The sequence below is a fragment of the Leucopleurus acutus genome (genome assembly GCF_964270905.1).
Source record: "Leucopleurus acutus genome assembly, chromosome: 15".
Taxonomy (NCBI): domain Eukaryota; kingdom Metazoa; phylum Chordata; class Mammalia; order Artiodactyla; family Delphinidae; genus Leucopleurus; species Leucopleurus acutus.
Window position 1 is genome coordinate 20,061,412 of NC_139157.1, and position 1,153,433 is coordinate 21,214,844.

Here is a 1,153,433-nt window from a genome sequence, read left to right on the forward strand (position 1 = left end):
ATCCTGCTGACATAAGTCTATTATAGTTGTGTGTTGGAAAGATAAAGTATAAAAGTTAAAAAATTAGTAACATTCCTTGAAAATAGGATCATAGTGAAAAAAGGGCACTGATAAAAGATGATCCTGGTGAATAAAAGGTCTCTCAATTTATACCCTTACAGGTCCTGTCTCGTTATCTCTACTGAGAGCCAGAAGAGTGCTTCTAAGATATTTAACTGTTAACCATGAAGTTTCTGCTTAAACTCTCAGTAGTATAACCTTCAACCACAAAGCATATAAATATCACAAAGCTCATAAAAAATTCTGATTTATGAAATAAAATTCATTCCCATAATTTACAGAAGAGCACTCCAAGCGTTGTTCTTATTAACGCTTTTTATTTGAATATCGTTCCCTACCTTCTGCTAATCAGATACATCTTTGCATCTAATTTTCTCTGCAGATTCTAATCTAAGTGCACAACCAGAAGGCCGTTTTCTTCCACATTCCTTAAAACTAGTCTGCAGTTTCACTGGTCTGCATATTCATTAAGCAAATAATTATCGAACACCTATTTTGTGCCAGGTAAACACAGTCAGCTCTTTTCCCCAACACTAAATTTATTTAAATTTATAGACTATCTATCCTGATATTATGTTCTTCCTCCTGTTTAGGGATTGAAATATGGTGATACAAAATTAAATTGCCTCTTTTTAACATCCTTACTCGGCAAAATAAAATGCTAACAACCCAGTGCCACTCTCCAAATTTGTATTTGCAATATTATTGCTCCATGAAATCCAAAACAGCTACACGACTGATCTCGCTGCTTCCCATCATCCCCAGACTATGTCAATTTATTGCTATATTTTCAGCATCTAAACCTGTGACTTCCAATTTATGTTTATTGAATACATGATTACTGGATGGAAGGATGGACGTATCCATCTCTTTGAGCCAGACAAATTACTGATTGAAAAGACCCAAAGTTGGACTAAACCAGGGAACCAAGATGTGCCAGATGTGTCTAAATGGACCACCATCCATTAATAATAATAATAATAGTTATCATCATTATTATTAACTGCTTAGCATATGCTGTACTGCTCTCAGTACTTTGTGTATGCTAACTCATTTAGACTCCAAAATGAATCTAAAGAAAATAGTTTTATAACCCCATTTCACAGAGAAGAAATTGAATTCAAGGAGAAGATAAGAAACATGTTTAAGTGGAGGAGTCCCAGATTCCACTCTTAATGGCTACACTATGCTGCCTCCCTTTAACAAGAAAACAGTAAGAAAATAAAACAGAAAAGAGTACAGAAAATTCACCAGCGACCTCCATCCAGTCCTCATCAAGCTCACTCTCATGTGGCATGAGCTGCAAATTCTAACTCATGGCAATGCTACTCTATATTAATCATAACATCAAGCAGCATTTTTATTTATTTGCAAATGTTATGAGTCATAACATGAAGCAACACTTATTTCCAAATTTTCTGCTGTGTTTTTTTAGATACATCCCTCAGAATCCATTCTATCCTTCACAGGGCCTAGCATTATGTCATGTTCATAGTAGGCACTCAAAAATCCTTTTTGGATTTGACTAAATTATTTTGGAGTTGCTAAGGTTCGAATCTCACAGGTGCATTCTGCAAACCCACACAACTGAAGGAATAAGATTAAAGCACAAAGAAGCAGAGGGACAATTCCTGACATAATGGAACAACTTGAGGGATTAAAACAAACATGTATAGAAATCACCTGAGGCTCTGAAAACTTGATTAATTATTTCAGGAAAATACACCAACCCCGACAAAGCTTTGAGCAAAAGCTTCATTATGCGGTACTTGGCACATTGAAAGTACACCATTAACAGTACTTCTTAACCAACGGCTGCTCCATGTTACATAAATTATTGTCATGACAACTATTCCTTCAACAATAAAACTATGAAAACCACAAGACAGATTAACAAAGCCTTATCATTTGCTATTCACAATGAGTTTAATGTTTACCCCTCAGCAGTCATCACAGACAAGGCATCTGTGTAGCAGTGCAGACGCTCCCCAACTTAGAAACGAGGTGCTCCAAAAGAACACGGGAAGTGGGCTGTTTGAACTCCAGGAGGCTTTGTCCCCTAGAGGCAAACAAATAAATGTGGGCTGGAGTTCTACACGTGTCCACAAACACCTAAATTACTCATGATTTGGTTAAAATGCACAATATTGGGAGAGGGGGAGAAAATATCATGTCTGTATTCCTAAGTAAACAACAGGAAAGGTAATAAGACTGAGGAAAGAAACTCAGTCTGAAAAAGAACCCGTGGACAGTGTCAAGGGCTTCAAGGCTGAACACACTGCTTTCTTACTTCACTCTGTTAATGAACTTCATTTCCAGCCCTCTCTGCTCCTGTCTCACAGACTTTTCTCTCTTCCTCAATCTTTCCAGGCTCCTCTGAGCCCAGGATCTCTGACCTGCTGCTGCTTCTGTCTCTGAAGCTCTTCTCCTCCACCCACCTTCCCCACATCACCTGACTACCCCTTACTCATCTTCAGATCTCAGACTAAGGGGCCATCCAGCTGAGATCTGACCCTTCTAAGAACACAGCATAGCATCCTGGGCTGAGAATTCATGCATTTAATCTCTATCATAATTATTAGGAATTAGTACAGTTACTTATTCTGAGTATTTCTTTAACCCTGTCTCCCCAACTAGAGACAAGCTCCATGATATCAGGGACACTGCCTGTCCTTGTCACCTCTATGCCCACATTACATAGCACAGGCCATGCTCAATAAATATTATTTGTTGTGTTCATGTATTTTTTAAAGCAATCCTCCCTTTTCTTGATAAAAATGTAATATTCACATGATTCTTACACCATGATATAGTGTGAGGATTTTGTCTTAGAAATGCAACACAGGAAGAGAAAAGGAATCTTCCTTAGAGGGCTGCAAGGAAGGAAGATTAGATTTTTTTTACAGTGAAATAAACATTGGAGAAAACAGTCAAAAGAAATCAGCTAATATATCCTCTGAATGCTCTCATTTCAGAGAGAGGAAGCAATCGGTAGGGAAGAAATCATTGCATTATACAGTTTCTAGAACTGACCAGAAGAAGTATCATGCAGATAGGCTAAGGATGTCTGAATCAGGGAGAGGGTTTACAGGGTAGAATGAAGGCAAGACACATCTGGCAATTCTTGTGTTTAGTACAAACACAAATTAAAGGTTTGTAGCTCAGGAAATGGCTTTTCAGGGAAGTATTCTTTTGACTTGGAAAATATAGTTTAGCTTAACTTTTTTTCTTTTTTTTAACATCTTCACTGGAGTATAATTTCTTTACATTGTTGTGTTAGTATCTGCTGTATAACAAAGTGAATCAGCTATATGTATACCTATATCCCCATATCCCCTCCCTCTGCGTCTCCCTCCCACCCTCCTTATCCCACCCCTCTAGGTGGTCACAAAGCACCGAGCTGATCTCCCTGTGCTATGCGGCTGCTTCCCACTAGCTATCTATTTTACATTTGGTAGTGTATATATGTCAAGGCTACCCTCTCACTTTGTCCCAGCTTACCCTTCCCCCTCCTCGTGTCCTCAAGTCCATTCTCTATATCTGTGTCTTTATTCCTGTCCTGCCCCTAGGTTCATCAGAACCTTTTTTTAGACTCCATATATATGTGTTAGCATACGGTATTGGTTTTTCTCCTTCTGACTTACTTCACTCTGTATGACAGACTCTAGGTCCATCCACCTCAACACAAATAACTCAATTTCGTTCCTTTTTATGGCTGAGTAATATTCCATTGTATATATGTGCCACATCTTCTTTATCCATTCATCTGTCGATGGACACCTAGGTTGCTTCCATATCCTGCCTATTGTAAATAGTGCTGCAATAAACATTGTGGTACATGACTCCTTTTGAATTATGGTTTTCTCAGGGTATATGCCCAGTAGTGGGATTCCTGGGTCATATGGTAATTCTATTTTGTTTTTTTTGTTTTTTTGGACAAATTTTTTTAATTATTTATTACCTGACATTTTATTTTTCGCCAACTTTTTACTATGGGAAAATTTCAAGCACATAGAGAAGGGGAGCCCATTGTACAACTCCCCCCGTCCACCCCTGAAATCCCATAACCGCTAACATTTTGTCATATCAGCTTTATGTGTGCATACTGTTTTGGCTGAATTATTTATTTTATTTTATTTTTTTTAACATCTTTATTGGGGTATAATTGCTTTACAATGGTGTGTTAGTTTCTGCTTTATAACAAAGTGAATCAGTCATACATAAACATATGTTCCCATATATCTTCCCTGTTGCGTCTACCTCCCTCCCACCCTCCCTATCCCACCCCTCCAGGCTGTCACAAAGCACCGAGCTGATCTCCCTGTGCTATGCCGCTGCTTCCCACTAGCTATCTACCTTACTACGTTTGTTAGTGTGTATATGCCCATGACTCTCTCTCGCCCTGTCACAGCTCACCCTTCCCCCTCCCCATAACCTCAAGTCCGTTCTCTAGGTCTGCGTCTTTATTCCTGCTTTACCCCTAGGTTCTTCATGACATTTTTTTTCTTAAATTCCATATATATGTGTTAGCATACGGTATTTGTCTTTTTCTTTCTGACTTACTTCACTCTGTATGACAGACTCTAGGTCTATCCACCTCATTACAAATAGCTCAATTTCGTTTCTTTTTATGGCTGAGTAATATTCCATTGTATATATGTGCCACATCTTCTTTATCCATTCATCCGATGATGGGCACTTAGGTTGTTTCCATCTCCGGGCTATTGTAAATAGAGCTGCAATGAACATTTTGGTACATGACTCTTTTTGAATTTTGGTTTTCTCAGGGTATATGCCCAGTAGTGGGATTGCTGGGTCATATGGTAGTTCTATTTGTAGTTTTTTAAGGAACCTCCATACTGTTCTCCATAGTGGCTGTATCAATTTACATTCCCACCAACAGTGCAAGAGGGTTCCCTTTTCTCCACACCCTCTCCAGTCTTTATTGTTTGTAGATATTTTGATGATGGCCATTCTGACCAGTGTGAGGTGATACCTCATTGTAGTTTTGATTTGCATTTGTCTAATGATTAGTGATGTTGAGCATCCTTTCATGTGTTTGTTGGCGATCTGCAAATCTTCTTTGGAGAAACGTCTACTTAGATCTTCTGCCAATTTTTGGATTGGTTTTTTTTTTTTTTGATAGTGAGCTTTAACTTATTTTTTAACTTTTCTTCATTCATTTAATAATTTTTTTTCCCGAGCACCTGCTATATTACCAAATCCTGAGTTAGGTCTCAAAGGTACAAGATTTCGGGCTTCCCTGGTGGCGCAGTGGTTGAGAGTCCGCCTGCCGATGCAGGGGACACGGGTTCGTGCCCCGGTCCGGGAAGATCCCACGTGCCGCGGAGCGGCTGGGCCCGTGAGCCATGGCCACTGAGCCTGCCCGTCCGGAGCCTGTGCTCTGCAACGGGAGAGGCCACAACAGTGGGAGCCCCGCGTACCACAAAAAAAAAAAAAAAGGTACAAGATTTCCCTTGCCAGAAAGAAAGGGAAAATGTGAACCAGGTCAAGAGAGCTGCCACTGGGCAGAGGTGACTTTTAAGCTGAGGCTGAGTGAAAGGAGTTTGTCTCTCCAACAGAGAAGGAAAGGTGTTCCTGGATGAGGGAGAGAAGAGCGCATGCAAGGCACGGAGAGAGCCTTTGGCATGTTTGAGAAAAGAGCAGCGGTTCTCCGTGGCTGGAATAGAGAATGCATATTGTGGGGAAGCAATGAGCTTAGACAAGAAGGGCTAGATCTCGAGGAGTCTTGTAAGTCATGAGCTTAAAATTCCCTCACGACTAATGATATTCAAAATCCTTCTAAACACAGACATATTCTTTGAGAAAATCTTATACCAAAGTCCAACCTATAAAGTAGAAAAGAACATAGCTGTCCTGGGCTGCTGAGCGGCCACCTGACCCCTCACCTCCAACCTCCACACACAGCCTAAGGTCCTTCCTTGAAGACCCCAGACCTCTGAACACTCCTGCTGTGGACAGTGCAGAGTTGTTTGGGCAGGGCAGGTGCTCAATAAATAAATCAGCTAGAGTCACATGATCAAATGAGGCTTTCACTTGTCACTCTAATTTTTGCTTTTGAGATTACTCTGACTGCAGTGGGGAATGAACAGGAGATGAGAGCCTGGCACAGCAAGGGGCAGGCATGTCAATTAGCAATCCAAGTGTGGCAGGATAAGAGACGGCAGTAGAGTCTTGTTTCAGCCTCACAATATTTTCCCCACCCTCCCTGACATTACCCCTCTCTGTGGGGCTCTAGGGTTGCAAGGGAGAAATATGTGATTGCTCCTACAGCAGAAGATGCCTTCTGACTTCCTCAGCTAAAGTGTAAACCACAGCTGGTTCCAGGAAGAAGAGAGGTCTGAAGAGGCAGAAAGAAGAGACCTTCCCAAACTGGAAGGAAGCCTAAGGTGAGTATAGACCAAAGGTTTCATGGGTCTGAAGCTTAAACAATTGGAGAGATCTTCTAAAAAAATGAAGTTATGAATACAAACTTAGATTTTAAAATAAATTAAGGAGAAATCACACAAATTACAGATTTTAAAGGCATTTAAAAACAGAAAACATCACAAATCCATTAATATAATACTTTTATTGATGAACTGCCCTACACACCCATTTGACACTGCTTTTGCTTACACTTCCCAGCTGCATACTCTTCAATGATTTCTTCATATAACAATTGTGTCTTTTCTACAGAAAAGGTAGATAATTCAGCATTTCTTCTAGCATGGTCAGTTGCCTTTTGGTGTATTATTATCTTTGGTTATTTATTTAAATTTTAGAAAATTTTCTTTCCGTTTACTCTTTTTGGTAATACCATGTAAATTTTGAGAATTGTTGTCAAATTCAGGAAACCTCTATCAAGTCTTATGCGTGAGCTGGAAGACTTCAGGTCATTTCAAGGTTTCTTTTGCTGTGACAAATCTTACTCTTTTGATTGATGACACCCAGTGACCAGTTTGTCATGCTGCTGTCTTCATTGTAGTGCTGCATTATGCATTTATAATATGATCAATGAAGTCACTATTTTATGTCAAAACAGCAAGAAATTTAGATTGTTTTCCAGTGTGTTCGTATGAGTCACTCCTCTTCATTAACTGGATTATTAAGCAATCCAAAGGCATATTCATTATCTCTGTGTATCACTTCCTCTCACACAGAAAATTTTTGGCTGGCAATAGAATTAAAAGTTATTCATAGGGTTTCAGTGTGAAGAGTAGCATACATAATAGCCAACCAATAACATCTGGTGAAGACATGACAATAAAGAAGTAATATTTGGCATCTGTTTTACTTACCTAATGCTTCATTTTTACACATTTTCCCATTATTTGATTCTGAGAAAATGATTTGGGATAATTGAGTCACATTTACTTTTTCATTTTGACTTTTTTCAATGTGCTCATACAAAACTGAATCAAATCTAGTGATCTGTTCAATAATTCTCATGATTTCAGTAATTATCATTATTTAAAGAACACCACTTTTCATTGTACCCTCTAAAGAGCAAATCCCATTCACTTAAACATTAATAGGCATAAGTACTCTTCTAAATGCTTAAAAATAATACTAAACATTGTCAATAAAACGGTTCTCTCTTCTCGGTTCTTCAAGGTGTTCATCTACTGCACTTGTATTTGACTGACGTGTAATTCAAGTACCTTCTTGTCTGTCGAGTCCTCCTGCCTTTCAGGAAGTTAAGTCTAACTTATTGGAAACACTTCATAAATTATACAATATATTCAATGTCTTACCTTGGACTCACTAGCTGGAATCTTATAACAGTTGGAATATTGTTCTTGTTGTTGTTGTTCATAATATCTACTTGAAAAATATTTCTAGTGTCTGTTGTATGTTCTGTTTAATTCTCTGTAAATATTACCGGCATCATGATTTTGGGAAAAACAACAACAACAGCTTTCTTTTATTAAACAGTGCTATCAGGACAAACATGATACATATCAAAGTCAATGAACTTTCCCAATAAAGATGTTATTGAAAACCCTGCATGCTCCGGTGATCATACAAATTTTTAGTTTCAGTTGCAATAAGAGTGTTTTTGGCGTGCCAAATTTTGTCTTTTTGTGTCAAATTATCTTTTGCCAAAACAGTCCGTTACATTTTTTGGCTTCCACTAGAATACTCTCTTCCCATAGTACCTGAATTTATGTGTAATTAATAATTCTGAGTAACAATGTATTTAATTTATCTGAAATTAAGGCATATAAAAAATTCAAATTTATCTTTAGTCTGCTGCCACACTGTAGGGACCTATGTCGTTGTATAATATTTCTCTAATATAAAATATATTAACATATCAATGAATACGTGTAGGAGCTCTGTCACTGGACCACTTGTTTCCTGAGGATGTTTGGCTATGTTGGTGGCAATTTTGCAAGCCAATTCATCTGCAACCCCCAGATGACTTCAGGGCAACATGCCTCAAATACACTAAGATATGAGCTAATGTGTTGGGATGAAAACAACGTGATTTCACACGTAGAATACTTAATATTTAAAGTACTGCTATAGATTTATGTTCTACAAATATAGAAATTTTGACAAATAATGTTTTTTATGATTTTCATTTTAAAAAGAAAATGAACGTCACATTTATAATGGTATATAATGTATCAACAAGTATATTTCCTTATGGAGAATTCTAACTAGGCATTAGTAGGAATTGCTTCAACACTAGCATCTGATGACTGGGAGAATTTCCCATAAAATAACTGCTGGTTCCCAACTTTTCAAACCTCGTCTCTTCTCCACTGCCCACATATTTCCAGTGCCTTAGGATATATTTATATCCCAACCAACCTGTGGTCCTGCACCATTGTTTCACGAAGCTGAATGAGTCCTGGGAGGATTCCTGGAAGCCAGTCCTATACTACACCTACCGCTAGCAACAACATAATCACACACAGAAGGCCCTAAACATGATCTAAACAAATTAAACATTTCCTCCACTCAACTTCCATATAGTGTGATTTCCAAAATGCCAGTAAACACCAAAGCCACCGAACATGAGATGGAATCAGAGTGGAGACAGTAGTCCTCACTGATCATGGTTAAAATACATGATCATATGAATACACTGCCTGGGTCCTTCTGATAACCTCAGAAGGGCCCCTTGAGAGTGAGGCTCCTTGAAGCAAGTTTTAATTAGCTTTATAGTAAATCCACCTCCTGCCACAGGAATAGAACATCAGGGTCAGAAAGCAAAGGGAGCGTGCCCTTGAACACCTCCAAGGAGAAGGACTAAGAAGTGTTCCTGACGAGGCTGCATTCTTGGCATCAAAACATTCCCTTGCCAAAATGAGACATGGAAGCCACACAGTCACTGACTTTTAAGGACCTCAGAAGCTTGAAGAGCTGCATTCTCACAAAAAACCAGAGGGGACACTTCGAAGTTAGGTTTTTTGCTGTTGTTATTCTTGTCATCTCTATTGCCACTGTTGCTGTTTTCTAATAAACTGGAAACTCCCTAGTCCCCAGTAATGACCAGCTTCTCACCAGCCTAACAGGACAGGGGCTCAGAATATACTTTATTTGACAATAAAGAAATATAACACATCTTGCATGCCCAAGTTGAGATTATGGTTGCAAATCCATGCCCATTATTGTCTCATTATTTCATGTGAGATACTTATTATTTCTACCATCTCAGTAATCAGAGAGGTTAAAACAAACGTGTATCATTATAGATAGAGGTATGACACTAGCTGAGGAAAGTATTAAGGCATTATTTTCATTGACAATAATTTCAAAGGACAGTCCATGACACCCTAAAGATATTTATTCATATTCTCATTTTCAGAAGCAGTGTAAAAAGTGACTGCCTTTCAATTCCGTAGTTATATATTTTCTTAATTGTTTAGGACAAAAATTAAGGTAAAAATATTTCACTGAAAACAAACAGTGTTCCGCCTTGCACCTGGGTTTTTCCACAATCCCCTGCTGCACGGTAATCAGAGACCCTAATGTGGTCTTGCACCTCCATGAAAATTTCTGGATAGAATCGCCATGTATACAAAGCTCCCCTGGTTTCCAACCAACATTCAGAAAACAGTGAGCACTGCATGCATGGCTTCTGCAAAGAATACTGTGAACTACTGTTACAGAAACTGATGCCTGACAAATAATCAGTTCCCTGAAAATGACCTAATTTAGTTGAGTTCCTAGCACTGAATAAAATGAGATTATGTGTTTGCTGGCCAATCTGAAATGTGAAATATGTTGAGTTATTCCCGCGTGTGACATGCAAAATCCTTTCAATCTGTGACTGGTATGATGCTGTGAATGTGTAAGATTGGGTGAGAACTCAGAGAAGGAAAAAGGGGGCGACATAGACACTGCCACTCCAACTTCCTGGAGGGAAAATAAATTGCAAGTGTCAGAATCAAAATAAACTGGGCATAGAACAGGACGTCAGATATGTTTATTTTGAAATATAAGTCCCAGTTCTATTCTGCCACAGGGTACAAATGTGTTGATTTTTCATTCAAATTAAAAGGAATTGAGCACCACTTCTGTGCCAAGTGCTATCCTGGGCACTGGGGATGCAGCAATGGGCAAGAAAGACACAGCCCTCGCTCTCTGTCCTGCCACGAAGAGCCAACTCAGGGCTTGTCTGAGAAGGACAAGCTCTTGACGTGGTGTGTGTTCTTCTCCTAGTCACAGAGAAATCCGCAGGGAGACCAAAACGGCAATCATCAGAAACAAAGCATCCACCTGAAATTATTTAGAACCAAATAGAGCAAACAGCTCTATGGATTTTTTAACACTGAAACCCATAATTCAAATAAATAAATAAATTCGGCTTCTGAGGTCTTGAGACATTTCTTCAGGAGTCCGCATTACAAGGTAAGGTCCCTGTGTCCACGTACTCCTCTCCCACACACTTCAGAAGCCCCGCTAACATGCGTCAGACCAGGATGCCTTTAAACATCCCGTTCATTAAAACTCCAGATTCTGGGTCCATGCTCTTCATTGTCGCTCACTTTCCCACGAGGCTTCGCTACAGATGGAGAATTCACTCCTCACACAGACCTGAATGTGGCGGGCAGCACAATCAAAAGAAATTTCTCATCCCAAATTAATAAATTACCATTTTATTTCTTAAATGTGGACATCACTCCCTCATTCAACAAATTTTACTGAGTTCCTACAATGTACCAGGTGATGCTGTAGATGTTGAAGCTGTGAGAGTGAACAAAGCAGATGAATTTTAAGTCCTCTAACAGCCTACATTTTCAGCTTCAGAAATAGCAGTTTCTCCGCTCTTCAAGGCATTATGGGACTCAGACAATGGTATGAAAAAATCCACACTGGAACAATGAATTGTCCTATTTCATCAATTCTAAGATGCACATGTTTTCACCTGTTAACATCTCTGAAACCAAAGTGCATCCTACAGTGAGCAGATTCTCAGTCACTGCCATTATGGTGACATAGTTTGTGAGGGAATAAAAAGATCCCTTGATTATTCTGATAAGATCAAGAAAGCACCAGTACACAAACAATAACTAATAATAATAGTAGGCAAACCTCACATTTCACTGACTAAAGATAATAAAAGATTACTTCTCTCTCAGTGCAATGCTAGCATCCCATTTTGGATAGCTCTCCTCCAAGCACTAATTTAGAAACCAGATTCACAGTGAGCGCTCTCCAGTCCAGGACTCTCAGTGTTTCCCTGTGGGTCTTTACCATCTGGCCGGGCAGAAGGGAAAGAGTATGGAAGACCACATGTGGGAGATCATGTGTGGGCCAGGAAACAGCCTGTGTCACATCTGCCAGTATTCCATTGGGCAGAACCCAATCACATGGACTCGCTAACCTGCCTTCTCACTGAGTCGCCTGGGCCCTGATAGAAAGTACAGTGACCGCGCCCAAGAGCAAAAATCAGACTCAGCCATGGGAATCTACAGATCCTGGATCCTGCTAACCCCAGGGCAGAAGTACGAAAAACAAGAAGCTCATCAAATATGTTTCACTTGCTTAGAATACTGAGTTTGTAAAAGCTCTTTCGTGTTTTCACTCTCACTCCTCAAAATAAATTTTTGGGATTGGTATTTTTAGGCAAATGAAGGATGAAGACACAAAAGAGTTACTTATTTGCCTGATTCTACATGGTATAAGTAGAGTGAACATATCATTTATCTTTTAAACCAGGACACTTTTGAGAAGGAAAGGGAACACTCTTAATAACTGCACTGGAGAGCAGATATAAATTGGGACAATCCCGGGCAAACTGAGATGTATTGTCCTCTACTTACCAGGGGCAGAGTAAGGACTTAAGCATAGAGCTCCAGACCCTGAGTCTGATGTTCTTTCCTCTACACTCTATCTGGTCTTTCAGTCTAATTGAATCGAAGAAATTCTTATGGAAAACAGTACGTAGTCCATTCTAGGGAACTATGTTATAATTGAGCCTTTAATGATTGCAAATAATATGTTTGCAAGATTTAAACCAAGCCCGAAAGGTGCAGTAAAAGTCACAGGTGTTTAATCCATACAAATTAAACAAACTGGGCTTTAATTGGTTTTACAGTAAAAACCAAGGGGAATATAGATTTAATGGATTCTGTTTTATGCATGATGAAAGAAATTGGACACAGGATTCCATGCTGTGGCCAGTGATTCACGTGCACAAAGGGAATCTGCCAGCAAGTGTACGTGTGTGTGGTAGAAACATTTTCCCCTGGACTTGTGAGCAGAGTGATCATATAATTTATCATCCAAATCACAACACTTTTAAGAGTGAAATGGGATTCTAATAATAATTATGTCAGGGGAACAGACATAAATTTGGGCTGGCCAGGGCAAACCGGGATACATGGTCATCCCGTAAAAGAGGAGGGGGCTTTCTCCTCTCAGGGATTTTCTCCCTCATCCAGCCTGGACAGGTTCTAAATGGGGCTGCAGGGGAGACACTAAAAGTCATGGCTACTTCACCGGTCCACCTTTCTTTTTAGAAAAAAAAACTGTAGTTAATGAGGGTTTCCCCAGAAAATGCAATATTTCCTTTTCCTTAATTAACATACTGACCAGAAACCTCTCTGATTTCTGTAATTATAGGAAGAACTCTAGATGGTAAGGCAATCACAATTCCTGAAAATGCTTTTGCTTGCAGATAGTGCTTATTTATTGTTTAATGTTTACTTGTACTATTAATAATATGTCTGCACTAAATTATAACAATGTTACATAAAAATAACTATTTCATCCAATAACGGTGCCTGAATGATTCTTAGGAAATAAGCTACCAAATATTGAGGGAAATGACCAATTGTTGGATTGAACACGTAGGCCTATTTAACCCAAAGATTAATCCAAACAACTTACTTGCATATAACAATGCCCAGATCAGTACCTACTTTCTTTGCCTTTTAGTTCTTAAATAAGTAATATTTCACCCAGAAGCCATTCAATGAAATATCAATAGGAAATTTTATGTAAAAAAGACAATTAATCTTGATATTGATACAACTGCAGAAACTGGGCATTCTTTCCACATTTTTTTTCAATGTGCAGCTCACTTGGAAGTCTGTAAATAGAAGCCCCCTACGCCCAGAACAATTTTCAGTCATAGCTTGCCTGGGTCTGATCATGCCAGGAACCAGAGCAAGGGTCCTTGGGGTCTTACCAACTGTACTCCTAGCGGCCTCTGGGGAGAAACCAGAGATGTGAGCCATTTGAGCCTGTATTTGATTTGGGCCAGGGTACGATCATCACCTGTGCTTCATGCTGCCACTGGGCACACAGATGCTACTCTGAATTCTTGCAACCATTATGCACCCAAAACACTCATGGACTCAAGTGTAAATAGAATAAGATATAGAAACAGCCCCCAAACACTATGTACCCAAAACACTCAAAGATTCTAATGCAAACAGAATAGGATATGCACTGCAGTGAAAACAGATGTCTAACATCATTATTATAGGGATTACAATAATAATAGGGACCGTCCTTATTCCTCCGTTGTGCTGATGTTTCTTCTATCAACTTTAACTTTAAATGTTAGGCCACTGCTGGTTCCTTAGAAGCTAATGAAAGGACTTGCACTCATGGAACCTCCACTTCTCCAGGAGCCAACGACCTAGGGAACTCTTCCCTCTGAATGCACACAGCAGCGATGTGACAGTGATTTTTGCATGTGCCAGAGCACACTAAAGTTTATGTTTATGTTTGTGGAGATGCTTCTTTGGTATGTGTTCCAGTTATCCTTGCAGTGAAACAGACGGTCATTAATTTAGTAACATAAAACAATGACCATTTTATTATGCTTACAGATTCTGTAGGTCAAGAATTAGGAAAGGGCACAGTTGGGACAGTTTTTCTCTGCCCAACAATGTCTGGGGACTCAATCTGAAAGACCTGCATGGCTGAAGGGAGGCATCACTGGGGCAAGAGGATGCTTCCAAGGTGGATTCTTCACTCACATGTTTGGTGCCTGGGCTGAGCTGACTTAAAGACTGGTTCAACTAGAACTGTTGAACAGAGCATCTACAAGTCGTTCTCCATATGGTTTGAGCTTCTGGTAGCACGGAGAATGGGTTCTGAGTGGAATTTCCTAGAAAGAGAGAGTTCTAAGCCCAGGCAGAAACTCCACCAGCCTCAGATATCACCACCAAACCTGTAACTGTTGTGATAAATGCACCCAAATTTACATGGAAAGGACCCAGACTACACCTCAGAATTTAGAGACCATGTTTTAAAACTGCAATGTATGATACAGCAAGTGTGTCCCTTTTTCCTTCATTATTATGAGACTTGCATCTGGGGCTAGCCAATAAAACCACTGCAGTAACAGCTACAAATTAAGCTTTATTTTTAAATATTAAGCAAGCTAAGAGATGACTCGTGTAGTAGAAAAAATATTGTTGCCAGTAGTTTTGCCGCTTTGAAGATGGTAAGTAGAGCTGAGTATACACAGAGTCGAGAAAATACTGAATCCAAATCACCCACTCAGGACAATGACGGGGCAGGACTCACGCAAGACCTGCCATGGGCCATTGTTAGACGAATGTTTTGCCCACTTTCTCCTGTCTACTCCACTAATAGCAGAAATTCACTTGCAGCCCAGCCCAGTGAGACATGACTCCATAACCAAAGATGGATACCACCACTGCTTCTTAATTAACCCCTACCCCAATCTTCAGTCTGACAGTCTCAGCACTCATTGGCCTCTGTTCTTAGACTAGTTTTGGGGTAAAAATAACGTTCTATGATGACAAATAGTTAAGTGGTAACAGGAGCTTAAAATGAGGGAACTATTATTACAGTCTTCATTCTTGGTGTCTAGGATGCTGGAATTTGATAATCCTTTGGTTTTTCATAGTACTTTATTATTACTGGTGGTGGTGATGGTGGTATTTGACCGGGGTTTTAATGGTGACCGAAATAACTGGGTTGGTCCCCTTTTTCATTCTGGTCATAGAAAAGTATTCCAGAGAACAGAGAACAGCACTCTTCCTCTCCTCTCCCTTGCTTTTCTATCCCATCTAACAAGTAAAACGCAACCCTGTTCTTCTTGGTCCCAATCCATGGGAAACTGATGGAGAAATTCAAAGGACTGTGAACGTTCGTGATTCAAAGGTTTGTGTTTTCTGTGAGTTCCAGCTCTGCCCTTTACTATCTGTATCACCTTATGCAACTATCTCAACCAGTTTCCCCGTCTGAAAAAACAATGAGAAAAGTAATATGTACTTTATATGGTTGTGGTGAGGTTATGCATGTAAAGCGCTTAGCATATCATAAATGTGCAGTAACCCAGGCAGTGTAACTGTTCTTAGCTACTATGTCTCTAGTCCCAGCTGGAGCTGATGATTCTGTTTCCTCCTCCAGTCTGCATGATCACAACTTTGAAACTTCATTTCTCTCTAAAACTTTATCATTTCCATGCTTACTCTCAGCTAATTACTTCTGAATGTACAGAGGAAATCTTCCTCCTGGGGGGACTCAGATATTCCCAAAGGCCCAGGCTGCCCTAGGGTTTAGAGTCCTAGGTGGGAGATGCAAATTCCTAACATCTCCCTTTTTCTCTGCCCCGCCTTCCCCACACACACATGTACATGACACGGAGTATGGCAAAGAGACACAGAAGTTGGCCTGGCCCTCGTCAAGAGCTGCCATTCCCCTGCCAAGCTTCCCCTTGAAAAGGGCCAGCTTATGCTAGAGATGCTTTCAGTGATTCAAACTGCCAGGAATGTGGGAACCAGATCAGAACTTATTCTGCTGATAGTTTCCTACACAAACCACAACATGTCTGAGTTCACACTTACCAGGGACAATGGACAGGCTGCATTCCAGCTCTAATTTCCCATCATTATAATGTTTTAATACTTCTGAGCTGTGGCCAGGGGTGTTTTGGAGCTCACTTATGCCAGCTCACAAGCTCTGATTAATAACTTTTCAGGAATTTTGTGAGCAGCTGTCATACATAGGCATTATTGAAAATTACTTTATGTAAACTTACATATTAAAGGAGTCATATTAAAAATAAAGACAACAAATACTCAAAATGCATCACATCCTAATTATTAAACTACATTTTTCTATTATCTATGCCTTTGAGGTTATTTATGCCTATTCTATCTGTATGTTAGGAAAAATTTATGATGCTGTGCTAGTGCATATCATTTGTAGCTTTAAATTGATCATGGTGGCTACCAATCAGAGCTTGATATTTTTTGGTGTTGTTGATTGTCTTGACATGAGAAGTAATGGAGAAAATGTTAATAATGCAGATTAAACTCATAAGTGTCTGTAGCCATTACAATGTGAGTAGCACAAAAAATTGAGGACTATTGTCCCAGTATTTGGAGCAAAGAAGTTGCTCAATCACTGACACACTAATGAAGTTCTGATAAACAACTTCACTGTTTCACTTTCATTTCAGTCTTACTTATTAATATAAATAAAAATATCATTCATATCAGAACTGTACTCATTCATCAATTACAACCTTAGGTTGGCTATATACAAATAGAGTTCAGCAAAAATCAACTACAGCACTCCGAACTGGCTATATGGCATTAACAATAAAGAGTATTTTATATTTTATTATTATTTGTCAATTGTGTGCTACACATCCTTTATATCAGTAAAATTTATAATGCACTTATGTACATATATATGTACAAATATTTTTTTTCCAAAAGACTGTTGTTAAACATTTACTAGCACACTACTGGTGCTGTGACTGTTTCTATTAATTCCTTATAGAAGGGTCAGACAGAGCTCAGAGAATTTGAATCTGTTTTCACATGCCACATTTAGGGGTTTCCAGGATTCTCACAGTATTGATCTTTATTTCTTCAAATATTCAGGATGGCATCTTTGCCTTATTCACAGCATGAGGAACTTTCAAGATGAATGATGCTTTCACATGAGTATGTTTATTATAATTTTATACCAATAGATTATATAAATATGTAGGCTAATATTGAAACTTTAACTTTCTTTCATAGATTTATTGCATCTGTGATCATATTTTTCCTAAGAAGTTTGCTTGCATAACAGTAATAGAAACTTGCATTTCTCTGCTTTATATTTCTCATGATAACAAGCTCATCATGTATGATTTCACTAAGTCACTTAACTGGGAGTACAGATTACATTTCACTATAGTTGTTTGAGTTACAGAGTGTTAGGTTTTTACCTACTAACCACACAACTTAATAGGAACACCCTATTTAATGACACTCCAGGGGAATCTGAAAAGGGCATGCCTCTCTCTTAGCTTTTTTTTTGCACATAGGTCCGTTGTTCCCAAATGGAAATGAGCAAAATGTTTGATGGTTTTTAAATAGTTGGTTATAAATAAGTCTCTTGATTTTAATTTTGAATGTCAAAGTTATCATAAAATTCTTTAGGAAAAGGAGTTCAGTTTGAAAACATTTAAACCTAGGATCTAATTTAAATTAAAGTGAAAGATTTGTCTGATGCTCTGGAATCCCACAAGTGGAAGGCAAAGTAAGAGGAGGCCAGCACTTCCCAGACATCTGTACACCCCAAATTGAAATGTTTGGTGAAATATGGGAATACTGGGAATACAGTTAAGAGTGCTGAATGGATTTCTAGAGCCCAGTCATTTTCCCTCTGTGACATATATCCCAACATCAAAATCGGGGTACTGCCTTTGCTATATAACTAGTCCAAGAGACTCCACACTCTCAGCAGTCCTTATTTAAATGTTTTATTTGGTCCAATCTAAATTTTAGGTGCTACATATATTTTATACTTAATCTTTTGGCTTTACCCATATGAGATATGAAAAGAAAGAAGACACAAATTCCCTTTCACTTACACTTTTCTTCCTATATTTGGAGATCACCAATCTAATCTCTTCTGGAGAGGAAAATCATCTAATTCTTGGCAATTGCATGGGATAAGCCTAATATTCTCAGAGTGTGCACTTCATGACATTTCCATTGGTTTTACAGAGGTCCTAAGGTTTCACTGCTTGGGGGCTTAATTTAGCACACGTGTAAATACATTATGTCTCTATAGGCTAGAGCTATGGACCATCTGAGAACCAGCCCCCAGACAGCAAATACCAAAATTCTTTTATAACTGTAAGAAACTGAATATCCATCCCCAGGAAATTATTCAACTCATCACAGTAAATTTTTCTCTATGCCCATGTGTATTACCTGCACTCGGGCACATGGCCAGGTCAAAGTTTAGCTAGCTTAAGAGACCACTGCACATGATCTAAGGTAACGCTTGAAATAAATAGTTCTCCTGAATTCCTGTTCAAAGGAAGATAATGAACTTCTTCATAGTTCCCAATAAGGCATAATAGTACATAAAGTACGATTCTAGCAAGGACCAAGGCCGTGAGCCAAGATCTAAATTGCTCCAAGCTATACTTCCAGTCTCAGAGAGCATTTGTATTTGAAATACTGCCTAACCAAAAGGAGCTCATGAACATCTTGAGCAAATGCTAGAAAAGCTTGTAGTGGGTTTTCAAATCTTTATTATACAACAATCCCTTCCCACCCAAGTCATTTAGAATCCCTTTTGTTCATTTTAGCTTAATGTGCTAAAGGGAGTCTGGCCACAGGGGCTTCTCATCAGAAGGGAAATAAATCGATGTCGAGTTTTGCCAAACATTTATTGATAGAACATATAACTGATCTATTGAACAAGTCGGGCACAGTAGAGTATGAAGATAAAGAAAGAAATCTTTATTTTTTCTCATGTATACCTTTGCTTTTCTTCTCTGGGCAATTTCTTACACCTCATAGCTTCTCCAGTGCCTTTCAGATAATAATAAACGGTACCATCTTTAGGTATAAAAAAGTCTAGCCCTGTCTAATATCAAGTTTCACTCTCGCAACTGATTTAAAGTTTTTCTGACTCCTCTGACCTGAGCCTAACTCAGGCTCAAAACCTAAAGAAGGGCAGGAGCAGGCTCTGCCTGGTCCCTATTTCTTCATCTTCCTCGTTCACTCTTCCTCCCTCTCACTGTTCTGCACTTGATTTGGGGAAGTGCAGTGGCAGAGGGGCTTCAGAAGGGAAAGGGTAAAACGGCTCCTGACTGAGAGTGGCAATCTGTCACCTCAGTCCTCTCTTCTAATGCTGCTTCGTTCTTTCACGGGGCAGCTCTGAAGAACCTTTCTCCCCCTTCCCCACAGAGATTACCCCCGCAAACAGTCCCTTTTCTGGCCTATGAAATCTCTGGCTGGACACTGAGAACCACCCCTCGGTCTCGCCCGCAGTGCTGCTGTCTCTGTTGGGTTCTTTCTGGTGACAGGCAGCCCTCCGGAGTGGGACCCTTTTCAAGATGAAAAGCCTGGCCCTTGCTTCCTGCTTGTTCTGGCTCTCAGCAAAATACTCAGCACCTTTCCCTGCCAAACCTGGAAGTGTAGGTGGCCCTTCCTCTTTGTGTTGCCATCAGGGCAACGTCAGCCAGCTTCTTGCCTTTGGACCTTCCAGCTGAGGACCAGACGCTGTCTCTGAAACTCTAAAGCCTAGGGGGCACAGGTCAAGTTCTCCAAGAACTTGCTGTCCATCTTTGCTCCCATCCAGGGTCGTCCCTCAACGACACGGGACCACAAATTTCCTTAATGTACATGTCACGAGAACGGGATTGAAATGGCAGTCTCCTTCCTGACAGACATCCCTGCCAACTTCGGGTTCTCCTTGATATACTGGGAAGTAATCCTCTCCTCTCCCCAGCAGAAAGAGAAGGCTCCTGCACAGCCATCCATTTATTTACCTCAAGGAAACCCTCATCTTCTGGGAATGATAGAGCATCCTTTTCAGAATGTGGGGAACTTGCCACCGACTGTTCTTAGCTCTGAGGTCTCAGCTATGAGTAAAACAGCAAGAATCTTACCTAACATCCTGTTACACACATATGCTCTATTCAGGACCCATTCTATAAAGGTCTCTGTGGGCTTATCTGCCTTCCCTTGTCCAACCCATCCAGGTATCTACTCAGGGTCTGCATTCTTGCAATGCTGCTCACCTTGCTCTACAATTACTTGGACTGAAACTAATACCTCTGAATGCCAGTCTCTCGTGGCTACTGGAAAGACCACGTGTCATACCCAGCCTGCGGCACACCCACCAATCTTTAAAAAGGAGCCCATTACGCTTCATGTGAAAACAGGGCTTCTTTCCTTGAAAATCTGGAAATATGTCCCAGGGATGCTTAGGCTGCTAGCAGAGGTGAGAAAACAAATTCCCAGCACATAAAATGGTTGTTAAGACAAATATAATCAGCATTTACCACGGGAAAGTCCACTTTCTGTGGGTGTATATTAAATACAGGAGAGAGATATCGAGAGAGGGCCCAATTTGTCGGGGGACTGCGGTGTGGCAGACTGTGTAATGGTGAAATGAGAGGGAGGGAGGTAAAGTGAGGAAGAGTTTGTTTTGGTTCGGTTTGGTTTTGGGGGTTGTTTGTTTTTGAAACTCAGTGGTCTTTAGGATTGACCAGAACAGCTGAGTGAGGAAGGGAGATGTACATCTCCTCAGACGAGGCACTGCTTAGAAAATAATGAGCCAGAATTTTTTTCTGCCACGATTGGAACTCCTCAAAAGTAAAGAGGAAAATAGGGGTTTCCCTGGTGGTCCAGCAGTTAAGACTCCACACTTCCACTTCAGGGGGTGCGGGTTGCATCCCTGGTTGGGGAACTAAGATCCCACATGCCGTACGGTGCAGCCAAAAAAATAAAGAGAAAAATGTTTTCTAGACCTTTCCATTTTGGTAAACACATTAACTTTCACATAATTTTATTTAAAAAAATAATAATCTCAATGGCAGAGCAGAATTGGTTGGTAGAGAAGTCACCCAGCATGAATATTACTGGCAAGGGTCCAGCTTCTGGGATGATGTTATTTCAACATTCTCAATAATATCATACTTAGAATTTTAACAGAGATTTTGTTGAATTCCTACTATGTGCAAGGCATAGTGTTGGTAGAAGAGATAATCATATAGAATATATATGCTATGAGCATTCACTCTGGGGGAGCTATAAAGAAGTAATTGCATAAAGAAAACTTACCCTTTACCTTAGTATCTTCAGAAATTTCCACTTTGCCAACTTAAGAGACAAAACTTTACCTCTTGATCACTCTAAATCAAGAGTTTTGAATATATTTAACACTTTTTTTTAAGAGGGTGCTGGAAAGGAAAAGAAGGAAATGTAGAAAAGGAGATCAACAAATAGATTCAATAATTTACCACCAGAAGTTTCCTCAGAGCCACCAGTAAATCTCTTACAGAGTACATGATCAATATTTATGAGTGAGACACTGTAGGGCCTACATCTGCCATTGCTTGGTAATTCACTTAATTTCTCTAAGGTTCCATTTTCTTAGCACTGTGGTAGAATCAACTGACCCCAGTCCCTTGGGCAAGAGGGACTGGGTTTGGTGTGGAAGAAGAAAAAATTTGAAACTTTAGAAAATTAATCAGAGGCGGGTCACCTTTCTTGGATGGCAAAACGCAACAGGTTTGTACCTAGTAGAAGCTCTGGTAACTTGATCCAAGTCCAGGAAAGAGTCAAAGGCCCTCACAATAATGCCAGAGTTTATTGTTCTCAAGAGGCAGGGTGACTGTTTTTTCTGCCTCAGATATTTGACTGTATTATCGCAGAGAAAGTAATCTGGACTGTGATAACATGTGCCAGCATCCCAGGTAAACTTGTGAGGAAATTTACTTGGTTCATCTCTGGTGAGGAGACTGAAGTGATCTGAAGTTCCTATCTCCATCAGCACTGGCAGGACCACGGCCCACAGTCTTGCCTCTGAATAATTCATGACTGTGCAGACAAGAGCCTCTTGAATTAATAATTGGGCTAAGGTTTAGGAAGGTCGTAAAGGTGGTGGAGGGTAATGGAGATTCTCAAGGAAAGGTGTAGGAGACTGGAGAAACGACTGATGGGGGGAGGCAACAGAGATGAAAGAGATCAGGAAAGACAGAGCTTTGCATGGTTCACCCTTCTTTTGAAGGCCAAGTCCTTAGACAGAGATACACTCTCCTCTGTTAGAAATCTTCAACCTCCATGAGAGCTGGGTGTGTGATGGGTTGGAGAAGACTGGTGCGGGTTGCACCAGTCAGGATGGTGGCAAGAAGGAGGGTGATGCCCAGGGGGAAATGACCACCTGCCCCCTCATTTGCAAAGGCTTGATCACAGATGGAACTGAGGAGGAACTCCTCCATCCCCACCCAATCCCACCCACATCCTGGCGTTTTCTAAGCAGGGCCACCAGTGACCCACAGAGTGGAGAGTCCCACGGAACTGCAGCAGCAGAGAAGGTACGACTGGCCCACGTGGCTGCCTGCCACAGTTTAGTAAGGAGCACTCTTCAAGACCAGAATAATAAATTGTTGAAGGTATACTGTGAGTATCAAGTGAGACCATTTAGGTGAAAACACTTGTCACTCCATAAAGTGCTACACAAAGATATTATTTTTCAATTATGTACTAGTCACTCAATCACATACATCTTGCTACAAAGTTACTGGTTTGACCTTCTGTCTCTAATTCCAAAGGAATCTTTTTTAGTGCCTACGTATTATGATTTTGAGTTGAAAGCCACCTGGATTAGGTACATATTCTTTTTCTTTTCTTCCTTTTTTCTTAGGTATATATTCTTTATTAACCAGTTGGTTTGTGCCCAAGATAGACTAGGACAGACATCTGAAGCCCAGAGCATAAATAAGAAGGAACTATGTTCCTTTACGGAGCTGTTCTGGAGCATGTACTTTGTCCCAGACAGCGTGAGAAGTACCAGAGACAAAAAAATAAATGACCAATTTGTACTCTCAGGAGACCTCAGTCTGGGGGAGGAGACACAACAATTCAGCTGGGCTTAGGACAGGCTGTGTTAGGACAGAGGATCACTTTTCTTAGGAACAGGCCACAGACAAACACTGTATTCCAAGGAGGTGGCCTGCTTATGTGGACAGCAGGGTCAGCATAACACCCATGCCTATGAAAAGGGAATGAAAACTGGTTGCCTAGTGATTGAGACTGGCAGGTCTGCTGTTGCCAAGAACTAGATTACATAATTAGGAACTCTGGGTTCAAGAAACAGAAACCTTGTGTAGAATACGGTGTGTGGGGAGTGAGCAGCAAAATATTAATAAACATGAGAATAAAGAAAACAAATCTCAACCATGCAGAGTGGTACTGTGTGGTCGATTCGAGTTTGGGCTTTAAATCAGGCCGCCGACATTTGAATTCCAAGTTCTGCTCCTACTCACTGTGTGACGTTGGGCAAGCTATTTAACCTTTCCAGCCTCGCTTTTCTCATGTTTAAAATGGGGTTAACGAAAGTACCTACTTCAAAGAATTGTTTTGTGGATTAAAGAGAAAATCCTTGAAAAAGTTTTAAAACAGTTTGGGCAAAAAGTGGGAGCTCAGTAAATGTTATCATTCAGCAGCGTTATGTTTCTATGCTTCAGGGAAAGCTGAATGGTAAGAATTCTTGGGAAGGAAAATCAATCTCAGGCAAGCAGGCCTCATGCAGTTTGGAATATTATGAACCGGTAGGTCACGGAGAACCTGAGTAGTGCTAAAGACCAAGTTACTTTGTTTCCCCCCCACCTAACCCCACCTCAGCTATGGATCTATCTGTTTTCACCTGTCTTCACCACTAACATGACTCAACTTTCCTCCCTGAACCTGCAGCTACTGCTTCTTTCCTTGACTTTATTGCTCCTGCCTTACCAGCTTCTGCTTGTTTATGACGTCCCCATGCTGCTTTCTCTCTGTGTGACACTTCTGCGCCCAATACCCACTCCCAGTTCTCTCTGTATTTTACGTTCAGATTTCCTAAGAGAGGGTCAAATTAGTCACTAATATCCCTGTCAGGCAAGACAGTCCTATGAGCCACTTAATAGGTGTCTGGCAAGTCAAATGGGCTCACGTGAGTTGGGCATATGCTCCTGGTGCATTCAGTAGTGGCCAGGATGAGGGCACTGGGTAGAGCAGAGTATGTTCACCTCAGTATAAGGATACACTTAGGTCTGCTTCCCACTGGACGGCTTATGCCAGAACCTCCCAGAAGTGGGCACTGGCTCCCTTAAGGAATGTGAGGCTGAACTCTAGTTCACCAGTACCTCCAACCACCGTCTGTCAGGAAAACGTAACCAAACACTTTTTTAAGTGCACAAAACACAAAATAAAACACCAGTATCTTCTGAATTTCAAACACAATAATTAATACGGTTGAAGTCATTCTTAGCCATCATATCTCCTGTATTATAGAACCTGTGTCCTCTTTTATCCAAGAATCCAAAACGCTGTTAAATTTTTGTCTAAATTTTAGTCTCTAAAGGGTGTAATTTTCCTTCTCTGTAAAATGAGATGATTGCACAATATTGATCTTGACAATGACGCTCTGACATTCTATAATCTATGACTCTCTGTAACATGTCCTGCGCTGCAGCCTGCATCTGACATCTGTGGGGTCCAGAGCGAGAGTACAAATGGAATTCCACATGCATAACACAGCGTAATATCATAGCACAAAAGTTCTATAAATAAAGGGAAAAAAGCAGCTAAATGAAATATGTTTGATAACATACCTTTAAAAGACCTGGGAGGCTAAATTTGAATTTAGAATTCCTGGACTGCTTAGAGTCCCAGAATGTGGCAGCACTGGGAGAGCCAGCCCCTCCCTGCCCAGGCGCCCAGCTTACAGCCTGCTTCCCAGGCTCTATCCTGCATGATGAGGGGTCTGGTGCACACACGTAGACCCCATTAATCCATATATGCAGCTCCCTCACCCCATCCCCCATCCCCCAAACCACTGCTCCTTGGCCATGCCTGAGGCCTAGAGGTATACACGTTGTCAGTGGTCTGGTTAAAATGGACAGACATGGGGGCTTGGCTCTAGGCCATTTGAGCAGAGAATTTGGGGATCCTAGGGATTTCACATGTAGTATAGAAAGGAAGGCGGGGGCTCTAGGCAGGTACATCCTCTTGGCCTCCCAAACTCCTCTGGCTTAACCAGAGCAGGGCCAGAGCAGGACCCTCTAAAGGATGGCTCCCCAAGCAAGGGCCACTCTTACCTATGTCTCAGAGGGGTACTACACTGCCCACGACTCCCTGGCCCACACTTATCAAATTAAGCTACCAGGTAACTGTTTTGTCCCTAATTCATTTTTCTGACCATGAAATTCTATGCAACTAACCTAATAAAGGGATAAATAGAAACATTTTAGGGAATAATGGGTTTATTTGGTAAACTTCTGTTTGCATTCTACTGTGTTCAAAGCTGCCAGAAAGAAACTTCCTTTGTCTCTACAGTGATAAGGGCTCTTCCCAATTCAATTCCCCTGAAGTGTGACCTTCTAGATTTCATGAGGAATCCTGATTTTATAAATTTCTGAATTACAAATTTCAGAAATTCAGAACAATGAGACAAAAAGAGGTGACATGGTTTGACCACAGTAGTTTAGAAGTGCTCACACAGGATTCAAGCCAACTCTGACCAACTCCAAAGTCCAGATCCATAACTATTCTCAATTCTCATGAGATGAAATATGTTCAAACGACCCCTGGCCACATTTCACCTTACCGGCATAAGTCAAATCATCTGAAAACATTTTGATTTTGCAAAGTAATATGTTTTATGCACAACTGAATTCCTGTGTCATGCATGAATGCAAAATGAAAAGAAGTATGTCTTTAAATTCAAATCAGTGGGTTTTCTGCAGTGACAGCAACCAAAACAAGATTATGGAGTAGACTGGACATAAGCAACACACTTCGGGTGTCACTGTCTCCTGTCACCCCCAGATGGGACCATCTAGTTTCAGGAAAACAAGCTCAGGGCTCCCCCTGATTCTGCATTATGGTGAGTTGTATAATTATTTCATTATATATTACAATGTAATAATAATAGAAATAAAGTTCACAATAAATGTAATGTGCTTGAATCATCCTGAAACCATCCCCCCCCACCAGTTCATGGAAAAATTGTCTTCCATGAAACCAGTCCCTGGTGCCAAAAATGTTGGGGACCGCTGTTCTGAGATACTGCGGGTTAGGACTGCAACATAAGAATTTGAAGAGGTGGAAGACACAATTCAGTCCAACTTGTCTCACTCTTTCTTTCTCTCTTTTTTCCTCCTTACATCTCTTCTTTCAAATCTTTTTTTTTCCCTTCATTTCTCACTCCTATTTATTCTCTCTACTAGTTTGCAAATTATACTCTCTATACACTAGGTCTTTTAACATGACTACTCACTACTTTTAAGGTCAAGGTTTTCCAGTTTCCTGGAGAATACCAGGTTCTTTGAACACTTGAACTCTAGTCATCTCTTCCCAATTTATATGTTGTTTCTGTCCAACATTTTAGTTTCATCTTGTTTTATAACCCCAATTAGAAGCTATTAACATTGTTTCTTGAAGTCAGAGTTTGTTAGACTCACTCTATATTTACTACTTTCATGTATAGAGTCAGACCTCCCATCTGGGATTATTTGGTTTCTACCTAAAGTACATCCTTTAGAAATGCCCTCAGTGAAAGTCTACTGTAATTAACACTTTCAATTTTCAACTTGACTGAAAACATCTGTATTACTCCCTTGTTATTGAAAGGTAGTTTCTTTGAGTGTAGAATTCTAAGTTTACAGGGTTTGGTTTTTTTATTGTCAGCATGTTGAAGATAATATTCCTCTGTATTTTAACCTTTTTATTGCTACTGAGATATTAACCTTCTGTCTAACTGTTTTCATATGCGGTGATTGATCTTTTCTCTCTCCATGTATTTAAGAACTAGAGTATCATTGATACTCTCCACTATGATGTGTCTTTTTCTTTGCCCCACTGGTAATTATGGATTTGAGGTTTGAGGTCTTTTAACAGTTCTTAAAATTCTCAGTCATCATCCCTTCAAATATTTCTTCTTCTTTATTCCTCTCTATTTATTCCTCTCTATTATCTCCTTCTGCGATTAGGTACATAATAGAAATTCTCACTGTATGTTCCAAATTCATTAACTGCTTTTGTTTTCTCTCTGGGTTGACATATGGAAAATTTCTTCAAGACCACATTCTATTTTCTTGATTCTATCTTTAGCTGTTTCTAAACTTCTAATTAACTCACCAACTCTTTAAGTTCAGTTATAATGTTTTTAATTTGTAGAAATTTGTTGTTTGACAAAACTTTTTAGTCATTTTTATAGTTTCTTGATACTTGCTGATATTTTAAGAGTATATTTTAAATCTTAAATAATGTTAAATATATTTAATTTGTGTTATCAGTCTGATAATTGCAATACCTGAAATTTTCATGTTTGTTCTACTGTTGGTTGTCCTTGTTCTCACTGATGGTGAATTGCTTCTTTGTATATTTTGTGATTTTTTTAAAGTTTATTTACTTATTTATTTTTGTCTAAGGGTCAAATCTAAGACTACTTTAAATAAAATTTTTGGTTTGAGGTTTACAAAGACATCTATGGGCAGACTTGTGATTATGAATTCTCAGGAGGGGGTTATATTTTGTTCTTCACCCTGAATCAAGATTTAGGCAGGCACTTTCCCTTGCTGTTTTATGCCTGAATATACTCAAAATCTAATTATTTTTATGTGATGTGTGATGATTACCATAGGAAGATCATAAATTTGGAGTGTGAGAGATCTGATGTGAATTACCTACTAATTAGGTATGCTGTGACTAGTAACCTAACATCTATGAATGTGGATAATAACATTTACCTCACAAGTCTACTTTAAAGACTGAATGAAGTACATGTGTGTGTAATATCAGGCATAGAGTAGACCCACAATGTTAGCTTTCTTATTTAGGGAATGTTCATGTTTCACACATGTCATTATTTTTGCAAATGTCACCTGCAAACAAATCTTCCTTTGCCAGTTGGGAAACAGGAAAAACAATCTCAGTCCGTCTTCTCTTTTTCAATCTTTATACATGCAACTTCCCATCTGCTGACAATGCTCTAGTTACAAGCTACAATAGAACAGTTTTATCTTCCTAGAAGTACGATTCCTACATCAGGGTAGGTAGCCAATAAAAGTAAAGTATTACTAAAATAAAAGTTATTCTTCCATAGGGAGCTGTTTGAGATGAGAGAATAACACACACACACACACACACACACACACACACACACACACACACATCTATTTCAACTTGCCTCTCAAACTCTGTAAAAACTCTTGATTCCTAGACATCAAAAAATCAGGTGAATTTAGTTTGGGGGTTTTTGTCTCCTATCTAAGTTTACACCAAACAAACTTCATCTCTGTGGAATACTGTAGGAGACATGGTTAAAGATTTAGAAATTATTACATCTCTTAAATTTATGACAAGTATTCCAACAAATAGAACTCCTCAAATTGGATAACTTACTCAGTTGGAATTTTTTTGGCATTTAACTTTAGAGGGAAGATACAAGAGAAAATTAACTCATACTAGTAATTAAGGGTAAAAAAACCCCAAAATTTTCAGATAATGTCCTTGGGTTTGTAAAACTTTATTCCAGTCTTTCACAGTTTTTGTATTTGTGACTATAATTCTAGAAAATAAGAACTAATATTCATGGCATAAAGGCATGGGAAAATCCCCCAATGTTTAAAGGAAATAGGATTAATGTTTACACAGTATTAAATTTACTAAATATGTAGAATGTACATGTTCACATTAGAAAGAGCTCACCTAACGTTGATACATTAACAAACACCAATATGTATATATTTATAAGCATATATCATAATCTGTATCATGTCTCTTCATTCAAACTCCAGTCTAAGAAGACCTATTCTTAAATATTGTAGAGGTCCTGAATTCTAAGATGGTAAGAGTTCTCTCCCTCTTGATTAAAAGGAACCTTGAATCTCTGAGCAGTGAGATAGCCAAACATCTCTGAGACCTTCTCTTTCTGGAGTTGGAACAGTTCTGTCTTTATTGAATTTAGTAACAGATGCCCTTCTACTCAGAATTCTAAAAGGCTAGGCAACCATAGCACTAGGTATGAACCTAAACGAATTAACCTTGCCACAAGCATCCTTCAACTATCAGGAGTACTAGGCCCAAACCTTTGAGAAAGTGGTACCTCTTAGACATTTGTCTTTCATACTGTATTGTGGACACAGAACAGCCCTGCTTTGGGAATATTCTGATGCTCTGCCCTTTGTAGTGTCACTGAGCAACGTACCAGACCACATCCAAGATCATTCAGAGGAAGAAAAGTGAAATCATAAAGAAGTCTGCCAACTGCAATACTCTGATGGATAAGGCAAGAGGGAAACATCTTTCAACTTACCCTGAAATGGTGATTGGTTTACTCTCTGAAGCATGAGGACTGAATTCCTTACAATATTATTTCCGCTAGAATTCTGCTGTTGCCTTTTTACATCAAAAAAAAAAAAAGTTCCCTTTGTTAAGCTTAAAATATTTGTCTTAAAAGAGTCTTCCAGCAATGCAGGTTCATTATACAAGAATCCCAGCGTGAGGCTAAAATGATTAAGGTCATGGTTATAAATTATTCAATCTTCAGAAAGTATTTCTTGACCACTTACTTTGTGCCAGACCCTGCACAAGGAACTGAATACAGCAGTGTCTGGGGTGGAAACAGCTCCTAATGTCATGGAGTCTGCAGTCTAATAAAGAGGGAGATAGCTGAATAATTACAACTAAAATGATGGTTATAAAAAAACGTATAAGGTACAATAATAACAAAATCTCAGGCACCCTGTCTTTGGAGATATCAGGCAAGATGTTTACTCCCAAAGTGACATTTAAGCTGAAATCTGAAGAAGGAGTGGAAACTGGTCACATGAGTATGCAGGGAGGGGTGTTTCAGGGAGAGAAATTCCAGAAAGACGGATGACTAGCTTGTGCAATTCAAAGACCATTGAGAAGGTCACTGTGCCTGGAGCACTATGAGCAAAGTGTGGTGGCAGAAAATGACGAGTGAACATAAGTCAGACTCTTTATGACCTTGGAGGCTCTTAAAATGTTGATCATTACTTTAGGGGCACTGTGAAGCTTTGAAGGTTTTAAGCAGGAGAATTAAATGACCAGATTTTAAAAGAGTGCTCTGTGTTCAGTCTGAGGTTTGTCCTCAATGTGTAGAAAGAACACACAAGTCTCTTCTCTGGGCAGAAAATGCAGGACAAATGCCAGCCTACGAGGATAGATTGGGCAAATGTGCTTATCGCAGGGCAACCCATCCTCACTATTAGGAACAACATCCAAACATGTTCTTCTATGACCGCACACAGACTCATAGCCTGCCACATCTCAGTTTCTCACAAGAACAGAAATATTACTTGCCCTTCATTGACACTGACCAGCACTATGATATAATAATAGTCTCCTTGGAGGTTTTAATGGCCTGTTCTGTAACTCAGGTCATAGCCCAACCTGCAGATAACTTTCTGTCAAAAATCAGACACCAATATATCATCAAAGAGACTGTATTCCTCTGCCTCAATACTTTTGCCTGGAAATCAGTTGATCTTTGGTTTATAGCCCAATCTAGGGTTGCTGATTTCTTCCAACTTCAGAGGTTGGTATTTGGTTCCCACATTAATTACAAAGTGTATTTGGGAAGATCATGTTGGGCTACTTAGTACACTATCTAATGAAGGAGATGATATTCTTTTCCTTCTTTTGACCCCCAGCATCCTCTCTCACCCTTTCTTCTGGATTCAGTAGTTTAGGAAACGGTCTCAGGCTATTCCAGGTTTGGTAGCTATCCCCATGCTCAATCACAATCATCAGTCTCAAATGTGTGGCTGTCAATTTACATTGGCCACATTTGAGCATCTTGGATTCCATCTACAGCCAACCAGCACATCTTCCAAAACACCTGAGAACAAAGGGCTGTGCTGTGTCTTCAGAAGCATAAATGTCCTAAAAGAGTTGTTCACCAAGCATGAGTTCTATGTGTTCTCTTGGATCCTGAGATCAGGATGATGAGACAGAGGTTGGCTGAGCTCTGAGTTCAAGGAGTCTGCCTCTGTATTATCAAGGCCCATCAGGAGACCAAGTCTAAAGTCTTTTCTTGCTCCAGGATTCAGCTAGCCTCCTACTTAATACATTTTTATGTTATCAGATAAGAGAGAACTTTGAGTGGTTGGTTTTCGAGACATCAGAGCTTCCAAACTGATCTTCATCAGAGTTTCACATGTTTGAACAGTGAGAAGGCCAAAGCATGTGAAGAGGAGTGATCATAGAGAAGAATAGTAGGATTTGAAGAGAAATTTAGTGAGAAGCCAGATTATCCAGACCTTGGAGGCCACTGTAAGGACTTCAGCTATTACTGGAAATACAATAAGGAGTCATTGCAGGCACTTGAGCAAAGGAGGGACATGATCAGGATTATGTTAAAATCTGCCACTTGTGGAGGATAGACTGAAAGGGGCAAAGGAAAGAGGTAAAAACCAATTAGAAACAATTGAAATAATCATGGCGAGAATGGATGGTGACATAGCTCAGAGAAATGGTTGTGAAGGTAATGAGAAATGGCTGATTACTTTTCAGTAATTCTGTGTCTGTCAATCCAGTGTAGCTATTACCTCATGTTAACAAATAATAAAATTATAAAATAAAATAAAACAAAATAAAATAGAATACCAAAAAATTTTCTGATAGCCCTAGGCCATGATGATGTACAAATTCTGGATAACATAGTCAAAGGCTCACTTCAGAGGGTATCTAAGATTCCAAACTCAATAGCGTGATCACCTGACAGATCCTTTGACCCTCTCAGTTGGGGAAGCAAGAGTTTGGGGAGATTGGGTTTGACCTCAAACGGCAACAGAGAAAGAGAGAGACGGATATACAAACAGACAGGCAGGCACAAAGACTGTGGAAATTGTGAGACTTCAGTGCAAGCATGTATATGGCCATTTGCTTCCCACAATTTGATTGTCTTTTGGGGTCACCAGAGCTCTCTTGCTCCACAGTGATGTTATTGCTCTACATGTAAGTCAGAGACAGGCAAAGAATAGAGACACAATGTAGGTACCATTAATTTGGACCTAGACATCCTCCACATGGGGTCTGGAATCCTGGGAGAAAACGTAAGATTGGGAAAACTCAGCACCTTATTCTACTCCCTAGAAGAGTACATTCTCTGGCTCCCTAGAAGAGCCAGGCACATTGTTTTTCAATTCTTTCTCCTTAGTATGACAAAGGCCTCTGCTCTCTGTGGAGTCAATTTTCTGTATGCTTCATTTTCCTGGAAAACATAATGCTTTAATCATTCCCCCTTTCAAAATGTCTCTTCTAAAAGTCAAAAGGGTGTTTTTCTTGTCTAGCTCAGACACAGAGTTTACACACTGCAGCTCTGACAAGATGGGAGGACTTTCTCCCATGTGCTGGGTCACCGAACACCCTCCCTGGTGGACCTAATCTAAACCAGTCCACCGAGGCCCCTAAACTGGCCAATTGGTTGTCATCACTAATTAAAGAGAACATTTTAAAGTCATTTCATGAACGATTCACAGACATATCTCAGTGTCCTTTGTATTTGCGATGGCATTCACAGAAGTGAATGTACTTGAAAAATGTCCCACAGCTCCCAGGAACTACTTCAATCAATATTTGCTTTTTTTGCTTGTCCTTGGCCCTATCAGGTCACCTTATCCTTGAATTCTGGAAGATTTTTGCTCTCATTTCTCACGATTTACTTCTAAGTTAATTCTCTCTTCACCAGTTTTCCCCTAAATCCCATGATTTCTGTTATATTATTTTTATGTTCCTGAGCCCTATGGCACATCATTCTAAACCATTTACCTGAGGTAACCATGTCATAACTCGCCATCATCAATGCCTTTTACAAAATGATCTCCAAAAGTATTTTTAAATTCCCATCACCAACTCTAATGGCAATGAACCAAGCCCATGAGAAGTTATTAAGCAACTGAAGAGACATTCCTGAAAACCATTACCAACTGGGGTCCCACAAATTTTTCATAGCCATAGTTCAGAAGGCAAAACATTTGGCATCATTTGGCATCTAGATTAACATTTTATTACCGCACTTTGTCCTAAGGATTGTCTCAAGATTCCAGGCCGCTCATTTTAGATGCTAGAAGACAGTAGCTGTTAGAAAGAAGCTTGCATTGCTTGCTTAGCACGCCTCCCAGTAGGCAGCTCTACAATGTGAAGAGTGCCATCAGCTCCTTTTGTGATATTTCCTCTTGACTCACCCCTGCTTAGGCTGACAGTGCCTTTTTCACTGACCTGGTTTTCCCTGCTGCTGCAAAGAAACAGCACAGGGCTTTGGTACCCCAACTGTACCTCAACTAAAGGGAAATATGTGCTTCAAGAATTAAGTCTTTCTGGTTTGCCCCTTGATGTCTGGGGTAGATGCCAAGGCCCAGTACAGAACAGTCCATGCAAGGGAAGCTCAAATACTTTGCTAAGCAGCCGTACCTTATCAGCATCATGTGTGTTGTGGTTATAGAATGTGTGTCTTGACAGTTTCAAAAGCATGGTGGGACAAGCAAGAAAGGAATGAACACATGGACAGGACTTTAGCTTTAGAAGGCTGTTTTATTAATGTGTATTAAATACAGAAACTGTCTTGAATTGTCTGTTCTTAAACAGAGTATCTGACATCCCTACTTTAGGTTATACTTATGACAAATGTACAAAGTCAGTAAGATAGAACAGAATAATAATAAATGGCTTTTTCCCTGTGTCAGCCAGGGATTTTCTGTCCCAGAATTAGATCTTTAGAATTCTAGAGCTTTGGGCTATGGCTTTATCAACGATACCAATGAGATTTCCAGGTTCTAAAGAAGGAGCAGGTAGAAAATAAGCCTACTAATAGTTTGTGAAAAATAGGCACCAGATAAAAGGCATGGGTTACAGGAGGACAGCCACTAGAGAAAGAGGCAATGGAGGCAAACAAGTGAAGATGGGAAGAATGTAATTAAGGAAGGCAACTTCTTCTTCCACCACTGAGCCAAGAAGACACTTCAAGTTTATTTAAAAAAAAAAAAAGAAAATCAATGGATCCTTGTCCACAAGTTACACATCTTTTGGCCTTGCTCACCATTCTGGCCAACCCCTTTTCCTGCACTCTACTTCATGTGGAACTGAAGTCTGGAAACTATTTCTTTATGCTGTGGCACCACTGGTCTATGGATTACAGTGCACATGTGTCCAGTTAAAGAACGAATCTTTAGGGCAAGAATCAATCATCTCTCCCTCCAGGTGCATTCTACTGCTGAGAAACTTAAGGGGGTTTAGTAATTGGTCCAAGATCACACAGCTGCTAGGCAAAAGGGTGAGATGTAAGACCAGCTCTAGATGGTTGCAAGTCTCAAATGCAGCACCATGTCTCATGTAAAAGGTGATCAGCCAGTATCCTTTGATGGACTGCATGGTTAGAGAGTAAATAAAGTTAAAAAAAGAAAAAAAGAATTTGGGGGGACCTCCCTCGTGGTGCAGTGGATACAAACCCACCTGCCAATGCAGGGAACACGGGTTTGATCCCTGGTCTGCCAAGATCCCATATGCCACGGAGCAACTAAGCCCATGCGCCACAACTACTGAGCCTGCGCTCTAGAGCCCACGAGCCACAACTACTGAAGCCCACGTGCCTAGAGCCCATCCTCCGCAAGAAGAGAAGCCACCGCAATGAGAAGTCCGCACACGGCAACCAAGAGTAGCCCCCGCTCACCACAACTAGAGAAAGCCCGTGCACAGCAACAAAGACACAATGCAGCCAAAAAAATTAAAATTAAATTTAAAAATAAAGAATTTAAATCTAAAACACTAGCAATTTGAGAAGAATATTTCCGTAACATCCAATTTCATTTTCTAGTTTCCTTAAAAGGACATAGGAAGGGGTCCAGGACTGGATATAAGAGGAGCATTTCTTTCTAATTCATCAAAAACTTAGAAATCTCCTTTAGTAAGTCATTGAAACTCACATGCTTTTGTTTCTCTGAAAAAAATGAAGATACAATACTAAACATTAGTTTACGTTTCCCAATTAGTTTAGAACCTTAGATGATTACACTGTACCAAACATGAGAATAGTAACTAGAATTTTAGGGCATGTATTCCAAAATTCTTGATTATTTATTTTAAAAATCGACAAATAAATAGGAAAAACAATCATGGCTGTAACCCCTCCCACCTGACCTGACTGCCTTGGGATTCACTGAAGGGTCTCAGCACAAAGATCCAGAGAAAAATTTAAGAGCCCACCTACAGCCTGCTTCTCCCTCAGTTTCCTCAAGAGATGACATCAGGGCTTATTTAAGTGTGAGTTGACAATCCTGACCCCCACACAAAACCTGAAAGACTAAGGCTGGTAAAAGGAAGAAGTGTGCTCTCTAGACACCGGGCAATTTATTATCGTTAAGTCAATTATACTGAAGAAACACTGATTGATTGCCAACTATGTTCCAGGCACTCTGCTCTGTGTTGTGTATACAATCATGAAAACGATGAGGTTCTGTCCTCAAGAACCTTTCAGAAATCCTAACTGAATCCCAAGCTGACACAATGGTGTTTTTATAGAATAGAGTGAGGGCAGAAATAAGGGAGGAATCAATGCTACTAGAGAAAAAGAGAGAGTTCTGAGACTTGAAAGGTGAGTAGCAAGTAGGAAAAAGGCATAGAAGCAGTGGGGAGAGCATGCACCAAAGAACAGTGGCATGAAACACACAGTAATGTGAATAAGAACAAATAATTTAGGGAAGATAAAAGAGCTGGGTAGTGCTGGGGAGGAAGGGAACATGGTAGTGTCTGGGAAGGAGGCAGAGGTTATATCATAAGAGACCTATAAACCTGATAAGAAATTTAGGTTTTAACTTGAAAGCTATGGGGATTAAAGAGAGTTAAGCAGGAAAGTGCATTTTAAAACACTTAGTCTGGTGGAGCTGTAGAAACAAAGAGAGTATAGGAATAATCCATGAGAGTTTTGAGGGCCTAGACTGAGACTTTAACAGAAGAGGTTGAAAAGTATAGGGTAGATATCACGGTGGCAAAATCTACATGATTTGAAAATCAATTCAATGTTTGTAGATAGGGACTTCCCTGGTGGTCCAGTGGTTAAGACTCTGCACTTCCAAGCAGGGATGCAGGGGACGCAGGTTTGATCCCTGGTCGGGGAATTAAATCCCATGCAGCGTGGCCAAAAAATATATCTATCTATGTGTGTGTGTGTGTGTGTGTGTGTGTGTGTGTGTGTGTGTAGACAGAAGTAAATTAAATAGGTGAGAATTTAACTCAGATGTCTCGTTTGGATAGCAAAATGATAGGTGATGCCATTCACCATGGTAGGCAAGACATGTGTGCTGGGATAAGGTTAATAAAATGAGTGTTCCATACGTTAAGTTTATGGTATCTGGGGAATGGAAATCTGAGCGAAGTTGTCCAAGGTCTTGAATAGACAGAGATTCAAACCAGGGATCCAGATTATCATGGGTACACAGTTAAAACTTTGAGATCAGATGTCATCATTTAGGGACGAAAGTATAAAGTAAAAGAATAAGAATCTGAGGACAGAACTCTCAGAAATAGAGAAGGAAAGGGCAGAGGGAATGAAGCATCAGCGAGGAAGGAAGATAACCATGGGAGAGTGATGTCCTAGAAGTCAAGGAAGGAGAGGGGTCTGCAGGAGGAGGGGGGGTCATCGACAGTATCAAATCTCACAGGGCAGATGAGAAAATAGCATTATATTTGTCAGACAGAAGATATAAATACCCATTTCTAGGAGCAGAGTGAATGGGTTCTGAAAAAGTGAAGATAGAAAATAGAGACTACTTTTCAGTATGCCTGGTTGTAAAGGGTGCCCTGATATAGGGCTCTAAGAAAAGGAATACAAGGGGCTGACAGTGGGGTTAATTTCTAAGTGAGAATAACTTTAGCATGTTTCCAAGTTGTTGAGAAGCTAGTGAAGAGGATAAGTTTAAAAATACAGAAGAGGGGTAAATATAGAAGAGATGAGAGAGGATGAATGAGCTTAAGATCAGCTGTAAATAGAAGCTTCTTTCCGTAAGGCTGGAGGGGAAGAAGTGAAGATGTGAGTGAGCATGAAGTTTATCCCACTTCAACTTCAATTATCTTTCGGATGCAGACAGCAGCTTTACCAGCTAGAAGGGAAAAGGGCAAGTGCAGAAAAAGGGGCTTGAGAGTAGTTAAAATCTGTGATAAACATGTGGTGACTGGGAGAGGAAACTGACCAGAGGCAGACAAAAATTTTGATGAGTAGTATAAATGGTCCATCTGAGGCTGGAGACCATTAAATGATCCTGGTACCAAGAACTCAGATGTGTGATTTTCTCTAAAGGTTAGAATGATTACAAGATTTGTATGATGGAAAAACAGAGGTAATCATTAAACACACGGGGAAGAATTTGGTTAAAGCAACAAATTGTGGGGTCTGTTCAGAATTGATAAGAATGCTAAATCATAAGAATGAACAGGGAGGAAAAAACTGAAAGGGCTGAGGGACTAGAAATCTCAGTGCTGGTAAAGAACAAGCAAGCGGGGACTTCCCTGGTGGTGCAGTGGTTAAGAATCCACCTGCCAATGCAGGGGACACGGGTTCGAGCCCTGGTCCAGGAAGATCCCACATGCCATGGAGCAACTAAGCCCGTGCGCCACAGCTACTGAGCCCACGTGCCACAACTATTGAAGCCCGTGCATCTAGAGCCTGTGCTCTGCAAAAAGAGAAGCCACCACAATGAGAAGCCCGTGCACCGCAACAAAGAGTAGCCCCTGCTCTTCACAACTAGAGAAAGCCCGCGTGCAGCAACGAAGACCCAAAGCAGCCAAAAATAAATAAATTTATATTAAAAAAAAAGAACAAGCAAGTGTACTAGATACTTAACATGCAGGAAGGATGGGATGAATTCATAAAGGAATGTTACTTTTGGCCTCCACTTCTCCTTTAAACCTGTCAGGTAGGGGTATGGGGTAGAATGTCCTCTGCTCCTAGAAAAGCAGGCTCTCAACTCTACTGGCCTCTCTTAGGTAGTGAAAAGTTCTACAGATCCTTTAATTCACAAACATTCCAGTAATCAAAAATGTCCATTTCAATATCAATCCACAATTTAATTCTCATTGAAAGATGAGGCTTATCCCCTTCCTCACCTTGAATTAGGGTTAGTTATAGGTGAGCTGTCTACCACTTGGGAAGGTAAGTTTGTGGTCGGTTTCTTCTCTCTTTCTCCCCACTGGCTAAGCTATTTCAACTCTTGCCAGAATGGAAGCAGAGCCAGGCTGAGGGTGAGTAAGGGGGACTGGAAAGACCTTATTTGACTATGTCTGTTTAAAGAAAGCTTCATGCTCTCTGAATCCAGCAAGTATTTAAAGCTTATTCTTCTCCCAAGTCATGTTTGTGCCTTCACAGATGTCCCTCCTGGGCCTCCCTGACAGCAATTATCAACATGGACATAATCCTCTCCTTCAGCCAACTACTTCTGATTCCCTCTGAATTTCTGTCCTGGCTTTTAACTGCTTGATGCCTCACCTGGCAAGGCAACATCTTTATAGAAGAAGAGAGGGAGAAATAAATAAATAAATAACACACACACACACACACACACACACACACACACACACACACACACACACAATCTTATATATACTCACATATTTATTTCATTTCTTCCTGTGAATTTAAATTACTGTCTGATGTTATTTCATTTCAACCTGAAGGAGCTCCTTTAGTATTTCTAGCAGGACAGGTCTGCCAGCAACAAATTCCCCCAGTTTTTGTTTATCTGGGAATATCTTTATTTCATCTTCACTTTTGAAAGAGAAGTTCACTGTATATAAGACTCTTGATGAACAGTTATTTCTTTTTTTGTGTGCTTTCTACAAATGTAATTTTTTTAATTTATTAGTTTTTTAATACACAAAATCAGTTGGAATGGTAAATTTTCACAAACTATGTAAATTAATTATAATCATCAATAATTAAAATAACACAAGTTCACAGACATATACATGGACACTCACACTTGTTCTAGATTGGATTCCTCAATACATAGGGTTCTCCTGAACCCAAACTTTTCTTGCCAAATTCCAGGTTGAGAGTTCACCTTTTCCAATTTCACATTTTCTCAATTCTTCTTGGAATCCTGTGGGTATTATTTTCCCCTTAGACCAGGATTGTGGGGTCTTTAAAAACTAGAAACCCTAAGAGATTTCTTACTGCTGAAGCACCAGCAGATTGTGTGGTGTGATGTGATGGACACAGAAGAAACCCAGGAGGGTTCTTGATAATGTAGATAGACTGGAAAAGTTTTTTAAAAAAGATGAGAAATAAGAGACCTGTTTCTTCTCACCTTCCTCCCTGAGTGGAAACCAAGAGCCAGGAATAAGCGCATTTGAGGCTTTTTTAAAATTAATTTTTATTAGAGTATAGTTGATTTACAATGTTGTGTTAGTTTCAGGTATACAGCAAAGTGAATCAGTTATACATATATGTATATCCACTCTTTTTTAGATTGTATTCCCACATAGGTCATTACAGAGTATTGAGTAGAGTTCTCTGTGCTATACAGTAGGTTCTTATTAGTTATCTACTTTATATATAGTAGTATGTATATGTCAATCCCAATCTCCAATTTATCCCTGCTAGCCCCCCCTCTTCTCCCTTGGTAACCATAAATTTTTGTTTTCTACACCTGTGACTCTATTTCTGTTTTGTAAATAGGTTCATTTGTACCATTTTTTTAAAATGATGGAGAGTTATTTCTTTCTTTCAACACTTTGAGTATATCATTCCAGTGCCTTCTGGACTCCACTGTTTTGGGTGAGAAGTCAACCATTCATTGTACTGACATTCCCCTATTGTAAATCAGTCACTTTTTTCCTGCTGCCTTCAATATTTTCTCTTTGTTTTTGGATTTCATCAGTTTCACTATGATGGCCTAGAAGGGTGTCTTTTATTTTTATCATAATTGGTGTCTATTGAGCTTCTTGGATTTGTAAATTAATGTTTTCATCAAATTTGGGAATTTTTCAGCCATTATTTTCTTAAGCACTTTTTCTGCCCTTTTCCCTCTTTCCTCTCCTTCTGGGAGTTCCATTACATGTATATTGTTACATTGATGTTATCCCACAGGACTCTGAGACTCTGCTTATTTTTCTTCTATCTTTTTTCTCTATGTTCTTAAGACTTCTCTAACGTCAAGTTCACTGATTATTTCTTTTGCCATCTCAAATCTGTTTTGAGCCCATCTATAGAATTTCTCATTACAGTTTTGGAATTTTTAATTCAAGAATTTTATTTGGTTCTTTCTTAGGGTCTATTCTCTCTTAAGTTTCCCTATTTGTTGAGTCATTGTCATAATATTTTTCTTTACTTTTTTGAACACATTTATAACAGCTACTTTAAGTCTTAGTCTACTAAAGCCTACACTTGAACCTACTCAGAGTCAGTTTCTATTAATTGGTTTCTCCCTTGAGTATAGTGTCATACTTTCCTATTTTTGTGCATGTCTCATAATTTTTAGTTGAAAAACTGACATTTTAGATAACTTATTATAGCAACTATGAATTCTGTTTTATTTTTCTGAGAGTTGCTTTCATTTGCCTGGACATAAACTGCAATGCTTATCTGCCCACAATGTGCACTGAACAGAACAGACGTCTCTGTTCAGTTTTCTTATTCTTATTATTATATTATAGTCTGTCTTTTTAGGGGTCATCCTTGTGGCTACATAGCTTTGTGGTCAGTCAATAATTTGTGTTGAGACCTTCTGCCTATTGATCTGTACTTACCAGGAAGTACATTCCAAGTTGCAGCAAATTCTCAAGTCTCCCTTGACTTATAATTTATGCTGCAAAAAAAACTGGGATAAATGTAGTTTCCCAGTAGGCCAAGGGTTATGGAGAGCTTATCTACTCAGCCTTTTTAGAGTTCTCTCTTTTCCAGGACCACCTCCTCATTAAATTTCTTGCTAGTCCACTGCTCACCCTAACCAGGACCACAAACTTGGGCAAGCAAAACTACAAGTTTTCCCCATTTATTTCCTACCAAGTTCTTCATTTTATTTGACAGGGTTATAGATTTTTGCCTCCTTCCCCAAATTGATTCTGCCCACTCTGACAATAATGCTACTAAATTTTGCAGCCAGCTCTAAGCTGGTAAAACTATACTTCTTTCCAGTTGTGCTGGGGTGGGAGAGAGGCTGAGAGCAGTCTAAGCAAAAAGGTGTTAGACTCCTGCTGTTCTTACCCAAAGCACTCCAGTTTTTTAAAGAATATATGCTTCTCCAAACGTAAGGTAGATAGCTAGTGGGAAGCAGCCACATAGCACAGGGATATCAGCTCGGTGCTTTGTGACCGTCTGGAGGAGTGGGATAGGGAGGGTGGGAGGGAGGGAGACGCAAGAGGGAAGAGATATGGGAACATATGTATATGTATAACTGATTCACTTTGTTATAAAGCAGAAACTAACACACCATTGTAAAGCAATTATACCCCAATAAAGATGTTAAAAAAAAAAAAGAAAAGAAAAAAATATTATAGCATTTACAGCAATGGATGTTAGCTAGACTTATTGTGATTACCAATTCACAAATATATGCATATATCAGATTATTATTTTGTACACCTGAAAGTAATATTATATGTCAGTTGTATCTCAATTTTTAAAATAACATAAAGTAAATAAATAAATAATAAATAATTTTTATTTATAAAATATATATATAAATATTATATTTATTTGTAAATATTATATTTTATAAATATTATATTTATTTATTTATAAATATTATAAATATTTTATTTATAAAATATATATAAATAACAAAATATTATAATTCAGAATCAAAAACTGCTAGTCTATGGCTAACAATAAGAAGAATAAAAGGTAAAGAACTTATGCTTTATAACATGATATTGAATCAATTATGATAAGTAAAGGCAATATAATGGGATGGATAATTCTATACTCTTGCCTCTTAAGAACACTGAAGATTAATGAGATGATAACACAGTGCCATTCGACACAAAAGGTGATGAAGCTTCAACGAAAATGTGTCTTTATTAATGAGGAAACATGTTTTGTTTGGACATTAAAAATTCTAAGCTTGGAATTCCCAAAAAAAAAAAAAAGAATATATGCTTCTCAAATTGTGGTCTACACAATATGGACTCTGTGGTCCAGAGTCCTGAAATATTTTTTCATTTTAAAATTTTGCCAGTTTGTCAGAAGATTCACCAACTTCTTCATACTACCCTAATGGAAGTCACTCTAGGCTGGTCTCTTAAAATTACATCAAGCTGACATTACCTGTTTGGTTATGACATTTGTTCCCTACAGTTTATGCCCTGTGATCTGCAGCTGGAAGGGAGGCAGTACTTTTCCAGATACAGCCCACTTCCATGCCCCAAGATGCTTTAGCTTTCTCAAGCATGAATCAAGTCTCACTAATCTGTGTTCTATATCTGTAGAGATTCCATAGCAAGCTCTTAATGTGGTCTCATTGGAGTTCCTCTTATTTGACTTGGAATTAGGAAGCACTTTCCTCCTGTAAATACACACTTCTCTCTTTTGATGGGGTGGACTCAATAGGGTAGCTTTCTCCAAAGAAATCCTCTCCTAAATTCTCTTTAGGCCCAACAACTGAATACTTTTTAGACCTTTAACGTGGTTTATGTGTGAATTAAACTATGGTGACTTGACTTAGAATTCACTTTAGAAGGAAGCCTCTACTGTATATGGCCTCAACTAAAGTTGAGATAGGAAGAGTCCCATCTTAACATCCTGTGTCAAGAATAATCTGATGAAAGATTTGCAAATTCATAGGTGAGGTTAGATGGCACAAAAAAAATACTGTAACATGGGGGCTTGTGTGTTGAGGGCTTACTCAAAACCCCAAAAGTGATTATTTTTCTAATTTAGGAACCTTCAGTTTAGTCCATCTTTAGAAATGGATGACATTCCCTTTTTTGTGGAAGGAGGCAACTCTCTTCATGTACTGCTCATGCAGACAACTAATTAAATGAAACAAAATGGTCCACAAACACAGAAAGTCTCATCAAGAGGTCCCTGTGGATGGTTCAAGTAATTATGCCTGTCAAGGGAAGATACTGTAGGAAGGATATTATGTTCAGAGAGCACACAGTGTTTTTAGTGTTAAATTTTGGCAGCCTGAGACATGATAGCATCCCTTAATGTATCACTGCCCTTAAGAAGATCAAAGGAGAAGAAACCTCTCTGCCTGCCTTTTCCAGAAGTTAAAAGAGATTTAAGAATGGAAGAGCTCAGTTGTAATGCAGTAAGTTAACAATGGATTACAAGGATCTAATAATTCTTGTCTTACTTTTATTTTACTCAATTAAGTAGGCAAAAGGCAAGAGTCCTATCTCTTAGAAAGCAGTCTTCAATACTGCTAATGTTGGTCCAGAAAGATTTGTTGAATGAATGACATCTCCAGCTTCCCTAGGGATATCTTCAATCAGAAAAGAAGACTTCAAATGAACAGTCATCTATATCGGGGGAGTAGGCGGATGTTGAGGATATGGCACGCACATTCATAATAAGCACACTTATTTTACACGTATAGGAATACAGCGCTCTGCTTAGATAGTTTTGGCATCTACTAAAAACATTAAGCACACTGTTAGACTAATTTTCAGGTCTCAGTTTCTCCATCTGTATAATGAGAGGATTTAACTAAAATCACAGATAGGGAATAAAATTTGTCCACTAAAACGGAGTAGTAGTTGTTATATGATTACCATAAAGAAAAGGATTTTTGAGCTCTACAAAGGCCTAGGGGAAAAGTACACTATGATGGATAAGAAATGTTTTCCACGGTCAAAGGATAGAAGAGTAGTGATTTAAGTTGCAATTCTGCCATCCTTGGAAATATATCTAAGGACTCTTACTTTAACATCCTATGATTTTATAACTGTATGATATAGCTGTATTATACCTTCTAGAACAAGGCAGTCTGCTTTGTAAACAGAAATAGATCCATTCCACAGAGAACTGAGGATGAAACTGGTTTCATTTGTAGGTAGATCAGTTACTCATTTATCTGATGAGATTTGGGGAAGAAGAGTGGACACAAGTCCTCTTGCATCATTAATTCCAGACATGTTTTTCATGGGTCAAATTTTCCTTTTCTACAGGTTATATGTAATCACCCATAGGAAATTAACTTGCCACACTAAAACGTAACTGAATAATACCCATGAACCCATATACTTTAATTGAAATTTTAACTTTATAAAATGCTTTCACATGTATTTTTATCCTGCATCATTGTTACTTCACAGCAATCCTCTAAGACAAATATCCTTACTCTTAGTTCAGGGGAGGAGCCTGATGCCAAGGGAGGTTAAGTGAATTGGTGGCCAAGCCTCCCTGGCTAGAGATGGTAAGTGTTAGAGATGGCATATGAATGCAGCGTATTTAACACCATGCCCAGAGATTTTTATACCACAGCTAATCCTTTTCAGAAAGTAGTTTTCAGTAGGAAGATGAGAAATGGCATAAAAGCAGGAGGTACTGGAGAAGGCGGGAAGGGAGGCTGGTGGTGACGGTGGTCAGATGTTTAGGGAAGAAAAAGGAAATCAAAATCTCTGAGCCACACATTACTGACTCCCACATTTGTATCTCAACATCCTTTACTATATACCAACCACCACCTCCACATCTCCATGAAGAGAACTCTTGATTTTCAGCCCACCCTTCCACCCCATCAAATCTACTCCTTCCACAGTTTTCTATATACCATTATATGGTGTATTAGCCTGTTCAGGCTGCCATAACAGAATACCAGACTGAGAGGCTTAAACAACAGAGATTTATATGCTTACAGTTCCGGAGGCCAGAGTCATGATCAAGGAGCCAGCAGGGTTGGTTTTGGTGAGAGTTCTCTTCTCAGCTTGCAAACGGTGGCCTCCTTGCTGTGCCTTCTCATGGCCTTTCCCCTGTGGGTGCAGAAAGAGATCTCAGGTGAACACCAGTCCTATCAGATTAGGTCCCTGCTTTTATGGCCTCATTTAACTTTAATTACCACCCCAAAGGCACTGTCTCCAAATACAGTCACATTGGGAGTAAGGACTTCAACATATGAATTTTGGGGGAACACAATTCAGACTATAGCAACAGCATACAACATTTCATCTACTGCTCAAGTCAAAAATACTAGGAGTTATTCTTAATCCCTCTTTTTCTCTCACATCCCACATCCAATCAATGTACCTTTTTTTTTAACATCTTTATTGGAGTATAATTGCTTTACATTGTTGTGTTAGTTTCTGCATATAACAAAGTGAATCAGCTATACGTATACATATATCCCCATATCCCCTCCCTCTTGCGTCAATCTACCTTTAAAACATACCTCTACATCAGTGACATCTCAACACCTCCACAGCTACTACTGAAGACCAAGCCCCTCGATCTCTCACCTGGACCACTGCAATAGCTTCCTAACTAGTCTCCCTGCAAAGCTGTCCTTTAACCCTATAAATCAGATTATTCCTCTTTCGAAAACCATTAATGCTTCCCATATCACTTAGAATTCAATCCAACCCCTTCCTTAGTGTTAGGAAGCTCCTCAACAACCTGGCTCCTGACTATATCTCCAAAGTTACTTCCCCCTTGTTCACTAGGCTCCCCAGCCACCCTGGTTCTCTTGCTGGCCCTTGAACACTCAAAATTATTCCCATCCCAGGGGCTTGGCCCTTTCTCTTCCTCCTACCTGGAATGCTCTTTTCCAGAACTGCCAGTGACTCGCCCTTCATATCAGTCAGGTCTTACTCAACGGTCATCAACTAGGGAGGCCTTCCCTGACCAAACTGTTAAAACCATATAGCTCACTGTTCGCAGTAACAGGACTCCACCATCCTAGGAAACTCCTGCCCAGGAAAATTGATTTGCAGACAATATTATTGTTTATTTCAGGAATTTCTCAATATTCATTTATCCAAACACCACTAGACTTCATTCAAGTAAATTAGCTGGGCTCATCAAACAGTTTCCTCTTAAATTCCAAATCCAAGCCTCTGGTGTGTTCAACAATCCCAATCTGGACTGACAATGAAAAGCCTGCCTTAAACTAGACTTCCCAAAACTCATCAATATCCCACCTTTTCCCTCCCTATCCAAGGCACATCTAAGACTGTCCTGGCAGTGCTCTTCCTTTCAGCACTGAAATCACAGTAGTGACTCATCTTTGCTTTATCAGCAGGTTATTTTGATGATTCGGGAGAGGAGCTGGCACTTGACTCTGCCCACCTTCCTTCTCCTTATCCTGTTTCATTTGTATTCATATCATTTATTACTAACAGGTACATATACAATCATTTATTTGTTGCTGATTTATTACCTTTTTCCTGGAATAGAACATAAGATCCATAATGGCAGGGATATTTTTTGCCTTATCCTTGGCAAAATTCCTGGAAACTAGGACACTGCCTGGCACATAGTAGGTTCTCATTAAAGTTGTTAATAAATGAGTGAGCTCTGTAGGTTGGCAGAGTCAGGATTAAGAAGACAAGGCAGATACAGAAGCCTCTTCATATTCAGTGAGATGAACTGCATTTCTGGTCCCCTGGAAAGATCATAGAGGCTAGAGACTCTCCCTTTGATCCTGCACAGCACTGAATCACCAGGGCACAGATGCCATGGGTTCCACAAGGCTGGTCTCCTGGGGATTCTGTCCATTCTAGTACCCCTGCCCCACCTGAGAAAATACAATCATCACCATTGTTCTGCTCTGCTTTCCTCTATTATCTTTATTCTAACTCCTTCCTTCCATCCAAGGAAAGAGGGACATGACAAAATAGAATATCTAGAAATATTTCTGGTGCTCTTTCTCCTGAAGTTTGAGCCCTATATAAAGCCTGGCCAGAGTGAGGCTGTGTAAGAAACATATTTACATATTGGGAGAAGCATATATACGAGGACTGCTGGATAAAATTCAGGATGCCAACTTGATTTTGAATTTCAGGTAAACAAGGAATCACATTTTAGCATATGAAAACCAATATTGCATGGGATATACTTACACAAAATTTAATTTGTTGGACTTCCCTGGTGGCACAGTGGTTAAGAATCCGCCTGCCAATGCAGGGCACATGGGTTCAAGCCCTGGTCCGGGAAGATCCCACATGCCGCGGAGCAACTAAGCCTGTGTGCCACAACTACTGAGCCTGTGCTCTAGAGCTCGCGAGCCACGTCTACTGAGTCTGCATGCCACAACTACTGAGCCCGCGTGCCCAGAGCCCGTGCTCCACCACAAGAGAAGCCACCGCAATGAGAAGTCTGCGTACCACAACGAAGAGTAGCCCCTGCTTGCCGCAACTAGAGAAAGCCCACGTGCAGCAACGAAGACCCAATGTAGCCAAAAATAAATAAATAAATAAATTTATTAGAAAAAAAATTAATTTGTTGTTTATCCGAAATTCAAATTTAACTGGCTGTCCTATGTTTTTGTTTGCTAACTCTGGCAACCCTAATCTATTCACTTATAAATGGGCACAGGTAATAAATATAAGCGGACAATTGAATGCATGTCCCCATATGCTAAGGATGATTGGGGCTTTTGTCAATTATTTTGTAAAATATAAATCCCTATGAAGCAGTGATCTCCCATTAAAATACCATGTAAGTATAGCACTAAGGAACACAGGCCAAGCCAATTAAGGCATGGTTGTCTCTAACCCTTTAGCTTTTCTTGATGTTCATACAGGAATAAATTAAGACACATAAATAAATGCTATGGAGAAATAAAGACCACCAAATGAGAACAAGGAAAGCCTATATTCAGAGTTTCTATAGCACAGGAGTCAGCCGCCATCACTTACATTTTGGCAGAGACTCAAACGCAGGCAGCGGAGTGGGAAAGCTTTATAGTGGAAGAAAGGGAAGGCTTCGGGTATGCCCTGATTGTAGGCTGTTGGCACAAAGAAGCTGTAGGAGGCTAACCAGAAGCCGGGCATCCTACGTGATTAGCTAGGAATATATGTTTGGCTTTCTCCGGTTGGTCCTTAGTTGGAGACAGGGACAAAGGTTAGCGAAGCTCTCAGTTATTAATCAAGTCCTGGCCATTTGAGGCTGAATGTTAGGGGTGATTGTTTGGCTTCCTAGTTGTTACCAGACATAGTAGTCTGGCTTCCTACAACTCTGAGGTATAGTAGGCTGGCCTCCTGGGTTGGTTTCCTGGGCAGCTTACTGCAGGTTGGGGGTTAAGAGTTCTGTTTTTGTGTGTGTGGTATGGCCATTGTCTGTTTGTATATTCAGTCTCTCAGTATGAGGCTGCACTATGCAATATGGCAGCCACTAGCCACATGTGGCTATTTAAATTTAAATTAATTAAAACATAAAATTTTAAATTCAGTTGCTCAGTCACATTAGCTACATTCCAAGCTTTCCATAGCATATGTGGCTGATGGACTACCAAATTGGACTGTGCAGATATAGAACGTTTCTGTCACTGCAGAAAGTTTAACAGAATAGATGACAAAACACTTTTATAACTTTGTTCATTAGACTTCCAAACCCCTCTAGGAAAATGCAAGCACCATTATCATCCTACTGGAAAATTTCCACCTTCTCCTTTCTCCCTCTGAGTCTCATTTATTCTGGCTTTCCACAATTTCACACTCTCCATTCTGTTTCTTAATTACCAGACTGTGCCTCTGCCCTCTTTTATGCTTTCCCAGTTTGCTGGGTTGATGCTTTCCTTTATTCACAAATCGTTTTGAAAAGTTACTCTAGTGAGTACTTACTGAATTACCTCACTAACTCTACTTTTCTAGAAATTTATCTCCTTCACTAGCCACAAGGTTATTCCAGAAGCTGACACGTTCCTACAGCATGTCACCCCACAGCCATAGCCTCTGGTCTCATTGATTGGGTACCTGACACAGCTGGGCAATCAGTCTCTTCCCTGGGAATTGGAAAGCAATTCCTTAGCCAGAGCGAGCAAGAGATCTGTTTTCTACTGGGTTATCAGTCTGCAATAAGTAACTGTTACTTGGGAGCAGGCGGTACCAGCCATTTTCTACCAGGCCATGCAGCTAATAAGAAAACAGTGAGAGACAGTAATGAAACAGATGTACACAGAGAGCGAGGCAGAAAGGAGAGACGGAGAGAGGGCTTTCTGGGTTCCCTGCAGCATGGCAATCTATTGTTCCTAAGGTTCGGCTGCTTCATTGCCCTCAAATTCAATGACATAGTCCATTATCCCTCCAACAAATTTTCTTTTTTGCTTAGAGTAGTCTGGATTGATTTTCTGTTATTTGCAAGCAAAGAGTCCTAATCAATATAAACTGTAATCAAGGGAATTTGGAACTTGCCTATTTAGAGTCTTTTTCCTTCTCAAAGCATCACACATGATCATCAAGCCCTCCTTTACTGCAAGCTGGTACAGGATGTGTATGGCTAATCTCTTGAGAAGAAATAAAGGAACACAGGCCCTAAAGTGCAAAGTAGGATAGGTTTATTTTTAGAATAAAGTAGCTCAATTAATAATGCTTACTTTACAAGTCCTACCAGTAAAAAAAGGGAAAAGGGAAGGAAGAGATAGGCATTTTCTATAATTTTATTTAAATCATTAAAATTCCATAATCATTTTTTGAAAATAGAAAGAAATTAAATTCTTACCTTTTATTAATTTATTATTTATTTATTCAATAAATATTTATTGAATATCTTTTATGGAGTGGGTACTATGAATGACACTGGGATTCCTAAAGTATAATTTTCAAAAAGCTAAAGTTCTTACTTTGTATAATTATAAAATGAATGCATGTCAAAGATTTTACTCAACTCATTAATGAAGGAACTGTTGGAAGGCAATCCTTCCTCTATTACTCTGTATTCCTACACAGGGTGTGCCGCTGGAGCACTGAAACTGACTCGCTAGGATGATAGGCAATGTCTCCTTGCCCCCCAGGACCATCTGCTCTTCACATTTAAGGGTATTCCACATGAAGCTGCTTGCCTCCTTCATGGCAGAGGCATCTGCCCCCGTTCAATGATTAATAATATCATTCCTCTCTCTCCCAGAACCAAATGTGTAACTTTCCAGGGTAGAGATCTTCCCCTCCTTCCAGAGAGGATTTGTTTACATTCTGAGTAAAAAATAATCTCTCTTTCCCTGAAAGGGGGAGGGGCGGGTGTTCCAGCTCCTATGTCAGTTCTGAGATTCATAATTTGGGGTTTCTCTCCTGCGGTACAGCCTCCTATATGCACAGGTGTAACCATCTGGCTCTCATCACATCACCTAGTAAGGTGTTGGGCTTGAGGAACCAGTGCTACACTGTGATTGCCGTGAATAATAAAGGTGTAATATCCTATTCAGAGTCTGGTGTTTCTGCAAGCAAAGGAATATCTCAGATACTTCACAGTTTCTGAATTAATAGGAAGTAGTAAAATGTTAAAAATGGTTCAAAGAAGAATTTGAAGAATGAATATATATTCATTGGGTATATTATTATTCATTGTATGTATACAATAAGAATCAAGAATGCTGAAATTAATTGACTAATAGATGTAAAACTGGTTAATATCCTATATGGCAATAAAACGTAATGTCTGAGGTATTATCATTTCAATAAGGCATAAGCTATCAGACAAATTCTTTGCATTCCTATAGATGAGAATCATTTGCATAACTATCAGTCATCTGTAACTTCTACATACAGAGTTCTAAAACAACTTAGTCAATAGAAAGATGAAGATGTAGACCCTTAGAGAGTCAGATAATCTTTGGAGGGTCCATCTAGACAACAAAAGGACATCCAGCAACCTCTTTGCCCATGTTTAAGTCTTAGACAATTTTCCCGATCGTTTAAAAGAGCAAAAACAGAAATGGTCCTCACTTTCTGAAGCTTAGTCTTGTGAAAGATTGACATTAATCAACTAATGACAAAACAGTTGAATAACTGAAAATTGATGAATAAATTAAAGATATAGAGTGACATGAGAACATATCATGGGGAACCTGAGATGGTTGAGGGTCAGAAAATGGACCTTAGTAAAAAATACTGTCATGGACCAAGGTTTTATAGAAAACAATTACTTTTTAATTGTGGTTAAATTCAGGTGGCACAAATCAAATGTACTGGGGATATAAGATGAAGAATAATTCTCTCTCACTCCTAATCCCCAGTCACCCTGTCTCTCTCTGGAAAGAACTAGTGTCAACAGTTTCTGGTGCATTCTTCCACTGTACTCTAAACATATACATATATATAAATGTATGCAAGTATATTTACATACATTTTTACACTAAAAACTATATACCAGATGTTCTGTCTTGCTTTTTTTTACTTAACAATTAAGTTATTTTTTATCAGTACATATAGAGTGTCTTATTCTTTTTAACAACTGTAAAACTGTCCATTGAAAGGCTGCACCATCATTTGTTTAACCAATTGGACAAGTTTTTAGTTGAAGAAAAATATTTATGAGTATGATCATTTTGACTAAAATGTATGCAGTGTAACTCATTTCATATGTAAGTTTCATTTTTTGCCAGGTTTTAATTGCCCACCACGTTTGTGAAAAGACTACTGCGTTCCTTTGAATAGATATCCCCAGTCTTGGCTGTTAATTGCTAGGTGCAAGATCTTGGGCAAATTGCTTAAATTCATTTACCCAGAAAATGTGAATTAAAAACGCCTGCGCAAAATCTGGTTTGAAGCGTTGAGGTAACAATATGCGCCAGTGGTTCTGAAATTTGACCCTTGCAGCCCTAGAGGGCAGAAATCTTCTTACTCTGAGACACACCTTCCCTCCCACGCCCTCCACCACACATGCGTTAACCAGAGCATCTGAGCCGTTTAATCTGTTTATTTATTTTAAGCTTCTAAGTAAGATTTTATTTGAAGACAGAAGGGAAAAAAATTTTTTTTAATTTGAAAAAACCCTGGAAAATTATTAAATATAAAACAATGCATAAACATAAGGTATTATTGTTATTATCTTTTCAGGATTGAAAAGGAATCTTAAAGGAAATGGGCAATGCAATTAGGACACCAGCAAATCCACAGGTGCCGCAGGGATAGGGCAAGTGGTGCAGCAAAACCAGCTCTCCCGCAGTATCCCTCCCTGAGATTAAGTCAGCCTGTCAAAGGCAATCTTCCGAAAATGATAATTTACGGAAGAAAGCAGGAGTAGGAAACTCAATGCTGGCTTGATTACTTGAGAACAAAAGCTTGAGAGCAGAAGGCTCCAAATGAGTAAGTACGCAATTCACGACCAAAGTGTTGAGGGCCTACAGAATCCTGAATGGATGTATTTTCAGTAGCTTGGGGGCCTGATGTTATTTTGAAGTACCACCCTACTCAGCCTTTTCCTGAGAAAAGCGCATTTCATCACAAACATGAACACAGTGTGCTTGGCTTAAAGCTTCTGTAGTCTCTTTTGAGCGCTATAAATTATCTTATTTTTAAGATACAATGTTATTATGTGCTATAAATATTATAATATCAACCTTCCATATATGTTTCCATCACACACACACACCACTTTCAATCTTTAGTGTCAGGTGACCAAGGACATTAAAAAATTATATAAAAACATATACATGGCAAGTCTTTCTCTTCCAAGTGGCAGCCATTCAACACAGAAAGATGTGCTGTGCCCTCTCCTTCATGGCAAACACTGCATTAGGCACCAAAGATACAGAGGTGAATAAGACACAGACCTGAAGGGAGCTCAGTGTTCGGCAGAGTAACCCAGCAGATGACTAGGAAGGGCATTCCAATCAGAAGGATCTTCCGGTGAGAATTATTAGAATTAACAGGACTAAACTGCTTCAAAAGCAAGAGTCTAGAACATAGACTAACAGCTAAATAAGTAATTGAAAACATTACAGTGTTTGACTCCACTCTCTTCTGGTTCCACTCTCCTCTTATGGTGAAGTTCATCTTTTTAAATGCTCAGCCTAGCCAATACTTTAGCTCCTGAAAAGGACTTACATATTTTTTATAGTTTTAAAACAGTGTTACTTTTCCTCATACATTTTTCATTTATTAATGGTGTAGTGAAACGTTATTGAATTTTGTATAATGTTGAGCTCTCTTTTAGCCTAAAGAGTTTGCCCATTTAGCCTCTCAATCTGTTTAAGAGATGATAATATTCTCAAGCAATGACAGTTCTACCTTTTTCTTTCTGATCTTTATACCTTTCATTTCTTTTTCTTATTAGAAGGACCAGGACCTATACTTTGATGGTAATCAATAGTAGGAAGAGCAGGCATCCTGTTTTATTCATGAATTTAACGGGAAAACATTCTAACAGCTGATCATTAAACATCATGTCTACTTCTGATATATCCTTTACTGAGTTAAGAAGTCCCTTCTGCTCTTAGTTTGCTAAGAGTTTTTATTGCTAAGATTTATCATTAGTTGATGTTGAATTTTATCAAATGATTTTTTTCTGCATATGGTTCTTCTTTATTAATCTCCAAGTAATGTGGAGCTTTATATTGGTAGATATTCTAATGTTGAACTGTCATTTCATCCTGCAATAGACCAACTTGGTTATTATGGTTATTTGTAATATGCTCTTAGATTCAATTTCCTGGCCTACGATTTTATTTTCTTGTACTGTCTTTTTCCAGTTTTTATATCAAGGTAATAAAAATGAGTCAGATAGCTTTAGCTCTTTTTATATTTTCAGATATATTTTTTATAAGATATTGCTTAACTACTCTTAGAAAATTTGCAAAACTTTGCCTATAAACTTGGCCTCGTGTATTTTTTGGTTGAATAGGTAAGAAAAGAATTTTTATTAGAATTTTATTGCTCTAATGGTTATTAGTTTATGCAAGTTTTTTGTTTCTTTTAAGTGTGCTAATTTCTCATTTTCCTTAAAAGATGTCCAGTCATTTCATCTGTTTTCAATTTTTTTCATAAACAACATTCTTCCTCTTGACCATAATAAATCTGATGCTTTCTTAATGTTTTGCTCTCAAGCTCTTAGCAGATATTAAACTTTGACAACTAACCTGTCCAGTTTTCTCCTTGCCTAGGCCCAATATTAATCAGTCTGTGTTTACTGCCCCCCACGGGTGGTATGACACACTGGCTCCTTCCAAGACTATCAGTGAATGTTGCATGACCCAACTGTTGTCCCGTGACTTGTGACTATAAAACAGAGCTTCTTTAAGGAGATTGTTAGTGTCCCAACTACTTAAAGAAGTAATGCAGCTTCAGCCCAAAGAAAAAATTATTTCTCCCTACTTCAACGTTTTGCATTTGCAATGGCTTATTCATTCTTACGAAGCAGGTCAAAGTCACACACTTTACAAATAACAGAAAGATATGCAGCTAGACTATGCCATATATGCCTTATTTTGAATTTCAGTTTGAATTTTATGAAGAACAGGGAGCTCTTAACTACTTTTCAGGAGCTATTTGGGTCACAAGAAGAGCACTCCTTTGTATGACACAGTTAAAAGAATTGTGACCCTAAAGAAAATGTAATCAACAAGGAGACAGTGTAAAAGTTCTAAATGGACCCAGAGAGATGCATTTCATTTATTTATTTTTTAATTGAGGTATAGTTGTTTTACAATGTTGTGTTAGTTTCTACTCTACTGCGAAGTGGAGTACCCTGAGATGCATTTCATTTACAATGTTTAGTTCATGGAAGCATTCGACCAAGAACAAACAATAAATGTTTGTTGTCTAGATGTTTTCAGGCAACAATTTCTTTTTTCTTCTTGGAAACAAAAAACAAAATACAAAACTCCACCTGCTTCCTTGAACAGCATGTCAACTGACTTCAAAATCCTTGATTACTCCCATTTGCTTCAAATATGGTCCCTTAATCATTCTCCCTTACTCACCAATGGCTTCAGCAACTGCTTTGCTGTCTAACTGTCCACCATACGCCCTGACATAATTTATTGTGATTTCAACATCCACTTTTGACACTTCTCAGGTTCTTGATGTTTTTAGCTCCAATTATTCTTAAGCTCTCAACCCCACCTGAGCCATGCAATTGATGGCCATACCTGTCAAGATGAAAGACCGCACTGAACTACTGAAACAGGAGGGAAGGGGGCAGGGCACAACTTTTTTTTTTTTTTTTGGCGGTACACGGGCCTCTCACTGCTGCGGCCTCTCCCGCTGCGGAGCACAGGCTCCAGACGCGCAGGCCCAGCGGCCACGGCTCACGGGCCCAGCCGCTCCACTGTATGTGGGATCTTCCCAGACCGGGGCACGAACCCGCGTCCCCTGCATCGGCAGGCGGACTCCCAACCACTGCGCCACCAGGGAAGCCCCAGGACACAACTTTTGAAAGAATGACATAGCCTGAGGACATGACATAAACTGAGTAGAACCAAATGGGTCCAAGATGGCAGACAACTCAACTTCCACTAGACCTTGAGCTTCAGTATACGCTCACTGTAACACATCAGCAAGATAAATGACACACCCACAGGTGCCATGACAGTTCTAAGACAGACCATAAGGATCAAAGAGTGGGTGGTGGCCCAATTCCTGGAAACCCCCCCCCCGCCCCTTCCCAAAATAGCTAGAATACTCCTCCCACTCATTAGCCTCGAAATTACCCACCCCTATAAAAACTGACAACCCCCATACCCTGGTACATTTCTCACCTTCTGAGACGGCCCACACTCTGTCTGTGGAGTGTGTTTCTCCTAAGGCCGTTCTCGCCTTCTGAGACAGCCCACAATCTGTCTGTGGAGCATGTTTCTCTCAAAATAAATCCACTTCTTACCTATCACTTTGTCTCTCACTGAATTCTTTCTGCGATGAGACATCAAGAACCTGAGCTTCATTAAGTCCTGAAACCAGGTATGTGATCTCAGTTGGAAGACCGTGGGTTTTGGCTGGGTTCGAGTCCCAGCTGCGTGGGTTTGAGTCCCAGCCACGTGAGTTCGAGTCACAATCTGAGTTTTGGCTGGGTTCGAAAGTCCCAATCTGGGTTTAGGCTGGGTTCCAGTCCTGGCACGTGGGCTCAAGTCCAAATCTGAGGTGCATGGTTTCACTATCATTTTTTAACTTCCCTCTTTCTGATTCTCAGGTTTTGTGTTCCAGTGTACTCTAAAAACTCCATTCCAGTAATATTCTGACCCTTGCTGAGACCTCCAATAATACTACGTTTTCAGTAAATAATATGACATTAATGTCCTCACTTCTCCTTGTATCTGTTTAGGATTCAATGTAGAGCAAACACTTTTAATGTCCTTTCCTCTCCCTCCCTCCACTGAATTCCTTCAGCAACACCTAACTCTGGTAGTTCGCCTTACTCCTCACCTGCACCAAATCAGCTGAATGAGCCTGGCAAAAACCCCACAGCTGTGCTGAATGGACTCACCTTAATTAGGTGAGTTAATTTAATTTAAATTTAAAATAATTTTAAGTTTAATTTAATTTTGTTTATTTTACTACAATTTACAAGTGGACAATTAATTTGGCAAAATAGTGCTACTATATATCCTTAGTAAACTTTCTCTCCCCAACTTTAAAATAATTAGAAAGACCCTGTGGGGCCTTCCCAGGTACAAATCCTTTCCATGTCCCCCATTTCTTGTTCATAGGAAACAGGCTTCATTTAGCCTCCTTGACCTTCCCTGAGGTCCTAAGGACAGAGTCAAACAGCTGCTTATCAGGGAAGGGAGGGAATGCAGAAACTAAGGAGGAGCAGTCAAGAAACAGTAGTGCAGCAATGGGGCAGGGTCCTGGTTCCTCCTCAAGGAATACACAGAAGCATACTTTTGAGTTCTGTAGAAATTAAGGCCCCACCCAGGTGGAGGATGGTAACTTCAGACTGAGCACAAGATTCCTGGAACACTTCCTTGTTACCTCACCACCAACCAGTCAGAAGAAAGTCTGCACAGAGTGGAAGATAATGAAGACTCTGCCCCCCTCTCCAAATGATTCTCCCTTTGAAGCATTTCATGGTCAAGCAGAATCTTTGCTGTTGGATTTTGGACACAATTCTGACTTCTCCCAAGGTTGCTGGCCTTCTGGCCTCTATTTTGAGAGAATTACCCCTCCTCTAGCTAACACTATCCCTCCACTTAGCGTATACACTCACACCTTCTCAGGGATGTCACTTGTCAATTTACTTTTTTCCTTTATTGTTAATATTCAGTATATTCTTCTCCACTGTATTATTCCAATTGACATATAAACACACTTTAATATCACCCAATTTAAAAAAAAAGAATACCTCCATGACTTGAGGTCCCCCTCCAGCTACTATTTATCTCTCTGCTCCTCTTCATGGCAAAATTCTCAAAAGGGTTTCTGACCTCACTGTTTCCAACTCCTCCTTTTCACTCTTCCATCTACTCCAGCAAAGGCTTCTATCTTCATCACTGTCCTCAAGCAGCCCTTCTTAAAGTCAGCCATGACTTACCTCTTGCCAAGCCAAGGCAAGGTCTGCACTTTGTTCCCACTGAAGTGTCATCCATCAAAACATAAATTTCTGTTTTGCATATTATTCTGTTCTGTGGCCAGTTGGGGCTTGCCATAGCAACAATGCTTCATCAATATTTACATTTGAAAAATGAAACAGAAATTAGGGAATGAATTTAATGTCCTTTATTAAGAATGGCATATGGAATATTATAAAATTTCTTGAGTGTGATAAAAGTTATGTTACTGAACTGAGGTTTGGCTGCTCACCATTCAAAAGCCAATACTTGAGAGACAAGTGTTGGCTGGAAAGGAAAGTTTGCTTTATTCAGGAGGCCAGCAATCTGGGGAAAAGGTGGACTTGTGTCCAAAACCCAACTGCAAAGATTCTGCTTGATCAAGAAAGTTTTTAAAGGGTGAATCATTTGGAGATGGGGGCAGTGTCTTCTCATCTTCCACTGTGTGCAGACCTTCTTCCGATTGGTTGGTGGTGAGGTTAACAGGGTGGTGTTCCAGGAATCCTGTGCTAAGCCTGAAGTTACCATCCTCCACTTGGGTGGGGGCCTTAGTTCCTGCAGAAGAACTCAAAACTATTGTTTGGTACATTCCTTGAGGAGGAATCAGGACCCTGCTCCACTGCTGCACTGTTGTTTCTTGACTGCTCTTTCTTAGTTTCTGTATTTTTCTCTGATAAGCAGCTGTTTGAATCTGCCCTTAGGAACTCAGGGAAGGTCAAGGAGGCTGAATGAAGCCTATTTCCTGTAAACAAGACACAGAGGACATGGAAAAGACTTGTACCTGGGAGGGCCCCACAGGCTCCTGTTCTGTTTCAGTTATATCAGAGAATATTCCTTTTTTTAGGAGATACGTGCTAAAGTATTTAGAAATTACTTTCAAATAGCTCATTAAAATACACCCTGTGTGTGTGTGTGTGTGTGTGTGTGTGTGTGTGTGTAGGGGAGAGAAAAAAATCTTTTGCCTCTTCTATGAAATAATAGAAAATAAATATATATGGGTCTCTACCCCAGTTCCTGGCACAAAGGTCCTAAACCTCTTGGAATTTTCGAAGTGATAAGAGCACCAGGAACATCTTTTGTCTAAAATTTGGTCTTTGACCCTGGTTCCTGACACAAGCTCCTTAAGTCCCTTGGAATTTCCTGGGTAATAGAGTGTCTTTTGTTCTAATGAGGTGACTCTTGGTGGGCTCCTTGATAAAGGCTGGTCACCAGAAAGACCAAGCCATGATTAGAAGCTTGGAACTTTCAGCCCCACCCCACTCTCCTATTCTCCAGAGAAAAGAGAAGAGCTAGAAAAGGAGTTAATGGTTGATCACGCCCATGTGATGAAGCCTCCATAAGAATCCCAAATACAGTGTTCAGAGAGCTTCTGATAGGGATAGAATAGGATAGTTATACAGGTAGTTGTAGCAGTCCCAGTAGGGGATTATAGATAGAGATGGAAACCCAGGGAACTTTGGGAGACCACTTCAAGTTAATGATCACTCAAGAAACGTGGAATGAAGCAGGCTTGCTTAACTATAAAGCATGAGATATGCCCCAGGTCATTAAGTGAAAGAAAAATGTTACCACCGTTCTGTTGATTTGAATAAGCGCTATGACAGTCCTAGTTTGACCTCATTCGGTCAGACACTCTCCTGCCAGATACGAAGGAGAAGCTAGTGATGTAAGCCTGAGGACTACTCGAAGAATGAGGTCTTTTCTCTCTCCCCCACTTTCCTTTGATTTTAAAAATGTAGCCCACTTAATCCTCAGGGCAGAGCCCCCTTGCCTGCCTGCCTGCATCTCTCACAAGGGTCCTATGTTAATAAATCTACTTGTTGCCTATCACTTTGCCTCTCGCTGAATTCCTTCTGCACTGAGACACAAAGAACCTGAGCCTCAGTAAGTGCAGACACAAGGTGAGTGATTCTAATTAAAAGAGCATGGGTTCAAGTTGCAATCTGGGTTTAGGCCGGGTTCGAGTCCAGGCACATGGGTTTAAGTCCCAATCAGAGGTGAGCGGTTTCACTTGCAGGTTGCTGAACATGGGAGATGCTGGGAGAGTGGGGCACCCACAGAGAACGCAGGAGTTCCATGCCCCTTCCCACATACCTTGCCTATGCATCTCTTCCATCTGGATGTTCATCTGTACTCTCTATCATATCCTTTCATTTTTATTATTATATAAATTTCAGGTGTACAGCATTATAGTCCAACATCTGTATATATCACATCCTTTTATAATAAATTGGTTCACTGTAAGTAAACTGTTTTCCTGAGTTCTGTGAGCCACTCTCGCAAATTAATTGTATCTGAGAAAGCGGGTTGTGGAACCTCCTATTTATAACCCATTGGTCAGAAGCACAGGTAACAACCTGGACTAACAACTGGCAACTGAAGTGGGGGATTGGAGGCAGTCTTGTGGGACTGAGCCCTTAACCTCTGAGGTCAGAATTGAGTTAAATTGTAGGACACCCAGTGTTACAGAATTACTTGCTGTTGGAAAAAACCCTACACATCTAGTGTCAGAAGTGTTGTGACTCCCGTGAGTGTGAGAGTAAAAGAGAAACACACAGGAGAAGTGTAGGTTTTCTTTAAGGTAAGTTTTCTTTAAACCTACCCATCTTGTGTTCTCTGGCTAGGGCCTTGTGAATCAAACTAACAAACTAAAGATTAACAAGAGAAAAACAAACAGAAGTTTATTAACATGTGCATCATCAATGCACATAGGAGCCCTCAGCAATGAGTAACTCAAAGGGGTGGTTAGAACTTGGGCTTATATAGCATCTTAACAAAAGAACAATAAATTTTTAAAAAAATGACGAGACAAAGGAAAAGGACTCTGGGCTTCTAGCAGTGGCAAATTGTAGGATGGCAAATATATGAGGAAACTAACAGTAGATAAGGGCTATGTGATATTGTGATTTATAATAAGGAATATATATTTGGTCTTTGTCCACCTTTCTGGAAAAGTGCGCCCAAAACCCTTGGAATTTCCTTAGCAATAAGAGCAATGGGAGCATTTTTTGTTATATTGTTTGGTTTCTTGTCCTCAGTTCCTGAAATCACTTCAGAGCCATAAAGGTAAAATGGGTGTCTTGTTATTCATTACAAGTCCCTTCCAAACACAACTCAGTTTATATTGAGGTAACTTTTGGAAATTCCCTAAAGATGGAGGTGGGTTTTGGGAAGTGTGGCGCGGGGGGGCGGGGGTGGGGGGAGAGGGGGGAATGCTGGTTGCCAGGGGAGCCAACCATGTGACTAGAGGGTTGGGACTTTTAGTTTCCCCTCCCAATTCCAGGGAGGGGAAGGGGCTGGAAGTTGAATCAATCAGCAATGGCCAATGATTTAATCAATCCTGGCTATGTAATGAAGCCTCCATAAAAACCCAAAAGAAAAGGTTCAGAAAGCTTTCAGGTTGGTGAACACATGGAAATTGGGGGAGAATGGCATGCTTGAAGATGGCATGGAAGACCTATGCCCTTTCCCCATATCTTACCCTATGCATTTCTTCCATCTGACTGCTCCTGAGTTACATTCTTTTATAATAAGCCAAAGATGTAGTAAGTAAAATGCTTCTCTAAGTTTTGTGAACTGCTCTAACAAATTAATGGAACCCAAAGTGAAGGTGATTGGAATCTTGAATCTATAGCCAGTTGGTCAGAAGTACAGGTGATAACCTGGGCTTGCAAATGGTGTCTGAAGTTGGGGGAGGAGGGGGAGGTCAGCCTTGCAGGGTTGAATCCTTAACCTGTGGGATCTGATGCCATCTCCAGGTAGACAGTGTCAGAATTGAGTTAAATTGTAGGACACCCAGCTAGTGTCTACAGCATTGCTTTGTGGCGCTGGGAAAACCCAGCTCCCCACATGCTGGAATTGGGTACCCAGAACCCTTAGGCTAGTTTAAGAAAGGTTTGTTATGTCGATTCCTCTGGTGCTCTCTCTGGACTAATCAGAGTCTAGAATTATCTCCAGTGATTAACTTCTCTCTTTCCTAATAGACAGAGGAGAGGGAACCACCTTTAAAATTCTATGTCTTGCTTGTAGGCAAATAGGAAGAAGGGCAGAAAGCTTTCCTTGAATCTGCTTATTCTCAAATGCCTTCAGCTCAAAATAATCCTATGCTAAAGTACAGTATTTGGGGATGACATACTCTGCTACCCATCACTCGTGCATGTATGGGTCTGTGTGTCTGTGTGTGTGCACAAAGGGAAATGTACAGACATCAAATATGGCAAAAAGTTAACAAATGTGGTTGGAAGATATATGGTTGCTCACTGAACTATTTCCTTTTACTAGAAGGTTTAAAATTTTTCAGAATAAAAAGTTGGGGGAATATATCATGACCGGTTTAGATGTATCCCAGAAATAAAAATATAGTTCAACTTCAGAAAAACTGTCAACGTGAGTCCCAAAATCCAGAGATTAATGGAGGAAAAAAAATAATGATTTTACCACATGCAGGAAGAGCAAGTAATAAATTCAAATCCGTTTATGAGTAAAATCAAAAAACTCTTAAGAAATTGGTGTTAGAAGAGAACTTTCTTCATTTGATTAAAGATCTCTACTTGAAATCTATAGCCAGTATCATTCTGAATATTGAAATTACCAAGACTGAAGGTCCTGGCAAATTAAACAAGGAGAAAAAAAATACATATTCTTAAAAGGAAGAAATAAAATGGTCACTTGATGCAGAATATGACTATCTACATAGAAAACCCAATAGACATATCAGTTTCTGGCAATGCAGTGTGCTACCAATAACTAGAAACACTCTCTTCTTTAAAAAAAAAAACTAGAAATTCTTGAAAATATAATAAATATCTCTCAAGAACTATAAATTCCTAAGGGTCAAAACAAAGAGGAGAATTAAAGACAAGCAACAGCAGAAGTTGATGCGGTAGCTGTATGGAGTGGAGGTGCATTTCCTGACTATCAAGCAGCTTGGGTTCTAACAGGGAAAAGATTCGAGGCCTTGAGCTCACATGAGGGAAAAGGTTAGAACTAACAACCTTCTCTTACTGAGCTATAACCTCCATAAAAGGGAGAATTAGAAAAACATCATCGATCACCCCAGGGAGACGACAGGTCTCTTGTCTTCCTAAGTCTAGCATCTAGGTGAAAAAATAATTCTCCCCAGAGAGCTCAGGTCTGTGTTCACACAAGTATGGTGTTTGAAGTTACATTATCTATGTCATCTGAGAACCACTAGGGTGAGAAACCAACATAAAAATTGTCCCAAGATGGTGGTAGTCCTTACATAAAGAAATGCATATATTGTCTGGAAGAAAATACCTTCTTCAAAATACACAGGGTTCTACAAATCATGCCCCACCAAACAGGAGCTCACCCACAGGAAAAGAATTCTTCATAAGAAGAAGCCAGCAGGCACAACCGAAATCAAACTTAATGCCCTAAAAACTTGAGATAATAGAATTATCAAATATAGGTTCAAAATTAAAATGATTAAATACTTATAGGAGGAATTTATATTGATTTATAAAATTAAAATCTCAGTTGACAAATTAACAGTAATTAGGCACCAATAAAGAGATCATTAATAAAACAGAAGATTTAGCTCAAGAAATTAACCCAAATTCATCAAAAGAATTAAGTAGTTAGAAAAGAAAGAGAAGTAATGAGACAGAAAAGATAGAACAAGAAGATGCAACATACATCTTTTTCATTTAAACATTGTTTTGAAAAGGCAGATCAGAGTGACCGGGAAGAGCTGAGAATTTTCCAGAATTGATAAAAGATATGAGTCACCAGAATATAGATCTTTGGATTCATCAATCCAAGGCAAGATAAGTAAAAAGAAATCCACAACTAGCATAATAAATATGTGGAATACCAAAAACCTTAAAAGAAAACAGAAGGAAAATACTGTGTTTTAACACAGAATTAGAGTAACTACAGATATATCAATGTCAACAATTGAAAGCAGAAAAGAATTGAATAGTATCTTCAGATCCAGCAAAAAATGAAGGTGAACAAAAAATCATTCAGATAGACATAATCTAAATGAGTTTACTATTAACACTCCAGGAAAAAATAAATAAAAAGCAAACCTAGGAGCAAGTCTGGAGATACACAAAAGAATTATGAGCAAAATCTCAGACAGGGCTTCCCTGGTGGCGCAGTGGTTGAGAGTCCACCTGCCGATGCAGGGGACACGAGTTCGTGCCCCGGTCCGGGAAGACCCCACATGCCACAGAGTGGCTAGGCCTGTGAGCCTGTGTGTCCGGAGCCTGTGCTCCCCAACGGGAGAGGCCACAACAGTGAGAGGCCTGCGTACCGCAAAAAAAAAAAAAAAAAAAACTCAGGCAAATGCAGACAAATCTACATAAAGATTAACTACATAAACTAATAGTATTAATTATTTTGGCAATGATGAATTTTAATGGTAGACTTAAAATTGTGAAAAATGACATGTAAGACAGAAAAGAAAATTATCAGAATTAAAAAGCTCTATCACTTATAATTCACAGGAGAGTTAATAATATTAACTTTAGACTCAGTAAATATACACATAAAATTTTTGAAGGAAACATCAAAAATAACTTCTAGTAAACCGATTTCTGAAGCACATTTTTTTAATGGTTTTAGCCTAAGAGTGTAATGATGGTTCAACATTAGAAAAAATTATTTTTATAGCTCTCCATCTTAGCAGATTTAAGGAAAACAATGTCATTTCAATAGATGCAAAAATAATTCACTAGCCGCTCATCATTTTTTAAAAAACAGAACAAATTATACCTTTCAGTAAATTTAGGAGTTCCTCAAGCACCTAAAAGGGTATCTACCAAAAACCTGCATAAACATAATTAATGGTGAGATGACATAAGAATTCTTATTAAAGTCAAGAAAAAAATAAATAATTTCTACTATTACTGCTTCATTCAACATCGGCCTAAAAATTCTAATCAGCTCAGGAAGGCAATTTTTTAAAAAAGCAAATACAGAGTAAAAAGGACACAAAAGTATCATTATTCATAGATAATGTAAATAAATCTCAAGATAAGGATAATTAAAATACAGAAAACACAATGAAAGAAAAAGTTAATGAAATAAACACATCAAAATTTAAAACTTTTATACAGTAAAAATGTAAAAGGAAGGAAGGAAGGCAGGAAGGGAGGAAGGGGAAGGGGAAGGGGGAGGGAGGGAGGGAGGAAGGAAAGAAGGAAGAGAGAAAGTTAAAAGGCAAGTGGGAGAAGCTTCTTCAAACATATACATCAAATAATTAAGACTCAGAATACATAAATCCTACAACCACTCTACCAATCTAATTTTTAAAATGAGTAAAAACTGTGATCAAATTACAATAGAATAATTTCAAACAGATCATAAACAAAAGAAATGATGCTGAATTTCATTAGTCATCAAAGGAATTCAGATGAAAACAACAAGATTCCGTTTCAGAGTCACCAGAATACAAAATTTCAACAGTCTGACACTTTCAAAGGTGGGAAAGACATGGAGATAAAGGAAATATTTGGAAAGCAACTTACTAGTATGTAATAAAATAGAAAATGAACATAACCTGTGATGAGCAATTCTACTTCTGGTATATAATCGGGAGAAACTTTTATGAATGTGCACAAGGATAGCTGCAAGGGTGTATAGTATAGAATTGCTTGTACAAGCCAAAATTTGAAAACAACACAAATGAGAATGGTGTTGGAACTCCATACAATGGAGAACTATAGAGACACTAATTAGATAGCAATAGACATGTGACATATTCTCACAGATAAATCTCAGAATACTATGTTGAGTAATAAAATCAACATATGGGTCAACACATAGCATATTATGGCATTTATCCAAATTAAAATAAAGAAAAATTTAAAACAACCAGAGAAAAAGGAATTAGTAAAGACCTCATGTCAGAAAAAGGAAGGAAGCTAGAAAATAATGTATAAACTTTTCAATTTCTGAAAGAAAACACTGCCAATCTAGAATACTATATTCAAAAAATATCCTTCAAAAGTGACGGTGAATTATGTGGGATTTATCTCAGAAATGCAAGAGTGGTTCCGTATACAAAATCAATCAATGTAATACGTTACACATTAACAAAATGAAGGGGGATAAAACCACATGATCATCTCAAGTGATGCACAAAAAGCACTGACACATGATAAAAACACTAAACAAACTGAGAATAAAAGGGAACCTCCTCAACTTGATAAAAGACATCTGGGGAAAACCCATAGGTGACGTCACACCCAATGTTGAAAAACTGAAAGCTTTCTTCCTAAGATCAGGAACAGGACAAGCATGCCCGCTTTCACCACTCATGTTCAACATTTTACTAGAAGTTTTATAAAACTACAAAAATTTTTGAAAGAAATTAAGGAATACCTAGGTAAATGGAAAGACGTCTGGATTGAAATACTTAATACTGTTAAGATGACAATACTCCCCAAAGCGATCTATAGATTTAATCAGTGCAATCCCCATCAAAATGCCAGTGGCTTTTTTTAGCCATTTTAAGTACAAATCAAAAATACAATGAGATACCACTTCATACCCACTAGAATGGCTATAATTTTTTTAAAAAAAGGAAACAGGTAGCAAGGCTACGGAAAAATTAGAACCCTTCTGCATTCCTAGTGGGAATATAAAATTGTGCAACCACTATGGAAAACAGTTTGGTGGTCCCTCAAAAGATTAAACATAGTATTAGCATACGATCCAGCAATTCACTCATAGGTATATATTCAAAAGAATTGAAAATAGGGACTCAGTCAAATACTTGGACATGAATGTTCATAGCAGCACTATTTACAGTAGCCAAAAGGTGGAAACAACCCAAGTTTCCATCAATGGATGCATGAATAAATAAATTGATATATCCATACAATAGAATAGTATTCAGCTATAAAAAAGAATGATGTACTGATGTTTGCCACACATGATTAGCCTCAAAAATGTCATGCTAAGTGGAAGAAGTCAAATACAGAAGGTCACATGTTATATGATTCCATTTATATGAAGTATCCAGAATAGGTAAGTCTGTGGACACAGACTAGTGGTTGCTAGGGGCTAGGGCAATAGGGAATGAGGAGTTACTGCTTAATGGGTACAGAGTCTCCTCTGGGGGAGATGAAAATGTTTTGGAACCAGACAGAGGAGATGGTTGGATAACACTGTGACTATACTAAATGCTACTGAACTGTATACTTTTAAACAGTTAATTTTATGTTATGTGAGTTTTACCTCAATAAAGACAAATAAATAAAACTGATTCTCTCCAGTTGCAAAAAAAGGTGAGGATTTTATCAAACAAAAGCTGAGAGAATTTACATCATAAAAACTCGAAGTAACTAGTAATGGAAAACCTGCTCAACCTGATGAAGAGTGTGTGTTTGTGTGTGTGTGTGTGTGTGTGTGTGTGTGTGTGTGTGTGTCAAAAAACCCTACAACTAGTGTCACACTTAAGAGAAAAAGCTTAAACCCTTTCCACTTAAAATCAGGAATGAAGTAAGGCTTCTACTCTCCCCACTTTTAATTCAACATAGTTCTGAAGGGCCTACTAAGTGGAATAAGATAAAAACAATAAGTATATAAAAGAAATAAAAAGCATATGCATTGGAAAAAGAAACTGTCTTTATTTGCAGATATGTAATCATGTATGTAGAAAATCTTAAAGAAACCACAAGTTACAAAAACTAGTAAGTGAATTGAGGAAGGTCCTAGGATATAGGATAAATCAACTATATTTATAAATACTAACAAACTACAAAAAATTAATTATATTTCTAAATACTAACAAAAAACAACTGGGAAATGAAACTTTTTAAATATCAAAGTTTATTTCAGAAAAGCATCAGTAACATGAAATAGTTGTGAATAAATTTAACCAACTATGTGCAAGTCCTGTACAATAAAATATCAGAACACTGCTGAGAAAAAAATAATGAAAAACAGAGAGATATACCATGCTTGTGAATTGGAAGACTCAATATTAAGATATCCATTCTCCCCAAATTAATCTTCAGTATATCACAACCTCATTCAAAACCCCAGCAACCTTTTTGTAGAAATTGAAAAATGTATTCTAAAGTTTTATAGAAATGTAAAAGGATTAAGCAAAATAATTCTAAAATGTAAGAATAAAGTTATAGGATTTACCCTACTTGGTTTTTAAGACATTGTAATACAAAAGTCAGCAAGACAATATTGGTGTAAGGATAGAAATATAAATCAAAGTAATTACAGAGAGCAGATTCGTTTCTTGAGGCTACTGCTGGGTATGGAGATTAATTACAAAGGCCAAGAAGAAATCTGGGAGATAACGGAAGGACTACCTAATTTTACTTTCATGAAGGTTACACAGGTCTACACATTTGTTGAAACTCATTAAACTCTTCCCTTAAAATTGTGTATTTTACCTTATGTAAAGTATGCTTCCACAAAGTTGTTTATAGAAAATAAGAAAAACAAAAGGACATACATATTCAACACTATTTATGGAGTTAGGGCCCCCAAGAATGAGTGAGTACTTAACAAAACTGTAGGGGATTTTTTTTTTCCATCCAGTTTTTGCCATTTCAGAAAATCCAGGGCACACTTCCTCCTGACAGACAATCAGGAGCAAGAGGCAGGGTGGCATTCCTTGTCATAAAACCTGACATCACCTGACTCCCAATTACCTCATGGATTAGGAGGAACTTTCAGGAAACCCCCAAGAGCAGAGATCAAAATCAAATCCAAGCGAAACTCCTAATGCATCATGAAAGAAAACCTCAAAATCGATTTGGCTGTGAACAAAACAAGGTGCACAGGGCCCTACAGCTTTTAATAATCAGACATACTCAGGGTATCTTTCTTGAACATTACAAATCAAAGGCGAGGGCTGTGGCATTTCAGAAAGAAAACCTCTGAATCACCTGTGGAAATGAGACTCTTACAACAAGCTTTGACTTTTACCAAGCCTCAGAAACCTCAATGACTGAACCCCAAGGGGCTTAAAGGACACCACTGGGTCAACAGAATCATAACTATATCAGGATAAAAAAAGAATTCCTCCCTTCCACTTCTTCTTGAAGGAGGTGAGGAGTTTTTGTCACCAGAAAAATTAGAAATTATTCGGTCACCAATTGACAAATTAGTTGATTTAACAGACTTAGGGTAATGCGCCTACTTATTTAGAGTATGTTTTTTAAGGTCTGATGAAAGTTTTGAGGATTCTAAATAGAGATGCCAGTCATTTCAATTGGTTCCACTCACTGACTGGGGTCCGCATGGGGTGAAAAAGGGCAGGACTGGGCTTGGGTCAGAGGTCAATGATGGCTCTGTTGCTGGAGCATGACCTTGAGGGAGGCGCTTGACCTCCTGTATTTCATTTTTCTCATTTGCGAAGCAAGTCTTATTGGACCAGGATCTGTAGAAAAGGAACTAGAACCTGCAGGCCTCAGAATGCACAGCATATAGGAGGGTTGGGTGTGTGGAACCTGAGGTCACGGATGAAAGTTAGAGCTGCAGTACCCGAGGGGAGAAGTAAGGGGTGTAGCTCAGAAACAAAGTCCATTGCCAGGAAATTTCCATAGACAATCCTGTGAGTAATCTATAGATGGGTGTGGCTGGCTTAAAGGATCTGACCAGGTAGACAATCAATACAACTATTCAAGATCATGGTGGGGATTAAACAAGAGCATAAGTGCCTACCACAGTGGCTGGCACAAAAGAGCACTCAGAAAAAAACCTTAGGTGTTTGTTACGGGTCGAACTGTGTCCTTCCACCCTCACTCCCAGAATTCATACGTTGAAGCCCTAACCCTCGTACCTCAGAATATGACTGCTTTTGGCGATTAGGCCTTTAAAGGGGTATTTAAGTTAAAATGAGACCATTAGGGTCTAATTAGGTCTCTAAATCTAATCTGAATGTGTCCTGATAAGAAAAGAGAATTTGGACACACAGAAACACCAAGGATTTGCATCCACAAAGGAAAGGCCACATAAGGACACCAGGAGAAGGCAGCTGTACACAAGCCAAGGAGAGAGGCTTCAGAAGAACCAAACCTGCTGAAACCTTGATCTTGGACTTCTCAGCCTCTAGAACTATGAGAAAGTTAATTTCTTTGTTTAAGCCATCCAGTTTGTGGTATTTTGTTATGAGAGCTCTAGCAAACTAATGCAGTATTCAATACGAATTGAGTCATAAAAGATGAGCTACATGTTCAAGTAATGGGGAATATGTATTTGGAAGAAATGTGAGGCACCAAAAAAGCCACCTTGTCATTGGCATTGTGGATTCTGTAACAACAACCAAAAAAAAAGTATGCTTGCTGATTTTCCTATCAATAATATGCTAAATGACACATAAAATATCATTCTTTAGAGTGTTTAAAATAATACTTTAAAGTTTGCCTTCTAGGGAGTAGTCTAAGGCACAGAAGAATGGAGGATGAAATCCAAATATTTCTTCATGAAAAACTCATGATGTTCTAGAACTCTCTAGGAGTCAGGGTGCGAGCACATCCCAAGCCAAACCCCTATGTCCCCCCACTGTGCCCCCACTGCTCTGAGCAGGTTTGTCTAGTAGCCCACAGATACATGCTAGATGGCTTTAGGGGGTAATCTGAATGTCCTTTTCAGCTTAATCAATGGAACAATGAATACAGGCTGTTCTGCCTGACAAATCAAGAAAAAAGAAGGTGGTATCAGAAGAACACAAACCAGAGAATGTCCTGCTTTTATTTAGAAGAAAAAGGTGAATTTTGGAATTCAAAAGTGGGTAGATTTCATGTTGGCAGCATCCTAAACAGAATTCTTTCTGCTTTGAATGACAGGCTTTTAAAAGGGAACAGGAAAAGAAAATGGGACAATTAGGCAGAGAAAGACCCTGCTGAGAAAAGTGAAGATAGCCAGCTGGCAGCCTCCTTGCTCCAAGGTTGCAACTCCATCAGGTTTCTCTCCAGGGAGGGTGGGGAGTGGAAAGGACGTCACAGACTGTCCCAGTGCAGTGGCAGTCCTGGGTCGCCTGAGACGGCTCTCCTGGGGGAGGAATGTCCGCTTCTCGTGCTCCTGCTCTGACTGTGGCCCGGCTCTCTAATCATGCGCATCAATAGCACAGGCGGAACAGCAAAGGCATCTGGCATTTTCCAAACCGAGTGGGGCCAGTGAAGAAGCCACCTATCCATCATCCGTCCAGCCTGCGGGATAACTAATTTCTGTGAACCTAAGGGATGTTACTTCAGAGTAACGCAGGTGACAGAAGAATACAAATGACCTGTTTACAGATGTCAGTGCCAAGCCGAGCAGCCGGCTCAGTGGACAGCAAGAAACGTTGGCGGATTTTAATATCTTGCTGTCTAGCCATGGGAGTGGCTAGACTCACAGACTCACCCACGACCTTGGAGGGGTATCTTCTTTGTTTCTCAGTCTTTAAACAAAATAAACTTTAGTCTAGCTATGTAGAATAGCATTTATCTATCATTTATTTTTGCATTCTTCCCTTCAATAAATGTTTGTGGAGAGGCAACCGTGCCAAGCACTGGGCTAGGTGCAAAGGAGTCAATCATGAATAATTCCAGCTACTCCCCTTACTCTCCCCCTTGAGGTGGCTAAGAAACAAGGCAACATACTTGATGACCATAGGGTCTTAGAGATACAGTAGGAGCATCTTCCCTTGTCTAGGAGGAGAGTGGGGCAGGTTTAATGGATGAGACATTCTAGAAAGGGAGAAATTGTATAATCTTTAAGAATACTACAAAAGTCACATCGTCTGGGAGGAGTAATACATTTCCTTTCATTGTCTTTTCAGTGGAGCAATCCTCAGATTCAAAAACATCCTGTCATTTCTTGTACCTTGTAACGGTCCCTTACTGGTAAACCAATGCATCTTTCTTCTCACCTCATCCACCAGAATAGTCCCCGGGCAAGGAGGAGCCCAAGGGCGGGGGATCAGGCTGATATAGGGGGAGGCTCATCATTTCTAGCCCTACAGGACAGCATGGGGACAGTGGTGAAACAGAAGAATGTCCCTGCTCCAGGCTCTGTCCGAGAGAGTAGAAGTTGGTACAGATAAACTGAGGGGAATGATGTGAGCCATAGGCTTTTGCATTGGTTCACATTTGGATTCTGGAACAGACCATTTTGGGGCTGCCCTCACCTCATGGACAGGTAGCAGATATTCCCCCCCCCCAGCTTTACTGAAGTATAATTGACAAATAAAATTGTATATAGTTAAAGTGTAATACATGGTGATTCGACATATATATCTTTTATGAAATGATTGCTACAAGCTGGTTAATTAACACATCTATTACCTCACATAGTTGTCTCTATAGGGGAGCGAGAATGCTTAAGATCTACTCTCTTAGAAAATTTGAAGTATACAATATTATTAAATATAGTCACCATGCTGTATTAGATCCCCAGAACTTATTGCTGTCTTCACGTGGCCTATGAAAATAGCTCAACTGGGTATCAATGGGCCTGCCACAGGCAGGGAGCAAGGGACACAAACAGAGGATATGCCAGAGGCTCAGAGGGGTCCACAGTCCCCGCAGGAGCTGCGGTGAAACCAGTTAAAGCAAGGGCCCCGACCAAACCATGGAAGATGGAGCCATGAATTACATCAGCCTCCAACTTCAAACTACAAATGGCAGCAGAGACTGTGGGCAAAAAATAGTGCTATAGAGACCAGAGGAGCCAGAAATAAAGAGCCTTTCACTCTGCTGGTGGGAAGTTACAGGGAGCCTCTTACCCAGATGCCATCCTGGGAAAGAGGAGGGAAGCGAGGAGATCTGAAACACCAAGCACCCAACCCAAAGGGACTGCTTAAATTACTGAATCAGCAAAAGGATGGTCACCAACATGTTTAGGGTTGGCAGAATTTCAAGATTTTCCCTTCCTTCTTTACTTTTATATTCTGTTTGGATTTTCTACAATGGGCTTGAATTAATTATCTAATCAGAAAAATGTGCTCTGTTTATCATCCTAAAATTACTGGGCTGGACTAATCAATTCTCTCCCCTCACACATACACACAGCTTATCTCTCCTGCTATCTCAAAATGATCAGTAACACAGGGAGAATAAAAGTTACATTTTCCTTGAAGTCTCAATTTAGGGTGAATAACTTTGCCACCACCGTCTGCATCCCAGAGCCACACCTGGAACTCCAGACCCTGTGCTGTTTCTTTGCTGAGTCACCACACCCTTTGTCCCTCAGAGACAAACTAAAGAGGTGGAGCAAATTAAACAAAGAGGGTCCAATTTAACGGTCTCTCCATAGACGCAATGGCAGTAAGTCAATCCCCTAAATTGAGTGAAATTATCAGGAGAAAGGAACAAAAATTAAATAGATCAAAGAGAGTTCTCAAAGTACAAGTAACAAAAGAAGAAATGGAAGAAAAAGATGAACTTCTCCCCGGGGGAGGCGTGGTGGAGTGGGGGGATTAGCTCCTGAAAGCTAATCTTCATTCTTCAGGCAGACTTCTGAATTATATTTTTGAATTATTTGATGTCTATATCTTCCTATACTATAGAAAACACTATTGTTATCCCTTGTATACCTTCATTTAATTGTGTATTACCTTCCAAAGCAACATTTCCACTGGACTGATTCTTGCACGCTAAGACATCCAGCGAGGTGGTGTTAGCACCGTACTTTGAGCTTCAGTTCTGGAGTGACACAAATTTGGATTCAGCATTTTGCCAGTCAATCTCTTCAGTTGTGGTGATAGAAACTCAGACTATCTTAAACCTAAAAAGGGAATTGTCTGGCTTCTTTATTTGGGAAGTCCAAGATTATTACTGGCTTCCGAAATGGCTGGATCTGAGGATTCAAACAATGTCTCCGTTTATTTTCCCTTTCCCTGCTTTCTTCTGTGGACTTTGTTTAGACCAAGACTCTCTCTCCATGTGGCAAAGACGACCCTCCAAACCTCTGCACCAGGCAGTCGTGGTCCATACCTGTGGCCTCTTTGTTCCAGCATCAGAAACACTAGGAAGGTCTCTATTTAGCCTCAGCTGGCAGAGGAGCTGGGTGCTCCGTCATGTCATTCGTTAGGCTTTTCACAATCACATGGAGTGGGGAAAGGGGAACTTAACCAAAGGAAGCATTCGGAAGCAGAGCAAATATTAACAATCCATCCAATTGGATAAGTTTTGACATACATGTCTCTATTTATATTTACACACACACACACACACACACACACACATATACAGTGAAACTATCACTACAATCAAGATAATGAACATATCCTTTCTCTCCAAAAAAGTTTCCTGGTGTCCCTTTGTAACCGCCTGTCTCACCTCTTCCCATTTGACTTCATCCCTCTCCCCAGGCAAGAAATAATCAGATTTCTGTCACTATAGCTTAGTTCCCAATTTCTAAATTTTAAATAAATTGAATTATACAGTATGCCTTCTCTTCTGTCTGGCTTCTTTCATTCAGCATAACTATTTTGAAATGCATCCGTATCACGGTGTGCATGAATAGTTCATTCCTTTTTATAACTAAGTGGTATTCCACTGTAAGGATATCCTATGTTTTGTTTATCCATTCCCTTTTGATAGAAAATTTGTCTTTGTTTTTTTTAGTTTGGGGCTGTAGTGAATTGTGACCCCCCCAAAGGTATGCTCAGGTCCTAAGCCCCAGTACATGTGAATGTGACCTTATTTGGAAATAGGGTCTTTGCAGATGTAATCAAGCTAAGGATTCTGGAATGTCATCTTCCTGAATTTAGAGTGGATCGTAAATCCAATGACCAGTGTCGTAAGAGAAAAGATATTTGAGATATACAGAAATACAGGGAAGAAGGTCATATAAAGACAGAAGTAGAGAACGGAGTTATGCAGCTACCAGTCAAGGAATGTCAGGAGCCACCAGAAGCTGGAAGAGGCAAGAAAGGATTCTCCTCTAGAGCCTTTAGGGGAAGTGCAGCACTGCTGACACCTTGATTTCAGACTTCTGGCCTCCAGGACTGCGAGATAATGCATTTCCGTTGTTTTTAGCCACGAAGTTTGTTGTAATTTGTTGTGGCAGCCCTAGGAAACTAATATGGGGCTATTACAAAGAAAGCTGCTAAAACTCTTGTACAATTTTTTGTCATTACATGCTTTCATTTCTCTTGGATAAACACCTAGGAGTTGAATGCTAGGCGATATGGTAAGTCTATGTTTAATATTCTAGGAAACGGCCAAGCTCTTTTCCAAAGTGGGTGTATCATTCTACATTGTCCTCAACAGCATGTTAGAGTTTCAGTTGCTCCATAGCCCTAAAGATACTTGGTATGGTTAGTCTTCTTAATTTTAGTCATTTGAATAGGTTCATAATGTTATTGTGGTTTTGATTTGCATTGCCCTAATAATTAATGATATCTAGTGTCTTCTCACAGACTTTTATCCATGCCACACTTTTTTTGATGAAGCGCTGTTTCAAATCTGCCCATTTTTATTGGGAGTTTTTATGTTCTTAGGGTTCTTTATATATCTATGTACAAGTCCTTTACCAGATAGGTGACTTACAAATATTGTGTTCCACTTTGTGGCTACTCTTTTTATCCTCCACAGTGTGTTTATATGAGCAGTAGGTCCTAAATTTGATAAACTTTAAATTCCTAATATTTTCTTTTATGAATTGTGTTATTGGTCATGTCTAAAAGAAATTTCCCTAACTCAATGTTGCAAATATTCCTTTCTTGCATGCTTTCTTCTAGAAGTTTTCTAGTTTCTGGTTTTAGATTCAGAACTATAACTCATTACGTGCTAATTTTTTAATACAGTTCAGGGTTCATTTGTTTTGCATATGTATATCCAATTTTTCCCACACCAGGTATTGCAAAGCCTATCCTTTCACCAGTGAATTTTAAATTGACCACATACGTAGGAGTCTATTTCTAGATTCTATACAGTTTCATTGATCTATTGGTCTATCATTACGTAATAGCACACTGTCTTGATTATTATACATTTTAATAAGATTTGGAGTCAAGAAGAAGCTCTCTTTCTTTTTCATAGTGAGTTTTACAATAGAATCAGCTTGTCAATTTCTACAGAAAAATTGTGCTGATATTGTGATTGAGATTGCACTGAGCCTATAGATTAATTTAAGGAGGATGGCCACCTAAAATATTTGCATCTTTTGATTCACAAACATGGTATATCTCCCAATTTGTTTAGATCTTCTTTAGTTTCTCTCAGTGACGTCTTGTAGTTTCCCATGCACAGATCTTACACAACCTTAGTCAATTTGATCCCTAAGCATTTTATATTTGTTATGCAATGTTGAATGGTAATTTTTAAATTTTAATTTCCAATTTTTTGTTATTTAGTGATAGAAATACAATTGATTTCTGTAAACTGATCTTAGATTGTACAACCTTGCTAAACTCACTATTTCTAGTAGCTTTTTTGTAGATTTCATATTTTCCTTATAGAAGATCATGCCAGCTGTGAATAAAGACAGTTCTCATCTGGTGGTTCAACTGGGAAAGAATTTGTTTTCAAGCACACTCAGGCTGTTGGAAGAACTCATTGAGAGGTCACCTTCAGCTGCAAGAGATCCCTTCTAATTCTTTACTTCATGGGCTTCCTCAACATGGTTTCTCACTTCACCAGTCCCAAAACGAGAACATCTAGAGTGAGTCTTCTTGGAAAAGAGGCTTATATAATGTAACATAACCACAAGAGTGACATCCTGCAACCTCTGTTAAAGTCAGGTAGTTAGAAACAAGTCACAGGTCCTGCCACACTCAGGGGGAGAAGATTACACAAAAATGTAAATACTAGAAAGTGGGGATCATTGAGGATCACTTAGGGTCCATCTACCACAGATTGTGACATGGGGCAGTAGTTTCCTGGCTTCTAAGTGTTTTGTGCTTAGGCATAGGAGCAGGTGTGTGTGTTTCTGTGTATATTTGTTCCTTTCTTTCTTAAGTATAGGGAGAATGATCAGGTCCTCTGGGCTATAGTCATTTCCTTTACAATTTTCCCCTCCCTGCTTCGTCAGTCAACATATGCAACGGTCAGTTTTATGGGTCAACTTGGCTAGGCTATCATACTCAGTTATTTAATCAAACACTAGTCTCAGTGATGCTGAGAAAGTACTTTGTAGATGTGGTTAACATCTACAAATCAGTTGACTTTAAATAAATGAGATTACCCTCCATAACATGGGTGAACTTCATCCAAGCAGTAGTAGGGCTTGAGAACAAAAACATATTTCCCAAAGGAGAAACTCTGCCTCAAAACGGCAGCATCAACTCCTGCCTGATTTGCAGCCTGCTGCTCTTCTCTATAGATTTCAAACCTGCCAGACCCCACAATTACATAAACCAATCCATTAAAATAATCTCTTTTTTTTTTTCCTGCTGTACGCGGGCCTCTCACTGCTGTGGCCTCTCCCATTGCGGAGCACAGGCTCCGGACACACAGACTCAGCGGCCATGGCTCAAGGGCCCAGCCGCTCTGCGGCATGTGGGATCTTCCCAGACCGGGACACGAACCCGTGTCCTCTGTATCAGCAGGCGGACTCTCAACTACTGCGCCACCAGGGAAGCCCTAAAATAATCTCTTAATATATACATATATACGCTATTGGTTGTTTCTCTGGAGAACTCTAATACACCATACATTGGTTGACAATTTTCATCTACTGTTAGCTTCCTTTTCATTCTTTTCACTTTTGTGGGTCTGTAACTCCCCTTTAGTAAAAGGGGTTTGTAATACCCCTTTACTATTATTTTAATGGAGTCTTTCAAGGAAAACTATAATACAACTCTGTGCTCAACTTTAAAGTGGATGTCAAAGGGCTTCCCTGGTGGCACAGTGATTAAGAATCCACTTGCCAATGCAGGGGACACGGGTTCGAGCCCTGGTCCAGGAAGATCCCACATGCCGTGGAGCAACTAAGCCCGTGCACCACAACTACTGAGCCTGCGCTCTAGAGACCACAAGCCACAACTACTGAAGCCCGTGTGGCTAGAGCCCGTGCTCTGCAACAAGAGAAGCCACCACAATGAGAAACCCACATGCTGCAACAAAGAGTAACCCTCGCTCACTGCAACTAGAGAAAGTCCGCACGCAGTAACAAAGACCCAACGTAGCCAAACATAAGTAAAATTAATTAATTAATTTAAAAAATAATAATAAATAAAGTGGATGTCAAGATATATTTTACTTCATTAGGTAAGATTTGAACCTCTAATGCAATATTTCATAAGTCTCTTTAGAATTTTCTTAAAATAATGCTATTTATATGGAAAACGTAAAAGAAAAAGGAAAAGGAAAAGATTCATACAAGATATGGTATTCCAATTTCCAAATGAATTTCTTTAATATTTATGAAGGAAAACTGAGAGAGACACACGTAGTTCTTAGGTACCATAATTCATTCAGAGTGGTCAGCTATAGTCAGGCAGAAGCAGATGGCAGCTTTGGTCTGTTCTGAAGGGATGCCCTCAGGAAATTTCATTTTCTTAGCTTTTTATACAAAAAGCCAAGAAATGTGCAGCAGTTCTTCTACATACACAATGCATTCATAAGTGAGCATAAAAGTGTTAAAAACCAAGGCATCAACTAGACTAGGCAATTAACCCAGCCACTGCTGCTAGTGAGCAAGCCGGGACAGGAAAGCATTTGATGGTCCACATAGAAAAGTGAACATTCCTGAATAATGGCAAGATGACTTTAATATTTTACGCAGGTACGGTTTTTCTCTACCTGTTGAAACATAAAAATTAATATATATAAGCACTTTCACTGCATTAACACAGAAAAAAGAAAGCTGGGCATCTATGACAGCTGTGACAGGCATGTTTCAGGCATAGAAGAAAGTCACACATCTGTCTATTTCAGTATTACATGGATCTGGGTAGTAACCAATAGGAAAAGAAGCAGCTACCTAAGTACATGGGTATACATTTATAAAAATTTAAAGTCTGAAAATCCAGCAATTACTGAGATACTGACAATTTTGAGCAATACGGATAACACTAATATTAAGTTCTTCCAATATAGAAGGCATGGTTCTAAGTGATTTTCATGTACTATCATGACACCTTATCATCTGTAATCTCTCTTGCTGCAGACTCTTCGGAGCCACGGAGGAGAGTGCAGCAACTGGGCTGCAGAGGGCAAAGCGGAGAGACTCCTGCACAGAGGATCAGTGCCCACCAGCACTCACCAGCCCGAGAGGCTTGTCTCCTCACCCGTTGGGGTGGGTGGAGGCTGGGAGCTGAGGCTCAGGCTTCAGAGGTCAGATCCAAGGGAGAGAACTGGAGTTGGCTGCATGAACACAGCCTGAAGCGGGCTAGTGCGCCACAGCTAGCCAGGAGGGAGTCTGGGAAAAGGTCTGGACCTGCTTAAGAGGAAGAGACCATTGTTTCAGGGTGCACAAGGAGAGGGGATTCAGAGCACTACCTAAACGACCTCCAGAGATGGGCGCGAGCCGCGGCTATCAGCGCGGACCCCAGAGACGGGAATGAGACGCTAAGGCTGCTGCTGCAGCCACCAAGAAGCCTGTGTGCAAGCACAGGTCACTATCCACACCTCCCCTCCCGGGAGCCTGTGCAGCCCGCCACTGCCAGGGTCCCGTGATCCAGGGACAACTTCCGTGGGAGAACACACGGCGTGCCTCAGGCTGGTGCAACGTCACACTGGCCTCTGCCGCCGCAGGCTCACCCTGCATTCCTTAACCCTCCTTCCCCCTGGCCTGAGTGAGCCAGAGCTCCCTAATCAGCTGCTATTACCCCATCCTCTCTGGGCTAAGAACAGATGCCCTCAGGTGACCTACATGCAGAGGCGGGGTCAGATCAGAAGCTGAACCCCAGGAGCTGTGTAAACAAAGAAGAGAAAGGGAAATCTCTCTCTGCAGCCTCAGGAGCAGCAGATTAAATCTGCACAATCAACTTGATGTAGGCTGCTTCTCTGGAATACCTGAATAGACAACAAATCATCCCAAATTTGAGGCAGTGGACTCTGGGAGCAACTGTAGACTTGGGGTTTGCTTTCTGCATCTAATTTGTTTCTGGTTTTATGTTTATCTTAGTTTAGTATTTAGAGATTATTATCATTGGTAGATCTGTTTATTGATTTGGTTGCTCTGTTCCTTTTTTTAATGTATATAGATATATATATTTTTCCACTTTCTCTTTTTGTGAGTGTGTGTGTGTATGCTTCTTTCTGTGATTCTGTCTGTATAGCTTTACGTTTACCATTTGTCCTAGGGTTCTACCAGTCCGTTCTTTTGTTTTTTTGTTTAGTATAGGTTTTAGCACTTGTTATCATTGGTGGATTTGTTTGTTGGTTTGGTTGCTCTCTTCTTTCTTTCTCTTTTTTATGGCTTTTTAATTTTTTCAATTTTAGTAATATTTTATTTTATTTTAATAACTTTATTTTATTGTATTTTATTTTATTTTTCTTTCTTTCTTTCTTTTCTTCTCTTTTCTTCTGAGCTGTGTGATTGACAGGGTCTTGGTGCTCCAGCCTGTGCCTCTGAGGTGGGAGAGGCGATTTCAGGACGTTGGTCCACCAGAGATGTCCCGGCTCCATGTAGTACCAAACAGCGACAGCTCTCCCAGAGATCTCCATCTCGACGCTAAGACCCAGCTCCACTCAACGAATAGCAAGTTACAGTGCTGTACACCTTATGCCAAACAACTAGCAAGACAGGAACATAACCCCACCCATTAGCAGAGAGGCTGCCTAAAATCATAATAAGGTCACAGACACCCCAAAACACACCATCAGACACAGTCCTGCCCACCAGAAAGACAAGATTCAGCCTCATCAACCATAACACAGGCACCAGTCCCCTCCACCAGGAAGCCTACACAACCCACTGAACCAAACTTAGCCACTGGGGGCAGACACCAAAAACAACGGGAACTATGAACCTGCAGCCTGCAAAAAGGAGACCCAAAACACAGTAAGTTAAGCAAAATGAGAAGACAAAAACCCACCAGACCAAATAAATGAAGAGGAAATAGACCGTCCACCTGAAAAAGAATTCAAAGTAATGATAGTAAAGATGATCCAAAATACTGGAAACAAAATGGAGAAAATACAAGAAATGTTTAACAAGGACTAGAAGAACTAAAGAGCAAACAAACGATGAACAACACAATAAATGAAATTTAAAATTCTCTAGAAGGGATCAATAGGAGAATAACTGAGGCAGAAGAACAGATAAGTGACCTGGAAGATAAAATAGTGGAAATAACTACTACAAAGCATAATAAAGAAAAAAGAATGAAAAGAATTGAGGACACTCTCAGAGACCTCTGGGACAACATTAAACGCACCAACATTCGAATTATAGAGGTCCCAGAAGAAGAAGAGAAAAAGAAAGCATCTGAAAAAATATTTGAAGGAATTACAGTTGAAAGCTTCCCTGATATGGGAAAGGAAATAGTCAATCAAGTCCTGAAAGCGCAGAGAGTCCCACAGAGGATAAATCTAAGGAGAAAAACGCCAAGGCACATATTAATCAAACTATCAAAAATTAAATTCAAAGAAAAAAATATTAAAAGAAGCAAGGGAAAAGCAGCAAATAACATACAAGGGAATCCCCATAAGGTTAACAGCTGATCTTTCAGCAGAAACTCTGCAAGCCAGAAGGGAGTGGCAGGACATATTTAAAGTGATGAAAGGGAAAAACCTACAACCAAAATTACTCTACCCAGCAAGGATCTCATTCAGATTCGATGGAGAAATTAAAATATTTACAGAGAAGCAAAAGGTGAGAGAATTCAGCACCACCAAACCAGCTTTACAACAAATGCTAAAGGAACTTCTCTAGGCAGGAAACTGAAGAGAAGGAAAAGACCTACAATAACAAACCCAAAACAATTAAGAAAATGGTAATAGGAACATATATATTGATAATTAACTTAAATGTAAATGGATTAAATGCTCCAACCACAAGACACAGACTGGCTGAAGGGATACAAAAACAAGACCTGTACATATTCTGTCTATAAGAGACCCACTTCAGACCTAGGGACACATACAGACACAAAGTGAAGGGATGGAAAAAGATATTCCATGCAAACAGAAATCAAAAGAAAGCTAGAGTAGCAATTCTCATATCAGACAAAATAGACTTTAAAATAAAGACTACTATAACAGACAAAGAAGGACACTACATAATGATCAAGGGATCAATCCAAGAAGATATAACAACTGTGTAAATATTTATCACCCAACATGGGAGCACCTCAATACATAAGGCAAATGCTAACAGCCATAAAAGGGAAAACTGACAGTATGACAATCATACTAAGGGACTTTAACACCCCACTTTCACCAATGGACAGATCATCCAAAATGATAATAAATAAGGAAACACAAGCTTTAAATGATACATTAAACAACAGGGACTTAATTGATATTTATAGGACATTCCATCCAAAAACAACAGAATACACTTTTTTCTCAAGTGCTCATGGAACATTCTCTAGGATAGATCATATCATGGGTCACAAATCAAGCCTTGGTATATTTAAGAAAACTGAAATCGTATCAAGTATTTTTTCCAACCACAATGCTATGAGACTAGATATCAATTTCAGGAAAAAAACTGTAAAAAATACAAACATATGGAGGCTACACAATACACTACTAAATAACCAAGAGATCATTGAAGAAATCAAAGAGGAAATCAAAAAATACCTAGAAACAAATGACAATGAAAACATGATGATCGAAAAACTTTTGGGACACAGCAGAAGTGGTTCTAAGATGGAAGTTTATAGCAATACAATCCTACCTCAAGAAACAAGAAACATCTCAAATAAACAACCTGACCTTACACCTAAAGCAATTAGAGAAAGAGGAACAAAAGACCCCCAGTTAACAGAAGGAAAGAAATCATAAAGATTAGATCAGAAATAAATGAAAAAGAAATGAAGGACACAATAGCAAAGATCAATAAAACTAAAAGCTGGTTCTTTGAGAAGATAAGCAAAACTGATAAACCATTAGCCAGACTCATCAAGAAAAAAAGGGAGAAGATTCAAATCAACAGAATTAGAAATGAAAAAGGAGAAGTAAGAACTGACACTGCAGAAATACAAAGGAACATGAGAGATTACTACAAGCAACTCTATGTCAGTAAAATGGACAACCTGGAAGAAATGGACAAATTCTTAGAAAAGCACAACCTTCTGAGACTGAACCAGGAAGAAATAGAAAACATAAATAGACCAATCACAAGCACTGAAATGGAGACTGGAATTAAAAATCTTCCAAGAAACAAAAGCCCAGGACTAGATGGCTTCACAGGCGAATTCTATCAAACATTTAGAGAAGAGCTAATACCTGTCCTTCTCAAACTCTCCCAAAATATAGCAGAGGGAGGAACACTCCCAAACTCATTCTAGGAGGCCACCATCAACCCGATACCACAACCAGATAAAGATGTCACAAAGAAAAATACAGGCCAATATCACTGATGAACATTGATGCAAAAATCCTCAACAAAATACTAGCAAACAGAATCCAACAGCACATTAAACGGATCATACACCATGATCAAGTGGGGTTTATCCCAGGAATACAAGGATTCTTCAATATACACAAATCAATCAATGTGATAAACCACATTAACAAATGGAAGGAGAAAAACCATATGATCATCTCAATAGATGCAGAAAAAGCTTTCGACAAAATTCAACACCGATTTATGATAAAAGCCCTCCAGAAAGTAGGCATAGAGAGAACTTAACATAATAAAGGCCATATATGACAAACCCACCGCAAACATCATTCTCAATGGTGAAAAACTGAAACCATTTCCTCTAAGATCAGGAACAGGACAAGGTTGTCCACTCTCACCACTATTATTCAACATAGTTTTGGAAGTTTTAGCCACCGCAGTCAGAGAAGAAAAAGAAATAAAAGGAATCCAAATCAGAAAAGAAGAAGTAAAGAGTCACTGTTTGCAGATGACATGATACTATACAAAGAGAATCCTAAAAATGCTACCAAAAACTTCCAGAGCTAATCAATGAACTTGGTAAAGTAGCAGGATACAAACTTAATGCACAGAAATCTCATGCATTCTTATACACAATGATGAAAAATCTGAACGAGAAACTAAGAAAACGCTCCCATTTACCACTGCAACAGAAAGAATAAAATACCTAGGAATAAACCTACCTAAGGAGACAAAAGACCTGTATGCAGAAAACTATAAGACACTGATGAAAGAAATTAAAGATACAAACAGATGGAGAGATATACCATGTTCTTGGATTGGAAGAATCAACCCTCTGAAAATGACTATACTACCCAAAGCAATCTACAGATTCAATGCAATCCCTATCAAACTAACAATAGCATTTTTCACAGAACTAGAACAAAAAATTTCACAATTTGTATGGAAACACAAAAGACCCCGAATAGCCAAAGTAATCTTGAGAAAGAAAAACGGAGCTGGAGGAATCAGGCTCCCTGACTTCAGACTATACTACAAAGCTATAGTAATTAAGAAAATATGGTACTGGCACAAAAACAGAAATATAGATCAGTGGAATAGGATAGAAATCCCAGAGATAAACCCACACACATATGGTCACCTTATCTTTGACAAAGGAGGCAAGAATATACAATAGAAAAAAGACAGCCTCTTCAATAAGTGGTGTTGGGAAAACTGGACAGCTACATGTAAAAGAATGAAATTAGAACACTTCCTAACACCATACACAAAAATAAACTCAAAATGGATTAAAGACCTAAATGTAAGGCCAGACACTATAAAATTCTTAGAGGAAAACATAGGCAGAACACTCTATGACATATATCACAGCAAGATCCTTTTTGACCCCCCCCCCGCTAGAGAAATGGAAATAAAAACAAAAATAAACAAATAGGACCTAATGAAACTTAAAAGCTTTTGAGGAAACCATAAACAAGACGAAAAGACAACCCTCAGAATGGGAGAAAATATTTGCAAATGACGCAACTGACAAAGAATTAATCTCCAAAATTTACAAGCAGCTCATGCAGCTCAGTATCAAAAAAACAAAACAACCCAATCCAAAAATGGGCAGAAGACCTACATAGATATTTCTCCAAAGAAGATATACAGATTACCAACAAACACATGAAAGGATGCTCAACATCACTAATCATTAGAGAAATGCAAATCAAAACTACAATGAGGTATCACCTCACACCAGTCAGAATGGCCATCATCAAAAAATCTACAAACCTGGTGGTGCAGTGGTTGAGAATCTGTCTGCCAATGCAGGGGACGTGGGTTCGATCCCTGATCCGGGAAGATCCCACATGCCGTGGAGCAAATAAGCCCGTGAGCCACAACTACTAAACCCACGTGCCGCAACTACTGAAGCCCACGCACCTAAAGCCTGTGCTCCGCAATGAGAAACCACTGCAATGAGAAGCCCACACATTGCAACGAAGGGTAGCCCCCGCTTGCCGCAACTAAAGCCCACGTGCAGCAGCAAAGACCCAACGCAGCCAAAAATAAATAAATAAATACATTTATTTAAAAAAAAATCTGCAAACAATAAATGCTGGAGAGGGTGTGGAGAAAAGGGAACCCTCTTGCACTGTTGGTGGGAATGCAAATTGAGACAGCCACTATAGAGAACAGTATGGAGAGTCCTTAAAAAACTAAAAATAGAACTGCCATACGACCCAGCAATCCCACTACTGGGCATATACCCTGAGAAAACCATAATTCAAAAAGAGTCATGTACCACAATGTTCATTGCAGCTCTATTTACAATAGCCAGGACATGGAAGCAACCTAAGTGTCCATCGACAGATGAATGGGTAAAGAAGATGTGGCACATATATACAATGGAATATTACTCATCCATAAAAAGAAACAAAATTGAGTTATTTGTATTGAGGTGGATGGACCTAGAGTCTGTCACACAGAGTGAAGTAAGTCAGAAAGAGAAAAACAAATACCCTAGGCTAACACATATATATGGAATGTAAGGGGAAAAAAATGGTTCTGAAGAACCTACGGGCAGGACAGGAATAAAGGTGCAGACGTAGAGAATGGACTTGAGGAAACGGGGAGGTGGAAGGGTAAGCTGGCACGAAGTGAGAGAGTGGCATGGACATATATACACTACCAAACGTAAAACAGATAGCTAGTGGGAAGCAGCCACATAGCACAGGGAGATCAGCTCCGTGCTTTGTGACCACCTAGATGGGTGGGATAGGGAGGGTGGGAGGGAGAGGCAAGAGGGAAGGGATATGGGGTTATATATCAGCTATATATGTATAGCTGATTCACTTTGTTATAAAGCAGAAACTAACCCACCATTGTAAAGCAATTATACTCCAATAAAGATGTTAAAAAAAATAGATGTTAATAAATAAATAAAAATAATAGCAAACTTCCAGGTAGTTGTAAGGATTGAAAGAAAAAACAAAAGATTATGACATTCGACTTTTATTTGGACCATAACATCCTTTTCTCTTTTGGTGTTACCACATTTAAGAAAATTTAAATACAGACCTGCTCTTGGAGTTTAAAAGAGAAAGGTGCGATGACTACACTGAATATGGCAATATTCCTGCTCTGTCTCAAGATCTCTGGTGATGGAAGCAAAGATAGACCCGGCCTAAGAGCAACCTGGTTGTAGGCTAGGCATGCCCAGGACAGCTGTCAAGAGCAAAAGGTTCTGCCGGGCAGGCCACACAAACTGTCTCTGAATGGAATCTGGACAGGGAAATAAGAAAGAGAGCCAGTGGGTAGGTACTGAACAGAATAGAAATAAAATATAAAAAGACAAGCGGAGGGGCTTCCCTGGTGGCTCAGTGCTTGAGAGTCCGCCTGCCGATGCAGGGGACGCGGGTTCATGCCCCGGTCCGGGAGGATCCCGCATGCCGCGGAGGGGCTGGGCCCGTGGGCCATGGCCGCTGAGCCTGCGCGTCCGGAGCCTGTGCTCCGCGGCAGGAGAGGCCACAGCGGTGAGGGGCCCGCGTACCGCAAAAAAAAAAAAAAGCAGAGACCAAAATAAGTAGCATAGTCACAGGGGTTAGCTGGGTTATGGAGCGGCTGTGAATCTTCAAGCACAGCTGTTCTGTGTTCCTTGGATAGTTCAATCTCTCTTCATGCCACTGATCTCATCATAGCTCCACTGCTGGAGGTGGCTGTAATATCCTGATCAGCACAGAGCTTACACCAATACACCCGGTCTATTACCATTCATTGTGCTTGACTCTCAGTCTGATAAAAACTTAGAAGCAGAGTGCAGTGCAGTGGATATTGTTAGTCACTACTTGACATCTATTCCCACTTGCAGCCTTCTTTATTTATAGAAAACCAAAATTTGAAAGGAAATTGTCCAGGGAGGCTCCTGAGGAGTTTTCTGGTTCCTAAGAAAAAGCTAAAGGAAAATACACTCTTCTTTTTCTTCTGGTTGCTGGCATGTCTGAGAATGAAGTTGACGCTGAGGGAAGTAAAGAGAGCGGGAGGACAGACTGGGTCCCTGGTGACACACCTAAGCCATTAAATCAACGTGAAGCCAACTCTCCTCCTGGACTTGCCAATACTCAAGACAAGGAAGTCTTTTATGTTTAAAACCCTTTTGAGTTGGGTTCCTATTACCATATAAAACCTGTAGCTGGAGTTTGGCATTTCTCCTTTTCAGTTGAAGATTTCTTAAAAATAAGATGATGGGAAAATTGACGGGGGGGCAAGGAGGGCAAAACTGGAGTTTTCCTATGATGGGGGAAAATTTCCCACAGGGACCCTGGCATCCTACCTCTGGGCCTGGCACTTTATCCCCACTGTGCCAAGAAACAAAAGTCAGCTTTCTGGTCCATATCTTGTCCTGTGGCCTGAGGCTCCAGGGCAAGCACCAGAGTTGGAAGCCTAATGCACAGGGACCCCTCAGGGAGGACCAATGTACACCCACATCCCTCCTGGTACCTGGCCATCTACCTAGATCTCCAATCCTGAGACTTACGGTAGGGACCATGTTAAATTCAAATGACATGAGAGCCCAGAGAAAGGGAACATTTCAAGGTCTCTTTGTCATTTACACTTTAGTTTGAATGATTTTGAGATGTCTCCTTTAAATTGAGCTTTCATATGGGAGAGAGAAAAATCAAAAGGGAGAAGGGCAAGGAAACAGTTTCTGATAAAGGGAATGTATTAGTCTACTAGGGCTGCCATAACAAAATACCCAGATTGAGCGGCTTAAACATCTTAAATTTAATTTCTCACAGTTCTAGAGGCCAGAAGTCCAAGATCAAGGTTCTGTCAGGGTTGGTTTCTGGTGAGCCCTCTCTTCCCAGCTTCTCTCTCTATCCTTACATGGCCTCTTCTCTGTGCATGCGTGGGGAAAGAGAGCTCTCTAGTGTCTCTTACTCTTCTTATGAGGACAGGAGTCCTAGCGGATTGAAGCCCCACCCTCATGACCTCATTTAATTTTATTATCTTCTTATAGGCCCTATCTCCAAATATAGTCACATTGGAAGTTAGGGCTTCAACATATGAATTTTGAGAGAACACAGTTCCATCCATAACAGCTTGGAATCAGATTTCTCCTACATGAGGCAACTTCAAAAAGTGGCCTTATCAAAACAGCCACAACTTTTCATAGCACAGATGATTTCTGAGATAAAACCATACATGTGAGCTTTATAGCTTAAAAATGTCTTTAGAATCATTATCTTATTAGGTTCCTAAAACCCTGAGAAAGAGGTAAGTCAGGTAGCCTCATCCTCACTTTGAGCTGAAGGAACAGGCTCGCAGAGAAGAGCTGGCCTTGGAAATGTCTTTGGCTGGGGAGGGGCAGAGTTGGGACTGGAGTCTGCAGTCTCTGCCTTAGTGGTAGGGGGAGTAGAAAGGGGGGTGGATAACGGTGATAAAAGGGAATAATCAGATAGATAAAAACAGGAGAGGGATCTGGCACCAAGCAGGGCAACAGTGTGACTTGAACTAGAGGCTATGATTAGCTCAGCCCTCTGCACCTGTCAAACAAAAGAAAGAAGTGGCTCAAGGCCCAGAATATCTCTGATGTAAGGGAGATGCGGACAGCACTAGAAACACCCAACCTGGCTTATCTAAGGTATCACCTTGTAATACACATGAAGGAAAACTTGGAGTTCTACTAAAAAAAAGTTGTCATTCCCAAACCTTACTTCATGACATTCTTTTTTTTTTTTTTTTTTTTTTTTTGCAGTACGCGGGCCTCTCACTGCTGTGGCCTCTCCTGTTGCGGGGCACACAGGCTCCGGACGCGCAGGCTCAGCGGCCATGGCTCACGGGCCCAGCCGCTCCAGGGCATGCGGGATCTTCCCGTACCGGGGCACGAACCCGCGTCCCCTGCATCGGCAGGCGGACTCTCAACCACTGCGCCACCAGGGAAGCCCCTTCATGACATTCTTGCCTCACTGGAGGCAAGAACACCCTCTGAAACGGAGATCCCATCTTAAAGAAAAGTTACATGTCTCCGTTGCTACTCTATGCTTCATGTTGTATTTCTCGTCCCCTTTTACAGTTACACTTCTTAAATGAGTTAATACAGATCATTTCCGACGATCCCCTTATTCAGTTAGTCATAATTGGATGACCCCCCTGTGATTTGCATATACCTTCAGTACCCTACTAAAAATGTACTCTTAAAGTTTCTAATGATCTCCTAATCAACTGTCACATCTTTTCTTGATCTATAAGTTCTTTAAATGTACTGGATATCTACTCTTTCATATCTATACTTTCTCCTTCAAAAAATTTGTGTACTGGGCTTCCCTGGTGGCGCAGTGGTTGAGAGTCCGCCTGCCGATGCAGGGGACACGGGTTCGTGCCCCGGTCCGGGAAGATCCCACATGCCGCGGAGCGGCTGGGCCCGTGAGCCATGGCCGCTGAGCCTGCGCGTCCGGAGCCTGTGCTCCGCAACGGGAGAGGCCACAACAGTGACAGGCCCGCGTACCACCAAAAAAAAAAAAAAAAAAAAAAAAATTTGTGTACCCACGTATTTCTCAACTACAAATCCCTAGTCTTAACCTTGTTGCTTTTGCTTCAGTTTGAAATATTCAACTGCATGGTTTTAATATCTTTGGTTCTCTTGTTGATTTAGTGAGTTACATAGAATTTTTGAAATGTGTTCATTTTATTTTTGTATGAGAGTCATGATTTTAACTTTTTAATAAAATTAAAACAATTGTTTTCTAACTCTATGGGCCCTCAGAGAGCTCTAAAAACATCTATAAACTATAACTTGTTAATATTACTATATTTGTTATAATTTGTTAATATAACTCTCACAGCCTCAGTTGACTTTCCTAAAGAAGTTCCAAGTAGTATCTGGGGCCCCAAACGTTCAGAAGAAACGTGGTGATCTGTGTTTCAGTGCAATTTGAATCTCTCCTACAGTAGGGGCTGTCAAACTGGAACCTGTATCAGAATCATTATTAGGGCTTGTTGAAACAAGATTTCCAGGCCCAATCCCAGAGCTTTGAGTCATTAGGTCTGAAGTGGGGCCCAAGAATTTGTGTTCTAACAAGTTCCCAGGGACAGTGATGCTGACGGTCCGGGGACAACACCTGGAGAACCACTATCTGAAAGCAAGCCTAAATTTATTGATTGCATTGCTTAGAAAGAAGATCTAATATTGGTCTAAAGAGTCCGCTTAATCAATAATAGCTCTTTTCTTTCCCATAAATTTCACAACCATTTTCTCCTTTAATTAAAGTTTACTGGGACTTCTCTTAAATATCCCACCTGCTTCACTAAAATTTTTTATATCCAAAAGTAAGTCAAACATATTTGTGCATTTTGTTTTTAGTTTGATTTGGTAAAATAAGACTACCCTTCCTACCCCCCACCCCACCTCTCACCCCATCTCAGAGATGGCAAAATAAATTACCTGGCAAAATAAATTACCTATTCTGTTCCTTTCCCTTAACATGAGGCTTTCTTGGACTCAAAATATAAAAATCACAGCATAATTTTCAATAAATGTTTGTATGATGTGTAAGATAAAGATAGAATGAAGATGTTTACTTAAACCCGATGAACTGTATGCTTACTGGTTGATTTTAATATTGATATTGCTAAGTATGCAGTCCATTTTTACCAATAATATGACAATTGCATATGCAATTGGGGTACTGACATTTTGTGTATATGCAATATTCTGAGAAGTATGAAAATATATCTACATAATCTATGCCTGCACAGCTGTTTCTGTTAATGTTATTTTACTGTTAGGCCATCTTCACTAACATAACTTTAGCATTTCACTGTCTTTATCAACATGGTTTTGCTATTCTAAGAATCTCTTGCCCAGGAAGATAAAAGTTGCAAATAACTTCATTGTTTATTCCAGGAACTTCCCAAACACCATTTAAATGAATATCAAACCGTTCAACTCTTCAATAAATAGCATCAAACATCTGTTTACTCCTCACAGCTCTTTAAAACCCTTGCCTAAAAATCCTTTTCTTGCTGGGTCTACAAATCCTAAACTATTATATCATGATATTGATACTTATCCAATCCTAATCAAACACCTGTATTAAAAGATCTACCTTAAACTTGACTCCAAACGCTCATATATATCCCCATCCAAGACTCTAAGTGCTCTCTTAGAGTCCATCCAAGCAGTGCTCTCTTTCACCATAGTAAAAATAAACTCAGCTTTGTCTTATCAGTAGATTATTTTAGTGTTTGTTTGTTTTTTCCAGGGAGCCAGTGTTTGACAGTCTTGGAGTTCCTACCAACAGCCATGCTAGTTCTCCTTACTGTAGTAGCTCAAGACCCTTGACTAGGGCACTGCTACTCTGAGTCCCCTTGACCTCCTGCCAGGGAAACTTGTTAGCAATGCACATTCTTAACCCTGCCCCACCCCCAAAACTACTCAGTCAAAACACTCTGGTGGTCAGCTTCCAAAATGCTGAGATTAACTTCTAGGAAAAAGGAACCCATTTTAGGAATTCTTTACTGTCTGCTCATATTTGAAAAATATATATATATTCTTGGCGCAAACTGCCTTATTACAACTACTTGTTTCTATCTGTCCTTGTAATTTTGGTTGTACATCTATAAGAGGAAAGTTCATAGAAAAAAGGAGGAACATACGGTATTTGTCTTTCTCTTTCTGACTTACTTCACTCTGTATGACAGACTCTAGGTCCATCCACCTCATTACAAATAGCTCAATTTCATTCCTTTTTATGGCTGAGTAATATTCCATTGTATATATGTGCCACATCTTCTTTATCCATTTAAGAAAAAAAAATGTCATGAAGAACCTAGGGGTAAGACAGGAATAAGACACAGACCTACTAGAGAATGGACTTGAGGATATGGGGAGGGGGAAGGGTAAGCTGTGACAAAGTGAGAGAGTGGCATGGACATATATACACTACCAAACATAAAATAGATAGCTAGTGGGAAGCAGCCGCATAGCACAGGGAGATCAGCTCGGTGCTTTGTGACCGCCTGGAGGAGTGGGATAGGGAGGGTGGGAGGGAGGGAGACGCAAGAGGGAAGAGATATGGGAACATATGTATATGTATAACTGATTCACTTTGTTATAAAGCAGAAACTAACACACCATTGTAAAGCAATTATACTCCAATAAAGATGTAAAAAAAAAAGGAGGAACAGAGGTCCCAATAACTCCCTTCATCAAACTGGCCCTAAGAAACTGAGAATTTCAGTGGTTTCTTACCAGAACTCATCCTTTGAACAAAGTGTCCTGGTTCCTTACCAAATCTAGGAGGACTTTCCTCAGTCTTCACTTGTTTTGCCCATGGGAGTCCAGTTTGGGAAAGATTTCCCCAAGCTCTTCCACCCTCTGTGATTAATCAGAGATGGCCTGGCCATTAGGCTGTGGGGCTAGAGTCATGAGGTTCACAAACCACCCTCTCTGACTAACCGTTCCCAGACTCCTATGGGTTTATCTCCATCCATATATATAACTGCATTCCCTCTGGGTCAGTTATCTAGTTCTCATATTTTTACCACTACAACTGCAAATCATGAGCTTAGCTTTCTAAATGACATAATTCACCAAGGATAATTTAGAATTACAGTAATCACTCCAGAGAAACTTTCTGATATAATCGAAAGCGTTCATTTGAGAGTCACCTTCGAACCAAAAAGGGAACAAAATTTCAAATATTCAATTTTTGCAAATTTTGATTAGCATAAGGAAGTGGTTAAAAGAAATTCAGATCCAAAGTTGTTTCCTTAAAAAAATTCTCCACCAGGGTTTCCCTGGTGGCGCAGTGGTTAAAGAGTCCGCCTGCTGATGCAGGGGACACGGGTTCGTGCCCCGGTCCGGGAGGATCCCACATATCACAGAGTGGATGGGCCCGTGAGCCACGGCCGCTGAGCCTGCACGTCCGGAGCCTGTGCTCCGCAACGGGAGAGGCCACAACAGTGCGAGGCCTGCGTACCGCAAAAAAAAAAAAAAAAAATTCTCCACCAAAGCAAATGTGAAAAACATAAAACTATCTCCCTTTTTGATTCCCTCAAATTACAAAATGAACCTATTAGTCTTTATCCTATGATTCTTTCCTACCATACTATACACCTTCACTTCTCTCTACTCCTGCTCGCTCTCTGGCACTCTCCCCTTCCGGCCTAGCTGGACAGAAACCCCCAAAGCTCAATTAACTCTTTAAACTGCCCTCAGAACAGGAAAAACCTCTTGTGGTTGGTTTTAAGCTAAGGTCTCACTATGAGTTGAAAGCCACTGTCAAATAGTTTCCAAAGTCTATATAAGATAGAACCAAATTTGCAGAGAAATGTAGGATAACTTTAGAAACCAATAATCCAGGGCTTCCAGATATACAACAATTAATTAATACATTATGGAAACTCAGGTGCAGAAAATTAAGAGAATGAGGCAGAATGGGAAGATCACAAGGGTAACTGAATAGAGTTCTAATTAAAAAGGGATCTAGAGAGGTTTAGAAGAGCTTGAAATATTGAGCACAGTCTTTTGGTGGCTAACCCCACAGACTTTCCTATGAAAATAGAATGGACTATGATATAGTCCTGTAGCAAAGCACGGATAAGTTCATTTGATATTTCAAGCACAGGCTCTCTACTATTTAAGCAGAATTTAGGAGTAGATCCTGAGGCAGATGTGACCCCAGCTTTCTTCTCACCTTTTATCAATAGTCTTAAGCTACAAAGAGGGAATTTAATATGAAAGCAAAAACTAGAATGGGAAATAGCCTTTTACCAGGCCTCAAATACCTTGCTGAATATTTTGAAAAAGGCTTGAAACAGAAACAGAGTAAGCCTCAGGATACATTTATTCTTTTACAGAAAACAAAACAAAAAAAAAACCCAGCTAGATACTTCTGCCTCAGTCATTCTATATGGGAAAAGCCCGTCTTCTGATGAACTCATGAGTAGTTACTGTAAACAAAACTGCATTGGAAAAAAAATTATCTTGTGTTAGCCAAGAAACTACAGGAACAAAATGAAGTGAAAAGTCAGTAAAGGTGCTCCAAGGGGGAACTAAGCACCCAATTTCCTGCTTTACTTCTAAACTTACAAGTAGAAATTTCTCTAAATATTACCCACATTTTTTTTTTTTTTTTAAAGATTGGGTTTTTTTTTTGTATTTTTTTTTGCAGTACGTGGGCCTCTCACTGTCGTGGTCTCTCCCATTGCAGAGCACAGGCTCCGGACGTGCAGGCTCAATGGCCATGGCTCACAGGCCCAGCCACTCCGCGGCATGTGGGATCTTCCCGGACCGGGGCACAAACCTGTTTCGCCTGCATCGGCAGGCGGATTCTCAACCACTGTGCCACCAGGGAAGCCCCTTCTCTAAATATTAAAGGGAAAACTTGCAAAATTTTTATTGATACAGGTAATGCAATATCCACCTGAAATCCTACCACTGTTATACAACCTCACTTCCGGAGTGAACTTTTAGAATATATTAAAACGCAGCACAGAACTATTAGAATACTCAGTGGTGGGTGTCTCTAACAATCCTGGCACGCCTTGTGTCCCAGCCATAACCATCACCCTCGGGTCTTTAACCGAGTAACATGTTTTCCTCCTTAATGATCACACACCTGGTAACTGATATGCAGTGGTTTACTGTGCAAATTGAATTGCCAAACTAAATATGCTAATAGTTCCTTTCTTGAAGTCCCTGAGGGCCTTCTATTCATCATAATGGCATAGCTAATTTGGACAGTGACTTACCAATGTCAGTATACCTAAACCAAGCTCACACTGCAAATCTCAGAGGCGCCAGACTTCTCGTGGGCAACATATTCTAGTAAGCTTACCGGGGCTGGGCCCATCAAGGTTAACACTGCCCCACCTAACCGTCAATTCAAATTTTCACAACAGCCTCTGAGAGTTAAAGGCGGACTACAAACAACAGCCAAAATAGAGAAAGGACTCATCTTACCTTGCAGCACGCCGAAGAACACTCGTATCGTTCCTGTTAATGATCCACCGGAAACGATGCGGGTCCCGCCTAGGCCAGTTCCGCCTAGCTCGGCTCCGCCAAGCGCGGGTTCCGCCTAGCCAAGGTTCCGCCTAGCCCTGGTCAAAAATATTTTGAAAAAACAAAGTCCATAAAGCTCCAAAATCTGAAACTTGAATTTATCACGTACTGGCAACTATTTATACAGCATTTACATTGCGTTAAGTATTGTCATAATCTAAAGATGATTTAAAGTATACAGGAATATAGTATTTGCAAGCACTATACCATTTTGTGTAAGACACTTGAGCATCCCTGGATTTTGGTATCCATGGGGTCCCGCAGGATTACCCAGTGACAACTGTACGTACTTGTCCAGGACACGAGGATAGCTATTCCCTGCTTCCCTGTAGTGCCAAGGCCAAATATTATTTTCTTTTTGGTGGCTCCTGAAGTAAAATTCTACAGTAGTAAATCCGTGTTCTGCTTCTTTTAGTGGTCCTTTAGGTCAAAATAATCAATATTTGTTTACGTTCTCCTGGAAAAATCAAAAATATACTTGGACTACTATGGCCAAAAGTGTTATTGAAGTACCCTCCTATTCTTCATAAGTTTTCAACCACAACCTCAAGGATCTAAACTTCCTTGTGATTCTATTCTTATCTAGTATGTGGATGACCTTTTGTTGTGTTCTTAAGATGGGGCATACACCCTGAGAAAACCATAATTCAAAAAGAGACATGTAACATAATGTTCATTGCAGCACTATGGACAATAGCCAGGACATGGAAGCAAGCTAAATGTCCATCGACAGATGAATGGATAAAGAAGATGTGGCACATATATACAATGGAATATTACTCATCCATAAAAAGAAACAAAATTGAGTTATTTGTAGTGAGGTGGATGGACCTAGAGTCTGCCATACAGAGTGAAGTAAGAAAGAGAAAAACAAATATGATATGCTAACGCATATATATGGAATCTAAAAAAAGAAAATGGTACTGATGAACCTAGTGGCAGGGCAGGAATAAAGACATAGACATAGAGAATGGACTTGAGGACATGGAGAGGGAGGGGGAAGTTGGGGCGAAGTGAGAGAGTGGCATCGACATATATACACTACCAAATGTAAAATGGATAGCTAGTGGAAACAGCAGCATAGCACAGGGAGATCAGCTCAGTGCTTTGCAAAGACCTAGAGGGGTGGGAGGGAGCTTCAAGAGGGAGGGGATATGGGGCCATATGTATGCATATGGCTGATTCACTTTGTCATACAACAGAAACTAACCGAGTATTATGATGCAATTATATACCAATAAAGATCCATAAAAAAAAAAAGATGGGGTGAGCTCTAAGATTGATTCCATCTATCTGCTTACTGTTTTAGCTCAGAGAGGGCACGAGGTCTTCAAGAAGTTACAATTTTGTCAAAGTAACAAACTAGGTTTCATGTAGATAACAAACCTAGAACATGACTTATCCCAAGGAGGTAAATTTCTTTCACTTATCAGATTTGGCTTTTCAAAACTTTATCAGGCCATTAGTTGAGAGACATATAAGAGAATTCCTGGATCTGACTAGCACTGCAGTTCCTACTTTTTCGCAGTCTCCATGTCACTGTACGACTGTGCTCTACAGCAGGTTCCCACTAGCTATCTCTTTTACACGTGGTAGTGTAGTGTATGTCAATCTCAATCTCCCAATTCACCCCACCTCCCCTCCCCCCACGGTGTCCACATGTCCATTCTCTATGTCTGCATCTCTATTCCTGCCCTGCAAATAGGTTCATCTGTACCATTTTTCTAGATTCCACGTATATGCGTTAATATACAATATTTGTTTTTCTCTTTCTGACTTACTTCACTCTGTATGACAGACTCTAGGTCCATCCACGTCTCTACAAATGACCCAATTTCGTTCCTTTTATGGTAGAGTAATATTCCATTGTATATATGTACCACAACTTCTTTATCCATTCCTCTGTTAATGGACACTTAGGCTGCTTCCATGTCTTGGCTATTGTAAATAGTGCTGCAATGCACATTGAGGTGCATGTATCTTTTTGAATTATGGTTTTCTCTGGGTTAACTTGTTTTTTAGGGTCTCATTTAAACTTGACAGTCCCTCATGTTGCACATTCTTTGTTTTGAAAACAAAAAGTACCTCTCTGCAAGTAGACTTACCTTCTAGGAAATCCTATATTGTTCTCTCTCACATATTTCTGTACATCACTGTAATGCTTTGAATACCACTACTCTTCTTCCATCATCTTTAAGAAGGAGGCACTTATGACTGTCTAACCTTTGTAAACTATCTAGGCTCTTCAATAGATAGGCTAGAAACTAGTTTAGAAAATCAAGACTTAGTTTTGATTGTTGATACTACATATCTTAACACTGAAACAGGAAAATATCAGGTGGTTCAAAATAGAGCTGCCATGTAATATGGTCCTCTAAAAGGAACAGGGGCTATTTTAGAAAAAGGGTGCTGCAATTACATCTCTCTAGACCTCTCTGGTATCTAAAATATTACTGAGATCCAGTATGCAAAGAAATTATGAATGTGAAGACTTTTGCTAATAACCCCATAGCTAATTCTGCAGGCTCTTCAAATGGGTGATTGTATTTATTCTCTCGGCTTAGTTTGGGTACTTGTGGCTCCTGAGAAGTGGAATGCAGACTCTGATTTGTCTGCGTTGCGGTGTTCAGATCTGTGATCCCCAGAGTTTTGCATACTGTGTGTAGCTGCTGTCACATTTAATGATCCAACAAATGTCTCCAACAAAAAGAACAGGAAAGCCTGACACTCATGGCAGTTGAAAAACCACCCCAGAAACCTGATACTTGATTGTAATAAATTGATGTGAAGTTGTGGCTTGATCATGCTTCCAGATATTAATGGTCTATCCTTCAGCTCAGGCTGAAGAAGCTGAGAACAGAGAGCATATACACTCACTCAACTTTGTCTACAATGTCATGAATTGAGACTTCTATTGTCCTCACTAACATAGCTTTGGTATTCCTCTGTCTTCATCATCATCACTTTATTATAACTTCATTGTTCCAGAAACTTCCTGAAAAACCCATGTATATGCACATCATACTGTTCAGTTCTTTCTTCAACAGATCGTATCAGACAACTCCCATTCACATTCACCGTGCTCATTTCCAAAAATTGCTATCTACAACTCCTTTGTTTGTTATCAATAGTATGTGGGAAATGAATTTAATAATCAGTACATGTCTCAAAGCACTGAAGAAATAGATTAGAGAATAAGTCAAACAGATTGTGACAATCTAGAACATTGTTCTGCTACTTAAAAAAATATGAATAGGGCTTCCCTGGTGGCGCAGTGGTTGGGAGTCCACCTGCCGATGCAGAGGACACGGGTTCGTGCCCCGGTCCGGGAGGATCCCACGTGCCGCCGAGCGGCTGGGCCCGTGAGCCATGGCCGCTGAGCCTGCGCGTCCGGAGCCTGTGCTCTGCAACGGGAGAGGCCACAGCAGTGAGAGGCCCGCGTAGCGAAAAAAAAAAAAAAAAAAGAATAGATCTGGAGGAAAATATGACAGAATTTTTACCTGCGTGCAAAAGAGCCAGATTGCAAAAGAAAGGGGCTTTTGGAAGAGAGAAAATATATGGTATTTATAGCTCCATTTAACATGGCAATCATATTGTTTTGTTTTTGGTCACGTGGCATGTGGGATCTTAGTTCCCCAACCAGGGATTGAACCCGTGCCCCCTGCAATGGAAGCACGGAGTCTTAACCACTGGACCACCAGGGAAGTTCCAGCAATCATATTATGATTGTGTAATGTTTGGGTCAGTTTTAGCAGACACCAGGAATTCCCATTATTAATTAAGCAAAGAAATAAACAAAAAATGGGATCTCAGGAACAATTTTTGGATACCCCAGCCATTCCTAGGTCCTGTGGTTTTGTAATACATGCCTGGTTTAGTAATGCCTGCTATGCATGGCTTGTTTAGGAAGACACGGATTTTAGAAATAGAAATTACTTTCCTCCGGAAATATAAATGTTTCCTGAATGGAGAACAGAGGGCAAACTGTCTTGACTCTTACCCATGCTTTAGCATATCTCTTTAACGATAGAAATATATTGGTTGTCACATAAGATTACTTCCTGTTTTAAAATCCTGAATTAATACTGATAATTGTTTTACTTTTCACTTGTCACTTTTCTAGACTTCCTGGGCTCACCACCTATATATATTTGCAAGATTAAAACCAATGACTAATTCAGCACCTCAAGTGTACATTACAGAATGTTTACAGGTAAGTGGCAAAAGAGTTCTGTTGCTAAATGCTTTAGAAATGCAGAGTGATACACAGGTAGGTTTCTTTACTTCAGGATTTCTCAAAGCTTTTATTATGTTCATGTGCATTGCGAATCTCCAAAGGGCCTCAGAGCCTGCACTGTTTCTCAAAATTATTTAGTCAGGGAATCCTTTTAGTGGCGAAATCCTGCTACATCCATTGCATTTTTAGTGATCATCATGATGTCTTCTTTGGATTCTGACATCACAAACAAGCACATTGAAACATCACAGTGAAATTATTGGGATATGGTTCTATAGGTGGTGGTTAATTCTCACATTTTTTTCCTTGAGCTGTATCCCTATATTTGGATACACATCCTGTGGGGATCTAGAGCGCACTACAAGTTCTTTTTTTAATAAATTTATTTATTTGTTTATTTATTTATTTTTGGTTGCATTGGGTCTTCGTTACTGCGCTTGGGCTTTTCTCTAGTTGCAGCGAGCGGCGGCTACTCTTCGTTGCGGTACACGGGCTTATTGCTGTGGCTTCTCTTGTTGCAGAGCATGGGCTCTAGGCGGATGGACTTCAGTACTTGAGGCACGTGGGCTCAGTAGTTGTGGCCTGTGGGCTCAAGAGCGCAGGCTCAGTACTTGTGGCGCACAGGCTTAGTTGCTCTGCAGCATGTGGGATCTTCCTGGACCAGGGCTCGAACCCGTGTCTCCTGCATTGGCAGGCAGATTCTTAACCACTGCGCCACCAGGGAAGCCCTACAAGTTCTTATAAGGACCTGCTAATCTTCCTTCCAGCTCCCATTACTATTATCATACCCTCTTGCTTATCATTGTGCTGAACCGTTAGATTAGGCAGGTAGGGATTTGTTCCCTAACTAACTCTGTTTTCTGCAACTTGAACAATACCTTGCCTGCCACTTGGATATTTTGTTTCCAATTCAGTTATAGCCACTAAATTTCAAGTCAAGGCAGAATTTTGATCTGTGGTTAACATCCTCCAGTTAATCACAAGATTCCTATTTACTTTAAAAAATTTATTATTTCATTAATGACATTTTGGGGATATAGTATCCAGCATGCATTTTGTTTTGTACTAAGCAGCCTCTTATATCGGACCTCATTACCAATATTAACCTGCATGGTCGGGGTGGGAGTGGGGAGAGAACAGGATACATTAGGATTATTTGGGGAAGGGTTGAGCTTTTGAAACTGCCCTCGCAGACATCCCAAGCAGCATAAATAGTTGTCCTCAGTTTGCTAAGGGGTAAACATGGCTCGTGAGATTCGTGGAGTGTAATGAACAAGACTATTCTAGATTTTGAAACGTTCACTGGGGTCAGATTTATGCTAGAATGGCTAAATTCTTTCCAAAAGTTATATGATGTCATTTTATTTTACTTTATCTAAATTAAAAGAAAAAAATTGATTCGAAGTAAAAAGTTAAAAATCAGTATTTTAATACTTTCAAAAAAATGTTTCTTAAGAAAGTATTATCAGGAACGAATTGTAATTACATCCCATGGCAGCCTGGGACCTCTTCTCATTTAATCACAAATTCAACATTTGTGGTTTCTGGACTGACAACAGAGCAAGATGTGGGCAAATTGTCAATTAACTTTTTCTAATTACTCACGTACAAAATTCAAAACAGTACCAAAAAAGTAAGCTATCTGTAAAGGAATAGCTGAATCCAAGCATACACTGCAAATATTCCCAAATTATGAAAACTATGTCACCAACTGGAATGCCTTCAAAATGCAAGATTAGTGCCAAGTTGGTAAGTTTAAACAAAGTGCAAATAAATTGCGTGTTTCTAGACAAATGCTTGCCAGGGTATGATATCACATGAATCTACTCATTTGGTCAATGTGAAGAACCTCCTGTGTATTGTGTATTCTTCCAGCTAACAATTTAAACAAAACTTCTGAGCCATTTATAATAATATCCCTTTTATTGTATTTCTCACCTATGCTTTTTTCTTTCTTTATTCTTTGTTTTTATTTTTTCTAATTTTTATTGTTTTATTTTAATAATTGTTTTATTTCTTCTAATTTTAGTACCAGTCCTTTTCTATCAGGAGGTCTTCTGCTTCTCCTAGGATTTGGGGCAAAGACATGCTGAGTTTTCCTACTTGTGTTTCCTTCTGAAATTGGATTGATAGCCTGGGGAGGAGGGGCTGACCTTCTTGATCTTTGTTTTAAAAGAAGGCCTCGTAAAAAGGCTGCTTCCTTCCCATTCCATTGAGGCAGTGGACATCGCCAAGGAAATGGACATGTTAGTATTCTGGCCCACGTCCTCTGCTTTGCCTCCCTCTAAGTTTATAAGGTGAAATCTGATGACTTCTCCCCTTAGCTACACCCTTTGTCCTGTGACTCCGCAGTCTGTCTCACAAAAGAGGTGGAATCTACTCCCCATTCCTAGCCTTATAACTTGCTTTGACCAACAGAATTCAGTAGAAGCGATGATGCACCAGTTCTCAGCAAAGCCCATCTGCAGTCCCACAAGTCTGTCATTGCACAAAAACACACCCAGTTAGTTGGGTTGCTAGTGGATGAAAGAACCCCGCCTAGGTGCCACAGTCATCTGAGTCTAGCCATCCCAACAGCCGGTCAACTCCAGACATGTGAGCAAGTCCAGCTGGGATCAGAAGAGTCCTGCCCAGATCAGCTGAACCTCACATCCCATGAGCTACATAAATGATTACGAGGTTTTATGGCTGCTGTGTCACATTATAGTGGCAATAACTAATACCACAGGTAGTGAATGTAACGTGATTGTGATTGGCTCCTGGCCTCCATCAAAGTCTCACTCTTGTTACTTAATTAACCTCACAAAAACACAAGCTGGTATCATATATCAATGAGGTGTGGGGAGCCTACTTACAGTGTTAGGTGGTGTGGTATTAGTGGTTTCAACAAATTCTCAACGAGTGAACAAATTCTCAATAAGTTGGTCTACTGAAACAGTTGAATGGTGGCGGTCCAGAGGGGTGGGGGAATATCCAAAAGCAAACTACATTGTTTAAATATATATATATATATACACACACACATTCTCAATGATACTTAGAAGTAACAAGCTGAAGGCTTACGCTTAGTATAAAAACAAAACTTTTTCATTTGTTCTCAGCTCCATTTTCAATTACCTACTCAACAGGTTTGCTGGAAACCAACAATTGGTTCTTTAGGAATGTGTAATGTGGATATTACTTTGAGGTAGACAGGATGTTTTAAATGTATGTTTATTGAAATGGATGGATTTTAAAAAAATTTTATTTATTTACTTTGGCTGCATTGGGCCTTCGTTGCTGCGCGGGGGTCCTTCTCAAGTTGAGGCCAGAGGGGGTTACTCTTCGTTGCGGTGCACGGGCTTCTCATTGCGGTGGCTTCTTTTGCTGTGCAGCACGGGCTCTAGGCAGGCGGGCTTCAGTAGTCGTGGCGCACAAGCTCAGTAGTTGTGGCTCACGGGCTCTAGAGCACAGGTTTAATAGTTGCAGCGCACAGGTTTAGTTGTTCCGCGGCACGTGGGATCCTTCCGGACCAGGGCTCGAACCCAAGTCCCCTGCATTGGCAGGCGACTCTTAACCACTGCACCACCAGGGAAGCCCGATCGATTTTCTTTAACAAATTATATGTTTGGGGTTTTTTCTGTTTCCCAGATAGCTTTGACTTTTAGAATCAAGTAACACGATTCTCAATGCTATTTCCCCTGGGGTAGCTTCCGAAATGCACTAAATCTCCTACCAGAGTGGTAAAATCCAGTGCATATACAAAAAGTGCATTATTTAAGAGCATGACGCTAAAAGTGGATTTGGAAGGGTAACCAACTAAATACCAATAGCACCTAAGCTATTAAAACGAAAGCTCAGACAGTCCTTGCGGAGAGTCACCGCGGTTTCCTGCTTCAACAGTGCTGGGACGGAAGCAGCGCTCACCCGCCGCTCCGGCCGCCCCAAGGTCTCCGCCGCCTCTCCTCCGCCGGCCGCCATGACGACCGTGTCCCCCTCCCAGGTGCGCCAGCACTACCACCAGGGCTTGGAGGCCGCCATCAGCCGCCAGATCGACCTGGAGCTCTACGCCTCCTGCGTTCACCTGTCCGTGTCACACTATTTGGACCGCGATGATGTGGCTTTGAAGAACTTTGCCAAATACTTTCTTCACCAATCTCGTGAGGAGAGGGAACATGCTGAGAAACTGATGAAGCTGCAGAACCAACGGGGTGGCCAAATCTTCCTTCGGGATATCAAGAAGCCAGACCGTGATGACTGGGAGAATGGGCTGAATGCAATGGAATGTGTGCTACACTTGGAAAAAAGTGTGAATCCGTCACTACTGGAACTGCACAAATTGGCCACTGACAAAAATGACCCCTATTTGTGTAACTTCATTGAGACTCATTACCTGAATGAGCCGGTGAAATCCACTAAAGAATTGGGTGGCCACGTAAACCAACCTGCGCACGATGGGGGCCCCCGAATCTGGCATGGCAGAGTAACCCTTTGAAAAGCACACCCTGGGAAACAGTGATACTGAGAGCTAAGCCTTAGGCTGGCTTCCCGTAGCCACAGGGATGACTTCCCTGCATCAAGGCAGTGCACGCGTGTTTGGGTTACCTTTACCTTTTCTGTAAGTTGTACCAAAACATCTACAAGTTCTTTCCTTAGTACCATTCCTTCAAATAAAGTAATTTGGTACCCCCCCAAAAAATGAAAAACAAAAGCTCAATAGGTTTCGTGTACATGTTTTTAACATCCAACATTATTTATTCCCTATCAATAAGCCTTCTATCTGTAAAGGAAATTGAGAATTATATATATGAGGCAAGAGAGGAACACAGAGAAAGAGAGAGACAGTGAGAGTAAGAAAGAGAATGTATTAGTGTGTATGAGAGAAACTTCAGGAACACATGTAGATTTATCAGGATATAGGCTCTCTTTATATTTTATTTTCATAAATGTACATTCGAAGTTCAGAGTCTACCAGTGAACACTGCTGAAGAATATCAAAGTCATCTTGTGTTAAAATTACTTTTATTCAGGATGAAAAATACAGATATAACCAGATTAGATGATAGTCTATGATTAGTTCTTTACCACATATTTCAAAAGAACTACATACTTATTTCCCCTTGTTGTTACTGCAATATATTTCTTTATATTTATTATTCCTTAGAAGGTTACAATGTAGTGTTTTATGTAGCTTTTCCTTAATAGCAGATAGAGAACATGTTGCACACAATTACAGGCAGAAAAAAATTAATACGTAACTTTTCAAAGTAAGGACAAGGAAGACACCAAATCTACAACTTGTAGTTCAGAGTTCAGGGAATTCTTTTTCTTTAAATAGGTGCTTTTACTGGGTATGATGTGGTCTGATAAAAGCTTTAGATTTTCCACACTGCAGTAGCATAAAGCTATTTCCAACACGATGGATGAAGATGGATCTGAGGTAGAAAGGTGGTCATGGCTTTCCTCTTATATAAAACAATTTTCTTCTTCTCAAAATATCTCTGCTGCAAATAGACACCCTTGCCCCCCAACCCACCCAACCTATTCTAAAAGAGTAGGAATTTCTAACTTTAAGCCTCATTCTGGCCAGATCCCAGTTAAAGAGAACTCAAAGTTAAAATGTCCTGATGTTTTAAAAGCATATATGCTTGAATCAAAACACATTATTTTCACTTTTTTTGGTTTCTCTACATTTGGTAAATCACATAACATGTTTAAACTGAATCAAATACATGTTAAATCGGAAGCCGAACCAAATACCCAACTGAACGCACTCAAAGGTATAAGCCAGGGTGCCAGCACCTAAGCATTAATTTCATTCTTCTATAGAAGCAGTGATGTAGGCTTTTGATGAACATTGTTCCCAAATGTACTGATCAAATGAAGGGTAATTAAATGGCTGTTCATTCACTCAAAAGGTTAAAATGAGACATTCATTAAACTTGTGTCTGCTTTCAGAAGGAAAATAACCGGGGGCTTCAAGAGTCATAGAGGGTTTGAGTATACATAAACAACTGTAAAACTTTCTTCAAAGGGAACCAAAGACAGCCATGTGTTTTGGTATCACAATTAGGTAAATGTCTGCTGTGTACTGAATGATGAAAACCAAGACCTGGGAACTAGGAAAAGTGGGACCAAGTTTTGTTTCTGCGTCAAAATGAAAATATGCTTAAATGGGCAACCTTTGGTAAAATGATCTTTGAGATTATTATAATCCTGTCATATAGATTGGAACATGAAATAAATAAAGAAATCAAGACCAACTGATACAGAGCAGGGAAATAAAATGCAGGAAAAAAAATCCCAATAGAAATGCCATTTAGGCCCACAGGATTTTTATTGTGGTCATCCAAGTGATCGCTAAAGAAATAAGTGTACGACGTCAAATAAAGTTAAACGGTATACACAGAGCTGTAGTCTAATCCATAAACATATAATATTTGATTGAAATATATGAACTTATTAATTTGGCCATATCATGGAAACAAATGAAGAAAATCTATTTGGTCATGTGGTTGATGAATTATAAATAACCAAAACATAATGGTAAAAGAGTCAAAGAAACAAATGAAGTTATTGTACAAGGTTAATATGAAGGAATGTAAAAATGTAAAATTGTCTTCTAATTCTTATGCAATTTTTATGGTTATTAAAAAGAAGGTATCATATTAGAAAGCTCCCACCCACTTTCCCAATACTGTATACAGTATACAAATCAGTGACAAGTGTATTACCACTTCCAAATACCACTCTGTTCATTAATTTACAGTTGCATAGAAAGGGAAGAAGAAAACAATAATATATGATTATTATAAAAACAAAATATCCTTTTCTCTTTGGATAGTCAGTGCTTTACTCCTTCAGTAGAACACACAGTCAGCGCTCAACAGCACGATTCAAAGAGCCATGGAGCTTCTGATTAAATGGAACTTGAAATTGGCATTTGCTGAAAAGGGCAATACTGTAAGTTAAGAAATGTTGGTTGGCTAGATGAATACTTCACATTGCCTGTGGGAAGGGAAAACAGCACTGTCAGAACAACATTTACTGAAAACATTACAGGTAGCAGAGATGTCAACTCTTAAAAAACAATTAAAGTGCTTTTTTTCAGAACTAGACAAGCCCTAGTGTGCTTTGTTCAATGGGGACTCTTTACTCCCATGTGACTTTTGTTCCTGGGATGAGGTCCTTTGCTCTCATCCTGAAGTTACTTAGTCTGCTTTTTTATCCACTCAGCTGATATAGGGGAAGTCTGGAAGACTTTTATTTTGCCCAGGCTGGAAACCAAGTTAAAACTGAGAGGACTTGTCTTTGTTTTTGCAGGAAGGTACCAGTGTTCAGTGAATTAGGCTAGTGTAAGCACCCTGTCACTCCCTGAGGGTCTGTGGGAGGTCTCCTGCAGAGGCGGTACCCTTGACAATTCCAACTGGTCTCAGTCCCCAGCTGGGGTCCCGACAAGAACTCAAGACAGGAATTACAGTCCAAGGGTGTGCAGTGGTTCCAGTTAAAGGCTCAGGGCCAATGTACATAGGCAAGGGAGGAGAGAAATCCAGGCCACACTCAGGGTAGTGGCATCAACCTTTCGAAGAGAAGTCAAACAGTTTGGTCCATCGTCCTTAAAACCCACGTCCTCAAATTCTTCTCTGAATGCATCTTTCACTTGCGTGCTCTCATGGATATCTGGATCTGCCCTGAAGACACAGCTTCAACCCAGGACTGTGTTTCACCCCTCACACTCCTCAGATACTGGATAGGTCCATACTGCGTTCTCCACAGCACTTTCTCCCTCTCCTCCCTAAAAATACCCAGCTTTGACCTTCTTGTCATCAGACTATACCACCCACTATGCAGTCATCTTCTGGTCCCTTGGTTCACGTCCCCTTACCTCTTGAAGAAAAAATGGCTCACTGTCCTCTCACTATTTTTAAATGTTCATGATTTCAGTGCTCACATAGATGATGCTTCCAAAATTCTGGCCTCTTAGTTCCTTGAGCTCCTCTCCTCTGAGAATCCGTCCTCACCCTTCTCAGCCACTCATTCAAAGTTGCAAATCTGGACCATCACCAATACCTGTGTCCCCTCCAACATTTCAATTTCAATCATCCCACTTTCTGACAACCCACCTGTACCTTTCCAGCTGACTTCCACTAGGACCCCAACTTCACCCATCCTTTGGTGCTACAACCCATTGATATTTGGTCTCCCATACCTAACGCATCCTCACTTCTCTTCCTACCAAACTCAGGTGCTTGTTCAATCATTATCGTCAACCCTTTGCCTCTTCCCTTGAACTGCTGTACTCTCTTGGCCAAACCACAACTTCAACTTTGGTTAAATGCAATACTTGGCCTACTCTGGTACTGTGCTCATGAACTTGAATGTTGCTGAAGGGCCACACATAGCCCTGCAGACAGGCCTCAGGTTAAATTCATGAGCGAGAAAGTGGTGGCCATTAATGCTGCCTGGCAGTCAGTCTATTTCTCTATCCATGTGCTCTCCTGAGCTCCAAGCAGCTACTACACATCCTCCAGTCTCTCCTCACACCTCCGATGCTTCCTCGCCGTCCGCACTCTCTGCTGAAGCCCCTGCTTCTGACTCACTAAGACAACAGAAGCAGTCAGAAGGCTTTTACTCTCTGGGATGAGGTTCTTCCTTCTCACGAGCTCTCACACCGCATCCAGTAATCTACTTCATATGCCTTTGTTGTCCCTCCAGTTACTGAAGATGAACCACCTGTGCTTCTCCTTAAGCTCTCAGCCCCTCTTGCCATTAAGGCGGTAACACAATCAGAGGGTTCACTGTTTTGAAAAGATTCATAAACAAGTTCATGAGAGAAAGTGTTCTCCAAAGATTTACTGTGGTCTTGGGACACCTTGTTTCTAAGAGCACCTGGTAAAGAACATACTGACAGGCGCATGGCTATAGCTGCCAACAGTTCTCAGCAGAATTTTAAATGAAAAATCAAAACCTTTTCCCCTCAAAGTAACAAAACCACCTTTGTGTACCGCTCCAGTCATTGCTTTTAAGTCTGTGATAGCTACCTTAAGTAGATACCTGGGACAACAATGTCAGTCAAATCTATCCAGGGTAACTTTATATAGTACACATGAGGCCTTTAAAAAGCTGTTTGAATGCAAAAGGTCAAGCACTTGGCATTTTGGGCATTTGGAAGGACTGGCTTGGGAGGGGTCCCCCTCCCTGGACTGACAAACTGTTGTATTCAATCAACGAACATGTCAAGCAAGTTTACTTATTTACATGGGGAATAAAGTAGCACTAAAATCGATGGTAGCTCATCACTTACTCTAGGTTATAATCTCTAACACCTAAACCAACCAACCCATTAACTCTTACCTGTGGCCTGCTGGGGAGATTTGCTGAAAGAGAAAACAAAAGTAATCAGCTGAAGTTGGTACTGTGGTTCCCCCTTTCAGGCATGCAAAAGTGTGGACTGTACCATTCCCAGCTGTTAAGTGGATGTTAATAAGAAAAGAAGAACAGGTTTGGGGATTTTTTTTTTTTTCTTTTTTTGCCTAGATGCTTTAACAGGGCTAGTTTCCCTAGTTAGCTTCTCATATCTCATGTGCTGTAAGATACAAAAATTCCACCCAAATATGCAAAAGATATGCCAGCTCTCTCAAATAAGTACACATTAAAGCATTCAGTGAGTAATTAGTTTTGCAAAAGAAATCTTAAAATTTCCTGCTGAAATCATGCCACATATTTAGTTTATGTATTAGAACAGAGCAAATTCTGTACATTCTACTGAACAGTACAGGTTCTGACCAAGAGGTCATTGGGGAAATGAAGGCGCGCAAGTCTTTAGTTTCCGCCACCCTTACCCCAAAGGCTAGGAAGATGGTGGCGATGTGTTTGCAGGAAAGGTCTGGCCTAGTCCTCAGCACTCAGAAGTCTTCTAGGAACTTGGGCTAATTGTGCCTTCCATGCGCTCAGTTAAGAGCATCAGAGAACTTAGAATATGGTGTCTAGTTTGCCTTTGCATCTGAGCAGCTCAATTCCTTCTCGGTTACAGAGGCCATGGGACAGTGTAGCTGATCCGGTGGGACCTGGGAGGGCAGGCACTAGCGAGTCTCTTCTTTAACACCTCTGCTTTTTCATCTCTCCCTTTTACTGTGCCATCTCAAAATTACTGGACTGGTACTCAACCCTGGGGGACAGAGGGAGCTCCACCCCCGGTGATGGTAACATCTTTTCTGGGTCAAATAAGAATTGTCCCTAATCAAACAGCATGTTACTCCTTTCATCTCTCATTTTTCTTTGCTGAGGGAAAAAAAAGACATCTGTGACCACATACTGGGTGCTCTTTGAGAAAGAAAGCAAGAAGGGCAACTTTCTTATGATGCCTTGAGGGAAAGTGTGAGCCCCAGCAGTATTGGGGGGAATGATCAGGTTAAAAAAGCCTAGTCCTACCAGGTATGTAAATTATATCAGGAGAAAAAGAGTGGATCTCCTTACACATATGGGAACTACACCTGTATGGGAACCACACCATCCTGAGGGGAAGCTTAGTGGCATTAGCATGAAGTACTCCATAGGCAGAGTTACGCGTCTCTTCTAAGTAACGAATACCCAAATCCAAACAGAAATGAAATCCATTTTGCTCCAAATCAACATTTTAACCCTATAGTCTTATAAATCATACTGAAAAAAATCATACAAGTATATTTTTTAAAGAAATCAGGAAAACATTGCATTGTAGTAGGTCTTCAGATTTTGATGAACATCAGTCAAGCTCAATACAGACAGAAGGAGACCTTCAAGATAGCAGAGGAGTAAGACGTGGAGATCACCATCCTCCACACAAATACATCAGAAATACATCTACATGTGGAACAGCTCCTAGAGAACACCTACTGAATGCTGGCAGAAGACCTCAGACTTCCCAAAAGGCTTTTTTCTTTTGCCCTACTCTCCACGCACCTGGGTAGGGCAAAAGAGAAGAGATAAAACAAAGACAAAAGAATAGGGACAGGACTTGCACCGCTGGGAGGGAGCTGTGAAGGAGGAAAAGTTTCCACACACTAGGAAGCCCCTTCACTGGCAGAGAACGGGGTGGGCTCGGGGGAAGCTTTGGAGCCATGGAGGAGAGCACAGCAACAGGGGTGCGGAGGGCAAAGCAGAGAGATTCCCGCACAGAGGATCAGTGCCAACCAGCACTCACCAGCCCGAGAGGCTTGTCTGCTCACCCGCCGGGGTGTGCGGGGGCTGGGAGCTGAGGCTCAGGCTTTGGAGGTCGGATCCCCCGGAGAGGACTGGGGTTGGCTGTGTGAACACAGCTTGAAGGGGGCTAGGGTGCCACAGCCAGCCGGGAGGGAGTCCGGGAAAAAGTCTGGAGCTGCCGAAGAGGCAAGAGACCTTCGTTTCGGGGTGTGCGAGGAGAGGGGATTCCTTCCCAGTGTGCCCACAGAAGACAGAGCACTGCCTAAGTGAGCTCCAGAGACGGGTGCGAGCCACGGCTATCAGCTCGGAACACAGAGACGGGCATGAACGGCTAATGCTGCTGCCGCTGCCACCAAGAATCCTGTGTGCGAGCACAGGTCACTCTCCACACCTCCCCTCCCGGGAGCCGGTGCAGCCCACCACTGCCAGGGTCCTGTGATCCAAGGACAACTTCCCTGGGAGAACACATGGTGCGCCTCAGGCTGCTGCAACGTCACACTGGCCTCTGCTGCTGCAGGCTCGCCCTGCATTCCAGTTATGACTATCATACCCCCCTCCCCCTCCCCCCGCCCCTGCCCCGGCCTGAGTATGGAAGAGAGCCCTAATCAGCTGCTGCTTTAACCCCCTCCTGTCTGGGCAGGTAACAGACTCCTGAGGGCAGCCTACACACAGAGGCGGGGCCAAAAGCAAAGCTGAACCCTAGGAGCTGTGGGAACAAGAAAAGAAAGGAAAATTTCTCTGTGCAGTCTCAGGAGCAGCTGATCAAATCCTCACAGTCAACTTGATGTACCCTGCAACTGTGGAATACCTGAAGAGACAGCAAATGTTCCCAAAACTGAGGCGGTGGACTTTGGGAGCAACTGTAGACTTGGGGTTGGTTTTCTGTGTCTGATTTGATGTTTATCTTAGTTTAGTATTTACTGCTTATTATCATTGGTGGATTTGATTATTGGTTTGGTTGCTCTCTTCCTTTTATATATATATATATTTTTTTTTTTTCCTTTTTCTCTTTTTGTGAGTGTGTATGTCTATGCTTCTTTGTGTGATTTTCTCTGTATAGGTTTGCTTTTACCATTTCTCCTGGGGTTCTGTCTGTTGGTTTTTTTGTTTTTGTTTTTGCTTTTCTCTCAACCTTTTCTTCTGAGCCGTGTGGCTGACAGGGTCATGGTGCTCCGGCCGGGTGTCAGGCCTGAGCCTCCGAGATGGGAGGGCCGAGGCCAGGACATTGGACTACCAGAAACCTCCCAGCCGCACTTAAGAGATCTCCCAGAGATCTTCGTCTCAACCCAGCTCCACCTAACGGCCAGCATGCTCCAGCGCAGCACACCCCATGCCAAATGACTAGCAAGACAGGAACACAACCCCACCCATTAGCAGAGAGGCTGCCTAAAGTCATACTAAGTTCGCAGACACTCCAAAACACTCCACCAGACACAGCCCTGCCCACCAGAAGGACAAGATACAGCCCCACCTACCAGAATACAGGCACCAGTCCCTGCCACCAGGAGGCCTACACAAGCCACTGAAACAACTGCACCCACTGGGGGCAGACACCAAAAAAACCTGGGAACTACGAACCTGTAGCCTGCAAAAAGGAGACCCCAAACACAGTAAGTTAAACAAAATGAGAAGACAGAGAAATATGCAGCAGATGAAAGAGCAAGGTAAAAACCCACCAGACCAAACAAATGAAGAGGAAATAGGCAGTCTACCTGAAAAAGAATGCAGAGTAATGATAGTAAAGATGTTTCAAAGTCTCGGAAATAGAATGGAGAAAATACAAGAAATGTTTAATAAGGACCTAGAACTAAAGAGCAAACAAACAATGATGAACAACACAATAAATGAAATTAAAAATATTCTAGAAGGAATCAATAGCAGAATAACTGAGGCAGAAGAACAGACAAGTGACCTGGAATATAAAATAGTGGAAATGACTACCACAGAGCAGAATAAAGAAAAAAGAATGAAAAGAATTGAGGACACTCTCAGAGACCTCTGGGACAGCATTAAATTCATCAACATTCGAATTATAGGGGTCCCAGAAGAAGAAGAGAAAAAGAAGAGTCTGAGAAAATATGTGAAGAGATTATAGTTGAAAACTTCCATAACATGGGAAAGGAAATAGTTAATAAAGTCCAGGAAGCACAGAGAGTCCCATACATTATTTACAGGATAAATCCAAGTAGAAACACTCCAAGACACATATTAATCAAACTATCAAAAATTAAATACAAAGAAAAAAATATTAAAAGCAGCAAGGGAAAAGCAACAAATAACATACAAGGGAATCCCCATAAGGTTAACAGCTGATCTTTCAGCAGAAACTCTGCAAGCCAGAAGGGAGTGGCAGGACATATTTAAAGTGATGAAAGGGAAAAACCTACAACCAAAATTACTCTACCCAGTAAGGATCTCATCTAGATTTGACAGAGAAATTAAAACCTTTACAGACAAGCAAAAGGTAAGAGAATTCAGCACCACCAAACCAGCTTTACAACAAATGCTAAAGGAACTTCTCTAGGCAGGAAACACAAGAGAAGGAAAAGACCTACAATAACAAACCCAAAACAATTAATAAAATGGTAATAGGAATGTACATATGGTTAATTACCTTAAAAGTAAATGGATTAAATGCTCCAACCAAAAGACACAGACTGGCTGAAGGGATACAAAGACAAGACCCATACATATGCTGTCTACAAGAGACCCACTTCAGACCTAGGGACATATACAGACACAAAGTGAGGGGATGGAAAAAGATATTCCATGCAAATGGAAATCAAAAGAAAGCTGGATTAGCAATACTCCTATCAGAAAAAATAGACTTTAAAATAAAGACTATTAGAAGAGACAAAGAATGACACTATATAATGATCAAGGGATCAATCCAAGAAGAAGATATAACAATTGTAATTATTTATGCACCCAACATAGGAGCACATCAATATATAAGACAAGTGCTAACAGCTATAAAAGGGGAAATCAACGGTAACACAATCATAGTAGGGGGCTTTTACACCCCACTTTCACCAATGCACAGATCATCCAAAAAGAAAATAAATAAGGAAACACAAGCTTTAAAAGACACATTAGACCAGACAGACTTAATTGATATTTATAGAACATTCCATCCAAAAATAACAGAATAAACTTTCTTCTCAAGTGCTCATGGAACATTCTCCAGGATAGATCATATCTTGGGTCACAAATCAAGCCTCGGTAAGTTTAAGAAAACTGAAATCATATCAAGTATCTTTTCCAACCACAATGCTATGAGACTAGATATCAATTACAGGAAAAAAAATGTAAAAAATACAAACACATAGAGGCTAAACAATATGCTACTAAATGATCAAGAGATCACTGAAGATATCAAAGACAAAATCAAAAAATACCTAGAAACAAATGACAGTGAAAACACGATGACCCAAAACCTATGGGATGCAGCAAAAACAGTTCTAAGAGGGAAGTTTACTGCCATACAATCCTACCTCAAGAAACAAGAAACATCTCAAATAAACAACCTAACCTTGTACCTAAAGCGATAAGAGAAAGAAAAACAAAGGAACCTCCAAGGTTAGCAGAACCATAAAGATCAGATCAGAAATAAATGAAACTGAAAGAGAAATTGAGGAAGCAATCCCACTTACCATAGCAACAAAAAGAATAAAATACCTAGGAGTAAAGCTTCCTAAGGAGACAAAAGACCTGTATGCAGAAGACTATAAGACACTGATGAAAGAAATTAAAGATGACACAAACAGATGGAGAGATATAACATGTCCTTGGATTGGAAGAATCAACATTGTGAAAATGACTATACTACCCAAAGCAATCTACAGATTCAATGCAATCCCTATCAAATTATCAAAGGCATTTTTTACAGAACTAGAATGAAAAATTTTACAATTTATATGGAAACGCAAAAGACCCTGAATAGCCAAAGCAACCTTGAGAAAGAAAAACGGAGTTGGAGAAATCAGGATCCCAGACTTCAGACTATACTACAAAGCTACAGTAATCAAGACAATATGGTACTGGCACAAAAACAGAAATATAGATCAATGGAACAGGATAGAAAGCCCAGAGATAAACCCATGCACATATGGTCACCTTATCTTTGACAAAGGAGGCAAGAATATACAATGGAGAAAAGGCAGCCTCTTCAATAAATTGTGCTGGGAAACTGGACAGCTACATGTAAAAGAACGAAATTAGGGGCTTCCCTGGTGGTGCTGTGGTTGAGAGTCCACCTGCTGATGCAGGGGACACGGGTTCGTGCCCCAGTCCGGGAAGATCCCACATGCTGCGGAGCGGCTGGGCCTGTGAGCCATGGCCGCTGAGCCTGCGCGTCCGGAGCCTGTGCTCCGCAACAGGAGAGGCCACAACAGTGAGAGGCCCGCGTATCGCAAAAAAAAAAAAAAAAAGGAACGAAATTAGAACATTTCTTAACACCATACACAAAAATAAACTCAAAATGCATTAAAGATCTAAATGTAAGGCCATACACTATAAAACTCTTAGAGGAAAACATAGGCAGAACACTTTATGACATAAATCACAGCAAGATCCTTTTTGACCCACCTCCCAGAGGAATGGAAAAAAAACCAAAAATAAACAAATGGGACCTAATGAAGTTTAAACGCTTTTGCACAGCAAAGGAAACCATAAACAAGACGAAAAGACAACCCTCAGAATGGGATAAAATATTTGCAAATGAAGAAACTGACAAAGCATTCATCTCCAAAACATACAAACAGCTCATGCAGCTCAATATCAAAAAAACAAACAACCCAATCCAAAAATGGGCAGAAGACCTAAATAGACACTTCTCCAAAGAAGACATACAGATGGCCAAGAGGCACATGAAAAGTTGTTCAACATCACTAATTGTTAGAGAAATGCAAATCAAAACTACAATGAGGTATCACCTCACACCAGTTAGAATGGGCATCATCAGAAAATCTACAAACAACAAATCCTGGAGAGGGTGTGGAGAAAAGGGAACCCCCTTGCACTGTTGGTGGGAATGTAAATTGATACAGCCACTATGGAGAACAGTATGGAGGTTCCTTAAAAAACTAAAACTAGAGCTACCACATGACCCAGCAATCCCACTACTGGGTATATACTGTGCGAAAACCATAATTCAAAAAGAGTCATGTACCACAATGTTCATTGCAGCACTATTTACAATAGCCAGGACATGGAAGCAGCCTAAGTGTCCGTCGACAGTTGAATAGATAAAGAAGACGTGGCACATATATATAATGGAATATTACTCAGCCATAAAAAGAAACGAAATTGAGTTATTTGTGGTGAGGTGGATGGACCTAGAGTCTGCCATACAGAGTGAAGTAAGTCAGAAAGAGAAAAACAAATATTGTATATTAACGCATATATGTGGAATCTAAAAAAAAATAAATAAATGGTTATGAAGAACCTAGGCGCAGGACAGGAATAAAGATGCAGACGTAGAGAATGGACTTGAGGACACAGGGTGGGAGAAGGGTAAGCTGGGATGAAGTGAGAGAGTGGCATGGACATATATACACTACCAAATGTAAAACAGATAGTTAGTGGGAAGCAGCCACATAGCACAGGGATATCAGCTTGGTGCTTTGTGACCAGCTAGAGGGGTGGGATAGGGAGGGTGAGAGGGAGGGAGACACAAGAGGGAGGGGATATGGGGATATATGTATACATATAGCTTATTCACTTTGTTATACAGCAGAAACTAACACAACATGGTAAAGCAATTATACTCCAATAAAGATGTTAAAAATAAATAAAAATTAAAAAAATAAAAGCCATTAAGCACTATAAAAAAAACATAGCTAGTGGGAAGTAGCTGCATAGCACAGGGAGATCAGCTCGGTGCTTTGTGACCACCTCAAGGGGTGGCCTAGGGAGGTTGGGAGGGAGGCACAAGAGGGAGTGGATATGGGGATATATGTATACATATAGCTGATTCACTTTGTTATACAGCAGAAACTAACACAACATGGTAAAGCAATTATACTCTAATAAAGATGTTATAAATAAATAAATAAATATAGGCAATTCACAGTGAAAGTATGCTTGTAGATAAAAAAAATGAAAAAGTATTTATTGGTCTATTAGTAAAAAAAAATATTCAGCTTACTACTAGTATCGTATATATTTGGATGATACAAATGAAAAAAACCAACAAAAGATTTTACACTAAAAAAATTAGTTACAGCAGTCAGTGGAAAGTTTAGTATGTTGGATATAGGCAACAGAATTAAATTCCCTTCATTAACTCCTTGCCAGGAAGAGACGGAAATGCTTGCCTCTCTGCTCTGAAATTCAATGTAAATAATTAAAAGAAAATTTTAAAAGGCCATAATTCAAGGATGCTATCAGGACCAAGTGGGATATTAATCCAAGATAGAGGAATTCTAAAGTGTTATGTGCAACAATATACAGACACAGTAAGAAAGAAAAAGTCATGTTTAAGTAGGCAATTCATGCAATTAGGATTTAAGAATACAATTTCATTTTAATTCCTAGACTTCCAGGAGTGGAAATTCACTTGTGACCATGCTAATTTTTAATTCACAAAGGATCAAAAGTCAAGGTTAACATGCAGATCTCAATTCATTGTGTGCTGGTGACAAGCAATTTTAAAGTTCTTGTTAGTTACAGGGGCTCAAGGGATTGGTTTGCCATTAGGAGGATGCCAATCTGATTTGCTTTCAAAAAATCCTCCAAAGGTGGTCAGTAAGTTTCAGGAATGCGAAGCCTTATTAAAATATTTGCTAGCTTGAGCAACTTAAAAGGGGCAACAAAGCTAAGGAATCCTACAGAATCTTCTAAGTACTATCTGGGGGAAACTTCCAACAACTAAACCTTCCTTCTCAGTGGGAATATGTAATCATTCATTCATTCATTCATTCACTCATTCCATTCAGAAATGTATTGAGCACCAAATCTATGGCAGGTGCTTATTTCTATTCTGCATCCATTTTCTTAAAGAGTTTAATAACTTTAGGCAGAACTTTAAAAATATATATCTATTTTACCAATAAATCAGTTACACCTTTATTTTTCTGGAAAGCTGTCCCTATCTTGGAGATTTTTATATTATCAAAGCAAAGTACAATATATAAAGACCAAGAAGAGCAATCTAAACCCAAATTAATAGAAGAAACTCGGAAACAAAAAATAATAAGATCTAACTTTAAAAGGATTTTTAAAATAATACTATCGTCATTTCCTATATGGGATGTACTTGAGCTCTTCAAAATAACATATGACTAGTAATACTCATCCACAGAAAACTATAAATATTACAAATATTTGTGAATGTGCAAACTTTGACTGTAAGAACACAGAGCCACATCCTGTTAAGGAATCTTGGGTTTCTGCAACTCACCCTCACAACAGAGAATTGCACAGGTGAGAAGGCACCAATGCAACGTGGGAGTTTAACCTGTCACGTGGATCCCATTGAAGATATATACTGTTCTCAGGAACCCATAATAGCAATTAATGGCTAATAAGATACCAACCAATGGGAATTTTACACTTGCCTTTACGGGAAGCCAAAAAATGAAATGAATGCACCCCTCTCTTAAGATTTATTTTTGCCCTATAGTTATGTTACCATTTATTTTTAATTATATTCTCTTGTAAAATATGACATAGATCAGCCTTATACAATATCTCCATATAAGAATATACTGTGAAAAAGATTTAGGAGTAACTGCTTAAAAAAAATTAAACTTTTAAAACATATCATGAATTCTTGTATAAAAATTTTAATATGGAAATTATACATTTTATATCCACTAGAAAGAATATATTTAAATATATTTCCCATGCTAGCTCTCACTGCCAATTGACTTTTAACTTGAAAATATCCATTATGATAGTTGAATAAAAACTTCTAAACAGGTTTGACTTACAGAATTTGTTCTTAACTAATTATTAACGTATTTGGATTTAAGCTGAACTAAAAAGTAATTTAATTTTGAAACTCTGGTTTATAAAGACTATGATGAGGTTTCATGTAGCCATTAAGTAAAATATAATGTGGAACCAACATCTCTATTAAATTTAACCTTGAATTATAATTAATACAAAGATTTAATCTGTTCATCTATTATGGCTGTTATAGAGCCTAGTAAATAAGTAACAATCTGATAGCATATGGGCTTCACCTGACCCTCTGAAGCTTCTGTGATACTCTACAGGGCCAAAAACCTCTGCGCACGTGCATGTGTGTGTGTGTCTGTGTGTGTGTGTGTGTGTGTGTGTGTGTGTAAGCACATGCTTTTTGGGGTGGGAGCACGAAGATTGATATATGGTACATAGGATTCTGCAAACTTTGAGAAATGAAATTACAAATAATAACCTGGGAAATTATATGCTCCCAAGTATAAATATATTTATGGACTTGTGGAAACTGCCATATGTCCTTTAGGCAATTACTTCTGAAAATTCAGAAGAGATTATATTTCAAATAGCTGTTTCCACTTCCCACTAAGGCTGGCATTTTGTAAACTGTAGAGTGGTATAAATTGAAGCATACTTTTTAAACGAAGTCAATATATCATGTTTACCTACACTCCTGATAATGTCTTTTCCCTCATTTAAAATGATATTTTCTGAGAGGATGGAAAAGGGTGCGATGAGAAGCTGTTTTATATATATATACACACTACATATACAGGATATATGATATATAACAGTATATGTATATACTAAAATCTTAGTCTAACAGCTGACTAGATTTAATCACCCTGAAAATTATAAATGTATTTATAAATAATCATATTTATTTAAAAGATTATTTAAAATATAATTGTAGCACTATATACTATGGATATACAGTAAACTGTTTGAAACAGCAGAAGTGTTTTCTGTGAGAGCTCGGCAGAAACTGCAAGGCGGCAAGGTACTGAAAACAAAATGTTTGGGGAAAAAATCAATAAATAGCAATCATTATATAATTTCCTCTGGGATTTGAACTGTTTTTATTTGGTTATTTTCTGGCTCTTAGTTTCCATATGGAAAATTCACAGGGTCATAGTCTGTGATGCCTTAAATAGTTTGGCCTTTATACAGTGACTATTTTCTTCCATGAGAAAAGAACTCCAAAACCAAAAAAAAACCCAAACCAAAACAAAAAAAAAGGAAAATTGAAAATAATCCCTTTCTACACCTGGATTTGATGACATCAGAAGACAAGGTCTGAAGAGAAGAGAGGGAATTACATTAGAAAAGGCCATTTTCAGACCTTGCTCGGTATGTCACTAAAAGCTCTCTTTTGAAGTAATACATATTTCTTACTATAGCCTGCATTGAAGAGGATAATTTCTCCTTAAAGAGAGGCTTGTTTTATTTGCCTCATGTTATCACTCCGAAGGAAGACCAAAGAATCCCAAAGAGCAGTTCTCACTGGCACTGCACCCAGTGATGTGATGGTACCTAGGCTGGGCTTCATTTGCTTTGCCAACACACGGAATGTTTGATTTGTCTTCAAATAAGTTACAGTCTTGTTTCTAATATTGGTTTTTGTTATCTCACCAAAGAAGACAAAGGGCCCCACTCAGGAAAAAAGAAATGGAAGGAAAAAGCGTAGCAGTCGCGTTATGATCTTTCATACTCACAGCAGCAAGATGGAAATGTACTGTTGATCTGCTCCATAACCTCTGTGAGGTCTGTGCTGGTGTCATGAGGTGGGGCCAGCAGGTCCTCTGCCGCTGTGACAGCAGATAGAAAGAACAAGAGACACTCTGAAATTAATGTCTGGTCTTCCACCAAAACACAACTTCAGGGAGAAAATACTAGCACTGCCTCTAAATATCAAGGTGAAAATAGTTCCCCTTATAAAGGATAATTTTAGGGGAAAATTCCAAAACCATTTTTGTATTTTTTTGTGGTAACAGAATTTTACATAATTAAAACTTATTAGATGTTTCTAAAGGAAGAATCCACATGTCAGGGGAAAATTCACGAGTGACAAATAATAGTCATATTATTGCAATTTATTAGTCAGAATTCCACTATTGGGCATTACAAGTATTTTTTCATATGAGAAAGATATTCCATTAATTTCTTTTTCCTTCCTTCCTTTTGGAGACGTCAGCATAGGCTAGCTTATACTGCCACAAAACTACAGGTAGTTTTTTTTTTTTTGGCCATGCTGCGGGGCATGTGGGATCTTAGTTCCCCGACCAGGGATTGAACCCATGCCCGCTGCAGTGGAAGTGCAGAGTCCTAACCACTGGACCGCCAGGGAACTCCCACTAGAGGTATTTTATAAGATACTTTTTACTTTGATGTTTTTTAGTCTGTAATCGATAGCAAAATAGTCCTCTTATTTAAAAATTAAAATAATATTAATATTTTAGATTTTCTACAGATTAATGCAGCAAAAGATAAACAAATTAATTTGCTTAAAGTATGTGGTCCTCAGTAGAATTTTAGAACTTAAGTTCATCAGTAACAAAATGTCATTCCAGAATGCCTGGTTGACAGGGCCCTTCCTAGCAGCAGTGACAGGCTGGGTGGGACTCCAGCCTCAGATGGGGGTGGGAGGGGTGGAAATGTGTGTAGGAGCTAGGATGGAGAAAGCAGAACGCTGAGCCTCCAGCCCTAGGCAAAGAAAACTGTGTTTGGTGTAATATTCTTTAGTATGTTATTCTGAATGTGTACAGGTATGAAATTTTAGAGACGGGAAATTTACTGAAAAAAAGGATTGTTCCTAAGGCAAAGAAAAAAATAAATTGTGCTCATCCCAAAAGGAAAGAGCTCCTTTTCATCTTTCATCAGAATTCAGTCCACTACTACACCTTATATAAACAAGCGTATTACAGTCTACTATTCTAAAATGTTTGCTTTTTTGGTATAGTTAAAATGGCTTTGTACTCAGTTGAGACCACAGAGGATACAAATTCCTTTATGCCCTAAGGCACCCATGTGTGAGAATGTTATTTAAAATGAAAAGCAAACAAATGGCAAAGCCCAGAGTAGACCGGGGAGGGAGTAGCCAAGTCTTGGGGACACGGACCTGCTTGATGGAACTGTGGGCCGGGGTCCGGATCCAGCGAGTAGTTCAGTGCGGATTGCTGAGGTGAAGCCCAGGGGGAGACGCCATTGATTTGGGAATCAGATTCAGGCTGGAATCACATTCAGAGGTTAGAACGGAGGAAAGATTCAAATAACGATTAAAGAAAACATTTCTGTTTCTAACTTCCCCTCCCCAATGACAGATAATTAAATCACATAACATTCTTCACCCTCAGTCATTTTCAAATACATTTCAGCATCAGTTGGTGGGCTCACCAGTATTCACCTGAGGACCAAGTGGCCCTTCCCTTTTGATTTGGGCACCTTGAAGAACTCACTTGGTTATATGGCAAGATTTACCTATCACTGTCAGTGTCATTCCTCAATTGTTCCATTATTTTTATGTCAACCAAGTGAATTTGGAAACATGTTTCATTCATCTTTTAAAAAATTAACACTGTTTCTCACACAGTAAATTTATCTAATTTCAAAATTAGCTCATTTTTTATTCAATCAACATTTAACAGCAATATTGGAGAGTGGTGAAGAGCACGATTTTGGATTTAGCTGCTTGGATACAAACTCAGTCACTCAGAGCTGAGTAATTCTGAGGAAATTTTTTTTTCTTTTTTTTTTTTTTTGTGCTGCACTGCACTGTGGCATGTGGGATCTTTGTTCCCCAACTAGGGATAGGACCCACACCCCAAGCAGTGGAAGCATGGAGTCTTCCCCACCAGGGAAGTCCCTCTGAGGAAATTTTATAATCGTCTGCTTTTTATTTATAAAAACTGGATTTTTTATTTATAAACTAGTGGTAAGAGTGCCTGTGTCAGAGGGTTTTGTGAAGGAGGTGATCAATTAGTATTTCTAAAGCAATTAGAACAGAATCTGACACCTAATAAATACTTCACAAAGGCAGAAAGTTTGAAATTGACAAGTACATGGTCAAACTAGAAAAGTATGATCCACTCTAAAGGGAATGCAGAAGTTACAATGTTTTTGTTTTGTTTTTTTAAAATATATTTTTAATAAATTTATTTATTCATTTATTTATGGCTGCATAGGGTCTTCATCGTTGGGTCTTCATTGCTGTGTGCTCTCTAGTTGTGGTGAGCGGGGGCTACTCTTCGTTGCGGTGCGTGGGCTTCTCATTGCAGTGGCGTCTCTTGTTTCAGAGCTCGGGCTCTAGGCACGTGGGCTTCAGTACTTGCGGCACACGGGCTCAGTAGTTGTGGCACACAGGCTTAGTTGCTCCATGGCATGTGGGATCTTCCCGGACCAGGGCTTGAACCCATGTCCCCTGCATTGGCAGGCACCAGGGAAGTCCCAGTTACAGGGTTTTTGATGCTGATTTTTCCATTACATCTATATAAGCTGAAGTCTGGTAGTTTCGCTAGTTTTTACTATCAGAGTTGAATTTTCCATCAACTTTTGGCATTCATGCTAAGTCATTAAGAAGGGATGAGAGCTCCACAGTCTGGAATATGCAGAGCCATTTAGATATCCGATTTCTCGAAAAGCATTACTGTGCAATTCTGAAGGCTCATGAGCCATTAGGCAGCTCTGTCTAACAGGAGGAAGCTAGTAGGGGGAGGTGACGGTGAGCAGAAGAGCCTTCGGCTCTCTTAAGAGCATCAACAGACTACAGCAAACAAAGCTTTCAAGCACAGCTTCCTTCTACAACAATTCTACCTATGCAGTAAGTCCTTAATACTCACACTTCATATTCTAAAAGAGTTCCAGAGAAAAGTCATCCCTTACCCAGGCGCCATTCAGAAACATCAAATTCACATTACTAACAATGTAGCTTTTCCAATGTACAGGAGTGGCACCAAGATAAGCTTCAAACATCTCAAAGTACTTAGAGAAAACCAGCCAGGCCTTGGGGAAGGTCTAATGATGCACAATTCCGAAGTAAACCTTCCCCCAAACAGTCTCACAAAAAGTCTGGAACAGTGACAGACATTCAGAAAGTATAAGGGGTATTCTGTGGCCCACTGTGCAGGTAATGCAAAAATTACACTGTTTTGAATGATTCTGACATGTTAAAAGATACTGATAGCAACTGTGAAAAGATGGTTTTCTAAAACTTGAGAAAGTCACTGGAGAGAGAGTTGTTTCTGCCTTTGACTCAATAAATCATTTCTGGAGAAAGTCATTCCTATTCACTGTGTAGGGGCCCCGTACTGCATAGGCCAGAGAAAGAGGCAAAAGATGACATGAATTCTCATGTCAGGGATTCTTCAAGAGAGAAAAGTTCCAGGTCCATTTGCTGGGATTCTATACAACAGACACCTGCTGCAAAGACATCTTCACTACCAGTTCTGTGACATGATGCCTATGCTTTAACTGCTAGATGTAATCAGGTACTTAATTCTCTATAGTGTGTTGTGTCTTTATAGATGATACTGCCTTATATATCATACTATTTTGTTATGGTCTCTAACAAGATTGAAGGTAAAAAGGCAGAAGCTGTATCTGATGCTTCTTTTATATCCCAAAGAACAGTGTTTTTCAAAATTGCAGGCTATTACCCGTTGATGAGTTATAAAACCAGCACTAAGAAAGAAAGACAGAAGAAAAATAAGAGGGAGGGAGGGAAGAAGGAAGGAACGAAGGGAAGAAGGAAAGAAGGAAGGAAAAAAATAGCAAGTAAGAGACAGCATTTTTTAGTAACAGCAATTAGCATTCTGTATTCATCATGCATGCATGCATTCATCATAATGCAAGTTGTATTTTTTATTGTCAAGAAAGTCTGCAAACAACCGCCATAAAACACGTTATGGCGGGAAATAGTGGCTATGTTAGGAAATAAAAACTGCAAATTAATAAACATGTTACCTAATTTCTTGAAAATAGCTCATTGGAAGGAGGTTTCACCATGAAGAGTTCCTTTCCCTTAATGCCCACAGATGTTTCTTTCCCAAATGTAATTTATGCAGATATATGTTATAGGATCTTTTGCCTTAAACTATTCAGAGCTGAGACAGATTTCAGTGTTAAAGAAGAACGGGCAATTCCATCTTAAGCTGGGAAAACGCATTTTTTGGTGCCAGTGAGCCTTTAATGCTTATGTTTGAAGAGGGATTTCTAAGCCAGTCTAAATCCACTATGGAGAGGAGAAACCGGAAGTGAACCTCTCTACCAACTCTGGGACTGAGTCCCATGGGACATGGGACTGGGGCAGATGGGGTGGGGACAGGTGACATCAAGTTCTGCACACTCTACCTGCTCTAGCAGCTGCCGAAGTCGGTGGAGCTGAGACTCCAGCTGCTTGTTGTGATTTTCCAAAATTTGCATCCTAGCCTCCAGCCGACCTTTATGCTGCCTGAGGAGTTTTGCTTCTGCTATAAGTTCTGAATCCTCCGACGTGTGATGAGGAGACACAACAGAGTCTGGAGGGGAGCCAACAGGGAGGCCCCTTCTCAAGTGTTGCTCCTTCAGCTGCTCGTATTCCACTTGCAGATTTCTAGTGCAGAGAAGGGAAAATTGGCATTAGTATTGTATACCTCACCTTCTCACCAAAATCGTCTATGAGCTCGTGCCCGTGCTACTTACTTCCTCATAGGTAAAAACACGTACAACCATGATATAAGCAAGCATGAATAAAACTGTGCTTTTAAATAAACAAGTGTTCTAACAGACACCATCCCTGAACCCTGAAATGCAGCTGTAATCTGCAGCCAGCTGCCCAGTGTGTTAATGTCCTCTTAAAAGTTTGCCTCCACTGTACTTCCTGGACAATAGTCCTGAAAAAAGAATGGGTAAGGGTCATGTTGAAGTGAACATGAAAGAATTTCCCATCAGAAGTTTTCCCAGGGTGACACATCTTCTCCTCCCAGGTCTAGCACACCTTTGTTCTTCCTCAAGGTCAGCAATGATCCGCTCCAGTTCTCCGCGTTCTTCCCTCTCTACCGACTTCAGGATCTGAGCGGGACTCTGGGGCTGGCTCACAGGGGACTCCCCTCCGAGCGTCTGGCAGTACTGCTGGATGAGGGCATGCTCGTCCTCCCTATGGAGACAAAGGAGACACACACAAAGGCTCACAGCTGGACATGGATGTTTCTGGAGGTAAAGGAAGGAGAAACGACGATGGTCAGGATGGCTACTGACCCATGGCTGCCTTAAAGCTCAGTGTCCCAATGACCTCATTTTAAAACTCTGGGAAGATATTTTACCTAATAGTGTATGTACACTATACACACACACACCAACATTCCATGCTTTGCCTTTGGTCTAACATGTACCTTAGAAGAGATCTTGCCTTTGGTCTAACATGTAACCTTAGAAGAGATATTTTACTCAGCAGAGGATATAAAGTGCAACACTTAAATAGTTAATGTAAAAGACTTTACAGGGAAAATCAATAACTGAATGCCAGAAGAGTAGGTTAAAAGACTGCTAATTAAAAATAAACTGCTATAGACTGTTTCCCCTCCCCGAAATGATGTTGAAACCTAACCCCCAGTGTAAAGGTGTGTGGCGGTAGGGTCTTTGGGAGGTGATTAGGTCATGAGGGTGGGGCCTCTAAGATTAGGATTAGTATCCTTATGAAAGAGACCCCAGAGAGCTCCCTTCCTGCTTCTGCCATGTGAGGGAACTACAAAATGACAGCTATGAACCAGGAAGGGGGTCCTCATCAGGTACTAAGTCCGCTGGCTCCTTGATCTTGGACTTCCCCGTCTCCAGAACTATGAGAAAAAAATGTTAGTCATTTATAAGCCACCCAGTTTGTAGTCTTTTGCTGTAGCAGTCCCAATCAACTAGTTGATTTCACTGTCTTTAGCATGTGGTTAAAAGCAATTTTATAATGCTTTGTAACCCAAAGCGTGGGAGAAGCAAATCCCTATATTCTTTCATTTAAATAACTTAGCATAAATTATAATTGTAGATATTTATAAAATAGCTACAGATATCTTCCTTGATATTATCAGCATGTCACTTCTAGGATCAATCATTCTGCATTAAACAAGGAACTCCATTTAACTGACTTGGGTTCTCCCACTTTTCTAACTACTTGTCTAATGAACTAGACATATTAATAATGTGGTCAAATCTAATGATTGACAGAAACAGAAGTATAACAAAGTAGACAAAGTTGATATGTTTATGTGAAGGAAATGCTTATCAGCAAGACTGGAATCCTTCCCTTCTTTTACCAGAGATCCAGTCAGATCTCCTTGTAAATGTGCGAATGACAGACTTCCTGGCTAATACTAGCAGGAGAGTCCTGCTATAGAATACCTTTGGCAGATTGTACCTGATCTGTTTTGATGGCTTTTGGTAAACAAATCCTGGAATTTATGGATTTATAGGATAGGGCTTCAGAAAAACATCTTGCAAGTTATGTAGCTATCAGAGTATAAAATGGAGCTATTCCATGACTGAACCAGCTCCCTACTGTGTAAGTGATGTGACTGCAAATATCCCTTAAAGACCTCATCTGTTACCCTGCGGTCAGAGCACATCCTAACACAGCCAGAAGTAACCTGGTGAGTGGCACGGGCAGTCCTGGACCTTTTGCTTATGAGTACTGCTTGATACTAGGTGAGATCTTTGATTCTGTGAGTCTAATTTGAAAATCCAACCCTGTGTTATCACACTTTACTCTGATAAAGAAGGGACATGAAATTGCATCTGAGGTAGTGAGTTCTTAGAAAAGGTATCTCCTGAGCACTGAGATCAGAGCGATATAAAGAAGGAACTGAAAATAATGACTGTTAGGCCTGCAAAACCACCAAAGCACAGGTTCAAATGAGCCACTTGCTGATTTACTTTGCTTCCTTTATCAGTAAACCTCCCTAATCTCACCACCTTTCTACTATCAAATGAATGAAAAAGGAGTGGGGGGCCTCCCTGGTGGCGCAGTGGTTGAGAGTCCGCCTGCCGATGCGGGGGATGCGGGTTAATGCCCCGGTCCGGGAAGATCCCACATGCCGCAGAGCGGCTGGACCCGTGAGCCATGGCCGCTGAGCCTGCGTGTCCGGAGCCTGTGCTCCGTGACTGGAGAGGCCACAGCAGTGAGAGGCCCGCGTACCACAAAAAAAAAAAAAAAAAAAGGAGTGGGACTCTTTCAACACAGTTAGAAACTGGAAATAAGAAACATAGATGGGAAGGACTGAAATAAGCTATGGCATCGTCCTTTGATTACCTGTCCTGCGAAAACACCATATGGCTGTGAAATCAATAAGGGAGCCTCTCAGAAGAATCTCATGCTTGCTTCTAAATTTAGAAGGGTGAGGATAAGACAAGAGAATGGGTTCTGCACCAATGCAGAGCAGCAGTGTTTGAAAGCAGAATCCAGGGACTTCCCTGGAGGGACAGTGGTTAAGACTCCGCACGTGCATTGCAGGGGGCGTGGGTTGGATCCCTGGTCTGGGAACTAAGATCCCACAAGCTATGCAGTGATGTCAAAAAAATAAATGAAAAAAGAAAGAAAGAAAGCAGAACCCAAAGCTCCTAGGATGCCCATGTAGCAAAATCAAACAGAAACCTGGCAAGGAGGTATGTGCGTGTGTGTTTGGAGGTGGGGGAGGGTATTTTCCTGAGAGGGAGTAAATGGGTAATTTATTATTATACCCTAAACATAACTGTATTATGGAGGAGCAGAGAAGGCTGTGAGGCTAATGTATCAACACCACAGGGATACCAATTAGCTGCTAAGGATAACAAGACTCTAAGTCAGTGATGCTTGGAGGCACTACACTCAATTTAAGTGAAGAGAGAGGCCATAAGAGAGGATTGAAAAGTACAGATCTAATAAATGGACAGGACAAATGGACAAAGCATAAAAATACAGTGCATATAAACTAAATAATAAAATGAAATAATAAAGCAATAAAAAAGTAAGAGGAGAACATTTGTAAATATTTCTCAGGCGAAAAAGAGTATAGAAACTAAAAAGACTGAGTATGCAAAAAAGAAATAATAACAAAAGAAAAATGATCATATATATCCCAGTGAAAATGTTATCTATTCAGGATAAAGCATCTCAAGAAATCAGCCAGAAATCAAAACAAAACAGGAAATCATTTGTAAAGAAAGAAAAATGTTTAGCTTCCAACTCTCATAATATTCAATGTCCAAAGTCAATGGACAAGGTCTAGAGTCCTAACCTAGCCATTCATATGACCAACCAGGTCAAGCAAATGTACAGCAAAGCGCTTTGTCCGCAATTTCCTTCCTTTAAAGATTTTTTCTGTTCCAGGCTTCAGAGTTGCAAACAGCAATGTCAGTGCCAATCAGGCCAGCCCCCCAATTTGATCCTTCCACATACAACAGTGTCGCTCAAGGGCAGATGGCAGATGGAGTGAGACATCCTGATGGCAATGGCCTAAGGAGATGTCCTTAAGTTCCAGCTACTCAGATTCCCCAGGACTATCCTGAGTCCTGTCTCTTTTTGAGACATGGTTGCTCAATTCCTCCTTGAAAGAAAATTAGTATCCTTAAAATTAATGCCTTTAAATTGTCCACAGTCAGACTTTCAGGAGAAAAGGGAATATTGGGAATTGGGTTTATGTGGGCCCATATAAACCACGAGATTGATTCAGATCTAGGCTGGGGAGGTAGCAACCCATGATGCATGGAGGTACAACGACTAATTAACCAGCTTCACAGAAGATGAACATTGTTAGGAGCCAGGGAGCTGGTTTCATTGACCAGTTGGAAGGACAGAGAAAGGCTCAAACTGCAGATACAAATGACTAAAGGGCCTTGGGTAACTTAGAAAGAATTACAAGTTCAAGTCTCAAAATTCACATCTCAAAGGCATAGGGCTTTCTTTTATTGCCTATGGCTGAGATCACCCAAAACCAAATTTGGGAGAGTGGGCCCAGCAGATGTTGAATTACAAATTTATTATTGTAATACTTATTCATCTTGTCAAGTCAATAGTACTGATTGGGGCTTCCCTGGTGGCGCAGTGGTTGAGAGTCCGCCTGCCGATGCAGGGGACACGGGTTCGTGCCCCGGTCCGGGAAGATCCCATGTGCTGCAGAGCGGCTGGGCCCGTGAGCCATGGCCGCTGAGCCTGCGCATCCGGAGCCTGTGCTCCACAACGGGAGAGGCCACGACAGTGAGAGGCCCGTGTACCGCAAAAAAAAAAAAAAAAAAAGTACTGATTAAAATGAAAATATTTTAAAGGTAAATATTATACATTTAAGGGAGAAAGAATGACCATTCTATGTCAAACCACTGGATTTTAGGTCCAGAGTAGGGTTTCGCGGGTTAAGTCCTTGTTAGCGTTCTCACTTGATGGAACCCCTGCATGTTCACAGGAAAAGAATCCCAGAATACTCAGTAGTTCAAACTGTGAAGGAGCAAAGAAATTCCAGATTGGCTTTATCAAAGTAAGATTTATTAACATATTCATTAAGAAAATATTAATGTACCAGTAACTGGAAAACAATTTCTCTTTAGTGATTTATACATTCTTACACTATTAATTTAATCTCCCATAGAAGGGAGAATTTGGTTCCTTGCCTTTTCCAGCACCTGTAGGCCACCACATTCCTCCATTTTCAAAGCCAGCAGTGTAGCACCTGTAAAATCTCTGTATCTTACCTCTGCTTCTACGGTTACCTCCCCTTCCCTGACTCTCCTCCATCTTTCAAAGACCCCTGCAACTACACTGGTCCCACCTAGATAATCCAGGATAATCTTCCCATCTCAAGATCCTTAATTTAATCTCTTGTGCAAAGTCCCTTTTGCCATGTAAAGTGACACATTCATAGGTTTCAGGGATTAGGATGTCGACTTCTTTGGGGGCCCATTATTTTGTCTACTTCAAATGCCCTCACCATGTTCCTCCCCTGTGGGAACACTTATCCATCTCCCCTCTAGTCTGTAAGATTCCTGAAGACAGATCGACCTTTATCTATACAGTATTGTACACATGGCAATGGTGTGCTGTTAAGTGTTTACCAGCAGGTTCTCTACAAGATAAATATATAAAAAGGCCCTGATTTGTAGCGTTTTTAATTCTATGGTTTAAATACCTTCCTCACGGCCAATTTAAGCTAATGACTTCACAGAATGTAGAGCTGCGAAAAGATACACAGTTGCAGCACACCACCTGACACCCCAAGAGCATAGATCATAGTAAAGTGAAGTAAAATAATTAGGATGTGATGAGTTTTGAGTATTACTTTTGTTTTTATTTTAACCTAATCTATTGAACTGCAGGTGTATACAAATGAACTTGAATAATGGCTCTGTTTAACAAGAAGCTTACAAACTTCTTGAAAATTTAACAACCAGCTCTCACAATTGCCTCCAGCACGCTACTGCAAGGTAGGGTTACAATAAATATTTGCTGGATGGAAGAATGAGTTAAGATATCTGCTGATAGTATATTAAAATGTATTCAGCTGTTAGTCATCTGATTACCGTCTTTTCTCAGGCACTGGTGCTAAATTTAAAAATAAATAGTGCTTATTCTAATTTGAAAATAAGAGAAACTAAATTTGAGCATTGCTTTTACTCTGTTCATAAGATGCAAAAAACACATTTTAAAGAATTTAAGTTTGGTTTTAATTATTTTGGTTTTAATGATTATTTTTAAATTTTGTTTAATTCTTTAGCTATTTGTCAAACATGGTGGAAGTCATGTGGATTTAGGATATTCAAGATACTAACTACTTTATGAGAAATACATACTAGGAGGTTAAATATGAAACAAGCATTATGAATATGCTATTATCTTGCTTTGGGAATTGTTCCAAACTCACAGTACATTAATAATAAGGTAAATCACTACTGCATTATTATATAGTATTAACTTGCTAATCTTTGAAATTTAAAATTGAACAATCTCCTGAGAGCTTTTATGTATAAGCTTAATGACAGTAAAACAATTTTTTAAAAATACTGACAAGAAGACATTCCATGTTAAGAGTGCCCTAAGGTATTTCACCTTGGCTCTCTCCATGATCTTTTTTAGTATGAAACACCTAAGAACCATGTTCTACAACTTTCCTGGTTACCTTACAGCTTCCCACCAGATCCAGACCACAATGAATCTGTGCGAGTCAAGTAGACTTGACACTCTTGAAATCTTTTAGACATCACTCAGAATTTAAAATGTTAATTCCAAGGCGGTGGAGGGTGGGAAAAGTTCTAAAAGCAAGATGGCACACAACAGTGGGATAAGCAGAGGGAAAATATCTGTCTAGAAAGGTTTTTGAAAAGTATTCTTAAGTTAAGGAGGCTTTTCCTAGTTGCTAATAAAATCAGATATTGGCAGAGGAGTTAACACTTTTCAATCAAGAGTGGGGAAGAGATGTCCAAGCCTGTGTGGGTTATAATTATTAAATGGCAGAGACTATGGAGAAAATGTGAGCACACAGAAGGAAGAGAATTTTACAGAATAGCACATATTCTGTAGAATTACATTTGTAAAATTAACAAGAAATATCAGACAAATGGAATGAATATCTATACCTGTATTTATAAATAAAACAATTTGATTTTCCTGAGACAGATGAGTGGCCAAATGTAGGATTTTTTTCAGTACCTTATACGAAACTAACTAAATAAACATATCCAATTTATACTATCATGGCTTGAAAGCATAAAATCTATGTAGACATTTTTATAACCACACTTATCAATTTTGATTGGGATCAAAATTCAGGGCTGCAATCAATGAAGATTATATCCGACAGCCATAATACAAGAACTAGCCTTCCCAGGCAGCACTAATTTCATGATTTACTTACACACTTCCTGTGGTAGAGCTGCTATCAGTGAGGAAAGACCCATTAGTCCTTTCCATCTGGGCCAGTCTGAAAAATGAAAATAAGGAGGTTAGAGAATGTGGCCATATAGGGCATAGTCGACTGGTACATCCTCAGTGTTCCTTCAACTGTCCTAATTCTCACAAAATACAGAACGGCCCAAATCCCCCAGCAAGACTTTGAAATTAAAACATCTAATGTTGAGCTATATTTCTATCACCACTGCCTTAAGGCCTGGAGACCTTTATTTTATACCATGTTACTTAGTCTCCTAATAGACCTAGTCTCAGAATTGACCTCCGAGACCCTTAGGTCAGTCTTCATTCTCACACAAATCTGATTATGTTCCTCTCGTGTTTAAAGACTCTCCATGACTCCCCTTTACCAAAGGACAGAATCCTACTCCTTAGCAGGTGGGCCCCCCATTATTGGACTTCAGCTCTGTCCCTTCATTCCTTCTCATCCTTTCCCCTTTCTCTACCTGCAATCCTTTAAATAAACCATGTTCTTTCCTAGCTCAATGCTTTTGAGTATGTCTTTCCAATGGTCCAAGCCTGACTTTCTACCTAAATTTCTACTTGGCCTAGACTCAGTTCAAATGTTACTATTTTATGGTGCTTGAACTAACCTTTTAAGGCATAGGGAGTAACTAGCACTGCCGATGCTTAGTGTATATTTCTTTCCTGAAAGTTTGTACATACCATCAAGACCAGCCTATACTCTATATTGTTTGGGGACTCTAAAATAAACCCCTATAATAAAGCTTTAGCATACATTTAATTACATATTTTAATTCATATGTGCACCCTCTCCTGAGAACACTTTCAATCCCTACTTTCATTCACTGAAAACTGGGTTACATTATCTAAACCCTGCTTGTATGGTGTTTGGATTCTCATGAGCTCAGTAATCACATCCCATGGAGATTTAGTCCACAGAATGTATAGCAGGTGTTTGGTAAAGTGCAAATTACAACATGGAGAGATGAAAGCCCAGCTTTCAAATATAATGGAATCACGACTTCTGCCAAACTACCTCCCTTAAATCAAAGCACGTTAATGATATAAGATTAATACAGAAAGAGATACATTCTGGGTGGCAGTGCAGTGGAGGGCTCCTATCAGAGTTTCTTACCGTGTAGCATACTGTTCTATTCTTGAATGGGTATCATCATGAAACAGCTGAGGAGACTGTGAAGGGCTATAAGAGAGAAAGCAAATAAACAGTTTTACACACAAATGTTGACAGATGTTACTTTAGGAATGTTAGCTTAGTTAAATGATGAATTTGACATGCAAACAAACCACTAGGATTGTTACCCAGGGGGCAGAAGTATTATTTTAGAACAAGAGCTTAGTAATCACCCCATGCTGAGAAAGCTGATCAGAACATCAGTCTTGTGCATACGGAGCTGTGAATACTCACTCATAGTGCTCTGGCCACATACTGATGAGTGTGATAGGACTGCAAAGAGGGCAGAGGGAGACAAAAGTCATAGAACAAACACTTTAAAGCAATTTAAGACAAAAGCAGTGGGCGTAGGGGTGGGGGACATTCTCAACTGTCTTCCACTCCCATGTTTGGTTGCCCTGAGGTCCACTGTGGCAAAATCAAAACTAACAGAAATGACTGTTTATTCTATAAAAGATACTGTGTATTCAGGTGCCTGCAGGGGCCTTTTCACAGATATTACAGGATATTTGTTATAGACGGCAAACACATCTTTAAGTAATCTGATTGAAAAAAGAAACAGAATGCTCTAAAATACCTCAAAGTTATATAAACAATAATGTTCCATAACACACCGAAGGGAGATGCAATCATATTTTTGTTTTTCCTGGAGAAGAAACTTGATCAGAATGGTAAAGTTAAATACCAAAGACTACATTGCATATTGATGGCAGAGTTGCGATAAGATGAGAATGTTCTGAATCTTTGCTCAATTTTAAACGTAAAAATCCAAATCCAGGTGTACACAAAGTATCTCAACCTCACAGATTCACTGAAAAAAGGTGCGACGCTTTCCTCTACACCCGGCCAAAAGTCTCAATTATCCATAAAACTGAAAGCAACTTTTCTAGATCATGATACACTCACTGTTTTCAAACAAAATTTTATCCAGAAGTTCTATCTGAGAAACTGACAAAAGGAACATTGCTTGAATCAGGGCTTGAGACTGCAACTTGATTATTCAGTATCCCTCCTAGCCCCAGGGGTACACTCCAACCTCCCAGCACTGCCTAGAAATCCCGAAATCTCCATGTATCCTTTGAAAACAAATGATCCTAATTAAAAGCTAGTTCAAACCCTAACCCTTTTTTACTGGAGGGGAAGGAAGAGGAGGGAATACTGATGAATGTGGAAATTTAAAATTCTAAAGAAAATTAGTTTTCTAATTAAGTAAAATCTCCTGCAAAAGCTAATGCTGATTGAAACAAAGAGGAAGGAAAGTTTAAATTATTCTAGATCTACTTGATTCTCCTATTTCTATTACAGATACATACTCAAGAAAAAGTTAATGATCTCATTATCTCCTACTGGGAAGCAAGAGTTGATGTCTGCATAGCAAAGGTTAAAAGAAGATGGAAGGTCATCTTATTGGGATGGAAAACTGAGACTCTTTGGACCTACTTTCAGAAACAGGCATTTATTCAGTCTGTGTTTGTCAGAACATCTATACTGTAAATAGACTTAATTACCCATGTATAAAATAGATACAACAACAACAAAACAGTATTATTCAATAGTCTTTTTACATCACTTTTCATTAACTCTGAAATATGTATGGTAAGTGTCAGGTAAATGATTTGCTATACACTTTCTAAAAAATAGGAACTGCTTGAGAGACCATTTCTAAAATTCAAGTGTACTACAACATTCGCTGTGAGCTTTAAATGTAAGAAACATATGTACTTTTTGATCTTAATTGAACTCAGAAAAGCTTGGTGAAACTGCTTGACTGGTTCCTGTAAGGTTAATTCAGTTAGCACAATAGTGATTCACTGAACTAAGATAAGAATGGCAGAGGCAGAAAGCTGAATTGAAGTTTCTCAAGAGAAAGTTTTTTATATATTGTGAAAATTTCTAAGAAAAGAAATAAAGATTAAAAAAACCCAAAAGTTTAGGCTTTATTGACTTCAAAGTACCTTGATTTGCAGAAAAAAATGTTAAGTGATAAGCTTTTTCATTTAATTCTAGAAGAGGAAAACTGGGCAATATTCTCCCTGCATTGTTAGAATCTATGATTAAAGGGGGTTAAAAATAAGACCAATCTATGTGTTAGCCAGGACTTCATAATGCGGCCTATCCCTGCTTTCCAGAGTAGTGTTTGAACAGAGTTTGGTTAATCACACACTAATATGGAAGGAATCTGACTCTACTACTGTTATATGAAATATAACCCAGACTTTCTTTGAAGAACTTCGTGACTCCTTTGGTGCCTTAAATTCTCAGCAGACTGTTCCTCATGCTTCCAACATTTTTGCCTTCTGAAGTCCATTTCTCCCCAGGCAGAGTAAGTGCAGTCCCAGTGTGCTCTAACATACAAATCTTCAATGGCTCCCCACGGCTCTCAGGTAACCTACAAACACCGTGGCATGGCCTACAAGGTCCTTCATTATCTGGTTCTTGCTTTTCTCTCCATTTTCATTACTTCCCATCCCAGTTTCTGAAACAATCTTGTCTTCAGGCTTTTGAAAATGTTTGCCTTGGCTTGAAACTCTCCCTCTCCTCCCCAGGCACCAAACACTGAGCGTTTGGCCCTATTACTCTTTCAGTTCTCCAGGTTAGCTGTCACTTCCTGCCAGTGCAATGCCCCCACAACCATAATTCTACTTACTATGAATTGGTTCTTGCTACAGTAAGAACTTAAAAAAACATGAAACTCATCTACTCCACCTTAACCAATACCAGGGAGAGGTGTCTATTTTACTCCTTTTAATCTTCAGGGAAACCTTTTTGGCCAGTAAATCTCACTCAATTCTCAAATTTCTTTGTCACTCTTTGAGCCTGTTTCTCAGGTTTATTTTCAACGGTAACTCTTTCATCAAGCTCTACTCATTTATTTAGATTTACTTTTTGAAAAAAAAATCATGCATAGTTATAAAATTAATCGAACAAGCCTAATCATGGATTTGTTTACCTTCTTTTACTAATTTTCCCATAAATCCCCTCCACGCACGCATGTATAATTACTGGATAGGGGATAAGACCTTACATTTTGCAGAGATGAAAGAGAAAGAAGCAAAAGAAAATTCTAATCAGCTTCATATATAACTTCAACACATTTACCACTTTGCTGGTTTTTCTCCAATGTTCTCTTCCCACAAATAGGAGAATAAGTGAAATCAAATTTTTTACTACCCACTCATGTAAATTGTTACACCAGAAGATTAAGTGGCCCTGTACTGGAAAGGGCTCAGTAGAAAAATGAACTATACTGACTCCAAGAACGCATCCTAGGAGTGAAAAAAGAAGAAAACCTACCCAATGTATCCAGTAGCTCATAAATCTTTTTCAAAAACGATCTTGTGACATCTGACTTAATCTTACACTCCTTCTTTTCTTTCTCTTGTTTTCCTCTCACTGACAATGCTGGTAAATTTATGTTAGCTAAAATGAAGCATCTTCAGAGTTACAGCCAAAAATCATAGCACAAAATTATTTGGCACACTTTTCTGTTCTTTTTTACTTTCACTGAGTCACCCAGAATAGAATGATTGATGTCAGTGATTACTTTGACAGTGAAAGGCAAATTATCAAAATTGCTTAAAAGGAGTTTAAAAGATCTATCTATCTGTATGATTCATATGAAGGATGCAGATATCTGGGACATAAATGGTCCCAAATGGTTTATCCAAAGAGTGAAAGGCACATCACTATTTCAAACCTATCAAAGTATCCTATAAATAAAAGCACTGTGTGATAATTCTATGCTTCAGGCAACTACTCCAAAGGTTATTTAGATCTGATACCAAGATAAGTAAAATTTTGTCTTTATTAGAAGGTGTTCAGCATAGTTAAGCTATATATTGGATACTAAAACAAATAAGAATGTATTATCATACACTTTTGAAAAAAAAGAAAAAAAATCTACCCACAAAACAGAGGACCAAAAATATACCTTTCCTTATGGATTTTAAGTATTTGAGTAGTGTCCTTTAAATTGAAATTGTTTCAATAAAATTTCTTCTAAAATGTACTGTGGAAAAAATGACTGGGAGGCATATATCCTAATTGTACAGAATTTGAAATCAAGCAAGGTTATCAAAAAGTTTGAATTTCTTGGTAGGCTTTAAATGAGTATGTGGTATTTTTATCTACATATACAGCTGCTTTGTATTTCTTTCTGTTACACACCCATAATGTTACCTATAGAGGGATAAAAATACCTACTATGCTTTGGCTGTGGTCTTTCTTCTACTTCTTAGCAGTTCAACAAATTAAAAAAAAAAACCTGCACATAAATGTAGCAAACCCCTGGTCTATAGGGTTTTATATGGAAAAAAAAATTGGACTAAATAGTCTATCCCTCTATTTTGACATCTTTGAGACATGGACTGTCATAATACACTGGACGATTACTATTCTCTGATTATCTCTCATATACACAATAAAATGAATTATGAGTTTTGAAGGTTAAATGTCAACACATTTTTATACTTCTTATTACAATTTTCTCTACTATATAATGTAGGAAACTCCATACTTCACACTTTGGAGCTTCTCTTCTGTAGTTATTTGAGAGGGCATATTTCTGTAACTAGAACTTCACTATTCTTTACGACTAGGCACTCTGCTATGATTAGCAATAAAAGTTAATTCCCCCCAAGATTCAAGCACAAGAAAATTGCCTTGGCAGGCATATTTATGCTGATATTTTTAAAAAGTGATTCAAAGATTTAAAATCATATTTACTTTGATCTTGATGTATAATTGTTTAGTAATTTAAAATTTGCTCTTGCATTTCTTCTGGCTCACTTTAAAATTTCTTTTTCTTTTCATTTCAGGCTATAAATTGCTATTCTCTGCTTTATAATCCCAAAGTAATTTTGTTACTTGAAGCTTTGTTTCATTTATGTTTGTAAACTCAAATTATACACTTTTAAGAAATTTTGTCTATTTCATGTTTAGGAACACAGGCAAAATTAAACCTGGAAGTTTTGCTGTACCATCAAAAGCAAACAGTCAAAATTCATGTTGTGAAGACTGATTCCAAGTTTATTTTACCTCTTTTAAAATGAAACATTATACCAAAACACAAATTCTTTTTTGGTATCAGATTTCTCTTTTGTCACTAACATAAAAGTAGCAGATATAAGAGCATATACAAATACAAGTTTTACTAGTAAAATTAAACTTACGTCTCTAAGTTGTCACCTTCAAGAACTGTCTGGACAGGCAGGTAGCCAAGCCGAGGATGTTTGGCAAAGTATTTCTTCGATCGGAACTTATTCTTCAGCACCTTTGTGAAGTCCCGTACATCTTCCCCAGATGTTGTCTATGAGGTTGAGAAAATTACACTTTTCTCATTAAAATGGAAGGAAGGAGACAACTATCTACAATCAAATTAGAGTAGATGTAAACTGATGCAATTACATGACCACAGTTTCAGTAGCTTTATGTATTTTTGGAATAGCGCACAAGGTCATAACACATGGCACTCAGGACTCATCATTAAATATATCCAGCAATTAGTTTACAATTTTAAATTTTCTGTTGAGCATAAACCATAAGTAGATAATTTCCCCAATATGTTAAAAATCGGGTCTAAAAGTAAAATTAGTTTTGGCAATCTTATTGGTTGATTCCTTTCACTAAAAAAGCTGCAATATGTTACTAAACATTTGGTGATGATGAAGTATTCTGGATATTATATGGTTTTAACTAAGGTGAATAAATCAGGCTGAGCTATATATACAGCCTGTACAAGTCAACATACATTGTAATCTAGAAAAGAGAAATACACAAGAGAGAAAGTGCAGGGCCACACTGGTTCTCTGTATTGCAAGAAATACTGTCAGATTCTTGTTCTTTTCCAACCATACAAATATATAATTATTCGACATGGACTAAATTACTAATGGCCATATAAAATGTGACTTTTTAAAGAAGCATTTCAAGATGACTAGTTACTAATCATTTAGGGTGAGGTGGGCTGAAATCTATCCCAACTCCCAAGCCCTCATCCACTCAATGAACTGTTTTCTGAGCCCCAGTTTTCTACTCTGTATCATCAATTCTAGTTTTTTTTTGGAATATGTTAAACAGACATCAACTTTAGTCCTTCTGAAAGTGTATTTAAAATATTGATGTGTGCAGAACTGAACTGAAACCTTGGTCATCTGACTCCTAGCTGGCTATCCCTTCTACAGCTAGACAGACCTCACGCCAACCTCTTTACAAAGCGAAACCAGAGGACTTTTCTATGATAACAAACTGAGTACTAAATATATTGACTTACCTGCCACCTGCTTCCCTCCAGGCCTTGCACCCTCCCCAGTCTGTCTTTTCCCTCATGACAAGCATGCCCAAGACTCAGGCAAACTTGTTTTGCAAATAGAAGTTTAGCAAAATGTAATTATTTTTTAAAACAACTGAATTGAGTCAACGCTTATATGGTTTTGTTACTTTCTATTTGCTCCCATTCCACCTAAATATGTCTTCTTCTAGAAAACAGTTAAGGAAACTTTTGATTCTCTAAGCTTGCAGAGCAGAGAGGAAACATAAATCAGCCCAAGCTATTTATACATCAATCTTTGCTTTATTTAAAAGGATATGTATAGCAAGCAAAGCCCACATTATCAGTAGGCCTTGCTATCAGACCCACAATGTCAAATCTTTTCCTGAATAACAAAGAAAAAACTATATAATACCTGCAGTTATATAGATACAGACCCTCCCAAATATAAAGTGTAGAAAATGAGCTATTAACGGGGGGAAAAAAAAAATCCAAGGCACTCTGTAGAGGAAAAAGGGTTGCTATAAGAGGATGGTTTGGGGGTATTAAAATCTAACCAGGCAGAACAGGAGAAAGAAGCAGAACACAGTTGGGAGTAAAGAAGGCAATATTTAGAGACACAATGCCTGCTACAGAGAATAAAGCCAAAAGGATATATCACTACTATAAAGGACATTTGGACTTTTAGCAATGGGTATCACAACCACAGATCATTAAGTTTATACATATGTTTATCCTGAATGTTTTGGTAAAGAGACAAAAAAAGGAAGAAGCTTTCCATGATAGAAATACAAAAAGAAGGCCCCATGCAATAATAAGCATTTATGACCCAATTTATTTCTATGTGTGTCCTTAACACACTGATAATATACAAGGAGATAAAGAAGTAACGGCCTCCAGCTTTTACTTGGTCCATTTCCATCTGGCAATAAGCAAGTTTTTATTGCTCGGGCCAGTGATTTTCAAGCCATATCCAGGTCTTTAACTCAGGCAGCCCTGAGTGGGGTGGGTGGGAGAAAAGGCCAGGTGGGCAAGGCACCGGGCCAGTCTGCCTCAGCCAGGACAGCGTACAATACAGTGGCCTTTAGTATATTCATGGCGCTGTGCAACCATCACCACAATCTAATTCTAGAACATCATCATCACCTCAAAAAGAAAGAAAGCCTGTACCGATTAGCAATCATTCCCACCCCTCTCCCCACCCCCATCTCCTCCCCTCAGCCTCTGGCAACCACTCATCTACTTTCTGTTTCTGTGGATTTGTCCATTCTGGACATTTCTTATAAATGGAATCAAATAACATGTGGTCTTTTGTGACTGGCTTCTTTTACTTAGTATAATGTTCTTCTAGCTTATCTCTATTTTGGTTTCAATGTGAACTCTTGCTTGGGAAAAAAATGACACATCATTAAAAGTACAAGTCCAATTCCGCATCACACATTCTTTAGCTAAATACATTCAGGACATGGAAGAAAAAAGCAAAACCAACCGACCAACAAAAAAACAAACAAAAAACACCTACCTGCCCCCCAGAAAGTTATAGCAGGGGTTTCAGATAATGCTCAAATTTGATATTCAGAAAAAATGAGTGCATTCTCATATACAGTGCTAATGAGGAAAAAAAACTACCACCAGCAGTTGTAATCTAAGGGCACTAAATTCACTAATGCCATAAACTTTATGCAATATTAAAAGGAAAAGTGAAAAGTAATTCAGCCCACAGGAATGTGATTCTTTAGCTGGGATAGAGCCAAGAAAGTGAATTATGCCTATTTTCTCACCAAAAAAGGTTAAAATAGGGTATTCCCTGGCAGTCCAGCGGTGAGGACACTGCACTTCCAATGTTGGAGGGGCAGGTTCAATCCCTGGTCAGGGAACTAAGATCCTGCATGCCGCGTGGCGTGGCCAAAAAAAAAGGCTTAAATATATTTGTACATATTTGATCTAATTTCCTATCTAATAACAGTACCTAATATTTCTCTGTTTGAAGGTGCTAGAGCAACAGTTTGGTAAAAAGCTGAACAGAGGACCACCCACCTAGCATAATGAATATCATCAAACTCAACTCTGGCTCCATGCTAGTATGGAGACAGAGTTATTCTTGTTCTTTTTAAAGCAAACAACTATTGATATTATGATATGAAGATGAAATCGAAAGGATCATTCGTTACTACAAAAATTATCCAGCATGTTAAGCTATCCATGCATTTCTCAAAAGACTAGGTTTTCACTTATTGCTGTAAGAAAAGAAATAAAAAGAACAAAAGACTTTGTAGATCTCATTAGATGTAACGAGGGTAATATATTAGCACAGAAGTCTCACCTTATAAATAGCTTTCCTTCAATCTTTTTTTTTTACTATCAAGGGCAGTGAGAGTATCATCACTATTTTGACCCAAAAGGAAACTGACACTAAGGCTTTCAGGGATTCAGACTGACAAGGTCAGTAAGGCAAGAGCTGCTCTTGCAAACCTGGGTCTTTTCACCATACCAGAGCTATATCACCTCTCCATGAAAAACGGAACAGTCTTAAGTTTTGTAAGAAAAAGAAGCCATAGCCATTGACTAAACTATTATTATAGTCTGAATTTTGCCTTTATTTTAAATAAAGTACTACTAAGATACCCTGTGGCTGAGTTTTACAAAATTTATATTGAAATGTCATTTTATAACTTTCAAATTGCATATATAAGACATGTTCAGTGCAAGTACAATTTGAAAAAAAAATACACATGGAAGAGAAAAAGGAGAAAAATTAAAATTGCCAGCTCTTCTGTCACCCAGAGATAACCACTCTTCAAATGGTTGTAATTGGACTGTTTTATTTTTTAATCCTTTTTATTGCAAAATAAAACACAGATATATAAAACTATATACAACAGGCACCTGGTTTAATAAAATAAATTATATGGTGAATACCATCCAGTCAGGAAATTGAACTTTTCTTTTTGCGGTACGCGGGCCTCTCACTGCTGTGGCCTCTCCCATTGCGGAGCACAGGCTCCGGACATGCAGGCTCAGCGGCCATGGCTCATGGGCCCAGCTGCTCCGCGGCATGTGGGATCTTCCTGGACCGGGGCACGAACCCATGTCCCCTGCATTGGCAGGCAGACTCCCAACCACTGTACCACCAGGGAAGCCCAGGAAATTGAACTTTGTTGGACATTTCAGAAGCCTCATTCCAGTCATAACTGCTTCCCACCTCTCTAAAACCAGCATCCTCATTTTTACAATAACTTCCTTGTGTTTTAAAAATAGTTTCATCACTCCAATGTTTGTCTCTAGATACTATAGTTTAGTCTAGCTCATTTTTAAAAATCTGATATATTTTAAGTCACTTTTAGTCTACCAGATTTCTTCTTCATACTTGCCATTTCATTACAATTTTTCTGTTGGAAACTCGGGCAATTCAACCTGTGAAGTTTTCAAGAGTAGGATTTTGCTGGCTGCATATTTTTGGTGCAGTTTAGCATGTTCCTTTGGATATCCTGCAAATTGGCAGCTGGATCCAGAGAATGCATGAGACTCAGTGAGACTCAGGTTTGCTCTTCTGGCAAGATTATCAGTGGTGTTTGGTAGGATTATAGGAGACACATGATGTGTGGTCATCTCTCTTACATAATCCTAGTAGCTTTCATGCTAAATGCCTATATCCATCCAATGAGGGCTTTAAAATGGTGATATTCTAATTCTACCATTCATTTTTAGTTGAAAAAAAATTTTAAGGACATCCCCCTCATCCATTTAGTCACTCAATAGTAAAGTTGATTCAGGAAATTCAGGATTACATGTTTGATTTTTCTCTTTTATTGACCAATTTTCCCTGTAATGAATTGGTTTCCTACCATCTTCCAAAGAAGACCAATTTTAAATTATTTTAAAATATCATTATGAATTCATACATTAACATATTTGATGAGTTTTGATCTATTGCAATTACTGTTGACCCTTGAACAACACGGGTTTGAATGACGCGGGTCCACTCATACACAGATGGTTTTCACTAAATATGTACTATAGCACTACACAAACCGTGGATGTGGAGGGCCCACTGTAAAGGTTACGTGGATTTTCCACTCTCCAGGAGGTTGCTGCGTTCAAGGGTCAACTATATTATCATTATTGAAGCTCAAACTGTCCCATCTTTGGCCAGTAGGAGCCTCTTCCTTGTTGTCCCATTTAGTTTAAGTTCTACTGGTAACAATATAGTTAATGCTCTCCGTCAGTCAGTCCTCCAACATCTCCAACATCAGTCCATAGGATGTTATGTCTAGTTACTTTGGTCTCTAACTAATTCCCAAAGAAGTGCTCATAGGACCAATATTACCTGAGCTCTTACATGTTGATGATGCATTTCCTGTGTCCTTTGCTAGTTACTAGAAAGTTGGTTTTTCTGGATATGAAATCCTTAGCTCATATATTTTTCCCTTGAGTTTCTTAAGTATGTTCCTCCATTTTCTTTTGGTATAAAGTATTGCAGTTGAAAAGTCTGATGGTTATTTAATTTTCTTTCCTTTTTAAGTCATTTTTTCCTTTTGTTTAAATGACCAAAGGATTTTTTTTTATTTTAAAGTCCATTAATTTTACCAGAATATGTCATAGTGTTGATCATTATGAGTTAGTGTTCTCAGGCATAATATACTCTTTCAGTATACAGATTCACTTTTTCTTGTTCTTCTGGTTTTTTTTTTTTTTTTTTTTTTGAGGGAGGAAAGATTTTCTTCAAAAAGATTTTTTTGGAAGTAGAATTGATTAGTTTTCCTTGTTTTTAAATTTTATTTTATTGTTTTATTTTTTATCTTTGGCCCCCCCATGAGGCATGCAGGATCTTAGTTCCCCAGCCAGAGATCAAACCCACGCCCCCTGCAGTGGAAGCATGGAGTCTTAGCCACTGGACCGCCAGGGAAGTCCCTTTAATTTTTATTTTTAGTATTTGTTCTACCTTATCTTGGGATTCTTCTTCAGGGACTCATATTATCCATACTTCCAGTCCTTTTTTTTTGGCCTATCTTCAGTATTTGTCATTTTCTCTTGAATCCCTTATATTGCTTTCTTCACTTCTTTTTAAGTTTTAAGGTTTGCCTCTTATTCACCTTCTATTTCTTTTATGGTATTTATCTGCTCTGTTTATTAAGACTAAAATTAATTAGTCTTAATTTCTGAAATTATTTTTCTTTTATTTCTAACTCTTTCCTATGTTCTGTTACCCCAAAATATGCCAAAGGGGGCATATTGATTAGTTTAAATTAATTGAGAAACAGCCAGGGCAAGAACAGTCTGACCCTACTCTTTGTCCCCCTGAAAGCAGGAAATAATCTCCCACGTAAAAGGTACCCTCCCTGCGCCAGGACACAGAGAAACATCCTTATGGCTAGAAATAGGGAATTCAAGGCTGAGAAACCTGTGGGAACCATCTGCTTAGATTCTTCCGTAATTGGTAGCCAAGCCTAAGTTTCTTTGTCTTGTCGGTTCTTCACAAAGTTATTGGGTTTTTTTGCCTAAAAGGTACAAAACTGCCTGCTTTGGTCACTTCTTTGAGTCTCTCGTATGCACAAAATTAAACTTTGATTTTCTCTTGTTAGTCTGTCTCACGTCAATTTAATTATTAGACCAGTCAGAAGAACCTAGACGGGTAGAGGTAAATTTTTTCCTCCCCAATAATATGTAGCAAGTTTTGTGACTGGTGGTGGTTTGTTACCACCCAGATTTATTTGGGGGATATCCCATTACCTAGTTTTGTTGTAAATATTATCCAGAGGTTTGGTTTTGCTGTCTAGATCTCTGTCTCTTTTTATGTAACTACTTTACAAATGGGAAGAAAATGGCAAAGGCAAGAGAGATTGAAAACTCTGAAGCCACTGCTACCACCATCTCCCCCAAATCCTTCTGGACTCATTTTTAACAAGCACATAAGAACTCTCACATCCAAATGAGGACTGTCCTTCAAATTGTCATTTTTGGAAATCTAATGAAGGTGACTCACTGTGAAAAACATTTGAAAACTGAACCTACACAGACAAGTGGGTATGTGAATACTTTAAAATATACTTTCCTCTGTTATGCTGCTATTAAGAAGCAGTGAGATAATAAAGAAAACTTATCTGGATAATGCTAAGTAGTTAGTTCTTGACTGGCTCCCCACCAACTTAGTACAAATCAATTATTTAAAAAGTGTTGCTGAATTATAAAATGTAGCCTGGCGTAAGTCTGTCCATGTAACTCTCTACCCAAATCCCAAAATATCCTGTGTAAGCTGGTATGAGATGATTTTTCACTCTTGAGTTCTATTTTGCCAACCAAAGCTGGGGGTATTTTAAATTTTCCTCTGTTTTACTCCTTGATTGGGAACAAATATAGACTTCATATAGAGCAAAATTTAGAGTTAGAGGACTACAAATAAAAAAACAAAACCGTATTCATTTTAAATCTCCTCAAAATTTCTTTGGTCAATTCATGACTTGGGATGGCACTGTTAACTAATTCCTTAACAAATACTCCCAACATTAGAGTTTTAACTTAACTACAAATATGCATAAATTATAGACAGAGGAAAACAAGGAAGAACAAGGAGGAAAACCAAGATTACATAAGAAACACCACAGTCTTTGGCACATGAGTAGAATAATTATTATTTGTATCATGCACAAATACAAAAATCATTGTTGAACAATACCCTCATTAGCAGGAATTACGTCTTACATATAGAAGTCAATAGTCCCAAACGATAGATGCATACTTCTAAAGAGAACATTTCATTATCATAGGGCTTATCTTAAAGACGTTCCGATAGTTTTTTAAAAATTGCAAAACAACCTCTCAGTTTTGCTTTAAGTTTCCTAGATTTCAACAAGTTGAAATTCAGACACACTGAATTCTATAGGTAGGATGAAATTAGTAAGATAAGCTCAGAGTCTTACCAGTTCTAATGGAAAAATATGAAACTAAAAAATTAGCATTAACAGAATCATCAAAGGGTCAAGAATAAGTAGTGAGTCATCCAAAGTAAAATGGATTTTGCTCAAATGTCACCTTAAAAGCTAACAACAGGGTTTCCCTGGTGGCATAGTGGTTAAGAATCCACCTGCCAATGCCGGGGACACGGGTTCGAGCCCTGGTCTGGGAAGATCCCGCATGCCACAGAGCAACTAGGCCCGTGCACCACAACTACTGAGCCTGCACTCTAGAGCCCGTGAGCCACGACTACTGAGCCTGTGTGCCACAACTACTAATGCCCAGAGCCATGCTCCACAACAAGAGAAGCCACCGCTATGAGAAGCCTGCGCACCGCAATGAAGAGTAGCCCCCACTCGCCGCAACCAGAGGAAAAAGACCCCATGCAGCATCGAAGACCCAATACAGCCAAAAATAATAAAGTAAAATAAAAAGATTTAAAAAAAAGCTAACAACAATGTAAATGCATTCAACTTACTGGGAAAATAATGTAAGTGGGCAAGAACCGAAAACCCACCTTAGGATGCTGAGATCAGAGAAAGAGCAATGAGGTTGCGCTTTCAGCATATTGGCAAACATCTCAAGTCTCATCTGAAGAAGTAAGACTGCCAGAAACAAACTACACTAACTCAATGGAGAGCTTTCCAAAGAATGAATCAGCATTTTCTATATTTGATGTTTATAGTCTTATTAATACATTGAGGCTGGCAGGAGTGGAGAGGGGTGGACAAAACAACTATCTCTAGTATTTTCTTTTTGTTTTTGTTTGTTTCTTGCCAACCATATACAGTTGTAAAGAAAAGATGCTATTTCACTTTTAACTTTAAAAAGAAAACTTTTTCTATTTTTCCAGTAGAAAAATGATTTTTCTACATTTTCTAAAAATACTGAAAGTATTAAATCTTGGGGTTTTTCTATTTTATTTCTTTTTTTATACAGCAGGTTCTTATTCGTTATCTACTTTATACATATTAGTGGATATATACCAATCCCAATCTCCCAGTTCATCCTACCACCCCCCGCCCCAGCTTTCCCACATTGGTGTCCATATGTTTGTTCTCTACAACTGTGTCTCTCTTTCTGTGTTACAAACCGGTTCATCTGTACCATTTTTCTAAATTCCACATACATGCTTTAATGTACGACATTTGTTTTTCTCTTTCTGGCTTACTTCACTCTGTGTGACAGTCTCTAGGTCCATCCACATCTCTGCAAATGACCTAATTTCGTTCCTTTTTATGGCTGAGTAATATTCCATTGGGTATATGTATGTATGTATGTGTGTGTATATATATATATATATATATATATATATACATATATATATACACACACACACACAACCCACATCTTCTTTATCCATTTGTCTCTCGACGGGCATTTAGGTTGCTTCCATGACCTGGCTATTGTAAATAGTGCTGCAATGAACATTGGGGTACATGTGTCTTTGAATTATGGTTTTCTCAGGGTATATGCCCAATAGTGGGATTGCTGGGTCATGCGGTAATTCTATTTTTAGTTTTTTAAGGAACCTCCATACTGTTCTCCATAGTGGCTGTATCAATTTACATTCCCACCAACAGTGCAAGAGGGTTCCCTTTTCTCCACACCCTCTCCAGGATTTGTTGTTTGTAGATTTTCTGATGATGCCCATTCTAACTGCTGTGAGGTGATACCTCACTGTAATTTTGATTTGCATTTCTCTAATGATTAGTGATGTTGAGCAGCTTTTCAGGTGCCTCTTGGCCATCTGTAAGTCTTCTTTGCAGAAATGTCTGTTTAGGTCTTCTGCCCATTTTTTGATTGGGTTGTTTGTTTCTTTAATATTGAGCTGCATGAGTTGTTTATATATTTTGGAGATTAATCCTTTGTCCATTGATTCGTATGCAAATATTTTCTCCCATTCTGAGGGTTGTATTTTCATCTTGTTTATAGTTTCCTCTGCTGTGCAAAAGCTTTTAAGTTTCATTAGGTCTCATTTGTTTATTTTTGTTTTTATTTCCATTACTCTAGGAGGTGGCTCAGAAAAGATCTTGCTGTGATTTATGTCACAGAGTGTTCTTCCTATGTTTTCCTCTAAGAGTTTTATAGTGTCTGGCCTTACATTTAGGTCTTTAATACATTCTGAGTTTACTTTTGTGTATGGTGTAGGGAGTGTTCTAATTTCATTCTTTTACATGTAGCTTCCCAGTTTTCCCAGCACCACTTATTGAAGAGACTGTCTTTTCTCCATATATCCTCTCCTCCTTTGTCACAGATTAGTTGACCATAGGTGTGTGGGTTTATCTCTGGGCTTTCTATCCTGTTCCATTGATCTATATTTCTGTGTTTGTGCCAGTACCATATTGTCTTGATTATTGTAGCTTTGTAGTATAGTCTGAAGTCAGGGAGTTTGATTCCTCCAGCTCCATTTTTTTCCCTCAATATTGCTTTGGCTATTCGGGGTCTTTTGTTTCTCTGTACAAATTAAAAAATTTTTTGTTCTAGTTCTGTAAAAAATGCCTTTGGTAATTTGATAGGGATTGCATTGAATCTGTAGATTGCTTTGGGTAGTATAGCCATTTTCACAATATTGATTGTTCCAATCCAAGAGCATGGTATATCTCCCCATCTGTTTGTGTCGTCTTTGATTTCTTTCATCCATGTCTTACAGTTTTCTGGTCTTTTACCTCCTTAGGTAGGTTTATTCCTAGGTATTTTATTCTTTTTGTCGCAATGGTGAATGGGATTGTTTCCTTAATTTCTCCTTCTGATCTTTCGTTGTTAGTGTAGAGGAATGCAAGAGATTTCTGTGCATTAATTCTGTATCCTGCAACTTTACCAAATTCACTGATTAGCTCTAGTAGTTTTCTGGTGGCATCTTTAGGATTATCTATGTATAGTATCATGTCATCCACAAACAGTGAGTTTTACTTCTTCTTTTCCAATCTGTATTCCTTTTATCTCTTTTCCTTCTCTTATTGCTGTGGCTAGGACTTCCAAAACTATGTTGAATAACAGTGGTGAGAGTGGACACCCTTGTTGTGCTCCTGATTTTAGAGGAAATGCTTTCAGTTTTTCACCACTGAGAATGTTGTTTGCTGTGGTTTGTCATATATGGCCTTTATTATGTTGAGGTAGGTTCCCTCTATGCCCACTTTCTGGAGAGTTTTTATCATAAGTCGGTGTTGAATTTTGTCAAAAGACTTTTCTGCATCTATTGAGATGATCATATGGTTTTTATTCTTTAATTTGTTAATATGATGTATCACATTGATTGACTTGTATATATTCAAGAATCCTTGCATCCCTGGGATAAATCCCACTTGATCATGGTGTATGATCCTTTTAATGTGTTGTTGGATTGTGTTTGCTAATATTTTCTTGAGGATTTTTGCATCTATATTCATCAGTGATATTGGTCTGTAATTTTCCTTTTTTGTAGTATCTTTGGTTTTGTATCAGGGTGATTGTGGCCTCGTAGAATGAGTTTGGGAGTGTTCCTTCCTCTGCAATTTTTTGGAAGAGTTTGAGAAGGATGGGTGTTAGCTCTTCTCTAAATGTTTGATAATTCAACTGTGAAGCCATCTGGTCCTGGACTTTTGTTTGTTGGAAGATATTTAATCAGTTTCAATTTCATTACTTGTGATTGGTCTGTTCATATTTTCTATTTCTTCCTGGTTCAGTCTTGGAAAGTTATACCTTTCTACGAATTCGTCCATTTCTTCCAGGTTGTCCATTTTTTTGGCACAGAGCTGCTTGTAGTAGTCTCTTATGATGTTTTGTATTTCTGCGGTATCCATTGTAACTTCTCCTTTTTTATTTTTAATTTTAGTTTTATTGCTCTTTGCTATTGTTTTGTTTCTGTTTCATTTATTTCTGCTCTGATCTTTATGATTTCTTTCCTTCTACTATGGGTTTTGTTTATTCTTCTTTCTCTAGTTCCTTTAGGTGTAAGGTTAGATTGTTTGAGATTTTTCTTGCTTCTTGAGGGAGGATTGTACTGGTATAAACCTCCCTCCTAAAACTGCTTTTGCTGCATCCCATAGGTTTTGGATTATCGTGTTTCTGTTGTCATTTGACTGTAGGTATTTTCTGATTTCCTTTTTGATTTCTTCAGTGATCTCTTGGTTATTTAGTAATGTATTGTTTGCGTCCATGTGTTTATGTTTTTTACATTTTTTTCCTTGTAATTGATTTCTAATCTCATGTTGTGGTCAGAAAAGATGCTTGATATGATTTCAATTTTCTTAAATTTACTGAGGCTTGATTTGTGACCCAAGGTGTGATCTATCCCGGAGAGTGTTCCATGTGCACTTGAGAAGAAAGTGTAATCTCCTGTTTTAGGATGGAATGTCCTATAAATATCAATTAAATCTATCTGGTCTATTGTGTCATTTAAAGTTTGTGTTTCCTTATTAATTTTCTGTCTGGATGATCTGTCCATTGGTGTAAGTGAGGTGTTAAAGTCTCCCACTATTATTGTGTTACTGTTGATTTTCTCTTTTATAGCTGTTAGCAGTTGCCTTATGTATTGAGGTGCTCCTATGTTGGGTGCACGTATATTTATAATTGTTATATCTTCTTCTAGAATTGACCCCTTGATCATTATGTAGTGTCCTTCCTTGTCTCTTGTAACATTATTTTAAAGTCTATTTTATCTGATATGAGTATTGCTAGTCCAGCTTTCTTTTGATTTCCATTTGCATGGAATATCTTTTTCCATCCCCTCACTTTCAGTCTGTATGTGTCCCTAGGTCTGAAGTGGGGCTCTTGTAGACAGCATATATATGGGTGTTGTTTTTGTATCCATTCAGCAAGCCTGTGTCTTTCGGATGGAGCATTTAATCCATTCATATTTAAGGTAGTTATCGATATGTATGTTCCTACGACCATTTTCTTAATTGTTTTGGTTTGTTTTTGTGGGTCCTTTTCTTCTCTTGTGTTTCCCACTTAGAGAAGTTCCTTTAGCGTTTGTTGTAGAGCTGGTTTGGTGGTGCTGAATTCTCTTAGCTTTTGCTTGTCTGTAAAGCTTTTGGTTTCTCCGTCGAATCTGAATGAGATCCTTGCCAGGTAGAGTAATCTGGGTTGTAGGTTCTTCCCTTTCATCACTTTAAGTATATCATGCCACTCCCTTCTGGCTTGTAGAGTTTCTGCTGAGAAATCAGCTGTTAACCTTATGGGAGTTCCCTTGTAAGATATTTGTTGTTTTTCCCTTGTTGTTTTTAATAATTTTTCTTTGTCTTTAATTTTTGTCAATTTGATTACTATGTGTCTTGACGTGTTTCTCCTTGTGTTTATCCTGTATGGGACTCTCTGCGTTTCCTGGACTTGGGTGGCTATTTCCTTTCCCATGTTAGGGAAGTTTTCAACTATAATCTCTTCAAATATTTTCTTGGGTCCTTTCTCTCTCTCTTCTCCTTCTGGGACCCCTATAATGCGAATGTTTATGCATTTAATTTCCCAGAAGTTGAAATTTTGTTTTATATCCCTATATATTAACCAATATTGACAAGAACATACTTGAACCTGATACTTTAAAAGTAACATGTGGGCTTCCCTGGTGGCGCAGTGGTTGGGGGTCCGCCTGCCGATGCAGGGCGCATGGCTTCGTGCCCCGGTCCGGGAGGATCCCACATGCCGCGGAGTGGCTGGGCCTGTGAGTCATGGCCACTGGGCCTGCGTGTCCGGAGCCTGTGCTCCGCAACGGGAGGGGCCACAACAGTGAGAGGCCCGTGTACCGCAAAAAAAAAAAAAAAAAAAAAAAAGTAACATGCACTTGTTTAAAAACTGCAAAAATGCAATACAATCTGTTTTAAGTGTTGTTAACTTTTAATAAGCTTTTCCCGTCCTCCTCTCTTCTCACCAAAATCTCAACGAAACTCTCAGAACAAACTAGTCCTGTCCAAACTCAGTTCATAAGCAGAGAATTTTGCAATGATTCCATCCCTAACAATTTGAATGCTGGGAGTAGCTGACGTTGCTGACCTTTCTAGCAATAAAATTTTACAAATATCTCATCCCTTCTACCTGAGCTAACATGACTCTCAAACCATCTTCTTATCTGGACTAATGCTTCAGTTCCTGATAGCTATATTTACCAATGGGTAAGTATTCTCTCTATTGACTTTCCCCACTTCCCCACTTTTCCTACATGGATTGGGCCACTGCCCCTCAGCAGATGCATACAGCCTCTAATTACTTTTCTTTCCTGTTAGCTGTTAGCATGACTCTGTGCCTACTTATGAACACATTCCCCTACATGTTGTTCATAACTGCAATTTCATATTGCAGTTATGAACGAGATGAGTACTGTTACTCCCATGATAACACTATCTCCCCTACAATCCTCTCCATCATGGGCTGTAAAATCAAAGGCCAAGAATAAAGGAGGTTTACACTATTTCCCCCTTAGCCTCAGCTTTAACATCTACTAAAATCGATATGCCTATCCGTTCCCCTTTGACAGCACTTGGCCAGAGGCCGCTATCATCTGTCACTTCTAAAGACAAACTGATGATCTTCTAAACACCATCTCATCTCCAAAACCTCCTATGTCCCACTTCTATCACATACCGGGGTCTGCCCACACGTCAGGCTTCATCATAACTCAAAACATCTTTCAATCCCAAATCTTTAACTTGGAAAAAACTTTCACTAACTCAAACCTTCTGCCTCTTACTCCTAATTCTTGCCCCCATCATCTTGATCTCTAGCCCCTCAACCCCCTTTGGTTTCTTCAACATGAGGATAGCCCAAATAAATCCCAGTACCATTAACACCTTTGAATTGTGAAGCCCGTGGCCTTCAATCGTACCTACCATCTTTTAATTTCAAAGCCATTGAGCAATGATGGAGTCACGGATTGCAAATCCTTGCCAACCAACCTCAGCTGCACTCTTGTGGCAATGGAGCAGTCAATTTACTCACCTCTTGGTGACTCATGCCTCCCCCCAGTAGCATTCCCTTTTCATGCATATTTAACCCTATCCAGCTCTCTCTCACTGTCAGCAATTGCATGAACTCTTATAAGTCATATGTGAAATTCATCACCCTCGCTCTCTAATTTAAAGAACTATCTACTTTATGCCCTACCATATAAAAACGCTTCTAATTTGAATTAAATTTGGTTATTTAAAACAGAGAATATAGACTTAAAAAAAAAAGATCCAATTATGGTAATTTTCACTGTGAAATTAAATGATCATAAACTCTTATTCCAATAAAAAGGAAACTTACATATCTTTAATATAAAATGTAACTATTTTTAGAATAAATGTTAATCCCAGAATTCAAACATACAGTGCACAGGTAACAAGAAAAAAATTTAAATATTATCTTGCTCCATAAGCTTACTTATTCTTCAAAAAAAAATATATAGTCCTGTTGAATCTGTCCACATAAAGACCTCTTTTTCTCTTTCATTATATGTTTTCTGTATCTCTAGTCCCCAGCAAAATGTCTGGTATATAACAGGTACTCAACAAATATAATATTCCCGCAAGCATACAGAAAATTCCCCAAATGGAGTTAAACCACTAAATCCAAGACACTAACTTTGAGCAAATCCTTACCTTCTCTAAGACTTAGTCTTTTTTTAAAAAAATAAGGATGAGTTAATTTCTTAGACTCTTTCCAGCTTTAATATTCTATAAATAGTATTTATAATGTCAGATATGAGCACATTATGTACCAGAATTAACTAAGCATAGTAAGAAAAGTATGAGTCATCCTTGTCCCAAGGAATTAAAAAGATAGTTGAGGAGGCAAAAACACCAACACAGAAAACAATACAAGATCACACGGAATCAAGTACTAACTGGTAAAGTAGGGGCTACTGTTAGAGGCCACAGAATGATGTGTTTTGGTGAGGGGAAGCTAGAAGAATTTGGGAAGATTTCACACACAAAGTTAGAGTTAAGCTGTTTTTGTGAAAAAGTGGGATTTGGGGCTTCCCTGGTGGCGCAGTGGTTGAGCGTCCGCCTGCCGATGCAGGGGACGCGGGTTCGTGCCCCGGTCTGGGAAGATCCCACATGCCGCGGAGCGGCTGGGCCCGTGAGCCACGGCCGCTGAGCCTGCGCGCCCGGAGCCTGTGCTCCGCAACGGGAGAGGCCACGACAGTGAGAGGCCCGCGTACCACAAGAGTTTGCTACCAAGAATGCTACGTTTAATATTAAAACACAGATGAAAATAAAATTTAATAAATTAATTTTTCTGAAAGAAGTATAGTTGTCTGTGCTAACAAATTCAACATAATGTATTTGCTTAAAAGAAAACAAAGCAACAAAAAATATATGGTTAAGTGATCTTGAAAGGGATTCTTTTCCAAATAAAGTTAAGTCTAAATAAACTGAATACTTTTAGACACTAGCTAATTCAAAAGCAATATGTTAAAGCAAAACCAAATAAACAAACACTGGCTCAGTACTCACAGGTATACAATATTCCACCATTGGGTAATGTAATTTGTGACCTTTTGCTGTTCGACCCGAAAAAAAGCAACTCTGGCAGACATCATAGTTAAAATGCTTTAGGCTTCTATACCTAGAGAGAAGAAAGGAAAATTCATTGGCTTGAAAGCCTATTATATAGTCCAAAACACTCACTTGTGGTAAGGAATTTCATTCATCCAAATCACCATCAAAATAAAAGTTATATTGGCTACAAATGTGGAATTTGCTTATTTAGTATTTTAGCTCCAAATCAGAACAAAGAGAATCTTAAATTTCACAAAGGAAATTAAGGAAACCACCTCCCAAGTGAGAAAAAAAGCAAATTTTTGTAGTTGAAGTCTCTAAAACATGTTTTCATCTGTTTCAACATAATGAGAAGACAAATATCCATGTTAGAAGATTTTCTGTAATGTTTGAATGTGAATGCAAAATGAAAGAAGAAAAAAGAGTTATGTTTATTAGCTTGACATCAAAATTTAAATTTTGACATCAAAATTTAAAATATCACTTATAACATCAATAAAAAATGAGTTTCAAAATTCCCTGACAAAGGCTTCTTGTGTGAAAGTCGGGTTAATGTACTTCACGCCAAACTTGGCCGAAGAAACAGGAAGTCATTTGATTACTTCTCAGTTAGTATTTAAATGCTAAACTCCTGCTTACCAAGTTTGACCCCAAAGTCTTAGAAAATCACCAAATTCCATCAGGGTCATATATGTATAATGAGTCATGCAATTATTATGCATGAACACTTCTGTAACCTATGTAAATAGAAACTCAGAAAGATCTCTGGTTCTGGAGCAAAACAGTATAAATAGCAATAATAAAGTAAGCTTCACGTATTGGCTTTTTGAGGGAATGCCATTTTCAGATGGACTGAATGTGCTAAAAGCATCCCATTTCTTCAGGAGGCAAACCCCCAAATGGGTATAAGTGGGAAGGAATGATGGGCATACACTGAAACTATACAAACAGAAAATAGCCTCCTACCACCACTGGTAGTAAATCAGCCTACCTGAATCCAACAATTGGACATTCTTTACAGATGTTGCATTTGGCCTGATGCTTTGCAGTCTCAGCTGCTGCCACTCGATGTAGAACCGGCAGCCAAACCATGGACTGTGGTTCCAGATGCATCCAGTCTACAAACTCTTTCACACTTATCTCTGGCTTGTTGTTATTCTGGTGAAGAAACAAAAATGTTAAAAGTGAAGAAAATGTCTTCATTTAAATTGCAACAGGTGTTGTTGCTTCAAAATCGTCTGAAAATCTGTATAAAAGTAAAAACAGAGTTTATATAACTCTTTCTAGGTCAGTTAACTCACTAAATATTTAAGGTTCTTCAAGGGAAAAAAAATTCTAAAAAAAGAGAAAAAGAAGAAATTGTCATTACGAAGAAGAAAAATAATCCCAATACCTTAATAGACTTAGATTTAAAAAACAAAACCAAAACCCACACAGCTCTAGGTACTCTTCACATAGATATTTTAAAACTATAAAACTCATTCATCTAAAACAGTAAACATCTGAGAAAGTAAAGACTCACTAAAAAAAAAAAAGACTCACTGATAACTTCCTAAACTTGAAGGCCATTATAAATGCCAATAAAAACTGTTATCTCTTTGTCCTGCTCCAGTCCTGTTACATCCTAGCAGGAGCACATTACAATGAATATACTTTGCAGGATTTCCAAATGTATCAATGATAAATTGTATGAAATGTCTTGGTCTCTCTCTAAATCTTAATACTAAGTAATTTTCACTTGTGCAAAGTTAAATTCATACCAATGTCCTTCTCCTGCTGTTGTCAAGGTCATTCTATGAACCAGAACATATGAGAATCATATTTAGAATTTTCACTTGGTATTTTTGTATCTCTAAAACAAGAAAAAGGGCCATTATAAAATGTAATAAACCATAACATCAATTCTTCTTAAAGAGATGGTGTGTGTGAGCATTTTTCTCCTCAGCAATGATAAATCACTAGACATGCCTTGGCAAAATATCTGTAGGCTTGTACTTTATGCATACTTATAACATCGGTAGAAGCATTTCTAAAATGCTTTTCTATATGGTAAGCATCAAAAAAGAAACTAACGTGCTTTTCCAGTTTAATATCAGTAACTTAGATCAGTATAAAACTTGTGTACATCATTCTCCTTTTGTACATATGTTCTCAAAGAAAAGAGTACAATTTCAATAACATCTTTAATTTACATTTTAAAAAAATCTTGCCTACAAGGAGGTCAGGGCATTTTTATTCATTTATTTAGCAAACATCTATTAAGTAGCTATGATGTCCAAGGCACTGTACATAGGGATACAATAGTAAAAAGAAAGAAACAGCCCTTGTTCATGGAGCTTAGGTTTATATAAAAGAAAAAAACCACTAAACAAGTAATTATATAATTCAGTATGTTTTTATTATCAATTTTAATGAGCATGATAAGAAGGCAGAGGAGATTCAGGTGAATATAGTAGGGACACATAACCTCATCTGAAGGAGTCAGTGAAGGATTTTCAGCGGATGTGAGATTTAAGGGAAGATCTAAAGAATGAATAAGGATTAGCAATGTCAAGGGAGTTTGTGGGTGGAGGGTAAGAAAGAACATTCTAAACAGAGGGCACATGTCCAAAGGCACTAGGGCCGGAATGAAGGAACAGCACGGCTGGAAAGCTCAAGGGGACCAGTGGTACAAGATGAGGCTGCGGCAAAAGTAGGGCCAAATCATAGCAATCTAATGGCACATGTTAAAGATTTGAGGTTTTAACCCTTGAGGAACAGTAAGTCTCCTTGAGGTGGTTGCTGTTCCTTGAATCAAATGTGCCTTAAGAAATAAAATAAACTTACTGGGATGGTACCAGCGTCTTCCACCACCTGGTTCCAGCCCAAGTCCCCTGTTCCATTTCTCAGAATATCCTCAATACCATTCCCCACACATTCTATACACCAGTGAGCCTTCATGAACGTTTACCTGTTGGAAGCAGCTGCGAACACTGGGTTCAATATTACTGCCCCCAAAAGCTGCTACTTCCCCCAGTTGCCGAGGGATCTGGATGGCATCATGAAGTAACAGGCCAAGCTGTCTCTGGTCACACATTTCTGTGGGCCCAGCCACTTCCTGAAAGAGATCTACAAGGAGGAGAGGCAAGAGGTTAACTTCCATCTGCCTATTCTGGAATTTTAAGTAAAATATACCTTTGGTTATGTGGAATGAACGACGTAGATTTAAAAAAAAACTTATGGGGACGTGAATTACATTAGTTGTCGCCTGAATTCTGACAACCTTAACATTCTGCATATTTGTAATCAGGAACTGGTTAACTACATGTTTCCTAAAACGATCTACTGCAGTATGTAAATACATATAAACAGACCAATAAATACAAATTTCCTTTTTAAATGGTCCAGTGTATGCATGTGGGTTCATTCAGTGGTCTCTATAAGGTTTCCCTTCTGATTGAAAAAGACAGACAGCTAAAAAGAAGCTTTCTTTATGACTTGTTAAAGGAATGAATGTATCTTAAGTAGCAAATTTTAAAAGATTTGTTTATCAACTTTTTGTATTCACTCCTAAATTCAATATTCATTGAACATATATATTTTAATTTCTTTTAAAGATTTCTATACTCAAATCTATTTTGCATAAGAAACATTAAACAGTATAAGGAGGTGTCTTTAATTTTAGGGGTTATTTTTTTAGGCCCAATCAGTCTCTTGTTCCTTATTAGCGATAAAAATTATTTTTTTACATCATTTCATGTAATAAAATACATTAATTCAAATGTAAAGGACTTAATGAAAACTCATGCATACTTTCACACAGTTCTTAGGCTTTTCTATTCATTAAAAAAAAAGATGTTTTAAAAGTTTTTTGATTCAGTAAAATAAAAACTCTTTTCTTCCTTCTAGAATTGGCTTATCTTCTTTTCATCACTTGCAGTATTTTGAAGATGAAAATTATTACCATATTTCCAGCAACAAAGCTAATATATTCAAATAAGTTACTTTTGGAGTAGGGAGAAATTTCATGTAAAAACAATTCACTTCATTATAGAAACTAATACTTTTTGGAAAGAAATTTCCAAGTTCTAAAAATTCAAAATCACACGAATTCTAAATGGTTTTCATGTGAAGTTTTCCAAGAAAAAAAGAATGGGGAGTAAATATTTATTGGATACTAAAAACCATTTTCAAACAATACCTGATAAATGAATATCAGATCAAAAGGTATCATTCCCTTTTTTTTTAAGGAAATAAGGCTAGATCTAACACTGTCAACTTTCAAACGACTAAACCAAGCTCAGTGATACTGACACAGTAATTATAATGAAATATGACTTTAATTATAAGCATACATTGGGAAAGCAAATTCAATAAAAATACATTTAATTTTTATTATCATTTGTTCTCTAAGATGGTTAGAGTTCTACTTGCTTCTTTTCATTTGTCAAAAATAAGACTATCATAGCCAGAAAGTATTTATCCAGGATTCTTATTATGATTCTCATTGTAAACCCGTTCCTGAGAAGAGGCCTCCTAAGTCAATACAAAGTTGATGCATATGAATAATAATAATCTGTAGAGAGAAGTGCACATATTCAGCAACATCAATCATGCCCAGCTTTCCTCTTTTGAGGAAGACAGCTATACTACTATGCCACTATTTACGTAAAACTACACACGAAACGTAAGAGAAAAGACTCCTTAACATGCTGACATATTTCTGAATTCTTATGAAAGTTCACATGTTGATGTTACAGTCAGATACGAAAAGGAGTATCATGATGTGTGGATGGATCAGAGGAATGTTCCAATCTAAACCCAAGTTCCAATAAGTAATCACAGAAGAGATGCAAAAGGCCATTCAAAAGGATCTTTGTAAATGTGTTGCTGATGAGGCAAGGAAGCCACTGAGTTACCAGCAGGAAGGCCAGCGTGTTGTTAGAACCTAATCAAGGGACATTCTCAAAAAGGCACGAAGAGAAAAGAAGGTGTCACCGGGGTAAAGACACTGACGTAAGCCATTGCAAAATCAGCGTTCAGTTGGATACCAACTGACCCAGAATAGCACCTCTGCCATTGAGTTTGGAGAGTAAAGTGTCTTGAATATTAATTCCGACAAAGAAAGTAATAATGAGGAAGTGTTCTGATACCATTAGGGAAATCAAAACTGGAATCAGAGTTGCTAAGGACCTCAAAGTAAAAAGAAAAACAAAACCCCAGAATATTTCCAGAGTCTCAGTACTCTGAGGAAAGATTTAAAGATTTCAACCCAAAGATTTCTTATTTAATTAAGTTCTAAATGGCATACTTCATAGATTAAATTAAATATCAGAAATTTTCATTGCAGGGCTTCTGCTTCCCCTGCTATAATCTGAAAGTTCGATGTGGAATTATACAGAGTATTGTTTCCCGACATTTGTAGAAAGAGTGTCCACCGTAGTACGAGTGTATGAGTACATGTATGCTGAAATACCTCTTCATTTGAAAAATTATATGCCTCAGAAATACGTGTGAAGGTATGTGTGTAGATAAAAGACATTTTTTTGTATATTGCATAGAATTTGGTTTTTGCTCTAAAACTATAGCCATCATGTTGTAACTCTTTCTTCTGGCCTCAGATTACTCCAATAATCAGCTTGAAAAACACAGGCAGGAGGTATCGTTGATCTAGAAAAACAGATCACCCTTGCATTTTAATAAGATTCATGATAAACTTTGAGGTTGGCTTTGCACTCTTTTCAGAGTAAGCTGAGCAGCGTAACATAATTGTTACTTTCAGAGAACCCTAAATTCTTTTAGGAACACATGAAAACCCCAAATCACAGTTGATTTTTTTTAAAGTCCTTTTCTAATTTGAAACACTGATGTTTTCATTAACATTTTTCTTTCCCACTCATTATAGAAATAACTTTTTTGCTTTGAAAATTATATCTTTTGACAATTATAATGCTGAAGACAATTTAAATTCTAGATAAAGTGCCACCAGGCAGAAGCCTGTGCAAAGCTTTTTTCTACATATGGCTTACTAGGTTCTGACTCCATCAAGGCACCTCGCCTTCTGATCCTACAATCAGCTTTTCGTTTCATTTTCGCTGACATTCTTGTCAAACTATCTAAAAAAAACAAGCCGCCACGATCTAGCCCTGGAATTCAAAAACAAATTGCTTCACAGTCATCCCAGAAAATAAAAGTATTTTAAAATATATGTATGTTCACAGAAGATGAAGAACCTAAAATTTATAGGACCTGGGATCAAATATTTTCCTGGTTTTGGTATCTCTCTATTCATGAAATATCCCTCTCCCTCTCCCTCGAAGGTATGGATATATCTGTACAGAATCATATGAGGCTATGCATGGCAGGATCAATTTACTCACATTTTATGGATAAAATTAAATCAAAAAAATTTACAGTGGGGCTTCCCTGGTGGCGCAGTGGTTGGGAGTCCACCTGCGGATGCAGGGGACGCGGGTTTGTGTCCCGGTGCGGGAGGATCCCACGTGCTGCCGAGCGGCTTGGCCCGTGAGCCATGGCTGCTGAGCCTGCGCGTCCGGAGCCTGTGCTCCGCAGGGAGAGAGGCCACAGCAGTGAGGGGCCCGCGTATAGCAAAAAAAAAAAAAAAAAAAAAAAAAAAAAATTTACAGTAATTAAGAGTTTGGAGACATAGCAGCAATTGCTACCATTTATTCAACAACTGCTATCTCTAGGTATTTTTCACATAATGATCTCTAGTTGCTTTCAAAGCAAGAATTAGTAGCTTCATTCTTTGTTGAAGAAAATTCACTAAATTTCAGCTCCCTGGAATGTGAAATGGGAATCTTATTACTACCTCTTAGCTGTCGGTATTCAGTGGAATCGTGTAACCTGCCCAGAGTCATCCAGCAGCCACTAAGTGGTAGAGCTGAGATTCGAAGGCAGGTCTCCCTGGCTCCCGAACCTGTCCCTTTCCAAATGTCAAGATGCCCTTCATTAACTGACAGCTAAAAGGTCACCACTGATTTATTTGGTGAATAAGAACAAATATAACGAGACTAAAAAATATATCACTTTATTTTCTTATACTATAAAATATAATTATTTGTCTCACTGTTTGACTATAACAGTTCTAGTCCATGCTGATTTTCTTAAGCATTGGAAATATACGGAAATAGAAAAGGTTTGGGCTTTAGAGTCAGAAATATCTACGATCTAATTCTAGCCCCACGATTCACTGTCTCTACAGCCTTGACGAGATTTCTAACCTATCCCAAGAATTATTTTTTTCAGCTGGAAAATGGAAATCACAATGCCTACATTATGGGGCAATTATGAATTAAATGAGATACAATCTGCAGTCAGTTCTTACTCCATCAATGCACCTCACATCTTGATCCTATAATCAGCTTTCCATTTCACACAAATTCACATCACTTTGCACTGACACCCTTTGTCTAGCCTCGTGCATGTATAATCGAGGTTAAAAAAAAAAAAGGAGCTATTATTACTAGCAAATCATATAAAGTAAGTCTCTAATAAGTTGTTATTATCATTATTATTACTAAAAACATTATTGGTATAAGAAAGGTCTTACATACATCTGTATTTTTCTTCTAAGAGACCTTTGGAGAGAGAGATCAACCCAATCTTCAGACTCTGCACTCTTATTTTTCCAGTCCGACCCCTAAAATTATAAGAATCTCAGTGTGTTAGATGCATTTAAAACTGTATACAGTATGCTAATTATTTCTGAATATCTATTTCCTTGAGGCTAAATGGAAAAAAAATTGCATCTTAAAAATGCAACTTTCTTTTCACTTTTATTAATTAATGTTAAACCCATATCATAAGTTCATGACATATTTTAATAGTATATTTGACTTAGTCTGGAAGAATATACAGCCTGAAGTCACTTTATGTACAACATATGAACTTGGAAGAACAAAAGAAAGTAAAATGAAAATGCTAATTATAAAGCTAAAATATTTCATTTTTATAAACACTATGAATTAAAATCTGTTAATAATTATAAATGCAAGATTCAAACTAATAGCTAGAGATATATATAATACACATGTGACAATACAGCAAGAAAGGTATAATGATATATCTAAAAACAGATGTAAGAAAACTGACTGGAAAATTAACTATATGTTGAGGGCTATAACTTGTTGAATACTTAAAAACTTCTCGTCTTCACTGATTTTGATCTCTGTCAATGCAGTTTCTATAAATTACTACTGCAATTATAATAGTCAATGATCTTAAATACACAGGTGTGCAATATTTATTTGGGGAAGTATCAAATTATAATTAAATACAAAATTTATTAATTAATTAACACTAGGAAATAGCTTCATATTATGCCAATGAGAGACCATTTCAATTTCACTTATAATTTGACTGGAAGAATAATTTTATCTTTAAAAGCATAGAGTTATATTTACTCTGTCTTTTATCAAAGAATAAATTAGTTGTTTACCAAATGTCACACTGTACTAGATTGTGGGGCTGGGGAAAGAGAAATGCAGAAGCTACAAAAATTAATCCATGATCCTTGCTATGAAATAACACAGTCCAGAAAAAAGTCAAGATATAAAGATTTCTACCTTTATTATTTCATATAAACAGGATCAGTTTTCAGTTTGTTTTTACTGTTAATTTTCTTATGATATGTTTTCAATACACACAACACATTCAAAACCTATAACTAAATGTTTACATAATTACATGAATACTTAAAATTTAGTAATTCATACTATTTAAAAACATATAAATATTTGTACCATGTAACTTTAATTTTAAGCATCCTTATTGTCAAACTGTATTTAAGTCTGGCTCGTTGATATTTTTACTATTACTACTAATTGATATCTTTCATTCTCAAATTATAAATACTCAAGTTTCTGTAAACATACAATGACATATAAAGTATGAAATAAATAAAAAAGGAAAACATGCTTAGGGATTGGTAAAATGTATTTTCAAAATAGTCCCTCAGGGCTTCCCTGGTGGCGCAGTGGTTGACAGTCCGCCTGCCTATGCAGGGGACGCGGGTTCGTGCCCCAGTCCGGGAAAATCCCACATGCCGCGGAGCGGCTGGGCCCGTGAGCCATGGCCGCTGAGCCTGCGCGTCCGGAGCCTGTGCTCCGCAACGGGAGAGGCCACAACAGTGAGAGGCCCGCGTACCGCAAAAAAAAAAAAAAAAAAAAGTCCCTCAATAGCCTAGAGTTTATAATCTATACTAAATCATACCCAACAAACATATTGAACCCTTGCTATGTATGTGTACAACATTCAGAACTGACCTATAAAATAACTAATACTTAAATTTTAAAATAAATATAGCCATTATAAGCAGAAACCTAAAGTTTATATACTCATTTCAGTTTCCCACAATTATAGAAATACTAGTTCCAAATTAACCTTAAACTGAGCCATGCTATGAAGTGTGTTTCTATTTCATATTTTTTAGGTGTTTCCTAATTATCACACGAAAATAGACTATGTCTGTTTTCTTCCCTCCAAAAATCAGGAAATTTTATTCTCTGTACACAATCAGACAATAGACTTGAAGAAAATAACAAAAGGCTGTGCAAATAGACTAGTACATGACTGTGGCTAAGGACAAAGTAATCCCTTAAAGGAAAAAAAGATCAAACTGGTACGTTTTGGAGGCTGATCTCCAGTCTTTGGTGACAACACCAGAAGGGAACATCATCAGGAAGACTACTGAAAATGTCAACCGTCCATTCATGGCATCACCAATGATGATAAAGGCTTACTGTGATCCCAGCATTGTTCTATGTTCCACAGGACCAAGAGAAAAGTGTTAGGACATGATTCCTACCCATGACTAGCTGGAGAGGTGAGATAAGGAAACAACTAGAGAATCGTAAGAAAATATTAGACCAATCTTACGCATGGAAATAAACGAGATAATTGTGGCTGACTAGTCATTAATGATTGGTGGTTCGTCTGAGTAGTTATTAGTCTCACAACATTTGATAGAGAAGGTAAGTCTAAAACCAGACACTGAAGGCACGACACAGCTGGACTGTCCTGACGAGGAGAAAGTAGATTATCATAGGAAAAGCCCGGACAAGGGGACAGAGGAAGCGGATGTGAGCACCAGAGGCAGGATTCATCAGGTACAGCGAGAACTTGCATCAAGAGTAAACGGTTGATAAAGTTGTCCAGGTTATATGGAGCCAGAGGATAGAGGGCTTTGACGTTAAATAAGATATCAGAATTTGAAAGGTAACAGGGAGTCAATGAAATTTACTGTGAGTGACATAACACAATATTTAAGTATTTGATTCCCTGATAGTTTTCATAAGTAACTCCTGAAATTAATTCAACCAGAAAGATAGGTACCTTATAAATAAAATTATATCCACCTTGGAATAGTGGGAAAAATGACTTAACACTGCATCAAATGAGGTTAATATTCTCTGCAGGGACAAAAATATTTAAACCAAGAAATCCAGACTACTGATTTAAATCTTGATTTAAACAAATTTAATTTCCACTAAATTTAGAAGGAAGATTGTGGAATTAAGACTTTTTAGCCCAGGAAGATGAAGACTGAGAGAGGCTGTGAACTCATAAATGGAATCAGTTTTATCTTTATAGTTTATAAAATCCTTTCTCTATATATATTAGTTCATTTGCCCTTCACAATCACTTGTGTACGTGAAGCAGAGCAGATATTTTTATCTCAGTTTTTCAGATGAGAAACTGAGATGCCAAAAGTTAGGCAGCTGTCAAGTTTTAAAGCAAACCAGAACCAAAAATTTGGATTCCTGTCCTCTACAACAGAAGAAAATAGACTCTTTTTTCAGACAATTCAGAATATTAGGAGTTGGGTACATGTTAAAAGCTGAAAGAAACAGTAAACAATATAATTTATAAAGTACTATCTTTCTTAGATATGGCAGTATGGTAGGAATAATCAAGTGATTATCAAAAAAGCTGAATATAGTTCCATATCTACTACCAATATGCAGTAGGTGGCTATGGATAAACTGTCTTATCTCACTTGGTCAGTTTCTCAATCAGTAAAATGAGGAGGGCAGAATGGAAGATCCTCAAAGTCCTTCTGCTTCTAGAATTCTAGGATCTCCTGTGTGTGCATCACTCATTATTTCAAGAGCTGGCTGAATATATTTCAAGGGCTGAAAATACCAGGTCTGGCTGCAACCAAAGCAGTGTAGTAAAAAATACTGCACAAAGCAATGCAGTAAAAAATATATGGTTAATAGATGAATGTCAGATTAACTGAATGAATGGACGGGTTAGATCATGGTACCATTTCCAAGGTTCAGAGACTTCTTAGGGGTCCATAACGTCCTGGTGCATTGGATGGAGTAGATCAAAATTCCATCAGATTCTCAAAGGAAACTAATGACTTGAAAACAGTTAATAACTCTTGTTTGGATAAAGGAATAAGTCTTAGTTGCTAGAGAAATTTAGGTAATCAACTCTGGCCATCTGAGACTACCATCATATGAGTAACTATACTTTTTCCTTAGGTTAATTCATGATATTCCTCTCCAAGGTGGAAAACTCGACTGAATGGACACTGTTCTAACCTAGCATGGTCTTTGCTATATTTCTTTGGCATGGAAGGGAGATAAATCCTAAAAGCTTTTTGTCCTTTGAAAAGGAAAATTTCAAGATACTGTCTTCCTAAAAATAAGAAACAATATCTCTGTGTTGCGTTTCTCATGTGTTCACATTTGACGGTAGAAAGTGAAAATATGCCAACATTTAACTCCCTAGAATACGACTTAACGATGTTTCACATACTGCTTCCTTCCCAACTAAGTGGCACTATTCCCTTTGGGCTGTCCAGTGAAAACAGCATACATATGCGTTATGGGCTGAGTTACATCCACCTAAAATTCATGTGTTGAAGTCCTAACTCCCAGTACCTCAGGATGCAACTATATGTGGAGAAAGTCTTTAAATAGGTAATTAAGTTGAAATGAAGTCATGAGGGTGGCAACTAATCCAATATGACTGGTGTTCTTATAGAACATTAGGACACAGACACACACAGAAGAAAGACCATGGGGGAACACAGGGAGAGGACAGCCATCTGTAAGCCAAGGAGAGAGGCCTCAGAAGAAACCAACCCTGCTGACATCTTGACTTTGGACTTCCAGTCTCCAGGACTATGAGAAATAAATTTCTGTTGTTTAAGCCAACTAGTCTGTGATACTTTGTTAAGGCAGCCCAAGTAGAGTGTTAGAGCCACAGATAATGCCGAAGCAGGGTGATTTAACATCTTCTCCAGTTCTTCCCTAAAACATGTCTCAAAATACACACCTCTGGCTCCACCATACTCCATAGAGCTTAATGAAGTCCTTAACTAAGTATCCCATGACTTTGGCATTCTTCCTGGGACATAAAATTAAGTTATAGGCTTTGTAGTTAAAACACCTAATTGACTAGTTATTTTAGTGAATTTACTACAGAAAATGTCTCTTAGAGGTTTAAAAAATTGAAGATCAACTTAACAGTGAATTAATGTTAACAGTCATATTTTACCCTAGGAGTATAAAAATTTGCGTTAAAATGAAATGTACTGAAAGATATCACACAGGGAGGTAGTAAAGCCCACATTCATCATGGTAACAAAGATCCATGCTATCTGTTCTTCAGTGAGTTTATTAAGTGCCTCAAGCACACAATGGCTATTTGATTATTTTTAAAAAAGACATTGTTATGATATTTGTCAGTATTGAAAGATAAAAGATTTTTCTAATCAAAAGAATAAATGAAATTTTAATTAACTGAAAGCTCTTGAAAGTTCTTGCATCTATCATTTACTTCTTATACAGAATCAATCAGCTGCTAAACCATGCGTGCATTTATGAACTATCATCTATCTTCTTTCTCTCTAAATCAAATAAAAAACTGATAAGCACAAATTTTCATACAGCTAATTAACAGAAAATAAAATTTAGAGTTCTAATTTTCTTATTTCATCTTTGCATACTTTAACCCCCTACCAGAAGAATGAATAATTCTTAATGTTTCAGAAATATCAGCCCACAGCAGGTCTTTCTAGAATTGATTATTTTACAAACGCATTGTCACATTTCAAAAAGCCAAATTAATGGCAAATGAGTTATGCTGAAAGCTGGGAGTGAGCATCTAATTAAATTACAGATATTGGAGTGTCCTACAGTATAAATTATTTAAAACACCATATATACACATAACCACCACTGCAATTAAAAAAGCTAATACCAAAAGAGAAATTAAATCCTTTTAATTGCCAAATTGCTCTTAAGTTGTCATACAAGAAATGCAGAGTGGATTATTATGAGCCAACAAATTTTAAAATTCATAACAATAACTGCAAAATTTTGTCTTTTGAAAAAAGAAATACTATAAAACATTATGGAGGAAGGAAATCGGACTTCTTTCCATTAGGTTTCCCCTAGCATGGTGATTAAAAAGACTACAAATTTGACAGCCTTTATAAATTGAAGCAAAATCTTAAATATCATAGATGGACATTCTTTTTTGTTCTATTGTTCGTTAAGAGCTCAATTTTTGGAAAGTCGTTCCTTTTCAACAGTTAACATAAATATTTCCACTGGGAAAAGGACTTTGAAAGAAAGTATTTTCTTAAAAATTCACTTAAAAAATGTAGACATTTTGCACTATCAACATATTTCACCCAATGACTGTATTTTAATGGGAAAAAATGCACTTACGTATCATATACATTGAGTAGCCAGTTGAGACACATATCCACACAGAGAGGAACGTTGACCAGATTTTTATGCATTTGTTCAAGGCCATCATAAATTGTTGTCAGACAGTTGATGACATCTGGAACACTAAGAAGCTGATCGTTTTGGTTCAGCTTGTGCTGTTTGAAAACTTCATTTGTTGTATTCAACTCTAAGAGATCCACTAATCAGGTGAGAAAAAGGAATATGCACAGTCATTACATTATAGAACAACACTGAAACAAAACCACTGCCAGTCTTGAGTTTTTAGCTTGATTCTTCAATTTAAGAATCTATCCTTTTTAGCTAATTTCAATTTTTAAAGAAATAAACAGCATTTCCGTTCTTACATCTCTAAACTCTTCTTTTATCCACATCTCTTATGTTTGTGCTTTTGAACCTAAACTCTGCCACTTTTCAATATGACCTCGCTTTTCACTCTTTGGAATGTAAATTTTTCCACCTTTACTTTTGTGGCTTTCCTCTCTTCAGCTTCTTTGTACTTTTAAATGCAGGAAAGCATAAATCTCTAAGTCTAATCCTAACGGTAGAACAGCTAAAATACGACACTGCTCTTTCTCCTCACTTTTGAGAACAGCCAGCTCACCTCTCATTCATCCTTTATATCACTGTGTAACTGATCATTCTTAAACAGTTTCTCCACATGCACATCATGAGATACAAAGTTCACTGAAGATATTCTGTTAATAAAACAGGTTTGGAGAAAAATAATAGTTCTCCGCCACCTACTGAATCAAGCCTGATCTGTAAGGTCCTCAAAATCTGGCTCTAACCTGGGTTGCTTCCCATGATCCTTTGGCACATAGGCAACTTGTAGCTAGGTAGGATTAGAGGAGGTTCACAGTACAGGTCCACCCATCCACGGCTCTTCGTGTATTTGCTCCCATTCCTTGCCCTTCATGGACAGAACCTCTACAATGGGCATAGGGTGGGCACATAAGGATAAAGTGGAGCCCTGCTCTCGAAGATGGCCAGTCTGAGAAGGAGGATAAGCACACTGATAACTTCACTAAAAGGGGTGGAAATGCCCTAAAAGAAGAAGACGTAAGTTTCTATGAGAGCTATTACCACTAGTGGAGTGGAAGCAGCCTAGAAAAAGCTCCCTGGAAAGGTGGGATTTGAAATGGACCTTAAAAAATAGCTAAGATAGGGCTTCCCTGGTGGCGCAGTGGTTGAGAGTCCACCTGCCGATGCAGGGACACGGGTTCCTGCCCCAGTCCGGGAAGATCCCACATGCCGCGGAGCGGCTGGGCCCATGAGCCATGGTCACTGAGCCTGCGCGTCCGGAGCCTGTGCTCTGCAACGGGAGAGGCCACAGCAGTGAGAGGCCCGCGTACCGCAAAAAAAAAAAAAAAAAAAAAAAAAAGCTAAGATACAAGAGATCCATATAAAGCAAGGAAAGAATTCCAGGAAGAGAGAACTGCTCGAAAAAAGACAAGAATTCAAGGAAGTCTGGGCAGCTCTGGGAACCGATGATGGCAGTGTGGATGGTGTGTGGTCACACATGAGTGGCACATAGCTACCGTGAGATAGACGCACCGAGCTCAGGGGGCAGGCCATGTTGGCCTAGGGGGCGCCCTCCAAGGCCAGGAGGAAGAGTTTAGACAAAGAGAAGAACATTACATAATCTTTCCCTTCAATCAACTTTGAGTCATTCATTAGCCAACTGAAAACAGGAAAACATACTAGATTATCAAACTGCCATGTATCTATACATTTACTGAGTGTGGAGATGACTCTTCTAAATCTAAACATGTAGGTTTGGAAAATTACAGAACCACATGAACTTTAGGTCTGCTCATGGAAATTACTGCTTTATAAAATTCTTCCCCATCTTCATACTTAACTTTTTAACGTTAAAAAAATAAACTTGGGAAAACATTTTTTTATATATAAACAACTACTTTCTCTTTGCATGATACACAAATGTTCCCTCAAAAGCATGACATATTTTGACAGTTAAGTAAAATGAACAAACAGTTTACTTTGTATTTTTCTATTTTTAACCATTGAATAACCACTAATTTTGAATTTTTTTTTAAAATAAATTTATTTATTTATTTTTGACTGCATTGGGTCTTTGTTGTGTGCGGGCTTTCTCTAGTTGCAGTGCGCGGGCTTCTCATTGCAGTGGCTTCTCTTGTTGAGGAGCATGGGCTCTAGTCGTGTGCGCTTCAGTAGTTGTGGCACGCAGGCTCAGTAGTTGTGGCTTGCGGGCTCTAGAGCACAGGCTCAGTAGTTGTGGTGCACGGGCTTAGTTGCTCCGTGGCATGTGGGATATTCCCGGACCAGGGCTTGAACCTGTGTCCCTTGCATTGGCAGGCAGATTCTTAACCACTGTGCCACCAGGGAAGCCCTAATTTTGAATTTTTTAAAGACATTTATGAAATGTGTCTACTCTAGCTGCTTAAATACCATAGAATGATTTTTTTTCCCCAAATTATCTACAATGGAAAAGAACTGCTTTAAAATTATGCAGATTAAAATTATTTTTAAAACAACTCAACAGAGAGGTCATTTTTTTTAAAAGAGAGAAAGACACAAATATAGAACACACACGTCTGGACAAAAGATCAGTCCGTTTCCTCTAGATGTCAAATACATCACTGGTAAAATTTCAGCTAATTACAAAAGTAACCTGTGTACGTTTCACATGAGTTCGAGATGGTGTCAGGAAAAAAAAAAAAAGAACCATCTGGAATTTTCATTGTCATTTTTACCTCATTTCTTGGCACTGTACACTATTTTCAATTATAAACTTCCAGAGGGCAGGAGTAAAATTCAAATTCATTCTTCACAGTACTTGACAAAGAGAAGTGCTTAATGAATGACAGTGGCCACAGAGCTATAATTCCTCACAGATATAAAGAAACATATTCAAATACTGCCAAAATGCTCTAAGTTTTCTGAATTTCAACACTAATTATGCCAGCAACACAGCACTGCTATTACACCCCTACATGGCCTAAAGGTGACAAAAGACCAAATTCCAAAAAGACCACTTCCTGAATCAGGCTGTCCTTGTATTTCTTCTGGAAAAGCCTCCTTTGTGATACACTTTGTAGCTGTGACAGTAATTTGCCACATCCCACAGACTATTATGTCTTCAATTTTTAGTGATTTACTCTGACACTTTGCCTTCGTGCTTAAGCCAGGAATACATCTCCCTGAAGTGTGTCACATTTAGGTACCTTTAAAGACTGACTACATTTAAGTCACAGAAAATTATGATTATCTCTTTTCAAAGGGAGACAAATGACAGCTCAGTCATGCAGCAAATGAAACAAATAGCAGAATCACTTTCTACCAACTTTCAGGCTTTTCTTTAAGCCCACAATGAGGCAAAGGGGGTTGAATGGAATTGGATCTTCATTCTCCTGTTCTGCAAAAACACACACTGTTTAGCATCCGACCTTGGGCTTCTATGACTCTCCTCCTCTCTGTTTGACTGTCCCTTCTTAGCACCTTTCCTATCTCCTCTTCCCCGGACAGCTCAGAAATGTCAGTGGCACTCAAGGTCTCATGTCTGCCCTTTCCCTCTATAAACCTGATGCTCTCATTCACTTTCATTACTACAGTTATTACTTCTCTCTGGATGACTCCAGGTTCTGTTTTCTCATCCTGATCTCCTGCTTGAATACCTGATCCACATTCCCGCTGCTTTGTTCCCAACCAGAGCTATAGTATTGTCTTCCAGGAATCTCCACCTTAATATGTCCAAATAAAGGTCTTGCCTTTTTGTTATGCAGAAATCCAGTAATGCTGTTACTACACAGACCATGAGTCTGCAAATCCCAAGATATCCTACCACTCTCCTTCTTGCACACACTGCAATCTATCAAGTACCAAATCCTCCCAATTATTAGCTCTCCTTCCTCCTTACAAATCCATGCCCTCATCTCCCCTCCTATGCTCAGCCTCCATCACCTTTCACTTGAACTCTACTTGTCCTCTCTTCCCTTGGTCCTTTGATCTTAGATATTGTCTAACGCATTACATCCACGACTGGCCCTATGTCCTAACTTACACAAAACAGAAAACTGTTCTATAGCACCCCAATCTGTAAAGAAAATAGCCAAACATTAAACACAACATTGTGAGAGCTTGAGGAACAAAAAACTAAGGGAATCAGAGAAGATTTCGTTAAAAATGACCTTGAAACTGGACCTAAACTGATTTTAAGGACATTTCAGAATACTGGACAAACTAGCTCATAAGCTACTCCATTTAGACTCCATTATTACATGATGTTCCCTGAACTCCATCCAAGCCTTTGAGTCTTATGAATATAACTCCCTTCCTTCTTACCCTTGATTACAGCCATGTGCCTAAATCCTGTGCCTAAATCCTACGTGGCTTTTAGATCCTGGCTGATATACTTCCTACTCAAGGAAGTTTTGCCTTACTCTTCACAATGAAGGGAATCTCTGTCAGTATTTCCCTTTGGCTTCTCTGTTGCTGCCTAGCACATAAAGTTTTTAAATCAAAACACAAAAGAATATGTGTAAGTGTGGTCTAAACAAAAATAATAGAACAGGCTCCCATTAATTCATTACACAGCTACAGAAATAGGCTATCACTGTATGTTGGAAGCTCGTTGGAAAAATCTCCTTAATTACATCCCCTCACAATCACAGGGAGAACCTCTAATCATTGTATTTCACTTTAAATTTCTGAAAGTATATATGTGTCCCTAAATAACAGAGCACTTAGTTCTGCCTGGTTTTGAACTATATAAATAAATGGAATCAAACTGTACAAATTTCTTCTGCTACTTGATTTTTTTCACGCAACTTTAAAATTCTAAGATTCAACCATGTTGATGCTGATTACTAGTTTATTTTTGCTGCTGTATATCATATTTATGAATATGCCAAAATGAAACAAATGTTACTATTAATAAGTGCTGCTATAAATCCTATACATATTTCCTGGAGTACTCCGATAATTTTCAAACTCAAAGCATTCACCCATGGGGACTTCCCTGGTGGCGCAGTGGTTAAGAATCCGCCTGCCAATGCAAGGGACATGGGTTTGATCCCTGGTCCGGAAGGATCCCACATGCTGCAGGGCAACTAAGCCCGTGAGCCACAACTATTGAGCCTGTGCTCTAAAGGCCGCGAGCCACAACTACTGAGCCTGTGTGCCACAACTACTGAAGCCCGTGAGCCTAGAGCCCATGCTCCACAACAAAGAGAAGCCACCGTAATGAGAAGCCCGTGCACTGCAACAAAGAGTAGCCCCCGCTTGCTGCAACTAGAAAGAGCCCGCATGTAGCAACGAGACCCAACGCAGCCAAAAAATAAATAAATGAATCAATAAATTTATTAAAAAAAAATCATTCACTTGTATCCTAGGAGACTGCTCTGTGCCAGAGATTGTATGAGGCCTGAAGTGGAGAAGAAAGCAGACTCACTCCTCACATAAAAGATTAGTTCATTTGGAGAGACAGATGGTAAGTAAGTAAATACATAGAATATCAAATATTATGACAAGTGCCACATAAGAAAAGAACGGAACCTATGACATGGAAAATCAGGAGTGACCTAGTTTGGAGTAGAGTAGCCAAGAAAGACTCATTAGAGACGGGTGAGTTAAACTAGGACCTAAAAAGGAAAAGAACGCACCAGCCACAAAGAGCTAAGACAGGAGCTCTTCAGGCAAGAGGAACAAAATACAGAGGTCACCATTTCAATGTCCACTAGAACTGTGAGAGCTCGCCGTGGGCCGTGGTGAATGAGGCGAATGGAGAGACCGGCCAAGGCAAAGGCCGTTCTGTGCTGAGGGCAGCAGGATCTGTTGTAAGCAGGGGGGTTGTGTCCACGTGTAACGTGCTATCTCCAAATTTACCTTCCTTGAGTGTGGGAACCAAGTCTTTTTATGTTGTTTTATCTCTTGCACAGTCTTGGAGGCCGATAAATGAATGAACAATGACAGTAACAACAGTGTGCCCTCTTTGTTAGGACACTGTGCTGGGTGGAGAGTCACGTGAAATGAGAGGCAACCGTTGACCTAAAGCAGGTGTCGACACAGATGGGGCAATTTTCCTCACATTATCTGTCACACAAAGCCACGCAAGAGGTGCTGATGGGAGAAAAAGTCATTACAGGCCATCATAAAGTTCTGAAAAAACTGGAGGCAGGTGGGATTAGCTTGTAAATGTTTCCAAAAGAAGTAAATTTTTAACAGAATTTGGAAGGACTAAAGGGTTACAGACGATTGCAGAGGAAGAAGGGTCAGGGCATTTCGAGTAAACAGAAAGGATGGGAGAGGAAGAAGCAGATTAATCATAAACAGGTAGCTGGGTCAGTGGTGCCAAGGCCCCACTAGGAGAGCACTGGGGTCAGGAGGCAGCGGGGAAAGTGGCAGCCAGGTGGCCCTAAGGACATCACCTCGAACGTTTACAATCGAACACAACCCAGCATGTTTCTAAGTGTGCATTACTAAATGTCGTTTAGTTTAGAGGTGGGAGGCATCTCTCTTCTGCTCCTCTCTGGTTTGGAGGGATGAGCTGAAGGATGGAGTTTTTTCTTTAGGACTCAGAAGAACCCACAAAAGAAAACAGCAAATGCGTTAATATGTTTATCTGCCCAGAAGTATTACTGAAAACTGGGCCCATGTTCACAGTGACACAAAGCAGTCTCCCATCAATGGAGATATTGCGGCTGAGTCATTTGTCCTCATTTTTAGCTCATCAGGCCTGAGAAGCCCTTCCAGGTCTGTCAGCTAGATTCTGGACATGCAGCTGAGCCTCTTTCAAAACTGCTGTCACCCTGGCCCGACTGAGCTCACTGCAATCCCTTCTGAGTGCTCCTAATTCACTTCCTATTCCCTTACGGCTCAACGTACAGACCACGAGCCAGAGTGTGCTGGCTTTGTATTTTGAGACTGGTCATTCCGCCATACTTGCTGTGACCACTACAACCTGCCAATGATTTCTGGGGCTCCAAGGATTACGGGCTTCCACGCCATCTCAGCCTCTCGTCCATCGCCTCATCTGGAGGTGTTTTTCAGCCCTTCAGACAGCTCTTCCACACGTAGCTTGTTTCTCTTATTCTAAAGCTTTGCGTTACTATATTTTCTCGGAATGATTCTACGCTTCTCTTTCCTCAGCTCTCCTCATGTAACCAGCTTAAAATGTATTTCTAATTTCTACTGACTTACAGAGCAGGTTTTTAACCTTAATATATCATTTTTCTAAGGGTATTCTGCAAAGCTTCACTGAAGAGCCTAGACGTACAACAACTGTTAACAAGAGGCAGCAAACAGAATTCCTAACCTGGAATTATTCAAATGATGCTGTTGTAAACGTATAGGCAAATGTTACTTTCCATATTAACTACCTGACAAAGCCTAAATGTTCTTTGAGTAGACTCAATCATTAAAACTGCAAGCACAAATAGAATCCAGACAGCTGAAATCTATACTCTATTACAAGCATTCATATATATACTTAAATTTAGGTTATGGGGAAAGGAATAATCCTTTAGTAAAACTATCACAGACTATCACTCTGAACATACTCTCTACAGGTTAAAGTTCATGTTGATAACATTAAATGTCTCAAGACATGTTTAAATGAACACAGAGCCCTTTATCTAATATTCTAGGTACCAGTTCAAATTTGGGTCAGGAATGCCATTTTTCAGTGTTCCTTTATTATATGATTGCACTGAATCAAACTGTTTGGAATCCTACACTTGCAAATGAATCCAAAGTACGAAAAAGGCAATGATCTACTACTTTGATTCCTTGATTTAATCCTTTTAAATTGGGCGGCAGCATAATTTTTGAAAAAGCTTTTCATGTGACTCCTGTATTTTGGTTAATTTCGTTCTCCAACTGAGAATGGCATCTGCTCATTGGTTTTACTACTGCACGCATGCTGATGGTGCGAATAATGAAGCATGCACAGAAACACCGCCAACTCCTTGAGCGAGGTACACTGAAAAGCAGATTAACTCCACACACACATCACCCTCTTCATTTATCTTGGTCTTAAAACAAAACAAAACAAAACAAGAAAGGCAATCCAAATAACAGAGTGATTAACTTTGGCAGGATAAACTCACAACATAGTGCTTTTTGTAGTCTTCGGATTTTGATGGCTGTGCGGTAGGCAGAGAAACGTACATTATTCAGGTCAGCTGAAATGGGAAACAGAACACATTCAAAACATGCTTATGATTTAACTTACATTGAATGGCAAGAATATATTTGTTTACTTCAGTGATGGAAAAGTATTATGTCTGTTCACATGAAAAGGTCTATTCCTAAAATCTACAACATTTAAGAAAATAATGAAATGTTCATTAGCACCACGGTGAGATACTTTCCAAAGCAGTGCTACACAGATTTCAAGAAAGCATTTTCAAAAAGGAAATGGAGGGAAATGAGGAAAAGGAAACACAGCCTGTTGACTTTCCATGGCCTAATAAATACATCCCACCGTAGGGCCCTGCCTTCTCTACTGCTAAGAGGGATCCTCCTCCAGGGCATCTTCCCCAAGGACAATCAGTTTTCTGTCAACTAGGCTGTCCATCTCACCACTCACAAAGCTAGTCTTATTTCTATGCTCCTTCTGTCCTGATCGATTTGCTTCCTCTGCCCTTTTATCAATCTGGTTAAAATTATACTATAATCAATACTCAAATCTTTAGAAACAATAGATTAACTCCAGTTGATAATGTTGTATTGTATATATAAAAGTTGCTAAAAGAGTAGATCTTAAAAGTTCTCATCACAAGAAAAAAAACTATGTAACTATGTTTGATGATGGATGTTAATTAGACTTAACTGTGGTGATCATTTCACATATATACAAATATCGAATAATTACGTTGTACACCTGGAACTAATATATTGTTATATGTCAATTTTATCCTAATTTTAAAAAAATCTTAAAGATTTAGCATCAAGTTGAGAAAGAGAAGACACTGGAATTTCTTTCTCTGTCCCCTTAAAGACAGAGTATCCGTATGAGAGCCTAGAAGAGTTAGAAGAAAACTCAGAAATCATCAACATTGGCCTCTTCGTTTTACCAACTAAACAATCCAGTGGCTTTTCTCTTGCTTGATCAACCTTTGCAGCTGTCCTCACCTACCCAAACAGAAGCTCACACAGAAGCCTGATATTTAAAGAGATAAAAAGGAGTGCCCCCTCCTTGCTGAAATGGGAGTGGGCATGAGAGCTTTGGGGTGCCACTCTCCCTCTCCAGCAGCACCTTAGCTCCCCCCAAAAGAAAACTCTTTCAAAGCCACTGGAATGACCTAAGGGAAGCAGCTAAATAATCAGTTCAAAGTCACATGCTACTAGAAATCTACAAGGTCATAATTCTCATCTCACGTGTTTTCATGCATTTTTATATTAAAACGAATTTAGCTTTTAATGACAACTTAGACAAAATGAAACTAGGCAAGCTAATTTAATAGTATTTACTAAATAAAAAGTGAGTGAAAAGCAAATTTAAAGCACTGGATTAGAGGCTGCTGCACTCTAATTGTTTTTGTTTTCACTCAAAGCTGAAGTTTAAGATGACTCGATATGAGAGAGGTAAAACAATTACACTCCTTTTAAAATCAACCTTCTTTGGCTCACACCATTTCAAACCCTGCATTCTCTTAAGAAGAAAGGTAAAATCTGGTTATTGCATTGCCCTTAGAAATTCAACGGCTTTCACATGCCCATGACATGATCCTTTAAACATAACATGCCATGTAAGGAAAGATGGTGACTAGTGTCCATTTAAGAATATACAACTCTCAGTTGTTTAGGTTAATTCATTACTATTAACTAAAATAACACTCACCAAGAGATTGGAAGAGTTCAGTCATTTTAGGATGATCCCAAGAGGTTGTCTGTGTTTGATGACTGGAGAAAAATAGTAATATATTTAAATAAAAGAATGTATAAAATAATAACTGTCACACAGAAAATATGCAAATAGGATTTTTATTCAAATTTTTAAGAATACATGCAAAATTATCCCCCGATGGATCACTCAGAAACCTGATGCCCAGTTATTACTTAATACATGAAACAACAGATTTTTCTTTGAGCAATTATATCATGAAACTATGCATGAAATAATTTGCTTTATCTATTTCAAAAAGCATTACAACTAAACATTAAAACCTAGATATAAAATGTGACTGTCATGGACCCTGGCGCCTCAGCCTTGATGTAGCCAGATCAGCGTAGGCTCCAGAATAATTCTACTCATGTTCGGTAGATACAGATTCTCATTCAGAATAAATCCTCTGAGAGCAGGAGTGCTCTGAAGACTTGCTAAACTTTAGAAGTCCTAATCAGATTTCTAAAGAACAGAGAAATAGTTTAACCGTGAGTAACGTCTCCACCTCACAATCTACTGAGTCTTCCCCCTCTTTAACCTTGAGTCCTTCTTTCTTCAGTGTAAATGTGCCCTTTTTCCCTGTGGTGACTCACTCAGAAACCTAGAGTTGGTACAAAGCTTATCTTAAGTGAGTCAACAAATGCAGAAAGAAGCCTTGTCAGAGCTTCCTTTATCTGACTTAAAAGTAGCATCTTCTTGGAAATGAGGCTACCGTAAAAATCCCCTCAGGAGAGTTTCAGGGCTATGAAGAAGACAAAAAACCACTAGCACCTGCACAAACACACATGATCACAAACTTTCTTATCTCATGTTTGTTCTCCTAAAGAAACACATATCTTTCCTAAAGAAACCTACTGGTTCTTCTCATAGGAGCCTTTTCTCCCCAATTCCTTTCCCCTACTATATTGAATATATAAGCCCCAAATTCCAACCTCCTTTTTGAGTTACTCTTCGCTGTATGCAGATTGCACCCATAAATAAACTCTTTTCTCTTGCTAATTTGCCTTTTGTCAGTTTAATTCAGAGGTCACCAGAAATTGAACCTAAGAGGGTAGAGAAGAAAAATTGTTTCTCCTCCCTGATATGCTCTTCGTGAGTATCTGGATTCTCCACTCCCCTTACATATGTATTTCTCTTTTGTCATTTTAACTTCACACTCCTCTCTCAGCTCTCAGACTCCCCTGGTTAACCAGTATTCTTTATAGGTATTGGAACAGTTTTCTTCATGATCCTTACTCTTCACTTTAGAAGCAAGATTTTATACTTTCTCTTTTTCTGTAAATTCCAAAACTAATTAGAAGTTTTGGGGAATAAGGTAAGGGTAATAATACAGATGAATGTAGTGCTTACATTAGGTTCCTTCTTTGTGTGTGTGTGTGTGTGTGTGTGTGTGTGTGTGTGTGTGTGAGAACAGCTCTTCAGTGGGTCAGTGGCCTTATTTAAAAATAGTTTACTGTCCATTATCTAGGTCAGAATAGAGTAATAACATTTACTAGTACTCCAAAGACTTCTTGGATGACACTCAGTTTTTATAAAACTGTTTAGTAAGCTAAGTGAAATTGCACAGTACACAAGAGAAAGTGATATTAAAATATTCATACAATCAAATTTCAGGGAAATTAATGTTTAAAACCTATGCAATATATCAAGAAGTGGGGCATGTAACTGCGAAAAGAACATAATCGATGTTATTGTACACAGGTAACAGAACCTCCAAACAACTCATAATTTGCCTTGAAAAATACTTCAAGTTTAGATTTGAAATTAGGTATGTAAAATGTCCTGGAAATTCCAAAATCTCAAACAAAATAACATATGGTCAATGTGAAGGTCTGTCTCTGCAAGAGTTGGAAAGTTGTCTGATTCCTCTACCGGGTTCCTGACACCAATGCGAAGGCAAATATTTCCAAATATTTTGCTACCAAACACCAACCAAGTCATCATTCTACCCTTTGACTAAATATCTAAATTGCTCCAAAGACCACAGAGAAAGCACCAAAGCTGTGTGCCCTGATATTTTGACTGTTCATAGTGTGGCCCAAAGCTTGACAGAAATGCAGAATCTCAGACCCCTAACTGTATGGAACCAGAATCTTCATCTCATCAAAATCTCAAGTGATTCATATGCACATTCAAGTTTGAGAAGTACTGACGTAAAGGGCTCCTAATACATGAACGAAAGTACAAAATAAAAATAGAAAAGACATCTCCAAATTTTGCTAATAAAACAACCTCCTCCCTACTATTAATAAGAATTAAAGAAGAAAAAAAAGAATTAAAGAAGGGTTTGCTGAAAATACAGTATAATCGAAAGAAATTCATCACAGGCTCCCAGTTTTAAGAGAGCCTACCAGTATTCACTTGATCTCTTGTCTCTTCTCTGGAGTAATTTCAATCCCCATAGCAACACTACTGCTCAGAGATAGACATCCCATCGTGAAGGACCAAACCAGGCTCGAGGACCAAACCAAGGCTCAAGAACCAAACTAAAACTAGGAGTAACGCAGAGCCAACTTTATACTGAAACAACAAATATAAGTACACTTTCTCTAGAATCGCAAGTGTTGTGCTTTGGCAAACAACCTCTATGGTACCACAAGGGACAAACACCACGAAGCAGTCAGACAGAGGACTGAGAATTCACTGAGAACACCCTCTTGCTAATGGCTCTTTTTACTGAAACCACCACTAGGAGCTGAGGGAACACACACATTTGGCAAACAGATGGAAGGAGGGAAACGGCACCTCCCTTTGTGAATTCAATACCAGTTGATTCATTAGGCAGAACTGCCAACGCTGAAAATAAACACAGCCTCTCGTTAGGAAAGTACAACTACAGCTTACCAAACAGCAGTTAAAAGAAAAAAAAAGTAGTAGATGCAGTTGGCAGTTGGATTTTCTTTCTTTCATTCTTTCTCTTTTGTAAGTTGTGGGGAGGGTTTTAAAGCAAAATCCACACTCAAGCCAAAGGCTCAAAGTATTTGAACAGCTGCAGATCGGTCAGCTCATCCTGCCAAAATGCTTCCACTCCTCCCAGAGGAGGCAACCAAAACAGAATAAAAGAAGCATTTTCCCCCCAAAATAACAACAGCTTAGGTTCTGGCCAATCTCAAATATACTCAAAGAGGAGTAGAACTTAATACTGTACAGCTTGATAAGCTATAAAGTAAAGTTGCAATTTTGTTCCTAAAGATCCTCTTGGTCAGAGGGAACAGACACAGGAATCTGTCCAAGAATAAAACGAAAAATTAAACATCTAACCAAGCATCAATTAGGAGTTAAGTCCAAATCATATGAGGCAAACAACAGAGAGAATATGTAACATATAACTAACTAGGGTGCCCAGCCAGACCAGTTTTGCTTGCGTGGGGAAAAATGGTGACGCCTTTGATGTGGGCCAGAAATTAGTGAGTGATACACCTGTGTAGCTGAGATTATCTTTGGGCTATTTTAAACTCTGCAAAATGAAGAAAACTGATAGTAATGCAAATGGTATTTTGTCCACAAAAAATGCAAATTATGTCCACTCAAATGCAATTGATTACTGTCCTGATGGATACTGACCAATTTGTCAGCTTTGCATCCATCCTTAATTCATTTTAGCATCCCTAACTTGACTATGAAGACTAGTACTTAGTATTCTCCTTGGAACCTGTTACAACTTCTTACCCATACCCTGATTAATTAGTGAGTTGAATGAAATCTTTGACACATGCTCTTTTTATATTTGTACAAATCCAGATTTTACCTACTTTAAATTTTATTAAAATTAAAAAAATATTTATTTTTAATTGAGATACAATTGGCATATAACATTGTGTAAGTTTAAGGCGTACAACATGTTGGTTTGATATATTTGTATATTGCAATACGATCACTACTGTAGCATTAGCTAACACCTCTATCACATCACATAATCATCATTTCCTTTTTTATGGTAAGAACATTTAAGGTCTAGTCTCTTAGCAACTTTGAAGTTTATCATACAGCACTGGTGTCTATAAATCACTGTGCTGTGCATTAGATCTCCATTACCTAATTTTTAAAATTATCCTTCAACACCTAGGACAGTTCTGGTTTATACCTGCTGTCACATATGATTATTAAAGTGCCCCTGTACTCTTAAGTGTCCCAGTTGGGATAACACATGTCCCTAGAGTGTATGGACTTCGAGGAAATATTAAACCAGTAAGGTTAATAAGTAGCCTATGCTTCTACCTATTATTATTCATAATGTATTCTCACAAGCCACAGAAAGTTAAACACAAATAAGATTGTACACCAATGAATAGAACACAAAGAATGTTGTGTCACAACACTGCCCAGTCTATAAGACAATGAGCCAACAGCAATTTACATGTAATGTTGATAAGATACTAATGTCTGGGCAAAGACTGCTCTGGGGAAGGTACTTTTTAAACGCATTTGTTCTCATTAGAGTGGTCTCATTTTTTCCATTAAAAGATTTTGAGATGGGATCCTGGTTATCCAAAAACGGACACTTTGCCAAACACACTTACTTGTTACTTATCGATCCAATTTTATGTTTGAAACTGGATTTTGTGGGTTTTTCCACTTATCATTCCATTCCAATTTTAAAGGTGTATAAGAGAAAAAAATTGTAGGTGAGTGAGTCAATTAAAAATACAGGTGTGAGAAAAAGAATAGGTATAATGCTCTGGATGAGAAAATTACAGAAAGAGAAATATTTCTTCTTTGCTGTACATAGTGAAAGAGAACACACTAGGTGAGGATGTATAACATTAATTACAGTAATAGTCTCTTATTTGAGTGCTCAATTTGCACCAGGTACTCTTCTAAACTCTTTCCATGTGTAACCTCAAATCCAAACAATAATTCTGAGTTTGGTGCCAATATTATCCCCACTTTACAAATGAAGGAAACTAGGACAAACTTAGATAACCTGCTCAAGGTCACAGTTAGTAAACAGTGGAAATGGAATCTGAACACAGATGGTCTGATTTAAAGCCTGAGTTCTTAATATGGAAGTGTACTTGCACGATTGGGGTTTTAAAATATTTCTCATCAATCTGTCTAAATTTGAGTCTGAGGTCCATCATTATAATCATTACAAACAACCTCATCTTTCTTGCTTCTCTCACTCATGGCAAAACCCAAGCATGGATCAGCTCAATTACTTGCCTTCTCTGGACGGGAGCAGCTGTGCATGAATACAGCTGGAGAAAATCACTCAACAGACAGACTGATTCTACTTTAAGTATTTGACTTCAAACCTCAAATGTCCAAGTGCTGGCAAATGAACTACATTCCCTAATAAATGTGCCTCTAGAGACCAAAACAACAATCTACTACAGCCATTTCTTTCCCCAAACCTAAGTACGTTTCCCGGCCTAAGTATCATTTAACTGGATCTCACACTTCATTGTAAAAACTAAAAACCATCAGACTAGAATTCCTTCATCTTCCCACCACTAAATCAATAAACTTCCCTCCATCTGCCAGATTGTCTTTTTTCCCCCTTTTAAAAATGAGGAGTGATCCCCTCTCCTAGGAAAGGTTCTTCCCAAAGATTTCTAAACAACTCTTGTGCAGTTAATCCACTAGTCTCAATAAGACTAGTCTCAGAATGTAAATGTTGAAGGGTCTGCCATCCTTAATATCTCTCTCTCTCTCTCTCTCCCCCCACCCCCCGACAACAACATACCCCCTATCTTGCATCTATATTTCCTGCTAGCTAGCACCCCTTTTCTCTTCTTTGCAGACAAAATTCTCAAATGAAGAGTCCACATCCTCATGTCCCATTTAGGACTCAACCCACTTCTATTTGATTTCTAACCTCATTCCTCCACCCAAACTGGTCCTGTCAAAATTATCAGTAAACTCCATGTTGTCAAGTGGAATGCCTGCTTTTCTGTCTTCAGCTCGCTAGACCTCTCCTCACAAGTCAGGGGGAATAAGGAAGAGACAATAAACTTCACAAGTAAGTTACACAGTATAGTAGAAGCTGAGAGGTGCTGTGTAAAAAACAGAATCTCCGGAATGAAGTTGACACAGGCGAAATGTAGGCTCTTCGAACACCGTCTTTACATATACTTATACAAGTTATATATAGGAATCAAGCAGGGCTCCCAAGTAATCAAATTTGCATTCAGGTGACTAAAGCGTAAAGACAGAAAACACATTCTGGCAACCTGATGTGATGTCATTTATCTGAGTAATATCTTTTTAAAGACCTAAGAGGTAACATTTTGGAATTTTTAATCCCCTCAATCTTGGTTTCATCATGCATGAATATACAAAGAATATGGAATACTCCTATCAGTAGTATTGATTCTTTCTCTGTGTGTGTGCTTGTGTGTTTGTGTGTGCTTGTGTGTGTGACTAGGGTTGAGGGGCCTCCGGGGAGGGGACAGGGGTAGCACATGAGAATGCTGTGTGAGGGTAAACGTATATGTTCCTCAGGTTATATGTAACTTCTTGAACCCTCACAAACACTTCCTACCATTCTCTAGTCTTTTAAAGGCAGAAAATCCAAGGTTATACTTTTGGAAACATAAGAATAAATCTAAGGGAAAACTTAAAGTTTGACTGTCAACACTTCAAGAAAAAAAAAAACCTTCTGTTCAAGATCCAAATAAGATAGATGATCCCACTTGGCAACGGATATCATAAAAGCACAACATCTTCCTTAAGAAAATGCCATTGGTTTGTCATCAAAATGAAGACACAAATCAGGAAGACTAAATTGTAAACAATGGATAATTCCAAATCTGTTGGATTCAATTATAAAACTGCTGTTAAAAAGAAACAATAAGCCCAAAATGGAGTCACTTGTGCTACACCCCACCGAGACTTAATACCTAACCTCACTGCAGTTTCAGCCTCTCCCAGGAGTGGAATAAACCAATCAGTGAGGAATGTCCTGGTCAGCACTAGTGAGGGAATCTATACAATAAGACTATTGCATTCCCTTTCCCACAAAAGAAGATGTCCTGGCCTGAACCAGTCCTTTCTTTTATTTTGCTAATAACTTTCTTGTTATCAGCCTCAGCCCCCCAGTTTCTACAAGAGCCTTCCATTCTGTACAATTCCTGGAAGCTCCTTGCTCTTTACTAGATGAGCTTCTGTCCTATTCATAGATCGTTGAATAAAGCCAATGAGATCTTTAAATTTACTCAGTTGAATTTTGCTTTTTAACAATGTGCTTAAAAGTATTTCACATGTAGGATACAAAATAGAAATTGTATCTATTTCAAAGATACAATCATGTAAAGGGCTATAAAGAAACACAGGCTACAGCACACCCCAAAATACAAGTGTCAATACCCCAGGCATGAATGATAGAACAAGACAAGGTTTGAGTTTGTTTTTAAGTAGAGTAGTAGGATTAACGACCAAAATGGATACGCCTGGGTGTGAGAGGAGATTCAGGTGACACTTGTTTTGAAGGCACTGGAAGACTGTCTGGAAGAATAAACACTTAATAAATGCTGGGGAGCCTCTCATCTGGTAATATCTCTACATGGACCCAGAACTCAGAGGGAGTCCCAATCCCACCCAACTCTATCCTCTTGTCTCTTTAAACCCTCAAACTAGGGAGAATCAGACCATCAACCAACAGTCCTGCAGGTAGTCTGTTGTTGCACTGGGGAGCCCTGTACACTCCTGCTTGGGGGTGTTAACCGCAGAATTATGTTCCCACCAGAGTTCAGTTTATCATTGTATCCTTAGAGTTTGTTTTCAAAGCTGAATTTATATCATTTAGTTTTTTTAAATTTAACTGCTTTATCTCTTTCACATATATTTTTAAATGAGAAATTAATTCTAATTTTTTCTATACAGTTGTATTGAATCTTCTACTGTATCATTTCAGCTAATAATCAGTACAGAAAAAGATATTCTATTTATTTCACAATTTTCATATTATTACTTCTGTACTGTTGCTAACTGTAATGACTATTTAAAAATTTAATCAGTACAAATTCAAGTACAGATATCTTTTATTTTTCCTTCCCTTAATGACCCCTCAGTGATCTTCCCTGTACCGTATGGTAGACCTTTATTAATTGCATCCCTGACTCTAAAAATCACACTGTGTAGTAAGGCTGATGGTGCTGTTATAATTCAATGTAACTGAGTAATCTAGAAGATTCCAAGCCAAAACTCCACTTCATAGTTATAATAACTCCGGCACCAGCAACGTATGGATGAATGGCAGGAAAGATGGTATCTTCTTAAGTCCTGAACTAGTCAATGTGTTTCTAAGACAGTGTCAACTCCACCTAAATTACCTCAACAAACTAGGACACTGGTAGATAATCTAGTAGTTGCCCATTTGGGGCTGCTGTGCAGCAGGCGGTCTCCTGCTAAGTTTTCTAGTTAGCCAAGGTATGCTCCTCGTTTGTCTGAAGCTGCCTCCAGCTCCAGAAGGTTGAGCGATCCCAAGGTGCTTACATTCTTTCATAAAGCAATTTTATTCTTACCTCCTCATCAGCGGAGTTGGCCCAGTGAGGTTTTTTTTTTTGCGGTACGCGGGCCTTTCACTGTTGTGGCCTCTCCCGTTGCAGAGCACAGGCTCCGGACGCACAGGCTCAGCGGCCACAGCTCACGGGCCCAGCCGCTCCATGGTATGTGGGATCTTCCCGGACCGGGGCACGAACCCGTGTCCCCTGCATTGGCAGGTGGACTCTCAACCACTGCACCACCAGGTGAAGCCCAAGGCCCAGTGAGTTTTAAACATTTATTTTCAAGAAAAATAAAGTCACAGACCATTTCTTGGAAAAACAGACTCTCCAGTACATTCTCTTATATTTCTATTTCATTTATTTATTTATCACTAAACCAAAAACACAAGCCCCATTTCTGGAAAGAGACTCAAAGTGTGTCCCAAGACTTCTCCACTTAAAATTCTGGAACCGAAAAAGATGCCCTCTCCCATCATGATTAAGGAAGAGGAGAGGGATGAAGGCTGCTCTAGGAAGCCTTTCAGAGAGAACTAGCTTCCATTATTAGAAATATCTTTGTTATGGATTTATTTTGTTCTGGGATGAGTTTCCTTAACATTTAAAGATAAAATGTTTTATGTTAATTTCTCTTTTTCTGTTGTTATACCTATACATTTGTTAGCTTTGATTTTCCAGTGAGGCTGGATATTTGAATTTCCCATTGCTGCCACTCCTCTCTGCTCTTATTTAGGGAAGAAATATTTCACCTACATCATCTAAGCAGGGTTCGCAATTCCTCTAAAGAAATAAGCATTAATTCTCTCCTTTAGACTGTGCATACATGAGACAAGTATATGCAGTTTATGCAAATAAATTGCATGACTGCTATAAAGAACAACTACTTGCTCTCCACGATTTCATTTGTAACTATAAACTACATTTTTTTTTCTAGCAACTGATGGATTAGGGCAATAGAGGGTACCCTTGGGAGGCAAGACAGGGGTCTAAAACAGTACTGCAGGATTATCCATAATGAACACAAGGACAGAAAAGAAAATATAAAAGAGATGTAATAAATTGAGGGAAATCTTGATTTAGACCTATTCATAAGGGGGAGTTAGAACAAGGTAGAGACTGCAAGGTAGCGGTATTTGTAGATACAGATTAGTTTATTCTGGTTAATACATTGTAATATTGAGGAATGTCAGTTGTAGAGAATGTGAGAGGTATTATCTATATAAACAGAGATGACGAAAGTGTTCATGTTAAAGCTGGGTGTGTGTGACTGCATTATAAAGAATTAAGCTTTGTACTTCAGATTCTAGTGGGAAAAACAAAGCTATAGAACTGGTGAGCTGTGAGCGAGACCAGAATCATCATTTGTACCAAGACAAAGTCACGCACTTGGGGTTTAGAGGAGACGCTGTAGAGGGAGAGAGGAAAACCATATTTCCTCATTATCCTTTACTAAATTCTATGAAGCAGGATGGCTTACTAACAGGCTGAATAAGGTAGAGAGTCACCTATGCTAAAAGCCCCTATAAGGGGACCTATAAGAAGGCTTTGTTGGCCAGGCTTCTCTCAGATGGAAATCTCCCCAGTGCCAGAAAACTCCAGACCTTGTGAATGAGCAAAGGTAGAGGAGGACCAGACAGTTTGCTCTCCCACCCCAGAACGCCTGTCATGATCCCACTGGCAGGACTGTGGAGAATGACATTTGCTATCGATAGAAAAGCACCTTTGTCCATCATCAGACCACAGTGTGAACCTTCCTTAATCATATATTTGGCCTACAGGAATTAGCTTATCGTGAATCCTACAGAAAAGGCAGTGTGCAGCGTTGGAGAAAGCATGGTCTTGCTCTTAGACAGCTCTGCACTTAAGTGTTGGCACATAGCAGATGCACAGTAAATGGTAACCAGTCTAGAGTGTGAAAGAAAGGATGTCTGCTCATACTTTCTCCACCTGACTGCACTTCCCTAAATATAATCCTTTACCCCACCCAAATTTTCCATGGGACTAAAAATTTCTGTCCTCTCCCTCCTCTAACACAGAGAACAGGAGGCAGCAGGTGCATAGTGGTCAAGGGCTCAGGCACTGGAGTCGGTCCCTGGGTTTGAATGCCAGCTCTTAGATTTCCTGGCTGTGTAATCTCAAGCAAGCTGTGTGTGTTCTTATTACCTAAGCCTTGCCTATAAATGGGGGTAATGATAGTACCTATACTTCACTGGGCTACTGTGAGAATTAAAAGAGATAACCCCTGCACAGGATTAGCACAGTGGCTGGCAAATGAATATTCAAAACATATAATTTATGACAATGACCATTATTATCACCCACTATGACTATTTATTAGTATTTTTTATTATTATTATTTTTGGATCAAAAAGAGAAGCAATGAGTTTTATATGACTAATATGACATGTTAAGAAAATTCAGCCTGACTTCCCTGGTGGCACAGTGGTTAAGAATCCACCTGCCAATGCAGGGGACACGGATTCAAGCCCTGGTCCGGGAAGATCCCACATGCCGCGGAGCAACTAAGCCTGTGAGCCACAACTACTGAGCCTGTGCTCTAGAGCCCACGTGCCACAACCACTGAGCCTGCGCTCTAGAGCCCGTGTGCCACAACTACTGCAGCCCACGCGCCTAGAGCCTGTGCTCCGCAACAAGAGAAGCCACCGCAATGAGAAACCCACGCACCACAACAAAGAGTAGCCCCCGCTCGCCGCAACTAGAAAGCCCGCGCGCAGCAATGAAGACCCACACAGCCAAAAAATAAATGAAATTTTAAAAAAAGAAAAGAAAAGAAAAGAAAATTCAACCCAAGGCTTTTACTCATCATACCCTTTACACCTGAAACTCGCTGGATGTTAAGTTTTAGTTGAGGAAACGAACAACCTGTAGAAAGCACAACGCATGACCCAAAATGTACAGAGAAAGAGATCGTGCTTTTACTGTAGATCTTTGTACATTGTGAGGGCAGCAAGAGCCATTTCAAATTTTCTTAAATTGATGGAACAATGAGCTGTCATTAGACTATACTAGAAAAGAAAAATAATTAGATCAGCTTTGGAAAGTCTACCTTAGACGCAGCAAATATCATTTAAAGATATGAGTTTCAACTTAAGATATTAACATAGAGGGATTTACACTACATAGACCCTTAACGGTTCAGATCTATATTGTATCATTTTCTAGAAACAAATGAGTCATGGAGCCACGGCTGTACACCTCAAAATATTAATAATGAATTACCTAGAGAGAAAGAAGTACATTGGGGAGCCATCCAAGTATGTTTTAACTATCCTATAAAATTAAAATACAAAATAAAAACAATTTGTCCTTCCCATTCTCTGCCATCTTTCTTGCTATATTCTGGCATTAGAGTATATAAAACTATATATTTAAATATTGAAAATATCTAATATTTCTACCTGAAGATTATTTTTTTGTTGGCCAAATTAATACATCCTAATATGCTCCAGGAAACTCTAGCTGCATGACAATCATGCGATATTTGTTTCTAACATTTTTCTTCTACTTACTTGTGCAGCCATGCAAAGGGAAGTGTATATTTAAAGCCTTTTCATTCATCATTTACTTGCTTATTATTTGGGAATTAAATTTTGTTTTCATAATGATTTTTCATCTGGAAATACTGGCCTGTATAATCTTATCTCTAGTGACTGATGTTCCTTCTTTATAAGGAAATAAACTGTTAGGTTACACAACAGAGCAAATAATGAAAGAATCTGGTTAAACAAGTTTCCTAAAAATAAGAGAATTCACTCTATATACATGGGCAGATTTCTAAATATTTGACAATCCTAAGGCACTTAACACTAAAATTTTAGAATATTTAAGAAAATCCAATCTTTCACTAATGATGCTGAAAATATTTCAGGATGCTACAATCCTATAAGTCACATTAAAAATATTGGTCATCAATGTATTAAATATATTTTGAAATGCTGATTATAGTGCTCTAGCCAATAAGATGCCCGATAAACCAGCTTTCACTCTACCTGTCTGCCCCATAAGAACCTTGTAGACCGAGCAAGGATACAATTCTGCTAGATCCTCTCAAAATTATAAAAACACTGAATTGGTGAAATTCGAACTTAGACAATGTAATTCTCAGTCACGTATAACCGACCTGGACATATAGAAATTCCTTTTAATAGTAATGTTGAAATGACAAATGGATTTTTTAAAGTGCCAAATCAAATAGATAACCATTGCATTAACATAAACAAGCAACAGATATAAAATTTGTTTTTCTTTTAGTTTGGCCGTATCACACAGCTTGTGGGATTTTAGTTCCCCAACCAGGGATCAAACCCGCACCCTCCACAGTGATGGCAAGGAGTCCTAAGCGCTGGAACGCCAGGGAATTCCCGAATTTAGTATTTTCTTTACCTAGTAAGGACAAAAATATGCCTCCTGGATCCAATTTACATTTTTTAAAAATCAGATGATACAGAAGTCTAGGTCAATTCAGTAAATTAATTAACTTGATTAATTTGCATGGACTTCTAGATTTTGTGTAATACATATATCAGTTTTCTATTGCTGCTGTAACAAATTACCACAAAATAAATGTCTCCCTGAGCTAAAAACAAGGTTTTCAAGGGCTGTGTTTCTTTCTGGAGATTCCAAGAGCACATCCCTTTTCCTTGCTTTCTCCAGCTTCTAGAGGCTGTCTGCATTCCCTGGCTCATATCCCCACCTACAACTTCATATAACCTAACCTATCCATATCCAAGGGTCAGGATATGGGCATCTTTGTATGGCCAGATTCTGCCTATTGCAGCACATCAGATTTATACTAAAACCTGTAATATTCAAGTCAATATTCACCCAGCAAATTGAAACTCTCTAATACTATAAATATTATTATTATGTAGAATATAAATTAGAATGTTTTAAATTTGGATCAGATGATCGCAACTTTTCTTAATAAAGACGTCAATTTGCTGAGCCTTTGAGTTCTTTCCCTTCATGCCTGCACGAATTTGATACTAATCAACTGCTTTCCTACCTTATACCTAAATTTATCACAACTCAGTACATGGTAGATTATACACTGATAAAAGTATTAAATTCTCTTAAGACAATGTAACATATATTGCTTATTATATTTATTATGTATTATGGAAAAATTATTATTATTTTTTTAATCTGAAGATACATTTCAGACCACAATAAAACCTTCATAGGAAAATACTATTTCTAAACATTTTGATTTCACACACAAAGAGGGATACTGGAAGAGCAGATTATTAGCGTTGGCATGGATTTTGGAGATACCACATGCCATTTTAGGAAGGACATAAAGGAAACTTGGCCCAGAGATCTTCATTTGACTCGTGTGAGGTCACAGGACTAATCTGAAACAGCGCTGACTCCTCATAACAGTGAACATTCTTCTCATAACTAGGCCACCGTTCAACTTATACATAAAATAGATCCAACTACAACTCTTATCACCTTTATCACATTGTAAATCAATAATTTACATCTTGGGCTTCCCTGGTGGCACAGTGGTTGAGAGTCCGCCTGCCGATGCAGGGGACACAGGTTCGTGCCCCGGTCCGGGAAGATCCCACATGCCGCGGAGCGGCTGGGCCCGTGAGCCATGGCCGCTGAGCCTGCGCGTCCGGAGCCCGTGCTCCACAACGGGAGAGGCCACAACAGTGAGAGGCCCGCGTACCGCAAAAAAAAAAAAAAAAAAAATTTACATCTCAAGGGATTTCACAAGATGAATTTTATCATTCTGCCAGTGACAACACACAGATAAGCCAAGGATCAAATCCTATGCAGACCTTATGTACATTATACAAAATTTATAAAATGTTACATAATAAGGAGAAACTTACTATGTAAAAAGGAGAAACTATCAAGGTGACAACAAAAATGCTGGATAATAAACCTAATGTTGCAGGTAATTTCCATAAGTCTAAAAGAAGTTGAAAATACTGAACTTTTTAATGATAAAATACTTTCTTTTTGGTGAAATAAAATGAGAAGAGTCCAAGTACTTTTTAAATGCATTTTCTGGGAGACACAAAAATGGCTTAGAATCAATACAGCTTGATAAACATCATTATGTCAAGAATATTTAGGAATTTTGTCATTTTCCCCAAATATTTTAATACCTGCTTTATAAAAATATCAGCTAAATATACCTATAGCCTCATCTAATGAATTACAAATATCACTCCGAGTTTTAAACTAATTTCTTTCAAATATTAAATATATATTCTCTATATCTTTATAAACATAGATATATAATTCCCTTCATATAATAGGACTGAAATCCATTTTTTAAAGTTACTTCATAACTTTGATACTTAACAACTGTTGATAACTTAAAGCCTCTTAAGTTATCAACATAACTTTATTTTCTTGGTATCGTAAAGGAGAATTAAAATCAACTTACTTTATGTAATAGGGCACTTTATTTTGTGAAATGGATCTTTGCCATGGCAGCTGGACTGAAGCTGAGGAAACAAAGGGAGGTTATTGGAAACACTGCTAACCCAAAAGCCTTATGCCTTAATGCAAAACAACTGAACACTTTTTGCAGCAAATTCAATGAGAACTGCTGGATTCCTATAATTATGAAATCTGCTAGGCCAAACAAAGAGTGGCTTTAAAGATTCATTTGAAGCAAGGAAAGAAACAATACAGTCTCAATTTCTAATGTCAACTCTAATTGAACCTGTTGATACAAATATTTTTAAATATCAAGTTTTATTGTTTACAACAATCAAAAATTAAAATTTAGTGCTATCTGGAAACTGTACTCTGTATATACTTTGATTAAGCTAAAACCAAAATTAATTTTACCTGGTATACCCAGATTGTAAACTAGATTTCTTAAGACTGAATTTTCCAGATCATTAATAGCACTCTTCACTTTGCTTCATAGTCACAGGAATAACTATTTAGGACAAATAGCATTTAAAGAAACTCAATTATATGAATTTTAAAAAGGGAAAATTAAACATAGCCAAAGCACTGTAAAGAACCAAGGCAATTATCTAGATAGAAGAATTCCAAATACTTATTTTCACCTGAAATGCACAGAAAATATAGTTCCCTACTTTTACACTAGACATCACTATGATTGAGATTTTATGTTTTGTTTTATTGAAGTACTAACTTTCTACAAATCCATTTACTCCTTTTTTATAAAAATATTCTTTTCCTACATTAAACCAATTATTTTAAGACTTATTAAGAAGAATTGTACATATGTATCTAGAACTATTAAGGAATTTTGGTAAATGAAATAATAAACAAGCAAATTCAAATAAAACTTTGCAAATATCACTAGATTCCCATGTAACCAGTTGTCACCAATTTTTCTTTTCTGAATATGGTATCATTATACTATCTTACTAATGTGCAGCATTCTAAACTTTGCAAAGCATCTTCAAATACATCTATTGATAAGGAAGTCAACTATGAGGAACTAAATATTAGAGGTGAAATTACTTGCCCAATAAATGAATGGCTGAGCCAAGACATGATTTCAGGATTTCTGAGCACTAGTTCAGCAATATTTCTATTCAACAATTCTTCCTCTCTTTATAAAGTATGAGCATTCCCTTCTCGAACTATGTCCATGAAAGTATAAAAGACGGATGAAAATGGGGAACTAGGTATATTAAATTTCTCATTAGAGCCAACCTCGTTTCAGCACTGGCACCAGGCTAATAGGTCAGTTTTTATTTTGTGCCTAACTAAACAGCCTCCTTTTATAACCATGGCTAAAATCCAAGAAATATAATAAAGCCAAAGATTCTGAGCAGCAATGGATAACAATTATTAAATTTATTAATTGGGATTTTGTTTACACTTCTCCATTCATTTTAATAATTGTTTTGATTTGAATAACTTTGACCTCCTTGGACTGCCAGTGCTAGGCAATGAAAGGCAATGTGCTTGAGTTTTACAATTTTTACAAGTTTCATTTCCTAATGAACAAGAGTTTGATTTTTATTATGAAAGAATGGTTGTTAGGTGAAAGTGTTCAGTTTCATCAATACTAATAAATACATATGCCTCAGAACTATAGAATCTCAATTATTTGTTAAATTTCTCTTTAATTTGGTCTTAGCATATAGCTTTACATTCTATAAAATTAAGTGTAAGCAGTCTGGAGTTAATTCATACCTAATGAGTATTCTGCAAGCCCATTTATTTCATCAACATTGATAGTATCCAAATGGAAATGCATCCTGGCACCCAGGTAGACAGTACATTCCAGGAAGGACTAAACATCACTCAAAGATAGGCTACCTAAGAGCTCAGGGTTGTGAAACAGGTGTGTGTGTGTGTGTGTGAGCGGGACGGGGTGGGGGGGGCGCAGGTGGGGTGGCAGGTGGAGTAAGGGAGGGTGGAGGGGAGAGAGAGACAGAGAGACAGAGAGAGAGAGAAACACTAATGGGAGCTAGTTTGAGCACTAGAGAGGCATAGGACAGAAAAGTCAGGAAATGACTGATTAGGCTTCTTGAAATTGTGAGAGTAAGAAAAGCCTGACCTTGAATTGAGGGAAAGCAGATTACCAACCATGACAAAGGTTAAGAGAAAATATAAATGTAAGCAATTTAGTTAGAAGACACAATATTATTACTTCAGTTTTCTCTATGGCTATAGATACAAAGGTACCTAATTGGAAAAATAAGCTTTGCATTAAGTTTCAACCTTCACTTAAATCGAATTAAACAAAGTGCTTGTTTACATATGTTTGCCAGAGAAAAGGAAAGGAAAGGAATTAACATTTAGTGAAAGCATTTGTGCGAAGAACTGTGTCAGGTGCTTTGTGTAACTTGATCTGTTTTCTTATTTAAACCTCAAGGCAATCAGAGAAAATAAGTATTATTATAGTAATTTTAAGATAAAGAAATTAACTTTCAGGGATTCACAGGCCTGGTAAAAGGCAGAATTAATATTTTAATCTTGGGCTTCCCTGGGGGCGCAGTGATTGAGAGTCCGCCTCCCGATGCAGGGGACACGGGTTCGTGCCCTGGTCCAGGAAGATCCCACATGCCGCGGAGAGGCTGGGCCCGTGAGCCACGGCCACTGAGCCTGCGCGTCCAGAGCCTGTACTCCGCAACGGGAGAGGCCACAGCAGTGAGAGGCCCGCGTACCGCAAAAAAAAAAAAAAAAAAAAACAGCAATATTTTAATCTCAATCTGGGTGACTCTGAATTTTACATTCTTTAGTTTCCTTAGCAGTGAGTGATAAACAAAGTAGGAGCTCAAATTACTTATTTAAGATCTCATGAACAGTCCATAAAATGAAACATTTCAGTTGGAGACTACTGCCTAAAGCTCTACATATGTGGGTTTGGCTAAATCTGCAATACCTCGCCAGAAGAAAGGCCAAGTATGACTGCAGTGAGCCTAATAAACCAAAACCTTCTCAAAGATTTGTGGGAAGTAATTTTTTTTCTTTTTTTTTTTTTACTTTTTAAAGCTCCAGGTGCATTTTAAACAAATATACACTTTTTAAGGAGGAAAATTAATTTTAAAATATAAAAATGATTACTGTGAAAAAGTTCATAATCTTTGCATATGGCATAGCAATGATATGATACTATATTAGTTATTATAACAGATGGTCCAGTGAAAAACCCTAGCTAAGATGAGTTAATTTTTTTTTTTTTTTTCTTGTGGTACGCGGGCCTCTCACTGCTGTGGCCTCTCCCGTTGCGGAGCACAGGCTCCAGACGCGCAGGCTCAGTGGCCGTGGCTCACGGGCCCAGCCACTCCGCGGCATGTGGGATCCTCCCGGACCGGGGCACGAACCCGCGTCCATTGCATTGGCAGGCGGACTCCCAACCACTGCGCCACCAGGGAAGCCCAGATGAGTTAATTTCTGCTTCACTTCAAAGACTTACCACGACCAGATTATAGAAACAATAACCAATAAGCAATCTTGTCATTGACATTGATATCTTCTTTTATATACTCATCTGATAAATATATTTATAGCAAAGAATATCGCTTCTTGAGTGAGAGTGAAATAATATGCTGATTCATTCAATTAATGAGATCAGTCAAATTTATTGGTACTTACTAGAGAGAAAATGCTGGGAGGATGGTCCAAAATCCCTATGGGCTTCCTGAAGCTGTTTAAGGCGATCGTCCACAGAAACCTGCACATACACACACAAGAAATAATTTGATTTCAAAACAATAACCTTAATAACATCATTGATTTAAGTATTATAATAAATGATGCTACTACCCAAGATATGATTGCTGGTACAGACTCCTTTGTATCTGGAATCAAAATATTGTATGAAAATAGACTCCTTCTGACATCAAGTAACAGTAAATAGTGCCAGGTACTCTTCCAAGTAGTTTAAATGAATTAATTCTTTTAACCCTCACAAAAATCATATTGGGTATTACTCATTATCATCATTGTTTTATAGATGAAGATATTGAGATAGAAAGAGGTGTCCAAGGACATAAAGTTAGTATGTGGCAATGCTAGTATTCATACCCAGCCCATCTGATGCCAGAATCTATGCCTTAGTCAAGGCATAGGTTGTTATTAGTCAAGGCAAGTTAAGTTATTCTACACTTAACTCAAAAGCAGTAACATTCTAAAGCATCTAAAGTCAGGATGTGGTCATGGGGTCAGTGGCTACTCACCTCTCTTTTGTAAGGAAGGTGGTAAAAAAGGGTTATGGGGAGCAAATGAAAAAGAAGTCTAAAATATTCCAAGGGAGAAAACAGACAGATGAATAGATAGATGATGATGATGATGATGATGAAGATAGATAGATAGATAAATAGATAGAGATGGAAAGTGAAAGGATATATGAATATGGAATGTCTTATTTTCCTCCAAATTCATGTCCATCATCTTGATTTGGAAGTATTCAAGGAGACACCAGCTGAATAATATGCTCTATATATTTTTTAACCACATTCTTAGCTCTCTATATTTTGAAAATGCAGAGTTGGTACCCTGAGAAACTAATTGCAAATCAATAACAATTGCACACAGCCTTACTGACATTTCCGTTTCCTTTTCCTGGTCTCTGTCTAGTAATGCTAGTCAGGTGTTTCACTTAGATTGTCAATCTTATTTTCAGCTGCCTTTAAATGGAACGTGTGTCTCTGGCTCACTGGCCACCTCTAGTTTCTCCTGGTTAGCTATTTAAATGACATTAGCAGGTACTTTGTTTGTTATGGCCAAAAAGCATTCAAACACCACACTTTTACATTCCAGAGGAGAACACAAGATGCTGCTCTTGAAATTTAACACTGCTGTCTGCCAGCATAAATTGTGCTCCTCTTGTTCAATCAGCAGCTAACATCTGAGCTCGAGCGGTTACCAGGCTCAGAGATCAGGATGAAAGAATACACATCCTTTTTCATGCATAACGTATTCCCTGACTTCCAATCTTTGCAGATAGTAGTAACAGAAGCAGAGTGGGAAGGGAATCAAGATGGACCACAGGCATACGTACATGAAGATAATGAATTAGAGAAAGGGAGCAGAAGAAATAAGGAGTACAAACCAAATGCTTTTGGTTCTACTCACTAGAAGAGCATGTATGAGTTTAACAGATCCTGCTTTACTAATCCCAGATTATTAATATTCTTTTCAAAGACAGAAAAGACTGTCTAATACCATACACTCATTTATTACCTCTTCAATTTCATGAAGAAAATATATAAACCATTGGGTGTTTCAACATTTGAATTAATTCAGGACCTATCAGGCTATAAAATATTATACCTTTAAAATAAAATGATTTTATGTGCTACCTCAAAATTACATATTTATCTTGTTATATATCACATCATTTTAGGTACAAAATATAGAGAAAGATTAGTAAGAATTATTTTTTCAATCTTCCACTTAAACTATCCCACTACTTTTCAGGGGGGAAAAAATTATTATTATGACTCCTAGAAACTGGCCACTAAATGTGACAAAGCTCCACAAAGACTGAGCCAAAAACTACTGACTGGCACATGTGGTGACTTGCAAGTGCTGATACTTAGTAACACTCAGGAGGACTCTTCTTGGTTTGGCTTTTTTAAAATCTGAGATGCACAAGTCAGGCCTAGTCATCAGAACAACTGCATTAGAGCAACTAAGATCTGAGGGCTAAAGGAAAATACCCCTACAGTAAAGTATGCTAGCTGGAAAAAATGAGCAAGATACCTAAATAGCAGGCAGAGGAAGAAGAAGGATGGGGACTTCCTTAACTTTTCAAAAGAAAAAAAAAAAAATACATGATTAAAGTAAGAAAAATGACTCCTTTATGAGCCATTATGGAAAAAATGTTTCTGTGACCTACTATAGGTTTCAATTACTGTGATTTATTTGACCTTTTGCAATTTTCTAAAAATATCATATGAAGAAAACATCATAAAATTACATTAAAGTCTATATTCATAAATAAATGAGGCCTTTGGGTTCAAGATACTGAAAGACAACTGATGTCATCACAGGCTAGAAATCCATTATCAAATACAACCCATAAAGAAAGAGAAAAGGACCACAGGTGGTAGAACAGAGAGGTAGGGCTTAAAGACCAAAGTGTAAGCCTGCATTATGAAGAGGAATCAGCTGACACCTGCAAAAGTTTCCATCTCATATTAAGGTCATCCAACTGGCGAGACATCTTTAGAGATGGGTGCAGGTCAAGTGGAGACAACTGACTGGATAAATCATTCACTGTTTTAACTTTTAAGTTGATTGGTGCAATTTCTTCTCTAAATGCCTGGAAGAAAAGGACAGGAATAATGTCATCAGAAAAGAATATAACAAAAGCTAGTATTCCATATTTCCTTAAAAAAAAACACAAAAAACACCAAGATCAGCTAAGAGGCCATCAACTATAGCTGCCCACTCAATAACAGCTGACTCAACTCAGGTCTTGAGCAACCAGGACCACCAGCCAAAGAATCACCCTTTATAAGCTAGAGAATCTAAATAGATGCACGAAGAGAAAAATTATAATGCCAACTCATTTAAATGATTATGTATTTCCTTCAAATTTTTCATGATATGCAATTTAATCTGGAAAATGTATGCCACTTTTATCCATTTTACTAATTTCTAGTCTTGATTTTATCTTTAATTTTCTATTTTCCTTTTTTAATATGGATACCTTAATATTTTTTCACCTGATGCAACAACTTGATTTGAACTCTTTCCATTTAAAATTAAGTTAGAAAGTGGCCAGTAAAACAAACCTTTCCTAACAACAAAATCTATGCACATTATATACTCATAGATTTATATATTTATATATCTCTTTCAAAGTCATTTATGACCTCTCTTTGCAGTTAAAGGTAGGCCAGGAAGAGCAGGGTCTATCAGAAAAGAGGTAAATGAAGCTTAGAACTGACAAATTACGGTTCTGAGCACAGTAAGAGAGCTGTTATAAGTGGGGATTGAAGGGGTATATGTGAAGAGGGGGAAAAAAACAAAAAATATTTCAGGTCAATGACAGTGATATGACCTGTGAGAATGAACAACAAAATAATGAAAACACTAAGTTTTCTCCTTTCTCCACATAATTCCAACCCCCTCTATTTTCATGTATCCTTTTCCCCACAAAGTCTTTGCTTAGATCCGACCCATCCCTTAAAAAACTCACTGGAGTGCCCGACCCATTGGGAAGATTTCCCAGAGGTCTTTCCCTCCCCAGCCCTAGCTGCAGGCCCCGCCCATGTGTTCCCCAGCATTCCACCTGCCATCTCCAACCTAGCCAGGATTTCCAGGCTGTACATCTCTGGACACACAAATCAGGTTTTACGGTGGGAGACATTCTTGATTGTTTGGTGCCATATGAACCACTTGTTATAGATTTTAAACATCATTTCTTATCAGAGCTCTTAGTTCTTGGTATTGTAAGCATTCATATTTTAATGCCCCCCCATCCCCCATAGAATGGAAGCTTCTTGAGAATGGACAGTCTCCAGTACTAAGCACAAAGTTTGCTATACAAGAGGGGCAGAGTTCATTTCTAATGATGAAGGCTCAAAAAATGGTACTTGAGGCAAGATTAAGCCAATATGGAATTGGGAATAGAACTGGGATATTAAAAGAGAACAGCATAGTTTTAACTCTTTGGTGTGTCAAAAATTAATCATGTACCATACTTACAGGTATTAGGTGTTATCAACATACTATTAGCATCAGCTCTCAAATTTCATCATTTCTATAATCTCCACCCCTTAAGAGACTAGGCCTATGTCTATGAGCTCCCTTTCTTCTCCTCTTTCATCACTCCAAGTTTAGCTAATGAATAATAGGTATCAAAGTGCTTTGAAGGCTATAAAGTTTCATTAAAACACTACAATATTAATTTGACTTCCTCCTTATGCTTATAAAAAGAAAACCTCTCTAACCACTTCCCAGTTCCCCCTTTTATAACACGTAAAGGCTAGAAATAAGCATTATGGTTGGTAAACATCAAAATAATATTAAGAATATGACCTTATTTTTAAAAAGAAAATTAATTTTAGGTAAATCTGAGAATACGTTTCAGCATTTCAAAATTCTTGAATATGTCCAAAAACCACGAGGAAGGTCAAGCTGGAGAGTCAGAAGAACAGATCTGGAGCCCAGGGACAGAGTGAAAGATACGGACTTTGAGGGTAACTGTGTAAATGACACCCAAAACACTGAGCATGGAAGTCAATGTACAGAAAGAAATATCACTAGAACCCTGAAGACAGCAGCATTTCAAAGTCAGGCCTGGAGATGGACATTTGGGATTCAGCTGTAAATAAATGATGCCTGAGGTTGCAGGGTTAGGTAAATGACTCTGTAATATAGCATAAAGAAAAAAGAAATTAAGAATCAGGTAGAAGAAGGGAAGCCCATGAAGACGTGAAAATTGCTGCAGCATGGAAGGAATTCAGAGCTGTGACAGTTTTCCTCCATGACTGCAGATGCTGGTCTTTCATGGATGACAGAATGTGTACAAATAAACGGATTCACAAATACAGTTCAATGAGAAAAGCAGATATATGATAACAGAGGCATTATAGGTCTAAAGAATTCATAATTAACATAGAAGCATGGGACAGAGAGAGGGATGGGAAAAGAGAATTTTCCAGTCTGGACTTTGAAAAGACCTGAACGCCCTCAGATTCAGTTTGAGGACAATTACAGAACTCAAATCTTTCAAGGTTTCTTCAGTTATGACTTTACATCATACACTAATAATCAGCTTTTAAAATCAATATATTTGTATTTTGAAGGTATTAACGATTAAAAATGAAATGCTAGGGGCTTCCCTGGTGGCGCAGTGGTTGAGAGTCCACCTGCTGATGCAGGGGACACGGGTTCGTGCCCTGGTCCGGGAAGATCCCACATGCCGCGGAGCAGCTGGGCCCATGAGCCATGGCTGCTGAGCCTACGCGTCCAGAGCCTATGCTCCGCAACGGGAGACGCCACAACAGTGAGAGGCCCGTGTACCGCAAAAATAAATAAATTTTAAAAAATGAAATGCTAGAAAATACTCTCAGATTTATATAATTTTAAATAATAACCAGTTTTATTTCAAAATATGGTGACAGTTTTTTAAAAATTATAACTTCAAGACAGATTTTTTTTTAATCTTATAGAAGAAACTTTTTTTTCCCTCTATAAAAATAATACTTTTTCTCTTACAAGCCACAGGTAAAACCGTTAAACGTCCTTAGACAGGGCTTCCCTGGTGGTTCAGTGGTTAAGAATCTGCCTGCCAATGCAGGGGGCACGGGATAGAGCCCTGGTCCGGGAAGATCCCACATGCCGCGGAGCAACTAAGCCCGTGCGCCACAACTACTGAGCCTGTGCTCTAGAGCCCAAGAGCCACAACTACTGAAGCCCGCACGCCCAGCGCCCGTGCTCCGCAACAAGAGAAGCCACCACCATGAGAAGCCCACGCACGGCAACGAAGAGCAGCCCTCGCTCACTGCAACCAGAGAAAAGCCCGTGCGCAGCAACGAAGACCCAACGCAGGCAAAAATAAAATAAATAATAAAATAAAAGTCCTCAGACAAACAATGCATTTTAGGTTTAATTTTGTTTTTGTGGTCCAGTGTTTTATGGCAACAAGGAATCTTTCTATGAAGAAAGTTTATCTTTTGGTTTTTAAGAGCTCCAAATTAAGGGGCTTTCTAAAATAAAGCAAATTTTTAAATGGTTTCAGATCTGCTGTATGTTCTTCTATAAAGAACCAATTTATCATGTTTTGGCTGTACTTTCCTATAAGAGAATAAAAATATATGTGGTTTTCTTTGCTATAGAAACAGAAGCATCTGTTAGTGTTAAAGGTGCTGACTGGCAGCCCGTTGGCAGATGTGAATCCCAGCCCTTCTCCTGTCAGAGGTGTGTATTCTGCAAATAAGAATGATTAAGGATAATTTTAGGAAGTTAAAATTATTCGATTACCCTAAAAGATTTTGTTTTCCAGTTGCTTTGGCATATTTAATAATATTTGGCAATAATCAGAACTTATTTTTACCTACCTATAGCTTCACTGGGATTGGGGTGTACTTTAGAGCACATGCAAAACACCCCGGAGTTTGCATCAATTTTACTTGGTTTAAAGAGACTTGGGTTTTATTTTCTTTTTTCCTAATAAGATGTTAAAATATCTTAATCCACAGCTTATTACTTTGTCTTAAATATTGGCTGTATTTTTCCTAGCTTTCCCACATAAGCAGAAATTTAAACAGAAGGATTTGGATGCAGAGACGGGTAATTTCTTCAATCAAATGGGATTAACAACTCTCAAATTTTTAGTCCAGATATAACTTCATTTTTCCCTCAACAGTAGTCATCCTGTATTAAAAACTGATGCTTTCAAATTCAAATGGGTAAATTCGTGCTCCAACCAAGAGGTTTTGCAAACCAATAGAACATACTTTTTGTAAACCATTGGCTTAAGGATTTTCAGTGTTTAAAAATCATCTTTTAAAATACAAGAAGTGTGCAACTTCCAAAGAACCTATCCTAAAAGGTTTTGTTTTTAGTTTGTTATTTTAACTCAGATTCAATTATGGAAAAGTGTTTTGGATACTACAGTCAAGGAGGAAGACCACTTCATTCACAGGGTCATTGGAAACATGTATATTTGCAGTGAAAGATGGCACCCCAATACTCTTTCAGTAATAAAAATTTTGGGTTGAAAATTTAATACGTAGTTTTTAAAGAGTCAACTTCAAGTTGCTGATCAAAGTTAAGTTTAATTACATTATTATGAATGAGGTCTCTACAATGAAAGAGAAGAGCAAGAAAGAAATCAAGAAAACACCACTTCCTAGCTGTGTGGGCTTGAGCAATATCTGCAATGTCATCATTTGTAAAATGGACATAATAATAATACTTATCTTGTTCTCGGTACATAGTAAGCATCAGTAAATGCTATCTATTATTATTATTCCTATGTCTACACATATATTTACTCATGTAATTTGCCTGAGTAGGATTCAGTTAATTTCCTAGACCTTGCTTCTCTTTCCTATTCAGCCACATGCGAAACAAAGGGATAGTATTATCCAATATCTGTGCACAAAAGATGTATATCTTTTGCAATAAAAATTCCATTCATGATATTGTCAGTCTGATTTTTCATCCGTTTATCCTTTGATTTGATTCATGACTACCTAGTACATAGTTTACTATGCTACTAAAAACCTAATACACTCTAAATCTGTTATTCGTGTCTTTTATTGCCTAAATTCCATTAACTGCTTTTCTGGATATGTTCTACAATACGGGAGCCAAAGGGAATCTAGACCAGAGGTCTAACATCCTTAACTTTGGGCAGTACTTGATTACAAACAGAATTTAGAGCTAAACAAATTCTTCATTACATACTCAGACAATAAGATATAATTAGGAGATAAGAACTCCCAGGAAAACAGTGTACTTTTGATTAAACTTCTAAATCCAACCACCGATTTAAAAAGGAGCCTGCTAGACTACACCATGTGGATGCCATTCTGTAAGATCCAGACTGTGAGAAACACTGTCAAAGAAACAATTCAGTTTCTTCAACAAATACATTGCAAAGAAAACAAACAAAAGATAAATGGGAAATCTGGAGATTAAAAGGGACTTTAAAATATTCTTACAGGGACTTCCCTGGCGGCGCAGTGATTAAGAATCTGCCTGCCAGGGCTTCCCGGGTGGCGCACTGGTTGAGAGTCCGCCTGCCGATGCAGGGGACACAGGTTCATGACCCGGTCTGGGAAGATCTCACATGCCGCGGAGCGGCTGGGCCCGTGAGCCATGGCCGCTGAGCCTGCACGTCCGGAGCCTGTGCTCCGCAACGGGAGAGGCCACAACAGTGAGAGGCCCACGTACCGCAAAAAAAAAAAAAAAAAAAAGAAAATAAAAGTGAAGAATCTGCCTCCCAATGCAGGGGACACGGGTTCAAGCCCTGGTCCAGAAGATCCCACATGCCGTGGAGCAACTAAGCCCCTGTGCAACAACTACTGGGCCTGCGTTCTAGAGCCCACGAGCCACAACTACTGAGCCCATGCGCCACACCTACTGAAGCCCACGCTCCCAGAGCCCGTGCTCCACAGCAAGAGAAGCCATTGCAACGAGAAGTACGCACACCGCAAGGAAGAGTAGCCCCCCCCCCCGCCACAACTAGAGAAAGCCCGCAAGCAGCAACAAAAAAACCAACGCAGCCAAAAAAAAAAAAAGACCCAACCTCAGTAATATAATTAAAGGTCCTCTGCTGTATTATTAAAAAAACAAAAAATACTCAACAAAAACAGGTAAAACTAACCTATATTGTTTAGGGATGCACAGCTGGGTGAAAACGTATAAAGAAAAGTAAAAGTAAATTATTGTAAAAGTCACCTTAGTCATTATTTTGGCAGGGAGGGGGGTTCTGATGGTGAGGGGCATATGGAAAACATCTATTATGTCTGGAAAAGTTCTATATTCTAATGCCAACAGTGTTGACATTATAACAATCCCTCATAACAGTTTATATATGTGGCTCTCCTTATTTGTGTTATATTTAACAATAAAGTATTTCTTAAATCCTTTATCTGAGGCAGGGACGCTGACCATGGTTTTCTCAATGTGGTCTTGCAGTGAGTCGATGAGCAAGTCTCCCACAGGCTTCCAGCCATTCCGCACGGCCTCCGCCTCCTTCAGGTCAGCATCCAGGTCATCCATCGCTCCCTGCAGGTCTCTGAGCTTCTCCAACGCCTTGTCCACTTGCTTTTGCCAATTGCTAGTAACAGCGTTTAGACTTTCCCACTTCTCTTTGACTTCAGAAGACTGCTTACGCATGGCTTTGGCAATCTTTTGGGCTCTCTCCTCAGGAGTCAGTTCTGTGATTTAAAAAAAAAGAAAGAATATTTGGATGCTTGATCAACTCTACATTATTAGAGCCAAGTGTGAATCACCTTTGGAAGGGTTGCTACCAGTGTACACTAGCCAGGGTAAGGAAAACTGTTTCCATACTTCCTCCACTAATCCCTAACTACTTCTCCAAAGAAGAAAAGAGCTACTCAGAGTAAAAGTAGCCCAGTGGTTTTGGTGACTTCTGAATTTTAATGTATTTGCAAACCTTGAAATGTAACAAGATAACTCAAGAAATAAAACAATTTTTCTTTAACATAAATTAATTACATAAAATCCAAAGACAGCTTTTCATTAGTTTTTCTTTGTCCTCAGAGAAATGGGAATGATAATTGGGAGAGAAATAGCTTTAAGTCGTGAGGAAAAACTCTGAAAAAGTAAGATTAATTTATCGTGTCAAAAAAAAATACAACTGAAGACAAATAACATATCTTAGATACTTCATCATCGCTGAATCTTTAATACAAGGCATTCTTTGTAGCCCATAAGTGTAGCACATCCACAAATATTTCAACAAGAAGACAGCAAGGCTTCAAAGACCACCCTAAATATTTAATAGAGCAAGACGGCTTCCAGAATGTCTGAAATAAGGTAGACTTTTCAGACAGGAAAGGGCAGGTATAATGCAAGATGCTGCCACAGCACAGGGGCAGGAAGAAAGAGTAAGAGTCTAGAAAACAAGCAAAGGGAACAGTCAGAAGTCAAAGTCAAGTTGAAAGCCAAGGGTCAGAAATATAGTGATGAGAAGCTGGCAAGTCAAGGGCAGGGGAACTTGATGGTCACAGAGCAGACACTCTCAAAACAGCTTAAATGGATCCCCAGCGAAATACTCCTGGGCCTCACTACCCTCAACACCCCAGGATGCCTCCTTTCCTCTCTAGCTGGTTTGATGGTTGTCCTAAGTGTCCCCTGGACAACAGAGAGGCAACTCAGAAACATACAATCGAGGTAAACTGTACATTAATTTAAGACAGAAGTGCATATTCTTCTTTGAGATAACATCCCATCTTTCAGTATCAATCACATTAGCAACATCCACTTCCCCTCAAAATATTCCAAACCATTCATAAAATGCACTGAAGTTCATCAAACCTCTGGTAAGATGAACCGAAGCAAGCTCTCCTAAGCTGTAACTTTCCTACGCAACATAAATTTGTCTGCCTGTCTTTATTTAAATATTATTTATCAGTCAAAGGGACAGAACATTTATTTTTATCTAAGTTTCCAGAAATTTCGAGACCTCAATATTTAGATGAAAGCAGCTATAATAAATCCCTGGGAACTACATGGATGATGGAGAGTTTAGCAACCACAGAACTCTGAGTGTGCTGCTGAAAGGCTGTGAGGCTACACAGAAACACGACCAGTCTCCTGTCAGCTGAACTGATTACACGAAGAGACAATGTTATGATAAGTAGATAGGTTGAGCATACCAGTAAAAGATAAATAAGGAAAATAAGTGAGTTAGAGACCCAGCTTCAAGGAATGTTTAGGCTCAGATACAGTCCAGTACAACGGTGATGGGAGGCAGTCGGGAATCCTGGAAAAAAGCCCTAAAACTTACACTATGTCAGGATTTCAAGTTTAGGAAACTTAGAAAAAGCTTTGTAAGGAAAGGTACATCATCAAAAGGGCAACTTTATTTAAATCCTTAAGCCTTCAAGGTATTTTTATAAAATGAAAAATATGTAATATTAATACGATCCATATTTTATATACATATACCATGCTCTGTGTAAGGTGAAAAAAATCATTCTTAACCTGCTGAGAAAGGGATAATTTTTATGACGGTAACACCTGTGTTTGTTAATAAGTCACTTCGGCTTTTTCAAAGATATATTTTGAGCACTCATGTTTTACTGACTTCTGTAAAAAAAAAATACAGTGCCAATTTCAGAAGAGACAACTTAATTATGATGATTTTCCTCTGGATAAAGTAAAAATTGTTTCTAAGTCAGTCACTGAATAACCTGGCAGGGAGACATACGGCTTCTTTGTCCTGTGATAAAATACCCAACACTGGCTGTGACTTTTTGTCTTTACTTAATGTAAAATCTTTTGATTGAGCAGTCTTTTTGTACTATTTATAATATAATCCCCACTCAAGCAGCTACTCAGAAGAAAAGTTCTACGTTCAATTCGCCATCTGTTTGCCAGAAAGGAAGCATATTAACTAATCACTGAGTCAGAATAAAAGTGCTTCCTGTTGCAGCAGCAATCTCAGTTTAATGCATACTTTAAACCAAGAACAGAGCGAAGTAAAAAGCCAAACAAAAACTTTCCAGGATGTTTGTGAAACAGGTAATAAGAAACAACATGTGAAATCCCAAGTTATGACAGTTTGGGGTAAGAAAATAGAAAAAAACAAATTAAAACAGCAAGACTGCATGAAAAATGAAAATAATAAAGGGATATCCCAACATTAAAAAAAAATCCTCGTGTTACTTGAAAATCAAAGGACAAAGTTTGCTTCAAATTTTCTGAATGGATACTTTGCAGTAAATTTTAAGACCCTCATGCAAGAGTGGAGAATCTTCTGGACCAGTGGTTCTGAATTCTGGTGACATATTAGAAACCATCTTGACAGTTTGTCTGTTTGCTTGCTTGTTTGTTTTTAAACGCTGATCCCCAAGGACGAAGTATTAAAAGATTCTGATTTAGTTGGTCAAGGGTGAAGGGCGGCATGGATAAATTTTAAAAAGCTCCCCAGGTGACTGTAACGTGTTGCCAGAACAGAACACCGTCAGCCTACTGGCTTATAAATTGATTTCTCTGGTCACTGCTGTTGAAGCTGTACAGAGTGTTTCCAATCCAGTGAGCTGCTCTGTCATTCTCACGCAGAGCAGGGCACTAACTACTGAAGGTGGGAGAGCAAATGAAGCTCAGTGATAAGAGGGTAATCTAATTTGCCTTTGAAAAGGCAGTAATAGAGGCTAATCAGGAGATGGAGAAAACAGCAGGATAAAACCAAGTAAATTTAGTGACAGTTCACAGACCAGAAGCACTTTTCCTAGGTCACTTTCCTACTCCCTGGGTGTGTGTGTGTGTGTGTGTGTGTGTGTGTGTGTGTGTGTGTGTGTGTGTGTGTGTGTGTGTGTGTGTGTGTGTGTGTGTCTGGGGATGTTTTTGAGAGAGAGTACTTTGTTTCACTCTTCATTCTCCCATTCTTCTCCCTTCACACCTTCTCATTTATCTGGACAAAATCTGAGGATGGAATTGTATTTAATTTTTATATTTATATTACATAGTATATATAGTATAATGTGGTATGATGTATTATAAATATTAACATATTTACTTTATATTTATATAATTAAAATAGCATTTGTTTTATTGTGTTACAAAACATGAAGGAAGAGTAGATAATTATCTTTAGGAAGAAGGAAGAAGAGAGAGGAAAAAGGAATGACCAATCCTGAAGTTTTCTTTCTTGTCCAGTGGTTTTTATTCTTCAAATATGCAAATTAACTGCACGGCATTTACACCACTCTCTCCTTTCTACCCTGGGGAGAAAGACTCACATGCTTCACTGGAATACAGGTGGAACATGAACCTGGACCAGAAGCAGAGACTAAGACTTGCAATCAGCACTGCTCCCATCCTGCCCTTGGCTCCTAGGTGAGCTAGATGACCTGCTCATCGCAGCTTTATCAAGTGGGAACCCTATTTTCTCATCTGGGGAAACATTTTACACTAAGGGCCTCTTTAACCTCTGAAATTCAATTATATAAGAAAGGCAAAGCCGCTGTATGTCTCCAAGAAATCTTACAGTAGAGAGAAAAAAAACCCTCCTTTTGTGTGCCTATAATTTTTTTTTACATTTAAAAACGTTAAAGTATATGTTCCTCCTATGAAATAATGTACAAATCGATTTTGAATCAGCCCAGTTATTTTAACTAAAGATTTTCCATATTTATCGTATTTCCTTTATCAATTACAGAATAGACACCTAATCTCCATACTGACTTCTTAGAGTCTAAAGCCTTATGTCATGCATGTTTGTTCTTTTCATCTTGGTTTTGCAGTACTCAGTCTAGAGACTAGTATGTCCTCAATATATATAATTACTGAATTGAAAATTTCAATTTTCTGAATGGAATTTCCAGCTTTAATCTTTATTGAGAATATTCAATTTCATAATTTTAAGTGGAAATCTTCCCACTTATTTTTTCTTCCTCCTTCCCAAACCCATGACAGCATTTATATTTTAAAAAAAGAAAAAAAACACAACCATTTTTTTTTTTACTGTGAAAGAAAAGGATAAACCTTACAAAGTCATTTCAAGTATGGTAATTCCATCTTATTTGTACTGTTTGCTTATTTTTTACATGTATCTATAATCTTATTGTATTTCACCAAGAGAGGAAGAGGAGATATTAAGACAAACAAGTATAGGAAAAAATTCTCCAGAGTAGCATTTTCACCCCATGGACAACTTGGTGCAAGGAAAGGTTTGTTCATAGGCCAATTTCAATACTAACTAATTATATAATCATAGATATATTGCTTATCTCCTTGAACTTCAGTTAAACCTATAAAGCTACCGATACATGCCTGGCACACAGAAAAGCTTCAACAGAGGTTAAGTTCTTTCATTTTTAAAATGATTCTGTTACTAAGTCTGGGAAGTTTAGATATCTCTAGAGATTTTCACATAAGCAAACCAAGTTGATTAGCCAACAAGAATTCACAGAAAAAAACAAAGCGTTCCTGTAGATCTAGAGACTAGACCTGACTTACTCTCACTCTCTGTCTTCATCCCCGCTCCATTTCTCTCTCTCTTCTTCATGACCAAAAGATGCTCCTGATTCAGACAATGCAAAACATATTCTCCTCAAATTTTCTGATTACATGGTTGAGATCAACTTAATCTGTCCGAAATGATCAGTGTTGAAGAGGACCCTGCCCACTTCCTATACTGTAAGATAACTGGTGACAATTCATTAGGAACCAGATTAAAAGTACACCATCAAGTGCCATCAGCTGATTACTACAATATTTCTAATTATTTTCATCTAATAAATTATAAAGATGACAATAGTAACAGGCTACCCAAAGTAGATTAACCTGATAATGTGATAATGTGAGCCTAAATCTTTCAGTAGGAATATGATAAAGACGATAAGGATCCAGCCATGCTGCCAAAGAACTTGTCAAACCCTTAAGGGAAAAAAAAACATCGTGGACAGATACATTTAGGGAAAAGCAAGAACTCCAAAGTAAAGAGATTTAGGGAACATCTTCCACAAATACCAAAATATACGGTATTAATGGGGGTTATGGGTGGAGGTGGGACGGATGGAGAGAACAGGAATATACACCACACCATGGAGAGAGATAACCAGCACTTCTGACCAGAAGTCAATCAAGGTTGAGCTAGAGTCTGAATCCTTTAAAGTTTTACTCTTCCTATAAAGTGGGCCAAAGTAAATAAACCCAGCATTGAGCTAAGGATGAAGCATGAAGAGACCATGAAGAAGGTCAACCTCCAAGGAAAAAGGGAGGAACAGCAGAAAGGCCATGGAACAGAACTAGCTAAGCCACATGAGATCCATTTTCTGTAATGGAATATTCCCTGAATTTCCTCACACTAATGGCAGTTTTATAATTTATTCAAGTCAGTTTTGAGTTGAAGCAGCAGACAGGTCACTGGTGGTTCTGAGAGGGGAGAATAGAAGTTGGGAATGTAAGTGCCAGGTGGGCAAGGATACGTTTTGTTCACTGCTGTCTCCCCATATCTAGAATACTACCTGGCACATGGTAGGCATTCAATAAGTACTGGTCAAATGAATAAATAGATCTATGTTCAATATCTTTGTTTTGATAAAAAAGAATTCACCTTTAAGATCAAAGGACAGGGCTCTTCAATTAAAAGTCTCACATTTCTGGCCACACCACTGCCCATCCCTCCCCAGTCTGCTTCCCTGAGGAACATAGCCGCTAATGATCCATCAACGTACAAAAGAAGTCCTGGGGGCTTCCCTGGTGGCGCAGTGGTTGAGAGTCCGCCTGCCGATGCAGGGGACACGGGTTCGTGCCCCGGTCCGGGAAGATCCCACATGCCGCGGAGCGACTGGGCCTGTGAGCCATGGCCGCTGAGCCTGCGCATCCGGAGCCTGTGCTCCGCAACGAGAGAGGCCACAACAGTGAGAGGCCCGCGTACCGCAAAAAAAAAAAAAGAAGTCCTGGGCTTTCTATTCAAGCTTAGCCATTCTTACGAAAGAAGTTAGGCATGTCTTAGGTTTATGTACTGCCAAAATAAGTGAGAAGTTTAAAGTGGAGAATTTATGCCTTGGCTAGGATTATACTTTTTAAAAGATAGCAAACCCTCCAATTCACTCGTGAAGACTCCAGCTCTCAAGAGGAAAAGCAACAACAGGAAAAGAGGAACACATCACACTGAAAGCGTTTAGTCTCCTCCTGTGCTTTATGTTTAAATCAGAGTGACACTCCAGATGTTGATTTCAATAAAATACATACATGTAAATTATTGTCATCTTTTCTTATGAGGCACATGTGATTTATGGATGGCTGTAATGGTGATTAGAGACCATAACAGATGGTAAACAATTAATTTAAAATGCTGTGTCCATCAAACTAACTTTTATTATCATATAATTCTTCATCAAGAATGTTGATTTGTTTAAATTGAATTTCACTATGATGGTATTCATTAGCATGCAAACAAGTTTTTGAAATTTTTATCCAATCAATACGCTTACTCAGCCGGCTCATTATACTTTAGGAAAGTTGAAGTCTGGATTCATTACATCCATTCATACATTATGGAACCTTAAAATGGGAAGGATCACACTGGATCTCTGTAGTTAACACTGGAAATGAAAATAACATATTTTTCTGTGTCTTTTCATGCATTATAACTTTACTAATCTAATTTGGACTTACGAAGCTAATTAAATTATTGCCTTGGTCTATAGGCCTGAAAGCAATTATTATTCCTTCAAGTATTTTTATGAAAATTAAAAAGACAAAGTCTAATATTGCCTAAACACCTTCTCCCTTGGTGCTAGGAAATCAGTGAACTGGTATGTCATTCTATTAAGCAGCCTAATATTTCAGAAGAGGAAAAGTAAGAATGAAGGGAAAAGCATATTAATTATTGCATGGAATTTTTATAAGTAGAAGAATATAGAAAGCAAAATCTTATTTTTACTGATTATCTAGAAGTTTTTTGATTATTGGTGTAGTTAAGATAGTATGCTATGATGGTTCAGGGCATCAAGGGTTGTGACAAGCCTGAGTTGGTGTTTCAGCTCTGTCACATGGGTGACAGTAGGCATCCAAACATCTCAAAGTCTCAGTTTCTTCATCTGTCAAATGGGTGGTAACAGTACTCATAACTCAAAGAGTTGTTATGAGAATTAAAGGAAACGGTGCCTGGAACACTGTAGGACCCTGATAAATGTTGATTTGTTGTGAACATCTATGTTGACTAACATTTCTCTCTTCTCCCTTCCTTTTTGGGCATTGATTCCTCCTCCATCTAACATGATGCTTATAAAGGGGGTCTGCCAATCCCAGAAGACCCTGAGCTCCATGTTACTCAAGCTGAGTGAGTTGTTGCTCTCTTTTGGAATGTGCTGGATCTAAAGAAGGGTTTTCCCTCCCTGGTATGTGGTTGTGAGGTATAAGGTCATAGGAAAGCAAAGAAAATGAAAACTTGTGGAGAGGGGCAGAAAGGAAGACATGGAGAAAGTCTCTGACTGCCATTTAGACTCCTGTGGCCAGCTGTGTCCTTGCCCTCACTGTAATTTGGTTATGGGCGCCAGTACATTCGCCCATGTGCCTACACTTATGGAAGCTGGCTGTCTGTCATTTACAATGAATGGGGTTCTAATTAATAAAGCAGTTATTAGGAAAACAAAAAATGCCCTGGGGGAAAACACCCATGAGTTTTACTACCTAATTACTTAGGTTAGGTTATGTGTAATTTGGCCTCATTTTATGAGATGCAAGGAAATAATTATTGCCATCTTTTTTATGTAACCTTACGTTATACTGAGAATCAATATAAAAGTAACTTCTAAAGTCTATGATAATTTCACCTTTTCACTCATTTAATGATCATGAAATTTTATTTGCACAAGTTTGCTAATACTGGCACAAAATGGACTGACATAGTAGACTGAAAAATGTCATTTATTACTTCTTTGTTGTATCATAAAATATATGAGATTTCACATAGGTGAAAAATACTACCTGGCTTTCTAAAATATTATGAAGCATTTAATAATTAAAAGAAAACAGTATATTCTGAGTTAAAATATTAACTACCACTAAATACACACACAGCTGTCAAAGACCAAAGAGGAAGAACACTAATCCATACATACTTTTTTATCTGAAATGTTTATTATTAGCCATTAATCACAGGTACAATCGTATACAACCATAAAAAGCTGTGTATGAATAAACAATACACATACACAACTATAGACACTACACACAACTATGAACACACTAAAGCGATAGCTGCTTTATTTTTCCTCTGTCATTTAAATGAAACAAAATAAATTAAGTAACTTCACCAGGCTGAAAAAGAAATAATGTTCAGACAGCCTGCAGTAAAATAATAGTTGTAGTAATAGTAATGCCTTGACTGGAATAAATTTTAAAGAAGACTCAAGAGGAAATTTATGAACAAAAAAAATGCAATCTTTTTTTGTCTTAAAATTAAAACCTGAGCAGAGGAAAATAGCTTTTCTATACCCACATATACAATCATTTGTATAATTTTCTAAACACTGTTAGAGGTGAAATGTCTTATTAAAGTGTTAAGTTAGTAATCGATACCATAGCCTCAACTCATAAAATGTGTGTGTGCATGCACATCTGCATACACACCTGCCTGCATCTGTGTGTGTAGTAGAGAGGGGGACGTAGACATAAGGCTCTAACTCCCCCGTGCAATTTTGACTTTTAACCTAAGCTGCAGGTAACGAACATGTGAGAAGGCACATGTATTCCCTGACTACCTCAAGAGGTGTTCGGGCTGTCTTGCACATCTACTTTCACTACGCAGCTGTGTGGTTTTCAAAGGAATTCAAATCTGGGACTGAGAACAGCAGGGAGGTTGGGTGAACAAGGAAGAAGCCAAGAAACATTTGTGCAGGGTTAAGAGGCTCTAGACACTGAAAGTCAAGAAGGAGCTAGGAGGTCAGTGGCCAGTGAGCAGAGAGAAAGAGAGAGGAGATAAAAATGAAGGGATGAGTTGAAAGCCAGCCAAAAAACCAGGGGTTAAGGAGAGTCACCACCATAGAAGCTTAGTGCTCTGTCCCTTGATCTACCCTGCATTAGCTGATAACCTTGGTCGGCACCACAATATTTTCTTAGCCTTTGTATTTTTATTTAAATTTTTTTTAAAAAGGCACACTGTATGATCTGCTCAACTCATTGAGATAGTTAGGAGAATACAAAAGTGGTTTGAGAAGTACAAATACAAAGAACAATGTGAATAATGATGAGACATTTGTTGTTCCACTATTCTACTTTTTAACAGATATAAACCACGCGGTTAAAATCAAATGAGAAACAATTCAACTTCACTAAGAGGAAAATTTTTTTTTTTTGCGGTACGCGGGCCTCTCACTGTTGTGGCCTCTCCCATTGCGGAGCACAGGCTCCGGACGCGCAGGCTCAGCAGCCATGGCTCACGGGCCCAGCCGCTCCGCGGCATGTGGGATCTTCCCAGACCGGGGCACGAACCCGCGTCCCCTGCATTGGCAGGCGGACTCTCAACCACTGCGCCACCAGGGAAGCCCAAGAGGAAATATTATACACTGACATGACACAATTGAAATCCAATTAAGTAGTTCCATATCACTCAAGATAAGGGAACTACTGACAAAGTTGTGAACTTTGTAAAATTTCTGTAATGATTCAGGTAATTTTAGTCCGATTAAAAATTATACTGACTTAATAACCATTTATAAGCAGAGTGAGTAATTCTGGGTAGCTGAGTGGTCCATACAGCTACATTTATTCATTTAACCTGATTTTTTTTTTTTATGGTTGCCATTTTGGAAGGGAATTCACTAAAATATAGTATAAACTCCTACGCCTTCTCTTAACTGAATTATATTGTCTTCAAAAATAAACAAACTACAATTCATAGCTTCAGCTTTTCTTTTATTGTAAAAGGCCCCAAAGACTATTCTGCTTTATTTTAGAATCTCCAAGTATCCTTTTTATAATTTTCTTTCTCCTCATTGCTGTCAGACTTCTTGAAGTCATTTCTCACTGTCATCCTTTTCCCCTGTCCTGTCATTGCCATCTTGCTACATACCCATAATTCACTGGAAAACAAGTTAAACTACTTACAACAGTATCTAAAGTAAGAGTTAATACCTCGGAGAGGGTGGTTTTTCTAAGAGCTAATAAGATCTTCACTATATTTTCTACATAATATCTATCTTGGCTGCTCAGATAATTGTTCACATTCTTTCAGATTCTCAGTAACTGAGAAAGGTCAGTAAGCAAGGGCAGGGCTGAGCTTCAGATACAGACATTAATAATATAGTCAGAGAGATGACAGGGTACCAGGGAGGCAAGCAGGAGAGCTGGGAGAGGAATCGGTCCAGGAAGAAACAAAGCCTGCAGTGAGTGGGACAGAATGAGCAGGGGCTGGGCAGGCAAAGGAGGAAGGAGTTGGAGATCAGGTAGGAGGGACCTATGGGCAGAAAAAAACCAGAAAAGACAACAGAATAAAGTTAAGAAGACCATTACCTGCAGAACATCACGAGAAGCTGGTGGGTGTCAAACGGACATTAGTTTGGAGCAGAGAGAAGCATGAGATGCTGCCGCACTGGAAAACTGAGGCCAAAGCACTGTGCAGCCTTGTATGACAGGTAAAGGAGCTCAGATCCCATTCCAGTGACTACCAGTGGTTTTCAGATGCCAGTTTTGTGTTTTAGATGTATCACTGTAGCATCTATTTATGTTGATGCAGGGATACCAATTAAGAAAGTACTGCGAAGCAACCTAAATACCCATCGACAGATGAATGGATAAAGAAGATGTGGCACATATATGCAATGGAATATTACTCAGCCATAACAAGGAATGAAATTGGGTCATTTGTAGAGACGTGGATGGATCTAGAGACTGTCATACAGAGTGAAGTAAGTCAGAAAGAGAAAAACAAATATCGTATATTAACGCATATATGTGGAACCTAAAAAGATGGTACAGATGAACCGGTTTGCAGGGCAGAAATAGAGACACAAATGTAGAGAACAAACGTATGGACACCAAGGGGGGAAAGTCGGGGGGATGAATTGGGAGATTGGGATTGACATGTATACATTACTATGTATAAAATGGATAACTAATAACCTGCTGTATAAAAAAATAAAATAAAATTCAATTTAAAAAGATGTACACACACACACACACACACACACACACACACACACACACAAAAGTACTGAGGGAATTCCCTGACGGTCCAGTGGTTAGGACTCCACACTTTCACTGCCAAGGGCGTGAGTTCAATCATTAGTCAGGGAAGTAAGACCCCACAAGTCACACGGAGTGGCCAAAAAAAAAAAAGAAAGTACTGAAAAGTCCTAGCAAAAGATGGTAAGGGGCTGAAATAGGGCAGTTAATATTAGTAATGATTTTTAAATGTTTAAAATATACATACTTGAAAGTTGCTAGGAGAGTAGATCTTAAAAGTTCTCATCACAAGGGAAAAGAATTGTAATTATGTGAGGTGATAGATGTTAACTAGACTTACTGTGGTGATCATTTCACAATATATACAAGTATCAAATTATTATGTTGTACACCTTAAACTTGTACAATGTTATGTCAATTATATCTCAATAAAACTGGGGGGAAAAAAGAAAATATCTAGCAGAGCATACCTGATAAAATTCTTTGTCAGCAACTGATCACTTGGTTGAAATAATTAGTTTGCTTGTTTTCAACAGCATTTATCAATTAAAAGATGCCTGAGAGCAACTCATCCTGTGCTATGCAGTAATAAAATAAAACTCCATAAGCTATCATAAAATGCATATATACACATATGACACTATAAGATAATTGATAACAGAAAAAAAAAGGAGCCAGGAGAAAAGGCTTTGGGAGAGAAAAATCATGGCAAGAAGTATTTTCTGGAACAGTTACTTAAAAACAAAGATGGATTCACCTTGGTGTGTCCTTTGGCACATTACGCATAGCATACTCAATAAATGCTTATTAAATAGAACCAAAAAATCATTATACAATTTCTCCCTGCTCTAGTCCCTCCAACACTGAGTACTTTGAGTAGCATCACACAAGATAACTAATGTTCAAACACTATTACTGATAGCAGTTGTTCGTAAGTCATGGTAAACAACAAAGTATAAAAGCTATTACAGATAATTTTCTTTTATTTACTTTTAACAACAGCTAAAGTCAGCCAACATTACACAAAATAATATCAGGAAAGGAGAAAGTGTGAAAATGGCTGATTGTAAAAAAAACAAACAAACAAAAAACACTCCAAAACAAAAAAATCATAAAGTTAAACTGACGTGACTTTTTTTCTTGCCTCACAAATATAGTATGTGAAAATAGGTCTTAAAAATGTCCTGATGTAACAGCAAAATAAGGACTCAAAAGCCATATGTTTTTACCCCTTAAACTGACTAACCACTAAGGAAGAAAATTTATAGCAAAGTGAAACTCTAGTGATATAACACTTTTTTACTGCTATGAAATAGCTTACGTTTCCTCTATTCTCTGAAAAGCAAGGACATGAGACAAGCAGATTTAAAGTAGACTTTAAATTGGATAAGGCGAGACAAGTGAACTTATTTTTCTTCCAAGCTTAAAAGAAAAAAAACCCAGTGAAATAGCGCCTTTTTCTTGCTGTATTTAAGTCGAAATGCTCTGTCCAACTTTCCAGGGCCTTGTAATCTGCACCAGACAGCGCGTACAAGCCCCTCACTCCTACCCCCTGTCCAGGCACAGCCCCTGCCCCCAGCTCTGCTGACTTCCCCTGACACACAGCCGTTCTGCCCCTCTCTCTGGGCTGCTGCTTCCAGTGATCCTGTCCCAGCTAATGACCTCCTACCCACACCCGAGTGTGCCCAGCGTACAAGTCATTCAACAACTTACTATGTAGCTGTGTGCATGTTGTGTGCATACGTATGTCCGTGTGTGTATATAATACATGTATAATTCAGGAGGCATAAGTCTCCAAAGATAGAAGTAACAATCATGAGTGATTTGCAGACTGAGAGGGGCGGAGACTCAACAATGACTTAGGTCCCCGGAAGGCTGACTAGAAAAACAGTGATACTGCCAGCAGAAAATAAAAACCAATGCTGGAAGAGATGATAAGTATGCTGTGTCTCTGTATACACACACACACACACACAAAGGGTCAAGAAAATCATGATCCTGATGGGAAATTTACTCCGATTGAAGTAGAGCTTCCCTGAGAAAGGTTGAGGAGGAAAATGGCTACTTTCCAAATGTCTGATCCACTTCCAGCTACAGTCAAAGCATTTTCCAACCGTACTTCCCTTACAAGTAATAAATGCTCATGAATTACACTGCTGGACATAGCATGAGGCAGTCTTTCAGGTCTGGTTTTACTATGGAAAGTGAATGATGAGAAAATATTTTGAATGGCATGTTTATTTTTTAAAATGCATCAGAATGCTTTTATGCCATAAGTGAAAAATCAAAATAAAGATATATGTTGGCCCCCAAATTCATCTCTTAAATCTACCATGTGATTTATTGCTATCTGCTAGTAAGGTAGATACTGTTTCAGCTTTAAGCCAAAGTACATAAATATTATAGGTTGTTATGTTTAAATTAAAGAAATTCTGTTGTCTGCTTGTAAAAGAAAGGGGCTTTGGTGTCTTATTTAAAAAAGTAATCTTGAAAAAGAGAAGTTAAATAATCTTACCTTCTAGATATTTAAATAATTTATGTTTACTCTTGTATTTTAAATATCATTCTTCTACTTACAATTATTTATCATGTAGTTTAAATATAAGAAATATAAATTTTTATTTCTTAAAGAAATTATTTTTAGTTACACAATGCTTTTTAACAAAGTATTTTTCTGCAGGTAATTCCCCTTTAAAGTAATGATACTGAAGTATACAGCCATTTTATTTTTTAATTTAAGAATCTAAATATTTGTTCAAAATGACATATTTGACTAAAGTAATACTTAGAAGAAAAATTTTAATACTAGATCCTGAAATTCTGTAAGACATTTTAAAATATCAGGTCCTGATATGCTGTAAGAAAATTCTCTTGTGGATTCTGGTGTTTTGTTCTCCTCACATGTGTTTTTATGATGTAGAAAGAAATCAGTCTCACCTGTTTTTGATTGTAGGTTTCTTCTTGGTTCTTCAGGGGCCTCAATCGGTTGATCAGCCAGGAAAACTCGAGCTTGGTCTATAGCGTTCAGGACAGAATACTCTTTCTCCTTTAACTCACGTCTCAGTGCCTTTGCAAAGAGAAGCAAAAGTTGAATTTGTAACCTAATGTGTTCAAGTCATGGAACATCTTCAGTTAGACCACTTCTGATCACATTTGTCAAGGGAATGTCTCATCACCAGCATGTTAGCGAGGTTAGCAGTAAAAATGTAAATTTTACACGTATGAATGATGAAACATGAATAAAAGCAAAAAGATGATTCCTGTAGAACTTATACGGAAAAAAAACATCAGAACCTCCAAAATTTACAATATTCACCTAAGGGAAATTGCTACAGTATATTTGATCTTACACAAAATGTACTTTTAGGGTTATCACTACCGTCAGACTGCTAAATCTAAGATACTTTTTTCTTATAAGACTGACCAAAAAAATTACATCCAGTGGTAGAGCTAGAGGCGATTTCACAAGTAGTAATGAGATCCTCAGAAGTGTTTTACATTCTTTGGAATATATTAAGAAAAAAATTAAGAGATAGAAACAAATTAAAGTACATGAAATCAAAACTAAACCAAAGAGAACACTTAAAAGACAGTCTCCAATTATCTTAAAATATATTCCATCTCTCATGCTGAGGCAATTACAGTTTTCCCCTTGTGACTTTTTCATGCAAATCTATAAGTCTCAGAATAGTTTGTCTTTAGTACTTCTGTGGTTTTAAGTAGGGTCAAACTTTCACCTCTGCTCCTATAAAATGTTTGGTGATTAAGACCTAATTGACTAGGGTTTAAAAACAACAAAACTCGTCTAGTGACTACTGCAAGGTAAGAGTAAATGAAGACTTTCTCATGTGCTATTTTAATACTGTAGCTAAATCAAAATTGCTCTTAATATTGTTACCTCTTAAATTATGTACATAAACACCTACTGGCTCTAATATTTTGCTTTTAATACAGTTCCTCGGCAATGCATTATGAAAACTCAACTTTTCATTTTCTAAAATATTACACTCTGATAGTATTTTAGAATCAACAAAGTCCTTCTGAACATAAGTACTTTTTTAACAGTATTTGATATATGTTGGGATGACGGGGTATTTGGAGGCTATATCTCATCTTCCACAGTAAATAAAAAGCAAAAATGTTTAATTTCTAGAAATATCAGAATAATCTTACATAAAAAAACTGAAACTGAACAACAGAAAAACACTGGTAATGAAGTTGAAAGAGACCATCACAGGTGGGGAGGGATGAGAAGAGCAGGCAAGGAGTAGAGAGAAATGGCATGACAGTGACTGTGTCCTGCGCACCTGAGACTTAACAAATACTGGGTGCTGGAAAGTCACTGAAGAGCTGGACAAGACGGTGGTGATGGGGGCTGTCAGACATATATTTTTGTTTGTTTATAGTATCATTGGCAGGTCTCTGATAGTCATTAAAAAACAAGTCTGGGGACTTCCCCAGCGGTCCACTGATTGGAACTCAGAGTGTCCACTGCAGGGGTCACGGGTTCGAACCCTGGTCAGGGAACTAAGATCCTGCATGCCACGTGGCATGGCCACAAAAAAAGTCTGAGTCTGAGAGAAAGCCCCACAGGTCTGGAGAACCTGTTTTCCTTCCTGACCACACTGAACCCCAGCGCTTCATAAAACAATCCTCTCTGCACAGCGTGTTGGCGGGGGAATGTCTCCTAAACTCCTTGGAGACGCTGAGGTAGGGAAGTAGAGGAGGCAAGTGTGGGCAGGTGGGAACTACGCAGAGGAAGTAAAAATATGGGGCTCGAGCTCTAATGCCAACTCACCACCCAAATATCCCAGAGGACAGCATGCATTTAATATCTGTTCATACTCTACTTTGCAAATTTAATTTTGTTATTCAATTTGTTCTATTTAAATTATATTTAATTGCATGTCAGAAATGGGTTTAACTTTCAACAGCACTACACATATAATCATTTCACTGTCCTTTACCTCTCAATTAGATATAAAAGAAAATCAGCATTTCCTAACCACCTGGTGAACATTAATGATAAGATAATTAGACTCCAACAGAGTTGTTTTGTACACAGAGCTACAAAGTGTCATTCAGATTTAGGTTCTAATATCACATGACTTATATCTGGGCGGTCTTAAATGAGTATAACATGATCTAATTGGAATTTTTTCTATTTTAGTGACTTTATATTTTCATTCAAGACAATTCTGTTCTCAGGCAATAACAAGTATTGGCAAGGATGTGAAGAAGTTGGAACCTTCATACACCGTTGTTGGAATGCTTAAAATGGTGCATCCACTTTGAAAAACAATTTGGAAATGCCTAAAAATGTTAAACATAGTTATCGTATTACCCAGCAATACCACTCTTAGGTATATACCTAAGAGAACTAAAAGCATATGTTCACATAAAAACTTGTACATGAATGTTCATAGCAATATTATTCATAACAGCCAAAATGTGGACACAACCCAAACACATCCATCAGCTGGTCAACGGGGACTTCCCGGGTGGTCCAGTGGTTAAGACTCCACACTTCCGTTGCTGGGGACATGGGTTCCATCCCTGATCAGGGAACTAAGATCCCGCATGTCACACGGTGCGGCCAAAAAAAAAAAAAGTCACCATCAACTGGTGAATGGATAAACAAAATGTTGTATATCCACACAATGGGATCTTACTCAGCAACAAAAATGAATGAAATAGTGATACATGTTACAACATGGTTGAATCTTGAAAACATTATGCTAAGTGAAAGAAGCCACACACAAAAACCCACTACTATGAAATGTCCAAATAGGTGAGTGTCTAGAGACAGAAAGTAGATTGGTGACTGCTCAGGGATGGGAGGCTGAGGGAAGAATGGGTACGTGCTCATGGGTCAGGCTCCTCTGGGGGGTCATGAAAATGTTCCAAAACTATCATAGATAGTGATGATGGTGGTACAACTCTGAATATACTAAAAGTCACTGGACTGATCATTTTAATAGGGTGAATTTCATGTTATGTGAATAATATCTCAATAAAGTTATTAAAATAAAATAATTCTGCTCTTTTTCCCAAAAATGTCCTCTAGGCACTCTGTTTATTTACTAACCTCTATCCCCCCTCACCTGCAAGGTAAAAGCTCATCTTGTATGTTTAGTATGTTCCCACCTCAGTGTTCCCAGAGCACATCCTATTTCTTTAACACAGCTCATCCTAATATATTTTGAGACCATGCCTCTGTCCCCTCCATTATACTGTCAGTTCTTCCAGGGGAGGCTCACCTCTTAATCATTCAAAATTCTCAGTGCCTGTCTAGACATATACAGAAAGTACTCAATAAACGCTTGAGGAACAGTGAATAAAAGAAGACATGCTTTCAGAATTAAATACTATTTATGATTTTAAATTATAACCAAGCAAAATATACCAAAGTCCCCCAAATCTGATTATCCTAAAGTGGAATAATTATTGGATTCCAGTTAGCTCTGGATTATTTGAACTAGTTTGAAAATTATTGGTAAATAATTTTTGATGCAAAGTTAATTTTCTCCTATCATCTAATTCAGCTAGTAAGTACTAAGTATTTCAGTTTGCTGTGGGTCATTATTTTATTAATAGCAAATATCCTTTTCTCTCCCTAAACAAGGAACTGATCTCACTGAAAGGGGTGATACTTCATCTTCCCTCATTTTTCCATATCCTAATTCATGAGGTAACTGCATAGGGCATAGTTTCAAAATGAATGCAGTCATTAGACTGAAGGTGGTAACTGTTATTACTATTGTGTCAAATCCATCTAAAACATATTGGCTTAAAACAATGGCAATTTATTTTCCATGATTCTGTGGCCTGGCAATTTGACCAGCTCTTCTGCCACTGCCATGGGGGATTACTCCTAAGGCTGTAATCATCTGTGACTTGAATGGGAATAGAAGTCCAAGATGGTCTCACTCACATGTCTGGAAATTACTGCTGGCTATTAGCTAGAGCACCTCGGTTTCCCTCTATATGGTCTCAAATTGTCCAATAGGCTGGACTGGGCTTCTTCAACATGATGATTGGTGTTCTCAGAGGGCAGAGTGAAAACTGCAAGATCTTTTAAGGCATTAGCTCTACAACAGCTCTGTCCAAAAAAAACTTTCTAACGATGGAAATGTTCTACAGCTATGCAGGTCAATATGGCAACACTAGTTGTGTGTGGCTGTTTGGTATGTACCTGAAATATGACTGGTACAACTAAGGAACTGAATTTTAAATTTTATCTAATTGTAACTGATTAAGTAGAAATGGTCACATGTGGCAAGGGTTCCCGTATTAGACAGCACAGCTCTAGAATCTGCACATCACTTCCATCACATTCCATCATTTGAAGCAAGTCATAAGGCCAGCACAGATTCAAGAGAATGGAAAAATATAGTTCATCTCTTGATGAAGGGAACCACAATGTCCCTTTGCATTGAGTTTTGGGCACAGAGAGCAAGTTTCATTATTTTAGCAATCGGCCACACAGGATACGTGGGAAAGGGAGGGTTGGGTGGGTAATATTGCCCCATGGACTTAGTAATATTTTAGGTAAGTTCTCATGAAGACATCTCAAAACAGTGATCTTTGAAGAAAGATCTGAAGGAAGTGAGGGAGCCAGCCATAAGAGGGAGGTTGGCAAAAGAGCAATCCAGGCAAAGGGAGCTATAATTGCAAAGGTTCTGACGGAAGTGTTTGCCAGGCTTAGCAGGCTGGCACTGTCGAGCTGAATGAGTGGATGATAAGGGTAACCACTTCTGTAAAAATATTTTATATCATGGAAGTCAGAGGGGAAAAAGCGCTTTATGGTTGTTAGGAGAGGTACCTGGTAACCACATACTTCTTCATACAGCAGATATCTGGCTATCTTGCTGACTCAAGCTTGGCCATCAACCTAAAAGTTCTCCGTGTGGCAACCTGTCACAAAGCTTATGCACTTTCTATTCTACTACATAGGTGGAAAGATCCTAATGCCCCTCCCAGACAAACACACATAAATGTGTTTGGGCCGAAAAGACCCATGATCAGCTGTAACAAGAAACAGATACAGAATAATTTCAAAAAATAAAATTGAAAATTGTACTTTAAAACTTGCGTGCTCTAAGGTGTTTAATATAAAGGGACAGAGACTCAGCTACCTCAAGAGTCAAGAATAATAAATGGAGGGAACAATGACTGTCCCATGGCCATAATATTCGACTTCCCTGCCATCCCAAGGTGGCATGAGAGTGTATAATATAATTTTCCAACAAACGTTTCCACCAAAATGAGAATTTCAAAACTCATATTAAATCCATACAGTCTATAAAGAAATACGCCAGGCACAAAAGAAGACAGCAATTAATAAGCCTATGATTCGAACTCTTAAGGAACTTCTAAAGAGAGAGAATAGTGCTAGTGAGAACGTGGTGCCACCCGTCTTTGAGAGCCGTATAAATAGGGCACTGAGGAAACACACGGAGGAGGGACGGAGGTGGAGGGGACAGCAAGCAACCCTCTCAAAAATGTGTAAAGTGTGTTTTGAAAAAGAACTTGGAATCAGATTAAAGGTAATTAGGGGAAGAGCAATTCAAGAAAACAGAATAACAGGTAAGGTAATTTAGTCCCTCATTGTTTTCCCTATTAGGTAGCTTCTGCATGCTCTTTTTTTTTTTTTTTTTTGGCTGTACGTGGGCCTCTCACTGTTGTGGCCTCTCCCGTTGCGGAGCACAGGCTCCGGACGCACAGGCTCAGCGGCCATGGCTCACGGGCCCAGCCGCTCCGCGGCATGTGGGATCCTCCCGGACCGGGGCACGAACCCATGTCCCCCGCATCGGCAGGTGGACTCTGAACCACTGCGCCACCAGGGAAGCCCTGCATGCTCATTTAAATGAAATGAAGCCCCGGAATGTCAGACTGATGAAGACCTGATGTGCATATCAGAATTTAACTAGTAAAATCACAGAGTTCTCATTCTCAATCGTTTCTAGGAACCCAACAAGCCCTTCAGCAGAGCCCGCCTTCCCTCCACTTCTCTTCAGTGGCTCCTGATTTCCCATGAGTGCCAGGCAGCAGAGTAAATTGCTTCTTAGTCAACTTCAAATGCCTAAAGGGAGATTCTCAGTGATCCTCCTGAACAGTCGGGGAACATTTCTCCCCACCCGCTATTAGTTCATGGGAAGGCAGGGGATTAAGGGATGAGGCGGTATAAAGAAGTGACCGGCATGGCTTAAGTAAGAAAGTCTTACAAGTCAGTCAGCTCCCCTTCATTTGCATCATGAACGTGACGTCGCTCACTGTGACGGCTGAATTGCTGGTCGCTCACTGTGACGGCTGAATTGCTGCCAAGGAGACAGCAGGACGACTGGCTGCTCCTCGCAGCACTGACATGGAGACGCACAGGATCCTGCAAGCCCCTTAGTATGAACACAGGGTCTGAGAGAACCTGGAGGGAGCGGGGGAATCCCTGCCGTCCCCTCTGTCCTCAGCTGGCAACCTGTCACACTGGACTGAGATAGGGGGAGAAGAACGACCAACACGTGGGTGTCATCCCCTCTTCTTTAAATCACAACTGTCCCCTCTCCTCTCTTTAATCTAAAGCCATTATCCGCATTGTCTGTACCTCAAGTGGCAAAGGTCAGTGGGATGCACTTTTCTTTAAACTTTCTAGATCATATTAAAATTATATGATCTTTTTGTTAAATTAGATCTTTTTGCTCTTCTGCTAAAAACCCTCCAATGGCTTCCTGCTGCACTTAGAAAAAATTCTCAACTTCCTACCAAGATCCAGAGCTTCCCTACTCTCTGAACCTCAACTACTAATACACCCTAATTTCCAGTCTCAAAGTCTTTATTTCTTTTCCTAGAATATGTCAAGCTTTTCCTGCCTCGTGGCCTTTGCAATCCAGAAAGCTTTTGCTTCACATCTCCAAAGACTGGCTCCTTCTCATTATTTAGTCTCCGCATTCGGTATGTCTGTTGGGTGAATGAATAAAGAAATGAGTAAACTGACATGAAAGAAAATGTGGGATTCAAGGAAGGGAAACTCCTGGGAAATGGGAGTAGCGCATACAAAGGTGGTCTGCAGAAATAAAAAGCAGAGCAGTGGGGGAGGAAAGTAGTCATCTCCTTAGAGCTCTTCACAGAAAAAGTTATTTCTCAAGACATAATATCTGTGGGCTTTCTTAGCAGTCTCACTGATCCTCACTGGTCAAAGTCAAAGAGATCCACAAGGGTCACCCTTCCTGACCCTTTAGGGACCCAGCTCTAATACCAAACTCACCATCAGTATAAGCACCATCTGCCCAGCAGAGCCAGCCCACTTTCTTCTTTGCCACTACAGTGCTTGGCATCCATCACCATGCATTTCTGTCCTGACTTCTTTGCAGACCTGACTTCTACACCAGAATGTTCTGAAGGTTCATCTATGTCCCAGAGGACAGAGTAGAAACTCAATGAATTTGTGCATGAAAGAAGCAGGAGGCATTTTTAATAAGTGTTTTGTGGTGTAGTAAAACCAGATAGAGATTTGCAGCCAACAGCCTTGTGTCAACAGTCCAGTGCACACCATCTAGGCACACCTTTACCCACCACGAGCCCTTGAATTTGTCCCGTAACTTCTCTGCAGGTTAATAACAAAATCATTCTACTAACTTCACAGGTGAGATACTGAATGCAAACATACCTTGAAACTATTCAGTGCTGTAGAATAACTAGTTACTACAAAAATGATGCTAATCAAAAGTCTTACCATCAGTCTCAGCTCTTCTCCGAGACCGAGTTTCTTTCCTCGGACTTTATTCACTGTTATTTGTGGGGGAAAGTTCTAGCTGTTTTATCTACAGCTTTGGATGAACAAAACCAGTACCCAAACCTCCATTAGCAGGAACAATTGAATTTAACTTTTCTAAGGGGTAAATTATTTAATTATGAGCAAAGCAGAATTATGCGGTCCTCCAAGATTAAGTCAAAATGTTTGGTAAGCATAAAACTGTGTTGTAAGACTATTAAGTCACTTCAGATTCTTAGAAGGCAAACAAATAAATGTAGTGTCTTTTCGTGAACCACTTTGTTCCAGAATAAAACGTCAATGTAAACCTCTGTGGTGGCAAAAATGGTTAGCCAGATTACATCACTCACAGTAATTTGGTATAAATATCAAATTTCTTCAACTGATCAGTCCAACAAACAGTGGACTTTTTTCCAATCCTTCTAGGCACAACTAAATCAAACACAGCCACCCGTTTTCCCTCTTTCTTCTTTTTGGGAGAGAACTTAAACTGGGCATCCTAAAACTGTTTTCTAAACTCCCATGCTGACATGGAATACTGACATTTTAATGCTAACAATACAAGGTCCACAGGAAAAAGGGACAAAAATGAGAAATCGTAAGCAAGGTTACAGTGAAACTTTACTTTCATGCGTTGGTGGAAGCAGAAAACTGGTTCAATCATTTGGGAAAGTAAGTTGGCAATATACCAAGAGTCATTACTATGTTCATATTGTATGAAACAAGAATTTCGCCTTTGGGATTATGTCCTAAGAAAGTGATCCAAAAAGAGCTACAAACACAAAAGTTTTCATTATAACATTACTTATGATTAAAAAAATGAAAGCAACTTAAACATCTAACACCTGGAAAATATTTAGGTTCACTACAATACAGTTACACTAGGGATCATTAAATAACCTTGAAAAATTATTGTGAAAATGACTGCATAGCAACATGAAGAAATAGATATGACATGTATCTAAGTGGAAAAGACAGGAAAAAAACTATGTACCCTATTAAAACTGTGTGAAAGGTGAATATGCAAAAAGAAAATAACCCAAAATGAAAATGGATGTTTTAGAGTGGTAAAATTATGGCTAATATTTTGCTCTTTTATAAAATCTGTAATAAATTATGTTCACAATTAAAAATTATGCTTTTAAGAAAAGAATGCCAAATGGAATCAAGTTCATTTATAATTGAACAAGTTACTACTTTTAAAGAACAGCATTATTAAGAATTACAAATGTGTTTTAGAAGCATACTTTTTATAACAATCATAAAACTTTTGCATTATGTTTTACTTCAATGACCTCTCTGAAGTTAGATTTATTTATAAATGTAATACATGACAACGTAGTTACTAGATGAGAGACTCCATATGTTTAAGTCACTCCCCATGTTTGTTAGGGATCTTAACTCATCTAGCTTTTAAGGTGTCAAATTTAGACACAAGAGGGAATCTCAAACACTGGGAGAATCTGGTGATACTCAGCACAAGAGGGTAAAATAATAAGCTATATTTTAAAACCTACCTCAACAATAAAAAATATGCCAATTCTTTTCCCCCATAAAAAAATCCTTCCAAATCTAGTTTTGAATAATTTAGGCAGTATTAAGACAGGAAAAAGGTAACCTCTTGGGTAACCTCTTACCTGACTACAATATTAAGGCATAAAGTATAATGGTGTTGATAAATTTTCTTACAACTTCAAGTACGTTATTTCTAGCTCTTGGGGAAAGATTGTTGCTTACATTTCTGCCAGCTATTATCTTTATTAAAGATTCAGCTATTTAAAAGTAGAAATATTTTCAAAATGTAATATGTTTTCGTACAAATAAAAAAGGATTATAGAGAGACAAAGAGGAAAAAGGAACATTCATACAAAAGGACCTGTTGTCTCTGGGTGTATTTCATTCACTCAATGTTCAACAAATATTAACTGAGCATCCAGAATGCCAGAAGTAGACAAAGATACGATAGAAAACAATTAGCTTAGATGATGATAAATGCTATGGAAGAAAGAGAACAGCAGAAGAAAATAAGAGAGCTTAGGAGTACTGGGCTGGGAATTACAATTCAAGTAGAGAAGTCTAGGTAGGCTTCACTAGGAAGGTATCACAGAGCAAACATTTGAAAGCAATGGATAGTTACCCATGTGGATACCAGGGAAAGAGCATTCCAGGCATAGAAGACAGCACGGTACTGTGACTGAAGGCACAGTGTGGCTGAAACCAGCATGTAAGAGAGAAAATAGTAAGAATAAGATGAGCAAGGTGTCAGTGGGAGGTAGGTCAGATGATGTAGGTTTTGCAGACCCTTGTGAGAACTGTAACCTTTATTCTGAATTACACAGGAAGTCAGTACAGGCTTCTGATTTATCTGAATAGGAACACTCTGGCTGTTGTGCCGAGAATAATAGAGATGTAACTGTAGCTCTGAACATCTGGTAAGAGGTAGACAGATTCAAATTCTATGTTCTGAATGTAGAACCAACAAGATATCCTAACAGACTGAATACGCAAGAAAGACAAGAGTGAAGGTGATTATCTTTTACCCAGCAATCAGAATAGGATTCTATCAGTTGAAATGAGAGAGACTGGGGAGAATAAGTTTTGAGGGGCAGGTTCAGGAATTTAGTTCAGACATATACTAAGCTGGAGATTCCCAGGTGGAGATCGTATGTAAACATATAAATTTGGGAGTGATTGATATTTAGATGACATGTAAAACTCATCAGGAGGTCAGATGAGTTCAGGAAGGAATAAGTACAATATAGAGAATTTGGCATGGCCTGACCCCTGAGGCATCCCAATTTCAGGAGGCTGAGGAAAGAAGGAGGAACTAACAAAGGACACCGAGAAGGAGCTACCAGTGAGGTGAGAAGAAAATTGGGATGGAGCAGTATCCCAGAAGTCAGGCAAAAAGACAGAGCAGAAGTACACTTAGTGAGTCAACAGGAAAGGGAGGACAAATAATGGTCACAACTCAGCCAACATCAACAAACAGAGACATGACAAGTTACAATGAGGGACATATAACTCAGAGTGGGGACTCAGGACAGCTTACTTACTTGAGGAGAAAAGAGATGTTTGCAGTAAGTTTTAAGAGGCTTTTGCTATTGTAAAAGTGTTGCTTTATGTATGTCAAAACATATATTAATGTTTTTCTTTTTGATGCAAGCAGCTCTGGCTATATAATTTGCAGAACGCTGTGCAAAGTGAAATTGCAGGGCCCCTTGTCCAAATATTACTAAGAATTTCAAGATGGCGGCAGTAGAGCATTAAATCAAGTGCAGGGCCCTTCAAAGAACAGAACCTTGTGCGATCGTGACTGCATGGGACGCACACCCATTATGCAAGGCATCTGAACTGTAACAAATAGGTATTGCTGGTACGGCAGGATTTCTTAGCTTCTGGTTTCAAAAAGGCACTTATCTGATTATTGGAGAATGCAAGCAGAAAAAAAAATGATACAAACATGTATCATAAAAAATGATACATGTCAGAATGTAATTTACTTTTTTTCCCAACTTGCCTGTAAGGCTAAATCAGCATATACAGATCTGAAGTCATTACAGTATGACAGCAAAAAAGGGCAGCAGAGTCGTTAAATTTGATAGCACTAATAAAGCTACATGTAAAAAGGGAAAGAAAACAGGCTTACTTTTCATTGGTATGCAGACAAAATTTTTTAAATCTCCATAGTGTTTTAAAAGTTTTGGTTAATGCCCCTGAATGAACATTTAATATATAAATTCATTTTGGTTCCACCCCATTGACATAAAAAATGATGCCTGAATCAGAATACTAAGTATGAATGCTAAAACTAAGATAGGAATCCTCTAGCTTTTCACAGTAATAAAATGGTATTCTTCCCTACACTTTAAAAAATATGTGCACACATAAATGTATTCCTTCATCTAGCAAATATATTCAGTGTTTACTATCATCAGGCACTGTATTAGCTCCTGAACTTGTATTTTCTTTCTCTTTCAGCCTTGTTCTACATATAAACAAAGAGGGAGGGAAGAAACATCTCTTGCTCTACTGCATACTCCAAGTCACGCCATGGCTAATTTGGAGTATTTTCCCTCCAGGAGTTTTTTTTTTTTTTTTTTTTTTTTTTTTGCGGTACGCGGGCCTCTCACTGCTGTGGCCTCTCTTGTTGCGGAGCACAGGCTCCGGACGCGAAGGCTCAGCGGCCATGGCTCACGGGCCCAGCCGCTCCGCGGCATGTGGGATCCTCCCGGACCGGGGCACGAACCCGTGTTCCCTGCATCGGCAGGCGGGCTCTCAACCACTGCGCCACCAGGGAAGCCCCCTCCAGGAGTTTTGATAACACTCTTTAGTCAATTCTTATTCCAAGGTCTCTTCCCAGCTAGAAGGCTACATTCTTGCACTATGGAGCTTTTCTAACCTTCCCAAGTACAAACAATCATGATTTATCTGTGTCTCCCTGGCTGTGTGTTCATACTCACATTACAGTGCTCTTGATATCTACTTTAGTCACTTGTTTTCAAGCCTGTCTCTGCCATTAGATGGTGAAATCTGTGACAACAAAAACAATCTTAGGAACTGATGTATGCTCAGCCCCTAGCAAAGTATGTAGCAAACATCAGGTGCAACTCAAAAGTTTCCTGAATGAATAAATAAACTGTTAGATAAATGAAACTGTCTCTGGGCTAAATATGTCCAGAGGCAGTCCATTAGCAAGGGGCTGTATTGCTTGGTTTTACAGACCTCTACTTGCCTACATCTGTTGTCTACTCTTTAATTTCACCACTAGGGACCGACAATTATTAGGATGCCTTGCCTCTCCCTCTAAACTCGGATATTCTATGACCCTTTGGGGTTAGGTTCCAGTTACCCACATCAGGCTTGGGAGACAAATGCAGTTAACTGAATGAGGTGTGGCAGGTAGGTGCAGGCTCACATAGAGAACTGCTGCTTCAGGTCTTCACACAGACTTTGCTAACAGACCTTAGGGGGCTGTGCTTTTAGTAAGAAGGCAGTCAACATAGGTGGCAGAGGCTGAAGGGGAACTTGGGAAATAATTTAATCAATTTTAGAAGAAGGCCAATTTTTCATTAGGTAATTTCATAACACAGCAAGACATTGAAATTTCAGGTTTGCAGACAGAGTGTCAGATTACTTTAGTAGGGAGAAAAACCACACACACACACACACACACACACACACACACACACAGAAACTAAATTTAATGGTGGAGTGTTGCTGTTTTAAAGACAATGTTATTCTAATGAGTAAGCTTGCAAATGTATCTTGGCAATTCAGTTTAAGGCCCAAATGTCCTGATTCTTATATAATGAGGTTTGAATATAGGAATTAACTTGGGCTTAATTTAAAGCAAAGGACAGAATAGCCATGAAGGAATGGAAAAGCCCCTAAGATATTGTACCTCAATCATACACTTTCAATTATTCTTGGTGATTTCCTTTTCTAAAGTCAAACATGTATTATACAGCAGAAAGAGTGTTAGAGCTCTGATAACTGCTCCTACCTAAGTTAATAGGTACATTGTTATGAAAATGAAGTGCAAATTGAATAGCAAAAACTGAATCTGCAATTTTATACAATCTACAAGTATCTGACAAGTAAATTCATAACATTACAAATGAACGTTACATGCATTATAGGTGCTTTCTAAGTAATCGTTGATTGAATGATAATCTCACACTTTTGAAAGTGAAGCTACATATAAGTGACCTCAATTTCCAAAACACTTTAAATGATACTACAAATTTAAGTCATTAAGTGGGAAAATTCAACTATCAATTTATTCTAGAAGTCATTAGAAATATTATATATTTTAAAGTAGTAATTTATTTTGACATTTGACGGGATGAAATTTGTACCTACATGAGAAAAAAAAATATGATTGTGTTGTTTACCAGATACCTAAAAAGTTTGGAAGGTGATTCCTGTTTAATTTAACAGGTTGATCCTAGATTGTAATGGGGGGGCTAGTTTTGCTGGACAGTAAATAGCAGATATTAATATGGTTTTGTTTAATTAAAACAACCCATATAGCCTAGACAGTTTTAAACAAAACAAAAATGATCAAAACTGTCAAGACAAATTCTCAGCAATTATGTGAGATGAGATTAGCCACCATTTACTGAGTATTTACTGTGGACCAGGTCTCACGCCAAACAACCATCAAGGCACTTTGACTTATGATTATGATTATGTTTTAACAAGTCTGCCTATGTGATGGGTTGTTAAAACATTGAACAAAGTATTCATTATGGTTGTTGCTGAAAATCTATTAATGTTCTGAGTCACTGGTTTAAACATCCAAGAAAGTAGAGGTATTTAATTAAGGGTCCAAAACATATTGATGTTTCATAATATCAGTTCCTGGAACATTTACATAACAGAAGGGAAAGATGCCAATCCGTGAGTCACCCACTTCACTGTATGAGGTTGATTTTTGAGCTGAGCCTTTGCTGTGGGGCTTTCTGCGTGCTCATTGCCTAGGACTGCTACATTTTTCAAGAAGCATCAACCCTACTAACTACTTAGCTTTTCTGATTTGTTTCTGGTCTATGGAATGTTTGTTGTATTTTGGAGCCCAATTTTGCCATGCTTGATTTTCTGTTTTTTACATTTTATCTATAATTATTAGGTGTTTGAGCAGATGAGGTGCTTTGAAGTATGACCTTACAGTACCTCTGACCTTGAAGTCTCAGAGCCATCACCTAAACATTTAAATGTATAATATTCCTTCTAGATACAGTCACAAGCATAGAGCGTTTAGGTATAGGACTGACTAAAATATGTCACTGGAGTAGAGGCTGTGCCTTATTGCCCTCTGTATATTCAGCATCAATGCAACATATACGTCATTCCATGAATGGTGGGGGTGGATGGATGGATGGATGATGAAGTGACTTGCACTGCCATTATCAAAGAAAGGTTGTGAAAAGTGTCATTAAATCACTGATGTACATATAAAGGACTAGAGTATAGAAATATATGTGGGACTCAGAAAATTTTGAGAATATATGAGTTCCCATAAACCAACTCCTTTGTATCTGAGGTGACTGAACACCGATATCTGAGATACCAGAGTCTCTTAACCATCTGCAGATGGTGCAAGCAGACTGGATCCAGGGTAAAGAGATGCAGATGTAAGATAATGTATACTATTTGTGTTCTTTTACTTATAAACACTCAAATATTGCCTTTCAAGGTAATTAGATTCATGGTTAAACGTATATAATTTGCCTATTAGCCATTAATAAGTTAACTAAAGGCAGTGCATGCAGAAGTGTCTCATGGGTTTGGCCTTTCCATGATAAGCTGTTTTCTTTTATTAAGAACAAGAAATAAATCACCTTCCAGTCTCTAGGCTCATATCTTATCCCATATAAATTCTCAAAAACATTGTTGCTTCAATGGCTTCATCCAAGTATTTGAGGAGTCTAAGTTTTTTTAAGGCACCAATAGGCTAACACAACAAGTGTATGTTATGATGTCAAAACTTATAGTGCCCAAACATAGTGAATCTAAGGAAAAATACAAACTGCAGACACTGAGCAACTAAAATTTAAAATATACTATAAAATAAGTCCTAGTTTAAAGAATAACCCCAAACAGCTATTGCTTATTGAACACTTACTATTTGTACTCTGATAAGTGGTTTATACATAGTGATGGTCAGAAACAGGATAGCAGAGATTGGAGAATATGCCCCAACGCCTAGTTTATAGGGCTAGTGTGTGGAGGGGGGGTGGGAATTGAAATCAGATCTACCTAAGCCCATGTGCTAGGTTCAATCACTCTGTACAGACAAGGCCAACATAAGGTGCCTAGAATAGAGAATAATACACCCCTATCCAAGTGAGAAGAGCCAAAGAAAAGTTTTCAGTGAACTTGAAAACAAACACTGCTGAGGATATGCGTTAAGTAGTCAGATGTCTACTTATAAATATTTTCTTCAAAGTCTTCATATGACTCCTTGACAACAGATTTTGATATCACTGGAAGCAACTTTTGAGTCGCCTAACAGTTTTCCAGCATGTAGTAACCCCACATCCACCTAAGGTTCTGAGACATAGACTTGTTTTTTAGTTTGTATATAACAACATCACTGAAAATTTTAATGTAAAACTTAAGTGTTAATTAAGTGTAACATCAGCACAGGTGGTTTTCAGATGTATCTGGTAGATGTGTATTTGTCTTGTCCATAGCAGAAGAACATATGGTATCTCTTTCTAAATTGATCTTTACAAGACTTGTGTACAACGATATTCAAGACTTGCATTTATGTGATCATATCTCCTGGAATAATTAACAAATCAGAGTTAAACTTCTTTGCCTCATATTTAAAAAGAAATCCATCTAGTAATCTCAAGATATTCTAATTGCGCTTGGAGAGATTATGTCAAATTAATTCAACTTCCCTAAATAGTAGTGTGTGGTTCAAAATAAAGTAAGTCAGACAGCCACCTGTAAAATGAGAGAATGAGTTTGAAATCGAATACAAGGTCCCCTCTTTCTATGGGAAAATTTTAGAGAACAAAATATCTTGCCTAATATCAGTATCAAACCACTTAAGGGTTGATTTTGATTGTTCTAACTACGTATATACTTTGAAGTCATAAGGCAAGCGTTATTTGAAGTTAAAAAGATTTTTTAAAATTTATTATGACAGAGACTTAAATACCAAGAAGTCAGAAAAAAATTACAAAGTTTGTAATAAAAGAAAAAATGAAAAGAAAAAGACTAAATGATACATTTAATGCTAAACATATCTGTGAAAAAATTAGTTTAAAATTATTTTATGTTCGTTTAAAGCTACAACATAATGTTATAATTGAAGAGAATTCTACAATCCCTTAAGGAAAAAAGATTGGTAATAAATGTGCACACGAACTGAAAACATGCCTGAATTATAACCAAGGGACCAAAGTAGGGGATTAGAGAAATGGGTGGTTAGGCAGACAACCAGAGATTTGGGACAGCAATGTGCAGTTCACAGCTCAGCCACAAACCTTGTTGGCAATGATTCCTCATAGCACAGAGAAGACATAGGAACTGTAAGTTTGAGAGCTACAAACATAGGCTCTCCCTGACTGGAAGCTCCATGCGGACAGGGACTGTGTCTGTTTTCTGTACCTGTGTCCTTCTGGTGTCTTAGAAACTGCCAGACACTAAGTAAATGATAAGTATTTGCTGGAAGTGAAGGAAGGAGGAAGGAAAACTCAGATATCATTAAATCATATGCCTCTCATTTGCTTCCACTATAAATAAGGGGATTGGACTGAATTATTTCTTGGGTTCCTTTCAATCCTAATAATTGACAATTCTAAGTTGTACACACTCATTTGCACACACACAGACACACATAAGATTTTCCCTGATAAAAAAAATCAGAAGACCAGGGGAAAAGATATCTCTAAGGACATGGGAAAGAAAAATCTTGCCTGAAACATAGAGCTACCACATGTACACCCAAATGGATTTTGATTTTAAGAAAAGATTGAGGATAAATTAGAGAATTAGGTTAGAACATAAGCAAGGCTGAGGTTCCACTACAGTTAGACTATACAATGCCTATAGCTGGCAAAGTTCAGTAAGAAAGGTAAACTACTACAGGTAGGTGTCACATCTTTAAATATTACCCTGATTGTACTAACTATAGTGATTTGCCCTCCTTGTAATAATTTGTAGCAATTAGAAACATTACTCTTGGCAGTTGGGAAAGAAGGTTACTTATGACAGAATGTGACTGTATTTGGAGGTAGGGTTTTTCAAGAGGTAATCAAGTTAAAAGAAGGACATTCATTAGGGTGGGCCCTAATCCGATATGACTGGGGTCCTAATAAAAAGAGGGTATTTTGAGCAGTTTTAAGACTTCACCATGTGAAGACTCAGGGAGAAGACGGCCATCTACAAGCCAAGGAGAGGGCCCTTATAGGAAACCAGCTCTGCTTACATCTTGATTTCAAACTTCTAGCCTCCAGAATTATGAGAAAATAAATTTCTGTTGTTTGAACCACCTGTTTATGAGCTTTATTATGGTGGCCTTAGGAAACTATAACACACGTCTCCACAAACTTACTCTGAACACTATTCCATAATTCGTATCTCCTAGCATCTTAGCCTGCTTAGTTCTCAGAGTTAAATATGAAGCTTTTGACAAACGTTAATAATATATAATATTAAGAACACTTATAGTTTTGGATCATTGATAAATTGGAAGGCAGACTATGATAAAATATGTTCTAGAATCTAGAATCAACACAAACCTCTACAAAGGACTATTTCCAGTGAGGATACAACAGTGAGTGAGAACACATACTCAGAAAATCTGGGCTATTCCCATAAATCATCTAATACATAACTCAGAAAGTTAAAGAAGTACAGACTGTTAAATGGAAACTCTTGACTTACTGATAAGAAAAATCCCTCAACGGTAGTCTGGATCATGCACAATGTGCTAAATGATAGCTATTGTGATAAAGAAGTAACCCGAGAAAGTCTAGAACGAGGCGCCAAGAAATCTAGAAAGCAGGGACAATCTATATCCAACTTACACTGCTCCCCTCCTCCATCCCCAACCAAGGGGATTTTGAGTAGTTTTAAGACTCAAAGGATTAATGGAATATGAAAACATCATCTTTATATTAGAATTCTAAACTATATCACCATTACCCTTCCTTCTTTCATCATCATTTTGACATCTGGCTCTCTCTCATGGTCATGGTGATTTTATTATCCACACAGACAATCCTTCCACTACCCAGCCTCTCAGCTCCTCAACCTGCTCTCCTCTAAGACCTTATTCTCCACCCAACTCGCACAGCTCATTTTAGCAAAAAGACACTGGATGTTGTCATAAACCATAAATGCACCCCTCCATAAATTCGACTTTAGCGTCCCTTCTCTGACCACCACCTGTTTTCTTTATAGAACGTGCTCCCAGTTTCCCAATTTGAACAATTCTTCAGCCCCCCGAAGCGCTGACTTTGAACACTGCTTTACTGCCCCTCACATCTCCCATATCCTCACATCTCCCCTTAGCCAGCCTCAATCCCACGAGCACCCCTTATACAACTCCCTTGTATTTCTGTAACTCCCTGGCCCCTCTCTTACTCCATCACATTTGCTTGCTCCAGTTCAGCTCTCCAATTAATTCCTCACCTTCACTGGAGCAACTAAACATGGATGAAGAAAAACATTCACACTGGCTGTTCTCACCTTAAGTTCATGAGCACTGACTCCACGTCGGCCTGTTATGCTGCCCTGCGGTCTTGGTATATTTCCTAGTTTATTGATGCACCCACTTTTACACTACATTTTCTACCTCCCCTCTCCTCAGATGTCCACATCTTCTTCCCTCTTCTTATATTCAGTTGTTGACCTTTCATCTTATTTCACTGAGAAAACAGAGACAATAGAAAGAGAACATCTATATGTTCCCACACCCACATGTACCAATCTACCTTCATCTGTACCCATATATTCCACATTTCTTCCTGTTAGACTGGATGAGCTCTTCTACCTAATACAAATGGTTCCACTTGTGCACTAGATCCCACCCTATCACTGTTCCTATGTGGTACCCTCCCTCCTGCGTCACTGATTTTTCCTGCTTTACAGGATCATTCCCATCGTCATAGAAACATGTTGAATTATTCTCCATCTTTACAAAACCATTACTTGACCTCACGTTCTCCCTCCAGCTACTGTTTCATTTCTTTGTTTCCTTTGTTGTAAAAATCCTTGAAAGGGCTCTCTATACTTCTTCTGCTCATATTCTTTCTTGAATCTACACCAGTCAGGTTTCCAACTTCGCCACACCATTGAAATGACTCTTGTCAAGGTCAACAAGAATGTCTACAGATGGTCACTTTTCTGTTCTCATCTTATTCTGCCTCTCAGCAATCTTTGATCCCCGTGATTACACCCTCCTTTATAAAACACTTTCTGCCTCTGGTGTCCTAGACTCTGTTCTCTCTTGACTCTTCTACCCTCTGGCTCTGCCTTCTCAGTCTCCTCATCTTCCCAACCTTTAAAGGCAGGGTGTCTCAGGGCTCATGTCTTGGAATTCTTGACTCCCTGGATCATCTCACCCAATTCCACGGCTAATATATATGCTGATAATTTTGATTTGTTGACCTTTCCCTCAATATCAGACTTGTATATCTAACTGCCTAATAAGCATCTTAAGCTTAAAATGTCAAAACACAAACTCTTAAATTTCCTCCTCAGACTGCTCATCCAGCAGTTTCCCACATCTCTCTGAATGATACTTCCATTCTTCCATTTGCTTTGCCCAAAAATCTTTGACTCCTGACACTACATCTCTTCTCTTTTTCTCCCAGCCCATGCATCTAATCCATAAGCAAATCCTGTTGTTATTTCCAAATATATTCAGGAACCAGTTACTTCTTACTATCTCCACTGGGATATCCTTGTCCAAGTCATTGCCATCCCCCACTTGGATTACTGAAATACATTCCTGAACTCCTGAACTTCAGGTCTCTATTTGAAAATCACCCCACTCATGGCACTTTCCTAAGCTTCTCCACATAAAATAACACTTCTGCTGCCTATACTATCCCCTCCTGCTCTCTCTCCTTGACCTTGCTTTACTTTTTTCATGGCACTTACCACCATGGGATATATTATATATTTATTGCTTATTGGTCTGATGTCTGTATCACTCAGAACCAGGCAAGAACTTAAGTTCATTTGTTGATTCACCAGTGCCTAGAATAGTGCCTGATGCATATTAGGCACTCAGATACTTGCTGAATGAACGAACTGACATTATCATCAGCATCATTATCAATATTATCTTTATTATCTAACTGCCTGGGTCCAGAGGGTTGAAGCAGAGCAACTGCACCCTGAGACAGAACAAAACACAATCTAAAACAGGGTAACCTTGGTGGGAGCAGGAGGTAGAACATGGCCAGCACATGCTGGAAATGTCGACGCGCACTTCACTTGTTAAAGCTAGAAGTGGACGATCATTTCCTACCTCAAGATTTCAGTTTTAATCAAAATGGTAGCATATGGTCACAAGCACATTTTATTCCTTAACAAAGCACTTCTATTAGAAGAGCTTTGTATTATTCTACTTCATCACTAATATCTGAATCCTCAAAAAGGGTATATAATAATTAATAGAAGGGAAAACTGTAAAAAGTAAGGAGAAATTGATTTTCTTAAATCAGTAATTTTAAATCTTCTATCATCATTATTATTTTTTGCATATTACATACCAACAGTGTCTTCCTTTTTTATTTTAATCTTAGAGCTATTTCTCTATCATATTCTCTTTTCAAGTACAAAGAGAAAATTTACCCAAATGGTAACTTGAATAACCTGGTCACAAGCCTTAAAAATAAGATAAATTTCAAGGTCTTATCATTCTGTATTGAAGGAACTTATAATATAGAGGATGTCTTCCTTTAGAAGAAGCATGTGTTAGCATTTGTCATTTTTTAAATGAGAACAGAGTTCTAACAACACATTAAAATGTACAGATTTAGAATAAGAACTTGCATTGCACGTGAAGAGGAAAAAATATAACAAAATAAGGTGATATATGAGAAAATGGGTATGAAGATATATTATATAAATGAATGCAAAGTTAATGAGGCAAAGAATTTAAATACTACAAGGCTATAAGAATTAACATGTCAGTTGATAACTTCAGTATATCTGCTTTTCAGAGTAAAAGTACAAATTTGCATAGAGATAGATATTTGAGCAGAATAAAAATGTGACAAAAAAGGGTCTAAGTTCAGACAAAACCCCCCCAAAACCCATAGAATGATCTTAAATACAACGGTCTTCATTTGCTTTCAGATTAATATCTATTCTATTTTCTTACTACTACAAGTCCTTATTTTTTCTACTTTCATTTAATAAAACAAGATAGTATATAATTCTTTATGACTCTATAACTTCTGAATTTAAGATTAACTTACAGTAAAATTTCCCCCAATACATTATTTTAAAATCTATTAGAAATAGATAAATTTCATGATCAGCTAAAAGCAATATAGTGCTTTAGATACCTGCAACGTTTGAAAAAACCTTCAGTTAAATATGAAGAGAAAACTTAATTTGAAAAAAAAGGGAGCGATGCATGCAATTTGAATAAAATGCCTAAATACTGATAATTAGGAACAGAGGAGGAAAAAAACCTGTCATAATTGGTTCCACTCACATATTTATTTTATTTTGAGTACTTACTTCACCAAAATCAAAATGAATGAAAAAAAGGAACCCACCGTATGTGATCAACTTACTTTACAATGATCATACTGGAGTTGTAAGGCTGGGACATCCCCTCCAATAGGCATTTGTTTTCTAAGCTCTTCATCTTTCATATTCAGCCATTTGATCAGTTCTTCTAAAGACGTCAGCAACCTGTTCCACTTCTCAGCACTGGCCTCCAAATGAGCCCTGTGAAAAGATAATGCTGACCACATTTAGACATTTGAAACGGATCCAAAAAACTATGTACCTTCCTTTAGCCTAATAATCATGTACAACCAACTAATGCTCACGTCTAAGGAGGCTGAAACTTTGTAAAAAGAATATATACTTCCTGTAAGAAACAGTTATTTCGAATAAGCTAGAATATTAAGGATATGTTGGTAATATCTGTCAAAAGTTAAAACATACACCTCCACACCACAAAGGCATCAATATGAGGCTCTCAAGAAGAATGTCCATGATATAATGTAAACTTATTTAAGCAAGTTTCAGTAGTTTATGTATAGTATATATGCACATTCAAATGTAACTTTTTTCTCATTTCATCTATATATACAAAGAGACAGACAGAAGAAATCATATGCATATAAAATTTTTAGAAAGATACACACCAGATGCAGTTACTACTGAGAACACCATAAACGCTTAATTTTTATATATTTTTGTACTAATTGAGTATATGCAAGAGGCTCGTATGATTTTTCCTTCCAAAAAAAGCTAATTTGAGGGGGGAAAATTACTAATGTCTTGATTTCTCTTGTATTCAAATAAATTACTGAAAGCAGAACATCACCAACATTTATCTCAAAAAGTTGAAAAACAATAAAGGATTACTTGGACAGAACACTATTTGGCTTATGGCTGACTGATGTCCAGTGACAAATGTTATGAATAGAAAACAACTGAGCAGAAATCACTGCAGTACTTTATACTCTGATTCAAAGATGAGGTCTTTGTTTCAATAATAATTTCTGTTTTTAGCACAGAAAAGTATCTTCAGGTTCTTAAGTTATGAACTTCATAATTAGGGAACTATGTTTAGGAAAAATATTTTTTAGGTGATGAAGCCTTCAATAAGAATAAAGCCTTTGAAAATAGAAAAGTAAATAAGAGACAAATTTGCTAGTTGCTCCTGCTAGATCCTTGGAGAAAGCCCTGCCTCAAGCCCACACCACATGAGTTGGATTTAAAAAGATAAGTAAGTCAAAAACAACTCGAGAGACTCAAGGAATCAGTGTTTCCTCAATCTTGCATCACCCCAGTGGACACACCATAAATGTGGACTTACATGCTTAAACTGCATGAAATGGAATTGTCTTGACTGTCCATAACCTTTCAGAATGAAAGGGGCAAGGCTGATGGAGACAGACATAAGCCTTGTTACACAACAGCTTCCAAAGACTAAAGATTTATGACAGCAAAAGATGACTCACTTGGGGCAACCCCAGGTACAAGAAATCTCTGTTGACCATGTTTCACATCCTCTCATACCACAACGTTCACCTTAACATTGGCTTATGATCCCCACTTCCACAAAATTGCTCCTTTACTGAGTGATATGAAACAAATCAACCAAGCACAGCAACTACTGCCCCTCAGACCTATCAGTAATTTCCTTTTTGGACATCTGACCTACTTGAATCTTTGTCTCAAAGCTAATAGCTCTGCTATAGTTCATTCAAACAAATATTTCCCCACTGATCACATTAGGTGGTATTCCCAGCAGTGGATATTCAACAATATCATAAGTCTTGTTTAAAAGTTCATAATGTTTCCCAGAAGAACAACTATGTATCTCTGATCTTTAGTTCATCTCTAATTCCTAAAACAATGACCATAGTCTATCAGCCAATATTCCTGGCTAAAAGAAAAAAATGGGAGTTCTGCATATCTCTAAAATACCATGTGGGCTTCCCTGGTGGCGCGGTGGTTGAGAGTCCGCCTGCCGATGCAGGGGTTACGGGTTCGTGCCCTGGTTCGGGAAGATCCCACATGCCGCAGAGTGGCTGGGCCCGTGAGCCATGGCCGCTGAGCCTGAGCGTCCGGAGCCTGTGCTCCGCAACAGGAGAGGCCACAACAGTGAGAGGCCCGCGTACCGCAAATAAAAAAAGTTAGGAGTACAGGGGCTTTCCTGGTGGCGCAGTGGTTGAGAGTCTGCCTGCCGATGCAGGCAACGCGGGTTCGTGCCCCGGTCCGGGAAGATCCCACGTGCCGCGGAGTGGCTGGGCCCATGAGCCTTGGCCGCTGAGCCTGCGCTCCGCAACGGGAGAAGCCACAACAGTGAGAGGCCCGCGTACCACAAGAAAATAAAAGAAAAAAAAAAAAAAAAAGGAGTACAGAAAAAAGTTTGAGGTATCATAATTATAATTTGAAATTCTATTTTATTCTCTTGCACTTACAGTCTTTTCTGTTCATTCTACAGGTGCTATGATTAACCTCACATTACAAATGCTTTAATGAGATCCTGATTCTGTTTGAGGGCCAGCTTTTCTGTGTTCATACTGATTAATTTTAGGCCAAATATGTCCCTGATAAACAATACTTTTACTTGGCAAAGAACAGAACTAAATAATTTCAAGTATATTAACTGAAAATTCTCTCTTCCAGTTACAAAGCATTTTGTCCTCAGTATATTTGACTGAGTTGGTGCAATTTCTTTCCAGTATTTTTAAATCCAAAAAATAAATACTGGACTTCCCAGGTGGCGCAGTGGTTAAGAATCCACCTGCCAATGCAGGGGACATGGGTTCGACCCCTGGTCTGGGAAGATCCCACATGCCGTGCAGCAACTAAGCCTGTGCACCACAACTACTGAGCCTGTGGTCTGGAGCCCGCGAGCACAACTACTGAGCCCGTGCGCCACAACTACTGAAGCCTGCACCCCTAGAGCCTGTGCTCTGCAACAAGAGAAGCCACCACAATGAAAAGCCTGCACATCGCAATGAAGAGTAGACCCCACTTGCCGCAACTAGAGAAAAGTACACACGCAGCAACAAAGACCCAATGCAGCCAATAAATAAATAAATAAAATATTTAAAAATAATGAATATTGATAAATAAATAACAGCTAGAAATCAGAAGTCTTTAGTCAATCAAGAAGTGCTTGAGTGTCTTTGTGTGCAAAACACTTATGCACACACCCTGACCTCTTATTTCAGATTATTTGATCCTGCATCTTCAATGTCTATAGTTTAACTCTTTAATCAATGACCAAACCAGACATTACATTCCTATGACATCTATTTACACACTCATTGTATTGAAGAACATGATAATGTCTTTTCCAATGCAGTTTACTTTTTGACTGCACAGAAATAATGAAATTGATCATTGAAATCTATGGCATTCAGCATTGAAGAACTATTTATAAAGATGAAGGCAATACTCTTTTCAGCGAGATACTAAAGGGACTTCGAAATAAAAAAGATAACATTGGTCTATGTGCTTCTCTATATCTTTCTTTTTCCATAGTAAAAAGCAAACTGATGTGACAGAATCTCTGCCGGGAAAATCTGTTCTGGTTATTCTCTGATAGATCATAAATATGTGTTTGGTGGATTACTACCATATGCCCAAATAAAAGCATGCTTCTGTAGTAGCCTTCAGTGTCCTAGTTTCAATTTAATTCTTTCATCTTTCAAGATGAAAGCCTTTTCTTGGGCACTGGGTTGAATGCTTTGCAAAAAGAAACCTTACATTTGTGTTTGGTATAGTTGTACTTTTTCAGTTTTACTTGAAACATTCTGAGGCTTATATTTCCCCAAGATTACAGTTAAGCAGTCATCAATCATGCTTTCAGAATCTTCACTTAAAACGTGTCTTTATCTAACACATATCTGTGGGCACTCACATTTTGGATAAGAGACTTTATTATCCTCTCATCTGCTTCAGTTCATTCTTTGGGTACCTGACATGTGCAAAGCAATAGATACTTTCATTGCATGTATTAGCAACTCAGGGTGATGTCTACTTCAGAAAATGCTTCACACAAGTTAATTCTTTTTAGATTGAGTCATCTATTTTACAACTCTCTAAACATTTTTAAATGACCAGTTATTTTTAAAACTATAATATGAAAACTTTTTGAACATAAACATCCATAAAAATGGCACCTCATCATTTAAATATTGTAGAAAAGCAACTAAGGAGAAAACTATGTATTAATATTAATATCTGTTTTAAATCACCAAAAGCCTCTACCTTTCATGTTTCTTCAAAGAAGTTTTTATCCCTTCTCCCAAAGTACAGATACAAAAAAAGAGAGCAAACAGTGTGAGTGAGTAAGAGGAGCACTTATTAAAATAAAATACAGTTTTTCAGTTTTTCAATAAAGTCAAACATCGATGGAGCACCCACTCTGGTATCAGGCACTACACTGGTTCAGAAACAGACGGCTCTAGGGTCAAGTTAGGAGGAAGACAAGTAAACCAAATATACTCTGAGATAGGAAACCTCACAACAACTCTCTGAGGCAACTACAGCTCAGAGAAGGAAGAACTTGCTCAGGAAGCCATGGTGAGAATCTGGAATCCACACTGAATTCTAATCTCTTTCCACTATGTTGCTCTCATCATGGACAGCACATAAGAGGGCAGATAGAAACTGCCAAGGTATATTTGTAGACAAGTAAAGATACATTTGAAAAGTGGTAGGTCTGCCAAAGAATTTGATGACTCAAATTAAGAGGAGTAAAGATATACTATCCCCTATTGTGTAAGGAAGAAATGCACAGAATTAAATACCCATGTTGGCCTTCTTACTACAAAGAAACTTTTATTTTATGGTAATACCCATAGGTTACAAATTGAGTTATAGTGAAAGAAAATACCTTCATTAGTGCAAGAATAACCAGTAACATTAAAAGGGGATTATTTCTGCTCCCAGAAAAGGAATTAAGACTGACTAGGAGAAAAAAGTAGAGTCCTCAGAATTCAGTCTGTTCTGAAAAGAACACCAAAGCTGTGCTTCCAATATTGTAGCCACCAGCAATATGTGCCTATTTCAATTTAAAGCTTCAGTTAACTAAAATAAGTAAAATAGGAAATTCAGTTCACCAGTTGCACTAGCCACATTTCAACTGCTCAACATGCCACATATGGCTAGTGGTTACTGTGCCGAACAGTGCAGATACAGAACATTTCCATCATTGTAGAAAGTTCTACCGAAAAGCACTGAGCCAGAGGAAAACAAGAAGGAAAGCTGCAGAATTTTCCTCTATGAGATCTGAGAAAAAAAATTTTAGAAGTTTTACAATATGGTTAGCAAAATCAACTACCTAAAGTTAAAAGTGGTGTCAATGACATTGTAACAGTGTGATAACGTTAGATGTAATGATGATGTTAAAGGTTAATCTCCTCTAAGGGCCTCTAAAAAGGTGCTCTGAATCTTTCAGAGGCTCATAAAAGAAAGGGAAGCTAGAATTTTATCTTTGAACCCTGTTTTCATTAGATTTGAGAATTTCACTGGCCTTTGAAACCGTAAGTTAATAAGGATCCATATTAAACATTAACATATTAAACATTAAGCTGATAAGTAGATATTTAATTAACATAATCCTAAATTATACAAATTTAACATATAAGTTTAAGCCATGGCCTTCACATTACTGAATTTATTAGTAATTTCCAATTCACATTTTTCCAGGGAGTAAAAAACATTGTTAAAAGTTCCTAAGAGCCTATCTTCTAGCTCAGGTTTCAAATCACTATCTTTGCTTATATCGATCTAAGTGGAATACAGACTTGTATGTATTGTTTTTTGATTGCAAAAGAATAGTTGGTAAATTAGATTTCCGTATTTTAAAAGTGTGATCAAAGTTATCCAAAAAGGGACTTCCCTGGTGGTCCAGCAGTAAAGAATCGGCCTTCCAATGCAGGGGACACAGGTTCGATCCCTGGTCAGGGAACTGGGATCCCACATGCCGCGGGGCAACTAAGCCCGTGCACCACAGCTACTGAGCTCACGCACCTTAACGAGACAGCCTGTGTGCTCTGGAACCCTTGCGCCACAACTACAGAGCCTGCACGCCACAACTAGAGAGGAGCCCACGTGCCACAGCGAAAGATCCCACAAGCCGCAACGAAAATCCTGCGTGCTGCAGCTAAGACCCAACACACCCCAAAATATAGATAAATAAAAAATAAAAAAGGTAACCGAAAAGACTGGAAAATAGTACTTAAGATATTAACCCCAGGCTCTGAGTCACGTGTAATTCCGTAGTTCCAATGATCACGCCGTGGTCAATGGAGGTAACGTCAAGCATTTCACGTAGACACAGTGAATGTTCAATAAATATTAGCTGTTATTATGATCTTTGACAGATAGTCTCTTTTCTAAAAATGATGATAAATTGCAGCAAATATTCCCGGCCATGACCATACTGATTTTAGCACAATGAAAGCACAATTTGAAATACAGAATGCACAGAAGGGACATCTATCTGATGGCCTTATTCTCAGAAAAGAATGAAGCAAGGCTGCACGCAGAGAGGGAGATTTTGAGAGGTTTTGGGAGCCAATGAGGAATCGAAATCTTTAAAAATTAGGGATAGTGGTGATTATGATAGAAAATCATTCAGAATTGCAATAGCAATTCTAAGTAGAAACTGTCAAGTCTCAGTTGAAGAAATGTTATCATTTTTCACTTTCCAGTGCTACACTAGGAAGCCCAGAATTTAGATCAGGGGATAGGGAGGGTATGATTATCAGAGCATCAGCGATTGGAAAAGCAGACAGGAATTTCAAGGGGGAGAGGAATTTCAAGGTCCTGACATTACTGAAATGGTTTATAATGAAATCCAAGCTGGGTAGATGGGGTTGATGAAGTCTGAAAAGTGGAAGGGTTTAAGCAACTAAAGATAAGGAGAAAGGTGTGTAGGTTCAGGAAGATGAAGGAAAAATAAAAAGAAAGCTAGGAATTCCTCAGTTGAAAATATTAGAGAATGTGCATTTTTAAACAATCTAGTTAGAATATTGTAGACAAATTATATATACAGAGTTATATAACTGCAAATATATATATATATTTATATATATATATATAAAAATATATATATAACTGCAAAGTTAGGGGATAGTATATAGGTGGTCCTGGTACATATGAAGCTAATGAAAGAAGGTCCTCTTCATAAAATACATAACTTTAATGTGAAGGAGAGTTGTTTTACTGATGATGTTCTAAACAATCCTGATTTGCTACAACAGAGGGCTCTTCTCCAACTAACATGGCAAAATCAATGGCACTCAGATGTGCATGGCCAGGTGGGATGTAAAAAAATAAAAGGTGTGCTCTGAAAACAATCTGCCCCTGGTCTCCTGAGATTGCTCATCCCAGGGATGCCAAGATAACATGGGATGTCAACTAAGTCCTAGGCCTGGGCAGATCTATCGGGCTTAGAAACAAAATAGGGATAAAAGCATTTAGAGATAAAGTAAGAAGAAACTGAGAAGTCAAAATATACAGAGTTATCAGTAGAGATGTCGACACCAAGGATGATAAGTGAGGAAAAGATGCAGAGTAAAAAGGAAGTCAGAAGCTCAAATCAATGAGTAAAGTAGAAGAGTGTCCTATACATCAGGAGGAAGCAGGGATAAGATGATGAGAGGGTAAAATAATAGATGCATCCACTTCTAACGACAAGATGTTGAGAGATGGAGAAGCAATGCTTAAGAAATAGCAGTGAGGCTGCCAACTTTCCCTCTTATCCCTGTGCGCAGGGCTGCTGTTCAGCGTGTCTGCTGGCGCCATACTGGGAGTTTATGGCTAGCGTTCTACTTGGTGTCCATAGTAGGTGTTAAATATTCAGAATGTTCCTGTTGACTGCCAGGTGAGGAAAATGGGAAAACTGAACTCTATTAAAGAGTGTTTCAAGTAAAGCAGGCAATTAAGGGGACAGTCAACTTTCAATTATAGAGAAGAGTGATGGGAGAGTTTAAACAAATATTAAAGACATAGGAGAATTTGTTCACAATAGAAGCCAGTGCAAGTGTAGACTATACTTTAAAGGAATGAGAGGAAAGAACAGAGGAACAGGAATTCATAGTGCACTCAGCAAGCAACATTTTCAGTAAGGACTGAAGGAGGCAGCTGGCTGTGGGGGAAGTTACTTCACGTTTTGTTAATGAGAACACCTCCACATCCCAGCTCCTTGGGAAGGGGTTTTCTCACTAAGTACATTCCTGGCCTCTTCTCCACCCTTTCACTCTCTCTGTCCCTGTAGAGGTAGAGTGAGGAATCTGATTTGTAGATTTGGGGAATAACTTGATCTACTTAGCTCAGCTCACTCTTGCCTTTTGAGAACAAGTCTGCAGAGACTGAGTTCTTTTCTACTCTTCCATGCAGGGTTTCCCACATGGGAGGCCACATTGTCCAGTGACTGCTGGGAATTCTGCCTACTTCTGGAGTCCGGTTAACAGCCCCATTTAGCTCTTACTCTAAGCACCTCCTCCAGCCTAGCCTCTGTCAGTAATTAACATGACACTGTTGTTCTCACTTGTCCTTACTTTTGTTTCCTATTTCTTCTGAATCCAGCCAAGAAAGAGGGATGCTACTTGTTGGGGACCTTCTCAGAAATTCCCAATATTAGTGACTAAGAAACAAGACGGGGTAGGGAGAATTTCTATGTCTTCTGAACTAATTAGTTCCAAACATAATGGTAATCAATGAGAGTAATAATAATAGTTAACAATTATTTAGTGCTTACCATGTGCCACTGTTTTAGGTACTTTATAAAGGCTAATTAAATCAACTATTCATGATGACTCTATGAGGAAGTTACTCCTATTATCCCTATTTTGCACAGGAGGAAATACATATTGGCCAAGTAACCTCCCCGCAGTGTCACAGCTGCCAAGGAACAAAACTAGTGTTTAAACTTACTAGGCAGTCTAGCTCCAGAGTATTAAATGCATCCTGTACCACTTCTCTCTGAGGTGTGCTTACTATATGAGGGCCCATTACTAAGAATAATAAACCGTTTTATCATTTTTTTAATTGCGATATGATTGACATATAACATCAGTGTCAGGTGTACAACATAGTGATTCAGTATTTTTATTGATTACACTCCATACAGTTATTATAAAATACTGACTATATTCCCTGTTCTGTACATTGCATCCTTGAAACTTATTTGTTTTATACCTTAATTCCCTTCACTTATGTTGCCCCTCCCCCACTCCCCTCTGGTAACCGCTAGTTTGTTCTCTGTATCTGTGAGTCTGTTTCTGTTTTGTTATATTTGTTCAATTGTTTAATTTTCTAGATTCCACATGTAAGTGAAAACATACAGTATTTGTCTTTGTCTTACTTATTTCAGTAAGTATAATACCCTCCAGGTCCATCCATGCTGTCACAAATGGTAAAATGTCATTCTTTTTTTTATGGCTAATATGTGTATATATATATATACACACACACACATATATACAAACACATATATATACATATATATGCATATATATATTCCATTGTATGTGTGTATATATATATATATATATATATAAAAAATCTTCTTTATGCATTCAACTGTTGATGAGCAGTTGCAAACTGTTTCCATGTCATGGCTATTGTAAATAATGGTGCTATGAACAATGGGGTGCATATATCTTTTCAAAGCAGTGTTTTCATTTTCTTTGTCTCAATACCCAAAGCGACTGTAATCAAAATAGTATGGTACTGGCACAGAAACAGAAGCACAGATCAATGGAACAGAATAGGCAGCCCAGAAATAAGCCCATGCACATATGGTCAATTAAATCTACAACAAAAGAGGGAAGACTACACAATGGGGAAAAGACAGTCTCTTCAATAAGTAGTGTTGGGAAAACTGGACAGCTACAAGTGAAAAAATGAAACTAGACCATTTTCTCACACCATATACAAAAATAAACTCAAAATGGATTAAAGACTTAACTGTAAGACCTGAAAACATAAAACTCCTAGAAGAAAACATCTATGCGGTACACTCTTTGTTGGTCTTAGCAATATATATATATATATATTTTTTGCATTTGTCTCCTTAGGCAAAGGCAACAAAAGCAAAAATAAAGGAATGGGATCTAATCAAACTAAAAAATTTTTGCACAGAGAAGGAAACCATCAACAAAATGGAAAGGTAATCTACCGAATGGGAAAAGATATTTGCCTATGATATGTCCCATAAGGGGTTAATACCCCAAATATATAAAGAACTCACACAACTCAATACAAAAACAATCTGATTTAAAAATGGGCAGAGAACCTGATAGGCATTTTTCGAAAGAAGACATACAGATGTCCAACAGACACATGAAAATATGTTCAACGTAGAGGAAAATCATCAGGAAAATGCAAATCAAATCCACAATGAGATATCACCTCACAACTTTCAGAATAGCTATGGTCAAAAAGACAAGAAATAACAAGTGTTGGTGAGGACATGGAGAAAAGGGAACCCTTGTGCACTCTTGGTGGGAATGTAAAATGGTGCAGCGACTATGGAAAACAGTTTAACGGTACTTCAAAAAATTAAAAATAGAACTATCATACGATCCAGCAATTCCACTCTTGGGTATTTCTCTGAAAGGGTCTCTTCACAGCTCTCCTTGTCTTTAGAACTTTTCTCATCTAATAATGCACTCTCCATAATTGTGTGGGAGGGATATTTCCAAAGCTTAAGTCTAATCATGCCACCTAAAAATTTTCAAATTCCATTACCAGTGGAATGGAGCATGGTACACACAGGTGTTCCATGATTTGTGTCTTACCTCCCTCCTCACCTTTTTCTCTAGTCACAGTCTTTCCCCTCTACATCATCAGCAAATTCTATTCTCAGTCAGACTGAACTTCTTAACTGCTCCATGAAAACACAGTGTTATTTCTGGCCTCCTGCTTAGATATCTTTCTCCAATCCTCATCCAGTCCATCTGGGGAAAACTATACACCTTTCAAGGCTCAGCTTAGTTATCATCTCTTTCATGAAGCCTTTGATGATCATCTGAAGTGAAAGTTACCACTTCCTCCTTTGGACCCATCTTAGCCTGAAGAGAACTGTGAACCCCTTGGGGGTAGGGGCCATATCTTATTTATGATTCACAATGCCTTAAACCTAGAAGTAAGTTCTTATTAAATGCTTGAATCTCCAGAAATGAGTAATGAGGCTAAAAATTATTTTAATTTATTATCACATTACTAACACATTTTGCTGGAATGTATGATTTGTCTTGATCCAGAAGCCCACTGGCAAAAGCTTATTCCCCCATCTTCTAAAAATAACATTATTTATTAGATAATATTCCAACTATAGCTTATGAGTTCTTTCTTTCCAGGTTAGAAAAAAAAAAATGTGACTTGACAGGCTTAGGCAATAAAGGCCAGGAAAGGTCAAAGATTTTTTTTGTCTTCATTAAATTCTCCTTCCTGAGGAACTCATCCTCCAAACTCTCAAAATTCCAGCACCATCTACACAGTCTTCACCAGGGCCAGGCCTGTGGCTTTTAGCTTGTTACACTAGTTGGGTTTGTTAGAACCTCAGTGAATGTTTTCTACTATGTTAACACTTTAAATCTTTTTATCTATTTATATTTATGGGGAACAGAAAGGTGAAACCCAATGGGGTCTGGCCAGTTGAAAATTCAATTTTAAGCAATCACAAGTATATTCTCTCACTATACAATACTCCCTAATTTTCCTCTCTAACTAAAAAAGAGGAGTTGGTTGATAATGTCCAACAGGATCTTTACACAGAGGTTTCCATAGTCATGCTACATTACCCCCTTCTTTAAGTGTAAAAAGAAGTGCAAATATCCCTTTATGAGCCCCAGAAGAATAAAAGCCTTTCAGGATTTCTCTTCAGAAGGAAAATTTTTTTAAAATTCATTCACAGTAAATAATCCGCAAAAGATTTCTGCTCTCCATGAAGTAGTCTATAAAATGCAGAAACCAGTTGAAGCAGATCCACTGAACCCCTTTATGTAAGATAAAATAAACTAGATGCTACATTAGACAGAAATTACATAGACTAAGGAACTATCAGATTACCCCATTCAATCTTCACAGCAATCGTGTGGGTTAAATATTTATATTTTGATTTTGTAAATGAGAAAACCAAGGCTCAGAGAGACTAAGTGACTTGCCCAAGTCAAATTCAAGTCAAATTCAAGACCATTTGGTTTAAGGCTGTACATTTTTCAATACATCATACTGTTTCTGAACTTTAAGATTTAAGAAACTGACCTAGGTGCAAGATCCAAGTCTTTCTACCAACATTCATGTTCTTAGTCAGTTTCCACTAAACTCATATCCATTACGTATTATCCACCATCTAGTAAACATAATTCTAAAATGTTCTTAACTCCCAGTAATAATATTAATAGCTGTCACAGTAGGTCTTTTTTCAATGTCCTTTCTTAGTCAAATTCTGGTCCTCAAATTCATCCTTATTTACTTTTTACTTTCTCCAAATGGAGACATGAGTCATCAGTTATCCATTTTAGTGTCTATAAGTGATATCTAATTTCTAAAAGTACATCTTCAGATTGGACATACAAATTGCTTGACGAAGCAAAACACGTTCATTGCCAAGAGTCAGAAAGATCTAGATTCAAATCCTCGTGTGGCACTTGTTAGCTCAATATCTTGTCAAGTTCTTTATATTCATTAAGCCTCTGTCACCTCATGTAAGAAAGGATTTTACTATTCACCTCACTAGGATTTTCTGAATACTAAATAAAGAAATGTTTGTAAAGATCCTAACACAATACTTAGTTAAGGTAAACACTCGACAACTAGCAGGTATTGGTAAAATCATTAGTATTATTAGGTTTAAAATATGATATGCAAATTTGTGACTAGTCAGGAACAGTTGACAGAGGGCACTGCACATAAATGGAGCTAAAACTGTAACTTTAAAAAAAAGTATCTTTGCATTTAAATCTTAAACTATTTCTGAAGAAGTAGCATGCTGGTAAGGCTTCCTGTTCTCTTCCTGATATACAAAAATCATGAAAATCCTCCTCCCCCATTATTTTTATTTTGATACTGACAATGCTGACCTGATACTGGCAGATTTTGCTTTTAAGTCGTTCCATCTTTGGTTCATATCATCCAGTCGATGCTGAAGCATAGTAGCCTCTTCAGAATTTCCCAAAGCTTTTACCATCTTCTGCCTGTTTCCATCAAGGCTTTTAAATATGTCACTGTGGGCATCAATTTCTGCCTGGATGTCCTGAACAGAAAAAGGCAAAGAGATAATGCAAATATTAGGTATTAGTGTCAACATTACTTGGGATTGCTATACAAACTTTACTTTTTTCATAGCCCACAAATGAGTTTTTTAAAAGCAAAATAGTTAATTTTAGCTTAAATGAGAACAAATTTAAGTGTTTTCACAATTTCTACATTGAAAATAATAGTTTTTAAATCTTTAATAAGACACTGATTTCCCCCATTCTTAAAAACAGAAGGTATCAATATTATAATCTAAATTTCATGTATCAGCTAGTTAGATGTTCAAATTCAATGAGAAATTTTTGAAATTTTGTACGACTGTGGCTGCCAGATCACTCAACTTTGCTTAATACCCAAATAAATCCTTTCTCCTCTTTCCACATAGGCAAAACTTCCCTCAAAATATGAAGTTTTACAGAGGTCACTAAGATAGTACATAATTAAACTTCCTTTTTACATTTAGACAAACTTACTAATAGTTCGGCCTTTTAATCTAATAAAATTTATTTCTAAAATTTAAAAAAGCATTCTCATAAAAATGTTTATCCTCATTAACAAATAAAAAACAATGACAAAATAATATTTCTCCTGTTGAAAAGGAAAATATTTTGTTCACTTCTATAAAGTAAATTTGAGGGCTTCCCTGGCGGCACAGTGGTTGAGAGTCCGCCTGTCGATACAGGGCACATGGGTTCGTGCCCCACTCTAGGAAGATCCCACATGCCGCGGAGCGGCTGGGCCCGTGAGCCACGGCCGCTGAGCCTGCGCGTCCGGAGCCTGTGCTCCGCAACGGGAGAGGCCACAACAGTGAGAGGCCTGCGTACCGCCAAAAAAAAAAAAAAAAAAAAGAAAAGTAAATTTGAGTGTAGTTTAAGTAAAATAAGAATTAATATAAATTAATAATAAAAATTGGTTCAGACTTTGAGGAAGCATTTTGGCAATTTGTATCAAAAGCCTTAAAACTGTTGAAATTACCTATCCCACGAAGATTTATGTATAAACACATTTATCACATTGATTGTTTTTAAAATAAAAAAGTAAAAACTTTTCATAATATACATTAATGCTAGTTTATTATTAGGTTTTAAAATGGAGGATAAAAAACTATATATTGTGATGTTAATTTAATTTTTAAAGTAGGTGTTTAAATTAGCCTATGTATTTGTAAATCATTGCACACACATATATTAGAAGACTATAAGAAATAAATCAAAATAGTGCAATCTCCGTATAAGAGGATTAAAGGTGATTTTAGTTTTCTTCTTTACACTTCTCTGAGTTTCCAAGTTTCTATAAAAAACAGGGTCTCTTTTCGTAATTAAACAAATACAACAAATTTAAACTTTAAAATACAGAGGGTCTTATCAATTGTTTAGTTCTCTCCTGTTATAAGGTTGTCAACACAACTTTCTATATTAATTTGGCAATCACCTTTTCTTCATGAATAAATGGGATGTGTAGCTAACTCTAGTGTGACAGCCACTACCATCCAACAACTGAGTATGAACTTACAGAAAAGCAGACACCAGAAGGGGCCATGAAGGTGTCGGGTGAGTCTCCACGGCATTAATTGGTAAGGAATATTAAGGCAACATATTGCAGAAATAAAAATTATATTTCTGGTAATGAATCAGAATTAGTAAAAGAAGAGCAAACCCAAACACTATAATTTTGTTACACTTCTCATCTTCAATTTTCCTTTATAATCATCATTCTTCTTTAGTTTCTCCAACTCTAAATGGGCATGGTAAAAATTTAAACAGAAATTCTTCGAATACTCAGAATGCTATTATTAATTTAGAACTTACTCCTGATAAGCAATCCATGTATTCCATTAAGAACCAAGGCTTAGTGGCCAGCGTTGAAGTGACTGTTCTTCAAGTATCTACAGACCTACACAACCACGACACATGGAAAAGCCTTGTACAACTCACTACTCCAATCAGCACGGTAAAAAGGTATCACACGAGGTTATGGGGCAGAACTGCTGTATTATCATTTCTGGGAAGATTTGTGACATCTAAGATGACATTAATAGGGTCATATTTGAGAGATGGGGAGGTGAACACAAAGTTTGATGGACGGCTTCTGCAAAATTTATGCTCTAAATTTGCAAGCCCATTGGTCTCTAGGTTATCTAACAACAAAGCCAAATCAGGTCTCCCTGCAAAGTGTAATCTGAGTACACCCAGAATTAGGGTTAACCACTGAACAAAAACTCAACATTGTTGACTCTTCTGCACTTTACTAGCACCTCCATCTCAGAGAGTACACAGCAGACACTGATGGGGAAGCAGGGAAACACAGCCAGATACCAATTCAAGGTTCTCAGGCTGGGGAACAGTAGGCATGTAAATGGCAATCTGGTTATAAATTGAACTTGCGAGGTTTCAAATAGAAATTCTCAGTAAAAAAGAAAAAGAAAAGGAAACTTTTGTTGAAAGATTCTTTGATGACATCTCCTGAACAACACAGTCCTATTCTTTAGAATAGAACTGTTTTATTTCTGTGTCCTGAGATGCATTTTAAGACCTCCAAAGACATATATCAAAAGCCCAGTTTTAAACTTCGGCTGTAAAGATGTATGATAGCCATCTTTCTCAAAAAGCTCAGTGACAGAGTAAATAAGCAAGGCCTCCCTTTGCTCTGTATTGTCAAGGAGAATCTGGTCTCTAATTTCCTGTGCAGGTTCCTAAACATCATTACCAGTGGACCACACCTAAAATCACAAGGCAACTTCAAACCACAACTTCCTGTAGCAGCCTGACGTATTTGCTTCTTTTCATATTCAAGAGACACAGAAAGACAGATGCACATCAAGATTCATAAATAGTTTCCTCAGTTTCACAGAAGCATTCCACAGCATGAAGAAATTTGGATACCAAAAGCACGAAGCACATTTGCCTCTTCACTTCAGATCAGGTGATGCCTGTTCCAATCCGGCCACAATGACAGATGGAGTAAAACAGAACTGTATCACTGGCCCAGTCAATGATCGTAAGTACTTCCATAACATTTTGGTTAAGAGCACCACCAGGGATCATATATTCATGTTGCAACATAAGTTTCAATGTGTGGAAAACCCTTCCACACAGGAGCCTCATCAAAAATTAGGAAGAAAATCAACAACCAGAAAACGATCAAAGAAAAGGAAATCAGGGCTTCCCTGGTGGCGCAGTGGTTGAGAGTCCACCTGCCGATGCAGGGGACGCGGGTTCATGTCCCAGTCCGGGAAGATCCCACATGCCGCGGAGCGGCTGGGCCTGTGGGCCATGGCTGCTGAGCCTGTGCATCCAGAGCCTGTGCTCCGCAACGGGAGAGGCCACAACAGTGAGAGGCCCACATAACGCAAAAAAAAAAAAAAAAAAGAAAAGGAAATCAGCATACATTGTTCTTTTAATTTAACATTTGGTGGCATATTTATTTGGCCAAATATATCAAGAGCTCCTAAAGACAGAAAATCATCTTAATATTTCTTCTGTATCCTTCAGAGTCTCTGTTACATAGAGTAAGTCTAATGAAAAATAGATGTATACGGATAGACAGATACATAGATAGATAGATGGATGCAAAATTGCATAAATGAGTGTATGAATAAGTTCATCTTGACAGACTGGCATATTAGCCACTGTAATGCCAAGAGAAATCAGACAAATAATTAGAAGGAAATGTAGTAATCATTTTGTTTAATCTCTTCGTTCAAAAAATTTAACAGGGAGAAATTATTATTTAGAAGCCTGCACTGCAAAGCCTTGCCTAAGCTCTTTGCTGGAAATTTAGAATTACCCGCAGTTAATGAATCATGCTCCTTCATAGATCCCTGTGGAATGACGCACTGGTTTTAAAATCAAGATGCCAGCATGGAAGTCTGTCAGATCCTGACCCTGATGTAACATCAAATGCTAAAATAAATTAAAGTTCTATGAAAGAGGGTTAACTCCCATTGCACAGCTGGGAGACTTGCCCTACTAATGCTTACCTCTGTCACCTGGAAGCCTTTCTGACCATTAAATAAACATTAAAGCACAAAACGCTTATTGATAATTAGTTATGGGAATGTAATCCATCTAGAAGCACAAAGCAATGCTCTTCCAACCATTTAACATAAGGCAGTCATGTGCAAAGAGGGATCCCAGCAAAGTATTCAAGCAGCTAAACTAACATTTGAAAACAGAAGAAATACTTTAAGAATTCACTCGAAAGCCTTGCAGTGTACTTTCAAACAATGTAAGCATAATGTAGAAGGTTAAGAAAAGCTAGGGGTTAGAATAAAGAGACTACGTATTTTTCTCTAAGTAAAATACCATCAAAAGCCTAAGATGCACACTTTCAGAAGAACCTTGCAGAAGACAGCTACAAAAGCTCACAGAGGTTCACTGATCAACAATTAGTCTTTTTTTATACAACGCCCACTACCCAGGTCAAAATAAACTGCACAAATAAAGCAAAACATTTATTCATTTACTAATTTAAAAATTGATATTTTAATACCAGTTTTGCCCTAACTGGACATTTCTTCAATGATATAACCCATAGAGATATTATATGCAAACGCTTTATAATGTAAATCACATACATTTTATTTCTTTATAATGTTCTATAATCAAGTAGTGGCTGCAGCTGTGTAAGCAAAAATATTTCCTTAGGGCTTCCCTGGTGGTGCAGTGGTTGAGAGTCCGCCTGCCGATGCAGGGGACACGGGTTCGTGCCCCAGTCCGGGAGGATCCCACATGCCGCGGAGCAGCTGGGCCCGTGAGCCATGGCCGCTGAGCCTGCGCGTCCGGAGCCTGTGCTCCGCAACGGGAGAGGCCACAACAGTGAGAGGCCCGCGAACCATCCCCCCAAAAAAAATTTCCTTAGATTATTATAAACAGAACTGTTTGAACCCTCCTATAAGAAACAGAGATTTAGAATAGTACCACTAAGAAGTCTTCAACAACTAAGTTGGTATTAGAATAGATTCATCCTCTTTGGGCCTTGCTGACATCATTTTGGTTTATTTTTGCACGGCATATTTACCTAACCCTACACGGCCACAGAAGTGTTTTCTCTGAAGGAATCCTGACCCCTTTTCTGAAGGTGAAGAAGTGAGGTTAGCAACAACTTCCCAACTATATCCCAAGGCTCAGGCTAAATCAACAAAGTTAACCATTAGGGGAAAAGAAATCCACTGTTCCTTTCAAAAGTGAGACCGGAATTCAGAGACAGTTTAGGATTGATTGTCAAGAGCTCAGTAGGATCACTGCCTGAGTTTCAGGTTTAGAAAATGAGGGATCATACCTTTTAAAAAAGAGTTAGGTATCACCTAAAAAAAAATACAACCTAATAATATCCTCAAAGGTCATTACATGCTATGTAAATATGCTTTGAGACAGTTTGTGAGACTTCTGGGACAGTGAGTGATTGCAATTAACTAATCAATTATTACAATTAACTTGCTGATGTCAACAAATTATTCAATTAATTATTTATAAATGATATTTTCTTTCAACAACTAATCTCATAAATTTTAACCACTCTATTAATAATTATGGAATCACATTTTGACAGATAAAAGAGTGGTATCACCTGGTGGACAGCAGCATTTAAAAAGTAAGAAATCGGACTTCCCTGGTGGTGCAGTGGTTAAGAATCCTCCTGCCAATGCAGGGAACACGGGTTCGAGCCCTGGTCCGGGAAGATCCCACATGCTCCAGAGTAACTAAGCCCGTGCGCCACAACTACTGATTCTGTGCTCTAGAGCCCACGAGCCACAACTACTGAGCCCGCATGCCACAACTACTGAAGCTCACGTGCCTAGAGCCTGTGCTCTGCAACAAGAGAAGCCACTGCAATGAGAAGCCCGCGCACCGCAACGAAGAGTAGCTCCCGCTCGCTGCAACTAGAGAAAGCCCGTGCGCAGCAACCAAGACTCAACGCAGCCAAAAAAAAACACAAAAAAACATAAAAAAGTAAGAAATCAATGCCAGTAATGTTCTTTTCCCATTATCTGTGATTATAAATATATGTTAGACAGTAGAGTAGAAAAAAAGTTAAATTACTAAGTGGAACAAATTTACAATTAACTGCACTTTCAAGATAATTTGAACAAGCCAACTTGAAATGATAAAAAATAAAGAAACAAAGTACATTTTAAATTCCAACATAGCAAACACTGCTATTAAGAAAAATATTTTTCACAACAAAGTAAAATGTTCAAAATCCTTGACTCTATACCAATTGTTACTAAAACATACTAACATCCTAGTGAGTTAAAATACAGTGGCTTTCCTTCTGAGGTGCACTTTATATAAGCAGGTTTGATCTGCACATGAACATGAGTTTAAGAACAGTTATTAACAAATATTTTCAAGTTATCAAACTATTGCCCCACCCTAATTCCTAAAATCAGATTGTATAAATGAAACTGAACAAGTTTGAAACCCCAGTCAAAGGTTTTTGTATTTTAAATGTTTTAAACAACAGTTCTGGGGCACCCAACTCTTCAAATTCTGACCTGTGAAAAAGCAGTTCCTATTGCCCAGAAAGCTCTCATTTTCTTCCCCAACGCACATCTCCCACATGTAAGCCCACAATCTCAGTTCCTTCCTTAATTTTAAAGTCATCTTAAGTCCCAGTTTAAATATCATTTCTCCAGGAGAAACTTCACTGCACTCAGGTTAGATTATGTCTACCTGTCGCTCTTACAGCTACCTCCTTTTGCTCAGTCACAGGCTTACAGAATACAGACTTGTTTAAGGTCTGTATCCTCCTACTAGGCTGTAAACTCAAAGAGTGGAGGTCTACCCTGTTATCCATGCCATCCTTGAATTCAGCCCAGTGTCTGGTACATACTGTGTACTTCATAAATATTTACTAAATATTAAAGCAAGAGTAGACCTTGAAATTGGAAGTTGACTGTGTCTTTCCAGGATAAAATTTTTAAAAATTAGATATTGCAAATTGAGCAGCAAAATATAGCTTCAAATTATAATTTTAAATATTGGTCATCCTAAAGGATGTCAATATCATAAAGGAAATTTAGCATTGAGCAGTTTCTCTCTGTGTTGTCACTATGGGAAGCATCTTTCCCAAAGGATTCACCAAGAGAGTGGTGCTACTCAGACTCCGTCTTTCTCTCTCTCTCTGTCTCTCTGTCTCTGTCTCTCTCTCTCTCTCTCTCTCACACACACACACACACACCCTTAGAGAACTACCATTACCATTAATCATCTAGTAGCAGAACTGCATAAATTAATAAAAGGCAACAGTCACTCAAAATGTCACTAAGCTAAAATTGTCCATTATTCTATCCTCCATGACTACTAAATAAATGGAACAGACAGTACACAGTGCAGATGGCCAAGTATACCAATATATTAACAGCCACTGAGTCCATCAGATACTTCCATTATGAAGTACTTTCAAGGAGAAAATCAATTCATTAAAATCAGGTGGCATTAAAACCAACTCATAGGCTGCATTTCAGAAAGGTATTTTGGTGGCAGCTTTCTGTGTCAAGTCAACTGTGAGTCTGAAGTCGCTGTAGAGTCACCCTGGTCACAACTGCTCTCCCCTCATCACCTGGTTGGGTAACTAGGATCTGCTTGCTGCCTGGCACCTTTTGCCATAAGGTCATCCTCTCTTGGCGAGAAGTTTCTGTTTCAATCTCCTCTTTAAGACCACTCTGGGGAACACGTGGTTCCCTTCAGTCAGGGCTTCCTGATCTGTGGTGAGCTGTCACCTTGAGGAAACAGTAGAGAATGTTTCCGGCCCCCTGGATCCCCAGGAACTCTGAGTCCCAGGTGCAATTTGCCCATCCTGCTAATGCTGGAAAACCACAACTCTAGCATCACACATGTTGGGACTAGATAACCAGATTACAGACCCCAACGATATGCCAAACATCCCTGTATGAACAGATACCCAAATATAAGTCACAAACCACTAGATTTCTTTAAAATTCAAAAACTATCAACTACATATCCCCTTTCAATTTATCTCACAAACAAACTGCTGTCTTGAAGTTATGCTGAAGGTCTGCTGTCATCTGGAAATTTCAGTTATCTGACCAGTCTTCAACTTTTCAGATTAACATTATTGGAAGACCCACGACTATCCCAACCTTGTACTCTAGTTTTCTTAAGGCCTGAAATGGTTTCAGGAATCCAGCAAAACACCTTTTGCTCTGGGAACTTAAACATCAGCTTGAACTATTATAATTACTGATGAGAAAAGTGTTAAATCACCAAGTGTTAAATCGCCGTGTGATCTGCTCTAGAAGCAGATCACTAATATTGAGGAAAAGATAAGACTAAGGAAACTGAAAATAAAGGGACTATGGGAAGACCGTTAGCTTCCAAAGGTATCATGTGGCTTTTGCACTGGAGCAGTAAGCCTTGGTCATTCCCTAGAACCGGCATTTTTACTTTCAGAGTTGGGGGAAGGTCGTTGTATTTGAGGTGTGAGGTAGTGGTACCTTTCCATAATACAGTTTTCCTGGCAATGAATCAATGTAGCATAGGCTAAATATATGAGACAGCTTTTGTGAAAATACACAAAGCATTTTTTTTAAAATTGAGTTGGAGAAAAATACATTCATGTATGACAACTTCCTACAAATGAAATATGGCAAGGAGATTAACTTTCACATTGATTTTTATAAAGGCGTCTAACACAAAAATAAACATGTATGGAGAACTTCAGACTGTGAATGGCAGCAAGATTGTTTCTCTGAATTTGCCCTTTGTCTCAAAAAAAAAAAAAATCCCAAATCAAGCTTTTGACAGGACTAGGCCTGTAGGCTTCTTTTACTGTCAATTTAACTACTAAAAGAAAAAATAAGAAGTATGCAGATACTAAGGTTTAGGAATTAAAGGAGGAAACTAATATGACCAGAACTGGTAACTTTGTCAAGAAAATAGCCAAAAAGCTGAGGCAGGTTACTAACCTCTGGTATCTGACCTAAGCTTTCAAGACTAATAGCAGCAATTACAATACAAAAGGCCAGCTATTGACCACAATTACGGCCTCTCAGGGGGTCTAAGTAATGAATTATTCATGTAACGTATGCCCTATATACCTTTTTAGGAAGAAACAGACAAATCTATACAAACCAAGCTAACAGACCGGTCATAAAATTTGTCACCTGCTGTTACCAGCTGCCATAAAGAAAGTTTCTCTAACCGCCTCCACCCCTTCTAAACGGTGAACAAGTTGACCAGGAACCACCCTTTACCCTCAGGAATGTAGGTGCTTAATAACATATTAAAGGGAGAGGCCAAAGTGAACCCTGGGTTACAGTCCTTACTATGACAGTTGGGGTGCGGGGAGAGAGCCGGGGAGGAGGGAGCATTCAACCAGGAGAAGCGAATTCTTTCTCCACCCTCTTCCCACTGCACTGTTTCTACCATCAGGAGGCAAGCAATGACTGCAATTGTTTTGGAAAAGCTTTCAAACTTTTCAAGTGACACGGTTTACGCCTTTTTCCCCGGGCAATTGTGGTTTTGTAAGAAAAAGCGCATTATTCTGTAAATGACTCAGTACAGTCTTGCTTATATTTATACTTGCAATGAACCACAGGGTATTCGTGGTGACAGCCACAGAGTACATCTTTAACAATAATGATCAGTAACTGATTTATGCGCGGAGAGTACTTCATCCCTTTCCTTTTCTTTAAAGATGGGAAGTTGAAAGAATATAGGTGTTTGGCATCCAAAGGCTATGGAAGGCAGAAGCCCATGAGCAGCACATGGAGGTTTTGTTTTGTTTAACTGTAAATGTAAGGTAGCCTTTGGCGGGCTAGACTCAGTCCTGGAGTGTGCCAAGAACTTTCCCATGGAAAAAAGAACTAAATGCAAAAATAATGATCCAAGCATTAAAGCTCCACAGTGCACACAAGCACTCTACATCTAAGACAGACAGAACCAGAAAGAAAGAGGAGAAGTCTGAGGTCAGATGTGCCATTGTCACTATGAGGCATCCTCTCCTGACTCTCAGAACTGAATCTTCAGAAAGGAGGCTGGGAGAGTCAGTGCTCGGCCACTGCAGGGAGATAAACCTGAGGGGTATGGAAAACAGAACCCAGGCCTGATGAAGTCAGACTTTGGCATGAAAACCCAGTGTTGTTGCTGGTTGTTTTTATGTTTTTTGTTTTTTTCCAAAATAACTTTCAATTAAATTACCAGCCGACTTGAGTACAAAGGATCTCTTCTGATGTGAAATTCTAAAACTGACAGGCATCATGAGAAGCCCTCCTGACCAAAGGAAAGATTGCTAACTTGATCTTTAGTTGAAACAAAATTTTTTTAAGAGGATATCAAATCAAATGCCTTAAAAGTTATATTAAATAATCAGAATCAATAGACTATCCGCCATCTAAATGCATAGTAAAAAAAAAAAGACAAGAAAAGGAAGAAAGAAAAAAGTACATTGATGAAGTCTGCTTTCTGCATACCTTTTCAAATTTTGTCAGCAATTCCCGTAAGCTGAAGTTCAGACCAATCATCGTCCAGTAGCCCTTGAAGCCTACATCTTTCCGGCAAACTTCCTTCAGACAACAGCGTTTAACTTCTAAAAACCGTATCTTTTCTGGCTATACTTTAAAATCCTTTGTAAAATCCTTTACAAGCCTTGCCCTTGAGCTATGGTCCATGAGCAGCAGCAGCTTGTGCTGGGACATTTTAGCCACCCCACCGTGGGTCCAGGATTTCATGGACTTCAGAGTTCGCAAGGAATAGACCTGCTTGTATGTTCTCTGGTAGCCGCGTTCCACGAGGCTGGCATGGTCTCCTTTTTCTCTGGAAAGCCCAGGATTCCCTTCTGTTCACCTCACTAATGACCTGCAGCCCACAACTGTTCTCTCCTGGGCCCCAAGCTTAGAGTTTGTTCTCAATTACACAAAGCAAAAAAGAAGCTATATCCTGGAAACTTGCATGAGAGAAGGCAAAAAAAAAAAAAAAAGAAGAAAAAAAAAGAGCCAAGTATTACCAACTTCCTCCATTCAGACTAGTTTCCAGAAGAAAAAGAAAAAAAAAATCCTGGGTAAGGAGCCAGTTTTCAAAAAGCATGACTTATGCAGAGTTCGAACAGCAAGGAGGGCACTCTTGTCTGAAGAAACACCCAAACATGGGACAAGAGACCACCGGCTTGCACTCTCCCAGACACTGGCAGCCTGTGTTGCTATGGTAACCACCAAGCTAGTTTCAATCCATTTCCCTAAATCAAGCTATGCCTGAGGGATGCTGTGTCAGTGCAACAGAGCTAAGTTATTTAAAAAGCTGTTCTAGCCACCGGGAGAAAAGTTTAAGCAGCAGGTCTCATGGTCCCCTTTGCAGAGTTTGCGGCAGGGAGGGCGCCTCATCAGCTTTGGCTCGCCGATCTGACAGGAGTGTGGTAATCCACTTCTCTTTCCAGCAGTTGTTTATTATTTTAATCAGCATCCTCCCTTCCACCACCCCTCACACACAGTTTAAAGTGAAGCTCACTCCCACTTCCTGGAGGCCTCCCCGCCCCAAACTGCAGTACAGTATCTCTCAAATTATCTCAATCCTGAATGATCACAGGATCCATATTCCACTTTGGAGCCCACCCAAGAAAATAAAAAGGGCTGGGTCCACAGAACAATACAAATCATCAAACAAAACATGTGTGGTCAATTGTATTATTTCTAAAAAGGTTTTGACAGTAAAGTGGATGGGGAAAATCCTTTTAAAGGAAAGTTGTTTTTTTTTAATCTCATTGACTGTTTTCATGTGGGGAATATACTTGTTTCCAAAATAAAACTTAATAAGAGAAACTACTCAAAATGTGAGTAATAACCAGTTATTTTTAAATGTGCCCTCCATTTTGATATTAAATTATTACTGGCACCGAGAGAAACACTATCTTCTACGAAGTGTTAAGAGCTTAAATGCTTTCAAAGAAAATGTTGAATCCACTGCTATTATGGACATTTGCACTGCTACTATGGACATCATTCCAAGGCAAAAATGTGATTTTCTTTTTGCATTATATAGTTATTTAGTATAACAATAAAAGTATGACAGATATGTTCATATGAAACATATTTCTCTAGTTGTGTGCAGAATTTCATCATAAATATGTAATGCTCATAAAAGTGACACTCTCACAAATGGAATGATGTTAATCTTAATATAACTAAGTTTGTTTTTTGCATCAGGGTATAGAGGAAAGGAAAAAATAACCCTGATATTAGAATGTGTATCTCCTAAAAGGCTATTTGAATTACTTAAATATCAAAATTGTTAGCACTCATAAGGAGAAAGAGATTCTATTAACAACAGAAAAAAACAAAATGCTATCAGGTAACAGTATACAATGTAGTTACTAGTTTTTGGATTTGCAAACCATTTTTCTTTCTATGTCATTCTCAACTTATTCATATCAGTATTTAAATAGCATGTGTTTTACATATGCGGATCTGTACAAAATTTAACAAGCTTTCATAAATATTTTCATCATTTATTCATAAAAACCAAGATGTCTCCAGAGGCAAGCTGGCTTTATGAGATTTTTACCAGAATGTGTTTCACCTCTAAGTGCCCAATTCAGATTTATAGATAGACACTACTAATTTCAAAAACAAGTTTGGTAAACTGATTGTCCAGAAATTTATAAATAAAATTAATCTGTGCAGTTTGTATCCAGAAAGAAAGCACTGACATCAGCATGACGACAAATCATCAGAAACAGAGAGAAGAAACTATACAGAAATTGACCAGGCCAACCCAGATCTGTGAAGGCTCTGGGGCCACATGCTGAGATCTTTCAGCAGCAACAAATAAACTTTTTACATAAATACAAGACAAAAGGAACCACCAGCACCAATACCACCTCCAGCACCACCATCACAAAAAAATAAATAAAGGAGAGAGAGAAAAAGAACAATCTTTCTCAGCTGGGCAAACTTCCAACTACCACCCAGGGTGCTGGATGACTGTGATCAGAGACATGTGCAAACATGCCACCCCCCATGCACATATCAGAAGAGTGAATTAAATAAGAACTCTCTGTAACAACAGAGAATACCACAGTCTTTCTCTTAAAAACAGTCTTATGTTTAGAGGGTTTTTATACCAAGACAAGAAGGATATCATTAGAGCCCCGGATATCTTGTATCCTTAGACAAGGCGAATCTATCAGAGAAAAGAAGCAGTGTATTAGGGAATCTTCCCAAAAGACAAGAGCAGGGGAAACTTTATCAGCATGATTGGCACTTCAGTCTTAGAAGAGATCAAGACAGCATAAGGAAAGAGAGGAAAAGCATGTTCTCACATGAATTCTAGAGTGGAGTGTCCAGAAGCCAGAGCCTCTGCCAGCCACTCGCCCTCCCTGCAAATGCTCGATACCCATTCTCAGAACTGACATCCTCTGCTTGGGGAGAAAAGGGAATACTTAAATAAAGCTCCCTACTCACAGTTATAAAATATCAAACACTAGGAAGATACAGATGAACCTAGCTATGATGATGCCCTTTTCAGGAGGAAAATACTCAGTGGATCCACATGGAACCATTCCAAAGAAAAAATTTTTAAATACTCACCTAATTTTAATAAGAGGGTAACTATATCCTCACTAAAACACTGGAAAGCAACTAAAAGTGTTATTTTTTAAAATTGAGGTATAACTGACATTAACAATAGACAACTTATTTATGTAAAAGTCCAAAGATATTCCATAAAATTCAAATAGCTAAACATTTAATATATTATTCAAAAGTACTGTGCTCTTTGATAACTGAGTGACACATTAGAAGAAAGATTTGTAAAATGTAAATTGTTTTGATAACTGTGAGCACATTTTATTATGTATTTGTGTTTGCTATCTATAACTAGGAATACTTTCTCAGTTTAAACTCTGTATACAAAATAACCTCTTGGTAATATTCCTTACATCTCCATAGCCCTTTCTTTTTCTTAAACCAAGTACCTCTTCGATAAATTATCTCCTGTAATCCTGTAATCATTAAAACAAAAAATACAGGCCCCCAATGAAAGCAGTGCATCACTAGAGAGACTTAGTAAATTGGATGATGAAATTTGAAGTAGTTGACATTTTGCCAGTCTAAACTAGTGTGCAAATAAATTGTGCACTAAACCTTCGAGAAGTGGAATAAACATAATATAATACTATCAATCTGTTTGTAGCAGATCAACAAACACTGACTATCCTAAGATTCTCCAGTTAAATAAGCCATGCCTCAAACATAGACAACACAGTTCCATGAGAAAGAGGTTACCGAACCAGAGAGAAGCACAGGAAAACTCAATAAAGGAATCAGTAAAATCTAAACCTAAATTACTTAATAAAAACCACATTCCACTGCCAAAATGAAGAGACCTAAATGTACATACGGCTTTGGCAAAAACTTTCAAAGGCTAGGCTAATTTAAAATCTTTTTACACTTAAAAACTATATTTCATTTAATTTGTTAAAAGATGACTTACTATTTAGCAATTTCGTCAAGGCAAGAAGACATTCTTTAGGGTTCAGTCAAATATAAGCAAAAAGAGAAGTCTAAATGCTTTGCTGGAAAACAATGTATGCCTTACCCATATAGTGGATCCTAAAGTACCCTTCTCACTAAACATAAACTTCACATTTATAAACACTGTAACGACAAAGTATGTTTTCTATGCAAAACCTAACAGGTTTCTCTTTATATTGGTCAAGATAAAGAACAAAAAGAAAAGAAAAGAAAAGCTTCTTGGGAGCCTCTAAAACAAAGCATATGGAGGTCAATAGGTGACTACAAATAAATCAGTACATCATGGCTTCATTCAAAATGAAGAGCTTCAGGCATGGGTAGAAAAGTTTACTTATTATAAACCCATTCAGACTTAAGGAAAGATCCATATTATAACGGCTTTGAAAGGAATATACACAATTATCTTTTTCATAACTTTCCTAACTTGGGGTTTATTTTCAAACCAACATAGACTCTACACCCCAATCATGATCTGAGATTTCAATTCATTGTCTACTGCCACTGTGGTTCTATTAAGGGGAGACTACATTACAGCTTTCTAGTTAACATCAGCCAGCAACCAAGTCTGTCAGCTGGTAGCTATTTAAAGTAATATACAGCCCTAAAGGGCAGAAGGTTCAATCTAAAATGGAGGCCTGAGCCCCCTGATGAAAGGCGGAACTCTTCCTTTTATCCCAGGAAGTTCAGGCAATATGCTTTGTACCCAAGGAGTTATTTTTAATGTTCATCTCTTCAATAATGTCATCTCTTCTGATAATTATGCAGCTAGCAATTGGGAAATAAAAATTATAACTCATAAGAAAAAGATTCTATAAGTATTTCCATAACCTACAGCCAGAAGACTCTACTAGACATTTTTAAAGGCACAAAGAGCTTTTTTTTCTTAAGGGGAGTGGATGGGTGCAGTGGGGATTGAGGAAGAAAAATGCCAGCTGATCTGCTTCTGAATTAGCCAAGCAGGTGCAGGGGTCAGCCTTGAGCAACCTTCTAAATATTTAATGATTCAGACAGCACTTTATTAGGTGACTAAAAATAATGCCAAGATATGTTAATGTTTCAAAACCATATCCTTCCTAAAAATATGCAGCATCAGACAAGACTGAAACCATCTCATACAGCCGAACCTCACAATTCCAGATGTGTACTGACAGCACAAGCCTGTGGGATATGCAACCAAATTGCACAGGGCTTTGGAGAACATCCTTAAAGATTTTCTAAGGGTTTTCCAACTTTCCTCAGCTCCCCAGATTGAGAAAATTAAAGCCAAAATTGAAATACAAATTTTATTAATAACAACGAATGTGTCAAGATAAATCAAAATTGAAGGTGCTGTTTTCACTCCTAAGTAACACATTGGTACTCTTCCCAGGAGGGAGTGTTTCTACAATCTGAATATGTATTTAAAAAACTGGACATTCAGTGAACCCCGAAGAAGTTCAGACTTACTCAGTGAGGTCAGCTACGCTTATGTGTATAATAAAAGAAGCAGGGCTTTTGTGATGCTTGCAGGCCAATCCATTCAGAGCTGAGTTACTGCTTCAACTCTGATCCATGTTCCTGCCATCTTCCCGCTTAGCATCCCATTTGGAATTCTCTGCAAAATCACACCCCAAACCTACTTCGACTCCTTAACCATGATTCACCCTCACTAGTCTCAACAATAACCAGTCAATACACTTATCACATGAACCATTTATACTTACAAATATGGCTCCCCTCAAAGTCATAGAGTATAATCATCCTTTGTTCCCCCCCGAGAATCTTTAATTTTATTTACTTTCTGTACCTTTATCTCCATTCCCTCATATATTTACACTAAGCAACAGAGTTCTCCATTATGTCTTTGTTTCTGTCCCAAGAAGTTTCAAAAAAGTACTCTATAGACAGTGAACCCAGACAATGCATTATGTAGCTCATAATAAAATCTGTAGGCTGACTAGAGAATGAGGAATTCCTATGTTTGATAGCATTAACTTAAGCCATTACATTTCCTGGAGATTATTAACAGCAGCAGAGTTGACTTTTAAAAATCCGCCTAACTTGGGGCTGGGGATCATTTAGCAATATTCATCAAACAGTAAAATGCATATAAACTTTGAGTCAGAAATTCTATCTCTAGGAATTTAATTTGCAAGCATGCGTACACACATATGTACAAGGATGCTCAGTATGTCATATCTGACGTAGCAAAAAGTTGAAAACAATCTAAATGTCCATCAGTAGGTAACCATGTAAATAAATTATGATGGAGTCCCACAAAGGAATGCTGTACAGCTATGGGAAAGAGGGTGATGGTAGTTACGTGCTGATAAGAAGTAATCTCTAATATATGTGTGTGTGTGTGTGTGTGTGTGTGTGTGTGTGTGTGTGTGTATACATATACATATAGAGAGAGATTGATGTAGTTATGTAAAGGTACAATATATGACATACAGACAATATTTCTGGACTGAGATAAGAAAATAGCAATGACAGTTACCTCTGAGAGAAGGATTGGAAATACCAGTGCCTAGAATGGGACCCTTTCTTTTGTCTTTTCTACTGTGTGAACATTTTACCATGGGCACATGGTACGTTTTCCACACAAAAATAAGTCAAGAAATAGACGGAAAATTCCCAAGGAAAACACATTTATCTTTCTAGGTAGATAGCTATTAAAAAATGGTGGCCTCATTAGATCTGAAAGTAAATGCCACCGGAGACAATCATTTTTGTCTCTGAAAGCTTCAGAAGCTTTGAGGTGCCAGATGGTCTGACATTCTAGCAAATCAGCCCTCAATAGAAACAAGCCTTCAGCAGCAGTGGGCTGGTCAATGGTAAACTTTTCTAAAAGAGACAGAGACAAAGCCTTTTTGTTCTCATAAGTTACTCTATAACTAGTAACTCCAGCTTATTTAAGTAATAACTTTGTGTCTAAATAAGCATTACACAATTCAAGCTATTCTCTTCCTAAGGAAACCAGTACTCCTATTGTCATCTAATACTGTGATATTCTAATGGTACAAAAAATTGGGGAAGGCTTATAAAACCCATTGATATACACCCAAAAAAGATCTAGCCTGATTTGTTCAAGGCAATTGAAGTATGGCTTCATCTTTCAAACTGGGCTAAGTGATCCTACCTAGTAGGTTGGCAGAGAGATTTGAGTATCAGGGTTCACTAATGGTTTAAGAGATGCTGCAACTACAAACAGCAATTTCTTTCATGGATCTAAGTCACAGTAGTGAGAGAGAAAAGACCGTGGACCCTGCCCTGCTTATTGTGTCTGGAGAAGGCAACCTTGATGTTCTAACAAAACACTGCAGGAAATGGACCAGTACAGGTGAAGCAACATTGGGACACCAAGCTCTGGCAACTTCTTGTTTAAGGCTATATCAAATAGTTGAAGGAGGTTTATAAGCTCTAGCTCCATATTAAATATTGTCAAACCAAGGGTTTAGAGCACAATTTAAACCCAAAATTTGATCTGGCAGGTGTTTTAACTTTAAAACTACGAGGCGATTGTAGTAATAGAGCCTTTGAAAGCACAACACCGAATCAAGTATTTATGCTTATAAAAGGAGTCCTGGCATCAAAATTATAACCTTGGGAGGCTAAACAAATACCCAAGTGATGTTGCTACTGCACAAAACCTTTTTGGAATATTGCTTCCGAGATGCCTTTATAATTAACAAGAAAGCCAAATAATAAGATTGATCTCATTTTTTAAAAACATACTGCCACTTTTACCAAAAGTTCTTGATACTATCATAGCAGCCCTTCTATCTTTATTTAATGGCTCTCCAAATCCCAACCCCAAAATATCTAAACTGTAATGTAGCCCTGTTCAACAGAACTTTCTGCAATGGTGGAAACATTCTCTATCTTTGATGTCCAAAAGAGTAGTATGGCTATCGAATACTTGAAATGTGGCTAGTGTGACTGAGGAACTACATTTTGATTTTGTTTAATTTTAGTTAATTTTGATTTAACTGTAAATAGTCACATGTGGCTAGTGGCCTTGCTATACATTCCAGGTGTTATTTCCTCACAATATTCTCAAGGATGTGCTTTTCTAACTTTCTCTAATACATACTTGCCTTTTTCTCTGTTGATAGGATTCTTTTCTCTTAAATAATAGCCTCCTTTTTTTCTATCTGTCCAAATTTTATTCAGCCATCAAGTTCCAATTCAATTTCCACCCTCTACTCAAAGGCCTGTACTATAGTTTTAACTCAATAACTTCCTTTCCACATTGGCTATCTCCATTATGCTGCACTATTATCCTGTACTTTACTTACACATAACTTGTTTTGTTTAGAGGTTATTTTGTGAATTTGTTTTACCTTTCCTTTCACCTCATTAGGGAGTAAGCTCTTTGAGAGAAGGAGAAAAAGTTAATTTGTGCCTCAAGTGACCTGTAGACTGCTTAACATACCACCATTGTTCAATAAATAGTTTTTAATTGACAAGAGTAAAACAATTAGAATCTACTAAAATGATACACCCTTAATGTGATTTTATAATTGAAGAGAAAGTCATGATCTTGGTAGACTCTTATACAATTACAAAGTTACTAAAGGGGTTCATCTAATTCAACTTTCAAGTAAAAAATTCTAGGGGTTGCTTTAATCCCTCTTTCCATTTTCAGAAAGGATCCGAAGTTACTCCAAAATTCTGTACTTATCTGACTCATAAATTTACCCAAAGAAAGAGAGGTGCTAGTCCTTCTGTAAACCACTCAAGTTTAACTTCAAGATAGAAAAAGTTAATTTGACTTTATTTCTTAAGTCATACTTTAAATTTTAAAAGAAAGTGCTGCCCTCTTGTGAAATGAGGTAGAAGATTTATCATTTTACTGACAGTTGAGTAAATACTGCAACGGGATAAAAAGTTAAATTTTAACATTAAAACAAAATAGAGCTTATCTCTAAATTGTATGTATTTGCCCCTCTGAAGTCTCTCCCTCCTGGTCTTGGTGAATTTTCCAAACAAATGAGAAATGGATCGTCATAGTGAACTACTTACACTTGTACTATAACTGCAAAATAATGAATGAATGAATGACTAGTATAGTTTCACAATAATCAGAATAAAAGACTGTAGTTTTTAAATTTGTATTACTGAGGGGAGAATGGGAGGAAGAGCCAGTGAATGGTACATGAGTCAATGACTACATGGCAAGTCTAAAGTCAACTCACCGTATGACACTGGGCAACAGTTGTCTTCAAGTCCACTTATTTCCATATAAGGTGAGTATTCTAATAATAACCCAACTGCATAGATTTGTGTTGAGATTAAGTGAAAGAGCAGAGGTAAAATAAAGTCTAACAACTGCAATATATTTTGTCCTTTATTCAGGCAACTATCATGTGGTACTAGGTACAAGGTACCAGGTACAGGTAACAGGTACCATTAAAAAAAAAATCCATGGAAGTATTACTTTGAAGGAGCTCACATTCAGAGCTATCCATGAAAATACATGGAAAATCCTTCCACAATTTCACGAAAAACAAATGTGAGCAGATTCACAATTCACAGAAATGACTGCTATGAATCCTATGGGCTTTAAGGATCCAATTAAATAGACCAATTTACTAAAAACTTCCTTGAGTGACAAAAATAGATTATTTCAATCTAAGGGTACTAAGAACTAGAATAGGAAGAAAAAAAAAACAAATTTAGTGTTATTTAATAGTCTCCTCTCTTTCCAGAGTATGCTTCTTAGAGTGAGATTTCACTTCCCATCCCACCCACTCCTCTGGGAGTGAGATGAAAGGATGAGAGGTTAGCTGCACAAAGAGTAAAATAGTATATAGCAGGAATAGACTAAACCATCTTGACTATTTTTCCAACATTAGCAATTCACCAGTTTTCACTTACCCCTCACACTGGGACACACATGTAAATAGCTTCCATTTACACATGAATATTAGGAACAGGTGTGCCCATAAAAGAACATGTTTAAAACTTGGAACATTCTTTGATTTGATTCTCAGCACTCCAAGCGAGTTGTCTATTTAACATAATCTTCAGGAAATTCTTTTGTAATGTAGAAGATCTTCTGTCAAATTAAAAGCCACCCCCTGATATATTTGTTTTAGCAGTTTGAATTTTATGCATGAGTTTTTTCTTTTAACTTGGTAAAACTTCTTGACTCGTATTATGATAGAGAATGAAGGAGTGTCTAGATAACGAGGTGAAAAAGTGCCTTAAGGAAGAGTATGGATCTTATATATAGTAATGTAATACATTTTTGGCACAGATTCCTTTAAAAAATCCCTTTAAAAAAACCTATAAAAATGCAGGAATGACAATCATGCTGTTCTATTATTTTAATTAGTTGCCTCTCTGTTCAAATACCAGAGAGCCACAGAGGAACCTAGAAACATTTTGGTGAGCTAACTGAGAAAAAAGATCTCCAGTTAAATGTTAAGAAGAGAACATTAACATGCACATGATTTATAACATTTTAAATTAAATAATGCTTTGATTTTACTGGACTTAGGCCAAAAAAAAAAAAATGTTGACTCATCATACACTTCAGGGAATGCTTCTAACAAATAAATGATGGTTAAGAAGGTGGGAAAATATATGCCTCAGTAACTTTTCAAGCTGAATAAATTACATTTCACTAATTTTCTTAATCTTGTAGAGGGGGTAGAAATTTGACAAAGTGAACTGTTAAGTATGTATGGTAAAACAGAGGTGGACCTAAGTCTTGTTACCATTTATTTAATCAGGTAAAACAGAATCTGTTCAATGAGCCATATTAAAGATCAACAAGAAAAGGTTTTCAAGTTCAAAGAATAAGAGAAATGTGCCCCCCTAGCGTGTGCTAAATAATGTTTTCAATAAAGGTGTGTTGATTCAATGTGATGGACCAATGAACACCAGTTTGACATACATTTTTTTAAAGAGGTGCTTTCTCCCTCCTCCCCTCTCTAGCAGTCAACCTATGGGCATCTCCCACTTGCTGCCAGTCAGGACCATGCTCCCAGCAGCTCAGAACACTGACCAACACAGCTTTCTACATGTCTCCCTCCCCCCCATTTTTTTCCCCTTAATCCCCAACATCCCCTCTATTCAGCACGAATTTGTTAATTACCAATTTTAAGGCTGCTTTCTCTGGTTCATTTTATTTTCTTCAGATTCATACTTATTTGCTCTAACCCTTAATATTTTGTCTCCTGTTATTAATCAAAGAGCGAGGGTCAACCTACCTTGTTGACTTGTATTAACTACCTTGTTAATACTGCCAAGCACCATCTACCACGTGGATCATATTTGCGTCATGTACATAAATCCTTGTGTTTTCTCTATTTTCAAATTGAACTAGGTGCAAGGTCGAAGTTGGAATACAAAAGTTGTCTTTGGAGCCATTAAATTTAAACACATCTTCAAACCAAATGCTTTATAATTAAACAGTATCTAAGTTCTATAACTACTTATTTAAGTTAAACTACAATTCTATTGCACTAGATGAACAAAATTATGCATAATAATTAGGACAAACAAAATGATTCTTTATAGTGTCCTCAAGAAAAAAAATTACATGAGAATAAGCATTCAGTTTAATCACTGGTATGGATATATTTCCAAGACTTCAGAGAATCTATGCCAACTAGATTTGAATTCATTATCACTATTTACTAGAAATGAGATAAGACTGTTTTGTCTGATAAACTAAGAGTTATGAAACGCTAGTTATTTTTTTAAAAAACACTATGGAAAAATATAACTAAAAAACTGCTAGGGAAAAAAATAAATTAGGCCTCTAAAAATAAATGTATGATCAAATATATAATTAAACATATACCTAGCTATCTTAATTTTCTCTTTATTTTAAAGCTCTTAGAATTATTATTAGGATATTAACAGTTTATAAAACTAAATCATATCACATGTGTTATGAATTTTCTTCTTTTAATTCTTAATCACTCAGATGAGTGGTCATTATACCCTGAATACTCTGGTATTTTATACCAAAAGCCTAATTCAGTTTAGAACATTATTGTACCTATGTATGAAACTCTGTATTTTGGATCTCTGGATCAAAAATGACATAAACATCAGCCATTGGAACTAGTCAGAGAGACTATTTCAATACTAATTTTAGAGTTCATTTAGAACAGCATAAGAGGATGATAGAGATAATACGTATATTGGGACCCGCAAAATGGAGGCCACTCCAGTGGCCCTACCCAGGTCACAAATCTGAACCTAAGTCAGCCTGCACTTACGGGAAACACCTCATGTAAAGGAAACAGCATACACCAATCACCATCAGCCACAGCTAGCTTACCTTACTCTAGAAAACGGGACCTTTTAGGCTTATAAGAAAATCCCGTCCTCCTAGCTAACCATGCCCTTGTTTCCACACTGCCTCTTCTAAATGCAGTACAACTCACTTTTGCCACAAATCCCTGAGGAAGAGCGCCCCATTGCTTGTGAGGCACTGTACTCCCCTAATCCATGGACTGCTTCCCTTGAATAAAGGACATCAAACTTACTAAATGGTGTTATTTTTGTCATTTGACAAGGATGAAGATTAGGAATTTTTTCTTAATAAACGCTGAGTTTTGTACATGGTTCTATAGGGTTTTGCTTTTCCTACATGGGACTGATTTACTTCAGCAATTATGGAGCCGTGCATTTATTCACATATATCCCTCTTATGCAAATGTAAAAGTAAATTACAGTCATATGTGACACCATATTAAAGAGAAAAGTTTCCTACTGATTTTTCTCTTTTCAGGAAGATGATGAAAATAATTAACTAAACCACAAACACGGCAAGCCATAGATACTAGAAACTCAACGGGACATGCAAAACGTAATTTTGAAAAGTGTACACATGCATGTATGTATAAGTATACAGCAGTACAATTTCTGATCCAGTCTCAGGACAGCTTCAGCAAAATTAACATAAATCTTTAATAAAACCCAGTTATTTATACAATAAATGGAAACTTGTATATTTCCAAGAAAACGATCCAATTCAACCTACTCGTCACTGGACAAAGTTAAAAACTCATTTTCTTCCTGTTTTTCCTGCATGCAATACTTTAACTTGAACCTAGACCTTGGGTAGTTCCCTTAAAACACATTATTTTCCAGTTCTTTCTGATAAATCAAAATTTAAACTTCCACTTTTAAAGTCCCCTCCCCATTTCTTCCACGAAACTCTCTAATTCTAAAATGGTGACAACTCGTTTTACTTTCTAGACCTCATCATTCTCTGAGAGAAACAAGAGTCTTTGATGACACAGTACCTTTAACTTCTGCCTTATACTTTACCTCCATGCATCAACAAATTTTCCAGGACAATGTGCTATGATCTTCACTAAAGCTGTATGATTATGTTGGATGGAAGAGCTACTGAAAAAGAGTGCTTTGGGTTCTGACAGACTCCATGGGGAAATCAAAAGTTAGTCTGTGTAAATTGAGGAGCAAAAATTATCAAATTAGGCTCAGAGTCAAAATTTTCTTGATTACAGAACATCTATTTAAGAAGCACATCCCATAATACATCACACAGTTGTCAATGTAATTTATGCAGGGAAGTCAGTATCATAAAATCATACCAATATTTATTCCCCTAATTCTAAAGGTGACTACCCTTTATACTCAGAATAAACAACTGCCCTATCAAAATAAGATCTCCTTCTTTATGGGTTGGGGATATTGTATCAGTGTCTTTAAATTTTTCTAAAAACAAAGAAATAATTTCCAGTTAAAAGATAAGAAAATGGGAAGTTCTGGAGTTCCTTGAGGGGGTGGAGGAAATGGGTAGATTTGTGACATTTTATCTCTAAACTGACCTTCTGTCACTACTTCATAAAACAGTTGGGATTGAGCCATAAGCACTGCAACTTGTCTGAGAGGGAGGAAAGCAAACACAGAACACAGAAATTTAAAACCATTCCTCCCACATACCTCAAAATATATTTTACCTCCTGGGATTAGGGTTAAAAAAACAAAAGATCGCATGAAAAAAAGAAATTGATTATGGCGAAAATGATATCAGATTAGCAGGAAGTTAAAGAGAAATGACTAGAAGGAAGCTCTAAACATGACTAGGCCAACTAAGAAAAAAAAAAACTGAAGCTTTATACAATATTTAAACCTCTGTGGACCCACACTACAAATTAAATCCACACCTGTGAAATTTCCTGGCTCCTAATACAGGGTATTTGTACAAGTAGTATAAATTTAAAGGAAAATTAGCTGTGATTAAAAAAGGAGTTCAAACCATGCTTTTGCAGGTTTTTAACTAAGTCAAAATTGGCTAACCCACACACAGACACTCATTAAGAAAATATCATCTTTTCAAAAAGGGACATACACTCCATGCCTTGTTTGAGATCTCATTAACTTGGAATAAGTTCCAGTCAAAGGCAAACAGGTTTTACATACCGTACTAGATTTTAATTACAGCTAAGTACAGTTGCTAATTTTGTATTCATGTAAACACCTGCATTGCCTGTGTCAAGATTCCTGAGCAATAAGATTTCTGTGAACCTAAAAGCATAAAATGGACCAATCACAAATTAATTATCTTATTCATGGAAATATTATTCAGATCTTGAGTATTTTTTCCTTATGAACTGAGTTCTGCTTAACTGAATTTACTGAAGGCAAGACAAACTCAAACTCTAAAATTAGTATTTTGTTATATCACTTAGTATAATATCCAGAAGCTAGGACTACCTTAGGACCAAAGAATAATTTCAATAATGCATTATTATCATTGGTGAGAATGTGTTAGGATCACTAAGATACTAACATTTAAGGATGTAATTTTTATTAATTCACCCTCCTCTGTTCCAGAAAAAAAATTCTCTTATTTTACTTTACTTACTTATTAGTCTGAAATAGAAAGTCTTTGTCCAAGAACTTTTGTTCTTTAAATAAAAAAGGGGAAAAAAACCTGGCAATACAAACTACTTCAACTGCATTAAATGAAAATAACTCCTGTACATTTTGGATTGCAAAAACAACAAAGATCACAGTTGAGAAGCAGCTCTTTTAAAAACATTTTGATCTATAATATAAATATTGGGACCATGTTGGCAGACTTTCATACAAACCCCTAATAATAACAGTTGTTAAAACAAGTATTCATATAGCAATTTTCATGAGACCAGAGCTTTGAACAAATAAATATAAACTGTGCTCATGATTATATGTCTCCCTGCCTCAAATCTGGATGTTGCAAGATGCTCTTTAAGGAATATAAAAATAAAGTAAGTCATTCTTTTTCTGGCAATTTCTCAGGAAATCGTAAGCTAATCATCTTAGTTGAGAATAAATATATAAATTTCATTTATGATACCTGTTCAGAAAATAGGTGTAAAAGAAAGTTTAGACTTTGTCTATTAAGTAGTCTATTCTTGCAAATACTTTCAAGCTTAACAGTAAACCATAAAGTTTCTGAGGTTCTTTAGTAATATAGCAAAGGATGTTTGCAGTGGACTTCAGAGGGCTCTCTCATCTACGTTTATACAATGATTCAGTTCATACAATGATTTACCATAATTATATTATTAGTAGTGTGATCGTTATAATAATCAGTATTATGATTCCACCTAAAATAAACTTGATAAGTATTTCCCAATTTCTATACGAACCTCTGACACAATGAAGAACTGCCTCTCAATGTGTCAGATTCCAAAATTTCTTCTTTACATTAAAGAGGGGAAAAAAAGGTGCCTCGTGATATGTCTTACCTTTCCCTTCTGCTGATATCACAGAACAGACTCACATTTTCAAAAGATGATCCTTCCTCTATTTGAATGTAATGATCATGACTCTTTTAGTTTTCTCTTCTTTTTTTTTAACCTAAAATAGTTTCTTTGCTAAACCGCTTTTCCTAAACTCCTTTTTAGTGTTAGATTTTATAGCTTTATCTTAATGTTGCCCACATAATTTCTGGCTCATGCTGGAGTCTTTCCTGGAAATAGCCCCTCTTTCTCATTCCCCTGATAATGCCTCATGCCACTTTGGCCAGGTTAATGCCAATACATTTTTCTTTCTACAGATGGTAACTTCTAGAAAGTATGCTTTGACATCTCAAGACTTGGTTAAGTGCCCCCTCCCTCTACCTAGCAACTCCCATAGCGGCTTCCTGCAGACAGCCCTAATACAACACCTGCCACCATACCTTGCCTGTTTATATGGCTTTGGGATTCAAGAAATACTGGCAGTAAAAGCAATAAGACAAGAAAAAAAAAAAAAGTAAGAAGCAATAGGACTTGGTATTGGATTGCCTGCATGTGGCAAATGATGGAGAGGAAGTCTTCAAGAAGGATGCCTAAATTTCTGTCTTGGGTAACCGGGCAAGATTAAGCAAACAAAGGAATACAGTAAGAGACATGCATCTGGGTTTTTAAAGGGTCTGTGAAATTACCAACTGAAATATCTAGTAAGCAGTTAGACATAAGAATTTAGAGCTAAAGAAAGACAAATGCTGGAGATAAAGATTTGGGAGTCATCAGCAAACGGACAGTTATAGAGGCCAGGAAAGAGTGCATCAAGTGAAAATGAAGTAAGTTTGAGGACAGAACTCTGAAAAATTAGCTCAATACTGAACAAAGGAAAGAAAGCCATCAAAGATTAAAGAGAAGAGACAGCCAAATACAGTAATAAAATTAAGAATATGTGAAATGGGGGCTTCCCTGGTAGCACAGGGGTTAAGAGTCCGCCTGCCGATGCAGGGGACACGGGTTCGTGCCCCGGTCTGGGAGGATCCCATATGCCGCGGAGCAGCTGAGCCCGTGAGCCATGGCCGCTGGGCCTGCGCTCTGCAACAGGAGAGGCCACAGCAGTGAGAGGCCCGTGTACCGCAAAAAAAAAAAAAAAAAAAAGAAGAATATGTGATACGCCAAGAGATGAGAACACTTGGAGACTACCGTCAGTATAAAATGGTACAGAAAGACAAAATTAGGTAAGACCTGGGAAGATGTAAGCAAAAAAGTCATTAATGATCCTGGCAACGGCAACACTGTGCTTGAAGTGAAAGCTAGATTGCATTATATTGAGGGCAAATGGAAATGAAGATGTCAAAACAATGTGAGTCAAAACTGTTTTAAGATGTCTGACTGTGAAAGAAATGATGAATGAATGAATGTTAGAGAACAGCTTACCCTGACGATTCATTAAACACTGAAAAACAAGGTTGGCTGAACTAACCACTAACAGATGCAAGAATGTATGAAGAGTAATAAGTCTAGTCCTAGTTCTTTCAATTAAATAACTGGAATCCTAGCACTAAAGTCACTTGATAGTGATTGTCCAGTTCATCTCACTGCCCTCTAGAAAGGGATCACAACCAACAGCCACAGTTTAATACATGGACATTCAATCAGACAAGAAAAAGACAATAAACAACATACACACAACTTCCAAAAATAATTTTTAATACTATTGTTAATCCGAAGCATGAATTAGTAACTCTGATTAATTGAAAATCAATTATAATCTAATTTTCCAAACATATATCCTAGGCCTAATTTCCTTGCTAAGAAAATGGATACTGTGTTACTAAGAATTCTACATACAAAGGCAAACAAGGATAGACCTATGTGAAATGACTTCTCTCATTGCTAAGCAAAAATTCTAGTGATTTACCACCTGTGAATCCATGCTCAAGGGCAGCATCTAGGGTCCAGAGATAAGTAGTCCCAAAGGGTATAAAATCAATATTTACCACATTCAAAATATAACACTGCAGACTCAGAGAACAGCAAAAGTCCATGAAATATATTTTCTATTTAAATATGTTGCCAAAGAATAAAAACAGTGTAACTATATCAACAAGGATGATAACAGATGCACAAGAGCTTATCTTAAGCTTTCATCTGAAGGATGAAATGGTCACTACGTTTAAAAAAAATTACCCTGCATTTCAAATTTGTTTAAAATGTTTCAACTAGAAAATCATTAGTGTTTTTAAAATAGTGCTCTCATTTGATGAAAAGCTTTCCTGAGTTTGTGAACGACATTAACCATGTGGAGTACTTCAGCACCAACATCTATATTAAAAAAGCAATTTCCTGAACGTTTTCTTGATGCTTAGAGCTTCCAAAGTCCTAAAATTATACAGAGTGGCATCTAACAATAACTGGTGCATAAGGTCAAATAGATCTCTTTTATTAATAATAATTTTCCAAATCTCCTAATTTACTAAAGTTGTTTAAATGGCTCATGTAAAGAAGACATAATAACTCTCCCCCCTCAAAAAAAGATTTTAAAAAGAGAGAAGACAAATTAAACCAGAAAACTGGGGCTATAGTAGGCAACTGTACTTGAACAGAGGGCTCCTGGCAATTGTAAGTGAGTCCAGAGCTCCCTGACTGCCAAGGCAAACATAAGAGCAGAGATCAGTTATATCACTCCCCAATATGAATTATAGATGGGGGGGGGAAGCAAGATGTTGAAACATATGTAATGTATAGAATAACACCATTTCTTTTTCAGAAAAACATGTATGTGAATATAAGTGCGTGTATGTATATTAACATTTTCTAGAAGGCCACGTACAAAACTGGTTGTTCTGGTTTTGTAGTACTTGGGAGATAAAAAATCACAGTGTGGGAGATATTTATAATTTATATGCTACTATATTCATGTTTTTCTTAAAAGAAATGCATTATTTTATAATTTCAAAATCTAATATAAATAAATGCAAAATAATAAAGAAGATAGTGGATATCAGTATAACCTAAGGACCAATGACTGCTTTAGATTCTAAACATGAGAATATGATAAAAATAAAGAAGTATGATTTCAACCACATGATTACAAAACAATTACCAATAAAAAACTCAATGTTATTCTATTACAGTGTGGAATCAAATTTAAAGATAGCTCAAAGCAGAAATCCAATCATGTTATTTCACAAGACCAGTGAGAGATGGAGTGAAAGGGAGTATGAGAGAGGAAGAGAGAGAATGAATAAATAGAAAAAAAAAGCAAGGAAGAGTTATTCTCAGAATGACTCACAAGAAAAAAATAAAAATTCAGATACATAAAATTCTATACTGTAGAGGGCTTCCCTGGTGGCGCAGTGGTTGAGAGTCCACCTGCCGATGCAGGGGACACGGGTTCGTGCCCTGGTCCGGGAAGATCCCACATGCCACGGAGCGGCTGGGCCCATGAGCCATGGCCGCTGAGCCTGCGTGTCCGGAGCCTGTGCTCCACAACGGAAGAGGCCACGACAGTGAGAGGCCCACATACCGCAAAAAAAAAAAAAAAAAAAAAAAAATTCTATACTGTAAACAACTATAATCCCAAGTTATGGTCCTGGAGTAAACTATAAAGGTGACTATGAAAATGTCTGGAAAAACTGAGAAAAGAATATTTCTGTTGCTCTAGTCTATCTTTATTGTCCTCATCATTAAAGGAAAACTTTGCTGGAGCATCCAGTTAAAAATGACTAATCTCATTACAAGCATAATGAAGTCACAAATCAAATCATGAAAATTTACATTTCAATGCAAGGGAACTATTTATTAACAACTTGCAACGTATTATATCTTAGAATTTTCTATTTTAAAAATACCATCATACATATATTATCATTTTTAAGATACTTAAAATTCATACATGTAAATTATAAGCAAGAACCCCTATATGGTGCCAAAAGTCATCACATTCTTATAACAAAGTAACAAAATAATTGTCTAAGAGATCACAAGCCAAAGAAATTGAGAATAAGCTTAAATAGTTTAAAAATTTGGATAGAAAAGAAGGGCTGGCTACTGTCAATTCAGAAAACACGATTGTACTAAAAGGAAAATATAAAAAGCTTTTTAATGGCAACCACGAATAACTGGAGGTTTTATGTTGTTGATAAAACATTTCACACTAGCTTATAATGGCCCCAAATACATATAAAAAATTAAAAACATATTAAGCAGACTAGCAATTCTACTCATACATGGAATGCTCAAAATAAATTAAAACATATGTTCACACAAAAAAAATAGTGCAGGAATGTTCACAGCAGCATTGTCCATAATAACCAAAAAGAGGAAATAATGCAAATATCCATCAGCTGATTAATGAATGAATAAGATGTGGTATATGCATACATGGGAATATTATTTCGCAATAAAAAGGAAAATACAGATAATAGCTACGCCATGGACAATTCTTGAAAATATGATGCTTAGTGAAAAAAGCCAGTTGTAAAGTTTCACAAATTGTATGATTCCATTTGTATGAAATATGCAGAATGGCAAATCTATAGAAATGGAAAGTAGATTTGAGATTGCCAGGGGCTGGTGAAATGTGGAGATTAGAAAATACTGGCAAGGGGGTATGGGATTTCCTTTTGGAGTGATAAAAATGGTTTAAAATAGACTGTGGTGATGGGTGTGCAACTTCATGAATACACTAAATACCACTGAATTGCATAATTTAAAAGGGTTAAGATACATTGTATGAGAATTACATCTCAATAAAGGTGTTAAAATTTTTTTTTAAAAACCTCCCCCATTGTATTCATTGATCTCAACCGTATAAACCCTATTTCTGAGACAACACTGCCAGAGGCAGAAAGAATCTAAACCATCCCTGCCATGCATCTGTGCAGAATTACTGTAAAGCCTTCTAGTTGTCACCCACGTGGTAGCTCTAACCAAGGATGACCAGCAGACCCCTTCAATGGACACTCAGAAATTGAAAGCACCTGTTATCAGGCTCCCAATGTATAACAGGACTTCTATGCCCAAATTCCTCAAACTTCCTGGTGCCCTAGCTGTCAGGATTTTTCTAAACCCTAGTTCTCACCGCCTATTTACCCTACTTAAGAGCTCTAAATTCCAGAGTTCTTGATCACTGGAAAGACAGCACATCCACAACTCCCATGCCTGGATCTGTCCTCCTTGTGCTTCACTCACCAGCTTGCACACTGGGCTACTGGAGCATGATCCTATCTGGATGTGGCTGACAGTGAGAATTCCCTTGTGCAGCCTGATCTGACTGCCAGGTTGTACAGCTGGACATCCATGGCTAACAGAATACCTATCACTGCTCATCAAACCCCAGAACCTTACACCTCCTAAGCAGGTACTATACAGACAACATGTGAGATTACAAGGAAGTCAAGGAATGATGAAACGTTTTCTGAGAAAGTGCAAAATAAGATTTTTTTCATTTATTTTCAGTTTCCTGGGGTTGAATAAAACCATTTGGAAAGAATGTATCATACTGAAGGGAAGAAAAAGAGTGAAAATTATCCTAACAGATCACTAAAAATATCGTCTATTTCTCAAACGGAACTCAATAGAATATTTGTGTAGTACAGCACATTAAATGGTATGGCTTTTCCTTTTGATAATTATTCCGGTGACTATCTGAAAGAAATTGTGTGTTCACTGAGATAATGTCCTCACTACAAAACAATGGATAATTCAATACCACACTTCTGAGGAAAAAATATTTTTGTTTTCAAAATGGAGAACCAGGAGATAGTATTTCAAGTTTCTTTACTCCTTAAGAAATACATTATCTGACTGAATAGGTGGAAGAATTATAAATATACACTCCCAATTCATTCTGTCAAATGCCTCTTTTTTTTTTTACATCTTTATTGGAGTAAAATTGCATTACAAGGTTGTGTTACTTTCTGCTGTATAACAAAGTGAATCAGCTATACGTATACATATATCCCCATATTCCCTCCCTCTTGCATATCCCTCCCTCCCTCCCTATCCCACCCCTCCAGGCGGTCACAAAGCACCGAGCTGATCTCCCTGTGCTACGTGGCTGCTTCGCACTAGCTATCTATTTTATATTTGGTAGTATATATATGTCCATGCCACTCTCTCACTTTGTCCCAGCTTACTCTTCCCCCTCCCCATGTGCTCAAGTCCATTCTCTATGTCTGCGTCTTTATTCCTGTCCTGCCCCTAGGTTCTTCAGAACCATTTTTTTTTAACATTCCATATATATGTGTTAGCATACGGTATTTGTTTTTCCCTTTCTGACATACTTCACTCTGTATGACAGACTCTGGGTCCATCCAACTCAATACAAATAACTCAATTTCGTTTCTTTTTATGGCTGAGTAATATTCCATTGTATATATGTGCCACATCTTCTTTACTCATTCATCTGTTGACAGACACTTAGGTTGCTTCCATATACTGGCTATTGTAAATAGTGCTGCAATGAACATTGTGGTACATGACTCGTCTTGAATTATGGTTTTCTCCAGGTATATGCCCAACAGTGGGATTGCTAGGTCGTATGGTAGTTCTATTTTTAGTTTTTTAAGGAACCTCCATACTGTTCTCCATAATGGCTGTATCAATTTACATTCCCACCAACAGTGCAAGAGGGTTCCCTTTTCTCCACACCCTCTCCAGCACTTATTGTATGTAGACATTTAATGATGGCCATTCTGAACAGTGTGAGGTGATAGCTCATTGTAGTTTTGATTTGCATTTCTCTAATGATCAGTGATCTTGAGTTTCCTTCCATGTGGTTGTTGGCAATCTGTATATATTCTTTGGAGAAACGTGAATTTAGGTCTTCTTCCCATGTTTGGATTGGGTTGCTTGGTTTTTTGATATTGAGCTGCATGAGCTGCTTGTATATTTTGCAGATTAATCTTCTGTCAGTTGCTTTGTTTGCAAATATCTTCTCCCATTTCATAGGGTTGTCTTTTCATCCTGTTTATGGTTTCCTTTGCTATGCAAAAGCTTTTAAGTTTCATTAGGTCTCATTTGTTTGTTTTTGTTTTTATTTCCATTTCTCTAGGAGGTGGGTAGAAAAAGATCTTGCTATGATTTATGTCATGGAGTGTTCTGCCTATGTTTTCCTCTAAGAGTTTTCTAGTGTCCGGTCTTATATTTAGGTCTTTAATGCATTTTGAGTTTACGTTTGTGTATGGTGTTAGGGAGTGTTCTAATTTAATTCTGTTACATGTAGCTGTCCAGTTTTCCCAGCACAACTTATTGAAGAGGCTGTCTTTTCTCCATTGTACATTCTTGCCTCCTTTATAGAAGATAAGGTGACTATATGTGCATGGGTTTATCTCTGGGCTTTCTATCCTGTTCCATTGATCTATATTTATGTTTTTGTGCTAGGACTATAGTCTCTTGATTACTGTAGCTTTGTAGTATAGTCTGAAGTCAGGGAGCCTGATTCCTCCAGCTCTGTTTTTCTTTCTCAAGATTGCTTTGGCTATATGGGGTCTTTTGTGTTTCTATACAAATTGTAAAATTTTTTGTTTTAGTCTGTGAAAAATGCTATTGGTAGTTTGACAGAGATTGCACTGAATCTGTAGATTGCTTTGGGTAGTAGAGTCATTTTCACAATGTTGATTCTTCCAATCCAAGAATATGGTATATCTCTCCAACTGTTTGTATCATCTTTAATTTCTTTCAGCAGTGTCTTATAGTTTTTTGCATACAGATCTTTTGTCTCCTTAGGTAGGCTTATTCCTAGGTATTTTATTCTTTTTGTTGCAATGGTAAGTGCAAGTGTTTCCTTAATTTCTCTTTCAGATTTTTCATCATTAGTGAATAGAAATGCAAGAGATTCCTTTGCATTAATTTTGTACCCTGCTACTTTACCAAATTCACTGATTAGCTCTAGAAGTTTTCTGGTAGCATCTTTAGGATTCTCTATGTAGAGTATCATGTCATCTGCAAACAGTGACAGTTTTACTTCTTCTTTTCCAAGTTGGATTCCTTTTATTTCTTTTTCTTCTCTTATTGCTGTGGCTAAAACTTCCAAAAATATGTTGAATAATAGTGGTGAGAGGGGGAAACCTTGTCTTTTTCCTGATCTTAGTGGAAATGGTTTCAGTTTTTCACTATTGAGAACAATGTTGGCTGTGGGTTTGTCATATATGGCCTTTATTATGTTGAGGTAAGTTTCCTCTATGCCTACTTTCTGGAGGGTTTTTATCATAAATGGGTGTTGAAATCTGTTAAAAGCTTTTTCTGAATGCATTGAGATGATCATATGGTCTTTCTCCTTCAATTTGTTAATATGGTTTATCACATTGATTGATTTGCGTATATTGAAGAACGCTTGCATTCCTGGGATAAACCCCACTTGATCATGGTGTGTGATGCTTTTAATGTGCTGTTGGAGTCTATTTGCTAGTATTTTGTTGAGGATTTTTGCATCTATGTTCATCAGTAATACTGGCCGGTAGTTTTCTTTTTTTGTGACATCTTTGTCTGGTTTTGGTATCACGGTGACGGTGGCCTCATAGAATGAGCTTGGGAGTGTTCTTCCCTCTGCTATATTTTGGAAGAATTTGAGGATAGGTGTTAGCTCTTCTCTAAATGTTTGATAGAACTCGCCTGTGAAGCCATCTGGTCCTGGGCTTTTGTTTGTTGGAAGATTTTTAATCACAGTTTCAATTTCAGTGCTTGTGATTGGTCTGTTTATATTTTCTGTTTCTTCCTGGTTCAGTCTCAGGAGGTTGTGCTTTTCTAAGAATTCGTCCATTTCTTCCAGGTTGTCCATTTTATTGGCATAGAGTTGCTTGTAGTAATATCTCATGATCCTTTGTATTTCTGCAGTGTCAGTTGTTACTTTTCCTTTTGCATTTCTAATTCTATTGATTTGAGTCTTTTCCCTTTTTTTCTTGATGAGTCTGGCTAATGGTTTATCTATTTTGTTTATCTTCTCAAAGAACCAGCTTTTAGTTTTATTGATCTTTGCTATTGTGTCCTTCATTTCTTTTTCATTTATTTCTGATCTGATTTTTATGATTTCTTTCCTTCTGCTAACTTTGTGGTTTTTTTGTTCTTCTTTCTCTAATTGCTTTAGGTGCAAGGTTAGGTTGTTTATTTGAGATTTTTCTTGTTTCTTGACGTAGGGTTGTATTGCTATAAACTGCCCTCTTAGAACCGGTTTTGCTGCATCGCACAGGTTTTGGGTTGTCAGGTTTTCATTGTCATTTGTTTCTAGGTATTTTTTGATTTCCTCTTTGAGTTCTTAAGTGATCTCTTGGTTATTTAGTAGTGTATTGTTTATCCTACCTGTGCTTGGATTTTTTTACAGTTTTTTTCCCCTGTAATTGATATCTAGTCTCATAGCACTGTGGTCAGAAAAGATACTTGATACGATTTCAGTTTTCTTAAATTTACCAAGGCTTGATTTGTGACCCAAGATATGATCTATTCTGGAGAATGTTCCATGAGCACTTGAGAAGAAAGTGTATTCTGTTGTTTTTGGATGGAATGTCCTATAAATATAAACTAATCTATCTTGTTTAATGTGTCATTTAAAGCTTGTGTTTTCTTGTTTATTTTCATTTTGGATGATCTGTCCATTGGTGAAAGTGAGGTGTTAAAATCCCCTACTATGACTGTATTACTGTCAATTTTCCCTTTTACGGCTGTTAGCATTTGCCTTATGTATTGAGGTGCTCCTATGTTGGGTGCATAAATATTTACAATTGTTATATCTTCTTCTTGGATTGATCCCTTGATCATTATGTATTGTCCTTCTGTGCCTCTTGTAATAGTCTTATTTTAAAGTCTGTTTTGTCTGATATAAGAATTGCTACTCCAGGGCTTCCCTGGTGTCGCAGTGGTTGAGAGTCCGCCTGCCGATGCAGGGGACATGGGTTCGTGCCCCGGAGCGGCTGGGCCCGTGAGCCATGGCCGCTGAGCCTGTGTGTCCAGAGCCTGTACTCCACAACGGGAGAGGCCACAACAGTGAGAGGCCCGTGTACTGCAAAAAAAAAAAAAAAAAAAAAGGAATTGCTACTCCAGCTTTCTTTTGATTTCCATTTGCATGGAATATCTTTTTCCATCCCCTTGCTTTCAGTCTGTATGTGTCCCTAGGTCTGAAGTGGGTCTCCTGTATACAGCATATATATGGGTCTTGTTTTTGTATCCATTTAGCGAGCCTGTGTCTTTTGGTTGGAGCACTTAATCCATTTATATTTAAGGTAATTATCCATATGTACGTTCCTATTACCATTTTATTAATTGTTTTGGGTTTGTTATTGTAGGTCTTTTCCTTCTCTTGTGTTTCCTGCCTAGAGAAGTTCCTTTAGCATGTGTTGTAAAGCTTGTTTGGTGGTTTGGAATTCTCTTAACTTTTGCTTGTCTGTAAAGGTTTTAATTTTTCTGTCAAATCTGAATGAGATTCTTGCTGGGTAAAGTAATCATGGTTGTAGGTTCTTCCCTTTCATCACTTTAAATATGTCTTGCCACACCCTTCTGCCTTGCAGCATTTCTGCTGAAAGATCACCTGTTAACCTTATGGGGATTCCCTTGTATGTTATTTGTTGCTTTTCCTTTGCTGCTTTTAATATTTTTTCTTTGTATTTAATTCTTGATAGTTTGATTGATATGTGTCTTGGTGTGTTTCTCCTTGGATTTATCCTGTATGCGACTCTCTGTGCTTCCTGGACTTGATTGACTATTTCCTTTCCCATATTAGGGAAGTTTTCAACTATAATCTCTTCAAATATTTCCTCAGTCCCTTTCTTTTTCTCTTCTTCTTCTGGGATCCCTATAATTTGAATGTTGGTGCGTTTAATGTTGTCCCAGAGGTCTCTGAGACTGTCCTCAATTCTTTTCTTTCTTTTTTCTTTATTCTGCTCTGCAGTAGTTATTTCCACTATTTTATCTCCCAGGTCACTTATCTGTTCCTCTGCCTCAGTTATTCTGCTATTGATTCCTTCTAGAGAATTTTTAATTTCATGTATTGTGTTGTTTGTCATTGTTTGTTTGCTCTTTAATTCTTCTAGGTCCTTGTTAAATGTTTCTTGTATTTTCTTCAATCCATTTCCAAGATTTTGGATCATCTTTACCATCATTACTCTGAATTCTTTTTCAGGTAGACTGCCTATTTCCTCTTCATTTGTTTGGTCTGGTGGGTTTTTACCTTGCTCCTTCATCTGCTGTGTATTTCTATGTCTTCTCATTTTGCTTAACTTACTGTGTTTGGGGTCTCCTTTTCACAGGCTGCAGGTTCATAGTTCCTGTTGTTTTTGGTGTCTACCCCCAGTGGGTAAGGTTGGTTCAGTGGATTGTGAAGGCTTCCTGGTGGAGGCGGCTGGTGCCTGTGTTCTGGTGGATGAGGCTGGATTTTGTCTTTCTGGTGGGCAGGACCGTGTCTGGTGGTATATTTTGGAGTGTCTGTGAACTTATGATTTTAGGCAGCCTCTCTGCTAATGGGTGGGGCTGTGTTCCTGTCTTGCTAGTTGTTTGGCATGGGGTTTCCAGCACTGGAGCTTGCTGGTCGTTGAGTGGAGTTGGGTCTTAGTGTTGAGATGGAGATCTCTGGGAAATCTCTCACTGATTGATATTACGAGGGGCCGAAAGGTCTCTGGTGGACCAATGTCCTGGACTCGGCTCTCCCACCTCAGAGGCTCAGGCCTGACACCCGGCTGGAGCACCAAGACCCTGTCAGCCACACGGTTCTGTTAGAGGGCTTCCTTGGCAGCAGTTGGATGAGGGAGGCTCATGGTGAGAGGAGAAGCAGGAGAAGCGATAAGAAGGCAGTTTCAGCAGTTCCCAGAGAAGCGACGGATGCATGTTCTACGGTAAAGGCAATGGCTCCAATGGCATAGCTGCTTAGAAATGAGCTTTAAAGGAATTCGTCTTTGCACCTCCAGGCTACCTGACGATCCAGAACTCTGAGTGCGTGGTAGCCCATTGTCATCATCATTGGGATCCGTGTTTGGCTATCTCAAATGCCTCTTTGCAAATATGCAATGAAGTATTGACAAAGTACTATATTATGCCATATATTGTTTAAAAGCACACTGTAAAACGGAAAAGTTTAGAATATAAAATGATGTATATTCTTACACAGCATCTCAAACATTTGTGAAAGCTAATCATTGGTATGTTCTCATTATTATCATAGGGTGAAAATAAACACGTAAATCCAAATATTAGCTACCATTAGAGAAGTGCATTTCTGTGGCTCAATACTGAAAACAATATTTTATAAAACTGCATATCCCTGCTGTTAAGAAAGACCATTTAAAGGTCGGAGGACATGGAAGCCATGTCTTCTATTATTTCAGTCCTCATATTTCTGGAATTTCCCAGGGAAAAAGTAGTTAAGATAAAAACCATACCTTAAAATGTCTATAAGTCTCTCTTACAGTCAGCCCTCCATATCCGTGGGTTCTGCATCCTCAGATTCAACCAACCTCAAATCAAAAATACTAAAAAAAAAAAAAAATTCCACAAAGCATTTACATGGTATTAGGTATTATAAGTAATCTAGAGTTGACTTAATGTATACAGGAGGATGTGCATAGGTCATATGCAAATATTAAGCTATTTTATATATAAGCATCCTTGGGTTTTGGTATTTACAGGAAGTCCTGGAGACAGTCCTCTGCAGACACCTAGGGACAACTGTACTTCCTGGATCTTATATTTGCGGAGATGTCCATCTCTTACTGAGACTCTGTAACTGTATCCATAAATGTTTCTCAACTCGATTTCCCTTTCTGTTTCAGTATATTTAGAAAAGATTTCTTTAACTGATGGATACAGCTGTCATGTAGAATACAGGTAGCATGAATAACCAAAAAACCAAATTAAAAAGAAAAAAAGATTTTTCATATCCTTTAGAGAGGCTGAGACTTAAGTTTTCTGACAGGACTGAGTTAAGAGGAAATTGAAATTTCTCACTACAACTTTCTCTCTCAAGATACTCTGAAGGCTGGATGATCCTCAGGGAACTCAGAAAGCTTACAAAGATACAGGTTCTAATAAATTTATTTTCGTTTTGATGTACCCTGTAGCTTCCTCAGGTCCCTCAGAAGCCAAGGCATCTGAAAGACTTTTCCTTTAACATCTGAATGTCAGTCCTCCAGGATTACTCAGAAAAGTTCAGAATTACTTCACCATGGAAAATTTAGCTTTTGTTCCTTCTAAATTCTTTTCCTTCCTTTTCTTTCTTTTCAAAGTATTAGTATGCCATAGTGAAGCACAAGACATTATTGCCTTCCCAATGACAACTGGAATATAATTTTCAACAAAATAAATGACTTTTTTATAAAAGGAAAAAAGATAGAGCTCAAAGCTCTCACCAACAAGAAATGGGAGAGGAAGCAAACTGGAGAACTGACCCACAGTCGACAAAATGAAAGAAAATATTCTATATTTCCTTGAAATCATTACAAGCACTGATCTCAACATCTTTGATTACCTGCTAAATTACCATGGATTTCCAATACCTACGCCAAGCTCTCTGTTCTGCCTGCTCCTCCTTTCCATCACAAAACCTTTTTTTCCTTAATTACTTGTTTCCACAAATTACCCTGTCATTTCTGAAACTTAAAGAATGACGAATCGTGAACCACGAATATTTTACAAGTTCTGTGAAAGGAAAGTTTTTTACAAGCTTCCTCTCTTTGCTCCAACCTTTGGAATACGAGCTGTGTGGTAAAATATCCAAGCATCCGCATAGCTGGAGTTTGCCAGTGAAATGAGTCAATTCTAGACAGGAAGTTACTCAGGAATAGTTCCTGGACATCTTAAAATGAATAGGTATAAATGCACAAATACACTTTGGTTTTTACTTCTAGTAAAGCAATGTTGAAAACGTGCCCTAAGGCTTCCCTGGTGGTGCAGTGGTTGAGAGTCCGCCTGCCGATGCAGGGGATACGGGTTCATGCCCCGGTCTGGGAAGATCCCACATGCCGCAGAGCGGCTGGGCCCGTGAGCCATGGCCGCTGAGCCTGCACGTCCGGAGCCTGTGCTCCGCAACGGGAGAGGCCGCAACAGTGAGAGGCCCGCGCACCGCAAACAAAACAAAACAAAAAAGCGCCCTACATTCTCATCTTGGGAGAGGGTGTTAGTTATCAGGCTCAGCAACAGACCAGGATTGAGAAGAGTCTTTTCGGTGTAGCTGATCTGACAGCCTCTGCTCCATCACAACCAGTGTCAGGGGACATCACTGCTAATACAACTACAAAGGGAAGAGAGAACCAAAGTTGAAATAATAAAAGTATCTTCTTTTCTTCTTTCTTTTCTCACTCAGATCAAAAGAAACCTGAAAATTCTCCTTAGGATGTTTATTGTAAAAGATGGGGAGCTGAGTGAGGGCCAAGGAAGGGTGACAACTGCAGCACAGGACAGAGTCAGGTAGATAAATACTGACCTCGAGCCATCAAACCGAGGAAGAAGTATTAGTGGAATGCAGAAAGACTTAGGAATACATACGACAAATGAACAGTTCAGGTCAGTACTATTCAATAAACATTTATTAATAAGCTGTTATGTATAAGCACCCTGAAGGTCATCAAAATGAACAAGACTCAGCTCTCTTTTTGAATGTTAATCCTTCCCACAATACAAATTTACTAATTCCCGGATGTCAGTTTTGAATACTCTAAAATTTTAAAAATTATCTTCCATTTTCCAAATCTCCATTCTGCATTAGCCGGTGTGCAATATGCCTAAAATAACGTGAATATATTAAATCTTGAAGTGCTCTTATAGGTGGAATTACTTTTCAAATATCTAAATCGTCATGGCTAAAGGAACAGCAGAGTTTCAGCTCAGATGAGGAACACTGCGATTACATGGAAACATCTGCAATTTAGTTTAAAAATATGATGAAGAATTCATCAGTGCTTTAAAGACTCAGTCTCTACATTTAAATGATGTATGTAACAAGGGCATTTATGATTCAGTGTCCCTGCTTCCTTGCTGGACACAGAGAATGGTTATCATGAAAGTCAGAATTATGGTTACTTCTTGAGAGAAGAGAGGAGGGTCCAACCACGGAGGCACACAGACAGCTTTGAAGAACCAGCAACAACTTTTTCCTAAGGGCTTTTATTCTAATTCTTTATACTGTACATATATGTTTTATATACCATTCTGTATATATGCTGTATTGTACAATAAAAGGACTACATCAAGTATCCCTAGAACACACTAGAACACACAAGAAACGGGAGGAAAATGTTCACTACACATCCTTTCCACTTTGTAAAAAAACTAAATATATGCAGCACTTTTTGAAAAATTAGTAAAAGCCAACAAATAAGTAAATATGTTAAAACTTCACCTATACAGGGCTTCCCTGGTGGTGCAGTGGTTGAGAGTCTGCCTGCCGACGCAGGGGACGCGGGTTCATGCCCCGGTCCGGGAAGATCCCACATGCCGCGGAGCGGCTGGGCCCGTGAGCCATGGCCGCTGAGCCTGCACGTCCAGAGCCTGTGCTCCGCAACGGGAGAGGCCACAACAGTGAGAGGCCCGTGTACCGCAAAAAAAAACAAAAAAAACCCCAAACCAAAATAACTTCACCTATACATCATAATAAAATTGAGGGTAGGTAATGAAGATTTGCCCTCACAGTTAAAGGGAAAGATCTCAAATATAGGAGTAAGTGTTCCTAGTGCCCACACTCAGCATAAAAGAAAATTTCAAAAAAAAAAAAAAAAGAGCTGCAAATGTAGTAACCAATTTTCGATACACATGGTAATCATTCATCAAATTTAACAGTTGTAGAGCCTTATTTCTACAGCCCCCAAATTCATGATATATTACAGGTACAGGTTAAGTGGCCTGATTAGTTAAACCAGTCTTACCCCAGATCCTCCTGTCTCCCAGGGCAGGTTGCTCTTCTCTACAATGACAGCTGATGTATCCCAAGAAGGTAAGTATTGTGAATTATCCAATCTATAACCCTTGGCCTCAGAGTGCTCAAAGTGGGAAATTAGATTCATAGAATTAGAAACCCTCTGTCTCAACACACCAACAAAAATAAAATCAACTGAATGTTTCCATGTCCTCTAATTAGATGACTCAATTTAGATAATGAGTAAGCTAGAAAATCCAGTTCAGACAGCAATCAATAAATGAATGAGCTTAACCTAAGGAACATCTACTAGAGAAAAAGTCAAAGAAAAGCTACAAATATTAGAAGTTCTAAAGAAGCATGGTTTCAGCAGAGCTTCCAAAGAGCAGAGCTTCAGTGCAATTCCTGTGGGATAGGAACCAATGGTTTCAGATGGAAGTTTCAAGCACTGGAGTTCTGTACACATTTCAAAGAAAGGGGCTAGCACACACCTCCCAGGAATACAATAATGAAAGAATAGTATATGCATTTAGATATCAACGGAAATATACATTGGGACAAGAACTATGAGAGATGAATAAAATGCCTGATTAAAAAGTCATGTTTATATATACCCAAAAGAATTGAAAATAGGGACTCAAGTACTGTACACCCATGTTCACAGCAGCATTATTCATAAAACCAAATGCTGGAAGCAACCCAAGTGTTGACCACCAGAAAAACGGATAAGCAAAATGTGTTATCCAACATACAATGGAATAGGATTCACCCTTAAAGAGGAAGGAAACTCTGACACATGCTACAGCATGGATGAATCTTGAGGACATTATGCTAAGCAAAATAAGTCAGTCATCAAAATAAATATACAGTATGATTCTACTTTTATGAGGAACCCAGAATATTCAAAATCAGAGACACAAAGTAGAACAGTGGTTGCCAGGGTCTGAGGGCAAGAGGGACTGAAAGTTATTGCCTAATAGGTAGAGTTTCAGTTTTGCAAAAAGGAAAAGAGTTCTGGAGATGGATGGCGATTATGATTGCACAATTATGGAAATGTACTTAACATTGAACTGTATACTTAAAAACCGTTAAGATGGTATTACATGTATTATACCACAACTTTTAAAAAAGAAAAAAATCAGTAAATATGTTGCCAAGACAATTATTGTATAGCATACCTGTTACTAAAATTATATCTGTATATAATTTCATATATTTATATACATATAAAATCTATAATGGTTCAAAATAGGCTTATTTTCTCTGGTGGCTATGTGCAAAATAAATATTAATATACACTGTGTTTATGTAAAAAAAAGGAATGAAATTTTGATGCATGATAAAACATTGATGAGCCTTGAAAACGTTATGCTAAGTGAAATAAGTCAGACAGAGAGACAAGCATTGTATAATTCCATTTATAGGAGTTGCCTAGAGAGTCAAATTCACAGAGACAAGAGTAGAACTATCAGGGTGCAGGGAATGGGGAGTAATTGATTCATGGCACCGAGATTCAGCTTGAGATAGTGCAAGGGTTCTGGAGATGGATAATGGTGATGGTTGCACGACACTGTGAATGTACTTAATGCTAGTGAGCTGTACACTTGAAAATGGTTACAATGGTACCAAAAGAGGCCTGATCTGCTCAGACATAAGCTATTCACCAGAGCTGCAAACTGAAATACAGGTACCGTAAATGCACGAAGTGAACTGTGTGTAAGGAAAATGACGGCACAAACTTGACGTCAGACAGGTGACAACCTCAACGTTGGAGAAAACACAGCGGCGGTAGGGCTACTGGGTAGAAACAGAGCAGGGGAACATCTGCTCACTTCCAGACAGTTGCTGTCTTGTACAAGTCCACTGCTATCACAACGACCAATTCTCCAAGAGAAATTATTTTGAACTAATGGAAGTGAAGCTTCTCATAAATTATAGCTCTGGGATTGTGTCTTGAAGGTGGAGTAGAATTGTAAAATGAGAGCCAATGACATGTTTGAGGGGAAACCATATCAGGTATTTATAAAACCTGGTCCTTAACCTAGTAGAAGATCTAGCGTTCGAAAAAAGGTACTTTAAACTCACTGTGCAATTTTTGCAACTTGTCTGTAAGTCTAAAATCATCTCAAAATAAAAAGTTTTTTTAAATTTTAAAAAAAAAGGAAAGGAAAAGAGGTACTTTGTGAACAGAAAATCTGCAGATGTTTCTGAAAGCCATGCTAAGAATTATGGACTGTTTATTACTGATGCATAAGCAAGAGTTTTTCAGATTTATTGAAATAATTTTTGTAGTAACATGGAAAACAAATGGAAAAGGCGAGAGATAATAGGAAGACTGGTTTAAAAATGTAAATCAGGGGTCTCACTAATTCTCTAAATAAACACCCATCACTTAAAATATTTTTTTCATTGAGGTATAGCTGATTTACAACATTGTATTAGTTTCAGGTGTACAGCATACTAATTTGTTTTTGGTTTTTTGCAGATTATACTCCACAGTCGGTTATTACAAGATATTGGATCTAATCCCCTGTGCTATACAGTAAATTCTTGTTGCTTATCTACACATATTTTAATCAAGATCTTTCCAAATCCGCATTTGCAGAGACAAAAGTAGAACTATCAGGGTGCAGGGAATGAATTATTTGCTGGCCACTGTCAGGCTTTAATATCTGTGAAGCAGCTACTGAAATATTGTCTCAAAAGAAAACTATTTACTTGACCCAGGGTCAACAGAAAGATTTTTAGCTGGAAATTGATTTTTTCCCCATTTCAGTTTCAGAACTAAGCTTTATAAGTCTCTAATTTTGTTTCTACTTTCAAAATAATTAAGCATCATTCAATGTTTCCCAATCATTTTTGTCATATATACATGCATAAAAGGAAGGTGAAATATATTCAACTGATCCAAAGAAATAATTTATGTTTTGCTCCATGTTGCATAGAATTGATTCTAGTAAGTAACAGAAGACTAAAGGGCTCTAGGGAAAATATTCAGAGCAAGTCATTTCATAAGCATTTTTATTATTACATTTCCTCATAAATTTGGTAGCTTTTGACTGAACAAAGTACACCAATTTTTTCTCTTGAATCCTCAAGCTTTTCAACCACCTCCTTTGAAAAATCTAAGTGAATTCTAATGATAGTGACTTTATGTCAGGTATTATTTACAAGCCAAAAATAGACAAAATGCTTTCATAACAAAATTCAAGTTTTTAATTCTGAAAACTAACGAAGTTGATAAGTCACAGGTATCAAATATACACAGGAATTAAATATACAAACAAACACCTTACCAACAAATGATCCTATCAAATTTCTCCATGGAAAGCAAACACCATAAAAACACAACTCAAAATGGGTAAGAACATAGTTTTTCATACTCCAGGTAGCCTGTATGGGTATCAAATATTTGATGAAAGCAGAAGAGAAATTTTGGTAAGAAATCTATCCGGTATTAATTAATTCATCGTTGACCTAGTATTATGGAAGTTCACTGTGTCTGCTCTGCATCTGAAACTCAGTCTGCTTGAGCGCTCAAGCTGAGTTATATCCACTGGCTTCTTTCCAGTAGCATCTCATCAATTCTTCCATGTTTATCATCTAACTGCATACAAACCTCTCAGCCCCATTACTCCCTCAACCTAACTGATGGCATTTGGCTTATTTCCACTGCCAAAAAAATAACTATACTCATTGCCTCATGAAGCATATACTTCTAACCTAAGTTCCTAGAGCTACTTACTCAAATGCTTTCCTAAAGGTCTGACTTCCTACAGTAAATTAGTACTGTATGGCCAGCAGCCTGCTGGACATCTCTAGCTGGAGAGCTGAAATGTATGTCAAAATCTCAATGAATTTAGAGCCTAACTCTTCATCCCTTCCCATTGTCCCCTCTGCCCAGCCTCAATCAACCTTAGCCTCGCTTCACTCTTCCTGGTAATGGTCCTACCAACCACGCCTTCTGGTCCTCTCAGCTGAAATCTTGGGAAACATCTCCAACTCTCCTCTCCCTCTCTCATACACCCCTGATAACCAGATACTGGTGACTACTTCCTACTAATTCTAACTGCCCAAATCAACTATTGCTTGTTGATTTTCACTGACATTTCTATTCTTCAGTTGTTATTGTTTTGCTAAAGTATTAATAACATCAACATACCTGGTTCTCCCCTTTCCTTCCATCTATTACCTCTCTATGTTATACACTGTAGCCAGATTAATCTTTCTAACACACACTGATGCACTCCCTTGTTCAAAAACCTTTAATAACTTCCTTGAATCTAGAAAGCATCAAGTTCAAAATTTTTACAAGAAATCCAAATTCTCTGTAATCTGACCTAATTCTACCTTTCCCCTTTTAGTAAGTACTACTTGGTAATACTGGCTTAATCCTATTCCCAAACTGCTACTCAAACTGTCTCTTCTGCCCCCAGGGCCCTTGTCCCCTTTTCCACCACTCTCACCTTGAGAAACATTGACCAGTTTGCCAGTTTTCCCAACTAGAAGTAATGTCTCCCAAGTCTGAATTACTGTAACACTTTATGCCTCTCTTTCAACAATAACTTCATTCTACTTGTTTTCTTTTATTGCTACAGTGATATAGTTTTATCTGCCCTCCAAAATTCCGGAGTTTTTTTTTAAAGGCATCGCTACCTTTCATCTTTATATCTTGCCTTCCCCTACCAATGTAGGTTAATTTCCCTAAGATGTGCACTGTAACCAGTTGTTGAATGAAGGGAACAAATTTCATAAATATTCATTAAAAAAGAAAAAAGCCTTGAAATCTGTAAAGCACTGACATAGCAAAGAATGAATTGGGAATATTGAAGCAAATGTATTTCCTGTTTCTATAGCTTGCAGGGCCCTAGGACCTTTTACACCAAGAATTTCAAACAGCTGACTTAGTAATCTACCCCAAAGGGGGCTATCCTTTTTCTTCACTAAATTCTGTGTGCCATAATGAAATTAAAAGAAAACTTCCGCAGTGTCCTAAACGGGATCCATTTCCATTTATGAATGAAATAAAAATACAACACTCCGTAAGGAATTTCAAAGGTGCATTTTATATCTAAGTTCCTTAAATGACTGAAATGACTTCATAGGCTCAAGCTTTACTGATGTCACTAGTGTTTCTATTAAGATTGATAAAATGTAGTGCTAAGTCAGTTATTTCAACCCTTCTCATCTTACAGACAAAGAAACAGAAGGTCAGAGAATTTAAATGACTCAACTCATGCCGCTAATAAAGTTGCAGAGTCAGGACCCACACTGCGTTCAGACCTCAAGTCAACAGAGCTACTCCTTTGAGTGATAAAATACGACCAGTAAGAAAGTAAGTTTATATGAGAGATTCTTCTATAATTTTCTGGGAAAAAAAACCTGGTCGACTGTCATGGCATTTCTTTATAATGTCTCTCATACAGTCAGCTCTCTGCAGCCACAGTTGCCATATCCACTGATTCAACCAACCTCAGATCAAAAGTATTCAAGAAAAAGAAAATTCCAGAAAGTTCCAAAAAGCAAAACTTGAATTTGCCACACACCCAACAATTATTTACATAGCATTTACACTGTATTTACAATGATTTACATAGTATTTACATGTATTGGGTATTATAATTAATCTAGAGATGATTTAAAGTATACTGGAGGATGTGCGTCGGTTGCTATATGCAAATACTAAGCCATTTTATATGGGACCTGAGCAGCTTCAGATTTTGGTATCCTGGGGGGGGGCGGGGGAGGGCAGATTTGAAACCCATCCCCCATGGATACCAGGGGACAACTCTTACTTTGTGTTCCAAACATAACTCACCAGTACTGTCTTTATACTAGTATTTATGAAGTTGCTAATAATCTCACCCTTATATTAATTAGTCTTCTCTAATTTTTAAACAGAAGTGATTCAGAATGAAATAGATATCATTTGCAACAATCATTCACCCAATATGAGAAGAAAAGGCACTTTCCAAAGCAGATGGGAGTTTCTACAATCCTTTCCTGTTTTCTAGAGTGAAATTTCCTCTTTGTGAGGAAACATATTTAAAAGATGCATTTATAAATAAAATCCTATAAATGTTCATGCTTTATTTCCCCTTGGATTAGATGATACAGCATTATAATACAGATGATTTCTAAAATAACTGTAAAGATATCAGAACAAAACACCTATTATTAATCCATTTAAGAATAATAAACCAGTATATCTCTCTTATCAGCTGATCCCACAAATTTGTAGATGGCTATTGTTCTTAAATTTGGTGTCATAATTGTACTATTTTTTTCTTAATTATAGAACACCACCTGTTGTAAGATAAAACAATTAACAGATTGGGGGTGGATATTGTGTTTATATAAATAGTTTATACACAGAAAATATTCAACTGGTTATTAATTAAAATTTCATGAAAATGTGATAAAATACTTCATAAATATGATGAAAATCTATTCATACCAAGACTAAGTAAATCTCTAAATGGAGGAGCAAAAATAAACAGGAGCTTTAAATAAATTAACTGTACCCATAAAAAGAAGTAGGGGTAAAGAAGGACGAGGAAAAAGGGGGAAAAAGAAAAGAAGATGGAAACGGAGAAAAGGAGGAGGAAGAAACAAAATGAACATTTCTTTTCCATAACCATCCAGATCAGCTTACCAGTTCCCTTGAGCATTTCCTGGGAAATGAAGCAGATGTTTATTACACTCTCAAAATGGGATCTCATATGCAGGGTAAAAGGCATGGCAGTGTCTCAGGTATGAAGAGACCTTCACACAGGTATGAAGTGTTACCTGTGAACACTAGAAGACTCTTATATCTTTCCTAATCAAGTAGCAGTGACATCCACCTGTTTCATATACACAGACTGTACATGTTGATTATTAAAATTATTAAAATTATAAGACTGCTGTTTCATATACACAGACTGTACATGTTGATTATTAAAAAATTATTAAAAAATTATTAAAATTATTAAAATTATAAGACTGCATTTTCCAGTAAGAAGGGAACACACAAATGTACGAAGATAGCCTCATTATAATAAGTGCCATATTAAAGATATTAAATTTATAGGCACCATGGGAGCCCCTGGGAGGAGGTAAACTAATTCTCCCTGAAGGCATTCAGAGAGAATTCCCTGAGAAGATGGCATCTGAGATGAGCCCTGAATGATCAGTAAATGTTTCTAGAAAGAAGGCACTGCAGACAAAAGGAGAGGCACAAAATCAGAAAAATGCATGATTCCTTTGAAGACCCATGAAAAATTTGATGTACAGTATGGTCTATCCATATTTGCAATAAAAAAACTATTTCTCTCTAAAATGGAACTCAGATTGCTATTCCCACTCCTACTACTAATAATTATTAAATAAGACTATTACAATTAAATAAGCATTTTCTATGCACTTTGTCTATAATAGCTCATTTAATCCTTACAACAACCCTAAGAGGAAAACACTACTATTACTATCCCCATTTTACAGATGAAGATACTGAGGCCCAGAGAGGTTAACTAATTTGCTCAAAGCCACACAGTATGACTTCAGGATGACCTTAGAGCCATGCTCTAACCCATGTACTGAAACATCAACCCTAATTATAATGCACCACGGCAGCCCTAACTATACAAGCGTCTCGTCAGGCCGGTCTCATTTAATATACTCTGTACAAAAAGCAGGGCGATCCCAGACCTCAGACTCACCTCCTGCCTCTAGTTAGAATCCTTTTCCACTCCTCTCCTCTTCCTTCTTTCCTCTCCTTGCTTCAGACCGCAAAACTGCCATTTCACTCTCTGTGAATCCCTTATTCCCTCTTCATTCTCATGGTAATGTCACCAACAGGGCAGTAGGATTAAAAGAAGAGTACAGAGTCTGTGTGAGACAGACAGGGAAATCCCCAGAGCTGTTTGTCCCCAGCTCACCAAGCCTCTACTAGAGAAGGCAGATTTTCATGAAATACAGAAACAAGGATGCACAATGGATGAAAAAAAGTAGTGAAAAAAAATAGGGAAATATTGTTTTGGATGCAATTTCTCATTCATTACAATTCAGCAGATCAACAGCAGAAACTGAATATCTCCCAAATATTACATTTCAAAGTGTCATGGTTCTTCTTGCCCTTTACAAACTATGCTTTTTCAAGTCGATTTTTAAAATAAGAAAGGGCTATATGTCTACCAATTAAGCAGATAGTACCTTTATTAGAACAAGAACAGAAGTTAAAAGGGCAACAGCACAGACACCCAGATTAATTTACCTACATATAAGAGTTAAAGGAACCCAAATTGGACCAAAAACATATTAGCCAATAAAATTCAAATGGAGAGTTTAGCAGCACAGGTGGGTACTTAAAAATGATTTAAATGAACTGGCACGTACGTAGTAGTGACATTTTCCATTCTGCAGTCATGGCCATCACAATGTGTTATGATCTCATTAAATTCACAAGCTAACCCCAAATAAGCCAGGCTCAAGAGAAGCAGACGGTAAGCAAAGTAAACTAATGATACAAAAGGAATACAATATATTACATTCCTTTTGCCTTCTCAGCAAAAAGGAGAAAGAAAGGGAGACAGACAGACAAGACGCATTCTTATGTGCATACAGGATATCTGGCTTGGGGTGCTGGCTCAAGAGAAGTCCACACTTAAACAATACATATTGTGAGATATTCCAGGGTTAAAGACTTTTTTTTTTTGTTTTAAGACACCAAGTGCCCTTTCTGGGTCGTCTAGGCTTTAATCACCCACATGGTTTTAAAATACTTATTACTAACTCAATTGTAATATAAACATTAATTCACAAAAATCACACGCTCAGAATTGGGAGAGATATTAAGAGGTCACTTAAATTCTCTTCTTTCCTATGGAGTCAGTCTAACTTTGTCTTCTCCTGATTATGTGCTACAAGTCATAGAGGTAGGATACTTTATGTTTTCGGTACACTGACAAACTCAACCAAATTCCAGGGCAACTTCACACAGATTAAAGGAACTCTCCAGAAATAAATCATGTAGAACAACAAATGTATTCACCATGGTGTACTTCTTGAAAAATTTCATGAGGCACATTAACACCTTCTTCCATGCAGACACCAAAAGGTTTTAAGAGTAAACTAGACTTCTTTCATATTCGGGTTTAAGAGGTTGTAAAGCTGTATTCTGCTTCATTAGCTAATTATTCTACTTCATCCCATAATGGGTTGCATTTCTAGACTGGCCAAATTGATAGGCAGAGTTCTCAAATGATAACAGCATCATTTAAATTAGAAAGCACTGCTTAAGTGCCAAATATTCCTAATGGCTTAAAAAGCAGTTGTGCTTGACTAATGAATATGAAATAGTGGTCATACTTCTACTTACTGATTGAAAAAATTAATAATAACTTAAAAGCCAACTAGTCTACGGGCACAATAATAAAACATGTATTGACCAATTTGATATGAATTTGCTGTGCTCATTTAGTCACACAGATAGCAAATTCATAATATGCTACTAAAACTTTGAGGGGTCATTTATGATTTTAAACTTACTATGACCACAAAGCAATTATATCTAATATAATGGGCTATTTGCTAAGTGTCACAATGAAATGGTTCCGTTTTAAAAGACTAAATAGTTTAATTTCATCAAGAATTACATGTGGTCAACTTAATTCTCCTCTTACAAATAGTTCTTCTTGAAAAAATACAAATTCTGATGCAACATGAAACTTATTAAACATTTCATCCAAATATGTCCTATTACATCTTTGAGTACAAATAAAACATATTTGGTGCATCCTGACTGTTTTTGGCTGTTATTATTGTGTTTGGTGACACAGCATCATGCAGAGCTCTAACTAATAAAGCATGTAACCATAAAGTATCTTAACCTCCAAAAATTAATTATGACAAAGAAAAAGAAGTGAGCAAATGTTTTCATAGTGCCAGGTACATAGTAAGCACAAATAAACATTTGTCAAACAAATGAATGAATAGCTGGACAGATAAATAAAATTGGAATGGACTTCATTTTTTAAAATTTCATGGTTAACTACTGAGTACTAAAATTATTTGAAGCAAATACATTTTGAAAATCAACTCTAACATTTTTGAGTCTGTAACTAAAATGAAGTTATCAACTTCCTATTTTGTACTTACCTAATTTATACTGAGGTATAAATTCAAATTTCAAATAGAAGATTGCCTGTGGCAGAGTATTCATATAAATTGAAGAAATATTTATTAAGGAATATCATATTCAAGAAGACATTGTGCCCAGGAGCATCAAGAATTAAAAAATAAGTGTAAATTAAAAAGAAATTTAACCAAATATATTTTCAAATTTTGAAGTAGTGTGACATTACAGAGAAGGGGGGAGGAGCTCAAATTTATGCCCCAACACTTCTTTTCCAACATATGACAGTGACATTAAAATTATTATCCTAATTATAACTTTCAAATAGTGACAGATGACTTCTCTGAATGGTTGCTATACCTTTTAATTTAGTTTGCAAAAAAATCCATCTTCTGAATTACAACGTAAGTGCATTAACACTCACATGTATTCTCTTTTTAAAACACCAAGGTGCAACTTAATCAAAGCAAGCTTTTAGAGAACCAACACAATACAAAGTAAGGGACTTCCCAAAGGCCTGCTAAATCTGGGGATAGATTTTGATGATCTGGAGGAATGACTGGACAGCATATTTCAGGTAATCCTTCCTAAATTCTCAGGCAAGTGCTGAATGATACTGAGTGGGTGGCAATAAATTTGAGATTATGCTCCCTGCAAGTATACTTCCCAGTAGAATAGTAACTCTATCTATGTAGCTTATTAAATGCAAAGTTATTATGGTTCAACAATCTGGCCATGTAGAGCAGGGCTGATGGACATTTATAAGGAGCCAAATAAAAAGAACACATTTCTAAAGAGAAGTCCAACTCAACTCTCCTAAGATGACCTGAAGAAATGCAGGGCGCTAAGATCACTCTAATGCAAACCCAAGGGCAATCAACTCCTACAGTTCATCCCCAGAGAATGGTCACAGTGACTTTAAACTGGAGTATGTTCAAAGCAAATATTACTCAACACTCACAGCCTTAGCCTTCATAAACATAACTTCAGCAGGTCTTGCTTTAAAACATGTGCTCTCCTGATGCTGTTAGAAGGAATTAGTTGCCAAATACAAGCCTGGGTACCAAATTGATGCAACTTGCTTTTTCAGACTTCCAATCATACTATTTTAAATTCAGGGAATATCAAATGAGAACACAATGATGGTTTTAGAATAATGACCTGATGGAAAGGATTAGATAGCTGAATCAATGGGTGATTTAAAATATTCTTAGTTCCTGTTACTAAACACGTTATCTGCATTCTAGAGAATGCTTCTCTTTCTATTCACCAGAGTAAGGTTGTAGTGAATCTAACTCATCCAAAACTGGTATTAAATCATTAAGAACTTAAAATGTGTGGACAGATGGAAGACAAGAACACGCTCCTAATATCAATGAAAACTGCCCTCTGATTTCTCAAGAGATCATTTCTATTGACCCTGAATGTAACCAACAGCATAACAATATTATGACACTAGTTTTGCTTGAAAATCAATAATGCAGGGTCTGAACTGAATTCATGGTGCTTTATTCAATAGTGGATTTCTGCTCACAGATTCAAAGGCAAAGGAATAGTCAATAAAAGTCACAAACAGTCCTCTAATACTCCTGACAGATTTCTTCACCAGGTGGTAGAGTGCCATGGCAGGTTGCCTGTGTTGCAGCCCACCTGCGCCTGGAGCACAACCTGGCACAAAAAATGAAGGCTCGCAATTCACAAGAGAACTGGCACAGATTTCAGAGAGACCATCCAATGAACCAGTGGGTATATGATTTGGGGAGACGAAAGAATTCTTTTCAAACACTGGAAAAACATTCTGGGTCTTTTTAGAAAATACTAAGTAACTGTAGTAATATAGAAGAAAAGCAGTGTTTAAAGTCTATCAAAGATGTTCACTTTGGTCAATTTTATGTTATGTAAAATTCACCTCAATTTTTCAAATCCAAAAATAAAAAGGCTATCAAAGAAAAATCTGTTAGAGAAAATGCAAAGTTCCAAAGCAACCACTGATCCATGACTGAATAAAAACAAATACAACTGATTCACAATTGTGATCAGTATCACAAGGCTTGCTCCTGCAAATTATTATGGCTTGTGGTTTAATCCAAAGAGATTTGCTAACAGCTATTTCCTCTCATCTGTGTGAGTCATTTTTATTATTTGAAGATAACTAATAAATTCTCTTCAAATTCCGACCACAAGCCTCGCTTTATTAAGTAGTTCTTAAGTAACCAGGCTAATTATAGTTAACTGTGAGAATTATTTAAGTGATAGTCCAGAGTCAGTAATTTCTTAAATGGTTCAAGATTTCACCTTGATATGCTGTATGGTCCACTATTTATCTATTTCAGAATAACTGAATGCAACACAGGATTAAATGGTGTATATCCTTAGGGCCAAATGCTGCTACTAATGAGGAATTACCACATGGAGATCCATGAAAACTGTTTCAGGATAGGGGAACAGTGGTGCAAAGGTCTTGTGGTAGGAATGAGTTTGGTGTGCAAGAAAAGAGGTCAATGTGGCTCAAATGTATTGGGTTGGCCAGGGGGACAGGAGTGATTTTTTTAAAAAAAATAATAAGGCCAGAAAGACAAATGGAAGCCTGATCATGCAGGACCTCGTAGGGCAGGTTAAAGGGTTTGAATTTTACTCCAAGTGTGATGGGTAGCCTTTAGTGTTTTAAGCAGAGACCTGACATGACTTGATTTATATTGCTAAAAGATCACTGGGGCTGCTTATGTTACTGCAGGAGAGTATGACAGAAGCAGAAAGAACACTTAGATGGCCACTACATTCGTCCAGTTAAAATGGCGTGGCTTTGACTGATTAACTGCGAAGATGGAGAGAAATGGTCTGATTGAGAATATGCTTTGGAGACAGACAAATGTGCTCCCTGATGTGGACCAGATAGGGATGGAGCATGAGACAGGTGAAAAATGAGCAATTAAGCATTATTTACAGGGTTTTATTTTGAGCTAAAAAATTCAGAAACTAATCAGGATGAAGATAACAAGGTGGGAAAGGGTACCACATGAGTACAGAGAAACTCCTAGGCCAGGTGTCTGAAAGGGGAAGCAGTCGGATGGGCTTTCCAGAAGTAATATCTGATTCAACACCGGAAGGAATTCAACACCGGAAGGAAGAAGTAATATCTGATTCAACACCGGAAGGAATATCTGATTCAACACCGGAAGGAGACTCCTAAAGAGAATACGCTACATAGTCAGAAAGAATAATACTTATGAAGGCTCAGAATGAAAAGATTAGGTCCATACATTTCAGAAACTGAATAACAGACCAATAATAAAGGAAAGGACTTTTGGAAGTGAGCCGTTGAGAAGTGTGCAATTTTATATGATATACATACTGATTCTGCCCTGAAACTATAGATATACCAGTTTGGGACATTGTGTCGATAAAAGTATTTCTGAACAATCATAAGTTTTTCATACACTAAAACACTATGATCGATTTGTAACAATATTTTAAACAATGTAGTACATTTTTTCTGATCTTCAATTCTCTATCAATATTTTAACACCCTGTAAATGAACACCAGGAAAGAGGCACCTCCTATGTATACTACCCAAGGTGAAGCTTCTGATAAAGGAAATGAAGTGCTCTAATTTGGAACGCCTTTGGAATACTTAGGGTTTCTTAGAGACTCATACATTGAAAGATAGAAGTCATTTTTGTTTAATATCAGAATTGCTTCTAAACTCTTGTAATTATCATGTAAATTCGTCACCGGGAAGGAAACAATTTAGCAAAAGGTTATATTTCTAACCTCATACAGAATCCATAGCTCAAAGTATGAAAGGAATTTATCCTTCCTCACATTTCACACCACTGTGCACAACATTCAACTACTTCTTTTACAAGTTAAATGTAACTAACTAACTAACTTGCTGCTGGTAACGGAAGCACCACAGGTCAAAGGAAGCTGATGACCAGGCTCCTTTTAGTCAGTCATTTGTTCATTCTGCTTGCAGAATATGCAACTGACAGAGAATTCATATTATATATCTGAGAAAATAATATAATGTTTCTTACGTAATTTGTATTTTTTCACTCATTCTTCTCCTTCAGCTGCTCTTCCTAGAATCTGCTGAATCTTTCCTCTGTGCTTTACTGTTTTTGTTTTAAGGTAACATTTGAATTTATGTTCTTGTTTACCACCAAGAATCTCACTCGACACATTTGAAAACAGCACGTTTTGGAAGCAGGCAGAAAGTATTAAACACCAGCATTGTACTGCATAATCTATTATATATATTCTATTCCATTAAAAAATTAATGATGGACAAACCAGATTGCCGAGAGCACTTCTAGTGCTAAGAAGTTATTGAAAATTCGGAAAAAAAGAAAAAGGCTATATGGTTCCTAATAAGAGAATCCATCCATTCCTTCCTACAGTAACGAGGTGAGGGAAAGGCAGGAGAAGCTAGTAACAGTCTGACAGATGCTTTTAATAGCAGTGGTCAGAATAAAGAAAACAGTATTTTTAAAAAATATATATGTATGTATATACATACATTTTAATATGTATGTATATATATTTTATATTTTACAAAATATAGTTAAATTTTAGCACAATTTTTTAAAGTTCCTTTCTCAGTTTTCTGCCTCTTATGCTCCATCAAGGACCCCAAAGCTCATAAGTAACCCACAAACTCAAACGCACTATCATATCAACATATACAACGTTTAGGTGAAAAAACATAGCTATGTTTAACTGTGGAAAATATGTTATCCTCATTTATTCTTTAAACATTTCAAAAGCGTCACTAATGGTGGTGTTACTCTGTTATTTTTTTTAGCTTAAATTTACTCTCTATGCTTTCCATAGAGACCTTTCAATCCATTTACTGCCCACTAGGGAAAAGGATAGTATATAAAGCAGAAGGAAGTCAATCTTGGTACTATTTTGACTACGAAAATGTCATTTCTAAACATTCAAGACTGCCCTCACAACTTTAAAGGAGCTCTCATCTTATGAATTTTTTTGGTAAGGTTCCAATGATACTTTGATGAAAATTCTCTTCAAACCTACATCCTTTATTCAGTATTCATAATACATGGGGAACTGATGTGGCTGTAGCCCATATGGAGGGCAAAGATAGTTCCCAAAGCAGTTGTTGCTCTTTTTGCAAACATAGCTGAGGTTAACCAGAATGAACTAATGGTGAACAACGCAAGAATGAAAGATCTGTCCTCCCAGGACTCATGAATGGAGCTCCCCTGCCCATCACAGCCCTAACTTCCTCACTAGAATGTGAGGACAAGAAGGGCAGGTTGAATTGTCCATTGCCATATCCCCAGCCACAAAACGTTGCCTGCCCATAGCAGGTACCTGATCGATGGTTTGCGAATGAGTCTGGGAATGGATGAATAAATAATTGAAAGAAAAAATGCATCTGCCACCCTCATGTGGATCAACCCAGAGACACCTTAATAGATTAGGGCTGTTTACTAATATTAACTTTTCAAAACCATTTTTATTTTCTTTTCCTACAAATAGCCCAGCCTAATTGCCCTGCAGTGCTGTTATGAAACACAAAAGAGAGTCATGTCAAGGGCCACCCTAGTAACAACATTCTCAAATTCTTCTCTCCCTCAAAAAATGTGTATATGTCTGTCTGTTTACCGACCTGTCTTTCCTAGAGGGCGAGGAAACCCAAATTTTGACCTTTAGAAATACAGTAATATTCCTCTCCTTGGATGTGGGGAGGGAAGAGAAAAGGATGAGGCTCCACTGAAAAGGCAGCATCGTCTTCATTTCCCCTCAATAAAGGCAAAATAGAAAAAGTTAAATATTTTCTCAAAACTTCTGTATTACAGTATGTTCTATGGTCATTTCAATTTCAAATGAAATGACCAACAATGAATGAGTTTCTACTATCCCATAATTCTGCACTTCATTTTTTTTTTTTAAAGAGTGCAGGAATTTACTTAAATCTTTGCTGACCTGAATCTCATTGGGATTGAATAAGATTTGGAATTCCAGCAGACCACTGCTATCTTTGACTGTTGTCTTCCGCATGCAATGTAATTAATTGCCCTTTTCAGCTTCATGTCCTTCGGAACTGAAATAGCTTGGATATTTGGGCTTATTAGTTACAAAAGAAAAAGAGATCTTTAAGCAAAAAAATAATGAGTTCAATTACAAGATGGCTTGGATTCTGACAAAGAAAATATTTGAGAGTAAAATTGATTAAACACCAGGACAGGATGTCAAACAGAGCTGCAGAATCATTCTCCCTGAACATTGTTTTAAAAAAAACAAAATAAAACTTTAAAAGTTACTGTCTTCCTTCTTTGTGAGACCCTGACCTTGTAGGATGTCTCCTAAAGCTAGAGTCTATAACAACATTATTGAGTATCATGATGGATAACAATTAAACATCACAAATCCTTCTCTGTAGGCAAAATCTGGTTACTTTCACTGTTGTGGACTTTCAGTATTAAAAAACTGGTACACATTTGTGACAAAAGAGATTGTTCCCAGGAAAACTGCCCTCAAAGTAAAATTAATTAAATTGGTACCGTAATAAGAAGAAAGTGAGTCCCTGTCCTTAGGTCTGGTGGAAGTGAGGGTAGCTTAATCAAGTTTACTAATATGTCTAAGAAAACAAAATGTCTCAGGAAAAAAATGGTGGACAACATAGAAAAGCACAGAGCAGAAGAACAAAATCTGGTAATGTAACAAATCCTTAACAAGGTTCTCCAGAAAAAACAGAAATATATATACACACATCAAGAGAGAGAGATGATTGAGAGGCTTAGCAGGTCAAAAATCCACAGGGTAGGGCTTCCCTGGTGGCGCAGTGGTTGGGAGTCCGCCTGCCAATGCGGGGCATGCGGGTTCGTGCCCCGGTCTGGGAGGATCCCCCATGCCGCGGAGCGGCTGGACCCGTGAACCATGGCCGCTGGGCTTGCGCGTCTGGAGCCTGTGGTCTGCAATGGGGGAGGCTGCAACAGTGAGAGGCCCGCGTACCGCAAAAAAAAAATAAAATAAAAAATAAATTAAAAAATCCACAGGGTAAGCCATCAGGCTGGAACCCAGGGAAGTGTTGCTGTTCAAGTCTGAAGGCAGTCTGCTGGACTTCAACTGATTAAATGAGGCCCACCCACATTATGGAAGGTAATCTGCTTTACTAAAAGTCTACTGTTAAATGGTAATCTCATTTTAAAAAGAATACTTCATAGAAACATATAGAATAATGTTTGACCAAATATCTGGGCACTATGGCCTAGCCAACTTGACACATAAAATTAACCATCACAACTTGTGAGAGAAGAGAAAAATGAACTGTGGGGAAAACAAGAAGCCACTGCAAATGTGTTTTGGGCTACAAATCATCCTTGTTTGTCAGAGACTGACAGGTATATTGGGCAAACGGACTTCAGTGCTAAAACTGGGAAAGTCCAAAGCAAGACCAGACAAGGTCATCCTACAGGGAAAGATATTTCATCAGCCTTTATCCTCATCTAAATCTTACCAATAATTCTTCCAGGCTCTGACCTTCTACGTTACATTTATATAGGTTCATGGGCGCACCAGTCCTTGGAAAAGACTTCCTCCAATATAAATAAATAAATTCATTGTGGTTTATACAGCTGCTTCTTGTGAATTTTGATATTGAGTATTCATCTCTAAGTGTATGGATAAAATCCAGGAGCCAATCCAGCCATGAAAATGTTATCAGAATCACAAACAGCCAAAAAGCCTGTTAGAAGTCAGACAACAGCCTTTACCTAGAAGCACTTTCTGCAACCTTCAACAAACATGAATGGCAGTGAAACTCTGGAATGACTGAAACAGTATTTCCTAAACTGGTTTCCATGATAAGAACTGGCTCAAGGGGGGAAAAAATGTTTGAAAAACACTGAGATGAACAAAATAAAATATGTTCTTTACTACAGGACTTTTCATTGCCTTGAATATATAATGTGCATTGCATGGCACCAAAGGAAGACATAATTTGCAGAATTTTCCAAACTAATTGGACCACAGAAAGCACGTTCATGGTAGACATTTTAATATCTTCCAGAACAGGGTTTAACAGATAGTTTGTTAAACACAGGCCTAACAAGATATATCAATACATGGGAAACACTTCAGTACATCAAAATATTTCCAGAAACATAACTTCTGGGTCTTCTTCTGCTTATTAATGTTCATAAGCAATTACATAGACTCCAAATTTGTTTTGTATCTTAGTATATGATTCAAATGTTGATTCACTGATGAGTTTCACCTTTAAAGAGAGCATAGATTACTTTTCTTTTTTCACTTTGCCATACTCCCAAACCAGCAAACAAGTATTCAGCAAAGACTGTACAAGGAGATCAAGGACACCATGTGCTGCAGCAGAAGCCCCTCACTTTCTGCTTCCTTAAGGGGCTCACCTGAGGCTTGGTGGGCAACACATCCCTCTACCAGTCAAAATTCACAGGTCGGGAGTCAGTGGGATACCTGTCAAATTAATCTGATTGACTTAATCAGCTCCACTAAATTTTTAAAGTTTATATTGACACTTAAACCTCAAATAGGAAGGAACTGAAGGATGAAGTATCAAGGTAAGAGAATAAGATTTGGGGGAAATTGTGTGTTGCAGGTTTGCGGGGGGGATTTCTAACTGGATCTAGAGTAGATCCTACTCTAAATCGAGTAGGATCAAACACACAGAGGTCGAATTCAAGGATGCTGGATAACATATGTTTATGACAATTTGGATCGATGCTAGTTTGACCCACTGGATATACAAGCTTTAGCACCAGATCAATTTGGAGAGAAGGTCTGAAGACTACTTTAAATATAATACAAGGTATTCATACAAACTCAAAAACACATATTTACTGAAATGAGAAAATAGAAAACTAGTAAAAATATTGAAAATGTCACTACATTGCATGGCACTTAAACTGAGCATTAGCTAATTTTAAATGATTGCTTTCTCCTCCAATGCTGCCAATATTGCCAGCAACAGATGTTGTTACTGCAAATGCTAATTATTATATGCCCTAGCCACCATCTAGCTCTTGCGCGCGCTCTCTCTCTCTCTCTCTCTCTCTCTCTCTCTCTCTTTTGGTTTGTATTAGCAACTACATCTGTGCATGTATAAACTGCATATGATTTGAAATTGTGTTTTGTGTAGGATGATGTCACCATACCAAAATAACAAAGAGATCACTTATTTTATTCCCCAATGTTAAACACTGTTTTATAAATAGTACTGAATAAAATGAAGTTCATCTATGATCTCTGACCATTGTCACATTCAGGTTGATGGGGTACAATCAGAATTTATTTCCGTTAGGTTCTAATAAACAAATACCCTCAAAATAAAATGTTAAGACATGGAGAAAAGTCACAGAATATATTCCATGTTAACTTTCCAAGAAAGAGTCACTGCAGTGTGAACTTAAATACTATTAAAACAGGTATACAACTTGAAAATTATTCTTTTTAGCAACTCACACAGGTAAACATTTACAAAGAAAAGGGAGATCCAAAAGAACAGAAAGCTATCTGAAATCCTCAAAATAATTTCTTCTGATTAATTTCTAAATATCGTAGATATCAGAAAACTTACTTTACCTCCATTTATACTAATGAAATCTGAAAATAAAAATTTATTACTTCATACCTAGTATTAAGTTCAGTTATCAGATATAGAAGATGAAGGTTAAAAAAAAAATGGTGCACACACTAAAGTTAAAGAATTCTGAGATTAGTTGCAAGAAACATGGGCCTGTAGCCTTTTAAAGTAGACGTGACACAATAAATAGAATATTCATTTCTAAGTAACTTTCTACAAGTAATTGACAGGTCATCTCTTGCCGAAGTTATGCTAAGGCAAAAGTTATTCAGTCATAATGAAAGAAGAGTGGGAACAGATCTGGAATTGAAGTTTAACAATGAAATTGCAGGGGAAGTTCTATTATTAATGCCCTGCCTAGCAACTGATATTCTACCCTAATTCATTTCATCAAATGCTTTTGAACATCTGTTATGTGTCAATGCTGGATATCAAGGCTGTGTTTTCATTATATAGCAAACCTTTGACAGATGTGATACAGAATTTTGACACATAGAAAAATCTATTTTTGTTACAAATTTTGTACCTTGCTGTTTTGAATATAACTGTCAGAAATAAGTGATGAATTGAGTAGGTCCTGTGAGGTGGTACAAAGGCAATACAATCAAGTCTAAGACCCAAGAGGTAATATCAAGCTAGTGCCAGAGAGAGATCTTGTGTTCACTGGGAACCTGGAAAAACTTTTTCAGGGCAGTAGAATTTTACTCAATAGCAACAGAGCTGTAGGGGAGCCAAGGATAGACAATGATGAGTGTATGCTTCCATAAACACTACAAGAGACTAGGCTCAGATCAAATATTGGCAGACTTTTTTTTTTTTTTGCTGCACTGTGCGGCTTGTGGGATCTTAGTTTCCTGACCAGCGACTGAACCTGGGCCCTCAGCAGTGAAAGCACGGAGTCCTAACCACTGGATCTCCAGGGAATTCCCCAGTTTTCATTTTTTAAAGCCTTCAAACATCCTACCAAACTGTAATATTTAGAATCAAGCAACAATTACAAAATGTCCTATCCCTTATACTAAGGAGACAGATGATGGAAGAAGGACGGGTCCTTATAAAGAACCTATCTTTAGTGGAATAATAAGTCACTTGTAATACAGTATGATCTCACTTATCTGTGGAATCTAAAAATACTGAGCTCTTAGAAACAGAAAGTACAGTGGTGGTTGCCAGGGGCTAAGGAGTACGGGTATGGGGAGATGTTGGTCAGAGGGTGTAAGCTTTCAGTCACAAGAGGAATAAATTCCAGGATCCACGGTACAGCACAGTGACTAAAGTTAACAATACCTTATTAATGTTATATGTCAATCATACCTGCACATCAGCCTATAATTTTATGAAGTGTTAAAATAACATTCAATTTTTAATTATTTAAACCTTAAAATCAGGTCATTGATTTCTTAAGACTAGATCATTCATATTTAGGTAGAAGTTACACCTACTTCCCAGTCTTTTTTTCTCTCATAATCCCGTTTGGCCTTTCTGAAGACCATTAGGGGAGGTACAGCTACAACATTTTTGGGAGACGTGCTACATTTGTGTGTTATGTAGGTCCTTGCCATGCAGAGTCTGTCTCATGGACAACTCTCAGAGATATGAATTACCACAACTACCACATAGATGTGGAAACAGAGTTCATACAGCTTGAAAGTGACAAAACAGTGTGATCAAAAATCAAAGGCTCTGGAATTATATGGAAACAGAACTAGAGATAAAGATGCAGGGGTAGACATAATTCATACTCTGGAAGGTTTTACATTTCAACTATATCTAAAATCATTTAATTCAAACATTTTATTTATTTAAATCTTAGGAGAATATGAATATTGATACACTACTCCTGTGTCAGGAGTGGACTAGACCCTTTTAGAATTAATTAAAAATATAGGTGGGGCTTCCCTGGTGGCGCAGTGGTTAAGAGTCCGCCTGCCGATGCAGGGTACACGGGTTCGTGCCCCGGTCCGGGAAGGTCCCACATGCAGCGGAGTGGCTGGGCCCGTGAGCCATGGCCGCTGGGCCTGCGCGTCCGGAGCCTGTGCTCCGCAATGGGAGAGGCCACAGCAGTGAGAGGCCTGCGTACCACAAAAAAAAAAAAAAAAAAGTATATATATATATATATATATATATATATATATATATATATATATATGTGAATTCCCAAGAAAATATTAATTGTTTAAATAATGCTACCACTATGCTCACAACTTCTACTTTTATTTTGAGGACTAACAGATATATCTGTGAATCCACATCTTTTAGAAATCACTGGAATATCTGATTTTTTCATAAGATGTCAGAACCTTTTACTGTAGGAACTGAGATTTGCTATTTTGCTCTCAAATACTTAGGAAACTATTTACTTCATAACTTCAGTGATGGAACTGCTTCCTGAGAAACTTGAATTCTGTAACATCAAATAGATGTTGACCAAGTGTGGAAATATCAAACAGTTGTGAAACAGCTCAAAGGAAATTGAAATTTTGTCATAGACAAAGGGCCAATAAATATAAGGAAAAATTGTTACAAGTAATCAGTGATTGCAGTGTAAAACTATTTATCAAATTGGCAAATATTTAAAAATTATAAAAGTCTTGGCTAACAACAGTATGATGAAACCAATATTCTCATACACTATAGGAGTATATTTGGGGACAGCCACCTGACAGTGTACAGCTTTTGATCCAGCAGAGCCACTTATATGAACTCATCCTAACAAAATAATCACAATCCATTACAGTCAAAGGTTTATACAGAAAGAATCCATTGCAGCATTGTAAGGTCAAAATTAGAAAAAAGTCATTTGTCCAGTTCACATAGTACAATGGAATATCTAACACTACCATTAAAAAAAATCATGATTTTTCAATATAAAGAAATATAAAAATGCTTATAAAATACTATTATGAAAGGAAAAATCAATATTCAAAAAGGCAAAAGCCATGATATAAATATGATTCCAAATTTGTATAAATATGCTTTATACAAATACATTTATACAAAGAAAAGAAAAGTAAAATGAAATAGAGGAAGATGTTAATAACATTCCCTCCTGAGCAGCTGAATTAACTGGTAAGTTTTATTTTCTTCCTCCTTTCTTTCTGCATTTTACAAGAAGAACACTTTCTTTTTAATATATCCAGGAGTAAAAATATAAATGCTATCTTTAAAACTAATGAAATCTTCTTCAATTTGCCAAACAAAATTAAAGGTGGTTTGCTATACGTGCACATGCATGTTTAAAAGCTGACTACCATTACTGTCTTTGACAACAGTATAATTCACAGCTTTTTCTAAAAAACAATTTTTATATCAACTTCAAGATGAAAAACCAAGGCTCAGCAAGGTAAGTGACATACCCATTTCATTCAATACAGCTTTTATGTACAGAAAGATAACTCCCTCACTCCCCCTCCAGGGTTCCCTCCACTATCCCTCACTGTTTCAGAAGTAAAGTCGTTGCTCAGTACCGGAAGGGTGATTGGTTCCAGGACCATCAGAGATAGCAAAATCCATGGATGCTCAAGTCCCTTATATAAAATAGCATAGTATTTGCATATAACCTATGCACATTCTCCCATCATCCCGCATACTTCAAATCATCTCTAGATTACTTATAATATCTAATACCATGTAAATGCTATGTAAATACTTGTAAATACACTCTAAGTACTATGTCAATAGTTGCTGTGTGCACCACAAATTCAAGTTTTGCTTTCTGGAAATTTCTGGAATTTCTCTTTTCAAAGATTTTTGAGCTTTGGCTACATGGATACAGAACCCGTGGGTAATGAGGGTCAACTGTATCTTAATTCTTTATTTAATCGCCCAAAAGATAATATAACATGGAGAAATATTTAAATGAGTCCCCTTCCTCAATTCCTTCCAGCCCTAGCCTACCACCCCATTTCCTGATACACACTTGTCCTGCATAGGTATATATCAGGAAATGGGGTGGTGGCTTCCCAGTCTTCAATTCTTGGCTTTTATTAAAGGAAACATTCTACCGTTTTACACAGTGCTTTGAGCCTCAAATGAGGTTTCTCCCAGATTGCAATAAATATTTGTTAATTTTGATTTAATTTAAAGAGGAGGGAAGTTAATCAAGAGCAATTAAGAGCACAAACATGTTATAAATAAATAAATACATTTTGAAATCTCCCAACTCTTCCAGTTATTTATAGTCTCAGAATATGCCATTCCAATTCAGACTTACAACACAGTATAAAATGTGTTCCACACAATTTTCAGTAAATAAGGAGCAACTCTAGGTTTCAAATATTACAATTTCTATCATTCTTTCACCAGATGAGAAACTTCAGTTATCTGGCAATGGGAAAAGTGTTATGTATATTGACGTATCAAAGACAAAAAACTTAAAGATAATAGCATGTGTTCTGAAAGAACCACACCACGTGTGATTAAGTCAAATTATAAAGCAGCACCTTTAAACAGCAACTCAGAAGAAATGCGAAAATTAAAACAAAACGATGCAAATATGAATGGTCTTTGTCATAACCTGTTAGGAGTAAATCACTTTTGTGATAAAAGTTTATGCGTCTTTCCCAAGCAGGATTAAGAAATTAAGAATTTTGTCTTCATAAACTTCTACCAACCTTGACAAATGTGAAAGTCAAAGACATTATGTCAACACCCAAAATGAAAAGGCCCCGTTCATTTCAACAAAAGTTACCAGTTCCAAATAGGATTTGGAAAATCTTGTTAAATAGGGGTGCAAACCAAACTCTCCTATTAGACTGAATTTTAAAGAATGAATGCTTTCATAGAGGACAATTTTCTTTCTAATCTCTACAGGAATTAGTAAACTGTAAAAAATGAGGGTATCAAGACTACATATTTCCCGCCTTGTGAAGTCACAAACTTTTGCAGTAGGCATGTGCAGCTTTTGTAAAAGGAAAAATGAGAGTTTTAAAATGCCTTTCATTCAAATTGAAATGAGCTAAAAGAATGAAAAGCTACAGAGCAAATATTTATCATCAGGTAAATCAAGACACTTTTAAGCTATTTTGTATTTGTCACAGTCTTAAGTTAACAAAATGTGAAAAATGCACAGAGAGCAACTGATTTTTTTAAAAGCTCAACAGTTAAGTCTGCAGAGCTTCAAGTAATCTTTTCAACCATTATCATAGTAGAGCTGCTGCTGCTTTTGAAACATTTTATCATGATATATTAAAGCACAGATGATAGCTGAAAGAATAGTAAGTAAAATAAACACTCATATACTGACTACCAGATTTAGTAACTGGTTAGATGTTACCATATGTGTTTTACCTAAAGAGATATATTTTTATTTATTTATTTATTGGGAATCATCTTCAGGTAAATCATTCATACCAGCTACTTGATTCATTTGCTGTCAGTCCATCTCAAGAACCTATAAAATATACTTTTATAATATAGGCCCATAAAATCCAAAAATAGAATATACCCTTATCAAAACAATTCAACCATCGCCACTATTAGTAGGTCCTAAGACAAATCACTTAACCTCTCTAAGCCTGTCTTCTCACCTTTAAAAAATGAGGGCACTCAACTTGAAAATATCCACTGTCACCATTGGTTACAAGGCTTTATCATTTCAATACCCACAAGAAAACTTCTCTCACTGGCTTATTCAATCTGCATATGAAATTCAGAGAAACCTTAAAGCCCCTAAAAGGTGCAAGACAACTGGTCAGAAGCAGCCCTCTACCCCAACGCTCAGTCCTAAGGATGCACTTCTAGAAATCACTCCAAATTTAAAGCGAGGGTGACATTTGGCACAAGTAAATTATTGAACTATTTAATTGTCATAAAGTGTTGATCCTCAACCACATGAGACTTCCTGAGATTTTGGTTTACATTATAATTTCTCCAATCTTTCAATAGCTTCCTATCAAGATTTGCTGCTCAGCTTTTATAAATAAGCATAATAGGTCATTAGGCTTCCATTAGAAACAATTACTTCAAAAAGAGCAAATGTTGCCCTTTGTTTACCACCACACCACGTATCTCCCACAATGACAGGCTATGTAATGAAGCAACCCAAGATTTGCTTCAAATATTAATGCAAAATAGCACTCAGTCATTAATTCAAGTTATTCAGTACCTATCAAAACCTCACTCTCAAAACAGAGATTAGGCAAAAATCATCTGAGAATCATCAGAAAGTTTAATTATTGAAATTGAAGAAAGAGCTTCCTCAAGGCTCCCCAAATCTTCCCTGTGCCCACCAGCATCTGAGATAATGTGTAGATTATAAAAATTATGGCTGCCCTAATTCTGGATTAAATAGAAAATTCAGAATATTTCTTATGACTAGATAACTACTGCCTCAGGGGCCACTAGGCCTGCTCAGAAGACATGGTCCCTTTCATGTAGCTCCAATGTGAATCTAAGTTGTTTGGAAATTGTATGATTTTGCTGGCAGAGAATGTAGCTTAATATGGAAGCTGGCTTGGTGCCCTAGAAAGGAAGAAGAATGAAACGACCCTGCGGTGCAGAAAGATACGTGGTGGTTGGTATTCAACATTCTGCCACCTGAGTTGAGACTAACGGAAGCTTTTTTTTTTTTTTTTTTTTACATGTTACCAAGATTTTATGTAATGCAGAAAAGTACAAAAATGAAAGTGAAAAACAATCATCAGATTCTTTCATTAAGAAATAACACAGTAGTAAACATTACTAAAAACATTTTTCAGTTAAAATAAGGAGGAAGAGTGAAAGATAAACTTCTCTACAAGTGAGGTAATATAACCCTATTTCTAAATACAATTTTTTTTAACATCTTAATTGGAGTAAAATTGCTTTACAATGGTGTGTTAGTTTCTGCTCTATAGCAAAGCGAATCAGTTATACATATATATATGTTCCCATATCTTTTCCCTCTTGCATCTCCCTCCCTCCCACCCTCCCTATCCCACCCCTCTAGGTGGTCACAAAGCACCGAGCTGATCTCCCTGTGCTATGCGGCTGCTTCCCACTAGCTATTTTACGTTTGGTAGTGTATATATGTCCACGCCACTCTCTCACTTTGTCACAGCTTACCCTTTCCCCTCCCCACATCCTTAAGTCCATTCTCTAGTAGGTCTGTGTCTTTATTCCCGTCTTACTCCTAGGTTCTTCATGACCTTTTTTTTTTTTCTTAGATTCCATATATATGTGTTAGCATACGGTATTTGTTTTTCTCTTTCTGACTTACTTCACTCTGTATGACAGACTATAGGTTCATCCACCTCACTACAAATATCTCAATTTCGTTTCTTTTTATGGCTGAGTAATATTCCATTGTATATATGTGCCACATCTTCTTTATCCATTCATCCGATGATGGACACTTAGGTTGCTTCCATGTCCTTGCTATTGTAAATAGAGCTGCAATGAACATTTTGGTACATGACTCTTCTTGAATGATGGTTTTCTCAGGGTATATGCCCAGTAGTGGGATTGCTGGGTCATATGGTAGTTCTATTTGTAGTTTTTCAAGGAACCTCCATACTGTTCTCCATAGTGGCTGTATCAATTTACATTCCCACCAACAGTGCAAGAGGGTTCCCTTTTCTCCACACCCTCTCCAGCATTTATTGTTTCCAGATTTTTTGATGATGGCCATTCTGACTGGTGTGAGGTGATACCTCATTGTAGTTTTGATTTGCATTTCTCTAATGATTAATGATGTTGAGCATCCTTTCATGTGTTTGTTGGCAATCTGTATATCTTCTTTGGAGAAATGTCTATTTAGGTCTTCGGCCCATTTTTTGATTGGGTTGTTTGTTTATTTGTTATTGAGCTGCATGAGCTGCTTGTAAATCTTGGAGATTAATCCTTTGTCAGTTGCTTCATTAGCAAATGTTTTCTCCCATTCTGAGGGTTGTCTTTTGGTCTTGTTTATGGTTACCTTTGTGTGCAAAAGCTTTTAAGTTTCATTAGGTCCCATTTGTTTTTATTTCCATTTCTCTAGAAGGTGGGTCAAAAAGGATCTTGCTGTGATTTATGTCATAGAATGTTCTGCCTATGTTTTCTTCTAAGAGTTTGATAGTGTCTGGTCTTACATTTAGGTCTTTAATCCATTTTGAGCTTATTTTTGTGTATGGTGTTAGGGAGTGTTCTAATTTCATACTTTTACATGTACCTGTCCAGTTTTCCCAGCACCACTTATTGAAGAGGCTGTCTTTTCTCCACTGTATATTCTTGCCTCCCTTATCAAAGATAAGGTGACCATATGTGCGTGGGTTTATCTCTGGGCTTTCTATCCTGTTGCATTGATCTATATTTCTGTTTTTGTGCCAGTATCATACTGCCTTGATTACTGTAGCTTTGTAGTATAGTCTGAAGTCAGGGAACCTGATTCCTCCAGCTCCGTTTTTCGTTCTCAAGATTGCTCTGGCTATTCGGGGTCTCTTGTGTTTCCATACAAATTGTAAAATTTTTTGTTCTAGTTCTGTGAAAAATGCCAGTGGTAGTTTGATAGGGATTGCATTGAACCTGTAGATTGCTTTGGGTAGTAGAGTCATTTTCACAATGTTGATTTTTCCAATCCAAGATCTTGGTATATCTCTCCATCTATTTGTATCATCTTTAATTTCTTACATCAGTGTGTTATAATTTTCTGCATACAGGTCTTTTGTCTCCTTAGGTAGGTTTATTCCTAGATATTTTATTCTTTTTGTTGCAATGGTAAATGGGAGTGTTTTCTTAATTTCACTTTCACATTTTTCTTCATTAGTGTATAGGAATGCCAGAGATTTCTGTGCATGAATTTTGTATCCTGCTACGTTACCAAATTCATTGATTAGCTCTAGTAGTTTTCTGGCAGCATCTTTAGGATTCTCTATGTAGAGTATCATGTCATCTACAAACAGTGACAGATTTACTTCTTCTTTTCTGATTTGGATTCCTTTTATTTCTTTTTCTTCTCTGATTGCTGTAGCTAAAACTTGCAAAACTATGTTAAATAATAGTGGTGAGAGTGGGCAACCTTGTCTTGTTCCTGATCTTAGTGGAAATGCTTTCAGTTTTTCACCATTGAGGACGATGTTGGCTGTGGGTTTGTCATATATGGACTTTATTATGTTGAGGAAAGTTCCCTCTATGCCTACTTTCTGCAGGGTTTTTATCATAAATGGGTTTTGAATTTTGTCAAAAGCTTTCTCTGCACCTATTGAGATGATCATATGGTTTTTCTCTTTCAGTTTGTTAATATGGTATATCACGTTGATTGATTTGCATATATTAAAGAATCCTTGCATTCCTGGAATAAACCCCACTTGATCATGGTGGATGATCCTTTTAATGTGCTGTTGGATTCTGTTTGCTAGTATTTTGTTCAGGATTTTTGCATCTATTTTCATCAGTGATATTGGCCTGTAGTTTTCTTTCTTTGTGACATCTTTGTCTGCTTTGGTATCAGGGTGATGGTGGCCTCGTAGAATGAGTTTGTGAGTGCTCCTCCCTCTGCTATATTTTGGAAGAGTTCGAGAAGGATAGGTGTTAGCTCTTCTCTAAGTGTTTCATAGAATTCACCTGTGAAGCCATCTGGTCCTGGGCTTTTGTTTGTTGGAAGATTTTTAATCACAGTTTCAATTTCAGTGCTTGTGATTGGTCTGTTCATATTTTCTATTTCTTCCTGGTTCAGTCTGGGCAGGTTGTGCATTTCTAAGAATTTGTCCATTTCTTCCAGGTTGTCCATTTTATTGGCATAGAGTTGTTTGTAGTAATCTATCATGATCCTTTGTATTTCTGCAGTGTCAGTTGTTACTTCTTTTTCATTTCTAATTTTATTGATTTGAGTCTTCTCCCTTTTTTTCTTGATGAGTCTGGCTAATGGTTTATCTATTTTGTTTATCTTCTAAAGAACCGGCTTTTAGTTTTATTGATCTTTACTATCATTTCCTTCATTTCTTTTTCATTTATTTCTGATCTGATCTTTATAATTTCTTTCCTTCTGCTAACTTTGGGGTTTTTTGTTTTTCTTTCTCTAATTGCTTTAGGTGCAAGGTCAGGATGTTTATTTGAGATGTTTCCTGTTTCTTAAGGTAGGATTGTATTGCTATAAACTTCCCTCTTAGAACTGCTTTTGCTGCATCCCACTGGTTTTGGGTCGTCGTGTCTCCATTGCCATTTGTTTCTAGGTATTTTTTGATTTCCTCTTTGATTTCTTCAGTGAGCACTTGCTTATTAAGTAGTGTATTGTTTAGCCTCCATGTGTTTGTATTTTTTACAGATCTTCTCCTGTAATTGATATCTAGTCTCATAGCATTGTGGTTGGAAAAGATACTTGATATGATTTCAATTTTCTTAAATTTACCAAGGCTTGATTTGTGACCCAAGATATGATCTATCCTGGAAAATGTTCCATCAGCACTTGAGAAAAATGTGTATTCTGTTGTTCTTGGATGGAATGTCCTATAAATATCAATTAAGTCCATCCTGTTTAATGTATCATTTAAAGCTTCTGTTTCCTTATTTATTTTCATTTTGTATGATCTGTCCATTGGTGAAAGTGGGGTGTTAAAGTCCCCTACTATGGGAGCTTCCCTGGTGGTGCAGTGGTTGAGAGTCCACCTGCTGATGCAGGGGACACGGGTTCGTGCCCTGCTCTGGGAAGATCCCACATGCCGTGGAGCGGCTGGGCCCATAAGCCATGGCCGCTGAGCCTGCGCGTCCAGAGCCTGTGCTCTGCAACGGGAGAGGCCACAACAGTGAGAGGCCCGCATAACACAAAAAAAAAAAAAGAAAAAAAAAAAAAGCTATTTAAAATGCAATCCTGTAGAATGGTTTCAATTTTTTTTAGTTAATTGGAAAACCATTACATCATATCTGATGATACTGCTTTTAGCTAAAAGTCATTGATAGCATAAGTTTTCTGATTAACAAAATGTTAATTTGATAACTTTTAAAAAATAATTTTAAGATACACATTGACTTGGGGAGCTGTGGCAAAACAGAGATCAGGGAGTCATGTAAAGAGTGGTGCTGCTTTTGGAAGCCACAGGAAAACATCTGATGACAAGTAGGGATGTAGGTACTGTCTCTCTTGACCTGCCTCACTTTCAGCTGTAATCTCAACCCGTTGAAAAAGCACAGAAACAGAGCGAAAGTACGGGAAGTAATCTGCCCAGGTGTCCATACAGCCCTGAGGCAACATACCCAGGACATCGATGGAGGTGGATGAGATGTAGGCAAATCCTTCCACATTTGGCACTTTTTTCCCTAAATACCTCAGGCTTCACAAAATGTTTTGAACTAACCAAACCGTGTTTCTCACACAACCGAGAAGAGACAGTGCTCATGTGATCAACTGGAGTTCTACCTCCAGGCGAGAGACCTCTGACCTTTCCTATGGTTCAAACAATATGTGTGTGATTTGAGTACGGAAAGAAACTGAGGGAATCTGAGAGTTGACCTTCAAATATATATATCTCAATACTCAGAACATGACAAAGTAAAGTTCCATTGCCCTAGAACACTCGAGGATTGAATTATTCAAGGAATGCAGAATCTTCCAAGAAAAAAAAAAGGGAGGGAAAGGCGGGGAGGAAGCATAAAATTTAACTACATGGGGTATAAATCATTTGAAGAACACCATTCCACTCTGTGTCTTCTTTAAAAACACATAATCAACCTTAACTACCTCTAAATAAAGGGGACCCCCACACGTAGATGAAAAGTGGTATGTAAACATACTTCTTCAGTGAATCTGAAAATCTGTTCAGAGATGATTTGCCTTTGTCATCATATACCTTTGCTTTTCGGCACCATAAGCCTCCACATAGCTCTCTGTTGTCTACATGCGAACATGAACACACACACACACACACACACACACAGCAAGACTTTTGTAGACATCACCCATCAATCAGATTGCTAGGTAGAATCTTCTGGTCTCTGTTCACAGAGTGCTCAGAGGCAGCTGCTCTGATACCACAGGAGACATGGTTTTTCGGGGATGACTTTGAGATCAGCACTGCTCTGAAAGCCTGAGTGCTCCAGAAGACTAGGTTAAGAATAGTCAGAGTTTCACTGTACGGATGAATCAGTAGCACCAAAATGTGTGTATATACCACATAGAGAGAAAAAGACTACCAACTAGGGTGCAAGACGAGAACAGCAGAAAATAAGAACAAAATTACACTTTACTAATATTTAACGTGGAATCTTACCATGGCATATACGTATAATTTTTATATGAATATATATATAATATATATATATACACACACACATATATTTAAAGTATTTTTTCTGATAGGACTACTTGATCAAAAGGTTTGGAGGTGATCAAAACCATGTAAGCTAAAGTGAGTTATGTATATATATATGCAGGCAAATAGAAGTTATATTATTTAAATCAAAAAATTTTAAATGCTTAAATAATGAGGAATTCAATTTATAACACTAGTTTTAGATTTTTATTATTTTTCTATAATGGCTCATATCTCAATCTACTTTACAAAAAGCTGCTTTAACCACGTCCTCAATTAATAAATATTTTATGAAAATTGGCACTAAGGAAAAGAATGGTACTTATAAAACAAATTTATTCAGCTTTTACTGCAAAGATTTAGTGATGAAATAGCCCAAAATAATCAGGTAACAGTGAAAACAAATTAAAAGTCAACTTTATTTTTTAATCATTTACATTCACCTTTGCTTTTACTGTGCTCTAGTAGAAGAAAAATTATTTTTATAGAATTAATGTTTTAAAGGAACTAAGCAATCAACACCATATCTGGAAAAATTAGCATCCAACATAAGGTGATTTTAGGTCATCAGGGCAATTTCAATGCTGCTAATTATATCTTCAAGTAAGCAGGACTTATGTTTCAGTACCCTGTCAAATTTTATGGGATGTATGACCAGGAAGAAATAGTTTTAAACGTAAAAAATACAAGTGAAAGTGTAAGTAGGTTAAGAGAAGGGGAAAAGGATATTTTAACTCCAAGAGCTATAAATTCCAAGTGTCTCTTTTCATTCCTCCCTAATCTTCAAAACGTACAGGAAAAAAACACAAAATGAGAATATTCAACACAGATTTCCAAATGTGTCATACATAAGCTATTTTCCTATAGACGAAAGATGCATGAACATAAGCAAAGAAAGATAAGGTATCACAGAGGAAAAAGTCTGATGAAAGACTGAATTTCCATATAATATGTAAAAGCAGAGATCCTATAAGAGGAATAAAAAAGGGGATAAAGTATTAACAGACACTGGATTTCAAAACACAAATATGAATTTAAAATAGTCATGTCTCCTAACACTTTTCCCCATTCATTTCAGTCTGTAAATGTATTATTTACAATAGACTGCCTCTACCTTTTTATGAAGAAACACTGAACCTTTAGCATTTCCTTTCTAAGAAACTAAATTTAGAGAATGTAGAAGGTATAGGAAGAGATAGTCATGATAGCATTTAAAATTTAAGGGGAAAAGAATTTATAGTGTCTTAAAGGAAATGAATAGCAAACTTATCTAAACTTTTAAGTATTACACATAGACTACTGATAATTAAAATACAGTTAAATACTTTCAATTGGTATACTTTACCCATGTCAGTATTTGAGATGGCAACTGTTAATTAATATGCAATTCTGCAACTAAAACTTTTATTCATGTTATATGACCTAATATAGTTCAGTAATTAAGATCAGTTTTCAAAATATAACCAATCAAATAAAATATATTTATTTCATAGTAATTTTGCCACTTCCTATTTTAAATTTCTGGTTCTTGAGCCAAATTTCATGTATCACTGCCTTATATTGACACCTGCTGGAAAGTACTGGAATTGTAGATCTCTCATTTCGTTATCTGTATAGTTGTAAATCTTGCTTTTGAGAAAAGAAATGTGAAAGATAACATCTTAACTGAGAATAATACAAATTTTAATATTCTAAGAAAAAAAAGTAACACTTAATTCCAACATTTAAATTTAATGGTTTCTGTAGAAAATTATAAATCTCAAGAAGTCTGCCCAAAGAGTATTTCTGTTGGGAATTAACTTATCCAATGACTTCATTAACTTAACTTGTGCTAATTTGGGGTATGATTATGAAACTAATTAAGCAACCTTCTCCAGTATCTGAACTTCCACTTTTCACCTTAAACTATCTTAATACCTTGGTCACATGACTTGAGGAAAATACCTAATTTTGTGAAAGTATGCATACAAATGGATCAGAAAAATGATCCAGCTAATAAAACAATATTCATACCTGTAGAGTAAAAGGATAAAATAACATGCATTAGTGAATGAGCTCTTCTTCTCTATTTTCAAAACTGCTTGTTCATGAACTACATAAACATTTTACCAGAATAAATTTATTCTCTGAAGTGCACCAAAACACAACATATTAAAATAAATAATTTATGAATTCTTACAAATGAATAAATTAAGTTGTATTAAGTTTTAATTAACTTCTTATGCAAATGAAAACACTTCTAAGTATCTCTGCAAAGAATGCTCACTACCTTAATCTGTCTCCTAAAACTTTTCAGAAAAAAAAAGATTCCAGACAGAAATACATTTAATTGACCAAACTGTTAGAAATAAGAATATATGATAGAGTTAATAAAATTCTGCTTTTCCCCTCTAATCCACTACCATATAATAAGCAGGACCTAGGTGCTCAGACATGTCCTATTTTATAACATCAGAAAAATAACATTGTCCTAGAGACAGTTGTTACAATTACAAATGAGTTTGGGCAGCTAATAGGGCAACAAGATACATTCTTGCGAATGGCACTAAGAACATGAAATAAAGGAAGAATATTGTACTGCAGTGCTGGATAAATTGCTTTAGCATTCCGGTTATAATTCCTCCCTTCCTTTCTTAAATCACTCCAATTTCTAACAAAGTAATGAGCTAGTATGAACCTAGTTTAAATAAAACAAAACAATGATCAAAAATATAATAGCTAACTTTTTAAAAAAATATAGGAGCTCATTCAATGTTTTATGTTTAGGATGACGTAGTATTTGAAATTTGAAACTGTCAAATAAGTTGCCTTCTGAAAGTGTACTTAATCCACCTGTCCAAATAAAATTCAGTTCTTCACGTTTAACTATAGTATATGAAGATTCAAGAATATGGGGAATAAATATTTTACCATAAGATGAAGTCCAGTAGTTCCTAAAATGTGTTTTAATTTTTTTAAATTGATAAACAATTAACTATAGAGAGAGGAACAGTTTTTAAGTAACCTACTCAAAGATTATTTTAAACTTTTTAAAAATTTACTGACATTTACTTAAGATTAATTTGCCATTTACTATTAAGACCATAAGTATCTCAGAGGTAACAGGTCTTAATGAATGTAGTTTTGCTGTATTTTCTCTAAACAGTTCACTAGCCCTTCTCAAAAAAACAAGATTTTGTCAATTGCAAAATAAAATATGCACTGAAATAGTACTTGTTCCTGATTCTTAAACAAAATTTAATTAAGCAATTCACTTTAATGGCTTTCACAGTCAGTCACTAAGAAAAGGAATCTTTCCCTGGTAAGAACCCTGAAAGATTAGATTTTAGATCCTGAGAAGCAGTAGAATTGTCTGACACCAGAGATCCTCATTTTCAATCACTCGGTTACCTTACAGAGCTTCTGATATCGAGGAGAAGAAACTGCCATCCTTTGTAAACGATGTAACAAAACCACAACTTTCTGCAGAGACGTTCTCACCACAGCCATCATTTTAAGTTTACCACACTTCTGCAGACACCTCACAATTTGCATTATAAATGAAGAGCAATGATCATTTCCTCCCGGTCACTGGACAATGATTTGCCAGTTCTCTGAGCATGCTCGTTTCCAGGAAAGCATTTGAAAAATACAGGGGACTTAGGTGCTAGGCAAATGAAGGCTGGTATTCCTTCAACTTCTTCTCAATTTAAAAAACATACACAAACGCCACCCAGAAAGCCCCCAGTAGATGCTCACAGCCAGTACTTGCTCAGCCCGGCACGGCCAGACAATGAAGCAAGTTGTTGGGCAGCCAAAACGCTGCCTGCTGCGGGCGAGGAGTGTGCTCAGTAGCCAAAAAGGATATTAAGTGAAACATTAAAGCTGCAGATACAAAGCAGACATCCCCTGGGAGCAGAGATTCAACACATCACCAAGATGCATGCCTTGTAGCGGGCTTATATTAAGCGATCGAGTGGCACTCACTCTCTCTAAAGAGGGATGCGTTCGCTCCCCGACTAAATGCAGCTCTGGCTGTGTTCTGTGGGATGAGTGAATAGAGCCCATTACAAATCTTGAGCAGAACAGAAGGGTACTGGACTCTAATATCAGCCCAGATGCTGAGTGCTAATAAATCACCTCCACACAGGTCTCAGAACAAGATCATGTAAAACAAAACAAAAAATACCTGCAGGGGGTGTGTGGCTTTACCTAAGATACCCTAAAAGCAGAGTCATCTACAGGCTCTCAGATGCTTGCTTAGGAGGAAAGCCATAAGAAATCGAATTTCCAGTGTTAGGTTAAGACTCCTCTAATTAAACAGTAAGGTTAAAAAAAATCAACAAAGTCTGTAATTGCCTACTAACATTCCAAATTATCACATTTCCCCTTAGACAGAATCTTCATCTCATTTTATTTGCCATAAAGCTGTTTTACTTTTATGAGTAAGAAATAAAAGACAGTATATATATATATATATATATATATATATAGAGAGAGAGAGAGAGAGAGAGAGAGAGAGAGAGAGAGAGAGAGAGGGAGATAGATATAGATATATATCATATAGATAGAAAAACGCAGTACAGAATTTTGGGGTTTTCTGTTTATATGTATACATTTCAGATAATATTTTCTACTTCAGCTTGAGTACCATTATAAATATCAATTGGGGTAAAGCACTGTTAGGAAATAAGCAAAATAACCCAGAATGATTAAATGACTGGGCCAAAGGGCACAGCCAGAAATAGAACCCAGAGGTTTCCCATTATCAGTGTCCTGCTCAAATTAATAACCTGGGTAAGTCTGCATTTTCACCTTTCTCTACTATTGTCATGATTCTTTAAAAGAAATGAAGCATTTAAAAATACTTGTTTCTCTTCTTTACTTTTCCTGCCTTCTCAGTCCTTCAATTTTAGAATGACTTAAAGCCCTAAATTGGGTCTTACCGGGTTGTGTTTATCAAACAGTGTTTTTGTGGGCTTCTGCTTGTCTACTTTTTCCCTGCAGCTCTATACTGAGAACCTATACTGCCTCCCTCTGGATAGGCTAACGATGTCAAAATATCTACATAAAGCCAAAATCGGAAGAGGTCATCAACGAATGATGTAATTAAAAATAGCAATTTATTCGGCAAATGTATAGAAACAGGAAGTAGATCAGTGATTATTTAGGGGTTGGAGAACTGGCAATAGGGGACTGGTAGCCAAGAGGTACAGGGTTTCTTTTTGAGGTGACAAAAATGTTCTAATTTGATTATGGTGATGGTTGCACTACTTTGAGAATACAGTAAAAACAACTCAATTGTACAACTTAAATGGATGGATTGTATGGTATGAGAAATTCCAATAAAGCTGTTATCAAAAAAAAAAAAAAAAAGAAGTTGTAATTCCTGTCCCTAAACCAGCAGGTGAAGTTTCCACAGTACAGGTAATACCCCCCAAACACTATGCTGGGTATGGAGCTGGGTATGGGGGAAAATCTGAAACGATCTAAATAATTAAAGTCTGCACCTATGGAAAAGAGGATAAAAATTAGGCTGAAAGAGAACACAGGAGATGAAAACACAATAATCCCAAAGCAGAGAGCAAAAACACCAACCCCAGAAAGGCAACAGGGCAACAGAATTTTACCCAGGAAAGAATCGAAGTATGTTAATTAACTGGCACTGATAAAATGTAAAGCTTGTATTTTGAAATATAATTAAAATGATAATAATATCTTAGAATATGGGCATGAAAATTCAGGATAAATGCATTTGAATTAATAGATAAACTGACCAGGAAGTCAATAATAGACTTTCATTCAAAAGCAAAAAAAAAAAAAAAAAAAAAAAATGTTTCTGCATCTTTGGCCAAATTCTCTCATCTGAATCAGATCCACAGTGACAACTGCATAGCAGGCATCTCCTCCTGGATGTTACTCAGATGCCTCATTTCATCATAGTCAAAATGGAATTTACCATCACATCACACTCCGCACTAACTTGCACTGCTGCCCTGACTTCTTTCCCTATATTCCCAATGTCAGATTCTAACACCACCTGGCAATCTTCTTTGTTAGTACCCCTTCCCCCGCTCTTAGTCTACCCATACTATCAAGTCATTAGGTGTATTCCCCCTGTCACTGCCTCATTTCTAGTCATTATCACCTCTGACCAGATGGCTAGAGTATCCTAACGGACTGCTCGGCTGTCAGTCTTGCCCAGTTCAAACCCAATCTCCATAAAGCCATTGGCTAGATTCCTATAAAATACAAATCCCCCTGCAACACTCCCTTGCTTAATATGCTTTAAGGACTTTTCCCCATTGCCACCAGGTTAAAATATGAAATACTTAGCAAGTCATACAAGATCCTCTATGATCTGGACCGCTCAGCTTTCCAGGAGCTTTTGTCTCCAAAAGATCAGGTTTTCTCTTGCCAATAGTCCTCTGCTGAGGAGAAAAATCTAACTGCCTTGCAGCAGGGCAGTGAAACATAAATCCGTAAATCCAAGCGATCATCGTTCTTACCAGAAATGGCATGCATCATAGCATACTCTCAGAAATTAATCTTCATCTTCCATTGTGCTTCCAAACTATGATTTATCAAAATGTACCCAAATTCACCTTAAACCAAATACAGAATAAACTTCTTCACCTACATGAAATATTACCACGGCCCTGCATCCAGCTGTGTTGAGACACAAAGCAAGTACAACCAGAGAACGTGTCGTGTAAGCAGTTCTACATACACCCCTTGCACACAGAGCACATACTTGCCAGGGTCCTTATTCCATCGTTCTTACGCACACATGTCTACCACCACCGCCGTGCCACCAGAACATTTATTTTGTAATTGCAGGTGCTTTTCCACATTCATTTTCTTCAACAAATATCTTTCCATTTCCAAATAAGTTTTCATTTTAACTGTCCACTCACACAAAAGGAGAGTCATTAATACACAAACCCAAAGGAAAATTAAAATTCTTTTGCCTCAGAAATACTCAACAAATGGTACTAAGTCTCTAAAAATCATCTACCTATATGGTGCCCAAAACAAAGCCACGGATTTTTTTTTAACAAAGCGAAGAGAACGTTTTAAAATTAACAGCATGTAACAAAGGAGCAAGGGAGTGAAAAATCATGCAAACTACCATAATGTGAAACATCCAAAACATAAACAAATGCATGTGTTTATCTTTAGATAGATTTTAATAGGCTCTTAATAAATGCCCTCTTTAACATTTCTTATGAGACAAAATGGATTATTTTAGCAACGTTAAATTAGTTCTGAGAAGCATTTATCATTCGTGTTATAATGTATTTTAGTCAGCAACCTTTCTTTCTTGATGCTGGTTGCCATAAGACAAGTAATCCTGTGCTTAGTTATTTTTATTCAGAAAGATTTTAAACATCTCTATGTACATGTATTTCTTCCACAATTTGAATATTCATTAAATATTGAGAAGAGTTTTTTGGCTATGTAAGAATATATCCCAGAATAAAATGTATTGGAAGACATTATTAAACTCTAAAACAGGTCTGTTTTAGACCTGCTAAAACAAGGCTCATTTCAAGCCTCCTTTGCTCTTTGTCTAAAACTGTTACCTTCTCGAGTGCATAGCCTGGCTATGTTTTGAGTTTTAACATCATTACATAAATTGAGTATCTGTGAGCATTAATAGGTCAGGCTTATCGTTGTTTAAGTCATAAAAAATAATATATTCTAGCACATACCCCCATTTAGAATCCTCTACAGCCCTCTAAAAATGAGATGATAGCTAAATATTTTATCAATTAACATTTACGGTGACCTCATAAGACGCCAGAGGGTAAGAGAAAAAAGACAAAAAAGAGCAGATTTATCTTTGATACCTGCCTGCTCACTCTCATTATCAAGTCACAAGTGTATTATGCAATGAATCAATGAATAAGATATAAGAAGTAATGTATAAGTAAACATAGATTTTTGTTAAATTAATCTTGAGAATTCAACCATAAAACACCCTAATAGTCTTTATGCATGGGAATAAATTATTAATAAGTCTATTCCAAAAGGGTCTTTCTTTAAAATTCGTAACTTTTTAAGGATAATAATTTCAAACTTAAGAGAAAATTGGTAAGAATAATTCCAAGAAAGCTTCTGTACCCTTCAACCAGACCCACACACACATTTGTGAACATTCTGATGTTTCAAGGGAAAAGATTTCCTAAGAAAGGATTCAGAAAAGGTCATCATACTGAATTTCATAATGGTGAAGTTTTAGGGTCCAAGGGCAGTGGTCTGTATTTTAGAATTTCCACACAGAGCTCTGCGTAGGCAACAACATGGAATAATGCAATCTCTGCCCTTGAAGAACCATGTGATCAACTAGAGGAGGAGATGGGCATCAGATGACAATGGATCATGAGTTCACAAGCATATCAGAAATAATAACTGTCAAAATGCTGTGAGAATGGCACAGCATAAAGAAGTAACCAGATGTAAAACTGTGGTAAACCAGGAGTCTTCTCCATTGAAATAGGTTTAAAACCAAGTTCTAAGTGAGAAGGCCTGTGATGGGCAAGAGTAGGTTATTCTGCACAAAGAAAATGGGAAATTCAAGGGCACCGAAGCAGGTGTACTTGGGGGCAGAAAAAAGATTCAGATATGCTTCATTAGATTCCTCAAATTTTTTTTTAAAGGAAAGATTTTGTGTTATCACATTTCATGTAGAAGAAAATGTGAACCTCAGACTGCATTCACAATCATAGCTATCAAGCTAAAGACATAGAAGTAACACCCTCAAGTCTAATACTCTTGGTTGTATACTAAGCCACAGAGCCTTTGCAGCTTTTATATTAAGTATTTATAATAAATGGAGAAAGAAATAACTTCCTGTTAAGAGGAAATGCCCTTATCATTTAGGCTTCAATAAGGCTAACTGTAATAGGGCTTAAAATGACAGAAAAATACAATAGTTATGAGCCTGTAAGTCTAAATAAAAAACTATTACTCCCATAAAACAAGGTGTTTTTTCCCTCCATTATTAAGTAAAAGTACTTTACAGATCTTATTTCCAGAAACCAATTATTCATAGGGGAGCATGGATTTCATACCAAAATAAGGCGACAACCTCACCTTTGAACGGTAATAAATTTTGCATGTAGATGGATCAAAAGAGCACAGCAAAAATTAAAATACAAGGCGCAGTTTCCCGTGCACTTGCCTGCATCTGCTGTGTGAGTTCCCTGGCCAGGACGGTGTCCTGAAGAGCATTCTCCCGCTGAGAGGCATCTGCAAGCACATTAACTGTGGTTTCTGCTTCTTGTATCCACTTTAGGAAGTTCTCCAGATCCCTGCGAGAGGCCTGCACTGTCCTCAGCTCACCCTCCAAGGCACTCTGTCTGTCAGCAATGCTGCAAGGAACAACACGACAGGCACGTCTCCATTACTTACAGTGTGACAGTCCACATCATGCACGCCCTAAAGAAAAATTAACAGATGGCCTCCAAGCAACCTTTATTTGTTTCAGTACCTAATGTAACTGGGAGATTTGTTTATATGTGTGTCCTGAATAATCCTTAATGGAGGGGTAATGTGAATTTTGAGAGGAAGGAGAGGGAGAGAGATATAAATATTAACAAAATCACATCCGTATCATAAAATAATTATAACATTTTACAGTTTGTAACTGTATGCTGTTATTCCCCATACATTTTATTTCAGTACCTTAGTATCATTCCTGACACTCAAAAGGCAACATCAATAAATATTCATACAAGTGACTAAATGAATTCTAGGAAGAAGTAAAATCTGAAGAAGTGTTTAAGATACAATCAAATAATTTAAAGGACTTCTTTTATATATTTTAAACACTTCAGATCAATGCAAACTGGTTCTTCAAGCTGATATAATAATATTCTATTCGGAAGACACTGGACAATCAAGTTTTTATAAAGCTTTCATTAAATCTACATCAAAATTAAAGCATATAACTACCCTGGAGTTGCATGATTTAACAGACACACACACCTGTAAATCCAACCTTTCAAATTTCATATATCTCAAAGCTCCATATAAAGAAAACAAACAACTTAATTTGCGAATGGGCACCAACAATTTCACTCCTAGGTATTTAAACCCAAGAGAACTAAAAACATATGTCCACACAAAAACTTATACAAAAATGTTTATAGCAGCATTATTTAGAAGAGCCAAACAGCAGAATCACCCCAAATATCCATCAATTGGGAGGGGAATTACTAAACAAAATGTAGTATATTCACCCACGAAATATTGCTCAGCCATAAAAAGGAATGAAGTACTGATACATGCTCAGCATGGATGGACCTTGAAAACATTACGCCAAGTAAAAGAAACCAGACACAAAAGGCCACATATTGTGTGATTCCATTTATATGAACTACTTAAAAGAAGTAAATCTATAGAAGGAGAAAGTAGATTAGTTGCTGACTAGGACTGGAAGGTAGAGGGAAACGGGGACGGACTGCTAATGGGTGGTGGGTTTCTTCTCAGGGTGATAAACTGTTCTGAAATTAAGAGTGTGGTAATGGCTGCACAACAGAGAAAATATACTAAAAACCATTAAGCTGTACACTTTCAAAGGGTGAATTTCATGGTATATGAACTGTTATCACAATTTAAAAATCAACACATGTAATATGATCTTATTTATATATTTTTTCTATCTGCCCATCCACTCATCCATCCATTTATCATCATCCATCCGTCTTTCTATCTGTATATACAGATAGAGGGAGAAATGTCTGGAACACTAACCTAATATTAAAATAGTTCCAGGTGCTGGGATTTGATGTGGTTTACTTTCCTATTTGTACTTTTCTGCATTCTTTGAATTTATAATAAACAAGTATCTTTTTTACATATCAATAAACACATTCCTTTTAAAAAATGGGTAAAAGATGTAAACAGACATATCATCATAGAAGATGTATGGATAGCAAGAAGCACATGAAAAGCTACTCAACATCAGTAACTATCAGAAAAATGTAAATCCAATCCACAATGAGATATCACTACATATTAGAATGGCTTTAAGAAAATGACCAAACCAAGTGCTGATAAGAATGTAAAGTAATTGCAACTCTCATACACTGCAGGTAGGAGTGTAAAATGGTATGGCCATATTGAAAAACAGTTTGGCAGTTTTTTATAAAGTTAACCATGCACTTAAGATACAAGCCAGCAATCCTATTCCTAAGTATTTACCCAAGAGAAATGAAAACATATGTCTACACAAAACCTGTACGCAAATGATCATAGCAGCTTTATTCATAATGGTCCAAAACTCATAATAACCCAAATGTCATCAGCTAGTAAATAGATAAACTGGGGTACATGCATATAATGGAATACTACTGAGCAATAAAAATCCAAAAACTAATGATGGATACATCAACATGAATGGAACCTCAAATGCATTTTGCTAAGTGAAAGAAGCCAGACATAAAAGCTACATACTACGATCCCATTTATATGATATTCTGGAATGTCATCAACTTCAACTCAGCATTTACTTACTGAAAAACCGCCAGCAGTGTTTGCCTGCCTACAGAACAAATTCAAATTGCTTCTGCTGGAACTCAATGTCCTCCATAATCTATCACTAACTTACTTTTCCAGCTTTACACCCCTAGTTCTTTTAAATAGTTCAGATCAAAGTGGTATGTTCATTTTTCTCTAGAATATTCTTAATACTATGTCTACATAATTTTATACCCACATAAAAAATGTCCTTCTGACAATCTTCACCTATCAAAGTCTTTCCAATCCTTTAAGGGTTAAAGCTACCTCCTTCAGAACATCTCAGCCCAATTAGGTTTCCTTGTCCTGAGTTCATAAAAGGTCAAAACTCTGCTTCATTCAGAAATTCATGATATGTATCCTGGAAAAGCCCTTAGATTGTGATCTTTTTTCACCCTTAAATTTTACTTTATCTATATCATAGAGATTTCTTGTCTGTCTCCCTGTTCCATAAACTCACTATGGGCAGAAGCAGTCTTTTGTATCTCCATATTCCTCAGAGTCTTTATTATCGCATTATGATAGTTTTATAGAATAATGAAAATCTTTTTACAATATGCCTTTAAAATTACCTCCCAAACTCCACTTTTCAAGAAGCTACTGACAGAAGTCCTCTACAATACCTAGTTCGTAAATCCAGAAAGAAGACAATATAAAAAGCTGAAAAACAAGAAATCCAACAGGCTCTTACGCTAATGGTGAAAGGAGATCTCAGAAAAGAGGGCAATGCACCAAACTGGATCAGATGAGGGCTGTCTTCACCATTCCAGCTGTTATGTTTCTTGTTTTAATTTGACAAAATTAACAAAGGAGACACTCTGACAAAACAATAAACCAAAAGAGGACAAAAACAAACAAACTCCATGAGATCCTAGGAGGAAAGCACAGAAAATCCCCAGGATAATGGTTGTGCAGCAGGCCTGGAAAGCTGTCTCCAGAAGAAATGTCTACAAGAAAAAATCTTAGAAGTGATAGACTGCTTAATGTGATTGACCTTGTCAATCACTGACAGGCCACTGGAAAATGTGGGAAGAATTAGCAATAGGTGCAAAGAAAACTAAGCGTATAAAAACAAGGCAATTATTAATTTCAGGAAAAATAAACAGAGAAGAAGCAAAATCATAGTAAACTTTAGTGCCTGGCTATTAATGATGTTTAGACAGGCATAATAATGTCAACACTGAATATCTGCTTCTCTAAAAATTCAATGATAAGATGGTACAGCCACTATGGAAAACAATATGGCAGTTCCTCAAAAACATAAAAATAGAACTAACATGATCAAGCAAGGGGAAGAAAAAAGCTGCCGCTACGGAGAGGGACTGTAGTGAGTAGTGAGAGTACCACTATACTCTATTATAAATCTTACAGCATTTTAAATATTTTTGTAATCATGTTCATATATTTAATTTTTTATATTTAGAAGTTATCCACCAGAATTTGGGTGGTTGGTGGTGATGGTGTTTTATCTTCCACCTAACCCTGCCCATATTTTCAACTATTAAAATATCAGCTGAAGAAAATATTAAGAATAGCCAGGGCTTCCCTGGTGGTGCAGTGGTTGAGAGTCCGCCTGCTGATGCAGGGGACAGGGGTTCGTGCCCCGGTCCGGGAAGATCCCACATGCCACGGAGCGGCTAGGCTCGTGAGCCATGGCCGCTGAGCCTGCGCGTCTGGAGCCTGTGCTCTGCAATGGGAGAGACCACAACAGTGAGAGGCCCGCATACAGCAAAAAAAAAAAAAAAAACCCAAATAAAGATTGTGCCAAAAAAGTACTAAAATTAAAGGAGTATACAGGCACAATTAATCAACCATGAAAAGACGATTCTAATTTTAAGAACACTCATATAAAATTTAGTAATTATAAAATTTAGTAAAGTAGACTATTCTTATTTTAAGAACACATATAACATTTAGTAATTATAAAATTTAGCAAAGTCAAACACGTTCAGCTTACATAATCAATATCCTTTATTCTTAAAAATATTCACACGTACATAACAGGTTATGTGGCAAACAGCTAATGTAGAAACACATCATTATGAATTAGCTCTATTAAACCCTAAGAATGCCCAGACTAGGGAAAAGGATGCAAATGTCTAAGACCCTCATTGGTGAAGGCAGAGATTCCCTCTATTTGAGAGACACTTACTTACAAACTTAACAAGCATGAAGGAAGGACCAGGCTAGCAGGGGAGGTGGAAAGCCTAAAGTGATGCTTCAGAGGAAAAGGGAGCTAAGAGAATCATGAGCGCTTGACCTTAGACACTGTTGGTTCCACTGGCTTGGGTAATACCAGCAGCATATTTTGGTGACCAGTGGAACATTCTGAATCCAGAAGCTAGGGCATTTATTGTAAAACTGTCAAATCATCTACTAGTCATCAGTGGGAAAACAGATTCTCCTTTAAAAGTATTCACTTTGCAGGAAGCTGCTAAAAAATAACTTTTAGACAATGGTTAAGAGATGTCTACTTTATTGGTTACTAAAGCAAAAGAATACAGGTTTCGGATCAAGGCAGACATGGCTCCACCACTGACTAGCTGTGAAACCTGGGGCAGTCGCCCACCTCCTCATGCATCATTTTCATCATCCACTTGCCACACAAGGTTCTCCATGGTCTGAGTCTTGCTTACCTTTCCAAGTACCATCTCATTACTCCAAGCCTCATGCTACCTACAAAAACGAACCAATTACTAACCCTCAAAGTGGTCACTGTTTCATATCCAGAGCTTTACTTTTTATTTCTTTTACTTTAAATATCCTTCCTCACCCCTCCATCCCCCCACTAAACTTTTCCCTTTCCACCTGATTAATTTCTACTTACCCTACAGAACTTGGTGCAGATACTTTCCAAACCTATAGTATCTCATTCCATAGCATCCCATAATTTCTCTTATGGTGCCTATTAGCAGGCCATTACTGCTGTAACAACAAATTACCACAAACATAGTGGCTTATAACATTTTTCCCTAACCTTGTATATGAATTTGGTGAAATACTGGGAAAGTAATTTTATTTATAGGATGCAAATGTGCAATTTAATAATAAATGTCCTAGGGAATTTTTTAAAATTCACAAATATCTGGTGTCATAGTTTTTTTATCATGATCATAATCAACAACTAAAAATAATGAACATATTGAAAACTAAACTCTATTTACAGCAGTCTGAATTGTCTTCATGTTATTATAATAAATATACATTTTAAAATGCATAACCATAGTATTTATACTTATAATCTGATTTTTGAAATTAATATAATTTCATATGAAATCTGTAACAGAATATAGCTAAAAGGTATCAGCTCTCCACATCATTCATTTTATTCTTTTTTTAAAAGGCTAGAGTATGGTATACTGGACACGACAAGACACTACAAGAATCTTTTATTTATTTTCAAGGAATTTCACATGATTTATCATAATACCATAAGGCAAAAAAATCACTAAAATTAGATGCTCAGAAGTATGTACACACACTTTATGACACAGGCTAATAAATTACTTTTAATGCCATTTATACACTGCTCTCAGAAGGAAACCACCTAATTTTACTTACCACCTCTGCCATTTACTAGCTATATGCCTTGCAGTAAACCACTTCAAATCTCCAATTTTCTTTTTCCATCCTTAAAATAAAGAGCTTGGACTAGTTGAGTAAAGGGCCCGTGTCAGAATCTCTAGGGGTCCTTTTAAAACGACATATTCCATCATAGAGATTATAAGACCTACTGGAAGAGTTCCTCCATTCTCACTCCATCCCTAGCTTCAAATTCAGCTTCATTAAGAATCACTGCATGTAGGGACTTGCCTCGTGGTCCAGTGGGTAAGACTCTGCGCTCCCAATGCAGGGGGTCCAAGTTCAATCCCTGGCTGGGGAACTAGATCCCGCATCCATGCCGCAACTAAAGTCTGCATGCCGCAGCTAAGAAGTACACATGCCACAGTAAAGATCCTGCATGCCGCAGGATTTTAAGTTCAGGAAATTATGGCTACTAGACAAAGGCAGAGAAGATTTTTTTTTTTTTTAAATCTTGTAAAACCCACAAATCATAAAGAATAAAGATAGGCTGAAAACCTAAAAGAACTTTTGAAGTTTAGAAGGATAATTTTAGCAAAAAAATTTTTTTACTTCAAACAGAAGTAGCAGACTATATAATTCTTTAATGCAAGAAATGGTGCAGACTGAAAGTATAAATAACTTCTCATAAAAGATTTAAAGAATGTATGTGTGGCAGATTTATAATAGTTTATATTAAAGGGAACTTGGATTTTTTAAATGTAAACTCAGCTTTTAAAGAGATGTCTGTTATAAAAGCAACTATGATAGGCTACAAAATAGCTTGTAGTCATTTTGTAGCATTACAAACCATGGCCACCCATATAACTGAATTTTTAAAATGTTATTTTAAATGTTAAATAATGCTTCATTTTTAAGCTACAAGATATAATATTGTTTAATCAAATGTGCATGTGCATATAATTGGTCAAAAGAGTGTCTGAACACAAGCAGATATGTCTTTTTTTTTTAAGACTTCAATGGAAAAGAGTGTCTTAGCAAACCCACAGATATGTGTTGCTAAATTTTGGTATACTTTAAAGGTGACGTTTACAGTTACATGAGATTTAAATATATTTACCTCTTCTAGAGTGGAAAATAGTAGCATCAGTAGTGTGAGTGGCATGTAAAAAACTTACAATGAAACAATTCTTTAAGCTTCCCATTGAGTACCTTCACAAGGTAATTTGTCCTTTGGTGTATAAAGTTATCATTTAGCTAGGAAATATATTAAAGCACACTTTAATGCAGTGGATTTAATGAAGAATTAGTCACTGGAGATATCCCCAACCATCTATGGTACTTTGTGACCAGTCTCTGTTGCATAGAGATTGGGTCATCATCAGGCACTTAAAAATTCACTCCATGGAACTCAAGGGGACTGTTCTAAGCTGCTAATACCACACCACTTGGGAAGCTTAAGAGAGGTACCCGCAACCCCGCTATTCAAGTCAGAACTTGTGTGAGGATTTATCACACCACATCCTATTTCCCTTTTAACTAAGTCACTACCAGATATTTGGTCTTAGCCAACCAATACCGGACCATAACCCCAATACTGCTCCATACCTTTCCCAATCTACCCCCAAAACCCTTCTTCCATTAAGCCTGGAAACCTATTCTACGATTGGGAGATTCCTCAGATCCTTTTACCCTGTCTTAAGTGAAATTGGTTTCCCTAGTGCCATCAATTTGTCTGCAGACTTCTAACGAAGTCTTTTTCTTTTTTCTCTCAGACCCTATATGCCTCGTGATGCACAACTGTTGGAGTGAGGGTCCGGCTCCTTCAAATTGCTACTTCCAAGCCACTGTTCTCCCATCTTCCAGGCAAAATCCTACTCCTTCAAAGCAGAAGACATTTTCCATTATGCTCATATACTGACCTCCAGGTCCATGGTAACTGCACATAGGCTGCTCACTGCCTCAACAGGTAAGTGGAGTCTGAAATCCAACTCAAGATCTGCTTGCCAAGCCATAGGCTCCAGTGAGGGACTGCACCTCCCAGGGAAAGGGACATGATAGACACCATTATGCACTAGTGCATCCCGGTCTCCACTACCTTACAAATACCTTCCTCTCCCCTGCTCCCTCTCCGTCTGACTTTTCGTCTGCATTCTTTCTACTTGCCTCCGAGTAGATACACATTGCTAAAGAACACCACAACAGGGCTATCTTTCCTTTACATTATTATAATAAATCACAAATAGGCACCCATCACTAAAGTTCCCCTAGGAAGCTCTCTGTCCCACCCACCTAGATTCTACAACTGATCCTCTTTCTTCAAACTTCTCTCAGTCACACTTCCAGCCTCACTGAGAGCACGCCTCATGGATCATAAAGAAAGCAGAAGTCATTGCACTGAGAATATGTCATCTTCCCCCTACTAAGGCTCCAATCCACATGCATCTATACTCATCTTCTCACTGTCCTTCCTGTCATAATGGAAAAAGCATCCCAGCTCTTACCAAACTCAATTCTACAGATCTCACCTTATCAACAGAAGGACTTCTTTCCTCTTCCTTTGTCACCTCAGTCCGACATCACTCTACTAGATCATTCCCATGAGCATACACACAGGCTTTATTTCTCATGTCCCATTTTAAAGAAAAGTCATTCACCTCTCTTTAACCTTCATTGCTTTCCAGGTACTACCTAATCTCTCTGCCTCTGTTTACAACAAACTTCTCTGGTGATCTTTCCACAAATCATTTCTATCTCCCCAACTTGATCTCATTCTCTACTTTCTACCCCATTACTCCCTTGAAATTGCTCTTTTCAAAATCACCAGAATCTCCAAAATGTGGAATTCCAGGAATGGTGTTGTGTCATCTTTTCGAATTTCTCAGCCTAATTAAACACAATGGATCATTCCCTTTTAGAAATATTATCCTCTCTCCATTCCCTCTTAAAAATATTTTCTTCCCTATATTTCTGAACACCTGGATTTTGTTTCTACTTCATTCGAAGATTTTTCTGAGTATTTTCTGTTCTCTTTTCCTTTTTTTGCTCCATCACTAGAGTGGGACATCACTAGTCTAGGACTAGAGTCCTAGACTCTATGGACTCAATCCATCTCCCTCTTCTCCATCTTTATTCTTTTCCCAGTGATCTCATCCAGTCCCACAGATTTAACCTCCACTGTAGATGCTAAGAACTTCCCAATTCCTATCTGAGCTCTGGAATGTTTGAGTTCCAGATTCACATATCCAATTATCTATTTTACCTATACACCTGGATATCTAATAGGCATCTCAAATGAGCATGTCAACATCCAGTTCTTGAATTTTTTCTCCCAGAAACTCCTACTGCCTTTTCCAGTGAACGGTACTACCACTCATCCTTTCACAAAGTGCCATCTTAGATTGTTTCCACTCCCCCAAATTACATATCTAATCCATCAAACATCTTTTCTACTTCTGAAGTACATCTCAAAGCCATGACCTTCTTTCCACCATTGCTGGTACACAATATCCCAGGATACCCACCATCTCTCACCTGGACCACAATAATCACTTCTTTACTGGCTGTCCCAATTATTCTCTTACACCCCTAAAATATATTCTCCTCATAAGACTAAGCAAGATTCGATTGAATATTATAAATTAGATAGTGTCATCCCTTGTTTACTGATTCCAATAGCTTTCCATTGTACTTAATATCCAAACCCTTTCCCATGTCTTATAAAGTTCAGCATGATGTTGCCTCTGCCTCCCTCTTCTACCGCTTCTTAAGCCCCCTTATTCATTTTATTTCAACCACATTCTATGCTGTTTCCTGCCTCATGACTTTTACCTTTGCTGTTGACCCTAGAATTTTTTTCAGATGGTTCTTCTTAACCTGAATCAGCTCAAATGCTGCCTTCTGCGTTATGCTTTCTAAATTTAGCCGAGCTAAATAATTCCCTCTCTTACGTAGCACCTCTTTAGTTTCTTTTGCCTCCAAAATCATCATCTATAATTATGTATTTTCTTTTTACTACCTGGATCTTCCTATGAAAGGTAAGCTTCCTGGGGGGTAGGCACAGAGCACTGTTTATGGCTGAAGCTTCAGGGCTGATCACAGAGCTTGACAAAGATAAGGTTAAATAAATAAACATTTAATGAACTAACTCATGGGAAAAAAGAACAAATGAAAGCAAAGACAAAGGCTACAGGCACTGGTCCTTTAGGTTGTTTATTATGGAGTTAAATGCATTAAGAAAATAACTGCTTGCTTGAGCTTGTTATATACAAAATGAAAACATTAGTATTGTTAGGTATGTACCACAAAGACATTATTAGTAAATTTTTTTCGAAGGCAATAAAACAGTAATTGAAATATTAAAACAATATAACAGAAAAGGAAAATAAAGAAGAGTATAATTTTCACACTTTTCTTCTTTACCAGTTTCCTTCCCAGCTCAGAAGGGAAAACTAAAAACGAAATGCTAGCAATGAAAATAAAAGAAACAGGTTGGAAAATAAAGGTAACATTCAGGGAAAGAAGTAAGCTTCGGAGAGGATAAATCATATTGACTGACCCAAATCTCATACCAGCATACAGGCTCAAAGGATATGGCTACCAGTACTTTTCACCTAAGCTCATTAATTTGGGAGTGACAGCTGCTACAACACTCATTTTAAGAGTGCAAAGGATGGGCCAGGTTGATGTCACGCCATAGGACACAATCCCCATATGAGTATCTCCACTGACCACAGTTCAAAGAAACTGGCCAAATCAAACAATGAATAAATGCTGAAGAAGAACATTTCGTTTTTATTAGTCAGTTGGGACAATAAACAATCACTGCTGAAAAAGTAATAACAGAAATAATGAAAGTTTCAAAATATACAATAAAAGTAACTGGGAAAGCAGTCAAAGGCAAATTCAAATTTTTGGAATGTAATGTTTTCAAAATAATCAAGGGCTTCACAAATTCAGTCTTTAGTATACACAATATTTATATAACCCCTTGTAAACTATGTGCATTCCACATGTCCAGCAGGACGTTATTAACAAGTTAATGAACATTAATTAGAAAGACAGTGTCATTTCTAAAGAGGAAAGTTCCTTCACTAGATAAATCTGTATTTGTGGCTCCCACATGAAATAAACTTTAAAAAATACTACACCCTTTCTTTCCAGGACGGTTACACTTCTGCTTAGGCAGAAAACACTTAAATGCAATGTAAATTCAGCAACTGTGATGATTTTACTAACTGCTATGGTCTGAATGTATCTGTCCTCCTCAAATTCCTATGTTGAAATCTTAATGCCCAATGCGATGTTATTAGGAGGTCGGTCAGCCTTTGGGAGATGATTAGGTCTTGAGGGCAAAGCCACCATGAATGAGGTTAATGACCTTATAAAAGAAGCCTGAGAAAGCTCTCTTACCCCTTCTGCCACATAGGGAAAGGAGAAGTCTGCTACCCGGAAAAGGGTCTTCACCCGACCATGCTGGCATCCTGATCTTGGACTTCCAGCCTCCAGAAATTTGAGAAGTACATTTCTGTAGTTTCTAAGCCACCCAGTCTGTGGAGTTTGTTACAGAAGACTGAACAGACTAAGACACTAACAAGAAAATTGCATTTTCTAAAAGTTTCATCTGGTAATAAACATTTAGAATATCTATACCGCACTCAGTAAATCAGATAACCAATTATTTTCTCATTAATGTAAATCGAGACTATTCAAAATGACTACAGACAAACAATTGATGATGACTAAACCTTCCGCTAATTTAACCATAGACAGTACTGTACAACAGACCAAAGGGCAATGGATTTATAAGGAACACATAATATGACAGAGCAGATGATAATAATTTGGGGTAAACTTTTGTTGAGCACATACCATGTATGAGGAACTTTTATACCTAATTCTTGACCCTAACAATAATCTTACCCATTAGATATGTTCTCTGCTTTACAACCAAGAAATTGAGATTCAGTGAGTTGAAATAACTTGGTCAAAGTTCACACAGATGGTAAGCGAATAAGCTGGGATGGTAATCAAGGACTGCCAGATACCACAGCCAGCGTGCTTTTCGTCCTGCCTGTACAAACCGAGAAATGCCTTAAAGTAGGCAGCAAAAGATGGCTTCCGGGGGATGGAGGGCAAAGAGAAAAATACATAATAATTAATGATCTATAGGATATTCTTTATAACATAAAGTTCTATTGTCTCGTTTCCTTCATAATGTTTCAGCATAAATAACTATGTGTGTGTATATGTATGTGTGCAGGTATGTGTGTATGTGTACATACATACACATATACATGAACACATGCACTCCAGGGTTAAAATAACATTTCAGACCCACATGAGGCATCTACACTCTGAAAGTTACTATAAGCCCATTTCAATTATCGTTATCTCAATTTGCACTACAAAATTTGTTAACTGGCATTAAGAGATGTAAGGAAAAAATTTCACCAGCAAAAAGAATAGTGGTCAAGATATGTCAATTAGTTTAAAATGTTAGAGACAGACCTGTTGTTTACAGAATCCAAAATATCGGGAGCCAGTTATTAATCCAGAATTAATCATTTTTTGTATATTAGAAAACTATTATTATGAATGTATCTAAACGACATGTTAGCCCCAACTACGCCCTGAAGGAGCAAACACATTAATATTTCTGCAGCTAGGAACAAGGCTATTCACACTAAGCGGGATAAAGATCATAATAAATAGCCTCACGTCAATTCAAAGCTTTCTGTTATCAGTGAGCATTGGATTTCGGGTGGTAGATAAGGGATCGTGAATGGCCAAATGACTTAGTCCAACTGCAATTCAGACAAAACATTTCCTTTGAATGCTGATATTAAATTTCATATATTATACCGCAATAATAGTGTTCCATGTGCAATATAATAACCCTTCACCCCTCCAGAATTTGGCTGATACAATGTACATTCAGAACACAGCTGGGAGATGAGAGAAAAGCCATGGTGTAAAGGTGCTCCAGGGCCACTACAGCAGGCACAATGGCCATGTACTAGAGAGAGTTACATTTATTCGTAGCAGAGGCCCCCATATCTTTAATCAGATCTGGTTTCTAAACTCAACACAGATAAGAACCAGTAAGTAGAATCACAAAGGTCCGAGAGGTGGGTACTCAGAACCGTCATCAGCAATAGCTGAAGTTCTGACAGCAAAGAAGAAAAATAAAGGGATTTTTTAAGAAAGATAAAAGCCCAACTGCACAGTCAAAAAAGGCTTGGGTTCCAATCTCAGCTCTGCCCGTATGAGCTCTGTGATCTCCGGTATTCCTTAACTTCTCTCTACTTCAGTTTGTTCATCGATATAATGTTGATGAAAATTCTTCCTATCTCCTATGGGTATTCAGAGGATTAAATAAAATAATGCAAGTGAAGAGCTTAGCACAGAGCCCGACAATTAGGAGATGCCCAATAAAATTTATACGCTAAAAACGAAGCACAAAATCTCACAAAGCACAGCAGCCTGAAAATATTCACCACCAATTCTTCAGAGCGTGGAGAGCATCGTCATAATTTAATAAAGAAAAATATCATCTTGGCTCTGCCATGTACCTTTGAACGTGTCATTTAACTTGTCTGAGGGAGCATTAGAGTAAGCATTCTCGATGGAAGAAAGTAGGGTTCTTGGTGGTGCAAGGTGGCGGAGGGGAGTGGGAAAGATCTACTCTTTTTACGTATAAAGCATAACTATAAAGTACAGAAACAGATACACAGGATACCCACGGTATTAAAATGTCCTGTGGGCAAGTATCTGAAAAGGCTCCTTAGGCGGGGTGGATAATGTAAAAAAGGTTGAGAAACACTTGTTTAAATGAACTGTAAGGTCAGGTACAGCTCTTACAGTTCCTTAATTCTCTCTTCATAACAATAATGCCAAGAATTCAAAGAATGTTTAATATAGGTTCATGTATTTTACTAAAGAAGGCAAGGAAAGATCTGTATATTTCAGGAAGATCTTCAATTAAACAGTTAGAAATTGTAAATATCATTGTGTTTAAAAGAGAAAATCCTGGCAATACATAGAAAACCCAGCTATCACTATGATGGGATCCCGTGAGCCACAATTTTGTTGTATTTTCTCTGCTTTATAGATAATAACATACCTAAACCATATCTAAATATTAACATGTTTACTTATTTCCCCTAAAACGCAGAAAGAAAATAGAATAAAGACAATGACTTGTAACTACCATAAAACTGGAACACTGTGGTTGTCTTAGCTATCATAAATGAAAGATCACCCTGGAATATAATTCATCTTTAATTGCCTCTTCCATCTAATCTAACCACTGCTGTAGGCTGTATTAAAATATTTACAAAGTAAAAGCAAAAAAAGAACTGGAGTTGCTAAATAAAGCTGGCCACACATTCCTAAGTGATCAATTTTTCTGGTATTGTTTAAAATAAAAACAAAGTCATAATTCTTACAGTAGACGGAATTTGTGGAAACACATAGATAAAGTATGCTTAAGGACGATCTCTCTTAATGTTAAGGCTGGGTTTTTTAACTGAGATATAATTGACATACAACACTGTATTAGCCTTAGGTGTACAACAATGATTTGATATATATATATATATATTGCAAAATGACTAGCACAGTAAATTTAGTTAACATCCATCACTACACATGGTTACACATTTTTCTTGTGATAACTTTTAAGATTTAGTGACTTTCAAATACACAATACAGTACTGTTAACTATAATCACCATGCTGTATCTTACATCCCCAGAAATTATCTTGTAACTAGAAATTTGTACTTTAAAGCTGTTTTTAATTCCTCCTCTTCCCTGCCTTAGTTTTGGGATTCTTACTATATCCAAATTACCTGTTACAACAAGAGAAAAGCAGTTGTACTAAAATGCTAGAAAGACCAATATTATAACTATATTCTGCTTTAAACACTTTGAAGTTTTGTATTTGCTATCCTTGTCTTTATATTCTCCAGAATCCTAGGGATATGCAGCAACACATTCATGTTCACATACTGACTCATAATTCTTTTCTTTGAGTTTCCCCAAATTTACATTAGAGACTCTAACTAAAAATGACATTCTAAAAATGTACAAAATACCTCCATATCAAACCATTACTACATGCTTGTCTATACTTTATTACCAGTAATATATATCATAAAGTGTTCTGATATTATCCATTTTATTCACTGCAAAATAAATGTGGTTCTGATATCAAGTTAGCTTTCAGGCAGTTGCATCTGAATATTCACGATGTGTGAAACCATAATTTCATTCAGACACAGGTATTCACGGTACTATGCAGGAAGCAAACAGTGTTTTACGGATGATGAATATAGATATGCAGTCTTAAAGGATGCTAACCATTGTTTACAGTGCCTCAAATTCTAGATGCTCAAGTGACAGGAAAATTTCTCTTATAAACACGTATGCTATTTTAGACTGTTCCAAATTTACTGACGAGATAGAGTAATGAAAAGAAAAGACAGTAAGTTAGTTGAAGCCCAACATACACTTAGTATACTTCAGGAGCTAGTGTGGATCCATGTGTTCTCAGACAAAACCGAGGACGACCTGACCAAATAGCACACTGCTTTAATTACCGTTAGGGATAACATTACCCTGCTGCCTCTGTAATACCTAAGTGTTCCTTACCATCAGAGTACTACAAAATGTACTCAAGAGGCATAAGAAAATCAGAACACACAAAATGATCACGGGCAAGGTTTAGACTCATTCAAGGAAAAATTCCATTGCAGAAATTCAAGTACCCAATGTATAAATATACACTCTCTACTAAGTGTGATAATACTAACTCAGTACAGCATGAAAATTTAAAAATAATAATAAAATATGTGACCTGTTCCACACGCTTCCATGAGAAAGCCAGAGCAATCAAATTCTCAGCTTGGGCTTCCCTGGTGGCGCAGTGGTTGAGAGTCCACCTGCCGATGCAGGGGACACGGGTTCGTGCCCCGGTCTGGGAAGATCCCACATGCCGCGGAGCGGCTGGGCCTGTGAGCCACGGCCGCTGGGCCTGCGCGTCCGGAGCCTGTGCTCCGCAACGGGAGAGGCCACAACAGTGAGAGGCCCGCATACCGCAAAAAAAAAAAAAATTATCAACTTGACAACATACATACATACAGCTGCCAGGGCCTTAGCATTACCTTTGTTTTAGATTGATCCATGATGTTTTTAAGTACTCCGTGGTTTCTTTCACATTCCTCGTGTCATCACTGCCATATTCCTCCAGCAGTTTCTGCAGGACATTATCGAATGCCATTACGATACCAGCACCAGGAGCCAGTTCTTGAAGCAACATCTAAGGTGTAATTTCAGATGTAATTGTTAGACCGGATCACTCAATAACAAGTATGACCAAAACACTGGTCCTTCCAGTAGGTTTTAATATGTGTTAGACACAGATATCAAAAGAAGGAAGCAAATTATAAAACAAACTCTTGCATGTAAGCTCAAACAAAAATAATTCTGGAAGTGAAAGTGATCAGGTACATAGCAGATAACATTAAAAGATTACTGTCTTTTCTCCTTTGATATGTTTTACTTCCTCAAACCAGTTGTCTTCTTTCATTCCTACTGCTATATCTGATCCTTACAGGAACATGTATCTTATAGGAATGAGCTTACTATAGAGTTAGTTCCTCTATATGTGCTTGAAGATATGGAAAGGGCAACAACATGGAAGTCTTCTTATCCCTGGATCACTGTGTATCACTGTTTACAAAGTTAACTGCTTGGCTGGATCCAGTAGCTAAGCAAGGTTTACTGAGAGTTGCTTGAATAAACTAAATTGATGCTGTATGTCCATAGGCATTGGTTCCTTGATAAATTTTTTTCCACCTCTGAGAGCTCTTGTATCAAGATACTCCCCATGAAATCTAAATGACAAACGAATGTTCTTAAAATGATTTTTGTAGCGACTAGCAGAAAAATCCACCCTAAAGTTCCAGAATAGAACTACATTGCTGATTAGAAAAGAATATTCTTTTTTGAATTATGGTTTTCTCCAGGTATATGCCCAGTAATGGGATTGCTGGGTCATATGGTAGCTCTATTTTTAGTTTTTTAAGGAACCTCCATACTGTTCTCCATAGTGGTTGTATCAATTTACATTCCCACCAACAGTGCAGGAGGGTTCCCTTTTCACCACACACCCTTTCCAGCATTTATTGTTTCTAGATTTTTTGATAATGGCCATTCTGACCCATGTGAGGTGATACCTCAGATGAATGGATAAAGAAAATGCGGCACATATATACAATGGAATATTACTCAGCCATAGAAAGAAATGAAATTGAGTTATTTGTAGTGAGGTGGATGGACCTAGAGTCTGTCATACAGAGTGAAGTAAGTCAGAAAGAGAAAAACAAATACCGTATGCTAATGCATACATATGAAATCTTAAAAAAAAAAAAAAAAAAAAGGTACAGGGCTTCCCTGGTGGCGCAGTGGTTAAGATTCCGCCTGCCAATGCAGGAGACATGGGTTCGAGCCCTGGTCCGGGAAGATCCAACATGCCACGGAGCAACTAAGCCGGTGCGCCACAACTACTGAGCCTGCACTCTAGAGCCCTTGAGCCACAACTACTGAAGCCTGTGCGCCTAGAGCCCGTGCTCTGCAACAAGAGAAGCCACCGCAATGAAGAGTAGCCCCCGCTCACCGCAACTAGAGAAAGCATGCGCGCAGCAACGAAGACCCAATGCAACCCAAAGTTAATTAATTAATTAATTTTTAAAAAATGGTACTGATGAACCTAGTGGCAGGGCAGGAATAAAGACGTAGACATAGAGAATGGACTTGAGGACACGGGGGGGAGGGGGAAGCTGGGGTGAAGTAAGAGTAGCATCGACATGTATACACTACCAAGTGTAAAATAGATAGCTACTGGAAAGCAGCCGCATAGCACAGGGAGATCAGCTCGGTGCTTTGTGACCGCCTGGAGGGGTGGGATAGGGAGGGTGTGAGGGAGGCTCAAGAGGGAGGGGATATGGGGATATATGTATGCATATGGCTGATTCACTTTGTTATACAACAGAAACTAACACAGTATGGCGAAGCAATTATACTCCAATTAGGATGTATTAAAAAAAAAGAAAAGAATATTCTGAATATGATGATTGAAACACTGATATCACTTTTAACTGTATTCCTCTGGTTAAGTGTCCAGGAGCTTTGCTGATTATTACTTTTGAGTCTTTTGGTGAAGACAAATCAGCGGACAGCATAAACACAGAGAATGATCCAGGAAACCAGGATACTTGGCCACTTGCTTTTTAAGTTGTGACCATGGAAAGCCTACATGTCTGAAGAATAAAAACATACTCTCATGTCTGAGATTTTTCCCATACATCCTTTATTATATTCTTCACAAGTGTACACTTTCATTTAGGCTATCTGAAGGGTAAATAAATGTTACACAAAAGTATAACCTAACAGCCATAACCTCCAACTCAAGAATATTTTCTATGACTGTAGAGATTTAAAATAGCACTTTAAAAATACCATAAGTGTTCAATATCATCAACTCTATAATCCAACTAATCACAAAAAAGGTACCTGCTGTGATGATATTGATAAAACGGTTTGGTTATAAAGGTATTAGAAGAAACTAAACTTACTTAATACTTGATTTGTTCACTACAGTAGCCCTCAAATGAAAGTCTCAGGAGATTTCATAAATAAAAAAATACCTTCAGGGTAGATATGGAAGGGAACAAAAGGAGGGTTCCTGGGATCCTGAAAATGTTTTCTTTCTAGATGCTGGTTTATGGGTAAGTTCCATTTGCAAAGAGTCAGTGAGCTATAAATCTAGGATACACGTACATTTCTATTTGTTATGCCTCCAGAAATTTTTCAAAAACCTTCCTGGTCAAATTCTTTATATAAATTTCAGTGTACATTCTAAGCACTTGGGAAAACATTATGACAAGGGTCCTAAAAATTACAGTTAGCAACAGAACAAAAAAAGCACATCCCACAAATTGATAATGCCAGAAAGTATCTAATGAGTCTTACTTGATTATCAGAAATTTGTTTGATAAGTGGATCCCTTCGAGCTTGTTGAAGAATATAGAGGCGAGCCTCATACTTTCTCATGAGCTCCTCCGTCTCTTCCCTGTGGTCATCCCACTGAAGGCTGTCAATAATCATGTCCTCCAGCTGCTGCTGTCTTAACTCCACACCATGCTGGGTGCTATCCCACTGGTTCTTGACCTTTTCCACTGGAGGAGGCATTATATATATTTTTAAAAATCCCAGAAAGTAACTATCAGGAAAGGGAAAAAATACCTGATACCAAATTCATCACAAATAAGGTTATATACAGAAAAGAGAAAGGAGGCAAAATGGTACATACATTTGAAAGGAATTTTATTATGTCTGCCACACTGTATGACTGATATATTTCTGAAACCATCCTTGAAGAAAAAATCTTGAATTAAACTCTATTTTAAATGCATTAAAATATCTCACAATAAAGATACTGACTATTATAAACTGACAAACTAAAAATTATAAAGAAAATAAATTCCTACCTAATTTATATTTACAGAACCTGGTTTGAAGAAGGCAGATTTTAACAGTACATTATGATAGAACTTTATGACCAAAGATACAGTCATTTGTCATCCTCTAAGGAAGTATTGATTTTAAAAGAAAATAAAATACTTAAGAATACTTTTCACATTTGTTTTACTGTAGCATGAAACCTCTCTAAAAGGAAGTGTTTTTATATATTCAAGAGAAGTGCTAAAAGTAAATTAGATTCAAGTTCTAGGTACTCAGCAGTTTTTTATTATAAAAAAATCCATATTGGCTCTTTTCCTCTCTCTTTTTTATTGTTTCTATTTCTCTTTCTTTCATTCTCTCTTTCTGTCTCTTTCTCTTTTCCTTTTCTCTCCCCTACTTTCTTTCCTCTTGTATTTTTAACATGTGTCAAGGAAAAAGAAATCTAAGGAAACTTAAACTTTTGATTAATTACTTCAGGGGCAATTCATGATTTGAACTGAAGTACTAGTAAGCAATAACTTTAAATATCTTCAACAACCCATTCGTAATAAGTAGGTAGAAAGTTAGAAACAAATTTCTAGAAGATGCCTTGTATGCCAGAAAGACTGAAGGGCTATAGTTAAGTACCAGGCCAAGAAGAATTTAACTAAAAAATAACATTGCAGGGCTTCCCTGGTGGCGCAGTGGTTGAGAGTCCGCCTTCCGATGCAGGGGACGCGGGTTCGTGCCCCGGTCCGGGAGGATCCCACATGCCGCGGACCGGTTGGGCCGGTGAGTCATGACCACTGAGCCTGCGCGTCCGGAGCCTGTGCTCCGCAACGGGAGAGGCCACAGCAGTGAGAGGCCCGTGTACCGCAAAAACAAAAAAAACATTGCAGCTAGGTCATAATGAGACCTTTCGGTAAAATTCTTCAAACAATACTGGGTTATAGTAAACCATAAGAGCTATCAGTTTAAGACTGTTCAGAAAAATGTAAATTATACTTATGTATAATAATTCTAAAAAATTGTTCAGTGAGATTATTTTATGCTGTCTTATCCAACAGTTTAAATAAATTGCTTACGTTTTAACTTAGGGAGAGGGAAAATTTATTGTAATGGTTTACTTGTCAGTTACAAAGTTACATAAACTATAACTAACAGAATCCTTTAATACTGAACAAATAAAACTAAAGATATCAAGTGACAGCAAGTATCAGAGGTTTACCATAAAAGATAAGCAAATTATCCTATTCATTGGAAATAAGTGCAAAAAGCAAGTTACTATTGGTAGTACCCTCTGGCTGAGGGTGGTTTTTCATATAACGAATAATGATATGGACCATGAAGCCTCTATACCAGAAAAAATTGAGAGGAAAAAAAAAAAGAGGGAGTTAAATTGAAAAAGGAAGATATTCGGGAGAAGAAAACCTTAAAGCAAACTTTGGACAGAGAGGAGGGGTGGAGGAAAAAACAAAAGATGGTAGAAAAAGCAAAGTGGAGAAGCTTTTGTAAATAGTTTGGTGTCACCAAAGCTGAGACGCTCCTTTGCCATGTGATGGGAAACAGGGTCACTCCAAAGTTCGATAGGCAGAAGCAATCCACCAGTTAATAAAAAAATAAAAATAAAATAAAAATTATAAAAACGGGGGAAAGAAAGAAAATGGCTTACTTAGTAAAAATAAACCAATATTGTGACACACTAAAAGTTCTCTGCTAACTCATCTCTTATAATAACCTTGTTGCTGCAACATTTATTTTGAAATCAAAACAGTTTTTATAGGGGGAATAGTTGACTTTCCTTCAGAAATATTAGACTAGGTAATAAAATACCTTCCAGTTTATATTCTGCCACAAATAAATATTTATTAAGGAACTAATTGGTACTGGGCCCTGGGGGAGGCCTCAGGGCCAAAAAGGGGAGTATTTACAGTCTATGGAGGGGAGAGAGAATTAACTGTGAGATCTACAACGAAATTATGGGGGAAAAGGTCACAGCAGGAACTAAAGACAGAAAATATAGTTCACCAGAGACTAAAAGAGGGTGGGAGAGACTTCACAAAGGAGGTGATATTTTAGCTGCTTAGTAGAATTTCACCTGGGGAGAGGCCAAGAAGAAAAAAATGTGAATAAAGGTAAGGAGACTAAGAAATGTCAGGGCATTTTAAAGAATATATACAATACAGAACAGTTAAAGACAGTGCTGAGGGCTAAAGAGAGAAAGGGAGTGATGAAAGCAGACAGTGATTGCCCCTATGTGTCATTCTTGAGAATTTTGACTTTGTTTGGTATGTCATACAGATTTAACGGATGCCTTTAAGCCAGAAAGCAAATTTGAAACAGGGAACTTTGTTGTTGCTGTTTTGTATTTACTTTTTGTTTTGTTTTACTTTGTATTTAACTAAAGTATTCCCAACTTCGTGCCAGGCACACAGGTGTATAGTAACTGCTCAATAAATATTTTTGGAATGACTTTTGAGAAGATGAGTTAAGAGACACGGTAAGATTTGGTTTCAGTGAATATAACAGAAGAATTGATTTGCATTCCTATGGGTTTCTCTAACTTTTGTATTTTTTGGTTCCTTTAAAAGAAACTCTAACTTAAAAGAAAAAAGCTTCAATGTATCAGTAATTACTTAAAAGTAATGATATTAATACTTTAAGGAACTCATAAAGGAATTATGACAATGTTCACAAAAAATAAAAAACAAGGGAAAGCTATTTTATTAATAGAGTATCAAATATCAAATTATCAAATAATATTAATTTCTGGTTGAAAAATCTTCAAAAATGTATGTGTGTGGGGGTATGTGTTACCATTTTCAGGGAAGGTGAATGATGATATATAATTTTTTTAAAAACCTACATTTTTCTGTGATTGCTGTTCTCACATCTGAACTGGAAGCTTTATTTTTCAAATTCTGTGCCAATGTAAAAACATAATCAAGCTGAGGATGGCGCTGTTCTAAGTCCGCCTTTGTGATCTGTTAAGACAAAATGATTGTTAAAATAGATTAATAAGCCATATGATAAAATAGTAACAAAGCAAAATTGGTGTGTTGACATCAAACTTGTTGTTTTCCTCCTACAAGAGATAGTGATGCATCAGTGATGTAGTGGAGAAAGTGCAGGAATTGAAGTCAGAGGTCCTAGGTTCAAGTCTCAGCTCTCCCACTTATCGCCTGGATCACCAGGCAAGGCACTTTACCTCTCTGTGTTTTTATTTTCACAAAAAGAAATAATAAAATGCTTGCAGTTCAGCTATATCAACTCTGAGGAAATTAAACGAAGAAAATCTCTTTGAAAACTAAACAGTGCTTTCAAAACATCAGTAGTGATTTCTTCAGCTGATGCTTTGCATATCTGTCCTACATCAGATATGAACATAAATTAACGGCATCTACAGGGATGGAGGTAAAGTATTAGAAAAATCCTAATTGGAATAACTGCAAATTAAATAATCTTAGACATGAAAAACTGCTGCTCTAGAAAGTTTGTGTCTCTTGGTACTAATAAATATGGGAGAAAAGTTAGCAATATCAGAAAAATGGTGTGTTTTAAGTATAGAACTAATAGCCTTAAAGATTAGAAAACACAATTTCCAAAGATTCTCTCCCAGCTCTTCCTCTGCGAATTCACTAATTTTTCAGATTTCAATTATTCCTACAGTGTCAAATATTATCTCTAAATGGCTTATTCACAACTTCTAATCCTGAATCGCAAAGAGACAGTTCAATGAATGCTGATCATTTCCTTCTAAGTGGCAAAAGGGCCTCTCAACACAACATATTTGAAACTAAATCAATCAAACCCTCATCCACATTCCATTTCTTCTGTTCCTGATTTCTGCTAATTGCAATAGCATCATCTCAGCCCCTCAGCAAAGGCTTTTCTCCTTGTTTTAAGCATCTCTTGCACAGTTCCCAGTCTTCTTACTCAAGCAGAGCATTGTTATCATCAGTCTCCAGCCACAATTTACAAAAGAAAAAGGGAAAAACAAGATGCTTGGCAACTGCTTACAGACTAAACGTCCGAAGAGCTTTGCGTGGTCTACAAGCTCCTTCACAATGTGAACTTGAGCTGCCTTTGCTCTCTTACTTCCTACTACACCTCTTTCCTGCACAATTCTTGACCCAATATCCTTCATGCTCCCCACCTCATGTCTTTATTCACCCTGGTCCCTATACAAGGAATGCCATTTATTTTGTCTCTAAATGTCAAAATCCCATGTAGTCTGCCTTCGTTCACTGTGGATGTAATCCCTTTCCTCATTCTGGCTCCCCCTTACAGGTGGCGTGTACCTGTCCCGCAGCTTTTATTAGACTGTGCCTGGCCACACATGTTTTTAATATGGGAATAAAACTGATACCTACCTCACAAGATTATTAAAGTGAATGAAATAATACATGTAAAATACTCAGAAAAATACCTAGCATACATTAAGCACTTAGTAAGTGTTTAGCAAGAGCTGTTATTATTTCATGGTTCATTCCCAGTTTCTATCTGGTATATTCTTTTCAATATCCCTAGACAGCACACAGCCCAGTACCAAAAACAGTACCAAAAACACACTGAATGTGGAAAAAAGAACTTTACAAATTGATAGTAGATGGCATATGTATAGAAATAAAACTATAGTCAGGAGATTCTCACTTAACGATGTCAGCAATTAAACAAATAAGCTCATTATGAAATATAAGTTGAAAAGGCACTTCAACAAATTATTCTCCATGACACTAGGCATTAAATGTAACACCAGTTTACAATTACACTGATGTGGCTGGATTTATGATACCAGTTTTAGATCATAAAAATACAGTGACTCTACAGCTCACATGGTTAAACCTGTTCTTACGAAAACAGCACAAATGCAAGAAAAGCTTTACTCATCAGAGCTAGCCCAGGATGGCTGTTTGACAGGTCAAGAATTTTTTAAAGCTCATTCTCCCAGAGTTTAAGATAAACAAAAGTGATCCGAACAGATCTTGGTGTTTCCATGACAAGCCTTTACACTAGGTACCTACTTTCATTCGGGAGATTGTCTTATTGATCTCTTCTACATCCCCGACAGTGACAATGTTGGACTTCAGCATCTGGTCGATCAACACCAGCCAGTCGGCCAGTTCTGTTATCGTTTTATCCAGATCAGCAGGAACTGAAATTTCTGAAGTACGAGGAGACTGAACAGGAATATCTGATGCAGATGATGCTAGCACCACCTTTTGGACACTGGGATGAGCTGAAATAAAAAACGTAGCAAAGTATCAATAACACAGCAGGATAATCTGACTGTGGTGATGTAATGGTGACATGTATGTGTATTTATGTAAAATTTAGTTTAAGTAAAACAATTGAAAGAGGTTTTTATTTTATTTTATTTTTTTGCGGTACGCGGGCCTCTCACCGCTGCAGCCTCTCCCGTTGCAGAGCACAGGCTCCAGACGCGCAGGCCCAGCGGCCATGGCTCACGGGCCCAACCGGTCCGCGGCATGTGGGATCCTCCCAGACCGGGGCACGAATTCGTGTCCCCTACATCGGCAGGCGGACTCTCAACCACTGCGCCACCAGGGAAGCCCGGTTTTTATTTTTTAATATTGAAATAGCAATGGCATTTCCTGAATTATCTATATGTTTTTGGTTGCCATAATGGCAATTAAACACACCGTCTCACCATATTCTAGGGCAGCAATAACTCAAAAGTAACTAATGCTGATATCAAGAGAAAATAAAATAAAAACTACATCAACCATGAGAAAATTAGGAATGTTATTTTATTTTGTCAAGATGTTTTTGCTTTAATTGTAAAGCCATCTTATTTGTAATTTTCTGTTCTTTTTCACTTCCCTTTACAACATGAGCATTTGTCCCTTTTAATAAACATCACTGTGAATACCTATGTAACAATCTATGTTATATAGTCTCTTTTAGTTACCTCTTTTCCTACAGCTGGATACTTAGACTACTCCTGAACTTTTTTACTTTAAAAAAGAGCTTTCATATATGGTCAACTAATATTTGACAAGAATATACAATGGAGAAAAGATAGTCTTTTCAGTAAATGGTGCTAAGATAATTGAACATTCACACATGAAACAGTAAATTTGGACCCATGTCTTACACCACTCACAAAAAACTAACTCAAAATGGATTAAAGACTTAAATGTAAGACCCGAAACCATGAAACTCCTAGAGGAAAACAGGAATAAAGCTCCTTGACCTGGGTCATGGTGTTCACTCTTTGAATACGCAACAAAATCAAAACTGAACAAGTGGGACTACATCAAACTAAAAAGCTGCTACACAGCAAAGCCATCAACACAACAAAGTGAAAAGACAACCTACACAGAATAGGGAAAAAAATATGTGTAAACCGTATATCTGATAAGGGGTTAGTATTGAAATGTATACATATAATTCAGACATAAGAAATGAGAAAATCCTATCATTTTAGACACCATGGATGGACCTTGAAGGCATTATGCTAAGTAAAGTAAGTCAGACAGAGAAAGACAAATACATATGATCTCATATATGGTATCTAAAAAGAAAAAAAATTCATAGGAAAAGAGGTCAATCAGACCTGTGGTTACCAGAGGTGAAGGGTGGGGGGAGAGGAAATTGGAGAAAGGTGGTCAAAAGGTACGAACTTCCAGTTACAAGATAAACAAGTACCAAGGATGTAATGTACAACATGAAGACTATAGTTAACACTGCTGTATGATATATAGGACAGTTGTTGAGAGTAAATCCTATGAGTTCTCATCATAAGGAGAATTTTTTTTCCTTTTATCTTTTTTCAACTTTATCTATATGAGAAGATGATCCATTTACGGTAATCACTTCCCAATACATGTAAATCAAACCATCATGCTGTTTGCCTTAAACTTATACAGTGATGTATGTCAATTATTTCTCAATAAAACTGGAAAAAAACTGGGTGTAAAGAAGCATAGAACTTAACACAGGTGCAGCTATAGCCATCTGTCAAGGATATTTAAATTCCTATCACAACACTGCATCAGAGAACATAAAGAATAATATTAAGGAAATTCAACAAAAGTGTTTTTGCTCTTAGGCTTTGCCTACTTATCATCTTCTAAATGAGGTCTCTTGATATTCTTTTTAAAATTTCAATATCCTCTCAGCACACCTGATTTCCTCATGTGCTCCACGGCCAACCTCAGTGGTACAGTCTCTCTTACACTTCCTCTATTTTTCTTCCAATATAGATGTATTTCACTTATTTATTACGTGTATTTATTGATGAATCCCTGACACCTAGAACTACACCTGGCACATAGTAGGTGCTCAATAATATTTGTTGAATTAAAAAAAAAACGTGCAAAAAAAAAACCCAACAAAAACCAGAAAAAAAAAGATCTTGCAACAAGTATCTTTTTGTATATTCTTTACAGTTCTGATTGCCACCTTAGTAGAAATTTCCCGAAACAGAAATACTAGGTTAAAAAATATGAAAAAATTTAATGTATCTACTACTGATTGCCAAATTGTTTTCCTTAAAAGTTGGAAATTTAGACTTCCGGCAGTGTGTGGAACTTATGAGCATCCTGCATCCACACAAAATTCTATCTCTACGGATAAACACACACCTTTCACCATTGCTTCATTTCACGTCCTTTTGGTTACCAGTGAGGATAAATATTCTTCATGTTTGGTAATCAAATATGGTATAATTTATAACTGTATGTGTTCTTTACCTGCTTCCTTATCAATTTGGATGAACTCCTTATGCAAGAAAGATAAACCCCGTCACATTGCTGAAAACAATCTTTCTATTTTAGGATTTAATTTGTTTTCTTTTTATCATATAGATGTTAACGAAGTTCAGTTGAGCAAATCCATAAATCTGTCTTGGGGGACTGTTTTCTCAGAACTTACTCTTGTCTTCTCCAAAGATTTGATATATATTTTCTCTATATTTTTTGTTTGTATGTTTTTGTCTTATTTTGAACAGTGGGAGACTGGTAATTGTTTTTCTTTAGTTTTTATACAAGAGGTGGTTGAATTCATTATTAGATCTATCTAGACCCACTTTAGCATAAGGTATATTAAATGAGGCTTAAATAATTTTCTAAAAAATGTAGTCAATCTGTAAATTCAGCACAATATAAAAAAAAATCCCAACAGGTTTGTGTGTAACTTGACCAAATTATACATTCAAATTTTGATTTTAAAATTAACATAGGAAAGAAAAGGGCCAAGAACAGTCAAAACATTTTATTTTTGATGGAGGGTCATGCCTTACCAGATATTTAGTTGTATTACTCAGCTAATGATGAATGATTAACCTCGTGTATTACAGATCCAGACATTCAAACAGACCACTAGAAGAGAACAGCCACAGTGCGTAGGTGGCAGAGAAGCCTGACCTTGGCAGAGACTACATTATAGATCAATGAGGAGGAATTTACTGGTCAATAAATGATGCTGGGAAAAGTGGTGACCCATGGCTGCAGCGGGAAGATGATGGGACAGATTTTGACCTCACACGTACCTTAGGAAAATTAATTTTCAGTGGAATTAAGGACCTGCATATGAAAACTAAAATTGTAAAATATAGAAGAATATCTTTATGACTTCAGAGTAATAGAGGATTTCTAAAATAAATCACAAAAAGGAAAGCTATTAATAGATTATTAATGTTTAAGAATTCTGAAAATAGTACCACAAATACAAATTTTAAAAGCCACAGATTAAGGGAGAAGGTATTTGCAATGCACATTCCAGACAAGGAATTAGTAACAAAGTAGTTTTTTCAAACTCAAAAAAAAACATCAACCAGGCTTCCCTGGTGGCGCAGTGGTTGAGAATTTGCCTGCCAATGCAGGGAACACGGGTTCGAGCCCTGGTCTGGGAAGATCCCACATGCCATGGAGCAACTAGGCCCGTGAGCCACAACTACTGAGCCTGCGCGTCTGGAGCCTGTGCCCTGCAACAAGAGAGGCCGCGACAGTGAAAGGCCCAAGCACCGCGATGAAGAGTGGCCCCCACCTGCCGCAACTAGAGAAAGCCCTTGCACAGAAACGAAGACCCATCCCTGGTGGCGCAGTGGTTGAGAGTCCGCCTGCCGATGCAGGGGACACGGGTTCGTGCCGCGGTCCAGGAAGATCCCACATGCAGCAGAGCGGCTGGGCCCGTGAGCCATGGCCGCTGAGCCTGCGCGTCCGGAGCCTGTGCTCCGCAACGGGAGAGGCCACAACAGTGAGAGGCCCACGTAACGCAAAAAAAAGAAGACCCAACACAGCCATAAATAAATAAATAAATAAATAAATAAATAGCAGTTTCTTAAAAAAAAAAAAAAAATCAACCAACAATCCACAGAAGAGGAAATAAGAAAGACAATAAACATATTTTTAAAAGGTTCAAGCACACAGGTAATTGAGGAAACACAAATTAAAATGAAGTGTCCTATCTCCACAGGTCACAGGTTCCAAATGTGATGTCTGGGGAGCTCTGGGTCCCTAGAGACCCTTCCAAGGGGTGTGGATGCCAAAACTACGATCATCATCATCATAAGTTATTTGCCTCTTCCTGCTCATTCCTTCTCAAATGTAGACTGGCGTTTTACTCAAGGCTACATGACGTATGATATCACAATAGAGCGAATGAAGAAGCAGATACAAGAATCCAGGTGTCTTCTCTTATGGCAGAAATTTAAAGATTTTCAAAAATGTAATGTCATATCACTTTTCTAATTTTTTTTTGTTTTGGAAAATATACTTTCTTATGTTAATATCTTATAAAATATATTTTATTAACAGAATGTTTTTATTATTGTTATTTTAACAAGTTAACAAACAAATAACTTTTGAAATCTCTCGGTTTTACTTTCTAATTAGGTAAATATTGATAGACAGAACTCACACAAACAAAAGGTCTTTGGGGGTAATCAATAATTTTAAAAGGCATACAGCAGTCCTGGGAATAAAATGTTGGCGCGCTGGAAACAACGTAGAACAATGAGAAGCCTCACATTCAGCTGGTGGAAGGGTAACCTGGAACAACTAGTCTAGGCAGCAGCTAGCAAAGCAAAGTTGCCTGTATTCACCACGATCACCCCAGGGAGTCACCACCACATACCCTAGAGAATAGCTCATACATCATTCTGCCCAATCCTCACTGTCACTTTTTGTGCTTTTAAAAAACTGAAAACAACCTAAATATTCATTCACTGTTTCATCAAATATCTATTAAGAACCTACAATGTGCAAAGCACTTGACTAGATGCTACAGGTATGGGAATGTGTAAGACAAAGCCCTTGACCTCGCAGAGTTTGCATTCTGGTGGGGGTGAATGGATATACGCCACGAAGTAAAACCAATGCAAGAAGCTGGAGAGAGACAGGATGTATCTTGGAGAGAGACAGGATGTATCTGACATAGCGTGGTCAGATCAAGAAAGGCCCATTTAAAAAGGGAATATTTGAGAAGAGAACAAACGAAGTGAGTGTGTGAAACATGCAATATCTGAGGGAAGGACATTTGGGTAAGAAAGAAAGAAGAAACAGCAAGCACAAAGACCATAAATGGAAATGTTCTTGGCATGTTAGAAACAGCAAGAAGACCAGTGTGTTTGAGGCAGAATGAACAAAGGAAAAAGTGATAAGAAATGGGATTACAGAGACAGGGAGCAGACAGATCATGCATGGTCTTCTGGACCATGGTAAGACTGTAGAACTCACTTGTGTATGATGGAAGTGATTAAAAGATTGAAATCAAAGGAGTGACATCAAACCTGTTTCTAAAGCATCACTCAGCTGCTATCAGAAGAACAGATTATCGAGGAGTGGTAAGATAAGAACAGAATCAGGACAGCGAGTTAGGAGAACTGTTCACTTCAAAATGTCCCTGGAAAACTATTTTCCAGTGTCCTCACCTTGCCTCTTCCCTTGCCTCCAGCAGCATCTGGTTCTACTCTGGTCCCAGGAAAGGCTAAAAGTCTCACCTCCCATGAGAGGGAATGCCTTGCACACACTGGGCAGTGAAATATGTCTTGTGTTTAGAGAAGATATTCTTTTCAAATGATTGAAAGCAGAATAAGAAATCTCAAGTGCATTGTGTTTTTAAATAAGTTTTTCTAATTCATACACAATGCTCGTAATCATAAAATTTTGTTATGTATAAAAAATTTTGTAAAGAAATAAACTGTATCTTACCAGCAATTCTTGTCTGAGCAACAGAACAGGGTTCCTGGATGCGTTCCTTCAGCGCACTAGGCACTTCTCTGCAAATCTAGAGCATCAGGCCAAACAGAAAGAGAAGGATAGTATATAAATAAAGACGATTATATATTCTGAAGAGGAAGCGTTCTTCTAAATGATAATGCCACCGCTTTCCTCCTCCTCAGTGCCTAAGCTTCTGTGTCCACTTTCACTAACCACTATCCACTGCAGTCTTGCTTGACCCCCAGCTCCACCAGCATCAAGAATGTCATCCAGTCCTTAACTGCCTTGCCCCTTTGCAACATTTAATGCTGCCACTCCCTCTCCCTTGAATTTTGTTAGTATTCTACAGTCTTGATTTTACTCCCACCTCTCTGACTGATCTTCTAAGTGTCCTTCCCCAGCTCATTTTCCTCTGCCCACCCACCAAATACCAACATTCTACAGGGTAGGATTTTTGGTCTTCTAACCCTCGATACTGGCCTCTCTCCCTGGGTCCTGGTTTCTAATGGTTTCACTTATCACGCGGAGTTTTAAGAGGCTGAAGACTCCCCCAAACCTATCTTCAGTCCAGCTTTCCCTGTCAACTGTACATTCAGACGTGTCCAAATATGGATTCATCACCTGCCTCCTTGACACTCTCTTCACAAAGTTGTCTAATGACTCTAACTATTTTTCCAGATCAGTTACCCTGATCTGGATGGTGGGCTTTGCTCAGAGGAGTTACTTGATGTCCTGATGTCCTAAGCATATCCATCCTTGGGTTCGCTCCATCCATCTCTGTGGTGCAGCTATAGTGATCTTTCAAAATGTAACTTGTTTAAAACCCATCAACAGTTTCCCACTGCTTTCAAGGTGGTGAAATAGCTTCAAGACGGAACTTGAATTCCTTGTGATGCATGGTGAGGCCCCCAGGTCTCTGCAAGCATCTCTTGTCCTTCCAATTCATATTGAGCTACTTCCAGGACCCAGATTCACTCTCTGTCCCCTCTAGACCCCTTTCACTTACTGCTTCTTTTACCTGCAATGCCTTTTCCTCCATTCTCCATCTGACCAATACTCATTCATCTTTTATCATCTTAGCTTGGATATGATCTCCACAAAATCTTCCACGGTTATCACCCAAAGCCAGGTAGGTGCCCTACCTTTATGTGCCCATGGATACCTCTTTCTTATAACTGTTTATCTACTTGTCTCACCCACAATAAGCTCTTTGGGTTAGAAGCATTTTCATGCTCTTTACTGTATTCCTAGCTCTTAAAATGGTGCCTGGCATAAAATGAGAGTCTGGTAGAAACCTATTAAGTGAATGAATAAAAGCATGAATGAATGAAATATCTCAGATTAGTATCTCTTAAAATGTGTTTGTTGAAATTCTCTACAGAGTAAGCATTGCTTCGTCTTAGACATTCGCAATTCACATAATTAGTGTAAAATCTATGTGAAGTCCTGTGATAAAGGAAGGTTTGGCTCTATCTAACATCGTGCTCCCAAAGTGACCACCATACCCTATTTTACACAATCCCCATTGACATCCTCTGTGTTAAATAAATACATGTGCTCTGACTGAATATGCACATGCTGAGTCTGGCATGTTTGACACGGGGCCAACAAGTCTGGAAAGCAGCACAGGGAGAGAAGAGTAGCAGATGAAGTCAGAGAGATAACAGGAAGCCAGAACATGATGAACCTAATAGTCAGAGTGAGGACTTCGGCCTTTACTCTGAATGTGATGGATACCATTAGTGGGCTTTGTTCAGGGGAATTACTTAAACTGAGTTATGGGGGGTTTTTTGGGTTTTTTTTTTTTGCGGTACGCGGGCCTCTCACTGTTGTGGCCTCTCCCGTTGCGGAGCACAGGCTCCAGATGCGCAGGCCCAGCGGCCATGGCTCACAGGCCCAGCCGCTCCGCGGCACATGGGATCTTCCCAGACCGGGGCACGAACCTGCATCCCCTGCATCAGCAGGCGGACTCCCAACCACTGTGCCACCAGGGAAGCCCCTGAGTTATGTTTTAACAAATACTTTGGGTGCTTTCTTGAGAAGAGACTGACAAAGGGAAAAGGAGGAAACAGGAAGAGCAGTGAAGTGGCCATTGTAGGAATCATACAACAAGAGATGACGGTGGCTTGAAACAACTTAGTGGCCACGGGGTAGTGAGAAATGGTCAAATTTATGAAATTTCGCAAACCTAAGAAAAGCTGAAAGAATTGCCCGAGGAACACCCATGTGCCACTCAATATGCACAATTGTTAAAATTTTGCTGCATTTGCCTTATGTATCTAGTCATCTAGCCATCCATTCAAACCGTCCATCAAAGAGACAGGTATTTTGAAGGAGAAGCTGATGATAGTGACTCCAAGGTTTACGTGTTTGTTTTTAATTGAGATATAATTCACATGTCATAAGACTGAGTCCAGGGTTTTTGGCATAAAACACAATAAGGATGTAATTACCAGTAACTGAGGTGGGAGGAGTATACTAAGGCACAGGAGGGAGGTGGAGATCAGGAGTCTGACTTTGTATGTTAGTCTGAGATACCTATTAGACACTGAAGTGGAGATGCTGAGCAGGCAGCTGTGATGAAGTCTAGATAATGAGAGAGTCCAGGCCAGAGATACAGATGTGTGAGTCATCAGTAACAGTAACTCATCAAGACGGTAAGTCTCAAGCAGAGAGGCTAGATCAATAAAGCACCTAAACCATTAGATATAGAATGAGTGCTATCATTTTAAAAGGATAGAGAGGGAGGAAAATGACTGATATGGGACCTATCCAAACCAGGGCAGAAACATATCCATTCAATGTCCCAGACAGACCTCACACTCTGTTATGGTATGTACCCAAGCCAAAATATATAGAAATCTATTACTTTATCTACCTCTGTTTCAACCGCAAAAAAATTAACAGTATGAGAGAAAGGACTTTATCTTAGTCATATTTGTAGCCACATACCGTTACATCCCACGTGGAACCTAGTAAATACGTGTTGAATGAATAAAATCATTAAAAATAAATCTACGTATGTGAAAAGTCACATTGAACATCACAAAGTTATTTTAATGCTTTCATTTTCAGAGTATAGTTATTAGCACTTTATTGCCTAATTCTAATATATACTCATTATTTAATATAGTATATAATGTATAAATCTCCTAGGCCAAAAAAATTCCATGTAAAATAAGTATTCTTTGAGAACATATGCTTCCATCCATGACAGATGAAAAAAATATAATTATCAATATTAGTAAGCATTAATAAAATGTGCGCATATTTGGGTATACGTAAAAGTAAAACAGTTGCCTGGTTCCACTTCTTTAACAACAAAATCAGTAAACATGAGGAAGGCGTCGCAGTAATTCTTAACACACACCTTATTCCATGTCAAATTTACAGTTCCCAAGCTTTCTGAAATTTTTTCTCTTTCATGTAAACTCAGACTTTTATCTGAAAGCATTTCTAATTCAGTTCTATTCAGCCATTTGAGTTTTTCAGCTTGATCATCCATCTCCTGGATTAAGTCCTGAAGGAGTCAGAAGAGGGGTATGGTTAAAAGGTTGTCATACCAGGAAAAGATCAAGAACTGTATTAGGAATCTCTTTGGGAAATACAGCAAGTTCCATAAACCTTCAAGTTGTGAACTTTCAAAGATGCGAACATGCGTGCCAGCCCCTGTATGCCAGCTGTTGTACTGTACTACCGTACTTTTCAAGGTACTGTACTATAAAGATTAAAAATGTTTTCTTTATTTTTTGTGTTTGTTTTTTATGTACATATTATCTGTGTGAAAAGTATTATAAACCTATTTCAGTACAATATTATATAGCCAACTGTGTTAGTTGGGTACCTAGGCTAACTTTGTTGGACTTACAAACAAATTGGACTTACAAATGAGCTCTCGGAACAGAACTCCTTCGTATGTCAGCAACTTATTGTACCCCTATAAATGTGGACCTTTAATTTCTTAAATGGAAATAAACTTCTAAGAAGCCTGAACTTATCTTAACAAACTGTAACTAATTTGGGAATGACCTCCCACCTTCAGTGTGCATTGTGTGTACATGAACTACTACCCCTGACCCCCTGTCTCTTAACAGGGTCATATTATATCATATTTACATCGACAACTTAACATTCTGTTCTTTGCTAATAAAATTATATCTATTCTAATGAAAGGCAAAAAAAAACCCAGAAACAACAGGAGCATTTTATGCACGCATCTCTATCTTATCTCTACCTACCCTAATATACTGTCCCATCCCCTGTGACTGCCCCCAAATTGTTTACAAAAGGCATATTCCAAGAAAACTATTGAAATTTTTAGATAAGACAGGAGCAAGTTTGTTAGGTATTTGTCACATTTTGAAAAGAAAACTTAATAATTGTTTGCCATGTATTTTTCTTCAGTATTAAAAGTTTCTTTCCCACAATACCTCAGTCATACTCCTTTAGAAAAAAATCTCTTATCAGATTAGTGGGTATCCTTTTAGGTATACTTTGTTGCACACAGATGTGTGTATCCACACTCACACACAATTTCTTTTTGTTTAGTAAAAATGTGAGCACATTATGCTTATTGTTCTACTACAAGTACTTTAATTCTTAGCACAAAAATATAAAATTTGTGGATATAAAAATGTATGGATATTTGGGTATATTAACATATCTATATATTTTTATGTATTTCTATATGTTGTATACCTATACAACTATAAACAATTCTTGTTGGTTGCAGATCAACAAAGAAAATTTGATTAATACAACCGTGATGCTAAGTCCATAGTAAGCTGCAGTGAGTTACTCTCAACTCACTTTGAGTCTTCTTGTAGGACTCAGTTTTATAGATAGTAATCAGTAATTATCTTCTAAGTCCCAAAGCAAAAACCTATACTTCCCAGCATTATTATATTCTAAAATGATGATGTCTGTTTAAAATATTCCAAAAACCTTTGGTCCAATACTGAGACCACATGACTTATTACTTTTATGTGTGTGAAGCCTTACCACTGCAAGAATAAAATGACAGCTGCTCTTTAAAATTAAAATTAAAAAAAAAAAGATATTCCTCTTTAAAGTTCACCACATTTACCACAAAGGACAAAGTTTCTTCCCCTTTCCTTCTTCAGTCATGCAGTATCTTATTTGCAGTGAAAATATTCGTGCATCAAAAAGCACTGGCAAATATAGAGACAAATAAACCACTTACTGTTAATTCTTGCAGGTTTTCTTCCAGCTCAGTGGTTGATCTTTTTTGCACAGCATTCTCGGCCTTTGTTAACCAACAGATAATCTCATCTAGTCTGTTTCTATAATCCATCACCTGCTTACTTTCTCCTTTTAACCTAAAAGATTATATTATTGAAAAATACTGAGAAAAAATATCCAGTTAACTAGAACATTATATATTTGCATTAGATATTCTGACTAAATATGTGATACACACAAAATAATTATTTTAATATGTATTAATTATTTTAATATGTATTCGTAAATGAGTGTTAATAGTAATACATATGTTCCGCAATACCAAAGATTATTTGCAAACATAAGAATAAGATTTCTTCCTTCATTAAATTAAAAAACATTAAAACTAAATAATGTTGTCTTCTCTCATAGTGAAAACCTATATAGAAATTTAATACAAAGGACTTATTTTAAGCTAGATACCACTGTACAACATAATGGAGGTTTTAAAAAGAAAACATGAAAAATGTCTTTATCTAAAATAATTAAAGAAAAATACATAATTCTTTATGAGTATTCCATGGATATAGAAAAGTATCATTATATGACATATTATTCACATTAGGTTGCAACTATTACTCTACTTTATTCATAGGAAAGAAAGAACAAGAACAAGGCAAGATACTGAGAATGGGAAACTTTTACAAATTTTCTTTTCTTTTACAAGAAAGACAAGAAAAAACAGAAATTTGATTAGCTCATTAAAATAAGTATTATATTTGAATAAAGCACCAAGTTCTAAAAAAAAATCTAGAAAAAACAAAGTCAAAGTTTTAAAGGCTATAAGGAAACAAATAGTCATATGAATATAAAAAAAACTGCCTCAATTATATCTTTTTAATGTTATAAGAATAACATTTATAATTATATAAACCATCTGTCAAAAGATGAGAATATGACTACAACTCATATGACAAACAAGATTATGTATTTTTAAGAAAGATTTTGAAAGCTATTTAGAGCTTGGTGGTGGTATCATTTTTATAGCTGCTGCTATTAGCTGCTGGTTTAAAAATAGAAAGCAATTTTTTAAATGAATTACATTATGTCATCCCTAATAAGAATTTACATTTTTTATGGCTGACTTTTTCTTTTTAATCACAAATAAACTATTTTAATGTTTAAAAAACTGATAAGGGAAAGGGGGGAGGAATAAATTAGGAGTTTGGGATTAACATATACATAATACTATATACAAAATAGATAACCAACAAGGACCTATTGTATAGCACAGGGAACTATGCTCAATATTTTGTAATAACCTATAAGGGAAAAGAATCTATCGATAAAAAAAGAATATATATATATATATATATATATATATATATATAAACTGAGTCACTTTGTGGCACACCTGAGACTCACAAAATACAACATTATAAATAAACTATTCTTCAATTAAAAAAAATTAATGACAATCACTACAAAATCACAAGTTTTCATTTTTAAGTATCCATCAGGAGAAAACACTGCTTCAAGATTTAAAAAAATAAATAAATAAAGCAATAGTACAAATTGTTTAGACTACCAGTACCAAAACAGGTAATTTACCCTCTGTATGGAAGAGTCTTTAAATAACAACTTTGGAAACAACTCAAATACTACTATAGACCTTGTGTTTCAAAAAAAAAAGTTGTAATTTAAATTTCCAATGTTTCATAATCATGACTAATTTAGTATTTTGAAAATATATCTATGAAGAAAACTAACATTACCAAGTAATTTCAATAAGACATATTTGAGTCACACAAAATTTTCATCTGCAAACTAGCTAAATATAATCTACATTTTAAATGTTATCACTAAGTAAAAACAAGTTATAAATTCATGTTCAAACAGTAGGTAACAATTGCTCATTAAGGAATAACACCATAAGTTGCTGAACTGTGTAAATATTTAATGACTGGCACTCAAAACAAAAATAAATTGAGCTGTGTGTTGTTTCTCAATAACTGATAACAGTACACATAATAAGCCCATAAAATTGCAAGGTAGCCCCAAGTTGAGATAAATTACAACCTGAAGTAAAGTTAAACATGAATTTATGAAAACAAATATTGTTTTAGTTAAAATACAAGATGCTGGAGATTCATTATTCTTTCATTATTCTTTCCTCTTCCAAAAATTGAGCAAAACATGTATTAGCTTCACCTTGTTAGTCCCAGGAGCAATAATTACCACATTCCACAGAGAGCCATTTGAAATTGATCAGGGGAATTCCTGCAGTTATTGTTAATACTATGCCAGCAGGTACATCTTTTTCCTTAAGACCTGAGAGACAGATCATTTTCAAGCTAGAAGGACTCTCCCTGCCGACTCACTACCATGGCACATAAATCGTATGGGACCTCAGCTTCCAATCCTGCCCCTGGTCCCCTGAAGCCTCCTCACCATCCAACCTTCACAGATTTCTTACCTGGCCAGACTATTTAATGCCTCCCACCTTGTCTGTTCTGTGCCTTTTCCCTACAAGACCATCCGTAAGGGGAATTTATGGAAATTTGCTGTAAATGCTTCAAAACCAGCTTCAGGATCCCTCCCCTGCGATGCCTCAATTCCACAATCCATCACCCCTGTGTCTGTGACAACACTCTATCTTCTTAATAATGTGTCATTTAATCACATCAGATCATTTTTTCCTTTAAACATTTTCTTCATCTTAGTCTCTCTGAGGTCCTTAGTCGTTCGTGTTTACTACGAATAGTCAGAGAATAATACTTTTACAAACACCGTCTCCTTTAGTCTTCATGACACTCCTCTAAGAAGATATCCTAGTTTTCATTCACAGGGGAGGAAACTTGGCCAGCGAACTCTGAGGTCTTCCCAAGTTTTACAGGCGAAGTATTTAAGAGCATAAGTTAGCACTGTCACTAATTTTCTGTGAGACCCTAGACAAGTTACTTAACCTCTCCTCTCTGAGCCTCAGTTTCCAAAGCTGTACAATGGGTCTAAACAGTCCCCTCAGAGAGTAGTGACGATTAAATGAGGCCAAACCCTGTCTCTTCCACGTGGCAACCTCTCAACCAAGACACACAAACTATGATTTGACTCCTACCAAAACACAAAAAATAACAGATGATGTTATTTTATAAAAAGCAGCCATAAGCCAAATATTCAAAGTTCAGTATTTTATGTCATACTATATACTTGATAAAGTATTAGATTAGCCTTTAACATAACAATAGCTTATCACTAAAATAATACATCATCTACAGAGTTAAAATTAGCAGGAAAAAAATTACCTGGGACTTTTTAACCCAAAACTATCATTAACCCGCTCCCCCCAAAAAAGGCCATTAATGAGATGAAATGTATTAAGTAGGAATCATCCATTAAAAATTGATTGTCTCAAAACATAACTTCAAATAACTGTACAGTAATATATAAAATAATATGTGTAATGTTGAGTACTATATTCACTGGTAATCAAACGTGTTTGTAATCAGAAGACACCCTAATAAAATCTGGGGCATTGTAACATAATCTGACATAAAAATGCACAATAATACATTATATTTATTATGTCACATAAATGAGGAACTGTACTATGTACTCAGCACTGACACATAAGGATACAGGACACCCTTAGACACCAAGAACTACCGAGTGAGAGGGATTACTCATGAAGACCCGGAGGCCTAGTCAGGAAACGAGTGAGGGAGAGGCCTGACCCTGAATCCAGATCTTCAGACTGGGAGTCCAGAGTGTTCCTCCACCTACTTCAAGTTTCTGCCACATAGTCGCCATGTCATAATAAACAGGAAAAAGAGAAACAAAGATTTTTTTGACATGCATGATATCTGAGTAGAAAAGTAAGACTACAGACAGCCTAAAGACACAGAAAGAGACAATGTCCTAAAAATACAGAACACGGACATTGGAGGTCTTAAATGTCAATGAAACTCCTATTGTATTAACATCAGACAATAAAAGAACCTGGAACTCATTGGGTCGTATCTCAAAAGGCTCTGCCCAAATACCTTCACCCCGTGCCCTCGAATTATCACGGCTAAATCACCTTGGCCGCCGATCCTTCACTTCTGCAGCGATCGCACCCCAGCGTTGGTTTAAACCTGCCAGCTTGTCCTTCAAGAAGCTTCCATCTGTTGGGGAGAGTTTCTGTACAATCCCATCCCCAGTTCTGTTTAGTGCTGCAAAACTGGGCTGGTGGCTGCCGATGCCCTCCTCGAGCTCCTGTGACAGAGAACAACTCAAGATTAACTCCACTTCTAAACTAAACTGTTCTGAGGTAATGAATCCACCCAGGAACCATTGGTGTGGTGTCAATTTAAGTGTTAGAGAAACAAAGCCCTGGAAGGATATTTTACATATATGAAAAAGGCATTTTTAACACTTCAATTACATTTCATTGAACACATTCAATGAAATCTATTTTGAAATCTAACCCACTCTCATGAATGTCATCAGGCAAAATAGAGTGGAAGAGGACAGCCTAATAACATAAATCACTGCTGTTTACATTGACGCATAAGCATCAATCATGTTTGATTGAAGTGAATTGCCTATCTTCTATACACGTGCTGGAAAGTGTCTCTTAAAAAAATTTTAAACCCTCTACCCCTATATACCATTACATCCTACCATATATAAGTAACCCTCAATGTGCATTTTACTGAGACATTGCTTCACTGGTCTGTAAATTTTTAAGCAATGGATTAAGAAAGGATATTTTAAAGTCAAATTTAAGCACTTCTCTATAACTCTAAAAATAAGAAAAAATGCATTAACATATTTATGAGAAAAATAAAAGCATTTTCTAACTCCTCAGAAGCCTTCTACATAAAATATATTTTAAAAATTTAATAGAAGAGAAAATATTTTCAACAATGGTAAATTGAAATGTTGCTTGCTTTCAACCATTATTTTTAACGACCCATTATTATCAGCAGAACTGATTTAGCTATTGTGTTATATTTTTCCCAAGACTGAATTAGACTTACATGAGCAGCTGTCCTGATATAGCTCAAGAATAATTTACTTTTATCACAATGATCAATGATACAAAGAAACATAAGATGCCTAAGTGTTTAAGTATAGAAAATAGAGGTGAGGTATGCAGATATCGTTCTGGCCTTGATGCAGTCTTGAGTACAAAATTTTACAAGTGTTATTCTAAACATAAAATTTTAAAAATAAAATTGTTTTTTACATATTCCACTAAAGAGTATTTTTTTATTTAAATTTCTTTAAAATCCTAATTAAAAATTGAAATAACCATTTTTCTTAAACCTTTAAAACTGGAAACTAGAACTGGAACAAAAATTACAGATTGTCTATATACTCCCGAAAAATTAATATAGTGAGCCCCTACTTTCGAAATCTGTCTTAAATGGCATATACTAAATAAATATGCCACCTTTTTTAGCAGATCCTCATCCTCTGACAGAAAGCACTCACCTGCTGATGTATCCTGGCTTTCTCTAAGTCCAGGCCACCATCTGGAGCAAAAGTATCAGCCAGCAACTCTTCAGCTTCCGTTATCCACTGTGTGAGGTCATTGAGGTCACAATGGAACTGTCTCCATTCTTCCACAGCCCTATCGAAATAACTAGAGGACAACAAACAAAATAAAATAGGTTTCCCAACTTTCCAGGACCGTCTAGAAGCAATTTTCTAAAATGAAAATTCAAACCTCATTTAAACTGAAAGCCTCAAAATGAGTGAATTCACAGCTCACTGCTCTTTAAGACCAGTTTCCGTAGTGGATTACAGTTAATGATTCCTCTTAGAGAAACATGCATCATACCAAGAGCAAAGCAATCTGCATACACCACCCCGCCCCCCATATTCATGCACACATACACATACACTAGGCAGCGTTTTAACTGAAAAGACAGCCTTCTCTGGCTTGGAAAATCAAGATAGATTAGCTGCAGGCATGCTAACCCACCCAGCTTTAAACACTTAATATTTCAAACACCATGAAGTGTAAAATATGATTAATTACTCTATTCTCTTAGGAAAAAAATAGCATGTTTTACTTCCAGAACACTTAGTTCCCAGCTAGAACAAAACCCAAAAGGCCAAAACACTTCAAAATTTCCTTGCAGTATACTGTTGGTGGGAATGTAAATTGATACAGCCTCTATGGAGAACAGTATGGAGGGTCCTTAAAAAACTAAAAATAGAACTACCATACGACCCAGCAATCTCACTACTGGGCATATACCCTGAGAAAACCACAATTCAAAAAGAGTCATGTACCACTATGTTCATTGCAGCTCTATTTACAATAGCCAGGACATGGAAGCAAACTAAGTGTCCATTGACAGATGAATGGATAAAGAAGATGTGGCACATATGTACAATGGAATATTACTCAGCCATAAAAAATTGAGTTATTTGTAGTGAGGTGGATGGACCTAGAGTCTGTCACACAGAGTGAAGTAAGTCAGAAAGAGAAAAATACCATATGCTAACACATATACATGGAATCTAAAAAAAAAAAAAAAAAGGTTCTGAAGAACCTAGGGGCAGGACAGGAATAAAGATGCAGACGTAGAGAATGGATTTGCGGATATGGGGAGGGGGAAGGGTAAGCTGGGACGAAGTGAGAGAGTGGCACTGACATATATACACTACCAAATGTAAAATAGCTAGCTAGTGGGAAGCAGCCACATAGCACAGGGATATCAGCTTGGTGCTTTGTGACCACCTAGAGGGGTGGGATAGGGAGGGTGGGAGGGAGGGAGACGCAAGAGGGAAGGGATATGGGGATATATGTATATGTATAGCTGATTCACTTTGTTATAAAGCAGAAACACACCATTGTAAAGCAATTTTATTCCAATAAAGATGTTAAAAAAAAATTTCCTTGCAGTCTATTATCTCTGTGTTATGGACTGAATTGCATCCCCTCTAATTCATATGTTGAAGCCCTAACCCCCAACATGACTATATTGGAGACAGGGTGTTTAGGGAGGTAATTAAGGTTAAATGAGGTCAGGTGGGTCATTAATCCCATAGGACTGCTGTCCTAATAAGAGGGAGAGACACCAGAGATATCTCTATGTCTGCCTCTTTCTGCCTCTCTGTCTCTCTCTCTCTTTGCAAGAGCACAGAGGAAAGGCCATGTAAGGTAAGGATACAGTGAGACGGTGGCCATCTGCAAGCCAGTAAGAGAAGCCTCACCGAAAACTAACTCTTCTGGTACCAGCCTCCAGAACTGACAGAAAATAAACGTCTGTTGTTTAAGCCACCTTGTCTGTGGTATCTTATTATGGTTGCCCTAGCAGACTAACATACTCTGTGCAGGGACTAATCCAGTGTGTCCCATTGACCTGAACACAGCACAGGATGGGAGTGCCTGCAAAGCTCAGGTTAGGCAATGAAACAAAGACTATCAAGACTTCTATTCAAACATAACTCCTTTAGAAATGAGATAAAGCCAAACTCCAGTGCTTGTCATATTTGGAACATATAAGTGTAAAAAAGAAAAGCTCTGTTGGATTGGGATCCTAAAGGATTTCCCTCTGCCTCTTTGTTTAGAGTAGTGGTACCAGGAGAAGTTTAGAAGAGATCTCTGAAATTTTAATGGTTCTACTAAAATGTTTATATAATAAAAAGGTAATATTATTATTTTAAAAAATAATAAAATGGTCCCTGACATCGCTAACTCCTAAATAATCTTTATGTTTCCTTCTTCCATGAAAATCACTGAATAAAAATTCCATTAATATTTGTTGAGTGCCCACAGGGAAGCAATGTTCTATTGGGCATAATGAAAATAAGAGCACTTCAAACAAAACACTCAGAGAATATATTAAGACAATCTTCATTAGTTGGCACTCAATAAATATTCATTAAATGAATGGTTCACGGATAGATAGGTATAGGTATACATAGGTAGGTGGATGGGTGAAGTCGTCTATGATGAAACTGAGTTTTAAACACTTTTTAAATGATGGAAAAAGAATGACTGATTAAATTAAGAAGGAAAACTATTCCTGGTAAAAGATGGAATTCTGAGTAAGAATCAGAAAGCTAGGAAGGTAAAGAAGTAAAGGAAATTTTAATCAAGTTTATGTGAAATGAGTGAAGAAAACTTGTTTTTGAGCAGTACGTATAAGGTATTAGAAATTAGGCCAACTGGAGAACACTGTTAAAAAGCTTCTAAGGTCAAGATAAGAAGTCTGAACTTTGTCCACACAGCAGTGAGAGGCACAAAGAAGATACAGAGGATAAATATCTGGGAAGACATTCTTAGGAGAGAAGATACACAAAGATCCAAGGATCTAAGATGAGAAGGAAGACATAACTGGCTTATTTCTCCACTGTTCCACTGTTCGTCTAAGATGGTTCTAAAATTACTTATTAAGGAAAAATATGAAAGCTAATGCCATGAACCATTACAAAGGAGGCATAAGGGACTTCTCAAAGAAAGATACCTGTTTATTTTCATGGTATTTATCTTTTACCACAGGCCAACAATCCTTTAAAAATTTTATAAGCAAAACAGCACAGAGACCTGGCATAGACAAATGACTTGGTGGTCACCCAGGTGTCATTATGACCGATAACAGTTATGAAAGCACAGGATATTTGCCATTGCCTCGATGTTCTATGAAAAGAAAAGAATAGAAAGGAGTGCTCACTTGTTGCTTGTAAAAGTGGGCACATAGGAATGAGGAAAAATAAACATTTTAGGATAGGTTACCAAGGTTGGAAGAGAAAAACTAAATAAAAATTAGGAATAAGAATAAGAACATAATCAACTAATACATCCAAGTGCTGGGCTAAAGAAAATAAGAGAGACAACCTCCTAGCAAATGAAATCTAGTAAACACAGAAAACAAAATAATAAAATAAAAATGTGATAGAGAAGACTTTTCTAACATAAGAGAATACTGCTCTGTGCTCAATTAAAAAAAACTATGGAATAAAGTATTTTCTACAAGGTTAAAATTTTTATAATCAAGTAAATGGCATGAATATCTGCAATCAACATTACTAATCATAACGTTCTTGAAATTCTGCCACATTAGCCAGATGCATATATGCAAATAGGATAATTGACAAAAAGAAGAAAAGTTATCATTATATACAAATGATGTGTCAGTATACTAAGAAAGGCCAAGAAAATCAAATTTATACCCATACTCACAGGCATACACTCACACGCGCACGCGCGCACACACATACACACACACACAAACACATGCAGTGCAGAAAATGCAGAAATAAGCTACCATACATCAACTCTACACTAACCAACAATAAGAAAAGCACAAAACTACCAAGTAATAGTCCTGGGGAGAAAGATGCAGACAAATCTTCAAAACCTTACTGAGGACACAGAAAAGGACCCAAATGAGTGAAAGACTACATTTCAAATTCATCATTTTTTCAAAAATTGATTGAGATGACTAAAATTTTACTGGAATAATAAATACAGAAAAAGAATATGAATTTTAATGTTAGAATAATTAGAGAAAATTTACTGTGCTGAATGAAAAAATTAATAATGCTTTAAAAATGAAAATGTTATGGTATTAGACTAAAACTAATGGTGTGAGAAGGCAGAATTAGCAAAATTAAATAAATATGAAGTTGAAATGCCTTTAAGTTTATGGTAAAGAAGTATCACCAACAATAATGGAGAGTTAAATTGTTCAGCAAAAAATATAGAGAAAATTGGTTGTTTATTTAAGAAAAACACAGCAAAATAGAACAGATTAGTGTTTCTTAACTCAGGCTGCATAAAAAAGTGAGCTGGGGAGTGTTTAAAAAGTAGGGATGCATGGCCCCTACTCTTGCTACTAAAGAGTTGCTATTTACAGACATAGAGAACAGACTTGTAGTTGTCAAGGGGGAGGCGGGGAGGGACGGATTGAGACTTTGGGATTAGCAGATGCAAACAATTATATATAGAATTAATAAACAACAAGGTACTACTTTATAGCACAGGGAACTATATTGCTAATGGAAAAGAATTTTTAAAAAAGAGTTGGTGTATAGACCCACCAAACTGGAGACTTAAAACAAAATACATATCAAAATAAAATTCAGATGGTTTAGTTTTTACATGTAAATTTTAAATCAAGCAAAATTGTTTTAAATATATATAAATATTTAATTACTCTCACAATGAAAAGGTAATTTATATGCATATAAACAAAATGAAATTACAAAGGAAAAGACATGATATAATTATAGAAAATTAAAATTTCTATATGTCAAAAAACACCATTAACAAAGATAAAGGGTACATGGAAATCTGTGAATAATTAAGCAATGAACAAAAAATATGAATGGTTAATATTCTTAATATAGAAAAAAGCTTTTGCAAATTAAGAAGTAAATAATAATACTATGATAGAAAAATAAGCACAGAACATGACCTACCCATTAACAGAAGAAATAACACTGGTGCCAATAAACATATGTAAAAATATTGAAATTTTGCTGATAATCAAAGAAACGAAAATCATATTGAGATGCAATCCATCACTATACAACTGGCAAAGGTCTAAAAGAAAATCTGTCAGTGTTAACAAGGGTTCAGTAAGAAGGAAACTTTCACATATGCTGTTGGCAGAGTTATAACGACCAATACTGTGATGCAATCTAGAGCCTTAAAATGTTATTATTTTTTAACAAATTAGTCTTCATCTAATAATCTAATTAAAGTCAGAATTATGCATAAAGCTGTATGTAAGAGGATATTCTCTAAATGTACAGAGTTTTTAAAAATCCATACAAAGAAATACACCAAAAGATTATTAAATGTTACCTTTCCAAGGATTGTATAATCACGTGAAATATGTAAGCTAAAACAAAAAAAAGAAGATGAAGAGCACCATGCCTATTTTTGTGTGTATGTCTCTAAGGTTTTCCGGTATATTTTTCTGTGTTAACATTACTCTTACACGGTAATTTATATTGAGCTATTTCACATCATACTTGACTTTCCATACATACACAGCTACCATCAAAATTCTTACCAATTTTTGTTTCTACCTGTTAATAGGCCTGGTCAAAAACTAGAAAGAAGGAGGCTCAAAAACATTCTATTAAACAGAAGGTTATTTTTTTTAAAAAGGCTTTGGGGTTATATATGGATTCCAGTTATCTGTAGCTGTCTCTGCTCTTCACTCACATTAATCATCAAGTGTGTGGAGAAATTGAACATTACTGAAAATCCTTTTCAAGACTTTTAAAGAAAATGGACACTATTCATACTAAAAATTAAAGGTGCTTCCTTTTCTCCATTGTATATGTTTGCTTTCTTTGTCGTAGATTAATTGTATGTGCGTGGGTTTACTTCTGGGCTCTCTATTCCATACCACTGATCTAAATGTCTTTTTCTGCCAGTACCATACTGTAATGATTACTATAGCTCTGTAATATAGTTTGAAGTCAGAGACCATGATACCTCCAGCTTTGTTCTTCTTTCACAAGACTGCTTTGGCTATTTGGGGTCTTTTGTGGTTCCATATAAATATTAGCATTATGTGTTCTAGTTCTTTGAAAAATAACATGGGTGTTTTGACAGTGATTGCACCGAATCTGTAGGTTGCTATGGGTAGTATGGACATTTAACAGTATTAATTCTTCCAATCCGTGAACACAGTATATCTTTCCATTTATTTGTGTTGTCTTCACTTTCTTTTATCAATGTCATATAGTTTCCAGAGTACAGGTCTTTCACCTCCTTGATTAAATTTATTCTGAGGTATTTCATTCTTTTAGATGCAAAAGGATTGCAAATGGGATTTTTTTTCTTAAAGTTCTCTTTCTGATAGTTTGTTATTAGGGTATAGAAATGCAACCGATTTCTGTACATTAATTTTGTATACTGCAACTTTATTAAATTCATTTATTAGTTCTAGTAGTTTTTGGTGGAGTCTTTAGAATTTTCTATATATACTATCAATCTCTTCAATAAGCACTGTTGTGGAAACTGGACAGGTACATGTAAAAAAATGAAGCTAGACCATTTTCTCACACCATATATGAAAGTAAATTCAAAATGGATTAAAGACTTAAGTGTAAGACCTGAAGCCATAAAACTCCTAGAAGAAAATACAAGCAGTATGCTTTTTGACATAGGTCTTAGCAATATTTTGGGGGATATATCTCCTCAGGCAAGGGCAACAAAAGCAAAAATATACAAATGGGACTACATCAAACTAAGAAGCTTTTGCACAGCAAAGGAAACCATCAATAAAATAAAAAGGCAACCTACCAAATGGGAGGAGATACTTGCAAACAATATGTCTGACAAGGGGTTAATATCAAAAAATATATAAAGAACTCACACAACTCAATATCAAAAAATCAAATAATCCAATTAAAAAATGGGCAGAGGACCTGAAAAGACATTTCTCCAAAGAACGTATACGAAAGGCCAATGGGCACATGAAAAGAGGCTCAACATCACTAGTCATTAGGGAAATGAAAATTAAAACCACAATGAAACATTACCTCATACCTGTTACAATGACCATCATCAAAAAGGCAAGAGATAACAAGTGCTGGTGTGGATGTGGAGAAAAGGGAACCCTTGTACACTGCTGGGGGGGGAATGTAAATTGGTATTACCACTATGGAAAACAGTATAAAAGATCCTCAAAAAATTAAAAATATAACAACCCTCTGATCCAATAATTCCACCTCTGGGAATAGATCCAAAGGAAACAAAAACACTAACTTGAAAAGATATCTGCACCCTCATTTTCACAGCAGCTTTCTTTACAATAGCCAAGATATGGAAGCAACTTAAATGTCCATTGACACATGAATGGATAAAGAAGATATATATAAGAATATTACTCAGGCATAAAAAGAATGAAACCTTGCCATTTGCAACAGCATGGATAGACCAAGAGGGTATATGCTAAGTGAAATAGGTCAGACAGAGAAAGACAAATACTGTATGTTTTCACTTATATGCAGAGCCTAAAAAACAAAAGAAACAAATATAACAAAACAGAAAAATACTCACAGATACAGAGAACAAACTAGTGATTGCCAGAGGGGAGGCGGTAGGGGGAATGGGCGACATATGTGAAGAAGGATTAAGGGGTACAAACTACTTGTATATAATAAATATGTCACAGGGTTGTAATGTACAGTACAGGGAATATAGTCAATAATATTGTAATAACTTCGTATGGTGCATAAAATGTAAAAATATTGAATCACTATACTGTTTACCTGAAACCAATATTGTAAGTCAACTATACTTCAATAAAAACAAATAAATAAAAGTGCTTCCTTAATTGTTAAAATATTATATATTACATTGCAAATGATCATGTATATGTGAGCTGATTCTTTTTTAAGGAACTACATCACAATTTATTAAACAGGGCCTATTACAAGGGTTTGAAACATATCCTCACTAATCTTAATGAACTTATAGACCTTTTGAAAAAATTAAATATTCATTTAAACATACCCTTTACGATCATTGTACATTCTATTAATTCTGTCCCATTTTGCATTCAACTGAGTAAGTGTATCCCGGATCTGAATGGCTTCAGGTCCAGAAGCTTCCAGGATAACATCTGGTTGTTTTTCATGAATGATTGCAATCTGCTCTCCAAGTTTGTCCAGTTGGTCTTTGATAGTCTATGAATATATTGTCATTCATTAACAAAATCCAGCAAAGAGATAAAAGAATGGATTCACAGGAGGCTAAAAATTTATATTGAATAAGTTACTTAAAAATAATGAGACATCATAATTGTTGCTTATCAAAACTGGAAACTTTTTAAAAAAATAATACCCTGTATTGGCCAAACCATGAGGAATGTTACATAATATCCTAATGGTGGGAAAAAAATCCTCACAGATGTTCAAAGTGGCATTTGTACAGGACATATAAAAAGCTTCAATAACATTCTGTAAAGGTAATGAAGTGTTTGAAGCTAGAAATTATTTATATTTTCAAATACCTAATAATACTAATTTAAATGACAGAAATGAGCTATCAAACCTATCAACTCTATCAGCAATTTTATTGTGACTTGATACATAAATGCAATCAAATTATATGAAAGTCTTGATATTAGTTTTGTCAATTAACTGAAAACTTTCAGATCCCTAGTTAACTTAAAATCAACATGTCATTCCATACCCAACCACTAGCCAATCTTAAATCGTTATAGGTGGCAAGATAAATGTCAACATTTTACATCAAATGACAATCAAGTTTACAAGAAAGGAATATGGTTTGTGCACGTGTTTGATTTTTAAAAGTCTCTGATGTTGTAAAGCATTAATAACTGTGCACTTAAAAATCCATATCTACTTTTAATAAATTAAAATTTTTGACAGTATTTCATTGGTGGATACAGGAAAAATTTATTTTTCATACATATTATTAATTCCTTGGCACAAATGTAAAAGGTTATGGATAATCTAAATAGGCACAATGACAAATTCCTTGCTTTATTTCTACATCAACTGCAGCTATTCAAATGCAGTGTCTGGATATTTACCTTCAGAGAATCTTCCTGAAAAGAGAAGTCTTCATAGACAACAGAGCTTAGTTCTGGAGTATTAAGTGATAATTCAACATCATCCATGGAAAGTAAAACTTTGTTAATTTCAACCAGATAATCTGTGGGGAGAGGTGGTGAACTAATTCCAGAAGCGAGCTGACCTGTTCTCTGTTGAATAGGGATTGCCTGTAAAGACATGAATAATAATAACACACATCTTTTAAATTATTCCCACAATGAATCATAGCAAATTGAAAAAACAAAGAAAAAAATACTATTTTGTGGAGAAATTCAATACCATGAGCAAAAATTTAAAAACTTGTTTTAATTTTTTAAAATTTGCCCTGCACTGCTATAGAAACCATTAACAATCTCTATTTTAATTTTCATCTGTAGCCTGTTGTTAAAAGGTTTAAATAAGCTGTTAATGCTTGAAAGGTTTTTTTTAAGACTTAAGCCACCTAAATTCATTTAGCAAACAGGAAAACATAACGACTCCTTTCCTAAGTTACTGAAGAAATGAGAATATGCTGCAAATCATAAAATTCTGTATGAAATAAAAATTTTAATACCATTATTATTACACCTTTTTAAAAAAAAATCTCACAATTAGATTAAACACTTCTGGGCCTCACTGGTGAAAAAGTAAATAAGTGAAACATGTATTTGTAACGTAACATAACAAATGCAGTAGGGGGTTTAATTAAAATAATATCCAGGCAATTCAGTATATAATCTTAACCTTTGAGAACAATATTACAAAACATGAATATCCTACATAAGATGATAGATTCTACCATGCTAAATTCAGGCAGATTCTAAACTGAGTGGATAACTTATTTACCCTAGCATAGTATCTCCTGTATCCTCTAATCAGAGCTTTCTAAACAATAAAGTGCTCTCTGGGATAGGCCACTCATCCCTGGGTTCACGTCCTTTACGCCTTGATGGCTACCATTTAATAACTGCTGCCTACTGCTTGCAAATGGCCAAAGTACATCCACTCATGAATTAAGTGGATTTCCTTGACACTTTCACCATATTCCTATATTGAACTTTTGAAAAATGATATTCCTCTGTAAACTCAGATGACAGTGAAAATGATCACAAGTACATGTTCACTGAGTTAGTGATCCTGAAAATGGTTACAATTCCTAAATGAAACCAATACCCAAGATTAACAACACTGAGTGAATAATATGTTGTTGAATCTTGAGGTTTGCATTTCTTTGTCTCCTAGAATTTGATAAACTATGACTTTTACCAAATGATGGGCAGTCCTGGATAGCCAGGTGAGAAGCAAGCCTATTGATTTCCTGACTTTATCCACAGGCTTGTTTATACTTGACACTAAAAATAATTATATTATCCTAATGCCACACATTCAAATTTTAGTCAGAAAACATTTTTAGGTATTTAACTATACATCTAAGAAGGCAAACTATATGCTATATTTTAAGCAAATATAAAAGGATGCTGAAATAAATGTGTTCACCCAGAAACCAGTTTTAATAAAAAGATATGAAGTATTCCTTAATAAAAAATTTTTTTTATTTTTTCAGATTTTAATTTTAAATAGCCCAATTTTTTGGCAGATCACAAAGGGAAGCTCAATTGTTCCTCTTCTTAACTTTAAGGAAAAAGAAAAAGACACAAAGAGAGTATTCACAGGTTGAGAATTCATGTCAAAGGAGTAAAAGAACTGGGACCTATTCCGCTATTTGGCTTTCTCATCTATCAGCCAGGGTCTTGCTCAGACAGCCTCTGTTTTTCCAAGACCAAAAAGGACTCTAGGCCTCCAGCTATTTGATATGTGCCTGTAGGACATTCAACTTTATAGTACTTTCCTCATTAGCATCACTAAACATCATACACCAGGTTTGTTTTTTTTTTTAATCTGCTCTGCCTGCTTACTGGTGAGAGCCACTTCTATACCATAACAACCACTACAAGGCCAGGAATTTTGTGCTGCTTCTTCAGTTACACAACAGAGTGTCATTCTGCAAGGTCACATGTATCTGAGTCTTTAGGGTGAACTGGGGAGGTCAGTAGGTATTGTAAGTAGAAAGTTCCAATGTTTTTTTTTAAAAAATCATGTTCATTAATACTGTATTTTTCTATTAATACTATACACATAATCTAGGCTTCCTGAGCCTCCATACTCTTGCTGAAGCAGCAAGTCCATTCAAGATTCAAATATGTGCTTTCTATATTCCCAAAACAGATTTTATCCCAAGACAGTGATCAATCAAAATGCCCTAGGAGAAAAAAAAAAAAAAAGTCCTCAAGATCTGACCCAGACTTTACTTCTGGATAATTTTATTTTTAAAGAATTCAGCTAGGACACAAAGATACAGATATACTACAAGGTAGCATTAAATGGTACATGGTGCACCTCATGTCATACAGCAACCTAAATTCCAGATAGATTAAAAAATTGATTTTAAATGACACTTTACAAAAATGTTCTAAGTTTTGTTTTTATCAAACCATAGGGAAAACTTGGAACAAAACTGAGTTGAACATCGCCAACTCTCTGGAGGATGAGGACTTTTTAAGAAAATCACAAAGGAAAAACCTAGCCATATGTGGCTAAACAAAAATTTTAAATGGCTGTATATTAAAGGTAAAATAATTAGAAGATAAAAATCAATAAGATGATACTTTTTATAGCAAATATGACAAGAGGTTAATATCTTTATTTATGAAGAGCTTGCGCATATTTTAAAATAGTAATACCCTAGTAAACAAATGAGAAAGGGTCATTCAATATATATTTCAAATAAGACAGAGTCCTTTTTTCAGTTTAAATAAATTCATAATTTTTAAAAAGCCACCTATATCACTTTGTAGGAGAAACCATGTGAAAGGCAGTCAATGAAAAGGAAAATGATATGCATGAGCCCCTCTGTACCCTCAGGGGAGGCTCTGGAGGTACTTGACCTGAGGAACTATTTACATCAGCGGTCCACAACCTTTTTGGCACCAGGGACCAGTTTCATGGAAGACAATTTTTCCACGGAATCGGGGGGGGGGGGGGCGGGGGATGGCTCAGGCGGTAAGGCGAGTGATGGGGAGCGATGGGGAGCAGCAGATGAAGCTTTGCTCACTCGCCCGACGCACACCTCCTGCCGTGCGGCCCGGTTCCTAACAGGCCAAGGACCACTACAGGTCTGCAGCCTGGAGGTTGGGGACCCCTGATTTACATGATAAATATAGAACTGAAGAGAAGGAGGCACTGAGGATGGATGTGATTTTGACTGAAACAAATTTAACGTCCCTGCCCTAACATAAACTAGGGACTTTATGATGTGCCAATGTAGGCTCATCAGTTGTAACAAATATATCTCTCTGGTGCAGGGCACTGATATCATGGAGGAGGCTATGTGTGTATTGGGGGTGAGGGGACAAGGGGTATGTGGGAACTCTTTGCTGTGAACCTAAAGCTGCTCTAAAAAATAAAGTCTGTTTTTAAAGAACAAAAACAAACAAGAAATTTCATGTTCCTTCTCAATAGTCTTTGGTTACCCACTGCCTGTCACCACCTTCTATTTTCTCTCTCTTCACCAATCTCCACCATTTCTCCTCTCTCACTCCTTTGCTCATTTCTAACCTGAATTCATAAGGAGGTTAATCCAAATGAAAACTAACTGAGGGGCTTGTGAAAGAATTTTTTCAGCTAAAAACCTTCTCATGCTTCTTGTCAGTGCACACACCACCCAATCCTTCCTATGCCCTTCCCCATCTCCTCTCGGACATATAAATTTTCTCAAATCATTCAACAGGGATAAAATATTGCTCATAGCATGCAGTAGTTCATTGCTCACCTAAAAGAGAAGAAAAGAAAGGAAAGGGAAGGGAAGGGAAGGGAGGGGAGGGGAGGGGAGGGGAGGGGAGGGGAGGGGAGGGGAGGGGAGGGGGGAGGGAGGGGGAGGGAGGGAGGGGGAGGGGAGGGGAGGGGAGGGGAGGAGTTCCATAAACTGCTGGTCCTCAATGCTGACCGCACATTAGAATCTTCTACAAAGTTTTTTTTTCAAGCGCCCACACCTAGGCACAACCTGAGAGATTTTGATTTAACTGGTTTGATGCTCGATTTCTTTTTAAGCTCTTCGAGGGATTCTAATGTTCACAGTTAAAAAAAACAGTTTTAAAAACTACAGATTTGAAGAAGTATATGTGTTAATGAAATAAGGACAAAAAATTTTTTAATGTTTTAAAATAATTTTAATTACAATAACTAATGCTAGTGAAACCCAAATGAAACAAGTCTGTAATAGTATATGTTAGTACTTCTGAAAAACAAATTTGTTTATCTATTAAAAATTTAAAAATTATTTCTATTTTGTGACCATTAATGATTTCTGATTTGGGACCCAAAGGTGAAGAAGTTCCAGAGAAGAAAGATACTTTTAAAAGTAACAATTAAACAAAGAACTGTAATATAATCTGAAAGATGTTAGAAAGAAAAAAGGAACCCAGTCTTAAAAGACAACACATTTTTCAGGTAAAATAAGAAGATAAAACCCACACCAGGGAATTAGCAAGATTCTAGAGGTGCTAAGGCACCAGTATGCTGGCATAAGGTAGAGAAAACCAGTATAGCTATACTACATGGTGAATGACAGTGAATCAAAGAGGTAGCCAGAGGTCAAACCAAAGCCTCTATATACCGTAATTGTGACAAACCTCGCACTTAAAGCTTTTCCTGCATTTTGCAATCTTTTCCTAAACAAGTTCTTAGGGAAAGGAATCATATGATCAGCCATGACTTGGGGGAATAATGCTGGGAAAAACATGCTGAGAAGATGGGCCAGAGTTAAGAAAAACTGGACTTAAAAACCAACTTGGGGGCTTCCCTGGTGGCGCAGTCGTTGAGAGTCCGCCTGCCGATGCAGAGGACACGGGTTCGTGCCCCGGTCTGGGAAGATTCCGTATGCCGCGGAGCGGCTGGGCCCGTGAGCCATGGCCGCTGAGCCTGCGCGTCCGGAGCCTGTGCTCCACAACCGGAGAGGCCACAACAGTGAGAGGCCCGCGTACCGCAAAAAAAAAAAAAAAAAAAACCAACTTGAGGAATAACTAATGGGTGAAAATCATAAGAATCTGAATTATGGAAATGTTAGTAGACTGAGGAAGTTAAGTTACTCTCTCAGGGTCATATACAAGTAACTGGTAGAGCCGTATCTAACTTCAGGTTCAGACCTGTATCTACTTCATTCGGACCTAATGGTTCTAATCTTTCCTCAGTGTGGTGTGAGGAACAAGGTGTGAGGAACAGGAAATGACTGATAAGATTGTGAAGTTTCTACCTTGAGAACTGGGTAGTTTTTATAAGTAATAACTAAGATAGGGAATAAAGCAGGAAACAGGTTGGAGGAGGCGAGAGAGGGCTAGTTCAGCTTGGGACCTGTTACAAGGCTGCAGTACAAACAGAGACAGCCAACAGGCACCAAGCCAAGAAACCTGAATCTTCTAGTAGATTCCAACATCATCAACTAAAACTGGTTCTAGAAGGATTACCTACGTACAGACCTCTGGGGAACACCAGCATATTTACAATGCAGCTGCAAAGATGGTTATTGAAAAGGGAGCTGGTGGTGAATCTTTTCCTACAATATAAATCATATTTTATCAACTTCACAAATTTAGTTATTTGTAAACTAGAAATTTTTTTTAATGTGGTCAACACCTCCACACATAAAATACAGAACTGAAGGAGAAAGTCACTCCCCAAAGGTTTAAAACATTATCAGAAATCCAAAAGAGATGTCAATAATAAGGTTTTATGTTTCTATTTTCTGTGAGTCTCGCCTCATCCAAAAATATAAACATATCTAGCAATACACACGAGAAACGAGGAGATACCATTTCAACTGGTTTTTGAGATGTCATTGAATGCAACATCACATTTCTCAATGGCAAGAGCTGAAAAAGTTATTTACGTGGAACAGAGACTCCCCCATGACAATACCTTAGTTTTGTTGTATCTTGTGTGCAAAAGTAGTAACTGCAAACGGATCTTTTCTTTTTTATTATCCTCCATAGGTTGATGTAACATTTGTTCTCCTCTTTGTAGAACTTCCTCAATCTGGGCTCTCTCCTCATCCATCTGAATGTTTAAAAGATAAAAATTACTCAAAAGAAAAATGCACAGGGTCACTTACTATCAGTTCCCAAGCAGCAGAACTAACCTACAAAGTATAGTATAAGTCAACACATGTTTATCTGAATGATATACAACAAAGGTTTATGTTTTTCTTAAAATATTTCATATATGAAGTTAAAATAACTCATAAAGAATGCTAGTTTAGCAGAAGTTAAATAGAACTAAGATAACACTACCTTTATAGTCAGAAAGTATGTCATTTTTTTAAGCATTATGTAAATCACGTGACAAACCTTACATTGACACTCACCAGAAAGTCACATTTAAATCTGTTCTATCATGTTTGGCAGATATGTGGGTAAACATCATTAATGTAAAAATATAATTAACAGAGAAGAAAAGTGAGAACACCACGGTTTTGAAAATCTGCTTGAGCCAACCTTTTCATCTTCATCACTGGATTCCAAGCGCTTTTCTGTAACTTTTAACATATTTTCTATATCATTTTCTAATTTTTCCAAGTCAGAGAAAGGCACACCAGCTTCAAATGCTTCAGTGGTGACCAGATATTGGTATGATAATGGTTCCTGGCCAATCAGCAACTGTAGAAGGAAAAATGTTCTTTGAAAAGATATTCTTGTTTGTAGATTTTTGCTGGAGAGGGTGTGGAGAAAAGGGAATCCTCTTGCACTGTTGGTGGGAATTTAAATTGATACAGCCACTGTGGAGAACAGTACGGAGGTTCCTTAAAAAACTAAAAATAGAACTACCATACGACCCAGCAATCCCACTACTGAGCATATACCCTGAGAAAACCATAACTCAAAAAGAGTCATGTAACACAATGTTCATTGCAGCACTAGTTACAATAGCCAGGACATGGAAGCAACCTACGTGTCCATCGACAGATGAATGGATAAAGAAGATGTGGCACATATATACAATGGAATATTACTCAGCCATAAAAAGAAACGAAATTGAGTTATTTGTATTGAGGTGGATGGACCTAGAGTCTGTCATACAGAGTGAAGTAAGTCAGAAAGAGAAAAACAAATACCGTATGCTAACACATATATATGAAATCCAAAAAAAAAAATGGTTCTGAAGAACCTAGGGGCAGGACAGGAATAAAGACGCAGATGTACAGAATGGACTTGAGGACACAGGGAGGGGGAAGGGTAAGCTGGGACAAAGTGAGAGAGTGGCATGGACATATATATACACTACCAAATGTAAAATAGATAGCTAGTGGGAAGCAGCCACATGGCACAAGGAGATCAGCTAGGTGCTTTGTGACCACCTAGAGGGGTGGGATAGGGAGGGTGGGAGGGAGACACAAGAGGGAGGAGATACGGGGATATATGTATGCATATAGCTGATTCACTTTGTTACAAAGCAGCAACTAACACACCATTGTAAAGCAATTATACTCCAATAAAGATGTTTAAAAAAAAGAAAAGATATTCTTAACTTGACCTTTCACCATTTAATCAGTGTCAAGAAAGAACTCACATTTATTTGAATTGACTTTAATTTCATTCATTCCCACAGCAATAATTTTACCAACTTGGGCTTCTCTGATTACCCATGTTTTCCGAATTCCAGCGAGGGATGCAAACTGGTGTGCAAGTGAGCGTGGCTGCCTGGAGTGGGAGGAGGGTTCCGGGACCGCAGGCGAGCACAGCAGGAAACAGTGCCATGATCCGGAAGCCATCCCTGCCATGGCCACAGAGAGGAAGAAAGGCCACTACCCAGTATAGGGACATCCCAAAGAATGCCTCCCAGTTAACTTTCCCCAGCACAATGCCCCTTCGATTTTGATACTGAAACTTCGAAAAAGTACGTTTCTCAATGCAGTATTTTCAGACAGTATCTATATAGAAAGCCTTTACATCAATATTTATGTGCCTAAAATCAATGTAACAAATTCAATAAAACTAAAGGCAGGAAAATAACATGCAGTGTTGGCTGAGCATGGGGAAGCTAGCAATCTCACACTCTGGTTATGAATGTATAAATTGGCACAAACTTACGGTAGGAATCTTTGGAACAATCTATTTAACAGCATTTATAGGTACAACTTTCACAACAATATCAAGGAATTCTAAGAAGTGATCCTAAGGGCATACTAAGAAATGAACAAAAAGACATGCATAAAAGAATTTTAACAATACAATATTTATAAAAGCACAATAAAAGTGGAAAATTGACTTAGAATATTGTAACAGATCATTTAATTGAATAGCTGTTAAAAACCTTGTCTGAAGAGAATATACAAAACAATATAAAATTTTTGATATTTTAATATCACATACACATGAGTAAGAGTGGATATGTATGCCAAAACATTAACAGAAATTATTTATGGGGACAACAATAATTTTCTTTGCACTTTCTCTCACTCCATCTCCTATGTTTCCTGCATTACTCTTTAACATATGTAGGAAAAATCTCCCATAGATCTATTGAAAAGAATAAGTGAGCTTAGGTCAGAAGGTAAGGAAGTAGGGTCAAGGCTAAGGAAGACAAAAGTTAAAGCAACATTTTTGTTGTTTTCTTTAAGTTGCAAATAATCTAAGTATATTCGTAGGCTATGAAAGATTGTTTGGCCTATTATATCAAGTATTTCAAAACAAAGCAAAGTTAGAAAATATTTACTTCCTGCAAAAAAGATGATCCTTCCTCTCATAATTTCAATACTTTGAAACCTTTTCTCTAATGGGTTATTTTCTTTAATATTAATTTCTTATATTCTCTCCTTCATGTGCATAATCAAAATAAATAAGAACAAATGCTCCAAAGTGGTAAAATCATTTTAATTAAAAAACTCTTGATATATATACCATATAATTATCTATCACGTAGCTACATATCTATAAGAAAACCAGTTTTATATACAAACATAATTGCTTACTTTGGCACTTTTGATGTGTTGAGAAACCTTTTCAAAGTTTCTATTCAATTCAGCTAATTTCGGTTCTACAAGCTCCTTGCTTGAGCCCCCACGTGCATTCATCAAAACAACAGCTTGATCACGGACATTTTCTACTTGGAGGTTAGCATCATCCAGCTCAGACAGTAAACGCTAATTGTAAGAAAAACAAAATTAGCACGTGGGAAAAATCAAAACCAAACATGGGTGTAATGCTAACTCGAAAGTAAAGGTAGTTTAAATAAATGTCTGAGATTCCTAGTAAGAGATTTCAGCACCATCAATTTGAATAAGAGCTTTTCGTACATTAGGACTCATTCATGTTACCTGGGAAGCATTTTCGATCACTACCAGATTGGATAAAACTTTATTTTATGATTGAATAGTCTATAAGATTTATGGTGTCATTTCTTCAACCGTTTTATTCTAAGAGTTGCAAAGCCTCTTGAGGCTGGATAAAGGAATAAGTGGCAAGGAGTAGACTGACTTCTTTTCCCCCTAGAAATACTATTTACCATCATCCGCCTTTCCTTGGTGAAGGTGAACTCATTTGGAAATTAGTCGAATATTATCATTTAGTTTTTAACTAAAATATGCAACAACATTATGCAGTTTCCTCAAGCTAATTTCCCAACTGTCATTAAATTCCTTCTCAGGGCTAAGAAAGGAATGCACATACCTGCCTCAATTTCTACTTCATTGGTAAGTTTTTGAAGAGTGTTGGAATTCTCTCAAGAGTATGTATGGCTGTAAGTAGATTTTGAATGAAGTCTTAAAAATAAGCTAGCTAATCTGTACGCATCTATAAATTCTGCAGATGTTTTCTTGGTGATTTACGAGAATGAATGATCCAGCAATGCACACAATCAGCTAATACATGGAGCTTAACCCACTGTTGTGAAGAATTTGTGCTTACTTGTTATGGTGGCTGAGAGAAAATAAGTAGTTTGAGGAACTGTTTTTAAATCAGTGTATATAGATAGAAACAGGAGAACATCAGCTTAACTATGGAATTTTTAGGACATGTTCTCTCACATCTAAATCTGATTGTAATGAAAAAAAAAAACAGCCGTTCTTGTCTCAAATTTTGCTATCTGTATAGTGATCCTTGAAATTCTCTTTAAGAAAAATCAAGTGGAAAGAAATAAACACTTTGTAAATAAGGCTTGGCTTTCATGAAAAACTGTTTAAAGGTTATGTTAAAAGGATTTAATAAGTTCACTAAAAGTGTAATCGTGGAAATGTGGAAAATGTGGTGAGTAAAGGAAACTACCTCATTCTTCGAAGGTTTTATAGAAGCACAATTAAACACTCTAAAATGGCTTTGTTACATATGAACCATCTGCTGTGAAGGAACTCTTATTTGTAACGTCTAAAGGACCTGGAATAATTGTATTTTGCTGGCAACAGACACATGCTTTATTGTTTGCAGGTTCCTCATCAAATCTTTAATTATGCACTGTTTCTGTCATCAATAAACAACTTAAAGGGAAAAAAAAGATTCATTCAAGGATGTCTGCAGAATGTTGAGAAAGTACATTTGTAACCTAGAATTCAATTGTTCATCCATGCCTGACATGACAAAGGGTTCAAAGGAAGGACTGGTGGGGCCTGAGTGGTAAAAAGAAAAGATTCTCGAAGAGGAATTCTTAAAAGCTACGTTTGACCTTCAACTTTGAAACTAAATGTAGAAACACAGGAATGAATAAGGGGTACTCTGGGCACTTTTCTGAGACTCTGGAGCCCCCGAGACAACAATTTCTTCTTTGCTTAACACCACTGAGTAAGGGTATCAAGAGGCTGAGCAAAGTGAAGAGAGAAGTCTGCCAGACTTTGTGCTTCTGAAAAAGTATACTATCTTTTTCATACAGCTGATTCCTCTGCAAAGCTGGGTCAGGGGGCAATATGCAGCAAGAAATGAAAGCCAAATACTCATTGTGAAGTCAGTTTTGCTTTGACTTTCTATACTGCCACCAAATTTTGCAAGTCATTAAAAAAATAACTAAGAATGACCTTTTGTGGTGAACTAATGACCCAGCATTCAAACTACCTTGTATGACAAAATGCAGTTTTTTTTTGTAGCTTATTAAATTGCAATGGAAAAATTTTATTAACAATCACATAATGTGGTATTTTTAGTGCTAATTCTTACAAGAAAGGAACGGAACAAAAAATAAGCTAAGACAAAATACAAAGAACAAACAAGAAAGACTCAGTTTATCCCACCAACATAAAAGCTAATGAATCCACTGCACGGGAAGCATGTGTGCACAAGTAACTTGGAGCACTCCTCGAGAGAAAGAGAACAGCAAAACCTTCCATTCCCAGAAGTGTTACTGATCCTCTACATTTGCTACCTTCACAATTTCTTCCCGTTTACTTGCTGGCTTTTTTTCTATCTCATCCAATAGCGCTTCAGCTTGATAAAGCCAGGTGCTTATGTGAGCAACATTTCCATCAAATATTTCCAACTGGTTTTGGTGGTTCTAGAAAGGAATTAATAAAATGCTGATACAATCATATGAAATATTTAAGACAATGATCTTAGAAGACATTTAAAAGACCTTCAAAGTGCTAACTGTATGCTGAATTTCAAGAAGAATTTCCACCTTCCTACAAAGCTCTTCCCCAATGGATAAATCTCATTCCTAAAAATGCACACTGTGACTGAGCACTTTTTAATATTAATTTAGATCTCAATACGATGAAAAGTTGAAGAAGAATAAAAGGTGAAAGTTTCTTTTTTAATTTCATTTTGTTTTAATCCCTATCCGTCATTCTTATGTTACAAATAATCTCACCGGCCCCTCCTTGATCATATTTGTTAAAAACTCATTTAAGGAAGTAATAATATTAAAAAGTGATTCAAATTTTGCCTGCTCAATGGACTGTAAGTACTTAGAGGCAGGGCCCCTGTTGCTTCACCTCAGTACCGACAGCACTTAACATTACACCTGGAACAGATCTCAGTGATACTTCCTGAAGCAAGGTATAACGTGATTGAGAGAATACATTTGAAAACAGTTAAGTCAGTTAAAACTAGGCAAAACTGCTGAAGCTAAGGCAAGAATGTAGAACATGATGAAAAAGAGTGGGGGAGCCTTATGATGAAACCAAAACCTTTTAGGAATTGTATTTTATAGGATGAAGGAAACTAAGAAGAAACTTCGAAGAAAAGTGTTTAAAAACAAGGAAACAAATTATTAATCTGTAATATGGAAAAATCATTGAAAAAATAAAATGAGAACCAATAAATCATATGAGCAAAGTTTTGACAGTGGTCTGGATTCTAAGTAAGAAGAATTTATAAACACCAGACTTATTTACCTTGATAAGAGCAGATAAATCAAATGTTCTAATAGGTATAGAAAGATATTATTTGAAAGGAGAATTTAGAAGGTACAGACTGCATAAGGCAGAAGTAAGGGCCATGAGCATGTGGAATAAAACTAGTTATAATAAAAATGAATATATAAAATATTTAATGAACATATTTTATGAGCCAAGAATTTCACATTTGTTATTCAACATTTAACAACTCTGTTAGATATGTTCTTTTAATCCCATTTTATATATAGGGAAATTAAAGCTAAGTGACATTAAGTAATTTACCCAAGGTTATGAAGGTAGTAAGTCGCAGATGAACTCTGGATATGAATCTGACAGATCAAGATGTAAACCCACCAGCTTCAGTGCCCTACACATTCTGGTTGATTTCAATAAATATCCAAACACACAATAATTTATTTTTCTCTGCTCATATCCATTACCCAGTAATCCTATGAATTTGGAAAGAGTCTTATCTCAGATATAGCAGAACAAATAATAATTTATAGATGAGAACTTTTTTTAAGGGAAGAGAAGGTACGGTTGCCATATATTCATTGTTATTATAAAAGGGACGGAAAAACACTATGAAATTAAATGGTCACGATTTCCATGAAATACTGGTTAACAGCGTAGTAGTGTTGTTATAACCAAAGACTAAAAACATATAGCATTTAACAATTACCATAATCATCATAACAATATCTAAAATTGGTTGTTTTAAATATAGTTTTATAAGAGCCCTACATGTTTTACGTCATAATCACAAAAACTGTATGAGGTAGAAATTATAATGATGTCCATTTTACAAATGAGAAACCTGAGACTTAGAGAGCATTTAAGTATTGGGTTGGCCAAAAAAGTTTGTTTGGGTTTTTCCATAAGATGCTATGGAAAAACCCAAACTAACTTTTTGGCCAACCCATAACTTGACCAATGTCAATCAGTTTGTAGTCAAAACTTTAACTTAGGCCATCAGACACTAGAACTGGTGCCCTTAACTAGTACACCAATATTAGAACATTACAAATATTATATATATAGTTTATAATAGTATGAAAATTAAATACAATATTGTCATTAAAATGTAGCAAATAAGGTGTATTTACTAAGATATTAAAGTACACATTTCTATGTATATCACAAATGGTTTACTACTTAACAGAGACATGTGAACTCTTTCTAGTCATTATCTTTTCAAAGGAAAAGATAAAATGTAGTCTAATGAAATTAATTCACAAGCAAAACATTATTGTGACAAACAGAAAATACGATTTGGAATCCTAATCAAAACAGTATTCGTTTATACATAATTAAAGGAGAGAAGATTTCACCATGAAATTCTTCCTGAAACATACCAACAAGGTGTTGCACCAATCCTCGGTCCAGGTGCGAACCCGGCTCCACCCGGCATTAAGGACACAGAGCTTCTCTTCTAAAACAGGCTCACTGCCCTCAATCAAGTTCTGCAGGGCAGCACTACTCTCTGTGATGGTATTTAAATCAGCTTTTCTCTTTTCCAGATCTTTCAGAATATTCTAGAAAATAAAAGTTCCCAGACCTACTTGATCTTTCAGAACATTATAAAAGTTTATACAACCTTCATTTTTAAAAAACTTTTTTTTCACGTATACATGACTCCCTAGATAACTTACACATGTCAAAAGTTCACAAGATTCCACAATTTACTAACATGATGAGAGTTTTAAAGTTTCAAATAAAAATTAAATATTTAATTATGCAAACACCAAAGAATGTAACAAATTTAGATGTGGAAAGGTAATTATTTCATTTATTTTAAGTATAAATTCCATTCCTTACACAACAACAATTATCTTCATCAAAACTCTAGAAATAATGAATCAGTTCCATTTTCAGTAACTACATGTGGGCAAAGCAGGACTATCCCAGAACTCAAAATTCTAAGATGACTTAACATATTGTTTGTTTATAAGCATTACAAAAAACATTTCATCTTGTACTATACATCATAGGAGAACTAGCATGTCTAAGCTTTGGTTTTACACTTGTCTTAATATGTAAAGCTAATACTCTAGATGGTATTATGATTACTTGATTTTCACATTCATAGGTTTGACCAGGCAAGGTGTGCAGTCAGAGAATTATAAAGAGAATGTTGGGTTCCAAAATTAAAACTATAAAATTCTTTCAATCAAAAAGTAACATGCATATATCTACCCTACTTCTGTTGTACCTTCTTAGAAAAATATTTAAACAAATCATTTCAAGAAGTTCAAATCTATATTTAATCTCACATCATTAAATCACATTTTGAAAGGCATAAAAACTACAAATTCACAAGTGAGTCAAGGTATAAGGACTCATTTGGCCACATCAATTACTGGTATTTTTATAAAGACACTGAAATATTTCTCTCAAGTGTTCTCCAGCAGGGAGGGGAAAAAACAAAAACAAAACAGAATACCCACAGCCATGCTCTCTGCAGTTATTAAGTTTCTGCATTCCTTCAGTGGCTATGCACTGATTGACTACAGTAGTCTTTAAAAACTATAAGAAATAATTAACTACAAGCGATTAAATGTAAACAGTACACACACTATGTTAATAGATTTTATTGTAAAGAAAATGGCTACGTTGAAAATAATGATTTTTAAGCTATGGAATAAAAACACTAAGTTCTAGAATGCAGATGCTATTTAAATTTTGCATTGAAAATAATTTTACATAATATTATAGTGGAAATTCATTAAAATGTTTTGAAATATGCATGTTTCTTAAATCTGACAACACAACATTGAAAAAATGGGTGATTATGTTACATACTAATGTTTCATTTGGTTTACTCTAGTGAAGAGAATGTGCTATGAATTCATGATTTGTATATACCATCTTCATTATTTCAAATCTGAAATAAGATTAAATGGGAATTTAAGAGTGAAGAGTTCCAGAAGAAACAAACTTATCATATTTACTGTCTTTACCTTAAAAATGATGAGAATCAACTGAAAAACTAATTGAATTTATGTGAGTGTACAGATTGATGATTAAAAATTAAATATGCAAAAATTGGTATCGCTTATGTACCAGCCATAAGAAATTAGTAAAAAAAAAAAAGAAAGAAAAGCATACTTCATACATACCAATAAAATAAAATAAATATGTAGGTATAAACTTTTTTGCATACATGATAAAGTTTACAAAGAAAAACACCAAAGCATTATGTAGGAATGTAAGGGAATTTGGAGGGGGAAATGAGACATTCCATGTTACTAAAAAGACAAATATAACAAAGATGTCAATTCCCCTCAAAACAAATTTATAAATTCAAGGCAATTCAAATCGAAATTTCTAACAATTTTTCTAAGAATTTGAGAGTAATAATTCTAAAATTCATATGAGTATATACAAAAGAAGAAGCATAAAGTGAGGAAATCCTGTCTTTAACTACATGTTAAAATATAAAGCCACGTAGTTAAACAGTTGAAGAACATTTCAGAGGGTCAGATCAGTGAAGCAGAAAACAAAGCAAAGTAACAGGTAAAAAGAATATATGAATTGAGCTTGTCAAATCAGTGGGGAAAGGATAATTACACAATAAATAGTGCTGAGATAACTGGTAAACTATTTGGAATAAAAGGTTAGAGCCTTACCTCATTATATACACCAAACTAAATTCCAGAAGGATTAAAGCATTAAAGGTAAAAAGATGAAACTATAAAAGAGCTAGAAGAAAATATAAGTAAATAATTATATAACTTTTGAGTAGAGTTGGCCTTTCTAAGCACTAAAGGCAGAAATAATTTTTTAAAAAAGCATTGTATTATTTAAAAATATATATAATAAGTTTTAAAAAAACATACGAAACAGAAAGGAAACTACAGTGGCAAAAAACAAAACAAAATAATTTTGTACCAATACACAACACACTAAGCATTAAGAACTGTAACAGGTAAAGAGCTCTAAATTAAAAGACCAAGCTGTGACAGCAGCTACAAATGGCCTATGAACTAATGGAAAATGTTCTAATTAAATAACCAAAACATGTTATTTGCCTACCGTTGTCAAAAGTGTAGTTAAAACAAGTAAGTAGGAATTCTCACTCATAGCTGCTGGGTACATTTCTGAAGGACAATTTCATAACAGGTATAAGATGTTAAAATGGATATATCCCTTGACCCAATATTTTTAGAGCTAGGAATTTATCCTCAGGAAGTAATTAAGAATGTATGCTATGATTCAGCCACAAGTATTTTTATTCAACACAGCACTTTTTACAATAGTGAAAATTGGTAATAATTTAAATGGACATGAATGGAGGAATGGGACAATAAAAAATAAAATATACAATGAAATACTATTCCTATCTCCAATGTGTGACACAAAAACACTTGTAGGTAAAGGAAAATGTTAAAGATATAAGGCTTTTCAAGAAGGTCATGAAACACTAGATACAATTCTCTTTTAAATATATGCTTGTGCCTGCATGTCTATATGTGCCTATAAAAAACTGAAATGATAACAGGGTATTCTTTGATCAGAGATGATTTTTGCTCCTGTCTTTTTTTTTGTACTACACTATGCAAATGTTATTCAATTTGCTTATGTGACTTACGGTGCTATAAGAAAATAATGGCTTTCAAAGTGTATTGTAGAAAGAAGATAATATTTCCTTGAAAAACTTAAATTTAACAAAAGTAAAGTTTGGTGCCTTTGGTTGGCATTCATCCACCATAACTCATGAATTCCAGTGTTTTTCACTTCCTTTATACATTTCTTTTCGCTTCACACAGCCCATGGCAATTACACTTTTCATGAGCTATTTTCTAAACTGAGAACATTCTTCCTAGTGATTAATATCTTGACTTTCTTACAACAATTATCTCCAAAGAAGCATTCAAATTAAGGAGCTGTATTATCCCACGACCTCATAGCACCTCCTCTTCACTCCCCATAAACTGACACCTGTAGGGAATGTTAAAACTGATACCTGCAGCTTTATATAAAGTTCTGTCACAGGATTAATCATTTATTTTCAGCACTTATCTCTAGTATCCGTGCTTCTTTCTTAGAAAATCAATTCAGGAAAAGAATGCTTCAGTCAAAAGAAAAACTATCAATATTTTGCGCTTCATTCAAGTCTTTTTCCACGTCAAAAGACAGAACTAGCAAATCAACTCTCTGATCTCTGTGATTTCTAAGGAACTACAGGGCTAGAGAAAACTCTTGGATCTTTTATTGATTTTTTTGAAAATTCCGTTCCTATGCTCTTTACACCGGTTAGTTTGCAATAGAAAGATTAGTTACTGGTACAAAAGTTACTACAGAAGAACTAATAAATGAATTCAGCACAATACTTTGTGAAGAATGAATACTCAAAAAATGTCACTGCTTTTGAAGGTGATAATTGTAATATTTTCAAGTACCACCTAAGCATAATGACTACAAAGCCCTCGGTGATGAGCCATGTGAGTTTAACGCTTTCAGAATCAAGATAAAAATATCTTCTGAAGATAGTTGTTTTTAAAATATTCTTATTCATTCTTAGGACAGAGACATGGAAGAAAGATAAGACTATATTTTATATGAAATGGAGAGAAATGACATCTACCCAGATTTCCCTGATCAAAATTATGCCACAAATTACACGGGCATAATATTGGTGGTTCACCTGAACTACAACTTACTTTAGCCCAGGAAATTTCTGTATCCAAGTCACCAAGCAAACTTTCTGAAGTGGATTTCTGTACCAATTCAGTTTCAGTAACAGAAAGCCATTCAGAGAGAGAAGCAGCCTCTTTCTTCATTTTCCGAGCCAACTGTGATGCTCTTTCTAGATCCTGTTTTCCCTCTGTCACCTTAGAAAAGAAAAAAAAGAGCACAAGAGAGATCAACATAGTGGGAATGAATCAGAGCACTAACTAAAGACCCAAACAGATTCATATTTAACCCCCAAGACAGACCTAACCTTTATCTCTGGCACCTAGAATCACACTATTCTTACTTTTCTGCAGGGGGGACAATATACTGTAGTAGTTACATGTCAGGCAGCCCTGAGTTTTCACCTTAGCTCTCCACTTACTTCCTAAGAGACCTTGGTGGAGGTTCAGCCCTCAAAAGGTTGCTATGAGTTTTCAGTGAAAAAAAATACATACACGAAGGGCTTGACCCAGTCCCTGCAGCAAAGTTAAGAAATCAATGAATAGTTCCTTTTATTATTTTGAACAGAAGATGCCTTAAAGTCCTCTCAATGAGGGATTCTGTTTAAAAAACACACAGATATTCTAGCAATGTGAGGGGGAAATAGCAAGATTTTTTACAATCATATGTTTTACAATTAACCACTTAATGTAAAATACAGTAAATGGCTATGCAACATAAACTTTTATTATTATTTTGCTCTTACTGCTGTTGACGGAAAGCAAAATGAACTGAACTGACACTTACCAGGCTCTTGATACAGCTCTCGTATTCTGCTAACAAATCTACACGTTACACAATAAAACCCTGTGAAAGGCACTATGTTTTCCATTTAACAGAACAGGACAGTGAAGCTTAAAAAGGTTAAGGCCATAACCAGGGTGGCATGACCATCAGATTGAGGCTGGTCCGACCCTTTGCATTACATCATGGTACTCTCAAACTAAAGTCATTCACAACCTAACACTGAGTTGACACTTTAAAGGATGTCACAACACAATACATACAAAAAACATGTTCTTCCTTTCATGTGCACAGATGTATAGGTGATAACATTACCTAAGTAGTACAGTGATAAGTCATGTATGGGAAGAAATTTTTTTAGATGATACAAAATTTCTTAGATATAAAAACCAAATTTTCTTAATAAGTAAAATGGGATTACATTTCTTTTTTACTGGTCCCATAGGTTCAGTTTTACTCTTTGATGTCTCAAGGATTGATTATTATTAAATTCCTTCTTAAAAGTGAAATATTTTTCTATGGAGTTTAATTAAAATTCATGACTCTAAATTAATAGTACTTCAATGCAGACTTCAGGAGACAAATACTTGAATTCTTTTAAAAGATGATATGATACTTATCTGACTTTGACATGCCCAGGCAGCTACACAATTACCATAAAACAATGCTACCAAAGATTTCTGTAAACCAGGAAGAAGATAATTTAAGTTTCAACTTATAACAATTTACACTCTTCTCAGCCTAATCAATACATTTTAAGATGTACTGCATATTGAATTAGGCCATACCAAGTTGTAAATCTTTTTTTTTTGGCCACAGGGCATGTGGGATCCTAGCTTCCTGATCAGGAATCAGGGATCAAACCCATGCCCCCTGCAGTGGAAGTGCAGTCTTAACCTCTGGACCACCATGGAAGTCCCTCAAGCTGTAAATCTTCTACATAACCATTTATCCCTTCTCCCTCTTGAATATGCAACCATTCCCTCTCAATAGGATCATTCCCACCAGGTCTGAAACATACTCAAATGTCTGTCTCTCCGTTTCTCTCTCTCTCTCTCTCTCTCTCTCTCTCTCTCTCTCTCTCTCTCTCTCTCTCACACACACACACACACACACACACACACATTTCCTACTTTGGTCCCACCTTCCTAACGACTTCCCTCTCTCCTACCTTCCCCATACAAGTTCTCAAAACCATCTCTCACCTCCCACACATACTTCAAGCCATGACATTCTGGCTTCTATCCCCATCACTCCACAGAAATTGTCTTTCCTAAGTTCAGTAATGACCCCAATGGCAACAGATCTAATGGACATTTTTAAGTGGATGTCATATTTAACTTTCAATAATATTCAAAACAGCAGCCTACACTCATTCTCATAATACCCTCCTTCCTTTGGCTTCCCAGACCTAGCACTTTCCTGGTGTGCTACCACTTCTTGCTACTTACTGTGGTTCTGTATATACATAAAATATATGGTTGCACAATGTGAATTTTTAAGGTGCATAATATGATAATTTGATACACATACATTGTGAAATGAGCACCACAGTCAAGTTAATTAACACATCCACCATCTCACAGAGTTATCTTTTTTTTTGTGGTGAGAACACTTAAGATCTACTTTCTTAGCAGATGTCAAGTTTACAATTACGGAAAACAGCATGGCAGTCCCTCAGAAAAATTAATAAAGAACTACCATATGATCCAGCAATTCTACTTCTGGGTATATAACAAAGGAAATGAAATCGTTATTTTAAGAGATATCTGCACTCCCATATTCGCTGCAGCATTATTCACAATAGCCATTGATAAGTGAATGGATAAAGAAAATGTGGTATACATATGTATATAAATATATATGTGTGTGTGTATACACACACACACACACACACACACACACACACACACATATACACACACATACATATATACTTAAGTTTCTTTTACAAGCTCTTCTTCCTCAAATTCCCTTCTAAATGAGGTAATCCCTCAAGACTGAATTCAGGCCCTTTTCTTTTTTCACTATATCCTCTCCCTAAACAATTTCATCATCACTGAAAACTTAACCACCTCTATGCAGATGACTCATAAAATTTATATCTTCAGCGAGCCCAGATATATTCTCCAGACTTGAATAACTTTGTGAATATCTGACATTTGCAATTAACTCTCTCAAAGGCACTTAAAATGTCAACATGTCCAGTACTTGCTTATGATTTCTCCACACGTCTGCCTTTCCTTCCAGTGCCCCGTCCCAGTGATGGCACCATGATTTTCCACATGATCAAGCCAGAAACCCACGAGTCATCCTTCATCTCTCGCTCCCGCATCCCCACATCAAATCCTTTACCAAGTCCTGCTCATTTCACTTCCTAAATATGTCTTTAAAAAATCGGCTCATACCATCTCCACTGCTCCAAACTAGTTCAAACACCATCATCTCTCACAAAGAGCGTAACTATGACTTCCACACGGGTCTTCTCACATCCATTCTTGCCTCTCTGCAATCCACCCTCCAAACTGCAGTGGGTGATCTTTTAAAAAACATATATCTGAGCATGTTTTCTCCCTGCTAAAACCCTGCCATAATTGCTCATTGCTCTTAACACAGAGATTAAAACCTTTACCACAAATTCTAAGACACTGGTCGGATCTGGTCTCATCCCATCTCTCCAACACCGTGTTCCCACACTTGCTGTCTCTGCTTTAACCACACAAAAGTACCATGCTGCCTCCTGCCACAGGGCCTTTACACATGCTGTTCCATCAGCCTCGGAAGCTTCTCCACTGGTTTCACCTAGGCTACTCCTATTCATCCTTCAGATCTCAGCTCATGCACCACTTCCTCTAACCCAGACTGGACCAAATCCCCCTTTACATATACTCCTAAAGCACTACATACATTCCTTCATTACACTTCGGGCTGATAATCTGACATTACTTTGCATGGCTACTTGATTAAAGTTTTCTTCTTTTATTTCTCTCAGTTCCATTAGGCAGAGAGATAATATGTTTTTGCTTATCACTGTATCTCTAACTGCCTGTATAACTCCTCACACACAGTAAAGTCCCAATTGTGTTGAATGAGAAAATGACCTAACTCCAAAACCATAATTACAGTTAGAGATTTGTTGTAAAACCAACCACACCATTCCCATTTATAAAATGCCCAATTAATAAATACAATAATATTTCACAAATAACTTCAGTTGTGTAATATACAAAGAAGTTCTAACATATGTGTTTCAGATGTGCAGTGTATCAAAATGATACACAATGTATCACACCAGTAATCTAATCTTGCAGAAGTGTGGTCCAAATTGCCCAGGAAATGTAGGACTGTTCTTTCTTACAAATCTGAAAGTGATCACAAAATTTCAGCTAGTATTCGCTGGGCTTATGTAGAAACTTCGTTAATATTTAATAACCAAAGAAGGGTCTAATGTATTACCTAATACAGCTTTTCAATATTGATGAGAAGGTTTCACTTCCACACATTTTTTATTTGTTTCTTTTTTTGTTTTATTTTGTTTTTGCTTCTCTGGTTTCAGGGCAGAGAGTCTCAATAAGAGAAGATGTTAAGCCTACTGGATCCAGTTGGTCACTCACAGTAAAGGGCCTAACAACTTCCCCATGAATTCACTAAAATGCCCGAATTACAGATGTTTCTTGAAAGGATTTTAAATCCTGATAGATTAATGTGAACTTCCTATCACTATTTATTAAGAGTCCTAATGTTTTTAACATTTCTCAGTAGATTATTCAATCTAGAAATCCAAGGACCAATAACTTGAGTTTATACAGAGACTATTATTTGTAGAGTTTCCTTAGAAGAACTTATGAAAAGTCAGTAGCCATTGAAAACACAGAAATTAACCTGGATTAAATATTAAAAATACATTTCTGTGTAACTATTCATCATTGTAATAGTAACACATACATTTAAAGAAATATAATAAAAATTATTGTCATAAATGAAAACATATATTATTAATGCCATAAAATTCAAATATGCTTTCTCCCAGAAGTGAAATGTTAAGAGGCGGGCAGTGCACCTGCTCTGCTCACCTGGGCACCCAGGTCATTGTAGAGAACCTTCAGAGAAGTCAGCTGCTCATCCATCCCCTTGGGGTTGTCAGTTTGCTGCTTCTGGACAATGTGCCTTCCTGTTTTGATTACCGTCTCCACCTCAAGCTTGACTTCACTCAAAATTTTATAGAGTTTCTTAAAAATAAAGATGACAAATTTTACATATTAGGGAAAACATGCCAGCTGGAACCATTTCAAAACATGGCTTACAAAGATTGACAGCTAAGAACTAACTATGGAGATCAAAGGGCTTTATCTTTCCCAGATCTGGTTCAAAGGATGAGTAAAATGAAATCAAGGCTGTAATGACTTTTTAAAATCAGATAAGAAAACACACTCACAGAGGTTATACTTGTTTTATTAAAAAAGAAAAAAACTCAAACATGTATCTTAAAGGTTTATGAAAGTACTTGATAATACGAACATATTTCCTACATAAAATGGGAAAATGTTAGGACTAAAACCTGAATGTCTAACACTTTTTAAATTACATTTTTTAAAATCCTAAATGCTATTACAAGAAAAAAGGCAACACTGGCTATTTCTGGCTGTTGGCATTTGGAAGTATTAAGATTCATTTTTTTTCTTACAATTCTCTGAAGTACCAAGTCTACCACAATGAGTACATATTGATTATACAATGAAAAGACATATAAAAACTAAATACATCATGATGTATATAACCACAGGAAGTCGAAGTTATGTAGGTCAAATTCAGAGCTGCCCTCATCCTTGTTACTTTAAAACTAAAAAGCTGTATTCTGGGCAGGTTCTCTTATCTCTATGCATCATAATCTTGACGTGAAACACCTCATGTGGCACTGTCACATAATAACAGACCATTGGACTAAGTTACACAAAGTCAAGGACAGTGCTTGCTCTGTTGATCTCTATATCTCAGTAAATAAATGTTTACATTCATACGTGCGCAGGTATTATATATAAAAATTCATCCTATCTTTTCATTCTTCCACCCATTCAAGCTTTCAAGTAATCAAACAACCTTCAGTATGCAACAGACATGTGGAGACTGCAATTTTGAAAAGCACAAAGAACTCTTCCCAGACTTTTCTTAGCTTAACTTGTGTCATTTTCAGTTTTTTCATGATTCTTTCCAAGCAGAACACTAGTTCTACGATTGAACATGCTTGGCCACATTATTTTTAAATTTCTATGCAATTGAATTTTAAAGTTCAAGACTAAAACAGTAATAAGGCCTTTTAAATAATTTCTTCTTTTACATTCTAGGTTTAAACTTTGATTTAAAATTTTATTTTCCTAGAGAATGATTTTTTATGCTATAATATTCCTGACATCCATTCTAAGTATAATTTCTTCTTTCACACTTTAGGTTTAAACTTTATAATTTAAAATTTTACTTTCCTTGCAAACACATTTGTCGTACATTGCAATATTCCTGACATCCATTCTAAGTATGGTTCGTCTAGCTAACTCAAATCTGTCCTTTAAAATTTAGCCTATTAGTCACATTCTGCCAAAGCCCTCCCTAACTTCATCCTGTGATTAAGATGTATTTTCTTCATTTTTTTGTAGCCATGTTATACACTTATTTATTCTAGTTTCCTTATCTCATTACACTGTACTAATTGATTTTACTCTCTGCAGGCTATCTCTCTCCTATCTCTTCTAAATTCCTGGGAGGAAAGGACCACACTTCTAATTTTTTAACCTGTTTTTCATCATTTATTCCTATTCTTAGCACACTTTAGACTGACAATTATTGAACAAACCATGTACATAAGCGCTAGATGAAGCCATATCACTGACGGGAAAACCCACTGGACACATTAACCACCCAATGGCCTCACCATACACTTGTCCAGGTGGGTCTGTATGACATCAGGGTCCACATCCTTCACATCCAGAACATGAAGTTCTGCTTTCACACCATCCAACACACGCTTGCAGTCAAGCATGCGCTGTTCAAAGTTAGCAGGTTTCTGGAAAAGCTGGAACTTTGTGGACACCTCTCGAAGTTTCCTCTGTTTGCAGAAATGAAAATAATAAGCAATTCACATCAGAATGATAATCTTTCTCAGCAGACAATATTAGCATAACACATACTGCTAGAAGGCTGTAAAATAAAGTAACAATAAAAACATTCTTTAAAGGAACTTAGTGAGGTTGCCCAGTCACCTTGGGGGACTGCACAGCCCAGTGTCCTGAATTACTTGACACTCAGTGTCTCAGTCTGAGATAAAATGAAAGGCTAAGCTAGCCTTGCTGGAATTAAAACTGCATTAATTTTCTTACCTGTTTTTAAAACACAATTCAAGAACCTAGAACTCACAATGCCCTTCATCACAAGGTCAGAGTGAAGGTCAGTCTGCATCCCCCATTGAGGGGCTAAGTGGTACTGCATCCCATGCACTCAGCCTGCCCAGTGTACCAGCCATACCAGTACAGATGGAGGCTCTGCGTCAAGGGAAAAACCTATACAAAGCAAACATCTAAATCTAGGTTGCTCTCTCTTCTCAACTCAACTAGAAAACTCAGATCCAATAGTCTCCAGTGCACCTTCAACACATCACTCCCATCCAACTCTTTACATCACAGAGAAGACCAAAGGCATCCAAGTCGTCAGCTCTTTCTCATTTTCTTTTTATGCCCAACAGGCTGAAAAGTAAAAGGAAGCTGCCCTCCCCCTTCACCTGCAGCACATCCATCTGACTTCCTCCTCTGGCAGTCCGGCCTTCTGGGGAGGTCGGAGGCTGAGAACGTGTGTTTCTTCTCAGCTCCTCTAGGGTTAGCTCGTGGGCTGAGATCTCCGCTTGGATTTTCTACAAAGAGATTAGAAAAGGGAGAGAATGTCTGTTTTTTTTTTTTTTTTAAGTTTCATAGAGTCATACAACAGATAAGAATATATTGACCCCTATCCATGCTTTAATAAGTGTGCGTATAATAATAATATGGGCCACCTGTATCGTAGGACTGCTGTGTGCTGTGCACAAAGGTCTTTGTATTTGTCACTTCAAATGTTCGCCACTTGTTTATAAAGAGGGAATTTCCCCAGTTTCATAGCTAAGAAAATTATAATTTTTAAATGGTGATCATTTGCCATTATCTCACATAAAAACCCTGAGAACCCCCAAACCCACATGCTGCCCTGTAAGTAAGGCCGGCCTTTCTCACTGACTCTCGGTTGGGATGGCAGAAGGAGCTGGTGCCCTTGCAGGTGAGGAAACGATTACATATGCTCTCTTTACGACCTTATTGCCCTCACATCCATGGCAATACCTGGGCTTCCTGAGGAACTTGGAAGGCATCTATCCTGTCGGTCAAGTACGTTGTGAGCTGCTTGTCCAACTCCCCTAAGCTCTCCTGCAAGACCTGAAGCATGTGGTCAGTTTCACGCAGGACCTGGAGTTGCTTTTCCAAAGAAATCTGCTTGCTCTCTGCCTACAGGGGGAAAAATTTACCCATTAGTCGCTCAGCACAAATATAAACAGCTGAATATAAGAAAACCCTTATGTTCTAACCACCAAGAAAAGCAACATACTATAAGAGCACTACTTTAAGACTTTGTCCTGCATTATCAATAAATAATAATTAGCAATGATAAAAGTGAAAAGGTCCTTCTAGTATCTTACGCATCTTGCAGGAAATTACTAATTTTTACTTCTTTCTATATAAAATGACAAAATACAAAAATACCCTTAAGGGCACTATTTTAAGTGAAATAAGAGAGAAGGACAAATGCTGTATGACCTCACTTATATGTGGAATCTAAAAAAAATCACAAAAACAGAATGTTATATTACATATAACATATAATATAATGTTATATTTCAATTATACTTCAATAAAAAGGGAAAAATGTAAAGATTTCCTATGTACCATATTAAAATAAAGGAGAGAATAAAAAGATGCCATTTATTACAAATTTAGGGTATTTTTAGGACTCAGCAATAAACCTATAAAGAAGAATATAAAATATAACAGAAACATCTATGAGTAGAGTGAACATGGAAATCTCTCTTTTTGCAAAGTTTAAAGAAGTTCCACAGATGTGCATAGTGTTGAGCCACTACTTATTGAACTTTTGGGCTAAGTTTGATGCTATTCATGATCTAAACATCAATAGTTATTTTTTAATATGTGTTCGAAAGCTTCTAATATCCACCCAACTCTCCTATAAAAACAATCTCCTTTCTCTACTTACTGATATGGACATGCATGTTGTGATACATTCTGAGTATGTATCTAAGAGACTATGGTATTTTATAATAGCAGCTTATATCAAACTCTGATGGCTCTAATATTTACTAGGATAATATGAGTCATTATTCTTATACACACCTATAATATGTTCCTTAAAGGAAATTAAATAGTTCATAAGTAGAAACAATCTCAAAGACAAATTTTTAAATCATCGAGTTCTGCCTGCATTATAATATAAGTGTAAGGTCTGCTCTTCCCCACCTAGTATTTCAATGCCCTCAACACCCTTGTTGGTTACCAACTTTTCCCCTCGGTATAAGTTCCTGAGGTCCGCTCCATATCATAAATATCTAATTGACACTCACGCATGGCTCGGTTCTTACCAGGTGACTCAGCTCTTCATATCGACTGTTGAACACCTCCAGTTTCTCACTGATGATATCATCGAGGATCCCTCCATCGATCAGAGTCTGGCCAAGTTCCCGAATCTGGGTGCGATTGTCCGCTGGATGTCGCAAAACAGATTCTAGAGACTGAACAGGGACAGGGGCAAAAAATAATGCATTTACCAAGGCAAAGTGAATCAAGGATTCTAAAAATGTTCGTTTTATTTAAAACCAGTAATTCCATTTTCTAGAAATCTACTTAAGGAACAAGATTAAAAATGATTAATTCAGGGACTTCCCTTGGTGGCGCAGTGGTTAAGAATCTGCCTGCCAATGCAGGGGACACAGGTTTGAGCCCTGGTCCAGGAAGATCCCACATGCCGCAGAGCAACTAAGCCTGTGCGCCACAACTACTGAGCCCTCATGCCACAACTACTGAAGCCCGCGTGCCTAGAGCCCATGCTCTGCAACAAGAGAAGCCACCAAAATGAGAAGCCCACGCACTGCAACGAAGAGTAGCTCCACTCGCTGCAACTAGAGAAAGCCCGCACACAGCAACGAAGACCCAACACAGCCAATAAATAAATAAATTAAATTAAATAAATTTATTTTAAAAAAGATTATTTCACAAAAATGCCCCTCATGGTATTAATAAACACATAAAATTGAGAACTCAGCATGAATGATAATATATGACAATTCCATAAAAATAATTTCAATAATTATTAATTACATGGGAAAATGTTCATGGTATGATACAAAGTTTAAAAGCAAAAAACAATACTATACAAATAAAAGAATTTCAAACTGTTATTGATTATATTACTAAAAAGTTTCTATAGCATATATAAAATTCAAGGCACTGTTTTATATACACACTTTATATAAATTTAACCATATGGCTACATATTATTCCCATATTACAGACAGGAAAACTGAAGCTCAGAGAAGGTAAGTAATTTGCCAACACACACACAGTAAAAAGAAGAGCTAAGATTCTAACTTGGCTCCAAAGACTTGGTGATTCCAAAGCCTTTGATCCAGTTACTATAAAGTACTACCTCCCAGCATATATACATAAAAATAGTAATTCGGAAGAAGAACAATAAAATGTTTTAAAGTGTTATCTTACACTTTATACTTTTCTCCATTTTCCATATTTCTAGAATGTACATGTATTAACTCTCATGTTAGGAAAGTATGTGTTTTTAAAATAATCTTTCAAAACATTTTTTAATACTCTGAATCTCTCACTCTGCTATTTTATTTGAGAAATGACATCTTTTCTCCAGAAGAGCATCTGGCTCCTGGAATTTAGGTACCACATTTGACTTATTTCTGACCTTTAATCCAGTCATCTACTTAATTACTACATCCTATTCTTACAGTTTTAAAAGCACAGCTACCATCTTCCTCTTTTTTTTTTTTAAGAAAATCTATTCTTTTCACACTTTAATCCACTTAAGAAACAGTTATTAAGTTATCATGTGCCACAGGCTGTGCTGGGGAACTAACTGGGGAACAACAAAAAATTCAGGCACATTTCCTGGCCTCAAGGAACTCAAGTTCAGGCTTGGGGACAGGATTCCAGGCCTCCAACACTGCCTTCTCCAGCCTGTCCTCCAATTTTCACATCTGAAGACAACAGAATAGAAGCCACTGTAAACACAGTCGTTGCCGTGTCTAATGAGCAAAAGTAACTTTATGAAGAAACAAGAGAGCATTGTCCTAATAACATAAGGCAGAGTTTTATCCAGGGACTGGTAAAAACAATCTGGAAAATCACTAGAGCGCTTTATGAAGTCTAAAATGTACTAATTAGCAAACAACTGACCACCTCATAAGGCTGAGTTTAGTGGGTCACCAATAACCCCAATATACATGATGTTATAAACACTTCAGGCAATGGAAGAAAACACAAGTTACGCTGAAAACTACCAACGAAGCGAAAGTATTTGCTGGCATAAGGCATTATGTTCCTTGTTTGAATACTCATTCAGCCTCATTGCAACAAAAATAACCACCCAGAACGCGGGCTCCCACCTCCAGGGCTTCGCTGACAGCATCTGTCTTCTCAGGCAGGGCCTCTGTGCTCTTCATCCGCTCTTCCAAAGTGTTTAGCCAGGTAGTCTCAAGATCCAAATAGTGAAGCAGTTCAATCCAACAAGACCAGACCTCCTAAACAGGCAGGGAAAAGTTAGACAAGATAAGAAGCCATTTAGAGACACAATGCATTTCTACTGCTGCACATTCTGTCTAGTCAAGAATAATTTCGTTTAGGTACAAGTATAAATGGGCTTTTAGAAACTGATGAAGCTGGTATTTCAAATAAGTGAAATCAAATCGAATTCTTCGATTAACTGTATTAGACCAACTGGAGGGAGGTAGCAGACTGCTTCACTAAGATAAATTCCAAGGCTCTGTTTAAATGCCGAAAATAAAACTATATAATTAGTAGAAGAAACCAGGAGGGAAACATTATTAGTTTGCTTTTAAATAGAAAGGTTAAAAAAATACTCCGACTTGCAACACTTTTTAACAGCTATATACGAAATTGGTTCCCTGGGTCCACCCTATTCCAGCTCAGAGCTAATGGGTGTAACCATTTGATGCAGACTCTTTCCAACTTTTTTCTAAATTCATATGAACACGTCTATATACGAACAGAGCAACTTTTTACCAAATTGGAATTTTACTATAATTGCTGCATTGGTTGTAGTCACTTATTTCTCATTCCTGTGGGGAGTTGGGGGGCTGGGGTATGATTCATCCTCCAATGCCTAAGAGCAAAATTATGGGAGAAACAAACCCCATGGGAGGAGCCTATTTGACGGATAAATTTAGAAGACAGAGTTCAGCATGGAGCCTACTGGGTTGGTCCTCTTTCAGATCCACTGACTCAGAGGACACATTCTAGTAGCATACACCCCATATGAGGAATACTTACCAGGTCAGGGGTCAGCAATTTTTTCTATAAAAGGCCAGAGAGTAAATATTTTAGGTTTTACAGGCCACATCTGGTCTCTGTCACAGATTCTTCTTTATTTTTTCTGTGTGTGTGTGTGTGTTGCTTTGTTTTTAACAACTCTTTAAAAATTAAAAATATACAAACAATTTTTAGCTCCTGGGCCATACAGAAACAGGCCACAAAACAGATTTGACCCACAGGCTGTAATTTGCCGACCCCTGGCTAAGACTAAAAGGGAAAAGAGGTGTCTGGTCCCCCAAATTTCTATAGGCAGAAAGCAGGCTGAGAAATCTACTCAGCTGCAAGCAGAGCTCCATTTCTTATGGGAAGGAAGGGATGGCTTACAGAGAAGCTCTCACAAGAAGCAGGACTGGCCCCTAATCAAGCAACAGTCCCTGGCCCGAGAGTAGGAGCCCTGACTACACGTGTCTGGCTAGATTTCAGAACTACTAGCATTAGATTTCAGAGTCACTAATGCCAGTGCCTGCTCTTTTTACCTTCCACTGCCCCAACTCTTTTGAATGGGAGTGTCCACTGAGGTTTTCCTGTACCTATCTCACCACTGTGTTGGGTATATGAGGTTCAGATAACTTATCTTTTTAGTGCCCAGGTCGCCAGATGGAGAGGTGTCACACCCACACACCTGCACCTGAAGAAAACTGTTCCAAGGAACCACATTTGCATTTGCACCTGATGTAGATTGCATGATACTGGATTTTGAGCTTGATGCTGTACTGAATAAGACCTTAGGAGTCCCTGGGAGAGTGTAAGAGTATTTTGCATGTGGAAGGACTGTAACTAACTTATGACCAGAGAGTGAACTATGCTGGATTAACAATAGCCACAAATTTATTACAGCTACTCCCATGAAGTGGTGAAATTGTCTTCTCCTCCCCTGAATGTGGGCTGGCCTTGTGACTTGCTTAGAGCAAACGAAGGCTACAGAGATGATGCTGTGTCAAAGTGCAGACCTAGCCTTTAAGAGAACTGGCAGCTTCTGCTTTCTCCCTCTTAAAAGCCAGCTGCCATGCTGTAGAGAAGCCATAAACCTGAGAGGCCACGTGGAAGGGGGCCTGGTGGATGAGAGTGGACCTGAGTGGAATATCCATAAGCCACACGGAGCAGAAGAACCATGCAGCTAAGCCAAATCAACCCATAGAATCATGAAAAATAATAAATGGTTGTCTTTGTAAGCCATTACATTTCGGCAAGGTTTGTTACACAGCAATTAATAACTGAGACATAAGTGATTATATTAAAAATATACAAACATGTTTGGGAAGATTATACATCACTTTCTAGATAATGATTACTTTAAGAGAGGGATCAAGAGATGGTATGAGATGGGGAAAAAGGGAACGGGTTCTGTAATGCCAATTAATTTTATTTGAAAAAAGAAGATCTGGAAAAATATGGCAAAATGTAACATTAGTTATAGCTGAGGGATATGTATATGGGTGTTAGTAATATCATCTGTACTCTTCTATAAGTTTTAAATATTTCATGATTTAAAACATTTTAAAGGAATCTAGAAATAATCAAGGTAATAAAGTTGGACTCTTTGGAAGAAAGGCATCCTTACTCTAATTTAGAAATTTGGACTGTTTCTACCCAAGATCTCTTGGTAATCCCTCACATAATTTTAAGAATGCTTCCCTTGTGAAATCTTTTTTCTTCTTATCACTTCCCCTTTCAAAGGCATCAAGGTGTCATATTTTCTCTTTTATCTACTTTGTTTTCTTACACTTTTCCTTTTCTTCTCTCAAACTAATTCCAAAATAATTCTAAAAGTAATTCTGCAAGAATACTAAAACCTTGAAATATTTCATTCCTCATTCTCAAACTGTCACCTCTGGGTCATAAAGACAGTGTGAAGAAATGACACAGAATTCATGGTGGTCTCTTGTTAGCTTGGGATAACCTGGGGACTCCATTATTTAAACATATTGTGAGTAGTTACTTTGGCTAATAATAGACAGGAAAATAAACAAACCAAAAAACAGCAAAATCATGGGTGATTAAGGCAGAGAAGAAAACATGGACAAGACTGTAGTAGAATTCACTTCCAGGATCATCTACTGGGACTTAAGATTAGCCATACATAATGTTACATGTTATGTTCACAGAATGGTAAATTCGCAAATGAGTAACCTCAGGTGTTTTAAGTTAGGCAATATCTTAATATTAAAGAATGAGGCTTTGTTGACTTGTAGCTTTCTTATTAACTAATCCAAATTACACTTATTTTATAGATTCAGAACAAATGAGTAATGAGTGAATTTAGTTTAAATACTGCAGTTGTGATTACCATTTTAGGATTCATCACAATGCCATCATTTGTTTTAGGGTGAACTGAATTTAAATTGCTATCAACTGAAGGGCTTCTTAAGTCTTTTCAATAAGATGTGACAAATGTCACACTAATATAAAAGCAAACAATCAAAAACTTAATTTTATTTAAAAAAAAACTCATAGAATCACCTACATCTTAAATCCAATGGCCAGGGTAGGGGAAATGGTCCAGCAAAATACCAGCAAATTCAAGTTAGTCTTTCTTTCACTAAATAAAACCTATAATTTTAGACAGCGCTCTAAAACAGAAACCTCAATTCATCTCTGTGCACTAACCAGGCAAAAAAAAAAAAAAGGAGGTACTCACAGTATATGTCTTAGAATTTTAGGACTGGAACAGACTCTACAGATCATCTGTAATATAAAAACCTTGATTTCACGCGTAATAAATGTCTAAAGCTAAGAAACTACTTTTCCAAGAAAGTTCCACTAACTGAAGGCAGATCTTGCTCTCCAGTTTTCTTTTCTCTGTTTCATTTTTATCAACCTATTACCTAAATTATTATCTAATAATTACTACTACTGTTATTATTATTATCTCAATCATGAAAGAACTACATTTCTTTTATGATCTAGTATTTGAAAAGAAAAATGGAGGTTTTTTCCCAAGATATGGAAGCAGCCAGTACATTACCGAGTGTGAACCTCAGAAATGCATCAGTGAAAAAACACCATACCTCCAGTGTGTGGCACTTTCCGCGAATTCTATTACAGAGAAGTTGGTAATTCTCCAGCACAACATTCAGCTCAGACGTCAATTCCTGGCCACCAGAGGGCACTTTTGCAGCTAATAACTTGATGTTGTCCTTGAGAATCTTCACTCTCACCTCCTTCTGCAACACATCCTCTTTCGCCCTCTGTTCCAAGACAGAATGAACTTGAAAACTGGCTCCCTGTCTCAGGAACCAATTTCTTTCTTTTTCAAAAAATAACTGAGCCAAAATTAAAACATCCAGATGATTCTAACTACCTAATCTGAACATTATGAGGTAATCCCTACGGAGAGTGCTTGCGAAATAAGAATGCTAACTACAAAATTTCACTCATTATATATCCCAATGTACACAGTCCCCATGCAGACATTTTCATTTAATAACAGCACTGTTAACACCTAAGTTATCCCAAATTATGTTTACTGACAGAAAGTACTTTCAAAGTCTGGGTCCATAATAAGAATTAAGTGAATTAATTTTAATTGATCACTGGAAGTCGAGCAAAAATGGAAGTGCACCATGGTAGAAGTATTCTTTAAAAATAATATAAACATATTTTCTTCTGATAATTAACAGCATTTCAAAGATGACAAAGTTATACTGGGAAGCTCTGATCTAAAAGTAGCTTCCTGCCTGACTCTCCTTCCGTGCTTGATGAAGTCTCATACTCAGGAAAATCAACCTCAAACAGCCTTTCACTTTCTCTTGTAGCTTTCTTTACTACTTAATGATTTTAAATTTCTCTAGGTTGGGATAAAATAATTAAGTGTAGTGGTTTTCTTAAAATCCTAATGGTTGTTTGGCAGAATAAAAATAAAATGTTGCCCAATCAAGAGTTTTAATCTCATTTTTCTTAATTCTCATTCCTAGTGACCTTAAAAAAAAACCAAGAACAACAACAAAAAAACCCCACAGAACTACAATGTCAATAGTGCAAATAAGACGGTTCTTAACATGGTAGGCTACCTTTAAAATACCTTATATACTGAATATTTTTAAAGTTTCAAGGAAAGCTACACTAAAACAAAGTGTTTCTGTGAAAATACTACAATAAAAGTCCTTTTTATTTATTTTGACTCATACACAATAATGTATTGGTGAAAAACAATCCTTTTAAAAAATATCTGCACAGATGTTTGCTTTTGTTATACTTGTAGGCAAGTTGCAACTCTTTATTTTTTTTAAAGTAGCTTTTAAGACACTATCTCCTTTGGCTTCGACACTGAAGGACACTTGAAGCAGTGTTGGAAAAGTGGGAATGATGTCCAGTTCTTTTATTATATAAAAAAAGAGAGTGTGCAAGACTACTGACACAGAAATGTAAGTTTACAGCAAATACATCCTGTGGACCCAACTGATATTAAATCCCTTGACGACATTCCTAATGCTCCTCTCACCTGCTCCAACAAAATTTTGGTATTCGTGTGTGCCCCATGTATTAGCTGGAAGAATACAGCTGGTGAAATAAAGATAAACCCCAACCTAATTGGGAAGTCTCTCTTGTTCTTTACAAAAAATAATTCTTCCTGAAAATTTCTGGAAATAGATAGTGGTGATGGTTGCACAACATTGTGAATATAACTGCTGCCACAAAATTTCTGAGTCACTCACTGTGGCTCACCAAGGTCCTAATGTAAGACGTTTTCGCAGGGGCCCTCAAGACTCAACTCATGGGCCAAGTTAGCACGTGGACTCTCAGCTTCCTAGCCCTACCAAAATCATGGCAGCTGACCCTCCTTTTTTTGTTGTTGTTCTTTTTGTAACTTGAAATCTTGCTGTGAAAGATTATATGTACATTATCAGGCCTTACAGCTAGGTAGATGATTGACTGATGGATTGCTTTTAAAGGGAGGAGGGGAGATAGAAAGCCTCTTGACCCTGACTGTCCAGCCTCACCTTCATTTCCTCCACAGCACTCCCAAGTTCTTCTGGTGACTTGTATTCAAAATCCCTCTCCAGGTAGTCTTCTTCTGCTTGGGCCATCCATTCCTGCATCTCTGCCAAGTCTTTTTTCAGGTTCACCACTTTTTCCTGACTTTCAGACAACCTATTTTTTTGAATAGTAATCTAGGAAGGAAAAGCCATTCACTCGAATAAACAAATCCCGATACGTTAAATGTCAGCTTCTAGTTTCTAATATCAAAAGACACAGTAATAACTTTCCACAAACAGTCTTAAGGTTTAAAATTCAGATGAAACTCTGTATACATTTTGTGCTGATGCTGTGGAATATAAGCAATAATGAAAACAATAATTATAACTGGGATTTGGTATCACATTTTGGACATTAATCTGGAAATACCTATTATAATTCTGAAAATGCATAACTGTTGACAGAGTAATACTCAACTGAAGGACTCTAACCTACATCCATAAAAGCATATATTTCAAGGAAATCTACTATAACCTTATTTATGGGAAAAAACACCCTGAAGCAACCAAAATGTCCATTTTTTCCTTTTTAACAGGATTCCCCATTAAGACTGCACTTTTTAAAAGCAGAGAAGATTGCTATCAAAGATGTTGATACAACACCGCTTTACAAAATTTTGGTTTTGATAATCTACTGTACTTGTATATTCCACACAGATACAAAAAAAGTTACATTAGAAAATAGGTATTTGTCTGAATCTGGTTCAATAGCTTTTTTAACTATTTTAAGAAGCCTAAAAATATCTTTCAGAAAGATCCCTCTAACCACACACTGACTTCTGTGGGAGAAGATATCATACCACACAGATCATCCAGGGCTCACTTCACTCTTCAACCTCCCACTCAAATGAGATCTCGCAGTAGTGGTCACCCTGCCAGGGCTTGCTTGGCTGTGACACTGATGGTGACAAAAGGGCAGTTCAGGAATAGGATGGCTCTCTCGAGAGTAAGGGGGAACACTTAGTGGCCTTCCTGTTTCACTCTCCAAACAGGATCACAGTCATAAAAATAGACAGGCACTAAATAAATAGGAGCTTGGATTTCACTGTCCCACATGGCACTCAGAAAGTCTACTCTCTGAGTAGCCAGCAATATACACAGCTCTGCTTCCCAAGTCTTGTTGATCTAGTGGACTTTTTAAAAAAATACAGATTTCAGGGCCCCACTTCCCCAAAATTCTTTTTACTAGTAGTTTCCAAACACTAGTCAGTTATATAATATTCATGGATCCACAGAGAAGTGAGAAGAATAAAGACACTGTAGCAAACTTTTCAAAAAAAGAAAAGCTGAAAATTATCATTAATTATCTGAGATTATATACTTTCTACATTTTGGCATTAAGATGTTTTTCCTTTCATGATATCATGCATATAATAGACTGTTTTTATTTGTTGATTTTATATATCTATCCTTTCTTAGAAAAATAAAAATTTGGCAACACTATGTTTGTCCAAAATTTCTTCAACCTTTTACTACTCAATGATATACAATAGTCTAGAACTGCTTTAGATAATTACATAGCAGGTGGCTGCCTCCTTGCTGAAGACACTTAAAAATTCCCCATGTATTTATTCCCATACTTTGAAACAATAATAATCCAAAATTAATTCTATGTTGTCATATGTGTATGTATGTATATATGTAGATAAACAGATACACAGATCTAAATATCTACATGTACCTAAGCATCTATCTATCTACCCATCTAGCTATTGTCTTTCTTGCTCTTCAATGTCACTTCCAAACCAGTTTCCTTATTTACTTCCTAAAAACACCCCAGCTCCTTCAAGCACATGTCATCAAATTATAGCACACTTAAAGGAGTTTGAATTTGGCTAGAATATAAGATGACATTATGAAAGTATTTTCTTAAGTGTGACAATGATACTGCAGTTTTGTAGAAGATTGTCCTCATTCATGGAAGAAGCAAGTTGAAGTATTTAGGAGTGAAATGTCATAATATTTTCGACTTCCTATCAAAACTACATATATAACAAAAAAAAGGTATGCGTGTGTGTGCCTGTGTGTGTGTGTATGTATGTAAAGAGAGAAGGAGGAGAGAGAGAAAAGGCAAATGGGGCAAAACATTAACAACTGGCAAATTTAGGAATGGCTTATGGCCGTTCTCTCAACCATTATTTCAACTTTTCTTTAAATTTGAACTTGTTCAAAATAAGGAATTTGGGGGCAAACAAAATAAAATACTCGGGGATGCAAATATAAAATTTTCGTGTATCAACATTAAACAAAAAACATTGTATTAAGAGCTATGTACTATCTACACAACTGTCTGTGGGGTATTCCTGCATTTCACATTTTCTCCTCTTGTTTTTTACCCCTTTCTCACTCACTTCAGCTGTACACAACCTCACTATTACTTCACTAACAAAACAGAAGCAATCAGAAGACAACTACGTCATATTCCCACTGTACACATAGTTGCCTTCCCTTCATTACCACAGAGGGACTACCTAATAGCAATTCTTTCACTTAGAGGGTGGACCTCATCCCCTCTTGCCTAATCACAGACTTTGCTTCAGCAATTATCTTCTCTCAATCTCTCCTGCATCATTTTCTCTTTCTAAGTGAAGTCCTTTTCGGCATGCAAACTTCCAGTAATACCCCTTATTTTTAAAAATTACAAAAACAGCTCTTTGGATCCCCATGTCCCTTCCAGCACCTACCCCATTTCTCGGCTCCCTTGAATAAGAGAAATTCTCAAGGTTGGTTACACTTGCCCCAGTACTTCATTTGCTTTCCTCTCCTCAACATTCTCCAATGTGACTTTCTTTCCCACCACTCCACTGGAACCACTTTTCTCGAAGTCCATAAAAGCGATCATCTTGTCAAGTCTAAAGCTTGCTTTCCAGTTCTGATTAGTCTCAGCAGTCCTCGGCATTGAGCACTGTGAAAAGCTCTCTCCACTTGGCCACTGGGGCCTCACACTCTCCTGGCATTTCCCCTCTGGCTGACCTTTCCTTCTTAGCATCCTTGGCCAGCGGTAAGTGCTAGAGACCCCATTTGCATGTCTCGTAATCTTGAATTTAATCCTTCCAGTATGGAAAGCATCACTTCACCTGCTCCCACAAAAGCCTCTCCTTGAGTCTTCACCATTTCAGTAAATAGCACCACAATTCACACAAAGTGGAAGCTTTGCAAAAGTCCTGAGCTGTCATTAACTATTCACTTTTCCTCGTATCACATATCTAATCCATTACTAGACTCCCAGCTCCACTTTCAAAATATAGTGCAACCCAACATTTCTCATGACTTCCACCACTATCTCCCTAGTCCAAGGGGCCATCCTCTCTCTCCAAGGCTGCAATAACCTTTAAGTATTCTCCCCGTTTTTATTCTTGCTTTCCCAGAGCAAATTATCCACATGGAAGCCAGGGTGATCTTAAAAGATCTATCATGTATCAATTCCTTGCTCAAATCACTCTGCCTTCTATGTAAAATCATACTTGAAATAAAAGTCAAAATCTATGCTTCAAAGGCCATATACAGTCCATCTCTACCTACCTTCTGACCTCGAATCTTCCCATTCTCCAACCTGCTAACTCCTTCCTTCATTCTATTCCAGCTACAACAACTTTCTTGTTCTTTATTGAATATGTCAAGCTCATTCCCACCCAGGGGCCAAAGGTACAAGAGCACCCTCCCTTCATTAAAAAAACATGACCCAATTCTGGCCCCAGCCTGCCACCCATGCTGTAGTTATTCTAGACCACAGTTTTTCAAACTGGATGGGCTATAACATCAGTTTACTCTGTCAAGAGAAGCCACTATCTACCTCTTGAAAACCACAGGCAGTGAAGTTTAAAAACTCACCTCTTTGCTACATTTCTCCAGTTGTGTTTGGTAGTCAGCTAGTTTTGTTTGCATCCAGGTTTTGATTCCAGCAACTGGAGAGCTTCGAAGGTTAGCTTCTATTTCTTTCATGTCTTTCAGAGATGATTCAATTGTTTCTATTTCATTAACAAATGCCTGAAAACATAACATAAGCCCTTGTTGGGTTCATGCCTATATAAGTAGATGCCATTATTACAGTTTGTCTGCCTGTATCCCTGCAAATATTTTAAGAACAGACTGCTTGGGAGTCAGGACTTTTAACTACTTAAGAAATATTGTCTTAAGAAATTCATTTCACCTGGATGTTTCACATAGCCATCTGCCAAATTAGATTGGAAATACTTGACTCTCAGCAGGGAATAGTGCTTTTAATTAATTTAGAGAAGCCTAATGATTTCAACAAATATAAAATGCAAGAAGTATTACTGGCAAACTTCATTTGTAAAATATGTTTTTCTTAAAGCCTCACCATGTGGCACAATAAGAGCGATATACAACTGGTAATTATGACACTAAGATTGTCACCGTACATAAAACAGCAGCTACTGGGCCTCCCTGGTGGCGCAGTGGTTGAGAGTCTGCCTGCCGATTCAGGAGACACGGGTTTGTGCCCCGGTCTGGGAAGATCCCACATGCCGCGGAGCGGCTGGGCCATGGCCGCTGAGCCTGCGCGTCCGGAGCCTGTGCTCCGCAAGGGGAGAGGCCATAACAGTGAGAGGCCCACATGCCGCAAAAGAAAAAAAAAAACAGCAGCTACTAATGAACTAAAATTGCTCTTATGTTCTACACCCAAAATTTAATGTGAAAAAGAACAGATACATGTATATGTATAACTGAATCGCTTTGATGTACACCTGAAACTAACACAATATTGTTAATCAACTATGCTCCAATATGAAATAAAAATTTTTTAAAATCCTATAACCATGGCCAAAAACAGAAATATGAAAAGTCAGTCATTTGTTGACTAGCTATAAAGTCAAAAAAAAGTTTATGATGAAAGATATTTTATCTAGGTTTATTGTCATGTCATATTCTTACAATTTTAATAAGAGCAGCAAATAATAAAGAAGAAGAAGAAAATGTTATTTAGTACAGCAGGTTCCCTAGATCAGCAGAACTCACAGAGCACTCGTCAAGCTGTCTTTGTAGCCCTTCGGCATCTCCTTGGACAGCCTGCTCTTTCATTAAGAAGTCTTTCACACCATCCATCCACTTCTCAATGACTTTTGAATCAGCCTAAATGAAACACAATAACAAAGGGGGATATTACTCAGTGGCATTCAACCTACTACATCTCAAGATCTATTGCTACTGGGAAAAAGGCAACTTTTCAAAACTCTGATAGCATCATTTTCATTTATTTTATTTCTTTCTTTTTTAAACTTCCAACATTGAAAATAATTATTTTCTTCATTGTTGCCTAAAATCCTCATGAGATGATATCTTGCTGATCATTCTAAAAATTTCAAAACACTCTCCAGTGAACAAAGTTATTTTGCTTAATGTGAGCAATATCTATGATTAAACATTCAAATTAAAGGCAAAAAATGCTTTTCTGGGTATAATCAGCCTAACAATCTTTCATTCTCATATAATTTAGAACAATTCTCTCCTTAAGTTGGCTACTCAAAGCAGGAGTAAATACATAGCACAGTGGAGGGAATACAATAGATTTTTCTTAGTTCTGCGGTTCGATGCCCTGTTATCTAAGAACCCAGTATGGTCCACCACCCAGCTCCATTCTTTCATTCAACATTTACTAAGCACCCACTGTAATCCAGTTACTGTGTGTGGTACTGGGGGGAATGAGAAAGGGAACATTTTGCAGAAAGAATGAGACTTCAGACGGGTAGTAACACTGGAACTGGACCTTGAAGAATGCAAATAATTAGGTCCAACTTGAGCTCCAAAACTAGAGTAAAGTGATGGTCATTTCTTTCCAAGGTCCCCCATCCATCACTGGTTAGTCTGATTTGTTATTTTCCCTTGCATTGAGCTGAATTTGTTTACTTGTACTTTCCTCAATTATTTGCTTCTCATTCCTCCCTAGGAATGGAAATAAATTAACTATCTTATTCAAAAATAACCTTCAGATTGGAAGGCAGCCACTATGTCTTCCCTTAGTCTTTTAGTGATTAAACACTCCCATTTCTTTCCATGATGCTCTAGTACATGATACCCAGATACTGCAGTCAACACTGTGATCAACATGCTCTGCAAATTACATCAACTTTTTAATGTACTTAAAATATGCCACCGAGAACCAAGTACTCTTATCCTTAAAATGTTGCAATGAATGACGAAGATGGAACCTAACTGGTATTTCACATATCGATATTACATTCAGAAAACGCCATCTAAATTTTTTTCAGTTTTATTTTTCTTATTGTAGAGTTGGGTTTTGTTTCCTTCATTTTTTAAAATTTGTTTAGATATATATTATTCATAATATTATGGTTAGCTAAAACTCCAAAATTCACACAACTACCTCAAAAGTACATTTTCCCTATCTCATATTGTTTAACTGACTTCTGTAATAAATTCAGAACTTGATATTTATAAATATTAAATTTTGCCTTGTTATGTTAACGATACTAGTTAACACTACAATAAAAAGCCAACAGAATGATTTGAATTTTTAGTCTCTCCACTTTCTTATCTGCTGTGCCTCCCAGCTTTCTCTTATCTGCAAATCTGACAGTGAGCTATCCATTTTCTGTTGGGTTTTTTTGGGTTGGGTTTAGGGTTTTTTTCCAGATGAAAAATAAGGCCAATTACAGTGCCTATCTGAGCATTCCCCCATGACGACACCATCTCATTCATTAACCCACAAACTTTTAGCTTCGTTTTCAAAACATGGGAATCAACATAATTCTAGCATCTAAGTAGCTTTCCACTTCCTTCTGATAAGGTTATAAGAGATTTTCTCAAATACTTTGCTGATATCAAGATTTACCCAAAATGATAGTTTGACAGCATTATTTGAACTAAATGAGCACACATGAAATGTGAGACTATGAATCTGTATTATCTAATAATCTAGTAACGCTCCTCCAAAAAATAAAAAAAAGCAAGCAGTACTTAGGAAATGAGTTCGGACAAGGCTTATGAGTTGTATCCATGCTGACTCCTGGTGACCACCACATTCTTTTCTAAGCACATATAAGATCTCTGGTTGATCATTCATTTACAGCTTTGCCAGGAACTGACATCAAGCTTACTTCAGGTCTTTAGCTTCTAGAAAATAATGTTCCCCCTTATTTAGGACATTCACCCATCGTCATTTTTTTCTAGTAATTTCCTCACAAGTTGCATAATCGGACCTTGAGATCATGGGTAAAATCCCACGCTACTCAGGATGTAGACTTAGGCATCTGAAGGACTGCGTCGTTTTTCCATCTAACTCATAATTCAGGCTCTAATGCACCCTCAATAATGACCATTCTCCACTTTCTAATTTGCAGGGTCATTCTCTGATGAACATGGGAAGCAAAAAGTGCTTATATAGCTGGGCCTTTCTGTCTACTCTTTTCATGTTATACCACCCTGTGCAAGCACTTCCTCGTTCCCCTTCTCCCAAGCAAGCTTTGAAAGCCCTTTCAGTCACACTGTGCACTTTCCCCAAGCTTCCTTTCCCTCTGTTCTTCAGCTTGTCTGTCACTATTCTCACACACCCACACTACTCTTACATATTTTCAACTGGTGACATATCTCTTCTTCTGGGTTTGCTCCAGCATTCTCAGACCTTATCCTAGAAGACTGCTTGGGAAGACATGATCAGGGCAGGGTGGAGTGAGGTGTGTAAAAGATAAAAGTGCAAAAACAGAGAAAGTACGAATGTATCTGTAGAGTTCATAAAGGGCCTTTTTAACTGTCCATTTAACTCGTTACCACTTTGTGCACTGTTCATCTCCAGCCTGAACTTTTTAAGAATGCAAGGCAGCATTACTGCCGTGTAACTGGGCAATTCATTAAATCTAGTTTGGAATAAGGAAAATGGATAGTCTGCTGGGCCAAGAATTTTTGAAGTTTATACGGAAGCATTATATTCCAAGAAGGTTTTAACCACAATCAGCCTTGACTGAAGCAAGAAGCCTCAGTGATCCCCACCATTGGCACAGGAGAGGAAATTCTATGGCATCGATCCCCTTCCTCCCTCCTTCAGACACATACAGACCCTTGTGAGCAACACACATTTCACACACACCTGCCCCTCCTCTTACAGTGAAACATGAGAAGAAAGAAAGAGGGAAGCAACAGACACAGACAAACCACGTAGACCAACTGATCATCTCAATAGGAACAAAGGGAACAGAGAGGAATCTGCAAAGTGTTTTCATGACTAAAAATCCCGCAGGTAATCCTGACCACACTGAGTTCTAAGACAGGCAGTGCGCTCCATGAAAGGAAAGGCCAAGGTCTGAATACGTAGTCCAGCACCTTACCGGCCAGGAGAGCTTGAGAAACTCATTTCTCTATTTCTCTTCAGGGAGCTCACCTATAAAACAGGAATAACAACAACTGCCTCACCTGATTGTTTTGAAAAACAGAGATGGTACAGAGCAGGTATGCAGTAAATGGTAGCTAGTATTACTCAGATCTACAAAATCAAGTGCTTTACTACCGAGATTAACCCCATGAAAGAATTACCACTTCAGGTTCTGGTGTCTATTCCTAACAGACACTTCATAGGAATGAGTAGCCAGGGTGAGTACATATTTGCATAAGCATCCGTTTAATGTGTTTAAATGCTGCCAACATTAATGCTTGTTCCATCACATAACTGTTCAAAAGTGGCTGTTTGAAAGAACTACTGCTTATGACAGTTCTGACTAGACCCGGCTAAATTCAGCTCAGCAGAAGGAAGCCAAGTACATGAGGAAAGGCCCAGACTCTAGAAATGCCTGATAACAGAAGCTTCACAAGGCATCCCTACCCTGTGGCTACAGAGTGCGGGAAAGGTTTTTAGATCACTAAGATCACTACTAGCAGCCATTTGTGTGCAGGTAAATGCAGGAGACAGACAGCTCTGCTCTGCCCTCTAGTATCTCCTCTTTCCCTAGAAGGAAAATATTATCTCAATCCACTTGCAGCAGACGTTTCCTGTGCTTTTTTAAAAAAACAGAATGTGCTCATCTTTAGGTCAATTGTACAGCAAGGAGGTTACAAAGAAAGTGAAGGTGCTCACATGAAGAGTGCTCCTCTGCCCATTTAAAACTCACTCAGCTGGTGCACTTAGGAGGCTCTAATGCACAATAATGAGTATTTAATTTTTTCACCATCTACATCAACTTGCAGAATGAATACAGGAATAGAGATATATGGAGATATTTAAACTGGGTAATTTCTAACCTTCTATCTTCTCTGGGGAGACTTCAGTTCTTTTAGAGCAATACGAAAAACTTTAAAATACTAGTAAATTTCTAAAATAAATGTCTCTTATTATTTCACATGCAACAACAAACTGTAAGTACTAATCTAGGGTAAGCAGTTCTCATTCCTATTTATACTCATAAATTCTCAAAGAAATATAAAATGACTAATATGGTAGTTTTGAAAACCAAAGTATGGAACACTCTTGTTTGGAGGGGTCAAAATGCTACATTGACCATCACTGCTCAAAAGCGCTGATTTGTAAGCACTTTGGAGGAGCAACACCTGCTGCTGGGTCACAGAAAAGGAATGTGAGGTCATTAAAACAATTCCTTTAACCCCACATACCCCATCTCCTAGCCCCCAGCCCCTGAGCCAGGGATAGAGGAAATCTGAAGCCTGGTAACTCTGCATTCAATACAATAAGATTCCAAGGTACACAACTTCCTCCCAGGATTTTATTTACAGCTAAATTCTTGGCATTTTATTTTGCTCCTCCCCCATCTGTTGGAATGTCCACAGCTTTTTAAGCAGCCAATATCTAACCCAAGATATAGGCAAACGAATTAAAACAGTATTTTAAGGCAGTAAGGTTTTCTGTTTGTTTTATAATGTTCATTAACCTCAAAACACTCTAAAAAGTGTTCCCTTGCTTAGTAAGGAAGGCCAACAGTGACTTTGCTACTACATTTATTTAGCAGAAACCACCAGAGTTCTTAAATTTAAGGTTCAGGAAGCACCAATATTCCCTTTATTAAAGTAAAATGCATTCAGAATGAGGAAAAAAACCTCTTATGAGATCATTCTATCAGTTACATGTTACCTGGAAAGAATTAAATCAGCTATACTGCATATTTTTGTTAGAAAATATTTACCATTGGGTTTTTACCCTGAAATGTGTTCCAAAGTAATTTCTACACCTGGTTCTGCATGTCTCAGAGCTCCAGCATGTCCCCTTCCCCACTCTGCGTGAGAACACAGAGTGTTCAGTGTGTGTCTTTGCTCAGCAACCGAAGGAAGAGGTATGACTACATGGGTGTCCTGCCAAGGACAACTGGGCATTTAGATTTTATAGGTCCAACCTCATTAGACAGGACGCGTGCGTATCATGTCTGTAGGCACCTGCAAGGCAGAGCCTTTCACATCCGCTTACCTGCAGTACACCAGACAAGGTTCCTGTGCTCAAAGAGCTCATGCCCTGGGGGAGGATAGACAGGCAGGTCTCGCCATAATAAAAGCTGGCCTGAGACGGGGTTCTTGTGAAGGTGTAAACAACGTGTAGAAGAAAAGGGAATAATTAGCTGCAGGTGTGATGGTGAGTAAGACCAAAGACTGCTTGTAGAAGCAGCTTACACTTAAAGGATGAGCCGAGGAGGCTGTGAATTCCTAGCAAGTAAATGACATTTCCGGAGAAAGGCAATTGTCCAATGTATTCTTTGTGACCCACCACACTGTCTCCCCACCTGAAGCAGTGCACAGGAGAACATGCAGACAGGGCTCCAGGGCAAGGAAAGGGCAGGAGCTATGAGATGTTCATGAGAGCACTTTGTACTATTATGGCAAAGACAACCAGATCCTTTCCAGAAATACAACTGGCATCAGTGTAGACAGTGAATGCAAGAGAGGAGAGGTTGCAAGCAGGAGTCAGATTTAAAGGGTGATGGGATTATCAGGGCAAGAGATGACACGAAAGTCTGCAAACAGAAGAAGGGGCTAAAGAGGTGATCCAAAGAGGAGGGAGCATTGGTAAATACCAATATAAGGGAGTTTTGTGCGGGCCTTGAGGACAGTTTCACAATTTCATGGTTATACGACCCTGCAGGGGACACTGAATACAGGAAAGGAAATAATATGAAATACCCTACCCTTGCAGCCCCTGAATTCAAAAATATTATTGCTGGTGATAAATAGCGTCTTAGGATTTTATAATATTTAATCCCCATAATTCATAAGAAAGTAATGTCAGTAAAATCAACAGTGAAAATATTACCTTTTTTGTGTATTTTTAAATATTTTGCTTCCTGGAAGGAGTGGTAGGTCTTTCCATGAGAGTTTTTAAAAGCACCAATTAACATTTTAATTCTTAAGTACAGGAAGTGAGGTCATTAATTTGGCATGGAATAGATAAAAAAAGAAGAATTTAAGAACATATTTGAGCATGACACTGTGAATAACAATGCTGGCCCAACCTCTACCTGTACAAAAGAAATCAGCCATGTAGATAAAGGAAATGCAGGCACATAAGGAAAACACTATTTGTCAACAAATAACAGAAAACTAAAACTTGCACATAAACAGATAACAAGATAACCTGACATATATTGTAGGATGGTAGGAAAAAAGTAACTGCATAGCTATGAAAATACTTTCAAAGTTTAAATGTGCTGTGTCAATGAAAAGAATTATTATTTTGAGTAGTGGGATTGATACTCCAATACATACTCATGCATTTGTGTACCGTCTATTTACATATCCCTCATGGAGTTCCAGTATCATCTGGTTCTGTCAGTGTGGAAAAAATGATTCGAATTAGTAATACTCAGGAACTTTTCTTCCTGACTTTGAGTATGTTAACCTCGGCAAGGATCACTGTTAATGTTAGCTGCCTCCAGGAAAGGAAATGGTATTGGGGAAGAAAGAGAACTCTAAATGCTCACTCTCAACACTTCTCGATTATTCAATGTCTTCAGTGAGCAGTATTTATGTATTTCTTATATAATTTAAAATGTACTTTAAAAATAAACTTTGTTCCTAAGAAACATCATCATAAATTGGCACTGAATCAAAAACCTACTGTACTTCATGCCTTAAAGACAAGTAGAACTTGAATGCCTAAAAAAAAAGATACCAGGTCGTTGAAAAAGGAAAAACAATTTTAACCTGTAAATGAATATTTACTGCCATTATCTCTAGGGGAAAAAGTAAAAGTTTTTCTAAGTGAATTGTGAGTAATTAAGTAACAAGCAATTCCTTCAAAGCAAATAAAGGAGCAAAAATGTTCTTTAGAAATAACTATTTCAATAAAGAAGTTGAATTAGGGAATACTGACATCATCAACAATCTTGTAGTTAGGAAACAAAAAATAAATTAAAAATTTGTAATTCACATTCCAAATCTGTTACTGTAATAAAAGCAATCAAAAAAAAATATCCAGACACAGGTGCTTAAAGTGAGATATTTTTAATGGAAATAAATGTGGCATATGCTCCAACTGGCCACTTTAAGTGCCTGGATTTGCTACATTAGTAACAACCCAGTAAAGCCTAAATCTGGATTACTATCACCACAGGACTCTATTTTGTGTTTTGGAGGAATGTTTATTCTCTTTAATTTCCATATTAAAATACTGGCATGCATTTAGCTAACCCTAAAATAAATACACTTTTAAGAGTCAAAGGAGATTAACCATTAGATTAATCTTCACCTGTAAATTTCCCAAACTACATTTCAGATTTAAATATGAAAACAAAGCAATGATCTTTGAATTTGATCAAAAAAGAACTGTGAAAAACTCATGAAAAAAGAGTAAGTATAATCCAAAAAGTCACAGCTACATGAGCTGTGTGGGAAATACTTAATCCAGCATTGCTCAACCTTGGCACTACTGACATTTGGGCCAGAAAATTCCTCCATTGTGGCAGTTTTCCTGTGCATTCGCTGTAACCTTGGCCTCTACCCACTAAGGTGCCAATAGCACCCTCCCTTCCCCACAGGTGTGACAACCAAAAATGTCTCCAAACATTAATAAATGTCCTTCCGGGAGGAAAATGACCCCTGGTTGAGAACCACTGACAATCCAATGCTTGGATCATAACCAAAAATTTTAAATTATGAATAAGGGTAATTTGGGTTTATAAAGTTGGAAAGAATTGCAATTGAAGACAGACAAGGGGAAGTGAATCCACTCACAAAATTAAATGAGCCAAAAATACTGAACCACAAAAAAACACCCTCCTCTTCAAAATTAATGGATTGTTCTAATGAGATCTCACTGTAAAACTGCAGCTTAAACTTAGAGAAAACCACTTCCTTCCACTACCACCACACACACACACACACACACACACACACACACACACACACACACACACACAGAGATCTTGCCATCTTTATTCTCCTGGTCATGAATTGGAATTGCCCATTGACTCCTGTGTCAAAGAGCTTCCCTCAAAGTTCAGTGATCACCACACTTGCTGGTCTTTCTGGATCTCTTCACACTGATCTGTATGGTCTACCAGCTTCTACCACATGTTCTCTGATTTTGATTTTTAAAACATAATTTTCATAAATTTTGTCTCATATATATTCATAAATTTAATCTCATATATATTCTCTTGGGATCTAAATCCAAATATATATATATATATATATATATATATATATATGTAAAATCTTCAAATCCAAATATATAATATATACATATACACACACATATATATATCCCCAAATCTAAATCTCCTATTACTAACCTCATTTTATTCACTGAAAAATATTATTGAGTGCCTTCTCTGTGCCAGGCACTGTACGAGAAGTATACCCTGGGATACATCAGTGGAGGAAAAAAACCCACAAAAGACCAAGGTAAAAGGCACTGGGGGGGGGGGGCGGTAGGGAAGAGGGTGCGATTGGTTCATTCTTCATCCAGACCTTTTCTATTAGAAAACCAGGTGATTTGGAAACTTCACTACTTCACTTCTCCATCTTCCTCACAGGTGAAATGTTAAAATTCTGACTATCCCATCTGACATGGACTTTGACCGCTTTCTCCTACATCCTCACATTCATCCTTTCCTCTGGAACTCTCCATCCAGTTGACCTCTACCAAGAAGCCTTTTTGCAAGGCCAAAGGAGATAAATGTGTTCTACAGCACATTAAAAGTATGTCTTTGGTTGGGATTTACACATGCCAACTTAAGTACGAAATAAACTTAAGTTTATTTATAAATGGGGCCAGAAAGAATGCAAAATATTCAAATAATAGTTAGTTACTGATAGTTACTATTTTACTCTGTAATAAACTTAAACTCCTAAACACCTTTAGATTTACCTCAAAAGTTCTGAGTTTGGGGGTAATTTCTTCAAGCAAATGCAGATCTTTGGAAACCTTGACCTTTAGTCTGTTCCACTTTCCTTGAACATCATCAAATTCTTGCTTATACAGTTCTTCTACATCTGGAGAAACATTTTTCTCCAAAGCCTTTGTTTCTTCTGCAAGTTTATGCAGTATAGGTTTTTGATTCTCTAGGATTTCATCAACGGCCTGGAAAACAGTTTTCAAGATTAAAAATACACACAATAATTTGTCTGTGCAGATGTAATAATACTGGCTATAAACAGTCAAAGTCACTTTTTTAAAAGAATTTGATCAAAAAAGAATTGTGAAAAACTCATGAAAAAAGAATAAGTGTAATCAAAAAAGTCACAGCTACATAAGTTGTGTGTCGTTTAGACACAATGTATCCTCTGCACTAAAAACCAGCAGAACAACAGGCCCAGTGAGGGCCCAGTGTGCTGGGCTCCATGGTGGAGCTGTTGCTTCTGATGAAATAGTGCAGAGGCACATATCTTAAATGACCAGGGAAGCATTTTCACTCAATACAGTAAAAGAACAACACAATCGATTGTCTTCATTTCATTAAAGATACTTTATATGGTTGAGAATTTTAAGCTAGTCACAACAGAAGGAGAAAAGATGCTTTTATTCTATTAAAAATATTTAATAACTATCTTTTAGCTGAGGTCCTACGTTATAGTGATTAACCTTCAAATTATAAGAAATGTTTGACTAATTTTGACCAAAACTGATATATTTTTTAAATAGCTGAAAAAATATTTCAAAATATGTGATATGAGATATTAGAAATGAGCCTAAACTTCTTAGGTCTATAGGTCTTAGGACCTATAATATATACTACCTTTTCTTCCTGCAGGGCCTTCTCCACCTTTACAAGATCATTCAAGACATTCAAAGACATCTGGGCCTTATTTTCGGAATTATTTAGCAGATCTGTCAGCGTTTTCAATGTTTCCAAATACACACGTCCAGGTCGGCTCTTCAGTTCTGTTTATTGAAAAATACTTACTTTGAGAAAATAATGGCAGGAAACTAATATTGTTATACATACTGTTAATCTTCCTATTTAATAAGTGAATTCTAATACATAAGAAGTTAAACTCTGTAATTAAGATTAAAAAGGGTCTCTGTTAGAGACACAATAAATCACTGCATTGGCATTTCTGAGAGTCATATAGTGACTTCATTCCTGCGGATGTTGATGTTTGAAATATTAAGTAACCCACCATCATTTTTCTTCATTTCATCATGATGAAATGACTCTCTGCAGATGGTACTACAATGTTCCTTTTGTCTCATATAATCTCCTTTTCCCCCAGTAGCTACACAAAGAATAAAAGGAGACAAAGATCCCCTCAACCAGTCTTCCTCTAAGTTCAGGCGTGTAGACAAACTGCTACCCACAGAGGGGTGGACGTTACGCTGAACACCACAGCCAGGTCGCACAGGTACCCTGAGAAATAACGGCTGCACAAGGCAGCTGGAGTGATGTCTACTTCAGCCACTGATGTCAAATTTACAGACAAGCAACACTTGTGTGGAGAGGAAGCCAGCTCATTTGAAGCACAAAGAGGTGAAACCAAGTAGCAGCAAAAGTCACAACAGCCAAAGGGTGGAAACAACCCAAATGCCCATCTACAAATGAATGGACAAACAAAATATGGTGTATACATACAATGGAATACTACTCAGCCTTAAAAAGGAAGGAAATTCTGACACATGCAACCCACACAAAAGAACTTTGAGGATAAGTGAAAAAAGCCAGTCACAAAAAAACAAAAAATGTATGATCCCACTTAGGTGAGGTATACAGACTAGTCAAACTCATAGAAACAGAAAGTAGAATGGTGGTTGCCAGGGGCTGGAGGGAGGAAGGAATGAAGAGCTGCTGTTTAACGGGTACAGAGTTTCGGTTTTACAAGACAAAAAAGTTCTGGGGATGGGTTGTACAACGATATGAATATATTTTCCACTACTGAACTCTACACTTTAAAATGGTTAAAATGGTAAATTTTATGTTATGTATATTTTACCACAATTAAAAACAAAAAATAAATAAATAAATTTACCAATTGTTTTAAAGTTAAGAAACTGAACATTTAAACTGCCTTGTCAAAAATGAAAGCATATTTTGTAACAGCAAATTGAAAAGGAGGTACTCTCAAACGCTTCACAGTCTAAGTTAACTGAATTCAATAAACAAAGAGTATGGTGGCCAAATGCCTTTCCAGAAGAAAGGAAACATGATACATTTGCTTACCATGCACATACAGAGTCTTACAAGTCATTACATAACCTACGATTGCTGCAAGGAAGGGTATGGTTAAGTGTGTAGCTGTTTAGCATGTACTCCCCATAATGTTACATAATACAGCACAATTCCTGACTTAAAAGCCAAGGAGAAAAAAATATAATATATGAGGGATGAGCTTTCAAAACCTTGAACAGGTAACTTTCCCAAACCAGGCTTATTTCAGAAGTAAAAACTCTTGAAAATTTTTCAGACTTTGAAAGAGGAACACGATTTCTTTGAAAAGAGGAGATGGCATTGCTAAAACTTTAACCATTTTGAGCAAACAGAAGCAAGTGATCATTCTTTTTAGGCCTGCTAGTAATGATTATCAGCTGGCCTCCTTCAGTGAAAAGGAGAAACAACATCCCTAAAAAAACTCTTTAAAAATCATCATGTCCTATTAACCCAATTTTAACAGCACATGAAAGCTGTCTGCATTTTTACAAACAAGGGTGAATCTAGGAAATAGTCTGAGCATACTTTAAGAACTGGAACAGGACCAGGCACAGAGGAAAACAGAGTGAGGCTGGTGCAAAACAAGCAAGTGTACTGAAGGTCTAAATATTGGGAGTAATTTTTAAGCTAAGGCAAACTGAGAAAGGAGATGGCGGACTTGTCTAATAAAAAAACGCAACAGAATGGGTCTACCGTTCTCGAGCTGTTGGTGACGCTCCTCTAAATCCTGTTGCACAGCTTGGTAACGGCCCACAAAGCTCTCAAAATCCCGCTGAACAAAATCCGGGGCAGAAGGCTGAGACTTCAGGGCTGAGCAGTTTGCACGCAGCATTTCAATTTTGGGGTGGTGGCTACGGAGGTCTGTTAATTCTTGCTATGAAGAGAAAATAGGACCACATGATTCGCTGAAGATGAACATCCTCACAGAAAGTTAATCAGAGCAGAATTAACCGAAAGTTCATGATACAAGGAGCATCCTCTTTAAATACAGGACTGGACATAGAAATCTGTCATGTTCTGGATGGTTGTGTCGTTACCTGACAGGAATCCTTCAAGCTCGGCAAGGACCGCTGGGGACATTCTGAAAAGGGCGTGTGTTTTCCCCACTCCTCCTTTGTCTTTATGGTCTTTTCAAGCTCATCAAGGTGCTTAAAAAAAGCATTTATATCTTCCTGTAGCCGAATCTTTCTTGCTAGATCTTCCAAATGCTGGGATATATTCTTCCATTCTGATAATATCTTCTCCAGAACGATTTTTATTTCTTCAGTAGGAAGACCTTCTACGCAGACATGAAAAATAAGCAGACACTTCATAAATTATTACAAAACTTGTTTTGGATTTGTTACAAACATTCTAACCTATTCAAAATAATGAGGCAACGTCATACATAATGATCACTCCCCTAAGTCCCTTTTAACACAACAACATTGTAATGATGCACTTAAAAATAACTATGTTTAATTCCTTGATAAAAACGGGAGAGGGGGAGCTTAATTAAAATAGCAGGTCAGGAGGGGGATGGCCAACACAAAAAGCACATCAGTCGAGTGTCAGCCACTGCCTTTGCTACAGAACATGTGTCTCCATCCTTGGCAACCTACTGTTCTACTAGTTTCCAGTCTGAGCACGAGAAATAAAATGAACTGTCTGGACTTGTCTGGGGCTCTGACGTCAGAAGGTAGACCCTCTGTCATCAAGAAAAACAGCTTGGCTAGAAAAAGGAGGACGCAGCTTGAGACTTGTGATCAAACCACAGGTCATAGGAATTGCAAAACGAATGGCTGGGACTCCTAGTGCTGGGAGCAATCTGGTGAGTGCAGGAATACTACACCGGTAGCCAGGCCCAAGAAGAATCAGCAAGCCTACTGGGAATGCTACACACAGACCAGTAAATGCCAAAAGATCAATGCAGTGCTAAGATTATCTACTTTAGAAACACATCAGGAAACAAAATGCCATTATGTTTATTACTGTCATCTCATAATTTTGTCTCATATTTTTGAGAGGCAGAGAATGTTCATAGAAATAAGTTACATATAATAATAGGTTTTATCATAGTCCTTCTCTTAATATAAAATACCATTGAATCATTGAAAATTACTATGAAAAGGTATGGGAAATCTACAAAGGAATCGACGTCCTGAGGAAAGCATGCACATTGAAAAAATGGGTTTAACATCTTTATTATTAGAGCAGAAGCAATAAAACCTTGTAAATATATGTAATCAAAATCCAGGGTAACGAGAGCTCTAAAGGGAAAAAAAAGGCATGTAAAACAAAAGGTCACTTAGGATCCACAGATGATGCAAATTTTGAAAATTTCTGTAACACACCGTATCCACTGAAAATTAGAAATGCAAACGTGACATTACATAATCTGAATATATCACCCATGTCAATTGCTGAAGTAAACTGTCCACCATCACACAAGTAATAGAATATTACACCTAGACAAAACATTCACACCACAGTCCAAGTTCAATTATCCCTGTTAATGGAGGTCATAAACTAACTAAATTATCACTTTCCTTTTTTTTTTAATTAACTAATTTATTTATTTATTTATTTTTGGCTGCGTTGGGTCTTTGCTGCTGCACATGGGCTTTCTCTAGTTGTGGCGGGCGGGGGCTACTCTTCATTGCAGTGCGCAGGCTTCTCATTGCGGTGGCTTCTCTTGTTGCACAGCACGGGCTCTAGACGCGTGGGCTTCAGTAGCTGTGGCACGCAGGCTCAGTAGTTGTGGTGCATGGGCTCTAGAGCACAGGCTCAGTAGTTGCGGCGCCCGGGCTTAGTTGCTCCGCAGCATGTGGGATCTTCCCGGACCAGGGCTCGAACCTGTGTCCCCTGCATTGGCAGGCAGATTCTTAACCACTGCACCACCAGGGAAGTCCTAAATTACCACTTTTCTGACAATCTGAGCAATGGAGATCTAGGCTGTGCGCCTGCCAGGTCATTTCTATTTTAAGTGGGCAAAGGAATAGTATCAGCCACTTCATTTACATGTCAGGACAATTTATGATTAACAAGAAAGAAAATTAAGCTGGCAAATAAAATTTTGAGATGGAAAATTATCACCACTAATCCAGAAAATCGGTAAGAGGTACTCATTTTAGGTACTAGGGAAGCTGAAGAAACTTCTTCCATAGTTTTTTTTTAATTCACTGACAATATTTCAGTATCCATTTACCCTTTCAAACCAATTCTCAAAATTTAAATCTCCCTCCTCTAAGCTTGATATAGTTTGGACCAGTGGCAAGTAATAAATAAAGCACAATTTACATCTTAAAAAAGGAAAACTGTATATTGTCTTTTAAAATAATTGTTTTATTCCCAGAGATCCAAAGTTGTAGCTGTTTCTACAGGACATCCAACTCTTAGATGACTAATCAAAAGCCAAAATCAATATCCCATCCTTTTATTAATTTTCTAGAAGGGATAACGTATAACATATTCCTGTCACTCTCACTTGACTTTAGCTTTTCAATCTATCACTATTAAAATCAAGGGAAATGTTTACAAAACATAGGATCATCATCAAATTCCATAGGCTTATATGTTGATATACTGGGAATTCTTTTTGGAGGGAGGTGGTAAAAGAAAATTTTACTTCGGCAGCATTGGGGAAAGGGAGTTACCTTAAGGTAAATTCATTGAGATTATTTGAATTTTTTTTTTTTTTTTTTTTTGCGGTACGCGGGCCTCTCACTGTTGTGGCCTATCCCGTTGTGGACGCGCAGGCTCAGCGGCCATGGCTCACGGGCCCAGCCGCTCCACGGCATGTGGGATCTTCCCGGACCGGGGCATGAACCCGTGTCCCCTGAATCGGCAGGTGGACTCTCAACCACTGCGCCACCAGGAAAGCCCGATAAGGTGTTATTTATATTTGAAATTTTTACCTGCATTAAAGAACTTTTTTTCCCCCACAGACCCAGTGGCTCAGGGGAATGTAAAGATTAATATTTTTGCCAAGCAGTTTTACATATGATTCTTTTTCTCGCCTTGCTTTGAAAGGCTTTTCTTATAAACCTTATTCCTTACTCCAACAATAAGTGCTTTGGAGGTCTGCTGAAACTCTCCTTGACAAAAGCCACAGACACCCACGGCAGAATTAGGAATATTAGTTTGACGAGAATCTTCTAAAATGTAGCTTTTAATCTTTATATATTTAGACTTTTTATTATAGAAAATGGAAATATATACAAATAAATAGAACAGTAGCATGAACGTCCTGTACCAATTACCCAGCTTCAGTAATTAATGACATTCTACCATTCTTGAATTATCTATATACCCCTACTCACTCCTCACCCATTTAATCATTATTATTATTTTCACATTTCTTAAAGTAAAATTTACTTACATTGAAATACATGAACTGTGCTGTTCTGAGAAACCTACACACACTTATCAATACATAGAATATTTCCACCTCTCCAGAAAGTTTCCTAGAGTCCCTAATGGATCAATCACCCTCCTCCAACCCAGAAAACCACATTTTAAAAAAAGCTTGGATTATTTTTCCCTCTGCCTTTTGAAAAATATGTTGATTTATTTTGTATATATACTGAGGTCACACACACATACATACACAAAAGTATGTATATGCCCAGTATATGTTCATTTATTTAGAAATTATGGAAATGTACCACTGTCATAGATCAATGTACCACTGTCATAGATCATTTGTACAGCTTAATTTCTTCCTTCCTTCCTCCCTCTCTCCCTCCCACCCTTTCTTCCCTTCCTCCTTCTTTCCTTCCAAACAGAATAGTATTTTCATTCAAACTCCATCCTAGCTAGGTGTCTTACTACTGGGTGTGGACACCCCATTTGGAGATTACTTTTTCAAGTATTTATTTGAAGGCACCTAGAGACAGAGCGAGAATATAATTTCCCTTGAGATACTTCAATAATTACAATAAATTGTGTGTTAAATTTATGTTAGTTACAATCATAGATTCTTCACTTCTACATCGACACTGTAGCTTGGAAACCAGACTTTATCTGGGTGATGTGGGGTAATTTCATGAGTCTATGAACTGAATTAAATTCATGTCTGTGTCAGCTTTTAGTGGGTGTGGCAGAATCAGAGTGCAGAGATTCATTTATTTTAAAAAATCTGTTATTAAAAATTTTTAGGATGAGGTGGGAAGCTTAGAATTTGGGACACTGGTTTGAATAGGGTCTGTATGTTCAGTTTAATTTTCTCATTTTTGGGGAGTGTCTGCCTTTTGTTAATGAGAGTAAAAGTGGTTTTTAACATTTCCCACTGTCATTCTACTTTATCCATTATTCTAATTTTACAGTACTGTATTTTACTTCTCTACATGTGGTTAGCAGTAATCCTACTGCTGCTTTAAAACCAGAAATGTTAAACCGAAATGAAAGCACAATTGGGTGATTCTCCCGGCCTTTCCTTCTTTTCAATACATTTGAAATAAATCCTAGGCCATGGATAATTAATGTAGAAGAAGTTTCTTTACAGAGTGTAATTTGCCCAGAGTCTGCTTATGTAAGGATGCAGATATATGATTCAGTTCAGTTAGAAAAGCACATCAAATACTTCAGTAAAACAGATGTTTGAATAATTACATCACTGGTTTTCTCAAACTAGTTTCATCAAAAAATTCCAGCACGGTGAAGTCTGGTAGGACCTTTCTACCTAATGCATGTGAATTAAGTTCTGTGACTTCTCTTGTAGCACAGAAATGTTTATAAAAAATGAAATTATCTGTTTTCATTTGACTTTCACGACTGCTGTACCAAACCGGTTTTCCTTGGTTTAGCTTATTTTGTTCCTAAAGATCATCAACTACTGTAACAGAGTAATGGGTCACTTGGATGATGTAGCTTTAAGAATTGACTCCCACATGTCTGGCAAAGTATTGATATAAAAAAAAAAAAAACCAAGGTTCTCACCTTTTCCCATTTGCTCCAAAAGGATTTGTCCGGTTTGGTTTAATTCATCGAGTCTGGAACTTCTTTCCATCTGTTCCTTTTCTAATCCCTGAAAATAAAGTCCCAATATAAGAATAGTACAGACTTTCTTCTCAATATAGTATTAATGCTTACTGAAGTTTTTATATTTAATGTCCCTCCCACACTCTCTTAGGTGGGAGTTACAGTCCAAGTTTACCTAAGAAAATACCAAGATAAAGCTATGCCATTTCAAGCTACCCTCCAGAATGCTAGAGATGATTAAATTTCAAAAGGTAAATTCAAACAAACAATATAAAATTTTGGTTTCCTTAAAAATGCTCTACATCAAAACAAAAATCTTTAAAAGTCTTTACTGAATTTGTTACAATACCGCCCCTGTTTTATGTTTCGGTTTTTTGGCCGCAAGGCATGTGGGATCTTACCTCCCCGACCAGGGATCGAACCCACACCTTCTGCATTGGAAGGCAAAGTCCTAACCACTGGACTGCCAGGGAAGTCCCTGGTTTCTTTTATAAGAAGAAAAAATTTTACACTACATACATGAGTTCCTATCAGGAGGAGGTAATTAAAATTAGTATTTTAGATCCAGAATATTTATTCACATACATGGCCTCAGTATACTCCACACCATAAAAATAACAGTTTGACTGAAATGAACTGAATGCACTATGAAGACAGAGATCACCAAACAAAAATAAATTAATTAATATGAAAGACAGAAATAATTTGAGCCCAATATCATTTGTTGGTGTTACACTAAGCATAGGGTCTAACACAAACTTCAACTACCAGCATAATTCATACATAAATTTTTAACAATAACAATATGCTTTAGGACCCAAAACAAAGTATTTTATCCTTTATATTCAAAGAATGGCTCTTAATTTTAATATTTATGTCTCTAAGATTTTATATTCTCAATGTGCCTATATCTGAGAGACAGGGGAAGACAAGATCTTCTAGAATTAGTTAGAAAGGGCTGAGCAAAACCATGGACACACATACACACACATGTGTTGTATACACAGTCACTATTTGAAATTTCTGCATTTGATAATTATCTAGCCACTCAAATAGTGTCCAAAATAGCATAATCAAAGCATCCAGGCAACCCACATTACTTCAACCAGACAACCTAGAGAAGAATCCCACTTCTAGGGTCTACGAATGTAAGCACTATCAAATAAATTTAACTCTCCTATTTTGATCCACACAAACCTTAATGTGACCAAGTAAAACAACCATTTTTATAGTCAAAGATCAAGAAAGAACAAGAGATTCTACAAAACACCACTAATCTTTGTTAAACTAACTATCAATGTAAAAAGTCACTGTCAAACTGGAGAAAAATTATTACCTGCTTTATACAAACTGATTTTTGGCTACTTTTTTTATGATGGTGGTCGATTAGACTAGGGATTCTCCACCCAGGTATTGCATCAGTTGGAACAAGTTATTCTTTCACTAAAATAAAATTAAGTTGATACTTCCCAAATTTGCAAGAAAAATTAGCGATTAAAGCAATGGTTAAATTTTCTTTATTGTACATTTTTCTCAGATCTTTGGCATCTACTACTTCTTGTCTAAAACAACAAAATAAACGAACTTATAAATAAAGGTAAAACACAGGAACTGCCAATCATGCCTTACATAAACATACACAATTGTTACTTTTATCCCCTCAAATATTATAGTAACAATTTCTGGAAGTAAAATTGTTCCTAGATCACAGGATGGAATTTAATTTATCAGTGTTTTGTGGGACTTGTTCCATAAAGATCACTGTAGCTTCCAAATTCTCTGCCACTTTACTGCCTTTGAGAATTGGGTTGTTGAATGATCATTAATATCATCTACCAGTCTTTCAGAAGGATATGAAATGATAGAACATAGTCCTCATGCCTGGCTCTCTTGATCCCCTGGGCAGGGGGCTCTGATAACAGTGCTTCCACATTCCCCCTGTCCAGAGCCATCATGGTCTCCTTCCATAAGCCAAGAACTTTATAGAGTGCTGAAAATACAGGTTTCAAGGGAAAATCGTCCACACTTTCTAAGCAGTGGCAGCAGGCATATAAACAAATAATGACATAAATGCAATAAGGGCTTTCACAGAGGTATGGCCAAAGCAATATGGAATCTGCCTAATGAGGCTAAAGGAGGCTTTCTGAAGTAGGAGGCATTTCAGCCACACAGCAAAGGCTTAATAAAGGGCTATTCGGAGCCCGGAAAGCCACACATGGGGAAGGCAGGATATTGAGAAAAGCATAGGAGTCAGGAGGGCTGGAGCTCTGACGAGTGAATGAGAGGTGCTGAGTTTCTGCTTAGAGGTAGGGAAGAGAGCTGTCTGGAAGTGCCTTGTAAGGGCACTGTGGCCTTTACATTTTATCCCCACAGCAATGGCAAGTCATTAATTAATTGCAAGCGCTGGAGCTGTATAATCAAATTTATATCTTAGAACTCATCAAGAGTGAGATGATATTATTAGTAACAATAACATTAAATAATAACAGTAATTTCATAAATGTGTGTTTTAATGAGAATTATTTTAATTGTTCACCGTTAAGTAAAATGTTGGCTGATGGTTTGAACTGGACATCTTAAAGCTATGTTAAGAAGATGTACTACTATTGAGATGATTATCTTTTAAAATTTATTTGATTTGAATTTAAACCTACTAATGCTGTATATTAATAGATTTTCTAATTTTAGACTATTTGTGGATTCCTATAAAAAACATACTGTTTGGTTATAGGTAAACGATTGCCTTTTCCTATATTATTGAGTTCTAGTTGCTAGCATTTTAAGTTTAGAACAATATCCTTTTTAAATGACATGTAAAAAGGGAAGGTAAACAGTGGCAAATGCTGCAAAGAAAGGAAGTCTGATGAGAATAGAAATCTATCCTTTGGATTTTGAAAGCAGTCGTCAATGGTGACGCCTAAATAAGAACAGTTACAGTGGAATGATAAGGCAAACATCAGTCTCAGCTTCTCACCCAAACATTCAAAGTCGGCCAGGGTCTGGTCCTAAACCACCTCTCCAGCCTTAACTCTCTACTGCTTTTACACATATGCCTAGCACAAAGCAAAACGAATTATTTGTTCCAAGAATCACAACATGCTTGCCCCCCTCTGAGCCTCTGCTCATGGGCGCCACCTGCCTGGTGTGCCCTTCTGACCAGCTCCAAGCCCCCTCCTTCAGTGTCACTTTGCCTTCTGGACTTCACCAGTGTATAGAGACAGCTGCAAGCCTGGCCTCCTCTCAATTCCCTCAGTACCTACCACTTTCTAACTCACATCACTGATATCTACACATACGTCTTATTTTTAAACATTCTCCAAACTCTTTATAAACGCCATTGCTGATGTAGATGGTGATACGGACTTGCTCTAGGTGCCTAAATAATTCATGCAAGGATGTACAGAGACTTAATGAACCCCAAAGACATAAATAACTGCAATCTCCTGTTGCAATTTACAGTAACACACATGCGGTACAAAGTAGCAGAGCTACAATCCCATACATTTTATAGTGTTTATTTGTTTTAAATACGTCTCTCCTCTAAAAAGAATGTTTATAGAAGAAATCTTGGGATTTGAAACAGTTTCTTGCATTCGGAAGGCAAAACATTTTCAGCATACACACATGTACTATTAGGTACCAGATTAAGATAGATCTAATGAAGCTAAAATTAGTAATGACAACTGGATCACCTTAGCAAGTGTCCCTTCCTGCACATCTCAATTAACCGGTTAAGGAAGGAGGAAAAAAAACTTCTCCTCGACGGACGACGGGAAGATGGCAGAAGAGTAAGACGCGGAGATCACCTTCCTCCCCACAGATACACCAGAAATACATCTACACGTGTAACAACTCCTACAGAACACCGACTGAACGCTGGCAGAAGACCTCAGACCACCCAAAAGGCAAGAAACCCCCCACGTACCTGGGTAGGGCAAAAGAAAAATAGAAAGAACAGCGACAAAAGGAGAGGGACGGTACCTGCACCAGTGGGAGGGAGCTGTGAAGGAGGAAAGGCTTCCACACACTGGGAAGCCCCTTCGCGGGCGGAGACTGCAGGTGGCGGAGGCGGGGAGCTTCGGAGCCGCGGAGGAGAGCGCAGCAACAGGTGTGCGGAAGGCAAAGCGGAGAGATTCCAGCACAGAGGATCAGTGCCGACCGGCACTCACCAGCCCAAGAGGCTTGTCTGCTAACCCGCCGGGGCAATAGGGGCTGGGAGCTGAGGCTCGGGCTTCGGTCAGAGCGCAGGGAGAGGACTGGGGTTGGCGGCGTGAACACAGCCTGCAGGGGGTTAGTGCACCACGGCTGGCCGGAAGGGAATCTGGGGAAAAGTCTGGACCCGCCGAAAAGGCAAGAGGCTTTTTCTTCCCTCTTTTTTTCCTGGTGCGCAAGGAGAGGGGATTAAGAGCGCCGCTTAAAGGAGCTCCAGAGACGGGCGCGAACCGCGGCTAAAAGCACGGACCCCAGAGACGGGCATGAGACGCTAAGGCTGCTGCTGCCGCCACCAAGAAGCCTGTGTGCGAGCACAGGTCACTATCCACACCGCCCTTCCTGGTAGGCTGTGCAGCCCGCCACTGCCAGGGTCCCGGGATCTAGGGACAACTTCCCCGGGAGAACGCACGGCGCACCTCAGGCTGGTGCAACGTCAGGCCGGCCTCTGCCGCCGCCGGCCCGCCCCGCATCCGTGCCCCTCGCTCCCCCCCCCCCCCCGGCCTGAGTGAGCCACAGCCCCCGAAGCAGCGATTCCTTTAACCCCGTCCTGTCTGAGCGAAGAACAGACGCCTTTGGCAGAGGCGGGGCCAAATCCAAAGCTGAGCCCGGGGAGCTGTGAGAACAAAGAAGAGAAAGGGAAATCCCTCCCAGCAGCCTCAGAAGCAGCGGATTAAAGCTCCACAATCAACTTGATGTACCTGTATTTGTGGAATACATGAAAAGACAACGAATTATCCCAAACTGAGGAAGTAGACTTTGGAGAGCAAGGTTTATGATTTTTTTCCCCTTTTCCTCTTTTTGTGAGTGTGTATGTCTATGCTTCTGTGTGAGATTTTGTCCGTATAGCTTTGCTTCCACCATTTGTCCTAGGGTTCTATCCGTCCGTTTTTTTTGTTGGTTTTTCTTTTTAAAAAAAATTTTTTTCTTAATAATTACTTTTTATTTTAATAACTATTTTATTTTATCTTACTTTATTTTATCTTCTTTCCTTCTTTCTTTCTTTCCTTCCTTCCCTCCTTCCTTCCTTCCTCCCTCCCTCCCTCCCACCCTCCCTCTGTTCGTTCTTTCTTTCTTTCTTTCTTTCTTTCCTTCCTACTTCTTCTCCCTTTTATTCTGAGCCGTGTGGATGAAAGGCTCTTGGTGCTACAGCCAGGAGTCAATGCTGTGCCTCTGAGGTGGGAGACCCAACTTCAGGACACTGGTCCACAAGAGACCTCCCAGCTCCACATAATATCAAACAGCAAAAATCTCCTACAGATCTCCATCTCAACACCAGCACCCAGCTTCACTCAACGACCAGCAAGCTACACGGCTGGACATCCTATGCCAAACAACTAGCAATACAGGAACACAACCCCACCCATTAGCAGAGAGGCTACCTAAAATCATAATAAGTCCACAGATACCCAAAAACACACCACCAGACGTGGACCTACCCACCAGAAAGACAAGATCCAGCCTCATCCACCAGAACACAGGCACTAGTTGCCTCCACCAGGAAGCCTACACAACCCACTGAAACAACTTCAGCCACTGGGGACAGACACCAAAAACAATGGGAACTACGAACCTGCAGCCTGCAAAAAGGAGACCCCAAACACAGTAAGATAAGCAAAATTAGAAGACAGAAAAACACACAGCAGATGAAGGAGCAAGATAAAAACCCACCAGACCTAACAAATGAAGAGGAAATAGGCAGTCTACCTGAAAAATAATTCAGACTAATGATAGTAAAGATGATCCAAAATCTCGGAAATAGAATAGAAAAAATGCAAGAAACATTTAACAAGGACCTAGAAGAACTAAAGATGAAACAAGCAACGATGAACAACACAATAAATGAAATTAAAAATACTCCAGATGGGATCAATGGCAGAATAACTGAGGGAGAAGAACGGATAAGTGACCTGGAAGATAAAATAGTGGAAATAACTACTGCAGAGCAGAGTAAAGAAAAAAGAATGAAAAGAACTGAGGACAGTCTCACAGACCTCTGGGACAACATTAAATGCACCAACATTCGAATTATACGGGTTCCAGAAGAGGAAGAGAAAAAGAGAGGGACTGAGAAAATATTTGAAGAGATTATAGTTGAAAACTTCCCTAATATGGGAAAGGAGATAGTCAATCAAGTCCAGGAAGCACAGAGAGTCCCATATAGGATAAATCCAAGGAGAAATACGCCAAAACACATATTAATCAAACTGTCAAAAATGAAATACAAAGAAAACATATTAAAAGCAGCAAGGGAAAAACAACAAATAACACACAAGGGAATCCCCATTAGGTTAACAGCTGATCTTTCAGCACAAACTCTGCAAGCCAGAAGGGACTGGCAAGACATATTTAAAGTGATGAAGGAGAAAAACCTGCAACCAAGATTACTCTACCCAGCAAGAATCTCATTCAGATTTGATGGAGAAATTAAAACCTTTACAGACAAGCAAAAGCTGAGACAGTTCAGCACCACCAAACCAGCTTTACATCAATGCTAAAGGAACTTCTCTAGGCAAGAAACACAAGAGAAGGAAAGGCCTACAATAACGAACCCAAAACAATTAAGAAAATGGGAATAGGAACATACATATCGATAATTACCTTAAATGTAAATGGACTAAGTGCTCCCACCAAAAGACACAGATTGGCTGAATGGATACAAAAAAAAGACCCATATATACGCTGTCTACAAGAGACCCACTTCAGACCTAGAGACACATACAGACTGAAAGTGAGGGGATGGAAAAGGATATTCCATGCAAATGGAAACCAAAAGAAAGCTGGAGTAGCAATTCTCATATCAGACAAAATAGACTTTAAAATAAAGACTATTAGAAGAGACAAAGAAGGACACTACATAATGATCAAGGGATCGATCCAAGAAGAAGATATAACAATTGTAAATATTTATGCACCCAACATAGGAGCACCTCAATACATAAGGCAAATACTAACAGCCATAAAAGGGGAAATCGACAGTAACACAATCATAGTAGGGGACTTTAACACCCCACTTTCACCAATGGACAGATCATACAAAATGAAAATAAATAAGGAAACACAAGCTTTAAATGATACATTAAACAAGATGGACTTAATTGATATTTAGGACATTCCATCCAAAAACAACAGAATACACATTTTTCTCAAGTGCTGATGGAACATTCTCCAGGATGGATCATGTCTTGGGTCACAAATCAAGCCTTGGTAAATTTAAGAAAATTGAAATTGTATCAAGTATCTTTTCCGACCACAACGCTATGAGACTAGATATCAATTACAGGAAAAGAGCTGTAAAAAATACAAACACATGGAGGCTAAACAATACACTGCTTAATAACGAAGTGATAACTGAAGAAATAAAAGAGGAAATTAAAAAATACCTAGAAACAAATGACAATGGAGACACGATGACCCAAAACCAATGGGATGCAGAAAAAGCAGTTCTAAGAGGGAAGTTCATAGCAATACAATCCTACCTTAAGAAACAGGAAACATCTCGAATAAACAACCTAACCTTGCACCTAAAGCAATTAGAGAAAGAAGAACAAAAAAACCCCAAAGTTAGCAGAAGGAAAGAAATCATAAAAATCAGATCAGAAATAAATGAAAAAGAAATGAAGGAAATGATAGCAAAGATCAATAAAACTAAAACCTGGTTCTTTGAGAAGATAAACAAAATTGATAAACCATTAGCCAGACTCATCAAGAATAAAAGGGAGAAGACTCAAATCAATAGAATTAGAAATGAAAAAGGAGAAGTAACAACTGACACTGCAGAAATACAAAAGATCATGAGAGATTACTACAAGCAACTCTATGCCAATAAAATAGACAACCTGGAAGAAATGGACAAATTCTTAGAAATGGACAACGTGCCAAGACTGAATCAGGAAGAAATGGAAAATATGAACAGACCAATCACAAGCACTGAAATTGAAACTGTGATTAAAAATCTTTCAACAAACAAAAGCCCAGGACCAGATGGCTTCACAGGCGACTTCTATCAAACATTTAGAGAAGAGCTAACACCTATCCTTCTCAAACTCTTCTAAAATATAGCAGAGGGAGGAACACTCCCAAACTCATTCTACGAGGCCACCATCACCTTGATACCAAAACCAGACAAGGATGTCACAAAGAAAGAAAACTACAGGCCAATATCACTGATGAACATAGATGCAAAAATCCTCAACAAAACACTAGCAAACAGAATGCAACAGCACATTAAAAGGATCATACAAATAATCAAGTGGGGTTTATTCCAGGAATGCAAGGATTCTTTAATATATGCAAATCAATCAATGTGATAAACCATATTAACAAATTGAAGGAGAAAAACCATATGATCATCTCAATAGATGCAGAGAAAGCTTCTGACAAAATTCAACACCCATTTATGATAAAAACCCTGCAGAAAGTAGGCACAGAGGGAACTTTCCTCAACATAATAAAGGCCATATATGACAAACCCACAGCCAACGTCGTCCTCAATGGTGAAAAACCAAAAGCATTTCCACTAAGATCCAGACCAAGACAACGTTGCCCACTCTCACCACTCTTATTCAACATAGTTTTGGAAGTTTTAGCCACAGCAATCAGAGAAGAAAAGGAAATAAAAGGAATCCAAATCGGAAAAGAAGAAGTAAAGCTGTCACTGTTTGCAGATGACATGATACTATACATAGAGAATCCTAAAGATGCTACCAGAAAACTACTACAGCTAATCAATGAATTTAGTAAAGTAGCAGGATACAAAATTAATGCACAGAAATCTCTGGCATTCCTACACACTAATGATGAAACATCTGAAAGTGAAATCAAGAAAACACTCCCATTTACCATTGCAAAAAAAAGAATAAAATACCTAGGAATAAACCTACCTAAGGAGACAAAAGACCTGTATGCAGAAAATTATAAGACACTGATGAAAGAAATTAAAGATGATACAAACAGATGGAGAGGTATACCATGTTCTTGTATTGGAAGAATCAACATTACGAAAATGACTCTACTACCCAAAGCAATCTACAGATTCAATGCAATCCCTATCAAACAACTACTGGCATTTTTCACAGAACTAGAACAAAAAATTTCACAATTTGTATGGAAACACAAAAGACCCCGAATAGCCAAAGCAATCTTGAGAACGAAAAACAGAGCTGGAGGAATCAGGCTCCCTGACTTCAGACTATACTACAAAGCTACAGTAATCAAGACAGTATGGTACTGGCACAAAAACAGAAATATAGATCAATGCAACAGGATAGAAAGCCCAGAGATAAACCCATGCACATATGGTCACCATATCTTTGATAAAGGAGGCAGGAATGTACAATGGAGAAAGGACAGCCTCTTCAGTAAGTGGTGCTGGGAAAACTGGACAGGCACATGTAAAAGTATGAGATTAGATCACTCCCTAACACCACACACAAAAATAAGCTCAAAATGGATTAAAGACCTAAATGTAAGGCCAGAAACTATCAAACTCTTAGAGGAAAACATAGGCAGAACACTCTACGACATAAATCACAGCAAGATACTTTTTGACCCACCTCCTAGAGAAATGGAAATAAGAACAAAAACAAATGGGACCTAATGAAACTTCAAAGCTTTTGGACAGCAAAGGAAACCATAAACAAGACCAAAAGACAACCCTCAGAATGAGAGAAAATATTTGCAAATGAAGCAACTGACAAAGGATTAATCTCCAAAATTTATAAGCAGTTCACACAGCTCAATAACAAAAAAACAAACAACCCAATCCAAAAATGGGCAGAAGACCTAAATAGACATTTCTCCAAAGAAGATATACAGACTGCCAACAAACACATGAAAGAATGCTCAACATCACTAATCATTAGAGAAATTCAAATCAAAACTACAATGAGATACCATCTCACACCAGTCAGAATGGTCATCATCAAAAAATCTAGAAACAATAAATGCTGGAGAGGGTGTGGAGAAAAGGGAACACTCTTGCACTGCTGGTGGGAATGTGAATTGGTACAGCCACTATGGAGAACAGTATGGAGGTTCCTTAAAAAACTACAAATAGAACAACCATATGACCCAGCAATCCCACTACTGGGCATATACCCTGAGAAAACCATCATTCAAAAAGAGTCATGTACCAAAATGTTCATTGCAGCTCTATTTACAATAGCCTGGAGATGGAAGCAACCTAAGTGTCCATCATCGGATGAATGGATAAAGAAGATGTGGCACATATGTACAATGGAATAATACTCAGCCATCAAAAGAAAGGAAATTGAGTTATTTGTAATGAGGTGGATGGACCTAGAGTCTGTCATATAGAGTGAAGTAAGTCAGAAAGAGAAAGACAAATACTGTATGCTAACACATATATATGGAATTTAAGAACAGAAAAATGTCATGAAGAACCTAGGGGTAAGACAGCAATATAGACACAGACCTACTAGAGAATGGACTTGAGGATATGGCGAGGGGGAAGGGTAAGCTGTGACAAGCGAGAGAGTGGCGTGGACACATATACACTACCAAACGTAAAATAGATAGCTAGTGGGAAGCAGCCGCATAGCACAGGGAGATCAGCTCGGTGCTTTGTGACCACCTAGAGGGGTGGGATAGGGAGGGTGGGAGGGAGGGCGACGCAAGAGGGAAGAGATATGGGAACATATGTTTATGTATGACTGATTCACTTTGTTATAAAGCAGAAACTAACACACCATTGTAAAGCAATTATACTCCAATAAAGATGTAAAAAAAAAAAAAGATTTAAGCTACAAGGATATATTGGACAGCAGAGGGAAGTATAGCCATTATTTTATAACAACTTTAAATAGAGTATAATCTATAAAAATATTGAATCACGATGCTATACACCTGTAACTAATAAAATATTGTATATCAACTATCCTTCAAATTAAAAAAACAAAAACAAAACTCCTCCTCCACACAGGGATCTGATGCCAGCCAGCTTGCATAGATTCAAAATGTACTACGGGCTTTCCTGGTGGCGTAGTGGTTGAGAGTCCGCCTGCCGATGCATGAGACACAGGTTAATGCGCCGGTCCAAGAAGATCCCTCATGCCGCAGAGCAGCTAGGCCCGTGAGCCATGGCCACTGAGCCTGCGTGTCCGGAGCCTGTGCTCCGCAACGGGAGAGGCCACAACGGTGAGAGGCCCGTGTACCGCAAAAAAAAAACCAAAACAGAAAAATAACAAAATGTACTACAGCATTCTAAAAGGTATCTTACGGCTACATTTTGGAAGACTTTGGATCCCATCACATCTTTATGCCAACAGCAAATCCATCCTGATGAAATATTTTATTCACTGCAATATTTTTGTTTTATGTTTTACCTTCAACTTCTTTTTCATTTCTGATGTTTCTTGCATCTTCTTATACTCTTTTATCTCTGTGGCCTGAATGGCAGTCTTTGATTTCAAGATCCAGTTCAACAGCTCAGCACTTATAGCATCAAACCTGATTTGAAATTCAGATGTTACCAAATGTCAGTCATTTTCTTCTATTGTTTCACTTGGCTCAAGAAAGAGGTATGTGTTTTTAAGCACTCATCAAAAATAAAGGCAACCGAGAAATACAGTAACTATACAAAATAAGATCATACATTTACAATTAAAAGTATGAAAAACAGGAACAAAATCGTAGTGTCAATGAATAAAGAAAATAATTAAATAAAAATTTTAAACATTACAAGAAACCACTTATACTTTCGTAAACCCTTTGTAGATCATGAAAAACATATTTGGTTAGATAACAGCAGAAAAGAACAAGTACAGACATTCCTAAGTTAATGCCTTGTTTAATTCAACATGTAGTTACTGAGTCTCCTATATGCCAGGCACTGGACTGGGCTCTTAATATGAAGGTAAACCAACACAATCCCAGGAATTCACAGGATGCCTCATAAGCCAATGGGGAGGGAATGGCTTCCTGGGGAACAACAGCATTGTGCCCGGGAGTTTTCCGCATAAAAGGAGAACAAAGAAAGGGAGGAACACACTTTGCACACTATAAGTAGTTAGGTGTGGCTGGAATAGCAAGCACTTGTCGAGGGGAACAATTGACAGTGTGGCAGGGAGCCACAGGGACCAGTGACTGGAAAGCCCTGCAGGATAGATTAAGGAGTTGGACCTTACCCAAAAGACAGCTGAGAGCCAGTGAGGGGCTTAAAGCATGGGACGGACATGATTATATTTACCCTTTTGTGTTCACTGAGGAGAAAGAATAAAGAGAGGCAAGTCCAGAGAACAGGCTGTGGTAGTATTGGAAGCCGAACCAAATGACAGTGGAAAGGAGAAAAGGGGACAGACTTTAGAGGTGCTGAGAAAGTCGGTCAAAACCAGTGAGGAGGAACAAGAAGAGGAACAGTCAGTGGTTGCTGGCCATATGCCAGGCCCTTCTCTAAATGGTTTATGTGCATTATTAAGTCAAGGAAGCCTCACAACAACCCTGTGAGTCTACACTGTTATTATCCTTTCTAGTGATGCAGGAATTGAGCTCGCAGAGGTTTCAAATAACTACTCCAGGCAGCAAAGCTAACAAAAGGTAGAGCTGGGATTCAAGCTGAGGCGTCTGTCCTCTTATCCAGGGCTTTGCCCCAGGGTTTCTCAAAGCAAGATCTGGGTATTTTCAGAGACTTTCAGGTAAGCACAGGTTGTCCTTGCTGATTCTTTTGGGAAACTTGGCTCAACGTGTTTCTAGTGAATTATGAATATTTGTCTTCGCATCAAGATAAATTTTTCTGGTACTTTGAATGGGATGTTGTGACACTCTAGGTAAATAACCAGGGGTCACAGTAACACTCCAACAATGGTACACGCCTCCTGTCATCTCAAGAGCCGGTTTCTATTTAATCTTTCAGAGAAGAGGAGCAGAAACCAAAGATCATATGTTTTAAATGGCCTTTTGGAGACCTACTCCACCTCTGCCCTCAGTATGAGAAGGCGCAATGTGAACGCCTTGGAGGCCCAGTGAGCTCAGCTCATGTTAACAGAAATGTATCTAGATTATAGGAAATGACTGTCCCTGTGGTGACTGAAAAAACAAACAAAAAAAAACCAGCCACTAGCAGCACCAGGAGAAGAGAAGGGGAAATAAACCATCATTTTTGAGGCATGTATTATAAGCTGTGCTAAGCAGTTATTCAAGGTTCACATCTGCTCGGACAGCCCATTTTAAGACAAGCTAATAGTGGTTTCTCCATCAGACTAAAAACATTAAAGGATCTGGAAACCATGTCACATTAGGATGCTTAAGAATACTTAGACTTTAGGACAATGTAAATTAGAATATGAAACCTATCCTTAAATTCTGAAGAGGTACCATATTGAAGGGGGGTGATGTAGCTCTATATCACTCCAAGATGCAAAACTAGCACACATGAATAGACTTAGAGGGGCAAACTTTGGGCAAAATTTCTAATAATGAAACTTCACTGCCGTCTATTATAAGGAACTGGATGTACTCAAGCCTCCATTTGTCCAGGAATGAACTGAAGGCATTTCTGCATCAATCAAATCATGGATAAAAGACTGTGGAGTTCACAACTAGTTGCCCACCCAAGAGACACCTCCCTCCCCACACTTCTTCCTTGCTGCCCCAGTACCCCAGAACACAACCATAGAGACTGAAAAGGCAGGACAGTGTCAACCTCCCAGGAACCCAGGGTGTGGGCAAGTGACTGAGTCCTGGCCACTGAGACCAGGGTGCAGGAGTTAGCTGATATCTTCCAGGAAAGGTTTTTCTCCAAATAAGGAAAAACTGCTCTACCTGCCTATAAAGCAGATTATACAAGGATGTTATGCCCAGTGCTACAGCAGCATCTTGGGACCATGAGAAAACAAGGGAAAAGCCAATATGCTGAGGAGGGCAGAGACAAGGTGCCAGGATGCTGACCCACACCATCCCATTAAAACTGCCCCACCTCCGGACTTCCTGTAACGTGAGATAATCAATGACCTCATCGTTTAAGTCACTTTGGGTACAGTATTCTGTTTCTTGCAGCAGAATTCACCCTATATAACATGGTCGTGTTTAAGATCTTATAGTTATGCACTGTGATATTGTAATTTAAAGTAAGAAATGTATATTTGGTCTTTGTCCATATTTCTGGCATCGTGTTCCCCAAACCCTTGGAATTTCCAGTGATGAGAGCAACAAAGGTATCCTTTGTTATGTTAGTGAGATGACTTTGGGATCCCACCTAAAAAGGTGGGCTGGTTGTCAGGAGACCCAACCCTGTGATTAGAGGGTTGGAACTTTCGGTCTCACCCCCCTGACTTCAGGGGAGAGGAGAGGGGATGGAGGTTGAATCAATCACCAAAGGTCAATGATTTAATCAATCATGACTATGTAATGAAGCCTCCCTAAAAACCCAAAAGGATGGGGTTCAGAGAGCTTCGGGTTGGTGAACACATGGATATTCAGAGAGAGTGGGGCACCTGGAGAGGGCATGGGAGCTCCGCACCCTTTCCCTATGACTTGCCCTGTGCATCTCTTCAGTCTGGCTGTTCCTGGGTGGCATTCCTTTTATAATAAACAGATAATCTATTAAGTAAAAGGCTTCTCTGAGTTCTATAAGCTGCTCTAGCAAATTAACTGAACCAGAGGAGGTGGTGTTAGAAACCTCTGAATTATAACCAGTTGGTCAGAATATAGGTAACAACCTGGATTTGCGACTAGCGTCTCAAGTCCAAGGAGGAGGCCGTGGAAACCTCCAACCTGTAGCCACTAGGTGAGAAACACAGGTAACCTGGGATTGTAAGTGGCATCTGGTCTGGGGCAGGGGAGGAGGAAGAGAAAGCAGTCTTGTAGGACTAAACCTGTGAGTCAGAATTGGTACCAGAACCTATTTATGCGCCCTAGTCTTTTACAACCTTCCCAGCTTCCAATGCACAGTCAGCACTGGAGAGACACCCTGCCAGATACACTGACAGAATATAAACACTCAGGAAATGAAAGGTCTATGGTGATACCAACATCAGAAGCATCTCCCTCATCTGCTACCTTGGCTCCAGAAGTAAAAGTTCCACAGCCGCTGCTTGCTACTCAGAGGTCCAGTGGTCCTGCAAGGAGATGCTCTTAGGAGGCAGGAACACAGCCTTATTATCAAAATGAAGGTCATCAGATAAAATTACAATCCTGCTTTGTCTAACAAAAGCTAAACTGGGGAAATCATATCATTTTTATTCAGGCAAAAATAACAGTCCATTTACCCAAGCACTGGGATTCTACTGTCAAAGGGCAAGAATGATAGCACTACTCAAGGGCTGCTCTGAGACTACCTGCTCCAGTGCCTGTGAGGAACAGTACCTCGCCCACAGGAGAGCTCTACAGAGGATCTGACACTAGTAAAAGCTCACTATACGCCAGCCATGGTTATTCCTCCTATAAGGATCCTGAGTTTCTTTTGAGTCAGAAATGAAAAGATATTTTACCAAAGACGGATTTTAAAGCAAAACACGAAGAATCTATTAATAAATATGACAAAGGAATTAACAAAAAAAGAAGACATGAAAAAAGAAAAGAAGGGGGAAAAGGAAGAAAAGGAGACTAAAAATGAATTACTTCCCTGAAGTACGTTTTTTTAAAGGTGAGAAGAGGAAGGAGAGTCACAAAGAATAAGGAGATGGATCTAAAGCAAAACTGTAGGAACTGTGATAGAGAAAGAAAGAATAAATGAGGGATCATGGACAATCATATCCACCCAAGGTAACTGATGGGAAAGGAAGAGGGGTTCTGTCACACAGTTCTCCCAATTGAACCCAAGATAAATAAAATCATCCAGATGATTTAGATGCTTAGCAGTGTAAAGTGAAATACTCAGAAGACTCAGAGGTAGTGAGTGGTTCGGTAGTTGAATTTCCATTACAATAATTATGTCTAAATTTGCATATGATTAGTGATCAGTACAAAATACATTATGTGCAGGATTGGGTTTGGAAAATAGTCTCTATCTGTTCTCACCTTTTCTTAGTTTCCAGATCCACAGGGATCTGTCTCTTCTTTGGGGGAGGAGGAGGAGGCAGCTCTTGCTTAGACCTTTTTGTAGTTACTTGTTCTCTTAGGCGAACCGTCTCTAAAAGATCCTTCTGAGGAATCTGGGACATTCCCAGCTTTGCGACAGCCTGAGTCACCTGAAATAAAAATCATCCAGTTTTAATGTTTTATAACAGCTTTATTGGGATATAATTCACATGCCATAAAATTCTCCCCTTGGAAATGTACGGTCCAATGGTTATTAATATATTCAGAGTTGTGCAACCATGCCCACTTTCTAATTCCAGAATAGTTTTATCATTTCAAAACGAAACCCTAAAGTCTCTGTCACAATTACTCAACTCTGTTATTGTGGCAGGAAAAAAGCCATAGACAATACGTATTGATAAATTAATGGGCATGACTGTGTTCCAATAAAACTTTATTCACAAATACAAGGAGCTGATTAGATTTAGTCCACAAGACCTGTAGTTTGCACACCCCTGCTCCAGACCTCAGGAACGACTACTTATCAATAACGTACAGCAATATATTCAAATGTATATACTGATCTTGTATCCTGCAAGCTTGTTGCATGTTTATCAGTCTAATAGTTGTGTGTGTGTGTGTGTGTGTGTGTGTGTGTGTGTGTGTGTGTGTGTGTGTGTATGGATTCCTTAGGATTTTCTATATAAAAGGTTATATCATGTGAGTACATAGATAGTTTTATTTTTTTCCAATTCACATGAGTTTTATTTCTTTTTAATGCCTAATCATCCTGTCTAGAAACTCTAGTACAAGGACATCTTTGTCCTGTTCCTTGCATGAGGGAGAAAGTATTCAGTCTCTCATCACTGAGTGTGATGTTGGTCTTTGGTTTTTATGTAGAAGCTCTTTATTAGGTTGAGAAAGCTCCCATCTATTTCCAGTTTGGTGTGTGTTTTTATCATAAAAGGGTGTTGAATTCTGTCAAATGCCTTTTTTATATTTAGATGATCACGTGTTTTTGTCTTTTATTCTATTGATATGGTGTAATGCATTGATTGATATTTCAATCTTCCCTTCTAGGGATAACTCCCACTTGGTCACAACATATTATTCTTTTTATATGTTATTGGATTTGATTTTCTAGTATTTACTTGGGAATTTTCACATCTACATTCATAAGAGATATTTATACAAAATTTTCTTTGCTTGTGATATCTTTGTTTTGGCATAGGAGAATACACATTTCCTAAATATTATTTGGGAAATGTCCTCCCCACCTCTACTTTCTGGAAAAATACGTAAAAGATGATGGTGATGATGACAATGATTTTATTCCAATAAGGTTGGTAGTGATATCATCTCATATTTCTGATTTGAGAAATTTGAGTCCTCTCTTTTGTGCTTAGTTGGTGTGGCTAAAGTTTTGTCAATTTTGTTCATTTTCCCAATGAATCAAATTTTGGTTTTATTTAATTTCTCAATTGTTTTTCCATTCGTTAGATATTTGTTAGATATTTGTTAGAATATTTGTACTCTAATATTTGTTATTTGTATTTGTACAATAACATTTGTACTCTAATATTTGTTATTCTCTTTCTTCTACTTGGTTTAATTTACTCTTTTTTCTAGTTCTTAATGGAGAGTTTAGGATGTTGATATAACTTTTTTAACATAGGCATGTAAAGCTATCAATTTCATTCTGAACACTACTTTCACTGAATTCATGAGTTTTGGTATGTTTTGGTTTTGTTTTTATTAATCTCAAATAATTTTCTAATTGTCCTTTTGATTTCTTCTTTTACTTCTTGGTTCTTTATAAGTGTGGTTCCTAAATCTTCCTTTTTTTTTTTTTTTTTTTTTGTGGTACCCGGCTTCTCACTGCTGTGGCCTCTCCTGTTGCGGAGCGCAGGCTCAGCGGCCATGGCTCACAGGCCCAGCCACTCCACAGTATGTGGGATCTTCCTGGACCGGGGCACAAACCCGTGTCCCCTGCATCGGCAGGCGGACTCTCAACCACCGCGCCACCAGGGAAGCCCTCTAAATCTCCTTCCTTTATTGATATCTAAATAAATTATATTATCTTCAGAGAACGAAAAAAAAAGAAACCCTGTGCCCAAAACAGTCACTCCCCATCTTCCTCTCCCTCTTGGCCCCTGTCTCTCTGGGTTTGCCTATTCTGGATACGTCATATAGATAGAATTATAGTGCATTAAGCTTGTGACTGGCTACTTTTACTCAGCACAGTGTTTTCAGGGTTCATCCATGCTGTATCATGTATCAGTACTTCACTTTATTATTGCCTAATAATTGCATGGATATACCACATTTTGTTTATCCATCCATCTATTGATGGATATTATCAGTTGTTTCACTTTTTAGCTATTATGAATAATGCTGCTATGAACATTCATGTAAAAACCAAAGTGTTAATTTTGTTCAATTTGTTAAAATATTCTTTAAATTAATAAGATTATTTAAGATTTAAAGATCATTTAATGGATTCATGTCTAAGTGTTATCAGTTACTCAGGGTTGAATGACTGGATCTCAGTAAGTTTTTTGAAGGTCTACTAAAATTTACTTTAGAAAACCAAAGAAGATATTCACATGTCAATTTTTCAATTTTATAGTAAACCAGGTATAAAAAACCAACTTTTTAGTTCAGCTACCACTTTTATTTCACAAAAACTAAAACAAACCTGAACATATAATTTCCACTTAATGGCACAACACATTACCCAAAGCAAAAGGTACCTGGTTGGAGGAATCTTCTAGTCTCTGAACCAAGGAATCCCATCTCTGAGTCAGTTCCTCTGAGTCACTGTTGATCTTCTTGGATGCCTTAGGATTATCAAGTAACTGACCCACATCCTGGCCAATCTCACTCAGTTGATCCAACGCTTGACGCTTCATTTCCATGTCTTCCTTCAAAATCTAGTATTTCAGATACTTATTAGATGACTCCCTTTTAACAGGACTTTATCTTCCTGTTCCCCAGTCAGGAAATGTAAACATGTATATTTTATTATAAAATTCACCTGCCTTGCAATTAATTCCCTAAAGCTAAAAGATAAGACTCCTGGTTCTAGATCATTACATGGCAGCATTCCAGAGTTAGGTAATGAGTCTATTCACTAAATTGTATTAACCGTCGATATAAAACAGTAAGATATCACAGGCTTAAAAGACAGATGCTGACAGTGACATCACTTACAGCCAGTCGTCGAACACTGACACTGAGTTCCTTTTGGTCTTTGAAGTTGCTCGTCTGGACTTTATTTAAAGCCTCTCCTTTTTCAGTTAACCATGCTTTCAACAAGCACTACAAAGAATAATAAAAGTTAGAAATATACTTAGGGAATCATTTGGTAATTCAACTCAATCAAGTTCCAGAATCTCCAATTTTTATGTTACTAGAAGCTTATCCACATCTGGGATAAGAAGGACTTCAAACACCTAAGCCTGAGGCATAAATGACCCAGGAAGGCATCTTTGAGATATTACCCTTCTCAGATCTGCAACAGATCGACCTGAAATTAGCCCCACTCCTGGATAACTAAACCTAATTCTCAGGGAAGTAGGTGGGTCTAAAAGGCTAAATCCAGCTATCCAAGTCTCCAAAAGAATCACTTTATAACTCTCTAGATGCAGAGGGAAGGTCAGAGATTTTCTTGTCTCAGCCCCTCATTTTAAGGAAGAAACAGAGAGAAGCCAAATTATATGTCCAAGATCTCTTGGCTTGTTAACTGCAGAGACAGGTCAAAGACCCACACTCCGAAGCCAATGGTTTTTTCATGCATCTTGCAGGACAACCACACTAATGCTCCAGATTTGACAGCAATTACGACTAGAGGACGAAGTTTGAGGATAGTCCAAAGTCAATGTAAAGATCTTTAAACTTCATTGGCCAGTGATGCATGTCTTTTAGGCAGAAGATATTTAGTAAAGTAGGGAGATAAACATGAAGGAGGAGTCAAAACAACAAAAATGGCTGCATTGGGATAATTTTTCCCAAAATGTAGTATTTACCACAGAAACCTTTTTCTAGAGTTGAGGGGGGAAATTCTTGGTTCTGTGTTTGGAATCAACTCTTTCTCTAGTTGTTTTATTTATCAGTTTATTTAACAACCATTCTCTGCCTTTATATTCCACCAAAAAAAGGAGAAAGATTAGAAAATACAAGACAAACATGGATCCTGTCCTCAATGTAGTAAGAGTGATAAGATACGCACAAAAATAACTGTGCCACCAGTTAGAAAGTGCAGACACCACAAAGAGATTGCTTACAGTTCTGAAACAGTGGGGAGGGGGAGGGAGTTTATAGGGGACTTCATGGTCCTAGATGAATGTCACTGGCAAAGCCCACTGGGATACCGGGAAAAAAAAGGCGGAATCTAGGTGATAAGTTCTAACCTCCTCTTTTGTGCTTAGTCTAGTTTCACTTGCCTGTAGGCGGCCATGTGCAGAGTCCTTGCACCTAACAAGGTGGACTGGTTCCCAGAGGAGACCCACCATGCCCAACATCTCAGCTCGGCAGCCGGTGCCGGGCATGACACCTCAGTCCAAGATGGCGGCAGCAGGCCGTGTGCAGAGAGGCTGCGCCCAGCACTGTAATCTGGAGCCATGAGCAACACACCTGCACCAGACCTGCGAGAACTCCACCCCCTCCCCGCCAAGAAGAACCCTCTAAAGAAGCCCCGCCGATGACTGCTGGGGAGAGCATGGACTCTAGGGCGCAAGCTCACTCCTCTCCATTCTTTCCTCGAAGAATAAAACTTTCGGACTTCCCTGGTGGCGCAGTGGTTAAGAATCCGCCTGCCAATGCAGGGGACACGGGTTCGAGCCCTGGTCCGGGAAGACCCTACATGCCGCGGAGCAGCTAAGCCCGTGCACCACAACTACTGAGCCTGCGCTCTAGAGCCCGCGAGCCACAACTATGGAGACCACGTGCCATAACTACTGAAGCCCGCATGCCTAGAGCCCGTGCCCCGCAACGAGAAGCCACTGCAATGAGAAGCCTGCGCACTGCAACAAAGAGTAGCCCCCGCTCGCCGCAACTAGAGAAAGCCTGCATGCAGCAACGAAGACCCAACGCAGCCAAAAATAAATAAAATTTAAAAAAAAGAATAAAACTTTCCTTTGCTTCTGAACCAAACTAGGTTTCATTCTATTGGCTCGAGCATCACTGGGCAAGAGGGCCCTTGTAGGAGCCGGACTCGAAACGGTTGGTAACAGGTGGGGAGAACTTAAAACTAAAGAGATGAGTAAAAAGGCATTCCGAGGAAGATGCCACACTTAAAAACACAGAGGCTAGAAAACCAGTTCACTCTTCCAAAACCATGAAAACAATACAACACAACCCATAAGCAACCTATCATGCACTATGCATTGGGAATAGAGAAGTGAAAAAGAACCAGCACTACTCTCGTGGCCTTGACAGTCTAGGAATGGGCTACAAACTGGGAATTCAGGATTTGAGCACTAGGTACATGGAAGCACTGAGGGAAAGTTAAGTTTGGAAAGGTAGGTTAAAGTCAATCACAGAATACCTTGCTTGCCACACTTGGCTTATGCTGCAGAAATTTTGAACTAATTCTCAGAGCCCATTTCTATCTTAAAGCCTCTGCAACCGAGTGAACAATAATCCCTTGAAAGATTTTCTAATTCAGACACAGTTGATTGGTCTCATTCTCTTTAACAGCAAATTATCAATTAAGTACCAGTGTTGGCTTCAGTTCTACATTTTAACACGATTTCTCCTTCCATATCACTAACAGAAGGCCATTCAAAGGTCATTTTTAAACCTACGGTAATAAATGGCCAAAATCCCAGCCACCCTCTATTTTTAAATACTTTTAATTACCAAATTTTGATTCTTTCCAAATTTTAAATTATTTTACTTAGATGAGTAACATAGTGGTTCCCTAGCAATCAATGTCTCCCACAATCATTAATGAAGTAAGATTTTAATTATTCTACGTGACTCATTGGCCTGAATAAAAGGGACTAAGTAAATTTAAATCTTTGTAAAGCGAAATGTAAATATTTCAGAAATCAGAATCAGGTCCATTATGTGATTCTTAATAGGACAATTCTGGTCTTGGGGGCAGGTGGCAGTAACTTACAACTTCACTGGGACAAATTCTGCAACCTGCTTTTTAAGATGTTCTCTCTGCCACCGTATTTAGTAAATCACAAAACATCATATATCTGTTTTTATTCCGTGAAAAGAATATAGCCGCTTTTTGTGGATGGAAATGAAATGCATTTAAAAGACTCACAATGGACACTGAGAAGTGGGAACAGAGTATCTGCTTATTTTCTACACCACAATTCTTTGGCACTTTGAGGAAAAGTCTTGCTTATTTGTATTCTGTTTTGACGGTTGCTTTTCTGGAAGGATGAAGATGGGCAAAGGGCCACCACTCAGACTGAAAACTTGAAGTGGCAGCTTTGCTCAAAAGGTTCATTTTCTATGTTAATCCTTAGTGAAAAAAAAATTAACTAAGTGTTCAATCAATGGTGTTGCTAAATAATATTTTCTTATTAATTTCAGTAGTTATCCTGATTAAAACTCACGAAAAATTCTTGTGGTTTAAAGTTCACAAAGTATTGAATGGATTCATTTATCATTATGTACTGAGCACAAACCATATGCTAGGCTGTATGGATACAAGTTCAAATACATTACCCAACACAAATGCAGTAAAAATTATGTCAAGTAAATCCTAAAAGTAGCATATCTAAATACTAATATTCTCAGTAATAAACAAAGTCAAATTATTATTACAATGGGGCTAATATATAATGCAATCTCTATGAATAAACTGCACGATAAAATGGATACAAAGCTGACTTTTAACATAATAAATAATTATTTATAAATTTTCCTTTTGAAGAAAAATAAACAAGACTTTATTCTAATGCCGTAATTAATGATGGGTTTACTTTTCACCACTTATTTTGCCCATTATGGATAACAGCTTCATACCTGTTCTTCCAGTAATTCCTGCCACAGAATGTTGATTTCCTGTAACCTGTTCCAACGTTCTTCAGTCCATCGGCACACGGCTGTCCAACGTTCACCAAGTTTCTAGAAAAGGAAGAAACCATCCTTTGTCAACAAAGCCTTAAGAGATAATTAACACAATCCTTAAAGAAATTCTTGACATCCGTCGTTCTCCATTACGAAGTAGCAATTTATGAAAAATATTTTTATGAAAGTTCCTTTAAGTAATACAGATGAATCCTATAAATTTATAGATGAGAAAAACTAATTTCCATAGAATTTAATTATTTCACACTACATAGCTAGAAAGTGGCACAATTAGAACTCCATCCTGTAACTTTTGACCCCAAATTCCCGCTCTTTTCCATTTTATTGTGGTTTTTATATGAGAATTTGACAGTTTCACATATACCTTCGAAATAAAGCAAACATCTATTTTCGGTGCTTCCATTTTCTTCAGGCTATAATTATCTTTAAGACAAAATTCAGTGCGTCAATTGTTTCTTAACCACCTTTTACATGCCAAGACAATTTTCATCTGTAGTACCAAAATTATGAAAAAAAAATTTAATTTATAAAAACTATGTTTTGAATGAGAGAATTTCTGTGAAAAAATACTTAATTGATTTGTTCTGTTTACACTGCATGATCCATAGAAAATTCCACAAAACTTAGCAACAGAATATTACAAGTATTAGCAAAACTAACTAAATAAATTTGATTAGTTTAAAAAATAATCGATCTTCATGATGACTTTCCCAAAAAATTATTTCATTACCGCTTTATAAATAATGATTAACAAACTATAAATTTTATTTCTTCATTACTTACTTGGGAGCAATAATTATTTAATTAATATTATCTTATTTCAATACTTAATACCAGAGTAAGCTTTGCATAGCTCAAAGCGTAGAGAACGCAGAGCCAGAAGACAGGTCTGTTGTCTCAGCATGAAAACTCATTGCCTACTTAAACCTCTGAATTTCCTCACTATTAAATAGGCAAGACATAAATGCCTACCTCTCAGATTACTATAATAACTAAATACTACTGCAACAAAGGCTCAAAACCACTGGCTAATTTTAAATGATACAAAAGAAAAAGAATTTCATATGATAATTTATAGTCTGAAAGTTACTGAAAATCATCAGCTGGCAACATTATATCAGATAATCCAAGTATTGTTTAAGTAAAATACCCTTGAACAACAGGGGTTTGAGCTGCGGGTCCACTCATACTTGGATTGTTTTCAATAAATACACTGGAAAAAATTTTGGAGATTTGTGACAATTTGAAATAAAGACAAAGCACATAACCTAGGGATATCGAAAAAATTAAGAAAAAGTTAGGTATTCATGAATGCATAAAACATCTGTAGATATGCATATAACACAAAATATTGGGTTGGCCGAAAAGTTCGTTCGGTTGATAAATACGTTGTTCAATAAAGTTCTTGGTGAAAATGAAAAGTGTGTCTTTTAGTTTTCCTTAAAACTGAACGAACTTTTTGGCCAACCCAAATATGTCCTAATGGACTGTTTGTTACCAGTAACACCTCCAGTCAACAATAGGCTATTGGTAGTTAAGTTTTGGGGAAGTAAAAAGTTATACTTGGATTTTCAACCACTTGAGAGGTCAGTGCCCCTAACCCCAAGTTTTCAAGGGTTAACTGTCAACCAAAAACTCTCTTTATAAAGACTTGTAAAGATACACTATAGTCACTGAGCAAAAAGAAGCAAGGTTCGCAGAACTGGGGTTGACATTCACACATTGATCTACCAAAGAAACAGGGAAATTAAATCCCACATGGCTGAAATTCTCAAACTTTACATTTCTTTACATATTCACTGGGCCCCACTCCCAGGGACTTAGGTCTGCGTAGAGCCCAGAAATATGCATCTTAACAAGTTCGTCAAGTGATTCTGAGCAAGAAGTCTGTGGACCACTTGTTGAGATCAGTTCTTATGCTTCCACAACTTATTCATATGCCCAAGGCAGCTGTGGACCACAAGCGGCCCCAACCATTCCCCAAGGGCTGAAGTAAAGGAATGATACGTAGGTTCTCCTGTAAACCCGCATGCTGTGGAATCCCAACTGGGAAGTACAACCTAAAGAAGATTGTTCTACGATTCTAAATAAACAGTGAGACTGAACAGGAAGAATAGGGGCAATGTGCAATTGGGGCTCAGACCACAGGTCCCTTGGGACGATCCTACTTTACAGGGTCTTACCTGTAATTGATCTTCCAGAATAGCTGTAGCACTCTCGCCACTGTTTTCATCAACAATCACCACCATGTGAGTTAGGGAATTTACCTTCACCTGTTCAGCCTCAAGATCATTTTGCAAACTCTAGAGAAAAAATTAAGATAAACCATTAGGTCTACTCTTTCCCATTTACCTATTTAAAATCCACTCAGTTGTCAATAGTAATTAAGGACATTTAATGAGGCATTGTGTTTAAATCTCCAATCATTAGCCTAAGTGTTCTACTAATGAAACAAACCCATTATACATCTTTACATTTCATTATGAACCAAAGCAGTTTGAAAATGCAATGTCATAACAGATTGCAAATGGGATGTCATCACTTTTATTATTTTTATTCCAAGTTTTGGCCAAAAGAAAAAAGGTGTCCCATAAACAAGTTAAGCGCCTATAGTAGGAATTAAGAATATAGAATCATTAAGTCAATAAAGTCCCAAACTTGAATACACATAGTCAGATATCATTTTATCTAGTGCAACATGGTATAAAGTGACAGATAAGTCGAATGCTATTTGATAGTCAGAAGCTGTTCTGTTACCCAGGAAGGCAATTAGGGGTATACAGACAATTTCTCTTCCCACTTCTTCCATGGGAAGAGCATTGCAGGTCACAACACATATGTATATAGGTAATTTATTCAAACACTACCAATAGTGTCGTCAGATGCCTTGAGTTTTTGTGTTTAATGTATCCCTAAAGCTTTATTTATCAGTTATCTAGATATTTCATTGAAAAATAAAATTCTTCAGTTCACAGAGAGCCTATTTTACTCTACCTTTCCTTGACTATGAAAAGTTATCTCTTAAATTTGTAACCAAATTAAATCTCCCACCAAATTTTGAATCTTCACCTAGGAGAAGAAGCAATAGCTTTCCTGAAAGGATTAGGTACAGATCCATCTGAGGGTTTCCTTATTTCCCCACACACTGCATTCATGCAACACCCTAGGGTTCTTAACCACTCATAGGTCCAAAAAAAAAAAAACAAACCCTGAGAATCTTATGAACACTATGTACTTTCATAAGAAAACTACACATACCCACATAAAATTTTACCTGTGCTTTCATCCCTGGCTCAGAAAAGTCACATCCCCATGCACTCTACCCTACAGGCTGCTGAATAAAAGAGCACACTGAAGAAGTGTCCCATCTCCGCACTAATGATAGAAGCCATCGGCTCCTGAGAATGCTAAGTGCTGCTTTTTCATATTTGATAAGGTATAAAAGAAATATGAGCCAGATTTACTTTATGATCTTCTAGCAGCTTTTGTAGGGATGTTAAGTCATCATCTAGGGGGCAAGTTTCCATTTTCTGAATGCGTTCTTCTGTGAGTGTTAACCAGGCGGAGAGCTGCTGTAGTTGCTTCCTCTGCAGTTCCATGAGCACATCGTGCAGCCTGTCCAAGGGGAACACAGCATTATTCCCACTCCTTCTGCCCTTTGCAACAGCAAACACACACTCCAGGCAGCCAAGAAATGGGGCAGGGAACGCATTCTTGTCTAACCGTTAAAAGTAGCATTTGCTCTTTAAATACAGAAACCAGCAAAAAAAAAAAAATTATTTTCTTCCTAAATGGAGTCAATTAAATGCAGTCAAAGAATGCAAGTAACAGCACCCTCTATTTGTATCAGAATCATTGTTTCTTCAATCAGGAATTCCTGCCTATTAAATAGGTGGAAATTGCCATGGAATGCAGTTCGCTCCTTAACACACAATACACGCAACAAAACGAACCATGGTGAAAAAACATATTTAAAAAAATGTTGCATGGCACGAAGTGAGAGAGTGGCATGGACATATATACACTACCAAATGTAAAATAGCGAGCTAGTGGGAAGCAGCCACATAGCACAGGGAGATCAGCTCAGTGCTTTGTGACCACCTAGAGGGGTGGGATAGGGAGGGTGGGAGGGAGACCCAAGAGGGAAGAGATATGGGGATATATGTATATGTATAACTGATTCACTTTGTTATAAAGCAGAAACTAACACACCATTGTAAAGCAATTATACTCCAATAAAGATGTTTAAAAAAAAGTTACAAAATAGAACTGGGGATAAATATAACATAGTCCTGTCTTCATATCAGAATTAATGGTTAGCCAATTTTAATACTGCAAAGTCCATATTAAATGTCTTTGCTAATTTCTGTATTGCATCTTTTACCTTTTCATTTGGTTAACATATCAAAGGGGACATAAAGATCATACAAAATTCCAGCAACACTACATGAAGAAAAGAGTCAAAATTTTACAAGGCAAGTTCTCTGGTTATCTTGTTCTCACAGACATGCAGACTTTTCCTTGTGCTAAACTGGGCAACGCAGTCTATGGAATAGGGTTTCTTCCTGAGCTTCCACTCACCGGGACTGTCTGTCCATACTTGCCACCCTTAGTGCCTCCCATCTGGCATTCAGCAGGGTCATTTGTTCCTGAATCTCAAACTCCTCTTCATCTGACAGAGTTCCTTGTGTTATCAGCTGGTGTCCTGCCTGCAGGACATTGCCCACGCTGCTCTGGTGCGCCGTCAGCTCCATCATAAAAGCCTGACAAGGTACATCATTATGATTTGGGAGCTGCTCAGTGAAGAAGAAAAATCTTTATAAATTGTTAATGTCTAAATGTTAATGCCGTGAGAAAAAGTAACCATGTAGAGTGCAAACAAAAAGACTTTGATCCAATTTTTTCAGCTCTGAAGATAGGGAATAAGCAGCTGCCTGAAGCAAAAAGAATAGATCAAAGAGGACAATGTTACACGTGATGACACCAGCTATTTTTAAGTAAATGCTGATTATGCTGCTGTTAGGTCGTGAACATGGAATTATGAGAAGATATACTAAATAAACCACCATGCTCACCCAAGAGAAACTGCTTAAAGAAAATGACCATTTCTGTTACTTTGAAACCAAAACAGCAAATCAGACCTGCCAACTAATATATCAACACCAAGAAACTACTTAATCAAAAGAATTCTTCACATAATCCAATCACTACACTGCAATATATCCCTGAAATAGTAGGAAATTTTCAATATATAAAATTACACAGGAATAGTGGATATGAGTTTTCTTAATCATACAATAAATAAAAATAATCACTTCCTGGGGAACATTCAAATCTAAAGATGTGGTGTATTAATTAGCCATTTTGTGTTTTGACTATAACAATACACTTCAGAAACGAGCTGTACTAGGCACTGATTTTTTCGTCAGTGGCTTCACAGAATCTACAAATTACGGTAAGATTAAAATCCGGAATCTAATTCCAGTGCACAGTTAAATCACCCACACCAATTCTGTAACAAAGCCCTATTTAAATATCACAAGTCTTAAAATATGCCATGACCTTTCTGTGGAGCAGAATTCAGTAAACAACAAGCATCAGGGTTCAGCCCCTGATTGAGGCACAGGCACCATGGCACATACATCCTGCTCATCAGCTAGAGATTATTTACTTCGTGGGTTGCAAACTGGTCTTTGACTTCTTCAACATCATCGGAAATGTCATCCTGCTCCTGGAAAGTGTCCTCGGCAGAAAGCAACCAGGTCAGCACTTCCTCCAGTGCTATCTGATAGCTGTCCAGATCCATGTCAACCTCGGTGACAGTGCTGGGGGTTTCAGCTCGGGGACCTTCTTGCTCCTCCTCTGGCGCTGAGCTCTATAAAAACAAAGCCAAGAAAACTCACAAACGCTGTGAAGACCAGAAGGTGTTCAACAAAGACACACTGGATGGAGAAACCAAGGTAGGCACCACTGTGTCTTAGGCATCCACCTGCTTCTCAGGAGCTGGGTGAGCAACGCCGTGACACAGAATGCATTTTTAAATGCTAGGATGGCAAAGAGTACAAAAGCTGCATCACTCATGGATTCTGTACTCGGGGACATTCTAATATAGCTGGGAAGAGACAAATAACCCACATGAATCACTTCTGAACAAAAATAAAAAGGCTATTAACAAAGTTATAAATTCCACGGGTGCAACAAGGAATGCTATTTGAATTCGCCGAGGGCTAAAATAGGAAAGTTTCATAGAGGATCTGGAACCTGCTGGGCCTTGAAGGATGGATGTCATTTAAAGAGACAGAGATTAGAATCCTGCTTTGACCCTAGTTAAATTGCTTTTACTGAATTGCATTTTAGACACTGAAAGACAGACACACATACAGGTTGTCGTACTGGTGATATTTTTTTGAGGCAGCTGCCCTCTAGGTTACTAGCTGGTCTTTTTTCGAAGAGCCCGCGGAATAAGTTATTCCAAGCTCCTTCTAGGCAATGGAGTATTTTCTTATATACTTTAGAGTCATATATCCAAACCTACCACCTCTCTCATTCATTTGTTCCCTTCCAGAGCAAAAATTCTCTAAAATTTGCCTACAGCCTGTCTCTACTTTATCACCTCTCATCCACAGTTTTTATGTACTATCTCAAACATACACAAACGTATAGAGAACAATATAAGAAATGCTCATGTGTTTAACAGCTACATTTGTTAACACTCCCTTTCATGCTGATTAGGCACTGGTCCCCACCACACACCTGGAAAAGCTTTTGCCAGTGTTACCAATAACCTTCTCATTGATAAATCCACTTTTCTAGCATCATCTTTAGGATGGCCATGTAATTAACAAAAAACCAACATTTTTGATAATCAACAGTACTAGAACAACACACATAAACCAGAACTGTTCCAAGCAAACCCGGAGGTCCGGTCACCTTATGTTCCCTAAGCTTTCAGTGGCATTCCCTACCTCTGACCAGTCCCCACCCTCCTGAAGCTCTCCTTTCCCTGCTTCAATAACACCATCTTGGCTTTCCTCCTAGTTCAACAGCATTTGCCAACATGCAAGTAATGAAGCTCCTCAAAATTAACTCCAGGGCCCTTTTTTCTTCTATGTACTCTGCCTGCATGGTTTCATCCATTCCCATTGGATTTAAAGAACCATCTACATCCTGCAAACATTTACCTTTATATTTCTGGCCCCAAACTCCAAACTCCTATGTCCTACTTCCTTAACATCTCCACTTCAATGTCTCATAGGCATATCAGACATTGTCAGTATTTAAACCCTAGTTTTTCCCCCCAAAGCTCTTCAAGCTTCCCATTTCAGTAAATGCCTCCTCCATGCACTTGACCCCTCCAGCTAAAAATCAGGGAGCCACCTTGGTCTCTAGCTTTTACCGCCCACATTTAATGCGTACGTTTAAGCAATTCCTACCTTCAAAATTCATCTCAAATCCATCCAGGCCTTTCCATCTTCACAACAACCGTTTGTCCTCAGCACTGCAACAGCCTGCTACCAGTGTCTCTGCTTCCCCGCTGCTCCCCAGACTGCTACGTCCACCACCCACTTCTCACAGAGCAGCCAGAATGATGTTTGGAAAATGTAACCACATCATAAGACTTCCCTGCTTAAAATCTTTCACTGCTTTCTCAATGCTCTTAAGATACAATTTAAAATTCTTAACATAGTTTACAAAAATACTGTGACAGCAAGAAACAGAGTGAGTGTGTGAGTGTGTGTGTGTGTGTGTGTGTGTGTGTGTGTGTGTGTGTGTGTGTCTGTGTAGGGTTGGGTTTCAATTAGGTTAATCAGGGAAGTCTTCTCTGAAAAAGTTCCATTGAAATTGAGGAAAGATGGGAAGCTTGCCATGCAAACAGTGGGTAGAGGAGCGTTTCACAGAGAGCAACCCACACGTACAAGAATCTTGGGGAAGGAGAGGAAGAAGTCCACCACGACTGGCGTGCAGTGGCCTGAGATGAGTTGGGGCGGTGGGCTGGGCCTTGTAAACCACAAGAGGAGATGAGGTGTTTAATTAGTATGAGGGCTGGAACAGAAAGAAAACACACACCAAAGATATTCTGGAGGAAGAATCCAAATGGACCCGGTAAGCAACATGCAGGAGTTAAAAACAATGAATCAGTGAGCCCACAGATGAAATGACAGACGATTAGGAGAGGGATGGTGCCAAAGACAAAGAAGGGAAAATGAGTTAAGTTCCGGACCTAAAACCCCAAAACTGGAAAGCCACAATAATCCTGGAGGTCATTTAGTATCAAACCTCGATATTCTAATGAGGAATTCTGAGAACTAGGAAAGTTAGTGACCAGCCAAAGGTCATTTAGACAGGGACTAGGAACTATGAGGTGGGAAGTGGAAGGCATTATCTAAATGCAGGTGTTCAGAAGGTATTCATTCACATACAAGAGGAGACCTTCAACTGAGAGACTAAAGAGAAATTCAGGAATTATTTGCTGACCACCTAATGCTCTACAGCACATGTTTGTAGAAACAGCAAGAGAGGAAGTCGGGCTATTAGTGTTCTCAGGAAAGTAGAGGATGGCAAGATATGTCAAACAGTAGATGATTACAACTTGACCATGTTTCATCTCTCCAATTAACTTAATTCAACCTCTAAGACATTAATGAAAGCATTAATGAAAAGGTTAATATTATTACACCTGCTCTTTTCTTTTTTTAATAAATGTATTTATTTATTTTTGGCTGTGTTGGGTCTTCGTTGCTGCATGCGGGCCTTCTTTAGTTGTGGTGCGCAGGCTTCTCATTACGGTGGCCTCCCTTGGTGCAGAGCACAGGCCCCAGGCGCACAGGCTTCAGTAGTTGTGGCATGCGGGCTCAGTAATTGTGGCTTGTGGGCTCCAAAGTGCAGGCTCAGTAGTGGTGGCACACAGGGCTTAGTTGCTCTGCGGCATGTGGGATCTTCCCGGACCAGGGCTCGAACCCGCATCCCCTGCATTGGCTGGCAGATTCCCACCCGCTGCGCCACCAGGCAAGTCCCAATACACTTGCTCTTAATCAAACAGCAAATGGCTTCTGCAATTCTTATCATGTCACCCCGAGCCCTAAACAGAAGTGATTATTTTATCTACACACCATGAAAGGCAAATGAAATCTCCCTTCTTTCTAAAAGAGAACAGCCTTCACTATAAGAAGTAGAATATTCCATCTTTCTAACAAAAGGAACCCCGATCCAATGAAGAAATGATTCTAAAACCAAAAGGCAAACTCCGAAGATTATTTGAGCCCTGAAAAGGATGCGTCATTAATGCAGCATAATAACTACACTACTAGAGACAAATGCTTCTCAGCAAACATTCAATGGTAAAACATTAGGGCTTTTCCTCAATATCACTTGATCCTCAAAACTACTAAAAAGAGCCCTTGGTTCACAATCTAGCCCCATCTCTTGCCTTCTTTTCCTCTAAGTTTTTTTCTTTTTCTGTAAATCATAGTTTGTTGAAATGGACAAAATAAAAGAAGTGGTACCTACTACCCAAAGAAAACCTGAAATAATAAGTCCTTTGAACCTTGGAGAAGAAAAAAAAAAATGCTATGCCAATTCAAGACCATTATCATTATCACTAACATTTGAAAAAAAATCTTGTTGAATAAAAATGAATGATAATACCTAAACAAAATGAGAAGGAAAAATTGTAATATCCGCTGCTTGCTGAGTGCTTATTAACATCATTTTAGATACTTCAAACTTATTAACTTTATAAAGTGGGTGGTTTTACCCAGATTTTGCAATAAAACTGAGGATGAGAGGGTAAGTAACCAACCCAAAACAAGAAGTAACAGGGATGAAATTTAAGCTTCAAAGCCCATGCTTTCTGCCTCTCTAAAATGTATTTCTTATCACTTTGAAATCCATGTGTATCTTTTGATTGTTTTGTTGATAAATGTTAGACCAAATACCTTTTAAGGTCTCATCCCACTGTTAAGATTCTCTCATTTTATGAATTATGAGAACTGGTTAGACTAAAACAGAATAAGGTAAAATATGGATTGATTCAAGGCAGAATTATTCAGGAAGAAAATTTCATGACTTTATTTATATCTCCTGAAAAAAAAGGATCCTCATTTATATCCTGATGAATAAAACCACTGTCAGCCCTTAAGTGAAAAACTCACCAAGTAACATATTATCAATTATTCCTCCTAGGGCTTCCCTGGTGGCGCAGTGGTTGAGAGTCCGCCTACCAATGCAGGGGACACGGGTTCGTGCCCCGGTCCGGGAAGATCCCACATGCCGCCAAGTGGCTGGGCCCATGAGCCATGGCCACTGAGCCTGCGCGTCTGGAGCCTGTGCTCCGCAACGGGAGAGGCCACAACAGTGAGAGGCCCGCGTACCACAAAAAAAAAAAAAAAAAAAAAAAATTATTCCTCCTAAAAGAAAGGGAAAAGCTTACATTTTGATGGCCCTTGTGAGAATATAATGGTACAAATCCATTTTTTAATGGCAAAAAAAGAAAAAAACTTAGTACTTAGAACAGAACTAAGCTGACATGAGAAAAACCACCTTCAGTACAGGACAAGAGTGATAAAAGATGACCAGATGATAGAAGAACATAGGTCCTTAAGCATGTTATGCAGAAGCATGATCACAATCCTAGACTCTATAACTCTAGCCTTGCTGTATGAAATAATATATTTTCCTTCTTAAAAAGTAAAATCAGTAAAGTTATGGTTCTCCATTACATGCATGTGATGTGTGACAGCATGCCAACTGATAAACTGAACTTCTGATGCTGAGAAACCAAGACATTCTCAGTCAACAAAAAAAAATGCTCTGAAAGTGTTTTTATCTAGTACCTAAGAGAAAACAAATATGGCAAGTCAAACACATTAATAAAAATTTACCTGTACCTGTATGTTAATTTCTCCTTCTTCACATTCTTTCTTATATTTCCTTGGAAGTGTCTCTACTTCACGGATGGCATCTATAGTGACTTGCTGAGGTAGCACCTCAAACAAAGATGTTAAATACATAATTATGGATTTCTTGTCAGGAAGCTGAACAGCAACATCTAAAAGTGGAAGAAAATAAGAACTAGCTTAAATTAGATGTCCAAAGTATGTGAATTGCTCAATATTGGATATAAAATAACTGTCTTAGTACCCATAAACAATGCTAGTATATTATCTTTGCAATACCACAGCTCAGTAAATTTCTATTTCATATAATATATGAGCCAAAGGTAAAGATGATTACCTACTTTTTTTGTTCCATATCCCATTTCTTAAAAATCTTCCCTAAAAGCTTCCCCCATAAGGCTCAAAGATAAGCTATCATCTAAGATAACATCATAGATTTCATTCATAGTATGAAAATAAGTCTAGAATTCAATCCTGCAACATTTGTAACTGAAGTTTCATATAATATACAAGCTCATACAAAAACACATTTTAATGAAATAAATAAAATACTAAGTTGTTTATCTAATAATTCTGTTTTCCTAAAACTTTAAATCTTATGCTCGTATTGATTAACTATTCTACAGTGATGTAATTAAATTTCCTCCTGAAGGATCCTAGAAACTGTTAAGCACAGAAATATCATGTCTGTAATAAAATGGCTTGTACCACATTTCAAAAGGAAAAACACCTCCTCAATTCTCACAATTCTTTCAAAAAAGCGGGGGGCGGGGGAAGCACTACTTTTCAAGTATTCAAAACTGTAAAGAAAAATCAAGGTTGTAATTAAACACTGAACAATACCTTCAGGATCTAACAGCTTTTCAATTCCTAAGTAAGTTTGAGCCTTGCTGAAGGCATGTTCAAGTCTCTCAATTGGGGACATTTTGACAACTCTATCCCAGCTGAAGAGATCGGGTCTGAAATCAGGATGCAAATAAAATTCAGTGAAGATGAAATATGTGGAAACAAAGCTGTTATTGTTATAATCGAATACATTTCAGTTTTAGATTTTTTTATTTGTGAATATAAATTTAAAAGTTTATCTTTTATATCCCAAAGTTTTGTCAAATATATAATATTTTAAGGTAATCTATAAATATGAAAACAGCAGGTAAGACATTCTAAGGTTTTTGTATTGGTTAAACATGCCTGTTAAAATTCTGGAGTAGCCACTGAAAGACTAGAAATGGTATATTTCCCAAATAGTGAAAGGAAAAAAAGGGAAGAAGAACCTACCAGTATAAAACAAGAAACAAAAGAAGATATAGAAAAAAGTAAGAAAAATGAAAAGCTCAAAACAAGCGGTAAGAATGAACTTAAATACATCAATTATCACAATAATGTTAATGGACTAAATTCTCCGATTAAAGACCAACTTTAGCAGAATAGAAAATCCAGCTCTAATCTCTTCACAGGACACTCCTAAAGAAAAGACCCTGAGAGAATTTCCGTCCACCCCTCTCCATATAGCTACTGTTTAGTATTTCATTTCTATCTTGATTTTCATTTAATCCCACAAACTGGACATTATTGTTGCTCTGACTTACTCAAAAGTTGATCATTTTCTCTGTGCTCTATCTGCTCTTGCATCTTGGACCCACCTACACTCCTGGGATTTGTCTCCCTCGTCCCCACCCTCCCAGTTCCCTCTCTGACTCCACCTCTTATTATTCCCCTTATTCACACCACTGCACCCAGTGGCCTCCCACATGCCAGGTGCCTCCTCCCCTCTTGCCTGACATATTTTTCTTCAGCAATATTTACCATTTCTATATGCTACACAACTAACATTTTCATTTTTAAAAAACTGTCTGCCTCCCTCTATATGAACATTAATTCCAAGAAGGAGGACTGGGAATTTTGCTTGTTTTGTTCTCTGCTCTACATCCTGTGTTCAGCACATAGAAGGCACGCCACACACACTTGTTAAACCAATTAAGTAACAGATGGAAAAATGTTTAAGCTAAAATTCAAGTTTTCGGGCTTCCCTGGTGGCGCAGTGGTTGAGAGTCCGCCTGCCGATGCAGGGGATACGGGTTCGTGCCCCGGTCCGGGAAGATCCCACATGCCGCGGAGCGGCTAGGCCGGTGAGCCATGGCCACTGAGCCTGCGCATCCAGAACCTGTGCTCCACAACAGGAGAGGCCGCAGCAGTGAGAGGCCCACGTACCGCAAAAAAAAAAAAAAAAAAAATTCAAGTTTTATGATAGTGTCTCTTAACTGACTAGAAACAGTGGGCAACCCGCTTAAACTGATAAAGGAGAAGTAGAAGAAGATGGGGTGTGTGGGGTTTTTTTAAACCAGATAAAAGGTATATGAAAAAAAAAGCTAAAGCAGATAGCAGTCTTATGGTAAAACATTAAAACCACTCCCTTTGTTACCAAGAACAAAACATTCTGCGCACTACCACCAATGCAAACTGATATTGTATTGAAGGACAAGGCATAAATGAAGGGGAAAGGGGAGAGGAGAGGAGGGAAAGGGAGGGGAGGGGAGGGAAGGGGAGGAAAAAAACTATTATAATTCATGGTCATCTATCAAAAAAAAAAAAACTTTCAGTAACAAATTTTGGTAAGAATTTAACAAGTTTCCAGATACAAGATGTAGAAAAGTCAACTGCATTTTCATATATCAGCAAAGAACATATAGGAAATAAAACTTGAGACAATAAATAATTTACAAGAAGAATAAAACACATAACAAATTTTGCCTTTCACTTTTAAACCTTTGATGCATCTGGAGTTTATTCAGGGTATGGTGAGGCAGGGATCCAATTCACTCATTTCCATTTGTTCCAACCATCTATTAATCTGCAACATCGGCTCAGTTGTAGATCAGGATGGAGCTATTTCTGAGCTCTTTATCCCATAGGTTGAACTATATGAAACTGCCATTTATATCAAAAACAGTCAAATATTGGCAATTTCATATGCTTCAGCCTATTATTATATTAGTGTTTTCTTTATAGTACTATATAGTCTCAATTAATATAGCTTCATAATTAGTTTTGGTTTCTGTTTATGAAGTACTTCAGCCTGTCTCTTCTTCAGAAGAGTAGTGGCTCTTTTTGGTCCTTTGGTATTTTATTATATAATTAGAATCTGTTCAGAAGTTTCATAAAAAGAATCATTGATCTATTTTTAATTGGGAGTTTTATAGAGTTTTCCTATAAAACTAAAGTAGGAGGCTGAAAACTGTCACAATTCTTTGTGTATATTACTGGTTAGTGCTGAATGAGTTAGTTCACATTGAACTATGTGAATTATTTTACATTTTTTAACTTACAAATATGTAGAAGAAACCATGGACACTGCACTGTGGCATTTAAGTCCTATGGAAACAAAGATGTGATGGGTAGTTTTTTTTCCATGATATTTCTATTCTTTATGTTTTCTTAGAGCATGTACAGGGGAGAGAGGCGATAGTGGTAAGGGCCTTTAGGGAGTAGTAAGTAAGGGAGGGACAGAGAGGAGGTACAAATCTGTACAAATCTGCACATCCAAGAAGAGTCACATCTCACTTATGTCGGTGGAGCACGGCATTGAAGGCAAGCCCATCTGTCCAGCTGGTGGTGAAGTTGAGGACGTTGACCTGGCTGTACGGCCTGGTGGACTGGCGCACCCAGCTCAGCAGGATCTTCTCACTGTTGGTCTGCTGCAGGTCTGACATGATATCCTTCATGACATCTTTCACCTGTTCAAAAGAAACCATGGTTGCCAATAACCTCAAGTAGTCATTGGAATCCAGTCCTTGAATAAGGAATATTATATTCATGAACCATTGGATCAGGCCACTGGTATTCATTTTATTTCAAAACTTTCCTTTAAACACTGGAAGGATAAATACATTTTAACAGTAATGATTTCAATTTAGAGGTGATTTTAACCTCACCTTTATATATTATGGCATTTTCTATATCTTAGCAATACTTATATTACACTTGGCTACAGTGAACATTACTTTCATAGCCACAAAAAGTAATATTTTAAAACTATACTTTAAACATCTTTTAATAGGAAGAAAACTCAATTTTTATTTTCTACACAAATGTGGAAGAAGGTAAGAACTTTTGGCTGACTATAAAATCCAAGAATGAAGTGCATTTCCTGATGGCAATAACAATTATAATCTAGAACTAATATTTTATATTATTATTCTAAATCAGTACATATATTTTAAGGAAGTGTTCAAAGAATGATGTGGACATATCAAAAAAAAACCCACAAGAGCCAACTTAAGGGGGCTTGAGAAATAATTAACAATAGTGAAAGATCAGAACCTACTAAATAAGTAAAAATCCATAAAATAAGTAAAAATCCACACAGATATATAAATGAGTGGATAGATAGATAGATAGAATAGATAGATAGATACAGAGAAACAAGAGACAAGGAAAAGCTCTTCCTCATAAGTGGAAAGACAATTAACAAATGTAGAAGAAATGATGAAATTAGAAAATCACTTTGCCACACATTATATTAATAACTGATCAGGTAAGAACTATGAATGGATCTTAAAATTAACAGATAAAAGTTTAATAAGTAGCTGAATATTTATACAGTCTCAAAGTATATCTCCACAAGATACTTTTTAATAACAACGGGCAGTCACATTACAGTGGGGACACCTGCAGATTCCACCTCACCCAAATGATGAGAGTTAATACTGCCAGAAAAAAACTAATGGACAGCATATGCTTCCTGATGTGGTGTATTAAGAAAAACTCAATATTGGGACTTCCCTGGTGGCACAGTGGTTAAGACTCCGCACTCCCAATGCAGGGGGCCCGGGTTCCATCCCTGGCCAGGGAACTAAATCCCACCTGCATGACACACTAAGAGTTCGCATGCCACAACGGAGGAGCCCTTGAGCCGTAACTAAGGAGCACACCTGCTGCAACCAAGACCCAGAGCAACCAAATAAATATTTTTTTAAAAAAAGAAAAACTCAACATCATTTTTCTGACATTCCTCCCAAAAATGAATAACCTGAATCCAATCATGAGAAAATATTAGCCAAATCCACATGGAAGAACATTCTACAAGATAACTATTCAGTACTCTTCAAAAATGACAATATCATGAAATACAAAGAAAGACTCAGAAATTATGCCAGATTAAAAGATGACTAAAAAAACAGGACAAATGAATGTAATAAATGATCTTGTATTTTCTTTTTCTATAAAGGATATTATTGGGGCAGTTGACAAAATCTCCATAAGAGCTATAGATTACATAACTGTATTGTTTCAATATTATTTTCCTGATTTTAATAATTACATGCTAATTGCTAGTGCATGATATAATAATTACCATATGTATAATAATTAATACTAGCATTGTAAATATTAATATTATGTATTAGACATTTTATATTATATTAACATAATAATAATGTTGTAGTTACGTAAGAGAACTCCTTGTTTTTAGAAAAATGATTTGTTTTTACAAAATACTCACAGATCTATTTAGTCAAAGAGAACAGAAGGGGAGAGAGAGAGAGAAAACACAGAAATACAGACAGCTGTATTCTCCAAATACATTTGGAGAATCTGAGGGAAAGGTATCCAGGAATTCTTCGGGATATTTTTACAATTTTTTTATAAGTATGATATTTTTTAAATCTAATGTTTTAAAAACAGATACTTTTTTTTCTATGCCAGGAAAATAGAGCAGTTTGTCAGGCTCTTTCACTCCAAATTATTATAAGTTGAATTGTGTCCCCTCCCCAAATTCATAGGTTGAAGTGCTAACCCCCAGCACCTCATCATATGAATATATTTAGAAATAGGGTCCTTAAAGAAGTAGTTTAGGTAAAATGAGATCATATGGGTTGGCCCTAATCCAATATGACTGGTGTCTTGGAATAAGCAAAGGAGAGTAGGACACAAACACACACACACACACACACACACACACACACACACACACACACACGCACACACAAGACCACATGAGGACACAGGAAGAAGGCAGCCATCTACAAACAAAGGAGAAGAAACCAACCTTGCTGACACCTCGATCTCAGATTTCCAGCCTCCAAAATTGTTAGAAAATAAATTTCTATTGTTGAAGCCACTCAGTTTGTGGTACGCTGTGGCAGCTCTAAGAAACTAACACACAAATGATACATTTCCAATTCCTATTAAGAAGTGATTGAAAATTTTCCCACCTGCCAGTGCAAAATGATGCTCCAAAGTAATCCTAAAGTCAGTTTGTGATTTCCATCTACAATGTCCGTTCCTCCTATATTCACTAAATCCACCTAGTAAAATGAAAAAAATAACTTTTAAGACAATTTTTCTATGGAAACCCAGGTTTTTGTTCTAGCTCGTTTGGACAGCAATATAAGTAAATGACAAGAAAAATTTCACTTTAGAGAATCAGGTGAACCTAAATCTCAAAAATATATTACTTATACAATAGATCAATAAAGTAATCACAAAAAGCACAACTACTGCTTCACTCATAGAACAGGTTCAATACGTCTCATAAGAAAAATATTTCTAAAAATCAGTTGATGCCAATGTCCAGAGCAGGTGGTTGGTTTCAAAATAAATCATCCCGATGGCATCAAAGGACCCCCCTAACGTCATATTACAAACTTACATTGTTCTGATGTAAAACCTGCAGCACTCTGTTAACATTATTTAAAGCGTGTAACCTTGTGGAGCCACGTTCCTTCGGCTGGAAAACAGAACACAAAATCGAATAAGACAGAGAGTCCCTCCATGTTGCTGTCAAACACTGACATTGAGATGCACGTGGAACAGCAGCTCAGCACACAAGAGCCCCTCTGTACCAGGAGCTCTGGCTGGGTTGGTTCTCAAGCCACCAAGAAGGCTGGTGTTGACAGAATGCAAATTCTCCCACTAACAGCACCTTAAGATAGTAGTTCCTTAGCTTGCCTGAACACTGGAATCTCCTAGGGAGCTTCCAAGAATACCAGTGCCTGTGTTCAACAAGGACTGTGACTTAATGAGTCTGGAGTATAGTCTGGGTTTGGAATTTATAAAAGATTTCCCTGGTGATTCTAAGATGCAAACAAGTTTGGGAACCAATGCTCCACCAGGGACAAAGCTTCTTCTATCTTAGTTGGGCAGAATGAAGAAAGATTTAGAAGATTTGTCCCCTCCACCCTGCACTAGTGTAGACAGAGCAGAGAGGATTCAGAGGTGCTATCCCAGGTTCCAGGTAGGATTACAAGGGCCCACTGGGAAGACTGGAATTGCCACCCAGGGAAAGGTGATCTGGGAGGCTTCTTTCTGCCTCATTGGCCACGGAATCTTATCTGACAAAGGGATCAATCTCTCCAATAGGTGCCTACCCACCATCTGGAAGGCAAAAGGTAGACTGTAACACGGCACACTTCGGCAAGAAAGAAATTCATCTTCAGGAGTGCATCTCTCTATACCTTTTATAGTCATTCTACCTCTTGTGTTAAAGGTTGTACCCATAAAATACATCGTCTTCATTGGCAGAGTTATTTCTGTGTGAGTATTGGGTACCTCACACATAAAGCAATAGAGTTGGATTTGATGACGGAACAAACATGAAGATAATACTGAAAATCTGAATAAAAATAAATGCCATCAGTTTTTGTAACTTCTTTTTTACTATTTGTTAAATAACATTTAAATGTATTTGTCTCTACTTTCTACTATTCAAAACATTATGCCCTCTTTACATATCCACTCTTCTTTGTAATTCTCTACTGTCTGAGAGCAATAAACACATAAAGTATTTTTTTGATAAAAACAGAGCCCTCAATAAAGCCTAAATATCGCTCAATCAAAAAATTCATTTAAACCCCTTTTTAACGTTCCTATTTCAGCCTTTACATTGTAAGGACCCCCAAGAGGGTCTTCAAGTATCAGTAATGATGAGAGATATGCCGTTAGCCTGGTTCTTGAACATGGCATCCCTCACCAGTGAGGTTCCTGTGAGGCCTTCTAGAAGATCCAGTAGCTTCCTTCCATCTTTGAGGTCTGTGAACATATCACTGATGGGTGGTTTTCCACTCTATAAAAGAAAAAGTACAATTTTAGCAGCAGAAATTTCATACATAAGTGGAAAATAATGAATAGTTTCATTTCTTCCAACTAAAAGTCTGGATGATCAGCAGACTATACAAGTTTGCCTTGTATGGAAAGAAGTACAAAGAACTTTGAAATCTATAACAAATGTTTTGAGCTGAAATATATAAATTGCATTATTTCTTAGAAAGGGAGCAAATAAAACTGTGATTAATGTCAATATGACTTGTATGTACAGCTGACCCTTGAACAACATGGGTTTGAACAACATGGGTTTGAACAACATGGGTTTGAACAGGTCCACTTACAGATGGATTTTTTTTCAGTAGTAAACACTAGAGTATTACATGATCCGTGGTTGGTTGAAACCGCGGAGGTGGAACTGGGATAGGAGGGAGCTGACTAAATTATTCATAGATTTTCAGTTCTAGAGTCAGCACCCCTAATCCCCCATGTTGTTCGAGGGTCCATTGTATTCCTGAGAGAGAAGATGTGTTAAAAATATACATGAGCATACAGCACCTGGAGGCCAAAGAGGCCTCCAGAGGCCAAAGAAAAGTGTGCAGATTCTTATTCCAGCTCTGCACTTTACATTCACAGTATAAGCATGGCTTTTGCTATTTCCATTATGGAAGCAGGTCACGTCATCATCAATTTCATCTCTCCACTTCAATTTCAGCTCTCAGGCACTAGGTCTGTATTTCTAGGTCCCAATTTCTGAATGATTAGGACACTTTTGGCTCTGTGTCTAAATCCAGTATCCATCCTGTATTTTGAATGACAAAACCTATAAACTTTCTAAACTCTTGCTTCTGACTAATAAACAGCATCAACTTCCCCTGATAAACATATTCTAGCATCCATGCCAGAAAATCCTACCCCATTCACAGGTAGACCTTGCCTGTCTGTGTGTGATATCATGGTTGTATGCAAAGGACAATTACTGCACAGAAAATCAGGACGCCTCAGTTTTAATCTGTCTGACCATTAACTAACTGGTGAACCTAAATCAGCTACTTACTACTGTTTACCTTTTTCTAAATCACAGGTATTGTAAAGATCAAATAAAGAATATTACGTGAAAATGTCCAGATAGCTATAAAGCACAGTGTAATAAATGTTGTACGATTATGTTGAATCAAATTATTCCCTTCTAATATGAAATGCCCAGAGATTAACAGTTTTACTTCCTGTCAATAATAAAGATATTTTATAACCAATAATTATTGTATATTCTTTATTCTTCACTTTAAAGCATATATATAAAGTCACACGAAACCAAATTTTACTCTGAGCTTGAAATAGGTGAGAGGGAGGAAGGAAGCCATCCTAAAGTTTCCTAAAACTTGGCATTTTCCCTTTTTTCCTCTCTTCCTGATTTCTTACATTTTTAATTATGTGTAATGTATAGTAAACTAGTGATTTCTATCATGTGGCTTTTCCATAGTTCATATACTCTAAATGAGAGGAAGTATGGTAAAGTCTTCACCTTAGAATCAGTAAAGAATAAACTATGACTTATTTATATCTGAAACAAAGCTGCTTTTCTATTTCCAGCTGCCACTGTGTGAGCAGTGACGATGTCAGAGATACATGGATTATCTCCATCGATCACAATGATAAACAGATTTGAGTGATGCAGGAGACCAGATCCAGAGGCAATACTTCAAGAGGCAGAGAAGGGAAGTTTTTTGCACATTAAAGATTTCCTACCTGCTCTCAGTAAAAGCAAAGGGCAGAAGTAGCCCTGGTCATCTGCTACCTCTTACCTTCCTCCTCTCAAAACCCACCCAAGTACACTTCAGCAAATAGCCACCAAATACCCAGATTCCCTTTCAGGAAGACGTGAACAACTCTGATCTCAGAGCAAAGAGACAAAAACATAGGTAAAGTTCATGGGAGAAACAAATAGGGATATCTAGGCACAGAAAGGACCTTAGGAATTACTGATGACAAGGGCAGCTAAATAATGTCTGGGCGGCATTTAACCCTTCTCAAATCCACTACAGTATCCGTTTTCCAAAAAAGAAACAAAGTAACACAAATCAGCATAGACTAAAATAAAGTAAATATAAATATTAGTCCATATTACAAATAGTTATGAACGCCCACTGATGACCTCATTGTAGACAAGCCTCCTACCAGCCATGTAACTTTAGAAAAGTGGCCTTTCTACATCTATTGGCTCATCTGTTAAACACTAAGATGACAGATGTTCAGTAAGTGGTTGATATTATCATTCAGTACATTATCATATCATTACAGTAGTAATGTTTCCTACTGTCATAAAAGTGCCATAAAATTTCAACAGTAGATGAAAGAATGGGTAAGACAAATAAGCACTTCATCTTAGGCAGGAACGTCAAAGCAGACTCTGAACCTGAGTACATGTAAGTGTCACTGCATAGAGAAAGTTCTTCCAAGTCCCGAATTCACTAATATGATGACCTGGAGGGATATACCCCATTCGAAACTAATGAACATGATGATACAAGAGCACACCTGTGCTTTAGGTATGCACTGTGAGACCAGCATAACTCAACAGTAAACCCAATGGATTCTTCCCTAGGCTCCACTGCTGCTCAGTGGTAAAGTGGGAGGCATTCATTTAAGAGGCAGCATTAGTTTTTCCACATGAGACACTCTTTTCCTCTCTCTTGTCCAGGTCATTCATCTGTTTATTGAGGAACAAATCTTGAGAAAGACTCCGTGTGAAGCATTCTCTTGAAACAAAGGTAACTGAGACACAGTTCTGTCCTTCTAGAAGTCAATCACTTATACTAGGGAAACCAATGCCTTTATATTCTTTAAAAAAAAAAAAAGAAACGACAGTAACAGCAATGCAATTTCTTTATTCTTTTTCCAAATTTCAGACAAATATTGATGGCGATCAGTAAGAAATAAGTTTTGTGCTGTGTGCCTATTCTCCTAACACTCCGCCACCCCACCCCCAGTGATGGTATGGTTGGCATGTACTCCCATCTGGTACCTTCAGAAGAGCCACGTACACCTGCAGGAGGGAATATACAGCCCATGGATCTCTTCACTGGACAATGAAGGAATGTACCAGAGCTCTTTCAAATCCAAAACTGTGGTTCAAAACTTACATATAAAACACACACCCACACTCGCCACACACATAGCCAATCACTACAAAATACTACCTATTCCTGACAAATGCAATTTAGGAACGTCCCATAGGCAGATGGAAAGAACCAAACTATACCAAAGAGCCCGTTCCACCTACCACCTAGGAGAGTAACACCTATAAGTATGGTGATTCAGTGCTTTGTGCCTTACAACGGAGGTCAGAAAATGTCTTTCGTAAAGTTCCAGATAGTACTTAGTTTAGGCTTTGCTGGCCAGGTGGTCTCTATCGAAACTTCTCAACCCTGTTGTCAAGATGTGAAAGCAGCCCAGACAATGTATAAACGGATGAGCCGATGGGAATGGTGACTGTGTTCCAACAAAACATGACTTGTAGACGTGGAAATCTGAATTTCATATAATGTCCACATGTCATGAAATATTCTTCTTTTTTTGACTTTTTGCAACCACCTAAAAATGTGAAAACCATTCTTAGCTCGTGGGCCATACAAAAACAGACAACGGAAACATGAAATGTCCCTAGACATAATAATAGCATGACTTACTATGTATCAGATATGCTCTAAGAGATTTAGATGCATTCTTTGTTTCTTTATGATAGAACTTTAAGGTAAGAAAACTGAGACACAGAGGTGACATGACGAGCGAGAGGCAGAACTAGGATGTGATACCACAAGATCTGACTCCAAATCCAGGTTCTCAAAGTCCACACTAAACTGCTACTAAAACTATGAGGTCACAGGGTCATGACATATAGGGAAGGAAACAGTTAATCAGTGGTGCGGCAGAGGAGGTATATTTAATGACTTCCCAAAGAGGGCAGCAAGATATATACCACATTTAAATGAACTCAGAATGAAATTTTTTTCCAAGCTTATGGCTTTAAAGCATCTCTGGTACTTCTGAATCACAGGCTCTAAACATAGGATCCACCCTGGGAAACAGTTGGGAAATGTCAGAAGTCATCGTTTAATAAAAATAAGACCTGATTCAGCCTGACGGTTAAAGTCTTATTTAGATTTTTGATTCTTTGTGAAGACTTATTTGCAGAAACTTCTCTGACAGACAGAATACAGTTTAATAATTCAACTGGACAAATATTTGGTGAATACCTCCTTTGTGCCTGGCCCTGCAGAAACACCAAGTTCAGGTCACCCTCCCCATTTACAAGCAAGGGTTTCCACAGTTTTCCAATAAACACAAAATAGTACAAATGAATAATCTTGAACTTGGAAGACAGATAAGCCTTGCGTCGCATTTAACCTTAAAAAAAAAGTTAAAAGACCACATGGTAGGAATCCAAACGACAGATGTCACAGGTGACTCGCTTTGGCTGCCTCCTCTCATCCCCTGGTCCCCTGTACTTCTTTGAACTCTCTTAACACCAGTTCTAACACCATTTTGACTCCAACAGGGACCAGCGTTAATACCTACAGCTGAGACACTGAAGCTCCTGAATCGAAAATGTCAGAGCACAGAAGCAAACTGTCATCACAATGCAGGAGGGATAAGCCGGGGTCTGAGGGAAGGCAAGGGCTGCAGATACAGTCATGGATACGTGATGGTTCAGTTGAATGCGGCCAATCCGATGGGTCCATCAGACCTGGTGAATCAGCCAGCCCTAAAGGCTGAAAGAGCCAGTGCTCAGTTTCAGCCAGCAGCGGCCATTTGAGAATCCCAGCCCACTGTTGGTAGGACTTCTGGTTTCTCAAAAGAGCTGGAAATCTGAATTTATGTGTATAATCTCCTGATATTTGTAATGTCCTAAAACACTGTGCCGGATCAACAAATCTTGTCTACAGGCATACTGGATCCTAGGATGACTGGTAATCTCTCTCATAGGGCGTAACTACATACAGGGAAATACAAGATCAGTCAACAGTGAGTCCTCTGAGGAACTGAGAAACTCTGTGGAAAGGACAGACACACACCACCACCACCACCACCACCACCACCCCCACCACCACCACCACCACCACCCACAGACTAGGGAATATGATTGATTGCAAAATACCAGCAGAGTCATTATACTTGCGCAGACCAAAAAAACAAAGGAGTCACACCAGATTCTTCTCCTTTCACTCATTCCTCATGTCTAATCCATACCAATCCTGTCATTTCTACCTCCGAAAATACATTCCAAAGGTGACCACTACTCCTTAGTGGCCCCACTCTCATGCACATCTCCAATACCAGGCCAACCAACCTCTTTACTTCTGCATAAGAGTCAGAATAACTCTAATTTTAAGGTGCAGATCACATCGTGTCATGTCTCTGCTTTAACCTAATGGACTCCCATCACGGGGAAATACAATTCAAACTCCAAATAAGAGATCCCATGTGATCTGCTCTCCGCCCTCTCTCTAATCTAATAATCTAATACTGAATTATTCTCCCCTTTCTTCAATACTCGCAAATCATAATTATTTCCATCGTAGGTCAAGTTTTTCAGCAGTAGTAGTAGTAATGGAAAAAAAAAGTCTATGAAAGATTGAATAAGAAAGCAAAATTTAGGAAGTGCAGTTCGCAGTCCTTAAAAGGGTGAAATGTTAACGCTTTGTAGAGACAACAAACAAACCAGAAGTAGAAGTGGGACTTGGATTTTGGGTTCAGAAGACGGCCTCCTTTATGTGGTGTGCCCTGCTGACACTAACCAAGTGAGGGATGACAAGCGCAGTCTGTGCCTTCGTGGCACTCAGAATCTAAACAGAGTAAACAAAATCTGTACCAACAAGCATGGGGAGCACAGCAAAAGGGATTTATGAGCTAGCTTGATTCTGCCAAATTTGCACCAAATAAGAAATATAGTACAGAGTCTATCCTGTGATTTACCTAATCCCATTATAAATAATGAAGTTATTAACTGTGTATAATATGGATAAGAGTGAAAAGATAACAGTTTTTAGATGCTTTCACCACTACCATGTCTGATGATGGTATCTTACAAATAATAAATTTGAGCCCTTTCACACTGATTACTCTGTCATTTATTTATACTCTTCCTATTTTCAAAACAGGATTTGAGGCAGTCTATTCAATTCAGTTAATATCCCCACTCTTTACAGCATGTGTGGGTATGTATGTGTCTGTGTGTGTGTCTAATTCTGTATCATACACATGGATTTATACGGCATACATATATATATATATATATATATATATACACACACACACACACATACATAGTGTTTATACCATAATGTTTTTGCATTCTTCTCAAGTCAATCTGACACCCCAATCAATTTTAAAATGATGCTCCAGCATGTGATAACATATTGTAAGTTTTATAGTCTCTCTCTTTTTTTTTTGAGTGATTTTTTTTGCAAGGAGTTGGTTATTTTAAAAACTCAAAAAGAAGTGAATGATTTAATTTAATATTTCTTTTAATATTTTAAAAACCAGAATCTTTAATTTATGAATCCCAAATCTCAGCACTAATAAAAATGTAGCTCTTGTAATTTTTCATTTTCTTAAAAACCAATAATGTATCAGTGAGCACTAGGTACAATGTCATTTCGGTTATGTTTATGTGTAAATGGATTTCTTTTAAGTATTTTACAACAGAAATGTACTTTTTCTCTTGATGATGGAATTACAAGTGGTTTTAAAAAGTCTCTTTGGGGCTTCCCTGGTGGCGCAGTGGTCGAGAGTCCGCCTGCTGATGGACGGGACACAGGTTCGTGCCCCGGTCCGGGAAGATCCCACATGCCGCGGAGCGGCTGGGCCTGTAAGCCATGGCCGCTGAGCCTGGGCGTCCAGAGCCTGTGCTCCGCAACAGGAGAGGCCACAACAGTGAGAGGCCCGCGTACCACAAAAAAAAAAAAAAAAAAAAAAAAAGTCTCTTTGGATTTCTTCTGTTATCTAATTTTTGTAATGTGTATTACTGTATAAAATAAATATAGATTGTTTAAAAAGTGGTATCTCTAGTTAAAATTAAGCAAACTGATGAAATTAGGTTCATCACAGTTAAGACACATATAGCTTAATGGATGAAATGAAGAATGCATAATCTTCAATGTCTACTTTATGATTCAGCCCCATGGTGAAAGAGTGAAAGCAGCATTGCTTTCGACTGAAAAGCAAAATGAGTGCAATAAAATGCCCAAGGAGGTCGTTAAGCACCTTGACAGCAAAATGTGCCACAGTCGCTTAAAGAATTCGTAAGTGCATGGCTCTCAGCCATTCTCTTTATGAATTCATGGTGCTCAGCACAAGTTCTTAAGAACCGAACAAGATTCCGCTTAGAAGCTTGTTTGGAAAGAGGGGGGAAAAGAAGAAAAGGGAGAGAGAGACTGGAGAAACAGATGGCTCAGGTAATCCTACTCGTGTCATAGTAACTACACAGCAGTGATCTATGCAGTGCTTACAATGGAATCAAAGCAATGAAGGTGCATTTACCTTAGAAATTACAAAAAGCTATAAAACACAAGCTAAATCAAACATCTTTCAGAGAATCAAAAGTCAAACAGCATGTAACAGAATTTTTACCTTGATTTTGGTAAGCAAAGTAACCGAGATAGTGCTGAGAAAACTGGGATGATAAGGAACCACGTGTGGGCTCCCACGCCTGGCGGCCAGGGGCAGGGCCACTTGCACACTCCATGGGCAAATAACCAGGCGAGGTCTGCAGGCTGAATAAACCCCAACTCCATATGCCCATCAGGCAAGGTCTGCAGGCCGACTCAACAAACAGTACAGCTCATTCCATACATGTACAACCGGCAAAGCACTGGAAATATTTGTTTGAAGAATGCAGCTCCTCAAAAGATAGGCTTCCATGGGACCAGGGTGTGGCACTAGTTAGGGCATTGATAAGGATAATGTAAAGGAAGAGAGAACATTTCCTTTGTTTAATAAAGGAGAGGCAGCTGCCTTGTCCCTTCCTTCTCCTTAGGGTGTCTCCTTAAAAACATAATAGGCCCAATTTTTTGGTCAGGAAGTAGATAAACCCATCTCCAACTTTCCAAAACAAAATAACAAAGACCTCAAAATTAACTCAAAAGTCTCTCTGGAGGTTGACAGGAGACCAGCACGAAGACAATCCATTTGTCTCTCCAGGAGGTACACACTTGTTCTTTTTTTTTTTTTGCGGTACGCGGGCCTCTCACCGTTGTGGTCTCTCCCGTTGCGGAGCACAGGCTCCGGACGCGCAGGCTCAGCGGCCATGGCTCACGGGCCCAGCCGCTCCGCGGCATGTGGGATCTTCTCGGACCGGGGCACGAACCCGTGTCCCCTATATCGGCAGGTGGACTCTCAACCACTGCGCCACCAGGGAAGCCCCCTCTCGTTGTTCTTTATTCTACTTTACTGTATGTTTGTGTGAAATTCTGTCCAGACTTTCTGGTCTTCTACCAACTGCCTGCATGCACCTCATCTGATATGAGTATTCAATAACAAAGTGTTTTCTCTGTATTCTACGTTGAATAAAGATCTTTTGTGAGAGGATTTTTTTATTTTCCCAACAGATTATAAAAATAAAAATAACAGTGTCAAATACCTCCACTTCCCACCCAGTCTGGCTCCCCTCATGATAAGCCATGCTTGGAGGGTGCCTACCAGTAGCCCTTGGAGCTAAAAGCTTCCTAAGGCAAAAGTACAGTTGAAAATGGTCCCAGGGTCTCCTAGTCCTCTTTAACAGAAAGAGCTTCTTTCCCCCAAAACTGCCACCTCTTCAACAATCCTCTCTTTATAACTCACTGGCCCACGGTGACCTAGACCTACTCATCCACGCACCAATCAGAGCCCACCTCTGAAGGTGGAGATGGTGGGGTCACATGGGCTGAAGGCAAAAGCACAAGGTAGGTGGCTCTGCTCTCCCCTCTCTAGGTGAAGGGTGAAAAGGAATTTCTTCTCAGCAGATCAATACCAAAACTGATCATCAATTACAAAGACACAGCATACACTACCAAATTCCCAAATTTGTTTTAACGATTACAGATACTAATAGGCTCAATCAAAATCATTTATTAAGTCCTCAATATGTACAAACACAGCATGTTAAATAATATTTATGTATAGTTTCTTTAACCACAGTAACTAGGTGAAAGTCACTCTACAAGTATAATGTTTGGAAGCAAAACAATCAAACTGAATGAAAACAAACAACAGCAAAAAAAAAAACCCAAACATATTTACATAATATAGCTAAAACATGTCTGGAAGCTGTTTAGGAATATGAAATGCATTTTATTCTTTGCTTTAGGGGTACTGGTGAAGAGACATAAACTGAAACTTAAGGAACCGCTTTAATATTTATGGCCCCCTAAAACAATGAGCTGAGTCGTCATACACATATTCATGAAAATAAATCAATAGTAGACCCAGTGTGTAACTCCAGCTCAAATCTCTACTATAGCTGTTATTTATCATCACACAAGGAAGCCTGTACAGTCTCCTTCACGATACTAAAAAGAGGACTAAACATCTACAGACTGCTTTTGTTGCACCCACCTACACATCCTTTCCCACGTCTATTTTTGTGGCCAACCACTTCCCACGTGAACAAAGTTGCAAACAACCGGACACCGAAAGCAATGCCCCACTGTCTCAAATGGAACACACTGGAATCGCTCTTCACGCCGAAACGTGTAAAACATGCTTCACAGATGTCCTCTTAAGTCCTATCAATTTAAAGTTCAAGTGTGGAATAGTAACTAAATGAAAACTTGGCTCATCTTTGTCTTCGAAAAAGAAAAAGCAGAAATCTGCCCGAAGTGAAGTTCAGCATTTTTAATTTGGCCTGTTCTCTACCTAACCTTTATTTTCAAACTTCCTTTGAGAACCACCTCAGCAAACTGATAAAAGTGCTTCTGCAATGTGTACGTCTCTGCTCTGACAGATGAGCAGCTCTGCAAGTCAGCCAGAGAAAATGCAGGCTCAAAGTCAGAACAAATTTCCCAACACTGGGACCGTGAGGCCTTCACTGCCTCCCTTGGGAAAACAGCTCACTAACAAATGAGGCTCTTAGACTCAGAGTGAACAGAACCCTCAACCTTTACCCACCAGACAGTGGAATAAAGTGGGCTTAATGAGCCAATGCTTTTTTCTGCTTCTGGTTTAAAATATATGAATAGCACGGATCAGGGATTACCACAGGTTTGGGAGGGGGTCGTCCCTGATAGAGTTTTAATTTAGCATTCCTAAGTAATTATAATCTCCTATAATGTTTCACAATAATGCCTCAATATTTCTTAGCAACATGAGGCAAGCTATTACGCTCAAGTGTGTTTTATAGCTAAAGGAATAAAAATCAAGTGACCTGAAAAAAATCGGCTAGTAATTTGCCCAAGGTCACAAATAAATGAGCAGCATATCCAGGAATAAGTATTTAATTTCCTAATTCTGATCTCCTTTAGATAATCATTTTCTCCCCAGCTCTTCATAACTTCTCAAAACCCAACAGTCATAAGTTATTCTACACTGTGTTACTTCTCAGGATACCCAGACTCCAAAGTGGTGTGTATTCTGTGACATAGTAACAAGGACTTGCAGCAAAAAAGAATATATATTTATAGTGAATGCTATCTTAGCTATCAAAATATTATTCAGTATTCTCAAGCTGTTTACCAAATCCCTTATCGAGAAATGAATTGAGCTGGTTTTAAATCTCATTTTTCATCACCATGAATTGAGTAGATGGATCCTATTCGAAGAATCCTATCCCATAAATAAGAGAATCATATGTATTAAATCCAAATGATGATTTAACAATCTCTCCAGCACATCTCCAAGACACCAGGTAAATGCAGAAACTTTGCATCGCTGGATTTGTTTTTGTGAATAAATGGAGCAAAAGCCCCGATGCATTCGTTTCCATGAAATAACACAATTTATGCCATTTTGCACTCAATTCCACACTCTACTCCCATCTAATTCCAATACAACCACTTCCAACCGGTCTATGGATATATACAGTATTAGGTATTTAAATGTATGTTTCTGTCACTGCCATTCATTTATTTATTAAGCCTACAAACACTCACTGGGTGCTTACTAAATGCCAGAAGCCCTGCCACCCATGGAGCATACCACTGTCTAGGAAAGGAGAGACAAATATTTTGAGATGCAATTATTTAAAGGACAATTATGATAAGTGCTTCAAAAGCTAACACTTTAAGAATATAGAGCATCGGGCTTCCCTGGTAGCACAGTGGTTGACAGTCTGCCTGCCAATGCAGGGGACATGGGTTCATGCCCTGGTCCGTGAGGATCCCACATGCCGCGGAGCGGCTGGGCCTGTGAGCCATGGCCGCTGAGCCTGCGCGTCCGGAGCCTGTTCTCCGCAACGGGAGAGGCCACAACAGTGAGAGGCCCACGTACCGCCAAAAAACAAAAAAAAACCCACATGTTTGTATGCAATAAAGGAAAGTTGAAATAAATTTACAACAGATGCAAAAACAAGTCTATCCAAGGGGAAATAATCAATTGCATTCCAGCTACTTTGCATTTTTATGGATAAAGAATCATTTGCATTACTATCTTTTTCTACAACTCACTGAGTTGTACAGTAGCTCAAAGATGATGGAAAGCAGATAACCCAGATGGCTGAGCTGACAGGACTCCCACTAATTTTTCTGCTCATTGTAAAGTCTTTCGCAGTTATTCCTAACTCAGATAATAATGACTTGGCAAAGGGGGGTGTCAGAAAAGATGGAGAAAAATGGACAGTGTTAATGTTGAATGTATATGGCTCTAGAATCAACAAGATTTGGCACTTGAGACTTTGGCTGGGGGTGGGGGGTGGGGGGTGGGGTGCCTCAAGAAGGAGATGTCCAGGGCAGGAATTTAAAACAAATTCCTAAATGGCAGAAGATGCCATCAGGGGCTGTTTGGATTTCTCAGCACAGGGGCACTATTGCTCTGTAGAGGGACTCATACTGCACAGCAGAAGCGGACGCAGTCAATAATTATATTTTAAAGTCCATCAAAATATACCAAAGGCCATGGATAAAAAAGAAATGAAATAAAATCTGTTCCCCTCAATAGGATTTTTTTTTCTCTTGCTAGCCTCTGGATTACTTACTGACACCATGCCCAGATACAACCTTATCCCAACTCAGGAAGAGTCTGTGGGGAGTTTATGGAAATCTCCCAGTTTTAGAACTATTATTCCCTTTCCCAATCACCAGCATGGAAACAGCCAGACTTACGGAATTAAAACAGCCGGAGGAAAGGAAAAAAGTGGCTGAACTTTAGTGTGACTGCTATGAGCTCTCCTTTTTTTATATATCCAAATAGTCCTAATTCCTTTGATAAATGTGTTCTAGACCCATCCTACTTTCCTTCTAGACTTTGATTTCTTACTAGAAGTAATCTGAAAGGAAATGTTTCCAGGGTCAGCTCTACTTTGACATTTTTCTCCAAACAAAACAAGCTTTTAACAGTGGCCTTAATAAAAAATTGTTCTTGAAAAAAAATCTAATAGTGGCCTTAATAAAAATTGTTCTTGAAAAACAACAACAACAAGCTTTTAGCTTCCATGTCAGTTTATATAACTGGACCTGTTACTAAAAATGATAACATTACCTGGTCTTTTCATTGTCTTGGTAATAATTACAAGCTTCCTGGGGCAAAGAATTTACATGGGACTTAAAGACCTCATTTAATATTACAAAATAACATATACATTATAAATGTATAAATGTAAATATCAAGTTCACTAAATAAACTATTCTAGTACTACTGGACTTTGTGTTCAGGTCTTTTTAAAGATATCAATGACCCGTGACAAATATTGAGATACTTCTTGAGAGAATTCGGCTGGGTACAGGACCCAAATGGTCAACAGATACTGAGAACCGTTCGGTGGAAAAGAAGTCACAGGACAATAACTGCAGTGAGGATATTTTTAAAGCTCAGAGTGAAGGAGCACCTGGGCAGCACTGAGTTCAAGGTTCTAACTTTGCATGTATCAATAATGGCTGTGGACCTGGAAATGACGTGGATCTGCTGGGCGATGCCCCAGTTCAAAAGTCTATCACGTGCTGTCAAGGTAATGTCTTGTCTGAGCCAAATTCATGGCAATAATGATAAGGTTAAACATTTTCAATTATTCTTTCTCAATTGTCTAAAATCTCAATTGTCTAAAAATCTCTATTCTCCTACTTTCCCCCTTTTTGTGTTCTATCATACTGTCTACCTTTCTCTTGTCTCACAGAACAGGAACAAAAGTAATTCACCTAGTTTCAAATGTTCCCTAAATGTAGGTCTACCAAGACTATGAAGCTTTCAAATCGGTCTTCAAAATCAGTTCTAAGGTAATTCTTCCCCAATGACTCAAATAAGCTCTAAAAACTAGGTCTGCTTAACTTGCTCTACCTAGAAAATGACCATATTATCCTCAGTAATAGTCAGGATGGATAATCTTACACAACTGAGCACCCATGAAACCCTTGGGATAAAATATCTCATGTCCAGACCCTTCTAGTTCCTAAAATTATGTTGCCCATAATCTGGTCACACGAAGATAGATACTTCAAAAAGTTTTCAATAATGTTGAATCTAAAGCACCCAGATGTTACCGGTGCCTCTTGAACAAAACAAATAAAAATTTACCAAAAAACACCTATGTCTGCTTTGGAATAATCCTACACATAAAACCACCAATTAAGAGAGTAATTCTTCTTCTTGACCCTCTGTCAAAGTCAGGCAGTTTTCACATTCCTTACATTCTCAGAAGCAAGATAAAATAGCCCTCAACAAAAACTTGCAAAACCTAAAAATACATTGCAATCAGATAACCAATTGTAAATAGTGGGATGTGGAACAATTTTTAAACTGCACTGTTACTCAAAGCAATCCTAAAACATTCTCATTTTGCCTCAAAGAAATACCAATGTTTATTTTCCTGGCCTCTGCAACCTTCTCAAATAGAAAAATATGAAATGTTTGAATTTAAAGCCCCATAATGGGTCTCTCTTTATTTTATCTTGCTATAGGGTAGTTCTATAATCCATTAACCTGAAAATTCTCCTCCCGTCTCAGATTTAGAGGACAAAATTCCAACTCCAATAACCAGTGGATAATTATATTAGAACAAGTTTAAAAATAGCACTATCAATTTCTCTCTTCAGGATTCTCTGTCCCTAAAAAATATTGATCAAAACATTGATTATGTTCCAGGTGGGTTAGAAATGCTGAGATAGAACAGATTTGGGGGAAATAAGTGAGGAAGTTCACAAAAAAAGAAACACAGGGCAGATAAGCATTATGAGCCATAACCATGAGTATGACAATCCCTAAACATTCCTACATGAGGCAGAAAGGCCACCTGAATGATACCAACTTGCTTTTAACCAGGCACAATATGAAATCATCATCTTTTTAGCTCAGTTAACACGAAATTTCCCCCATGAGATATTATTTCCTAGATGTACCAAGAATTCAGAGTCCAAAGCAGCACACTGTCACCTTGGTATCTAGAGAATGGTAGGTAAAAATAAAGAGCTGTTTACACCATGAATGTTTGTACCATGAACTGTTTACACCAGAATTCCCATGTAAACATATTATAGAGAGAATAAAGGAAAAATAAATGTATCTGCACACTCAGAAGATTTCTGTTAGGTCAACATTTCATGGGGAAAACTCACTGCACGTCCAACCAAACTCCATCAACCAGAATGAGACATCTGAATCATCAAAGTTTTTGAAATACTCTGTTACCTTTGAAAATCGAGCATTTATCCATTTGGTAAAAGTTTTCTTCTGCACGTCATTGTGTTCATCTGTGGGAGGGAAAAGGAGAGAGAGGGAAATGTATGAGAGTTTGTACCTTTACTCAGGGTGCTAAATAAGATTATCTCCATCCTGGAGAGTTTTAAATTGTCTATTAGTAGAGTTCATGAGGCACAATGATCCACAGCTAATGAAGAAGGGATGGCTGACGAGTTCAGCATGTATGGAGCCTGCTAACGAATGCCTGTAGCAGAGGGAGACCCGGGCACCTTCCCAGGAAGCTGGCCTTCTCACTCCACACCTCGGCATATTACCACCGGCCATTAAACCCACATCCGTGAGGAAAGAATCAGGACTTTAGTTTCAAAGTATTATACGCGATACTTTCTGTTGCATTTTGTTTAAGTGCAGTTTCAGCATGATAAAAACGTTGTAGAACATTCAACACAAAAATCAAAGCTATGCTTTAGCAACTAAGAAACTCATGATTTCCCTCCTTTTCATACAAGTCCTACACCCTCCAAAACAAACACTACTATAAGGTTTATAGCCAATTCCATAACCCGTTTTCCTGTAGTAAGACTGACAGGACAAAGTTTTAACGATCTATAAAAGCAATCTACACATTTTACAAGCCGAGAAATCAGAGTCGTTTTTTTTAAAAAAATGACCAACTTTGGTCTGGATTACAAATTCATTTTCCAGGCCACACAAATAAAAACTGACCTTACGAAACTAAAGCATCCTGAACGTCTTGGAGATGGGCAGAGTGACTTAGTTAGGTATAAGGAAGCCATGTAAAATGGGAATAAGTAACACTTACAAGGGCATTGCGGGGATTTGCGGATGTAAGTGGAAAACACTTGGGAAGGAGCTGGCATTGAGCTCTTTGTTGTTGTTCTAGTCATAATTATTATTATAGTATATATGTGAACAAGGCAGATAAATATCCATATTACCCTTTCTGTTACTTCTAATCATATCCTCTTCAACTGCTCCCCAATTCTCTGTTAAAACTAGCAGAGTCACTGTTGGCTTAAATCCTACAAAGCAGCCTGTTAACAGTCCCTGAGTAGTTCTGAAAGCTACGTAAGGCATATTTGGAATGGCGCAGAAAGCTGTGGTTCTGTCTGTATATATACACACTGCTCGTTCCACTACCGTGCATACTGCCAAGCTGCTTCCCACGTGATAACAGCAAAATAATAAGAGAGAAGGCTCAAGTGTGTTCTGCCCTCAACGCATCAGTTTCAAAGGGCTGCCTTCAACCCAGACCTCCTCACTCATCCCTAATAGCATGATTAGACGTTGACCCACTACTTCACTAAGTTCGTGGTATCTTTGGGCCTTACTCTGTTCGGGAAGGAGAGTTTGTAATTAAAAGGTCACTCCTGGAATAAATATAGCAGCAGCGCCAGAAAAGAGTACACTTCTACAGATCCATAAAGGTAACTGGAGACTGACTCTGAGAAACAAAGGGGGCAAGTGGATGAAAAACAAAACGGCTCTCTAAGAAAATTCATGTTGCTAATTGTGCTAAGAGGTGGCCTTCCTTCCAGAAAGGACAAGACAGTCAGCATCAGCCTCGATTTCAGGCTTTCTACCATCTGATCAATGCCACATATAAGCCATTTATTAACCAAGAGGATTTGTTGACACGCTGAATGTCTCAGCCTCGACCATCACACCCGAGAGAGACAGAGCTGAGATTATACGCAGTATATAAAGCAGGAAGACACATCAACCTGCAGAGTGCTATAGTAGCCCCACCAATATGAATTTAATACTAAATATCAGTCTTCAGAGTACTTGGAAAATCCAATAATTTTGCTATGAACAAAAATATATATAAAGGTCATAAATATTAAATTCTCTTAATTCTGTAAAATTCATACAATTTAATAAGTTTTACCATAAAATGGGGGAAATTTTGAAAAATAAATTTTATTTTACATTTTATATTCATTTTTCTACATTTCTGCATTTTATTTTTTCTTAACCTCTTTTCCAAGCATTTAACCTTCTTATTTTCAAAAACATATTAAAATATCTAATACTGGGTTCCTCTCTAGAGATAGTGTGAACCAAGAAATGAGTACCTGTCACCTTAGCAAATGATAACTAAGAACCTTCAATTGTATCACATATAGAATGAGATCAAATTTTAAAAATAGGTTCCCATCATACAGAGATGTTTATAAAAATTAAAAGGTAATGTTTCTATGATAGTCTTTATCTTCGGGTCAAAGTCTGAATATGAGCCTAAGTAAATGATATGAAATAAAGTGTTGGCTTGTAAAAGATAAATTGTCTTGCATTCAAACTTTTCAAAAGTACTCCAAAATATATAAACACTCTGCTTTATTCATTTTCCTGGTACAGTTAAAGGGGGAAAAAGGGATTTATATCTCAATAAGCCTTTAGTTCACATTTCCCTTTTCTCAGACAGACACACACACCCCTCCTATCTTCTACCAGACAGGAATTCAGTAAAAGACAGGAATTAGCCTGCAGCTTTTCAATTATGAGATTTTTAAAATGTAACAAATCTGAACACTTACTGGGATAGAACTGCCCTCTACACCACAAAAAATTATGCTAACAACCTTGGTCCAGGTCTGTTTCAGGGAGGCAAAAATTTGCTAGCAAAGTGATAGCAGGACTTAAAATCCTAAATCCCACTATTCTGATTGATCATTTTGCCCTCCTAGAAATTTATACCAAATTTCAAGTCTCAAATTTGTTCAACTCTCCATTATCAAATCAATTAGTTATTTTGATGTTTCCAAAATAAAAATGTGTAAGCAGACAACACAAATTTATATATAACTGGATTATTTATATATGCATTAAGTAAGTGTAATTTACATGCTAAATATATTCTTTCAGGATTCCAAACAAGTGTTTTCTTTAGATTTGGATTTTTTAAAAAAAACATTCCATTTCTAAAAGCCTTTCTTGGCTTAGTAAATCTTACCCATAAATGACCTTTCTCTATTAGGGGGACAAACACGGGACTGAACTAGGAGAAGAAAAATGTGTTAAGTCCCTTAAGGCTGATTTTCCAAATTCTTCCTCTAAATATTTTGCTCTTCTTAAAACGCTTCTGACAAGCTCACACAGATCCAAGGGCCGCTGCCCAGCTTGGAATTTTATTTCTGTGATAGGTAAGAGAAGTGAAGCAAGAAACATCAACAATACCGCCTGATAAAATCTTCAAGGAAACTAGTTTAAATTGTTTTTTCACTTCACCAGCTCAAATGCACATCAAAAATTCTTTTAGCAGAACCTAGCAACAAATGTCAATTTAAATCTTAATCTGGAAATGTGGCAGGGAAATTAGGAGTCGTTTCCCCTATGAAAACACACAAGTCTCAGGAACATGTATACCACCATTAAAACTCTACTACAGGGCTTCCCTGGTAGCACAGTGGTTGAGAGTCTGCCTGCCAATGCAGGGGACACGGGTTCGTGCCCTGGTCTGGGAAGATCCCACATGCCGCGGAACGGCTGGGCCCATAAGCCACGGCCGCTGAGCCTGCGCATCCGGAGCCTGTGCTCCGCAACGGGAGAGGCCACAACAGTGAGAGGCCCGCGTACCGCAAAAAAAAAAAAAAGATGTAACTCCCAGCACATTGTTAAGCAGCTGCAAATCTAGATCATTCGATTAATAGAAAATGTCTCCTCTATTCCCTAAATGGCAAAACTAGTCCTCACTGTCAAACTAATCAGCTAAATTAGACATAATTTCTGACATGGGAAGTCTGACTTTAGTTTTCTATTTAAAAACCGAGTTCAGATTTTAAATATTCCATAATAAAGAAACTACAATTTAAAAAATTAAAATAAAATAAAAACCATGTTCAGGGAATTCCCTGGCGGTCCAGTGGTTAGAAGGTTAGGGCTCGGCGCTTTCACTGCCAAGGCCTAGGTTCAATCCCTAGTCAGGGAACTACGATCCTGCAAGCAGCAAGGTACAGCCAAATAAATTAATTAATTAAAATTTTAAAAATTAAAAAAAATTAAAACCACATTCATAGGTACTCCAGGGCAAAAGCTCACTTTACAATTCTCATTCTAAGGTAGGTGGGTGGATAGATGGTTGGATGGATGGTCGGATGGAAGGGGGACACAAAGCCTTGCCTCAGATGTAGTAAGGCACTGACTTTTTTTTTTTTTTTTTTTTGCGGTACACGGGCCTCTCATTGCTGTGGCCTCTCCCGTTGCGGAGCACAGGCTCCGGACGTGCAGGCTCAGCGGCCATGGCTCACGGGCCCAGCCGCTCTGCATCATGTGGGATCTTCCCGGACCGGGGCACAAACCCGTGTCCCCTGCATTGGCAGGTGGACTCTCAACCACTGTGCCACCAGGGAAGCCCCGGCACTGACTATTTTAATAATTCTTAAGGAAGTGTTCTTTGCTTTACATTTTGAAACTGCCCCCTTGTTTGGTGCCTCAAAGTAATGCAGCACAGTAAGATTTGGGGAGGGTGAGAGGTGTGTCTTTCTCTTGTAAACTGCAGGAGGGGAATCCTGAAAGGAAAGGTGGGAAAGCAGAAGGCCGGTACCTAAGATGCCTCCTCAAGTTGCTTAAACAACCTGGAAAAGCTGGCCACAAGGGGACACACATATTCCAGTGTGCAAACCACTCTAGGGGCTCATAGTTGTCCCAACCCAAGAAAACACTCCAGAGATGGTGAGCTGTAATTTAATTAGAAAGGCTAAACTCCAGAGGTGGCCACTAAAAAGGCATCAATTATCTGTGCCGCCATTAACACCAGAGCCTTTGCTAATTAATTTAATGAATGTGAGAAATGTGCTTTTACTGAGGCTTGAGAACTGGCATAATTAGAAGATTAGAAACCATCTCCCACTGGTGAATTTAGTGTTATTCAATGCATGTGAATTGGCCAAAATATTTTATAGACATGTCCCAGCATCGATTAAACAATAAGATCTAGCAAGTCTAGGAGGCTAGATCCCTTAAGGCCCTGTGTTCAGCCATTAGCTGGGAGGATTCTAGTTACCCGATGCTGTCTATAAGTCTAACTAAATCTTTTCTCTAAAACAGCATTGTCCAGTAGAAATATACATAATTTTAAATTTTCTCGTAGCCACTTTAAAATAAGAGGTAAAAATAATTTTAGTAATATTTAACCCAATACATCAAAATATTGCCATTTCAACATATACTCAATTTACTTTAAACTACTGGTATCTTATATTCTTTTTTTCTTACTGTCTTTGAAATTCAGTGTGTATTTCACACTTATAGCACATCTTAGCTTGGACTAGTCACAGCAGCCTTCACACTGCATTGTACAGCTCCAGAATATTGCTGCATTTCCTGCAACTAAAACCTTCATGTCCTTCAAAAGGACAGAGAGCCTTGGCTTTCCAAGCTCATGAAACAGGCTGCATGAAATTTTTTTTCAGCCTGCTTGCTAATATGCACAGCAGGTTTGGTCCGAAAGTTGCCTTCATTATAACCCTGATGGTAGGACAATGGATACCCTTCACACCCCACTTTTAAGCACAGGGGGCTAATGTTACTGAGCAAAACTATAGCAAAAATTAATGGTTGTGCATAACCAAATTGGTTTTGTCCATTTTATAAGACTTTCGCCTGGAGGGGTGGGATAGGGAGGGTGGGAGGGAGGGAGACGCAAGAGGGAGGAGATATGGGAACATATGTATATGTATAACTGATTCACTTTGTTATAAAGCAGAAACTAACACACCATTGTAAAGCAATTATACCCCAATAAAGATGTTAAAAAAATTTTTTTAATTTTAAAAAAAGAATAGGAAATATTTCTAAGTCTTTCTTATATTCATCATTTAAAGTTTTGTATTTCCTACTCTTTTAATGAAAATTAGTTGTTCACCTATTTTGTAGAAAACACTGTGCAAACAGATGGTGACATTTACTGAGCATCAGACCAACTATATTGGTCCCAAAAGAGATCCAAGTGCTGCCTTCAGAAAGCTATCAAGGGGAGGTGTGTGAAGAGTTTTGGGAGAAGGGTGTGAGACAAGTACATAAATAACAGATGGACAACTATAGCTAATATATTAGGTACAGCTACACTTAAAAATTCAGAGGAAAAATGTTTCTTCTCGATGGAAGTGAAGAGGAGGTCAGAGAAGAATTCAAGGAATAAATTGCATTTGAATTAGGCCTTGAATTGATATGTTAAAGGCATATAAAAATTGTTAAAAGGGGCATTTATGGAAGAGAACAGCTGAAGCAAAGTCCTAAAGGCATGAAAAGAACAGGACAGGCAGACAAAAATGTGAGTTGTTTCTCTGGCTGGATGGCTTTAGACCAGAGTTGCAATGCCACTGAATTTTGGAAATAGACTGCAGCTAGACTGTGGAGGATTTTGAATATCAAGCTGAGGGTTTAAACAAGCAAGCAATGTTGGCCACTGACTTTTACTGAGCCAAGGAGTGACACAATCAGAAGTGTCCTGTAGTTGAGTTTAACATGAAAACTAGATTTAGTAGGAAAGGAGACTGGGAGAAAGGAAGCTAGTTTGAGGTATATTATAATCTCCCATACTAGATATCTGAAAGCCTGAAGTAGTGGAGCAGCAATGAGATTAGAAAAAAAGGGATGGATGCAAGAAGTACAGAGTTTTAGAGGTAAGGTTGCCAGGACTTGACTACCAAATTAGCACAAGGGTAATGAAGGAGAAAGAGAGTCCAAAAAATTCCCAGGCTTTTAGGTTAACTTGAAGGATGACAGTGCTTCTCTACTTAAAAAAAAACAAAAAACAAAAAAAACATAAGAACAGCACAGGAAAAGAAATGGATTAGGAAAGGAAGTTCTCCTTTGCACCTAATGAATTAGAGATTAGCAGGATATTTGGGTGAAGATACCAAGCAGAACCAGAGCAAATGAGAGAAGGTCTTCACGTGGAGGAGACCACCCCAGAAGCTCAAGTTTTCAGAAGAAAGACATAGTCCACAGCGTTAAAGCAAGCTACCGGAGGATCTGGGGCAAAATGAGGCCTGAAAATAGAAAAGTGAACTTAACCCCTAAGACCCAGATGGCATGCGATGTTGTGAGGGAACAGGGAAGCTGGCTTTGGGCTGGCAGACATGTAAATTATTACAAGTTTCCTGGGACAATATAACTACACTGATATTAACATACTTTTAAATTTTATAACCATTGACCCAGAAATTCTGGAAATTTATCTTAAGGAAATCATTAGATACACAAATATTTAGATATCTTCAAAAGGATGTTCTTCAAAGCACACTTGATAATTGAAAAAAATTGTTAATCTAAATGTCCATCCTTGGGGATTATTTAAAAGCATATTTTCATACATAAATACAACCGTCAAAAATGATACTAGAGAAGAAAATAAAGATATGGAAGGATTTTTCATAATATATTAAGGAATAAAAATGCAGGTCATCAAAGCACACGGTGCTTCATTTATACAATGTATACATATATGACCAGAAAGGTAAGAGCCAAAATATTAGCACTGTTTATTTCTCAGAAGGTCCTGAGAGATTCTTATATTCTATTTTTATTAGCTATATTTGCTAATTTCTGAAATGAGTGTATAACACTCTGTACCATTCTTTTCTTTAAAGCACCCATCCTGCAAAAGTTGTAGTTTTCTCCACTTTAATGTGGACAAGTAGGAAGGTTAGAGAATTGGGCAGCTATAAAAATAAACTGAGCTGAGAGGAGGTCTGTCTGCCTGTCTTGTCTGCCTCGGAGCGGGGTGGTGAAAATAGGAGACTTCCATGTATCTGTAATTACATGCAGACAGGAAGGATCTAGGAGGGAGGGAGAGATGTTAGATGCCAACACTGAGTACCCAAGAAGGGCTCCCTTATGGAGCCAAACCCCAGAGGATGAGTGAGAGAAATGTATCAGGATCCATACTCCTAAATGAGATGCAGTTAAGGGCACGTATTTCTAAAAATGAAACTCTCCAGGTTAAGCTGCTTTTACTTATATCTGTCTTTCCAGTGAATTTTCCACTTCAGCCTGAAGAGATAATTGGCTATATGTAAAATAACTGTGCCAAGTCGGCCGATCTCTCCCCGTCTTCTAGTCCATTCACTATGGAAACACTGGTGAAGAGGGAGTTGCATCACTTAAAATACACCTTTTGCAATAAAGTGTTCCTAGGCAAAATGATCAGCGCACTGATCAGTTATTAAGACGAGAAGACAGAAGAGAAGATTAATGCAAAACATAAAGTTATTGACAGATTACACAAGCTACCTAGACTTTCTCAAAACCTCGTATTTTACTGACTTTCAGAAAAGAACACATATCTGGGAGAAAAATGAGGAGTATTTGTCCTTTGTTCATATACTTTAATACCATGCCGTATAAATGCAATTTTTAAATAAGAAAAATAGAGTATTTCAGAAGTAGTTTTTTAAACTTTTTTCTCTATTTTAGAATGTTTTAACATTGAGCCACAACAAGTTAAAACCAAGACGTAAGATAATTTTTAAAAAATGAAGTCATTTTAATAAATTTTCAAAATTGCAAGTCCATTAAAATGCAATCCTTTGCCCAAGATAGTCATAATAAGCAGGAAGAACATGAGAGAAAGGAACACTGTTTCCCCTTAAAAACTCAGGGGTAGGACTTCCCTGGTGGCGCAGTGGTTAGGAATCTGCCTGCCAATGCAGGGGACACAGGTTCAATCCCTGGTCTGGGAAGATCCCACATGCCGCGGAGCAACTGAGCCCGTGCACCACAACTACTGAGCCTGTGCTCTAGAGTCCGTGAGCCACAACTACTGAGCCCGCATGCCACAACTACTGAAGCCCGGGCACCTAGAGCCCATGCTCTGCAACAAGAGAAGCCACCGTAGTAAGAAGCTCACACACTGCAACAAAGACTAGCCCCCACTTGCCGCAACTAGAGAAAGCCCACGCGCAGCAACGAAGATCTAATGCAGCCAAAAATAAATAAATAAAAAGTAAATTTATTAAAAAAAAAACAAAAAACTCAGGGGTAAAGATTTTTCCCACGAAACTCACAGTTAAGAAATCAGCCCATGGGGACTTCCCTGGTGGCATAGTGGTTAAGAATCCGCCTGCCAATTCAGGGGACATGGGTTCAAGCCCTAGTCCAGGAAGATTCCACATGCCGCGAAGCAACTAAGCCCGTACACCACAACTATTGGGCCTGCGCTCTAGAACCCGCGAGCCACAACTACTGAGCCTGCGTGCCACAACTACTGAAGCCCGCGTACCTAGAGCCTGTGCTCCACAACAAGAGAGGCCACTGCGATGAGAAGCCCAGGCACTGCAACGAAGAGTAGCCCCCACTTCCTGCAACTAGAGAAAGCCCGCGCATAGCAACAAAGACTCAACACAGCCAAAAATAAATTAATTAATTAAAAAAAGAAAAGAAGAAATCAGCCCATGAAGCACAGCACTGTTTGCTTCAAAGTGTACAAACTGAAAGTTAATGAGTAAAATAATTTAAATATAGCCTTATATTGAAAAATGCATACTCCCTCATTTTCAACTTACATAACTATATAAAAAGTTCACAAGAGTTCTTAATAATTTTTATTGAAAAGCTTATTCAGGTAGGGTTGGATAAGGGAGATAAAAGATGAAATCCACAGCATGAACAAAAATGCAAGAAATCACTCCCCCAGCACACTAATGTTATCCTCTATGATCATTTATCCTCTAAGTCACTTTTTTTTTTTTTTAAATTTTTGGCCACACTGTGCAGGATGTGGGATCTTAGTTCCCCGACCAGGGATCAAACTCACACCCCCTGCATTGGAAGCACAGAGACTTAACCACTGGACCGCCTGGAAAGTCCCTATGTCACTGTTGAAAATTAGGATCCTGCCTCAAATCAGCACTATCTTTATTTAATAGTCTCTACCGTGGGTCTGATATTTACTTGTCTTTTTTTTTGAAAATTTGTAAATTCAATCTATACCATCTCTGGGAATAGCGAAACTCGGTAATTCTTTTCTATATATAATAGATCTTCCTTTCCTTCATCTTAAATGTACCTCATTAAAGCATCAAAAAGTCTAGATTAATTAAACTTAGTTGAAGATTAATTAATTTAGTTGAAGATTAGAACAACAATTCTTGTTTGCTCTTCTGAAACAAATGATTTTATAGCCAGTGATTACATCTTCTCTCCACATTCATGATTTTAGACTGAAGAGTCTTAATCATTTTAGTCAGTTTTATAAAAACACCAAAAGCATTTGCTCCAAGACTTAGGTTTCCTTACTAGACTTCTCTCACTGTAAAATCATTTAAGTAGGAGACTAGAATCTTAGACAGTAATCCATGTGCACAGTCAACACAGCTTTGCATAGAAAGGATATGTTCTCTGTTTTGTTTCATATTTCCTTTCTAATGACACCCTAAAAACTAGAGTTCTTTTACATTGCAGCAACCCAATGGCCAGTGTCTTCTGAGAAACTACAGTTGCCCCTTCTCTTCCATCATCCTAGACATAAAATATAATTCATGATGACAAAGTTTTCTTGAAGTGAGCAAGAGAGTGAATCAAACAAAAAGATTTGGACAGGGCTTCCCTGGTGGCGCAGTGGTTGAGAGTCCGCCTGCCGATGCAGGGGACACGGGTTCGTGCCCCGGTCCGGGAAGATCCCACATGCCGCGGAGCGGCTGGGCCCGTGAGCCATGGCCGCTGAGCCTGCGCATCCGGAGCCTGTGCTCCGCAACGGGAGAGGCCACAAGAGTGAGAGGCCCGCGTACCGCAAAAAAAAAAAAAAGATTTGGACAGATAATCTTTCTTCAAAGCATTAGCACTTCCCTCAGGACAAGGGTAAACTAGCAAACCTGACTGAAACTGAGTTAAAAGCACACGCAATAATATGCCCCAAAGAATTGAAAGCAGGATCTTGAAGAAACATCTGCACACCCATATTCATAGCAGTATTATTCACAATAGCTAAAAAGTGGAAGCAACCCCAGTGTCCACCTATGGATGAATGGACAAACAAAATATGGCATATACTGACAATGGAATAATATTAGCCTTTTAAAACGGAAGAAAATTCTGATACACTGTACAACATGGATAAACCTTGAGGACATTTTGCCAAATGAAATAAGCCAATCACAAAAAGAGAAATACTGCATGATTCCATTTATATGAGGTGCCTACAGTAGTCAGATTTATAAAGACAGAAAGTAGAATGGTGGTTTCCAGAAACTGGGGGGAGACTGGAATTGGGAGTCATTGTTTAATAGGTACAGACTTTCCATTCTGCAAGATAAAATGAGTTATGGAGGTAGATGGTGGTCATAGCTACACAACAATGTAAATGTACTTAATACCACTGTTTACTTAGAAATGGTTACGATGGTAAATTTTACGTTATATGTATTGCACCACAAAAAAAAAAATTAGGGATAAAAAGCACATGCAATAAACATTTTTCGTTTCCGTTTCAACCCGATTTTCAAAGAAGAAATATTTAGTATGTCTCAACTCATACATTCCCCAATAAGACGAAGGAGGAAATTTCACTTGGTTCCAATTTCATCTTTTTTTTTTAACAACTTTATTGGAGTATAAATGCTCTACAATGGTGTGTTAGTTTCTGCTTTAAAACAAAGTGAATCAGCCATACATATAAAAACTATGGAACGCTTCATGAATTTTCATGTCATCCTTGCACAGGGGCCGTGCTAGTCTTCTCTGTATCATTCCAATTTTAGTATATGTGCTGACAAAGCGAGCACCCAATTTCATCTTTTAAAACTCTTTTTTTTTTTTTTTTTTTTTTGTGGTACGCGGCCCTCTCACTGTTGTGGCCTCTCCCGTTGCGGAGCACAGGCTCCGAACACGCAGCCTCAGCGGCCATGGCTCACGGGCCCAGCCGCTCCGCGGCATGTGGGATCTTCCCGGTCCGGGGCACAAACCCATGTCCCCTGCATCGGCAGGCGGACTCTCAACCACTGCACCACCAGGGAAGCCCTAAAACTCATATTTTTAACATATTCCTTTGGAATATAAAGTCAGATATTCTGAATTCTAGAATCAGAATTTTCACTATGACCATGCCTCTAGTTATCTCACTCCAGAGGAAAGCATTTGTTCAAACTCACTGTGGTAGATACTGCTGTTTACCTACTCAATCATCCTTTTCCCCTTTCTTGCTTACAAATCTAACCTCATTTTTTTTTCCCCCTTGAAGCAAGACAGCCAGTTATAATACTCACCTCCTCTTGAAACTAAGGATAACCATATGGCCCAGTTGGGGCCGATGGTGAGCCAAAGCCATGTGCATAACTCATTCTGGGATCAGATCCTCCAGCCTCAGTCAAGCCTGCAGCCCTGGTCAACAACTTGACTGCAGCCTCATGAGAGTCCCTTGGCCAGAATCATCTGGCAAAGCCACTCCCAAACTCCTGACCCAGAAAACCTCATGAGACAGTAAATATTTGTTGTTTTAAGCTGCTAACGCTTGGGGTAATTTGTTATACAGCAATGGATAACTAATACAGATCTGATGCTAAGTTTCAGAGCAATTTGTTATGCAGCAAGAGATAAATAACACAGCACGTATCCAACCGTCAATCTGACACCTGCACTGAGATATCTCACAGACTCATTTCAAACTTAACACATCTGAAACTGAACTGTTGGTCTTCTGTCAAATCAATTCTGTCTCCAGTCTTTCTTAACTCAGTACACAACACCGTAAACTACCCTCTTGTTCATGCCAGGACCCTGAAACCAGTCCTTAGCATTCCACAATCTATCTACTACCACAATCTATCACCAATTTCTGTTGGTCCCAAATTCCTAAATATACTTTAACTCCGCCCACAACTCTTCATCTCCCAGTCATCCCCCAGTCTGAGCTACTGTTATCTCCTGCTTGGAATCCACTAACGTAATGCCAATAACCTGACACCATCTCCTAATGTCTGCTCTTGTTCCTTTTCAATCCACTTTCTAAATGCTGGCCAGCTTGACAATGAACTCTGGAACAATTAAATTAACACGGTTTACAAAGCTCTGAATCATCTGACCCCTACCTATGCCAAGTCTAATCTTGCAATTCTCTCCCCTCCTCTCAGTAGCTCCAGCCACACTGGCCTTTGTGTTACTCAGATGCACCCAGCCCTTTCCTGCCCCAGGATATTTGCTCATGCTGCTCTGCCTGCTTATAGCCCATTGTCAACCTGCTTAACTCCTATGGCTATTTCAGATCTAATTTTAAACATCTTTTCTTCTGGACCTCCCCAATCTCTCAAAGTACCCTGTTTTCTTTTCCTTTGCACCCTATACCTATCTCAATTTGATTACCTATTGATTTGTGTAAGTCCATGAGGGCAAGAAAAGTCTACTTTGATTGCCATAGTATATGCAGCTCCCAATACATGTTGTCGATTTTAAAAATTATTGAATGAATGTATTTTAATATGTTCATTAAGTCCAAACAAACTGTATATTGACTATAATTCAATCTAGACTTATAAATTGTCCACTTCAATAAAAGAACATGATTCTATTATATCTATGGCCTTTTCATCCCTCTGCAAAATTCTAAAACCACGATCACTGAGATAACCCAGATTTTCTTTCTCATTTCCTCTTTTCCACGTGTCTAAAGATCATTTTATTATGAGCAGAGAGTGAAAATATAACTTCTAGAAACATTGAAAAGAAGAAAAGCCAGAATTAAAAGAGTGCCTAAAGGCAGACAAGAAAAGCAATTCTAAAGCTCATTAGAAAATTAAATTGACCCCTGATTCATCTAAATAAGAACATTTTATCCCAGTGTTTAGAGTTTTGATGAACAATCACTTCCCTTTCCAAAGCCTGGCTGATTTGTAAAGGCAGAAGGATCATGACTGCACAAGATTGTTTTTTGATGAAGAAATCAGAGACCTGCTGATGGGAGAACCAAGAAACACTAATAAGGGCAAGTTGGAGCACACGTAAAGCAACCATACCCACTTACTCTCTTCCAGTAAATATTATACTACGCTGACTTGCAACAGGAGAAGAAGTAGGTCTGGAAGCAGACAGCGTGGGTTCTGAGGCCAAGCCACATGCAGGGAGCAGCCCTACAATCATGTCGGCAGCAGCTAACCAGAAAAGAAACTGTGCAGGGCCCTCACGGTGGAAAGAAATAGAAACCACACACGAGTCGTTCTCCCTACATTCATACACACAGACCGTCAGCCCAGCCCCAAGACTACATTCCAAGATCGCATGGGTTTATGTACAAACACGTAATTGTGCCAAACTTTGATAAACGGCACATATTTTAACCTAATAGATTTATGTGAATACATACTAGTAAACTACAATCTCAATTATACATATAAATACATGTTATAATATATTACACACGTACACAGAAATTACGGTAAGGTTTTTACTTCATTAAAAGTGCAATTTTAATAAAAGAATTTAACCAAAGACACCTATGGCAGTTGTACACATAATTCCTTAATGTATAAATTACCAGAACTCACCGTTTATTTTTTTTCTAAATAAGAATATAAATAATATAAATATTTAGGACATAATTACTATGGAAATTTTCAAATCAAAACAGTAACCATATATAATGTATTCATATATACATAAATAAGATTTTAGTATTAATACTCATGTTAAACATACAATTTAAAAAAAGGCTGCTACCCCTTGTGTGGCATGAAAAAAAAGTCATGCCATAAAACTGCCATGCAGAAGGTGGCAACTGTCAGAGACAAGCCTGTGCTCTAGAACAGAAAAGAGGTACCGCACACAGCACCCAGGCAGGAACTAGGAAACAAGAATACCAGTTTTTTTTTCTCCTCTCCTTTTTTTTTTAACATCTTTATTGGAGTATAATTGCTTTACAATGCTGTGTTAGTTGCTGCTGTATAACAAAGTGAATCAGCTATATGCATACATATATCCCCATATCCCCTCCCTCTTGTGTCTCCCTCCCACCCTCCCTATCCCACCCCTCTAGGTGGTCACAAAGCACGGAGCTGATCTCCCTGTGCCATGCAGCTGCTTCCCACTAGCTATCTAGTTTACATTTGGTAGTGTATATATGTCCATGCCACTCTCTCACTTCGTCCCAGCTTACCCTTTCCCCTCCCTGTGTCCTCAAGTCCATTCTCTATGTCTGCGTCTTTATTCCTGTCCTGCCCCTAGGTTCTTCAGAACTTTTTTTTTTTTTAAAGATTCCATATATATGTGTTAGCATACAAAGAATACCAGCTTTAAGGCCATCAAGGGACACACTCCAACCAGCAAGCAAGACCAAAGCATCTAATTGGCAGGGCAACCAGGTGGGTCCCCACTAGGAAAGAGTCAGTGTAACAGCTTTATCAAAGGTCAAAGTGAAGTAGTAAAGCAACAGCCAGGCAAATCAGACTAAGTAGAGATATATAATAATCAAAGACAAGCCAAACAAGGTCACACATTCAAAGAAAGAGCCTGGCCGAAAAAAAAGTCACCATGACACCCAGCTACAAGGAAACTGAAATGATCTTCTGTTGATATTGATAGTAACAAAATCAGAACACCCTTTAAGCTTGAGGGAGTAAATCTAGAAACACAGCTCAGATCAATTTTAGATCCTAAAATAGGCAGATAATGTGCAATTCCCTAGCCATAATCAAATATTCTAACATGTTATAAACTAGAATGTACTAAAGTTTGTATACTTGCATAAATACCATTTAATCCTGAAAACCATGAAATGCTCCCAAGTCTCATCTATTAATAGTTCTAAAAGGATCAGTGTTGAGAATACCATAGACATATTTAGCAAAGTCCAAATGTTATTTCAGATAACTGACTACGTAAAGACTCGATTTTGACATATATTTTACATAAAATGTTGTCAAAAAACATCCAAGTGTGTTTATGTTAACATGTTGTGCTACTGTAAGTCCCATACTATGTAGCTATTGCCCAGAAGGAGAAAAATTACTAGTTTAACAGTGGGAAGAAAAATATTAAAAGGAGATTTCATCAAGATTGAGGAATTCCTCTAGATTATCCTATTCTTGGTTTCTCTGCTTTCTCTTCATCATAAGAGTTGAGTGTGGCCAATCAGATAAATTAAATGAAAGAGAGTAAAAAGAAAAAAAAATCTATAAATGCCATATGACCTGCCAAGAAGTACTTTATTTTATACTAAGAAGATGCAGTGCAAGCAAATGGAAAAAACACACTCACAATAATTCAAAGGCTTTCCATCACAGAACCTGTTCACAACTGCAGATCTTGAAAAACATTTTACAAGCACCAAACTGCTAACATTTGTATAATGTGAAGAAAAGAACTAGAAATAATATAAGCACATTACAAGAAATTATCCTTTTATAATAATAATGAAAATAATGATAGCAGTAGAAGTAGTTAATAGGTGCAGAGTTCTTACCATATGAAGGCATGGTACCACTCCCCCTGCATTATCTCATTTTTTTGTCAATTGAGATGTAGTTCACATGCCACAAAATCCATACATTTGAAGTGTACAATTCAGCAGTTTTTAGTATATTTGCAAAGTTATGCAACAATCATCGCTATCTAATTCCAGGACATTTTCATTATCCCCCATACCCTGTACCCATTATCAGTCATTCCCCATTCCCTCCCCTCCCCGAGCCCTAGGCAACCACTCATCTACTTTCTACGGATTTTCCTATTCTAGACATTTCACATAAATAGATTATATGATATGTGGCCTTTTGTGCCAGGCTTCCTTCACTTAGCATTATGTTTCCAAGGTTCGTGCTTTTATCAATACTACATTGCTTTTTATGGCTAAGTAATGTTCCCTTGTATGGAGAGACCACATTTTGTTGATCCATTCATCAGCTGATGGGCATTCTGGTTGTTTCCACCTTTTGCCTATTACGAAGAATGCTGCTATGAACATCTGTGAACAAGTTTTTGCATGGACATATGTTTTCAATTCTCTTGGGGATGTAACTTAGAGTGGAATTGCTGAGTTAGATAATGCAACACTTAACTTTTTGAGGAACCAGCAAACTGTTTTCCAAAGATACTGTACCCATTTGACATTTCCACCAGCAGTGCATGAGGGTCCACATCCTCATCAACACTTCTTTCCCATATTTTTTATTATACTCATCCTAGTAGAATCTCATTGTGATTTTGATTTGCCTTTCCCTAAAGACTAATGATGTTGAACATATTTTTCACAAGCTTATTGGCCACTTGTATATCTTTGGAGAAATGTCTATTCAAAAATTAGCCCACTTTTCTACTGGGCTATTTGTCTTTTTATTGTTGAGTTATAAGAATTCTTTATATATTCTGGATCCTAGATCCTTACCAGAAATACAATTTGCAAATATTTTCTCCCATTCCCTGGATTGTCTTTTCACTTGCGTTATCTTATTTAATCCTCGTAACAACCATGAGTTTGTCCTATGAGTATCCGCCGTTTTATTGATGAGGAAACAGTTACTAAACTTACCCGAGGCTTCATAGCTAATAAGAGTTGAAGAAGAGATTCCAACCCAGGCAGTCTGCCTCCACTCATTAGTAGGATGTACTGTCACAAACACTGAGCTCATTAGGTGCTATAGCGTTAGGCACTAAATAAATAAGCAGGATTAAAAATAATTAAATTAAAAAGAAACAGTATTACTGATGCTTTGCATAGAAATTACCAGAGGGCCCTCCTCTTGTTTATACCAGTCTTCTTGAGAAGAAAGAGTAGCTTAAAATAAAGCACATTCAGCCTTACAAGGCAAAACTTGGCCTCTAAACAGTGCCTATTCTTTTCAATTGTAGGAAGCTTTCTTATTGAGTTATGTAGTTGAAACAAAGGAATTCAGAATACAAGTGGTATTTTTGCTGAGACTGAAACACTGTAAATCATCACAGTGGGTATTGTGTTAGGGGGAGGCCTATTTCTTGGCCAACAACCTCCTCTGTTCAAAATGTATGCCTTCTCCAGCTCTACACAACCACTCTCTGAGAAGATGAACAAAGCAGAGTTTGAGCAACGACGATGTCATTCCGACCAGTCGCTCCTTCTCTCCTCTTATTTCTGCCACCAACCATGTTCAATATAAAAGTCAATCTACAAATAATTTTAGTATGTCTGTAGAATTATGCTCATGCTAAATAAAGGGTGAAGTAGTGCTTTTAAAGGAATATGCTAGATCTACCAATACTGGCATAGAAAGGGATTCAATATGTACAGCTAAAGCAGAAACAAAAAACAAAACAGCTGTAAAACAATATGATTTTATATTTATTAAAAATAGGCATTATGACTATATATTATAATACATCTGCTAGCATATACACACAAACCAAAAAAAAAAAAAAAAATCATCTAATGATGGAGATTTCCCTCCCTGGGAGTAGGGCATAATTTTTATGTGATGAAATGGTTGACTTTTTAAACATATATACATAATATTTTGTTTTTTAAAAAAAGGGTAGCATTCTCTCCAAAAATCCTACAAACCTTAAAAGCCATGGAAATGAATGAACACATATGAATAAAATGAACAAATAAACAAAAGGTTATACTTTGTTCTATATCTGGAGAAGTTTTAGTGACTTTACAAACTTCTTAAAGTTGTGAGAAAAACTGTGTACTTGCAAATGTGATTTGGAGTGGTGGCAGAAATTCCATAGTTCCTAACAATTTTTAAATGACTCCCAGACCCAGAAAAAAGTTTAAGAACTTTATCTCAAAAGATTATTATAAGGTCTCATTTTATAAAAGGTCAAGACAGATAACAAATCTTTGTTTTATCAGATAACAAAGCAAAATCCCTTAAGCCAAATACAGTAGAGACATCTTCTAAATCATGAAAACATAGTCACTAGATCTCTCTTAGGTCCTCCTCTGCAATTCTTAGGATGACCCTAAGCCAATCGTATTTGTAAGCTTAGAATTTACAGTTCTTTCTAAACGCTAAAAAAATGTGTCTCTTTCCTTTGGATACAACAGAAACACCTTTCCCAAAGCAAAAAGAGAGGGAGGGAGAGACAGAGACAAAGTCCACCCTATGAAAACTAACTTTAACCACATATACAAACAAATTATTTGGTTCCTTCCTTTAAATATTGTTTATTGAGCATCTACTACAAGTCAGACCCACTGTTCTCTAGTTAATGTCATTCTTATTTGTTACAGCCCAAGGTTTTTCCTTCTTTCTTCTACTTGATGCAAAATACAAAAACTGAAGGAATGAATGTCCAGCGCCAGGCCATCTTAAATGTCCATGTGATCATTCTCAACTGCCTGTACAAAGGCTCTTTATGGGAAATGAAAAGGAAGAGCAGTGATAAACTTACAGGACTTCAATCCTTAGATCACTAAGGATTATCAGTAATAAAAGAAACACAAACTTCCTCTTATAAGGGGGCTTAACATTCCTAGACTTCTTCTCTTGGCCTTCATCCAGCAAATAATTATCTCCTTGAAGATAAGTTTCTCCTTCTAAGTAAAGGGTAATCAAATTTATCATAGGAAAACAAAAGACTTAGGCAGTGTCTAAGATAGTAGGTTATTAAACTGACATCTACTTGTCTACGACAAAACCCTTCTTCCATTCTAACAGTAAACTGAGTATTTCTGAAACGTATACTTTCTAAAAATTATTCTAAATATTATTATTCTAAAAGTTCTAAATATTATTCAATGACAATTGCCTTATCTATATAATGATGACTGGGATGGAGGTCAGAAAAAAATCATATGTATAAAATTATCAAGGAAAGGGCTTCCCTGGTGGCGCAGTGGTTGAGAGTCTGCCTGCCGATGCAGAGGACACGGGTTCGTGCCCCGGTCCGGGAAGATCCCACATGCCGCGGAGCGGCTGGGCCCGTGAGCCATGGCCGCTGAGGCTGCGTGTTCGGAGCCTGTGCTCCGCAACGGGAGAGGCCACAACAGTGAGAGGTCCGCGTACCAAAAAAAAAAAAAAATTATCAAGGAAGAAGTGATGTGTCTAAGTGACATCTATTATTGTCTTGGAAGTATTTTCTTAATAAATCCTTGACTCATATGTAAGTCCTTAAGAACATAAGTAGAGATTTCTTGGAAGTGATATCTCCCATAGGTATGTTCCTTAGTTCAAACTAAATTAACATAAATTTTACTACTATAGCACATCAACTTTTATATTCATATGATAATTATAATGTCCAAGTTCTTATGCCAACAGTAGAATACAATGAACATAAAATCTCTAGCACCTGCCTTAATAATACTGATTGACCTAAAATAAATTTCTCCCAAAGGTCAAACTATCACTGGATTCGCAGATGAACAAAGAAGCACCCTGTTAACTAACCTCTGACCTTCTTCCCTTTTCGTAAAATGAGTCATTTAATTTGGCTACTCATTTTGTTCCCAAATACACTTCAACATCATGTTTCTCCTTAGTAACATCCTGCCAAATGACACTTTGAGAGAAAACCATTAAATCACATTAACTGAAGTATATGGCTTCAGAATAAAGTGTAAAAAGTGGAGAATCATGAGTGGTTTACATGTTTTTGTCACAGCAAAGTTAAGTCTACACTTTATGATCCATTCCAGAATTGCAATCCCATGCTGTCTTTCCAGCTGAAAGCACATGGGTCATTCCCTCCCTTTTCCCCATCATCAGATAAACATACAGATCATAATATAACACACACACACACACTTCTTCCAGCGTTTTTAAAAATTAATTATCAGTCAGCTGCCAAAAGAAAGTGACATTTATTTCGGACAAGCAGGAATGACTGGGGAATTAACCACCACGCCAAATTCTTTGCGCAGAGGTTCTTTTCTTTAAAAAAAAAGAAAAGAAAAGAAAATGCAAATCAAGAGTTATCCACCACAACGTGAGAAGGACTTGACCCACCATTGCTGGTTTTGAAGACGGAAGGAGACTGTGAGCCAGGGAACATGGGCAGCCTCTTGTAGCTGGAAAAGACAAGGAAACTGATTCTCCCCTAGGGCTTCCAGGAGGAATACAGGCCTGCCAACACCCTGATTTTGGTACAGTGAGATCAGTATCTAACTTCTGACCTCCAGAGCTGTAAGATAATAAATTTGTATTGGTTTAAGCCATCAAATTCATACTAATTTGCTACAGCAGCAATAGGAAACAAACACACCCACTCGTCTGCAATATTTCTCAGTCATTCACCCTTGCCTGTGAATCACAAACTTGGAAATATAAAATCAGAAGTAGTACCACAAAGCAGGGAGAGCAAAGCTGTAGATATCCAAGCTTCTATACAGATCAGCACCTACTGACAAAGCCTACACAGGGTGTAATCCCACATGAGCTAAACCAAAAGAATGAAATTTGGCCTAAGAGCCTCCTTTTATCTTTCAAGGGAAAAATAACTAGGGGAAAAAAAAAAAAAAAACACAAAAGAGACAGCAAGGGAGACGCAGGTCACAATCAGAAGCAATTTCTGCAGGTATCAGCTGAGCTCCGAAACTAGAAACCGACACTGCAAATGCAACAACAGGGAAGAATCATTCACGCACAGGTTCTCTCAATCACAGCTACACCCAGGGAGAAGAGTTAGCTCAGCTTTTGGCAGCAGAATCCTAAATATTGAAAACCATGAAGTGAGCTTTGCCATAACTCAAGTTAATTCTTCAACAGAACCAAGATATTCCCAAGCTACCAACCCCAATGCCCAGGTCCTCAATCCTTCCCTTGATGTACTACAATAACCTTCTATACTATCCACCCTCCTATTTGCATCCTAAAGACCTGTGAAAGATTAACTTCTTATGATCACAAAGTTCTGCATGCACAAAATCTCCAAACATCCCCCAATGCCTTCAAAATCATGTATAGCTATCTATATGATACAGTGTGAAGTAGCCTACTTAGAATGGCATTCAGCACGCTTTCCTATAGTCATCCCCTACTAATCTGTGCCCTCTGCCTGGAATTCTCTTCCAGCCCCAATACCCCCATCAGTTTCCATATCAAATGGTACCCTCTCTTTCAAGAAGTCTTTAGATAGATGTACTCCCCCGATCCAACTCTAAATACCCACTCCACCCCCAACTTTTAAATTCACATCATATTTTGTTCCTTACTTATAACAAAATATTTGGGGGATTTTTAAAGTTAATAATATTATATCAGTATGTCTCCATGCCCATGTTGATCTCCCCTCCTAATGAGATTCTTAATTCCCTGAAGGAAGAAACTGTCTTACTCCTTGGCCTCTTTCACATAGTTCCTTACACACCATAAGTATACAATAAATATTTCCTGAATTACCAAAGAAATAACCCAACATACCCTTAGGGAAAAGAGAAAAATCCTGATCCTTACGAAGAAATTAAGAATTAGCCATGTAAGAAAACTTCTTTAACAGGGGTAATTCAACTCCAACAAAATTATAATGTTTGGGGCAGGGGGGTGTTTTGTTTTGTTTTGTTTGCTTGCTTTAAGCAGGGGGAAATTGTTACGGGAACTGTTGAGTAAGTAGTTTCTGTCTCTCCCCACCTGCAGTTATTCCTACCACACAAAATCAAATTCCTACCAGCTGACTTAGGGCCTAGAAGCTGTCCTGAAAGAGGAGATTTAAGACCCAGCTGGAAAGCAAGCAAGTAACAACAGGAGGAACAAGATGCAACTAAGTCCACTCACCTCTCAACCATTTTACATCACACCAGTCCCGGGAAAACCAGGCTCTCAGTGCATTGCTTTCTAAACGAATCTATCCTTAGAATATAAGTTATAGCTACTAGAACTTGTGGCAATTCACCATACCAATGGACATGTGTACATAAATATATAACTAGGAGCTGGGGCACTTCCATCCCCAATGGGACAAGTAAAGATGGGCAGACTAGAAGTCAATCTTTTCCTAACTTCTGACTCAAAAGCCTAGAAAACAAATAGAAAAGAACATAAGCACAAAATATAGTTCTGGAAGATACTGGGTTTCATATCATAATATTTTGTCTCTCTATTTGTCTCTCTGTTTTTAAATTTAAGTAGTAAATTATTACGTGCTACTCTTAAATCATTATGTGTTATTCTTAAATTCTTCTGAAAACATGAAATTCAAAGTGCTAAGTACTAAGAAACTTAATTCAAAAGCATATTTCAAATAGCAAACCAATACGATATCAAACTTAAAAATCAAGCTATTAACAAAGTAGACATACCTATAACTAACTCTTCACCACATTTCTATTCTGGACAAAGGTCCTCAAATACACCTTTATTTGAAAGTATTACTCACAGTGCAAACTCAGCCTCATAGGTCATCATTTATCCTGAGGATCCAATGATCATTTCACCCAATTGAACTCAACACTCACATCATATGAAGAATGATATTTAATGTTTTTTTCCTTTTTGCTCTGCCTTGCTTCAAAAACTATCCAGGTGTTAATGCAGACCTCTTCTCCATATCTTGGCAAAGTTTACTTTGAACAGGCAGTTTCTCATGACCTTCAAGTCTGTGTTCAACAATGAAATCATTTGGCCCTATATCCTATTCAGCAATTAATCACAAACAACAAAGGAAGAACTTTCACACGAAAAATGTAAAACCTATGTGGGCCAGCATTCACTGTGGGTCACTCTGGGTCATGTTCACAGCTAACGTCATTGAGGCTCTTGGAATGACCTCCGCTTTTTAGAACCTACATTTAACATTTTGCTGGCGAGGAAACATCACAGCTCTGTGACTTTTAGATAAGTGCTCCTGGAGGTTTGTACTCAGAAGAGGGTATACTGACAGACAGCAGCTGGGTGATGGGGAGATGGGAGGGTGTCGGGAGGGGCAGGGATACAGGTGCCTCTGTATGTGCTGATCACCTCCCTTCCTTGGGTGGGCTCTTTCAGTGAGTGCCTCAGGGGGAAATTTCTACCCTGTCTAGGGTGACCACACCAGGACCTCAGCATTTTGACTCCACCCATTTAAAGAAATGTAGCTGTTACATTCTAGCCAAATTTTACTTTTTAAAAATCAGCTCCAATGAGTTGATTTTTTTAAGTAGCAAGGCAAATATTTTACTCATTTTCTTTGTTTCCATTACTATTATTATAACTATTATTAATGTGGCCTTTGTTTTTATTCTTTAAATTTTAGTAAGGCAGTGGCAGCATAATGAAAAAATCGCTGGAATCAACGTGTGTCTCCAATTTAAAAGGCACTTCTTTCCTCATCAGCCATCCCTTTTAGGATCCAGAAATAAACCCATCTTGTCCCCCCCCCTCAATTCCTGGATGCTTTTAACTCAAACACAGCCTTCTAGACTAAGCCCAAAATTGAAATATTTTACAATATTATAAGTAGTTTATTTTGGAGGTGATCCCAGGAAACACGGGTGGGGAGTGAAACATTGAGACAGGAAAGAAAAGGTAGCCAGCAAAAGGGTCATTTTCAGTTCATTTATCACTGAATCTTAATTCAACAGGGAACTTGGGAGAACCAGTGTAAAATGCTCATCTCGAAGGTATCTTACCTGAGATGCAAGAGAGCTGGGGATTTATACTATAGCAGTCACTGGCAGTGGGTTGCCGGGGGCTGGTACTTCCTGCCAAGCCTGGGTGTGAGCTTTTCCAGCCAAGCAAAAGAATGCAGGAGCCTGAATTAAAGCAGGGGTTACGGTTAGGGCACCAACAGCCTTTGCTAACAGCTAGGATCGGGATTATTTCCAAAAGGATAAACCAGAAGCAACCACGTTAGATGACACATATAACAGTGCTTTTCCACAAAAATATCCTTCAAAAAAAGAGGATGCCACCTTATATTTAAATCCTGAAAGGTTTAATATTATGGGGCACTGTCAATTACTGTGTCTTAATCTGAAACAGCAAAGGAGTGTTTGCGGAAAACCCAGTAATCTGAAGGGACCTCAACCATGTTCAACTTGGATGCTATTAAAGGTCAAGCAAAGAGATTTAATACAGACTTGGTTATTGAGGGTATGACTTTTCAACTTCAAGTGGTAGATGGCACAGCAGCTCAAAAAAAAAAGTGTGTGGGAGGTGGATAAGCCAGAATCCTCAGATATGACAATACAAATAAAGAAACATAGGAAATGCTTGTCTTGACTAGTAATTATGGGGAGTGAAACTAAAACAACATGTGGTACTCACAATTGGATATTGCCTGGAGCTCAGAGATATTGACATATTTATATACAACTGATGGCATTAAACTTAACACAGTCCTTCTGGAGAACATTTAGTCATACATTAAAGAAACCCTAAAACTAAACCCCTTGTCCCAGAAATTCTATTTCTAGGAAGATATCAGAAATAAGTAACTGAAATGAAAAATGGTAGCAAACATCAATAATAGTAATAACAAATATTTATATAGCACACACTAGAGCAGTGCCTGGCTGCTCTAAATGTTTTATATCAGAGTTCCCGACTGAGAGCAAGTCTGACTTCTAGGAGACACTTGGCGATGTCTGGAGACATTTTTGTATATCGAAACTGGTGGGCAGCGAGGGATGCTGTTAAACGTCTACAATGTATAGGACAGCTCCCCCAGCAAAGATTTATCTAGCCCAAAATGGCAACAGTGTCATGGTTGAGAAGCCCTGCTTTACATCCATTCACTTAAATAATCCTTGACAAACCTATGGTATTTTTATTATCTCCATTTTACAGATCAATAAAGATAATTTTTCCATGCACTGTTATACATAATTTTGAAAAACTAGGAATAAACTAAATACCAAAAAACAAGGAGTTAATAAATTATATAAAGCTACCCAATGCAAGCATGAAAATTACTTATTTGAAATATAATAAAACTAAAATACCAGAACAAAGAATTGTAAGTTTTATATAATTACAATTATTTTAAGATATGAATATAAAGACTAAATGGGAAAATAAGACATGAAAGTTACTATTCTGTTAAGATGACAGAAATTGTAATGGATATCTTTTCCTTTCTAACATTCATATTACTGTGATTTTTAAAAGAAAAAACACTCAACAATGGAGATAAGAAATTTGGAATTTTCCTTAAAGAATTTAAGTTCTTATGAAATAAGGAATATCTTATTTTAACAACACAAGAGTTAACAAGCTAAGAAGACAGTTAATATCAAGACATTTAGGAAAAAGGATTTCCATGGAATAGCACCAAATGTTAGTGTTTTAAATTCTGAAGTCATGGTATTCCTGTTCAGGGTAAGAATGAATTAGCTAGATTTTATATCTACTTCTCTATTGTTTACTTATTTCATGGTTCACTATCACCTAAAGATAATGGGCAAAAAAAATCAAATTTCAATTCAGTTAAGTTTGATTCACAATAGCATCTCTATTACATAAGTTAATTTAAACTGTTATTTTAAATGTATTAATAATAGTAATAATATCAGTATTAGTAACATTATTATTGTTGCTATTATTAGCAACATGTATTGAATGCTTCCTACGTGGCTACTGTGTAATCTAATCCCCACAACATCCATATGAGGTAAATGCTTTTATGGACCCCATTTTTCAGCAAAGCTCACAGACATTTAAAATTAAGGAATTTGGGGCTTCCCTGGTGGCTCAGTGGTTAAGAATCAGACTGCCAATGCAGGCGACATGGGTTCAAGCCCTGGTCCGGGATGATCCCACATGCTGTGGGGCAACTAAGCCCGTGCGCCACAACTACAGAGCCTGCGCTCTAGAGCCAGCGAGCCACAACTACTGAGCCTGCACTCTAGAGCCTGCGAGCCACAACTACTGAGCCCGTGTGCCACAACTAATGAAGCCCGCGCACCTAGAGCCCGTGCTCCGCAACAAGAGAAGCCACCACAATGAGAAGCCCGTGCACCGCAACAAAGAGTAGCTCCCGCTCGCCACAACTAGAGAAAGCCCGTGCACAGCAACGAAGACCCAATGCAGTCAAAAATAAATAATTTTTTTAAAAAAATAAATACATAATTAAATTAAGGCATTTGCCAAGGGTGTACAGTAAATGGAGGCACCTGCGTTGAAATTCAGGCAGTCTGACTCCAAAGCCCAACTGCCCCAATCAAATACAAGTGTGCTGGGGACAAGGTGGGGTGAGGGGAAGACAGCCTCTGTCCTTGCTCCTCTCCCTACAGCAATGAACTGACAGCATCGGATATGTAGGATGTAAAACCTGCCTTTTGAAATATGTTTCCTAATTTTTCTGAGTAGACCTAACAATGAATTAACCAACAGGATCTCATATTTTAAATAATTTTAAATTACTAAAATTAATTTTTATTATTTCAGATTTAAATATTGTAAATAATTATTTTAATAATCAATCAATATTGACAAATAAATACTTGCCAAAAACAGCTGAGTGAATTCAAAGGAGAAAAAAATTAAGGCTGTCAGGGTTTCCACACGAAGTCCTACAATCTATGATTCTAACATGAGGGGATTTCCGTCTGATCCTCATATCCTATTGGATATTCTGTTCTCATAGATCTGAGGATTAAAAAAATAAGTCTGGGCTTCCCTGGTGGCGCAGTGGTTGAGAGTCCGCCTGCCGATGCAGGGGACACAGGTTCATGCTCCGGTCCGGGAGGATCCCACATGCCGCGGAGCGGCTGGGCCCGTGAGCCATGGCTGCTGAGCCTGCGCATCCGGAGCCAGTGCTCCGCAACGGGAGAGGCCACAGCAGTGAGAGGCCCGCGTACCGCAAAAAAAATTAAAATAAAAAAAAATTTAAAAATAAGTCTATCTCCTGTCAATAGGAAAATGGATACCTAAGACTAAGGAATAGGGGACTGTCTGTTTAAACAATTTAAGCATCTGTTTCTAGAATGCTGAAGAGGATCGAACAGGAAGGTTAAATATAAAACACTGTTTGTAGATATCATATTATCGGGCTTACATGTCTCTAGTCTAGTCTCACCTCCCCAGAGTATATATTACGAAATGAAGTCACTAAAAACAAAATGCTGTGATCTTCTGAGATCCCTGAAGCAAAGATTAACTTAACAAATAACAGGGATCAGGACACGAATAACATATCGTCATGCAGAAAGGAGGGGAATTTGGCATGAACCAAAGTACAAGCTCCTACCCAGGCTGAGCCACTATCAGCTCAAAGCAGGCTACAGGCTGGTGTGAGGGGGAAAGAGGAACAACTGGTCTCCACATTCCACACCTACAAAAACCTCCAAACTCCACACCTGTGAGCTGTCTCAGTCATGGGCTACAAGGTCAGAAAGGAAGATGGCAGGTAAGGAAAGTGGAAAACCTCCTTTGTGCATGGAGCTTAGATTTCTTCCCACCATATATATGTATGTGTCCGACAAACTGTGAGTAAATCTTATCAAAAATACAGCCCTCTTTATATGTGGAGATTTCAATGTATAAAGAATCCTGGTGTGTCTTTCTTAGCTGTATGTTTTTAAACACCAGCAATAACTGAAATGAAGGAAGATACCAACAAGAACAACAATAGCAAATATTTATTTATACAGCACTTACAAAAGCAGTAATAGGCTGATCGAAATGCTTTCTATCAGGGGTTTTCGACCAAGAGCAATTGTGCCCCTGAGGAGACATTTGACAATGTCAGGAGATATTTTTAGGGGATTTTAGACATTAGTAGGACTGACAGACACATTCACCACCATTATCCCTTCTGATTATTTGGACATCAATCTGATTGGTGGGGTCCTGTGCCATACCAGTTGTTAAGTATTTTTAATAGTATACCTCTGCCTGAATATACTATAAATAGTTAAAACAAATATCATACCTAACACCACCTGAGAGGTCAACAAATATTTTCAATAATATGGAGTACTTCAGATATATTAACCGAATGTCAGCCTTTGAAAATAACTTTCCCCTTTTCCAGGTCCCAGAAGGCCAATGACACCTGAAAAATCTTTTCCTTAATCTAGTTATCACAGGAATTGGCACACTTGCTTTGTGAATATATTTGCAACTGTGACTGCGTGTAAGAATTCAAATGCAAAGCCCTAACTTAAAGAAAAACTTGGTACAAGTTATAAATATTATTTCATCTGTAAATCTACGAACTTTTAACAATAACGCTTAAGGAGGTCTTTGGTTAATGTTATTAATAATAACTTAATGAATAATAATGTTATCAGTGTTGGTTCATTAATTGTGACATAGTAAATGTCACATAGTAATGTAAGACATCAACAACAGGGGGAAGGGGATGCAATAAATGTCACATAGTAATGTAAGACATCAACAACAGAGGGAAGGGGACGCAGTGAGGGGTATATGGGAACTCCCTGTACCATTTTTGCATTTAATTTCTATAAATGTATAACTATCCTAAAATAAAAGTTCCTTCACACAAAGTAAAAATACACATAATAAAATTACAGTATATTTTTCTGTACAAGAAAATAAGAAAAGCTAATTCTGGTTCATCCATATTACATTTTCAGTCTCACACACTGTTGACTTACAAAACAATAAAGAAAAATGGTCAAGAATCATCCAGGTGACTTTTGACTGAGCTGCTGGATTCCACATGCATGCCTGCTTTCCATACTTTTCTGACTGGAATTCTATCTCATTCACAGAACAAAAAAAAAGACAACTGAGCAACTAAAATGTGCCAGGAGCTGGGGTAGGTCTGAGGATTCAACGACAAGAATGGGCCCTGTCTCCAAGCTCACAGACTAGAGCTCGGTTTCTCAAACAGGCAAAATGACCACTTGGGGAGATTGTTAAAATGCAGCAATAGACCACACTTTCAAAAACACTGATCTATAACGCCTATCATAAATGCTGGGACAGACGAACACTTCTAGGGACCACTGCCTTTGATCCTGGCAGGGAAGCTATGGGAGGAGCAGAGGAGAGGGCACCCAACCCCCACCTGGAAGGCAGGGAAGAATTCCTAGAAAAGGTTTACTTGACCAACCATTGGAGTGAGTTGGTTTTAATCCAATAGTAGAATGAACTTGAGGACACATCCTGCTTAGAGTGGGGAAGGCTCAGTACCAAGAACATTGACAGCTTCCGAAAGTAACTGAACACTGGGTACCAAGTACCAACCCCAGCAGCTGGAAACGAGCAGCACAGATGAGTCTAACTCGGGCCACTCCAGGACAGAGAAGGGGGCTTTGTTCATTGGAATTCAGTTACTGACGAAATATGCAAACAGGATTCTAGGCCTTGATTGTATGCTGCAGGAAGCCATCCGGCCTCTGCTCACTCGCATAGTCATCTCCCTGGAAGAGGTTTTTCATGTGCTAATGGGTTTCTCAATTTTTGCCTACTTCAGTAGCAAAATATCATGTCATATTGATTCAGGTTGTTTGGCTTTGAGATTTCTTTGCTCTTTATGTTTTTGTCTCCTCTACATTCAGCCTGCCAAGAGGTGCATCTCATGATTAAGGAAACAGTCACTAAAATGAGGGCCTAAGGCACTTCACTGATGTCCCCACACTGCACACATGTGCAAACGTCCCTTGTCATCTATGTGCAGCCTGCAGACCACACAGTGGTCCTGAGCTGCTGGTGACCAGAATCATTTAGTTTAAAACCTGATTGAAAACATCCCAGCAACTACAACAGGACCCAGAAAATAGCAGGTATTCTCTGAATCATTTATTTTGGGCTCTTTTTTTTTTCTTACTTCTCATTCTTAACCATGTGTGGCTGGGTTGAGGTTGACAGAAAACTGACCACTACTCCATGTAAGAAACAAAGATGAGAAATTTTAGAAAATTACAGGGAAATCAATGCCTACTTTCTTCCTAATGCAAACCCAATAGGATAAGAATGGTTCGTCGTAAAACACCAGGCAAATATTACCTACTGGGTGACTTCCAAATTATGGGAAGTAAATGTCAATTCTTTATTACAGTAATCAAGAGGGAGATTTACCTTCAGCACCACTCATTTTTATTTAGATTTTGTTACTTAGAGAAATTCTGCAGCATAAGGCCTAGCAACAAATTCAGTAAATACACAGAATGCAAATCTCAAGCACTTTTTAAAAATGGTGCTCTGTTCATTTAGCCACAGACAAATTCTCATCATAAAACATAGGATTCTTCTTGTAACAGCAAAAGAAGTGGGTAGGAAGGAGGTGGATGGATAAGGATCTAGTGAGAAAATGAGAACTGCTTCCTCAACCCATTTGCAAAATATCCGTAATTTCCCAGCTTAAAAATCCATCACTATGAAATCCACCATGATTTTTTAAATGCATAGGAGCAAAGAGAGAATGTAATCATTATTTTAAAGAATTCACATGGTCAGAGATAAAACATAGTAAGAATTTCATTTCATGATTTCTTTTCTCCTCCAAATGTCCCATAAATCACTGGCCCCGCCAAAACTCACAAACTATCCTTTTCCTTTGCCTGCTGTAACACTAGTTATTCAGAGTTGGACAATAAATATTTGTTAACAACTAACTAAACAGTTTTCAGAGTAGTGTCAGATACCAGACTGCATGGGTGGGTCAGAGTTATGTAGGGAGAAAATGCATCTGCTGGGAAAAACTGTCAAATTTCTTCTGTCAAACACAGTCCAGGCGCTTCTAACACCATAAAGGGAGTTCTTGCCTAAGAGTTGAAGCAGAAGGTAAACGCACAGAATCCAGGAGTCGAACAAGAAAACAGGCCAGGTCAAAAGCCTGGAGATTCATTCTGGCAGCAGGTTCCTAGCTAGGGGCAGGCTGGCTGGGACAGAAGAAAAGGGTCAGTGTTGGTATGACAGGAGGAGCTGTTTCTCAGAAGGCCAAGTGCATGGCTATCAGATGAGGCATTCCCATTGACGATATGCAAGTGACCTAGAAGAATCTGTGCAAGATGCCTATCTTACAACTGCTGTGTAGCCCAGCCTCTAACAGTATCTGGATCAATGGCGTTAAACTGAAATCTATCGTGTTTCCAGACCATTATGACAGTTTTCCTCTATTTGGAGAAATAGTCCTCTCTGCAGACTAAATAAAGCTTTTTACATAAGGCACCAAAAGGCAAACAGGTCACACAGTACAGAATCATATGGGAGGCTGTGTGCCCTTTCCCTTTGCTTGCTTTGCTTGCTTGCAAACAATAAAAACCTTTCTGAACAAATGAAAGTGAACTTTGAAACCAGCAAAACATTTCAGGCACCCTGCCACAAAGATATTCTCCAAACAACTGCAGCCTGTATAGCTCTAAATTTCTTGCCACTTACAGGATGTGTGGTTAAATGAGCCCAGCAGAGAATTACAGCTTTGATGGTTTGATGTCAAAAATCACTAACAGATCTCGATCAAAGGGTGAGAAAAAACTGGCAAATTTTCGCTATGATGGTGCACGTGGGGCCTCATTCAAGCCAATGTTTTATCTTCATTTAATATCTACACTGTATTTTTTTTCTGTTATTAACTTAAAAACTCTTCTAACAGAAACAGCCAGCATTTATTGTAATCCTTCCTGCAATCTGCAAAGCACTGCGCAAGGGATTTTACACCTTTAAAGACTTAGAACAGCCCCATTATCTCCATTTTACAAGAGAGGAAACTGAGACTCAGGACGCAGAAGAGCGGGGACTCCACCGTGTAAGTCTAAGTCCAGAGCCTTTCTGCTAACGCTAACATGTTCCACAAATTACACAGAAAATGGGTTATTCTAAAAATAATACTGGGGGGGGGGAGGAACTTTCCTGGTGGCGCGGTGGTTGAGAGTCCGCCTGCCGATGTAGGGGACACGGGTTCGTGCCCCGGTCCGGGAAGATCCCACATGCCACGGAGCGGCTGGGCCTGTGAGCCATGGCCGCTGAGGCTGCGTGTTCGGAGCCTGTGCTCCGGGAGAGGCCACAACAGTGAGAGGCCTGCGTACCACAAAAAATAATAAAAATAATAATAATAATACTGGGGGACTTCCCTGGTGGCGCACTGGTTAAGAATCCGCCTGCCAATGCAGGCAACACAGATTCGAGCCCTGGTCCGGGCAGATTCCACGGGAGCAACTAAGCCCGTGTGCCACATCTACTGAGCCCGCGCTCTGGACCCCGTAAGCCACAACTAGTGAGCCCATGCGCCTAGAGCCCGTGCTCCTCAACAAGAGAAGCCACCGCAATGAGAAGCCCGTGCAACGCAACGAAGAGTAGCCCCCGCTCGCGGCAACTAGAGAAAGCCCGTGTGCAGAAACGAAGACCCAACGCAGCCATAAATAAATAAATATTTTAAAAACTAATACTGGGAATCACCATCCCTATGAACATAAGTTATCGGGACATGAAAATGTAATAAAACAGTGAAGGCACCTAAGTAATTACCTGTCTTGAGGGCACCTAAATAATTACCAGCCTCAGCACAGTTTGGGATGATGACAGCTTCCACAGCCAAAAGAGAAAGTGAATATATAGAGTCCAAATCCAAAGACTCAACCTTCTGTCCCAGAGATCCAGAAATCAGGCCTGTCTTTTAAGTTGGAAGTTAACCATCTTAAAACTCAAAATTCAAGTAAGTCATTCAAAATCTGCCGTTTTGCATGAATTCCCTTCAGAATCAGTAGGGGTTTACAAGTCAGAGATCCAAACAACAGGGGGGAAAAGAAAAAAGGGCAATGTATGAAAAGGCAATCTATTGAAGAATTTGTCCAAAAGCCAAAAAACATATGCAGAGAAGTTCAATTTCACACACACACATACAAAAATGCAAGTTCAGACCATTATTTACTACTTTTCATCTCTCTGCCCTTTTTGGATAGCAGTTTAACAGTAAAAACATATTGGCCCCAGAAGTTACCCAAATGAACTAAAATATATGTACACAGGTTATTATTTTTAATATTTTTTAAATGGGATGCACTATGACAGGATGGTTTCATCTTTCGTTTAAAAAGAAAAACTGTGCATGTGGGAATTTAGATGTAAAGCTGTACATTTATATATTCATAGAAGAAAGTGTGGCAGGACAAACAAAACTAGTAACAATGATCATAGAGGGGGAGAGGAACTGACAATTTGCCACTTTGTATAATTTTAATTTTGCATTAAAATTTTTAAGAAGGAGGCTGATTATTTAAATATATTACTCAAAATTTAGCATCAAAATGTAATGCAATAAAATGCTTCATTAACTTGAGAACAACCCCACAGAGAGGGCCCCACTAATTCCCACCTAGCTCACAATCCAAGTTTCAATACTTTGCGGTTTAGACAGAAAGTTTTTGACCTGGGTTCCTTTAGCCCTGGCCTAAAATTTCACTTTGTCACAATGGTAGGACTGGGCTATGACTCATCTTCCTCTGCCAAACAATTAAAGTTCTAGTTCAGCGGGAAAAAACTACTTGAGCTGCCAGTTCACTGAACTGTTCAAATCAAGGTCAAAATATTGGGGCAGGGGCAAAGGGAGTCACTGAGTCCAGATCCTATCTCATTCTCACACCAGTCCTTTCGGTGGCCCTCCAACCAAACCCTGAATTTGCAAATGATCAGAATAGAAAGCACCTGGTGCCCTCTAACTAGGGTCAAAGAACCCAAGTGAAACATGAAACCAGGATCCGTGTCACAATCATACCTTTCAAGTAATGCCAAGGAAAAACACAAGTAAAAAGATGACAGAGTGCACAGCTTCAGTTTAAATATATTTTAAGTACCACACAAACATAATATTTAATTACCCCTTCCTGCACTGCAGGTAGCAGGCAAACCTCTTTATCAACTGACTATATTTTTATAATTTTTACAGAACTTATTATTCCTTTTATTTACCTGGAACTCTTATTATTGCTTGCAAGGTGCTTTAAAATATGTTACATCATTAATCCTGACCACAATCCCCTCAGGGGTACGACTGGTTGGGAGACCAGTCTCAGAAGTTCAGTGTCTTACACAGTCGATAGTAGGGGGAACTGGGACCCAGGTCCCCCCCACCCAAACACTTCTTCAGTACCATGTTAATCACACTTCTCATTTCCCTCGCCCAAAATTCTTGTTTCAAACAAGTCACTCTGTCTACCCTTCGCCCAACTGAACAATTTTTTTTTTCTCTCAAGCCTCTGCAAATTACATTCCACCTGGTCTGCCTAAGCACCAACTCCTTTTCTTTATAAACATTAAGATCAGCTAAAAATTCACAAGCCCTGAGAAATTCTCCCAGACAAACCTCCCTGCACTCTGATACTCTAAATGACGTGTTCCTTTATTCTCATACAGTCAACAGGCGGGTGAGGCAGCCACTAATATCTGGCAAAGATAATCACACCCCTTCCTTTCAAACTAACTTTGGCACCAAGAACCTTTGGAGCAACCTCTCTGTAGTGTCCCCAACTGACCCCACCTCCACATTCACACACAGAGACACCTCAGCCCCTGATGAAATTCTTATTCCGACGTTCTCCACCTGCCTTGCTTCATGAAGACGCCAGCAACCCGGAGCCCTGTCTCTTCAGAGAGGTCTGCTCAGCGTGCCCTGAGCCAGCCTACTCCCCTGTGATCCCTTCCAGGAGCTTCTTCCTGATGACAGCTCATCTTCAGACGGGCCACCGTCTCATATAACGCACGCCCCTCCGGCAGCGCAAACCGGAAACGAGCAGGTCCAGCCCTCATCCAGCCTCGTGCTGCTCAGAGGAACCTGCTCGTCCAACCATTCCGCAAGCGGAGACGGAGACTCCGCTGCTAACAGGCATATGGGTTCGGTGCTGACGTACAGCACTGCCAAAGCTTCCTTCTTGCCCCTCTTCTGGAGCTTTCGGTCTGGTAGGGAACCAATAACTCTCCCCTGTGCACCTCCATCTTGAATCCATGTCACAATCACTTCGATAGTTTCTTTAACAGCTACAAAGTCAAGGCCTCGGTTTATTTATGTCAGGCTTCTGAGTGTGGGGCCCCAGCACACTGGTGATGCTAACGTGGAACCAAGGTTGAGAATATTTGAACCCGTTTATCTAAAAAGGAAACAGCTGCCACAGAGTCCTGTCAGCCCGACAAGAAAGCAGGAAAGATGGCAAGAAAAGCAAGGCCTCCCAGATGTGGCTTCCTGAGCAGGGCAATTTCTAGACCTAAATCATCTGTGCATTAGTAGATGCCTACAACTCCAAATAACTTTTTATTTCAAACTTGCAAGCCTTTTTTTTTTTTTAAACTTTGTTCCCCTTCAATTCGATTATTTGTAACATTTGGTCATTTGTACACAGATATCAAGATTAAGCAAAGGAAAAGTAAATATTTTAAAATATAAAGATTCTATATCAAAGATAGATAGATATAGATACTCAGATTTCAGCTTACTCAGTTTTCCCTTGTTATATCTCAACGGATAGCTGAGAGGCAAATGTGCTAAATTAGAGTTCCACATTTTAGAAGACAGCAAAGAGCAAAAGGATGGTCAATTTCAAAAAATAACACTGAAAGGCTAATTTTGAACAAATATGTACTTTAATTTATTCCATTTTATTACTTGTTGTAGTATTCCCCTTAGGTTCTGCAACAGTCATTTGAAACACCAACCCCTGTATGGTCAAGAGTTTAATGCAAAACACTTATGGTTTCACTCTTTCCAGCTTACTTGAGGTGTGTAAATAAAGGATTCACCCCAAAGTTTAATCTATTATGGAGACTGCTTTGAAGACCAAAAAAGGCCACTGTGGTAATGGAATATGCCATCCATAAATGTGTACTCTTTTTTATATCTTTATAACAAGATCACTAAAGAGAGCTGCCCTGCAGATACAAGAAAATAGTAAATTAATAACAGCCAATAAGAAGAGCGTCTAGGCCCTTGTAGAATCTGAAATCATGTAATACTGATTTTCGATTTTTATTAAAATAGAATGCCCTGAAATATTTATTTTTAAAAAAAATGCTTTCTATTTTCTTAAAGACTTTGGACTGATCACAGGGCAGGAAAGAATGCTATCTGAATGAACCAGAATTCATATTTAAAGCTGCAGTCTACTCATTTAAAAGTTTGCTTAATATTTAAAGGTTTGTTTGTTTGTTTTTCTTCTAATTATCTTCTGATTTCAACCACTATAGTTACCTGAGACCCTCTGTAGCAGGACAGTAACACGCAGACTAGCAGACGAAGAAGACTATTCATGCCGGGGAAAGAAAGAGGATTGAGAGTCAAGAGATAACTTTGAAAGGCCACAGGCTGCAATGCTACTCCTGCACGTGGGGTTTTAATTCAGTTCCTGATAGGTATTTTAATTCTCTGTTGAGACCACACTGATCTTTAAATAAGAGAGAAAAGTAACAGCCAAAAAAGAGAATTATAGCACACTGATTTCCTATTACACTTGGCCAAGAAACCAGATTTGTTAAGAAAATATGGGCTGCTCCAAGCATTCTAGTTGAAATGTGCTCCAGAGAGAGGATGCCTACCAGCATTTACCACATCATTCATATGGAGTTAGGAAGGAAAACATTAAGAGGGAAAGAGTAATTCCAAAGGAAAGAAAACCATTTTTAAAAAATTCTAACCAGCCTAAAAGTTGTCCCATAGTAACAATATTCAAGCATGATACGTAAGGTGAAATATTATACATCACTTGAGTTTTTTTTTTCTTCAGAAAACTTACGTGACCAGTACACAAATATACAGATTAAACAAGATATGGACATCTGAACCCATTAGAAAAACTAGGTCACCCTGGAAGTAAACTCCAGTGACAGTGACCAATCCAACGTGAAGTTCTGTGTCTGCACTTCTTCTGAACAAGACTGCCTTAAAGCAAAACTCCTCCATTTACAGCCCCCTCAAAAGTACAAATGTCTGATCCTCCCCTTAATCAGCTCCGAACTATTCTTAAAAGTAAAATACATTTTTAGTCAGCACAGTAAGTCAAGCTAGTAAGCTATCATCATACAACAGCATAAAGGAAACTCTCTCTACAGGACAGTAAACAGTCAATACATAATAAACTAGTTTGAAAATACATGAAGTACATTTGTCTCAACAAAGGTATGGCCCCTTGAGTGCTTTTTCCTAAGAAGCCAAGAACTGGAAAACAATCGCATGCTGAAGCGAAGGATGAAACCCACAGCGCTGGTCTCGACTATTCAGAGTCTACAACAGATGTGGCGTCAGGAAGGACAGGCCGGGCTGTTCCCATCACCGGCTGGCCGTTACTTAACACACTGGGTTCAGTAAGTGACTGAGAGAGCCCTGTCTTTGCTGATATCCTCTTTTCATAACCTCACGGGCGGGAGGGCTGGGAGTCATGCAAGTTGACAAACTTACCTGGTAAATGTTTGCTGGCCTGGCGAGCTACCTGCCATGGCAAATCAAATCTGCACTTTTTCCAACGAAATGCGGTGGCCGCCGGGCCACTCATCACCTACATTTGCTTAAGTGAGGAGGAAAAAGATGCAGAGGAAGTGGATTTTAACAAAAGCAGCCTGCGAACTGCACACTGGGATGTCCTGTTTTGGGGTGGCTTTTATTTTTCCCATGAGAGGATCTGACTAAACCTAACTGAATCTCCTCTAAATACCAGACAGGAAGTCACACTTCGCAGTTAGTGAAAATTCCTTACATCATTTTTTGTTGTTGTTTTTTTAATTGTCACAGCTAAGAGCCTTTGAATGTTTCTGATCTACTACAAAGAGATTATAACTTTGCTTCCTGTTTTTGACAGTGTCAGCTGGTAAAGGGCACCTCCACCCACCTCCTTACCCCACTATGAATATAAACAGAGGCGTTTGCCCTGAGTATACAACTGGGCTGAAGAGTTTCGTTACATATTAACTACACTTCAAAGAATAAATCAGACTTGTTATTTCACTTTAATATGCATATATACCTTGGGAAAAGTGAAACTCAAAAGGATTTCTTCTTCATTCCTTAGAGATTGCTATTATGGAAAAAATAAACTCAACCACACAGAATACTAAGATGAGAGGTAACAGTTTTGATCCATATTTTCCAGCCTATTCTATCTTGTGTATTTGCCTTGCTCTTTTGCTATATCATTTATGCAGATGTCATCCACACAGCTACATAGCACAGGGAGATCGGCTCGGTGCTTTGTGACCACCTAGAGGGGCGGGATAGGGAGGGTGGAAGGGAGATGCAAGAGGGTGGGGATATGGGGATATATGTATATGCATAGCTGATTCACTTTTTTATACAGCAGAAACTAACACACCAGTTTAAAGCAATTATACTCGAATAAAGACATTGAAAAATAACTTTTTGCCTTATTTTTCAATATAAGGCCTGAGGCCTTACAAGATGTATTAATAATGATCATTCATCTTCTAAGAAATTTTCCATGTCCCAAGGCTGCACTGTATAATCCATTGTTTTCGTTATTTCTTGGCATACAGCTGACTATGAAACTGACCGCTGAACCTTCCTATGTCAAAGAGAACTTTCCACTGTGGGAAATTTCTAAAACATTCATATTAAGCTAAGTGGAAATGTCATCATAGTTCAGGAGCAAATACGGTCTGTATCACCCAGTACAATTTCTAAACTAGATTCTACACAGGAAAGGCAAACCACGGAACAAAAACAAGTACCAAGCCTACAATGGAGTTTCTGCAAACACTGGACTTGAAGAAAATCAGAAGCAACAATCAGTTTATCAAAGTTATCTGAAAGTTCTTCCAAAAAGATCTAAAAGAAGCGCACTTTTAAAAACTACTCTGTAACGTCTATCCACTGACCCCTTCTTCTGCTAGATTACACGGTGGCCTCATTTCTAGTTCTTGTGAAATCAATAGACCATTTAAGTTGCAAGTATCTGTCTAGGGTATGCACTTTCTTATTCAATCTGGTGTTGACAGCAGTAATCAAATTTTGTACATACCACTAGCTCTATTATAGCTCAATAGCAACTGGCTGCCAGCCTAGGTTTACTCTCATCCAAAAGGAAAGAAAGGAGTGGACTGCAGAATTACAGAACAAATCAGCTGAAACTACAGGAGGTGGTGTGGAAGTGAGCGAGTGAAGCAGAGGCATTGAAGACTAATCCTCCTTCCACTGGGGAGACATACACCGGGCACATCAGCACGGCCAAGCCCAGGTCAGCCAACCTTGACCATTAAAGGCAGACATTTTCTTCATTCCCTCTATTATCTGCAAACCCTCTGGGCTTTGAACATCTTATTACAACTGTCCGTCCTAACTACTGAACCTACACCTAAACCTGCAGAGCAGCAGACAAAAGCCAGAGATAAACCACACCCTCCAACACCAGAGAAACCAAATGTGAGGGAATACAAGTTACAACACTTCCCATGAACCGTCCAGACACAACTGGCTTCATGTTGTAACTCTTCTGTATGCACATAAGCTAGGATCAAGCCTTTTTCTCGGATCAAAATTGTTCTCAATTCATCTTCTGTAAAAACAAGGTCGGCCTTAAAAAAAATTGGGAAGGGGGTAGAGACCTGACTTTGAAAGTCTACTCAACTTGCATTTTTAGAGTTCAAAATCTCTAAGAAAACCGTATTCCTGCTAACAGATATTCTCTACTTAAAGGGAGCATGGATGATACGATTTCTTGGTTTGACAAGCAACTTTCTCCCTCATTTTTTAAAACTTGAAATAATTTTAGACTCACCCAAAAAGTTGTAAAAGTAGTACACAGAGTTTTCATATTCCCTTCACCCAGCTTCCCCAAATGTTATCATCTTACATAACCAGAGTACCATTATCAAAACCAAAAAATTAGCACCGATGCAGTACAATGAACTACTCTAGAGATCTTATTCAAATTTCTCCAATTGTTCCCTTTTTCTGGTTCATGATTCAGTCTCAGATCCTGCACACAAGCAACACTTCAAAAATGCATCCTTTCATTCACTATCTAATGCATGTTTCTGATCCCCCCCAAAAGACCTGTTTTCTTTCATGTTGATGAGGTAGTTTCATCATCAACCATTGAGTCTTCCAGGCGATAAATGTTTATCTCCTCCACAATGCTCTTCATACCTAATCTGTGAGTCTTATCTTGTAAGCACAGGTCAAATAGAGTTTCACAGTCCCTTGTCCAAAACCCTTAGACCAGATGTGTTGCCAAATCAGAACTTTTCCCATTTGAGAAAAGTTACACTGCACATAGGCTATACATTACATTAAAACAAAAACAGCGAGATCCAGGACAATTTCCCCTAGTCAAACACACTAATACTTCTGCAGTAAATATGTGTATTTTATGAGGTAAGTGGGATAAGTAAAGATTTTAAAAGCATCCCAACACTTCAGGTCCAATTTTGCCACCAAATGAGCTCGGGTCAAGCTCGGGTTTTACTATCAAATGAATTACAAAGAAAATACCTTTCAGTTTTTACAGCTCTTTTTAGCTATTACAACTGCAAATGAGGGAGTGTAGATCTGTACCTATGAAATCCGTGGCCTCATGCATCTCCCACCCACCTTCACACCACATCCTCTTTCACCTCCAATGTTGCCTCTGCCTCCAGGCTCTCTTTACTCCAATCCACCCTCCCACAGAGCCTCCAGATAGATCTTTCTAAAGTACTTGCAACTCTCTAGCTTCAAAATCCTTAAAGATTTCCCATGCAAGGAAGGAGGTTGGAGTCTAATCTTCTTCATGAAGTTCACAAGGCTTCCACCAACTGAGCCAACTCCTCTGACTGTAACAGTGCTACACCCAGGAAGAATACAAAAATGAAAAAGGCATAGTCTCTGTCCTCAAGAAGCTGCCATTTAATTCAATCTCTTGAATATTTTCACCTAAGTAAAAATATAGAATATAGCTTCTCCAATCATCCAAGAACGTATTGGGATTTTTTTTTAACTCATTCTTTTCTAGCTAAGAAGTTCTACCTTAGTTCTTGATCACATTAAAGATTACTAACAAAATCCGACATGTTGGCATGAAAAAGATTTTTCACATGATTCTAACAACACATGTCTAAAAATACTTGCTATGCTACTGTTGCAATTACAAAGAGCAAAAGCCAGGAAAACTTTTCTAAAAACAAGCAAACCCAAAAAAGTAACATCAAAGATGTTATTTAATGGGCTGAATGATTTCTCATGAGATTGTTTTTCCAAAGCACAAAGATATAAATAAAGTCTGAAACCATGCCTTTGTTTCCATATTAGTATACTAATGGAATCGAATGACATTATAACCAAGAAAATTATGTTAGAGAGAGCTACACAAAAATCCCCACCATCAAAGAGTTTAGAATTTATCCCAACCACACAAAGGCTGATCTCCAATGCAGACATTAAGGAACATGCCAGTGAAAGAGGAAAGAAATCATATTTTCAGTATTTTAGTTTTGTTTTCTAAGGTGCAAAGACACTTACTTGGAATGATGAATTAAAAGAAAAGTTCCTAGACATTGTATTTCAAGATAAAATTATAACCTTTCTTACAATTATCTCAGGAAAAGTGCACAAAAGCAGTGAGAGTAAGAGTTAAAGAACACCACCACCAAATCCCATAATGATGGGGGTAGAGAGAGGTAGTAGGTATACCCGTGCTCTTCCTACACCAAGAGAGGGGAGGAGGGTTCCCTCCCAGGGTGGCCCTCCTCTCACAACAGAGTGTGTGAGTGTGTGTGTGTGTGTGCGCGTGCGCGCGCGTGCACACATGGCAGGTTTCTCACTGGCAGTGTTGCTTCCAAACAGAAGTGACAACTGCCTGGAACCGAAAGAGGTGAGGTATCCGGTGGCGGACAGCGATCGTGGTAGAACAGGCCAACACTGCACGGATGCCGATTGATGCCACTGCTCTGTAAAAGCCAGGATCCAATCTGCCAGGGCCCTGGAACCCTGCAGTGCCGACTGCTTAAGACAGGGGTCCCTGGGACAGCCACTCAGGTAGCAAACACCTCACTCTAGCAGAAGGAAGGAAGGTTATCACCATGGTTCTTCAGGGAGCAGGAATAGTTGTTTAAGGAGACATCAAAAGAGATGAATAAAACTCAGATGCTTTACAAAGAAAGAGAATTTTTAAAACATTACAAAAAAGGAAAGAGAAAGGGAGTAATTTTCCTGAATTTTCTAAATGTTCTGTTTTTATCAATCAGGTGAAAAATAAGTGTTGTCATTTCTCATTTACCTTTGTATTGTCATCCCTTAGCATGGAGCCTGGAACATTGCAAGGATTTAATGAGCATTTACTGAAAGAAGAGACAGGAGCTGATGTGGAAGACATCAGAGTGAAAGTAAGAGTGGACCAGGACAGTGAGAGGAACCCTGGGCGTCTCTCACACCCAAAGAGCTTACACAAGTCCGCCTGATGCAGAAAGGAGGTGCCACGGTCTATGTTACAAGCAAAATCAAAACTAGCAGCTCTGGGGACTTCCCTGGTGGCGCAGTGGTTAAGAACCCGCCTGCCAATGCAGGGGACACAGGTTCAAGCCCTGGTCTGGGAAGATCCCACATGCCGCGGAGCAACTAAGCCTACGTGCCACAACTACTGAGCCCGCGCTCTAGAGCCCAAGAGCCACAACTACTGAGCCCGCATGCCACAACTACTGAAGCCCATGCACCTAGAGCCCGTGCTCCGCAACAAAGAGCAGCCACTGCAATGAGAAGCCCAAGCACCGCAATGAAGAGTAGCCCATGCTCGCCGCAACTAGAGAAAGCCCACGCGCAGCAACAAAAACCCAGCGCAGCCAAAAATAAATGAATTAATTAGATTAAAAAATAGGAATTCTGGGGCAGACCGCAGCATTGCAGAAAGGGACTAGAGAGCTGTGACCAAGCGAGAAGGGTGCTTGTGGGAATGTAAAAGAAGGATTAATTTGGAAATGGAAGTGCTGTAAAAGTAGAGGCAATCTCATTGGCAAACTGCAGGGCTGTGGAGCAAAGATCAGCCAGTGAGTTTTCTTGAAGTACATCTGCTGCCATTGTGAGAGAAACTTCTCTGGTTCCTAGAGGGTTCCAGAACACTCAAGCTTCATGGGAAGGTGTGAAGAAAAGAAACATGGGGACTATTCTTTGCTGTTAGCAGTAAAAACATCTAGTGGGAGAACTGACCTAAGAGTCCCATAGGGCACAACAGCCTATGAATCCAGATGTGCCATCCATAACACTTCGTTCCTGGGTCCCCGGCAGTTACAATCTCAATTCAATGTTTCCTGTGGAGCTCTTAAGCCCTTATGCAGATCTGAAGATGTTGGCCACTCATTAGATACGGGTATTAACTTGCATGAGTCATCTGTATATTCAGCCTGCAGCTGAAACTACACAAAGATGGTCCTGCCTACTAACGGGCACACCCACCCCACTCCCATGTGTCATATCTCTGGCCATGGGAGTGAGACATAATCATCTACTTGTGACAGCTGAGGGCTGGGAATGGGGAGAAAATGAAGGATCCAGGCAATAGTGAGGCAGAACCAATGCCAAGGAGATGACCTCGAGTATTTCAGTTCCAGGATTTCTAGGATGAAACAGTTTCCAAGCAATAACCAGGTGAGGAACAGAGAATGCAAGTAAGGGTTATCGGTCAAGAATTTATGAGCCATGCAACTTAGGAACAAGATTCCTGGGCTTTGGGTCTGTGGGAGCCAGTCAGCTAACTGATCTGTTTACTGAGCACCTACTCTGTTCCATGCAGTGCAGACGAGAACCAGTTCCCAGGCCAGCAGAGTGTGGCAACACCAGTGCTGCAGAGGGCGTGTGTGGTGCTCAATGTCACTGCCTCGGGGATCAGCCCCTGAGATAGGCCTGGGCCTGCAAAAGGGGAAAGGAGGGGGCAGGAGCTACCAAACAAGGGGGGACCGAACACCGCAAAGGCAAGAAATGCACAAACGGTGTGTTATTAACATATTCTAAGAAGTGACAGAGAACAGGGAGGAAGATGGGAGGGTGGAACTTGGAAACAGTACCAGAAGGTACAAAAGTGGAAACCACGGTGATCCAGAAAGAAGAGGAGAAGAAAGTCAGGCCCTTATTCCAGGGCCGTCCCTGATGGTAAGCAAGCTATTCCACAGTTCGCAGGTCGGGACCATTTATGTACCATTTCACACAAAGCTCCGCTTTCCATAAAATCTTTCTCCTCCAGAGAACGTCCATGAGTAAATCTGTCTATCTATAAAAGATTTATAAACAGAGCCAATAGAACAAACTTGGTTTTAAATTAGGAATACTGCACTAAAAATGACTTCCCAGAGGTTGCCAAGTTCCAGCAGAGGGCTGGAACTACCAGTTTCTATTGGAACCTCAGTATGTAATTTGGTCAGTAAAAACTGACCAATTTTAGGGACCTCTGAACTTTAAAGTTCTTTCACATTTATTTTTATGGATGCCTGCAAAAGTCTTACAAGTTAAGCTGTGTCAATACCTCAAGTCCTGTTTGAAACATGAGGTAACTAAGGACTCATGACACCGAGTAAAACACCATATTCATGCCGTGGGTGTTCTGAACCTCTGAACCAACTCCCTGCCCCAAAGTCTTTCCTCCCATCCCCTTGTGGGCCCTCTAGAAGCAGCTTGCTGGCTGTCAACAGCACTGCCTGAACCAACGTGAAGCCCAGAGGTTTCAAAGTTATTTTTCTGAGAGAAAACAATACTATATAATACTTCCTCTCTTCCTCAAAGTCATAGCCAAAAACCATATGAAAGCAAGAGGAAGTACATGTTCCTCAACAGCAATCAGCTTCCAGGTATCAAGTAGCCATAACAGCTGCACCCCACCCCAGTCCCAACCTCTGGCACAAACACAAGCGTCAGGATCTTGAGGCCACTCAGATATGTCTTTCCACAACAGAATGACAAAAGGCCCTGACACTTCCACTCCCGAGGGCACTAAAACCATAGCCCCGAAGGAACAAGGTGGTTACTTTTCATATGAGTTACTAAACTGAGCCCCTCTACACCGGAAAGAGGGGGCAGGAAAAGGAAATGAAAGCAAGTGACTCTAGGTTCTGGATTTCATATGCAAGACTAGCCAGCAACAGGTGCAGCGTTCCGGTGAAATTAAGACTCCCCAAACGCCTCTCGCCTCCGCAGCACAAAGGGCGCAAGCACAGCAAGCCAACATTAGCAGTGCTGTAAGAAGTGGAAGCCATCATCATTTCCTAGCCAGCAGCAATTCTGAAAAAACAAGAAATTTACCAGACAGTACACAAAATATTTCTCTGCTGACATGAGACTTCTTTCACACTGTCCTTTCCTTAAAACACTTTACTCGAAAATAATTTAAATGTTGGTCATAATAAAATATTTTTTAGTGCTAGTGACTAGCATAGTGCCTCGTGTGGAGTAGGTGGGCAATAAACATTTATTGGATGAATGAATGAAACAAGCATAAAGATAACCAAAATCTTACCCTCAAAAGAGTATGTAAGTGTATTTTTCCCCGTTTCTCCAAGAAGGGAACAAAAGGCTGGAATCAGAAGCCAAGAGCAAGAGATATCGCAAATAGAAACATATCAGGATTGTGAAAACGACTATACTACCCAAAGCAATCTACAGTTTCAAAGCAATCCCTATCAAATTACCAGTGGCATTTTTTTACAGAACTAGAACAAAAAATCTTAAAATTTGTATGGAGACACAAAGGATCCCGAATAGCCAAAGCAGTCTTGAGGGAAAAAAACGGAGCTGGAGGAATCAGACTCCCTGACTTCAGATTATACTACAAAGCTACAGTAATCAAGACAATATGGTATTGGCACAAAAACAGAAATATACATCAATGGAAGAGGATAGAAAGCCCAGAGATAAACCCACCCACCTATGGTCAACTAATCTATGACAAAGGAGGCAAGGATATACAATGGAGAAAAAACAGTCTCTTCAATAAGTGGTGCTGGGAAAACTGGACAGCTACAGGTAAAGGAATGAAATTAGAACACTCCCTAACACCATACACAAAAATAAACTCAAAATGGATTAAACGCCTAAATATAAGGCCAGACACTACAAAACTCTTAGAGGAAAACACAGGTAGAACTCTGTATGACATAAATCACAACAAGATTCTTTCCATTACTCCTAGAGTAATGGAAATAAAAACAAAAATAAACAAATGGGACCTAATGAAACTTCAAAGCTTTTGCACAGCAAAGGAAACCATAAACAAGACCAAAAGACAACCCTCAGAATGGGAGAAAATATTTGCAAATGAATCAATGGACAAAGGATTAATCTCCAAAATATATAAACAGCTCATGCAGCTCAATATTAAAAAAAACAAGCAACCCAATCCAAAAATGGGCAGAAGACCTAGACGGACATTTCTCCAAAGAAGACATGCAGATGGTCAAGAAGCACATGAAAAGCTGCTCAACATCACTAATTATTAGAGAAATGCAAATCAAAACTACAATGAGGTATCACCTCACATCAGTTAGAATGGGCATCATCAGAAAATCTACAAACAACAAATGCTGGAGAGGGTGTGGAGAAAAGGGAACCCTCTTGCACTGTTGGTGGGAATGTAAACTGATACAGCCACTATGGAGAACAGTATGGAGGTCCCTTAAAAAACTAAAAATAGAATTACCATATGACCCAGCAATCCCACTACCGGGCATAATCCCAGAGAAAACCATAATTCAGAAAGACACATGCACCCCAATGTTCAGTGCAGCACTATTTACAATAGCCAGGTCATAGAAGCAATCTAAATGCCCACCGACAGATGAATGGATAAAGATGTGGTACATGTATACAAAAAGGAACGAAATTGGGTCATTTGTAGAGACACGGATGGACCGAGAGACTGTCATACAGAGTGAAGTAAGTCAGAAAGAGAAAAACAAATATCGTATATTAACGCATATATGTGGAACCTAGAAAAATGGTACAGATGAACCGGTTTGCAGGGCAGAAATAGAGACACAGATGTAGAGAACAAATGTATGGACACAAGGGGGGAAAGTGGTGGCGGGTGTTGGTGGTGGTGTGATGAACTGGGAGATTGGGATTGACATGTATATACTAATATGTATAAAACAGATAACTAATAAGAACCTGCTGTATAAAAAATAAATTTTAAAAAAAAAGAAAGAAACATATCAGGAAGTGCCCACCACCCATCCCCTGGCTAAAGCTGAGAAACCCTGTCTGCCATCCCTTGGGATTAACAGATCTATGCAGGGAATTCTCATTTGGAGAAGACCAAATGGGAAAAACAATCATAATCATTTGAGCAATCAACTTTTGGATTTTCCTTTCATTGAATATGCCATCTCGCCTAACAGTTTCCACCTGCCATCATTACAGAATTTACAAAATAAATTTTGTTGTATAATGTTTCAACACGATGAAAATAATCTGCTGACAATATGTTATTGAAAATATCTTGTGCTATATGTGACCTGTATAAGAAAAATATGAATGTGGGTAAGATGAACCAGAAGTGAAGCCATTTTATGAGCAATAAAAACTGACAGGGGCTTCCCTGGTGGCGCAGTGGTTGAGAGACCGCCTGCCAATGCAGGGGACACGGGTTCGTGCCCCAGTCTGGGAAGATCCCACATGCTGCGGAGCGGCTGGGCCCATAAGCCATGGCCGCTGAGCCTGCGTGTCCAGAGCCTGTGCTCTGCAACAGGAGAGGCCACAACAGTGAGAGGCCAGCGTACCGCAAAAAAAAAAAAAAAAAAAAAACTGACAGAAAATGTAGAGGAAAATGGCAATGAAATTGAGTCCACAGATGGAGAACATTATATGAATACTGTATTAAATAAAAAGAATAATTATCAGTATAAGAACATCACTGATTTATATAAGGGGCTTAAACAATGATAATGATATTAATTATAAAAATAAGGTTTCAGAGAACAGATAAGAATAAATCATCAAAATTATCAGGACATATCAGAGAACAAAGCAATACAAATAAAAATGTAGTGTAATAAATAATTTTATAAAATGACTATAAAGTATGACTTGATTTAATGACACATTTCATTCAATTCTCTTTAAATTCATGAATTTCTCTTTTGTTTACAGCTTAAGTATTCTGAGCAGAATTTCTCTCATCCCTGTATATTCAATTTAAAGAATCCTTAGATTTTTCAAGTCACTCCTTCCAAGATCCAGAGTAAACACCCGTTTTCTTTTACCTCAAGGTAAGAAACACCCAAAGGTCTTGAATGAAATTCTTCGCTGAGATCCTAAGTGCCTAGTTAAGAATTACCTCAAACTTAAGGAATAAACTGGAATAGGAAGTCCATTACAAATATCATTGGTTTTCAAGTGAGGCCTTTTCAGTCATTCATTCATCCATTCATTCATCTGCAAGGATCTATCATCCCTAGAGGTCAGGTGTTGTGCAAAGCACTATGGGCACACTGGTGAAAATCTTGGTCCCTGCCCTGAGTCTGGGGACCTCTTAGCAACAAATTAAACAAAGCAATTAGCATTGTAACAAGTGTGCTGAAGCAAGCAACAGGACGGCTGGTAGGAATAACAGGATGAATCTACTTCAGATTGGTAGTCAGGGCAGACACCTCAGAAGATGTGCAATTTAATCCGATGCCCAATTATAGTAGACGGGGCCAGCCAAGAGCTAGGGGAGGTATTCCAGGCAGAGGAAGAGTCTGTGAAGAGGTGGTCTGCGGAGCAGCACGCTGGCCAGTGCCGAGGCGATGGGCAGCGATAGAGGAGGCTAATTTATAAACACGGAAGCGAAGCGGCATCTCACCAAGCAATTCGCCCAACATGCCTTTTCCCTGACACACACTTTCCCCTCGGCCTGGAATCCCTCCCTTCCACACTCTCCTCTGCCATCTGGCAGGTTCCTCCTCTGGGAAACATCCCTTGACTCTCCAGGGAAGAATGAAACTCCAGAAACGAATCCCTCCTAATCCGTGATCCCACCGCACCTAGTGCTTGCCACTATTACACCCCCTAACACCCGGCACTGAATCACTTGTTCAAAAGCCGCTAAGCAGAGGTCTTGCTTTATTTGTCTCTGTTTCCCAATAGTCTATCCTGGAATTCGGCACCAGCAGACATGCAATAAATAACAAGTGAGTGAGGGAACAAACCGAGACAGAAATGGACAAATGAACGCAGAAGGGCCACCAATGCCAACTCATTACTCAGCCTAGGAGGTTTGGAACAGCACCACAGTTACAGCTGATTAACCCATTTATAGTCTGGGGGGGAGGGCAAGATGATTTCTATCCCCATATGATTTCCATACAACAAACACTTTGGGACAAATCTTCTGGCATCACAGAGAAATGATGGAATAATTTTCAGAGTGCCATTAGATATGGGCCCCAATCCATTCACAATCTACAAGCATGCGTGAAGTGCCAGGCCAGGTATTAGACTCAAAGGCTGACAGTGGCTCTGTCCTGTTCCGGAAGACCTACAACTAGCAAGCAGAGCAGATCCTATTTCCAAAATATCGCTAATGACTCACATTGTAAGATTCTTTATACGGAACTAACTTCTTTCATAATATTTTTACAAGAAAATGTTTTGTTAAAAAATTCCAAGGTCACCCATAGGACAAAATTATTTAGAATCTGCTGCTCAGTAATTTTCACACTAATTCTTGGCTCACTGAGTCATTCCGAGGTTTCCTTTCTACGACCAATGCACAAAAGTTTAAGGAACCATAACATTCTAAGTGAGCCTTCTTTACCTGCCTGTGACCCTTTGCCGTCCCCATGTGTAGACATGGTAGTCACTTCCATTTCTTGCTGGCTCAGCACATCCTCCAAAGGTAGTTCAGGTTCACAAACCAACCGTGCATGCCTTCTGAAGTCGCAAAGATATGTGTACCCCTCGGCTGGAGAGTGTGCTTTGCTGGAGTCAGATTTTAAAACAGCGCCAAACAGTGTGGGAATCATGGGGAGAGGAGTCCCTCCCCAACTGGCCTGACCAGAATGGTTGCATTCCTGCCCCGTAACACAGCCCAATCCCCTTCTGAGCCTCTGCCAGGCTGTGGAGCCTGTCGCCTTAAAATCCAGACGTGCGAGGACACTTACCTACTTAGGAATAGCCAGGTAAGGATATATGTATTTCTACAAACACAGAAGAGCCTAGCGCTTCCTCAGTTCTCCTTAGTTTTTACTTACATTTGTGCCAAACGAAAACGTGGGTGAGGAATAATGTTTAGGAATTAAACGATAAAAAATGTTCTCAAGTGTCCAGCTCTTGCAAGAGAGCTTGTTCTCATAAATTTTACAATTTTTCAACCTATATACTCTAAACTAATCTCTAAAGCTTTTAGAGATCTAGCCATTAATACACTAAATAATACATGCTGTCAAGCTAAAAGGTAAACTCTGCCTCTTCAATCAGGAGTAAAAACACTACCAAGTGAAATACAAACTGCGTCTTTTTGCCAACCTCAACGCACAGCCCTCTGCTCATTTCATTCCCAATCACTGCCCTCATTCAGGTTTTCCGTGGGCCAAGCTCCACCCTCAGCCAACACCCGAGCGTTGACTTAAATCTGGCTTCCTTAAGGAGGCCTTCCCTCACCACTCGAGCCCAGCCCAGGCCCCGGGAAGCCCCCTCATGACGCACTATCACAGCACTGCAGGACATTTATCCCCTAAGCTATGAAACAACTCTTTGTATATTCTGCAGTTTGGTATCTGTTTCTTCTACTAGTCTACACACTGCAGAGGCCGGCCACCAACACTGAGTGTTCATCAGTTTTGTTGACCATGCCCAGTACAGTGCCTGGCCTGGGGGGGGCCACGCAACAAGGAGTTATTTCCACTTCATGTTGTCATCTCTGTAAAATTACTCTTAACACAAATATCATATCATATCACTTATATGTGGAATCTAAAAAAATTGTACAAATGAACTTATTTACAAAACAGAAACAGAGTCACAGATGTAGAAAACAAACTTACGGTTACCGGGGGGGAAATAGGGGACGGAATAAACTGGGAGATTGGGATTGATATATACACACTATTATATATAAAATAGATAACTAATAAGGACCTACTGTATAGCATAGGGAACTCCTCTGAATACTCTGTAATGGCCTATATGGGAAAAGAATCTAAAACAGAGTGGATATATGTATATGTATAACTGATTTACTTTGCTGTTCACCTGAAACTAACACAACATTGTAAATCAACTATATTCCAATAGGGACTTCCCTGATGGTGCAGTGGTTAAGAATCCACCTGCCAGTGCAGGGGACACAGGTTCGAGCCCTGGTCCAAAAGATCCCACATGTCGCGGAGCAACTAAGCCCAATGCACCACAACTACTGGGCCTGCACTCTAGAGCCCGCGAGCCACAACTACTGAGCCCACGTGTGGCAACTACTGAAGCCCACGGGCCTAGAGCTCGTGCTCCGCGACAAAGAGAAGCCACCGCAATGAGAAGTCCGCGCACCACAAAGAGTAGCCCCCACTCGCCGCAACTAGAGAAAGCCCGCACGTAGCAATGAAGACCCAACGCAGCCAAAAATTAATTAATTAATTAATTTAAAAAAGAAATATAACGTGAAACCCATATGTGCTTTAAAAAGGAAAAAACTATACTCCAATAAAAAAAATTCCCAAAATTAAAAAAAAAAAAAAATTTGTCTGGATTCACCAAACTACCAAAGGGGGTCCATGGGCAAAAAAGGAAGGGATGTAATGATAAAGAATAAAAACCCTAATCTACACCCTCATCATAAGATATAAACATTTCATGAATCGAGGAACACTTATATTCTGTTTTTAATGAGTTGAACTTATCTTTACTCACTGGGAAAATAAATAAAACACTTCTAAAGGAGAGATGATTTAAAATAAACAGAATTGGGCTTCCCTGGTGGCGCAGTGGTTGAGAGTCCACCTGCCGATGCAGAGGACACGGGTTCGTGCCGCGGTCCGGGAAGATCCCACATGCCGCGGAGCGGCTGCGCCCGTGAGCCATGGCCGCTGAGCCTGCGCGTCCGGAGCCTGTGCTCCGCAATGGGAGAGGCCACAACAGTGAGAGGCCCGCGTACCACCAAAAAAAATAATAATAATAAAATATAAAAAACAAACAGAATTATTAAATTACGAAGTTGTTTTTTATAATAAATAAAAATATGTATTTCAGTAGTTTTAGTATAAAACAACTTTTAAAGAAGAAATTCTCAAGGGACGTTCACAAGTTTAATAGTTACTGTACAGTTCAACTAACAGATATCCTTGACATATTCTTTTTTTTGAGATATAATCGACATATAACATTACAGTAGTTTTAAGTGTACAGCACAAATAATTGATATATGTACAATAAAAAGTTCAGTTACCATCCATCACCACACACACTTACAATTATTTTTCTTGTGATAAGAATTTCAAGATCTACTCTCTTATCAACTTCCAAATACACAATACAGTATTGTTAACTAGAGTCACCATGCTGTGCGTTAAATCTCCAGGATTTATTTTTGTAGCTTTTGACCACCTTCATCCATCTACCCCACCCCCAACACCCTGCCCCTATAATCACCAATCTGTTCTCTGTATCTTTGAGTTCAGGTGGGGGTTTTTTTCTTTCTTTTTTTTTTAGATTCCACATATAAGTGAGATCACACAGGATTTGTCCCCCTCTGTCTGACTTATTTCAGTTAGCATAATGCCCTCAAGGTTTACCCATGTTGTCACAAATGGCAGGATTTCCTTCCTTTTTATGGATGAATAATACTCATATATATATATAAAATCTCCCATCTTCTTTATTTATGTGTCAGTAGACATTTAGGTTGTTTCTGTGTCTTGGCTATTGTCAAAACTGCTACAGGGCTTCCCTGGTGGCGCAGTGGTTGAGAGTCCGCCTGCCGATGCAGAGGACACGGGTTCGTGCCCTGGTCCGGGAAGATCCCACATGCCGCGGAGCAGCTGGGCCCATGAGCCATGGCCGTTGGGCCTGCATGTCCGGAGCCTGTGCTCCGCAACAGGAGAGGCCACAACAGTGAGAGGCCCGCGTAGCGTAAAAAAAAAAAAAAATGCTACAAAGAACATGGGGGTGCAGATATCTCTTGGAGATACTGATTTAATTTCCTTTGGATGTATTCTCATGCGTGGAATTGCTAGATCATATGGCAGTTCTGTTTTTAATTGTGGGGGGAACCTCCATACTGTTTTCCATAGTGGCTGCATCAATTTACATTCCCACCAACAGTGGACAAGGGTTCTCTTTTCTCCACATCGTCACCAACAGTTATTATTTCTTGTCTTTATGATAACAGCCATTCTAACAGGTTTGAGATGATATCTTACTGTGGTTCTGATCTGCATTTCCCTGATAATTAGTGATGGTGAGCACCATTTCAACGTATTCTCGATAATGATGAAACTTCTCCAACTTTCTTCCAGAAAGATTCATCTTTGAGCCACTAAGCCCCTGGGGTTTGCAAAGTAAGGACACTAGGCAGGTAGGATTACAAAACATATCGCTCTCCAACTTCTACCAGGTATTTCCATAGTTACAACCTACGAGTTGAAGGTTCACCTCATCTTATTTCTATAACAGCTCTGTGAGAATATGCACATACCCTCCAGAAGAAGTAACAGAGTAATCATTAACAGACTTACGGTGAGTTGCTTTAATCAGCCAACCATTAATACCCACAGCACTCCAATCAAAAAAGGACTTCTGGGAAAGGGCAGGCCTGGATGGAGTCAGAAGGCCCGTGAACAACATCTAAGGGCTGGGTCAGTGGAAAAAGGTTCAGAGAAGGTACAAAAATCCAATTTTGCATGAACCTTAATGGTAGCCAGCAGGTCCCAGCTGCACTGTAAAGATTGCTCTGGAAGACTGAACACCACAGCTTTTCTTTCACACAAATTACTTCTTAGTCTCCCCCACCGAAAGGAAAATAATGGGAAAGAACCGTCCTTGCACCCCTGCTCTGCTGTTCCTTCTCCTGTTTCCCCTCTCTCTCACCCTCTCCCTGTTTAGGCTAAAACTGAAGACTTCAAGCCCAAGATCTGCCTGTTTTAATCCACAAGCACATGTCACATCTCTTTCAGGAAATTAACAAAACCCCCTAACACAGTAAATATAAACCTAAAATCCTTCAGGAAGTCCACACACACCACCCTGCCCACCAGAATATTTCCTGGAAACCTGTCTCTTTTCAGACACAAATCCATCAGACAACCATCAACAACGAAATGAGATTTGAAGGAAAGTGAGTAAGACATTTCCCTGAAGTCCAGGTAGCCCAGAGAAGCAGAAAGAACACTGAGTCTGGGGCCATTGTGTAATCCTGGGAAAGTCATTTCCCACCCCCCACTCCTTGAATGAATTTTGTCAATTATCAGGCAACAGAAGTGGACTAAATGGTCCCTCAAAGCATCTTCCAGCTCTAAAATTCTGTAAAGGTCCATGTTACCACAACAGCCATCCACGGTTATAAGGGAGAGGGAAGGGCCGAAGGAGGCCACTTACCTCTAAAAATGATTTCTAAGTCAGGACATGCTGCAAAGAGACCATTTCAGCTTGAAGGTCTGCATGCTCTCAGTGTTCATTTAAAACATCCCGTTCCTTACATTTGTGTTCCATTACAACCACAACCTGTGCAATGTCTAACAGAAAATCTTCCCATAATCACTAGCAACATGGAAAGTATGTGGTTGTAATGTGAGGAGTTTGTCTCAAAATAATCTGGATATTTGCAACGCACGATAAATGATTTCGAAAGCCACGAAGCTTGTCAGGCCTGGCAGAAGCTATAGAAAATGTTAGGATAACCATACCTAACTGCAGCAAGAAATCGGGTGCTGAGAAAAGACAGCTACTAAAAAAATTTAGGGGACCATACTACTTCTGGGATTGCCAAAGAGTAATATTGTGTCGCATCTTCTAACCTGTCAATAAATTTTTTCAACAAAATGATTTCCAAAGTAAATCTCTCGTTACGTATTTATCAATTTTTACCAAAGTAACAAATGCACATCGTTTTTTAAATCAGATAGGACTACAACAAAATGCAGGAGTCCTGCTTCAGTCTTGCTTTCAAGAGGCTGTCCCCTTTCAACTGTTATCTATGTATTCTGACATTCATTTATACATTTCTAAATACTAAGTTTACACTGCTCTTTTCTGATTGTCAGACATTATTTACAGAATGTTTTTTATAGTGAATAAGGACTTAACTCTCTTATATTCAATCTCTCAGTTTCTGATATCATACTTTTAATTTCCAAGATGATCTCTTATTCTCTGAATCTGATTTTTTATAGCATTTTCTTGTTTCAAAGATGCAATTATTTTCCCACATCTCTGATAGATATAATATTATGTATCATTTTTCTCTGTTTCCCCTAAGTTCCTTTTTCCTGTTGTTTGGGTGTGGCTTTAATGACAGAGGCTCTCCCCCAACATCTGACTCCTGGCAGCCCCTCACATTTCAAAATGAGGCAGTCAAATACTCAATTTCTATGAGCTTGGGTATCTATCACCTGCCAACTGCTGAACTCAAAGTAGGTCATCAAATTCCGTGCTGTGACTATATTATACGCCCCAAGAAAAGCATCCTCTAATTGGGGCTGGGGTAAGCTTCAGGAATTCTGATGTCCCTTCATCTTCCTGCTGTCAAACCAGAACCTCACCATCCTCCCTGGGACAGGGATCCCAAGGCAGAGTTCAATTTGTCCAGAGAATGTATACATCTCTGTTCTCCTGTGCAGGAGGGGATGAAGGGGAAAGATCTGGGAGTCAAAGTACACAGTTTACAGTTTTTAGCTCCAAACTTATTCCACTTCCCCTGACCCAACCTCAGACAGTGCTGGTGACTCTAAGTCAGGCTGCTTTCCAAGCCTGGTAGGTGCATCAGGAGGCCTCTGGCTGCCACCCCCTGCTCTGGTCCCCTCAGCAGTCACCACTCTACCATCATTCTCCAACATGTGATACCTCAACCACACACAGCTACCTTGTCTCCACTTCCCCTTGGCCACGTAAGTTTATTCATTTTTTGTCTTTTGTGGTAACTCTAGTGCTATTACTGCAGTAGCAATGATAAATACATATGTACTCTTTCACTTCTAACTACAAGTTCTGCTCTCTTCAATTTATCCTTAGGAAGACTCCTAAAATGGTCTTGTTACCATGAGCTGGGCACTGGTTGCACATGGCAGTAGGGTGCAGGAAAGACCTGTCTCTTGCAATCTCGAATTCCAAAATACAATCTTGCTGAATATTTTAAAATCAAACCACACTTTGTACAGTAGTATCTGTAACATCAGATGTAACTGTCAGTTAATTATTCTCTTCATGACTGGGCCCAATTTGGAATTGGAATTCAATATTTACAATACAATACAGTAACTTCATATGTAATGAAATTTTATAGTTATAGTATAAAATTACTTTTTACTTAATCTTCAAATGTGAAATTTTACTTTACACATAGTAATTCAATCCAGCCAGATTACAGCTGCTATTTGGGGACCTCAGTGCAGACTGACTGTATGTATTGAAAATACTAAATTGCCTTAAAACTTCTTTTAAAATTCAAATGAGGGCTTCCCTGGTGGCGCAGTGGTTGAGAGTCCGCCTGCCGATGCAGGGGACGCGGGTTCGTGCCCCGGTCTGGGAAGATCCCACATGCCGCGGAGCGGCTGGGCCCGTGAGCCATGGCCGCTGAGCCTGCGCGTCCAGAGCCCGTGCTCTGCAACGGGAGAGGCCACAACAGTGAGAGGCCCACGTACCGCAAAAAAAAAAAAAAAAAGAAAACCTCAAATGAATCTCTGAAAATATATGCTAAAATAAACACAGAAACTCAAAGTTCATATTTATTAAAGAAAAAAATCTGTAACTGTACTAAGTATATCATTAATTATGAAAGAAAAAACACCCAATGTAGATGTTCCTATAACCCAAATGCTCAGGGCCTCACAGAACTGCAAATATGCTTTAAAACACAGAAGGCAATTCCCATAATGGTAACATGCTGAAATACAGAAATAAGTACTCAGTACTTTGCTTTGGACTAGAAAGAACTTCTCAGCCGGATGTCGATATTTCCCTACAAAACCCAGTGAAACTGACTGTGGCTACCTAAGGAGGATAGAAACTTCTCAAGCTAAGAAAGGTAAGGTTTTCCAGCATATTCATAAAATTGCAAACTTTTGCCTAAAACACTTGGTTTAGAAGCTCACGTACAGCCAGTCTGATTAAGCCACTGGAAGTCACGGAAGCTCGTAGAAAGTATTTTACGAACGTTGTGAAATATCTCTGATGTATCACAAAAAGATACTAAGTGATGAAAGAAAGCAAGAAATGTAATAACATGTTCTTTCCTTTATTTCCTTTAAACCTTTATGTTTCTGAGATAGCAGAAGTTAAAAATTAAAGTAACTGTTATTGACTTCAAACTTTAAAGCAAAGTAAGTATTAATGTTGTGCTCCATGGATTCTGATCCAGGAATATTTAATAGCCCCTAACATTCAAAACACTGTATCTCAAAAATGTATTTCCTTGTTCTTTTCTATCACATCATTAGAGTGGGAGGATCCTTCTGCTCTCATTCAAACGATAATAATTGTGTCAATTATAATAATCAACTACTCTTGATAAGAGGAATGGAGGTGAATGATACTAAAATATTTACAAATAATATTTACAGTATTTAATCCACAATTTACCTGGTGGTTATGACAATTTAATGGCCTACTGAAGTAAGTATAATCAACCCAATCACCAAATTTAAAAATTACTAAGGTTCCTTCTTTCCATCTTTGTTCTGTAAATGTGGGAATTAGTCCTTGAGCTCCTAGGCAAGCCAAAATAGTGCCACTCTCTACATCTTAGCAGAATTTACCTTCTAAAAAAGTCAGAATCAAATACTCCCTACACATTTTCCTACATCCTAAACCTCAGGTATTCTACTTGTTAATCCTTTATACGGGTATTCAGTCCCTATGTGTCAAGCATCCTTCAAGGCAGTGACGTAAAGTGGTCCATGAAATCCTGTTTCTTTTTCTTCAGCACCAAGATATCAGTCTCATTTAATGAGTTCCTGTGTGGAAAATATTTCCAAGTTAGTTTCTTTAATTTCCAATACCGAATAAGGAAAGATAAAAGCCCTACATGATGAGTCACAACCGTGAGTTTGGTGGTTGAAATAAATTCCTGGACCACAAAGTTACTTGCAGGGCCACTGTGAAAGGCCACTCACAGACTTTGGGGGATTAGCTGATACAGGTTCCCAGATGAGGAACAGTAAATGCAGTGGACACACTTGCTGGATGCTCACTAATGCAGGACGAAATGCAGGGAGTCACAAAGATGTCTGTCACATAAACATCCAGACAACTAAACTCTCTACTTAACAAACAGAAACGGTCAGATCCCAAACAAAGGCCCATATATGCTATGAAACACAAACCAGGCTCCATTTTTTAAAGTACAGGTGACCCCTGAACAAGGTAGGGGTAAATCCAAGTATAATCTATAGCTGCCCTGCCATGTCCGTGGTTCCTCCGCATCTGGGGAGTCAACCAACCACCAAGTCGTGTAGCATTGCAGTATTTTCTATTAGAGATATCCACGTATAAGTAACCCCACGCAGTTCAAACCAGCACTGTCCAAATGTCAACTGTATATTGTTCTTAGATTTTCTTGTAATAAGACAATTTTGGACTTCTTTACTATGATTATCATTTGTTTGGCGTTAAGGACTAAGCACTGAGAAGCACTACGGAGTAGTGATCTAGACTGTGGCACAGCTACTTGGGTTTAGATCCTAGCTCTGCCACTTACTACCTGTGCTATGTTGGGTAAATTACCTATCCTCTCTGTGCCTTGGTTTCCTCACTGTAAAACGGGAATGATAACAGAAGTGCCACTTTCATAGTGCTGTTTTGAGAATTAAATAAATTCATGTGTGTGTGTCCATATGTATATACACATATGTGTGTACAAACACATATACACACATATGGGTGTTTGCGTAAATAAATAATATTAAAACAGTTAAACAGTAGCTGGCATAGGAAGCAGGCAAAAACCATTACGCTACTCTCCTTGTTACTGCAATGCTTCTTACACACGAAACTTTTTCACATGGTATTTCAGATTAAAGTTAGGCAAACACTAAACATGTGCAAATGTATTTAATACGACGAGACAGAGATTATTTAAAATTATCAGCTGACTCCAAACATCTGTGCCCATACCGCCGTCCATACACGGTAAGCTTATTGGAGTGCTTTCAACCAGCACCTTCCCCCGCTTCACCCGCATCAGCAGAAAAAGGCCATAAGAGAATACGGTAAACAAAGCACAAGGAGCATCTCGGAGTTGAGAAAGTACTCAACAGATTTTAAAAAGCTGACTCGGGTGAATGTTCCAAGTAGTAAATGAGGCTTATGCGAGTCCATCATCAATCTGAATGCTAATATTTCACACCCGGACTGAAAGGAAGGGCTGAAAAACAGAGTGAGTGGCACTAATTGTTTTGATTAATGTTTTTACACTAACTCGTTTTGATTAATATTTTTGTCTCAGTAATCCTACCTATGAGAAACTGTCCTTGGCTCCAGAAAGCCCCCTCTCGCCTTAGTTTATATACTTCCTTGCCCTGCTTCTCCCCTTACTGCCTACATTGTGAAACCCAACCAGAATGTCACACTGTGTGAGCATCAGGCATGTGCCAACCAATATAGCGGCAATATAGCGGCCGGAAACTTGGGTGGGAGTCCATTCAGCCAGACCTGGTAACTTGGACCAAGAGAGGTAGCTGCTGTCTCACTCAACAGCCTGCAGCACATCAAGAGCATCGATGCAAAGGTGAAAAGGAGGATGGGAATGAAGGCAGAAAATAACAAGTATAATAATCACAACAGGAAAAGCAAGAGCCTCCAACAGTATTCACTGAACACCCTTAACTCATTTAATCCTCACGGCAACTCTACAAAACGATTAAAATTTAGTAGAATCATTCTTTCCCTTCTACTTAGTCCCCAGATTTCACATTTTTTAAATGTAAAATTTTACATAACTTGGGACAAAAATTGAAGGCAAATACAATGCCTCAAATAAATCTCATGGAAAATAAAATTCTACAGAAAAACCTACCAGACTCCCTTATTTACAGAAATGATGACGAGAAAACAGGAAGCAGAAGGATACTAGGGACCCAAGTTACTCTTGAGAACAATCATCTTAATCTCAAGGACCAAGTGAATGTCTCATAAAACAAACAACTGAAAGCATTTTATCAACAAATCCTTAAGTATCAAGGAAGAGAACACGTAGGTACAGAAACTCTGGCATACCCAAAACCAGCACTCCCAAGGAAAAGACCTTATGGACAGAAACACTACCTTGGGCCATGACATTATATGGGTGAAAGGCATGTGGCTTAATTTAGAAAACTACAAAAGAATAATGAGAAAAAAAGCCTAATTAAATATTATACAAATCCACTTTAATTCAAAAAACTATCAAGCAAGTTTGTCTTTTTTACTATTTTTTCAATAGAGGTGATACAGGAATTAAGCTGAGCCACCATGTAGTTCTTGCTATCTTCTAAATAAACCTAAAGGAGTAAGAAAGAAGGAATACACTGAAGGAAGATTATTCCTCAAAGAACTGGGAGTGCGCGCCACAGAAGTCCAGGGCACAGCACCATTAGCAGAACTATTGTGCAGCCTCACGACAGTTGCCAAGCGTTTTCAGTATATATCACAGAGTAATAAAATTCTAAAAGCAGAGTACCTAAGCCAAAAGTGAAACTTAGAAAAAAAGATAATAGGTCAAAAAAATGGTAAAACGTAAGGACTTGAGGTTTGGGAAAAAAAAAAAAAAAATCCCATCTGGAAGCTATTTCCAGGAAAGGAAGAAAGAACAAAACCCAGAAAGAAAGCTTATGTTAAGAATTACTGACTTTCAGAGCAGAAATGTACACATAACTATGGGAAAAGTACCATGAGATATGATCAAATATCACAGGGCTTCTTGACAGGAAAGTCTGAGGACCACTTTTTAAAAATTAATTTACAAAAAGAAAGGTAAGAGTAGGTGTTATCCTCATATTACAATTTGATAACTGACCAAGACAACAGGATCTTGTACATTTGTTGCTGATTTAAGGCAAATCACCAGAGAACTTCTTCCCATATCTACTTTTTTAACTGACTTTATAAATCTGTACCTGGTTTACAATAATAAAGGATATCACAAGTCAGAGCCTATTAGTCTAGATACCACAAAAAGCTGAGGAGATAGCTTTCTCCGTATCATTCACTGTCCCATTATAAGGTACCGGGGAAAACGTTTTTGGGGGCTCAGGGCTATGGAAGAAAACTGTTTCACATTAGTAAATGTCTTCTTGAAAATTTATGGGTAATATCAACTAACCATTTCTCCTTTTGCATTGCCTAAGAGACACTCAAACAAATGTGCATCCGAAGTTTAATAATGGGACAGGGCATTTTATGTAAAGCAAGTAGAATGCCTGTGTACTAACTCCTCTTGGCCTTAGCTTACTAATCAACTCATTTGTTCTCCTCTCTGCACTTTTGTTGATTTCTTTTTTTCCATATTCTACTTCATATGTGACTTTCTGTAGGAATCTGGAATCAGATGGGGTATAAGTCTTTTAAATATTACATAAAACTTACTGTAAGACCCAACTAATAACTCAGATGCATCCTGGTCTACAAAACAAACAATTATATCTTCCCCACAGAATCAATGCAGGGAGCAAATGAAATAATGTATGTGAAAAGTCCCAGCACATAAGCTGACCTCTCTGCCTCCTTCTCTCTTAGGAAACACTTTCTCAACTTAAAATTAATTTTCCTCATGTTCTCTGGATTTAGCAAGCAATCAATTAGGTCACACATTGCTAGCTTTTACGGTGTAACTAACCAGTTACAATTCTAAAAGGTTAATGTATATCCAGATACTTCCCGTAAAAAAAAAACTGACTTTGGCTAAGACTCCTGGACCCATACATTACATGAAGTAAAAGTTTAACAAATTAGGTGGAATTTTAAATGAGGGTCATGTAAATGAAGACACTGTAACAAAGGGATCAGTATATTAATGTATTTTTGCAGACCTTCTAATTTTTGACGTTTTCTTTTAACATAACTGCATTTCCCCACTCAGTGGCACACCAATGAGCCCACTGTAACCCAACCTACAGGAATGAGAGCTATGAGGTCTGTCAAAGCCAACAATTGACACTTTCTCCAAATAATAATCAATGTCGGTCTACCGTTTTTAATACAATAATGAAAGAGTAACGAAAGATGACACATTGGGGAAAACAGATGCTGTAATCCCAAAGCTGCATCTTCCATTTGGGAGGAGGGAGTGGGCAGAAAATAACCCTGACCAGGATGCCAGGGAGCCAGGAGTCACAAACTCGTAAGCAGCGCCCAGGGCCACGGCACTCTCATCTGTCAAGTGGTAGTCGCATCTGTTCTCCGGATCATCATAAAACAATGGACAACGTGCTAGGATTCTAACATGGACAAAGTGCTTTTCAGGCAGATCCCTACTAATGCCAAGCTGCCACATTCAGGTATGAAGTCTGTACACTGCATGAAGACCCCGGGCCAGGGGCAGAGAGGCTGAAACCCAGCCAGCACAGGGACTCTGAGAAGGAACACCGTTTTCTTTGCGCAAAGGCACAGCCCACTAAGTAAGTGTGTCCAGAAGACTGTGTGCATCTCTCCAGAGGGGATGCCTTTGTCCGGCTGCCCACCTAGAGGGACTGCTTTGACCTAACATTCATAAAGACAAAACATCGCCAAGCAGCAGCGCAAACAGACCCACAGAACTCACCGCCTCTCCAATACCTCCTTCTGCAGCGCCCATGGCAACCGCTATGGGAACAGGAACAAGAGTCTGGATCTGGGCCCTGACCAAGTAGTGTCAATCTCAGCCCACTTCCCCTTCCCTGACCTCTTCTATCACACCAAACACCCAAACCCTCCCCTCTCTGCCCTGCATTTTACCCACGTCCCGCCCACACTCCCATCAGCCCTGGAAGAGTGCCCTGACCCACTGCCCCTGCCAGGCTTGGAGAAGGAGCCATGACGATCAGCTACAGACAAGCCCAGTCCCCCGACCCTGCTCCCTGCCCTGCTGGGTGAGCTAAGAGGCATTTTATCAAGAAACAATGTTATAAAGGATGATTGCCTCTAATGGCACGGTTAGTGCTGTCCTGTCTTTCAGCTACCCTTAAATGTGACATAAGATTCTGCGGGCCAACTTGTAGTTTAGAGTTTCAAACAAGCAAATCAGAAACTTTTCACAGCACAGTAAGTGCCCAGACCAGGGATCCGAGCCCCTCCTCTTGATCTCAAGCAAGTCACTCAGCCTCACTAAACCTCAGTTTCCTTATCTGTAAAAAGAAAGAAAGAATGAGAGACGGAGACAGAGGAAGGAGGGAGGGGGCAGGGGAAAGAAAGAGAGAGAGAGAGGGAGAAAGAGAAAGAAGAAAGGCTAATAAAATACCTTCCTCCCAGCTCTGTTGTGAGCACTACAAAACGCAATACGTGGGAGTGTCTGACACAGAGTAAACACAGAAAATAGTGACCATCAGAGGTGCCCAATCCCTCACCCACGAGGCCAGCATCCAAAACGCTCTGAAAACCAAAGGTTTTCTCATAACCCATCTGGCAGCAAAACACAACCTGAACTGACCTGAGGCTATTTACAACCTTGTTTGTGTTCCATCTGTGTGAATATTCATACATGTTAATGCAGAAATATTAATTTATTTAATTACGGGGTGCTGTCCCAAACTCCCCCAGAGACGTTACATCATATATGGTATATGTCCCAGAAGCTCTCTGAAACCAAAAAAAATCATTAATTCTGAAACACATCTGGTTCCAAGGGTTTTGGATAAGGGATTGAGGGTGTATCATAACCCATCCCCAAACGGAAGGAGATGGTGGCTTGTTGAATCAACCCAAGAGCAGTTTCATATGCTGGATTTCAACTACGTTTCCCATCAGCAAGTTGTCACGCTGTCAGCACAGCAGGGGCTCAGCCCTGGGGCAGGGCAGGATCCATGTCCTGGGTCTAAGCTGGCCAGGCACAGGGTCAGAGGCTGAAAAGTTGAAGGGGTGAGCAGAGAGGGGATTTGGAAATCAAACCTGCTGCAGTACCTCACTTGCTCTCAGAGGACACAAGCCATCAAGCACATTCTTATAACTTGTTTAGTCACTTTTTTTTCTAAATTTTCAAAGTGAATCTAGTTTTCATTCCCAACACTGGCTCCCTCGAGTCTGGGCAAACTGCCACGGAATCACAAGGGCCACTCAAAGGGGGTTTTTTTTAAGCTGTTGAAAACATTAAGCTAAATAAGTGAATATTCTCCAGCCTCCTTCACTGGGTCCTTCCCCGCACTTACCATCCATTAAAATGACACTCCATTCATTCCAAAGATACTCCACTCTTAGTGGATTAAATATATAATATGCATACTATAAATGATAAATACGAGTAAAATGAAGCATAAAAATGAGCAGTAGACGGGGAAAGTGGAGAACTTTAAGAACGGAATCAAGTTAATGTTTCCCTTTATGGTACCGCCCTCTGACCTAGACAAGAAGGCCCTGCCGTCAACACTGCCCTTTGCAGGGGCTCTATTCTGGCCTCTTCCTGCCCCATTCCTCCCCATGGGATGGAGAGAGCACAGGGCCAAGGGGACATGTGCACCCATAGCCCATGCAACCTCTTCTGCCCAAATAAGCCTTCAGCTCACTTCCCAGGGGTGAGCCACACCACAGTTTGCAAGTGGGAGAAAGACCATGGAGGTCTGGCCAGGGTGACCACCAAGGTGTGCACAAGGCCCTTCTCAGTGCAGAATGAAACAGACATGGGAAAATAGGGGGAAAGGCTAGCTCTCCCGGCCACCACGTTCTGGCATAGAACTATTAGGAGGTAGAGAACTCTAAATTCAAAACTAGCCCACCAAGTTGTTATAAAAGTATACTTGGGGCTTCCCTGGTGGCGCAGTGGTTGAGGGTCCGCCTCCCGATGCAGAGGACATGGGTTCGTGCCCCGGTCCGGGAAGATCCCACATGCCGCGGAGCGGCTGGGCCCGTGAGCCATGGCCGCTGAGCCTGCGCGTCCGGAGCCTGTGCTCTACAACGGGAGAGGCCACAACAGTGAGAGGCCCGCGTACCGCAAAAAAAAAAAAAAAAAGAAAGAAAGTATACTTGGCATTATCCAGTTCTCCCCTTCTTCTTTTTGATATCAGACACCCAGCCCTCTCCCTGTTCTCCTGCAATTTTTAGCTCAGCACATGGCCACGCACCACAAATCACACTTTTCAGCCTCCCCTACCACTGGAAGAGACCACATGACCAAGCAGCCAATAGGACAGCAAAAGGAATCTTGGATGTGATCTCTGGGTCACATCCTTCAAAAAGGAAATTGCTTATTTTTTACTCCTTCTCTTTCCGCTTTCCTTGGACTAGAACTTGGACAGAGTGTTGAGGGGCAGCCACAACCAAGAAGATGAGGCAGCACTGCAGGATGACAGAACAACAAGAAAGAAGGAACCAGGATCCCTGAGAGACCAAATGGAGCAGAGCCACCAAGGCACCTACCAACTCTGAGCTGTAAGGTGAGGGGGAAAAAAGCTTTGCTCTTGTTTCAGCCACTGAATTTGGGGTTTCTTTGGTTTAGCCTCTTTCTAAGTAACATATCTGCAAATGATCTAAATAAAACTGGTTATAAATTAGAGACTTGTCAGTATGCTAAGGCATTCAATATAAGTCAACTATAGTGATCCCAGACAAAAGACTATAGGACCAAGCCTTAGCAAGAAAAAAAAAAAAATGCAGAAAGGGAGGAGGGATTTTGTATACATGCAGAATTATTTTTTTCAAAAATCCTACCAGAAAAATGTATAAAATATAAAGTTAAACACACAAGAAAAAATAAATAAAAGAGCTCCAAATGAGAATTAATCATAGCACATCAAAAAGTCTATAGAATGACCTGAAAATGCTCAGTCTATCCTAGAATGTTTTCTTATTGAATATAAAAATGCAAAATTTTAGATATACTTAAAAAATAAAGACACAGATTTTGCTCACGTGATATGATTAAAGCTATTATTACATGCTTATTTAAAAAGATTGGAAAGAATACAACCACAACTATAATAAGTACTCATATGGTAGTAATAACTAACATTTATTGAGTGCTTCTATGTATCAAAGTACTTTTACATATATTAATTTAATTTTTACAACAAAAGGAGGAAGGATACTATGCCCACTTTTTTGATAAGGAAACTGAGGCACAGAGCAGCTAAGCAATATCTTTTGATATGGTTTTGAACCACTCCCTATAGTATCACTACAAGAGAGTGCTGATAAAATGTTTAAATACTGTAGGATTTTCTTATTCTGCTTTTCAAATGTTGTACGAAATAATATCATGCTATACTTGATCCCTAACCCAATTGAGAGATAAAATGCTTATCCCAAATGCTATCATATAATCCTTTCTATAATCCTAACAACAATATTGCTTGTACGAATCTACGTGTATAGAATATTTGGGACAGTCACAAGATCAATGCAAACAAAACTGAAATTATAGCAATGAGGAAGAAGGTAACAAAACACAACCCTTCCCTAACACAGCTTTGACAATTAAATGCTAACAATCTGGTTCTCTGGAGCTTCTAAAGCCATCAGGCTTAGATCATCTAGCCCACACTCCTTACCCTACAAACAAATCAATTAACTGCACAGAGAAACTAATTATTTCAAGGTCACAAACCTGGTTATTTGAAGAACAAAAATAGAACCTAACTCTCTGAGACTCAGGTAAGTTCTTTCTTTTTAATAGGGTGTCCAGGTTTTCCATAATTGATCAACTAAAGCAGTGATTTTAATTTAGGTTCCAAAAACCATGAAGGACCCTCAGGGGCCTGAGGTGGGCTTCCTGCCGCTCCCATCCCTTAAAACCTACCCCATTTGTCAGCCTGTGTTAAGGAGAACAGCAATGCATTGTCGCATTCCTAAAACGGGCCTCCAGCGAAGACTTGTTTTCAGAAAGACTTCTAAGGCAAAAGAAAGGAAAGAAGGAATAAAGAAAGAAAAGAAAGAAGAAGGGAGGGAGGGAAGGAGGAAGAAAAGCAGGGAGGAAGGAAAGAAAGGGAAGGAGGAAGGAAGAGAGAGAGGGAGGAAAGACAGCAAAGCAAAGTATTAGCATCCTTACTGTCAAGAACCCTATACCTGGGTCCTTTTGGAGTGCTTCATCTAAAGATAGCTTCCTACTGCCAGAATTCATCTCATAGAAGAATTATCACCATCATTTCATTAAATGGTCATTTTTGTGCCAAATAAAAAGATAACATAGTCTCTGAATAAAGGACAATCTTGGAAAACGAAAGGCAGTTGACAGCCTTACACTGACATGTATCTACATTATATTGACCTTAGTCTTCTCATTTCATGTCTGAGTGTTGAAAAGATCAAGTGGTCTGTCAACCAGCATTTGGGAAACGGTCATAGGCTAACACGGAGCTAATCGATCAGTACAATAAAGATGTAATAAAGATGAAACTGGTATTTGTTTCAGGGATTACACGTTTATTGAAAGCAACAAAAAACATATATTTATTGAACACATACCATGTGCCAGGTACTGTTCTAGATACTAGCAATTCAATTCATACAAAAGACCTGCCCTCATGGAGTTTACATTCTAGTGGAAAGAGGCAAATGTCAGCAACCAAAGAAGTAAACTGTAGAGTATGCTAGTGGGTGAGAAGTGTTATGGGAAAAAATTAAGCCGGGTAAAGTGGGTAGAGAGTGCTGAAGAAAGGAGGGTTTACACTTTTAATCAGGTGGTCACCTGTACGATTACCTGAGGGAAGAGTGCTCTAGGCAGGGGCCACCAGGGCGAAGGCCCTGAACTGGGAGGGAGGGATGGCTGTGTACAAGGAGCAATAGGGCAAGGGGAGATAAAGCCAGACCACCCAGGGCCTGTGGGCCACTGTCAGGTCTTTAGTTTCTACTATAAGTAAAATGGGAAGCGGCTGCAGAATTGTGGACCTAGAATGACAAAATCTACTTCTGTTTTTAGTAGGCTCACTCTGCTGCTGGTTCAGACCAGCCTTCGTGGGACAAGGCAGAAAGTGGGGAGACCAGTGAGGAGTGACTGCAGAAATTCAGGCAAGTGTATGGCGGCCTAGACCACGGCAGTGGCAGTGGAGATGGTAAAATACGGCGAGATTCTGTATAAACAGTATTTGGAAAATAGAGCCGACAGGATTTGCTGAGGGACTGGATGTGGTTATAAGAGAAAGAAAGCACTACAAGGATGACTCCAAAATTTTCATCCTTCAACCTGAGCAACTGGAAGAATCAGACTGCCTTTAGGAGAGATGGGCAAGACTGTGGGATCAGGTTTGGCCTGGGGGGGAGATCAGGAGTTCAGATTTTAAGATACAAGTAGAGATGCCAAGCGGGCAGTTGGATATACAAGTATGCAGCTCAGGGGGAGAGGTCTGGGCCAGAGATAGAAATGTGAGTGCTGTGTTCAGATGGCACTTAAGACCATGAAACTGGGGAGATGACAAAGAGAGCAAGTGGTGATAACTAAGAGGTCCAAGGACTACACCCTGGATCCTCCAATGTTGGGAAGAAGAATCAGCAAAGGAGAATGAGAGGGAAACTGGGAGAGTGTAGTATATCCCGGAAGCCAAGTAAAGGAAGTGTTTCATGGAGGTATGAATGATGGACTGTGTTGATACTACTGAGAGATCAAGCAAAATGGGGAGTGGGAACTGACCCCTGGATTTAACAACAGGGAAGTCTCTAGTAACTTTGCTAAGAGCAGTTTTAGTTGAATGGTAGGGGCTATGCCCTTAAGTGCCATTAAAATGGTTTCAAGAGAGAATGAAAGGAGAGGAATTTCAACTATGTATATAAAACTCTTCTGAGGAAGTCTTTCAAAAAGGGGAACAGAGAAATGAGGTGACATTTGGAAAGAGGTGGGAGAATAAAAATAATAGTTGGTATGCTGATGGAAAAAATCCACTAGAGAAGAAAATAGTAGGGATACAGAAGGGAGAGGGAAGATGTCCTCGAGTGAGCAAGAGAGAACGGGATACCATGACATGGTTGGGGTGGCCTTGGGTGGGTGCCGGTTAGAGATAGATGTGGTGTCAGACCTTGTGGATTCCTCTTCAGTTGACTTCAATTTTCTTAGGACAAGAGAAGGCAAAGTCATGAGCTAAGAGTCAGAATAGGGAGGAAGCGGTGAATGTTTCAGGAAAGAGAAGATGGTATGAAATAATCATGTAGAACAGTGGGAGATGGTCACCAAGTAGCATTAAGGTCTCACATGCGATCACAAATTACACTGAGGCAAGGAAGGAAGGATGTGTTTTTCTCCAGTCATGTTCCTCTGCATGGGGGCTGGTACAGAATAGCTGTAGAGTTAGATTTAACCAGGGGTGGAGTCTGACAGAGATGTGATGAAGCAAGGACAGCAAGGGAATTGAAGGCATGAGAAAGGAGTGATTTCGATAGACCATGTAATCTCAGTAAAGGGCAGAGAGAGGACACGAAGGGATGGGGAAGAGCATAATGGTAATGGGATTGACAGATTACAGGCCCTGCTGGAGCAGAGACTGCTAAACTTATGATAACAGAGAAAGTGAGCTAGGGAATTCCCTAGTGGTCCAGTGGTTAGGACTCTGCGCTTCCACTGCAGGGGTCCTGGGTTCAATCCCTGGTCCGGGAACTAAGATGCTACAAGCCATGTGGCACAGCAAAAAAAAAAGAGGGAGTGAGCTAGAAATATAAGATGCTTTGGGCAGAAAGTGTGACACTTGAAATCCAGTTTATGGAGGAGTTACAGTCCTAAATGATGATATGGTTTGTCCAGGACATAGGCACTGAAGTGGATGACAAGATCACTAGAAAGAGAAGCTCAAAAACTGGGAGAGTAGAGTGTTGGAAGAATCATCTATGTTTACATTGAAATCACTAAAACAAGAGTCACTTTTTTTTAACTGAAGTATAGTTGATTTACAATATCATGTTAGTTTCAGGTACACAGCACAGTGATTCAGTTATACGTGTGTGTGTGTGTGTGTGTCTCTGTGTGTGTCTGTGTGTGTGTATATACACACACACACACATATATATATTCTTTTTCTGGTTCTTTTCCCTTACAGGTTATTACAAAATATTGCGTATAGTTCCCTGTGCTATATAGTAGGTCCTTGTTGGTCATCTATTTTATATATAGTAGTGTATATATGTTAATCCTAACCTTCTAATTTATCCCTCCCCCCCTCCCCCTTTGGTAACCAAAAGTTTGTGGGGTTTTTTGTTTTGTTTTTGTTTTTTTGCGGCACGCGGGCCTCTCACTGCTGTGGCCTCTCCCGTTGCGGAGCACAGGCTCTGGACGCGCAGGCTCAGCGGCCATGGCTCACAGGCCCAGCCACTCCGCGGCATGTGGGATCTTCCTGGACCGGGGCACGAACCCGTGTCCCCTGCATCGGCAGGCGGGCTCTCAACCACTGCGCCACCAGGTAAGCCCTAAAAGTTTGTTTTAAAAGAGTAACTTTTAAAGAGAGTGACAGTGAATCAAGATCTAAAATCACCGAGAAATGAGAGGGAGTGATGGGTGCCCTCCCAACAATGAGCTTTAGTGGGTGATGCAATTCAATGACATGAGACTTAAGCTGGGAGGTCTGGTCAGGATGTGACATGGAAGCAAAGGGAACATGACCTGACCTCTCCAGGAATAAGAGAGGGTGGGAGAAAGGAGGTACCAGAAAGATCATCAGGAAGTGGGGTCCCCTGGTGAGGACCACTACTCTTACTCCACGATTGGGAGAGACTGTTTGGCTTGTTTTCAAATGACAAATGTATCAACATTTTTGAAAAATGTTTGATGTTAGAAAAAATAAAGCACTGTGATCCCACTCCACCTGAGCTTGAGTACACACAAGTTTCACTAATTAAAAAAAAAATTCTGAACCAGATAATTAGTCATTTATGTCGGATTATCTGCCACTTTTAGCCACAAAAGGGAAAGATTCATCAACAAATACAAATTCATTATATGCAACACTGGGTCAAACATTATAAGAAATTTTGCCCTTCAAACTTTGTGTCTACTCACCCTAATTCTGACAATCAGGTCTTTTGTTTGAATGGCTCTGAGACAACAGAAGCAACATAAGGCCCAGAATTTGAGCTGTGGCAATAGTGTGGGTCCCCAAACTCATGCCAGAATGTCAGATCACCGATTTAATTTCCATCAGAAAAGACTGAAACCCCACAAGAGGAAACTCTAATAAGATGCAACTTTTTGGTGACTCGTAGGCCTCCTTTGAGAAAAAAATGAAAACTGTGGTAATTTTTCCCTGAAAATGTGCAGAGGCACATTTGTAAAAATTTTGTACACATTACAAGCATTTCTTAATAACCCTTTCCACTCCCTCCCCAAGCTAACCAAGTCAGCTAGAATAACATCTGCAAGTCGGTTTCCTACGACTCTGGGAGATAAATGCAGTCAATTCCCAAGGGGGAAACTACCAATATCTGCTAAAAATATTAAAAATCAAAAACCACTTCTTATTCCTCAACTTCCACTGCCATAATCTACCATCTCTTGCATTTCCCTTTCTCCAGATGCTCATTCTAGGGTCAGTCAAAAATCTCAGAAAACACAGGGTTAGCCAGAAAGTTCATTTGGGTTTTTCTGTAAAAAACCGGAACGAACTTTTTGGCCAATCCAATATGAAGAGAAATAAAAGAGTTCTTGATGAAATTTTGAGAAATTTTAAGGATATATTTACGAGAGTTCTACAGATACTGAAGAAAACGGTCAAGATTCCAGCTGCCAGTTTTCAAGGATGTGATCCCAGTCCAGGCCACTCTCTTGGGAGATACAGATAACAGGTAGGTAGGTAGGTAGGTAGATACATGATAGATAGACAGACAGATAGATAGACAGATAGATATAAAGAAAGAATACATCCCCTTACTCATCTCCGTCCCCCCAAAACCTTAACTGGAAGGCTTCACCTGCCAGGTGTTGAAGGCACATAGCAGAGTTCTTCCCTACCACTCTGTCCCATCAAGGCTCTCTCCTACCTAAAGCTTTCCAACTCTCCCCTCTTCTCCATCCCAACCACCACTCCGTAGTTCAGGCCAACAATACCCCTCCCACTTCAACTGTGATGGTCACACAGTGGTCCTCCAGGCCTCTAGCTTTGCCCCATCCACTGCCCCAACCCAAGTCATCTGTTCTCCTAAAGAGTAAATCTGATCAGGTCAGCCATCTGTTTAAAACCTCTCAGAGGCAAAACCTTCTAAAACCAGGAGTGAGAGAGAGGAGGGCATCTCCAATTGCCAGAGAAAAACAAATAGTAAGTATGTGACCAGATATTTGAATTGGGGTTTATGTTATGGGGCATGTGTGTGGGTGTGTGTGTGTGTGTGTGTGTGTGTGTGCTGGAGGAGTAGTTTGAGAAGTACCTAGAAATTGGAGGATTTTTTTTTTAATGCTGAGGTTTGAAAAATTATGAAATATTTCAAACCTGCAAACAGACAACAGTAAGATGGCACAACGTATATCATTGTAAGGGATTCTATGGTGCACTACATAGAAGGCAATGCATACACTCGTTCCGCCAGCAGCTGAAAATGCTGGCAGCTGAGGGCTCATAGCTGCGCATCACTCCAGGAATGGCAATTGGCTGAAGGTAGTTGGCTTGGCCAAACTTTCACCTCATCTCCTTCCCAGGGTCAGCCTAAAGTCAGTATACAGGTCAAAACATGAGTCCCAAGACGGAACACCATGGTCTCACTTGGGGAAACCTCTGAAGAACCATCCCAGCTCCAGGGCTCCCTATGAAATCAGATGGTGCCCCTGTTGTAACTGAATTGCAGTTCAGTTTATCCCTCCACCCAAACCTTCTTCCCTTGTTTCTTTTAGGAACTGTTCTCAAGGGCACACAAATCTCTGTCTCAAATTTTACTTCCAAGCAACTGAAGTTAAGGCAGTCATCACTCAGCTTTACAAATTAGCATTATTGCATATTTGCTTCAGATATTATTTTTATTTTCATTGAGGAATTATAGACACAATTGAAGACCCTCCTCTCCCATTATCTCTAGAGAAGTCCACAATCTTTAATTCAGTGTTTATAATTTCCATGAACATTTTTGTATTTTTGAAAGTATTTATGAATACATAAACATTATATCATAATTTCTGAGGATATTTGGACTTTATATATGGTACCATTCAATACATTCTGCAGCTTGTTTATACTTAAAATTATTTTTAAGATTTATCAATGTTGATATAATTAGGTCTTTAACATATGCTCTAAAGCAAATGTGTCAAAATAATAGCTGACACATTTCAAATGAGGGCACACATATCTGGTATATCATTTCCTCTACGTCAATATTTACTTATACTGACTGCTTCAATATGTTTTTAAATAATGTTAAATTTTAAATTTTAAAAAATCCTTTCAGGGTTACTTTTAGAATACAATCCAAACTCCTAACCGTGGCTTACAAGACTCTTCATTAATTGGTCTTAGCTTAACTTTCCAGCCTTTATCTTTGCTACTCACATCCCACTTCAGCCACACTGAGCGATTTGCAGTTCTTACCTCCAAACCTCTGACATGTCATTGATTCCCTCGATCTTAATAGCCCTCCTCACCTCCACCTCCCAACTTCTTCTCTCACTTGTATTCATTCTTCTGATCTTAGTTTAGATATCCATTCTCCCTAGGTGGCTCTCCTGAGGCCCATAGACATCAGCTAACCCTCCCAGCAGCTCGCACAGCGTCCTGTGCTGTTTCACTTTTTAAAATTCTAACTGCCTGTTCAGTCTGTTTACTTAAAAGCTTGTGCAACTGCCCTCTCTAGGTGAAAGATAACTGACCCCTGGAACTGTGTCTTAGTCACCCTGTGCCAGTCCAAGTGCTTGCCATATAGTAGGAGCAAGGCAACAACATGCTATTCAAAATGTCTTTTACGGATAGGATGGATGGATGGACGGATGGATGGATGGATGGATAGACAGACAGACAGATACATAGGTAGATACAGACAAATAAGTCCTTCCCTAACAATCTCCATAACATAAAATAAAGCTGAATCTTAAAGCCATATTCACAGCCTAGAGACACAATTAAATTGGCCAAATCAAAACCTTAGGAACCACAATGCACAACCCAACAATGCAGAATTTTCAAATAAGCCCTTCTGTTTTTCCTTAAAGGTCAAGGGAACCACCATTCTGAAATACCAGCTTCTATATTGGAATTTAAAGTTAGCCCACTGAATACAGTAAGTCCCTACATACGAACAAGTTCCGTTCCGAGGGTGCATTCGTAAGTCCAATTTGTTTGTAAGTCCAACAAAGTTAGGCTAGGTACCCAACTAACACAATTGGCTACATAGTACTGTACTGTAATAGGTTTATAATACTTTTCACACAAATAATACATAAAAAACAAACAAAAAATATAGAAAACATTTTAAATCTTACTGTACAGTACCTTGAAAAGTACCATAGTACAGTACAACAGCTGGCATACAGGGGCTGGCATCAAGTGAATCTCCTGGGCTTGAAATAAAGATACTGTACTACTGTACTCTATACAGTACTGTACAGTAAAGTACACAAAAGCACAACCACTTGTAGAGGATGCACACGTGACAATGTACACCAGGCACGTGAACTAACTTACATGATTGGACATGTGAACACACATTCGCATCTTTGAAAGTTCACAACTTGAAGGTTCGTATGTAGGGGACTTACTGTATTAGGATTTGAAAGATAGAACTCAAAAGAAAAACAACATGACAATAATAACCTCTTCTTTTTTCTACTCCTCAAACCTCCACGGCAGAGCGTCACATTAAGAAAAGCATTTGTTACCTGAATAATCATGATTTCTGAGCATCTCAGCTTTATTGACTGAACTCCAATCACCTTTCCACCACTTAATTATTCCCTAAATGGAAGGTATTTCTCAACATCTGTTCTTAATTTATTTTCAATTTTCATTTACTCTATCCTATCTGTTGAAGCTGAAATTAGTATTACAGGATGACATTATCCTCGCATGAAACATCCTATTCTTCAATTCAAGTTCCTCTGAAATAGTTTTCCAGGCTCTTTTCACATGTAGATTTTCTTTTAGCTGTCCAAGATTATTATTTTCCCTTTAAGATGAGATTAATATTACCTTTCTTTGCTACCTTTTCAAAGAACTTTTACATTATACTAAATAAATATGAATAAACTTTTTTCTCATTTTAATTAACCTACTTTTTCTCTGCAGCATGACCTTTCTTTCAGAATATACATACGGAAAAAATTACAAATGCTATTGAAACAATTCAATTCAGTTACCTAAATAAACTGACCAAGAGGCAATACTTTAGGAAAACAGCAGTAGTCAATGTAACTAAGGAGTAAAAAACGACCTTTAAAATGTAGAAATTAATCAAGTCAAGAATATTAATTCTGGGGACTTCCCTAGATTTCCAGTGGTTAAGACTCCATGCTCCCAATGCAGGGGGCATGGGTTCGATCCCTAGTCAGCGAACTAAGATCCTGCATGCTGCACAGTGCGGCAAAAAAAAGAAAAGAATATTAATTCTGGAGGAAGAGCTAATACCGAAAGGGCTATAACATGACTTATAATTTTTTTTTTTTTTTTACGGTAACAGTGAGGCCACAACAGTGAGACGCCCGCGTACCGCAAAAAAAAAAAAAAAGCTTTCAAAATCTGGTCCCATCATCTGAGACACGTGTCCCAGCCACTCACCTACCAGCTGCAGACTTAAAATGCATTGTTCTTATCCATCAGCTTGGAATGATGCCCTTCCTCCATGATCCACACGGCTACTTCCTATGCATCCTTCAAGGCACACCTCAACTGCTTTCCTCTTAAGGCTGTCTCTTTCCAGCCCCACCCTCCTGCCCAACAAGGTAAGACTTTGTCCTTCCTCCTCCCATTGTTCCCACAGCCTTGTGTACATGGCGCCGGGTTTTGTGCAGGGATGTCTCTTTACGCCTCTCTTCCCAGCCAGCCTGAGAGCACCTGAAGAAGAGATACACGTCTTGCTCACCTCTGGGATCATCATCTAGCAACACGGATTGAACAACAAGCATTTGCTGAATGAATAAGGTATGTATATAAGCAAGTCTGATTCATTAAACCATTAAAATGCACAGTAAGCTTTTATTGAGCACTTACTGTGTGTGGCAACTAAGCTAAGGGCTGGCTATCAGAAGGTCAAATTAGGAATCATGTACCCAAACAAGAACAGCCGTAAATAGAAATAAAGAGTGAACAAGAGGGAAGGACATGGATTGTGGCTCTGTGATCCATCGAAGAATAGAATGCTTTGTGGCATTTATGCCGATGTTTGAAGATGGGGGTTTCAAAACTAAGGGGTGGGGAGGGAAGAACAATCAAGCACAGAAAACAAAGCAAGCCATGTCCCAAAGGCAAGAAAAGGACGATTGGCCTCCCTCACAGGGTATTTTGCAGGCCTTATGGAGTTGGGGGCGGCTAGAAATATAGGTCAGCATCAGACTTCCCTAAATGTTTCATTGAAACATACATGCAAATGAGTTCCCCTCTCTGAGCAATGTGCCTTGATGCCAGGTCCCTAGAATAAGATCTGTGCTACACCAAATTCTCAGTAAGGCCAGCCCCAGACAGAGGGCAAGCATGTGTATGCATTCTCCAAATACCAACACTCTTCTAACAGGCTACATCTCTAGAAAAAGCACACGTAAGTTAAAATAATTCAAGTCACTCTGATAATTTTTTACAGACAAAGCATTAAAATGGGATTTAACATATGAGGAAGGGTCTGTTATATTATAGAACTGGCCACTGATACCACATGTAAAACTACAAAAATAAATATCTTTACATCCTTCAGTATAACATTTTCTAAACACCTATGAAGGGACTATATACGGTAACAAAGTAAACTACAGCATACATGGCGTTTTATCTCAGAGCCCCCCCCGCGCCCAGAAGGTGGCTTTTGGATAAGGCCAGGAGCCTTCAACACCAAATTAGATGCAGATTCACTCTCCCAGCTCTGAGTCATACTTGTACTTTAAATTTTAAAAGACAGTAAAATGCAAATCATATACCTGATAAGGGGTCATGTTGGTTGCAACCTTTAGAGCTCCCTGAGTAAAATCTGAAACTGGCCCCCATACACAAAGGGCAAGGAGAGATGGAAGAAAGAGGCAGACCACTCCTCATTGGTAGGTGACAGGTTTAATAAGCAAGGGAACTTACATATGAGGCTTGTCTTTGGTGAAAGCAAGACGAGTAGATCTCTGCCTGGCCAAATTCTTAAGAGTTTATAGAGAGTCCTTAAGGGATTTAGTAATATATATGATCCAGATGGTCTCAATAACACATTACTCTCTCAAGGCTACATCCCTGAAGTAGCTCCTAGTGTAGGAAGAGTGAGTGGAACATATATTCCAAGGATGGGGAGGGGGTGAGGAGCCTCTGATTGCCTGGATCCTCCTTGCAGCCCAACCAGCAGCCACATCCCCTCGATGACCTCCTCCAACAGGTTAATATCCAAAATATATAAAGAACTAATACAATTCAATAGCAAAAACAAACAATCTAATTTAAAAATGGGCAAGGGGCTTCCCTGGTGGTGCAGTGGTTGAAAGTCTGCCTGCCGATGCAGGGGACATGGGTTCGAGCCCCGGTCTGGGAGGATCCCACATGCCGCAGAGCGGCTGGGCCCATGAGCCACGGCCACTGAGCCTGCGCATCCGGAGCCTGTGCTCCGCAACGGGAGAGGCCACGACAGTGAGAGGCCCGCGTGCCGCAAAAAAAAAAAAAAAAAAAGACAAAACCACAATGAGGTATCACCAGACACCTGTTAGAATAGCTGTTATCAAAAAGACAAGAAATAACAAGGTAACTCTTGTGCACTGCTGGTGGGATTATAAATTGGTGTAGCCACTGTGGAAAACAGTATAGAAGTTCCCCCAAAAAATAAAAACAGAACTACCATATGATCCAGGAATTCTACTTGTGGGTATTTACACAAAGAAAATGAAAACACTAAGTCGAAAAGATTTATGCCCCCCCAGGTTCACTGCACCATTATTTACAATAGCCAAGATACGGAAGTAACCTAAGTGTCCATCAACGGATGAATAAAGAAAATGTACATTGGAATATTTTTCAACCATAACAAAGATAGAATTCTTGCCCCTTGCAACAACATGAATAAACCTTGAGGGCATTATGCTAAGTGAAATAAGTCAACAGAAAAAGACAAATAACCTCATGATCTCACTTATAGGTGGAATCTTAAAAAAAACATCTCAAAGACACAGAGAACAGATTGGTGGTTACCAGAGGCAGGGGTTGGGGATGGGCATGAGTGAGGAGGGGGTCAAAAGGTACAAACCTCCAGTTACAAAATAAATAAGTCCTGGGGCTATAAAATACAGCATGGTGACTATAGTTAATAATACTGTACTGCATATTTAGAAGTTGTTAAGAGTAGATTTTAAAAGCTCTCATCACAAGAAAATAAAATGCTACAACTATGGTGCTAGAACATATGTTAACTAGACTCATTGTGGTGAGTATGTTTCACAATATACACAAATATTGAATCATTATGTTGTATACTTGAGGCTCATATAATATTATTTGTCAATTATATCTCAATTTTAAAAAGTATAATTTTTAAACTGGCAATATAACAATTCACTTTGAGAAATGGATCATGTACGACCTAGAACCAAATTTGGTTTTTAAGTCTGTCTGTTTTGGGGTGGATTTTGGTTTTATTTTCTGGTCTATTTGTTTCAAATATATCTGAAAAGCCTTCCTCCTAAGGATGACAGGGGCCAGGGACTGAGGGAGGGGGAAGAGGAGTTAGTATTTAATGAGGACAGAGTTTGTTTGGGAAGACGAAAAAATTCTGGAAATGGATGGTGATCATGACTGCACAACAATATGAATGTACCTTAATGCCACTGAACTGTATTCTTGAGAATGTTTTAAAAGGTAAATTTTGTGTTATGTATATTTTGCCATAAAAAAAATTATCCAAAAAAAAAAATCACACACAAAAAATTTACCCACACTTTAGTTAAAAGGGACAAACTTCCAGTTACAAGATAAAGTACTAGGGATGTAATGTACAACATGATAAATGTAATTAACAATGCTGTATGTTATATATGAAAGTTGTGAAGAGAGTGAATCCTGAGTTCTCATAATAGAAAAAAAATATTTTTCTACTTTTTAAATTTTGATTTTATATGAGATGATGTATGTTCACTAAACTTACTATGATAATCATTTCATGGTGTATGTAAGTCAAATCATTATCCCTTAGGTATATACTGGATGCTTTAAACTTACACAGTGCTGTATGTCAATTATATCTCAGTAAAACTGAAGGAAAAAATATTTATTCACACTTGCACAAAAGTCTCTGTTCAAATAGAAATCATCAGTCCCACTCAAGCCTCACCAGGTAGTCTCATTGTAAGCCTCAATCTTAAAACTGCCTCAGGAATAGATCTCATCAAATTCTGAGACTGATCTCAAATTCCACACAATGACTTACAGAAAAGCAATTATGTATCTCAAACCACCCTGGAGGTTATTTAATCAATGAAGAAATGAATATTCCCTTCTGTATTTTCAAAGAGGTTAAAGATCAGAGCTCAAAGACTTTACTGCAAATAACTCAAGGACTATAAGAGATTGGGGGTTTGGTGTTTGGTTAGGTTTGGTTAAATGAATATAAGAACATCCCAAGACCTCTGGGGTGTATTTATAGATCCTTAGGGAACTTGCTGTGGTGGTCCACACATCACTTAACTCCTAATTCATCACTGAAAAAAAATCATTATTCATCTTTTAAAATTCACTCATTTTTAAATTACTTTATAGCAAAAAGAAAGTATAGTTATATTAAATGTAAGTACTAGATTTCACCTATTTAAAATTACAAAAACAAGGAGGCAAATACATATGTAACACCTTAATCTTAAAGATAAAACTAGCATAGGCTTCCCTGGTGGCACAGTGGTCGAGAGTCCACCTGCCGATGCAAGGGACACGGGTTCGTGCCCCGGTCTGGGAAGATCCCACATTTTGCGGAGCAGCTGGGCCCGTGAGCCATGGCCACTGAGCCTGCGCTTCTGGAGCCTGTGCTCCGCAACGGGAGAGACCACAACAGTGAGAGGCCCGCGTACCACAAAAAAAAAAAAAAAAAAAAAAAGATAAAACTAGCATAATGTTATTATGTTTTTACACTTTATATCATATCTTAGAAATCATCCCATATCAATACAGAATGTGTGATTTTTCACTGCAAATCATTCCATTGTAATGAATAAATTATAACTTAACTAAAAAGAAAAAAAACGAAAGAAAACCAACATAGAGGATGGATGTGAGGACTTTTCCTCACGAGTCAAAACCACATCTGTCTTGGAAATTTTTGTTAGAAAAGACGGACAGTAAATTTTTATGATAAGTTCAGATGACTCCACAAAAGAACTCAGGATTCGACATTAAGCTTGCAGCAGGAAGAGGTTCAATGCACCAAGGTGAAGACCAAGGTGCTCCGTGAAGAAATATTTCAGGGCTGAATATTTTGGTACGATCCTCTGGTTCAACAGACCACAATAAGAAATGCACCAAGTTTCATCACTCTCCTGACTCACTTTACACAGTTTTACCTTTGCTCAACATGACCAAAACCCTTCAGAATACAAGGCAAAAGAAAAAAATGTCCAATACCAAGAAATCCATTACCTCTTAAAGTTATTTAAAAAGAAGATTTTGTAAGTAGAAATAATCTTCAACATTTGACTGTAGTTCTCCCTGCTCCTTTGAAATGCACAGACCACTTTCACTTTGGTTCCAAGAGTCTTAAGCCTGCCTCCTTTGTCCATAAATCAATGGCACTAAACAGAACGAGAACCCGCCGAGCTTGTTAAAACTCCAGATGCCGGGACCCCACCCCACTAACTGAATCGGAATCCCCAGGGGTCAATCTGACATGCAGCCTGAGTTAGGAAGCGGATAGAGGCTGAACCCAAAACCGGACTTTCAAAATAAAAGCATATGTTTACATCTATGTAATTACTGAACTAATATTAAATCACAAGACTCACATAGCTGATGAGTAGCAAGAGAAGCAATCAATCAGTATTAACCTCAAAATGCTATTCTCCATCCCCAGGTCTTCTTCACGAAAATGTCCTACACCAAAATCTTAATTAGAACATGGCATGGAAGAAATGTGCAAATATTAAAACTATGGAATTAGAGAAGATGATCTAAGCAGAGATTTTTTCAAACACGGCATTTTTCAAAGTTGTGCCACTTTCGAGACATAGTCATATTTTTTGTTGGATTTCTCTGCTACATCAGAAATGCCATTATGTGCTTTCTTCTCCTCTTTGGAAAAAAAAAATGTTACATAATTCAATGCTAAGATTATTGAACTGGACAGAAATCATAATTAGCCAACCACTCACCTACCAAAAAAAGTTCATTTGAAAATATCCACCTATGAAACGTTATTCTCCTGCTCTATATCACGAGCTCAATGGCTGTGCCAAAACTGATTTTTCTTTTTTTTTTTTTTAGTAAATTGAGTTTTCAAAACCAATGTGAGGTTGTACCACTCCAAACCTTAATCTTAGCTGCCAGATGAGCCCACGCACAAACAGCTCCCCTTATTAGCTGGGCTAGGAGACCAAGCTTCTGACAGAGAAGGCCCACGGAATATAAAGAAATCTCAGGTGTTTGGTTGTGAAAAGGCATCAGCACCAAGGCCGGAGAGCTACGGGGGAGCCGGGCCCACCTGCCTCCCACGCTTGACAGGTGTTAATCGAGGAGCAGAGGAAAGAAAAGTGAAAGGACTAGATCTGGCTCAGATTCTTCAGTCCACAGCCATCATTTTGAAGGTAAATATATATTAAAAACTCACACTGACTCACCTTTCAAATACTAAACTGACTGTATTCATTATTAAACACTTACGGCATACAAAAAAATAGAGAGAGTAATACAGGAAACACCTCTGCCTCCACAGAAACAGCTTAAGGAGAAAAAAAAATCTAACCAATACATGTGAAAGCCCCTGAGTAATCTTTCGCAATAAAATTTTAAGTAATTTTTACAACCATCAACGATCTTGCATGTTCCCTTGTTCCCAGAAAATCAACGATCTTGCATGTTCCCTTGTTCCCAGAAAATCATCCTATTGGCATCTAGCTCAAATCTGGACTCAAATAAGGCTCAATAAAACTGAGTTTTCCGTTCTGTCTACATAATAAAGTACTTCCACTGTTTAGAACATTCTCCATTTCTCCATTTCTCCATTCTCCATTTCTCTCAGGAACAGATCACCGACACAGATTTCACAGCCCTAGTAACAGGTCATGAGAATCACATGAATACAGGAATCTTTTCTATGATGGCACTACTTCAGCATAATGAGGTACCAACACAGAGAATATTTTTATGCGCATGACAAGAATAGCTGCTCTCCTCTGCCGGAGTTGAATTTCCACCAGGGTCACTGTCCCTCAACACAAATCCCCAGGGCTCATGGAAAAAAACCAAATCTGCTCAAAGACTCCCTTCAAAGCACAGGTATTCCAGCCAAGTAAAGCTTCAGAAAAAAAAAAAAAAAAGAAGAACAAGAACAAGAACAAGAACAAGAACTATTTTTCACAGTCCCTTAAACTCTTCAGGAAAATCCCCTCACAGATATTTCTTTAAATGAAAGAGAAAGAGGTAGACCAATGGGAAATACAACGTAACCACTGTCTTTCCTAAAGAAAGGCCTCTAAAAGATAAACAAATAAGGTAACTTTCCTCATAGTTTCATAAAACCCCACCTTGTTAAGCAAGTTTACTTTATTGCAAACATAGCATCTTTTTAGGCCTGCTATAAATGCAACCTGGTATATATAATATTCCATATTAAATAATTTATTTTATTTTTATTTCACTGGCCTCTCTTTTCTTCTCTCTCCCTCCCCCTACCCCTACCAGCTCTTTCAACGCCAGATACCCATCTGGGCATCAGACCAGGACTTAAAACTGTGCCATATCGCAGTGCATCTGAAATCCACTACCTTTTTTTCACCAGTCAGTTAAAAGCCTTGAGCAGCAGGCAGGGGAAAAGAGAAAAGGGAATTCATGTCAGAAACAGATTATCAATTTTTCTACCTTCCACCCAGAGGACTGCTAACTCTTATTTTCCCCTTCGCTAACTCTTAACAGAGAACGACAGAGACAATCATCAGGGCCAGGAGCAGCACGCTGTCTCCTGCAATCGGCCCTCCTTTAGCAGGGCTGTGATGGCAGCCGGAAGCAGCTCGGTCTCACAGCCCAGGGTCCCAATCTTGTAACTACAAAGGAAGAGGATATATAAATACAACTGATACTCTGCAAATTTTCTAAGAGATAGATTTAGGTACAAAATAAAAAAGAACATTCCAGCAGCAACAGAATAAACTACCTGGTAAATTAGGAAACTGGGCACTCTACAGAGGTCAAATGAGGGTTTCTAGAGTCGGATCACCTGAGTTCTCACCCCAGCTCTGGTACTTTCTAGTTCTGTAGCCTTTTTCATTGAATAGACATTCACTGCTCACCTACTGTGAGCCAGACACTGGGCTTGGTCCCAGGGATATATGGATCCCTACTCTTGTAGAATTAAATTTTAGTAGGAAGGACATTAACAAGCACAAAAAACAAGAAAAGTACCAGATAGTGATAGAGCATATGGGGAACTTATATATAGTGATACAGTCAAGAATGACTGGGAGAGCTACTTTCTAAAGTCAGCAGGGAAGTTCTCTCAGAGGTGACACTGAAGCCCAGCTCTAAATGACAAGAAAGAGCCCATCAGGCAAAGGCAGGGGAAGAGGGGTATGCAAAGGCCCTGAGGTAGGCATGACTGGGCCTTTGGAGAAATAGAAAGAAGGCCAGTGTGGCAAATTATTATACTTCTGTGTGGCTCATGTCTGTCATCTGTGAAGCAGTGGTTGTGAGGATTAAACTCTGAGCACCACATCTGCACACTGTATGTGTTCAGTAAACGTAAGTTGCTAGAATTATCATCATTATCATCATCATCATCAGTGAGATCCCATCACTGGAGGTGTGCAAGCAGAGGTTGGGTAACCACCGCACAGGCATGGCCAGGTGATAGGGCCTCTAAGGTTCCCTCAACAATTAGATCCCAGGATTACACAAGAATAGAAAAGGTGAAGAAAGAAATGATAACACTGTTCCACTCAGGCTTCCTGCCTAAAGGCTTTGAAAGAATGCTTTCAATCATACAACGATGTGGAGTTTACCGACTAATTCATTCAACAAATGTTCCCATCTGAGAATCTCTGCTTCTAATCCCTAAACAGTCAAAATCCCCACTTGGAGCTAGTTGGCACAGTCTTTAGCCCTGAAGTCTACCCTCTTTAGGGGGCTTTGAGCTAAAACTTACCACACCAGCACTGAGAAGAACAGAAGAGGTTGACTTATTCTATGTTACTGGCATTAGTGTCAGCTACTGACAGAATAAAATAGCGGAGAGGATGTTCTTTGATTTTATACATATCTCAAGCCATTTTATTATTTCATGTTTAAAATGTTCCAAGCAGAAGTTTATGCATCACAGACTCCATTGACAACATATTTCACTTAAAAACAATTCTTACTCTTGGCCTACTCTCAAAATACTTAATAAATTGTTAACTTTCTGAAGCCCACTAACTCAGGCTATCAAAGATGCACTCGATGGATGAATTTGACTTGCGTGTTTTAAGTCAGGGAAAGATCTACTTTTACCCAAGCCCAGGCCCTGAATCATTAAAGGTCATATTCTTTCAAGTTCTTTTCTAAAAGTCACTCAAATCCAAGGCAAATGTATTACAACCATAAAGAAATGTATGACTTTTATATTCATGAAACTATTTCCTCACCTACTCTTGATAGTTCAGATTTCTGCTTAGATGGTGAAAATGACTTTAAAAATTATTAAACCTCATACACTGCATAAAGCAAATTAATATTGAATATGGTCAATATAAACAATCCTAATACCTTAACATAAAATGGACCAATATTTTTATGATGCCAGGCTTTTAGACTGTCCAAACTCAAGGATTTGGAGAGGAAGAGGAATCGTCATAAACCAAGAGATAAATTTACCAGTATAATCTCAACATCACTTCTCTTTTCCACCCTAATCTCTATGCCCTCCCCCATAGCTAGTCCCTCAAAAGGAAGAAACATATAGGAACAGATTTGAATCAAAATTCTCCTGTAGGACAACATTCCCTTAAAAAAATGAAAAAGCAAAACTTCAGCATAGAACGCATCCAAGGAGGATCTTTAAAAATATGCATTATAGCTGAGTAATATTCCATTGTATATATGTGCCACATCTTCTTTATCCATTCATCTGTCGATGGACACTTAGGTTGCTTCCATGTCCTGGCTATTGTAAATAGTGCTGCAATGAACATTGTGGTACATGACTCTTTTTGAATTATGGGATGGACCTAGAGTCTGTCATACAGAGTGAAGTAAGTCAGAAAGAGAAAAATAAATACTGTACGCTAACACATATATATGGAGTCTAAAAAAATAAAATGATGAACCCAGGCTCAGGACAGGAATAAAGACACAGATGTACAGAATGGACTTGACACAGGGAGGGGGAAGGGTAAGCTGGGACGAAGTGAGAGAGTAGCATTGACACATATACACTACCAAATGTAAAATAGAGAGCTAGTGGGAAGCAGCTGCATAGCACAGGGAGATCAGCTCGGTGCTTTGCGACCACCTAGAGGGGTGGGATAAGGAGGGTGGGAGGGAGACACAAGAAGGAGGGGATATGGGGATATACGTATGCATATAGCTGATTCAATCTGTTGTACAAGAGAAACTAGTACAACACTGTAAAGCAATTATACTCCAATAAAGATGTTAAAAAAATATATGCATCATATGTAGATGAGTCCTTTGACTTAATCTGAACTAAAGATCCCTGTTCAACATGTAAATTTTAGAGTACCATGAGAACTGACCACTGAGTTAATATTTACCTTAAAAGAATCAAAAAAGTGCCTTCCAGAAAGCAAGGTTGGAACTAATAGGCCCATTCATATCCAAATTTATCTACTGCTTTTTGCAACATAATCCAGCCAAAAGAATGTGATTCAGATCTCAGCTATGCAACTGCTAACTTTCCAATGTTTTTTGAAGTAGGAGCCATCAAGAAAAAAAAAAAAAGTAATAGTCATCACCTTGGCGTTAAAACACTCGAAGCAATTTGAGATTTTTAAGAATACTTTAAAAATACTTTAAAGATATAAGAAGTAATACAGGCTCATTGAAAAGCTTTAGAAAGTACATATGAGCAAAAAGAGAAAAATTATAATCCCCAAACGCCAAGATGACCACTATTAACATTTTAGTATACACTCTGCTAAACTTTTTTGAAAAAAAAGTATTTTTCACATAAATGACTTCATATTGCACATATTTTTTATGTAATATCAAGAATATATTTCTATGGTCATATACATACACACACATTTTCATGAATGTATAATCTTCTACTTTATGAATACATGCTAATTTAATTAGCTCCACTGAGTTTCTATATGATTTATTCAAGTGCCCTACACTAAAAGGAACAGAGTAGGTTAACCATTGTTTCCTAAAATTATTTTGCCTATGACATCCTTATTTGAATTACACATTAGAACTTATGCTGCTTTCAAAATACTTTGGGAAATTATGATCTCACCAATCCTCAATATTGGATTTTTATGGGTTTATCATTTTTTTCTGTGATCAAATTTTTACTTGTATATTTCTGTGTGTTCCCTAGGAACAAAACTCCAAAAATGGAGTTACTGGGCCAACTGGTATGCATATGTTAAAAACATGTAATAGGGCTTCCCTGGTGGCGCACTGGTTGGGAGTCCGCCTGCCAATGCAGGGGACATGGGTTCGAGCCCTGGTCCGGGAAGATCCCACATGCCGTGGAGCAACAAAGCCTGTGTGCCACAACTACTGAGCCTGCACTCTAGAGCCCACGAGCCACAACTACTGAAGCCCAGGCGCCTAGAGCCCGTGCTCTGCAACAAGAGAAGCCACTGCAATGAGAAGCCCCCACTCGCCACAACTAGAGAAAACCCGTGTGCAGCAGTGAAGACCCAAGGCAGCTAAAAAATTAAATAAATGAATAAATAAAATTTTTTTTAAAAAACGTAATAATTTTTGCCCAACTATCTCCCAATAGTGTATGAGAATAGTCAGTCTTTTGAAATAATCATTTTTTTTTGAAATAATCATTTTTAATTTAAAGAATAGTTTGAAAGTTATGGGTACTCATCATATATACCCAGTATTTTTAAACTTATATAATTACTTTTTATGAACATGGCTAAAGTACATAGTTATAAATATCAAAGGTCTTACTTTAATGGAGGTCAGGAAACTAGTTAAGAACATAACATAACTCCTCACAATCTATAGAACATGACAAGCATGGATATATTAAATTGTCTCACGTTCATTTTCCTCCTTGTTACATTTATATATTTGTGGATATACATTCTATACTCTTTAAGAAGATATTAGTAATCCCTTATATCAACATAGTACTCTATACTACTAAAGCATTTAAATCAAAAATAATGTGGGGGCAATAAAACATTCTCAGAGCATACTTTAAAATAAGATATTAAGCTGTACCCCCCAAAATATCCTTCAAGCTACACAATAGCACCTACATATTTAGAGCCAAGACTGTAATACCCAAAATCTTTACCAATCAACCAACAATAGTGTCATAGAGGGAAATGTATCTTAAATGTATATCTCTATTAATTTGGAGCTTATTTTCAGTGCATATTTCTCCAGATTCATACAATAAGAAATAATTTCCTAACATAAATAAAGATGGTGCACACAGCAAAAACAGACTTTAGGTTCCTTTTATGGTTTTAAAGTGACACTGGATGTAAGTTTATAGCCCAAAGTAACTCTCAAAGTTACTTAAGTATAGTGTTCACACCCAGGGTGGAGTTCTGTGCAATTTTCAAAACTCAGAAAGGTCCTGCCTGCTCAAAAATATCTCCCCATAGAGTCTAGCTCAGAATTGTATTTGAAGCTTTTTAAAAATACACAAATTTTTATTCAATAGTTCTGTAGTGGAGACAATGCATCTGCATTTTTTAAAAAAAAAACTCCCCAGTCGATTCATTTGTACAGCCAGAGTCAAAAAGCACTCGGTTATATAAAAAAAATTGGGGGAGGGAGTGGTATCCTTAAGTCCCCAATTTAAATGTTCACAGAAAACCATTAATCTGTCTTAGTCTAGTTTATTATATTACCTAAATGGAAACTGTGCCTCGAGAAGGTTCATAAGACGTTTCAAAATGGGAAGAACAGGTAGGAAGACACCTGTTGGCCTAGAAATGGTCACCAAATGGGATGGAGGAAAGGCAGTATGGAAGCAAAATTCAAGAGGACCATCCCAGCAGAAACCACAGTACTTCCTACTTTAAGCATCATTTTTTTTAAGCTGCATTTTGTGTTCAAGGGGTTTCTTATAAATGAACAGCAATCAACTAAAAGGTGGCAGTTTCACCAAGCAATGTCAAGCAACATACCAGGAGACCAAGTCGGGTTGAGAAATTAAGATAGGATACAGAGATATTATATTACCATTTACAATGTAATAGTCATCTGTCAGAATTATGTTTCTCAAAAGAAGTTTGTCTCACAAGAATAGTACAAAACAAGCCAATAAAAACCTGTGTCTTCTAAGTAGTTTATGCATAAAAATCATTCATTTTCTTAAGCTTCCATTACTTACCAGATCTGGACTTAATGATGTCACTGAACTCGTTCTGCCCATCGTCAGCCCTGGCCTCGTGTTCTCCATACTTGGCCATCTTAGCTGAGTTTCAATATAATCCAAAGACTTTACAAGGTCCTCTTTTTAAGACTTTCAGTTTTCTATAATGATCAACATCAATACCTAAAGAGAAATGGGAAAGTATTGATTTGAAAAATATATATATATGACTATAACATATATGTTGACATATATATTAACATATAGAACATATCACATATATTGCTATAATATACAACTATAATATGTATAATGACTATATAATATATATGACTATAAATATCAAACTATACATATACATTATATATATAGTCATATACAGTTATATAAAGTTATATATGGTAACCATTCATTCGGCAAATATTCAATCACAGACTATGTGTAAGGCACTGATCTGGGCAATGGAAATATGACTATCAAAAAGAGACACAGCCTGTACTATCTTGAAATTCATAGACACCAAGCAATTAATTATATAATGAATTATTTCATTATAATACTAACATGTTACAAATGTATAAACGAGAAGCATATAGTATGAGCATACAGAAGAATCTGATTTGCTCTGGGCAATTAAAGAAGGCTTTCTTGAAGAGGTGACATTTGAGCCAAGCCTTCAAGGATGAGATGAATTTAATTAGCCAAAAAGAGAGGTGGGAAGAGAATTTCCCATGTTAAGTGGCAGGAAGAATCATGGAGCATTCATGAATCTGAGCAAAGGCCAGTGCTTTTGGAGAGAACAGCCAAGAGGAGAGAGACCTGTTGAACTAGGTGAGGTAGATAGGACCAGGGACAGGGCCTTAGAGACCATGTCAAGGCTTTCCTAAAGAGCAGTGGGTGGACTTTCCTGGTGGCACAGTGGTTAAGAATCCGCCTGCCATTGCAGGGGAACACAGGTTCAATTCCTGGTCCAGGAAGATCCCACATGCTGTGGAACAACTAAGCCTGTGCACCATAACTACTGAAGCCCGCACGCCCTAAAGCCCATGCTCCGCAACAAGAGAAGCCACTGCAATGAGAAGCCCACGCACCGCAATGAAGAGTAGAAGAGCAGACCCTGCTCTCGGCAACTAGAGAAGGCCTGCGCGCAGCAACGAAGACCCAACGCAGCCAAAAAATAAAAAGAGCAGTGGGAATCCAGTAGATGGTTTTAAGCTGGGAAGCAACATGATTGTGGCCTAAATAAGGGAAGATGGAAAGAAGTGCGTGGACTTGTGGTATATTAGATATTAAGTAAAGGTCAATAGGATTTGGAAACTGATTGGATATGAGACGCTCAGGATACTGAGGTGCAAAATGACTGCCCAATTTTGGCTTGGGCAATTGAGTCATTCACTGAGCTGGGGAACACTGGAGGATGAGCCTCTAAAGGAAGAAATAATGAGTGTGATTTGGATTTACTGAGTTTGAGATGCCTCTGAGATATACAAGTGGAGATAACAAAAAAGTCTGATCTCAGGAATGGTCTGGATTATATATAAATCTGAACGGTTACACGTTATATCCATTGACACAGATTTTATTCTGGAAAATACATCATGAAAATTCTGCTGAGAATACATATCACTCAAAATAATTTTAATCTTTAGCAATTAATTAGTCAGAGGCACCTTTAAAATTTAAAGAATTGAGGATTCTATCCTTCAGTACCACTTTTCTTTAAGAATGTCAATAATAATAGCCCTAGTACTTTCTGGAACACAATGCCCAAACAATCCAAACAGAATCAGAATTCAAGTTTAAGTTCAGCAACTTGGCTATATCCTAACATCCCCTATGAGCACCCCAAATGCTAGTTAAATAAATTAATCATTTAATTGGGAATATAACACTCAACACATCCAAATATTAATCTACAAGCAACAGACATTAATTCACATATTACAATAGGTATCACAAGCAGAGTTTATGGCTAACTAGGATAGACAACTCAGTTCTTTATTTCAAGGATACACCATGTGGCATTATTATTTTGTAATATATTTCATTTCACATATTTATGAAATAATTAGAAGTTTTACATATTACAATGTTTTATGACATTCAAGGAAACACCATATTATTTTATAATATATAAATATATAAAATATATTATTTTTTTCCTTACCAGTTAGGAAAAAGGTGGGTTCTAATAATAAAGAGATTAAAATTACCTTAGAAAAATGTTTTAAGTGTTAAAGTGTTTGACGCACATGAAAACTGTGGCGGATTGCTAAAGCTTTAGGAACAATTTCCTCTCTAGTAGGGAGGAATACATGGATTGGACCATCAGCCTGCCAGATTTTGTGAGGGTATAAAAAACATTTTTCATTTTTTATATCGTCCGCTACTGTTATACTTTATGGATTATTATGTAATTAAGTTCTTTTGGGAGGTACATAACTGCAAAAGATTTGCTGAATTCTTAAGTGTATTTTATTATATTCAAGAACCAAAAACTTTGTTCAGAAGAATGCACATAAAATTTCATTATGGAAAATCAGTTTGCCCCCCAAAAATTCTCTTTACTAGAAATGAACTAATTATTCCCTTTGAAAGATATTTCTAATGCTCTCCTTCCTAAGTGATCTTAGCCAAGGGTCTTCTTCAACACTTTCCAAAGACTTTTCCCAGTCCCTAAAAGATAAGTAAACTGTTCACACAGAACTTTATTTCATTGGCACATTAATATTCCTTCATCATAATATTTTATTTTGCCACTACTTAAGATAAACTCTCAAATTTTCTCTTCTTTATATGCTACAAAGATACAGCAGTAAGGGGGATCAGAGGACAAGGAAAGAATGGGAAGGTGGGAGAAGCACATAAGACCATTTTAACAGTAACAGATACCCACTGACTGACACTTGGTGCCACTAATGGGCAGGGGTCTCCAAGCTGAGTAACACATGGCAGCAATTCATTATTGGTTGTCAGAAGACAGATCAAACTTTCATCACCCACAATGTGCCTCCGTGTGAGCCTCCACTTCTACATCAATAGTATGGAAGCAAGGCCATTTTCCACACCAAGCTAGGCGAGAAACAGAATAAATGAATGGGGTATCGCTTTACAAGCTTTAAGCCCTCTGCAGTTGTAATTTATTGCTACCTCTGCTCTAAGTTCTGTTGCCTCATAATGATGTTCTGCACTGTTTAGCCAGCTCTTTCTCACTGAGACCAGTACACTCTATACTCACCAGCTTTCTTCAGAACGTCTCTGGCTGTCATATGGACCAGAAGCCGTGAGTATGTGGCAATAAACCCGGGTTGAAAGTATGGGGGTTGGCCTTATGGGCAAATCTAATGTTTTACTTTTTTTTTTAATTTGGAAATTACAAAATGTAAGAATACAAACATGTTTAACAATGTGCAGTTACGATGGAAATATGGTGTGGGTCCTTAGGCAAAAACTATTCATTCATTTCCACCGGGAACCAAAACCTAAGAATGCTAGAGAGAGTGGAAAAGGAAGCCCAGAGGGCCAGAGTTTGTGGCTCCGCTTGAAACTTGGTAAAAGACACCGCCCAGTGCCAAGAATTGCCATTCATTCTCGGAAGCGCTCCAAGGGAAGGTTCATACTGTTGTGGTTAATGCTGTTTACAGGGGCAATCAATTTTAGGTAAACACCTTAAGGAGAGTTAAAGAGCTGTCTCTTCGGTCCCATAAATGCGGGTCCAGGGGGCGGGAATGACTCCGCGTAAACCTTGGCCCTCGCCGCCTGGCCCTCTGGAAGCCAATGCACCCAGGAGCTTCGCATTCCAGCAGCTCTCGCCTGACTCGCGGCGCTATCGGCAAGCTGCGTGCCCCGGGCCCACCAGCAACCAGCCCGGAGGGGCCCACGCGACTTCCTGAGGCCCATGCAAGTTACAAAGGAATGGATGAGGCTACTGCCGGTGGTCCCTGAGGCCGCGAGCTCCCGCCCGAACCCCGGGAATCGAGGCTTCCCCGAACTCGGTTCACGCCCGCTACGGCAACTGACCGTCCCAAGGGGAGTTCCATGAAGAACCGACCCGCGAGGCCCTGGTGACCCAGGTGATCTGGAGGTTGGTAAAGAGGAGGCTCTCCCCGGGGCATCCCTGTGAGAGAGGCTGTTAAACCCAGGTTAGACCCGGGCTCCCCAGTTAAGCGTGAAACAAAGTGAGAGCTCCCTGGCTCTTGGAAGTCGGACACGTTTTCTCCTCCCCTTGAAACAACCCTGGCACGAGCCCCTTTGGTAATCTGGGGCTTGGCGAAAAAATTCACTTTTAACAGCGTGCCTTCTAAAAGTTGCACGGCCTAAAATTAGTGCTGTCTTGGTTTTTAAAGGGGCCTTGGGCAACCAGAGCCTCGGACCCGGAGCCACAAAGGGACATGAATTACCTTACCACTTGCAGCAAGAGATGCCAAGGGTCCGGGAAACCAGAAGAGGCGACCGCGCTGGACTACGCACCGACCGAGCGCCCCTCGTCACCTCTCCAAAGCCCCACCCTCGGGAGCAGCAACGGCCCGGAGGTCGAGCACGTTTCCTGCCAGGCGGAGAGCTGGGAACCTCTCCCCTCCCTGTCCTTGCGGACACCTCCGGGGCCCCGCCTTCCCGGGGCTGGGGTATGTGTGACAGGCCCTCTAGGAAGCCACGTCCCCTCTTGGAGATCACTGGCCCGGCGCGCACGGAGGCGCGACCCTCTCACCCTAGCCGGGAGGAAGACTGGGGGAGTCAAGACGGAGTCCGGAACCAGTCGGAGGAGTTTGGGTCGTCGCTACTACACGGATTCCGAGGACCTTCTCGCCCGAACTCTCTCCACGTTTCTGGCATTCTCTGTCCCGCCGCGGGGAGCTGAACTGGGGTTCCAAGGAAAGTGCAAGCAAAAGTTGGTTACGTCTTAGGCTCAGCCTTGAGAAGGAGCTCGGAACGCTGATCCTGGGCGCGTGAGCCGCAGGAAAGTCCATCCTTCCCGCAGCCTACGCCCCGTTTCCCCGGGGCTGTGGTCACATTACCCGGCCCGAGGCTCAATAATGCATGGGCTTACCTGCTCCCGTGACCCGCGGGCCCGCCTCGCCTGCCCGCCGCCGCCGCGTCCCGAGCGGGCCGAGGGCTCCTCTGCTGTGTCTGAGGCGTAGTAATCGCGGGGGTGTGTGCGAACGTGAGCTCTGTGATGCGGTGGTTTTTCAAAAGGAACTATGGAAAACCAGACAAGATCCGAAAGAAAAAAAAAATTTTTTTGACACCCGACTGAAAACGCCCCTAACTTGTGCAATCTTCCTGCCTCGTAGTTCCGCCAAAAACAAAAACAAAACAGTCCAAGTGCAAACCTGGAACGGGCGCGCAGGCACCAAGTTTGCCAAACACTAGAGAGTTTTCCGTCTGCTGAAATGACCCGCAAGGAGGGAGGCACCGCTCCCCGAGATTCCCCAATCGGCTTCGGGAGCCGGAGGCTCCTCCTCGCCCCTCGGCGGGAGAAAGCCCGCTGCAGGCTGCGGCTGCCCGCTCCCCTCCTCTGAGGAAAGGCGACTCCACAACTTTGTGCGCGAGCGGCTCTCTCCTCCGGCTCCGCCTCCTCCCTCCCCCCCCACCCCCGCGGGCCTGCCCCTTTGTTGGCGAAGGGAGAGGAGCGCCGGAGGCCCAGGAGGCAGGGGAGGGCACAGGACCGCCGGGGTGCGCGTGGCCGCCCTCCTGGGAACTGGCTCTTGTCCGGTTACTCGGGGTTCGCTCTCCCGAGGAGGAGGGGGCCGAGCAGGTCCGGCCAGCCGCTCCCCTCCCCCTCGGCTCTCCAGCCCCACTGCCGCAGGGCCGGCAGCTTTGTTCCGGGAGATCAGCTCCTCTCGGCTCCGGGTTCGGGCCCGGCGCAGGCGGCCACCGCAGGCTGGGCTCCGGGAACGTGGCGCCCGGGGTCACCTGACCGCGCGCCCCGTCAATCAGCGCCCGCCGCGCGCGCCCTCCCGGGCTGCAGCAGCCGGGCTGGCGCTCGGCTGGCCTGGGGCGGCGCACCCGGAGTGGACTGTGAGTGCCGAGAGCCCAGAGCTAGCATGGATGCCTCGTGCTGACACGATCCCCTTTATTCAGATTATCCGAAAATGTGAGTCACACCCACCCCACGCAAACCTGGTCTTTGGTCAGGGTGGTTTTCTTTCTCCCATCTCAGTGTGCTGATGTTGCTGAATTTGGGGTCCTAGTTCCAAGGGTATATTTATTTTATATAGTTTTCTTGGTGTCATTTTTAATGTTAAGAAAAACTTGAAATTTTGTTTTACATTCGTTCATACGTACAAATACTGTTTGCGCTGACCTTGTTTTTCTATTTTTCCAATATACATACGCACAAACATCTATTACAGAGCCTGTTGCAAGGTTGAGGTGACGGCATAATATGAGTTTGTGCTGTGTGTGAATTTTTCTTACATATGTCATTCCCAATGTGTTCCTCTGATTCTTTTACATGATCATCACACTTGGGAGGGGAAAAAAAAAAACAGCAACCTAAATTCCTAGTTGGTATAAACAATGAGGAAAGGATGATTGATAAGGGAGCTCTGGTTTATTGCTGGTTTAATATTTGAGAGTTAACAATTTACGAGGTAGTAAAGATAAACCACTAGGGGCCTTAAACAAATTTTTCAGAAAGAACTCACTAGTCTTTTATTAGTTATAAAGTACAAGTTTCCTCAGTCCATTGGGGGGTGGGGGGAGGTTCTGAAAGATAGTATTCCTTATAAAGTCTCTAGCTTAGCCTCCTTCCTTTGGGGGGATTTTCTTCACATAAGCCAAATAAAATCCAGAAGATTAATAGGAAGTGGGTATAATTTATTCATCCACTTTCATTCATTCATTCATTTTACAAACACCAGTTTGTGGCCTTCCAGTTCCACTGGCACTGTGAATAATGCAAAGATAAATCTGAGATGTTGCCTTAAAGAACTTCAAATCTAGTAAGTGAGATAAGGCAAGTAAGTAAGTAAGGAAATGCAAGATCGGCGATAAGTGCTGTAAGAAAAGGACAGATCAAGTGCTTTTTGAGTCTGGCTGTATCAAGGGAGACTGAGGTTTCTTTTAACTGATAATTCTACAGACCCTTAAAGCTGCTCATCATGCTCTGTATCCCGGTGGAGTTAATGGAAACTCAGATTGCTTCCTTTAAAATAAAACCACATTGGAGCGTCTGAGGATTTCATTACTGAAAATTATGTAAGTGAAGAGCACTTTGTAAATTGCAAAGTGATACACAAATATTTATTTAACCCAAAATTTTGGAAAAACACAGTCGTTTGGGGACATAGAATTTCTGAGTTTTCAAGCTCTGAGGGGATGTTTAGCTAAGCTTCCTGGAAAACCCTAAGGAAAGGGACACGTGGGACAACAGCCTCCGTCTCTATGATACTGACTCCAGCCACGCCCAGCTTCAGGGCCTTATGGGTGCCTTACCTGTTTCTAGCCTTTCTCCGCTCACTCAGAGACTGATATACCCTGTAAACCATGAGCAAAAGGAGCCAAAGAACTTCCTACTGGTGGGACAACCAAGCGTCCCACTCGTCCTGCTCCCTGTTTGCTTTGTAAGTAAGGAAACAACACTTAATGGGAGATTTTGACTTCAGAGGACTACGTTTCCATAGAACAGACAGTGCGACCTTCCTTCACAGCCTGAGAATGGAGCTCAGGGGAAAGTGGAGACAGGCCATGAGGATGTGGGTAGCAGTTACTGCCCCTGCGACCAACATTCCAGCTGCAGTCCATGTGCCTGTGATGAGGTTTTGTCTGCCCACCCCGAAGATGGATGTAGAACATTCAGAGAAAGTGATAGGAATGTGGCCTGGATCTGCCATTAATCCAAACTCTGAATTGCCTCACAGTCACCAGAGAACAGTGAAAATTCAAGAAAACTGAACTGATAATCTCTGGGATAAAGCCCTTGACATAGGAGAAAATATGATGATATGAGTATAGATTTCTATATAAAGGTATAGCCATGTGTAGGTATATATAATATACAGAGACGTGGTTCTACATAGATATGGTTCGTATACAGGAAACTGCATCCTAACATAAGAGCCAAAAAGAAAACTTTGCGACTAAACTTTTATGCAAAATTATAAAAGCAGTTTCTCTCTAAACGATAGAAAAATGGGGAAATGCACAATGTATAAAAAGCAAGGCACTTCCTCAGCTTTACCATTGGTGTTGACTGTGAATAAATACCCCACATGGAAGCATTTAAAAGAGGGACATAAACTGGAGAATTTACCTCATCTTTTTCAGGTCAAGAAAGTATAGCTCTGTGGCTTATATATAATAAAACTATAATATTTGCTGAATATTGTTGCTAAATTCTTCAGTCAAATGTCTAATACTTGTGCAAGTTGAAGAAACCTATAAATAAAATTCATTGATATAATTAAAGAAGCAAAGAGATAATAATATATGAAATTATTAGCACAAAGGCAGAGTTTCTTACAATTTAGTGAACTTAAGAAAAACCAAGGAGCATATTTTAAATTCAGATTGCCTGCCAGCTCCAAGAAATTCTGATTTACTAGGTCTGGTGAGGCCCAGGAAGCTGCAGTTTTAACAAGCAACCCATGAGGTTAGATCAGGATGGTTGGGGAATTGCACTCTGAGCCACTGTTCCCTAAGGGGCTGGCCTCAAATAGGCCACTTTGGTTGATTGGATGGGTCTAGAAATTGCCCTAGGAGAAAAAAAAAATCCATACTGGATCCATCATACTTTCAAAATACCCACGATTAGCCTTAGCTCTTTGCATTCAAGTGTTTCATTCAGTTGTGGATCGCCCTTGAGATTACCAGAGGTCATTCACATCTAAGGAGCCTTCTGGGCAATTCAGCCTGCTAAGCTCGCCCGGATGCTCTGCAGGGAAGGTCTGATGGCAGGAGGCCAAGGAGGAGAGGACTGTGGAGGGTATGGGAGCTGAAATGCAGGGTCCAGAGAAGCTAAGGACAAAGTACAAGGACTAAGCTGTTGGGGAGAAAAGAGCAACTGATACAAAAGGATACAATAAAGGAGGCTCTGAAACAGAAGAACGAGGAGCAGAGAGTAGAGGGTGTAAACACAGAACAACTCCTTCAGGTGTGCCTGCCCACTGGCAACCAGAAAACTGGCGTTAGCATCCGTGTTACTTTTACTTGGTTTCATTTACTTTGCATAATTTTATCATGTTGGCACTCGCAGGGATTTTACAGAGTCTCTCCTTCAACCCTCTAATTTTGTGGGTAAAGAAACAAATGAAAGATGCAAAACTGACTAAGGAGTGCATTTAGGTAAAAAACAACCTATTGGCAGAAAATGTCCAGATTACTAAGAAGGGAAAAGAGCATCGCTGTGTTATGTAAGTTCATTCTTAACCTGAAGAAGGAGGAGGGCAGAAGATAATGTAGCTGAAAGATAACAGGCTGGATTTAAGTTACCTAAGTGCTAATTATTATATTGATGGTTCTCAGCTATATGACCTTGTGGACCTTAACCTTCAACTTCCTGTCTGTGAAACAGAAAGAATATCTCCCTCGAATGCTGTTGTGAAAATCAAATGAATTACTTAATAAAAACTATTTATCACAGAGTTTCGTACTTTTAAACTTTTATTTTGTTCCTATCTCTTTCTCTTAATTTAAGAGGATTTGGTGCCATTTGTAATCATCTTCATTTCTTTTTTTTTTGAAAACATTCCTGGAGCTCCCATTATCTGCTGAGGGGCTGGGTGTACCAATGGGAATAAGCCACAGTAGCTCTCTTCAGAAAGCTCCTGTCTAGTGAGAGAGACCAACACTTAGATGGACAACTATAAATTAATATGGGTGCACCAGTACAGCCAAGATGTAACATGAGCCTGGAGAGGAACATGTAACCCAATAGGAGGAGACAGGGACAGAGGGGTATCAAGAAGTGACACCTGAGCTGAGCCTTAAGAGATCACAGGGATCATAAAGGACATCTATTGTCTTGCCTCTGCCCAGCATCTTTTCTATTCTTTTGGAAGGAATGTTACCTCTTCCTTTAGGTAATTGCTCTTCTCCTGCGCCAATCCAATTTTGTGGGGCTGTCAATCACTTCTCCATCTGGCCTTGGGGTGGGCTTATGACTTGGAAACAGCCAATCATAGGCCTCAACCCCAGTGATAGTGATTAACCGGAAGAAAGGATGGGAGATCCGGGCTAGGCCCATCTGAGTCCTTCCAGAGGCGTTTTCACAGTGACACAGAAAGGGAAACTTCTCTTTTTTCTCTTTGGATTAGTGAACTGGAGTAGCATAAGATGGAATCCCTCCACACCCATCTCCTGCTCCTACGGCTAGCTAGAGTTCTGTACCTACAGAGGAGAAAATGAAAGCATCACACCAGGAGCTGAATAAATACGGAAAAAGAGACTTGAGGATGTAAGAGTCCCTGGAAGGCAGTGCCCTTTTTATAGCTCCCTTTTTTCTGAATGTTAACCTATGTTGGAATTCTATCACCTATGACTGAACGAGCCCAGTGTAATATAAAAATCAACCAGGTAGGGCTTCCCTGGTGGTGCAGTGGTTGAGAATCTGCCTGCCAATGCAGGGGACACGGGTTCGAGCCCTGGTCTGGGAGGATCCCACATGCCGCGGAGCAACTAGGCCCGTGAGCCACAACTACTGAGCCTGCGCGTCTGGAGCCTGTGCTCCGCAACAAGAGAGGCCGCGATAGTGAGAGGCCCGCATACCGCGATGAAGAGTGGGCCCCGCTTGCCACAACTAGAGAAAGCCCTCGCACAGAAACGAAGACGCAACACAGCAAAAATTAATTAATTAATTAATTAACTCCTACCCCCAACATCTTCTTTAAAAAAAAAAAAAGGGGGCTTCCCTGGTGGCGCAGTGGTTGAGAGTCCGCCTGCCGGTGCAGGGAACACAGGTTTGTGCCCCCGTCCGGGAGGATCCCACATGCCGCGGAACGGCTAGGCCCGTGAGCCATGGCCGCTGAGCCTGCGCGTCCGGAGCCTGTGCTCCGCAACGGGAGAAGCCACAACAGTGAGAGACCCTCGTACCACAAAAAAAAAAACCAACAAAATTTAACCAGGTAAAGAGGAGACCTAAGTGAAGGCCTGAGGGTAAGAAAGCGTAGGATGTGTGTGTGTGGTGGTAGGTTGCAGGAGGAACGCTTCCTTTTGTTGAAGTCCTGCTTAACCCCCTCAGTTGTCTGTGGACAACGCTAGACATGCCAAACCAGATACATCCACTGCCTTAGCCTGGTAAGGATGGGGATCACCATCTAGATTTCCAGGCCGTGGTCATACATTTTATATGCCTACATTGTGCATTTGTTCCCCCACCTTAAACTCCAGTTGGATATTGCAGCTGGAATGTGTCCTAAATCAGCCTGTCTGGCAAGAGCCGTAACCCTCAGCCTAGCTCTGCCTGCTTCCTTGCCCAGGGCCAGAGTTCAGGTTCCTGGATGTACCCTTGGGTCCACTTACAAATAGATACACCCCTCTGGCATTGAGAATCCAGCCTGGGCTGTGCTCCTCCGGTTCCAACGCAACAGGAAGGCTTGACGAGGTGAGGTCCGTGTTCCTGATGCCCCTCTCGGGGGCAAACGTTAAAGTGCACAGCTGACTGATTCAAAAGGGACCTGCTTCACAGCCCAAGCTGTCTCCACGGCCCTTCTTTCCAAGACTCCTTCCTCTGGGCAACGGCCTCTCTGTATTGTGGGAAGACTTAAACCCGAGCCTGACCAAGTTATGATGTTAACCAACTGGCCCTCCTTTAGTAACCATTTTTTTGCATCTTGAAAACTCTCTTAAAGTTTTCAAGCGGTTACCAAATTCTTCCGTGTTCTCACCCTGCTTTTAAAAGACATATTACTGCATCAGTTTCCCCATCCTGTGTTGTGTGTGCCCGGAAGTCAGCGGACTTCTCAGGTACGCACTGTGCCCCTGCTTTGACACAGTAGTCACCTCCACCAAGGAGGCATCCCAGAGATCTAAGGACCTCAAGGGGTCATTGGTCAACTCACATGTGCAGGCAGAGCCTTCTTTAGAGAATGCTTCTAAATTAAAATAAGGGCCAAGTTTTTGTTCACATTTATGATCCACTTGGCATCATGAAGTACTATTTTATTTGTTAGAGACTAATATAAAAAGAACAGATGCAGGCTCAATAGGTCAAGGTTACATTCTTGCTAAATGATGCCTATATGATAACGAATCTTGCTATCTGAAAAAAAGATTTCCCTGTATTTCAAATTAAGAGAAATGGGCAAATTTGTTTCTCACACAATACATAGTAGTATGTGGATGGTGGACATAGAGATAAGTACCGTATTTATATTTAGAGTTGCAATTTATTTCCACTAAAATGACCGTACATTACATTTATGTCGTTAATTTGAATTAAATATGTGACTTTCTTGTATTAAGTTAGGGGTGGTGTTTTTTGTTTGTTTGTTTGGTTTTGCTTAAATAAATGCACAAGAGCTGTAAGCATAAATTGTCTATATTTACATTTAAATACACATTTAAGTAATATTATAATTAAAATAATGTAACTCAGTCAGAGTCTATAGATTGTATTTTTCCTTAAATAGGGTTAGAACATTACTCAAGTTTGAAAAACTCTGGACTAACACATAATTGTGTTGACTGCTAAGTACAATCGTAGATTTTTTTTTTTTTTTTTTCCTGCGGTACGCAGACCTCTCACTGTTGTGGCCTTTCCCGTTGCGGAGCACAGGCTCCAGACGCGCAAGCTCAGCAGCCATGGCTCACGGGCCCAGCCGCTCGCAGCGGGCACAAACCCACGTCCCCTCCATCAGCAGGCGGACTCTCAACCACTGCGCCACCAGGGAAGCCCTAATCATAGATCTTTATAAAGTGTTATCAGAAACATCATATGTCACTGTGTTTGTATAATGCTGAATACTTCAATCTCTATATAGTCAAAAACTCAAGTTTCAGTGGCTTCCAGATAAAGATGCAGATTAAAAACATCATCTAATCTTGCTTCTTCCAAAACTCCACTGAAACTAAACCTAAGAGACATATTTTAAGGCATAAGACTACAAGATAGGGCTTCCCTGGTGGCGCAGTGGTTGAAAGTCCGCCTGCCGATGCAGGGGACACGGGTTCGTGCCCCGGTCTGGGAAGATCCCACATGCCGCGGAGCGGCTGGGCCCGTGAGCCATGGCCGCTGAGCCTGCGCATCCGGAGCCTGTGTTCCGCAACGGGAGAGGCCACAACAGTGAGAGGCCATCGTACCGCAAAAAAAAAAAAAAAAAAAAAGACTACAAGATAAAGATGACTATGACGACAACAATTTTGAAGCAAGAAAGTAGATGGTCAAGTGGAAACTGACTTTGCAGACCTGAAAAAGACTAATTAAGTCAGCAGTGGAGGGAGGCTGAGAATAAATCTAATTTCCACTGAAATGTCAGCCCCACACCCAGGAAGTGATGGCACCAGGAACCCTAAAAGAGGAGAGTGATGGGGGAGAAAATAAAAAGGATTGGTTGTAGGAAAAAGTTAGATCCCTCAGTTCCTCAGCCCTCCCTAAACAGCTGGGCAACTGCCTCTCCCCAACCCCAGCAGAAGATCAGAATGTTTTCTCTGGATCAGGGAAACCAAGCCAAAGGTAAGGGAACTATGCTCAACGAAGGGAGGATTGAGTATGCATATTCGAAGCTTATATTTCCAGCCTCTGCTCCCAGTGCAGCTCTCAGAATACAGGCAGTGGGTCTATATTCTCCACATGGGGATATAGATAATGTAAGTACATTCAATGGGGAATCTGAACACCCAAGAAGAATCACTTAAAAGCAGACAATAGAAGTTGCAAAACAAACAGATGACCCACATCACCTACCTACAGAAAAAAAATGAAAGTCATCCATGAACTGGGAGTTTCACTCAGCTTTTTATTAGAACACCCTTAATCATGCACTAACAAACAATTTAGAATTATCAGACATCTGAGGATAACCTCTCACATAAATATCGGAATAAAATATATAAATAGATAAAGGCAACTTAAAGTAAACAATGATTAGGCTGGCAAGGAAAAAAATTTTTTTATTACTATTAATATCTACAGAAGAGAGTAGAAGCTTCTGAACTAACGAAACAAGAATAGGAAGCTCCGGGCTTCCCTGGTGGTGCAGTGGTTGAGGGTCCGCCTGCCGATGCGGGGGACACGGGTTCGTGCCCTGGTCCGGGAGGATCCCACATGCCGCGGAGCGGCTGGGCCCGTGAGCCATGGCCGCTGGGCCTGCGTGTCCGGAGCCTGTGCTCCGCAGCGGGAGAGGCCACAGCGGTGAGAGGCCCGCGTACCGCAAAAAATAAAAATAAAAAACAGGTTTTTTAAAAAAAAAAAAAAAAGAATAGGAAGCTCCAAAAAAACAGAGTTACAGAGAACAACAACAAAAAAATGTAAACGTTCTAAAAATGAAAACTCAATAGGTATATTGGAATAGAATACAGAAGAAATCTTGCAATAAGAAAACAAAAATTAAAAAAACTTGAAAAATAGGAGGGAAAACATAAGCAAATTAAAGGACAAGTCCAGAAGTTCCTCGAAGAGAGACTAGAGAAAACAATTATTTCATCAATGAAATAATTTAAGGTTTCTGAAAATGGCTGGATATATATTTCTAGTGTGAAAGGGCTTACTGAGTGTCCAGCAATGAAAATAGGCCCCCACCAAGATACATCATAGAGATATTTCAGAGCACAGAAGACAGAGAGAAGATCCTACAAGTTTCCAGAGAGAAGGGAGTGGGGGCAAAGTCACATACAAAGTAACAGGAACCAAAATGACTCTGAACTCTCAACAGCAACACAGGACATTAGAAGAAAATGTAGCAATGCATTCCAAATTCCAAAGGGAAATGATTTTTAGCTAATATTAAATGTCTGGCCAGCTTTACAACTAAGTTGTGAGGAGAAAAATCTTTCACTGAAAAACTTTACCTTCATTCCACACACACATACTTTTTCTCAGAGAGTTACTGAAGGATATGTACAACCCAAACAATGGAGTAGATCAAGAAAAAAGAAGACATGCTTTTCAGAATAAATGAGATCCAACACAGGATGAATGCAAAGGAATTCTCATATTTACCCAGAATCATGCACCAAGCATGGGGGCAACCCATCTGGACTCATACAGCCCAAATGCTCCAGAAGAAACTTAAGGAAATAAAATTGATATAATACTCAACCCAAAGAAATATACTGAGAAGATATTTAAACATCTGGTAGACAAGTATACCAAGAAATGGTAAGCATGTACCTAGAAAACTAGGTAAATGAGAAAACAACAATTCTTAACTGAGGGAAAACTACAAGTTGTGCAGTAAAGGAAAAGTAATCATAGATGTTTACTAGATGACTCAATACTGAATAGCCTCCAGAGTCATAATAAGGTTAATCCTGAACATTGAGTGAATTAAAATTACAGTAAATCTCAATCAGGAAGATGAACAGCAGAGAAGTGTTTATGACTGGGTTCGGGAAGAGGGGAGGAGACAAGATATTTAAGTCTTCATCTTCATGACAGGAAGTCCATAGATAATATCTAAACCTGAAAAAAACAAGAAGGAATATTACAAGTGTGTGACAGAGATTTGGAGGTAATATCAGAAGAGTAGCTTCAAAAGTTCAAAGTAGATGCTTCTGAGAAAGGGGATATGGAGAAAAGCAGTTGGAGACTGACATCTGTCTTTGCAAACTTTGTAGAACTAACTGATTCTTTAAATTATGGACATATTTAACTTTAATAAAAAGAAAATAACAGGCTGACAGAATTCATAAGTACGTGCAGAATAGTATGAAAAGCAATGGTTTATGAGACCCAGATCTAAGTACAGCAGGCAGGCCACAGTATGATTTTCGTGGGCCCTAGGCACTTTTGACTTTGTGGGCCCCTTCCACTATAATATCAATATTTTAAATTATTTTCGATGTAATTTATATACATTGACTTTTTTCTTTCTTAGACAAAATTTAATAAAATTTCATGAGCTTTTTACAAATATCATGGGCCCTAAGCACTGTGCCTACTGGTTAAATCCACCCTGCAGAAGAAAGAAAGGAGAAAAATACAGGTTTCTGTTTACTCTGTAGTTAGCAATGCTCTCTGTGCTAGGGATCAAAATTTCTAGGTCAGAATGATGGCAAATTAAATAATTTTATAAACAATAAAAACTTTTTTTGCTCTGATCCAAGCACTGTTAGTACAAAACTGTTTTACACAGTATTTTCTCTTGATTTTTCTAAATTTATTTCACAGCAGTAACATCATGTTGAAATGCTTGAACCTAGCTGCTTAATGTAAACGAATATTAAAGTTTTTGGATGTATTTTCAATTTTCCATAGGGTTATTCTCAACTGAATACAATATTAAAAGGCTTTTCTGTCTCCAGTTCTTTCTCAATTATTATAAAGTGAACCTGACATTTGCTGTTACAGTCTTTACACGTCTGTATGAAGATTATATCATACATTGTGATCAGCTTAATCATTCCCATTTCAGTTGGTTAAGTTGAAGAGATCAAGACTTTGTACCCAAAGATGCAGGTGAAAATTTAAAGAATTTCTTTAAAATTTGTTTGAATAATAGTATCTTGCAAGTGTGCAACTCTATACATTTGTCTCAGTACTTTCTCTTTTCTACTTGGATGTCTTTCTATTGTTTCCATTTCAGCATATCTAAAACTGAACTTCCCTTTAAGGTTATCTCCCTCTCTTGACTTACTCAATCCATTCAACTGGTAACACAATTCTGGTCACTCTAGCTTGAACCTAGGATTCTTGCCTCTCATCTCCATGTTCAATATCTAACTGATTAACAAGCTCTGTTGATTCTTCCTTTGCAATATTTCACATATCTATGGTACCAGATCCCAACCTTACCACTCCTTCTCTTCTCTGTACTTGAACTTTTTTAATGGCCTCCTAATTGGCCTCACTCATCCAGCTCTTTCTCCTTCAGTCTATCCTACGCTTTTCATTACATAGTGCTGTTATAATCATGTTGTTCAAGAGTCTTCAACGGCTCCCAATTGCCTCCTGGATAAAATTGGCCATTTGAGGCTGGTAGCAAACTACTCTTTGCTATTCTCAGACCTTTTAATTCACTTTTCGTCAAAAAATCTTTTACAGCACACCCCCGTACCTTTGGTCCCTCTGTTCTTTCTTCTGGAGTGTCTCCTTGTGACTTCTCCCTTTTTATTAATGTGGCTCAAGTCCATCTTCTCTTTGAAGCTTTTCTTGACTACTCATCCCATAATGATTCGGGTTCTTTGGATTCTAAACTCTTATTGTCAGTACCATTCATTTAAAATGTATCATAATGCCTTTTGGAGTTCCCTGGTGGTCTAGTGGTTAGGATTCAGCACTTTCACTGCCATGGCCTGGGTTCAATTCCTGGTCAGGAGACTGAGATCCCACAATATATGCAGCCAAAAAAAAAAAAAAGCATCACACTGCCTTTTATGTTTTGTTATAGCCTCTTATTTATGCATCTTGTTGCCTAAATAAATTTTAAGCTCCTGAGGACCCAGAGTGTGTCTGATACTAACACGGTATTTGTCGCATAGTATGTGTCCATTCAATAATTGATTGATAAAGGAAAAATATTTTTGACTGAGCTTTTCCATTTCCATGTAGATACCTGGCATTATAATATATATATATGAATGTGAATGTACTTAATACCATTGAACTGTACAGTTAAAATGGTTAAGATAAAAATTTTGTTATTTATATTTTATGACAATTAAAATTATTATATATATACTATACCAAAGTCCATGTTTTATATATCTTCAAATTATATCTGACAATTTTGATGTATTGATACTATCTACTTGGTTTATCAAATACGAATGAGTTGGAAGAAAACACTGGGTTCGAGTCCTTGCTCTATCAGAGAACAACTATATGATGACCTTGGACAAATTGCTTAACATTTTGCGCCTCCATTGCCCGTTCTGTAAAATGAGTGGACGGATTCACTGGATGACCTCCAAAGGCCCAGTTGTATGAGTCTGAAACTTCGCGTCTCTGGAGAGCACACATCATCTCCAGCATCATGGGAGAAAGCTCTTATCTGGCTCCCTTCCCAGATTTGCAAACCAAACCGTACTGAGCATAACTATTCCACTCCCAGCCCTGTGGATTCTAAAAACTGTTTGGGAAACTGATAGCAGCTATGAATTTGGAGACCTATGCTTCTGCCCCACCCTGGCTGTGCCTCTTTTTTGGGAATTCCAGCCAGGCTTGCACTCAACCGGCATGCTGTCCCAGTAGCACTCATTGTACCCAGGCCCACTGGGAAGGGATAAACCCCTCCCTTTGGTGGCCTCTCACCAGGCCTCTTGCTCCAGTTCAGGGTGTGGGAGGGGTGGGGAAAGGCACTTCTTCTTCCCTCAACTACAACAGGAAGCGCTCGGGAAACAGGTCTCATTCATTAGTTTAGCAAGATTTCTGGAGTTTATTAACCTCACATTTTAAATTTATTTATTTATTTAGGCTGCGTTGGGTCTTTGTTGCTGCGTGCGGGCTTTCTCTAGTTGTGGCGAGCGGGGGCTACTCTTCATTGTGGTGCATGGGCTTCTCCCTGCGGTGGCTTCTCTTGTTGCGGAGCACGGGCTCTAGGTACGCAGGCTTCAGTAGTTGTGGCACACGGGCTCTAGAGCACAGGCTCAGTAGTTGTGGCGCACGGGCTTAGTTGCTCTGCAGCATCGGGTATCTTCCCAGACCAGGGCTCAAACCCCGTGTCCCCTGCATTGGCAGGCGGATTCTTAATCACTGGGCCACCAGGGAAGACCTCACCTCACATTTTAAGTGGAGGGACTTTTGTCTGTTTTGCGGTTGCAAAATCCTTTAAAATATATATTTTTTAAAATTTCCCACTTTGGGGGAAAGAATATTGTTCTGATGGTTGTCCTTTGAAAGTAATTATGGAAACTGAGTTGTTTGCTTTTTTTTTTTTCAAAATAATACTAGGTTTTGTTTGAATTTGCACAAATCTCTACTTCATCTTTTAGCTCAGATTAGTTACAGTAACTACAAATCCGTCAACCAAAACGGCAGTTATATTAACAGTTTTTTAGAGTGCTGGCACATTGTAAAATCCCAAAGGTTCAGTTCCTACATGCAAAGCGTGGGGCAAAAGAGGAGGGAGGGGGAATTGTCATCTTAATTGTAGATCAATAGCGCACCCCAGCTTTCCAGGAGCCCTGAACAAAGGGTAAAGCCAAATACTTTAGGTCTGAGACCACTGGACTCTCAAACAATTTTTGTTTAAAAACGAGAGGAGAGTGGGCTTCCCTGGTGGCGCAGGGGTTGAGAGTCCGCCTGCCGATGCAGGGAACACGGGTTCGTGCCCCGGTCCGGGAGGATCTCACATGCCGCGGAGCGGCTGGGCCCGTGAGCCATGGACGCTGAGCCTGCGCGTCTGGAGCCTGTGCTCCGCAATGGGAGAGGCCACAACAGTGAGAGGCCCGCATAACGCAAGAAAAAAAAAAAAAAAAGAGAGGAGAGAGAGAGAAATTTCTTGCTGTCATTGTCTTAATAAGTATTTAATTAATTAGTGATCTGCTGATTCTCAATGGGATTTAAGGTTATTTATATAACGATTAAATAAAATTGAAACTAAATGGCCAAGGAAAGCTGGACCAAATTAAAGTTATAGATTGGAAAGATAAGATAAGGTCAGGAGCAAGGTTAAGACACAAAACCACATGGATACATTTTTGATTACTTCTTGGTGTTGTGCCACAATTATTGTGAATAACAATGCTTGTTTAATTATCACAAAATGTTAATACCAGGCCGTTACTCGTGGACCCTTCTCCAAGAGCTATTCCCTTAAGTGGCTCAGTGCAGCTGTGCCAGAGCCCTACATATTTTGCTTATCTCCCTTCAGATAATGGTATGGTCTGTCCAATATTAACTTGAGGGGTCGTTCCATCAACAGAGCCAGGATTCCTGGGGTTAACTTCTTTAAATTCTAGAGTCTCATTGTTCATTTTTCTGTCTTTGTGATTGATTAACTGTCTTGCGCCGGCTGGATGAATAGTGTGGTTTTTCTGTGGCACCTCCTTGGACTTGACCTCCAGCCTCTCCAGTGGTTACCTTAAGTAGCCGGGTGTTTGGATTCTGTCAAATACAGATTCAGTGGTTATATCCATTTTTCTGGTTATGTTGGAAAAGAGGCTTTTCTGTCAGTACTTTTGTTTCTAATACCAGTTGTGTGGTTTTGTGATTACAATGCAGTTTCTTCAGAAACTTTCAATACTATATATTTTTTTCCAAAACTTTCACAACCAACACATTTTAAAAATATTAAAATAATACCACTTTCTTTTTTTAATCCAGAAAATCTTTCCTAAAAAGGAAACTCAATCCCAGTTTGTTTATCATCTCCTCTGAAAACGAAGCTTTTCTATCTTTAACCGAGATGTTCAGCCTACAGGCTGGGCTGGAGGTGAAAAGGTCACAGAAGAATTATTCCAAAGGAGAGAGTATTAAATGTTTCTGCACTCCACTGGTGAATCAGAAACAGAGAACTAAGGGCTGGATGACAGCTCATACACTAAAGAATTCTAGAGCTAGAAAAGAATGTTGCCCTTAGGCTAATGATTTCAGAGCTATATTTTCTCCCTTTGAAGTTGGCCTTGGTAATAGATGTCAAGAGTAGACTGTGGGACAGGGCCAAAGCGGAGACTATGGCCCCCAAGTTCTTTTTTAGCCATTTTGCTCCACTGTAAGATCATGTCTCTTGATTGGGGAGGGGCGGGGGGAGGTACGATTGACACACAAAAAAGCTGTACATATTTAATGCACACATTTTTGTGAGTTTGAAATAAAGTGTATACAATGAGACTGTCGCTGTAAACAATGCCGAAACCATAACCATCACCTCTGAGCTTCCTTCCTCCCTCTTTTTTTTTTAAAGAACATTTAACATAAGATCTCCTCTCTTAACAAAGTTTTAAGTACATAGTATATTATTATCACCTATATGCACTATACTGTGCAATAGATCTCTAGGATTTACTCATCTTGTGAAACTGAAACTGTGTATTCTTTGACCAATATCTCCCTGATTCCCCCTCCCCATGTATCCTGATTTTCAGTCTGCAAATGAGGTCATCATAAAGAAGAAAGAACTGAATTCTCTCCTTCTGAGGCTCATTGTAAACATTTCTTGTAACCTCAGAACTCTTAGGTCCTAAAAATATCCATTTAGATTTATTTCACGAAAATTTTAAATAAGGAATTTCACATATTTCTGTCTAAACAGAAGAGGCACTCAGAGCACACCCTGTGGTTATATTCCCCGCTCTGCCACTCACGAGCTGTGACTTCAGGAAAATGTTTTACCTCTCAGTTTCTTCATCTATAAAATAGTGATAATAACACTTACCTCATAAGGGTGTTATGAAGGATTCAATGAGTACAATGCATAAATGCAGTTTAGAAAACATGGTATACAATAAATGGTAATTACTCTCTAGATTTTAGTCAACAGAGCCTGATACGTAGTCAATAAAATTTTTGAAAGTTTTACTTTGGTTTTATTATGAGAGTGAGCTATGGCCTTATAAAAATTTTATTTCATTTTATTTTCAAAACTTACAAATAGCTGTGATATATATTTTGCAGATTAAAAAATTTGAAACTTCGTGCTATGGACTGAATGTTGTGTCTTCTCAAAGTCCTATGTTGAAGCTTTAACCCCCAATGTGATAGTATTTGAAGGGGGTACTTTTGGGAGATAATTAGGTTTGGATGAAGTCATGAGGGTGGAGCCCCCATGATGGGATTAGTGCCCATATAAGAAGAGGGAAAGACCAGAGCCCTCTCTCTCTGAGCCATGTGAGGGTACAGCAAGAAGATGGCCTTCTGCAAACCAGGAAGAGGCCTCTCAAATTGGCTGGCACCTGGATCTCAGATTTCCTAGTCTTTAGATCTGTGAGAAATAAATGTCTGTTGTTGAAGCCACCCAGCCTATGGTATTTTAGTGCCTATGGTATTTTAGTAAGGTCACTCGAGACCACACAAGCAATGAGTAATTGCACCAGAATTTGAATAAGTGCTTGACACCAAAGCCTTGGCTTTTTCCATAAAACCATGCTGCCCCCAAATGTTACAGGGAAGCTACTTGGGTTTCTTCAGACAGAAAGTTCCTCTGAGCCAGCCTGAATCCAACTGGTCCATTTTGCTATCTGTGTTACCATAAGTAAGTTACTTGACTTCTCTGTGCCTTGGCTTCTTCAGTTGTCAAATGGGGATAATAGTAATACTCTATCTCACAGCATTGTTGAGATAATTGTATGAAGACCTATGAAGTATTTAGGACAGTGTCTGGCATGCAATAAGTTTTAATATTACTATTACTCTTATTGTTACTACTACTACTACTTATAACTTTGGGGTCAACTCAGATTAGTCTTTGTGAGATGGGAGGAAAGAGCACCAAATATTGTCTTTCAGCACAGACTGTAATACTTTACATCGTACAATACTAGTGTGTTCCTTGTGGAATATTAACTTTGTGGTTTTCTGAAATCATCCCTGAAAAATTTACAACAGAATTTGACTGGCCACCCAGCAGAATTACCAGCAGAGTTTTTAGAAAACAGATTTCAATCCACACTCCCATCCCTAGCCCAACTCCTATCTCCCACCCCCATCCTCATGCAAGACCACTTATCAGAATCTGCAAGGATGGGCCAGAAATACCTACATTTAACAAGTATCCCGAGTGAGTCAGATGTGCAGGCTTCTAATCTAGCCCATTTTAAAACAAGGAAAAAATGAGACCCAGAGAGGTTACGTGATTTTCCCAAGGTTCAGGGCTCTTTCCACCATAAGGTGCTAATATTCACGCAGATGTGCTGCCTGATTATTCTAGGTCTATTGCCAGCACAGTTTTTTGTCCTTGTCAGCCAGAAGAATTATAGACTCAATCAAAATGCTGAACTAGTCTCACAGATCCACCCCTGCGCACCAGGGACGTTAGGAAGCTGAGGGCTGGGGGAAGACTTGAGTGGCAGGTACCCAAACTCCTCTCCCCTCCTCTGTGAACTGGGATGTGGGGTGACAAACATGGAGAGAAAGCAACTCACTTAAGCAGGCCTGGACTCTGGGTCTGCATGAATACGATAGGGCTCTGCATGCAAACATGTAATTTATCTTCTATTTGGTTTAGCCCTGGTTGAAAGATAATCCTAGGTTAGCCTTTTTGAAAAGCATCTTATCTCTCTTTTGTATTTTTAACCAGGTGTGACTCTCTTTTTCTGTTGTTTCGGCTGCTGTTGACATTGGGGTTGAATTTGGACCCACTGATCTTTCAGAAGATGCCTAAGTTGTTCACTTACTTACTCTCTGACAAGCTTACCTGTGCTTGTAGAGCCACCAAATGGTTTTCATAGCAAAAATATTTCTGAGCTGTTGACTTGTAAACATAGCCTTAAAGTCAATAAAGTCTTTTCTCTGAGAGCTCCCAGGTATGTCAAGAAATCTAAGACAAAAGAAAACAAAAACTCTCCTTAAGGCTCTCATGAAACCAATTTGTAGATATGGTCTAACAACTCTCTGAACTATTGTTTAAAAACATCGGAACGGGATCTTTTGTTGAGGGTGTTTCTAGGTATCTCCCAGACAGGGATAGCTTATAAAATATGGGGGACAGCTGTAGCCACCAAGAGAAAACTAGGAGAATTGTTATAAATACCTAGTCTTGCTCAGCCAGCAGCTAAGCCGGAAGAATGCCTCTTGTTAGGAAGCATGCTTCTACTTTCCTAAAAAGGAAAAAAAAAAATTAGTCATAGGGGCTTGTTTCTACTTCTTGACACGATATTCCCTATGTGGAATCTTTTCTGTGGGTTGCCAGGAGCAGGGAGTTGGAAGGAATACATGCTCATTTTTAACCTAGTGGTTTTGCCCCCTGAAGCCCAGAGGAAAAAGGAATGTTCCCATAGCAAACATTCTGTACTTCCTTTATACTTACACTCATTAATCTTATAATTGCTTGTTCAATATCTGTCTTCCAATTAGACTATAAATTCCATGAGAGTGATTATGTTTTTCCTTATTCACTACCATGTATCTGGTATAGAGCCCTGGCATGTAGTTTGATGTTCAATAAATATCTTTTGAATAAAATGCTGAATAAATTACGTTGAAGCCATAGCCTTCAACAGGGATGATTGGAGCCAGTAGATTTAAATTGGAGATGAAACCACTAGGTGAATTTGGAGTTGCTGTAGGTGTACAAGGTGGTGGAGTATATAATGAAATCAGTTAGATGAAAAAGTGGGAATTTCTAGTTTTGAAGGCAAAAACAGGGAAGAATCTTGTGATTAAATTGAACCTGGTATCATTACATTGGTAATAATTAAGAATCAAAGAGAAAAATGCCAAATTGCCCATAGGTCTGCCTGTCGTAAAACATCTTTCATATATTATAGAGCACATATTAGTATTTTAGGTTCAGTTGCTTTAACAAAGAGGGGTTGTAGATTTTTCAAAGTACTAGTGTAAAAGTAGTCACATCTGTGACAAACTGTACAGTTTCAGCAACACAGCATCTTAAAGCCATCTGGGGTAGTGTAACATCATTGCTGGCTTTATTGTTGATAAATAAAGCTCTTGAAAAATAAATCTCCAAAGTTAAACATATGAAGTGTCTGCAATAGTGTCATAAACACTATCTGCTTTTAAAAATTAAGAGAAAAAGATCATTTCATAGATACAAGCTTCTTTGATGGAATGAATATCTATCGAAAATATGATGATGAAAGAGTCTAATTGAAAAATGGTTGCGAGCATGTCTCTGTTGAACTTCAGTCCCTTGTAGTGCTGCCTCTACCAAAGGAAACTGAGAGTGACGGGCTCAGAATTGAATAGCAGATCAGGATCAAAACTGGAGAACCAGGAACACACAAAGTGCAAGAGACAAATACTATCAAATATTGACTTTTAAGTGAAGGAATTTTGAATAGATTACACTTAGAAAAAACATCGTTTGGAATAACGTATGCCTGCAAATTTAAATATTTGACTTGTTTTTAGAAATCTGCAACTTGATAGCTTTATTAAGGTATAATTACATACAATAAACTATACATATGTAAAATGTACAATTTGATGAGTTTTGACATATGTTTATATTTGTGAAACCATCACCACAATCAAGAAAATCGATCAATCTCCAAGTTTTCTCAGTACCCTTCTCCTCACTCTTGTTCCTTCCCCTAGGGAAATTCATCTCTTTTTTAAAAAATGTTTAAAATTTTTAAAATTATGATAAAAAACATAACATAAAATTACTATCTTATGGATACAACAAAGATTAGAGCAGAAATTAATGAAATTGAAAATAGAAAAAAATAGAAAAAGTCAATAAAGCTAAGGGTTGCTTTTTTTTTAAAGATCAGTAAAATTGAGAAACGCTTAAAGAAAAAATTTAACTAAAGTCAGAAATGATTTCAACCAATGCTACCGAAATAAAAAGGATTATGAAAGAATAGTATGAACAATTGTATGCCAACAAATTGGGTAACCTAGAAGAAATGGAAAAATTCCTAGAAACACACAACCTGCCAAAACTAAATCACGAAGAAAAGGAAAATCTGAACAGACCAATAACCAGTAAGGAGATTGAATCAGTAAACAAAAACCTCCCAACAGATCTCCCAGCTCTCTGATGTCAGGTCTAGAGCATCAGGAAAGACTAAAGATTGTAAGAAACAAATAGAAGCCATGTTTCAAAAACCTGTATTACAGGTATTTCATCAGTTTAAGATGAGTCTCAAATAGCTAGCAGTTTGGTTCTCAAAAGATCTCTGAATTGTGTTCCCTTACTAGGGCAAGTGCGTCAGGACTCTGTCATGAGACAGGTGGAAAGGAAAAATCCAGCAACAGTATTTTCTCTAGCAGTAAATGAGATGTGGTGATCAGGGGAAAGTAAGGTATACCAAATGGGCAATGTCAGTCAAGACAACATGGCACAGAATATCTGTATTCTGGCCAGGTCACAGAGACTTGGCATAATAGTATGTGAAAAAAGGGTCTCGAATTTATATGGAAGGGAAAGTAGATGCAAGTGAATGCACAAGTAAAAAATAATTTGAAGAGACAAGCAACAAACACTATAGCCAATAATATATCGAAAAATCTACAAACAATACATTCTGGAGAGGGTGTGGAGAAAAGGGAACCCTCTTGCACTGTTGGTGGGAATGTAAATTGATACAGCCACTATGGAGAACAGTATGGAGGTTCCTTAAAAAACTAAAAATAGAACTACCATACGACCCAGCAATCCCACTACTGGGCATATACCCTGAGAAAACCATAATTCAAAAAGAGTCATGTACCAAAATGTTCATTGCAGCTCTATTTACAATAGCCAGGACATGGAAGCAACCTAAGTGTCCATCAACAGATGAATGGATAAAGAAGATGTGGCACATATATACAATGGAATATTACTCAGCCATAAAAAGAAATGAAATTGAGTTATTTGTAGTGAGGTGGATGGACCTAGAGTGTGTCATACAGAGTGAAGTAAGTCAGAAAGAGAAAAACAAATACCGTATGCTAACACATATATATGGAATCTAAAAAAAAAAAAAAAGGTCATGAAGGACCTAGGGGCAAGACTGGAATAAATACGCAGAGCTACTAGAGAATGGACTTGAGGATACGGGGAGGGGGAAGGGTAAGCTGGGACAAAATGAGAGAGTGTCATGGACATATATACACTACCAAACGTAAAATAGATAGCTAGTGGGAAGCAGCCGCATGGCACAGGGAGATCAGCTCAGTGCTTTGTGACCACCTAGAGGTGTGGGATAGGGAGGGTGGGAGGGAGGGAGACCCAAGAGTGAAGAGATATGGGGACATATGTATATGTATAACTGATTCACTTTGTTATAAGGCAGAAACTAACACACCATTGTAAAGCAATTATACTCCAATAAAGATGTTAAAAAAATTTTTTTAAAAAGAGAAGGCATAAAATGGATGATTCTTCTTTGGCCATTGTTTGGTACAGTCTGATTTCCAAATCATGTATATTCTTTATAGTTTCTAATGACAAGGAGATATATACAGAGAAAGATAGATGGATATATCTCTCCTAACAAAGAAAAGCTCAAGACCAGCTGATATTACTGAAGTCTACCAAACATTTAAAGAAGAATTAACTCTTATTCTTCTCAAACTCTTGCATAAAGTTGAGCAGAAAGGAACACATCCAAATTCATTCTATGAGGATAGCATTACCCTGATACCAAAGCCAAATAAAGACACTATAAGAAAACTACGGACTAATATCCCTGATGACTATTAATGCAAAAATCCTCAACAAAATGATAGCAAACTAAATTCGACAGCACATTAAAAGGATTATACATCATGACCAAGCCAGATTTATTTCTGGAAGGCAAGTATGTTTCAACATATGAAAATCAATCAATATAATAGACCAAATTCACAGACTGAAGGACAAAAAGCACATAATCATCTCAACTGATGCAGAAAACGTATTTGACAAGATCTAACACACTTTAATGTAAAAACACTTAACCAAATAGGAACTGAAGGAAATTACCTTCATAATAAACCACCAACATAATAAAGCCAATATACAAAAAGCCTATAGCTAATACCATACTCAATGGTGAAAGACTGAAAACTTTTCCTCTAAGATCAAGAATAAGATAAGGATGCCCACTTTCACCACTTCTATTCAACATAGTATTGTCAGTACTACCCAGTGCAATCAAGCAAGAAAAAGAAGGAATAAAAGCCATCCAAGTTGGAAGAGAAAAAGTGAAATTATCTGTTTGCAGATGACATGATCTTTTATGTAGAAAACCCTAAAGATTACACATGCGCACACACACAAACCTGTTAGAACTAATAAATTCAGCAAAGTTGCAGGATATAAAATCAACTCACCAAAATCAGTTGCATTTCTATATACTAACAATTACCAATTGGAAAAGGAAATTAAGAAAACAATTGCATTTGCAATAACATCAAAAAGTACTTAGGAATATACTTAAGGAAATGAAATGCAAGTACACTGAAAGCTATAGAACATTGTTGAAAGAAATTTAAAAAGAAACAAATAAATGGAAATACATTTCATGTTTGTGGATTGGAAGACTTAATAATGCTAAAATGTCCATACCACCCAAAGTGATCTACAGATTCAACGCAATCCCTATCAAAATCTCAATGGAAGTTTTTGCAGAAATAGAAAAAAATCATCCTAAAATTCATATGGAATCACAAAGGACCCTGAATAGCCAAAATAATTTTGAAAAATAACAAAGTTGGAGGACTCACACTTACTGCCTTAAAAACATATTATGAGATGGTAATCAAAACAGTGTTGATAGGCCAATGAAATAGAATCGGGAGCCTGGAAATAAACCCTTGAGTATGTGCTCAAATGATCTTTGACAAGTGTGACAAGACCACTCAATGGTAAAAGGGCAGTTTCTTCAACAAATAGTGCCAGGAAACCTGGATATTCACATACAAATAATGAAGTTGGGTGCTTAATTGGCTCATAATGGAATAAAGACCTAAACATAAGACTTAAAACTGCAAAACTCCTAGGAGAAAATATAGGGGGAAATTTTTCATGCATTAAATTTGGTCATCAGTTCTTGTATATGAAACCAAAAGCACAGGCAACAAAAGCAAAAAGTAGACAAATGGGACTACATCAAACTTAAAGACATTTTTAATCAAAAGACATGATCAATAGAGTGAAAAGGCAACTTACGGGATGCAAGAAAATATTTGAAAATCTTATAGCTAATAAGGTATTAATATCCTGAATATATAAAGAACTCCTACAATTCAACAACAAAAAAATCAGTTAACCCAATTTTAAAAATGGACAAAGGACTTGAATAGATATTTCTCCAAAGACAACTGACCAACAAGTGTATGAAAAAATGCTCAACATCACTAATCATCAAAGAAATGCAAATCAAAACCACAATGAGATAACCTCATATTCATTGAGAAGGCTACTGTGAAATAAAGAAAGAGAGAAAGAAAGACAAAAAGAAAGAAATGAACAAGTGCTGACAGTGATGTGGAGAAGTTGATGCATTGTTGGTGGGATTTTTAAATGGTGCAAGCACCTTGGAAAACAGTTTGGCAGCTCTTCATACTATTTTTGATTGCTACTTTAATTAATTACTTACCTTAAATTAATTACTAATTTAATTACTCATACAATTTTAATTGAAATAGAACTACTATATAATCCAGAAATCTTACTTCTGGATATATATCCAAAAAAATTGAAAGCATAGTCTAGGAGATGTTTGCACATCCATGTGCATAGCAGCACTATTCACAATAGCCAAAAGGTAGAAGCAACAAAAATGTCCATCAACAGACAAATGGACAAACAAAATGAATATACATACAATGGAATACTATGCCACCTTAAAAAGCAAGGAAATCTTGTCACATGCTACAACATGGATGAATCTTGGGGACATTAGGTTATGTGAAATTATCCAGTCACAAAAGGACAAATGCTGTATGATTTCACTTATATGAGGTATCTAAAGTAGTCAAATTCATAGAGACAGAAAGTAGAATAGTTGTTGCTAAGGGCTGGGGAGAAGGGGCAAAGGGGAGTCATTTAATGGGTATAGATTTTCAGTTTGGCAAGATTAAAAGGTTCTGAAGATGTTTCACAACAATGTAAATATACTTAACACTAATGAACTGTATGCTAAAAAATAGTTAAGATGGTCAATTCATGATTTTTTACTACACACACACACACACACACAAATTCTATAAATAAATAAATAAATAAAAAAAACTGACATACCAAGTGTTGATAAGAATGTAGAGGAACTGGAACTCTCATACACTGCTAGTGGGAATATCAAATGGTACAACCACGTTGGAAAACACTTTGTCAATTTCATAAAAACTAAGACTATATCTCCTCTTCCACTCTAGGAATTTATCCAAGAGAAATTAAAGCATAAGTCCATACAAAGACTTGTATAAGAATGTTCCTAGTAGCTTTATTTGTAATAGTCAATAGTAACAACCCAAATACGTATCAACAGTGAATAAACAAGTTGTGTAAATTCATACAATGACATATTACTCGCAAAATAAGTATACTTTGTAGATATCATTTATTGAGTTTTTATTATGTACCAAGAACTGCGTTAAATGCTTTAAACATGAAATCACAACTCTATGAGGTAGAAATGATTAGCCTTATCTTACAGATGATGAAACTGAGTTTGGAAAAGTTGGTAGCACAATATGCCAAAGCCAAAATTTGAACCTAGGTATAGAGTAATGCCAGAGGTGGAATGCATAATCCCTACAGTGTATTTCTTGAGCTCAACAGGAGCAATACACTGCTAATCTGACAGCAAACCTCTCAGTTGAAGAATTCCTTAGGGAAAAGGAAGCTCTGGATCTCTGGCGATTCACCAGTGTTTTTAACTGACATACAGCACAATGCTGAGAATGTGGACTGTAATGGTTTTTGTTTTTGTTTCTTTTTTAATAAATTTATTTATTTTTGGCTGTGCTGGGTCTTCATTGCTGCACGCGGGCTTTCTCTAGTTGCGACAAGCAGAGGCTACTGTTCGTTGCGGTATGCAGGCTTCTCATTGCGGTGGCTTCTCTTGTTGTGAAGCATGGCTCTAGGCACTCAGGCTCAGTAGTTGTGGCACACGGGCTTAGTTGCTCTGCCACATGTGGGCTCTTCCCAGACCAGGGCTCGAACCTGTGTCTCCTGCATTGGCAGGTGGATTCTTAACCACTGAGCCACCAGGGAAGCCCTGTAATGGTTTTAAATGTAAACTCCCTAGGTGTGAATTCCCACAGTTATTATTCCCTAGTTGTGTGAGCTACTTAATCTCTCTGTTCCTTTATCTTTAGCATGGAGATAATAGAGTCTACTTCAGTCTCTGTAGTTAGAACAGTTCCTGGCAAGTAGAGTTTTACTTTTTTTACTTCTTAAATGTAACTTTGAATTCTTCCTATCTCTGTTAAGGAGATAAGCCACATTTTTAAAAACTTCATTCAATTTAATGTATCAAAATCTGTTCTGTGCAATGCCCTGAGCTAGGCATTGTTGGGGATCAAAGCTGAGTCAGATGACAGAATCTCTCTCCTCAGGAATTCTGTAGTCTATTAAGCAAAATGCCCTATTGGCCTAGTCAGTATTGTTAACATTTACATGCCCTGTGCTTTGTGATTGATTGGACTTTAAAAATTTGACTTTGCAACATTCTAACCTATTTTGCATTATGACGTACTGTGTATAGGCCATGTCCCATTTAGGGCTTCCTAAATTACCAGCAGCACTTCTTTCTTGATTAGCAATATTTCTTGATATTAATATTGTTACTGAATGCAAGTTTGTGTGCCTGACACACAGTGAGACCAAACAAAGTAAAACGTCGGAGTTTGGAGCAGAGAAAGGTTTACTGCAGGGCCAAGCAAGGAAAACAGGTGGTTTGTGCTCAGAAACCCTGAACTCCCCAGTGGTTTGGGGGAAGAATTTTTATTTTTTTATTTTTTAGATATTTACTTGTTTATTTATTAGCTGCATTGGATCATAGCTGCAGCACCTGGGATCCTTCACTGTAGCACGCAGGCTCTTCGTTGTGGCATGCGGACTTCTCTCTAGTGGCACACAGGCTTCTCTCTAGTTGCAGTGTGTGGGCTTCTCTCTAGTTTCGGTGTGCAGGCTTGGTTGCCCTGTGGCACGTGAGATCTTAGTTCCCCAACCAGGGATCAAACCTGCATCCCCTGCATTGGAAGGCGGATTCTTAACCACTGGACCACCAGGGAAGTCCCCTTTGGGAGAGAAGTTTTTAATAAGCAAAATTTGGTGTGAGGGCTAAGAGTGTGTGACTTTCTTCTGATTGGTTGGTGGTGAGGTAACAGGGCTGTGTTCCAGGAATCTTGAGCTCAACCTGCAGTTACTGTCCTCTACCTGGGCAGGGGCTTTAGTTCGTGTAGAAGAACTCGAAGATAATACTGTGTATATCCCTTGAGGAGGAACCAGGACCCTGCTTTATAGCTGCACTATCGTTTCTTGACAGTTCTTCTTTTGTTTCTGCATTACTTCTCCTCCCTATTTAGTAACTGTTTGAATCTGCTCTTTGGAACTTAGGGAAGGTCTAGGAGGATGAAGCTTTTTTCCTACTGACAAGAAATGACGGACACGAAAAGGTTTATGCCCAGTTTAACTTACTAAGTTAAACCGATTTTGAAATAAGGGTTTAAGTATTTTAAGCATCGTCAAACATAACTGCTAGATATTGTAATGTTATACACAGAAATCAACACACCCCTTTAGTGAGGGGCAGAAGGAATCACAAGTTATCACAGCTTAAGGCAGACCAACTTTTTGGTGTTATGTAGGTGACCTCTTTTGCTTATGTGAAAACTCAATAACATTGGAGCTGGAGTGACTGTAGGACAACTACATCTATTAGAGATCGAAGCTAGAAATAGGTTCAATTTTGGCACAGTGAAACTTGTCTAAATTGATCATTTGACCCCTCTGCAGTGTTGGCTTTGGGAAAGGACAAATAGGAGAACTACATCAGGTTCTCTAGGTTAGGGATCAGCATTAAAGCTATGAAGTAGAAACATGTTATGGGTTGTGTTGACCTAAAAAACTTCACAACCTAAAAGGTGAGAATTATGTTTTATTCAGCAGGCATACTGAGGACTTAAGCCTGGCAGACACCCTCTCAGATAGCTCTAAGGGGCTGTTCGGAAGAGGTAAGGGAGGAATCAGGATATATAGGAGTTCTTGCAAAAAGAAAAAAAAAAAGCCCACATAGTTGGAACATCAAAAGATTACTGTTAATTAAAGAAAAAACAGACATCTCAAGTTAATGAATTTAGCACTTTTCTATGTATAGGAAGATGCAAGAGTCTGGGCTCATTGAAATCATTCCTTTGATATGCACCTTATCTATCTAGGGCCAGTGTCCAGTTTTCTTCATCCCGAATCCCTCAGTGTGCACTGCAGAGGAGTGGCTGCAGTGGCTGATGCCTTGATGCTTGATGACAAGGCAGGCAGTGACACTTCGTCCACAGTTGAACTGTATCCCCTAAAAGTTCATATGTGAAGTCTTAACCATAGTAGCTCAGAATGTGACCTTATTTGGAAATGGGATTTTTACATACATAATTAGTTAAGTTAAGGTGAGGTCAGTAGGATGGGCTCCTAATCCAATGTGACTGGTGTCCTCATAAAAAGGGAGAAAAAAAAAAAGGGAAATTTGGGCACAGAGATTCACACACGGGAGAACACCATGGAAGAGCAGAGTTATGCTGCCTTAAACCAAGGAACTACCAGAAACCAGGAGGGAGACCCAGAACAATACTTCCCTGCACCTTCAGAAGGAGTATGGTCCTGCTGACACCTTGATCTCAGACTTTTAGCCTCTAGGGCTGTGAGACAATAAATTTCTCTTGTTCACCCTGAGAATGAGAGAAAATACTTGCAAATGAAGCAACTGACAGAGGATTAATCTCCAAAATGTACAAGCAGCTCATGCAGCTCAATATCAAAAAAACAAACAACCCAATCCAAAAATGGGCAGAAGACCTAAATAGACATTTCTCCAAAGAAGATATACAGATCGCCAACAAACACATGAAAGGATGCTCAACATCACTAATCATTAGAGAAAGGCAAATCAAAACTACAATGAGGTATCACCTCACACCAGTCAGAACGGCCATCATCAAAAAATCTACAAACAGTAAATGCTGGAGAGGGTGTGGAGAAAAGGGAACCCTCTTGCACTGTTGGTGGGAATGCAAATTGATACAGCCACTATGGAGAACAGTATGGAGGTTCCTTAAGAAACTAAAAATAGAACTCCCATACGACCCAGCAATCCCACTACTGGGTATATACCCTGAGAAAACCATAATTCCAAAAGAGTCATGTACCACAATGTTCATTGCAGCTCTATTTACAATAGCCAGGACATGGAAGCAACCTAAGTGTCCATCGACAGGTGAATGGATAAAGAAGATGTGGCACATATATACAATGGAATATTACTCAGCCATAAAAAGAAATGAAATTGAGTTATTTGTCGTGAGGTGGATGGACCCAGAGTCTGTCATACAGAGTGAAGTAAGTCAGAAAGAGAAAGACAAATACCATATGCTAACACATATATATGGAATCTAAAAAAAAAAATGGTTATGAAGAACCTAGGGGCAGGACAGGAATAAAGACGCAGACGTAGAGAATGGACTTGAGGACACGGGGAGGGGGAAGGGTAAGCTAGGACGAAGTGAGAGAGTGGCATGGACATATATACACTACCAAATGTAAACTAGATAGCTAGTGGGAAGCAGCTGCATAGCACAGGGAGATCAGCTCGGTGCTTTGTGTCCACCTAGAGGGGAGGGATAGGGAGGGTGGGAGGGAGATGCAAGAGGGAGGAGATATGGAGACATATGTATATGTAAAGCTGATTCACTTTGTTATAAAGCAGAAACTAACACACCATTGTAAAGCAATTATACTCCAATAAAGACGTTAAAAAAAAATTTCTCTTGTTCAAGCCACTCAAAATGTGCACTTTGTTATAGCGCCTTAGCAAACTAATATAAGATGGAAAGGGAATTCTGTTCTCTTTTAATTTTTTTTCTCTTTAGTGTTACACTAATGTTAGGACTCTTCTGCAACTTGATTTTTTTTTAAATTTAAAGATACAGGGAGGGACTTCCCTGGTGGTCCAGTGGTAAAGAATCCACCTTACAATGCAGGGGACGCAGGTTCAATCCCTTAGTTCCCTTAGTCAGGGAAATAAGATCCCACATGCTGCGGGGCAACTAAGCCTGCGTGCCACAACTACTGAGCTCGCATGCCTCAGCTAGAGCCCACGTGCCGCAAAGTACAGAGCCTATGCACCCTGGAGCCTGCATACCACAACTAGAGAGAGAAAAGCCGCACGCCACAACTAGATAGAAGCCCATGCACCACAACCAAGAGCCCACGTGCCTCAATGAAAGATCCCACATGCCTCAACAAAGATCATGCATGCCACAAGTAAGACCTGAAGCAGCCAAAAATAAATAAAATAAATAAATAAATAAATAATAAATCTTTTAAAATAAATAAATAAATAAAGATACAGGGAATTCCCCGGCTGTCCAGTGGTTAGGACTTCATGTTCTCACTGCTGAGGGCCCCGAGTTATATCCCTGGTCAGGGAACTAAGATTCCACAAGCCATGAGGCACAGCAAAAAAAAAAAAAATACAGAGATAAAATAGTCATTTCCTTCATGGTGCTTAAGATCTGCTACAGGAGATAAAACAGACCAACTGGGAGGGCATACTTTGAATCTCACCTCTGTCGCTTATTTGTTGTGTGACTTTGGGCAAATTACTTAGCTTCTCCAAGTCTCAGTTTCCTTACCTGTAATATGGAAATAACAAGATCACCCGCCAGTGTTGTTGAGTAATTTGAGATAATGTATGCAATCTAATAAAGCACTCTCACGAAATACAGCTATTATTATCTCAAAACAACTACAATTTAAGGCAGAATATGAAGACAAGATCAGAAGTATAATTGGTGCTTTAGGAGCTCAGAGGGGTGAGGTATCACATATGGCTGGGGGAACCTGGATAAAGGCAGTGGCATTTAGATTGCTCTTTAATTAATTGGCAGATGGGATTAGTGAGATGACACTCATGGTGAAAAAAACAGCATGAACAAAGGCAATGTGTCTGCAAAAAACAGGTACATTCAGCAAGCAGTGAGGTGTAGGCTGGAGGGTTCAATAAGAATATTAGCTTAACTGTCTTCTTTAGAGAACACCCCTGACAACTTTGGCTTAAATGGTTTCCCACCTCTGCCCCATACCTCTGCATCTCATCACCCTATGTACTTCCTTCTTAGCGTGTATCACAAATTGTAATTCTCCTGTTTATTTATCTGTTTACTTGTCTATTATCTGTAAGGGTAGAGTCTGTCTCTCTTATTCAGATATAAATCCCAAGGACATGTTAAACAAATATTTGTTGGGAAGAAGGAAGGGAGAGAAAGAGAGAGATTGAAAGGAAGGAAGGGTGGGAGGAAAATGAACGAATGGAGAGTAGAGGAGTATCAGTAGGTCAGGTCAAGAAGTAGCTTGGAACCAGAGCATGAAGAAGTTCTTGAAACAGGGGACTAAAGTCCCAAAGCAGACCTCTGAATCACTGTTCCCAGGGAAAGATTTGGTATTTTGTCTATACAACAGCCACTTCTGATGAGCCTTAACTTCAGGCCAATATGGGAAATACTATACACCAATGGTTCTCAAACTATGGTGCCTAGACCAGCAGCATCGGCGTCATCTAGGAATTTGTTAGAAAGACAATTTCTCAGTCCCTACTCCAGACCTACTGACTCAAAATCTGCATTTTAACAAGGTCCTCAGATGATTGCAAAGCACTGAGAATCAAAATCCTGTCTCTTGCTGTAACATCCAGTCTTAATCCATTTGGGCTACTACAACAAAAATACCATGAACTGGGTGGCTAAACAGCAAGCATTTATTTCTTATAGTTCTGGAGGCTGGAAAGTCTAAGATCACAGCGCCAGCAAATTTGATGTCTGGTTTATAAACAGTTGTCTTTTAGCTGTGTCTTCACAGGGCAGAAGGGGAAGGGAGTTCTCTGGGGTCTTTGTTATAAGGGCACTAATCCCATTCATAAGGGCTCCACCCTCATGACCTAATTAACTCCCAATGACCCCACCTCCAAATACCATCACACTGGGGATTAGGTTTCAACATATGAATTTGGGGGGACATAAAACATTCAGTCTCTAGGTGTCCATTTATTGCTTTGCATCTTCCAGGCCTGAGAAGAGAATTGGGCTAAATGTACTTTGAAGTAGTGGGACTCTTATTGCAGAAATCAGAGGTATAAGTATTCCCACTCTATTAGGTGCCTGTAGGTAGATCTCAGCCTCAATCATAAGAGTTCCTTAAAACTGCAATACACAAGTAGTCTTTTAAACAGCAGTTATTCCGGGACATTCCAGTCTGAAGCCAAAAATGATCTCCCACCCAAGAAAGGAACTCAAAAGAAAAATACCAGTGACAGTAAACCACCACAATTAGAAAAAAAAAAAAGACAATGCAAAAACAAAACAAAACCCCACACAAATATACTCAGAGAAATAATCTGTCCATTTAGGAAAATGCTGAAGTCTGTTTGTGGGGAAATATTTAGGATAAAGACAGGGGACTAAAGGAGTAGAAACAGACCAAAATCCTTTAGCGAATCATGGAATCTGTAAACTGGTATCAGATGTTCGCCAGTCATAGAGCCACAGGGAGCCTTAGCAACATTTCAAATTCTTCCAAATAAGGTAACCCCAGCCAAAAGCTATGCTCTTAAAGACAGCGATTTCCTCTTACCTGCTCATCTACTTGGTTTAGAATGAACCAATTGTTTTCAGAACTATAGTGCATTTATACATGTAAGATTAGAGGGATTGTAAAAAAGGTTTCTTTACACACTCACACCACATTTTTACTGAGTCAGACTTTCCAAGGTATCAGTTGGAGAAAAGGATTTATAATCCTATTTATAGCCCAAGAAGAGAAGCTGTCTGTGGTTTCATTTGGTGGTTAGGGAGTAAGGAGGATTTGTTTTCCCATTGTAACATAGCAACTTGATTTCACTGCTGCTCCTCTGTCATATGTACAAAGGGAGATGCCAAATCCTCCAAGAGAGAATATTCCAGAAGGTGCAGAGATGGGCTGTAGTCAGCCTATGAGTTCACAGACATCCATACAAAAAGTAACTACTTCAAGCTGAAGGTTTGAATTCCAGAAACTTAGAGAGTGAGTTGTATAGAATTATAGGCTTCTAACAAAAACTGGAAGAAGTAGTTGTGTGTCAATATATCCATATTCTCTGCCCCAGGTGGGCTGGGAGTGGGGTGCTGCCTGGGCTGGAGTCTGCTCCCTTGGGCCCATTGTCTCTGCCAAGCGATAAGCAGCTGCCTTCGTCTACCCCAGTGTGCCACACGGTAGCGTTCTCTGTGTGTGACAAGTTGTAAAAAGATTGGAAAACACTGGTATGAATTACACCCACGCTGTAGGCTTTCCAAACGTGTGAATAGATTCATGATTTTAAGTGGCACACAGGTATGACATTAAAAACACTGAATTGCTTAGTGAGAAAAAAGTTTTCCCATTCAATTTTCTTTCAATCCTTCTAACAGGAGGAAGAGAAATGATCAGTTGGGTGTTACCATATCTCCAACCAATTAATTTTCCTTTTAACAAACAGAGACCAGATCACAGGCACAGAGCTTTTTTCTTTTGTAGTGATTTAAAGTTTCATTTAAAAATAAACGTATTTAGGGCTTCCCTGGTGGCGCAGTGGTTGAAAGTCCGCCTGCCGATGCAGGGGACACGGGTTCGTGCCCCAGTCCGGGAAGATCCCACATGCCGCGGAGCGGCTGGGCCCGTGAGCCATGGCCGCTGGGCCTGCGCGTCCAGAGCCTGTGCTCCGCAACGGGAGAGGCCGCAACAGTGAGAGACCCGCATACCACAAAAAAAAAAAAAAAAAAAATTAAAAAACTAAATGTATTTAGACAAAAAAGGAGTTGATGCAAAGAAAACATTGAGCAAAAAATGGTACAAATTGCACCTTCCCATATGGCAAAATTGTGAAGACTATATTCAAATGACTGAAGTTCAGAAAACACCATCTATTGAATTTACTCCACAATATCTCTGATAAGTGATTTAAAATGCTTCTAGACTTAGCAAGCATGTTATCAACACAATTTATTTAATTTTCAGACACATTAAATTGTTAACACTTGGCATCGAAATTTGTTTCCCAGGTTCTTCCTATCATGAATTCTAATTAAATATTTGAAGATATTTCTCTTTCTTTAGTATCCTCTCCCGTACTTTTAACATCCTTCTTTTCCTGGGACACATACACACCAGGCCATCTTTCCTCAAGCCAAACTCTCTTCGGTTTCTCCCCCTTTGACTTGGTTCCGGTCACACTCACCCCCTGGCAATTCTTCTCTGGGCTTAGTCTAATTTATCAGTGTCTCTCTCTTTTTTTTTTTTTTTTTTTTTTTCCTGCTGTACGCGGGCCTCTCACTGCTGTGGCCTCTCCCGTTGCGGAGCACAGGCTCCGGACGCGCAGGCTCAGCGGCCATGGCTCACAGGCCCACTCGCTCCGCGGCACGTGGGATCCTCCCAGACCGGTGCACGAACCCGTGTCCCTTGCATCGGCAGGCGGACTCCCAACCACTGCGCCACCAGGGAAGCCCTATCAGTATCTCTTTTAAAATGAATTAGTAAGAACTATTTTGGTTGCATATGGCAGAAAACCCAGTTTAACCTATAGCTTAGGCAAAAAGGAGATTTTACTGGCTCACATAATTTAAAACTCCAGAATAAGTTTCATTAAAGACATGGTTTGAAACAGGCTCATAGAAGATCCCCAGAATAAGGATTCGCTGCTTCTCTCATCTCCCAGCTCCATTTCTCTAAGAAAAAAATTCAATCAGGCTTTTCCCTCAGGATAGCAAGACGGTTAAAGAATTCCAGTCTTACCTTCTTACAATCTCACATCTAGTAGAGAAGAGTGGGAATCTTTCAGGAATTCCAGAAAAAGTCTCCTTGCATATTAATAGCTATGAATGTATCGAATGCTTTCCCTTGAGCTAACCCCTGTCACCAAAAGAACGCAATATGCTGACTGGTCATGAGTTAGGAATAAATGGAAATGCATGGCCTTAGGTGGGGACACAGTTGGTGTCCCAGAGGGAAAGCAAGCTGTGTTTACTAGAAGAGCTTGTGATGTCCAGATATGAACTCGGTACCCTGGGTGAGGTAAGACCAGAGAATACAGCAGGACTATCACCTCCTTTATAATGAACTTTATATATCAATATAGGAGTGATTGAGAACATGTTCTCCATTCTGAAACTATACCAGGGGTTGTTATTTTCCAGTCCTCTCTCTATGTTGGTAACTCATGCATGATGTGAGAAATAAAAAGCATTACATCAACATAAGACAGTGTTCTTTGGTTTCCAGACCTAAGTATATGATTAAGATGAGCTGGTGGGGCTTCCCTGGTGGCGCAGTGGTTGAGAGTCCACCTGCCGATGCAGGGGACACGGGTTCGTGCCCCGGTCTGGGAAGATCCCACATTTTGCGGAGCAGCTGGGCCCGTGAGCCATGGCCGCTGAGCCTGCGCGTCCGGAGCCTGTGCTCCGCAATGGGAGAGGCCACAACAGTGGGAGGCCCGCGTACCGAAAAAAAAAAAAAAAAAAAAAAACTGGGATGTGTAAAGTGCAGAGCCCAAGATGTAAGAACAATTGCACGGCACCTCCCAACGCAAACTCATCTGCTCTGTGCTATGTTGTTGGAATCGCGGTATGACCAACCATCTGTCTCTTAGAGTTTTCAAAAGATAACTAAACGTTTACCCTTAGCCCTCTTTGATTCTAAACCAGAAGCTGCTACTAAAAGGACTCCTTGAAACCAGGGAAATCATGCTCATTCTCCATACTCCCTATAGGGCCTGGCATTGCTCTCAGAATACAATAGGAATGCAATGCATGTTTGTAAGGCACAACTAAACTAAGATGAGCTGGTGAAAAAAAGAAGGAAGAAGAGGAGGAGGAGGACGAGGAGAAGAGGGAGAAGGAGAAGAAAAGAAAAAGGGGGTCCTAGTATTGGATACCCTGATAGCCACCGGGTATGGGAACTGATAGCAAGAAAGGAAATAGAAAAAACATACCAAGTGGTGACTACTGTTCAAAAAGCAGAGTAGAACTGCCAAAAAGAAAAACAAAGTTACCAGTTTCAAAACTCCATATAAAACTACAGCAATCAAGACAGCGTGGTATTGATATTCAAGAAAAAATACATATAAATCAATAGAACAGCATTTGTAGCTCAGAAGCATTTATGGTCATTAGATTTTTGAAAAGGGGGCCAAGACAATTCAATGTGACTTGTCTTTTCAACAAGTGATATTAGAATAATTAAATACCCACATGCACAAAGATGAATTTAGATCCTTATCTCATATTATACTTCAGAAAAATTCAAAATAGATCGTAGAGCAAGGTATAAATCATGCTAAATTAGACTTCATCAAAATTAAAACATTTTGTGCTTCAAAGGACACCATCAAGAAAATGAAAAGATAAGTTGTAGAAAAAGAAAAAAATTTACAAATTATATGTCTGATTAATTACTAGTATCTAGAATATATAAAGAATTCTTTCAAATCAATAATAAGAAAACAACTGGATTTTAGAAATAGACAAAAGGCTTGATGCACATGTCACTAAAGACTATATACAAGTGGCTAATAAGCACATGAAATCATGTCCAACATCACTAGTTATTAGAAAAATACAAGTTAAAACCATAATGAGATACTGCTTCACACCCACTAGAATAACTACAACCAAAAAATCAGGCAGTACCAAGTGTTGGCAATGATATGAAAAAACTGGAAACTTCATACATGGCTGGCCAGAATTTAAAACGGTGCAACCACTTTAGAAAAGATTTTGACAGTTTCTTAAAATGTTAAACATAAATTTACCACATAGTGCAGCAATTTCACTTCTAGGTATCTACCCAAGAGGAAGGAAAACATTAAGTCCACATCAAGACTCGCATATAAATCTTCACAGCATCATTATTTATAATAGCCAAAAAGTGGAAACCATCTAAACTTCTATCAAGTAGTGAATGGTTAAATAAAATGTGCTATAAACATAATGGAAGACTATTCTGCAATAAAAAAAAGGAACAGTACATGCTACAACACGGATGAACCTCAAAAATATTACGCTAAGTGGAAGAGGCCCGTAACAAAAGATCAAATATTATATGACCCATTGCTATGAAATGTCCAGATAGGCAAATCTATAGACGGAAGTGGATTAGTGGTTGCTGGAGCTGGAGGTATGAATGGGGCTCCAGCAATTGGGCATGAGGGATCAATTCGAGCAGATGGAAATGTTCTAAAGTTGGATCGTGATGGTGGTTGCACAGCTCCATATATTTACTAACAATCATTGAACTTTACACTTAAAATGAGTGAATTTTATATGTAAATTTTATATCAATAGAGCTGTTTTTTTTTAAAAAAAGAATACTCACAGTAATGCAGAAACAAACTTTGTAAGTAAAAAAAAATTATGTTTCAACCAGATGGTGGAATTATGAGTTATTTTTATATATTTCTGAATTTTCCAATGAAAAGTGCATTTTTAAATCAGAAGAAAACAATAAAGGTAATTTTAAAAAATTATCCTCTGAGAGTCAAAATAAAATCACTGCGTGATGGACCAGAGGAGAGTTAGGTAAAGTCACCTTGATAAAGAGACAGAGTGGCTCTCAGGCCTGCAAGGTTTGACAGTAACCTGACTAAAGTTAACAACACATTTAAAGAAAGAAGAATCAATCAGCAGAGAACACTGATCAATAAAGAAAGCAAAGAAAAGGGACAGTCATAGAGGCAAGTATTGCAGGGCCTTACCTGTGCCACGCAGAGAGCCTGAAGGCTGGTCACAGAGCAGGTGTGCACAGCCCCATGGTAGAGATGGATGCCGTACATCTCATAGAGCTTTGGGCCATTAGGCACTCTAAATACACTGCATGCTCACCATAAAACATTTTTCTAACCTTTTTTTCCCAAGCAGCTTTATGTATAGAGAAATCCTAGTCATATTGTTGTATTAGGAGTTAACACATATTCTGGTTTATATACTTCAGACACCTGATGTTTACACAGTGTGAGTTGGCTTGTCCAAGTTGGATCAACTCTACAGTGGTGGCAAGATGGAAATTATGCATCTGGACAGCTAAGAGAGACTGTGGAATGTGATAAATGCATTAAGGTAAATGTCTCCCTGTGAGACCACTTGGAAGCCAGCCAGTCAGTTCACCTTTCTCAGTGACAACCCAACCTTGACAAGAGCTTCTCATTCAGACTTCAAATATCAAGAAATCCAAGACACCAAGACATATTGAAATGATCGTATGCTCAGCATACTTTTTTTTCTGGCCACGTGGCGCGACATGCAGGAGCTTTGATCCCTGAAGCATACTTTTTTAAGAAGCCACTTATGGGAAGGATTTTAATTATTTAAATTGTGTACTTACTGACTCTCGATCCATCCAGCCATAGCAATGATAACTCCATCACGTGCTAGGTCAATTCCACCCTAGTCATAAAATGAGTCCTGTTTAAATGGAGAGCTTCCTTCCAGTAACTTCTGGGGGTGGTGATGTTGGAAAGAGCCTGTGGTTTTGTACCCTCTGCCTCTGGGGACGATGGAGCTCATGTTTTTGAGCACTAAGCTACAACCTATGGGCACTTTGCAACACTGACCTTTTGTCCTGGTTCATAATATCTACTCTCATTCCCATAAGGGACTTTAAGGCCAAGCCCTTGTATCTCATTCCTGCCTGCCCTCTACCTCTTCCATACTCACACTCTCATCCTAGTTGGACCCTGATAGTGCCCCTGCCTTGACCTGGATGGATGATTTGATTCTGGCACTCAATGCTCTGAACCACCATTTCCTGGAAGAGGGGTTCTCAGCGTGGTTGCCGCCATGCTACCGTTCAATTCTGATGTTAAGCACCTATAGTTAGCATGAGACTCTGTAGGTTTAAGGGAAGTCCCCAACAAGACTGCCTTTACTTCAGGCACCAGCTGCAAGTCTGGGGGTCTCCAGGCTACCTGCCCTTCTGATCAACTGGTTGCAAATTTCGGGAGTTTCTACTACCCCTTCAGGTTTGATAATTTGCTAGAATGACTTAGAGAAGTCAGGAAAGTGCTATACTTAGGATTACAGTTTTATTGTAAAGGATACAAATCCTTTGTATCCAAAGACCAGCCAAATGAAGAATACATAGGGGGAGATCTGGGAGGGTCTACATGCCCTCTTGCCATGGAATCAGGACACGTCCCCCTCCCAGCACATCAATGTGTTCACCGACCAGGAAGCTCCCCCAAGCCTCAGTGTCCAGAGTTTAATTGAGGTTTCATTATATAGGCATAATTGATTGAATCACTGGCCACATGACTGAACTCAATCTCCAGCCCTCCTCGCTTCCTGGAGGTTGAAAGCGTGTACTAATATCATTGTGCCTCAAAGACTCAACTCTCTGACCCCATGGTTGGCCTTTTGGGCCTGAGCAGCCCCCATTCTGAGTCATCTCCTGAGTATGAACAGAGGTGTGGGGTCTTCTCTGGCAGTCCAGTGATTAAGACTCCCCATTTCCACTGCAGGGGGGGCATGGGTTCAATCCCTGGTCGGGGAAATAAGATCCCGCATGCCATGCGGTACAGCCAAAAAATAAATAAATAAATAACAACCAACCGCTTCTTAAAAAACAAAAGCAAACAACAAAAAAAAACCACAGGTGTGATCCAAGGGCCCACCATGAATAACAAAGACACTCCTGTCACTGGGGGAATTCCAAGAATTTAGAGTGTCCCCTCCAGGAACTAGGCACAGATGCCAGTCAAATTCTTTACTATACAACAGTTGCATATTGCAATTGCCTAATAACCTTTTTGAAAATTGTCCATTCCTGGATCCCACCAAGAGATTCTCATTTAATTGGTCTGGGGTACAACCTGGATATAAGCATTTTAAAAATCTCTGCCAGACGATTCTATCATATCCTACAAGTTGTGCTAATGGCCCTGCTTTATCCCCTTAGTTTGAACTTCCAGGACATGTATGCTCCTCCAAATTAGACTGGAATTGCTGGTTTGTTTCATGGAGCTCCCAACATGCCACTTGGCTGGGACCAGACCACTTAGGACCTAGCTCAGATCTGGAGTCTCCGTGTTCCACAACTCTAAGTGGCCCCATTCACTTCATAGCCTATGTGAATCGTGCCCTGGATTTATGCAGTGTACACACTACACAGGGTGGCCATGTCTTGATCTAGTCACCACACATCAAGTTTTCATCAAAATTTGCCAAATGACCAACTTATCAGGTTTATTGATTTTACATATTTATCAGCTTGAATAGGACTATGTTCACATTTCTAACAGCTTTAACTTTTAATTTCAAATGTAAAACTGTCTAAAATAAATCAGAATTTATCTAAAACAAACTTGTATATTAAGAAAAAAGTAAGAGGGCTTCCCTGGTAGCGCAGTGGTTGAGAATCTGCCTGCTAATGCAGGGGACACGGGTTTGAGCCTTGGTCTGGGAGGATCCCACATGCCGCGGAGCAACTAGGCCCGTGAGCCACAACTACTGAGCCTGCGCGTCTGGAGCCTGTGCTCCGCAACAAGAGAGGCCGCGATAGTGAGAGGCCCGCGCACCGCGATGAAGAGTGGCCCCCCCTTGCCACAACTAGAGAAAGCCCTCGCACAGAAACGAAGACGCAACACAGCAAAAATAAATTAATTAATTTAGAAAAAAAGAAAAAAGTAAGAGCTGAAAGATTCCCATATGAAATGCTGACATTTTGCTAAATTGAACATTCTGTAAAAGAAAATAGTGAATTTTGTAAATTCATATAAATTTGACATGTTAGTCTACAAATTAGCTTCTAAAAAACTGACCTTCAATGAATTGGAAGCTGCATATTATTTTCTTGGCTTCTGCTATGATAATCTGCTATGATTAGCTTTCATCATCTAAAAAATTTGCTTATATGAAAATGGGTTAAACCCATTTTCCACTAAGATTTCTTTGGGCAGCATGTGATTAAGAGATTACATTTTTAAAGTGTTTAAAATAAAAAGGCAAGAGTAGGGAAAAGGAAAACATGAACCACTTCTGACCCACCACGGTTTTTCCCAAAGGCCTGGCAAGTACTCTTCAGCAATGAACCAAGAAATTTTTGCAGCAGAAAATTATATTTTTTTAAGCAGCACTTGGCAACTGTGTTGGGATAAGAGGTTGTATTTGACATTAAGGCCCTGACACTGGTACATTTCCTGAAGAAAACAGTGATCACCTTTATGCATGTTATCCTTACAAAGCCAGTTCAAGGTACTTATGTGGGCCATTTTTCTGACCATCCATCTAAAGAAAAAATTGTCCGGAAAACTTCTCTTTCTGCCTCAGACTGGAATAGGAAATAATTTTTAATAAACTTCTTTTTCTGCCACCAGGAAGGGAAGGGGATCCGAGTTGGTGATTATGATTGCATTTTAAGTTATCTAAGAAAATGGCTAGTGAGAAAAAAAATTGCCTTCTAAAAAATAAACAAAGCAACCAAAGAAAAACTTCCCTAGTCCTAGCTTTGAAAGCTTATCCTGAATTCCAGACCTCTAGTTTTCAGTTTATTTCTGTGTTTTTGATGAATTTACCAGTCCTAACAGCTGACACTGTAGGACTCCATAAAAATCCCGATAAATATGTAGCTGTGGTTGGTAGTCTTTGAAAAAGAAGTAAAACTTCCCAACTTGGTCCACAAACCTCAATTATCTCAGACTGTTAGAGCATCTGGAACTAGGGAGCCAAAAGTTAAGGGTTCAGAGCAGTGGGGCTCCAGAGCTTCATTTGGGTGGGCAAAGGTGCATATTAGTTTCGCTTTTCCACCTTCTGCTCCTTCTCAAGAGGATAAATAATTACAGTGATTTATCTTTGAAATGCGCAGCTTGGAGTTGGATGTGGAGAAGTCACATATGGTGTCAGCACTTCAGCCCGAAGTAAATAAAATGGTGAAATATATTTAGCGCACGATAAGTCTAGGCACTGAGAAAGAGAAATAAAAAGAAGAAACTGGCTCTACATGATTAGAGAACTTTACAAAATACCAAGCTTTTGCAAAAAGAAAATAATTATAAAAAAATACAAACAGTGGGAAAAAAGACAGAAAGTCTTCCAAGTTCCAAATTTCCATCCTAATTCTAGCTCCCAAAAGGCCAGTCAGTTTCTCAGGCTCTCGGCCTGGCTTCTTCTCTTCCAGGTTTCAGCCTCCCTCCCTGTGGTAATTGCCCGATTTTGGGTACAGCGGAGCAGTTGCTCAGATCTCTAATGCCTTTCAAGGCTGACGTGAAGATTCAACCTAGTGGTGGCCCTTAGTGCTTCCCTGCCTTTCCCAGAAGCCCCAGCCAGGCACTTTGGCAGCACTGTGGTGCCTGCCATAAAAAAGATCTGCCCTCCAGAAAAGCTGCCTTCCACTTCTCTTTTTCCTCCAACAAAGGTTGAGTCTGCACACAAATTTTAATTTGCTTTCAAGTACTTGAAAAGTCCAATAAATCAAGCAACTGACTGGGACTTCCCTGGTGGTCCAGCGGTTAAGACTCCACGTTCCCAATGCAGGGGTCCCAGGTTCCATCCCTGGTCAGGGAACTAGATAGATCCCACATGCTGCAACTGAAGATCCCACATGCCGCAACTAAGACCTGGCGCAGCCAAATAAATAAATATTTTTTTAAAAAATCAAACAACTGACTTTGCCATTGAGCACAATAGTTTGTGTGTTGGATGTAGCCTTCGATATGTCTATGCACAGAATCTCATCCCCCTTCTGCCTGAACCTCTCTCCACCCCCATTCCTGCCACCTGAAACTGCTCTTTCCATCAGTCCTCACTGATGCCCTCCTAGTTGCTACATCCAAGTAACCATCTATCCATTCATATCTTATTTCCCAGATCACAAGAAGCTGACACTGTTCACCAGTTAATCAACAAAAGACATGGATAATGTCCTTTCTGTTTTGTTTTTTTTTCCTTCAGAATCTCTGACCACTTCTTCATGGTCTTCATTGTAGCGTTCCCTTTCTCTACCCATTATTTAAATGTGAATTTTCTGCAGAACTTCATCAGAGACCCTCTTTTCACTTATCTCTTTATTCTTGAATAATTGGATTCAGCCCTTTGCTTTCATTGTCACCTATATGTTGATGACTCTCATCTAATATCTCTAGCCTGCCTCTCTCCTGAGTTCTGATCTCATATGTCTGAGGGTCCTTGGGGAGGCAGAGAATGGGAGGATCCAGAGAGGAGGGACACATTAATGGGACCAGAGCTTTCACTTTCAGAGACTCTTCTACTCCTTTAGTGTCCTAAAGAAACTTAAAATATGCAAAGGATGCCGTCTGCTTTGCCTGGCACCTTAATATTAGCATATCGTAATTTTACTTAGAAGTCAAAAAAAAATTAAGCATGTATTTCTCTTCTAAGTCAATACTCAGGTAGACAAGTTGAAAATTTAACAATTCCTTTAGACTGTATGTCATTATTTCAGAACAGGATTAAGAGGAGATGTGATAAAAAGAAAAAGCTAGAGTGTTATTATGGGGAGATGGTCAGTAACGTCTTTCTTATATTTCTTATACTAATATTAATATTTATACTAATTTGTACTAATACCAGGTAGGACTAGCATTGGCTACAGATGAAAGAAACCTTCTCCAAATAACAGCTTATGTCAGTCTTCATGGGTGTCTGAAGGTTCGTCGTCCAGAGTTGGGATGGAGACTCTGCTAAGCCTTCAGGAAAAAAGCTCTAGCTGACCTCTCTTCCAATCCTGGGCTGTGACCTCCATCTTCATGGTCCAATATGATGGTTGAAGCATCAAATTAATGTTCCCAGGAGCAGGCAGAGGTCATGCTTACACAATCTTTTAAGTATGTTTTCCTGGAAGCTTTCCAGTAACACTTCTAATTGTAAGTCACTGGCCAATTATTCACATTGCTGCTTGCAGTTAAGAGAAGCTAGACAATGTGGTCTTTATTCCAGGCAGTTCTGTTTCCATCAAACACTGCGCTTCAATTACTGTGGATGATGTGAAGAATATGTGTGGGGAGGGGTACAACAAGCGGCGTCAGCGATATTGTTTTCTGAACAGTGAATAAAACCTTGAGAAAATACCTAGATTTATTAGATCATGACAGGGAATGGAAATGTTCCTTTGTATAAAGATTTTGTGTAGAAAAAAGATATTTGTATGGATAAAATCAATGAGCTCATAGGATTCTTTTCAAGGGTCCTCATGCTGGCTCAGTTTCAGGTGCAACACAGCATTGTGAGAATCCCTTGCACTAGAAGGACTTAGGGGCCCACAGGCCATTTTCCTGAGAGGCAGTAGGCAGGGACCCATTACACAGAAGCTGAGAGAGCCATAGAGCCTTAAGTGCCTCTGGTCCTGGTGGGTAGACTTGTCTGAGAAGCTGCCAGCTTGGGATGGTTCCCCACAGAAGGGTCTCTGTTATTTTGTGCAGTTCATATCTGAGTATCCCAGTGAGGACTCCCACCATTTCTCTTGAATTTACAGCCTCCACTGTGGGGATTTTTCTCCCCGCTAGTCAAGTTAAATCTTCCTTTGTTCAGAATTCTTCTTCTTCCTCTGTTCTTACCCCTTCAACACAACCACAACCTCAAGAATGTGATCTTTGCACACAACATTCTACCATATCCAGCAAAAAGCCTCAATAGATCACTCCTAGTACTTAAGGAGATTTTTGTTTGTTACTCTTTTCTTATTTTGTCAGGCAAAGCCACCTTCTTCAAGTACATGGGTAGGGGTATGTCTGTGGCTTTTGTGGCATTTCTAAGCTGTAGTGAGCTTTTCTAAGCTGTGAGCCTTAGATTAAAGGTGTTATAAAGGAAGTAAACAACAACCAAAAAATTCTTAACTTTCTTGAACTAAAAAGCTACATAGAGACCTATATCTGAAATACTGATATTCTGAGAGAGAAAATAATGTCGAGTAAATATTTCACATGTACAAATAATTCAGTTTCACAACTGTGTTTTAGAAATTCTTGGCTTTTAATCAAAGAGACACACACCTGCTTTTCTAAGTTAGGTTTCAATCTATACATCAAATGGGAAGTTCAGTAGGACATCTTGGTAAGGGATTCAAAAAACTGTAAATAATAGCTGCCTGTATACTTACCAGGGACCTGAGACAGTGGTAACTCCTGGGTCCTACATTAACCCTTGTCTTGCCACTGGGCATGCCTATGGGCCAAGACTTGTACCCTGGCAATCTCATTAAAGTAGCATAATGTAAAAGCAGAAATAGGAAGTCCTTTCTCCATCTCCACGTAAACTGATGGAGATGCTGTGAAAAGAGCAAGGCTTGAGAGATACACCAGCCTGGATTCAAATTCCAGGACTTCATTTAGTAGCAATACTTTCAGCAAGTTACTTAACCCCTCTGATAAGAAAGCAATGAGCAGTAGAAGCCAGCATGGGTTCATTAATAACATCTTACGTCAAACTAACATAATTTTTATCTTTTATGAGGTCACTACTATGCATAGACAGAGTGCATTTTAATGTTGGCACACCATTAGAAAAAAATGTCTCAAGATATTCTTGTGGTCACAATGAATAAATGTAAACTGGATAATCATTAAAAGTAAGTTTGGAGCTGGTTGAACAATGACATACACAGATGTGTATTAATGTATCAATTCCCCCTGGAAAGGATATCTCTAATAGCAGGAAAGTCTCGCTCTGTTATGTTCAAGATCTTATCAACAACTTGAATATAAAATGTATTAAATGCTTAGGTGGCTCAAAAGTAGGAGGGACAGTGAATGCACTGGATGACAGAATCAAAATTCAATATGATCTCAATAACCTAAAAAAAATAGCTGAAATAAAGGTTATTAAAAGAGCTGTGCCAAGCTCATCATTTAGATTCATAGCTGCTTGGGAGATGGATATGGGCCAGGTTTGGCAAGGGTGTCAGGTCAACGTGACCAGAGCAAGCAGACTGAGTCCACTTGGCTGGCAGGTATGGAGAGAGTCAGGGAGAAGAGACCAACAGGATGGGGCTCCCACTGGCCAAATCTTTAAAAATTTGAACAGTGAAATTTTAGTATTGATTGTATGGATTATAACTAATTGAATACAATAGGAATCCATGAGCCCATACTGATAATAAATAAATAAATTAATTAATATGTGAGGGAGAAAAGAAAAGTCTATCTTATAGTAGAATGCCAACTAAGAAATATAGAAGGACTGATGGACATAGGAAAAGATCATAGTAATAGTTTTTTCAAACAAAGTCATCAATGGAGGCTAATACTAGTGGACGAAAGTATAAAATACTTAGTAATTAATTTTACAGTGAAGAACCTGTCCAAAACCATCTTATCCAAGTTGTAAAAGTGAACATCACCAGAAAGGCCTATCTTGATGACTGAGAAGGTTAAAGACTTCTCGTTCTAAATTACACCTCAATATGTAAGGGCTAGAGTGTGACTAAAGAAGACAGAGCCCATTGAATCATGAGGAGCACAACAGCTACAAACACATGCTGATGCAGGTGTGCTGAATCAGTGACTCAAATACCATCAGTGCTTTTGCTGTGAGTCATGTGAGTTTTCCGAAAGGGAAACTAACTCTTGAAGAAATTCTGAATAAAACAAAATACAATGTTCCCTTGATTTACATGTAATTGTGTACTTGGAAAATGCACTGTATATTGAAAGCTTGCAAAAACATTTTATGTTTAATATGAAAAATGGATTTAGGTTGTGGGTTCAGGTAAACAGCCTTTTAACCTACAGGGAGAGCCTGCTGGACATTCCAAAATCTTGCAGGATGAAGGATAATTCTTTACTGTGTGGAACACCCATACATTGCAGCATGCCCAACCCCCCGGTCCCTCCCTAATGGCAGTAGACCCCACAAAATTATTATGACAACCCACAAGTGCCCTACTTTCTTCCAGAATGTCCTCCAGGACCACTGTTATCAGTGTTAAGGACCACTGGTTTAGAGACAAGTTTACATCTGCCAGGAGTGGTCAGTGGGTTATTTCTGCCTCATTGAAGCTTTGTCTAAGTAAATCCCTTCGAACTCTAATATTCAACAAGTCCACAATTAAATCTCATGAAGCCATTACTTGTTCACCTTCTGAAATATTATAATTTTTTGCTTCTTTGATATTCAAAAAGATACTCAATTTATACCAATACTTAAAAGTTATGTTAGTCAGAAATCTTTTAGCTTCAAATAACAAGAAACCAACACAAACTTGTGTACATCCATACGCAAAAGAGGAATTTACTGTCTTAACTTGGAAACACGAGTGTGGAGCTGATTCCAAAACAACTGGATGCAAGAATTCAAGTGAGGTCTTGGGTACCTTTATCCTTCCTCCTTTCTTCCTTTCCCCTTTTCCCTTCCTTCCTTTCTCTCCGCTCCCCCCCCCCCCCGGGTTCTTTTCCCTCGCTCTCTCCCTCTTTTCTGTCTCTTTCTTTTTCTCTTTCTTTCTGTGAGCTGAATCCAGGCTCTCTCCTGGTGATGGGCAGATGGCTATGGGCCATCCTCCATTCACATTCTATCTGCTCTCTGAAAGGTCTCTGCTTCTCCTCTCCTACTCTGAACTGTGCCCCACAGTTCAAGAAGGAAACTGTGACTGTGAAAAAAATCAATGTTGTAATTAGTTGTTTAATGCCTGTGTTTCCTAATAAAATGTAAGCTCTATGAGGACAGGACCTTGTCTTTCTTATTCATTGCTGTATCCCAGCAGCCAGCATAGCATTGCTCATTCTAGTCATTTAAAAAATACTTATAGAATGAATGAATTGTTCTGTTGGAACTAGAGGTTGCCCTGCTTCCAGTGCTGATATTTCTCCACAAGAATTTCCTAGACATTTTGAAAATATGTGCAAAAGGCAGCAGTAGCTGTGTATTCTATAAGCAGGCATTGGGATGGCTTACGGTACTGAGATGTAGAAGCAGAATAGAGAAATCCAATGGGAGGGATCCTCTTCACCCCAGATTCACCTAAAGGGCTTCTCCATCCAGAATTATCCAAGTTCATCCCCATCTCATTTTTGTCTGAGAATTACTCACAGGAGACTAAAATCAGCATGAAAGAAATTGACTAATTGATTCAATTAGTACATTACTGAGGTAATTTCAATTCATTAGGCCACTTTAAAATTTCATTCTATGTATGATTTTACATATTTTCTTTGTAATGCACCAATAAAATTAGGCATTACACTGAATCACTGTAAAAGAGTTCTCCTGCATAGTCATAGACTTGAATGCCAGGCTATACTGTATGAAGCACTTTTCCACACTTAAAAGCATTACATTATATATTATTTTGCATATGTTCCAAGTGACAGGGGCTTCTTATTTTTCTTATGTGGAATAAAAAAAATTTTTGTCAGGTTGCTCTTAAAATTGTAGCTGAACTGGGTGGGTCAGCATTGCTAGTGTTTAAACAATGCGAACAACATCCTTAATATAGCTATTTGTGACTAATCCAGTGGGTGTGACACTCAAGGGAAAACAATAACTTCACTTAGCATGAATTTGAAAACTTAGAGTTTAGAACTTTGTGCTTTTTTTTTTTTTTTTTTTTTTTTTTGGCGGTACGCGGGCCTCTCACCGCTGCGGCCCCTCCCATTGCGGAGCACAGACTCCGGACGCGCAGGCTCAGCGGCGACGGCTCACGGGCCCAGCCGCTCCGCGGCACGCGGGATCCTCCCGGACCAGGGCATGAACCTGCGTACCCCGCATCGGCAGGCGGACTCTCAACCACTGTGCCACCAGGGAAGCCCCCTCTGTGCTATTTTTTAACATACAAATTATTAAAGGAATTTTGGGAATTTTGTTTGTAAAGAGATGCTGATGATGGAAAATTAGGCATTTGAAGATTTTAAATGGAAAAATGAAGTTTAATGAACAAATCAGAAGAATGCAATCTAAGCCCTTCTCCAAAATTTCATGTCTTTTAAAAATTGTGTCTTTTGCTGTAATTTCTATGTCAAATACAATGTATTTCCTACAGCAGAATCAATTCCATAAACAACTTTTACCTTTTTAACAAAACTGGTCTCATAGTCAATCCATAAGTACATTTTGTAAGAATCACTTAAGTATAACAATGGATTAATCTCTTGATCATTCTACATGCCATGTACTTCCTAAGCACTTTATCAACATCACACTTAATTCTCACAACAAATCATTTGATAGGTACTTTTTGTTATCACCCCATTTTATAGGTGAGAAAACAAAGACTTGGAGATGCTAAATAACCAGTCCAAAGTCACACAGCTAATAAGGTTTGGAGCTGGGATTAATACTTGGAATGGCCATGGCCAGGCCCTGCAGCCAGTCCAGGGTCCAGCCCAGTCCATCAGCATGCCACAGCAATAGCCACACCCCAACACAACAGGAGGGTGTATGCAGCCCATATAGGGGACACCCCTTGAGCACCTGGCTCTTGTGGCCAGGTGGGATTGTGCCTCTGAGCCCCACAGAACATCTCCTAAATAAGGCTACTCCTTTGAGACTGGGAGAACTGATTTACCTAATATATAGAAACAAACACAGAAAATTAGGCAAAATAAGGACACAAAAGAATATGTTCCAATCAAAAGAACAAGACAAAAAACTCAGAAAAAGAACTAAATGAAACAGAGATAAGCAAACTACATGATAAAGAGTTCAAAGTAGTGGTCATAAAAATGCTCACTGAACTCAGGAGAAGAATGGATGAACACAGTGAGAACGTCAACAAAGAGATAAAAAAACATAAGAAAGTACCAAACAAAAGTTACAATTGAACTGAAAAATACATTAGAGGGGTTCAGTAGCAGACTGGATGAGGTAGAAGAACAAATCAATGAGCTGGAAGACAAAGCAATAGAACTCACCCAGACAGAGCAGCAAAATTTAAAACGAATTAAGAAAAGTAAATATACTTTAAGGGACCTTTGGGACAACATGAAGAAGAATAACATTCACATTACAGGGGGTGAAAGATAAAGCTTTGGAATGTGTTCAAATTAGAGTCACTACCAACTTAAAACAGGCTACTATTTGCATAGTATGTTATATGTGAACCTCACGGTAACCACAAGGAGAAAACCTATAGTAAATAACCAAAAGAAAATGAGAAAGGAATAGAAACATAACACTAAAGAAAACCACCAAAACATAAAGGAAGAGAGAAAGAGAAGAAAGGTACAGAGAGGAACTACAAAAACAGTCAGAAAACTACTAATGAAATTAACATACATGTCAATAAGAACTTTATGAAAATGGACTAAATTTGACAATCAAAAGACATAGTGGCTGAATGGATTAAAAAAAAACAAGACCCATCTATGTGCTGCATACAAGAGACTCACTTCAGAAGAAAGGACACACACAGACTGAAAGTGAAGGGATGGAGAAATATATTCATGTGTATGAAAATGAAAAGAAAGCTGGAGTAGCTATAGTCATATCAGACAAAGTAAACTTTAAAACAAAGATTAATAAAAGATGAATAAGGGCATTATATAATAATAAACAGGTCAATCAAGCAAGAAGATATAACATTTATAAATGTACATGCACCCAACAGCGGAGGCCAACATATATAAAGCAAATATTAATGGACTTAAAGGGAAAAAAATGAAAGCAATACAACAAAGGTATGTAACTTTAACACTCCACTTACATCAATGGATAGTTCAACCAGACAGAAAATCAATAAGGAAAGCTCAGACTTAAATAACACATTAGATCAGAAGAACTTAATAGATATGTACAGAACATTCCATCCGAAAGCAGCAGATATACATTCTTCTCAAGTGCATGTGGAACATTCTCCAGGATAGATCATATGTTAGGTCAAAAAATAAATCTCAATAAATTCAAGAAGACTGAAATCATATCAAGCATCTTCTCCAACCACTATGGTACAAAAGTAGAAGTCAATCACAAGAAAAAAATGGGAAAAACCACGAAAACATGGATATTAAACAACATGCTACTGAACATCTAATGGGTCATTGAAGAAATCAAAGGAGAAATTTAAAAATAGCTGGAGACAAATGAAAACAGAAAAATGACATACCAAAATCTATAGGATGCAGCAAAAACAGTTCTAAAAGGGAAGTTCATAGCAATATAGGCTTACCTCAAGAAACAATAAAAACTCCAAATAAACAATCTAACTTTACACCTAAAGAAACTAGAAAAAGAAGAACAAACAAAGCCCAAAATTAGTAGAAGGAAGGAAATAGTAAAGATGAGAGCGGAAATAAATTAGAGACTAAGAAAACAACAGGAAAGATCAATGAAACTGAGAGGTAGTTCTTTGAAAAGATAAACAAAATTGACAAACCTTTAGCTAGACTTACCAAGAAAGAAAGAGAGGACTCAGATAAATAAAATCAGAAATGAAAGAGAAGTTACAATTGATACAACAGAAATACAAAGGATCATAAGAGACTGCTATGAACAACTCTACAGCAGCAAATTGAACAACCTAGAAGACGTGGATAAATTCCTAGAGATATACAATCTTCTAAGACTGAATTATGAAGAAATAGAAAATCTGAAGTGACCAATTACTAGTAAGGAGAATGAAACAGTAATAAAACATCTGGATCCGATTCCAAAGGCAAGGGAATCAAAAGCAAAAATAAACAGATGGGACTACATCAAACTAAAATGCTTCTGCACAGCAAAGGAAACCATTATCAAAATGAAAAGGCAACCTACTGAATAGGAGAAAGTATTTGCAAATCATAGATCCAGTAAGGGGTTAATATCCAAAATATATAAAGAACTCATATAACTCAACAACAACAACAACAAAAACCTTGATTTTAAAATGGGCAGAGGATCTGAATAGACATTTTTCCCAAAGAAGACATACAGATGGCCAACAGGCACATGAAAAGATGCTCAACATCACTAATTGCTAGGGAAATGAAAATCAAAACCACATTGAGAAATCACCTCACACCTGTTAGAATGGCTATACTAGAAAAGATAAGAAATAGCAAATGTGGGAGAGGATGTGGAGAAAAGAGAACCCTCGTTCACTGTTGGTGGAACTGTAAATTGCTTCAGGCACTATGGAAAACAGCATGGAGATTCCTCAAAAAATTAAAAATAGAACTATCATATGACCCAACAATTCCACATCTGGGTATTTATCCAAAGAACACAAAAATACTAATTCAAAAAGATATATGCAAAAAAAAAAAGAAAAAGATATATGCAACCGTATGTTCATTGTAGCAATTTTTACAATAGCCAAGATATGGAAACAACCTAAGTTTCCAATGATGGATGAATTAAAAAGCTATGGTATCTATATCTTTATCTACATCTATATATACAATGGAATATTATTCAGCCATTAAAAAAGAACAAAATTCTACCCTTTGCAACAACATGGATGGACCTTGGAGGCATTATGCTAAATGAACTGTCAGAAGAAAGACAAATACTGTATGATTTCACATATATGTGGAATCAAAAAACAAAACAAACAAAATAAAACAAAGACAAACTCATAGATACAGAGATCAGATTAGGGTTACCAGAGAGGAAGGGGCATGGCGGGTGGTGGGCAAAACGGATGAAGGGGGTCAACTGTATGGTGATGGATGGTAACTACACATGTGGTGGGGATCACTTCATAGTGCATACATATGTCAAATTACAATGGTGTACGCCTGAAACTTATATATTAAAAAAAAACACTTGGGCCATCTGACTCCTAATCGCAGTTCTATGTTGCCACTTAGGACCTACACTGCATATTTTACAAATACACATACTCCTATGTTTATATTTAAAGGAGATTGTGGAATTGAGATGAATAGGCAACACTCTTTTTAGTAATCCATCTTTCCAATGCAATTTTAAAAGTTAACCTTATTCAGAACTGCTAGCCTCATTACACTGTAGTAATGAATAAAATGACGGAAAATACAACCTAAACCAAAAGATAAATTTGAGACTTGAATTGCACAGGTATATTATATAGTTTATCCAGATAGAAGTGATTCAAAAACTACTTAAGTGTTTGTCTCTTTGGGCTTCTGAATCTTGATTCTCCTAATGAGTAAGGTCTACCTTAGCTGAAGAAGGAGGAAGAGAAGGGAAAAAAAAGTGTGAGCATGCCTGAACCCATACCATACTAACTATACTTTCTTACTTTCTGTATTCTTGGTGCTCTGACATCTGGGGCCTTGCTGACCAGGGAGGGACTGCTTCTCCCAGGGTTAGATAATTCCTAGGAATACCAGAATACTCAGGGCAGCCCTTACACTCCAGAGCCCGCTGAAATTATTCAAAGTAGCCAATCCTAAGACTGTTTACCCTGCTTTGCCCATTCCTTCCTGTGAAAACCACAATAAAAGTTCTTGCCCATGCTTTCTCCTTGCTCCCTCTGCCTCCTGACTGACCCTAATTCTTCCCTATGTGGCCCTGCATGGTGTGCCGTGGCTCGTTTCCAGGGAATCTGTGAGTATAAAAAAATTCTTCCTTCATGACAGTCATTTCTGTATCTGAGTGTCTTACCATACCTGATTAAAACAAATCCTGAGTACATTTTAAAACACATATCCTAAATGAAGATTAACGTGTATACAATAAATAGAATGAACTGTGAACTATACTCAGTGGACTTCAACGTTGTTCATTTATTCAACAAGTATTTATATAGTGCGTACAATGTATAGAGACACTCTGCTAGGCAGTTTCCATCTCACTTCAGTAAGGACCCAGTGCAATCATTGCTTCTCTGCCAAGCACTCTGATAAGTTGTTCAGAGACATCAAAACCTGTGTGGATAAAAATGAAACCAGGTGGTTCACAAATGAACCGGGTGGTTCACAATGCATCTCTATCCAGTAATAGAGTGGATGCAAGGGACCTGGAATTATGTTCCTGATTCTTACATGGCATCTTTGTAACTGAACACACTCATTAAAACTTGGGGCATTATCATTTATATCATTTGAACAATTAGCAAATGTGTGACATGCAATTAATGTGTTCATTAAATAGCTGCAATTGTATTTAAAAGCAAAATGTGAAACAAAGGGAATAATTAAGATCCCCAAATTCCAACTTGCTACTAAGGACAAAGAAAGCTTCTTGTTCAAGATTTCTAAAATTGGACATGACTTCTGTAAAGCTGATGACTAATCCAAATCCCTATTTCTCTTCAACTTCATAGTGAGTTTTGGAGTTTGAATAAACTATATTATATTGAAAGAAACAAAGATGATGGCTATGAGATAAAAGCCCTATGCATACAATTAAAATAACAGCTCACGCAAGTGCTGTCAGTGATTTGAGATTCTTTTCAATGGCAGATTTATCATTAATGACTGAAAGAGAGAAAACAAAGGTCAATTTACTGGCTGGATTACACATAGCCTTAATGTGCTCCTAAACACAGTAACTGTGGAAGAGCCATCAGGATTTTACAGTCAGAATAAGGCAGACAGAATTTAGCAAACAAATTTGCCTCAATTTAACCAGTAGGTGTCACTATTTATATGTATTGGCAATACTTTTCCTACAGAGTTCGGCATGAAATCCAACAGAAAAAATCCATTTTGAATAACTTAAAATAAGCTTATAAATCCACACTCTTATTTATAGATCAATTTAGGGACTTAATTTATTATTGTTAAAATAATCATTGGAAAATCATTCTAAGCTTAGCGGTGGTATACCTACAAATGATTCAAATTTAAATTCAAAATATTTTAAGAATGAAAAAAAAAAGGGTCTAATATAACAGGTCTACTTCTCAAGGAAAAGAAAAAATTCTGCTACATTTTAGGACAGGGTTTCCATTTTTAAGAACTACTGATATCCTCTGGCTCTATCTATGTAATTTTGGATGAAAGAAAACATTACTCTTTAAATTTATTAAGGAAAATTGTGCCTAATTGTATCTACCACCTAGGTACAATGGGTTTGGGTGTATGATATTGTCTGTCAAAGGAGGATACGAATGTCTAAGTGTTTTGGAAAACTGCAAAGTGGTCTATACATGCAAGGTAAGATTTCTTCCTACTTGCACAGTGTAGTTCTACTGTACTTCCCACAAACGATGGCTCCTGAAAAGGGAAGCAAACTCAGTTACGAAACACTCACCTTTGTGAGAAGAGTATTACAGCCTCACAACCACTTTGTGGAAGTAAATTTTATTTTCCTATTTGCAAATGAAGAAAGAAGGCTGATAACCTGGGAAAGTTGATAAGTCTGTCTGACCCCAAAGCCTGGGTTCTTCCTACTGAGTGACCTTGTGATATGTACTTTGTAAACTGAATCATATTTTTAAAGTTTGCAGCACTAAATTGAAATTAACTTAAAGAATCCTGCTAGTCAGAGGAAATCAATGATAGAACATTTTATAGAGTAGGATATAGTAAAGCAAAAGATTCCATCTAAATTGGCATGTGAAGATTGCAGTTAAATAGTCCATACATATTGATCAATCAAAAACTTGTGATTCAGTGCCCTAGGATCCATCTGATAGATTTTCTTGTTTCCAGACCAGCAGCTTTCAGACGTCATTTCACCCCTCTTTATGGCATCTCAGTGATCTGTGTGTCAGAATTTTAACAAGCACAAGAATATTAGCTGGTCTTTTACCATGTCTGTTATAGCACAGTAGCTGGTTATTACTGACTAGAAGCTTGATTTACAATATAGTTTTAAAGGAACAAAGTAAAAATCTAACTACTCTGCCTATTCTTGGAAGTATTGTTCTGTATTTGCACTTGCAACATATTAATACAAATAAATTAGCAAGAGTCCCTGCATTCAGACTGGGAAAGCTTCAATGTTGTTGAAATCAATGTTGTTCTTGTATTGGCAATATTTTTCCTACAGAGTTCTGCATGAAGTTCAGCAGAAAAAATCCATTTTGAATAACTTAAAACATGCTTATAAATCCACACGCTTATTTATAGATCAATTTAGGGACTTAATTTATTATTGTTAAGTCAATATTTTTCTTCCCCTTGCTCAGCTTTTAAGGAGGAAGAGAGACACAGACTGTGCTCAGTCTAACTGGCTGTTGACTGAATTAAATAATTTTCCCCTAAAAAATATTTTCTGCCAATTCAACATGCCCCCCTGTCCTGAGCATATGCGGACCGACCGAGTTTCTACATCAATAGATATACTTTCAAATGTAACACTAATCACGTTGCTTCTTGTTTTGGATCCTTCAGTGGACTCCAGGCACCATACTTAGCATGGTTTCAAGATGTTTTCCCCCACCTGTATCCCTCTCCCTCTCTTCCCTGCCTCTCCCTGAACCCTACCCCTCTTCCTTCAGTTCTCAACTAAAGCTGACTCTCTGGGAAAGAGTTAGGGCTTTTGGAACTTCTCCTTTAGCACCTTGGGCATAATCTATATTTCCTCATTATACATGTGGTTTACTAAAATCTCTGTCTCTCACCATCTAAGCTCCTTGAAGGAGAGGCTGGCTTATTTATCTGCACATCTCAAATGTCTAACAGCGACTGACGCATAGCCAGTTCTCAGTGCTGGCAGGATGCTTATTTCTAAACGGTTTAGACACTCTTTCTTTTCCTCTTCCCTTCTTCTTGAACAATTTAATTCTAAATCCATTAGATGGGCCCAAGCAAGGTAGATGTTACACTGGGGCAGGGGATGGGGGCAATTTTGAGAATTACAAATATGGATAGAAAAACTAGAACAAAATTTACAGTGTTGGATCAGAATTAGAGTATTGGTAGGAACTCCCAAATCTAAATAGATATATATATATAGATAAATATAGGTGTGGACACACACACAGACACATATACTCCCTGATTCTCTCTACTGAGAGGGCCTGGGAACAGTAACACATCAAAAGCAATGAGCACACCTAGTACTGAGATCTTGCTTCCTAACTAGCATTCTCCACTAAAGGAAACTGGGGTTCTTTTCAAAATGTCTGATTCTACATTGTCTGGGTCAGGAGGCGTACAAGGTAAGCATGGAATATCTTGGACTAGGAAGTAAGGACTGCTAAAAAATGATGAAGACATGTCAAAGGTCAGCCTTGAATAGACTCCCACTGACTGAATCTGGGACACTTTCAGCATGAAAAGTAATAATTATAAAATGGATTGTAACCATTAATTAAAATAGGACACCATGGGTGCATACTTACATGCCTTATTCCATAATAATTGAATAAAATGGAAAGTTTGATGAGTAATGGGATATTTACATAACTTCAGAGCACTTCCCCTCAAAATATGCATTAATCACAAAGGGTGAACTATAGTGGAGAAAACTGGCAGAAAAGCCTTATCAAGTGAACTAAGTTAAGATTAGTAACAGGACAGACCAAAACCATGCCACCTGAGAGACTACAATGCAAACACAGTGTCACTTCCAGGATAGCCCTGCTTTATTTATAAGCATAACCTGAATCTAATCAAGAGGAAACATTAGACAAACCCAAACTGACAAACAGATGTTCTACAAAAAGACGGGCCTGTCATCTTCAGAAGTTTCAAGATCATGAAAGTCAGGAGAGACTGAGGAATCGTGCTAGATCGCAGAAGCTTAAGGCAATGTGACAAGTCAATGCAATGCATTATTCTGAACAGGAGACTTTTACTTTAAAGGACCGCTGGTGATTAAATGGGGCCTGGGGATTAGATGGTAGTAAATTATCAACGTTAATTCCCTGATTTTAACGGTTGTACTGGAGTATCTATTTGGTACCTTACTCTCAAATGATTTGAAAAAAAATCTTTCCACTGTACTTGCAACGTCCCCCCCCCCCTAGATTTTAGATTATTTTCACTTTTTAAAAGTATTTAAAAAACAAAAAGCAGACCGCGCCATTCGTATTTTAAAATTCTTAGCCGATTACCAGTTAGAGTCCATTTTGTAGCTATGATGCATACTGTCTCCGCCTTCATGGATTTAACAGAAGAATTGTGTGCATACAATTAATTTTGGCGAAAAACTAGGAAAAGGTAGAGATGAACTTTTGACTTTTCTGCACAGGCACTTTTCTAACTATGATGCTGTATCACAAGCGCCCTTCCTGCCCAGCTGGCTGCCTCCCTGCAAGCGAGAGAACTGATCCCCGCGGCGCGGGCTGCCGCCGGAGTCCCAACCCCACCTGAGCCCCGCGAAGCCGTTGACCGGCAGCGACGCCCACCCCACCGCCCGTCCTGGCCCGGGGAACAGCGCCCGCGCCCCCGCTCGCTGAGTCGCCTCTGGTCTGTGGGAGGCGGGGCCGCGTCTTGTCGGGCTTCCGCCTCTCTCAGCCAGGAGACAGAATTCCTGAGTACAAGACATGGTTTGCTCGGTGAAATTTACATTTTAAAAATAAATTAATTTTTTAATGAGAGAAGAGGAAAACTATCTACCAGGAGTGGGGTTCGAACCCACGCGGACATATGTCCATTGGATCTTAAGTCCAACGCCTTAACCACTCGGCCATCCTGGTGCAGGCGCACGATTTTCTCTTCGCTCTTCCTACAAGTCGTACTGCACCGTCCTCCTCGCGCCCGCCCTTAAGAAGGCCGGGGGCCCTTCGCCGCCGCTCCCTTAGTTTTCCCAGCCCGAAATGGAGCTGCCTGCCAGCCGGAGCCTCCTTTTGACGCCACCGCAGCTCACTGTTGCCCTTGGCCCGCCGCGGCCGCCAGGGCAACTGCAGCCGAGCTCGGCGCGCTTTCGGCGGCGGCGGCGGCGGCGGCGGCGGCGACCCCCCGGTCGCTTAGGCGGAACTCGGGCCCAGCCGCTCTACTTTCGGTTTCGAGGTGCGCGGGCGCGGGAAACAAACACGCTCGTAAACCTCTGGATTCCTAGCAGCACGTTTTAGGAGGCGCCCGGGAGTGGTGGCGGTGCTGGGACGGAGCCCAGAGAGTGGCGTTTAGTTTGTTTTTTGGTTTGTTTCATTCCAGGTAGAATAAACTTCAAGGAATGAGTTGCATGGGCAGCAGCAGAGTTCTTGGACGCCCGTCCCTATGGGCCGCTTTTCTTCTTAACAAGTCACACGGGCAGGGAGTGTTGTAGCGACCCGTGTCTATACTGCGGCGCCACGTGCAGGGAGCGCGGCACAATTCGCCCTCCCGACTGGCTTCGGGCACGCTTCAGACGCAGGGCCGGGGACCTCCTCTCTGTTCCCGGACCCTCCCTTGCACCTAGATGTTTATGTTCTCGTATCTTAACTGTTCTGCAGCGCCCTCCTTCCTGCCTGTGCACAAGAGATTTCAGTTCGTCCTCTCAGTTGACTTCCTTTTCCAGGGCTTTCGCTCCATTCTCCACCACACAGGACCCGGAAGCCACCACAGAGCCAAGGCTTCTGTGTTCTGGAGCGTCAGGGAGCCTGGGGACTGAGCCACCGTCCGGCAGCCACGCCCTTGTTGAGACAGTGCAGGCAGCTTTGACCGAGAATTTACGTCATCCAGGAGACTGTACGCATTCACGTCACCAACTGGCTCCTCACCCACTGGGTCACACTGTGAGAAACCCATTGCCCTGCCGCCTCCTGGACGCCTGTGATCCCTGGGAATACTGCCCTGACCTGTGGAGGCCTTCGCCCAGCCTGCTGCCCTGGTTCTCTGAGTTCCAGCCAAGAACATGACCGCCCCTGAGGGAGCTCCCCCGGATAGTAGTGGATGGAATTGTCCCCTACCCGCTTTGCCACTTAACATAGTGAGGGAACAGTGGCCTGCATCTACATCCCGGCCTCAACACTATCCCTCCCGCTGAACATGAGGCCAGGCCCTCCAGGAGCGTGCGGTCAAGAACAGTGATCGAGCATTTCCTCCGGCCTGGCCCTGCCCTGCTGAGAGAAGAAGGGGAACTTGGACTCTTGCCAGGGTCTAGAGACATTGGTGTGATGATGACACAGGATCACCACCCACTAACTCACCATCTCCATCTCGGAGGCTAAGTTCTGGCTTGTGCCTTAGGAAGCAGGCCTCAAAATGGAGGAAATTCCCCAAACGTCAGAAGAGTGTTCAAAAGACGCTGGCAACTGCAAGGCATGACAAATATCCACTTGAATGTTAGAACAAAATGTGAAAGGCAGGGTGCAATGACACTTGTAATAACTGACAATATTAGAGAGCAAATGACAATATTAAGATAGATTTTATAACATTGGAATTTCAGGAAATCGCATTTGACATCTTCTTATGGGGAAATGTTTCCCTCTACTTAAACTATTTTTCACTGTGTGTGTGTTTATTTAAGCCATGATATTCTTTATGCATTCTATAGTGGTTTAAAAAATAGGTCTAGGGCTTCCCTGGTGGCGCAGTGGTTGAGAGTCTGCCTGCCGATGCAGGGGACACGGGTTCGTGCCCCGGTCCGGGAAGATCCCACATGCCGCGGAGCGGCTGGGCCCGTGAGCCATGGCCGCTGAGCCTGTGTGTCCGGAGCCTGTGCTCCGCAACGGGAGAGGCCACAACAAGTGAGAGGCCCGCGTACCACAAAAAAAAAAAAAAAAATTCTAGAACTGCTTTGATACTCCTCCCTTCAAAACATAGAGCCTAGTTCCCTTCTCCTTCAGTGTGGGCTGGATCTTGTTTCTAAGGAGTAGAATAAAACAGAAGAGACAGTATGCAACCTCGGAGAGTAGGTCATCAAAAGACACTGCTGCTATCAACTTGGTTTCTCTCTGTTGGATGATTCCCTCTGGAGGAAACCAGCTGCCATGTCCGGAGCAACCTTTTGAGAGGCCCATGTGGGGAAGAGCAGCCAGCAAGGAACTGAGGCCTCAGCCCAGTCAAGCCTTCGGATGACTATGGCCCTGGCCAATATCTTGACTACAACCTCTTGAGAGACCCTGAATCAGAACCACCTAGCGAAACCTTGATTTCCTGACCCTTAGAAACTACATAAGGTAAATATTTGTGTGTTATTTTTATGCAGCTATAGATAACTAATAGACAAACTAGCCAGAGGTGGTAACTCTAGCTTTGACAATGTATTCACAGGCATATACTTTGTTTCCATACATGTATCTTAAAAGACCCTGCTGATGGCAACACCAATTGCCTAAGATAATGGGGGACAAACTAGATCACTTTTACATGATCGGTAGGAGTATAAAATGGTATGACCACTCTGCACAAAATTTGGCATTTCTTAAAAGAAACAAACATACAACTACCATAGGACCCAGCAATTGCACTCATGAGCATTTATCCCAGAGAAATGAAAACTTACACACACACACACACACAAGATATTTGTTGCACTTTAATCAATTAATGATAGCCCAAAACAAAGACCCTGCTGACCCTTTGCTAACATTGAACTTTCCTTCTTCGATTTGTTTCCAAACTCTTGAATGGAGTTGCCCAAACTTTCCAAGTCCACTCATTTACTTTCACTTTTTCCCAGAAACCTCTGCTGTGTGGCTTCTACTTTTCTCTCTCTTTATCTTTTCACAGTGAAAATATCTTTACTAAAAGACATTCAAACTGTGAAAGTTGTATGAAGTTCAAACAATATAGAAGTGAATAAAGTAGAATGCATAACCCCTTTCCAGAACCCCTGTCATTCCAGTTATACTGAATTGGGACCCCTTGTCCCTTAGAGATGCTAAGCCATTTTCTGTCTCTCTCCTCCTGATTCTTTCTGCCCAACTCTCCTCCAAGGCCCAGCATAAACCCTACCTTCCCACCACACATAGAATTGTAAAGTGAAATGAGTATTAAGTTACACTTACCTGCAAATATGAGTGTACAAAACTTAGGAAGGGGCTTCCCTGGTGGCGCAGTGGTTGAGAGTCCGCCTGACGATGCAGGGGGCGCGGGTTCGTGCCCCGATCCCACGTGCCGCAGAGCGGCTAGGCCCGTGAGCCATGGCCGCTGAGCCTGCGCATCCGGAGCCTGTGCTCCACAGCCGGAGGGGCCACAACAGTGAGAGGCCCGCGCACCGGAAAAAAAAAAAAAAAAAAAAAAGTCTTGGGAAGTGAAAGCTTGTGCTATTCCTTCCCTTTGTCTTCCTGCCTTCAATGAGCTGGTGTGAAATGAAGTTCCTGGAGCTGTGTTAGCATCCTGTGACTACAAGGGGACAAGCCAATGGATAAGGAGCTAACACCCAAAGATGCCAGAAGGATGGGCTTGAAGGAAACTGCCCTTACAGACCGTTATGAGCCAGAGCTAGCCAGAGACTATCTACCTCCCATCTGCCTGAGGTATGGGATAATTAACACATCTTGAAATATATACCAGTGGTTCTCAAAGCATCCGGATCACCTGGGAACTTGTTGGAAATGCAAATTCTCAGGCCCTACCCCAACTTCCTGAATGTGTGTCTCAGAACTGGGTGATGGTGAGACATGCTCGGGTTTTAATGGCCCTGTTTTCACGGTAGGTTTCTGAGGAAACATTTCCTAAGGGCTCAGACGGTATGTGTAGAGTGGGTGAAGGGTTCTGCAGTATTCCAGAAAGGTTGCTTCCTTGACTGAGTCCCCATTACTGGCTTGATTTCTTATCATTTACCTTTTTTTCCCCTAAGTGAGCTTATCTCCTGAGGGTGCACTTGCTGTCTTTCTGTATTTAAATAAATATACAAATGATTGCGTGGAACCCTGAAGCTGCCTTCTCTTCAGGTGTGTCTCGTCTTTGATAGACTCTTCACTTTCACTTTACTAGAAATCTCTCACTTGCTAATTTCATCCTAACACCCTTTTATTTCAACATCAGTTAAACTCTTCAACTTCCAGGTTACTTTTAAACCCCCTCCTTATCTCAACAGTGAAGAAATATGGCCGTATCATAGATTTTCAGAGTATCATTGAGACAGGCTGGGACCTGGGACCCTTTGCTGCAGTGGTTGCACCTGGACAAACATCTCCTTGAGGAACAGGATACAAAGAAACTATAAGGGACTTAAAATAGCTGCGTACATGCGCAGCTGGGGCAAATTATGAACAACAAGATAGAAAAGACCAAAAACCCAGCTGCCACTTCTGAGGTGTCAGGAGCAAAAGCAGGGTATTGCGCACGATCCCTGCACACAGCACCGCCAAGGGGGTGGGCAGACCACCTAAGTCATCCCTCCACCTAACCGCGGGGCCCACCCCTATCCTCCCATATAAGGAACCAGCTCACCACGCCCCCTCAGCGAGTGGGCAAGGGAAACTTACTTGTTTTCTCTCCCTCCTGCTGCAGCATGAGTCCCAGTAAAACCTTGCCTGAATTTCTTGTCTGGCCTCTTACCAGTTTCTATTGATTAAAGAGTCCAAGGTCAGTAACATTATCACTAAGAAGCATCAACACTAGGACGTATTTTCTCATCTGAAGGTGAAAACGAGAAGCATCCTGTTGCTTACATTGGGGATTATGAAATACTTTCCAGGCACTTTCAGATGCCTGAGTGTGCAATTCTTCTGGGTTCCAAAGAACAGAGTTGATGGCTGAGCGAGTGTGAGGTCAACCAACCCTGACTGCTGAAATTGTGGTGAGGCTCTTTCAGACAGCTCTGGGCCGGAGATACCACAAAGGGAAGCAGGGTTGCTGGGACATGGGACAAGGGTCGGGAGACGGAGGTTTGTATTGCCTGGTGCCTTCCATCTCCCAGCAATTCAGGGCTCAACTACAGAGAAGTCCAGTGGGAATTTTGCAAAGGACTCCTAGCCTGCTTTCAAAAGGGCTCTTTACTCTCTCCTCCCTTCCCCCTCATCTTTTGTTTTCCAATTTCACTAAAGACAAATTTTGTTTTATAGAGCAGTGTGTTAGCATCACTTTACCATGAGAAGCACTTTACATGTTACCTCATTTTACCTAATTTTCCCCATTTCTGTTTTAGTTCTTTATTCTTAATTTTTTAATAATTGCTTTACAATGGTGTGTTAGTTTCTGCTTTATAACAGAGTGAATCAGCTATACATATACATATATCCCCATATCTCCTCCCTCTTGCGTCTCCCTCCCACCCTCCCTATCCCACCCCTCCAGGCCGTCACAAAGCACCGAGCTGATCTCCCTGTGCTATGCGGCTGCTTCCCACTAGCTATCTACCTTACGTTTGGTAGTGTATATGTGTCCATGTCTCTCTCACTTTGTCACAGCTTACCCTTCCTCCTCCCCATATCCTCAAGTCCATTCTCTAGTAGGTCTGTGTCTTTATTCCTGTCTTACCCCTATAGTTCTTTATTCTTTAAGTGTTCTGCCTCTATCTTATTTTCCTTACTTTGTCTTTATTTGCATTGCCTTTAAAAGTATTATTACATAACATCCAACTGAAGTTATATTTATTCCTTAAGTTTAGATTTTTTCTTAATCTGTGTGTTTTGATTTTATTTTACATATTGTCGCTTTTAATTTTTATTTTATAATTAAATCTGGTTATTTTATCTTGTAATAGTTCACTTTTCATGACATTTCTATTTTAACCCTTATGTTTAAATTTTAACCGTTTAGTTTTTCTTAATTTTCTCTCTTCCGTGTGTTATTATACTTAATTCTTTTTCAGGGATATTTATTTTACTTTGGGTTTTTTTGTTTGTTTGTTTGTTTTTTGCGTTATGCGGGCCTCTCACTGTTGTGGCCTCTCCCATTGCGGAGCACAGGCTCCGGATGGGCAGGCTCAGCGGCCCAGCCGCTCCCCTACTGATGAGTCCCAGCATTGGAAGAACAGGCACTTTCTTTCATTTCCCAGACAGATTTACCTTCTCCTGGGTCTGTGCATGTTTTAACATCTTGCCACTCAGTAACATTTCTTGTTTGACAGGTTTCTTCCATGAACCAGGTTACCAAGTGCGATGAAGATCGTGAAGAGAGGCTGTTGCCTCATCTATGCCCTTTTAAGGGTGCTTTAGACCAGGGAAAACCGCAGGGCAGGGCAAAAGAATAAACTAGTTAAACATTCCTAGCCGCAAAAGAAATTCCTGTTTCGTCACATGCAGGCTAAATAATTTCTTTTTATCTAAGGGTGACATTCGTTGTATGTCCTCTCTACCCCCTGGAGATTCTCTTCTTGATTTGGTCCAAAACCGTCTTTTGAAAGACTTGGTGCACCAGCTGCTGGCAGCTGGGAGGCACATAACAGTAGGTCTGCCAGGACGGCTTCAACAGGGAGAGAGTGAGGCCTTGCAGCCCAGCCGAGCTCAGAGCTCAAAGAAAGGGCAGTTTGGGGTCCTCCAATCTCTCCTTGATCTTCAACTCCTGCAGCAGAAGGAATGGCCTTGCCAGTTATTTCTCTGCACAGTATACCTGCAGTTGAACACTTTTTTTTTTTTTAATGCGGTACGCAGGCCTCTCACTGTTGTGGCCTCTCCCGTTGCGGGGCACAGGCTCCGGACGCGCAGGCTCAGCAGCCATGGCTCACGGGCCCAGCCGCTCCGCGACACGTGGGATCCTCCCGGACCGGGGCACGAACCCGTGTCCCCTGCATCGGCAGGCGGACTCTCAACCACTGCGCCACCAGGGAAGCCCAGTTGAACATTTTTGTATTGAGTGAGTATTATGGATCCCTAAGGAGTCTGTATGTGTGTGTGGGATGAGGGGATGCCCCGACCTACTCAGGAAAATGGACTGAGGCATCTCAGGGGAGCCTCATAAAAAGAGACCTCAGTGATTGAGGACAGTTTAGGACTGTTGCTCAAAGCCAGCACCCTGAAACACAGCCTTTTATGACTAGAAGCAGGGAGCTAAGTATTTTGCATAAATTACCCCACTAGATGCCGCGTGAGAGAGGAATACGTACAGCTGAAACCCAAGCCAACACATTTTGTCCACAATTTTTAAAATAATCTGTCTTATTTGAATGGAAGAATAAAAAGGAAAAAAAAATCCCTTCTTAAAAAGTTTTACAACTTTCTTTGCATCCCACCTTGGTCTGTACCTTTAATAAGGTACAGAGTCTTCCTGGCCCTACCTCATGGCAGCCAATCCTGGTCTCGATTTGCCTCCAGTTCTGCCCACTTCAGTCCCTATGACTCAGATCTTCATTCTCTCTCTGTGCAACCTTTTCAGACTGACCATTCCCTTGGATGATCTGCTTCTCCCCAAGTAGCTTTTTCTCCAATCCCAGTTCTCTTCCTCTCACCAAGACGTTACCCTGCTCCCAGGACGCTGCCCCCTACTCTGGGCCCAGCACCCAGCACAGCACTGCATTCTTAGCTTCCACTTCTTAGAAAAAAATAAGATGGTAATATTACTTCACAGAATTGTCATAAAAATATGAAATCAAAGCATCTCGTAGGGGAGTTCCCTGGTGGGCTAGTGGTTAGGATTCCAGGCTTTCACTGCCAGGTCCGGGTTTGATCCCTGGTTGGGGAACTGAGATCCCACCAGCTGGTGGCGAGGCCAAAAAAAAAGAAAAGTGTTATGCCAACAGGTATTGTTATGTTGGTTGAACATGTTTGCTGTGGGAAGACTATTGAGCAAAGTGTGGTCAGATCCAGATTGGTGCCCACACAGTAAACAAACGAAGAAACACAGGGGGCATGAATGTAGAACAGATATGAGGTATCTATCTCCAAGAAAACTTAGAAAACTGAGGCACTGCTCAGTGTCAGCCAGTGAGCTTTGGTATGTGTGGATATGTATTCGTTCCCTCTTTCGTTCTTTTCCTACCTTGTTCCATAATAGATTTATGGTGGCTTAGAACAAATCTCCAAGTGTGGGTACCCTACGCAGGTAAAAGGGGCATATAAGTGGAGACCACATTGATGGGGAAGTATAAAGATCCTGACATAGAAACACATTCAGTCCATGCATGTTCCTGTTAAATGGCTTTAGGTGCATCTCTGTTTGGGATAGCGAGACTGAGCACATGCAAATAGCTGGGCCTATCTGAAAATAGAGAGATAAGGATATATATTATTAATATATATACATGTGTTTATATATATGTATGTATATGTGTAATTTGCATGCTTTGTTCTTTTTACCCACTATAGAATATTATGGGATGCTGGGAAACTGAGAGAGGGTTATGTCTAAAGAGTTTGCTATAGGACCATGAAAATGTATCTATATATCTATAGATTAGGAAAAACAGAAAAGGTCCAAGAAGTGGCTAGGGATGTTGCAATTAAATTGGGGTATAAAATACTGAAAAAATAAATATCAAGAATTAAAAAATGACAGTTTTGGGGACTTGTCTCTCACTCCTCATTTTTTAGGATATCACTAGTATTAAAGCATCCTATGCAGTCCCACTCAGATCATCCGTTCAGAAAGTCTTCTTTCTCACCAGTATATATATATATATATATATATATAATCTTTACAACAAAGCTGCTAGTGTATGAGGACATCTTGTCCATTCTTTATAACACATGTAGATAATAAAGATGCTCAATATTTATATGAGGGTGAAGTTATTACACTCTAGATCCAGTTCATTTTCCATTTCTAATAGTCCTATTTTATTAATTCCAGTGATTTTCAATTCTGCTATCAAAAGCAAGTCAACTGTTACTCTGATTACAAATGGATGTTTCAAACTATTACAAATGAGTGACTTGCATGCTGCAGTTCGAGATACCTTGCATATTTTGAAGAGAGGAGTATGATGGTAGAAAACAGAATGGCAGGATTTATACAGAGAATCCAAGACTACCATTACCCTATTTTATTATTTTTAAGCTATGCATAATATTCAGTAGTTTCCTGTCAAGATAGGAAGTTTATACTTGTAGAGCCTGACAAATATTTGCATATGACATTTAATTATAAAGCATTGGTACAAGGACCCTGTTCTCTTTACAAGTTGTTATCTTGAAAGGCCACAAACTTACTCTTGTGATGTCACAGTTCAAACATTTTCATATTATTGATCGGCTTTTTATTTATTTCTTTATTTATTTATGGCTGAGTTGCATCTGTTGCTGTGCGCGGGCTTTCCCTAGTTGCAGTGAGCAGGGGCCACTCTTCGTTGTGGTGCGCGGGCTTCTCATTGCGGTGGCTTCTCTTGTTGCGGAGCACGGGCTCTAGGCGCATGGGCTTCAGTAGCTGTGGCACGTGGGCTCAGTAGTTGTGGCTCGTGGGCTCTAGAGAGCAGGCTCAGTAGTTGTGGCAAATGGGCATAGTTGCTCCGCGCGGCCTGTGGGATCTTCCTGGCCCAGGGCTCGAACCCGGGTCCCCTGCATTGGCAGGCGGATTCTTAACCACTGCGCCCATGGAAGTCCCCGATCAGCTTTTTATAAATTCTAACTCTTATTATCCTGGATAACAATGCATCCTAGGTGAGCATCTTTCCTATTTTGGATATTTCTGGAGTTGTCACCACCTGTAGTCTGCGGCTGTGACTGCAGGGGTTGGCATTTGGCTAGTTAGGAGTCACTGCATATGTTAAAATAGCTTTAAAAGATTTCCACCTTCAGCCCCTGAAAGATCTGTTGTTCTCTGTGATTGGTTCTTTCATTTTGTACATAAGTGACATTAGTGTATGAAATTTGCACATTTGCCACAGTCTTCTTACCCAGAGTCAACTTGCAGAGTTTGCCAAATGAGCGTCACAGGATCAGGTGAACCCAACTCTACAACACCTCTTGGTGGCACTGGAGCACCCTTTCCTAAGGAAAAAGCCAGCATTTCACCCGCTTCTTGGCACCACAGTCAGAGCTAGGAAGGGCTTCTGGGAAACAGGGCAGGATATGGGAAAAGCCAACTGATCCCTTTCCTTTAATCTATTGTGACCTGGCCTCCACAGCTGAACTTCTTCTGGGACTTTTTGACTCATAGCTTAGAAAGAATTAGGGGAAAACACTTGCCAAATTGAGCAGAACAGCTGCTTCCTGATTAACTATTTTTTGAGTGGAACATCCAATTTCATCTTCATAACACGCTTGGTTATAAGGAATGAAATGCCACTGTGAAAACAATTCTTTCATTGTAAAAAAATTTTAAAACCCTAATATTCAAAGAAGATAGGGTCTTGGGTTTTTAAATTCTATTTTATTAAAGACTATTAACAGAAGAGTATTTACTTTTCCTCAGAAGTTAATAACTATTAATTTAATTACTAGCAGCTCTCTCAGTCTACAAGAAAGTTATGCAATAATGAACATAGCACTTAGCATGTGCCAGGCACTGTCCTAAGTCCTTTTACATATTTAGTCATTTACTTCTTCCAACAACTCTATGAGGTAGGTCCTATTATATCCATTTTACAGATGAGGAAACTGAGGCACAGGGAGGTTAAGTAATGTGCCCAAATTATATAGTTGGTATATGGCAAAGTCATGTTTTGAACCCAGAGAGTAGGGTCCTGAATATGTGTTCTTAACCACTATGCCACACCCAGACAATTACTAAAAACCAGGAAGAAAAATTCTTGCCTTTTCAATAAGCAACAGTACACTAATCTCTTAGTATACTAAAGTGAAGTTTTTACCTAATTCTCCAATGTGAAATGTGGAGAATTAAAAAATACATAGAGCCAGCAAACTCCTTGACTTTTATGAATGATTCCAAACGAAGAAACTGCTTTATGGGTTGAATTCATGAACTATTCTCTCTTACGGAAACTAGCTGGTGGCCTGTATTTCCAATATCTCTTCCCTACCATGAAAGACATAGCAATGGAGCTGTGTGAAGACTTTTTTTTTTAGAGAGAAAGTTAATTAGGTCATAGGTGAAACCTATCCCTGGAGTTAGCTGAGAAAGAATTGGGAGAAATCTGAGAAGAGCCCAGTGGGACTTGGTTTCCACGATTCTCATATTTAACCATGAAATTAAAATTAGGAGCAGGGCTAGATGTCATGGTCATAAGCAGATTAGTCAGTGAGTTCCAAAGAGTTCACATACTCTTCTTTTTACTCCTTTTAAAAGTTCACTGTCTGAAGGACGCGAGAATAATGACCACTGAATAAACTCTCTCTTTTATTAAATAAGTAGAAAGAGTTAATAGTTGACTCAAAAGAAAGACAGGAAACATGGTAAGTGCGGGTAAGGGCATTACAAAGCTTGCAAATGAAACCAGATCTCCAAAACATGATGATTTTGCTAAACTATTATAAATAACTCAGGAGAGAAAGCAACATACCCCATGTGAATTATTTTTCACCCCCCGCCATTCAGAGTTCCATCCAGTTGTTGAAGCCTCAAGCAGGTAGTAGAAAAATTTTTAAAAGAGTAATTGAAAACGCAGACTAAGATTTAAATGGTCAACACACAAATGCATAAACGGGATGTTTATAATGTAATGTATATTAAACTAATGTGACCAGAATTATTTTATTTTAAATTACTACATTGCCATGCATGAAAAGAATGGGCCACAGTAAAACAAAAGTAATTATTTCTAAGACCGTTTTTTAATATTTCTAGTTCCGTATGCATTTTCAGCATTTGACACCTGTTCTTTACCATTGTAACCAACACAGAGTTGTTCAAAGTAAAGTTTTGACCCAAACTGGACTATGGAGATGCAGATCAGAGTGAGATAAACTCATAACAAGCAAACCAACACCAACAACCAGTAAAAATGTTTCACGGATGTTTATATACCATATTTACAAAAGTAAAGTTAAACCAACTGGTCATTATGTACATGCATTAGTAAATACTGGTAGTTTACATTTACATATATGTGCATTGGTAATAATCAAGTACAAAGATAAATTTTAAATTATTTTTATTTATGAAAAATATATATAATGTGACAAACATACTTCAATTTGAGTGCCTGTTCAATACTCAGTGCTTAAAAATCTTTGGAAAAAAAAAATCCCAAATTACATTCTGATGGAAGATATTAAAAGTAAGAGGTAAGGAAATAATAGTAAGTGTTAAATGTAATTTTAATAAGTAGAGGAGGTGAGCAGAAAGAAGATATACATCCAGGTGGGAATCACATAGCGTAAACCAGATGAAGAATCAGAAATGGCAGATGTGCAGTTTTTCCCAAGATCGGTTCACTCAAAAATGAACACAACAGAGGGACTTTCAGGATAGGGTAAATGAAGCCTTGATAAGGAGTTCATACTGTGAGCCGATGCAGGACTGACTTCCTCCTAGAGGTCCATGTACAAACATGCCTTGGACATCTACCGTAGAGTACGTTACCACGTCAGTTCCTTATTTGGCTTCCTTTAAGAGGCAAGGGTGCTATGTGCCATACAATGACCTCACAAAACTTCAGTAGGCATCTGTCCTTACAGATGAAACAGCGGGTGGGATCAACTCTCTTTCCAAGTACGAGCTGGACTGGAATTCTGGGACCGAGCTTTTTCCTTCTCTAAAGACTGAGGTCCCTAGGGATTAGGGCAACTCACCCCAGTGCAGACAGCCTCAAAATCTTTCCCAGTGTGCTTCCCCTCCCATTCCTGCCGGGGATGGGGTGTGGCGGCCTGGGCCTTCTGCTAGTTGAGGCAGGGGCAGCAGAAGCAGCAGACGGTCCGGCAGGGGTTCTTCTTCTTGTACTGCACGGCCTTGCTCACCTGCACCTTGGCCTGGCCGGTGTAGTCGAGGGTCTTCTGCACGTTGAACTCGATGACGTCCAGGGTGTCAGCCTGCTGCTCCACCAGCATGGCCATCTGCAGGAAGAGGTCGTGCAGGTCGCGGATGCGGTTCTCCAGCTGCAGCATCTCGCGGTGGCGGCTCTCGATCTCGTTGAGGGCCGCCCGCGCGCCCTTCACGTCAGCCAGCAGGTTCTCTGAGAACACGTCCCACTTGTCTTGTTCGAACATGTCCTCGATCTGGTCGCCCGACACGTCCTTGCCCATGATCTCCAGTTGGCGCTGGATGCGGATCTTGCAGTTTTCGCGCTGCTTCATCTCGGCCTGGTTGTACTCGAGCATGGCGGCCTGGAACGGGAGGGTGAGAGCGCTGTACTGTGCGCGCGCGATGCGCGCCACGGCCGAGTGCGCGCCGTGCTGGGCCTCGGCGACCTCGCTCAGCGCCTTCATGGCGCTCAGCTTGCGGTGGATGCTCTCGCCCCGGGCCTTGATGTCCTTGGCAATCGAGTTGGTGTCCCGCTTGATGCTGCTGAGGCGCCTCATGGACGTGAGGAAGCGGGTGTTCTGCTTTCCCAGCCGCTTCACGTCGTAAGTTAGCTGCTGGTTTTCATCCTGAAGGTCCTGGATGTCTCGGTACAAGGATTCAAGGATGTGGTCCGTCTCGAACACGATATCCTCGGGGGGCGAGTCAAATTCATTGTCCTTGTCTGGGAACTGCTGTTCATACCGCTTGGTTAACTCCACAAGTTCTACTAGCCGGTCCTTCATTATGCCTGTAAATAGAGATACTGAGGTTAAATTCCTCAGAACTTAATTAATTGAGAGTCAGATATTTGCATTGAGGGAATTAAAGATTGAAATAAAGAAACCTTCTGCTCACTGCTCAGCACTCCCAATTCTTTACTCCTGGGTGTAGGTAAGAAATGCACTAAAGGAGCTAAATGTTTCATAACATTTTGCTTATGAGTAAAGGACTAATATGACTGAGAGTCACGAATACACTTGTATTTTATAGCTTGTAGTATCTCAGTGCAATAGCGGAGGTGCCCGGAACTCAATCAGCAATTTCAAATTTTAGATTGCATTGGGAATCCATCTCTTTTTCTTGCTTTACAGTTCTCCAATAATCGCAAATCAAAGCACACCAGAGAAAAGAAAAATAAGAAAAGACTTGCAAGGATAATGATTGTTAATTAAGGCCAGTCAAGGCTTTGGGGCCTACTCTAAGTGTTGTCTATCCTGTGTCTATTTCAGCAGTGGTGAGCATCCTGTACATCATAAGACTTTTTTTTTTTTTTTTTTTTTTTTTTGCGGTACGCGGGCCTCACTGCTATGGCCTCTCCCGTTGCGGAGCACACGCTCCGGACGCGCAGGCTCAACGGCCATGACTCACGGGCCCAGCCGCTCCGCGGCATGTAGGATCTTCCCGGACCGGGGTGCGAACCCGTGTCCCCTGCATCGGCAGGCGGACTCTCAACCACTGTGCCACCAAGGAAGCCCAAGAATATTTTTTTAATGATAGAAATCATGGTTTAATTTTTTATCTTAAAAATGTTATAAGAATAAAACATGCTTAAAGTAAAACAACAACAAAATGAACAAAGACAAAAATCTAAAAAGGAAGTATAAAATTTGGTGGAAGCTGAAATCTCCTTGCTCTTCTGCCTAATATCACCTGTACATACTTCAGAGTTTGAATGTCTGTTTGATACTCAGTGCTTAAAAATATTTGGGGGAAAACCCCCAAAATATATTCTACTGGAAGGTATTAAGAGTAAAAGAGATAGAGAAATAGTTAAGTGTTTTATGTGATTTTAGCAAGTAGGAGAGGTGAGCAGAAAGAAGATATTTATCTAGGTGGGAATCACATAGCACAAGCCAGATGAAGAATCAGAAGTGAAAGATGTTCAGCTTTTCCCGAGGTCCCTAGTGGTGTATCATTAACAAAACTTAAAAAAAAAAAAAAGTTTTATATGGAAAATTTCAATCGTACACAAGCCCTGTAGCAGTAATATAACTCCCATTTATCCATCACAGAGCAGCAATATTTGCCCACTTTTAATGGCTTCTTGAAACAAGTTGGCAGCTCAAACAGAATTTCCATGTTTTTGTAAGAGTGGTTCTGATCAGTTCCCTGCTTAGCAAGGCACAACCGTGTTCTCTATGTCCATATTTTTTCCAATGAAGTAAAAACTTTCATTTTTAATAGCATGTATAGATGCCAAAATAATAAACATTTTGCCCTTTTATATAAGATTTCGTGGCTAGAAAGATTTCTTTCTACTATATAATTTGCAGAAAAGAGAGGGAAAATGTCAATAGCAGCATTTAATGGCTACTCAATCTATCAGGGATCTTGCTCTCAAATTAGAAGCTTCTCTCAAGTTGAAGTAATTAATTTTACCGCCCCACTAATGGAATGCTGACAAGTTGGATTTAATGATAAATGGAAAATGGTGAAATACTAACCACAGGTTCTTGTCTGCCATGGTCATTATTTACATAAATTAAGCAAGGTTTTATTCCATAGTGGTGTTTTTGAATACAAGTTATCCTGCTTAAAATGCCATTTCTGCTTTCTAGTGACAAAAATCAATACTGGACTTTCTCAGTGATGGGGAAGGTGACTCCTAGAAGCACAACTGAGAGGCAGAAAAAAGACCCAGGCTGGACCAAAACTATGCCTTCCCTGGCCTGAACTGCCTGATATCCAAATATTTCCTCATTTTGAACAAAATTTAAAGACACACCACAAGTTGGGGGGGGGAGGATTTCAATATATGGCACATAATGGGTTAACTTACTTAATGTATCAATATTAAAAACTCCTGCCTCCCCAAAACAAAAAAACCACTTGCCCAAACAAAGACGATGAAAAGGCAATTCATATAAGAAGAACTATAAATGCCGGCGAACACAGGGATAGTTAATATGTATCAGGTACTTACTGTAATGCCAGTAAACATGTTCTAAGCCCTTTTCATGTGCTACCCTCTTTAGTCTTCATACGGACTTCATGAAGTAGGTGTTGTCATCATCAGAGTTGGTAAGTGAGTTTAAGGAGGTTAAGGAACGTACCCAAGGTCCCCTGTAAGTGAAGAGTCCGGCTCTAGAGTAGCCCCACTTAACCACTACAGTCAACTATCTCCAGCAGGTGTATAAAGGTGAGCATGAGGGACTTCACTATCAAAACAAGGCAATGCAAATTAAACCACTGAGATTTCTTTTTGCCCCCTAAGCTGGCAGGAATTTTTTTAGATAATGATTTAAAAGAGAATTCTGTGAACGCTGAAAAAAATGCTTATAGGAGGGCAAATTGATAGAACCTTTTTGAGGGCAGCTTAATAGTATGTATAAAAGCTTTTAAAATGTGTATTTGTTTTGTCTTAAGTACATTTATTCTAAGGATATATGCAGGGGTATGTGAAGCTCACTGCTGTAAATATTTTCATCACGACAGTTTTCACAGAAATTCAAAAATGATTTAAAGGCGCAAAAATGAGGTATTGACTGCCACATAATCACAGAGTTTAGAAGGCTATAATGGGATGAAAAGTGTAAATACCATTTTGGGTAGAAAAACTATGTAAAGGGAAGAGAATGAGCAGTGCTACCGTGCATACATCCTGAAATAAAGACTTGAATAATACACATCAAGATGTAGTTTTCTTCAAATTGTGGAATTATAAATGGTTTTAATTACTTCCTTGTGCTTTTCTGTATTTTCCAACATTTTTGTAATTTCCATGTAGATTTATTAATTAAATGAAGCCCCAGAAAACTATATTTGTTTAAAGGACTAACTTCTTTTTTTATTGAAAAATGTGAAAGTGAAATATTTGTTGCATTATTTTTTTAACATCATTATTGGAGTGTAATTGCTTTACAATGTTGTGTTAGTTTCTGCTGTATAACAAAGTGAATCAGCTATACATGTACATATATCCCCATATCCCCTCCCTCTTGCATCTCCCTCCCACCCTCCCTGTCCCACCCCTCTAGGTGGTCACAAAGCACCAAGCTGACCTCCCTGTGCTATGCGGCTGCTTCTCACTAGCTATCTATTCTACATTTGGTAGTGTATATATGTAAAGGACTAACTTTTTAAAGTCCTTCTTTAAGGTGCATGCATTGCAATCAGGTTATCACCTTATATGACATGGGGAAAATACATTAGTTGACTAGCATCAAGTTGAGCTGTATTTATCTGCTTATGTTAGTATCCAATATATTCTACTCTGAAACAAGTGGATAGGACAGAGAATGGATAAATTTTGATGAACAAGGCAAGAAACGGTGATGGATGCAAGGAAGGCTTAGGAGGAACTATCATGGAAGGTAAGGGTGGCTAAGGGGCAGCATCACACACCAGAACATTAGGAGCCTGCTTGTTGGTCTCCCACTACTCCTAGACAGGTCCCAGGCTCTGTATTACTCTCCCAAAGCCCTGAAAAAGCTATTTGGGAGAATCATTTCATTCATAATATGAAGAGCAAAGTGCACTGCAATCATATAGAAAATGGCCTTGGAAGAATACAGTCAGAGGCAGTCACTCCTTCTCAAGACCTAACAACATGAAGCCATGGGTCCTAAATCAGGTGAAGGTCTAAGCTCACGTGAAGGCTCAAGTCCATAATCTGGTAAGGAGAGAGTCAGGAAGGGTGTGGGGAACTCAAGATTCTCTCTGCAGGTGTAGACAAGAAAGTAGCCTTTACCTTGCCTTCCGGCCCACCTTTTCTGGCCCAGCCCAGCCCCAAATGAGTTGGTCCCACTGATCTAGAAGGTTTCCTGGTTGCCAAGGAGGAAACATTAGGAAAACTACAACAGAAAAAAGTCAACCAAGAGGCTTCTAAAAATGTTCCCCAAAAGGTTAAAATGGGGGAGACCTTCAAGATGGCAGAGGAGTAAGACGTGGAGATCACCTTCCTCCCCACAAATACATCAGAAATACACCTACACGTGGAACAACTCCTACAGAACACCTACTGAACGCTGGGAGAAGACCTCAGACCTCCCAAAAGGTAAGAAATCCCCCACGTACCTGGGTAGGGGAAAAGAAAAAAGGAAAAACAGAGACAAAAGAATAGGGATGGGACCTGCACCAGTGGGAGGGAGCTGTGAAGGAGGAAAGGTGTCCACACACTAGCAAGACGCTTCGCGGGCAGAGACTGAGGGTGGCGGAGGGGCGGAAGCTTCGGGGCCGCGGAGAACAGCGCAGCAACAGGGGTGCGGAGGGCAAAGCGGAGAGATTCCCTCACAGAGGATCAGGGCCAACCGGCACTCACCAGCCCGAGAGGCTTGTCTGCTCACCCGCCGGGGCGGGCGGGGGCGCGAGCTGAGGCTCGGGCTTTGGTCTGAGCGCAGGGAGAGGACTGGGGTTGGCGGCGTGAACACAGCCTGCAGGGTTTAGTGCACCACGGCTGGCCGGGAGGGAGTCCGGGAGAAAGTCTGGACCTGCTGAAGAGGCAAGAGACCATTGTTTTGGGGTGAGCGAGGAGAGGGGATTCAGAGCACCACCTAAACGAGCTCCAGGGACGGGCGCGAGCCGCGGCTATCAGCGCGGACCCCAGAGACGGGCATGAGACGCTAGGGCTGTTGCTGCCGCCACCAAGAAGCCTGTGTGCGAGCACAGGTCACTCTCCACACCTCCCCTCCCGGGAGCCTGTGCAGCCCGCCACTGCCAAGGTCCCGTGATCCAGGGACAACTTCCCCAGGAGAATGCACGGCGCACCTCGGGCTGGTGCAACGTCACGCCGGCCTCTGCCGCTGCAGGTGCGCCCTGCCTCCGTACCCCTCCCTCCCCCCAGCCTGAGTGAGCCAGAGCCCCTGAATCAGCTGTTCCTTTAACCCCGTCCTGTCTGAGCGAAGAACAGATGTCCTCAGGCGACCTACACGCAGAGGCGGGTCCAAATCCAAAGCTGAACCCCGGGAGCTGTGCGAACGAAGAAGAGAAAGGGAAATCACTCCCAGCAGCCTCAGGAGCAGCGGATTAAATCTCCACAATCAACTTGATGTACCTGCATCTGTGGAATACGTGAATAGACAAAATTGCAAAATTGGGGCGATGGACTTTGGGAGCAACTGTAGACTTGGGGTTTGCTGTATGCGACTGACTGGTTTTTGGGTTTATGTTTATCTTAGTTTAGTATTTAGAGTTTATTATCATTGGTAGATTTGCTTATTGATTTGGTTGCTGTCTTCCTTTTTCTTTCATATATGTATATATATTTTTTCTTTTTCTCTTTTTGTGAGTGTGTATGTGTATGCTTCTTTGTGTGATTTTGTCTGTATAGCTTTTTTTTTTTTTTTTTGCAGTACGTGGGCCTCTCCCATTTCATTGCAGAGCACAGGCTCCGGACGCGCAGGCTCAGTGGCCATGGCTCACGGGCCCAGCCCCTCCACGGCATGCAGGATCCTCCTAGTCCAGGGCACGAACCCGTGTCCCCTGCATCGGCAGGTGGACTCTCAACCACTGCACCACCAGGGAAGCTCTGTCTGTATAGCTTTGCTTTTACCATTTGTCCTAGGGTTCTGTCTGTCCATTATTATTTTGTTTTTTTTTTAAATATAGTTTTTAGCACTTGTTATCATTGATGGATCTGTTTCTTGGTTTGGGTGCCCTCTTCTTCCTTTTTTCTTTTTTCTTTTACTTTAAATTTTTTTTTATTTTTAATAATTAAAATTTTTTTTATTTTAAAAACTTAATTTCTTTATATTTTCTCTTTTCTTTCCTTTTTTCTCCCTTTTCTTCTGAGCCATGTGGCTGACAGGCTCTTGGTGCTCCAGCCGGGTGTCAGGCCTGCACCTCTGAGGTGGGAGAGCCGAGTTCAGGACACTGGTCCACCAGAGACCTCCCGGCTCCATGTAATATCAATTGGCGAAAGCTCTCCCAGAGATCTCCATCTCAACGCTAAGACCCAGCTCAACTCAACGACCAGCAAGCTACAGTGCTCGACACCCTATGCCAAACAACTAGCAAGACAGGAACACAACCCCACCCATTAGCAGAGAGGCTGCCTAAAATCATAAGAAGGTCACAGACACCCTGAAACACACCACCGTATGCGGTCCTGCCCACCAGAAAGACAAGATCCAGCCTCATCCACCAGAACACAGGCACTAGTTGCCTCCACCAGGAAGCCTACACAACCCACTGAACCAACCTTAGCCACTGGGGACAGACACCAAAAACAACGGGAACTACGAACCTGCAACCTGCGAAAAGGAGACCCCAAACACAGTTAAGTTAAGCAAAATGAGAACACAGAGAAACACACAGCAGATGAAGAAGCAAAGTAAAAACCCACCAGACCAAACAAATGAAGAGGAAATAGGCAGTCTACCTGAAAAAGAATTCAGAGTAATGACAGTAAAGATGATCCAAAATCTTGGAAATAGAATGGAGAAAATACAAGAAACGTTTCACAAGGACCTAGAAGAACTAAAGAGCAAACAAACAATGATGAACAACACAGTAAATGAAATTAAAAGTTCTCTAGAAGGAATCAATAGCAGAATAACTGAGGCAGAAGAACGGATAAGTGACCTGGAAGATAAAATAGTGGAAATAACCACTTCAGAGCAGAATACAGAAAAAAGAATGAGAAGAATTGAGGAACGTCTCAGAGACCTCTGGGACAATATTAAATGCACCAACATTCAAATTATAGGGGTCCCAGAAGAAGAAGAGAAAAAGAAAGGGACTGAGAAAATATTTGAAGAGATTATAGTTGGAAACTTCCCTAATATGGGAAAGGGAATAGTCAATCAAGTCCAGGAAGCACAGAGAGTCCCATACAGGATAAATCCAAGGAGAAATACGCCAAGACACATATTAATCAAACTATCAAAAATTAAATACAAAGAAAAAATATTAAAAGCAGTAAGGGAAAAACAACAAATAACATACAAGAGAATCCCCATAAGGTTAACAGCTGATCTTTCAGCAGAAACTCTGCAAGCCAGAAGGGAGTGGCAAGACATATTTAAAATGATGAAACGGAAAAACCTACAACCAAGATTACTCTACCCAGCAAGGATCTCACTGAGATTCAATGGAGAAATTAAAACCTTTAGAGACAAGCAAAAGCTAAGAGGATTCAGCACCACCATATCAGCTTTAAAACAAATGCTAAAGGAACTTCTCTAGGCAGGAAACACAAGAGAAGGAAAAGACCTACAATAACAAACCCAAAACAATTAAGAAAATGGTAATAGGAACATACATATCGGTAATTACCTTAAATGTAAATGGATTAAATGCTCCCACCAAAAGACACAGACTGGCTCAATGGATACAAAAACAAGACCCGTATATATGCTGTCTACAAGAGACCCACTTCAGACCTAGGTATACACACAGACTGAAAGTGAGGGGATGTAAAGAGGTATTCCATGCAAATGGAAATCAAAAGAAAGCTGGAGTAGCAATTCTCATATCAGACAAAATAGACTTTAAAACAAAGACTATTACAAGAGACAAAGAAGGACACTACATAATGATCAAGGGATCAATCCAAGAAGAAGCTATAACAGTTATAAATATTTATGCACTCAACACAGGAGCACCTCAATACATAAGGCAAATGCTAACAGCCATAAAAGGGGAAATCGACAGAGAATCATAGTAGGGGACTTTAACACACCCCACTTTTACCAATGGACAGATCATCCAAAATGAAAATACATAAGGAAACACAAGCTTTAAATGATACATTAAACAAGATGGACTTAATTGATATTTATAGGACATTCTATCCAAAAGCAACAGAATACACTTTCTTCTCAAGTTCTCATGGAACATTCTCCAGGATAGATCATATCTTGGGTCACAAATCAAGCCTTGGTAAATTTAAGAAAATTGAAATCGTATCAAGTATCTTTTCCGACAACAACGCTATGAGACTAGATATCAATTACAGGAAAAAATCTGTAAAAAATACAAACACACGGAGGCTAAACAATACACTACTAAATAACCAAAAGCTCACTGAAGAAATCAAAGAGGAAATCAAAAAATACCTACAAACAAATGACAATGAAAACACGATGACCCAAAACCTATGGGATGCAGCAAAAGCAGTTCTAAGAGGGAATTTTATAGCAATACAATCCTACTTCAAGAAACCAGAAACATCTCAAATAAACAACCTAACCTTACACCTAAAGCAATTAGAAAAAGAAGAACAAAAAAACCCCAAAGTTAGTAGAAGGAAAGAAATCATAAAGATCAGAGCAGAAATAAATGAAAAAGAAATGAAGGAAATGATAGCCAAGATCAGTAAAACTAAAAGCTGGTTCTTTGAGAAGATAAACAAAATTGATAAACCATTAGCCAGACTCACCAAGAAAAAAAGGGAGAAGCCTCAAATCAGTAGAATCAGAAATAAAAAAGAAGTAACAACTGACACTGCAGAAATACAAAGGATCATGAGAGATTACTACAAGCAACTATATGCCAATAAAATGGACAACCTGAAAAAAATGGACAAATTCTTAGAAAAGCACAACTTCCCAAGACTGAACCAGGAAGAAATAGAAAACATAAACAGACCAATCACAAGCACTGAAATTGAGACTGTGATTAAAAATCTTCCAAGAAACAAAAGCCCAGAACCAGATGGCTTCACAGGTGAATTCTACCAAACATTTAGAGAAGAGCTAACACCTATCCTTCTCAAACTTTTCCAAAATATAGCAGAGGGAGGAACACACCCAAACTCATTCTACGAGGCCACCATCACCCTGATACCAAAACCAGACAAAGATGTCACAAAGAAAGAAAACTACAGGCCAATATCACTGATGAACATAGATGCAAAAATCCTCAGCAAAATACTAGCAAACAGAATCCAAGAGCACATTAAAAGGATAATACACCATGATCAAGTGGGGTTTATCCCAGGAATGCAAGGATTTTTCAATATATGTAAATCAATCAATGTGATAAACCATATCAACAAATTGAAGGAGAAAAACCATATGATCATCTCAATAGACGAAGAAAAAGCTTTTGACAAAATTCAACACCCATTTATGGTAAAAACCCTCCAGAAAGTAGGCATAGAGGGAACTTACCTCCACATAATAAAGGCCATATATGACAAATCCACAGCCAACATCGTTCTCAATGGTGAAAAACTGAAACCATTTCCTCTAAGATCAGGAACAAGACAAGGTTGTCCACTCTCACCACTATTATTCAACATAGTTTTGGAATTTTTAGCCACAGCAGTCAGAGAAAAAAAAGAAATAAAAGGAATCCAAATTGGAAAAGAAGTAAAGCTGTCACTGTTTGCATATGACATGATACTATACATAGAGAATCCTAAAGATACTACCAGAAAACTACTAGAGCTAATCAATGAATTGGGTAAAGTAACAGGATACAAAATTAATGCACAGAAATCTCTTGCATTCCTATATACTAATGCTGAAAAATTTGAAAGAAAAATTAAGGAAACACTCCCATTTACCACTGTGACAAAAAGAATAAAATACCTAAGAATAAACCTACCTAAGGAGACAAAAGACCTGTATGCAGAAAACTATAAGACACTGCTGAAAGAAATTAAAGATGATACAAACGGAGAGATATACCATGTTCATGCATCAGAAGAATCAACATTGTGAAAATGACTCTACTACCCAAAGCAATCTACAGATTCAATGCAATCCCTATCAAATCACCAATGGCATTTTTCACAGAACTAGAAAAAAAAATTCACAATTTGTATGGAAACACAAAAGACCCCGAATAGCCAAAGCAATCTTGAGAACGAAAAACGGAGCTGGAGGAATCAGGCTCCCCGATTTCAGACTATGCTACAATGCTACAGTAATCAAGACAGTATGGTACTGGCACAAAAACAGAAATATAGATCAATGGAACAGGATAGAAAACCCAGAGATAAGCCCATGCACATATGGTCACCTTATTTTTGATAAAGGAGGCAAGAATATACAATGGAGAAAAGACAGCCTCTTCAATAAGTGGTGCTGGGAAAACTGGACAGCTACATGTGAAAGAATGAAATTAGAACACTCCGTAACACCATACACAAAAATAAACTCAAAATGGATTAAAGACCTAAATGTAAGGTCAGACACTATCAAACTCTTAGAGGAAAACATAGGCAGAACACTCTATGACATAAATCACAGCAAGATACATTTTGACCCACCTCCTAGAGAAATGGAAATAAAAACAAAAATAAACAAATGGGACCTAATGAAACTTAAAAGCTTTTGCACAGCAAAGAAAACCATAAAGAAGACCAAATGTCCACACTCAGAATGGGAGAAAATATTTGCAAATGAAGCAATTGACAAAGGATTAGTCACCAAAATTTACAAGCAGCTCGTGCAGCTCAATAACAAAAAAAAACAAACAATGCAATCCAAAAATGGGCAGAAGACCTAAATAGACATTTCTCCAAAGAAGATATACAGACTGCCAACAAACACATGAAAGAATGCTCAACATCATTAATCATTAGAGAAATGCAAATCAAAACTGTAATGAGGTATCACCTCACACCAGTCAGAATGGCCATCAAAAAATCTAGAAACAAAAAATGCTGGAGAGGGTGTGGAGAAAAGGGAACCCTCTTGCACTGTTGGTGGGAATGTAAATTGATACAGCCACTATGGAGAACAGTATGGAGGTTCCTTAAAAAACTAAAAATAGAACTCCCATACGACCCAGCAATCCCAATACTGGGCATATCCCTGAGAAAACCATAGTTCAAAAAGAGTCATGTACCACAATGTTCATTGCAGTTCTATTTACAGTAGCCAGGACATGGAAGCAACCTAAGTGTTCATCAACTGATGAAAGGATAAAGAAGATGTGGCACATATATACAATGGAATATTACTCAGCCATAAAAGGAAACAAAATTGAGTTATTTGTAGTGAGGTGGATGGCCCTAGAGACTTTCATATAAAGTGAAATAAGTCAGAAGGAGAAAAATAAACACTGTATGCTAACATATACATATGGAATCTAAAAAAAACAAAAATGGTTATGAAGAACCTAGGGGCAGGACAGGAATAAAGACGCAGACGTAGAGAATGGACTTGAGGATACGGGGAGGGGGAAGGTTAAGCTGGGACGAAGTGAGAGAGCAGCATTGACATATATACACTACCAAACGTAAAACAGATAGCTAGTGGGAAGCCGCCACATAGCACAAGGAGATCAGCTCGGTGCTTTGTGACCACCTAGTGAGGTGGGATACGGAGGGTGGGAGGGAGACGCAAGAGGGAGGAGATATGGGGATATATGTATATGTATAGCTGATTCACTTTGTTATAAAGCAGAAACTAACACACCATTGTAAAGCAATTATACTCCAATAAAGATGTTAAAACAAAAAAAAGGTTAAAATGTACTCCTTACTGTAGTTATACCAAAATATAGAAGTAGGCATAGAAAGAACATCAAAATAAGCTACACACTCAAGAGCCTAGTTCTATACGGTGATATCTGAAAAAGGGAACTATGGCAAATGGGAAAGAAAAGTCAAACAATTCTGTTGACTTTCCTATCTCATTATGATAAAGGATAATGTAATAAACTTTGGTAAATTGTATTCATAAAGTTGTTAAAATAAACCCTGCTTTGATTCACATGGAGATGAAGAATTTAAAAGAAAATTTACAACCAGCTACCAGAAATCTGCTTCTGTTTTCTAATTTTCTTTTCAGGCACGCATGTCATCTGTCCTGAGACCTGAATCCCATAGGGAAGTTGGGGAAATTATGTACGCCTTCTTTCGTTGGGCAATATGATTTGATGTAAGAGAAAATAAAGACAGATGATGGTAGCTCAGTGACTCTCAGACTTAAGGAGGCAACAGCAACTTTTGGAGAGCCACAAACATTACAGATGCCTGAGACCATGGAGGTTCTGATTCAGAGGGTCTAGGATGACCTATGGGTGATTTTAATGCACATTCAAATTTGTGACCCATTCCATAGATACTTAGCATAGCAGCTTTTTATTCATAAACATCATGCAATACTGAATGATAACAGTCCCCAGGTTGGGGCAGTTTTGATAAGCAAACAACTGATACGGAAGGATTCAGAAAGATAGGGAAAGGAAGATTCAGAAAATAGGTTTCTACCTACCTCAGAAGATCAATGAGTGGGAGTTATGACTACCTAAACAATGCAACATGCTGGGTGCTACAAGGAATAACCAATGAAAGCATTATTCCTTACTTGCTTCTAAGGGAACCAGTTATAAACAACAACACATAGTCATATCTCTGATCATAAAAGAGAGGCTTTGTGCTGACTTATTTTAAGGAGAACAAGAAAAAAACTGTTCGTACATAGTTTCGGGCTAAGTTGCCCCCAGCCCACTCCTGTCCACCAGAAATTCATATGTTGAAGCCCTAATCCCAGTACTTCAGAATGTAATTCTATTTGGAGATAAGGTCTTTAAAGAGAGAATTAATTTTAAAAGAGATCTTTATATAATACATACATTATAATACCTTAAGCAATACCTATACTGAGTAAATTTTGCCTACTACCAGGAAAAAATAAAAACCTATCTCTGTTTCACAGCAATATGTGAGAAACTTCAGACACAGGAAGATACAATGTGGAGCAGCAGATATACAAATCATATGAGGTTTATTATGGAGATCAACTTATAGATTACAGGAGGGGAAGGAATCCAAAAGCATGGAAGAGCTTTCCTTTCTGTATTTACAATGAAGAGATGTTTTAGAGACTACTCGTATGTAATGTGAGTCCAGAAAGTTTAGGATTCTTGTTTCAACAGAAACTAAAGTACACATTTAGACACACACATACACACACATATAAACACACAGAGGATTCAATTACAGGTAAAACTAAAAAGATCCTGCCCCCAGACATATGCTCCAAATGAGCACTTTCAAGCAGTGACTTGAAACATAGCACCCAGGGACTTCCCTGGCGGTCCAGTGATTAAGGCTCCGTGCTTCCCCTGCAGGGGGCACAGGTTCAATCCCTGGTCGGGGAACTAAGATCCTGCGTGCCTCAGGGTGTGGCCAAAAAAAAAAAATCCCACAAAAAAAAATGTAGCACCCACATTTTGATTTTCAGATTTTATAATCTCTATCTCCTATATCCTGATTTTATACGAATTTTTAAAATCTTGTTAAAAGAAAATGATGACTACAAATCAGAATGTGTCTTTATGCCTAGGTCCGCCACTGGTCCATATGGTGCCTTGATGAGCCCTTGTGTAGGGACCATATGACATCTGCCATATGACATCTCTGGGTGGATGCAGCCCTGCTCCAGGGCACAGGAACTGATAATCTGGGCATGGGACAGGTTTCCAGCCCCCCTCATCCCTGTGCTGAACACAACTTGCACAGCCCTATGGGATCACCCTGAAAACACCTTTCTCGACCACCTTGCCCAGTCCCTCCTACCCATCACCACCACAGACCTGCAGTAGGGGCCAGGAAATCCCATAGGTCCTGTGTCACAGTAATTTAGCGGTTACTTTTTAGGACACACCATAGTAACACGACCCTTAAAGGGCAAGGAGTGTACTTTCCCAGCCAGGTTGATTCAGATCCATAAATAATAATTTCACTCAAATAAGTAAAACCTGGTGTTTTAAGCAACTTGCCTAAAGTCACACAGTTAATAAATATGGAACTGAGATCTGAATCCAGAAAATCTGACTTGAGAGATTCTGTAAACCACAAAGCTACACTAGCGTCTTTTTCCTGAGCCTCGCCCTAAAAAGGTTTCTGAAATCGTTAATCTTATAGAGAACTTACTCCCTGTCTTAGTCCATCTGAGTTGCTGTAACAACATACTACATACTGGATGGCTTATAAGCAACAGAAATTTGCTTATAAACAACGGAAATTTATTTCTCACAGTTCTGGAGGCTGGAAGTCTGAAATCAGGGTGCCAGCATGGTCAGGTTCTGTGTCTGGTAAAGGCCTGCTTCCTCGTTCATAAAGGCCTGCTTCCTCGGCCTTCTTCTCATGGTAACCTCACATGGCAGAAGTGGCAAGCAAGCTCTCTGGGGTCTCTTTTATGGGGCCACTAATCCCATTCATGAGGGCTCCACCCTCATGACCTAGTCACTTCCCAAAGACCTCACCTCCCAATACCATCACCTTGGGGGTTAGGATTTCAACACATCAATTTTGGGGGGAACACAAGCATCCAGATCGTAGCATTCCCTAATTGAGGTTTTATATTTGGAGCAATTATTAGCTTCTAATAACATAGATCTGGATGAACACATGAAAACCTTTTCACTATTACAACCATTACCTTCTCGCCCACAATAATCTCTTCATATCAGTTTCCCCAACACTGTAATGTTTCAGTTATTAGAGCACTCAATCAGGTAGTCACTCATCACAACTGTCCAAAAGCCCACAAAATTATTAGCCACAGGTAATTCTCTTCTAACAAAGATTCACTGTGGTTATGACTGACCCAAGACTTTTGAAATACCAAAGCACTGATACTTGGAGGTAGAAGGTTTACAGTCAGGGGCATAGAATTGACAATTGAGGGAATGCTAGCAGATGGCCTTGCTAAGGGAGAAAGTAAAGAGAGGAGTGCTCCAGGTTCAAGGGTCAAATCATCCATACGAGTTTTTCTACTGTTATCTGTATCAGCATTTACAAACAAACACAGTTGTTGCTGTATCTTACATCTGATTTGGCTTTGGCCTTGGAATGTGAAGCAAACTTTTGTCTGGAAAATACAGAGGAAATCTATGTAGAAAGAAAAAATGATGGAGAATAAATCATTGAGTCTAGTTTAATTAAACTTTATATTTCATAAAAATATAAAGTTTTTTTATGGAGTATTTTAAAAAAGAGAAGTCAATAGAGTTTTCAGGATCATTAATGACTTTTCTTTTCCAACTCATAATACTAGCTAAGGACAATCCCACAGAATTTTTACATTTCTTTTTCTGTTCCTCTTCCTCTTAAAGTCCTATAAGCCACTGATCCTAATCCTGTTGGCTGGTTACTCCTCTTTAATCCTCCAAGGAAACAAATTATTATTTTCAGCTGGCATTTTTTACACGACTGCAGAAAAATCTCAGTTATCCAACATCATCAGTGCATGAGGTTTTCTTGTGTAAGCGACTTTTACCTAACCAAAGTTTCTCCCTTCAAACTTGAAAAGTATTCACTCCTTTTTGTTGGAAATCCTCTTCTAAACTGCATTGACATATTTCATTGCTTCCTTAAAGAGAGAACATTGGACACAATTTATTCGTGACTCAGATTATCATTACTAACATCTTTGAACTGTGTGATGATACACTTTTATTTTGAAATGTTTCTCTTTCCTCATGGTTACAAGGTCAAACCTTACCACAGTCATCTCCATATACTGCTGTTGACATTCCTCTCTCTCCCCATACAGGTTGTATCAGACCAAGAAATTATATAAAAACCAAGCATTTAACAATGGTAAGCTATAAGTGGGTCAGCAACACTCTAGAGTCGAAACTAAGTAAAGCAAGGAAAGAAAAACTAACTCAGTCAGTGGCAAACTGAGTGTCCAATGTGAGCCTGCCTTTTTACTGGACAACCCAGTAAACAATATATAACCAACCCAGTAAACAATATATAACCCAGTAAACATATAACCAACCCATCAACAATCTTCACAATAACTATGAAAGAACCAAATTGTTAGATTATTTCCATGATGTGATGACTATCAATTCATAACCTACTTTCTTGACCTGACTTCCTACGTGGCCCATTTTTTTCCCCCCCAAATATGTACATACACTTTGTGAACAGTTGAAAAAAACTTTTCAACCAACATTCTTTCCATGTCCTCCAATCAAGAGGTATAGACTATTTCTCAACTTCTTGAATTTGGAGTGTGGCCATTAGACTGGAACTTGCTTTGGCTAATGAGATGTTAGTAAATATAATGCAAGCAGAGGCTTGAAAAGCACTTGTGCAAAAGAGCTTATTACTCTTGTAACAGACCCCTGATACAAGCATATGAAGAAGCCTGGGCTAGCCTGCAGGAGGATGAGACCCAGGGGTTTTAGTAATCCCAGCTGAACCCAGCCCACAGCTAACCCACCGACTGACTGTAGCCACATGAATGAGCCAGGAGACACCAACAGAAGATGGATCAACCAATCGAAAGAACTGTGAGAAATAATTAATCATTGCTGTTGAAGCCATTAAGATTTGTAGCAGTTTCTTAAGCCACAAAAACTAACATACAGAAATTGGTACCTAGAAGTAGCATGCTGCCATAACAAAAACCTAAAATATTCAGTATCAGCTTTGGGACCAGACAGCAGGTGAAAAGTAGTGAGATAACTATTAGCAAAACCCAGAAAAATAGCATGCAAACTGTTTGTGGAGACTGGAGAAGCGATGAGGAAACTGTACAGCAGTCAGGGAAAAAGGCAACCCACATTCTGCTGCAGCAAAACAACTGGCAAAAATGATGTCTGTGGCAGCATGAAAGATACACAATGAACTTTGAAGTTAGCTGCAAAGACCTCCAGGAAGAATGTTGCAAGAGTTCACTGAGTGTTTCTAGCCGCATATAAGGTTCTGCAAAAGAGGGATGAGCTGAAAAATGAATTATCTGGTTAATAAGCATTATTTAGAGAAAATAGAGAAGAACCAGAACTCACGTGACTGGAAAAGAAAATCTTTTCTCTCTCCAGTCTCTTCAGCTAGAGGACAAGAATTTTAGAGCAAGAAATGGCCTCAGAGTGAAGACCTTTGTAAAATTTAACGTGGTGCCTCATAGCGCTTCTCAGCTGGACAAAAGGGCCTCTAAGACTCCCTGAGGCACTGTCTCATAGCAACTTGATGCTCAACCCACAGGAGAGACAGATATGTGTGACCAGAAAAAAGATTCTGGCTGTGGGTTTCAGGGGCCTGAACCCTACTGGAGTCTTAGGAAATGCACAACGTTTTTAAGAGAGTTTTACTGACAAGCACAAAAGTATGACCTAAAAGAGACAGAGACCATTCAAAGAAAAAGAGGCCTCTGGATGCTCGAGTTTTTACAGTAAGAACTAGGCTAAGGAAGTTATTTAGAAGCAAAAATAAGCCATTTCTTATGGAAAAGGAAGAATGTTTCAGAGGGTAGAGCCAAGAGCAGTAGAGAAATAGACACCAGTGACCCATTCCCGAGGAAGAGAACTGGGTCCTAATCAAGGGACCTCCCCTTGCTCAGGAGTGGGGGGACACCTGGCAGCACGGACCTGGATAGAGCTGCTGTGGAGTGCTGATGCTGTTTATATTGTTTCTGTAGTTTTGGGGGGGTTATCTTTTCCCTATTTCACCATGATACGTTGGGTGTGTATGGGGAAGTAACTTGTTTATGATAACTAAAAACTATGATAACTAGATAACTAAAATATATGATAGTTGTGTTATATACAGAGTATATATATCTATATGCTATATAGATATATGATAGTTATCTATGATAACTAGATAACTAAAAAGTTCATTGTCTCAGGATCAGGAGGATCCACATCTGAAGGGCTGTATCTGAGGGGTCTCATCTGTATCCAGAAGTGATGCAGATCATGGATAAGCCTCTGGACTTAGAGGCTGATGCCTTAATGGGATGAGGCTTCTGAAAATCCTACGATGGGGGGAGCGTTTCTTTCTTGCAGGAGAAATGTGAGTCATTTTTACCAAAGGCAGACTATATTTGATTGCCAAAAAACAAACAAACAAACCAGCCACAAATTCTTAGCAGTACCCCTGATCAACAAGTGGTGTTGATGGAAAAGACATGCCCTGTGAATAAAAGCTCTTAACCTTGGGCATTTTGGGAGAGTGAGGCGAAGCTTCATTGGCAGTAATCTGCTGCCTTCTTAGCAGTCAGTGTGTGGCAACCCACAGGGAGGGCAAAGGGCTAGGAAAGTCAGAGCCCTGGAAATAAGTGGGGTACCCCTAGAAGAGAAGGTGCAACAGAACCTGGGGAGCACATGGAAGAAAAGGAGACCAGTCTGTGTTGAGCAGTGGTCAACATATTCACTGGTTCTGTCTGGCAAAGTGTTTTTCGTTGTTGTTTTTCTTTTTCGGTACGCGGGTCTCTCACTGTTGTGGCCTCTCCCGTTGCAGAGCACAGGCTCTGGACGCGCAGGCTCAGCAGCCATGGCTCACGGGCCCAGCCGCTCCGTGGCATGTGGGATCCTCCCGGACCGGGGCACGAACCCACGTCCCCTGCATCGGCAGGCGGACCCTCAACCACTGTGCCACCAGGGAAGCCCTGGCAAAGTGTTTTTAATAGTTCTTTAGTTGAGGGGAAAAAGCTAACTGTCAATCTATATACTTATATGAATGCATGCTTACATTATTTGTATTAAAACAAAAAGTATAATTCTCAAAAAAAAAAAAGTAGCATCAATTTCTCTACTCTTCCAATCTGGGTTTGGCCGTGAGACTTTCTTTGACCGAGAGGACAACAGAAAACATGCTGCAAGCAGAGGCTTGAATAGCACTAGCATACTGGGGTTTGTCCCCTCTTACTACTAAGAGCACTGAAAGCTCTATGTGTGGAAGCTCAGGCTAGCCTCCTGGAGGATGATGATCATATGCAAAGAGAGGCCAGCCCCCAGGTGACCCACCGCTCCATCTGCATGACTGAGCCCAAGTGAGGCCATTGGAAGAAGCACTCAGTATTTACTTTCTGCCAGCTACTGTGGTAGAAGTTTTACATAGATTATCTCATTTAACCCTCATAACCATAAGAGATAACAAGTCGTGATTTGGTGATGGTTTGTTACCCTGACAAAGCTAACTGATACACCCCTCTTTAGCTTTCTCTATACCCCAAGATGTGTGTTCTTCTTAAACAGGACCTAGGAGGACGATGAGACTCATGGATCAATCATAATTTTTGGAAAGTAAATGCTGCTGCATTCATTGCAATGAACAGAGTTCACTGCTACAATTAAAAAACACAAACATGGGCTTCCCTGGTGGCGCAGTGGTTGAGAGTCCGCCTGCCGATGCAGTTCGTGCCCCGGTCTGGGAAGATCCCACATGCCGCGGAGCGGCTGGGCCCGTGAGCCATGGCCGCTGAGCCTGCGCGTCCGGAGCCTGTGCTCCGCAACGGGAGAGGCCACAGCAGTGAGAGGCCCGCGTACCGGAAAAAAAAAAACAAAACACACAAACATAATAATTGTCCTGTTGATATATGACACCTACTTGATGATCATGGCCTAAGTACACACCTGGATTTTGATTCAGTATACATTTACAATTTTCTATTCATATTGTATACAAACGTTAATGTAAAGCATACACATAAAAGGAGCATGTGTTTCTTAACACGTCTGAGGACAGTCTTCCTCTCCTTTTGAGGAATATGGTCATAAGCATGGTGAGGAGAAAAAAAAAAGATGCTAAAAAAAGATTATCTCATACACAAGCAGCCTCCACAAGCAAGATTCTGCAGAAGCTGTTTGATAATGCAGTATGCTAAATCGGGGTTCTTGAGCAGTGGGGGCAGGACAGCACAGAGATACTAGGCAGTTCTAACCTTGGCTGAGTTTCAGTGTGATAAGAGGTTCTGAAAACTTGAAAAGCCAGTTTTGAAATGGAGGTAGATAGTTAAGTGTATCACAAATCTATTGTTCAGATCACTAAAGTAAAGAACACCAGTTAGGCAAAATACAACTTCCAAACACGACTCTCCTGCCATATTCCAAACCTCCCTTTGTCATCCAAGACTGAACCAGAGACAATTCTTGCTAACAAATGAAAAAGAATAAAAATTAGTGTAATGTGTACCAGGTTCCTAAGGAACATTAGAAGTGGATTAAGACCCTACTAGTCTTTCAGAGTGTTTAAGGTAATCAGGATACTGCTTCTCAGTTGTAGAATCTGGTTAGAATTCCACATCCACTCAGGGCAGTGGAAGAAAGTGGCTAAGTGTCCAGCCTAAGAAGACAAACTCTGCCACCCCTGGGACTAACCTGGGCTCTCTCACTGGCTTCAGGGTTCCCAGCAGTAAGAGAGGGCGATTCCTAATAGATAAGTGCTTTTCAAATGTCTGCTGATGTCACATTTCCTTGCAGTCACCTTCTCTCTGCCTTATCTTCCACATGTATAAATACCAACTGCGTAAGATGAGGAAGAGAATTAAATGAGATAATCCAGGTAAAGCTCTTAGAAGAGTGCCCAGCAGACAGTAAGCACTCTGTATATGCGCCCGATTATCGTCTATTCTGTGATTTTAATTTACTCAAAAAATGAATGCAGATTCAGTAACTATTAGTATAAATAGTGCATTTGTTGATATACTGCTAACAGTTTATCACTAACAGTTTGTTACTCATCTCATAATCGTAAGTGAACACTAATACCTGTGGGTCACCAGATTGTTTAAGGTTTTCAATAACTTTTTTTTCCAACTCTTTTTTGTAAAAATTCCTTTTTTTCTGAGTATGAATGCAACCCTTGCTCTTTGAAAAGAAGAAATAATCCAATGACAGAATTGTTTTACATGGAAAGTAAACATGTCTCATCGTTTAATACCACTATATAAAATGACTATAAAATAACCAATGATAAAAGGCTAATACATATTCTTCCAGACTCTTTTCTAATCTAGAAAGTTGTGAATTCTTAAGAGACAGCATCCAGAAGAACTGACCCTGATACTGTGAACTATGGAACATTTTCCTCGTAAACTGCAAGAGTTCTCTGGGTTTCCTCCTGCCAGGGGACCCCTCAGGGATGCAGGGCTATAGGGCAGGTAGCACCATACTTTCCACCACCAACATTTTCGTGCAGGTGGTATCAGGTAAAAAGGAACACCGAGGGCAACCTGGAAAGGGAAAGGAAATTCTTTAAAAAAGAGAGAGAATCCTCATGTTTTACTTTCACACTTAAGAATCCCAAAGCGGTTACTCCAATTCCACACACTTGGGAGACTGAGTCTTGAAGTGCCTAAGCCAGTCTGAGGACTGCTATGTTCAGGACTCAGGGTTTGTAAAGTCAGTGGCTAGGTTTTCTTGTGGGAACAGATGAACAATTTTAATTCAGTAAACATCCTTCGAACATCTCCCTCATAAACGTCTCACAGAGGTAAGCCCCATTCCCCACCCCATGAGGTTTTGTTGCTCGTGGGGGAGCGGTGTTTGTTTTGCTTTCCAGGAACATACTGGGAAGAAGTCTTGCTCATCAGCTAACTGGCTTGAGTCCTGAAAACAAATGTGGCGCGTGCAAGAAAAAGCACTCCCCTGGGTGTCAGAGGACTGCTCCCCGTTTCCTTCTCTAGCTGTATAAAGTAGAGCGAGACATTTCATATCTCTGAGTGTCAGTTTCTCCATCTGTAAATTGGCAATGACACTATCTCATAAGGGTTTCTTTTTTGATCAGTAAATGAGGTAGATAATGTATATAAAAGCACTCTGTAAATTTAAACGTCGTTTACAAACATGGTGTTAGGAGTTATTATTTTGCACAGTTGCCACTCATAATCAGTTTATTTCACCAGGTAGTTCATTTAAAATACTACAAGTACTACTCCTTAAGAAACATGTGCAGACCAAGTGATTTTAAATGATACTGTAAAACCCAACAACTATTCTAATATCAGTTTCTATATTATTCCTAACTCAAGTGACAGAATATTAATGCCCTATATTCACTCAGAACCTCAGCAAAGTATGAGTTAAATGCCTTGCATTTACTGTATACAAGATGTCCAAGGAAACAAACTCATTTATCATAATGAAATTTGAAGGGAATATCTCACATTACACTTATCAAAGAAGACAAATAACAACTTTTTGAAAACAAAACTGACAAACTAAAAAGCAGAAGCTGACCAAATTTCTTATACATTTACCCCAATATAAACTGTTCCACATAGCAGTTGTGTTGCTTATTACTAATATAGAATCAACACCAAAAATATAATCTTACAGATTTTTTAATATTAACAGAATTTTAAATTTCCCTTATATCTGAGCTTCTATTTTGTATTAAAGAGATGCTGCATCATTGCAGTGGTAATTGGTAACTTTCATAATTGGAATCAGGGGATAACCTCCTATCCGACCAAAACTGCAGAAAATTCTATAGCTAAAGAATAACTTTACTGGGGCTTCCCTGGTGGCACAGTGGTTGAGAATCCGCCTGCCGATGCAGGGGACACGGGTTCGTGCCCTGGACCAGGAAGATCCCACGTGCCACGGAGCAGCTGGGCCCGTGAGCCATGCCCGCTGGGCCTGCGCGTCCGGAGCCTGTGCTCCTTAACGGAAGAGGCCACAGCAGTGAGAGGCCCGTGTACCGCAAAAAAAAAAAAAAAAAAAAAGAATAACTTTATTTGTTCTCTCATGAAGAAACTATCAATATCCATGTAGAATAATTACCAGCAACCATGAAACACATACAATTTTTTTTTTTTTTTTGCGGTACGCGGGCCTCTGTCGCGGCCTCTCCCGTTGCAGAGCACAGGCTCCGGACGCCCAGGCTCAGCAGCCATGGCTCACAGGTCCAGCCGCTCCGCGGCATGTGGGATCCTCCCGGACTGGGGCACGAAGCCATGTCCCCTGCATCGGCAGGTGGACTCCCAAACACTGCGCCACCAGGGAAGCCCAACACATACAATTTTAAATATCATACCTTTCACTTTTCTGTTGAGCATTCATTATACTGTAATAAGATTTTAACATTATATTTTTTAAAAATCTCAATTGTATTAACTAAAATATATTCAAGAGTATAGAAATCATGGCATCTTGTTAGATAAACCAAGTTGGGCACTGTGTTAACTAGCTTCTAAGTAATATTCATGAAATAGACTATGTGATTTAATGTTCTTGTGCACATCTTCAGGACACATATGCCTGCACAAGCTACTGGGACAGACACTTTCATGTGTTTATTCAACAGGTATTTTGTGAGTATCTATTGTACTATGTGCCAGGAAATAAGAGGGGATGAGGTTAACTCAGTGGGCAAAAGAGTCATGGTCTCAGTCCTTTAAAAATATATAATTTAGGGCTTCCCTGGCGGCGCAGTGGTTGAGCGTCTGCCTGCCGATGCAGAGGACACGGGTTCGTGCCCCGGTCTGGGAAGATCCCACATGCCGCGGAGCGGCTGGGCCCGTGAGCCATGGCCGCTGAGCCTGCGCGTCCAGAGCCTGTGCTCCGCAACGGGAGAGGCCACAACAGTGAGAGGTCCGCGTACCGCAAAAAGAAAAGAAAAGAAAAATATATATATAAATATATATATATATATATTTTAGATAAGCAAAAAATGTTTATAGAAAGCTTTTTTTTAAAAAATTTATTTATTAATGGCTGTGTTGGGTCTTCGTTTCTGTGCGAGGGCTTTCTCCTGTTGTGGCAAGCGGGGGCCACTCTTCATCGCGGTGCGTGGGCCTCTCACTATCGCGGCCTCTCTTGTTGCGGAGCACAGGCTCCAGACGCGCAGGCTCAGTAGTTGTGGCTCACGGGCCTAGTTGCTCCGCGGCATGTGGGATCTTCCCAGACCAAGGCTCGAACCCGTGTCCCCTGAATTGGCAAGCAGATTCTCAACCACTGCGCCACCAGGGAAGCCCAGAAAGCATTTTTAAAGACATAAATGAAAATTTCAAAAATGTGAAATAAGACTTTTGAAATATTTAAAATACAGGTATAGCTGAAACTAAACTTATGCAACTTGCTCATTCTCAACAATTTAAAGACATAACTATGAAGACAATGAGGGAAATACATCTTCAATTGTCTGTGTAATTACAAAATTTTTCTGAATTTCAATAACTGGTGTCATCTATGACATGAAGATATAACAGCTTAGAATTTAAATCATGCTGCAAAGTCGAATAAACCTGCAGTGGATTCCCAGCTCTCAGCAAATTGGAAAAACACTATCAGTCTCCAGGGGTGCTCAGTAAGGTGCCTGAGACACAGTGAGTGAGTTCTCAACAAAGGCAAGTATTTTCTCACATGATACTTATGGTTTTACTCATGTTGGTAAACATACACACTCTCCGTAACTATCAACAGGAAAATCTGTAAATGAGAGCTACTCACTTTTAACTTCACTGCCCTTAGTCTGTCCTGGCCCAAAGAAACTCCACTATGGCCACGTCATCCTGCCCTGCAACCAGAGATATCTCACCCCTCCCAATCCCTATCCAAATTCAAAACTTGCCCACTTAGGGACTTCCCTGGTGGTCCAGTGGCTCAGAATCCAAGCTCCCAATGCAGGGCACCCGGGTTCGATCCCTGGTCAGGGAACTAGATCCTGCATGCCGCAACTGAAAGATTCCGCATGCTGCAACTAAGACCCAGCGCAGCCAAATAAATAAATACATATTAAAATAAAAAAAAAAGACAAAAAACTTGGGACTTCCCTGGTGGCGCAGTGGTTAAGAATCCGCCTGCCAGTGCAGGGGACAAAGGCTCGAGCCCTGGTCCGGGAAGATCTCACATGCTGCAGAGTAACTAAGCCCACGAGCCACAACTACTGAGCCTGCGCTCCGCAACAAGAGAAGCCACTGTAATGAGAAGCCCACGCACCACGACGAACAGTAGCCCCTGCTCGACGCAACTAGAGAAAGCCTGTGTGCAGCAATGAAGACCTAACACAGCCAAAAAATTAATTAATTAAAAAAAAAAAGAAAAAGCTTGCCCACTTAAACATCCCAATCCTATGTTCCATCCTCTACTTTTTTAAGGCAGTAAATAGCTATTTTGATGAATGTATCTGTTCTTATGTGCTAGTAGCTTAACATACTACTCAATCCAGAAAACACACTTGTATGTTTAAAGAAGACCTATATTGTGGGTAAAATGGCAAATTAAACATTACTTTTGTTCCCTTCCAAAATTCCACTAAAGGAACTTTTGAAAAGGCATACACCAATGAGGTAAAAAACAAGATAGAAGGGAGCAGCAACAAAATTTTGGAAGTCGTAAAGCAAATGGGCAGTGACAACTAGCCCAGCAGATACAAGAAAGTTGAATCCTAAGCAAAGAGTGGAGAAGGCCAAGAAATGATTACACCATAAATAAGTACTCAAAGGTTCAGGAACCAGAATTGAAGGCAGAGTACTTATGGAAAACGAGGTGATGGTGGCGGGGTAACAACAAATACGTTTGGTGAGAAGCCTTGTTAACAAGTGAGTGTATCCACCATCCCCTGTCCTACCCTGGCAGGAGAGGAGCAAGTCTAGACTCTGAATGTAGACTGGGTTAGAGATACCCACCTGGAGAGAGGAGGATTAAGTGAATGTTTTTATAGGGAATGTTGGACCTCCAAGCCCTCTGTTCACCTACCATCCAGCACACTGACCTATGTCCTATAGGCAGAAGAATGGAAGACCATTTTCCATAAAGTAGAAAGAAAGAAAAAGAAGTAAAAAATAACAGAAAAGATGAGGAATTTAGGGGTCCAATCCTTTAAGTTCAAATTCCAAATAATAGGAATTGCAGAGAGAGGACATTATACAAGGAGAGAGAAAGAGAGAGAGAGAAACAGATCACCTACAAAACATTAAAGGTCAAAACACTTAAAACTAATGGAACATGGGACTTCCCTGGTTGCACTGTGGTTAAGAATCCGCCTGCCAATTCAGGGCACACAGGTTCGAGCCCTGGTCCGGGAGGATCCCACATGCCACGGAGCAGCTGGGCCCGTGTGCCACAACTACTGAGCCTGCACTCTAGAGCCCACAAGTCACAGCTGCTGAGCCTGCGAGCCACAACTACTGAAGCCTGCATGCCTAGAGCCCGTGCTCCGCAACAAGAGAAGCCACTGCAATAAGTCCAAGCACCATGACGAAGAGTAGCCCCCGCTTGCCGCAACTAGAGAAAGCCCGCGCTCAGCAATGAAGACCCAACACAGCCAAAAATAAAAATAAATAAAAATTTATTTTAAAAAAAGCTAATGGAACAATGCCTTTTAAACTTTTGAGGAAGATGTATTTTCAACCCAGAATTCAATCAAACCATCAATCAAATGTGAGAGTAGAATAAAGACTCTCAGATTTACAAAGTCTCAAAATTTTTTATATCCTATGTTCTCTTTCTCAGGAAATAAGGAAGTGAAGCAGAAAATATACAAAATAAAGAATTCTAACATGAGTTCTAACAGAGGAAAGAGGCAAAGGCATTCCAGGATGATGGCAAAGGGAAACTGTAAGATAATAACTATGAACCTGGCTGAAAAGATATCTGTCTAGATTAGGTGAGTAGGCGGCAGGAGAGATTTCTTCAGAAAAATGAAACTGATAGAATGCCTTATGGGTCAAAATTGCTGGAGCAGAGATTTAGACAATTTGGGGTTGAGTAGGTTGTGAGTGTAAATGAAACTAACAACAACAATAAAAACCAATTAACTTCCAGAAAAAACATTATGTAGTTGCAGGAAAGTAATCATGATATAATACATGGCTCAGCTGTGACTAGCATTTTCATAATCATAAAAATAAAATCATGGAATACTGATCTAACAAGTTAGAATGGAATTGTGTTGGGAGGATGGGAGGAGGGGACAGAAAGGGTGCGTGTCTGGGGAAAAGGTGTGAAAATGAGCTAAAACACCATCTTCCATACAGAGCAGTCAATAGGTCATGCCTAAAACAAAACAAAAAACAATCAAGAAATAGTAACAGAAGAGTGTTATTTAGAGACATGAATATAAATACTAAAAGAAACAGCAAAAATAGTCGAAAGTAGTTGCCTTTCGGAAGGGGGAAATTAAACAGACTTTTTGTCATTAGACTTTTATTTTTCATTAAATGTTTTATGGAACTAGTTGACTCTAATTATGTATGAGTAAGTTTGATGAAACTAAAAACTAGAGAGAGAAAGAGGAAAGAAGGAGGGCAGGAAGGGACTCAGAAAAGAAGGGTGGGAGGGAAGAAAGCAGAAAGGAAGAAAAAAGGCTTTCTAGATATCCAAAACACTAATCCAAAGGGCAATGGTGTGAATTTATGAGTTTGGCTTGGCGCTAAGCAGAAACTCTTTAGGAATCCTCCGTCTTGTCTGCTCACTTCTTTCTCTCTCTTTTTCTCATGTAAACATCTCTTTACAGGTTCTGCTTTAGAATTAACACTTATACACATTTATAAGTGGAATCTGAAACTCTCCTCAAGTTAATATTTTGACTGAACTAAATCCAAAATTCCTGCCAGGGTTTAAAAAAAAAATCTGAAAAAGAAAGTGATCCTAAAATAAAGCTCAAATAATAAATAATTAATTTTTTTAGAAATTGAAAAGAACACAGCACTGGTGAAGCGGGGGAAGCCCTAGCAGATATTAACACCTATTATAAGACAATAATTAAAAGCGTGATACTTTTGCCAACCTGAAAATTAGATAAATGGACACAAATAAAACATGGAGAAATATACCAATTATATATAAAATGTTAGTTTACGAAGAAGCAGCCATCAAAAAATAATAGGGGAGGAAAAAATTTAAGCAACTAGAGTGATGTAATTGACTAGCAAGAATGTATTTCTCTCTAATCCTTACCAAAGACCCCATAATATACCTCAAGAACATCAAAGAATTAAAAATGCAAACATCAGTAACAGAAGTATTACTAGAAAATAAAGTGGAATATTTATCAGTACTCTGGGATAATAACTTTCTATGGGATTTGAGGTTGTGGAAGAACTCTCAAAGAAAAAGACAACCAAATCTGATTATATAAAATTTGAAATCTCTATGCAATAAAAAAGAATGATAAATACTAAAAATTAAAGCACGAGATTGGAAGAAAATATTTGCACAAAACATAATAGACATTAGGTAGGTGCACAAAATTATGTGAATAGACAACCTCAACTGATAAGACGATATACAGAAAGACAATCACAGGAGATAAAATATTCTCAATAAAAATATGAAATGATAGTATCTGCCCTTTAGCAAATAAATACAAATTAAAAATAAGATACTAATTTAGACTTATTAACGTAGACAAAAATGGGGGGGGAATCACAATACAATGTTTATCGATGCTTTAGTTACTAGATGGAAAGAATAAAATTGAAAATACTATTGTGTATTTATGCTGCTGTCGGTGGTAGGTGTAGGTATCTAGATGTCAACAGAAAGGAGAAAATGTTCGTGGCACTCTAAGTTTCAGCAAAGGGCAATTAATACCTTGAGAAGTTTTCTAATTAAACAACAACAAAATTATGCTGACTACATGGAATTTTCTTCTACAAACTGTTAAGCTGTTCAGATGAGTTGACACTACTATAGTTTTGACTCTTTAAGGGATAAGCTTCATCCTCTAAAGAGTTCTACATTTCCAAAAGGAGAAAAATATTACAGTTCACCACCATAGCTTTTTATTAAAAAATTCTCATTCTCAATGAAAACATAAAAGTTGACATAATTTACAAAAGTATTCAATTGGATTCACAGTGGTTAAACTCATTACCCACCTACACTGCAGCAATAAACCAAGCTCGAACTATGCAAAATAGAAAGTGTAAGAACAAATGTTTAGAATTATTTCCTCACCATTCATATACTCCCTATATATAATATTTATAGTAAAAGCAAGAAAAAAATTAGAACATAAATTGAGTATTACTTGCAATACCAAGGAATATGCCAAAGCATGGAAGTAAAGATGTGAGAAAACATTGCAAATGGTCATCATAGGACATCACATGTCCATTCACTTAAAAATCACACTTCCAGTCTGAGTTATATTTCACTTGCACTATAGTCTTTAATTCCAGTTTTTAGTATCAACGTTGTTTTGAGATGCTGGATGGTGCAGATATGTTTATGTTGACTTAAATGAGATACAGCAGAGCATTCTACACCTCCGTCTACATCTAGTAAATGCTGCCCCATGATGACTTAATCCTCCCTTCTCTGCAATCAGCCAAATGGATGGTATCCTTTTTTTCTTTTTGTGAACCAGGGACTGAACCTGGGCTTTGGCAGTGAACGTGCCAAGTCCTAACCACTGGACTGCCAGGGAATTCCCCAATGGATGGTATTAGCATCCATTGGGGAATTAGCATGAGTTGAGCTGCTAAACCAGGTAGAGGCTACCAACTGCAATACAAGTGCTGCAACCTCTCTCAGCAGAGCTGAGAAAGTGAAGTGGAAAGATGAGAAGTCAGAGCAGACACTGACCTCTAAGCAAAGGTTCTGCAACCTTGGTCTATAATAAGACCCAAAGGCAAATCTGTCAAGAGCCCTCCTAGGCCATAATCATCAGATTCTTAAAATTAACTCTTAAAAAGCTGTAATATAATCTCATGATTTTCAGAGCTTTAAGTTTACATCATTTTACTGTATATTACATATTAAAATATTAACAAATTAGCTTCTAGCAATGGCACATTGAAAGAGACACACAGAAACTTCCTTCCCTGTTCCTTAGCATCTATTTTATTCAATAAATGAAAGAGTCATTTTCTTCTTCTCTCTTTGCCAGTGTGTGCACTCACATACTATAAACACACACCATGCACACACACACACATGCATGTGAAGGATTGGTCAATTTTGAACTACAGAGACCAAAAGATCTTCCTTTGTTTAAAAAGAGGTCCCTTGTCTTATAACCAAAGCCAGGCTCATAGCTTCTATTTTTATATAAATTGTGTTTCATAAGAGTGGGACACTTTCTCTGACCTTAGATTAAGCTGCGTTCCTGACTCCATGATCTCACACTTTCTTATACCTCCTCTTTCCTAATATTCATCATATTCCATTGTTAATTGTTTCATTGCTTGTCTTCTTTGCTTGCCAATAAGCTCCATGGGGTCAAGGGCTGTACTTAACTGTGTTTGCCATGCACCCCAAAATGTCCAGCTAATAGAAGAGCCTCAATAAATATCTGTTGAATAACTATGCTTGCTAGACTGATTATGTCTTTCAATCTTTTTGATGAGGCTAGGTGTCTTGTACACCAAGATGAAGAAGACAGTCATTGCCCTCAAGGTGCTCACAGGCTGGTAGGGAGGATAATGATAAAAAAATGTAATAACAGGGGGACATATGGGTTTACTTTCTGAGCTCAGTAGAAAATGGTGAACTCAACTGGATAAGGGGAAGGGAAGGCTTCCTAGAGAAGGTGATGTCTGAGCTGATTCTAAACGGTTTAACAGGGGTTAGCTGGGCAAGGAGAAGGGGAAGGGACCAGGCAGAGACAACCTGAGCAAAGGCATAAAGCATTGAAGGTATAGGAACTAGAGCAATTTGGTGCTGCAGGAGTGAACCAAACATATCAATATGTGCTAGGAGCTTTACCAGATTATTCTTTAGGTGACTAACATTTCCGACAATGACCGGACTCAAATTCAGTGCTTTTCCTTTTGAAGAAAAATAATTATTCCCCATTTCAATGAATCAGATAATATATTTTCCTGACATAGTTAATCTGTCTCATCCTATTAGATAGTCATTTAAAGCTTTAAGACAGCACCTCAAAGTTTCATCTGGCATAAGATTTTTCTGGAAAATCTTATTCTCCTAGGAAGTTTACTGATTCTTATAAATTCACTGATTCCCCCCCGCAACTTTTATCTACAACTATTCCAGGAATTTGGCATCCCTCCCCCAGTTATCAAGATAGTAAAAAGCCAAGCCAGAAACATCTGCCTCTCTCCAGCAATCCTGGTCAGAAGCCAGCCAAGGAATTTGGGCCAGGCTCCCCATTGGCCACACCAGGAATATGCTATGAAAGACAAGGGGTGAATATCACTATATCAAGCCTGCTGGGATTAAGGCTCAGGTGCTCCTCTGTTCCACAGTTCCCATGGCTTCTTGCTAATCTGAAAAATTCCAATAGGCTTGGTCACCCTCAAGGGCATAATGGTTCAGGGCAACGGGTCTTAAACCATAGCATGGATCAAAATCATCTGGGGAAAATGTGTTGAAAATGTCGATTCATGGGCTCCACTTTTAAAGATTCTGTTCTAGTAGATCTTGAAAGTTGGCCTGGACTTCCCTTTCTGTTTTCTTTTTGTTGTTGTTCCTTGGTTCATAGAGGATGTTTTAAAATATCTCAGGCAATTCTGATCTTATAACCTACAGGCTACATACTGAGATTCACTGGAACAGTTTGGGGCCTGTCAAAGTCTTATAAAAAAGGGAAAGGGGAGGATGGAAAGAAGAGAGAGAAAATGTAGCTTAATATCACAAAATTGTTTACCATTTAACAAGGGTAAAGCCTTGAATTGCAGCAAAGACCAGCACTTCTGTTGGTGGTCTGGACAGCCTGGGTGTTTGGTTAGCTTTCTCTACTGTGCACCCCACTCCACTTACCCTAGCCAAGCCTCACCTGGCTCTTCTGCGACTAATCTTCCCAGGACTAAGGCTACTGTCTTCTTGCTCTCTGGTTGGCTATCTGAAATCCTTAAGGGCCTTAATGCCAGCTTTCTGGGCTTCACTCATCAGGGCAATGATCTGGGTTAGAAAGAAACGGCAAGGCCCTCGCAGAGAACGCTGTCTTCCAGAGAAACGTAGTGGATGATGTGATACTCAGATCCCTTCACGACCAAGGCCCCTGTTCCCCAGCTGCCAGGAACATTGGTTGTGGAAGGTTCACAGCTCCAGGAATTGCCCTTGACTAAAGGGAGTTGCTTTGTCCAAGATTACACTTTCTGCCTGAATGCAGGCCACGTGATGTTGGCGATACAGTGACCAGCTCCCTTGCTTCATGGTGGCAGAACGATTCTGAAGGGCCATCCCACCTCCAAAGCTCCCCACTGTTGAGACCACCATTGTACATGCACTGCAGTTAATTCTTCCCTCTGCATAATCCTGCTGCCCTCCCTCCCTGTCAAGTGTTATTCCCAGGGCACCTCCTCATAAATTTCTTGTGTGCAAATCTCAGAGTTTGTTTCCAGGAAACCTGACCTAAGGTACTGGACTTGCCTCTTTTAGTCAAGTAGTGAGAGCACAGCATACTGGGCCTCTGCACCTTACTTCTTGGGTAACGTTGGGTGGTCCCCTAATCTCTCCCAGGGTCTCTTTCCTCATCTATAGAATTCGAATACAGACAACAATAGTAATAATACTTATTATATCTGTTTTGCCAGGCTTTTATGAGAATTAAAGGAGAAAATATCCATGAGAGTACTTCATAAGTAATGAAGAACTGTACAGTCTTGTCAGCTGACATCACTATATGTTGGTTTACCATGTGATAATCAGGGAAGAGGAGAGGAAGAAGTGGGATATCTACTAATATTATACAATTCATCTTACACACTGTGCCTGACTTTATCTGAAATTAAAAGATCTGTGTCACTAGTCAATACACCCAGGCACATAACAGAAAATTAAAAAAAAAAAACAACCCAGGAGGTGAGACATGCATTGCTGCAACCCTGAAACTGAAACAGAAGTGACAACAATCCTTTTTCACTATTTTTCCATATGAAGATAGCAGGAGAGTTATTTCCACTACTCTGAAAAGTCAGAATTCACATGATTACCCAAAAAGTTATGCAATGAGCAATGAAATGTCATTTTATATCTCTGAACAGAGAAACAAGTAAAACAATTGGGTATACAAAATGGGGAACACTTTCCTAAGCAACTTGTTATTTCTGGATTACCTTGATACCGTATCCACTAAAAAGAAAAAAAAAGTACATTAACTGAAAACATTTAATTAGCTCAAGAAAGATAACTGGAAATTACCAATCCTAAAACATCTCCCTACTAAAAATTACCAAATTATTGAGCCTTACAAAGAACTTGAATGAGATGCACAGATAATGTCTGGTATCCACAGACTCAGAAGGAGTGACCAGCAAATGACTTACCCTGACAGACGGTTTCATTATCAGCAAAAGTCACAGAATGGTTAGCACTCGGAGGCTTAGAGACCTACCAGAGCCCCTAACTCTCGCAATTCTCCGCTCTCAGGGAAACCACAGTCAAAATGAGGAGGCCAGACAAACCCACATGAAATATTAACCAAAACCCTTCCCTGTATTGTTCTCTGAGCACTGAATGAATTACAGGCAGGCATAGAGGAATTTAGACCAAGGGGTAAACATGTGGGCTGCATCACCCCGGAAGGCTTCATGTCAAGTCTCATATAATGAGAAACTATAAATATCTAGATTTCCTGGTAAAGCTAAAGAAATGCTGAATGAAACATTTTGTTTGTACGTGGAGAAAACATTTCAAAACTTCTAGTTTTAGATATTTGAACATTTTCAAACTTCCAGTGAGTTTGCTGATTCATTTAGGTACAACATTAATTCAACGTCTATAATCCTTACATGGTCCAACGTAGAGGCCCCTGAGGAAAAAGAGAATTAGACCGTGTTTGCTGAAGAAAACTCAGAGAATTATTCAATGCCAAGGTAGGCTGAGTCATGAAATGATGAGAATAGTGAAGAGTTGGGGTCAGATTTTTTTTTGCGGGGGGGGGGGGAGGTGGGGTTGTTAGTCAAAAATATCTTTGTCGGGACCAAAGGAATCGACCTGAAAATAGAAATGAGGGCCCGAACCAAGAAACCTGAATCATTTTGCTCAGCAAAAATCAAGAAAACAGGGGACCCAGCAGGGCCAGCTTCACTTACCAAGATTCTGGAAGTTAGAAGCAGGAGGGGCTGGTAAGTACCTGCTTTGGGGTAAAACCAGAACAAAATGGCCCCAGAAGGCAGATTCTAAACCAGGAGTATAAGATCTGGAGTTGTTATGGACCTGCCTGCATCTGTTAGTAAATCTTCTACCACCAGACTCTGCTCTGTAGATTAATACCCCCTGGCCAGCCTTTCTGCTTCCCCGTGGGAGCGATACTACAGATATTAGCAACAAAATATTGAGTGCATCTAAGAGACACGAAGTGCTAAACTGAGGCACTGTGAGGACAGTTGTGTGGAAGCTGTGGGAACCTTCGGTCACTCCATTAAAATGTTTTAAATTCCCAGGAGAAATGTTCTGATTATTCTAGGTTTATTCCTAGACCAACCAGGTATTTCTTGGGGTGAAGGTGGGGGGGTGGGAGGGGTGCCACAGCACAATAGGACCAGAGGGAGCCCCATCTCATGTATTGGTTGGGCTATTCCTGGTTGAGGGAGAATTGTCAGGATCAGGAGAGTGACTCTACTTTGAGTTCACCACAGTGTCTAAAACATCATTCATTCATTCATTCATTCATTCACTCGTTCATTCATAAAGATACCGTATCAGAGCAGAGTGGTTAAGAATGCAAGGTCTGCAAAGGGGAAAGGTGAGGAGGAAGGATAAATTGGGAGTTTGGGATTAACATATACATACTACTATATATAAAATAGATAATCAACAAGGGCCTACTGTATAGTACAGGGAACTCTACTCAATATTATGTAATAACCTATGTGGGAAAAGAATCTGAAAAAGAATCGATATATGTATAACTGAATCACTCTGCTGTATACCTGAAACTAACACAAAATTGTAAATCAACTCTAATATAAAATAAAAATCATATCAAAAAAATTTTTAAAAGCAAGCAAGGTCTGGAGCCTGATGCTTGGGATCAATTTCCTGGCTCTGACAATTACTAACACTGCACTTCCTTCACCAGTGAAAAGTAGTTAACTATAGTACCTACCTCACAGAATTGCAATAAGGAGTAAAAGACTTGATTCACGTAATGAGCCTAGAATAGTGCCTAGAACATAATACGCACTCAATAAACTTTAGTTATTGTTAGTATTCATTCAAAAATGTTTCACGAGTACTGACTATATGCCAAACGCTGTGTGAGATCCTCATCAACCTTGAAACCAAACCAACTCTTCCATTTATGTTCCTACCTTAGTCATTAACTAGAAACGCGGGAGTCATCCTAACCTCCTCCCTCTCCCTCATTGCCCACTTCTGGGTTCTGTGGCCAGGTTCCACCTACTGAACATCTGGCAGCTCCTTCCCTCTTTTCCATTCCTCACTGTCACTACTTGACTCGAGCCTTCTTTAATTTCTCATCTTGAATATTACAACAATCTCCTCTGTGTCTCCCTAAGGCCAGTGCCACTCTCATTCAATCTATTCTCTCTCTTGACTCTAAGTTGTCTTTTTAAAACAGGTATCTGACAATATCATTCGATTGACTAAAGTCCTTTACAGGATAAACTCTGAGCTCCTACATGACACACGGACCTTCGTGACCTGGCCCAGCCTGTCTCTCCAGGCCCCTCCCCAGCTGGTGTCCACCCCCAAACAGGCTGATCCTTCTGCTGGGTGGTCTAGTCCTCCATCCGCTGATGACTCCTCCTCTTACATTAAGGTTCATTATTTAATGAATACTTACTGTCTAACACTTCTCATGACTGAAGCCTGTGCCAAGTTCAGGGAGTACAATGATGAAGATCACACTCAACCCTTTCTCATAGAAAAAGTAATTTTGACGCTCTTGAGAGAGAAATAAAGTATGGAAATTAAGGTAAAGTTGTCTCCAATTTACCACTGTTTCCGTCACTAGTTGGATATCTTACGGAATTGGAGAAATTGAATATATTCTGGTATCAGGTCCAAAAGCACCTCAGCATGATTCCAGTCCCAACAGTGGATTTACTCATTTTGAGTCATACAGCTATAATGCGTTAGAAAAGGTTGATTTGAACTATAAAAAACAGTGATCAGAAAGTTGCTTCAATATAGAGTTATAACGTTTTTATGCCATTAATCAGTCACTTAAAAATGCCTGTGACCGTCTAGGGGTAATAACAGGCTAGACTTATTTTTACATGGTTATTAGATAACATGAAATATAGTCAATTCAGAATCTCTAAAAATCATGCCTTTCTAATTAATATATTTTTAAATCACGTATTGAATGAAACACTGACGAATAAGCTCAACAGGCTGCCTACAAAGACAAGTAGATGATTAAACCCAAAACCTTCCTCGTTCTTCCAGAAATGATGACGCACTTCATTGAAAATCCCAGATCTGCAAGAACTTCAGTCATATTGGGACAGAGGCTCTACTGTGGGCATAGATCTGTCATTGCACTTACCTCCTTCTATTAGATTTTGCAGTGGATTTGCCAGGCTTCTACACCAGTCTTTAGGGCTCTTGTCAGCAAGATCCTGTCTTATTCTCAACTGTATAACCAGAGCTCGGTAAAGAGACTGGCACAGAGAAGGTGCCCAATGACTGTCTGCTGGGCTGAATTCAGCTCAACTCAGCTCCAACAGTGATGCTGTCCACTTCTCTATTGTGTCCCTTCCTAAGAGCTGCTAACCTGCTGCAACAGACCTATCAGCTTCAACATTTTAATTTCTTAGCTCCAATTGGTATCCACCATCTTCACAACTTTTCATGTGGCACTAACTTACTAAAGACAAACTGTCCAAAATATGATTCAGAGTGACATACAATCACCAGGTAATGTGACATACTTCTACAACACCATCTCAATGAAAGTAATAACAAACCAGTTATTGAAGAGTGAAATTAATTTTCTCTTGGGCCTCTGTGGCAAAGCACATGATTTTAATGGTTATCTTACATCAGTCTAGTGACCCTAGCTGGTATGCTGTACCATCAGGTGCTCTTGGAAACAAAACTTTAAACTGTTACTTCCTATACCACCAGCCCCAGTTTAGCAGCGCCTGCATTTCACATCTTAATCTTATTTTAAATACAGCCAGAGCAAACCTCACTTTTCAAAAGTTCATTAACAAAGTCTCACAATTAAGAGAGTAGCGCTATGACTCATTTTTGGATACCCGTGTGGAAATAACAACTCCTCCCTTTGCTGAGAAACGGCTTAAACAAGTGCATGAGAACCACAGGAAGTAATACAGATCTTGGCTACTATGAGCCGAGTCTAGATAGAATTCCCTCTCGGGACGGTGTGGTGCTTCTACGCGCTGCCACTACCTGTTGTCCCCATTCTTCTAAAAAGAAAACAGTCTTATGTGGACTTGGAAGGAACTATTTCAAGGCAGTATCAACTTCTCCGTATTTCTTGGCTCCTGAGTCATACTGCCAAGTTCAAGTCAAGAAGTCCCCATTCTGGTATTTTTGAGAAAGTGCAACCTAATAGGAAGTGAAGAGATGATCAAACCGAAGTAATGCCTCAACTAATTTTTTTTTTAAAAAAATCAGCCTTTCGACTCAAAAACAAAAGTAGTCTTGGCTGGATACTGTATAAGGGAAGCCTACAACTGGTTACCTCTGAAATCATTTCTATGAAGCCCTAAATGCGCAGTCCCTTGTCCACTGGGAGAAAAAGCAATCACTCCGCTCGGTATTAGGAACCCAAATGCCGTGTTCCCCGACGTGCCGAGAGGCGGCAAGAGACCCGACATCCCCCCAAAGGCATCCCTCGTGTCCCCGACCAAGCGAGTCGCCCCACAGCTCTCAGCGCACAGCCTAGCGGGGCGCGTCCTCGTTCCTAGGGGCGGTGAACGAGAGAAAAAGAGACCCAAGGGGAGAAACACAAACCAGGAACGGGACCGCGCGTGCGAACCGAGAAGCCCTCTCCAGTGGGAGCCCGTGCCACGCTGGGCGCCAGGCGGGGATGGAAACCCGTGGCGCGACTCCTGGCGGATGGGCTCCCGGCGCCTCCAGCAGCTCCACTGCGACCGCCCCAGCTCCGCGCCGCTGCCACCGCCGCATCTGGGCGCCAGCCCGGCACCCCGGGCGTCGGAAGTTCCCACAGTACGGGACCAGGCCCCGCCCCCGGACGGCGGCGCCGGATCCCCGCGCGCCCCGCCCCGCCCCGCCCCACCCTGCCCTACCCCGCCCCGCCAGCAGCCAGGGTGCTCCGAACCACTGGGACCCCTCCCGCTCTCGCTTCCGCTTCCTCCCACTCTTGTGCGCTCCCGGATGCTCTGGGCGGAGGAGCTGAGAGCCGCGGAGTGCGCCGCCCGAGGCACGTAACCCCTTTTCCTAGCCACCTCCTCCTTGGCCGCCCCCCAGCGCCGGGGCCGTGGCCCAAAGGCGCGGGACTTTTCGCCGGGATCCCCCTGCGCTGGTGACGTTTGCTGGCCGTGCCGGTGCGTTTCCCGCGCGGTTCTGAGTGCTGGGGTGACTGAGAGGGGCTGCGGCCGGCTCTGCACCTGCCGCGCGACCCTGTCGGAGGCCGGCGAGGAGGCTGCGGGTCCCCCCGAGGCTGAGCACCGCCTTCCCAGAACCCACCCGGATTCAGCCCTTTTCAGTGAGCTTTAAACGCCAGCCCGGTTCATTCATTCATTCGTTCGTTCGCTACTAACCTAGCGTCCACACAAGTGCTGAGGATACTGCGTGGCCAAAAGCACCGCCAAGACATTGCCCTCAAGGACCCGGCATTCCAGTGAGGAAACATGAACAGATAAAGTGTTTATCATGTGAGGTTAGTGGTATCTTGAAAAATAAGGCTGAGGCTTAAAAAGTTAGAAAGTGCTCAAAAAGGGGGGTGAAAAAAAGACCTACATTGATGGGGAATGTCAAAGAAATGCAGGAGCCAACAGAAAGAGCTCCCAAAGCCAAAGGAGGAGCAACTTGAACAACAAAATGAAGTAGTATTAGATTACAACCTGAAGTAAGAACAAACAAAAAACCCCAAAACAACCTCCCCCGCCATGAGTCCATAGCAATAAATGGTTGGATAGAGAAGTGGTAAAGAGATAGGCTCTCCTTCAGAAGAATTCCTAGTAACTTGTGCGGATACTCCACCCTCAAGGAGTAGAAGCCTAACTTCCCACTCCTTAAGTACAAGGGGCTCATAGTGACTTTCTCCCCAGAAATACAATATGGAAAAGGCGGGAAAAGAGTAGCTTTACAATGGGAACATCTGAAAAACACTACCTCAGCCAGGTGATCAAGGGGGACGTTAACGGTCATAAATCATATTGATAGTATGTGCTCCTGATATGATGTGATGAAAGTGGCACTTTATCTCTGTGATCTTCCTCCCAGAAACCCATAACCCCAGTCTTGTCATAAGAAAAACAGGCAAATTCCAGGACATCCTACAAAATACCTGACCGATATTTCTCAAAGCTGTGAATGTCATAACAAAACAAGGAGCCTAGAGGATCCTAAGGAAACCTGACAACTAAATGTATGTGGTGTCCTGGATGGGATCCTGGAACAGAAACAGGCCTCTAAGTAAAAACTAAGGAAATCTCAATAAAGTATGGGCTTTCGTTCGTAATTAAGTATCAAGACTGGTTCATGAGTTGTGATGATGTACCATACTAATTGTACAATGGTGATAATAGGGAAAAATGGGAATGAGGGTTATGGAAACTCCCTATATTATCTTTGTAATTTTTCTGTAAATCTAAAAGCGTTCTAAAAAAATAAAGTTTAGTTTCAAAGTAAAGCAAAGTAAGAGAGATGAAGGGGTACTATAATAAACTGAAGAAAATAGGTTTATTGCAAAGGCCTCTAAGATAAAACTGTTGAGGGGGGGAAGCAGTGTGGATATTTGGGTTAAGACCATTTCAAGCCAAGGGATCTGCAGATGTAAAGGCCTTGAGGCAGGAGCATGCTTGGCTTCTTGGAGTAATATCAGTGTGGGTGGAACAGAATGAATGAGGGAAGAGTGATAGGTGGTGGAACTGGGGTGGGCAATAGAGCATGTAAGGCCTTGGTGGTCATGATAGTTTTTAAATTTTACTTTTATTGAGAAGGGAAGACATTGAAAAAATTTTAACAGAGGTATGACCTGATGTGGCTTTTTTTTTTCAACCCACTGTTGTGTTGAGGATAGATTAAGGGACAAGAATGGAAGTAGGCCAGCCAGTTAGGAAGCTGTGATGGTTAATTTTACATGTCACCTTGACTAGGCCTGCGTTGCCCAGGTATTTGGTTAAACATTATTCTGGGTATGTTTGTGAGGGTGTTTCTAGATGAGATTAGCATTTGAATCCATAGACTGAGTAAAGCAGATTGTCCTCCCCTGTGTGGGTGGGCCTCATGTCATCTGTTGAAGGCCTGAATAGAACAAAAGGCAGGATAAGGGGGAATTTGTTCTCCCTAGGCCTGACTGTCTTCGAGCTAGGACATCAGTTTTCTCCTGACTTCAGACTTGACCTCAAACTGGAACTCAGGTCATTCACTCTCCTGCTTCTCAGGCCCTCAGACTCAGGCTGGACTTATACCACCACCTTTTCTGGGTCTCCAGCTTGCCACCTGCAGACCCTGGGACTTCTCAGACTCCATAATTACATGAGCCAGTTCCTTATAATACAGTCCAATCTCTCAGTATAGATATAGATATATCCCCTATTTGTTCTCTTTCTCTGGGAAACCCTGACTGACACAATGCCATGGCAGTGGAGCTGGTGAGAATGGGCAGGCTCCGGATCTGTTCCCAAGGAGGGGCTGACAGGACTGGCTGACTAATTGGGTGGGGTGAGAGAGGAGTCAAGGATGAGTCCAGGTTTTTCCTTGGAGCAACCAGAAGAAAAGAGGTTCTTTATGCAGAGGTGGGGAAGACTAACTGGGAAGTAAGTTGTGGAGGTTGAGGGAGGGGAGGGGAGGTTTGTGGGGAACTAAAGAGTTCCATTTTGGGGCTTCCCTGGTGGCGCAGTGGTTGAGAGTCTGCCTGCCGATGCGGGGGACACGGGTTCGTGCCCCGGTCCGGGAAGATCCCACATGCCGCAGAGCGGCTGGGCCCGTGAGCCATGGCCACTGAGCCTGTGCATCTGGAGCCTGTGCTCCGCAACCGGAGAGGCCACAGCAGTGAAGGCCCGCGTACCGCAAAAAAAAAAAAAAAAAAAAAAGAGTTCCATTTTGGACACTTGAAGTTTGGAGTTGTTAAGCTGTCAAGAAGGCAGTTGGATCGGTGATTTTGGGATGATGGGTTCAATCTGGAAGTCTTCAGCACGTACATGATGTGCAGACAGAATTTAGATGTCTGAAGTCTGAGTCCTGGGGCACTCCAAAGTTCAGAGGCCAGGAAGATGAAGAACAAGAAAGGAGAATGAGAAGGTATAATCAGTGAGATAAGAGGTAAACTGACAAAGAATGTTCCAGAAGCCAAATGAAAAAATGTTTCAAGAATGGTCAAGTCTATCAAATGGTGCTAAAATGCGTAAAACTAGGATCAAAAACTAAATACGGAGGTCAGTGGTGAACTTAATGAGAAGAGTTTGGTGGTGTGTGGTGACCAAAGACTCCTTGGAGCCCAGAGAAAATAAAAGAGTAAGTGGAGACAGAGGAATGAGGCAGTAGCTGGAAGGAAATGTACAGTCAAGGGAGAATTTTTTTTTTAATTAGAAGATATACATACTTGTATGCTCATGGGTGTGAGCCAGAAAAGGGAAGGAAAAAGTGACAATGCAGAAGAGAAAAGAGATAATTGCCAGAGCAATGCTCTTGAGTAGATGAGCAGATGGGATCCAGTGCACAGATGGAAAGCTGGGGTTTATTGGGGAAGATAGGGTTCTTCCCTGATGGCAGAGGGGAAGGCAGAATGTATGGGCACAGAAGCTGGTAAATGTGGAGACAGGAATATGTATCATCAATGAAGAAGCAAGACCATCGGCTGAGAGTGAAGAGTAAGAGGAAGTTTGAGAAGAGAGGAGAAAGTAGGAAGTAGCATCTCGGGACAGGGAGAGAGTAAATGGACTTTGAAAATGTAGTCAGATTGTAGAATAGTACTAAGGGTTCATTTGAAGTCCGGGATCATGAATATAAAGGGAGACCAGTTGGTATAGTTGCGTGTTTTCACGAGCCTCATTTGCCTGCTTGGGTGCATAAAACTAGACAGAGACATAACCAGATATAACCAGAGTTTGGAGCTGCCAGGTGAGTGTGATAGAGGAGACAGGGACAGGAGTGTTGAGTGTCTATGCAAGGGAATGATTATAATGAAGGACCTTGGCATCTAAACCGACTGACGAGAGAAGAGAGGACATGAATGATAGTGATGAGGCCAAATAAAAAGATATTAGGTTAATGGATTGGAAGTTCCAGGGTGTCAAGAAATTGCAGCAGTTAGCAGGTTAGAGAGATTCAGTTGGAAAAAATACAAGTTGGGTTTGAGACAGTGGACTACGCAGGGGTGCAGATATGGATAATGGCACATTCTAGGGGTTCTCTGCAATTGACCTGACCACCCAGCCAGGCCCCCCGCTAGGTCTTCTGTGTTTTAGATATTTTTCTGGAGATGTTGGCTCTCACCTCCAGTCTAGATTTTTTGAGTCGTGAGTACTTTAGGGCAAAGCCCAGATAAAGCAGGGCCAGCGCTTGAAGAGGGACATAGCTGCCACATAAAGGCTCATCCCCTGTATACTGTGGACATCATCTTGTGTACTACTGCCATCCCTCATTTGAAGGGCTTATAAACGCATTGAATCTTGGGGTTGGAAGGGCATCTATAAATAGTCATTTTATATCCCTACACCATGTTTTCATCACCACCTGCCATTTCTCTTTTCTGTGCTAGTTTTCAAATTACTTGAGGATCTGTGTTTAACCTATCTTTTAAAAATTGTGATTAAAATACATGCGACATAAAATTTACCATTGTAGCCAATTTAAAATGTGAAGTTCAGTTGCGTTAAGTACATTCACATCGTTGTGCAACCGTCACCATCCATTTCCAGAACTTTTTCATCTTCCCAACTGACAATTCTGTACCCATTAAACACTAACTCCTCATTCCCTCTCTCCCCAGCCCCTGGCAACCACCATTCTACTTTCTGTCTCTGTAAATTTGACTACTCTAGATAGCTCAAATAAGTAGAATCATACAATATTTGTCCATTTATAACTGGCTTACTTCCCTCAGCGTAATGGCTTCAAAGTTTATTCACGTTATAGCATGTGTCAGAATCTTCTTCCTTTTTAAGACCAAATAATAGTCCTATTTCAGGGTCTGCTCTCTTTTTCTTGGGGTATATACCCAGAAATGGAATTGCTGGATTGTATGGTAATTCTGTTTTTTTTGTGGGATCGTTATACTATTTTTCACAGCAACTGCGCTGCTTTACATTCATACAGCAATGCACAGGGGTTCCAAATTTTCCACTTCTTTGTTAACACTTGCTATTTTCATATAAGCTCTTTTTTATTCCCTCTCTATTTGATACCCTGCTGGGCACATGAGGCTGTATGAGTAAATAAAGAACTGTTATTAACCCTGTAGAAAAGGGAAATGAGATTAAACGAATCAATTTGTACTCAGCAAGCCCCACCTCACACACCTTGTTGTCTTACTGTACCCACATGTGGCTAATTAAATTTAAATTAATTAAAATTAAGCACATTTTAAAATTCGGTTCATCAGCTCATTAGTGACATTTCACCATAATAACTAGTGCTTATTAGTATCCAATATATTGGACAGTGCAGGATAGAACATTTCCATTATTGCAGACAGTTCTTTGGCTACTATATTGGACAACACTTCCTTTTTTTTTTTTCTTTTTGGACAGCACTTTCTAGATCCTGGTAGCCACTTCTTTGTCTCACAAATCATATTTGGATAAGCTTTTCCAGAACTGGACAGCAAAATTTAAGATAAAAATCCTTCTTTTAGAAGGGAGGAAATATGCTGCCTAAAATGTCTATGGCTCTTTGGCACATAAATGACTGCTCTGGGAATTCTCAAAAGTTTTATGTTTGAATATTAACTCGGACTTTTAGTGATCATGTGTTTCTGTTGCACTTGATAATTACCTTTATGAACACAGACTTATAAACTATTTAAACCTTTCTTTACGTCCTTTGAAACACTTACCTACTAAACCATAAGTTTTGAAAAACATTCTCAGAATCACAGTGGAGGCTGTGTCTATTCTACTTACTACTGTTTACTCAAAGCCTAGCACAATACCTCAGACATTGGAGACTCTCAATAAATATTTGTTAGATGATGAGTGAGTGAATGACCAAAGTAAGCCCCGAGCAGAACTTGGGGAAGCTCAGGGTACTGAGAGAGCATTTTTAGAGGGTGGCAGGCAGGCATAACAAAATTTAGAAATATGTCTCTAGGACTGATATAGCTTAAAAAGACTTTCTTTTTTTAAACAGAACATGGAATTTAAGTTATGTTCTTTTATCCCACTGTTGAAAAAGTAGCTTTAAAATTCCTATAAGGTTCTTGTCTATTGCATGTTTATAAAACTTCAACTCTATTTCATGAATACTTGCCACCAATGAATATAACAAGAAAAAATGAATTCTAGATTTTATAATGTCAGCATGTGTGCAGATATCTTCTGTTTGCCCCTTCAGATCCACTTCCTACTACCCTCTATCCTGCTCTCAACCCTGGGAGGTTGATCTGAAAGGATTATTCTAACAGGCTCTTGTGCTCTTTGCTTCCCTTGGGTTTGGCTAATAGGAAACTCTTGCAGGAGAGCAGAAGCAGGGGATGAGGTCAGGGAATTTATTCGAAACAGAAGGGATCTCTGTGTCCCTCAGCATAAGCTCACCGTTCCTCTAAGGTGATCTGTTCTATGTGATTCCCTCTCCCTTCGTTCCAGATACCACTCTCTACTCAGGATTCTCAGGGCTGGGTTATGACAGCCCAGAGGTCCCTACAGTTCCCACTGTGCCTACACCTTTATAATAGTACCTTTATTTATAAACCTTCCTTGAATTGCGGGCCTCTCACTGTTGTGGCCTCTTCCGTTGCGGAGCACAGGCTCCGGACGCACAGGCTCAGCGGCCATGGCTCATGGGCCCAGCTGCTCTGCGGCATGTGGGATCCTCCTGGACCGGGGCACGAACCCATGTCCCCTGCATCAGCAGGCGGACTCTCAACCTCTGCGCCACTAGGGAAGCCCTGATACAGCATTCTTAAATGGTAGCTAGAACGTAGTGTCCAAATCCCTGCTTTGTTATGTTTATACCTACAGTCTACGAAAATGTTCCCTGATGATATTTTCATCTTCTTATTTAAATCCACTGGTTAGCTTTTTGAAGAAACAATGTTGTATGTCATATGATATAAATTTTTCTCTAGTACACTCAGACTAGAAAAATATTCTCAGATTCACAGACAGATCTTTTTGCATATAGCAAAAGGTATCCCAATATCTAATAAGCTCTTTTAAAGGTATGTGAGGAAATCGTACCTCAGTACTTCAAACAAGCCATCGTTACTCAATATACACAGCTTACCAGAGAACACAGTTTCTAACCCTTTCTATACACTGAATGTTTCCCTGAAATTCATATGTTAAAACCTAATCCCAATGTGATGGTGTTGGGAGGTGGAGCCTTGGAGGTGATTCAGTCATGAAGATGGAGCCCTCAAGAATGGGATTCGTGGCCTCATAAAAGAAGCCCCAGAGAGCTCTCTCGCCCCTTCTGCTGTGTGAGGACATAGAAAGAAGATAGCCGTCTATGCACCAGGAAGTGGGCTCTCACCAAATACCAAATTTGTCGGTACCGTGATCTTAGACTTCCCAGCCTCCAAAACTGTGATAAATAAATTTCTGTTGCTTATAAGCCACCTAGCCTATTTTTGTATAGCATATAGCCCGAACAGATTGACACCTTCTTTTTTTTTTTCAGTACGCGGGCTTCTCACTGTTGTGGCCTCTCCCGTTGCGGAGCACAGGCTCCGGATGCGCAGGCTCAGTGGCCATGGCTCACAGGCCCAGCCGCTCCGCGGCATGTGGGATCTTCCCAGACCGGGGCACGAACCCGTGTCCCCTGCATCGGCAGGCGGAGTCTCAACCACTGAGCCACCAGGGAAGCCCCTAGACTGACACCTTTGAAGCTCGAGATTTAAATGTACAATTAATTGTTAGCAAATAACAGATCATTAAAAATAATAAACTCCATAATGCTAATACCTATATCAAAGATAACCAACACTTATCATCTGCATCACAAACGTATGAGGTACGCACAACTCAACCCCATTTGACAGGGGAGGAAATGAGCCTTCAAATCTGCTGTCCAGGGCTTCCCTGGTGGCACAGTAGTTAAGAATGCGCCTGCCAATGCAGGGGACACGGGTTCGCGCCCTGGTCTGGGAAGATCCCACATGCTACAAAGCAACTAAGCCCGTGCGCCACAACTAGTGAGCCTGCGCTCTAGAGCCCACGAGCCACAACTACTGAAGCCCACGTGCCTAGAGACTGTGCTCCGCAACAAGAGGAGCCACCGCGATAAGCCCGCGCACCGCAACGAAGAGTAGACTCCGCTCGCCACAATTAGAGAAAACCCACGCAGCAACGAAGACCCAACGCAGCCAAAAGTAAGTAAGTAAATAAATGTATATCTATGTATATATATATATATATATATATATATATAAAAAGACTCTCCTGTCCACTGTCCCAGCACCAGCAAGCAAAGGACCCTAGATTCAAATCCTAGTGTCCAACACAAAAGTCTATGTTTACTGCCGCGGCCTCTCCCATTGCGGAGCACAGGCTGCGGACGCGCAGGCTCAGCGGCCATGGCTCACGGGCCCAGCCGCTCCGCGGCATGTGGGACCCTCGCGGACCGGAGCATGAACCCGTGTCCCCTGCATCCGCAGGCGGACTCTCAACCAGTGCGCCACCAGGGAAGCCCAAGTCTATGTTCTTAACTACCAGTAAAGCATCCAAGAGCAACTCAAAGACCACAGAAAAAACAAAAAATAAGAACTTTCCAAAGCAAATAATTTATTTCATCGTGTTTCCTGCATTCAAAGAGCAATGTCAAAATCTAAGTAAGCTTAGAAAAATTACTAAAAAAAAAAAAGAAAAGAAAAAAAAATGCAACAGGTAGCTCTCATAGAAAAGCAAATCTCTTGTTTAGTAAAGCTTGTTTTTCTGTGCAAGGTACACAAGAGGGGATAGAAAATGAGGGTGGAAATTGTACTGTTTTGGTATTAGTTAAATTTTACAGTTCCTGAAATGACACCATTGTATTTCTATTTTAATGCAAATTAAATGAAAACTTTCCTCTGCTATATTGGCATACTTGTTGTAAGAGGCCTGACATTTAGCATGTATTGGCTACTCTATGCATACAAATAGAACATTCTCTGTGAAAGAGAACAGGCTAAACAAATCTCGACTACAGATAGCATAATTGATCTGTTTAATAGCTCAATAATTTTTCTGCAACTGATTTTGCATAACAACTTGCAAAAGTATTTTAAGATGAGACTGTTGCTCAATACTCACTTCTGGTAAACCCTTTTTTGCACCATAGTCCTGTCTGCAGAACTGATAAGAGTGAAACAAAAAAAGCGTAAGCAGAATGTAACAAATAAGCCATGCCTTTTACAGATAATATTTAGTCATAAGCCTTTAAATACTGGTTTTGAATTTGAGTAATTAAATTAGTTCTCAAAAGTGTAGCTTTCACAGACTAAGTATTTTTACATCCATATTTTGTTCATTTAGAAGAATTTGTGCTATCCATTTAGAAACTACGTTTCTACAGCAAAAAGCCTTACTTAAGTTGTGCTATCCATTTAGAAACTACATGTTTCTACAGCAAAAATATGTGGTTTTCTTCTCTTTTTCCTCTTCATCCATTTTGTCCCCTTGCTGCGGCTCCATGTCTTTATTTGTCTTATTTTTCCCTTTAACACACTCTTCAGATGGACTGATTCTTTCCTCAAAGATGGTTTATAATTTCTGTGAGTTCATGGACCACAACTAGCATTCTTTCATGACCCTAAAGAAAATGTAAAAATACAATATTGGTACCACAAAAAAAAAAGTGTTTCAAAAGATGAGTATTTTTAAGATGAACTTAGTAAAAAGTGATACAGTGAAAATAGCTTGAAGTCTGAGCAGTGAACTCATAGATTCAATGCACAGTCTTTCCTTGAGGATACCTGCTCTTGGGATGGTGATCTTGTTGAGAAGACTTTGGAGAAGCTGGCAGATGTTCCCCTCAGGTCCACAGCTCCTTACCTTACTTACTTGTCCCAGTGTGAGCAGGAATCCTTGGTAGGAGCTGACCTGGTCCTGCATCACTAGCTCTGGGTGTTGAAAGCAGGCCACTCCATCTGACTTCTTGAAACCCTATTTTCTATAAGTTGATGGTGGCAAAGGTCAATTATGAAACAGGAACTTTTGACACAACTCAACATCCCTAGTCACAAAGAAACATTTAAAACACATGCCCCCATGCAAATCAAAATTCATAATTGATTACAATGCAGATATGAGTGCTGGACATAATCTATTCACGCCTTATTTCTTTCATGGTCATAGTACATCATTTCTCCAGCCTAAGTAATGAGTACACTCCTCTTCAAGGAAGAATATATGGCACCCAGTGTTGACAAATTACCCAAACATAATATAAATGCAAGGTAACATATAAACATGGTACAAATTCCTTATGACTACAGACTCTTTAAAAAAACTATAAAACCCAAACCAACCCACACATTACAAGTATAAAGTTAATAATATTAAAATAAACAGCATTGATTTAATGTACTTTTTTGTATTTTTTTAAATATTTGGCTGCGTTGGGTCTTCGTTGCTGCACATGGGCTTTCTCTAGTTGCTGCAAGCGGGGGTTGCTCTTCATTGCGGTGCACGGGCTTCTCATTGCGGTGGCTTCTCTTGTTGCAGAGCACGGGCTCTAGGCACACGGGCTTCAGTAGTTGTGGCATGTGTGCTCAGTAGTTGTGGCTCGCGGGTTCTAGAGCGCAGGCTCAGTTGTTGTGGTGTACAGGCTCAGCCACTCTGCGGCCTGAGGGATCTTCCCAGACCAGGGCTCAAATCTGTGTCCACTGCATTGGCAGGCAGATTGTTAACCACTGTGCCACCAGGGAAGCCCTTGATGTTTTTTTTTGATGAAGCAAAACCACAAAAGTTTGTTCCAAAAGTAGAAAAGGGCATTGGGGTTTTTTGTATTTCACTTATCTATATGGCTGTCTTTATTTTGAAGACAATGCTCATTTGAATGATCCTCCTTATCATGGCTATTATTTTTCCTTTTATTTCATTTTTTTAGTATTTATTTATTTGGCTGTGCTGGGTCTTAGTTGCAGCACGCAGGATCTTCGTTGCCGCGTTCGGGTCTTGCAGCATGTGGGCTCCTTTAGTTGCGGTATGTGCGATCTAGTTCCTGACCAGGTATGGAACCCAGGCCCCCTGCATTGGGAGTGCAGTCTTAACCACTGAACCACCAGGGAAGTCCCTGATTTTTCCTTTTAAACTATACATTCATCTTGAATCATTAAGCCAGCTTGATGATTTTTTTCAGCTTTATTGAGGTATAATTGACAAATAAAATTATAAGCAATTTAAAGTATACATGGTGGTGATTTGATATATGTATACATTGTGAAAGGATTCCCACCATCTAGTTAATTAACACATCCATCACCTCACATATTTATCCTTTTTTTTTTTTTTGGTGAGAACATTTAAGTTCTATTCTCTTAGCAAATTTCAATTATATAATGCAGTTGACCCTTGAAAAATATGGTGGCTAGGGGTGTCAACCTCCCACACAGTAGAAAATCGGAGTATAACTTTATAGTCAGGCTTCTGTAACCGCAGTTTCACATCCAAGTATTCAACAAACCACAGACCGTGTAGTATGCATTTAATTGAAAAAAAAATATGTGTGTAAGTGGAACCATGCAGTTCAACCCATGCTGTACAAGGGTCAACTGTACAGTGTTATCAGCTGTGGTCACCATGTTTTACATTAAATCCTCAGATCTTATTCATCTCATAGCTGAAAGTCTGTAACCTTTTACCAAACTTTCCTTATTTCCCCCAACCTGCAGGTTCTGACAACCACTTTTCTAATCTCTGTTTCTATGTTCGACTTTTCTTTTTTTAAATTAAAAAAAATTTATTTTGGCTGTGCTGGGTCTTAGTTGCTGTGCGTGGGCTTTCTCTAGTTGCAGTGAGCGGGGGCTACTCTTCATTGCGGTGCGCAGGCTTCTCATTGCGGTGGCTTCTCCTGTTGCGGAGCACGGGCTCTAGGCATGCAGGTTTCAGTAGTTGCAGCACATGGGCTCAGTAGTTGCGGCGCGGGCTCTAGGGTACGCAGGCTGCGGTAGTTGCGGCACACAGGCTCAGTTGCTCCGCAGCATGTGGGATCTTCCCAGACCAGGGATAGAACCCGTGTCCCTTGCATTGGCAGGTGGATTCTTAACCACTGTGCCACCAGGGAAGTCCCATATGTTTGATTTATTTTAAAGGTTCCATGTATAAGTGATATGATGAAGTAATTGCCTTTCTGTGTCTGGCTTACTTCACTTAGCATAATGCCCTCAAGGTCCATCCATGTTGTTGCAAATGGCAGGATTTCTTTCTTTCTCATGGCTAAATCATATTACATATGTACTTTATGTATTGTTTATATTTATTTTATATATATATAGATAGATAGATAGGTAGATAGATAGGTATTTATGTATAACATATATTCCTTACCCATTTATCTGTTGATGGGCACTTAGGTTGTTTCCATATCCTGATCATTGTGAGTAATACTGCAGTGAACATGGGAGTGAAGATATATCTTTGATATCTTGTTTTCATTTCCTTTGGATTTATACCCAGAATTGGGATTGCTGGGTCATACAGTAGTTCTGTTTAATTTGGGGTGGAACTTCCATACTGTCTTCCATAGTGGCTGCACCAATTTACATTCCCACCAACAGTTCACAAAAGTACTCTTTTCTCCTCATTCTCACCAACAGTTTTTATCTCTTGTCTTTTTGATGATAGCCATTCTAACAGGTGAGGTGATAACTCATTTTGGTTTTGATTTGCATTTCCCTGATGATTAGTGATGCTGAGCACTTTTTCATGTCCTGTTGACCATTTGTATGTCTTCTTTGGAGAAATGTCTATTCAGTTCCTCTGCCCATTTAAAAATCTGATTGGTTTTTTGCTTTTGAGTTATATGAGTCCTTTACATATTTTGGATATTAACCCCTTATCAAGATGTATGATTTGCAAATATATTCTCTTATTCGGTAAATTAACTTTTCATTTTGATGATGGGTTCCTTTGCTGTGCAGAAGCTTTTTATTTGATGTAGTCTCATTGGTTTATTTCTGCCTTTGTTGCCTTTGCTTTGGTGTCCAATCCAAAAAGTCATTGCCAATGTCAAGGAGTTTATCCCTATGTTTTCTTCTAGGACTCGTATTGTTTCAGGTCTTATGATCAAGTGTTTAATCCACTTTGAGTTGATTTTTGTGTATGGTGTAGGATAGAGGTCTAGTTTCATTCTTTTGCATTTGGCTGTCCAGTTTTCCTAACACCATTTATTAAGGAGACTGTCCTTTTCCCATTGTATATTCTTGACTCCTTTGTGGAAAATTAATTGACCATATTTGCTGAGTTTATTTCTGGGCTCTCTATTCTATTCCATTGATCTATGTGTCTGTATTTATGTCCAATACCATACTGTTTCTGTGAAAATGCCATTGGAATTTTGATAGACATTGCATTGAATACCTATCAAACTGCTTTGGGTGTATGGATATTTTAACAACATTGATTCTTCTAGTTCATGAGCACAGAATACCTTTTCATTTATTTATGTCTTCTTCAATTTCTTTCAATTTTCAATTGATTGAAAATCAATCAGTCAGAACGGGCAAAAGTGTTAGGATTGGCCGACAAGTATATTCACCTCCTTGGTTAAATTTTTTCCTAGGTATATTATTCTTTCTGATGCAATTGTAAATAGGATTATTTTCCTAATTTCTCTTTTTAATAGTTTGTTCCTAGTGTATAGGAACACAACTGATTTTTGTGTATTAATTTTGTATCCTCTACCTTTACTGAATTCATTTGTTAAAACTCTAACAGTTTTTTTGATGGAGTATTTATAGTTTTCTATTTATAACGTATCATCCACAAGTAGAGAAAATTTTTCTTCTTCCTTTCTGATTTGGATGATTTTATTTCTTTTTCTTGCCCAGTTTCTCTGGCTAGGGCTTCCAGTAGTAAATCAAATAAAAGTGACAAGAGTGGGCATCTTTGTCCTGTTCCTGATCTTAGAGGAAGAGCTTTCAGCTTTTCACCATTGAGCATGATGTCAGCTGTCGGCTTGTTGTATGTGGTTTTTATTATGTTGAGGTACATTTCCTCTGTACCCAGTTTGTTGAGAGATTTTATCATGAATGGATGTTGAATTTTGTCAAATGCTTTTTCTGCATCTACTGAAATGATTATATGATTTTTATCCTTCATTTTGTTATTGTGATGTATCGCATTGATTGATTTACAGATGTTGAACGATCCTTGCATCCCTGGAATAAATCCCACTTGATTGTGTACGATCCTTTTACTGTATTAGTGAATTTGGTTTGCTAATATTCGTTGAGGATTTTTGCATGTATGTTTATCAGGAATATTGGCCTGTAATTTTCTTTTCTTGTAGTGCTCTTGCCTGTATTTCGTATTAGGGTAATGCTGGCCTCATAAGATGAGTTTGGAAGTGTTCCCTCTCTTCTAGTTTTTGGAAGAGTTAGAGAGGACTGGTATTAATTCTTCTTTAAATATTTGGTAGAACTCACCGGTGAAGCCATCTGGGCCTGGGCTTTTGTTTGTTGGGAGGTTTTTAAATTACTGATCCAATCTCCTTATTAGTAATGGAACAGTTCAGATTTTCTATTTCTTCATGATTCAGTCTTAGTAAGTTGTATGTTTCTAGGAATTTTCCATTTCTCCTAGGTTGTCCAATTTGTTCATATATAATAGTTCCTAGTGACCTCTTATAATCTTTTGTATTTCTATGGTATCAGTTGTAATGTCTCCTCTTTCAATTCTAGTTTTATTTATTTGAGTCCTCTCTCTTTTTTTTTTTTCTCGGTGGGTTTGGATAAAAGTTTGTCAGTTTTGTTTCTCTTTATTAAAAAAGAAAAAAAAATAGCTCTTAGATTCACTGATTTTTTTCTACTGTCATTATTCTCTATTTCTTTTATTTCCATTCTGTTATTTCATATTTCCTTCTGGTAACTTTGGGCTTATTTTATTCTTCTTTTTTATTTCCTTGATGTGTACAGGAAGGTTGTTTATTTGAGTCTTTATTTATTCTTAATATAGTCATTTATTGCTGTGGACTTCCCTGTTAGAACTGCTTTGCTGTATTATATAAGTTTGGGGATGTTGTGCTTCCATTTTCATTTATCTCAAGATATTTTAAATTTTCTCTTTTGATTTCTTCTTTGACCCATTAGTTGTTCAGTGGCATTGTTCAATCTCCACATATTTGTGGATTTTCCAGTTTTCTTCTTGTAGTCAATTTCTAGTTTCATACCATTGTAGTAAAAAAATATGCTTGATATGATCTCAATCTTCTTAAATTTATTAAGGGGTGTTTTGTGGCCTAATATATGATCTATCCTGGAGAAAGTTCCATGTGTACTGGAGAAAGGGTTTATTCTGCTGTTGAATGGAATGTTCTATAAATATCTGTTAAGCCCATCTGGTCTAACATGCAGACTAACTCCAATTTTTCCTTATTGATTTTCTGCCTGGGTGAATCTATTCATTGTTGAAAGTGTCAAAGGAAGCTCTGCTTTGCATTTATAGTCATCTGGAAGAGAAGAATATGTAGATTTATAACAAACACTGTATAAAGCTCCATTTTGGATTAGAAATAAATGTTTCAAGATAGTTCTGTTTGATATTACCTATTTTATTGCTGCTGCTGCCATAAAGAATCAAGATGCTTATCAGATGGAGTGGAAAAAATGTTGATAGAGACTGCCTTTACAATCTGCTTCTAGTCACACCAATTTTCATCCCCTGACAGCTCCTCATTGAAAGCCTGCCATCTTGTCTCAATCTGGGTCTTACCTCTGTCTAAATGTGACCCAAGATGTGGGGAGGAAAAAAATCCCCCCTGAGAATTTGCATAAAGTTGATAGTCATAGAAATTTGAAGTCTGAATTCACATTACCTGTGTGGGACAAAGAGCCTCAAGGAGACAGTTTAATTTATAGTGGAACTGGTTTGGTTATGCCACCAGACTGGCTGAAGCAAAGTCACACCCTCTCTGAAATTGTATGCCATTTTACCTTCCCTAGTGCAGTCTTGAGACTGTCATCCTCTCTCCTCTTCCTTCAGACTCCTCCAGCGGCTTCCAATTCTTTATGCAGCAATCCCTCCAGCCTGCCATTTAAAACATTCAACAAACTAGCCTCAACTTACCTGATCATACCTCCCCCTGCATTCCCCTCGTGCAGCCCAAGACTAAGTCGCTGCCAGTTTATGCAACTTGCTGTTCTCTGAATGCATCTTCAGGCTTTCCAAGTTCTTTATGTAATTTCCAATTTCTTTATATAATTATTTATATAACTGTCCACCTAAATTCCCTTTTCTTTATCTTTGCTTATTGAAATTCAAGACTCCTTGATGTAACCTGTTCTTCTTACTCCACCTACTCTAAAAGAATCCTTCTTTTTCTGACCTTTCTGAACCCGTTTGTATATTCTTTCACCCTTCTTTCCTTCCTTCCTTCCTACCTTCCTTCCTTCCTGTCATTCATCAATCACTCAATAAAGTTTGCCAAGCGGTTATAGTACTGAGCACTCTACTAGAACAGATGGCTCCTGTTCTGGAAGACGGTCACAGGTGGATGGGAGTACATCTAAGTGGGACCTGATGAAGGCCTGGGCTGGAGGGCAGTAAGATGCAGAGTATAAGAGTCAGACCACCTGGGCTCTGCCAGTACTAGCTGGACCAAGTTACTCACATCCCTCTGCTTGCTTCTTTATTTGTAAAATCAAGATTATAAGGGCACCTACCTCACAGGATCCATATGATGATTAAGTGAGTTTACTATGTAAAGATCTGAGAAGAATGTTTGGCAAGAAGTAAGTACTCAATAAATACTATTAGTATTATATTGTGAATGGAGAGAAAGTGGTGAATGAGAGTAGATTTTCCTGAAAATATGTGTCTGAGAAACCCTACCCTCTACCCTGCATTCTCCACTACTTGTTGAAGATTAAATAGACAAACAGACTTTTGGCAAGACACCTCTTTCGGGTTGATTTAGGAGCTGGTTATGTATGTTTCAGGTGCATTTGATGACTTCTGTTCCTACAGCGAAGTTATTATCTCTTGACCTAGAGTGGCTTTTAAAGGTCACTATTCACGCTTGAATTTTTTTAAGAAAGTCACTGTAGAACTGATAAATTTACAAAGAGGTTTAAAAAAATTTTTTTAAGCTTTTCTGTGAGGCTATATTAACACAGCCCTCTAGCAAAGCAGGGCGATCATAAGAGTGAAGCTAGAAGACTGATTTTTAAGATGACAGGTCACAGAAAGTATAGGTTACAGAGTCAGCAGGCAGGTAAATGGTGTTTTAAAATATTACAAAGTATTTTAATTAAAGTAGGGAATTTTGGAAGCAGATTATCTGCTTTCAATTTTGGGTTGTACCTTCCCTAGCTAGATACAGTGGGCAAGTTATTCCAAGTTCCTGGGCTTCAGTTTTATCATCTACATTATGGGATAATACCTCTATTCGGGATTAAATAAGACAGTGTACATAAAAGTGCTTGAAAATAGAGACAGAAGGGAAGAGAGGGAAGAAGGGAAGAAAGGAGGAAGGGAGGAAGGAAGAAAGGGTGAGTGCCAATCATATTCCAAAGAAAGAGCCAGAGAGTAATGCTTGACTTTTTAAACTTATACTCAAGGTTAGAGTGTACTTGAGAGGGGTTTTGTTACGGCATTGACTTTATGAGTTAAATCCACCACTTTTCAAACTAAGTGCATAGAGTGCTTTGACTTTATTGAGCTGCTTGCTTTCTTATGTTATTCCTTGAATGATGTATTAACCCATCATACACTTTCATCTTTGTAATAGTTGAATTGCATTTCAATGCCTGACCATGAGTTACTGTGGCTCAGAACACTTAAGAAAGTTGACTGCATGGAGAAAATTTGAGTAGCCGAGTGAGAACATGGCAGATTTCCATAAATCACTTTCATTGAGAGTTGAGTCCGTCTTTCCTATGAAAATTATTTTTAGGGCAATGTTCCATTTGAGGGAAAATGAAAATTAATGGCATTTGTCAAGATGATGATGAATATGTTTCAACACCAGTGGAAAAGAACAAGTTTCACAGAAAATGTAAACTCTGTACTATATATTTACCATTATAACTATTTCAGGCTCTTTGGTAAAATGTTAGGAAGTTTGGCTGAATTAGATATCGTTCACTGTGCTAGCTATTCTCTGTGTGTCCTCCCAGGTTCATTTTCAGCCATTCTATCTGCTTCTTTGATCCCCAGGAGTTCCAAAGGCAGGATGAGACCAGACAGAATATTTCTTCTCCACTCCCTTCCAGGTGACACCGAGGTTCTGGCAGTAACAGTGTCCCTGATCACTGTGGCTCCCGTGGAGCCTGGGGCCTGCTTGCAGCTCCGGAGAAGGAAAGCCTTCCTGCCGGTTCTGGATGCCTCAAGTTTCCTTCCTGGTTCTCGTCACCTGTCTTCACTTATGTAAACGTAATAGATTCTCATCTAAATCCTGCCTGGAAGGAAGTTGTTTTCTGCTGGGGCCTAGCTGGATATATTCTCCATTAAACAAAGTGTTTAAAACCCTTCTGGGGTACTTGCTCTTACTCTCCCTCACTTTATGCCCATATTTCTTTCCTGTCTGCCTATCTGGACTTCAGGCTCCAGTATCAGCCTTGCAGAGTCTGCTTAACCAGCAATCCAACTGTGAAAGGTCGACCCCCTGTGTGTATATGTATACACACATATTCATATATATATTCATGAAATTAAAATATCAATAATTCCTTTTGTACCTTCTCTTTCAGCACTTTAAAGTCTATATTTAATGTACGTTTTTTCTAAGTTCCTTTTAAGGTTTTCCTCTATATCACTAACTTTCAATAGGTTGATTATTATGTGCTTTTTGTTTTTGTGTATTCTTTGGAGCAGGGCTAGCTAGGCAAGTTCTTAGACATAACACCAGAAGTATGATCATTAAGGAGGACATAATAAATTTCCAGAATTTAAAACTTTTGGGGCTTCCGTGGGCACAGTGGTTGAGAATCTGCCTGCCAATGCAGGGTACAAGGGTTCGATCCCTGGTCCGGGAAGATCCCACATGCCGCGGAGCAACTAAGCCCATGCGCCACAACTACTGAGCCTGTGCTTTAGAGCCTACGAGCCACAACTACTGAGCCTGCATGCTGTGACTACTGAAGCCCGTGCGCCTAGAGCCTGTGCTTCGCGACAAGAGAAGCCACCACAGTAAGAAGCCGCACACCGCAACGAAGAGTAGCTCCGCTCGCCACAACTAGAGAAAGCCCGTGTGCAGCAACGAAGACCAAACACAGCCAAAAATAAAATAAATAAATTTAAAAAAAGAAGAAAAACTTTTGTGCTATGGAAGACCTTGCAAAGAGGATGAAAAGACAAACTGCAAACTTGGAGAAGATTTGCAAGCCATATACAGTATCTAACAAAGGCCTTATACCTAGAATATCTAAAAAACTCTCAAAACTCAATAGTAAATAATCCAGTTATAGAGCAAACAAAAGGCATGAAAAAAATATTTCACCAAAAAGAAATAAGGATGGCCGATAAGCACGTGAAAAGATGTTCAACATCATTAACCATTAAGGAAATACAAATTAAAACTACAATTAGAACTACTAAATTCTTACAAATTAAAACTACTATTAGAACTACTAAAATTAAAAATAGTGTTACCACAAAAGACCACATATTGATTCCATTTATATGAAGTGTCTAGAATAGGCAAGTCTATAGAGACACAAAGTAGACTGGTGGTTGCCAGGGGCTGGGGGGAGGGGTGGGGAGTGGGTAATAACTGCTAATGGATGGGCACAGGGGTTCTTTCAGGTATGATTAAAATGTTCTGGCATTAGATAGTGGTGATGGTGCATATGTGAAAACCCACTGAATTGTATGCTTTAAAAGGGTGATTTTTATGGTATGTGAATTGTATCACAATTTTTCAAAAAACGGAAAAAATAGTGATAATGCTAAATGCTAGCAAGGATACAGAGAAACTGACTTTCTCATACATTGCTGGTGGGAATGTAAAATGGTATAGGTACTCTGGAAAAGCATTTGGCAATGTTTTACAAAACAAAATATGCACTTACCATATAATCGAGCAGTCACACTCTTTTATCCCAGAGAAATGAAAACTTACAGTCATACAGAAATCTATATGTGGGTGTTCATAGCAGCTTTATTCATAATATAACAAAATACTACAAACCACCCAAATGTTCTTCAACGGATGAATGGTTGAACAAACTTACATCCATACAATGTAATACTACTTGGTAATAAAAAGAAATGAACTGTTGATACAGGCAGCCACCTGTATAGACCTCAAGGGCATTATGCTCAGTGGAAAATGGGACTGCTAAAAAGTTACATACGGTGTGATTCCATTTATAAGGCATTCTCAAAACGATAAGATGATAGAGATGGAGACATTAGTGGTTGCTAGGGGACAGGGATGAGAATGGTGGGGTGGGGGAAGGTGAGAGGTGGGTGCAAATACCAAGAGTTTGTTCATGGAATCACTCTGTATCTTGATTGTGGTGGTGGTAGCATGAATCTATATATGAAATAAAATTGCATAGAACTATAGACACACACATATCAGCAGTGCCTGAAATTTTTTTAAATGGTGAAAACTCAAATAAGTATAGTTAACAGCAAGTTACCAACATCAATTTCCTGGTGTTGATGTTGTGCAGTTATGTAAGATGTCACCAAAGTGGGGAGGGTACATGGAACTCTGTGCTATCTGTGCAACTTCCTGTGAGTCTATAATTATTTCAAAACAAAAAGCTAAAAGAAAAACACAATTACAAGGTCATCCCCAGGAATAAATACTAAATTTGAGTGTGCAAAGTCCAGATAAACACACACATATATGAAATTCTTTTACGAGGAATTTTTTTAATGTGCTATTTCAGATCAGAGAGGGAAATATATACCTCAGCAAGTGTTATTAGAATAACTGACTAGTCTATGGTAAAATAATATGAAATTAAACTGTGTTGTTTTTTATTTCCTTCACCAAAATAAACTGTAGAATATAAATTCCAAAGTAGGTACTCAGTAAATGTTGAGTCACTGGATCAGTGGGCATAGAGTTTATTTGTTGTTGAGGAATTGTAGCTAATACAGAAAGCAGAAGACAATAGGTGTTGACCACTCTGACATTCTCTTTTCTGGGAGCTTCCATCTCTAGGGACAGCCATCTCCCCAGAGGCCTCCTGAAAAGCTCCAGGGCAGAAACAACACATCCCCTTGTGTATGTAGGATAACCAGGAGAGAGAGGTTGCTTTGCGGGGAATCTTGGAGTGTTCTTAGAGACAGGCTATTCTACTCATAGAGATGTACTGAGGATTCACTGAAATCACGCATATAAAGGGCTTAATACACTGCCTGGCACATAGTAAATACTCCATGATTGCTAGCTCCTGGAGAGCCTTGTCTGCAAGGCAAAGGAGTTTCAACAAGAAAGAGTTTGAAAGAGCACTATTAGCATGAACAAATAAATAAGCAGGCAAACTGTTATGGAAAAACAAAACTCTACTTGAGAATGTTGAAGACAATGTCATGGGACTAGGTCTTGAAGGTGAAGTCTTTCTAATCCGAAGGCATAGCAAGAGCAAAAATGTGGGAGCTGTGAGAGGGCTGTGGGTATATTCAGGGAATGACATCACATTTAGCCTTTCATTCCCGCTAACCCACTGCTGTCCAGGTCCATCTCAAACCAGATTTGCTGACGTAGCCTTCCAAGGTGTGTCTCTGCCCGGAGTTTTTCATCTCTCCAGTTCTTTCAAGATATGGTGAGCAATCTTCTACAGTAGATTATATTCATAATTTCATTCCTCTGCTTAAAACTTTTTGTGGCTCTTCACAGCTCATGGATGGGGTGCTGTATGTAGGATTATGGCCAGCTATGAATGACAGAAAGCCCCAATAACGATGGCTAAAACAAGACAGAAGTTTATTTCTCTCATATGAAGTTCTAGAGATAAGTATTCCAGTTCTCATATGTAGAGCCAGGACGTCAGGGACTCAGGTTCCTTCTACCTTGTTGCTCTACCATGCTTGGCTTCCATGTTTGAGCTTACCTCATGGCCCAAGAGCATGACTGCTCCAGTTCTAGTCATTATGTTCCTATGTCTTATTCTGTTCAGGCTGCTATAACAAAAGTACCATAGGGCTTCCCTGGTGGTGCAGTGGTTGAGAGTCCGCCTGCCGATGCAGGGGACACGGGTTCGTGCCCCGGTCCAGGAAGATCCCACATGCCACGGAGCGGCGAGGCCCGTGAGCCATGGCCGCTGAGCCTGTGCGTCCGGAGCCTGTGCTCTGCGGCGGGAGAGGCCGCAGCAAGTGAGAGGCCCGCGTACCACAAGAAAAAATTAAAAAATAAAACAAAGATTTAATTAAATTATTATCTTGTCCCATAATCTTCATTGGGTCCCTATTACTTACATATTAGGTCCAAACGCTTTTACTGAACACAGTATTAAAATCCTTCATAATACCATTTCAACTTGTTCTCCCTCTTCTTCCCTACCCTACTTTATCCCTTTCAACTGGCCATTCTCTGAATATACCATGACCTTTCCATTCTCCATGGTTTTTCCCATGACAGACCTTCCACCAGAATGATCTCCTAAAAGCCCAGCACCAACTTTTGAAATGCTGCACAGACATCCAAACCTCTTCCAAATTATATTTCTTTATAAAGTCATTTTCCACCATTCTACTAAAAATAACCTACCAGTTCTCTGAATAGTTGCCGTTTTTATGCTGCATTCCTTTATAATAAATTGTAAAATGTTCATATTCATAGCAACAATTATATTGTAAATTACATAGTACCCACTACATGTTCCTCACCTTTGTAGTACTGGGAACACCTAAGCTCTGAATTTTTACCTAAGAGCTGCATAATACATATTCATTAAATGAGATTGGTATATAAGCACTAAATTTATAGAAAGAAGGAGAAAAACCTCAAGCCAGCTCACTTTGGATGAGGCACTCATTCAAATTGGATTAAAGGCTTTATCAACAATCTAGTTAATTCTGTCTAAGTCTATATGTGCTCATTTGGAATTGTTTTGAGTGATTTGTGTTAATAATACAAAGCTGAATATGGATTTGCATCGGGAAGAACAACTAGTAAGAGCTATTTTCAGCTCTAACAGGGAAGTGACAGTTTTTCAATTTTTAGCATAAGTGTTATAACTTATCTCAGTCAAACACTTGCTAGGTCATTTAGTAGGTCACTTATGTTACTTAACTTTCTATTTTAATCTCTTAGGCCTATTCAGAAATAGGAAGAAAAGAAAATTATAGTTTTGAGTGCTACTAATTTTTTTGTGACAGAGAGTTGAAATGAAAATAGTTTCAACATTGAATTGTCTGTATGTTAAAATAAGACTACAAATTCCATTTCATATTAATCATTTGTCCGTGTTGGCTCTTTAATAGGTTAAGACAGGAAAAATATGGCTATATTTGTTAAAATAAACAAACTCCAAATTTAAGATTAATAAATTATTTGAAAATAAACCCCACATTGGCTTTATAAGGACACCTCTTCCTAAGAAATGGGATTTCATATTAACCCTTTTGTAATTTTATGTTATTTGTCCCTCTGTCTATCCCACATCTGACTTCTTTTTGTGGCCATAGTTCTTGTTTCTGATCTGATTAAAACTGTTTCATGCACTTGTATTACCTTGGTTTTAAGGGAGGACTGGGACACCCGTCAGAGCTCAGGATTACACATCACTCCAGCAGAATCCTAAGCTAGAAAAGAAGGCTTAGGTAAGTATATGGATGGAATGAAAATAAACCATAAGGCTGATATTTTTAGCTCTAATTCTATCCAATGTTGAGTCATTTTTTGATACAAGGAAAGTCAGTTATCTTTCTAGGGCAGGGGAAAACAAAAGAAAAGACAAATCATTCAGCCAGTGACTCATGGAATCATCTAGGTACACAACAAAGCATAACAAAAACAACAAACCAGTATCTTTTCACAAAGGTTAGTTTTCACACTAGATACTCTAGGTTTTTGGTTCCTCTACTCACTTGGAATAAATAGTTGCCATTTTGGAATTTAATTAAAAAAAACAGATTTTGACAGAGAGTTTATCATTAAATGAAAGAATGGGAGGGTGTGTCTGGGAGCTAGAGTGTTCCTTAAAATGACAGTAATTAAAATGTGTATTTAGGGTGCCTCCTTGGTGACATAGGGGCTCGAGTTTACGACACTGAATTGGGGAGGATGAATGGAATAATGGGTGGAATAATGGGAGTAAAGCTTTGCACACCCAGCTGAATGTTCTCGACAGGCTAGAGCTGTAACCAAGCTTCCCCAGGCTTCATCAACCTGAAGCTGAGGAGGGGGCCTGGAGAATTTCTGAGAGTTCCCAGAGGATTCACACATGTACTCACGCATGTGCACACCTGTCACCTGCTGCCACAGTCCTGCAGAGTCACAGTGCTATCTATTGACAAGTCTTCCCAGCACAGTTGTCTACCATCACACTGGAGGCAGTGAAGCCCTTAAGATGACAAAGCTGTTGATGTTCTGCTGTGAAGTGGGAAGTAGCTGCCCTGATCCCCACCCCCATTCACATGCAAGACTTCGTTAGATGAGTCCCTAAGTTGTGCTCCTTGTTTCCAGTATATTAGAGATTTTAGTAAAATACCCATTTGTTTTTCCTTATTGCCCCCAGTCTTTGCAGGTCTCCGACTTGGGCAGGCTCATCATGCCTGATTCATGTCCCAGGGCTTCTCAGCTCCAAGACAGAGAGGAAAGGACTTCCGATAGGTCACGTCCCCATCTTCCACACATTGAAACCAGTCAGAACATCCACAGCCTAGCAGAGTGCTGACACGTGAATGAAGAGCCCTAAATGTTTGTCAGGGAGTAAATGACCAAATGAATCTTAATAACAATCACAATTTGAATCTTCTCCCACAATGCTTTTTAATCTACATGCAAACAGGCTACTGGCAGACTTTGTCAACCCTTTTCCCCAGACATCCTGGCTTGTCCAAATTCCACTTAGATTCAAGCTGCCTGTCATTTAATTTCATTTTATTTCCCAAATAAATCCGTGAACTAAGTATTGATATCCCTATTTTATAGATAAAGGAAACTAATGCGCAGAAGTTTCAGGATCTGCTCCCCCCCATCACTTTTATCACATCCTTGTATCCATCCCCCAGCTGCTCTAGGCATTGGCTGCTATCAACTTTTGAAGAAGTGCTTTCTTCTCCAGGGAATTGCCCCATATTGAATAGGAGCCGCCTTGCCCTTGGTGCAGACCACAGCTAGTGACTAACACTGGGATACTAAATACTGAGCTCCTTGTCTCAAGAAGGGACCAACTCTGAGGTGCAATTAATGCTCCAGAGTTCCCACTGAATCAATGTCATTAAGAAGTTCAGTGGTGGCTCTCTTCTGTAGGCTGGAATTGATGAAAGGTTCTGTTATAGAACTAGGATCCCTAATAGCCATGGAGATGATAGGATTCCCAGAAGAGAAGCCATATGGTAGCCCTTTACCACCAAAATCAACATGGGTATAATGTTCTTAATGGGCAGCAAGTTTGGAATGGAGTGGAGAGGGGGCTGATCTCTAGGAATCTATGGGGATATTTAATAGAAGAAGGTGTTCTAAGGAGTGAGATAGATGTGCATCCACCAAGGATATCGCTTAATATATATAATCAAAAGAGACCAAGAATAGATGAGCAGAAGCCTATGATCAGCTGCCTCAATGGAAAGTCATGATCCCTTGCCCATTTTTCAAGCCTGAGCCAATTTTCAAACCCACCAGAGAACGTCTCCATTGTCTGAAAAAGAGGCTAGATCCACATGAAGAAGGACCCTGCAACACCGTGGCAAGTGTATATAGTACTCATTCTCCCAGTTCTTCCCCAAAGGGTCTTATGGCTGTGCACTAGGGTAGCCATGCACTAGAGACGGGAATACATGGCTCTTTTAAGGACTATTAGATACAGAGTCTGAGTTGATGTTAATATCCAGAGACCCAAAGCACCTTCTGACACCCTTGTTAGAGTAGGAGTATGTGAGGGTCAAGGTATTAATAGAGACCTAGCCAGGTATACATGTCTACTCATCCACAGATCTACACAGAGATCATTTCCCCAGTGTTTGAAAGTATAATTGGAACAGACATTAGGATTTTACAGAACCTTCATATTAGTTCCTTGACTTGTAGAATAAGAGTTATTGTACTAGGAAAGGCAAGTAGAAGTCCCTGAAACTACACCCTCACCTCTCAGCCAAGACTGTAAATCAAAAACAATATTACATGTCAAGAGTGGAGTGGCAGAGTTTAGTGTCACCCTCAAGAATCCAAAGGATGCAGGGGGGATGGGTCTCATTATATCCTCCATTTAATTCATCATTCTGGCCGAACTAAACCAGGTGAATTGTCTTTTTTCTCTGCATATGACCTTGATTTTTAATAATAAAATAAAGGCTCTCATGTATGAATAAACGTCAAATGCTCCTACTTTACCCCCTCAATGACATTTCTGCATTCCTTCTCCAGTCTTCAACAAAGGAGCACCTCTTTTCTCCTCAAATAACACCCTCCCATTTAGATTTTATCTGACCTTCAACTTATTCCATCAAATTATTCTCCTTTCTTTTAACTTCATCTTTTCCCTTGACTTGTTCTCAATCCTCAGTATATAAAGATGCTTCAGTTAGTCCGAAGTTAAAAATGAATTTACCATTCTACTAGTATTGGACATTTGGGTTGTTTCCATTTGGGAATCTGCTATGAACTTTCCGTTTATGTGTTGTTCTGTATACATGTACAGAATAATCTCTAAGTCAGTGGTTCTCAAATTTAGTTTTCATCAGAATCAGCTAGAGGACATGTTAAAACAGATTTCTGGGCCCCATTTCCCAAGTTTTTGATTCAGTAGATCTGATTAGGGCCCAAGAATTTGCATTGCTAACATGTTCCCAGGTGATGCTGATGCTGCTTGATCCAGGGACCCTACTTTGAAAACCACTTCTATACATCCAGTAGTGGAACTGCTTGAACATAGGGTATGGATATCCTCAATTTAAATAATACCAAACTGTTTTCCAAAGTGGCTGTACAATTTACAGTACATTTCCACCAAAAATTAGAATTCCTCACCAATATGTTGTATTATAAAACATTTGATAGTTTGCTAATAATGGTGGGCATATAGTGGTATCTCATTGTTCTAATTAACATATCTCTGTTTACTAATTATGTTAAAAACACTTTTTAATGTTTATTATCCATTTGGATTTCCTCTATTGTGTGTTGCATAATCAAATGATTTATTTTTCTATTGGATTTTCTACCTTTTCAAAAAATCAAATTGTAGGGCTTCCCTGGTGGCGCAGTGGTTGAGAGTCCACCTGCCGATGCAGGGGACATGGGTTCGTGCCCCAGTTCAGGAGGATCCCACATGCCGCGGAGCGGCTGGGCCCGTGAGCCATGGCCGCTGAGCCTGCGCATCCGGAGCCTGTGCTCCGTAACGGGAGAGGCCACAACAGTGAGAGGCCCGCATACCGCAAAAAAAAAAAAAAAAAAAAATCAAATTGTAAAAGTTCTTTATATATTTGGAAACAAATTTTTTATTGTTGTTATTGATTGGTTACATAGGCTGCAAATATCTTCTCCCAGTCTATGGCTTGTATTTTTATTTTTTAATGGTATATTTTGTTAAGCAGAAGTGCTTTCTTTTAATGTAATTAATGTACTAATCTTTGCTTTAAAAAAAAATACATGATTGCTAAGTTTAATTTAACTGCTCTACCCAATCCTGCCTTATGAAAATAACAAAATGTTCCTATCAAAATTACATTGTGGGCTTCCCTGGTGGCGCAGTGATTAAGAATCCACCTGCCAATACAGGGGACATGGGTTTGAGCCCTAGTCCGGGAAGATCCCACATCCCGCGGAGCAACAAAGCCCATGTGCCACAACTACTGAAGCCCGCGCGCCTAGAGCCCATGCTCTGTAACAAGAGAAGCCACTGCAATGAGAAGCCCGCGCACTGCAACGAAGAGTAGCCCCCGCTGGCCGCAACTAGAGAATGCCCACACGCAGCAACGAAGACCCAATACAGCCAAAAGTAAATAAAATAAATAAATAAAATTACATTGCAATGTTAGTACAGGTTTGATGTTTTGTTTTTGATACAACTCTACTAAAGTTTGGCACCAAATACACTTTTAGAAAGTTTTAAGGCTTAATAGAGACTAATAATTTCTCAATGCAGCCTAGAAGTTGAGAAAAGAATACTAAGAATTCTTGAATCTTCCAAATACAGGCAGTCCCCAATGCATAGAATTTCTTCTAAATACAAATGACCACCCCCATCAGGCTCACATGTATAGAAACGCCTCTTCTGCTTCTCCCAGTGACCAGACTACCCAGGCATTGTAAACCCATGCTGACGGCCTCACAGAGGAAAAGAAGGGGGGAAAGATGAGAAGAAAGTAAGGCAGAGAGCTCTGTCACTGCCGCCAAGAGGCTTTTGCTATAGTTCACGTTTTACTCTTTCCCCCAGGCCTATATTCCCACCTCCTGTTTCCCCCATCTCCATTCCAGAAATCCCTGCCTTTGGGTAGAGCTAAGAGATTTTCCTATCATTTGGCCGACAGCAGTGAGTGGCTTGAGAGGGGTGGACCACAAGGGCCAGCGCTGCAACTTCAGGTTTCTTCTTGACAGTCCAATTTGGAATTCACAAACAATTTTCTTCTGTATTAAAAACAAAAGCAAAACCACAGTTATAAATGGTAGCTCATTTCTACAACTAGAATATTACACTCTAAGTTAAACAAGTTAGTATGTTTGGGCTTAAAAAGCTAATCACCATTTATGACATTTTTTTAATGGGAGAAAAAATGCTCTGAATTCCACACAACTTTCTTATAATGACTTTCGAACCACAAGCCACTTAAAGGATGGAGACAGGAAGTACTCAATAGAGTCACATGGAATGAGTTTCTTGGCTCCAAAGTCAGCGGGGCAATTGAAAGAGGGAAAACTATCTGGTTGACAAAGCCGCGTGCAAATCCCTGCAACGTGCCAAGTATAAGAAGTGGAGTTTGGCAGGTAGCTCTTGCAGGCACTTAAGCAGCTAGACTGATGGGAATATGACTAAATACAGTTACTGCTTTCCTAAATTTTTATAATGATGAAGGTATTTCTAGCACCTGGCCTCACCTTTGTAGGCACTCATACCAATAGCTCCACCACCCTCTCTCCTTTGTTAACAGTTGGTCCAACAGGAATGAAGGGTGGGAATTGAGACTGTAGCCCTTTAGGCACTCACTGGGAGAAACTTTTCACCTGACAGATTAAAGCAACATGACTCTTGCCATTACCTTTGGGCAAATATCATGGATTTGGCAGGCTGAAACTTTGCTGCCAAACTGCTTAACTTCCTGGCCTAAGGTCTCCAAGTCTCTTCTGGAAATTGTTTGTAAATATGGTCCAGAGGTTCTGCAAAACTTTATAAAGTGGTCTAAGCGAAATCTTCTTCCCCTTTGGTGTACCTGAAGAGCTGACTTTTTTCTGGAAAAGTATCAGAAACAGACCAGAGTCAGTAGTCATTTATGTGAAGCATAAATTGCTTTTTAGATACTATTAAAGAATTCAAATCTCAGAGCCCAAGGTTCTTGAGCATCTTCTTCCCACCAGTAACAGGAAGAAAGACCTATGAAGGTTTTAAATAACGCATTGCCTGAATATATCTGGATAGATTTAAAATCTTGCAGAAGTCAGTGGGCCCAGAGAGAGGAAGAACAGTAGCTTTGGAAGGGAAATGTCCATGTCATTGGGAAAGAATAAAGGCCAAGACTTAAGGCTGGTGAGAGAATCAAAGGAACAATTCACAAGCAAAACCGCCTGTAAAGAGACCAAAATCAGTCCCTTGTGAACGAAAGGCAGGCATTCCTATGTAAGACCTGGGGAAGGTTTTCCATGGCAGAAATAGGGCACCTCAGAAGATCAGGGTACAAAATCTTTCCATAATGCATAAGACCAAGAGCAACTTTTTGGTTTTTCTTGACAGCTACCGAGGAAAAGCAATCAAGATGTTCCAAGAAAAGACCGCAGAACAATAGGGGGGGATAAGATAGAAAGGATGCGTTGGGGTTTAGCAGTGGCAGTCTCAGGAGTGGAGACAGAATGGCATTCGGACTTAAATGCAGTATCCAGAGACTCCTCACAACCTTTAGTGTTACTGCTTATACCTTCCTTCTCTATCCCACAGCAATGGACAGATTGTTTCTTTGTTTTTTTTCAATGGCTTTAAACTCTGCTACTATTTTAGTCATTTCTAGATACCCAGTTAGCTGACAGATCGCTGGTGCAACAAGGATGCGGAAGGTCCCACTTCATCAAGCCTCACTGTGGCCTTGCACCCTACACCCCCCTCCCCAGCCCTTCTTACACTTCCCCTCGTAGGGAATTACAAATGAGCATCGCTAGGGAGTCACGCTGGGCAGTCTGGAAGGCAGAGCCCTCTGTGCAGCTCTCAGGAGACTTCAAATACACAAGCCCTCTTCCCACTCCACTCCTTTGGGCTAAGAGACACATTCATATTTGACAGCCTATCCCTCGAGTTTCTTGCTTGGCTACAGGGAAGCAAGTTGCTTCTCTTAATGGAAGGAGTTGAGGCCCGTACCACAAAAATACAAAAAAAAACAAAACAAAACAAATAAATCAATTACATGTTTTAAATAAATAGAACCGTATTTATCTATCATATAGTCTAAAAGGCAAAAGTCTCTTAAGTATTACAAATACTTTTTTTTGTTTTGTTTTGTTTTTTTGGCGGTACGCGGGCCTCTCACTGTTGTGGCCTCTCCCGTTGTGGAGCACAGGCTCCCGACGCGCAGGCTCAGCGGCCATGGCTCACGGGCCCAGCCGCTCCGCGGCACGTGGGATCCTCCTGGACCGGGGCACGAACCCGCGTCCCCTGCATCGGCAGGCGGACTCCCAACCACTGCTCCACCAGGGAAGCCCACAAATACTTTTTTTATTATTATTATTTTTTTCATGTTTCTCACTGCCTCTTTGATCAGGTCTTTATTCAAAATTAGCTGTCCAAAATGATTTGACCTTTACTGAATAAACAAATTTAAGCTTATGCAGCAGCCTTCTTTTCCTCTGTGCTGGGTTTCTTTTCTGTGGGCTTCTTTTTTAGCAGGCTTCTTTTCAGCTGCTGGTTTCTTGGTCACTGCAGCCTTTTTTTCCACCAAAGCCTTCTTTGGCTTCTTCAGCTTCTTAACGCAGACAGGCTCCTTTCCCTTCCTTCCCACCACAGGCTTCTTGCCTGGAATCCCCTTCTCATCTGATCTGGCTTCTAGTGCTGCTGCTGCCCTATCCATCCAGATTTTGTGGTTCTTGGCCTGGCAAAGAATGGTGTTCCGGCGCATGGTCTTTGCATATGGGTTTAGCTTCAACATGATTCTCAGGTTTTTCAGTGGATTCTTCTTCAAGACGGCGATGAATCTTCTTGCGTGGTGCTCGGAGGGCTCTTTGGATCTCTGGGCTTTTCAAGATTCTGCTAAGGTCGGGCTTCCCTGGTGGTGCAGTGGTTGAGAGTCCGCCTGCCGATGCAGGGGATGCGGGTTCGTGCCCCGGTCCGGGAAGATCCCACATGCCGGCGGAGCGGCTGGGCCCGTGAGCCATGGCCGCTGAGCCTGCGCGTCCGGAGCCTGTGCTCCGCAACGGGAGAGGCCACAGCAGTGAGAGGCCTGCGTACCACAAAAAAAAAAAAAAAAAAAAGATTCTGCTAAGGTCTGTATTGAGCATCTTGTGCGTGGGGAGGTTGTAGTTACTCTTGAGGGAGGCAGCTTTACGCCAAGTGCCATGCAGCTCCTCTAACTTGCGGAAAAGCACTTTCAGTCCAAATGCAGAAACGCCCCACATGCCCACCAGGAGCCAGTTTCAAAATGTTCAGTTTGCTTACATTAAGCAGAGTAATTCCAGGGATGTTTCTGAAGGCCTTGATGATACCGTTGTCCTCATTACAGATGATGCAGGGTCCCCTGCGCTGGATACGGTGACAGTTTCTCATTTTGCCTTTGCCAGCTCTCATTCACTGCGAGGCGTAGACCTTTTTGATATCATTCCAGGCTTTAAGTTTCTTCAAAAGCAAAACAGCCTCCTTGGTCTTCTTGTAGCCTTCAACTTTACCTTCAACCACCGAAGGAAGTTCAGGAACTTCCTCTATACGATGACCTTTAGACATGACTGGCGCTGGTAAAGCCGAGGCAGCCAACGCAGAGCAGATGGCATATCGCTTCTGCGTTGTATTCACTCTGCGGTGCCAACGTCGCCAGGTCTTGGTTGGCGCAAACATGAGGGCCCCATGACACATAATTCCAAAAGCATCCTGACCAGAACAGTGAGTGCCACCACCTCGAACCCTGGGAATTCGAGCCACAGCTCTGCCAGTTCCCCAAGACTCAGCACTGGTTTGATGACCTGCTAATCCACTGACAGCATAGGGCTGTCTGTTGTTTTTGCTCAAGTTGGCGTGCGCAAAGTTCACAATATCTGGTCGAATGGGAGGCCTGAACACAGCAGGCAAAGTGACATTTTTGCCAGATGACTCCCCATTTTCAGAGTACACTGATATCAGTGGACGAGCACACGCCATGGCGGGAGAGGAGAAGGCCACGCTCCCCTCAACCTGGCGGCTACCACAGGAAAAGCTACAAATACTTTAAATAACATACATAAACAGATTATTCCTAAACCTAACATGAAAGTATTAATACTAATGGTATGATTTAATTTATCACCTTTGCATTTAATTATAAATCTTCCTCTGGTTAAAAAGTCATTCATCTACTAAATGAAGCAGCAGTTTTAACATTGAAGATGATCAGAGAGGTTCTGTTTCAGGAGAACTGAGGTTACCACCTGGAGCAAGTCATTGTTACTAATTATGCAATTTATAACCAGAAGATTACTTACCAGTAAGAAATTTGAGACTGGGAAGAGGACCTGCGGGAAATTTAGGTACAGGATAAACTTTTCTGAACTACAGGTGGACACGTGGGTCCTAAAAACCATCTCTAAGAGTGGCTTCCAAGCCCAAACCCCTTAAGTGGAATTTCTCAACCTGCCTCTTTGAGTTCATAAAGTAAATAACCCAGCCGATAGCCATTCCTTGAGCCCTCTGCAGGCCCAGGGGTGTGCACACAGCAGCAAGTGAGCCTTTGGGAGGACAGGCCAGGGAAGAAGACTGCACAAGCCCTGTGATTCTTGGAATTTGTGTTTCGAAGCTTGGTCTGTGTGTGTTTGAGCCAGGGGTTCAGGGAGTATCAGAAAGGATTGGGTACATCCCCTTGACTCATGGACTTTTCAGCTCATGGGAGGATGCAGCTAGAGGGGAGCCATAGCAGGACCTTCTAAAGTGATGGGGGCCCAACACCAGGTCCACTCTTGCCTTGATCTAGGGGCAGAACTGCACCTAAACTAGGACGAAACTTCAGGTGCTTTTCTGACTTTTTAAAGTAAAGCTATTAAGCCAAATATAAAGATTATCCTAACAAATCAAGGGACTCAAAAGTAGAGACGAAAGCCTATACCAACAGCATTTTGCTCTCTCGAGGGCCCCATAGAATAAGATGGTGACTGGACATATTTTTGTATTTCTATAGAACAAATCAGTTCCTCAGACAACTGAAACTGTTAACTCACTAAAACTTTATTATTAGAGCAGTCCTCAGGAGCTGTAATGCAAGAATTCCTTTATAAGAGAGGGTTAGAGGCAGATACCTAGTTGGAAGTGGGGAGACTTGAAACTGCATTTGCAGAGTGGTTTACATAAGCTGAAGAAAATGTGAAAGGAACAGGTGGGGAAAGGGCACCATTGGTACTTTGCCATGACTGTGTGTGCCAGTCTGTTCCATCCCCCAAATTCCTTTTTGACTTTAAGCTACCATAAATAAATTAACAGCATTAAAAGTATTGGGCTTGCTTCTGTGTCATTTTCTTTTTGGGCCACTGTACACAGCATATTAACACAGATCCTTTGGGGAATGCTAAGTTAAACACTCATAGGTGACAAATGAAGGAGAAACAATACAATTGAATAAAATCACAAAAATACACATACAGATTTTGAACTATGTTTCTGTTTTATGAAAATAAGTGGAACTTGTGAAAAGTGAACTAAACCATACTTTGATAAGCCCAAAGGCTTCTCTTCTATGCACATACTTGTTCTAAAAATTCAAGATGAAACAACTTCCCTGTGTTGAATCAAAACTACCAGGCATTAAACCTCCCCTAGGAACTAGACAAATCTTATACTTTCTCAATTCAAATCAGAAACGGTATAAACTCAGCTCCTATCCTCCAGGTTAACCTATGACTTTTACTCTATGCAGACCATAATGAATCACATGTTTAATTGGATACCTGAAATGTTGCATAGAAGGTCATTCCTATCCAATTCACTTTTTTTTAACAGTAGGTCCTTGTTGGTTATCTATATTAATATAGCAGTGTATACAGGTCAATCCCCAATTCCCAATCTATCCCTCCTCCCCAATCCATTTCACTTCTTGTTCTCAGATTCCGTATGCTAATTTTTGATTACTGATGTTCAAGGACCTCAGCTGAACTGACTCAGCTATGAAAAATTATTCCTTGCACTCTATATAGATAACCGATTGAAGCAACTCTAAAACAGTTAAAATTTAATATATTCATAATTTTGTAAAGCCTTGTCATGGGTCTTTTTTACTGACATTAACTCCATAGAAAAAGTTGTTCCCCCCAAATCCACATATTTTAGGCTTAAAGTAAAGGACGGTCATGACTTTGAGGTGGAGAGTCCCAACTCCTGGGGAATTCTTTGAGATTTGGGGGCATATCCATGCTTAATCCAGTGTGTTAATCGAATTCAATGAGTATTTATTGAGTGCCGACAATGGGTAAATCACTATGCTAATATAATGGAGAAAAGAGTTACATATTTCAAAGGAACTTATGTTCAAATGAGATATGCCAGTTTACAGCATGATTTATGTAATTATGCCTTTACTGTTGTCACCAAAATTGTTTCCAATCTTTTGTTGTCATTTAAGATGCTATCGTGAACATTCATCATTCATTCATTTTTTCACTGAATATTGATTCAGTACCTATGATATGTCAATCATTAATCTTAGTGCTGCAAGATTTCATATCACTGCAACAAATGGAACATGTACATAATACTTCAAAGTTCCTTTGAGAAATTTCTCCTGTGAGAAATTTTTGTTCAGCAATTACACCAGCTTGTGATTGAATGTTATCACTAAACAGAGAAGGACCAGCTATAAAATCTCAAGTGAAAAGTTATTGAATACATGCCCATGGCAATCATATCTGCTCTAGGAGAATTTTAAAAGTACAGAACACTTTATCCTTTTGAAGTATATGCCCAATTAGAGATAAAACCCTCCAAAAATTGAGGGTTCTAGGTCTGCTCAGATATATGAAACCCATGGTAGCTGGCAAAAGAAAAGCTGAAGCTAAAGACATTTTTGACCACAGCAAAATAGGATCATGTCCAGCAAACTTCTTTTTAAAAATTCCCTAGATTCCATATCACCTAAATTCCACATCATCACTTAATCCAGCTAAACATAAAACCCCAAAGTAAAATAAGTATGATGATAAGGGAAAGATTGCTTGCTTTTCTCCTAAATTATCAGTATAGTTGCCTTTGAAAACATAGCACAAAGTTTTGTCTTCAGCATTTCAGTCACAATGTAACTTTCCTGCTTACCATGGTTGAGAAGCTCAAGGTTCCTAATTATAAAATGTTCTCTGTCACTGGTCTGTTTGTTGGCCTTAAATACTGTTTTGGCGACCCCTAGTGTGAAACATGATATCAACACCTGTACGTACAGAAAATCCTTTTATAACTTTAAAACTTGCTTACAGAAAAAGGGTATCTAAAATAATTTTTCACCAAATGAGATGTGATTTTTGTTCATTTCAATTTGAACTTTGTATTTTTCTGCAATAGTAATAAAATTTAAATATAATTTCTGGATACACAAGATCTTTGACAATCAATAAGAGGGTAGTTATTTAGAGTATAATATACCCATACAGTGGAATAGTATGCAGCTTTCAAACAAGACAAAAAAACCAAAAAGAATAAGGAAGATTTTTATGTACTCATATGAGATGATCACCATGATATGTCAAAGAAAATAAAACAAAAAGCAAACAAAAAAGTCAAAGTAGAGAACTATGGTGAGCATTTTGCTACCATCTAAATTTTAAAAGGGGTAAAATATCATATATATCTGTATATACTTAAATAAATATATCATATATAATTGTGTTTTCATTTTTAAAATCTCCGGAAGGATAAATAAGATATGCATGGCAATGGTTACTTACTGTGGATGGGCATGGGAAGTGAGCACATGTTGGGAACTGCATTCCTTTGTATACATTTTTGGTTTTGAACAATGCCTTGACCATTCAAAATATTAAGTGACTTTAAAAAAATTTTAAAGCCCACAGCTTTAAAGATAGACCAAGAAAAGATGAAAAGAGAAGACTCTTACCTCACATTTGCAGACTTAAAAAATAGACTAGACAAAATGTAATTTTCTATCTAAAAACATATATTTTTTCTTTTCCTTATACATTCTTTTATTCTATATCCTTTCCACTGGCATCTTGTCTTGCTTATTTTCCTTACTCAAATGCCAAATTGTACGATGGCATTTGATAGTTACATTGAAACAACCTAACAGGCAGGATCCACTTGAGGTAGTATCTTGGGACTGGAAATAGTAACAGCTCTCCTGGCATGTCTTGCCAACAAGGCCACTGGTTCCAAACCAAAAGTCTTTATTTACAAGAAGTGTAAGAAAATGTGATATTCTTTACTAGGTGACAATTTAAGACTCATAAGGAACATCTTTAAATATATATAGCAGATACCCAGGAATAAATCTAATAGACGATGTGAAAGATCCATATGGAGAAAATTATATAAGCTTTATTTAAAGTCAAAAAAGTAGACTTACATAAATGGAAATATTTACTATGTGCATAGATGAGAAAACTCAATATAGTTAAGATGACAATTCTCCCCAAATAAATCTATAAATTCAATGTAACTACAATTAAATGTGAAGCAGGGTTTCTGTGTTATCTGTAAGCTGATCTTGATACATGGAAGAGGTTTTTTTGATGTCTTTGAGAGTCATTTGGGGCACTAAGAGTACAAAATACTATTCAGAGATTTATTTAGATTTTAAAAGTTAATGTTCAATTTATTAAAGTTATAAATTGAAAATCTCTTTCCTTAAGCATTTAAGCTCAGCAAAAAATCCTAAACTATTTATTAGCTTAGTAAATTTTCACAATCACTTTTAAGAGGCTTTTGGATAAAATTTAGTTTCACTCCAAATTTTTACTCTTAAACATTTTATACCATACCTTTTAATGTAATATTTCAATTTTCCTTTCAAGTATTGCAATTGTCTGACCTAACAAATCAAACCTTCTCATGTACTTAAATTATTTTCACAAATCTAATTAATTAAATTTACAAATATGTTTTTTAAAGTTCTCATATATTCCACATCACTGTATAAAACAGTAATGAATTGTGCCCCAGCCCCGCCAAATGGTGGGGTTAAAGTCCCCAACAAACATTTAACTGCTAACCCTTAGTAACTCAGAATGTGACTGCATTTGGAGATAGGACCTTAATGTGAAATGAGGTCATATGGGTGGACTCTAATCCAATATGACTTGTGTCTTTCTAAGAAGAGGAGATTAGAACACAGACACACAGAGGGAAAACCCTGTGAAGACACAAAGAGAAGATGGCCATCTGCAAGACAAGGAGACAGTCCTCAGAATGAAACCAAGCCTGCCGACACCTTGATCTTGGACTTCTAGCCCCCAGAACTGTGAGGAAATAATTTTTTATTATTTAAGACACTCAGTTCTTGGTACTTTGTTTTGGCAGCCCTAGGTAACTAATATACCTTGGCTCTTAATTAATACATGTAAATGTATTTCCCATCTAGCTCCAAAGGTCTTTGAATTTGAGGTTTTTCCTCTCATATCCTTAGAATCATTCTTAATGATATAGAAATAATATTAATTTTCATGACTTTATTTGATTACTCAATCACAATTTCCATGAGGATTTTACTGACAATTCTAAATTCATGTGGAAGAGCAAAGGATCAAGAATAGTTAAGACAGGGCTTCCCTGCTGGCGCAGTGGTTGAGAGTCCGCCTGCCGATGCAGGGGACATGGGTTCGTGCCCCGGTCCGGGAGGATCCCACGTGCCGCCCCGTGAGCCACGGCCGCTGGGCCTGCGCGTCCGGAGCCTGTGCTCCGCAGCAGGAGAGGCCACAACAGTGAGAGGCCCGCGTACCGCAAAAGGAAAAAAAAAAAACAACAAAGAATAGTTAAGACATTTATGAAAGAAGGTACAGGATTTTACCGTGTCAGATATCAAGACTTACTGTAAGGCTACAATAATTAAGATCTTGTGTTACTGGTATGGGTACAGACAAAGAGCCTAATAGAATAGAATGCCCAGAAACAGACCTACACATGTACAACAGAAGCATTAAAGATGAGTAGGGAAAGAATGTATAATGAGTGATTGGTTATCACTGGGAACTAGTTAGCCATATATAGATCCGTAAAGCAAAACAAAACAAAAACTTCCAGGTGGATTAAGTTCCTAAACATGAAAAAGCAAAATTCTAAAACTTTTTAAAGAAAATGAAGGAAACTATTTTTTATGGTCCCAGAGTAGAAGAGAGTTTTGTTTATTTTCATTTTTTTAAACCCAATGCAAAAAGCACAAACCATAAAGGAAGGCTGATACATCTGACTACTTTAAACTTAACTTCAGTGTAACAAGAGATACCCTCTCTTTCCATAAAGAAAGGGTAAAGATGAGCCCCAGACTGGAAAAAAATATTTTCATTGCAAATAACTGGCAAGCAAAGTATCCTGATTATTTAAAGATCTCCTTAAAAATTAGTAAGACAAACATCCCAATAAGAAAATGAGCAAAGGATATGAATATGCAATTCACAGAAGCAGGAATATAACAGGCCAATAAACATTTTTTAAAAAGCTAGATAAAACACATAGCTAAGGCTACATATATCAACAGGGATATTGACGAGGAAAAAAACAACTTTCATAACAATACATACATAGTGTCGTTTATATGATGCTTTTAAACATGCATAACAAAAACATCTATTGTTTATGGATATACAAACTTTCAACAATCAAAAACACAGGATCAGGATAATTAATTCTAGATTCAAGACAGGATCCTGAAGTGAATAAATTAGGGAGGGGAATACAAAGAAATTTTCAAGTTCATTTGTACAGTTTTATTTCTTTAAAAAACAAAACCAAAACAAAATAACAAAGTTGGGAACAAAAATGGCAAAATGGCAAGGTTTGGTATATCTGGATGGTAAATCCACAGGCATGCCTTATAATAGTCTCTACGTTTTAGGAATGATACATTTGTTATAACAGAGTTTAAATTGAAGGGGCAACATTTTTTTTTCATTTTTGATACTGGCATTTATCTGATCCCATAAGGAATATTTTTGTAATTTAAAAAAATTTAAAAAAAAATAAAGTTGAGGGCTTCCCTGGTGGCGCAGTGGTTGAGGGTCCGCCTGCCGATGCAGGGGACACGGGTTCGTGCCCCGGTCTGGGAAGATCCCACATGCCGCGGGGCGTCTGGGCCCGTGAGCCATGGCCACTGAGCCTGCGCGTCGGGAGCCTGTGCTCCACAACAAGAGAGGCCACAGCAGTGAGAGGCCTGTGTACCACAAAAACAAAAAGCAAACAAAAAAATAAAGTTGAATGTATTTAAATCATCATGCTGTACATTAGATCTCTAGACTTACTGGTCCAACATAACTGCAACTTTGTACCAGAATAAAAATATTTTAAAGTTATCTTTCACCTAGTAAAGAGTTCTATTTGGCTGTCATGCAGTTGTTTATCCATTCATCAAACGTTTTTTGAGAAACAATCTCTGCCAGGCTATGAGGATATCATAAAAGAAGCTTATGATACAAGACATCATCGAAGAAAGTAAACAATTTTTCAAGTAGTTTGTATTCGCGTGAGGAAGTTCTTAAACCAAATATTGGTTATAAAGTGATAATAACAAAGAGACGTACAGGATAAAAAGAGGAAGAATTTACATCTGTCTGGAGTAGCCAAAGGCAATTTCAAGGAGATACTTTCGAGCTGACTTAAAGGGAGAAATGTTTGCCAGGGGAACAAAAGCATTCCAAGCGGTGGGAACAGTTCCTACGGAGAAATGGAGAGGCGAGCCGCACGGAAAGATGAGAAGGAAGTATAGGCTGAGGGCGTGTAGGGTGGGGTGAGAAGTTGGAGGGAGGATAACAAAATGAGAAGCTCAAGAGGAAGGAGGGGCTTGATGTGGGCGCCGGAACGTGTCGGAACTGGTGCTGTACTTTTGTCACCAGGCAGGAAACGGCGGCCCTGCAAGCGTTGAAATAACTTTCCACACAACTTGTAAGATACTTGGTTGGCACCAGAACTCGCGTCTCCTGACTTCAGCGTGGTCCACCCCTGGTTGTGAAGGGGCTACTGTGCCTCGTTAGCTTCGAAAGCGGAATTACAGCAAGAGTTCATTTGCCCAGGTGCTTATAGCCCTGTCCTATTAGAGTTTCTCATTTCCACTCAGCCCCAAACCGCCGGAGGATGCTTCACACCTCCCAGACACCGTGCTCCCTTAGGCCGCCCACCGTCGTTTAAACATCCCTCAGGGGTCCCAAGAAGCCTGCGCTCACCACCTCTCGGAGACCACAAGTCCCAGCATGCAAAGCTCCTGTTAGAAAAGGGCCACTAACTAGACCAGGATGCAACGCTCTGCGAAGGGGGCGGGGCTCTCTATAGGGGCGGCCCAGTGGTAGCGTCGCCTGGGCAACTCCAATTCGGTGACAGAATACACTTCCGCTTCCGCCTCTGAGCCCTGGGACCGGGAGTTTGCACTACTTCGTAGATGTGACGCCATCCGTCTGCGACAGCGCGGCTCCGGAGGTTACGCCGGGTGGCCCCTCTCCGGTTTGAAGCCCCAGAGCAGTTCCTTGTCGTCTGCGGCCTCTGACCTGGGAGCAAAGGGAAGAGCGGCGAGATGACGGACCGCTACACCATCCACAGCCAGCTAGAGCATCTGCAGTCCAAGTACATCGGCACCGGCCACGCCGACACCACCAAGTGGGAGTGGCTGGTGAACCAGCACCGCGACTCCTACTGCTCCTACATGGGCCACTTCGACCTTCTCAACTACTTCGCCATTGCCGAGAATGAGAGCAAAGCGCGAGTCCGCTTCAACTTGATGGAGAAGATGCTGCAGCCTTGCGGCCCGCCAGCCGACAAGCCGGAGGAGAACTGAGACCCCGCCGTGTCACCGCTGTACGTGAGCACCTCTCCCTGAGTTCCGCCGGTTTGCCGTCGTTCCCGCGTGTTCCTCCCCCAAGGGGACTGATTTTCCATGCCTCTGCTTCTCGTGTTTTACTTGTGCAGAGGTGCTTACTCGGGGCGTCCCGCCTGACCTGCCTTCCTGTGGACCCTGTTTTCTTGTGGAACACAGCGTTGGGAGACCGTCAGTACCCCTGAAAACTGTTACCGGACGGTGGAGAGAGTCTAAAGCCAGCAAACGTTAGAGAAGACGGCACTGGAGTGAGACGGGATTTAGAGGCTCGTTTTCGGCTAGTTGATTGTTGTTGTTGTTTTTTCCATAAAGTTTGGAAATGTTTCAGTCTCTTGGTGTGGACTACTTGTGTTTTGGTGGAGGGGTCCAGGGACGGCTCTGGAACTGTGGTTTCAGGGGAGGCGGGAGGATGGTGGGGGGATAAATAAGGGGAGGGTTACGGAGGGGTTGGGCGGTAGTGCAGGACCAACGTTCATTGCCGGACACTTAAATGCGTCCTGCACAACCTTTAGAATGTTCCCCATCCCCGACTTTTCCCAAGAGCTTTTTTCAGGCCCATAACGCTTTCAGTATTGAGGTTTGTGATCATTATATCCCTTCTTTTTCTTTCATTCAAAAATATCTTTGCTGGCATTGCCCTCTCTCTGTAAATTGCATCCTCTCTTTCTTTTGGGACTTTGTGGACGTGTCTCGAGAATTGACAAGCTGTCAAAACGAGTTCTTTCATTAATTCACCATTCAACAAATATCTGTTGAGCGCTCTGTGGCAGGCATTTCCCAAGCTTTAGGGGCTTGTATTACACTAGTTGGGGGAGCAGGAGGCCCCACGAACTGTAGACATAAGTAAGCAAATGTTAGAAGGTGCTGTGGAGAATGGGAGTAGCAGTAGGGTTGCAGTTTTAAACAGGACGCTCATGTTAGACTATTGAGAAGGTGACATTTGAGCAGAAACTTTAAGGAAGTGAGGGAAATAGCCATGCAAAAACTAGGGATATTACTTTCCAGGCAGAGGGAACTTCAGTGCAACGTTCCTAACACAGGATTGTGTCTGACTTGTTGGAGGAACAGCAAAGAAACAAGTATGGCTGAAGGGAGTGAGCAAGGGAAAGAGTACAGGGATAGATTATGGAGAGGAAACAGATAAGAGTAGAGCCCGGTAGTCCAGTGTAGACTTGTGGCTTTTACCCTGAAAAGGTCGGGAGCCATTGGAAGCTTATTAAATGATACGATCTGACATATTTCAGATAAGTGGGTCTCAAACATTTTGGCCTTGGAACACCATTACATTCTTAAAAATTCTCGAAGACCCCACAGAGCTTTTGTTTTAGAAGGTTATAGCTGTTGCTGGTCACCAAATTAGAAATCAAAACTGAGAAAAATTTTAAATACCTGTAATTCATTTTTAAATAATAATAAAACCATTACATGTTAACAAAAACATTTTTTATGAAAAATAACTATTTTCCAAAACAAATAATTTCGTGAGAAAAATGGTGCTTTTTTTTTTTTTTAAACAATTTTGCAGATGTCTTCAATGTCTGGCTTAGGATAAGACAGCTGGATTCTTGTATCTGCTTCTGCATTCAAACTATTGGGATATGAAGTTTCGGTTGAAGTATTTAAAAAAAGCCACTTCATGTAAATATATAGTAAGGGAAAAATCTTTTTTAAATGTATTTATTTATTTTTGGCTGCGTTGGGTCTTTGTTGCTGCATGTGGGCTTTTCTCTAGTTGCAGAGAGCAGAGATTACTCTTCATTGTGGTGTGCAGGCTTCTCATTGCAGTGGCTTCTCTTGTCGTGGAGCATGGGCTCTGTGTGTGGGCTTCAGTAGTTGTGGCACGCGGGCTCAGTAGTTGTGGCAGTCTCAGTAGTATCTTCGAGGGATGTGGGATCTTCCCAGATCAGGGCTCAAGCCCGGGTCCCCTACACTGGCAGGCGGATTCTTAACCACTGCGCCACCGGGGAAGCCCCAGGGAGAAATATTTTAATAGCCTTTTCGAATAATTGTGGATATTCTTTGACACTCTAGCAAAACCCAACAAGTGTTAATTTCTTAGAAATTAGTTACAACATGGGGTCCGGTCAATCAACTTTTCATTCTCTATTACATTAAAATGCATTCGTCTATCTTGAACTTTGTGGATCTTTTACTCATACGTGATTTTGAAATATCTTGCATTGCTCATTTGGAAAGTGTTGGCTCACTGAGTTACACAGGCCCTCTAAGTGTTGACACATGTCATTGTGTCAACATACCACAATATGTACTTCGTACATATTATTAGTATCACCACTGATCTCATCAGGAAAGTCTTATAGTATTTGAAAGCTGAAAAACTAACAGCGGTGGTATAAGTTTTCCACAATTTGGAGTTTTTCTTGATAGCTTAAATTTGGTCACTGATAGCAAATACTGTCTGCTGTTTTCCTTGAAGTGACAGGCCCATTTGGTTCATTTTCAAGAAAATATCTGTCAAATACCCTGAGGAACTGCAGTTCGTCAATCTAATATAATCTAATAATAAGTAAAAATGATGTTCTTTAAGGAAAAAAAGCCAGTTGAGTTTGTAACTCAATAGCAAGTGCTTTTTCTTGAGAAAACCGTTGTGCTTTGGTGGCAGCAGAAATGCCTTATGCATACTACCAATTTTGTCATGAAAAATATTTTAAAAGATGTGTCCTCATGGGCTGAGTTCATAAAATCAGTACGTTTTATTGCTTCATCAAGGACACTCTGAAGTGAAACTGAGTTGATTTTTTTATTTTATTTTTATTGAGAGTACATGGCAGTGGAGAATACAAGTAGTTCGGTGCCACTATCTTGATTGATGCTAAGTGCTAGTAGTTTTACTCACTGTTGCTTTTGTACCATCTGTACAAATGTTAACACAGTGAAAATGGCGAATAAAATCTTAGTATTATTAAGAAAATAGTGTTGACTTCACAGATCTCTGAAGTTCCTTTCCTACTATTTTCACTTGAAAATAAAACTGAGAGACTGACAGATTAAACTATAGTTATTTAGACTTGAGTATTTAGCAGATATTTTCTCCATAAATGAATGAGATGGGCCATCACTTCAAGGAAAACAACTGAACTGCTGTTTCAGAGGATCTTTCTGGCTGCTGTGTTGAGAACAGATATAGGTAATGTAATAGAGAACAGATTGTAATTGTCAGCAATTAAATAAAAGTATCAATATAAATGCTTTTCCCCCCATAAAGAGTAGGAGAGGGTCAAACTGTAAATCCCCATCCTTACAAAATTGGCATGAGAGTGAGCCCTTGTCCCTCATTGGAGTCTATAGCAGTAGACCAAGAGAGATGACAACCTGAATTGGAAGTAGAAAAGAAGGCACTGGATATTTAGTATGGGGTATCTTATATAAAGAATCAAATGAGGACTTCCCTGGTGGCACAGTGGTTAAAAATCCGCCTGCCAATGCAGGGGACACGGGTTCGATCCCTGGTCCGGGAAGATCCCACATGCCATGGAGCAGCCAAGCCCATGGGCCTCAACTACTGAGCCTGCATTCCAGAGTCCACGAGCCACAACTACTGAGCCCACGAGCTGCAACTACTGAAGCCCACGTGCCTAGAGCCCGCACTCTGCAAGAGAAGCCACTGCAACGAGAAGCCCGCGCACCACAACGAGGAGTAGCCCCTGCTCACTGCAACTAGAGAGAGCCTGTGCACAGCAACGAAGACCCAATGCAGCCAAAAATAAATAAATAAGAATCAAATGAGTAATGTGGAAAATAAAGAACTGCAAGAATTTAGAAGAAAGTAACCTAAAGACCACCATGAACTGGCTTGGTTTATATTGTTAGGATTCATAGGGACAAGGATTTTGGTCTGTTTTATTACCTGATATAGCTCAAGTGTCTAGAATTGTGCCGGCACATCACAAGTGTTCAATAAATGTTGAGTGTTGAATGTGGAAAGATAGGGCTTAATCTAGACAATACTCTAATTTATGTTTTAGGCAGTCTTCAAGTTCACCAGAGTAGGTCAGACCAAAGAAAAGAGATATTTGAAAACATGCTTCTTAGATAGTAATAATAGCTAACATATTGATAGCTTTTATGGTGTACTAAGTGTTCTATCTTATGTGATCTCTGGGAGGTATTATCTTTGTTTTACAGATGAAACAGCTTCAGAAAAGCTATTTGCCCAAGGTCACACAATTACTATGTGGCTAAGCCAGGATTTAAACCAAGTCTTTCTAGTTGCAAAGTACAAAGTCTTAAATATACTGTTGCCCAAGCAGGTCTAGTATATGAAAATCATATTAGAATAATTTGAAATAAGTTACTGTCTCAGATGAAAAATGGAAATATTAAAAGTTTAGTAGGTTCTAATGAAGGAATATCAGACCAGTGTGCAAGTTCTTATATAACTCTAAGTAAAAAAATGTAATTTGAAATATATTGCATAAAGATAATTTTAATGGGTATAATAATTTATGTGGAAAAACTCCATTGGAAAATTTGAAAGTAAACAAAATGCAGTTCAAATAAATTTACTTGAACCTGTTACTCTTTTTCTGTACTGGTATAGAATAATATTTGTATCAAACACAGGAGGGCAGCAGATGATACTCTGGTAGAAATTGCTTTTGGAAAGAGCTCTAAACTTGTAGATTTCTGCTAATGGGAGAAAATCAATTCTTTTTATATTTATTTTCAGTGATGTCATTAGAAAGCCACTTTATGAACTATAAAGTGATAAACATGTTTATCTTTGACAAATATGTAGTGAATACTACAGATCACGGTATTATACTTACAAGGATGGGACAAGGTAAGGACCCTACCCTTAAAAGGATACTAGTTAGGGAAATGAATACAGCACCACATAAATAACTCTGATCTGTAATGGCAAGAGGTGAGTGCTAAAGAAAGATATAGAAAAAAGGTGATAGAGTTTACAAGAAGAATTTTTGAACTGCCTGTGCGGGAGTGAGTGGATGAAGACATTGTTGAGAAAGAGGCTTTTAAGCAGGACCTTGAGTGATAAGTAAGATTTATTTTATTTTTATTTTTTTATAAATTTATTCATTTTATTTTTGGCTGCTTTCGGTCTTTGTTGCTGCACGCAGGCTTTCTCTAGTTGTGGCGAGCGGGGGCTACTCTTCGTTGCAGTGTGCGGGCTTCTCATTGCAGTGGCTTCTCCTGTTTTGGAGCACGGGCTTCAGTAGTTGGGGCACACGGGCTCAGTAGTTGTGGCTCACGGGGCTCAGTTGCTCTGTGGCATGTGGGATCCTCCTGGACCAGGGCTCGAACTCATGTCCCCTGCATTGGCAGGTGGACTCCCAACAACTGCACCACCAGGGAAGTCCCGATAAGTAGGATTTATATTTGCTAAAATAAGGGCAAGGCATGAGGAGCCTCTGGAGATAAGACCAAGCTGCCCTAGCAAGGCCAGGAGAATTCAAACTGCTTATTCCTATTTAAAACCCTTCCATTACTTCCAATAACTTACGGCTTATAGGGCCCTTCACTCTTTGGTTCCCGCTCTCTTCAGAAGGCTGGAAAAGCAAGTTAAGGTCTAAATCCTAGGATAACAATGTTATCTCAATTAATCTTCACAACAACGCTGGAAAGGTTATTATCCCATTCTACAATAAGCAAACAGAAATAGGAAAAATTAAGTTGTTTGCATAATATCACTCAGTTAGTAAGCAGTTGATCAGGGACTTATACCCAGGTCTGATTTTCATAGGGTAGGTCAAGGTTTTCAAACTATGTCTCACAGAATTCTAATTGCATGAAAAGTTACAGATGGTTTTTTTTTCTTGGGAGAGGGCTGGTGGATAAGGAGAAGGGAGTATTTTGGTTAAATAAGTTTCAGAATTGTTCCACACGATGGAGGTTCATGCTTCAGATTAATTTTTTAAAGTTCTGCAGTTAGAAATTTTGTTTATCATTTCCTAAAATTTGAACTTGGAGTTCCTTTTCTTAAGAAATACCAAGATAATTTTGAGCAATTTTTGGGAGGGATACTGCTTTTGTCAACGAAAGAAATTTGAATAGAGAAATGATGTATTCAACCCTGGGCTTGAGAAAAATGAATTTGCTGGCAGTGTGTGGGTGGAACTCATAACCACAGATAACTTTCCTTTCCTTCTTAGATTATTCTAATTCCTTCAGCTGAAAATAAGTACATTTGTGAGTGAAGAGTTCTTTGTTCTCAGCTCTGATGCTTTTCATGTCTCCAAAACTAGTAACTTAAAGACATTAGAAACAAAAAAGACTTAATTATATTGCACAAATTAGTTATGAAGCTATCTAGGGTCCATTCTTTTCCATGGCAAGGATGTGAAAAAAGCAATGTTATTGAGGAATTTGGACATTTTTGTTTACTCATTTTATTAGTGTCTGGAAGATGTATACTGAACAAAGCATCGGCAGTGAATGATCTGACAGCCAACAGTTGGTCTACTTCAGAGTGATGACAATTTGTTCTTATTTTTTTAATTTATTTATTTTATTATTTTTTAAATTTATTTTTGGCTGCATTGGGTCTTTGCTGTGCATAGGCTTTGTCTAGTTGCGGCGAGCAGGGACTACTCTTTGTTACAGTGCGCGGGCTTCTTATTGCAGTGGCTTCTCTTGTTGTGGAGCAGAGGCTCTAGGTGCGCAGGCTTCAGTAGTTGTGGCACGCAGGCTCAGTAGTTGTGGCTCGCGGGCTCTAGAGCGCAGGCTCAGTAGTGTGACGCACAGGCTTAGCTGCTCCGTGGCATGTGGGATCTTCCTGGACCAGGACTCGAACCCGTGTCGCCTGCATTGGCAGGCAGATTCTTAATCACTGCACCACCAGGGAAGTCTGACAATTTGTTCTTAATTTAACTGGCTTTTTATCTCACATCCCACATTCCTTCCAGGCTCCCCATGTCCTTCATTTTCCTTACCTGCAATACACACATCACACATACCTGCCCACTCAATCACTTAGCACGGAAATAGTGATTAATTAATAGTGATTAATAGTGGGAAGGGGTAAAGGTGCTAGGAGGAAATCAAGACATGGAAGAATCCATCTCATCTTTCACTGGGTGCAAATGGCCTGCTACAAATGGCCATTTACTTCCAGATCCTCCCTTTCCTCCATTTCCCTCATTTCCTATCCACTGTTCTCAGTTTTTATCTTGTCCCCCAGCCTTGCCTCTCATCACTCTATCCTCCTGCTTTAGTGAACCTTATCCTTTCTTCCTCCATGTTGCCTCACGAAAGCAGTAGACTTCAAAACAGAAAAGTCTTCATACCATTAAAAATGGGGAACAAATGAAGTAGGCAGTTTTAGGGGTTGTGGCACACAGCATTGAAGTGTGTTCACCTTCTCAGCCTCCCTTTCCAATCCAAGCCCTCTACTAAGCAGACCAGAGCACTAGTCCTGGTTCTGGTCTACCACTGTCTATTTCAGAATTCTACCCTTTATAATGAGGATAATATCATGGTCCTATCTCTACCAATTTTGATATGGATCCAGTGATATTGTACTTTTTAGAAAAATTTGTCTTTTCCTAATTAATAAGAAAGGTATAAAGAACAGTATAACATGGATATACCTTCTTCCTCAAATTGACAACTGTTGATGTTCTGTCAAATTTACTTCTCTCTTTCCTATTTTTAAAATAATTTTGCAAATTATGTAAATGTGGCCCTTCTAAAAAATGAAAGGAAGCACTACAGATAAAACTAATGTTTTCTTTGACCACTCCTAGCCTAGTTTTTTCTCTCTCCTCATATCAATCCCTACCACCAAAATGATCTCTATGAGTATATTTTCAGTATATCCATTAGACCAAACATATGTCTCTATCTATCTATCTATCTATCTATCTATCTGGTATAGAAGTATTTTGTGTTTTAAAAAATACACAAATGAAACTATTTGTCAGTTCCTTAAAAAAGCTAAACATATAATTACCATACAATTCAGCAACTCCATTCCTAGATACATACCCAAAGAAATTGAAAGCAAGGACTCGAACAGTTATTTGCATGCCAATGTTCAGTGCAGCATTATAGCCAAAAGTGGAAACAAGCCAAGTGCCCATCAACAGATGAATGAATAAACAAAATATGGTATATACATATAATAGAATATCATTCAGCCATAAAAATTATTGAAGTTCTGATAAAAGATTCATAGATGAATCTGGAAGACATTATATTACATGAAATAAGCAAGACACAAAAAGACAGATATTGTATGATTCTATTTATATGAGGTACATAGAATAGGTAAAGTCACAGAGACTGGAAGTTGCTTAGTGATTATTAGGGGTTGTGGGGAGGCACAGGGGTAATTATTACTTAATAGTTATAGAATTTTTGTTTAGGGAGCAAAAAAGTTTTGGAAAAGATAGTGGTGATGGGTGCACATTGTGAAAATAATTAATGGCATTGAATTTTGTAATAACCTATATGGGAAATGAATCTGAAAAAGAATGGATATATATATATGTATGTGTTTAACTGAATCACTTTGCCCTACACCTGAAACTAACACAACATTGTAAATCAACTATACCCCAATATAAAATAATAAGTTAAATTAAAAAAAATTAATGCCATTGAATTTTACACTTAAAAATTATTAAAATGGTAAATTTTATGTTACATGTATTTTACCACAATTCTTTAAAATTAATAAGATAATATATCAAAACCATTAAATAGTATACTTTAAATGAATTGTATGGTGTGTGAATTGTCTCAATAAAGCTGTGTTTATATATATAGTATATATAGTATATTGTACATGTAATTTTATGCTTTTTTCACATATTATATATATATTATTGAATTATAATTGACATACAATATTATATTAATTTCAGGTGTTCAACATAGTGATTCCATATTTTTATACATTACGAAATGATCACACACATTATATTTTTAAGATCTGTCCTGTTTGAGAGATATGGACATGTAGTTTATTTCTTTTAATGCTACACCGTGAGAATATACCACAATTTATATATCCATTCCCTAATTAAGGGCACAGAGATTGCTCCCAACATTTCACTGTTTCAAACAGCGATGTACTAAACAGCCTCATACATGTCTCCTTAGGTGTGGGCAAGGTGTTCTATCAGGATACAGATGTGTGTCGTGTTTTGAAAGGTGTAAAGCATTGTATAAATGTAGGGTTCTTACTTTCAGAACCTTTACTCTTGGCCATTCATTTAATGAATGTTTATTGAACCTGCACCAAGGCAAACAGGGTCACGGGCTTTGTGGATCTACAGGCTGTGGGGAAGAAGACGAGTAATCAATTGATTAGAATCAGAGGTGACAAACTCGTGAACACTTCGGTCTCTCCAAGGCAGTTCCTTCTGCTCTGTAGTTTTCATCTGGACCCACCTCAGCTTCTCACTCTTCCTTCCCTCCACTTGCCCCCTTTCCCTCCCACTGTTTCCATTTGTTATTTAACCCCCTAGGCAGCATTTTAATCATCCCAACCTCTTTTCCAAGAGTCCTTCCTTTATCCTTACTTACTTGCAAAACAAGTAGAAGCCTTGGAAGAAATTTTTCAGAAAATGAGTTTAAAAGGGCACAATGGACATTTTCCCATGAAATTTAGGGCTTAAACATCTCTTATCTTGTCTTTCTGCTAGGTTAACTCTAGCATTAGATGGTAAAGAATTATTAAGCAACGACAATGATTTTAGCTGATACTATTCATCATGTAGCTTAGCATTCAACACACCACAGATGCTTTAAAAATATTTATTGACCAACAACACTAGTAGATTCTGTTATCAGACCATGTAAAGCACAGTCCTAGGCACTGAAGAGATACAAAGATGATAAAAATAAGGAAATAGTTAATGGGGAAAACAGTACACAAATGCATCTCCTGATTCTAGAATAGTGGACACTCATTAACTTCATTTGTTGAATTGTGAATAAGTGAATGAACAAATGAATAAACAAATACATAAGAAGCAATGGGAACTGGGTAAAGTTGAGATGGGTATTGAAAATGCTGAACATAGGGGCTTCCCTGGTGGCGCAGTGGTTAAGAATCTGCCTGCCAATGCAGGGGGCACAGATTCAAGCCCTGGTGCGGGAAGATCCCACATGCCACGGAGCAACTAAGCCCGTGCGCCACAACTACTGAGCCTGTGCTGTAGAGCCCGCGAGCCACAACTACTGAAGCCCACGTGCCACAACTACAGAAGTCTGCGCACCTAGAGCCCACGCTCCGCAACAAGAGAAGCCACTGCAATGAGAAGCCTGCACACTGCAACGAAGAGTAGCCCCTGCTCACTGCAACTAGAGAAAGCCCGCATGCAGCGACGAAGACCCACACAGCCAAAAAATAAATGAGATTTTTAAAAAAAAGAAAGAAAAGAAAATACTGAACATAGATTGCCTATCACTTGGCATATGAATAAGCAATGTGAAAAATATCAAATACCCAAACAACTTGACAACTGCACATAAATGAAAACCTTAAGCTAAGTAAATCTCAAAATATATTTTTGATTTAATAAGCAATTTCACAATATCCATTTTTATAGGATCACATGAGAATTCTTTTTCTTAATTTCTTGGGGAAAGGATATTTTGCTGAACACAGACATCTCCCATAGGTGGTAGAAAATAATTATCAATTTATGGAAAATAAAATCTGGGATACATACATCTCAGTAAGGACCCACTTTGGGGACGATGAGTATAATATGGCAGCACAGGACTAAATATGTACCTTGTTTTCCAGTTAATTTAAATGGACCTGTAATTATTAGAGTCTGAATTGTGAAAATATATTTATACTCGTAAGGTTGTCAGCTGATTAGGCATTCATTTTTTTCTCTGCTTTTAGTATTCCCTCTGGTTTTTGTTTTATCTTCCTCCTCACTTATCTCCTCTTGATTCTCGTTGTTCTGTCATAAGAAACTTAACAGATAATTAGTAATGGTACAATACATCTTTAACCTTTTCTCTCAGCCCTAAAACTTCTTTAGGATTCATATATTAAGACGTGTAGTGCTAACTAATTTCACATACTCTGAAGTTCATGTCATAGAGACATGAAATTCTAAGGTAGCAAATAAGACATATTTGTGTAAAAGATTCCATAGTTTGTTAGCACACATTTATTTTTATAAATGAGCATTGTTAATGGGAGATTGAATGCTAAATAATACTTATATATCTTTAAGAGTGGGTACACTAGAAGGAAGTTGTCAGGGTTATTCATTTGTATTAGGAGCACTTGAGTATGTTTAATGTACTAATTATATTTGAGCTGGTTGTTCATGCTTCTGTATCAAACCTCTTTAAAAAATTTAAGGGTGATGAATTTAACAGAAGTATTTTTTGAATAAGACCATAAACGTGGGTTTATTCACTATTTAAGCCAATAGTTTTGCTCACTACAAACTCTATGATGAGATAAAAACTACAACCCTACCTAGGCCAGGACTCTTGGAAATGTTTCTAGTGAGAAGGTAGAGGAAGCTGCCTGGATGCTGTTACCTGAGAGCCAACCAAAGGGCATGTCTTGCCCAGAGCGTCATGTGTGCTGTAAAAGGCCAGGGTTGCCTCCTAATAGTGCTCTTTAAAGAGTCAGAGTTTGGACAGTGGTTATTGATTTTGTATTCATGGAAGGATTATTTTAATTTTTAGAAAAAAAAATATATATTTCTAGATATATAGAAAGAAATAGATATAGATATATAGAAATAGATATCACCATACAGAAAATTTCTTTGATATTCAAAGCCTGTAAAATTACTCATACTTGTTCTTTGTCAGATTAGGGCTGCCTCATGCCTTTATGAAAATCATATTTGTATGTATTCAATTGACTCTTCCTCTATAAATGAGGAGTTTGCCCTACATCTAGGTAATTTTACAGATCATTAAGGTCCCTATCCATTCTAATGTATCATTACTAATTTATATGAAAGCCCACTTTTGCCTCTGACACAAGGTCCTGGGCAATTAACAGGGTAAAATTTGGCTCTCACTGTGTGTGATGTCCTTTTTTAAGTTTTAGATAATAATGTCATACATGTACAGATTTCTACTGAAACCCTGTGTTTACGCTTAGCCTTTGATTTTTAAAATTCCAATTAGTATTAATAATAACTGGCTCATTTTTTCAAGTATGCATGTAATAAAACTGATTTTTATGAGCTTTATGACTAGGTCTAATTTGCTGAAATCTTTCATTGTCAGACTATTTGTGGGAATGCTAAAGTGCAATTTTATATGCCCAGCATGTTAATAGTCAGCATCAGTTGGCTTATCTGTCATATTAAGCATTGAAGTGAAGACGGCATTGATTTGTACACCAAGTACTGTACCCAGGATGGCACCTCTTTTCTTTGTTCTTCTGCCTAATCTGCCGAATATTTTCTGTTCCAGATTTCCACCAAGTAACTGAACCTTAAATATCAGAAGTGCACAGCACATAAACCTAAAAAGGATTGAATTCAAGCGACCCTCTAATTTCTATGTGGTGTATTTAGTAACAGCTTCCTTGAAAGAGCACTGCTGCTTTTAAGAGATAATGTTAAATCTACGTTCTAAATTGGTGTCATGGCTTAATTTTTTGTAATGAGAGATTATAGTTTTCTAAAAGGATAGAGTTTACCACAAATATGTGGTTAATAAAAGTCCAAACTGTATCCGTTATAGTACTACTTCTAGAAATTCCTCCCAATGCAGCCACTTACATGAAGTTTGTATTTATCCCGTTCAGGGTGTACAGAGGAGTTGAGGTAGAATGCCAAACTGACCTGGGAAAATCTGGTGAAGGATTTGTCCTTTCTACCTAAAAGGAACTTGAATGGAGAGACAATTTTACTCATTTTTATATACTCATTAACTATATACAGTGCTGGGATATAGTAGGCACACAATAAATATTTGTTGAATGTGTCTTTATGCCTAGGGATTTGTCTTCTCTATTCTAAATCAGGATTATTTTAGTTGCAAAAAAGAGTATTGAGAGCCACACTGCCTGAAGTAAAAAGGGAACTTAGGGGCTCACGTTACTAACCAGTCCAAGTGCTTCTGTCTTGGGGCATCATGATCCAGGATTCAAACATATTACATGGTCAGAACTTTGTTTTTCTCTGTCTTAATTTCTTATTTCTGATTCCTCAGTGCTGCCTCCATTTCCTGAAAGTTGCCAGTAGCTCCAGGGACTATATACTTCCAGGGTCAAGCCCCAGACTTTTCCTGAACCAATCATTTTGGTCAGGGGTATTAATATATTGACTAATTTAGCCTTGGGCATGTGTTTCACCCCTGGATTCCAAGTGGAGTCAATGCCTCCAGAGGTGCCTGACCCCACAGTAGGCAAGGGTGTAGACCCATTGAGAGAAATAGGGCAACAGTTATCAGAAGAAGATTGAATGGACACTAGAAAAAAATAAACCATAGTTGTCCTCTGTAAATACGTACACTTTGTCAAATATTTAGTCAGCTACATGCTACATATTTCATTTCACTTATTTGAAAATGCATATCCCCCCCCCCATTTTTATATCTCTGAAATTGGGTTGCATCGTGTAAGCAGGGACTCTCTTCTGAAAGAAGTGGGTATTGAACTTGGCATTTTATCAATAGTAGGCATGTGACTCAGATAAACAAAAATGAAGATGAGAGAGGTGTTCTAGAAGGAATAGAACAGGTGGTAAGAAAAAAGTGGAGGTACAAATATGTACCTTGGGAAGAAAGATGCCCCTGGCCAGAATGAGTGGTTCAGGGAAAGTCAGGAGTGGAAGGTTTTTAAGGAAATCTATGTTGGAGGCCAGATTGTGAAAGATCTCCAAATGCCCAATGAAGGAGAATGAAGGAGTCTGGACTCAATGTTATGAGTCTTGGGGTAATGGGGATATCCAAGCAGAAATTTACTTGTTCAAAATTATGCTGTTAGAAGATTAACCTGGAATCAATATGAAGAAAGTATTAGAGATGGAAGAGTGAAGGAGGTAGAAGGGGCAGGGTACAGAATGGAGAAGAAGAAAGTTCTGTCATCTGTCACTGAAGAATGAAGGCAGAGCAAATAATCTGAGAAAGAAATAGAAATGAAAATAATAGAAGGCGAGCAGATCCATTCTAATACGCGATTCAGGAGGGTTCTGAGCTCATGGCCTCCCACAGACACACCAAATCTACAGCTACATATGGAACAGTTTCCTCTGGAAAAAACCCAGAAACTAGCTGAGCAACTCCTGCAGATTGGGTGAATGAGAAAAAAGCCACATTGAAGCAGGTAGGAGAGGCTGAGAATCAATTTTACCATTAACCCCAACCCCAATGCACCAACCACAATAAGAAGGAAACTCAGACCCCATGGCTTCTCTTTGAGGAGTGAAGGATTTGGCCAATATCTGGTACCCCGACTTTTAAGACCTGCCCCGGAGAGTGAGCCCCCAAAACATCTAGCTTTGAAAGCCAATGGGGCTTGCATTCATGAGATCCATAAGACTATAGTGAACTGATAAACAGTTCTTTAAGGGCTCTCACAGACTCACCCAGGCCGGGGCTCAGCACAGAAGCAGCAGACTGAAAAGCAGCCAGACTTTCTCTGAGAGAGGCTTATTTGCTTATCTTAAAGCACCCGCCTGAGGCGGAGGCATCTAATTGAACACACATCTAGGGTTCCACTGAAATATTCTTCAAAGATGGAGGCCAGTGAGTGCCATCTTTCTCTGCCTCACTGCAACTCACTGGTATCTACTAAAAACAAGCTTATGTACTCATCTGGTACCCTGATTTTTGCAGCTGTCTCCCCGAAGATACCTCTAGATCGCTGGGCTCTAGTGGCGGGCAGGGTTTATGCTCACAGATCCCCCAGGACTGTAAAAAAAAAAACTGAGAAAGAGTTCTTAGCTACCAACCCTAGGACACAGCAGAGGCAACAGACGTAGGTACCCAGTCTTTCTGTGAAAGAAGCCCATTAACTTATCTTCATAGCTGTGGCCTGAAGGGCAGGCTTCTAATTCAGCCCACACCTAGTACTGATTACAATCCAATCCAGAGGACAGGGAGGCTGGTGGGGGCCATCATCATGCTATCTGTCTGCTGCTCCAGGTCATTGTTGTCCCAAAGAAAGAGCTTGTATACATCCAGCACCCTGAGTTTTGTGTCTGCCACCCAGAGGACACATCCCGTGATATCCTGGCTCTGGTGCAAGTGGGACTTGTGATCAGTAGCAAAGAAAGAAACACTTCTTAACTGGCTGTTACCCCAGGGCTCAGTGCAGAGGGAGCAGGCAGAAACACTATTCTCCCAGTCTTCCCCTGAAAGATGAATATTCACATACTTTAAAAGCTGCTGGCTGAGGGTCCGGATTCCAGTCATCCTGAATCTACGTACTGAGTGAGATCCTCACTTTTGAAACACTGACAGTTCTTGGCATGCCCTTAACTACTGGGAACCACTAAAAAATAAAGTAGGCTGCTTCAACAATCACAAAGATTTGAAAGACAACCAAGAACTAGGGCAGGGTTAAATGAAAAGTTTCAACTCCTACATGAGGCCACTCCTTCAAGACTGTGAAAGGTGGCTGCTTTATCTAATGCATAGAAACCAAGAAATAGAGTCAAAGAAAATGAAGAAACAGAGGAACATGTTCCAAATGAAAGAACAAGATAAAACTCCAGAAAAAAACCTGATAGTTCAAATAACAGTCATAAACACGTTCACCAAGCTAAGGAGAAGAGCGGATGAACAAAGTGAGAATTTCAACAAAGAGATAGAAAATATAAGAAAGTACCAAATAGAAGTCACAGATTTGAAGAATATAATAACTGAACTGAAAAAATACAATAGAGGGAATCAACATTCTTCAAGTGGAAGAAACAATTAGTAAACTCAAAGATAGAACAGTGGAAATCACCCAATCAGAGCAGCAAAATGAAAAAAGAATGAAAGACAGTGAAGATAGCTTCAGCAACTTATGGGATAACATCAAGCAGACCAACATTCTCATTATAGGGGTGCCAGAAAGAGAAGAAAGAGAGGGGCAAGCCGAAAATTTATTTAAAGAAATAATGGCTGAGAACTTCCCTAACCTGGGGAAGGAAACAGACATCCAGACCTAGGAAATCCAGAGAGTTCTAAATAAGATGAACCCAAAGAGACTCACACCAAGGCACATTATAATTAACGTGTCAAAAGTTAAAGACAAGGAGAGAATCTCAAAAGCAGCAAGAGAAAAACAACTTGTTTTGTACAGGGGAACCTTCTTCATAAGACCAACAGCAGACTTTTCACCACAAATGTTGCTGGCCAGCAGGAAGTGGCATGATGCATTCAAAGTGTTGATAAGAAAAACAAAACAAAAAACAAACAAACAAAAAAAACCCTGCCAAACAAAAATAATCTATCTGGCAAAGTTGTCATTCAAACTGAAAGAGAGATAGAGAGTTTTCCAGACAAGTAAAAGCTAAAGGAGTTCATCACCACTAGATTGGCCTCACAAGAAATGTTAAAGGGACTTCTATATGCTGAAATGAAAGGACAGTGATTAATAAGAGGAAAAGATGAATTATAAATCTCACTGGTAAAAGTAAATATACAGTAAAATTCAGAATAGTCTCATTTTGTAAAGGTGGTGGGCTAATCACTTATAAAGCTAGTATGAAGTTTAAAAGACAAAAATTGTTTTAAAAAAACCTGTAACTACAATAATTTGTTAAGGGATACACAAGATAAAAATATATAAATCATGACATCAGAAACATAAAACATGGGGGAGGGAATGAAAATATAAAGCTTTAGAACATATTCAAACTTAAGTTGTTATCAACTTTTTAAAAACTGTTATAAATATAAGTTGTTTTATGTAAGCTTCATGGTGACCACAAAGCAAAAGCCTGTAGTAGATATACAAAAGGGAAAGCAAAAGGAATCTAAGCAGACTACTACAGAAAATCATCAAATCACAAAGGAGGAGAGCAAGAGAGAAAAATCAACCAAGGAATTACAAACAGCCAGAAAACAATTAACGAGCTGGCAATAAGCACACACCAGTCAATAATAGCTTTAGGGAAACTGACTAAATTCTCCAATTAAAAGACATAGAGTGGCTGAATGGGTAAAAAAGTCAAAAGACACTCTATTTGCTGCCTACAAGAGACTCACTTCAGCTTTAAGGACACACACAGACCGCAAGTGAAGGGATGGAAAAAGATATTCCAAGCAAATGGAAGCTAAAACAAAGTTGGGGTAGTTATATCAGACAAAATAGACGTTAAAACAAAGACTGTAATAAGAGACAAATAAGGTCATTATATAATACTAATAGCATCAATCCAACAAGAGTATATAATATATGTGAATAGGAACACCTAAATATGTAAAGCAAATATTAACAGATCTAAAGAAAGAAATAGAAAGCAATACAATAGTGGTAGAGGTTCTATCAACAGACTGATCATTGAGACAGAAAATCAATAAGGAAATATTGAAAACATAATAAGGAAACATTGGCCTTAAATGAAATATTAGACAGATAGACTCAAGAGACATATGCAGAACATTCCAACCAAAAGCAACAGGATACTCATTTTTCTCAAGTGCGTAAGGAACATTCTCCAGGATAGATCATATGTTAAGCTACAAAACAAGTTTTAATAAATTTAAGAAGATTGAATCATATCAAGCATCTTTTCTAACCACAATGGTATGACACTAGAAATCAATTACAAGAAGAAAACTGTGAAATTCACAAATATGTGGAGATTAAACAATGCTACTGAGCAATCAGTGAGTCAAAAAATAAATCAAAAGAGAGATTTTAAAAATATCTTGAGATAAATGAAAATGGAAGCACAACATCCCCAAATGTATGTAGTACAGCAAAAGCAGTTCTAAGAGGGAATTCCATAGCAATAAATGCCTACAGTAAGAAAAAAGAAAGACTCAAAACACAACATTACTCTACACCTCAAAGAACCAGAAAAAAAAAAAAGAGCAAATGAAGTGCAAAGTTAGTAAGAGGAAGGAAATAACAAAAATCAGAGAGAAAATGAATGTCTTAGAGACTAAAAAGACAATAGAAAAGGTAAGTGAAACTAAGAGCTAATTTTTTTGGGGGGGGTGGGGGCTGTATCACAGCATGTGGGATCTTAGTTCACTGACCAGGGATTGAACCCATGCCCACTGCAGTGGAAGCATGGATTCCTAACCACTGAACCACCAGGGAATTCCCAGGAGCTGATTTTTTTTCTGAAAAAATAAACAAAAATTGACAAACCTTTAGCTATACTTACCAAGAAAAAAGAGTATATGAAATCAAACATATGAAATCAAAAGTGAAAGAGGAGACATTATAACTGATACCACAGAAGTGCAAAGGAGCATAAGAAACTACGATGAATAATTATACACCAAAAAAGTTGAACAACCTAGAAGAAATAGAAAATTCCTAGAAACATACAACCTACCAAGACTGACTCATGAAGAAACAGAAAATCTGAACAGAGCCATTATTACTAAGGAGATTGAATCCATAATTAAAAACTTCCCAACAACAACAAAAAAGTCTAGGACCAGATGGCTTCACTGGTGGATTCTACCAAACATTTAAAGAAGAATTAATACCAATCCTTCTCAAATTCTTCCAAAAAATAGAAGAGGAGGGAACACTTCTAAAATCATTTTATGATGCCAGCATTGCCCTCATACCAAATCCAGACAAGGACATGACAAGAAAAGAAAATTTCAGACCAATATATCTGATGAATATAGATGGCAATATCCTCAATGAAATATTAGCTGGTGGAATTCAAAAATAAATTAGAAGAATCATTTACCATGATCAAGTGGGATTTATTCCAGGGATACAAAGATGGTTCAACATCTGCAAGCTAGTCAATGTGATTCATCAACAAAATGAAGGATAAAAGTCATATGATCAACTTAATGATGTGGAAAAAGCATTTGACAAAATTCAATATTTGTTTTTGATAAACACTCTCAAAAAAGTGGATATAGAGAGAACATGCCTCAACATAATAAAGACCATATATGAGGCTTCCCTGGTGGCGCAGTGGTTGAGAGTCCGCCTGCCGATGCAGGGGACACAGATTGGTGCCCCGGTCCGGGAAGACCCCACATGCTGCGGAGCGGCTGGGTCTGTGAGCCATGGCCGCTGAGCCTGCACGTCCGGAGCCTGTGCTCCACAACGGGAGAGGCCACAACAGTGAGAGGCCTGCGTACCGCCAAAAAAAAAAAAAAAAAAGGCCATATATGACAATCCCACAGCTAACATCACACTCAACAGTAAAAAGCTGAAAGTTTTTTCCTCTAAGATCAGAAACAAGACAATGATCGCCACTTTTATCAACATAGTATTGGAAGTCCTACCCACAGCAATTAGGCAAGGAATAGAAAGAAAATATGTGTACAAGTTAAAAAGGAAGAAGTAAAACTGTCACTATTTGCAGATGACATGATATTTTATATCTAGAAAACCCTAAAGACTCTACCAGAAACTGTTAGAATATATGAAGTCAGTAAATTGTTGGTTACAAAATCAATATACAGAAATCTGTTGCATTTTTATACACTAATAACGAACTACCAGAATGAGAAATTAAGAAAATAATGCCATTTCCAACTGCATCAAAAAGAATAAAATACCTAGGAATAAATTTGACCAAAGAAGTGAAAGACTTGTACACTGAAAACTGTACGACATTGATGAGAGAAATTGAAGACTCAAATAAATAGAAAGCTATTCCATGCTCATGTATTGGAAGAATTAATATTGTTAAAATGTCCATATTATCCAAAGCAATCTACAGATTCAATGCAATCCCTATCAAAATCCTAATGGCATTTTTCACAGAAATAGAACAAACAATTCTAAAATTTTTATGAACCACAATAAACCCCAAACAGCCAAAGTAATCTTGAGAAAGAAGAAAGGTGGTGCTATCACAATTCCTGATTTCCAACCACACTACAAAACTTTAGTAATCAAAACAGTATGGTATTAACATAAAAACAGACACATAGGTCAATAAACCAGAATGGAGAGCCCAGGAAAAAATCCACATGGATATAGTCAGCTAATTTATGATAAAGGAGCCAAAAAAATACAATGGAAAAAGAACAGTCTCTTCAAAAAATGATGTTGGGGAAACTGAACAGCCACATGCAAAAGAATAAAACTGGACCACTATCTTATACCTTACACGTGGATTAAAGACTTGAACATAAGACCTGAAACCATAAAATTCAAAATCCTAGAAAAAAACATAGGTGGTAAGCTCCTTGACATTTGTCTTTTCAAGGACTTTTTCAATTTGACACCAAGGCAAAGGCAACAAAAGCAAAAATAAACTAGTGAGACTATTATCAGATAAAAAGCTTCTGCACAGCAAAGTAAACCATCGACAAAATGAAAAGGCAACCTGCAGAATGGGAGAAAAGATTTGCAAATCATATATATGATACAGGATTAATATTCAAAATATATAAAGAACTCATAAAACTCAATAGCAAAAAACTAAGCAATCTGTTTTAAACATGGGCAGAGGGTCTAAATAGACATTTCTCCAAAGACATACAGATAGCAAGCAGGTACATGAAAAGATGGTCAACATCATTAATCATCAGGGAAATGCAAATCACAATCACAATAAGATACCTCACACCTGTTAGAACAGCTGTTATCAAAAAGACAAGAAATAACAAGTGTTGGTAAGGATGTGGAGAAAAGAGAACGCTTGTGCCTTGTTGGTGGGAATGTAAATTTGTACAGCCACTATGGAAAACATTATGGCAATTCTTCAAAAAATTAAGAATAGAAAAATTTTTGTTGTGTAAGCTACCCAGTTTGTGGTACTTTGTTACAGCAGCCCTAAGAAACGAATACATATAGTTTTAACAGCAATTTTCCCGGTGGTACAATTAGTTTCAGATACACAGAGGGGTTTTTACAATAAAACAAAACAAAGCCCAACCAGACCAATTGCAACCTTAACACAATGTCTTTTGATTGTAGACAGGCTTTCTTTGCAGTAGTCTTTGAAGATCTAAAGTCAAGTATTCAGCACGAAGGATAAAAAGGCATGTGTGACAAGCAACTTGTCACCAAGTCAGTTCCCTCAGAACTAACCTTCAAAACGAAAACTCCACTGTCTGTCCTCAGTGTTCTTGGAAGGCATGGTGGGTCTAGGCAGTGCAGCCTTACACAGACTAGATCCACACTCCTCCAAAGGCACTTACATCCACTTCTTTCCTGACCTGCTGCAGTCTCTATAAACTAACTTTGACTAGTTCTGTCAGAAGAGACAGGAAAGGAAATAGCTAGATTCTTAGAGGTCTCTCAATGGCTGGGGCTTTCCACTGCTCTTCAGCACTATTCTCAGATCCATCCCACACTGCCTTATTTGGATGGGGATTCCCTGAATCCCCTTTGAAACTGGAGAAGTCCCCTGGAGCCACGGGGGAAGTGGGCACTGGCCTGCACAGGCTGAGAACTAATTAGTGACTTCCGCCTGCCTCCCTGCTTAGACCACTTTAATACAGGCTTTGCACAGCATAGAAATTAAGGATCTAAGGCTCAGGATCAGGCCTCTAAGGATCAGGGGGTTAAGCTGCCTAGATTCAAATCTTGTCTCTGCTACTTACCGGCTGTAAGAAAAAACGTGGAACCTAATTGGTTTGTGACTCTAATTCCTCACCCATTAAATAGGAATAATTCTAGAACCTATTTTTAGGTATGTTACGAAGTTTAAATTCTTTATTACATATAAAGAGTGTAAACTAATACCTGCAACATTGTAGGTACCTAATAAATGTAAGTAATTATAATTGTGCCATATCCTTTATGAAATTCCCATACCATGGAGAAATTATCAAGTCTAAAGAAGATATTTAGAAACTACATCCTTATGAGAAATTTATATATATATGATAAAATATATAACTATAATATCTATATATACTTGGGAAAGACACTTCATCTTATCAAGTTCCAGTTTTTAACCTGTAAACACAAGATTCTGCACGTACACTGCCAAGAATAGCGTGTCTGCACACACATAAGCTAAATCCCTCTAGTTATTTAAAAATAATTGCCTCTATACATCTAAAAGCTTCAAAATCCAGCCCTCATAATCAAGAAAGGTAATTGGTGTGTGGGAGTATTTTATTTCTTTTTAAATGGGTAAATTTTTAAAGAGAGAATATTCTTACAGTAGAGCATACTGAATCAAAGAACATAGTCATATAAAACAATGATAATCATTTCCTGAATTTCTTCTAGAATAATTTTCACTCATGTTTATGTGTCTTCAGATCCTACACTATGTCATCATTCTACTCTTAGGGAAACCATTAGAATATGACTAATTCATTACAGTTGGTACCTGTTAAAAGATTAAGAACCAACTGAGATGAATTCAGGAAAAAAAAGGCATCACTGAAAGACATGTTTTTATGAGTGACCCATAAGGTAGAGGAAAAAAAACAAAATGTAAAAAAAAAACCAGGTAGCATAAGTTTACAGGAAATATGGGGCTAGAGAAACAAGTACCACAGGAATGAAGTAAACAGACAAATGCAGAATGTGGGACATTAAGACATTATGGACCTGGTTTCTTTCATAAATCAATGGCATAGAAAATAAAAAAACATTAAAAAGAACTTAGGAGACATAGCAATCAAATGCACTGGGAGGAACTAGTGTGGATCTTGATTGAAACAAAACAAAACAATACAAAAAACAGTTGTAAAAACACATTTTTAGACAATTGAGAGTTTGAATATGGACTAGGTTTTATACAATTCCAAGTTATTGTTAATTTTGTTAGTGTGATAATGGCTTTGATGTTGTATAAGAGGTACAGCGTGAAGGAGGGGTGAAATAAGCTGATGTCTGGGGTTTGCTTTAAATACTTCAGCAAAGGAAGAAAAAATATATATACATGTGGCAAAATCTTGGTATAGTTGTCCCTCAGTATCCATAGGGGGTTTGTTCTAGGACCCCTCAGATACCAAAATCCTTGGATGCTCAAAAACCTTATATGAAATGGCATAATATTTGCATATAACCTACGTATATCCTCCCATATCCTTTAAATCATCTCTAAGTTACTTATAACACCTAATACAATGTAAATGGTATGTAAATAGTTATGAATACAATGTAAATGGTATGTAAATAGCTGTCCACACTTGGCAAATTTCAAGTTTTGCTTTTTGGAACTTTCTGGAATTTAAAAAATGTATATTTTTTCAAACCAAGGATACAGAAACTGCAGATATGGAGGGTCGATTGTAATTATTAAATTTGAGCAGTGGTTATATAGGGGCTCATTTTACTATTTTTTCTTCTTTGTATATTTAGATTTTTCATAATGTATCAGTCTGCTAGGGCTGCCATAACAAAAAAATCACAGACAGGGTCGCTTAAACAACAGAAATTTATTTTCTCACTGTTCTGGAGGCTGGCAATCTAAGATCAAGGTGTCAACAGGATGGTTTTCTGGTGAGGATCTCTTCCTGGCTTGCAGATGGTTGCTTCTTCCCTTCCCTGTGTCATCACATGGCCTTTTCTCTGTGCATGTGCATCTCTGGTATCTCCTCCTCTTTTTATAAGGACACCAGCCATATTGGGTTAGGGCCCCATCCTTATTACTTCATTTTACTTTACTTACTTTTTTAAAGGCCCTATCTCCAAATACAGTCATTTTGAGGGTTAAGGCCTCAGCATGTGAATGTGCGGGGAATGTAATTCCATCCATAACACATAATAAAATTTAAATTACTTTTGCAAAATGTACAGTTTTAAAATATTACTAGTTTTTTTCTAGTAGGTAAAAATATAACTGCATGTAATTTTAGCCTATTAAAATTTAAAGGTAGAGGTTGAGTTTTACATCTCGTCCTTGCCATAAATAACATTTTTACAGAGTGAATAATAATATTAAGTATCTAAATAGAACTATTTAAGTTTCCTTTACAGATTGTTTTCTCTTAACATTGTCACATATTGTAATTCAAGACAAGGTAAGACAGGTATCATAAGAATATACATGCCAAGCATATTCCCAGCACACTTGTGATAAAATTTGGGAAGTAGTATATGGGAGAAAAGGGACAGAAAAAAAAACCCAAAAAGGCACTAAGTTTTCAAGTTGGGTGTCTAGGAGAATGGCGGAGCTGGTGGAATTATGTAAACTGAAATACGAAGCTAGTTATAGTGACAAGATACTGAGTTCAGGCTGGAATATTGAGTTAATAGGTCAGGTAGGAAGCCCAGGGGAAAATGACTCACAATCTCTCAGGGCTAGAGATTCACAAGTTGTGTGCCTGCAAGTGATTCAGAATAAGCTTATTAAGGACATGAGTAGAGAGAAGAATGAGAGAAGACAGAAGAGGGAGAAGGTTTGAAGCTGGAACACTGAAGAATCACCCACATTTAGGAAAGGGGAAGAGGAAAGTATGGAGATAGAAAGCGCTTGAGTGTTGTAAGAACCAGGAGATACAGAGTCACAGAAGCTAAGTGAGGAATTGTTTACTGCCAGAGCTGACATTATTTCCTCAATTCAGAGATAATAGCTTTGAATGGACAGATAATTTCATGTAGGATTTCCTTTAGCTTCTTGATAATTGCTTTGCCTCTGCTTAGAGATGTTAGATATTTCCTTGAGGCTCTTTCCAATCCTTTCTCCCTCTCCCCAGCAAGTGTACAGGTGGAAAATATTGAAAGACTATATAAAATGTAGGTATGTGAAATCTACATAATTTTGGATTATTGATGTATGACATGGGATGCCCAGGAATCTGGCTTGTTTTGAAGTGTTCAAACTGATGGATTACCAAAGGAACTTCTAATTAGGGTACTATCAGGTAGATGTCATGTAGCCAATTTTTAAAAATCCATTAATTTTCCTTTAAAAAAAGAAAAAGCCCTGGGAGGAGAGTGCGAAGGAGGGGCAGGTCAACCTGGTAAATGGTTCAGAGAAGTCAACGATGCTGAAGACTGAGCCCAGTGTATCAGCAATTAGGACATGAGTATTGATTGCGAAGGAAGGAGGTAAACTAGAATGGTGGGGAAGCCCAGATTCCAAAGGGGTGGATTCTAAGATGCTCTGCAGAGAGTAAGGGCCAGAATTTGAGGCAATGGCGATAGATACTGACAAAGTTTGATGGTAAAGGAACATTAGCTATAGGTAAATAGTTGGAGGGAATGGCAGAGCTGTTAGACAATTTTATATTAATATTAATAATTTTTTATTTAAAGAATAATAGAGGCCTTAGCTTGAAGGTAGAAACCCAAGAGCCAACAAAGGGGAGGACTTTGAAAACACAAATAAGAGGTGACAATTGATAAGAGTCTAATCCTGGAGCAGTTGGAGGTTTGAGGTTTAAGGCACAAGGATTAGCTTTTGCTGGGAGGAGCAGTTTCTCAGAGAGGAGAAGGAAGAAAGATAGATAATGGGAAGATGAAAAGATATTTGTGGAGACTCCAGGGGGAAGGAAGTACTTCTACTGGAAGTAGAAGGCACCTCCATCCATTGAGAGTGAGGAGGGGCATCAGTGGAGGTCTTGGATGGAAAAGGTTTAGAACTGTGGAGATAGAACATGCAATGGAGAGAGGATGAAAAGGATACTAAAAAGTGGTAAATGCTCTTCTGAGATTATATGAATTCACAGTGGATCCAATTAACATATTCCTCTGGTGTTCCAGCAACACGAAACAATTTGGGAAAGTAACAGTAAAAGTGGATGGGGGGAGATTCCTGACCCCGACTGGAGGGAGGTCTAGGGAATGAAGAGTTTCATGGTGGTAAGGAAATACGTGCATTAGAAAAAAAAAACAAAAAACCTATACTGGGTAGGGAGATAAGGGAAGTCAGAATGGAGGTAATGGACTGAGAAAATAGGAAGGAGTTCTAGGGATTAAAGGTCATAGAGACATTTTTTTTAGAATAGGAAGCAAGACAAACCAGGGCAGAACGAGAGGCTGCCGTGTGAGATGAGAATTCTATAATCTTGGAGTAATATATTCACTAAGTCAGTCCCTTACATGGGTAACTAATGAGTTCCTGGAAATGTGTTCAAAAGGCAAATGTATAAGGAAAGAAAACCCATAAATGTTATAAATGGTTCTCATTACTACAACAAAGAAATGATTACAAAATTCCTCATTATGGTTTCTGCCAGCTCTGGCTCCTTCAGGCTTGAGCCAACTGGGGAGCAAGTAAGAGTTATAGCCTCCCTGCCCCCACCCTTGAACCCCAAGCAGGAAGATAGACAGTGGCTGGCATCAAGCCACCCCTGACCCAGGCACTTAGAGAGATTAAACCTGGCTTCCAGGGTCAGGCCAGGCTGTCTAGTTGGAACAGGGGAGGGGACAGGGATTGAAGCTGTCATTAAGGGGTAGAGGCTGTCTGCCAGAACCATCATGAACTACCCCACCACCCACTGGGTGGAGCACGGTCTAGACTCTGGGACGTGACCCCCCCAGCCTCCTTCCAGATGCCATCTGTGGGGCAGCAGAGGTTGAAGAACACTGTCATTCGGTCTGGAGCACTGGGTATTGGGGCCATAAGCCACCAGCACTACTCAGGCTCCCCTAGGAGCCTGACCTGTTGGTGAGCAGCTGATAGCAGCACTCATTACTCAGCAGCTCGTGTCATCTCTCAGCAGATGATGACCCAGGTGGAATTTGGTGTATGAAAGGTAGCTGGGCTATGGGGGTGGGTATTAATGTAGAGTGTACAACTGTACAGTCTGTTCACAACTAAGATACTGCATTTGCAAGTTGAGGTCCGCTGGATTTGCCAGTGAAATTTGTATATGAGGGTTGTCCTAACTAGATATGTAACTAAGGAGAACTGTATTCTCAATCTGGGATTGGGGGATGAATTTGCTTTATTTTATTTTTATGTATGTCTGGTAGATCAAGCTTGTTATTTATGTTTTTCAAACTTCCTATATCCTTACTATTTTTGTCTGCTGAACCCAACAGTAATGTAGAGAGATTCTGTTGAAATATCCTGCTATAGTAGTTTTGGTTCTTAAACTGGCCCCTGTACACAGAGGGCAAGGACAGACTTAAGAGGTAGACCACTCTAGATTGGTAGGTGGCAGGTTTAATAAGCAAGGGAACTTACACATGAGGCTTGTCTGGGGCGGCTAAAAGGTGAGTAGAACTCTGCACCTACCAATCTTAAAAGTTTATATAGAGGCCTTAACTGGGTTCAGTCACGTACACAGTCCAGATGGTCTCAGCAACACCTTTCTCTCTCAAGGCTATGTCCTTGAACATGGCTTGCACTGTGGGAAGGGTGGGTAGAGCAAATATTCCAAGGACGGGGGTGTGGTGGGGGGTTAAGGACCTCTGATTGCCCAGGTCCAGCTCTCAAGTTTACCAGTGGTCACGTCCTCTCGATGACCTCCTCCAACAAGTAGTGGATTTGTCAACGTTTCCTTGCATTTCCACCATTTTTTGCATTTTATATTTTGATGTAATTTTAATAGAGTTGTTCCATAGCTTTGCTGCAACAAAACAGTTATAATACTTCAGGATATACTGTCTTATAACCTTACTCTTGAAATCTGTGAGTAGAGACAAGTATCCCTTTTAATCATTGTATATTTTTTTATTGGTAATACATTTATTGTTTGGTCTTGTTAGAGAATTATACCATAAGTGATTTGCTATTCATCTATTAAAAATACAGAAGGGGGGCTTCCCTGGTGGCGCAGTGGTTCAGAGTCCGCCTGCCGATGCAGGGGACGTGGGTTCGTGCCTCGGTCCGGGAAGATCCCACGTGCCGCGGAGCGGCTGGGCCCGTGAGCCATGGCCGCTGAGCCTGCGCATCCGGAGCCTGTGCTCCGCAACGGGAGAGGCCATAACAGTGAGAGGCCCGCGTACTGCAAAAAAAAAAAAAAAAAAAAAAATTATATTTCAATTGCTGAGCATCAAAGCTGACCTTGTGCGCAATGAAAAAATGCAGAGTGGAAGTTATTTTGTCTCAATATGCTTAACTTTATGTTTATTCGTTCATGAGCTATATGTATACATTGTGATAAAAAATACAAGGCTAAAAATACTAAATATTTATTGAATGAAAGTTGAATGAGTAAAGTCAATTCTGTGTTCTTGTTTTTTATAAGAGGTGACTCAGATTGCAGTTTGGCCAACATATTCATTCATTTAACACATGTGTTTTTGTTTTTGACCTTTTGATCCCCTTCACCCATTTCTTTAAACTTTGCTTTAAATTTAGGCTCAAGAACCTCACATCTTCTGCAGGTCATTTAAGAAAGCACCTAGAGTTCCTTTCCCCCTCCTTTTCTACTCTCCAGCCTGCTGTATCTACATCAGATGGTCTAACGTGCTCTACTTGGAAGTGCTTAACTGCATGGGCTAAAGAGCACGGACTCTGAGTCAGCTTGCCTGGGTAAACATTAAAATGTTAACTGTGATTCCCTTCATTAGAGCCACCATTTCATCCCCTCCTCAGAATTTCTGAAAAATCACCTATTCCTTGAAAGTTGCATGTATGCCCCCTCTCTCACTTCCTTTATTGAATTTGTTTTTGAAAGTCTTTGAAAGTTCACTTCCTGCATGAATGCTTCCCTGCCTGAGGGAGAGGTAGTGAACTTGCCTTTTTTATCTAAACCTGTACCTCCCATCCCCCAGCCCATCCAAAGCCACAAGGTGACTGACTAGTTGCGGGGGGGGAGGCACCAACGGATTGCTTAGAGGCAGGTATTTTATTTTCTGTCTTAACAAAATATTGTGGGTTTTTTTGCACAAATACAATAAAAACAAAACTATGGCTTCGACCTCACAATTTACAGGATTTGACGTCCTTTTGAATTTTTTTTCCATATTTCTTAGATATAAAATCTTTTCCCTCTGAGAAACAGGCAAGAAAAAGGATGTCCCTCCTCATTCTTCCCCCACTCTTGCTTATGGTCCTTTTATTCTTTGTTCTCTCCTTTTTCCTTTTGCTCCCTCTTAATTTGATTTGCACATTTTATTGGCCAATAGTGACTCAAGAGTGGAGACAGCGAGAAAAAATAGAGGGGAAAGAAAAAGCTCTTTGCTATGGTGTCATTTTACAAGAATCAACACCCATTGACTTAATAAGCACCACTGGGCTTCCCTGGTGGCGCAGTAGTTGAGAGTCCGCCTGCCGGTGCAGGGGACACGGGTTTGTGCCCCGGTCCGGGAAGATCCCACATGCCGCGGAGCGGCTGGGCCCGTGAGCCCTGGCCACTGAGCCTGCGCGTCCGGAGCCTGTGCTCCGCAACGGGAGAGGCCACAACAGTGAGAAGCCCGCATACCGCAAAAAAAAAAAAAACCACCACCAAGTACCACTTCATGAATTCTTTTATGAATTCATTCATTCAACAAATATACTGTTATGTGCCTGGCACTACACTAGGCACTTTTTCTCGTTCTACAAAAGCAAGTTGTGGGTCTAAGCTTTACGTTTTGTTCTTCTGCTATAGAAACTTAAGAAAATAACTACTAGAATTGATATCTTCTTTTCTCCCACTTTGCAAGACATGTGACTTTGTGTATTTTTGTTAGTTTCTTCTCTTCTCACTGAAGTGTAGGAAAGAGAGCCAAGGTTTAGAATTCAAGCAAAACTGGGTTCAAATCCCAGCTATCTGTGTGAAAAGAGACATTTACACAGTTTTGAGATTTCAGCTGTTAATGGAGGGTAACTACAACTAGAAACAAAGAGATGTAGAGATTCAGAGAGATTCAAAAGTATGTAATTTTTTATACTCTAAGTGCCTTATACAAGGAGACTTCCTTTCATTATGCTATTGTTTGTCTTAGTTTATTAGCCCTTTGGGGATAGTTTATAAACCCATTAATCTGAATTGCAGTAGTATTAATAATCGATAGAAAAAGTAAACACATAATGCTAGCCGAGCAAGCAAATGTGTAACCTGAACACATTTAAGTAAAGCCATTTATTGATTTTGCAGCAGGGTACTTCACATGCAGGCCGTGTAGTTTCAAGGGCAATCCATTTGCTGCTGTACTTAGCTGGGGAAATTCTGCAGTGAAAATTCAGAAATACAGGTATTTCTGAGGCACTTCGTTCCCTCATGGGGGGAATTTCTTCTTTTCTTGCTCAAACAATAAAGTTATAGTGATATATTTACACATTAACATTTGTGAGGTGGAACTGTGGAAAAACCGGGTAGTTGCAATGTGACAGAATTGGGTTGTGTGTGACCATGGGCCACGAGCAAGTTACATGGCTTCTCTGCGCCTGAGATTTTTGAGCTGTAAAATTGGCGTAACGTTTGTGCATGAATTATCTGTACTTAAAACATCTGTCACATAATTGACAATCAGTGTCATTTCCTCCCCTCTCAGGTCCACCTGACCGGTTACAGGGAAATCATCCCGATAAACAACACCTGTTGAGTGTGCCAGGCCCCATTCCAGACGTTTCTCGCCGTTCGCCTCATTTAATTCTCGCAACAACCTGACGGAGAGCATTTGACACATAAAGCTAATGAGGCTTCAGCAGCAGGCCCCCTTACTTACACGAGTCCCCCCCGACGTCCTGCATCTAATTTCCTATCTTCCCTTGAAGAACACCCCTCCCCCCATTGTTTACGTTTCAGGCCCCACAAAATCTCAATTCGTCCCGGATGGGTACTATTCTTTTCCTAATTTTGCAAAGACGGGTGAAGTAAATTGCGTAATATAACACACTTGTTAAGCAGTGGAGCAAGATTTGAACCGAAGCAGCCTGACCCCAGAGCCCGAACTCTTGGCAGCTGGAGGTGATGCCAACGGTGTCGCTGGGAGAGAGGCAGAGCGGCCAACGCCGGGGCGGAAAACCAGCACACGAGTCCCCCGGAGCAGCTACGGCGGGCAGGCTGGGGTCGGAGGGGATCACCCCGCCGAGGCTCCCCGCCCCTTCCTCCCCTTCCCCTTCTCCTTTTCCGCGCCGCCGAGCCGGAGCCGCGCCGCTCGCCCCGCGGCCGCCCGGCCCGGCCCGCTTCCCTCCGACTACCGGCGCCAGGCCGCGGGGTCCGGCTCTGGAACTTTGCAGGGAAGAGAAACTCGGCGGCGAGTCGGAAGGACGAGAAAGTGAGGCGCGCGGCGGGGCGGGGCGGCCGCCGGAGCCGGGCGCGGGGGGCGCGGCGCTCAGGTGGGCGCGAGGGGCCGGGTGGGCGCGCAGGCGGCCGCGGGGCGGCAGGTGCCCCGTGCGTGGCGGCCGCAGGGTGCAGGCCGCCCGGCGAGGCCGCTCGGGCGTGCTGCGGGGCGTCCGGGCCGCGGGCGGCCGCCTTTGTGCGGCCTGGGGCGTGCTTCCCCTTTCTCTCCAGCCCGCGGCTGCTCGCTCCTGCGCGGGGCGGGGCGGGTGACGGTGACGAGGGAGCGGAGGCGCTGCCACCTCCCGCTCGCCCCGCCGTCTCCCGCGGGGGGCGTGTTTTGCCTGATCCAAGTTCAGGGCGCACAGAGGCTGAGGGGGCGGAGGGGGCTGGAGGTCTGCGTTACCAAAGGGTAATCATTTCTGAACCACCCCAAACGTGAGAATCTCAAGTTCAAGCGTAGCTCGTCCCCAGAGAGACTGAGTTGATGGGAAGAAAATGACAGAGTGGAGGCGAGGGAAGTCCCCATAGACTTAAGGAGAAAAGGGACCGGGGGCCGTGGCACCCCGGGCACCCTAGGCGACGCACAGCAGAATCACGGGGGCAGGGTGTCCTTGTTGGGTGAAGGTAGTCGGGGTAGCGTTTGCAGGTGCGCAGCTGTGTTGTTTTGGTATCAGCGAAGGCGCCCGTGCGTGCGTGTGTCTGTGTGTGTTGGTGGGGGAGGGTTGCCGAGGGAAAAGACCCCCGGTACTAGTTTCATTTACCAAGTGTGAAGGAGGTCCACAGGAGCCCCTTGTTCTATTGAGAAAAATGAGTCAAGTGACAACTATTGCAGCTACCTCAATATCGTAGTCTTGAGCATCTTTGAAAGAAAGAAGAAATGACTCCGAGGTGTTCATGGAGTACATAATGACACACAAGATTTATGTTGTCTGGTGCGGGGCTGCCTAACCTGAGGCACCTCTCGTAAGCACCTGGAGAGTTTTTCAAATTAGCCCTATTGGGGCCACCCCAAAGGTCCTGAATCACAGGTGGTGGGGCTGAAACCCTGACATGGGCATTTTTGTAAAAGTTTCCCTGGGGATTTTGCTGGGGGTTGCCTGGTTAGGAAGCAGGAGGTAGGAGAACTTGGATTCTACTGCGTGGCATTGAGCAAATTTTAAGCACAGTGTTTCCTCATCTGTAAAGTGGCCCCTAAGAATTTGTTCTCAAGATAAGATAGTATGGGATGTGTGGTAGTGTGCTGAAAAGGGAGAAATCGGAATAATAATACAAAATTCTGGTGCAGTGGCAACAAAGGACGCATGCATTTGTTCTGCAAGTGATGTGTAGACTAAGGGGAGGGGAGAGGAAGAATCACCATGCCTGGAAAGGAAAGCAGGGGGGTTGTTTTCAGGTGATCAGATCTGTAACAGTGTTGGTGTAAACTGTAACTCAGAAAATCAGTCTCGTCCAGATGAAAAGCAGGCAAGCTCCAGCCTGCCCCATCTGCGGATGGCGGTTCGAAAAATGCACCGTGTATATTTCCTCTTCCCCAAAACCAAAGGCTTTATATTATTTTCATTTAGGCACATCAAGCGCCAGTAATCACCAATGTGTCCTGCCTTGTGATAACCCCAGTCTGTCTGAGGTTGCATGTTTTTCTACTGCATGTGAGTTTTTGTTCCATTTATTCAACAAATTTGTGCCGAGGACCTTGATTGTAAGCATGCTCAAAATACAAAGATAAGGAAAATGCTGGTTTTTGCCCTAGCCATGTCTGTCTAGTGGAGGCGACTGATGTGAAGATGCCAGTCAGAACCCGGTTATGATGATAATACAGGTAGAGGATGAACAAAGTGCCGTGTGGCCCAGAGGAAAGAGAAGCTCCATCAGCTTTGGGGGAAGGGCATCAATCAGAGGCAGCACTGGAATGGGAAAATAACGCCCTTCTGCAAAAGCTCTGAGAATTTAGGATTCTGTGCGTAGTCAAATCTGTGTTCTTATTTTTCAATCTGATGACATTCTCGTGTACTTATATGCTGACAGTCTAAAGTAGAAATGACTTTGGTTTCATGATGACTCTTTTAAAAATTTACTAGGCTTTCTGTCATTTTACCTTTGTAAAAGTCTCAGCTCTGTCTAAAGTTAATCCAAGAAAGGTTGTTAAGCAAACAGAAAGAAAAAATGTAAATGTGTCCTACATTCTTTTTTTTTCCTACATTCTTCCTAAATATTTAGTTCACTTAATAATATTTAGGTAAATTCTTTTAATTACCTGCACTTTTAAAGGTTATACTTTTTTTGGGTGGTTCTCATAGTGTTAATTAGGAAAACTTAAAATGATTTAATAGAGGAGAGGGACATAAAAGGAAAACTGTAAGAGGAATACAAAGGGAATAACTAGAAGAAAGAGTTCAGGAGGAGAAAGGAGTTTGACAAAATCGGTGGAAGAAAAAGAAAATTGGTGGAAGAAAGGGGCGGAAGTAAGCACTTACTGGGAAAAGAGTCAAAAAGAAATGGGTGAATCAAATATGGCTGCCAGCTTCTTTGGGGATCTGTTGTCTTACATTTTGATTGAACATGTTTATAGACTCTTAGTTTTCAATGTTATTTCAAAAACAGAGAGAGGCAGTATAATGTGGTACTTAAAGCATAGGCTAAAGAGCCCCGAGTTTGAATAATTTACTACCTAGTGACCTTGGGCAAGGGCCTTAACTAGCTGTGTCTGCTCATTTGTAAAATGAAGATGTTAATGTGAGCTACAGGAGGCTTGTGAGGATTAACAGCTATGATGCTGTAATTCTGGACACCTGGCTGTGATAAAGCCTCAATCAGGAGTGGCTCTGCTCTTGTTTTTCTTCTCTAACCTAACTGGATCCCAGTGAAAGCACTGGTAAACTGGGCAGGTAGCATTGTTCTTCTTTCCAGATGAAGAAACTGGAATTGGGAGAGGCTGACTTGCTAAACTTTAGCAGCTAAAGTCATACAAGCTAATGGGTAGATGAACTGAAGTGAGAAGCTTTGTCTTCTGCAATTTAGCCCTGTGCCTTTCTCCTGCTTCATGCTGTTGCTGATTCGACCATGGCTGAGGTTGACTCTCCCTGGAGCTTAAAGGCGCAGAGTCTGTAATCATGGGCATCTGTCACAACTGTCTACACACACTGTCACCCAGTGACTTTCCACTTATTGTTGATTTCTACATAAATTACATTTTTCTTTGAGGTTTTTTAGGTGGGAGTCAGTTCCTACAGGGGGTAGGGGAAGACTGGGGAAGCCATAAGGAAGTCACACATGGAAGAGCTTTCAAAGGGGGAACCCCTCTCTCCAACTTCCAGTAATGTGTTGTAATATTACTAGAAAAAATCGTCAGCTTTATTGCTCAGCGACTTAACTGCTTTCATCTGCAGCTGGTGGTTCTGGTGCAGAAATAATATTTCCTAGCATATCCCCTTTCACATACATGTGTCTGGTCCCTGAAGAGGTGGGGGGCGAAGGGATCATGGCTCCGTACAGAGAGCTCCTAGATGTGGGTCAGATTTTAATTAGGATGTTAATTGGTAATTTGCAGTGGAAAAGTATGACCAAGAATCTCTTTATTGTACAAGATACAGAAATATATAAAGGAAGAATGTTTTTGAGTAGCCCCTCATCGTTGGTTCATTTTTTCTCATGAAGAAGTATACTTAATCTTCATAGATGACCTTTCTACTTTCAGGTGCAGATGGCCCCCAATTTCATATCTTTCAATTGATCATTTTTGACCTTCTCAATCAAGCAATTAAAAATGTATGTGCCCAGGATAGTGTTGGATGCTATAGGTGATACTGGAAGGTAGGAAGTCAGCATTTAGCCTAGGGTGCAATTAATGTAAATGCTAAATAGGTGTGGCACGGTCTCCTGAAAAGAAGAGATCAGAGGGCTCTCAAGGAGTTTGAGAAAGCTTCCTGGAGGGGGAGAAGGGATGTGTCCTTGCTGCAGGGTGAGAATGGCCTTTCAAATCCCCATCACCTGGGGATGCAGGAACAGTGGGTGGCATTAGGGATAGAGAGATGAAAGAGTAAAGGTACAAATAACTGAGGCCTCGAGGCTGATGCCCCAGAACCACCCCAGGTATCCACAAAGACTAAAGCACGTTTACTTGCTGGGAAGCCTTCAGAATGGAAGAATATTAGTGGCAAGACAAAGCTTCCTCTGACGGGCTCCCAGAAATTCACAAGACATGAGAGAAGATTTCTTGAGTGACTATGATAGGCAGAATCTATTTGTTGAATACATTTGCTGAATATATTAAAAATATCTGGGAAACTTAGGGTTAGAATTAGGGCTAGGGGTGTGAATAGTTTTATCAAAGTGTAAGTGATTCTTCTTTATTATTGGGAACAGGGGTTAGAGATGAGGAAATCACAGGATCTCTGGGAAAGGGAACTGGAGGGGAGGTATCGGGAGAGGACTTTGATTGGGACCTTCATTGTTAGACACAAAGGCTCTTGAGTCTCGCCCAGATGTTGGATGCACCTTAGCAGGACCTGTGGGTTTGGGTCGTACTAAGTTAACTCATAAGAATCTAACACATCCCATTTTCAGATTATTAAGTTATATCTGAAAGATGAAAGTGCCTAGCAGACCCATTTACTTTTTCTCAGCCAGGTTTAGGCATTTTCCTCACGGCAGGGGTAACCAGCTAAAGGCTGGAGGGCTACTTGCTGAGAAAAGAGAACAAAAGAGTTGACTGATTCAGTGCCAGTGTCGCAAAGCCATGGACGCCTATGATATGCCCTTCACCTGTTCATGAACAAGGACTTCTTTGCTGGCGGGCTGGCCGGCCAGCCTCCCCCTTGCACGTGATTGCACGTGGTAGAGACGCCTCGCCGGATGAAACGCTCTTCTTCAAGTCTCCTTTCCTAGACTCCCAGATATCACCACCAGCCTTTACTTATATTTGTCAGCCACATGTCAGATGTTTATGATTTTGATTTATTTAGTTACGATCATCTCGCCCAAATTGGAGGTCATTTCTCTTTGGAGAAAGTCTAGTACTTTTGAGTACTATTTTGGCAACTACACCAATTTTAGCTTCAGTAGAGGTGTGTGAACTTGGAGTCACTCTTATCAGAGATAATCAAATATTGGCTCGGCCTCAACTTGGATCAACATCTGGCTGAAGGTCCAACTGCAATAATAATGGGTTCCTCAAGCATCAGTTTGTGTGAGTCCACGAACCTGAGGACTTGGAGCTGAGGAAGAGAGAAGAAGCATCTAGAGGTAAGAGAGATGGAGGGGAGTGGTGTGGGGGGGGGATGGGATAGGATGGTATTTGGCAACTGCCCAGCCCTAACAACCCCTTACCCCAGGAGCACAATTACCTAGCCTGGGATTTTGGGGAGAGGGGCTAAAAGCATGAGCTGATAAGGCTCATTTTTTGTGGGGTTTTCTTGGAGGAGGATCAAAGGGAATATAGTGTCTTTAGCAGTTTGAAGGTTTGGAATTTTGGGGGTGTGTGGGAGATGGCACCTGAGGCACGGAAGGGTACGGTTCTCTGAGCAGCATGCCTGAGCAACTGGTGCTGGGGCATATGCCCTCCTCCTGCCATGGATGAAATAGTCCTTGGCCAGGGATACATGTGGGGTGCATCTGTGATCAGAAAAAAATGGCTTTTAATATACATATTATCCAATACAGAAGAAGGTATTTATAAATAGTTCATTAATGTGTGGGGAAAATAAGAGCATGAAGTTTTTAGCCACCAGATAAATAGAACACTTTCCATTATTGTCAATTTACAGTGTTTTCACACACGTCATTTACCCTGTCTTATATAGGTGTTGACATTGCTTAATAAAGGTGAATATGTCAAAATATATAAAGTAGTGGTTCTCAAACTTGTTCTCTGGAACTGTAGATTCCTCAGGAGTGCTCAAAGGTGGGTGTGGATTGGGAGAAGAGACGAGGGAAAAGTAAAGCAAATCGTCTTTTACCTTGTTGCTCCTTCAACTCATCTGTTGAATTTTTATCTGTTTTCTATGTTGAGCTTCTGATGTGATATCGTTATGAAAAAGGGTGTATCTGTTTTCAAAAGTAAGAGCGCCACTATTATGTGAGGTTTCAAAGGTTAAATTTTATCCCGAATTATAGGGCTGCCCTGTATTTGGAAAGTAAATCTCCCTGTGAATATCGTACTCGCGTCAGGACATTGGCTGTGTAATTGTTTGTGGGGATCAGATTCTCTCTCCCAGGCCTGGTTATCATTAATAATAGAAATGTACCTTTGGCTTTCCTAAAGCCACCTTGACTTCCGATTTATCTCTCTGACAGTTGTGGCTCCCAATCTGGAGATGAGCACATCCACATTTCCCATTTTTGAGCCTCCAGACTTTGCTAAGGATGAATGTAGGGCAGGGTTCTGGGCAGAGGGGAGATGAACCGACAGGAGGGTTGCTAATGGAAGAGAGTGGAGAATCCAGCTTGGAGCAGAGGAGAAAGAATTGCAGGCTTGGGGGTGGCTAGGGGTCCTGAGATAGAGGCATCCAGGATGCTAAGAAGTGAGATTTGGAAACAAAGGCAATTGTGTTTAAACCATACATATATTTTAAGAAAAGCCTCATCTATATAATACAATTCCTCACGTTAAAGAATGCCGAGGCAGTACGGTTTTGTACAGCAAGCACAGCAAGAGACCGTGGGTTGCGGTTCTGGTGCTGCCTCTGTTCTTGGCTTTGTGACCTTTGAGTCTGCTTCCTTATATATAAAATGAAAGTGTTAAAGTAAGCGCTCAGCAAGCTTCCTTCTCTGCTGAACAACCTGTGCTTTAGGGCAAGTGTTTTCATGAATATCTATGGATGTGCCTCTCCGTGCACATTTCTCATGTTTCACATTTCTCATATAAACACAAATTAGATATTTCTTTTTCAATCTATGTGGTACCACCATCTGTTCAGGATGTTTTTCAGTTGAAAGTTCCATTTTTTTGAGCTTTAACAAGATTTGGGTGGAATCTTTCATTATGAAATATGAAACATGTATTTGGAACATCTTTCATGTTGAAAAAGCACCAGGTTAATGCATTTTTCCCGTGTTTCATTTTGACACTAAGCTGTGTTAGATATAAAATAAAATGGCATTACAATAAAATTAAATGGCTTTAAAATTTGCATTATCAGTCATCTATTATTTAAATACTGTATTTCATTTACAAATTTTAAATTTGCCAGAAATATTTTTGGTAAACTAGTATAGCTCACACATGAATACACACACACACATTTTATTTTTCCTTTTGTAAATATAAAAGAAGTTTGAAGGATATATACCAAATTTAACTGTGGCCACCTCTGGGGAATGGACTATTAGAAGGGCCAGTAAACTTGGAATTTTCTATTTTACGTGCTTTTGTATTGTTTGTTACAGTGAACACATTAGTTTTTATAATTTCATTCATGTGATTTGTTATGGAATGAGCCTTTATGATAAAGTATTTTATTGGATTTATAGATACAGTCACCATTTGACATAAGTAATTTAAGACCTAAAGTAAACTAGTATCATTTTGTTAGACCATGTAGAGAAATGAATACCTCTTCTTTGATGGATTTAGGAGTTGATGGTGTTCTTTTGGGTGTGTACTTGGACAGGGTTCATGTGTTAGATAATGTAAGCGAAGACTTTTCTCCAACCCTTACAAGGCTTGAGCCCAGAGATGAAAAATAAATTTCATCATACTTGATTGTGGCTACAGTGATGTGTTGAGAAAGATTCTGAGATCATATCTAAGTTCCAATAACTGGCCTGACATGGATAGTAGAGGATGAAGAAAATGGCTAATCATTTGCCATTTTTGGCCGTCCCCGAAGTCAGGACTTTTAGGTGATAAGTTTCTTTACGAAGGTAAACATTTCTTTCTGTCCAAATCTCTTAAGGACTCTAGTATATAGATTATACTTAATCAGATAATATTTTATGTAGTTAGTGGACAGTTTCATGATAAATCATGTTAAGACTGCAAAGACTGGCATCTTTTGTATTCCTCATAGAAGCTGGCATGATACTGTACTTAAAAGAACTCAAGAATTAATGACTAATGAAATAAATGACTGATTTGTTTGGGCAATGTGAGGTTATCGATAATAAGGATAATCCAATCTGATTGAGCATCAATTAAAATAAATAATTTCATCCTCCTTTATAGAAATATTTACCAGATTGATGTTAAGTTGAAAAAGTGAGTACTGTGACTTATAATTTCTTTCTGTGACCCTCCTCAATCATCTCAATTTTTGACACCAAGAGAGAGTTAAATGGCTTACATGCATGAAGGTGGGTAGCTCAATTTTTACATTTGTGGTTTAAAAGGGCACCAATGTTACACATATACTGGATGTAGAGAGAGGGTTACTCATACTGTTTACATTCATAAGGAGTAGCTGGTGGAGAAGGAAAAATACAGAAAGAAAGTCCTGTCCCCCCCAACCCACCCCCACCTTTTTTTCTTGGAAAAAATAGAAGAAAGCACTTAATCAATCACAGAGTAATGTGAAGCTGCCAGCATACTGTTTCTCCAATTATTTCAGACTGAATTTTAGAAACAAAATCCCATATTTGGATGACATCCTGCTTACAACCATATGAACAAGATACTTACTCATCCATCCATTCATTTAACAGTATCTATTGAGCACCTACTACCTGGCCAAGCACTGTTCTAGACTCTGGGAATAGGGTCGTGAGCACAAGACTGCATCCCTGCTCCATGTTATTCATTACAGATGAGAAAATTGAAGCTCTCCAAAGTGTCTGGCCCAACGTGGTAGAATTGGGACTCGATCCTCAGTTCAGTGTTCTAACCTCTACACCACACCATCTCACGTAATTTTGGAGGACGCTGGTTGATCAGCAGGACGGTTCTGTCTGCCTTTTCTTTACTTTCCCCTTGTTTGTGGTCCACTCTTTTCCATCCTATGCAGAATTGTATGGTTGCAGAGAGATACGCTGTCTGTGAGAGTGTCCTAGGGCAAATCATATTCAGTTTCTGAATAGTAACCTAAGATCATGCTATTAAAAATGATATGTGAGTAAAATAAAGAAATTGGAACAGTATTTTTCCAAAATCTTGAGTTTTAATTTGGTAGAAAGGAACCAGCATTAAAAAAAAAAAGAATTTAAAAAATCTTAGAGTGCATCAAAGCTAGTAAGGTAAATATTATGTAACACTTTTATTCCATGATTATATGTTTATATTAGGTTGCAACATGAAATTTTTTCTTTACTATTGGTCGTGGTCAAAAACATTTGAAACACATTGGTTTAAAGGGCATCAGGTAAGATAGTGTTTGTGACAAAAATAGAGGTGTATGATTATCCTTAGCTATCATTTGAGTGTGTGTGTGTTGTTTACCTAAAGCATTCGTAGCAATAAAGTAGAATTTGTGTAATGAATACTGGTAGAAGTTATCTGGCGTCTGAATATACGCCTGAACAGATTTTTTTTTTCTTTAAACACACACGTTGCAGTTACTGGTTTCCCTGTGTCCTATACTTTTATTGCGGTTTCCTGTATTGAGTGGTTTCGTTATTTTTTGAAACATTTATTTTGTAATTTAATTGCATGGCATATAGAGAAACTTGGGGAAATAAAGTAACTAATTGAGGCAATGTCCTATACATTATCTGATTATGATAAAGTCTACAGCTGATTATAATAGAGTTGTTAAATATTACATACTAACTTATTTTAAAACTGATTTAATATTTTTCTCAATTTCTAAATGTTAGTGGATTTTGCCTGAAGATATTTATATTAAAAAGAGTAACAGATACAGTTCCCTAAATTGGGGTTTTTCATAAATTATAGGAAAAATCACTAATTTGGAATTTGTGATAATTTGGGCAGGGATTGGACTGACTGATACTTCAGAAAGATAAGAGCTTGATGCTTAAAAAACCTGTGTAAATAGATTTTTAGAGTTTTAAATATGTGCCTAAATACATCTTTGGAAGCACATAAGGAAAAAACTCTACTTTTCTATGTTGTGATTTATTTCAGAGAGATGTGTAGAGTGTCAGTTATTGAGATGACCAGGACAGAGATGGCTTTAAATATTACGTACTTATTCTTTGTAAGGCATGAACTTATTCCCTAGAGTAAGCCTATAATCTAATTAAGGAGACAGAAACATAGAAGAAATGCTAACCTTAAAAGGGTGTAGAGATGTTTTTCTCTCCTCAGGCAGAGGACAGGAGAACAACATACAAAAGAAAATTTCCTTGAGAAGGGTCTGGGCAGGAAAGCTGACTGAGCTCTGGTTGCTGGTATCAAATACCTTCCAGTGGGATTGCGTTATGGGCACGTTTACTGTACTTGAGTTCAACTAGTCAAGGTCAAGAGAAAGAAAGAGAAGAACTAACTAATAATTAGTGCAGGAGGTTGTACCTAGCGTTTCACACAGTGGGTTTATATTCTGGAATAGTATATCATGGGATGTGAATCTCTTCGTCCTTTAGATGGTCTTAATTCTGTTCAGCTCTTACCATATACATAAATATTTTTCGTTCAGCACAACTATACCCCACTTACTCTCAGCAAACAACCTGACATCCTACCTCATTTTAAAAAAAAAGAGGCTATAAATTGTGAACTGCTTCCTTCCCATTCATCCTTCCCCACCCCTGCTGTTTATTGTTCTCTTCTCCAGCCTCAGATGTATCTCTCTTAGTTAAGACCCGTCTTCTCTCCTCCGGGACTTTGCTCCCTCAGTTATACCCTCTCCTTCATAATCAAAGGCTGAACATACAGAGGTTAAAAATCCTGGCTCTGGAGCCAAAGTATGCCAGGTTGGAATACGGTTTTGTACTTTCTAAATGTGTGACCATGGGCATATTGCTTAACCTCTTTGTGCGTCAATTTTTCCATTTGAAAAATGGGACTAGAAATAGTGCTTACCTTATAGTGCTGTGAGCACACCATGAGCTAAGGCAGGCTAAGGGGCTTGGAACAGTCTCTAGCACAAGCTCTCAGTGAATTGTTTCCACCATTCCTCTTCCTCCTACCACCATTATATAAAAACGGTGGTAATCTCTAAATCTCTATGGTTTTCACCCCTTAGCCCATGTTTGCTGAACCATTTCCTATTCTGGAAAAGAATAAGGCCAAACATTCTCTTGACCCCGGTCCCTTTTTAACTACTATATTCTCTTTCCTCTTCCTTCCCAAGCGTTTTACAGGCTATTCAAGGTTAGCTGTCTCTACTTCTCCCTCTTTTATTAGATTTTATTTTCTTTGTAGAGATTGTTTTTTAAAATGGGGTATTGACTAAATACAAACATTATAAACTATTTTCTGTTTTGACTACTCTGAAACCCTATGTATTTAGTACTTTTAACTTGAGTTCCCTGGGTCCCTCCCTAAATCCTTCCTTCCCCATTTCTGAGTGTTTTACTTTCTTCATAGATTTACTTAATATTTGTGCATATTTATGAATACTTTTGTATATTGTTGAACTTTATAAGTGGAGTTATACAATATAAATTATCCTGAGGCTTTTTTTGGAACAAAACTATAATTTCATCTATTTTTATTGGCATAAAGAATGTCATATGCCAAAATTTATTCATTTTCCTGTTGATGGACATTTGGACCTTTTGCTCTTCTAAATGGGTTTGCTATGAACATTCTTGTATGTGTATCCTGGCGTACATATACACAAGTTTTTCTAGGATTCATGCCTAGGAATGGAATTTCTGGGACATTTAGTATATACCTCTTTGTATCATTGAATATTACAAATTGTTGGTAAAGTGGTTATGCTATTTGATAAACCCATCACAAGTGTAAACGTTCTTGTTAGACTTTTAAATTTGGGGATGTGAAATGGTATCTGACATTTGATTTGATTTGATTTCTATTTATTTATTGGTGCTGCACAGCTTGTGGGACCTTAATTCCCTGACCAGGAATTGAACCTGGGCCACTACAGTGAAAGCACTGAGTCCTAATCACTGGACCACCGGGGAGTTCCCAGCATCTGATATTTTAAGTTACGTTATCAGATTACTGATGAAGTCAACCATCTTTTCATTTGTTTCTTGACCATTCTGGTTTATTTCTCAGTGAAATGCCCATTTAATGTTTTGCCCAGTTTTCGTTTGGATTGTTTATCTCATTTATTTATAGTAGTCCTTTATAATTCTGAGATAATAAGCCTATCTCCAAATTTGTGGTTTGTCTTTTCACTTTCTTTATGTCCTTTCCTCCTCCTCTAGCTGCTTTTGAAAAATTTTTGTCACTGATTTCCAGCAATTTGATTATGATGTGTCTTAATGTGGTTTTCTTTTTCTCTTTTTTTTTAAAAAAAACAACTTAGATATAATTTATATGCCGTACAATTCACTCATTTAAGGTGTACATTTTTCGACTTTCAGTATTTTCATAGGGTTGTACATCTATCACCATAATCAATTCTAAAACATTTCAGTACCTAAAAAAGAAACCTCATACCCCTTAGTCATCACCTTCAACCCTTCCATCCCCCAGCCCTAGGCAATTACTAATCTGCTTTCTGTCTCTCTATACTTGCCTATTCTAGGAATTTCATATAAATGGAGCGATCCAAGATGTAGGTTTTGTGACTGATTTTTTTTCACACAGCATAATGTTTTCAAAGGTCATCCATGCTGTAGCATGTATCAGTACTTCATTTTTTTTATTGCCAAATAAAATTTCTTTGCATGGGTATATTATATTTTATTTATCCATTTGTTGAAAAGACTCATTTTTTCCCCATTGAATTGACTTGGCACTCTTGTAACAAATCAACTGGCCGTAGACATATGGGTTTATTTTTGGACCTTCAGTTCTGTTCCGTTGATCTGTATCTAGTCTTCTGCAAGTACCACATTTTCTTGATTATTGTAGCTTTATAGTAAGTTTTGAAATTGGGAAGGGTGAGCCCTCCAACTTTGATCTTGTTTTGCAAGATTGTTTTGATAATTCTGGTTCCCTGGAATTTCCATATGAATTTTAGGAACTGCTTCTCAGTTTCTACATAGAAGTTAGCTGGGATTTTGATAGATTGTGTTGTACTTATAGATCAATTTCAGGTGTTGCTTTCTTTATTTCTAGTAACGTGTTCCTCATTTCCTTCCGAGTCCTCACTGGTAGCACCATTAATGCCCATGTTCTTACTAACAGTCTAAGGCTATCTAGGCTTTTTCTATCATGTTTCTCAAAATTCTTCCAGCTTCCACCCACTGCCCGATTCCAGGGCTATTCCACATTTTTAGGTATTTGATGTAACAGCGTACCACTTCCAGGCACAAAAGTGTATATTAGTTTTCTATTGCTGCCATAACAAATTCACATAAACCTAGTGGCTTAAAACACTTATTACCTCACAGTTCTATAGGTCACAAGTCTGGGCTGGCCCTTCAATAGCTCTTTAGCATTATCTCTCACCAGTCTTTGTGTATTTTAGGCTTTAGTGATAACAAGCTGCTGGTAGTTCCCTGTAGATATCATGTCATTTACATATCTCTGCACTTCTTATGGTGTTCCCTTTACCTAATGTATTAGTGTGGGCTGTTGTAACAGATTACCATAGACTGGGTGGCTTAAACAGTAAACATTTATTTTTCACAGTTCTAGAGGCTGGAGGTCCAAGGTCAAAGTGCCAGCATGGTTGTGTTTTTGATGAGGACCCTCTTGTTGGTTATGTCCTCACATAGCCTCTCCTTAGTATTTGTACCCAGAGTGTGAGTTGTGGTCTCATTATCCCCTTATAATTTTTTGATAATCCCATCATAAGTACTCTACCCTCATGACCCCATTGAAACCTAATTATCTCCCCAAAACCCCACCTCCAAATATCACATTTGGGGGTTAGGCCTTCAACATACGAATTTTGGGAGGACACAGACATTCAGTCCATAGCATTCTGCCCCTACCCACCTCAAATTCGTATCCTTCTCACATGCAAAATACATTTATTCAATCCCAACAGCTTCAAAAGTCTTAACCTATTTTTGCATCAACTCTAAAGTCCAGAATCTCATCTAAATATCATCTAGATCAGCTATGGGTGAGATCTGAAGTATGATTCAGCCTGAGGCAAAATTCTTTTCCAGCTATGAGCCGATGAAACCAACTAGTTATGTGCCCCCAAACTACCATGGTGGGACAGATATAAGATATACTTTCCTATCCCAAAAGGGAGAAGTAAGAAAGAAGGAAGGAATGGTGGGTCTCAAGTAAGTCCATAACCTAGCGAAGCATATGCCATTAGACCTTAAGGTTTGAGAATAATCTTCTTTGGCTGGATCTTGTTATCTTCTGGACCTACTGGGGCAATAGTCCTGACTCTGCAGCTGTGCCAGGCTGGGGTCGTGTCCCTACCACTCTGGGTGGGCCTCACCCACACAGCTCTGTTAGGCAGTGGTCCCACCCTTTGAACCCTAGGTTGGGGCAGCCTTGCCCTCTCTGGGCCCATGTACTCTGGGTCTGTGGTGGGAATGGCAGCCTGATAATCCCTGAATCTTCTTGAAGTGTCGTTCTTTCTCTTGTCTTGAAGAATAGTGTATGATCACAACCGAATAACTCTATGGTCAGGTCCCGTAGGATCTGAGAAGTCTGACAGCCTGCCTTCATCTTGTCCCATCTCTTCCCCCTTCAGTTCAAACTGGCAGTGTTCCTGCTGGGGTGGCTGATTAGGTCAGGTCCATGGTTCACACCCATACTAATCTCCTTATCAAACAGTCAGTCAGCCACAGTGTTCTCTCTAAACATATTTCTCATTTTTTTGCAATATGGATAAGCTGAGACTCTTCCCAATCTTTAAGTTCTTGGTTCCTTTTTGCTTAACAATTTTTTCTTCAATTCCTTTTTCTCTTTTCACGTTTTACTATAAGCCATCAGGAGTAACCAATCAGCTCCTTCAAAACTTTGCTTAGAAATCTTTTCAGCTAAATATCCAGTTTCATCACTTGCAAATTCTACCTTCTGCAAAACACAGAAACGTGAACACAATTCAGCCAAGTTCTTTGTCACTTTATAACAAGGATTGCCTTTCTCCATGGCCCAATAGTGAGTTCTTCATCTGCATCTGAGATCTCATCAGAAAGGCTTTTACCATCTATATTTCTACCAGCATCCGTACATGATTACTTATGTGTTTTCTAAGAAGCTAGATGCTTTCTCTACAGCTCTTCTCTTTGCTTTCTGAGTTCTCACCAGAATCTTCTTTAAAAGTCTCTTCACAGCAAGCAATGTTGGCTTTTTCTAGCATGCACCTCAGAACTTTTCCAGCCTCTGTCCATTACCCAGTTCCAAAGCCCCTTCCATATTTTTAGGTATCTGTTATAACAGCACCCCACTTCTCGGTACCAGTTTCCACCTTAGCTGGTTTGGGCTGCTTTTACAGATTACTATAGACTGGGTGGCCTAAACAACAAACAGTTGTTTCTCACAGTTCTGGAGACTGGAAGTCTAAGATCAGGGTGCCAGAATGGTTGGCTTATTGGTGAGGGCCCTCTTCCTGGTTTTATCCTCACATAGCCTTTCCTTAGTGTGTGCGTGCAGAGAGAGCGAGCTCTGGTCTCACCATCCTCTTATAAGAGCCCATCATTGGGAGGTCTACCTTCATGACCTCATCTAAACCTAATTCTGTCCCCAAAGCCCCACCTCCAAATACCATCATAGTGGGGGTTAGGATTTCAACGTGTGAATTTGGGGTGGGGACACAAACATTCAGTCCATAGCACCTATCATGCTCATCCCACTGTATTAGCTGATGTCTTTATTTTCTACGTTAATCTATAGAGTAATCTCTTCTAGAAAATTGGATTCTGCTGCTGAGTGGAGCTAAGTGGCTCAACCCTGTGTTCCCGTAATAGCATGAGGTTCTTCAGCTTCACTTACTATGTTGTATCAGAATTGTCTTTCACATGTTGGTCATTCATGGATGTGTGGAAATTTATATCTTGTATTATCGGACTTTTGCTATTGTAAACATTGCTTTATTGCCTAACCTTGTTCGTATGTCATATAGCACATTAGTCCAGCTGCAGGATATATTCTTAAAACTGGAATTGTGAGATCAAAGGGTACACACATTTATACTTTTGATAGATATTGTCCAGTTGCTGGGATATACCAATTTATACTCTCACCAGCAATACACGAGGAATGACAGTGCCTTTCTCCAAACCCTTGACAACACCGTATGTGTTAAAAATCTTGGAATCTTTACCAATCTGATAAGTGAAAAATCTCAGCATAGTTTTAATTTACATTTCTCTTGTGATGAGCATCTTTTAATAGATTTAAGAGCTACTCTGTATTCTTCGCTAAATGAACTGTGTCTGTTCATATGTTTTGCTCATTTTTCTATTGAGTTGTTGGTCTTTTCCTTACTGATCTGTAGAAGCTCTCTCTATATTAAGGAAATCAGCCCTTTGTCATGAGTCACAGAACCCTCCCTCCCCCCACACCCCGCTCCAGCTTGTTGTCTTTTAACTCTGCTTATAGTGTGTTTTGTCATGCAGAAAATTTGATTTTGTTACATGGTTGAATTTATCAATTTCTTTTTCATGGCTTTAGGAGTTTGTGTCACACTTAGGAAGGCTTTCCTTACCACAGGAAGTAATTTCAAGTATGTTGAAAGCTTACATTTATTGCATTCTTTGTAATTTAAAAAGTTGATAACAATATAGAAGTTCAATAACTGGAGAATGATTGCTTTAATTGTGATATCGCTATATAATGGATTATTATGCAACCTGTATAAATAAGGTTTAGAGGAAGTTGCTCACATGTTTACAAATGAATGTCATGGGAAGACGTTTGTGTTCAGGTTGAGACCAGAATCAAGACCGTTTCTATTCCAGATCATCTCCATGACATAAAAAAATGGAAAGGAATAAGTGGAAGGCAAATTAATAATTGTAATTGGGTGGTGAGATTATTTTATTATTATTATTTAAAATGTCTTCTGGTTCTTTGTCAGCTTCTCAAAGAGCGTGTCTTTTTATAGTGAGGAAAAATACCACATGGATGGCCCTGCAGTTCTGTGTGCATCGTATACTGTGTGCTTTGTAGGATCCACTTGCTTCAGCTACTTGACATTCTCCACACCCTCAGCAGCCCAGCAATGGGACAAAGAAAACCGATAATTGTTTGTCCAGAATAGAGCTAGTTTATCCAGATTTTCTTCTTTTCTTTTTCTATTGTCAGATATCAGGATCTCAGGGAACATTCTCCTTTATGTATTTCACTGTAGAATAAGTGCAGCTCAAATTACAATGGTACCCTAAAGTCAGTGTGTAATAGTGATTTTTTAAAAAAATTCTCTTTGAAATTCTTAATAGTAGTCTGTCTTTTAAAATTAAGCCTTTTTTCCCCTTTTTTGCTCTCTACACCCTCATAATACTTGGTAGAGTGTTTCTTCTGGGCTCTGTTGAGTTATAATTTCCAAACAATGAAATGCAGCCAATCTCAATGCTTGAATTTTGACAAATGTGTTTATCCTTAGAGCTGCCACCACAATTAAGATAGAACATTTGCATCAGGAGACTACAGAAGCCTGACTTTAAAATATATATAATTTAAAAGATATAATTATTTTATACTAATATACTCTGGAACACCTACAAGGGTGACAGTTAGTTTTAGGTAGAGTTTTCAAAAGAGGTATAAATGTTTGAAAAGTTAATGGCTTATACAGTAACTGTATATAGTTAAATAATTAACTTCACAAAGGAACTCTGCTTTGGTTATAGCATAAAATTGTAATAAGTAAACACGATAAAGAGCCGTATGAGCCATTAGTTGAATTCTTTGAGGTGCTGAGACTTCAAAGGGACAGTCATGCATTTTGGGTGTTTTGATTTCTTTACATTTCCTAGTCATCTTTTTTTCTTAATCCTGCAAGGCATTTGTTTATGCTCATATCAAAATGAATGATACTCTGAGGCAACTGGGGAGCATTAGCAAAATCCCTTCTTTAGGATCTTATATGTGAGTCTGTAAACATATTAGCAAGACTGGAGAAATTGAGATAATTAGGATAGATATATAATAGCAAGTTTGGCAAACATGATTAAGATTTCCCCACAGAGCAGAGTGTTTCCCGGTAAAGAGATTATTTTAAATATCAAACCTCATTTCAAAAGAGAAACACTTAAAGAAGCTTTCATCTGTTGGAGCAAGAGCCTATGTTTGTGTAAATCAAACCATTGCACAATCTCAGAATCTGAATGTGGAAATTTCATAGATTCTTTTCAGTGTGGTACAGTTAATGCTGGAGGTGGGTGGGAGTGGGGATCAGTGCTGTTATTTTGGCTGTTTTGGTTTTATTCCCTCACATTTGAGGGCTTGGGCACCCTCCTGTTCATTCTGCCCATCAGCTACTTCTCCCCTACTCTTCTTTTGTCCTGTTTTCTCTTCCTCCTTAGCCTCTTTTCTTGGAATTGTAAAAGAAACAAAAAGAAGGCTCTCACTTGCAATTTCACTTTTTATTCTGACTACTACAGATTTAACGTCTTAAAAACTGTGTACTTCAGATAAAACAATGTAAATACTAAGTTTTATTAATATGCTCTGCATTTAAGAATCCTCAGGTGAATTGATCCAACCTGGAAATCTAAATTGAAAGTTACTTTTTCAGTCTTTAGGTACTTTCTTTCCATCTGTTTACCAGTAGTTACAATGGTTTGCAGGGCATCCAAAGGATTATATACTAATTTATCTTAAGCATCGTTGTGTGCTTATGGAATTGATCTAGAGATTAGAAATGAATGTATATCCCAACTCAAAATAACAGCTAAATAGATTTAGTAAACAATTCAGAGGCTTGGATAATGTTATTGGAAAATCATGGCTATAAGGATTTCTATAAAAATATACTATCAGAAATTTGTTGGGCCATTTATCGAGAAAATTTGTACAGCAAATGAGCGCCAGGTCTCTAAGTTTCATAGCCTGGCTGACTATCTTAGCTAGTTAGCTGCCTTAAATTCCTTTGGGGGTATAGTAGTGTATTTGTCTGCTAGGGCTGCCCTAAGAAAATACCACAGACTGGGTGGCTTAAGCAACAGAGATTTATTTTCTCATAATTCTCGAGGCTAGACGTCCAAGATCAAGGTGCCATCAGGGTTGACGTCTGGTGAGACCCCTTTTCTTGGTTCATAGACGGTTGACTTCTCTGTCTTCACATGGCCTCTTCTCTGTGGGTGTGGAGAGAGAGATCTCCAGTGTCTCTTCCTCTTCCTATAAGGATACCAGATCTATCAGATTTGAGTCCCACCACAGGACCTCATTTAACCATCATTACCTCTCTAAAGGCCCTATTTCCAAATATAGTCATATTTAGGGTTAAGGCTTCAGCATATGAATTTGGATGGGGGGCATAATTCAGTCTTTAACAGGTAGAATAAATTATAAGTAAATAATTATAAGTATGCAGTGATACTACTTGGGCTAAGATTATGTGAACTAGTTAGCGTTGTACCATTTTTTTTTGTATGAATCATAGAAAATAGTTCATTATGTTATAGTTAATTTTTTTTTTTTCTTCAAGATTTACTTGGTTCTCTTCTCCTGCTACACTTAAGCTCCTTGAGGCCAGGGACATACCTTATTGCAGTAGCTTTCAAGTTCTTTTGCCTTTAATCTAAGTTAAATGCATTTTACATCATAATACAGGACAAACACACACATACTCAAAATAATTTCTCAAAGCAAAATCTTATTATGGAAATTGTGATTTTTTTTTTATCTTTTCATTTCAATAGGGAAAAAATGCTGGTTGTGACCCACTAGATTGATTTCATGACCCACTAGTAATTTGTGACCCACTGTTTCGAAAACGGTGGCTTATTACGTTTTGGTTGATAATACTTTACAGAGCTCCTGGCACATAGTAGGCCTTCTGTAAATGTTTATCAGTATATGAATGATTGAGTTGAATGAGTAATAAGGAGCTAGAGTAAACTAGAGAAATTCTTTAGAGGCAGATTTTGTCCATTACTTGTTGTCCTTTATTACTTAGTATTCCTGTTGGCTTCTATTCGTGGCAGTGTTCCCAGACTGACTGAATTCAAATCTCTTTAGGTGGCAAGTGGTGTTTTCTTTTTTTAATACTTTTTATTTTAGAGTAGTTTTAGATTTACAAAAAAAGTTGCAAATGTAGTCAAGAGAGCTCCCAGATACCCAGCACCCAGTTTCCCCCATTATTAACGTCTTTCATTTCTATGGTATATTTGTCATGATTTGCGAAGTGAGCCAATAATGAGATGCTATTATTAACTAAACTCCATACTTTATTCAGATTTCATTAGTTTTTCCCTAATGTCCTCTTTCTGTCCCAGGATCGCATCCAGGATAGCACATACATTCAGTCCTCTTATCTCCCTAGGGACCTCTTGGTGGGGACAATACCTCACATTTTCCTCTTTTGATGACTTTTCAGAAGTACTGGTCAGGAATTTTGTGCAAAGTCCCTCAATTTGGGTTTGCCTGGGTTTGTTTTCTTCACAGTTAACTGGGGTTTTGGGGAAGGAGACCATAAAGGTAAAGGAAGAGGATACGTGCTGTGAATATGACTTACTACTGTCAATGTTGACCTTGATCACCTGGCTGGGATGGTGTTTTTGTCAGGTTTCTCCACTGCAGTGTTCCCTTCTTCCCCTTTCCATACTGTACGTTTTGGAAGGGAGTCACTGTGTGCAGCTTACCCAGGCAGTGGGGGTTACACTACCTCCTCGAGGGCAGAATGGCTACACAAATTATTAGGAATTCTCCTACACAGGATTTGTCTATTCTCCCTCCCTTATTTATTTATTTATTTATTTATATCAGTGTGGGCTCATACTGATATAAATGGATGTTTTATTTTATACTTTGGCTTGTAATTCAACTCTGCATGAATTATTTTGTTGCTCAAATAGTTCCAGTTTTGGTCATTGGGAACTCTTTCAGGTTGGTTCCTGTGTCCCTTTGAGATACTGCCATCATCATTTTGTTTTTGAGCACTTCCCTGCTTACTGGCTTTACAAGATGCTCTAGGTTTATCTTGTGTACTCCGTGTCCCAGCCGTAGAATCAGCAGTTTCTCCAAGGGGGCCAATTTCTTTTATCGGAGGATGTTATTAGAAAGAAAGATCTGAGCACTGGGTGTGCTCTTTGCTATGGTATGTCATTGCATCTGGGTCTTCTCAGACAGAGATAGGAAATATGAACCTGTGTATTACACATATCTCTAACTATTTCTATATCCATCGGTATCTTCGTTAGCTAAACATGAGCTCATAATGATATCTCTGACTCTAATCCAGTATGACATGGCTTATTCTAGCCTTCCGCTCTTTATCATCTGTAACCTTCCTCTCCAACAGTGAGAGAAACTTGGCTCTCAGCATCTGCCATCTATTTACTAATTTTTCATTCCAGTATGTGGTTTCAGAACTGTTAATTTGTACCCCCATGGGAAACAACTTTACCAGCTAGAGTGCAGCCCTTATGTACAGTTCCTCTTGTCTTTAGTCCTTTCCAAAGTAACGTAGGTCGTCACCCTTTTTCTTCAACCCACTTCAGTGAATTTATGCCATACATTAGCAGTGGATTCTTTTATCACAATCTGCATTTCATTCTGGGATCCCTTGACCTCCTGGTTGATTTTTCTTAAGTTTGCATACATTAAGGTTTACTTTTTATGCTGTATAATTCTGTGGGTTTTGTCAAATGCATGGTGTTATGTGTCCATTACTATATTACCATACAGAATAGCTTCACTGTCCTAAAACATCTCCTGTGCTTCACCTAGTCAGTACTCTTCCCTACCCAACCTCCTGGTGAGTTCAATCTGGTTTTCATCTTTACAGTGTTCCCTTTTCTAAAATGTTATATGAATGGAAACGTACAGTACGTAGTCTTTTGAAACTGGATCCTTTTACTTAGCAATACAATTTAAGATTCTTCCATGTCATTGCATGAATTAGTAGCTCATTCCTTTTGATTGCTGAATAATATTCTGTAGTATGGATGTGTCATAGTTTGTTGATCCATTCATCTGCTGAAGGATATCTTGCTTGCTACCAGTTTTTGGTGATTATGAATGAAGTTGCTGTAAACTTTCATGTACATGTTTTTTGGGCAGATATAAGTTTTCCGATCAGTTGAGTAAATACCAAGGAGGGTGGTGGCTGGATGGTGTGGTATGTTTATGTTTAGCTTTGTAATAAACTGTCAAACTGTCTCCCAGAGTGGCTCTACCATCTTGCATTCCCACCAGCATGGTGGATTGTTGCTCTGCATACTTGGCAGAACTTGGTATTGTCAGATTTTTTGATTTTAGCTGTTCTAATAAATGTGTAGTTGTATCTTGTCTTAATTTGCATTTCCCTAATGACAAATGATGTTGAGCATCTTTTCATATGCTTTTATGTCATCTGTATATCTCCTTCAGTGAAGGGTCTATTCAGATCTTTTGCCCATCTTTTTAATTGACTCGTGCTCTTATTGTTTAGTTTTAGGTACCCTTTGTATATGTGCTTATAAGTCCTTTATCAGATACGTGATTTGCAGATATTTTTCTCCCAGTCTGTGTCTGGTCATGGGCATGTGGGTTTTAAAAAAGTTTTTTGGGTGATTCTGAACTTCTAGTTCAAAGTCCCAGACCTGATTGAAATAGGAGACTTGGATCACCTCTTCAGCTACCTTCTCCACTCCCTTTCCATTTCTTACTAGTTAGCCTCTCTGGGTCTTGATGGCCTCATCTGTAAAATGAGGAATATTAATTTACCTTCCAGAGAGCGGGTATCTTTCAATTTTCAGTTCTATGATTCCGTGACCACTTGACCTTTTGAAACCCTCCTGGAATGCTACCAGTATACAGTTAAATCTCCTTACCTTTCTAATTGCTTTCACAAAGGAAAAGAACTGCATGATCCCGACATCGAGAGCCTTTTATTTCTTTGTGGAATTTTATTACTCCCACTGCCTAAAACTCAACTGTTATGATGGCATGCCAGAGTGAAATAAATCTGTCAGTATCTTTAAAATGACAGTAGGACAGAAATCTACTGGATCATGTCTCAGAGGTACTGCTCATAGAAATGAACTCCATGTTTACCATGTATTATAAACTTTGTACCCTTGTAGGTAGGTGAGAAAACAATTTGGCAGTTTAGAGTTTCTATCCTTCCTCTATGTAGTTACTCCATCATTAAAAAGCAGATTCCATTTCTGTAAAACTCGGGGTTTTTTTCCCTGCAAAAGTGTCCCCTGAAGGGCAGAACAGGAAAACTACACGTTATTAGACTCACAAAGAGTAAGGGTAGAGTACCTTGAAGGTTATCTACAGATGGAATAATTTTAGATATTAATTAAACCTTAGAACAGTAACACAAAAAGTACAAAAATAATTGCTAAAATTTCCTGACAAAATTGAACTTGTGGAAGCTCTTACACCATCCCGTGGTGTTGTCAAATAAATGCGGGACGTGGAGACCCTTTTCAACTTCAATTTTAGTGCAATGCATTATAAACTCAAACCTCATAGTCAGAAAGTCCTATTACCCATTTAGTTTCTGTTTCTGGCTTCTGCCATTATGCCCATGTTGTCTTATCTTAATGATTTTGTGGGAGTAGCATAGCACAGATTCTGGAATCAGAAAGAGAGAGTTTAGAACTTCATTACTTATTAGCTGAGAGATTTTTGGCAAGTTCCTTAACCTCCCTAAACTTTGTTTCCTCATGTGTACCATGTAGATAATAATAGTACCTACTTGGATTGCTGTGTCAAAGAAACTAATATAACTTAAAGGGTGCTTGGTGCAGTGCCTGGCATAAATTTGTTGCTGCTGCTGCTACTACTACTGGTTTAGATGAGGTCACCTAGGTGTTGTATTTTGAGTGAGAATATCAGAGGACCAAAGACATTTCAGGAGCCTATGAAAGAGACTATTGTTGAAATTCCCTGGCAAAATCGTCCTTGTAGAAACTCTTACCCTTCCCAAGAGGCTCAGAAATAATGGTCAGAGAAGTAAGAGAAAAACCCAGAGAGAAGGGTACCATTGACACTGAGAGAGGGTTATTCCAAGCAGGAAGGAGTGGGGAATAGCACCGGAGGCTGCAGAGACACCCCAGACAAAAGACTTTCCATTGGCTTACCGAGTACAGAAGGGCATCCATGGAGTAGTGATGGAGACAGGATAGCTGACAGCTGGGGGTTCAAGACTGAGGCATGAAGGATGCTGAAAAAGTAGAAAGCCCAAGTGGAGGTTGCTCTCAAGAAGCTTGGAGGGGAAGCAGGATTATAAAATGTAGCTGGAGGTGATCTGGGATTTGGGTTTTAATTTTTTTTTTTAATTTGGGAGAAACTTTAATATGTTTGTTTATAGAGGAGGAAGAGCCAATGGAGAGTTAAAGATGGGAGTTTGAGGAGATACAGGGGTGCTGACTGATGGAATAAGGCTTTTGAAGAGTTGAGAGGGCATGAGAATTTACAGGACACACGGAGGAAGGAGCTCTGGACAAAAGAAGGGGCAGGATGGGTGATATAGACAAGCTCATAGGTAGTAGGAAGGTGGTGAGAGTTTGTTCTCAATAACCTCAGCTTTCCAGGAAGTAGGAAGGTGGTGAGGGTGTTGGAGATAGTTTGAAGAGAGGGATGAAAGTTTAGAAAAGCTACCCATCAAATGGGATTGAGCTGACCTGGCGATATCAGGCAATATCCGTCTTCATGAATGTCTTCATTTGTGGGAGTTTTCCCAGTGTTTCTCAACAGAATATGGGAGCATCATAATCAGATGGTTAAATCTGACCTTGTGTTTTTAATAATTTTTTGTGGTTTTGAAGCTTTTCAAGATAAAAAAATGGAAAGAATGAGCTCCCCTGTACCCTTGGCATGGATTCACCAATTGTTAACATTTTGCCACGTTTGCCTTATAACACTTTCCTATATAATAATTATGTTGTTGAACTGTTTGAGAGTAAGTCAGACTTTATGATTGTTTAATCTTCAATACCCCAGCATTTATCTCCTAGGAACAATGACATTCTTCATAACCACATCACAATGATAATACTCAAGAAATTTAACATGGTCACGATACAATTATTAAGTGGAGAGTCCATATTCAAGTTTCTCCAAATGCCTTTATAGCTTAAAAAAAATCCATGATGTTTAGAATCAAGCATTGCATTTCAGTGTAGTGTTTTTCGTCTCATTTAATCCAGAAGAGTTTTTAAGCCTTACTTTGTCTTTCATAACACTGATGTTTTTGAAGCATACAGTCTAGTCATTTTTTGTGACGATCCATCAATTTCGGTTTGTCTGTTTCCTCATTGTAAAACTTGGATTTTGGGTTTTTAGCAGGACTACTACAGACGTTATGTCGTATTCTTATCAGTGTATTGCATCGAGGCGCACTCAATTTGTTCCATCATTGGCGATACTAAGTTTGATAACTTGGCTGAGGTGGTATCTGGTAGGTTTCTTTACTGTAAAGTTACTGTTTTCACCCTTGAAATTAAGAAGTAATTTGTGGGGAGATAGATGCTTGGGAACTATGTAGACTGTGTAAATATCCTATTCTTCCATTTTTACCCTCTAGGGTAAAGGTGTAGGAGTTTATGTGTTAAAGCAAAAGCTTAAGAGTCACTGGGGACATTTTGGGAGGAGGAGGAAAATATATCTTCTGATAATCACGTGTAATTATTGGTGAAGTTCATGGACTAAGAGTTCAAGCTATCAGCCGGCTAACTCCAAAAAGGAAAGGAAAATTTTAAATAAGATGAACAGTAAAGAATAGGATGAAGCAGTTATGTAATTAGTGCAAGGCAGTTCATTGTTGTTTTAATTTTTAAGTGTTTTTTAAAAAGTTTTAATGAAAAGTGTATGATAGATTGAAAGCAAAATAATATATGGTGCCCCCGTTCAGTCTTTAGATGTTCAGTAATTCTCCTCTTTTAATCCTCTTCCTTTATGGCTCTCGGAGTCGTCATCTTTCTCAGTTCAGTTTATCCAGATAAGAACTCTCTGGTTTCCTCTGGGGGTCGGGGTGGCATGTTTACTTGACTACAGGAGGGACCCGGTCACCCAGTTGTTCTGTATGCAAAGTAAAAACTTGCAACCAATGCTTTTCTGACAGCCTCATACCTCGACTTCTTTCTCTCTGGCACTGCTGAGTGTCCAGCCCCTGGCGAGGGGGGGGGAGGCCTCTTCTCCATTCCTAAGTCAGTTACTGCTCTTGCATTTGCTTTTCGTCTTTCAAAATTCATTGAACTCTCTCCAAGACAGCTCATGTCTCTCCTCTGATGTCCTTGTTTTGGCGGAGGTCTGGAAGAGAGATAAGATAAATAGATACAGTCAGCCTCCCATATCCTTTTACTTTAAAATGAGTGGCTAGTACTCCTAAGTTATGAACAGCCTCTACCACCTTCCCTATTTCTTGTATCATCTTGCTTATTGCAGTTGAATTTTATGATGAAATTTTAATTATAGTAGAGAGAAAACTAGAATAACTATCAATATTTGGCATTTGTGTACTGCTTTTATTTCTTTGCTCCAAAGGCCAGCCTTTGGTCAATCATTGTCAGCTTAGTTTTTTTCATGCCACATGAAACAGGAATGAAAATTGATGCCATTGATTCTATTTTAAATCACTTCTGACTGGTCCTGGTTGCTTATTAATAAAAGGTGAAAGTTTGGGGTTGTTTTTTTCACTTTTAATGTGGTATTTTCATTTCAAGCTAGACACTGAATTTTCCTACTTAAAACTTGAAAATTCATATCCACACTTTGTATAATTTGAATCACATCAGTACATTTTACTATAGAAACAGAAAACACATAGCTGCTTAAATCAGTGGGCCAGCCTTACTAACTTCTTTGAGAGCCACAAGTGGCTGTGTTCTTCCATCTCATGTACCATCCCGGTCTTTGATATATGGCTAAGCAACATGATTATTTTGTTGCACTTTCCAACATGCATGTAACAGAAAATCTTTGCCACATAGTGTAAAAAATGTTGACATATATCAAACGTCACCTGGTGAGCTTACTGCGTTCACCAAATATCAGTCGGTTGAAGAAAGAAATGGACGTTAGTCAGTGTTGCTTTGGGAAATATAAAAAGATGTTCTCATGGAGGGCTGTTTGAGGAAGTGATGCCTGGCCGAAGAAGTCACTGCAAACAGCGACAAGAGCAGGGAATGGGGAAGAAATCCCGTGAGCCGAGAGTTACAGTCTCTCAAAAAGGAGAAGTGACTTGAAGGTTGAGAGGCTAGCCTATGGCCAGTGAGAGGTAGTTTGGCCAGAAGCCACGGGCCTTAGAAGAACTGTACGTTTATACGTATTTGAAAGTGTTATGTTTCGGTTGGAGAAAATTAAATCTAGAGGCACCTATTGAATATTTATTGAGCTGAGTTTACTAGAAGATAAAGTTGTTATGGTTTAAATTTGTTAAACATAATGCACACTGTGTAATGAAAGAACACTGGATTAGGAGTCAGAGGATTTGTGTTTCATCTCTGCCGCCTAAATCCTCCAGGTGAGAAAATGAATTGATAAAGTACAAGGCAGTACTAATGAAAAAGTCAACAAAAGCAGAAGGTGTTTCTAATTCAAACTGCTGTGGATGAAGAGAAAAACAGTCTCCCGTAATTTCTTTCTCCCCATTCCATGCAAGGAAGAATAGAAAATTTTTAATAAACTTCATTGACGTTTAATGTCCATAAATAACAAGAGGCACCTATTTTAAGTGTATCATTCAGGGAGGTATGACATATATATATATGTGTATCTCCATGTAATCATCTCACTGATCAAGATACAGAACATTTCTGTTACCCTGCAAGGTTCCCTCATGCTCCCCTCCATCCACCCTGGGAAACCATTGATCTGCTTTTTGTCACTCTGTAGATTAGATTCCCCCCCCCAAATTTCATATATGGAATCACATAGTACATATGTCTTCTTTTATGTGTAGCTTTTTTTACTCAGCATGTTTGTTAGATTTATCTATGAGATGATCATCAGTTTGCTCATTTCATTGCTGCCCTTGGGGTTGTTTTCAGTTTGGGGCTAATAGGAATATTTGTGTATAAGTCTTTTTTTTTTCATAAATTTATTTATTTATTTTTGGCTGTGTTGGGTCTTTGTTGCTGCGCGTGGGCTTTCTCTGGTTGCCGCGAGCTGGGGGCTTCTCTTCATTGCAGTGCACGGGCTTCTCATTGCGGTGGCTTCTCTTGACGTGGAGCACGGGCTCTAGGCGTGCGGGTTTCAGTAGTTGTGGCACATGGGCTCAGTAGTTGTGGCTCGCGGTCTCTAGAGCGTGGGCTCCGTAGTTGTGGCGCAAGGGCTTCGTTGCTCTGCGGCATGTGGGATCTTCCCAGACCAGGGCTCGAACCCGTGTCCCCTGCATTGGCAGGCGGGTTCTCAACCACTGCTCCACTAGAGGAGTCCATGTATAAGTCTTTGTGTAGACGTGTTATTCTCTTGGATGAATACCTAGGAGTAGAATTGCAGGGTCTTGCAGTAAGTGTATGTTTAACGTTATATGAAGCTTTCAATCAGTCTTCCGGAGTGGTTGTACTGTGTTATGTTCCCACCAACAGTGTCTGAGAGTTCTCGTTTTCTCCCTTGTTGGCAACACTTGGAATTGTCAGTCTTTTAAGCTTTAGTCATTCCAGTTGGTATGGATGGTATTTCACTATAATTTTAATTTCTGTTAGTCATTGAGGAAATGATGTTGAGAGTCAGTTATGTGCTTATCGGCCGTAGATATGTCTTCTTTGGTGAAGTGTCTTTTCCAGTCTTTATACATTTTCATTGCGTTGTTTATCATTGAGTTGTATGAGTTCTTCAAATACTCTAACAAGTTCTATGTTAATACTTTTTTTTTAAAGATTTTTTTTTGATGTGGACCATTTTTAAAGTCTTTATTGAATTTGTTACAGTATGCTTCTGTTTTATGTTTTGGTTTTTTGGCCATGAGGCATGTGGGGTCTTAGCTCCCCGACCAGGGATCAAACCCACACCCCCTGCATTGGAAAGTGAAGTCTCAGCCACTGGACCGCCAGGGAAGTCCCACAAGTTCTATGTTAGAGATATCCATTGTGAATATTTTTCTCCCAGTATGTGGCTTGACTTTTCAATTCCTTAATGCTTTCTTTTGAAGAACAGAAGGTTTTATTTTTTGGTAAAATCCAATTACCAATTTATTCTTTTGTGGTCATTGCTTTTTGCATCCTAACCAAACAATCTTTGCCTGTTCCTATGTTTTCTTCTGGAATGGTGCTGTCGAACAGAAATTATGTGAGCCACACATGTAACTTTTTCTAGTAGCCCCATTAGAAAACTAAAAAACAATTGGAGTTAATTTAAATCATATATTCTATTGAAACCAGTACATCCAAAATACTTTCATTTCAACGTGTAATCAGTATAAAAATTATTAATGAAATAGTTTACATTCTTTTTTATCCTAAGTCTTTGAAAGCTGGAGTACAGTTTATCCTTACAGCACATTTCAGTTTGGACCAGCCACATTTCAAGTGCTCAATAATATGGCTAGTGGCTACCATATTGGACAGGGCAGTAACAGAAGCTCCTGCTTATTTTTTTAGGTCTGTGATCTAATTTTTGTGTATGATGTTAAGTGTAAGTTTTTTTTTTCTCCATACAGATAACCAGTTCCCATACGATTTATCTTTTTCCCACGGAATTATGTTGTTTCTTTGCCCAAAATCAATAGATCATATTTGTGGGTCTATTTCTGGACTTAATATATGTTTCCATTTATCCTTAAGCCAGTATGATCCAGACTTGATTATTGTAGCTTTGTAGTAGGCCTTAAAATCCGTTAGTGTAAGTCTTCCAACTTTGTTTCTCTTTTTCATTTTCACTCTTCTACGTTCTTTTCATCTCCATGTAAAGTTTAAAGTCAGCTTGTCAATTTCCACAACAAAGCTGACTGTGAATTTGCCTATTATAAGAGGGTTGAAAGATGGATCCCCAAGAGATATATCCACATACTAATCCCTGAAACTGTGAATGTTACCTTATTTGGAAAAAAGGGGTCTTTGCATATGTAATTAAGTTAAAGATCTTGAGATGAAGAGAGATCATCCTGAGTTATTCAGGTGCATCCTAAATCCAATGACAAGTATCCTTATAAGATAGACACACATGGGAGAAAACACACGACACTCATAGAGGAGAAGGCGATGTGAAAATAGAAGAAGGCAGTGTGAAAATAGAGGCAGAGATTGGAGTGATGTGGCCAGAAGCCAAGGAAGCCAAGGAAGCCAAAGAATGCCAACAGCCACCGAAAGCTGGAAGAGGCGAGGAAGGATTCACCTCTAGAGCCACTAGAGGGAGTGAAGCCTCGCTGACACCTTGATTTCGGACTTCTGGCCTCCAGGACTGTGAGAGAATACATTTCTCGTTTTAGCCACAAATTTATGGTAGTTTATTGTAGCAACCATAGGAAACAAATACATCCAGTATCAGGTTGAGGAAGTTCCATTCTTTTCCTAGGGTTGTTTTTTTTTTTTCCCCAAGAATGGGTGTTGGATTTTGTCAAATGCCTTTTCTGCATCAACTGAAAAATCTTTTTTCCTGCTATTTTGTTAACATGGTCATAATCTATATAGACTCTCTGCTTTCATTGTATTAATATTAGTATGATCATAGCTGTTACTCCAGTGACACCTATTTGTGAAAGTGTTGGGTCCTAACACATTGTTTCAAATGGTAAATATGTCAGCATGGATCTTCTTGCTTTATATTTGCTAAAGACATTTTAGGAAGTCATTGAAGAGTCGGGAGAACAAAACTGTATCTCAGAATACTTGGAAGAGAAAAACCATGATCGTAAAATTTATCCTGAATGGTTCTCTATAACAGGGACCACGCTGGTAACTCACTGGTCCAATTTGGCCTTGAGAGATACTTCAGTTGGCTTCCATAGTGCTTCCAAAATTAAGGAATTTTATATTGAAACACTATATACCATGCTTTTCCTGAAAATTATATACACTTGGCAATGCTGGCCTGAGCTGTATAGAATCTGCCCCTTACACAAAGAATGATCTTTTCACTTTACTATAATCCTGCTCTTTTTTGTTTTAAACTCCATAGAGCTTTGAGTTTACAACCTTTGCTCTAGAACCTTTGTTGGGGCACATTGTAATGCCAAGGCATGTGTCACTGAGGGAAGGCCTGGAGAAAAGGAGGGTGTCACAGTTGCCAGGTCAAAATATTCATGTTCCAAGAGAACTTTGTGGAAATAACCTAAAGGTAAAAAAGGATTTTCATATAATTCATTACCAACAGGAGAGACAGTCTGACTGATGACTTGTGGATAAAGATGGGACAAAGAAGCACTAAAAAAAAAAAATCAAAATCAAACCCCTAAACCACACAGAGAAAACAGCAAAAAACTAACAAACAAAATCCTCACCTACCGCAACCAAAGAAGTACAACCTTATGATGTAAAATGTGAGAAGTGATGGCAAAGCAAAGGTGCCAAAGAGTCTGCAGGTGTGTGGTGTCTATATTCCTCCACCCCGCTGCAAGACATACTGAGGAAAAAGATGATCAGACCAAATCCTGAGAATTTTCACAGATGTCCTCCAACTGGGAAAGAAGTCAGTGACATCCTTGTGAAACATCATGGAACCTTTACATACCACTGTTGGATCTTGACCAAAGCAGGACAGTTTGCCACCTTCTGGGGTACTGTGCTGAACTGGGCAAATGAACTGACGCTTATAGGCATGGAATATTCCCTTGGCTGGCTTGAAGGTGGACTGGTGAGGACTTAAAGGAACCTCAGAAGTGATGGCTGATTTTCCCCAGCAAGCTCTGTATTCAGCTTCAATCAGAGTTCTGCAATCCCCCATCTACCTAAAACCCTCAGGTCACAGAAAAGGTAGATAGAAACAACACTCAGCCCTAAAACTGAAGCTCTGGATAGGGAAGACAAACACATCTCAGGTGAAGAGGAAAGTGCACCGGGAATGCACTCTCAGTATGTTAGTGCAAAAACAAGGTCTGTTGTTAACGTTTAAGGATAAGCAAGATAAAAGATATGTCACAGCTGTTGTATAAACATGTTATAACATGGGAGATGGGGGTGAGAAGCAAGGAAAATAGCATGCAGAAGACAGATGAAGAACCAAGTCTGGAAGAAAACCCAACAAAGGAACAGAAATTTATATTCCTTTTATGTGTTTGACTCAACAGAAAAAATAGTATGATTTCACAAAGTAGTTCAAGGACAATATGAGAATGTGATGAAAAAGGAAATTGCATAGCTGAGAAAATCGATTTTCAAAAGAACATAATTTTAATCCAATAAGCTAGAAAAACCAATGAACAGAATTTTTTAGAGAATCACAGTGAATGCAAATCAAAAGAAGATGGATACGGAAAATAAAGATCAAGTATAAGAACAACTGGTGACTGTGAAGTAGAAAAGCCAACCAATGAAAGATAAATTTATTCAGATATATAATATGAATGGGATACTATACTAAGAAGAATGGAATCTGTAAGTTAAAATATCATACTGTATACTCGGGGGAAAAAAACTGATACAGAATAATTGACACTGAGACATAGCCCAGTTAAGGATATACAGGGTACTTTAATGATAAAGAATTCTTCAGGCATCCAAGCAGAAAAATCAAATCACCTCCCAGGGAAAATCACATAGGATTCAGTTCTCTCCACAGAAATCTATGATGTCAAAAATCAGTGAAGCAGCTACCTTCTTTTTCTGTTAGGTGTTGAAGGAAGGTGTGAATCCAAAATATTTGCCTTGCTCCGTTTTTTTGGTTTTTTTTTTAATGTGTAGAGATAAAAAGCAGATAAAACATTATAAGCGCTCCTTAAGAAAACAACTTGCAAAAGAGCAGTCCATCGAGCAATGAATAAAAATAATTCAGGAACGGATATGTTATGATGAACACTGAATTCATTTAAGTATAGAATTAAGACTGACCATCTGGGAGAATAAGGTGGTGGAGCAGTTGTAAATGTACTAAGCGCTGGTAAGCCAGAAGTAATACAAGCGATGGAAATCCGGAGATAGCGGTGAAGATTGATAGAAGTGTGAGATGTTCTTACATCATATTTCAGAGCTATGGGACTGTCTGGAACCTGTAGTGAACTCCATATTACATTAAGGCCTAGAAACATTTAAGTCTTTTTACTTAGTGTTTACAGGCCTCTTTTAGGGACGTGTATCTTGTAGGGAAGAAAGCAACCGCTGGAGATTTGCTTGTTTCTTTTTCTTAAATCCAAAGAACATTTTAAAATTACTTAAAGCATACGCAGAATGATTCCACAGCTATAAAATAATTTCCGTCTAATCTTTCTGCGCCTTAGTCTCTGCAGCTATAAGACCGGGAGGAGCAGTTTTGCTCACTAGGTGGTCGTGAGGATTACGTTTATTTACCTGAGAAGTGCTTAGCACAGTGCCTGGCTCACATTCAGTGGGCACATTTAGGCTGCCATGATTTCCACGCGGCACGAATAGGAGAATAGGAGGTAAGTTTGGCCTATTGCAGTGTTCTCCTAGCATCTGTCGTGTTTCTCATTTATGATTTGGCTCTGGGCGGTTCATCCTGGTGGTGACTTAAGTGAACAGCCCCCGATACGGAACGGGGCTTCGGGCTGGTTCGGGTCTACCTGCGCCAGCTCTGCACCTGGGCGACCTTGGCTTAGCCCACACGGATGACTCAATCGGCCAGGCGTCTGGGCGCCTGTCCTCTTCCTCCGCCCAGGCCGCCGACCCCCTGGCTCCCCAGCGGGGCCTCCTCCTGCCACGTGACGCCCCCGCCAGGGGCCCCAGCGCCCTCCTCGCGGACGCGCCGTTCCGGCTCCCGGGCTCCGCCTGTGCGCGGCCTCCTCGGCGCAGCCATCCTCGCGGCTGCCGAGGGCGGCAAAGCCCACGGCATCTGCCATTTGTCATTCAGCCCGTCGGTACCGCCCCGAGCCTTGATTTAGACACGTCTGGGGCGGATTCTGGCCTCACTCTCCTGGCGGACAGACGGACGGACGGACGGGGCGGCTCTCCTCCCAGCCCGGCGGACCGCGGGCCTTGGCGCGCGGGGCGCTTCCCCGGGTCGCCGTCATGGCCGCGGAGGCGGCGCGCCCGAGCTGCCGCGCCTGAGTTCCGGGGGGCTCCGGACCCCGCAGGGTAGGTGTAGGGGGCTCGCGGCCGCGCTTGGGGGCCGTGGGGCCGCGGCCGGCCTGGGGACGGAGGGGTGGCGGCGTTGCCGCGGAGCGAGGACCGCGCTGGGCTCTGTGCCGCGCTCGGGAGGGTGTGCCGGTGCCGACGCGCCGTGTACGTGACGGGGTCCGGGGCTCCTCGGGACGAAGTGTGAAACTCTGACGAATTGTCACCGGGCAAGCCAAGTCGGCTCGAACAACAAATTCTTTCGCCTGGTCGTTTTTAATGCCACTTTTTGAAGCGCTCGCGTATAGTTGGTATGCGGTAAATAGACCTCGGTTTTTGAAACCTGGCAATCTAACCTTGCTAAAAGGCCAGGAAAAAAGTCTGTGAAAAGTAATAATGTGACTAAACATGAAATGTTTGCGTTTACATTCATTATGGAAAATGTGACTCGCTTTATGCTTTAGTATTAGGGACCCTATCAGGTATGCTCTTAAGACTGTTTTAAAATGTGGGCTCTTAAAATTTTCCTAGGATAACTGATAATGCAACTTTGCTTATTTAGTCTCAGCATCAAACTTTAGGGGCAGTGCTGGGCTTTTTTTACTTCTTAATAAACATACTCCTGTAATTTTGACTTTTTTTTCCCCCAACAAATGTGTTACTTTTATGTTTTAGGAAACCAATAAAAATTAAAAATAGAAACACTCAGCTTAGGTCCTCCTTCTTCCAGGAATCCTTCTCTAACCCCTCCCTCCCCAGGCAGGATCGGAGGCCCCTCCTGTGAGCTTTCTGGGGCCTCACTGAGGTCCTGGTCCCTTATGTCCTCCCCCCCGCCCCCCCCCCCACTGTGTATTAACCCATCAGTCTCGCTCGGAGCCCAGTGGATACTTAGCACATGGTAAGTGATTAATACTGTTTAACGACCAAAGGAAAAGATAAAACGAGCTGATGTTTCACAGTTTTTAGCTCTAAAGTTATAGAGTGGTAAATTAGATAAGAACATTTACTTAAAGTTAAGGATCTAGAAAAGTTGACAACATCCGACGTCTGTGCTGCACGTCCTAGCAGTTCCACTTCTGGGTATTTATCCTGTAGCATGATGTTTTTCAAAGCTTGAAGCCCATTTAGTGGGTCGTGAAATCAGTTAAGTGGATAAGGATCAGAATTTGTAAAACACGAACTAACAGAATAGAAAATATCAGAATGTGTCTCAGGTCATAGGGTATTTGCTTCATGAAACTTTTCTTTTTTCTTTTTTTCCCTCAGTTTTATACACACACAGATGTGTGTCATGATGTAAAACGTCATTCCTCAGTATGAGTCATGGTCAAAAAAGTTTGAAAGCCACTGCCCTAGATAAATTTTCATACATATACAAAAGCAGACGTGTACAAGAGGGTTTACTATAGTGTTATTTGTAAAACCCCAAAGCTGGAAGCGACCTTCATGTCCATCTGAAGGAGGAAGATAAATTATACTGCAGTCATAAAATGGAACCCACCCAGTACAGTGGTGAATGAAGTAGTTTTGTGTCTTAACACAAATGCATCTCAATAATGTTGAGCCAAAAAAAAAAAAACAAGTTGCTGAAGACTACCATCTATCAGAACCTGGTGAAATAAAGCTGTTGTTAGGGGTGCATGTGTAGGCATTAAAAATAGTAAAGAAAAATTGTAAAGAAATTAATACCGTAAAAATCAAGTTAGTGGTCACCTCCTGGGGATGAAGAGGGGGAATATGAATGTGAAGGGACACACTGCAAGGTTCTGGGATGCTGAAAATGCCTTTATCTCCTGACCTGGGCAGTTGGTGACATGGGTGTTTGCTTTATAACTCTCTGTTAAATGCTACATATAATGTCTGTATATTAAATTTCCCCCAAAGTATATTAAAATATGGGTGTCACAAAATGAAGAAACCTGAAGCTGTCCAGCTTTTCTTTAAAAAAAAAGTCATGATCAGGAAGAGGTACCTAGGGAATTTAAATAATATCAAAACTCTGTTGTGGATGCATCAGTGTTCATTAAATTTTATTTTAAATCTTTAATAATTTTTTTAGTATTTAGAAGAAAATAAAAATCACTCACAGATAATACTGTGAACATTTTACTGTGCTTGCTTTCTGAAAAGCGACTTTTACGTATTTTTTACAAAATTGAAATTGTTTCATATAGAATATAAGCTAAAATCAAATTCTTTATAAAAACATTAATTACTGAAAAGTATATGAAAACATAACAGACCTTCATTGACCTTCATCAAGGAGTTTAAAATGCTAACCTAACATGCTGTTATATTTACTTCAACAATTTCAGTTCCTCAGTCACTCTAGGCCACATTTCAAGTGCTCAGTAGCTGCATGTGACTAGTGGCTCTTATATTTTATTATGCTGTATTATTTTATATTGTGCTATATTATATAACAATATTTGCATCATTGCAGAAATTTCTATCAGAAAACATTGTTCAAGATACAAACCCTTTGTTATATAAACTGCAGACAATATTTTCTTTGTGCTTTTGTGTCTTAAGATGTTCTTTACTATTAAGGAAATATATTTTGAAAACGTTTTCTGAAAGTTTTAAAGTTTGCATTTTTTACATTTAGTTCTTTAATTTGCCTGACATGTATATGTATATGTAGGTGAACATATTTTATTTATGCAATGAGATCAAGATTAATGTGTTTGCTTTTTCCCATGTGGTAATTGTCCCAGTACCAGAGATTTGCAGTGCCACCTCTGTCATATACATATTCCCAGAAATGCTTGGGCTCATTTCTGGATTCTGTACTCTGGTCATTGATTTGTCTCTTTCTGCAAATACTACCAATTTTTATTTTCTTTTGTTTTATATGTAGTATATTTTTCAGTTCTAAGAATTAAAAATTTTTTTCATTATAATTTTTTTCTTATCCTCTGAGATTTTTAGAAGTATCTTCTAGTTCCAAATGTGGAAAGTTTTATGAGTTATCCTTTTGTTATTGATTTTTTAACTTGCAGTGTAGTCAGCAAATGAGGGTTCTATGCTACCGATTCTTTGAAATTTAAGAATTGCTTTACGGCCTCATGGTTAGCTTTTCAACTGCTCCTTGAATGATTGAGAAGAATATATATTCACAGACTTTTGGGGCAAGGTAGGTATATGTCTTAGATCAAGCATAAATACTGTGAGGTTCAAATCTTTTTTAACCTTACCAATTTTTTGGTTTCTTTGATCTGTCAATTACTGAGATTGGTGTAATAAAAATATCACAGTAAAATAATGAATTTTCTCAATTTCTTCTTACAGTTCTGTCAACTTTGCTTTATAAAAGTTGAAAGTACATACAAGTTTGGAATTGCTCGCTCTTCTCTGTGCATTGGACCTTTTGTCATTCTATAGTGATGCCTCCTCACCCAAATGCCTGTTAACCTTAAAATCCATTTTGTTTTATAATCTCCTAGTCACACCTTTCCCTTAGTTAGCATTTGCTTAGAATATTTCTTTCAAATAGGTAAAACCTCATAGTTTTTTCTAATCCACTCTGACAATTTGTCCTTTAACTGGGTCTATCAGTCCAATTAAGTTTAGTGTAATTACTGATATATTTAGGATGAAAGTTAGCATTACCTTTTAGGGTTGTTTTTATCCTGTCTTACTGTTTTTTTCCTCTTCTTTGCCACCTTTTGGGTTTTTTCTTATTCCATTTTCCTTCCTCTTGACTAGTATGAAGGTTACAAATTTATTTCTTTTAGTGGTTTCTTTCAAAATTTTAATATACTAACTTAATATAAAGTTTATTCTTGTTTTTTATAAAATTCTTGTTTTGAATAATTCAAGAAGCATGAGTTGCCTTGACACCAGTTAATCTCCCAGCTTAAATGTTGTTGTCTTGCAGAGTTTAGTTCCATTTTGATTTTTTTTCCTATAAATTTGACATCACTGTTTTTTCTTTTCATGAATTCTTTGTCATTCCTCCTTGCATCTCAGATCTTTCTCTTCTTCTTCCTCAAATATATATTTTACAAGCTTGTTTATTAAGGGACTGTTGATGGCAAATGTTATCTGAAAATGTCTTTATTTTGCATTCATTCTTGAATGATGATTTTGTTAGACATATAGTTCCAGGTTGGCAGTATCTTTCTCAGCCCTTTGGAGGTGACATTCCATTGACTTCTACTTTCAATGTTAGAATTAGTTCAAATAACTGTTATTGGTTGGTAATTTGTCTTTTTTTTTTTTTTTTGGGCCTGATTTTAAGATCTTCTCTTTCTTTTGTTTTCTACAGTTTTATGACAGAGCGTGTCTAGATGTGGACATTTCATTTATCTTGGATTTATTGTGTTCCTGTCTCTAAGGTTTGTTTTTCATCAGTTCTCGAAAATTTTATCTTTTATGTCTTTCAATGTTGCTTGTCCTCCATTTTTCCCATTCTTTCCTTTAAGAACTCTGATTAGACTTCTGTTAGACTTTGTCATTCTGTCGTCCGTGTCTTTTAATCTCGCTTTTATATATTATACATATTTTTGACCTTGTTGAATTATAATTTCTTCAGATCTGTATTCTGATCTTTGTCTAATTTTTGTTTTCTTCTTCAAATTGAACTATAATTTAAAAACAATGAAGACATAAGAATAAAATGTATGGCTTGATGAAATTTACATATGTATATGCCTGTGTGATCACCACCCAGATAAAGAAACAGAACATTTTCATCCCTGCGAAAGTTCCCTCCTGTCTCTATCCATAGAGCCATTCCCCTCCCCTAGTCAACTATTCTCCTCACTTCTATCACCATAGATTATTTTCACGGGTTCTTGAACTTCATATAAATGGAATCATATAGTTTATTCTTTCTATATTTCTTTTCTTTTGTTCATGCACATTGCATGTATAAGTTGCAAGGGATGACAAACTGTGGGCCAATTCCAGCCCATAACATATTTTCATATATGAAATTTTATTGTATATAGCCATGTCCATTCAGCAGAGTTGGGTAGTTATAACAGAGACCATATGGCCCATAAAGCCTGAACTATATATTATATGACCCTTTACAGAAAAATTTAGTGATGTATCTTCTATAGTATTGCATTATAAAGATATACCACAATTTATCCTTTTTTCTTGTTGATAAGCATGGGAGTTGTTTTCAGGTTTTGGCCATTATAAATAAAATTGCTATATATGTTCTTGAAACTGCCATTGGTGAATGTATATAACTCATATCTCTTGGATATATACCAAGGAGCTGAATTGATGGTCTTTGGGTAAGTTGATTGCATTTCCATGAATATTAATAATGTTGAACATCCTTTTATATCTTTTATGGCCATTCAGATTTCTCTTATGAAGTGCCTGTGTAAATCTTTTGGCCACTTTTTTAAATTAGGCTATCTTTTGTTAGTGATTTTGTTAGTGATTTTTTGTTAGTGACTTATGTATTTTGAATAGGAAACCTTTATCAGATACATGTTTGCAAGTATTTTCTACCTGTCTGAATTTGCCTACTTAGTCTATTAATAATGCCTTTGGATGAACAGATTTGTTTTTATGAAGTCCAGTCTATCAGTGTTTTTTGGGGGGGGGGGCGGGGGGGGTGGAGGGTGGAAGGTTAGTGCTTTTTTGTACCCTGCCCACAGAATTCTCTTCCACCTTCATTGTTGCCCTCCATCAAGGTCCTGAAGACATTTGCTTATTGTTTTCCATCAGAAGCCTTATAGTTTTAGTCCTCGCAGTTGGGTCTTTGATTTATCTACAGTTGATTTTGTGAGGCAGGGGTCAGTATTTATTTTGCATGTGGTCATCTAGCTACTCTACACATTTATTGAAAAGATTTTACTTTTTCCATTGAATTGCAGTGGGACCTTTGTTAAAAATGGATGATCATATATTTGGGTCTGTTCTGGACTCTAATCTGTTCCACTTAAACTATTTATCAATTCTTTCATCAGTACTGCACTTTCTTAATTACCATAGTTTATACTAAGTCTTGACATATAGTACTGTAAACCCTCCAGTTTTGGTCTTCTTAAGGATTGTTTTAGCTATTTAAGTGCTGTGCATTTCCATGCACATTTTAGAATGAGCTTGTCAACATCTATTTAAAGAAAAAGTCTACCAGACTTTTGATTGGGATTGCAGTGACTCTGTAGAACAACTTTAGGAGAATGGACATCTTAATAGAATCTTCCAATTTATGAACATGGTAAATCTCTTAATTGAATAAGTTCTTCAGTTATTCTTAGCACTGTTTTATGTTTTTCACTGTGGAGGACTTACACACTATTAAATTTATTTCTAGCCACTTGAGTTTTTTGATACTATTGTAAATGGTATCTTTTTTTCAATTTTATTTTCCAACCATCTTGCTAGTATATAGAAATGTAATTGATTTTTGTATATTGAGCTTGTATTTAGTGATTGTGCTAAATTCACTTTTCAGTTCTGGTAGTTTGTAGATCTTTCTAAAGCTACAATCATGTCATCTGTTAAAAAAAAGATTAAATTTGTCTTTCTAATTTCTATTCATTTTTTTTCTTGCCTTATTGCACTGGCTGGAAACACTGGAACAGTATTTAACAGAAGTGTTAAAATGGACATCCTTACTTTTTCCTGATCTTAAGGGAGAATATTTCACTTTTAAGGATGATGTTTACTGTACATTTTTTGTAGATGCTCTTTACCAGATTGAGAAATTTTTCTATTTCTGGTTTACTGAGATTTGTTTTCACAAGTGTGTATCAAAATTTAAAACTTTTAATTATGAAATAATTTTAGATTTACAAAAGAGTTGCAAAGGTAGCATAGAGTGTTCCTATATATGCTTCACCTAGCTTCCTCTAATGTTAACATTTTACGTAACCATGATACATTTGTCAAAATTAAGAAATTAACATTGGCGCAATACTATTAACTATAGACTTTATTCAGATTTCCCCAGTTTTCCCACCAATGTTCTTTTTCTGTTCCAGGACATAATCCATATACCACATTACATTTCCTTGTCACGTAATCTACTCTGATCCATGACAGTTTTCAAGTCTTTTCTTGTTTTTCGATACCTTGCCACTTTTGAAGAGTAATGGCCATGTATTTTATACAGTGTCCCTCAATTTGGGTTTGTCTGATGTTTTCTCACAATTAGACTGAGGTTATGGACTTTGAAGGAAGAATACCACAGAGATGTTGTGTCATTGCATCATATCTGGGGCACATGATATCCATATCAACACATTAACCTTGATTACATAGTTTAGGTAGTGTCTGCCAGACTTATCCATTGTAACAGTTCTGTTTTTCGTTTTTCACATTCAAGGGAAGGAGAGGGAAAAATATCAAATGATTTGTGAGTATATATTAAAACCACCATAATAGTTAATAAATATTCTGAGGGATTTATTTTGAGGTTGTGCAAATGTCCTGTTTCTCCTTAAAGTTTTGCTCATTAATTTTAGCATTCAACTGACCTTGCCTGTAGCAGTTATTATTGTGGTATTCTAGTGGTGATTTCCATTTCTTTTATTCTTTCTATGTTTATTAACTGGAATTCTGACTCGGGAACCAGCCTGCCTGAGTTCAGTTCCTAGTTCTGCCCCTTCCTTGCTACAGTGTAATATTGGACAATTACTTAACTTCCCTATATTTCAAATTTCTCATCTATAAAACGTAGATAACAAGTGTCTACCATAGAAGGTTGCTGAGAGGATTAAAAGAACTAATATGTAGAAAGGGCTAAGAATTGTGCTTAGTGCCTAGGAAATACTCATTGTTTTCTTTATTTCTTAATGTGGTAAGTTATTTTAATTATTTTAATAATTATACAAGTTATCTTATTATGAAATCATCTTGTACTCTTGGATAAAACTTACATATATGACCTGGATTTAATTTACTCTTTAATTTTTTTCATGTAATATTCATGAGTCATACAGCAGGTGTTCTTTTGACACAGCAAAGGACACAATGAATGATAGATTCCTAAAAATATATATATAAATTACACAAGGGCTTAGCAACTGAGGTGGCAACATTCCTAACTTTCTAGAGCAATTTCTATCTGACTCTTTTGGTAAAGCTAGAGATAGAGATAGCTTTTGCAAATGAATCTTTTTAAATATTAAATTGAGCAAATTCAAAACTTGGCATATATTGTGAAAAATGGCCACTCAGCAGGAAGGAAAAATGATTTTTAACTTTCCTACATGTTTTACCTTGAACATTGTATTATCGTAGAGGTTTCAATGTTTGGAATATTTAAAAGGATTCATTTGCCAACAGTATGTATTGAGCACTTTCAATGTGCTAGGCAATGTGCTTTTCTAGTTTGGGATATGGTTTTTGCTCTTGGGGGAGCTTGTGGGACAGTCAAGATCATTTTAAAAGTTGAAGTTAGGCCTACTTGAATCATTCAGGGAAACTCAATTTCTGTTACTTTTTAAGAAGTTGATAAAATTGAATTCTAATATCTTTGTTTTTTCTACTCCTCTCAGCATCTTGGATTAGGTCCTTATCATTCTATGCTATTTCCACCCATATTGAGATTTTCCTTCCCTTCCTATCATGTGTAATGACCACTGGAAAGAATCCTTCAGTGATATCCCAGGATTTGAGAAAACAGGTCCTTGACTTCTTAACCTGACAGTGGTCATTTTTCTATCTAGTCCCAAGTGGCTTTACTAGCCTTGTAGTCTTACTCCTCAGAATTAGTCCAGCGGCACAAGTGGTCTTAACTACTCATTAGAACCTGAAGTCAGTGCACTGTTTTTGAGGCTATGCTTTTTCTTGCCAGGAAATGCTCTTGGCAGGCTATGCTTGTTCATGCCATTTCCTCTGTCTTAAGTGAATGTCCCAAAAATCTTCTAGGCTCTGTTCAGAGAATACTCACTCCACAATCCTACTAGCTAGATAGGAACCCTGTAATTTGTAATCTATAGCCCTTGTTAAAATATTTCCTTCATCACCAATCTTTATATCTAAATGTCACTTCCAGTTGGTCAGGTTCTTAGAGATGGGGTTCCAGTACTTGCCATGATACTTTGCATACAAAGAGCTATTGCTAAATAGCTACCACTCTTAAATACCTGCTGTAATCGTGCTACAATTTTGCAAAGTGTTATTGTCTCTCTTTTAAGTTGTGAAGAAACTCAGTATCAAAGAGATTAAGAAACTTGCCCAACACCAGTATAGTTAGTAAGTGGCAAAACTGGTCTGTCTGATTCAAAAGCTCTTGCAATTTCTTGTATGTCATCCTACCTTGGTACTAAAAATAAATAGTTAAATAAAATTATTAAACATGTATTTTTGGTGAAACACATCATTGAAATTGCTTCACTTACATTACTAATATGCTACTTGGAGTCATCGTTTCAGTGACTAAGTTAGTTGCTGTAGACTAACCGATGTACTCCTATTTTCTTTGGATTTTCCTTCCAAGTTTCCATTGATACTAATGAATAAGGTTGATAATCTAATTTTAGCTTATTTTGGGGGTAAGTGAAATAGAAACTTAAGCACAATTTGTTTTATTTTGAAGAAGAATATTTTGCATTTGCTTAATAACTTTTACTAGGTAAAAATAGTCTGCTTGTCTTTTGTGAAGTACTTTTTCTATTGAGATGTAAAATACATGGGTGTGGGGCGAGCATATAAAGTGTGCCAATCTTAAATAAACAGCTTGATGATTTTTCTAAAAACATACTACCTGTATAATTACTGCATGAAGATAGACAATATTACATCCATCCAGAAAAAGCAAATTCTCTCACGCACCTCCTAGCCAGGACCTCCCCAGAAGTAACACTCTTTTGATTCCCGTCACTCTAGATTAGTTTTGTCTATTCTTGAACTTTAAGGGTAACCAAGTAGTATGTACTTCTTCGTGTCTGACTTCTTTCATTCAGCATAGTTGTTTTGAAATTTATCCATGCTGATGCATGTATAGTTTATTCTTTCTTTCTCGTATATATTTTTTCTGATTAGCATTCCATTCTATCAATATACCACAATTTGTTTATTCATTCTGTTAATAGATGTGTGGGTGTGTTCTGATTTTGGCTATTGTAAACAAAGCTGCTATGGATAGTCATACACAGATGTTTTGGTGGACATTTGTAGTATTTCGCTTGGGAGCATATGTAAGACTAGAATTAAGTCACAGAACAGCCGTGTATTTAGTTTCAGTGAATTCTGCCGAACAGTTTACCAACAGTGAATGAATAAATGGACACTCCTGGTAGCAGTGAGAGTTACAACTGTAGTTCCACATTTTCGCCAGCACTTGATATTATTATTTTTCATATTAAGCCCTCTGGTGGATGTGCGATGCTGTCTCATGGTTTTCATTTGCATTTCCTTCATTAGTAATAATGTTGAGCACCTTTTCATGTGTATCTTGGCTAATTTGGTAAGGTAAAAACAGATATATTTTTTGGAGCAGTACTTGTTTAAGTCTTTCACACATTTTTATTGGGTTGTTTGTCATCTTATTGATTTGTAGGAATTCTTTGTATTCTGGAAAATGTCTTTTGTTCGATGTGTATATTGCAAATAGCTTCTCAGTCTGACTTTTCTGTTTTCTCTTTTAGTGATGTTTTTTCAGGAACGGTTCTTAATCAAATCCAGTTTATCAATTTTTTAAATAGTTACTGTGTTTTGTATCCTGCTTTAGAAATCTTTGTCTGTTCCACAGTCATGAAGGTATTCATTTTCCATTCACATTTAGGTCTGTGATCCATTCTATGATCTATCTCAGATTTTTGTTTTGATGTGAGATAAGGGTCAAGGTTCACTTTTTTCAGTATAGCTGCCCTCTTAAAATTCAGAGATTATATTACAAAGGAATAAGGGAAGAACGGATATCGGGGAGAATTGGCTGTCGTTGCCATAGCTTCTATTTGTATGCGCTTTGTAAGTGCTTGATATTTGATTAACTCTCAGCTACCTCTAATGGCAGCCTCATAATCATACATATAGGCCTGTGATAGAAGACTTTCCCAGATCTACTTAACAGGAAGAGTACCAAGTAGTGACAGGGTTAGCTACTTCTTAGTGAGACCAATGTTCGGATCTTTAGTTAAAATTCCTCTCAAATTACCAGTGTTTCTTCTTTATATGGCACTGTTGCCATCATAGCAGTTGGGAGATAATGAAATCCTAAATCAAGAAAATCTAAAGAAAGATGTGGCTCCCCAGGTCTTACAATAGAGTGGACTATGGTGGGAGGGAGACCAAATGAAACATCTTTTGGTCTTGGTTAGCTCCTAAACATCTCTCATCCTTTATATTTTGGAAAAGAGACTGGAGGTCTAGATTCCAGGTAATTTTTTTTTTAATACATTTATTTATGTATTTATTTATTTATTTATTTTTGGCTGTGTTGGGTCTTCGTTTCTGTGCGAGGGCTTTCTCTAGTTGCGGCAAGCAGGGGCCACTCTTCATCGTGGTGCGCGGGCCTCTCACTATTGCGGCCTCTCTTGTTGCGGGGCACAGGCTCCAGACGTGCCGGCTCAGTAGTTGTGGCTCACGGGCCCAGTTGCTCTGCGACATGTGGGATCTTCCCAGACCAGGGCTCGAACCCGTATCCCCTGCATTGGCAGGCAGACTCTCAACCACTGTGCCACCAGGGAAGCCCCCTAGATTCCAGGTAATTTTACTGTTGGTTACCACTAATGCAGTTAGTAGATGCAGATTTTTCATTTCATAGGAAATATTTAGTATTGCTAGACCTTGAAACAAAAGGTCTCTGTTTGATAACTAAGGCTTGGACCCACCCAGTGTTGAGTGTCCTTCCTTTTTTCATTCCTGGGGGAAAATACTCTGAAATATCCTAGAAGGGTAGATGTATTAGTTTGTTTGGGCTGCCATAACAAAATACTACAGGTTGGGTGGCTTAAACAACATAAATGTACTCACGGTTCTGGAGTCTGGAAGTCCAAGATCAAGGTGCTAGCCAATTTGGTTTCTGATGAGGCTGTCTTCCTGACTTGCAGGTGGCTGCCTTCTTGCTGTGTCTTCACATGGCCTTTCCTCTATGCACTGGGTGTGTGCATGGAGAGAGAGTGGTCTCTGGTGTCTCTTTGTCTTCTACTAAGGTCACCAATGCTATTGGATTAAGGCTTCATCCTCAACCTCATTTAACCTTAATTATCTTTCTAAAGGCTCTATCTTCAAATACAGTCACATTGGGGGCTTCTACATATGAATATTGGGGGGCACAATTCAGTCCATAACAATGGGTTTTCTAGAAATGCATGCAACAGTAAAATATTGGGACTGAATACAAGCTGCTTTAGTGTTCATGCTGCTTTCACTCTCTGCCATATATTTCATAAGAATTACCAGAGTTTTCATAATGCAATTAGTTTAGTTTAGCTCCTGCTGGAGATTTTGAGAGCTTGTGTGAAGTAGAGCTGTTGTGTTAAATCTGTCTGTACTTCTGTGAAGCGTGAAGTCAGTGTCATATGTTTTAGGGATAATACCATGTCACATCAAAGAGATGTTTAAAACTGCAATCTAGAGAATTGTTTTTAAACATCTGGGGAAAGATGTTCATATTCTCAGAGGATGTGATGTAGAACATCATTCACTGTGACATTTAAAAAATCTACAGTATATAGGAAAATTGTTGATTTTTCTGATACCTTTCTGGGATTATTAAGATAATACAGATCCGTCTTTGGATGTTGCAGATTATAAATTTCGCCAGTACACTTTAGGAATTTTTGTTTTGTAGTGACTCACCTGTTTCAGTTAATCCCAGTTTTTTTTTTTCCCACATTGTCGGAGGAGTAGATGATGGAAAGCATTCTAGTTTTAAAGCATAAACATGTTATTCAGATTTTTAAAAATTAGAGTAGATGGTATCTTGTGTGTGTGTAAAAGAAGGAACGTTTGATTTCCTCTATGAGGTTGGCAATTCAAAATATCTTATAATCACCTAAATTCCTTGCCCTCCTTATGCTTGCTTCAGTTAAAATAAGAAAGAGGAAGAAGAAACTTGTTGGTCCATGAGGTTGCAAGATTTTGAAGAGGAAGATTGATCAAAGGTTGTATATGTTGAAGTCCATGTTTATTCCATGAATCTTATGTTGGAAGCTCTCAGCTGTTTAGAAGCCAGTATCCCTATTCCTGTAATTGTTTTTACAGGTAGAGAAAGTGATGTAATCTTTTCCATATCTTGCCTGGGAAGATATGGAATTACCTGAATTACATATGTGTTGTTTTTAAATTGGAAACGTCAGACTTCACTGGCCAAATAGGATCCGAGACTACATAAAATCTTTGTGGAAGATTTAGGAACAGCTAATGTAGAGCTAATTCTAGTAAAGACAGCATCTGACCTCCCTTTTTGGCGCATGGACAGATGTATGATGGTTCCTCCTGAACTGTCACTTTCAGATCCCCGTTTTTAAGTAGGAAATGAAGTGAAATAAATAGAAAAGTTTTCCAAATGAAAAGGAGATCATAAATCTGTTAAAAGCGGGTGACTGTGGTAAAAACACAGACAGTATATAGTGGCAATAGTGAGGCATCCTAGAACTAGTAAAAAATCAACATAATAGAAGGAATTTGATATGAGCAGAAATCTAAAGCACAAGAGCACAGTCTCTTTTTAGATCAGAAAGGAAGAACAGAATTTGATAGCTATAGCTTATAAATGCTATTTACATAATTAAAGAAAGAATGTATCTACTGGATATGTTTTTTTCCCACAAGAGATTTGGTGGCATTTTTAACATGACCAAGTGAGAAAGATTTGATGACAGAAAAGACTATTGGGTCCCCCAACATCTACATTGAGATGTAGAGTATGGTAAAGTTGGTTCCTCTGATTGGCAGCATTTGATACCACTGTCCATTAAAATCATTTAACTAACTTACCTTGTTTGGATTACACTAAGGAGCCTTGTGTATCACTCAGGAGAGGCTAGGTTATGCTATAGAACAAATGACTCCAAAAGCTCAATGGTTTAACACAATGAAAAGTATTAGTTTATTGTTTGCCTATGCCACATATCCAAAGTAGATTGGAAAAGGGAAACCTGGAAGACACACTGGAGTCACTGGTCCATAGCAATTTTGAAATCCCTCATGACAGGTATCATGACATGTAGGGGGACAAATATTTCTTAATTAGGGCCTGATTCTACCTTCTCGTTCATTGTTTTAAGAGGCCTGGATCTTTCCTTTGGAGGGTTCTTTCTTTTCTCTCCCTTAGCCACATATGAAGTGGAGAGTAAAGAATTTGCTGTACTTGGGAACTGAGCAACTCTTCCTGCCCATTTCCTCCAAATAGAAGGTTGGGAACCAAAGTATCATTTTAAGACTTCAGTTGATAAGCTGGTTCTTTGGCTGCATAATTCTCTCCAAAATCTAGAATTTTTCTTATCTGTTTCCAATGATTTCTATGTGCTAGTAAATACATCCCTAGTTTTTTTCTTTTGTTTTGAGATATGGTTCTTAGATTTGCTGCCTTGATTTGCTTTCTCATTCCTGTAGCTCTTTCTTGACCCAAAGAAAGTTACTTTGGGACTGGCTTGCTTCTTTTGGAAATCTTTACCCTTAATCTCATCTTCTTCCTCAGTCTTTTTATCCACATAAATGACTTAGTGGATACATTATCTATCATTGCCCTGAGGCAATTTAATTTAAAAAAAAGATTTTCCTAGGCTTGTGACCTTCAAAGTCTTTAAACTGTTAGTATGGGAGTTGAGAAGTATTTAGTTCTTTTTTTTTTGCGATATGTGGGCCTCTCACCGCCGCGGCCTCTCCCGTTGCGGAGCACAGGCTCCAGACGCACAGACTCAGCGGCCATGGCTCACGGGCCCAGCCGCTCTGCTGCATGTGGGATCCTCCCGGACCGGGGCACGAACCCGTGTCCCCAGCATAAGCAGGTGGACTCCCAACCACTGTCCCACCAGGGAAGCCCTAGTTAGTTCTTTTAATACTGCAAATCTGAAACGTCTGATCCTCTATTCCTCCACTTCTTGAAAACTGGGTAGTCCTTTTTGGAGCTCATCTCTTTCTCGAATACCTTGCCAAATGCAGCCAATAACCAGTGCACTCTTCCAGTGTTTTGTTTTGTTACCTCTTCTAGGGCTGCAGTTTCATTAGGTAGGTGATCTGCCTCCCGAGGCACCAGAAGCAAATGCTTTACCAAATATACCACTGTATAAAATACGCCACTATCTTTCCAGCTCTTAAGATAATTTTTCTCTTGTGCTTCCTGACCACAAAACCATGGTCATGTGTTTTAGGTTTTTGCTAGAGAAGCATCCTACTTCTGGTACCAATTTCTATATAGTCAGGATGGGCTAAAGTTATCTGTGCTAATGAGCCATCCCCAAACCTCAGTGGCTTCACAGAAGAACAGTTTATTTTCTTGTTCACACTCAACATCCATTGTGGATTTGTGGGAGGCTCTACTCCATCCACACTGTCAGACTTAGGCCTGTGAGGCATCACCGTCTTGAGCTGTATGCTTTCTGAAATACTTGGTCTTCTCGATTTACGTGGTAAGGAAAGATAATATTAAATGGTCTTGTGCCAGTAATTAACTGTTTGTTGGCAGCCCAGAGCTAGTCACATGGCCCTGCCTAACTATAAGCAGGTAGAGAAGTCCAAGCAGGAATATAAACAGAAGGACTGTTACTGTGACTCTAAACAGTTAAAAGTTTTAAGACAGTAAACTAACTATAAAAATATACTCTATCATTCCTTGACAAATTGATCTCAAATGACCTGGAAAACCAGGTTTGAATGTGGAATTCTTAGTCTTGAGATTTCTGCACCTTTAGAACATGGCAGTGTAGGGAGAGCTGGCCCATCTTCTCTTTTCTTCACATTCTTGGCCCAATTCTGCACTATGAAGGGCACACATTTGGTTATGTCCACACCCCTACAAACAGCCACCCCTTGGCCACCTCTTGAGCCTAGTGTGGCACATAGAGTGGCATGATCTGTCCTAAAAAGTAACAGGTTTAGGTGAAAGGACTGTGCAGTCCCTGGTGGCAGGCTTGAAGCTCTTTGAACAAGAATTCCGTGGTTCCAGGATCCTGGAGCATAGTCTAGGAGGGGAGTCTGGGCCTGGGTGGGTATGTCCTCTTAGACACTTGGACTTTTCACTGTGGAGGGAAGAGTTTGCTGTGAACCACTCTTGCCCATGTTTAAGAACAGTGCTGAGTAAGTGTAATATCTGTGTTGCCTAGAAAATGAGAGTAAGATATGAATGAGCACGTAAATCTATACCATTCTCGTGCTTACTAATTTAGCTTCCTAGATAGAGCTAGAAAGGGAAAATGCCCTGATCACCAAAGTTGAGTTGAATGTCTTGACAGTTATTACTTTATAAGTCCTCATTATAATATATAAATCAGTTTCTTATGTTTTTGCTCGTAGCAAATTTATATCAGTCCTAGGTTTTCTGACCTTATGGGGGTATTGGGACTATGTCATATCTCTCTTAGTGATGCCCTTACCCTGTTACCATGTAATGGGAACAACTAAGAAACTGTGACATCTAACCATCATGAAAGGCAGTCAGCCTGGGGAGCAGAATCTGGGTGATCAGATCAAATGTTAGCTCTACTACTTCATAACTGTCCAATATTAGGAAGGTATTTTTTCTTTCTGAGCCAAAATTTTCTTATTTGTATAAAGGGGATAAACCCACCTATTCTCAGGTTGTTGTGATCAATATAATATACACCAAGTGGCCTACACAGAAAATATTCATAGGTCAAGCAAAGGTTTTTTCTCAATTAAAATAATGAAAAGTAATGAGGTATTTTAAGAAGTAAATCTGAGATTTAGTACAGGGAGGTTGACATAAGGAAGGAAAGAGGTGGGGGTCCGTGGAAGATAAAGTCCTTAGTTTAATATCCTGAAAAGAGTGCTTTGGGGCAGCCCTAGGCTCTTGCTTATCTCCAAGGGAAGGTATGTATCTTTACTATCTCAACCTAATAATTTCTCTTGAGCTTCAGTGTCCTGATTTGTTAAATGAAGATAATAGGAATTGCTTTGATGACCTTGATAAGGATCCTTTGATAGAGTGGTGGAGATAAGAGCCAAGGGAATGGGTTGGAAAGTGAATAGGAGGTGAGGAAATGGGGATTATCTGTTTTCAATTCTTTTCTGTGAAGTTAATCTGAGAAAGTTAGTCTGTGAAACATAGTGGGAACTGGAGGGCAATGCGAGGTCAGTGAAGGTTTTGTTTACTAAAGGTTGGGAAATACCAGAGCATGATTGTGTGTTGGGGAGAAGTACCTCTAGTAGAAAGGGAGAGGATGATAATGGAGAGAAAACTTTGGATGGCGAGGTGGGGTTGACCTTTGGTGCTAGGAAGAGAAATTTGTAGGTTTAGCATTGGGAAGATGAGATGCTCCACCCAGTAGCGCGCTCTCTCTCTCTCTCTCTCCCCCCCCTCCCCCCCCTTTCTCTCTCAGTGAAGCATGAAGTAGGGATGTTAGCAAAGAGATGTATGTACAACTGTGGGGAGTGGGAGGTCATTTGGAAGATAGTAGAGAAAGTGGGAAATTAATAAGAGTGAGGGAATATTCTGGAGTTGTGCAGGCTCTGGAACCCAGCTGAGTCTGAGTTGACAGGGTTAGAGTGAAGTCACTCTCCCCAGCTGTGAGACCCCATCTCTGAACCCTTTGTTGTCATTTCTCCTGCAGTAGCCTTTCCATTCTATTGTTTTTGAGCATTTTTGATATTACCTGAGTCACTCTTCAGTTACACTGAGCTGCCTGCTGGGGCTGTCCAAGTTAAGGTCAAGGTACCCGTTATTATTTGGTTAGCTCTCTGATTACAAAATTGTATAGGTTTTGAGTAGTCTACCCAGCTTTTCCCCCAGCTCGTGCTATTATTGGTGTGAGATTTTGTAGAGAGTGAGGTGGTTCAGAAATGACTAAATTGTCTTTATCTCTATATAAGGTCATTACAATGGACTGAATGTTTATGTCCACACAAAATTTACATGTTGAAATACTAATGCCAAATGTGATGATATTTGAAGGTGGGGCTTCAGGAGGTAATTAGATCATGAGGGTGGAGCCTTCATGAATGAGATTAGTGCCCTTATGAGAAGAGGCCAGAGAACTAGCCAGCTGTTTTTCCTGACACGTGAGAGTACAATGAGAAGTCAGCAGTTTTCAACGTTGAAGAGGGTTCTTACCTGAACCCAAGCATACTGGCATTCTTTTCAAACTCACTTGGAACATTCATCAAGGTAGACCACATAAAACTCACTTGGAACATTCATCAAGGTAGACCACATAAAACACATCTTAACAAAGTTAAAAGGGTAGAAATCATATGATATCTGCTCTCAGACCACAATGGAATTAGAGTCAATAATAGAAAGACAACTGGAAAATTCTCAAAATACATGGAGATTAAACAGCATACTTACAAATAATACATAGGTCAGAAAAAATCTCGGGAAATTTAAAAATATTTTGAACTAAATAAAAATGAAAACACAACTTATCAAAATATGTTGGATGCAGAGAAAGCAGTGCTTAGAAGGAAATGTATAGCATTGAATGCATATGCTAGGAAGGAAGAATCAATCTGTTTTCATCTTAGGAAACTAGATAAAGAAAAGCAAACTAAATCTAAGGTATGGAGAAGAAAAGAAGTAATAAGAATTAGACCAGAAATCAATGAAATTGAGAATAGGAAATCAATAGAGAAAAGCAAGGACACAAAAATTGGTTTTATTGAAGAGATCAATAAAATTGATAAGCCTCTAATGAGGCTAACTAAGAAGAGAAGAGGGAGGATACAAATTACTCATATCAGAAATGAAGGGACATCACTTCAGATCCCTTGGACATTAAAAGGATAATAAAGGAATACAATGAACTAAGTGCCCACAAATTTGATAACCTGGATGAAATGGATCAACTCTTTAAAAGACAATCTGCTAAAACACAGAAGAAGAAATAGACAGTTGAAGAGGATTTCTCAATTAAAGAATTCAGGTAAATAATTACTTTCCAAAATAGAAAGCACCAGGCCCAGATGGTTTTACTGGTGAATTCTGCCAAACATTTAAGGAAGAAATTATGCCGGTTCTCTATAATCACTTTCAAAGGATAGAAGCAGAGGGAATACTTTTTAACTCATTCAATGAGGCTAGCCTTACCTCAGTAGCAAAACCAATAAGCAATTACAGCAGCATTGTAGGATACAAGTTCATTATACAAAAGTCGGTTGCTTTCCTATATATGCTTTCCTTGTTTCCAATGAACAAGTGGAATTTGAAATTAAGAACACCTTCCTGGGACTTCCCTGGTGGTCCAGTGCATAAGACTCTTGTCTCTCAGTGCAGGGGGCCTGGGTTCGATCCCTGGTCGGGGAACTAGATCCTGCATGCATGCTGCAACTAAGAAGTCCGCGTACTGCAACTAAAGATCCTGCATGCTGCAACTAAGACCCCGCGCAGCCAAAATAAATTAAAAAAACAAACAGCAACGAAAAAACCACCTTCCCATCATTTTTACTGTGAACCTAAAACTGCTCTAAAGAATAAAATATTTTAAAATAAATATTAAAAATATGAAATCTATGAGTTCGGTCACTACTTTAGCTTACCTTTTACCTTTTGATTTTTGAAGTGAGTAGTCTATGTTAAGGTAACGAGGAACAAACGTCTTTTCAGAGAATTTGTTCCTTAAACTTACTCTTTAATGCAGAAAAATAGAATTCCTTATTCATGATTTGACATTCAACTACACAGTAGACTCTTAACACACAGTGAGTAAGATACTTATTGTTCACAAATGGATGTTATTTTAGTGTTAAAAATAGATATACAAGGGGTTAGGGACAGAAGGAGGTTGTGGGGAAGGAGGTGGGTGTACTTATGAAAGGATGACATGAGGAATCTCTCTTAAAACTTCATGTGAATCTGCAATTATCTCAATGAAGTTACAATTAAAAATGCACACACAACTACTATATAAAACTAATATATAGTTTTTATTTTTGTTTTTAGGTTTTTCCCGCCTGATTGACAACATAGTCATCATTGGCTTTTGTAAGTTGATATTTTAATTTCTTTATCCTTCACCTCCAACCTTGTATATTTTCTAATTACATGAGAATATTTTTCTAGGGAATCTGAACAAGAATTAGAGCAAAACCTTTTTTTTTTTATTTGGTTCTTATATTATTTTAAAGATAGTCTCACTTTTTCTCATACCATTAGGTGATAGTTATTTTGAGAAGGTTTGAATTACACATCTTGGGCTGGGGCCATCTGTTTCTTTGGAGTGACTTCCCATCAGGGTTATGATTAGCAGGAGCAAAGTGCCATCTGTGGAGCTGAGGTGGCACATCCATCCATCCCGTTGGACATCACAGTCTTCACCTAGAACATCCTTGTGGCAGATGGTAAGAGGGACACAACATCCTGGGAGAAAGCCACTAATGGGAATGGTTTGCCTAATGAGGTATAACAAATTCTGTTTCGTTTATCTGTGAAAATCTGGCAATGAGATGAAATGAAGGGAGAATTGCAGATTGGGAGAATTTAGCTTTATTCTCATTTTATCATTTGGAGTAGCTATATGTCTGTTCAGTAACTTTTTCTTGTAGCATATTGAAGAAAAATTTAGATCTCCTGTTTCATGGTAGTTTTTTTTAATTCAGTGAAATCTAAACATTTGAAATAGATTTGAACAAACATTTTTAACCTGGGAAATGAATTATCCCCTCTATCACTGAAAACATTTACAGTATTAAATGGCTAATCCTCTCCACTCCAACCAAACTTTCTTCTTCCTTAGTCTTCCTCATCTCAGTAAATGGCAACTACATTCCTCCAGTTGCTCAGATAGTCTCTGTGGCACCATCATCCTCTCTTCTTTCTGTCATCCCCTATACACCCAGCTGTCAGGAAATACTGTCAGCTCTGCCTTAAATATATCTAGGAGATGACTGCTTTTCACCATGTATTCCACTACCATACTGGTCAAAGCCTTCATCTTTTTATTAAAATAGCCTCCTAACTTGTTTCCCTGCTTTTACACTTTCTCCACTATAACCCATTCTCCAAATGGCAGCCAGATAAATTATTTAAAACTCTTAAGTCTGATCATGTTACTTTTCTGCTCCAGTGACTCCGGTGCCTCTCTTCACAGAGGCTTATCAACTTCTACATGATATGGGCCCCCATTACCTCTGATCTAACCTAACCTTTTACTGCTCCCCCTCACTCACTGCTTTAGCCATACCAATATTCTTGTTCCTACGTTGGGGTTTTGCAATTACTGTTCCCACAAATAGCCACATGACTCACTTCCTTACCTCCTTTAAATCTTTGCAAAATTGTCATCTCCGCATCCAGGCCTTCCCTGGCTACCTTATTTCAAATTACTACTGTTTCTCCCTGCCTTACACTCCCAGCACTTCCTATCACTACAGTACTTTATTTATTTATTATTATTTTTAAAATAAATTTATTTGTTTTTATTTATTTTTTGGCTGCGTTGGGTCTTCGTTGCTGCATGCAGGCTTTCTGTAGTTGCGGCGAGCAGGGGCTACTCTTCGTTGTGGTGCGCGGGCTTCTCCTTGCAGTGGCTTCTCATTGCAGAGCACAGGCTCTAGGCATGCAGGCTTCAATAGTGGCACGTGGGCTCAGTAGTTGTGGCTCGCGGGCTCTAGAGCGCAGGGTCAGTAGTTGTGGCGCACGGGCTTAGTTGCTCCTCAGCATGTGGGATCTTCTCGGACCAGGGCTCGAACCCGTGTCCCCTGCATTGGCAGGCGGATTCTTAACCACTGCACCACCAGGGAAGTCCCAGTATTTTATTTTTTTAACCACCTTCTGTTATATATTTTACTTATCTGTCTCCCTTTCACTTGAAGATGAACTCTATGAGAGTAATAATTTTTGTGTGTTTTGTTTACAAAGATGGGAAAGTGGGATAGGGAAAATGGATTGTATAGCGGTTACTGACTTTGCCTAATACAACCTTCTCTTGTTGCCTCGTGACCACAGAGATAGGTAAGTGAAAAAAGCAACTAAAATCTCAATCATCTATGTATTTCTAGGATTACTGGGAGAAAAACTAGGTTTGAAATTTCTTCTAAGAATATACTTCATTTTCTTTTCAGTGCTTGTTTGATTAGAAGTTCTTTGGTAAAAATGAGTAGATATTGATATTTTTAGTAAATGATTCCTAATGCCATTTTGTTACTGAAGATTTAGAGTGTTCTATCAGAATTTAGTTCCAGAAGTATGCTTTTTAAGAGCTATAAATTAAGAGCAGACAGAATGGTGGATAGCACAAGTTTTAGAACGAAGTGTAGCCTGGCTTGAATTCTGGCTGTGATTCCAATAAGTACACTATAAGCAAGTTAATGAGGCTTTCGTAGCCACAGTTTGTCTTTTATAAAATTGAAATAATAATAGTTGTGAGGCTTATGAGCATTAATTGAGGTGATAGACTTGGCCATTAGCAACATTCAGTAACTATTAATCCTTTAATCTGATATTGCTCAGTTTTATAAGCTTGAGATACTAGTAATAAATTATTTTACAGTGTACTTTGTAGAGAAGACAGTCTTTTATAATTTATGTCATTACATATAGTAAATTTTGAAAAAATTATGTATATTTTATGGAAGAGAAAATGACTAGGAGACATGAGCTGCTCTGTAATGTGACCCCAGAAAATTTTTTGCATTTTTTGTGATCCCTACACTTTAGCAATGTGGAGAGGATGAAATGAGATAGTGTAGATTTGTCAGTACTTATTTTAAAATATAAAACATTAATGCAAATGTAAGGAATTGGAATATCATACTGAGGGGACTTCTACCATGACTTCCAGTCATGATGTAGTAACAGGAACTGGATTTATTATCCTGCCTTAGCAAAACAAACAAACAAACAAAACCCCATAAAATGTATGAAACAAAGGTTTTCAAACATTGGGTGACAAGTGGCATAAGACAGTTAACCCTGAGATAAAGGAAACAAATGATGTGCCCAAGGCCACAGTGTAAGAGGGGAACCCAGACACAGCTTAGTAGTCACCCTGAATTGAGGTGATTAAGCTGGCAATTCAGGGAGGTTGAAGCAGCTAGAATTTGCAGGACAGAGGACCAGAGAGAAGAGAACTCTGGAGATCTTCAGAGGGTTCCCTTGGAGTCTTCAGCTGAGTGCTGATTAGTGCGTGCTTACGAGAGAACTACCCAAGGCTTGGAGAAAAACCACTGGGAAGGGAAAGTTAGCTCATGTAGGGCTGGGAAGTGTGCATCCCTACCATTCAGAGTAGAAAAACTTTGTAATACAAGTGGCATTAGATGGAGTGCTCAGAAGGGTATTGCCTCAGTGGTGAGGCAAAATTAGCCCTAGACTAAAGGCTGGCCTGATCCTACCTAAAAAATCTTAAAAGTGGGAATTCCCTTGTGGTCCAGTGACTAGGACACAGATTTTCATTGCTGTGGACCTGGGCTCGATCCCTGATTGGGGAACTGAGATCCCACAAGCTGCACTGTGCGGCCAAAACAAAACAAAACAAAACAAATCTTAAAAGTAAGCCATTAAAGAGGAATCACAACACTTTTTTAGTAAAGGGCCAGATGGAAAATACTTTAGGCTTTACAGGCAATATGACCTCTGCTGCAACTACTTAGCTCTGCCATTGTAATGTTAAAGCAGTCATAGACAATATGTAAATGAATGGGGGTGGCTGTATTCTAATAAAACTTTATTTACATAAATAGACTCTGGGCCAAATTTGGCTTGTGCACCATAATTTGCAGACTTCTGGTTTACAGGGTCGCACTGTGGGACTTCCTTGGCAGTCCAGTGGTTAAGACTCCACGGTTCCATTGCAGGGTGCACGGGTTAGACCCCCCATGCCACATGGCGCGGACAAAAAATTAAAATAGAAAAGAAAAGGGTCAAATTGTTTCTAGTCGCTTAACTCCAACTCAGAACAAAGCTCAAGAATATATAAAGAAACACAAAATATCCAGCACCTAACAAGGTAAAGTACACAATGTCTAGCATTCAATCAAAATTTACCAGCTATGCAAAGAAACAGGAAAATTCAGTAGTAAGAGAAAATTCAATCAATAAAAATAGACTCAGAAATGAAACAGATTTAATAAACAAAGATATTAATAAAGTTAATAAACATTTTATTTAAGTAAGTTAATAAGATTTTAATAACATATTCACTAAATGAATATATTAAAAACATTAGTATAACTAAGTTTTGTATGTTCAAGATAATAGAGGAAGCATAAATTTGTTAAGAAAAGACATGAAAGCTATAAAACGACCCAAATTGATCTTCTAGAGACAACATAAACATCTGAGATGAAAAATACACTGGATAGGATTAATAGCGGACTAGACACTGCAGAAAGAAAGATTGCATGAACTTGAAGACACAGCAATAGAAATTACACAAAATAAAACACACACACAAAAATCCTGGGAAAAAAAGCCCATCAGTGAGCTGTGGGATAACTTTAAACAGCCAAAAATATTGTGTAATTAGAGTCTCCAAAGGAGGGAGGGAACAGAAAAAAAAAATTTTTAAATAATGGCTGAAAATTTGCTAGATTTAATGAAAACCATAAGCCCACAAATCTCAGAAGCTCAATGAAAAGCTAGCAATTACCAAAAAAAAAAAAAAAGAAAAGAAAAAAAATGAAGAAAATTACATCAAGGCACAACATTAATCAGATAATTTAAAACCAGTAATAACGAGAAAGATTTTAAAGTAGAGAACGAAGAAACTATAAATTTAGAGGAACAAAGAACGACAGCAGACTTTTCATCAAAAGCAAAGCAAGCCAGGAGACACTGGAGCAATGTCTTTAAAGTAATGGAAGAAAAAACTGTTAACCTAGAAATCTATAGCTAATGAAAATATTTTTCAAAAAAGGTAGTGAAATAAAGACATTTGCAGACATTCAAAACCTTAAAGAGTTAGTCACCGTTAGACCCACACTACAAGAAATGTTAAAGTCCTCAGGAAGAAAGAAAATAATACCAAGTGGAAATAAAGAGCACCAGAAATGGTAAACACCTGGGTAAATGTATAAGGTTTTGCTTTTTTAAATTTAAAGCTTTTTAAAAAGGTAATCATTTAAACAAAATAGTAATAGTGGAGTTGGGGTTTATAACATATAAAAGGTGTGACAATAATTGCACAAAGATCAGGAGGGGAAAAATTGAAATACAATATTAAAGTTTTTTTTAGTATATGTGAAGAAGTACAATATCCCTTAAAGGGATATTGTAATAAGTTAAGGATATAGCCATAAACCCTAAATCAACACTAAAGCATAAAAAATAGTCATAAGACAAAGGAGATAAATCAGAAAAAGAAATAGTTCAAAAGAAGGCAGGGAAAAAGGGAAAAGGGAACGGAGAACAGATGGGACAAATATAAAAAAAAAAAGCAAGGTGCTACATTTCAACCTAACCATATCAATAATCACATTAAGTATAAATGGTCTAAATACTCTCATTAAAAGGCAAAGAATATCAGATTAGGTTCAAAAAGAAAAAAACAAACAAGGATTAACTCTATGCTGCCTGCAGAAAAAGTGCACAACATATATAGAGAGATAAAAAGATTACAAGCTAAAGGATGGAAAATAATATACACTTAAGCACTAATTTTTTAAAAAGCCTGCGGACTTCCATGGTGACTCAGTGGTTAAGAATCTACCTGCCAGTGCAGGGGACACAGGTTCGATCCCTGGTCTGGGAAAATCCCACACGCCGTGGAGCAACTAAGCCTGTGCGCCACTACTACTGAGCCTGAGCTCTAGAGCCTGTGTGCTGCAACTACTGAAGCCTGCACACCTAGAGCTCGTGCTCCACAACAAGAGAAGCCACTGCAAAGAGAAGCCCATGTACTGCAATGAAGAGTAGCTCCCACTCGCTGCAACTAGAGAAAGCCTGGGCACAGCAACGAAGACCCAACACAGCCAAAAAAAAAAAAAAAAAGCCTGGAGTGGGGACTTCCTTGGTGGTCCAGTGGTAAAGAACCTGCCATGCAATGCAGGGGATGTGGGTTCAATCCCTGTTCGGGGAACTAAAATCCCACATGCCAGGGGCAACTAAGCCCATGCACCACAACTACTGAGCTCGTGTGCCTCAATGAGAGAGTCCATGTGCTGTGGACCCTGCGTGTCACAACTACAGAGCCCATGTGCCCTGGAAGCCCGTGTGCCACAGCGAAAGATCCCTTATGCCTCAACAAAGATCCTGCATGCCACAACTAAGACCCGAGGCAGCCAAAAAAAAAATAGAAGAAAATAAATAAGTTTTTTAAAAAAAAGCCTAGAGTGGCTATATTAATATCAGACAAAGTAGAAATTAGAGCAAAGAATATTGCCAGGGAGAAAGAGAGTTCTTTCATAATGATAAAGTGGTAAATTCATCAAAAAAAATCCTCTTAAATGTTTATGCACCTAATAGCAGGGTTTCAGTATATACAAGGAGAAATAGACACATCCACAAATGTAGTCAGATTTCAGTACCCTCTCTGAACAGATACATCAAGTAGATAACAAACCAATAAAGATATAGAAGGCTAAAACACCACTATCAACCAGCTTGACCTAATTGACAGTTATAGAACACTCTACCCAACAAAAGCAGAATACACATTCTTTTCAAGCATGCCCAGAACTTTATCAAGATAGACCATATTCTGGGTAAAAAAAAAAGACAATTAATTTAAAAGGGTTTAAATCATACAAAGATTAAATCAGAACAGAAAGGTATCTGGAAAAGTATCTTATAACCGAACAACACACTTCTAAATAACCCAGGGGCACATTCTAGGCCATACAGAACATGTTACATTTCAAAGAATGCCAGTCATACGAAATACATTCTCAGACAACAGTGGAAATGAAGTTAATAACAAAAAGTTAGTGTAAAAATTCTCAAATATTTGGAAATTAACACAGTTCTAAATAATGCCTGCTGCATCAAAGAAGTCTCACGAAATATTTAAAAATACTTTAAAGTGAAAATATAGTCTATAAAAATGTGTGGGATGCAGCTAAAATAGTGCTTGGAAGGAAATTTATAGCATTAAATGTTTATATTAGAAAAAAACCTAAAATCAATAACTGAAGTTTCCACCTTATGAGACTAGAGAAGAGCAAATTAAACTTAAAGCAAGCAGAAGAAAGTAAATAATAAAAATTAGAGAAGTCAACAAAATTGAAAATAGGAAAATGATAAAGAAAAACCAACAAAATGGAAAGCTGGTTTCTTTGAACAAGATTAATAAAATGATAAACATATAGCGAGGCTAACCAAGGATAAAAGAGAGAAGACATAAATTACCAGTATCAGGAAGGAAAGAGGAGCCACGACTACTGACCTCATGGATTTTACAGGGCTAATGAGAGAATACTACAATCTCTGCCCACAAATTTGAGAACTTAGATGAAATGGACCAAATCCTAGAAAGATACAAACTACCATAACTCCCTCAGGGAGAAATAGATTACCTGAACAGCTCTATATCTATTAAAGACATCAAATTAATAGTATATATTAAAAACAAACAAACAATACCACCACCACCACCACCACCAAAAACCTTCCAAAAAAGAAACCCAGGCCCAAATGGTCACACTGGTGAATTTTACCAAATAACCCATGTGACATAAATGAAAAGGGTAATTGGGAAGTATTTTCAACTGAATGGAAATGAAACATATTTCCAAATAATTAGGATGCAACTATAGCGGTACTTAGAGGGAAACTTATAGCACTAATAATCTATATTAGGAAAGAACAGTCTCAAATTAATGGCTCAAGGTAAGGGATTGTTAAAATTGCTTTCAAATATCTGAATGTCTTTTGTTAAAAAATATGTTTGTTTCATATTGTTGGAGAAGACAATTAGAGGTGGTTATAAAAAGGCAATTCTTAGCCCTTCATGAGAAAGAAATAACCATCAAACTTCCACAGCTATGGACTGAGTTTCTTTAGTGAGACATGCTTCCTTAGACATTCTTAAGGGTTCTTCCCAACTATTAATTTCTGAGATAAATAGTAGTGAAGGAAAAAAAAATTTCTCAGTGTTAATAGGCTATAGATAAACAAGCACATTTAAACTGATGTGTTATATAGTAGGGAATGCAATGTAAGAATGAGCAGTAATTTTTAAAAATCACAGAAATATAGAATTAGAAGGAGCCTTAAGTGGTGTTGAGTCAAACAACAGTGGCCTCAATTCCCTGCCTTTTTAAATATCAAAGCACTGGGTAAAAAAAATTTTTAAAGGGGGAACCATTGATGTTTGCAGATCAGCAAAAGCAGTGAAGGACAACTAAATCACTGAATGACATATTCAGAATTCAGAGAAAATCCCATGAAGCTCAAGAACAACCAAGAATATTCTAGACGTGCTTGTGTACTAGGTAAAAGTTGGATAAATGCCATCTACTTTCCAAAGCCTTCTCTGGCTCTCCAAGACTTACTGGCCTGTCTCTGTCTTCCCATAGTATTTTGTACACTCTGCACTGTAGCATCTGCATACCATCATCTATCAATAAGGGGTCATGAAAAATGAAACAAGGAGTTAAAAAGTAAGGTTTGCCTTTTATCACTGGCAGTCTTTTCTTGTGCTAGAAAGTTAATCCATGTTCTCCTAGTGAGTAGCATGAGGGTCAAATGAAGTAAGACATGTATTCTTTGAAAACTTTAACGCACTAGCTACATAAAACAAGTATTCCTATTAGGTATTTTTCTCTTCATGTGGCAATAGTCTGTGAATTTCTGCCTAACACCAATACATTTCTACTTAAAATGGTTAAATGGCAAGAAGTAGAACTGATTGTACAGAAAAACAACATTGCTGCTTTACAGCAACCATGAACTTGCCTCAGTTTTTTTTTTTAAGACCAATTAGTGTTTCTATTTTGTATAGTAGCTTATCTTTTATGACAGTTTGATCTTGGTTTATTACTTGGCCCCATAAAATCCTAGACTTGAGTGCTAAATTTTTAGTGCTAGAGGGAACCATGTAATCTAGAGGCTGAAAGTTAAATTTTGTGTCTTTTTGTTGAAAAGGAAGCATTTTCCCCCTTTTAACAAGTTTTATATTGGTTTGATTTTCAACATCAATGATAATAGCTACCATTATTGAGCATCTCTTACATGCTAACACTGCTGTAGGTGCTTTACACAGGTTATCTGATTCTACCCTTTGCAAGCCCTATGAAAGAAGGTATTATTCCTCTTTTACAGATGAGGAAACCGAGGTTCTGGAAATACTGTTAAATTGCTTAATTTACAAAACTACTAAAAGTTGACACTAAAATTTGAATGTGAACCTGACACCAGAGTCCATACTCTTAAACACTGCCTCCTTGAATGAGCGGTACGATGCATTGGCTTAGAAATAGATTCTTATTACTTATTTAATACAGTTACGGAGAACGTCAGTGAATAATTACATGCAGAGGTGGTAGCTAGGGGCAAAGGAAACAGCATGGGATTTAGAAACAATATTTAAAGTTGTGACTCATATACTTATTTGTTCTGTGACTTTGGCAAATCAATTGATTACCTCTCTTGAGGCTTTTTTCCTCATTCAAAAATAGAAATTCATAAAACCACCTATCTCAGATGGTTATGGTGAAGATCAAATTGATGTTTCTAAGTGCTTTGTAAATGCTTTTGAAAAGTATATAAGTGAATTGAGGAGTATATGTCGTCATTTGCCATAGCCTTTCTTCGAGTAGTAAATTTTCTGACTGCTTTTAAAAAATGATTTGATTTATAGAAACGTAGCGAGTTTCCAAAGCAGCTCTATTGAATTAGAGTGATCTATTATAGAAGGAGGTTATACTCCTAAGACCAGCTTTCTTCGATGAAGTACATCGTTTTTGAGGAACGATTATTTCACAATCCTTCGTAAAGGAATTCTTCACGGATGTTTCTGTCTCCATTTTGGAAGAGTAGGGAGACACAGAGGCCAAAGTGAATCAGTGCCAGAGTCAGCTTTGAGGTTCCTAATATAACTGTCACACTGAGCCTACCAAGAATTCCACTACCTTTCCTGTGCAGTTGGGAGTTCTGTATTTTCTAAGTTTATTTCTGTCCCAGTTTGAGAAAAGTGAAGGTCTTTACCTTGAGGACTGTTCAGTACCCTATACAAAATGGCATCTTTGGCAGTCAAATGAATAATCAATGAATGGACCCCCCAGGTCAGTCCCGAAGCTCCTAAGATGGGCACGTGGGAAGGCCGTGTTCTGTGTCATGGAGTGAGTTCTCCATACCTTTCATTCCAGTATTGTTTATTTTCTTTTTGGTTTAGGAATTTTGAAACTTAACCCATCTTTTCCCATGTTTACTCAGGATTAGCAGCAGAAATGGAGTGGAGCACAATAAAATGAACGCATTTTGTTACGGGCTCTTGTGAGCGTGGTGTCAAAGTAGCAGTTCGGAATTCAGTGGAGACTTTGGAAATCTTTAAATTCTGTGTGTTCAGTGTAGGTAACGAATCAGGATAATCCACTTTCTTTCCTAGTCCCTCTGGTGCCCCCCCCCCCAACGCTACCCCCCTTCACTCACATGCGCGCGCGCGCGCACACACACACACACACACACACACACACACCCCTCATTCACCCACAGACTGTCATTTAAGAGCTTGGATTACCAGTTTCGGTGATTACCTAGCTCACATCAAAAAGCTAACTGTTCTATCTCTGTTCGTGTTTGTGTTTTGCAAACAGAATTTATGCAAACGGAGTCTCTCTTTAGGTAGCGTGGCCTTGTCTGGAGATGAGGCCTGAGGGAAGCCCCAGGAGTTACAGCTCTCAGTTCATCCTATAGTAGTTTACTGGGTGTGAACCAAGAAGGGCAGTGCGTGTAGCAGACCTCCTATCATCAGCAGAACCATTAGGTTGAGAATAGAGTGTCCCAGTGGTGTAGGTATGGTGACACGAAAGAAATTGCAGATTAAGTGAGACCATCGCTTGTGGGATTGCAGGGTGGAGAAAGAAAGGGAGAGTGAGCGGGCCTAGTTTATTTATGGAATGTCGGGGGGCCGTCGTGGCTCAGCGGGCCCTAGAAGCGGAGGACTTCCCTCAGCGCTTGTTTTCTCCCTCTGACCTTGGATGAACTAGCGAGCAGTATATTATGCCGGGTGATTGTGCTGGTCTGTCATGGTTAGCATTCTGGACTGTCACTGGAATGTAGGAAACGGATGAATTTGAATTGAACCATGAGGTGGTCTGCCGGCCCTCTCCTTGTCTCGAGGAAACCTGTCGCTGTTTGTCTGGGCCTGGCCTAATGAAAGCAGTGGAGGGAAAGAGAGGTGGGCCTTTGATCTCTTTGTTGCAGCTGCTCCCTGGGAACTCACTGAAATCAATGCCCTGTTTTCCTGAAGGAATGAATGGCTCTGCCTAACTAGCTTTGTGAAGCCGTGGGGGAATTCACTGCCTCTGTTTATTGACAGCTGAAAAGGAGCACATGGGGTGGAATGGACCTTCTTGTGAAAACCAGGCACAGGGAAAATGAGACCTCAGTTTAACACAGAGGAATTTGGAAATTCACCCCAAAGGAGACGTGGTTTCTCATGCTTACATTAGAATTACTCAAGTTTGGGGCTAGTGTGTAATGGACAATGGAGGTTCTGTCACAACTGTGTTATAAGTAGGAATATGATATGCATAATAAATGATGTTAAGTAGAAGTTGATTCAATACCCTCCTTATTTTTTTTAAACACAGAAGTAGAGAAAGACAAATATTAACCATGATATAATCAGGTGATTCTTTTATTTTTGCTTTAAGAAGAAGAGAAAAAAATTGTTACTTATTTTAGGCATTGTTAATATGATATCACTAAGTCTCTAGAATGTGTCTTTCATTCATTTATGTTTCAAAACATCTCTGAACGTTGTATCTGTTTCATTCACGTAGGTGTTTGTGCTCTTCTGGATTGTGTGTTGGGTGGAAATACTACAAATCACGTTTAGTTTTGAAATGTTTATTCTTGGGATATTATAACTGGAAGTCTGTGTCAAACATAAATGAAACTGGCTTGTGGACCAATTTAGCACTTGCGATGAGAACGGTTCACAAATCCTAAAATTACTGTCTTACGTTTGACAACACAGTAAAGAAAAAGTCGAGTTTATCACAAGGAAACATCACCATACCTTCTTTTATCTCTCCCCTCACTTGCTTGATTTCCCAGAAAGAATTTATTGCTTTTTCCTTTGGCCCTCAGCCCTTTGTGCACACCTCTATTATAACACTTAACACATTGCCCTGTAGCTCTTTGTTTAGGTATATTCTTTTAGCTGGAAGTAAAGCAGCTGTGTCGTATTCATTTTTATATCTCCAAACCCAGCAAAGCTCTTGGCTCAGTGAATGTGTGCTGAATGAATGGGGATTGATAGCTCCCTGTACATTACTTTGAATGTAATTACTTATCCAGGCTTCAACTGCAAATACTACATTTAGGGAAACCTGATTGATCTATTGTTACCTGATTGGTGCCATAGCTTTTTAAAATCTTTCCTTTATGGAGGAGTATTAAACAGTTTTTCAATGTGGCAATAGGCAGTCCGTCAGCCTCTGAACAGGAGGCACAGAAAGTGTATGGCATTGTCCTTTTCAAATCCAAGCTCTCTTCTTTAATATTCTTTTAAAAAAATAAGTCTCAGCACAGTGTTTAGGTATTTTCAGTAAGAAGATGAACAAACTTTTAATTTAGAGTTTTGTAGACTTTCACCTGACCAGCTTTAGTGATTGAGATGGATAGACTTCCATTTTCAGGTTTTAATTCTATGATGTAATGTGAAATAATGCAACACAAAACCTTTGACAGTTTCTTTAACCAGCTTCACCACCACTGTATGTTATGAACCTCTTGTCAAAGGGAGCAAGCACCTCTACTTCTAAGTGAGAAGTGTGTAGGGGAAATGTTGATTCTAGGGTACTAACTCCTGTGATTTCACAGGACCCTGGGACAAGCCCAATTTCTGAGTTATTCTCACGTTAAACCCGATTTCTTTTTAACCCAGAGCTTTAAGTGGGAAATAGTTGTCAACATTCTTTGGGGGCAATAACATCTTAAAATCATAATGGAAAACTTCAGAAAAGGTGAGGGCAGGGGAGAGGTAAGTAAGCACCCAGGTACAGAAACTGGCTAATATTTTATCCTCCATGGTATTTTTGTTTTTACCACAAAGATTACGTTAAAAGCAATCCGTTTGGTTTTCTGTCTTGATTAAAAGTAGGGATGAAGTTTAAAATTTTGCAGGTTTGCAAATTCACGAGTCGTGGTAGCCAGTCTTGTAGAGGGATAGGTGCTTGTATGGGTCATACAGATGGGGTCGATTCAGCAGGTTGTGACTCTGCTGAGATTTTAGATTTCTTACAAAACAGGAAAATTACCATGGCCTTGATCATTGATAGACTCTCGCCCCTGTAAGTATTAACTTGTAGATAAGAAAGCTGTAAGCCTCTTACTTAGGTTTTATAACTCGGCTGCTCAATCCTCCCAGTTTCTGGAAGTAATTTCGTGTGACATCATACCAAAGTCGGGAGGGGTAGAGGGCGGAAGGAGAAGTAGGAAATCAAAGGACACTTTTCCGTTTGATGTTTCAGCTTAAAGGCGGTGAGGCATATCTTGTCTACATTGATAGAACTACATACAGGCCCCAGGGAGTGACTGTAGTTAAAAGTTGTGTTCTTGCTGTGTTTATAGAACCAGATAACGTCAACTACATGATCCTCCCTAAAAGAGTCCTTTTCTCGGGCCTGAAGACTGTTGTCGTATACAAGAAGAATTTCAAGTAATTTAAGAGCCAGACCCTCAAAATACGTTTGGGGATCAACATATATTAGATCTTTGTATTTATGTGTGTGTTTATCTCCATAGACAAACTTCCTAGCAGAAAGATACTTCCCTCTTAGACAGCTTCCCATCCATCCAAATGAAGCAGCCCTAATACAGGCTGATCTAGTCATTGAAAGGGAAACATCCTCCTTACGGGTTAGGTTGAATTACAAGAAAGACGGGTATGCTTACTGTCAACAAGTTCTGCCCTTCAGGCCTCTCCTCTGAGTAATAAGCTTGTCTTTGAAAAAAAAAATTGCAGTTAAGCAAAGGTTCCTTTTGGTTTTGGGTTTGTTTGTTTGTTTGGTTTGGTTTTTGTTTGCCTGTTTGTTTGGTTTGGGCCTTTTAATGGTCTTTCCTTGCTCTTTGTCATCTTTTTCCCTCTTTTCCCCAGTGCACCCTCAGCCCTGCTTGGGTACCTGCTTCCTTTTCCTAAAGGATAACGTTCTTAGTTGACCCTTTTACAAAAGGTTCTGATTATCATCTGATTTCTTCCTGAGGCTCTGAGAAATTTTCACGTGAATTGGGGTCTCTGGAAAAGAATTGCAAATACAGGAGTACACCTTGCTTCCCAGGTGCAGTGTTCAGCACTTCACTCACATTAACTCATTTAATCCTCAAAAGGCTTTTAGGCTATAGGTATGGTTATCATCTCCATTTTACAGGCGAGAAGCTGAGGCAGAGAGCTGTTCAGCAAGTGGTGTGAGGTTTCTGAGTGGCTCCAGGTGACACCTGGATCTGAATGTAGGCATTCTGGCACCATGGCCCCAGCTCGTCACCACGTCACCACATTGTCTCTCTCAAACTAAAAATCCTGTAAGAACTTAGAGGTGTGTCTCTGGAAGGTTGGAATATAACACGATGGCATATTGACGGAAAGAAGTTTTTTGATCCTGGCATTCCTGAACTCACATTCTGTATATAAATGTCTCCTAACACAGTATCGGTGTGGTTTTTCTCAATGCCTTTTTTTTTTTTCTTTAACCTTTTGACATTTTTTTCCTCTTCTAGGATTGCTCTCACATCTGATGTTTCATGTCACATCTGAAACTCCTCTGTACCTCAAACTTAGAAAGGTAAGTGTGTCTCCGCTACACCCTCTGACTTCTGTCCAGGCTACTCTCTGTGGCCAGCTGTGAGTCTGTGTTCTCATTCTCCTACGTTAGAGCACACGCCAAAGCTTCCCGCTCTCCACGGTAGAGGGGGTTATGTTCCAGAAAACACTTGCTCTCCGAGAATTTTCATTTGAGGAACTGCAGACCTTGAGGGAAAAGTTACGGCTGGGGAATATGAAAGCCTATTTTTTCCTCTTTAGAAAAATCAAGAGAACATGCTAAGAACTGTCATTGATACTCATATAACTTTAGAAATAAGGGGCACTATACAGATGCCTTTTATTTATCATGACTTGTTTCCTAGAAACTTGTGATCTCCCTTCCTGACACTTAAAAAGACGTTTTCAAAGAAAAACAAATTAATGCTAGGGGAAAATTGGGGGTATTAGACTCCATTTAGAATCATATTTAGTATGTTGCATCCATGACAATTCAGTCTCTAAATCATGCTCCTAAAGTCATAATGTGAGGTGATTCTCAATTTGCATATATTCTGTCCAAATTTCCTAAAATTATGAAATAAGTATGCCACTAAATCCAGTGGAGGTAGCCTAAATTTGCCCCTAAATTTGAGGGAACTCGTGGTCGACAGGATCCCCAATATTTATCAGAAGTTTTGATTTTTATTTTTCTCCATCATACATATAGAGATGATGATTTGTTTTAAACGCCTGTTTCAAGATAGTGACACCTAGTCATTAAATTTCATATCCAGCATTTGGGTTGTTTTTCTCCTGTGACATGTATTCGTTCTCTGTTTAAGCCCATTGCCTTCTTCACCCCAAAGGAACCCTCCCCCTACTTTGCAGCTTTAGTGCTAACAGTGTTGCTTAACCATAACTTTTGGCCTCTCTCCACATAGTTTTTTGCAAAATGTCCTTGACTGTAATATGCCGTATTTTTTTATTCCAGTCTTCTTTGTAACTTTTCTTATATCCCATTGTACACTTGAGTTTTTTTGGGTTTTTTTTTTTTTTCTCCTAAACTAGATGAACCACTTCCAAATTTATTTTGCTCTTGGACTGACTTCTAGAAAGGCTGTCCACAGCTGCTCCAGGTGAAGGGCCAAAGTGAAATATTAGATGTGTGTGTTTAAATTCCTGTTCTCCAAATGGTTCTAATTGAAATTAATCCACTTCCCCACTCATACATTCAAAAGAAAGATTCTAGCAACATCCAAATGTGCCAGAATCACTTCTGTATATCATTTGGGTGACTTCATGATACCTGTAAGACCAATTCATGCCAGGCCTATTTGTAATTGTTTCCTCTAGTTAAATGTGACATGGCCATTAAAAGCACAGCTAATAATATTATACTGCTTAAGAATTTAAAAATCTTTCAAATACATGACATACAAAGTTTTGAAGCAGGCAGGAAATAATTAGAAACTTCTTTTACACGTATGTGTTAGAGAATGGAATTGTGTCATGATCCAAATTAAAGAAAGAGTATTGAAGTGAACCAATAATTCATACTTTCTGTTATATGTATTGTATTCTGAAACAGGTTATGAATATTTCCTAGTTGTGAACTTACCCAGTGTATAAAATCATTCTTGATACTTATTAAACAGGCCACATCTACTTTGTACATAAACTTCAGACTCTGCCCCAGTCATTGTGCCCCCGTATGGACATATGTAATGCATAATCTTACAACAGCTCTGCCAGGTGGAGAGATGTAAGCATGAAGAGAAGTTAGGGAACTTGCTTAAGGTTACCTACCTGGCAAGTAGCAGAGCAGTGTTCCGACCTAGAGCCATGTGACTCCAAAGCCGCTGCTCTTTGCACTCCACCAGAACCATCTTTCTTGGACTTCCTCCAGCAGCATAGTATCATTTGGTTAACGTTTTTTAACTAACTGTAGGAACACAACCTAGTATTAAGTAGAGTATGTTTCTAGTAAAAGAATAAGGGAGAGTAAAACACATTATCATACCACTTTGAGGTAAGGAAAGTTACTATCCAAGAAATAGCATTAATTTTTTTTTTTTTTTTTTACTTCCTTGACTCCCTAAACAAACAAAAAGTTAAAGTGAAGGCCGTTGGGGATGAAGGGCATTGGGGGGGTCATAATATAGGAGGGTGTTAACTATTGTGGGTACAATTAATAAATAAAGCACATATCTCTTATCAATGTGTTTAAAATAGTGTTAGGAGTTATGCGTGTTTATACTATGACAAAGTGTACTTTATTTGGGGAGTAACTTAATTGATCCATTATGTGGCATTTACCAAGGTAATTCTTCCCTTTTTGTTTGAGCACAGGAATTAAAAGTGATTCATAAAACAGACACGCACACACACACAGTCAACGTGCAAATTAGAACCACAGTAGGGTGATCATCATTTTTTGTTTCCCTAAAATGGTTCCCGTTTGCTAGTTCCGATTCAGGGGAGATTTAGAGCTCCCTGTCAACACTCAGTTTTACAGAGAAACTTCAGTGTTCAGTTATTGCTGTTAGTCTTTTTTGTGCACAGCTTTAAAAAATTGTTTTCTGTGTTTTTTCCTATGGAATGACTGATTTTAATGCATAGAATGGATAAATGCGGGAGCATTATCTGTCTGCCTGCTGTCTGAGGTCTCTTTCTATAACGCGAGCCCTTAGCATATCGCTCTTCTGATTAAAAACTTTCAGTGGATCAGTCAGGACTCTTGGTTGCAACTGACGGAAATTAATGGGACCATTGAAGAATTCCAAACAGCCAAGTGACGGGAGCGTATTTGCATGTTAGAAGAATCACTCTGACAGCGGCATTGTTAGAATGAAGGGATGAAGGGGAGCCAGTCTGAGAACAGAGAGGCTGAGGAACCAGTAGGGATCTTGGTGTCCGGTGCGTAGAAATGTCCCTTTACTGATAAGCTCTTTACTTGCCAGGCTAGTAGTAGTTTGAAGGAAGCCACGTGAAATTGAGTTCTTGGCCAGTAGGGTGGGCCGGTCCCCATCGTCCAGCATACCCTCCACCGCCACTAAGTTTTGGGGCACCACAGGTCGGAAGGTAGCCTCCGGCACGTGGTTGCCCCTGTTGGATGGTGAGGGTTGGGGCTGAGCCCTGTGCGTGCTCACTGACTGCCCCCTCCTCTTTCCCATTTGGGCTCCCCCGTCTGGTGTGAGAAGGGAAGCAAGTGTCAGCGGAGGCCAGACCCTTCGGAGAGGAGAGCGGCCCTGCACTCTGGTTTTCCGAACCTCTGTCTGCTTGCTCAGCGCACCCTAACTTCCAAGTTCCCTGTCTGGGGGTTTTCTTCTTGGGCACCGTTTAATACCAAATGCTCATTTTCCTAATAACCAAAGCAGAGAGGGGGGCACTGTCTTGGCCCGCCCTGCCTCTGTGAGGGGGCACTTGCTCCCCATACATCTCCTCCTCTCCCGGGTCTGTCTTCCCTGTGGAGGCGCCCCACATGCCGGGCAGACTTAGTGGGTGCTTGTGCAGCAGGAAAATGGGGTCCCCTATTTGCTGATTCTTGTATGTCTGAAATTCTTCCAACCAGAACTCCCTGTTCCAAAAGTTCTAATCTCGGCATACTGGCTGATACATCTTGGCTTATCTAGAATCCTCTCTGGTTTTCATCAGGGCCTTCATAAGCCTCATCCGAAGTCTCAGATATTCAGCCACAGAATTTAAATGGAATTTGTTTTGAGGACATGACTGACCCCAGAGTCCAAATCCCTGTAGACATTTGGTGTCACAAGGACCTACCGTTACTGCAACATCTCTGAATCAACAAATTTGTCACATTTATATCGTTTCTCCTCCCCGACACCAACCCAGTTTCCAGCACACTCTTATTTCCATCTTCTGGAAACCAACAGTTTCCAGAACTGTTGGAAACAGTTGGTTTCCAAACTGATGGAAACTCTGTCCGGGCAGCTGGTCTGGGAGGCACGTCCAGGCTCAGAAGCGGCGGTGTCCTGGGCCTCAAGATTCTAGCAGCACTGGGCTCTCTTTTCTCTTCCTAGTAGACTTCTGTTTTTTCCTTTGGTTTTTAAGCAATTCAGAGTTTAAGATAAAGGCCTTAAAGATAACTTTCTCTGTCTCTCCCTTTCTAGGTATTTGCATAGGAATCAGAGGCGTTAATCTTGTGAGTAAACTCTCGACATCTGCACTTGTTTCCTTCCTTCCTTCCTTCTCTACCTGCCCCCGGGACTAAAGGACAGGACAGCTGCCAGGTCCCCAGCACCTTTGCAGAGTCCACACTCCTCTCTACAAGAGGAGGGGTGGTGGCATTTTTTGAAAAATAATCTGGCTCCCATTGTAGCAATTGAAGCTAGTCTATAGCACAGATGCACACAAGTCTGTGCTTCTTTGCATCTTACTCAGGCGCCCCTCACAGGTCTGAATCTCATTCCATGGTGTCAGGTATGCAGGAAGTACTCACTTTTGTATTCCCCGTGCCGTCAACCTAGAGAGAAATTTCACTGCAGTCATTTTTAGGTGTCTCCCTTTCCCCCGTGGAGTGTGTGTCCTAGAATCTGGAGACTTCCCTGGCACCCGGTAGGTGAGGGCTGGTCTTTGGTATATGACAGTGGGGTAGTGGTCTCTTGAAGCCCTGCCACTCTTGCCCCAGGCCTGGCCTCCCTGAGCACACCCACAGCTGTCCTCTAGAGGGTTCTGCCCTGCCTTGGGGACAGAGCTGTGCCAGGGCCCCTTTTCCTTTCCAGCCCCGGGAGCTGGGGGTGGAGGGGACAGTGTCTTTTTCTCTCCCTCTTACCGCTCTCTCCTTCTGTCGACCCTGAAATTGGGCAGAGTCTCCTCACTGGGTTTAGATGTTAAGAAAGACAGACTGCTTCTGCCGTCATCTGGGCTAAAATACAAGGAATTACAAAGCTGCACCTGTTTTAAATGAGCTAGAAAGGATGTTGGGAGGACAAACGAAGTAACATTCCAGAGTTGTCCTGCTGCACTGATTTGGAGGCTGTAATGAAGGCAAAACATCACCCAAACACTGGTAACTATGGAAATGAGAGAAGGAAACAGATTTGAGAGACAATAAGCTCGAAGAATCTGTGTAGCTTAGTCAGTGAGTAAAATCTCGTATGCCTCCAGAGTTTCTAACTTTGGAGCAGCTGGGAAGCAACACGGTGAAGAGACTGACTATTAATAATGTGGACTCTCAAATCCCACACTCTGGATGCAAAGCCCGGCCCAGCTGCTTGCTGACTGTGTGACCGTGGGCAAATTGGCGTCACTCCTAAGCCTCAGTTTCCCCATAAGTAAGATGAGGTTAATGCTTCCTCCGCATACGGTTGGTTGTTTGGAGCATTAAGTAAAGTGATTAAAACAACGGCCATGACCTGGTGAGCATCCAACAGACGTTAACTCTTATCACATAGTGGTGCCAGTGGCTAAAATCGCTGGTGCCGGAGGAGCAGGCCTGGCCGGTTAGCCGTGCGGAGCCCCTGCTCTAGGGTAGGTTCTAGGGTAGGTGGTCTTCAGGGGCACTGACGATATCTAAGCTGAGAGGTGCAGGAGGAAGGTAGATGGATTCGCCTGAAATTTGAAAGAAGTTCAGGATTGAAGATAGAGATTTGGGAGGTCTGTGACCCCAAGGAGTAGTTGAAACCCTGGGTGGTGACTGAAGTCCCCCAGGGATTGTGTGAGAGAAGGTAGAGGGCCAGGTGCCAGGCCCACAGATCTGTTCAAACTCTGAGCGACCCTTTCACAACATGCTCCTGTCGTCTTCAAAACGACTCCATTGCTGTGAAATGAATAATGAATGTCCTGTTTACGGTCTCCACTTCAGAGGTATAATCTCAGTCGCGGTGATCCAGCTCCCCGAAGTAAGACTTAGCTGCCTGTGATCTGCCAAATCGGGTGGGCTCCTTTCCGTCTGGAATTACAGTCCTTAGAAAATAAAAAAACTTATCTGGGAGGCTTTTCGAAAACAGGCCCTGCACATCCTCAACCCAGAGGAGTCTTTCGTTGGAAGCCGAGGCAGGCCTCCCTGTGTCCAGGCTCGCCCAGTTCTTTCCCACTCAAATCATTTTAAATAAAAAAGTCAGTTTGAAGAATTTACTTAAGCAAAATCAGGAGTAGCTCCAAGTGAATGAGCTGAAACTGGAGGGAAATCCCTTTGTTCAATTCGGGTTTCAGTGAGCGCTCAGCAGGCAGCTAAACCAGTTCATTAACAGAGAAAAAGACGCGTTTCTCAAAGCGGCTCAGAAGCTAATGCTTAGAAAAACAGATTGTGACAGCAGAAATGCGTTCTAGAAATCGTAACGCTCTAGATTCAGGAAACTTTAGTTTTTGTCAGCACTGAATAAACAAATCACTTCCCCCTAAATATCTCCCCTTTATTTAAGACAATTCCCTCTAACTGATCTGTTTACCGTGCACCAATCCTCGTTCCTAGAAAAATGTGATTTTTCTTCCTACTCTGAAGCTCAGAAACAAGTATATCTAGAAATGTTTAATGTTATTGGGTCATTTAAAAAAAAAACGTATTCTTTCCAAAAAAAATAATAGAATTGACATATTAAAACCTTTTCTCTGTGATTTCTGAAATCCAAATTCGGACCTGAAAAACCATTGTCTGCAAGTAGCATCCCGTCACATGTAGACGTGTTATTCTTCCTAACTGCCTCTGCGCTGCTTTATTAAACTGTTGTAGACTGCGCATGATTTTTCCCCTGGGGCCACGCATGCTTTCAGGTTCTCTGTTGCATTGTTAACTATTTAAGCATTAAACTGGGGCTGAGATGGCAGGTGGGAAAGGCCGAGGGACTTGATCTCCTCCCTGCCAGAGTTCTCCGCTTTCACTAGTGCTGCTTACATTGAACGGCTTAAGAATAAGCTCCTGTGTGAGCCCTCGGAGGCCAAGGAGTATTGTTGAATTCAGAAAGGAATCTCTTTCTTTTAGTGATAATTTGAATATTTTGACAATGAAGCTAAGCTACTCCACTGCCTGGTTTGCGTACCTCATGTCATGTGCGCCCTTTCTAGTGAAGCAGAAGAGAGCCTCTGCCTCTCTTCATAAATTCATAAATTGGTATTGTCCATTGATGAGATGGGTAGGAGCAAAGGAGGAATCATCCAGAAGAATTGTACTCTCTTGCTTTAATGTTTTTTACAGCTCTTAAAAAAAATTAATATAGGCCTTTGGAGACCACCCAATTAAACCACCACGATAAAGGTTGAGTATTTTGAGAAGAGAGCTTGACCATGAGGATAATTTGTGAAGTGTTTATGCATCTGCAAAGCAAGGAGTACGTTTAAAACAAATACTCTGGGTGATTCAGAGAACCTACTCACCTCCAGTATTTCCCCTAAATTGTGGTGGATTATTTTAAAACTTTAGTTGTCTGAAAATGGCCTTAATTTTCCTGTTTTTAACTTAATTTTCCTGTTTAATAACTTATATTATTCAAAATAAATGGACATAGCCTTTTTGAGCAAATTAAGAGAAGAAAACAGGCGACCAAGTGAATAAATCGCTTAGGTGAGATATAATTGGCTGTTACGTAATAGATTTACCTTTGTACCAGTAAAGAGAATCCCGAAAAGCTTCCCCCCTAAGAGGATCGACTGGTTAGAATAGTCTTAGTTGGAAGAAGCCGACTTTTATAATTGATTGGTGAAGAGAGATACCTGTTTCCAAATGCTCACCAGGGATCAGTGGTAGGAAGCTGGCTGTAGACCTTTCTGGAGACTTGGTGAAAACACAAGTTCCCAGGGCCCCAGCGACGCTGTCAGTCAGTGTTAGTTTGTACTGTGGCCTAGGAATCTGTATTTTTAAAAGATTGCCCTGGTAATTCTAACGTATAGCCAGGTTTGGTAAACGTGGAATTGTATATGCAAATTGGAGACTTCAGCCTTTTCGCCCTGCACGGTTGATAAATCTATATGAAGATATGAAGCTTTTTATGTGAGGCTTTTGTTGAAAATGAATGTCTACTGTTTATTGCTGATTTTTTTCAATTCATAATTTGTTTTAGGTTCTGTTATTACATAGATTTGCATACCTGTTTTATGGTATTCTAATACTGTTGATTTTTTTAAAATGCCATTTCCTCTGAGTTCTATTTTGAATATTTTATGTAAGCAATTTCATGGTTGTTGTTTTTTTTTCTACTTGCAGAAAGCAGGGGAAAACATCAGGGTTTTTCTAATCCAGTTGCAAGTAGGACAAAGGATATAATATAAATACTTAAAGATCTTCTTGGGCAAGATTACATGAGATGTTGAAAACCTTTTAAGTTACAACATTATGAACTTCAGCACACCTTTTAAATATATCAGATGATCTAAATGTTACAGACTTTTGCCATATGGTGTATCTGAGACATTTAAAAATTAAGGGTGGTGGGTCTACTGAAGTATTATACTGTAGGATTTTAACATCTGAACTTGATCTATCATCTATTAAAATGCCTAAAAAGCAGGAGAAAATCTCCTCCACACATTAGCAGTTGTGTATGTGTTTGTGCTCTTGAAGTAAGCAAGCTCAAGTTGCCACGTAAGCGGGGGTGGGGGGCAGGGGGAGTGTTTTTCTAGCTTCGTTCACTTAAGGTGTGCAAGATCTCTTCTTACAGGTTTGAAGCCTCAAACTTCTGAGAGGTCTCCCTGACTGCCTTCGAGCTGATGTTTCCTGTCGCCGAGTAGGTACGCAAGCAATGATCGCTTTTAAAAATTACTTCTATCTGAGCATGTTTATTAGTAATTGCTTGTAAACACATAGTAAAAGAGGTCAAGGACATGCAAGAGGTTCAAGGCACTTCAAAAAGCCTCTGGTAGAGAAGAGCTACATTTCCCCCTCAAACTGTGAAATACCTTAGAACAGAATTCTTTTGACCTTCTCTTTTTAAAAAGCAAATTAGTATCCTCTGTGTTTCGGGGAATCAGATCCTGCAGTTAACAACTTCTCATATCCTCTGCTTTCCCCACACACAGCCCCGGTAATATCTGCAGATCTCTGGAATTTTCGGCTGACAACGCCATCAGTTCAAAAGCTTTAAAGCTGCCCTATCTTCACTCACTTGTGTACATAAGAAGATGTGTAAAGGTTGCCTCCCATTTGTGGAAGATGTTGACTGATAAGCCTAAGGAAGATGCTGGTCACGTACCAGTTGCACTAGGGAGTCCAGCTACAGCTTCCAAGGCTTTGGAAATACTGTGGTAAAAGCTACTGCTGAAGTCCGCTGCTGTGTAGACAGATTAGCCGGGGAGGATGGCAAGGTGGGAGTGGAGAGTGCTTGGTTTAGCTCAGAACATCCGGGTTTGGCCTCTGGTCACCATTGTCGTCATCAGTCATGACATTAATGGGAGTTAACGCTCTTAGAAGTTAACACTGTGCATTAGGCTTTGCGTAGTACAGTGTATTGCCTGCAGTATCTTTTTATTAGTCAGTGCCTGTGGGCAAAGGACTGAGGTGTCTGGGCCTCAGTTTCCTCATCTGTTAGATGGGGATAAAGATGCCTTTCTAGCCCATCTCACAGGGCTGTCAGATGGGCATTAGTAGACAAAGTAGCATGAGAGGACTTTATGAGTTCAACTGAAATGTAATATTGTTTTACTGAAGGTTCTTTTGGCTCCATTTGAAATAGAATATTCTTACTAAATAATATCATGATTTCTTGGCCAGAAATTGAAATTCATCCCAACGTGGCCAGCATGTCTACTAGGAACTGAGAAAGGCACTGGCAGTTCTCATTAGGGGTGTGTGTGGGGGGGGTGGGAGTGTCTTGCCCTTGTATCTTCCGGTCACTGTATGATTGACACTGGAAGACCGTGCGTGACAACCAGTAAGATCCTGGAATGTGACTGCCAAGTATTGGGTGGTGAGTCTGTGGGCTGAAGACAGGTAGGGGGTGGCGAACACCCCAGGCCCTGTGTGTCTCTGGAGCTTAGCGGGACAAGCTCAGGCAAAATGGACAGGGCAGTCGCCAGCCAAGCCGGGAAGGAAGAACAACGTGAGGCATCGCTATAGGCTACTGGGAAGGAGCAGGAAGCATGCGGCAGCGGGAAATTGGGGCTTATTGTAAGCAAGGTGCCTGGCCTCCAGGGCGACAGGAGCACAGGACGGCACATTGAAGCCCCTGCGGATGGGCTGCGGATGGACCACACATGTGGATTGCGAGGACAGCTACTTAGAGAGGTTCACATTCCTCCCCATTGAACTGGGTATGATTGTAATGGTTTGTTAAACAAACAAAGAACCTAAAGCTGTGAATGAGGGAGAGAAAAGACTTAAGGTGAAAAGGAGAGGAGGCCCCGCTTGCTGGTGTTCCACTCTTTTTAAGCTCCCCGCCCCCTTCCTTGACATTCCTTTCTCCCTTTCAGAGAAGACAGTGCAGTAACTTGGAAAAGTTGCCTTGTCTCTCCAGTGCCATTTCCTTTTAAACTGGAAACAGGATGAAATAAAATGTCACCTTACCAAGACAAAAATGAAAAACTGGGGTCCTCTTAAAGGACTAGTGATAAATATTTTTATATTTCTAACCAAGTATTTCTGGGTGAACAGTTTGCTTGGCATCCTTTGGATTTATTGGCTGTGCCGTGGAAAGGCCAAGAGAAGATTCTCAAGTCAAGCGCTGGATAGTAGCTTTGTCCCGTAAATAACACATGTGGCCGCAGAGGTGGGCAGACCTCTGCTTCTGGAGGAAGGGGTGTGAGCTTTGGAGTGGGCACAGCAATTTCACTTTTCTCTCTGAACTGTGTACACAGTTTATAGTCAAGTGAGTTCCGGATGTTCATCCATTGAAAAAGCTTGGAAAAAAAAAAGTGTAAATTGTTTTTTGAAACTGCCAATTACATCTGTGTCCATTCAGTTAATCAGATTAGGTCTCAGGCCCTCCTTGTGGGAAAAAAAGGAACCATTTAGAGGTTTCAGAACAGTACTTTTAAATCTGCTGTCCCCGCAGGGTAATGAAGTTATTCACGGGGGAGGGATTAGTGATTACGTGTAACTTTTTTCTTGTGGACGGCAGTCTGTTGATACAGCGCCCTCACTTGCCCTGGCTCCCAGATCCCCCCGCCTGGCGCACCGGAGCCCTTGTGTTCAGGGCACTGCCTTCTTTGCAGGCCCATCTCCTGCTCCCCCGCCTCTGCTCACACCTGCCTTCCAGCCAAGCTAGAGCACATGATCCATGCTGCCCCGTGTGGCTTCATGCCTCTGTGCTTTTACACGGTCTCCCCTCTGCCTGAGATGGACCTACTCCCTTTCGTCCACCTGGTTGGCTCCTCAACTCAGCCCAAGTAGTCATCATAAAAATTTAGACAGGACGGATACTCAAAGAAGAAAAACAAAGAAAGTCATCTCTAATTCAGCCCCCTGGCGACCCTTTGCTGACATACTGTTATCTGCACTTTCAGCCCTTTTTCTATTTATTTAGAGAGCTGGGTTTTTTTAGGATGAAACGGTCCTCCCAAGTCTTGAGCATCCTTTCCCGATCTCATGTAGCTTTTAAGGTTCCGTCAAGAGATTTTAACTCGGGCGTCTGGCTTCCCGTCATCCATGTGACTAGTGAGCTTTTCTTATTTCTTTTCTCAGTGTGAGCCTTTGCCCTCACACACTTCCTGGGAAGGAATCAGGCTTTTCTTTTCCCTAGAATGGTAACCGTATTAGGACAATAGGCCCTGCCGATAATTAGGTAAGTTTTGGTTCCTCTGTGCCCTGCTCTTAGAGTTCCAGGAAAAGAGATCACCGCTGTCAGCTATAGAAACACATCGTAAAGGGCATAAAGGCGAGTAGCCGAGGATTTGTTGGGAGGGGGGAGGGGGATATATTTCCAGCTGTCACAAAGGAGTAGTCCCTGCCGCTGACTTTAATGACTAGGAAATCTTCTCCTCACACCAAAGGCTCTTGTCTGGATTTCGGGTCCGTGCTCCACCCCACCCCCTGCCATGCTACCTAGCGTTCATTAACAGTCTCCCTGACACATTCCGTCCCATCTCAGCTTGAGAACCAGTCCCGGGCCTCACACTTGCCTCTCTGGATGCACTTACCTATTTTGCTTGCTTGTAGACCTTTGTCTGTTTCTTCCTAAATGTTAATATTTAAGAGCACCGTGTATGAGGTGGGGTGAGGAGGAGTGGGGAGCATTTAAGAACCTGTAGAGATGTTTCCTTCCCTCCTCTCTGCCTGATGGATGTTATGCCGAGCGGCCGGTCCCGTAGAGGTGCTTCGGCCCTGTCTGGGGAGTCCCGAGCTGTGTAAGGTCCCTGCTTCCACTCCGTGTGGGTGCGGGAGGGAGTGGCGTCATAACAGGATGGTTTCAGGTGACGCCTCCGTGGTGATGGAGCCTGGCTCCCGGTCGGCGGTCCTCTTTTGCCCTCGGCAGTTTGGTTTCTCTCAGTCTTCTTTGGCTCATCAAGGCTCATATTCCTGGGCTTCTGCCTGTTCCAGTGCTTCCTCCCATCCCAGGCAAGACAGAGTTCTATGGGCATCTCTATCTGCTTCTTCCTCTTTCTTCTCTCCCCACCTCCATGTAGGCCCAGAGTGGCCAGTTTTGACAAAATCAGTTACATGTTATCTTCGATGTGCTAAACACAGTATAATAATAAAAGGCTCCCATCTGTAAAAAAAAAACAAAACAAAACAAAAGCCCACCTCTTCTCGTAGAGTGGGCAACCAACCAGGATTTTTGAGCTATTAGGGTCTCGTTTTGTATTTTCACCGTCTAGAAATTATTTGGAACATCTTATCAAGTTTTTTTAAAATGCAAACTTAATTCTCATTTTGCTTATTTTTATCACCACAGACTTGTCAACTACACTACCTTACCTAAGAGGAACTGAGGGAATTGAGGCAGAAGGCTTCTTCTGTCCTTGGAGCCTCAAAGAGGGACATGCCACCACACGCCCACTTCCATCTGGCTCCACAGGGCAGAGTAGGTCCCCTAAGGGAGGACCAGTCTAGCTGCGGCCTGCTGTAAAGAAAACAAATCCCTGCCCAGCCCAGGCCACCCCACTGTACCAGACCACTTGGGAGCACAGACACTGGTGACCAAGGTTGATCATGCGCCCTTACTGATGATCTGAAGCCACCCACATACACAGAGCCCAGAGTAATTTATAGTCACTTACAGAAGTCAGATTCAGAATGGTATCCACTTTCCTGCAGGCAAGGGTATTATTCGCTATTATTTAGCCTGGGAGACGACCTCAGGGCCTCCTCCATGTGGAAGTCTCCTGGCTGGCCTGAATGCCCGTTAGGCACCATTAAATTCAATACCTCTAAAACTGAACTCCGAACTCCTGTGTTTTGCTAGGTTTTTCTTCTGGGGCTTGACATTTCTTTCCCTCTCCACCGTCACTGTCCCCTGTTTCCTCTACCATTTTCTAAGTCCTAATTTAACTACAGTGGTCCCTCCTTATCTGAGATTTCACTTTCCATGGTTTCAGTTACCCACGGTCAACCTCGGTGCAAAAATATTAAATGGAAAATTCCAGAAATAACAATTCATAAATTTTAAATTGTGCACCATTCTGAGTGGCACGATGAAATCTCATGCCGGCCTGTTCCATCCTACTCGGGACGTGAGTCATCCCTTCATCCAGCATATCCTGCCTGTTGGTCACTTAGTAGCTGGCTCAGTTATCAGACCCACTGTCGGTATCACGGTGCATGTGTTCAAATAACCCTTATTTTACTTAATAAGCACAAGAGTGGTGATGCCGTCAATTTGGATGAGCCAAAGAGCAGCCGTAAAGTGCTTCCTTTAAGGGAAAAGATGAAACTTATCAACTTAATAAGGAGAAAAATCATATGTCGAGGTTGCTAAGATCTACAGTAAGAAGGAATCTTCTATCTGTGAAATTGTGCAGAAGGAAAGAGAAATTTGTGCTAGTTTTGCTGTCTCACCTCAAACCGCAAATGTTATGGCCACGGTTCGCGATAAGCGCTTAGTTGAGGCGCAGAAAAGGCATTAAATTTGTACAATAAGATATTTTGGAAAAAAAAGATATTTTGAGAGAGAAACCACATTCATATAACTTTTATTACAGTGTTTGTAATAATTGTTCTATTTTGTTCTTGTTGTTAATCTCTGGCTGTGCCTAATTTCTAAATTAAACTTTATCCTAAGTATGCATGTATAAGAAAAGACATAGCATATGTACAGTTTGGTAATATCTGTGGTTTCAGGCATCCACTGGGGGTCTTGGAACATATTCGCTGTGGATAAGGGGCGCCTACTGTAGTGGGTTCCTGTTGCCTGGCTCCCCTGGTCACTGGTCCTGGGATCCCTGCCCCTTGTACTTTGCCTCCTCTTGGTCTTCTGTGGCTCTTTGAGGCTTAGATTCCTGTGCTTATTATGCCTTTTCCATCACTCAGCAGGAATGCCTCCTACTCCTGTTGAGACAGTGTTTTGTTGGCATTTTTCTACCTGTTTCTACTTCTCTCCCCACCTCACTCTACCTCCACATAAACCCAGAGTTAGTGGCTACCCTTGACTAAATATGTTAGTCAGCCTGCTAAAACATTACAACAAAAAGCCCACCTTCTCCTAGTGCAGTAGAGCAGTACATCACTGGCGCTTTACGATTTGGTCTGTCTCTCTCCAGCCTGTTTGTCCATGGTACCCCCATGTTTACATCCATATCCAGTCATACTGAAGTACTTATTTTCTAGTACCCTGTGTTGATTCATTCCCTTGGCCTGCAGTAGACCACCTCCCCCTCGAACACCAGGTAAACTTGCTGGCTCAGCTTAAACTTTGGCTTCTCCGTGAAACTTCTCCTGATCTCCCAAGCAAGAGATAGTTATTCCTTCGACAACCATATATCTTATCCATCTTGAGTTCCAATGATTGTTTTCACTTTTTTTCATGCATAAGTCTTTATAGAGCAATTTAATTGCATCATATCTTAGTTCTTAAGGAAGAGCATCTTAGAATGTATACGTCCTGACTCCAGGCTTGTATACTACCTCTTTCCCTTCCACTGGGCATTACTTGGTTTTGCCTGACTTTCTAATTTTTGCCAATCTAGTTGGGGAGGGGGGGTGTTAAGAAATAAAACAAAAAGTGTCAGATGTAAATGCATGACACAAGGAAAAAAAAAAAAGAGGCAGGGAATGGAGGCATAAGGAGTGCCAGGGAATAGGGGTGGGGATTAAATAAATTAACCAGGATTGAAGTTTTGCCAGTCAAGAAGGGGGAAGGCCCACAGAGTAAAATGTACATGGGAAGTGATTTTAATGGTGGACCAAGAGATCTAACCTGGATAAAACTGTACATATTTTCATTTGTTTATTGGCTACATGGGTTTCCCCTTCTGTGAAATACTTTTTAATTTTTTCGTTCTTGCCTAAAGGTTTAAAGGTTTTAAAGGTTTAAAGTTTTGTTTTAAACATTAAGCCTGTAATCTGTCTGGAATTAATTTCCTATATGATGTATGGTAGGAATCCAGTTTCCTTATTTTCCATATGGATAGCCAATTATTAAGTAGTCCATTCTTTCCCCAATGATTGCAGTGCCAGCCCTGTCGTATATTAAGTTTCCATACAAAAGTGGGTCTGTTTCTCGGCTATTCATTCTACTCCATTGGTCCACTAGTCTAATCCTGTGCCTATATCATACTGCCGTAATTACTGTATTTTTTTTTTTTTTTTTTTTTGCGGTACGCGGGCCTCTCACTGTTGTGGCCTCTCCCGTTGCGGAGCACAGGCTCCGGACGCGCAGGCTCAGTGGCCATGGCTCACGGGCCCAGCCGCTCCGGGGCATGTGGGATCTTCCCGGACCGGGGCACGAACCCGTGTCCCCTGCATCGGCAGGCGGACTCTCAACCACTGCGCCACCAGGGAAGCCCTGTACCTTTTTTTTATAAAAGTTTTTATCTGTTATCTTTTGCCTTTTCTTCTTTGGTCTGTTTGTATGATGATGAGAATGAGCCAGCTGAGTGGAGAAAGTCTTGGCTATTCTTGACTTTTCCTCTTCCATATAAAATTTTAGAATGATCTTGTCAAGTTCCAACAAAGAACCTTGTTGAATTTTTATTAGAACTTCAGTGAATCAGTATATCAATATGAAGAGAACTGCCAATATTACAGTAATTCTATCTGTATTTCCCTATTCATGAACATGGTATATTTCTCCATTTATTTAGGTTTTCTTTTGTCTTTCAGTATAGTTTTATAGTTTCTCCATAAATATCTTGTTTGTCTTTGGTTAGATTTATTCCTAGCTATCTTTGCTTTGTGGCTAATTAATTTTAAATTATATTTCTGTTTGCTGGCATTTAAAAATGCAGTCGATTTTGTATTTTGATTTTTGTAACCAAATACCTTGTCAGACTTTCTAATTCTCATATTCTATGTGTGGATTCTTTGGAGTTTTCTATATAGTCATCTGTGAATGGCAAAAGGTTTATTCCATTCCAATTTTAAGTCTTTTTATTGCTTTATTGTTTCGACCACAACTTCTAGTACAAATGTTTAATAAGAAAGTGATAATAGGCACCTTTTTCATATGACAAAGATAGTAAACTGTCTTATTAACTTAAAAATTAAATTAAATTAAAAAAATTTAAATTAAAAATTTAATTAAAAAAAATTAAATTCCTGTTTCTTAGTCTAATGATGCACATTTTAACAATTTAACCTATGGATGGTCTACTGTTAATTAGTCTCTGGGTCATAAAAGGTTGCTTCATGGTGCTAATCACTAGTGAGCATTAGGACTAACAAAGATGTAAAAATAGCAGTACCCTCAAAAGAAGCCACATTGGCAAACATAAAGGTGCCTAAGAGTCATCAGGGGAGTTTATTAAAATTGCAGATTCTCAGATGCTCCCCCAGCAAGTTTGACTCAAATGCCTGTGCCTGGGGTCTTGCACTTGTCACTGTCCTTGTTGTAGTTTGTTGTTTTCTTTTTTAAAACTCCGGTTCCTTTGGGGATATCTCTGTTCTCTCTAGGATATTAATGACAGTTGTTTCTGAAGTTTTCTCCATAGTCTTTTTTCTTCTTCATTAGCCTAGCTGCCTTTTTCTGTTTGTTCTGTGTCGGTTTTTCCTAATAGATGCTTGCTTCTGATTTCTGGTGATCCTTGGAGGCCTGCTGACTCGTGAGTGGAGCCATAGAAAAGCTGATGGAAGCTTTGTGTACTTAGATAGGGCTTGTCAACAAGGGCTTCGTTGTAGGGGAATATGGGTAAACCCTTCAGGACTGCCATTTGTCCTTGTCGTTAGCTCTTTTCTCTTGGGCTAGTCAGCTTTCCCAGAGAAGACTCTTTCAGTCTCCTCTCCTGGAGAGTATAATAGGCCTGGTTGCCTTTGTTCTGATAGGCGAATAGGGGAAGTATGCAAACTTCTACTTAATTCACCCTGTTTCAGCATAGGACCCCCTTCTCATACCCTCTTTCGGGAGGGGGTCAGAGGGCTGAACACACTGACAGACTTTCAACCACTCTCTCTGTTTCTATACCCACTCTTATCCCCACTTCCAGAAGTACCTAGTGCCCAACTTTGAGACTTGATGGGTTCTGCGGGGTGAATCAGGTTGCTTCATAGCTTTTCATTACTGGCTTAGAATTCCGCTTTCTTAGGACGGCTAAGTCAGTTACTGCTTGTTTACCTGCTTTCCAGCTTCCAAAAGTTTGTTGCAGTTTTCTCCTTTCCTGTTATCTTAGGTTGTGTTTTTGAAAAAATCTCATTAATATTGTTTTAGTAGAGTTTCAGGAGAGACTGGGGCTACATACTTTTATTCAGTGTACCATCTTTAACTAGATATAACTCATACTGTTTGTGAAGAGAAGGTTAGCACCCCGTCCTTTTTCGTTTTTTCTAAGTCTAATGCATAGATTTGATGTTCTAAAGCTGTGGTGTAATTTTCTCTCTAGGTATTAGGTAAACAGTTCACTTCAGCTTTCTTATCTTCAGCCTTGTTTCTAAGAAAATAAGAGCTTAGTCACTGGGTTAACACAATAAAACCTCTCAAGGTGACAGTTTAAAAGAGTCAGTAGGCTGCAAACCTGACTGCTTGGCAGGCTGGGGAGGCAGGGGCTTGCTGTGCATGGCGCCCCCCAGAGCAGAACCGGGGGCGGGCAGCCGATGCTTCCCACCACTGAAAGCAAATTGTTTCAAACATATTAAAGTGGAGATGTCTACCCGGTGTTGAATAAATAGTTTTGGAGGGCGCACAGAACCCTTTGTGGAAGCAGTTTCTCACCAAACCAATCTTCCCTTGCTAACTGAGCCGTGGTTTTCAGTGCTCTGTTTTATCTCCACCACGACCACCTTAGCCCAAGCCCCTGCAGGCTCACCTGGACCGTTCCAGTCGCTTTCTTGGTGGGCTCCCCGTTTCACCATCTCACCAGGTGGAAAAGGAGCTCATTCCTCTGCCTGGGAGTGACAAGGAAAGTAGGAGTTGGCCAGGTAGACAAGGGGTGGCGAGATAGTCCAGGAAGGAGCATAGCATAGTGTGGAAAACACAGAAGCGTGAGAGAAGGTGGCATGTTAAGGAAACACCAAGTAGATGGATCTGCAGCTGTGGTTGCCTTTGGGCCACTGTGGGAGAGAGGTCTGCAGACAGAGTGGGGTGACAGGCTTTGGGGATCCAGCCTGAGAGTTCATCCTAGGCAAGAGCCTTCTTCCAAGTGGTATATCAGCTCAGGTGTTACGGATTTTAATGATAGTATCTTAGTACTTTATTCAGGATACACACACACACACACACACACACACTTTAATAAAAGATTTTTAAAGATGCTGACAAATGAATCCCTATGATTTTGAGGGCAACCTTCCCTCTAGTCAAAAGGTAGCCCTGTTTTAGATGATAGAATCTATTAATTATCATCATTACCCACGTTTGAAACGAAATTTGTAGAAGTTGTTTATTGCTTGAATTTCCAAAGAAAATTATTATAGACCCCCGCCCCCCCCCCTTTTTTTTTTTACTTTAACCTGATAAAATGCAGTGACTGAGGCACCAAATATATGGTCCATCGCTTAGGAAATATCAGTGACTTTGTGAAAAGTGAAACTGAATTGATAGCACCAAAAGGGATTTTCCCTTTTTTCATCTAAGTCAGTGTCCTTTAACCTGTTTAAATCTAGAGCTCCTTAGAAAATCTGAAGAAAGCTATGGTCCCTCTCCTCTTAAGAACTCTAATACACATGCCTCCTAATTTTGCACAGAATTTTTGAGAATTCTTAGCCATGGGCCCTGGAACCTCTGCCATGGGCCCCACTTACGAACCCCTGTTCTCAGTTAAGGTTGAAAACCCAGCCACAGCCATCTGGTAGGGTACTCGTCAAGCTTCACATCTGTAATCCTCAACCAGGTTACTAATCCAGCCCCAAGAGCTCCTCTTTCGCTGATGAGACATATAATGAGCCCCAACTCTTCTAACACCATGCTTGCTCAGATACAACACCTAACAAGTTTTACAGTGCATGCGCATAATGAAAAACAAGAAGTAGCAACCACCTGGAGGTTCTGAGTAGCTTCTTCCTCCAGCTGATGTTTCTGGATGTTTTTTTCATAGATGATAGAGACTTGCTATCAGAGTCCTTCAAATATTGAGGGGAGCGCCCTCTCTAGGAGCCTTCTGGAGCCAAATAAACAATGCATTTCCACCTGCCCAGCTCCATGATTGGCTCTTTCATATTTTGTGAGTGTAAGAAGAAACAGCTTATTAGAGGCCCTTTTAAAACTGGCCTTAATACATATCTATGAAAGCAATCCCAGATTTCAGGACTAGGAGAGAGAAAAGTCCGGAGTAGAACCTTCTTGTCCACAAGGAGTGATGAATGGAGTCAAGAAAAGAACTTAAGAGTTCCCATGTTGCGAGACTAAAAATGGAAATTCAGTTTCCTCTCAGAAATGGGCCTTGCATCGTGTCACTGGGGACAATGGAAATAGAAGCCAGAAGTCATAGTTTATTTTGAGAATGTTGTAAAACATTTGTCTCCCATTAGCTGATTGTGTTACGCAGCACTGGGGACGTCCTGGAACTACACTTGTGCCCTGACCTCTCCCTCCGCCGTCATATACCATCAGCCCTCAGGGAACACAGTCCTTCCTGGCTGTTGCCATATATATATGTTCTTATTCCAATCTGATGCTCTCTCATCCCCAAAATAATCAGCATGAACAGAATGAAGCAGATGGCACAAGCCTTCTTTGGCATACTGGCAGATCTGTATCACTCACTCAGTATTTTTAGAATCAAGGGGATTGAAAATTATGTCCTGAGATGTTTTGGGGGAAGACTTACTATCTTTCCAGGGTGACAGGTGTTGAACTATTACCGTATTTAAGACTCAAATGCAATCTGCATGTCAAGTTACAGAGCGGACTATCATCAGGACCATCCCTTTGTTAGTTCTCCGTTAGGACTGTTGGAGGTTTGCCAAATAATAGAAAGTTAATCACAAGTCTGTTTGAAGGGCGTGGTGGCCAGAGAGCTCATCAGGTTTCAACCAAAGATTGGAATCAGCAGCAGCCAGCCAGTACTGGTCAAGTACATGGTGATGGGAGATGCTGTAGTATCCACACAGTTTATTTTTTAAAAATAGCTGGGCTTTGATCCTCAGCCACGATGAATTTATAATCTGTTGGGAAGACTGTGTTTATAATAGTTTGTGATTGTATCATGAAAACAGTGCAAATATTTATATTTGAAGATCCATATTAATGAAATACAGAGTTATGGTGAATGAAATGTTATAACTAGTTGTGAATTTGAGTTCATCATTAAAGAAAGCCTTCCTGAAGAAACTGAGGAATGTTTACTATTATAAATTCATTCAGTTCAACATCTGAGGACCAATTTTGCACTTAGGGTTGGACTAGGTATATTTAACACAGAGACCAAAACTCAGAAAGATAACAGTCTTGGCAAAGGCATTAATGCAATAAGTTGAATAAGTACAAAAATGCTTAAGTGACTTTTGTTGTTTTGTTGTTGTTCTTTGCAAGTTTAATGGGGAAAGAGTTGGAGGAAATGTCTCACATTTAAATACAGTATGGCCATGTCTAAAACGCCTTGATTATATACCCACCGTCTTTGAAGGCCCGAGAGGGAAAGGTAATGAGGTCTACAGCTTGTTGGACTTCTGAATCTAGGGAAGTGGCTGGAAAGTGCATCTGGGAAAACTTCATTCAGTGCTAAAGGCAGGTACTTTTTTCTTGAATAAATCTTATTTTTCCTTTGTATGCTTGGTGCGTTGGTGAGCAATCAAAGTTGGTATCTGTTGAGAAACAATGAGCTCGGGCCAGTTTTTACTTGCAACCTCGTATGTCCTGTGTGTGTTGAGCATGTGTATTATCCAGGCTACTGGGTCCTCCCACTATGAAGCATACATAGGAGAGGACATGTGTCTCTTTTCTGTTATATCCATAGCTCAGTGGTTAGAACCATGGGCCAGTTTGCAGCTGATGGTTTCTGCTTTTAATCCCAGTGTTTATAAATGCTACCGTGTATTTGTGTGGTGTTTTTAGATTACAGGGTACTTTCAGATCCATCTTGTTTCAGTTGGTTGTCCCTACCAGCTCATTTACATGCATCAGATAGATAACACAAACTGAAACTCAGGACAGCTAACAAAGGGGTGAGCTGGAATTTGAAGTAGGGAATCTTTCTACTGTATTCATAAAACAAATGACTGGATCTACATAAATACCTTTTGTGCTTCAGGGAAACGCCTGAGGGCAAATGAGCGGCTTAGCTGTGCCTGAAGGAAAGGGTAGCCTTGCCTTCGTCTCTTTTTGACAGTGAAACTGAGAGTGCCTGTGTCTTCCAGTACAGCAGCCACTAGCCTCCTGTGGCTACTTAAATAAGAAAATTTTCAGTTTCTCGGTATCACATTTTGATAGCCATCCATTTCCGTCACAGAAAGTTCTGTTGGACACTGGTCATCTCTCATAAAGCAGCAGCTGGGGAGAATGCGTTTAAAGCATACATGCAGGGGATCGGTGTAGGTGAGAAGCCAGACCAGCTCCTTCTGAGTGACTAGCGCTATTCTGAGTTCAGCTATAAAGAGAACAAGAAAAAAATGAATTTCAAACTTCATATTGTGTGTACATTTTAATCTCTTAAAATAGACCTGGAAAAAACACAGCAATTTCCAGTGAATGAGTATATTTAATGATGATGATAAATTCTATGCCTTTATAGCCAGGCCAGTATTATAGCCAGACTTAGGCTGGATGAGAAGTAGGACACACCATGAGTCCTGGCAGCAAAAACTCGGCCACACAGGGTAGAATTCCTGGAAGGAATTACTTTGTGGCCAGGGTGGTAGAGATGCCTCGAGGCCGGGCAGCGAGGTGAGCTGGCAGACGCTGCAGGAGCAAGGAGCTGGGGGAGAGGGGTTTGGACAGAGCTGGGACAGGGGCTCAGTTCAAGTCACATTTGGTCACAGAGGAATAAGCTCTGTGTGTGTCGCCATCAGAAGGGAGGTTTGGTGCCAAGATGCTAGCTGAGAACGCCGGTGTCCCCGGCTTTGGATCAGTGCTTGAAGCTTCAGGTCAAAGTGCACACGTCAGCTCTGAAGGTTCCAAGCAGGTGGGGCAGGATGGTGAGGGGTGTCTGCCTGGTGCTGGCTCCTTGTGAACTCTGACCAGACACTAAAAACACCCGAGCTAGCTGATGAGGAACACAAGAAGTTTCCTGCACTTTTTGCCTCTTAAAAAAGGAATGTGTTTGTCTATGTTGCATGTGCTAGGTGCTGATATGTTTAAAGATGCTTGAACTATTATTATAGTAAAATTCCATCTAGCTAGACTCCAACTTTCTGATCTGAAAGTAACTACAAAGGTAAGTAAAAATTAACTTTTAACAGTAAAGAGCAGCTCTAAAAGAGTTGGCAATAAATGAATGACTGCAGGGAACAGACGCCTTGAAGACCTGCTGGGATTGGTCAGGTTGCCATGAGTGCCCTGCTCACTTGACAAAGTTCAGAAAAAGCTGGCCTGGGTACAAAAGCTACTCCAGTGTGTTTAATGTAAGCATACAGTATGCTATCTTTTTTTTTTTTTAAATATTGGCACTTGAAAGGTTAATGTCCTTGCCTGAGGATTAACTGTCTAGAATAGCACAGGATTCTAGGTAGCCAGGCCTTCACTGTGTTGTTCATGATAATGCTTTGGACTCTTAAGGCTTCCAAATGATGGTCTGTTGGTAGAAGAAGAGCCTGGATTTGGGTGATCTGCCTGGGTTGGAAGGGTGCTAATAACTGGGATTTGAGGCAGGTTGGGGCGGCAAGCCCACCTCCTAGGAGTGGCCTTCCAACAGGTAGCTGGTCCCCCAGGCTGGGGCTGGGGAATGAGGAAATGTCCCCATAAACGAAAGGGGAAAAGAAGAGTAGAACAGTTTCCTGGAGGATGGTGCCTGCACATCTAAATGTGCTCTGAGCTCTGCCCGAGCTGTCCCTTTGTCTGTGTGGGAATCTCTCGTCTCCCCTCTGCAGGTACCACATCAGTGAACTAAACTAGCTTTATTCCCACTTTGTTTACATCGTAGACTTGAGTCCTGCACGGTAACCTCACAAACAAATTAACTTATATGTATACAGATTATTTCGGCTCATCCCCTGGAAGTTTAAACAGGTGTGATAAACAACTTATGTTCTGCCAACAGTGAGTGAGGAGGACTGGCCCATGGTTTGAATAAGCAGGGATGATTTTTTTTTTTTTTTCTGTACCAGTAAAACACTTGAACACACTGGGGAGGTTTTTTTGTTTTTTCTTTGAATTGGCAGACTGAACTTCACAATGACCCGAAATCATGGTTTGAAGTCGCTAATACCGCCTCTATGGAAATAGCTGTCTCTATCACAAGGGAAAGTGCGCTTCATCTACCGTCAAAACACTGTGCGCTTGACTCCTGCCACCCAGGAGGAGCACAGACAGGTGGATTTATATGCAGAAGGACCTCTTAAAGCACACAGGAGGATGCAGAGTTGTGCTACGTTCAAGCCATTTAAAGGAACACGTTGATTCTGGGGAGTTGATGCTGAACTGGTGGGGGAGGAGAAGCATTGTTTTCAGATGAAATGCAAGGAAACTGTTCCCCTTCTCTCCACAGACAGTTTGGTGGTCCAGGACGTGCCCCAGCTCTAGTGATGCCGATTGCCTTTCCGCTCTGGAACCTCATCCATGCCTCAGACTTGCTCCTCTCAACCTGAGACTGCGTGGAAACTGGGATGTGGGAAGCAGGAAGCAGAGATAGTGGTAACTGAGAGGCCCATGTCTGGGTAGAACCAGGTCCGGGACCACAACGCTGCCTCCCCCCTGGCCTGGCGGTCAGCTGCTGTGGCTCTGCTGATGTGCTCAGCACCGTCCTTCTATTTGTACTTAAATGGCACAGCATTTGGTCAGCGCATCTGAAAAGGAAGGTGTGAGAGACAAAGCCCATGGCCACCTACCCCTGCCAATTATGTGGCAAGACGTTCCTCACCCTGGAGAAGTTCACTATCCACAATTATTCCCACTCCAGGGAGCGACCTTACAAGTGCTTGCAGCCAGACTGTGGCAAAGCCTTCATTTCCAGATATAAATTAATGAGGTGAGAGGCTTTAGAAAAGGTATGTACTTTTACACATACCTTTAAAAGGCTTTGCTAGCCCTCAGACCAAACACTGCAGGGGAAAAGGGATGCAGAATGTGGATGCATTTTAGCCTTTATGGCTGTACCTCCAGTGATTACTATAGTTTTTGTATGACAGTTGTGCTTTGCAGTGTCCAGTTCACTTTTTCAACAAATATTTCTTGTGTTCCTACAATAAGCCAGGCCTAAGGACAGAAAGATGAGAAGACACATGGCTGGGGAGATAGTCATGCAAACACCATTAAAATGTAATCTAAGGGCTTTGACAGAGCTATGCAGGTGGCGGAAGTTGTTCTCCACTGCTTGATGAGACCTGGGGAGGCTCCTCAGAAAGGTGCAGTCTTCAGCTGTGATCTAAAGAATGAATGGGAGGCAGACAGTGAGGAAGGAGGTTCTGGGAAAGCCCTAAGCCTTGTCCTTGAAGCACACGTGCACAGAGGGTAGCGGCGGATGAGAATGGGGTGAGGCCCAAAGTGTAGGGGAGAAGGAAGCAGCTCAAAACAGGCCTTGTCTGCTGTCCTAAAGGGTTTGTTTTCTTCTGGTAAGTCTAAGAACTGAAAAACATGATTTGGTCAGGATGTTAGAAAGATGGCTCTGGTAGTAATCTGGAGAAGAGGGAAGAGGCCTGTAGACTGATTTGCAATCTGTTAACAACAGTCCAGGTATGAAATACGGAGAGCTTGTCTAGGTTCTGAGGGTGAGCATGGAGGGGGGCGGGTTCCTCTCCGAGTGTTGGCTTTTGGAGCAGTTAGTTTCTCAACTTGGCTCTAAAAGCCACCCTAACAAGTGGAATTCTGTTGGGTATACAGATGTTAAGTATGTGCATTTAATCAGGTTTTCAAAGGTATCCATGATATGACAGAGGGTAAAAACTACTCTTTTAGGAGATAGGTCCTTTTTTAGATATAGTACATTTAGTCTGAATTATCAGTATTTCTTGAGTGCCTATTAGGTACTCACTTCCCTGAGGGAAATGAATATATGAGATGTAGTTTTCTGCCTGTAAAGGATTTTTATATTATATTTGCGTATAATATATACTCAAAATCAGTAAGTCACACAGTAGGCTGATTGACAATAAATGCTGTGTGTGTTATGTATTGAACATATGGTACCTTCAGAGCTATACACACAGAACTGCCACTAGTCTGTGCCTCTTTTGATACCTGGTTAAGGGAAATGCATCGTTTGCCTCTAATTTTCATGAAATGAACTTTCACTTTCAGACTAGCATATAAATGCATAGGTAAGAGTCAGAATTTAGCAGGAGAGAGTTTCCATCTGAGTGGTATGAACACGAACCACATTATAATTAGATCTGGGAATGCCCCTGGAGGAAGGCACTTGAAAGAATTAAGAGATAAATTATGGCTCTTAAGAATAACACTGTTACAGATGATGTAATATAATAAGCTGATCTGTTAAAATAAGCCTATACACGCCTAAAATTCAAATGTGTTCTATACGTCGGCTGATCTCTAGTTGCCGTGTGTTGAGTGCCTACTGTATGCACCAATTTTGTTGCAGAGGCTTCCTGTTTTGCAACCCGCTTCTTATGTGTACACAGTAATTATCCTTACCCGAACACCAAAAGCAGTGTTAGCTGCAGTTAAGCCACAGTGAGGATATTATAACCATGGATAAAGACCAAAACACATATAGGAGATAAATATTTGGAAAAGACAGTGGCGCTAACAGATTACTGGAATGACAGGAATTAGGTGGGATTACTGTGGTAAACCGCACTGAAGAAGATGTCTTAGGCAATATTTAGGAGGTAGGTGGTGGTGGTGCTGAGGAAGGGAAACGACTTGTTCAGCTAAGGGTGTGAAGAGAAGCAGAAAAGGGAAGCAGTGTACTTCATGCAAGGACGGCCTTCCCTGCCGCAGTCCCCGACATTTCTTGCCTCTCTGGCCTGAAGCAGCGATCCAATAAAGGGATAGAAGAGTGGCGAGAGGGCAGGATGCTTTAGGTGTTGCTTTTTTTTTTTTTAAAAAAAGGGCAGCATTCCATCCTGTGTCCCTCAGTTGTAACATAAGATCCATTTTATAAGCAGAGGTTGAAGAAGAGACTAACTGACTTGCTTAACTAGAAAAGAGAACATGGGGCTTACTTAATACAGCGAAGGATGAAAGCAGTTAGATGGAGATAGCAAAGGGCAGGAACGGTGATTTGGCAAGGCAGACGAAGTCCCAGTGTAAGCAGTTAACCCCGGAGGAATTCTAAGATCATTGATGTGGTCCAGGTGACGCCCAAAGACGGTGGTACTTGGTGACTATAGGACAGACTGAAACTGGTGGTTTCTTGGGTTGTGAGGTAAGAGGATAAGTTAGGGAGGGAAACAAAATGTGGAAGTAATTTCAGCCATAAGATGATCATGTTCTAGATTGGAACTGTTGCATGAGCAGGTGAAGGGGGAAATTAAAGGAAGAATTGGATGCCAGGCAGAGGAAAGAGTCAAAAAAGAGGGGTGGTAGCTGGTAGAATGTGAAAAGTGTCATTGCTCAGGTAAGAGTTGTGTCCCCCCGAGCCTTTCTCATAGGTAGGACAGCAGTAGGACAGGAAAGTGTGGGTAGGAAATACCAGGTCCAGAGTTGTTAACTGGGCACTGATCTAACACAGGGGTGATAAATGAAATTTAATCAGATAAAAATCCTTCACAAAGGAAAAAGGGGAGAGGGGCAAGATCCAGAACAGAGCTTTAGGGTTCCTAAACATTAGTGCTGGACCAAATAGAAAGAAAACTGTTTAAATGTCAAGTTTGTTATTTGCCCTCTAGCAACCTCGAAAAATCCTTTCGACAACCTAGGAATGTATTTAAATATGCATGTGAAACTTGGAGAGACCAGCATCACTTCAGATCCCCCAAATACCTGTTGCATTGTCCCTGTTCCTCAACACTGTTTGTACCTGTCTCACAGAACCTGCCGCAGTCAGTGTATGTTTCCCTCTACTGTCTTAGTCCTTCTAGAAAAAGTCCTTTTGAACTTTGCCGAAGGAATTACCAGTGACCTTTAGGAAGTGAGCTGAAGGTGTCTAAGAGGGATCCTGAAGAAATGGAGACGGGCTGCACGCATGTGACATGATAGCCAATAGGAAAGTATTAAACGGCAGAAACTAAGACTTCAGCGTAAAGGTCTCATGGGAGGCAGGAGGCGGACGCTCCGAGAACAGGTGGTGGGGGTGGCATTCTGGGTCCAGTTAGACACTTTCTCTGAGGTTAAAGATGATAGACTTTTTAGCTTTATGTCTAAGGCCTGAACTTTTTGTCTCAATAAAGACCAAGCAGAAATTGTATTGGAAACCATAAAAATAACAACACTGGGGGGCAGGGGTATGGGGTTATGTGTAGAAGGCAAATTGGATCACTTCTGGAAATTCAGAAATTTTAAGAGTATAGAATAGTCATTTAAACCCCTTCCTGAAAAATATTTCTTCATGATCATATATCTTAAAATGCTTGTATACTTGTATTTGTTTAGAAGTCTCTTTGTGTACATTAGGAAAATGTGTTCTCAAAGCATATTCTTTACACGTGTGAAGACGGCATCACGTAGTACCTGTTTTTTTATTATAACGTTTATGTGTAGAATCTGGAAAATACAGAAAAGTATTTTAAAACTAAAACACATATGCCACCACCTAGAGAAAACTACTATCAACATTTTAATACTGTTTGTTTCTGTACGTTTCTCCAGCTCTTAAACCACTGGGTCTATTGTGAACTTCTTCCTTCTGCTCCTAGGCACATGGCTACCCACTCGCCCCAGAAATCCCACCAGTGCGCTCATTGTGAGAAGACTTTCAACCGCAAAGACCACCTGAAAAACCACCTCCAGACGCACGACCCCAACAAAATGGCCTTTGGGTGCGAGGAGTGCGGGAAGAAGTACAACACCATGCTGGGCTACAAGAGGCACCTGGCCCTGCACGCGGCCAGCAGTGGCGACCTCACCTGCGGGGTCTGTGCCCTGGAGCTAGGGAGCACGGAGGTGCTGCTGGACCACCTCAAGGCCCACGCCGAAGAGAAGCCCCCGAGTGGAGCCAAGGAGAAGAAGCACCAGTGCGACCACTGCGAAAGATGCTTCTACACCCGGAAAGACGTGCGGCGCCACCTGGTGGTCCACACAGGCTGCAAGGACTTCCTGTGTCAGTTCTGTGCCCAGAGGTTTGGGCGCAAAGACCACCTCACGCGACACACCAAGAAGACACACTCACAGGAGCTGATGAAAGAGAGTCTGCAGTCCGGAGACCTTCTGAACACCTTCCACTCCCTCTCTCCGCAGTTCCAGCTGAAGGCCGCCCCACTGCCTCCTTTCCCTTTAGGGGCTCCTGCACAGAACGGGCTTGCAAGCGGCCTGCCAGCCGAGGTACACAGCCACACCCACGGCCCCTCGGAGCAAACCTCCCAGCCTGTGCCGGCGCTGCCAGAGCTCCTGGCCCCGCTCCACCCCGTAGCATCCCCCAGCTCTCCTCCCCCACCCCTCCAGAATCACAAGTACAACACCAGTTCTACCTCATACTCCCCACTTGCAAGCCTGCCCCTCAAAGCGGATACTAAAGGATTTTGCAATACCAATTTGCTTGAGGACTTGCCTCTGCAAGAGCCTCAGTCACCTCACAAGCTCAACCCAGGTTTTGATCTGGCTAAGGGAGGTGCTGGTAAAGTAAACCTGCCCAAGGAGCTACCTGCAGACGCTGTGAACCTAACAATACCTGCCTCTTTGGACCTTTCCCCTCTGTTGGGCTTCTGGCAGCTGCCCCCTCCTGCTACCCAAAATGCCTTTGGGAATAGCAGTCTCACCCTGGGGCCTGGGGAATCTCTGCCCCACAGGTTAAGCTGTCTGGGGCAGCAGCAACAAGACCCCTCACTCGCCATGAGCACTATGAGCCTGGGCCAGCTCCCCCTGCCCCCCATCCCCCATGTTTTCCCAGCTGGCACTGGTTCAGCTATCCTGCCTCATTTCCACCATGCATTCAGATGACTGGTTTTTAAAGCGTACCGTTCTTATTCTGGAAGATGTTTTAAGAAGCATTTTAAACATCAGTTATGATACAAGGAAAGAGTTAGAAAGCAGGACTGGAATATGGCTTATTCAGTGATGACTGGCTTGAGAGAAGAGAGTTCTCGAACTGCATGTATTGTGCCAATCTGTCCTGAGTATTCATGCTTTGTACCAAATTTAATAAGCAAGTATTCTTTAATGGAACTGCAACCATTGTCATAACCGACATCCATACGAGGGCTGCTATATATAGGTGTTTGTCAAATTGAACTTAATCGTAAGCCATGATCATAATAATGTTAACTAAATAACTTTATGTGGCACTGCCTAGTAAGGGAACTATGGAAAGGTTTGGATTTCTCCAAAATGGGAGAATTTTTAAAATAAGAAAATAACCTTTATATTGCATATTATGACTAGGCTGTGTATTTCTTTTCAGGGATTTTTCTACCTTCAGGGTTGGATGTAGTTTAGTTACTATTGCCATAGCCAACCTATAGTTTTACAGAAACAATTTCTTGTGGAATAATAGATGTCTCCATTTTAAAAAAGCATTTTAAATGTAGTTTGAATATTTTCCACAGGATGCTACAATGTGAGTTATTACTTCATTTATCTTAAAGACTAAACTGATTGTCAGTTACATCTGACAGAAAAAAAAAAATCACTGTGTAACCAGGTTAAGCGGTAAAATAATCCAGGCGTCAGTCAAAAAAGGCATTTTACTGACTTTAATATTGATTATATTTTTAACAGGAATTTAAGAATATTACTGGAATTAAAAAAAAAATATATATATATATATATATAAAACAAGAATTTCCTTTGCTCTGTCTGGCTTAAAATACTACTCTGCTTAAGTATTTTTAATCACCAATAAGTAAATGCATTTTAAAATTCATCATTTAAGTCAATATTAGTTTTATTCAAAAAAGATAACGTTTTACAATGTAACTATAATCTATCTCTTGAATTTGGTATCTAATGAGTTTTTAAAATATAAAACCTAACCTTTTTTTAAAGCTCCTTTGTCTTTTGTGTTTAGAGGCTTTCTATATGAAGATATATCTTACGTATAATAAACTCTACAAATTCTGCACGTGGCTCGATTAATTTTTATATACAACCACACCGCGGAACTATCCACACTGAGATAGAAAACAGTTCCAGTTCCTTGGCCGGCTCCCTCATGCCCCCTCCTGGCCATTACATCCCCTACAGAAACTACTATTCTGACCTCTAGTCAGCATCTATTAGAAACTAACCCCCCCCCCTTTTTTTTTTGAGTAAAATAATTATGATTTAAGGTAGGAGCTTATATGCTTCATTAAATTCACAGTGCTAAGAACTTATTTCTAAAAATTACTGTATAACATTCTGAATCCTTCCAGAATGCTATATAATTTATTTCTGATATATAAGGTCAGAATACCAGCTACTAAAGTTTTGTCTAGGCTAGGCTACCATGATCCCGTTTTACAGTCATGTTTACTATTAATTTCTAGTACAAATTAAAAATTATTTCATATTGGGATTTCTTCAGCAAATATTCCCCCATAATACTGTTTATTTTTGCTTGTTTTACCTCGAAATAGGGTGGGGGTGGGTAGAGAAAGGGAAACCTTGAGTTCATTTGCCCATTAAAGCAGCATATTAGCCAAATGTGAGAAACTGTGGTTCACAGTCCTTAAAGGTGATACTGATGACCATAAAGGGTGGGAGGCATTGTAGATACGCTACCTGGGGCCGGGCTGTTGCATGTGTGGAACTGACATGGTGGGTCCTTAAACTACGGTTTCACTTGCGGGGAAGAAATGAGATAGAGGGACATAGGTTACCTCGTCAGTAGGAATCTACTGCTCTGGGATGTCTCAGTTCCCAAATCCACTTACCTCTCCAAGGGAAGGCAGTCTCTCAGAGCAAGCGGAGAGTGGTAGAGTGGCAGCTCCCCTCAGCTCAAGCTTCCCAAATTCCATTTACAGAAGGTTCCATAAATACTTTTATGTGGCTTACGAGTCTTCAGTCAATTCCAGAACACATACCTGATTTACCTGAGCATAAAACATAGCATTTAGTTCCCAAAATACAGATTGTAAGACTTTCAGATGTCATGTTTGCTGTACCACAGGTGGGAGTAGGTCGGTATTCTCCTAATTAGAAAAAGATGGCTTACTCCTAAATAAAATTCCGAGTTTAATAAAAGATAAAAAAAAATTCTTAGATTAAAAAGCAAGAGTTAAGTATAAATGACTCTACAAAAAGAGTTTACTAACCCTTAAGATGACCAAGGGAAAAAAATAGTTGGGACACCACCTCCCAACAGAGCTACATAAACCAATGGTGAAATGAACAGTTGACTTCCAAGTTGGCCATGATAAATAAATGGGCTGAGGCCACTTAGAGCGTCCTCTCCACAGGGTGGGAAGGTTACTGTAACCTGTTCCTTCCACTGTAGTGTTCCCCCAAAATCAACTGTGTACACTGGTGTGAGACAATTATACATGGTATACAGATGGACATTTAAAATAGGAATGGTTACTAATTATAGTTTAATGTTCATTAGAAGCAAATAACAAAGCTGACATTTCACAGCTATTATATAGAATAAAGCTAGGTAAAAAATGATTTTCCTAGAAAGCAATAGTGTTAGTACACCGAAGACTGTTTCACTAAAAGTTTCTAATATCAAAGCAACATTTTCTTTAAAAGCTTATTAAATGTCCACTTAAAAAAAAAAGCTTCAAATGAATCTTTAAATCAAGCATTATCATACAGGTTGATGTGTTGTTTAACGATTTTGGGGGAAAATTTTGAAGGGAGTAGATAAGAAAATTTGAAGCTAGTTTTTACTTGTTCTACATGATGTCTCAAGAGAAATCATGGGCATGTAAACAGATGCCTCCCCATCCTTCCCCTTAGGTGGCTTTCCTGGGTACACAAGCCATCCAGGCTGAGGACTTTTAGGGAGCCAGTCTGAAAGCAGAAAGAAAAGGCATTTACTTTAGAACTTCATTGTTTCCACATTGAGAATGTTAAGTAATATACGCCTCTTAAAATTTTAATTGTTTTAACAATTCACATATCAAAAAGTCTCCAACTTCATAGCAGTCCTATTCAGTGTCAATCTCAGGGAACTGTCCTTGTTTGGAAAAAGGGATAGGGCAGTAACCTTCCAGGTCAAAATGAAAAATCATTCCCCTTTCCTGTTAAATCCAAGAAGCAAAAACTGAACGTCATTTCAAACTATATGTTTAACAAAAGAGTAAATTTCAAGAACATACATTTCAGTAACACAAATCAGGATCTGCCCAAATTCCTCTCTGACTGGCCTGCTATGGATTCATTCTCTTAAAGGCTCAGTAACTGTCTTGCCCATTGGATGATCGGCAACACCTGGATTAGAGGTTAATTTTTTTTTTTTCTTACCTGGCCTCTAGGAGTTAATCTTTTTTTAGGTTTAGTAAATCCTTGTCTGAGTTTTGCTCCAGAAGCAGGGTCCACTGCTAATCCTTTGCAGACATAAACAGATTTGTTATTATGTAAAAGCAAACATTAGCAACAACAGAAAAAAGGAATGATTACGAAATCCTCACACTGGATTCAAAAATCTCTCTTCTTCTTTTGTTTTGTTTAGTTTTGTAGCTATAGACAAGTTCTCAGTCCCCATCCTGGGGCAAATAATAAGGAAAACAGAAACTGTCTCAGGAGCCCTCTCTCCTCCACCCCTAGGCCTTCACTTGCCTGTGGATGGGCCCTCTGGACCACCACCTCAGTGGGCCACCCACCATTTATACAAGCTGACCCTTGGGCTTCCCTGGTGGCGCAGTGGTTGAGAATCTGCCTGCTAATGCAGGGGACACGGGTTCGAGCCCTGGTCTGGGAGGATCCCACATGCGGCAGAGCAGCTGGGCCCGTGAGCCACAACTATTGAGCCTGCGCGTCTGGAGCCTGTGCTCCGCAACAAGAGAGGCCGCGACACTGAGAGGCTCGCGCACCGCGATGAAGAGTGGCCCCCGCTTGCCACAACTAGAGAAAGCCCTCGCACAGAAACTCAGACCCAACACAGCAAAAATAAATAAATTATACAAGCTGACCCTCAACACCTCTCCCCACTACTGCCCTGGCTTTCATAATATATCCTGAGTATTCCATGTCTTCACAATTCTTTGCCTGCTTTCATGCTAGAAAGGGTTTGATAAGCCTTATGGAAGCATGAGATGCCTTCCCTCCCAGGCGTTATTTACACAGTGATGGACTCAATCCCCAAACAGGACTCTTTTCCTTCGTGTCCAGCAGCACTGCTACGTATGGAGATGTAGGAGTTTATGGATATAGGCATACCATACCATAGTCTGTTTTAAAGGACCACATAGTATGGGATGGGATTCTCAAGGAAATCATTAAAAAAAAAAAAAAAAAAGAATTAGTGCTCTCTGTCCTAGAGGCCTCCTTTCTATCTAATCAGTGTTTTACAAAGGGGGAATAACTAAACAACCCAAGGAAATTGTGAATCAATATCAAAGAACATAGGATAGAAAGAACTCAGTGTTCGTATTACCCAAAGATCTCCAAGTTTTATTTTTTCCAAGGAATCAGCAACTGACCCTTCAAAACTCATTACATTTGCTATGCAATCAGGTTAGGTAAGGAGGGGAGGCTAGTGCAGGGAAGATGCTTAACCTGATCAAATCCACTGGCTCCAGAAACCAAAGCAGAACCTACACCAACAAAACTTTATAAGCAATTCACTAAATATATGAAGCAATGCAGCTCTAGAACCCAGAACTACATTTTCACAGTGATCTTAGTCTCTCTGTATAAAGGTGCTGGAGAAGCTGCTGCCCAGAGGTACCTTCCCTGTAAATCTGTCACTCTTATATCAAAACCCTTGAGAAAATAGCCATGTAGATACTTGCTGACTAGGCTATAAACTCAGTTCTCATCTGAACATCAGAATCTTCGTGAGAATGAAGGAAGAGCCACACCATTTTTCTAAAACAATTTCCTAACATATATCTACTAAATAATATATACCTACTAAGTAATATATAATAGTATATAATATGTACTAAATAATGTAATATATAATAATATATAAATATGTTTATATAATTATCTCCTTAATCTTTATATTTTTTGACCCAGTTTTCCCAAAGTAGATAAAGATTTGCTTGGCTCTACCATTTCCTATTAAAAATTACTTGTGCAAGTTGCTTTTCCTCACCTGTAAACTAGGGATATGAATAATACGTCTACTCCCCTGTGTTACTTTGAGGATTAAATGAGGATTAATGAAGATTAATATATGAAGAGCTTAGAAGAGTGTACAATTAAGCATGGGCTACTGTCCATGAAGAAGGGATATTCAGTACAGCAAAAAAGTAGAAACAACCTACCTATTCAAGTCAGGAAAACAGATAAACAAGTTACACTGTATTTCTGTGATATGATACCATGTTTTTAAAGAAACTCTTTGCCATAGGGAAATGTTCAAAGTTTGTTAGTGAAAAAAAGTCAGGAAGTGTACACAGACTATGATCCTAGCTTTGATAAAAGGAAAACAAAAAAGGAGTATAAAGAGAAAAAATGAAAAGAGATATCAATGTTAACAGGGTGTGGAATTATGGACATCTTTTATTTTCTTTACACCATTTATACTATTTCTTTATACCATTTTCCAATATCTTCTACAGTAAGCATTAATTTCTTACATGGCAATTAAAAAAAATGCTTTCTCAAGAGACATTTTTGCAGACTAACTTAAAGTGTCTAGAACCAAGAAGTTTCTAAGTCATCATAATAGTCTAACTTACATAAATGCGCGTGCCTGGGGATGTGACACCAGCATCGGTGTTAATCACATATAGTCTGGACGTCTCGCCAAGCATTTACGGCCCTCCTTGCTCTAGTGTCAGCCTTCCATTCTAACTTTAACCCCAGTTCTTCTCCGTGCTTTGGCCAAATGGGCCATTTGTTTCCAGAGTATGTCCTCTGCATTCTTATTTCCATATCTTTGTTAATTGCTTCTGCAACTTTTCTCCATTGGTCAAAATCTAGCTCATCCTGGGACTTCCCTGGTGGTGAAATGGATAAGACTCCATGCTCCCATAAACGGATAAAGAAGATGTGGCACATATATACAATGGAATATTACTCAGCCATAAAAAGAAACAAAATTGTTATTTGTAGTGAGGTGGATGGACCTAGAGTCTGTCATACAGAGTGAAGTAAGTCAGAAAGAGAAAAATAAATACTGTATGCTAACACATATATATGGAATCTAAAGAAAAAAAATGGTTCTGAAGAACCTAGGGGCAGGACAGGAATAAAGATGCAGACGTAGAGAATGGACTTGAGGACATGGGGAGGGGGAAGGGTAAGCCGGGACGAAGTCAGAGATTGGCAAGGACTTATATATACTACCAAATGTAAAACAGATAGCTAGTGGGAAGCAGCCGCATAGCACAGGGAGATCAGTTCAGTGCTTTGTGACCACCTAGAGGGGTGGGATAGGGAGGGTGGGAGGGAGACGCAAGAGGGAGGAGATATGGGGATATATGTATATCTATAGCTGATTCACTTTGTTATACAGCAGAAACTAACACACCATTGTAAAGCAATTATACTCCAATAAAGATGTTAAAAAAAATAGTAAGAAAAAAAAAAAAGACTCTGTGCTCCCAATGCAGGGGGCCTGGGTTCAATCCCTGGTCAGGCAACTAGATCCCACAGGCATGCCGCACTGAGGAGCCCACGTGCCTCACCTAAGGAGCCGGCGAGCCGCAACTAAGGAGCCTGCCTGCTGCAACTAAGGAGCTGGCCAGCCACAACTAAGGAGCCCGCCTGCCGCAACTAAGACCCAGCACAACTAAATAAATTAAAAAAAAACCAAAGAAACTGAGGCTGAGTTAAAAAAAAAAAAAAGTAGCTCATCCTGAAAGCTCATCCCAAATGCCTCTACCTCTATGAAGCTTCCTCTCTCTGACTGTCACCTCCTCCATAAAGCCTCCTCAGCAAAGTTGATCTCTTGATTCCCTTAGGACTTTTATATCCGACTGTTAAATATTAGATATTAATAATTACTGACTGCCTCTCCCCCTAGACTTTTTAAAGAATCCATGGGTGTAAGAAACAACCATACACAATAACTAGGTGCTGAGTGAATGAATCCTTTTAAACATCCATGGCAGCTGTGTATCAACTTCATGTAACGTCACATGTTCTCTTGGGCAGAGATTTTCCTGTACATACAAAACTTCTTAGAAGACTCTGGGATGGATAAGGATTGTGCCTGACACACATTTCCCCTGACTGTGAATTCAGAACAAAATGTTACTAAATGAGAGATTCTAAATGCTTATTTTACTCAAGAGAGTTGAAGAATGATAGCCAGAGTTTTAGAGGGCTAACTACCAGCTAGATGAAGACAGTAAAGAATTTATGTGGAAGGCGAGGGACACCAAGTAGCCTAACTATCGACTGTCAATGTAGAAATAGCAAGACCAACAACAATTTTTAAAAGGCCCTCATATTACAAATAGATTAATACTGACCAGAACAAAAACAATGGCCAGCAGATGTGAATCTGATTCACACAAGGGCCTGTTTACATCAGCGAAAGGGACTCAGTGCTTTTCTCCAAGCCTTGAAGAGTTTTGAAAATTAACCTCCCCTCAGTACACTTCTGCTTCCTCCCCAGAATGGCTCCGAATGAAATGTGCCTAATGTAGAGGCACGCTAACGCTGACAATTTTAATTTTAAATGTAAACAGGTGAGGCCACAGGAAAGAATAGAAATTAAATTGAAAAAGCATCTTAAGCCTGAAATAAAACAAAAAGCTACCTCTTAAAGCTAATTAACAGGACAATTCTATCATATGCCAGTAATCTAAGTGAGAAATTATAGACTCAAGATGCCCACTTTTCTCCGACGTATTTCATTCAAAAAGTACTCACTGAGCACTTCATAACTGCCGTGAACAATTCTAACAGCTAGGGATACAGCAGCACAATACAAAATAGACCAGACAGATCCCTGCTTTCTTGAAACTCACATCCCTTTATCTGGGGGTGGGGGGACAAGAAGGAGATAAACAAACCTGTAATGAAATCAGATGATGATAAATGCCATTTTGAAAAACTACAAAGAGAATTATGGAGGCCTCGATCACTTCTAAATACAGAGGCTGGGGGTGAGGTACACGGGGAAGAGGACACTCAGCAAGAGAACTGGAGGGAGGGAGGGAGGGAGGGAGGGAGGGAGAGAGACAGCAGTGCAGATCAGTGAGGGAGGGCTTTGGCTTTCAGCAGAGAGGGCAGCCAGTGCAAAGGCCCTGAGCCGGAAGCGAGCAGGAGCAACACAGGCCGCTGCAGCTGGACTGAGAGACAGTGGACGGCGAGGTCAGGTGGTGGTACAGAACCTAGTGAGGGCCCTGCTGGACTCTGCCTTTTACTTGGCAACATCACAGTAGTTATAACCACGGCTAACTAGTCAAGAACAAATGTAATACCGTTTTGCTTAGATCTGCTGGCCTACTCCTCTGTTTCCTAGTGTATCAAATTGGTGTCTTTGTAGCGTCCCGCTTAATGCCACATCCTGGGACATGGGACTGCTAAGCCCTAATTCAGGACCGTTCCACTGATGCCTTGCTGCTGCTTTAAAGAAATTATTTAGTTCACAGAAGGAAACTCTTCCCCTATTTTCAACACTACGCCTGCCTCCCCCGATTCCCAGTCTCTTTCCAGGTTTACTAGAGTGGGGAATGAAAGTCCTGGACTCCGAGGCTGTACTCAGATTTGACTTGGCACACTGTCAGAGTTGTCTAATCCCGATGAATTAAGAAATATTCCCTCTTGGCAAATAAGCTTCAACCTCAAAATCAAAAGGATGTTTTTCACTGGAAGGGAAGCGTTATAATATATTCGTTGAAAAAATAAGAAAAGAAGCTATAGTAGAAAGAAATTGTCTTTTCTGAAGGACACTAATTGTTACACTTTAGAAAAAAGCTTGTTAGTGGAAGTTTTACCAAAAGAACACACATATAATTTGAATTATTTTTTTTCTAAGTGAAAACTAAAACCTACCCCATTGTTAAGTTTCTGCAGATCAGGAAAAAACTAATGATTTGAGTTTAGATGGCTGTGGGGAAATTTTTAAAATATCAATTCAATTTTTAAGCCCATGATAAGCAACTCATGAGGAATTTAAAAACTAATGATAAAAATTTCTAGCGCTATCATTACTTTGACTGTGAAATTGGCACTTCTTATTCTGGTTCTGATAATACCTTCAAAATAAGACTTGTGACCAGATGGGCCAATATGATCATGAATTAATTCATACTGCCTTCATAGTACATGCTGATCATAAAGAAGAATGTGCATTATTACTAATGCAGCTCAATGAAGAGAGAAAGCACAGTAGATATCTAATCCAGCTCTGCTGTTTACCAGTTGTGTGCCTCAGTTTCCCTTTCCATAGATTAAAACATTTGGAGGATTATTGCGAAGATTAAATGAAATGGGTCAAGCATATAGTAAGTACTATAATGGTGGTCATACCTTTTCAGTTATTTGAAGAAATTATTTCATTCTAGGAAGGAAATTCTTCCCTTTTTTCTTTTTTTCCAGCCTTACTGAGATCTAATTGAATATAATGTATAAGTTTATGGTGTACAATATGATGATTGATACACGTATATATTGCAAAATGATTACCACAGTAAGATTAGTTAACACACCCATCACCTCACATAGTTGCTTTTGTGTGTATGTGGTGAGAACATTTAAGATCTACTCTCTTAGCAGTTTTTAAGTATATAATACAGTACTGTTAACTAGAGTCACCATGCTGTACTTTAGATCCTCAGAACTTATTCATCTTATTACTGGAAGTTTGTACCCTTTGACCAACATCTCCCCATTTCTCCCACCCTACACTCCACCCATGGCAACCACCATTCTATTCTCTGTTTTTACGAGTTTAACTTTTTAAGGTTCCACACATAAGTGAGGGCATACAGTATTTGTCCTCCTTCTCTCTGACTTACTTCACTTAGCATAATGCCCTCCAGGTTTATCCATGTTGTCGAAAATGGAAGGATTTCCTTTTTTTTTTTTTTTTGTGGTACACAGGCCTCCCACCACTGCGGCCTCTCCCATCACGGAGCACAGGCTCCGGACGCGCAGGCCCAGCGCCCATGGCTCACGGGCCCAGCCGCTCCGCGGTATGTGGGATCCTCCTGGACCGGGGCACAAACCCGCATCCCCTGCATCGGCAGGCGGACCCCCAACCACTGCGCCACCAGGGAAGCCCTTCCTTTTCTTTTTATTGCTGAATAATATATACCCCATCTTTATCCATTCATCCATCAACGGACACGTCAGTTGTTTCTATATCTTGACTATTTGAAAAATGCTGTAATGAACATGGGAGTATGGATATCTCTCTGAGACAGTGATTTCATTTTCTTCCCTTATTTTCAACACAAAACCTGGCACACTGCTATCTCCTAACTTTAATCTCTTTTTAATTTTACCAGACCAGAGAACATTGGTTCTAGACCCCGCTGTTGTAATCAGATCTAACTTTGTACATTTTCAGAGTTGTCTAATCCTGGTAAATTAGGAAATATCCTTTCTTGGCAAATAAGTTTTAACCTCAAACAAACCCACATATCTTTATATCCCAAAGCAACTTTAGATGTCATAGCTTTTGCTGACTGCCAGCAAATCCCAAAGCCAACAGTGGCCCCCTCTGACTCTGTCATTCGATAGTTGAGATGCTCACTCCAACTCACCTGGCCTGGTTGGGACCACACTAGCCTCCAGGGCCCTGTTCTGCAGCAAAGCTCCCATGGCACTGGTTACAGTCGTTCCTCCTTTTGGACTCATCTGAACCCTACCCTACAGAGAGAGAGAGAGAGAGAGAGAGAGACAGACAGAAAGACAGAGAGACAGAGAAAGAGACAGAAAAACAGAGAGACAGAGAGAGAGAGACAGAGAGAGACAAAGACAGAGAGGGGGCAGAGGGGAAGAGTTCTGTAACCTCAGGTAGCACACAGGATGTAAAGCTGTCTCCCCTTCACCAGCAGCAGGATGGAGTCATGTCTGGGACCTGCGACACCCAGGGGAGGGGGACACGCACACCCTGTACCTTAGTAGCCTCATTCCTGTCCTCCCTGCTGGGGCTCAAAACCATGTCTGGGGTTTTAGAGCTTTCATTCCATAATCAAGCCCTTGGTGGAGTGGTGATATGTTAATCCTGTAAAATTAGTTGTATGGAGACATAAGAAATCACTTAATGTCAATAAGGATAGTTATGGAACATTTTAGTTTTTCATTACACTTGAAGATGATTTTGTTTTTAAATACATGAACAGAGAAGAAAAACAGACACTGGCAGGCAGCAAGTGTTTTAAACATGGAATTCCAACATCTCCATGCCACTCCCCTCCCTGCTGAGCAGCAGTAGCAGAACAGTCACAGTAATACAGAAGAAGGACCAAAAGGTTCCTTGGGAGCTCCTTTGTATACTCCTTTTTACCTCGCTACTGATCCCTCAACATCTCCATGGCAACTCCAGTATAAAGATAACCTGTTCCTCCAAGTGAGAATCCTCACTTGGGCAAGGAGAGCTAGGAGGCTAGAGCAGGCAGCTCATCCCCAGCCAAACAAAGAAAGCTATTTTCAGAGGCCCACACTGGTCTCTTTTGGTTAAGGGTATAACACATTTTTATACTTGATTATGTTTAAAATAGAAACACATTTCAGCTGTGCTGTTAACAGCCCTTCAAAACTGAAACAACACCTCCCTTTTTGTTTTCCTTCTCAATAAGCTCCACTATTAGGCAGGGCCCCAGAGTGGTGAAGCTGGCATAAGGGAAACAGCGCTGCTGTTCAAGTACACTCTACAGAGAGTTTACTCAGAAAGCAAGCAATTCAGAAAGCAAGCAATTTTTCTTCTGTGTTCCCAATCACCACTTAGTTCTGGAAAACAAGGAGAGGAACAGGGCCAAGTCACTGGCTGCACTCAGGACAGCCAGCTGGCCTTCTTCAGGAATAAAAAGCACTTCCGTCCGCTGCTTCCCTCTGCTCCCCTTGGGCCCACTGACGCCCACTAACTTTGTGGACTGGTTAGAAGAATCGTTCGAAGAAACATAATGCACCCTTTACTGCTTTAGGAAGTATGGAGTTGTCCTTTTTCCAAAACTAAGTTGAAGTCAAGCCCAAAGCAGTCATATTCCCCACCAAATTGTGGGGCCTATCCCACTATAGGAAAAGACCATGAGAGGGGAAGGAGGGCGGGGCAATGTGGAAAGAGGAAAAGGCCAGGGCACCCTGTGTGCAAGGCACTGTACTGGTATTACCTATAATCCTCCCAACAGCTTGGCAAGACACACGTTAGTGAGCCTCAAAGAATTGAAGTAACTTTTCCAAGTTTACCTGTAGATAATATAAAACTGAAAGTCAAACCCTGACTACTGACTGAAAAATCTGGGCTCTTTCTACATTGCACTGCTTCCCATGATATTTCAGGTGTAAAGATTGAATCTCTACAACTATATTTATCATAACCACCTTGCCTGCCCCACCAACACACCTATCTCCTGCCTCCTGTGTTCCTTTATCTAGATGTGTCGTATTATCTGCCAGGCTCTGGAGCTAAAAACCTTTCTGCCAACACTGATCCTCTTTTACCTTATACTCGATCAGCTTCTCCGTCCCAACAATTATTTCTTAAATCTACCCGCTCCTCCACACACACACACACACACACACACACACCCCATTAGTCTTCTTACTCTGAGCCCTCATTTTCTTTTCCTGTTGTTGTGGCTTCTAACTGGTCTCTCGCCAAACCATCTTGAACACTAACTGCAAGGGTGATCTTTCTGAAAAATCAATTCCATGTCACTCCAATCTGCACTATGTGACCAGTTTACACTGCATATAGAATGACACATGAGGCCAGTGATGGATGGTTGGACAGAAAAGCTGAGGTGGTCAGTCTGCAGGGAGAAGAAAAAGCAGCAGCAGAGCAGGAAGAAGAGACAAGATGGAAAGATGGACAGGAGGACTTCCTGGGTTCCAGGGAACTTTCAATTCCTGCTTCCAGGCCCTCAGGCTGGTTGGCCTCAGATTTAGGGCACCTATTCACTTAATCCCCTTTTTCCTCCTCTGAGCCAGCGTGGCTTAAAGCCCTTGTGGCTCTGACGCTCACCTGGACTGTCCCATCCCGTCACTCAGCCACAGGCACTCTAGGCTTTGCTCCACGTGGCGGGCTCCTCAGGCCACGAGCTGGACACTTTGTGCACAGTGTCCTTCCCAACTTCAAATCTAGACTGGTAAACCCATCTGCTATTTTGCAGAAAGTATCTGCTTCTCTCTAAAGCCTCTGCTGAATCACAAGTGGCCTCTGCCTCCGTCTTGCTCCTGTATATGCCAACCACTACACCTTCCTACTGCACTGTTTCCAAGGCCACCTCCTCCTCCGAATCACAAATCCTTGGTCAACCAGCACTTGGCACAGTGGCTGCTTCAGCACAGATATTCAGTAACTGTCTAGTATATGCTGAGCTAGAGCTCAGGTCCATAGTCCGTGGGGTGTGCTATTGTTAGAGAGGGTCCCATCCCTATTACATATTGGATATCATGGAAATCTTTCTAAACATGCTTCATACTATTAAGTATTGAGAACAATTTAATCTTTTCTTGGTATCTAAGCCATGTTTATGAAACTAATGGTTCTCATGGTATGCTGTAAGCTATGTCCCCGGCACCTTTGATGTGTATGGAGCTGTCTGCTCTCCCCAGTGTTGTCTTTATAAATCTATTGTCTTCCTGGTCCAGTGTTATTTTACTTATTTGTACCTATTTATAACAGCTGTTTTATCCATTTACCTTCAATTGCTGACTCTGGCTTTGAATAGGGTGAAGACCCCTCTCCACAGAGCAAACACATGACCTGTAGAACAAGGCCTCCCTTGTGACGGCTTCCCCCACTTAGGCCAGTTTCACCTCAGGTTCAAGAGTCTTTTTGAGGTGGTTAAGGCTGATAACCACCATTGGTTAGAATTTTACCGTAATACTACAGAAGCACTACTTATACATCTAAGGCTTCAACCTAAGAAGCTGCAAACACTGTAGAAAATTTTTTTCTACAACACCCAAAGGTGCTGTTAGCTGGGAAGCACCCCTCAAAAAGAAGCCAAGTCCCATGAAGATGAGTGACAGTAATTGGCTATCTCGATCCTCATACTTCTCAGGATGGGTAATTTAGGTTCCCTAGCAAATTCTACCTGCTTTCCCTAGGCATGTAAGGGCACAAGAGCCAGCACTTGGGGAGAGATATTCACCTGTGCCCTGGTTGCCAATTTGGCTGCTGTCTGGGCTGGATAAAAGACTCGGCGAGAAGACTGATCCTTGCAGAAATTAATGTGTTGAGTGGCTGCGGTTTCATTAAATCTCCTCATACAATATGGACACCGAATATAATCTGAATGTAAAGATAACAACGAAAAAGCAATTAACATTTCAAAAACAACTCTGGAAGGGACTATATGAAATGAAGTAAATAGAATATGAACTCTGCTCCAACATGAAAGAGAGGTACCAAACTCTGGTTTGAGACAGGCTATTCCAGAGGGGGAGACATGAAAGGGCTCAAATAAAGGACAAGGTTTGGTAAATTTTTTCTACCTATGCACTTATTTCAGTTAAAAGTGTTCCCTTAAAATGTTTACATGCTATGTTGCTTTCTTAGAAAATAGATTAATTATATATACTTCGGAACTTCCCAATTAAATGAATTATTTAGTGAACGATTATGTAAAGAAAGGAGTCCTAGAATCACAGAATATTGATATTGATGACTGAAGGGCACAGAAGATTCAAAAGCCCCAGTTGTGGTACTGAGTGGGACAGAAGTTTATACAGAAGTTATGGAGCTACAGAGGGAGTAAGATGTTTCAAAATGTGGGTTTGGGGGATGGCATTTGAAACCAATGTCACAGTCCTTCTGCAGTGGCCAGATTTTCCCACTGAACTCCTAAGTGAGGAGGCAATTGATATGTTCAGAAAGGGGGTTAGGAAAAGGGAGCAGGTGAGGGTTCAAAAACAGAAAAGGGAAGAGCTTCCTGTGTTAGAACCTCTCTGGCAGCCCTGAGGGCACGGGGTCCTCTGAGGTTCTGGGGAATACCCACTGGTCTCAATTTGTCTCATTTGCAATTACTAGACAGTGGGAAAAAGGAGAAGTGAGAAAGATCTAAGGTCTTCTCAGAACGTGGAGATGCTCACATGTTCCAAAACCAGGTTGGAGCCTCCTCCTCCAAAGCAAGGGGGACCATGGGGGTCGTGTTGTTTTGTTTTGCTTTGGGCGCCTGGAAGGATGACAAAGTGGACATGTGCAACGTAAGAGAATAACTACCTCTTTCCCCAGGAAGGGTCTGAGATAGCACCACCTTAAACTCTGTGTGGAAGTTTGGTTTAGCACAGAGTCAAAATTCCTACACGTGTGAATGGGTATTTAAGGCAGTGAGGTCTTCAAAGTTAAGAGTTTTTTGAAGACATCTTTTAAAGCAGTTTGGGGAGTTTTCTACTTGAACAAATCATTTCCTAAAATGAATACTCATAAAATGAAAGAATTGTAATATGTAAGGAATTGGAATGAAAGAAACGGTTAGCACTTAACCTAACAGTTTATTGCACACTCTGGAAGGCATTACTTCATCATTAATTCCATACTTACTGAACACCTATTATGCTCCAAGCAACTTGGGGATACAATGTCTCTGTAATCAAGGACTAAGTATTCTAATACAGAAACAAAATTTTCCCATAGTGACAAATTCCTTGAACAAAATAGAACAGGACAAGGTAAAATAGAACAAAATAAAATAAAATAGAAATGGTGAAGGCTCTGCAGCCTGCCTGACTGGTTCTGAGCCTGAGCTCTTCACCTATGTGTGTGAACTTGGGCATGTTTCTGAACCTCCTTAAGCTTCAATTTCCCCAGTACCTACATATCACCTGTATCATTGAGTTGTTATGAAAGTTAACTATGATAATCCACAGTAGGGCCTGGTACAGTGGGTGGGGAGAACATGCTGTAACTATAAGGAAACAGGCCCAGCCAGGTTGTGTTCCAACTATCAAACAGGAAAGAAACTGCTTATGAAAACTAAAATAGGAAGTGCCATTATCATGCAGGACTCATTTACGATGGTGCAGAAAAACATCTAGAACGGGGTTCGTGGTTCAGGGGTTATTTCTTCAGTTTTACCAGCTGAAAAGTCAAGGTTTATATCAGAAATGCTGCTACCATAAACCAGACTCAGTTTGGGCAAAGACAGTGATTATGGCAGTGACTGTGTTGCTTCCTTAATCCCACTTGTTCATTCATTCATTGTGCCCTTCTGTGTGTTTGGCACTATATGCACTGTGGAGAAAACCAAGTTGAAGCGTAGTATTTCCCTGCTGACAAAGATCTTAGAGACGACTAGAGGCCTAGGTAAAGAAGCAGACAATTACCACTCCGCGGAATAAGCTTTGAAAGGAGGAAGCACTAGGTCCTCCAGGAGTCCACAGGAGGAACACGAAGCCCAGACTTTAGGGGCAGAGGAAGAGAACATCAAATATACTGAGAATGCAAAAACTCTTTTCTTGCAACAATAATTTGAACACAGCATGGTTGAGCTACACGTTCGACCCTCGTCTCAATCTGGGTCACCTCTTCCTCTATCAATAATGATGTCATAAGAATCACTATGTGCTATCTATTTCAATAGATAATGATTTATAACTAATTAATTTATTAATTAATTTATTTTTTGCCACACCATGCAGTATGCGGGATCCTAGTTCCCTGACCAGGGATAGAACCCGTGCCCCCTGCAGTGGAAGCTTGGAGTCTTAACCACTGGACCACCAGGGGATTCCTGATAATGATTTTTAATGTCTTATTCCGTATCTCATAAAAGATTAAAGTAGAAAAACAAGCATCATTTAAAAATGCAAGCACTTTGTTGAGTACCCATGTCTACATAGCCCTGTGAAACATGGACCAAATGTCCCAGGACCACTGAAAATCCCAATTGTAAATATTCTATATCACTGCCCTCATAAACTGTCACATAATCCTGGAAAGTTGAATGATTGGCAAACTTACTTAAGTCAGTAAGGATTAGAATAAATATATGCACGTCACAAAAACTGAGCCATGAAATAAGGAATCATGCTGGAAAAAAAATGGAAATTACTTGCAAACTCATACATACTAGGCCATATGATTAATAATACTAGTAATATCTGTATAAATTTTCTAAGTATTTAAGCTGGAGAATATATGGGCTAATATAAAATCCCTCCACAATCAAAATAATTGAATAGTAATGAAAATGTGCTATTGGAGGTAATCATTTTGCTTGGTGCATAAAATTATAATAAGGGCATAGGGAAGAATTTAATTATAAAACTGTATTTTAGCATAAAAATGTAAAGGGCAGAAAAATAAACTGTACACTTGATGAGGCCTGTACACAAAGGGAATTATTTATTTTAAAGAAACAATAATCCCCACATTTTAAATCCAATGTGGAAATTAGAGAAATTCACACAGCAGACCATCTGACATGGTTTCACTATTCAACTAAAGAACTAGAAGGTAGCCATCAACCCTGCAGCTTCTGCTATTAAAATGAAGTAGTTCTCATAAAAGATGCTTTTATTATACAAAGCTTGTTGCTAAAGTATTATCAAAATCACAGCCACAGATCTTTCTATGGAACATCTTAAGACAACACATGATTTCAAGTTAATTTTCATAAGCACCCAGCAAAAATGAAGCAATTATTGAGAGTATTTTCTGGTACTGAAGTTCAGATGATTTATTTTACGGATGATTTTTATAGTATTACACTTTGGTTTTGTTTTACTTTTTATTTTATTTATTTATTTTTTGGCTGTAACACTTGGCTTGCGGGATCTCAGATCTTAGTTCCCCAACTAGGGATCGAACCCGCGCCCTCGACAGTTTAAGTGTGGAGTCCTAACCACTGGAACACCAGAGAATTCCCTTTTTATACTTTTTAGAATGAACTTTGAGGAATAAGTTATGTGCATTAAAATGCACCTATTTTAAGTGTACAGTTTGAAAAGTTTTGACAAATACATACATTTGTGTAACCACCCCAATTAAAATATGAAACAAGTCTATTACCGCCAAAGGTTCCTTCATGCCCCTTTTCAGTCAATAATTCCCCCAAACCCAGACTCAAGCAACCAAAGATCTATTTTCCTGTCACTAAAGATAAGTTTTACCTCTTCTATATCTTACTACAAGACAGCATCCATGGTGTGCTGCATGTATAGTTGCACTTTCTTCTTACTGTTCAGTTGTATTCCATTTTGTAAATATTCCACAGTTTATCCATCCACTTGTTGATGGTCATGTTCAGTTTATGCTACTTAAATGGAGCTGCTATAAACATTAATATGTAAGTCTTTTTTAAGGACATGTTTTCCATTTTTTGCACAAACAGCTAGGAGTGGAATCACTGTATAGGTAAGTGTATGTTTAACTTAAGAAAATACCAAAGTGGCTGTACTATTTTAGACTCCCAGCAGCAGCAGCAGCATATGAGCGTTCCAGTTGTTCCGTATCTTAACCATCACTTGTATTGTCAGTTTTTTATTTTAGCCATTCAAGTGGGTGCGTAGTGGTATCTCACTGTGTTTTTTTTTTTTTTTTGCAGTACGCGGGCCTCTCGCTGTTGTGGCCTCTCCCTTTGTGGAGCACAGGCTCTGGACGCGCAGGCTCAGCGGCCATGGATCACGGGCCCAGCCGCTCCGCGGCATGTGGGATCTTCCCGGACCGGGGCACGAACCCATGTCCCCTGCATCGGCAGGCGGACTCTCAACCACTGTGCCACCAGGGAAGTCCCCTCACTGTGGTTTTAATTTACATTTCCCTGATGAAAATGATGCTGAGTATCTTTTCACATGCTTAATGACCATTATTTTGTGATGTTCTGTTCAAATACATCTCTTGCCTTTTCCTTATTGGGTTGACTTATTATTGAGTTATAAGACTTCTTTATATATTCTTGATATTTGACTTTCATCAGATACATGTATTATAAATATTTTCTTATCCTGTACCTTGCCTTTGCATTTTCCTAATGGTGTCTCTCAAAACTAATGTTTTTAATTTTGGTGAAGCCCAATTTATCAACTTCCTTTTTAAAAACCTGTTGCTGCATTTTGTGTCCTGCTTAAAAAATCTTTGTTGACTCTTAGATCAAAGATGTTTGGTTTTTCTAGAAATCTTATAGTTGTTGCACTTTATAGGTCAATGATTCATTTTGAATTAATTTTTGTGTATAGTATAAGACTATCCTTTCCCATGTTGAATTACTTTTGTTAAAAATCAACTGCCCATAGATTGGGGGGAGATCTATATTTAGATTCTCTTTTCTGTTCAATTGATATATTAATACCAAATTTCCATGATTACTGTAACATTATAGTAAGTCTTGACATCAGGTAGTGTAAGTCCTCCAATTTTATTCTTTTTTCAAAACTATCCTGGCTATTCAAGATCCTTTGAATTTCTGTGTAATTTTAGAATCAGCTGGTCAATTCCTGCTTGGCAAAGAAAACTTGCAGGGATCTTCACTGGAACTACATTGAGTCCATAGATCAATCTGGGGAGAACTGACATCATAACACAATGCATGAGTCTTCCAAACCACGAAAATGGTAAATCTCTCCATCTATTTTAGTCCTCTTTAATTCCTCTAAGCAATGTGTTGTGGTTTTCCTTTTAAAAGTCTTACACATATTTTGTTAAATATATGCCTAAGTATTTCATGTTTTTTACATGACTGTAATGGCATTTTTCATTTCATTTTTTCAGTTGTTTATGCCTAGTGTATAGAAATACAATTCACTTGTGTATATTGACCTTATAACCTGAAAGCTTGTTAAAGGAACTTTTAATTTCAGTAGCTTTTTTTGTAGTTTCATAAGATTTTCTACATTTACTCATTCATGATCATGTTGTCTGTGAATAAGGATAGTTTTACTTCCTCCTCTCCAATCTTTAAATTTATGTGTATGTATGTATGTGTGTATAAAATATATAATTTTTTCTTATTACACTGGGTACTATGTCCAGTATAGTGTTAACCAGAAGTGGTCAGAAAGGACATCCTTGCTTTTTTCTTAAATTCAGTGGGAAACTGTTCAGCTTTTCACCGTTAAGTGTGATATTAGCTGTAGATTTTTCAGAGATGTCCTTTATTAAAAGGAAGTTCCCTTCTATTTCTACCTTTCTAAGAGTTTTCTTTTTTCAACATGTATGGGTATTACATTTTCTCACAGGCTTTTTTCCTGTAGCTACTGAGATGATCGCATGCTTTAAAAAATATTTTGTTAATATGATGAATTACATTTACTATTTTCTTCCTTCTACTTAATTTAGGTGTAATTTGTTCTTTTTTTTAATTTTTTTTAAAAAATAAATTTATTTATTTATTTTTGGCTGTATTGGGTCTTCGTTGCTGCGCGCGGGCTTTCTCTAGTTGTCGTGAGTGGGGGCTACTCTGTGTCGTGGTGTGCAGGCTTCTCATTGCGGTGGCTTCTCTTGTTGTGGAGCATGGGCTCTTCAGTAGTTGTAGCACACGGGCTCTAGAGCACAGGCTCAGTAGCCGTGGCACACAGGCCCAGTTGCTCCACTGCATGTGGGATCTTCCCGGACCAGGGCTTGAACCCGTGTCCCGTGCATTGGCAGGCAGATTCTTAACCACTGCGCCACCAGGGAAGCCCTTTTTCTAACTTTTTAAAGAGGAAGTTTAAGGCAATTGATTTAAACCTTTTTTCTTTTCTAATATAAGCATTTAAAGCTATAAACTTCCGTCTAAGCACTGCTTTAGCTGAATCCCACAAATTTTGGTATGTTTTCATTACCATTCAGTTCAAAATATTTTCTAATTTTTCTTGTTCTTTCTTCTTAGATCCATGGGGTATTTAGAAATGATTTATTTCCAAATATTCAGGAGTTTTCTAGATATATTTTCATCATTAATTTCTAATTTAATTCTGTTGTGGTCAAATAACATAGTCTGTATGATTTCAGTCCTTTTAGATTTATTAAGACCCACTTTGTGGTCCTGCACATGGCCTATCTTGATTGAACGTTACATGTGTACTTGATAACAATTATACTCTGCTGTTGCTGTGTATCACACTATAGCTATAGATGTTAATTGGGTCAAAATGTTACAAGCATTTCAGACTGATAGGTCTTCTTGATGAATATATCTTTTTAATTATTATCTCTGTTAATAATACTTGCCCTGAAGTTTACTTTTCCTGATATTAGTATTAGCTACTCCAGTTTTATGATTATTATTTGAATGCATATCTATCTTTTCCTGTGCTTAACATGTCAATCTACAATTGTTCAGACACTGCTGGTATTTATTTCTCTTTTTATCCAGAGGAAAAGCACAAATCATAAGTGTACGGCTCCATGAAATGCTCACAAACTGTGCACACCCGTGAAACCAGCCCAGATCAAGACACAGAGAGTTCCCACCAATCCCCCTTGAGTTGCCTCCTAGTTGTCCCCACCTCTCCAAGTAAAATGACCTCCTGACTTCTAATCTCAGAGACTGAAACCTGAAGCTTCTAAAAAATTGAGTTTCTGATATTTATAAATAAGGAAGTCTGCATTCCTGCCATCCTTTGAGAAATCAGACCCAGCAACCTTGGGTGTGCGTTCCTTTGAGGCAGCTGTGTGCTGAGGCAGGAGCAGCTGTCCCTTAGGGAGGGTGTAGCCTCTCTAGGCCCACCTCATTTTGTCACCTGCCTGGCTTGCTTATTTGTGTCTTTATATTTAAGGTGTGTTTCTGTGGAAAGCATATAATTGGACCTTGCTTTATTATTCAGTGTGACAATCTCTGCACTTTATCCTAAGTGTTTAGGTCATTTATATGCAATTGTCCATATGGTTAGGTTTAAATCTATCATCTTGCTATTTGTTTTTACCCTACCAGGTCTTTGTTCCTTTTTTCCTCTTTTCCTGTCTTTTTTTAGATTGAATTTTTTTCCATTTTATCTCCAGTCTATGTATTGTCTTATTAGCTATACATCAATATTTTTGAATGTTTACTCTAGGGCTTATTAATAGGGATCTTTATGATATAATACTCTATCTTCAAACAATGCTATACCTATTCATGTATACCATAAGAACCTTTCAACAATATACATTCATTTTCCTCACTCAACCTTATCCTATTATTTTCATACATATCACTTCCAAATGTTATAATACCCATGTTATTACTTACACTTTAAAAAGTCATTTATAACCCTCAGCTAACATTATACTCAATGGAAAGCAAGACAAGGATGTCTGCTTTCACCAGTGCTATTTAACATGATATTGGAAGTTCTAGCCAGAAGGTTTAGACACAAAAAAGAAATAAAAGGCATACAAATAGGAGAGGAATAGGTAAAATTATCTCTGTTCACAAATGACATAATCAAATATGTAGAAAACCCTAAAGATTCCACACCAGAAACCAACTGTTAGAGCTAATAAGCAAAATTCAGCAAAATTGCAGGACAAAATCAACTCACAAAAATTGCCTGTACGTCTATACACTAACAATCTGAAAAGAAAGTCAACAATTCCATTTACAATAACATCAAAAGAATAAAGTACTTAGAAATAAATTTAACCAAAGAGGCAAAAGACTCATACACTGAAAACTACAAAGCACTGCTGAAAGAAATTAAAGAGGACGTAAATGAATGGAAAGACATTCCATGTTCACGGACTGGAAGACAATATTGTTAAGATGACAACTATGCCCAAAGTGATGTACAGATTTAATGCAATCCCTATCAAAACTCAATGGCATTTTCAGAAATAGAAAAATAAACCCATCCTAAAAATTCATATGGAATCTCAAAGTTTCTAAATAGCCAAAATAATCTTAAAATACTCTCCACTTCCTGATTTCAAAACATACTACAAAGCTATAGTAATCAAAACAGTGTGGTACTGGTATAAAGATAGACATATAGAAAAATGGAATAGAATAAAGAGCCTAGAAATAAGCCTTCATATATATAGTCAATTGACTTTTGATAAGTGTGCCAAGACCTTTCAATGGGGAAGGTACAGTCTTTTCAACAAATAGTGCTGAGAAAGGTACCACATGTAAAACTAGATATCCAACTTCCAATGATCTTACTTTATACCACATTCAAAAATTACTTGGATCAAAGATCTAAATATAAGAGCTAAAACTATAAAAACTGTTAGAATAAAAAACACAGGGGAAAGACTTCAAGATACTGCAGTATTTGACATCAAAAGCTAGGCAACAAACAAAAAAATAGGTAAACTGGACTTCATCAAAGTACTTTTGGGCATCAAAGGTACCATCAAGAGAGTGAAAAGACAGTCCACAGAATGAGAGAAAATATCTGAAAATCCTATACCTGATAAGGGATTCGTGTTAACATTAATCTAATCATGCCTCTGGACCTAATTTCTAATTTACAAAAAGACAGGGGATGGAGAAACAAGTTAAATGTTAATTAATATGACTTAAAAAGCAGACAAATCCAGAACATGAGACATTCTAAAAGATAAGTGGCCTGGCAGGGGTATTGTGCAGGATTAAAAGGGACTAAAGAGACAACAAAAGACAATGCATGAACCTTGACTGAATCCTGGATTGTGGCTGAGTGGTGAGGAGAGAGCTTCAAAAGACATTCTTAAGATAACTGGGAAAATATGACTTCATATATTTAGTGTGATAATAGTATTGTGGTTATGCAGAAAAATGTACTTAAGAAATGCATGGTGAAATAGTTATGGGTAAAGTGTGATGATGTTTAAAACTTACTTTTAAATATTTATGCCCCCTCACAAAAAAAAGAGAAAGAGATAAAAAATATGACAATAATGTCCAAATTGTCAAATTTAAGTGGAAGGTATATGAGTGATCATTGTACTATTCCTTCCTCTTTTCTGTGTATTTGAAAATGTTCAAAATAAAAAGCTGAGGGTAAAAAAGCTGTGGGCCACTAACTGTACAACTTGAAATGGTTAAAATGGTGATTTTATATTTTTATCTCAAAAAATTAAAAGAGCTGTGGGTATTTGATGCTATGGAGCTATTACAGAACTGCTTAAACTGCTCTGCCCAGCTCCGTTCTCATAAACCAGGATGTGAGGGGCATCCCCTGGAGTTCTGTAATGCCATGACACTGGGTACAGTGGTGCACTCATGTTGAGGTAGAGTTAGAAGGAAACACAGAATCTTTACACAGAATTGAAAAAAATAGGATAATATAAATTTTATGATAAATTTACTTTTATATAATTTAATTACTATTGTTAATTTTAGAGTTTATAGGAGGAAGGCATAATGACTAGGCCAAAAATCAAGCATAGCCTCAATTGGTTAAGTGTAAAATGTCAAAAGCAAACCAAACTGGACACACACCTAGGTTGATGGACGGAGGGGGTGGAGGTGGGAGAGGCCGGCCTCCTTTAATGGCTAGTGTACACTGCTTTGCTGATCGAATCGCAGTAATGAAGTCTTCATGTTGTTGTCTCCAGTTAGATTTTCTCATGGATTGAGGCTATAAAAAAATAAAACGTATACTAACCTAGACTATGTATCTCACCATTGTAATTTTTTTTAAAGCTAGGATTTGAACTTACAAGAAACAGAACTGTGAAATTTGGAGAAAAAAGAGAATTTGTTTTCCAAAAGTACCAAAAGAGGTTTGGAAAATACAGTAATAAAATTTGCAAGCCACAATAGTGAGGGAAAACACAAAATAACAATCAGGAAAACAAAGAAATTACAAAACTTTAAAGGAAGACTTAAATGTAAGATTAAAAATGACTGTCTTCCAAGTTAATTGCTGGATTTAATGCTACTCTAATGAAAATATAAACGAGATTTTTTTGCCACATCTGGAAAGTATCTGAAATACATTTGGAAATCTAAGTGAGCATGATTAAAAAGAAAACAGTAAAGGTGGATTATACTTACATGACATTACACTGCATTATCAAGCAAAAATGAAACCAGAGAGCCAGAAAAAGGCTTTAATGTACTGAAGGAGATAATCAAGAACAGCAAGGAAGATATCGATAGTACCTTGGATTGAGGAGCCTTCCACACAGTGGGAATGTCAGTGCCCTGTAATCTTTGTTCTAAGGAATTGAAAGGTTTACGCTTTTTGTTGAACAGTTTTCTACGTATTGGTCCATGCCTTTCCTAGAAAAGGAGGAGTGGGGATTAAAATTTTTAACATGTACAATCACAAAGTTCGTAATGCCTCAGTGTACTCAAGCAGCCCCTGCTGCAGTGACTGGGTTGCACCTTCAGAGCCAAGTTCATTCTCTAACTCTCAAATCACAGCAGAGCAAATCCATCTGGCTCTCTTCACCCATGTTACACATAACGAGATATTGTGTTTGGGCAAGGTCAATAAAAGGCCTCTTCAGCTAAAGAAACTTACTTAAAATTTGGTCTTACATATTTAACTCTATCACTTGGGCTCATTGAATAGTTCCAAGCATTAAATAATGTCGAAAAGGCAAACTTTCTAGTTTAAGTTGACATAAATTATTTCTGATATTCGGCTAGGTACTCACTGAAGCCAAGGAACTTTTCTTATTTCTTCTATTCTGTTTCCTGCCTTCACTGCTCTTAAATTCCAAAAGCACGTCATCCAGGAATTGAGTCCCAATAACCTTAACATTGTTTTCCCATCATTTTGAAGGAACTCTTTGCATACAGCAAGGGGAAACTTAGCTTCTTACCAGTGGAACCTTCTCAGAAAAACTCTTCTTATCACTCAACATTTCAAAATTGAGTTTAACTGGGTTACTTTTCTACACACAGCAAATCAAACCACTTAACTCCTGAAAAGGAGTGGAGAGGTTTCAAAGAAATATTTGAGAACATCTGCAAGAAACAACTGGGACAACCATACCACGAATGAAAAATACACCAATTCCATTTAAGTTATGAAGACATTTTCCCTTAGTGTGTCCAAACATTTCACATTCATGAAGTCATTTATTTTAGAGCAAATCTAAGCTTATAATATTAAATTTTAAAATATTACAATACTTATAAGACAATCGGCAGAGAAAACTACTCCAGGCAGTAGACCTCTAAGTACTCAGCATTTCTGGTAAAAAAAAAAACCAGGGAGCCAGCACGCAGAGCTTTGCCTGTGTACCATTTTTATAAAGTCTGCACTGCACCACTATGGGATTATGCCAGGATCTTTGCCTTCCACTCTTAAGTCCTCTTCCTTGGTGGTCATGTAGCTCACAACAGCTATCACTTAGACAGTTGCTTTGTCCAGACCCAAAAAATACAGGCTCCATGAAAATCACTGCACCTGGCTAAGAACAAGCCATACCACTTTAAACTGAAGGAGAGAGAGAGAGAGCAGACCACTTGATCAAATGCTCTTTGTAGCCTAGAAATGGGTCAATGAAGTAAAACTCAAGAGGACCCAAGAATACTTGGCATTTAGTGATCCCTCTTCAAACAGTACCTTCTAGGTCTCAAATCCATTCTCATGGGGTGCAGTCCTGGGTTAGCAAAGGCAGCTCCCTAGTGGATTGTTGGGATACAACAGGCCCTGGGAGTTCCCCTTCTAGATCCAGCAAACTCTAGCTGCGGTTAACTAGAACAGATATTTCACTTTTAAATTCCCCACAGTAATAAAACCTACAACCTCATTTGGTAGTCTTTTGCCCCAAATGTAGTCAGGTTTATAGTCCAAATTCTTTAAGTTCAAAACAAGTCTCTTTGACCTAAATGTCCCAACAGTTCATTATCATCTTAGATTTTTGTTTTAAATCGTTTTTCTTGGGAACTCCTTCATAATATGGGGGGCCTACTACCTGTCTGTTTTCCTAATTTTGAAATAAATCAAGCTTTTATTCAACTTTATAGGCATCAATCCGGGGACCTGACATGCAGTTAGCTTGAATCTAATTAACAATTAGGTCTTGGAACAAGCCTTACATCCATTTTGTTCAAATTACATAAAACCCCTGAAACTAGAGAGTTCTGTCTTTATACGTGGCAAAGCAGGAAACGGAGGGAGGTTAAAGGACTTGTCAGAATTAGTGACAAATTTGAGGCTAAAAGCCAAGTTTCCAGATGCTCCAAATTCAATGTTCATTCCTCTTGACTAGCTAATTTCCCTGGTGCTTTGGCCTTAAAATTTGAATTTTTGATGCTTATAGAAAAGGCGAAAGAGCCAAAACCTCTCAAGAGACAATCAGCTGTGCCAAGATACTTTCATCTGGCTTCCTTTTAGTAAGAGGACCATGTTTAATAAGTTCCCTTTTGAATGGGGCAGCACTGATCTGCTTAAGTGTCCTCTGGGCCTGCCAGCCATAGGTTATGTACTTTTCTCCCCTTGCTTTCCCTCCACATCTGTCTTTAATCTTTGCCACTGTGGCCTCCTCACTGACTTGACAGTTCATTTAACTCCAATGAAACACATCTACAAAATGTCTTTATGTTTACCAGAACATCTGCTGCAAAGCGTCTTCCACAGACTTCACAGGGAAATAATTCCTGATTGCCATCTGTATAGGATCCAAGAGCACATTATGTTAATTTCACAGAATTGCCTGCCCGAGAAGAAATGATTAACTGGAGGAGACCTCAATAGCTTGATATCCTCACTCTCTTTCCCCCTCTCCAACTACTTCCTTCTATTAGGAAGATCCTTTGTAAAACTCACCCGTTTTCCTCTCCTAACCTAGACTTCTCACTTCACTGAACAGATAAATTCCATATGCTTCAGGCAACTAGAGTATAATTATTTAATATTTAATATATTCTTAAACTAACTGCCTGATAGCTTAGCTTTAGACATAAGTACAAAGTTGATACCCTAGTATGAAGTCATAAATAATCCAATGGTAACATCTTTTAAGACTGCTACTAGAATGTAAGGCCATGTATGTGCTAAATGAAGGCATGCCATTTTATCATGGACAGTATGAAAAGGGTTGCCTAGTCATTGAATTTAAGGTAAACTTTCCTGAGAATGGCTTTCTCTCTCTTGATAAATCTCTTTGCCGGAAAAACTCCTACCTGAGAGGAAGGAAGTAGAAGAGGATGAAATGGACCAAGTAGAATTGGTGGGCTTTGCTCCAAATCAGGAAAGACAGAGCCAATACAATGGAGAAGCACATGAGAATGATGAACACCATCCCAAGGGTGGTGCTTAGTGCAGGATCTCTTTATGGGGCCTGTGAAGAACATTCACTGCTGATGTTTTATATGCAGTAGAGAATGAGTGAAGGCCTACAATCATAATATGCTCACTACTTGCTGTTGCCGTTTTTTAAATATTCAATTATTGTAGTGTTTTCCAAGTTAAATGAAGAATAAACTCAAATTAAAAAAAAAAAACTGACTGACTGTGCCCACTATATCCCAATGCCTCAAAGTACCTGACCCACAGTAAGGTTCTCAATAATTACTTGTTACATGTATGGGTCAAACAAGAATTGAGTTTCTACCATAGGACCAATCATTCAATAAATAATTAAACGCCTGCCGTATGTAACTCTGTGGGAATACTGAGAGAAACCATACATGGGTCCAGCATAGAAAAGGAAAGTATGCCCATAAATTACTTTACATGAAGTTAGAAAAGCAAACCATTGTGGAATTCTGAAAAATAAGAGTTTTGTTTCATATTACTGCCTTTCAGTCCATCTGGAGTTGAGTATATAAGATTAAAAAAGCAGTTTGATCATGCAGAAGATTTTGTATTAGACTAACCATTTGGGCTCTATTCTACAAACAAGGCGAACAATCAAGGACACTGAGTAGGAAGAACCTGAACAGAGCTGTGGAAGATTTATGTGACAAAGCTGAGGAGGGATGAATGGATGGTGGTGAGGATGGAAAGTGGGATATTAGTTAAAAGGCAGAAGATGTAGGCCTGAAATGGAAAGAGGAAATGGGAGAAACTGTGGTCAAAGAATCAATAAGATGACTAGATGTGGGGGGAGTTGGGAGGTGACAGAGAGAAGAATGCTGAGGGACTGAGAAGATGGTAGAACTATGGATAGAAATAAAGAATTCGAAAAGAAGGGCCATCTTGTAAGAAAAATGACCTCAGCTTTGGAAATACTGAGTTTGAGATAGAGTCATCCAGCCAGCAGGATGGAAATGAGGGAGGTCAGGGCTAGAGACACAGATGTAGGCTTTGTTTGGAGAGTGATGTAAAGGCATGATATTGCCAGGGAAGAGGTCATGGAAAGAGAAGTACAGGGATGATCCCCAGGGAACTCCATATTTAAGGGCCAAGAAGATGATGATGATAAGCCAGAAGGAGAAGCAGGAGAGAACAGGGTCATGGAAACCATGGGAAGACGGTTTGAAAAAGGAAGGCCTGATTAACAGGAATCAGATGGTAGCTCATTACAGACACTGTTGATTTAAATGATTTCTTCTCACATCTGCCAGATGGTATTATATTTGCAGCACAGGTCATCCATTACAGCATACAGAAATACCACTCTTCCTCTCTGTTCTTCTGGCCTTCTAACTTTATAAGAACTGGGTCTTAATTTTTTTTTTTTTTTTTTCCAGCAAGGATATCCCACCTCTCCACATACTTACTCATTAATAAAAGCTACTCATCCTAATTACAAAACTGCTACTTTTTTCTAAAATACTAATGAAGGATGATTTACTTTTATGACTATTACTGTAACATTTGTAGGGTGATTTCCTGTTCCCCAAACACTTTTCCTATGTAATCTCATTTAACTCCTCACAGCAATCCTATGAAATAGGGTTGATACTTTTTTTTTTAACAGATAAGAAAATGAAGGTTCAAGGTTAGGTGACTTCTTGAGGACAACAGGTAGTAAGTAGTAACAATGAGACTCAAACTTGAGTCTCTGTCTCTACAAGTATTAAGACTATTTACTCAATGATCACCATAAATAGAAAGACACTGTATCACTACTAACCTGCAAAGCAAATGGAAGCCCCTGGAGGATCAATGACCTTTGGTTTAAATCAGTAAGTTTTGAATTCAATGCGTTTGAAATAATGACAGATACAATAAGACTCAATTGAATACCTGAGATAGATGGACCACCACATTCTGAACCACATTCAACTTGGAAGCTTGACAGTGAGGAAGAAAGGGAACATGGAGAACCAAACACAGAGATCAACAGAACCTTAAAAGAATCTTTTGAAACAACCAAGATGCCCTTCAATAGGTGAATGGTTAAACAAGCTGTGCTATATCCATACCCTGGAACACAGCTCAGCAATAGAAAGGAACACTACCGATACATGCCACAAACTGACTCAATCTCATTGCTGAGTGAAAAAAGTTAATCTCAAAAAGTCACATAGTGTATGATTCCATTTGTAAAATATTCTCAAAATGACAAGTTTGAGGGGGAAAAGAGATTAGTGACTGCTAAGAGGTAGGGATGGTCAGGGAGGGAGGTGGCTGTGACTATACGGAGGTGGAATGAGGAAGACCTCTGGGTGACGGGACAGTTCTGTATCTTTACTGCGGTGGTGGTTATGCCTGTAATAACATGGTATGGAACTATAAACACTCCTTATACCAATGCAAACTTTCTGGTACTTACACTGTACTGTAGTGAAGATGTAACTTGGGGGAAACTGGATAAGGAGTGCAGGAATCTCTCTGTAATATTTTGCAACTTTTCATGAATTATGTCAAAATTAAAAGTTTACATATCTAGGGGTTGGCAAATTGTGGCCAGTGGGCCCAATCAGAGGCTGCGTGATCTTGTAAATAAAGTTGTAATGGTACACCGCCAGGCCCCTTTGTTTGTTTATAAAATATCTACTGTCGTTTTCGTGCTACAACAGCAGAGTTGAGTATGAGACCTTATGACCTGCAAAGCCAAGAATTATACTTTCTGGCCTTTACGAAGTAGGTTGCCAATGAGTGAATGAGAATGTGGTCATTAACAATGATTCGTGGGAGGATAACATGGAAAATTTTATTTACAAATAGAGACTGGAAGGATATATACACATATACATGGTACACACACACTACACATTTAATATATAGTAATTACCTCTGAGTGGTAAGAAAAAAGGTGACTATTTCTTTAGTTTCCTAAATTTTCCATTTTTCTATAAAGATTATGCATTGCTGTTAAAAAATAAAAGAATGACATTAAAAAAACCCCTTTGATAGAAAAGATTCTAAAACAATGTGTATTAACTTAGCTATTTCTAACTTTACCCTCTCTAATTGGAGTCTCAGTAGACTATTAAAGTGGCTATTGTTTTTATACATTGGTTCATAATCTTAAGACAATTTTTAAAATGAGGAAAGTGATCTGGAAGTGATCAACAGTTTTGTTTAGTATGTTAACAATGAAAAAATAAGCATTACAAAGATCTCAGTTCAAAAATTTTATAAGAAACCTGGAGAGGATTACGGCTGTAATGAAATTGGAAGAAATTCTACTTGAGACTAGACATTCTCTTTCTGAGCTGGAAGTTAAGAATGCTTTGTAGAGATACCTACCAATCCATATTTCCTTATAAAGGCATTACAGAGAACGAAAAAGGAAGACATTTTCTCATTTAGCTGTCAGTGAGTCAAGAAACTCTTTTTAAGTCCTTTGCAGTCCAGGACATGCAAATATTAGCAATATTGACATCTTCCAGGGCCTTATGGCAAAGGGGGTGGCATACTAGCTGAAACTTATTATCTCAGGAACATGACTTATAAAAAAAGGAACTGAGACTAATGAGTTAGGATGGCAAAGAGAACATTCCATCTTATTTTTGCTTTCCCCCAAAACACTACAGTAAAGGGATGTAGAAACATAGAGGACCAGGACAGGGAGGAAAGAGGACAAGAATAAAAAACTGGAATCTGGAAAGCTGATGGACCATGGTAGCCAACCTGGAGGACATAAAACTACATCAAAATCCACTTCCCAGGCTGATGGTAGAAAAAACTGAGAACCTTCCAGATTTACACTGCAGAGCCCTTCAAAATCACAGAAACCCCTGGAGCAGCACATACCTCTCACACAGGGGCAGGATATGTGAAGAGGAGGAAGAAGAGATTGCTAAAATATCAGGGAGAAAGTTTTCTAAAAAGAAGTGAAGATTCCTAGAACGCCCCCCTTCATCCCACAGCCCCTGGGTGATTGTCTTTCTCCAATTCTAGCAGAAGTCTACTCTCCAGAAAGGATGAGAGGAGGTCTGTGCATGAGTCAACATGAGGCACAGCTGAAGACATGGGTAGGCAGATACAGATGTATATACACGTATACATGGTTGAGTCTCATTATTTGTGCTAGTTACATTCCATAAATCCCTGCAAGCACTAAATGAACAAATACTGACTCATTCATTACTCTCAAATAATGCACTATACAAATGGATTTGTATATCAACACACAACCTTGTTTTATGAATTTGTTTAAAGATACCTTATTTAAATATATACATTGTTGATTCAGTAATACTGAATTCACGGCCAACCACACTATAATGCACGCTTGCATGAAGATTATCTAATAGACATATTTTCTCCATAAGGCATATCACAGCCTTCCTGCACTTAGAAGCATTAGACAGCCCTTCAACACTATGCTTGGGAGCCTTTTAAACAGTGAAATCACCAAGAAAAAGTGCAAAATTATGAAAAGCATGGCACGAAGCAGACCATAAAAAGGACGCTTGTTTATAGTAGGACAGCTGAAACAAGAAGGCAGAGCATCACCTTGCTCTACCTTAGCTGGGAACATGTGTGTTGGTTGACTCAACTTTTTAACGGGTATGTGTCATATCTGTGAATGGCCATGAAAGCACCATGAATATTGATGTAGGGTTACAAATTTTAGTGAGGAGGTGAATTTGCAAATAGAGATTCCATGATTAATGAGGATTAACTGTATATGTATACACATATATACATACACACACACACAAGTGTGTGTGTATGTATATAATCTAGTGATTAATCTCATGATCAGTGATGCTGGAAGCACAGAATATCCCACACCCACCTTCCTCTACTTGGCTCACAGAATTCTGCCTGCCAGACCCTTACTCTCAAGGCAGGATGGAAGCTTCCCTGGGAATATAATCATTCCATGGAGAAAGAGCTAAAGATACTGACATTGGGAAGATTCCCAAACAGCTCACCCAGACCACCCTACAAAAAAAAAGCTCAAAATCAACCAATGTAACCCATCCAGAGTTCCTAGTGTTCTCGTCCTCCAATCTTAATCATGAACAAACAGACAGGAATTTCCAAAGATCTGAGGAAAATCTCTAGCATGTAAGCCCAAAGTAAACAAAAGAGAAATTTAAACGAAAATTAAAGCTCTTAGAAATTAAAAACTCAACAGTAGGTTGGCAGATAGAATTAGGGAAATCTCCCAGAAAGTAGAGTGAAATGGCATAGAAATGGAGAGAAACATAAGCAAATTAGGAGGTCCAGGAGGTCCTACTCCAAATAGGAGCTCAGAAGACAAAAGGAGAAAATGCAAGGAAGAAAGTAAAAATAATTTTAAACTATTTCCAGAAGTGAAAGGACATGAGCCTCCTATTTGAGAGGACACCCACACAAATGAAAATATGTCTAGAACAATAAATATTGTCAAATTTCAGAACACTGAAGACAGAGATCCTACTTAGAGGAAAAAAAAGTAACATACAAAGTATAAGGAGTGAGAATGGCTTCAGATTTACAAATAGTAAAAATGGAAATAAGTGGGGAAAAATTCTCTAAACTTCTGAGGGAAAATTATTTACAACCCACAGTTTTATACCCAGCCAAGCTATCAATCAAATATGGGGGTAGAACACATTTCCAGACGTGCAAGCTTTCAAAAAGTTTACATCCCATGTACTCTGTCTCAAGAATTACTGGAGGATATACTCCACAACAAGGTGATTAAAAGATACAGCAAATAGCCATTCAGTAGAGGAGAGAAGGGGATTCCCAGGATAACAGCTGGGCACCAGAACTAGAGAAGCAACCAGTTCAGACCGGAGGAGTGGGACTAAAGACACAGACATGCTGAAGGCTGTCATAACCTAGATATTCACTGCCTTTGTGATCTGAGGATAGCATGTCCTATATATATCTGGCTCTCATTCTGTTCTATACTTGGCTTGCTTGACGAAATCCCAGCGAAGTGCCTTCTCACCCTTCATACTCACGTCTAGATAAGCTGAGGATACTCATTTCACTCCACAGAAAAGTTCTGCACTCATCTCTTCAGAGACAGAGAGAGGTCATAAGTATGGAAGCATAAAATATAAAATGAGCATACAATTGCTAAGCCTAGTTTGGCAGGAGATTCAGGATGCTTCAACTATGGTCACTTGTGTTCCCAGGACTCACTCATCACCTGGCTCACTGACATCACCACACATGGGGCTCTTGTAAACTCTAAGAGCTGAAGTCAGACTCAGAAACTATTCAGCTCATCTTCTCAAGGATGCCTTGATCAAACAGTAGCAATTACTTCCCTCATTGAGCTAGATTTGTGCTTCTCAGTTGCTCAAAACAAGATACTGTGTTTACAGGGATGCCATGCAGGTGATGATTAATATAAAAGTCCAGATAATTCATAAAAGTTACCCACGGAAAGAAAAAACTGAATAAATTGAGGATTTATTCAAGCCACCTATAGGTGGCTTCTGTGTTCTATTTCTTAACTTGAATAACTTGTTCTACTTCTTAACTTGAATAGCGGGTATGTTTGTTTTATTATACATTCTCCATAAGGCCATTAGAAGTTCTACCTTCTTCTGACCTTTAACTGGAACAAACAAGCTGGATAAAACATACTAATGTCAGCACACAGAAGCAACATAAAAGTACTGATAATCTAACAGTAAAGTTACAAGATAGCTAAAGTTCTGTCCTTCACCTGAGGTGATTTGATGACATCACAACAGAGATGTGGATACATCACTGGTAATAATCACAAATAGTAAGAACTTTTGATACTTAGTTTGACTTGTAAAATAAGTTCCAAAGTATCTGAAAAAGTGACTTTATACCAATCACAGACAGTGCTTAAACAAAATAGGTCCTTAAGATACAGGAGGCAAATTCGTCACGATTTTGCCAACTGTCTGGGATGCCTGAGGTCTTCCTTCTGGCTAACACTGAGGCTACGTCTTTTTGTTCCAAGTTTAAGCAATTCTTTTCTCCTCTAGCGTAAGCAATTCTTTTCTGAATTGTCTGTCCCAACTATCCATTCATTTTTATATTTCTTAGTGACCATTTACCAAATGCCAGGCTCTGTTCTAGACCCTGGGGATAAAGTAGTAAACAAAAATACCCTGCCCTCAGTTTGTTCTAGTGAGATGAGACTGAAAAAGAAGATAAAATCAGATGCCAGTAGATGTTAAGGAGAATATAAAGCAGGCAAGGAGCATAAGGAATGCAGAGGAGGGATGTTTGTGCTATTTTTAAATACACGGTCAGGGAAAAGTTTATAGGGGAGGTGACAATTGAGCACCATCCTTAAGGATGATTTATTTACAGCCAGAGCACTTCAGGGGGAACAGCAAGTACCAAGATCCTCATTTCAAGTGGTACTTATCACAGTGACTTGGCATTAGTTATATTTTGCTGCACACACCCTGCCTCCTCAGACAATGCAGTACTTGAAGGCAAAACCCCCTTATTGCTTTGGTCACCTAACATTGAACATGGAGCTTATGTTAAGTTCCCAACCACTGTTTATATGACTGACATCGTAAATATTCGAAAATGTTATGAAATAATATAAAATATCATGTAAGAACTTTTTTCCAGAATAAAATCAAGATCTTTAAATTTGGAGGATAATCAGTCTAAATCACAATATGCTTCACCAAGACTAGTGGCTTAATGGCACATTCTCTTAATTGCAAAACATACAATGTGTTAATTTAAACCATTTAGGTCAGGTGTGGTGAAATTAAAAGCTCCGAAGATGGAATCTGAAGAGCACCAAGTCAAAGTAACATTCTAGATTCTTGCTAGTTTTAAGAACCTTCAAATGAGATGGCTACCAAAATAAATGGTCAATCTCTTTAGGATTTAGTACATTCCTGATACTAACATAAACCATCAACTGGCCCTTTGCTTCTGCAGGTTGGCATTTAAATACACGCTCTCCAGTATTCTACTTCTGTAATGACAAGCTCTTCAGCCAAGTTTTTTCTATCAGTGTTGGTAGAGTACCTAATGCTATTGTTTTTCACAACTCTTTTAAAAATTCTACAATGATTAGATTTAGAACCGATAACGTATAGAACAAGATAACACCTCCCAGCTGAGGAAAAGTCATAATCAAATTATAGATGAAGACACTTTCTAATAACTTAGATATCAAATGCAGCTCACCTGCTAAGAATGGTTCTGCCTCAGCCATTCTGTACCCAACTCAGACCAACAGTGTCCACAGATTTTTTTTCAGAACAGTCCAGATAACAACATATTAGCCATGGACACATGAACATGGGTCACTAACAACTTGTCTGTTCCAAGAAAGTCACAGTTTACCAAATAATTAACAATTGTGATGTGTCATTGCTTGAACCTTGAAGAAGTTGAGAAGTTAAAAAATCTCATCAAAAAACAGGGAAAGTTTTCAACTATGTATTTTAATCAAGTATGAACGGTTCCAAGCATTAAATAACGTTGAAAAGACAAGCTTTCTAGTTTAAACTGAAGTCAATATTTCTGATGTTGAGCCAGGTACTCACTGAAGCCAAGGAAGTTTTCTTGATTGTTTCTTCTATTCTGTTTCCTGTCTTCACTCTTCCTAAATTCCAAAAACAAGTCAGCCAGTAACTGAGTCCCAATAACCTCAATATTGTTTTACCATCCTTTTGAAATAACCCTTTGCATACAGCAAGGGGAAACTTAGATTCCTACCAGTGGAACCTTCTCAGGGAAGCTCTTCTTGCCACTCCATTTCAAATGAGTTCTTAACTGGGTTACTTTTCTACATACAGGAAATCAAACCACTTAAGTACTGAAAAGGAGTGGAGAGATTTCAAAGAAATATTTGAGAACATCTGCAAAAGGCAACTGGAACAACCACACAAACAAATGAAGAACAAATCAATTCCATTTAAGTTATGAAGACATTTTCCTTTAATTTATCCAAACATTTCATGTTCATGAAGTCATTTATTTAAGCAAATTTAAGCCTATAATATTAAATTTAAAAATATTACAATATTTACAAGACAGCTGGCAGAGAAAACTTACTGGTATAAACACAAATATTGTACTGTTTTCTTTTGAATACCTGCCAGTAAAAATCGCAGAGCAAGCAGTTTTATCTCTTTGACGATCCTCGTTCATTATTGTACATAACAAAGAGCCCGTAATGGGGAATGCACCTTATCTGAAATGTTCCACTGTCATAGTTTTAGACCTTCAACATTCTTCTTCAAGTTCAGCAGCTCTCTTTCCTGCCTTCTTTTCTCCAGTTTGAAGGCTAATTTGTTAGCTTTCTTCTCCACTCTCCGTTCCTGTGCAAGAATATGCTGTTATTCAGATCTTCACACTGATGCAGACTGACTTTACAGAAGAAAATTCCCGTGACCACCCCCACCCCAGCTCTTTCTAAATCTCACATCTGAAAAAATACTTTACCTTGCGCTCTTCTTTTATAGCTTGCTTTCTTGCTCTTTTATCTTCTTTGCTTTCATTTTTAGAACGTGGTTGGGTTGACACCTTAGGCAGATCACTGTCATTAATCATCTGCATTTGTTCAACTTGCTTTGCTGTGAGTCCTTTCTTAGGTAAGACATTGAGAGGTATTCCTGTTTTAGAAGATAGTCGGATTTCTTTGGGCTGGAAGAAAGATCAAATGGCATTGTTTTTTTTTTCCACTCCTATTAAAAAACAGCTCACTAATGGCACATTTTTGTTGCTTTTTATAATGGTGTTGCAAGCCACAAAGGGGCTACTGTGAGAAAATAATTTGTACACTCCATTTCCTGCACTGCGTATTTTGAATAGCTCAGGACACTAGGACTTACTTACCTTTGGTTGATACTTGATAAGTTGTGGATGGTTATATAAATTTGAGTATGTACCTTAAAAAAACACACACACACAAAAATCATGTATCAATAAGTATACTTTCAGTTCAGCCAAACATTACTGAGTTCCTCCTATATTCCTGACTTTAGTGTTTTCATAGTTCAAAATAACAATGGAGTCTCTCTTATGTTTTTAAATGTTTCAATTACAACTCAATTACTGAAATATTATTTTTCAAAATCATTTTCACAAATATGTACTTTTCCAAAGAAGTTGATGTACCCAATACTTTAAAATTACTATCATACTTTTAGCAGTAAAATGGACACTAAGATACTTACTACAAATAGATTCACAATCCCACTTCTCTTTGGCTTCTTCAAGAACTACAGTAACAATCTCTTCCTCCTCAGACCCACTGAGCTCATTCACTGGCAGGTCCTGATCCTCGAAGGGTTCAAGAGTATTCAGTTTTACACAACTTTTGGTTGAGTTTTCAAAAATGAAGATAGAGGAGGGGAAAAAAATACCACCCATTATTACACTGTTACGTTACTGAAACTGCACTTAAAGAGCTTAGGGAACTACAACATTTTTTAAAATCCACAAACTCATTTGCCCCATCTGTCACTTCCTGTCAAAATCAGCTCTACTCAGGCTTGCCTCTCCTCTACAGCAGGTTTTGGACATACATTCTGCTGAGAGGAAGGAAAATTCTATCTGTGTCTTTGCAAGGTTTTAACACATTAAACAAGATGGCATCTTTCCTATATAACATGATCTTTTTTAAAGCCTTGAAAAGTATCAGCCCATCTGCCTCTTCAAAGTATTCAAATAACTCACTCAAAGAATATAGCCCTTGTCCTGCTCTGGGATCTACATATGATAGTGATCAGGGAACATCAGACCCTTCTAGCAGATGTAAACACTTCATTAGTTTCTCTCAGAGAAATCACCTTGATGTGGATGATGATTTACCAAATATTTGGATAGAAAGTTATGCTAATCAGGCTGCGGAGACAAACTGATCTACGTCTCAGAACACCTTTTTCAGGAAGATGAAGAGTGTATATACTTAGAAGTCAGAATAATTCTTCAGTCAAAGAGGCTAGAAGCACCATCTCCTTCTCCAGGTGGAACATGACCTTGTACTCTAACCCTCAGCTATTCCATCATGACTCTCAGGTCAAAGCTATAGAGAAAGTGGTTCTCAGTATGTTTCCACCCACTGTTATACTCAGCTTCAGAACTCTTAATAGCAAAATGGGAGCCAAAGGTTAAGGAAAACATACATTTTCTAAACATGGATCTTGACTGGGTGATGTTCTAGATTCAGCTGTGCGATTACAGACTTTATTTGAAACGAAAAAAAGGAAGTAATCAAGGAAAAGTCACCGTACTTCTCCGCCTTCTCTTTATAGTAGTCATTCAAAACATCCTCTAAGCGATTGCTGTCTACTTGAATGGAACCTTCCAATTCAGCATTATCCAGAGCTCCAATTTCATCATCATCATACTGCTCATAAAACTTGAATATAAAGAAAAAAGATAAGATGAAAAATGAATGTATTCTTTAAGACTATAGCATTTAAATGGTATTTTTACATTACTTTTACTCCCGTACAATATTTAAGCCCTAGGAGGATCACAACTACCATTTAAGTGTTAGGAGGGATTTAGCACCATAACAGTACGGTGTGGAAGACATTCTACTCAGCCCTCTAAGACTGACATCTAGTCTGAATATAGGCTGCCATTTAATATGAAAATGACCACTGACAAATCAAAAAGACAGCCTACAGAATGGGAGAAAACTTTTGCAAATGATGTGACCAGTAAGGGATTAATATCCAACATATATAAACAGCTCATGTAACTCAACATCAGAAACACAAAAACCAAGCAACCTAATTAAAAAATGGGTAGAAAACCTGAAGAGACATTTTTCCAAAGCGGAAAAGCAAATGGCCAACAGGCGCATAAGATGTTCAACATCGCTAATCATCAGGGTAACCCAAACCAAAACAATGAGATATCACCTCACACCTGACAGAATGGCTATCACCAAAAAGAATTCAAATAACAAATGTTGGTGAGGATGTGGAGAAAAGGGAACCTTGTACATTGTTGGTAGGAATGTAAATTGGTGCAGCCACTGTGGAAAACAGTACGGAAGCTCCTCAAAAAACTAAAAATAGAACTACCATATGACCCAGCAATTCCACACCAGAGTATATATCTGAAACAAAAACACTAACTTGAAAAGATATGTGCACCCCAGTGTTCATAGAAGCATTACTTATGATTGCCAAGATATGAAGTATCCATCAACAGATGAATGGATAAAGATGTGGTGTGTGTGTGTGTACGTACACACACACACACACACACACACACACACACAATGGACTACTACTCAGCCATAAAAAAGAATGGAATTTTGCCATTTACAAAAACATGGATGGACTTGGGAGGGTATTATACTAAGTGAAATAAGTTAGACAGGGAAAGACAGATACAGTATGATATCACTTATAGGCGGAATCTAAAAAATATAACTAGTGAACGTAAATAAAAAGAAACAGACTCAAAGATATAGAGAACGAACTAGTGGTTACCAGTGGAGAGGGAAGGGAGGAGGGGCAATATAGGGGCAGGGGATTAAGAGGTACAAACTATTAGGTATAAAATAAGGATATATTGTGCAAGCACAGGGAATATAGCCAATAGTTTGTAATAACTATAAATGGAATATAACCTTCAAAAATTGTGAATCACTATATTGTACACCTCTGACTTACATAATATTGTACATCAACTATACTTTAATTTTAAAAATGAAAATGAAAGGCAGTTATTCTGTTCAGCTTGGTGAACAAAATGCTAGGCAGAAATCTTTACCTCATAATATTTCACAGGTATTTTCAAATTCATTGATTATGCAAGCGAAAAGACCATGCAACTAAAGAGCCCCCTGTTTATGTACGAATCTCATTCTGGTTCAGATGATGCTTACTGTACTATTCCAATGCTGTTAACTCTGCTGGGCTTTGTAAAAGAATAAGCAGGGGGTGATACAACTCCTGAAGAGTGAGGTTATTACTAATAGTTTGCCTGTTGCTTGGAGAGAAGAGGGAAATGAGTACTTAGTGAAAAGGCAGCAAAGTCAGAGCCTTTACCTTAGATTCACCTTGAAGGAATTTACTCATCATTTACTTAACAGTCTGAATCCCTGCCATATGCCAGATACCACTTTAGGCCCTGGGATATTAACAGTAAGAAAATCACTCAAAAAAAAAAAAAGGAAAGCAATGGAATTTTGTTTATGCTCAGGCCAATGCTTGAGGAAGACAGCATAATCTTAGGGATTGGGATCAGAATTCTTTGATCAGATTCTGATCAGATTCGATCAGAATCGAAGTATCAGATTCTAAGAGGAAGTCAGGAGGTTTGATCAGTCACCTTTTGACTTATACACATTCTTTCCAGAATTAAAACTGGGGTGGTTTTATGCACTCTTTTAATAAAAGACATAGTCTGTTTCTAACGCTGAAAGTTCTAGCTTTGGGTTCCAATGTCATAAAATGTACTAGGAACTAGTATTAAAAGGCCCCTTATTTGGAGAGTTTACCTTCTCAAATCTCTCATCATGTAGGGTCAGCTGTTCATTTCTCCTCATGACCGAAGACGTCAAAGAATACTCAGTAAAGCGACTTTTCGTTTCTTCTTCCCAGAACAAGTGATTTTCTACAGCCCCAAGAGGTTTTCCAGGGTAAGACATATCCTCATCTGATGAGCCTGCAGGGTCATATTTATCATCATCACTACCTCTTTCCTTCTCATCATCCGCATCTTCCCACTCACTGTCATCTTCAGCCTCAGATTTCCTAAAGTCAGAGCCATAAATTAAATGTCAAAACAACTTGAAAAACAACAGAACCAAATGACTTTGCACAAGTAAAATTTGAGGGTATTTCAGAGGCAGAATTCTTGTTTAGGCAGGAACAGCTGTGCTGCTTGACCCGTCTGGTTTGGCTGGAAAAGTAATGAACTAGCAATCAAGCAACTTGGACTTTAGCCCCATCTATCGATGGTTTGTAAAGACCTCAAGTCTCACATTTTCTGCTCTAAAATCAGAAGTCTCAGATTAAATGCCCTCGAAGGCCTCTTCCAGCTATAACACCTAATGGTTACTATCCTACAGTCAGTCAGGTCATTCCTGCTTCAAAACAAACCACACATACTGTATCTCCATTCCCTCTTCCTCTTCTGTTGGCTTATTGGCCCGAAGAATAAAATCATCTTCAAGTAGATTATCCGGATTATCAAAATCAAAATCATCATCAAGAGCCGCGACAATGTCAGGATCAAAATCCAGCCGAGGTCCTAGAAGGAAAACAAAACTTGAGCAATAATTTCCAAGAAAGCATGATTCCTTCACTTAACATAATCTGAGTGGCTATTACATGCCAGACTCTGCCTATGTATTGAGGATAAAACAATGATTAAAAACTTTAAAAAGTTCAGTTCAGGAATAGACACAGAGATAGAGAACGCCAAGAAAATTTAAAAAAGAAAAAAATCCCTCTGGTTTCAATACCCACTAGTAAAAACTTTCATTATAGATCTACAACATTAAGCTGTGTCTGTTTAGCAAAATCCAAAGCTTTTACCCACAGGAAAACTGGGCTTTAAATTCACCTGTTAGAAGAAATAAATTTAGTATTTGTAGCCTGTGAAACTTTGTCTTTTCAGACTATGAGATTTTTAAAAATCCCAACCTGTTTCTTCAGCTGTTTTCTTCTATATGTATTAATAAAAATACTACAGAGTCCTAGAAAACTTTCAAGTTCAAACCTGTAAACTGACATGGCTTCCAACACCCTTCACAAAATGGCCACTGTCTGACTCTACAGCCTCATTTCATATTAATCTTTACCCTTCATTCCAGGCATGCTAAAAGGTGTGCAGGTTCCTGTATCTGTGTTCTCTTGTTTTTGCACATAGTTTCCTGTCTGGAATATCCTCTCCTCCCCACCCTACTCTCCTTCATTCACCTGCCTAAGTCCTACCTGAGAAATCAACCTTGCCTCATGTCCTCTAGTACACCATGCCCAACTCCCCCAGGCTGGGTCTGGTGCCTCACCACTATTTATTCCTTTGCACTATAATCGTAATTTCCCGTTTACTGTCTATCTTTCCCAACTGATGGTAAATTCCTTGAGGTCAGGGATTATGCTTTTATTCTGATTTAACCCAAACATGGTCATAGTGGCAATTCAGAAATCTGTAGAATGAATTAAGGAATGAATGCCACATGGCAAATGTTAGTCAATAACTAAGGTAATTTAGCAGGAAATATCAAACACCACTTCTGTGAACTTCCGTGTTTGTTCTAAAATACAGTATTGGTAGTGCAAAAAAACAAACATAATTTTTGGTGTATCTGGAACAGACAGTAAAATGGACTTCTACAAAATACTTCTACACACTTGGGAGAAACTCTGAAAGCTAACAGATTAAGTATTTTCAAGACTGCACTATATGAATGTAAGGCTTATTGAATATCATTGTTTCCTTTGTAAGAGGTTAGGCTAGGCTAAAATTCCCCTACTAGACCACCTAAAATAATTTTCCCACTTTCCTCTCCAAATAGGAACTCTAAAGACTAAGAATTTGATGGCAATAAAAGAAAAGGACGAAGATCACAGTCATCCCTTCCTAATTTACTGATCTCTAATCTGAATTCAAACACATCTCAATTCTTTAAGCTCTTTACCAGGGACAGAAAAACCCTATATCATTACTATACATTTCTTTTTGTAAAACACAGCTCTATCCACTTGAAAAGTTAAAGAAATTATACACACCTGAAACAGGAGCTGCTTTATTTAACAATCCAACATCTTCTTCAAACTCTGATGCAAACACTGAGGAAGGTAATTTAATTCCAGTGGTCTTGAAAAAGAAGTTACACAATGGTTAGGTTTATTTAGAAATACTTTTGAACTACGAAGAGTTGAAATGCCCCCCAAAATTCATGTCCACCCAGGAGTTCAGAACATGACGTCATTTGGAAACAGATTCCTTACAGATGTAACCAGTTAAGATGAGGTACACTGGGCGATGGGGGGGCCTAATCCACTGACCGGTGTGTCCTCATAACGCAGCCATGTGAAGACAAGACACACGGGGAGAACGCATGTGAAGACACACAGGGAGAACGCACGTGAATGCATGGAGGCAGACTAGAGCGCTGCACCTACAAGCCACGGAAAACTAAGGACTGCTGGTAACCACCAGAAGCTAGGAGACAGGCATGAACAGATTCTGCCTGTGAGGCCCCGAGAAGGAATAACCCTGTTGAAAGCTTACTTTCAGACTTCCGGCCTCCAGAACTGTGACAGAATAAATTTCTGTTGTTTTAAGCCACCCAGTGGTAATTTGTGGTAATTTGTTACAGCAATCCTACTAATACAACTACATTCTGCATTGTCTCTCACTTGTGCTCCAGTTACATATTTTAAACATGTATATTCCATCACTATCTCAAAAGCAACCTCCCTGCCATACTTCACAAAGCTTTCTCCAGTATTTTATCCCACTTAATCCCTACAACCCCTTGAATTATCAGCATGTTTCAGTGAAACACAAGCTAAGAAAGGTTAAGTGGCATGCCTGCCTGAGACTAGTTAAGTGGGGTTTTGAGATTCAAATCCAGGTCTCATAACTCCACTCTCCTCAAATTTCAAAACAAAATTAATCTTTTCCTATTTAAACCAGAGATAACGTCCTAATCTCTAGTACTGGCACAGCTTTTCTCCAAATTGGCTGCTTAAATCCTAGGGTGGTCGTAAATCATTTCTAACCACCCATCCCTTTGAACTCTCTTGTATACAGTTACTTCACACCTGTCTTCTGGGCACCATCTTCCTCATGGTTAACCAGGACACAGATGACCACAGCTGCTGCTTAGTCTACATCTAGTCCAATCTTCGTATTACTGCCAGGTTAAGACTCCTTAAAATTTTATAATATGACCTTCCCGAACTTTTAACAGGTTTTTTCACTCCTGATTTTCAAGGCACTATAAACTCAAGGTCTACTCTATGTATCCTGTTACTCAATAATGCAACCTCCATGTAAATCAAGTCCAGTTCCTCACATCATGGAATAATTCAAAGTAACTTACGGAGCACACATGTGCTGGACATGATGACCCACAATACTACCTCATGTCCCTTCTTTCTGACTGGAATGGTCCTTCTTCTCTCTTTAGAACCCACACATTTTTTTTTCTTTTTTTTTTTTGGCTGCACCAAACAGCTTGTGGGATCTTAGTTCCCCCACCCGGGATCAAACTTGGATCCATGGCAATGAAAGCCCTAGTCTTAACCACTGGACCGCCAGGGAATTCCCAAAGCCACCCTTTTAGGGACCAGCTCAGTTCCCTCCTTCACCATGAAGCCCTTCTTGATTACTGTTCTGGAACCTTCCTTCATGTGAACTCCCCTCATTCTGCAAACCATCCAATCTACTTCAACATGTGCTGGCACATACTTTCTGACCGGTCCTTATGCTTTCGTTTCATCCCTACAACCACTTAGTTAATAATGTGAGCGTCAGCACCAGGTGTTCTCTGTCTGTGGACCTGCCCACCATACCGTCCTCAGTCTAGCAGCAGGCAGGAAGCTGAGGCACACATTCTCACTGGCTCACAGACAGAGCCTGCTGAAATGGAAGCCTCTGAGGAGCATCAGTGCGTACCTAGTAAGCTGTTATGGCTTCCAGAGTTTTTCGGTGGCATAAACATGGACAAAGAAAGATCTGGCTTTCTGCTGCAGAATCCTATTTAAAAAAAGCTTTACTGAGATGTAGTTCACATACTACAAAATCCAGCCACTTAAAGTGCATAATTTAATGATTTTTGGTGCATATTACATTAATTTTTTAAAAATTGTGGTAAAATATATTTAAGATGCTCTTTGTGACTATCTATCCTTGGAAACCGGGGTTTAAAAAAAAAGGGAGGATCAGCTTGCGCTTAATGAATTACCTTTGGAAATATTTTTCAAATCATGAAAAACAGTCAAAGAATCATATACATAATTAAAGTGTAGATAGTGATTACATCTTTTAAAAAAGGAAACTATAATTTTTTTAGTGATTGCAGTGGTTCCGAACTACAGGAGGCTTGCCCAACTGCCTTCCACTGTGGCAGCACCTGCTTTCCTTCAAGTGAAAATTAGGGGCTAATCAAGCATTACTAATTTCTCCACTGTCTTTCTGCACTGCTTTTGTTTTTAGGGCATATTCAATATTGCTGGTTTACTCAATTTTGGTGGTTTGTTACAAATTACTTTAAAGTTGAAGAAACACATGGGCCTTATCCATATTTTTGCATCATGCTACAGAAAACCAATGGCACTTGTTTTCAAACATAATTCACTCGTCCTTATAAACATCACTGAAGTGTCCAGTAAAGAGTCTTATTCTGGGGAATTCCCTGGTGATCCAGTGGTTAGGACTCTGCACTTCCACTGCAGGGGGCATGGGTTCGATCCCTGGTCGGGAAACTAAGATCCCATATGCCATGCTGCACGCGGCATGGCAAAAAGAAAAAGAAAGAGTCTTACTCTGTTAGAAAAGCCAATTCGATAGTGGTTACTTTTACCCAAAATGAATTAAGAATTAAAAACTAATCTTTTACTGGCCAACACAATTCAGCCAGAAGAATGTTAGGACTTTATTAAAACTTTTCTTACTACATAAGATAAAGATGTTAAGTCACTACTGGACCACCTCCCCTCCCTCAGTTGGTGGTAGAAGGAAATGAGTCAATAAGATATATATCCTATTACTGATACAACAGCCTTGGGGAAGAAGGTGTAGAGAAGTAGCTTCTGTTAAAGATGTGGCAGTGGGGTGTGAGGCCTCACAAGAGAGCTATGACCTAGTGAGTGAATGAACAGGTGCAGTTATTACCTCTTTTTTGGTATGATACCCTGAAACTTAACCCTTCTGACACTCTTTAAGCAACAAGTATGGACTGGAGGGGTTATGATCACATCTTCCCCAAGGAAAAGAATGTCTAGACCATGATAGGACTAGAGAATGAGAAGCAGGGGAAACTGGTGCCCTCTGTATCTCTTCTTTTTGTCAATAAACACAGTACATTAGTATCTTCTTTTTTTTTAAGTACCAAGTGATATAAAAGTTTCACAGGGAAATTTACTCTATACTAATACTAAATTAAAAATGAGATAACAAAGGCATGCAACATGGGCATCCTTAACATAAGCAGGGAGAAGAAAACAGAACTTAAATTAGGAGCACTCATTTCATATAAACATGTTCTCTCATATGTACTTAAAAGATAAAGTATTAAAGTGGACTGCATTTTTGTTGAGAAGAGCAACAGAAACTTCGTTACAATCTATTGCCTCCATTCCCTCTTACGGTTAGCCTGCAGCTTCTACAAGCGTTAAAGATCTGAACATTCTGCAGAAGTTCCACAAAAGTTAAGTCTATCTTAGAGCAGTTTACGATGCTGAAACAGTTAAGCTGTTAACATACAGAACATCAGCAGCTTTTCTTCTACTGAAAAGTGCTACCTAGCATGACCATAATTATTAATGAAAAGTTCCAACCTTGTCAAAAACCGTTACTTTCAACAACCCGAGAACAGGAGACCTGCTCCCTCCTGATGGTATGTGTGTGCATTCGCATACACAATTTTAAGCGAAGGCATGGCTTATCTTTGTGCTCTTCAGACTGACACCGTTTCTTGCCCCAAACAGTTATCTTGATTTAAAAAATGGTGGTTCTTCACTCATGGCTCCTCACACACTCTCTCTCACATTTGAATTGCTAAAAAGTCTTACTGAAGTTGCTAAAGGTTCTTCTTTCTCATCTTCCCCGTAAGGTACACCAAAGGTATTTGTGGGAATGAGCTCTGAGGGCCCAGATGGTTCCTTCAGGTGCTGCAGGTAGTCATAATCATCATCAAAGAACACTCCATACTTCCTCTGTTCTGCTCGCCTTTCTTCATCTTTTATCTAGGATAATAAACAAAATGGAATTAGTACCTGTTCCAAGGATAAGGCTCAGGAACCTTCCAATGAGCACAGCTTTCAGAACAGGGGACAACTGGCCCATGAACACTTTGGCTGATAGGAATGAGACAAAGAATTCTTGACAAACTCGGGAAACACAAAATGCCACATAAAATTAAAATGGAATAAAAAAATTCCTCCTTCCACTAGACATTTCTGGGCAACAATTTAAGCCAAGAAACACACACACACACACACACACACACACACACACACACACACTTTGTTTTATCATGTATGTGGAGAATTAGAAGACTAGGGGGCACTGAAAGGTAACTACAATTTCTTGTATTTATATGCAAAGAAACTTCTCAATGCACAATACCCACTGGCTTTACTAAAAAGCTACATATGCCAGTGTTCCCCAACACTTCCTTTCACATTACCCACACTTAACAAGTATACTCTGACTGATAATTACCAAATCAACCTCTTAAAGGCTCCCTGGTATTTTCTAAAGCTAATTCATGAGTTTTATGTTTCATGAGATGACCAGGAGGCAAAATGCAGTCTGTGGTTACGAAACGCCAAGATCTTACGGAAAGCAGAGACTAAGCATACTGTTGTGCCCTAAATAACACCATGCAGCCTTGTTGCTGATGGTTTAGTAAATATTTTCCACTACTCTACAAGACTGCTCATTTAAACATCTCCAATAAAGATATATTATCCAACAAAATAAATATGCACAATATAAAAATGAACATATTGGGTTTCTCTGGTGGCGCGGCGGTTGGGAATCCACCTGCCAACGCAGGGGACACGGATTCGAGCCCTGGTCCAGGGAAGATCCCACATGCTGTGGCGCAACTAAGCCCATGCGCCATAACTACTGAGGCCTGCGTGCCTAGAGCCTGTGCTCTGCAACAGAAGAGGCCACCACAATGAGAAGCCCACGCGCTCCAACGAGGAGTAGCCCCCACTGGCCGCAACTAGAGAAAGCCTGCGTGCAGCAATGAAAACCCAACGTAGCCAAAAAAAAAAGAATATTATTTACTGAAAATTAAATCACAGATTTTGTTTTCCAGAAGATAACAGTTATCTGAAAATAGCAGTTGGCTCACATAATTTATTAAAAACTATCAACAGTCTACCTACAAACTTATTAGCTATAGAACAGGACCCACTTTCTGTGTAGGCAACAGAACCCTCTGGGGTGCAGTCTCATCTGCTGCTAAAGGATCTCGTTGGCTCCGGTGGACCAGGTGAAAAGACACAGCTTTCTTCTTCTCTATAAAGGGCTTTTTCTTCCTGTGAGGCTTCAAAGAAATAGAATCAGAATAATAAAGTAAATCAGAACAACAACAATGAAACAGTGAATAATATCATAGTCCACATAGGCATCTTCAATAAGTTATGTTATGATCAACAGATTTTTAAAACCTGCACTTCCAAGGCAAGAAACATCAACTATGTTCAATACAATGTATACTACCTTCCTTCAACAAACGTTTGTTGGCACCTACTCTGTGCCAGACTTTGTTGTAGGCACTGGAATACAGCAAGAGGTAAGTCAAAGCTCCTGTTCTCCGCAAGCAAATCATCAAAAACATGATTTCAGGTAAAGACAATAAAAACAAAACACAGCGATGTGCAAATAACTCAAGAGTTACTTTAGAATGAGTGCTCAGAGAAGATCCCTGACAGTCTGAACCAGAATGACAGGAGCCTGCCACCGGAAAATCTGAGGAAGACAGTTCCTGTACCAACTATTAAAACCATGACACAACCGCTTAAGTTTAATAAGACTCATCATCCTTCTGCGTTTTTATTTCACTACACAACCTTAATTTTCTGAACTGAGAAAGCATCATTCCAGTTGAGTAAGCCGCCGTGCTTCGGGCCCAACCTTAGACCCTCCTTTTCCCCAGAGCAAACAGATGGGGCAGACACCTACCATTCCAATGTCTGGAGAGACTAGCAACTCCCTCTCTGCTCGACCCCATGAAGCACTGGGTAGCGCGTCTGTTTCCCATGTCACAGGTTTTTAGGCCTCTCGGGACGGCGGGATGGTAAGAGTAGGCCATTCTCTTCTCTCTACTCCCCAGAAACGCTTGGCCGCGGGAGACCCACTCTAAACTGCAAACTATGCCCGGGGTGGTGAGGGTAACCCAAACCGGGGCACTGGGCCACAAGCCGCCTGTCTTCACCTTCGGACCAGCCCTCCCAGTTCCAGGCCGCAGTAGCCACTGGCGCCAGAGGAACCCGGTCTCTGCCAAACCAGAGCGCCCCACCCCCGAGAAAGCGAGGCTTGCTCACCATGCTTGTAGCCGCGCGGCGCTCACCCCAAAGAGGGGCAACGGCTCTCTCCTAGTCGGACGGAACGTGACACGGTACCTCCCGAACGCCACTGAGGACCAGCTCGTAGCCGCGTCTTCACGCCGCCCCACACGTGCTGCCCCAGGAACCGGCCGGGAAGTCACGCAGCAGGCCGTGGATACGGACCAATCGCCGAAAGGCTGAAGGGTCACGACCGGAAGTTACGCAAAGCTCACGCCGTCTCAAGGATCGCGAGAAGCTATTGGCAGGTGGGGCTGTTCTCATCCCCCGGGAGGGCGGGGCTTTTCTGGCCAAAATTAAATCAGCTGCGGAAGAGAGTTGTGGGCGTCTGTGCTGCGACGAGGCGAGAAACGGGGTGTTGGTGGGCGAACTGCTTTTATATATAGCGCCCTCTACCGAGAACAGAAGCCACGAATCTAGCATCCCCATCGACAGTTGTATTCCCTGCCTATTCCCAACCGTAAACAAAAAAACCAACACACAAATAAACTGTATACACAGAAGGAAGGTGGGCACCCTCCCGGGTCACCGAGGTTTCAGGTTCCCTCTTCTTCGGGCCGGCGCGGAGCTGGTTGCCTTAGCAACGGAAGATCCTAGGGCCTTGCTATTTTAGGCTGCACCAGGCTTAATCAGGTCTTTATTTTTAACGAACTGCGTTCAAACATCCAGTTAACAAAACCCCCCTAGACTCTGTTGACAGTAGAGGAATTTGGACTCATAAAATATATTCAGAATCTCTTTGGTGTTTGCATACCTTATCTTGGAAGGTGGAAACTAATGCTTATTCTTTCTCAAGCCATTCCTCAAACGTTTGAAAGTAGTTTAAACAAATAAGCTATAAGCACACCTGCTTAAGATTTCAGGTAGGTGCTGGCGCGCTTTCATGGCTTTTCTTGGGCAAAAGAGGATAGTAATGCATTCAAAGTTCTATCAGCAGACCTTTCCTCAAATTTCTATTTCCCCTTACCAATTTCTGGTGTCTTTCCAATGTCTGAGTTATCTTGAATTGTGTATTTATGTCCTACCTATTATTACTATAAAATCTATAGAATATTTATAGTTTTATTACAGTAAAACTTATAGAAACAATTTAGGACCACAGAACTTGTGTTGGGATAATGCTTTGTAACAGGGATAATATTGATACATAACACTCCTATGTGCTACACATTCATTATAATTAAGCTTCATGAGTGCAGGTTTTGTTTTGATCTGTTTTATTTACTACTGTTTTCAGGACCTAGAATAGTGCCTGGCATGTATACTCAATAAATATTTGTTTAAATGAAGTAACGTTCTGGCACTTTACCTGAATTATCTCAGGTTTTCCTGACACTAAAACTGAGGCATAAGAAAGGTCAGAATTGGATGGGTTTGCTTGTCTAAAAAAATGCATCATTTTCCATTGAAGCACACACTTCCCCCTACAATATTGAATGATAACAGTAGTATGCTAGGTATACTAGCTGAAATTGGTTTCTGGCCTTTGTTTCACTCTTACTGTGTAACCTGGGGCAAGTGAGCTTCAGTTTTCTGACCTGAATGTAAAACGGGAATGATAATATTATTAACATTTACCTCATAGTATTGTTGTCGGTTTAAATGAGAAACTACACATGAAATGCTTGGACCTGTGCCTGGCTTGTGATCAGCATTCAATGAAGGTGAGCAATCGTTCTCTTTCCAGCTTAGTGTAGTTACTCACTTAATGTCATTGTTGCCTTAGAATGGCCAGCTCCTGAAACTAGGGCCTTCACCATCTGGGATCTGTCAGCAAACACGTGCTTTGGCCTCACATCACGTTCACATCATGGCTCTCTGTTAGCTTGCATCTTGACCCAACCTGTCAGCTTCCTGGAATCCTAATCCTTTTGATTTCCCTTAATTTCTGGTACCTTTTGGGTCACTTATATTACATACATAGACTCTTTTACTTGCTTCTAGTCCCTAGCAATTTTATGTTCTTTAAAATTCTTTTTAACTGCACATCCTCTTGATATTGCTTGGCTTTCTGCTGACTCCTGTTCTTAAGAGTCACAAGTACATACACTTCATTGGTGAATACACTTTGGAAATATTGATCCCAATTAATTTTCCTTACTGTGCTTTCTAATTATAAAATGAATTTTGAATATTCTTTGGTATGTTTCGGTTGTGTTCAAAGCACTCAGATGATGTGTAAATGAAATGATTTTACAATCTTGGAGATAGTCAGGTGATGAAATAGTTTATTAAAATTTCATTGTAGTAATTTCTTCATAGTCTTAATTTACATTGTCTATGGGGGTATTTTTATCCTTTTCCACAGATTCTGTTATATGTGTTGAGGATTCTTAACTTCCTCTCTATAGCCCAGACCTTTTTCCTGACTTTCAGGGTCATATATCCAACTGTATGTCTATCCGCATATAGCTGTAGTTGCTAACTTTTCATAATTAGATAAATACCGTAGGGAGGAGAGACCTGGCATTTTCAGTACTTGTTGACCTAAGGATGTGTTCCTGGATGAACTTTTAACCTTGGCTGGCCCAAGTCAGACAATCTGGAGTAGGGAGTACTCAACATAGGAAAGAATTTGCCCTTAATTGTTCTTGCAGGTATACTCAGCAGTTCAAATTTAAGCTATAAATCTTTTCCCACAGTCAGCTGAAGTTTGTTACCTCTTTAGCTCAGTCCCTGATTCCTGAGTCTTCGCCAACCTTTCTTAATTTTAATCTTTCTTAATCTTGCTACCACATTATTCTTCCTAAAAGACAACTCTCATATTATTCCTATTCAGAATTTTCCAATGAGTTCCCACTGCCTACTCAATACCTCCCAGGTGCTTTAATATAGCCCTTGATATCTTCTGTAGTTTCACCGCAGACCACAGTTCCACATTACTTTCCTTTTTTTTTTTTTGCGGTACACGGGCCTCTCACTGTTGTGGCCTCTCCCATTGTGGAGCACAGGCTCCGGACGCGCAGGCTCAGCGGCCCTGGCTCACGGGCTCAGCCACTCCGCGGCATGTGGGATCTTCTCAGACCAGGGCACGAACCCGTGTCCCCTGCATCGGCAGGCAGACTCTCAACCACTGCGCCACCAGTGAAGCCCCTACTTTCCTTTTATTCCTCAAATTGAGTGAAACCAATTTTTCCCCAAATACAGTATATACTCTTCCAACATTACAACTTTGTTTACATCATTCCCTCCAACCAGAGGGAATGATATAATTTGGTACCTAGAAATGGTACCACTTTTAGCAAAAGAGCAAGAAAACCTTTACACAAATGTTACATTCTTAACCTTTCTCTAGAGCTTTATGTGTTCTACTATTAGTGTCCAGTTTTTACAGGACAGAGTTCAAAACTCACAAACCGAACAAGGACTTGGGTTGTCTGGACAGCAGTGCTGGTGGCAGCAACTCCACGCCATGTCTGAGTTGAGGTCCCACAAAGAGTTTTGTCAAATTTAATAAAGTTTAATAAATCCGATGCTATCAAAGCACTGTAGAAAATGAAAAAATTGTCCATTACTTACCTCCATTAGGTTTTAGAAAGTAATGTTTCCATGTAGAACCTGGTTGAATGTGAGAAGAAGTGGAAAGTAGTTGTTGAACTACTACACCTACCTTGGAGATGTACTGCTGATTTTTAAGGGCAAACTTGGGGCCAATTTTCAAGCCTATTCTACTTTTTGGTCCCAATCTTCTCTCTTACAGGTCTTCCCTCCAGGATGAAGGTACACAAAATTGCTTTTCAACTTTCCACTCATACTTTTGCCCTTGTCCTGGAGTTGAGGGAGGCTCATGTGCAATTTGTAACCACTGCTGAAAAACATGAAAAGTATATTGCAATTCCTTTTCTGGTCAAAATATGTTCCCAAGCTCTCTCCTTGTTTGTAATACATTAAATAGTAGGCATAATGAGGAAGTCTGTTTATTTTCTATATTAGAAACTCTAAAGGGACTATCTTATTTTCACACATTATAATGTGAATGAAAACAGCAATAGCAAATCTCCTCAGATATAAAAAGACAGGAAGTTTTAAAAATAAACTGTAAATTGCTGTTTAAAGCAGTAATTCTTTAGACGGATATTTTAAATTAAAACTACAAACCGGGCTTCCCTGGTGGCGCAGTGGTTGAGAGTCCGCCTGCCGATGCAGGTGATGCGGGTTCGTGCCCCGGTCCGGGAAGATCCCACATGCCGCCGAGCGGCTGGGCCTGTAAGCCATGGCCGCTGAGCCTGCGCATCCGGAGCGTGTGCTCCGCAACGGGAGTGGCCACAACAGTGAGAGGCCCGCGTACCGCAAAAAAAAAAAAAAAAAAAAAAGTACAAACCACGAGGACTTAAATAAATTTTAAGTCAGGAAGAGTTGAAATTACAGGCAATTAGAAAAGCTGTCTTATTCTTGCTTTACAGGTGAGGACTCTGTGAGCTGTTAATTTAAAAATAGCGAGCACTGTCTGAATACAATAGAAACTGGAACAAACTGAAGCTGGGAATTTCCCAATGATTTTATTGAGGTAACTTTTCCCAATTTTATACATATATGCATTTATATATACTTAAGAAAGCTAAACAATGTTCTAAGGCACTTGGAATTGTGCACAGCAAAGTATCCTACAATATTATACAACTACATAGAGCATAATTTTGCTTTTTAAATAACACAAACACCAATACGGAATAAAAAAGATAATACATAGTCTTTCAGGTTACAATAGTGGAATTACATATACATATGTGTGTATACTTGTAGATATTTATACCCACATACTATAATACAGTACAGGTTTAAGAACAACAACAAAAAAGAGAAACTGTCATGTAATCAGTACACAGTTCCAGTTATTTATAGTCACAGATACTACTATACCTGTGTAATATGTAGGGTTAGATCACTCACTGGAAATTAGAAATCATTCAGTTTGATAACGATCACAGCTTACCAATCTTATCACTTCCACCAAAGCTTGAAATAACGAAAGAATGCATATAGTTCTTTATATAAAAATCACTGTCACACAGAAAAAAGATGACTAGTTTGAGTTTTTAGTAGGTACTAAATCTAGTGAAATTGGTGCAGAATGTTTTGAACACATTGGCACATTTCTAAGCCACAGAAGAAATATTTTAAAAAATAAAAATTAGTGCCTGTATTTTTAGAGATGAAAGTGGTTTGACCCTAGATTCTTTCAGGTTGTTTTTGAATGCGAGTTAGCATTGCCATGGCGATTTCTTGTGGAAGTTCTCTAAGCAATGTAATACATAGTCAAACTATAACAAAACATCCAGTAAGGGAAAAGCCCCCTAAATTGGCAAGTGGCACAAATATCATTGGCATTTTAACATACCACAAAATTGACCTGAGGGTGGAGTGGCATTCTGCCTCATTTACTCCCTTCAATTTATTCTTAAAAAAAAAAAAAAGTATTTCACAAGAATTCTTAAGCACCATCTAAAAATTCACAATATAATCACCTTTATTGACTGAGTCGCTCTGCTTCAGAAAAGATATTTAGAAATTTTAGTATTGAAAAAAATTATAGTGGCTAACTTCATTCGATCTGTTAGCCATCCACAATACATACAAATAATTTCGAGACATATTTACCATTCAGTTTTGGAGATAAAAAGTTACGAAAGGAATAAGTATGTTTATGTACTGTTAGTATAGTATAATGTTTCACCTAGGTAAAACTCATTTTGTGTATGATCATCGTCGAAGTATGAACGATATGCAAGCAATCCACAGCTCACCCATGTTTCCTTCATAATTTAGTATTCACAAATCTAAGAAAAGTTGAACTGCATGGCTATATTTATGCAGGGGGGAATTCAAGCATGTGCATGTGGATTAAATGCTTCTTTAATAGGATAAAGAGGCAATTGTTTGGGAACTCATGGGATGCAGCTTACCAGGTGAAATCTAATGGTGATTTTCATAGACCAAGAGTTTTGTTTATGTGGATTGTTAGCTGTCGTGTTTGTGGTTAAGCCATGCAATGATCCTCATGACACTGACAAGGATTATGACCAACAGTGTAGTTCTGAGGTAAAATTGTGAGGCAAAAAACAAAAACAAAAAAAGTGTACTTCATGTGAAATCTCCCCTTTAAGTACATAGAGGGACTAATCAAGCGACTATGCCTGTCGGAACTGCCTAGGCTACTCAATAACCTCCTCCCTGAAGAACTGGTAAACTAAAGCTGCATCAGAAGGCTAGAAATAAAAGACTAGAAAGATGATGGGGGAGGAAACTACTCAGGGCCCAAAGAAATGCAAGGGAGTCAAGATGATGTTTTGAGATAGACACTTTTTCCTGTGTCCTCAAATTGCAGTAGACAGTGGCATTTAAGGGAGGAGGTACTGCCCTCCCAGGAGGGCATCTGAACATGGGGGAGCGCTTTTTACTTTTCGTATTTACAATGGCTGGGCATACAACTGGCATTTAGGCAGCAGGGGCCTGGGAGAGTAAACATTTTGCAATGTGTGGGACATTTCTGTACAAAAAGAATTGCCCAGCTCCAAATGCCAACAGTACCCCACTGAGAAACACTGATGGAGTGCTTTGCTCATAGGCGCAGCTGTGCTAGCAATGTGAAAAGCTAAATGACATTTTTCTGTGCAGTAAATCCTAGCCTAGCTAAAAATGACCCTTGCCTATAGGGTTGGCTTTTGGTGGGAATAGCTGCTATAGGATTCTCTCTTTTTGCCAGAAATCTTACAGCGTGTACAATAGGATTTCTTAATTTGGGATAAACCTGTCTTTGAAAAAGCGTTAAGTGGGCTATTTTTTCAGTTGTTTTCTAGAAATGTTAATGGTGGTTTGCATTTCCATAAAGAGCTTAAGCTTAATGATTACAAAAAGTAAGTGGAAAGTGAAAATGAGAATGGGTTGGGAGTATTCTACCCTTGTCCTACCACACTTTGATCACTGCCAAATTATAATAATGCCTCATGCTGCTCTTTGAAACTTGCCTGTCAACTATTTGGAGATGTGCTTTCTCTCAGAAAGATGGTCCTATTAATTTGATGATTACTTTTGCTGTTGCATTCCTGTCTAGGACATATTTCAGCTCCAAAATTTCATTCTGCTTTGGCAAGTAAAACAATGTGACATATACTCAAATGCCCAATAGTGGAAGATCAGCCAGTTCAAGTGGCCAAGGGAAAACTTTGTAAATAAATTGCATCTTAGTGGTTCCTTAGTGCTCATAACATTCTCTAACAATGTGAAGAAATTAATTATTGTCTCAAAGTATATACTTTCACTAGTAAGATTAGGCTTAATAATATGATTGGATCTAGGAATGTTTAAGCTACCATACCGATGAAATGACATAAATTGATGTATCTTGTACTAACTTGATTCCATCTCACCTATTCTGAGAATGATTTCTCACTCTGTGTGAAATGTGCTGCTGGGACGAATTAAAGAAATAATATGACATTTTTGAAGAGCTTTCACTGTTTAAATGTGGAGATACTACTACGTGATAGACAAGGTTGCTTTTTTCTATTGTGAATACAGTATAATTTGTGAAAGTTGTGTCTGACTCTATTAAGTATAAATACAATGCCTGTATTTGTGTTAAAATGTGGTACACATTAGGATATGCAATGTTAATGCAGATTTTTCTCTCTTTTAAGTGTAAGTTACTGTATTTTTTTTAAGTGCCAATGCAGCACTGAATTAACTGCAGGTTGTAAAACCTGAGTTATGGGTTTTAAGGACTTATCTCTCATTTTCAATATTCGATGATTATTCAAGGGTGTATTCAATTCCTCTACTTCCTTAAAAAGATTTTCACTGACATTTTAGAACTTTCTACAAACAATATATTTACTAACATAAGAGAAAGATAAGTGATTACAATCATTATGCTAATAAAGGATATGAAAATGAAACCAGAAAGTCGGTTTTTCTGGGTAAATCAGATAGACGAGTGTGCTTTTTTCTCCATTTAAAACAGCTGTTCAAATACCCAAACTAGTTCTCTGAATATTATAGATTTCATCTAAATAATTTTAGGAATTATCATAAAGTAAACTATATTGAACAAAAAGAAAATGCTAGACATTTCACACCATAGGAAATTATCAGGCAGGGCTGCCAAAAATTAACACTAATCACTGGAGAACTAGTTTTGTCAGCCTAATTGGTAATGACCATGAAGATGCTGATAAAGCTAATGGCATCTTCTTACTACCTTACTGTTACTGTTCCTTTTCTCCATTTTAAAAAAGATGGAAATGGTCACTTTGGTTTTTACAGTCTGTCTAGTTTTTTCCTGCCTGTGACCTTTCTGGAGATGGATTTGTTCTCTTCCTTAATCACATCTTAGGGACCCAGGAAAACCACTCACTTCTTCTACGTCAGCCTAATGTTGCACTTTAAATAGGAAAAACCCTGGTGTTGTATTACAACAACCCAATTCACATAAACATGTATTTTTATAGAACCGTAGCTTATCGGTTGGCTTGCAGAAATGCTGGCATTAGGCGGATACATAATTCTATGGAGGGTGGTCCACATCTTTGTATCCTTTTAGGGCTGCCAGGCAAGATGGGCTGCTGAGATGGATATGCAGTGTTTCTGCCTTTTAAAATTAGCTACTGGGGATATGGGGATGTATGGATACGTATAGCTGATTCATTTTGTTTGTTATACAGCAGAAACTAACACAACATGGTAAAGCAATTATAGTCCAAGAAAGACACTAAAAAAAAGTAAAATTATCTATTAAAATAGAGCTTCATTCTGCAAAATATAGCTTAGCTCATAATCCTTCCATTCTTTCCATAGCTTTTTATTTAAAGGGTCATTCTAATGAAATAATTTGTGGTTCCAATTCTTAAAAATTAAACTAGTATTGGTTAATTTTTTTGACTTTTAAACTTTTCCCTAAACATGTCAATCATTAGAAGAAAAAGTATGGGTAGTTCATAAATCTGACATATCATACAAGGAAAACAATATATTGAGGGACCAGAGTTTCACTTTTGTACCGAGTGCATCTCAGTGTAGGGAATAAAAAAACTGTATCACATGTACTGCTAGTGGGAAAAAAATGGTTCCTTTTATCAACCAAATAGAGACTTTCTATGACATGTATCTTGAGTGATAAAACAGTGATAAATGTCTTATATTTACCATTTTTATAGGGGCCTTGTGATTAGAAATTAAAATGATGTTCTAAGATTATAAGTATAGAAAATTAAAATAACACTACATTCCTTGGTATTTTTCCCAAGACACTAAAATGACAATAAAACAATATCATAAAGAAAAACATGGCTTCAGCAAAAAACTGGAACCTAGTTAATACCTGTGGCTGGATTTAAACACTATGAAATGGATAAAACTTCAGCCAGAGAAAGACACTTGGGCATGCAGAAAAAGTTTTTCAAAACAAAAATACGTCTTACTCTATCAAGGACATGACAATAGTGTAGAATTCTAGGTTTATTTTATTAACGCATATAGCTGAGTACAGCAAGAGGTGTCAGCAACGCTGGCTACTTTTCTTAGTTATAAAACGGTCCTGGCTTTTTGTAATAGGCTAAGCAGGACTAAATTTTTTTTTATTTTTGAAGCAAAATCATCCAATTTTAAGTGGTTCTTTAAAATGTAAATGAATGGCAGGATCCAAATTTGTCCACCAGATTAAATGTTTGCCTTTTGGTTGAAATAGAAAATTAGAGTTTTCCATATAATGCACCAGGATCATTTCAGAAAATCCTAGTCCAAACTCTGAGAATAAAATAAAGTCTATCTAGGTCTTGTCTTGTTGTTATACATCTCATGTGTTTTTAATAAAAGGGGCACAAAACAATCATGAAAGAACAATGAAATGCAAGGTGGTATTTACATATGGTCATTTGTACTTGGGAGCAGAAGCCATACTATGCCTGTGACTCCATGGAAAACAGTAAGATGACAATAGAGGACTTCTTAATGTAAACGATATTGACTGTAGGCTCATAGGGAAATCTTCCATAAATTTAATCTCACTGATTATTTTGCACTGAAAGTCAATGCTATATTTATGGATGCAATCTGCAGACTCTTAAAATATCAAATGAGGTTCTCCTCACTTACAACTTAGCAGAAATTTTATGTTCTTTTAAGTCTTTGGGTGAGTATTTTTTTAATCCATGTGCTTTATTTTTTTAATAGCAGCAATCCAACTTAATGCAGCATGGAAAATAAGTAGTTCTTTTCATTCCTATTCAGAGCTAACTGCTGGCAGAAAACTTGCATTTCGCTTAAGTTTTAACTTTGGATTCAGGCTTTTTAAAAAGGTGCCATGATTGTCGATATTATCTTCTTCAGATCAAGTACGATGGTTTCAACATTGGAGATAATCAAGCTAGGGAAAGACCAAAAGATTTATTTCTAAAGCCTGCTACAGATTTATACGGTCGAATAATTACGTCTGACTTTATTCCCAGTCCTATAATCTTCGTGGAAGGTTGGTACATTAGGTAAGGAGTATTAAAAAAAAAATGTAAAGTATGTCTAGCTATGCTACTTAAAGCATGCAACAAAATTTGGGTAAGCATGCTTATTAAGAGTCAGTAAAAGCCTCTCGCATTTAAGAAAAAGATACATGAAAACACTCAGACTTATTTCTGGCAACTGAATTCACTGGCACAACAAAAAAATAATGGTACGACACTGTACCAATATAATGATGAAACAAGAATATTCTTCTAGGGTCAGGTCTTTAGGAAATCCACCTTGGGTGATTAAACTCCCAAATCCCTTAATAAGTTCTCAACTACCATAAGCCTACTTTGAAAATACCTTTATGCTTCCATTTCTTCTTTTCATTAACATAATGAAGTACTTCTCTTGCTTTCTGATTTTCAACCCCCCACTCCTCTCCAGTGCTCAGAAATTCCATTCCCCATTCTTCTTTAACTTGCACTCTTAAATGTGGCTTTCTGGCCAGCGATTGTCTTCTGCTCATCTTCTTTGATTAAAACTCCTGATGAAGAATAAGTGGTGTAACCATGGTATCCCCTTACCATCAATCCACATGCTGGACAGCAGAGTCGCTGCACCCTTCCCTTTGCTTGTTGGCCTATCCGGGCTGTATAGGTGGGGAGCACGTTCCACACGCTTCCTTCACCACAAGTTAAACGGAAACACACACATTCAAATCCCAGTGCAATATCAGGTTTTCAGGAAGCGAGGATTCCCCCAAAGATGATCAGTCTGTTTCCAAAGAGTCCCGCACTTCATTATGGACGATGAAACCTGAAATATGAAACAGAAACTCTGTGAGACAGTAGAGAAACACAACTCCGCATTCAGTGAAATGAATAAGTTACAGCAATGTTTATGATCAAAGGCAGCTCTAGCATCCCCAACTGAATTACTGTTCTAAGTTACTGTCAGAACAGAATACCATTATAAACGTCACGTGGGAAAGCAGAGACAGCCCCTCTACAAAAGATGCTGCTTGGGCTTCCCTGGTGGCGCGGCGGTTGAGAGTCCGCCTGCCGATGCCGGGGACGTGGGTTCGTGCCCCAGTCCGGGAAGATCCCACATGCCGCGGAGCGGCTGGGCCCGTGAGCCATGGCCGCTGAGCCTGCGCGTCCGGAGCCTGTGCTCCACAACGGGAGAGGCCACAACAGTGAGAGGCCCACCAACCGCAAAAAAAAAAAAAAAAAAATCAGATTGGGCAACATAGTAGCCAATGGACCAGGAGAGATTTAGAACCTTTTAAAGCGAAGCATTTTCCTGGAAAGTGTCCTGCTTTTAATTTCCAAAAATTAGCAGGACACTACAATTTGCTACTATTTGCCCATGGATCCATTAGAGAAAGAGTTCACAGACTGGATTTTGTTGGAAGGTCAGGCCATCATCAGCACAGCTTCTACGTTGGTGAAGAAAAGATGATGACTAACCAATACTGTGACTGCAATAATATGCGTACAAAGCTGCAGGGGGTCAGAAGTGCTACCTCAGGACTTCCCTGGTGGTCCAGTGGGTAAGACTCTGCGCTCCCAATGCAGGAGGCCCAGGTTCGATCCCTGGTCAGGGAAGTAGATCCCGCTTGCCGCAACTGAGAAGCCCGCATGCCGCAACTAAGAAGTTGGCACACTGCAACTAAATGATCCCACATGCCGCAGTGAAGATCCCGTGTGCCGCAACTAAGACAGTGCAGCCAAAATTAAAATAAATAAATAAATGTAACCTCTCTTCGTATGCACTGCCCAGATCTGGTCAAAAAACCCGTATATTTTCTTGCACTATCCAATCAGAAAAGGACATTTATATCCTATTTAAATTAGGCATCTTATCTTCAAAATCAACTCTTAAATTTTATGGTTAGAGGTCCTAAAAATGCAAATTATTCTTAAGTTTGGTACTACTCAGTGGTTTGCGTTCATTGTAAGGTACATGAAGTTCAGCTTTACCTCGGGGGAAGTTTGCCTATCTAACAGAATGACAGTTTTGGCTTTAGGATTCAAGTTGATGAAGCAATAAATAGGTTTACTGTGCTCTCAGGATACTTAAGCTTTTTGTCCACCCTTTCTTCAGAACTTTCCTGCAACTCAAATTTGAAGTTATCTATATTTTCTTCTTCTTGTTAAAACTGCAATAAACCTTTCTTATTTTCATACTGTTGAGAGGGAGTGAATAGGAGGAAAAAGCTAATTTTAAGTCATGGAATTCAGGTAAAGATAGTTATTTTCCATAACAGTTCCTCTACAAATTAATATATAAAAATGTCCTCACCTTCCTATAAATTCATTCAGATAATATAAAATATGAAATTACTCACAAAGTGTAAAATATTACTTTCCTATAATTTCCTAATTGATATATACAGAAATCCTGAATAATTCATTTTCCCTTTATTTAAAAGGGGTTAATGGTCACGGCACATACACTTATGTTAAACAAATTAGGAAACTCTCCTAAACCACTGTTCCTTGTTCAACCGGAGTCAGATGACATGCTGGATGGGATTTTGTTAGTCTGAATAGGCAACCATGCTTGCAACTCTGGTGGTCGCAGCAGCATTTTGCAATTCTTTTTAGTTTCTGTCCAGGTATTAAATAAATGGAGCACCCAAGAGAGAAATGAGTATGCAGAAGCAGCCTTCTCATTTCTCTGTAGAGGGGCCCTGAATTAATGTTTATTGAGGTCACAGGTGTAGTTCTTGCCATGTCACATTTTGATAAACCTATCTAGAAGCTCAAAAGAGTGGTTTAATTTATCTGTAAATCCACATTGGATAGTAATAACTTAAGGTGGCACAGAATGAGAAAATTTCTTTAAATACACACACACACACACACACACACACACACACACACCCCTCAACATAGCTACATTAGGAAATTTGAAAGGTAGAGAAAAGGAAAGAAAACACCTATAGGCTCTCTCTATAACAAATCATTAAGAGTTTTTTTTATAAGGTTTGGCATTATTTGCATTTATTTATTTCTTTATATACATTGAAGTACCGTTGATTTATAATATTGTTGGAGTTTCAGGTATATAGCAAAGTGATTCAGTTTTATATATATATATATTCAGATTATTTGCCATTACAGGTTATTACAAGATATTGAATATAGTTCTGCATGTTATACAGTAAATCCTTGTTGCTTATGTATTTTATGTATAGTAGTTTGTATCTGTTAATCCCATACTCCTAATTTATCCCTCCCAACCCTCCGTTTTCCCTTTGGTAACCATAAGTTTATTTCCTATGTCTGTGAGTCTGTTTCTGTTTTGTATATAGATTCAGGTGTATTATTTTTTAGATTCCATACCTAAGTGATATCGTATAATATGTGTCTTTCTCTGATTTACTTTGCTTAGTATGATATTCTGTAGGTCCATCCATGTTGCTACAAGTGGCAATATTTCATTCTTTTTTAAGCCTGAGTGTTTTAGCATTGTTTCTTATTTTTCTTCTATGCATCTGAATTTTAAAATAAAACAAACCACTGCCATATATATACGTATACATACATACATACATACACACACACACACACACACACACACACACACACACACACACACACACACACACACACACACACACACACACACCCCTTTAGTCAGTATCTGGATTTTTCCACTTAACATTATGCCAATAATCTCTTGAGGTCCGTTCTGACTCTAAGAGTTGTCAATTTAATGATCCTTTGCTTAATATAATAAGCAAACAATTTAAAAGCTAATAAAATTATATATATGAAAATGCTACTTTGCATACTCTAAAAATGTTATTTACAAAATTCAAAGTCTGTTTTTAAAAGCAATATTCTCTCTTGATTATAAATCTGATACATGTTGACATTTAAAAAAATTTGGAAATCAGAAAATATCCAAAGGTTATAACTAACCATAGATCCTACCATTCAGCTGTAACCATTTTAAAGTTTAGTTTTTACGTAAATTTTTTCAAACAACTTACATGTCTTTATAATTTAGATAATTATTTTAAATTGTAGAAATCCCATTTACTATGGAAAGGGAAGTGGGTTTTCTTTGCCATGGTGATCTGTTTCCAGAATGCAATGGCCCCATTTAATAGTACAGTGCCCTTCAAACGGTCTTCTGGGTTTTGAACAGTAGGCTGGGTGGGCAGCTGCTGAGGGGGAGAAAAAAACAGTATGTGTCTAGACAGGCAGCAAGTGTTCTAAAAAACAGAGGTTAAATCCTGGTACCTTGCAGGCCAAAGGATGAATTCTTATGGGGACCACTTATCCTCATGTTTCTCACATGACCCTAGAATGCATTCCAATTCCAAGAGCCATCTGGAGAAACTGGGGGAATTAGATGAAAGAGTGGATCGCTACAATCCCTCTTCAGGTCAAACATGCAGAGAACGTACTCCAGGATGGAGTTTTCAGAGGTGTCTTCTCGGTACAGGAACAGCAGTAATACCACAGTATTACTGCCAGCACACTCTTCATGAAAAGCCACCATGATGGACTCCTCATTTACAGAAAGAGGACTTCGGAAATAGATCCTTCATTTTTTTCTCTTAAATATTTTTTTCTTGACTAGGTAATAAATTCTTATGTTTCAAAAATTCAAAAGGTTCGTAAGGGTGAATAGTGAAGTCTCCCCCACCATGCCTGCCCCAGTCATCTGATTTCCCTCCCAGAGGCAACCAGTGTTACCAGCTTTTTGTGACTCTCTGCAGAGATACAGAAGCAAAGGAAGCTGTGTATAGGAATGCATCCTCCCAGTGTTGACTGATACATCACTGTGTGGGAGATCATCACTGGATGAAGAGGTGCCTGGGCAGAAGAAGCAGGGCTGTCTCAACCCTTTTATGAACCACTCTAAATCACAGGCAGTTAATAGGTTTTGATTTTGAAGGGAAGGCTTACTTGATATAAGGAGATAACATCTGGCACTAATGAGAAAGGCTAATAAGTGAGCTGCTCTCTATCTGGGTTGCATTTAAATGGCCAGGTCATGATCCATGGCATGTTTATTCCTTCCAAGGGTGGCTGAGACTAAAGGCACCACCATCTCCTACATGAGCAATTTTCTAAATGTAAAACATTATCATATGTTTGTATTATTTTGATAAGACTAAGCAGTATTTACCAAACCTTTCACCTTTTAAAAGAAATACTGAAAACAACTTAAAAAATCATAAGTATTATTTTTATGTCTCAGAGCCTAAATATTTCTCTACTGGAATACAATTCTAATGATGTAATATACATTGATGGAAAAATCACAGGAGACATTTGCTTTACTGCCAAGTTTTAAAGAATACTTAAGCAAGGAATATTTGTCTTAGTGATATGAATATTTAATTTTTCCTTATCCAGAAATTTAATTTTCTAAAAAATTGAACTATAATTGACTTATAATATTATATTTGTTTCAGAAATACAACATAGTGATTCAGTATTTTTATACATTATGAAGTGATCACCATGATAAGTCTGTTACCATCTGTCACCATACAAAGTTATTACAATATTACTGACTATATTCCCCATGCTGTATATTACACTCTCATGGCTTATTTATTTTATAACTGGAAGTTTGTACCTCTTAATCCCCTTCACCTAATTCACCCCTTCCTCCACCAGTGTCTTTAAAAGACATTTTTAAGAGTGTTAACCAATACATTTTTGGGAAAACTTTTAAAGCTTACCTTTGTATCAGCTGTTAAAAAAAAAAAAAGCCTATGATTTTCTCTTGAAATGCAGTCATCCCTGTTTGCATCTATTAATATTTGCTTAAACAATGAAGATAACAATTGACTATTTTACGGCACACACAAACACTCCAAATTTCTATAGATGAATAAATACAGAAAAATAGCCAATAGAATTTTAAAGGTGAAAAAGACTCCATCAGATTTAAAAATATACTACAAATCTATTCTAATTAAACTGTGTGACACAGTGCCAGGACAGACAACAGCTCATTAGAACCCAGTACAGAATCTGGAAATTGATCCTTAACGGTCTTCTTTTAATAAAGAAGAATTTCACATAAAGGGGGAAACAAATGGCATAGGGACAATTGATTATTGATTTAGAACAAAGAAAGTCAACAACAACAACAAAAATAGAACACAGTAAAGTTAGTTTACTCCTTTGAATCATACATACAAATAAATGCCCGATGAATGAAAGATTTAAGTATTAAAAAAAAGCACATATAAAAATCAAAGATGAGTTTTATAATCTTGGCCATCCTCCATAAGACACAAAATAATGAACTAAACCATAACAATATACACAAATTTGAATATGCAAAAATTTAAACAAAAGACCATAAAAAGAGTTAAAACATTAACTACAGATTGGGGCAAAGTATTGTGACACATGTAACAAAGGGCCGATAGCCACAATATTTAAGGAAGTTTTACTAATCCATATGAAAAATACAAACAACTCCAAAGAGAACTGGTCAAAGCACAGCAAATTAGAAAAAAAATCAATAAAAATATGTAAAAATGCCTAATCTTACAGAAATCAATGAAATAGGATATTACTGTTCATTCTTTAGAACCCCCACCACCCCAAAATACTGATGAAGGTGAGTAGACCAGTCATGTTCATAAACTGGGGGTCGCAATGAAAACTGTGTCCTTTGGAAAGACAAGAGAATAGTAATCTCTCAAAATGTTAGAAAATATATGTTTAGTGGATACAGCAAATACTCGTATACTACAGAAATATTGGCATGTATGCAAAAGAGTGTATTTACAAAGAAAGTCAAGGTAGCATTGTTTAAATAATGGAAAAATGAAATTTTCATAAACATCCATCAATAGAATAACTGTTCAACAACTTACAGCATACTGTATTATCTATGAAATGCCATAGAGTCATTCAAATGAATGAAATATGCTAACATGGACAGATTTTCTAGATGCTGTCTTTGTGTATAACTGAGAGGGGTACAGAAATGCATTTAAGTACCTACACATATATCACATATATATATACATGTTTGTGAATGTACAGAAAGGTCTCTACAAAGATCTACACCAAACTTTTACCAGTGGTTCCTGTGAGAATGGGGATGAATTTGGGGAAGGAGTGAAGGAAGGTTTCATTTTTCCTTGATAGATTTTTGTGATGTTTGAATGCTTAATTAGAATATATTATTTGTATACATAAGAATACATAGATAAAAAAGAAATGAACTTCATTTCTCCCTACATCCTACTTTTTTTACTTGGTCACAGTGTACAACAGAAGAAGAAGGACCTATGTGAGTATAAATGTTTAATTTTCATAAAATGAGAACTTTCGTATAAGTGCATTTAAAAAATTTGATTATTTCTATTGTAATTTATTCTTCATACAATGCTATCAAATGAAAATGAGTTAATCAGTTACTACAATTCCTAGGAAAACTATACAGATGTAAAACTATCCTAAATGTCAAAAACTGGGTTGCGTGCAGTCACTACATCTCAGGACTCTCAGGGTGAGGACTCAGCGACACAAACACATGGCATCTCCCCAGTTTCCTGGAGGTCCCACCCAGCTCAATGTCACCATAAATATCCAGCTGCCTTATGATGATCAACTTAACTGGAGAAGTGTGACCACAGTGTCAGATATTAGCATGAACTCTTCCTGACCCCAGAAGTGGAAGGGAGAAAAGGAGAGGACAAATAGGTCTGCTTGATATGGGAAGGTGATGGGTCCAAGAGTAGATTATCATAGGATAAAGCACTCAAATAGAGAAAAAGTCTATATATTCAGGACATCTAAAAGGCCTACATGCATTTGCAAATAAATATGATACAGGAGAAAACAAAACAAATAAGGAAGAACTATCCCTAGGAGAAAGGGGAATTTCTTCTACATGCCAGACATTATTATAGGACCAATAGCTATGGAGCAAGCAGGCCCCCATAAGCCTCAGGGAAGGGATTTGCTATTAAATTATGAAGATACATCACCGCTGCCCTTATCATGGGACACGCTCCCCAGCAGGGAACACCACCACCAACAGGAACCACTGCAGATGCTGTCGTACCACGATGTATGGCTGCCCTACAGAGGCTGTTTCTAGTCTTGGGATCAGTATCTGCTTTCCAGAAAGACCTACCATGGTATTCTTCACGTAATCATCTGTCCTCGTATGTTTTTTAGCAATTCAAGTTTCAAAGATTTGATTCGCATGCAAATTCTTTGAAAAATCTTACATAGTACCTGTTACATGTAGCAAAGCACGTAAACCCACGAGAGAAATAAACAGAACACCTGTGAAGTAGGGGGATCAGACTACATGATCATTCGGGTCCCTTCTGGTTTTAGCAGCTTGTGAAACTGAAGTGTGTTGGGAGGAAAAATGGTAGGAGTATAGTGATCTTCTGTGGCAGCAGTAAACATCGAATTCCTTTCTAAGCTACGTCTTCTAAAAATTGAGTTTCTACCCTCTCTAAGTCACGTGAGTTCAAAGCAGACACATATGTGCCCAAACTGGCTCTCACCAGCATCTGTTCTGGGTATAAAACTTCAACTGAGTCTCTTCAAGAGCAGAATAAATGACGCTGATACTTGTTTTGGGGCCAGAAAATAAAACTAAGAAAGAAAGGAAAACATAGCCCTTTGGAATGATTCAGACTTCTTTGAAAGAAAAAAAAAGACTTAATTTTAGAAATGTTCACTAGATAGTGGGTGTTGTGTTAAACTATATATATATATATATTTTTTTTTTTTTTTTTTTTTTGCGGTACGCAGGCCTCTCACTGTTGTGGCCTCTCCCGTTGCGGATCACAGGCTCCGGACGCGCAGGTTCAGCGGCCATGGCTCACGGGCCCAACCGCTCCGCGGCATGTGGGATCTTCCCGGACCGGGGCACAAACCCGCGTCCCCTGCATCGGCAGGCGGACTCTCAACCACTGCGCCACCAGGGAAGCCCCTAAACTATATTTTTAAAAAATTTTTAATTGTGATGAAATACATGTAACATAAGTTTACCACCTTACTCATTTTTAATTTGCTCAACTGCATTTTGTTTACCTACCTGGTAAACTGTCGACTCTCTTCATGAACTTCCATTTCTGTACTTTTAAATTCATTTAGTTCTTTCCTTATTGCCGCCTAAATAGGAAAAATACATAAACTGAATTGTTATTTAGATCACATATTTCCTCAGTATACATAGCATCAATGAAGCAGACATTCTTTGATGAAATGTCTTGGAGAAAGGCATTTCTAATTTCTACTAGGTAAAGGTATGACAAATGAAATGTCAATACTACAGCCAAACAAAAACCAGGACAGATTTCCTTCAGGTGACATTGGCAAGGCAGAGATGAAGGAGGCCTTTGCCAAACTCACCCTGGGGCCTGATCTATGAGTCACCCACATGCCCCATCCTCGATGACCACAAGGATAGCACAGGTCATGAGATTTTTTGAGAAACAATATCATTTTCCTATGAAAGTTCTGCATGTCGTACCACCCACAGCAACATGGCTTTAACGAGCTACCACAGAGCTACAGAGAAGGCAACTGCTGTTTATTCTTTTATATTGAAAGTTTAGACAATTAGAATTAAAAATTTCAGCACAACACTTCAAGCCACTCAAAGAAAATATCAAGTAGAATCCTATTACTATTTATTGAACACATAATCTATGTCATGTACATGATGGGGTTGGAAGAGATGCTATGTCCTTTCAGGTTGAAAAGCTGAGATACTCATCAAAATGTTAACATTAGTTATGTATTAACAATACTGGCTGGATCATGGATGGTTTTTCGGTTTCAACTATGTGCTTATCTTTATTTCCTAATTTTTCTAGGAAGAAGTTTTTCCTCATGTAAATGAAAAAATACTAATAAAAGCATCCCCATAACCTCTGAGAAATGGACTCTTCAGCTGAAACAGAATGACGTTACAAACCACAGAGAATGGCTTTACAGAGAGATAAGAAAATCTACTTTGTGGTTGGAAAATGATGTATTTTAGAAAAGGGAAAAGACAGAAGAAAGCCTTGAGGCCTCTCTTTGGCTTTCTCCCATCACTAGCTATCACTCTGCAATATACAAGCTTTTCCCCAATGCTGCTTTCAATGTTATGTTTAAATCCTATAGTCGTAGATTGTTTGTCTCTCCAAATATATTCCTCAGCCCCTGTAGTTTCTATGAGGAACCTGAGGCTGGGGACTGTGGCAGTGGTTCCTGCTAATGGTTTTTTGGAAGAGGATGAATCAAGTAGAGAAATATTTCTGGGCCCACAAGTTCCCTGTGATAAGACAATATATCTTGTTTCACAAGGGAGACCAACAGTGAGGATACTTTGTTTCACTCACTGTAAAAACTGATACCCAGAACCAGTATCTGGCTGATACCCAGCTAAAATAGCAACAACTCTCTATATTCATCACCAATTAATATCTATCAAAAAGTCTTCCTTAATCAACCCAAGTGTCCACTGACAGATGAATGGATAAAGAAGATGTGGTGCATATATACAAGGGAATATTACTCAGCCATGAAAAAGAATGAAATCTTGCCATTTGCAACAACATGGATGGACCTAGAGGGTATTATGTTAAATAAACTAAGTCAGACAGAGAAAGACAAATACCATATGATTTCATTTATATGTGGAATCTAAAAAACAAAACAAATGAACAAACGTAACAAAACAGAAACAGACTTACAGATACAGAGAACAAACTGGTGGTCGCCGGGGTGGGAGGGGTGTAGCAGAGGGATGAGTAAAATAGGTGAGAGAGATTAAGAGGCATAAACTTCTAGTTACAAAATAAATAAGTCATACGAATGTAATGTATAGCACAGGGGATACAGTCAGTAATACTGTAGTGACTTCGTATGGTGCTAGACAGGCCTTCTTACTTCAAGTCCCACGCTCTTTCCAATAAAATGAGCTTCAGGGCCTAAGTCATCCAGATAATTGTCTCAGATCTCCATGTTGTGTGTGCTAGCTTGTAATTAGAAATGATGAGTCAGTTACAGGCAATGAACGTGATGTGAAATTACAGGGGCTGGTTGTTTGAATATATATATCAGGAAGATGTGACTATAGGCAGTTAAAGAAATGCAATACTCATTTTAAAAATTCACTGAAGACCGCAGTTTTATTCCAAGAGTTATTTCCTCTTCCTATTTATTTATTTTTATATTTATTTATTTGGCCGCACCGTGCAGCATGAGGGAACTTAGTTCCCTGACCAGGCATCGAACCTGTGCCCCCTGCAGTTGGAAGTGTGGAGTCTTAACCACTGGCCCACCAGGGAAGTCCCCTTCTTACTATTTAAAGAGAAGGTTTCCTGAGAGAGTTTGGAGAGGAAAAAAGTAATTAAATACCCTTTATGTTAGGGAAATACATGTACAATAATCTTAATTCTCTTCTATACAAACGAGACCAGAGTTTAAGTCTAATAACTCTTCACATAAGTGTAAATGGGACTGATATTTTTTTGAATGATAATGGGATAGAAAGAGGTAGGCTGATGTAGTGGGATTGAAATCTGAATGGTGCTGAGTTGGGTCAACAATGGGGAGTCATTCAGCCAAGACTAGGTATTTCTGAGACTGAAACAAAACAAGTCCACAAGAGAGAGTACTGGCACCAAATATGTAGTGTTGTTTGGTAGCATGAGAATTATAGAAAGGAAAATGGAAACAAAAATGACTGGAACTAAGTTTAAGATTGACTCGTGATGACTGGTGATGGAAGGTCTGCTTATCACTCCCAGTCAGCTCAGGGGTCAGCCTGGCCAGAAGCAAGAGGTGATTTGTTGCATATATGGACTTGCTGCCTTCGCAAATAACCTGAGCTATGAGGATTAACTTGAACTCCCATCGTTTCGATGTCTTTGCTTATTTCTTTGATAAAAATCTGATGTTTAACATGGAGGGAATTTCTTGACTACTCATCAAGCTCAACGCCATGGTTAGGTTAAGTGTATTCTCTGCTGCCTGGGCAACCATGAATAAGCCAAAGAACATCTCTGTATGGAATTAAAATATCAGTCTTCCCTAGGACCTATTTAGACAGTGCATTCCTGGGCGGGTGGTACGTTCTATTCATCTTTATGTCCCCAGTATCTAAGACAATATTTAATATATTAAAAGGGTTTTAATAAATGACTACTGAGTAACTTGGACAAACCCATGTATCATCTGAAAAATTCCGGATTCTCTTTCATTGGATAAATTTAGACTAGACTGTAAACTGAGGCTTCAATGAGTAATGAAAATGTCACCAATGGGGAGCCTGACCATGAAAGTAATACTGGTAAGAGCCATCATTTATTGATGAGCTGGAACTCTATAGATAATCTACTAAATTCTCAGGATAGATATAATTAGCTCTATTTTACTAGTGAGGAAACCCAAGTTAAATGACTTGGTCAAGGTCAAACATCTACCAAGTGGCCAATTAGGAATCAAACCCAGAAGCGCCCTGCTCCATAGCCTGCCCTCTCCTCTCTACATGGAGCTTCCATGGTTTACCCCAGGGAGATGGCAACTGCTGTGGGCGCTTTGGTCTTCAAGCCAAGTTGATGGCCTTCTCTGGCTCTACTTGTCACCTTAGGGCTCATCTACTCCAGCACAGATATCTATATAGGCCATATATATTTATAGAGGCCACAGATATCTTACTATACGTGTATCTGTTTCTAGTGTTCTACCCAAGCACAGATATTCTAAAATTAAAAATTTTATGTTAAAGGTGATTTAAGCTCAGTCAAGTTCACAATTAATAATGCATTTTCCCCACTACTTCTCTTTCCCATTTTGGGCAGTTTAACAAAACTACCAGGTCTATGAGATTCCCCAGAATACCCAGCACAGTGTTTTCATAGAATGGGCATTAATTGGTTATTGACTAATTGGCTACTGACCCCTTTTCTTTATATTTGAAGTTCAAAAAAATTTTTAAATGCAAAGTGGTATCTTAGTGGGGCTAAGAAAATAGTACTAAGAAAAGAGAGAGAAGGATGGCTCCTTTAGGCTGGCAGAAGTTCAGTGTTTATTTTGAGAGCAGAGGTAGAAATATTTACTTTCAATAGTTTTTTTTTCTTTAAATGGGATATATAGTTCAAAAGTTCAAAAGTAAAATTCTTTTTTAATATAAAGGTAAATTATAGGCTTTTATATTGATTAACTTATTGAAAAAATATATCATTATAAATCTTATCGTCATATATTATGAATATTTTAAAGTAAAAAACAACAGAAATCCAGAAATGCTTGTTATGATAATAATGATTAGCATGGGTTTTCATTCTAAAATAAAATATATACTGAGACCATTGATAGTTTTAGTATCTCTGGGCAATAACATTACATTATACAAATCTTTTAACATCTAGAGAAAACACATTATTTTTTTCAGTGTTAGGTTGAAAACAGTATTTTTAGAAATTCTTAAAAATACCACGCATTGGGCTTCCCTGGTGGCGCAGTGGTTGAGAGTCCGCCTGCCGATGCAGGGGACACGAGTTCGTGCCCCAGTCCGGGAAGATCCCACATGCCACAGAGCGGCTGGGCCCGTGAGCCATGGCCACTGAGCCTGCGCGTCCGGACCCTGTGCTCCGCAACGGAAGAGGCCACAACAGTGAGAGGCCCGCGTACAGCAAAAAAAAAAAAATACCATGCATTGATGTGCACTGTAATTATTATTTCCTCTTCTTGTATTTCTGAATATGCTGATTTTTGCCAATAAACACAAGTCACTTGTGTATATACGAAGTACTATACGTTAAAAGCATTTTACATTGCTGCCTTTTTTCTATTTTCTATCTTTTAAAAGTATACAACATTTTTTTCTTTCTAAAAGAAATTATTCTTAGTTTTCTTCAAGGAGAAAAAACCTACAATACAAATCCGGTTCTAAAAATGCAGTCCTTTAGACCTTCAAAGGTCTCAGGGTTAATGGAAGAGACAATGCCAAAGGGAGAAAATGAGACTCAGATGTGAGTTGGGAGGGCCTCTGGCTGTGCTCTGGGGCTCAGGGTTCCATCTCCAGGGGAGATGTGAAAGTCATGTGCCTTCAAATTACTCGTGAAGAGACATTAATCCTGTAGAAGAAAACTCGACCAAGTACATCTCCCCTGCAGCCTAGAAGTCCAGCACAAAAATCTATTTTTGTTTCAACACAAAATTAAAAAGAAAAATCCTCTCTGTTATAGCTAGAGGTGGACAAAGTTTACCTTCTACCAACAGACAAGAGTTAGGAAGGACTATTTCTAGAGTATGGAAAATGTAGTTTCCATATGAGGGTGGTTGATCATTTAGACTCTCACTGCTTGTATACTTTGCACTTGCTCTGATTTTAATCATTTACCTGGCCACGCCCTACCTGCCTTTCTGAAATTCAACATCTGAGTAACGTGATAACTGGGAATGGTGGAAACGGCAGACTGCATTTTCCAAAGATGGCAGCAATAATAACTCCAGCTCACATTTCTTCTGCACTATGACCTTGCCACCACTGAAAGGCAGCGCTAATTCCCCTTCCCTTGAATCTGAGCTGACCTTATGACTTGCCGGGAACTAACAGAATGTGGTGGAAGCGAGGCTGGGTGCCTTCTGAAGCTGGGTCAGATAAGGCCATGCAACTTCCACCTGGCTCTCTCGGGGCACTTGCTCTGGGACAAGCCAGCCGCCCCGCAAGAAGCCTGACAACTCTGAGGCCACCATGCTGAAGAGGCCATATGTCTGTGCTTTGGTGGACAGTCCTGGCTGAGCCCAGCTGCTAATAAGCCCAGCCTCTGAGCCATCCTCACCAAGACGCCAGATACGTAAACAAGCCGCCTCGGACCCTCCGGAGCAGCCCATTTGTCAGCTGAATAACGCTGAGTGACCTGAGTCACTCCTGCCTAAGGGCAAGAAATCACATTAAGTAGTTAACAGGCAATTACTGGTAACACTAAACTTGCTATTTCCTACAGGAAACCTGGTATTGACTGATGGTAAGCTTGCCCCACGACCTGAGTATCACAGCCTTCTTCATGCCCTCATGGCTGCCCTCGATCTGAGGGACTTCACCTGCCTGGGGGAAGCCTCCTTTTTTAGGGCACATTCCTCAGCCTGCGTTCTCCATCCCAACCTCAAGGGTTTCCTCCTTGCCTTTTCTGCATAATCCTTGACCTGCCCCGCCACTGATTATGCCCTACTCTAGCACTTACTGACTTTTTCTCCTATATAGGCAAACTTTCCCTTTCTTTTGGCTCCTTCCTCATGGCATAAAAGAGTGCTCAGGTATTTCCCATAAATTAAAAAATCACTCCCTTCATATTCTTATTTTCCAATTCTACTCACTCAAGCTTTCAGCCTCCACAGTCATTTCCCCTCAGGTGTCTACCTTATCATACCTCTTCTTCACAGCGAGACTCTTGAGGTTGTGTTTTATTCTCACGGTCCCCACCACAGTCAGTCAGCTACAATGCCTCCTTGCACTGTGGTACTCACCACTTGTGAGCTGACGCTCCCCTTCGAGGCTGCCGGGCTCCGGCTTCTCCTTCCCCACCTCACAGACATTTCTTTTCAGTATTTTTCCAATGTCTCTTCGTGTTGGGTTTCTCGGGCTCTTTTCCCAGCCTCCTTCCCTTCTGTTTTCATTCTGCACATTCTTCCTCTGTAACCTTACTCCTTTCTAGTTTTCATTTCTTCTTATGAGCTAATACTGATTCTGTATCTCCAATATGAGCTTGACACATAGTAGGTGCTTTACAGAATGAAATCTCCTATTAGAGGGCATCAGCACAGAGTGTACCTAAATACCTAGTTCTAGCTTTAAGACTGGGTGTGGCATGAGAGTACTCAATACGGAATTTTGCTTAGAGACAAAAATTAGAAACCACTATTTGGGAGATCAGGAAAATTGTAAAGTGAAGAATTTAAAAACAAACAAATGGTTGGCAAAATTCTTTATGTAACCATGGTACTCATAAAATAATTAGTCTTTCTTCATGATGGAACCCTCTGTATATTTCAGTTATCCTGAACTGTGAGCCATGATACAGATTAAGTATTGGTAAACCATGACCCATAGGCCAAATGTGGCCCATCATCCGGTTTATTTTATTTATTTAATTAATTAATTTATTTTTATTGGGGTATAGCTGTTTTACAATGTTGTGTTAGTTTCTACTGTGAAGTAGAGTTCCCTGTGCTATACAGCAGGTTCTCATTAGTTATCTATTTGATACATATTAGTATATATACTGTCAATCCCAATCTCCCAATTCATCCCACCACCCCCCCCAACTGTTTTTATAAATATAGTTTTATTGGACCACATATACATCCATTCACTTACACATTGTCTATGGCTGCGTTCATGCTACAAAGGCAAAGCTGAGCCACTGCAACAAAGACTGGACGGCCCACAAAGCCTAAAATATTTAGTTTCTGGCCATTTATAGAAAAAGTGTGCCAGCCTCGATTCGAGATCAATACCTTTTCCACTGTTAACGTATCCCTTTAAAAGAGTCACTTGTACAAGTTATATTTTCTACGAGTAAGGATAAATCATGCTGTGGGAAGCATGCCTCACCCCAATCCAGGTTTGAACGCAGGCAGGTTATATGGTAACAAAGAACAAGCTTTTTCTGAGACTTAATTGAAAGAAATATGTTGATATTATTAAATGTATCACCTAAGTGTCTTGAATAATCAAAGGCAGAAAATTATTGGGATATTTGGTAATACCTAGTCTCCTAAGATGACTAAGTAAGCAGTAAGTAGGTATTGGAGCTTTTAGAAAAACAATAAACTCATACATAAATAAAATCAGGGCTCAAGCCACTGAGGTCTTGCCTTGTCTGCAGGTGTTAACCTGGCCCAGGGCTTGTCTGCCCGGCGATCATAGTCAGGTGAATCGGTGACTTCCACATACTCATTAAACCGCAGGATCCTTCGAGCTTGCAGCTCTGCCACTGTGGGTCTCAGGCTGAGCTGCAGGAGGATAGGGATGAGTTCAGTAAACCATTTACAGCCTCATGGTGGCACGTTTTCTACAGAGTACTTCAAAGTTATGGTTACATAAGGTCACTTTCAGATATCCAAAAAAAAAGGCAGCAGCATCTTGGGAGTTTCTAATGAGAACTAGAAAGCAGTGTGCCCTAATTTTGCAACTATAAAAATCACCATTGTTAGATAGGTCACAGTCTTTAGCAACCATCTGCATTATGCTATTTCCCCCACCTTGCCTGGCATTGTGATAAAGGTGCCTGTCATCTCTGACACGGGGGACAGACACAATAGTAATCCAGATATAGTATGGCTGCTTGGAAGATTGAATTATCAAGACAAAAGCCCTACAACTTGTAGAAATGAGAATAAAAATCTCTGTTCCTACTATATTAAACCTGCATATTCGGAAATGCACAAAGTTACAACAAAGGAATGATCCAGTGAAGGGTGTGCCTATGGCAGTCTTCCAGGAGAGTCTAAGGACACAGGTCCAGATCTGACATTTACCCTTGGCCAGAAAAGCCGATATGCAGCAATGAGGAGGGGGGACGCACTGGAAAACTGCTCTTCAGTGAGGCCAGAACTGCTTAAACCCAGCTGCAACCTTAAGACACTTCTAATAACTCGGAGTCCCCTGTGGTTTTTGTCAAATTCAAATTTATGGTTATATTTAATCTACCCTGCCCTGTGTGTATTTGTTTTCCTCTCATGGTCCTTTCTCAAGCCCAAGAACAGACAGAGATCGTCCTGAGAGACTAAAGAAACTTGGCCCCTGGTTGAACAGGCATCATCTACTGTCCACTATTAAGTTTCATGCTTTTGTGGCCTTTCTCAGTTGGGAGGTGTCACAGTATTGTCAGACACATAGAGCCAGGCCTATGTTTTACCCATCGGGTCCATTTTCAGTATTTTTCTCTCCATACATACACTCTATATACAGCCAGACTATCCATGCTTTAAGTGGTCCTCTTTGGAGGCATTCCTTATTTGCATGGGTTCAATTTTTGGAAAAATTAAGCACTCCCACAAAACAAACAAACAAACAAAAACTGATGTTTTTTGTGGTCAAAACGCTCCCCTTTCCTTGGTTTCCTCTTGAGTAAAACCAGAGGCTGAACTGTCAATGCTCTAAAACTCCAGGCATTCAAGGATTCTTAGGTCTGGGTCTACACCCTGAGCCTACTTGACCCGGGATAAGGCAACGGCGGCTCCTTCTATCTTCATAAAGCCCTGGTGGGTGATGGACAAAGGGAGGAAAAATCTAAGTGGTTCTGTTATACTCTCAGTTACTGTGCTATCTATACTGCTAGCTCCTTACTGCCACTCTAGGGCAGGTAGGATTAAGAAGGTAGAGAAACCCTTGCTTCTGGGGACTTCCCACAATGCAAGTGACCAATGGTCACAGAGGTCAGAAGTTCTCCATCTAGTCTTGCCCTTCAGGGCTGTGCCAGTTACGGGGTAGCTATTAGTGCTATGGAATATTTTGCACCTGTGGCAGGGAGCTCTGTGTGGTACCGGCTAGTGGGGGTAGGGCAGCTCTGTTGTCTCCCAGAAGGACCCAACTGGATTAAGGAAAGACTATATGTATGACAGAGGGGAGCTGGAGCAAGGAGGAGGGGTTACCGCTCATCTGTAGCTGGTAACTTAATGGCCACTGAACTGCTAGAAGAGCCATCTCAAGAAATTCAGTTTATAGTGTCTTTTTTAACTTGATTATTGTTTGATGTTTGGGATCTCTGAGGAAAAAAAGAGGTGAATTAAGGCTATTTTTCCCTAAAAATCAAACCTAAAACCTCTCAAAATACAGTCTCCAACTTTTCCATGGGAATGGAGTGCTTCTTCTTTCTGCCTTGGAATGTTTTGGCTGTGAACTCCCCAGCCAGCCCAAATAAATGTGGGTCAGGTCACGCTCTTTGCTGCAGATGTCATATTTTACTCATCCTGCCTTATCCAGCTGTGAAAGGTATATCTGAAGAATTACTGAGCAAGGTGTTTATAATGAAATATAAACTCTGATAGTGCTTAATTTTTCCAAAGATTATTATTATTTTAACACTTACCGAAAAAAGCGAGGGCCCTGGTATCAGATTTATATTTTCATAAATGGGTAGAAACAATGGTCTGAGTTTTGGAGGTAAGCCATTTGTCAATTTGGGTAGCACTGCAGCAGGCAAGCTGGATGATCAAGTTCACTTAATAAATTACTCACCCAGCTCAGAATCTTTAGTAATAACAACGTATTTATTCAGTGTTTCCCAAACCGCATGGAAACAGTGAGCATTTTTACAAACTACACATTGAAATGTTAATAATGGTTATCTCTGAATGGGAGACGTCTGCATGATTTTCTAGTCTTTTTTGTTCCTTTTGGCATTTGAAAAAATTTCACACAGATTATATGTTATTTTCATAATTGGCAAATGTAATTTAAAACTTTTGACTGTCGACTTTTCAAAATTAGCATATTATGCATTAATATAAACATAATTCATATTGCAAACATTACATTGATTTTAATGTCTGTGATTAGTCAGTAGACTAATAGGAATAATTATTCCTAAATATCAGATTTACATGTAAAGCACTGACTTGCATTTTAAAAATGAAGTATACTCAAAATACACACGCTCATTAACCATCACAGTTTCATCACCTTTCTGCTGAGTCTGCGTTTCAGTTCCATTTTTGCTTCTTGCTCTTCTTCTTCATTCTTTTCTGTTTATTAATTGAGGGGGGGGGAGGGGAGGAAAGGCATGAAGACTTAGTTACTATAAAAGATTATGCAATCAGAAAAGTAGCTCAGGCCACAGTTATTTGACTTCACGGATATTGATCAAACACTCCACCAGCATCTTTAAAAAGTTATCGAAAGATTCTGCAGAAGGATCAATCATTAATTTACAGATAATATTATTTTTTTCCTTATAGGATTGGTTTATTTACTAATTGTAAAACTTTTTGCTTCCTGACTGCTTGTTCTATTCTGAAAAAACCACAAGAGTGCCCATACTCCAGTGAAAGCCTCTCACTGCTGATCATCTCATAGGCTTTTATAAGCACAATTTATCAGAATTCAGATAAAAACTTACTACTGGATCTGACTTTTGTGCGAAAATCTGAATCACATCAAAAACACAAATTAGAACCACCTGATGCATGTCTGAGTTGCTGATTTCCCTTCAAATCCAAGCAAAATACTTGATTTGTCTGCTTTGGTTTCCATAGAAGCAGAATGTAATCATTTCTTTGGACTTTGCTTTCAAACCAGAATGTTCTGAATGGGGTTATGGTGTACGGTTGATGGAGATGATTTATTTTCTTGTGATGCTAACTTTCCAAAGTCTTCTCTTTCTCTAGTGCTTCACCAAGTAGTACAATTTAAAGGCCAACTCAAATGAACGCTGTCCAACAGATGGAATTAAGAAAAAATTGTCCAGAATTTTAAAAGAAATAAACACTGCTCAGGATTTTAATGGTTGCTATTTGATGAACTTCTCCCTGTTGGTTCCTGTAGCTCATACTTTGTTTGATAAGTGAGCGTAGATTCTTGGATACCAATGCTTACGAAAGAATGTCTTTTAGAAAGTGCTGTTATGAATTCTACTGAAGGAAAATCACACTGTATAAAGGCTCAACCAAAAGGCTGAAAAAGAAAAGTCTCCTCTGTAACAGACAGATTTACTTTTAAAATTCAAACAGACTTCTTAGCACTAACATTGTTTTACTGTGAATACAGTATCAGTATTCAATATTTGCAACATCTGTATTTGCTAGCTGAACATGCTAAATTCTCTATTAATTTTCCTTATCCGGACAGGGAAAAGTCTTGACGTTCTTCTGAAATACTAATTTTAGTTTATAAGAAAGAGGATGATCAGTCTGGTTATTTAGACAAAGAATGAACATAAACTGAAATTACCCTGCAAGACAAGAAACAACTAGATAGTATGCTTTCATTAAGCGCCTGTGAGTGTCAAACAAAATCTGATTATAATTCAGATTTCTTCCTATGAAAATACTGTAGGTTCTTCTAATTGCTTCACAAAATATATTGCAATATATCCTTTGATATCCTTAAAACACATCCTTAGGGTCAAATCATTACTTTACTATTATTATTTTTTAAAGGAAGTGGGGAGACTCAGAATGCAGGCAGACATCTGCTGCTCTCTCTCTTTTTTTTAATTAATTAATTTTATTTATTTGGCTGCACTGGGTCTTCATTGCTGTGCGCAGGCTTTCTCTAGTTGCAGTGAGCGGGGGCTACTCTTGGTTGCAGTGTGCAGGCTTCTCATTGCGGTGGCTTCTCTTGTTGCAGAGCACGGGCTCTAGGCATGTGGGCTTCAGTAGTTGTGGCACGCAGGCTCAGTAGTTGTGGCTCGCGGGCTCAGTAGTTGTGGCTCGCAGGCTCTAGAGCGCAGGCTCAGTAGTTGTGGCGTACGGGCTTAGCTGCTCCAAGGCATGCGGAATCTTCCCGGACCAGGGCTTGAACCCGTGTCCCCTTCATTGGCAGGCAGATGCTTAACCACTGCGCCACCAGGGAAGTCCCAAATAATTACTTTATATGAGTTGGATAAGGCATGTGGATTGTAAATTATATATAATAGACAAATACCGAGCTTGTGGTTCATGTGATTCAAACTAGGGCTTTACAGCGTCAGGCCTTTGATGATATTAATAAAAAGAAAAATATAATTGTTACAACATTTCAGTTATTCTTTCTATATAATGATTATGCTACATTTTCAAAGGTACTTTCCAAAGACAAAATCCTGGATATCTAGTATGACTCAAAGCTAATAAATGCTCCAATTTTCAAGAAATACACAAAACATAATTTCCTGGAAGAGAATATTAGATAATTTTGCTTTATGAAGCATACTGCACATCTAGGTGTCAGCCAGTGATATTTTAAAAAAGAAGGGCCAACTGTAAATAAACAGGATTTTACCAGTTGGGAATTCTTCTCTAACATCAGGAACTGACTTCCTTAGATTTCCCATATTTGAAATTATGCCTCTAAATAAGTTAGAGGAAGAGGGTGAGAGGTGGAGGAAGGCCAACGTGACTGTTCCTAGGAATCTTACTAAATAGTCATTGTTAAATCTTCTACTAAGAGTCAAGGTTAAACCTTAAACTTGGTTTTAAAAAATTCACCAAGGGAATTCCCTGGTGGTCCAGTGGTTAGGACTCCGTGCTTTCACTGCTGAGGGCCTGGGTTTGATTCCTGGTTGGGGAACTAAGATCCCACAAGCCGTGCAGTACGAACAAAACAAAACAAAACAAAAATTCACCGAGTTTTTGGAACTTTAAAAAAAAATTATTAGAGGGCTAATTGTAAAGTAGGATGAAAGCATGTCTGGTCACTTTAAACAGACTGGAGGGATACTCATGAAGGAAATGACTGGCTCACTGACAAATCTCGCCCTCAGTAACTCATCAGAGCAGAGAGGGGCGGGTATCAGAACAGCCACGGAAAGCGTTTGCCATAAGCATACAAACGATACACGTAGTTTAACAGCAGTGGGCGCTACAAGAAACCTGCCTGCCAAGTGCTGCCCAGAGCCTTTCGATGATGCAAAAAGGAGAAGAAAGAAAAGCACCAAAGTACCAATAACTGGAGTAAGATATTCTTCAGTCACCAACTCAGATAAGATGGATTAAAAATAGCCAAAAAAAAAAAAAAAAAAGCCAAACATTTTTGTGGGTTTATTTCACTTTTTGCTGTTTTACATGTTTCCATATGGGTGTTGGTAAGAAATGAAAATATATTTATAAACCTACTTTGAAATACATCCAAAAAATAAGATGTCTCCATGGATGGACAGATATGTGATAAAGTAAGATGTTAATGGCAGAATAAAGATAGTAGATATATGGGTATTACTGTAAAATTATTTCAGCTTTTCTGTATGCTTTAAAAATTACATAACAAAACACTGGGGAAAAATACATGCAGAACTCAATGGCTTAATACATGTTTTCTCTATGACGATTTAGCTGGAATTATGGCCCTAGCTAAACAGTATTAGAGGACCTGAATATTTTATCCCTACCTTGTAGAAGATGTTCCACGAACATCTCTTTTCCTGATACGCAAAAGTTGATCCTGCAAACACCAAAACTTGCTTTCTATTTTAACAATATTAAGAAACTAGTTCCAAAATCTAACTTAATATATATGTTTTTTTAAAAACCCTAGATGCACTAAAATAGGAATGAGATCAAATTAGGTGTGGTACTGGGAAAGATACTAAGAAATGAAATTTGTCCTGTGCTCTCCAATTACTGCTATCAGCGTTGACTGCCATTTGATTCATGTTTATTAAACTAGTGACAGGCTTGTCATTTGAGCACTGCTGAATGTTTTATGCTGTGAATTAGTTTCCTAATCTGTCAAGAAAAGATGACCTCGTTAAATAAGTGTCCTTAAAAATCACACCACATCACACACAGACTTTTCTTCAAATAGACAATCATATTGCTTTTGAACAAAAGATGGAGACAAAACAAGAGTAATCTATGTGGAAGAACACAGAAACAAGAGGAACTGAATAAAGTGTTGTCAGCTCTGGCCATCCAGTTCCCTGGGGCTGCTCAGCAGAATGTTTTGGGTGTCCTCCACCAGTTCTCTTTTCTGCTTCCCTTGGCCATACATTATGTCAGGAGATCATAAGCCAGTTATCAGCTTCTCCAGACTGGAAACGTGTCTTTTGTTTCCAGCATAAGCACATTTAGACAAACTAAGAAGGAAGTAAAAAAAGGCTGGAGTCAAATCTGAAGTTGACTTTGGCGTTTCACCCTTTCCCCAACCTCCAGGAAAATGGAGTATATAAAGCCAACACAGCACTTAAGATCAATGTGCGATACATTTCTAATCTATGAAACAGTTCCTCAAATAACCAAACAGCAATGTGGTTTGGCTCTGTGTGTCTCCCAGGAGCAGGAAAGAATTACCCAGAATTCGCTCTTTCTTTTTTTTCTAGGTATTGCATCAGGCAGCCAATAAGATACACTCTCTGTGTTTTCGGAGCTTATGGACTGCATTTGAGCTTATCTACAATTTAATTCATAAATATTTTCCAGGAACCTATTATTAAAAACCATGAGCCTTTTTGGTTTGGTTTTGTTGTCAAAATGAGATGTTGCTTTCATTCTTCCTCAGAAAGCTAAACACAGTTTTTGTTTTTTTTTTCTTATCTAGCCATGACTTTTTCCATCTCCAAACTGGCTCTTCCACACACTGATGGTCACTTAAGTCCTTCTTCTTTGGGTTCCATGCCAGTTATGCTCAAAAAAGGCCAGAAAAAAACCTTGCAAGGAAAGAACCCCATAGACTGGCAGTTGATCCCACTGTTCAGTCTTCACTGTCTGGTTGTCTCAGTAATAGCAACTGTAGTATAAATATGCTGTTAAAATCTTTCTTTCCTTCAGGAAAGAAAACAACTCATCTGGAGAATGGGGATCACCCAGACAGGCCAACGTGACTCTAAAAGCCTGGTTGAAAAAGATTTCCCGCACGCCAGTGGCGCATTACTATTATAGTACTCTCTGGAGTTTTGCCCACCCTGCTGTTTGATATTTCATACAATAAAAAGCTCTTTTGAAACTGGGTTAATAATATAGAAAACTACAGCTAGGCTCAATTTAAAAATAGCCATTATTTAACTCACTGTGGTTAGTAACCACATCGATCCACTACAGCACAACAAACCACTTCTATTCATTTTATAGCTTCAACATATGAACTCCAATAACGTAAATATGACCGGACCAATGAGTAAAATGTAAAGTCCAAGAAAATAGAGGGGGAAAGAGAATGGGAAAATGAAGTAGGAAAATGAATGGAGAACTCCTTAAGTGCTGAAAAATTATAAATAACTCAAGAGGGAAACAGAGTTATCATAACAAAGGAAAATGAAATGGATTGAAAAATTCCTTTTCCCATAATTCTGTTTTAAATGGAGTCATTTGTTAAACCTGGCAACAAACTATTATTAATAATAATATAGGAATGTTTGATTTATTTCCTTGTGGATTTTTTGGTCTTTTCTTTGACATTTAGTTGCAAGCAGACTAGAGCATTTTCTTCTATTTAATATTTGGGTGAAAGAATACATGGAATAAATTTCATCTTTCTTAAAAACAACTGTCACAACCATGACACTGCTCTGGGGTATCTCAGGCTTAAAGCCATAAAATGAAACACAAATGTCAAGAAATTATTTTAAAAATGATATAAATAATTATATAAAAATGTGATCTAAATGGGCCATTTCAGTCATTCGTGAATAAATATATTAAGGTTCCCTGCTGACAAATGGATTTTCTCTAGAGGGAGCTTGTTCATGGTTACACGAGGAATTCGCTGTGTAGTACAGGATACTCACGCTTCAGGATATTTCTTTGCTCTAATTCTTCAGTTGTGGGCCTCTGGCTAAGTCTCCTATGATGAAAAAACAGATATGCTGCCGGTTACAAACAAGGCCGCCTTAATGGGAGACGCAAAATAAAACAACAAGCAAAGCTGTATTTTTTTGTGTTTTGAGAAACAAAAATCCATTTTTAAGCCTCCTTTCCATTAGTTTGGAGACTAGAGATTGTGGCTGAGACTGCTAACTACGCCCCCCCACCCATACTCCCTTCTTCCTTTTAGAAACAGAACCCCCAGAGTTTTAGCTGAACACCCAGCTATAGATTTCTGCCTCCCTACAGGCAAGGTGCAGCCGTGTGACTGAGTTCTTGCAATGGGATGTGAGCAGAAGCGGTGTTTGTAATGTCTGCTTTTTACACTTAAAGTGACTGGGTGTGTATTCCCTTCTCTCTTTCCTTCTTCCACAGGGTAGAACTTAAACATGGTCATGTGAGCCAGCTCAGATCATGCAGATGAGGATATCCACGGAGATGGAAGAGCAACAAGACGGAAGGAACCTGGGCGCCTACCTGACTGCCTGGAGCTGTGCTCCCCACCCATGCTGGACAGCCCACCTACCCCTGCACTGCGATGTGAAAAAGAAGCAAACACGTGGAAGTGGCTTGTTTGGACCACTGCACTTTTTGGTCTCTGTTAGAGCAGCTTACCCTGTACCCTAATTAACATACAGATAATTAGAATCTAAAAAAAGGCTCAAGGGTTCATACCAATTCATGAGATGATCAATTTATACTGCACAGTGCTTTCAGGAAAATATTACTTTCGGGATCTCAAATAAATTTACAATGTATATAAAGTTATCTTGAGGTATACAGGCCATTTCCATCAACCTTCAAGAAAAGCCAGGCTCATTTGGGATTAGTACCTGATCATTTGTACACAAGGGCTCAATGTCTTATTAACCCATTATAATTTTGTTCTTGGTCTTGTTTACATTATTAATTTGTGGTTAATCACAGACAAAAACTTCCTCTGGATGTATTGATAGATTGAATTTTTGCAAATTAAACTAATATACATGAAAGGCAATCTTAATGCAAGATACTATCAATTCTAAATATTTATGGCTGTGACAGAAATGGTATGAAGAATTAAAATCAATGATATTTTGAATAGCTCATTAAAAAGATTAACATTTAATCTTCATCAGTGCTACCTTGAAATTCATTTAATAAGTGAGCCCACGAAAAAAGCCAGTGAACATCTATGCCAGCCAGATTTTGTGCCATTCATATATCCTATACTATATATCTGTATGACATCATCCCCCAAAGACATCATCCTTCTTTTGTTTATGGAGTTTCCTTTCTCTGGAATGCCCTCCTCTCCTTCTTCACCTACTGAAATCTTTTTTTTTTTTTTTTTTTTTTTTGCGGTACGCGGGCCTCTCACTGTTGTGGCCTCTCCCGTTGCGGAGCACAGGCTCTGGGCCTGCAGGCTCAGCGGCCATGGCTCACGGGCCCAGCCGCTCCGCGGCATGTGGGATCTTCCCGGACCGGGGCACGAACGCGTGTCCCCTGCATCGGCAGGCAGACAGACTCTCAACCACTGTGCCACCAGGGAAGCCCTGAAATCTTTTAAGTTATTAAAGGCTCCTGGTTCTTTGTCCCTCTACAGCAGTTCTACATAAATTATACATCGATTAAAGCACTTATTATTATAAAGATAATAATCACAGCTCTCATTAGTTCATCTTTTTAAGTCCCAGTCACTGTGCTGGGTGCTTAGCTTACATTATCTTGAATCCTTGAAACAATTCAGCAAGGTGGCAGCCAGTTCCCATTTCACAGATAAGAAAACGAGAGATTAATTCCCTTGCCTTCCAGAAAACACTACTGAACGATAGAGCCAGGACTCCTACGTGGTTCTCTTGACTTGGATGTTTGTGCTTTTTACATGATCCCCATCACTCAGTATAATTTTGCCTCTTTCACGAGACATGGAGTCCTCTAAGGCAGGAACTGTAAGTGGTTTATCTTTGAATGACAGGGACTAGGTGTGCTGGGTTTGTAGAAAAACAATTCTATAAAATTTATATCCTTATAAAACTAAAAACCCTACCCTGATCAGATTTTTATAGATATGGACTACATGTGTGTTTCTAGAGGCTCTCAAACTTTTGGGGGTTGGAGTGGAATTTTACAAAAACAGAAGAAGTGCTGCTCTGGTTGGCTACTTAGACCTACAATGAAGGAGTCCTCTCCCGCCTCAGCCCAAAAACACACCCGCTTCCCTAGCTCTCCCCAGGAAGCCTGAGTATCCTCTCCAAGAAATCCTAACGCAGAGTTAGAAAACCACCACTCTACAGTTATTTCATGGTGTCAACTTCTCACAATGTTCTTCATCAGTCCCCTGTTTTTGAGTGTTTCGGGTTTGCTTTAATTTGTCACTGCTCTAAATACCCTTCAAATAAACATCTTTGGAAAACACAGGTTTTTTTCCCTTTTAGATTATTTCCTTCTTGTATAACCTCCCAAACGGAATTACCATGTAAAGAAATACTGTTTTAGAATTCTTTTCTTGTATTATTAAGTTGTTCTTCAGAAATATTGAACAAGGGCCAAGTATACGTGTCCTATTTTCTCATAAAGTTGCCGACATTGGGTTTAATTCATAAAAGTGTTTTGCTAATTTAAGAGGTAATACTTTAATAAAAAATATTTAACGTTCTTAAGTGCTCGCTAGGATCTAGGCACTAACATACCTTCAGTGTACCATCTCACTTAATCTGCACAAGCCCCGGCTTGGCCCCATCTACAAAACAGACAGTGGTTTCTGAACCCCTCACATGCCTACCCTGCAGATACACCACAGTCACAGAAATCTACCACTTCCAAGCAAAGGGAGGACTTTTCTCCCACCTCCAAATCTTGTTCTGGTGTTCCAGGCTGTTCCCTTCTCCCAATTAATGCAACCTATTTTTTATGCAGAGTGAGGGAAGTTAGCAAAACAACTAATACTTAAATATGCTTAAACTGATCATAAAAAGGAGAGTTTCAGCACTTGCTTCTATTAAAACTGCCAGTTCCATGGGCTTCCAATGCCACGAGTTGCAAAAGTAGAAATCCTACAATGGCGGAGGCAGGAAGTGCAGTCAGATGACCATTTATTTCAAGTGAAAAGGGGGAAGTTTCGATATGGGGGCTATGGCTACCTGACTAGGATGGAACTGGCCCTTGAAGCTACTTAACAGTTCTGTAGTCTCGCAGCCCCCAGGGCAGAAGCGGATGGCAGTCATAGGAATGCTAGAGGGAGTCCATGAATCAAACCAGGAGTTGGGCAAACTATGGCCCGCAGGCCAACTCTGGCCTGCTGCCTGTTTTAGTGAAGAATGTTTTCTTGGAATGTAGCCAGGCTTATCTGTTTATGTATTGTTTATGGCTGCTTTCATGCTACAATAGCACAGTCAAGTAGCTGCAATAGGGACTGTCTGGCCAACAAAGCCTAAGAGATTTACTAACTGGTCCTTTATAGAAAAAGTTTGCCCCCACTTGGATCGGGCTTTGGCGACCTCAAAGCTACTGGCTAGCTGGACCAAAAAGGAGCTTCTTTGAGCGATTCACCATCCAAGACCAACTTTAGAAGACCAGATAGGCCAGGCGTGCCCTTCCATGAGGGAGTCACAGTGATCTCAGTTAGGGAGGGAACTGTAGGAAGGAGAAAAGTAAGAATTAGTCAGTGCTGTCCCCAGATTTCAGCAATTACCTGACAAGCTCAGTTCCAATTTGCTGGCGGATTTCCTGCCTCTCTTCTTCAGAGGTACGCTGCAAGATGTTTTTGTCCTCTAATTCCTTCTTAGACGGTCTGTTGCCAAGTTTGATAGCAAGAGTATCCCTTCGTCGTATTTTACTGGCCAAAGCACCTGCGGATTAGAAAAGGCAGAAAGGCAGAGAAAGGATTTTAGCCAGTGGCACTCAGGTTACACGTGGGCAGGGACTTTAAATAGAGTCCAGACCAAATTCTTCATTCACATGCAATGGTAGAATTTTAATTAACCTGAAGAAAAAATAGTTTCTAGTTGGATGTAGTTCGTTTTGAAAAACTGTTTTTTTGTTTTGGTTTGGTTTTTTTAAACACCTTTATTGGAGTATAATTGCTTTACAATGGTGTGAAGAACTGTTTTTTAAAATATTCCGGAAAATGTTGGGAAACCCTGAAAAAACCAGCAAGTATCACCTCATCTTTTGGACAGTGACATTTGAAGTTTATTCTGCTGAGACGGCATACCACGGAAACTACTGATTGCATAACGCCTTTTCTTTTTCGAGTCTTAAACACTTAGCCCCTTTGCTTATTCTGTAGAGTAAATCCTCGTCTTCCCTTTTCCTCCCCCCACTCAGAAAACCACACTGACAAAAGTCTACCTGTGATACCTATGTTTTAATCCTAAATTACCCAGCAATCCCTGATATCTCACAGAGGATAGCAAATACCAATGAATGATAATGATTTTTGTTATTTTTGATTTGATTGTTGTTTGATGATTTTTTCATTGTTCAGTACAAACTAGAAGGAATTTGACAATGCTGTTTAATCATGAATATATTAATAACTTTTTATAACCTGTAAATGCAATTCCGTACTGAATCGCTCCCAAGTCATCTTTCTCAGAAGATTATTTAAAAAATAGCATTTTTCCAGTTCCCTAAGTTATATATAAATGGTTGGCTTTATCCACTTTACTATCATTCCTTCTTAGAAGGCATACCACCTTTCTTATCATGGATGAGTGACTGTTTTTAATTCTTAAAAGGTATTAGTCATTCTTGACTCATTCCTCCTTTTAAACCACAGTATAAAAGTGAGTGAAATTCTTGGGCTTCCCTGGTGGCACAGTGGTTGAGAGTCCGCCTGCCGATGCAGGGGACACGGGTTCGTGGCCCGGTCTGGGAAGATCCCACATGCCGCGGAGCGGCTGGGCCCGTGAGCCATGGCCGCTGAGCCTGCGCGTCCGGAGCCTGTGCTCCGCAACGGGAGAGGCCGCAACAGTGAGAGGTCCGCGTACCGCAAAAAAAAAAAAAAAAAAAAAGTGAGTGAAATTCTCAAACATCCCCCATGAGTAATCCAGCAAATCCCGCACTGATGCTCTTTATTCAAGAAAGGTCCCAGTGTGGAAGCGCCATCTTTGATCAATCTGAGAAAGGCCTCTGTTGTTTGACTTTCTGGACAAATTCAAATATGCATACTGGCCTCATAGACTGACTCCCCCACCGCCCTGCCCTGTGGAATCATCTTCCAGAAAGGACTCTCATCTAAAGCTAGACCTCAGAAGATATATATTTCTAACCTGAGAAAGGCACATGAGGGGAAAGAAAACATCAGGTGTTGGGCTCCTGATGAGGCTTTCGCTCTTTACAGGCTGCAGCTGCTTCTGCCCACCACAGACTTCCCTCCCTACCTCTTGAAAAGAGCCTTACTTTCTCCACTGCCGTCCTCGTCTTCATCCTCTTCGTCGTCATCGTCGTCGGTATACAAGACAGGCCCGTCAGAGTCAGAGTCATTGGCCTGGTATTCCCTTTGGCCTTCGTCCTCTGAGGCACTGAAGGATTCTGAAGATTCTCCCATCAGCCCAGGAGTCAGGAGCTGAGGCGCTGCCTTCCCCAGCTCGTCTTTGGTTGTGACACTGTGAAAGGCACAGAAACATGGGGGTGGTGTGACGCTCAGAGCAACCCTCGGGGATGATGCCGGCACATGAGACAGAACTCTAGTTTCATAAACATCCTTCAGGCTGGTGAGAGGAGAGAGCAGACACAAGCCAGCTAACGTCACTGAAATGGGGCAACAATACTGCACTCCTTAATTCCCAAGGCTTTAGAGTCTTCATCTGTAAAATGAAAAGGACTGACCAGGTGGTGACTGACGTATTTAGTACATGAATATTGTAAAACTATGTTTTGAACATTTATTTTTCCCTAGCAATAGGAGGCTCTGTGGAAAGACAATGGGCTCGCGGTTCTTAGATGTTTGATTTAGCCTCCACTTTTTCTTGGACCTGTAACTCCCACGTATCTTTCATGTCTAGCTTAAAGCCTCAGCTCCCTGAGGACTCTCTCATTGGCCATCAGACTAGTTCCTTGGCCTCTCTCCCTGCTCCCACGGTGCCCACCACACTGGAGCACTTAGTACACTGCATCTCAGTCTGCCTCCCCAGCCCGCCAAAGTTCCTTGACAAGCAGAACTCATATCATGTCGTAGCCCAGCCCAGTACCTAGAACGGTACTGACACAGAAAAGTTTATCTTCTTTAATTGGTATATGAATTAATCCTACTTTCATCATAGTCAGTGTATTAACAGTAAAAAATTATATATCGTCTCCATTTGTAAAACTGCCTGTCATAAGATTATACTAATAACATGAGATGGAAAATGTGAAAGCTAAGTGGACTCTTTAGAAGAAAGGTGATATGTCAGGATGCAATGAGTTTCTATTATTTAGCTGGATAAGAGTCTCTGACTTAAAGTTACTATAAATATACAAAGCTTGCCAATTTTCACAGACCAGAATTTTAAAAAAATACTTTACATCAAAAACATATCATATCAAAAACAATGTAATCTTCATTTTAAGATACAGAAGTTCCCCACATTGCTTTCTGATATAAATAGAAGAATCCAAATTTGGACGTCACACTTCTGAAAGACCGTTCAGTGCAAAACATGTGCTTGCTGTTCTCACTGAAAAAAATCAAAAAACAGTTCTCTGAATGATAAAAACAGGTAAACGTTGCCAGAATCGGAGGTACTGACATTCAACTTTGTGGCTGATAAGCCTAAGCGTTCTCAAAATTCTCTATTTTTCACTTACTAGAAAAATCCAACAGCCAAACATTCCTGTTTTCAAAGAAGGAAATACGAAATTTCTGTCTTAATTGTGTGAAATACATAAAGCCTAAAATTGACCATTTTGACACTTTTTACGTGTGCAGTTCAGTGGCATTAATCACATTCACATTGCTGTGCGACCATCACACCATCCATCTGCAGAAGTTTTCATCTTTCCAAACTGAAGCTCGGTATCCATTCAACAGTAAGTCCCCATTCCTCTTCTTTCATCCCCTGGCAACCACCAGTTTACGTTCTGTCTCTACGAATTTCACTATTTTATGTGCTTCATATAAGTGAAATTTTACATTTGTCCTTTTGTGTCTGACTTACTACACTTTGGATGTCTTCAAGGTTCATCCATGTTGTAGCATGTGTCAGAATCTCCTTCCTTTTTAAGGCTGAATAGTATTCCATTGTACGTAGAGGTCACATTTTGTTTATTAATTCATCATTCCATGGATGTTTGGGTTGTTTCTACCTTTTGGTTGTTGTGAATACTGCAGCTACGGACACTGGTGTAAAAATATCTGTTTGAGTACCTGCTTTCATTTTTTTCGGCTATATACACAGAAGTAGAATTGCTGGATCATATGGTAATTTTATGTTTAATTTTTTGAGGAACCACCATATTGCTTCCAAAGTATGAAATCTCATTTTAAATAAGATTTCTTTTGTTCACAGTCTGGATTTCTAGCATGCTGCCACTGGAGGCCACTGACCGAAGCACGTTTACAAGATATGCCAATTAATATGCCAATTAATAACACATTCTGAAGAGCGGAACAAAGATACTTCAGGGTTGAGTCCTAGTATTTGTATCACTGTTCATTAATTTATCATGATACCAATTATTAATGTAATCTCATCATTTGCATTTTATAATGTTTTGCAGTTTTCAAAGACTTCTGCATATATTTACAACTTAACAATTGTTCTATAGTATAAGGAGGGCAGGTAATTTATAGTTCATGGAACCCAAGAAGGCCATGAGTGAGTTGCCCCAACGAGGTAGCAAGGCCAGTCTACAACCCATACTTAAAACCCTCAGTCTATCAAATGTGATGTTATATTTTAGTTTTATACTTAATATTATGTTATATTGATATTATAGATTATATTTAACTTAATATTAAATATTTTACTCCAAATTTTTATCAACCAACTCAAGACTCGGCTCTCATTTTCCCCCTACGTTTCTTGGCACATAGAACAATACAATGAACTCTATTAATGTTTGTGGAAATGAACTAGAAGAGTCAAGTCCCATTTGGATATGGGCTCCAGATGGGGTTATTAGTTTCTGCCTAAAATTATATCAGAATTATATATTACTGATGCTACCAACAAATAGAAATCTACCAAATAGTAACTACCCTGCACTATGTGAATAGAAGCAAGTATTTTTACACATGGCCACTTGTCTTCTTTAAAGTTTTCACATTTGTATTCCAAACAGAAGCCTCTTCATAAAATGACAGGATTTTCACACATTCGTTGACTAAACATAACTGAGGGAAAGTTCTAAGTAAAGCAAGCGACTAAGGGCCAGAAATTCTAACTCACATATCCACTTAAAAAGGGAAGAAAGTATTTGGAAGGAAATTTGAGAGACTACTTATTCCAAGCTCCTTAACTCAAGAGCAAACACAAACCGCCCCTGTGAGATGAACTGTAATGTAAATTTTTAATTCTGAAGAATGTACAGAGAAGAAAATCTCTATGCCCTCTTCTAGGAAAGCATTATAGTTAGTTACCCTGACTGACAGGAAAATCTATTATAAATACCTCGGTGTCCAATGATGTTCTCAGCTCGTTCCCTGTGATCACTGCCCCAGTGGAAGTGGAGAACAGATGCTCACCGCTTTCGTCTGACAATCCTGGAAGTACTTGGGCTGAAGACAGGTATCAAGCCCCCAGCATGCAGCGTGGAGTTTAGCACAATAGAGTGCCCTCCTAAAATGGTTGTGCAAGTGGGTTGGACAGAATCAGGTCACCTTTGGAAATGGGCTTTCTCAGTGCTTAAGACCATCTGAGGAATTATTTTATATGTTACACCTTGTTCTTTAGTATATTGAAGAGTGAATCCATATACTTGATCTCCTTCCCTAAATTCGGACTTCATCTTAAACATTTATACTTCCTGGGCATGTTAGACATTATTTTGGTAAAAAGCAATCTGAACTGTAATGTTTTGTCCACTTTTGTATCTTTGGTGCTTAGTACGCCGCCTGGCACATAGAAGGTAAGCAAAAAATACATGGTGGAATGCTGAGTGACTGTTCAGTTCTAAAGGCTGGAATTGATGCCAATGCTGGCAAACACTCATAATGAAGTGAAGACACCTGGTCTGTGCTGGAAGTATTCAGGACACCATAAGCATTCATTTTAATACCTTCTTTTCCCCAATCATTTATTAAAATGTCAAATAAAGTAATTTGTACTTTAACATTTATTTACCTTTCCTTGGCTTTCCTTTGAATGATGGTACTCAAAATGAGAGAAACAAACACAAAAGGAATTGCAAAAGAAGTAGAAGCAGGTGCTTTGGAAACTTATGAAATTCCTTAGTGTGCTGAGTGTGATGTGCAGCTCTGGGCTTGCGTCCTGACTCTGCCACTTACCACCTGGGTGATCTTGGGCAAACTATGTTATCTCTCTCAGCATCAGTTTTCTCATCTATTCAACAGAGATATTTCAGGGGAGACTTATGTGAATTAAATAACTGACACTTCCTGACATTAAATAAGTATTTAATAAATGGAGGTTAATATCACTAGCAATTGAATAATTAAAAGTGATATTTTAGTCTCTTGATCCAAATCAATTTAATTAATGTACTAATTTTTTAAAGTATAACAGGACAAGGATTTTTTTGAAAGAGGAAATACTAAATTAAATATTGTAAAGAGCGAATTTGGGTTTTATTCTTAGAAACAGAAGAGGCTGGATTTAAGAGCTCCAAGCCTTCCCTAGACAGAATTGGTAGTGACGTCTACTACACTCTGACAGTCCTCTTTCTTACACCTATGGGACAGCAGAGCTAACATGTCTTATTTATCTTTAGGTAGAAAATTCATAGGACTTTGTGAGTGATTAGATCTGGAGGACAAGGGAGAATGAGGACCCTAGGATAAATTCCAGGTTTCTGGTTTGGGCAACTGGATGATGGCATGCCTATAGCATACCAGATTCTGTACTGGTTGGTGGGGATACAGAGGTAAGTAAGACATGGTGGTTAGTTCTGTCCCATAGGTAGGAAAAAAGTGCTGTTGGAGTACATGCAATAACCAATTCTGTCTGGATGAATATTGAAAGGCTTCACAGAGGAGATAACACTTGAGCTGGGTAGGGAATTGAGGAAGTAAGAAAGGTAGCTGCTCTAAGGTTGGAGGAAAAGGAGTTGGAAAAGAGTTCTTTCCTGATGCTCTTTATTTTCGGAGGAGGCTAAATAACTTGTTGAAATGGAGGTGGGCAGGAATGGGTGAGCAATCTGGACATAAGTGGTAAAGATGTAAGTAACCACTATAAGGGAAGAGGAGGAAACTGTCTAGGAAAAAGAAAAAGGACTGCTAAGCAGTGATAACGCAGACTCTAAGTTGTCCTTGAAAGTGCAGATCTGAAGTGTATCAGTCAGTAAGGCCAATGTAATCGTCTCCAGCAGCCCGTGGCATTCCTGGGGCAGGGCTATGAAAAATCGAGACACACGCACCCCAGTGTTCACTGCAGCACTATTTACAATAGCCAAGGCATGGAATTAGCCTAAATGTCCATTGACAGATGAAAGGATAAAGAAGATGCGGTACATATATACAATGGAATATTACTCAGCCACAAAGAAGCATGAAATAATGCTATTTGCATCAACATGGATGGATCTAGAGACTATCATACTAAGTGAAGTAAGTCAGAGAAAGACAAATATCATATGATATCATTTATATGTGAAGTCTAAAAAAATGATACAAATGAACTTATTTACAAAACAGAAATTGACTCACAGACATAGAAAACAAACTTACGGTTACCAAAGGAGAAAGAGGGGGGAGGGAGGAATAAATTAGGAGTTTGGGATTAAAAGATACACACTACCATATATAAAATAAACAACAAAGACCTACTATATAGCACAGGGAACTATATTCAGTATCTCGTAATAACTTATAATGGAAATGAATCTGAAAAAGAATATGTATACACACACATATACATGAATCACTTCACTGTACACCTGAAACTAACACAACATTAGAAATCAACTATACTTCAATTAAAAAAAACCAAATCAACGGTTGGATTACAGGTGTGCTTACCTAACATTACCTAACAGGTGTGCTTACCTAACTAGATTACATTATAGAAGAAACCAAAGTAGGCTCCTTCATTGCCAGCAGAGTGATTTAGTGATCTTTAGTACCCAGCTTCATAGGAATACAGATAGAATATGGGGTTTTTGTGCCGACTCACCATTTTGCATTTTCTCTGCTAACACTTAAGCCAGTGCCTGAGTGGACAGTGGTGCTGTTTGTCGCCTCTTCAGTCCAGAGAAGCTGACTTGGGTCTAAGGCAGGGACGGGCAGGTCAGCTCCGTTGCTGACCAGGACGACAGGAGTGTCTGAGGCAGCAATGCTCTGCTCCTCCAGAGGGGGAGAAGGGGTGGGGGGAAGAGGTGCTGGAGCCACAGCGGGCAGAGGGACTGCGGACTTGGGTCTGCCTGTGGTCTGCTCCTCGGTGCCGGGGGCAGTCTGCTCGGGTTTGAGACTCGCCACGCTGGTCTCCGAAGGCTCTCCTTTAAGGTCAGATATGCCAGAAGTGGTTGCATCTGAGGACGGTTGAGACGTTGGCTGCTTGCCAGTTTTTTTCTTGCCCTTTGTGATTCCTACCATCCCTGTTTTGCTAGAAACTGTCTCCTTTGAAGCTTTAGGACGAGATGAGGTGGAGGAGGTAGGCGGTGAAGCTGCTGCTTTGGACCCAGTTGTTTTTCTTGAATGAGACGAACCAGCTAAAGTAGAGAGATTTTGCATTAAGAGTCAAAGAAGAGAACACTTTTCAAATAAACCAACCGGGTTGCAATCGTCAATGACCATGTTCCCTTTGAAGTTTACAAATCTGTCTGAATAAATGCACAAAGGGAAATAGGCTAATGATAATAATGGTCTTGTTTTCTGCCCCCTCCTTGCCTCCAACGGAGGAGCAAGTGATGCTTGAGGCCAAACCCTGAGGGACAAGAGTCCTCTGTCTACTCCCTCCTCCAGTCTTTACTGAGCCAGCCAAAGGGAAATCCTCACCTCCTTGCCCTATGGGTCACCTGAAAAAGTCCCTGTATGCTCCAAAGAAGGGACATTATAGCGTGTAGAGGGCACACACCAGCAGCTGTCTGGGTATGGTACAAGGTTACTCTCATCACAAACTGTACCTGTTCTATGATGCCTTTCTGGGAATGGAGTGGCCCACATTCAGAAGATGCTGGAGTATATACCACCAGCTCCTGTCTGGCCGAAAGCAAATTTACTCATCTTAACTGCTAAAAGAGCAAACTCGAAACCAGCTCTCCCCAATGGCTGTAGAGAGGCTTGCCACCCTGCCCCATCTCCCCAACTGCAGCGATAACGGGGCAGAGGGAAAACCCATGGCCACATATGAAGGACAAGTCTCCTTCAAAACATCAAGAGGCAGAAAAATGTCTTTTTTTTTTTTTTTTTTTACAAAAAATGTGTAAATGGGTAGTGTTTGAATAATCTGAAGGGAAAGAGTATCATTTTCAGAGCTTCTAAAACTGCTTATGCTCCTAGAGGGCCTTCATCAGAGGATGGCCATGGCTATGGCAAAACAGAAAAGTTAACTCTCCTTTTCTTTTTATCATCACAGGAAATACATTTAAACTCCTATGACCTTTAGGATCGATACATTGCTCCTAATTGCTTTTTCTGTTACAATGTTGTACAGTCCCTCTTTTTCCTGAGGGGTCAAACTATCTTCCACAGAAGAACTAGACAAACCTTGTTAGTATTGTGGAGCCAATCCACACTGCATACAGATGTTATTTATTGTAACTTACCTCTGGTTATAACTTTATTGAAGTCAGTTGGGAGGGTCAGGAGAGGAAGAACAGATAAAGGAATAGACAATGAGGCGTATGACTTCACTAGCTCTGATCTACTGGAAAAAGGCAGTCTCACTTGGTGACACAGATGCAGGCTTAAAACAAGTCTCCATGGCCTGGGGGCTTTATTATTTTAGATATCCGTAATTATGAGAATTCCCCTCCCCCATATCAAGGCCTCTCAATGTTTCTTTGAAATAAACAATCCTCATTTGCTTATAGGACAAACGTACTAAGCATACTCCTACAATCTAAGTCCATTCCAAATGTACCTTTCACAACCAAGATGCTAGGGACTTGCTGTCTAAACACGTTCAGTTATTTCTTGGGGAAATTGAACAGAATCGTTTCCACACATCAATTCTAATAATTTTTTCTTGTAGAAAAGTCTTTTTGTTTTTCTAACAGCAAAGTTAACTTCAGCCTTGCTTAAGGAAAAAATTTTTTATGCCTAGAGTGCAAATTCAAGCCATGTTATTATATTTCTCTTTTAAGTGTCGTCTAAAATGAGGATTTTGCTGAAATGTTGCTTAAGTTACCTTGAATTATAGCCATGACTAAAAAAGAAATGCCACCTCTCCTCAGTTAAATACTTGTGTTGTTAACACAGGGTGTAACGAGAAAGAAAAAAAATATGAGATGTTACTTCACCAGCAAATGTGCCAACCTGGTATCTGGTGATCTGGAGGTCTACACTAACTTAGTAACAGAGGAAGAATCTGAACCAATAAATTTTTTTAAGAGATTAAATGTCTGACTGAAAATCAGGAGTGACATTTGAAGTATCTTTTCCAGAAGGTCAACTTTATTCACATAAAACAAAGTTACCATGTAGAAGGTTCTAAATGGTTACAAATGGAATGTGAGGAGGATTCTGAAGGAGTATTATCAATATTTGATAAAAAAAAAAAGATCCTTGCACGCTGGGCTTGTTGGTAGACTTCAAGGCAACTCCTGTTTCTCTGTGATAACCTGAGAACAGCAACCTTTTTCACACTGAGCGCCAGTTGGGCCTCTTTTAATACAATGGATAACATGACTGTACTTTCCTCTTAGGAACATCATAAGTCTATAAAAAATCTTCAAGTAAAATATCTGGAAATAACTGCAAATCTCTCATGAAAGCTGTCACCTGCCCTGGTGTTAATCGCCAGCCTTCTTCCGAGAGAAGTGAGAGAGAGGGCAAGCCGAGTCAGCCGTGAGCTGCTGCCACGTGGGGCGTGGGGAAGTGGGGCCTCACTCCCAAGGACAGGGTGAGAGTTTGGGGCTTTACTTCAGGAAGGAAATCAGCACCTGCCTCACTTCAAGCACTGCTCCTGAGGTGTGCTAGAAGTGTGGGAAACACACACAGACACCAACGAGAACAGACACCGATGTGTGATGGAAGCTGGTCCCTGAGAGAATGGCCTGTAGGCACTGTTGGCAAAGCATTCTGAGATTTTCATTTTAGAGCGTATTAGAAAATGAGACTCAGACACACAAGGTCAAAGGTGGTAGACAGGAACACCAGGACACAGACGTCTATCTGCATTCTGAGTTCTGTCATACTGTCACCTAAGCCACTCTCTGAATCTGAGCATTATGGGTTTAAATTACAAGGGGGAAAGATTCATACCAAGGCATATCCTGGTAGCTGGTTTTGAGGAAGCTGCTGCTGATTTTAAGGAAAGTAAGGTTTGCTGTAACACAGGAGAATTTTTATGCATGTGTTAATGGGACCAAGATGCTCAGCATGTGTATTTGGAATATATCCTTTCAAAGGCTGGATGGCAGAGAAGCTTCTTTATTCCACTTCACTAGAATGGGGGCTCCGCTCTGCATGAAGCATATCTGATGTGAAAGGAAAGCTGGACACACATGACATGAAGTGATGTAATCACCCAAACATCCCCCGGTGATTTGCAGTCACAGCTTGTAATCGCTCCACTAGATGCTTTCCCTTGTAACACACTGAAGTCTATGAGGTTGGGAAGGGGGCACTGACCATGTAACTTCCAACTCTGCTGCGCAGTTGTGACTCCAGCAGAGAGTGGTGGCGTGAAGCACTGAGTGATATGAACCCTTTGTCATCTGTCAGTAGAGAGATGCCTATAAGATTTAAGACATTAAGATCCAGCAAATATGTCAAAGAGGTAAGCATCATGTTTTCATGTGCAAACTTAAGATATTTTGAAAGAAAACCCAAGCCAAAGAGCCACCCATAAACTCAAACAGGCAGGCCAGTTGGTGTCTAAATAACGTCAGATCACATCATCGCTATTCACCAGGCAGACTACTCCCTGTTTCCTTCTACTGGGTTTTGTGCAGACAGTGGATACTCAGGATGAAAGACGTCTATTCACCCTAAACCTAATGAGGTGAATGGATCAAGTGGTTGACTTTTCTTTGGTAGAGACAGCAACAAAGGAATCTCCCGGGCATTCTCTGTGTCAAAGCTGAGTCCACTGGTGTTACATCCTAAGAGAGCAGACACCAAAAAGGCCATCATTCCTAGAAGAAGAAATGAGCCCCACCCCAGCGCCAAGCACCCTAGACTCAACCCCACAGAGGGCATACTCACCAGCCTCTCGGGTTGCATTTCGGCTTGCTGGCTTGGGTGGAGGGACGGGGGCCTGCTTACCAGGAGCCTTGGTAATTGTTTTAATAGGAGGTACTTCGTCACCCTTGGGGCCGGCCCCAGCAGCGGCCCCTTTTGGAGGCACAGGTGTTTTTTTGGGCTTAGGTTTGGGTGTAGGTTTAGGAAGAGCTGGAAGAGGTAGAGCAGGAGCTGCCGGTGTTTCAGAGTGGTTTTCAGGGTTCTCTACAAATGAGAAAGTGAACAGAAGCAGACTGATACAGACACACACCATACACACCATGCAAATAGAAGGAACGAGACATAGGGCAACAGTGAGACCAACATGCAGCTGCTTGGCCCCTGGGAATAGTGGGCTTCTGCACCAGAGAGAGTGAAGGTTGGGGTAAAGAAGATCAAAGGCTAAAAGCCAAACTAGGGTGTGTTCTCCAGGTCCAAAAATCACTCCTGTGATAAAATAAGACTGCACGAGTGACTGTGATGAAGTTAAGTTCAGGGTGAGCGTAAATGTCCACCACCAGGGGCTGACACCAACCTCGAATCAGTGGTTGCTGGACGATGATGTGGGCATGAGTGCTAAGTTTCTAACCAAACTGAAGAACTCCAAGAGTGGCAGATCAGCGCATTACACACACGGCCACAGGGTGAAGCTGACGGCACAGCAATGGTTGGACTCACAGTTACCCTCCACTGAGGGACTTTCTCAGGAGACCTCAAGCCCCATCAACCTGAAAGGGATCTGTGCTCTGTCTCTGTCTCATTGTGGTCAAAAATCAATTATTTTCTAAGCTAAGGGAGACTCTCTAGAATCTGGTACAGGAAGCACAATGCACTGAATAAACTATTTTCTACTATTAAAATTTTCTCAAGTTCTCCCAGTGCACTAGGGCAGCTTCCTGTTTTACAATAACTTCCTCTGACCTTTTCAAACCGTGTCACAACTGTAGGTACTGGAGGGTGCAGAAACCAAAAGAAATATCAAATTTGTTTTGTCGTGTAAACACAAGTAATGAGTTTAAAATGATAAACGTTAAAATTCATTTAAAAAATCATACCTAAGAAAAGAAGCCTCACACAAGATTTTGCATAACTAGAGTAGTATTAGTTTCTCATTTTAAAAAGTGGGGATGCTGAACGTTCATCCACATATTCACATCCTTATCTTCTCTAATTGTGACTAGTTAAAATTAAAATACACTTTGGGGGGGCTTCCCTGGTGGCGCAGTGGTTGAGAGTCCGCCTGCCGATGCAGGGGACGCGGGTTCATGCCCCGGTCCGGGAAGATCCCACATGCCGCGGAGCGGCTGGGCCCGTGAGCCATGGCCGCTGAGCCTGTGCGTCCGGAGCCTGTGCTCCGCAACGGGAGAGGCCACAATAGCGAGAGGCCTGCGTACCGCAAAAAAAAATAAAATACACTTTGGGTCCAAAGAGCTAAGCAGCATTTCAAAATGGAGCACAACGAAAAGTGTAAGACAGCGTTAAGACAAGACTGAGCCTTTACTGTATATGTTCTTCTATTATCAAATGACCAAGAAAGCATTTTAATATTGGAATGCATCATATTTTATTATTTCTTTTGTTTCATTTCTCATCCCAGTGAGTGTGAAGTGAGGACTCCTCCCCTTTTTTTACATCTCCATCATTCTACATGTATAACTATCATAAAAATGATGGAAATTTCAGTATGTAATGAATAAAACTTTTCTTTTACCTTCCCTCAGTCATGCAACCCACCCGTCACTGCAGCCCAGACGGACTCCTGCACTTAACTGTACTCGTTATCTGAGCTACTTAGTCACCATTTATCAGAGGCTACTTTGTATGTCTGCCTTTCTGTTTATACATCTTGTCTCTTCAACTAAGCTGCGTAGCACCCATAATGCAGGAGCGGCGCTCCTAACCCACCAGGCCTGAACCACAAGGCCACTGTATGGCAAGAGTCAGAGTTGAGAACAACACAAGTTGACAGTCACTGAAAACATGTTATTGTAATGTAAAACATCCAAATGTACATTGATTTGCTAGTCTTTTGACTTAGGTTAGAGGCCTGTTCTGTAAGTCCATCTTTGTACCTTTAGCGCCTGGCATAATGGAGATCCACCAATAACACCATCCATGGTGAAAGCCCGTCACAGCAATCTGCACCACTTGGGATCCTAATTCTCTCTCCTGCTACAAAGCCTCACATCTCTTATCCTCTGCCTTCATGGCATATTACTGAGGGATCTTTTTTCTGTCTGCCTAAGGTTTTTAAATTCTAAAGTTATATCCCAAAGAATCCAGCTTCTGAGTTTGGGAGGGAGATGGTTCACTCTATGACAGCTGGAAATTTCAATTCCTCCTGGGTTGAGAATGTACATACTACACGCAAACTTCCGGCTACTCCTGGAGAAGCGTGGTCCACTCCCCCCTCCTCTGTAAATTCTATCAAATTATCTGTGTGTGTTTGCCATATGGCCAATGTTTATGTTTACTCTGCAGTGATTCCTAACGGGTATATGTGCGTGTGTATGTGTGCGTGAGCACACGCACGCAAACAGTATACTTTTCTGACTATATTATAAACTGCTTTTGTCTGAAATTTTATATTCCATCAAGCAAGATGCTCTAGACATTATGTCTATTCAGTGAATGTGACTGATCAGCTGACAGTTACTAACACACACACACACACACACACACACACACACATCCGTGGGAAGTGAACTCTTGTATCTGGGAGATAATGAATAACGTCAAGAGGTATTTTTTACTATTAGCATATGATCTGAAGAAAAGACATAACCTGATGGTGTAGAGCAGTATTACCTTTTCAAGAGGAGGTTAAGAAAGGGCTGCCTATGCACTCTGGCTTGGTGAGGATACTACGTCTCTTAACAATGGTCTGGAGGTGAGCTATTGACTACACTTCCAAATTTGCCTCCTTCCACCACATGGAGAGTTGAGTCCAACAACACTTAGGGCAAATCTGAGAACTGCAGGCGGCCTTCACTTTGCCTAGAATGCACTTGCCCCCATTCCTCTCCTTTGTCTGACTGCATCCTTCTTATCTCCTCCAGGTCTCAGTTTAGAAATATCTTCCTCTTAAGACCCAATTTTGGTCCCACTTGCAAGCTCCCTGGTTTGCTGTCCTCGGGCCTCCCAGAGCACTTTGCATCTTGTATTACAATTGCCTGTGTACGTGCTGGTCTCCACATAGGTCACGATCTGCTTGAAGGCAAAGGCCGTTTCTTATGCACAGTGTGCTCTTTCCCTGGCCCCCATGGCTGCCCTTCATGCTCACGTGGGGAACAAATGCAGGTAAGATACTTGTTACTTCATGGAAAGCCCTCTACGATGACTCAACAGAAATAATATCAGATACTTTGCAGATTTCTCATATTTAATACCAAGCTATATTTAACAGATTGCAGATCAGTTTTTCTGCTTATATATAGATTTATTGATAAGGAATAATGGGAGACTAAGAGGCCCGAAGGCCTTCAGGAGAGGCCCAAGACCACCGCCCTAACTCAGAATCAGGTGCCCTCAGGAGCCCCAGGAACACCACGTGTCCTAGGTAGAACCTGCCCCCAGAGTAGTGGGAGGCCACTTGACATTCGTTTTGTTTTCTTTGACGCTGATGTTTCAAATATTAAAGTACTGACGTGCTGTCTCAAAAAGAGATACAAGCATCTAGGATGGTATGTGATATGGCTTTGCAAATATAACCAGTTAATATATGAAATGAAGTTCTTGGGTAAGTTGACTTAATGCAAAAGGAAGGGGCACACTGCACCCCAAAATAAAGGGTAAACTGAGAACATGGGAGAGTAGATTTGCATGGTAGTAAGTTCAAATAAGAAGTGAGATCAAAAGAGGAGCAGAGGTAAGAGTAAATCTTAAGCTGTTTTTTCAGTATTAAATGCTGTCTTTCCAGAGCAATGAATGGTTTGTTTATAAGGTATTTTCTATTTAACATGATACTCCATGATGTTGGTCAGGAGTGACATTCTTTTTACTGTCAGGAAGTGGTTTCCATACCAAATGCTTCCCCTCACTCAGTGTGGCTCCTGCGGGGCCACTGTCTACGCAGCGAGAGGGAGGCTCCTCTGTCTTACTGGTGCTGGGGCACCATGTCCAGCCTTTCCATCTCCTTATGTACAGACCAGCCAAGCAAGATGTTATCTTGGACCTTATTTGACCAAAAAGAACTGAATGTACTAATCCAAAGTAAAAAATAAGAAAACAAAAACATCTCTCAAATATCCACGAACCTATGAAGCCTGCCATCTTTTTGGAACATCAGGCCTGCTGGTTTAATTAACATAAAACTGTCAGCAACTTTTTATTAGGCTGATAAGGGAAATACGGCCTTTGAAGTCCGTCCAGTCCACTGACTGACATTCCACACGGACCAGGCAAGCACTAGAGATGGCACTGTTACATAACGAAGGATGTGATTTTGAATGTGAAAAGGCTGTAGCAGGGACAAAGCACAGATGGATTTGAAATTTAACAACATGGTGAGACAGGACAGTTGGACTAAAAAATAAAAAAGTAAAAAAAGAAATCACTGCATTTCAACTGAAAACTCTTAAACTCTATTCAGGTCTGTTTTCTCTTATGTTCCAGGAATATTATCATTAAAAATTTTAGTTAATTTCTCATAATCAGTTATGAGAAATCAACTAACATATGATCTTAAGCATAACCAGAGCCCTTCAATGGAAACACTAAGTAAAGCCCCATGAGTACCATACTTAATATGGAATAAAGCAAAATAATAAATTTCCAACAGATTATTAATAGAGGCTTCTAAAATTTTTAAAGGCTAATTTATATTCAAATAATAAGAGGTTATGGACTTCCTGAGAAGATGATTTTAAGTTGTGTCTGTCAAATGTTCTTTCGTTCCCTTTGCCTTTGGAGGATTTGGGTCAAGAACAGAGGAAGAGAAGTTTCCTTCCAGCAGTTTCTAAGAGTTCTCAAAATGCCTAGAGAGCCCAAACTAGGTTTGACAAATTTATGCCATCCAGCTCAGAGGCAGGCATTATGGAAAAATAGCATGTTTTCTGAGGATTCATTTCTATGCAGCAGGAAATCATCTAGAATCTCCCAACAAAGCATTACCTTACGGGGGTTTCAGTTCAGGTTTGCATAAGTAAGAGGCCTGGCGGTTCCTGCAACCGTGATAGGAATGGTATGGAGATGTAGTCAGTCAGTGACCAGGAACTTGTGAATGTTCTGGGGGTCCTTGATAGACAAGTATTTTGCAGTTCTGCAATCTACCATAGTATTTCACTTTGGAAACCAAAGTCTCTAAAGAAGTCTTCAGGGAATGGCATAATTGCCTCTGGCCTATTTTGAAATTTCCAATTGCACAGACAAATCATGGAGCAGAGGTTATGGCCAATCCAGCAACCAGAATCCCCGGCATTACTGGGAACTATTCCTGGGTCTCCCAGAAATGCCTGAACCTGGACCAGAACTTACAATGTTGGGTGTGCGGATGCCACCAGCCAAGCTCCCACTTCTAAAGAGATAATGCTGGGCTGAGCGAGCCATCTTGTTATGCTATTCCTCCAAGCTGAGCTGCTATAATTTGAAAGTAACCAGCAGAGAAAGATGTTCAGACTGCTGGCTTTTTTTTTTTTTTTTTTTTAAAAGATACTGAGAGGCTTCCCTGGTGGTGCAGTGGTTAAGAATCCACCTGCTAATGCAGGGGACACGGGTTCGAGCCCTGGTTCAGGAAGATCCCACATGCCACAGAGCAACTAAGCCCGTGTGCCACAACTACCGAGCCTGCGCTCTAGAGCCCGCGAGCCACAACTACTGAGCCCGTGTGCCATAACTACTGAAGCCCGCGCGCCTAGAGCCCAAGCTCCGCAACAAGAGAAGCCACTGCAGTGAGAAGTCCACGTGCCACAACCAAGAGTAGCCCCCGCTCGCTGCAACTAGAGAAAGCCCACGTGCAGCAACGAAGACCCAACGCAGCCAAAAATAAATAAATTAAATAAATAAATTAAAAAAAAGAAAAGATACCGAGAAAAAGCTCCTGAGGAAAGGATAACATTCCCAGACATCTCCAATGATAGAAGAGGCCACCCCTTCCGATTCTTACTATTAATTAGCCCCCTTTAATAAAACATTAAATGATGTGCTTATAAAATGGATGTAGCTACCTGAGGAAACCATCCAAGTTCTCTTTGCTAGTTATCGTTTCTCTCCTCTTTGTATTTGCAGAACTCCTCTCTACTGGTCTTAGGGTCACTATTTGAAGCCTAAGACCTGCTTCTCAACCTCGAGCTGTAAAAGAATATGGGGTTTCCCTTGATTTTACCTTTCTTATCTTCTGCCTTTTCCTCCAGAGGTGGTGCTTTTTCAGCTACAGAGCCATTACCTTCTTCAGATTTTACTACATGTTCCTCTCGGGTAGATTCCTCTCCGATGGGTATCATGTGCCCGTTTGAATTTTCAAAGTTAACTGTTACATCTCCATCTAAAAATGGGGAGAGAAACACCTAGATGTCTAACGTGATGGCTTTCTTAAAACCAAATTTTCCAGTTACTAGGACTGTAGGGTTCAGGTTTATGTTTCAGACCTGGGAACCAAATACATCCTGGACTATTTTCACCATGTTTCACTGAATAATTCATTCAAATGAAAGAGCTAGAAAATTCTTAGTCTTGGAGGAAAGAAGCTATGGAGGGAGTATCCAGGAGCCATCTCAAGACAGTTAGGAACGATTAACCTAATTATAAAATATCCCTAGGCAGGAGAGTCCCTCTCTTCTTGGGCTTAGTTTCGGCTGAAGTCAATACTTAGGAGTCTCTCTGTCATTCAGAAACTGACCTGTGAAAAAAGGAATCTGAAAAATGGAATAAACATTTTTAACAAGCACCAAAAACACAAGGTGAATGCAAATACACAAATAACATGAAATGCAACTACACATACAAACGATTAGTGGGAGAATATGAACATTTCCAAGCACCACTGTCTCCAGAATATTACATCCATGACATGGTAACTTTACACAGTAATATAACTGCTACTCTATTCAGGGAAAGATGGCAGTAAGGCTAACTGTATTTTCATTTTCCTATTTATGGAAATATTAAAATGTACTCAGGGAATTGTCATATATAGCTGACCAGGAAGTCTTTAAGCTGGGCTAATAATAACTTGAAAACATTAGGAAAAAAATGTAAATAAAGCAATTACAGGGGAATTTTAAAAAATCACAACTGAAATTAAAATTTATGTTCTCTAAATCACAAATAACTAATTTTAACACCCCTGAATGTTTATACATTCCTAAGAGTTTCTAAAGTGAGAGAGATTTTGCCAAAACTCTTAATTCAGTGATGCTTGAAAATTTAACCGTAGTTCATATCAGGAAAATTTTAACAAGCTGTGCTGCCACTGTAAAACTGAAATAAAGGATTGGAAGTTTTTACTTAGCAAACTTGAAGAAATGCATGATTAGAACTGATTTTATGCAATTTTTGATTAATCTTATTTTGGCAATCATTCTAAAACAGAGACCATCTCCCAAGTTTTCATTAAATATGATTGAATTGCTTTGGCTTGACAATAAAATCCATTGGCCTTATTGACAAAAACAAGCATGGCATTTTAATAAGTAAAATACATGTCACAGAATTATGTCATACTTAAAATGAACAACTGTTCCTCAGTCACGTAACTTCCTATAATCCGATTCCTGTATAAAACTAAAATAGACAATAATTGAAGGCAATGCCATTGCAAGTAGATCTCAACTATTTCAATAAAATTAAGGTAATGATTTTTAAAAGACTATACAACAAACCAACAAGAAAACAAAAGATTCTTAGCTCTTATTACTGGATTCCAAGAAATTTGCTAGTAAAAAAAAGAGGGAGGGGAGACACAATATAATTTCCAGGTACTGGATTCAGAAAAACAAAAAATAATATAAGAACAGAAAATTCCAGACAAAATAGAAAACCACTTCTTTATATAAAAATCCTCAATTTTTAGGTAACCCAAATATAAATTTACCTTTGTTTTCTATGACTTTAGTTGGTAATGAAAACATGTTGAAATTATGTTAATGACAATGTAATTGTTTTAACCATTATTACATTAAAATTTCTTTAGTAGACTAAATAACTAATTTTTAAAATTCAGAACAAAAAACCTCGAGAGAAAATTAAATAATTGTGGGCACAAGAAGAAACTGGATTATCACAAGATAGAAAGAAATAATCAACAATGTAGAAAGATACTTACTCTGAGATATAAAGCCAAAGTATAGGAAATAATAGAAAAAGGAGTCATGTTTGTAATAAATATGGAATTCAAGAATAAAACAGAGGAGAACTGAAGTTATCATTAATTAATTGGTGTGTGTATTGAAAAGGTTTTCTAGTTTTGTGTATTATTTTATCAATAGAATTAAAGTAAGTCAAGTCCTTGATATAGTTTATGTATGTAAGTAAAATACAAGCTCAGCAAAGGAAGGCAAGACAAGGTGCTGAGCCAGGCTGCAGGTTACAGTAAGATGTGCCCACTCCAAGGCTTACAGGAGCATTTGTGTGCAAAGGAAGGAGAAAACTCAGACAAGAGTCGTCAGCTTAAAGTAAACCAAGAGATAAAGCACACAGAAATAAGTGGTTAAATAAGAAGCATGAGAGTATTTGAGGGATTTCCCTCTTTCTGGTAAACTGGTACATTGGGGATACAGTTAACAGAGGAACAGAGACAAGAAGAAAATCATGTAAGAACAGAAGTTGGGTGACTCATTAGAAGGTTAAAGAGGACACCATGGGAGAAAAAGAAAGGAGGCTGTTATGCAGGCAAAAGCATCTACATGCCTCCATGTTAAAGCTAGGGAAAAGACGGAAGGTAAGAACCAGAAGACGTGACTAAACCTGGACCAGACCATGGACTTCTCAGGAGAGAAGGCCAATCACTGAATTTTTAGATTGAAGTTAGATCTTGGCATAAAAAAGGTCATCTAAAAGGAATAATAATAGCTGGGAGTGAAGGTATGGGGTGGAATGGGATGAGGTCGAATCCAGGGTAGCTGGCCGGATTTTAAAAGTCTATTTGGCTCACTGAATAAAGGGCATGATTGACAAGCACTGTCAAGAGCTACGACAAGGTCAAGAACATGAAGGCAAAGAATGAACCTTCACTGGCAGAAGAGACGAGGTTTTCACCAAGCACAGCAGCTTCCAGTCTCTGGCTAGAGCTGAAAACAGACCGAAATTCTCAAGATAATTGTTTTTGGAAAAATGACAGAAAACTATTTTCCCCAGCCCTTGGCTGAAAGCGGGGAAGGGCTCTATTTACAATAAGTCTCACTGGGAACTTCTAAGTATTTGGTAATTTCTGTAGTTCTATATAGGGACCATGCAAAAAGCAGAAAGTAAGGTTCGGTAATTGATGACTTCCCAAACATTAAACCTACTACACTATGTTTATGTTAAAGACTGTTTTGTTATTTTATGTTTTAAAACTTTTCACGTTCGGTCTGCAAACATTAAATAAAATAATCCAATAGAGTCAGATTTCTGGAAAGTAAGTATATGAAATTGTAATCCATCTTGCAAATAGTTTAACAGATTAGGCAAAATAAAACCAAGCAATATTAAGCATTTCTTTCAGCTGACCACTGCCACTTGTCTTTAGAAAAAGTAAACGCTTTTCTAGCTATAATTTTTAATTGGGTAAAAAAAGAGGCCTTTAGTCTCTAACTTTAATACTCATTAACAGTTTCGATCAGAAATTTTTCCTTTCTTTGAAAAGGTTTCCAAATAAAGGACACCAAAACAGTGCACTGGCCCACGCTATAAAGGTGATGGCCCAGCACTGAGCTTTCAGTGGACATGTAATTTCTCTGCCGTCTCCAGGGAGATTAGGGAGGAAGCAAACTTTGATACCAGTAGCAAGCCCACCTTCAAGTACAAAAAAATGTTAAGGATGTACATTTTTTATTTCTAAAAGTCCCAGGAAGGAAATGACTAGCTTCAAGGTAATAGAAAACTAGGGACTACTTTAAGTTCCTTCATAAAATGGAGTGAGAAAAGTACAATAAATAAAACGCCTAAAATTTTGAGGGCTCAAGAAAAATGGCAGTATTCACTCCAGACGTCCCTACTTTCTCTGCAGGAGTAAAATAGTAAAGCATCTCCTAGCTCCTTCTAGAATATTCAGATGCTGGGAAAAGCGTGGCATTTGGACTTACAAATAGTGAATGCCTAAAGAGGTTAAGCTCTTTGCAAGGAATATATATCAGGAAATGAGAAGAACTATTATTTCAATTCCAAATCAACAGCATTTTATTTGTGCCTATAAAAGCACAATAATAATATTTTACCCCAGTAAATGTTTAGAGGGGTGGGGTGAGGAAAGGCATGAGGTAAGTCAGCAATGTTGCAACAAAAATTTCCTTTAGTTTTATAGTAGTGGGAGCAATGAAAATCATTCAGTACTATTTATTTGGAGAAATAACCATCTTGGTATTTCTTTTGAGGGTCTATCTCAGTTTCTATCTAATCTTTGTCTTTTTGAGAAAGATTCCCCCTTGGGAGGATAGAGGAAAAAAGGGAAGAAGATTAGAGGTAGGGGAAAAAACACTTGGAAATAATAATTGTTAGTGATATGGTCAGACAGAGCTAGATTCAAAGAAATGAAAAGAGAACATTGCTGGGAAAATTACTTGAGAGAACACATAAAGCAGATTAATTTAATTTGCCCATTAATCCTTATTGACCGTACATTTGAGTATATTACAGAGTATAAAGGACGAGAGGTCTGTTTACCATCTCTTTTCTCTCTCTTCTCTTTTCCTGGTAGACTTAAGAAACCAAAAGGCATGAGCCAAGCTAAAACTTTGCATTTACTTAAACAATTGAGTTTACTTGTATAGACAGATTGAAGCTCAAGAATAGAGAATGAATCATGTAAGCATTTGTATCTTATCTGTATCTCCTGCCACAGAGTAGCTTTGTAAAGCTTTAGGTTTAGGGTGACATATGGTGAAGGACTCACCAAAAAGGTCATTGAATTTCTTCTCTAGAAAACCTTAGATTCTCTGCAGCCCACAAAGGCATTCTGAATTAAAGCAAGATTCTCAGAGTGTGGTACTTTATTTCCCAAAGACCATGATCATCTTAAATTTCAAAAGAAAATGAAAGAAAGACCAAAGAAGGAAGGATCAAATTACTTTAAATGTATGATTAATTTCCTCACCTTGATCAGGCAATTCCTTAAGAACTCCCCTTCTTATCAGCTCCTCTCTACTTTGTCTTGTAGAAATCTTCCTTTCTAATACTTTTAAAAAGAATAAGCACAAGTAAGAATCAAGTCATTGCTTAAAATAATTATGAAAAACATTTCAAGTAGAATCGAGCATATTCATTCTGTTGACTTGAGGCTCAAACCCCAGTTTTTCTGGTTGCCTAGCAAACCACGTGATTGGAATCCACATAATTAGGACAGGGCAAATAACCCTAGCCCAAGACCTGAAGCTCAGCCACTGAGCCTCGTCTCCCAAATAACAGAATGTGGCCAAGAATCCGACACATTATCTCATATCAACTATGGAGCACCAAGGCTACTTCTCACTCGGAAATTCCCCCTTCTTTAGTAATGATGCATTCTAAAACACAGGCATCTGTGAATGATGAATGTGCAATGTATGAATGCGCTTATATGGAAAATAAACTTTCAGTAGACACTCAGGTAACTCATCTGAACCCCAGACAGAAGGGACTACTTTTCTAGTGTTTTCTTTCTCACATCATCTATTACAAAAGTCCAACATTTCTGTAATTCTTTTCCCTGCCATACTCACAAGTTCTAGAGTGTTCTGGTGTATCCCCTGACAAATCCCAAGTCTTGGGAGGATGGAGTTAATTCATGTTTCCATAGTATGTAAAGGAATGGGAATCTCAACACTGACTCTTCTTCTGGAAGAAATTAAATTCCTGGTACAACTTCAGAGTTTAGGAGTTTAGGAGCTCAGGGTGGGACTTCAGTAGTATTCACCTTATATGTCTATAATATTAGTTCCTAAACCCTACATGTCTATATGACCACTAGTTCCATTCCCCCCTTTCAAGGGTCATACCATCTTCTAATCCTTTGAGCCAACATTCCTCAAAGTGCGTTTGCCAATCTCTATTCCCTCTGGATGTCCTGTTCAAGAAAGCACCCTGACACCTAAAACAGGGCCAGAGAAGAGATCTACCTAGGGCTCTTTGGGGAAAAGGAAAGGTACATTGGTGGAGAGTGGGTATGCACAGTGGGACTAGATTCTGACCCCCCCCCACTAAAATTCCTACCCTTGGCTTCATAATTTGCAAATCCTGAAGTCACCCTGGACAACATAATTTCAAGACCTAAATGAAACCCCATTGCCCCAAGCCACACCCTCACACATACTGAGAACGTGTTTTTTGGGGGGGTGCTCCAGGTGGCCCGATGCTAGGACACTGGGTGGGGGAGGGAGGGACATGCCTTGGACCAGCAGCTGTGTATTAAGCGATGACATGAGCCCCAGAATAGCAACACTTAGTCTCTTAAAGAAATTGGATTTTTCCCCCTTTCTGATAACTAGGAATTATGTATCTTGGTTGCCAGAAAAGTCAGAGAAAAGCTTGATATTTACCATAGATTTCATATAATTCATGGATGAAATCTGTTTCCTCCTTCTTAGCAAGTGACCTGACTTCATTTATATTTTATGCATAGCATATGTGTACTCTTTGTTCTAAGTTTTGTCCAACTTTTTTTTTTTGGTTAGACTCAGAATGTAAACAAACAAGAAAATGAATAAATGAGTAAGTGAATGAAAGGTCAAAAGAATGATACTGAACAACTCATTGGTTCACTTGGAGACACACACAGAAACCCCACGCCCCTTTAGGTCACTCACCCAGCCCCACTCTCCACCACCCCTTGCAGAAGCAAGTGACAACAGCTCACTGAAATGTTGGCGATTTCAACAGACAAAGTTACCTGGGTATGGGGGGCCAGCAGGAGCTGTTCTTTTATGGGAGCTCTTTTATGTAAAAAGAGTACCGTTGCTTAAAGGCAGCTCCAACGTGTTCAGTTTTTGTCAAAGAGGAGAGAACCCCAGTCAGCACAGGAAGCCAAACAAGAGCACCCACAATGCCACGGGGGCACTGCGGAGATTGTGTGAGGGGTTCAGTAGGACCCATTCACACCTGACTGGGCCTCCAGCGCGAGCAGGCCTCTGAGACCTCTCACAGCGGGATCTCAGCCCCTACTCCTGGGGCTGGGCCCAGAGACCCCCAGCTGTGCTGCACTAAGCTTGAGGCTGCAGGCACCACTGGGCGCAGGACGAGCCCACATCCTGGGAAACGGAAGGCACTGCCTATTCAGAACACAGTCGTTGTGGCCGTCTGCCCCTGGCTCTTAGGAAACAGAGCTTCTAATTGTTTGCTCCTCCGGTAAAGTGGCCCAAAACACAAAATAGTTGTCAGAAGTCTTGGATGCTAGCTCCAGAACTTCCACGGCCAGTTGTGTGATGCTGGGAACTCTTCAAGTTCCAAGGCCCCTGACCCATTATCTGTAAATCGAGGGATGAGATTCAATGGCCGCTAAAGGACAGGTGGTCCAGCTCAAATAGTGGGTGATCCTGGATCACTAATCAAGGCCATTCTGTAATCTCTGCTTTGGGCACCTTTTAAAAGGTTTCATATTTGAACTTAGAAAAAAAAAAATCATCAGAGAGCCCGAAAATATCCCCTTGTTTCTGCCTTTCCGTTATGGATCCCAGAGGACGCTTTAGTTTAGTGTTAAGTTTTCTGTTGCTTTAATTCTAACTTAATCTCAGCTAAAAATCCCTCCTCTTTCTTCCATGTAAATACTGGAGCTAGACCTCGGCAGCTTGGCTTCCTGCCAAGAATCAAACTCCACTGCTTTGTTCTCTTGCCCTACCTCCTGTAAAGGGGCCCTGATAGGAAAATGCCTTTGGCTATTTGTTTGGTCTTCGGCTGAGGGCATTTTTAACACATTATGCAGATATCTGTGTCCTGGGCCAAGGAGAACAAACTACAGGCAACTAAGCACGGAAGGTATTTTGTCAAGGCACCAAGTTCCAACCACCGTACTCCCAGAACAAGTATCTCACTCTTCATCTTTTAAAATATGTGCCTCATGTTTACAGAGTGTCTGTGTGTTTGCAGAACACATTCACTGGACACTTTTTCATGGGCTCAGAAGTGTCTTGCATTGGAATGAATCCGCGAGGTCATTCTAGTCCAACATACCACACAAAGCAGGAGCCCTTTCAGGAACATTCCTAAGATGTGCTCACCTGCCTGAAGACATTCGGAGGCAGGAGGGTCCCTTTGTGGCAGAGCCCCCCTCCAGTTCTCCATCGCCCTCACTTTTAGGAAGGCATACCTCATCAGGAGCCAAAATCGCACTCCCTCCCTGTAACTTCGGCCCATTCGTCAAGCCCACGCTCCCCACAGCTCTAGACTTGAGCCAGTCGTCTGTGAGTGGAAAACAGCAAGAGTGACTCTGGGTCCACTGAGAGCAAAGTGGGTCATGGAAGCCTCCTAGAATCTGATCCCAAGTATCCACCAGCTGCTCTTCGACTCTGAAGCTCACACTCATCTGCTCAACAACAGCAGTAATGCTGGCGGGGGGGGGGGGGGGGGGGGCGGTTCTCACTCACAGCTGTAGCATACCCAGAATCCTGCTGGGGAAAAGACTTAGCAGGACACAGATCACTGAATGTAATAGTTGGGCTTCTCCATGAAAAGTATTGTTGCCAGTTGAGTAGATGCCTCATGGTTACTCAGTTTTATCCTAATTGAAAAAGCATGTGTGATTTTTACCGCAAGGCCAAGCAAAACCATGATTTCTTTTTTTTATAGAGTTGATTTACATTATTGTATTAGTTTCAAGTGTACAACAGAGTGATTCAATATTTTTATGGATTATACTCCATTTAAAGCTATTACAAAATCGGCTGTATTTCCCTGTGCTGTACAATATATTCTTATTGCTTATTTCTTTTATGTGTAGTAGTTTCTATCTCAATCCTCTACTCCTATCTTGCCCCTCCTCCCTTCCCTCTCCCTACTGGTAACCACTAGTTTGTTCTCTATTTCTGTGATCTGTTTCTGTGTTGTTACGTTCATTCGTTTTATTTTTTAGATCCCACATATAAGTGATAACATACAGTACTTGTCTTTCTCTGTCTGACTTATTCCACTAAGTATAATAACCTCTAGGTCCATCGACATTGCTGCAAATGGCAGTGTTTCCTTCTTTTTATGGCTGAGTAATGTTCCACTGTAAATATGTACCACATCTTCTTTATCCATTCACCTGCTGATGGACACTTAGGTCGCTTCCATATCTTAGCTATTGTAAGTAATGCTACTATGAACATTGGGGTGCATGTATCTTTTCGAATTAGTGTTTTGTTTTCTTTGGATATATTCCCAGGAGTGGAATTGCTGATTATACGGTAGTTCTATTTTTAGTTTTTTGAGGAATCTCCCTACTCTTTTTCACAGTGGCTGCACCAATTTACATTCCCACCAAGAGTGGAAGAGGGTTCCCTTTTCTCTACATCCTTGCCAGTATTTCTTTGTGCAGAACCATGATTTCTGTTTTACTCCCCACTTTGGGTGAATTAAAGTTCTGACAGTTCAATCCTGATTACAACAGTTCATGTTCTCTCCAAGTGAAGGAAGCACTGTGTCCCATTTTCCCGACTTCATACCTATACTCTGGTTTTTCAAGTATTTGAAAAGGACCACTCTTCCAAAAACTTCCAATAGCTGTCCATCTCACACTGAATAACATCTCAACTCCTTGGCATGGTCCCTAAGATGCCCCACCCCCTACTCCAGGATGGCCCTCCCCCAACCTGATCAGCTCCTAACCACTCCCTCCTGGCTCTCTCTGCTCCAGCCCCTCCAGCCTCTGCTGCTTCTCACCTGAGGCAAACTCCTGCCTGGTGGCCTCTGGCCTTACTGGGATGCGATTTTTCAGACCCCCACATGGCTCATTCCATCACTTCCTGCTCATTCCCTCACTTCCTTCAAGTCTTTGCTCAAAGGTCACCTTATTAGAAGTCCCTTCCCTGTATACCTGATGGAGAATAGCTTGCTCCTTTTCCAATCTTTATCCTTCTTAACCTGCAAACTGTGTCCTGACCTCCGACATGGGACCTACTAACTTTGTGTAAGTGTAGTCTCCATGAGAACCAAAACTCTGTTTCATTGACTGCTGTATCCCCAACAGTGCTTTCTTTGCAGGTTGTTGGCACTCAGAAAAAAAAAAAAAAGTGTATTTGTTGAAAACAATGGATTAAAAGAAATAGGCTAAACAAAAGAAAACAGGCTAACAATGGTCTTATTTTCTGCCCCTTCCCCACCTCCAGGGTAGGAGAGAGCAAGCGAGACCTGTGGCAAAACCGTAAGAACAAGAGTCTTCAGTCTTCTCCCAACTTGACTGCTTGGCTGGACCAGCCCAAGGGAAAATCCTCAGCTCTGTCCTATGGCTCATCTGAAAAAGTCCCTGTATGCTCTGAAGAAGGGAGGTCACAGTGTGTAGAGGACAGACACCAGCCAACTAGCAGGGTGTAGCACACGATTGGACTCATCATAAATTATAAGTGATTTATGATGTCCTTCTGGGCACGAAGCCTGCATTCAGGAGAGGAGGCTGGGGCACATGCCGCCAGCTCCTTTCTGTGGATGCAGGGCCAAGATTTTATATTACTCTGGAAGTATCTGTGAGAGTAAATCTTGCAGTCCACAAGCCACTTGTGTTTTCTTTTGGCAGGGAAAGAGAGTCCTAATTCTCAATTCTAACACCGTTTAACGTCGGAACAAAATAGAAGAGCAAATAGGAGACCATTAAATAAGCGGACCATGTTATCTTCTTGGTTCTGAGTCCTGAATGGCCTTACTGTGAAACAGAGACAGAAACAGAGACCTGCTTGTCTTGCGTGGAAAGTGTTCTATAAGAGCCTGGCTTTGCTTTACCTCTCCCTCAGTAGTCATTACAGAAAACAGAATGTCAAGAAATGGTCTCCTTTTTAAAAGACCCTTCACTAGGGCTTAGCTAAATCATTTAAAGAACTACAATCACCAAAATGCCACCCAACAGGACATTTGCAAAAACCTTCCAAAACATCTCAAGAATGTAAGGCAGAGAAATAAAGCCAACATCTCCATCTCAAAACACTCAGGGGTCTGGCCATTTTCTTGTTTATCCACGCCACTCTCCCTACTCACAAATCCTACAGACTCCTGAACAAGTCCAACTCCTCACAGCAGCAGCCAACCTTTACAACTGGTCCCAAAGAACCATTCTTCCCCTCACTTCTTTTTTCACCTCACTTTTGCAAAAGCCCAATGTTAAAGTCAACCTTTACTTCTTGCCATTTCCTAAACACTTCCTGCACTTCCTCTGCTACATTCCTTTGTGTCTTGCTGCTAGAATCAAGCTGTTTCCCTCTCCCTCTACAGTGAAATCCTGCTAGAATTTTAAGTCCTCTTCAAACAGCGCCCCCTGCATGGCGATCTCACTATTCAGGCTGGTAGAATCCATAATAACTCTCTATGCTCCTAAAGCACTTTTTCTTTTTTTTTTTTTTTAACTGAAGTATAGTTGATTTACAATGTTGTGTTACTTTTGGGTATACAGCAAAGTGATTCAGATATATATATTCTTTTCCAGATTCTTTTCCATTATAGGTTATTACAAAATACTGAATACTGTTCCCTGTGCTATACAGTAAGTCTTGTTGTTTATCTATTTTACATATAGTAGTGTACATCTGTTAATCCCCTAATTTGTCCCCCCCCTTCCCCTATGGTAACCATGTTTATTTTCTAACTAGAGCACTTTTATTTTTAAATTTTATTTGTTTGTTTATTTGGCTGCACCGGATGTTTGTTGTGGCACACAGGATCTTCATTGTGGTGTGTGGGATCTTTAGTTGCAGCATGTGGGATCATTCAGTTGCAGCACGTGAACTCTTAGTTGCGGCATGTGGGATCTAGCTCCCTGATCAGGGATTGAACCTGGGCCCCCTGCATTGGGAGTGCAGAGTCTTAGCCACTGGACCACCAGGGAAGTCCCTAGAGCACTTTTTTGAAAATAATTTATTTATTTTTGGCTGCATTGGGTTTTCACTGCTATGCGTGGGCTTTCTCTGGTTGCGGCGAGCAGGGGCTACTCTCTGTTGCGGTGCACAGTCTTCTCATTGTGGTGGTTTCTCTTGTTGCAAAGCATGGGCTCTAGGTGCATGGGCTTCAGTAGTTGTGGCTCACAGGCTCTAGAGCACAGGCTCAGTAGTTGTGGCGCACGGGCTTAGTTGCTCCACGCCATGTGGGATCTTCCTGGACCAGGGCTTGAACCCGTGTCCCCTGCATTGGCAGGCACATTCCTAACCACTGCGCCACCAGGGAAGACCCTAGAGCACTTTTAAATAACCTCTCTGTGCCTCTACTTTCTCATTTACAAAATGAAATAACAGCTGCTACTTTCTGGTTCTTCTGGAGATTAAATGAGTTAAGACAAATAAATGTTAGACTAGCCTAGAATCTAGAAAGCACTGAATAAATGTTAGCTATTACTATTATTGCTGTTATAGCACTTACTATTTTTTTATTGCTACATGTGTACATAGTTGCACATTCACATGACTCTAGTCTAAGCTCTATGAGGTATGTCTTGTGTATCATTTCATCTCCATGATGCTAGAAATGACACATTGCAGAGTAGATACTGTGCACTTCAGTTCTGTTTCATTTTTGCAGAGAGGTAGGGGAGGCATGTCTAGTACCCTTTTCTACCTTTTCTATTTATCTTAGAAACAGCCCTCATGATATTTAGCCTTTGAGGAACCATCTTCCGCCTCTCTGAGTCCATGTTACCTGTGTGAGGCTAACCCCAACCCTGGGCTCCAGGACTCCCAGGCTTATCCAGTCAAAGCCCAGTACCTTCCTGGCGTTGGTGACTGGATCGGAGAGGGGCTGTGTCTGAGTTGTACCCATGAGACCCAGGCCCAAGAATTTTGGTAACAGCAGGAAAAGAAGGCGTTTTCTTTCTTCTGGATCTGTAAAACTAGCTGAAGAGGAGCCTAGGGCGGCTAGTAATCAGTCACTTTGCCTCCATAAAAGGAGAGCCTAAATTAAAAAAAAGCCAGTACAGAGGAATACAGACTCAAAAAGGAGGCAGATTTCTAATCTTAGCTTCTAAGGACCTGGATCAAACCATGCCTGAAGGTTGTGTGCCCCTGGGCTTCTCAGTTATGTGAACCAATAAATTCCCTGTTGCTATTCATCAGCAGTGAAAAGCTCTGACTCATCAAAAATGTGTGAAGTAGATGCTTTTTAACACTAAATTTTCTTCCAGCAGAGCCCAAAGAGTCTCTAGGTTTTCAAGGCAGAAATATGAAAGAAGAACTACACAGGCCCTCTTTTTACCCCTCATAGCCTTAAAAAAGGGGAAGATGTCTACAATCCCTTCCGCCTCTTGGGAAATCAGTGACACAACTTCCTCCAAAAACCTGACAGTAATCATCTGTTTATCTGGTGCTTAGATAGCTTTTTTTTTTTTTTGCAGTACGCAGGCCTCTCACTGTTGTGGCCTCTCCCGTTGCGGAGCACAGGCTCCGGACGCACAGGCTCAGCGGCCATGGCTCATGGTCCCAGCCGCTCCGCAGCATGTGGGATCTTCCCGGACCGGGGCACAAACCCGTGTCCCCTGAATCGGCAGGTGGACTCTCAACCACTGAGCCACCAGGGAAGCCCTTAGATAGCATTTTTGTATTTATTTTCTCAGCAGTCCTCCCAGTATTCCTGAAAGACAGGCTAATCAATTATTTTTATATCAAATAGATAAGGATACTGAGACTTAAAGAGGCCAAACATGTTTTCCAATCACATACTTAGAATCTGGTTAAAACCAAATGTGTCTAAGCAAAAGCCTACCACTGGCATTCTCCAATCTGAGTTGATAATTACAAAGATTTCAACTTTCCCAAGACAGCTGCAATGCTTTCCAATTTTCCTTCAAGACATGAGACAGAAGAAAACCTTTGTTTTTTGGGGTTTTTTTTTTTGACAAATAAACAGTTGCTTATCATAGCTTTGTTGTTGCTCTTCATTCATGGCATTAAATTTTCTTAAAATATTAATTTAATATTTTGTACAGGTAATATATTCATATTCAGAAATTTAAAAGTATAATACACATTTGGAAGTCTTGCTCTTACTGGTCATTTGTATATTCTTTCACTGTTTATACAAACACAAACATATATAAATATACTATTTTTAAAAGTTGAAATATGGTTAATTTACAATACTATATTAGTTTCAAGGGTACAACACAGATATCCAATATTTTTATAGATTATACTCCATTAAAGTTATTAAAAATAATGGCTATATTTCCCTGTGCTGTACAATATATCTTTGTTGCTTATCTATTTTATACATAGTAGTTTGTGCCTTTTAATCCCAAAACCCTATTTGCCACTCCCTCTTCACCCTCCCCACCGGTAACCACTAGTTTGTTCTCTATATCTGTAAGTTTCTTTGTTTTTTTAATATATCTTCATTTGGTTTATTTTTTTAGATTCTGCATATAAGGGATAACAGAGATTATTTGTCTCAGAAGAAAACCTTTTCTTTCTTTCTTTTTTTTTTTTTTTTTTTTTTTGCGGTACGCGGGCCTCTCCCGTTGTGGAGCACAGGCTCCGGACGCGCAGGCTCAGCGGCCATGGCTCATGGGCCTAGCCGCTCCGCGGCATGTGGGATCTTCCCGGACTGGGGCACAAACCCGTGTTCCCTGCATCGGCAGGCGGACTCTCAACCACTGCGCCAACAGGGAAGCCCAGAAAACCTTTTTAAAGTTAATTTTTGTTGGGCAATTTTTAGATGGTAGTACATTCTCATAGTTCAAATTATAAAAGAATACAGTAGAAAATCTCACCTTCTCTCTGTCCCCCACTGGCTCTTACCCTGTACCCCACCTATTCAAATTGAAACTCACCCTTACTCCACAAGCAAATAACCATTTTTATTAGTGTCTTGTGTATCCCCCCAGACTTCCTTAGGCATATTCAAATGCTCATTTTAATTTTTCCCTTTTTTACATAAAAGGTAGGATGTTTTAAAACTGTTCAGGGGCTTCCCTGGTGGCACAGTGGTTAAGAATCCACCTGCCGGGCTTCCCTGGTGACGCAGTGGTTGAGAGTACGCCTGCCGATGCAGGGGTTACGGGTTCGTGCCCTGGTCCGGGAAGATCCCACCACATGCCACGGAGCGGCTGGGCACGTGAGCCATGGCCGCTGAGCCTGCGCGTCCGGCGCCTGTGCTCCGCAACGGGAGAGGCCACAACAGTGAGAGGCCCACGTACCTCAAAAAAAAAAAAAAAAAAAAAGAATCCACCTGCCACTTCAGGGAACACGGGTTCGAGCCCCGGTCTGGGAAGATCCTTCATGCCACGGAGCAACTAAGCCCGTGTGCCACAACTACTGAGCCTGTGCTCCAGAGCCCACAAACCACAACTACTGAGCCTGAGTGCCACAACTACTGAAGCCTGCGTGCCTAGAGCCCGTGCTCCATAACAAGAGAAGCCACCGCAATGAGAAGCCCGTGCACCGCAACGAAGAGCAGTCCCGGGTCCTCGCAAATAGAGAAACCTGTGCGCTGCAACGAAGACCCAATGCAGCCAAAAATAAATAAATTTATTAAAAACAAAAAGAAATCGATTAAAAAAAACTGTTCAGCATCATACTTTTTCATTGAACAGTGTATGTAATACTTCTAAAATTTCAGGTGACAGAAAAAGTTGAGATGGGAGGAGAGAAGAGGTGATTGCCTTTGCCTTGTGCAAACAGCAGAGCAGCAGCTGAAGTCACTTCTGTTCCCAGAGAGGACAAGCTGGGAACAGCCATGGCAAATCCATCCAAAGGGACTCGTGGGTTTTATTGCCAAGGGATAAAGGTTCAGGATTAGAACAATGAAGTCCCCGATCCCAGATGGGCCAGGAAGTACAAGTGATCTCAGGAGAGTAATTAGAGGCCAGGAATTGTGAGCTACGTGAAACACCGCTTGTCCTTCCTCCTTCCAGGCTGACTCTCGTAAGCTCATGAGAGGCACAAAGGCACTAGACAGGTGCCCTGGGGGTTCATCCTGTTTGATGGAAAGTCTGTGTGCTTCCATTGCTTGTCTCTTCACATTCAAAGACAGTAAACCCAAAACAGGGTGAAGACCACAAAAGACATAGATGTTTGAAATAAAGACAATGATAATCATCCTTCGAGAAATTAGCTTCTAACTTCCCCCTGATAGGCAAGAGAAGTGAACCTCAGCTCTGAATGGTAAAGAGGTTTTTTTTTAAGCTAGAAGATCATAAACAATACCCATTAGAGAAGAGGCTTCAAGAGAGCCTGAACTTCTTTGATACCCTTCCCCATCTACTCTAGGACAATCTTATCCATTTCAGGGACTCAGCCATGCTGATAGAAATGGGATAATATCTCGTCTTAACACTCATCAGGCAGCCAGCTGACAAGCCAAGAGTGGATATGAAAGAGACCTTAGTAATACTAAACTATCTGAAATTAAGATATTCCCCTTCATTTAAATATTAAATTCTATCGTCCAGGATTACAGGCATGTGAAATTTAGGTCAATTTTTTAAAGGGGGTTACTATAATCTTTAACAGCCTGCTTTCTTTTTAAATTAAAGTGTAATTGATGTACAACATTATATTAATTTCAGGTGTTTAGCACCTATTTTATTTAGTTAGCCTATGAACAATACGTATTAAAATATTACCAACTCAAACTGATAGGTGTGAGTCACCAGTCTAAGTAAGAAGACCCAGTAGGCATCCCCCCAAGTCCATGTTCACTACTTTCATATACGTATCTAATCAGACCAGGTTTCTCCAGATGATTAAATAGTTTGTGCTCTTGAGCATTTTAAACGTTCCCCTCTTCTACCTACTATCTTGCCTACGCAACAGAATGTACAGTATTTATAGAGAACATTATTTCTCCGGCAACACTTGTCCATGCCTAGACTAAACCTAGCTTCCTGCCTGAGCCTGCAGTGAGAGGACCAAGAGTAACTTCACTAAAACTTTTATTTTCCAAGGCAAAATACCAAAAAATGTTTGGTGTTTGGGAAGAAGTTCCTTTTCATTGTAACTGCAACTATAATGTTCAAAGTTTGATAGCAGTGCTAACTTTACACTTTGATATAACGCTCCCCTTCAGTACTTTCCCTTTCCATTCTGTTTCTAAATTTCTGATTATGACGGTGATATCAGGTGATTTCAATTCTTCTTAAAGATGGAAAAAGCTAGAAGATAGAAGTATATATTCTAGCCCTTTAAAAAATACATCTTGAGTTCAAATCCAGAGCTTGCAACTTGCAGGTGATCACAGGCAAGCTCCTCAACTTCATGCCTTAGTTTCTGCATATGAAAACAGAGGTAGCAAAACATGACCTGGATGGACATTAGAACGATTAAAACGTCTTGTAAAGTGTTCGACACAAAGTAGGCACCCCATCAATAGTAGGTATTTTTCTCCCCTACTTTCCATTTCTCCTTATACATATCTATATCCCTTTGACAATATTCTACTGAGATTTTTACCTGGTATGTTTATTGATCTAGAAGGCAGCACAGTACAGGGGTTAAGAATGAAGACTCAAGCCAGGCTTCTGAGGTTCAAATACAGGCTATGCTACTCACAAGCCCTGGAGCCTAGGCCAAGTTTTTTAACTTTTCTGTGCCTTAGTTTATCCATTAGTGAAACGGGGATTATAATAGCAACCTACCCATAGAGTAAATGGGAAGACTTCAAACATTTAATATAGCATCTGGCACACAGTAAAAACTCAACAAGAGTTAGTTATCATTATTATTAATATCTATATACCTTGCTCCTATTTTAAGTTTAATCACAAAAAAAAACTTCAAATGAGAAACAGAAATAAAAATTAATTTACTTTTGTTTAAAAAAATGCTTTTCATATGCTGCACATGTAGCAAATTATACAAATTATTCAAAGGGAACTTTTTGTTGTTGTTTTTGGCCGCGCTATGCAGCTTGAGGGATCTTAGTTGCCTGACCAGGGATTGAACCCGTGTCCTCAGCAATGAAAGCGCAGACCTAAGCATTTGACCGCCAGGGAATTTCCTAAGGGAACATTTTTCATACCTCATGGGGTAGTAACTAAATTTAACTCTTTAGCACTGAACTGAGAAACAACAAGCAAGGACTACATAATGCCAGCAACATGTTAACATCAGATTTCAATAGAAGATTTTTAGTTCATGTCGCTAATGTTTTGTACATGATTCACTTAAGGTCTTTTTAAAAGACAAATTATAGGGGTTGAGGAGGAGAGGAAATGGGGAATTATTGTTTAATGGGTAGAGTTTAATTTTTGCAAGATGAAAAGTTCTGGAGATCTGTTGCACAACAATGTAAATATACTTGACACTACTGAACTGTACACTTAAAAATGGTTAAGGTGGTAAATTTTATGTTATGTGTCTTCTACCACAATTTTAAAAATAAATTAAATTGTAAGATACTTTTGGACTACATTAAGGCTGACAGCCATATGTCTAAGATGAAGAACAGATCAGAAGGAATTTTCAAAGAATTTTAACTACATTGAGGTATTATGTGTTCACTAACTGCTTTCCAGTATCCAATCTTCTCTCCACCCATGCTTTTTATTCTCTTGTATTTCTCACATAGTCTCTCATGCCGTATCTTATAATAGGTACTAAGTGAACACTTATACTTTCAAATAAAGAAAAATTTAAGAGTATCCATTTCAAAACCGAAAGAGTCTGGATTTGGGAAAGCAGCTGAAGAAAACTCAGGACAAAAAAATGTTATAAGCCTAGATGAGCAAACTCCTTTCACTTAACAAAAGAAATACGAATTAACCTATAATTTATATTCCAAGTGGAAAACGAATCAGGAAAATATATATGCCAAAAAACAGTCATTTTCCAGGACTTAGCCCTTAGTGATAAAGACCGGATTCATATCACAAGATGAAAAAAAACAAAACAAAACCACAAAGGGAAATAATATGAAAAGGAAATAAAATGATGGACTTTCCTGACATGAGTTCTCTGACCCAGGCCAGAAGTTCTGTGGTACCTTTAAAAGTGTTTAAAAGTGGCACCACTCCCAAGGAAAATGAAATTAGGAACTTATCCACCCAAGTAAGGCATATAAGCAATCAGATCCTCTTTTAAAACAATACAAAGTTACTATGTCTCATCCCAATGGAAGCCTTTTTTATTAAAAAATCGATGGAATCATTGCTCCTTTCCTCCACATTTCCCTTAGGAAGTAAATGTGGCAAAGAAAAAAAGAAACATAAGTTAACAATTCTACATTTCATTCTAGTGGGTTTGATTCTTTTTAAAATGTCATTTATAATCAGAAATCAGCAAAATCTGATTATTAGGTATCATGGATGGATGGCCTCCATGACACGTTTGAGAATGTTTTCATAGAATGCTCAGTGAAAATGCCTTGCTTATCTGAGCTCACTTGTCCTATAAAAACCTAAATTCCCCCTGGGAAAGGCTAGAGGCCTCAGATCCTAGTCAGCTCTGTGGCTCAGCAAATTTAAACCTAGAGCTCAGCTTGGATTCAGCGAACACTATCACATTTTCTAGAATGTACAGGAAACAAGGGAGTCTCCTCAACTCCATTTAGAAGTAAGATTTTATGGTTTGCATTTACCTATAGAAGGTGGGTCAAGATGGTTTGGTCATTCATTGTGCAGCTGGCTATTTTAAACCCATCATGGAAGGTTTTCATATTTATGAAACCACTAATTTTAATTACCACAAACATACAAAAAGTTAGCACTCACAGTATATTGCTCTTTCCCATAAATGGGTTTTACCTCTAAAACAGACCTATAATGAATAATAAATGTTCCATAAGTTAAAAGGTGGGGCCACAATGATTCTTCCAATCCACCTATGAGTAAAAAGACTGAACTAAGAAAAGATCCATTCTACTGGGAGAAAAAAAATGAAGAGGAACACTTAGTCTCCTTCACATTTAATGCATAGAGGAAATTTGTTTTAATACCGTCATATATCTTTAGGAAAACAGAATAAAAGGATTTCAAGAAAGTATTATGGTAAGATTACTACATATTATCTCTTATTCACAGAATTTCTAACACTCATTTGGTCTGATTAGCTTCAGTTATAAAATACGTAAGTACATAAGTGGTTGAACTAAGACACAACACCTGCCCCACCTCCATTTTGTGTCCGTGGTGCCCGCACATTGACCTTTAAAAGGCTCGTACCATACAGAGCACACAGGTACAGTTACGTAAGTGAATGGACCCTCAACGTGTCCATTAAATTTCGTGAAATATTTATTTTGTCTATTTTGGCTTTTCAAGACTCCGTAAGGCTCTTAAGTTCTCAATGATATGAACATGAAGTCAGAACTGAAAACAGCTATAGCCTTTTCCCTCCGAAATTCTAGCATTTTCCAAATCACAAACATCTACTTCCCAATGTCTCATACTGGGATAGGATAAGGTCCATCTTATTAATTAATGAAAGAGCTTTTCATTAATTAATTCATTCAACAAACACTTACTGAATGCTTAGCATAAGCCAGACACTATTCTAGTTGCTTGGGATTTTACCAGCAAAGAAGACAAAAATCCCTATCTTCATGGAATTTATAATCTAGTGGAAAGTGGGGCCAGATAATAAACAATAGAAATAATGTTAGAAGATAAAATGTGCTATGGAAAACAAAAAGAGTACGGCAGAAGAGTGCCAAGAGTGCCAGGGGACCTATTTTACACCCACCAGGATGGCACTAAGACAGATAGATAATAGCAAATACTGCCCAGAGTATGGAGAAATTGGAACCCTCATACACTGCTGGTGGGAATGTAAAATGATGCAGTTGCTTGGGAAAACAGTCTTGGCAGTTCCTCAAAATGTTAAACATTGAATTATCATACGACTCAGCAATTCCATGTCTAGTTATATAACCAAGAGAAGTGAAAACATGCGTCCACTTAAAAACTTATACACAAACGTTCACAGCAGCATTATTCATAATAGCCAATAATAGAAACAACTCAAATGTTCATCAGCTGGTGGACAGCTAAAGTGTGGTTTATTCATACAATGGAATACTATTTGATAATAAAAAGAAATTAAGTCTTGATACATGTCACAACATGGACGAACCTTGAAAACATTATGCTAAGTGAAAGGAGCCAGTCACAAAGACCACGTATTTATTACATGATTCCATTTTCATGAACATCAGGAATAGGCAAACCTACAGAGACAGAAAATAGACCTGGGGTTTGGGAGGAAAATGCGGAGTGACTCCGAATGGAATGGGATTTCTTTTTAGGATGATGACAGTGTTTAAAGTTGATTGTGGTGATGGTTGCATAGCTGTGACTATTACTTAAGGGATAACCTTTATTACTTAAAACCACTGCATTAAATGGGTGAATTGCATGGTATATGATTTGTATCTTAACAAAGCTGTTAAAAAAAGAGTGCTGGGGGATAGAAAGATTCAATATAGGAAGATCAAGGTGGATCTCATTGAGAAGTTAGAATGTGAACATGGATTTCAATAAAGGAGATGAGGTAGTTGGTTAACCATAAAGAAATTTGAAGAGCCTCACTTCGTTTTCCATTTCAAAGCACCAGAGGTCCTATCAAAACTCACCCAAGATAAAAGAGGTAACCTGAATAGTCCTATAGCTGTTAAAGAAATAAATTTGCAGTTTAAAATCTTTTTTTTTTCGGTACGCGGGCCTCTCACTGTTGTGGCCTCTCCCGTTACCGAGCACAGGCTCCGGATGCACAGGCTCAGCGGCCATGGCTCACAGGCCTAGCCGCTCTGCGGCATGTGGGATCTTCCCGGACCGGGGCACGAACCCGTGTCCCCTGCATCGGCAGGCGGACTCTCAACCACTGCGCCACCAGGGAAGCCCTAAAATCTTTTTTAAAAAGAAATCTTCAAGCCCAGATCGCTTCAGTGGTGAATTCTATCAAATATTTAAGGAAGAAATAACACCAATTCTGCATAATCTTTTCCAGGAATAGAAGGGGAGGAGAGAGTTCCCAGCTCATTCTATGGGGTCAGCATCACCCCGATACCAAAGCAAGGCAAAGACAGTACAAGAAAAGAAACCTACAGACCAATATCATGAAGCTTTAACAAAATATTATTAAATAAAATCCAGCAACATATAAAATAAATAATATACCACAACTCAGGGGAGTTTATCCCAGGAATGCATAATTAGTTTAATATTTAAAAAATCTATCAATGTAATCAAGCATAATAATAGTCTAAAGAAGAAAAACTACATGATGATATGAATCGATACAGAACAAAAATCTGAGAAATTCAACATCTTTTCCCTTATTTATTTATTTTTGCCTGGGTCGGGTCTTAGTTGGCGGCCCACAGGATCTTTGTTGAGGCATGCGGGATCTTTTCGATAAGGCGAGCGGTCTGCTTGGGTTTCTCTCTAGTTGCAGCACGCAGGCTTCTCTCTAGTTGTAGCGTGCGGGTTTTCTCTCTCTAGTTGTGGCGCGTGGGCTCTGTAGTTTGCGGCTTGCGGGCTCTCTGGTTGAGGAGCACGAGCTCAATAGTTGTTGCACGTGGGCTTAGTTGCCCCGCGCTATGTAGGATCTTAGTTCCCCAACCAGGGATCAAACCTGCGTCCCCTGCATTGGAAGGCGGATTCTTTACCACTGGACCACCAGGGAAGTCCCTCAACATCTTTTCATAATATCATAATATCTTAGAAAATTAAGCATTAAAGGGAACTTCATCCTGATAAAGTACATCTACAAAAAACCTTCAGCTAACATCATACTTAATGAATGCTTCCCTGTAAGAATGGGAAAAAGGCAAGCATCTCCCCGTTCACCACTCCTATTTACTATCATACTGGAAGCCTTAGCTAGTGCAAAAGGGGGAGAAATGAAATGAAAGGCAGAGATATTGGAAAGGAAAAATGAAACCATCCCTATTTACAGATGATATAATTATCTACATTAAAAAATCATAAGGAATTTTACTAGAATCAATAAGTAAGCTTAACAAGGTAGCATGATACAATTGTATTTCTATAAACTAGCAATGAACAATTGGAAAAAATTTTTTTAATGTATGTCATTTACAGTAGTTTTTTTAAAAAAAGAAAGAACAGGAAAGAAATACTTAGGAATAAACCTAATACTGTTTTCTAAAAACTTCTAAGCACAACTGAAAGAAACAGATGAGCTAACTAAATGGAGAGACATATCAGTTCATAGATTAGAAGATTCAACATAGTAAAGATATCAGTTCTACCTAAACTGCAATATAGATTTAATGTAATTCCAATAAAAATTTCAGTAGGAAATTTTGAGAATATAAACAAGCTGATTGTGAAATTTATCTGAAAAAGAAACTAGATTAGTTAAAACAATTCTGAAAATGAAGAATAAAGTTGGAGAAATCACAGTACCTAACTTTCAGGCCTATAAAGCTACAGTCATCAAGACAGCATGATATTGGTGAAGGAATAGATACATAGATTAAGAGCACAAGTAGTCCAGAAATAGACCCACACAAATGTAGGTCTTAATTTTTGATAAAGACTATGTGGCCAATTAATTTTTTTTTTTTTTTTTTTTTTGCGGTAGGGCCTCCCACTGTTGTGGCCTCTCCCGTTGCGGAGCACAGGCTCCGGACACGCAGGCTCAGCGGCCATGGCTCACGGGCCCAGCCGCTCTGCGGCATGTGGGATCTTCCCGGACCGGGGCACGAACCCGTGTCCCCTGCATCGGCAGGCGGACTCCCAACCACTGCGCCACCAGGGAAGCCCTGGCCAATTAATTTTTGACAAAGCTGTAAAGGCAGTTCAATGGAGAAAGAATAGCTTTTTCAACAAATGCTCTTGAAAGTTTTTGTTTTTTCCTGCACATGAATGTTCACAGCAGCTTTATTTGTAATAAAAGTTCTTATACATGATACCAAAAGCATGATCCTAAAAGAAAGAAGTGATAAACTGTACCTCATCAACAGGATGACTTTTGCTCTATAAATGACACTGTTACGGAATGGAAAGGCAAGCTACAGTCTGGCAGAAAATATCTTTAATAACATATCTAACAGAGGCATCATACATACCTGGACCATATAAAGTACTCTCAAAACTCAACATTAAGGAAACAACTCAATAAAAATTGTCCAGAAGACTTGAACACACCCTTACCAAAGAAGAGTATAGGGAAGAAAATATGCTTATTGGTTTTTTAATGATGAAAAGGCAATTTAATGGAGAAAGGATGGTCTTTTCAAAAAATGGTATTGAAAAAACTGGATACTTATATGCAAGAAATGAACTTTGACCTAAACCTTATACCTTACATAAAAAATAACATAAAACTGATCAGGGGAATTCCCTAGCTGTCCAGTGGGTAGGACTCTCTGCTTTCACGGCTGAGGACCTGGGTTCAATCTCTGGTGGGAGAACTAAGATCCCACAAGCCACGTGGCAGGGCCAAAAAAACCCCCAGAAAACTAATCATAGATCTAAATGTAACACACTAAACTATAAAACTTTTAGAAGAAATTATAGGAGAAAATTTTTGTGGCCTGGGGTTAGGCAAAGACACCACCTACAGACGGAGAGAAAATATTTCAAATCACATATCTGACAAACCAGAATATATAAAGAACCCTCAAAATGCAACAATAAGAAAACAAACAACCCAATTACAAAACAGGCAAAATACTTAAACAGAAACTTTACCAAAGAGGATATATGGACAGTAGATAAGCACATGAAAAGAAATTGATCATAATTAGCCATTAGGGAAATACAAATTAAAACCATGACAAAATTCTACTACATATCTTCTAGAATGGCTAAAATAAAAAATAATGACAGCACATCCATGTTCACAGTAGCACCACTCACAAGAGCCAAGAGGTGGAAGCAACCCAAGTGTCCACTGACTGATGAATGGATAAACAAAATGTGTTATGTATACAATGAAATACGACGCAGTCTTAAAAAAGAGGGAAATGCTGTCACATGCTTTAGCATGAATGAACTTTGAGGATATTATGCTAAATGAAATAAAAGTCATAAAAAGACAACTTCCATATGGTTCCACTTATATGAAGTATCTAATGTAGTCAAATTCATAGATACGGAAAGTAGAATGGTGATCACCAGGCACTGGGGAGAGGGGGTAAAGGGGAATTGTTTAATAGGTATAGAATTACAGTTCTATAAAATGAAAAAGTTCTGGAGATTTGTTTTATAACAATGTAAATATATTTTACTACTGAACGATACACATTCTAAAAAATGGTTAAGATTGGGCTTCCCTGGTGGCGCAGTGGTTGAGAGTCCACCTGCCGATGCAGGGGACACGGGTTTGTGCCCCAGTCTGGGAAGATCCCACAGGCCGCAGAGCAGCTGGGCTCTGTGCTCCGCAACGCTGAGCCTGTGCTGAGCCTGTGCTCCGCAACGGGAGAGGTCACAACAGTGAGAGGCCCGCGTACCGCAAAAATAAATAAATAAATAAAAAATGGTTAAGATTGTAAAATTTATGATATGTTCTCATCACAATAAAAAATTGATAATGATAATACTAAGTGCTGACAAGGATGTGGAACAACTGGAACTTTCTGACACTGCTGGTAGGAATGCACAACTCTGGAAAATAGTTTGGTAATTGCTTATAAAGTTAAAAATGCATTTAACATATGACCCAAAAATCTACTCCTACATATTTTCCCTAGAGAAATGAAAACTTTTGTTCACACGAAAACCTTTACATGAATGTCAACAGCAGCTCTACTCATAATTACCTCAAACTGGAAAAAATCCAGATGTCCTTCAACAGGTGGACAAATAAATAAACTATGGTACAGCCATACCAAAGAATACTACCTAACAATCACAAGGAATAACTGATATATGCAACAACCTGGATGAACCTCAGAGGTGCTAAGCTAAGTGAAAGGAGCCAGTCTCAAAAGATTTCGTGCTGAATGATTGCAAGTTTAATGACATACTTGAAACAACAAAATGATGGTGAAGAAAAACAGAGCAGGTGCTGCCAGAGGTTAGGAGTTCAGGGGGTGGGTGGAGAGGAGGTAGGGCAGGACCATAAAAGGACAGCCCAAGCGAGATTTTGGGAGTGATGGAACTGTGATATATGCTGATTATGGTGGCAGTTACTCAAAACTATACATGTATTAAAATTCATAGAACTGTACACACATACATACACATACACACACGCACATACAATAAACAAACAGAAAAAACACAAGAGTGGTGAATGACCATGAAAATGACCTCTTTTGATAAAGTCCTGATCACAAATGCAGTGACAGAGTATGAACAGAGTGGTTCCTTTGTATGTCTGCCTCTCACATAAGCCAACCACAGCCACTTCTAAGAAAATCTCGGGAGTCCACCAGCAGAGTTGTCAGGAAGAATAAGAATATCTTCCTGCTGACTATAGGCTTATTGACCCAAGACCACAGTCCAAAAGAGAGGCAAGGCAGGGAGAAGTTTTGGAAAAATCAAAATCCTATTTGTGTTTTCTGAAAGGGCTACGGTTTGACATCACAAGCCCAGACCACTGCTCAGTGAAAAGCTTCATTCCTAGGGGCCCGGTTTGCTGGGGAAAGTTTACAGGAAATGCTTCCAAGAGGAGCTGCCAAAAAACTGACTACAGGTAACCTCAAGACCCAGGGGTCTGGACTGCAGAAACCATTCCAGTGATCTCTTGGCTGTGACCTTTGCTTTTCTTCCTTGGAGAGGAGCCATCAATGGGTGAGCTGTAAATACAAGCAATTTTCACATAAGGGAAAGTAAAGGACTTGGGGAACATCTCCCCTTGCTTTGGAAAAGGTGAACGCCATCTAGAAGGAAAGGAAAAATAATACAGTTAAGGAAGATACAAAGAGAAATGTTTTGAGGAAGAAAACAGGAATCAAAACAACAGTTGAGAGGTTGAGAGGAAGAAAACGTTAACACAAAGGAGAGGGGAAAAGCTGATGAGTGGATCTGGAGCTGGACAGCAGGTCAGAGAGACAGAGGAGAACAGTGGGACCAGACACACCAAAGCAAAGAGCCAAGGACAAAGTTCATGAGCCTGGGAATTTTCCCTTTTTGTCAGCTCTTGGACTCCCAGTGCATAGAACAGATCTGGGCTCACAGTAGGAGATCAGCGACTATTTGCTGTACAAATGAACAAGAAGGGAGACTGATGAGAGCTGGTAGGAAGAGTCCAACGGTAATCACTGAGGAGCTCGCACTGATACGCATGGCCCGCCTGGCCCACCAGAAGGAAGGCTGGCTTTTTGTAATGTTTTTTAGGGACTTCCCTGGAGTACCAGTGGCTAAGATTCCACACTCCCAATGGAGGGGCCCCCGGTTTGATCCCTGGTCAGGGAACAAGATCCCACATGCTGCAACTAAGAGTTCACATGCCACAACAAAAGATCCCACACACAGCAACGAGGATCCCGCCTGCCGCAACTAAGACCTGATGCAGCTAAATAAATAAAGAAAATTTTTTTTAAAAAAGAATAGCTTTAAACAAATGTGTTTTTTAGGACATGAAGAAGGGCATGCCAAGATGTCACAAACCCTCCTCTATTGATTTTTTAAAAACAGGAATAATTGTCTTCCCTAGAAGCAATCAGAAGCCCCATCCAGTCAGAAGTTCTGAGGAAGAAACAGGAAGGTGTGGAAGGCTGGGTGTGTTTTTCTTCTCTTCTGGCTGAAGATATGATATGCAAAGACTGGACAAAGACTGCGAACAGCCATTTGAGTTGATGGTGTCAGAGACGAAGGCTGATTTTTCTGGACCATAACATCCATACAATAATGCCAGGCCTGGCAGGACTATGGAAGTGATATGCTGGGCGAAGACTGACTGAATTGGCCTACTGAAGTTGAATGAGGGAGGAAGGAAAAAAACCCAAATAATAGCATAAAATCAGGTATCATGGAGGATAGCAGAGAAGACAGAAAAAAACAGCAGTGAAGAATTCCAGTGCTTTCAGAGCAAATACAATCCAAGAAGTGTGGGCACAATATGAATGGGTGCAGAAACAGAAGAGGAGTAATAAAAAAAGGCACGTGAGGTGTCAGCACAAGAAAGTAACTTTTGAGACATGGTGGGACAGGATTCTGGATGACTCAAAGGAGACAGATCGGATACAAAAGGGAGGTCCAACATCAGGAGGGAGCATACCTCGCCAGACACTATCCTATTGTTATACGGGGTTGAAACAGATCACCCAGGATCTGGGTGATGTTTTTCTATATACAAAACATTAAATGAGCAGAAATGTAATATGGACTATTAATGGGGGATTTTCAATTCCCTAGACATTTATAAGACACTTAATTCCTACTGAAAAATTCTTACCATTTTAATAACAAGATGAATTCTTATTCTGGACATTGATTCTAAATATTAAAAATGTGATTGGTAAAGTGCAATAAGAAGAATTTGGGGGAAAGTCACTATGTTATCTTGGCATGAAAATAGCCAAGACTGAGAAGTATGGCCAGACTCACAAGCTACCTTGTGGGCTCTATGAAAGGCAGGCACCTACCGTGTTAGGCTTGTTCCTCACTGTGACCCCAGCACCTGCTGCATTAGGTCTCGTACTCAATAAAAACTCACTGAATAATCTAGACAATTTAGTATGGTGAGAAACTCTAAACTGAAAATAGATCAAGGGGATGAAAGAACTTTAAAACAAGATGGGAGGACCATCATGTACCAATGCGATTAGGAGATAGATCCATAGGTAGGTAGATAGACAGACAGACAGGTAGATAGATAGATTAGTACCAGGGGATAGTTAGAAAACCTGGAGAGAATTTGTTTCAGGTCAATATAAAAGAAAACTTCCTCAATAATGAGAGCTAGGAATTAGGAGCTCAGGAAGAAGCTGAATGACTGTATCTTATCAGGCTTGCTGGAGACAAAAGGTATTCCTGCCCTGGAGACAGACCTAGATGATTGGTTAGGTCCTTTGCAACCCTGAAATTCTCAATTTCAACTGAAAACTCAGAAGGTGTTTTGCCACAGTAACAATAAACAGTGTTTGGCTGTATTTGGAGGAATGAGTCTTAACAGTACCAGGCTTCAGGTGTATCATGGATTAAACTGAATTTTGTAAATTAACATGGGAATTTACTCGTCATTCCTTGTAATCTAACCAAGCGGTATGGGGACACCATTAACATGTAAGTTAAGGACTGTCTGAACACTGAGGCAATAACCCATTGTTTCAACTTATAAAGGCGTTCTTTGTAGAACCTGAAACTTGGATCCACCAAAAAACATCAACATATGAGAACCTGAAACTTGGATCCACCAAAAAACATCCACCAAAAAACATCAACATATGATCCACCAAAAAACATCAACATATGAGGTATTCTAAACTTGGACTCCATGAAGCTAGCTTTCTGATCACCTGTCAGAAGCTGGCTCTTAGATTTGAATTTAAGAAAGGAAGCCATAATGAAACATTAGTATTACAGAGTTAAATCCCTTTCCTGGATTGCTGCTCCTCTTTCAGCAGAATTGTAGAGAAAAATTACGATTTTTTTCAGAGCCATGGTGCCAACAACAGATATCAAGATTAGCAATCAGGACTTCCCCAGTGCTCCAGTGGTTAAGACTCTGTGCTCCCCATGGAGGCTAAACAATAAGTTACTAAATAACCAAGAGATCACTGAAAAAATCAAAGAGGAAATCAAAATATATCTAGACACAAATGACAACGAAACACGACGATCCAAAACCTGTGGGATGCAGCAGAAGCATTTCTAACAGGGAAGTTTATAGCAGTACAATCCTACCTCAAGAAAAAAGAAATTTTTTTTTTTTTGCCACCCCACATGGCTTGCGGGATCTTGGTTCATGAGCCAGGCGTCAGGCCAAAGCTCCTACGGTGGGATCTCTGAGTCCAAACCACTGGACTAACAGAGAACCTCAGACCCCAGGGAATATTCATCAGAGTGAGGTCTCATGGAGGTCCTCATCTCAGCACCAAGACCCAGCTCTACCCAACAGCCTACAAACTCCAGTGTTGGAAGCCTCAGGACAAACAACCAATAAGACAGGAAGACAATCACACTCATAAAAAACAAACAAACAAAATCCAGTGGCAAAAAAATATGTCACAGATGAAGGAGCAAGGTAAAAACCTACAAGACCAAATAAATGAAGAGGAAATAGGCAATCTACCTGAAAAAGAATTCAGAGGAATGATAGTAAAGATGATCCAGAATCTTGGAAATAGAATGGAGGCACAGACTGAGAAAATACAAGAAATGTTTAACAAAGATCCAGAAGAACTAAAGAACAGAGATGAACAATACAATAACTGAAATGAAAAATACACTAGAAGGAATCACTAATAGAATAAATGAGGCAGAAGAACGAATAAGTGAGCTGGAAGACAAAATGGTGGAAATAACTGCCAAGGAGCAGAATAAAGAAGAAGGAATGAAAAGAATTCAAGACAATCTCAAGAGACCTCTGGGGCAACACTAAACGCACGAACATTCGAATTATAGGGGTCCCAGAAGAAGAAGAGAAAAAGAAAGGGTCTGGGAAAATATCTGAAGAGATTATAGTCAAAAACTTCCCTAACATGGGAAACAAAATAGTCACCCAAGTCCAGGAAGCACAGAGAGTCCAATACAGGATAAATCCCAGGAAAAACATACCACGACACATATTAATCAAACTAACAAAAATTAAATTCAAAGAAAAATATTAAAGCAGCAAGGAAAAAAACAAAATATAACATACAAAGGAATCCCCATAAGGTTATCAGCTGATTTTTCAGCAGAAACCCTGCAGGCCAGAAGGGAGTGGCAGGATATACTTAAAGTGATGAAAGAGAAAACCCTACAACCAAGATTACTCTACCCAGCAAGGATCTCATTCAGATTTGATGGAGAAATCAAAAGCTTTTCAGACAATCAAAAGCTAAGAGAATTCAGCACCACCAAATCAGCTTTACAACAAGTGCTAAAGAAACTTCTCTAGGTGGGAAACACAAGAGAAGAAAAAGATCCACAAAAACAAACCCAAAACAATTAAGAAAACGGTAATAGGAACATATATGTAGATAATAACCTTGAATGTAAATGGATTAAATGCCCCAACCAAAAGACACAGACTGGCTGAATGGATACAAAAACAAGACCCATATATATGCTGTCTATAAGAGACCCACATCAGACCTAGGGACACATACAGACTGAAAGTGAAGGGATGGAAAAAGATATTCCATGCAAATGGAAATCATAAGAAAGCTGGAGTAGCAACACTCATGTCAGATAAAATAGACTTTAAAATAAAGACTGTTATGAGAGATAAGGAGGGACACTACATAATGATCAAGGGATCAATCCAAGAAGAAGATATAACAATTGTAAATATTTATGCACCCAACATAGGAGCACCTCAATACATAAGGCAACTGCTAACAGCTATAAAAGAGGAAATCGACAGCAACACAATAATAGTAGGGGACTTTAACACGCCATTTACACCAGTGGACAGATCATCCAAACAGAAAATAAATAAGGAAATACATGCTTTAAATGACACAACAGACCAGATAGATTTATACTTATATAACATTCCACCCAAAAGTGGTAGAATACACTTTCTTCTCAAGGGCACACAGAATATTCTCCAAGATAGATCACATCTTGGGTCACAAATCAAGCCTCAGAAAATGTAAGAAAACTGAAATCGTACCAAGCATCTTTTCTGACCACAATGCTATGAGATTGGAGATCAATTACAGGAAAAACACTGTAAAAAACACAAAAACAGGGCTTCCCTGGTGGCCCAGTGGTTGAGAGTCTGCCTGTCGATGCAGGAGACACAGGCTCGTGCCCTGGTCTGGGAAGATCCCACATGCCACGGAGTGGCTGGGCCCGTGAGCCATGGCCACTGAGCCTGCGCGTCCGGAGCCTGTGCTCCGCAACGGGAGAGGCCACAACAGTGAGAGGCCCGCATACCGCAAAAACAACAACAAAAAAACACAAAAACATGGAGGCTAAACAGTGTGCAACCAAATAACCAAGAGATCACTGAAGAAATCAAACAAGAGATTAAAAAATACATAGAAAATAAATGACAACGAAAAGACGATGACCCAAAACCTATGGGACGCAGGAAAAGCAGTTCAAAGAGGGAAGTATATAGCAATTCAATCTCACCTCAAGAAACAAGAAAAATCTCAAATAAACAATCTAACCCTACACTTAAAACAACTAGAAAAAGAAGAACAAAGAAAACCCAAAGTCAGTAGAAGGAAAGATATCATAAATATCAGAGCAGAAACAAATGAAATAGAAACCAAGAAAACAATAGCAAAGATCAATAAAACTAAAAGCTGGTTCTTTGAGAAGATAAACAAAATTGATAAACCCTTGGTCAGATTCACCAGGAAAAAAAGGGAGAGGAGGCAAATCAATAAAATTAGAAGTGAAAAAGGAGAAATCACAACTGACACCGGAGAAACACACAAGATTTTAAGAGACTACTACAAACAACTACATGCCAATAAAATGGACAACCACAAAGAAATGGACAAATTCTTGGAAAGGTACAATTTTCCAAGACTGAACCAGGAAGAATTAGAAAATATAAACAGATCTATCACAAGTAATGAAATTGAAACCATAATTAAAAATCTTCCGACAGGGCTTCCCTGGTGGCCCAGTGGTTGAGAGTCCACCTGCCGATGCAGGGGACACAGGTTCGTGCCTCGGTCCGGGAAGATCACACATGCCGCGGAGCAGGTAGGCCCGTGAGCCATGGCCACTAAGCCTGCGCGTCCAGAGCCTGTGCTCCGCAACGGGAGAGGCCACAACAGTGAGAGGCCTGTGTACCGCAAAAAAAAAAAAAAAAAAAAAAAATTCCAACAAACACAAGTCCAGGACCAGATGGCTTCACAGGTGAATTCTAGCAAACATTTAGAGAAGAGCTAACACCCATCCTTCTCAAACTCTTCCAAAAAACTTTAGAGGGGGAAACACTCCCAAATTCATTCTACGAAACCACCGTCACCCTGATACCAAAACCAGAACAAGGTATCACAAAAAAAGAAAATTATAGGCCAATATTATTGATGAACATAGATGCAAAGATCCTGAACAAAATACTAGCAAACAGAATCCAACAACACATTAAAAAGGATCATATACCATGATCAAGTGGGATTTATCCCAGGGATGCAAGGATTCTTCAGTAGATGCAAATCAATCAACGTGATACACCACATTAACAAATTAAGGAATAAAAACCATATGATCATCTCAATAGATGCAGAAAAAGCATTTGACAAAATTCAAACCCATTTATGATAAAAAGTCTACAAAAAATGGGCATAGAGAGAACCTACCTCAACATAATAAAGGCCATATTGATAAACCCACAGCAAACATCATACTCAGTTGTGAAACACTGAAAGCCTTTCCTCTAAGATCAGGAACAAGACAAGGATGTCCACTCTCACCACTAATATTTAACATAGTTTTGGAACTCCTAGCCACAGCAATCAGAGAAGAAAAAGAAATAAAAGGAATCCAAATCGGAAAAGAAGTAAAACTGTTACTGTTTGCTGATGACATAATACTATATATAGATAATCCTAAAGATGCCACCAGAAAACTACTAGAGCTAATCAATGCATTTGGTAAAGTTGCAGGATACAAAAGTAATGCACAGAAACCTCTTGCATTCCTCTACACTAACAACGAAAGATCAGAAAGAGAAATTAAGGAAAAAATCCCATTCACCACTGCAACAAAAAGAATAAAATACTGAGGAATAAACCTACCTAAGGAGGTAAAAGACCTGTACTCAGAAAACTATAAGACACTGATTTAAGAAATCAAAGATGACACAAACAGATGGAGAGATATGCCATGTTCTTGAATTGGAAGAATCAATATTGTGAAAATGACTATACTACCCAAAGTAACCTACAGATTCAGTGCAATCCCTATCAAATTACCAATGGCATTTTTATACAGAACTAGAACAAAAAATCTTAAAATTTGTATGGAGACACAAAAGACCCCGAATACCAAAGTAATCTGTTTTTGTGGGTTTTTTTTTTTTTTTTTTTTGGCTGGGTTGGGTTTTCATTGCTGCCTGTGGGCTTTCTCTAGTTGCGGCGAGCGGGGGCTACTCTTTGTTGTAGTATGTGGGCTTCTCACTGTGGGGGCTTCTCTTGTTGTGAAGCACGGGCTCTAGGTGCACAGGCTTCAGTAGTTCTGGCACACGGGATCAGTAGTTGTGGCTCGTGGGCTCTAGAGTGCCAGCTCAATTGTTGTGGCTCACAGGCTTAGTTGCTCTATGGCATGTGGGATCTTCCCAGAGAAGGGACCGAACCCGTATTCCCTGCATTGGCAGGTGGATTCTTAACCACTGTGCCACCAGGGGAGCCCCCAAAGCAACCTTGAGGGAATAAAATGGAGCTGGAGGAATCAGACTCCCTGACTTCAGACTACATGACAAAGCTACAGTAATCAAGACAATATGGTACTGGCACAAAAACAGAAATATAGATCAATGGAACAGGATAGAAAGCCCAGAGATAAACCCATGCACCTATGGTCAACTAATCTATGACAAAGGAGGCCAGGATATAAAATGGAGAAAAGACAGTCTCTTCAATAAGTGGTGCTGGGAAAACTGGACAGCTACATGTAAAAGAATGAAATTAGAACACTCCCTAACACCATACACAAAAATAAACTCAAAATGGATTAAAGACCTAAATGTAAGACCAGACACTATAAAACTCCTAGAGGAAAACATAGGAAGAACACTCTTTGACATAAATCACAGAAAGATCTTTTTTACCCACCTCTTAGAATTATGGAAATAAAAACAAAAATAAACAAATGGGACCTAATGAAACTTAAAAGCTTTTGCAAAGCAAAGGAAACTATAAACAAAACAAAAAGACAACCCTCAGAATGGGAGAAAATATTTGCAAACAAATCAACTGACAAAGAATTAATCTCCAAAATATATAAGCAGCTCATGCAGCTCAATATTAAAAAAGCAAGCAACCCAATCCAAAAATGTGCAGAAGGCCTAAATAGACATTTCTCCAAAGAAGACATACAAATGGCCAAGAGGCATATGAAAAGCTGCTCAACATCACTAATTATTAGAGAAATGCAAATCAAAACTACAATGAGGTATCACCTCACATCAGTTAGAATGGGCATCATCAGAAAATCTACAAACAACAAATGCTGGAGAGGGTGTGGAGAAAAGGGAACCCTCTTGCACTGTTGGTGGGAATGTAAATTGATACAGCCACTAAGGAGAACAGTATGGAGGTTCCTTAAAAAACTAAAAATAGAACTACCATATGACTCAGCAATCTCACTACTGGGCACATACCCAGAGAAAACATTAATTCAAAAAGACACATGCACCCCATTGTTCACTGCAGCACTATTTACAATAGCCAGGTCATGAAAGCAACCTAAATGCCCATCAACAGACGAATAGATAAAGAAGATGTGGTACATATATACAATGGAATATTACTCAGCCATAAAAAGGAATGAAATTGGGTCATTTGTAGAGATGTGGATGGACCTAGAGACTGTCATACAGGGTGAAGTAAGTTAGAAAAACAAATATCTTATAGTATCGCATATATGTGGAATCTAGAAAAACGGTACAGATGAACTGGTTCGCAAGGCAGAAATAGAGACACAGATGTAGAGAACAAACGTATGGACACCAAGGGAGGAAAGTGGGTGGGGGTGGTGGTGGGATGAATTGGGAGATTGGGATTGACATATATACATTAATATGTATAAAATAGATAACTAATAAGAACCTGCTGTATTAAAATTAAAATAAAATAAAATTCAGAAAACAAAAAAACAAAAAGTCTTTGCTCCCAATTCAGGGGTCACGGGTTTGATCCCTGGTTGGGGAACTAAGATCTTGCATGTCACATGGCGTGGCCAAAAAATAAATTCATCAATTAAAAAATAAATAAAAGATTAGCCAGCATGAGGTTCATGAATGTGAAGCATTTTGATTGTTAAATTACTGGATAAAGTTTATACTTGCTTACATTCACAGTACATTAACACCATTATTAGGCTGAAGAAAATGCATGCATCTCTAACTCATGTGATCACTTAAGAGGATTTCCCCGAGTGCTTTTTCTTTTCTTCCCTCTTGTTTTTTGCTCAAATGTTGCCTTCCCGGTAAAGTTTCCCTGACCACCCAATATTTTTGGTTTGTTTTGTTTTGGATTTTTTTTTTGGCCGCGCAGCACACCATGCAGGATTTTAGCTCCTCAACCAGGGATCGAACCCGTGTCCCTTCAGTGGAAGTGCAGAGTCCTAACCACTGGACCACCAGGGAAGTCCCTGACCACCCCTTTTCTTTTTTTTGCGGTACGCGGGCCTCTCACTGTTGTGGCCTCTCCCCTTGCAGAGCACAGGCTCCGGACGCGCAGGCCCAGCGGCCATGGCTCATGGGCCCAGCCGCTCCGCGGCATGTGGGATCTTCCTGGACCGGGGCACAAACCCGTGTCCCCTGCATCGGCTGGCGGACTCTCAACCACTGCGCCACCAGGGAAGCCCGACCACCCCATTTTAAACTGGAACTTCCCTCCCACATTCCCTACTCCTTGCTTTATTTTTTCTCCTCTCACGTTCTAATATACTAACTTACTGGGTTTACTCTCTGTCTCCTACCCCTGCTAGAATGTAAGTCCCATAAGGGAAGGCAATTTATCTCTTTTGTTCCTGCTGTATCACTAGAGTCTACAACAGTGCCTGACATATAGTAGATGTTGATGTTCAATAAACATCTGTCAAGAGGACAAAAGAGTATTATCTAACATATACGCAAGGAGCCCTACATGGACCAGGATGTGCTGTGTGGTCTCTATGGGCTATGTAACTTCCCTCTGCTGCTGTAAATTGGGAAAAGGGAGAGATTCTCTTCCCTTCCTGCAATATGGTGTGAGAGTGAATGATACATGAAGGTACTTCCATGTTCTTAGTGGAACAGGATAGAGAAAATCAAAAGGCTGCCATTTATTAATACAACCAGATCAGTCCTGAACAAATATCACCCTGGGAAAATCCTCTAACTTTGCCCTACCTTCTAGATATAGAAAAGAGTCACTATCAGCAACATGCCTCTATGATTACGAAGAATAGTATCTTAAATGAACCAAATATAATTTTGATCCTTTTCAACCATTTTTCTGTGGACACTGCTGAAATCAGGCTAGTCAAGTAGAATCAAAATAATTCTTCAGACCAAATCCTTCTTACAGCAAAAATTCCAGTATACGAAGCAAATCCAGGTATTAGGGTCACTTTCAATGATCAATCCTTACTGGTCTGAGTATGAAGTTATCTTCTGAAGAGGCCACACAGTGTAATGGTAAAAAATCTGGCTGTGGCACCATATTGCCTGGGTTCAAATACTGCTTTTGGCTCCTACCAGGTGTGTTTCCTTGGGCAAGTCATCTGAATTTTCTGACCTTAGTGTCCTCATCAGTAAAACTGGGATAACAGTAGCACTTAAACTTTATAACCTTTGAGGATTAAATGAGTTAACATGAATAAAGTTCTTGAAGCAGAACCTGGCACATAATAGCATTCAATAAAAACATAGCCATTATATTATTAGGGAGTAAGAGTACCTTCAGTAAATTAAAGCTTTTAGCAGATGACTTTCTGCAAATTACTCTGACTCCTAGAAGGCTGATAGCTTGCAACAATGTTATCTAAAAATCTGGACGGGCATTCCTTCCCCATTACTAACAACACAAATAAAAGTCACAATTATAATGAAAATAAATTGTCTGGATTTTCTTTATTTAGGAGTGTAACTTCTTTTTAAATAAGGGCAAAAAGGTAAGAAAAAGAAATTTCCCCTAATTATTTTATTGGCTTTTAATAGTTGTACATGGCTGTAACTGTGAGTACATGTTTTTGGTTTGTATTTTAATTTATTGTCTTTATCTTTTCCATGATATTTTTTCAATCTTCAATTTCTTTTATAAAGTCCTAAAGCACCCAGTGCTGTATTTTTAGTTATAGTGGATATCCAATAAATAACCAATTCAAGTCATATGTTAAGAGTACATACCAGGTTCAAATGATCATGTAAAGCATCTGAAGTGGGGTGAAGATGAGTGAGATAGTCTCTGCCCTCAAATAATTTACACAGTAAATTGGTAGCAGACACATAAACTAGCAAAGAAGTCAAAGTACATATGTCCTAACAGGAGGACAAGCACAGGAGGGGAGGTTCCTACTAGATGATGCAGAATCAAGGTCAAGAACATCCTCAGGAAAGAAGAGACATGTTAGGACCCTTGCACGGCTTGCAGTATTTTCCCAGGTACAGCTGTAGGAAGAAGGTGCTCGGAGGAAGAGGGAAGAGCGTGAAGAAAGGCCTGGGGACACAGAGGTTCGGGCATGCTCACCGAGGGCCCCTGGGTGACAGAAGTCCAAGACAAGTGACTAATAAAGATAAGGGCTTCCCTGGTGGCGCAGTGGTTGAGAGTCCGCCTGCCGATGCAGGGGATACGGGTTCGTGCCCCGGTCTGGGAAGTTCCCACATGCCGCGGAGCAGCTGGGACCGTGAGCCATGGCTGCTGGGCCTGCACATCTGGAGCCTGTGCTCCACAGCGGGAGAGGCCACAGAGGTAAGAGGTCCACGTACCGCAAAAAAAAAAAAAAAAAAGAGTCCCTCAATAGCCTAGAGTTTATAATCTATACTAAATCATACCCAACAAACATATTGAACCCTTGCTATGTATGTGTACAACATTCAGAATTGGCCTATAAAATAACTAATACTTAAATTTTAAAATAAACATAGCCATTATAAGCACTTTTTAATTTACTCAGGGGTTTTTTCAGTTACCTTAAAAGCAGAATGGTGTAGCTGATAGTTTTGAGTACCTACTGTATCCCCAAAACCACATTAATCATTTTGCATATATTACCTCATCTAAACCTGTGATGGGACTATATGGCTTTCCAGGATTGATTTAAGAATAAATGAATATATATCCAGCATGATGCTTGACCCACAAGTTAAAAAAAAAAGAAGTGTAAATACCCAGACATCTGCAACGTTTCCCCTTGTCCTTTGAGCACAAAAATTACTGTATAAGGGCTTCCCTGGTGGCGCAGTGGTTGGGGGTCCGCCTGCCAATGCAGGGGACACGGGTTTGTGCCTCGGTCGGGGAGGATCCCACATGCCGCGGAGCGGCTGGGCCCGTGAGCCATGGCCGCTGAGCCTGCGCGTCCGGAGCCTGTGCTCCGCAAGGGGAGAGGCCTTAACAGTGAGAGGCCCGCGTACCGCAAAAAAAAAAAAAAAAAAAAAAAAAGGTAAGACACGAAAGGTCAGTTTGGGTTACACTGCAGAGAGCTGAGGAGCCTGGAATTCATTTAGGAAACAACGTGAAGTCAGTCACTTTTTGGGCAAGAAGCAAAGGACCAAAGTTCCACCTGAGGAAGACTTCCTGTAGTGGTATCCAGGATGATCTAGATAGAGGAGGGAGGGGAGAGATTTCCCCACCTATTTTCCCAAAGCCACAATAATCCCTGCTCTCTCCAGCCACCCAGCTCTTAGGCTGTGCCCTTGTAGCAACAGGAGCTCCAGCACCTGAGGTCTGGGGTCTGAGGAGACCACTCCCGCAGACCTATCCCCTGTGTCCCACTTCAAGCAGTGAGTTTCTGTCCTGAATCCTTTGGTAACTCCCTGTCCTAGTTACCAGCTCTATTCCCCAGTTCCTTAAAAAAAAAAAAAAAGATGGGGACCCAGTTTGAGTCTTTCTGGTTCCAGCACCATCTGCTATGAATACTGCCACCTAAGTAAAGAACATGCTGGCTCCCAAGGCTTGCTTGGATTTCCCAGTCTCACTCACCCGGGTGCTCCGTTATGCTACCCTACCTGGTGGAACACATGCCATTTTGTTGTGAAGGACCCACTGCTCTATTTGCTGGCCTGAGACCTGGATGTTATCTTGGCTACTCTAGTGTTCCTGACAGGCTGTGCCACCCTGAATCTTCTCTGTCAGCCTCACTAGCTGGGTCACGTTCCCTTCCTAGGCAGGCTTAATGCCAGAACCCAGTCTCTCCCTGCCTCCTCTAGCATTCCATAGCTTTCTAGAGCTCGGACAGCTAATACCTAAGTAGAGCAAAGAGGCCACCTGCAATAATTGAGACATAGAGTGATGAGGACCAGACAATGGGGACCGAGAGGAAAGGCTGATGGTAGAGGCCTGCACTAGGAGAAATAAATAAAAGGTTTAGGAACTAATCGAATGTAGAAGATGGTAAAAGGCAAGGACGAATCAAAGAACTCCACGGTCAAAGCCTGGATGCCAAAGAAAGCCACGTCTGCGATAGCAGGGGTAGCTGGGGACGGCAGGGGATCTACTTTGGTTTGGAAAGTATTTGTACATAGGACTTTCCCGCTCCCTCTCTGCTCCCTCTCTGTGCTCATTCAGAGCAGGTTTCAGTACCTTCCCTCTCTAAAATGAAAGTTTAAGTTAACGCATGAAAGACAAGTAGGGTGAGCATAATGAGACCCTCCGGCGACTGCTACTGCTGCCATGTGAACTTTAAATTTTCTATCTTGCTTCACCAAAAAGAATGTTTCTATTCCTGAAATTACATTTTAATACTATCCCCAAACACAGAAGTGTTTGTGAAAGCAGAAGTTATGAAAAAAGTAAAGATAATTGAGCTGAAGACATTTTAGATGTTAAGCCAATGTTAAGTGTTAACTGTGGGTATGTGTTGAAGAGAATAAAGAATCAAGTTGTAAGTTCTCTGTTTGGTGCCACTGCCTTAAACAATGTCAAAGAGTCATTCTTGTAAAAGATCAATGTTGGTATCTCATATCCCGTGTAAAGCCTGGGATACCTTTAGGGAGGGGTGGAATTAGATGGTTGCTACTCCAGTCACCTGCCCAGCCACTCAGTGGTTTGAGGAAGAACTGAGTGTGGTCATAGGTTACAGACCCTCTCTTCTAAACCGGGGGACACACAGCACGTATTCACAGCAATTCTTCTGCTTGTAGACACTGTAACCTCTCGTTGTGAAAATTTCTCGGTCTAACTCTGCAGTCTTACAGTCCAACTTAACTGAATGCCTCCCCTCACTGTGTGAGAGCAAAATCTGATGCAAGTTTCTTAACATTCTCACTATAAAATTCTGATTTTTTAATTAAAAAATTGATACCCAGAAGCAAATTAATCAGTGCCTGGCATGTACCACGTTTTCAGTGTAGATCTATGTAGACCATAAGAATGGGTTTTGCGTTAACACACAGTCCTCAGGCACTACTGCCCATGAGGTGCTCGAGGAGATGTGCCTGGGTTCGAGAGATGTGGGCACTGAGAAGGAAGAAGGGTGAGGAAGGGCACGTTCACAAAAGGAGAAGGGCTGAGACAGGTAGCGAACCTCTCTTGCACAGGTTTAGGGGAAATGGGAAGGGGAAGAGAGGGGACAAAAGAGAAAGAAAAGTCAAAGACAACCAAGATGATGACACCTTGTGTAAATCAAGTAAGAGCTATTTTGTAAAACAAGGAAGGACACAACAGCAATGGCGCATCTTGTAGAGACTGAGATGGATGAAAATGAGAGAATAACACTAGATGTCAGGATTGGGAGCCTTGGAGTCCCCTCAATGGAGTGCTGGATGCAGGGGCAGACTGCAGAAGGAAAGACATGAGAGTGCAGGAGGGAAGTGGAAGCAGCAGACACAGGGTAGATTTTGAAGACCTTTGGTCTTAGTTGTAACCGCCCATGTAGAAGTTAGAGGAACAGCCTGTTTGTTTGTAATGTCAGCTTTGGGGAGATGAAAGCATATGTAAAGACCCAAAGGGAGGCACCTCAGCCACCACTACCTGCCCACCACCACCACCCCCCCCCCAAAAAAGGGGAAGAAATGATTATGTAGGAAAAAAAGCGTAAATGAGATTTTGAGTTCTAAAGTTAGGGAAGGGATGGAGCTTAGGTGGAACCAAAGAAGGACCCTTTCACTCAGGAGATGAAAACCGAAGAAAAGGATCACCAAGGGAAAGTAAATAGAAAAGACTACTCTGCCCTAGAACCCAATAGCCTATGGACCATTCTAAACAGAGCTGAAGATACAGGTAACTTTCTGCTTTAAAACAAGGCCAGAGAACTCGAAGTCGGGGCATAAGCCCAGCCAGCCTTATAGGACAAGACAGCCTTTCAAAATCTAGTTGACTCAAGGACCACCAAGCAGACAGAACACAGGACCTTTCTTAACTTCCACCACCATGAACATGTGAGAACAATGGCATTTATTACAGTGGCATTAATAAATCAGTGCTGCATCCTATCTACCACCAATTAAAAATTCCTACCACAGACCCCCACACTAAGAAAAGTGGTATTAATCGCTGTGTAATAGAACACAGTAAGATTCATGTCCATATGACTGTAAAGCCAAGAGCTTAGGAGAAGGACAAATGAAGAAGAGTTACTCTTCTTGGAAGAAATTCATATTCTTTCATATCCTAAAATATTATGGATCTTGCCTAAGGTGTTCTTTGATGGAGCTGGCCTTGGTCATACCCAAACCCCTAGATTTCACTGTTTGAGACAATGTATTAGAGAAGAAAACACCCTACTCTTGGTTATTTCCAAATGCATCAGTTTTCCTCTAGATGTGACATCTTTCCTCAATGTGAAAAAAAAACTTGTTACACCACTTTGTTCCTCCGTTTATTTTAAGCTTTACTAATACATTCCATAAAACTCAGCAGAAATTGAATTAAAAAAATATATATATAGTGACAGTAAAGTACTTGGGACATGTGATAACATCTTATGAAATTCAAATAAAACATTAGTAATAACATGGGTTTAAAAAGAAATGATGTGGACTTCCCTGGTGGCGCATTGGTTAAGAATCCGCCTGCCAGTGCAAGGGACATGGGTTCGAGCCCTGGTCCAGGAAGATCCCACATGCCGTGGAGCAACTAAGCCCGCGTGGAGCAACTAAGCCCGCATGCCACAACTATGGAGGCTGCACTCTAGAGCCCATGAGACACAACTACTGAGCCTGCGTGCTGCAACTACTGAAGCCCGTGTGCCTAGAGCCTGTGCTCTGCAACAAGAGGAGCCACCACAACGAGGAGCCTGCGCACCACAATGAAGAAAGCCCGAAGACCCAACACAGCCAAAAATAAATAAATAAATAAATATATTTAAAAAGAAATGATGCAAGTAAATGTAGCAGAAAAATTCACAATGAATTGTTAACACATCCACTTGGCTTGTCTTTATTCTGTTATGTCACAATTTTGATGCAAAGACAAAAAACAAAAAACAATCTGATGATATATCTAATAACTTTCTCAGGTTTTTAATGTGGTTCGGTAGTCTTTAGGAGCTAGAAATATAGTACCTATAAATAACTTCTTGGAGCTCAACTTATATAAAATCTTGTGTGAATTTGAAAAGGAAACAGAATACAAAGATTGCTAGGCTATCCTCAATAAATATGGGATAATATAAAATAACACTTAATGCTGTCTAAAATGACTTTTCTTAAATATTCTGGGTTGGTAGAAATGTTACAGCCTCCCTACTGTTAAAATAATTAAAAAGAGTGACAAGAAAAGATGAAGGGAAGTTCTTTGTAATTGTTCCTACTTTAGGGAGAGAGACGGTAGCAGCCCAGACCCAGGAAAAGGGCAAGAGAGACAAATGAAGAGACTTTCATCATCTCTTTTCAATGTCTTCTTAATGCTACTGTCCAGAGCCCTATTCCCATCTTGGTTATCCATGGTAACTCGAAGAGCTAGACTCCCCCAATGCCTAGAGAAACCTGAGCGGGAAGTACTTAAGAAGACCAGTGTATTTCCATCTACAACTGCAGAACAAGGAAGAACAAGATGCCCAGTCAGGGGTTGGAAGGAGTCAAGGATCCACAACAGAATCTGGAACTGAAAGCACATTAGAATTCAATTCATTCAATTCTGATCTGACTTGCTCAAGGTCACACGGTACCTTGGTGGCAAGGACACAACTAGAACCCAGGTGTCCTCCCTCAGGACAGCACTCTGTCCATCCCTTCCCACTGCTCCCAACCCAAGAAGCCAGTTAGGAACTAAAGAGGATTCAAAAAGCAAACCATCATTATTTGCCCCTAAGCCCAGTCTTTTGTCTTTGCCTATCTTTTTATTGCAAAAACTTTCCAGTACCTACAAGTAGAGATATGAGAATAATGAACCCCATATATTACCAACTTGGGACCGATCTTCTTTCATCTATACTCCCCTCTCCTCCAGGATCATGTTGAAACAAATCCCAGAAATAGTATCATTATTTCTTTTTAAATATTAAATGCTTAAAGAAATGATACAGCTGCAAAAGCAGCAGAGACAATTTTCTTTAGGAAGCCCTGGTGTCTCTATCCTACACCCTTGTGCTATTGATGGTGTTTTCCTTTTTATGTCACAGCGCTAGAAATAAAGGCCAACTCTTAGCACAGACCAGTAAGATATGCTCTGTGATCCTGTACATACACGGACAATATTAGTTTCTGGTGCGGTGAGGAATTTTGATGAAGGGATTACTTTAGACAACAAACGTGGAGAAAGCTAAACTTACACCAAGATATAAACTCATTTTCACCTTAAACAATACCCTGATACTGGACATTTGTTTAAATCAGGCTTAATTCTGGCCTGAGATTTAAGGCCAACTTCCTCCATAAGTCCATATGAAAGGTACTAAATAATGTAATTCTTAAGGTTTAACAAATCCACAAAATAAAATAACAATAAAAAGTTTTCACACCATTAAGCTTATGACTCCTCTAGGACACAGACCATTTATTTGTCCTAAGGACATGATGGAAATTTAAAATTAATAAATATAGCAACACTTTTCCTTCATACAGCCATTTAAATTTTGCCCACAGAACAAATACATTTAAAAGACATTTTAAAAATTCTTCATTGACAAATAGGATCGTGTTACTGGAACTAAGTAGACAGATAGATAATAGTGTTCGTATGTGTGTGTATAAATGGATACTTGCAGCTACAATAATGACAAATAACATTTCCACTTCTAATTTTCCATTTCACCTCCCTCTCCCTACACATTAATTTTTTATATGAATTTACAAGTACATATTTAAAAACAAGACTATGTTAGAAAGCCAAAGTGAGTAGAAAAAGAAGGCAGATCAGAACCCTTAGTTGTTTCACCCTTAAATGAAATAATTTCATTTCAAATATAGATTAATTTTTTCCCTGAAAAAAAAAAAACCCTGCAAGATATAATTTTTTACCTTTTGGAAAATTTAACAATTTATCTTCTAACAAAATTATGATGTTCCTACCTGCTGATGTCTCTCTAAATTTGTCACTGGTCTTCTTTTTCCTCCATTTCCAAGGCTTAAAGATTTTACCAATGGTGGAGAGTTTCCCCTTCCTCTTGAAGGGAGGTGTTTGGGAGCCTGCTGTTGGGCCATCTGAGTTTGCTATAGAAGCTTTGTCCAGTCCGTCAACTGTATAAAGAAAGTCAAGTCAGAGAAAAGCTGTAATAAAAGTTTGAAACAACATCATCTATGTCTTCCTGCACTGTTCAAAGTAAACATGCCCACTTTAATTGGAATCTCACATAAAGTTTATTTTGCCCCATTTCCCTGCGAGTAGAACTCCTCTAATATCAATCAATAAATCAATCATTCAGAAATTACAGTCCCCTTAGATAATCATTTTGAGGAAACAGAAAAGAAATAAGAGACCTACATAAAAGGTAAGGCCAGATAAATAAGGGTCTGCGAAACAGCTGAATCCGTCTGCAACAACTACATCAATATTTTGTGCAGAAATAGAGTATTCTAAGTGAAACAGGATGTTCCTCCAGAGACTAGTTTGGCATTCTCAGTAATGAAAATGACAGTTATGGTGTAGTTAAAACCAGGTTTTTTTCCTTCACAAAATAAAATTTAGTGCCAAGAAGCTAAATTCTAAATTTTACTATACTAAAACTATCTTTTGCTTGTTACAAAAAAGTTTCTAGCTTCAAATAAACTGATAACTATCACGAATGACAAAAAATACGTGGAAAATATGGATGTCGTAGGTAATAGAACATATCTTTATGTGCCTCAATCATTTCGTCAATCAGAAGAAAGGCCCCAAACCTTAAGTTGCCTTACACTATGTTCATAACAGAAAGAAGATGGTGATAACTTATATTACCCCAAAGATTAAATTTTAATGGCAAAAAACGGGAAGCAACTAAAGAATGGAAAACTATGGTATTTTTCATGCAATGGAGTAGCACTCAGCAATTTAAGGAAAAGGAGCCATTGATACCTACAAACAATGTGAATGTATCTCAAAAACATTGTGCTGGCAAAAAACAGCAACACACAGAAGAGTACATACTGTGTGTTTCTATATATATGAAGTTCTAAAAAAGGCAAAATGAATTTATGGGAAAACAGAAAAAAGAAGAAGAAAGAAAGAAAACCAGAACAGTAGTTGCTTCTTGGAGTGAAATGGATGTGGGAATTAATTGAGAAGAGGCTTGAGGGATTTTCCTGGGGTGATGGAAATTATCTCAATAAAGGATGGATTATACAAAATGCATCAAATGGTATTTATGATATTGTGGATTTTTCTTTATGTAAAATCTACCGTTAAAAAAACCATAAATAAGTAGTGAAGTCCAATCAATGGCATGCATGCTGATGTGTTTAGGGATGAAGTGTACTGATGTCCATCAAAAATAATAAATTGATGGATAGATGGAATGGAGATGGATAAATTTACAGTATAGTAAAATATAGCAAAATGTTAAGTGTTGAATCTAGGTGGTGGGTGTGTGGTCATTAATTGCATAATTCTTCCATCTCCAAAACTTTCACAATAAAATATTGGGAAAAATAAAACAAAAATTGAATGGCAAGAACCTCTGCTTCTAGGAAAATGGAGTAAACTTACTTTTTCCTACTTCTCCTGCTACATACAACTAAAAAAAAACCCTGAATGCTATATATAAAAGAAACATGAAAAGACTATATAAAGTGAAAAGAAAGTAGGCCAGCTTGGGACCTCAGGACCTAAGAAACAACATGGAGGTAAGATCCCTGGGTTTTCCTTTAGTCTCATGTATTCCAGACTTGCAGCTGAACCTGAAAACACCAATGGGCACAGACCAAAAAAAACTCACAAAAGCCTGCTCTCTCTAGCCAAAGGAGCAGGAAAGGGACAGCCTAGCAAGACAGAAAACTTTTAGACAATAACTGCTCCACTCCAGCCAAACACCACAGAAGAAACTATGACCATCCAAGCCAAGAAAGGCTGAGTGGGTAGAGTAGACTTCTACCCTCTAATGAGGAGCCCCAAAACCCTATCAAGAGTGGTGTCAGAGAGGACCAAGTAGGGAGCCAGGACCTTCCTGTGCACCAGCTCTCAATGAAGCATCCTCTACATTGTCAGTGGAGACCATGTGGGAACCTGGTCTTCCACCCATACCCAGTAATGAGGTATCTCTTATTCTCCTTCCCCGCCAGTATTGGGGTCACACCAAACCACTGCTCAGTGGGAACAAGACCGCCCCCACCCACTATAGTGTCAGTAGAGACCACGTGGGGATCTGGAAATTGAACCGTGCCCAAGAGTAATGAAGACCCTTCCCCCCATATCTGCCGCCAGATATCAACAGAGGATGAAGGGAGAACCTGGGTGTTTACCTCCGCCTGGCAGTAATGAGGTGGCACCCCTCGCTTCCCTTGCTGGAGAGGTGTTAAAGCCAGTTAAAACAAAAGGTTTCCATAACATTTTCAGTCTCATAATATAATACAAAAATGTTTTAAGTTTCAATCAAAAATCACTTGACATATCAAGAACCAGGATAATCTTAAATTGAATGAAAAAGGACAGTCAATACAATGCCAATACCTTAATCCTTATAAGTTCTCCTTCCAAACAAGAATGATAAATCCTGTTCTTCCCACTCATAAAGTCAACTCTAATTTCAGGCAGAAATGCAAGTTCGGCAGTGACTGATTCTTCTGTTAATGGTTCCTAACCCTACTTTACCCCAGCCACGTTGGCCACAGTGCAGCAGGCAGAGATACGGGAAGGACTAATTTGGAAGCTAAGCCAGAGTTAAAAAGTAAAATCCTTATTTACTTTACTTCCACTCCTGTCCAACTGCCTTCCTTAAACTAGGGGCAAACCCAGGGAGAAACTGACCATGTGGTATTTCTTCTCCACTGAGACTTTACGCTGAAGGCTCAATTTTGAACAATTTAAATGCTGTGAAATATAGAAGGACTGACTATTACAAACATGGGAACTAAAGTTACCATCTCAAATTCACCTCCGTGGCTACAGACACACATTTAGTTCTCATTTTCTCTCAACCCACATATCCGGTTCCCTGACACTCCATCAAAATTCTGCTTTTGATCTGAACCACTAAGGAATGGTCTATTTTTTCTCCTGAAGACAAAAACAAACGAAAACAAAAATTAAATATTCCTTAGGTGACAGAAGGTGACAGATGGGGAGACTGAATGAGGTAGTTGCAGAATGAAAGCCTTCATGTTAAATTCATAGCTACATAAGACATCAACTGTCATACCTTTCTTTATTTGGCATTTACAGTTTTAGTCTTTATCTCTCCTCTGGAAGGGGCCTGGGCCAGTGCCAATGACCACAGCAGAACAACGCACACATGTTCCTTTTTCCTGATTGAATGAATCCACCTATAATTTTGTAATTATTGGGCTATTACAGTAAACCACACTTGCAATTAGGAACCATACGTCGGCATAGTTGGCCACAGGGCCATTGTACTTCTTGTAAATCATGAACATGAAGGGGACTGCCACCTGATTTGGAGTAGTATAAACAGAATATTTACTCCCTTCTTTCCTCCAAACACCTAGGATACTGCCAGGACCACTGATAATTCTTTTATTTTTCTTTTGGACCAATTTACCATTAAAGTCACTTTGAAATTTTTGAAACATTTTTTCACAACAAATCTAGTGAATTTGGCATTTACAGACAGATAAGAATTGCCAGGTAAAGCCCAGAGGAAAGTCTGATTTCCCTGTTTTATTTTTATTTTTATTTAACATCCATCTTTTTATTTATTTATTATTATTATTTTTTGGCCGTGCCACTCGGCCTGCAGGATCTTAGTTCCCCAACCCAGGATCAAACCTGTGCTCCCTGAAGTGGAAGCGAGGAGTCTTAACCACTGGACCACAAGGGAAATCCCTGATTTTCCTGTTTTACATGTTTACTGTGATCCATTTACATGTTATGAAGAGTGACCTGTCATTCAGCAGGACTTTCTTTTTCACACTGGAAATCAACATTTAAAAATATTTAATTTAATTAATTAATTTAAAATCTCCTTGAGGAGGAGATTAAATAAATAATTAATAATTAATAATAAATAAATAAATAAATAAAATAATAAATAAAATTTATTTACTTTTAATTATTTTTAAAAAATTTTTATTGGAGTATAGTTGATTTACAATATTGTATTAGTTTCTGCTGTACAGCAAGGTGAAGCAGTTATACATACACATATATCCACTCTTTTTTAGATTCTTTTCCCATATAGGCCATTACAGAGTATTGAGTAGAGTTCCCTGTGCTATACAGTAGGGCCTTATTAGTTATCTATTTTATATAGTGTGTATATGTCAATCCAAATCTCCCAGTTTATCCCCCTATCCTTATCTCCTGGTAACCATAAGTTTGTTTTCTACATCTGTGACTCTACTTCTGTTTTTGTAAATAAGTTCCTTTACTTTTAATTTTAATTTTATATTGGAGTATACTTGATTAACAATGATGTGTTAGTTACAGGTGGACAGCAAGGTGATTCAGTTATACCCATACAAGTATCCATTCTTTTTCATATTCTTTTCCCACTTAGGTTATCACAGAATATTGAGCCAAGTAAATATTATTTAAATATTTTTAAAAACAGTCATTAGCTGTTCAAATGTAGACATTTTAAATGACACAGCTCAGTCTATCTTCCCACCAAAGTAAGCTCATTCCTAACAGGATTTCCCTGCACCACCAACCAGTAAGATCCAGAAAATACATGAAGATTTTACTTTTCATTTAAACAGAAATTTATCAATTAGACAATCCCAGTGCTACTGTGACCACAGAAGCCAAAAATAAATGAAGCTAGATAATTATCATATAAATTAAATTATACACTTGGAGAGTCTTTTCTTTGAGATCTGAGAACTGAATGACAAGGATTCTTAGAAAAATTAATCCTATTTAATACAAGTTTGTAGTATTTTTATAATGTTCAATAGTTCTCTAATAGTTTAGATATTCATTTTTGGTTTTTCTCCACACAATTATTTCAGTCACTGAGAAAGTGAGACAAATGTGGCAGAGCATTCCACCTCACAAATTTCGTAGGTGAAAGATCATTTAGAAAAGAACCTCAATAAAAGAATTCCCAGTACTCATTCTAAAGAAAGTGATAGCCACTCTGAGAAAAAACGGTGGCAAAGATGGCCTCAACTGTCCTCTAAATATCCTTACATATCTTTTTTTTTTTTTAATTTTTAAATTTTTTTGGCTGCGTTAGGTCTTCGTTGCTGCACGCGGGCATTCTCTAGTTGCGGCGACAGGGGGCTACTCTTTGTTGCGGTGCACGGGCTTCTCGTGGCAGTGGCTTCTCTTGTTACAAAGCACGGGCTCTACGTACGCGGGCTTCACTAGTTGTGGCTCGCGGGCTCTAGAACGCAGGCTCAGTAGTTGTGGTGCACGGGCTTAGCTGCTCCGCGGCACGTGGGATCTTCCCGGACCAGGGCTCGAACCCGAGTTCCCTGCATTGGCAGGTGGATTCTTAACCACTGTGCCACAAGGGAATTCCCTATCCTTACATATCTGAAGGTTAATGAGAATACATTTTTGAAGCCCAGTATTAACAAAAACAAAGCGAACTCATATGTGGTTAAAAAAAAAAGTGTTGATAATACTCTGCTGTACTAAGTATATGCTTACAATACTACTCATAGTGATTTTATTGGACCAAAGAATGTACCTATTCAAAGGGCATTGTACAAAAACATCTGACATTTAAAAATCAAGAACTTAGGGACTGCCCTGGTGGAGAAGTGGTTAAGAATCCGCCTGCCAATGCAGGGGACACGGGTTCGAGCCCTGGTCTGGGAAGATCCCACATGCCGCGGAGCAACTATGCCCATGTGCCACAACTACTGAGCCTGCGCTCTACAGGCCGCGAGCCACAACTACTGGGCCTGCATGCCACAACTACTGAAGCCCATGCGCCTAGAGCCCATGCTTTGCAACAAGAAAAGCCACAATGAGAAGCCTGCACACTGCAATGAAGAGCAGCCCCCGCTTGCTGCAACTAGAGAAAGCCCATGTGCAGCAATGAAGACCCAACGTAGCCAAAAATAAATTTATTTTTTAAAAAATCAAGTACTGAAAGAAGTAAGAAAACAAGCAAACCAAAGTTTATTTCCTTAATATATGGCTTCTAGGCTATTTTCTTTGTGTCTTTGTAAGTTATTATGCTTATGTAATAATATCACTATGTATATATTTTATTTCTATTACAGTTTTCATGTTTCCACTATAATTCTGTCACCTTCCTCTTTAAAGGCCACAGAACACATGGCAAAGAAACATTAGGGCTGCACTTAGGGGAGATTTAACTTTATTTCCTACCCCTACATGAGGCCTCTCTCTCCCAAAACAGTGACTTAGAAAACATGCTGTCAGACAGGGGCATACATCCAGTTCTGGGCACAGAACCAAGTGGACAACAAGGTCAGAGGGAATGGATGCTATGAGCCGTCGCAGACGAGATTGGATTAGGGAAGCCAAGTGGCTATCCTTGTCTTGAGTTGTCTAAAGGAGATCCTTCCTCTCTTGCTAATCAGCATTTACACTGGGTTGGATCAAATCTCTTCCTTTTGGGGGTAGGATGAATGACCAGTGGAAGGGAAGTGAAAAGGGACAGAAGAATAAAAATGTGTGGCATTACATGGCGTTAGGAGTTAATTCTGAAACTGGTATACTTGTAAACTGGATGGAACAAATAGATGGTGGATGTTAGGAGCCAGATTTGTCAGTCTTGGAAAGGAAGGTTACAGATAAGCAAGGGGGAAGCTAGAGTGATCCATGTGGCACTGAATTAGAGTTGGAGGCATCAGTATGAACTCCTGTTTTGGCAAGAGAGAGAGAAAGAAGGAGACAGACAGATAGATGACAGATAGGTAATAGGTATGTGTATATACGTGGCTCAGTATACACACATGTATTTCCTATTCATTCTGAGAGGCTAGAAGCAATGACACCCCAGGGAGCACTCAGGTCTTGGTCTCTAATAGCACTCTCCAGTAAAAGGAATCAGACCTTTTTCCAGAAATGGCTGCTTCTAGGGTTGGAGCAAGGAGAATACTAGATGAGCCTGGAGCATCTCATAGTGCCAGAAAGTAAACAAGCACTCAAAAAACATTCTGGTCAGAGAATGTCAAAGTCACACAGGAGCCAATAAGAGAGCCCCACAGGCCAAAGATGGAACAACTTGAGCAATAAAATAAACAGTGCAGCATTAGATAATAATTCAAAGTATATCTGTGAGTCCATACTGAATAAATACTGAATAAATAAATAAATGTGGGATAGCAGAAAAGTCTGTACAGAAGAATCGCCATTAATTTATATAGATACTCCACTCTCAAGAAGGTGGATCTCAGCTCCCCACCCCTGAAATGTGGGCTATACACGGTGACTTCCTTCGAAAGACTTCGGTATAGGGAATTCCCTTGAGGTCCAGTGGTTGGGACTCCACGCTTTCACTGCCGAGGGCCTGGGTTCGATCCCTGGTCAGGGAACTAAAATCCCACAGGCCGTACAGTGCGGCCAAAAATAAATATATATAATTAAAAAAAAAAAAAGACTTCGGGATGGAAAGGTAGGGAAAAAGAGGGACTTCACAGTGGAGAAACCTGATAAACACTAACTCAACCAAATGATGGATGTTAACTTGATCGGTGATAAGTCATGTTGAGAGCATGAACCCTTGATATGATGGATGAGAATCAGATGTTGAAACCTATAACCCCATTGTAACCATACGAAAAGCATTAGACAAACCAAACTGAGGGACATTTACAAAATACCTGACCAGTAAATACACCTCAAGGCCATTAAAACAAGGGAAGTCTGAGAAATTGTCCCAGACCAGAGGAGGCTAAGGAGACATTCTGAACAAATGTAAAGCGGTATCCTGGATGGAAGCCTGGAACAACAACAAAAAGGATCTGAGGGAAAAACTAGTGAAATCCTAACAAACTGTGGGGTTTAGTCAATAATAATGCACCAAAACTCCTTCCTTGGTTGTAACAAATGTATTCTACTCATTTAAGAGATGAACAGCAGGAGAGACTAAGCTGGAGGTATATGAGAACTCTCTGTACTTTCTTTGCAATTCTTCTGCACATCTAGAACTATTCTAAAATAAGGGGTTCAGTTTTTAAAATGTGGATTAACTAGCAAGGAGAGGATGAGGACTTAGGAGATTCCTAGGGGACAGGATATCAGTTGTAGAGAGACCTCGGTGGTGGTGTCATTTATCAACAGTAAAGATTTCTACTCTAAGTTTTAGGAAGTAATATGTTTTAGAATTGCCTATTTTTCTCTCCAAAATCTCCCTTTATTAATACTTTCAACTCCCAGTATTTTATCACTAAGAGAATATTTACAGGTCATCAAATTGCTGTTTCAACACTTTGTATTACATGATGGATGGATCCCAATAAGGTAAGTGGTATCTAATATCTTGCAAAAGAGTAGACAATGGGCCCAGTTACTACTGATCACAGTTACCGTGGAACCACACAGACAGAGGCAATCCCCAACGCATGCGTGTGTGCAGTACTAGTACCATGTACTGCTAACATAGAACGACAAATCTGGGAATAAAAATGTTTTAAGTTACTTGTACTTTATTTTTAAATCACTGAAGCTCAATTATTTTCAACAATAAACTTCTATTTGGGAACCAAAAGTAAATTTAAAAGACTGAAATTTATTTCATGACAATGGAGGATAGCTTTTCTAGCTTATCCATTTTTTTCCCTGAACTCATGGGCATGGGAGAAGAGTGGTATAATTCTGGAACAGAAGTCCCACTGCTCACACTGGTATGAGAGGTTTGATAAGCAGACCCAACCAAGGACTAGTCACTGACCCATCCTGGGTTTCATTCTTTCCTGAAAGTGGAAATTCACAAGCACTTTATTAAGAGCAGAATTAATAATCACTATTATTTATTGAGTATTTACTGTGTGCCAGGCACTGTGTTAAGGACTTTACCTGCATTAGCTCATGCTAATTCTTACAATAGCTCTGAGATAAGTACCATTATTGGGCCCATTTTTGAGATGAGGAAACTCAGATACACAGAAACTAAGCATCTAATTCAGTATCTGGGACATCGTGTGTGTGTGTGTGTGTGTGTGTGTGTGTGTGTGTGTGTGTGTGTGTGTGTGTGTGTGTGTGTGTGTGTGTGTGTGTGTGTGTGTGTGTGTGTTTATATACATAATAGAGAAGGGTTAAATAAATATTTATCAACTAAATATATGACTAGATAATGAATAAATAGGTATCTTCCTCAAGTGACACACCGAGCAGGTGGCAGAGAGCTTGCATCAGAAGTCAGGTCTGTCTGCCTCCTGAGCTGGCCCTCTTAACCACCATAGCGCAAGGGCTGCTTTAAGTCGGCAAAGTGTAAGACAGGATTCCTCCTCTTACAGAGTTCGTGGTAAGGTGGGGGGAGCAGACGTGACCAGTGGTCAATGATGCCAGCCAACTGGGGAGGTGCTGGAATAAAGGCAAAAGCAGAGAGAACAGTGAACTCTAGCTGGTGCGGCTTGGGACTATTTCACAGGGAACGGGGAGACCTGAACTGGGACGGCCAAGATGAGTAGCCTTTCCGGTGGAAATCAAGGAGGGAATGCCTCGAAAGTGAACAAATTAAGGACGGCTGACCTTTTAAAGTAATGCCAATAAAAATGTTCTCATTATCTCAGTGCTGTGCTCATAAGAGACACATGAGACATATTTATAGAAAAAAATAAATTTATAAAGTCCTATCTTTGAACGTGTGAAATGGTTAAATGTGAAATTTTTAAAAAGGATCTAGAGAATTTTTGAACTTTCTATATATCAATGTATATAACACTAGATAAAAATCTGAGAAAGGGCTTCCCTGGTGGCGCAGTGGTTGACAGTCCGCCTGCCGATGCAGGGGACACGGGTTCGTGCCCCGGTCTGGGAGGATCCCACATGCCGCGGAGTGGCTGGGCCCGTGAGCCATGACCGCTGAGCCTGCGTGTCCGGAGTCTGTGCTCCACAACGGGAGAGGCCGCAACAGTGAGAGGCCCGTGTAACGAAAAAAAAAATCTGAGAAAAATACAATTTTAGAGTTAGATCTTAGATGACACAGAAGAAAACTGCTTTTCACCTGCTGATAGTTCCTTTTAAAAATAATCAGCATTGGGACTTCCCTGGTGGCACAGTGGATAAGACTCCGCACTCCCAATGCAGAGGGCCCAGGTTTGATCCCTGGTCAGGGGACTAGATCCCACACGTATGCTGCAACTAAGAGTTCGCATGCCACAACTAAGGAGCCCACCTGCCACAACTAAGACCCTTCACGACCAAATAAATAAATATTTAAAAAAATAAATCAGCATTAAGGTAATAATCATGGCTAAAAATATATTTAAAATTGTTTAGCCACCATCTTTTGAAATGCAGCAAGAGTAAAAAGAACAGAATGTAAACAAGAAATTAAATTCAAAGAAAAATATCTCCAATTGCCCTTCTACATGCATCACCTACAGACTTTCTTGGTCACATCATACTTGTCACCAGCAGTAAATCTGTAGATATTTATGACTTTTGTTGTTGTTGTTAATTTCACAAGCAGTTCCAGGTATGTGAGAAGAGCAGAGGTCAAGAGACTCATGTGAAACCTGGATTGTAACTGACTAGGTGGCTCCCTTCTGCACCTGACCTTACTTTAATCGATTGAAACCAGACCTCAAAAAACAATTTTTTTATTAGAAAAAAAAGAATAGAATGTGAAAAACGTTGCCGCAATAGAGTAAAATGAACGAATTTTAGTTTCTCTGGAGGAAGACTAATATTTGTTCACTAGTTAATTAATTATATACTAGACTATAATTTGCCATTAAGTTGCCAATTTCCATTCCACTGTCACTTGAAAGTGGAATGAAATGAAATCACTTGAAAGAAATGATAAAGTTAGCTAAAGGGACTTGGGATGAAATCAGTATTTCCCACTGTCACTGAGATTAATACTATGAAGATTTTTCAAAATTATGTTTGAGGTATAACATGCATACAGCAAGCAAATGATTTTGTACATGCAACCACCATCCAGATCAAGGTCTAGGTCATTTCCAAGAAAACCTGCTTGTGCTCCTTCCCAGTCAATACCATCCTCTCCATCCATGCCCCCAAATAACCACCGTTTTGACTTCCGTCGCCATTAATTTGTTTTACCTGTTCTTGAACTTCAACTTAGCGCAATTATACAACATACTCTTTTGTGTCTGTCTTCCTTCACTGAACATTGTGTCTGAGACTCGTCTAAATACACGAGCATTTCAAAGCAAAGCTACCTGGGAACAAAATGAAAAATATGCCATCTATCTCAGCAAGACCTCAGATGGGAGAGTACTTGAACATGATGAGCTTCTTCACAGCTCTTGCTTTTACAAAGGATATCACTTCCATTTTCTTTACCTGGAACACGTAAATAATATCTCCTTCCCCTTACTAGATTTCTGAGAAAGCTCATCTACCTTTCCACCATTTTTTGAGGTTGCCCTGAAGCCATGCTAAATTAGAAGCTCACCTCAGCAAGCTTAATGATGATGAAGCAGTTTATTTTCTGTAAATAATGACAACTTTATGTTTAGTCTTATTCTGTACATTAGAGCAGGCAGCAGTCTGAGCAATGCGGTTCAGAGAAACACTGAGTATAACAGTATCCATTACAGGAACAACTCTGTTTATCACAGGAGTTCTACATTACTCTCTATATATTAAAGCCCTATATATGAGGACACTGAGACCCAAGAAGGCTATGTGGCTTTCCGAATAATTAACTAGTGGCAGAGACATAGTCTAGGTCATCTGACTCCTGATCAGGGTTTTTTCTCCCCATTCTCTCAGGCTGTCCTCATTGGAATATGATAGTTAAACTCATGGTGAACCAGCGGCACCTCCTAGTACCTCTAAAACAGCAGTAAGACTCTGCAGAGCAAAAAGCAAAGAGGACACAATTAGGACAGGCAATAAATTTCAGTAAATGTTCTGGGTTTTGACCATCCAGTTGGGATGGTTAACTGTAAAGCCAAGAAGAGAACTGAGTCACAGACCCAACTCTGCTACTTAACTGGTCCTGTGACCTTGAGCAAGGACCCCAATATTTCACTGTGGAAATTATAGGACTAAGTTAAATGATCACTAGGCTCAATACGATTGGTATAGTTCTACATCACATTAGGACCTGTTCTAAGTGCTTCATGACTATTGCTTAGTTGTCACCACAACCCTATAAAATAGGTGCTATTAGGATTTCCATTTTATAAGTGAGGAAGTTGAAGTCCAGAGAGACCAAGCAACTTACCCAAGGTCACACAGCTGGTCAGAGGGATTTAAACTCAGGTAGCTTGCCTCCTGAGTATCCCTTGCACAAGATGGGTCAGGGGACTGTGGGTGGGAATTGGGCTATATTTTAAGAGAAGGCGAGACATAAAGCCTAATGAATAATAATTCAATTCTATGCCCAACTGCTTCTTTGGACTAACCCAACGAGATAGGGCAGATACTGTTTTACTCTCCAAGACAATGCCCACTGTCACCACAGTTAACTTCATGCTGGTTGCAGGCAGTGTGTCCTCTTCGCTTACATTGACTACAGTCATTTGATTGCACAGAATCCTTATTTCACATAGTATTAATTTTAGAAATTTGATACCATCAGTTTTTTGACTTGTTTTTCTAACAGAGGCAGCCATTATTTTTAAACCCCCAAAGGGTTTAAAGACTAAAGACTTCCATCTGTCTCGCAAACACTGACAGAATTTCAGAGTTTAAACTTGTGGACGATAGACCTGCAGAAGGAGCATGTTTGTGCAGCTGTATGACATCCTGGTGCACTGACATGAACAATATCCCCTAGACTTGCTACAGGATATTTAACAGATTAAATACTGTCACTTGTATTTAGGGTTTGAAGAAACTCTGATTGAATAGGAAAAGGGTCACTTTGCAAATGGAAAATCAATTTTAATATAAACAAAAGCATTTTAAGTTTCATGTATCACTGTTATTGCTATAAGCAAAGTGTTCTAGGAAGAGATATGATGGCTGTGTTTAGGAATAGCAAGAAGTGTGCTACAGAGAAAAAAGGAACAAACCAACTTCCTACCTTCCTTCCCTTCCTGAGCCAACAACCCTCAGAGTCTGGGGTGGGGAGCAGGTCATGGTGTATGGAGGGTGTGCTGTGCTTGTGGAAACGAAGAAAAAGTTGACACGTCTCCAGTGGACAAATTACCAAGTGAGAGAGAAATGTCACCTCTATGTGAAGATGGTGACCACTCAGTTCATGCTGAGCGTGTACATGGGGAGGAAACTTTAGGAGAGAAGCTGGCAGACCTTAGATATAAATTGTAAAATAAAATATAATGAAATTCGGGACTTCCCTGGTGGTCCAGTGGTTAAGACTCGGCGCTTCCACTGCAGGGGGAGCGGGTTTGATCCCTGGTTCGGGTACTAAGATCTCACATGCTGCGTGGTACGGCCAAAAAATAAAAATAAAAAAATAAAATATATGCTAAAGTCAGTAAAAAATGTTTTAAAAATCTAATGAAATTTCACGATTTTGAAGTGAGTGGTTACATTCTGCCCCCAACAAAATTACGAAAAATTTCCCATAGAGGATGAATGTAACAGAAGTATTATTAAAATAACACATTAAATCTGGACCAATATCTTTGGGTCAAAAGATTCATGAGAATCTACATATAACATGACTAACTCTCTTTGCAGTCCCCTGGCAGTCACACCGAGTTCTGTGAAGAGCCTGGGGGCCACATGTAAAACTCTGGACTATTCCCCCAAGGCAGAAATGAAACCTTATACAATGGAACTCAGGACACTAGGAGATACAAGCCATAGGCTCATACAATGGAAGGCAGAAAGCTGGTAGAGTTTATGTCAATTAGTCATACAGAGTCCCCAAGGCACTCAGGTTTATATCCCTGTCATTCAGTTAAGAGGTGACTGTAACAACTCAGCCATCTGAACTTGGACAGGAAGAGAGAAAACGGACTGAAAATGATGAATGGCTCCAAGAGATACTGAGGAGGAAGTAAGGAGGCTGAGAAGCTGCCTGGAGAAGGCACAGGCGACTCATGGCCAGAACCTCTCCGAGGACGTGGTGGGCTATAAAGAGGAGATGGAGACTTGGAGACAAGATCTACGGCTTGAGCTCAGGCGCTATGAACATTCAGGGGAAGATGTCAGCAGACAATCAGAAATACAGTACTGGCACATTAGCAAGAAATCAGAGTTGAAGTTAAAGAAGTTATTTGGGGTGGTCTTTCAAACCAAAGCGCAGTTAAGTTTACCTCTTAGAGGTTGATTACATTGAGGTAGTAGCCTTTACTCGGAAAGGTAAATCATCTAAGTAAATTGGAACTAAATCCCAATTGTTTTTGTTTTATCCATTCTTTTCAAGCATTACACATGAGAATCTGAATCTCTCAGAATACTAGGAAGCCATCTAGAAAACCATAAAACCATATTTTTAACCTGAAACCAAATTCTTTCATAACAATATTAGGGATACTGAGCTCTGTGTTGCTACTTTAGACTTCTGATTCACTAAATCAGAAACTGGGAGAATTACAAGGCCCTTTGCGTAGCAGCCCAGGGTCGTGACGGCAAATATCTGACTACATAATGTAACATGTCCAGTTACCAGGAATCATTCTCGAAGACTGGCAACCAGCAAGTTTTTGTTCCAATCCAAACAGAGAACATCACCTCTCCTATCTCTACTTTCAACTGAGAATCAAATATCTCCTGTTATACCGGTATCCTAAGGGGGGAAAACACACATGGAGAAATGCTTGACATTTATGTTGCTCTGTAAGAAAACTTCCAGAGCAGTAAGAAAATGTTCTGTTAAATTCCAAGAACCTGGGACTTCTTTCGTACTAGGAATCAGCAGGTAAAGGGAGAAGTTTAGTTGATTTGTTTTACGTTCACGAGGTGTGGGGAGATGCTCAAGCACGTTTTTGGGCTGAGATGAAAGAGCCTGGAGGGAGGGAGAAAGTGAAGATCCAAGAGAGAACGGACTAGCCTGTGGGAACTGAATGCCCTCAGGATAACCGCAGGCTTGGGTGGAGCAGCAGAGCCTGAACCTAATGTGGTGCATATGAGGAAGTGACCAGGAAATCAGGAAATGACAGCGGCAAAGAGATGGTAAGAGAAACTCAGCAGGGTGGCACGTATTTCAAGTAAGAATCCATACAATACTGGAAGCAAAACAGGCAGGAATGGTGACCGGGAGTGGATCGAAGGTCAACAGCAAGGGGTGAAGGAAAACTGAGCCTCTTCCGACAGGGTAGAGCTGCCAAGGAGAGGCAGGTTTCAGACACAATGAGAAAGAAGAGGAAGGAGAAGTCCACCGAAAGATGAGGATGTGGGAAACTCTGCTTCCTGTGGAATGGAGTCATCCATCCATAATTAATTTCTTGAGTAACTATTATAGACAAGGTAATGCACTGGCGCTATGACAGTGAGCAAAAATGCAATGGATCTCTGCCCTTAAGGAGACTTATGGTCTATGATGGGGGCTGACATTATCCTGGCGACCATCCATTCCAATGTAGAAAAATGGCAGGTGCCGAGCGCACAGGCGATGCAGTGGCTGCAGGCATAGCATGAAATGGTCTCCAAGTTCTGAGTTAAAATTCAGGATAAAACTGTTTGTGCGTTACAGAGATTTAGTCCAGTTTCATAACATTGCTTAAAAGGTAGAAACACCCTGTCTCAATTAAGCTGGAAACTATTTAAAAGTCACTGAAAAGCAAAGGATGAACATTCCTTAGTTTGTATACCTAATTCTCTAGAGATGGAGATGAGAGAGAGAGAGAGAGAGAGAGAGAGAGAGAGAGAGAGAGAGAGAGGCAAAATTCTATTAGTGGTTTTAAAAAAAAATAATTTTACAGTAATGATGCCTTTAGGATTAACTTTAATTTTTTTCCCTCCAATATAGTCACTAAACATGTCCCACTTAACAAAATGTTCTATTTTGGTTTCTTTCTTGAAAATGACATGTGTGTCAAGCAAGCGTTCCAGAGAACGAGTTGTACCAGCAAGACTTGGGTATAACACCACACGGAACGCCTCTGAATCCAATCAGGGCCCCATCAAGCCAACCAGCTGATTCCAAAGTTCTTTTCTGATATAATTTTTATTAAGATTTTCAATACTGGCCTGAAGGAATGTTGAAAGTGTACTAGAATGATGAAAAAAAGCCCATAACTGAGATTCAGAAGTAGCTAGTTGCAATTCACCGACTTTTCCAGAAGCCATAAAATTATTTTTAATTGTGATTCTTATTAAGTGAGTAGGGGGAAAAAACTTGCCTCTTCAAGGAGTAAGTGTATGAAGAAAAGGGGATAGTCCTCCCTGCTATGTCAGCAGTCCCATGAGGATAGGGACCAAAGGGGCTTAATTACTGGTGGTGCCCCCCACCTTGTGCATAAGCCACAGAAGGTACTTAATAAATATTTACAGAATGAATAACTAAGTCACGGACAAGTGTTTGGCAATAATTTACAAGGCCTGGCCTATCTAGGCCATGATTTATTTTAGCAGGTCTTTAGATTTTTCACACAGAGGAAATTGTTTCCAACAGTGCCTTCCTGTAGAATTCCAAATATTTTGCAAGATAATATAACAGACACTAAAGTTTGAAATTGAGAAAACATCAAAGCCAGCAGGAAGGATGATTAACCGTCAGAAGAATGGTACACACATTGTTGACAAACTTTTCAGGTGAACAAACAACTGCTGCTTACTATGTAATTTTAACTCATTTTAAAAGACAACCATCAAAGACAAATCACTGAAAAGAACAGCTGGAATCATTCCGATGTGAAATTATCTTTCAGGAACTTTCTCTTTTCACACAGTGGTGAAATTTTTTTTTTTTTTTAAAGAAGCTACCTATCCACAGACACCACGCTGACATCGCCCCTTCTCTGAACGCTGAGCACATCAGGCATGTCAGATTCGTCTTCAGTCCTGATAGGGGAAGTCAGAGAGGCAACTCACTTTCATGGTAAAGGAACTAGGAAAGGTAAGCTATCTAACTAAACTGGAACTAAATCGCAATTGTTTTTCTTTTTTCCATTCTTTTCAGGCATTGCACATGAGAATTTGAATCTCTCAGAAAACTAGGAAACTATCTAGAAAACCATATTTTTAACCTGAAACCAAATTCTTTCATAACAATATTAGGGATACTGAGCTCTGTGTTGCTACTTCAGACTTCTGATTCACTAACTACATCAGAAACTGGGAGAATTACAAGGCCCTTTGCATAGCAGCCCAGGGTCGTGACGGCAAATATCAGACTATATAATGTAACATGTCCGGTTACTGGGAATCATTCTCGAAGACTGGCAACCAGCAAGTTTTTGTTCCAATCCAAACAGAGAACATCACCTCTCCTATCTCTACTTTCAACTGAGAATCAAATTATCTCCTGTTATACCAGTATCTTAAGGGGGGAAAATACAAATGGAGAAATGATTGACACTTATGTTGCTCTATATGAAAACTTCCAAAGAAGAAAATGTTTTGTTTTGTTAAATTCTTTAGTTTATTTGGCACCCTGGTAACACTCTGTACACGCTTTTTAAAAAAGAAATAATTAGGGGGTTCCCTGGTGACGCAGTGGTTAAGAATCCGCCTGCCAGTTCAGGGGACATGGGTTAGAGCCCTGGCCCGGGAAGATCCCACATGCTGTGGAGCAGCTAAGCCCGTGCGCCACAACTACTGAGCCTGCGCTCTAGAGCCCACGAGCCACAACTACTGAAGCCCGCGTGCCTAGAGCCCATGCTCCGCAACAAGAGAAGCCACTGCAATGAGAAGCCCACGCACCGCAACAAAGAGTAGCCCCCGCTCACTGCAACTAGAGAAAGCCCGTGTGCAGCAACCGAGACCCAACACAGCCAAAAATAAAATAAAATAAATTTTTTTAAAAAAGAAATAATTAGTCATTTAAGTATAAACGCAAACCTGTGAGTACTGTAGAGGAAAAACATGGGCTTTGGGGCCAGAAAGACTTGAATAAGCTCTTCCTCCACAACCTAGCTGGTAACCTTGGGCAAGTCCTTGAAACTTTCAGAGTCTCTGCCTCATCCGTAGAATGGGATAACACAATTACCATTCGGGTTGTTGCCCGGGTAACAGAGATAATATATGTGAAGGGTCATCCTGCCTCATCAATATTCAAGAAAGGCCAATGCCTCCCACTTCTCCTAGTTCCCACTCAAGCAAGTGGAGCAAGTGGAAAAGGGGCTCTTAAAAGGTTTGGAGGCGAATAAATGATAGAATTGGATCATTTCTGATATGTAGCAATGGGGGCAATGAAATTTCTTTGAAAGCTATTTTCCTGGTCTTCCAGAGGGCTCCAGGAAAACAAAACACCCCCCCACCCCCCGCAAACAGACTCCCACATAGACCTACCCTCGTTCTCCACTGTTCTCAAGACAATTGCTGGGAGCTGCTGAGACCAACGAGCGCTCAAGGGACAGCCCCGTTATTCTCTAGCAGAAATGCCCTGGACTAAGGAAAGGCACAAAGCAAGAAGGTCAACATCACCTACAAGAATGGGAGGGAGAAGCTAGAACCGGACCCAGCTCTATTTCCCACCCGCTGGGAAGTTGTACAATTTGTTTTTACACTTAAACCTGCAGAAAATAAAAAATTACTTTAACAAAAACCCATTTTATTCAAAAGACTGCTTGCTTACTTGGTTAATAAAATACTCAGTGATTCATGTTGAAAATCCAGTTATGGAACTGTCTACATCTAGTTGGGCTACAAGTTTTTGTTCCTTTTAGTTTAGTTTTGTTTTTCGGGTTTTTTTTTCTTTTTGCTATAGCTGCCAAGCATAGGAAACTACATTTTAGTCCTGTTTCCAAATATGCCTAATGTCAAAATCTAAAGAGGAAAAACAGTTCCGTTTTGTGACTCTTAACCTCAGATCCTTTGCAGTTAAGGCCATCTTTAAGTTCAACACAGATAGCTAAGTCCTGAAGGACTCCTGTTTACTGGGACTCATTAGCCACTGAACTGGAGAAGAAATCATTGCAAAGGAGGCCTCTGTTTATTCCACACCCTTCCCTTTTTGAGATCTAACCAGAACCTCGTGCCCTTTCTCTTCGCCCCTAGGATTAGGTCTCCAGGAATAAAAATAAGGTTGGACTGGCATTGCAAGACCACAAGCAATTATTAATTAAAACCTGACCCGTTATTTCCACTTTATAATAAAGACTTCATTTTCTAAGCCTTAGGGATATTGAATTTTGCATCTGAAATATCAGGGTCTTGGTCCAAGTGAAGTGTTCTCACCTGGAAGGGCATCAATGTTCTGTGACTTTTAACCTTCCTTAGATTGAGCGTTCAGATTCTAATCTGCAAAATGCCTTAAAAGACGAAAGTGACAGTCACAACTAAGGGGTGTGGAGGCTTGGCTAAGGGTTCCTGCGTGCCCCCACTGCCACTCCATCACTATTTGGATCCAGATCAAGGCCCGAAAGAACTGGGTCCTATGTGCAGCTTTTTCTGGCAATGTTTTCTATCTCAGACATCTCAAGGTCTAACTTACTTTGAGGAAACTCCTGGTCCAGAAGACGCCTTTAAAAAATGAAATAATTTCTGAGGTTACTAGAGAATTTTAAATCCTTTTCAGAGAGGATCTAGGATTGCTAGATTCAGATGCACCCAAATCTTACTTGTGTGCCTAAATGTCTTGAGGGACCTATTCCATTTAAATTAAGGAATTTTGAACCTCAAGGAGGTGAGTGTGCTTTTGAAGAACTGTCTTCATGACTTGTGACAAAATGAGCCAGTCCACTCCAACTGTCCATCCCAGCGAAGAGTGTCCTGTGAAATTTAATAAGAGATAGGAAGGTATCAACGAAAGCCTTCTGGGTGTTTTGCAACGTGATGGGATATAATACAAATGTGTTTAGTCACACACGAGTCATCTTTGGATTACCAACCTGACTCAATGGGGCTGCTACATTTTCTGGTGAGAACATTCTTGTTCTGGTTTTACTTTGACAGGTGTTTAAACACTATCTTTCTTTAGCATCCCTATCCATTTTCCTTCTTATTTTAGCAGCTCTTTGTGAGGAGACATGTCACTCTGCTGGATATCAAACACATCTAAGACAATGATAGCATACAGAGTAAGAAAAATCAAATTGAGGGAAAAAAAAGTATATATGGAGTGACAACAAAACACTTCTCAAAATAGACCGCCTCCCATCCGGGGACCTCAAAGAAGATTATAAAACCAGTCAGGCAGCGCATATATAGTTGCTGACCACACTGGAATCAGAATCTTGATAAGCTCTTTTTTTTCTGTCAGCATGACTCAAATCAAGTTGGTGTTCTTATCACAAGATACTGGTAATTATTTCTTACACAATTATGGTGGAAACATAATGTTCCCATAGACTATTTACCAATGTCATCCTATATACGCTTTACATTCTATGCTTCACTTCTTGAGTGGCACTGCCTAGTGACACGGGTTGATTGCCATTGCTGAAAATCACCTTCAGTGCATCCTCTTACTCAAGTCGTATCTACTGAATAAGTGGCATTGTTGGAGTGAGCAGAGAAGAGGCTGTACTCTGTTAAGGAGTGGAACTGAAGAACCCAGAGAAAAGAACAATGGATCTGATGTGCTTATGGGCCATTGTGAATGGATCCCAGTTTGTAAATTTGTTTTAAGGACAGTGTTACAGCCTGAATTGTGTCTCCCCAAATTCACATGTTGAAGCCAATTCCAAGAATCTCAGAATATGACTGTATTGGATATGGCCCTTAACGAGGTAATTAAGGTAAAATGAGGTCCTACGAGTGGGCCCTCATCCAATATGACTGGTGTCTTTATAAGAAAATAATTTTGGACATAGACATGTGAGTTCACAGAGGAAAGACCGTATGAGGACACAGGAAGAAGGAAGAAGGTGGCATCTACAAGCCCCGGAGGCCTCAGAAGAAAACAAACCTTGATCTTGGACTTCTAAGTTCCTTTTTTTTTTTTTTTTTTGGCTGTGTCGGGTCTCACTTGTGGCACATGGGACCTTTCATTGAGGTGCGCAGGCTTCTCTCTAGCTGTGGCATGCAGGTTTTCTATTTTCTAATTGTGGCACGCGGGCTCCAGTGCATGTGGGCTGTGTAGTTTGCAGTAGGCAGGCTCTCTCATTGAGGTGCACGAGCTCAGTAGTTGCAGCACGCGGACTTAGTTGCCCGGGGCATGTGGGATCTTAGTTCCCCAACCAGGGATCGAACCTGAGTCCCCTGCATTGGAAGACGGATTCTCTACCAGTGGACCACCAGGGAAGTCCTTTGGACATCTAAGTCCTAAGTTCTTGGACTCTGAAACTGTGAGAAAATAAATTTCGGTTGCTTAAGCCACTCAGTCTGTGATAAATTTGTTACAGTAGCCCTAGCAAACTAATAGAGACATTTATTATTGTCTGTAAAGCTATGTATTCATACATCGAAGGCAGTGAAAATGTCACACGGCTTTCAACCTCACCTCTACCTCTCTCCACCGCAAAGAGGGGAAAAGAAAGCGTCTCTAAAGGCTTCTGCTCTGCTGACTTTACGATGGCTTCGTAAATTAAAACATCACCATTTGAAGAATGAGCTATAACGTGTTCTGACATTCTGTGGTTAGATGATTCAGGGGGGTCAGTTTTCTAAAAGTGCACAGTTCTAGATTCTTTTTAAAATCTCAAGATTGATTTTATCCTTTTCATGTTTTCTTTCAAAAAACTGGCAGCCGAGTACTTTCCAAGAGACAGAATACCAGTCGCACACATATGTATACAATTCCATTTTAGAAGACGTTAGGAAAATGAAGCTCAGCTCAGTTGGGCCCGCAGTAACATTCGACGTGAGCTCCGTTAACTCGTTCTGCCTTATTCCAAGTTTCCATCCTCAGCCGGCTCCTCCGCAGACAGCCTGGCAGGCCAGCACAAGTTAACTTTACAGATGGAGAGGAAATATTGAAAAACACAAAAATCCCTTTAAATAGATGGAACTGGCAACAGCAATCCTGAATTGTCCGTCAGGTTGCCCCTCTCAGTCCTATGAGGCTACCCAGCTGTTGTCAGAAACATTTTTATTCTAGAAGGAAGGTCCAGGACTTCCCTGGTGGCTCAGTGGTTGACAGTCCGCCTGCCGATGCAGGGGACACGGGTTCGTGCCCCGGTCTGGGAGGATCCCACATGCCACGGAGCGGCTGGGCCCGTGAGCCATGGCCGCTGAGCCTGCGCGTCCGGAGCCTGTGCTCCACAGCGGGAGAGGCCACAGCAGTGAGAGGTCCGCGTACCGCAAACAAAACAAAACAAAACAAAAGGAAGGTCCAAGGCCAGCTCAGCAGGCCTTTCTCAGAACACCTGAGGCAAACAACGGTGGCCTTCCTTGGAGAGGCTAAGAGACTCTTTAGGAAAAGCTTTTAAGAGATCCCAATTAAAACTTACTGGAATATACTTCACAGTGGGCAAGGTACTGCAAATGGGCCCACCACTGAAAGGAAAGACCCCTGAAGTACAGAGGCAAAAATAAAAAGCCACACGTTTCCAAAAAGGAACATATGAAAAGAATTTTTAAGTAAATGATTGCTTGCTTTTGGAGTTCTCAGGATTTGCTGCCCACACTTCTGAACCAGAAAAGGGCTCGGCCTCCTTTTTAGAAATATGTTTTACTCAAATCTTTCTTACAGGTCCTCACACTCATTATTAAATACCTGTTTTCATCCAACACCCTGTTCTTTGACTTTGGTTCCTCTTTAAGTAATTAGCATGCGGCTACCTCTGATGAAGTTCACAGGGGTCTTCCCGAAAAGGCAACAGAGTTGAAATTCTGTGCCTTAAAGGGTAATTGCCCTGCTGAAACCTCTTCCCCTTCTAATGTTAACTACATTTAGCTCAAACCTGACTACTGTGGGAAATGAATTATTTTGCAGCTTATAATATTAATAAAATGTACGTAAGGGCAAAATATTTTCTGGCAATGAGATTTTGCCAAAATTGTACTTGGCAATGGGAATATTTGCTCGTGAACAGGACATATTAATGACCAAATCCATCAAGGCGCTGGGTACAGAACATTAGTGTTTTGAACTGGACATTCTGTAATTTCTACCTCTTTTCAAGAGAAGATACACAGCTGGGGATAACCCCAAAAAACAAAAAGAGAGAGAAGACACACATTGTTGGGGAAGAGAAATTTTCATCTGAAGCCACCTTTTAAATATTGCTAATCTCTAGAGGAGGTTTCTCACCTCAAGAATCTTCTGTAACACTTGTTAAAAACCCAGATTCTGAAAACCTTCTCGAAAAGATTCTGATTTTTCTGGTCTAGAATATGGAGCCCTGAAATGAGTGTTTTTAGCAAGCACACTAGGTAATTCTCACAACTGGGCAAGTCCATGGAATACTAACCTTCACTTGTAATACCCCAGATTTCCATCCAGACCAGTATCCCACAAGGATGACACACCCTTAAAATACCAGTAAGATGCACAAAATACAGGAAAAATACAGTTATTCTATATAGACCTTAAACATGAATCTTTTTAAAAATGGTAGCAGATTATTATCATAGTAAACATATTTTAATTAGTCTGTTCAGCTATAAAACTGTTTTTTGTTTTGTTTTGTTTTTTTGGCCATGCCGCACGGCATGCGGGATCTTAGTTCCCAGACCAGGGATAGAACCCGTGCCCCCTGCAGTGGAAGCGCAGAGTCCTAACCACTGGGCCACCAGGGAATTCCCCAAACCTTTTAAACTTTCATAAAATGTTTTTAGACCATAACAAAAGCAGGTCAAAGTTGAGTTCTTGTGGGACAATCAACCAAGAAAGTCTTCTGAAATTAATTAAAAGCTATTTGCTAAACTTCTAAAAAAACTAGTCTTCTACATAACGGGAAAATGTTAATTGTGATGAATTATAAGTGACGGTATGTGTTTGTGCATATACAGCAAGTTTGCTTTGCTACCTTATGACCCAACCAAGCCATCAACCAAGTAGGAAGCCAGAAAAAAAGGTATTTATACAAGGCCTCAAAAAAAAAAGTGTCCCATGAGCTTTTCTCAAGAAGCTATCTGTGTGCTCTGCCAAAATGAGGAAATAGATGCAGAAAAAAATCAGACACGGATCCAGCTATCTAAGATTCAACATAAGAGAGAAGTGGAAGGAATTCCTGGGACGATGTGAAGAGAGATCCCAGGGCGACAGCTGGGCAGCAGGCTTACAGGAAATGCCGTCCAAACTGGAATAGAGCAAAGACCTCAGGTAAATTTCTCAAAGAAGAACTTGAAAGAATATCAAAATTGTCTGGACATATTTGAGAACAGATCTATGTAACTGGGGAAAGGTTTGGGGATGAGTAGATAGGAACCTCAGCAAGCCAAAACACGAATAGGGAAAGCAAAAGCTATGCAGGAAGGAAAAAGGAAGTACGGTTTACCTCACGGCCTAGCTGTCATCAGCTTTTGCGTAGTTATAAGGAACACTGATCTAATCTAAGGCACAATAGAAAAATGTTGGGAAGATGAGAACATCGGAGGATGGGAAATGCGTGACTTCGCTGGGGGTAGGGGTGAGAAGGGGTGTGAAAGAAGAAGCTGTATCTTCAATTTCCATACTGTGAGGTCAGTAATAATGTGTCAGGCTGAATAACCAATAATTAGCAATGTAAGCACACTGTTTAGAGACTGGAGGTAAATACTAAAGAATCGGTTTAAAAGGCTCTACATTTCTGGGATGCTCCTTAACTTTCTGATGGGTGCCTATCACTCTGCTAATATACAACCTGGCCAAACACAGCTATTCATTTATTCAGCAGTTGTTGTGTCAGGCATACATCTAGGAATAAGAAGACACATTGGGGAACAAGACAGATAAGTTCCCTGCTCTTGGAGCTCAGGTCCTAGCAAAGGGAGACAAGGAACAAACAAACAAACAAGATAATCTGAGGGATAAGTGCAATGACAGAGGAGAGAAGTGTGACTGAGGGGTGGGTAGGAGAGGTCCCTGTGAAGAGGATGATGTGGGAGCTGAAGCAAGTGTCACCGAAAGTGGGGTCCAGCTGCTCGCCACTCAACAGCCAGTGAAGAGGCCAGGTTGGTGGAAAGGAAAGTTTGCTTCATTTTGGATGCCGGCAACTGTGTGCGGGGGGAGGGCGGACGCCTGTCCAAAGGCCGAGTCCCCACCTCTGACAACCAGGGGGCAAGAGCTTTTATAGACGGAGGGAGGGGGCTCCATGCAGAACCTGCACAGTCAGCTCTGACCGTCATCTTGACATTGGTCGTGCAGTGGTCTGATCAGTGTCATCTTGATTGTTTTAGGTACAGCTAATCTTCAGTTCCAGGGTCGGTTTGTTTCCATTTCTTTGAGGCCAGTTCTCAGAATTGTGGCAGCTTATGTCATGGCTACAGTCCGGTCATCATGTAGTTAACTTCTTCCACCTGGAGGGGGTTTCAGTCTCTGTAACACAGCTCACAGGATATGGCTCAGAATATTATCTATAGCCCTTTAGAAGGAGCTAAAGGTCCTTGACTCTGCTTAATGACTAAACTATTATTATTTGGTCTCCTTTGACTGTTTTCCTTTGCTTCTGCATTTTAACTCACTTCTCTGATGAAACTGACTCTTTGGCTAAAGTTTTTCCACAGACAAAAGGCAAGCTGAGGACATGGTGGGCATAGACCACAGGGTCCTGCTCCATTTCACAAGGAATCAGCTTTGGAAAGAGCCAGAAGGAGCGTGTCCCAGATTTCCTAGAATTACAGGGAGCAGCAACGGCCAAGGTCACGGGTAAGAGTGAGCCAGGCTTGTGTGATGACTGGAAATGTGATTGAAGCTGTCGGGGGTGACGGTGAGGGGCAAAGTGGTGGAGATGAAGTCAGAGAGATGGGAGGAGATCAGGGGTCACACAGAATCATGTATGGCCTTGAGGACAGCAAGGTGAAGTCTGGATTTCATTCTAAATGCAATGGAAAGTCATGGGAAGGTTTTGTGTAAGGAAGTGACATGATTTATGTTTTTAAAAAATTACTTTAGCTGTTGTGTGGAAAATGAATTACAGAAGGCTGAGAACAGAAGCAGGACACCAGCTTGAACCTACTGCAGTGGTCCATGCATAGATGGCCAGGGTGTGTATGGCAGCAGGGGAGAGAGAGAGGGAGAGAGAGAGGGAGAGAGAGAGGGAGGGAGGGAGGGAGGGAGGGAGAGGGAGGGAGGGGGGAGAGGGAGGAAGGGGGGGAGAGAGACAGAGACAGAGAGAGAGAGAGAGAGAGAGAGAGGGAGAGAGAGAGAGAGACAAAGTGAATGGATTTCAGATTTATTTTGGAAGAAAAATGGGCAGGACACACTGATGGATCAATGTGAACAGGAAAGGGAAAAACCCAAGGGTGAATCCTAGATTTTTGGCTAGAACGAGTGAGTGGTTAGAGGTATCATCTGGTGAAATGCAAAAAGTCAAGGGAAGAACCGGTGTGGAGGGCAAAATCAAGCCTTCCGCTGAGACCTGCGACCTGTGGGATGCCCATTAAGGAGTCAAGCAGATCTGGGAAACAGGCAGTTGCCTATTTGAGCCTGGAGCACAAGGAAAGAGCAGAGCTGCAGATACGAACTTGGGCATCACCCTACTCGCAGTTCTCCAGGCACCCCCAGGTCAGGTGCTCGTTGCACCTTGTTGGATTACCGCAGCTTACCTCTTGCTCCCTCCTCAGTCTCCCCCACAAAATCAGTACTGCAAGCAGCAGGCAGATTCACCCCTTTAAAGCAAAGCTCTAATCATCTCTCACTTGATAAAAAGCCTTCTGTGGTTCTCACCCCGTGTCTTGTACTCTTGCCTTCCAACCCTCTCCATCTCAGGGCCTGAATTCTTGTTCCCCTTCTGTACTGTTCGGCCTCCCTGATTTGTCCCCAGGGTTCTCTGGGGTCCCTTCTCTTCCAGCCCCATTTCCACACATCTTCACTAAGTGTATCCTGGGCTCAGACCTTTGTGGGCAAGGCTGGTGTGTGATTTATCTTTGAAACTTCCCCAAAGCTTAGCCCAGGTACCTGACACTTAATTACTTCAGTTCAGGAACTGTTTGTTAGATGAAGGTGCCACTCGTTCTCCTTACTATCCCCTCACAAAATGAGCGGATTTACAGGAATACACCAAAATTTTCCTAGTGTTAAGGGTTGCAATGTTATATTTGACAGAAGGTTTACATGAATGAACACATCCAGTCCCTTGAAATGAAAATACAGGAGTAGTTTACAAATATAAATGATAATGGTTAGACCCAACTTTTTAATGTAATGTTATCTGCCCATTCCCTTCTGGGAAACAAAAACTGTTGTTTTTGGTTTTGGTTCCCCTGCTTCAGATGGGGATGGGGGTGGAGCAACCAGGAAGTGTTTATTTTCCTAAGACTATTTCTATCTCCATATCACTTTTACATAAGTTGAGTCTTCACCAAATATGAATCTTTATTCCCAAGCATAGAGACTCACACTAAAGTCCCCAGAACAGGAAAACATGTTGGAACCTTTCCTCTATTCAAATTAAAGAGGCTTAATTAGAGGATCAACAATCCAGGTTTCTTATCTCCTTCCCTCCTGCATTAAGTAAGCAAAGGATGAAGTCTGACTCGCCCATTGGTTGTTATTTTTTCAAATGGCTGAAGATAAAATAAATTTAAGCTAAAAACATTTGGGATATTACTCACTGGCCAGATTGATGACCAATGGACCAAACAGAAGTAGTTGAGGTTCAAATTTTTGCTCCTTTTCTTTCTAAGTGACTGACATTTGCATTATGATCAAACAGACTAAGAAAAAAAAATAAACCTAAAAACCTATCTTCGGGGCTATATTTTTGCTTTCGCCATTGAATTCACAAAGAAAAAGAATAGGACTGGTTGAAAAACGGCAATTGAACTTAAAGCGGAGTCAGAGTCCATGACAGCCAGAGAAAACCTGATATAGTTGCAGGTCAGCTCATGGCTTTAATTTCAGTGGAGGGCCAGGTGGATGCTGCAGGTGGAAGCTCTGGCCTTGATCATGCCCAAAGCAGAGGAAAGCCATGACTGTCACACTATCTTTTCAGAAATGAATTTCCTCTCTCTTTCTCTGCTCATGTAGATTTTTCTTCATGCACGTATTTTAAAAATAGAATCATATAACTTCAGAAAACTGCCATTTCATATTTTTATGCTGTTTATTATGAAAATCGCTTTTCAAAAATATTTTTTTATCTTTTTTTTTTTTTTTTTTTGCAGTACGCGGGCCTCTCACTGTTGTGGCCTCTCCCGTTGCGGAGCACAGGCTCCAGATGCGCAGGCTCAGCGGCCATGGCTCACGGGCCCAGCCGCTCCGCGGCATGTGGGATCTTCCCGGACCGGGGCACGAACCCGCGTCCCCTGCATCGGCAGGCGGACTCTCAGCTACTGCGCCACCAGGGAAGCCCCTATATCATTTTTAAATGGCCTGTTTTATTACATGACTATATCCCAATTAATTCTCTTGTTGTTTGACTATTAGGTTATTTCCAATACTTTGGCTCTGATGAACATTGCTCTGGTGAGCAAATAATTACTATCTTAACAATATACTTCTAGAAGTGGAAATGCTGGGTCTGAGTATATGCACATTTTAAGATTTTTAATATATATTACCAAACTGCTCTCCTGATAGGTTGTACCAATTTAAACTACCACAAGACAATCATCTCCTGGAAATCATTCCTTTTAATCTTTACTAAATTCATAGGTGATCGATGGCATCCATTTTTTTCACTGAATTGCTTAAATTTTACTCATTACACCAAATGGTCACTTGCATTTCTTCTTCGATTAAGCAATGTGGGCAAGTTAACTCTTGTGCTTCAGTTTCCTCATCTGCAAAATGTGGATATTAATGGTAGTTACCTTATATGGATGTTGTGAGGATTAAAAAGTTAATTCAAGTAAAGCACTTAGAATAATTCCTGACCCATAGGGAGCTCACCATTATGGCCATTAGATATTTTGAAAAATTCCTGTTCATGTTCTTGACTCATTTTTCTATTTGAGTTTTACCATTTCTCATTGATTTCTTTTTCTCACTGATTTTTAAGGTCTTACTACATTGAGATATCTAATCATTGTTTTCTATATGCAATGCAAATATTTTGTCAACTTTATGATTTCCTTTTTCAATATGCTGCTGATTTTTTTGCCATGCAGAAGTTTAAGGATTTAATATCATTAAATCATTCACTTTAAATCAGAAAAAATTACAGAGATTAAATAGTCAAATACGAGAAAAACAGCAAAGGAAAACACGTTTTTAATAATTCTAGTTTGTAAGAAAGAAACGGATAGATTTGACTCCATAAAAGTTTAAAGTTTTTATATTAAAAAAAATCAAACAAACAGAAGAGGTAAGAAAAACACAGAAAAATATTCACAGTATATTACAGACATAAGGCTAATCTTAACATACAAATCTTTGAAAAAAGAAAACATAAAATAAGGAAAAGCTATAAATAGGCAATTCAGAGAAAAACACAAATGCCAGATTTCACTTATAATCAAAATGAGATATCACTTTTTACATATAGATTTACAAGGATTTTTAAAAATTAATTATGCCCAACACTGTGGTCCTATACAGTTTTGCAGTGTTCACTGCACAAGGACAACTGGACGACAGGAGTGAGTTGGGACAGAATTCCTGCTACTCTACTGCCTGTTAAACCATATGCCTGCAGGGTTGCCTCACCCAGAGAGAGTGCTTTCTATTTCTCACAAAGGGCCATATGCTTTAAGAGAGTATGCAGTGGTGGTGAGAGAGTGCAGAAAAAGGAAATCTCATCTAGTGAGCAGATATACTGATAACAGTCCTTAGAGATAATTCGGCAAAGTCTATCAAAATAAAACAAACAAATCTTTTGACCCAGCAATTCCATCCCTAGGATTTTACTGGTACAGGTAGTGTGAGATGTTTAGATAAGGATGTTCATTTCAGCTTTGCTCATAATAGCACACACACAAAAGAACCCAGAAACAATATAAAAATACAAACAAAATATAAAAACACAATAGAGTTCTTTTAAAGGAAATTATGAGATATCCACATATTATAATATTGTTTCTAGATTAAAAACATCAATATGAAATATTTTCAAGTTTACATCATATGAAAAACTCAAACTCGGGAGCAGCAAGCATATTACGTCTTGCTTGTATTTTGGTAAAGACACATACGTGAATGAAGACTGCAATGAAAAAAAGCTGTTCATGCTGGGTTATAATTTAAAGGGGAGGGACTAAGGGTCTGGGAGGGAATAAAATCCACTTTTATCCTGAACTGTCTTGTAAAGTTTGACTTTTGATCATATGCATGTTATTTTCATTAAGAAAAATGAACTATCCGTTTTTGTTTTACGATTTCTTTTAATACTGGCTTTACAAGGAAATGGATAAATATCCTGGGCAGGGCAGAAATAAGGCACTGACCAAAATATGGAAACCCAGAAACACAGATAGATATAGGTTCTATCATGGCCTAGGTGTGATCCTGTGCACTTTATTCACTTGTTCCCTTGTCTTCTAAAAATGAGAAGAGTGGCTTTGTCTGCCCTTTCAACTCAAGGGCTCATGCAAAACAGCCAAGAGCTGCTCTGTGGCCCAGTGAACATGGGGTGGGGCTGAAGACTGAAAAAAATAGTCACTAGATTCAAATACCACCCGACAGACAACAGAGCCAGCGTAGCATGCAATTCTTGAAGTTAAAAAGAATGAAAATAATACAAAATTCGCATTCATATAATCATTAGCTTAAAGTAGTCAGACTGCATTGAGAATATTTGTTGACTCATTCATATACTCAACAAACTTTTTGTACCCAATCTCTCATGCCCAGTACTTGGCAATGAGAACGCCAGAAGTCTCAACCCTTCTAAGGAATGAGGTCAGAGGGTACTGAAACCCCCCTATTTGGGGACATACCTGTTTAGCCTGTGCTTAGAAATAATAAATCTAATCCTCAATAAAATACGAGGAAATCAAAACCAGCAACATATAAAAAAGATTATATATCATATCCAAGTAATCTTTGTCGCAGGAATGCAAGGTTGGTTTAACATCTGAAATTAATGTAATATGCCATAATTAATACAATGAAGGACAAAAACCATATGATGATCTCAATAGGGGCAAAAAGAAAAAGTCTTGGACAAAATCTAACAGTTGCATGATAAAGATGCTCACAAACTAAGAATAGAAGGGAACTTTTTGATAAAGGGCATCTATGAAAAAACCACAGCTAACATGACATTTAATTCTGAAACACTGATTGCTTTCCTCCTTAGATCAGGAACAAGACAAGAATGTTCACTCTTGCCTCTTCTCTTTAACATTATACTGCATAATAAGTGAGGGCAACTAGACAGGGAAAAGAAATAAAAGACATTCAGATGGAAAAGACGAAGTAAAAGTATCTCTGTTTGCACATGACCTTATATATAAATCTTGTACATAATGTGATCTTGTATACAGAAATACCAAGGAATCCACTGAAAAATTATTAGGACTAAAAAAATGAGTTCACCAAATTTACAGGGTACAAGATCAATATATAAAAATCAATTTTCTATATTCTATACACTAGCAAGCCACATTCTGAAAATGAAATGAGTGCAATTTCATTTAAAATAGCATAAAAATGATAAAAATACTGATAAATTTAACAAGACATACACTGAAAACTAAAAAACATTGTGAAAAAAATCAAAGAAGATCTAAATAAATGGAAAGACATTGTACATTTCCATTTCTTGTCTTTACGGGTTGAAACACTTCATATTGTTAAGAGAGCAATATTATTCAAATTGATCTACAAGTTCAACACAATCCCTATCAACGTCTCAGCTGGATTTTTTGCAGACATTGACAAGCTGATTATAAAATTCATTCGAAAATGCAAGGGGACCAGAATAGCCAAAAGAATCTTGGAAAAGAACAAAGTGAGAAGACTCACACTTTTCTATTTCAAAACTTAGTACAAAGCTACAGTAATCTTGACAGTGTAGCATATTAGTAGACATATACATCAATGGGATAGAATTGAGAGTTCAGGAATAAATTTGACATATATGGTCATCTGATTTTTGACAAGGGTACCGAGACAATTCAACAGGGAAAGAATCACCTTTTCGAAAAATGGTCCTGGACAATTGGATATCCACATGCAAAAGAATGAAACTGGAGCCCTACACCACACTACACATAAATATTAAAAAATGTATCACAGACCTAAATGTAAGAGCTAAAATTATAAAACTCTTAGAAGGAAACATATGTGTAAATCTTGACAGTGGTTAGTTTATGGTTTCCTAGATAGGAGACCAAAAGTGCAAACAACAACAACAAAATAGATAAACTGAACACAATAAAAAATTTCAGTTGCAAATCATAGTATCAAGAAAGTGAAAACACAACTCTGAAAATGGGAGAAAGTATTTGCAAATCATACATCTGATAAGGGACTTGTATCCAGTATACAAAGAACTCTTATAACTCAATAATAGCAAGTCAAATCACCCAATTAAAATTAAGCAAAGGATCTGAATAGACATTTCTCCAAAGAAGATATACAAATGGCCAATAAGCACACGAAAAGATGCTCAATGTCATAAGTAATCAGGGAAATGCAAATCAAACCCACAATGAAATACAACTTCACACTTACTAGATTAGCCATAATCAAAAGACAGTAACAAGTGTTGAAGAGGCTGTGGAGAAATTGGAACCTTCATATACTGCTGGAGGCAATGTAAAATGGTACAGCCGCTTTGGAAAACTGGCAGTTCCTTAAAATATAACATAACAAAGATAGAGTTACCATATGACCCAGCAATTCCACTCCTAGATATATACCCAAGAGAAATAAAAACATATGTTCACAAAAACTTTTACCTGAAGTTCATGGCAGCACCGTTCAGAGAGTCAAGAGGTAAAAATAACCCAAATGTCCATCAACTGATGGATGGATAAATAAAATGTGGTATATTAATACAGTGGGATATTATTTGGCAATAATAAGAAATGAAGTACTGATACATGCTACAACATGGATGACCCTTGAAAACATTATGCTAGGTGAAAGAAGCCAGTCACAAAAGGCGTGTTGTGTTGTATGATCCCACTTATACAAATTCTTCAGAATAAGCAAACCTACAGAAGCAGAAAGTGGATTAGTGGTTAATTAGGGCTAGGAGTCGGGGGTTGAGAAGGATGGGAACAAGGATCGATGGCTGCAGAACACAATGAATGTACTGAAAAACAACGAATTGTACACTTTCGATGGGTGAATTTTATGGTATGTTAATTATATGTCAATGAAGCTGTTTTAAAAAATAGAAATAATGGGCTTCCCTGGTGGCGCAGTGGTTGAGAGTCCGCCTGCCGATGCAGGGTACATGGGTTCGTGCCCCGGTCCGGGAAGATCCCACATGCCGCGGAGCGGCTGGGCCCGTGAGCCATGGCCGCTGAGCCTGCGCGTCCGGAGCCTGTGCTCCGCAACGGGAGAGGCCACAACAGTGAGAGGCCCACGTACCGCAAAAAAAAAAAAAAAAAGAAAAGAAATAATGACTCTAACTGCACGTTTTCAGAAATCATTATTACTTGGTCTTCTTAGAACCTAGATGCAGCCCTAAGCTGAAAGGCTCAAAAGAGCCTGAAATCAAGAAAGAAAAGCAAGCTAACTTGTGGCCTATAGTGCTGATTTTTACAAAAGCCCAAACTGAGTAACAAGTATAAACTATCAGACTGTGCTATTGACTCCTTAGACTCAAACAGATTTTCCCCCTGTTAAGCATTTACGACCGGAATCCTCTTCGCCACTGTAATCCCTAGCAGCCACTCTAGACTTAAACAACTATAGATGCCTGAGATCACACAGAACAAAGATCTTCACACCACTTGTGAAGCCTGTGGCAAACAGCTAACGAGGAGTGAACAAAATACATGGAAGAGTAGAGGGTTTGACATTCTCAGACTCAGGGAAGAACACCAACATGAACATAAAACTTAAGATATGGCAACCAAATGTTCTGTTTTTGTTGTTTTTTCATTTTCATTTGGAATCTAAAGGCAAAACTTCAGGGAAATGGAGTGATAGTAATACACTTAGAGGATATAAATGGATATTATGAGAAAACTGCTCTGCTCTTAACATTAAAAAACTTCAGTCATAGCAACTATCATCCCTTAACCAACAAAACAAAACCAAAAAAACCCTCTACTCATGATGTCTGAATTGGTCACTCCAAGATAGACAAACTTTTAATCAACTAAACGGAGGACCTGTAATTTAAGTATAACACCATTCCATGAGAGATTTCTCTGAAATATCTTTCATGGTCAAGCATAACTTTTTGTTTAAATTACTTATAAATAAACTGCCCAATCTCTTGACATGATTAGTCATTGTATTAGGAATTATAGCAATCTGGGTATTTTTTGCTGTACTGGGTTAGGAAGGAAGGTCACATTTTAGGATTCTACTTTGCTCCTTAGGCATCATTTATGTAACATTCTTTGATTTTTATAAATGCAAAATCCACTTTTCTAATATTAACCCTAACAATACTTTGTGGCTAAAGAACTAAATTCAGGGCAGTACTTTATACCTGTTGTACTGGAGTACTGATCTAACTCTATGCTTTGCCAGCACCGAAATTTAAAAATCTAACTCTTCCTTGAAATGAAAGAAGTCACACTGCTTTAAAGTAAGACAAAGGAAAGTAAGCCTTAATTGCACAAAATAGTTTACTAAAATTAAGATCCTAATCAACACTCCCCCTCAAGTTCCCAAAAAGCTATCAAACATTAAGCCTCTTCTGTTCGGCAGCAGCGCTGTACAACCTTGTCAATGACAGTAAGGGAGGTGTGATCTTTTTTGGATTCTGATTCCTCTCCTTTGCAGACGGCTGGTTCTCCTGAGGCATTAACATAAGCCAGAGCAAAGCTTATGATATTTCAGGGAGTGAAGCTCTACAATATAAACAAACCCATGCTGGGGGAGGCTGGAATGGTAGAATGCTATCTAGTTAGAGACATCCTGGAGCTGATTAAAACAACAACAACAACAAAAAAAAGAACCCTTCATCTCTGCCCTGTCATTTCCTTTCAGCAAGATCCTGTTGATGTTTACACAATTTGAAAAGTGTATCAAATATCTCAAGGAATAACGTAAATGCCCCCTTTGAGGTTTTGTTTTTTAATTCTTGATGTAAAAACATATCAAAATAGTATCTTTTAAGTATGTTTCATTATCCAATCACAAGTATCGCCACCAAAAAGTTGTTTATCCCTACACTACTGGAGAAACGCCAGATGTACCTTCCTTCCTTTTTTTTTTTTCAAAGAAAATGTTAAAAAGAGACTTAAAACAGGGCAGTACAGCTCAGAAACATTACACGCGTTTCCATCAAATGATCTTTAGCCCTGAATAACCGGGTTCATGAAACGTTTCCCCAAATTTTATAGCTTGTGTCTAATAAACAAGTATCATTTGAAACAATTAAGCTTTTTTCTCTTGGTTATTAAGTATTCAGCGTTCTGCCAGGATAAAAGAAGGCAAACAGCACTTCTACTCCGAAACACAAACCATAAATCAGTTGACAAGCTTGAAAGAATTCAGTTCTAGTCTGTTCGGAAGCCAAGTGTAAATACAGAAAAACCTGTTGGCGAGTTTATCTTGCGCTTTAAGTTTCGCGTTTTTAAAACAAAGCAATACGCCAATGGCGTTTCTCGTAAATTTCAGGCTCAGAAGAGACTCCGAAAGCGAGGCATCTCGGAGAGAAAATGGAGCCTGTGCCTTTAAGGTAAAATCGGCTGGATCCCAAAAGGCATTCCACTTTTCCACGACAAAGAGTTTGGGGGAGCGCTACCTCTCGGGTTTCTCGGAGGGACTTGGCGGGTTCGGGCAGAGCCCGGCTCGCCGCGGAGCCCTCGACCGCCCAGGCTGCCCCGAGCCAGCCCAGCACCCGCGGGGCGGGAGCGCATAGCGTGCGCCCCGGACTCACCGCTGCTGGGCTGCGGGGACAGCGTGGAGACCGAGGTCTGGCCCATGTCTCGGGTCGCAGGGCCAGGTCGGGCGATCACGCGGCTCTTTTGGTCCTTGGATCATGGGTCCGCTCGCAGACAGATTCCCAAGCGTTCATTTCCCGGTCCGTGCGGAGCTGCCCGCCGGGTCCCCTCACCTTCTCCCCTTCGCGGGTCTCCCAGCCCGGCCGGCCGCAGCCGACGCGGCGGATCCTGCCCAGCGGATGCCTGTCATTCCTCTATGCAGATTAGCTGGGGTCAAGGGTCACGGGGGAGGAGAGAGGGGGAGTGGGCGACGGGGGAGGTGGAATGAGGGGGGCGAGGAAGTGAGGAGGGGAGAGGCCCGGGCTGGACCAGCCGCGCCTGCGGGGGCTGTGAGACCCGCGACCCCCCAGGGTAGCAGAGAGTACGGGTGACTCCCGTTTAACTTAAAAGGTTCCCTGTCAAATGATCCTTTAAGGCTGGAAGAAAAGGAATTAAAGTACTTAGTCACGGTACTTAATTTAAGAAAATTTGTTTCGTTAAAGCTAGTTCCTTCCTCACATTGTTTGCTGATATGTGTGCATTTTTTTTCCTTTTAAAAATTATCTTCCTTTTAACAAGTGGAATTTTAAAAAGCAGTATCAGTGGCCTCAATCAGGTTGAACAATAAATCTGAATGATGGATCTATGTGTGCGATCAACAAAGTATACACCTTGCTCTCTACCACCTAGACTCTGGGAAATTCACCTCTCCTATATTCAGCAGAATCACTGCGTGATATCAAACTGCGTGATAAGGTGTTTAAAATATACAAAAGGTGAAAACAACAGTAATTTATTTTAGAAGCTAACATTCCATAAAAGTTAAATTAAATCCTACTGTAATTAAATCTCAATTGCAAACTCCTTAAAAATATGAATACAAATACTGTTGATGAGAAATCTAGATGCCATATCTATCTCCATCTATCTGTCGATCACTCTATAGATAGATCGATAGATGGAGATAGATATGGCGTTAGACTGGATGGTGGTTACATAAATGTGGCTCACTTTAAGAAAATTCATTGAATTGTATACTATGATTTGTGCATTTTTCTGAATTAAAAATTTTTCATTAAAAAGTTTTTTGCGGGGGCTTCCCTGGTGGCGCAGTGGTTGAGAATCTGCCTCCTAATACAGGGGACACGGGTTCGAGCCCTGGTCTGGGAGGATCCCACATGCCGCGGAGCAACTAGGCCCGTAAGCCACAACTACTGAGCCTGCGCATCTGGAGCCTGTGCTCCGCTACAAGAGAGGCCGCGATAGTGAGAGGCCCCCGCTTGCCACAACTAGAGAAAGCCCTCGCACGGAAACGAAGACCCAACACAGCAAAAATAAATTACTAAACTCTTACCCCCAACATCTTCTTAAAAAAAAAAAAAAAAATTTTTTTTTAAGTGTATTTTTTTGTTTCTGGCCAGGCCATTAGGCTTATGGGATCGAACCCAGGGCCCCGGCAGCGAGAGCACCGAGTCCTAACCACTGGCCGCCAGGGCATTCCCAAAAAAGAGTATTTTTTAATTTTTAAATTTATTTTTATTGGAGTATAGTTGATTTACAATGTTGTGTTAGTTTTTGCTGTACAGCAAAGTGAATCAGTTATACATATGCATATATCCACTCTTTCTTAGATTCTTTTCCCATATAGGTCATTAGTATTGAGTAGAGTTTCCTGTGCTATACAGTAGGTCCCCATTTGTTATCTATTTTATATATAATAGTGTGTATATGTCAATCCCGATCTCCCAATTTATCCGTCCCCAACAGTGTATTTTTAAAAAAAACTATGCTCACTTGCCACAGCTTTCACTTTTTACGTTATCCTAGACATTCAACTCTGAACTATTAAAAATCTATATAGTATATAATCATTAGAGAAATGCAAATCAAAACTACAATGAGGTATCACCTCACACCGGTCAGAATGGCCATCATCAAAAAATCTACAAACAATAAGTGCTTGAGAGGGTGTGGAGAAAAGGAAACCCTCCTACACTGTTGATGGGAATGTAAATTGGTGCAGCCAGTAGGAGAACGGCATGGAGGTTCTTTAAAAAACTAAAAATAGAGCTACCATATGATCCTGCAATCCCAGTCCTGGGCATATATCCAGAGAAAACCATAATTCGAAAAGATGCATGCACCCCAATATTCATTGCAGCACTATTTACAATAGCCAGGACATGGAAGCAACCTAAATGTCCATCAATGGAGAAATAGATAAACAAGATGTGGTACAGGGCTTCCCTGTGGCGCAGTGGTTAAGACTCCGCCTGCCAATGCAGGATCCCTGGTCCGGGAAGATCCTACATGCCTCGGAGCAACTAAGCCCGTGCGCCACAACTACTGTACCTGTGCTCTAGAACCCTTCAGCCACAACTACTGAGCCTGCATGCCACAACTACTGAAGCCTGCGCACCTAGAGCCTGTGCTCCACAACAAGAGAAGCCACCGCAATGAGAGGCCCGCGCACCGCAACGAAGAGTAGCCCCTACTCGTCACAACTAGAGAAAGCCCGGGCGCAGCAACAAAGACCCAATGCAGCCAAAAATAAATAAATTAAATAAATTAATTTTTTAAAAAGATGTGGTACATATATACAATGGAATATTACTCAGCCATAAAAAGAAACGAAATTGAGTTATCTGTAGTGAGGTGGATGGACCTAGAGTCTGTCATACAGAATGAAGTAAGTCAGAAAGAGAAAAACAAATACTGTATGCTAACACATACATATGGAATCTTAAAAAAAAAAAAAATGTTCTGAAGAACCTAGGCGCAGGACAGGAATGAAGATGCAAATGTAGAGAATGGACTTGAGGACACGGGGAGGGGGAAGGGTAAGCTGGGACGAAGTGAGAGAGTGGCATGAACATATATATACTACCAAATGTAAAATAGATAGCTAGTGGGAAGCAGTCACATGGCACAGGGAGATCAGCTTGGTGCTTTGTGACCACCTAGAGGGGTGGGATAGGGAGGGTGGGAGGGAGACGCAAGAGGGAGGAGATATGGGGACATATATATACGTATAGCTGATTCACTTTGTTATAAAGCAGAAACTAACACACCATTGTAAAGCACTTATACTCCAATAAAGATGTTAAAAAAAAAAAAAAGATCACATAGAGCCTTGCTTTTTGAAAGACGTTTGCTTGTCTGTTTCATCATTTAAGTTGCCCTCTTTTTTTTCACACCCAAATAGCCCACCCTCTACTGTGGGGAAAACTTTTTCCCTAGAATAGTGTGATCAATTATCTACTTCCTTTTGACTAATTCACTCTTAAGAAACACTGATTTTTTTTTTTGAGTGGCTACAAAGACCTTATCAAATTATTTAAAATGTTGGTATCTATGTATTCACGTGTATACATAAAACAATTACACAGAATCTTCAGATCACTGGGGTGTTAATGGGGTACACACATGAGCCTGGCAGGGACTCAAACGAGACCAGGCTTGGAGTCATAGGGCTTTGGAAAACTGGACGTCCTTCTAAGGACCTGAGAGGAGTGGGGTGATGAGGAAATGGCCACTTCAGGGGTTTGGCTTAACCCCACTGCTCAGCGCTCCACCTCAAGCTCCTTTCCCATCTTCACAGGAAGGGAACCCATTTTCAGACTGTATCCCCACTACATACAAGCCAAGTCCCTAAAATCTTGCTGTGGCAAACACACGCAGGAATCCACCGGACCAGGTCTTTTTTTTTTTATAAATTTATTTATTTATATTTATTTTTGGCTGTGTTGGGTTTCATTTCTGTGCGAGGGCTTTCTCTAGTTGCGGCGAGCAGGGGCCACTCTTCATCCGGGTGCGCAGGCCTCTCACTATCGCGGCCTCTCTTGTCGCGGAGCACAGGCTCCAGACGCACAGGCTCAGTAGTTGTGGCTCACGGGACCAGTTGCTCCGCGGCATGTGGGATCTTCCCAGACCAGGGCTCGAACCCGTGTCCCCTGCATTGGCAAGCAGATTCTCAACCAATACGCCACCAGGGAAGCCCCTGGACCAGGTCTTTATAAATATATTTATATCAGAGAAAAGCAAGGCACTTTGGGAGCATTACGGCTCACTCTCCTACATACATCATTCTGGACAGAAAGTAAAAATTGGTTAGTTTCTCAAGCAAGTTAAATGAGTAAAGTTAATACAATTACAGAATCCCTAGCCCTTCCTGAGGCACAGGTTGAGGTGCATCTCTAGGTGACACCTGGTCCCAGGTCATCTGAACCCCGGCAGAGTTCAAAAACTGATGCCCCCAGCTATCTATTTTACGTTTGGTAGTGTATATATGTCCATGCCACTCTCTCACTTTGTCACAGCTTACCCTTCCCCCTCCCCATATCCTCAAGTCCATTCTCTAGTAGGTCTGTGTCTTTATTCCTGTCTTACCCCTAGGTTCTTCATGACATTTTTTTTTTCTTAGATTCCATATATATGTGTTACCATACGGTATTTGTCTTTCTCTTTCTGACTTACTTCACTCTGTATGACAGACTCTAGGTCCATCCACCTCACTACAAATAACTCAATTTCGTTTCTTTTTATGGAACATATGTATATGTATAACTGATTCACTTTGTTATAAAGCAGAAACTCACACACCATTGTAAAGCAATTATACTCCAATAAAGATGAAAAACAAAGAAACAAAACTGATGCCCCCAGGAAGCCTGACATCTCTGCTGAGCAAAAGCCCCTGGCCTTGTGGCACTGCCCTCTCCCCAGGCCCTGAGGTCAGGTGATGGGGGTTGCAGTGGGAGGCATGCGGAGAGCAGAGCTGGGACACAGTGGGAATGCTTAAGCAGGGTCACCAAAGCCACAGAGACCTCAGTCTATCCGAGCTGGTGCTGCAGAGCCGGAGGATCACCTCCACAAAGAAACCCTGATATTTTTAAACAAAAGTGAGGATTAACCAAGATGTGAGTTCTAATTAGGACAATGAAATTAATCCTAACTAAATTTCCTTTTAAAGTAGAAAGCTGCTGTGTTTGGGAACACATTCCACCTGGGGGGTTCAGCAGTGAGAGTAAACAATTATAAGGGCTCTCCTATTTCTTCCTTTAAATTGTCTTAAAGCAACAACAACCAAAAAAAAAAAAAAAGACCAGGTAGAGTGTTCTCTCAATCTAAACCGAGAGGAGGAAATTTTCACTCTTCTTTCCATTGATAGAGCCTAATGGATAAGGGAGGTCATTGATTAGAGGAAATATACCATAAATTTTGCACATCAGAATATGTAAATACAATGATTTTCTTTGAAATTAACAAAAGCTAAACTTTGACGTACAATGTCATTTTTGCTATCAATACTTCTTTTACTTGAGAAACAATAATGTGTTTCTTTTTATTTCTTCTGCAAATTCATATTTCAAACATCAAAGGGGTACTCTATAGCTCTAGTCTTTCAGGATTTACTAAATCCATCTATATTTACCTTATTCAAAACCTTTCATGATTTGCTAGTTAATATAATCTTAGCCTCATCTGGGATTCTTATAATCCCCCGATCAGGTTACACACTTTCCTCTGAAATTTTTCCAGTTCCATTTTATCCTTGAAGCATGTCAACCAAAACTGCAGGAAGTGGGCATTAAAGTTCCATTATAAGGGTGGCACAGTTTATTCTATTTTGTTTTCCAGTGCTTCCGATGAGGATTGGTGTTTTAACAGCCTTTTCATCACAGCTAACAAATTATATTAATGAACATAGAAAAAGTCTACAGAAATCCCTAAATTCCATTTATAGGTCATAACATAAAGGTTAGAATTTATCATCTAACAAGCGTATGTTAAAATAATTTCCCCCCCGCCAGGGGCTTCCCTGGTGGCGCAGTGGTTGAGAGTCCGCCTGCCAATGCAGGGGACACAGGTTCAAGCCCTGGTCCGGGAAGATCCCACATGCCGCACAGCAACTAAGCCCATGTGCCACAACCACTGAGCCCGCGCGCCACAACTACTGAGCCCATGCACCACAACTACTGAAGCCCATGCGCCTAGAGCCTGTGCTCCACAGCAAGAGAAGCCACCACAATGAGAAACACGCGCACCACAATGAAAAGTAGCCCCCGCTCGCCTCAACTAAAGAAAGCCTGCGCGCAGTGATGAAGACCCAGCACAACCAAATATAAATAAAATAAATAAATTTATTTTAAAAAAAGATAATTTCCCCCCAAATTGCCCTTTTCTTGCCTCATTACAGCTCATCTGCTATTATTCAGCCAACTCACAGTTTTACTAAGAGCTCTGCATGTTAATCCCTCAAGTTTATAGTTTAAAGGTGGGAATGTTTAATGTCATCTGAAAAAAATGGAAGTTTCTCTGTGTTACCTCTTTCCAGAGAATTTATAAAATTGCTAAAGAAGATTAGTGCCAACATCTAACTTTGAGGAAATGAATTATTTATAACTCTTCAGCATTGGTCCTGTTCTTCAGTCTATATCTCTAGACCAATCTCTCATCCAGTGATATCCTGGTAAATGCTCAACAACTGGTTTGATCTGGGGGTGGGGACAAGACTGATGTGTGATTTGTGTTTGCTGTTTTCTATGATATAAGTACTTCTACAACGACCAATTCAATGAGTGGTCAGCTGGCTCGCAAAATTTATGTCAACTGGTTTGCCAAGTTTCTGGAAATTTAACAACGGGCCTCTATGAGCAGGCTTCAGCGTAGCACCACTTTCATGTTTTTTAATATGCTGTCATCAAATCATACCATGACTGATTGTGAGAAACAGTTGATGTTAAACCTTCCTAAAAATATAGACTGACAGCATCTTCTGATTTTTTCCATTACCCGGTCTAAATATTTTTGAACCCCTGAAAGACCTTCTGTGATTTATTCCTTTACTTCCGGAAAGAAATTAAATTGGGTGGATTAGTTAGAGCGAATTTCCCCTCCCGGAAACTGGTTTGCCTTTTGACAAAGAGGTTGTACTTCTTGAGGTTTTCAAGCATTTTACCCTATAACACAGGTTTCACTGGCTTGTAGGACTTATTAAATTCATCCATCTGGGGTACCCAAAGTGACACTTGCACTTTTTATGGGTGGAAATCACTAGTTCCATTAGATAAAAGTTAAAAGCAGACATAAACCTGAACTTTAGCAATCTGTTTGTGGAAAGGTCCTTTCCTACCAGGTCAAAGTCCAAATTGTAGGCATACAATTTGGTGACTAGAGAGATGGTTTACAATGAGTACAGTCACCATTACCAAGTCCTGTAACTTAGATCACTGACAGTCTTTTCTAGTGGCCAAATCTCAGCTTGGAGTAGGAGAAAGAGTGAGATCTTCCTCCCTCAAAGCACGGATGCCATGAATACTCATCCTAGGTGTCTGGTTTCCCGGCTGCTGCTGGCTCTGCGAGGACCGCATTTTTTTTTTTTTTTTTTTTTTTTGCGGTACGCGGGCCTCTCACTGTTGTGGCCTCTCCCATTGCGCAGCACAGGCTCCGGACGCGCAGGCTCAGCGGCCATAGCTCACGGGCCCAGCCGCTCCGCGGCACGTGGGATCTTCCCGGACCGGGTCACGAACCTGTGTCCCCTGCATTGGCAGGCGGACTCTCAACCACTGCGCCACCAGGGAAGCCCATAGGACCGCATTTTGAAACACCAGCATTTGGGGGTGAGGGGGTAGGAAGAGAAGGGTTAGGCAGAGTACCAGAAGATGAGATGGTTGATCAGAGCAGTGGTGGTCTAGGAAGCAACAGTGGCTGGTGGTGGCCACGTACAGGTAGATGAAGATCTCTTAACTGGCACCCTTATTCCTGGACTTGGCCGTGAAGATCTAGTGAATTACTGACATTTGCCTGAGTAATGGGAATTGCAGTCATAGAAAACCTTCTCCTAGTGGAAAGGAAATGAAACTTAGTAATTAAAACTTAGTAACTTTCCAAATAGGATATTTTTTAAGTGTATTAGTTTTCTAGATACAATGGTCAGAAGAAACAACAGAAATTCACAGATGATCTAAAAGTATCAGTTTAATCATTTATTTTCTTCTACCTACCCTTGTCAGATTTATTAAAGAGCAGAAAACTGTCTTTTCTCCCTTTCTCTGGTGGAGGTGCTAAAGGTCAATTTTTTTAAATTAGAAGGCTATTTTTAACACAAGAGGTTCTAATAATCACGTACAAGAATATATAACTCAGAAACTAAAAGCTGGTGTGCCAAAGTTTTTAAGTAGGTTTTTACTAGACTATCTGCCAGTTTTTAAAAACTTTGCATTACTCCAAAACTTGGCTACATTTTGTGAAAGTCAGCATATTTAAAAACATAGAACTACTAAAAAGCAAATAGAATGTTATGATTTCAGTTGAAATTCTGTATATGCAACCAGTGTTTACTTTTCAAACGTTACTCTACAGGAATTGCCACCAAATGCTTCCTATGCCTTTTATTTTGACAAATGCTGAGAGATTTTAGCTTTAACACGATAATATAAACAGACAAAGGAGAACTTTGGTTAAGAGAAGAATTACAACTTTAGACATTCTAGTTATATTCAGCATCAGTAGGAGAGAAAACCACATTCCAGAAGTATTAGAACAGGAAACAAACCTGTAAGACAGGCTTTTCTTTCCTATTGTTCTCATATTTTTATATGATTTATTTCCTGAGTTTTTCTTCTACTGCTTGCTCAAGCTAAAAGGATTAACAAAATACCTTGCCCCTGTTTTGCCCTGAGTGAGTCTCTGCAGAGGGCGTGGTGTTTCACACGTGTGCTTACTTAGTGATTGAGCTGGATGGTTAGAAGATTTACTCTGGAAAATAAAGACCTTGAGGGGTGGTGCTGGAATTTCCTTTTCCAGAAACTTTCCCCCACCCCAGTAGAAAAAGTGTGTAATTTGCTGCACTTCGTTTTACAAGAAAAACAAATTACTCATCCACAGTACTGAAAACTCTGACAACTGCTATAAAATGAATAATCTTTAATTTGCTAACCGAAATCTATAGAGAACATTCCTTCAAGACATTTTTAATAATTAGTGCCCAATTTACAGAAAGTAATTGCTTAAAATAAGGTCCAAATAATTTTTTTTTTTTTTTTTTTTTTTGCAGTACGTGGGCCTCTCACTGTTGTGGCCTCTCCCGTTGCGGAGCACAGGCTCTGGACGCGCAAGCTCAGCGGCCATGGCTCACGGGCCCAGGCGCTCCGCGGCATGTGGAATCTTCCTGGACCAGGGCACGAACCCGCGTCCCCTGCATCGGCAGGCGGACTCTCAACCACTGCGCCACCAGGGAAGCCTCAAATCATTGTTTTATTAACCGTCGTATCTATCCCTAGAACCTAACATAGTGTCTGGCACATAGAGGGCACTCAATACGTATTGTGTGATAAATCACATTTACATGATTTCCTTAATTATAGCAACTTGCAGCATGGATGAAAAACATCCAGCTAGGAATAAATGTATGATTTTGGTGATATAATGAGGACTGCATAGCAAGATGATATCAATTTGTGTCAGTGACTGTAAATTTCCTTTTATATGCCATTCTATTAATAATAATCATCCTCTAGTCGTTCAGCTAGAATTAACTGAGGATCTCGCCTCACACCTCTAGTGTGAGGATAAGTGAGGTACAGACCGTACCCCGGAGGACTTCACTATATATATATGGTGGAGGGTGGCTATTCTGGCTTACAAGTAAATGACTATAACAGTGAGTACTATGATAGAGGTTTGTTCCACCAAGAGTTAAGGATGGACAGTGGGCTGCTACAGGGAAGGCTCTGAACTTTAATTGCTAAATCCACATCTTTCCAATACAGAGTCAGCAACTCATTCTGAAGATGACTCAAGATTGTGAAGGGCGGGCTTCCCTGGTGGCACAGTGGTTGAGAGTCCGCCTGCCGATGCAGGGGACACAGATTCGTGCCCCGGTCCGGGAAGATTCCACATGCCGCGGAGCGGCTGGGCCCGTGAGCCATGGCAGCTGAGCCTGTGTGTCCGGAGCCTGTGCTCCGCAATGGGAGAGGCCACAACAGTGAGAGGCCCGCGTACCGCAAAAAAAGAAAAAAAAAAAGATTGTGAAGGGCTTCCTAAATCAAAGATTAAATTCTGATAGTATGTAGTTAGTATTAACTGTATTTATTTATTGCTGACAGCTTTTTGAGGAATAATTTACAAACCCTAAATTCTACCCATTTTAAGTAAACAATTCAATGAGTTTTAGTAAATATGTAGTGCAACCACTTCTGCAGTCAGGTTTTAGAAAACTTGGAGAATCCTGAAGAGTTCCATCATGTCCTGCAGTTAATCCTGGTCCTACTCGCTGGCATCAGGCAACTACTGACCAGCTTCCTATCTCCATAGTTTAGACTCTTCTAAAATTTCATAGTAATGGAATAACAGCATATGCAGTTTTTTATATCTGGCTTTTTTCACTTAATGTTTTTGATATTCATCCATGTTGTTGTATGTATCGGTATTCTGTTCCCTTTTGTTCTGAATAGGGTTCCATTGTACGGCTATATCAAAGTTTGTTTCTCTATTTACCAGTTAATGGGCATGTGGGTTGTAACTATATTGTATTGTATTCCTATTCTGTGAAAATACATAAGATCTATCTATCTATCTATCTATCCATATGATAGTTCCATATAAATAAGAATTCATTTATTGGTTCATTAGTCATCCAACAAATATTTATTATGCATCTCCTTTGTACCAGGCTCTGTTCTAGGTATTTAAGATATAGAATTAAACAAAAAGTAAAAATATATGCATTCAGAGAACTTACAAGGAAAGGACAGAAAATAAGCAATGAACATAATAAATGTGTAAATTTTACAGCAATTTAGAAGATGAAAAGTGCTATGAAATAAACGGGGAAGGGTAAGAGCGATGGATTAGCATGTGATGGTCCTAGTAGTCCTCACCAAAAAGGTAATCACTGAGCACAGACTCAAAGGACATGATGGAGTTAGCCATGTGGTTATCTGGAGAAAGGGCACCCAAAGCCAGAAGACAAGAGCATGCTGTATGTTCAAGTAACACTAAGGGACCAGTGTGGTTGGAGGACAGTAAGGGACGGGGAGGGGAGAAGGGGATTGTAAGCCATATAGGACCTTGTAGTTGACCGTAAAGACTTTGGCTTTTACTATAAGTGAGATAAGGAAGCAATGACAGTTTTGAGCAAAGGAATGACATGATCTGCCTTATATATTAAGATCACTACGGCTTCTGAGTAGAGGATAGAAGAGACAAGGTTGGAAGCAGAGAGACCAGGAGAGACTACAAGAATACACCAGGCAAGAAGTGACAGGGGCTTAGACCAGGTTGGCAACAGTGGGAATGGTGAAAATGTACTTGGATTCTGGGTACATTTTTAAGGTAGAGCTAAATTTCTTCATGGATTGAATGTGGAGTATGGGAGAAAAGAGATAAAGCAAGGACAACTTCAAAACTTTGTCTGAGCAATTGGAAGGGCTGAGTTGCCATTAATTAAATCTGAGACAACAGTGAGTGAAGTGGGTTTGGGGTAAAAAATTTGAAGTTCAAATTTGAAATGTTCAATTAGACCTCCAGTTGTAGAATGAAAACAATCCTAGGTGTCACCAAGGAAAAAAATCAATCTATACCTAGATATATCCTAGGGACACTGAATATCAAAAATAAAGAGAAAATTTAAAAAGTAGTGGGTAGAAAAGAGAGATGCCACATCAAGGCATCACAATAAATCCAAGAAGACAATAGAATTATATTTTCTTTGTGCTATGGAGAAATATCTTAGAATTCCATACCCCAACAAACAATCATTCACTAAATCAATCACTCACTAAAAGTGGTTAATCATTGAAGGAACTTCTACAGAATATTCCTCAGCAAGAAAGAAAAAGAGCCCAGATTAAGGGTGGGATGCAAAGAACAACAGTGAGTATAGAAGTTGATAAAATTATGGTGAATTTAATAAACTATTGGCTGTGCAAAATGGAGAGGTAGTCAATGAGTTTTTAACATATGTTAAGGTCCTGATTTTGACCAGGAGGACAGACAAATTAAATACTTTTTGACTTTGTTAGAAAAATGTGTTGTTTCAAATAATAAGAAAAATATAATAATAAGCTTCCAAATCAGTAAATAAAAGAAAGGGGAATAAAAAAATGTTTCACTAACCCAAATAATGAGAAAAGAAAGTGAGAGAAAACTTTAAAAAGAGCAGGCTAAAAAAGATGATGATCAATTAAGACGGTCAAGTTAGCCCAATATTCTGATTGCAGTAAATGTGAAAGGAATATTCATATCTAATGACAGAGAGTAAAAGATTGGAGCAGAAGTACAATGCATCTCTCTATCTTCCAATTTTGGGAGATACATCCAAAAGGGCAAAATAAAAGCATGAAAAATATATACTTAAGCAAACACTTACCAAGGGAAAATTGGTGTATCAATATTAATAATAGATGAACTAAAATTGATAAAAATAATAGCATAGAGGGACCGATTATATAATGATAAAAAGAATAATTTAACAAGAGAATAGATGTACAAATTTTCAGCTAGTATGCCCCTACCATCAGAATCTTGAAATACAAAAAACAAAAACTAACAGAATTAGAAGGATAGACAAATTCACAATAACATGGAGATTTTAACATACCATGAAAAAGTAACAAGATCAAGCAGACAAAACATTTTTAAGGTTATGAATATGAACAATCCATTTGATAAGCTTGGTTTCACAGGTATATGTAGACACCGGTATTCAAGAAATAGCAACTACACATTGAGTAAATACTGGATCTCAATAAGTTTTAAAGAATTCATATTATATAATCTACAATCTCTGACTATAATGTAATGAAATGCATTGATTTCTTAGAAATCAATAAGAAAAACAGTTAAAACAGGAAAAAAAACTCTCATTTTTTTGGAAACTTTTTTTTTTAAAAAGTGCTCCTAAGTTACACAAGGAAATCAAATTGTAACTTATAAAGTGTGTAGAACAAAACAATGAAAGCACTGCAGAATACGTGAGATGGTGGTAATGTGGTAATCAGAGGTATATTTAAAGTCTTAACTGCATTTTTAAAAAAAGAAAGAGGTTTATTCAGAGAGAAATAATATACTTATACAAATAAATTAGGTATTAAACTGATGAAGCTAAAAAAGGAAAGAAAAAAGAAGAAAAGGAACAGAGTAAGAAAGGGTATGATAAAAATAAGGGCGCAAATTAAAATAAGAACTAAAAATCAAGAGATTTGCTTTGGTATATTCAGAAACTTCATTCATCCAAGTGAAAAGCAGGGGTTGACTTAATAAATTAAGAGAATGCTCTGCATTTCTGAATGGAAAAATGTAATTGGAATGCAGGTAAAGACAATTCAAGATGAAAAACAGAGCTATCCGGAAGTTATACAAACTGAAACATCACTAGTAGAAAGGTGACTTTAAAACTTACTATTTCTCATCCCGGGGAAAACACAGATGCATATTTAGTGTTATTTAAACTGCTTGCGTTATTAAATAGCACAGCATTCTATAAATAAAAACAGATGCTCAATCTACTGCTTATTTTTGTTTTCTTTAGAGCAAATATCTCTCTGTAATATTTTTTATTTGTACTACAATGGTATCTTTAAAACTCCAAATGACATATTAAGGGAATTGCAAATAAGTAGTTTCTCATATTTCATAGGCCTAGCTTCAACTGTTCTTTACTGTTATGCTTCTGGTATTTTAAAACAGAAAAAAAAGAAAGCTCTAAGCTATGTTTCTGAAAACATACATAGTTTTATTAGAACTTAAATCTAAACATAAGATGCCTCCAAGTAAAACAGCCCCCTAGGGGAAAGTTGTACATATTGAAGAGGCTTTAGAATATAAAACGGATTTCAGTAACTGAAAATTACTTCTCAATTAAGGAAAGTTGACACATTCTCCAAACAGGTGATAAAGATGGGAGCTGAGAAGGGGGATGAGGCAACTTGCAGGTGTTCAGACTTAATCTCTCATCAAAACAAGGTTTATTCAGGGAGAAATCATATAATCACACAATTAAGAAGTAGACATAAAAAATGGGCTTGGAATATTGCCATTTAAAATCTATATACCACTCTCCAAAGCAATGAGGCTCTTTCATTGAAGGGTTTTCATTCCCCAACTTCCTTAAGCAGAGGGCTTTCAATTATGAGAATGCACAAGGGAAATTTTTACAAGGGAGAAAGGGGCCCAATATACAATAAGAAATCAATCTTTACTTGAAAGATTTCTTGTTTTACTTTAAAAGAATATTGTTGTTCTCCCTCTCTCTCTTTATTTATTTAGCAGGAGAAAATGATGTGGATTTTGCTTTGCTATAAATAATCCAAAACCCACATAAAGTTCCAAAGATTTCACTGTTTCTACAGATTATTTCTTCTTTTAGGTGTGTAAACCGTACTGTTTCGTGAACTAATGACACATCCAGTGATTTGTTTCTGTGAACCAATGCTGAATACAATACTCAGCTACATTTATTAATAAAATAGTCAACATTAATATACATTTCTCACTTGAGTCTGTCATTTTAGGGTGATATGTTTTGCTTTGTTTCTTAGACAAATATTACCCTATTTCATCTAGGGCAAAAAAAAATTCATTTTATCCAAAAGCATTATGAATATTTAGTTGTAGTCCATTATTTATGTCAATGTAGAAATATCAAGTACCTTATTCTGAAAACTGTTATTACCATGTGAAGAATGAGACTCCTTATAGCTTGCCAAAACTACAGTTACTAAAAATCCATGGCTTATTTTCTTCCCACCTCCTGTCTAGGTTTACCTCAAGCTTTGGTTCTCAAACCTCTGTTCATCTCCCTCTTTTATTACTAACTAGAGGACTCATCCTTCCTCGGGTTTTACTTTCTCTGTCTACTTGGGTTGAATGATTCTCAATATCTTGCCTCCAATTCTCCTATATTTTATGTTCTAAGAGATATGTTGGCTTAGATGTTAAATCCTCTGAGACCTTAATCTATATATTTCCATAGCAACCTGCCCCATGGAATTTATCCCAAGGCTGTCTCTTCATCTGTCTCTTGCACTGGACGGAATGTCACCTGGAGGTCATGTCTGGTTTACCATTATAACACCAGCACAGAGCCAGAATGTGGGTAAGTGCTCAGGAAGTATGTATTTTATATATAAATGAATGAATGAATCTGATCTGTATCAATGCACCATTTAGATCTGTGGCTGCCAGGGGAAACAGAAAAAGGAAATTGAGGACCCATAAAAGTATTGTGGGGTTTACTCTCAGGCCCAGCAATAAGCGATAGTGTCAACAGAATACCATTTGATGATTACTTAGGTTTTTTGATTCAGTAATTGAGAAAACATAGAATCTGAAAACTGTCATAATTACATTAATATGCATCTACTAAATACATACATTATGTTTTCAACAGCCCCAGTTAAAACTCTGTTCAATTTCTCCTCTGAGATTACTGGCCTATGTCTTATTAAAAATTGATTTGGTTGAAATATAGCAGTGCTAAAACTAAACAGGAATGTTCATTAACTTACAAATCATTGTATACAGATTAACGGACTGGATGGAGAGTTCTAGCTGACTCTGCTTTTGCAGAAAGAAAACATTTGACTGAGGTAATACAAGAAATGTTTCTTAATATTGGGGTGCAACGGAAAGGCTTAAGGTGGCCCTCTGATAGTCACACCATTGTACAAGTAGCTTCTCTTGAGGGCGGATGGGATCTGTGAGTTTCTTCTAACTAACAGACTATGGTGAGGATGTATGTGATTGTGTGTGTGTTTGTATGTGTGTGTGATTATGCTGTGTAGGATTGTAACATCTGGCTTGCTACGACACACCCTCTTCCTGGCTTTGAAGAAGTGTGAGCTGCCACCTGAAGGCCATGAGGCAAGGAGCAGTAGGCAACCTCTGGCTCAAAGCCAGCCAGAAACTAAGGCCCTCAGTCTGGCATTCTGCAAGGAATGGAACACTGCTAGCAGCCACGTGAGCTTGGGAATATATCCTTCCCCACTCAAGCCTTAGTGAGACCACAGCCCTGGCTGACACCTTGACTGCAGCTTTATGACATCCTGTGACTCTAAGCAGAGGACCCCACTAAGCTGTGCCCTAACTCCTGACACACGGCAACTGAGATATAACATATGTGGTTTTAAGCTGTTAAGTTTGTGGTGATATTGTTCTGCAGCAATAGATAACTAACACAGGTGGGAACACAGATTACTGGAAAGGAAGACCTACTCAGTCTAAATAGAATACTGGAGGAAGTAGGATTGACGAGAAGTTTAATTTGCACTGAGGTAAAAAAGTAGCCTGGAAGAGGAAGAAGAGGCCTTAGCAGCAGAGCAAGAAAGCCAGGTGGTTAAGCTAACACTTTCTCCTCTGATGAGTTCAGAGAGGGCCAAAGCCAGAAAAGTAAGACTACAGACAATATCTGAGGATAAATGTAGTTTGTATATCTAAATCTGTGGCATTTATGAACCTATATGATATTTCATTCAAAAATATTATACTGGCATAGCCAAACCATCCATCCCTATCCAGCATCTCTGAATTGCAGAAGCGATTCTTAGAAGTCACTTAAATCGGTCAGAGACCAAAGTGTGAGTCCAAAGCTCCAATGACTATGACCTGTGACCCACTGTCAACCTTCAAACAATTATCTGGATTCATATCTGCAATTCTGACATACCCAGTTGTGGATGCCTGTTGTGTAGTATAATGTATAGTAGTATAATAATAGGGTGTAGTACAGGCAGTGTACACTCTAGCATTCTAATTTCTATCCCAAATAGAAAGTATGGACTGAAAGCCCAAGAAAAGTAAAACTGCTCATATTATCTATCTATCTATCTATCTATCTATCTATCTATCTATCTCCTACTATTGGAATGTAAGCTCCCCAAGGAAAAGATATTTTTTTTGTTGTTTAATACCTTATCTCCTTACAAGTTGGTGGCAGTCAATAAATATTTGTTGAATGAATGAAGCAGCTCTATCTTTACCTATCCTTTCCTCATTTGTGAAGTGGGGGTGATAATAATAGTACTTCCCTGAATCAAGTATAAGGATAACTGATGTAACACATATGAAATGATTAGAACATAACCTTGCATGTCGTACCCGATCAGTAAAACTTAGCTACTATTAAAGTATAATATCTAAATACACTTTGTTGAAAGAACCTGTTAGGAAAAAGAACCTGAGTGCCAATTCATTTTCCAATACAGGGGAACCTTACCACTAAGGAGGTTCAACTATAGGTTAAGTTTTGAACTTCAAAAATTTAAAGTCATTTTGAAATAAATTTGGATATGGCAGTATACCTTCAAAATAACAAAGGACTTGAAGTCAACAGGTAAAATGTAATTTTTGCTGCAGGAGTGTATATGAAATTATGCTTATTATATATCATACATTCAGAATCTGTCTAGTCCAAACTCTAACTCAAGCAGAGATCCCTTCTGATATTTCCATCTAAGTGATCGGGATACTTTTCAAGTCTTTTCTGTATGTGATTAAAAAGATTGGCCCTACCAAGTGTTGGCAGAATATACAGCAACTGGGACTTTCATACATTGTTGGTGGGAGCATAAAATGACAATCTGGAATTTGGAAATTTGGCCTGGAGGTTTCTATAACCTTAAACATACACCTATCCTATGAGGCAGAAATTCTACTTCTAGGCATTTATCCAAGAGAAATGAAAACATATCCATAAAAAGATCTGTTTAAGAATGTTCATAGCAGTTTTATTCATAATAGCCCCAAACTGGAACAGGTCAAATGCCCATCAGCAGGAGAAGGGGCAAATACAGTTTGGTGTACCTGTCAGTGCAATACTACTCAGCAACAGAACCCTGTGCCGTGCTGCCCAGACCCACCCCCGCCCCCCCCCAGAAATGAAGAACTTATTTCCCCATCTGCTGGGGCTGCTCCTGGAAGACAGCCCTTAGCAGTCAGCCCTTTGGGGAGGGGTGGCGGCAGATTTTTCTTGGCTGAAACAAATAGCCTTACCCAAAGTACCATCCTCTTCCTGGAGAAGCAGCCCACATCCAATGCCGGATTAACAGGGGAGTGAGGACAACTTGAAATTACTCTAACAGGACATGCAGCTCCAGAGCTCCCACTGGCAGATGAGAATTCTACCACTGACCCACCCATGGTGGCTGTCACCGAGAGCTCCCCAGGGGATCAGTCCAGCCGGGGAGGGTGTTCAGGCTGCCTCACAGCTTCAATTCTCCCTCTGCTCAATCCTGCTTCTTTCCCTCCCTTCCAAAGCCTTAGATCCCAAGAGGCCTCCTTAATAAATGCCCTGCATGCTAATCTTTGTCTCTTTCTAGGGAATCCAACCTGTGAGAAACTACTGAGAAACCCAACTAAATGGATGACCCTCAAAACCATTTTACCGAGTGAAAGAAGTCAGACACAAAAGGGTATATATTGCATGATTCCACTGACAGGGTTCTAGGAATGGAAAAACTAACGGAGAGAGAAAGAAATCAGAACCATGTTTGCCTCTGGGTAGGGACTGACTGGAAGGGGCCAGGAAGGATCTTTTGTGGAGCTGGGAATATTCTATATCTTGATAGGGGTGTAGGCTGCATGGATGTATGCAATTGTCAAAACTCATTGAATTGTTCTCTTAAAATCTGTGCATTTCACCGTATGTAAATTATACTGAAAGCCAAAAAAAAAAAAAAAGGAAGAAAGAAAGAAAGAAAAGAAAAAAAACAACCACATCAAACTTGGTTCAAATAGAACTTGTCATCCAACATTCGAAATATTTAAAGTTTCACTATGGCCAACTGAGCCTCTGTTCATTTGGAACCTGGCAGTTAGTCTTTTAAACGTACGTTTGGAAACTGACATGTCTGTTGTGCTCATCTTTCTGTGGATTGCAAAACTAATAGACATGCTCTTTCGGTTTGAGTCATTAATTTAAAACGCTATGCTAATCAGTTATAGCTCCAGAGCCCTCAGAAAAGTCATGAGATTGCTTCTTTTATGACATTTATTCATTACTTGAAATATCTGGTACGATATTGATTCAACTGTAGATTTATCTACCTCTCTGCTCATTTAGCATTGATCTCTCAGAGAATTCTAAATCAGATTATGAAATCATAAAATCTAGATTTTTAGAGCTAGGAAAGACTTGAGATCCCTCAGTTCGAGGACAAGGAAGCTTAGGCTCACAGGAGATAACTGAATTGCCAAGTTCAGTTGCCCACGTCTAGGCGAAAGTAGATGGACATCCTAGGGCACACCTCACCAGGCAAACCTGCCCTACGCTCTGTGCCGTGCTCCCCTCCACAGCTCGACTTAGAGAAGAAAACCTAAGAATGTATTTTATCCTGTGATTTCCTTTTCCCTCCACTGATGTTCCTTACTTTATAATAGTTCCCTAGCTTAGGATAAGAACTTCAGTTGGTGGAATAAAAGACTCTTCTTTGATCTTGACAGAGATATCATTTTTGTCGTAAAGTAGGGGAAAACAGCACATCTGTTGCCTCTCTGCTTTCCTTTACCTCTCACGTGGCAATTTGTTGGAAGCAAGTTTGGTGAAAAGTAAACTATATTTGATTCTCAGTATACAGGTTTGACCAAGAAACTGAGGACATTATATTAAGAATTCCAAAGACCTTCCATCTCCATGGAGAGGGAATAGCTAGTATGTGGTAATAGGTGCAAAGTTATTAAGTCTGAAACATGAACAAAAAGTAAATCTTAAATGTAAACACTATATTACAGTCATCTCTTTATCTAACTTTTTCTCACAAATCCTGTGGCTTCCATACAATGAGCTATAAATCTTTGCTTCGGATGGTTTCTAAGAAACAGCTGGAAAAGAAGATGAAGGCCAAGAGGAGAGAATGAAAAATAGAGAAAAACTACAATTAATGACAGAGTCCATCTTCTCTACCCATCTTTTTTTTTTTTTTTTTTCCCCCACATCCATCAGAAACATAAAAAGCTAAAATCTGGTCAATATCAAGCGTTGAGGATGTGATGGCAGCAGGACTTCTGTTCCATGCTGATTAGAGTGTCATGGGTACAAGCCACTTTGGAAAAGTCTGGCACCAGCTAATTTCTACCCATCTATTTTCTATGGTTATTTTATTAGAACATCTTAATTGAGATATAGTTCCCACAGCATAGAATTCACCCATTTAAAGTGTACAACCGAATGGATTTTATTTTATTTTTTTATTATTATTTTATTTTTTTCGGTACGCGGGCCTCTCCCTGTTGCAGCCTCTCCCGTTGCGGAGCACAGGCTCCGGACGCGCAGGCTCAGCGGCCATGGCTCACGGGCCCACCCGCTCCGCGGCATGTGGGATCTTCCCGGACCGGGGCACGAACCCGTGTCCCCTACATCGGCAGGCGGACTCTCAACCACTGCGCCACCAGGGAAGCCCCCTGAATGGATTTTAGTATTCATAGAGTTGTGTGACCATCATTACAATCAATTTCAGAATATTTTCATTACCCCAAGAAACTCTGTACCTGTGCGCATCACTCCCCGTTTCCCCACAATTCCTCCAGCCCCAGGTAACCACAAATGCATTTTCTGTCTCTGGGAATTTGCCTATTCTGGACTTATGTATATGAAATACAACATGTGGCCTTCTTTCACTATGTATGATGTTTTCAAGGGCCATCCATGTTGTAGTATATATCAGTACTTCATTTCTTTTTGTTGCCAAATAATATTCCACTGTATGTCAATACTACATTTTATTTATCCATTCATCACTTTGCTGGACATTTGCATTGTTTCCACTGTGGGGCTATCATGAATAATGCTGCTATGAAATTCATGAACAAGTTTGTTGTGAAATATATTTTCTTTAAAAAAATTTTTTAATTAAAATTTTTAATTTATTTTTTATTGAAGTATAGAATATATTTTCATTTCTTTTGTGCATATACCTAGGATTGAAATTGTTGGTCATATTATAACTCTATGGTTAATTATTTGAGTAACTGCCAGACATTTTCTTCAAGGTATCCTTTGAAGCACAAAAGTTTTTAGTTTGATGAGGGCCAAATTATCTGTTTTTTTCTTTTGATTCTTATGCTTCTGGTGTCATATTTAAGAAACTATTGCCTAACCCAAGACCATGATGATTTATACCTATGTTTTCTTCTAAGAGTGTTATACTTTTAGCTCTTACATTCAGATCTTTAGTCAATTTTGAGTTAAATTTTTTGCTTATGGTGTGAGATTGAGTTCCCACTTCATTCTTTTGTATGTGGATATCCAGTTGCCCTGTCACCATTTACTGAAAAGATGGTTCCTTCCTCCATTGAATTATCTTGGCAGTCAATTTATCCTTGTTGAAAAATCAATTTTCCATAAATGTAAGGGTTTATTTCCAGACTCTCAATATTCTTCCATTTACTCCATATATCAACTACTTCTCCACAAATAAACTTGGCATGTGGAGAGCTACATTAATTCTTTCAGGCTACTAGTAAACTACTAGTCCTTGAAGCCCTATAACAACCAGCTTGGAGATTTTAGCTTCGCGTCTCCACAGTAAGGTAAGGGGTTTACAACAGCGGTGTGGAAACATCCTATTGTCTCATTCCACGCAAGAAGGTGAAGTTCACAGACAGCAGGATTCAGAGCAGCCTTCGTTATAAGACGGAAAAGACCAACTCACTTTGCAACAGCTTTTCCAAAATCCAGAGTGAAACCTCAAAGCAGCCTGGTTTCTAAGCACGAGTCAGCTTCCTGACGTGCCCTGTGACTGGCCTTGTCTCCAAAGGGCCCCAGTTTAATTGCACGGGACACCTCTGAGACAGCCAGGTGCAGACACATCCGGGACAAATGCTCCTGCAGTGAGGCGACAGTCACACCGCTTGCAACCAGGAGCACCTCTCCTGTTTTGGGAAACTTGCCAAACACAACTTTTAAGGGAGAAGAAGGAGGCTGCTGCTGGGAACACCTGGTGCTTTTCTATCGTCTGCCAGGAACTTCCTGCCTAAAGCTTGATGGAAATACCATGGATGTTCCCGAGATGGGGCCGGGGGCTGTGCCTGCACGGGCTCATGAATTATCCTGCTTAGAGTTGTTGCCAAAAAGCAACTGAATTTCTTATTCTGTGAACTATTACACACACACACACACACACACACACACACACGTAGACAAACGGTCCGGGTGTGACAGCCAAGGCTTAGCTCCAGGTAGGCACTCAGCCTTATGTCAGCCCCTGGGTGTGTGCATGTCAGTGCTTCTGGGAGAACCACCCTCAGCTCTGTCTACCTCACGGGTTATTCAGGAATCGTGAGGCTGCTCACTTTTGTCAACAGGAATTATTGGCACTGTTGGATTCCCGAAACTCTGAGCTTCGTAATGAGATCTGAAAACTGACCCAACTTAGCAGGAACCTATCTGATGGGGAAACAAAAGCCATGCACGTATGTATACTCACAGCATCCACAGGTAATTCACACATCCCACAGGGAAAAACATGGCCTTAGTCACTTGGAAGAGATTTTCATTTGAGAAATTCTGGCTGGAATGCCCTTCAGCTAAAATAATCCAGCAGATACAGGAAAAGAAGCAGGCATTCAAGTACATTTGTTTAGCTCAAGGCTGTAATCTGATGCAGTTAGGTGAAGTTTCTTATTCTTGGAAGAACCTAAAACATTTTTAATTGAGGATTTCACATTTAATCACAAAACCCCCCAAACTCAGCTGTGCTTTAAAAATTCATTTCAGTGATGATCATTTTGTGATACAGAGAAATATCAAATCACTATGTTGTGTACCTAGCACTAACCTAGTGTTGTAAGTCAGTTATACTTCAATTTTTTTTAAATAGGAAGGGAAAAAAATACATTTCAAAGCACGAGCACATCAGGTAGTGGCTTTCACTCCTTTTTGGTCAAATGTCCTAAAATTCTCTAGTAAGTTACTGGCCACACACACACCCTTCTTTAGGTATGAATGAGAATCAACAAAGCCTACCAACATTTTAAAACCAAGACAAAACCCTCATTTGTGCATCTCTTAAATTTTCTCTGATTCAGGACCTTTTCACACCCTCCTTACCCCTTGGGCTCGAATGTCACTGTTTATAAACAAACATACAAAAATAAAGGAAAAAAGGAAGGAAATGCTGTTGACTTTGGATGGTGGTTGGCTGGGCACAGGACAGTTGGAAACCACAAGGGGAGATGAGATCTGCTGAGCTTTATTTAGCTGACACGCACACACATGTGTACATGTACAAACACACACACAGGAACCTGTTCTGGGGAGAAGAAGCAGTTGTAGGAAAGAGAGGCTCCCCTGTCCACCAGCGTCAGGAAACTGAAGAGCTGGCTTACACCTTCCACTATGCCCGCAGGCCTCAGTTACAGTATTAGTGCCTCAGAGCCCTTAAAAACCCACCGGCTCTTCACTCCTTTCTACCTCAGGCTACAGTCTTCGCTGAGACAGGCTGGGACCTGAAACCTGGGACCTGGGACCCTTTGCTGCAGTGCTTGCACCTGGACAAACGTCTTCTCAAGCAACAAAATACAAAGAAAATATAAGAGACTAAAAATAACTGCGTACACGCACATTTGGGGCAAATTATGGACAACAAGATACAAAAAGACCAAAAACCCAACTGCCACTTTTGAAGAGCCGGGAGCAAAAGCAGGGTATTGCGCATGACCCCTGCACACAGCACCGCCAAGGGGGTGGGCAGACCACCTAAGTCACCCCTCCACCTAACCCCGGGGCCCACCCCTATCCTCCCATATAAGGAACCAGCTTACCACGCCCCCTCAGCGAGTGAGCAAGGGAACCTGTTACTTGTTTTCTCTCCCTCCTGCTGCAGCATGAGTCCCAGTAAAGCCTTGCCGGAATTTCTTGTCTGGCCTCTGATCAATTTCTATTGATTAAAGAGTCCGAGAACCCTGTTTGGTAACATCACCAGTGCCTTCAGATTTCTTTACCACCCTGCACCTCTTGTCTTTCCTCACCTACCCCACTGATCAGAGCCTTCGCTCTAAATCAGCCCTGCTGTGCTCTTTCTGTGTCTCACATTCCTGCCCCTCCAATTATTCCCACTTCGTACACAATCAGATCCATTTGCTATCCTTTTGTCCTTTTGATTTCATTCTTTTGAGAAATCTATCTAGAATTGTGATGAACTCTCACTAATATGTAAGGGAAATGGATGACTAAATGAGCTCTCAGGGAAATGCAAAAGAGGCTCTAACGATCTTCCCCATCTCAAAATACCCACCATTGTGACCGGGTCCTGCCTTCCCCAAATGACATGCAGGAGATATGTGGAAGAATTTGCAGCTAACAATGGAGTTCTTAATTGGACACTGCCTTTATTATTCCACTATTCTGAGTTTTATTCATTTCCCCAGCTAGATAGAAAATCCCCTGAGGGGCTTCCCTGGTGGCGCAGTGGTTAAGAATCCGCCTGCCAATGCAGGGGACACAGGTTTGAGCCCTGGTCCGGGAAGATCCCACATGCCCGCGGAGCAACTAAGCCCGTGCGCCACAACTACTGAGCCTGCGCTCTAGAGCCCGCGAGCCACAACTACTGAGCCCACGCGCCACAACTACTGAAGCTCGCGCGCCTAGAGCCCGTGCTCCGAAACAAAGAGAAGCCACCGCAATGAGAAGCCCGCGCACCACGATGAAGAGTAGCCCCCTGTTCGCCGCAACTAGAGAAAGCCCACGTGCAGCAACAAAGACCCAACGCAGCCAAAACTAAACTAAAATAAACTAAATTAAAAAAAAAAAAAGAAAGAAAATCCCCTGAATTCTCCAAATAGACCACAAAAGCAACCACTCACCAGTCCCCCCAGAGAGAGGTGGAGGCTCTATCTCAGCCTCCACCTGTCTCTGGGGGCCTGGCAGCATCCTCTTAACTGCTCTCCCATGTCCACTCTGGCTCCTCGACAGTGCATTCTCCACACGGCCAGGGTTACTGAGACCCAGTCTCTCCATAAGCCCAACCCTTCAATGGGCTCCTATTGCACATGTACAAAAACCGTAAATCCTTACTAAGGGCTACAAAGCCTCCCTGAACTGGCCCTGGTGGGCTCTGTGTCCTCAACTCTGCTCATCCTCTCCATCACCCTCCCTTCTCCAGCCACACTGTCTGTCCTTATTGTCCTCAAACACAGGCACGTTCCCTCTTCAGGACCTTTGCACTTGCCTCCTTCTGTGTCACGTGCTATTCTCCCCAACTATCTGCATGGCTTCATCCTCTCTCACTTCATCCAAGGTCTCCCATAAGCCAACAACTCTCACGGAGGCCTTCCCTGCCTCTATATAAAGCCGCGCCGTAACTATCTGTCCATTTTCCTTTATTATCCTCCCATTTCACTTAGCTAATATTAAGTATTTATACATTTCAAACAAACGCCTGCTCACAAGGGCAGGGACGTAGCCTGTCTTCACCATCGGATCCCTAGAGACTAGGCCAGGGCCTAGCACACTGCAGGTGTGAGTGAACGGACACATGTTAAATTGTTTCCCTTTATTGCAGGCATTTTGAGAGGAAAGGAGATCATTGGTTAAGAGTAGGATTTGGAATCAGGTTGCTCTGGGTTTGAACCTTGCTGTTATTTATAGCTGTGGGACCCTAGCAAGTTTTTTAACCTCTCTGAATCTTGGCTTCTCTTCTGCCAAATGGAGGTATCAAAATACATCAAAACAATGTAAAGTGCTTATTGCAACAGGTATCACTTAGTACTGGTTCAATAAATTATAATATTTCTAATTATCAGTATAGGTCACTAGCAACTGGTCACCACAGAATGTTCTATATTTTAATGGAGACCTAGAATATTCTGTGTTTTGTTCTTTTTACAGCTTTAAAAAATGTAACAGTTGACAGCATAGTAAAGACTCAATCTTTAGAGCCTTGCTAAAAACACATTTTTAAATTCTTTAGAGACAAGCCTTACCCCACTGTAGGCACTTAAGAAATGTTGACTATAGAGAATCATCATCATCATCACAAGAGTGTTATTTTAGCACAAACATTATGAAGAATGGGAAAATGTCGTTCTTTGTTGTTCTGAAACTAAGCCCTGGCCTTATGGTTAGCATGCTGAGCATAACTTCATGTCAGGAGAGACGGAGGCTTTTCTTGTATATTTTTTCAGGCTATTCAGATATTAGTGCTTGGGGGAAATTCCTTGAGAAGCACGTTGAGCAGCCTCATATCCTCCCATATTCTTGGTTAAATTTAAAGGTGAGGTCAGAGTGCATCTGCCTTTCTTGACATTTCAAGAAAAGTGGAATTCTAATTATCTTCTCTATTTATTCCATGAACACAGAAAAGGGGGCTGTGGTTCAATGATAAATCATGCAAAGTGGGACACCTTTTCAGTTGTATTGGAAGAATGAAGTTATGTCTAAGAAGTGACCGCATTACATTAAAATACGTGTATATGTGTTTGCAGGTGTCTGTCAAATAAAGGTAATTAGGTCCTAGAGTTCTGTCACTCATTATGTTATGGATATTTGGAAGCTACTTAATTTAGTTATTTTAAAAAGTCATTAAACTTTAAGGAGACATGTTATGACATTAATGTTAGAAAATACCTATTCTATTTAGAGGTTTTAAAGTGGGATACAGTTTTATAATATAAAAATAACCATTTATTGACGGATTCTCACAATGGAAATGAAACTCTAGATTTGGGGCCCTTTGAAGAACCCGTGTGAGTCTATATCTCTCTCATACCTAGCCTATGACTTCAGACATATCAGATCATCATTTAAATCCCTGTTAAAGGACTGGAGAACATATATTTTAATATAAAAAGTTTTTTAAAGTATTCATGCCAATGTTTCTGACATGTTTATCTCTGCATAAATATTTCCCCCAGTTTTTTTAAATATATATTCTTATAGAGCATTGTTTTACATTTATACGTACTCAAATCTTTCAACCATTTCTTTTATTGTTTCTGATATCAGTGTTGTATTAAGGAGTGACTTTCATACTCTAATGGTATATAAATACCACTTTTTTCATATTTTCTTCTGGTACTTTTAATTTTTCACATGTAAATCTTTATTTCATCTGTAATTTATTTTTGTATATTGCGTGAGATGAGATACACATAGTCTCCTCCAAATTGTTCATTAATATTGCCAAACACTTCGTATTAAAATATATTCTCTATTGATTTAAAGGACATAATCATAAGACAAAAATTATATCATAGGTCATGTAACTGTATTCTCAAAAATGGGAAAGATGGAGAATTATAAATGCCAGCACAATCGTTCTTAACATATTCACCCGAAGTTTTTCCTTCCTGTGAGGAATTCACTCCTCAGTAAATCAAACCAGCAAGATGCTTTCACTACATTCACACCTTTCTTTTAAGTTGGGGATACCGGACCTAGAGCATAAAATTATCTTCCATTATGAAAACAAAAGGAGCCTAAAAAGAGTCCAAGTAAATGTCATGAAAAGTCACTTGGGTCTAAATATGTTATAATAATACAGACTGATAACTGTACTAGTGTGCAAAATTTCAGTGTTTTTTAAGGATTCTTCAGCAAATAAGTTGACTTACTTTCAGTAGAACGGAAAAAGTATAAATGTTTAATAGCTTGAAGTATCAGCTATTAAACATTTAAGGAACATTACTTAGTTCCTTAAAATTGTGTTTTATTTAGAATTCTGTTGTTACTTTTCTTTAATGAGACAAAAAAAATTTTTAACTGAAAACACTGGGGTAAGGCAGATGCTTATTCTTTCATCTGAAATCATGCTGCCTCTAATCTCTTTTGATATCCAGCAAGGAACATGAAGTCCAAATAGGGGCTTGTAAAGGAGAAACAAGTTGTATAAACTTTTTTCCAGGGCTTTATTTAATATCAATGCATCATGGAAAGAGAACACTAAATTGCTGCTTATAAACTAAATGTGCATTTCAAGTAAAACATTTAACATTCTAAACAGCTAGATTAAAAATACCTAGAGGTCTGATTCTAACTGGAAAGCAAAGGTGAAAATTAAATGTCATTACCTAGATCTGAACATTTATGAGCCGCATACACAGTGAGTTTTATATTTTACCTTTGTTTACCTCTAGGGATATCACTGCTTTGTGGAACTAAATTTCACAGTCCACTATTAGGTACATTATCCTGCCTCAGTGTCCATGACTTAGATACAGATAAATGAAATAATTCATTATATACAATTGTTATGATCAATTGATAGTTAGAACACTGTTACGATCAATAACTTGACTTCATACACAAAAGAAGTTACCAAAATTTATTGAATCCCAAACTGAGCTAAGCCCAAATGTTAATTATCTTTGAGCTATACATCAACCAATTTTCATAAATAACCAGTTCACAGTATGACACTATCTATTGATTTTTTAAAATATTTCTGAATTGGGCCACTAAAATATTCTCCAAATAGAAGTAAAGTTAAATTTGGTTTGAGATTATATCTATTCTGATACAATTCTGAAAACAATCAAGGAGTCAGTGGGTAGATTATTTGTACAACATTTTGCCCTATAAAAAAGACCTGTTTAAGCAGAAATTTATATAAATTTCTTACTGATAATATGTCTGTAAAATAATGATGTATTAAATTCATTATTATGTGTGCAATATATAACATTAATATAGTTAATTCTAAAATAATTTAGGATGAAATCACCCAACATATTATATAAATTGAGTCTTTTCCTTTCTATTGTCATGAGCTGTCTTAGTGCCCATGTACAATTCTCAAGCAAATTAATAGGAAACAAATTGTACTAGCTTGCTAGGGTTGCTGTACCACAAAGTACCACAAACTGGGCAGCTTAAACAACATAAATTTATTGTCTCACAGTTCTGGAGACTGGAAGCCCAAGAACAAGGGGTCCTGAGAAAGAGAGAATCTGTTCCAGGTCCCTCCCTTAGCTTTTGGTGTTTTGCTGGCAATCTTTGGCATTTTTTGGCTTGTAGGAGCATCACTTGATCTCTCTTCATCTTTACATGATGTTGCTCCCTGTGTGTCTTTCACTGTGTCCAAATTTCCCCGTTTTATAAGCACATCTGTGGTATCGGATTAGGGCCCACCCTAATGACCTCATCATAACTAATTACATCTGCAAGGGCTCTATGCCAAAGAAGGACAGATTCTGAGAAGGTGTTAGGACTTCAACCTATGAACTTTGGAGGGATACAAGTCAATCTATAACACAAACAGACAAGCATGCCCAAACCAGAACCCCGGATTGCCAGGTCTAATGAAAGTTCTGAAGATAAGAAGGCTCAAACCCTTGACTCAAATGAAATGAATTTTATTCACTTGTGTTAACATAGGTCTTCATTGCTCTGGCCAATTGATCCTTTTTTTTTAGGTTCTCCAAGTGCTTCCAAAAGCAAGCCTATTCGCAATTCGGACAATAAAAAACCGGTCCCTAATAACAAAGTATTATAGAAACTAGGTGCTTAAATAGGACCTTGATTGAGATACTGTTTATTGTATAACTGAATCAGTACAATGCCAGTGCATCTGACCTCACCTAAGATTTGGAGGTATAGTATGTGAAATAGAAAGGACAGTCTTTTATTTTTTTTCAATATTTACTTATTTATTTTGACTGCTAGGGGTCTTAGTTGCGGCGTGCAGGATCTTTAGTTTTGGTACACGGGATCTAGTTCCCTGAACAGGGATCGAGCCGGGGCCCCCTGCATTGGGAGCACAGAGCCTTAACCATTGGACCACCAGGGAAGTCTCAGAAAGGACATTCTGAATCAACAGTTTCATGACAACCAGAATGATACTACAGTTTCCCTGACCCCAGATCAGCTATATACAACTTGCCTCTATGTAGCTTTGGCCACACATGGATGGAAAAACACTATTATTTAGTCATATGCATAAAGATCTAAGCCTTCCTTGGTATTGCAAGAAGAAAATGTAGAACTAAAATTTCATCTAAGCAACTTGTATTAGTTTCCTGTGACTGTTAAAACAAATGATCACAAGCTTGGTGACTTAAAAACAGCAGAAATTTATTCTCTCACAGTTCTAGAGGCCAGAAGTCCAAAAACAAGGTCTTGTCAGGGCAGTGCTCTTTCCAAAGGCTCTATGGGAAAATCCTTCCTTGGCTCTTCCAGCTTCTGGGGGCTCCAGGCGTTCCTTAGTGTGTGGCCGCATAATTCTAACCTCCGCCTCTGTCTTCACATGCCTATTCCTTTCTGTGTCTGTATCTTCCCTTCTTCCGTTTCTCATAAGGACATTTATCATTGGATTTAGGGCCCATCTGGGTAATCCAGGAGAATTTCATCTCAAGATCCTTAACTTAATTATATCTGCAATGACCCTTTTTCCAAATAAGGTCACATTCACAGGTTTTTGGGGTTGGGATATGGACATATCTTTGAGGGAGGGCACCTTTCAACCCACTGCACATCTGTCCAAGAATGTCCTTTATATATTAATACTATATTTAATATCTTTCAAAATAAATAGTGATATGTATATTAGAAGTAGTATATCAGTTGACAGAAAACAAAAACCAGAAGTGTTCATACTGGGGCTAAATCAGGAGAAATAGAAATTCCACTAAGCTTTTATCGGCTTTGACGAGTTCTGCTAGATCTGCTTTAGCTTCCAGCCTCATCTTGTGGCTCCTCTCTCTTCCATTTCTGCACTTCAGCCAGACAGCAAGTTACTCTCCACTGTCTCTCTTCAGGGTTTTTGCCTGAGGACCTTATTCTATTCTGTTGGATGCTGAGTCTCCTGGTTAACTTTCCTCATCTGTTCATCCTTTGGGTTCAGCCCAAGAGTTACTTTTCTAAGAAGAGTTCCTGACTCAACAAATCTGTGTTTGATGTCCTTCCTATGGGAATTCACGGCACCATGTATTAATATACCCATAGAGACAAATATGAGAATCAATGGAGTAAAGTGAAGATATTAATGTGTCATCCAGTCTAGGAACCAGAACACACTATCTCTATGATAGCCATATTGGCTTCTAGTTTAATTGCATTATAGTCAGAACATGTTTTCTGCATCAAATCAATCCTTTAAAACTCTTAAAATTTCTTTTATGACTTGGTAAACAATCAACACTTGTATATGTTTCATGTGTACCTAAAAGGAATTTATATAGATCTATTTGATCAGTGAGATCAAGCCTGTCGATCATGTTACTCAAATCATCTCTATCCTTACTCATGTTGGATTCTCCATCTATCAACTGATGGAGATTTAGTCATGTCTTTCACGATGATTCAGGTTTTATCACCCCAGAACTCAAAGACTTTTCCCCCAGAACAATTTGATTCATTTTGAAGGGGCCAAATATTATTTAGATAGCAGAAGTAAAAATGGGCCATCTATATGGACATAAAGTGTGAATTCAAGCTACTTCTCTTTTCCCATTCACGTCTTGGTGTAATCCCCTCCCCTTGAGTATGGGTGGGGCCAGTGACTTGCTTCTAATCAACAGAACATGGTGAAGATGCTGTGCAACATGAGACGTCGCTCCCGTGACTACGTGGTCTTACAGAGGCAGAGGTGATGGAATGGTTCTCCTGTGGTTATTTTATGTTGTGTTTGACTCCTGCCTTGACAGCTGATTCACGTTAGAGTCTTGCTCTCTTTGCTCTCAGTTTACAAAGAACTGAATTCTGTCAACAACATGAGTTAGCTTGGGAGCAGACCCTTCTCCACTGGAGCCTCCAAATACAAACCCAGCCCTGACTGACACGTTAATTGCAGCCTTGGGGAGAACTCAACTAAGATGTGCCTGGACTTCTGACGCATAAAAACTGTGAGATAAGTAATGTGTGTTGCTTTAAGTTGCTAAGCTTGTGGTCATTTGTCATGCAGTATAGAAAATGAATACTATTTGGCAAACATTTATTACTGAGAGCATACTGAGGACTAGGAATAGATGGACGACCAGCCCAAGGAAATCTAAATATCATTATTATGTTTCCTACGCCCTTTATTTTTTTCTTCTCTTGCCCTGTAGACATTTTTTTTTTTTGCGGTACGCGGGCCTCTCACTGCCGTGGCCTCTCCCGTTGCGGAGCACAGTCTCCAGACGCGCAGGCTCAGCGGCCATGGCTCACGGGCCCAGCCGCTCCGCGGCATGTGGGATCCTCCCGGACCGGGGCACGAACCCGTGTCCCCTGCATCAGCAGGCGGACTCTCAACCACTGAGCCACCAGGGAAGCCCGCCCTGCAGACATATTTAAATGAACAAAGATTTCCGAATATGAGTGCTCTGCGTGGCATTTTTGTAATAGAGCACCACACACACACACACACACACAAAGAAACATCCTAAATGCCCCCAACAAAGATGGACTAGTTAAATACATTTGGGCATGTCCAAATAACGGAACAGTATCTAAAATATTCATACAAATCAATATAGATGGATAGCCAAGAGATATTGTTAAGTTAAAATTTACTGATACATAATAATAAGTATAATCCAATTTGGGCTAAAAAGAGAAGATATACTATATGTAAGTGAGATAACACTTGCTCTCTGCAAATTACAGGAAGGTAGAATGCTTGAATACATAAGGCCATTTTAATGATAATAGTGAACCTAAGAAAGGTTTGATTTCCTTATAGTAGATAAATGTTCTGTGCATAGAAATTACTTCAGTTCCTAGGATTATCTAAATTAGCTCGTCCTTCCTAAAAAAATGAAAAAAATTAAATATTGGTGCTGATTTTTAAATTGGTAATGACCTGTTAATTTGTGGCTATGAGATCCCATGGGGACGAGACCATGTTTGATATCTGCTGCAATTCCTATTTCCTTTGGCAGCCAGATCTAGTGAACAAATGTTTGTGGCACGCAAATCACCCAGGGTTTGCCCACAGCAATCTGCACATGCCCAGCCGCACAGCCATCAGCTTGACACCTTATAACATAGCTGCTGTTGGCTTTTATCATCTCTGGCGTGAATCCAAGGCTCATTCTCCAATGGAAGAGACAAGAGAGAAATCATCTAACTGCCTTGGGCTTGCTATCATCAGGCTCCTTTGTTGTGAACACATCGTACAATGAACACAAACGGATCAGCAGCATAAGTCACAGCTGGCCCCGAGACCTCAATTTAAAAATCGGACCAGTTTTTCTTCAATAGCCTCTGAGTGTATAAATACCATCTTCAAATATATAGAATACTATATATCAAAATGAAAAAAATGCTAGTTTCATTTTCAGCAAGACTGCTCTCTCATTGAATGAGCAGGACTAAGTGTTCCCATCCTGGCAAGACCAGACAGCAGGAAAATATATTTGTTTAATTACAGTCTTGGAAGAGAATGGTACATTCTTAGGCTGCGACTTTCTGGAAGAGAATTTGGAATACACATCGGAACCTTCCCTGAAAGGGGTTTTAATTGAATAATGGGCCGCAACTTTCTACAAGAGAGACTTAGAACATATCTGAAGACCTTCCTTGAAAAAGGCTGCAATTCAATAATTATATTGTTATTGCTGATTATCTGCAAGGAAAAAAAGAAATATTGTTCCTAAAATTATCACATAGAATAAGGTGAACATGGGACTTGGAACTGAAAATTTTCTAGGCCATTTTCTACATGAGATTATTTTACTTCTTTAGTGAAGACCCATTGTAGTACAGTAAAAATGAGGTCTGTAGACACATTTGCACAGACTAGTGTTTTCTAATGGTAGAATGAAATATAATTGTCAGAGTCATTTCGTGATACTGCCTTGATAGGTAAAATATTTGCTTCTAAACCAAGACTGTTTCTACTTCAGTCTTTTTTTTTTTTTCATTAAATGAGGGATTGACTGATTCATTATTTTTCTAGAGAGAGTCTTTTACTTCCGGTTCAGTCCACACAGAGAGCATTCAGCATCATACTGGTGACTGGGAGCCACCTCTCTAATTCATATAACCTTCTACTTCAATCTTAAACCTATATTTTACAAATTCATTTTAGAAAAGAACAACTGCACATCCATATGCAAAAAAAAAAGAAGCTAATTTTTACAGGCTTTGCAAAAACTAACTCAGAATGGATCCTGGACCTGAATGTAACTATAAAACTCCTAAACTATAAAACTCCTAAACTATAAAACTTTGTTAAAGATAACAAAGGAGAAAAATCTAGGTGACCTCGAGTAAGCCCATGATCAGCACCGAAGGTATGATCCATAAAAGAAATAACTGATAAGGCTTCATTAAAATTAAAAGCTTCCACTGGAGAAGGTCAAGAGAATGAGAACACAAGCTTAGGTCTGGGAGAAAACATTTGCAAAAGACACATCTGATAAAGGACTGTTATCCAAAATATATAAAGAACTCAATAATAAAATAAACAACCTAACTTTTAAATGGGCAAGAGATCTGAACAGATACCTCTCCAAAGAAAATATATAGATGGCAAGTAAGCACATGAAAAGATGTACAACATCATATGTCCTTAGGGAAATGCAAATTAAAACGAGATACCTGACACACCTATCAGAATGGCCACAACGCCAAATGCTGATACAGGTGAGGAGTAACAGGAACTTCCATTCGCTGACGGTGGGAATACAAAGTGGTACAGCCACTTTGGAAGACAGTTTGGCTATTTCTTACAAACTAAACATCATCTTACCAGCGTATCCAGCAGTCATGCTCCTAGGTATTTCCCTAAATGAACTGAAAACTTATGTCCACACAGAACTCTGTACCTGGATAGTTTACAGCAGCTTTATTCATAATCGCCAAAACTTGGAGGCAACCAATATGTCCTTCAGTAGGTGAATGGATAAATAAACTGTGGTACATCCAGACAATGCAATATTATTCAGTGTTAAAAATAAAAAAAGAAATAAGCTATCAAGCCATGAAAAGACATGGAGGAAACAAAGTTTAAAGAAGTTAATCTGAAAAGACTACATACTGTATTATTCGAACTATAGGACATTATGGAAAAGGCAAAACTACGGAGACAGTAAAACGATTAGTGATTGCCAGAGGTTAGAGTCAAGGGAAGGATTACTAGGCAGAGCACAGAGGATTTTTAGGGCAGTGAAACTATTCTGTATGTATGATACTACAATGGTGGTAGACATTTGTCAAAATCCATAGAATGTTCAACATTGAAAGTGAATTCTAATGTAGACTATGATAGACGCTGGGTGAGAATGATGGGTTAATGTAGGTTCATCAATTGTAACAAATGTACCACTCTGGTAGGGATAGTTGTACATGTGTGGAGACAGGAGTAGATGGGCACTCTCTGTATTATCTGCTCAATTTTGCTATGAACCTAAAACCACTCTAAAAAAAAAAGTTTATTAATTAAAAAGTCAAACATTCAAAGTTATTTATTTGCCAATATTTATAAATACTAGCTTAAGCTATTTAGTAAGTTGGGGTGCTCTAAACAGTTTTTTTTTTAATAGAAAAATATTTAAGTAAAATGCAGATACCCAGGACAAGGTATAAAAACATACTTATGGTCCCCCAAATAGAAACAGTCTAAAGGACAGTATCATGTGGACCTCAAAGCAGCAGCCGTCTCTAGGTAAGTTTTAGCCAGTGCTTGAGACTGGGGGAAAGGAAACAACTTAAGTTTCCCCTTTGGGTGGTTAATGTACTTTTGCTTCTCCAATTCTGGAAGAATACACACTGAGCATTGGCTCAGCATCAGGTCAAAAGAGGGTCTAGCTGAGGTGGTGTGGAGGATGGGCGGCAGGCCTGGGAAGTAAACCATCTCAGTTCCTTTACTGGGCTTCCAAGGCTAATCTATGGCAGTGTGTTTCTGGCTTAGTTCCCTCATTACTTACTTTCATACCTTAGTTTCAGTTTTCCAGAATTAACGGCATCGTACCATAACAAAGATAGATTCATAACCCTAGAAATGGAACAGATTTATAAAAACAGCACTACAGAATAAGAAAGAATCTTAGGGTTTCCATCATTTTTACCCTTTTCTACTCACTCTGTCTCTTAATGATGCTTTTTAGAGTACGTGCCCTTTATGAGAAGTTCGACATTTCTAAGATGCCTATATAGTTCCAAGGACCAGGCTCTAAACTTGCCTTTGCTGATGAGACCCAGTTTGTGGGATGTGGGAAAGAAGCTAGATTCACAGCCTCATCTTTTCACTATTAGAGTGAGAAAGTCTTCAATTCAATTGAGTACATACTCAATGCGTGTACCATAGGCAGAGTGCCACTGCAGGCGAGGTAGATGGAGCCAGGAAGGGTTCTGAAAACCGCTTTCCTTAAAGAAGCTTAAATCTCCTTGATGTGACACCATACATAAGAGTTAGATACTATTAAAAAAAAAAAAACAGCAACTTTTATTGAAACCTAAGAAGGATGTTCCATTTTTGCGAGAAGTTCTTTAATCCCTGCCTCATGACTTTCAGCAAGGAAGGCTGATGTTGAAAAGAGAGAAGAAAGGATTTGTTGTATAAGACATTCTTATAGCTTGAGTTGCTTCAAGTAACAACTGAAAACATGAGGCACTGGGAATTCCTTGGTGGCCCAGTGGTTGGGACTCCACGCTTTCACTGCCATGGCCCAGGTTCGATCCCTGGTGGGGGAACTAAGATCCCACAAGTCACAAGGCGTGGCCAAAAAAAAAACCCCCAAAACCCAAAACCAACCAACCAAACAAAAAACATGAAGCATTGCTTATTAAGAAGACCTATGGGTAACCTACTGTGAGAGAGACTTGGAGTGCAAATGATTCCCACTGTTACCCCAAGTGAATTAAGTATGATGCAGACCTGCTTTAAGTTCCGTTAAACAAAGGAATTTACTTTGTCTTACCAAGAGTATTGCATAAGTGGAATTCATTCTCATGATCTTTATTCATTTTATAAATATGTCAGGAATGGGGCTTTACTAATATTAACTCATTTAACCTATGTAACAACCCCCATGAAGGGGTAATGATAGTCGTCTACTGAGTCAGCATTAGTTTTACAAAGTATTTCTTTTTGAGCTATAATTAGGGGATAGATGTTTAGTAATAAAATTTGGGTAAAATGAGTTGGAACTGGATATACAGTAGTATTTACAGAGATCCTACCATTGTAATTAACTTAAACGTCACCAAGTCAAAGATCTGCAATATTAACATACATATTCTTAAATTTTCTCTAAAATTAGATAGAACTGATATGACTGACTGTGGCTTCCTAGACATACTTAATTTCCTGAATGTCTGCATCCGTACAAGACAAGAGGATTTTTCAAACGATAGTAAAATACTTTTAATTATTTAATCTTACATAAAGAATATTTATGAATACTCATCTTACTATTATAAGAAAGAAAGATTCAAATTCCATTGTTGAAGTTATTTTGGTCATGCATCCAAGATTTTCATCATCCTCTTGTCACAGAGATTACCTTAGCAGAAAATGCAAACCGCAAGAAGGTGAAACTATAGGAGCAGCGATACAGTTGGTTGTTTTTCAGAGGTCAGCTCAGATCATGCAGTCTGCTCTCTGACAAGGTCTGTGATGCCACATGTTACAGATGGCGCATTTTACAGGTTGTTCCCAGCGATGAACACTGCAGATGAATCTGAGCAGCAGTCTGAACGCTCCTTTAATTTGAATTTCATTATCTCAGGGCTGAGAATTCTTGTCCTGGCAGAGCACACTGCTCTGTTTTGGGCTCCCTTTCAATAAGTGTCTCCTTGGAAGCTTTTCCTTCCCTTGGCAGCACACTCAGCAGTAAGCAGCTCCACAAGACTGCCATGCAGTGACACAACACTGCAAGCTAAAGGCCACCTACACGGTGGAGCCTGTTCATGCCCCATAACGTGGCTGGTAAAACCTTCTGCCTCTGCATATCCACAGCTCTCACTAATTTGTATCACCTCCCATCCCAACACTCAAGGACATTTTCTGGAGGTACCACTTTGAGGCCAAACTGTATTTCTCCATCACGGAGAGGTGTTAGTTACTTTGGAATAAAGCCCAAATTACCTAATTTAATATTTAGCTGATTCCTTGCCAAAAGTGGGGCTTGATATAAATTCAAATGCTGAAACTTCACTTGTTTTTAAAAATACCACTGAAAGGAAAATTTAGACTGGGGACCAGAAATATGTTCTTTTCTTTCTGAGATGGTAAAATTCTGTCCCTCTCACTTTCTAGCCTTTTTTTCTTTTCCCCCAGAGAGCTGTCCAGGGAAAGGATGTATGATAAATATGATTTTCATATAATAGATCTGTATTCATACTTGAAAAATCTCATCATTTCTATGGGCATCTTTAAGAAAACTATAAAATTCCACCCTCTTTCATTTCATAACATAATCATCACCACCACCTTCTATACTGATTGAACATGTACTTTGACCTCTCTTAGGCACTGGGGATAAAGAGATGGATAAGGCCATCTTTGCCCTATGCATTTGCAGTCCAACAAAATTCTAATGGATTTAAACTTTTATCTCCTTTCCCATTGGCCAGAAAGTGAAGGGAAAGAACCTTAAAAATGAAACCTTCAATAATGAAAATACAGTCTGGTGAGGGTTGGGAATAGCACTGCTAAAGAAATCAGACTTTGCTTAAGCAAGAAAGACCACAGTGAGAGCCGAATAATGCTCTCCCATCCCCCCACTCCAGATGTCCACATCCTAATCCCTAGAACATGTGAATATGTTACCTTATATGGCAGAAGAGACTTTGTGGGTGTGATTAAGTTAGATTTTGAGAGTGAGATTATCCTGGATTATCTGGGTGGGCTCAATCTAATTACAAGAGTCCTTATAAAAGGGAGGCAAAAGGGTCAGAATCAGAGGGAGAAGATGTAAGGACAGGAGCAGATGTTAGAGATGAGAAGGTGCTATGCTACTGGCTTTGAAGATGGAGAAAGGGGCCATGTGCAAGGAGTGTGGGTGGACTCTACACACCAGTAAAGAAAGGCAAGGAAATGGATTCTCCCCTAGAACTTCCAAAGGAATGCAGCCCTGCTGGCACATTTTAGACTTCAGACCTCCAGAACTGTAAGATAATAAACTAGTGGTGCTTAAGCCACTAAGTTTCTAGCAATTTGTTACAGCAAGGACAGGAAACTAATACGGACACTCTTTACCCCACCAGAAGCTAGAACTGGTTCCCAGCACAAGGACAGATAAACTTGATCCTTGCAATTCCAAGTAAATCTTCAGCACTGGTCTATTCTAAATTGGCTATTTCTTTGAACTTATCTTCTACCACTCTCCCTTGAAATCATGTCAGTTCAGCTATATTGACCTCCAAGCCGTCCCCCAAATGGGTGAAGCCTGCCCCATCACATGTTGTTCCCTTATACCGATATTCATAGTTTCCTCATGTAACTGCACGTCCTCAGACAGGCCTTCCTGGACCACTCTTTCTTCAAGTGGCCTTGTCATGTCCCTTACACCTCATTCTATTTTGCTTCACAACGCTTACAACTACCTCATATATTTGCTCATGTATCTATCTCCCCTGATAGAATGTAAGTTCTGTGTTTTGTTCACTGCTATATTCCCAGAGCCTGGACAATTCCTGCAACATTGTGGGTGCTCAATGCAAAATTTTTGAATACACAAAACTACTATGTGAGGTATTGATTGGTGCATCAAATAGTGTTGGGTAACTCTCTTTCTCCAGATAAAGAACATTAGCTCTAGACCTTTCCTTGTCTTGAGCTTCTAATCTTTGTATACTTATGGAGTTAATGAGGAAAAATGAGCAGCAATTTCCCTTGAAAATATTAAGAAAGATGTCTTTCACTTTCTGAGTGAGAGAAAGAGAGAGTTTTATTTCTGGTGAGCCAATAGAGTAAATATACTGTATTGAAATAATTGAGTTGAATTGTTGAAATCTAAGTTCAATATCCCTCCTAGTACTAAGATACACACACTCTCTCTCTCTCTCCTCTAGTATATACTTACATATATACTTTACATAGCAAAAAATACATATTGGGATGTATAGAATTTATGAACTTTATCCCACAAGCAAACTTTATAACAACATCTCAAAAGGCTATAAAGAAATGGGTGGATCATAGATCTGGCTCAAATTGAGTAACTTTCTATAAGACCTAAGCTATTGCAGAGAATAACCTAATGCTTATGATTGAGAAGATACTCAAAGTTCATATTTTAACCAATATAACAACAGTTGTGTGCAATATAATAATAAATATAATACACATAAATAATAAGATTGGTTTTTAAACAATCACATTGTAATTTACAGAGCCAAGTGATTATTTTCTGCCTAAAATCAGTCCTCTTATAACGTACTTCACTTATTCTAACAAGGCTATCCTTGTTCAGAACATTTTTATAACTTCTTTTGTTTGGAACTGCCATCAGAGATAGAGGAAAGAAGATGTACAAATGGCCAACAAGCATGAGAAAGAAAGCTCGACATCATTATTCATAAGGGAAATGCAAATCGAAGCCACAATGAGACAATACTTCACATCCACTACAATGGCTATTATTTAAAAAATGGAATGTGACAAGTGTTGGCGAAGATGTGCATAAGCTGGAACCCTCACATATCCTGATGGGAATGTAAAATGGTAGAGCTACTGCGGAAAACAGCTTGGCAGTTCCTCAAAAGTTACACACAGAATTACCATATGACCTAGCAATTTTACTCCTACATATATACCCTCAAAGGATTGAAAACTGATACCCAAACAAATACATGTATACAAATGCTTACAACATTTAGCACTATTCACAATAGCTAAATGGTAGAAACAACCCAAATGTCCATCAGTGGATGAATGGACAAACAATATGTGGTATATCCATACAATGGAATATTATTAAGCCATAAAAAGGAATGGAGTATTGGTACATTCTACAATGTAGATGAACCTTGAAAACTTTATGCTAAGTAAAAGAAATCATACAGAAAAGATCGTATATCATATGATTCCATATATGTGAAATATTCAGTATAGGTAAATCCGCAGAGACAGAAAGCAGATTGGTGGATTGGTGCTTGAAAGGTGTTTGAGGGGAGGAGAAAATAGAGAATGACTGCATAGTGGGTACACAGTTTTCCTTCTGTTGATGAAAATATTTTAGAACTAGATAGAGGGACTTCCCTGGTGGTACAATGGTTAGGAATCCTCCTGCCAATGCAGGGGATACAGGTTCGAGCCCTGGTCCGGGAAGATCCCACGTGCTGCGGAGCAACTAAGTCCATGTGCCACAACTACTGAGCCTGCACTCTAGAGCCCGCGAGCCACAACTACTGAGCCTGTGTGCCACAACTACTGAAGCCCGCAGCCTGCGCACCTAGAGCCTGTGCTCTGCAACAAAAGAAGCCACCGCAAAGAGAAGGCCATGCACCCCAAAGAAGAGTAGCCCCCGCTCGCCAAAACTAGAGAGAGCCTGCGTGCAGCAGCGAAGACCCAACAGAGCCAAAAATAAATAAATAAATTTTAAAAAGAACTAGATAGTTGGTAGCTGTACCACATTGTGAAGGTACTAAACACCACTGAATTGTATACTTTAAGATGTATAATTTACTTTAAAATGTATATTTTAAAATGTATACTTTAAAATGTATACTTTAAAATGTATATTATGTGAATTTCCCCTCAATTAAAAAATAATTTTTTTTTAAAGATGAGAAGATTCTTGAATTCTCCAAGGCTATCTACACAGTGACATATCATATTGCTTGTGGTTAGGTGCTTAATAAATATTTATGAAATTTAATGGTGGAAAATATTTATGTCCTGAAAGTTAATTTATTTTTTGGAATTGATCAAGATCATTCTAGGCCAAGTCAGCTGAATAAGATAGGTTATCAAACTGAGTCATGCCATCTTAGCTGTTAAAATAATAATGTGTTAACTACAAAGTCAGAGACTACTGCCAGAAACTCATGAAGCTGAGCAGGACCCTGTGGGGCCTTCCCTGGGAAAGACCACCCCACTGTGAATACCCTGCCTCTTGTTTGAAGAAAAGTTTTAGCCTCCTAGGCTTTCCCCAAGTTCCAAAGAGCAAAATTTAATCAGAGAAGTGAGAAAATGCAGTAACAAAGAAAAGCAGTCAATCAAGACACAATAATAATAGTTTGGCCATAAAACAAATCAAGGACCTTCATTTCTTTATTAAGGGCTATAGATAATATTCTGAGCCATATCCTTGAGTTGTTTTTCAGATACTAAAACACCAACCAGGTGGAGGAAGTTAACTACATGCTGACCACCAGCACGATGACCCCAGACCAGCTGGAACCAGAGGTTGACGATGTTGACTCCTGAAATACCACCTGGTTACCTCGTCACTAACCCATCCACGAGCTGATCAGGCACCTTGTGAACCTCTCCCTCAACTTACCTTTAAACACCCTTCCCTGAAAGCCATTGGGGAGTTCAGGTCTTTTGAGTATGAGCTGCCTGTTCTCTTTGCTTGACCCCATGTTGGATGCCTTGCAATAAACGCTGTACTTTCCTTCATCACAGTCCAGTGTAAGTAGCTTGGCTTTACTGCACAGGGGCAAGGCAGACCCAAGTTTGGCTTTGGTAACACTCACATTTCCCTCTGCCTAGTGAACCTGTTCTTCAAACCCTCAGCCCACATGTCACCTCCCCTTGGAGCTTCTCTTCCCTTGTCAAGCAGAGCTTCCCTCCTGGATCTTCCACTTTGTACTGTACATAGCTACCTAAACACTTGCAGTTCTAGAACTCATCTGTCTTCCCACAGCAGTGTCATCTCAAAGGAAAACAACAGCTCTATTTTATTGACAGATACTTAGCAAGGAGTACCATGTTTGCAGATAGAAGGTCTATCACAAACATTTGTTGAAGGACAGAATGAATGAACTAACGAACAATTGAACGAACAGAGTTTGGTCTGGTTTGTAAAGTGACCTGAGAGACAACTCGGAAATCAGAATTTCCTATTTGTTTTGAGTAATATCAACATTCTGAAATTAATGTACACCCATCCAATATAATTGCTGAAAGAAATTCTCTTTGGCTGTTTAAATTCTAATGTCTTTGCTAAAATCCATCCCTGTCCTTTAATTGACATGCCTTTTCTCCCCGGAGTGACTGGTATGCATAGCAGTCTTAAGCATCTTAAGGCAGATGCTCTTAAGACCAAAGTTTCTCAAAATAAACATGTGCTAACTTGCTCTCATAAAAGTAAACAATGGGTCTTTGTCATTAAGGAAGAAATGTTTTAATATTTTTGTAATCAAGCTGCCACAGCAATTCTGCCAGGCCTTTCTTATCTCCTGGGAACATCCTCTGATAACAATGCAGTTCTGTGCTAAATTTCAAACAAATCTGGGCCACTGCAGGTTTGCAAGGGTGGGGACGGTCATGTAATTATGTACCTTCATTCTGTAGTCACACAAAACAAGATGAAATTCTTAGCATTTTTCTTTGACCTTGGGCCACTTCTTAAAACTTGAAGCAGCATGAAACTTAAAGGGTTCAAGCAAATTGAAATAAGAAAAAGTGGTGTTCACCTGAAACTACACCAAACTGATAAAAGAAGATTTTACAAAGCTGTGCTTACAAATCTCCCGGGTTTTGTAAGCCAGTCTTATTTAAACGGCCAATCATTGGGATGAAATTCACATTACAGAACTTCCATCACCCTGGCACAACCCTCATGATTCTTATCACTACTTGGCATTATACCATATATTTACTTGCTTATCTATTACCTTTCTGTCCCAATAGCATGTGAGTTCTATGGAGCAGGGACTGGATATGTCTTACCACTGCTGTGTTCTCTGAAGCCAAAAGGGTGGCTAACACAGTAGGTTCTCAATTCATATTTGTCGAAAATATCTTTCATCTAAATTACGTTCCAAAATTGTGATAATTAAAGGAGGTAAGGTAAGGCAAGAGGTGTTTCGAAGTAATTCAAAACAATAAGCTTCACCCAGTCATTGTTAACAAATGCAAAATTCACACACTTGCTAGTGGAACTAGATCATTAGAGACACACTGATGCGGTATGAAGGGGGACACAAAACAAAGTGCCTATATCTCCTTGCTCCAATGAAGTTGAAATCAATATGTAGCACACAATTTGATAAGTTATGAAATATTACTTGAATGAACGGTCCATGTAGCAGTAGAGTTTAAATTCTGAGTCACCATGTAAAACTTTGATATATCTCAAAATAAACACAAGTCTGGCACAGAAACTATCCCATTCTATTGTACAGTTGTGACCATATTTTTAACATGAGACAAAGAATGCACTCAGCAAGTATTTATAACAGATCAGGGTAATAATACTAGATTTGCTCCCAACATATGCCTTGACTCCTGGTTCATTATGCTATGACTATGGTCTCTATCTCTCATTTCCATCACACCACTCAACTCTTAGACCTAGTGATAAACTCAGCTTCACCTTCCTGGCTGGGCCACCCTCTGGCTTCCTGATTTAGCCCTTCTAGGAAGCACCTCACCTGATCCAGTGCACCTCTGGGGTCCTATCTACTGGCCTGGAGCCCCTTAAAAACAGTTTGAACACAATGCTCCCATCCAGCAGGCACAGGGTGGAGTTTACCCATCTGAACACAACCAAATGCCATGAAAACAAACGGCTTCCCTACAACATGACAACGGGTGGATATTTCCAAATTGCTTATTTTACCCATAAACCTCAAGTCCACTCTCAACATAGGAAGATAGAAGAAAATCTAGTTTAAGTGTTCTTGTTGTGGTAATGTTTCACGCAAATCGATCACGACAGCTGAGTCTTGGTCAGAAGCATCAACAGGATTTCACAGCTAGTGCTGATTAATAAAAGAACAAATTCAATAATAGCTTGGGTTGGGGCAGCGTGGGGAGCCGTGGGGAAGCAGAACCTTCCAACCATTCATCCCAAGTTACTGTGGGGTTGGAATCCATGTCGTCGGTATCTGAGGTTTACCCAGGATATTGGGTCCTACATGGCAAGGCAGTACATAACATGTGCTGCTTTGCAGTTAACTGATTAAAACACAATTTGTTGGCTTTTAAACATTTCTAAAAGCAGTATATGCTTATTGTAAAAGCGAAACCCAAAAGACCTCAAACAAAATCAAAAAGTATGAAGTAAAATGTGAACATTCGCCTTTCCTTCCCCAGGGATTGAGAACTGCTAATATACTAATTATATATTCTAATATATTGAGAACTGCTTGGGATGTACTCTTTCCAGACATCGCCTATGCAAACACAAATTGTTTTTACAAATACAAAACTAGTTTTATATGCCATAATCACATTAACTTATTTTTAACAACAGTTCAGAAATATTTCTCTCTCCCTCTGGGTTTTACAACTAAGTTTTTTTCCTCCCCTCCACGTATTAAGAGCAAGATACATTTAAGCACACTGATATATTTTAGATATTTTGAAAAAGAATTTCTCTTTCTAAAGAAGGAAATTGGAAATGTTCAAAAAAACATGGATAAAAAGTATCACTAGACTGACTGTTTTCAAGTTGAATGCTGGTTCTTTTTTTTTGTGGGAGGAGCCCGAGCACAGCTTGCGGAATCTTAGTTCCCCAACCAGGGATTGAACCCGTGTCCCCTGCAGTGGAAGTGTGGAGTCTTAACCACTGGACTGCCAGGGAATTCCCAAAGGTCAGTTCCTTTTTACTACTTACTTATGGCCAAGTTTCATGTGCCTCATTCTTTTGATATCATCAGATCCTCCTTGGGAAAAAATATTTTCTCTTTAGGTATACGGTACTACATTCTTCATGAGATATCAAATTCAATACACATGTTACTGTAATTGTTACATGTTCTATCTTCCTCTGCAAGGAATCCCTACAAAATTTACATTTAAAAATTCTAGATTTGGTTTAATGGCAATCAGAGAAAAAAAAAAATCAACATTCCGAGGAACTACATGTCTGGAAACATAAGGATTGTATCAACATCGTCAAGCAGGCAGCCATGCTTTGCACTTTTGCCTCCAACTGTACTTCCTTCCAACTATCCTTTTCTCCTTAAGCTTTTAAAATTTATATAATGAGCATGTATAAATACACCACTGCGTGACATAGAACATTTTGCAGCTGGGTAACAACGGCACAAGCAGTGAGTCTGCCAGCATATATTAAGTACCTACTGTGTGCCACATACTGTGCTAGGCCTTAAGGAAACCAAGGCGAAGAGAACTTTGCCCTTGAGCAACTGCTCAAGGTGGGGACCCGGCTGACGGGGACAGTGGATGTGAAGGACCAATGACAACACAATGGTATGTTGGCCATTGGAGCTCAGGGAATAAGCAGCCCTGCAGTGACGTGGAGAAGGATTTCCAGATGGTGACAGATGAGCCACGTGTCCTGAAAGACAAATAGGAATCCACCAGGTGAAGAATAAGGAAAGAACAGTGGACAAGGAGAAGAGCAGGGAGCAAAGCAGAGAAGAGGACACGGCATTGGGGATGAGACGAAGAGTCTGGGTGCCGGGCCCGGGGCTGTGTGACTAGAGGTGGGTAACAGTGTTGGTGACACAGGTGGGGGCCGAGCACACAAGAGCTTTGCGTGAAATCTTTTTTTTATATAACAATTAATTTATTTATTTCGGGCTGCGTTGGGTCTTCGTTGCTGCACGCGGGCTTTTCTCTAGTTGCAGCGAGTGGGGGCTCCTCTTTGTTGAGATGCGCAGGCTTCTCATTGCAGTGGCTTCTCTTGTTGCGGAGCACAGGCTCTAGGGCGCTCAGGCTTCAGTAGTTGTGGCTCGCTGGCTCAGTAGTTGTGGCTTGTGGGCTTAGTTGCTCTGTGGCATGTGGGATCTTCCAGGACCAGGGCTCAAACCCGTGTCCCCTGCATTGCCAGGTGGATTCCTAACCACTGCGCCACCAGGGAAGCCCTTTGTGAGATCCTGAGAGCATGGGCAAGATCACTGAAGATTCTGTCAAGAACTAGGAAATAAAGTGAACTGCCACTTAGTTTAAGTAAATGTAAAAAATTCATGAACTCCAGCCCATATACATGAATCATAGGAAAACTACTCAGGCTCTCATGGGGGTCTATTATTTTAGATAAAAGGATAACAATCTTGATTATCTGGTCTCCCAGACCACAAAAGATAAGAAACTGCACATGTAAACATGTTTTATTTGGTATCTATATAAAATGATGGATGTTAACTAAAATTATTGTGGTAATCATTTTGTAAGATATGTAAGCCAAGTCACGATGCCGTATACCTTAACCTTATACGGTGCTGTATATCAATTATATCTCAGTAAAACTGAGAGAAAAAGCGAGAAACAGCACATAAAAAGGGAGGGAAATGAGAGCTGCCAGAAGCAAGTACACTGAAAACAGCAAAAAGGAACAGCTGAGGGTCTGAAGACACAAGGTCGGAAGGCAGGGGAGCCAGAGCAGGCTGAGGGGGAGGCCATCACAACCACCTGAGAGGTAGCCGTGAGGATCAAGTGAGTTAATATTTGTAAAGATTTAAAATGCATGTAGACACTAAATGAGTCTGCGGTTATGTTATACTCGTACTAGAGCCAAGTATAATCAACTCTATATTTAGATAAGGAAAGTGAGGCCTATGGATGTGCCCAAGGCACCATGCCAGCCAGTGGGAGAGACTCAGCCAGGAAACTAGACTCTGAGTCTAGTTTCTTTTCACGACTCCAAATATTAGAGTATGTTCAACTGGAGGAGGCAGATAAATGTGACTGGATATAAGAAGGAACTGCAATGTGAGAATGATTCCCATGCAAAATATAAATTCAAGAGTTGGTGGTGGGTGAGTGTCCTCATAGCTGCTGGCCTCCTGAGTCCTGTGCAGTTCCAGAGAGGCTGGAGCTATGGCAACAAAACGCCCTTCCACAATGAGGCAGCCTGAGAGGGCTGGGGGTGTGTGGGAACACATCCCTGATCTCCTGAGTTTTCCTTGTTGACTAAGCCTGTGCTGTCCTCCCAACGTCTTCTGTTGACCTTTTTCATAAGCTAGCATCTACTTTGGTCTCTCTCTCTCTAATTTGTCCAAATCCCCTACCCAATACTCCAGTCCCTGCTCTAGAACTGGATCTCCATGCCCAGTCTCTGTGTGAAAATGCTGGGGCTGCCCTAGTTTTCATACTCTTGTCCTTCCCCTGGGGGTTTGTACTGCCCCCTCTGCATCTGCTCCCCACCTGCCATATAAACACATGCCCTTCATATGCTTGGACCCCTAATTAATGAACTTCTACCAGAATTTCCAGCTAATTTCCCCAGTCCCTGGTCCCCAGATTGCATATCCAAGTACAGACAGCTTCAAGATAACAGATTGGGACAGTCGTGTTCCATGGACACTGTGACCAAAGCCATTTGGCTGTCCTCCCCTGAGACAGCCTTTGTGGCCAGGACAAATATAACCACATTTCCCTGGAAAACAATAATGCATGCAACCCAAAGGGTAAACTGCGTTTGGCTTTCCTTCTGCATAAGAGTCAATGGGAATCAGATTTGGCATGGCCCATGCCTCATGAGTTGGCAAATGGCCAAGCATATCCTCCACCGACATGCTTTTCATATGTCATTACAGCTTGTCCCATGTGCAGTTAAGCTGTGCGTGAGGCTGATCTCCGAAAATAAATACATAAATACACTTCTTTGCCTTGGTTTCATATCTGTAAAAGAGAAACTGATCACTTGAAATGTTTACATATTTCACTGGAGAACTGTGAGAAATGAACTATATTTGTAAGCATTTTGAAAGATGAAAGGGATATTATTGAAGCATGAACAGTATTCTAAAAAAGTCACTTATTTCTCGTTCTGCATTTAAAACACAGTTTTGTGGGCCTCGATTTTCTTTTAAAACTACCCAGGAACCCAAAAGTACCTTAGGAGTTTTTGTAGTTTTGAGGCTCCATGGAAACCTTTGGAACTGCAAGGGACAAAGCCAATGTCCGTTAGCAAAAGAGACCCCTTTGTTTATAGAAGGTTAGAGTTGTAACAAAAACTGACACAAGCCAGGAAATATAAAAGTTAATGGTGGCGCTTCGTTCTAAGTGTATGCTACAGGGCTCCTGGTTTGCTACAAAGTCTGGATTTTGAAGACAAAGTTGGCTTTCATTTTCAACTCTCTGGCTTTTTTCAACTAGAGTCATAGTCACACAGTTATTTAAACAAATGTCTTTGAACTTTCTTAATTTAAAGGAGTGACCCTTAGGTTAATGAATGTTGTAAAATGCATATTGTTTGAGCAAGTGGGTTGGCTCCACCTACTAACATCTCTTCTGTAAGTACCACAGACAAGCATGATGGGCGCTCTGAAGACTAAAGTCTTGCAGGGGACACCTAAGATATTTTCGCTCTTGCACCATACGGGCAGTTCTCAGAGGTCAGGATTGGCCATCTTTCCTTTAATCCCCTTATTAAAAATGCCCTAAGTTAAGCTGCTTGCAAAATGGATGGCTGCCAATTGTCCATTACTAAGAAAATAACACCCAAGTATATGAAACACAGAGGCAGGCAGCAGGTGATAAATTAAAAGCAAGTTGGGTGGATGAAGTTTTAAGCACGTCTCAGTCAAGGTAGGGAACCTCGGGAGTGCTCTCCGTAGGGAGAGGGTGAGGAGAACACAGCCTTCACCTCCACTCCCAGGCAACTGTCTCACTGAGATGCTTCTTCATCTACAGGTCAGTGCAGGTCTCCAATAGGACCTATCAGAGCACTTTTGTAAATGGCACATGACCTTTATAATTCTAGTAATAATGTGATTTCATGATGGCAACAATCAATTATCTTAAAAACACACGAAGCAGTGGAAACTTGCTCTGTCTGAGCTGCTTTCTTAAATGTCCCTTGACAGACAATGAGTCTCACCAGGGTAAACAGTGGAGTCACCCTTGAAATATTTTTTTTAAAATACAGCTATCTGGGCTTCCCTGGTGGCGCAGTGGTTGAGAGTCCGCCTGCCGATGCAGGGGACGCGGGTTCGTGCCCCGGTCCGGGAAGATCCCACATGCCGCGGAGCGGCTGGGCCCGTGAGCCATGGCCGCTGAGCCTGCGCGTCCGGAGCCTGTGCTCCGCAACGGGAGAGGCCGCAGCAGTGAGAGGCCCGCGTACCGCAAAAAAAAAAAAAAAAAAAAAATACAGCTATCCTTTTTCCCCCATGGGAGATTCTGAATTAGTAGGTCTGGTGTGGGCCTGGGATGGCAATAGGTAGATAGGTAGGTAGGTAGATAGATAGACAGATTTTAATTCCATAAGTGATTCTGATGGGCTCCCCACTGCTTGTCCTAATGGTAAATGACTACATCACTCAACTGCCAATAAAAATTAATTCATTGTTTCTATGTAAGCATAAGCACACAATAAAAGATATACCTCAGGTTTTATTTCAGCCATCCCTTTGCCCTCTTACTGAACACGTATCTTCTGCCAGACGCTGCACTAGGGGATGAACTTATGAAGAAGACACAGCCCCGTCCTTAGGTGCACGTGGCCTAGTCAAAGAGGCAGACACATAGAATAGCATTATAGTGCACCTGACACATGTGGGAATGGGATAAGAGAGTGTTATTCGGGCATAGAGAAGGGAGAACACTAATTCCATCCCAAGAAATTGCAGAAGGTTCCACAGAGGAGGGGACTCTTGAGCTGGGACTTACCCAGTGACAAGGCTTTTCAAGGTGGTGAGGGGGGATTGCGGTGATGGGGGTTCCACACAGAAGGATCAGCATGTTTAAATTACGCGTTTCTGGGGGTTAATGAGAAGTGCAGAGCGGCCAGACCACTGTGAGAGTGAGGGGGGCAGGGAGAAGAGGCAGGAGGTGGGGCAGGAGGGGCGGGGCGGGGGGGGGGTGGATACGAGGAATGTCGATGCAGGGGTGACGTCGCAGGCAAAACCAGGATGAGGGGGCCCCTCACAGCCTCTGATACTAGAGGCTTCGTTGGCAAAACCATTTCGAGTTTAAAACCCTCTGCCACACTTTTTCAAGTGATCCTCGTTTGATTTAACATGAGATAGTTAAATCAAATATTATAAAAGATGGTTTTAATGAATTCTGTTGTTTCCATTAAAAGTTCTATATTAACCCTAGTGTAAAAAGTACCATTTAAGAAAAAGTTTATATCTTTATTGGAGTATAATTGCTTTACAATGTTGTGTTAATTTCTGCTGTATAACAAAGTGAATCAGCTATACATATACATATATCCCCATATCTCCTCCCTCTTGAGCCTCCTTCCCACCCTCCCTATCCCACCCCTCTAGGTTGTCACAAAGCACCGAGCTGATCTCCCTGTGCTATGCGGCTGGTTCCCACTAGCTATCTGTTTTACATTTGGTAGTGTATATATGTCCATGACACTCTCTCACTTCATCCCAGCTTACCCTTCCCCCTCCCCATGTCCTCAAGTCCATTCTCTACATCTGTGGCTTTATTCCTGCCCTGCCACTAGGTTCATCAGTACTGTTTTTTAGATTCCATATATGTGTGCTAGCATACGGTATTTGTTTTCCTCTTTCTGATTTACTTCATTCTGTATGACAGACTGTAGGTCCATCCACCTCATTACAAACAACTCAGTTTCATTCCTTTTTATGGCTGAGTAATATTCCATTGTATATATGTGCCACATCTTCTTTATCCATTCATCGGTCGATGGACACTTAGGTTGCTTCCATGTCCTGGCTATTGCAAATAGTGTTGCAATGAACATTGTGGTACATGACTCTTTTTGAATTATGGTTTTCTCAGGGTACATGTCCAGTAGTGGGATTGCTGGGTCGTATGGTAGTTCCATTTTTAGTTTTTTAAGGAACCTCCGTACTGTTCTCCATAGTGGCTGTATCAATTTACATTCCCACCAACAGTGCAAGAGGGTTCCCTTTTCTCCACACCCTCTCCAGCATTTATTGTTTGTAGATTTTTTGATGATGGCCATTCTGACTGGTGTGAGGTGATACCTCATTGCGGTTTTGATTTGCATTTCTCTAATGATTAATGATGTTGAGCATCCTTTCATGTGTTTGTTGGCAGTCTCTATATCTTCTTCAGAGAAGTGTCTATTTAGTTCTTCTGCCCATTTTTGGATTGGGTTGTTTGTTTTTTTGATATTGAGCTGCATGAGCTGCTTGTATATTTTGGTGATTAATCCTTTGTCAGTTGCTTCATTCACAAATATTTTCTCCCATTCTGAGGGTTGTAAAAGCACCATTTATGAACCAAAATACCCAGAAAAACAAATTATCAAATCCTCTCCATGCTTTAATATTTAAGGTTACTGTCAGTTGAAAACGATCTGAAACTCATTCTGGAGTGTGTGTGTGTGTGTGTGTGTGTGTGTGTTTGGGGGGGCACGTATCAGATGGAACAGGACCTATCTCTCTATCACTAAAAAGAAGGATGCCTGTGGTGAGTCACGATACAGCAAATATAGTATTGGTGTCTGATAGTGGCTCTGACCCAACCACTCAGCACAGATACAGTCAGTGATGATTAAATCATAGCGGTGTTCTTTGGGGTCTAATAATGTAACTTTTCTATTAGATAAAACTTGACAAGGGATGTTTAACATCTCTTATTAGTTAAAACTTACATGTGAAGTCTCACCAGAGAACATTTTTGCAGCTATGGTGAATCGTTACTCAATATTTAATTTGCTTGAGAGATGCTGGAGGAGGAAACACGCTTCCGGATTAAGAAGTAGGTGACTAAGTCTCTCCATACCGCCTTCTTAATCAGGTCCACATTCTCCAAAAGGATGGATTACAGAAAGCCTGGGTCCAGCCTACTCTGTTCCTATCCCGGTGTGTCGTCCAGAAGCAGTCTTTTGCCTCTGCTTTTTTCTTTCAGCTGTTTCCTTGGAGGTCTCTTCACCCTGCCAGCCTCACATTCGACCCGGATGCAGATAATTCACAAACACAGACCCTCAACTAGACTGGCCTATTCACTGTAGGAGGAAAGAGGGAGATGAGGAAGAAGAAAGGGGGGGAGCGGGAGAGGAAGGGGGGTGAGGAGTGGTTGCTTACTTCTGCAAGGTAGGTATTTCTGGCTGTCTGTAACAGTAGTTCTCATCCTGGTTGCCCATTAAAATACCCTCGGGAGCTTTTAAACAAACACCCATGTCCTGACCACACTCCAGGGATGCTGATCTAACTTGTCCAGGGTGGGGTCCAGAGATTGGTATATTTTAAAAGCTCTCCAAGTGGTTCTCCTGGACGGCCAGAGTTGAGAACTATTACTCTAACTCTTTGGAGGACACAGCAGATGTCTATGATGTGTCAACTGCCCTCAAGATGCTTAAAGAATGGGAAGAAAAAGATGAAGTGGGGGGGTAATCTCAGATGGACTGTCAGGAAGTACAAAGCTGCACGGTGAGTTCTGTTAGTGCCCTGAGGAAAGGCAGGGCTTCAAGACCAGTTGGGAAAATCTCCTGAAGGCGGGATGTGTGCTGAGCCTCGAAACAGAGCTGGGTTTCCATCCAGTTCTCTCTCCCCTCCCGCACTGTCACACCCCAATCTAGAGCCTCCTAAATGGATTTCATTCTTAGGGGCTTCCATTCTTGCCTCTCTCCCATCTGTTCTTCCCATGGTTATGCCTTGAAATCATCAGTCCTGTCATGCCACAACTCCACCCAAAACCTATGGGTAGAATAAAAGCCAAGCCACAGGCTTCTCCTGATTGGCCTGAGGCCCCTTCATGAAGTTCACAGCACTCATCCCAACCCAAATATTTTATCCATTCATTATTAACTTCTACTTTCTCTGCTAGAATGAATTTTCATTATGACAAGCTCTGTCTCATCCACTTGTACCCACACGGACTAGCACAGGGCCTGGTGCAGAGTGAGTGACCAGGAAACATTTCCTGGATGTATGGAAGAAAGAGTGACTGAATGGTGAGGAGGAAAGGCCTTTCCAGGTGGGAAGAATAGAAAGAGCAAGGGTAAGAAAGGGAGACACGCATGCATGTTCGTGTCCATAGAACACAGAGTAGGACAGCTTGGCGGAAGTAGAGGCTGCCTGGTAAATAACTGACAATAAGCAAGTCCTGTACAGTCAGGTCCGTACATAGCAACAGATGTCAAGATTTGAACTTCACACCTGTAAAGGTGTAAAAACTGCCCCAGGACTGAATGATCCAGGACTAGGAAAGGAAATCATGTTTCTAAAGCCTGAAAAGTAATGAGGCATAATTTTAGTTACTGTACATAATTAGAAGATTAAATATTTGGAAAAAATTGGTTTATGTGAGGAAATTCAAACTGTAATTTTGGGGAAATAGATAGCTGGATGTTAGGGAATTATCTTCTAGTAAAGAACTATTCTGAGCTACTTATCAAAATAATTGCAGATACTTTAAATCAAACAGTAGGAAAAAAAAAAAACCAGTAGGAAAACCTGCTAACCTCTCTTTGAAACTATGGCTTCTCGACGTATGTATCAAAATTTAAATAAAACAGAGTATTATTTCATAGCATGTTTTTCAAACCTTGTAGTGGTTCACAGGGTAGTACAGAGTTTGAAAAGAAGTAAGGTGAAATGTAAGCGTTACTGATGAAAGACCTTGTTGTGCACAGGTGTTGTAGAAAGAGATATACCCACCACTATTCTGTGACCTTCCCTCTAACCACGATCTCTCTGAAAGAAAATGAAAGGGTCAAATTCTCCCACAGTGCAGATTAATGTCTCTGCACTTTATTTAAATATCATTTTTAAATTCTTTTGTGCCTCTTTTCATAATTTCTGTTAATGATCCTATTATCATAAACTTCAAGTGAAAATTTTGAATACTTTTTATAGTGATAATAAATTTTACAGGTGGACTCCATCAAAAAGCATTCTACTTTACAAATTGTCATAAATGTATGAATGTTTATGAAAAATCACAACTATCTTTTTCCTTACCATGTACTGACTTCTATCTAATAGAGCATTTAGATATAAGATCGTCTTTGACCTTGATACTTAGAAAAGAATTTCCTTTTAGAAAAATTGCTCTGAACTAATTCAATGACATTCGATTTAATTTTTAAATATTTATTATATGCTTACTGTGTTCCAGGCACTGTACTCGATGCTATGGAAGATACAAAGATGAAGAATTCCCGCTCTCAAAGCAAGATGACAGCATGAAAAATGCTGGGTTGAATTTTGCTATTGTCAAAAAGAGTTGGACTCAAGTTTACAAATCACTACTTATTAGTGAGCTCTTACTTAGCTTCAGTTTCCTCATGTGTAACTTGGAAAATAACATTTACCTACAGATTGATTGCAAGATTAATGATGTAACCTATATAAAATACTGAAGTTGGTGCCTAGAACATAACACGCATTCAAAAAACGTAAGATCCCTTCCTTTTAAGACATTTAACATTTAAATAGGATTTGCCTTTGTTATATATGTTCTTGATGCCTGACCTATGAAATAGAACTCTGAAATTAACTTTTTAATGCATGAAGTCTCTTATTATCAATTTTTAATAATTCATGTGAAATGTTAGTTTGGATAAATAAAATCTGCACATTGTTCCTAATCTCACAGGTGTAATTGAATCCCATTCATCTCCAATTCAAGTTTGAGTCCTAGCTCCCTTTCCTTCTTTATTTCATCTGATGGTGATGCTAATGAGCAGTGAAGTGCCCCAAAGCCTAGAAACAAGGAACAAGAAGAGAAATCCTGGACAGAGCTGACACAAATATTTAGTCTCTAAAGAATCAAGCATTGATATTTACACAAGTGAATAGTCTGTTACTTCCCCCAGATGGCTTCTAAATTAGGAAACAGGAAGTTGAGAAGAATTCAGGAGAGAAAGAGTAAGGTGAAAATGGAAAGCATAAATGAGAATGAAGGGCTTTTACCGGTGACCCCCAAATCTGAGTTATACGCTTTGTAACTAGGCATCCCCAGGAGAGCCTGCGGTTAACACAACTGGGAAACGCTGCCTTCTGTATTCCATCTTGCGAAATCACAATAAATATTAGCACAGGCTAGGATTTACATGCTAATTCTATTAGCATGTTTAGAAACCTGTTTAACACTGTTAAGCTCAGCAATTCCCAGAACTGCCTGAACACTAATTCTGTGTTTGCGTGCGTGCCTGTGCACAGGAAAGGGAAGGGGTGGAACTTAATTAATATCCTGTGAAATTAATACGCAATGGCATATAATTTAGAAAATGGGTAGATTATTGATTTCCCTTCTCTGCCACCAAAGTGTATTCTTGCTGGTTCTTTATGTCTTAAGAAAGGCATTTGCTTGAATTAAAGTGATAGTTCTGCCAGGACATCAGTATAATTAATTGTGGGTGGCAGAAGCTTTAAATGAGGCTAAAATAGGGATTCCAGTTTATTTATTTTTTACTCACGCTACTGCTGTAATTAGAGAAGCTTTGGGCTGATCTTGAAATTGTGCCTTGTCATGGAATATCATACCTACATGCTTATATGATAAGCCCTATGGCATATTTTTTTTAATGATCAAGATGGGGGGGTGGAAAATGCACATGAATCAGCCCAGCCTCTTCCTTCCTACTACTACTATGCAGACACACACACACACACACACACACCCCTAATATGTGTTTCTTTCACAACTCTCAACGTTCATCCCTAATAATGTACTGTTCCAATTTATTTCAATGCTTTCAATGTCAAATACAAAATTATTTTAGTCACAGAGTTTTACTCCTGGTAAGCGATTTCACAGAACTCAAAATACTCTGCCTTCAAAATCTCTGCTTGCCTGCTCTACCTGCACCAAGGACTGAAACAGCTACATTTCATAAACAATCATGTTTTACTAAAAATGGGTGGTCTTATTGTGTAGAATGTGTTTTAAACGATGTATCCTCTTAGCAGAGCTGACCGTGTATCAGGCGCTGTAGGGCATCACTGTAAAACTGATAGCAGCTGAGTAACTGAGCTAATGCCTTTCAGGAGGCAGAGAGTCCATAACACATTTGGGAGAATTCTGCATTTAGTGTCAATAACACTGAAATGGGGAATAATCAGTCCCAGAGTGCGTACCTTCTAAAAGTTCAACACAGCAAAGAAAAAAGAAAAAGTTCTGCATGAGAAGTAATTTGATGCTAATCATGTGATTGGCATTAGAATACTTCCGTGGCCATGTATGTCTAGCTGTCAAGTAAAGATATTAAAAACAAATACATTATTAAAAGGTACATGATTGGCCACTAATGTCTGTGCTCTGAAATTAAAATATCAGAGGACACTGAGACATTTCCTACACTGCATCTAACATGAAGACTAAGCATCAGACGCAAGAATCCTTCTGCTGTTACACTCTGCATACTGTAATGCTGGAAAAACATTTTCCTTCAGCTCATTGACACCATCTACCCTTTGCCCCCCGCCCTTAGTGACAGTTTTATCATCAACTATATGCCTTTTACACCCACTGTTCTGAGCACAAAAGGATCATCGGCACACATCCTGCAGCCGAAATAACAGTGCAGTCTTCCAAAAGGTGAATGTGGAATTACAATCTGCGTTCCCAATTCCTGAACTTGAAAGCAAACACTGATTGCCCTGTGGACAATGCAGCAGGGTTAACACATTACATAGTTCCCGGTCCTGAACATTTAATTGTGGAATAAGACCAACAAATAGGCAAACCTTCTGCAGCAAAGGGTGCAGACTGCAAACGAGCCCAGAGGCTATGAAGAATTACATGCTTGCTTTACATACCGGCATTGTCCATGTCTCAGGAGTGGCGAGGAGAGTTCTGGAGCCTGGCAGCTGGGAAGCCCTGGCTCTTCTCCTGGCTAATGAAGCACCCTGCCCTTCTGCTGATTATCAGTCCTTGCTGGCGCACAGAGCATACTTCATGCACTGTTTGCAGGAGACACCGCCAGGAAATTTATATCTCCAAGGATGACATACAGCCATTAGCTCCATTACAGGCTGATTAAGAGAGACTGAGCCTATCAAGTGGATACTTGAATCCACTGGGGTTTTCACCTCTGTTCCCGGCAAAGGAGAAAAAAAAAATCACTGCAACGTTGAGTGTATTGCACATTTCCGAAAAGCAGTGCACATGTTATGCAGAACACAGTGCTTTTCCAAAAGATGACAGAGCAAACATGAGCAGGAAGAGGCACAGATAGTTTAAAAGGTAAAAACGGGGCTTCCCTGGTGGCGCAGTGGTTGAGAGTCCGCCTGCCGATGCAGGGGACACGGGTTCGTGCCGTGGTCCGGGAAGATCCCACATGCCGCAGAGCAGCTGGGCCCGTGAGCCATGGCCGCTGAGCCTGCGCGTCCGGAGCCTGTGCTCCGCAACGGGAGAGACCACAACAGTGAGAGGCCCACGTACTGCAAAAAAAAAAAGTACGATAAATTATCCTTTTGTGGGGACTAATCTAAACGTGGTCCAGCCTCTATCACTGACATCACTGGATGACTGGGCAACTTTTCAATTCAGAATTTTAAAGTTTATTTTTGGTTATTGCTGTTGTTGCGAGTGGGAAAAGAAGAGCAGATCAAACATTCTAAAATAAAGGCTGTCTTAATATTTCTGCTCTAATTAATGCTAACAAGGTGAGTATTCTCATTCCATTTTGGTTATGTTTTCATCATGACTGGCGTTCCTATTTCTGGTCAGATTTTCTGCCCACCTATGCTAGCAGAGAAATTCAAAGGGATTTCACTAAATGTCACTAATAACACAAGAAATAATTGTCAAAAGATGTCAGGGGACCCTATAGTATGTTACAATCCGTAGCCATCTAAGTGACAGAAATTTGAGGATCAAGAGAAATCCAAGAAAGTCCATTTCACTACTTTTCTTTAATTTGGCTATGTAAAGAGGACCCTCAAAGACACCTGAGACAGCTTCCGGGGTCAGAGCATATGAATGGGCAGAGTGCTGAAGCAATCATGGGCTGTGCCCTGAGGCTGTTATGACATTAGACTCTGGGGACAGCACAACTCTGTTTACTGCATTTTCTCAGATATAGAAAAAAAAATACAATGGCCTCATTTGACCTACGATACAATGAATCCACAGTACATAAGTGCTCTACAGGTTTTTTTATTTTGACTAGTTTTTAAAACACAGTTCTGGTGTTATCAAACCCCCGGCATTGTTAAATTTTAAAAAGCAATTAATTTATTTAGTATTTCTTTATGCCATTGGAATTCCTAGTGACAAACAACTTGCAAATTATTTATAGTCTAGTCTTCTATTTCAACAGCTTCTAAGTATTTTTGTTTTTAATGTCACCAAATTTTCCTATAGATTTTAGGTTCCTTTATTGTTTAGGCAAATTACTTCATTTGTGATATAACATATATTTTCCTTAAAGAAAAGCTGCATTTCTTGGTGATTTTGCCCTGAGATTTTTACCCCCATTATTTTAATTCTGTCACACAAATTTGAAGATATCTTCAGAAAAACATTCTTCATATGTTTTTGAAAATTAGTTTGATCCCCTAAGACTCAGATCACTGTGGCTTCCATAACTCATCTACTTGCCCTGATTAAGACTGCCAACTACCCAGAATGAGTGTCATCTGTAGAAAATCTAGGGCAAACTGACAAAAAAAAGAAGAGGAGTTAGGGAGATACAAAAGCTAAATGAGAGAGAAGAAATATCATGAAGCCTGAGATTTTGGTAAGGAGGAGCTAGGAAGTGTCATCTACTGGCCATGCATACTGACTAATATGATTATAATTTATATTACCTTTGCACACAGTTCAAAATGTGACTCGATTATTTTTATTAATACAATCAGTCCCCAAAGTACAAATGGATTGTATTCTAAAAGTTTGTTTTAGAAACAGACTCACAGACGTAGAAAACAAACTTACGGTGACCAAAGGGGAAGGGTGGGACGCAGGACAAATTAGGAGTCTGGGATTAACATATACAAACCACTATATATAAAATAAATAGGGACTTCCCTGGCGCTGTGGTTAAGAATCCGCCTGCCAATGCAGGGGACATGGGTTCGAACCCTGGTCCGGGAAGATCCCACATGCCACAGAGCAACTAAGGCCGTGAGCCACAACTACTGAGCCTCTGCTCTAGAACCCGCGAGCCACAACTACTGAGCCCGTGTGCCACAACTACTGAGCCCGTGTGCCACAACTACTGAAGCCCGCACGCCTAGAGCTCATGCTCTGCAACAAGAGAAGTTACCGCAATGAGAAGCCCACGCACCGCAGCAAAGAGTAGTCCCTGCTTGCAGCAACTATAGAAAAGCCCACATGCAGGAACAAAGACCCAACACAGCCAAAAGTTAATTGATTAATTAATTATTTTTAAAAAAGATAACCAACAAGGACCTACTGTATAGCACAGGGAACTCTACTCAATGTTTTGTAATAACCTATATGGAAAAGAATCTGGAAAAGAATATATATGTATTTTTAAAAAATAAATTCATTTTTTAAAAAGTTTGTTTTGTTGATTATTTGGAAAACACTTTTTCTCATAAACACTGATTAGGTTCCAAGAACAGGACGTTAAACGCTGTTTAAGTCATGATGTGATTTATATAAGATCCACAATCTTTTATACACAATGATAAAATCCAGAAAGTGCTAAAAATCTTAATTTTTTTAGAGTTTGGCTCCAAAATGCATTTGGTGTCACAACAAACTTGAAGTGATATGAGGATATTTAAAATCTTTACTTATCTCATTTAGAGTGAATAACATATATTGCTTCAGAAATTTTAATGTTACAGGTATGGGAATCGATTGTCCAGACCCTGCTGGGACTGATATATAATATATAGTATATGCATTATGTTACCTTTTTAAAATGCAAAAATTCTGTATTTAGAAATGCACCTGATTCCAAAGGCTTCAGATGAGGGACTAAGGTCCTTCACTACATTTTTGCAATTTAAAAATAGCAGGAAATAATCCTTTCTACTATTTTACTTCAGGATCATACTCCTCATTTAGGAACTCACAATCTCCCTCCCTCACCTGCTAAGTTCAGGTACTGATGTTCGAATTACTGATGTTGTAAGAGATAAACAAGGGACAGGCAACGTAGAAAGGTGTCGAGAAATAGTGAAACTAACATTAAGGGTCTATTAAGAATCAGGCCAGGACTTCCCTGGTGGCGCAGCGGTTGGGAGTCCGCCTGCCGATGCAGGGGACACGGGTTCGTGCCCCGGTCCGGGAAGATCCCACATGCCGCGGAGCGGCTGGGCCCGTCAGCCATGGCCGCTGAGCCTGAGCGTCCGGAGCCTGTGCTCCGCAACGGGAGAGGCCACAACAGTGAGAGGCCCGCGTACCGCAAAAAAAAAAAAAAAAAATTAATAATTTTTGTGCATAGGACTTTTGTCCTACTAATATAATAAACTTTTATTGTTTTTGAAATATTGTTTATTTCACCTTCATCCTGGCTTTAAAGTATTTCGTTTTTATGCTACAAAATATACATGATCTATTAATATAGTAGTCAACGTATATAACTCCTCAATTAGTAAGTACACATATATTGAGAGAACATGCTAATTTTTTTCTGATTAGATTACTGTAGCACCCTGCTTCCATGCAACTCCTTCCATGCAAATTCTGTTCGTTCTTCCTAATTTTCCTCTGTGTTTGTCTTTTGGGGTTTTTGTTGTTGTTGTTGATGTCCTGCTGCTGTTACCACGGACGAAGTCTGTATATCCTTCTCTCTCTACTGGTCACTGAACTCCCAGACACATTTACTCTCCTATCAATCACTAGATCACTTTCCTTCCTTCATTCAAGGAATTACATCCTTCTCACCTTGTCTATAAAACTTTCCCCAACAACCTAGAGGCACATGAAACTTCTAGTACTCTACTTTTGCTAATCACCATACAAAATACAATTACTATTCGGCTTGTTCATACTAACATTTTACTTAATTCATTGTAAGTAAAGGTATTGAATATAGTTCCATGTGCTATACAGTAGGCCCTTGTACTTTATCTATTTTGTATATAGTGGTGTGTATCAATTAATCCCGTCCTCCTAATTTATCCCTCCTCTTCCCCTTTCACCTTTGGTAACCATAAGTTTGTTGCCTATGAATAATTTCTTTTAAGCCTGCAGGTTTCTCTCTCAATTTGACTAAAAAAATGTTTAAAGCTAATCTTTTGTGCCTTGCCAAAAAAGAAATCTCTTGGTCTTCAACAATACTCAATAGTATTGATATGAAAATAAACTTGGTAGTATTTCTGCCTGTAAAGAGACATATGAGCCTCTCTCTAAATTCCAGGAGAGAGCTGCCTTAAAAATTATTTCTGAAGGGAGACTAAATTATAAATCTATAACTTATAGCAGAATGATACAGGCTTACCATTATCCAGTTCAATTTATTTATCACTGCAAGGATTTTTAAAAATAGTTTTCAGGAACTCTCCATCTACTTTATTATGGCAAATTCTCAAAAAGAAATTATTAAGTCGGCAGCAATACAACCAGGTCACTGGTAAATAGAGGAAGGCCCATGTGTGATTCGGTACAGAGTAACTGGCAAAAGACAGCTCCTGACTCCATCCAACAAGCCAAAAGGGTGGCCTGTTCCTTAAAGGGCAGATACAGGTACTTGTGGATAAGTCTACTGTTATCAAACCCGCAAACAAAGGGAAAAACTGATTCACAGAATCTGCTCCAGGAATATACAGCCTCAACAAGTTCTCCCCATGATTCATCACTTAGCTGAAAGCATGATGGGTGCCCACTCCAACCAGATAGCTCGTTCTCCTCAAATGACAGACGGCTGGCGAGCGCACGCTGGCGGACTGAAGGCAGGCTGCCACCCAGACTCACAGAGATGATGGTCTTTGGCAGACTTGAAGAGAGGGTCAGACTACGGTTTTCTTAGATGAGCAGTCAAGGGCTGCCAACTGACAGTGTAATCAGTGGCCCACTAACACGATCATCTGGCCCGACCAGACCCCAAAAGCTTTAGATGAGTCACATGCTCTCAGTTTGCCAATGTCCCCACCATTCCCTGTTGTAATATACTGAGCTGCACACACCTTTGTGACCTGCCTGGCTCCTGAAAGCATGTGTGTCCAAGGCAGCAGAATGGACGGATGACCTCTCAAATCCTTTCCTGAATCATGGTTTTATAAAGAAAGGGTAGGATATTTCAACTACCTGTATAGCTCGGAAAGGTGGAAATGTTTAGGCTGGATTTTTTTTTTTTTGGCTGCACTGTGCGGCGTTCGGGATCTTAATTCCCTGACCGGGGATCGAACCCATACCCCCTGCCGTGGAAGCATGGAGTCTTAACCGCTGGACCGGCAGGGAAGTCCCTAGGCTGGATCTTAACGAGCAGTTCCTACAAGGCTGGCACGGGAAACACCACTTTGCAACCAAAAGAAGTTCCTTCACGGGATAGCTTTCTGGGATTCATGCAACAAGGTGTCCTGGGCTCTAAGTGAATTAAATTTAAATGGCTAAACATTTCTTTAGTGCAAAGATGTTTCTTAACTTGGACAATTCCTTATTAAACATGTACTGATTACCTCTATACAAGATACAGTCCATGAAAGGAGGGATCTGGTCAGTCTTCCTCATAGCTCCAAAAACAGTCCTAAGTGCTCAGCAATTATTTTTAGAATGAATACATGACTAGATAAGTGATGGGCGGAAATAAACATTGTGATCCAGGCATGTCCATTTCTCCAACAGGAGAATCCCACCATGCCTCAAAAGCACTGGTCACTTTTTTTCCCTCAGTCATCAAATTCTGCCTGATCTCCTTAAAGGGCCCAACAAAAATTTAGTTTCCTCCTACAAAAGTACACTTTGCCATATATTAGTAAACAGTGGGTAAGTACTGATACTTACTTAGTCTTCAGATCAATTGGGTAAATGATTCTTTTCCTCTATGCTGCTTCTATCTCCTCATCCAGGCACTCATTGAAGAAAGAAGCAGACAACCTGAATGTTTTATATCAGCCCAGGACACCTAGAACAAAGTGCTGAGTACACAGTAGGTATCAATAAATGCCTGGCTGGTTTAACTGGGGACTAATTCTCTGACTTTTCCCACTAACATCATCGTTCTAAGGGAGTGAGGGATAACATCCTAAGTTAATTATTAGGGACAAATCTCATGTGCTTACTACTCACCCCCTAAACCCGGCACAGATAACGTGAGAAACACCAGACATCTAAACGTTTCTAGAAGGACTCGTTAGGACCGCAGCAAACATCTAGCTGCCGTCTTTGAGGAGTGTGAGGCTGAGTGATTCCTCCAAGGTGGTTGTATAAGAGTTCCCGGGAGCCATGGGGAAAAAAGAGATAAACGTATGTCTCTGATGTGAGGGACAAGACAGGAAAGGCACTGGATAACAGTTGGGGTTTAACCAGGTTCTAGAAGAACAGCAGGGAAATGGGCCAAGAGGAGGAGCCCGTATGATTGTTCTTAGAAAAGAAATTAGCCGTCCTATGACTGCTTTCTCTACCTGATTCACACGTCTGCTTTCAATGTGCTTTCTCCATCGTCTTTTCATCTATATTAGTTTCCTGTTGCCATTGTAATAAATTACCACAAATTTAGTGGCTTATAACAACCTAAATCTATTCTTACAGTTCTGGAGGTCAGAAGTCTGAAATGAGGTTTTCTGGGGCTGAAATTAAAATGATGACATGACCGGACTTCTGGAGGCTCCAGGGGAGAAACCATTCCTTGCCTCTTCCTTGGCTTGTGGCCATATCACTCCAATCTTTATTTCTGCTGTCACGTTACCTTCTCCTCTCCTGACCTTCTTGCCTCTCTATTATAAGGACCCTTGGGATTATATTCAGTTCAGCTGAATAATCCAGGATAATTTCCCCAACTCAAGACCCTTAACTTAATCATGACTGCAAAGTCCCTGTTTCCATGTAAAGAAACATATTCACAGGTTCCAGGGATTAGGGTGTGGACCACTTAGAGGGGGTGGGGGGGCATTATTCAACCTACCACATCATCATCATCTTAACGAACTACATCTCATCCAGCCAGTCATCTTAATAAATGTTCTCTCTCGCTGGAAGCTGCTCAGAGACAGCCAGAGTCCCTCCTGCTGCCCCCTTACGTATATTTGAGGTCTTGAGTGTTGGGTAATAGGTAGAAAGTGGTGGGAGGGGTATCAGAAAGGGTGCCAGTAGTGGGATTTGAGCAAGTAATAAAAGAATAGTTAGCAAGAGAAAAAGATAGAAGAATTATAAAGAAGAATGTCAATATAAGAATGGATGCGAGGGACTTCCAAGAATCTAATTCCACATGGCATTCGAAAAAACTGAGTCTGGGATGCCCCTGAGGCTACCACCAAAAGTGTTTAGGCCAAAGCTACATTAAGAATTTAAAAACCTTTTTTGCAAGGGCACAGCTGAAACTGTGTGTTATAGGAGGGAGGATGGGGGGGATCAAATCCCTCAACCCCTGTTTCACTGGCTCCCCAGTAGAAAATATAGATAGCGGAAGAGAAAACCAAGAGTCAGTACTCTGCAAACACGGTATATGTAATACATGTTATTCTGAACTTTGTCCCCAAGTTTGGTGTATGGATTACAGGGAATAGGGATTTCACCTTATTTTTAGGAAGGTCTGTGGATAGAGGATGATATTCACCTTGAGTAAAAGAAATCACCTTTAGCCCTTTAATGAAAATGCACGAGGACTTCACCACTTTCCTGGATGTCTTATGTTTCAGTACAACTGCTCATGGTGAAAAAGCAAAGCCACGGAGGTGTCCTTGACCTCCACAGCACTCCTTACAGGAGGGATGGGCCATCAGCTGCTAAGTGTGGTTTCTCTCATTTCTCGGAGGCGAAGGTAACTGTCTTCCTGGAAGTCATTCCTGTCCCTCTCCCACAGTGGGTTTTCTCAAGATAAAAACGAACGGGTTCTTCCTTAGAATGGAGAGTGAGAACACTGAAGGGGGAAACATATGCCAAGAGTAGAAAAGAAAGATCCAGATTATAGAGCAGAATGATGTGGCATGGACATGGGTGCTGGGAACAAAAGCAAAGGCCAGAAGGAGGCAGGAGCCGGAGCTCCGCGACAGCCACGGGACTCGCTGGCACAGGACATGAGGTGGAGACAGAGGGGGCCAGCTAAGAGGTCACAGGACTTGCAGCCAGTGCTGCAGAGCCCTAGGAACAGCCTTGTGGGTGGACGCTGTGATTCTCACAGTGAGATTTGGTATTTCTAGAGCAAAAATCATTCACTCGCTTAAAACCTACTACATTATCTACCCAAAAATGCTTACTGCTGAGACCCTGATACAGATATAACTAAGACTGTCTCTTTACTAGTGAAGCTCAGGTACATGGGAGCCTCTGCACCAAGAATAACCACCAAGAGGTAAACCTTCTGAGAAAGGATGACCAGCTTAGCCAGGCTCCATCAACTTGGAAAATGAAGCATGCTGAAAAGACACGGTATCAAGACTGAGAGGAGACCAGGAACAGAGGGATACACAGATCTGGCTCGCTGGGGACAAAAAAAGTATTTTTCATGGCCAATTTGGCAGGACCGATGATCAAGATTCAATGACCATTTGCACCGTGCTATAAAACATCTGTAGTTCATTTGAGAGAGTCAAATTAAATTACTTAGTAAGTCTGATGATTAGCAAACTCTCTTAACTTTACTGAATCTCTGCAAACCGTACAATTCTGAAATACTCTTATTCTTTAAAGTACTATTTTAAGGGTCCCCAGTAGCCATTGCTTAATATCAGAAATAGTTGGAACCAAGGGAAACTTAAAAAGAATCTGACAGGAACAAACCTCTAAGTGAGACTACCTGTAACCCACCTACTCAGAGATAGGAAGGGAGGGGCAAAAAGTTACAGAATGAATGTTAAAATAGTAACATCACCATGCAGTGAATCACCAGTGTGTTTATCTTTGGATGGCTACATTACGTAGAACATTCTGGCAACATTCTTTTTCTTTATTCTAACAGCATTCCTTCTCCCTTGAAAAAACAACAACAAAATAAGCTCTAGTCCTCTTCGTGAAAGCCTAATGTAGGACTCTGTTCCCTTGAACTTTGGGTAAAGTTTGAAACTTGTAATTTAAAATGCGAATGTCAAAATAGCATACAGGCATGTAACTTTCAGTTAGCATCAGCTTGTCAAGGTCCCCTGGGATGTCTGCTTTGCGCACACCTTACAGCTTGCTCTGTGAAAGTCTGAATTAAAAATATGTTAGCTCATCAGTCATTTGAGTCTGGAAACATTTAAATAATTAAGCTCCAAAGCCAGTCAGCACTACAGAATGCTATGACCCTGCAGATGTACTGGGCCCTGTGCACTCCATGTCAACAGTCAAAAACTCTCCCAGCATCAAGGAAACATGGCACGAAACCCTCCACCTAGTAAATGTGGCACAAAACCATCCATTTTTGTTTCATGCCAAATAAGGCTAGCATATCAGAGGCCTATCACCTACCCTCCTTTTTTTTTTTTTTACCTTATTAGCCTTTCCTGTGTCTCTTGACATCCTCACCCTAGTTCATGTATATTTCGGGGCCCATCCCCTAACTGGACTTCTTACTGAGCAACATCATGCCTTGCCCGTCTATATTTTGCATCAAATGCATCACACCTTATAAAGGTTTCTAAATTTGTTCTTACTATAGGATTCTAAAATCGGCTTGCTTCTGAAAACCTGAATTGAAAATGTAACAGAAAAAGACCAATTTTAGGAAGCTGTACGTTATTCATAAAATCATTACGTAATAATCTTCCTTTCAGAACTTCTTCCCCTAGCTAATGTGTTTGCAAAGAAAGTCTGCTTAAACCAGCTGACTGGAAGAAGAGAGCCCCAAGTCGATGTCCCTGCAGACTCGATTCACCCAACAGACAGCCTGGTGAATGACAGCAATGCAGGAGCAAGTGCTCTGTAGCAGACCCGGCGCTGCTTCCTTGCACAGGTGCAGGGCCCGAGCCCTGCTTGCCCAGAAGTGCAGGCTGTTGGCTCCAGACTAGTTGACGGCCACCTCTAGAGAGGCCCGCATGCTGGTTTGCCGGGTCTGGCCGAGGCCAGTGCCGAGGCAGAAGCCCGGGCCCGCTCCCTGGATCATCGTCATCATCGAGTCTAGAGCTCTTCCTACTTCCCTTCCCAGAGACAGCAACGACACCCCATCTCCACTTAGGCGTGTTCAGTCTGTGCCAGCCCCTGTGTGCTTCCACATCCCAGGGAATATTTTCATTGGTTCTAAATACAAGTAGTTAACCTCGAATGGCTTTTCAGCTGCAGAGCTGTCAAAGATACACATTTATTTTACAAATTCATTCAATCAACCCTCACTGAGCACCAACGTAGCAGAGCGTCGAGCAGAGGGGCTCAGCAGTGGATGGGCCACGGCTCTGAGGGTTCAAAATGGGCAGAGGAAGTCCACAACCTGAGTGTCTGAATATCTGTTATTTAAACAAATATTAAATTTAAAACTTTAAATATTAAATTTAATAATATTATACTGTCAATTAAAATGTGTTCTATCCTCCAACCTTAATAAATATACCTTTATCATGACCTAGAACATGGCAGCTCTGAGGCCCACCCTTCTCTGCCCATCCTCAGGTTTGTCCTATACCGTGAGAGCTGCCCACTCCATGCATATCCAGAGAGTGATATATGCACTTTCTGTCACACATCCTCACACAGCCACCCCTCTGGTCTAGGGGTCCAAACACCAGCAGTACAGTCTGTTGTCACCCTCAGAAAGATAGGTCTAGGGAAGTAGCCCAGGCAGGCCCTGGAAGTGGGCTGAGGGCTGTTTGGAACGGGAGTTCCAGGACGCCAGGTACACAAGGCATGTCCTGGAAAGGGGGCAGCACATTCCCTCCTTGTGAGAGAGGGGTAACTGGAGGCGGCCAAGGGGGCCCAGGGCAGGGGCTCCTCGTGCCTGGGCCTAAGGGCGGCATTGAGGTCAGCACCTACTGTCCTGGCATCCCCTGGGAAGTCCTTCATCCCATCTGGCCCTCACTGGCCTTAGGCCAGAGGCCCTCGGCGGTCACTGCTGTGTCCAGCCTCCTTCCTGAACGTGTAGACTCCTCGGAGCTGTGGCCTCTCTGTGGCCTGTTCACGCTTCTCTTGGCGTTTGGAAACCTTCTGCTGCTCTCACGTAACTCTGGGCAGGGGAAAAGCTGCCTCGGGCTCTGCTGGCCTCATGAGCTCATTCTCTGCTCTTGTGGGGCAGGGAACTTGGTGACATTCTCAGGCAAGTGACCCAGAACACCGTGCAGATGTCTCTTTTTCCTTCTCGGCGGGCTTCATGCAGGGTCCTCCCAGAGTGTCCTAAATGTGTCTCAGTCTGTCTGCATCCATGATTAACCTAAAATTCTTTCCAGTGTTTTATCTTATGCCAGGCCTAGTCTTTGGAACCTCAGAAGTCAAGAACTGGCTTCACTGTTCTCCGCATTCGGCCATCACCCTTTCGTAAGGAAGTGGATGCAGAATGCCCCAGCTGCCTGTACCAAGGGTGATGTCATAGGCACAAAGGGTTACAGAAAAAAATCTGTTACTATTTCAAAATACTGTCTCCAAAACATACATAAAATTAGTATAAGAAACACTGTCCTTCATATACAAATATAATCACATTGGCCGGCTGGCCGTAGGACACAGAGGCTGTGTTTTTCTGGTAGCAGGTATGGATTTGCTCCACTTCATCCGTGGTATCAGCTCATCCACCTGTTGACCAGCACGTGCAGTGGCAAGATGGCCATCTGGGTTTGGGGGACAGGATGAGGCCGCACAGCAGAGCCACACGAAGATATCATAACAGACTATTCTCGTGACCTGTCTTTCCCACGGTAACCTCAGCAAATAAGACACAAGGCTTTTTCTTTCTTAGATCTTCAGAAATAGCAGATAAGACAGCTTGTTCCTATAACTAAATAAATAAACAAACAAGTAAATAAATAGAAAGTTGTTGAGCTCCCGGAGTGACATGTAAACCTGAAGAGTTCACTGAATGGTCTTTGACCCGGGGGTCTTTTCTTGTCTTCAATAGCACCCACTTGTGATCGCAAATACCTATCAACCGTGCAATCCAGAAAACTGTAATTAGCTTTCTAACACCGATTTTATATTAAGGCACATAAGTAACATGGGGGAGGTGAAATGCTATGTTCCTCTTGATTAGTGTCTTAAAATAACAGAAGTAAGAGCCTTATGTTGATAGACGTTGGCCCCAAAAGTACGTTTAAAGCCAGAGACTCAAAAGCACATTTAAAGTCAGAGGCTGGCATTTGCCTCTGAACAATTCAACCGGAAGCTCACTAGGACTTGCATGATCTTACGAATGTGCATCCTTCACCTTCAAGGTGGTGAGTTCCTGAAAGGCATCTGCAGCACATGAAAAAAATTTTAATGACTATTTGACCGAATACAGGGAAGATACCACAGTAAAAAAATTAGTTTTGTAAAAATCCTGTAGATTTTAATGACTGTAAGGCCATCCAAAATTCCAATTCTTATGTAAATCAAATTCACTTTCAAGTAAGTACATTTTCTTTAATCACTAAGTACCAGTAACCCAATTTTAAACTCTGTTACCATGAATTTTAATTGTTGAACACAGAGTTTTATTGACTATAATATTCTGAAATCAACTCAACCTGGGCATGATTATTATATTTTTAAATACATGGCTGGGTTAGGTTACAAACACTTTGTTTAGGAATTTTCCATCTGTCTTTATGAGAGAGAGTCATCTGTCATTTTCCCTTCTGGCTTTAGACTGAGCTGTGTTTCATTATTTTCTGTAACATGAAATAGTTTGTGTAAGATTAGTGTTATAGGCTGAATTGTGTTCCCCAAATTCATATGTTGAAGTTCCAACCGCTGGTACCTTGGAATATGACTGTATTTTGAGATAGGACCTCTAAAGAGGTGATTAAGTTAAAATGAGGCCCTTGGGGTGGTCCCTAATCCAGTCTGACTAGTGTCCTTATGAGAAGAGGAGCTTTGGACCTAAAGAGACACCAGAATGTTCACGCATAGAGAAAAGGTCTTGTGAGGACGCAGCAAGAAGGCGGCCATCTGCAAGCCAACGTTGAGAAGCCTTAGAAGATATCAAATCTGCTGACACCCTGATCTTGGTCTTTTAGCTTCCAGACCTGTGAGAAAATTAATTTCTGTTGTTTAAGCCACCAATTCTGTGGTGTTTTATTATAGCAGCCTTAGTGGACTAATACAATTAGAATGACTTGTTCCTTGAATGCCGAGTTGAACTCACTAGTTAAAAACTTTTGGGTGTGGTGAAACCAGATTTTCGATCACTGATTTAAATTAGTTAATAATTCCAGGACTTTTCAATTTTCTATTTCTTCTTGAGCCAGTTTTTTAGGAACATGTACACTTCATCTGTTTTCAAGGTTATAGAAAGCAAATTGTTTATCACATCCTCCTGCTACCTTTTAATACGTGCAACCTCCGTAGGTATATTCCTTTTCATTTCTACTATTGTTTATTGCACTTTTCTTCCTTCCCTCACGGATATTCCCAGGCGTGTCATTTCCATTAGTCTATTCATAGATCCAACTTTTGGTTTTGTTGATCCTCATATATTTGTTTCTGTTTCATGAATTCTTACATTTATCTTTAGTATTTCCTTCCTTCTGCTTTCTTGGGTTGTTTCTGGGAAAGTCTTACTCTAAGAACTGACATTTGGGACATCTAGTGTAAATTAGTGGTTTTAAAGCTCTGCTGGGCAAGACCCTGGGATATTCTTTGGTGGTGTCTCAGTGGCTACCATCGAGGGTTCCTCACTCCCACCCACTCCACTTGCCACAAAGAAAGCTCAGCTATTTTAATCAAAGTAGCTCTGGGAATTCCCTGGCAGTCCAGTGGTTAAGACTCCGTGCTTCCACTGCAGGGGGCACGGGTTCGATCCCTCGTTGGGGAACCAAGATCCTGCAAGCCACGTAGCCAAAAAAAAAAAAAAAAGAAAGAAAGAAGGTAGCTCTACCTTTATCCACTTTACATGTAGAATTTCCATAAAGTTCAGGGGAAAATGGTTGCACCTCCAAAAAGGAAATTTTTTTTTTTAATTTGAAGACTACAGAAGGATTGAGCCAATAAGATCTATTTCTCCCATATCATAACTTCTAGTTCTTACAGCTACACATATTCCTATTGACAGTGTAGTGAGTTAATCTTAAAGTACCAACTTACAACTAGGGAAATCTCTCCACATTTGTCAATGCCAGAATCCTTCTAAACTGAGATCCTGTAATTGTATCAATAACATCAGTGATCTTAAACATAAAAGGCTTTGGGAGATCGTTCTCTGCCCAGTAATGTTTAGAATTTGTGCTGAGTATTGGACTAATTTTTTTACTCTAACGATCCCTTCAGGTAGAGTTCCCATGAGGTGGATGAAAGAACGGTACTTCTCAATTTCAAAACAGAAAACTTGCTTTCAAATATTTCATTAGTTTGTTGAATATGTCTATGAAAAACGACTCCAGCTTTTTTCTCCATAGTCTCTGGACTTAATCTTTTAACCTTGAATGAGTTGCTAACAGGCTTTTGGTACAATTATTCTATTATAGATCATTGCCATAAACTATTTCATGTTACTGAGAGATGCGTTAAGAATAACATCAGATTGTATTTTTTAGTGTAAAACCTTGGATAACATTAATTCATCGAATATATGCCTTTGATTCCACAGGCAGAAATAATTTATGGACTTATCTAAATTATTTGGCATAAATCGCCTATAAATGTTTCTCTTATGTCTGTATCACATTTTATTGCCAAAAAATTAGTGTGATGGTTTCTTAGAAAAACAAATTAAAAATTAAAATACTACAGAACAGTACTGAGTCTTAGCTGCAACTCTCTTTTTTTACACTTGCAGCTAAGTAATTTGATTTAAAGTTTATAATAATTATCATGTCTTTCCAACCATGGCCAAGAGATGATTATCTGTCTTCATAGAAATGATGTGGATTTCACAAACCAGGAGCAGTAATTAGCTGAACCAGCTAGCTAATTACCATCAGAAAAAAACCAACTCAACAATAACAAAAATCTCAACTGCTGATTTAGTCAATCTTTAATATTGTAATACGTGGTGCTAAACATCATTAAATATGTGCATCCTTTCAGAACTCTGGAGAAAGATATATTTCAATTAATGCAGCAGAATAGACCCATGGCAGGTTTTCTCATACTTAGACATACGATGGTTCCTTTGAGCTGTGTGGCCAGTTGGTACTATCTGCCGTTAAAATTACCCAAAATAAAAACTTCTTTTCCATATTATACAATGCGGAAGGCCCAGGTCTCATCCAAGTACATGATAAATGGGTTTCTGAGGTTTATGTTTTGTTTTAAAGAAAAAAGAATCTGTCCCTTCCATGAAGTGCTAGCAGCCCCAGCTTAAAACTCCCTGCTGTTGGGCTCATCAGACGTTCTGTACATTAATTCCCTGGCCAAATTTAACTTGCATCAAATTACATAGGAAGCCTCATTCTTCCACATCATTTTGCAGGGTTTGGGGGACAGAGTCACTCACGTAGTTCATTCACTCACATTTTTTGAGCGCCTATCAGGTGTGAAGCCCTACGATAAGCAAGGAAGATCCTGTCTTCACGGAGCTTGCTTTCTAGTCCTGGTTGGTCTTTTTCAGAGACCAGTATTCCCAAGACAATGCCATCAGTCTCTATACTGCCCTCTTGGGGTATCCTGCTTGGTAGGAGGCTCTAGCGACTCCTGTTCTGAATCCCTTCCCCACTCCTTAAGCCTGAGGTTAGCAGTGAACCTAGTTCCCTCTTTCCAGTGTGTTGTCCTTGTCCTATCTGGTACCTCAGTTTCTACTCTGAACAGAGATTTTGCCTGGGTTAAATCAATCTCACCCGAGACTTAAATGTCAGCTTCCAACGCCTTCCTAGTGTCTGGAATCCATCTCCAACAGGCAGACCTGCTTCCTGACAGGGACTACTTAGCTGTGTTTCCAAAGTACCGCCCCCTCCCCGCCCATTCCCTGTCATAAGGCTCTGCCTGCATCTGGGCGCAGGTGCGGTTCCACCCAGCTGAGCCCCACTCTCAGTCCCTGCAGCCCGTTAAGACTCTTCCACTGGTTCCCCTCAGTGCGCAGGTCTGCGCACTAACCACACCTTAACTGCTGATTAAATAGTCATGTGTTTCCCCTACTTAATTATGACAGGCAAGCCTAGAGAGGTGCGCTTCCTTCATCTGGACCAGACAAATCAGGCTCTTGATGTTTAGAGGAGAAAGCCAGCATCTCCCTCTCCATGGCTCCCAGCCGTACATGGCTCTCTTCCTTGTGCTGGGGTCCTGGTCTTTATTAACTGTCCGTTACTCTGGTCCCAAAGAAAGAAACTTCTCCCCCCAGCTCAGCCACTCCCTCTCACCCTGTACTCGTCCCTCCCAATGAGCAGTGGCGAATATGATCATCCAGAGTCTGACAGTCACTGGGCCAGCCATGCACATTTACTCATTTCTTACATCACATAGTAGAAATGGGCCAAGGTTTGTTGAATAACTGCATCAAACCCTATACATCGTGTGAACCTCCTGAGGTCTTCCAGGTCAGATGAAACTCTGCCTTAGGGTCTCCAGGGAATATTATCAAGTAAAGCCAGGCTCTTCTGGTGCCATAACTAGAGGTCATGTGCTGCTTCACTTGAACCAGACACTGCTTATTCCACTCTTTACCATTTTTCCTCCAGAACAGAGGCCACTTGATCTTCCCTGGAAGTCATAGCTGGGACCAACCTTTGCTGTACATGGGAGGGATTCAGATGCCTAGTCCAACACTATGAGATCCAACATCAAGTCACCTTTCCATTAATCTCTATTCACATCTCTAACTTTCTGGTCCCAGCTCTCATTACTTAACTGCTTTGATCCCAAAAGCCGACCCATCTGAACCCGAGTTCTAGTAGTTGGCTCCCAAGGCCAAATCCCCTTCTGAGCTACCTGCCTACTACTGTAATTTCCAGAACTGGTAGCTCTGTTTTGCTAGTTCCCCACCCGATGGCTTTGAACCTGAGTCCAGAAGCATAGGTACTTAGCACATGTTAGATGCAAACTAATCACTGATTGATCGATTGATTTAAAAATACCTGGACTACTATAACAGGTGGCAGGCATCATACCCAGAGAGGGACCTAGAGTAACCAGAATTCATTCAAATGAGGACTTCCAGGATTCTGAGGGGTCTAGAGGGCAGGGACTGTGTCTTTTTTTTTTTTTTTTTATTCTATTGAAGTGTAGTTGATTTACAATGTTGTGTTAATTTCTACTGAACAGCAAAGTGATTCGGTTTTATATATGTGTGTGTGTGTGTGTGTGTGTGTGTGTGTATATATATATATATATATATTCTTTTTCAGATTCTTTTCCATTATGGTTTATCAGAGGATTTTTTAAAACTTTTTATTTTATATTGGAGTACAGTTGATTAAAAATGTTGTGTTGATTGACATACATACACTAATATGTATAAAATAGGTAACTAATAAGAACCTGCTGTATAAAAAAAATGAAATAAAATTCAAAAAAATGTGTTAATTTCAGCTATACAACAAAGTGATTCAGTTATACATATGTATGTATCAATATCTACTCTTTTTCAAATTCTTTTCCCAATTAGGCTGTTACAGAATATTGAGCAGAGAGTTCCCTGTGCTATACAGTAGGTCCTTGTTGGTTATCCATTTTAAATATAGCAGTGTGTACATGTCCATCCCAAACTCCCTAACTACTGAGTGAAGTCAGACAGAGAAAGAGAAATATCTAAAAAAAAAGATACAAATGAACTTATTTGCAAAACAGAAACAGACTCACAGACTTAGAGAATGAACTTATGGTTACCAGAGAGGGAGGGAGAGTTAGGGACTGTGTCTTACTGATCACTGCTGCTTCTCTGACTGACACCATGCCTGGCACCCAGGATGCTCTTTACAATTTGATAAAGGAACGGATTTACAAATGGCAGCTAAGGCTCTTCAACCCACTGGCAGACTCTCTCCCTGAAGCTGCCTACCTCCCTGCTGGCCGATTAGCTCTGAGTACCTCCTACCCCAGGATTCCCATTGCCGTGCTGTGCCAAACTACTCTGACCCACGACTACCGCCCTTGACCTTCCATCCTCCCAAAGATGTTAACCGTGAACCAGAACCCCTTCCTGTGGTCACGGGCATAACCTCTGGAGGCTGTGCGCTGTCAGCCCCCTGAACAGACAGAAGCTTCATTATGATATGCGTGTCCCCCTTCCCCACCACACTGTCCCACCCCAGACAACTGGGCTGAGTCAGACGGTGTACCACTGGCTGGCACCAGGAGCAATTCAACAACCTCCCCCAAAGGATCTTCTCTAGCCTCCATGTCTCATATTGCTTCAGCTGATCCTCTCACGGAACACAACTTCAGAAGATTTCAGGGTTCTAACTTGCATCTCCTAAATGAACTTGTTTCTATATGACATTCACAGGGGATCATATACCACACTGAACACATCAGATATGATTTTATTTTTTTGTAACAAACATCAATTCCATCCACAAACATTTATCGAGAGACTGCTAGGTTCCAAGTGCTGTGACAGGCCAGCAGGTAATAAACTTCTTGTTAGCAAGGGCAGGTTTTACTGCTTTAATATCCACCTTACTCCTATCACAGTGTTGGGCTATTGACCACAATCACCGTTACACCAAACTAAGGAGTAAAGAGTCTGGGTCAGATAAAGAGTCCGATAAAGATTCTTTCTGTTTCCCACAACAAGTAGGAGTTGCAGGTAGGTGTGATGGGGTTACCTTTGGCGTCACCATTGCAGAGCTGGCACTGAAGATGAATGGGACATCAAGTTAAGGAGAAATGAGACGCCCTACACCCATCAAGCTGTTTGAGGCAGCCCATCCCTACAATAACTTCTTGTGTAAACTGGGTATAGGGCAATTTCTGCAACTCAAAAGTCAAGACTTCTAAGCAAGGGGCTTCCCTGGTGGCGCAGTGGTTGAGAGTCTGCCTGCCGATGCAGGCGACGCGGGTTTGTACCCCGGTCCGGGAAGATCCCACATGCCGCAGAGCGGCTGGGCCCGTGAGCCACGGCCGCTGAACCTGCGCGTCCGGAGCCTGTGCTCCGCAGCGGGAGAGGCCACAACAGTGAGAGGCCTGCGTACCGCAAAAAAAAAAAAAAAAAGACTTCTAAGCAGAATTCCTATTTCCAAACAAGCAAGTTGGAGATGATAATTTCACTTCAGCTCTCATCCTGAACCGCCCCCAAGGTATACATGGGCTCCAGAAAGCCCGGCTCTGCCAGCAACAATGTCCTTAGACCTGTCCTTGCTGTCAGGAGACATGGACAGACTTATAGGCTGGATGTGGCTCTGGAATGTTCAATCCACAAAATGAGCAAAATCAAAATTTGCATGAGAAAGACATCTAAAATAATCCATAACCATGTCTTATTGTAACTGGTGGTGTACAGTGGCTCCCAGAAAACAAAGACGTTCCACCCCTTTCCAAACAGCCTGTTAACACCAAAGCATGGAGCTGCCCTGGTTGGAATGAGGTACTTAGATTTTCATGATTACCGTCTTTTTCTGTGCAGGAGAAACTGCTTACAAAAAATCCTCATCCCTCACCTCAAGTTCTGACTAAACTATTAAAAACAGTAGCTAACAATTTAGGGTATTTCCTAACTGCCAGGTAGTGTGCTAAACTCATAACCCTCACGACAACTCTATAATGAAGATACACTTATTAGACCTATTTTACAGATGAGACAATTGAGAAAGATGTACCAGCTTACCTAGGATTATACAGCTAGTACGGAGTACAGCCAGTATTCGAATGGAGGCAATTGGACGACAAAGCTCACACTTTTAACCATTATTCTCAAGTGCCCCGCTAAGCTCCACAGCAAAAAATATGTCTTTTTTATCCTGAAGGACAAGGGAACTAATCTTCATTGACTCCTTACTAGCTGCCAGTCTCTTTACATGTACGGCTTCATTTAACCCACATTATAATCTCCTTGAGGTCAGGAACTATCTTTTTAAAATTTCTATCCACAGCACTTAGCAGTGTTTGAAAATGTATTAAGTTTCCAATTCAATCAACACTTGTTGACCCAGCAATCCCACTCCTGGGCATATATCCGGAGAAAACCATAATCCGAAAAGATACACGTATCTCAAAGTTCATTGCAGCACTGTTTACAATAGCCAAGACATAGAAGCAGCCTAAATGTCCATCGATGGAGGATGGATAAAGAAGATGTGGTACATATATACAATGGAATATTACTCAGACATAAAAAGAACGAAATAATGCCATTTGCAGCAACACGGATGGGCCTAGAGGTTGTCATACTGAGTGAAGTAAGTCAAACAGAGAAAGACGAATATCATATGATGTCGCTTATATGTGGAATCTAAAAAACGGTACAAATGAACCTATTTACAAAACAGAAATAGAGTCACAGACGTAGAAAACAAACTATGGTTACCAAGTGGGAAAGGGAAAGGAGGGATACACTGGGAGATTGGGATTGACATATACACATTACTATATATAAAATAGATAACTAATGAGAAGCTACTGTATAGCACAGGGAACTCTACTCAATATTCTGTAATAGCCTATATGGGAATAGAATCTAAAAAAGAGTGGATATAGGTATATGTATCACTGATTCACTTTGTTGTACAGCAGAAACTAACACAACATTGTAAATCAACTATATTCCAATAAAAATTAGTTAAAAAATAAAATAAAATTGCCAAACCAAAAAAGAAAATCAATGCTTGTTGAATGAATGAATCAAACTGTACCGCCAGATTTGTACCCACTGCCACCTACCTTAGCCTCACTCTTGCCAGTGGGACTAGCTGCCTTCCAGTTAAGACAGAGGTGCCTTACAGCTCTGTTATCATCAGTTCCACAGTATTCATATTCTATGGACTTTTCATAAATTCTTGCCAGATTCCTTGCTTTTGTGATTATGCAAAGTGCAAACATATCATTTTGTCACTTGGCAACTATGATAAATCTCGAGAGTGTAAACCAATGTTCTACCAACCTCAAAGGTGAGAAAGGGATTGTGTTTTTTCTGTAGATAGTTCTGTGCAGATGCAATCTGAGGATAGCTGTCAGCATGCATTTCTGTAATCCATCCCTGTGTGATATAAGTGCGTTCATTAGCTAAATCACTGTTTAGTAAAAAAGATTCAATCTTCTTGACGCATAGAGATGGAAGGATTGCAGAGGAACGCTCTTTATCGCTACTATGAGTCATGGTAAAATCACTGGTACCTAAGTGGCCCATATTTTGGCTCTTATGGCAAAAATAGCTGATACAAAATTACATTCAAAGACAGGATCAGAAATTTACTAATTCCTAAATTCTCTGAGTTTCATACCCAGAATAGAAAGATTCAGTACAGTGTTTCTAATTCAAGTATGTGAATGCTGACTGCCTGTTTTAAATGCATCAGGGTTTGAAATTAAAGTCTATATGGACAAACTATTATTTATATATTCTTATACTTAAATTCTTTGTAAACTTTTCTCTTTTAATACAGCTGAATCCTTCAACAAATCTTGGCAAGGCTATCAATTTTCCTATGCCCTTTCTGCCACTGCTGAATACATCAAATACCTATTTAAACAGTGTAAAATATTTTTATTTAGCTAAATAATTTAGAGAGTTAAACACACCATATTTGGCAAGCAGTTTTTGATCTTGCTCTTATTCCTTAATACTATATTGTAAGCACATTCCCATGCCATTAAAACTGTTGATGAATGTGGACGATACTCTACAATTTCTATCATTTACATACTTGTTGCCCTATTCTTGGATATGAAGGACATCCAAGTTTTTTGTTTTTTACTATTATAAATGACACTATGATGAATATCATTCTATGTCCATATCTGATCCTTCTTTGGTAAAAACTTGCAAGGAACCAAATTGCTAAATAAAAGGTAATGAACGTTTTTAAGGTTTTTGAGTAAACAGCCAAATTGTGTTCCATTTACCTGCCATGGAATCAAAGTACCTGCCTTCTCTCCTCCTGCTGGTGTCCACTGTCTGTACCGGATAATTAGGAATCTAATTTTATGTCATATTATTTTCCTTCTGCTTCCCTCTCCTTGTGGCTTGTTTCCTAGTGTATTTTGTGATTGTGGTTTGTGAGCTCATGGTCAAATGAACATTGCGGGAATGGCGTGAAGCTTGGACTGAGGGTCCACTTCCAGAAAAGAGTTTGCTCTGGATCATGCCAGTACCCCATGGTACTCCAATCCAGAACCACTGTAAGTTATTTGTTTGGCTAAATGAGTGGCGTAAATTCTAAGCCCAACCTGCATGAAGATGGGACTATGGTTATGAATTTTTACAGGCAGTCTTTTTCCATCCACAGCCTAAGAGGAAGCAGGTAAGTTTCCTTATTCCTTTTAATGACAGTTTTTTTTTCCCATAGCTTTCCCTCTTACTAGGATGCAACCCTTTGTCTATGGTTTATGTGACACACCTAGGCATTAAAACCCAAGGCCGTGGTGCCAGTTCCCAGGAGGCTGCCTTGCCGTCCTCACGTCTAATTGTCAAGATAAACCGCATTCATTTAAAGGGGTCTCAGTGGTCCAGCAGATGAGGGGAGAAAGGCTTGTTCCAGTCTTCTTCACACCCCCCACTCCTACTTTCCACGTCAATGAGAGACATCAACTCAGTCAACAGCGGGATACCAGATGATATCTCCCCTGTCCACCTGGAGACAAGAGCACTTCCCCCAAAGCCCTAGGGCCCTGAGGTCAGCAGTGGCTTTGGCTCCTGTTTACCACTCTGGTGTCCAACTCCCTCTGGCTTTGGCTCTGAGGGATTTCTCACGTTTTCAAAATTTCAGCTAGACATTTAAAGGGATGTATCTAATTTTGTCCCTCTGATTTGTAGGTGTTCTGCAATGGAAGAGTTTTCAGGATATCTTGTCTGCCATATTGCCAGAAGTGGTCCCATCTGTCACCTCTATACCTCTTGTCACTCTCCCTCACTCTGCAGAAGTGCTGGCACCCAGCTCACAGTTCCACCCCCACTCCAAGCCCTCTCATCATTCTGGGCCACTACAGCATGGATGTGGGTGACCCATACAACATCTTAGCCTCTCAACTCCTTGAATTTCTCATTCTTAGTGACATTTATCTTCACGTTCTTTCAGCAACCCACGACGGACCTTTTCCACCACATCAGCGGCACCCCCTTTACAAACGATTAAATCCATCTTGTTACTCTTGGACCGCAAGCTCTTGTATTTCCAATTCTCTTATTCAGTTACCTCTAGTCTTCCCTTTCCCTCCTGTCCAGTCTACATCCTAGAGTCCATACTTCACACTCTCAATCCACCCATTTTGCCCAAACACCTTTCAGGTGCACCTGCCTGAACAAAAACACCACAGTCAGGGAATCCAACACTCTGCCTTTTTTACACCTTCCCCTGAGCTTCTGGGAAAAATCCACATAAACTATGTAGATGGTACCTCTTATATTCAAGCTCTGTATCTGGTTGCTCTAAACGGCTTGGCAATGCTTTTAGGTCTCCATAGTTAATTCCCTCTTCTGTGATACACAACAATCATTTCAAACCTTCTCCAGCAAACTGCGACTCTCTCCACACCCCTTGACAAAAGAATTGCCCTCCTACCTCCTAGAAGAAGCGAAAGCCATCAGAGGAGAACTCCTGCAGCTTTCCTGCGGCCGAATTTCAACCTAACCCCACCATGGCAGTCAGCCTCGTAAGATGGTCCCTAATGGTCCCTCTTCAAAGGATTCACACTCTTGTACAGTCACCTTCCTTTGGGCTGGGCCAAATGACTCCCTTCTACTGAATAGAGTTCAGCAGAAGTGACAGGATAGATCACCTCTGAGGTCAGGTTACACAAGGACAATGACATTCACCTTGCTGGCCCTCTCTTGCTTTCTCTCCAGCTCCCTCTGCCATGTTTTGAGCTGCCCTGTGGAGAGGCCAATACAGCAGGAAACTGAGGGGTGGTGGGTGAGCCGGCCAGTGGCCAGCCAGGAACTGCGATTCCCAGTCCAACAGCTCACCAATGACAGAATCCTGCCAACAACGTCATGAGTGAGCTTGGAAGCAGATCCTTCCCACGTTGAGGGTGGAGATGCTACAGCCCTGGCACATACCTGGATTGTAACCTCTGAGACACTCTGAGCCAGAGGACCCAGATAAGATGCCTGGATTCCTGACCACAGAAATAACAAACACATTGTTTCAGGCAGCTCCATTTTGGGGTAACTTGCTGTTACACAGCAATAGATGATAAATAGACAGGCCCACTGACTCTTCCTGCCATCGTCCTTGTTGTAATGGGAAGGGAGCGTCTCCCAGTCTGGGGCATGTTAGATCACCTGGGGGAGAGGCCCCTTTCCTTTCCACCTTTCCAGGTCCTAGTCTGTCCCCCACAAACAAGCTCCTCCTCCGAGATCTTGCTTGACTTGCAGGCTCCTTCTGCTTTCTCATCACACGTGTCCACTCACCTCTTTTAAGAGTATAAACCAAGTGAAGACAGGAGCCACGCTGATCTGGTTAATTGTTTTATCCTCAGTTCCTACCACCATCCTTTGAACATAAAAGGCCCTTGGGCTTCCCTGGTGGCGCAGTGGTTGAGAGTCCGCCTGCCGATGCAGGGGACACGGGTTCGTGCCCCGGTCCGGGAAGATCCCACATGCCGCGGAGCGGCTGGGCCCGTGAGCCATGGCCGCTGAGCCTGCGCGTCCGGAGCCTGTGCTCTGCAACGGGAGAGGCCACAGCAGTGAGAGGCCCGCGTACCGCAAAAAAAAAAAAAAAAAAGGCCCTTAATAATAATAATATGGTGAATAAATGTACCAGGAACGGATATTTTAAAAGTTTTTTAAGATACTCCATTTCTTTGGCGTGGGTTTGTACTGCCATGTCACCCATTTTAGACCTGAAATATGAAAATCTACTTTAAAACTATACACATAACAGTAATTTGCTGAAATTGGTGTTTTTGCTGGGTTGTTGTAGATGTTGTTTTCTACTGAAGACACACTCCCTCCAAATGAAAATATTTTCCATCCTTCAGCCTGGACCTCTGCTAGCCAACACGCCTCCTCATGCAAAATTTTTAAAGGGGTCGCTTTTCTTCCTGGCAGCTTCCTAGTTTGGCAAGCAGTGTACAGGCTGGATTCCAGGCCGTACTCTCTCCCAGGG

The 1,153,433-nt window shown here is 39.2% G+C and overlaps 8 protein-coding genes and 2 pseudogenes across 18 annotated transcripts; 3 read left to right on the forward strand and 7 right to left on the reverse strand.

The window, feature by feature from the left end:
* Nucleotides 1-103,525: 103,525 nt before the first annotated feature.
* On the forward strand, nucleotides 103,526-104,041 carry LOC309971909 (ferritin heavy chain-like; the record flags this gene model as incomplete). The annotated part of the gene is made up of 1 exon (XM_082855328.1): nucleotides 103,526-104,041. One exon carries the CDS (start codon nucleotides 103,526-103,528, stop codon nucleotides 104,039-104,041), a length of 516 nt encoding a protein of 171 aa, XP_082711454.1.
* A 434-nt stretch (nucleotides 104,042-104,475) lies between these two features.
* On the reverse strand, nucleotides 104,476-599,892 carry UTRN (utrophin; the record flags this gene model as incomplete). Of its 6 annotated transcripts, XM_082855592.1 has the most annotated exons (75): nucleotides 106,430-106,554; nucleotides 108,901-108,923; nucleotides 120,369-120,461; nucleotides 121,772-121,880; nucleotides 124,999-125,239; nucleotides 125,624-125,782; nucleotides 132,489-132,554; nucleotides 133,641-133,706; nucleotides 133,932-133,970; nucleotides 138,869-139,005; nucleotides 155,328-155,439; nucleotides 156,364-156,530; nucleotides 158,323-158,480; nucleotides 162,929-163,014; nucleotides 169,064-169,265; nucleotides 177,175-177,249; nucleotides 178,911-178,972; nucleotides 193,827-193,887; nucleotides 197,477-197,555; nucleotides 200,004-200,150; nucleotides 206,462-206,730; nucleotides 221,117-221,246; nucleotides 243,230-243,386; nucleotides 256,232-256,404; nucleotides 339,490-339,679; nucleotides 355,518-355,672; nucleotides 358,387-358,592; nucleotides 361,724-361,841; nucleotides 363,882-364,096; nucleotides 370,035-370,110; nucleotides 373,414-373,563; nucleotides 375,247-375,382; nucleotides 379,303-379,478; nucleotides 380,703-380,853; nucleotides 388,708-388,880; nucleotides 389,753-389,941; nucleotides 395,724-395,861; nucleotides 396,299-396,460; nucleotides 398,773-398,943; nucleotides 401,148-401,276; nucleotides 403,476-403,655; nucleotides 407,784-407,954; nucleotides 412,614-412,769; nucleotides 414,464-414,637; nucleotides 415,307-415,435; nucleotides 415,893-416,054; nucleotides 417,200-417,349; nucleotides 419,246-419,380; nucleotides 423,200-423,379; nucleotides 425,132-425,302; nucleotides 428,999-429,154; nucleotides 430,145-430,258; nucleotides 439,443-439,655; nucleotides 440,311-440,456; nucleotides 442,411-442,591; nucleotides 442,755-442,996; nucleotides 447,637-447,724; nucleotides 459,234-459,357; nucleotides 463,864-464,033; nucleotides 466,617-466,796; nucleotides 467,077-467,184; nucleotides 470,854-470,955; nucleotides 473,103-473,222; nucleotides 474,384-474,534; nucleotides 475,501-475,682; nucleotides 476,591-476,794; nucleotides 481,800-481,966; nucleotides 482,658-482,773; nucleotides 485,376-485,548; nucleotides 488,027-488,119; nucleotides 488,464-488,541; nucleotides 489,784-489,876; nucleotides 504,663-504,724; nucleotides 594,387-594,551; nucleotides 599,416-599,892. In XM_082855592.1, 74 exons carry the CDS (start codon nucleotides 594,463-594,465, stop codon nucleotides 106,546-106,548), a joined length of 10,305 nt encoding a protein of 3,434 aa, XP_082711718.1. The 6 variants fall into 6 exon arrangements, with proteins under 6 accessions (XP_082711719.1, XP_082711718.1, XP_082711717.1 ...); XM_082855591.1 differs by lacking the exon at nucleotides 106,430-106,554 and having other exon boundaries at nucleotides 108,847-108,923; nucleotides 481,806-481,966; XM_082855589.1 differs by lacking the exon at nucleotides 106,430-106,554 and having other exon boundaries at nucleotides 108,847-108,923.
* Nucleotides 599,893-669,745: 69,853 nt separating this feature from the next.
* On the reverse strand, nucleotides 669,746-709,188 carry STX11 (syntaxin 11). Its single transcript, XM_082855570.1, has 2 exons — nucleotides 708,996-709,188; nucleotides 669,746-671,352 (listed from the first exon to the last, which is right to left on the reverse strand). The coding sequence occupies exon 2, from the start codon at nucleotides 671,345-671,347 to the stop codon at nucleotides 670,484-670,486; it is 864 nt and encodes a 287-aa protein (XP_082711696.1). The 5' UTR covers nucleotides 671,348-671,352; nucleotides 708,996-709,188; the 3' UTR covers nucleotides 669,746-670,483.
* Nucleotides 709,189-740,616: 31,428 nt separating this feature from the next.
* Nucleotides 740,617-742,137, reverse strand: LOC309971838 (large ribosomal subunit protein uL4-like; annotated as a pseudogene). The gene is made up of 2 exons: nucleotides 741,241-742,137; nucleotides 740,617-741,039 (listed from the first exon to the last, which is right to left on the reverse strand). The product of its transcript is annotated as a large ribosomal subunit protein uL4-like (transcript).
* An 8,453-nt stretch (nucleotides 742,138-750,590) lies between these two features.
* SF3B5 (splicing factor 3b subunit 5) lies at nucleotides 750,591-751,297 on the forward strand. The gene is made up of 2 exons (XM_082855329.1): nucleotides 750,591-750,960; nucleotides 751,072-751,297. Exon 1 carries the CDS (start codon nucleotides 750,680-750,682, stop codon nucleotides 750,938-750,940), a length of 261 nt encoding a protein of 86 aa, XP_082711455.1. The 5' UTR covers nucleotides 750,591-750,679; the 3' UTR covers nucleotides 750,941-750,960; nucleotides 751,072-751,297.
* Nucleotides 751,298-875,491: 124,194 nt separating this feature from the next.
* Nucleotides 875,492-881,696, forward strand: PLAGL1 (PLAG1 like zinc finger 1; the record flags this gene model as incomplete). Its single annotated transcript, XM_082855239.1, has 2 exons — nucleotides 875,492-875,643; nucleotides 879,431-881,696. The coding sequence occupies 2 exons, from the start codon at nucleotides 875,492-875,494 to the stop codon at nucleotides 880,668-880,670; spliced, it is 1,392 nt and encodes a 463-aa protein (XP_082711365.1). The 3' UTR covers nucleotides 880,671-881,696.
* A 2,105-nt stretch (nucleotides 881,697-883,801) lies between these two features.
* Nucleotides 883,802-917,199, reverse strand: ZC2HC1B (zinc finger C2HC-type containing 1B; the record flags this gene model as incomplete). The annotated part of the gene is made up of 8 exons (XM_082855473.1): nucleotides 883,802-883,894; nucleotides 884,118-884,200; nucleotides 891,491-891,596; nucleotides 895,049-895,188; nucleotides 905,222-905,360; nucleotides 905,888-906,007; nucleotides 908,291-908,352; nucleotides 917,172-917,199. The coding sequence occupies 8 exons, from the start codon at nucleotides 917,197-917,199 to the stop codon at nucleotides 883,802-883,804; spliced, it is 771 nt and encodes a 256-aa protein (XP_082711599.1).
* A 102-nt stretch (nucleotides 917,200-917,301) lies between these two features.
* LTV1 (LTV1 ribosome biogenesis factor) lies at nucleotides 917,302-931,331 on the reverse strand. Its single transcript, XM_082855252.1, has 11 exons — nucleotides 931,202-931,331; nucleotides 930,070-930,201; nucleotides 928,712-928,885; nucleotides 924,698-924,785; nucleotides 923,072-923,213; nucleotides 922,459-922,714; nucleotides 920,228-920,355; nucleotides 919,169-919,308; nucleotides 918,828-918,880; nucleotides 918,435-918,635; nucleotides 917,302-918,310 (listed from the first exon to the last, which is right to left on the reverse strand). The coding sequence occupies exons 1-11, from the start codon at nucleotides 931,202-931,204 to the stop codon at nucleotides 918,200-918,202; spliced, it is 1,428 nt and encodes a 475-aa protein (XP_082711378.1). The 5' UTR covers nucleotides 931,205-931,331; the 3' UTR covers nucleotides 917,302-918,199.
* A 9,659-nt stretch (nucleotides 931,332-940,990) lies between these two features.
* On the reverse strand, nucleotides 940,991-1,070,505 carry PHACTR2 (phosphatase and actin regulator 2; the record flags this gene model as incomplete). 4 transcript variants are annotated; one of them, XM_082855607.1, is made up of 12 exons in its annotated part: nucleotides 1,070,296-1,070,505; nucleotides 1,034,143-1,034,310; nucleotides 993,816-993,896; nucleotides 988,911-989,069; nucleotides 978,378-978,912; nucleotides 972,505-972,710; nucleotides 970,793-970,949; nucleotides 967,044-967,099; nucleotides 961,307-961,368; nucleotides 958,498-958,635; nucleotides 950,717-950,793; nucleotides 940,991-942,475 (listed from the first exon to the last, which is right to left on the reverse strand). In XM_082855607.1, exons 1-12 carry the CDS (start codon nucleotides 1,070,339-1,070,341, stop codon nucleotides 942,460-942,462), a joined length of 1,701 nt encoding a protein of 566 aa, XP_082711733.1. In that variant the 5' UTR covers nucleotides 1,070,342-1,070,505. The 4 variants fall into 4 exon arrangements, with proteins under 4 accessions (XP_082711733.1, XP_082711735.1, XP_082711736.1 ...); XM_082855610.1 differs by lacking the exon at nucleotides 940,991-942,475 and adding an exon at nucleotides 982,574-982,813 and having other exon boundaries at nucleotides 950,713-950,793; XM_082855609.1 differs by lacking the exon at nucleotides 1,034,143-1,034,310.
* Nucleotides 1,020,759-1,026,196, reverse strand: LOC309971988 (KANTR integral membrane protein-like; annotated as a pseudogene). Its single transcript has 2 exons — nucleotides 1,026,125-1,026,196; nucleotides 1,020,759-1,021,264 (listed from the first exon to the last, which is right to left on the reverse strand). The product of its transcript is annotated as a KANTR integral membrane protein-like (transcript).
* Nucleotides 1,070,506-1,153,433: the final 82,928 nt, after the last annotated feature.

What these genes read in the sequence shown, in the direction of transcription:
- STX11 (XM_082855570.1), bottom strand. Translation starts at nt 671,347, where the DNA reads ATGAAGGACCGGCTAGTAGAACTTGTGGAGTTAACCAAGCGGTATGAA.
- LTV1 (XM_082855252.1), bottom strand. An exon ending in ATGATGAGAGATTTGAGAAG is followed by an intron (nt 920,356 to 922,458) that starts GTAAACTCTCCA and finishes TTTATATTCAAG; the next exon opens with TTTTATGAGCAGTATGATGA. An exon ending in TATAAAGAGAAGGCGGAGAA is followed by an intron (nt 919,309 to 920,227) that starts GTACGGTGACTT and finishes CTCAACCAAAAG; the next exon opens with TTGTGTAAAACTGAATACTC.
- SF3B5 (XM_082855329.1), top strand. Translation starts at nt 750,680, where the DNA reads ATGACGGACCGCTACACCATCCACAGCCAGCTAGAGCATCTGCAGTCC.